The sequence below is a fragment of the Manis javanica genome, chromosome 17 (assembly GCF_040802235.1).
Source record: "Manis javanica isolate MJ-LG chromosome 17, MJ_LKY, whole genome shotgun sequence".
NCBI classification, from domain to species: Eukaryota; Metazoa; Chordata; class Mammalia; order Pholidota; family Manidae; genus Manis; species Manis javanica.
This window is the reverse complement of record NC_133172.1, coordinates 28,199,068-29,352,500: the sequence shown is the minus strand read 5'-3', so window position 1 is coordinate 29,352,500 and position 1,153,433 is coordinate 28,199,068. Positions and strand designations below refer to the sequence as shown.

General features: G+C 38.0%; 3 protein-coding genes, 2 long non-coding RNA genes and 2 other non-coding genes across 11 annotated transcripts; 3 read left to right on the top strand and 4 right to left on the bottom strand.

Annotated features, from left to right (window-relative positions):
* Positions 1–22,093: 22,093 nt before the first annotated feature.
* Positions 22,094–57,345, bottom strand: LOC108384142 (uncharacterized). Its single transcript, XR_012126745.1, has 5 exons — positions 57,286–57,345; positions 42,851–42,991; positions 33,915–33,985; positions 31,597–31,755; positions 22,094–22,373 (listed from the first exon to the last, which is right to left on the bottom strand). It is a non-coding gene; the product is annotated as an uncharacterized lncRNA (long non-coding RNA).
* A 302,819-nt stretch (positions 57,346–360,164) lies between these two features.
* On the bottom strand, positions 360,165–697,285 carry PHKB (phosphorylase kinase regulatory subunit beta). Of its 4 annotated transcripts, XM_036996513.2 has the most exons (33): positions 696,902–696,979; positions 696,565–696,678; positions 694,642–694,753; positions 617,440–617,529; positions 615,536–615,674; positions 610,713–610,812; positions 591,171–591,278; positions 587,572–587,652; positions 535,340–535,455; positions 518,371–518,434; positions 482,086–482,181; positions 480,506–480,703; positions 477,072–477,129; positions 476,448–476,525; positions 472,419–472,577; positions 461,005–461,099; positions 417,433–417,488; positions 416,825–416,918; positions 412,086–412,169; positions 411,464–411,568; positions 410,185–410,267; positions 409,879–409,969; positions 405,182–405,243; positions 404,938–405,100; positions 403,691–403,772; positions 401,271–401,328; positions 399,044–399,134; positions 395,978–396,180; positions 378,147–378,281; positions 373,846–373,975; positions 363,802–363,909; positions 361,712–361,852; positions 360,165–361,070 (listed from the first exon to the last, which is right to left on the bottom strand). In XM_036996513.2, the coding sequence occupies exons 3-33, from the start codon at positions 694,694–694,696 to the stop codon at positions 360,933–360,935; spliced, it is 3,261 nt and encodes a 1,086-aa protein (XP_036852408.2). In that variant the 5' UTR covers positions 694,697–694,753; positions 696,565–696,678; positions 696,902–696,979; the 3' UTR covers positions 360,165–360,932. The 4 variants fall into 4 exon arrangements, with proteins under 4 accessions (XP_036852408.2, XP_036852407.2, XP_036852406.2 ...); XM_036996512.2 differs by lacking the exon at positions 696,565–696,678 and having other exon boundaries at positions 696,902–697,012; XM_036996511.2 differs by lacking the exons at positions 399,044–399,134; positions 694,642–694,753; positions 696,565–696,678 and adding an exon at positions 400,067–400,157 and having other exon boundaries at positions 696,902–697,285.
* On the bottom strand, positions 430,101–430,207 carry LOC118968026 (U6 spliceosomal RNA). Its single transcript, XR_005055400.1, has one exon. It is a non-coding gene; the product is annotated as a U6 spliceosomal RNA (small nuclear RNA).
* Positions 697,153–1,018,513, top strand: ITFG1 (integrin alpha FG-GAP repeat containing 1). The gene is made up of 18 exons (XM_036996514.2): positions 697,153–697,498; positions 699,205–699,277; positions 703,724–703,869; positions 705,118–705,175; positions 706,397–706,471; positions 735,889–735,983; positions 814,527–814,588; positions 829,284–829,365; positions 864,154–864,248; positions 866,421–866,593; positions 905,645–905,795; positions 907,264–907,372; positions 929,708–929,751; positions 960,516–960,594; positions 1,011,101–1,011,225; positions 1,011,842–1,011,924; positions 1,015,162–1,015,279; positions 1,017,236–1,018,513. The coding sequence occupies exons 1-18, from the start codon at positions 697,291–697,293 to the stop codon at positions 1,017,293–1,017,295; spliced, it is 1,836 nt and encodes a 611-aa protein (XP_036852409.1). The 5' UTR covers positions 697,153–697,290; the 3' UTR covers positions 1,017,296–1,018,513.
* On the bottom strand, positions 866,603–891,281 carry LOC140847039 (uncharacterized). Its single transcript, XR_012126639.1, has 3 exons — positions 882,260–891,281; positions 878,324–878,356; positions 866,603–867,532 (listed from the first exon to the last, which is right to left on the bottom strand). It is a non-coding gene; the product is annotated as an uncharacterized lncRNA (long non-coding RNA).
* On the top strand, positions 933,737–933,844 carry LOC118968029 (U6 spliceosomal RNA). The gene has a single exon (XR_005055403.1). It is a non-coding gene; the product is annotated as a U6 spliceosomal RNA (small nuclear RNA).
* A 50,244-nt stretch (positions 1,018,514–1,068,757) lies between the features above and the next one.
* On the top strand, positions 1,068,758–1,146,450 carry NETO2 (neuropilin and tolloid like 2). Of its 2 annotated transcripts, none has more exons than XM_036996520.2 (9): positions 1,068,758–1,069,193; positions 1,079,510–1,079,566; positions 1,082,865–1,083,005; positions 1,083,645–1,083,893; positions 1,094,235–1,094,258; positions 1,094,362–1,094,489; positions 1,121,161–1,121,389; positions 1,143,370–1,143,483; positions 1,144,619–1,146,450. In XM_036996520.2, the coding sequence occupies exons 1-9, from the start codon at positions 1,069,160–1,069,162 to the stop codon at positions 1,145,197–1,145,199; spliced, it is 1,557 nt and encodes a 518-aa protein (XP_036852415.1). In that variant the 5' UTR covers positions 1,068,758–1,069,159; the 3' UTR covers positions 1,145,200–1,146,450. The 2 variants fall into 2 exon arrangements, with proteins under 2 accessions (XP_036852415.1, XP_036852414.1); XM_036996519.2 differs by having other exon boundaries at positions 1,094,235–1,094,279.
* Positions 1,146,451–1,153,433: the final 6,983 nt, after the last annotated feature.

Sequence of the window (1,153,433 nt, the reverse complement as noted above, 5' to 3'; positions counted from 1 at the left end):
GTAAGAGGGCAAAATTTTTTTTAACTCATTATTTGAAATGAGGGTGACAAAAATAAAAGCAGCTCAACAAAAAGTAAGGACAAACTCGCCCTATAACAAGAAAGAAGTGTGGCTAAGGGAAGTAAGGAATGTGTGCAGACCTCATCAACCCCTGAATTCATTTTGGTGTAGAATTCAAGGGACATGGAAATGGGCTGCACTGTGCCTGGATCCTTATGCACGGGATGCCCACTTCGAAGCAAGGCTTAGCTTTCACACATTCCAGAATTAGATCCCAATTTACAATGTTATATTCCCAGGAGGCTGGAGTGAGGAGAGGGAGATATATTTCACACCATGTGGCCAAGCTTCCTTTAAATTTCTCTGATCTCTCCCCCAAACCCTCTCCAGATCCTAGCCAACTAATCTCCCTTTTTTCCTCCAGAGTAGCTCTTTCCATAACCTCCCCAACCAGGCCAGGCCCTTGCTACCAGAGGTTACTATATTCTGTGTGTCCCCATCTTCCTTTCTTGGGGGAGGGCAGTGAGAGTCACTATAGGCTTCTCCAGGGAACACCTTACACTCAGCCCCTGCACTGTGGCAAAGCCTCCTCCCTGGGATCCTTTTCCCCTAGAAGGCAGAGTAAATAAAGTGAGGATATTTGGGGATGTTAACCCACCATAACTTTTGTCTTTGTCTGTAGTCATCAGGGGCTCACATATCAAGAACCTTGCCTGATAGGTTCAGATCAGAGTTTCTTCCATGATTATAGTAAGGGTGCTCCAGCTTCTGCTATTAAGTCTGAGACTCAGTGCCCTGGAAAATAGGGTGAATGCTTTCCAAAGAGAAAGTGTGACATGAAATAGCCCTTCCACCACAATGAAGTGTGGGAAGGAGGAGGGTAGAGATGTCAGACATTTGTCCCTACTATCTTCTTCACTGGGTGGAAGCTTTGCTGGAGCTAGTAGAAGCACTGTGAAAGCAAGAGGGGAGTCAAGATCATCACAGGGCTGGGGTGGGAAGGTAATCTACTTTGGGTATTAATCTAAAGTGGGCATGGCCTGGGGAAAACCTACACATACATGGCTACACCCAGGGTGGCACAGGGATAAAACAGCATCTCAGAGTGAGTGGTCATATAGGACACCCTCTGGTGGCATTCTTGGCTCACTTAGGTTTATGTAAGGTCTGCAGGGGACCCAGAAATTCCTACAAGGACTTGTAAATGAGACCAAGGCACAGGGAAGGACTGCTGGTGTAGCAGAGGCCTGGATGGTGCTGAGGAGGCCATCAAGGTGGTGCTTTAGTGATAGAGGCAATGACAGTGGCTCTTAAGCAAACACAAACTCAGCCATCAGACCAGCTCAACCAGCCAACAGCAAAGACCTGAGAAAGAGAACTGTATGTGAACCAGATGTCACAGCCTCCATGCCGGGAGGACTCACACTGTCCCCATGCCCAGAAGTAAGGCAGAAGGAGAGGGAAAGAAGACATGGTTTTGATTAACCAAATGTTTACCCGAAGAGAAATGGTTCAAAACTAAAAATATTCTTTAAGTGACAGGAGTTAAAGAAATCATTATTTGGCAAGTTAAAGTTTATTACTGCCCACCCCCACCCCCCCATCCTCTTCACACTAACTAGCCCATTCTCAGTGAAGAAATCTGGAGACCTACAGGGTCTGGCAACACCAGGGCATCTAATGATACGGAGAAAGACCGCGTCCTTCAGGTCTGAGGCTTAAGTCATTGAGACAAATCCTAGCAGCCGCATGGGCTCAACAGGGATTCTGAGAGAAGCCATGACACATCACACCTCCTGACTTTACCTGAACAACCTGGTTATTGATCAAACGGCATGCCCCTCAGAACTTTCGATGCCTGCAGATGGAACGTTGTCTCAGAGCCCATGTGATTTTTTCTGGCAGTGAGCCCCTGCCCCAGGAGCTGATGAAGGAGGTAGCCAGCTGCTGCTTCACAGGGCGAATGCAGCTGGCCAAAGGCACCCAGCAGAACCCAACAAACATTTTGGAAGGCCATCAGGCTGCAGCCAGTCTGTGTACCTATTAGAACTTGACATCCAGTGAAGACAAGTAAAGCAAGAGCGAGGAACCCAGATGCAGGCTTAGTTTGAATGTCTTTGCTGTGGTCTTTGAAAACAAGGGTGATGGTAAGGAAGGGAGAAGGTACTGTTAGGAAGGGCTGAGCTGCTGGAGGACAAAACTGCCAGGAGAGAAGCTTTTGAACTGCTACTTCAGCTGTTTAAGTGCTATGGTTGGTTGTACAGAATGATTGTTATCTCAAGGAGTAAATTCTACTGATTCAATTGCTCTTATTTGAATTTTCAAATTATTCCTGACAAGACAATAAGTCTCTTTCAAAACATTAAATCAGATAAATCTCCCGGCTGGAGGTCTCTAGTTCAATTCAATTTTCTGCAGATTTTCTAAGTATCTAATGAGAAATCAAAATGAAAGGGCTTAATTGGAATTCCTCTAATTCCCCAACACAAGGTCCTGTGTTAAAGAACCTGAAAGCAGAGGCCGTGCAGCAAGATGTTTCCTTTCTGTCTCTCTCTCTGGGTTGGCTGAGTGAGCCCCACTCCTGACCTTTAGACCGTTTTGTTAAACTTCACAGTCTATAGAAGGCTGAACCTTAATTATAAGGCTTGATTTTGCTTGTTGTGTGGCTGATTTTAATATATTCCCCCATTTTCTCTCTGTCTTTTTTAAGGCTGCATATTATGTCTTTGCGTGAACTGCATGGATGTAGCAAACCCGAAGTGAATTTTCAGAGCTGCTATTCTGCTGGAAACAGAGCTTGTAAAGTTACCTGGAAAATTGGGTTTGCCAAAAGTCATTTCTTTGATTCTCAGGGGCTTCCCTGGATAAGTGTCATTACCAACCAGACAAGGTAATAACTGCTACCCTTTTTACTGAGCATTTAATATGTACCAGGTATTTTGCTAAACCTTTACATGTGTGTTTCATTTAATCCACACAACATTCCAGTGAGGTGGATGCTATGGTAGATGCGTTTTGTAAATGAGTAAGTAGGCTCAGAGAGGAGAAGTCATTTATGGGAGACCACAAACTTTTAGCAAACAGTGTGTGTGCTTGGGGTGGGATGGGGTGGCACAAAGACCTGCATCTAGATCCATCTGCCTCCTAAGCTAGCCCTCTCATTACTCTAAGAACAGACCAAAATTACACAGAAATTGCTTTTAGTGAGTTTCCAGGAGAACATGATATGCCTTTAGATAACAGGGCACAATAGTTGCCATATATCCATCAACATCCATCATTAGAGACTAATTCTTCATTTGTTTTTAAGATGTCTTACAGAGACAGTAGGGCAGCAGGACAGAGAAGGAGTAATATTCTTTCCTGGAAAATGGGGTGTCATTTCCTCACCAAAATTGTTGCTGTCTCCCAGAGCGGAAGAGAGATTGATGTGACAGGAACTATCTTTGCGTTCTGAGGATTACAAGAGAAAACAGAGGAGTCAAATCAGCTGCTCTTGGCAAAGCTCCCACCTCATCAAAGATAATGCTGACCCTGTAATGGTCCTGGGACAAATAAGGAAGGAGCGCCTCACTGGGGAACCAAGTCAACGGACAAAGGAACACCTACCCACAGGCTTTATTTTCACCCAGCTACCTGGCTGACAACTCTACCCTCAGATGACAGATGATCCTGTAGCCTGATATTGATGGCCATCCCAGATTAACAGAACCAGGAAGGTAAAGACCAGCCAGCAACTGCTTTGATGGTAATTTTAAGTGTGGAGTTTGTTCTCACCCTATCACTTCTCGACTTTTATCATCAGTTATGATGACACTGCAAAAGAGAATGCTCTTGCCAGGGCACTCTTTCAGGCCAGGCTTGCTTACAAAACTTCCCAATGTACATTGGCCTGTGACCCTTCCTTTTAAATCCATAGGAAGGGAGTGTACTGAGTAAAGGTGGAAGGAGCTTAATTTGACTTTATCAGCACAGAAACTCTCAAAATGAGGTAAGCCATCAGGGAGTATCAACTAAGGGAACAGTGGCTTCTATGTAAGTGGGTGGCTGAGCCCTCAGAGGGCTCAGGGTCTGGAGCCAGAAGAGCAGCACCCTCCCCAATCCTCCCACCTATCTGCAGCCCCTGTCCTGTCCACCCCCTATCCTATGCCCTAGTTTTCAACACCTACTGGCTTTGAAGGCATTTGAGATGTGAGTATGTTAAGGGAAATCCCCTTTGAATAGTTTGACTTCAGGGCCTAGAATTTAAGCCCTTCAGTGGAGGGAATAGTTTCTTCTAGTCTTCTATGTCTATCCAAGGAGCAATCAGAGAATGAATAATTCAAATGGTAACATCCCAGCAAGCAAGCAAGGAGCTCTGAGAGAAGGGGCATTCATTCACACAGGGCTCTGATGCTGTGCTTAGGAGCTTGGAATCATTGGTATTCAGATCACGGCTGGGGCAAACTCCTTATGAGCCATTTATTTTTTATACCCCTAACTACTCTCCAAGGGATGTGAAATAGCTTACACCAAAAGACACACATCCATTGAACCTGTCAAAACAAGACTCAATGGATATGAAACAAACATTGTAAGAGACTAAGCAGAATATATCATAGTAGGAGCCTGGACCACCATTAGGTATAAAAGGTTACTTTGAGCTCCCCAATATCTGAGGCAAAAAAGGAACCAAGTTTATTTTCGACATCTAATTTTAAACGCACATCAAATTTGTCATGGTATAGCGACTACTTAGTTTCACTCTGTTCCATGGCCATTCTTCTTACTCCAAGAGAAGGCCAGACAAAAACAAGACCTTGAAGATGGGTTAGGCAACCTCTGCCTTAAACAAAAGTTAATGTGGCCACAACAATATCCTTTCTCGAACTGTGACATCCTCTGGTCATTTCTCTTATGGGGAAGCAAGAGTATTTGTTGTTCTTGATAAACTCTAAGTAGGAGTCTGGATGAGAATTAATTTCATTAAAATATCCCCTGCAGGGTTGGAGAGAGAGTTGTCTGGTAGTAACAGTTGAAATTCACTTCTAAGCCTTGTAAGAAGGAGTAAGAGGAGATAAGTTGCTATTTCCAAGGGTCCAATCATAATAGGGCATGACAGTATTCCAAAGAACAAGGACATGGGAGTTAGAAACCCTGAGTCTTGTCCCAACTGGACAACTCACTAAATTGTGTGACACTGGGCAACCCTTTCTCTTTGAGCTGCACTTTCCCTTTGAATCATGAAAGGGTTGAAATAAATCAGAAGTTCTCAACTCTGGCTATACTCTGGGAACCATGTGAGGGGATCATTTAAGTATACACATGGCCTTTTCTACAGATAAATTAATAATTTATAATTCCCTAGGGGTAGATTCCAGGCATCCGTATTGTTAAAAACACCTCAGGAGATTCCCATGTGTAGCCAGGACTGAGACCACTCAATGGGATGGTCCCTAAGCGACCACTTCAGATCCATGCTTCTCTGGATCTGTTCCTATTTGGGGGGATACCTCAATTAGATTCCCCTGGGCATGGAGCTCTTTCTCACAGAGTCAGCTAGGTTAAAAACAAACCAGAAAGATCCTTATAAATCATGCAAAGTGAACTGCCTGCTTATGCAGCTGCACGACAAAAATACCTCACTGCACAACATCTATTTCTCCCTTCTTGATAAACAGCACCCTTCTAATGCAGAGCATGAGCTCCATCATCTATGACCTCAGCCTATCTTTCTGGCTTCCTTCTCTCCCCACATGGGCCCTCTTACCTCACTTCACACTCCTGATCCTTCCTCCACTTTATATTGAGAAGGAGCTGATGGCAGACCCTAACCCTTAAGTGTTGGCTGAATGACTGCAGATAAAACTTCAACTTGCATCTGGAGTAAATGTTAACTCACACCTATGTAACAAAGGCTGGGTTAGGCATGTTCACTGCCTCATTTTAAATATTTTGTTGAAATTTGTAGAAAAAGGGGGAATAGCATCATTAAAAGAATAACAAGCATCAGCCAAGCAGTAGGTTTAGATTAGATACAATACCACAGGAGGCCCACTCAGCTCAGCTTGAGGAAGGGACTTGGTGGAGCAGGTTGAGGATGGTCTTCTCCAGGGAACTTGGCAGCCAGTGGCTTCTCCCAGAACTTGGAACCCAACTTGTCAAAGCTGTGGTTGACCAGTAGGCCTGTTCTCCAGCTTTTCACCTGCATTCTTCATATAATTTGATTAGATAACATCCTAACCTTCTGTCCATTGGTCCAAGACTTTGTGTTAATATTTTGCATCCTGTGGACCATCTTGAAGATAATATAATTAGTATCCATACCCTGACACTCCCATTTACTATTTTACCCCCAAACTGACTTCCAATAAAACAGGATAAGTACTATAAAAAACTACTGAAAAGAGTTCAGAAACATAGAATAAACATTAAATTATTGAGGGGATTGTGATTCTGTTTAGAATATAAACATATAACACCCTGATCAATGTAACCAAAATAAATAAAACCAAAAGAAATTGAGTTGTGAAGGGAAATGGACAATTAGGATAATCAACTCATCCACCACAGTAATGATCAAAAGTCTCTTCTAACAATAAAATCAACAATAGATTTAGCTCATAAAGTTTTCATAGTATTTTCTTGGCTATAGAGAATCTTTTGGGAATTAATGATTCCTATAATAAAAAAGTGTTTAGTAGAGGTTTGGGAATCCCTGGGATTTTGCAAACATTGAAAAAAAGAAGAAAAAAGTTTCTTTCCTTTCTACTAAATTCATACAAAATTAAATATAAATATTTTTTATTTTCTGAAAAGAATGTATCCTTACAGATTTCTCTCTCTTGTTCCATATGTATATTCACACAGAGATGTCTGGCAACATGTTCACCAAGTGCTGATATTAGTCATTTCTAGGCAGTGGGAATTTAGTTAATTAGTTGCTTCAATATTTGATCTTTCCTATCTTGTTTGCATTTTTTTCTTTTTACCTTTTGACACCCTTCACCCATTTCTCCAGCACCCACTTCTCACCTCTGGCAACCGTCAATCTGTTCTTTGTATCTGCAAGCTTGTGGGATTTTTTTGTTCTTGTTTGTAGATTCTACGTGTAAGAGAGATCATACAGCATTTTTCTTTCTTTGTCTGACTTATTTCACTTAGCACAATGTTCACATTTTTATCTTGATCATGTACTATGTTTAAAAAAATCATGACTTGAAAAGAAGTCAATGACTATAGGTCCATGGATGGCTTCAAAATGAAGTCTGAAATTATATGCAATATTTTATGTATAATATGTATGTATGTCTTTTCTGGAAACTGTGTCTTATTTACATCTAATTATCAGAAGTATTTATGAATCCAGAATGAGTTCTGTGCCTTCTGCACTTCTTGCACCTTCAGTTTTTAAGCTTTTGGCTGGTAATATAACTTCCCTTGACTGACAACTAAATGCCAGGCACTGTTCTAAGCACTTTACATGTAATATCTAACTTTACAGGATAGATACTATCATTTCCATGTAATGGAGGAGAAATGAGGATCAGGAATGCTCAGTCACTTGCCCAAGGTCACACAGCAATCAGAGATAGAGCTGTGTCTGGGTCTGAAGTCTATACTTGCCCCACAACTTTCATTTACCTCATCAGATAAGTCACCAGGAGTCATTCATCTGCCATTATTTGAGGGCTTGCAATGAGCTAGTAATGTCCCAGGTGCTGGTAACATAGCAGTGAATATTGGACAAAATTCTACGCATTCCTGGAGCCAATACTTTAGAAATAGCTCAACATAGCTTAAAAATATGTTGGTATTATTTCATTTGATCATTATAAAAATCTTCTGAGGCAGGCAAAGCATTGCCAATTTTTATAGACAAGCCAACTAAATCTGATAAAAGTTAGGAGTTGGGGCGGAGCCAAGATGGCGGCGTGAGTAGAGCAGTGGAAATCTCCTCCCAAAAACACATAGAGCTATGAAAATATAACAAAGAAAAATCTTCCTAAAATAGAGACCACAGGACACAGGACAACATCCAGACCACATCCACACCTGCAAGAACCCAGCGCCTTGTGAAGGGGGTAAGATACAAGCCCCAGCCCGGTGGGACCCAAGCGCCCCTCCCCCTGGCTCCCGGCGGGTGGAGAGAAACCGGAGCGGTTTTTTTTTTTTTTTTTTTTGGCGAGCGCTTTTTGGAAGCCTTAGAGGGACGGGCCCCCGTTGCTGGGGAGGCAGGGTGGCGGGACCGGTGAGGAGGTGCCTGGGAACGGCGCCGGAGGACAAAGAATATCCCGCGTTTCTCCCTGCGAGACCTGGGGGCGGGTGCCTGAGACCGGTGCCTGAGGACGGAGGAGGTCGCGCGTTTTTCCCCTTTTTTTTTTTTTCTCTTTTTGGCGAGCGCTTTTTGGAAGCCTTGAAGGGACGGGGACCCCAGTGCTAGGGAGGCACGGTGGCGGGACTGGTGAGCGGGTGGCTGGGACCGGCGCCTGAGGACAAAGAATATCCCCCGTTTTTCCCTGCGGGACCGGTGGGCGGGTGCCTGAGACCGGCACTTGAGGACAGAGGAAATCGCGCGTTTTTCCCCTTTTTTTTTTCTCTTTTCTGCGAGTGCTTTTTGGAAGCCTAAAAGGGACAGGGACCCCGGTGCTAGGGAGGCAGGGCGGCGGGACTGGTGAGCGGGTGCCTGGGACCGGCACCTGAGGACAAAGAATATCCCGCATTTTTCCCTGTGGGACCGGTGGGTGGGTGCCTGAGACCAGCACCTGAGGACGGAAGAAATCGCGCGTTTTTCCCCTTTTTTTTCTCTCTTTTTGCCGAGTGCTTTTTGGAAGCCTTGAAGGGACAGGGACCCCGGTGCTAGGGAGGCAGGGCGGCGGGAATGGTGAGCGGGTGCGTGGGACCAGTGCCTGAGGACAAAGAATATTGAGCGTTCCTTCCCTGCGGGACCGGTGGGTGGGTGCTTTTTGGAAGCCTTGAAAGGACAGGGACCCTGGTGCTAGGGAGACAGGGCATCAGGACCAGTGAGCGGGTGCCTGGGACCGGCACCTGAGGACAAAAAAAAAAAAAAAAAAATCGCTTGTTTTTTCCTTTTTTTTCCTTTTTTTTTTCTCTTTGTTTCTGTTCCCTCTCTCATTGTTGCTGCTGTTGTTTTGGTTTGGAGAGTGCTTTTTGGAAATCTTAAAGGGGCAGGACAGGTCACTTAGACCAGAAGCAGGGAATCTGGGGATCTCTGGGCACTCTAACCCCCTGGGCAGCAGGGAGCACAGAGGCCCCTTATGGAGATAAATAGTCTCCTGGCTGCTCCCCCTCCAACGGGGCTCCACCATTTTGGAGGAACAGCCCCAGCCAGGCCAAGCCCACAGCAACAGCGGAGATAAACCCCAAAGCAACTGGGCAGGAAGCAGAAGCCCTGTCTACGCACAGCTGCCCAGCACAAGCCACTAGAGGTCGCTATTCTCCCAGGAAAAGGCTACAAACCAACAAGAAGGGAAGCTCTTCCAGCGGTCACTTGTACCAGCTCTGCAAACTATCTCTATCACCATGAAAAGGCAAAACTACAGGCAGACAAAGATCACAGAGACAACACCTGAGAAGGAGACAGACCTAACTAGTCTTCCTGAAAAAGAATTCAAAATAAAAATCATGAACATGCTGACAGAGATGCAGAAAAAAATGCAAGAGCAATGGGATGAAATGCAGAGAAAAATGCAAGAGCAGTGGGATGAAGTCCGGAAGGAGATCACAGATGTCAGGAAAGAGATCACAGAAGTGAAACAATCCCTGGAAGGATTTATAAGCAGAATGGATAAGATGCAAGAGGCCATTGAAGGAATAGAAGCCAGAGAACAGGAACGTATAGAAGCTGACATAGAGAGAGATAAAAGGATCTCCAGGAATGAAACAACACTAAGAGAAATATGTGACCAATACAAAAGGAAAAACATTCGTATTATAGGGATACCAGAAGAGGAAGAAAGAGGAAAAGGGATAGAAAGTGTCTTTGAAGAAATAATTGCTGAAAACTTCCCCAAACTGGGGGAGGAAATAATCGAACAGACCATGGAATTATACAGAACCCCCAACAGAAAGGATCCAAGGAGGACAACACCAAGACACATAATAATTAAAATGGCAAGGATCAAGGACAAGGAAAGAGTTTTAAAGGCAGCTAGAGAGAAAAAGGTCACCTATAAAGGAAAACCAATCAGGCTAACATCAGACTTCTCAACAGAAACCCTACAGACCAGAAGAGAATGGCATGATATACTTAATGCAATGAAACAGAAGGGCCTTGAAACAAGGATACTGTATCCAGCACGACTATCATTTAAATATGATGCTGGGATCAAACAATTCCCAGACAAGCAAAAGCTGAGGGAATTTGCTTCCCACAAACCACCTCTACAGGGCATCCTACAGGGACTGCTCTAGATGGGAGCACCCCTAAAAAGAGCACAGAACAAAACACACAACATATGAAGAATGGAGGAGGAGGAATAAGAAGGGAGAGAAGAAAAGAATCTCCAGACAGTGTATATAACAGCTCAATAAGCGAGCTAAGTTAGGCAGTAAGATACTAAAGAAGCTAACCTTGAACCTTTGGTAACCACGAATCTAAAGCCTGCAATGGCAATAAGTACATATCTCTCAATAGTCACCCTAAATGTAAATGGACTTAATGCACCAATCAAAAGACATAGAGTAATAGAATGGATAAAAAAGCAAGACCCATCTATATGCTGCTTACAAGAAACTCACCTTAAACCCAAAGATAAGCATAGACTAAAAGTCAAGGGATGGAAAAACATATTTCAGGCAAACAACAGTGAGAAGAAAGCAGGGGTTGCAGTACTAATATCAGACAAAATAGACTTCAAAACAAAGAAAGTAACAAGAGATAAAGAAGGCCACTACATAATGATAAAGGGCTTAGTCCAACAAGAGGATATAACCATTCTAAATATATATGCACCCAATACAGGAGCACCAGCATATGTGAAGCAAATACTAACAGAACTAAAGAGGGAAATAGACTGCAATGCATTCATTGTAGGAGACTTCAACACACCACTCACCCCAAAGGATAGATCCACCGGGCAGAAAATAAGTAAAGACACACAGGCACTGAACAACACACTAGAACAGATGGACCTAATAGACATCTATAGAACTTTACATCCAAAAGCAACAGGATATACATTCTTCTCAAGTGCACATGGAACATTCTCCAGAATAGACCACATACTAGCTCACAAAAAGAGCCTCAGTAAATTCCAAAATATTGAAATTCTACCAACCAATTTTTCAGACCACAAAGGTATGAAAGTAGAAATAAATTCTACAAAGAAAACAAAAAGGCTCACAAACACATGGAGGCTTAACAACATGCTACTAAATAATCAATGGATCAATGAACAAATCAAAATAGAGATCAAGGAATATATAGAAACAAATGACAACAACAACACTAAGCCCCAACTTCTGTGGGATGCAGCGAAAGCAGTCTTAAGAGGAAAGTATATAGCAATCCAGGCACACTTGAAGAAGGAAGAACAATCCCAAATGAATAGTCTAACATCACAACTATTAAAACTGGAAAAAGAAGAACAAATGAGGCCTAAAGTCAGCAGAAGGAGGGACATAATAAAGATCAGAGAAGAAATAAACAAAATTGAGAAGAATAAAACAATAGCAAAAATCAACGAAACCAAGAGCTGGTTCTTTGAGAAAATAAACAAAATAGATAAGCCTCTAGCCCAACTTATTAAGAGAAAAAGAGAGTCAACACAAATCAACATAATCAGAAATGAGAATGGAAAAATCACGACAGACTCCACAGAAATACAAAGAATTATTAAAGACTACTATGAAAACCTATATGCCAACAAGCTGGAAAACCTAGAAGAAATGGACAACTTCCTAGAAAAATACAACCTCCCAAGACTGACCAAGGAAGAAACACAAAAGTTAAACAAACCAATTACAAGCAAAGAAATTGAAACAGTAATCAAAAAACTACCCAAGAACAAAACCCCGGGGCCGGACGGATTTACCTCGGAATTTTATCAGACACACAGAGAAGACATAATACCCATTCTCCTTAAAGTGTTCCACAAAATAGAAGAAGAGGGAATACTCCCAAACTCATTCTATGAAGCCAACATCACCCTAATACCAAAACCAGGAAAAGACCCCACCAAAAAAGAAAATTACAGACCAATATCCCTGATGAATGTAGATGCAAAAATACTCAATAAAATATTAGCAAACAGAATTCAACAGTATATCAAAAGGATCATACACCATGACCAAGTGGGGTTCATCCCAGGGATGCAAGGATGGTACAACATTCGAAAATCCATCAACATCATCCACCACATCAACAAAAAGAAAGACAAAAACCACATGATCATCTCCATAGATGCTGAAAAAGCATTTGACAAAATTCAACATCCATTCATGATAAAAACTCTCAGCAAAATGGGAATAGAGGGCAAGTACCTCAACATAATAAAGGCCATATATGATAAACCCACAGCCAGCATTATACTGAACAGCGGAAGCTGAAAGCATTTCCACTGAGATCGGGAACCAGACAGGGATGCCCACTCTCCCCACTGTTATTTAACATAGTACTGGAGGTCCTAGCCACGGCAATCAGACAAAACAAAGAAATACAAGGAATCCAGATTGGTAAAGAAGAAGTTAAACTGTCACTATTTGCAGATGATATGATACTGTACATAAAAAACCCTAAAGACTCCACTCCAAAACTACTAGAACTGATATCGGAATACAGCAAAGTTGCAGGATACAAAATCAACACACAGAAATCTGTAGCTTTCCTATACACTAACAACGAATCAATAGAAAGAGAAATCAGGAAAACAATTCCATTCACCATTGCATCAAAAAGAATAAAATACCTAGGAATAAACCTAACCAAGGAAGTGAAAGACTTATACTCTGAAAACTACAAGTCACTCTTAAGAGAAATTAAAGGGGACACTAATAAATGGAAACTCATCCCATGCTCATGGCTAGGAAGAATTAATATCGTCAAAATGGCCATCCTGCCGAAAGCAATATACAAATTTGATGCAATCGCTCTCAAATTACCAGCAACATTCTTCAATGAATTGGAACAAATAATTCAAAAATTCAAATGGAAACACCAAAGACCCCGAATAGCCAAAGCAATCCTGAAAAAGAAGAATAAAGTAGGGGGGATCTCACTCCCCAACTTCAAGCTCTACTACAAAGCCATAGTAATCAAGACAATTTGGTACTGGCACAAGAACAGGGCCACAGACCAGTGGAACAGATTAGAGATCCCAGAAATTAACCCAAACATATATGGTCAATTAATATTTGATAAAGGAGCCATGGACATACAATGGCAAAATGACAGTCTCTTCAACAGATGGTGCTGGCAAAACTGGACAGCTACATGTAGGAGAATGAAGCTGGACCATTGTCTAACCCCATATACAAAGGTAAACTCAAAATGGATCAAAGACCTGAATGTAAGTCACGAAACCATTAAACTCTTGGAAAAAAACATAGGCAAAAACCTCTTAGATATAAACATGAGTGATCTCTTCTTGAACATATCTCCCCGGGCAAGGAAAACAACAGCAAAAATGAGCAAGTGGGACTACATTAAGCTGAAAAGCTTCTGTACAGCGAAAGACACCATCAATAGAACAAAAAGGAACCCTACAGTATGGGAGAATATATTTGAAAATGACAGATCTGATAAAGGCTTGACGTCCAGAATATATAAAGAGCTCACACACCTCAACAAACAAAAAACAAATAACCCAATTAAAAAATGGGCAGAGGAACTGAACAGACAGTTCTCCAAAAAAGAAATACAGATGGCCAAGAGACACATGAAAAGATGCTCCACATCGCTAATTATCAGAGAAATGCAAATTAAAACTACAATGAGGTATCACCTCACACCAGTAAGGATAGCTGCCATCCAAAAGACAAACAACAACAAATGTTGGCGAGGCTGTGGAGAAAGGGGAACCCTCCTACACTGCTGGTGGGAATGTAAATTAGTTCAACCATTGTGGAAAGCAGTACGGAGGTGCATCAAAATGCTCAAAACAGACCTACCATTTGACCCAGGAATTCCACTCCTAGGAATTTACCCTAAGAACGCAGCAATCAAGTTTGAGAAAGACAGATGCACTCCTATGTTTATCGCAGCACTATTTACAATAGCCAAGAATTGGAAGCAACCTAAATGTCCATCTGTAGATGAATGGATAAAGAAGATGTGGTACATATACACAATGGAATACTACTCAGCCATAAGAAGTGGAAAAATCCAACCATTTGCAGCAACATGGATGGAGCTGGAGAGTATTATGCTCAGTGAAATAAGCCAAGCGGAGAAAGAGAAATACCAAATGATTTCACTCATCTGAGGAGTATAGGAACAAAGGAAAAACTGAAGGAACAAAACAGCAGCAGAATTACAGAACCCAAAAATGGACTAACAGGTACCAAAGGGAAAGGAACTGGGGAGGATGGGTGGGCAGGGAGGGATAAGGGGGGGGAAGAAGAAGGGGGGTATTAAGATTAGCATGCATGGGGGGGAGGGAGAAAGGGGAGGGTGGGCTGCACAACACAGAGAGGACAAGTAGTGACTCTACCACATTTTGCTAAGCTGATGGACAGTAACCGTAATATGGTTGTTAGGGGGGACCTGATATAGGGGAGAGCATAGTAAACATAGTATTCTTCAGGTAAGTGTAGATTAAAAATTTAAAAAAAAAAGAAAGAAAGAAAGAAAAGGGGGATTACTCCTTAACAGGATAAAACTATTGGTAAATCAAAGATCAACGCATGCTTTAAATATCCTTAATGTTGATCACTTAAAGGGTGTCAGATGATCAGCTATGGAGGTACTCTTTTCTGATAATATTCCTTTCTCTTAATTAAAAAAAAAAAAAAAAAGCAGTTACTGTGTGCTGACCTCCAATGAGTTCTGCACAGTGGTATAGAGGGCATGTCAAAGTGTGGGCAAAGGGTCTGTTTGTTTCTACGCAGAAGATCAAGGCCTTGCTTGGATACCCAGAAAATGAACTAAGATACGATATGAGGAGGAGCTTCCGGCATCAGCACTCTCTGGAGGACTCGTGCCGGGGGATGATCATCAAAAAGCCTCCACAGGGATCCGGACGATGCTGCGGTTGTGGCTGCATCCAGCCCACCGTCTCCTGGACTTGCCATAAGAAGGAGGAGGGAGATGTCTAGGCTGGCATGTGCATACAGTGAGACAACGAATTTGACTGGATCTGTACTGTTGGAACTCAATCAGGAGTTGGGAGGGGTGCAAGTTGTAGCACCCCAAAATCTCATGACTATAGACTATCTATGGTTAAAAGAACATATGGGATGTGAACAGATCCCAGAAATGGGCTGCTTTAATTTGTCTGATGGTTCAAGTACAGTTGGACAATATCCATCATATCATAGATAAATTTTCACAAATGCCTAGGGTGCCTAAATGGTTTTCTTGGCTTCACTGGAGATGGCTGGTAATTATAGATTTGCTTTGTTTATGTCACCGTATTCCTATTATGTTAATATGTGTGTGTAAATTAGTTAGTAGTTTAAAACCTATACATACTTAAGGTACTATACAAGAAGATATGTCAAAGAAATAATCAATCCTCCCAAGTTTCCTTCATATGCTACATCTATAGCTTTTCTTCTTCCTTCCTAATTACAAACCTTAAATAGAATTCGTGCCTCATATCGAATTTACCGAGTATCATAATTCCTCCAGGTGGTAAAGATACCTCGAGACAAGTGCTGGGCATAGAAGCCACAGGGCATAAATCTGCAAAGAAGTAAAAAGCTAACCTTTGCAAACAATATGGCTTCTCTCTCACTTACCAACTTTACATTTCCCTGTATGGCCCCGGAAGATGACTGGTTAGCCAGAGACGGGTAAGATTCCTCAAGGGAGGAACAACCTAAGACAGGCACAGTCGCAGGGGGGCCATCAGGTGAGAATTTGGGGATCAACAGAGGTGAGGCTCAGAACCTCACCCCCCCTGCTTTGAGAGAAATCTTCTGCATCCGTGGATGTCTTGCTGCCCTTGTCTAGCCTGGATTAATACTTAGTCCATAGGCACACACCTGATCATCTGATCATCTATATTTGCCTTCTTACAGCACTAAACTATGTTTTCTACCTTTATCTTGCATCTACCTACCACTTCAGCATTTTATTAAAAATAAAAATAATAATAATAATAGGAGAAATGTGGGATCAACATATAAATCAAGTACAAAAATCAAATGAATATTCATATTTGACCTGATGGTTTATAGGTCATATTGCATGATCAAAACCGAAAGTTTCTGTGGTGAATGCCCTTGTACTGTTCACCATGTAAGAATTTATTCACTCTGTAAGAATTCGTTCACCATGTAAGAACTTGTTCGTTATGCTTCAGAAGATTGGAGACTGACGAGAATTAGGCTTGAGATGGATTAATGATTGTACATTGAGCATTGACCCCCCTATACTGAATTTTATTGTTGTTAACAACCATTTGATCAATAAATATGAGAGATGCCCTCTCAAAAAAAAATAAAAAAATAAAAATAAAAATAAAAAAATAAAACAACAACAACAAAAAAAAAAAGTTAGGAGTTATCCAAGTTATGTATTGGGGGATGGAGTCAGAATATCAAACCTGATAGGACTCACCTTTAAGTTTAAAATATACATATATATATTATAATTTGACCATATTCTAATAAAAAATAGTGCTAGTGATAGAATATAGAAGTTAAAGGTAAAATTTGTCCTCAGTTGTCCCCAGTCTCACCTGATAAAGGTTATTGGAATCATGAGACAGAATTTTTCCTTACGTCACTCCCACTTTTCCTCTCACGGTCCTTCTCTCCACTCCTGATGCCCCTAATTTATCACCCATAGTCCTCTCTCTTGCATGCTTTCAGTTATTTAACCACAACTATCTGTCTTAACCTCTGTGTTCCTACCCCCAAAGCTTAGAGGTCAGCTAAGGATACTTGGCATATCTTTTCTATGCAGTCATTGATCACTGAACACCTAGAGGATTCTGAGAATGGTACAGGCATGGGAAAGTATATAAATGAAGACATGACACAGGCTCGATCCCAACAGGCACCTGCATTTGCACTTTAAACTGGGATTTGTTAAGCCTAAAAAGACTTTAGGGCCTGAAAGATTAATCTCAAATGATGGATTTTCAGGTATATTTTATGTATTTGTTTGTTTATTGAAGTGTGATTGACATATAATATCCTATTAGAATCATGTGTAATTATAGTGATTTAATACTTTGAGACATTACAAAATGATTCCCATAATAAGCCTAGTTACCATCTGTCACCACACAAAGTTATTAAAATATTACTGATTATATTCTCTATGCTGTACATTTATTTTATTTTGTTTTATTTTATAACTGAGTTTCTATCTCTTAATCTCTAACCTATTTCACCTACCCTCCAACCTCTCCTTGCTCTCATAACCAACAGTTTATTTTCTGCATCTGTGAGTCTGTTTCTTTTTTTTTTGTTTGTTCATTTTGTTTGTTAGACTCCACATGTAAGTGAAATCATACGGTAGTTGTTTATGTCTGTCTGACTTATTTTACTTAGCACAATACCCTCTACATCCATCCATGTTGTCCCAAATTGCAAGATCTCATTCTTTTTTTTTTATGGCTGAGTAGTATTTCTGTGTGCACATATATCTAATATATCATATAGCATATATCACATCTTCTTCATTAATCTGTTGATGGGTAGTTTGCTTCCATATCTAGACTATTGCAAATAACACTGCAATGAGCATAGGGGTGCCTTTATCTCTTCAAGCTGGTGATTCATTTTCTCCAGATAAATACCCAAGCAGTGGAATAGCGGGATTATGTGGTAGTCCTATTTTTTTGCAGGAACTCCGCACTGCTCTCCATAGTGGCTGAACCAATTTACATTCCCATCAATAGTGAATGAAGATTCCCTTTTCTCCATATCCTTGCCAACTCTTGTTATTTTTTAATCTTTTTGATAATAGCCATGCTGACAGGTGTGAAGTGGTAATTTCATTGTGGTTTTGATTTGCATTTCTCTGATCATTACTGATGTGGAGCATCTTTTCATGTACCTATTGGCCATCTGTATGACTTCTCTGGAAAAATGTCTATTCAAGTCCTCTGGCCACTTTAATTAGTTTCTTTTTGATATTGTGTTGTGTTAAGTTCTTTATAGTTTTTGAATATTATTCCCTTATCAGATGTATGATTTGAAAATGTCTTCTCCCATGCAGTAGGTTGCCTTTTCATTTTGCTAATAGATTATGTTGCTGTGCAAAAGCTTTTCAGTTTGATGCAATCCCATTTGTTTATTTCAGCTTTTGTTGCCCTGGCCTGAAGAGACTGATCCAAAAAAATATTGCTAAGACCAATGTCATAGAATTATTGCCTATGTTTTCTTCCAGGAGTTTTGTGGTTTCAGGTCTTACATTCAAGTCTTTAATCCATTTTGAATTTATTTTTGTACATGATGTAATATAGTGGTTTACTTTCATTCTTTTGCATGTGGCTGTCGAGTTTTCCAACATCATGAAGTGTTGTCTTTTCCCCATTGTATATTCTTGCTTCCTTTGCCACAGATTAATTAATTATATATGCATGGGTTTGTTTCTGTGTTCTCTATTCTGGCCCACTGATCTATGTGTCTGTTTTCATGCCAATATCATTCTTTATTGATTACTCTAACTTTGTAGTATAGTTTGAAATCAGGAAGCATGAACCCTCCAGCTTTGTTCTTCTTTCTGAAGATTGCTTTGACTATCCAGTGTCTTTTGCATTCCCCTAAAAATCTTAGGATTCTTGTACTAGTTCTGTGAAAATGTCTTTGGAATTTTAAAAGGGATTTCATTTGAGTCTATAGATTGCTTTGGTTAGTATGGCCATTTTAACAATATTCCTCCAGTCCATGAGCATGGTATATCTTTCCATTTATTTGTGTCATCTTTTTTTTTTTTATCAATGTCTGATAGTTTTCAGTGTACAGGTCTTTCACCTCCTTGGTTAAATTTACTTTATTTCTAGGTATTTTATTCTTTTTGATGCAATTATAAATGGGATTGTTTTCTCTTTTTGACAGCCTTTATTAGTGTTCTGTATGTTAATTTGTATCTTATTTTAAGGTATATTTTAAATGATATATTCCTTGGAATCATTTATAGAGCATCTGGGAGCTTGCTACAAATGCATGTTTCCAGATTTCACCTTATGAGACTCTATTGTTCTGAGGTGTTGGCCAGGAATCTGCATATTCAGCAAGCTTTCCAGGGTCCATGCACCACATTTCTGAAAAGCATTGGTATATGGGAGAGAGAGTATACTGAACACTCCAGGAATTTCTGTGTTATAGCTGCACTCTTGGTACTCCTGCCAAAGCACTTAGCACACTCCATTGTGATTGTCTGTCTTTGCCACCAGATAGTGAAACCCATTTCTAGTTGTTTTTGCAGCTCAAGTACCTGGCTCAGAGTACCCTGCTGAGAGACATTCAGCAAATGATTATCAAATATATGAAGATGAGCCCAACTCCACATTAGTCATAAACACACACATTCACACCCACTGTATTCCCATGGAAAGAGCCGGCCCTAGCTCTGTACCACTACAGGGTACCTGGCATGAACACATGCTTCTGCAGTATGATAAGAAGGAAGGCTTCATAAAAGCCATAGTTGACCTGGCAGCTGGAAAAAGTGACAAGGCACATTGCAAGAATGGAGTTAAATTATTGATATAGGCCCATGTTCATCTAGCAAATAAAGATATGAAATCTGAAATAATTAAATTGTCTTGGTGAAGATCACAGAGCAAGGTGCTCAGATCTAAGACTAGAAGTATAATTTTTTTTTACTTTATATCAATTCCTTATTGCTCTGATCACCACCTAAGAAATCCAAACATCTTTATCTTTTGCTGCTATCATTAAATATATAATGCTATATTAGTAAAACCTAATTTTTCATACTGCAGATACATTAAATAGAACTAGAATTTCTGCTTATGCATAAGAATGGGTCCTCTTGTAATCACTCCACTTCGGGAATTCCTAGATGGTATCAGCACTCATCATTAAAGCAGGAAAATGTATTTTGGGGACCAAAAGGGAAAGAAGCCTAGGATAATAATGCAGAAAGGAAAGAGGAAAGACAGAAAACAGGGAGGGGTGGGAAGGGAAGGAGACAGAAAAGAGATAAGGGAGAATGCAGAAAGGGAAGGAGGGAAGGAACAAGAAGGTGAGGGAGGAAGGAGGGGAGGAGAAAGAAAGGGTGAGGGTCTGAAGCCACACACAGAATTTTGGGGGTGGGGAGCCAACTGCAGTATACACAGGGTCATTTTATGATATTGTTATTCTAACTTGCAAGCAACAAACTTGGATTCGTTAAAGGGACAACATCAAGATCTGATTGGCCATTTCCCACACTTTCCTCATTCCAATCTGTAATATAGTGACTTCAGTAAAACAGAGCAACAATGTCTCTCCTTCATGGCTCCCGTGATGCTTGTGAGAGCCCCCAATCATGTCAACGGCCAGTATCTCTATTATAGAAAGCAGTCTAGCAGCACTGTTTGGTTTTCATCATTCAGTTTCCAGGCACTTGACTGAGACTTGAGCACAATGCAGCCATGATAACTGAACAGACAAGGTACTTATTGTGTCTAAATGGAAACAATCCATTTGTGAACATGCCAGAATTTGTCTTAATAGAACTGAATAGGGTCAATACTATTGTGAACCCGGAGAATCCCCATAAGTGCTGAAACTGTTTAAAATACTTTGCTCTGTATTTCAAAAATTTGGAACAACTTTAAAGATCATCTAGTTCAATCTCCAAACTATGACTAAGTGCTAAAAACCAAAGTCACTTTATCTTTTGGGGGGCCTTGGTTTCTTCATCTGTAAAATGAGAGGACTGGACAAGTTGGAACCTAAGATTCATTCTGGCTTCAACAGCTCATGAATCAACAGGAATATCTGGTAGCACTAGCAGTCACAGACTCTCTGGTACATCATCAAACATACTGAATAAGAAATGAGAGCTATGGCTCTCTCCTTTGCTTCCAAATATCAGCTTATAAATGCTAACTTTAATTTGAAGTGTTTAAAGTAAATCTGGCCTAGTCTGAAAGATATATCTAGATACCTCTAGAAATATAAATTTTCATTTCTTTCAGAATGGTTAAGGGTTAATTATAGGCATTGGTGAATAACCTTTTATTTCCATGATTTTATCTTACCCCTTACCAAATGTGCAACCTCAGTAGAAGTGTCAAAAGGGTAGTAAAGTTTCCAAAGCTAAAAAAAGGGCAGGTCTTCTCAGACTTCCACAGATTCTAATTACTCATAATGACAAGTCATTACCCAAATCCATTTCTGGAAAGTCACAAGGACTTGACAGGTCAAAGCAAAAAATGTCTTTTCAGGCTCCAGCAAGAGACTATGCCATGTTAACCCTCACCATACTTTTATGTACCACTCACTTTTTCCAAGAAGGAAGAAACACATATAGGAGAGGTTTAATGCCTCGGAAAAAGGAAACCAGTGGCAGCTATTGAGCCCCAGCTGTAGGGGCTTGTATCAGGGATGTCCTGCAGCACAACTTTAACTACATGACCTAACTGTGGGCTTCAATAGGGAACAGGTCTTGCACAACAGACAGAAATACAGCTCTCTGAAGTTCAGAGGTAAGGAACAGAAAGGTCAGATTTCTTTGGGGAGGGTCAGGGAGAGGCTAAGAGACATGGCTACCCATAGCAGTGGATCTTGTAAATAAATTCTGAGTCCATCCAGATTCCTATTAACAAATTCGTTTGTTATCACTCGTGCACTCAAGCATGTATGCAGTTAACAGATATTTTCTGAGAATCTACTTTTTGTCACTTGTGCTTCTAGGTTCTAGGGATACAGTGGTGTCTTGCCTGAGGGTTTCAGCCCTGGACAAGTTTGTTACGGAATTAGTGAGACTGAAGAATGACAACGAAACGTTCTTGGTATAAAAGGGTTTATTACCTGACTTTATTCCCATAGTGGCATGTCAAGCACTAGAATCATGTAAGCATCCAGCAGTCCTCAGGTCTGTAATCCTCCTCTGTCTCTACCTCCATCCAGAGCACTGGGCAGGGCTCTTTATATAGTGACTCAGTCAATAATAGCTTATGGCCTAGCAGTAGGCCAATTGCATCATCAAGCAGGTTAGGTTCGGGTGAGGATCCTGGCCATAGGCACTTCCATTTTCTCCACAAGTGGTGAAAAGATAGTGATTGGCTCCATTGACTTTCCTGAGGAAAATGAACTTAACTAAATAATCACACAAATGAGTAAATATAATTAAAGCTCACACTTAAATGAATACAATGAAGAGAATGATTAGTGCAGGATTAGAGATTGAATGGGGCCAGCAAAGGGGTTATGGATGAGAAGGCAGGGTTTCCTAGTGGATAGGAGCTAACATGACTGAGAATAGGGAGGTTCCAAGTGGGAGGTACATTTTGTGTAAAGCAGCTGAGATGGGCTGCAGGAGCAGGGAAGCCAGGGCAGTGCAGTTAGAATGTAAGATAGGCGTTAAGAGTGGGGACGAGCCTGTAGAGGTGGAGTGGGGGGAGTGCCTTGAATTACAAAGGCCAGTTAGGAACAGGAGAGAGGGAGCAGGAGAAGGTAGGAGATAGCATGTCCCAAGAATGGCACAGAGCAGATTCCATGGACTAAAAGAGGCTGCCTGAGGACTTAAGTACTTGAATAAATAATGGAAAGCCTTGTAGTGAAGGCAAAGAGTTTGGGATTTACCCTAAATTCAAGGGGAGGCCACTTAAGTATTTTAGAGGGAGAGCAATAGACTTGATAATTTTTTTAAAGATCACAATGGGTAGACAGTGGTGAAAATCAAAGAGCAAATACTACACACAACACCATGGAACATCTTAGAAAGGTGATAAATTTAAAAAGCAACCCCAGAAGACTACACATTGTGAGATTCCATCTTTTCAAAGCTCAAAACAAGCAAAACTATGTTATATATTATTTGAGGATACAGAGGGGATGAAAGAATTTTTTTTTTTTTTAAGTTTAATCTTCATTATAATATTTTCGCCACCACTTTCTTTTCTTTTTTTTTTTTTTTTTTAAGTTTTGGCTTTAACTTTTATTTATTTTTATTTTTATTTTTATTTTTTTTTGAGAGGGCATCTCTCATATTTATTGATCAAATGGTTGTTAACAACAATAAAATTCAGTATAGGGGGGTCAACGCTCAATGTACAATCATTAATCCATCTCAAGCCTAATTCTCGTCAGTCTCCAATCTTCTGAAGCATAACGAACAAGTTCTTACATGGTGAATGAATTCTTACATAGTGAATAAATTCTTACATGGTGAACAGTACAAGGGCATTCATCACAGAAACTTTCGGTTTTGATCATGCAATATGACCTATAAACAATCAGGTCAAATATGAATATTCGTTTGATTTTTGTACTTGATTTATATGTTGATCCCACATTTCTCCTATTATTATTATTATTTTTATTTTTAATAAAATGCTGAAGTGGTAGGTAGATGCAAGATAAAGGTAGAAAACATAGTTTAGTGCTGTAAGAAGGCAAATGTAGATGATCAGATGATCAGGTGTGTGCCTATGGACTAAGTATTAATCCAGGCTAGACAAGGGCAGCAAGACATCCACGGATGCAGAAGATTTCTCTCAAAGCAGGGGGGGTGAGGTTCTGAGGCTCACCTCTGCTGATCCCCAAATTCTCACCTGATGGCCCCCCTGTGACTGTGCCTGTCTTAGGTTGTTCCTCCCTTGAGGAATCTTACCCGTCTCTGGCTAACCAGTCATCTTCCGGGGCCATACAGGGAAATGTAAAGTTGGTAAGTGAGAGAGAAGCCATATTGTTTGCAAAGGTTAGCTTTTTACTTCTTTGCAGATTTATGCCTTGTGGCTTCTATGCCCAGCACTTGTCTCGAGGTATCTTTACCACCTGGAGGAATTATGATACTCGGTAAATTCGATATGAGGCACGAATTCTATTTAAGGGTTGTAATTAGAAAGGAAGAAGAAAAGCTATAGATGTAGCATATGAAGGAAACATGGGAGGATTGATTATTTCTTTGACATATCTTCTTATATAGTACCTTAAGTATGTATAGGTTTTAAACTACTAACTAATTTGCACACACATATTAACGTAATAGGAATACGGTGACATAAACAAAGCAAATCTATAATTACCATCCATCTCCAGTGAAGCCAAGAAAACCATTTAGGCACCCTAGGCATTTGTGAAAATTTATCTATGATATGATGGATATTGTCCAACTGTACTTGAACCATCAGACAAATTAAAGCAGCCCATTTCTGGGATCTGTTCACATCCCATATGTTCTTTTAACCATAGATAGTCTATAGTCATGAGATTTTGGAGTGCTACAACTTGCACCCCTCCCAACTCCTGGTTGAGTTCCAACAGTACAGATCCGGTCAAATTCGTTGTCTCACTGTATGCACATGTCAGCCTAGACATCTCCCTCCTCATTCTTATGGCAAGTCCAGGAGATGGTGGGCTGGATGCAGCCACAACCGCAGCATCGTCCGGATCCCTGTGGAGGCTTTTTGATGATCATCCCCTGGCACAAGTCCTCCAGAGAGTGCTGATGCCGGAAGCTCCTCCTCATATCGTATCTTAGTTCATTTTCTGGGTATCCAAGCTAGGCCTTGATCTTCTGCGTAGAAACAAACAGACCCTTTGCCCACACTTTGACATGCCCTCTATACCACTGTGCAGAACTCATTGGAGGTCAGCACACAGTAACTGCTATTTTTTTTTTTTTTAATTAAGAGAAAGGAATATTATCAGAAAAGAGTACCTCCATAGCTGATCATCTGACACCCTTTAAGTGATCAACATTAAGGATATTTAAAGCATGCGTTTATCTTTGATTTACCAATAGTTTTATCCTGTTAAGGAGTAATCCCGCTTTCTTTCTTTCTTTTTTTTTTTTTTTTAATTTTTAATCTACACTTACATGAAGAATACTATGTTGACTATGCTCTCCCCTATATCAGGTCCCCCCTAACAACCACATTACAGTTACTGTCCATCAGCTTTGCAAAATGTTGTAGAGTCACTACTTGTCCTCTCTATGTTGTGCAGCCCACCCTCCCCTTTCTCCCTCCCCCCATGCATGCTAATCTTAATACCCCCCTTCTTCTTCCCCCCCTTATCCCTCCCTGCCCACCCATCCTCCCCAGTTCCTTTCCCTTTGGTACCTGTTAGTCCATTTTTGGGTTCTGTAATTCTGCTGCTGTTTTGTTCCTTCAGTTTTTCCTTTGTTCCTATACTCCTCAGATGAGTGAAATCATTTGGTATTTCTCTTGCTCCACTTGGCTTATTTCACTGAGCATAATACTCTCCAGCTCCATCCATGTTGCTGCAAATGGTTGGATTTTTCCACTTCTTATGGCTGAGTAGTATTCCATTGTGTATATGTACCACATCTTCTTTATCCATTCATCTACCGATGGACATTTAGGTTGCTTCCAATTCTTGGCTATTGTAAATAGTGCTGCGATAAACATAGGAGTGCATCTGTCTTTCTCAAACTTGATTGCTGCGTTCTTAGGGTAAATTCCTAGGAGTGGAATTCCTGGGTCAAATGGTAGGTCTGTTTTGAGCATTTTGATGCACCTCCATACTGCTTTCCACGGTGGTTGAACTAATTTACATTCCCACCAGCAGTGTAGGAGGGTTCCCCTTTCTCCACAGCCTCGCCAACATTTGTTGTTGTTTGTCTTTTGGATGGCAGCTATCCTTACTGGTGTGAGGTGATACCTCATTGTAGTTTTAATTTGCATTTCTCTGATAATTAGCGATGTGGAGCATCTTTTCATGTGTCTCTTGGCCATCTGTATTTCTTTTTTGGAGAATTGTCTGTTCAGTTCCTCTGCCCATTTTTTAATTGGGTTATTTGTTTTTTGTTTGTTGAGGCGTGTGAGCTCTTTATATATTCTGGACGTCAAGCCTTTATCGGATCTGTCATTTTCAAATATATTCTCTCATACTGTAGGGTTCCTTTTTGTTCTATTGATGGTGTCTTTCGCTGTACAGAAGCTTTTCAGCTTAATGTAGTCCCACTTGCTCATTTTTGCTGTTGTTTTCCTTGCCCGGGGAGATATGTTCAAGAAGAGATCACTCATGTTTATGTCTAAGAGGTTTTTGCCTATGATTTTTTCCAAGAGTTTAATGGTTTCATGACTTACATTCAGGTCTTTGATCCATTTTGAGTTTACCTTTGTATATGGGGTTAGACAATGGTCCAGTTTCATTCTCCTACATGTAACTGTGCAGTTTTGCCAGCACCATCTGTTGAAGAGACTGTCATTTTGCCATTGTATGTCCATGGCTCCTTTATCAAATATTAATTGACCATATATGTTTGGGTTAATTTCTGGGGTCTCTAATCTGTTCCACTGGTCTGTGGCCCTGTTCTTGTGCCAGTACCAAATTGTCTTGATTACTATGGCTTTGTAGTAGAGCTTGAAGTTGGGGAGTGAGATCCCCCCTACTTTATTCTTCTTTTTCAGGATTGCTTTGGCTATTCGGGGTCTTTGGTGTTTCCATTTGAATTTTTGAATTATTTGTTCCAATTCATTGAAGAATGTTGCTGGTAATTTGAGAGGGATTGCATCAAATCTGTATATTGCTTTGGGCAGGATGGCCATTTTGATGATATTAATTCTTCCTAGCCATGAGCATGGGATGAGTTCCCATTTATTAGTGTCCCCTTTAATTTCTCTTAAGAGTGACTTGTAGTTTTCAGAGTATAAGTCTTTCACTTCTTTGGTTAGGTTTATTCCTAGGTATTTTATTCTTTTTGATGCAATGGTGAATGGAATTGTTTTCCTGATTTCTCTTTCTATTGATTCATTGTTAGTGTATAGGAAAGCTACAGATTTCTGTGTGTTAATTTTGTATCCTGCAACTTTGCTGTATTCCGATATCAGTTCTAGTAGTTTTGGAGTGGAGACTTTAGGGTTTTTTATGTACAGTATCATATCATCTGCAAATAGTGACAGTTTAACTTCTTCTTTACCAATCTGGATTCCTTGTATTTCTTTGTTTTGTCTGATTGCCGTGGCTAGGACCTCCAGTACTATGTTAAATAACAGTGGGGAGAGTGGGCATCCCTGTCTGGTTCCCGATCTCAGTGGAAATGCTTTCAGCTTCTCGCTGTTCAGTATAATGCTGGCTGTGGGTTTATCATATATGGCCTTTATTATGTTGAGGTACTTGCCCTCTATACCCATTTTGCTGAGAGTTTTTATCCTGAATGGATGTTGAATTTTGTCAAATGCTTTTTCAGCATCTATGGAGATGATCATGTGGTTTTTGTCTTTCTTTTTGTTGATGTGGTGGATGATGTTGATGGATTTTCGAATGTTGTACCATCCTTGCATCCCTGGGATGAACCCCACTTGGTCATGGTGTATGATCCTTTTGATATACTGTTGAATTCTGTTTGCTAATATTTTATTGAGTATTTTTGCATCTACATTCATCAGGGATATTGGTCTGTAATTTTCTTTTTTGGTGGGGTCTTTGCCTGGTTTTGATATTAGGGTGATGTTGGCCTCATAGAATGAGTTTGGGAGTATTCCCTCTTCTTCTATTTTGTGGAACACTTTAAGGAGAATGGGTATTATGTCTTCTCTGTGTGTCTGATGAAATTCCGAGGTAAATCCGTCCAGCCCCGGGGTTTTGTTCTTGGGTAGTTTTTTGATTACTGTTTCAATTTCTTTGCTTGTAATTGGTTTGTTTAACTTTTGTGTTTCTTCCTTGGTCAATCTTGAGAGGTTGTATTTTTCTAGGAAGTTGTCCATTTCTTCTAGGTTTTCCAGCTTGTTGGCATATAGGTTTTCATAGTAGTCTTTAATAATTCTTTGTATTTCTGTGGAGTCTGTCGTGATTTTTCCATTCTCATTTCTGATTATGTTGATTTGTGTTGACTCTCTTTTTCTCTTAATAAGTTGGGCTAGAGGCTTATCTATTTTGTTTATTTTCTCAAAGAACCAGCTCTTGGTTTCATTGATTTTTGCTATTGTTTTATTCTTCTCAATTTTGTTTATTTCTTCTCTGATCTTTATTATGTCCCTCCTTCTGCTGACTTTAGGCCTCCTTTGTTCTTCTTTTTCCAGTTTTAATAATTGTGATGTTAGACTATTCATTTGGGATTGTTCTTCCTTCTTCAAGTGTGCCTGGATTGCTATATACTTTCCTCTTAAGACTGCTTTCGCTGCATCCCACAGAAGTTGGGGCTTAGTGTTGTTGTTGTCATTTGTTTCTATATATTCCTTGATCTCTATTTTGATTTGTTCATTGATCCATTGATTATTTAGTAGCATGTTGTTAAGCCTCCATGTGTTTGTGAGCCTTTTTGTTTTCTTTGTAGAATTCATTTCTACTTTCATACCTTTGTGGTCTGAAAAATTGGTTGGTAGAATTTCAATATTTTGGAATTTACTGAGGCTCTTTTTGTGAGCTAGTATGTGGTCTATTCTGGAGAATGTTCCATGTGCACTTGAGAAGAATGTATATCCTGTTGCTTTTGGATGTAGAGTTCTATACATGTCTATTAGGTCCATCTGTTCTAGTGTGTTGTTCAGTGCCTGTGTGTCTTTACTTATTTTCTGCCCGGTGGATCTATCCTTTGGGGTGAGTGGTGTGTTGAAGTCTCCTACAATGAATGCATTGCCGTCTATTTCCCTCTTTAGTTCTGTTAGTATTTGCTTCACATATGCTGGTGCTCCTGTATTGGGTGCATATATATTTAGAATGGTTATATCCTCTTATTGGACTGAGCCCTTTATCATTATGTAGTGTCCTTCTTTATCTCTTGTTACTTTCTTTGTTTTGAAGTCTATTTTGTCTGATATTAGTACTGCAACCCCTGCTTTCTTCTCACTGTTGTTTGCCTGAAATATGTTTTTCCATCCCTTGACTTTTAGTCTATGCTTATCTTTGGGTTTAAGGTGAGTTTCTTGTAAGCAGCATATAGATGGGTCTTGCTTTTTTATCCATTCTATTACTCTATGTCTTTTGATTGGTGCATTAAGTCCATTTACATTTAGCGTGACTATTGAGAGATATGTACTTATTGCCATTTCAGGCTTTAGATTCATGGTTACCAAAGGTTCAAGGTTAGCTTCTTTAGTATCTTACTGCCTAACTTAGCTCGCTTATTGAGCTGTTATATACACTGTCTGGAGATTCTTTTCTTCTCTCCCTTCTTATTCCTCCTCCTCCATTCTTCATATGTTGTGTGTTTTGTTCTGTGCTCTTTTTAGGGATGCTCCCATCTAGAGCAGTCCTGTAGGATGCCCTGTAGAGGTGGTTTGTGGGAAGCAAATTCCCTCAGCTTTTGCTTGTCTGGGAATTGTTTAATCCCAGCATCATATTTAAATGATAGTCGTGCTGGATACAGTATCCTTGGTTCAAGGCCCTTCTGTTTCATTGCATTAAGTATATCATGCCATTCTCTTCTGGCCTGTAGGGTTTCTGTTGAGAAGTCTGATGTTAGCCTGATTGGTTTTCCTTTATAGGTGACCTTTTTCTCTCTAGCTGCCTTTAAAACTCTTTCCTTGTCCTTGATCCTTGCCATTTTAATTACTATGTGTCTTGGTGTTGTCCTCCTTGGATCCTTTCTGTTGGGGGTTCTGTGTAATTCCATGGTCTGTTCGATTATTTCTTCCCCCAGTTTGGGGAAGTTTTCAGCAATTATTTCTTCAAAGACACTTTCTATCCCTTTTCCTCTTTCTTCCTCTTCTGGTATCCCTATAATACGAATGTTATTCCTTTTGTGTTGGTCACATATTTCTCTTAGTGTTGTTTCATTCCTGGATATCCTTTTATCTCTCTCTATGTCAGCTTCTATACGTTCCTGTTCTCTGGCTTCTATTCCTTCGATGGCCTCTTGCATCTTATCCATTCTGCTTATAAATCCTTCCAGGGATTGTTTCACTTCTGTGATCTCCTTCCTGACATCTGTGATCTCCTTCCGGACTTCATCCCACTGCTCTTGCATTTTCCTCTTCATCTCATCCCACTGCTCTTGCATTTTTCTCTGCATCTCATCCCATTGCTCTTGCATTTTTCTCTGCATCTCTGTCAGCATGTTCATGATTTTTATTTTGAATTCTTTTTCAGGAGGACTAGTTAGGTCTGTCTCCTTCTCAGGTGTTGTCTCTGTGATCTTTGTCTGCCTGTAGTTTTGCCTTTTCATGGTGATAGAGATAGTTTGCAGAGCTGGTACAAGTGACCGCTGGAAGAGCTTCCCTTCTTGTTGCTTTGTAGCCTTTTCCTGGGAGAATAGCGACCTGTAGTGGCTTGTGCTGGGCAGCTGTGCGCAGACAGGGCTTCTGCTTCCTGCCCAGTTGCTTTGGGGTTTATCTCCGCTGTTGCTGTGGGCTTGGCCTGGCTGGGGCTGTTCCTCCAAAATGGTGGAGCCCCGTTGGAGGGGGAGCGGCCAGGAGGCTATTTATCTCCGTAAGGGGTCTCTGTGCTCCCTGCTGCCCGGGGGGTTAGAGTGCCCAGAGATCCCCAGATTCCCTGCCTCTGGTCTAAGTGACCTGTCCTGCCCCTTTAAGACTTCCAAAAAGCACTCTCCAAACCAAAACAACAACAGCAACAATGAGAGAGGGAACAGAAAGAACGAAAAAAAAAAAAAGGAAAAAACAAGCGATTTTTTTTTCTTTTTTTTGTCCTCAGGTGCCGGTCCCAGGCACCCACTCACTGGTCCTGCTGCCCTGTCTCCCTAGCACCAGGGTCCCTGTCCTTTCAAGGCTTCCAAAAAGCACCCACCCACCGGTCCCGCAGGGAAGGAACGCTCGATATTCTTTGTCATCAGGCACTGGTCCCAGGCACCCGCTCACCAGTCCCGCCACCCTGCCTCCCTAGCACCGGGGTCCCTGTCCCTTTTAGGCTTCCAAAAGCACTCGCAGAAAAGAGAAAAAAAAAAGGGGAAAAACGCGCGATTTTCTCCGTCCTCAAGTGCCGGTCTCAGGCACCCGCCCACCGGTCCCGCAGGGAAAAACGTGGGATATTCTTTGTCCTCAGGCGCCGTTCCCAGGCACCTACTCACCAGTCCCGCCACCCTGCCTCCCTAGCACTGGGGTCCCTGTCCCTTTAAGGCTTCCAAAAAGCGCTCGCCAAAAAGAGAAAAAAAAAAGGGGGAAAACGCGCGATTTCCTCTGTCCTCAGGCACCGGTCTCAGGCACCCGCCCGCCGGTCCTGCAGGGAGAAACGCAGGATATTCTTTGTCCTCAGGCGCTGGTCCCAGGCTCCTGTTCACCGGTCCCGCCACCCTGCCTCCCTAGCAACGGGGGCCCGTCCCTTTAAGGTTTCCAAAAAGCGCTCGCCAAAAAAAAAAACCGCTCCGGTTTCTTTCCACCCGCCGGGAGCCGGGGGGAGGGGCGCTCGGGTCCCGCAGGGCCGGGGCTTGTATCTTACCCCCTTCGCAAGGCGCTGGGTTCTTGCAGGTGTGGATGTGGTCTGGATGTTGTCCTGTGTCCTGTGGTCTCTATTTTAGGAAGATTTTTCTTTGTTATATTTTCATAGCTCTATGTGTTTTTGGGAGGAGATTTCCACTGCTCTACTCACGCCGCCATCCTGAAAGAATATTTTTTAAAGTGAGCTATAAACATAACATTCAGGATGGTGGTTACCTCTGGGAAGAGGACAGGAGGTGAGGTAGGTGACACATAGGTAGTCACCAGGTTTGTGTCCTAGTCCTTAAGTTGGATGGTTGGTTTGAGTGTTCATTTCATTATGATTTATCATATAATACACACATATAAATTACAATCATAATACATATAATATGTCATACATTATATTTAAGAGAAAAATGGGTCATTCTGCCTACTGCATGGAGGACAGATTTGAGGGAAACACGAGAAGAAGCAGTGAGACTAGTCAGGGGCTATTTCAGTCTCTCAGGCAAAACATTTCAAATCTTCCACTGTGCACACTCCAGGAGGTCTGAAAGAGGGTCCAGAGACCACCAGTAGCATCTGCCCAGCACCTGGCACCAGTCTGTATACATAGTAGACAGTAAAATTTTCCTTAATAGAATCATGAACAAGTACAAAGAATGGCTAGATATGTTAAACTCAAGACACAGACTCACAACAATAATTGAACTACCAACTCTGCGGCAGTTCCATGTTTACAAATCACATTCACATTCATTGTCTGCTTTTTCACCCAACTACAGGAGATGCATGCATCACATGAGAGGTAAAATGATAGACAAGCCACAGCATGGTGAGGGTTCAGCTGGAACAGGACCTAAACTGGCATGCTCTTTCCACTGTATATTGATTCCTCTCAAACACCAAACATAAACAGTTACCTTGAATACCATCCCACCTTACTCTCAAACCACTCTGTTTCAGCTCTGTCACATTTTTCAAGTATCTTTTGAACTCTAAGCCTTTAGACTTTGTACATGCACACACACATATATATATATATATTGCATACATAGTCTCTATATAATTATCTGATTCTGTTTGCCCATCCCCAACAATTTCCTCAGTTTATTGAGGGCAATATGTAAGTTTTCTCCTTTTTTTTAAACCTATAAAATAGTGGGTATGTGAGCATGTTGTGGCCCTGCCACCTGTCACCTAGTGAGTCACCAAAACTGATCCCGGTACTCTAGTGGCTAGGTGGGTCCCTTTCTCTCCTCAATACTTTAGGCTGAATGCTCAGTTAATAATAAAGACTTTCCATGTATTAGGAGATTATTACTCAGACAAAGCTCTTCAAAACTAGCTATTTACTCTTGATAGAAATTTCCTAAAGTCAGCCCTGAAACCAGACACACAGTCATTAATTTTCCTTTGCACTCTGGTGTAGTGATGTCCAGTTCACCTGATGCTAAGACACCTGATTTCATCCTACAGGGGCCCTGCATCCATTCTGTAATCATGCTAATTATAGTCCAGGATACAGTTCACCCTTGAGAATATCAGAAATTTATGGGTAAGTTAGGAAGCCACTAAGATTCAGGATCTAGTCCTGGATCCAGAAGCAGAACCACAGAACTCAGGCAGAATATAGAATTTTGAAGTGTGTGTATGCAAGGTCAGAAGTGTGAGACATCAGTCTGAACTACCAAATGCAGGTAGGAATGTAGAAAAGAAGCTACAGGAGGAGTTGGTAAGTGCCATATTCCAAAGTTCACATGCTTAAACAGGTTGACACTGCAGAAAGAAGCCAACCTCTAAGGAAGAGGAGTTTTTTCTAAAGACCTTAAGCACTTAGTGGGTTCCTTTTTTTAGAATAAAAACTGTTCATTTCTGCTAAGCATTATGTGCTAAGCACCACTGCAGGCTCTTTACATGCATAGGCTCACTTAATCTACAAAAATGACTTACCCCATTATGCAGGTGAGGAAACTGAGGCTTAAGAACATGAAGTGACTTGCCCAAGGTCACACAGCTATTAGGAGAGAAGAGAGCTACTGGGAGAGCGAGAGAGAGAAAGAAATAGGGACAGAGAGAAGTTGAGCTGGATTCAAATCTAGACAGTCTTACTTACAAGCCACCGTGTTAGCCAACAATTAACTACTTTCAAATGAACCTTTGCCTTCAATTCTAAGATACATTTATATTATAAAAATTAAAAACAAGTTTATATTCATTTGGCTTTGACAGTTGAGAATGTTTTGTCCTTTGAGATGACTGGAAAGAGCTCAGGATTGAGAACCACTGTTTTGAGCTTTAAAAGACCCCACAGAAGAGGATGTTAGGATACCTCACCCTTGAGTTCCCCTTGGAGAATTCAGTGTCTCCATTATAGCTCTGCATGGGGTCCAGTCTGCTGTCAAGCCCTGGAGATTTAAAGGGAGAAGAGTGGGAACAAATTAGAAGAGACACAAGGACAAGTCTAAATATTATAATTCTGTTACAAAAAATCAAGACATCATAAAAATTCTATTTCTGAAGATTTATCTCCACTTAATGCCATGAAAACTTGAGGTGGCTAAAAAAGAAATCCACTTGTAAAGCAAACAGAATTATTGAATCGTGAAATTGATGGCCATAAAATTTAAAACAATGTTATGTGAAACCAATTTTTTTTTCAAAGTAAAAGGGTCAGATAATATCAAGTAAATTTGAATCTTTTAAGGCTTGAGGACACAAGAAATAAGGAGAGGAACGAAAGGTTTCCCTTTGCTAAGCAGCGGGAAGGCTGCCATTAGCAGGAGGTGACTTGAGTTAACCACCTGCTCCGGGCTCGAGCCTGAACTTGACCCTGATCCTCCATCTCTCACGGTGCTTGCAGGGTCATCCTTTTCCTTTTTCCCCATGGAAAGTCTGAGTTCTGCAGCTATTTCAGCCTCTTGGTGAATATGGCACCTGAACTTCACACTTTACCACGCCCTGTAAGGTATTATCTTCTCATTTTTTCCCTTTGTATTAAATTTCTTTTTCCAGCTGCAGAGTGTGCTTCTTTGGCGCAAGAGCACTCCCTGATGCTTCTCCCATCTCAGCTGAGGGGCAGCTTAGTGCAGTGATTGAGATTTGAGTTTGAATTCTGAGTCTCTATGATACTGAATAGGTTACTTACTCTTTTCTTCTATAAAATAGGGATTAAATGTGCATGGAGTGCTCAGTCCAGAGCCTAGCCCATATTCACTACCCAGTAAGCTTTATTTACATTCATTACCCTTTATTGATTGGGAGAAATGGCCTCAGACCCTGAGACACAGCTGAGGCCCTCTTAATGGGTCATCTTCCCATACCTGCCTCTGAGTTCTTAGACATCATTCTTCCCTTTTCAAGATTAGGAACTGAGCCCCTCTTTCACCATAATAAGGGATTCCCACCACCGCCACCATTACAACTCCCCTCCATCTGATTTGAGTGTCTATTATCATCTCACAGAGATGCCACTTAGACACAGCTTCAAACTGTGGAGCTGTGGAGGGGGGCTGGGGTAGAGCATTGCCCTATTAACATTCAATCCACAATAGAGGCCATTATCTTGGCTTCAAAATACCCCAGCAGTAGTGATGTGAGGAAATAGGGGTGGGTTACCAAAGCAACAGGGAGATGTGAGCTGCACTGTTTCTATGGCAACAGAGAGCAGGCCGGAGCACTTTCCTAGCTGGAATGACGGTTAGACTCTCACCAGCAGTAGGGGTGACTTGTCAGGCGGATTAGTGAGGGACTTCTTTTAGAATTTTGGCCAGAAGGAAGCCTACAGTGGAGAGCCTAACCCTTCAACCTGGAGCCTGGACTTCTTCCTAAGGAATCAGTGTTCTCTTTGGATACTGACCAACTAATTACCTCCCCAATATCATTAATTTGTATTTATGACCTGCAGTCCCCATGAGTGGCTTTCTTGAACAAAATCCATTTATGGAAATCCAACTCATAAGGCACATAAATTAAGTAGCAGACAACTAACTGCCCAAGCAATTTCCCCCTCGTCTTCAATTTTAATTTATCAAAGAAATACACTCACGTCATTTAAAAGTTATAAGGAAAAACAGCTATCCCCCCACACAGGACACCTCCGCCCCTGCCCCTGTTCCTAGGGGCAACCACTTTTAACAACTTTAGCTGTGTATCTTTCAGTTAACCTTAGTATTTCCAAATATTTCATATTTCATGTAATTTCCTATTAGAGAACATAAAGCTCCTCACATCCTCTCTGCAACTCAACCTTCTAATTTGATTATATCACAACTTTTGAATAAATCCATATGAAGTGTTTTCAGCGTCAATCAGGGAACCGCAAGATATGATCTCATGTGGACAAGGGCCTGGAGACCTCCCCATTCAAGATTCAGACCTTCTCCTGATCCCCTGGGTCTGGTCTGGCACCTGCCCTCTCTGTGTCTGGTGTCCCGTTAACTGGAGGCTGGCTGTTCAGTTTCTCTAGAGAATTACCGCCTGCTTCTCGTCAGTCAGTGGAGAGATGTGGGGCCCTGCCTGTGCCTTAAACACACTTTCACGTAAGTCCCTCGTTTGCAGCTGCTACCTCTTGCATACCTTGCTCACTCAGTTTCCTGAGTCTTCAGGTGCCAGGGCTGGAATTCCCTCCCACTCCCTCTGCTTATTCAGGGGGTTTCTGAGTTACAGATGTCTTCTGCTGTTGTCTAAAATGACATTGTGTTTCCAGTTCTTATTCCTCTGTTGTTTGGGGTGATTATAATAGAACAGGACAGAACCTTCTTTTTGCTGTAAGAAATCTAGAAGTTTTCTTCAAATGCTTGTCTGCCTAAGAGATAACCCTCACTGGAGTGAATTTGGGATAGGCTAAATTATAGGGAATACTTTCCTAACTATTTTCCTGCAGTACCATTATCTTAAATGTATGACAATCTAATACCATCCAGAGAATGATTTGGTTTGAAAAAATTTTGATTTGGAAAAGAAGTATTTTCTGCTCTAGTATGTTGTAATCAAATGAGGCAATTTTACCTTTTGATTGATTGAGGCTCTATTCTAAGAAAATAATTTAAGACAAGCACTAAATGAAATTGATTACTGCTGCTTAACTGTAATTGTGGAAAATGGAAATTCTCTAAATGCCCAAAGAGAAGAAAATAGTGATATACAAATGCAATGGAATAGTATGAACAATATGGAAAATATGCCAGTGTACTAAGAAGCTGACTTTATGCTCTGTTTACAAGTATGTAAAACAGCCATTATAATCTCTTTTTGTTGCAAATTTCCCATCTATAAAATGGGATAGTAAAGTAGCTACCTCATAGAAGGAAACAATAACTGAAAATTTTAGCTCGTGCCTGAGACATAGTAAGTGTGCAGTAAGTGCTAGCTACTGCTGTTTCCATTACAAAATAGTATGTGTGTAAATGTGGGATTTGGTGTGTCCCATTTCCATTTTTTGTGTTACTCATTCAATAAATCAAAAAATCAGACACAAAAAATTGTCTCCATAACCATAAAGAAACATTTATATTATATAATGGAATTTTTGTAAGCTTTGAAGTCCTCTGGCCAAATTCTTGGTTTAAAGCAGTGGCTTCAAAAGTATGGGCCCAGGACCAGCAACATCAGCATATCACCTACAACGCTGTCAGAAATGCAAATTCTCAGGCCCCACTCTAGACATTCTACATCAAAAACCTTGGATTTGGGTCTAGCAATCTGTGTTTTAACAAATCTTGGAGAGGATCTGATGCATGCTAAGTGATTCTTAACATTAGATGCATATTTGAGTCATTTTCAGAGTTTAAAAGATGACGATGCCTAGCTCCACCCAGATCAGTTAAATCAGATGCTCCACAGGTGGTATTCAGGCACTGGTAAGTTTTAAAAACTACTAGGTGATTCTAATGTGCAGCCAAGACTGAGATCTATAGATTTAGAGGGATTATTAAACAGAAAGGCCAAGTTAGATGGGAGGGCCAGGTTTTGAACCTTGGCAGCATTTGAACCTTCTTCCACCATCTTTGGTTTCCACAGGACCCTACTGTGCCTATTCCTAGTTGAATCTAAGTCCAGGAGAGAAGAGGGGTCATTAATACAGCTCTTCCAAACATTTCAGACATGTTCATAGATCTTGGAGATCAGACAGAAGTAGAAATAAAGGAGGCTTAATGTGGTAATGTAAGCCAGGAGAATATAACTCTACCTCTGAGAAAACTGCCTCTTTATAAAGTGAGGTCTGGGTGCATTGCTCTCAAAGCTTGGTATTTTCATGGCAACCAGACCAGAGACAGTTTCAGATTCAGATTCTCTGTTTTCTACCCAAACTCCCTTTGAGATTCACGCTGTGTCCCATCAGAGATCAAGGAGCACCCGACAGGCCTAAGTTCCAGATTCTAGCACATTTTCTGGGTTTCATCTTGGTGATTTGCTGACAAATCTCTATCAAGAAATGACAAAGAAATAAACATCCCTGGGTTTATTTTATTGTCCCTTTGCTCCAATTTTCTTGACTTGTTTGCTTTTAGCCTGTTGAGTTTTTCATATTTTTATAATTATCCTCAAATCCTCTTTTAGAATTTGGTGGGGTAAAATAAAAAGAAGTTATAAAGCCAATCAGTCGTATTCTCCATTTGCCTTTTTAAAATTGGATCCTTCATTTATTCAACCCATAAGCATTTATTCCATTCTATAAGAAATTTCTACCAAGAACCTCTAGGTACACAGTGAAAACTGCAAAGGAAACATAAGCCATAATGCCCTTCCTCTCTCAAGAAATGTATTTACCATTATTATTGTATGACAAGAGAAACACCTTCATCAAATAAGGAGCAGTATTGATAAATTACTGAGCAAAATACAATCAAATGTGAGGGAACTAACGTGTGTTGAATACTTAATGCAAACCAGGCAGCAGGCCAGTGTTTTCCACACACTATCTCACACATCCCTGATGCAACCCTATAGGTAATAATTAGGGCAGTCCAGCTTCACGGGTCAGTCTCAGCTCTGGAGTCTGCCAGGGCAATTTGCTTAACCTGCCTGTGGCTGGCTCATGGGTAAACAGGGAGAGTAACAATCCTACCTCAGTTAATGTGAGTTTCAAATTCATGTAAAGTACATAGCACACTGTTAAATGAATGTGTATCTTAATTGCCACACTTCAGTACCTGACACATAGAAGCTATTTATCATTGTTAGAAGGCATTTTAATTCTATTTTAAAGATGAAAAAACTGAGGTTGAGAGCGATTAATGTTATGCATTCATAGCATAGCTAGACACCAAACCTGGGTACTTTCTTCTCTTTGCTTATAAAATCAAGTGCTGAAATACTTAGCATAGATCCCAAGCAATTTACTGTTCTGTTTGCATTATCAAAATACTTAACAAACCCAAACTGAAATTCCACATGGTTGGTTTTATTTACTGATTATTTTTGATAAAAGGGTAAGTTGTAAGAAACATTAAGTTCCTCCTCTGGTCACAGACCTACCCAGGCTCAGCACAGCATGGAATCCAAGCCTCTGTGGGTCTGTTCACTGGGCCTCTGGGCCGATTCCCCCTCATCCAAGGCAAGCTCCCTTCCTCCCTCCATGCGTTTTCCTCTCTCACCTCCCTCCTGTTCCTTCTCTTTCCTGTCCTACATCTCTCCATATGCCAAAGCCAGCAGGCTCCCTCTTCTATGACTCCCTGAGCACCTTCTTTCCCCCCTCCCCCTTCTTGGGACCCATGTAGTCAGTGCTTGTAACTACAGCAAGCCTTTGCTCACTGCACTCAGCACCCCACCCAGATTATAACCCATTGAATGCTCAAAACCACCTTGATTTTTTGATCCTCACTTTACAGATGAAGACATTTGGGCTCAGAGGGATTAAGAAACATGCTGGAGTTCCCACACCTAGACACTGGAACGGCTGACTCCAAGCCTAATTCTTTCACCTTGTGCATTCCGGCATACCTCATTTTATTGCACTTGCAGATATTCTGCTTTTTACAATTGAAGGTTTGTGGCAACCCTGCCTGGAGCCAGTCTGTCAGTGCCATTTTCCCAGCATTTGCTCAGTGTCTGTCTCTGTGTAACATTTTGGTAATTCTCACAATATTTCAAAGTTTGTTATTACATTTGATATGGAGACCAGTGATCAGGTGATCATGACTCAGTTGAAAACTCAAATGATGGTTAGCACTTCATAGCAATAAAGTGTTTTTTAATTAAGGTATGTATATTTTTTAGACCTATTGCTATTGCACACTTAATAGACTATGGTATAGTGTAAACATAACTTTTATGTGCACTGAGAAACCAAAAACTTCATTTGGATTACCTTATTGTGATATTCACCTTATTGTGATGTTCACTTCATCCGGGTGATCTGGAACTGAACCTACAACATCTCTGAGGTACACTTGTACACTCATTTCATGTTCATTTGTCCTGGCCCCCCTACTAGACTTTTAGTTCCTTGAATTCAGTGAGCACAGGAATGGGATACAGCACAACTAAACATTTCACAGCCAATACAGAAGTCCTTCAGACAGAACTCTGCACTCTGATAGAACCTTCCCTCCCATCACAAACTCAGCTTGTACAATTGATCCATTGAGCATAGACTGAAACTGGGGATACTGCATAAAAACCTCATGATAAAGAGCAAAATCACAGTGTCCCCCACCCCACAAACCAGACTTTGAGTAAGCTGTCCCCTTTCCTCTCTATTTCTATCAGGAATCTGGGGTCCCACAGAGGCTTATATCATTTAATTTTTGAATGGCATCAGTTTCTTTTGGACTTCCTTTAATTATTTATCATTTACATATATTTATTGAGCACCCACTAGGTGTGTGGTTGCTGTGCTAAGTGCTATCGAATAATGATGAGCTATTGAAACAGTCCTTGCTTTCAACAGTCAAGTAATCAGAGCATCTCCCAAATTCATTATGATAAGTACTGTTGATCAAGAGGCAACAGATATTGTAAGAATGTGCACAAGAGGGACTTGACCTGTCTGGGAGGTAAGGGAAAGCCTTCCTTGAGGGAATGATAATTGAGCAGAGATCTGAACAAGAGTGAACATTATCTAAAATAAAGGATGGGGTGCAGAATGCAGAGCAAACAGCATATGCCAAAGCCTTGATGTGATGGTCACATAAAATGTGAAGGGATGGCAGTTGTGGCTGGAGAGGGGTCAGAATGAGAATGGCCTTACGGACATGTTAAGGATTTAGGTTTTTATCCTAAAATGATCTAGAGAACCCTGAAGATTTTTAGGAAGAGGGTAACATAATTAGATTTATGTTTTAGAAAGCTTATAATGTGAAAAACAGATTTGGGCCATGTGTGAAGTAGACCACTAGGCCAGAAAGATGATGTGGGCCAGGGTGCCAGGTATGGGCTGCAAACAAGTGTACCAATGTGAGAGATTCAAGGGAGAGAATTGCAGGGATTTATGATAGAATGATAAGGAGATATCCAAGGCAGACACCTTGGTTTTTTGTTTGAAGGTTGGTGGATGGAGCCACCATTCATTGAGATGGGAATCTTGGAATAAAATGAGAATTAAGGGGGAATACCAAGTTTGAGGAGCCTTTGACATATCCACATGGAAATGTCAGGAAGGCAATTAGGCATATGCATTTGACTCAGTATTTGTCTGGGCTCTTCAAACTAGAGTTTGTGAGTCATCTGCCCATAGGACGTAATTGAAGTTATGGGCATGGATGAAATTAATAAAAAGAGATTGAATAATGAAAATAGAAAGGGGATTGGACTAAGCCTGAGCTTCCTCAATATTTAATGGTCAAGAGAAACCCGTAAAAAGATAGAAATGATGCTCAGAGAGGCAGGAAGACAATCAGAATAAGGAAGGTAGCATTTTAAGGATGATTTCACAATGTGGAGGTCACTGGGACCTTAACCTGAGCTTTGCAGAAGAGTGATACCAAAAGCAATAGAAATGGAATCTGTTGTCATCAGTGATTTTCATGACATGAATGCCAGAAACTTCATGTTGCAGTCTCTGCCAAAAACTAACAAATTTGGTCCTGATATTTGAGTCTGAACCACACTGTTTGAATGAAAGCTGGTTTCATCCAACCTATTTCTAGCTTTTCAATCTAGCAGAAAAGGAAAGGACAGAAGAATTTGAATTTGTTGATAATCTTTGATCTAAAGGTCAAGACAAGAAAGGGAGTAATTATCTGCAGCTGAAACCAAATCTCTCGGCCAACGGTGGTGAATTCCCAGGTGGATGCAATGTGCACACCTAATGAAGAGTCCATCTGTTACAAGCTGAATTGTGGCAAAGCTCCGAGAGCAGTGCAGCATCCTATGACAAGACCACTCTATCCCTTCAAGCATGTTGTAAAGACTTAGGAAAGGCTTCGTTTTGCACCTGACATTAAAGCACCATGAAAGAATTCACAGTACAATCTCAGACAGGCAACTCTGAAGATGGGAGGAGTCATGAACTCATCCCATTACCTTTAGAAGGGCAGAATACATTTTTTAAAAAAGAATAAAGATCTGTTTTAAGAACAGAAAAGCCCAGGAATAAAGAGGAGGAATGTGGAATCACAGCTTAAATAGCACATAGTATGCCTGGTATCCTGTGAAGGAGCAACAGCTGTGAGAACATTTGTGCTCAGACATGCTATTGCGCGGGTATGAGGTTTGAGCCCCTCCTTCCAGCAGGCTGCAGGCAATCACCACTGTTCTTGGGTAGGCAGGGGGCTCCCTTCCTAGTGCGCTCTGAAGCTCCCAGCTCATACCCAATGCACACAGTGATTGGGCCCGAGTGCCTCTCCGCTTTGGGTAGCTAGTGAATTCATCATCCATCATGGATGAAGGACAGAGGTCTGATGGTGGTAGTCTGAGGGAGAGAGAAGCAGGTTGCTACTCTGTCATGAGGAATGATGCAATGGCTGCCATTTATTAGGGTTCTGTGGGATAGAGACTGTGCAAAGCACTTTTTATAGATTATTTCTAATTCTACAAAGAAATCTGAAAATTAAGCTCTATTTTACCTTCCTTTTACAGATAAGAACACTGAGTCCAGGGAAGATTAAGTGACTGTCCATGTCTGGCTCCAAAGTCCATCCTCCTTGGACTGCACCCCAGACTCACACCTGGTTGTAGATACAGTGTATAACAGGAGGAGGAGGCATTAGAAAGTAAGCTCAGTGGAGGGGATATTTTTTACTGTTCACTAATCCAGCATCTGGTGTCCTTTTTGGGATATTGCTTTTTCCCCATTGTTTTAAATCATGCTGGAATGGAAATGTAGGTACCTGTCCTCCACCATGGAAGCTGAAGGAATCCCCAGAAACTCCATCTGCCACATCTGTCTTCCACATCTCGCAGATAAGGGCTTGATTTTTGACGTAAACTCTGCCAAAGAGGGTCTTTCTTCTGGGATATTAACTCCCAAGCTGAGAAGCAAGGAGAAACTCAATTATACAGTTCATTCGTTCCAGCAACAGGACCCAGGAAAGACTACTGAGCACTTTCCTCCTGTTCCTCAACCTCTTCTCATCCAGTAGATTCTCTACTTGCAACCAGTTTCTGTTGTTTGCAGTTGAAGAACCTTAACTGAAAAAAATTAGTATGTAGAGTAGTTCTAGTATTTTCTAAAACAAGAAAGAGAAAGAATCTGGGAGAACATTTCAAAGAATTTACTGAGGGAGTGGGGGGCATACGGGTCCTTGGTGGGAGGTGGACCCATGACTATTCTGACCAATAGAATGTGGCAGAAGTGACAGTGTGCCGGCTCTGGGCATTGCCCTTAACTGGCCTGGAATCTTCCATTGGAACACATACTCATGAGACACTCCCTCTTGGAATCCAGCACCATGCTGTGAATAGCCAATTCACATGGAGAGGGCACGTGCAGTAGTTCAGCAAGCAGCCCCAACAGAGCTCTCAGCTGCCAGCCAGCACCAGCCGCCCACCTTGGGAGTGCACTGTGCTAGCCCAGTGGAGCCTTCAGGTGACCACAGCCCACGCCTCCATCTGACTACAACCACATGAGAGATCCTAGGTGAGATTCACCTGGTCAACCTGCAGAAGTCTGTGCAATAACAATAAATTATTATTGTAAGCCACTAAGTTTTGGGATGGTTTCTAATGCAGTAATAGAACAGAATACTTAGAATTAGGATTGCTGGATGTAATGAAAGGGGCTCTTTTGATTTTGATAGATACTGTCAAACTTCCTTCCTGAAGGCTGTACCAGTTCACATATCCACCAAAGGTAGATAACAAAGATGGGCTTTAGCCAACCTATAAGAAATCTGTTTTAAGAACAGAAAAGCCCAGGAATAAAGAGGAGGAATGTGGAATCACAGCTTAAATAGCACATAGTATGCCTGGTATCCTGTGAAGGAGCAACAGCTGTGAGAACATTTGTGCTCAGACATGCTATTGCGCGGGTATGAGGTTTGAGCCCCTCCTTCCAGCAGGAAGGAGTTCATGTATTGCCTACTAGCATTAGTTATTTCAAAACTCCTTGTCAAGAAAAAAGAATAGAAGAAAAGATATTTGAAAAGAGAGGCAGGCTGTTCTAAATTCCTTTTAATGCCTTATAGTATAATTTTGGTTCATCATTCAATTTACCTTGGGTCCTGACAATAAATCATGCTATCATTTGTGAGTAGAGTAACTAACCAGTGATTTCTTCTTAAATTTCATTCCATATGACAAATGCTTACTGAAGCACTACTTGTGCAAAGCACCGAGGGGCCGTACTGATGGCTGAGGTGGGAATGGAGCTGAGTCAACAGTGCCTCATATAAATAAATCAGGCTTGCTTCTTCTTTTCTGCAAAATTAAAAGCCCAACATTGCCTTGGCACCTTGATCCTAAAGCTGTGTCCCCATGTTCCTACATGGGGGGGTTTCTTTACTTACCAGCCTTTGTCTATTCTAGGAGACTGACTCCATTCCTGTTAGCTTCAATTCCTACTCTTTTATAATGACTGCAGGAAATAGGGTTTTTTCCTTTTCCTACTTTACATCTCAATACACTGCCAAGATGGTTGCATTACCATAGTGTGTGTATGTGTGTGTGCGCGTGGGTGTGTATGATTTCCAGATGGTGAGATTCCTAGATCTCTGAAAGGAAACTGGAAATCAAAGTAGTTGAGACAAGGAAGAGGGTGAAGGTGTGGGGGAAGGGGTTTGAAGAGAAGAGAGACCTCACATCAGGGAACAAGAGTTCCTTCACCCTGGGCCCATGGCTGGGACAGCCAGAGAGAGAAATCTGTCTTATACATAATAAGTAGAGAATGTTGCAGGACCTGGATTGTGACAAAGACTTCTTGTCTAAATTTCGACTAAATTTGACTAAAATTTGACTAAATTTTGAACAGCTCTGAGCTCTCTTTTCTACTAGGCCTCAACCTTGGCCTTTGTCTTGTCTTTGGCCTGCTCAGACCAGTCTAAGCCAAGAATCCTGCTTAGTAATCCCCCTACCTTTGATATCTGATCAAGTTCTTCATCCTTCAGCTTGGATGCCTATTTTTAAACTGTTAAGTCAGTTTAGCAAGAATCCCCTGTGCTTGATGCCTCCTCTTAGCAATTTTCTGTCCACTGGCACCCTCACCCTGCTTCTTGGCTATAAATCCCCACTTGTCCTGGCTGTATTTGGAGCTGAGCCTGAGCTCTCACCCTTATTGCAATACCCCTGTTATGAGCTGAGTTCATTCTCCTTGGTCCTTGTCCCTGCCTCAACAAAAAATTGAAAGGCAGAGACACAGTAGCAAAGCAGAATCAAAGTTTTATTTGAATACACTCCAAGGGAGGAATGGGCTAGAGTCAAGGGAGACAAAGGCAGACTGCTCGCTGTGAGGCTTCTTTTTAGGGGTTTTTGGCAGGACAGAGAAATCCTTGATTGATGGTCTTTGGCCTTAGAGGACTGGTCTAATTGATAAAAAGAAGACAGGAGCTGCTCTGATGATTTCTATGCCTGTGTTTGGATGTTTTATTTTCTCTTACCTGGGGAGAGTCTGTGCTTAAAGACTTCTCATCTGGATATGTTGTTTTTTTTTTCATCTGGACAATGCTTAGATATTCCAAGTAACTCCTAGTCTTTGAAACGTCAACTAATTAATGCTCTGAGTCTTTTCTGGCTCTCTGGTTTTGTCTGGTTAACTCTTTGAGTCCCTTTTAGTGGACTTTACTGGTTTCATTCTCCCTCCACCCACTTATGTCTACCTTTCTGCCTATTACTCCTGTTGCAATAGTCTTGCATAAATTCTTCCTTACAATTTTAACAAATGTCAGAATAACTTTTTCACTAACTATCCATGAAGAGTGTGGAAGGTCATGTGTCCCCTTGTGCACCTGGCAGCTTCATTCATGCTCAGATTCCAATATCACTTTGTTTTCCATCCTTCCCAGAGGACCCCATGCCTCTTCTAACAGGAGGAAAGCCTCCTGTTGTTTTAGCACGTGTCACATACCATTATGGTTGGGTTTTTTTACATGTCTGTTTCCTCTGCTGTGAGCTCCTAGAGGGAAGACTGTCTTTCATCTTTGTGTCCCCAGTGCCCAGCATAGTCCAGGAACAGACAGGAAGCTCACTTTAACACTTAGCTGAACTGCTTCATGTGGAATCAAGTCCTTAGGTCTTGCTATGGACTGAATTCATATATTTCCATGAATTCATATATTGAAACGTGATCCCCAGTGTGACAGTATTTGCAGGTGGGGCCGCTGGGAGGTAATTAGGCCCTCCTGAATGGGATTAGTGACCTTATTAGAAGAGACATGAGAGAAATGACCCCTCTTTTGGCCATGTGATCACACAGCAAGAAGGCAGCTGTCTTGCACACCATGAAGAGAGCTGTCACCAGGAACCAGATTGCCTAGAGCCTTGATCTTGGACTTCCCAGCCTTCAAAACTGTGAGGAATAAATTTCTGTTGTTTAAGCTGTATAGTCCATGGCGTTTTTGTTATAGAAGTGCAAACTAATACAGGCTCAAAGCACAGGGAACCCTTTCTGGGTAGGCGAGATGGAGTAGGGGCTTCACGGAAGGGGGGAAGGAAGGGCTCTGGTGAGCGGAGAGCAGCAAGGCAGATACCACTGAGGCTGGGGCAGCGCAACCGGCACAGTGAGGCCAGCGTCACACGGGGAAATGGCTCATCACACTTCATTCGGTCTCTAGAAACAACAACCCACTCAAGATTTGAGCAATTTATTATATAAACTGTAATTCAATCAAAAAGTGAACTTACTATAAGCTTCTATTCTGATATCCAACTTAAGGAAATATGGCTTATTGTCAAGACAACAGAAACAAGGTTCTGGAATGTTGGGAAGATGGCAGACAAATGGCACCTTATCTCTTGCTCTCTCCACACCCAAGTTCTCTATTTTATTCCACTTGCACAAGGTGCAGCCTGGACATCCCCAGCTCACTCCCATAGCCCTCCCTGTCCCCCGAGATCCATGAGACCTTCCAGTCCAACTCTGAAACTAGCTAGAGTCTCCATGAGGCTCCCCAGATCCACTCCAGGTCCAGTCAGCTGTGGTGTGGCAAAGGGGATATCTAGGACTGCAGGGGCTGCTCCCACAGCAGAGAAGGGGCAGTTTTCAGAGGAGGCCTCATTGTGTCAGGAACTCCACAGCTATGTCAACTACAGGGCATACTGAGGAGATCAGTGGGCCAGATTAGAGGATTTGTGTTGAAAAGAACTGGAGACGGGGTTGGATCACTGAGGTTAACCAGCTGAAGGCCCAGCGGCATTATGTACAGCATCTTTCAGGCAAGAGCGAGCTTGTGGTATAGACATACTTTAATACTAAGCTCCAGTTCCCTAGGGTATACCTGATGCTCCTCCTAGAAATGCCTTCCCAAGGAAGACCAGGGAGAGTAAACCCAAGCAATCCGGGGCTCAGTTGCAGAACCATATTCTAGGCAAAGAAGTACTGTTGTGAGCAGTTTAATGACCTGCCTCTTCTCATTATAGAGGCTGCCCTTCCTCAGCACCCAGAGGAATGGAGACCCTGCATCTCCTGACAGCCATGGCAGGTACACATTGAGATTTCTAGGCCTCCAGATGGGGATGTGCCAACCGACTCTCATTGCCATTTTGAGAAGTGGAACAGACCTGTGTTATCTCAAAGGCCCATGCTGGAAGTTGGAGCATGTATCCTGGCTGCCTTTCCTGTCTGTTGAGTACTAAAATAGCATGCAGGGGAGGGCATGAAGGTGATGAAGGGAGCTGGCAAAGGTGAGTGTTTAGCAACCATACCAGTGTAGAAGTACCTTTGCACCGGTTACATCTCTTCTGATCAAAACTCTTCTGGTTGCACTTACGGATCCTCCCTAGGGCTGGCATTGGTCAAAAGGAGAAATAACAGAAAGGATACAAAGTGTCTCATAGAACCCACTGGGTTTCAGGGACAGCACAAAGCCAGGTACTGGAGTTCTGTAGGGAACTCAGAGGGCCCTCTCTCTCTGCACCCCATCACCAATTTTTGGCATGCTTACTTCATTCTTTTCCATCCAACAGTGTAGCCAGTTCCCCTTTCCTGTTCATAAAGCAGAACAGTAGTCACCAACAGCCTCCAAGTTCACATGGCCTACTTTCAAGAGAGCAATCCCACTGAACCTGACATCTTTTAGTTCCAGTCTGTGTTTATTGAGAAGCACCTGATTGGCCCAGCCAGCAGTGGCCACTGTGTACCAACCACCAATTGTGGCCTGTGGGGCATGGTCCTACTATATACACATGGCTCCTTGTAAGAAAGAAGCTCAGAGAAGGGAGGAGACAGTCATCAGAGAAGGGGTGTTCACACAGTGAGGGGGAGACACCCCCAAAAGTCACCCCTGTGGCCTCACTGTGCAGGGCACCCAGACACAGAATCTGGGTCTTCAGTGTCGCCGGATGATCATCCTGTTTCCAGGCTTTAGTCCTTCACAGACCTTCTTGACAATTCTTGCCATCTCTGAGAACCACCTCTCCTGTTATCTATTTTTCTAAAAAATCAACTCACTTGCCATCTTGTCCCCTCCTGGCCTGAGCTAGGAACTCTGTCCTCTCACTTTCTCTAAATAAAAGCCTCTGCCTGACTCTCCTACCTTGAGTGTTTGCGAAGTTCATTCTTTGACTCTGTGAATAAGAACCCTGGCATCAGTGACTGCAAGGTTTTCATGTGAAACATTCATAAGAGTGTATATAAAAATGACACCTTAATAGAAAAAATAAATTAGATTTAAAAAAAATCAACTCACTTGTTTTACTTAAGTAAATTTTGGTCTTTGCCTGAGCCATAATAGTCATAAAACTGTGGGTTTGGTGTGTTTTTAAAATATCTTTTCTGGCATACATTATAATAAGTGCACACCATCAAAATAAAAAGAAAGTCTGTCCATGAATTCTTGAAAGGATCTCACATACCCTCAGTGACATGAATGGTGAGCGTACTTTGGAGCCATTGCCCTCAGAAGGATGGCGGTTTTGGGGGCCACACAGGTCTGAGTTCAAACTCCCTTTCTAGGCTATTAAGTCTCTGGCAATTTCCAAAAACTCTGTAAGACTGTTTTTGCATTAAAAAATGTTTTAATTGATTTGAAATTAACATATTATGTAAGATTTAGGTGTACAACGTGTTGATTATATATCGCAATGTGATGACCACTGTAGCATCAGCTAATGCCTCTATCATGTCACATAATTATTTCTTTTATATAGTGAGAACACGTAAGTTCTAATTTCTCAGCAACTTTGAAGTGTCAGGGAAGAATGCATAAAGATGTGTGTGTGTGTATATATATGTATGTAGTATCCACACACGCCCACACAATACAATATTATTCAGCCACGATAATTTTGCCATTTGTGACAGCATGGATGGCCCTTCAGGGCATTATGTTCAGTGAGATAAGTCAGACAGAGAGACAAATACCATATACTGTCACTTACATGTGGAATTTTAAAAAGCTGAAGTCATAGAAACCGAGAGAATGGTAGTTACCAAGGGACTGGGGGTGGGGGAATTAGGGAGGTGTTTAAGGATATAAACTTGCAACTAGAAGATGCATAAATTCTGGAGATCTCATGTACAGCACAGTGATTATAATTTTTTGCATTTGTAAAGTAGGGAAGGACAATCCGCACCTCAAGAGGGTGTTAAAAGGCTTAAATAAGATGAAGTTTAGGAAGTGCTGGGCACACTGTGAATACTGCAGGGGCTCAAACCTAGTGATACTTTCAAGAGTATGCATAGGTCCAGCAAGATCACCACTGCTCGTTCATCTTGGCACCATCCTGTGCTCACACATCTCTGAAATTATCCCCCAACCCTCAAGGTGAACCAGGCTCATGAAATTCCCCCAAGAGAACACAGGAACAGCAGCCCACTATAGTGGTTGAAATTTTAGGATTTGACAAAGCCCCATTTCAATACTAGTTCTGCTATATATTGGCTGGGTAACCTTGGGAAAGTGGCTTCACTTTTTCGAACTTCTTTGTCTACAAAAATGATGATAATAATACCTACTCCCCAAAGGTTTTTGTGAAGATTATAAGAGAGCCAGCCCTCCACAGCCTTTCATCTGCTTTTATTCTACACCAGCAGTGTAACCACAGCAGTCACCTGTCATTAGCCACCTGACTGCGACATTCCTATATGTGCCTTGATAAGAGTTGCTATTTCAGGGACATGACAAGCTGAGCTGGTAGCTGGAGAGGGACTCTGTGGGAAAATAAGGCTGCCCATCAGCTTCATGACTGCTGACAGTAATGTGTCTAGCAATGAAAACAGTCATCGTTTTCCACAGCAAAAAAGGAAAGCGAAAAAACATCTCCCAAACCTCTGTAAATGAGAAATAATTCATGCACGAAGAAAGTCATTCCAGGGAGATATTATTAAAATTCTACCCTTTCTTGCTATTAGAAGAACAAAGTAGGCAGAAAGAACTGGGGGAGGAGAAGGGGGGCTCCTCTCCCTTATCTGCAGCTTCAAAATAACAATGAAATGGTTGCTCTTTAAATTTTGAAACTATATCCCTCCTCATTCAAGACCAGATGGAAAGAGAAAGAACTAACAAGCCTTTGATCTACTCATGGGGACCCTTTAAAGAATTTTGTTCTTCTTTATAAAGCCCCCAGGGCAGGGGGCGGACTGAGATACAACAGGAGTTTGCCTCATGGGTTTGCTTTGACGGTAGTGGGGGTGGTTGCGGGGTGGGGAGGAGGAAGAAACTGCAAAAGGAGGGGAACACTGGGGGACGTCCCTTGAAGAACCTGGGATTGCCATTCCACATGTAAATCAGCGCTGCAACCTTGAATGCCAACAGGACTAGGCAGGCAATTTAAATAAATAAGTGAAGAACATAACCGACAGGACAGCCCATTCTCCAGCTAGAAGGAGGCAGCTGCTGCTTAACCCAGCCAACTCTTCACGTTGGAAAATGGGCCCAGAATTGCCAGATCTCACATCTTTCCAGAAAAGCCTAAAATATGGATTTTTATTTGCAATTTCTTTCTGGTTCACAATTTTAGTATTACACTTCCCTGACCAACACAACACATCCGTGGGCCACATTTGATCCAGGGGTAACAGTTTTGTGATCTCTGATTTACGCACTTTGTCCTTGGCCTACTCTCTTACTCACTGTGGTGTTTCCAGACTGCTCTGCTAGTGCAGAGTCACAGGGCATCTTTCGAGAAGCCCTGTCTTGTAACCAGCAAACACAGCATTGAAGGATGCCTGCCCCTGTGTCATTACTGGAGCAGAATTTACATCCACACCTGCCTACCTATCCTCTCTAGAACATTTGGTCCTCAAAACTGCTCCATTTTTTGAAGAGGAATATTTTTCAATCTCAGATGTGTTTTCAGCTGGGATGTTCTGTTTGACACCAGCATAGTCTACTGTGACATAGCCTGTTTGCTTGACAAACAACAAGACAGGACTTGACAGTCGGATGGATTACCAGCCACAGGCCTGGCCCATTGCTCCCTGCAGGACCCCCTGGGGACTGGGAGAGTGCTGGCTGCCTCCTCCCTCCCCTCGTGGGCTGCCTCATACACGGCTCTGCCCAAGATGAAAACTTTCAGCTTTTTGTCAGAATCTAAAGGCTGTATTTTTTCCCTTTTAGTCATTTAAACATACAATCTGGAGATGGCTGCAGTTTCCCCAGAGGGTGATGTGTTTTGACATCCATATTTAGGGCTGATATTAGAAGGCTCCTGGAGAAATATCCAGGCATCCTGATATGATGTCCCTTCTGAAGAGATGCCATGTCATGCACAAACTGCTTCCTGGCTCAACTTTCTATGAAGCCTATTTCACAGACAGCGAGACTTGGGCATCTTAGAGAATGGAAGCTATTTGAGGCCACAAGTACCTCCAGAACCATGACAGTAAAATGGGGATAATAATGCTTATTCTTTGGGTCCTTACTGGGGTTAACTGAGAAATGTACATTCAGGTATATAAGAAGAGATCAAACATCAATTCCATTCTGTTTCTTATCTGGAAAATTTTATCCCCAAATCATTGGATAAGTGGGGAGGGAAGAATTACATTTATTATATTTTATACCTTAAACATTAAAAAATTTATTAGATTTTACATAAATGTCTTTCATAAAATTAGAATATCTTAGTTTTGTCTAACATCTTTCTTCCTTAGGAACCCTAAATTTTCATGTTGTTATTCATGCATCTTCACAGAGTAATGGCTGAATATATGCCCCTGGGTGTGTCTCTTTTTGTTTTGTTTGTTTGTGAAGTGGAATAATTGAATGCTCTATCTAATGCACAGGACTGGTATAGGAGGAAAAGTGTGGTAAGCTCTGTGAATGCACTTTAAAGAATATAAAAAACAATATGCAAAGTCAGGACATGAGTCTGATCCCCTAGTTCATTTGTGATTTCCTGGAAGCCTCCTGTCCTGTCATCCAGCTAGTGTGGCTCAGGCCCTGCTCCTCAGAAGCTGAGGCTGAACCCTGCTCTGGAGCAAAGCAAATAGTCAGGGGCAGGGTATGAGCTGCAACGGGGCCAGCAGGATGAGCTCTTACTGTGCTTTTCCACTCCCTGAGCCAGCCTTCTGCTCCTCCCTTTCTCTCACACCCCCATCCAGTCTCTCAGCAAACCCTGCTGGCTCCCTGATCAAAAGGGATCCCACTCATAACCACCTCATTAGTCGCAGCCATCGATCAGCATCCTTCACAACAAAACAGCCTCCTCACTTGTCCCTGCTTCCAACTTTCCTACTGTCCACTCCACACAATAACCAGAAGCATTTTTCATAATGTAAGTCAGACTGGAGCACCCTCTCTGCTCTATCGACAACACTTCAGTGGTGCTCCACCTCCTTGAGGATGAAGCTGGGCCCTACTAGGGACCTCACAGACTTGCCTGAACTGACTCCCTGCTCCCTCTCTACCTTTTTAACCCCAGCTGCACAGATCACGGTTCGCCTTCACAGCAGCCCTATGAGGAGTGGACTCTCATACCATTTTAAAGATGAGGGAACTGGCTCAGAGAGGTAAAGCAGATAGGAAGTGAGGTCACAGAGATAGGAAGTGATAGGATCAGGATTTATATTCAAGTATCCCTTAACTCTCATCTTCTTTATTTTTACCTGGTTGTATATATTTTATAAGCCACCTCAAATCCATTTTCAAATAATCAAGCAAGGAAGGAAGGAAAGAAGTTAAAGCAGGCAATTTTGGATTCTTTGGAGGCCAGAAAATCAGTTATGTTAGTAAAAATCAGTCTAAATGTTGTAACCTGGGTTTGTCCACTGCTTCAGGAATTTCTTCAGACAAAAAAGAGGAGGCTGAGAATTTCTGACTAACCAGGCTAGCACTCTAGTTAATGGCACAGAAAATGTCATTGAGCCATCAGAAAATGGTTTTAATGTCCAGAGTCTCTGCTATTGTGCTGCCATTAACATGATGCTAATGAAATGTTATAAAACATGGCTTGAAAAGGAAACCCATCTGCTGTGAAACTTCAATTAATATGATTAAGATATAGCTCTTACACAATAAAGTTGCATCTGATGCACATTCTGTGCTTTATGGATTATTACAGTTGTGCTAATGCAGCCACATAAAGTTAAGCTGTGTCCAATTAATGTTTGCAGCCAGCTCAATAGCCCAGGGCCTCCGTGGTGGGAAGGAGGTGGAAGTGCCTTGGACTTGACCAGTTCTCCAAATAGCACATCCCCTTTGCTCTAGTTCCTCAGAACAGAGCATGGAACCAGCAGGGAACATGGCTACGACAAGGCACTGGAACTGGGAGAGGAGCCTCCGCTCTGCTCTGACTAGACTAGGGTGGCTGGGAATTGGTTGACAAGGCCTGCCTTCATTTGCTTTCTTCTCTTAATATTCCACCATCAAATTCAAGAAGTTTTTCTGAGCATCTACTATGTTCAAATTACTAGCAGAGAGAGGATGAGATACAAAGAGAGAAAGGACAGCCTTGATCCTCAGAATACATAGAGAGGCTTCAGGAAGAAGAGCAGAAGACCCACATTAGACTTTTCATAGTGGCCCATTATGAAAAGTCTAATGTCAGTCTTCTGCTCTTCTTACATTGTCCAAATTCCAGGGGATTTCAGCTGGACACAGGTAACAACAGCTGGTAAAGGAAGTGGAGAGGGAAGACCAGTCCTCCTTCTCCTTCAGTGATGGGAAGGCAATTCACCTCAAAGCCAGAAAGCTGTAAGGAACACCTGTCCCCACTGAGTCCCTGGAGTATGGGTAGGGCTCCTCCCCCACCCCCAACTCTTTCCTGGGCAAGGCCTATCAGGGCAGTGCATACCTTTGACCACAGTGATTGCTCAGGTGTGCATGTGATCAAGCCATACCAGTAAGGATCAGGCCCAGGACTTGCTCTGGGCACTACTGGAGAGTAAGTGCTCTCGTCCTCTGGGACTGCCCAGCTAGAGATAGTAGGCTGGGGTGCTGGGGACTATTTGCCCCTGTGGGGAGAGGGGGAAAGAAGCCAACAGAGAAGAGCAAAGCCAGCATCCTGGTGACACAGTTTGCGCCTCTACATCCAGCTGCTGCTGCTGGCAGTTCATCCCCTGACCTGCCCTATGCCAGGATTGTGAATTCATCCCTGGAAAGGTAGTTTTAAGTTGACTGTTGCAGCTGAGGTTCTGGCTGATACCAAGACAGATGGCACAAAAGTACTACAATTTTTAGCGCCCTGGTCCCCTGGAGGGGCTTCCACAGTCCCCAGGAATGCTGCAGACCTGAGCTGCGGCCTCTCAGAGAACAGATGACTGTTTTGGTTAGCAGAGCCTGAGCAGGGGCTGCAGCTGCACAGAGCCCACCCACCCTCTCCTTTACTTCCTCTCCCACCCACTCCTTCCTCTTCTTCAACTATCTCCCATGGAAACATCCCATCAACCTTCAGAACTGTTGCAGGGAACTTGCTCTAGCTGATCCACACTTGGGAATCATTTTGGCTTCTACTCTCTCACCAGTCACATTTTCAAGAGGCTCATAACCTGTGAGCCCCAGAGCAAGGCTGGCTGGGCTGAGTTTTCCTCCAGCTCATGGCCTAGTGTTTAGGAGATATTTCAGAGCAGAAGGAACGCACACTGTCCTCAGCCCACCAGAGGTCTTACTCTCGGAAGTAACAGAGGTGGCGCCCTTTACTTTGAGGGCTGTGTCTGAGATTCATGGTCGCTATCACTGCCTTTGATTTCACATCCAAAACCACACTGATAGCCCTTAAAGCTAAGCTGAGCAGGAAGAAATGAGGAAGGAGGAGAGTTGATGAAGATTTCTAATACTGGACAGACACAGAAACAAAATCCAGTTTGCATCTTACAACAGGGTGGACTTAGCAAACTACCTGACTTCTTCTCACCTTAGTTTCCATGTTGGCAAAATGGTAGTACCTTTATGGGATCATGCAGAGGACTCCATGAGCTAAGGCTGCACATTGCTTACCCAGGGCTCAGCCATACTGAGCTTTCAGTAAACTTGGTTTTTATATTCCAGGCACCAAGCTAGGAGGGCTATCATACAATTTCATTTAATCATCATGAAATTTCTTATTACTGGCTGTACCAGTCAGACTGCTGCCTGCAAAAACAGAAAGAGATTGGCTCTCTGAGGCAAAAAGAAAATGTAATGAAAGGATATCAGGATTCAAAGAATCACCGAGAGGTCAGAAGACCATGCTTGGGGGTGGGTGGGAACCAAGGTCATGCAGCAGGACCTGTCTGGCCCACACTCCCTGCCAGCATGGACACGGGTCCCAACTCCAGACAGTTTTTAACCAATCAGCAAGGTCATAGAAAGGGGCAGCTGATTGACTGAGCTTCTGTCAGTTGCCTGTTCCCAGGCTGGAATGGCAGGTAGAGGGAAAGTAGAGAAAGGATTTGGGCCTCTCAGCTTCCATGGTAAGAAGTAGGCATAGGAAATACTCTTCATTAGAAGCATACATTGGGCTATTTCCCAAATGGAGATCATGATGTAAATAGGATATGGGGTGTTTGATTCAGGACAGCCTATAAGACCAGAGGATCACACAAAGAAATAGATTTGGGGATATTCATGGCTTGCCCAAGTGCTCTCTCTCTTTCTCTCCTACACACACACACACTTTTAGAAGAGAATGAGGGCTTGAACCTGGGTCGTTTGACTTGCAGTCCTCTTCCTTTTCTATCCTTCCAGGACAGACTCTTGCAAAGGGGAGGTATGGAGGGCAGAGACACCAAAAGGGAGGTGGATATTGAATAGGGTGCCCAGGTAGCTTCATGGTTGTACAGAGGAAGACTGGAGGCTGGTCAGACTGGCTTAGATGAGAGGAGGTAGGGAGGCTATGTGAGACAGGCTGGGAGAGCAGGAAGAGGGGAGAAATGCTGGAGGTGAGGGGGACAAGGAGTGAGAAGCGGGGCATGCCTGGGGTTCTGGACATATAGTCACATATTCCCCAGGAGACCCTGGATGTCAGGAGGGGCAGCCCTCAGGGTGCTGAGTCAGCACAGCCTGGACCAACCACCCCTCCAAACACAGGGGCTCATAAATCACAGCTGACGAGGTGGGGACTCTGCTGTGCATACCTTTTGTTTCAGGGACAGATGGCCACTGGAGTATGTGTGTGGATTTTTTGTGGTTACTGCATATGTATCCTGGAGTGGTTATTAGTTTAAAGAGCTGAAATAAACAGTTTGTTTCTGCCCCCATCCACCATGGGCCACAGAAGTGTTTCCCAAACTGAAACTATTAGATTATCGACTGTGCTATTATTTAATTATGCTGGCCTTATTTGGACTCATTTTTTTTAATCCAAATAAATATATTTTAGATTTCAAACGTTGTTTTCTAGTCCAGCATGTAAAGAACCTTCAAAATTGTCACTATATCCCAAGTAAAAAGCTGAACTGAAAAACAAGTAACTCTTTTTCGATCTGGCAAAGAGGTGAAGTCAGAAGTCAAACCAAAGCCCCTGAAACTGGAGAGACAGACAAGCAAATATAGGGAATCACAGCTTACCAGAGCAGAAACCTCCTCCAGAACCAGTACCCAGTTAAGAAAACTTAAACTGCAACTGACAAATTGCTGGTCGCTCAGTGCAGACAAATCTGAGAGTTAAAAACTCCAAGGAGACTTAGTCATGGGAATCCTCTGCACTTTCATGAGTTTTACCTCTAGGAGCTTGTAAGTCCAAGAAAAGGAAATCCCGGGGCAAAATACCTCTCAAAACCGAAACAGTCAAAGGGAGAAATAAAGTTTAAAACCTGTTTATTGCTTACGAACTGCAGTCCTGCACAGTCTCTCTCCCCGGCTCTTCGGAAAAGAAGCAAGGGCGCAAACAAGCCTGCCCCTCCTCTTAACCTCTCAGGTTCAGACCTGCCCTAGGTTGCCCAGGTAATTACCCATTGACCTGGAGATGAACTTCTTTCCACCCCTGAGGATATGCAAATGTACTAAAGCCAGGCGAGATTATCTGGAAATGTTACAATTTTACCCACAAAGCTCAAACAAGTTCCCACAGTAAATATCAGAAAAAAATCTTCTCATACTTTCAGCTGGAGGAGGAAAAATGGAACCATTTTGAAATATGCCAGAGCACTCTGTTCGTCACAAGGCCTGCCCTCAAGAGAGACAATTTTACCAGAGCCTAAACTATTAGGGTTTTACCAGAGCTCAATCAGCCTGGAGGAAATCAACTCCAACCCTTTCTAGGTATCCTGTCCCACCTAAGTGGAGAGAGGGGTCCAGAGCCTTTATAGAGTTCAAAGTCCAGAGGCACAAGCTCACCAAAAGACTGAGATCCAGTCAAAGGATTACAAAATACTTCCCCTCCCCCACACCTTACCATAACATTACTGAAGGACTATTTACAACTGTTCCTTTTACTCAAAACATCATGTCTGGTTATTGAGAAAAAAATTACGAGACATACTAAAAGGTAAAAAAAAAAAGTACAGTTCGAAGAGTGTGGATAAAAGGAGAGTTCCTGTGGCCAGGATTCTCACCTGGCCTTGGTTGACTGGCTCACTGCACCCCTGTGGGCACTACATGGCTGATGGCTGTTGACTCTATAAAAAAGAGCTCCTCCGCCCAGTGCTCTGTGCGGGACATGGTGGCAGGGCTGCAAGGCCGCAGGAGAGCCGAGCAGAGGCTGGAGTGGTGGCAGCTCCAAGGACACAGGCCCAGAGGACAGCTGTGTGGGATGACTGCACAGAGAGGCCCAGAGGATGGCTGTGTGGGACAACTGTGCAGAGAGGCCCAGAGGACAGCTTTGTGGACAGAGGGGCCCAGAGGTAGAGACCAGCTTGCTGCCTGCAGACTCGCTCTGAGTGAACAGGATTCTAGTGACTGACCTGCCACCTGGAACTAAACTTGGGTATAACCCTTTAACCCCAAGAATGTTTTGCTGTCAATTTCTCTGGTCACACTGAATCCATAGCGAACTTGCCTGGGACTGAAACCCATTGGCAAGACAAAGAGATAGAGCAAACTTCAGAACTAGACTCAGATATGGCAGGGATGCTGTAACGAACAGACCAGGAATTTAAAACAGCCATGATTAATATTAAGGACTCTAATGGAAAACATGCAAGAACACATGGACAATGTAGGCAGAAAGATGAAAATTCTAAAAGAGATAAAAAAGAAGTGCTAGAGATAAAAAACAAAACAAAACATTATAATGGAAATTAAAAATGTTTTGATGGTCTCATTAGTAGATAGCTGAGAAAAGAACATCTGAGTTTGAGTATATGCCAATGGAAATTCCCAAAACTGAAAAGCAGAGTGAAAAAAGACTAAAGAAAACAGAACAGACTATCCAAGAACTGTGGAATAGTTATAAAGGGTATAACATATGCATAATGGAAATGCCAGAAGGAGAAGAATGAGAAAAAGAAACAGGAGAACAACTGACACAATAATGACTGAGAATTTACCCCAAATTAATATTAGATACAAAACCACAGAACCAGGAAGTTCAGAGAACACAAATCAGGATAAATGACTAAATATATACAGCATATCATATTCAAACTGAAAAAAATCAAAGAACAAAGAAAAAAGTCTTGGAAGAAGACAGAGGGAAAAAAAATCCAACTTACCAAAGATAAGAATTATATCTGACTTCTCAGAAACCTTACAAACAAGAAGAAAGCAGAGTGAGATATTTAAAGTACTGAGAGAAAAATAGTTGCCATGTGAGAGAAAAAAACTCATTCTGGAATTTTGTACCATCTGCAATTGAGTTGAACTCAAAAGTGAAGAAGAAAGAAAGACTTTATCAGACAAACAAAATGGAGGAAATTTGTTGCCAGTGACTATCTTGCAAGAAATGTTGAAAGAACTCTTGCAGGAAGAAGAAAATTATCTAGGTTAGAAACTCAGATATATTCTCAAAGACAGAAATAGGAACCAAGAATAATAGTAACAAAAAGAAATCATTGACAAGTATGGTAGATATTAATCCCCAACTATATCAATAACCACTTTAAATGTTAATGGTCTAAATGCACCAATTAAAAGATGGAGATTGTCAAGTGGATAGAAAAACAAGATCCAGTTATATGTTGTCTATAAGAAATCCACTTTAAATATAAAGACATATAGATTAAAAGAAAATGGGTGAAGAAAATATACCCTGCTTACACTAATCAAAAGTAAGCCAGAACAGCTATATTAATTCAGACAGAACAGACATCAGAACAAGGAAAGTTATCAGGCATAAAGAAGGGCATTACATAATGATGATAAGGAGTCAATTCTCCAAGAAAAAATAGCAGTATTTAATGTGCATATGCCTAATAACATGCCTCAAAATACATGAGGGAAAAACTGATAACACTACAAGGAGAAATAGAAGAACCCATTATTATAGGTGGAGACTCTAACACCCTTCTATCCGAAATAGATCCATCAAGCAGAAAATCAGTAAGTGTACAATCGAACTCAGCAACACGTCAATCAACGACATAGAATTGACATTTATACAATACTTCGTCTAACATCAACAGAACACGTACTCTTCTGAAGTTCACAGAACATTCACCAAACTAGACCACATCTGGCCATAAAGCACAGCTTAACTGATTTAAAAGAACAGAAATCATACCGTATCTGTTCTAAGTCCTCAGTGGAATTAAACTAGAAATCAATAACAGAAAGCTGGAAAATCCAAAATTAGAGATTATATAAATAACACAAATAACACATGTCAAAGATGAAATCTCAAAAGAAATTTAAATACAGTTTGAACTGCATTAAAATGAAAATACAACACATCAAAAATTATGGATGCAGAAAAAGCAGTGTTTAGAGAGAAATTTATAGAATTTAATGCATATATAAGAAAAGAGGAAAGATCTAAAATCAACAGTCTAAGTTTCTTTAGTAGGTGAGTGGGAAAATAAACCAGTACATTGAGAAAATTAAACATTACTCAGCACTGAAATGAAGTGAGCTATCAGGCCATGAAAAGACATGGAGAAACATTTAATATATATTACTATGTGAAAGAAGTCAATCTGAAAGACTACATATTATATAATTTCAACCATATGGTATTCTGGAAAAGGCAAAACTGTAGAGACAGTAAAAAGAACAATGGTTGTCAATGGTTTAAGGGAAGGGAGGTATGAGTAGGTAGAATGCAGGATTTCTAGAGCATTGAAATCATTCTGGGTGATACCATAGGGGTTGGTACATGCGGTATTTGTCAAACCCCATAGACTATACAACACCAAGGGTAAGACCTAATGTAAACAATGAACTTCAGGTGATGATGGGTCAACCTAGGTTCACTGATTCTAACAAGTATACCATTCTATTTCAGTATTTTGATATTGGGGAAGGCTGTGAATACATGGGGGCAGGGTATATATGGGAAATCTGTGTACCTTCCACTTAATCTTGCCATGAACCTAAAATCGCTCTAAATAATAGTCTCTTTTTAAAAAAGAAAGTTTATTCTAAATATCTGGTAAATGAAAAATCAATGTTAGCCATGAACAGAAAGTAACTCTAACTTACTTCCTCCCTCCCTCCCTCCCTCCCTTCCTTCCTTCCTTCCTTCCTTCCTTCCTTCCTTCCTTCCTTCCTTCCTTCCTTCCTTCCTTCCTTCCTTCCTTCCTTCCTTCCTTTCCTGAGAAATTCAGTCCAAACACCATCAGATGATTCCAAGGGAGGTAAGTCTGTGTAGGTTGTGGATAGCCGGGTATAAGGTGTCACAAGAGTTATGAGGGGAGGACACCCCCCCACAGCATGGGGTAGAATGCTGATGGGGGACAGTGGTGGCAATAACCCAATGCCAGGTGTTGAAGCCTGAGAAGAATGAAAAATGCATTCATACATGGGAGAAGCAGGAGTACTGACTGGGGCCATGGGTTGTTGGGTAGCAAATGGGATGAACAAGGCAACTGTGAAGCCAAGGTGGAGTTTGGAATTCCACCTGGGTGAAGTGGGCAACCATGGTGCAGGTAACAGCAGTGAACTTAGAATGTTAGGTCCAAGAAAGATGAGGCAGGCAGCTGTGTGTGTTGGGGGTTGGTGGCAGCAGGAGTCAGTGTGGGATGTTGGAGCATGAGAAGGATGTAAAGCATAAATACACTGGGAATGGAGAAGACATGACACAGTGTAGGATGTAATAGCCCAGGTAGGTAAGAAGGGCATCTGTGCATGAGGCAGGTGTGGTGATTGGTGACTGGCTATATAAAGGGGGACTGCTCCAAGAAGTAAATAAACTAATGCTAATGCGAGCCAGCTTTCTCACCTTGGTGTAGAGAGTTATGAATGTGAGAAGGGGGAAAACTTGAATGAAATCTGTGGTGTTGGATTAGAATTAGTATGAATAGAGAGACAGCAGAATTAAATATAGGTATTTTATTTATAGATATCTGTATTTATACATAGATATATACTTAAATGTTTATAGATGATGATGATGATGAGAGATGCATGATAGGTAGATAATGATAGATGATAGATAGATATAATAGGTATTAGAGGGCTTGGGAACAATGATATCCTAATAATTTTTGAGCACACTTAACACCCAGATCATGGTTTCTAAGTACTATTCTCCACTGAAAGTAATCGGAATTCCTGAGAGGAATGGCTAATTCCAGGGCTACGGCTGAAGACCCTGGAGAATATTGTGCCAGGAAGCAAGGAAGCTCTCAGAGAATGGTGTCAAATGGAGAGAGGACAGACTGGGAGAGACTCTCACTGGTCAAACCTGAAACAATTTGAATATCAAAATAAATAATGATAGTAAGAGATTATCACCAATGGAATAAAATAGGACTCTGCGAGTGCACAGATATATAAATAAACACATGGAAGAAGAGAGAAAGATTTTTTTCTCTGAGCAGAAGAAATGATAGAATGATAGGATGAGAAAATTCACTGTTTGGCAACCATCAGAGTAAAGATGAATTCATCCAAGAAACGTTAACATATGCTAAAACTAGTCCTTCAGATTTAACTAAGAATAGGATATTTACATGGTATCAGTAGGCCTCCCTACAAAATGTTTATGAACTACAAAGGATAAAAGACTAGCTTTCTTTACAGTGGAGAAACAAGGCAGACATCACTTTAATGAAGTAATCAGAGTTAACATTAGCAGTCACAGAACAAATCAACATATATGCCATCTGATAGGATCCAATGAGAGAAATGATACTTCACTTCTGTGATATTTTGCCAAAGATGCATCTGGATCTAATAATGAAGAAATGTCAGACAAATGTAAGTTGAAGGATATTCTACAAAATAATTCACCTGGGATCTTTAAAAGTGTCAAGGTTATGAAAGTCAAGGAAAGACTGAGAAACTGTTCCAGACTGAAGAAAACTGAAGAGATATGACCGCTAAATATAGTGATCTTGGATTGGATTATATTTTCAGTTGGTGAAATTTGAATGAGGTCTGCAGTTTACATGGTAGTTAAATAACAGTGTTAATTTCCTGATTTTGATGGTTATATTATGGTAATGAAGAGAATGTCCTTGTTTGTAGGAATTACAGTAAAATATACAGGGGTTATAGGCATTAATATCAGCAACCTACTCTCAAATGGTTCAGGGAAAATACTATATAGATGCCTTAAACTTTTCTGTGAGTTTGAGGTTGTTTCAAAAGGGAAGTTATCTTAGTATTTAAAAAGAAAGTAACTGTAAAATAAATACAATGGAAACAAAATAATTAAATAGCTAGATTCTGTTGCCTGCTAAGGGCTGAGAGCCTGAAGTCTACTCCATCTTTTTTAAATGAGATTAGCTAGTGTTTGGTGTTAAGTACATGCTTACAACAGAGATTTTCTTCTGTCATCAGAATAGTGAAAGAAATTAGAAAAGAGAAGGATAACTTTCACACGATACATTTTCATGTTATTAATCCTCTGTGTTTACTCCAAATCATTTCCTATACCACTAGTAGTGTTTGGTGTACACTTTATGAAACACCAGTACACCTATATACTTAATAAATGCTTATGCTTCAACAGATTTATGAGAATAATCTTTTTTTATTATTATTAAAGAAGCACTAATTGCTTCAAAATGGCGAATGTGTGCAGAGAGAATATTGTTACTTGAAAGCCCTAAATTGTCTCTAGACTTGACCCTATTTGTCTTAAGTTCATTCACACCCAACCAACATAATGGTTACCCTCCTTCTCTTAATAGTCTTTGAGTCCCAGGATGTCCATTGAATGTTTTCTGAGCCCCAGGTTCCTGTATTCAGCAGCCTATTAACATCTCCACTTCTACATCCTACCAGTATCACAATGCTTAAATATTCAAAACTAAACATTTCCTGTCCAAATCCCAACCCTCAAATCTGTTTCCCTTACCCTCATTTCTGCCTTGGTGAATAGCACCCTCATCCACCAGTTTTTCAAACCAGAGCATTGGGCATCATTGTTGATACCTCTCTACCTCTCTTTCCTTTACCCTGTAGACCCTCTCCATAACTGAGTCCTGTAGGTCTAACCCAGAATATATCATAGATGCATCCACACTTCCCCATATCCACTTCCTCCATTCCACCCCAAGCTCCTGACTGGCCATTCTATTCCCACTCCTGCCCTCTCTAATTCATTCTCTGAACTACAGCCAGTGATTTTTCTCTTAAAAGATAAATCTGGTTTTGTAACTCTTCTGTAAAACTCTGCAGAGCTAAGCTAATGTAATAGCTATTAGCCACATGTGACTATTTACATTTAAGTTAATTAAAATTAGGTAAAAGTAAACATTCAGTTCCATGTTGCACTAACCATATTACCACTGCTCAAAATTGGACAACACAGTTTGTAAAACATAGAAACATTCAATTGGGTGGTTCTGCTTCAAAGGTTTCCCACTGCTTCTGAGTAAAGCCCAAACTTCCTGTGGAGGTCTACAAAGCTCTTCTTGACTGGGTCTGAGCACTGTTTCCAACCTTCTCACATGCTTCTCCCTCCCCCTGTCATTACACTCCAGCCACATAGGCCTTCTTCTCATTTCCTCAAATGAGTGAGCACTTTGCAACCTCAAGGCTTTACTTATGGTATTCCCCTGCCTGGAACATTCCCTCATTCTCTGTCTCCTATTCATCCTTCAGATTTTCTTAACTCTTCCTAATAATTAACCTATTATCATACACTTTTTTTGCATACTGCTTAATTAAATTTTACATTATCACAGAGCCTATGAAATCATAGACAGTGAAGAAACATTTTTTAGACCATTTTTAGGTGTACAACAAAATTGAAAGGAAGGTATGGAGATTTCCCATATACTCCTTACCCCCACACATGCATGGCATCCTCTGTTATTAACATTGCTTGGTATGATTTTCACCAAGGATGAATCTACATTGAAACATTCAAAGTTCACTTTTGGTGTACATTCTATGGATTTGAGCAAATATATAATGACACATACCCATTATTATAATATCATACAGAGTGTTTTCACTGCCCTAAAAATACTCTATGCTCCACCTACTCATCTAACCCCTACCCCTTGGGTAATGATCTTTTTGCAATTTCCATAGTTTTGCCTTTTACAGAATATCATACAGTTGAAGCTATACAGTGTGTAATCTTTTCTGATTGGTTTCTTTCACTTGGTAATATGCATTAAAGTTTCCTCCATATCTTCTCATGACTTGATAGCTCATTCTTTTTCAGTGCTGAGTAATATTCAGTTTTCTAAGTGTACCAGTTTATTTGGCCATTTACCTACTGAAGGACCTCTTGCTTGCTTCCAAATTTTGACTTATAAACATCCACATGCAGGTTGTTGTGTAGATATAAGTTTTCAATTTCTTTGGGCAAATACACAGGAGCATAATTGCTGGATCGTATGATAAGGTATATTTAGTTTTGTAAGAAACCACCAGTCTTCCAAAGTGACTGTACACACTTTGCTTTTCCTCTTCCATGTCATTTGTTGCATTCACAATGGTGATGTGTTTAATTCTGTGTTTATTAAATATCTATCCCTAATTCTGTATGGAAAAACACCCTAATTTTTTGTTCAGCGCTCTATTTCCATTGTGTAGCATAGGCCTGGCACATAAACTGTACTAAAAATTTATTTGCTTAACATAAAAGAGTGATTTTATACCAGTGTAACTTTAATGTGCAGGTCTCTTTGGGAATTAGGCTGAATATGGAGTGGGTAGCAGAAATCAGGAAAACACAATTTTCTACCCATCTTTCTACCTTAACACTTCTTATCTTGAAGGTTAATCTTTTCTACTGAAACAATCCAAAAAGGCACTTTCTCTATTCTCTTGTCTTCCAATATTAGTTCCTCATCTGTGAAATAGGGATACATCTTCTCTGCTTGATGTCTGGGGGCCACAATAACAGATCTCCTGAGAGACATTCTTGCCCCAGACTATAATTGTGTCATTCTCTGTCCAGAAGACTGGTTTCCCTATTGTCAAATTTGTAACTAAGCAGCTTACTGCAGAGGTTAATTTCACAGAAAATATAATTCAAAGAACATCAATTATTTTTCCCTTCCATGTTTCTGTTATTAAGCTGTTATGAATACTTGGCTTTAAATGCCCTAAAAATGTTCAGAAGGAAGGAAAAACAAGGAGAAATCTAATATATGAAAAATCCGTAATCTGGATTATTCACTGTGTGAAAAGAAGAGTTGATATTGTCCTAGAAAGAGAATGCACGCTAACTGGAGCTATTGCCACATAGCCTGATGAGTGAAGCAATCTCTTCTGTAGCAATTCCCATCCCACAGCAGGAGAGAGATGGGAGATAGGTTTCCTACTTAGATTCACAAAACAGCGGACCAGAAAGGGATTTAACAACCCTTAAAGCCCAGACGCAAATGTTCATATCTGCAGAAGCAAACCCAAACACTGAGGATTTGAACTCAGGTTTCCACACTTGCAGTCCAGATAAGGTATATTTAGTTTTGTAAGAAACCACCAGTCTTTCAAAGTGACTGTAGGGTAGCACTGTCACAGCTCTAATAGGGGTTAGAACTGATTTTGCATAATGTTTCATTATTACCTCCCTTACCTAAGGTTTCCCCATCAGAAGTGACAGGCAAGATATATAGATATATATGATCATGATACTGTCATCAGGATGTCAGGGGAAAGACTTGATCTGCACCCACTCTGAGAGCCTGACATTGAATCTTGCCTTGGATCAAATCAGAAAGTCAGAGAGGCTCCATTTTAAACCACACACCTACAGCATGTCCTGAGTTAGCAAGGTCTGCCTTTTATATTCCAGGACTAATTGTTTCCTTTCTAAATGAGTAAGGGCAATAGGATCCCCATTTGATCACAAATTTCCTCCATCCTGTCATATTTAATGCAGAGACCAATTCCTTCCCTCTATACCCTCAAGACCCTGACTTGGTGCAAAGCCCAGGGCAGGAAAGTGACTGTGTCCTGTCATCATATCCATCTAACAGGATGATTGCAGTTTACCTGATTTCCCACATAGAGACAGAGGATAGCCAAAGAAAAGACATTTCCTTCTTTTCCTTTCTATCCTGGGAAAATCAAATTATGCATTGGGGTTGGGGAAACAGGGGCTGGAGCATGGGGAAATAAATGTCAGAATAACTTCTCTACTGAGATCTCAGTCTGCAAATAATGATGATACAAAGTGGAAAAGTATTAAAGTTTCAAAAATATGTTTCGGAATCATGGACAAAAAAGCCCCTGATAAAAAGACCACAGTCTGAGAGTCTAGAGGTGAAAAATTACTGATAAGCCATTCTCTCCTCTATCTTACACACACACACACACACACACAAAACACACCCCAAGTTATTCTTACAGAACATTACAACCAAATAAATGGCTGCTCCATTGAATAAATCTAATTTTTCTCAAAAGACCTATATTAGAATGTATAGGCCATTCCAAAGGAATAAAGGTATTCTTAATTAAGTACAGCATGGTCATCATGAATTCAGTTCTGCCTGCCAGGATCACTGGTTATAGATGGACAGCTAGGATCTTTCACTCTTCTACATAAACAGTAGCTTCTCATTGGATTTCTTGCTGCTAGTTTCTGAAAACCATTGCCTAAGCCACCAGCAGGGCTGCTAATTGAAGAGCTGAGCAGGTTTTTCCCTAAAAGTCATGATTACATGGTGAAACTGGGCGCACCGCCTCTGCTCCCCAAGCATCCTTTTGGAAAGCATGCTCTCCTCACAGAAATGAAACTTGCAAGGCGCAGCAGACAGAAGGCTGAAGGTCGAGTGATAAATTCCAAGAGCTAAGACATGCTTTACTAACTAAACGTCTATGTTCCACTGTGCCTCTGCATATATGAGGCAAAACTCCAGATATAAAAAGCAGAGATTCACTGACTCAGGAAGAGTTGAAGAATTTGGGTCAAGATTGGGGGAAGGATGCTCTCTGCCTGGGAACTAGTCTCTATTTGTTGAACACTTAAAATGTGCAGGGTGGATAAAAATGATAGATAGGTAGATAGATGATAGATATTTAATTTCACACAGTAATGTTGATATATATATATGTATGTATATAAACATATATGTATGTGTGTATACACATATATTTCCTTCACTGATGAAAAAATCATAGCTCAGAAAAGTTGAGTAAGTGTATCAGTTTGTCCCCATATCAGAACTTGAGGCAAAGACTTGAGTGCAGTTAGTTTATTTCAAAGGGATCTCAGTAAACAAGAGTGGGGAGTAGGGAGAGTGACACAGGAAGGGAGAAAAAGCCAACCCAAAGTACCTTATTGAACTGATAACTGCTGTGGCCTACTGACCTCAATCCCAATGGGGACTCTTTGAGAAACTGTGTAGAATGTGCTTCAGGATCATCCCTTGAAAGGATGAGAGGTTGAATATTAATCTCCTGCACTTCTGGGCTATTTCTACATGGGAGCAGACAGAGTGCCCCTAGCTTTGGAGGAGACCGAACCCTGGAAGGCTGATAGACTGATTCAGTTGGCCTTTGAGAGAAATGCTGTCTGTGTATATGGACCTGCTACCAAAATTACAGCCTAACTCAAAAGTGGGCTGAGTGGAAATAGTGTCAGTCGCAAAAACCTTTTAGAGTGACTGACCTACTCAACTTCAAAACCCATGCTTTTTTGTACTCTATCATGTTTTCTTTCTAGGACTGGTCATCAGCAGTGTAAGTATACCCTGTCCTTCCTACATATCAATCCTGCAGCCCATTTCTGCAGGTCCTTGCTCTAGATAGATGTCAAGCTTGAGTTGAAAGCAACTCAACAATTTCCCCATGCCAGGAGTTCTTAAGTTGTTAAGGGAGGACTCTGAAACAGCTCTTTTGAGATACTTTTTGTACATAGGTAATAAGCTCTCTTCAACAGAATAAAAAGGCATCCTACAGTATGGGAGAATATATTTGTAAACGGCATATCTGACAAGGGGTTAACATTCAAAATATATAAAGAACTCACATGCCTCAACACCCAACGGCAAATAACCCGATTAAAAAATGGGCGGAGGATATGAACAGACAATTCTCCAAAGAAGAAATTCAGATGGTCAACAGACACATGCAAAGATGCTCCACATCACTAATCATCAGGGAAATGCGAATTAAAACTACAATGAGATATCACCTCACAGCAGGTAGGATGGCCAGCATCAAAAAGACTAAGGACAACAAATGCTGGTAAGGATACAGATAAAGGGGAACCCTCCTACACTGCTGGTGGGAATATAAGCTAGTTCAACCATTGTGGAAAGCAATATGGGGGTTCCTCAAAAAATTAAAAATAGAAATACAATTTGACCCGGCAATCCCACTCCTTGGAATTTACCTAAAGAACACAACTTCTCAGATTCAAAAAGACATATGCACCCCTATGTTTATTGCAGCACTATTTATAATAGCCAGAACATGCAAGCAACCTAAGTGTCCGTCAGTAGATGAATGGATAAAGAAGATGTGGTACATATATGCAATGGAATACTATTCAGCCATAAGAAAGAAACAAATCCTACTATTTGCAACACCGTGAATAGAGCTGGAGGATATTATGTTCAGTGAAATAAGCCAGGGGGAGAAAGATAAGTGCCAAATGATTTTCCTCATTTGGAGAAAACAATTGTTTTTTGTTTATTGTTATGTGGAGTATAACAATAAAGCAAAACTGAAGGAACAAAACAGCAGCAGACTCACAGACTCCAAGAAGGGACTAGCAGTTACCAAAGGGGAGGGGTGTGGGAGGGCCAGTGGGGAAGGAGGGAGAAGGGGATTGAGGGGTGTTATGTTTAGTACACATGGTGCGAGAGATCATGGGGAAGCCTGTGTAGCATAGAGAGGCAAATAGTGAATCTGTGGCATCTTACTACACTGATGGACAGTGGGGTATGGGTGGGAACTTGATAATATGGGTAAATGTAGTAATCACATTGTTTTTTCATGTGAAACCTTCATAAGAGTGCATATAAATAATGCCCAAATTAAAAAAATAATAAGCTCTCTTTAATAAGATATTCTATAAGCCCAGGGTGAATCACAGAGAGTCATAACATGAATGTCTGCACTAGATGCTGAATTAGACTTAGATATTAAAGGAAATTCTAGGATTAAATTCCAGTTCCAGGATTCTATTCCATTTTTTTCTTGGGTAGATTCATATTTATGCTTGTATGCATATATATGAATGTTCACTTATATGGAAACAAATTACAGTATTCAATTTCTTTTTCACCAAATAATATGCCTTACTGATTGTCTTAGTCAGTTTGGGTTGCTATAACCAAATATCACAGGCTAAGTAGTTTAAACCACAAACATTTATTTTTCACAATTCTGACAGTTTGAAAGTCCAAGAGCAAGGTGCCAGCAGATTTCACGTCTGTCAAGAATTCACTTCCCGGTTTGAAGATGACCATCTTCTCACTGTATCTTCATATGGCAGAGTGCAGAGAGAGAGGAAGAAAATGCTCTCATGCCTTTCTTTTAAAGCCATTAACCCCAACATGTGGGCTCTATCCTCATGGCCTAATTACCTCCCAAAGGCCCCACCTCCAAATACTATGACATTTAGGATTGGGCTCAACATATGACTTTGAGGGGCAGGGGGAACAGAAACATTCAGTCCATAATAGAGATTAATCATTTCATATTAGCATGTACCTCCTTTAACATTTAAATGTTGTTTCACTGTTTAAATAGTGCATGATTTATTTAACCAGGTTCTTCTTAAATTTACATGGTTTCTAGTCTTTTGCTTCAATGAACATCATTACAAATACATCACTTGTGAAGTATATCCATAAGATAAATTCCTAGTAATTTTTGGGAAAATTGGTATGTGCAGTTAAATTGATGGATATTGACAAATTATCCTCTAAAGATGTTATACCAATTGATAATCTCCACATAAATTTATGAGTGTGTATTTCATCACCTACTCACCAAAAACATGTCTCACCAATCTTTCAATCTTTAGAGAGCCTTCTTTTTATTCCAATGTTTTTCTACTTAATAAGAAATGTTAGGGATTGTCATGAAGGCATCACTTGTCTTTGCACTGGAAATCATAGAATATGACCTTTATCCAGTGTCTTACCGCTATTTCTATTTGTCTCTGTGTCTACCTTGTACCAGTTAGCTTTTACTGTGTAACAAACTATCCCTAACATAGTGGCTGATAACATCAACCATTTATTTAACTCACTGCAGGCTGACCATTTAAGATGGGCTTAGTGGGTGGTTTTCCTGGGTTAGCTCACTCATTTAGGTCATAGTAGGCTGGCTTATCTCTGCTCCACATGGTCTCTCATCCTCCTGGAGGCTAGCTTGGGCTTATTCTCATGGAAGTTAGCAGGGTTCCAACAGAGAGAGTGGAAAAATGCAAGATCTCTTGATGCTTAGGCTTAGAACTGTTGCAATGTCACTTCCATCACATTCTATCAATTAAAGCAAGTCCCAAGACCAGCCCAGACCATTTCCATTGACTTTTTATGAGAGAACCTGCAAATTCTTAATTCTAGAATGAAGACATGAATGATTATTTTGGGCAACTTTTTCATTTTACAGATGAGGAAATGAGATTCAGAGTGGATGGGTGACTTATTCAAAGCCACACATCTTATTAATGGATATAACCCATTCCCTGTAGTGGGCTGATCCAACTAGACAATATGGTAAAGGTACCAATGACACAATTCATTGTGGAGGATGAAATGCATCATTGGTGGTGACAATAATGAAAACCTCTGTTTCTTCTGCTTCTCAGGGTAGGTCATGAAAAACTGCCCAGCTCATCCTTCAAGCCACATTACTACAGCATTTCCTCAGTGAGCATATTCTTTATTGAGGATTGAATGATTTATAGCACAAACCTGTAATTATAGACCTATTTCAAAGACAAATAGCGCAGGTATTGAAATATTCTGCTATGAACCAATTTAGGTTTTTCAAAACAGAAAAAGGGACAGCAATTTTCAGTGAAGTTGTCATTTTTCATTAACATACCAAGAAGAATGTGGCAGTTCATTGCTTGCAATTCATCTTTGTTCTTTTGTATACATTCTGATGAGCTTTCTTAAATTCCCATGGTAAACAGCAGATATTATGGGCTATTTATTAAAACTTGGGAGCAACTAAGCATAAAATGAAATATGACTAGTCTCCAACAAACCCAATATTACCATTAACAGAAATGTTTCACTAACACAGGTTGTACTTGTAGATTTTGCTGAGTTATATTTTTATACTTCACAATTTTGATTTGAGATAAAAACACAAGCTATCATTAGGCAGAGTACATAATTCTTAACAAGAAACAACAAAGATCCTTTATATTAGGGGTTCTTCAGCACTTACAACTTTCATCCACTTTTTACCCAAACCTCAGGGTTGAAAAGGACTACATGAGCAATTTTTTACACATTTTGTATCTTTTTTAATTTAAAATTTTACCTAACTCCTGAGTTGTCTTGGTAAAAATTAATACAATGTAACAGTAAAAGTAAATATTAAAGTGACCTTCACCCCTACATTTCCACCCCCATATACTTCAAATACCATGCACCTCCTAAAAGGTAAACACTATTTGCAATTTAGTATATAATTTTCTAGATATTTTTCTATACCTTTACATTTGTAACACAAATATGTAAAGGTCTTTTGTTTTATATACACAGCATCCTTATTTACATTTTTGCACTTAAATTCATTTTTTACATTTAATTTGACCTTTTCTCTGTTGCTGGGCCTATAGATTATTTCTAATTATTTTGTGTGTGTGTCTTTGTGCTAATGTTTGAATATTTCTTAGTATAACTCCTTGAAATGGAATTGTTGGATAAAGGGAATAAGCATGTTAAATTCAATAGATTTTTGTCAAATTGGGTTTAAAAAAAGCTGTATAAATTATAGTCTATGCTCAATGCAGACATGATGGGGCTCAGAAAGCCCTGGAGTCAGACAGGCAGGGTCCACATCCAGTCTCCTCCACTTCCTAGGGAGTCACTTGGGCTCTTTGTGCCTCCATTTACCCATTGCAAGCAAAGGACTAATGCACATATTGAGGGGTCTTCAAGAGTTTTAAATAATAGCAAATTGAAATGGATGTTTCTTGTCTATGTTAAGCACTCAACTTTCCCAAAAAGTAGCAACATAATTTTGAGTAAAACAACCCTGGGGAGCTTATTTGCAAAATGGATTCTAAGATACCAGCCCCAGAGATGTGACTGGGGTGAACTGAAATGTGGCCCAGAAAGTCACACTTTGTAACAAGTCTGTCAGGAGATTTTGGTGTAGTCATTCTTTGGACTACGCTTTGAGAATTGCCTCTTTACTAGGGAAATCCCAGTTCCACTGATGACTTCTTCCTGTTGAAAGGAATTCCACTTACTATACTTAAATAGACAATTTCCTACCCTTATTCCTAGCTGTCTGTCTCTCTCCTCTCTAGTAAAAGGGAGTGTGTGAATCAGGAGCTGAGATGGGCATATCTATGTACAGGTTTTGTTAACCAATCCTTGGAACCCCATGGACTTTGAGATAAATTTTATTTTGAGACAAAATTTTACATAAGTTTATAATAATAATTGCTCTTGGAGAAAAATAGCTCTGTATTCAGCTGGAGAAAATGCCATATTTAATCAAATCTAAGAAAAAAGAAAAATGTTGTTATGTATAATTGTAAGCTGTCTTATATTGTAAGTAGCATTCCAATTTCAGAGATGTTAAAACATGAGAAACTCTTGGTCTTAGAATTGATGAAATATAATGATTTGTATAAACTATCTGACATGTAAGGAGGCAGACACCAAATGACATGGTGACTACAAAAGATAATCATCAAGCTATGTTCTGGAGAACATGTTCTGGAGACATGTTCTGGAGAAATTCCAGTGGAAACCATTTGGTTTTTCTGAGCACCCAGATAATTCTGGTATACAAGTTGGGGAGTAGGCAGAATTGCTGCACTTGATGGAGAATAGAGAATTTAAAATTCTGGGAGGAATACTAAGAGAAGGAAGAAAAGCGAGGAACCTGGGCTCTGCAGGAGGAAGCATAAGAAGTTTCAGCACTCACACACCCACACACGCAAGCACACATATATTCACAAATACACTCACTCAAACATACACAGTCCCTTTGGAATATTCCTTAAGTGCAGGAAATGGAATGAAACCCATTTCTCCTCCTTCCCAGATCTCCAGTAAAGTCAGCATTATTTATTTATGCTCATCATATGAATGGGGTCTTTAGGGATACTTAGGTTTTACTTCTACTTTGGTGGTAAGCAAAGACAGGGAAATCTCAAAATGGGGGAACTGAAGGATGAGGAAACAGCGGCTAATTGGTTACCAGCATCAGGTTTTAACTTAATTAATGGGTAAGGAAATCTCCTCAGAAGAGCTATGTGGCTTGTCTGACATCATTCATTGTACCTATCTGGAACCCCAGTTAGAGTTTTGGATGTCTTGAGTCCCCTTTATTTTCAGTTTCTTGGGCTCCTTCCCAAATCAAGTAGTTGACCCTTCTGTGGGCTACATCTTATGTTTTGTTCATTAAAATTAACTATGGGGTGGACATTTCTGGACTTCAAGGGGCCTAGGGCATTCGGTGGCTTATTCTGCTGCCCTTTTCTCTGCTCAAACAGTATTACATAATTTCCAGTCACTGACGGTGGCTGCAGTTCTCTGTGATTTCTTCCTTTCTTTCCCATGTACTCACAGAGCTATGCTGCCTCTGATGCTGGCATAAAGGGATGGGGAACAATGGAAAGAGTTTTGTTCACAATTGCATATTGACCACAAAGAAGGGGTGGTGTGTTGGTCTCTCTTACAACCCTCTCACACTTAGAGGAGAAATGACTTTGCCCTGGTGATGGTCAAGCATCAGTCCATTCATGACATCTGTCATATCACCATAACTTAAATGTGCTGCAGCTCCTGGTACTATGGTGCCTCCTGTTTAAGACTCAAACTGTCTTACTAGAGAGGACCAGATCCATAGGTAGTAATGCTGAGCATGGTTCTCAATACTCATCCCAAAGGAGCCAAGCCATCAAGAAAACCTGTTCTGCCTTAGTAAATTAAATGGAATACTTAATAGCTCACATGAGGAATACACAAAACCCGAAAACAGCTCTTTTAGGTTTAACAAGCTGAAGACTTAGTTGAATGTTTTCTGCAATTTGACAATCAGAAGTGACATCCACACAATAGTGTCACATTTCTCAGCAGATCCTTTGTTTTTCTGCTAATAAATGCAAGTGTCACATGGAATCCACGTTTTGCTTCATTTTGTAGTGCAATGTAGTACTAAATCAGCAGCACCCAGCAGACAGCTAATGTGCTCCCACAGGATGAATAGAGTCTCTACAAAAGGACACAGACCTGTGCTTTCCGACTCCATTTTCTCGCTGGCAAGACAGCGGAAAGGAAGAGATGAGTCACTTACAGATAGTCTTAACTTGGAGGTCCATGCCTGTTTGTTTTGATCAACATTACTGAAGTATAATGTACATTCAGAAGATTGTATCTATTTTAAATGCTCAGGTCAATAAATTTAACAAATGTATATGCCCGTGTGGCCACAAATCAAAACACAGAACATTAACATCACCCCAGAAAGTTCCCTTTTATCTCTTTGAAGTTAACCTCCCTGCAATCCATATCTCCAGAAAACCACTGATCTGTATCTGTTGCTATAAATTAAATTTCCCTTATATATATTTTCATATAAATGAAACTATGTCATATACATTCTTTTTATTCATACAGCATAATGTCTGTGGACTTTGTTCCCTTTTATCAATAAGCAGAGCTCCTCCACAGCATGGATAGATCACAAATTGTTTACTGGTTCAGTGAGTGGTGGGTACTTAGATTGTTTTCAGTTTGGATTATTATAAATAAAGCTTCTATGAGCATTTATGTACAATTTTTTGTGGAAGAGTATTTTCTCATTTCTCTTGGGTAGTTACCTGAAAGTGGGATTTTGGGATCATCTTGTAAGTACATGTTTAACTTTACAAAATACTGCCCAGTTTCTTTCCAGTGTGTTTGCATTACTTTGTGGTTCTATATCCTCACTAACCCTTGGGATTTTCATTGTTTTTAACACCTTCTAGAGGGTGTGAATAAGTATATTACTGTAGTTTTAATTTGCTTTTCTCTGAAGACTAATGATATTGAATATATTCATATGTGGACATTCATACATAGTATTCATTCAAATATTTTCCCCCTTTTTTGGGTTATGTCACATTATTGAGTTGTAAGATTTCCTTAAATATTTTGGGTACAAATACTTCATCAAATGCATTATACATATATTTTCTCCTAATCTGTGACTTGCCTTCTTAAATCTCTAAGTTTTTTTTAATAGCACAGATTTTTTTTATTTCAATGGTCCATTTTTGAGGTTTTAAAAATATTTTGTGTAAAAGCATAACATGCTTAAGAAATATCTGTCTATCTCAAGGTCTTGAAGACTTCAATCTGTTTTCTTCTAGAATATTTGTAGTTTTACCTCTTATGTTTAAGTCTATGATCCATTTTGAAAACACTTTGGTAGTTTCTTATAAAGTTAAGTGTATACCTTCTATACAACCCAGCAACTCAACTCCTAGGTATTTATTCAAGAATAATAAAAATATATGCTACACAAAGACTTGAATGCAAATATTCACAGTAGCTTTATTCATATAAGCTAAAAGCTATTTACAACCCAAATGTCCATCAACAATTGAATCGATAAATTATTTGTATATCCTCATGTATATATTCGATAATATAAAGGAACAAGTTTCTTGTAAATACAACATTGGAGAATCTCACAGACATTAGATTGTGTGAAAGAAGCCAGACAAAAAGAGTAAATACTAAATTATTCCATTTATATGAAATTCTAGAGACTGTAAGAATAACCTTTAGAGATACAAATCAGATCCATGGCAGTAGGTAGCCAGTTAGGATTTGGGCACAGGGAGATTAGGAAAACGGATGAAGAAACTCTTGGGAAGGAGGAAATGTTCTATATCTTGATTGGGATGGTGTTTACATTTATCAAAAGTTATTGACTTGTATACTTAACATGTGATAATTTTATTGTGTAAAATTATATCTCAGTAACACTGACTTAAAATTGACAGTTAATAAATAAATTTGTAATTGTATAAGTCAGGGTTCTCCAGAGAAACAGAACCATTAGGATAGGTGTGTATATATTAACATAGGAATTGTCTCATGTGGTTATAGAGGCTGAGAAGCCCCATGATCTGCCATCTACAAGCCAGAGAACCAGGAAAGCTGGTGGCTTAATTCAGTCTGAGTCTAATGTCCTGAGAGTCAGAGAGCAGAAGCTATATACCTCCTAAAGCCTGAGAATTAGGTGTGCAGAAGTCCACAGACAGATGACAGATGTCTCAGCTCAAACAGAGAGAGAGGAGAATCCACTCTTCTCCACCATTTGGGCCTTCAGTGGATAGGATAAGGCCCCCACACTGGGGAGGGCAATATACTTTACTCAGTTCACCAATTCAAATGCTTATCTCTTTTGAAAACACCCTCATAGATTCACCCAGAAACAATGTTGTACCACCTATTTGGGCACCCCTTATACCAATCAAATTAACACATAAAATTAACTGTAATAGTAATTATCTATTTGGGGGGAGAATACTATTTAACATGTTTCCTTTGTTAGCCCTCCAAGCTCCATGTCTGCTCTACTCACCATTGGATCCTCAATACATTCAAATCCATTGGAAGCAAATGGGAAGTACTCAATAAATATTTATTAAAAGAAGGAAAGAGGAGAAGCACAGTCTTGCTCAGGAGAAACAATTCAGTGAATTAAATAACTGAGTGCAGGGTTGAATTCCCCAAGTAAAAAGACAACAGGAATTCAGGGAGAAGAGAAATAAATCTGTATGTTCCAAAACAGTTGAAGAAACATTTTGAAATAAGCAATTTTCTTTAAAGTAATGGAATTTGTAGAATAGGAGTAAATGAGTGGTCAATGGGGAGGACGCAGAGTTTCATGAATTTTCATCTCATTCCCAGAGTCTGCAGATAAAGAGACCCATCCTGCTACTCTACCCCACACTCCCAAATCCTGACCACTATTCTTCTGTCAGCCTGGGCCATGCAACCCCAGGGGTAGCTGACAGGAAAAAACACTCAGCCCACGCTGACTTTGAACCTTCCCTCTGATGTTTTGTGAGGACCTGGTGCTTAATGGAGCTCCCAGGCCTGAGGCGTACAGCAAGTGGGCTTCAGAGAGAACATCTTGGATCTTCTTAGCGCTGCACACACTGGAAACAGCAAATTACAAGCTGGAAATTTATTACATTTGTGAAAAATGTGAATTTATTTAGACAAAAGCAGATGGATAGGATGGATAATCTTGCTAAGTTTCAGCACACTGTATTTTATTCAGCAGAAATGAAACATAACATGTGATACGTTCCTTTCTTTCCATCTGCTTTCCCTTCCTTAAGTTCAGGCTTATTATTAATATAATGAAATTCATCTTGCTTCTCTCTCAGTTCCATTAGCCTATACTCCTAATTAAGTTTTGTTTGTCCTTTTCAATAGCTTGGAAACTCTCTATCAATGTATCTATTTTCTCCAGACCTCAAATCATTTCTATAGATGAATTTCTGTTCCCAGGTGTGTTAAATGTCTTCATCAAATTATAACTTTTCTCAAATGTTAAGAAATTATCTAGGCCCTTCTGTTCCCCAGAAATAGGTCTGATGACTTGAAGGGCAGATTCTTCAGAAGATTGGGACCAACTCTTGACTTTGGTTTTTGGGAAGAGGAAACGGGAGTCATCGTCCTCAGATTTCAAGTGTCTTGAATTTAGTCAACTCACTATTAGCCAGAACTCTAGACTTTCCACTCCAATGTATTTTTCCTCCAAAACAGATGCAAGGGGCACCGAAAGTCTCAAGAAAACTCCAAGCTTCACAATCACTACAGACAGATGAAAAGATTGATAGACAGTGCTCAGAGGGATACAAAGATTCAGAGACAAAACTCAGTCCTCCCTATACTCAAGCCCATGTTCAATAGTTTAAGATTTCTAACATTTCTGTTCCCAACAAGGCAGAATGTATGTGTAGTGTTGCCACCAGCCGCTCTGGCCTGGGGAGTAAAACATTTCCCTGACCCCTTTGGTACTCTCCCAGTCAGCACAATCTGATCCTGGTGAGCCTTAGCCAATATTCCTTTAGGTCATGCATGCCTGCCTGAAAGAGGGATCCTGCCTGGGGGCTAAAAGATCACTCTGGCATCAAACTCCTGTGCTCAAATCTCAGCTCTGCCCCCAACTACTAGGGTGAACCAGGTTAAGTTAGTTTGTGCCCAGGTTTCCTCACCTGTAAAACAGGACTAACAATTCAAACCTACTTTATAGAGTTACTGTGAAAAAAGTAGGACGAGCACTCAGTGTAGTGCCTGACAAATGGGTGCTAAATAAATACTGGCTGTCACAGCTATGCAGCCATTGTGACTTTGCTACTATTCGGGGAAACCTTCACATCTCCAGAATTGGACCCAACTCATACCTACATATATCTCCTTCTGCACCCCAAAGATTTAGGGAATCAATTTAGGATTTCTCCCTTGGGTCAGTTCCATAGTCCATTCAACTGAGCAATATCCTCCCTGACAGGGTTACTGAGTGGCATCATGATTCTCCCACAGAAGAACAAATCCCAAAGGGAGATCTTCTCTCCACTACCTTATTCCAGCCCTCTGGGAAGTTACTGATGGTTTTAGTCAGAACCTCCTTCTTGGTACATTGCAGTCCTTAGGATGATAACCCTGGGTGTGGTTGGTCTTCCTTTCCTTTTTGTTCTAAAGCTTGAAGCTTGGGTCCAGGAAATCTGTTCGGCATTCTGAAAATCAGCAAGTAAAATCCATCCATCTGTCTTCATGAGCTACAACCTAGATCACAGGGAAGCCGACCTAGCCTCTGGCCTTTCATTCTAATTGAATTTGGGTGACATCATCACTGACCTCTGAAGATACCAAGCTTCAGCATCCCAAAAGCTGCGGTGTTATTACTGAGCTGTCTTAAGTGGTTACCTGTCTTGTGCCTTGAGCAAGACGCCTCTCTGACCAGGTACTGTTCTTCCTCAAAGCAGGGGCAGAGAAAGTTGCTTACTGACCCCCTGAAGCCAGTCAATCCTGTGGCCAGTGGACAGCAAAGTCACCCCTGTCTTTACTATTTTACCCGTTGAAAGCTTCCAGAATGAACCCACATAAACTATTGCTCGTGGGACTGATGAGTTTTTTTATGATTCTGCTGCCAGGGTCTTAAGAGAGAGCACATTTGTCCCAACTTAAATCTTCTAAATTGGAATTGCCACCTTTAAGAGGTAAGCAGACCCAGTGTCCTTGCTGGTCAAGGAAACTTCTAAATGCAGAGGAAAAATTAACACCTTCTTTTTCACACACTGGATGAAAGAGGCCATGTGTAGGTCAGAACATTGGCTCAAACCAAACTGTTTAAGTTGTTTGAGTTTATTTATATATATAGCAAAATTGCAAAAATGTCAGTCCCTTCTACCACCTCCTTTTGCCGAGGTCTCTCACTCAGCCATCAAGTGGCTGGATGTTGGAGCCTCAGAATCCCCCAGGATGGACCTGCCTGCACCCCTTAGTCTGGGCATGTCTGCTGATATGAAAAGCCATTTATTTGCCTGCAGAAATGTCAGCTCCAGAGAGGCCTGCAAGCCAGGGCTATGCCAGTCACCTGTCCCACCTGCGCCTCTCTGTCCATAGGCCATGCACACATGCAGGCCAGTCCCTTCCATTGCCTAGTAGGTATGAGCAGTACTGGGTGCTGTGGGGAAAATAAAAGTATATCTCTAACCTGAAAGAGGGTGCTGTCAAGTGGGTATCCAGGACAGTCATAAGGAAATGACTTGAGGACATAAAAGACAATATAACATGAAATCTAGGGCCCTGGAGTCAAACTCCTGGGTTTGGATCCTGTCTCTGCCTGATTGGGTGACCTTGTTCCTTATCTTCACTATTCCTGAAACCTCATGGGTGTTGTAAGGTCTAAAAATGAGAACTTGTACAATATTTGGTACATACTTGATTAAAAAGTTATAAAGCATAATTATCTCATGTTCTGCCCCCACAGCTTCCTATCACCCAGGGAAGAAGATCCAACCGCGCCTCGTGCCTGCACAACCTCACCCTTCCTGTCCCTCTAGGCTCAGGGTCAAGCAAGCCCCGTCCCCCTTGTTCACTCAGCCCCAGGCACACTGGCCTGCTTGTGGTTCAAATACAAAGGCTTCTTCCCACCTCCGGGATCTTGCTTGGCTGCTCTTCTGTCCAAAATAAAAATGTGCGAGCTTTGCCACTCTACCCTTTATCCTGCTTTTTCTTTTCTCATAGCATATCCCTACCTGAAATTATATGGGTTATTTTGTACCATTACTATAGTATCAGAATTTAAAGAGTATCTGACAAATAACAGGCTCTCAATAAGTGTTTGCTAATGAATGAGTGAATGAGTGATACGTAAATTCTCAAAGTATTAATTTTTGTTATTTCCTCTGTGGCAGGTGCCTTGAGCATCCCACTGCCCACTGCCCGCCACCTCTGACCTCAGCCACAGCGGGCGACAGATGTCTGGCAGCCCTGGCTTGCTTCTTCCTGGCTCTCACCTCAAGCACCCACCAATTTCTGTTCTGTCACGGGGTCTTCTCTGATGCCCTGGGATTCCCTAGATCACAGCCCAAATGTTGCCCCTACGTGTGAGGACAGTACCCCCAGGGGCAAACAATCAAGGGAGGCTTTCCCTGCTCCCTCTGTCCACTCTTCAGACAGATAACTTGGAGGGTGTTCTTATAGGCTCCTCAGGAGATCCTGGAGGAAGCCAGGCCCATTGCACATAGCAGCAAACCCACAGAGCAGCAACCCCACATGGCAGCAATCCCACAAAGCAGCAATCCCAGCAACTCCACACGGCAGCAACCCCATATGAGGAAGCCCACATGGCAGCAAGCCCACATAGTAGCAAGCCCACATAGTAGCAACCCCAGTAACACCGGCTTTTCCTCATCTTCTGACACTCTCCCAAGCTCCCCACTTATGTAACCTAAGATCACTTCCCAAATAAAGTACCCCCTCCCAAGTCCTTGTCTCATGCTATGTTTTGAGAGGAACACCTGACACAGACTCTAAAAGTGGCTCGAAGAGGGTTGCAGAGAACATTATCTGGCTGTGGTAAATAAGCAGAGAGGGCTTCCTGGAGGAAGTGAGGTTTCAATTTGATTTCAAAGGAGAGCAATGTGAATTGGCGACTCAAAAAAGTCCTTACAGGCTACAGGTTTCAACTCTTGAAGGCTTAGCAGCAAAGAGCAGAGAAGCGAGTCCGCATGGACCACAATTTTCATCCTGGAAAGATAGTGTCCATGGCTGTCAGGTTTCATACTTGCCCATCTTCAGCTCTTCCTCATAGCAAGAAAATTTATGAGAATGCTTCTGCCTTCCTAATGAAAATTTAGCCCTTCAAATCTTATTAACTGTAATGGGAAAAAAAGTACCTCAATTTCTTTTTTTTTTTGGAGGTAAAATCAATGATATTAAATGATCCGATTTACTCATATCTAATTCCAGTCTGTTCATTAATGAAGATGCACCTGCAACATACTGTGTGGCTCACACATAGGGCATCACTGCTCCAGACCAGGGCATGCAGACAGTTCCATGCAATAAGGAAACACTGGATGCAAATTAAAGTTTTGTGAATCAAATATTGCTCTCCTCTTGATTCACGTGACTGCTCATGAGTCATAGTTTCTAAAAGACAGGGTCTCAGCAGAAGATTCTCCCATACTCCACCTCTCCTCACTGCCAGGTGACTGATGGCCCAAAAGGAAAAATGTGCACAAGGAAGAGCTCCTTTGTCAAGGAGCCACTGAATGGGTTTAGTGGGCTTTGGGCAAACAGGTGTGTGGGTAATTGCTAAATTTAATAATGATTATAAACATTCTAAGTACTTGGCTGGTAGTACCTTAGCACAGCAAAGTCCTAAACCAAAGAGTTTAGGTACATTATTACTTTGATTTCATTAACTGGAAATCTAAGGCGGAGAGGTTAAGAAAATTGCCCAGGGTCACAAAGCTAAGCAGTTTGGATTCAGCATATGGACTGCACACACATGGTATAGGTTCACTCCATTTTCACAATTAAACACTGAAGATGTTTATATTATTTATCTAAGATTTCATATTCATTAATTCATTCATCAAATACTTCTTTTCTTTAGTTACTGAGGTATAATTAACATATAAGATTTTCAGGTGTACAACATAGTGATTGAACTTCTGTATAGATTGCAAAATGGTCACCAAAATAAGTCTAGTTACCATCTGTCGCCTAAGAAAGTTAGCAATGTTATGACTATGTTCTCTATGCTGTACATTACAACCTCATGACATACTTATTTTATTTTACTATTTAATTTTGAAATTTCCTATGCTGTACTTTCATCCCTGTGACTAATTTATTTCATAATTGGAAGTTTGTACCTCTTTATTCCATTCATCTGTTTCACCCCCACAGCCCCTCTTATGGCAATCCCATTCTGCTCTCTGTGTTTTTGAGTCTATTTTTGGTTTGTTTGTTCATTTGTTTTTTACATTTCACATGTAAGTGAAATAATATGATATTTGTCTTTCTCTGTGTGACTTATTTCACTTAACGTAATACCTTCTAGGTCCATCCATATTGTCACAAATGACAAGATTTAATTCTTTTGTATGGCTGAGTAATATTCCACTGTGCATATCTATCATATCTTTTTTATCCACTCATCTGTGGAACAAGACAAGGATGCCCACTCTACCCACTTTTATTCAACATAGTACTGGAAGTCCTAGCCATAGAACTTAGGCAAGAAAAACGAACAAAGGACATCCAAATTGGAAAGGAAGATGTTAAACTGTCACTATTTTCAGATGACATGATACTAAATACAGAAAACCCTAAAGGTTCTACCAAAATATTAGAAGTAATAAATTAATTCAGGAGTTTCAGGATGCAAAATATACAAAAATCTGTTGCATTTCTCTACACTAATAATGAACTATCAGAAAGAAAAATCAAGAAAATAATCCAATTTACAATTACATCAAAAAGAATAAAATACCTAGGAATAAATTTAATCAAGGAACTGAAAGACCTGTACTCTGAACATTGTAAGACATTGGTGAAATAATTGAAAAAGACACAAATAAATGGAAAAATGTTCTGTGCTCATGCATTGGAAGACTTAACATTGTTAAAATGCCCATACTACTCAAAGCAGTCTAGAGACCCAATGCAATCTGTGTCAAATTTTCTAATGACATTTTTCATAGAACTAGAACAAATAATTCTAAAATTTGTATGGAACCACAAAAGACTCCAAATAGCTAAAGCAATCTTAAGTAAGAAGAACAAAGCTGGAGGTATTACAGTCCCTATATTACAAAACTATCATAATTAAAACAGTATGGTATTGGCATAAAACCATACACACTGATCAGTAGAACAGAATAGTGAGACCAGAAATAAACCTATAGATATGTGGTCAATTTATGGCAAAAGAAGCAAGAATATATTATGGGGAAAAAACAGTCTCTTCAACAAATGGTGTTAAGGAAACTGGACAACTACATGCAAAAGAATGAAATTGGATCACTACCTTAAACCATACACAAAAATTAACTCAAAATTGAGTTAGGCCTGAAACCATAAAATTCCTAGAAGAAAACAGAGTTAGTAAGCTCCTTGACATTGGTCTTAGTGATATATTTTTGGATCTGACTCTAACGCAGGGGAAACAAAAACAAAAATAAAGAGTGGGAGTACATCAAATTAAAAAGCTTCTCCACAGTGAAGGAAATATCAACAAAATGAAAGGCAATCTACAGAATAGAAGAAGATACTTGCAGATCATATATGCAATAAGGGGTTAATATCCAAAATACATAAAAAACTCACATAGCTCAATAATAGAAAAACAAATCATCTGATAAAAAATGGGCAGAGATTCTGAATAGACATTTCTCCAAGGAAGACATACAAATGGCCAACAAACATATGAAAAGATGCTCAACAGTACTAATTATCAGGGAAAAGCAAATCAAAACTGTAATGAGATATCACCTAAACACATGTCAGAATGGCTATTATCAAAAGGATAAAAAATAACAAGTGTTGGTGAAGATGTGGAGATAAGGGAACCCTCGTGCACTGTTGGTGGGAACGTAAACTGATGCAACCACCATGGAAAACATATGTAGGTTCCTCAAAAAATAAAAATAGTTACCATATGATCCAACAATTCCACTATTGTGTATTTATCTGAAGAAAACAGAAATTCTTATTCAAAATGATACATACACCTCTATGTTCACTGCAGCATTATTTCAATGGCCAAGGTATGGAAGCCACCTAAGAGTCCATCAATAGATAAGTGGACTTCTTGACAACTATGCAATGCCAGGTACTGGTATGTAATTATTGCCTTCAACTAGAATTCTTTAGGTGCCTCTTTATGTTTTATGCCTTTTTTAGTTCTCAGAATAACCTTATCATCCTTACTTCACAGATTAGAAAACAGAGATATAGAGAGGGTAAGTCAAGCAAAGTCACATAGCTAGTAGCTGAGGAGCTGAGACTCAAGCCCAGCCACATATACTCCAGAGCTACTTTCTTTGCCTTAACTCTAAACTCCCTCTCAAGAGGAAGAATTAAAATTCAAGCCTGAGTCCTGTGATTCCAAATGTTATGTTTTTGCTACAATGTCACACCATGACAAAATTTACAAGTGTTGTACACTTAGATCTGTTTATACCATTACATAGGGTCATGGCTGCATTAGCAGATGTTCAGGGCCTATTTAAATGATAGCCAAACATTTTCACAACTGAAGTCTTCTATCTGGTCTAGGGCCCATCGCAAGTGAGAATTCTGACCCATGTTCTTTATGTCTGTTTTGTTCCTTCACTCTGGTGAAATGATAGAAATAAAAATAATGGTATAGACAGAATTCTTGGAGAAAAGCCCAATCCACATGAGCCAGGGGCATAAGCTAAAACCCTAATCTACTGGGGACACTACTTCCCAGAGCAAAACATGAGAAATGAAATGGCTTCTCGAACTCAGTCCCTATGCATTGTCCCTGCCTCCACAAATATTGTACAGCTGCCTTTATGATTTTGTCTTCATGAGGGCTCTGCACATAGTCTTCTCAAATCCAGCATCTGTGTAACAAACCCCAAGTGAACACCATTTCAAATGCTAATATGTGAGGTGAACAAATTAAAGGAGATGAAAAATTTCATCTGAACTTATTTATTTGTAATAATACTTGAAGTGTGGTGTTTAAGGGAAACAATTCTCTCAGAGAAAAGCCACTCATCACAACATGAGTTGTCAGGAGGCTGACTCAAAAGCAAGAGAGAAACGGGATTTTTCTGCATATTAAATGCACAAAGAGCCATCTGCCCCAGATGATAATGATTGAAATTGACAGACAATTCCATTAACTATAATCTTCAAATTGAGACTTTCAGGAACAGCATGCAAGAAGAGGGTATATTAAAGATTTATTATGCTTTTGAACGATTTCTATACAATTATTCAAAACAGACTGAGAGTAGATTATTTTATAAAAATGTACTTGAAATGAGAGTGTACATTTAGGCCTTTAAAGTGTATGCATTCATTAAAGAGCTCTTAATATCCTGATATTTTATTTGGTAAGGAGTTTGTGTTTTAAATGTTGCTTAAGTATTTATTTAGTGATAATTTTCAAGCATTTCGATAAGAAATAGAAAATGAAATATGGATGTTAATTCAGTAAAATTACTTCTGGAGAAGCATTGAACTCTGGGTGTGTGCTGTAGCCATTTTATAAATTTTGCTATATCAAACAGTAGAGATGGTTGTTACATTTTAAATCTTGACAGGAAATAAGACAGAGACTAATATCTTTATATATTATTTATAAAGCCCCAATCTCATGCTTTCAGAAACTTTGAGCCGCACTCTTGTGCCGTAATTCAAGCTAAATTTTATTCACTTTCATATCTGTTCTCTTTGTGATATTTTTTATCCCTTTGTTTCTCAAGGCAAATTCTGATACTTTCCATTACCTCCTTCACTTTGTCACTTTGATCTTATAGGACTTGAGGGTAATGGGACCTATTTCCTATTTAGGACTGAAAAGCAAGGTCTAAAACATTTGAATTTTTTTTGTTGAACAATAGTTGATATATAATATTTTATTGGTCTCAAGAATACAGCATAGTGACTCAACAGTTATATACATTATTAAATGCTTACCTCACCTAGTGTAGTTTACTATCTGTCAACTAAAAAGATGCAAAACATCTTAACTTGGTATGTACAATTATAGTCTTGAATCTGGTCACTGTGCCTTCTGAGAGCATGTCCCTTTTCATGGAGGAAGACTAGTGCCAAGGAGAGAAAAGGGCTGCATGCTGTTTCTGCTCTCATGGCCAAGGAATATTTAAGAGTCTCTTGGACCCTTCTCCTCCCCAGCCCCTGCATTCTCAAGGAAAGGAGGAACAACTCTTAGAAGCTTACCTTTTGGAAGCTTACTATCAGCTATAAAATAAATTCTCCTAGAGTCAAATATCAGCTTAACTAAGAGACTGATGAAGGAAAATGAAATAGGGTTTGTTTTATCACCAGAGACAGACATGAAGAATGAGCCAGATTATTAATATTATTTTGTTTAATATTTAACAAACCAAGGCTTTCCCCTTGCCGAAACTACTCCGTGTGTATAAATCTGGCCCAGATGAAATGGGAGTTTTCTTTTTCCCACTACAAAATCTGATTTTTATTGTTCTCTTGGCAGTCCTAGAGATTGTCATATGTTCTAAATTTTCTCTCATCTCCATCCCAGTAACCAAAATTCAACCTGTCCTTCACTGTGCCCTTGAGTTAAGTATATTCCCAGTCATCAAAATTGTTCGGAGCATTTCCCACAGAGCTAGCAAGTTTCCTGCTTTTTTTTTCCTCCTCTGTCTCATGGTGACTTCAGACACAGAACAGTGGCTTATGACCAAACCAGAAAGTTAGGGCTGGTAGAGGCTTTTTGGAAATCCCTTGGGGAAACCAAAGCCCAGAGAAGAAGTGACTGAGTTAGGGTCACATGGTCACATGATCTGGGGCAGATTTGCCAAGAAGGAGTAGGGATGCATGAACTTTGGGATCTGGCTACAGAGCTCCAACCCTGGTCCTACTACTTGCTATCTGACTTTCCTCTTGAAACATCAGTATTCCCACCCACAAGTTCGAGGTACTAACTGCTCTGAGAATTTGGTGGGATAATACAGAAATTTAGGAAAAGCCCAGTATTAGTGATTAATATTAAATACAGAGTAATTACCCACTTCATAAAAAAATTCTCATCTTTACCCAAATATTGGGTAACTCAATTTTTCTTTTCACCACCATGAGAATTAGCATACCCATTTATTATTCTGTCTATAAAATTTGAGAATAAATACTAGAGCAGCAATCTGCCATTCCTTCTGCCCCAAGTATTCTGAGAGACATTAAATAACATTCTCTCTTGCTCTTGGTGACTTGACAAATAATAATGATTTTTTAAAAACATAAAGAGTCAAAGAAGAAAGGGAAAGGGAAATGAACTTACAGGAGAAGAAGTGCAAAGGAGGGGGAGAGATAGGAAAAAGGGGCTCTACAGGAGCAAATAATTCTTTTCTGGTTAGAACCTAAGAAATCATCTAATCCAACCCCTCATATTGCACTTGGGGAAATAAAAACAGAAAGGGGATGGGTCTTCATGGTGGCAGAAATAGGATAAGAACCAAGGATCCAATTTTCCAATCTGCCCTTCTCTCTGCCTAGAATGCTTTTCATTCTGCACTACCCTCTTGCCTCCTTCATGCCTATTAATTTTGAAATCCCAGCTCAAACATCCCTTCCTCTGGCAGGTCTTCTCTGACCTTCACATGCCACCACCACTTGATACAGGCCTCCATCATGCACTGTCATAGCATCCACCAGTGTGTTTGTTCCCCAGCTCCCCATTCTCCACCCATTGCACTGGGCAGGTGATTTACACTCCATAAAAACATGAGTCAGTTAGGGCACAGGAAACACAGAGCAGGCGTTCCATGTGGGATGCTTTTCACTATAGCAGACGCATCTCCATACAATTCATTCATAAAGCAACAGAAAGAAGTATTTTCCATTGATGCATCTTTCAATAGCAAGGATTCATTAAAGGAAACTGTTAATTGTGATGTCCCTTTCCAGAGAGTCAGTGTGGCTCTTTCTGTCTAGCTGGCTCCTTCTTTCAAGGCAAACGATGCTAAAGAGGACAAGAACTAATAAGCAAATTCCATCAATTTTTCTAGTGCTTTGTTTTTTTCTAACACTTGCTTTTATCACCCCAGACATGCTTTATGTGGAACAAATTGATTAAAACATAAAATGAGGATTCACATTATTTTAGGCTCTGCAGTGTATAGTTATTGGGATGTTAAAAGATCCAAGTGGCTTAACTAAATCCAAAAAAAATCCATCTCCTACTGTCTTATCTTCAGCTGTAAAGTTTAAGTTTCTTGCTGAGAAGGGCAGAGAAAAGAACTGACATTCATTGTGTTCTTACTGTATGCCAAGCACTGAATAAAACAACTTTCATCGTGTGTTTTCATTCAGCAAGTATTTGCATGCCAGGCTCTATTCTAGGAACTGGGGAGTCAACAATGAAGAGACTGAAGTCCCTGCCATCACGAAGTTCCATTCCAGTGAGGGGAGACAAACAGTGAGCAAATAAAAAGACCACATGATGTCAGATAAGAATAATTTTTATGGAGAGAAATAAAGCAGGTTAAAGAAATAGGAGTGCTGGGAGATATTTTAGGTTGGAAGTCAAGAAGCTTTCTGAAGCAGCCTTGGAACAGAGAGCTCAGTGATGTGATCAGCAAGGCTTGTGACTGAGGGGCGGAAGGGTGGTCCAGCGGGGGAGCAGCCAGCACAGAGGCCCTGGGGTGGGGATGTGTTCAGGCTTCTGGAGGAACAGGGAGGAAACCAATGTATGGGGGTCACAGGAATGAGACAGCAGGATCAGGAGATGTGGGCAGGGCGACGAATGGGCACCGAACAAGTCACCATGCGAAGGGCTTTGGAGCCCTGCTTCAAATTTCACAACCCTTCGGAGCATTTTGAGTAAGGGCATGCCATGATCTGCTTTGCTTTTTAGATGGTCATGTCTCATTAAATCCTTAAAATGTCCTTAAGAGGAAAGTAACATTGACCTTACTTTATAGATGTAAGATTGGGGGTTGGGGAGATTAAATATCTGGCCCAAATTGATGCTATTTATAAATCGTAGATTTGTGATCCCAACTCAGGAAGGCATGATTCCCAGCCCCAGGCTCTTCACACCTCCCCAGGCCATCTGAGGACAGGACCAGCAGGCAGCAGCTGCCTGGAGGGTATTTTCTAAATGAATGCATAAGACTCAAACTCTGCCAAATTCCTGGGATGCCTGGGTGTTTGGGTCACTGAAGAGGTGGATAGGGAGAATAAAGGATTTTTACAATCAAAAAAGAGAATGAAAAAATTAAGATGTTTTGAACTGTGCTCTATTTCAGGCAATAAACACCCTTCCATGGAAAAACATTATTTTTTTCAGTGCTTCATTGTTTACTTCATTCGGCATTTAAAATTCTTTGCTCTTTGTGCAGTTTTGTGTGTGTGAGCAAAACTTTGTACACACATCAACTTTGAAACAGATAATGGCTTTCTGTTCAGTCCCAATGTCTATTGCAAATGACATTTAGCTGAGTTTTGAGTTCACTCTTAGTGGCAATTCTCACATATCTATTGTTAGGGTCTAGGACTCCGGGGTTTCCCAGAGAACAAGACACACGGACACGGAGATGAAAATCCAAGCAAAGTCTTTATTCAGCCAGCAAGCTGGGGTCGACAGCACCTCCCCTGACACGCAGGCCGAGTCCGAGCTGCCGACCCCGAAGCAACTTTGGGTATTGATTATATAGGATCTTCACAGCAGTTACATCAAAGCCCGCGCAGTTCTACAACTAATAGGTTTAAAACACACTCTATATTGCAACCAATGGGAAACATTGTAACCTTTTTAGGGAACGCGCCAGTTGCCTGCCCGCTTCAATTGTTATCTCTTGCTTACCCAAGCATGTCTATGTGACTTATCATGGGTTACATCCCCAGGCATTCCCAGGCTGTTGCCCACTTCTAGTTATCTAACTTAGGGTAGGCGCATTTCTCAGAAGCCTCGGGTAATTTACACAAGAAAAGACTGGGTGGCTCTCGCTCTAGGCAGTCAGGTTAAGTGTCATTAGTTCTTTTTCCTGACTTGATGCTCTCTGCACTCCGTTACACTATCATGTATAGACAAGCAAACTATGATAATCTTGTGCCCTTTCTCCTTTCTACATCCATATAACCACCATGGAGTGGCTCCTTTTCCTATCCTTTTACCAGGGTGAACAGAAAAAGACAAGACCATTTTCAGATGTGTATACATTATGCACCCCACCTCTGACTCAAACCCCATGCTGAACACCCCAAAGCTCGTCCCCCACAGTCCTTCACTCACTGAAGGTTATTAAGGAAAGTAGCTCCCTGCATAAAGAACTCTCCTTGGTTCTGGAGTTCTAGTGTGCTAAGCCAACTACCTGCTCTCAGGAACCTACAGGCTTGTCTGGGGGACCATAAACACATACTCACACAAACATTACATGGCTAATGTGGGAAAGTGCTGAAGTAAACAAATCAGAAGTTCTAAGAGCCTCCATCAAGGGCCTTATCTGTCCTGGGCGGAGGTACAGAAGCTTCTCTGATGGTTGGCATGCAGCGGACAGGTGGGCATTAAGGAAATGAAGCAGAGAAGGGAGCAGTCTAGGCTAGGAGCTTTCTAGAGGCTCTGAAAAGGGCAGAATCAAGGGATGCTTGGAGGATCTAAGAGGGCTAGTGTGACTGAGGCTCAGAGAGAACCCAGGAGGACTGGGGGAGGGAGTCAGGGACACTTAGGTCATTGCTTTGTCCCCAACACTCACCAAACTGAGGGTTGAAGCAGCCTTCAGATGAGAGAGCACAGTAAACAAGCAAAAACAGGCTCAGGAAAACTAAAATCTCCCAGGGTTTCTAAGTACAGTGGTTTTACAATCCTGCAAGGAGATAGGGGGTGGAGAGGGATTTGCAAAGAAAGCCATTAACATGACCTTCCAGGGAAGAGGAACTCCAGGTGAGTCTCCTGGGGGAAACCTGGCCATGAACAGTCATTTACATCCCAGGGTTCCTAGATGAAATGAGAAGCAGTCATTAGCACAGCAAGAAGCCCTCATCCTTCCTTCTCCATAATAACACTGTCACAGTGGACGGAAAATCACCCTGACGTCTCTATATCTCCAAATTGCACTTTGGAGATAGACTGCATAAGGCAAACAGACCCCGAGTGAAAACCTCCTGGCTAGACTTCCAAGCCAAGGACTAATAAATAACCCTGAGCTACGCTATCTGACTGCAGCTTTGCTCTGTGGCTCGTGGCTTCTGCCCTAGGGACGACCATGAATTGCAGGGCCTGACAGATGGGTCAGAATGTGGTGTCTGCCTGGTGGGTTGAGGACCTGAAAATTAACCCCATGGTGGTGCTTTCAGAACAAGGCGGCCTGCATGGGCCAAGACTAACCTCTGAGAGGAGCAAGCCTCCAGGCAGGCCTCCTGGGCATGACAGAATCAACCCCAACCCACAAAGTGCAGAGATGAGACATCCTGCCCAAAGGAGGGAGCTCTGTGAATCACAGAATCAAAGAAGGCAAGCATGATTTTAGTGGTGATTGAAAATGCTTATTAGGAGAGACCCTGTGCGGCATTAAGTGAACCCAACTGAAAGGTGCAAAATTTTCATAGTCTGTAATTTTTTTTCTCAGTCAAAAACATTCTCGATTTGCCAAAGAACTTTTGCATCATTTGTAAATTGGTCTGCCAGGGTTTCCATGAGAATGTTAAATGACAAGAAGAAGAATCAATATCTCATCGCTGGTGCGGGGGTAGGCATCCGTGTGAAAAACAAGATTCAAAGCACCAACAGAAAATGCAAAGATGTCAGTCTCCTGGGATGAAAAATAGTTAAGCGAAAGGTGCCAAATGCCAAGCTAGGGAGAAGATCTAAATAATGAATGCAAATAAATCCACCCTAAGGCAGCTAGCTATAGATGTTGAAGTTTTTTTTTTTAAATTTGACTTCGTTGGGGACTACTGATAAGAATTACATGAAATAAGATTATCAAGAATAAATTGCCTCATGCTTAAGCAATGGCTGCAACAAAATTGTGATGTGAATTACAAAGAAAACATCTGTGTTGTGAATAATAAAGAAATCAGAAGAGCAACTCTAGAAATAGGAAATTTATAGACAGTTTAGTATAAAATCTGTACCTTTGAGAGCTGGTGGACTGCTGTATTTGGAAGCCAGTAACTGTTTGCATGTATGAGGTGTTAACTGTAGAGACAGTAACTGTTAGAATTTATCAGGTATTAACTATGGACTAGGTACTACTGTTGGGTTTTGTGTGTGTGTGTGTGTGTGTGAACAGTGATTTTGTGAAGAGTCAATGAACCCTGTGAAGGATGAAGATTATTATTCCCGTTTTGCAGATGAGGAAACGGTGGCACAGGGGCTAACTAGCTATCTCATCCAATGTGACCCAGTAAATCAGAGCTGGGATTCCAGTCTCAGTTCCAGAGCTGTTATTATCTGGTTCTACTTTTCATAATGTTGTACCCATTTGGCTCAGGAGAAAGAGAATATTGGGGGGACTACCTGATACTCCCACAAGAACAACTTGATAGCCTTACCCAAAGAAATAACTAGGAGAGCTTTACCCAAGCAAACTTTTTTTCTGAAAAAAATAATGAAATGTGAACAGGAGAGAAGACAGACATCATTTCTGGTACGGCCCTCACTAAGGCTGTTTTCCTTCCCCTCAGTGCCAACTCATAGCCTCCAGGTTTCTGGCTGGAACTTCAAAGAAAATTCTAAGTCTTCTCTAAACACAGTTATATTTAGCAAAATAAATATAAATTGGGGAGAAAGAAAGGGAAGTGTTACTTTTACATGTTTTTCTCAAGCTTCTATAGGGAAAGGAAAGTTAGCAAAGAAATCATTTGAAATCTTTTGAATTAATTGCACAAGTCAAAAAGCCAAAACATTCTCTTATTTTTCAAGGTACTATGACTCTTTTTGCATTTCTGCTTCTTGGAATAACAAACCATCCTCCAATTCTTTTCTGTTTACAAAGCTGCACAAATGTCTCTCAAGCTCATGTCATACTCCTCCCAGCAAATTAGCAGGGTCCTCTGAAATATTTTCCACAAACATTGAAAACGCTCCTTCCAGAAGAAAGCAGTCTTCTCTTTCTTTTTGGCTGTGGTCTTACACCACCAATATTTTGTCTTTCTTCCTAAATAAATATATATGAATAAAATTCTCTTCCCAAATAACAAATGAACTCTTTTCTTGTTTTATTCTAGAAGGAAGGTCTGGAATGATTGTGGATATGGCTCAAGCCAACAGCTTCCACCAGCAGATGCCAGTGGTCCTCTATTTTCTGTTCACTTATTAGCCATGTTGCTTTTCCTGTGGCTCTTTTGTTATTCAGTGCTGCTTGGCAGGGAGGAGGGCATGAAGTCAATTAATTGTGCTTGGAAGCTGCAGGCCTTGTATTCTGTGAGCCAGCAGAGGCCTGCAAACTTGGCTGTAAGAAAGGGTCTCAAAGAGGGGGAAAGAGGATTACGTGGTTTTATGGGGAAAATACTGGATGGGAGTGCACTGCCCAAGTGGCCCAGGTGTGAACTGAGCACCGACATAGGGAAGGCAGGCCTGCCAAAGTGAGCAGACTTAGCTCGGTGGGTTTCCTGCTTCCAGCCAGCGGCTCCGTGACTCCATCATGAGATCACAGTGTACCCTTGATGCCAGAGTTCTTGTTTGAGGAGCCGAAGAATGAGTTTCACAAACAGTCAAGGTAGGAGAGCGAGGTACAGGCTTTTATTTAGAGATACAGTGAAAGGACAGAGCTCCTGGCTCATGCCAGGAGGGGACAAGAGAGTCCATAGTGGTGTATTGTCTAGGGGGTTTTATAGGCAGTTGAGGATTTTTCGAGAACATGAAAAAACTTAGGGGTGGGGACTTGTTAAGTGGTTCCTGAATATTCAAAATTAACATAACTGTAAGGAATTTCTTGCCTTGATTTCTCTCTGGGACACCGGTGCGTTGGTCTGGGAGCATATCAAAAGGCTGCCTGCCCAGGCCCCAAGGTGGGCTGAGGTATTGTCTACTTGCTAAAGAATCTTGCCTCTTGAACTTCCTGGGTATTAAAATGCAATCTTATCTTTAAGATGGAATTCTTCCTGCCTTTAACTATGCTGTCTACAACTGGGTCTGCATGCTAAATTAGTTGCTCAGTTTACAAAATTACCTAGTCAGATCTGAAGGAGGAAAGACAGCACATAGGCCTGGGCCTCTTAGCATGCTAAAGTGAATCTTACACATGGTTACAAATGATTAGCATAATAAAACATTTGCTACTCTTTATCTGGGGAACATTAACTGATCTCACTGAAGAATCATTCTAGAGCTCAATGTTTAACACAGAGTTTTAGTAGGGAAATTTCCTTGCATGAAGTTACATTGCTCTGACTGCAAATATCCCTCCCTGCCCCCTCCGGAGGCCCTCACCCTACTCTGACTACATCCACGGTCCCTGTCTCACCCTCTCCTCGGAGCTTCTTTCTCTTTCTTTTTTTGTTTCCTAGCCATTCAGAAAACCTTTTCCTTCACTCCCACCTCCCCTTTCTTTCACCTTCCCACTTTCTCTGTCTCTGTCTCCTTGCCTCCCATCTTCCTTTTGTCACTAATGCTTTATGGGATGCCCTCCATTTGGCTAGCATTTTCTCCCCAGGGAATTGATGGGCAATCTTTTGTTCTTTCAAGCTGCTTTTGTTTCCAAGAGACAAAATACTTACTTTGTGTCATGTTCTTCTGTGTGTGACTAATAATAATGGAACAGTTATAAACTGTATACTTGTTTTCTTAAAAAGCTTAAATTAGTACCATTTTTAATATAACAATTATATTAGTATAATTGCCTTTAAAACAATTCCTGTAAAAGCAAGTTAAATGGCTTAAATCATAGCTGTCCATTGACTACTAAACCATTTGAAAGCAGAGACTGGTAATTCTCAGCCCAAAATAAGGCTCTATTTATGTTACCTGGATGATTTTAAGTGACTTCCTGCCTTCTAAGAACAAGAGAATATCTGAGCAGGAGGAAATAGTAAATGTTGCCAAGGTCAATCATATGTATCTGATCCCCTTTCTGATACTTTCTATGCTGGCTCTCTCTTTTGACATTTTTGACACAGCAATTAATACTAGTCATAAAATAAAAGGCTTTTTAAAATTTTGCCAAAATTGGACTTTTAGTACACTTTTACCAGGTAAATGAATGGGTGGATGGATCGTGGCTAAGTAGCTGGATGGTAAGTGGATAAATGGATGGATGGTGGGTGGGCAGTTGGATGTAGGTGGATAAGGGGATGGATGGTGGATGCATAGCTGGATGGATGGTAGATTGATAGATGAGGATGAAGAGATGGTGCATACAAGTAGACTCCAGTAATCAAATTAGATCATCTGAGGAACATTACCATCAGGTTTAGTCATTTACAATCAAGTGTCTGCTCTTTGCAAGACATTAAGGTGGCAGACAAAAAACAGAAGATACTTACAAGCCCTTTAAAAAGTTGAAATCTAATTTGGAAATAAGATAATATACAAATAATAATACATATTTAATTAAGCATAAAAATATGTGGTACAGACTGTTCAGAGAAAACTCAAGTGGAAAAAACAAAAAAGGGATTCCAAATGTAACTTCAGGGAGGGGAAATCCTGGGACAAAATACCTTTGAAACCGAAATCAGTCAAGGCAGAAATAAAGTTTAAAACCAATTTATTGCTTACAAGCAGTTGTCCCACATCTCTCTCTCTCTTGCTGCACCAAAAACTAGCAAATATCCCCCCCCACCTCTCTGGTCCAGATAGGCCCTTGCTCACCCATGTAATTACCCACTAATATGGAGATGGACTCTGAAGGGTTCCCACCAGTAAGATGGCAAACTTCTGGCTTCTCTTCGGGGTCCTCGGTTCCCGCCGGCGCCACCTGAAGCCCAATCACCTCTTGCCCCCCTCCCAATCCTAGCACCTAGCCAACAGCCACCAGCCCCATAGAAGTAACACCACAATCACCCTATGCCCCTTCCTATATAACCCAGCACCTTTCCCTAATAAAGCGGAATTCTCCGGTGAATTGCTGCTGTGTGTCGCTCCTTTCCTTTCATTGGTGCCGAAACCTGGGAGATGGGACACACCAACTGGGCCCCGTCTCCCCACCGACACCAGCAGCAGCTTGCCCTCGTCCTCTTTTTCCGGCGCTGGCTCATTACACTCACCACTCCTCTCTGGCCTTTAGGTAAGTTTTCCCCCGGAGTGGGCCACTCTTCCCTGAGCTATCGTAGTGCCATTGACCGTGATCGTCCGGCAAGGCCCTGACGCTCGGGGACGAGGAGGGAACTCTCCCCGCCTCAGGCCTTCACGGCTGCGGTGGACCCTCAGGCCCCTCCTCCAACAGCCATAAACCCCCACCTCAGGCCTTAAACTTTTTAAGCAAAATTTCCCCGGAGTGGGCCACTCTTCCCCGAGCTATCGCAGTGCCATTGACCGTGATCGTCTGGCAAGGCCCTGACTCTCGGGGACGAGGAGGGAACTCTCCCCGCCTCAGGCCTTCACGGCTGCGGCGGACCCTCAGGCCCCTCCTCTGACAGTCATAAATCCCCACCTCAAGCCTTCATGGCTGCGGCAGACCCTCAGGCCCCCCTCCAACAGCCATAAACGAGGTGACTCCTTTTGCAGATGAGAACGCTCCCTTCCCCCCCACCTCCTTCTGTTCCGTCTGCCGAAATCTGTTCTGTCTGCCGAAAACTCCTAGCGCTAGGTACCTCGTGACTCCGGCAAACTGCCTTCTTAGGGAAGTCTGGGTGATGACCCACAGTTCCTAAGAAATTCCTACTCGTGTACGAGTTTCCGCAGACCACCAAGGATCATCGGGGACGCCCTTTGTCTCCTTGTGGTCTGCTTCCAGTCCGAGGATCTCCGTTCATTTTCCCCTGTTTGTCTCCTTCTCTGTCCTTTAGCCATGGGAGCCTCCTCATCCCTCCATGAAAGTTCACCTCTTGAATGCCTGCTTAAGCGTCTGGCTACCCTCTCCTGATGCCTGATATAAAACCAAAACTTCTCCGTAAATATTGCTCCCAAGATTGGCCGACATACCCCCTAGACAATAACAACCAATGGCCCGCAGGGGGAACTCTTGATCCTAACATCACTCGCAATCTCTTTAACTACTGCCAGCGCCTGAAAAAAATGGAAGGAGATTCCCTACATCGAAGCTTTTCGCCTCCTAGCTCAAAATCCTAGCCTCTGCACCACCTGCTCCCCGCCCCAAGTTCTCCTAGCCTGCAAGCCGTCTCCCTTCCCTCCACACACTCCCAGTCCCTCTTCAATTACCTTTGACCCGGCCGACGAGCCTCCGCCATACAGACTTCCCCCTTCGGCCCCTCCCCCTCCTACAACCCCTCCACCCTCCGCCACCGCCGGGGGGGCGCTGCCTCTTTCCCGGCGGTGGAAGCCTCCTGTCCTCTCCCTTCCCCTTCTCCTACAACAGCCCCTCCCCCTTCCTCTACCGCCGCCGCCGCCTCTTTCCCCAAAGAAGCCTCCCCGTCCTCTCCCTTCCTCTTCTTCTCCTATAATAGCCCCTCCCCCTTCCTCTACCACCACCGCTGCCGCTGCTGCCTCCACCCCCGCAGAAGCCTCCCGTCCTCTCCCTTCCCCCTCCTCCCCTCCCTCCACCACCATCTCCTCCCCCACCTCACCCCCTCCTCCTCCATCCCCCTCACCTCCCCACCTCCCACAGATCGAGGCTGAGCCTTTAAGTCCCCCTCTAACTAAGTTCCAGGAGCCTCCTCTGTCTTTGCCCCCTCAGATTCGGTCCCGAGGGCTGCCCAAAATTATTGCGGCTTTGCCCCCATCACCTGTTTCCCCCGCACAGACTGAGCCAGAACCCTTCAGTCCCCCTCAGACCCGGTCCCGAGGGCCTCCCAAAATTATCACCCCCCTCCGGGAAGTAGCAGGATATGAAGGCATCATGCGCGTTCACGTCCCTTTCTCCTTAGGAGATTTAGCCCAACTAGAGAAATGCCTAGGTTCCTTTTCCACTGATCCCACGACATACATCAGGGGGTTTCAATGGACTCTCCAGTCTTACAGACTCACCATCATGACATTTTCATGCTCCTGGCCAATACTCTCCTCCCTGAAGAGCGTAGATGACTTTGGGACTTCGCCCAAACGCATGCTACCGAAACCCACAGGACTGACCCCACCTATCCCCCTGGCCCCACTGCTGTCCCCGAACAAGACCCACACTGGGATTATGACACCGCCGTGGGTCTCCACTCTCGAGATATTTTTGCCTCCTGCTTAATAGCAGGTCTGAAAAAGGCAGCTCGTAAAGTAGTCAATTTTCAAAAGCTCCAAGACATAATTCAAAAGAGAGATGAAACCCCCTCCGAGTTCTTAGACAGACTCACTCAAGCCCTATTACAGTATACCAGCCTGGACCCAGAAACACCTGAAGGAAGACATGTCCTTATGACATACTTCCTAGCTCAAAGCTACCCCGACATTAAAGCTAAACTCAAAAAGTTAGAACAGGGCCCCGCTACCCCACAGACTGAGATCCTAACAGTGGCCTTTAAAGTCTTCCATAACAGGGAGGAGGAGAAAGAAAGTCATAAACAAAAGGCTGATCAGGCCAATTTCCAGATGTTGGCCCAGCTGATAAAACCACAACCTGGGCGCCCCTCTACAAACAAGCCCCCCCCAGGAGCTTGTTTCAAGTGTGGAAAAGAGGGACATTGGTCAAGGGCGTGCCCCTCCCCCAGATCTCCTACCACCCCATGCCCCAGATGCCACAAAAAGGGCCACTGGGGGTCTGATTGCCCAACCACCCAAAGGGGAGGCTGGACGAAAAACCCCCATCCTAAGCCCGCCATAGTGGGGCTGGCAGAAGAAGATTGATGGGGCCCGGGGACTTCTCGCCCGACCATTTGCATCACCAAACAAGAGCCCAGGGTTACTTTAACAGTAGATGGTCGCCCCATCCCCTTCCTCCTAGATACAGGAGCCACCTTCTCAGTCTTGTGAGAATACTGGGGCCCTACCATGCCAGCCATTACTCCTATAGTCGGAGTAGGAGGTAAACAGATTTTCCCATTAAACCCCCCCCCTTTTATGCACAATCTTAGACAATCCCATACCTTTCTCCCACTCCTTCCTAGTTATGCTCCAGTGTCCCATCCCTTTACTAGGACGAGACATCCTTTCCCTCCTCCACGTTTCCATAACTATATCCACTCCCACAGCCCCCAGTACTCCCTTTCTGATGGCCCTCATAGCCGACGACCTCCCTCTACCCAATGAAAGCTCTGGTTCCGCCCTCATACACCCTGTAAATCCCAAAGTTTGGGACATTACAAGCCCCTCCATGGCCCTATGTCCCCCTGCCTCTATCAAATTATGTGACCCCTCTCAGTATATCTGTCAGGCCCAATACCCCCTAACCACTTCAGCCCTCATAGGCCTCCAACCCATCATTCAAGATCTCTTAAACAAAAATTACCTCAGACCCACTCACTCCTCATTTAATACCCCCATATTAGCTGTTAAAAAAACCAACGGATCTTTCCACCTTGTCCAAGACCTTCGCCTTATCAACATGGCTGTTGTCCCTATCCATCCCTTAGTTCCAAATCCATACACCCTTTTATCACAGATCCCTGCCTCAGCATCCCACTTCTCAGTCCTAGATCTCAAGGACGCATTTTTTTCTATCCCTCTAGACCCCTCCTCCCAAGATTTTTTCGCCTTCACCTGGACGGACCCATGCACCAGACATTCTGAACAACTTACTTGGACAGTTTTGCCACAAGGCTTCTGAGATAGTCCCCATATTTTTGGACAAGTCCTAGCTCAAGACCTCAAACAGTTTCATCATGATCACCCCGAGTCCACTTTATTACAATATGTAGATGATCTTCTACTCTGCAGTCCCTCGTGGGAACAGTCTCAACTTGACACTGTGTCTCTACTTAACCTTCTAGCTTCCAGAGGTTACCATGTATCCCCCGTCAAAGCTCAAATCTCTTCCCCTTCTGTCACTTACCTTAGATTCTTTCTGTCTCAACAAAGAAAGTCCATTACCTTAGACAGAAAACGACTCCTCTCTGACCTGCCCATTCCCAAAACCAAGACAGAAACCCTTTTCTTTCTAGGCCTGGCTGGGTATTTTAGAGCGTGGATCCCTAACTTCTCCCTGTTGGCAAGACCCCTATACGACCTCAGCAAGGGCCCCCCTGAAGAACCATTACCTCGACACTCCTTCATTAAGCTCCGTCAAGCCCTTGTGGAAGCTCCAGCTCTCCATCTCCCTGATTTGTCAAAACCCTTCTCATTATACATTCATGAGAGGTCCAGTCAAGCTCTAGGAGTCCTAGGCCAATATTATGGCCCATCCTTTGCCCCAGCAGCTTATCTCTCCAAGCAATTAGACCCCACAGTTCGGGGATGGGCCCCCTGCCTACGGGCATTAGCCGCTGGACAGCTCTTGCAGAAAGAAGCTCATAAACTAACATTCGGAGCGCCCCTTACCATTCTGTCCCCACATCACCTAAAAGATCTCTTAAACTACAAAAGTTTACAGACTCTCCCTCCCTCCAGACTCCTGACCTTACTATCCTCTTTCCTCCAAAATCCAAACATTTCTTTCCTCCCCTGCCAGCCCCTGAATCCAGCCACTCTTCTTCCTCTACCCTACTCTCCTCATACTCCCTCGCATGATTGCCTAGAAGCCCTTCACAACTTCCTTCCGTGCCACTCCATGATCTCCAACGGAGCCCTCTCACACTCCGACCTCATCTGGTTTACTGATGGGTCCTCCTTTAAACATGAGGGCACCCACTACTCAGGATACGCAGTAGTGTCCCTCGAAGATGTCATTGAGGCACGAGCCCTACCCCCTGGTACAACCAATCAACAGGCTGAACTCATTGCAGCCACCAGAGCTTGCACTCTGGCCCTGGACACGTCTCTCACATTGTACACTGACTCCAAGTACGTATTCCACATTCTCTTGTCTCACGCAACAGTATGGAAAGAACGAGGCCTCCTCACCACAAAAGGAAATTCCATAACTAATTCAGCCTTAATTACTAAACTTCTAGAGGCTTCACAACTCCCACACCGACTAGGCATAGTCCACTGCAAATCACATCAAAAGGATGACTCCCCCATTGCAAGAGGTAACAACAAATCCACAGAGTAGCCCAGTCAGTTGCCCTATCAGAAGACACACCAGACAACAATCCATCTGCCCTTGCGGTTTTAGCCTTATCACAAGACACCCTCTGCTCCCAGGACAAAGAGTCTCTCTTCCGCCTCTTACATGATCTGTTCCATCCCAGCCCCCAATCCTTGACCCATTTTTTACAATCTTTTTTTCCTCTCTCTCCTGAAGACAAAACCCTACTTAACCAAATCACCTGCAAGTGCACCATCTGCCAACGCACTAACCCTAATACCCACCTCAAGGCCCGACCCTTCCCAGCTCATCAAGCAAGGGGTAATGTCCCTGCTGAAGATTGCAAATAGACTTCACTAACATGCTCCCTGTACGGTGTACCAGATACCTACTCGTGTTAGTAGATACATTTTCAGGATGGGTTGAAGCTTTCCCCACCACTAACAAATGAGCGTCCACAGTTGCCTCTGTCCTCCTCACCCAGATCTTTCCTAGGTTCGGGATGCCCACTTCCCTCCAATCAGAGAACAGCCCTGAGTTCACTGCCCAAATTATCCAGAACCTCTCCAAGTCACTCTCGCTCCCCTGGCATTTACATTGTCCTTATCGACCACAAGCTTCGGGAAAAGTAGAAAGAGCCAATAGGACTCTAAAAGACATCCTGACCAAACTATCTCTAGAACTACACCTTGACTGGGTTCGCTTACTTCCCTTAGCTCTACTCCACATTCGAGCCCTCCCAAAGAAACCTTCCTTCTTGTCACCCTTTGAGATCATGTACGGCTGCCCGATTCTACCCCCGGGGCTCCCTTCCCACAAAGGACCAATTCCTCCCAATATGGCCCTTCCACTACTCTCTCTCCTCTGCACTGAATTGTGGAAATATCAGGATTGGCTCCTTCCTGATCCATCCGCCTCCCAAAATCCTCCTGTCTTACAGCCCAGCCAACTAGTGTTTTATAAGCCACCAGAGGATCAGCCCTCTCTCACCCCGAAATGGGAAGGTCCACACCCAGTTATTCTCTGCACCCCCTTGGCCACCAAGCTCTCACTGCCTCATAACTCTGTCACCCCTTGGATTCATATCTCTAGGTTGAAACCAAATACCCAAGACCCACCTTCTCTGGACACCCAAGACCCATCAATCACAATCCAGAGTCCTTCAGATACAGCCCAAGATGCTGTCTACTCTACCACACCTCATCCCTCTGATCCCTTGAAGCTCCGCATCTCCTGTGCACCCCCTTTGCCATCCATACCCGAATCATGACTTTTTCCTCCTTTACTGCTCTCTCGCATTTTTTCCTCATTCCTATTGTCTTCCCCGCCACCCCACCCTCCTTTGTATGGTGATTCAAAGTCAGGCAGACTTACACACAGCATCAAACAAAAGTTACTGCCCTCATTGCCACATCAGACTGCCCTCTGAAAGGCTGCTCTGAGCCTTTGTACCTCCACTTTCCTCCCTCCACCGAAGTGTTCACTAACAGCTACCTTTATTCTCCCTACCTCTGCTTCCTCTATGACCAAAGACAAGCCTATTGCAAGCGATGGCAAGACACCTACAGGGGATATCCCTGCTGGTCTTGCACCATTCACTACATGGGTGACTTCCAGTACCCACAGTATTACTCCTCCAACCGTTTCATGAAATATCCCAATGGCTCATTCTCCTTATCAATCCCAGATCCCTGGGACTCTCGATGGGCTGCTGGAGTCACAGCCTCAGTTTACTATGGGGGGTCCTCGACCCCCCACGGTACCCTTCATATCTCTCGAGAGTATGTTCCCTCTCGCTCCCAGATCTCTCAAGTTGCATCAGATATCAGACATTCCGAGAAAGTCATTATCCAAACTCTTGATGGCACCTCTTTATCTTCTTATTCCTCCTACTCTTGGTTACAGCTCATTCAAGACACCACCATCTTTCTCAACCACACCCTCAACACCGCCAATTGTTTCTTGTGTGCATCACTACAGTGCCCACTGCTGGCCGCCGTGCCCCTCAATATTTCCAACTACTCTTTCCATGCAGAAGGACAACCCCTCCGCCCCATGGCAGACATACCCCTATGGGAACCAGAATACGCAGATAATCTCACCATCCACCACTGTGTAGGCCCAACTCCACCCCCTTCCAGCGCACTTCACTGCCTCTCTATCTACACCCCTACCTCCGGCTCTAAGACTTTTACACAACCGGGACACTTCTTTTAGTGTAATGGCAGTCTTTTCAACTCACTGCCTCTCAACTCCGATACACCCTGCATTCTTGTCACCCTAATCCCACAGTTTACACTTTACAGCATGGCAGAATTCCTTGAGCTCCAACCTCCCTTGCCCTCTGCCACAAAAAGGGCTGCTTTCCTTCCCATCATGGTCGGTATCTCTTTGATCACCTCAGCCATTGGGGCAGGGTTTTCGGGAGGAGCTTTGGGTCACTCTCTATGGGCAGTTAGAGATCTCGATGCCAAACTTGAGGGAGCCCTGACATCCACTGCCGATTCCCTAGCCTCTCTCCAAAGACAGGTCACTTCGCTAGCTAAAGTCACCCTTCAAAACTGGCAGGCCCTAGATCTGCTTACAGCCGAGAAGGGTGGCACCTGCGTCTTCCTCCAGGAAGAGTGCTGCTATTACATCAACGAATCCGGCATTGTAGAAACTGACATCACCAAACTCACCGACCTTGCCTCCAGTCTCCACTCTGCTTCCAATTTCAACCCATTCTCTTCAATACTAACAGACTCCCTCCTTACATGGGTCTGGCCCATTGCAGGCCCCATAATAGTCATTCTTCTCGTCTGTCTCTTCTTACCCTGTATAATAAAGTTCATCAAATCCCAAGTCGGAAAAATCTCTAATCAAGCTTTCAACCAGCTTTTACTCAGGAACTACCAGCTTCTGGCCACAGAAGATCCCTCACCCTCATGTAACCTCCTCACCACACACTGAGATGGACCCCTCTCTCCACTGGAAACTGTTCCTGGAAACAATGGCCGCAGACGCCTGGCTCCTGACACCCATATCCTCTTGGCACCATTGGAATCAACAGGTCCTCGACCTATGGTTACAGGGAACCTTCATTGATTTCCAACCTGAAGAGGCCCACATCTACTCATCCTTACCGTGGGGAATCCTATCAACCCTTTCCTCCCAGTCCTCAAGCCCTCACTCCCTTCTCCACCCCTGTTCAGCAAGAAGCAGTCAGAGAGAAAGCAATGTCCACAACCCCATAGAGGAGAAAAGGGGGAATGAAGGGTCCCCACCAGTAAGATGGCAAACTTCCGGCTTCTCTTCGGGGTCCTCAGTTCCCGCTGGCGCCACCTGAAGCCCAATCACCTCTAGCCCCCCTCCCAATCCCAGCACCTAGCCAACAGCCACCAGCCCCATAGAAGTAACACCACAATCACCCTATGCCCCTTCCTATATAACCCAGCACCTTTCCCTAATAAAGTGGAATTCTCCGGTGAATTGCTGCTGTGTGTCGCTCCTTTCCTTTCAGACTCCTTCTGTCCATCCTTTGGAAACACCTGTTGATTTGGAGATGCACTAAAGCCAGGCAAAAGATTCTGGAAATATTGCAATTTTACCCACACCAAGTAAGGCAAGAATGGAGTACTCAGAAAAGGCCTATGGAAGAGACCTAATCTGAGCAAGAGTTTACAGGACAGATTAGGTTTGGACAAGTAGGGAGGAAGGGACATTTCTAGCAACAAATAGTATTTGTTGACACCAAGTCATTCCTCTTTTACAGTAAATATTCCACTCTTCAAGAGCTTTCAGCAAGAGGCATTATAACTTTGCCTCTTATTTAATTATACACTGAGATCCTGCACAGTATCTTGCACAAGTTAGATCTCAATTAAAATGGAGTGAATGAGTGAGTTAAATGAATAAATGAAGAGTTCTACCCAAAGTCTCCATGCAGACTATGGTCTTTCCTTGGGATTGTTGACATGAAATGATATTCAGCTATACCTTAGCATGGATTATATTTTATTAGACAGTTCCTGCATAAAAAAGCCCTGATAGTAAGTTTGCAATATGGACTCAGAATAAGTTGATTAAATAAAATTTGTGCTTTAGCAATAATGAAGACAAACCAGTTTCTTTATATTTTTCTGAGAAGAACCCTTTCATATATGAAATGAATAGAAAAGGGCCAAAGGGAAACATGGAGCCATGCTTTGACACAATCTTAATTAAATAACTTCACTCCCAGCTTTATAGATAAATCAAATCTAATAATATTTTGCCCACAGATTGTTCTTCAAGAGGATAATAACAAATTATTCTGCTGGCTTTAGTCTTGGAATCAAAAATGTGCAGTAATTTAATTAGCTGATGTGCCTTATCAGCAGTTTAGAGACTGCAATTGACTACCCTCTGAACTAAACAGGAAGCTTGATTAGGAAGTGGTTGCCTCTAAAGTTCCTGGGCAATAACATGGGGAGTTTGCTAATGACTTCAAGTCTTCTTAAGCAGTTGAGCCCTGCATTCCCTAATGAACATCTGTTCTTTAAGTCCTGTGCCTTTGAGAACTTGTAACTCCAAGGCTGAAGAGAAAATTGGGAAAATGATGGAGAAAAAGAGAGGATGTTAGAGTCTCCAATAAGACCTGCTTGCATCAGGGCCTTTGCATTTACTGTCCTTCCATTTAGCAGACTCTGCCCATGGCCCCCCAGCCTTCCCTCACATCCTCACTTCTCTCTGACCCTTGTTCAAATGTCATACCAACAAAGAGACTTTCCAAGGCCATCCTTTGTTACATCTTCTCTCCTATCCTGACCTCCTTTAATCTATGTCCCCTTACTTTCTCCGTAGGGCATATTACCACATAACGTGAATATTTGTTTGTTGTCAGTCACCTAACATGAAAATACATGCACAAAGCACATTGCCACTTGTCAGTCATATTCAATACTTTACCTTCACTGGAGGTTAAAGTGCCTGACTCACAGAGGTGCTGATATTTGTTTAAGGAATGAAGGAATGAATTTATTGGATTGCTGCTTTGCATATTTAAACTCTTCAAAGAGCCAGGCTGAAAGCAAAAGCTCCAGTAAGACTCTCGAGTCAGCATTTCTTGATCACATACGATGTGTTAGGCACTGTGTTAATCACCTTACATTCATTAACTTATCCAATCCTCACAACAATGCTGTAAAGTAAATTCCATTATTACTCCCTTTATAGGTGAGCAAACTAAGGCAATCAGTGCCTGCCATGCAAGGGAAATTATATTTAGGATCATCCCCTTGATGGCCTGTGTATGTTCCAAGTTAAGAAACCACATGAATTGAGTGATAATGATCATAACCTGGCATATAAAGTACTTACTATGTGTGGGTCACTTTTATGAGTACATTAGATATGTTAATTCATTTAATCATCACCACAGTCCTATGAAGTAGGTCCTGATATTATCTTCATTTTACGGATCAGGAAAGTAAGCCAGAGAGAAGTAACTGGTTCAAGGTCACACATCCAAGTTAATGTCAGAGTTTGGCTCCAGGGTCATGTAAGAGTACAATTAAAGCAAAACAAAAAACAAAAATAAAATTGGAGCCCCAAAGCAAAGGAGCTCAGGACTGGAATCTGCCTCAGCTCTGCAGACCCACAGACCGTGTCATTAGAGGGGGTTAAGGAAGGATCCAAAGACAGGAGCATTGCTTCTCCTCGAGTAAGCTTCCACAGTATTCACAGAAAGCCTCTCACTGAAGAGATCATTAAAGGTAGAATCTCTTACCAAGGGGGATTTTCATACCTAATAATCACTAGATAAGTGAAAACATCCATGCTCTGTGGAGCTAAAAACTCTCTCCTGAAGGGGATGGAAAAATCAATCCCTAAAATAAGAAAGACATGTAGTATAATCATTATGGTAAAGAATGTACATGAAATAACAAAAAACCACCTTGTCCCTAGCATTTACCTGGAGACTTTTTATTGTGGTTCTTTACCTTACATCTAAGTGATTTTTTTCTACTTGAACTGCCTCAAAAAGAGCAAGTCAAAAAGAAAAGTTAGTGGGAATGGAATTCAATAATATTTAGAGAGAATGAAATTAGGTATTATTTGATGTGTCAATTACTGGTTGGGCACATGTCAGTTCTTGGCAGGCAGCTTCAGGAAGTACATTCAATGCATTGTGAATCTACACACACACATACACACACACATACACACACAAGGGGGATAGAAGGAAAAAACAAAATAAAAAATAGTCTGAGTTCTCCAGTAGCACCCAGAGTGCTACTCAGATACTCTAGCTCAGATTTTGTGTATTTCACTTTTCTGCAGCCAACTAGAATCTTAATAACTTAAATATTAATCATTATTATTTGTTGAGCATTTTCAATGAGCCCAGAACTATGTTAAGTGCTTTCTGATTATTATGTCATTTAGGTTCTCACAACAAGCCCATGAGAGAGATGAAGGGATTAAGGCTCAGAAATGTGAGCTGGCCTTACCCCACTCCCGGGAAGAGGTGTGACTGAGAACTGCACCTTGGCCAGTCTCGCTCTGCAACTCATGATCTCAGCCAGCTCACAGCAGTGGCGAAGAGCCCTTTGGGGGTAGGCTTAGGTAGGTTCAAATCCCTCCCCAAGACTGACAGGCTGAAGCTGAGTGAGAAATGGACTGGAGGAGGGAATGCTAGACAGACCCATTGGGGTAGGGGCGTGACAGACCCACTCCTGCAGCTGTCACTTACATGTAGCATGGACTTGTTTAGCAGGTTGCTTTTCTCCTCTTTGCTATTACTTTGATGATTGAAAGGTAGTCAAGGGACACCATCCAGACCTAATGGCATCCTGAGAGACCTGGGCATGAGGGGAAGGTCACCTCAAGGCAAAAGGACCCTGAAGACAAACCCCATCTGCTCAGCAATGCCCAAGGCCATTTCTCCACTGGGAAGAGTGGTTTGTCGCCTGCCTTCCTAAGCATCACCAGAGATGTGATCTCTGAGGACACTGGCATAGGAAATACTGGGCAAGTCAAGGTTAGTTGCAGCATTCCCCTTTCATTTCCCTTTTGGAATGGAGTCAAGCATACTGTCTTAGGTTGGGATTCCCCCAGAATCAAATCTTGAGATGATGATTTAAGTGCCAGTCACTTATTTGGGAGGTAATTCCAGGAAAACCAGGAGGAAAGAAGAGGTAAGGGAGCCAGTGCTGGGCATGTTTGCGAGTAGGTCCCACTGCAGGCAACTGAGGTTCAATCCCACTGAGGACCTCAGGCACCACTTAAACTGTGCCTCAGAGTCAGGGTATTTATCCACCAATTCCCACCCATCGTTTTCTGAGAGCTGCTCCCAAGGGCAGTTCCTTGATATTTCTTGCCCACCTGTGGGTAAGCTGAGAATGCTCAAGTGGACAAAGAAAGCCCCACAGGAAAGAAGGACATGTCTGAGTGTTTGGAACTTGTCTGGATGAGGTGTGTGGGGACTGGACAGGCCCAGGAGAGGTGGGCTGATCACCTGCCACACATACAGATAATGAGTTCTTTACTAATGAGGAAGGCAATAGCCTTTATGTCGGTGAGAAACTGCAGCAGTTACATAGCTCCAACCAGTTGCCCATGCAACAATGTGGACATAGTGTTCAAGAGAAACTACAAATCTAAATTTTATTTTAAATCCCTTGATTTTCAAATGAATTCAAAACCTTGAAAATACTATGATGGCCCAACAACATCTGTTAGTCCCAGTTTATAGCTTCTGGTATAATAGGTAATAATGCTCCTGTCTCTATTGGAAAACCACTTGATCCTTTCTTCCAGTGCTTCTGCATCTGTCATCTCATGAGGACTTTATCATATTCCAGGGATGAACCCATTTCTGAGGGAGGTTCCTGCCTAGAACGTGTCTCAGAGTTTTCCCTTCTGCATGACAAAATTCAAGCTGAATGTCTTTGCTGGTACAAAGCTCTGCCACCTCTGGTTATCTTTTCCACCAAGCCAATCAGTTATCTGTGACTCTACCATCTCCTGCAGGTAAGACCTCATCAGGGCGGCCACTTTAGATCAGGAGTTCAGCCGACATGAAGTTCTCCTCCTCTTCTTTTCACCTTTTTATTTCCCCAGGGATAGGAATTTCTCAAGGTCAGATAGCACCTATCAGTTGGTATCTCTAGCTTCACACCAGGAAATTCTGCTCTTATAGCTTCTTAAGAGTATTCTTAAAAAGGAGATTTAACAAAGCCACGTGAACAATAATAATTGCAGTGGTAATGAAAATGATCCTCCAAACACCCACAAGTCACCTTACATCTCTTTAAACTTCCAGAGAAGACATGGTCCAGGAATGAGGGCCAGATTCATCCACTCTTTCAACAGATAATTACTAGTACCCACTGTTCGCCAGAACTGTTTTAGGTGCCAGGCTGAACAAGGTGGATGAACTCCCTTCTCTCATGGTGTTTGCCTTTAGGGAAACCCACCCTCATAATGGGGAAGTTGAGAAAGCAGCCCCATTAACTAGCTATGGGACCTCCTTGACCAGAGGAGGGTAACTACCTGATCTGCCCTCCCTACATATCTGTGTCAAGGTCAGTTGAGGCCATGCATGTGGAATGAATTGGGAAACTGAGGGGTTCTTCAACTTAAGGCATGTCCATCACTCACCTTGTCCACATCCCCAACTTCTCCTAAGAGGAGAAGAGCAACTGTACCTTCTGATTGCATGGGGGGAAGTGGTCAGTAACACCTCCAGTGTTTACCCAGAAGTTAAAACTGGATGGGCAACTGCCATATTCGTGGTTATAAGAAAACATATTCCCATCCAAAAAGGTTCATTGTTTCACAGCAAATTAAGGTATTTTACCTTAAGAATTAGTATTGGGGGACCAAACAGACCAAATAGACCAAAGCCTATAGACTTGCGCCTGTATCTTTCCTGTAAAAGTGGTTTAGTGAGTATTAATGATGTGGATATTAATTCTATATGCGAGTCTGAAATTGTCATCCCCGTCACTCTGCATTTTAGAGCTGGGAAAATGGAGATCTGGAGAGAGGAAGTGACTTGTGAGAAGCTGGCCAGCTGGTGAGAACAGAGCAGAATAGGACCAAGACTTAGTCCAAAGCAGTCTCCACAACAAATTGCAAAAATGACCTTCTGTGTGAATTATCTAACTAAATTTGATAAATTCCTACCAAGTGCCTTTTGACATACAGCCCTTGGGTAAGAGCTCAAGAGAAGAGTGTTCTTAAGCTTCCCTGGTGCTTTTGGGAGATTCTCATTCAGGAGTTCCAAAGTGGGGCCGAGGAACATGTATTTATAAGCAGTGCACCTGGGATATTCTGGGAGACAGGAAAATTGTGCAATATCAACCTGCCTGGCTTTGCTGTGGTTCTTAACCAAAGCTGGTCATGACCATCTTAGAGCACACATCCCCAAGTCCCTCTCCAGTGGCACTTCATAATCATTTCACCATATTTCAAAAGCTTTCCCAGGTAAGCCTGATGCACACGATGTACTTGGGAACTCCTGATTTTGTAGGTAAAACCATCGCTATAGAGGCCCACATAGCTGGGTTCAAATTGTTGGTGTATCACCTGAATTAAAGTTACTCATCTCCTTCAAACCACAAGGGATAATGGCAGTGGAACCTACCTCCCAGGAGTGCTTTGAGGATTAAATGATTCATCTTAAGCCCTTAGCACAGTGACCAGCACATGGGCATACAATGAATGTCAGGTATTGTTTTGTTTTAGATAATCTAGCAAACCTACACTTACCAGATAGTCAGAACTCATGTGAAGTTATAGTCCCATAACCTAATGAAGATAAATAGTGTTGGAAGAAAGTATGTTACCGACAGTTTGTACAAACACAGAAAACAAATGCTAAGAACCCTGTACATATGGACTTTCAGTATGGAAGCTTAACAAAGAAAACTTCTTCCACATTGTGAAAACTTCGCTCCCTTTCCCCACATCTAAACTCCAATCTTCCCATAGTGTTCCTCCAATTTAGGGACATTTCACAGCACAAACATTCTGTCTGGTAAAGGAAGAGTTTGGAGTTACCTTTGCATTCAAGGAAAGGCACACGTACATTGTGGACGTCTCAGAAAATTCCCAAATCTTCCAAGATCACCCAAGAGCACTGTTGAACTGACAGGTATATTGGGAATCAGGCCAGCTTTTTAGCAACTTCCCTGATTAGAGGTTACCGTGATCCATCCATTTTGGTCTTCGGCAAAGAGATTATCCTATTTCAGGGGATAAGACTATTTCAAAGGAGATAAGAAAATAAATACACTTTCCCTGTATTAAAGCCTCTGCCTTCTTTGAACTTCTCATTTTTAGAATATCTCCACTGATAAGGACAAATGCAATTTTCACCATCAGTGGATCTGAACAGACAATTACATTAAGGCAAATAAGACAGGGTGAGGCCAGTGATGTAAATCACATTGTGCACATCTAATGTGCAAATAAACCCTCAGACAAAAATGAACCCTCCAAATGCAGTCAACAATTATTACTTTTGTCTTTTTGCATTTAATCAGGATGCAATTTGCATTAACATTCCTCTACCTACCACCTCCACAAAATCACTTGCTGACATTAGGGGTCTGGGAAGAGGGAAGAATTCAGCCAATTTTGAAAACATTTTCTCTAAGGAAACTGCTCCAGCCCCTTGGGAAGGGCTCAGGTACCTAACCAAAAGAAAGTCCTCATTGTTACAGCATTTCAGGTTCACAAGACACTCCACTGCTCATTCCCTATTTGGTTCTTACTGCAACCTCATGAGCTTGACAAGGGCAATAGTTTCTTATGTTTACAATGGAGATGAGCCCCAGGCTATGAGTGGTTTCACAGTAAGTGGCAGGACTGGAGTTGGAGTCTTAACTTTTCATAGCACCAAGCGAGGCTTGCCTCTAAAATCTTTGCCCAAGGAGTATTAGCCCACCCAGTCCTGATGTTGCTCTGACCCCTCACCACACCTCACAGAGTGAACCAAGGAACTTGGAAAGGGGCAGGCAAAACTGCACTCAGCCTAGCCGAGAGTTACATTTTTGCTAGTGGTGTTTGAGCCAGCCAGGTAGGAGAAGCAAATGGTCAAACTCAGAGAATGCCCCTTGTTGAGCTTTTGTGTGCATGAGAAAGGGAAAAGAATAATATTCAGGAAAAGAGTGTCAGGGAAACCATGGGGATGGTGAGATGGAGCAAGGCGTAAATGCACAGGCAGAGAAAGGCACCAGCCTGCTCTTTAAAACCTCCCTAGTGCTTGGCATCAGAGAAGAGAGACCCAGGCTGATGTGCCTCTGAAAGGAAGCTGGCAGCTTATGGGGTGCTATCTCAGGCTTCTCACACATGGCAGTCAACGTTTGATGAAGGCCTGGGGTGCTAGCCAATGCCATGGTGCCGCAGTGTCACAGGCATTTGTAGGCTCTTCACCTCCCTCTCCCCACCCACCCCCAACTGCTTGGTTTTTGACATGCTTCTGCTTGCCTCTGGCTGCTGACGGGGCCAGCATTCGGCAAGCATGGGGTAGAGGGAGGAAGGGTCTCCAGGAGTGTTTTCCAGACTGGGTTTCTGGGAATATTTGGTTTCCACAGAGAAGCAAGGGTTCAGCTAGAGCAGCCCTACTTTTTACTACTTTGTATATCATTTCCAGCTAAAAAATAAAGGATGGGGGATGCCAAAAGGGCATCACTAGTGTGAAAAATAGCTTGAAAATCATTGCTAGAAACTTACTTAGGTCCTTTCTGGCTCTGAGGTTTTAAGATTATCTCCTTTCCATAAAAGATGGGTCTGCTTCATCCTCTAACCCAATGTTTTCATGATATAGAACAAACATATGACAAAGGATTTTTCATGGTACTTGGAAAGCATTGTTTAACAATTATGCATTTATTTTAAAGTGGCATCTCACATTTATGGCAACTAATGCTCGTTTTGCATTTATGGTAGTGATATGAAATGCCTTTTTAAGGTCAATTTATTTATGCCTTTAAAAAGTGAGCTGCTTCTATTATTGAATGACTATTAGGTAATAGTAGATGTTGGACATGGAGGTGACAATAAGCATGTGGTCTGGTTCCCAGTAGTTTGGAACTTGCTATGCTGGCCCAGTTGGTCATGTCAGCCCAGCACTGGAATGGAAGCCAGCAGAGTGTCCAACAGGCCATCCAGACCCATCAAGACTTAAACCAAATCACAGTGAAGTAGTGACTATCTTGTGAGAATTCACAACTGGCCACTGCACACCTCCCATCCCAGGGGCAAGGATGAGCTAAAGACACAAGTCACAAGCTGACACAACAAAGTCAAAGATCCTGCCCACCCCAAGGGCAGAGTCGAGAGGCCCCCTTAGGGGAAGGAAGAAATAAGGAACTGTGGTGAGTTTGTGTGCAACACAAACTCTGGCCTTTAGTCAGACAGGTCATTCACTGTTCTATAACCCAGATGTTAGTTTTCACCCCACATTTTTGTTTTCCTGCCATAAATGACCTCTGCTCTGCTCTCCATCTTTCAGAGCTCAAGCTCTACCTTCTCTGTGAAGCCCTCCCTGATCACTCCAATGTCTGGGGCCTTCTTTGGCATTTTCCATGCACTTACTCATATTGTTTCACCCTGCTTTCCCTCTAGCAGGAAATGCACCCCACTGATGATGCGGGAGATGATTTAAGGATAAGCTGATTCAATCTTAAATAACATAAAACCACAGTATGAGAAAGTCATTCCCCTCTTGCTTCTACTTCAGTGCATTTGATTACGTCAAGAATAAAGTCTGTTTGGTACTAGTATGTCTTTAACACCTATGACACTTGCTATTCTCCCTTTTTAACAAAGAGGGAGTTCTGGATGAAAAGCTTCAACACACATTAAAATCCAACTAGAATTCAATGACACTATTTTTTTTTTTTGAGAGGGCATCTCATATTTATTGATCAAATGGTTGTTAACAACAATAAAATTCAGTATAGGGGGGTCAATGCTCAATGTACAATCATTAATCCATCTCAAGCCTAACTCTCGTCACTCTCCAATCTTCGGAAGCTTAACGAACAAGTTCTTACATGGTGAACAAATTCTTAAATAGTGAATAAATTCTTACATGGTGAACAGTACAAGGGCATTCATCACAGAAACTTTCGGTTTTGATCACGCATTATGAACTATAAACAATCAGGTCAAATATGAATATTCATTTGATTTTTATACTTGATTTATATGTGGATCCCACATTTCTCCCTTTATTATTATTATTATTTTTATTTTTAATAAAATGCTGAAGTGGTAGGTAGATGCAAGATAAAGGTAGAAAACATAGTTTAGTGTTGTAGGAGAGCAATTGTAGATGATCAGGTGTGTGCCTGTAGACTATGTGTTAATCCAAGCTAGACAAGGGCAATAAACCATCCACGGATGCAGAAAATTTCTCTCAAAGCAGGGGGGATGAGGTTCTGAGCCTCACCTCTGTTGATCCCCAATTTCTCACCTGATGGCCCCCCTGCGACTGTGCCTGTCTTAGGTTGTTCCTCCCTTGAGGAATCTTACCCATCTCTGGCTAACCAGTCATCTTCCGGGGCCATACAGGGAAATGTAAAGTTGGTAAGTGAGAGAGAAGCCATATTGTTTGAAAAGGTTAGCTTTTTACTTCTTTGCAGATTTATGCCCTGTGGCTTCTATGCCCAGCACTTGTCTCGAGGTATCTTTACCACCTGGAGGAATTATGATACTCGGTAACTTCGATATGAGGCACGAATTCTATTTAAGGGTTGTAATTAGGAAGGAAGAAGAAAAGCTATAGAGGTACATTATGGAAGAAAACATGGGAGGATTGATTATTTCTTTGACATATCTTCTTGTAGAGTATCTTAAGTATGTATACGTTTTAAACTACTAATTTGTACACACATATTAACATAATAGGAATACGGTGACATAAACAAAGCAAATCTATAATTACCATCCATCTCCAGTGAAGCCAAGAAAACCATTTAGGCACCCTAGGCACTTGTGAAAATTTGTCTATGATATGATGGATATTGTCCAACTGTACTTGAACAGTCTGAGAGAAATCAGACAAATTAAAGCAGCCCATTTCTGGGATCTGTTCACCTCCCATATGTCCTTTTAAGCGTAGATAGTCTATAGTCATAAGATTTCGGAGTGCTACACCTTGCACCCCTCCCAACTCCTGCTTGAGTTCCAACAGTACAGATCCGGTCAAATTCGTTGTCTCACTGTATGCACATGCCAGCCTAGACATCTCCTTCCTCATTCCAATGGCAAGTCCAGGAAACGGTGGGGTGGACGCAGCCACGACCGCAGCATCGCCCGAATCCCTGTGGAGGCTTTTTGATGATCATCTCCCGGCACGAGTCCTCCAGAGAGTGCTGATGCTGGAAGCTCCTCCTCATATCGTATCTTAGTTCATTTTCTGGGTATCCAAGCTAGGCCTTGATCTTCTGCATAGAAACAAACAGACCTTTGCCCACACTTTGACATGCCCTCTATACCACTGTGTAGAACTCATTGGAGGTCAGCACACAGGAACTGCTTTTTTTTCTCTTTTTTATTAAGAGAAAGGAATATTATCAGAAAAGAGTACCTCCATAGCTGATCATCTGACACTCTTTAAGTGATCAATATTAAGGATATTTAAACCATGCGTTGATCTTTGATTTACCAATAGTTTTATCCTATCAAGGAGTAATCTCCCTTTTCTTTCTTTCTTTCTTTTTTTTTTAATCTTTAATCTACACTTACATGAAGAGTACTATGTTTACTATGCTCTCCCCTATATCATGTCCCACCTAACAACCACATTACGGTTACTGTCCATCAGCTTAGCAAAATGTTGTAGAATCCCTACTTGTCCTCTCTGTGTTGTGCAGCCCACCCTCCCCTTTCTCCCTCCCCCCCATGCATGCTAGTCTTAATACCCCCCTTCTTCTTCCCCCACCTTATCCCTTCCTGCCCACCCATCCTCCCCAGTTCCTTTCCTTTGGTACCTGTTAGTTCATTTTTGGGTTCTGTAATTCCGCTGCTGTTTTGTTCCTTCACTTTTTCCTTTGTTCTTATACTGCTCAGATGAGTGAAATCATTTGGTATTTCTCTTTCTCCGCTTGGCTTATTTCACTGAGCATAATACTCTCCAGGTCCATCCATGTTGCTGCAAATGGTTGGATTTTTCCACTTCCTATGGCTGAGTAGTATTCCATTGTGTATATGTACCACATCTTCTTTATCCATTCATCTACCGATGGACATTTAGGTTGCTTCCAATTCTTGGCTATTGTAAATAGTGCTGCGATAAACATAGGGGTGCATCTGTCTTTCTCAAACTTGATTGCTGCATTCTTAGGGTAAATTCCTAGGAGTGCTATTCCTGGGTCAAATGATAGGTCTGTTTTGAGCATTTTGATGAACCCCCAAACTGCTTTCCACAATGGTTGAACTAATTTACATTCCCACCAGCAGTGTAGGAGGGTTCCCCTTTCTCCACAGCCTCGCCAACATTTGTAGTTGTTTGTCATTTGGATGGCAGCTATCCTTACTGGTGTGAGGTGATACCTCATTGTAGTTTTAATTTGCATTTCTCTGATAATTAGCGATGTGGAGCATCTTTTCATGTGTCTCTTGGCCATCTGTATTTCTTTTTTAGAAAACTGTCTGTTCAGTTCCTCTGCCCATTTTTTAATTGGGTTATTTGTTTTTTGTTTGTTGAGGTGTGTGAGCTCTTTATATATTCTGGACGTCAAGCCTTTATCAGATCTGTCATTTTCAAATATATTCTCCCATACTGCAGGGTTCCTTTTTGTTCTATTGATGGTGTCTTTCACTGTACAGAAGCTTTTCAGCTTAATGTAGTCCCACTTGCTCATTTTTGCTGTTGTTTTCCTTGCCCGAGGAGATATGTTCAAGAAGAGGTCACTCATGTTTATGTCTAAGAGGTTTTTGCCTATGTTTTTTTCCAAGAGTTTAATGGTTTCATGACTTACAATCAGGTCTTTGATCCATTTTGAGTTTACCTTTGTATATGAGGTTAGACAATGGTCCAGTTTCATTCTCCTACATGTAGCTGTCCAGTTTTGCCAACACCATCTGTTGAAGAGACTGTCATTTTGCCATTGTATGTCCTTGGCTCCTTTATCAAATATTAATTGACCATATTTGTTTGGGTTAATGTCTGGAGTCTCTAATCTGTTCCACTGGTCTGTGGCTCTGTTCTTGTGCCAGTACCAAATTGTCTTGATTACTATGGCTTTGTATTAGAGCTTGAAGTTGGGGAGTGAGATCCCCCCTACTTTATTCTTTTTCTCAGGATTCCCTTGGCTATTTGGGGTCTTTGGTGTTTCCATATGAATTTTTGAATTATTTGTTCCAATTCATTGAAGAATGTTGCTGGTAATTTGAGAGGGATTGCATCAAATCTGTATATTGTTTTGGGCAGGATGGCCATTTTGATGATATTAATTCTTCCTAGCCATGAGCATGGGATGAGTTCCCATTTATTAGTGTCCCCTTTAATTTCTCTTAAGAGTGACTTGTAGTTTTCAGAGTATAAGTCTTTCACTTCTTTGGTTAGGTTTATTCCTAGGTATTTTATTCTTTTTGATGCAATGGTGAATGGAATTGTTTTCCTGATTTCTCTTTCTATTGATTCATTGTTAGTGTATAGGAAAGCTACAGATTTCTGTGTGTTAATTTTGTATCCTGCAACTTTGCTGTATTCCGATATCAGTTCTAGTAGTTTTGGGGTGGAGTCTTTAGGGTTTTTTATGTACAGCATCATATCATCTGCAAATAGTGACAGTTTAACTTCTTCTTTACCAATCTGGATTCCTTGTATTTCTTTGTTTTGTCTGATTGCTGTGGCTAGGACCTCCAGTACTATGTTAAATAACAGTGGGGAGAGTGGGCATCCCTGTCTGGTTCCCGATCTCAGAGGAAATGCTTTCAGCTTCTCGCTGTTCAGTATAATGCTGGCTGTGGGTTTATCATATATGGCCTTTATTATGTTGAGGTACTTGCCCTCTATTCCCATTTTGCTGAGAGTTTTTATCATGAATGGATGTTGAATTTTGTCAAATGCTTTTTCAGCATTTATGGAGATGATCATGTGGTTTTTGTCCTTCTTTTTGTTGATGTGGTGGATGATGTCGATGGATTTTCGAATGTTGTACCATCCTTGCATCCCTGGGATGAATCCCACTTGGTCATGGTGTATGATCCTTTTGATACACTGTTGAATTCTGTTTGCTAATATTTTATTGAGTATTTTTGCATCTACATTCATCAGGGATATTAGTCTGTAATTTTCTTTTTTGGTGCGGTCTTTGCCTGGTTTTGGTATTAGGGTGATGTTGGCTTCATAGAATGAGATTGGGATTATTCCCTCTTCTTCTATTTTGTGGAACACTTTAAGGAGAATGGGTATTATGTCTTCTCTGTGTGTCTGATAAAATTTCAAGGTAAATCCGTCCGGCCCCGGGGTTTTGTTCTTGGGTAGTTTTTTGATTACTGTTTCAATTTCTTTGCTCGTAATTGTTTTGTTTAACTTTTGTGTTTCTTCCTTGGTCAGTCTTGGGAGGTTGTATTTTTCTAGGAAGTTGTCCATTTCTTCTAGGTTTTCCAGCTTGTTGGCATATAGGTTTTCATAGTGGTCTTCAATAATTCTTTGTATTTCTGTGGAGTCTGTCGTGATTTTTCCATTCTCATTTCTGATTATGTTGATTTGTGTTGATTCTCTTTTTCTCTTAATAAGTTGGGCTAGAGGCTTATCTATTTTGTTTATTCTCTCAAAGAACCAGCTCTTGGTTTCGTTGAGTTTTGCTATTGTTTTATTCCTCTCAATTTTGTTTATTTCTTCTCTGATACTTTATTATGTCCCTCCTTCTGCTGACTTTAAGCCTCATTTGTTCTTCTTTTTCCAGTTTCGATAATTGTGATGTTAGACTATTCATTTGGGATTGTTCTTCCTTCTTCAAGTGTGCCTGGATTGCTATATACTTTCCTCTTAAGACTGCTTTCGCTGCATCCCACAGAAGTTGGGGCTTAGTGTTGTTGTTGTCATTTGTTTCTATATATTCCTTGATCTCTATTTCGATTTGTTCATTGATCCATTGATTATTTAGAAGCATGTTGTTAAGCCTCCATGTGTTTGTGAGCCTTTTTGTTTTCTTTGTAGAATTTATTTCTAGTTTTATACCTTTGTGGTCTGAAAAATTGGTTGGTAGAATTTCAATATTTTGGAATTTACTGAGGCTCTTTTTGTGAGCTAGTATGTGGTCTCTTCTGGAGAATGTTCCATGTGCACTTGAGAAGAATGTATATCCTGTTGCTTTTGGATGTAGAGTTCTATAGATGTCTATTAGGTCCATCTGTTCTAGTGTGTTGTTCAGTGCCTGTGTGTCCTTACTTATTTTCTGTCCAGTGGATCTATCCGTTGGGGTGAGTGGCGTGTTGAAGTCTCCTACAATGAATGCATTGCAGTCTATTTCCCTCTTTAGTTCTGTTAGTATTTGCTTCACATATGCTGGTGCTCCTCTATTGGGTGCATATATATTTAGAATGGTTATATCCTCTTGTTGGACTGAGCCCTTTATCATTATGTAGTATCCTTCTTTATCTCTTGTTACTTTCTTTGTTTTGAAGTCTATTTTGTCTGATATTAGTACTGCAACCCCTGCTTTCTTCTCACTGTTGTTTGCCTGAAATATGTTTTTCCATCCCTTGGCTTTTAGTCTATGCCTGTCTTTGGGTTTAAGGTGAGTTTCTTGTAAGCAGCATATAGATGGGTCTTGCTTTTTTATCCATTCTATTACTCTGTGTCTTTTGATTGGTGTATTAAGTCCATTTACATTTAGCGTGACTATTGAGAGATATGTACTTATTGCCATTGCAGGCTTTAGATTTGTGGTTACCAAAGGTTCAAGGTTAGCTTCTTTAGTATCTTACTGCTTAACTTAGCTCACTTATTGAGCTGTTATATACACTGTCTGGAGATTCTTTTCTTCTCTCCCTTCTTATTCCTCCTCCTCCATTCTTCATATGTTGTGTGTTTTGTTCTGTGCTCTTTTTAGGGGTGCTCCCATCTAGAGCAGTCCCTGTAAGATGCCCTGTAGAGGTGGTTTGTGGGAAGCAAAATCCCTCAGCTTTTGCTTGTCTGGGAATTGTTTAATCCTGCCATCATATTTAAATGATAGTCGTGCTGGACACAGTATCCTTGGTTCAAGGCCCTTCTGTTTCATTGCATTAAGTATATCATGCCATTCTCTTCTGGCCTGTAGGGTTTCTGTTGAGAAGTCTGATGTTAGCCTGATTGGTTTTCCTTTATAGGTGACCTTTTTCTCTCTAGCTGCCTTTAAAACTCTTTCCTTGTCCTTGATCTTTGCCATTTTAATTACTATGTGTCTTGGTGTTGTCCTCCTTGGATCCTTTCTGTTGGGGGTTCTGTGTAATTCCATGGTCTGTTCGATTATTTCTTCCCCCAGTTTGGGGAAGTTTTCAGCAATTATTTCTTCAAAGAGACTTTCTATCCCTTTTCCTCTTTCTTATTCTTTTGGTACCCCTATAATACGAATATTATTCCTTTTGGTTTGGTCACATAGTTCTCTTAGTGTTTTTTCATTCCTGGAGATCCTTTTATCTCTCTCTATGTCAGCTTCTATACGTTCCTGCTCTCTGGCTTCTGTTCCTTCAATGGCCTCTTGCGTCTTATCCATTCTGCTTATAAATCCTTCCAGGGATTGTTTCACTTCTGTGATCTCCTTCCTGACATCTGTGATCTCCCTCCGGACTTCATCCCATTGCTCTTGCATTTTTCTCTGCATGTCATCCCATTGCTCTTGCATTTTTCTCTGCATCTCTGTCAGCATGTTCATGATTTTTATTTTGAATTCTTTTTCAGGAGGACTGGTTAGGTCTGTCTCCTTCTCAGGTGTTGTCTCTGTGGTCTTTGTCTGCCTGTAGTTTTGCCTTTTCATGGTGATAGAGATAGTTTGCAGACCTGGTACGAGTGACCGCTGGTAGAGCTTCCCTTCTTGTTGGTTTGTGGCCTTCCTCTCCTGGGAGAATAGCAACCTCTAGTGGCTTATGCTTGTCAGCTGTGCGCAGACAGGGTTTCTGCTACCTGCCCGTTTGCTATGGAGTTTATCTCTGCTGTTTCTTTGGGCGTGACCTGGCTGGGGCTGCTCCTCCATACTGGTGGAGCCCTGTTGGAGGGGGAGCGGCCAGGAGGCTATTTTTCTCTGTAAGGGGCCTCTGTGCTCCCTGTTGCCCAGGGGGTTAGAGTGCCCAGATTCCCTGCCTCTGGTCTAAGTGTCCTGTCCTGCCCCTTTAAGACTTCCAAAAAGCACTCTCCAAACCAAAACAACAACAGCAACAATGAGAGAGGGAACAAAAAAAAAGAAAAAAAAATGAAAAAACACGTGATTTTTTTTTCCTCAGGCGCCGGTCCCAGGCACCCACTCACTGGTCCTGCTGCCCTACTTCCCTAGCACGGGGGTCCCTTTCCCTTCAAGGCTTCCAAAAAGCACCCGCCCACCAGTCCCACAGGGAAAAACGCACGATATTCTTTGTCTTCAGGCGCCGGTCCCAGGCACCCTCTCACCGGTCCTGCTGCTCTGCCTCCCTAGCACCGGGGTCCCTGTCCCTTTAAGGCTTCCAAAAAGCACTCGCCAAAAAGAGAGAAAAAAAAAAGGGGGGAAATGCGCGATTTCCTCCGTCCTCAGGCACCGGTCCCAGGCACCTGCCCACCGGTCCTGCTGCTCTGCCTCCCTAGCACCGGGGTCCCTGTCCCTTTAAGTCTTCCAAAAAGCACTTGCCAAAAAGAGAAAAAAAAAGGGGAAAAACGCGTGATTTCCTCCATCCTCAGGCGCCGGTCTCATGCACCTGCCCTCCGATCCCGCAGGGAAAAACACAGGATAGTCTTTGTCCTCAGGCGCCAGTCCCAGGCACCCGCTCACCTGTCCCGCCGCCCTCCCTCCCTAGCACCAGGGTCCCTGTCCCTTTAAGGCTTCCAAAAAGCACTCGCCAAAAAGAGGGAAAAAAAAAGGGGGAAAAGCACGCGATTTCCTCCATCCTCAGGCGCCGGTCTCAGGCACCCGCCCACTGGTCCCGTAGGGAAAAACGCGTGATCTTTGTCCTCAGACTCCGGTCCCAGGCACCGCTCACCGGTCCCGCCACCCTGCCTCCCTAGCAATGGGGTCCCTGTCCCTTTAAGGCTTCCAAAAAGCACTCGCCAAAAAAAAAAAATAAAAAACCGCTCCGGTTTCTTTCCACCCACCGGGAGCCGGGGGGAGGGGCACTCGGGTCCCACCGGGGAGGGGCGCTTGGGTCCCGCCGGGCCGGGGCTTGTATCTTACCCCCTTCACAAGGTGCTGGATTCTTGCATGTGTGGATGTGGTCTGGATGTTGTCCTGTGTCCTCTGGTCTCTATTTTAGGAAGAGTTTTGTTTGTTATATTTTCATAGCTCTATGTGTTTTTGGGAGGAGATTTTCACTGCTCTACTCATGCCGCCATCTTGGCTCCGCCTCCACTATTTTGTTTTTTAATATATATTTTTAATTAAAGCAAATTATTCTGGTTTCTCACTTGAAATCATGATTTTTAAATCAATCTATTTAAACAAAAATCTGATCAATTTTAAGAAAATATTGTGCAGTGGCACATAGGAATATATTTATACATAAGTGCTGGGTGGACATTGGGAATGTGGTATATGAAGGACTGAAGTTTGGAAAAACTGGTCAAATTTTTCCAATGGGCATGATTAATCAATCTGTTCAGTTCCACATGGCAGAGGTCAACCAGGATGACCAGGAGTTGCCTGGCACCAGCCTCTCCTGGCTTCTTGATCCTGTCTCTCATCAGCAAGACCCCATGGTCCAGAGTGCTCCCTTTCCAGTCCCAACACCTCAGTCCTCCTTCTGTTAAGAATAATTATGGTGCAGGTAATAGTTAGAAGCAGGCACTATCTTAAGTAAAAACAACCAATGGCAGCAACAGAAGACAACAGAAAGACAAAACAAATTCACTGGAAGGAGAGATGAGGACTCACAGAACCAAGAGATAGCTTCTAAGGGCCCCCTGAGGACCACAAAGAGGAAGCACAAAAGTTTTGAGAAGGTTGGAGCCTTCGCTGCTTTGAGGATGTCCTAACAGATCATCCACGTGTCGGTCCCTCTCTCAAGACTCAAAGTCGGTGGGGGTGTGTAGTTATCTGAGCCCAAGTCACAGGCCAGTGTGCTGGTAGCCAGAGGGACCGAAGAGGAAAAGAATAGCCCTCAGTGTCCACAGCCAGAGGCAGGCTCTGCCTTCCTGAGACCATATACTGGGGGGATTTCCTCCAACACCGGAGGGACAGGTAGAAGCTGAACATGCCAAACATGGTAAGTGTTCATAAACTCTCTCTCTCTCTCTCTCTCTCACACACACACACACACACACACACACACACACACACACACACACACACACCTGCCTATGTTCTGCATCTCCTCCCTTCTCTCTCTCAGTCACCCTCTTTCACAGCTATGCTGTCTCTCTCTCTGTGGGCTCTTTTCCTTCAGCCTATAAGCATGTTTCCATCTCTCCCACTATTTACTGTACTTACAATCTGTCACCTAATTTTTCCCTACAAAGAGTCAAAAAAATATTTTTAACTCAGTACCTACATTTCCTTGTGACCCATTCACTGCTCATCCCCCTACTGTCTGGCTTCTTCTTCCTCCACCCCAGCACTTCCCTAAAACTGCTTTCCAAAGTCAGCACTGAACTTCGAGTTACTCAATGTAAGGAGCACTTTCCAGCCTTGATGTCTCTCAGGGTTGATCACTTTCTGCCTTCCTGAAACATTCTTCCACCTTGGCTCTGGGGCTCCGTCATTCAATTTCTCATTCAGTAACTGCTCATGAGTCATCACTACACACCAAAGCACACACTGTGGTCAGAACCAGGGAAACAATAATAAGCAGAGTGGCCAGAGTTTTGCCCTGAAGGCACTGTCTGGTGGGAAGACAAGTAAAGAAGTCATGACATTTGGCATTGATGTGGTATATTGGATTGTTGTCCCCAATTCTTCACTCCCTGCCTATAATGGAATTGTATGTCAATGTCCTCTGCCGTGTGAATATATACTATGGAGTATGCTTCCTGCTCCTCTGACTTTGGCTTGATCATGTGACTTGGTCTGGTCAATGGAATAAAACAAAGGCACTGAATGTGCTTATAGAGCTAGGTTTACCTCTTGCACTTCTGCCACCTGCAATGATAAGAGCATGTCCTAGAATGAGAGACATGAGGAATAGACCTCACTAACTGCTCCTTGCAGCAGAGCTGCACATGAGCAAGGAAGTTAAATATTATTGTGAGCTTCTGAGATTTGGCAGTTATTTGTTACACAACCTTGTAGCAGAAACTTGACTGTATGGAATCACTGACCCAATGGCAGCACAGACTGCAAGACCTGACCTTACCACTGCTGACTGGAGAAGAAGGTGTAGATCATGAAGATGAAACATGGAGGTCAAGTAAGAGTTGGCCAAGGGAAAGTGGCATGGAGAGTAGGAGGGCAAGGAGTCCCTGCTGGAGGCAGCAAATGCTCTGAGATGAGAGAATGCAACAGGCTTGGACTATACCCACTGTTCACTCTAGCTGGAGCATTGGCTGCAGGATCCTTTTCATCTGCTTTTCTGAGCCATCTCAGCCAGCCTGATGGCTTCCTTTATTATCTGTGCTCTCATTTGTCCTGAATATCCACGTCCAACTCAGACTTCTCACAAGCTTAAGGATCCCTTCTCTAACCATCATCTCAGTGGGGCTCTCATAGACAGCATGGTCTTTGTTCGCGTTCTCAATCTCCTCAGATATGCTCTTACTGTGCTCCTGATCTCACCAATTACTACCCCCCACCACCCACCCCTGCCGGGTGCCCAGACCAGAAGGTTTAACCTCCTCTTTACTTACTTATCTCTCACCCAACCTACATCTAATAAATGATGAGATTCTGTTTAGCCCAGTTCTTTATCTCCCAGATTTGCTCCTGACTTTCCACACTTCTTTCTACTGTAAATAGTCATAGCATTTGTGGTATTTTTACCTTATTCCTGATTGTCCTGGGAATCCTCTAATATATCACCTTTAAGTAAGATGCATGTTAGTTGTTTCTAATGGCTACACTTTACAAATTGAGGAATTTTTCTTCCATTTTTAGCTTACCGAGAATTTTTTCAAAAGACATGGGTATTGATTTTTTAAATTGCTTTTTTCCTGAATTGATTGAAATAATCACATAATGTTTATTCTTTAATCAGTTACTGAAGTAGATGTCCTGAAGCATAAACCATTTTTGGTCATGATGTAGTATTCCTTTAACTCAATGGTTAATTTCAAAGAGGGGTGTACCCTGTTAATCATTCTTACATTGACTTGTCCCAGCCAATATGACTTACTCAGACTATCTGCATCTATGTTCATGACTGCTATTAATTTATTGCTTTCATTCTTTATAATATTATATAATATTACATGAAGTATTTTAATAATATTATGATAAATTCAGACAATAGGTTATAAGTTATGTATGAAAATGGTCATTTTGTATACATGAAAATGGATAATGGCAATTATCTGTTCATTAATGGTTTATTGGAACTCACATATTAAATTAACTGAACCTAATATATTTTTAAGGTTATATCTTTGATTGCCTTTCTAATTTCTTGCATAATTATTCTCAGGTCTTCCCAGGTATTTTTTTTAACCTTTAGTCAGCTTGATTTTATTAATCAAGTTTACTTATTTTCTATTTCATTAATAAAGATTAATTTATTTTCATTTATTTTATTTAGTCTTTTAATTTTCTTTGATTTGTTTTTTTTCTATCTTCTTATGTTAAAGATGAGTTTGCTAATTTTCAATATTCCTTAGCTTCCAGTGTATGCTCTTAAAGCTGTACATTTTCCTCAGAGTACCATACTGACCACCTCCTATTGGTTTTGATTTGCAGTGCTTTTATTGCCATTCATTAAAAGTAATTGGTAACATCAATTTAGCTATCTTATATGACAAGCCATGTCGCATTGTTTTTTTTTTTTACTAGTTTTGGACATTTTTCTATTCTTTGCAATAGACAAACATTTTAAGCTTCCCTTCATGATTTTAACTGAGACTTTATAGTTGATAATTTTAAATTTAATTTGGATTAATATTAGATTTCTGAAGAAGATGGCATGCATCTTTACTTGTTTACATCTCCTTTTATGTCCACTAGTAAATTTTAGTGTCTTTGCATCTTACTAGATTTGTTCTCATTATTGTAAATAGGTTCCTTTCCCCTTTAAGTTTTCTAATTGGTTATTAATGATAGGTAGGATAACAAATGATTCTTTTGATTTTTGTATTTGACCATTTACTAAACACCTTTGAGAGTTAGTAGTTATGTGGCTTATTCTCTTGAATTCTCTGGGTGGACAATCAAATCATCTGCAAACTGCTGCACAAAATAAGTGCTCAATAAGTATTTTTGAATGATTATTTGTTGAATTTCTGAGCTTATCTTCCAAGAAGTATAGACGCTCCTGTGCAATTTAGATGTCCCTCAAGAAACTTTCCTTGTAAGAATCTCAACTTTTCTGAATATGCTCTGAGTTTTCTCTGCAAAGTCTTTTTAATTTTGTGATTTATTTCACCATTTACATAAGCTACACTCTGGTCTTAAATAATTCAGAAGAATCGGAATGCAAAAATTCAAACAGCATTCTCACAAATATTAGGGCTCCAATAGCAAATACTCTCATATTTCTGAAAGATCTTCCACATGAAACCTAAGCATGAAGAATGAGAGTAGCCCTATTCATTCTCACTGCCAAAGGACTTTGTGGAAAAGTGCCTTGACTCCTCTTGAAAAGCACAGGCTGACATTTTGGTTCTGTATGCCCTCTCACACACAGACTGTTGTCACAGAGAGGGAGCAAAGAAATGCTGAAACTTGCTCTAGTGGCAATGCCAATCCAGGAGGATATTAAAGATTTGAGAAATGCAAACTGTCCTCCAAGAGACAAATTTGCTTTTTCCAAATTTGATTTAAGCAATCGAAATCTTGAAGAAAAAAAAATCAATGGGGGCTAGGGAGGAGAAAGGAGGCAGGAAAATGAGCCCTTTGAAAATTCCTCTAGAGAGCCAACTGAAACCTATTAATATTAACACATGGTGTCTCTACCCTTGGATGAATTTGCAGGTTCATAGGCTGGCTTTCGGGAAGCCTGCTGTGCATGGTTCTTTCTGAATGTTAGGAATAAAATCCACAGCCTCTGAGTTAGACAGAAAAATGTCCATTTTCCTTTGTGCACACACTTTCATAGAAAGCTGCCTCAGGCATAGAAGAAGGAAAGCAATGAGAATTCTTAACCACAGGCTATTCCTTGGCAAGGAAAATCCTTATTTAAGAATCTTACAAGGTGAAGGGTGAATAGAAGACAATGAAATGAAGCTCAAATTCATCTTGGAAAATTATTTCTTTCTGAGATAGACTCAATTACTGATGCTGCTTGGTGAATTGTAACCATTTGTACCCAGAGTAATACAGTGAAAGCAGCATGGAACCTTGAATCTAAACAGAAAATGACTGTAGGGAAGGAAGACTTTTAAAAAAGTAGAAGAAAGGAAAATAAGTGCCTCAGCCATTCCCTCAGATACATAAGGTTTCTTAGAAGGAATTCAGACTTTAACTTGAACACACAGAGATTCTCCCACCAGGTGCCCAAATGGGACGGGACCCCTTGAGCACTGCCAAGCATTGCAACGCTCCACCTTGACTTCTCTGAACAAGCCTGCTTGTTTGCATATCTCTGTCTGCCATGCTTTCCCTCTTCCCCTGCTAACTCCTACCAGCCCTGAATGTCAGCGGAGATGTCACTTCCTCCAAGAATTCTCCCCTCATGTTCCAGACCCTGTGACTACCTCTAGGACCTATCACACTGTTAGGGTCCAGGGTTCCGAGGCTTCTCCAGAGAACAAACTACACAGGCATAGAGATGTAAATTCAAGCAAAGTCTTTATTCAGCCAGCTAGCTGGGGTCCAAGTCAGCCCGACACAGCGGGTCTCAACAAGGACCCCGAGCACTCAGAGCCAAGGGTTTATATAGCATTTTCAAAGCACTTAACTCATAGTAATTTTCCACAACTATACATTATTCTTGCAAGACATACATCCTGGGGTTAAGCAAGGGCAGGGTAAGACTACTCCTCAATGGTTAGGGAGGTTCTGCACGATAAGCTTGGTATGTAAGATTAACTGACCAAGGTTAGCTGACCAAGGGTCACAGCTGCCCACCACCCAGTGCTCATGATTAACTTGTTTTTCAAGGCCTTACCCAGGCCCAGGTTTTTTTTATTTTTTTATTTTTTCTTTTCTTCCTGAGTCACACCCTCAGAAAATGGTTTCTAGGTTTCTAAGATGGCTATGCTTATGCTAATTTACTAATCTTACTAATGCTTAGATTCTACATTTCCCCACTTTCCTTTGACCATTCCAATCATGGAATGTTTGTTTCTTCCTGCTGTGTGAGTGAATGAGACTGCAGTCAGCATTAGCGCCTGAACAGCACTCACTCTTTCCCTAACAAAGGCTATTAGCTGGTTTAAGATACAGGGACCTAAAGTGAGAAGCAGTATAAAAATAAGCAAGGGCCCTGCCAGGGTGGATATCAGGGTTGTAAACCATGGGGATTTAGTAAACCAGGATTCAAATAGCCCTTGGCTGGCCTCTCGCTCTCTCTTCCTTTGATCTGGCCTCTCTCTAAGTTTAGACATTGAATCTCTTACTATTCCGGAATGGTCTGCTGTTAAGGTTTAGCTAAGTTTTATTAGTTCTTTTTCCTGACTCTTAATGCTCTCTGCACTCCTTTACATTTCCCCCCTTTTCTTGATTAGACTGTGGAATCTTCCACAGCGGCATCTGGGTCCTGATACCTTTGACGAAGGACTTAGAGTTGGACAGTGTCAATTCTTTCCTGCACAAACTTAACAAGCCTGTTAATTATGCACGGGCCAATTGTAAACAGCAACAGCAGGATGACGAGCGGCCCCGCAACGGCCGAGAGAAGGGTAGCAAACCAAGGCTTGTATTTGAACCAAGACTCAAACCAGCCTTCACTACTTTCATATTCTTTACGCCTCTTCTCTAAATCTTTTTTCAGTTTGGCCAAGGAATCTCTGACTGCACCTGTTTTGTCTACATAGAAACAGCACTCTTCTCTTAAGGCTGCGCATAACCCACCTTCCTTTAAGAACAAGAGGTCCAGGCCTCTTCAGTTCTGTAGGACCACCTCGGACAAGGAGGTGAGGGATTGCTCTAGGTCTGATATTGTCTGTCGGAGTTGTTCTAGGTCTCTGTCGATTGCCAGCCTCAGGGCTGTGAGCCCCTTTTCTCGAGTTACAAGGGCTGCAACCCCCGTGCTTGCCCCTGCCATCCCTAGGGTGAAGAGGGTTCCAATGGTCAGGGCGGTAACAACCTCCCTCTTGCTCCGGTGGGGGCTCAGCCTTTCTTCCCAATAAGAAAGGAGAGATTCATGAGAATGATACATTAGGCAAGGTAGAAGGGCCACCATCACACAAAACTCACTGTTAGCATTGAACACAGAGGTGGATAGGGCCGGAGTGAGGCCTGTCTTTGAGCAGAGCCACCAGCCAGAGGAGGGTATAATCCACTTTCCCTGCTCCCACGTAGTGTTATTATAGGAGGAGCATAACTGGCTCTGGGTCGTCGGGACTGTGCCTACACACATACCAACGACTGAGACTTGAGCGATTGTAAGTCCCCACGGTCTCCCGTCCCAGTAAGTGGGATGGGAGTTGTTGATAGTGTAGGAGCCATTTATCCCGATTGCCTCATAGAAGGGGGGTGAACCTGGGTAGCATAGCCAACAGGGATCGGTGAGGGAGGAAGTGGTGTGGTTAAGAGTCTCTACAACTGCCTGCACCATTTCCCACATGGGATTATCTAACCCGGAGGGGGTGTGCTGGGCCCATAACCCAGAGGTCGATGGACTCGGTCCTCTCGTGGGCTCTGGAGCAAGCATTCTGGTCAGCATTTTTTCATCCTTTTTACTCAGGCCCTTGTCTTGGATTGAAGGTTTCTGAGGATTTATGACCGGGTTGGGACCTAAGGCTTTCTTGACTATTGGCTCAACTTTTAATTTGACTCGGATAAGGGTTCCAAAGGGAGGGGTCTGATAAAGATATAGGCCCCAGGTTAACCCTGTCTGCCATTGGGTGTTTTTTTTTCCTTGTTCTGTGAACTGGAGCTTGAGCAGATTACAGTCTGGGCTGTACCTGGTTCGGGTGCATGGTTTAACAAATGAGAGAGTGATGAGCTGGGGAGTTACTTGCCACTTCTACTCCCCATCATTGGTGGTAACACAACTCCAGCGTGCACAGTATCGGGCCTCAGCCCCTCCACACTGCTGCTTCGCTGGCCCTGTTCGAAACCCTGGGCACGCATAAAACCCATTTCGACTCACAGAGACTCTGCGCTGCTTTTCTTGCCAGTCTCCTCCTTCCATTCCAACAGGACAGAACTGAGGGGCGCAGGGAAGAGGGAGGCCTGAATGCTGACTCTTGCCTTTTCCGCCTCTCTTTTCTAAGTCCGCTACTCTATCTAGGTTAAAGTACAGGTTAGGGAACCACGTGCCTAAGGGAGTCGTGTGGAAAGTGCGGTTGTATATTTCATGAGTTTCCCAGTTCTCTATTTCCCAGGTGAGCTGATAGGGGACATGGGGGTTAGGGTTCTGGTGGGTTGGAGGTAGCAGGAGCATCAGAATCACCAATAGCATGGTTCTTTTTATACAAGCGAAGCTTGAGGGGGTTATTAGTCTGAGTTACCCACCAATCCGGGCCCGGCGGGGGTCCCCGTTCTGTGTCGTCTCACGTAAACAGGGTCTCTCACCGGGAACTGATGAGGTACCGAAAGGTCCTCTGGCCGATAGGCTTCCTGGATGGACAACTTCTAGGAGCCGGTCCCATTGCCTCAACGAGATGTGGCTCCTTTCATCTTCGGCTTAGGTGTAGTTTTAAGGGATTGACAGGATGCTGCTGCACCTTCCACTTTTCCTTACAGGCCCCTGGGTCTTTATGAGGCAGGACCTTCCGAACGTGGGTGTGGTGTACCCAGGGAGCGATACCATCAACCTTGAGAGCAGTGGGGGTGGTAAACAATACAACATAAGGTCCTTTCCACCTGGGCTCCAGAGTCTTCACTTGATGTCTTTTGACCCATACTATATCCCCTGGGACTATGCCATGTTCCGGGCTCGGAATTTTCCCGCCCTCATAATATGCTCTGATCAGGGGCCAGATTTCTTGCTGCACTTTAGCAAGAACTTGCAACACATTCAGATAGTCAGGGGCCGGGTCCTCTGCATCGGGAACCTGCACTCGTCGAGTTATAGGTGGAGGGGCCCCATACATTATCTCAAATGGAGTTAAACCATGTACATAGGGGGAGTTCCGAGCGCGGAAGATGACTAAGGGAAGGAGAGTCACCCAGTCCCCACTAGTCTCCAATACCAATTTAGAAAGGGTCTCTTTCAAGGTCCGATTCATTCTCTCTACCTGCCCAGAGCTTTGTGGGTTATAAGCACAATGTAACTTCCAATCTACTCCCAAAGCTAGGGCTAGTCCTTGCAGGACTTTGCTAACGAAAGCCGGGCCGTTATCGGAACCTATTGCTTCAGGGACCCCATATCTGGGGATGATTTCTTCAATTAATCTTTTTGCTACTACCTGGCTAGTCTCATGCTTGGTTGGAAAGGCCTCCACCCACCCAGAGAAAGTATCTACCATAACTAGCAAATACCTGTATCCATACTTCCCTGGTTTTATTTCAGTGAAGTCTATTTCCCAATTCCTCCCTGGAGCCCTCCCCCTTTCCCGGGTACCTGCTGGGTGCAGCCCTCTTGGGGCTGGTCTTAGCATTGCACAGCTACTGCATTCTTTCATGATCTGGCGAGTCACCTCATTCTGGTGGGGAAACACCAACTGCGCAGACTGGAAAAGGCTGAGCGGTTTCTTTCCACCTAGATGGGTGGACTTATGCAGATTAGCAAGCAGGTACTGTCCTAATGCTTCTGGCAAGATCAATCTACCCTCCTGGTCCCTACCCCAATGTCCCTCTCCAAACACTTCCCCCGGGACTTGTTTCCTAATCCACTCAAGATCTTGAGGGGAATACTCAGGTTTGGGCGGCAGTGCAGGCAGTTCAGGTATGGGTATTTCGAGGGCCGCAAGCACAAGACAGTCCGAGAGGGCTTCCCTTTTAGCTTCTGCATCTGCATGGCTGTTGCCGATGGCCTCAGGTGTCTTCTTTGATTGGTGGCCCGGTACATGTATAACTGCTACCGCTTTAGGTTTTTCAACAGCAGCTAATAGTCTTTGGACCTCTTGCAGATTCCTCAGTCCCTTCCCTTCCGTGGAACGGAATCCTCTTTCTCGGTAGATGGCACCATGGACATGGACAGTGCCAAAGGCGTATCTGCTATCTGTGTAAATGTTGGCCCGCTTTCCTTCTGCTCTTTCCAGGGCCTCAGCGAGAGCAATAAGTTCCGCCTTCTGTGCTGAGGTGCCAGGGGGCAGAGCTGTGCTCCAGACAACTTCCCCATCATGGGTTACTACTGCTGCCCCTGCTCTCCTGACCCCCTCCTGCACAAAGCTTCTCCCATCCGTATACCAATTTAGCTCACAATTCAGTAACGGTGTGTCTTTCAGGTCTGCTCGCACCTGGATAATTTCGGAAAGGATATCTCTACAGTCATGGATGGGGGTCGTCGGATCTGGGTCTGGCAGAAGGGTGGCAGGATTTAGGGTTACCGGGTCAGAGAAGGTGATTCAGGGAGAATCTAGTAGGGGCCCTTGATAGTGGGTGAGTCTTGCGTTTGTCATCCATTTTCCTGGAGGATGCTTGAGGATCCCCTCCACGGTATGTGGGGCTGTTATTCTCAGATTTTGGCCAAAAGTCAGCTTGTCTGCCTCTTTTACCAGTAAAGCGATGGCTGCTAGGATACGCAGACAAGGTGGCCACCCGGAGGCCACTGGGTCTAGCCGCTTGGACAAATAAGCCACAGGTCTCTTCCACGGGCCCAGCTGCTGAGCCAGAACTCCTTTAGCCACTCCCTTCTTTTCATCTACAAACAGGATAAAGGATTTTTCTGGGTCTGGCAGAGATAGGGCGGGGGCCCGGAGGAGAGCTTCTTTTAGTCTGTCAAACGCCTCTTGTTGTTCCTGCATCCATTGCCAGCCCGGCCCTTCTTTGGTTGCTTCATATAGTGGTCGGGCTATTTCTGCGTACCCTGGAATCCAGAGCCTGCAAAACCCGGCTGAGCCAAGAAATTCTCTCACTCCCCGGGGTGAGGAAGGGATGGGGATAGCCAGGACAGTTTGCTTCATGGCCTGTGTTAGCCACCTGGCCCCATTAGATATTGTGTACCCCAAGTAGACTACTGACCTCTGACAGATGTGGGCTTTCTTGGCGCTGGCTCGATATCCCAGTTCACCTAGTTCAGCCAGCAAGTTCCCCGTGGCTTCTTCGCACTCTTCACGGATTTCTGTGGCCAGCAACAGGTCATCTACATACTGCAACAACGTCACGTGGGGGTGGCTCCTGCGAAAGGGCTCCAAGTCCTGGCTTAGGGCTTCATTGAATAAGGTGGGAGAGTTCTTGAAGCCCTGAGGCAGTCTAGTCCAGGTAAGCTGCCCTTTTCTTCCTCCCCCTGGCTCTTGCCACTCAAAGGCAAACAAAGGCTGACTAACTTCAGAGAGTGGAATACTAAAGAAGGCATCTTTCAGGTCCAGAGTAGTATACCACACATGCGTGGGTGGCAGGTGGCTGAGTAAGGTGTAAGGGTTAGGCACTGTAGGATGGATGTCTTCTACCCTCTCATTGACTTTCCGCAAGTCTTGCACTGGCCTATAATCTTTACTGCCAGGCTTCCTCACTGGAAGCAGAGGCGTATTCCATGCAGATTGGCAGGTCTTAAGGATTCCTGTCTCTAACAGTCTATGGATATGGGGTGCTATCCCTTTCCTAGCCTCTTCTGGCATTGGATATTGCCGGACCCGGATGGGTAGAGCTGCGGCTTTGAGTTGAACAACAACCGGGGATAGGTGTTTAGCGAGACCAATTCCTCCGGTCTCGGCCCATGTGGAAGGGAACTTCTGTACCCAAGAGTCTATCTCTCCCTGGCCCCCCTTTTCTTGATCCGTCTGAAACAGACGATGTTCATCAGCCAGGGAAAGAGTTAACACATGCGCCGGTTGTAGGGGCTGCCCTTCTTTGTCCATGATTTTTATCCCTTCGGGTTCAAAATGAATGCGAGCCCCGACCTTGGTTAATAAGTCTCTGCCCAGCAACGGTGCGGGGCTTTCGGGTACGACCAGGAATGAGTGAGAGACCTGATGCCTTCCTAGGTCCACTTTTCTGTTAGTAGTCCAGGCACATTTCCTGGACCCTGTCGCTCCCTGGACTATACTTGTGCGTCCTGGGTTTAGGGGGCCGTGGGCCTGGTTGAGAACTGAATATTGTGCCCCAGTATCTACCATAAACCCAATGGGAGTCCCCTCCACGCACAGGGTTACCCAGGACTCGGGGAGGGGTGCCGAGCCCCGTCCCCATCAATCCTCCTCTCCTACGTGCAGGGTCTTAACAGGGTTCCCTCTCCCTTGTTCCCTCCTTTGGGGGCACTCCCTCTTCCAATGTCCATAGTTCTTACACAGGGCGCACTGATCTTGTCCTAGTCGGGATTGACGGGGTCCTGTTCCTTGAGGTGGCCTAGGGCCCTCCTTCACCCCGGCCAGGAATATCCTGGCCATCTCTTCCCTCTGCTTCTTGTTCTCCCTTTTCTGAAATTCTCTGTCTTCCTTCCTATTTTTCTCCTGCATTACCCATTTCTCTTTCCTCAGCCTTTCTTCTCTATCTTCCGGAGTTTCTCTAGCATTGAAGACCTTCTCTGCCTGCTGCAGCAGCTCTCTAATAGAGATCTCCCCTAGGTCCTCCTGCTTGTGGAGTTTTCTCCAGATATCGGGGGCTGCCTGGTTGATGAATGAGAGGACTACAGCTGACCTATGTTTCTCTGCTTCTGGGTTTATGGGGGTATTCTGCCAGTAAGCATCAAACAGCCTTTCCAGATACGCGGCTGGGCTTTCCATTTCCCCCTGAACAATAGTTTTTACATTAGCCAAGTTAGTGGGCCGTCTGGCGGCCGCCCGGAGACCGGTCATCAGAGTCTGGCGGTAGACCCGGAGACGCTCCCTACCTTCTGCAGTCCCGAAGTCCCAATCTGGGCGCGTAAGTGGGAACGCCTCGTCGATGATGGGCTGGAGGGTAGTGGGTCTTCCATTTTCTCTGAGGACATTTTTCCTGGCTTCATTGAGGATACGCTCTCGTTCTTCCGTTGTGAAGAGAGTGCGGAGTAATTGCTGGCAGTCGTCCATGTGGGACAATGGGTAAACATAATGGACTCCACTAAACCTATAAGACACTTGGGGTCCTCTGAGAAGGGAGGATTCTGAGTCCTCCAATTATAAAGGTCACTAGATGAAAAGGGCCAATATTGATATTGCTGAGCAATGCCGGTACCGATGGCACGCACAGGCAGAAATGGCACTGCTCCTTCTGAGGTGGAGGAGGGAGCCTCCCCTTCTTGTTCCCTGGCCCCTCGAGACCTTAGCTGCATTCCTCCAGTTCTACCTGGCGCCCAGCGTGGGGCCAGGGCGGGGGAGTGTGAGGAAGCTCTTTCCGGCCTCCCGCCTCCCTCTGCTGAAGAATCTGCAGAAGCTGCAGCCGCCTGGTTCCTGCTGGGTTCCCTAGCCGCATTTTCTATCCCCCCGGCAGCTTTACCCCTCTCCTCTGCATACGGGGGTTGTTGCTCAATCGGCGGGAGGGGGTAAAGAGGAGAACTGTCGGGGAGGACAGGCAGCACACTTGGGCGCACAGGATTTCTGGCCCTGCGATCAGAGGGCTTTGATTTTTCCTGGGCAACTAGGACAGAGGTCTTTTGTGGGCCAGTATGAGGTTTCTCCACCAAAAAGGGCTCCAACCAGGAAGGGGGATTCTCGGCCAATTTTTCCCAGACATGAATATAGGGAAGTTGGTCAGGGTGGCCCTCAGGACCTGGCCGGGAGATAATGGCTTTGATCTTGCCAATAAGGTCCAAAGAAAGAGACCCCTGGGCCGGCCAGCCTACTCCGAAGGAAGGCCACTCGACTGAGCAAAAGGTGTCGAGCTTACCCTTCTTGATGCCAAGGCTCATACTTAAGGCCTGTTCCTTCACCTTGGGGAAATGGGAGAGGATCAGACTCTTAGGAGTAGCCTGAGTCTGACCCATGGTGAGAAAGAAGAAGGAAAAAGAATATGAGGGAGACAAAGGCGAAGGATGAAGATGCCACTTCAAACAAAATGACTGTTGTATGTGCTTATAAACGAGTGCCTGTCGTTGCACAGTTTTTCTTCCGCGGGGGACGCGAATTTATCTGGGATTCACGGCTGTGACCCCCTTATCCTGTCACGGGAGTCTTCTAGCGGCGGGCACCCTAATGGCTATTAATTGCCCGACCCGTGCCCTTGGGGAATGATGTAGTGGCAGAAAGGAGGAACGGAGAGAGCAGGAGAAACTTAGAACAAGGAAACTTAAAATGAGAAGTGCAAAAAGAAATATAAACCAAAACCAAAACACAGTAAAACAATCAATGATAACACCAAACATACACACCACATCTGATCGCACTCGTTCGGACCGGTCCTTCTCTCACTCTGGTGCGTACCACACTCACCACTTTCAGGGTCCTCAAAAACTCTCGTAATTCTCCCGAAGGGCGTCCACTCGGACTGCCGCAGGGTGACGAGCTCGATCTTTTCCTCCTCGAGTGCCAGTTTTCTGCCGATCGGATTTGCCTTCCTAAGGCCGAGTCACTCAGACCCTAGGGCCAGGATTGGTTACCTGGACTTTTACCCAGGGTCACTAACCTGGGGGCCAGGACTACCAGCCCGGACTTCCTCACTCGGGACCACTAACCCGAGACCATACACGGGATGGCGACTCCCGCTTTATAATGGATTTATGCAGACACGAGGGGGCGACCCTCGAATTACACTGCCCCGTCCGGACAATTAGACCTTGCCTCCAGCTGTCCTTCATTCTCAGGGAAGCCGCTCAAATCCCGGACAAGCCCCCAAATGTTAGGGTCCAGGCTTCCGAGGCTTCCCCAGAGAACAAACTACACAGGCATAGAGATGTAAATTCAAGCAAAGTCTTTATTCAGCTAGCTAGCTGAGGTCCAAGTTAGCCCGATGCAGCGGGTCTCAACAAGGACCCCAAGCACTCAGAGCCAAGGGTTTATATAGCAATTTCAAAGCACTTAACTCATAGCAATTTTCTATAACTATACATTATTCTTGCAAGACATATATCCTGGGGTTAAGCAAGGGCAGGGTAAGACTACTCCTCAATGGTTAGGGAGGTTCTGCACGATAAGCTTGATATGTAAGATTTACTGACCAAGGTTAGCTGACCAAGGGTCCCAGCTGCCCACCACCCGGTGCTCATGATTAACTTGTTTTTCAAGGACTTACCCAGGCCCAGGGTTTGTTTTTTTTTTGTTTTGTTTTGTTTTCTCTGAGTCACACTCTCAGAAAATGGTTTCTAGGTTTCTAAGATGGCTATGCTTATGCTAATTTACTAATTTTACTAATGCTTAGATTCTACATTTCCCCACTTTCCTTTGACCATTCCAATCATGGAATGTTTGTTTCTTCCTGCTGTGTGAGTGAATGATACTGCGGTCTCAGCATTAGCACCTGAACAGCACTCACTCTTTCCCTAACAAAGTCTATTAGCCGGTTTAAGATACAGGGACCTAAAGTGAGAAGCAGTATAAAAATAAGCAAGGGCCCTGCCAGGGTGGATATCAGGGTTGTAAACCATGGGGATTTAGTAAACTAGGATTCAAATAGCCCTTGGCTGGCCTCTCGCTCTCTCTTCCTTTGATCTGGTCTCTCTCTAAGTTTAGACATTGAATCTCTTACTATTCCGGAATGGTCTGCTGTTAAGGTTTAGCTAAGTTTTATTAGTTCTTTTTCCTGACTCTTAATGCTCTCTGCACTCCTTTACAGAGACATGCTAAGAATTCAATAATTATTTGTTGAATGAATGAACAGGGTATAGACTATCACACTATCACAGCATTTCTGGGGGCAGTTAGTCTCTCTCTCATCCTTCAGGCTGCATTTATGTTTGAAATGAAAGCATTTTCAAGGTTAAATATATTCTTGGAGTCACATTTAATTGGCCAGCATCCCAAATACTAAATCAGAAGGAAGTTGTTTTTTTTCCCTCAGCAAACATTTCCTAAAGAAAAGTAGATGAGGCGACTGTTGGAAGAAAATGAAACATTGCTGTGGAATGCAAAGATGTCCAAACACTGCCAAAGATGTCCCACGGGTTTGCCCAGTCAGGGAATATCTATAAATATTTTCCTCAGCTAGCTATTGAGACAAAATTATCTTGAAAACACTTTCTAAATATTAAGTCATAAATGTTTCCTAATAAGTCTTTGCCCTTCCTTACCCTCCTTTCCAACACAACTGGATATGAAGGATGTCCTTCAGTTCAGGAATGCATTGGAAATCTTTAGGATTCCTTTTCACCTCTCACAAAAAAAGTCAAAACAGTTAAACTTTAGTGTTTGGTCAAAAGAATCTTTAACCCTTAAACCAGGGATATTGCTTTGCTAGGGCTTCCATAACAAAGTATCACAGACTGGGTGGCTCAAACAACAGAATGTATTTTCTCACAATTCTACAAGCTACAAGTCTAAAATCAAAGTGGTTTTCCTGATGCCTCTTTCCTTGGGTTCTATCAGATGGTTGCCTTTTCCCTGTGTCCTCAGGCAGTCTTCCCTTTGCCTGTCGGTGTCCAAATTTCCTCTTCTTATAAGGACATCAGTCATATTGGAACACCCACCCTAATGACCTCATTTTAACTTAATCACATCTCTAAAGACCGCATCTTTAAATACAATCACAATCTGCAGTCCTGGGGTTAGGACTTCAACATCTGAATGAGGATGGGGAAACACAATGAATTGTGCCCAGAACAGGAGGATAGAGTTTATTTCCTCAGATTTTAGTGGGCCAAAATGGAAGACACAGGAGCATAGACTTAGACTAACTGGCTACTTTTCCTCAAGAATAAAAAGGGAAATGGAGCCTGTGCATTCAATGTGAGATGATTCCCAGTGGGAAGATGGTAAAAGCAGTGCTTTAATTCTTCTCTGGTTTAATTATCCCACCACCCCATCGCAGTAGAAATAAGACCACTATAGACTTTCTTGGACGTCTATTTGGTTTTCCCCTTCCTTTCCATTTCCAAAGTGCCAGGGGACTGAGGACGGGAGTCAAGCTGCCGGGGGGTGGGTGAGAGACAAACGCTTCCAGTCTGTTCTCTGTGACTTAGATGCCCCTGTTATTGGTGTAATATTTCCCCCCCAGGACTCAGGGTGAGGTTGAGGGGCTCTTTCTCCCCAAGGGAGAGAAAGCAGAATGAAAAGTGACTTTCGGAGGTTGTAAATGTCATCTGCCCTGACTTTGATTAAACACATTGCTGGCTGCTTTAAGGAGGTAAACAGTGCTTAATAAGATAGCTTAAACATGCCATCACTCTTCACCCAGACATCAAGATTTTTCTGAGCAGATGGGAAGCAGGCTGTCAGGAACATCACTTACCTTCATTTGACAATAGCAGGAAGACTTAGAAAGAATGTCACAGATGTCCAGAACATGGCCCTAGGGTGAATGTCTCTGGGTATTCGTGTGCCTTCTCTCATTTCTACCTTATATGTTCAGATTTTCCGTTGGAGAAAATCACTGATGTTCCTGCTACTCAGAAGTCACCTTAGTTTCTGTCTCTTCTAAATTGTTTTTTCAGAATTACCTTGGTTTCTATGAACTATTTATATTTCTACCCAGACTTGTCTCTCAAATTCAACTGAGCAGATACCTTATACTCCAGTCTAGCTCCTGATCCTCCTCCTAAAGCTGCTTTAGTCACAGCCTTCCTCATCTCACCAGACATCAACTCCATTCTTCCAGTTAGTCAGAAAAACAAATATGAGCAGGTAGAGGGAGAACAGGCCAATAAAGCCCACTAAAAGGGACTCAAAGAGTTAACCAGATAAAACCAGAGCACTAGAAAAGACTCACAGAATTAATGAGTTAATCAGTTGAAGCTCCAAAGGCCAGGAAATAACTTAGAATGTCCAGACATTCCCCAGATAAAGAAAAGTATCCAAGGACAGCCCATGTCTTCTTTGTGTCAATTACATCATGCCATCGTAAGATTTACTTAGCCTGCTAAAAGGCCCAGCTTATTCTTTAACTTAACCTATATGCTGTTTTCTCCTCTTCCTCCAGCCCTTAATCAAATAACTTTGTAACCAGGAGACAGACCTTGGAAGTGTAAATAAAGCTATGTGGACATAGAATGCTGAAGTCCCAAACCAGCACAGTCACCTAAATAACTCTATTCTTACGACAAATTTCAAAGGAGTCACCTGTATACACGATGCCTTATGCTGGCACTTTTCCAAAAAGCCCTATAAAGCCCCAAACCCCACACCCTTAAGCGTACCTCCTCTGAGTTTGCCTACACTTGCCTTTCTTTGAATGTGTCACTCTCTGTGTCCTACTTAAGATAAATAGGGATGGGCTGCTGAGAGCTCTGATTTGGCTTCCAAGTTCCTGTCCCCTGGGTGACCCAGACGGGACTGCAGCTGTACGATCATGCACCTTAGTAGCCTTCCTGAAAATCTCTTTTCTTTGCCTTTGGGAAGGTCTCAGAATGTAATCTCACTCCATCCAGGGCTCTACACCTCCTCCAAATCCTGGGCTTGTAGGGACTAAGTTCCCACACCATACAGATTCAAGCGGACACTGGATGCCAGGTGACTCCAGTTTTAGGAGTTGGCAAGGAATTATGCCCCACACTTAGCAGCAGTTCAGTGAGCTTCCCTTTCCTCCCTCTATTTTTCCTTCCTCTCTGCTTTGTGCAAGTAAACCTGCCTTTGTCTCCCTTGACTCTGGCCCACTCCTCCCTTGAAATGTATTCAAATAAAACTTTTACTCTACTTCACTACTGTGTCTCTGCCCTTCAATTCTTTCTTGCAGGGGGGACAAGAACAGAGGGGAATAAACTCAACACCCCCCAACAGTTTCTCAGGCCAAAAACCTTGGGGTCCTCCTTGATTCGTATCTTTCTCTCACAGGGCATCCTGCTGGCTTTCTCTTAGAAGTAAATTCAGAATGCAGCTCCTCACCACCTCTGGCCACCATTATATCTTGCAGGGCTGACTGTAGCTACCTCACATTGGCCTCCTCGCTCCTAGGGGTGACTTTCCCCGGCAGTCAGAGCATGTTTTCCAAAATGAAAATCAGAGCATGTCACTCCTCTCTTCAGACCCTACAGGCCTGCCATCTTAACTCAGAGTAAAATCCAAAGTCCTTGCCATGGCCAAAAGGGTCCCACATGTTTGGGGGCCCCTTTTTACCTCTCCAACTTCCTCTATTGCCACTCTCCCACTAACTCACTCTCCTCCAGCACATGGCCCTGATCACTGCTTCTGGAACTCACCCAGCATGTGTCTGCTCCTGGGAGCTCTGGCTGCCACAGTGAACCCCTCACCTACTTCAACTGTCCGCTTCTCAATGTGGCCTGCCCTGATCGCCCTATTAAAAGTGACGCCTCTGTCACTCTTGATCCCTTTGCCTTGCTCTACTTTCATTTGTTCCATATAACATCACTTCTCATCTATCCTATAATTTACTTATTTTTCTTTATTGTTTACTGTCTGTCTCTTGTTTACTCCAACCTTTCCCATTCCCCAACAAGAGGCTAAGTTGTATAAGCTCAGGAATCTTGTCTGTTTTTTCTCTGAAATATCCCAACACCTACAATAGTGCCTGGTACTTATTAGGTGCCCACTAAATAGTTTTTCAATGACTAAAAATATAAAGTACATACCCTTTCAGTGAATCCCTTTTAATTCAATCCAGCACAAGTCTCTCATTGTTGCTTGTAAGCCAAGCACCAACTGAGAGAGTGCCCTGGCTCTGTCTGCATAGCATATCATGAAAGCAGAAGCTGTTAACATTTTCCTACATCTAAAAAAAAAAGGATCAAAACCAGAAAGACACAGAAAAGATACAGACTTTCTGCTTGTCCACGTATTAAATTCAGCTCTGACCTGAACAACTGGTCCTTTCTGCCTTCAATGTTGGTAAAATTCAGTTGGAAAATCACTGGACTTGGAGCCAGAAAGTTCAGCTGGGTACCTCAGCTGGTGCCTTCTATAAAGCCATGTATGGATGGTATGAACTTAGGTATCACTCAGCCTCTGTGAGCCTCAGTTTCCTGGTCTGTAGAGAAAGCTAGTAACCCCTATACTTCAGGGTTGTCATGAAGATTAAATGAGATAATGAGTGTTATGTGTGCAGCACAGGCCCTGGGCTGGGAGGAGAGTCAGAGCACCTCAACATTGTGAATAAGAGCATGGGCTCTGGGTCAGAAAAACTGGTTCCAATGCCACCTCCATCACTCACTGTGATGAATCTTGGGCGCACCAGCTGATCCCTCTGAGCTTGCATTGCTGCATCCTTGAAATGACGTGGTAAGAGTAGCTTGCCTCAAACAATGTGCAGAGGAATCGCTGAGTCCATGCCCGTTGAGGGTTGGGCGCAGTGGCTGGCACATGCACAGTGTCCAGTAAATATTTGCTGTTTCTATCTCAGGGCTCAGTAAATGTCCACTTTCTTTCCCATGATGAGAGCTTCAGCACTGAGCCAAACCATTTATTTCTTTTAATGATGACACATAACTTGCCCCAACAACCAGGCTTCCCTGAACTATTTTGATGGGATAACAAAAAATTTGTTTCTATAGGAGTTCTATGATTCCTGGTCTGGAACTGTCCATATAAGCCTGAAACACAGGCTTTGTGCCAAGTCCTTTTTGAGAAGGAGAGATTTAGCATGCCAACCATTCTCTCCCCCTGCACCATCCTCATCCCCACCCAACCCAGCTCTTCTGCTGTAACAAACTGCGGCTGCTGTGCTTCAGCAGGTTGGTGAAATAAGGCTTATTTTAGCTCCACTTAGCAGAGCACACGGTGGTGTGTGGAGAAGGCCCAAGGGTAGACACATGTGAGAATAGTTCAGAAATGCCTGTGAAATGCCACTGGACTACATCAGGGCACTGCTGTGCCCTTGTGGCTGACTTGGAGTCACAGCTTAGGAAACCCTGCATGCTGACCAGGAATCAGAGCAGGTATTGACAGCAAGGATACCTGCTAACCTTGGATGAGGTCTTTTGGGGCAATACAGATGCCAGGGGCTGCAAGTAGCTGCCAAACCTTGTCGTAGCAGTATCATAGCTCCTTTGCCACTTCTGGTTTTGATATGAATCTTGCAAAATGGAGACCCTCCTATTTACTAGGGTTTTGGGTCAGGAATCTAAAACCAATTTCACCACAAGCTCACATGAATATATCATTTCCCTGAAATGGAGCCCCCTGTTCTGACCAGGAAGCCTGGGGTATCATAGGTTAACCCTCCACATAAACAATTTGCATCCATTTGGAAACCACTGTGTTCCATCCATAAATTATCAGTTGTACAAATGTAGACCTCTAACTGGCACAGCAATTGCTTATTCAAATCGCCACCAATCACATACATTTAGAAATAACTCTGTCTTCCTCAGATCCCCTTTCACTTAGAGAGGTTTGCATTGATCAGGACCCTTGAGCGCAGATGACAGACACTCAGCTGAAACTAAGTTAGGCTGGAAAGGAGATGTAGTGGTCCCATGACTGAGAGGCTTAGTGGTAGGGATCCAAATGCCCAAAAAATACTGTCATACATTGGTTCTTCTATTTAGGATCTCCTTTCCTGGGTGGGCTATCTTCACGTGCTACAAGGATGGGCTCCACCAGCTCCAGGTCCAAGCTTACATCTTGACAATTCAGCATCCTCAAGAAAGAGAGGATTCTTTGTCAGTATTTCCTGCAAAAATCCCAACAAACAATGGCCATGGTTCTGACTGGCTCTGCTGGGGTCACCTACATACCCACAAACAAACCACTGTGGCTAGGGGCACACAGTGTTCTCACATGACCCCCTTTTTAATAGCTATGATTAATTGTCTACTATGCTCCAAGCCTTTTAACTACATCATCTCTTGATTACCCCATTTTCAGATGATAAAACATAATTAAACAGGTTAAATGACTTGTCCAACTTCACATCCTGAAAATGGAGAGACCAAAAATTTGACCCAGTTCTCCTTATCAGAGCATCCATCTCCCTGCTGTTCTAGAACAAGTGAACTTGCCCATAGCATATGCATCCATTCCACAAACATTTACTAGGCACCTACTGTGTGCCAGGCACTGAGCTAAGACATCACTGGAAGATCATGAGGGCATTTCAGCCCTGCAGGCACTAGCTTCCTTAAACCCCACATGGGCTCCTTCCAGAAAGTGACCTAGTGGTACTGGGATGAGATGTGGTTCATCAGCTACTCCTGGCTGGTAGAACTTCCCCGAAGAGGACTAAGTCACAGTTTGCAGCTTCAGCTCTACCTGTTTGACTCACACCAAGGAGTTCACCATCTTAGGGAAGATAAAAATGAAAAAAAAAGAGTCACAAATGGACTATACTCCATGCCCTATGTTTTTTTTTTCTAAATTGGATTTGTTGCCAATATTGAAGACAGGACATTTCACATTCAATGCCACATTTCTGGCTTTTCTTAAATATGTCAGATGTGGTAGTACTGAGCTCTTATTCTTAGGTGACAACAGTCAGAGAGAAGTGAGAAGAAGACTCGCTGCTGCTCTGGAGTGTGATGAGCGGCCCACAGCTTGTCCTGCTCCCTTTCCTTCCCTGCTGCCTTCCATCCTGGCCACAGTACTCACTCACTGCTCCTGCTGAGTGAGCAAGTCAGTTAGATGCTGAAGAGTACAAACAAGAGTCTAGGGCGTGCAGAGAAAGAAGCAGTGCATTTTCCTGGGTGGTAAAGAAGGAGAAATCAAAAAGAGGTTCCAAGAAGATGTGGAATTTGAGGATGAGTAGGATTTTAAATACAGAAGTCCTCTTCATATGTAAGCTGTGTTATTATCATGAGAGTGGAACAGTATGGGGAAGGGGCTTGCCAATGTGAGTGAAGGGTACTGGGGAAAGATACAAGCAGAATGTCCATCTGAGATTTGGGGAGCCCTGCCCACGCAGGTGGTGTTTTAGGACTGCAGGCAAGGTGCCTGATTCTGCAGCCTGTACCCCAGCCTCACTGGGGCCTCAGGAGAGTCACAGGAACTCATTGGTCCAAAAATGCAAAACTGAGTCCAGCTGGCCTGTCTACTCAGTGGACCCCAGATAGGGCCTCGGATTGGGGGGCTGTGCTCCAAACTCAGCAGCATCCATTTCTCCCTATAAGTGTGGTTGTCTCCTCAGCAGGCCTGACAGGTGTCTTGACCCATTTCTGCTAGGTTCAGGGTCTTTTTCTGCTTCTCCCAACTTCTTTCCCTGCTGCCCCAGCTGCTTTTGAACCCCTAAGGCTCAGATATCCCAGTCCAGCCACCAGCCTCTTTCAGAAGCGAGAGAAGTTCCCCAGCTGAATCTGTGTCCCCAGAGGTCTGTACTGCCGGGAGGTTAGCTGGGGACCAGTGAAGTGGTGAAGGGAGGGCAGAGAAGCAAATGACAGTGTGCCCAGTAGAGCTGGATGCTTTCCTCTAGTCCCCTTTGATGGCTGGTAAGATTATCCCAGCCTTACAAAGGAGGAAACTGGAGCTCAGAGAGGTTAATGACTATGACGGTGGACAAAGCCTCTCAGCTTCCATTTCATTCTCTGTATAATGAGGACAATTTACAAATCTCCCAGGGTTTTTTGGTGAAATTTAGAAATAGTGTGTAAAGTGCTGGCCAGATACATTAATTTTTTTAAAACTAATTAAGGAATATCTTATACCCAGGCACACTGCTGGGCACAGCAGAGTTACAACACTTAACAAGATAGACACAGTTTCTGCCTGTGGGGAGTTAGAGCCAGGGTGTGTGTGCGTGTGTGTGTGCACACACACATGTGAATGTAAGTGTTCTGGGATGGGAGGAATGGGAAGAATGAGTAACAAACTCCAACACAGTACACAAGCGACTGCTGAGGGACATTCGGGGATGGCGATCCTGAATTGGGGAGTTCAGGCAGAATGTGCCACTTCAACATGGGGTTTACAAAAGAAAGATATTCAATGTGACTGGATCAGAAAATATATCTGGGAGAGGGGCAAGAAAGGAGAATGGAAAGGAATGTGAACCTGGGGCAGGTCAGATCAGACAGGACCTTATACATTGTGTTGAGGGAGTTCTTTTTCATTCTAAGGGCACCAGGGAGTTGTTTCAGGTGGTAGGGGAGGGAATGGAGAGAAATGTGGGATCCCTGCAATGAGGTTGTAGCTGGTCCTTTGGACCCCTACAGTTTATCTCAACTCAGCAGGCAAAGCAATCCCCTGAAAACGTCAGTTGGCTCACATTACGTCTCAGCTCTGGGGGTCTCCATGTACCTCTGTGTAAAAGCCAAAGTCCTCACAAGGCCCTCTGTGCCCTGGCCCATTACCCCCTGCTCATTTTGGATGACCCCACTGCACACTCAGCTCCAGCCACACTGGCCTCACTCTGCCTGGAATGGCCCACTTACCTCCACCTCTTTGCTCAAATGTCACCTTCCCAGCGAGGTTATCCTGACCACCTATTTAATATATAAAATCATTCCTGCTAGTACCCACCTCCCCCACTTTTCATACCTTGCCTTGCAGTGTCCTCCAGCCCAAGACCACTAGGAACATACCTGCAGTGGGACATGCTCAGTTAATTATGGTGGCAGTGACAGAGGACATATCAGGTGACCATGGGGCATCTCCTTCAGGAAAATTGGGTCACCTGCACTTGGAGATTGACAATACTACAGAAATTACCTGTTTGTTAGGTTTATTTTGTTTCTCCTTCTAGCTTCATGAAGGTAGGGATGTTTTGACTGTTCTGTTAGCTGATATATCCAGGTACCTGAAACATGTCTAATACATGGTAGAAGCCAAATTCATATTTATTGAAGGAATTAATTAATCCAAGAGCTGACAGGACTCATGATTGTTTGGGGAAGGGAGGCAAAGAGAGGAGCTACAGATGGCACCAGGCTACTGGCTTTGGTAATGGGGTGGGTGAGTGTCATTTGCTAAGATGGGGAAGACAGGATGATGGACAAGTTGGCAATGTAGGTGTGGAGGTGGAGAGGAACTGACAATCTTGAGCTATTTCCAGTTACAGAATCATTAGCTCATTTTCCCGTGTCAGCCTCACCTACCCAAGTGCTGGGCTGCAATCACAACCCCACTCCTACCACACCTCACCACCAGGCATACCTGCACCCTCAACAACAGGAATCATCATGCCCTTTTAACATATGCTAGACTCTGCTCTAAACACTGGATGCAGGCTATTTCACCAAGTCAATATCCTTATGATTTTAAAGATGAGGTAGAGGAGGATGAGTAACTTGTGAGCCACCAAGCTGGGATTTGAACACAGGTATCAAGTTGAGTCTAAATCACTACAGAACATTCAGTAGCCATAATTCAGAGGACAGGAAAAAAGGTGTGGTTGAGCAGATGACGTGGCACCAAGGCTAATGTGACTTTAGGGTATAACAAAAAAAGTCCAATTTTTCATGTGTTAGGAGGGGACTGTTTGCAATAAACACTGCTCTGTGTCCTATAGGGAGCCCAAAGGCTGCCCAAAGCCCTCACAGCCACCAAATCTCATTTGGCCTGTCCCGCCCCATGGAGTCAGCCCTGCTGGGTTGTGCCACAGGAAGGGATTGGTGCCCCTGACACTGAGCACCAACTGGGAAACTCATAAAAATTTTAAAATGAGCCAAGCTCAGTTCTTCCTTCCCCACCAATGAGAGCAGCTGAGATCTGTAAAACAGGGTTATTACCTCCACCAGCTCCTGAGTTGCCATGGATACCACCAGCCCAGCATGACGCTTCTTCAGCCCCTTGGTCCTGAACCTACTTTGCTCTTCAGCCCTGACTCATACTAGCAAAGAGAGGGTTTTTCTTGCCAAAATCAGTCCTAAAAGTACAAAAGGTATTTGAAGACTCAGAGCTGGGAGAGCTCATTCTGTTCCATGTCATCTTTGAATCCTTGATTTCTTTCAAATTCTTGTGCACCATGCTAGCTGCATTCACAGTAACATGAGGCTGTGTGCTTCAGTACAGTTGAGCTCTTAGGAGTATGTACTACAACTGAAGATAAAATACATTGGAGGTTTGAAGAGAAGGAACTAAGAAGCAAATTAACTAGTTCAAGTGTCTGTGTATGTGCCTATTACAAACATGGTCATCGGTGATCCTGAAGCTATATTCAAATTACAGATATTAACACAGTAAAATGAAGCCTAAACTTTGTCCCCATACTGAAGGCCCCAAGTTCCCCCAACACAGAGACTGTGATTGGTACTTGTGTCCCTGAGACCTCACACAAGACTATATCTGTCACTCACATGCTGAATAATCATTTATCAGGTAAGCATATTTGATGCTACTTCTAATTTTTAGAATGTTCCTTATCTCACTTGAGCTTCACAACTACATGAAGTCAACAGTACAATTGTCCAACTGAGCCAACATCAGTAATATAAATGATAATCATTTAAAAGTGCTACTGTGAATCAAGTATAAAAATCAAATGAATATTCATATTTGACCTGATTGTTTATAGTTCATAATGCATGATCAAAACCGAAAGTTTCTGTGACAACTGCCCTTGTACTGTTCACCATGTAAGAACTTATTCACTATGTAAGAATTTGTACACCATTTAAGAACTTGTTCGTTGTGCTTCAGAAGATTTGAGACTGATGAGAATTAGGCTTGGGGTGGATTAATGATTGTGCATTGAGTCACCTGTACAGAATTTTATTGTTGTTAACTGTTAACAACCATTTGATCAATAAATATGAGAGATACCCTCTCAAAAAAAAGAAAAAGAAAAAGTGCTACAGTGAAAGCTTTCTTGAAATGTGTCAGTCCTAAGTGGATTAATGAATGGACAGAGGGATGATAGATGGAAAGAGATGTGAACAAGCAAATATAGCAGAATACCAATGGTAAAATGACTGGGCTCGACAAATCTCAAAGGTCCTTCCATTCCCCTAAATTCTATGCTTTTATTTTGATTTCCTGAGCATTTATCAGACACTTACTATGTAAAATGAAGATACGGGGGGTGGAGCCAAGATGGCAGCATGAGTAGAACAGCAGAAATCTCCTCCCAAAACCACATATATTTTTGAAAATACAACAAATACAACTCTCCCTAAAAGCGAGACCAGAAGACACAGGACAACAGCCAGGCTACATCCACACCCGCAAGAACCCAGCGCCTCACAAAGGGGGTAAGATACAAGCCGCTGCCCGGTGGAATCCAAGCACCCCACACCCCAGCTCCGGGTAGGAGGAGAGGAGTCTGAGCTGGGAGGGAGAGGGAGCCCAGGACTGCTAAACACCCAGCCCTAGCTATCCACACCAGAGCACAGACACAGTGCATGCATGGGGTGCTGAAAACTAGGGAAACAGGACAGTAAGACCTCTGAGTGGGTCCCCGCAGCCAGTGCCCCAGGGACAAAGAAAAGTGAGTGCTTTTTGGAAGTCTTAAAGGGACAGGGATCCCACAGCCAGATGGAAACGTCCTGGGACACAGCCCAGCAGCAGGGAACTCCAAGCACCCTAAATCCCTGGATAGCAGGGCAGCTCAAGGGACCCTCAAGGAGATAAACAGCCTCCCAGCCATTTCCCCTCCAACGCGGCTCCGCCATATCGGAGCAGCAGCCTGAGGCAGGCCAAACCCACAGCAACAGCAGAGATAAGCTCCATAGTGGCCAGGCAAGAAACAGAAGCCCCGTCTGCATGCAGCTGCCCAGCATAAGCCACTAGAGGGCTCTGTTCTCCCAGGAGAGGAAAGCCACAAAACAACAAGGGACATTCTCCCAGCCATTACTCATGCCAGCTCCGCAAACTATCTCTATCACCAGGAAAAGGCAAAATTTGAGGCAGACAAAGATAACAGAGACAACATCTGAGAAGGAGACAGACCTAACCAGTCTTCCTGAAAAAGAATTCAAAATAAAAATCATAAACATACTGACGGAGATGCAGAGAAATATACAAGAGCTAAGGGATGAAGTCCAGAGGGAGATTACAGACGTCCAGAGGGAGATTACAGAAGTGAAACAAACTCTGGAAGGATTTATATGCAGAATGGATAAGATGCAAGAGGACATTGATGGAATAGAAACCAGAGAACAGGAATGCATAGAAGCTGACACAGAGAGAGATAAAAGTATCTCCAGGAATGAAACAATATTAAGAGAACTGTGTGACCAATCCAAAAGGAACAATATCCACATTATAGGGGAATCAGAAGAAGAAGAGAGAGAAAAAGGGATAGAAAGTGTCTTTGAAGAAATAATTGCTGAAAACTTCCCCAAACGGGGGGTGGAAATAATTGATCAGACCATGGAAGTACTCAGAACTCCCAACAGAAAGGACCCAAGGAGGACAACGCCAAGACACACAATAAACAAAATGGCAAAGATCAAGGACAGGGACAGAGTTTTAAGGGCAGCTAGAGAGAAGAAAAAGGTCACCTATACAGGAAAACTCATCAGGCTAACATCAGACTTCTCAACAGAAACCTTACAGGCCAGAAGAGAATGGCATGATATATTTAATACAATGAAACAGGAAGGGCCTTGAACCAAGAATACTGTATCTAGCACAATTATCATTTAAATATGGAGGGATTAAACAATCCCAGACAAGCAAAAGTTGAGGGAATTTGCCTCCCACAAACCACCTCTACAGGGTATTTTAGAGGGACTGTTCTAGATGGGAGCACTCCTAAGACTAAATAGATGACACCAGAGAAAATAAAATCACAGCAAAGAAAGCAGACCAACCAAATACTAACTAAAGCAAAAAATAAAATCAACTACCCACTAATAGCAGTTAAAGGAAACACAAAAGAGCACAGAATAAAACAACCAACATATAAAGAATGGAGGAGGAGGAATAAGAAGGGAGAGAAGAAAAGAATCTCCAGACAGTGTATATAACAGCGCAATAAGCGAGCTAAGTTAGGCAGTAAGATACTAAAGAAGCTAACCTTGAACTTTTGGTAACCACGAATCTAAAGCTTACAATGGAAATAAGTACATATCTTTTAATAATCACCCTAAATGTAAATGGACTTAATGCACCAATCAAAAGACACAGAGTAAGAGAATAGATAAAAAAGCAAGACCCATCTATATGCTGCTTACAAGAAACTCACCTCAAACCCAAAGACATGCACAGACTAAAAGTCAATGGATGGAAAAATATATTTCATGCAAACAACACAGAGAAGAAAGTGGGGGTTGCAGTACTAATATCAGACAAAATAGACTTCAAAACAAAGAAAGTAACAAGAGATAAAGAAGGACATTACATAGTGATAAAGGGCTCAGTCCAACAAGACTATATAACCATTATTAATATATATGCACCCAACACAGGAGCACCAGCATATGTGAAACGAATACTAACAGAACTAAAGGAGGAAATAGAATGCAATGCATTCATTTTAGGAGACTTCAACACGCCACTCACCCCAACGGATAGATCCACTGGACAGAAAATAAGTAAGGACACAGAGGCACTGAACAACACACTAGAACAGATGGACCGAATAGACATCTATAGAACTCTAAATCCAAAAGTAACAGGATACACGTTCTTCTCAAGTGCACATGGAACATTCTCCAGAATAGACCACATACTAGGTCACAAAAAGAGCCTCAGTAAATTCCAAAAGATTGAAATTCTACCAACCAACTTTTCAGACCACAATGGCATAAAACTAGAAATAAATTCAACAAAGAAAACAAAAAGGCTCACAAACACATGGAGGCTTAACAACTGCTCCTAAATAATCAATGGACCAACGAACAAATTAAAATAGAGACCAAGGAATATATGGAAACAAATGACAACAGCAACACAAAGCGCCAACTTCTGTGGGACACAGCGAAAGCAGTCTTAAGAGGAAAGTATATAGCAATCTAGGCACACTTAAAGAAAGAAGAACAATCCCAAATGAATAGTCTAACATTACAATTATCAAAACTGGAAAAAGAAGAACAAATGAGGCCTAAAGTCAGCAGAAGGAAGGACATAATAAAGATCAGAGAAGAAATAAACAAAATTGAGAAGAATGAAACAATAGAAAAAATCAATGAAGCCAAGAGCTGGTTCTTTGAGAAAATAAACAAAATAGATAAGCCTCTAGCCAGACTTATTAAGAGAAAAAGAGAATCTACACAAATCAACATAATCAGAAATGAGAATGGAAAAATCACGACAGACTCCACAGAAATACAAAAAATTATTAGACTACTATAAAAACCTATATGCTAACAAGCTGGAAAACCTAGAAGAAATGGACAACTTCCTAGAAAAATACAACCTTCCAAGACTGACCAAGGAAGAAACACAAAAGTTAAACAAACCAATTACGAGCAAAGAAATTGAAGCAGTAATAAAAAAAAACTACCCAAGAACAAAACCCCCGGGCCAGACGAATTTAACTCGGAATTTTATCAGACACACAGAGAAGACATAATACCCATTCTCTTTAAAGTTTTCAAAAAAATAGAAGAGGAAATACGCCCAAACTCATTCTATGAAGCCAACATCACCCTAATACCAAAACCAGGCAAAGACCCCACCAAAAAAGAAAATTACAGACCAATATCCCTGATGAATGTAGATGCAAAAATACTCAATAAAATATTAGCAAACTGAATTCAAAAATATATCAAAAAGATCATACACCATGACCAAGTGAGATTCATCCCAGGGATGCAAGGATAGTACAACATTCGAAAATCCATCAACATCATCCACCACATAAACAAAAAGAAGGACAAAAACCACATGATCATCTCCATAGATGCTGAAAAAGCATTTGACAAAATTCAACATCCATTCATGATAAAAACTCTCAGCAAAATGGGTATAGAGACCAAGTACCTCAACATAATAAAGGCCATATATGATAAACCTGCAGCCAGCATTATACTGAACAGCAAGAAGCTGAAAGCTTTTCCTCTGAGATCGGGAATAAGACAGGGATGCCCACTCTCCCCACTGTTATTCAACATAGTACTGGAGGTCCTAGCCACGGCAATTAGACAAAACAAAGAAATACAAAGAATCCATATTGGTAAAGAAGAAGTTAAACTGTCACTATTTGCAGATGACATGATATTGTACATAAAAAAACCCTAAAGACTCCACTCCAAAATTACTAGAACTGATATCAGAATATAGCAAAGTTGCAGGATACAAAATTATCACACAGAAATCTGTAGCTTTCCTATACATTAACAATGAGCCAATAGAAAGAGAAATCAGGAAAACAATTCCATTCACAATTGCATCAAAAAGAATAAAATACCTAGTAATAAACCTAACCAAAGAAGTGAAAGACCTATACCCTGAAAACTACAAGACAGTCTTAAGAGAAATTAAAGAGGACACTAACAAATAGAAACTCATCCCCTGCTCTTGGCTAGGAAGAATTAATATAGTCAAAATGGCCATCCTGCCCAAAGCAATATACAGATTTGATGCAATCCCTATCAAATTACCAGCAACATTCTTCAACGAACTGGAACAAATAGTTCAAAAATTCATATGGAAACACCAAAGACCCTGAATAGCCAAAGCAATCCTGAGAAAGAAGAATTAAGTGGTGGGGGGGATCTCACTCCTCAACTTCAAGCTCTATTTCAAAGCCATAGTAATCAAGACAATTTGGTACTGGCAGAAGAACAGAGCCACAGACCAGTGGAACAGATCAGAGACTCCAGACATTAACCCAAACATATATGGTCAATTAATATTCAATAAAGGAGCCATGGACATACAATGGGGAAATGACAGTCTCTTCAACAGATGGTGGTGGCAAAACTGGACAGCTACATGTAAGAGAATGAAACTGGACCATACTGGACCATTGTCTAACCCCATACACAAAAGTAAATTCGAAATGGATCAAAGAACTGAATGTAAGTCATGAAACCATAAAACTCTTAGAAAAAAACATAGGCAAAAATCTCTTAGACATAAGCATGAGTGACCTCTTCTTGAACATATCTCCCTGGGCAAGGAAAACAAAAGCAAAAATGAACAACTGGGCCTATATCAAGCTGAAAAGCTTCTGTACAGCAAAAGACACCATCAATAGGAAAAAAAAGATACCCTACAGTATGGGAGAATATATTTGTAAATGACAGATCTGATAAAGGCTTGACATCCAAAATATATAAAGAGCTTGCACACCTCAACAAACAAAAATCAAATAATACAATTAAAAAATGGGCAGAGGAACTGAACAGTTCTCCAAAAAAGAAATTCAGATGGCCAACAGACACATGAAAAGATGCTCCACATCGCTAGTTATCAGAGAAATGCAAATTAAAACCACAATGAGATATCACCTCACACCAGTAAGGATGAGGATGGCTACCATCCAAAAAACAAACAACAACAAATGTTGGCAAGGTTGTGGAGAAAGGGGAACCCTCCTGTACTGCTGTTCGAAATGTAAATTAGTTCAACCATTGTGGAAAGCAGTATGGAGGTTCCTCAAAATGCTCAAAATAGACTTACCATTTGACCCAGGAATTCCACTTCTAGGAATTTATCCTAAGAATGCAGCACTCCAGTTTGAAAAAAGACAGATGCACCCCTATGTTTATCGCTGCACTATTTACAATAGCCAAGAAATGGAAGCAACCTAAGTGTCCATCAGTAGATGAGTGGATAAAGAAGATGTGGTACATTTACACAATGGAATATTACTCAGCCATAAGAAGAAAACAAATCCAACATGGATGGAGCTAGAGTGTATTATGCTCAGTGAAATAAGCCAGGCGGAGAAAGACAAGTACCAAATGATTTCACTTATATGTGGAGTATAAGAACAAAAGAAAACTGAAGGAACAAAACAGCAGCAGAAGCACAGAACCCAAGAATGGACTAACAGTTACCAAAGGGAAAGGGACTGGGGAGGATGGGAGGGTAGGGAGGGATAAGGGTGGGGAAGAAGAAGGGGTATTATGATTAGCATGTAGAATGTGGGAGGTGGGGGAAAGGGGAGGGTTGTGCAACACAAAGACAAGTAGTGATTCTATTTTTGCTATGCTGGTGGACAGTGACTATAATGGGGTTTGTCGGGGGGACTTGGTGTAGGAGAGAGCCTAGTAAACATAATATTCTTCATGTAATTGTAGATTAATGATAACAAAAAAAGGGGGATTACTCCCTGATAGGATAAAACTAACTTCAAATCAACAATTAATGCATGCTTTACATATCCTTAATTTTGATCTTTTAAAGGGAGTCAGATGATCAGCTATGGAAGTACATTTTTCTGATAATATTTCTTTCTCTTAAAAAAAAAGCAGTTTCTTTGTGGTGGTCTCCAATAGGTTCTTCACAATGGTATAAAGGTCATATCAAAGTAGGGGCAAAGGGTTTGTTTGTGTTTATACAGAAGATCAAAGCCTAATTTGGCTACCCAGAAAATGAATTAAGATACGATCTGAAGAACTTCCAACATCAACATCCTCTGGAAGAGTCATCCAGAAGATGATCATGAAAAAACTTCAACAAAGATCCTGGTGAAGTTGCAGTTGTAGCTGCATTCATCCCACTGGTTCCTGGACTTGCCATTGGAATGAAGAAGGAGATATCTAAGCTGGCCTGTGCATACAGTAAAACAACAAATTTGACTGGATCTATATTGTCAGAACTCAACCAAGAATTAGGAGAAGTGCAAGTTGCAGTGCTCCAAAATCGTGTGACTGTAGACTATCTATTGTTAAAAGAATATATGGGATGTGAACAGTTCCCAGGAATGTGTTGTTTTAATTTGTCTGATTTTTCTCAAACTATTCAAATTCAGTTAGACAATATTCACCATATTATTGATAAGTTTTCACAAATGCCTAGGGCACCTAACTGGTTTTCTTGGTTTCACTGGATATGGCTGGTAATTGTAGGTCTGCTTTTGTTATGTAGCTGTATTCCTATTCTGTTAATGTGTGTACACAATTTAACTAGTAGTTTGTTAAAACCTATACATGCTTATGTTACTCTACAAGAAGTTATGTCAAAGAAATAATCAATCTTCCCATGTTTTCTTCCATCTGCTACTTCTATAGCTTTTCTTCTTCCTTCCTAATTACAACCCTTCAGTAGAATTCGTGCCTCATATTGAAAATTACCGAGTATCATAATTCTTCCAAGTGGTAAAGATACCTCAAGACAAATGCTGGGCATAGAAGACACAGGGCATAAATCTGCAAAGTAAAAAGCTAACCTTTCCAAAGAATATTGTTCTCTCTCACTTACCAACTTTACATTTCCCTGTATGGCCCCGGAAGACGGCTGGTTAGCCAGAGACGGTAAGATTCCTCAAGGGAGGAACAACCTAAGACAGGCACAGTAGCAGGGGGACCATCAGGTGAGAAATTGGGGATCAACAGAGGTGTGGCTTAGAACCTCACCTCCCCTGTTTTGAGAGAAATCTTCTGCATCCACGGATGTTTTGTTGCCCTTGTCTAGCTTGGATTAAATACTTAGTCTATAGTCACAGACCTGATCATCTACATTTGCCCTCTTACAACACTAAATTATGTTTTCTACCTTTATGTTGTATCTACCTAGCACTTCAGCATTTTATTTAAAAAAAAAATACGGGAGAAATGTGGGATTCACATATAAATCAAGTATAAAAATCAAATGGATAATCATATCTGACCTGATTGTTTATAGTTCCTGATGTGTGATCAAAAGTGAAAGTTTCTATGATATATCTGCCCTTGCACTGTTCACCTTGTAAGAACTTACTCACTATGTAAGAACTTGTTCAACATGTAAGAACTTGTTCGTTATGCTTCAGAAGATTGGAGACTGTCGAGAATTAGACTTGGGTTTGATTAATGATTTGTGCATTGAGTCCCCTATACAGAATTTTATTGTTGTTAACAACCATTTGATCAATAAATATAAGAGATGCCCTCTCAAAAAAAAAATGAAGATACGTTAACATTAGTCAGATAACACTCATTTAAGATTAAGCTTTGCAGCTACTCAGAATTGAGCCAAGGTGTATTAGTCTGGGGCTAGCTTATGCTGTGCTAGTGAACATCACGGAAATCTCAGGGCTTAAATTTACAAAGGCTTATCTTTCGCTCATGCTGTTTGTCCACTGCCTGTTAGCTGGGGGCTTCATTCCAGCATCACTGCCGACATTGTCATCTTTGTTGTTCTCACTCAGCGTCCAGGTCACAGAGAACTTCTGTATTTGCCTGAGGCAGAGAAGAGAGTCCAGCAATACACATTTGCCTCCTAGCCTTTGATCCCCTTCCTTGGTGAAAGCAAGTCAGATGGAGTCACAGAACCAAGGGAGGGAAGCAGATACATTGAATGGTAATATAGTCCTTCTGGCAGAGTAATGTATGTGCTATTTTGTCCTTCCTCTCTTTCTAAGTTATAAGCTTCTTGGAGTCAGTCTCCATTAGGGTATTTTTTTCCTTATTATGCAAAGTACATTATCTAGAAAATGTTCACCTCTCTGACACTCAGTAAGGATTTCTCATCCATAAGGATTGAATTTCTAATATATTTACCCTCTGAGAAAAGGATTTTCTTTTCTTTAATGTGCAATACCCTCATTTTGCCAGCTCCAGGATGAAATCCTATGGACAATGTTCAGGTTTTAGAACCTGTGGAACAAAGGCCTTGTATGGCTTTCTTCACCTGGTTGAGATTTCAGGCTCCACAGAGGGGCAATCTCTCTTTCTGGAAGCACTCAACCTGACAGTCTGCTATTGTGCCACTGCAGCAGGGAGCAGGGAAAGGGAATCATTCAAGGACCCCAGAGCTCCTGTGGAATTTCCACAAGACAGAGGTGATAATAAAAACTCAATGGAGTGGGACAGTCATGAGAGAGATAATGATTAGCAGTCGGAGTGGGAGGGGGAAAGGGGATTAAAAGAAACCCTGAGGTTTGTTTCCAAAGCAAAGATCTCATCCCCTCACTTGTGCAGCCCTTGCCCCCTGAGCCCTTCTCCTGCACAGATGTCTTTGAGTCTACTCCTTGCAGTGCTGTGCAAGGCCAGGTCCCTCTCCAGAGGCCACTGAGCCAGATGATTCATGCTGTACATACAACCTGGTACATTCTGACAAAGGTCTTCACAGCAAAAGCCAAACAGGTACATAAATGAATCAGTACTCAAGTGCTCAGCACATTCACACATTATTTGCTGCAGAAACACCCTGGCCCAGGGCCAATACCTGCGCCCCTAACTGTGCTGGTCAATATCACTTGTCAATTAAAAACTAAAAGAGTTTTACCACTCCCCCTGACACCCCAGACTCTTGGCTCATAAAATGGATTTCAAGTTAGTGTAAATAGCTTGCTTTGCCCAGCAGCTGCGTTCCTGAAAAGTTTCTTATAAATCAAATCCTCTTTTAAAATGCATGAAACTTTCTGTTTAAACAGAACCCTGTGATTAATCCTTTTATAAGGAAAAGAGTCTTTCTGTAATATAAAAACACCACTATCACATGCCTCCATATCCGCTCTTCCTCCCCCTGCCACTCCACCCCTCCTAGTGACCACCTGTCCCCAGCGACCCCATTCTGTAAGGTCAACTTTAGGCATAAATAACATTTTTAAAAGAAGACTTACATCTTTGTAACTTGGAAGCAAACCAAAGACCCATCTTTTTAGCATGTATTTTACAAACATCCTGCAGATAGAGAGGCCTGCAGAATATATATTGCTTGTTTGTAGATGCCACAATGCACAATCACCAGATGCTGATGAGTTTGGCTATGAAAGGAACTAGCTGATGTTCTCTGTAAGAATGGCTCATCATTCCTCATTCTGAACAAAACTGAAGACAGCATCTCAGAAGACAGGTGGAGACACAGTGAGGAAGCATTGATTTCCCTTCCCCAGCTTACCCCATACTTCTAGTAAAGACTGAAAAATAGGATGAATGATGGAAAATACTCTCCAAATGTTGTTAGGAACATCAGCCTGTAATTTTGTCCAAGGATGAGGCCAAAGATTAACCCAATGTTTCTCAATCTTTAGTCATTTGGGATTTTTATCACATCTATGTACCACCTGTATTTTTTACTCAAATTGACTCATTATTCTTCACTTACCCTCATGAGAAATGATTCAAGAAAGCATAGGTTTGAGACATATTCATATATTTTTGGACACATTAAAATAAATTTTTAACTATTAAAAAATGTGTTCATCTGAGCTGCCACCTAATGTCATTCTATGGGCCATTATTGATACACACACCACACTTTGCCAAGACTGGACTAGTTGGCCTCACCAAATCTGATTGAATCATGATCGTCTCAATTCCCTTACCACTCTTTACCTGAACTCATTCAACAGACATTATCAGGTATTTACTATACCTGGGCATTGTGCCAGGCATGGGTGATGAAACAAGGAGAGCCCTTTTATCTGCATAGCATGATTTCATATTTGTAAATATTGTATATATACACATTTTATGTACATCTGAAACATCATAAAAGATACATATCACATACCATGAATAGTTTATAATTTCATCTTGGTGTTGGAGGAGAGAGTAGAATTTACTTTGTTTCTTTTCTTTTTGGCAGGAAGAGTGGTTGCATCTCTTTTTTTCTATTGAAGCATAGTTGATATATAATATTATATTGGTTTCAAATATAGAACATAGTGATTCCACAGTTATCTACATTAATTAAATGCTTACCCCATCTAATGTAGTTACTGTCAACATAGAAAGATGTTACAGAATTATTGACTATATTCTCTATGCTATACTTTCATCCCTGTGACTAATTTATAATTGAGATTTTGTGCCTCTTTATCACCTTTGCTTATTTCACCCACCCACCTCAGCCTCTCCCCCCATGGTAACCATCAGTCACCTCTCAATGTCTATGAGTCTATCGCTGTTTTGTTCATTTTGTTTTGTTTTTAGATTCCACATATAAGTGATATCATATGGTATTTGTCTCTTCACCTGGCTTATTTCACTTTGCATAATACCCTTTCTAGACCGATCCATGTTTTTCCAAATGGCAGGATTTATTTCTTTTTTAATGGCTGAATATTCTGTTATATATATGTACCACATCTTCTTTACCCATTCATCTATTGATGAGCAATTTTTCAATTGCTCCCCTATCATGGCTACTGTAAATAATAAAACAGGAGTGCATATACCTTTTTCAATCAGAAATTTTGTTTTCTTTGGATAAATTTCCAGAAGTGGAATAATTGGGTCATATGGTATTTGTATTTTTTGTTTCTTGAGGAAACTTTATACTGCTTTCCATAGTGCCTGCACCAATTTACATTCCCACCAACAGTGTAGGAGGATTCCCTTTTCTCCATTTCCTCACCAAAACTTGTTATTTCTTATGTTTTGGATAATGGCCATGCCGACTGGTGTGAGACAAGATCCATGAGCATGGGATAGCTTTCCATTACTTGTGTCATCTTCAATTTCTTTCATCAGTGTCCTATAGTTTTCAGAGTACAGGTTTTTCACCTCCTTGATTAGGTTTATTCCCAGGTGTCTTATTCTTTTAGGTGCAATTGTAAATGGAATTGTTTTCTTGATTTCTTTTTCTGCTAGTTCATTGGTAGTATATAGGAACATGAGACTTCTGCATATTGACTTTGCATCCTATGACTTTGTTGAATCCATTTTTTAGTTCTAGTAGTTTTTTGGTGGAGTCCTTAGGGTTTTGTGGTATATTGCCTTTATTATGTAATTATCTGCTTTGTTGAGAGTTTTTAGCTAAAAGATGTTGAATTTTGTCAAATTTTTCAGCATCTGTTGAGATGATCATATGGTTTGTGTCCTTCCTTTCGTTAATGTTGTGTATCACGTTGATTGATTTGAGGATTTGTACCATCCTTGCATCCCTAAAATAAATCCCACTTGGTTGTGATGACTGATTCTTTTGATGTATTTTTGAATTCAGTTTGCTAATTTTTGTTGAGGATTTTTGCATCTAAGTTTATCAGGAATATAGGTCTATAGTTTTCTTTTTTTGCAGTGTCTTTGGTTTTGGTATTAGAGTGATACTGGCCTCATAGAACGAATTTGGAAATATTCCATCATCTTCTATTTTTGGAATCATTTAAGAAGGATGAATATTAGCTTTTCTTAAAATATTTGGTAGAATTCACCTGGGAGGCCATCTGGTCCCAGAGTTTTGTTTGTTGAGAGTGTTTTGATTGCCAATTCAATATCATTACTGGTAATCAGTCTGTTCAGATTTTCTGTTTGTTCCTGGATCAGTCTTGGAAGTTTGCACATTTCTATGAATTTTCTCTCTTCTAGGTTGTCCAATTTATTAACAAACAATTTTTTATAGAATCTCTTATAAGTTTTTGGATTTTTATGGTGTCAGTTGTAACTCCCCCTTTTCCATTTCTTATTTTGTTCCTGTCTTCTTTCATTTGTTCTTGTTACATCTGGCTAGGGGCTTGACACAGAGAGATTTTGTGCCTTTAGGAGCTTAAAAATAGTGGTGGGGGCAGGCTAAAAAGAAAAGTTATAACATAAAGCGTTGTATAAGGAACTGGGAGGAGAAATTAACTTTCCCTCAGGAACAGGATCCTCAAGGGGAATGTTTTGGCTGGGCTTTGAAGAACGCTCAAGATTCTCTCAGATAGGAGTTACATAGGAAAGGCATTCCAGGAGAAAGAATAGTCATGTGCAAAGGCCTGGGAGCATGTGGAAGGACAGCATGTGGTTAGAGTGGGTGAATGCTTTGTGTAAAGAAGAGGAGGCAAATTTTAAAATCAAATTATAAAGGTCTTTTGGATAGGACATTGGGTAATAATATCCTTGAGGTTATTGTAACGTGGCAGAATTTCCTCCCTTTTTAAAAAGGCTGAATAATATTCCATTGTACATTGTTGTGGACTGAATTGCATCTCCCCAGAATTCATATGTTGAAGCCTTAATTCCATGTAACTGTTTTTGAAAATAGGTCCTTTAATAAGGTAATTACAGTTAAATGAGGTAAGGGTAGCTCCTGAACCCAATAGGACAGGTGTCCTTGAAGAAGAGGAAAAGACACTAGGGAGGTACAGGCACAGGGAAAAAGTCATGCAGGCAGCCTACGGCATGCTGAAGAGAGAAACCTTTGTAGAAACCAACCCTGCTGGCACCTTGATTTTGAACTTCGAGACTCCAGAACTGTGAGAAAATACATTTCTGTTGTTTAAGCCATGTAGTTGGTGGTATTTTATTATGGAAGTCTTAGCAAATTAATACATATGTATATACTGTATTTTGTTTATCCATTTGTTTATTGATGGACATTTGGGTTGCTTCCACCCTATAACTATTGGGAATAATGCTGCTATGAACATGGTGGGTACAAATATCTCTTTAAAACTGTGTTTTCAATTCTTTTGGGTATGTATCCAAAAGCGTAACTGCTGAATCATAAGGTAATTCTATTTTTAATATTTTGAGGAAACTTCATATTGTTTTCTAAAGTGCTACACCATTGACAATCCACCAATGATGCACAAGGGGTCCAGTTTCTCCACATCCTCACCATTTGTTAATTTCTATTTTGTTCTGTTTTTTATAGTAGTCATCCTAATGAGTGTAAAGTGGTATCTCACTGTGGTTTCAATTTGCATTTCTTTCATTTTTAGTGAATACCTCATATGTTTCCATGTTTGTTGGCCATTTGCATATCATCTTTGGAGAAATGTCTACTCACGTCCTTTGCCCATTTTAAAAATCAGGTTACTTGTTTTGTGTTGTTGAGTTGTAGGAATTCTTTCTGTATTCTGGGTGTTAACCCCCTGTCAGATATATGATTTGCAAATATTTTTCCCATTCTGTCTGTTGCCATCTCTCTCTGTTGGTTGTCTTCTTTGAAACAGATAAGTTTTGAAGTTTGATGTAGTCACATTTGTCTATTTTTTGCCCATGCTTTTCGTGTCATATCTAAAAAAATCATTGCCAAATACAAAGTCAGAAAGTTTTTCTTCTGTTTTCCTTTAGCAATGTTAATTTTGGGTCTATGTTTAGGTCTTTCAGACATTTTGAGTTAATTTTTTATGTAGTGCAAAGTAAGAGTACAATTTGATCTCATTGTATGTAGATTTCAAATTTTCCTAATACCACTTGTCCTTTCCTTATAGAGTGGTCTTGGTACTCTTGCCAAAAATCACTTGACTATACACACAAAGGTGTATTTTCTGATTCTCTTTTCCTTTGGTCTATAAATCTGTCTTTATGTTATTACCACCCCATTTTGATTACTGTAGCTTTGTAATATATATGGGAATCTGGAAATGTGGACTTCCACCTTTGTTCTTTTTAAGAATTGTTTTGGCTATTCAGGGTCCCTTGAGATTCCATAAGAATTTTAGGATGGATTTTTCTATGCAAAAAATGCCATTAAGATTTTGATAGGGATTGCATTGAATCTGTAGATTGCTTTGGGAAGTACTGATATCTTAAAAATTATGAAGTCTTCTAGACTATGAACAAAGGACTTCTTTCCATTTATTTGTGTTTTATTTATTTCAGCAGTGTTTTGAAGTTCTCAGTGTAAAAGTTTTATTTTGTATATACATATTTTTAAATTTTATTTTGGTATCATTAATCTACAATTACATGAAGAATATTATGTTTACTAGGCTCTCCCCTACACCAAGTCCCCCTGACAAACCCCATTATAGTCACTGTCCATCAGCATAGCAAATGTTGTAGAATCACTACTTGTCTTTGTGTTGCACAACCCTCCCCTTTCCCCCACCTCCCACATTCTACATGCTAATCATAATACCCCCTTTCTTCTTCCACACCCTTATCCCTCCCTACCCTCCCACTCTCCCCAGTCTCTTTCCCTTTGGTAACTGTTAGTCCATTCTTGGGTTCTGTGCTTCTGCTGCTGTTTTGTTCCTTCAGTTTTCTTTTGTTCTTATACTCCACATATGAGTGAAATCATTTGGTACTTGTCTTTCTCTGCCTGGCTTATTTCACTGAGCATAATACCCTCTAGCTCCATCCATGTTGTTGCAAATGGTAGGATTTGTTTTCTTCTTATGGCTGAGTAATATTCCATTGTGTATATGTATCACATCTTCTTTATCCATTCATCTACTGATGGACATTTAGGTTGCTTCCATATCTTGTCTATTGTAAATAGTGCAGCGATAAACATAGGGGTGCATCTGTCTTTTCCAAATTAGAGTGCTGCATTCTTGGGGTAAATTCCTAGAAGCAGAATTCCTAGGTCAAATGGTATTTCTATTTTGAGCATTTCGAGGAACCTCCATATTGCTTTCCACAATGGTTGAACTAATTTACATTCCCACCAGCAGTGTAGGAGGGTTCCCCTTTCTCCACATCCTCGCCAACATTTGTTGTTTGTCTTTTGGATGGTAGCCATCCTTACTGGTGTGAGGTGATATCTGATTGTGGTTTTAACTTGCATTTCTCTGATAACTATGTGGAGCATCTTTACATGTGTCTGTTAGCCATCTGAATTTCTTCTTTGGAGAACTGTCTGTTCAGCTCCTCTGCCCATTTTTTAATTGTATTATTTGCTTTTGTTTGTTGAGGTGTGTGAGCGCTTTATATATTTTGGATGTCAAGCCTTTATCGGATCAGTCATTTACGAATATATTCTCCCATAGTGTAGGGTACCTATTTGTTCTATTGATGGTGTTCTTTGCTGTACAGAAGCTTTTCAGCTTGATATAGTCCCACTTGTTCATTTTTGCTTTTGTTTTCCTTGCCCAGGGAGATATATTCATGAAGAAGTCACTCATGTTTATGTCCAAGAGATTGTTGCCTATGTTTTTTTCTAAGAGTTTTATGGTTTCATGACTTACATTCAGGTCTTTGATCCATTTTGAATTTACTTTTGTGTATGGGGTTAGACAGTGATCCAGTTTCATTCTCTTACATGTAGCAGTTGAGTTTTTCCAGCACCATCTGTTTAAGAGACTGTCATTTCCCCATTGTATGTCCATGGCCCCTTTATCAAATATTAGTTGACCATATATGTTTGGGTTAATGTTTGTAGTCTCTGTTCTGTTCCATTGGTCTGTAGCTCTGTTCTTGTGCCAGTACCAAATTGTCTTGATTACTGTGGCTGTGTATAGAGCTTGAAGTTGGGGAGTGAGATCCCCCCCACTTTATTCTTCCTTCTCAGGATTGCTTTAGCTATTCGGGGTCTTTGGTGTTTCCATATGAATTTTTGAACTATTTGTTCCAGTTCATTGAAGAATGCTGTTGGTAGTTAGATAGGGATTGCATTGAATCTATATATTGCTTTGTGCAGGATGGCCATTTTGAAGATATTAATTCTTCCTAGCCAGGAGCATGGGATGAGTTTCCATTTATTAGTGACCTCTTTAATTTCTCTTAAGAGTGTCTTATAGTTTTCAGGGTATAGGTCTTTCACTTCCTTGGTTAGGTTTATTCCTAGGTATTTTATTCAGTGTACAAGTTTTTTATATCCTTGGTTGAGTTTGAGTATTTTATTACTTTTCATTATATTGTAAATGGAATTGATATCTTAGTTTCCTTTTCTGATTGCTTGTTATTACAGTTGCTTTTTATGGATTCATTTGTGTACTAAAAATTTGCTGAATTCATTTATTAGTTCTAACATTTTTTGTGGAATCTAAAGGGTTTTCTATATATAGTGTCATGTCATCTGCAAAAGAAAATTATCTGAATTGATAATTTTATTTCTTCCTTTCCAATTTGGATGACTTTCATTTCTTTTTCTTGTCTAATTGCTCTGGCTAGGACTTCTAGTAGTAAGTTAAATATAAGTGGTGAGTGTAGGCATCCTGGTCTTATTCCTGATCTAAGAGGAAAAGCTTTCCATCTTTCACCATTGATTATGACATTAGCTGTGAGCTTTTCATATATATCCTTTATTATGTTGAAGTTTTTCCCTTTATTACTAATTTGTTGACTTTTTATCATGAAAAGGTATTGAATTTTGTCACTGTTTTTCTGAATCAACTGAAATGATAACATGATTTTTCTTCTTCGTTTTGTTAATGTGGTAAACTAAATTTATTGGTTTGGTATGTTGAACAATCCTTGCATCTGAGGAATAAATCTCACTTGGTCATGGTGCATAATCATTTTAATATGCTGTTGAATTAGGCTTGTTAGCATTTTGTTGAGGATTTTTGCATGAATATTCATCAAAGATATTTTGCTGTAGAGTTTGGGGGGTTGAGGTTTTTTGGTTTGTTTCTTTTCCCTTGTAGTATCCTTGTCTGACTTTGGTATCAGGGTAGTGCTAGCCTCATAGAATGTGTTTGGAAGTATTCCTTGCTCTTCAATTTTTTTCAAGTTTGAGGAGGATTGTTGATAATTATTTAGTGTTTGATAGACTTCTCCTGTGATGTCATGTGGTCCTGGAATTTTTACTGGGATGTTTTTAATTATTGCTGCAATATTCCTACTAGTTATAGATCTAGGCTGATTTTCTGTTTCTTCCTGTTTCAGTCCTACATGTAGGTTGTGTTTGTCTAGAAATTTACCCATTTATTCTAGGTTATCCAATTTATTGGCATTTAATTGTCCATACTAGACTTATAATCCTTCTTATTTCTATTACATCACTTGTAATGTCTTTCATTTCTGAATTTTTTGAGTCTCCTTTCTTTTTTATTACTTAAACTAGCTAAGGGTTTGTTAATTTTTTTGGTCTTTTCAAAAGAGTAACTTTTAGTTTTAGTGATTATTTTCTATCCTATTTCATTTATCTCTCCTCTAATCTTTATTATATCTTCTCTTCCACTAGCTTTGCATTTAGTTTTTTCTTTTTATAGTTCCTCGAGGTACAGTTAGGTTGTTGATTTGAGATTGTCCTTCTTTTATTTTTTATTTTTTTTAATTTTGGTATCGTTAATCTACAATTATATGAGGAACATTATGTTTACTAGACTTCCCCCATCACCAAGTTCCCCCCACATACCCTATTGCAGTCACTGTCCATCAGCATAGTAAGATGCTGTAGAATCACTACTTGTCTTCTCTGTGTTGTACAGCTGTCCCTGTGCCCCCACCCCACATTATACATGCTAATCATAATGCCCCCTTTCTTCTTCCCCTCCCCTTATCCCAACCTTCCAACCCATCCTCCCCAGTCCCTTTCCCTTTGGTAACTATTAGTCCATTCTTGGGTTCTGTGAGTCTGCTGCTGTTTTGCTCCTTCAGTTTTTTCTTTGTTCTTATACTCCACAGATGAGTGAAATCATTTGATACTTTAAGGAGAATGGGTATTATGTCTTCTCTGTATGTCTGGTAGAACTCCACAGTACATCCATCTGGCCCGGGAGTTTTACTCTTGGGTAGTTTTTTGATTACCAATTCAATTTCTTTGCTAGTAATTGATCTGTTTAGATTTTCTGTTTCTTCCTTGGTCAGTCTTGGAAGGTTGTATTTTTCTAGGAAGTTGTCCATTTCTTCTAGGTTTTCCAGCTTGTTAGCATATAGATTCTCATAGTATTTTCTAATGACTCTTTGTATTTCTGTGGGGTCTGTCATGATTTTTCCTTTCCCATTTCTGATTCTGATGATGTATGTAGATTCTCTTTTTTCTCTTAATAAGTCTGGCTAGGGGCTTATCTATTTTGTTTATTTTTTCAAAGAATCAGCTCTTGTTTTCATTGATTTTTTTTTATTGTTTTGTTATTCTCAATTTTATTTATTTCCCCTCTGATCTTCATTATGTCTCTCCTTCTACTGACTTTGGACCTCATTTGTTCTTCTTTTTCCAGTTTCAATAATTCATTTGGGATTGTTCTTCCTTCTTTAAATAGGCCTGGATTGCTATATACTTTCCTCTTAGAACTGCCTTCACTGCATCCCACATAAGTTGGGGCTTTGTGCTGCTGTTGTCATTTGTCTCCATATATTGCTTGATCTCTGTTTTAATTTGATCATTGATCCATTGATTATTTAGGAGCATGTTGATAAGCTTCCATGTGTTTGTGAGCCTTTATATTTTCTTTGTACAATTTATTTCTAGTTTTATGGTGGTCGGAGAAGTTGGTTGGTAGAACTTCAATCTTTCTGAATTTACCGAGGCTCTTTTTGTGGCCTAGCATGTGGTCTATTCTGGAAAATGTTCCATGTGCACTTTAGAAGAATGTGTATCCTGCTGCTTTTGGGTGTAAAGTTCTGTAGATGTCTATTAGGTTCATCTGTTCTAGTGTATTGTTCAGTGCCTCCATGTTCTTACTTATTTTCTGTCTGGTGGATCTGTCCTTTGGAGTGGGTGGTGTGTTGAAGTCTCCTAGAACAAATGCATTGCATTCTTTTACCTCCTTTAATTCTGTTAGTATTTGTTTTACATATGTTGGTGCTCCTGTAATGGGTGCATATATATTTATAATGGTTATATCCTCTTGTTGGACTGACCCTTTTATCATATCTAATGTCCATCTTTATGTCTTGCTACTTTCTTTGTTTTGAAGTCTATTTTGTCTGACACAAGTACTGCAACACCTGTTTTTTCTCCCTGTTGTTTGCATGAAATATCTTTTTCCATCCCTTAACTTTATTCTGTGCATGTCTTTGGGTTTGAGATGAGTCTCTTGTAAGCAGCATATAGATGGGTCTTGCTTTTTTGTCCATTCTATTACTCTGTGTCTTTTGATTGGTGCATTCAGTCCATTTACATTTAGGGTAATTATTGAAAGATATGTACTTATTGCCATTGCAGGCTTTAGATTCATGGTTACCAAAGGTTCAAGGGTAGCTTCTTTACTATCTAACTGTCTAACGTAACTCACTTATTAAGCTATTATAAACACAGTCTGGTGATTCTTTATTTCTCTCCCTTCTTATTCCTTCTCCTCCTTTGTTTATATGTTAGGTGTTTTATTCTGTCCTCTTATGTGTTTCCTTTGACTGCTTTTGCAAGTAGTTGATTTTGTTTTTTGCCTTTAGTTAGTATTTGGTTGGTCTGCTTTCTTTGCTGTGATTTTATTTTCTCTGGTGACATATATTTCGCCTTAGGAGTGCTTCCATCTAGAGCAGTCCCTTTAAAGTGCCCTGTAGAGGTGGTTTGTGGGAGACAAATTCCCTCAACTTTTGCTTATCTGGAAATTGTTTAATTCCTCCTTCATATTTAAATGATAATCGTGCTGGATACAGTGTTCTTGTTTCAAGGCCCTTCTGTTTCATTGCATTAAATATATCATGCCATTCTCTTCTGGCCTGTAAGGTTTCTGTTGAGAAGGCTGATGATAGCCTGATGGGTTTTCCTTTGTAGATGACCTTTTTCCTCTATGGCTGCCTTTAATACTCTGTCCTTGTCCTTGATCTTTGCCATTTTAATTATTATATGTCTTGTTGTTGTCCTCCTTGGGTCCTTTGTGTTGGGAGATCTGTGGGCTTCTGTGGTCTGAGCGACTATTTCCTTCCCCAGCTTGGGGAAGTTTCCAGCAATTATTTCTTCAAAGACACTTTCTATTTCTTTTTCTCTCTTCTTCTTCTTCTGGTACTCTTATAATGGGAATATTTTTCTGTTTGGATTGGTCACACAGTTCTCTTAATATTGTTTCATTCCTGGAGATCCTTTTATCTCTCTCTGCCTCAGCTTTTCTGTGTTCCTATTCTCTAATTTCTATTCCATTAATGGCCTCTTGCACCTCATCCAGGATGCTCTTAAGTCCTTCCAGAGATTGTTTTATTTCTATATTCACCCTCCCAACTTTATCATTTAGCTCTTGCATATTTCTCTGCAGGTGCATCAGCATGGTTATGACCTTTATTTTGAATTCTTTTCAGGAAAATTGGTCAAATCTATCTCCCCAGGCCCTCTCTTGGGCATTGTCTGGGTAATTCTGGACAGGACCAAATTCTTCTGCCTTTTCATGGTGATAGAGGCAGGTAGTGTGTGTGTCAGCTGAGAGAACAAAGTCCCTTCCTGCTTGCTGGTCATCTTGCCCTTTTCCGCTGCCTGTGTCAGTTACCCACACACATGGAGCAGCATCCAGGTCAATCCCCTGAGCTGCCAGTCGTGGGTCTCCATCAGGGTAGCCCAGAGCCCGGAGGGGAGTGGCAGGCATGCCGGGTGTGTTCTCCTGCGAGATCAGTGCCCCTTCACACCTTGTCCTGGCTTCTTCTGCATGTTGGGAGGAGACTCTGGGTGGTTTCTGTGGGCATGGCCACTCTCCAGCTGCTCCGTCACTGTGGTTGGGGTTGCTCTCCAGCTGTGCAGCTGCCCTCCAGCTGTGTGGCCACTCTCTGGCTGCTCCATTGCTGTGGATGGGGCCACTCCTCTGGCTGCTTCACTGCTGTGGACGAGGCCACTCCTCCAGCTGCTCTGCCACTGTGGGTGGGGTTGCTCCTCCTGCTGCTCTGCAGCTGTAAGTGGGGCCGCGCTGGCCAGGGGGAACAAATGGCAGGCTGCTTATCCCCATGAGGGGTTTCAGAGCTGCATTGCCACCCAGGGGGTGGGGGTGCCTGAAGTTCTTCAGTATTCCCAGCCTGCTGGGCTGAGTGTGCTGGGATGAGTCCATCCAGCTGTGAAGCCCCTGTCCCCTTAAGACTTTCAAAAAGCACTCTCTTTTCTTTTGTCCCTGGGGAGCCGGCTGCAGGGACCCACTTGCAAATTTTACTTTTCTGCTTCCCTAATATCCAGCACACCATGCAATGTGTGTCTGTGCTCCTGGTGTGGATTACTAGGGCTGGGTATTTAGCAGTCCTGAGCTTCCACTCCCTCCCTGCTCCAACTCCTTTCCTCCCACCAGGGAGCTGGGGTTGGGGGAGTACTCAGGTCCCGCTGGGCTGTGGCTTGTATCTTAGCCCCTTCACGAGATGCTGAGTTCTTGCCGATGTAGATGTAGCCTGGCTGTTGTACTGTATCTTCTGGTCTCTCTTTTAGGAATAGTTGTATTTTCAAAAAATATATATGGTTTTGGGAGGAGATTTCCACTGCCCTACTCATGCTGCCATCTTGGCTCCTCCCCCTCCATCCTTCTTTTTTAATGACAGCACTTACAACCATAAATTTCCCTCTTAATGTTGCTTTCATAGCCTCCATAAATTCTGCTATGCTGTACTTTCATTTTCATTTGTCTTGAGATATTTTCTAATTTCCTTTATTTTTTCTTTGACCCTGTGGTTGTTTAAGAGTATGTTGTTTAATTTCCACATATTTGTACATTTTCCAGTTTTCCTTCCACTAATGATCTAATTTATTCCATTGTGATTGGAAAAGATACTTGTATGCTTTTAATATTTTAAAAGAATTTAAGATATTGAGACGTTAATTAAAATTTCAAGATTTTTTTTTTTTTGTGGCCTAACCGGTGGTCTGTCCTGGAAATGTTCCATGTGCACTTGAGAAGAATGTGTGTTCTACTGATTTGGGATACAGTCTTCTATATGTCTATTAGGTCCAACTCATCTATAGTCCTCTGTTTTATAACTGATCTTCTATCTAGTTGTTCTAGACCTTATTGAAAGTGGAGTATTAAAGTTTCCTACTATTATTATGTAACTATTTATCACTTTGATTATACCAAGTTTTCTTCATATATTTAGGACTTCTGATATTTGGTGCATATAGATTTATGCTGAATAGTTTTCACCAGTGAAAATAAACCCATAGTAAAAAGTAGTAGATCAATTAATTACCAAGAAGATGCAAAATTAAAACAAAACAAAAGTAATAAAATATAAACAAAATCAATCAAGGGGTACAGATTGTGACATCTGTACAGATTAAAAGTGCAGATTATGACATCAAATACATAAGTATGGAGGAGGAAGAAGAAGAATAAAGAAGTAGTTTTAGATTACATTTGAAATAGAACAATCATCAACTAATATATGGACTGTTATATAGTCAGGAAGCTATTCTTGAACCTTGTGGTAACCACAAAACTAAAACCTATAATAGATATGAAAAAAACTTAAAAACATGAATCTAAACACAACACTAAAGAAAACCATCAAATAACAAGAGAAGAGTATAAGAGAAGAAGAAATCAGCAGAGAGGAATCGTAAAAACAACCAGAAAACAGTTAATAAAATGATAATAAGTAGATACCTTTCAATAGTTACCTTAGATGTAAATAGACTGAATGCACCAATCAAAGATATAGAGTGGCAGAATGGATAAAGAAACAAGACCCATGTATATGCTGCCTGCAAAAGACTTGTTTCAGACCCAAAGTCATACACAGACTAAAAGTGAAGGGATGGAAAAATATACCTCATGCAAATAATAGGGAGAAAAAAGTAGAAGTAGAAGTAACAGTACTTACATCAGACAAAGTAGATTTTTAAAACAGAAAGTAACAAGAGACAAAGAAGAATATTACATAATGATTGAGGGATCAGTCCAATAAGAGGATATAGTCATTATAAATATCTATGCACCCAACATAGGAGCACCTAAATATGTAAAACAAATACTCACAAAATTAAAGGGGGAGATAGACTGCAACACCTTCAGTTTAGGAGACTTCAACACACCACACATATCAATAGACAGATCAGCCAGATAGAAAACAAATAAGGAAACAAAGACAGTCAGCAATACATTAGATCAGATGGGCTTAACAGATATCTACAGAATTTCTACCCAACAGTAGCAGGATACACATTTTTCTCAAGTGTACATGGAATGTTTTCTGGAATAGATCAGATACTACACCACAAAAGGGCCTCAGTAAATTAAAAAATATTGAAATTATATCAAGTAGTTTCTTAGACCACAATGGTATGAAACTAGAAATAAATTACACAAAGAAAACAAAAAAATCACACAAATACATGGAGGCCAAACAACGTACTTCTAAATCAATGGATCAATGAACAAATTAAAACAGAAATCAAGCAATACATGGAGACAAATGAAAACAAAAACTCAAAGGTCCAAAATTGGTGGAATCCACAAAGTCTGTTCTAAGAGGGAAGTAGCAATATGGGCCTACCTCAAGAAACAAAAACCCAAATAATTGGTCTAAACTCACAACTAAACAAACTAGAAAAAGATGAACAAATTAACCTGAAGTTAGTAGGAGGGACATAATAAAGATCAGAGCAGAAATAAATAAAATTAAGAAGAATAAAACAATAGAAAAAAAATGAAAGCAGGAGCTAGTTATTTGAGAAAATAAACAAAATAAGTACACCCCTAGCCAGACTTATCAAGGAAAAAAGAGAGAGTACACATATAAACAAAATCAGAAGCAAAGAAGGAGTAGTCAGAATGGATACCATAGAAATACAAAGACTTATTAGAGAATACTATGAAAAATTATATGCCAATAAATTGGACAACTTAGAAGAAATGGAAACATTCCTAGAAAAATACAACCTTTAAAGATTGACCCAGGAAAAACATAAAATCTTAACAGACTGATTACCAGTAATGAAACTGAATTAGTAATCAAAACACTTTCAACAAACAAATACCAGGACTAGATGGCTTCATAGCTGAATTCTCCCAAACATTTAATGAAGAGCTAATACCCATCCTTCTTAAAGTATTATGAAAAGTAGAAGAGGAGGAAATACTTCCAAACTCATTCTATGAAGCCAGCATCACTCTAATACCAAAACCAGGCAAAGACACTATAAAAAAAGAAAATTATAGACCAGTATCCCTGATGAACATAGATGCAAAAATCCTCAACAAAATATTAGCAAACTTAATTCAAAAATACATAAAAAAGATCATCCATCATAACCAAGTGTCATTTATTTCAGGGATGCAAGGATGGTATAATATTTATAAATTAATCAACATCGTACTCCACATTAACAAAAAGGATGAAAACCACATGATCATCTCAATAGATGCTGAAAAAGCAATTGACAAAATTCAATATCCATTCATGATAAAAACTCTCAACAAAATGGGAATAGAGGATACATACCTCAACATAATAAAGGCCATATATGACAAACCCACATAACATAATATTTAATGCTGAAAAGCTGAAAGTTTTTTCTCTAAGATCAGGAACAAGACATTGGAATGTCCACTTTTGCCACATTTATTCAATATAGTACTGGAGATCCTAGCCACAGCAATCAGAAAAAAAGAGATAGAAGGTATACATATTGGTAAAGAAGAATTTAAACGGCCACTGTTTGCAGATTCCATGATATTATACATAGGAAGCCCTAAAGACTCCACCAAAAAACTATTATAACTAATACTTGGATTCAGCAAACTTATGGGATACAAAATTAATATACAAAATTAATACACAAAAATCTGTTGTTCCTGTATACTAACAATGAACTAGCAGAAAGAGAAATCAGGAAAGCAATTCCATTTACAATTGCATCAAAAAGAATAAAATACCTAGGAATAAACCTAATCAAAGAGATGAAAGACCTGTTCTCTGAAAACTATAAGAAACTCATGAGAGAAATTAAAGAAGATACCAATAAATGGAAATCTATCCCATGCTGATGAATAGAAAGAATTAATATTTTCAAAATGGCCATCCTGCCCAAAGAAATTTACAGATTCAATGCAATCCATATCAAAATACCATCATTCTTCAATGAACTAGAACAAATAGTTCTAAAATTCATATGGAACCACAAAAGAGGACAAATAGCCAAAGCAATCCTGAGAAAGAACAAAACTTGGAGGATTATGATCCCTGACTTCAAGCTCTACTACAAAGTTTACAGTAATCAAAAGAATTTGGTACTGGCACAAGAACAGACCCATAGATCAATGGAATTGAATAGACAGCCCAGATATAAACTCACCCATATACAGTCAATTAATATATGATAAAGGTGCCATGAATATACAATGGGGAAAAGACAGTCTCTTCAATAACTGGCGCTGGAAAAACTGGACAGCTACATGCAAGAAAATGAAACTGGATTACTGTCTCACACAAAAGTAAATTGAATGTAAGACATGAAATCACAAAACTCTTCAAAGAAAACATAGACACAAATCTCTTCAACATTAGCAGAGATATTTTTTCCTGGACACATCTTCTTTGGCAAGGGAAACAAAATAAAAAATGAACAAGTGGGACTACATCAAACTAAAAAGTTTCTGTACAGCAAAGGACACCATCAGCAGAACAAAAAGGCAGCCTCCAGTATGGGAGACTATATTCATAAATGATTTATCCAATAAGGGGTTAACATCTAAAATATATAAGGAGCTCATATGCCTTAATATCAAATGAAACAAATAACCCAATTAAAAATGGGTGGAGGACTTGAACAGACATTTCTCCAAAGAAGAAATACAGATGGCCACCAGGCACATGAAAAGATGCTCCTCATCACTAACTATCAGGGAAATGCAAATCAAAGTCACAATGAGATATCACCTCACACCAGTTAAAATGGCCACTATCCAAAAGACAGGAAGTAAGTGTTGACAAAGCTGTGGAGAAATGGGAACTTCCCTACACTGTTGGTGGGAATGTAAATTGGTGCAGTCACTATGGAAAGCAGTATGGAGGTTTCTCAAGATACTAAAAATATTTGACTCAGTGATTCCACTCCTAGGAATTTACCCAAAGAAAACAAAATCCTTGATTCAAAGAGATATGTGCACCCTTATGTTTATTGCCACACTATTTACAATAGTCAAGATATGGAAGCAACCTAAGTGCCCATAAATAGATGAATGGGTGAAGAATATGTGGTACATATACACAATGGAATATTACTCAGCCTTAAAAAAAGAAATCTTGTCATTTGTAATGACACAGATGGATCTAGAGGGTATTATGCTCAGTGAAATGAGCAGGTGAAGAAAGACAAATACCATATGATTTCACTTATTTGTGGGATATAAAAACAAAGCAAAACAGAATGAACAGAACAGCAGTATATTTATAAACACTGAGAAGTGACTAGTGGTTACCATGAGTGGGGGTTGGGGTGGGTGGGTGGGTGGGAGGGTTGGGAGGGGGAAAGGGGCACAAAAATTATCAATCATAATATAAGTTGATCATGGGGTTAGTAGTACAGCATGGAGAATATAGTCAGTGATTCTGCAACATATTTCTATGTTGACATAGTAACTGCACTAGAGGGGGTGAGGATTTAATAATATGGGTGAATATTGTCTGAAACCAATATAAGTTTGTATGTCAATGATACTTCAATAAAAATTAAAAATCCTCAATATGTAACAATCTATCTTAAATGAATAATAACTTACCTTCAATCACATGCAAGAACTCTACTTTTCTACAGCTCTACCTTTATCCTGTTTTGTTACTGATTTCACAAATCATGTCTTTATATAGTGCATACCCATTAATATAGATTTATAAGAATTTTTGTACTTTTATCTTTTAAATTCTGCATTAGAATTAAAAGTAGATTCATGCACCAAAATGATAATACTACAGGTCTCTCAATATTTCCATATACTTAACTTTACCAGAGAACTTTATAATCTCATATGGCTTAACATTAATATCTAGCATCCTTTCATTTGAACTTGAAGGATTCCCTTTAGCATTTTTGTAGGACAGATACAGTGGTATTCAACTTCTCAACTTAGTTTATTTGATAGTCTTAATTTCTCTTTCATTTTGGAAGGATAGTTTTGCCAGATAAAGTATTCTTGGTTGACATTTTTTTCTTCCAACAATTTGAATGCATCATCCCACTGCTTTCTGTCTTGTAAGATTTCTGCTGAGAATTCACTTACAATCTTACAGAGGCTCCATTATATGTGTAAGTCACTTTTGCTGCTTTCAAAATTCCCTCTTTGTTATCAAATATGACAGTTTGATTATAGTGTCTCTCAGTGTGGGTCTTTTTAGGTTTATACTGGTTGAAAGTCTTTGAGCCTCTTGAACTTCTTTGCCCATTTATTTCCTCAAATTTGGAAAAATTTTAAGGATTGTATCATCAAATAAGCTCTCCCCATTTCTCTCTTTTCTCCTTCTGAAATTCTAATAGTGCCTTTGGGTTTCCCATATTGATCTACCTGATGGTCTCCTATAAGTCCTTTAGGCCTTTAAAATTTTTCTTCATTCTTTTCTTCTTTTCTCTTTTTTACTCCTCTGACTCAATAATTTCAATTCACCTGTCCTCAAGTTCATTGATTCTTTCTTCTGCTTGATCAAGTTTATTATTGAACCCATCTAGTGAATTTTTATGATTCAGTTATTGCATTTTTCAGCTCCAGAGTATCTGTTTGGTTCTTTTTTATAGTTTCTATGTTTTTGTTGATATTCTCATTCTGTGCATGTATTGTTTTCCTGATTCTGTTTAGTTGTCTATCTGTGTTCTCTTTTATTTCACAGAGCATCTTTAAGACAGTTGCTTTAAATTCTTGACAAGGTAATTCAGAGATATAAGTATGTTTAGGTCAGTTTCTAGAGATTGATTTCATTCTTTTGATTGGTCTGAGTGCCCCTGTTTCTTTGTATGCCTTGTGAACTTTTATTGAGATTTGAGCATTTGACTAAACAGTTTTTCCCTCAGTCTTTATAGACTGATTTTGTGCAAGGGAAAGCCTTCGTTAATCACCCTTCATGGAGGTTCTGGGACCTCTCAAACCTTTTCTTGGTATGCATATTCTCTGGGCTTGTGTATGTGCTTTTGTTTTGGAATACACAGTTGTTCTTAACTATCTTAATTTTATCAAGACATACCCCTGCTTCTTCTCATGATCTTTTGGTTTCTGCTTTTACTATGCTCCTCTTCCTATAATCTCTTGCTCCCCTTAGGCCTGTCCACAGAACTTCAGTCTCCCTGATGCTCTGTCATGCTGCAGCACTTGCCTCTGTTTTAAGAGTGTCCTCCAACCTGGTAACTATTCCCATTAGTATTCTAAATCATAAGATAGAAGCCAGTTCCTGAGGCAGCCACCAGACAAGTCAGAATGTTGGACAGAAGTTCTACTCTTTTCTTTCTCTCCCAAAAGAGGATCCACGAATTGGGAGGTTTCCTTCCAGTCAGGCTGCACCACACTGAGAGGAGGAAAGGCCAGAATATGAAAGATGCCCTAAACATTCCTGCCATTTTCAGTGGCATTTTTATTGGCTAAACATTCTCCTGGGTCCTATGACTTCTCAGCTGTTTATAGAATACTCACAATGGTATTCTAGTCAATATATTGCTATTAATTCGGTGCCTCTGTGGGGGAATAAAGGTCTCCAACTTTCTCTTCTACCATCTTGCTGATGTTACCTTCATCAGTTGTTTTTGGAAAAAGGTAAAAAGGCAATTCAATGGAGAAAGCATAATCTTTTCATTAAATTGTTTGGAATAATTGGGTTTCCACATGCAACAAAATGAATCTTTACAATCCTTCACACCACATGTGCAAATTTGCAAACTGGATTACAGGCAAAATTGTAAAACCTAAAACTATGAAACTTCTAGAAGAAAACAGGAGAAAAATCTTGTGACTTTGAGAGACAAAGATTTTTTGACAAAATACAAAAAGCATGATACATAAAAGAAAGATGTGATAAATTGGACTTCATCAGTCTGTTCAACTTTCTGCTTCTTGTTAGTACAAATTCGCAACTTCAAAGCTCCTTACAGGTGAACCATAAACTGGAAGTCTTTAGAGGTAGGTTTCTTGTCAGAGAATGGAGTTACAATGTGGAAAGGGAGATTTGAATGAATAGATGGTATTGGTGTGAACTTACTGTTTTAAATATATATTAATAGACATGGAAATAAAGATGCAAATAAAGGTGCAAATATAAATTTCCTATTTCATCACTTTGAAGGCCTAAGAGTAGTGACACCCTAGGATCAATAAGCACACCAGAAGTGGGATTCAAAATACCTTTCTTCTATAAAAATACCAGAGTCCTTGGAGAAATTATTGATTTCAGATCTGGAGTAGGACAACTACAAGATGAGCCCAGGTGCTCAAATATTGCTCAAGTCTTGTCAAAAAGGCACAGAAACCAGCTTAAAGGGCTCCCACTCTGCAAATCTATGATAATTTGAGCATCAAAATGAATGACAGTAACAGATTATAACTAATATTTTAAAAATAGGAATCCAAGAATCCATACTGATAGACATAAGAAATTGAAAGCTCAAGGAAAAATAGAATATTTACATAAACTCAAATATCCCCCCAACAAGAAAAGTTTGTGAGTTACAGAGGGAAGAAGAACTTTATAAAATAATAGACATCACCTTACTAAATGATCAATGTTAATGTCTCTGGTAATGGAACAGACCATAATCATGTGCCACCTAATAAGACTCAAGAAGCATATTTTATTACTTCTGTGATATTCCTGCCAACGATGCTTAACTTGTCTAATGAGAAAACATTAAACAAACCCAAATCAAGGGACATTTACCCAAATCTTGAAAAGCATCAAGGTCATAAAAATCAAGGAATAAAAGCCCTGTGATAGATTAAAGAAGACTAAATAGACATGGCAGCTAAATAAAACATATAACCCCGAACTGGATCCTTTTACTAATAAAGGATTTGGAACAACTCAGAAAACTTGGGTGGAGTCTGAGGATTAGATTGCAGTAATGTATCAATTTTAAGTTCTTGAATTTGGTGGTTTTATTATGTTTTTTGTAGTTCTTAAAATATTCTAAGGTAATGGAGCACCATATTAGCAACTTATTCTCAAATGGTTTATATTGTTTTTACAACTTTCTGTAAGTTTGACTTTGTTTCAAAAATGAAGGCAGCTCAAGTGATTGTAATTGTTGTCCAGATGAGCCTCAATGAAAATATGAACATGAAGTTATCAGCGCCCTTATCAGAGAATAAGATGGTAAGGCTGAGCTTGACAAGGCTTGGAGATTGCTGTGGATGAGGGGCCAGTAACAACAGTGGAGACTATTTTATTGTCAGTTTTCAGACCTGGAAGAGTAAAAATATATTGGTGCCTCATTAGGAAAAGAAAAATAGAAATAGGTAAGTCAAGAAGAAAATTAGGCTTGAGGGAGGACAAGAATGAGTTTGTGTTTCAGATATGTTGAATTGAAAGAGCAAATCACAGACTCCAAGTCTGAGATGCTAAACTGTGTGTGTGTGTGTGTGTGTGTGTGTGTGTGTGTGTGTGTTTGCTAGGAGGCACTGATCAATGTTGGGTTTGTCTTGTCCCAAAACTGTCGTGCTTCAACCTTCTATGATTATCTGTTTTGTCAGCACCCTGATTGTCCACATGTGTGGGGAATAAGCCTACGCATATAACTGATTATTCTTGGAAGGTTTCCAAGAGTAAAAGCTAAAGCCAGAAACTTTCCAAGCTATCTTCAGAGTACAAAGTAGTTTCAACTCACACAAATCCCATTTCCAAATGCTCTGTCAGTGGCCTGGATAGTTAAAGACATGCCTTGAGAAAGGGTTTCAGCCCCTGGCAAGTTCACTATGGATTCAATGAGAATGAAAAATGACAATGGAACGTTCTTGGGTGAAAGGGTTTATACTCAACTTTATTCCCATGGTGGCAGGTCAATCACCAGGATCCCAGTCCACTCAGAGTGAGTCTGCATGTAGCAAGCCTGTCTCTGCCTCTCCATTCCCACAGCGTTCTCAGTCTCTGTCCTCGGTGCTGCCACCACTCCAGTCTCATCTCTGCTCTCCTGTAGCCTTGCAGCCTTGCAGCCACGCATCAGCCATGCCACCATGTCACCCAGAGCACTGCATGGAGCTCTTTATACAGAGTCAATAACGACGTATTGCCCACACGTGTGCAGTGAACTAGCCAACCAGGACCAGGTGAGAATCCTGGCCATAGGAACCTTCACTTTCTCCACAGACCAAATGCATTTTGGTTGCACAAATGTGTCTATGATAAATTTATTATTTAGTCCCCTCTATAAAGGTAACTTGTGGTCTCAATACCTTATCTAGGCATTTGAGACTCTCTCCAAATGTAACTTTGTAGCCTTGTTTCCTCTTTTCTCCTAGAGTCTCCATTCTAGCCAACCCTGTCTCCTTTACACTGTCAAAGCTTGCCATGCTCTTTCCTGCTTTTGAGACTTTACTTATCTTTGTGAGTTTAAATTCAACTCACTGTTGCCTGAGAAATCATTGTGCCAGGCATTCTGCAGACACTAGTTAGTAAGACATGATCTCTTTCCTCAAGGAGTTTGGACTCAAGCAGAAATGGAAGGGCCCTATGTGAGGGACAGGAGGGTCTTATGGAGTCAGATACGGGAGAGGAGTGGCCATGTGAGGCTTAAAATTGGACAGATGTTTACCTTTACAATTATGACTTGAAGACTTCAAGCCAACCTATGCCCACGTCTCCCATTTACAACTGGCTACCCCACCACCTGGAGAATACACCATGCTTTGTCATTGTCACTGTCCCTTAGTGTTTATGCCTCAACTAAAAATAAACATTTCCCTCAGAGTGACCTTTCCTGACCCACCCCTGCCACTAATTACAGTACAATGAGAAGGATTACACTCACACTTCCTTTCTTTCTCATCAGAGAAAATATCCAGGCATATTATAAAAAACTGGAAGCAAAGCATCAAAGAGTTTCAGAATCTCAGAACTGGAATGAACCACAGCCAGCCCAGCCCCTCTCATGGCAGATGAAGAAACTAAGTTTCAGACAGGGAAAGTGAGTTACCAGATACCACACAGCAGTTCAGATGCTTTTGGTTACAGTAAATGAAAATCTCAATGGAAACTGGCTTACACCAAAAGAGAAATGCTTGGCTGATGTAAGTAAACAGAGTTGTACCTAGCGTAAATAAGATGTGTTTGGGACCCAGTGATGACACTGAGATTGGAATGCTCTCTCCCTCTCCCTCCCTCCCTCCTGCTCTTTCACTTGCGCTCTCTCTCCCTTTCTGTGGCTCTCCTATTACCATGTCAAAATAGGTCCTCAGATGTCCGAGAGCTACATACTTCCTCATGGATTCCATTTCACCAGTGATTCACCCAAAGCTCCAGAAGTTAGTTTCGTTAGCCATGATTCACCTGGCATGGTATATGGAATATCTCTGCACCCATCACTGTGGCCAGTGTACAGGATATGCAGACTGGCTTGAGGCAAATAGTTTCTAGCTCTGGAGCTGGAGATGGGATCAGCTAATCCAAATCTCATGGCTGAGAAATGCTAGATGCTATTGTGAAGAGAAGGGGAGAATGGATGCTGGAGGTTTAATCCACAGTTGTCCACCATGGAAACTTATTGGCACAGTCATGGATAAAAGCCAGATCTCCTGGCTCTGATTTAATGTTTCATCACATTCTGGAAAAGCCAGCTAAGATATTGTGGCACCAAGATATAGCAAATGGAGCTTTGCATTCCAACAATTCTATGCTGACTCTGGAGTGGCAATGCTGAATTCACCTTTCCTCAGGCAGAGAGGAACACCAGGATCTGAGTCCAAACAAAGACAGGGTGCAAGAAGAAGAAAGGCTATTACTAGAACAAACTGCAGGTCTAAATCAGGGATGACAAGTGGAGAACCTGGGTAACAATTGTCCCAAATGTGCTGCTAATGGAATTGAATCAGCATAATCAATTTAATCTACACATGGTGAGAGGAGGACTTCTGGAAAACTGCCCAAAAGCAGATCAGCAAGACCCATAATTGGCATATTTAATAAAAATACTGAGACTAATAATGTAGTCTTTCCAATGTGAAATACCCAGAACAATGCAAACAGAGACTGGCTGGTTGGAGAAGAGAGGGATAAAGGGTAATGGGTGTGATTTATTCCAAAGGAGCCATAGTTCAAAGCTGGCTCCTTTGGGGATCTTTATTTGTGTATTATATTGAAAGCAAACCTCACACAATAATGTTCAATGTAATATGTGATTTTTTTCTTGGTTTAACCACCAAAATATTACATCTGCTAATCCTCTTGGGGTTTTCCCGGTCCCATAATGTTTATCCCTCTTGGCACGTAATACTGTCACTGAAAAGCAGGAATTACTTGAGTCTTTTAATAATTTTTACCTCCATTATTCTTAAGTGTTCGGTTGCAGAGAATGGCTGGAGATTTGCAGGACCATTCTACCTCTTGAGAACCCCTTTAAGGCACATACTCAATAAGAAGGAAAATTCCAATTCCTTGACAAGGCTTTTCATAACCTAGTTCTGGTCCACCTTTCAAATTCAGTTTTATTCTCCGTTTCTATCTTTATGGCAACAGGGCTAGAGCAATGAGTTTTTCTAAACAATTTCCATGCTTGTTTGATGTGATGCATTATACAAGCTGCATCCTTTATCTTCCCACACATCTATGGGCTAGATTTACATGGTGGTCTTCAGTTTGTGAACTTCAGATTAAAACTTTACCTTTTTTGGTGAAGCCTTCAATTTCCAACAAAAGGAGACGAACACTGTCCTTCGGATGCCTCATCTCTCTTTCTTAGATCACTCATCATATGTCCTGCATTGTATTATTATAATTTGTACATCTGTCTTACATTTCATGTTGATCTCTGGATCTCCAAGACAGAAGTCATGGGTGATATATCTCTGCTTAGCCTGGATGGATTTCTTGAAGAAAATTCCAAGGCAGAAACTGTCTGTATTTTACTAACTGCAGCACCTTGAACAAGAATAGTTAGATATGACATGAAGGCTTTGAGGGTAAAAAAAAAAAAAACAAATTGGGAGAGAACCTGAGTTCATTCTCTGACAGGGCTCTCTGAAACCTCCTCTTGATTGTCGCAGCCCTGCGTCTTTCACTGTGGAGGCTGTTTGTCATCCTCAGCCCAGAAGAACCTTTATTTATTGAATACTGTGACCCTGGACAGTTACTAATCTGTGAGGCAATTTCAGGTCAACATTCTTGGTGGCACTAATCATCTGTAAAAGTTATTGTGAAGTGACATCCAGCTGGCAACATGCCCTGGACTGGGACTTTCCAAGGAAAGTTGTCTAGATTAGAAAAACAAACTCTGAAGTCATCAGCTAAAGAATTAAACTCCAACACAAGGGGACCATTTTCTTCCAGGAGTCAGTGGTATACAGGAAGACCTGATGACATGAGATTTTTAGCTTCAGACAAAACTCATCAACAACACATATCTGTCATTCAAATAAAAGTGGAATGAAATGTAGGATTAACCACAAAGAATATGTGTTCCAGAGTTAAAATCCAAGGTTTGAAACTGGCTCCCTTAACTGAGGAACCTTGAGAAAGTTATCTGACCTCTCTGAGCTACAATGAACGTATCTCTAAAGTGATGAGAGCAATGCCTATCACAAAGGATTGTCTTTTTAAATTGAGTGAGATCACACAAGGAAAGCTCCTAGCATAGTACCTGCCACATAATGGCACTCAAAAATGTTAGCTATTATCTTATCTACTCTATCACAATATTAGCAAAGTTTCTTGTGTTAAAATTCTGAGATTAATAGCTAAGAGCCATAGGACAAGCTCCTGAGCACAACCTTTCCTGGAATTGCAACATAACAGGATTTCCAGGCCCTTCTTCTGCCTATAGGAATGTGTGTTATCACATATCTTTGAAAGAATGTCCCTCACCCTTGGTCAGTACCCACCTAGACCTTTCTTTCGTAGATTTCAAAGACCAGAGTCAGAACCATCTGTTGGAAAATACAGGAAGGATGATTTAAGCTCAATACTTAGAGATACTGCAGGTTTGGTTCCAGACCACGGCAATAGAACAATGACACAATAAGGCAAGTCAGATGATTTTTTTTGGTTTCCCAATGTATATAAAAGTTATATTTAAACTATACTCTGCTCAGTTGAGTGTGCAATAGCCTTATATCTAAAAAAAGTACATACCTTAATCTAAAAATACTTTGCTAAAGGAAACCATCAATGAAACAAAAAAAAACAAACTATAGTATGGGAGAATATATTCATAAATGATATATCCAATAAGGGGTTAACATTCAAAACATATAAAAAACTCATATGACTCAACACCCAGAAAAAAACAAAACAAAACATTAAAAAGTGGGCAGAGGACATGAACACTTTTCCAAAAAAGGAATATGGACGGCCATCAGGCACATGAAAAGATGCTCCACATCACTAGTCATCAGGGAAATGCAAATCAAAACCACATGAGATATCACCTCATACTAGTCAGAATGGCCACTATCCAAAAGACAAGAAATAACAAGTGTCATCAAGGATATAGGAAAGGGAACCGTCCTGCACTGTTGTTGGGAATGTACATTGGTGCAGTCACTATGGAAAGCAGTATGGAGGTTCCTCAAAAAAACAAACAATAGAAATACCATGTGACCCAATTATTCTACTTCTGAGAATTTACCCAAAGCAAATGAAATCTCTGATTCAAAAAAATATATGTATCCTTATGTTTATTGCTGTATTATTACAGCAGCCAAGATATGGAAACAACAAAAGTGCCCATCAGTAGATGAATGGATAAAGTGGTACATATATACAATGGAATGTTATTCACCCATAAAAAAGAAAGAAATCTTGCCATTTGCTACAACATGGATGAGTTTAGAGGGTATTATGCTAAGTGACATAAGCCAGGCAGACAAAAGCAAATAGCATATGACTTTACTTACATGTGGACTCTAAAAATAAAACAAAGGAAAATGAACAAAACAACAATAGACTTATAGACACTGAGAAGTGACTGGTGGTTACCATGGGGGAGGGGTTCAGGTGGGTGGGTGAAATAGGTGAAAGTGGTAAAAAGGCAAAAAATCTCAATCATAATATAAATTATCTTGGGGATAAAAGTACAACATAGAGAATATAATTAATAGTTCTGTAACATCTTTCTATGTTGACAAATAAAAACTACATTAGTTGGGGTGAGCATTTAATAATGTATATAACTGTCAAATCGCTATGTTGAATACTTGAAACCAATATAATATTGTATATCAACTATATTTAAATTAAAAAGTATATCAAAAAATACTTGGCTGAAAAAAGCTAACCATCATCTGAGCTTTCAGCAAGTCCTAATCTTTTTGCTCATCAAGGGTCTTGCCTCAGTGTTGATAGCTGCTGACCAATCTGGATGATGGTTGCTTAAGGTTGGGGGCACTGAGGCAATTTCTTAAGATAAGAAAATAATAACATATGCTCCACCTATTGACTTTTCATAAACAATTTCTCTGTAGCTTGTGATGTTGTTTGATAGCATTTTACCCACTGTAGACATTCTTTCAAAATTGGAACCAATCCTCTCAAACCCTGCCACTGTCTTTTTAACTACATTTATGTAATATTATAAATTCTTTATTGTAATTTCTACAAGCTTCATAGAATCTTCACCAGTAGCAGATTCTGTCTCAAGAAACCACTTTCTTTGCTCATCCATAGGAAGGAAGGAACTCATTCATTCAAGTTTTACAAGGAGATTGCTGCAATTCAGTCAGATCCTCAGGCTCTACTTCTAATTCTAGTTCTTTTGATATTTCCACCACATCTGCAATTACTTTCTTCACTGATCTTGAACCCCTCAATGCCAGAGACCAAAGGGCCCTCACCCACAAAATGGCGTACTTCCCGCTTCTCTTTCGGGTCCTCTGCTCCCAACGGCGCCAACCAAAGCCCAATCACCCCTCTACACTTCCCACCGGCGCCACCTAAAGTCCAATTATCTCCTGACCCACCCCTTACTTGCTAACCTGTATAAATTGAGCCTGCAAACAATAAACTGTGCCAGCTTGATCAGACACCCTGTCTTGCTGGTCGTTCTTTGTGTCCCTTGCTTGTTTCATTTCTGCAGGTGTCTCCGGCTGCACTCTACGTTCGTCCCGCAGGCCGGGACACCTCAAAGTCATCCATGAGGGTTGGAAACAACTTTTAAATTCCTGTTAGTATGGATATTTTGACATCTTCCCATGAATCATGAATGCTCTTAATGCCATCTAGAATGCTGAGTCCTTTCTAGAGGTTTTCAATTTACTTTGCCTGGATTCATCAGAGGAATCACTATCTATGGTAGGTATAGCCTTACAAAATGTATTTATTAAATGGTAAGACTAAAAGTTAAAATTCTCCTTAATCTAAGAATGTATGTTGTGTTAACAGGCATGAAAACAACACTAATCTTGTTGTGCATGGCCCTTAGAACTCTTGGGTAAGGTGCATTGAAAGTGAACAGTAATATTTTGAAAAGAGCCTTTTTTTAATGAGCAGTAGGTCTCAAGAGTGGGCTTCAAATATTTAGAACCATGTTATAAACAGATTTGCTGTTATCCAGGCTTTGTTGTTCCATTTATAGGCAGAGTAGAATAGCATAAGTCTTAAAGGCCCTAGAATTTTCAGAATGGTAAATGAACATTGAGTTTAACTTAATGGGCATTAGCCCTTCTCATAAGACAGTCAGCCTGTCCTTTGAAGCTTTGAATCCTCAAAGGCATTGACTTCTCCCCTCTAGTTATCCAAGTCCCAGATGACATCTTCTTCAAATAGAAGGCTGTTTCATCTACATTGAAAATCTATTGTTTAGTGTGGCCACCTTCATGAATTATCTTAGCTAAATTTTCTAGATAACTTGCTGCAGATTCTACATCAGCACTTGCTGAGTCACCTAGCACTTTTACATTACAGAGACAGTTTCTTTCCTTAAACCTCATGAACCAACCTCTGTTAGCTTCCAACTTTTTTTTTTGTAGCCTTCCTCACCTCTCTCAGAATTGAAGAGTTAGGAGCTTGCTCTAGATTAGCCTTTGGTTTAAGGGAATGTAGTGGCTGTTTTGATCTTCTATCCAGACCACTCAAACTTTCTGCATATCAGCAATAAGGTTGTTTCACTTTCTTATCATTTGTGTGTTCACTGGAGTAGTGCTTTTAATTTCCCTCATGAACTTTTCCTTTGCATTCACAATTTGGCTAACTCTTGCAAGAGGCCTAGCTTTCAGCCTGTCTTGGCTTTCTACATGCCTTTCCCATTAAGCTTAATCATTTCCAGCTTTTGATTTAATTTGATAGACATGCAACTCTTCCTTTCACTTGAACACTTAGAGGCCATTGTAGGGTTATAATTGGACTAATTTCAATATTGTTGTGTCCCAGGGAATAGGGATGCCTGAGGAAGAAAGAGATGGGGAAATAACCAGTTGGTGGAGCATTCTGAGCATATACAATGTTTATTGATTAAGTTTGCTGACATGGATCATTGTACCCCACAACAATTAACAATTACAATAGTAACATCAGTACTATGAAATAATTTAGGTATCATATACAGGATTGAACCAGAAGACTTTTGAGGCCTTGACTAACACTAGAATTCAATGCTATTTCTTTTTTTATTGTTAGCACTTCCCTACAGAAAAATAATTTGATAACATTATAAAGCATCCAAAACAGGCATTTCAGCTGGGCACTTGCTTTGTGAAGCAGAGCATTTTGCAAAACAAAGATCCCAAAACTGTTATTTTGGTTAATGGGAAATAATCTCTAACAAACATGCTACCAACATTACAAAACTCACACTTGACAAGTCAAAGAAAATTCTACTTGGTAAACTCTTATTTTATAAAGGCATTCACTGAATTTCTTAGCTTATATGCACCTTGAGCTGAATTAAGTTTGAAAGCAAAATATATATTTTTTTGAAGTGTCTGCTTTCTGTCTTTTACTACACCACCCTTCTGGCTTTGGAATGTGTCTTTTATCTTCTGGGGAGAATAAAATCTCTCATCCTAATAAAAAAGCACTTTTTAGATGCCTTAGTATAATAAAGAATTTGTTGGGTCTTTGTCCACACTTCCTGGCAGGGAGCTTCGAAACCTTGAAATTTCTTGAGTGATAGGAATGTCTTTGTATAATGATGAGGTCATTCATGGTGGGCCCTTACATAGCTTCAGCATGGGGCTGGTCAACAGAAACACCAATCAAGTGATTAAAGGATAGTGATCTTGGGCTAGACCCATCCCTGGGGAGGGGAGGAGGCTGGAGATTGAGTTCAATCACATAGCCATGGATTTAATCATCATGCCTATGTAAAAACCACAATAAAACTTTGAATACCAAAGCTCAGTTGAGCTTCCTGGTTGGTAAATAGCTAGGTGTGCCAGGAGTAGGACACACCTTGAATCCATGGGAAGAGGGCATGGTAACTGCATTCAGCACCCTCCCAGACCATACCCTATGTGTATTCTTATAATAAAATTGTAAGACTAGCTCTTTCCTGAGTTCTGTGAATCATTCTAGTGAATTTATCAAACCTGAAAGTGTTGTAGAAACCCTCCAATTTATATTCATTTGGTCAGAAGTACAACCTTGGGACCCCTGAAGTGTGGCTGGTATCTGAGATAAACATAGTCTTGTAGAGGATTGAGCTATTAAACTTGTGGAGTCTGATGCTAGTTCCAGGTAGTCAATATCAAAAAGTGATTTACAGTATACCCATCTGGGGCTGGAACAGAATAGCTGCCATAACATAAGTTTATTTCACTGGATAGTCCATGTCTCGGCAATCCCTTCTAAGGAAGTTTGGGCCACCAGAATTATAAAATAGGAACCTACATCTTGGAAGATGATGTAATTAGAGAGATCAGATGGGAAGAAACTGGACCACTGAATTAAGAATTTTGTGGAGCATGTAGGTTCTTGGACAGACACTCCACAAGCAGAACACAGGCAGCAAGACTTGAAGTCTGGCCATAGCAATTCAGAAAAGAGTGAGAATTTTATGCAAAAGCAATGTTTTTACAAGTTCTCATTTAATTCTTATGGAAGATTATCATCATCACCATGATCATCTTTCCTTTTACATGAGAAACTTGAGAAATATGAGACCCAAAGAGTTTTCATTAATAGCACCAAGCTTGTAAGTGTCAGAGCCAGGATGTTTAACTCATTTCTATTTGATTCTAAACCCTTTCCCTATGCAATACACCATCCCACCCTTCCTTAGGGCAATTCAAGTGTCTCAGCACCACTGTCTTCAATAGGAGGTCTCTGAGCAGGAGACAGGCTCACTTGGCCAAGACAGTGGGACAGACCTTTTTTCATGGCAAGAAAGGAAAGGCATGAGGATGTGTTTTTTTTTTAAGAAAATGAAGCATGTAGCTAGGTTATAATGACAAGGATTCATACATGAAGGTATAATACTATAAGGGGATACAGGGAGAGACTTGGTCACAGAATCAAGGCAGAAAAGAGACAGAGTCAATCCAGAAGTTTCTCAGTATTCTTGAGGCTGAGCAACCTGATTCCTCCTGGCAGGAGCTATGGGGTGAGAAGTCTGCAAAGACAAGGACTGGCCAGACAATGAGGTCATTGGTATAAAAGGACAGGGAATATAAGTATAACAGGCAGGACGTGCTTGTACTGTGATGAAACTTAATATCATCTGGATTTATAAGCAATCAAAAGTCTTTTTAAAACACAGAGTAGGCCTAGAAATTGTATCCATAGTTTACCAGTGTGTCATCCAAGGACAAGTGAAAGCTATAATAGTCATTTGGAGATGAGAAGGGAAATTGAGTAAACTGATTTCTCCCTTCAGAGATGTTATGAAGCAAATACAGACCAGTCTTCCCTTAAATCAAAGAAGAATAAAATGTGCTTACATTAAAACAGGAAAAATCAATTGACTGTCAAGGAGATTAAAAGGAGTACAAAGTCAATGGAAGCTGTGTCAAGGAAACAACAGACAGGTCTACCTTTCTTTGGTTATCAACCTTTTAGAAGTTTTGTCAAGTTCTAGCATCTAGCATTTATTTAGCTTTTCAACTCTCTTCATATCAAAGAACTTTAAATTCACTTTTTACTTATCTGAATTTGAAGTCACCTGTAGTCTATTAAATAATGTTGCATACCTGAAGTTCATAAAATTGGAATCTGGACATTAATTGTTCCAAGACAAGTAATACAGAAAATGATTTATTGGGTTCCTTTCCAGCATTACAGTCTTTAATTTATTTTTGATTTTTTAATTGTGACATATAACATATATATAGAAAAGAATACTTCAGGTTTCCTAATTTTTCTTGTGTTAGTTTTAGTAAGTTGCACTTTTCTAGAAATTCGTCTATTTATATTGTCAAATTATTGGCAAACAGTTGTTCATAATATCCACTTAACTTTTTTATATCGATGTATTTGAAGTAATATCTCTTTTTCATACCTGGCATTGGTTATCTGTGCAATCTCTCATTTTTTTATCAGCCTTAAAAGAGGTATCAAATATTATTAATCTTGTCAATAACTTGATATTATTTCCTTTCTTCCACTTCCTTTGAGTTTAATTTGAAGCTTTTTTCCCATTTCATGAAATGGATGCTTAGTCCATTGATTATCAGCCTTTCTTCTTTTGTATATTCATTTAGTTATAACATTCCTTCCAGGCACAGTTAATGAGTTTTGAATGTAGAATTTTAATTTTCAGTCAGTTCAAAGCATTTCTAATTTCAACTGAGACATCTCCTTTGACCCATGGTCAATATGATGGATTATATGGAAATATATTTCTTAATTTTTACATATATAAAATTATTTGTTATATTTTTGCTATTGATTTCCAGCTTAAAAACATTGACTCTGAAAATATACTCTGACTTATTTCGATCCTTTAAAATTTATTGAGACTTGATTTAAGGCTCATTAATATAATAATAGGGTTTACTGTAAATGGTGAATTATTACAAATGATTCCTTTGTGGTTTTTGAAAGTATAAATATTTTGCATTTGTTGAGTGTGGTACTTTGATTTTCATTTTTAAAAGTGTTTATCAAAAATTCTATATTCTTATGACTTTTTGCCTGCTTTTCCAAGCACTTATGGAAAGAATGATGTTAAAATTATTCTTTATAATTCTAGATTTTTTTTATTTCTTATAATTCTGTAATTTTTCAAGCACATATTTTGAGGTTGTATTTTTGGGTGCATTCAAATTTAAAACTCTGATACCTTTCTGATGACTTGGAAATGTTTTAGAGGTATATATATATTTAGTGTTATTTTATAATTTTTTTAGTGGCTGCTCTAGTTTATAATAAATATGCAGTCAATCCTTATTATTTATGGATTTTGTATTTGTGAATTTGTCTGCTCACTAAAATTTATTTGTAACCACAAAATCAACATTTCTGACTCTTTTGCTATCATTTACAGACATGTACATAATGGTGAAAATTTGGAGTCATCCAGCATACACATTCCCAGCTGAGATAAAAAAAGGTGATACTCTACTTTCTTATTTCATATTTCATAATGTAACCAAATGTCCTTTTCATGCTCTATTTAATGACATATTTTTCACATTTTTTTGGTACTTTCTGTTGGTGAATTCATTTGTAGGATGGTTCCCAATTTAGTCCTGAAGTCTAGTGTTCCTAAGTGTAAGAAGGCTGTGATATGTTTTACAGAAAAAAATAGATGTGCATTAAATAAGTTTCATTCAGTAATTAGTTATAATCTGTTGGTTGTGATTTCAATGTCAACCAATCAACTATGTACATTATAAGATAACTTTAAACAGCAACATAATAAAACAAGGTTATGTATGGATCAGTTAATGTAAATGTTGATCAGAGGCTTGTAGGAACTTAATTCTATAGTTATCTTGGGAAATATACCTCAAAATAACATTACCAAGTCACCAGAAAGATATCAGTGTTCATGGAGATTTTATAGAACACAACTAATGGAAATAGAACAAACTGTGCTTAACTTTTCACAATCTATTAGAGAGTATTTATTATTTCAGCTGGAATATAGGGACTGTCACTATGTAGGTCTTTTACTTTCCTTTTTTTATCCAGTAATTGTCAGAAATAATATATTAACATACATTGAAAATCCTACTAGACTATGTTACAATTTTTACTTTTAACCATTGTATGTATCTCATCTTAAAACTTAGAGGGGGGAAAACCAGTCTATTATATTTGCCAATATGTTTGGCATTTCTACTGCTCTTCCTTCAGTCCTGAATTTCTAATTTCCCTCTAACATCATTTCTCCTTCACCTGCAAAATGTATTCTAGCACTTCTTTTAAAACAGGTATATTGGCAATTAATTATTTTCATTTTCCTTCACTTGAGAATGTCCTCTTTCCATCTTTATTCCAGGAATATATTTTCACTGGATGTAGAACTCTAGATTTTTGAGCATTTTAGAAACATTATTTCACTGCCTTTGAGCCTCCATAGTTCCAGATGAGAAGTCTGCAGTCATTCAAATTGTTGTGACTCTACATGTAATTTTGTTTTTTTTGTCTGACTGTTCACAATTTTTTCTTTGTTTTGGTTTTCAGCACTCTGATATGTCTGTGTGGGGATTTCTTTTAGTTTATCTTGTTTAGGGTTTGCTAAAATTCTTGAATCTGAAAGTTTATATCTTTTACCAAATTTAGGAAGTTGCCAGTCATTATTTCTTCAAATATGTTTTTTTGTACTCTTGTTCTCTTTGGAAACTCCAATGATAACTCCAATGTTAGTCTTTTTGATATTTTCTCACAGGTAATTTTATTCTTCAATCTTTTCCACCCTGTTTTTCAGATCATATATTTTCTATTTATCCATCTTCAAATTCACACTCTCTCCTCTGTAATGTCCATTATGTTTTGAGGACACTATATGAATATTTTATTTCAGTTATTATATATTTCATTTTAAAACTTCTGTTTGATTATTTATTTATAGCTCCTATTTCCTTGATGAAACTTTCCATGTGCTTTAAGGAGCATCTATCCTTACTTCTTGGAGCATAGTTATAATAGCAACACTAAAGACTGTATAGTATTTCCAACATTTGGATCATCTTGGAGAAGGCACGTGTTGTTTATCTTTCCCCTTGCATATTTTTGAATTTTTCTGGTAGTTTTTTATATGTGGAATAATTTTATGTTGTATACTGGACATTTTGAATATCATGTTAAGAGACTCTCAGTCCTGCTTAAATCCTATGAAGAATATTTACTCCATCCATTTGTTCATTGGTTTGTATGTAGTGGGCAATAGACCCAGCTAGGACCAAGTCACAAGTTTTGATCCACTTCTGTTGCCTTCAATGTCAGTTTTGTTTTCAAAGTTTTTGTAGCATTATTCAGATATATTGTTTGTATGTGCCCCCCAAGGGACAGTTGGGGACCTGAGTGGCAATCTATCCCCAAATTTTGGTTCTCAAAGTTGTTGGTATGCTATTTAGAATCAGATCCACACATGTGCAGCTTGGAGGTTGAGCCAAAAGTGTTCATTCACAAAAATTTCATGGGATCCCTTTCTCAAGCTTCCTGCTCTCCACAATTTCCACACTATCTCCCAGGAGCCCCTTTCCTATCCTTTGGCTAAAAATCTAGGGTTTTCTTCTTGTCAAAGTGCTATGTACTTTTCACTATTAGGTCCACCTCAAGGACCAAATGCAAATGGCTTGAGAATAGAGAGAAAAAAACAATGGGAATCTCCCCTACTCCTCAAGCAACAGTTATAGTAAGCAAGAAGGATTCACCTTGCTCAGAATTTTACATGCCTGCCTGGGCACTGTTGCCATCATTGCCTCTGCCAGATTTCACTTTTAGGGCTGGGGAGAGAAAGAAAAATTATAGGAAATTTCCCCCACTCCTCTTCCTGCTCCTCTGACAAGAAAGGGAGGGCTTGTCTTAGAGCTCTTTCTAACCACATTTACTGAGCTGTTCCAGGATCTGGTGCCTTTGAACTAATATCAAAATATGCAAGGTGGGGAAAAGTAAGAAAATCACTGACACATAGACCATACTTTAAGTTCAGGTTTTCTTCACCAGTCTGCCTAATGCCATTTACTTTTCAGAGTCCTCAGATCTGTTCCATGTAGTCTGTTCAGGTCTTTTAGTTACATTCAGTGTGAGAAACAGGATGTTTTGTGTATTTCTAACTTTTATGTAAATTGTATCATACTGTATCATTCACTTAATATTTCATTTAATTTGATATTATCCCAGACATAATATATACATATATGTTAACTGCTGTAATTTTTCTCTACTGATGAATGTTTACTTTGTTTAACTTTTTACTGTTACAATGTCATAATGAACATACTTGTACATGTTGTCTTGTGTCAGTTGTTAGAGTTTCTTTAGAACATATGCCTAGAAGAGTCATTGCTGAATAAAAAGACATGTCCTGTGTATCAAAAAATACTTTCTAAAGTAGTTGCATCAATTAACACTCCTACTGGCAATGGATGAATATTCTCCACTCCTTTCCCACATCCTTGCAAACAGTGTTATTAGATTTTTTAAATATTTTCCACTCTAATGGGTGTGAAATGGTGTCTTTTGATTGTTTTATTTTGTATTTGTCTTTCAAATTATTTGCTGACTGCAAATATGTATATATATATTTATGCATATATATATATATATATGTTTATACACACACAGTATAAAAGTGATATGTGCATATAGAAATATAAGAAACTTGGGGGAAAAATAGAACAGTATGAAGAAGATCATTTTAAGAATCTAATATGTCAAATTAATACTGGGCACAGTGTTCAAAGGGTATTTAGCTTTAGTGTAATATTTTAATTTTTTATATAAAAATGTATTAATGCATTTCTTATAATAAAAATTAATTTACTATGTGTCATGCTGGATGTTAACTAGCCATTGTAATGATCATTTAGCAAATTATACAAATATCAAATCATTGTGTTACACACCTAAAATATAATATTATATGTCAATTACATCTCAATTAAAAATTAACTTTAAAATAAATTATGATTCTCTTCTTGGGATATCTTTTCATTTATATGTTATATGTTTGTGTGTCAGGTGTTATTGCATAGATATAAGTAGATCATATTTTTTATTTAAAATCTGTGTTTTTACTAATTATGCCATAATAATTTCTTTATTTAACTTTGTAAACATTTTTTATGTCTGCTCATAAAAGTTTTCAATTGAGATATAACTGACATATATCATGTAAGTTTAATATATACAATGTGTTGATTTGATACATTTATACATTGTAATGTGATTGCCACCATAGTATTAGTTAATACCTCTATCACATCACATAATCATCATTTCTTTTTTGTGGTGAGAATATTTAAGTCTAGTCTTTTAGCAACTTTGAAGTATGTAATACTGTGTTATTGATTATAATCACAATGCTATGTATTAGATCTCCAGAACTTATTCATCTTATAACTGTAAGTTGTACCCTTTGACCAAGAAGTTCCCCCATTTTATTGTCTGTTTCTATGAGCTTGGCTTTTTCAGATTCCACATGTAAGTGAGATCTTACACCATTTGTCTTTGTCTGACTGAAATCACTTATCATAATGTTCTCAAGGTCACCCTATGTTGTCACAAACAGCAGAATTTCTTTCTCATGGCTGGATAATACTCCACTTTATGTGCATTTATATACATATAACATCTTCTTTATCTGTTCATCCATTGATGGGCACATGATATTTATATATCCTGGCCACTGTAAATAATGCTAGAATAAACATGGGAGAGTAGATATCTCTTTGAGACACTGAATTCACTTCCTTTGGGTATATACCCAGAAGTGGGATTGCTGAATCAATAGCAGTTCTCTTTTACATTTTTTGAGGAAGCTTCATACTGTTTTTCTTAATGGCTGTACCAACTTACATTCCTACCAATACTGCACAAGGGTTCACTTCTGTCTATATCCTCAGCATTTGTTATCTCTTGTCTTTCTGATGACAAACATCCTAACAGGTATGAAGTAATATTTCATTATGGTTTTGATTTGCATTTCCCTGATGATTAGTGATGTGTAGCATCTTTTCATGTACCTGTGGCCATGTGGATTTCTTCTTTGGAAATGCATCTATTCTTTGACTTTCTCTGACCATTTCTAAATTGGATTGTTTGTTTTCTTGTTGTGATGGAGTTGAATGAGTTCTTTATACATTTTGGATATTAACCTGTTATCCAATATATCATTTTCAAGTATTTTCTTCCCTTCAATAGGTTACCTTTTCATCTTGTTGACTGTTTCTTTTGCTGTGTGGAAGCTTTTTAGTTTGATATAGTCCCACTAATTAACTTTTGCTTTTTTTTGTTGCTTGTGCTTCTGGTGCCATATCCAAAAAGTTGTTGCCAAAACCTTATGTTTTCTTCTAGGACTTTTAAAGTTTCATGTCTTAGGTTTAGTCTTTAATCGATTTCAAGTTAATTTTTGTGAATGGTATTAAGATCAGGATCCAATTTCATTTTTCTGCATGTAGTTATCTGGTTTCCCCAACATCATTTATTGAAGAGATTACCCTGTCCATACTGAATATTCTCTGCTCCCTTATCAAATATTAGTTGACTATATATGCAAAAGTTTCATTCTTGGCTCTCTATTTTGTTCCATTGGTCTGTGTGTCTATTTTTATGTCAGTACTATACTATTTTAATTATTATAGCTCTATAGTCCACTTTGAAATCAGGAAGCATGACAATGCCTCTGGCTTTGTTCTCAGGATTGCTTTGGCTAAATGGGGTCCTTTATGGTTCCATTTAAGGATTGCTTTTTTCTATTTCTATGAAAAATGCCACTGGAATTTTCATAAGAATTTCAATGAATCTATAGATGGTTTTGGGTAGTGTAAACATTTTAGTAATATTAATTCTTCTAATCCATGAACACAAGATATCTTTCTACTTGTTTGTGACTTCTTCAATTTTTTTCTAATTCTGTGTTTTTTATGTTTAAATATATTCCTATATATTTTATTGTTTTTGTAAACATTTTGCAAGGTTGCATAAAGGCTTATCTGTATATGTACGTTATAATTTACTAAATCCTTCACCCCTTATCAGTAGTGGAGATATCTTCAGTTTTTCCTCCTTGAAGCATTTCATGGAACATCTTTGTCAACATTCTGGATTGTTTTCTCAGATTAAATTCCCATAAGATGAATTAATGTATTGAAGTATATAAACCTTGCTAAGGCTTTTGATATATTCTTCCTTAACATTCTTCAGAAAGACTAGGTCACTTCAACCAATAAGGGCACCTTGCCAGTATTAGGAAATTTTGCTTTTTAATAATTCTCTAATTTGTTTTTTATGTTTCTCAGAGAGGAATTCCATAGTCCTTAAATTTGTCTAAATTATAGTCTTGCTAGAGAGACAGGAAAAGTGTGTGTGTGTATCTGGTGTGTCTGTGTGACTATGTGACTGTGTCTGTGTGGGGGGTGCAGGGAGAGAGAGGCAGACAGACAGACAGATAGGCAGACAGAAAATAGCACTCTTTTCCTAGCTAAAATGTGGCAGTGGACAATACTAAGTTAATCAGTGCCAAAGAAGGGCTAATAGAACAAAATTAACTTTCTTCTTGGTAGAAAACTTTGTTTTTCAACTACATATTACTGCAGTAGGCATGTTACTTCAAAATCCCAGCCATATGTAGGCAAGACAACAAATGTCATCGGAAGCAGCATCTGCACTCAGTCCATTTGTTCTGCCCTGCAGAGCAGTGGAAGGAACTGGAGCTTCAGTCTTTCCCAGCAGAGCTAACCTCTGTCCAAAATAACACAGATAAGACACTTTAGATCCCTTGAGAAATGCTGTTATTAAGTGGTTATATTAAAAAATCATTTTATATTGCATGTACAAGAAAACAGGTTTTTGCTCCCAGGAAATATACTTACAGTTGTTCTGGTTTTTTTTTTGAACCTTGATTTTTTTCACTTAACATATCTTAGAGATCACTCCATAGCAGTATAGAGAGGGAGTCCTGATTGCTTTATTTTTTTAAATAATTTTTACATTGAAGTCAAACACATAAAACAAAAACTGTACTATCTTAACCATTTTTAAGTGTATAGTACAGTAGTGTTAACTACTTTGTTGTGTAACAGATCTCTAGAACTTATCTTACAAAATTGAAACTAGGTTCCCATTGAACAATTCCCCTTTTCCTCCTTCTCCTGATCCTTATCAATCACCATTCTACTTTCCTAAGGTTCTTTTTGAAACATCCAAATGTGTGTGAAAATCAAATACACACAAAATTTAGTACATAAAACAATTCATAATTCTAGAAGCTAGTGCTAAACATTGCACACAGACCCACTTTGCAAAGATGAAAATTCTTTGTGAGTTCACTGTTGAGAATCCTGTTTACAATACTTCTAGTTTTTCACTATGCATATTTTAATTTATTGAGGTAATAGTATGTGGAACATTTTTATATTGCCTTTTAACTTAACTTTTTTAATGTAAGCATTTTATATGCCATTCATCATGCTTCACAGCATCATTTCTAATAGTTGCACAATATACTATAATTTACTACTTCCTTTGGCTGTCTGGAGAGTTCCTATGAGATGGTACTATGATCATTCCCATTTCGTAGATGAGACAGTTGTGCAGTCCAGCATCCTACCTCAGGGATGAAAGAAAAATCATCATCTAAATGGTGATCCTTGGCTGTGATTTCCATAGAAACTGAGAGTCCAAATAATTGCTCTTTTAAAACTTCATTTACCTTGTTTTAGCTGAGCTGGTGTCCATTTCCATGGAAACAGAATAGCAGCAGAGAAGTGAGAACTGGCTTTGGTGAATGTTAGAAACAATTGCTGCCTGAGAGTGGTATGTCACTTCTGAAATCACACCTGCCCAGCCCTAGGCATTAGATATACAACTCGAGTTAGTAGATTATTGACTTTGGAAAGTAAAAAGAAGAGTTCTGCCAGATTTGACACCCAACTCCCCAGCTAATCTTTGCTGTCAGTCTAATTTAGGCAAAATTAGTTTTTTTGTTTTACCCAAAGTTTTCAGAGAGACTACTTAGTTGTCTCCAACATTTTTTAGATACTTTCTGAATATTCTATTTCATTCACATGGAAAAAGCTTACTTTTATCAAAACATGATTACTATTAAGTGACCTGTGCTCTGTGCATAACAATATAGGGTAAAAATTTTATAACTATGGTCTCACACCTTAAGAAATTATCACATGTAGCTTCAGGCACAAATATTTTAAAGTTTTATTATGGAAAATTTAAAACATCTATAAAATTAGACAGAATAAAGTATGAGTCAGCATATCTTGCCCTTGGGCCAAATCTCACCTGCCACCTGTTTTTGTGGTTTTATTGGAGTGCAACCACATTTATTCACTTACATGTTGTCTATGGATGCCTTCCTGCTATGATGGCAGAGTTGCAGCAGAGACCATATGGTCCGAAAGCCTTAAATATTTACTATTGGGCCCTTTTTAAAAAGTGTACTGGCCCCTGATTTAATGAATTTCTGATACCCCATCCCTCACCTTCACCAATCATCAATTCATGGGCAAGCATACATTAGTAGGTGAGCAGTATTGGTTTAAGCCTCCCTTTGCATCTCTTATAAGGTTTTCCATGATTTAAACAACATAAATATCAATAGTTAAAAATAGTTATAATTACAGGCATGGTAATTAAATTATCACAAGTTTAGATAGCAACATAGTATTGCTGTCAGTTCTTCCTCCCTCTCTGGACTTGTGCCACTCTGGACTTGGTCCTGAGGAAAAGAGGGGAGAATAGAAACCAAAGATGAGAAGATGCTTCAAGGTTGAAAAGTGTGTTTCAGAAAGACATGTGGCAGCTCAGAAGTGAACACCAATAAAGAAATCTCCAGAACCCTCTCTCCCTCACCTCAAACCCTAGAAGCCTGCCCAAAACACACTGTCAGCACTGATTTCAAGATTTTCTTACCCCACAGTTTAGTCTAGCCACAACAAGACTACGGGGTATGTAGAAAGAACACAGAGCCAACAGAGCCTACCAGCTCTGCTGCTTGTGTGCCGCACAATGTCAGACAGCTCGCTCACCAGTCCTGGGCGAGTGGGTCCACTGTAGACTCAGCTTGTCCAGAAATAAAAGGGCGTCATTCCTGTCTATCATCGTCCCAGATCAAAATTCTGAAGATAAGATGGAAGAGGTGTGCAGACCATGCTTTTTAGAGCACTGTAGCTCACTCACGTGATATGCTGAGACAGGAGGGATGACTTGCTGAGATCATCCAAATAATACTCAAGAATTTGGAATGAAACAAACCAGTAACAAAAAACAAAGGGAGGAAAATCCTTCCTTTGTGTTCCCCATATCTTTTAACTTATTTTCAAGGTACTTTCACATTGATCCACTTATTTTATCCTCAGAATCTGCCTTTAAGGTTTGTGGGCAATTTATCTAAACCCACATTTTATAGATGAAATATGAAGCACTGAGAAGTAAACACCATTTCTCAAGGCTGCACAGAGGCATGATATTCACACAGAGCTAACCAATAGGACTTAGTTTCTCATTCTAACACATGCTATCTGTGTCTCTTGTAACAAATTTTAATCCCTTTTTATTTATTTTCTGTCCTTTGTAAAATGTGGACAATACCTAACACTCTTAACAAATATTTTTTCCCACAATGTGTATTTTGTGGGGAAGGAGCTAAACATGATCTTTGTTGTTTCATTTTGGGCTCTTTATAGGTGAGAGATTGAGAGGAAAGAGGAAAGCAGAGTCCTGCCCTAACTCTGAGTGACTAGTAGACACAGACTATCACTTAGAATATCACTGTGAAAGGTAGACAAGGATAAATATTCAGCATTTGAGAGAATGTTCTGGTTCTGTTCTCAGACATCCTTTTCAAAACAGCAGCCCTAAATGATTAAGACCACCTAGCCTGGCAAGCTATTAGCTTTGGTTCTTGGGAATTCAATCTTCATCCAATACTTGAACCAGATGACTTTTGGGTTGACATCTCCATCTAAAAGTTACTAAGCCATTAGGAATTCAAGGCATATTCATGCTCACAGACTGCCAACAGCTGCACTGGCCCAGCCATGGCACCCTACTTTAGGAAAGCAGAGATTCTGCAGGCTGTCTGTGAAGATACCCAGTGCAAGCAAAGGGTAAGGTAGACATTCAACTGCTGTGACACAAAACTAGCAGGGCCACAGGCTGGCACACAAATGGCTAAGCACAGAAGTTATTAAAATAATTCCAATCTGCCTTCTCAGAGTCATGCCTCTGCATTCTGTTGGCCATGGTGAGATTTTTCTCCTCTTCAGCCTATTATCCTAGTATTCATCTGTCCTGTCAACACATCATAAATTGTTTATAATGCATTACTCCAGAACAGCACTGAAATAATGAGAATAAATAGATCCTGGTAGACATATTGCTACCCACCGAGACTGAACTGCTAAATGGCTCATGAATATTTAGGAGGTGTTGACTTGCTTTTTGCCTCACAAGGCATTTGGGAATTTTTGCCACAAATAGGTGCCTGATGTTTGGGGAGCCATGAAGAGCAAGGATAGAAAGAGGTGAAAGTGGGGCATGTTCCAAGCTCTGTTGCTAACTGGAGAACCTGGCTGTGAGGTTTTTTTAGCAAGTCTCTTAAACTCTCTGGGTTCAAATTTGCTAATCCAAAAGGTTCTCCTAGGTTTGAATTCTGATTCTGGGGGAAATAGAGGCCTCTCACATGCCACTTCAGTCCTCTCAGCCTCACCTGCCTCAGGCTCTCAGGCTGCTTGTTCCAGCCCCAGCCAATACTGTGATGATGGTCCCAGCTGACAGCCTCAGCGTCACGCGGCTGCACCCTGACAACGCCTTACCTCAGGCCTGCACCACCCACCCTCGGGCTCTTGTCTAGCACACGCACTACGCAGTCTTAGAGTACTGTGCATTCAATCTCTGTCGGTCAAAGGTTTGACTGATAGGAGATGGGATCTGGCAGAAATTCTTCTCTCCCCTACTCAGCCAGATGGACTGTTCTAAAGTACCATCTTTATCTGGCATTACAGAAGACAGCCCCATGAGACAAATTAGCTCCACTTACCAGTGGTGGCCAGTTCATCAAGGCAGCCTCATACTGGCTTTCCTTCCTTCTCTGTCTCACCTCCCTGTCCCTCACCCTTGCTTCTTGGGATTTTACTTACTAATAAAGAGGTAGCACATGAGCTTTGCCACAGGATTTGCTTTGTGGAGAAACTGAGCTAAAACACTTGGAGCTATTCATGGATCAAATTAGACACTTTAAAATTACAGTCCAATAGAAACACCCAAAGTCCTATGCTTGATTTTTTACTGTTTTCAGACAGTAGAGTATCATCGGGCAATTATTTTATCTATCTACAAACCTACCTAGAGAAAGAAAAAATTCCTTTCAGAAATTACCTTCAAGTGAGGCAAGAAAATGGTCCTCCCTATAACTAAGATTTCTGTCTGAAATAACCAGTATTCTTTCTGCCATTGCTGCGTTGCTTGGCTTGAACCCAGCAAGATACCAGGTCTCACCACTGGCCCCCTGAGGCTTTGCCTGTCCTTACCGTCACCACTCACTGCCACCATATCTAGGGAGTGATACTGGCTTAGTTCTGAAAATAATGCTGCCTGAGTTTGTATGCATTTCTGTGTGGCTTCACTAGGGTCCTGCTCATGAAAGGAAATACAAATTCCAAGTATAGAAAACTGAGTTCTAGAATCTGCACGAAGTGATTCAATTTCAGTATCCTTTGGGTTATTCTCCTGAACCCTGAAGACACTCTCCTGGTTCGCACAAAGCCATATTTGGGTGCCATGGTGCTATGCTGTCCCCTGCCCAGTGTGCTGCCTCCTGCCCCAGCCTCCACCCTCTTTGTTTACAAACCTTATTCTCTGGGGAGTTGGGTATATGACCCAAGATGGGTGGTTTTGATACCTTAAGCTACCCCTCAAGACAGAAATTGAGCCAACCTAGGTCAATCAGAGGCCTTTACTTTTTTTTTCTTAACAGAACTAACACAGAAGACTCCCTTTTTCCTTTGATAGAAGCTTTATAGACCTCAGAATTTCCAGTAGTGATGATTGATCAGTGCCAAACAGAAAATTTTTCTGGTGCATAATACAATGAAGTCAAGACACAGAAAAAAAAGATAAGAAATGGATAGGAGACAGAGTCTTGGTATCAAGTCTGGGTTCTAGACTCAGCTTCAAGTATTCCTACAGCTATTTTTATTCTCTGAGATGCCTCAGTTTTATGTTACTAAATCCCCTTCTTTGCTTAAGCTGTCTGGAATTGGGTTTGTGTCGCTAGCAATCAAAAGATTCCTGGTTAAAATAGATGTGTATTGACGGGGAGCCAAGATGGCGGCGTGAGTAGAGCAGTGGAAATCTCCTCCCAAAAACACATAGAGCTATGAAAATATAACAAAGAAAAATCTTCCTAAAATAGAGACCACAGGACACAGGACAACATCCAGACCACATCCACACCTGCAAGAACCCAGCGCCTTGTGAAGGGGGTAAGATACAAGCCCCAGCCCGGCGGGACCCGAGCGCCCCTCCCCCCGGCTCCCGGCGGGTGGAGAGAAACCGGAGCAGTTTTTTTTTTTTGGCGAGCGCTTTTTGGAAGCCTTAGAGGGACGGGCCCCCGTTGCTGGGGAGGCAGGGTGGCGGGACCGGTGAGGAGGTGCCTGGGAACGGCGCCGGAGGACAAAGAATATCCCGCGTTTCTCCCTGCGAGACCTGGGGGCGGGTGCCTGAGACCGGTGCCTGAGGACGGAGGAGGTCGCGCGTTTTTCCCCTTTTTTTTTTTTTTTCTCTTTTTGGCAAGCGCTTTTTGGAAGCCTGGAAGGGACGGGGACCCCAGTGCTAGGGAGGCACGGTGGCGGGACTGGTGAGCGGGTGGCTGGGACCGGCGCCTGAGGACAAAGAATATCCCCCGTTTTTCCCTGCGGGACCGGTGGGCGGGTGCCTGAGACCGGCACTTGAGGACAGAGGAAATCGCGCGTTTTTCCCCTTTTTTTTTTCTCTTTTCTGCGAGTGCTTTTTGGAAGCCTAAAAGGGACAGGGACCCCGGAGCTAGGGAGGCAGGGCGGCGGGACTGGTGAGCGGGTGCCTGGGACCGGCACCTGAGGACAAAGAATATCCCGCATTTTTCCCTGTGGGACCGGTGGGTGGGTGCCTGAGACCAGCACCTGAGGACGGAAGAAATCGCGCGTTTTTCCCCTTTTTTTTTCTCTCTTTTTGCCAAGTGCTTTTTGGAAGCCTTGAAGGGACAGGGACCCCGGTGCTAGGGAGGCAGGGCGGCGGGACTGGTGAGCGGGTGCGTGGGACCAGTGCCTGAGGACCAAGAATATTGAGCATTCCTTCCCTGCGGGACCGGTGGGTGGGTGCTTTTTGGAAGCCTTGAAAGGACAGGGACCCTGGTGCTAGGGAGACAGGGCAGCAGGACCAGTGCGCGGGTGCCTGGGACCGGCACCTGAGGAAAAAAAAAAAAAAATCGCGTGTTTTTTCTTTTTTTTTCCTTTCTGTTCCCTCTCTCATTGTTGCTGTTGTTGTTTTGGTTTGGAGAGTGCTTTTTGGAAATCTTAAAGGGGCAGGACAGGTCACTTAGACCAGAAGCAGGGAATCTGGGGATCTCTGGGCACTCTAACCCCCTGGGCAGCAGGGAGCACAGAGGCCCCTTACGGAGATAAATAGTCTCCTGGCTGCTCCCCCTCTAACGGGGCTCCACCATTTTGGAGGAACAGCCCCAGCCAGGCCAAGCCCACAGCAACAGTGGAGATAAACCCCAAAGCAACTGGGCAGGAAGCAGAAGCCCTGTCTGCGCACAGCTGCCCAGCACAAGCCACTAGAGGTCGCTATTCTCCCAGGAAAAGGCTACAAACCAACAAGAAGGGAAGCTCTTCCAGCGGTCACTTGTACCAGCTCTGCAGACTATCTCTATCACCATGAAAAGGCAAAACTACAGGCAGACAAAGATCACAGAGACAACACCTGAGAAGGAGACAGACCTAACTAGTCCTCCTGAAAAAGAATTCCAAATAAAAATCATGAACATGCTGACAGAGATGCAGAAAAAAATGCAAGAGCAATGGGATGAGATGCAGAGAAAAATGCAAGAGCAGTGGGATGAGATGCAGAGAAAAATGCAAGAGCAGTGGGATGAAGTCCGGAAGGAGATCACAGATGTCAGGAAAGAGATCACAGAAGTGAAACAATCCCTGGAAGGATTTATAAGCAGAATGGATAAGATGCAAGAGGCCATTGAAGGAATAGAAGCCAGAGAACAGGAACGTATAGAAGCTGACATAGAGAGAGATAAAAGGATCTCCAGGAATGAAACAACACTAAGAGAAATATGTGACCAATACAAAAGGAAAAACATTCGTATTATAGGGATACCAGAAGAGGAAGAAAGAGGAAAAGGGATAGAAAGTGTCTTTGAAGAAATAATTGCTGAAAACTTCCCCAAACTGGGGGAGGAAATAATCGAACAGACCATGGAATTATACAGAACCCCCAACAGAAAGGATCCAAGGAGGACAACACCAAGACACATAATAATTAAAATGGCAAGGATCAAGGACAAGGAAAGAGTTTTAAAGGCAGCTAGAGAGAAAAAGGTCACCTATAAAGGAAAACCAATCAGGCTAACATCAGACTTCTCAACAGAAACCCTACAGGCCAGAAGAGAATGGCATGATATACTTAATGCAATGAAACAGAAGGGCCTTGAACCAAGGATACTGTATCCAGCACGACTATCATTTAAATATGATGGTGGGATCAAACAATTCCCAGATAAGCAAAAGCTGAGGGAATTTGCTTCCCACAAACCACCTCTACAGGGCATCCTACAGGGACTGCTCTAGATGGGAGCACCCCTAAAAAGAGCACAGAACAAAACACACAACATATGAAGAAGGGAGGAGGAGGAATAAGAAGGGAGAGAAGAAAAGACTCTCCAGACAGTGTATATAACAGCTCAATAAGCGAGCTAAGTTAGGCAGTAAGATACTAAAGAAGCTAACCTTGAACCTTTGGTAACCACGAATCTAAAGCCTGCAATGGCAATAAGTACATATCTTTCAATAGTCACCCTAAATGTAAATGGACTTAATGCACCAATCAAAAGACATAGAGTAATAGAATGGATAAAAAAGCAAGACCCATCTATATGCTGCTTACAAGAAACTCACCTTAAACCCAAAGATAAGCATAGACTAAAAGTCAAGGGATGGAAAAACATATTTCAGGCAAACAACAGTGAGAAGAAAGCAGGGGTTGCAGTACTAATATCAGACAAAATAGACTTCAAAACAAAGAAAGTAACAAGAGATAAAGAAGGCCACTACATAATGATAAAGGGCTTAGTCCAACAAGAGGATATAACCATTCTAAATATATATGCACCCAATACAGGAGCACCAGCATATGTGAAGCAAATACTAACAGAACTAAAGAGGGAAATAGACTGCAATGCATTCATTGTAGGAGACTTCAACACACCACTCACCCCAAAGGATAGATCCACCGGGCAGAAAATAAGTAAAGACACACAGGCACTGAACAACACACTAGAACAGATGGACCTAATAGACATCTATAGAACTTTACATCCAAAAGCAACAGGATATACATTCTTCTCAAGTGCACATGGAACATTCTCCAGAATAGACCACATACTAGCTCACAAAAAGAGCCTCAGTAAATTCCACAGTATTGAAATTCTACCAACCAATTTTTCAGACCACAAAGGTATGAAAGTAGAAATAAATTCTACAAAGAAAACAAAAAGGCTCACAAACACATGGAGGCTTAACAACATGCTACTAAATAATCAATGGATCAATGAACAAATCAAAATAGAGATCAAGGAATATATAGAAACAAATGACAACAACAACACTAAGCCCCAACTTCTGTGGGATGCAGCGAAAGCAGTCTTAAGAGGAAAGTATATAGCAATCCAGGCACACTTGAAGAAGGAAGAACAATCCCAAATGAATAGTCTAACATCACAATTATTAAAACTGGAAAAAGAAGAACAAATGAGGCCTAAAGTCAGCAGAAGGAGGGACATAATAAAGATCAGAGAAGAAATAAACAAAATTGAGAAGAATAAAACAATAGCAAAAATCAACGAAACCAAGAGCTGGTTCTTTGAGAAAATAAACAAAATAGCTAAGCCTCTAGCCCAACTTATTAAGAGAAAAAGAGAGTCAACACAAATCAACATAATCAGAAATGAGAATGGAAAAATCACGACAGACTCCACAGAAATACAAAGAATTATTAAAGACTACTATGAAAACCTATATGCCAACAAGCTGGAAAACCTAGAAGAAATGGACAACTTCCTAGAAAAATACAACCTCCCAAGACTGACCAAGGAAGAAACACAAAAGTTAAACAAACCAATTACAAGCAAAGAAATTGAAACAGTAATCAAAAAACTACCCAAGAACAAAACCCCGGGGCCGGACGGATTTACCTCGGAATTTTATCAGACACACAGAGAAGACATAATACCCATTCTCCTTAAAGTGTTCCACAAAATAGAAGAAGAGGGAATACTCCCAAACTCATTCTATGAAGCCAACATCACCCTAATACCAAAACCAGGCAAAGACCCCACCAAAAAAGAAAATTACAGACCAATATCCCTGATGAACGTAGATGCAAAAATACTCAATAAAATATTAGCAAACAGAATTCAACAGTATATCAAAAGGATCATACACCATGACCAAGTGGGGTTCATCCCAGGGATGCAAGGATGGTACAACATTCGAAAATCCATCAACATCATCCACCACATCAACAAAAAGAAAGACAAAAACCACATGATCATCTCCATAGATGCTGAAAAAGCATTTGACAAAATTCAACATCCATTCATGATAAAAACTCTCAGCAAAATGGGAATAGAGGGCAAGTACCTCAACATAATAAAGGCCATATATGATAAACCCACAGCCAGCATTATACTGAACAGCGAGAAGCTGAAAGCATTTCCACTGAGATCGGGAACCAGACAGGGATGCCCACTCTCCCCACTGTTATTTAACATAGTACTGGAGGTCCTAGCCACGGCAATCAGACAAAACAAAGAAATACAAGGAATCCAGATTGGTAAAGAAGAAGTTAAACTGTCACTATTTGCAGATGATATGATACTGTACATAAAAAACCCTAAAGACTCCACTCCAAAACTACTAGAACTGATATCGGAATACAGCAAAGTTGCAGGATACAAAATCAACACACAGAAATCTGTAGCTTTCCTATACACTAACAACGAATCAATAGAAAGAGAAATCAGGAAAACAATTCCATTCACCATTGCATCAAAAAGAATAAAATACCTAGGAATAAACCTAACCAAGGAAGTGAAAGACTTATACTCTGAAAACTACAAGTCACTCTTAAGAGAAATTAAAGGGGACACTAATAAATGGAAACTCATCCCATGCTCATGGCTAGGAAGAATTAATATCGTCAAAATGGCCATCCTGCCGAAAGCAATATACAAATTTGATGCAATCCCTCTCAAATTACCAGCAACATTCTTCAATGAATTGGAACAAATAATTCAAAAATTCATATGGAAACACCAAAGACCCCGAATAGCCAAAGCAATCCTGAAAAAGAAGAATAAAGTAGGGGGGATCTCACTCCCCAACTTCAAGCTCTACTACAAAGCCATAGTAATCAAGACAATTTGGTACTGGCACAAGAACAGAGCCACAGACCAGTGGAACAGATTAGAGACCCCAGAAATTAACCCAAACATATATGGTCAATTAATATTTGATAAAGGAGCCATGGACATACAATGGCAAAATGACAGTCTCTTCAACAGATGGTGCTGGCAAAACTGGACAGCTACATGTAGGAGAATGAAACTGGACCATTGTCTAACCCCATATACAAAGGTAAACTCAAAATGGATCAAAGACCTGAATGTAAGGCATGAAACCATTAAACTCTTGGAAAAAAACATAGGCAAAAACCTCTTAGACATAAACATGAGTGATCTCTTCTTGAACATATCTCCCCGGGCAAGGAAAACAACAGCAAAAATGAGCAAGTGGGACTACATTAAGCTGAAAAGCTTCTGTACAGCGAAAGACACCATCAATAGAACAAAAAGGAACCCTACAGTATGGGAGAATATATTTGAAAATGACAGATCTGATAAAGGCTTGACGTCCAGAATATATAAAGAGCTCACACGCCTCAACAAACAAAAAACAAATAACCCAATTAAAAAATGGGCAGAGGAACTGAACAGAAAGTTCTCCAAAAAAGAAATACAGATGGCCAAGAGACACATGAAAAGATGCTCCACATCGCTAATTATCAGAGAAATGCAAATTAAAACTACAATGAGGTATCACCTCACACCAGTAAGGATAGCTGCCATCCAAAAGACAAACAACAACAAATGTTGGCGAGGCTGTGGAGAAAGGGGAACCCTCCTACACTGCTGGTGGGAATGTAAATTAGTTCAACCATTGTGGAAAGCAGTATGGAGGTGCATCAAAATGCTCAAAACAGACCTACCATTTGACCCAGGAATTCCACTCCTAGGAATTTACCCTAAGAACGCAGCAATCAAGTTTGAGAAAGACAGATGCACTCCTATGTTTATCGCAGCACTATTTACAATAGCCAAGAATTGGAAGCAACCTAAATGTCCATCTGTAGATGAATGGATAAAGAAGATGTGGTACATATACACAATGGAATACTACTCAGCCATAAGAAGTGGAAAAATCCAACCATTTGCAGCAACATGGATGGAGCTGGAGAGTATTATGCTCAGTGAAATAAGCCAAGCGGAGAAAGAGAAATACCAAATGATTTCACTCATCTGAGGAGTATAGGAACAAAGGAAAAACTGAAGGAACAAAACAGCAGCAGAATTACAGAACCCAAAAATGGACTAACAGGTACCAAAGGGAAAGGAACTGGGGAGGATGGGTGGGCAGGGAGGGATAAGGGGGGGGAAGAAGAAGGGGGGTATTAAGATTAGCATGCATGGGAGGGAGGGATAAAGTGGAGGCTGGGCTGCAGAACACAGAGAGGACAAGTAGTGACTCTACAACATTTTGCTAAGCTGATGGACAGTAACCGTAATGTGGTTGTTAGGGGGGGCCTGATATAGGGGAGAGCATAGTAAACATAGTATTCTTCAGGTAAGTGTAGATTAAAAATTTAAAAAAAAAAAAAAAGAAAGAAAGAAAGAAAATGGGGATTACTCCTTAACAGGATAAAACTATTGGTAAATCAAAGATCAACGCATGCTTTAAATATCCTTAATGTTGATCACTTAAAGGGTGTCAGATGATCAGCTATGGAGGTACTCTTTTCTGATAATATTCCTTTCTCTTAATTAAAAAAAAAAAAAAAAAAAAAGCAGTTACTGTGTGCTGACCTCCAATGAGTTCTGCACAGTGGTATAGAGGGCATGTCAAAGTGTGGGCAAAGGGTCTGTTTGTTTCTACGCAGAAGATCAAGGCCTAGCTTGGATACCCAGAAAATGAACTAAGATACGATATGAGGAGGAGCTTCCGGCATCAGCACTCTCTGGAGGACTCGTGCCGGGGGATGATCATCAAAAAGCCTCCACAGGGATCCGGACGATGCTGCGGTTGTGGCTGCATCCAGCCCACCATCTCCTGGACTTGCCATAAGAAGGAGGAGGGAGATGTCTAGGCTGGCATGTGCATACAGTGAGACAACGAATTTGACTGGATCTGTACTGTTGGAACTCAACCAGGAGTTGGGAGGGGTGCAAGTTGTAGCACCCCAAAATCTCATGACTATAGACTATCTATGGTTAAAAGAACATATGGGATGTGAACAGATCCCAGAAATGGGCTGCTTTAATTTGTCTGATGGTTCAAGTACAGTTGGAAAATATCCATCATATCATAGATAAATTTTCACAAATGCCTAGGGTGCCTAAATGGTTTTCTTGGCTTCACTGGAGATGGCTGGTAATTATAGATTTGCTTTGTTTATGTCACCGTATTCCTATTATGTCAATATGTGTGTGCAAATTAGTTAGTAGTTTAAAACCTATACATACTTAAGGTACTATACAAGAAGATATGTCAAAGAAATAATCAATCCTCCCAAGTTTCCTTCATATGCTACATCTATAGCTTTTCTTCTTCCTTCCTAATTACAAACTTTAAATAGAATTCGTGCCTCATATCGAATTTACCGAGTATCATAATTCCTCCAGGTGGTAAAGATACCTCGAGACAAGTGCTGGGCATAGAAGCCACAGGGCATAAATCTGCAAAGAAGTAAAAAGCTAACCTTTGCAAACAATATGGCTTCTCTCTCACTTACCAACTTTACATTTCCCTGTATGGCCCCGGAAGATGACTGGTTAGCCAGAGACGGGTAAGATTCCTCAAGGGAGGAACAACCTAAGACAGGCACAGTCGCAGGGGGGCCATCAGGTGAGAATTTGGGGATCAACAGAGGTGAGGCTCAGAACCTCACCCCCCCTGCTTTGAGAGAAATCTTCTGCATCCGTGGATGTCTTGCTGCCCTTGTCTAGCCTGGATTAATACTTAGTCCATAGGCACACACCTGATCATCTGATCATCTACATTTGCCTTCTTACAGCACTAAACTATGTTTTCTACCTTTATCTTGCATCTACCTACCACTTCAGCATTTTATTAAAAATAAAAATAATAATAATAATAGGAGAAATGTGGGATCAACATATAAATCAAGTACAAAAATCAAATGAATATTCATATTTGACCTGATGGTTTATAGGTCATATTGCATGATCAAAACCGAAAGTTTCTGTGATGACTGCCCTTGTACTGTTCACCATGTAAGAATTTATTCACTCTGTAAGAATTCGTTCACCATGTAAGAACTTGTTCGTTATGCTTCAGAAGATTGGAGACTGACGAGAATTAGGCTTGAGATGGATTAATGATTGTACATTGAGCATTGACCCCCCTATACTGAATTTTATTGTTGTTAACAACCATTTGATCAATAAATATGAGAGATGCCCTCTCAAAAAAAAAAAAAAAAAAAAAAAAATAGATGTGTATAAAAAGCAAAGCCCTTTCTCTACTTTAATATGCCTTGTGCAAAAGAATGAATTTGATGTAGAGATAAAGCAGGACATTCTAGTTACTTGTGCACTAGTTAGTTAAGCTGGGTTAATGGGTCATCTTTAGACCCTACTAGACCCTACTCTATCATCCCCTTTTTTTCATACCATTGGGAAGTTTTATCTGGATGCATGCACAAACAAAAACAGGAAACCATAGCTTAAGTCAACCAAGCCAGTTTGCTCTGCTGTACTAAAGTGTAATTTCATTAATGTATGTAGTAGATGGAGGAAAACTCCAAAATGTTTAAATTTTATTTTGCCTAATTCAGACACATTATCAGGTAAATAGAAAATCCAGACTTATTCTTTGTATGGAGGCTTTTCACCCTAGATTTTCATGATCATTTATTTTTATATCTTTCAGAGGCAGAGATAGCTGAATAATTATGCATCATGGAATACCTAATTGCATTCAATAATTATATGGGAAGTTGCAGTGTGGTAAATAAAGAGTTACAAAAATAACACACTGTTTCTGACAAAATGAGAGGAAAGTATAGTTCTGGCTCTAGCAGGAACAGCTGCCTGCCATGAGGCTAGTGCTCTTCCTGTTCATCTGGGCAGCTCTGCCACCCATGCACACAGATGTGAAAATGACTGAGACATTCGGGGAGCTAACTCTTGTGGCTAGGATATGTCTTTCTTGAAACAAATTATGTGGGCTCCTTTTGTACTTGAAAAAGGCTGTTTTTTCAGATAAAGAATCTTTTGTTCAGAAAAAGAATCTGAAATTGATTCTTAGGCATCTGTCATTCTAGCTTCTGGAAGGTTTTCCTCAAAGATATAGACACTTCAGCATAGGGTTTCACAGCTACACATGCTGATGTCTTAGTCATCCAGCTCTGGTGGGCCTGCCAGCCATATACTCTGGATCTTTGTGTGAGTCCATTTGCTCCAACAAACAGCTGGAAGTCAAAATCCCTTGCATTTGCACAGCACTGTCTTTTACACAAAGTCCTTCCATTTTAAATGTGACTTCCACTACATTAAGTTTGTAAGGCAGGAATTATTATCACTGGTCCTAACTCATATGGAAACTATGACCTGACTTGTATAGAAAGTATCTCACATACACACACACCAGTGGAAAGTGTCAATTAGCAGTGATCATCTGCTGCTTATTATTTCTCCCTGTAGATATGAGACCATTCCCAATCCTTCTTTATCTTGACCATAGTTGATACACTACTGGATTAGTGGAAAGTGAACTGTATTAATCAGTGTGTGGATTCATCTGTGATCTCCTCGCTTCCTATAACTGCCGGCCAATTTAGAATTGTGTGTCAGTCCTTACATCTTTACAAAAAGAAAAGAAAGCATAATGTTATACCATACCAGACTACTGTGAGCCTCAGGATTCCTAGCATTGGTGTGTTAATTCCACAAAACTTAACATGTCAGCAAAGACCTTTATAAAATTCTCGGAAAGATGATACAGAGATAAGTAAAGAGAATATAGACTGGACACTAGATGGTGACTAAAGCAAGCAATTCTCTCCTATCGTTATTGAAAAGCACACCAGCAAAATTTGGCCCCAAAATTTGCTTGCTCTCATAAAATGTTTAAAGTCACTAGGTGAAATCTATCAGGAAGAAAACTAAGACAGAGATGGTAATGAAAGGCTAGAACCCAAGGTGAGGGAGGAATAGACCCCTGAGGGGTCTTTATACATCTTTGTGATTTTGTACAGTGTGAAATGTCATCACACAGTAAAAGCACTGGAGAGGTGGTGTTCAGAGACCATCTGCTCTGATGAGGCATGCCGGGTCTATGACATAAGGTCAGCGGGCCAGGGAAACTGTGACAAACTGAAGTCTGAATTCATCAGATAGTGGGTGAGCAGAGCAGAGCCATCCCTGCTGCTCAGTCTTCTATTACTTGCTAGCTAACTGGTTATTGTTCTTCTGGGTGCTTAGACGCCATTTCTGAGAGGCACTTAGTAACTCAGTAATCTCAGTGGAAAGGGAAAACAGGCTGAGTTATTTTGTGAAGAAAATGGAAGAACAGGTTTCTGTGCATAGAGGACAATTAAAAATGACAGAGAGAGAAATATGTCTGTTTTTGGCATTATATTATGTATATTCAGACTGTCAAAGTTGGTGTTTCAAGCCAACCTACATTGAGACAGAAGTGCTAGGACCATGCATAGATGAAGTAGGTAGATATCCACACAATATGAATTAAGAGGTTGGCAGACTCCAGATCTTAATGTAGTTTTCCCTGGCTGGACCCAGCACATTAAGTAGTGATTGCTTCAGGTTCCTCTATTTAAATGCAAATAACTCTGGCATAGTTAATATATTATGAGAATCACTAAGCATCAGTGTGATTAGCTTATCAGATCACTTTCCCACTAGACTCCCAAGACATCCTGGTTCAAGATTTGCTTTGATTTAGAAACTAGTCTGTGATCTTGGGTAAGTCCCTTAGCCTCAATGTGCCTTGGTTTCTTTTGTCTAAACTATGGTTTGCCCCATCTACCTCCCAGGACACTGTAAGAATTGCATAAGATAACAAAGCAACATAGACACTAGCAAGTCATCACAACTGGAATTGGAACAGTACTGGAAGCCTGAGTGGGAAAGGGGATTAAAACACAAGAACAACATTACAACCTAAGGACCAGTCCCAGACACATACTTATTTTCATAATAGCACTGCTTTGTAGTTCCAAAAGAGAACATTGAATTTAGAGTCACAAGACCTATATTTCAAAACTGTTGAACATGAAAGTAGGCAAAGATTATGAACATGAAAGTAGGCAAATAAAGAAAGATTTAAATGGCTAAATACTTGAAAAAATACCCAGTCTCACTGGTAATATAAAAAACACAAATTAGTAAAACAAGATGCCATTTCCACCCTTAAAATGTTTTAATGTCTTTAAATAATAATACACAGACTGTATTATAGAGGAAAATAAACCACCAATGGTTGTACAAATTGGACTATTTAGCAATATAGATCAGAAGACCTTAAATTATATGACCCACCAATTCTAATTCCAGCAGTTTCCTTGAAGAAATAAGTAAGACTATGTAAAAACATTTAGCTACAGGACTTCTTGTTACAGTATTGCTTATAATCACAAAAACAATGGAAATTATCTCAATGACCAACAGAAAAATTGGTCATAAATTATGGTACAAACCTACAATTAAATACTATTTACCTATTTAAAAAGCTGTATAAATATGCTTATTAACATGAAAAAGCACCTAATAACTTTCTAAATGAAAAAATGTTGTAAAACCGTACACACAGTATTACATCATATATCTTCTTTCCATCAATGTATCTATTGTAAGGCTGGAGGCACTGGAGGGAGAAGGGTGAGGACAATGCAGGTGGAACAGAGACAGCATCAAGTAGCTCTGTGCCCTATGGGGAAGGAATGAACAGCTCTTCCTGGATTCCAGTCCCATGACGTGCTGACAAACCCCGGGTACAGAACCCCCTCCATCCGGAAGGAGGAGACCTTTGGCTGTCCATCAACTGACGCCGAGCCAATAAAAAATTCCCCACCTACCCCTAGCACAGCCCACTTCCCCCTCCCTTCCCTGTTCTCTTAAAAACTCCCCACCTCCCCTCCTGGGTGCAACTGATAGCCAAATGGGGGAACCTCGCCTGGGAATTGCACTCAGATAAACTGCCTGGCCCTTTGTTGCCTCTTGTCACCTGCTTATTTCAGCTAGAATTTATCTTACATCTATCAAGTAATATTTATCAAAATGTTTATAGTAGTTCTGTCTGGGTATGGGACCATAAAGTATTTTCATTTTCTTTTTTACCTGTATTTCCAAAATTCCCACAATTAACTTTTTTTGAATATGTAATAATTATTTGTTTTAAGAGACATCTATCAAAATACAATTCTAGTAGTAGTTTTTTAGATTCAAGCCAAGGAGTCCCAGTCTATAAAAGGGGGAAGAGGGAATCATCTTCCCTATGCAGTTTATGAAATAATCAAGCATAGAGTGAAAAGAGAGGGAGCCAGGGAGGCAGGCAGAGGCTAAATCACATAAAGCCTTATAGGCCATGATGTGGAACTTGAATTGTAATCTATGTGCAATGGGGGGCCAATTGTGAGATTTTTAAGGCAGGGAATGACACTTGGCCTGATGACTGAACATGTTTCATTGAGTCAAATGTAGATTTTTCTAGGTTCCTCAGTAAAATACAAACACCCTTGATGGGGGGTAGGACCTTAATTGTAATCTATTGATCATATCCCCTTTTCTGATTTCCATTGCAGTCCAGGCAAGGTGAAAGCATGAGTGTCCTTCTTAGGAGGTTCTGAAACCAGGGCAAAGGGTTTCAAATAGCAAAAGCACATGTGCACCTGAGAGAAACAAAATTGCCAAGGGCAGACCTTGAAAACATCCTCTAGCATCTACTGATGGTGAGGAGAAGAGATTGTAAACTTTGGAATCAAACAGTGCTAAATTCAAAATCTCGTTCTTCAGATTTTGAAGACCCTACTAACCTTGGGCAAATTCCACTCTTAGAAGGTTGCTTACAAAAGCACATGGAATGGGCATGACTTGGTGAAGGGTCCCCACCAGTAAGATGGCAAACTTCCGGCTTCTCTTCGGGGTCCTCAGTTCCCGCCGGTGCCACCTGAAGCCCAATCACCTCTCGCCCCCCTCCCAATCCCAGCACCTAGCCAACAGCCACCAGCCCCGTAGAAGTGACACCTCAATCAATTCATGCCCCCTCCTATATAACCCAGCACCTTTCCCTAATAAAGCGGAACTCTCCGGTGAATTGCTGCTATGTGTCGCTCCTTTCCTTTCATTGGTGCCGAAACCCGGGAGACGGGACACCCCAACTGGGCCCCGTCTTCCCCTGACACCAGCAGCAGCTTGCCCTCGTCCTCTTTTTCCGGCGCTGGCTCATCACACTCACCACTCCTCTCTGGCCTTTAGGTAAGTTTTCCCCCAGGAGTGGGCCACTCTTCCCCGAGCTATCACAGTGCCATTGACCGTGATCGTCCGGCAAGGCCCTGACGCTCGGGGATGAGGAGGGAACGCTCCCCGCCTCAGGCCTTCATGGCTGCGGCGGACCCTCAGGCCCCTCCTCCAAAAGCCATAAATCCCCGCCTCAAGCCTTTACGGCTGCGGCAGACGCTCAGGCCCCTCCTCCGACAGTCAAACGCATTCACCATCCCTTCCATCAGTGCTGAAAGTTTTTAAGCAAAATTCCCCTGGGTGGGCCACTCTTCCCCGAGCTATCGCAGTGCCATTGACCGTGATCGTCCGGCAAGGCCCTGACGCTCGGGGATGAGGAGGGAACTCTCCCCGCCTCAAGCCTTCACGGCTGCGGCGGACCCTCAGGCCCCTCCCCAAACAGCCATAAATCCCCGCCTCAAGCCTTTACGGCTGCGGCGGATGCTCAGGCCCCTCCTCCAACAGTCATAAATCCCTGCCTCAGGCCTTCACGGCTGTGGCTGACTCTCAGGCACCCCCCTCCAACAGCCATAAACGAGGTGACTCCTTTGTGGATGAGAACGCTCCCTTTTCCTCCCCTCCTCCTTCTGTTCCGTCCGCCGAAAATGCCTAGCGCTAGGTACCTCGAGACTCCGGCACTCTGCCTTCTTAGGGAAGTCTGGGTGACGACCCACACTTTCCAAGAAATTCCGACTCGTATACGAGTTTCCGCAGACCACCAAGGATCATCGGGGACGCCCTTTGTCTCCTTGTGGTCTGCTTCCAGTCCAAGGATCTCCATTCGTCTTCCCCTGTTTGTCTCCTTCTCTGTCCTTTAGCCATGGGAGCCTCCTCATCCCTCCCTGAAAGTTCACCTCTTGAATGCCTGCTTAAGCACCTGGCTACCCTCTCCCTGATGCCTGATATAAAATCAAAACTTCTCCGTAAATATTGCTCCCAAGATTGGCCGACATACCCCCTAGACAATAAAAACCAATGGCCTGCAGGGGGAACTCTTGATCCTAACATCACTCGCGATCTTTTTAACTACTGCCAGCGCATGAAAAAATGGAAGGAGATTCCCTATATCAAAGCTTTCCGCCTCCTCCTCTCCCCGCCCCCTCCCAAGTTCTCCTAGCCTGCAAGCTGCCGCTCCCGCAGAAGCCTCCCGTTCACTCCCTTCCCCTTCTTCTCCTACAACAGCCCTTCTCCCTTCCTCCCCAACCATCTCCTCCCCCATCTCACCTCCTCCACCTTCATTCCCTGCAGATTAAGCCTGAGCCTTTCAGCCCCCCTTTAACTAGGTCCCAGAGGCCTCCTCCATCTTTGCCCTCATCACCTGTTTCTCCCGTTAGGGACCGCCTTTGTCTTCTCACATGTTTGTAGAGAGAATGGGAAAGCACCTCCCCCCATGTCTGAACGCAGCATGGGAAAGCACAAGCTAGAGAACAACCGGTGCAGTCCTTAGAAGTTATCTGTCCACAAAAACATATCTTGCCAAGACTCCTCACTCTGAAAATAGGGAGACCTTGAAGATGTGTAGAAACGCCACCCCTGCTTCTAGCTATGCCCTTCCCCCACTTGCCGATGTGGCAGGAATAGAAAACAACGCATTCCATAAGCAATTAACTGGAGCCCTGCTGTAGCTCAGTAGAGCATGGACCTCTTAATTCAGAGTCATGAGTTCAAGCCCAACTAGAGCGGCAGAAGTAAGCAGCTGGGCTGCTAGCTGGCAACATGTGGGTCCGATTCAATCTTTCTTTATTTTCTTTGCCCCCCATTCTGCACTTCAGGACCTGCTCGACTAGGCACGGCTAGACCGCGTCACTCCCCCACAGACTGAGCCAGAACCCTTCAGTCCCCCTCAGACTCAGTCCCGAGAGCCTCCCAAAATTATCGCCCCCCTCCGGGAGGTAGCAGGATCCGAAGGCAGGGTGCGCGTTCGCATGCCTAAGTTCCTTTTCCACTGATCCCATGACATACATTAGGGAGTTTCAATACACCCTCCAGTCTTACAGCCTCACACATCATGACATTTTCATGCTCCTGGCCAATACTCTCCTCCCTGAAGAGCGTAGACGAGTTTAGGACTTCGCCCAAATGCAGGCTACTGAAACCCACAGGACTGACCCCACCTATTCCCCTGGCCCCACTGCTGTCCCCGAACAAGACCCACACTGAAATTATAACACCACCATGAGTCTCCGCTCTCGAGATATTTTTGCCTCCTGCTTAATAGCAGGTCTGAAAAAAGGCAGCTTGTAAAGTAGTCAATTTTCAAAAGCTCCAAGACATAATTCAAAAGAGAGATGAAATCCCCTCCGAGTTCTTAGACAGACTCACTCAAGCCCTATTACAGTATACCAGCCTGGACCCAGAAACACCTGAAGGAAGACATGTCCTTATGACATACTTCCTAGCTCAAGGCTACCCCAACATTAAAGCTAAACTCAAAAAGTTAGAACAGGGCCCCGCTACCCCACAGACTGAGATCCTAACAGTGACCTTTAAAGTCTTCCATAAGCGGGAGGAGGAGAAAGAATGCCGTAAACAAAAGACTGATCAGGCCAATTTCCAGATGTTGGCCCAGCTGATAAAACCACAACCTGGGCGCCCCTCTACAAACAAGCCCCCCCAAGAGCTTGTTTCAAGTGCAGAAAAGAGGGACATTGGTCAAGGGCGTGCCCCTCCCCCAGATCTCCTACCACCCCATGCCCCAGATGCCACAAAAAGGGCCACTGGGGGTCTGATTGCCCAACCACCCGAAGGGGAGGCTGGACGAACAACCCCCATCCTAAGCCCGCCGTAGTGGGGCTGGCAGAAGAAGATTGATGGAGCCCGGGGACTTCTCGCCCGACCATTTCCATCACCAAACAGGAGCCCAGGGTTACTTTAACAGTAGACGGTCACCCCATCTCCTTCCTCCTAGATACAGGAGCCACCTTGTCAGTCTTGTGAGAATACCGGGGCCCTACCACGCCAGCCATTACTCCTATAGTCAGAGTAGGAGGTAAACAGATTTTCCCGTTAAACCCCCCACCCACCCTTTTATGCACAATCCAAGACAATCCCATACCTTTCTCCCACTCCTTCCTGGTTATGCCCCAGTGTCCCATCCCTTTACTAGGACGAGACATCCTTTCCCTCCTCCACGTTTCCATAACTATATCCACTCCCACAGCCCCCAGTACTCCCTTTCTGATGGCCCTCATAGCCGACGACCCCCCTCTACCCAATGAAAGCTCCAGTTCTGCCCTCAAACACCCTGTAAATCCCAAAGTTTGGGACATTACAAGCCCCTCCGTGGCCCTATGTCCCCCTGCCTCTATCAAATTATGTGACCCCTCTCAGTATATCTGTCAGGCCCAATACCCCCTAACCACTTCAGCCCTCATAGGCCTCCAACCCATCATTCAAGCAGACCCACTCACTCCCCATTTAATACCCCCATATTAGCTGTTAAAAAAACCAACGGATCTTGCCGCCTTGTCCAAGACCTTCGCCTCATCAACATAGCCATTGTCCCTATCCATCCCTTAGTTCCAAATCCATACAGCCTCAGCATCCCACTTCTCAGTCCTAGATCTCAAAGACTCATTATTCTATCCCTCTAGACCCCTGCTCCCAAGATTTTTTCATCTTCACCTGGACGGACCCATACACAAGACATTCTAAACAACTCACTTGGTCAGTTTTGCCACAAAGCTTCCGAGATAGTCCCCATATTTTTAGACAGGTCCTAGCTCAGGACCTCAAACAGTTTCATCATGATCACTCCAAGTACACCTTATAATACATAGACAATCTTCTACTCTGCAGTCTCTCGTGGGAACAGTCTCAACTTGACACTGCCTCCCTACTTAACCTTCTAGCTTCCAGAAGTTACCGAGTATCCCCCGTCAAAGCTCAAATCTCTTCCCCTCCTATCACTTACCTCAGATTCCTTCTATCTCAACAAAGAAAGTCCATTACCTTAGACAGAAAATGGCTCCTCTCTGACCTGCCCATTCCCAAAACCAAGACAAAAATCCTTTCCTTTCTAGGCCCTTTCTAAGCCTAGCTAGATATTTTAGAACATAGATCCCTAACTTCTCCCTGCACCCTGTTGGCAAGACCCCTATACAACCTCAGCAAGAGCCCCCCTTAAAAAACCATTATCCTCCTCACCCCGACACTCCTTCATTAAGCTCCGTCAAGCCCTTGTAGAAGCCCCAGCTCCCCATCTTCCTGATTTGTCGAAGCCCTTCTCATTATACATTCATGAGAGGTCCAGTCAAGCTTTAAGAGTCCTAAGCCAATATTATGGCTCATCCTTTGCCCCAGTAGCTTATATCTCCAAGCAATTAGACCCCACAGTTCAGGGATGGGCCCCCTGCCTACGATCATTAGCCGCTAGACAGCTCTTGCAGAAAGAAGCTCATAAACTGACATTCAGAGCGCCCCTTACCATTCTGTCCCCACATCACCTAAAAGATCTCTTAACCTACAAAAGTTTACAGACTCTCCCTCCCTCCAGACTCCTGACCTTACTGTCCTCTTTCCTCCAAAATCCTGTTCACCCCCTTTGCCATCCATACCCGAATCATGACTTTTTCCTCCTTTACTGCTCTCTTGCTTTTTTCCTCATTCCTATTGTCTTCCCCACCACCCCAGCCTCCTTTGTATGGTGATTCAAAGTCAGACAGACTTACACACAGCATCAAACAAAAGTTACTGCCCTCATTGTCACACCAGACTGCCCTCTGAAAAGCTGCTCTGAGCCTTTACACCTCCACTTTCCTCCCTCCACTGAAGTGTTCACTAGCAGCTACCCTTATTCTCCCTACCTCTGCTTCCTCTATGACCAAAAATAAGCCTATTGCAGGCGATGGCCAGATACCTACAGGAGATGTCCCTACTAGTCTTGCACCATTCACTACATGAGTAACTTCCAGTACCCACAGTATTACTCCTCCAACCATTTCATGAAATATCCCAATGGCTCATTCTCCTTATCAATCCCAGATCCCTGGGACTCTCGATGGGCTGCCAGAGTCACAGCCTCAGTTTACTACGGGGGCTCCTCGACCCCCCACAGTACCCTTCATATCTCTCGAAAGTATGTTCCCTCTCATTCCCAGATCTCTCAAGTTGCATCAGATAGCAGACATTCCGAAAAAGTCATTATCCAAACTCTTAATAGTGCCTCTTCATCTTCTTATCCCCACCCCTCTTCCCATTTCTCCTACTCTTCATTACAGCTCATTCAGGACACCACCATCTTTCTCAACCACACCCTTAACACAGCCAATTCTTTCTTGTGCGCATCACTACAGCGCCCACTGCTGGCCGCCGTTCCCCTTAATATTTCCAACTACTCCTTCCATGCAGAAAGACAACCCCTCTGCCCCCTGGCAGACATACCCCTATGTGAACCAGAATACGCAGATAATCTCACCATCCACCATTGTGTAGGCCCAACTCCACCCCCTTCCAGCGCACTTCACTGCCTCTCTATCTACACCCCTACCTCCGGCTCTAAGACTTTTATGCAACCAGGACACTTCTTTTAGTGTAATGGCAGTCTTTTCAACTCACTGCCTCTCAACTCCGATACACCCTGCATTCTCGTCACCCTAATCCCACAGTTAACACTTTACAGCATGGCAGAATTCCTTGAGCTCCAACCTCCCTTGCCCTCGCGCACAAAAAGAGCTGCTTTCCTTCCCATCATGGTCAGTAGCTCTTTGATCACCTCAGCCATTGGGGCAGGGTTTTCGGGAGAAGCCTTGGGTCACTCTCTATAGGCAGTTAGAGATCTCAACGCCAAACATGAGGGAGCCCTGACATCCACTGCCGATTCTCTAACCTCTCTCCAAAGACAGGTCACTTCGCTAGCTAAAGTCACCCTTCAAAACCGGCGGGCCCTAGATCTGCTTACAGCCGAGAAGGGCGGCACCTGTGTCTTCCTCTGGGAAGAGTGCTGCTATTACATCAACGAATCCGGCATTGTAGAAACTGACATTACCAAACTCACCGACCTTGCCTCCAGTCTCCACTCTGCTTCCAATTCCAACCCATCTCGTCAATACTAACAAACCCCCTCCTCACCTGGCTCTGGCCCATTGCAGGCCCCATAACAATCATTCTTCTCGCCTGTCTCTTCTTACCCTGTATAATAAAGTTCATCAAATCCCAAGTCAGAAAAATCTCTAATCAAGCTTTCAACCAGCTTTTACTCAGGAACTACCAGCTTCTGGCCACAGAAGATCCCTCACCCTCACGTGACCTCCTCACCACACGCTGAGATGGACCCCTCTCTCCACTGGAAACTGTTCCTGGAAACAATAGCCGCAGACGCCTGGCTCCTGACACCCATATCCTCTTGGCCAACCTATGGTTACAGGGAACCTTCATTGATTTCCAACCTGAAGAAGTCCACATCTACTCGTCCTTACTGTGGGGAGTCCTATCAACCCTTTCCTCCCAATCCTCAAGCCCTCACTCCCTTCTCCGCCCCTGTTCAGCAGGAAGCAGCCAGAGAGAAAGCAACGTCCACAAACCCATAGAGGAGAAAGGGGGAAATGAAGGGTCCCCACCAGTAAGATGGCAAACTTCCGGCTTCTCTTCGGGGTCCTCAGTTCCCGCCGGCGCCACCTGAAGCCCAATCACCTCTCGCCCCCCTCCCAATCCCAGCACCTAGCCAACAGCCACCAGCCCCGTAGAAGTGACACCTCAATCAATTCATGCCACGTCCTATATAACCCAGCACCTTTCCCTAATAAAGCGGAACTCTCCGGTGAATTGCTGCTATGTGTCGCTCCTTTCCTTTCACTTGGTATTATGGGCTGAGCGTTTGCGTCCCCACAAAATGTTTAGGTTGAAACCCTACCTCCCCCAATAAAACAGTACTAGGAAATGGAGTTTTGGGGAGGTAATTAGGATTAGATAAGGTAATGAGGGTGGAGCCTGCATGAATGGGATTTTAAAAGTCACAAGAAGACTTCCTTCCCCTCCTCTGTTGTCCACCATATGAGGATACAGTGAGAAGTCAGCAGTCAGCAACCTGGAAGAGAGCTCTCACGAGAACCTAACCATGCTGGCACTTTGATCTCAGCCTCCAGAACTATAAGAAATAACATTTCTATTGTTTATGAGGCACCCATTCTGTTATAGCAGCTTAAACTGGCTAAGACACTTGGAAATGTGCTGAAATTTATCTAAGTCATCCTATGAATTCCTGAATTGACAACTGCACTGTAGGAACATGTTATGATTTAATTCACTATCATAACAACAGTTTACAATAAGCATAGAACTAACTATGCTAGGTGCTGGGGTTTCAAAAATGAATCAGACAGCAATAATATCCACAGGCTTTCATACACACTATTTTTCTTAGAAAGCAATGAAATTCGGGAAACAGACTTTGGCAAAAAAAAATACTTCTCAAGCTAAAAATAGCAGGATTAGTACTCCAAGCATTTTAAAATGTCCTTGTGACTCTCCACCAGTATGGAAAAGTACTGCTTTTGGGGATACCTTCTTGTTCTGAATTAATTAGGAAGGTGAGTTGGAATCTACATCTAATCTTTAGGGGATTTGACAGGATGGCAGGAGTTCTGCAGTGTAAACTGTTCAAATAGGTGATAATGGCCGCTCATTTGATTTAATGTGTGGTGTGCTATTCAATTGCTCCAGGGGACAAAGGAAGTAGGAGGATTTCCCCTAATAGTCAATCTTGTCTGTAATTGCAATATCTGCCTGCAAAGGAATTCACAAATATTTAAAAAACTATTCTATGAAATAATGAATTAAGGAACCTGAAGGATATTTGCCACAACATAAGCAAGAATGTGAAGAGGCAGAAGCTGTAGAAACTGCTAGTGTCACTAGGGCTGCGACCCCAGTGCCTGCCCCTGCTATCCCCAGGAACTCAGGGTTTTCCCTAGAGAACAAAGCACACAGGCATGGAGATGTAAGTACAGGCAAAGTGTTTATTCAGCCAGCAAGCTGGGGTCGACAGCACCTCCCCTGACATGCAGGCCGAGTCCGAGCTGCCGACCCCCAGGCAACTTTAGGTATTGCTTATATAGGATTTTCACAGCCGTTACACCTAAGCCCGCGCATTTCTACAACCAATAATTTTAAAACACATTCTATATTGTAACCTTTTAGGGAACACTCCAGTTGCCTGACCGCTTCAATTGTTATCTCTTGCTTACCCAAGCATGTCTATGTGACTTATCACGGATCACGCCCCCAGGCTGTTGCCCACTTCTAGTTATCTGACTTAAAGCAGGCGCATTTCTAAGCTTAGCCTCGGGTTGTTTATTCAAACATCTACTGGCCTATGCTTTAGGCAGTTAGGTTAAATGTTATTAGTCCTTTTTCCTGACTCTTGATGCCCTCTGCCCTCCTTTACACTAGAAAGAAGGAGCCTTGCTGGAGTTGGAGTCAAAAGTGAGAAGCAAGTTCCAGAAAGGATTGGAGATAAAGGAACTCAGGTTAAATCTAAAGATAAAATGAATGGAGGGGGAAGGGCCAGTCCTTAGAATTCTCCCACAGATTCTACCTGCTTTCCAATGCACTGCTACAACCATTTACATTCTCAAAGCAAGGGAAAGGTGTTATTGAGAGGGATGTTCTGGGGCAAACACCATAATGGTCAGATGCCTCAGCTTTTGCTATGCTAAAGAAACTCTGGCATCCCAGGCCAAGTATGCTTAGCCCCCTCTCCAACTATAGCCTTCTCTTTGGTGACTTTTACTGATATGAAGTTAATAGACTCTTATCCCTCTAACTTAACTAAGATAAAATAAATCTACTTAAAGTCATCTTTTCTTCAAAGTTGGAGTTTTCATTAAAAGTTTAAGTTTTCCTTTAAAGTTAGCTAATAGAGCCCTAAATTGCAGTTTTCTGTCTCCTCCTATGGGTAAAATTGCAACATTTCCAGAATCTCTCACCTGGCCTTATAGCATCTTCACATCAATAGGTATAGGGTAGAGAGGAGTAGTCCATCTTCATATCAACCTGAGAGTTGGGTGGGATCCCTTTTTTGCAGCCCGGTCACAAGAGGCACTGGTGAGCAGAAGTGGATGACTGCTTGTAAGCAATAATCCCTTTGACTGATTTTGGTTTCAAAGGCATTTTGCCCCAGGCTGGGAAGGTGCATTTTCCCCAGGAGTTTCATCTGGTGGTAGTTGGCAGGACCTCTGAACCTGAAATCTGTCTACATGGGTGTGACCATTGGGCAGGCTACTTCTAGGGATGGTGGGGAGGTCCCAGTGGCTGCAGTGGTGGAGGGTGCAGCTTCATTCAGGTGCCCCCTATCTGTGGGGCTTCCAATTGAGGAGACCCTAGTGGAGAATTGATCTAGGGTAAATACCTCTTAGAGGGGTAGGGCCTTCCCCAGAAGTGGGGAAGGGTGGAGACACCAGAAGCTGTGGAATTAGCCCTCCATGAGATAGAAGACTGCTTAGAGGCTATGAGTGACCACGTAGCAGCTGGGATTGTGGGATTTCTGTTTCTCAAGATAGTGGAAAGAGTTATGCAGGAGAGAGACACACTTCAGTGTCACTTGGAGGAGCTAGGTGGTGACCTATGGGATGCCCTTAAGAAAGAGACAGTTACTGAGAAGACAGGTCATGCTCTTGAAAGATACATTAGCAGTGAGGGAGGAGGCAGCCGGAGAATCCGTGTTGCAGGAAGCCGTTGGGGAGGGGGAGGAAAGAGTGGTGCCTTCAGCCCCAGAGATGGTGGAGGAGATGCTGAGGGATGATGAGGGGGTGCTGAGGCCACCACCCAAGGCACGAGCCTCTCCGATATTAAAAGCCTGCCCAGTTGTAATTAAGAAAATAGAAACACAACAACAATGGGCTCCTCAGTGGGAGGAGCCACCCCCTCCCCAAGATGTGGAGCACTCCATGCTCCGCCCGTATACTCAGGATGAGCCGTGAACGTGAGCATCCAGTTCTGGCAGAAGCCTTTGGAACTTCTGCCTACATGGCTTTTGCATCTCTGGGACATGGGGGTGGAAAACATTGTTATATCAGGTTCTGAAATGGATAGACTGGCTTCCCTGATGACTCACCTTTCCTTCTGGCAGTGGTTGCAAAGTGCCCATTACACCTCAGGGAGTCAGGCACTTCTGGATTGGCTGACAGCAGCCATTGGGGCAGTCTGACCTATTCACAGTGATTTACAATAATTACCCCCTACCTGGAAAATGTATGCAGAGCTCCAGCAGGTGTTACAGGAGCTGGACATGAAAAATATCATGTATAATATGGACCGCCAGGGTTCTGATGAGGAATTTTCACCATTGAATTGAGAAATCTGGTGCTCCATACAGCTTCCCCTTCTCTCTTTGGGTCCCTAGTGATCATTCTTAGGATTCAGGGCAACCCATAAGTGAGGCTGCTCGTACATTAGCAGATCTCGGGGAGGTTGAAACAATAGGAGCATAGAAGGAAGTACAGGCTATAACTGAAAGGAGAGGTGCTAAGGACCCTGTGAAGGTCTCAAGGATCAGATGTGGGTTGTTTGAAAAAGGCCAGGGTAGTGAAAGAAAAACTTGATTGGCATCCCAAAAGGAACTTATTAGAACTGTGGCAGTAATTAAAGCCAGAGCAGCAGTGCCAGCTGCTGAGGTCAAGAACATGGAAGCCTGAGGCAAAGCTCTGTGTACAGCCTGTGTCCCTGCAAAACTTAAGACTTCCTGAGGAGCACTACTCAGGCTCTGCCTGGGCCCTCATCCCCACAGGAGTATGACTGGGTGTTGCAGTTTGCCCGAGAGGGGTGGTCAAGGCCCCCACCTTGGGGGATGTGGTGGGGACTAAAGGCCACATGTAGAATTAGCAATTCATTGGCTCCCCGTAAATGGACAACATGTCCTGGCACTGGTGGACACAGGAGCTGAATGTTCTCTGATTTATGGCAACTGAGCCTTTTCCTGGGACTCCTGCTGTGATAGATGGCTAGGGGAATAAGGCAATTAGAGTGAAGAAAGCCCAAATCCCTTTGAGAATAGGGCATTTACCCCCAAAGGAGTATACTGTGTACATTTCTCCCATCTCTGTATGTATTTTGGGGGTAGATATCCTGCTGGGCCTGTGGTTACAGACTACTGCAGGTGAGTTCAGACTGAGGATATGTCAGGCAGTTCTGAGGGGACATGCTTAGCACCCACCTATAGCTTTGCCTGTACCTCAGTGGGTGACAAATACTAAGCAGTATAAACTGCCTGGGGGGCACAGGGATATTGGAGAAACTCTATAGGAGTTGGAGAAGGTGAGCATAGTCCTTTAATTCCCCTGTGTGGCCAGTGAAAAAGCCAGACAGCTCTTAGTGCATGACTGTGGATTACAGGGAATTGAATAAAGTTACACCCCCTTTGCATGCTGCTGTCCCTTCTATAGCAGCATGGACACACTCAGTCATGAACTAGGGATGTATCATTATGTAGTAGACCTTCTAATGCTTTCTTCTCTAAGGACATGGTACAGGAAAGTGAGAAACAGTTTGCCTTTACATGGGAAGGCCAGCAGGAGACATTCACTGTCCTTCCACAGGGATACCTCCACAGTCCCACCATCTGCCACAGACTTGTAGCCCAGGACTTGGACACAGGGAAGAAACTGCAAATGGTGTGGCTGTATCATTACATTGATGATATCATGCTCACATCTGATTCTCTTGCAGATTTAGAAGGGGCAGTTCCTAGACTGCTGCAACATCTATGGGAGAAAGGATGGGCTGTGAACAGCACCAAGGTTCAGGAACCTGGTTTGTCTATAAAGTTCTTGAGGGTTGTCTGGTTGGGCAAAACTAAAGTTGTTCCTGAAGCAGTCATAGGCAAGATCCAGGCTTTTCCCACAGCTACCACTTTGGCAGTATTACAAGAGATTTTTTTTGGGGGGGGGGCGGCTACTGTAGTGTTTATCCCACACTTGGCACAAACTCTGAAGCCCTTATGGTACAAAATGGCATCAGGTGGGACTGGGATGAAATACGTGTGGCTGTTATTACTGATGCTGTTAGGGTGCAGGCTTCCGAGGCTTCCCCAGAGAACAAACTACACAGGCATAGAGATGTAAATTCAAGCAAAGTCTTTATTCAGCCAACTAGTTGGGGTCCAAGTCAGCCCGACGCAGCGGGTCTCAACAAGGACCCCGAGCACTCTGAGCCAAGGGTTTATATAGCAATTTCAAAGCACTTAACTCATAGCAATTTTCTATAACTATACATTATTCTTGCAAGACATATATCCTGGGGTTAAGCAAGGGCAGGGTAAGACTACTCCTCAATGGTTAGGGAGGTTCTGCACGATAAGCTTGGTATGTAAGATTTACTGACCAAGGTTAGCTGACCAAGGGTCACAGCTGCCCACCACCCGGTGCTCATGATTAACTTGTTTTTCAAGGCCTTACCCAGGCCCAGGGTTTGTTTTTTTTTTTTTGTTTTGTTTTCCTCTGAGTCACACTCTCAGAAAATGGTTTCTAGGTTTCTAAGATGGCTATGCTTATGCTAATTTACTAATCTTACTAATGCTTAGATTCTACATTTCCCCACTTTCCTTTGACCATTCCAATAATGGAATGTTTGTTTCTTCCTGCTGTGTGAGTGAATGATACTGCGGTCTCAGCATTAGCACCTGAACAGCACTCACTCTTTCCCTAACAAAGGCTATTAGCCGGTTTAAAATACTGGGACCTAAAGTGAGAAGCAGTATAAAAATAAGCAAGGGCCCTGCCAGGGTGGATATCAGGGTTGTAAACCATGGGGATTTAGTAAACTAGGATTCAAATAGCCCTTGGCAGGCCTCTCGCTCTCTCTTCCTTTGATCTGGTCTCTCTCTAAGTTTAGACATTGAATCTCTTACTATTCCGGAATGGTCTGCTGTTAAGGTTTAGCTAAGTTTTATTAGTTCTTTTTCCTGACTCTTAATGCTCTCTGCACTCCTTTACAATGCTAAGTGAGCAGTCAAGGCCATCCAGGCCTTTAATGTAATTGACTCATAAAGGCCCTGTGAGCCTGAAGTCAGATACCAATAGTCTACAGGGCTGGTGAGTTCATTTATGGACAGTGCAACAGTGTTTGAATGAGAAGCCCCGAAAATAAGCATTGAACCCTGTGGATATGCTAACACACATTGCTGCCTCTCCTATACAACTGTAGTGCAAACCAAGGAGGAGTTATCGAAGCCAGGATATGTCCAGCAGAGCAACATCTTGCTGCCAGCCCTAAATGCATTGAACCCTAGAGACTCTGTTGAGTGGATGTGGCCCTGGACTTTTCAACACATGAACCAGCAATTCATGCTGGTTCTTCTGGCACCTTGGGGATAAGGCCTGGAAGCTGGCCTCCTGTGGGTTTCTGGAGTAATATCAGAGTGGCCCCAAAGATCATGGTAGTGTACCCAAAATGTCCAGGTGGTAAGAGTATCTTCTGGGGGAAGTTTTGTTTTATTTTTATGGCCAATGAATGTACCTCCCATAGCCCTATGTATTGACTCATCTGTAACTCCCACAAGGAGGGGGGTGAATGTCTTGTATACTAGACCAGTATGAGATCCCATCCTGCCACTCTCCTATCACAAGACCACTCTCTTGCATGCATCCTACCTGATGGACAAGATTTGACTATGCTGGTATCATTAAAACATGTACCTTATTGCCCTTAAGGTTATTTTCTTCTATATTTCCTATGATCTGGATGCACCCCCTGGCTGCAGCTGCCATGTGATGATTGCTCTGAACTCTCTACCCATTCAGTTACTGACCGCCTGTGGAGTGGGAGAGCTATGGACTAAATCTGCCTAGGACTCTGAATTTAGCTGAATCCTCCAGCTTGAGGATTTTCATGATTTTATTGCTGTTGTTATTGTATGCTATTAGTCTGGTTACAGTACTCCATTTTTCTTGTACAGGGGCCATTGGAGAAGATGGGGAACAAGTAGATTGTGGGATGAGATTTCTGGAGAGGTGGTCTGTGGGTAAAATTGCAATATTTCCAGAATCTCTCACCTGGCCTTAGTGCATCTCTGTATCAGTAGGTGTTTCCATGGAGAGAAGTAGTCCATCTCCACAGCAACAGGCAATTACAAGGGGGAGCAAGGGCATATCTGGACTAGAGATGTTAAGTGTGGTCCCTTTTTTGAAGCTGGGTCACAAGAGACACAGGTTAGCAGAAGTAGACAACTGCTTGTAAGCAATAAACAAGTTTCTCCCACTTTATTTCTCCCTTGACTGATTTAGGTTTCAAAGGCAGTTTGCCCTGGGCTGGGAAGTTGTATTCCCCTCAGAGTTACACATCTTAATTAACCACAGTTTCTATTTTTATTTCGGACCTCCATACAAAAAATATAATATGACTTAAATAAGTGACACCTTATCAGTCATTACCAAAAAAATCACTTAAGTCATAGGTGAGGAGGTGGGCCTTGGGACCATTAACAAAATTCCAAGATGATGAAAGAATTTTGAAAAATCTGTAGAGTTGATTTTGACAGTTTTAGCTAAGGAAGTGTTTCTAATCTAGTGAAAACATCAGGACATAGTAGGTGTGAGTAGGGTCTAGAGTTATTTGGGTTAGGTTTCAAGAATTATAAAGTTTATCATGGCTTGGGCATAAGGTATGGAAGGTCTGTTGTGTCAAACTGAAAATTTGTATTTTATTTTATAAGAAATGAGAAGCTAATGAAGTTTTTCAAGTAGAGAATGACAGAATCAGATATGTTTATTATTAAAATAATTAGTGGAATTGTGGAGGAAGGACAGGAATGAAGGGGAATTTCCAGAAAAGATGTCAGGCAAGAGACTTGAAGCATTGTATTATTAAATACTCCCAATATAAAGAAAAACAGAGAAAGCAATAAACATCTGGTTCAAACCACACAGATTCAATAAACCTTCGCTTTTTGGGATATTTGATTCAGATGTTCTAGGAAAATAAGAATAAGAAATAAAAACTCAGAGACAGTGTAGGGGCCTTCTGTCTCACTTGGTACCACCCAGGTGGACAGCCTATAATGGGAGACTCTGGGAACAGCAGTGAGAATATAAAGGATAGCCTAAGGCAATGGTAATTAGAAAGAATTTGAGAGAATGGATTCAAAAGACTTCCTTAGGTGTGACTGACAAACTGAGTTGAATACTAAAATGAAGGCAAGGAAGGCTGTCCCAGTCTCTCCAGACTGCTGCACTAAAATACCACAAACCGGGAGGCTCAGAAACAACAGAAATTTATTTCTTATGGTTCTGGAGAGAGAAAGTCCAGGATAATGGTGACAGCAGATTTGGTGTCTGGTAAGGGCCTACTTTTTGGTCCAAAAACAGAACTGTCTCACTGTGTCCTTACATGGTAGAAGGGGCTGGGGATCTCCTTGGGGTTTCTCTTTTATAAGGCACCAGTCCCATTCATGAGGGATCCATTTTCATGATTCAAACATTTCCCAAAGACCCCACCTTCTAATACTGTCATCTGTGGAGGACAGGATTTCAATGTATGAATTTGGGGGCTGGGGGTGGAGGACACAGACCATGGGAAAATGAAAAGGGCAACTCCCAGGTTTTGAGCTTGGATATAATTTAGCCAGTGGTACCATTAATCAAACATGAAAATGGTTGTGGCAAAGCAGATTTGGAGAAAATTAGAGTTTGGCTTGGGGTGGTTCTGAAACTACAAGGAGAAGTCAGTGCTGGAGCAACCTTCCTGGTGTCCGCACAGGAATAATGTTCTGAACTTGGTCACCTGAACCTTCTGCCTCCTTGCTTCCAAATTTTCCTTTATTGTAACAATATATAGATGTGGTTTCTCAGTGAACTGATTCCCAGAACTGGAATTATGGAGTGATAGGTAAAAGAACATTTGGCATCCAGAATTTGAACATACCAAGGATGTGCAGGAATCCTCTTTATAGCTTCCTCTCACCAGAAACAGCTACTATCATTCGACAAAAATTTGCTTATCTGATAGGCAAAGAATGGTTCCCTTACTGTTGTTTAAATTTGCATGTCTTTGATTATACTCAAAGTTGCACATTTTTCCATATGTTTGTTTACTGTTTTGCATTTCTTATTTTGTGAATCATCTGTTCATGTCCTTTGCCCATTTATCTAGTTCAGTTTAAATGTTTTCATAATCAGTTTCAGGAGTTCTTTATATAACAAAACTATTAACCTAATGTCATGTGGCTTGCAAATATTTTTTTCAGTGTGCCTGCCTTTTCATTTGAGTATTGAGTTTCATTTTTGCTTTACATACATATATTTTTCATACTTAATCTTTTGTTTAAAATCTTTCTGCACTCTACTTATGAGCATTATATGCAAAACCCTTTGGGGGTTGGATCCTTCCACCTCTCCCCTAGCAATTCATCCCACAAAAATGCATAATCTAGATATCCTCAACTAACTCTCCCTGCCTAAATGCAAAAAGCTCTCTCATACTTACAGGACTTAACACTTATGCCCCTAATGGCCTTTTTGTCCCCATCAACCAAGATAACATGTAGCCTTTCAGAATCCAGCTCAGGCATCACTCTAAGGCAGTGCGCTAGAGAGGTCTGATGCAGCGGCTGGAGTAAGAGGTCCTGGGCGGAAGTCCCAGATCTGCAATTTCCTCCCCTGCTAAGTGAGAATAAAAGTAGTGTCTCCTCAAACTATTAAACATACAGTTAATATATAACCCAGAAATTCCACACCTAGGCATGTATCCAAGGGAATTAAAAACATATATTAAAACAAAATCTAGTACATGAGTGTTCATTGAAGTATTATTCACATAGTCAAAAAAATGGAAATACAAATGTCTGTCAACCGACGAACAGATAAACAAAATGTAATATACCAATAGAATAGAATATTATTCAGGTATAAAAAGGACTGAAGTACAGATAAATGCAACCCCATGGATGACCCCTAAAAACATTATGCTAAGTGAAGAAGTCAGACACAAAAGCCACATATTGTATGATTCCACTTATACGAAATGTCCAGAATAGCAAGATTCATAGAAAAAGAAAGCAGAGATTAGTGGTTGCCAAGGGTAGGAGTAAGGGGACTGGGAGGTGACAGTTTGTTTTGGGGGTGATAAAAATATTTGGAACTAGATGGTGGTGATGGTTGCACAACATTGTGAACATACTAAAAGCTGTATACCTTAAAATACTTAAAATAGTGAATTTTATGTTATGTAAAATTTGCCTCCACACATGCAAAAAGGGTAGTTAGTACCTATGCCTTGGTGAGAGCCCATGGCTAATGAAGATCATACTTGTCTGGGGCACAGGATGCGGCTGGTCTGCTGTGCTGAGCAAACAGGACTCCGGCATGGGGAACAGCACACAGGGAGTGCTGCCCATCTCCTGGAGGAGGACTGTGCCCCTTGAAGCACGTTTTCACTCGCCTAACCCAGCACATATATGTGTAGCAGACTTTGCTTTACCTATCTGGGGGCCCTTTATGCAAAGGACTAAGTTAGGATCAGCTATGTGCCCTTGGTGCCCAACATAGGGCCTGAAGTATGCATTTATTTTTGTATAAGCTGAGAGTTGCCCAGGGTTTCAAAGTCAGCTGTGAAGGGAGCTGGGTCTCAAACCCAGGAATATACATGTTGGGTGAATATGAGACTCAAATTTCAACTGGAATCCCAGAATCAAGACAGATGGTAAATACCACTTTGTAATTCCACCTTTTATTACAGGAGGAAACCAAGATTTAAAAGTGTGTATATTATGCTCACACTGGGCATATGGGATATGGAAAGAGAGGATGGATTCAAGATACCTTTCTGAAAATCCCATCTTCCTAAAAATTTTCGGTACCTATAAGACTATGGACTAAATTGTTTCCCCCTCCCCCCCAAAATTAATGTGTTGAAGTCCTTCCCCCAGTGTGAGGTAATTAAGGTTAATAAGGTCATAAGGGTGGGACCCTAACCCAGTATGGCTGGTGTCCTTATAAGAAGAGAGAGGGATGAAGAAAGACAGGCACAAAGAGGCCATGTGAGGGCACAGGAGAAGGCAGCTTCCTGCAAGTCCAGGAGGGAGGCCTTGGGATAAACCAAATCTGCAACCACCTTGATGTTGGACTCCCAGCCTCCAGAACTGTGAGAAAGAAATGTCTGTTGTTTAAGCCACCCATTTGTAGTATTTGTTGTGGCAGCTAGAGCAGACTAATACAGTCACCAAGAGGCTGTTGGATGCCTGCCCAGAACTGTCCCACCCACAGGAAGAAAGAAGCCCTGAGTGATGGAGCACCATGAAGTTGGATGCAAAGGGAGGAAATCTCCACATATTCCTCTCTCTTCCTTCCCTCCTGCCTTTGCCCATTTCTGTGGCTCCCCTTGCTGCAGGAAAGTTTCTCTGCCTTTGTTTACCAAAAGGAAATCTAGTTCTGTGAAGGGAGGAGTCAGAAGGGAGGAGTCTGAAGGCCAAAACCAATGACTGGACTTATAATTCACAGCAGCCTTCTCCTTCTCTCAAGCCCAGGGTGACCTTTCTCTGTAAATTAATCCCATAAAAGGTTTAAGATACAGGCACTAAATTAAATGGATCATTTTCTATTGCAAATTCTCCTGTCTTACTTACTTTCTGTGCCTGAAATTAGTTTATTTTTGGTTAACACATTTTTTTTAAAAACAGAGTTAAATGCAAATCCTTGCAGAGCTTGTCCGACTCCTGTAATGCTTAACTACATAAAAATCTCAATGTATTATTTATATCTGGATATGCTGCAGCTGAATTTACATGTAAATGTTCAGAATTCCAAGTTCCTTTTCTGGAAAAAAAAACCTTCACTGTCACTTGCTTTCTCCATCTTTTGTTAAAGAGTGAGTTAACACTTTAAAATGAGACCTCAAATCAAGTTAGCATCTTGCTTTAATTCACAAAAGGATGAAAACTCAACATCTGAAAATGTTTGATCTATATATAAATGCTCTTAGTGGGAAAAAAATATGCAAGAAATGTCCTGGGTCCTGAATAAGTACCCTCCCTGCATTCAGGAAGACAAGAAAAGCTTGGCTTCTTCTAATAGCATCTATAATCTGTGAATTTGTACCCTTAAAATAAATTATTTAAGTCCTGAGTGTGTGGTGAGACACAGAGAGAAATCAAACAGATAGATCTGAGCCTCAAAACCTTTAGGCCAATTATAATCTTGGAAATAGTGATGCCGATGGGAGGCTAACTCAACTCATAAAGAAGCACCAGGATGCAGGGAAGGGAACACACCAGGCTGCAGGCAGAGGCAGAGCCAGGTTCTAGCAATCAGTGAGTAGGCCTGGACTGTGTGAGGGAGGAAGTCAAGAAATACTCCCCACCCTACCATTACACTTTCTATGTCCCTGTATCCACCTTTTAATGTTTCCATTGCATAGGAGACAGACTGACCCTTGCTCTTACAGTGAGGGGGGCATTGGGGAGAGGGAGGGAGAGAGGAGGGGGAGAGAGAGAGAGAGAGAGCCAAAGAGAGAATCAAAGCCACACTACTTTTGGAGAATAGGCTTGCTTGGAGATAGAATGGCTCCTCTAGTGATGTTTCTGACCAGGAGGAAGAAAACGCAGGTTTAGCTCCCCTTTCTGCTCCTGCCATGTGCCTCTGTGATGTCCACATAATCTCAACAACAATGTGAGTCTGTCTTCAGTGAAGGTAGGTGATTGATTGATGTTCCTTGCAATTCTGACTTCTAGGTTTCTAAGAATTTGTATTAGAACCATTGAACATGACAATAAGAAGGGGCCTGGGAACCCCCGTACTGCTCTAGATTATGGCATCCCTGCAGGCCCCAGGAGTCCCAGCCTCTGGAAGCAGTTTCCTCCCCAGCCTGTGAAGATGAGAAGAGCAAGTTGGGTTTGTGAGTAGGCTGTGCCTCTCGGGAGAATTGTCACTGTGCTGTCAACTATTCAGAGAACTTTTCCTGGAAGACGTGGGTTACAGGTAACTGAAGAACTTTCAGTAAGAGTGAATAAAAAAAGCCTTAGAGAAACCTGAGCTCTCAGGGGCTAGAAGGAGGTACTTTGTCCATAGAAATTAGAGAGACTAAGAAAATAGACATCAGCTGGAGAGGGTGGCCCTTGAGGTCATCGTGTCCTACACTCAGTGCAGGGCATGCCAGAGCTACATGGGTAGCTGTCTGTGTGTCCCCAGGCTGAGTAACACAGAGGGTCACTCAGTGGGGTGGGAGAAGATTCCCAAAAGAAGGGTGAAGACTTTAGGTGTTTCACTCCCTTTGTTCAGAGGAGAGAGGGCAAAGAGGGCTGGAAAGAGATCTTCCTGAACCATCAAAGTTTATGGGTAAAGGGGAATGAATAGACCGCAAACTACAAACACTGATATAATTGCTCATATTTGTTAAGCACTTTTATGAGAAGCAACATATTAAGCACCTTACATTTGTTGCCTCATTTGATCTTCACAAAATTCCTAAGACATGGATATTATTATTCTTTATTCTGGAAGAGGGCCCAGAAGCATGGACGACTCAGTAACTTTCCCAAGGCAACAAGTTAGGAAATTGCCAGATAGGGGTTTAATCCCATAGGACCAAAGGGAACTTGCCCTTTAATCCTTGTGAAGATTCCTTAAGATTAGTACTGTCATTACCTCCTGCCCAAGTTCCTCCTAATACTACAAGTATGTGGGTGTCTGTCTTAAGAAAACAGAAGTTGGAGTTAGGGAGGCACTACCTTCAGGTAGTCAGGTTTGGACAGATTGAGGTGGAGAGGAAAGCACTAAGAAACAGGGACATCGGGGCAGTGGGGATGCTCGCACTGCCTGTGAGCTGTGTCCACACACCCTTTCCTCAGGATACGTCTTCAGTAAATGGCAGAGAAACAGTGTTTACCACTGGGTGGCTATGACATACTAAGCCTGGGAAGTTTCAGGTTGGATCAGTCATGGGCTATTATGGGTTGAGTGTTTGTGTCCCTCAAAATTCATATGTTGAAGCCCTACCTCCATTGTCATGGTATTAGGAGGCAGGGTCTTTGGAAGTAATTAAGTTTAGATCGGGTGATGAGGGTAGAACTTCCTGAATGGGATTAATGCCCTTAGAGGAGAGGTAAAGATGGGAGAGCGCTCTCTCTCCACACGAGCACAAAGCAAAGCTCATGTTAGTAGATGGCCACTGGCAATCAAGGAAGAGAGGTTTCACCAAGAACTGAAGCAGCCAGCACCTTGATCATGGATTTCCCAGCCTCCAGAACAGTGCAAAATGAATATCTGTTTTTTAAGCCACCCACTCTGTGGTACTTTGTTATGACAGCTATCGCTAGACAGGGTTCTCAGCTGCAAGCAACAAAAACAAAGGGAATCTGTTGAGGATACCAAGACATTCCTTGAATTCATGGAGCAGAGGACTTGGGAAAGGGCAGGAAGCAAGTGTTAGGCTGGAGGAAGGAAAAACAAGGACATGTAAACAGAACAGAGAGACACCATAAAAGGAGAACAGACCAGACCCCAAGGTCTTTGCCTTATATGGAAAGGGGACAGCTCTTCCTGAATTCCATCCTTCTAATGTGCCAACTAAGACCCAGATGTCAGCCTCCTCCCTCTTAGAAGGAAAACTTTCTAGCTGTCTATTATGTCACCTTTAGCCAATCATACCTCTCCATGCCCCCGAGGATAGCTTGCCCACTCTTCCCCCTCCTAACCCCTTATAAGCCCCCACCTCCCTGACTGGGTGTGACTTCCCTGGCCTGTGTTTCAGATCAGAGAACATCACCCAGGAATTGCGCTCAAATAAACTGCCTGGCCCTTTGTTGCCTCTCATCATCTGCTTATTTCGGCTAAAATTTATCTTACATTTGATGCCGAAATCCAGAAAGGAGCATGAGCACAGGGTTCCAAACAGCCACCAGTGACCCTGCCCCCTCCTTCCCCAACCCGGGACCACAGCCTGCTCTCTGCTGCATGGACTATTTTCCAGTGAGCCCCTCAGTTTCCCCTGTCTGTTTCCCTTCCTAACTCTGTTTCACCTGGTCCATTAAAAATCGTAGCTACATCCAGGTGGGGCACCCGGCCCTGGGCATCCAACCCACCCTCTGCAGGCATCCGGCCTGCCCCTGGCCCTGTGGTGTGGGAGATGTCCCTCATCCAGGCTCCCAGGATGTCTCCCCTGACTTGGTGTGCTTGGAATGCTGGGCGCTCCTCTCAGTGGGATTAGTTGGGAAGTGGTGCAGACATGGGGAACCAGCCCTCAAAAGTGGAGGCTCAGACCCCATTGCAGTGTCCCATTTCTAATTTGGCTACTCTGTATTTGTCCTGGGAAGTTCGCAAATAGAAGCTAGTCTTTCTTCGCTCTGAGGCTGGGCCTCAGTATCCCTTGGACAATCAATCTTGCTGGCCCCGAGGGAACTTTCAATTTTAGCCTCCTCACCAACCTGATTAATTATTGCCACTGGAGCGGAGAGTTGAGTGAAATCCTGTATGTGCAGGATTTTTGGACTTTGTGCTCCCACCCAGACCTTTATGTTAAGTGTTCAATGACTCAGGTTCTCCTGGCCTGATCTCCAGTTAAAGTTTGTCAGCCTCTTACTCTGCCCAGTCCTTCTTCCTTTTCAGATCCACCAGAAGACCTCAGTCGCCTGCCTCCCTCAGCTTTCAATCCCCTCCCCCTCTCTCCACCACCATCTTTAAGTCCTTTGTCTTCACACGTGTCCGCTGCCATCTTAAAGTCTTACATTCTAAACCATGCCGTCTTCCTGCTCCTCTCCTCTTCCAGTGGCTGCACCACACCCTCTCCCTCTCCTTCTGCCTTCACTGCCCTCTTCCCCCACTGGAACATGCTCCTCCTGCCCTCTGGTTCCAGAAGCCACGGACAGGAGGCTGAGGTGAGGGAAAGCAATTGGATATCAGTGACTCAAGTCTTTATATCGGTTTGTCTGTCTGTGTATATGTTTTTGTGTGGGGAGTGTTGCTGACTGTAGGTGTTGTGTCTCAGTTTGTATGTTTGTGTGTCTAGGTGTGTAGATGAAAAATATTTTCCTACCTCCAGATGGTATTAATAAAAATTGATTTAAAAACAAGCACTTGTGAAAATTGGGCATTCTAAAATTTCCAGAAAATCTGATAAAAAATGTTAAGCATTAATGCTAATTTGGGTTTGGCTGAGGCGGGCATGTCCTTGTGGTTATCAGCTGCCTAAGTTTACCTAAGGTCATTTAAGTCAATCTTATCTGCTAAATCTTTTAAGAATAAAATGCTTAAAGGCTTGGTTTTGTCTAATATTCAGTAAAAGTCTTGTAAGTAATCTAGCATAGTTGTTACCAATGAGTGAACTAAATAAGGTGGCAAGTGAACACCTTTTTAATTGTGTGTTACAGTGTATGTACCTACCTACAGCCTAAGAATCTTTGTAGTAACCTAAAACCTTGAAGTTTTGCTGTTAAGAAGATATACTTTGTATTTAGTGAGAGATTGTGCTGTAAAGCTCATAGTTACAGAAACTGTAAAATGTTCATAAATTCGTCAATCTAAAGAATGCTAGTGTAACAGGTTACAATAGCCTGCTTCTCAGTGTTCACTAAAAATTAAGGTACCTAATACTTTTAAATTCTAATTAAAACTACTTCAATTAATAAGTAAAACATTTCTGCATGCTAAAGAATGTGTCTTTTGATAAAAAAAAATAAATTTGTTCCAAAGTACAGCTGTTTTTACAGAGAGAACTCTAAATGAAAAAAGAAGGGTATAGAACATTTGTAGAAGAATTTAATATGGTCATGCTATATAAAATTAAAGCAAATGAGTCTTGGTATCAAGTACACAGCAAAATTAGAATTTTATTTTCAGTTAAAAAAGACAAAGTTTTCTTAACTGTTAGTCTGCTCTTAATATTGAAAGATTGCAATGGGTTCTCTAATTGTTTAATCAAAGCAGTTTCTCATGCTTAAAGTCTCGTGAGTTGTCAGAGTATTTAAGAAAATGAGATCTTAATATTAAAAAGACTCAAAGCTAAACTTTGCTAACAACTGTGTAACCTTCTTTATTTACCTTCAAAGTACTTTGTTGTCATTCTAGTTAAATAGATAAGTATTGCTGCATGGCAACCTATAATCCTATTTAAGCAAGTGCCAAAGAAACTTTCTTCTGACAACTTCCCAAAATCAAATTCAAAAAAGTACTTTTACCTCTAGTTAACTCTCATATTTTCCAGAGGGCCCCTAGAACATGTCAGAGGAACTTATTCTCATTGGAGAAAATATTTGGCTAATTTGGCTTATTTATCTAATATATATTTACCTGCTTAATAACCTAAAAAGCACTGTCAAAGAGAATAAAGATAAACTTTGTTACTAAATGTTTTGTTACAGAAATATCCAAATTTCCTTATGTCAACTGTCTTATAGTAAGCTCTCATCAGATCTTTAACCATTGCCATTTGTAAGTCTTTCCTCATTTATAGTCACTGTTTAATTACTCCTAAACTAGTAAAGAACTAGATTTCAGCAGAACAGGTATGTTTACATATGATTAAGTAAACTAAAGAAGGTGATTTTGTAGCTTTTGGTTTCAAATGTTGCTGATAAAGTGTTTTTGGCTTTTTCTCTTAAGCTGACAACAGCTTAGTAAATGATTGCCTTTATAAGCAGAATTGAAACTTTATCTTTCTCTCTACTTGATCCCTCCAGAATTTAAAAACTCTCAGTGACTATTTTTATATTTCATGACAGTATGGTTATTTGCAGAAGTTCAATAAGAATCTGCTTTCCTAGTAAGAAGACCCATTAAAAACCCTGGTTATATTACCAAGGCTTTGACTGGAACGTCATGCCTGAGAGACACGTGTGTAAACTCAGATATGAACAGACAGCTTTAAGGAACTAACATTGACTTTATAAAGCCAACAAAGCCCCTTAGAAAAACTGGCCTGGGTACCTTGCTTACAGAGTTCCCAGCAACCTTACCAGGTGAGTAAGGAACGTCACTTCCTAGCAGGTGCAGGAACCTCAAGAATGTCTTGAGATCCTTAAGAAGAGAAGAATTCACCCAAATGTACAGGTACTGCAGGCACAACCTGATGGCAAGTCTGGCTTGGCTTTCTGGCCTCAAGAATCCTTTGAAAGTCCAATCTGAAATTCCTTATAAAAAGTTCCAGCAAAGCACATTTAAAAGAGTCTATGTAATCAATTGCTCTTCTTGCTGCACTTATGCAAATAATCAAGCCAACTGTTAATTATTTTCTTAATCTGGCTACTTCTAATAAAAATGAGGTGATTTTAGAGAAAAGTATTGTTTCAATAATGCAGTCTTATCTATACTAAATCCCAATACTAGTCATTGAGATGTAAACTTGATCCAGAATTCTAGTTCCCCATAATGGCCTGACTAATGCCCCTACTGGGCCCCTTAATAACAGTTTGTAGTTTACTCTTAGTTGCTCCTTGTGTCCTCAAGTTCTTCCAACAGTAGCTAACCCAGATGATCCAGGTCATCACCAACCAGTGTGTGAGTGGGTGAGTGACACAACCCTACCTCCTAAATCCAACAGCCTTTACACACTTCTTCCCACTGAACCTCCTCCTTCGGCCTAATACCAGCCTCAAACCCCCACGACTCCCCTTGTCAGCCGGAAGTAGCCAGATCGAGTTGTTGCCCATTATGACCAAAAGGCTGGAATGTTAGGCTGGAGTAAGGAAAAACAAGGACATGCAAACAGAACAGAGAGATACCATAAAAGGAGAACAGACCAGACCCCAAGGTCCTTGCCTTATATGGAAAGAGGACAGCTCTTCCTGAATTCCACCCTTCTAATGTGCCAACTAAGACCCAGATGTCAGCCTCCTCCCTCTTGGAAGGAAAAATAGTTTCTAATTGTCTATTATGTCACCTTTAGCCAATCATACCTCTCCACGCCCCCGAGGATAGCTTGCCCACTCCTCCCCCTCCTAACCCCTTATAAGCCCCCACCTCCCTGACTGGGTGTGACTTCCCTGGCCTGTGTTTCAGATCAGAGAACATCACCCAGGAATTGCACTCAAATAAACTGCCTGGCCCTTTGTTGCCTCTCGTCACCTGCTTATTTCAGCTAAAATTTATCTTACAGCAAGGAAGTGTCATACTGTCAGGAAGGGACACCAGGAAGTACAGCATCTCTCACATCTGAACAGAGTGAGTGGGACACCAATCATCCCCTCTGTTCATATGTCCCCTGCTCTAATTACCAAAAAATTGTGTCCGGTCGTCAGCAAACTAGAGAGGAAGGCTCTGTCCTCCTCAGTTTCTGCAATGGGAAGAAGGACCTGTAACAGATCTTCCCACAAGATGGCAAATGTTGGAAGAGAGGAAATGCCTGGAAGGCCTCCAGGTGTGTTGGGCAGGAAGACAAATCCTGGGCAGGCAGAAGTGAAGATACACACTTAGATGTATATGCAAATGGGCCGGAGACAGGAGAGTTTGCAGAAAAGGAGGACAACATCCTCCCATGTCCACCCCTGCCAGGGAAGTCCTCACCTTCCAGGTGTCCAGAGCCCCTGGGACCACAAGAAATCCCACCACCCAGGGTCACTGATGTCTGTCCAGGGGACAGAAGGCTGGAGGGAATGGAAGTGAGGGTGAGAGACTCTAGTCTAGAAGAAGCAGCAGAGACGTCAGAAGAAACCCCAAGGAGACTCACCAAGATGGAGTGAATAAATCCATTCCAGGGAAACAGGAAGGTAAAAAGAAACCACCAAATTACCCATTACAATGAGACCATTTCGCTGCACCTGGCATGGTGCCAGGAACCTAGAGGCATCAGCAGAGGAGTGAGCAGCACTCTCTCCCTCCTGACAGCCTTAGGAAGACAGAGATCCAGCTTCCTCTATTTGTGTACCTTTCTGTTCCTGCCTGGGGAACTCACTGATGCTTTTTAAAAGCCCATTACCTTCCTGTTTTCACTTCCACTTGACCTCCCTTTGCATTAAGTTTTTCTTTCTCCAAGGCTGTTGGATTTAGGAGGTAGGGTTGTGTCACTCACCCACTCACACACTGAACAACTCTCAGCATTTCAGATAAGAATTTATAAGACAGAGTCAGGTTGGCCTGACACATTGCCTCCAAGCTGTATGACCTGCACAAGTCCTCTCTGAGCCTTGGGGTCCATATCTGTAAGACAGCAATAAGACCTCTCTTATAGGCTTGTGACAGTTTTACATGAGGTAAGCAGTGGACACATACCACCCATCACTGTGATCATGCAGGATTAAAACTCAGTTCTCTTGTGGACCAGGCTCACTGCTGTTCCTGACTCCATGTTGCTCATTCCCCACCCTCACTGGTGAAGGCGAGGGAAGAGGAAGCCACCGAGATAACTTCTTCCCCCAGGCACAATGATGATTTTAATGAAAACTGTCAACAGCTTGTAAGGGTAAATAGCCATGTGCTGATTCTGGCCTCTTCTGATATTGCATGTAGTTAGGAAGAGGTTGTCCCTTGGGAGTTTTTTTTTTTTATATACAAGGACAGTTAAATAGCTCAACAGCAATGTCTGTGTTCACTATTCATCCAGGACTGGCAAAAGTCATTCCTCTCCCAGGTCCCAGGGTGAAAATAACAAGGATCTTGGGGCTGCTGCCCCAGATACTCAATTCAACTCTCCTTATGCTTACTCTGTATGGGCTGTGACAAACCCTTCTTTTGAGGATATGAGCACCAGGTCTTGTGCATGACAACCACATAGGATAGTTATCCATGGACAGCTGTGACTGAGTGCATTCCACCCTAGAGAAACAGAGGATTACCAAGAATCTCCCAGCTCCACTCCACAAAGGGGTCTTCAAGACCATTGAGATGAAGGTGGTTCATGCACCTCTGGGAGGGGCTCATTCATGGATGGATCCAGACTGGTTCTAAGTACCCTGTAATCATACAAAAATTTTATGTGTGTGTGATATGCAAGTCATTTTAAGAAGAGAATAAAGTTTCCATTGATTCTCAGTAGGATTCACATATCCCAAAACATTAAAACTAAATAGCAAGAGTCAAGAGGACATACCCATAGGGACCACAGAGAGTATAAATGCATAAAGCAGGGGTGGAATTATGAAAGGGATACAGTGAACTGGAAAACACATTCACATTTAAGAACATATATAGTAAAAACACATTTTAGGACAAACAGAACATGTCAGGCCAGATCTGGTCCATTGCTTACTAAAGTCCAAACCCCACCAACCAATAAGAGAAAGAACTTAACTAAAGTCACAGAGCCAGATGGGGCCACACCGCACCTGAACCCTCTGACATCCAGGCAGGGTCTTTGCATAACACCATTGTGTATAGGGGAGAAATAACCAAAGACTAGGATTAGATGAGCACTCTCACCAAAGATGTAGGAAATCAGGTGGCACTGAAGATGACGCTGCAGCTAGATCTTGAAAGACAGAGAAAAGTTATGTTTGGTGAAGAAACTATAACTGCAGCAGAGGCCTGAAGGTATTTGTTTAAAAGAGATAAGAGTAAAGGTGAAATATCTCATTGAAAGATTTCACTGAAACCTGCTGTTGCCTAATTAACACAGACTGTTTTTAGAGAGATGGAGGCTCTTCAGGCCATTAGTTCTCTCATGTGCATTGGCTGGAAGGTTCTGAAGCACACTGAGTTTGGAAAATGATTCCACCCAATGGTTCCAGTGCCTGACCCACACCTGTGCTAGATAGACAATATCTCAGCCTGATCATTAGTTCCTATAATCTGAGTCAGGGAAATAAAAATGTATTTTATCATCTCAGTAGCTGCTTACATTGAGGAGAGAAAGGCCAGTTAAATCCTTTCACAGGAGAATGTGGCCTTCCCATTCGCCTCCAGGTGACTGGACTGGCTCAGGACAGAGGGGGGGGGCGGTAGCCCAAGGAATAGGTGGCTGGCAGCTGAGGGATGTCATTGAGAAAATAATATCCCACTTAGCTCCGCCTATGGGCAAGGGCAAGGATAGCGTACCTAATTCGTAACTGCAAGGAGTTGGTCATAGGTCACCAAAGGTATGGGAAATCTCCCACCTTTTCCAGCAGAGGTGGAGGGGCAGAGGGGTGATGTGAAGATACTGATGCAGCTGCCTTATGAAACTACTCTACCAAGCAGGAGAAATTGACTGTAGGAGCCACACCATCTATGACTACTCACACAGCATCTACAAGTAGGGTTCTCATCTCTCCCCAGTCTCTCTCGGCTGAATATTCTCCTTTTGCTTCTCCAGGTCTATCCACCCTGAGCTCTGTGCTGACCTGTGTGTGCCACATCAACAGGCTTCCATATCCTCTCAGCCCCAGCAGATTAGTGGGAGGGAAAAGTGAGGTCAAGGTATTTGCTCTCCCTCTCTGCAGGTCACCATGGCTGGCTGCCAAGATCTAGTAGCATAATATTATGTAAAAAAACTAGTATATGGACACATCTATAAGTGAACAGGAAATTACTTGGAAGGACAAGAGCACCAACAGTAGTTAACTGTGAGGAGGCTGGTATGATTTAATTGGTGTAGGAGCTGAAAAGAAGCCATTTACCCTTAAATATTCATGTTTGAATTTTTTGATTAGCATGCATTTGTGAATTCTTTTTGTGACTTTAACATTGTTAAATAACTGCGCTGGACATATGTTGTGGTCAGAATACCAAAGATCAGGTACCTTCCCAACATTCCTCCAATCATCTCTTGGGGCACTGAGGCTTGCTCAAACCATTCCAGCTACATTCTGACATTCCTTCCTATACTGCAGATTGAGGAGACATCAAATCTACTCCTTGCAGCCAAGGGTACTAAACAAGTCTTAGGTTCTATCAGCTAGATGCATTCACTTGAGATCAATTCAGAACAGAATAGATTTTAGATGAGCAAGGCATCCATTTTACTGGCACAGACGTGGCAGAGGAGGCCACAACATTGTTAGTGGCTGCCCCGTTGTGGCAGGCACAACAACTACTTAGTTGGACGGTGCTACAATTTAGTTTTCAGAGTCATTCCTGGAAGATCAGCCTAGACTCTTATATTAGTTAGGATTCTAACTAGATAGGTGATAGGTAGGTAGATAAATAGATGATAGATAGATTAGATAGATAGATAGATAGATAGATAGATAGATAGATAGATAGATAGATAGATAGATAGATGATAGATAGATATTTATAATAAAGAATTGGTTATCTGATTATGAAGTCTAGCAAATCCCAAGATCTGCAGGGTGAGTTACAAACTGGAGCCCCAGGAGAGATGACAGTTTAGTTCAGTCCAAGTCCAGAAGCCTGAGAACCTGTAAAGCTGATGGTGTGGTTCCACCCTGAAAGTCAGCAGACTTGAGATATCAGGAAGATCCAATATTTTAACAAACACTGAAGCTATTGAAAAGAGTGGGCTTGTTTTCAACTCCAAAGGCAGGAAAAAGCCAGTGCTCCAGTTTGAAGGCAATCATGAAGAATTCTCTCTTACTCAGAGTGAGGGTCAGCCTTTTTCTATTTTTGTCCTTCAACTGATTGGATGAGGCCCACCCACATTAGGGAGGGCAATCTGCTTTACTAATTCTACCAATGTAAATGTTAATCTCATCCAGAAGCACCCTCACAGAAATACCTAGAATAATATTTGACCAATATCTGGGCACCTTGTGGCCTAGTCAAGTTGACAAATAAAATTAGCCATCACAGTTCCGCTCCTTAAGTCCTCTGAATGATTCTGTGATTTACTTACAGGTCTTAATTAATGTCTTTTCCTTAAATAAGCTTAGTGTGACTAAGAATTTCAACCATTAGAGTAAACCACAAAAGTGGTTACTGCAAGACCAAAAAGTTGTCAAAGGAATGAGAAGATGAAAGTGGCTGACATGGTAGGGTTTGAAGACAGTGAAGATCTAATGACTTTAAGAAGGTTGTACCTAGTGGTCCATGGCTCCAAATGTAAAAGTTATGTGGTCATTTAGTATCAAGGGCCTACTGAAGTTAGACTTTGGTGGACAGAATGGCCAATGGGATATATTGTCATGTGCTCATGAAGACTGTAAGATATTCCTCACTATATTAGAAACTTGCAAAGAAAATAATTATAAGCTCTGAGCTATAAATATTTGGCTCAAGGTTTGATAGGTAGGCGTTTATATAACTACTACAAAAGAATCTTTTTTATATCCACAGGGTAGACATAAGCAAAAATGAGAAACAAAGTCTGACCCTTTCACCTGTGAAATTCATACCCTTTATGTAAAAATTAGGGCATTGAATTGGTGGTGGGAGGGGCAGGGAATGGCACCTTGAGAACTGGATTTGCAATATTTTGGAGGAGTTAATTGATTCTGAGTATTCTAAACCCCAAGCCCAACTGATACCCGTTTTGCAGCAGAAACAGCCTTTCTTACTCCATCTCAAGGCTGTGAGGCCTCAGTTGAAGAGCCCATAATGATACTGCCAAGGTGGTTACATTGCCTCATATCCTGTACCAAACACCTCCCATTGCATTTAGGCTGAACTCCAGACCTATCAGGTCAAACTTAAAGCCAAACCCAGGAGAAGGCCAAAATACTAAGAATAATTACAAAATTTGAAAATTTATCAAATTTATCAGCAAAAACTGGGGGAAATGTAAATAGATTCTGAAGGTGCTAAGCACAGAAGGCAGAAGCAGTTTTATCTCAGGCTGCATCTATCAATGTGGATATGCTTACCGGAGACTCTGGTTCAGTGCATTATATGTTCGCTTATTTGGTTGAGTGAATTTGGACTAAATGGTGACCTGCACTGAATATAGTGTAAATGTCAGAAATTTATTGGAATAATAAAGAAGAAATCCATAGACAAAGAAAGATAGTATTGCAGTAAATTGTAAATTTATCTTCTGTGGCCTGCTCACCCAGCCCTTAATTATATTTTTCAAGAGGGTCCAGAAGGTACTCCCTTCACCAAGGCTTTGAGAAATACATTATAGTTCCACATGCCTGGACATTGAATCGGACAACTCCTTTCTTTCCCATCCCAGTCCTAATCCATCAGCAAATCATGTTGGCTTTGCCTTCAAAATACATCCATAATCCAAATGTCTCATCACAGCACTGCTGTGTCTCTCCTGTCTTCATGAGGCTCCTTCCTGGTCTCCCTGCTTCTTCCACTGCTGGTACTCTCTACACTGTCTTCCAAACAGCCAAAGTGATGCTGTTTTGAGGAGTTCTTCTGATAACCAATTCTTCAATTCTCTGTCACTGTCCTGCAATTCTATTCAGTTCTGATACTAACTACTCAGAGTTAGCACAGACCCCACAAGTTAATGACTCATTCCCACAGTACTGTCCCCACTTCAGAAGCCATGTACAAATGGGGTCCCTAGGCTACCTCTTGGTATTCACATTACACATATTATACTTTTTGTAATTGTTTCCAGTTTTTGGATGGTCTGCTCCATCTTATTAATTTTTCTCCTTGCATTTCAGTTTTGGAAGTTTCTATAGACCTATCTGTAATTTGTCTTTCATTTACTTGATTTGTGTTTATTTGCAACATTTTTTCTAGGCTCTTGAAGTGGGAACTTAGATTATTGGTTTGAGGCGTTTCTCTTTTCTAATGTATACATTTAGTGCTATAAATTTTCCTTTCAGCACTCCTTTAGTTTTATTACACAAATTTTGGTATATTTTCATTTCCATTCATTCCAATGCATTTTTTGATCTGCTAAAGAACTTCCTCTTTGACACATGGATTATTTAGAAATATATTGTTTAGTTGCCCAATGTCTGGAGATTTTCCAGTTATCTTTCTCTTATTGATTTCTAGTTTGATTCTGTTGTGGTTATAAGCATACTCTGTATGATTCAGTTCTTTTAATGAGAGATTGTTTTATGGCCCGTGATGTGGTCTGTCTTGGTATATGTTCCACAGGCACTTAAAAAGAATGTGAAATCTGCTGTTGCAAGTAGATCTTTTTACAAATATCTATTAGTTCCTGTTGGTTGATGGTGCTTTTTAGTTCTTCTATATGCTTATATATTTTCTATTTTTTCCAGCACTTGTTGAGAGAGAGGCACTGAAATCTCCAATTATATTTGTGGATTTCTCCTTTCTGCTCCATCCATTTTTGCTTCATGTATTTTGAAATTCTGTTGTATCATACACAGTTAGGATGACTAGGTTTTCTTAGTAAATTCACCTTTATATCATGTATAGAAATGTAGCTATACCATCTTTCTTTTAATTAATTTTCACATGATATATCTTTTTCCATCTTTTTACTTTCAACCTGCCTATACTATTACATTTGAAGTGAGTTTTAGTAAGCATAATATAGTTAGGTAGTGCTTTTATCCACTCTGCCCATCTGTCTTTTAATTGGGTTATTTAGAAAAAATTACATTTAATGTAATTATTAGGGATTAAGTCTTTTTTCTATTATTCTCTCCATTTTTTGTTTTTCTGAATTTTTCTGTTTCTCTAATATTTTTTAGAGTTCCATCTTATTTTTCTATAGTGATTTTAAGTTTATAAATGTATTAATCTCTTAGTATCTTTAGTGGTTGCTCAAGAAATTGATTTTATATACGTAAATTGTCACCATCTACTAGTGTCATCTTTTTACCAGTTAGAGTGACATACAGAAACCTCATCTTCTTTTGTTTCCCTTAACTCTCCCATTTGTAATATAATTCTCTTAAATATTTCCCCTGTATACATTTAGACCCACATCAGATAGTGTCTAATTTTTGCTTAAAAAGTAAAAAATAATTTTGAAATCTCAAGGGAAGGACGGAGTATTTTTTCTAACCATTATTTTCCCTTCTGGATGTTCCTAGATTCTTGCATTTACACTTTAATTTAGAGAATTTCCTTAGCCATTCCTTTAGGGTAGGTATGCAAGCAATTAATACTCTTAGCTTTTCTTTATCTGAGAATATCATGATTTCCCTTCATTCTTGAAAAATATTTTGATGGGATACAGGATCCTGGGTTGATATTTCTTTCAAGCCTGCCAAATATTGTGCCCCTTCTTCCTGGCCTTCATTATTTCCTTTAGAAATTTACTGTCATTATAATTTTTTCTTTACGGGTAATGTGTCACTTTTCTTCTGACTTTCAAGATTTTTTTCTTGTCTTTAATTCTTAAAATTTTAGTTCTAGGTGTCTTTTTTAAAATTTGAATATAATTGATATACAATATTATATTGGTTTCAGATGTACAATGTAGTGACTCAATAATTATATACATTACTAAATGTTCAACATGGTAAGTGAAGTTACACCCGGTTTTGATATTACAATATTATTGGTTGAATTCTCTATGCTGTATGGCCATTCCTATGGCTAATTTATTTTATACTTTAAACTTTGTACCTCTTTATCTTCTTCATAAATTTTACCCATTTCCCCATCTCTTTCCCCTATGGTAACCAACAGTCTGTTAGTATTTATGGGACTATTTCTTTTTTGTTTGTTTTGTTTTTTGGATTCCACATATAAATGAAATCATACGGTGTTTTTCTCTACCTGGCTTATTTCACTTAGCATGATACCCTCTAGGTCCATCCATGTTGTCCCAAATGGCAAGATTTCTTTTTTTATAACTGAGTAATATTCCATTGCACATATGTACCACCTCTTCTCCATCTATTCATCCATTGATAGGCACATGGGCTGCTCTGATATCTTGGCTATTCTAAATAATGCTGCAGTGAATATAGGTGTGCATATATCTTTTCAAATTAGTGATTTTGTGTACCTTAGTTAAATTCCCATAGGTGGAGTTGCTGGGTTGTATGGTATTTCTATTTTTAGTTTACTGAGGAACCTCCATATTGTTTTCCACAGTGGCTGGACCAGTTTACATCCCCACCAACTGTATAGGAGGGTTCCCTTTTCTCCACATCCTCGTCAATGCTTGTTATTTCTTGTCTTTTGAATAGTGGCCATTCAGACTGACGTGAGGTGTTATCTTGTACTTTTGATTTGCATTTCCGTGATGATTACTGGTGTGGAACATCTTTTTATGTGCCTGTTGGCCATCTGTATGTCTTCTTTGGAAAAATGTCTACTCAGCTCCTCTGAAATTTTTGATTGAATTATTTGATTGGTTTGTTCTTTTTGTTTGTTTTTTGGTGTTGAGTTGTATGAGTTCTTTATATATTTTGGATACTAACCACTTATTGGACATATCATTTGCAAATGTATTCTCCAATACAGTAGATTGTGTAAGAATATAGTAATTTATCCTCCATTTGCCCCATGATCCCAAGCACAGAAGCTGGTGAGAATTATGCCTGGGTTTGCCTGGGTTTACCCCGCCTTGTCTCTAAACATCCCAACCCTCCCCGAAAGCAACAGGCCAAGCGGATCTGCCACAATAAAAGGCACCATGCTGCTGCCCTCTCTCTCTGTCTGTCTGTCTCTCTCTCTCTGCTGCTCTCTCTCTCTGCTCTCCATCCCGCTGCTCCCTCTCTCTCTGTCTTTCTTCACCCCCCCTCCCTCTGGGGCAGCCACTCTCTCTTTTAGATAATAAAATCTCTTGTGTGGGCCCGTGTCTCCTGAGTCATTCTGGGTAAGGAGGGTCACGGCGAGATACCCTTTCAGACTGCCTTTTCATTTTATTGATGGCTCCCTTCACTGTGCAGACTTTAGTTTGATGTAGTCCCAATTTTTTATTTTTGTTTTTGTTTTCCTTGCCCACAGAGATGTATCCAGAAAAAAAATTACTCATGCTATGTTCAAGAGAACTTTGCCTATGTTTTCTACTAAGAGTTTTATGGTTTCATGTCTTATGTTTAAGTCTTTAATGCATTTTGAGTTTACTTTTGTGCATAGTGTAAGACAGTAGTCCAGTTTCATTCTCTTGCATGAAGCTGTCCAGTTTTCCAAACACCACTTATTGAAGAGACTGTCTTTTTCCCACTGTGTGTTTATGGTCCCTTTGTCATATATAAATTTACTGTATATGCATGGGTTTATTTCTGGGTTTTTGTTCTGTTCTATTGATCTGTGACCTATTCTTGTGCCAGTACCATACTTTTTGATTTTGATAGCTTTATAATATAGTTTTACCGCTCCCCCATCTTTTTTCTTTTTCAAGATTGCTTTGGCTGTTCAGTCTTTATAGTTCCATGTAAATTTTAGGATTATTTGCTCTAGTTCATTGAAAAATACCATTGGTATTTTGTTAGGGATTGCACTGAATCTGTACATTGCTTTGGGCAGAATGGCCATCTTGACAATATTAATTCTTCCTATCTATGAGTATGGGAATAAATTTCCATTTATTTGTGTCTTCTTCAATTTCTTTCATCAGTGTCTTATAGTTTTTAGAATATAGGTCTTTCACTTTCTTGGTTACATTTATTCCTAGGTATTTTATACCTTTTGATGCAATTGTAAATGGAGTTGTTTCCTTGATTTCTTTTTCAGCTAGTTTATTATTAGAATATAGGAATGCAAAAGATCTCTGTATATTGATTTTGTACCCTGCAACTTGACTGAATTCATTTCTTAGTTCTTGCAGTTATATTAGTTGAGTCTTTAGGGTTTTCTGTATAGAGTATCATATCATCTTCAAATAGTGACAGCTAACAGTTTACTTACCAATTTAGATGTCTTTTATTTCTTTTTCTTCTCTGATTATCATGACTAGGACTTACAGTACTATGTTGAATAAAAGTGGGAAGAGTTGGTATCATTGTCTTGTTCCCAATCTTAGAGCGGAAGCTTTTAGCTTTTCACTTTTGAGTATGATGTTAGCTGTATGTTTGTCATATTGGCCTTTATTATGTTAAAGTATGTTCCCTCCATATACACACTGTTCAGAGTTTTTGGCATGAATATATGTTGAATTTTGTGAAACCCTTTTTCAGCATGTACTGATGATCATATGTTTCTTAATCTTTTCTTTTGTTATTGGGACATATTATACTGATTCTTTTAAAAATATCATACCAAAAGCTGAGGGATTTTGCTTCCCACTACCCACCTCTACAGGGCATCCTACAGGGACTGCTCTAGATGGGGCACTCCTAAAAAGAGCACAGAACAAAACACACAACATATGAAGAATGGAGGAGGAAGAATTAGAAGGGAGAGAAGAAAAGAATCTCCAGACAGTGTATACAACAGCTCAATAAGCGAGCTAAGTTAGGCAGTAAGATACTAAAGAAGCTAACCTTGAACCTTTGGTAACCACGAATCTAAAGCCTGCAATGGAAATAAGTACATATCTCTCAATAGTCACCCTAAATGTAAATGGCCTTAATGCACCAATCAAAAGACACAGAGTAATAGAATGGATAAAAAAGCAAGACCCATCTATAAGCAGCTGACAAGAAACTCACCTTAAACCCAAAGACAAGCATACACTAAAAGCCAAGGGATGGAAAAACATATTTCAGGCAAACAACAGTGAGAAGAAAACAGGGGTTGCAGTACTAATATCAGACAAAATAGACTTCAAAACAAAGAAAGTAACAAGAGATAAAGAAGGATACTACATAATGATAAAGGGCTCAGTCCAACAAGAGGATATAACCATTCTAAATATATATGCACCCAATACAGGAGCACCAGCATATGTGAAGCAAGTACTAACAGAACTAAAGAGGGAAATAGACTGCAATGCATTCATTCTAGAAGACTTCAACACACCAATCACCCCAAAGGATAGATCCACTGGGCAGAAAATAAGTAAGGACACACAGGCACTGAACAACACACTAGAATAGATGGACCTAATAGACATCTATAGAACTTTACACCCAAAAGCAACAGGATATACATTCTTCTCAAGTGATAGATGCTGAAAAAGCATTTGACAAAATTCAACATCCATTCATGATAAAAACTCTCAGCAAAATGGGAATAGAGGGCAAGTACCTCAACATAATAAAGGCCATATATGCTAAACCCACAGCCAGCATTATACTGAAAATCGAGAAGCTGAAAGCATTTCCTCTGAGATCGGGAACCAGACAGGGATGCCCACTCTCCCCACTGTTATTTAACATAGTACTGGAGGTCCTAGCCATGGCAATCAGACAAAACAAAGAAATACAAGGAATCCAGATTGGTAAAGAAGAAGTTAAACTGTCACTATTTGCAGATGATATGATACTGTTCATAAAACACCCTAAAGACTCCACTCCAAAACTACTAGAACTGATATCAGAATACAGCAAAGTTGCAGGATACAAAATTAACACACAGAAATCTGTAGCTTTCCTATACACTAACAATGAATCCATAGAAAGAGAAATCAGGAAAACAATTCCATTCACCATTGCATCAAAAAGAATAAAATACCTAGGAATAAACCTAACCAAAGAAGTGAAAGACTTATACTCTGAAAACTACAAGTCACTCTTAAGAGAAATTAAAGGGGACACTAATAAATGGGAACTCATCCCATGCTCATGGCTAGGAAGAATTAATATCGTCAAAATGGCCATCCTGCCCAAAGCAATATACAGATTTGATGCAATCCCTCTCAAATTACCAGCAACATTCTTCAATGAATTAGAACAAATAATTCAAAAATTCATATGGAAACACCAAAGACCCCGAATAGCCAAAGCAATCCTGAAAAAGAAGAATAAAGTAGGGGGGATCTCACTCCCCAACTTCAAGCTCTAATACAAAGCCATAGTAATCAAGACAATTTGGTACTGGCACAAGAACAGAGCCACAGACCAGTGGAACAGATTAGAGACTCCAGACATTAACCCAAACAAATATGGTCAATTAATATTTGATAAAGGAGCCAAGGACATACAATGGCAAAATGACAGTCTCTTCAACAGACTGTGTTGGCAAAACTGGACAGCTACATGTAGGAGAATGAAACTGGACCATTGTCTAACCCATATACAAAGATAAACTCAAAATGGATCAAAGACCTGAATGTAAGTCATGAAACCATTAAACTCTTGGAAAAAAACATAGGCAAAAACCTCTTAGACATAAACATGAGTGACCTCTTCTTGAGCATATCTCCCTGGGCAAGGAAAACAACAGCAAAAATGAGCAAGTGGGACTACATTAAGCTGAAAAGCTTCTGTACAGCGAAAGACACCATCGATAGAACAAAAAGGAACCCTACAGTATGGGAGAATATATTTGGAAATGACAGATCCGATAAAGGCTTTACGTTCAGAATATATAAAGAGCTCACACGCCTCAACAAACAAAAAACAAATAACCCAATTAAAAAATGGGCAGAGGAACTGAACAGATAGTTCTCTAAAAAAGAAATACAGATGATGGCCCCGGAAGATGGCTGGTTAGCCAGAAATGGGTAAGATTCCTCAAGGGAGGAACAACCTAAGACAGGCACAGTCGCATGGGGGCCATCAGGTGAGAATTTGGGGATCAACAGAGGTGAGGCTCAGAACCTCATCCCCCCTGCTTTGAGAGAAATCTTATGCATCCGTGGATGTTTTGCTGCCCTTGTCTAGCCTGGATTACTACTTAGCCCATAGGCACACACCTGATCATCTGATCATCTACATTTGTCCTCTTACAGCACTAAACTATGTTTTCTACCTTTATCTTGCATCTACCTACCACTTCAGCATTTTATTAAAAATAAAAATAATAATAATAATAGAGGGAGAAATATATGTGGAGAAATATATGAGGGAGAAAATAGTGGGATCAACATATAAATCAAGTACAAAAATCAAATGAATATTCATATTTGACCTGATTGTTTATGGGTCATAATGCGTGATAAAAACCGAAAGTTTCTGTGATGAATGCCCTTGTACTGTTCACCATGTAAGAATTTATTCACTATGTAAGAATTCGTTCACCATGTAAGAACTTGTTCGTTATGCTTCAGAAGATTGGAGACTGACGAGAATTAGGCTTGAGATGGATGAATGATTGTACATTGAGCATTGACCCCCCTATACTGAATTTTATTGTTGTTAACAACCATTTGATCAATAAATATTAGAGATGCCCTCTCAAAAAAAAAAACAGGGAAATTTTATATTATGTATGTTTTACCACATTGAAAATAAATTTTTAATTTTTAATTAAAAAAATATTGTAACAACTTTGTATGGTGATAGCTGGTAGCTAGAATTATCATGTATATAAATGTTGAATCACTGTGTTGAACACCTGAAACTAATGTAATACTGTGTGTCAACTACCCTTCAATAAAAAATAATTAAAAAAAAATACAGATGGCCAAGAGACACATGAAAAGATGCTCCACATCGCTAATTATCAGAGAAATGCAAATTAAAACTACAATGAGGTATCACCTCACACCAGTAAGGATAGCTGCCATCCAAAAGACAAACAACAACAAATGTTGGCAAGGCTGTGGAGAAAGGGGAACCCTCCTACACTGCTGGTGGGAATGTCAATTAGTTCAACCATTGTGGAAAGCAGTTTCGAGATTCATCAAAATGCTCAAAACAGACCTACCATTTGACTCAGGAATTCCACTCCTAGGAATTTACCCTAAGAACGCAGCAATCAAGTTTGAGAAAGACAGATGCACCCCTATGTTTATCGCAGCACTATTTACAATAGCCAAGAATTAGAAGCAACCTAAATGTCCATCGGTAGATGAATGGATAAAGAAGATGTGGTACATATACACAATGGAATACTACTCAGCCATAAGAAGTGGAAAAATCCAACCATTTGCAGCAACATGGATGGAGCTGGAGAGTATTATGCTCAGTGAAATAAGCCAAGCAGAGAAAGAGAAATACCAAATGATTTCACTCATCTGAGGAGTATAAGAACAAAGGAAAAACTGAAGGAACAAAACAGCAGCGGAATTACAGAACCCAAAAATGGACTAACAGGTACCAAAGGGAAAGGAACTGGGGAGGATGGGTGGGCAGGGAGGGATAAGGTGGGGGAAGAAGAAGGGGGTTATTAAGACTAGCATGCATGGGGGGGAGGGAGAAAGGGGAGGGTGGGCTGCACAACACAGAGAGGACAAGTAGGGATTCTACAACATTTTGCTAAGCTGATGGACAGTAACTGTAATGGGGTTGATAGGGGGGACCTGATATAGGGGAGAGCATAGTAAACAGTACTCTTCATGTAAGTGTAGATTAAAGATTAAAAAAAAAGAAAGAAAGAAAGAAAGAAAAGGTGGATTACTCCTTGATAGGATAAAACTATTGGTAAATCAAAGATCAACGCATGCTTTAAATATCCTTAATGTTGATCACTTAAAGGGTGTCAGATCAGCTATGGAGGTACTCTTTTCTGATAATATTCCTTTCTCTTAAAAAAAAAAAAACAAAAGCAGTCCTTGTGTGCTGACCTCCAATGAGTTCTGCACAGTGGTATAGAGGGCATGTCAAAGTGTGGGCAAAAGGTCTGTTTGTTTCTATGCAGAAGATCAAGGACTGTTCAAGTACAGTTGGATACCCAGAAAATGAACTAAGATACGATATGAGGAGGAGCTTCCGGCATCAGCACTCTCTGGAGGACTCGTGCCGGGGGATGATCATCAAAAAGCCTCCACAGGGATCTGGGTGATGCTGCAGTCGTGGCTGTGTCCAGCCCACTGTCTCCTGGACTTGCCATAGGAATGAGGAGGGAGATGTCTAGGCTGGCATGTGCATACAGTGAGACAATGAATTTGACCGGATCTGTACTGTTGGAACTCAACCAGGAGTTGGGAAGGGTGCAAGGTGTAGCACTCCAAAATCTTATGACTATAGACTATCTACGCTTAAAAGGACATATGGGAGGTGAACAGATCCCAGAAATGGGCTGCTTTAATTTGTCTGATTTCTCTCAGACTGTTCAAGTACAGTTGGACAATATCCATCATATCATAGACAAATTTTCACAAATGCTTAGGGTGCCTAAATAGTTTTCTTGGCTTCACTGGAGATGGATGGTAATTATAGATTTGCTTTGTTTATGTCACCGTATTCCTATTATGTTAATATGTGTGTACAAATTAGTTAGTAGTTTAAAACCTATACATACTTAAGATACTCTACAAGAAGATATGTCAAAGAAATAATCAATCCTCCCATGTTTCCTTCCATATGCTACATCTATAGCTTTTCTTCTTCCTTCCTAATTACAACCCTTAAATAGAATTCGTGCCTCATATCGAAGTTACCGAGTATCATAATTCCTCCAGGTGGTAAAGGTACCTCGAGACAAGTGCTGGGCATAGAAGCCACAGGGCATAAATCTGCAAAGAAGTAAAAAGCTAACCTTTTCAAACAATATGGCTTCTCTCTCACTTACCAACTTTACATTTCCCTGTATGGCCCCGGAAGATGACTGGTTAGCCAGAGACCGGTAAGATTCCTCAAGGGAGGAACAACCTAAGACAGGCACAGTCGCAGGGGGGCCATCAGGTGAGAATTTGGGGATCAACAGAGGTGAGGCTCAGAACCTCATCCCCTCTGCTTTGAGAGAAATCTTCTGCATCCGTGGATGGTTTATTGCCCTTGTCTAGCTTGGATTAACACATAGTCTACAGGCACACACCTGATCATCTACAATTGCTCTCCTACAACACTAAACTATGTTTTCTACCTTTATCTTGCATCTACCTACCACTTCAGCATTTTATTAAAAATAAAAATAATAATAATAATAAAGGGAGAAATGTGGGATCAACATATAAATCAAGTATAAAAATCAAATGAATATTCATATTTGACCTGATTGTTTATCGTTCATAATGCGTGATCAAAACCGAATGTTTCTGTGATGACTGCCTTGTACTGTTCACCATGTAATAATTTATTCACTATGTAAGAATTCGTTCACCATGTAAGAACTTGTTCGTTATGCTTCAGAAGATTGGAGACTGACGAGAGTTAGGCTTGAGATGGATTAATGATTGTACATTGAGCATTGACCCCCCTATACTGAATTTTATTGTTGCTAACAACCATTTGATCAATAAATATGAGATGCCCCCTCAAAAAAAAATATATCATACCATACTTGCAACCCTGTAATCAGTCCTACTTGGTCATGATGAATGATTGTTTTTATGTATTTTTTAATTTGTTCGCTAATATCTTATTGAAGATTTTGCATCTATGTTCATCGGGAATATTGATCTGTAATTATCTTTTTTTTAGTGTCTTTGTCTGGTTTTTGTAATAGAGTAACACTGGTCTCATAGAATGAGTTTGGAAGTACTGCCTACTCTTCTGTTTTTTTGAATACTTTAAGAAAGATAGGCATTAGCTTCTTTTTAAATGTGTGTCAGTATTCACCCTGAAGCCATCTGGTTCTGAACTCTTGTTTGTTTGGAACCATTTGACTACCAATTCAATTCAATTGGTAGTTCAGATTTTCTGTTTCTTCCTGGGTCTGTCTTGGAATATTGTAGTTTCTAGGAATTTATACATACTTCTAGGTTGTCCAATGTTTTGGTGTATAATTTTTCATAGAACTCTGTTATGATTATTTGAATTTCTATTATGTCAGTTGTAACTTCTCCTTTTCCATTTCTAGCTTTGTTTATTTACATCCTCTTTCTTTTTTTCTTGATAAGTCTGACTAAGGATTTGTCTATTTCTTTTAATCTTGAAAAACTATCTCTTGGATTGATTGATTTTTTTCTTCTTTTTTTGGTCTCTATTTTATTTATTCTCCTCTAATCTTTATCATATCCCTCCTTCTACTAACTTTGGGCTTTGTTTTTCTTTTTCTAGTTCCTTTGTAGGGTTAGATTGTTTATTTGAGATTGTTCTTGGTTTTTTTTGTATTGCTATAAATTTTCCTCTTAAAACTACTTTTGTGACATCCATATATTTTGAACCATTGTTTCTGTCTTTATTATATGTTTTTTTTAAGTTTTTTTCTTGTATGATTTCCAGTTTAATAACATCATGGTTCTTAGAAGATGCTTGATATAATTTCAATCTTCCTAAATTAGTTGAGAATTTTTTTGTGCCATAATATGTAATCTATTCTGGAGAACATTCCATGTGTACTTGAGAAGAATGTGTATTCTGTTGCTTTTGGGTACAATGTTCTGTATATACCTGTTAAATCCATCTGGTCTAATGTGGCATTCAACACCTCTGTTTACTTATTTATTTTCTGTCTGAATGATTTATTTACTGAAGTAAGTGGGATGTTAAATTATTATTTAACATCTTATTATTATTGTGTTGCTGTCATTTTCTCCCTTTAGGTTTGTTAGTATTTGGTTTATATATGTAAGTTCTCTTATGTTGGGTGCATAGATATTTACAATTGTTATATCCTCTTTTTGGACTGATCCCTTTATCATTATAATGTCCTTTGTCTCTTGTTACATTCTTTGTTTCAAAGTCTATTTTGTCTGATATAAGTATTGCTACCTAAGCTTTTTTTCTTCCCTGTTTTGTGAAGAATATCTTTCTCTGTCCCTTCAGTTTTAATCTGTAACTGTTCTTAGGTCTGATGTGAGTCTCTGGTAGGCAGAAAATAGACGAGTCTTGTTTTTTCATCCATTCAGCCACCCTATCTTTTGATTGGAAGATTTAGTCCATTTATATTTAAAGTAGTTATCAATATCTATGTACTTATTGCCATTTTGTTAAATATTTCCTGGTTGTTTTTGTCATTCTTCTCTGATCCTTTCTTCCTCCCTTGTTCTTTTCTCTTGTTTGAGGATTTTCTCCAGTATTATGGTTGGATTCCCTTCTCTTTCTTTTTATGTATTTATTGCATAAAAGTTTTGGTTTGTGGTTACTGTGGGGTTCTTCTATGACATCCTACGAACATAACAATCTATATTAAGTTGGTGGTCACTAAAGTTCAAATACTTTAAAACAGCACTACATTTTTTACTTCCTGTCCTCCACATTTTATATATCTTCTTTTACACCTTTTTATTTAATGTTCACTTAAGTAATTTTCAGATGTAATTGCTATTGCTACTTTTGTCTTTTCTACATTCATAATATCTTTTTTTTTTTTTTTTTTTTTGAGAGGGCATCTCTCATATTTATTGATCAAATGGTTGTTAACAACAATAAAATTCAGTATAGGGGGGTCAATGCTCAATGTACAATCATTAATCCATCTCAAGCCTAATTCTCGTCAGTCTCCAATCTTCTGAAGCATAACGAACAAGTTCTTACATGGTGAACGAATTCTTACAGAGTGAATAAATTCTTACATGGTGAACAGTACAAGGGCAGTCATCACAGAAACTTTCGGTTTTGATCATGCAATATGACCTATAAACCATCAGGTCAAATATGAATATTCATTTGATTTTTGTACTTGATTTATATGTTGATCCCACATTTCTCCTATTATTATTATTATTTTTATTTTTAATAAAATGCTGAAGTGGTAGGTAGATGCAAGATAAAGGTAGAAAACATAGTTTAGTGCTGTAAGAAGGCAAATGTAGATGATCAGATGATCAGGTGTGTGCCTATGGACTAAGTATTAATCCAGGCTAGACAAGGGCAGCAAAACATCCACGGATGCAGAAGATTTCTCTCAAAACAGGGGGGGTGAGGTTCTGAGCCTCACCTCTGTTGATCCCCAAATTCTCACCTGATGGCCCCCCTGCGACTGTGCCTGTCTTAGGTTGTTCCTCCCTTGAGGAATCTTACCCGTCTCTGGCTAACCAGTCATCTTCCGGGGCCATACAGGGAAATGTAAAGTTGGTAAGTGAGAGAGAAGCCATATTGTTTGCAAAGGTTAGCTTTTTACTTCTTTGCAGATTTATGCCCTGTGGCTTCTATGCCCAGCACTTGTCTCGAGGTATCTTTACCACCTGGAGGAATTATGATACTCGGTAAATTCGATATGAGGCACGAATTCTATTTAAAGTTTGTAATTAGGAAGGAAGAAGAAAAGCTATAGATGTAGCATATGAAGGAAACTTGGGAGGATTGATTATTTCTTTGACATATCTTCTTGTATAGTACCTTAAGTATGTATAGGTTTTAAACTACTAACTAATTTGCACACACATATTGACATAATAGGAATACGGTGACATAAACAAAGCAAATCTATAATTACCAGCCATCTCCAGTGAAGCCAAGAAAACCATTTAGGCACCCTAGGCATTTGTGAAAATTTATCTATGATATGATGGATATTTTCCAACTGTACTTGAACCATCAGACAAATTAAAGCAGCCCATTTCTGGGATCTGTTCACATCCCATATGTTCTTTTAACCATAGATAGTCTATAGTCATGAGATTTTGGGGTGCTACAACTTGCACCCCTCCCAACTCCTGGTTGAGTTCCAACAGACAGATCCGGTCAAATTCGTTGTCTCACTGTATGCACATGCCAGCCTAGACATCTCCCTCCTCCTTCTCATGGCAAGTCCAGGAGATGGTGGGCTGGATGCAGCCACAACCGCAGCATCGTCCGGATCCCTGTGGAGGCTTTTTGATGATCATCCCCCGGCACGAGTCCTCCAGAGAGTGCTGATGCCGGAAGCTCCTCCTCATATCGTATCTTAGTTCATTTTCTGGGTATCCAAGCTAGGCCTTGATCTTCTGCGTAGAAACAAACAGACCCTTTGCCCACACTTTGACATGCCCTCTATACCACTGTGCAGAACTCATTGGAGGTCAGCACACAGTAACTGCTTTTTTTTTTTTTTTTTTAATTAAGAGAAAGGAATATTATCAGAAAAGAGTACCTCCATAGCTGATCATCTGACACCCTTTAAGTGATCAACATTAAGGATATTTAAAGCATGCGTTGATCTTTGATTTACCAATAGTTTTATCCTGTTAAGGAGTAATCCCCCTTTTCTTTCTTTCTTTCTTTTTTTTTTTTTTTTAAATTTTTAATCTACACTTACCTGAAGAATACTATGTTTACTATGCTCTCCCCTATATCAGGTCCCCCCTAACAACCACATTACGGTTACTGTCCATCAGCTTAGCAAAATGTTGTAGAGTCACTACTTGTCCTCTCTGTGTTGTGCAGCCCACCCTCCCCTTTCTCCCTCCCCCCCATGCATGCTAATCTTAATACCCCCCTTCTTCTTCCCCCCCCTTATCCCTCCCTGCCCACCCATCCTCCCCAGTTCCTTTCCCTTTGGTACCTGTTAGTCCATTTTTGGGTTCTGTAATTCTGCTGCTGTTTTGTTCCTTCAGTTTTTCCTTTGTTCCTATACTCCTCAGATGAGTGAAATCATTTGGTATTTCTCTTTCTCCGCTTGGCTTATTTCACTGAGCATAATACTCTCCAGCTCCATCCATGTTGCTGCAAATGGTTGGATTTTTCCACTTCTTATGGCTGAGTAGTATTCCATTGTGTATATGTACCACATCTTCTTTATCCATTCATCTACAGATGGACATTTAGGTTGCTTCCAATTCTTGGCTATTGTAAATAGTGCTGCGATAAACATAGGAGTGCATCTGTCTTTCTCAAACTTGATTGCTGCGTTCTTAGGGTAAATTCCTAGGAGTGGAATTCCTGGGTCAAATGGTAGGTCTGTTTTGAGCATTTTGATGCACCTCCATACTGCTTTCCACAATGGTTGAACTAATTTACATTCCCACCAGCAGTGTAGGAGGGTTCCCCTTTCTCCACAGCCTCGCCAACATTTGTTGTTGTTTGTCTTTTGGATGGCAGCTATCCTTACTGGTGTGAGGTGATACCTCATTGTAGTTTTAATTTGCATTTCTCTGATAATTAGCGATGTGGAGCATCTTTTCATGTGTCTCTTGGCCATCTGTATTTCTTTTTTGGAGAACTGTCTGTTCAGTTCCTCTGCCCATTTTTTAATTGGGTTATTTGTTTTTTGTTTGTTGAGGCGTGTGAGCTCTTTATATATTCTGGACGTCAAGCCTTTATCAGATCTGTCATTTTCAAATATATTCTCCCATACTGTAGGGTTCCTTTTTGTTCTATTGATGGTGTCTTTCGCTGTACAGAAGCTTTTCAGCTTAATGTAGTCCCACTTGCTCATTTTTGCTGTTGTTTTCCTTGCCCGGGGAGATATGTTCAAGAAGAGATCACTCATGTTTATGTCTAAGAGGTTTTTGCCTATGTTTTTTTCCAAGAGTTTAATGGTTTCGTGACTTACATTCAGGTCTTTGATCCATTTTGAGTTTACCTTTGTATATGGGGTTAGACAATGGTCCAGTTTCATTCTCCTACATGTAGCTGTCCAGTTTTGCCAGCACCATCTGTTGAAGAGACTGTCATTTTGCCATTGTATGTCCATGGCTCCTTTATCAAATATTAATTGACCATATATGTTTGGGTTAATTTCTGGGGTCTCTAATCTGTTCCACTGGTCTGTGGCTCTGTTCTTGTGCCAGTACCAAATTGTCTTGATTACTATGGCTTTGTAGTAGAGCTTGAAGTTGGGGAGTGAGATCCCCCCTACTTTATTCTTCTTTTTCAGGATTGCTTTGGCTATTCGGGGTCTTTGGTGTTTCCATATGAATTTTTGAATTATTTGTTCCAATTCATTGAAGAATGTTGCTGGTAATTTGAGAGGGATTGCATCAAATTTGTATATTGCTTTCGGCAGGATGGCCATTTTGACGATATTAATTCTTCCTAGCCATGAGCATGGGATGAGTTTCCATTTATTAGTGTCCCCTTTAATTTCTCTTAAGAGTGACTTGTAGTTTTCAGAGTATAAGTCTTTCACTTCCTTGGTTAGGTTTATTCCTAGGTATTTTATTCTTTTTGATGCAATGGTGAATGGAATTGTTTTCCTGATTTCTCTTTCTATTGATTCGTTGTTAGTGTATAGGAAAGCTACAGATTTCTGTGTGTTGATTTTGTATCCTGCAACTTTGCTGTATTCCGATATCAGTTCTAGTAGTTTTGGAGTGGAGTCTTTAGGGTTTTTTATGTACAGTATCATATCATCTGCAAATAGTGACAGTTTAACTTCTTCTTTACCAATCTGGATTCCTTGTATTTCTTTGTTTTGTCTGATTGCCGTGGCTAGGACCTCCAGTACTATGTTAAATAACAGTGGGGAGAGTGGGCATCCCTGTCTGGTTCCCGATCTCAGTGGAAATGCTTTCAGCTTCTCGCTGTTCAGTATAATGCTGGCTGTGGGTTTATCATATATGGCCTTTATTATGTTGAGGTACTTGCCCTCTATTCCCATTTTGCTGAGAGTTTTTATCATGAATGGATGTTGAATTTTGTCAAATGCTTTTTCAGCATCTATGGAGATGATCATGTGGTTTTTGTCTTTCTTTTTGTTGATGTGGTGGATGATGTTGATGGATTTTCGAATGTTGTACCATCCTTGCATCCCTGGGATGAACCCCACTTGGTCATGGTGTATGATCCTTTTGATATACTGTTGAATTCTGTTTGCTAATATTTTATTGAGTATTTTTGCATCTACGTTCATCAGGGATATTGGTCTGTAATTTTCTTTTTTGGTGGGGTCTTTGCCTGGTTTTGGTATTAGGGTGATGTTGGCTTCATAGAATGAGTTTGGGAGTATTCCCTCTTCTTCTATTTTGTGGAACACTTTAAGGAGAATGGGTATTATGTCTTCTCTGTGTGTCTGATAAAATTCCGAGGTAAATCCGTCCGGCCCCGGGGTTTTGTTCTTGGGTAGTTTTTTGATTACTGTTTCAATTTCTTTGCTTGTAATTGGTTTGTTTAACTTTTGTGTTTCTTCCTTGGTCAGTCTTGGGAGGTTGTATTTTTCTAGGAAGTTGTCCATTTCTTCTAGGTTTTCCAGCTTGTTGGCATATAGGTTTTCATAGTAGTCTTTAATAATTCTTTGTATTTCTGTGGAGTCTGTCGTGATTTTTCCATTCTCATTTCTGATTATGTTGATTTGTGTTGACTCTCTTTTTCTCTTAATAAGTTGGGCTAGAGGCTTATCTATTTTGTTTATTTTCTCAAAGAACCAGCTCTTGGTTTCGTTGATTTTTGCTATTGTTTTATTCTTCTCAATTTTGTTTATTTCTTCTCTGATCTTTATTATGTCCCTCCTTCTGCTGACTTTAGGCCTCATTTGTTCTTCTTTTTCCAGTTTTAATAATTGTGATGTTAGACTATTCATTTGGGATTGTTCTTCCTTCTTCAAGTGTGCCTGGATTGCTATATACTTTCCTCTTAAGACTGCTTTCGCTGCATCCCACAGAAGTTGGGGCTTAGTGTTGTTGTTGTCATTTGTTTCTATATATTCCTTGATCTCTATTTTGATTTGTTCATTGATCCATTGATTATTTAGTAGCATGTTGTTAAGCCTCCATGTGTTTGTGAGCCTTTTTGTTTTCTTTGTAGAATTTATTTCTACTTTCATACCTTTGTGGTCTGAAAAATTGGTTGGTAGAATTTCAATATTGTGGAATTTACTGAGGCTCTTTTTGTGAGCTAGTATGTGGTCTATTCTAGAGAATGTTCCATGTGCACTTGAGAAGAATGTATATCCTGTTGCTTTTGGATGTAAAGTTCTATAGATGTCTATTAGGTCCATCTGTTCTAGTGTGTTGTTCAGTGCCTGTGTGTCTTTACTTATTTTCTGCCCGGTGGATCTATCCTTTGGGGTGAGTGGTGTGTTGAAGTCTCCTACAATGAATGCATTGCAGTCTATTTCCCTCTTTAGTTCTGTTAGTATTTGCTTCACATATGCTGGTGCTCCTGTATTGGGTGCATATATATTTAGAATGGTTATATCCTCTTGTTGGACTAAGCCCTTTATCATTATGTAGTGGCCTTCTTTATCTCTTGTTACTTTCTTTGTTTTGAAGTCTATTTTGTCTGATATTAGTACTGCAACCCCTGCTTTCTTCTCACTGTTGTTTGCCTGAAATATGTTTTTCCATCCCTTGACTTTTAGTCTATGCTTATCTTTGGGTTTAAGGTGAGTTTCTTGTAAGCAGCATATAGATGGGTCTTGCTTTTTTATCCATTCTATTACTCTATGTCTTTTGATTGGTGCATTAAGTCCGTTTACATTTAGGGTGACTATTGAAAGATATGTACTTATTGCCATTGCAGGCTTTAGATTCGTGGTTACCAAAGGTTCAAGGTTAGCTTCTTTAGTATCTTACTGCCTAACTTAGCTCGCTTATTGAGCTGTTATATACACTGTCTGGAGAGTCTTTTCTTCTCTCCCTTCTTATTCCTCCTCCTCCCTTCTTCATATGTTGTGTGTTTTGTTCTGTGCTCTTTTTAGGGGTGCTCCCATCTAGAGCAGTCCCTGTAGGATGCCCTGTAGAGGTGGTTTGTGGGAAGCAAATTCCCTCAGCTTTTGCTTGTCTGGGAATTGTTTGATCCCACCATCATATTTAAATGATAGTCGTGCTGGATACAGTATCCTTGGTTCAAGGCCCTTCTGTTTCATTGCATTAAGTATATCATGCCATTCTCTTCTGGCCTGTAGGGTTTCTGTTGAGAAGTCTGATGTTAGCCTGATTGGTTTTCCTTTATAGGTGACCTTTTTCTCTCTAGCTGCCTTTAAAACTCTTTCCTTGTCCTTGATCCTTGCCATTTTAATTATTATGTGTCTTGGTGTTGTCCTCCTTGGATCCTTTCTGTTGGGGGTTCTGTATAATTCCATGGTCTGTTCGATTATTTCCTCCCCCAGTTTGGGGAAGTTTTCAGCAATTATTTCTTCAAAGACCCTTTCTATCCCTTTTCCTCTTTCTTCCTCTTCTGGTATCCCTATAATACGAATGTTTTTCCTTTTGTATTGGTCACATATTTCTCTTAGTGTTGTTTCATTCCTGGAGATCCTTTTATCTCTCTCTATGTCAGCTTCTATACGTTCCTGTTCTCTGGCTTCTATTCCTTCAATGGCCTCTTGCATCTTATCCATTCTGCTTATAAATCCTTCCAGGGATTGTTTCACTTCTGTGATCTCTTTCCTGACATCTGTGATCTCCTTCCGGACTTCATCCCACTGCTCTTGCATTTTTCTCTGCATCTCATCCCACTGCTCTTGCATTTTTCTCTGCATCTCATCCCATTGCTCTTGCATTTTTTTCTGCATCTCTGTCAGCATGTTCATGATTTTTATTTTGAATTCTTTTTCAGGAGGACTAGTTAGGTCTGTCTCCTTCTCAGGTGTTGTCTCTGTGATCTTTGTCTGCCTGTAGTTTTGCCTTTTCATGGTGATAGAGATAGTCTGCAGAGCTGGTACAAGTGACCGCTGGAAGAGCTTCCCTTCTTGTTGGTTTGTAGCCTTTTCCTGGGAGAATAGCGACCTCTAGTGGCTTGTGCTGGGCAGCTGTGCGCAGACAGGGCTTCTGCTTCCTGCCCAGTTGCTTTGGGGTTTATCTCCACTGTTGCTGTGGGCTTGGCCTGGCTGGGGCTGTTCCTCCAAAATGGTGGAGCCCCGTTAGAGGGGGAGCAGCCAGGAGACTATTTATCTCCGTAAGGGGCCTCTGTGCTCCCTGCTGCCCAGGGGGTTAGAGTGCCCAGAGATCCCCAGATTCCCTGCTTCTGGTCTAAGTGACCTGTCCTGCCCCTTTAAGATTTCCAAAAAGCACTCTCCAAACCAAAACAACAACAGCAACAATGAGAGAGGGAACAGAAAGGAAAAAAAAAAGAAAAAACACGCGATTTTTTTTTTTTTTTTTCCTCAGGTGCCGGTCCCAGGCACCCGCGCACTGGTCCTGCTGCCCTGTCTCCCTAGCACCAGGGTCCCTGTCCTTTCAAGGCTTCCAAAAAGCACCCACCCACCGGTCCCGCAGGGAAGGAACGCTCAATATTCTTTGTCCTCAGGCACTGGTCCCACGCACCCGCTCCCCAGTCCTGCCGCCCTGCCTCCCTAGCACCGGGGTCCCTGTCCCTTCAAGGCTTCCAAAAAGCACTTGGCAAAAAGAGAGAAAAAAAAGGGGAAAAACGCGCGATTTCTTCCGTCCTCAGGTGCTGGTCTCAGGCACCCACCCACCGGTCCCACAGGGAAAAATGCGGGATATTCTTTGTCCTCAGGTGCCGGTCCCAGGCACCCGCTCACCAGTCCCGCCGCCCTGCCTCCCTAGCACCGGGGTCCCTGTCCCTTTTAGGCTTCCAAAAAGCACTCGCAGAAAAGAGAAAAAAAAAAGGGGAAAAACGCGCGATTTCCTCTGTCCTCAAGTGCCGGTCTCAGGCACCCGCCCACCGGTCCCGCAGGGAAAAACGGGGGATATTCTTTGTCCTCAGGCGCCGGTCCCAGCCACCTGCTCACCAGTCCCGCCACCGTGCCTCCCTAGCACTGGGGTCCCCGTCCCTTCAAGGCTTCCAAAAAGCGCTTGCCATAAAGAGAAAAAAAAAAAAAAAGGGGAAAAACGCGCGACCTCCTCCGTCCTCAGGCACCGGTCTCAGGCACCCGCCCCCAGGTCTCGCAGGGAGAAACGCGGGATATTCTTTGTCCTCCGGCGCTGTTCCCAGGCACCTCCTCACCGGTCCCGCCACCCTGCCTCCCCAGCAACGGGGGCCCGTCCCTCTAAGGCTTCCAAAAAGCGCTCGCCAAAAAAAAAAAACTGCTCCGGTTTCTCTCCACCCGCCGGGAGCCGGGGGGAGGGGCGCTTGGGTCCCGCCGGGCTGGGGCTTGTATCTTACCCCCTTCACAAGGCGCTGGGTTCTTGCAGGTGTGGATGTGGTCTGGATGTTGTCCTGTGTCCTGTGGTCTCTATTTTAGGAAGATTTTTCTTTGTTATATTTTCATAGCTCTATGTGTTTTTGGGAGGAGATTTCCACTGCTCTACTCACGCCGCCATCTTGGCTCCCCTCCTCCATAATATCTTTTAAGTAATTGATCTACTACTTCTGCTATGTTTGATGTACTAGTAGAAATTTTTCCCATTCTTAAATTTCTAAGTTTCTATTTAATGTCTTTTCTTTTCCTCTTAAAGAACTCCCTTTAACACTTCTTACAAGGATGGATTAGTAGTGGTGAACTCTTAACTTATGTTTATCTGTGAAAGGTTATCTCTTCTGTAAATCTGAATGATAACTTTGCTTGGTAGAATATTCTTGATTGAAGTTTTTTTTTTCTATGAAGTGTATTGAATGCATCATGCCATTCCCTTCTGGCCTGCAGAATTTCTGCTGAAAAATAAGTTAATAACCATGTGGGGTTCTCTTATATGTGATTAGTTGCTTTCTTCTTACTGCTTTTAAGATTCTTTGTCTATAATCTTTGACATTTTAACTATGATGTGTCTTGTTGTGGGCCTCCTTGGGTTCATCTTATTTGGAGCTCTGTGCTTCCTGAACCTCGTAGTCTGCTTTCTTCCCCAGGTTATGGAAGTTTTCAGCTATTATTTCTCAAAATAAGTTTTCTACTCCTTTATCCCTTTTCTCCTTCTGGGACTTTCATAATGCAAATGTTAGGACATTTGATGTTATATCATTACTCTGTCTTCCAAGTCATTAATCCATTCTTCTGCATCCTCTAGTCTTCTGTTCATTTTCTATAGTGTATCTATTATTTCACCTATTGAATTCTTCATCTATGCTTTGTTCTTTCTTAGATTTTCTCTTCATTGAAGTCTGCCTTGCATTCCATCATTATTTTCTAATGTCTGGTGAGTATATTTATAACCATTACTTTAAACTGTTTATCAACAATCACTTCTCAGTGTCTATGAGTCTGCTTCAGTTTTGTTTTCTTTTGTTTTATTTAGATTCCACATATAAGTGAAATCATATGATATAAGGTAGGTCTGTTAAGTCTGTTTCATTTATTCTTTTTCGTGTGGCTTTATCTTGTTATATCACTTGGAGTATATTCCTCTGTCTGCTCATTTGTATGACATTTTGTGTTTGAGTGTATCAATTATTTGAAAAGGCTTTCTCTCCCAGCCTTGAAAGATTGGCCTTGTGTAGGATGGTCCCTTGTGTAGACTGCATGTGCCTCATGGTGATGGCAAACTGGAAACTGAGTGGGCATGAATGGGATTTTCCTGGTGCTGGGGCTTCCAGGGTATGGTCCCAGGGGCATCTCTGGATTTCCCATTGGAGGAACACCTAGGTAGACACTTGTGGGTTCTGTGATACTTGGGGGAGGATGGTGGGCCAATGGTAGGCTGGGGGCACACTCCAGGTAACTCCTAGATTGGTGTCAGCTAAATCTCCTGTGCCTCCTCACCTATAAGCCTGCACATACTCTGGTCCACTGTAAGGAATTCCATGGTTAGTGCTGGCCAGGTCCCACTGGCCAGACCCTGTGTATGCTCACCCACAGACAAATATGTGCTCTGGGTTGCATGAGGGGATTCTGGCATTGGCACCAGCTGGGTCCTGCTGGTGGTGTAGTGGGAGCACTGTGTGCACTCACCCCAAGGTTGTGTGTATTCAGGGCCACTCCAAGGAATTCCAGTGTTGGTACTAGTAAGGTCTTACTGGTGGGATGGAGGTCATTTTGTGCACATTCTCTGCCCCTCTGGGGAGTTCTGGCAACAGCACCAATCCAGTTTCAGGTACTCTCCCTTCTGACTGGGGTATTTCCAGTTCCATTTATGGGGGGGCTAGGCCAGTGGATGGTGACAGGCAGCTAAGTGGGACTGCTGGATCTCCTGGAGGCACATTTGGGTTGGACGGGGCCCAGGAGTCCACCTAGACCAAGTCGAGTCTGATGTGTATGCCCAGAATCTGCTCTTGGCAGCACCAGAATGTGCAAGAAGAGCAAACAATGGGACTGGCTGGTTCCTCTGATCCCAGGTTACCTCCTGCAGTTTCCTTGCCTAATGGCAGATGTTTAATTCTAAAACAGTTTTTTTTTTCACTTACAGTATAGTTGCACTTTAAGCTACAAGGCATTTTTCCTGTGCCTCATGGCTGGGAGTCCATATCTGGCTCTCTCAGCAATATCCCTCCCTTTCCCCTCAGCTGCGTATTGCGGTGGGGGTGGGTTTCCCACTGTTACTGTATCTTTGTCTCTCCTGCCATTTTTTTTTGTAAATTTGTATTTGTTTATTTACAACATCTGTATCAATTTCTAAAATGCAATTCATGAAACTTAAAGATATATTCAGTCCACAGCAGCATTTACTGAAGTGTGTTTCTCAGAACCTTAGTCCTAGGAGATGGTTATAAAAGCTGAGTTGGGCACTAAAGTCACCTGGTGCCTGTTGTGTCTAAGAGTTTTATGGGTTCATGACTTACATTCAGGTCTTTGATCCATTTCAAATTTACTTTTGTGTATGGGGTTAGACAAAGATCCAGTTTCATTCTCTCGCATGTAGCTGTCCAGTTTTGCCAACACCAGCTGTTGAAGAAGCTGTCATTTCCCCATTGTATATCCATGGCTCCTTTATTGTATATTAATTGACCATATATGTTTGGGTTAATATCCGCATTCTCCATTCTGTTCCACTGGTCAGTGAGTCTGTTCTTGTGCCAGTACCAAATTGTCTTGATTACTGTGGCTTTGTAGTAATCAAGTAGTAGAGCTTGAAGTTGGGAAGCAAGATCCCCCCTTACTTTATTCTTCCTTCTCAGGATTGCTTTGACTATTCAGGGTCTTTTGTGGTTCCATATGAATTTTAGAACTATTTGTTCCAGTTCATTGAAGAATGCCATTGGTATTTTGATAGGGATTTCATTGAATCTGTAGATTGCGTTAGGCAGGATGGCCATTTTGACTGTTAATTCTTCCTACCCAAAAGCATGGAATGAGTTTCCATTTGTTAGTGACCTCTTTAATTTCTTTTAAAGAGTGTCTTGTAATTTTCAGGGTATAGGTATTTCACTTCCTTCATTAGGTTTATTCCTAGGTATTTTATTCTTCTTTATGCAATTGTTAATGGGATTGTTTGCCTGATTTCTCTTTCTGCTAGTTTGTTGTTAGTGTATAGGAATAAAACAGATTTCTGTGTATTAATTTTGTATCCTGCAACTTTGCTGCATTCAGATATTTTATTCTATTAGTTTTTGAGTGGATTCTTTACGGCTTTTATGTGCAATATCATGTCATCTGCAAATAGTGACAGTTTCACTCCTTTCTTACCAGTCTGGATGCCTTTTATTTCTTTGTTTTGTCTAATTGTCTTGGGTAGGACCTCCAGTACTATGTTGAATAACAGTGGGGAGAGTGGGCATTCCTGTCTTGTTCCCGATCTTAGGTGAAAAGCTTTCAGCTTCTCGCTGTTAACGTATGATGTTGTCTGTGGGTTTATCATACATGGCCTTTATTATGTTGAGGTACTTGCTGTCTGTACTAATTTTGTTGAGAGTTTTTATAATGGTTGAATGAATTTTGTCAAATGCTTTTTCAGCATCTATGGAGATGATCATGTGGTTTTTGTCATTTTTGTTAATGTGGTGAATAATGTTGATGGATTTTTGAATGTTGTAACATCTTTGCATCCTTGAGATGAATCCCACTTGATCATGGTGTATGATACTCTTGATGTATTTTTGAATTCGGTTTGCTAATATTTTGTTGAGTATTTTTGCATCTGCGTTCATCAGGGATATTGGTCTGTAATTTTCTTTTTTTGGTGGAGTCTTTGCCTGGTTTTGGTATTAGGGTGATGCTGGCTTCATAGAATGAGTTTGGAAGTATTCCCTCATCTTCTATTTTTTGGAAAACTAAGGAGAATGGGTATTATGTGTTCTCTAAATGTCTGATAAAATTCAGTGGTAAATCCATCTGGCCCAGAGTGTTGTTCTTGGGTATTTTTTTTGATTACTGATTTGATTTTGTTGCTGGTACTTGGTCTGTTTACATTTCTGTTTTTCCCTTGGTCAGTCTTGGAAGGTTGTATTTTTCTAGAAAGTTGTCCATTTCTTCTAGGTTATCCAGCTTGTTAGCATATAGATTTTCATAGTATTCTCTAATAATTCTTTGTATTTCTGTAGTGTTTGTCGTGATTTTTTCATTCTCATTTCTGATTCTGCTTACGTGTGTAGATTCTCTTTTTCTCTTAATACGTCTGGCTCTGAGTTAATCTAGTTTATTTTCTCAAAGTACTAGCTTTTGATTTCACTGATTTTTTCTATTGTTTCATTCTTCTCAATTTTATTTATTTCTTTTCTGATCTTTATTATGACCATCCTTCTGCTGAGATTGGGCCTCATTTGTTCTTCTTTATACAGTTTCAATTATTGTGACTTCAGACTATTCATTTGGGATTGTTCTTCCTTCTTTAAATAGGCCTGGATAGCTATATACTTTCCTCTTAAGACTGCTTTTTCTGAGTCCCACAGAAGTTGGGGCTTTGTGTTGTTGTTGTCATTTATTTCCATATATTGCTGGATCTCCATTTTAATTTGGTTGTTGATCCATTGATTATTTAGGAGCATGTTGTTAAGCCTCCACTTGTTTGTGAGCCTTTTTGCTTTCTTTGTACAATTTATTTCTAGTTTTATACCTTTGTGGTCTGAAAAGTTGTTTGGTAGGATTTCAATCTTTTTGAATTTACTGAGGCTCTTTTGGTGGCCTAGTATGTGGTCTATTCTGGAGAATGTTCCATGTGCACTTGAGAAGAACGTGTATTCTGTTGCTTTTGGATGTAGAGTTCTATAGATGTCTATTAGGTCTGTCTATTCTAGTGTGTTGTTCAGTGCCTCTGTGTCCTTACTTATTTTCTGTCTGGTGGATCTGTCTTTTGGAGTGAGTGGTGTGTTAAAGTCTCCCAAAATGAATGTATTGCATTCTGTTTCCTCCTTTAATTCTGTTAGTATTTGTTTCACATGTGTTGGTGCTCCTGTATTGGGTGCATATATATTTATAATGGTTATATCCTCTTGCTTTACTGAGCCCTTTATCATTATGTATTGTCCTTCTTTATCTCATTACTTTTTTATTTTGAAGTCTATTTTGTCTGATACTAGTATTGCAACACCTGCTTTTTTCTCTCTGTTGTTTGCATGAAATATCTTTTTCCATCCCTTGACTTTTAATCTGTGCATGTCTTTGGGTTTGAGGTTAGTCTCTTGTAAGCAGCATATAGATGGGTCTTGCTTTTTTATCCATACTATTACTTGTGTCTTTTGATTGGTGCATTCAGCCCATTTACATTTGGGGTGATTATTGAAAGATATGTACTTACTGCCATTGCAGGCTTTAGATTTGTGGTTACCAAAGGTTCAAGGTTAGCTTCTTTACTACTTTACTGTCTAACTTAACTCGCTTATTGAGCTATTATAAACACAGTCTGATGATTATTTCTCTCCCTTCTTATTCCTCCTCCTCCATTCTTCATATATTGGGTGTTTTGTCCTGTGCTCTTTTTAGGCGTGCTCCCATCTAGACCAGTCCCTCTAAAATACCCTGCGGAGGTGGTTTGTGGGAGGCAAATTCCCTCAACTTTTGCTTGTCTGGGAATTGCTTAATCCCTCCTTCATATTTAAATGATAATCGTGCTGGATACAGTATCCTTGGTTCAAGGCCCTTCTGTTTCATTGCATTAAATATATCATGCCATTCTCTTCTGGCCTGTAAGGTTTCTGTTGAGAAGTCTGATGATAGCCTGGTAGGTTTTCCTTTGTAGGTGACCTTTTTTGTCTTTCTGGCTACCTTTACTACTCTGTCCTTGTCATTATTCTTTGCCATTTTAATTATTATGTGTCTTGGTGTTGTCCTCTTTGGATCCCTTCTGTTGGGAGTTCTGTGTGCTTCCACAGTCTGAGCAACTATTTCCTCCCCAAGTTTGGGAAAGTTCTCAGCAATTATTTCTTCAAAGACACTTTCTATCCTTTTTTCTCTCTCTTCTTCTTCTGGTACCCTTATAATGCAGATATTGTTCCTTTTGGATTGGTCACACAGTTCTCTTAATATTGTTTCATTTCTGGAGATCCATTTATTTCTCTCTGCCTCAGCTTCTATGCATTCCTGTTCTCTGGTTTCTAGTCCATTAATGGCATCTTGCATACTGTCCATTCTGCTTTTAAGTCCTTCCAGAGATTGTTTTATTTCTGTAGTCTCCCTCTATACTTGATCCTTTAGCTCTTGCATATTTCTCTGCATATCCACCAGCATGCTTATGATTTTTATTTTGAATTCTTTTTCAGGGAGACTGGTTCAGTTTGTCTCTGCAGATCCTCTCTCAGGGGTTGTCTGGACAATTTTGGACTGGATTAAGTTTTTCTGCCTTTTCATGGTGATAGCAGTGCCTGTAGGCATGTTGCAGGTATGTCAGCTGGGAGAAGGAAGTCCTTTCCTGCTTGCTGGATGCCTTGCCCTTCTCCGCTGCCTGTGTCAGTTATCCGCACTCCTGGAGCAGCCACTGGGTTAATTCCCTAAGCTGCTGTGGGCAGGTCTCCATCAGAGCAGTGCAGAGCTCTGTGGGGAGTGGCAGACATGCCAGGTGCGCTCCTCCATGATAGCGGTGCCCCTGCCAGGCAGCTGTGTGCCACCAGTGGCCTTTGGGTCCAGCCCACATGGCTGTGCATTGGGCTGGGTTTCTGGTCAGCTGCTGGCAGTGCTGCTGCTCCTTCTGGCACCACTGCAGGTGCACACGGGCCTCTCCTGCACCCCTCTAGCACCACTGCCACTGGCACACAGGGGACACTCCCAGGCCACTCGGTTGCCACCTCCACTGGCTTGCACAGACCTCTCCTGGGCCCCTCTGGCACCGCAGCTGCCAGCACAAGTGGTCTACTCTGTCGCTGCCACTGAGGGCTCACATGGGCCTCTCCTGGGCCCCTCCAGGGCCACTGCCACTGGCACACTTGGGCTGCTCCCAGGCTACTTGGTAGCCACTGCAGTGGGCTTGCACGAGCCACTCCTGGTCCCCTCTGGTGCCGCCAGTGCACACGGGCCGCTACCGGTTCCCTCTGCACCACCACCTCCAGCGCGCACTGCCACTCTCCCACTACTGGGCCGGTGTGTTGGGGTCTGTGCCAGTTGGGGGAATGACTGGCAGGCTGCTTAGTGCTGTGAGGGGCTTCAGAGCTGCGCTGCCACCCAGAGAGTTAGGGTGTCTAATGTTCCCCGGGATTCCCAGCTGCTGGCTAAGTGTGCTAGGACAACTTCGTCCAGCTGTGGGTCTCTGTCTCTTTAAGGCTTGCAAAAGGGACTCACTTTTCTTTTGTCTCAGGGGTGCCAGTTGCAGGGAACTGCCCACAGGTTTTGCTTTTCCGTTTCTCTAATATCCAGCACCCCATGCACCTTGTGTCTGCGTTCTGGGTGCGGATTTCTAGAGCTGGTTGTTTAGCAGTCCTGGGCTTTCACTCCCTCCCCGTCCAACTCCTTTCTTCCCACCGGGTTCTGGGGTGGGGGGGCATTAGGGTCCCGCCTGGCCGTGGCTTGTATCTTACCCCCTTCATGTGATGTTGTGTTCTCACAGATGTAGATGTATCCTGACTATTGTACTGTATCCACTGGTGTCTCTTTTAGGAATTGTTGTATTCATTGTATTTTCATATATATGTTTTTGGGAGGAGATTTCCACTGAACTACTCAAGCCACCATCTTGGCTCTGCACCATCAATTTAATACTTTTAAAGCACCCGCTTTTCTTTTGCCCCAGGGGATCTGGCTGTGGGGATCTGCTCGTAGTCTCCATCTTGGATTTTACTTTTCTGTTTCTCTAATATCTAGTACACCATGCAATGTGTGTCTTTGCTCCTGGTGCAGATTACTAGGGCTGGTTATTTCACAGTCCTGTGCTTCCAGTCCCTCCGCACTCTGATTCTTTTTTTCCTGCTGGTGAGCTGTGGCAGTGTTAGTGCTCACATCCTGCTGGTTAACTGCTTTGTATCTTACCCTTTTCCTGAGATGCTGAGTTCTCGCAGATGTAGATGTAGTTTGGCTATTGTACTGTATCTTCTGGTCTCTCTTTTAGGAATAGTTGTATTTGCTGTATTTTCAAATATATATGCTTTTGGGAGGAGATTTCCACCACCCTACTCATGTTGCCTTATTGAGCACCTCCACCTCCAGCTATGGGTTGTATTTTTTCTACCTGTTTGCATGCTTCATAATTTTTGAATATATGTCAGGGTTTGTGAAATTTTCCTTGTTGAGTGCTGTACTTTATTGTAGTTCTCTAAATATCCTTGAGCTTCATTTTGGAGTATACTTAAGTTACTTGGAAATAGTTTGAATCTTTTGATTCTTGATTTTAAGCTTGTTAGGAGGGAACAGAGCAACATTTAGGCGAGGTTAAAATTTTCTCCATACTGAGGCAAAACTTTCCAGTATTTCACTGATCCTATCCTACAGTTATGAGGATTTTCCTCTCCAGATGGTGTGAACAGGCATCATTTTGGTCCTTTGTAATCTTCAAGGACTTTCCTGTCAATCCTTTGGAGAGTCTTCTCACATGCCTGTGCTGAAGAGTGTCAGGACTCTTGTAGAGCTCTGGTGCTCTGACTTGCAGTGCTTTTCTCTTCAACACGCCGCCCTGCTAATTCTAGCCGCTTTAGTATCCCTGGATCTCAGCTCTCTCTCTTCAATGCAGGAAGATTGCTTTGTTCAACCTGGGTTGCCCTGCCCTGTGTGCTGCTGCCTGGGAATTCACTAGGGCAATTGGAGGGCTTACCTCATCTATTTTTTTCATCTCCCAGGCATCACTGTCCTTCTTTATTTGATAGCCAATATCTTTAGAAATTTTAATATGTTTTTTCCAATTTGCTGTTTTAGGAAGGAAAGCACATCTGTTCTCTGTTACTCCATCTACTCTGGGCCCCCTCAGTGGCCACATCCTCCCAGTTCTAGGCTCCACATCTGGGATGCCCCAGAGTTTGAGAAGATGAAAACCAATAGGCTTTTTGAAAAAAATTGCCAGCCAGAATTAAAAGTTAATGTAGAAAGGCAATGGGCTTAGCATAGCTAAAACAATGTTGAAAAAGAAGAATCAGTTTGGAAGACTTATCTGACTTCAAGACTTATTATAAATGTATAGAAGTCAAGGTTGGCATAAATGTAGTTGTACAGACCAATGCAACAGAAAAGAGTCCAGAAATAGAACATCCTGTGGCCAGTTGAGTGCCAAAGCAAGTCAACGGAGAAAGGATAGTCTTTTCAACAAATGGAGCTGTGATAATTGTATATTCATATGCAAACCCCCCCATACCTTTACCTAACACTATATAAAAAAGTTAATTCCAAGTGGTTCATAGACCTAAATATAAGAACTAAAAACTGTAAAACTTCTAGAAAAAAAAGAGGAGAAAACTTTTGGTTACACTAAAATTTCCTAGACAGGCTATAGAAAGTATAAATATAAATGAAAAATTGATAAAATGGATTTCATTTAGATTAAGAGCTTTGGGATTTTAAGAGACACAATTAAGAAAATAATGCAAGCAACAGGCTTTTTGCAAGGGGCAAGTTGTCTAAATACATCAGGCAAAGTACTTGTATCTATAATAAGTAAATTCTTGCAACTCAAGAATAAGAAGTCAAATATCTCAATAAAAATGAAGGTCCTCCTAAAATAAGGACTGAATTTGTGAAGAGATATTTTACAAATGATGATATATGAATAAACAATAAACCTATGAAAAGATTTTCAGCATCACTAGTCATCAGAGAAATGCCAATTAAAAACTACTATGACATATCTACCAGAATGGCTGAACTGAAAAACACTTATTTTACCAAGTGTTGGTGAAGGTACAGGACATTATAAGTTTCATTCATTGCTGGTGGAAATGCAAAATGGGACAGTCACTTTGGAAAATATTCTGGTAGTATCTCTAACTGTATGACATATCCTTGCCAAATGACCCAGAAATTCCTCTCCTAGATGTTTACTCAATATAAAGAAAAATTTATATCCGTAAAGACATGTATGTAAATGTTTATGGTAGAATAATCTAAAATAGACAACTAGTGAATGGATAATCAATTGTGGTTTATCTATATTATGGAATTGTACACTACAATAAGAAGTAACAAAAGATTAATATACTCATTATCGATGAATCTCAAAAAGATACGCAAAGTGAAAGAAGCCAAACACAAAAGTCAGTTGTGGATGATTCCACTTACACAGAATATTAGAAAAAGCAAACCATAAAGCAGATCAGTGCTTGCCTGGGACTGGGAATGGCAAGTGTAAAGGCGCATAAGAAAACACTTCATGGTGATGTTCCGTATTTTATGGAACTGTTCTATATGTTAACTTCATCATATACAATTCATCAAACTGTACACTTAGAATAAATGCATTTTATTTTACATAAATAATGCCATAACCTTTAAAAACCAAAAAGGGGAAAAATAGATTCCTCATGACTTAAATGCTCAAGTGTAGGAAAAAAACAAACAAAAGAATAATATTCTTGCAAGGAAATCTTGTAGCTTAGGGGTCAGAAAGAATTTCTTAACTAAGACCAGAAACATAGATGCTAGAAAATAAATGACAATAAACTTCGTTTGGCTAAAGAAGCAATTAAAGTCAATGGACAAATTAGATGGGCCAAAATAGTGTAATGTAGAAGGCAAGGATTAAGTTGAAAGTATCATTCAAGGTGCTTCTCAAAACTAACAATAAGAATGCAACACTATTAAATAATTGACTAAGGAAAGGTCATAGAAGAGCAAATGTAAATGGTCACAGATATATGAAAAGATGCTTGAATTCATTGGTAGCCAGGAGAATGCAAATTTAAAGAGTAATGAGATGGCAGTTTACATTCATCAGAAAGAGCTACATACTTAATACTCCTGGGGATTTAAAGAAGATAATATTGGTAGAAATGTGCAATATTTTTGCCTTTGGCAGAAGTAATCTAGCAGCATTTATTTTAAAAAATACATATATCATATAATCTTACCAGGCTTCTCCCAAGAATGTCAATAGAAATAACAGCACATGTATTAATGGACATGGGCGCTAAAGTCTCTATTGCAGCATTGTTTCTAGTGGCACAAATCAAAATATATGAGGGTCAAAAGGGAACTGGCTTAATAAATTCTACTGCATGCATACTACATTCTAGTGAGCAACCAGTAAAATCAGTGAATTAGAGCTACAGTAAGTGACCTTATTCCACTACTTACTGTTGAGTAAGAAATGCAGATGTTGAAAAGGGTATATAAAAGGCACTATTTTCTACTTTAGACTCTTCAGTGTTTGATTTTTTCATAGTAAACACAAATTACTTTTATAATCACAAATTTTTTAAAAATCTCAAATATGAAAGAGAGGTAGGTTATTTAAAATAGGTTGTTTGCTTATAGAATTTGTAATGCTCAGACATTCACTTAAAAGGATGACTTTTTTTTCCCTTATAGAAAATTTCAGGAGGAACCTCTACATTTAAGTTTCACTATTTGCAGGTGGAGTAGGAGTGATAGCTTCTTGGCAAAATCAAATTTAAATAATGGATTTAAATAATAGAAGCCATTATTCAGGATGAGCTTGATGCACTTCCCGCCCTGATGGAAGATTTAGGCAGTGAAACAGAGCACATAAAAGCCTTACAGTTGCCTCATGCAAATTATGTCATGTTAAAAAGGATTTTAAAATGAAGCAGAACAAAGACTTCAAGGAGAAAGGGTTGAGGGGTTAAGTGTCTTTTTCAGCAGTCAGAAAAAAATGATCTCAGCCTTCAGTGGGCATCTGTCTGGTTCCTACTATTTTCAGCAGCATCATTTCTGTAGCTGTGAATTATCAGAATAACAACAAATGTGTATATTTGAAGATTTTTCATTGCCTTCACCCATCTTCTCAAACATACCCAGAAGTCATAATGCTGGAATTACATTGACACAGTCATCCCCATGGAAACAGCCTGGTGTCATAAACATGGCATTATGACTTCTCAGCAGGAGGCGACAGATGGAATTTTGGCACTGAATCTCTAAGATTTATTAAAAAACACTAATGTTTTAGAGAATAACACCAAGGCAAAAAATGCCAAAAAACAAAAACCCAAAACTGAGAGGGCATGGAGTTGCTCCTGTAATATGCATGGCTTATGGCTTGTGTTATGTTTCTGATATTTCCAAGGATTCGCTCACCTCTGGGAGGAATTGATTTTACCTATTCTTTTTCTTTTTCATTGTTGTGTTGAGCACAGCATGTTCTCATTTTATTCATTGGCTGTTCATCTTGGCAGGGGCTGCATTTTCAGATGGAGAAGTTGAGACACCAAGAAGGGAACTGACTAGCTAAAGTTAGTAACAAGTTAGTGTTGTTGAAGCCAGAGCCCTTCTCCTGAATTCCATTCCACAGTTTTATTTCCCTTTCAATGTCTCCGTTAAACTTTGAAAGCATAATTTATGTATCAGTTAGGATATTATTTTGGTCATTCTATAAGATCCTATTTTAAATAAAAGTGTTTTAAACATGAAAACAAGTTAGAAGTTCTTAATCTTTCTCAAAGCAGTCCATGGTGTCAGAGACCAGGCTGTTTCTATATTATTTTTCCACTCTTTCTATTGTGTTGTCTCATGTGCTAGTACAGGATAGTGCACACCATACCTGCATTCCAGACAGAATAAGTAGAGGGTGTCCCTCCACCTTCTAAGGGTATAATATCAAAGCTGCACATACCACTTCTATTTATGTCCCACTGGCAAGAACTTAGTCATATGGTCATACCTAGTTTCAAGGGAAGCTGCGTAGCTATGTGATCAGATAAAAGTGGGTGAACTGTTACTGTGGGAGAAAGGGAAAACATACTGGCAACAGCCAATGGTCTCTACCATAACTTGCATTGCCTCCAACAGAGTTTTGCTTTCAGTGGATGGTCAACTAGATTTTCAACTAATGCAATGGCTGGAGATTGATTGCGGTGTTTATTTCTCTAAGGGCATTTAAAATTGTAATTACTCTATTAGTTATAGAAATCACTAAATTAACAGAAAGACTGAACATCAGGCCTCAGATCAAGACATTAGTGGACTACTAGTAAATTTATTAAGATTTTAACAGAGATCCTCCAATTCAATTGCTGTAATAACAAGTAAATTAATTTATTTTTCACTAAATAGTCCAAGATGTGTGGTCCAATGTTGGTGAAGCCTTTCTATGTGCAGATATACACATATCCAGATTCACTACAGTGCTTCTGTTTTCAACATGTGGCTTAAGTTCCCTCTGCTTACTGCCATTCTACTATCAAGAAGGGAGAGAGAACTGTTCAGAGAGTTGGGGGATTTTTTTTCCTTACTATGTGAGGCAAAAATTTTTCAGCTCATTTTATTTATGAGAGCTTAGTCATTTGGCACCAGGGGAGCTGGGAGATATGGTTCCTAGTTGGGCCACTATATCCCAAATCCAACTTCATTATTTTGGAAGATGGTCACATGGAATTTAGTGGATAGCTATTGGTTTCCTTTGCAGGGAAGCACAGCTGGAATTCAAGTATCTTTTCACTAAAAGAGAGAGAGAGAGAGAAAAGGAGAGAGGGAAATTTTTGATCAGTTAGGCTTAGGCCATTTGTACACCTATTCGTAGCTATTGAGGAGGCTGGAGGAAAGAGAATGGGGCCTCTTTGTGTACCTGGACTTACATTCCCACCAAGACTATTCATCATGCAATATTAGTCAGGTCTTTCTTTCAAGGATCCCTTGGTTCTAGAAATATTCTTTTTTGTCATTGTGTAGCAGCACTACTAATTTCTCTTGACAAATAGGATCCATCACTCCAACCAGCACAACCATTTTTTGGTTGTTTATCTAGTGGCATCAAGAGTTCAAAATAAGCATGTGAAATTTTTGACTTTCTGTTCAATGTAAACATGGTTGCAACGCCCAGGTAGAAGACTTTTCTCTTAAATTCAAAAATACCTCTAAATTAATAGAGTCCAAATTTACAGACATGGGAAGAAAATTTTATGAGTCTACACTTTTACCAGTGGATCACTGTGCCAGTGGATTGGAATATATTCCAGGTCTTCAGGAATTAGTATTGGCTCACAGCTGGAATCCAGTAATTTCTGAATAGTCTCAGTGTTTTCATTTCCTTAATTTCCATAGTCTTTAGTCCCATTGGCCTTGACAAGGAGAGAAATTTCCAGTACACACTTGTGTTATCTCAATATTCTTACTCAGTGTTTCCTGGTCTTCACTTTGTTCCAGGGGCTCTTGGTCTATGAATTGATTTAGGCCTTGTAACTGAGTAATGGGCTATGCTTATTTTCATAGTGACTCAAGTAAGTCATAGATACATAAACTATAAATCTGTATGATACAGCATACAGAGAAAGTAGAACTATAAAGTTGCTCATCTGCTTTGGTCCTAGAGACTCCAGTAATTAATTTACTTGTATTGAATATTATTTCACATATTTCTAATTACTGCTTGGGCTCTGCTGTCTATTACAGAAACTATGTTCAACTTGAAGAAGGTGTTTAATTGTCACTAATTCTCTTCTATCATTCCTGGGTAGCATCATCCCAACTGAAAAAGAAAGATCTCATTTGAAGGGTAGACTTTTCCATCTTAATCTTCTGCCTGAAAAGAATACCTTCTATATCCTTTTCAAAAATAAATATGTTTTTCTGTCGGAAATGCAAACCTCATTGAACATCTGAAAATAAATAATGTATGATTTAATTACAGACTAAAAAGGAAAAAGCACACACTCATTTCAATAATTATATAAAAAAGCACTTTACAAAATCTGTCATCTAGTTATGATAAAAAGAACACCTTAGAGAACTTGTAATAAAGAGAATTTTCCAACCGGATAAAGGGCAGCTATAAAAATATATAATTAATACCATACTTATAATGAAAGACTGAATACTTCTTAAAATAAGGAACAAAGCAAATATATACACTTTCACCACTTCTAGCAAACATTTTGTTGGAGGTCTTAGCCAGCACAAGATTGCAAGACAAAGAAATAAAAAATAAAAAGCATCCAGATTGAAAAAGAAGAGGTAAATTTTATTAGCAGATGACATGACCATCTATGCACACAATCTTAAAGAACCTACCAGAAAACTATGAGAATAAATAAGTGGTTTAGCAAAACTGTGGGGCAGAAGAGCAATATAGAAAAATCAAATATTTCTATATGCTTATAATAAATAATCAATATCAAATTTTTAAAAAATGATATAACTTACAATATAAAAATAAATGAAAAAGCTTAGGGACAAATTGATAAAAGATATGTAAGATCTGTACATGGAAAATTATAAAACACTGCTGACAGAAACAGATAAATGATATACCATGCTCATGAATTGGAAGACTCAATAATATTAAGATATCAACTTTTCCCAAATTAATTTATAAATTCAACAAAATCATAATCAAAACCTACAGGCATTATTTTTAGAAACTGACATACTGATTTAAAATCAGTAAAATCAGTGTGATCAAAATGCAAAGGAACAATAAACTAAATTATTTTGAAGAAAAAGAACAGAGAGAGAAGACTTCAGTATTTGATTTCCAGACTTATTAGAAAGCCTCAGGAATTAAACCAGTGTAGTAGTGACCTAAGGACACATATGTAGAATAGTGGAATGAAGTAGATTCCAGAAATAGGCCCACCGATACATGACTATTTAATTTCTTACAAATAGTTCTTGAAGAATTGGATATATTCATGGGGGAGGGGAGACACATGACCTTTATCTCACAACATATACAAATACACAGAAATGGATTCTAACACAGAATGGACTATAGACCTAAATGTGAAACCTATAGCGACAAAACTTCTAGAGGAAAATATGAAAAGAAATCTTAGTTACCTTGGGTTTGGGAACATTTGTTAAATAAGACATAAAAAAACACTCAAAAATAATAAATTGAACTTCATCAAAATTAAAACCATTCACTCTTCAAAAGATAGACAATAAAACTAGAAGGGAAGCCACAGACAGAAAGAAAAAAATTACAATAAGAATATGAGAAAAAGATCCCTATACAAAAAATATGAAGAACTCTTCAACTCAGTAATAAATCAAATTTTCAAAATGGGCAAAAGTGGTTCTTCCACTTCTAAGATGAAGAAATTGATATACTTTTCTCTATTCCCTTTTCTAAGTACAACTAAAATCAAACACTAGAAGAGTCAGAAACAAGGAGAGAAAAAAGCAGACCAGCTAAGGACGTCTGAACCTAAATAACAACATGATGATGAGTTCCCTGAGTTTTCTTCTGGCCTCATATATTTCATACTTAGAGCTGAAGAAGCTGACAACTTGGAAATTAGGGTTGAAGACCAAATAAAGTCCCAGAGAATGTCCAGGAAAGGGGCAGCCTAGCAAGAGAGAAAGCATTTAGTCAATAACTACTCTTTTCCAGCCAAGCATCATGGAAAAATTATGATCTTTATCCCCATACATGACATCAGAGACCATGGAAGCCTAAACTTCCACCCTAATGAGGCTGTAAAGAGGCATACCAACACCACCCTGAAAGGTGATGTCAGGGAAGGCCAAAAAGGGATGTAGGACTTCATGCCTGCCAGCAGGTAAATAAGTCCTTCCCTATTCAGTGTGTGTGAAAACAGGACAAGTAGAGAGTAAAAACTTTCACTATAGCCCAGTGGTAATGAGGCTACCCCACTACAGTGTCAGTAGAGAGCACATGGGGAGGTGAAACTCCCACCCCTGCTCAGCCCTCATGAAGAACCATCAATAAACAGGTTCAGTGCAGGCTGAGTGGAGAACCTAGACTTCTACTCCCATCTGGTAGCAACAAGTAGTGCCCCTACTTCCCCTGCCAGAGAAGTGTCAGAAAAATCCAACCAAAAAAATTTTTAAATAATATCCTGCATTTCATAAAAAAATATGGAAATTGTCCAATTTTCAATTAAAAGAAGATTACTCATTATACCAGGAAGAACATAAAAATATCAAACTGAATGAAAATATAATTGATGTATGTCAACACAAAATGACAGGAATTTTAGGATTATCTAACAAGATTTTAAAGCAGCCATGATAAAAATGCATCAATGAGTGATTATGAATGTTTGTAATAAGAAAAACAATAGAAAGCATTAGCAAAGAACTAGAAAATTTTAAAAAACTGTAAACTTAAAACACAAAAATGCAATATCTGAAAAAAATCTAGTGGATGAGATCAACAGTAGAATGGAGGAAACAGAGGAAGGAATTAGTGAAGACAGAAGATAAAATACCCAATATAAACAACAGGTTTACAGTAATAAAGTGAAAAAAATTGAAAAGCACTTCAGAGACATATGGTACCATAATAAAGATAGAGTATTTGTGTCACCAGAGTGTCAGAAAGAGGGAGAAAGAGAGCATGGCTAAAAAGTATCTAAAGAAATAATGGCTGAAAACTCCCCAAATTTGGCAGAGATATAGACCAGAGAGAACACCTTCTATACAATGAGGTATACAAAAATCGTTTTAAAAAATGGCAGGAGAGGGGAGGAGCCAAGATGGCAGTGTGAGTAGGGCAGTGGAAATCTCCTCCCAAAACCATATATATTTTTGAAAATACAACAAATACAACTATTCCTAAAAGAGAGACCAGAAGATACAGTACAACAGTCAGGGTACATCTACATCTGTGAGAACCCATCACCTCATGAAGGGGGTAAGACACAAGCTGAGGCCCAGAGGGACCCAAGCATTCCCCCCACTCCAGCTCCTGGCAGGAGGACAGGAGTCAGAGTGGGGAGGGAGTAGGAGCCCAGGACTGCTAAATACCCAGCCCTAGTCATCTGCACAGGAAGTGCACACACACATTGCGTGGTGTGCTGGATATTAGGGAAATGGAACAGTAAAACCTGCAAGTGGGTCCCCGCAGCTGGCATCCCTGGGCCAAAAGAAAAGCGAGTGCTTTTTGAAAGTCTTAAAGGGACAGGGGCCTCACAGCTGGACAGAAGCATCCTGGCACACTCATCCCAGCAGGTGGGAATCCAGGGGAAATTCAGGCACTCCAGCCCCCTGGAAGGCAGTGCAGTTCTGAAGCCCCTCACAGCAATAAACAGACACCCATCCATTCCCCCTCTGGTGCAGCCCCGCCATAGCAGGGGAGCAGCCTGAGAGCAGCCATGCCCACAGCAACTGCCCAGAGCCTCCTCCGCAGCTGCCTGGGCCAGACTCAGAGGCCCCAAGAGAACACACAGATGAAGGAAGCTGGGACAGGGCTCCAAGGGTTGCTGTTCTTGCAGGAGAGCACACCCGGCACACCTGCCCCTCCCGCCAGAGCTCTGAGCGGCCCCAATGGCTGCCCCGCCCACAGTGGCTCAGGAAATAAAACCAGAAGCTGCTTCGAGGACCTGCAAGGTGACTAGCAAGCAGGAAGGGACTTTGTTCTCCCAGGTAACTAATGTGCCAACTGCCCATGACAACCTCAATCACCATGAAAAGGCAGAAGAATTTGATCTAGACCAGAATCACACAGACAACCCCTCAGAGGTAGCCTGGGGAGACAGATTTAACCAATCTTCCTGAAAAACAATTCAAAACAAAGGTCATAACCATGCTGATGGATCTGCAGAGAAATATGCAAGAGCTAAAGGATCAAGTTAGGAGGGAGAATACAGAAATAAAACAATCTATGGAAGGACTTAAGAGCAGACTAGATGAGGTGCAAGAGGCTGTAAATGGAATAGAAATCAGAGAACAGGAATACAGAGAAGCTGAGGGAGATAATGATAAAAGGATCTCCAGGAATGAAAGAATACTAAGAGAACTGAGTGACCAATACAAATGGAACAATATTTGCAATAGGGGAACCAGAAGAAGAAGAGAGAGAAAAAAGGGATAGAAAGTGTATTTGAAGAAATAATTGCTAAAAAATTCCCCAAAAGAGGGGAGGAAATAGTTGCTCAGACCATGGAAGCACACAGAACTCTCAACACAAGAAACCCAAGAAGGACAACACCAAGGCACATAATAATTAAAATGGCAAAGATCAAGGAAAAGGACAGAGTACTAAAGGCAGCCAGAGAGAGAAAAAAGGTCATCTACAAAGGAAAACCCATAAGGCTATCATCAGCCTTCTCAACAGAAACCTTACAGACCAGAAGAGAATGGCATGATATATTTAATGCAATGAAACAGAAGGGCCTTGAAACAAGAACACTGTATACAGCACGATTATCATTTAAATATGAAGGAGGAATTAAACAATTTCCAGATAAGCAAAAGTTGAGGGCATTTGCCTCCCACAAACCACCTCTACAGGGCACTTTAAAGGGACTGCTCTAGATGGAAGCACTCCTAAGGTGAAATATATGTCACCAGAGAAAATAAAATGACAGCATAGAAAGCAGACCGACCAAATACTAACTAAAGGCAAAAAACAAAATCAACTACTTGCAAAAGCAGTCAAAGGAAACACAAAAGAGTACCGAATAAAACACCTAACATATAAACAAAGGAGGAGAAGGAATAAGAAGGGAGAGAAATAAAGAATCACTAGACTGTGTTTATAATAGCTTAATAAGTGAGTTAAGTAAGATGGTTAGATAGTAAAGAAGCTAAACTTGAACATTGGGTAACCACGAATCTAAAGCCTGCAATGGCAATAAGTAAATATCTTTCAATAATCACCCTAAATGTAAATGGACTGAATGCACCAATCAAAAGACACAGAGTAATGGAATGGATAAAAAAGCAAGACCCATCTATATGCTGCTTACAAGAGACTCACCTCAAACCCAAAGACATGCACAGATTAAAAGTCAGGGGATGGAAAAAGATATTTCATGCAAAAAACAGAGAGAAAAAAGCATGTGTTGCAATACTAGTATCAGACAAAATAGACTTCAAAACAAAGAAAGGAACAGGAGATAAAGAAGGACATTACAAAACGGTAAATGGCTCAGTCGAACAAGAGGATATAACTATTATAAATAAATATGCACCCAATACAGGAGCACCAACATATGTGAAACAAATACTAACAGAATTAAAGGAGGAAATAGAATGCAATGCATTTGTTCTAGGAGACTTCAACACACCACTCACTCCAAAGAGCAGAACCACCAGACAGAAAATAAGTAAGGACACAGAGGTACTGAACAACACACTAGAACAGATGGACCTAATAGACATCTACAGAACTCTATACCCAAAAGCAGCAGGATACACATTTTTCTCAAGTGCACATGGGACATTCTCCAGAATAGACCACATACTAGGCCACAAAAAGAGCCTCAGTAAATTCCAAAAGATTGAAATTCTACCAAGCAACTTCTCAGATCATAAAGGTATAAAACTAGAAATAAATTGTACAAAGAAAGAAAAAAGGCTCACAAACACATGGAGGCCTACCAACATGCTCCTAAATAATCAATGGGTCAGTGACCAAATTAAAATAGAGATCAAGCAATATATGGAGACAAATGACCACAACAGCACAATGTCCCAACTTCTACAGGATGCAGCGAAAGTAGTTCTAAGAGGAAAGTATATAGCAATCCAGGCCTATTTAAAGAAGGAAGAACAATCCCAAATGAATAGTCTAAAGTCACAATTATTGAAATTGGAAAAAGAAGAACAAATGAGACCTGAAGTCTGGAAAAGGAGAGTCATAATAAAGATCAGAGAAGAAATAAATAAAATTGAGAAGAATAAAACAATAGAAAAAAATCAGTGAAACAAAGAGCTGGTTCCTTAAGAAAATAAACAAAATAGATAAACCCATAGCCAGATTTATTAAGAGAAAAGCAGAATCTACACACATCAACAGAATCAGAAACAAGAAAGAAAAAAACACAGAAATACAAAGTATCATTAGAGAATTCTATGAGAATATATATGCTAACAACCTGGAAAACCTAGAAGAAATTGACAACTTCCTAGAAAAATACAACTTTCCAAGACCAAGTAAGAAACAGAAAATCTAAACAGATCAATTACCAGCAATATAGTTGACGTGGTAATCAAAAAACTACCCAGGAGCAAAATCCCTGGGCCAGATGAATGTACTGTGGAATTTTATCAGACACACAGAGAAGACATAATACCCATTCCTCTTAAAATTTTCCAAAAAATAGAAGAGGAGGGAATACTTCCAGACACATTCTATGAAGCCAGCATCACTCAAATACCAAAGCCAGGCAAAGACCCCAACAAAAAAGAAAATTACAGACCAGTATCCCTGATGAGCATAGATACAAAATACTCAACAAAACATTAGCAAACTGAAATCCAAAATACATCAAGAGGGTCATACACCATGATGAAGTGGGATTCATCTCAGGGATGCAAGGATGGTACAACATTCGAAAATCCATCAACATCATCCACCACATAAACAAAAAGAAAGACAAAAACCACATGATCATCTCCATAGATGCTGAAAAACCATTTGACAAAATTCAACATCCATTCATGATAGAAACTCTCGACAAATTGGGTATAGAGGGCAAGTACCTCAACACAATAAAGGCCGTATATGATAAACCCACCGCCAACATCATACTGAACAGCGAGAGGCTGAAAGCTTTTCCTCTGAGATTGGGAACAAGACAGGGATGCCCACTCTCCCCACTGTTAATCAACCTAGTACTGGAGGTCCTAGCCACAGCAATTGGACAAAACAAAGAAATACAAGGAATCCAGATTTGTAAAGAAGAAGTTAAACTGTCACTATTTGCAGATGACATAATATTGTACATAAAAAATCCAAAAGACTCCACTCCAATACTACTAGAACTAATATCGGAATTCAGCAAAGTTGCACAATACAAAATTAACAGACAGAAATCTGTTGCTTTCCTATACACTAATGATGAACTAACAGAAAGAGAAATTAGGAAAACAATTCCATTCACAATTGCATCCAAAGGAATAAAATACCTAGGAATAAACCTAACCAAGGAAGTACAAGACCTATACCCTGAAAACTATAAGACACTCTTAAGAGATATTAAAGAGGACACTAACAAATGGAAACTCATCCCATGCTCTTGGCTCGGAAGAATTAACATTGTCAAAATGGCCATCCAGCCTAAAGCAATCGACAGATTCAATGCAATCCCTATCAAAATAGAAACAGCATTCTTCAACGAACTGGAACAAATAGTTCTAAAATTCATATGGAACCACCAAAGACCCCGAATAGCCAAAGCAATCCTGAGAAGGAAGAATAAAGCAGGGGGGATCTCACTCTCCAACTTCACGTTCTACTACCAAGCCACAGTAATCAAGACAATTTGGTACTGGCACAAGAACAGACTCACAGACCAGTGGAACAGAATAGAGAGTACAGATATTAATCCAAACATATATGGTCCATTAGTATATGATAAAGGAGCCATGGACTTACAATGGGGAAATGACAGCCTCTTCAACAGCTGGTGTTGGCAAAACTGGACAGCTACATGTAAGAGAATGAAATTGGATCATTGTCTAACCCCATACACAAAAGTAAATTCAAAATGGATCAAAGACCTGAATGTAAGTCATGAAACCATAAAACTCTTAGAAAAAAAAATAAGGCAATAATCTCTTGGACATAAACATGAGTGACTTATTCATGAACATATCACCCTGGACAAGGGAAAGAAAAGCAAATCTGAACAAGTGGGACTATATCAAACTGAGAAGCTTCTGTACAGCAAAGGACACCATCAATAGAACAAAAAGGCAGCCTGCAGTATGGGAGAATATATTCATAAATGACAGATCTGATAAAGGGTTGACATCCAAAATATATAAAGAGCTCACACACCTCAACAAACAAAAAGCAAATAATGCAATTATAAAATGAGCAGAGGAGCTGAACAGACACTTCTCCAAAGAAGAAATTCAGGTGGCCAACAGGCACATGAAAAGATGCTCCACATCGTTAATCATCAGAGAAATGCAATTTAAAACCACAATGAGATATCACCTCACACCAATTAGGATGGCCACCATCCAAAAGACAAACAACAGCAAATGTTGGCGAGGATGTGGAGAAAGGGGAACCCTCCTACACTGTTGGTGGGAATGTAAATTAGTTCAAGCATGTGGAAAGCATAATGGAGGTTCCTCAAAAAACTCAACATAGAAATACCATTTGACCAAAGAATTCCACTTCTTGGAATTTACCCTAAGAATGCAGGATCTCAGTTTGAAGAAGACATATGCATCTCTATGTTTATCGCAGCACTAGTCACAAAGGCCAAGAAATGGAAGCAACCTAAGTGTCCATAAGTAGATGAATGGATAAAGAAGATGTGGTACATATACACAATGGAATATTATTCAGCCATAAAAATAAAACAAATCCTACCATTTGCAACAACGTGGATGGAGCTAGAGGGTATCATGCTCAGTGAAATAAGCCAGGCAGAGGAAGACAAGTATCAAATGATTTCACTCATCTGTGGAGTGTAAGAACAAAGCAAAAACCGAAGGAACAAAACAGCAGCAGACTCACAGAACCCAAGAATGGACTAATAGTTACCAAAGGGAAAGGGACTTGGGGAGGTTGGGAGGGAAGGGAGGGATGAGGGGGGAAATGGGGCATTATGATTAGCACACATAATGTAGGGGGATGGCATGGGGAAGGCAGTACAACACAGAGAAGACAAGTAGTGATTATATAGCATCTTACTACGCTTATGGACAGTGACTGTATTGGCATATGTGTTGGGGAGTTGATAATGAGGGGAGTCTAGCAACCATAATGTTGCTCATGTAATTGTACATTAATGATACCAAAATAAAAAAAAACAACCCATTATGGGAAGTCAGTCAAATTTATCTAGAAATGACAGATGATTGCATTAGGTGACAATGACATTAAAATGTTTATTAGAGCTGCATTCCATGTGTTCTAAAAGTGAGAGGAAGATTGAACATAATATGCAGAGACATGAAAGATATTTCAAAACACCAAATCAAACTATTTTTTTTAGTCCCCTCTGTTCTTAATCTTGGATAATATTTATCACTCAATCTTCAAATTCACTTACATTTTCCTGTCATGTATTCATTTGGATTTTAAGTGCAACCAGTGAATTTTTTATTTCAAAATTACATTTTTCATTTCTAGAATTTCTGTTTGGTTCCTTTTTCTTGTTTCTGTATCTTCTACCAAGATTTTCTTTGCAGAATTTTTCATTAATGAAAAATAAGTTTTGTTTTACTTCATTGAGGATTGTTGTAATAGTCATTTAAATAACTTTGTTAGTTGCAACAACTGGTTTATCCTGAGAATCATATTTGGTTTTTTTCTCAAGAATATGTTCAATTTTGTTAGTTATGTCATAATTTGGCATTATATCCTGGACATTGTGAGTGTTAAATTGTGAAAATTCTGGATTCTGTTATTTGCCTCTTAAGAGTGTTTTTAGCAGATAATCCCCTTGCCTGTGTTTAAACTTCAAACTCTGTCTCTTGAGCAATGGCTCTACTTTCAGGTCCAATCTTCTGTATTTAGCTAGGCTGCATTGGGTCCTCAGCATACGTGTAGGTTGTGAGTCAGTTATGTGGGTACACCATCACCTCCAACTCTTCAATTTTCACCTTATTCCAGCTTCAATTTTCAAATTTTCCAGGCTAGAAAGAAGGCAAGTTTTCACACATGCATCCCCATGGCTGCTGTGTGCAGCACTATGTGGAGCTGCAGAGGGGAATTTGTGGAGCTTCTCACACACTACCCCAGCCCAGGTAAGCATGCATTTCCCACTAGAGTCTGTCTGCTTCTTTTCACTCTCCCATACTTTCAGGTGATTACTTTTTGTCCTATGTTCAGGCTTTGCAGTTGTTTTCTGCAGTGGGAGGTGGATAGGTTATCCAGTATGGCCTTAGCCCACCATGACTTGAACACTGGGAGAGCCCATGAGGAATTATTTTTAGATATGATGTCAGATGAGAATCAATTTAACTGGATAGCAAATTGTTCTAGCACATGTATTGAATAATCCATCTTTTGTCATAAAAGTAAACATTTGTTAAACTCTCAATCATTGGTAATTATTTCGAAGTCTCTTATATTTCCCTGATCTGTCTATACCTATACAAGTATCACCTCGATTTAAACACAGTGTATTTGTGGTTAAACAATCTTAAAATTTTATTCTCCATCATAGTTATTCTTCATGATTTTCAAGGAAATATATGCTCTAGGATTATTCATCCAGATTTTTAGAAGTATTGCCACTTTTAATTTGAATTGCATGAGATTTCTATATTCATTTGGAGAAAACCAACACTAACAGTAAGTCCTCCTGTTTAAGAGTAAGTTTCTTGGCCAGGCCTTTCTCTTATCAGTAAGATTTTATAATAATCTTCAAATAGGTCCTTGGCCTTTCTTTTAAATTTGTTCTGAACACTGTATAACTATTATTTGTAAATAATGCTTTCATTTTTTGGTGTACTGATTCTGTAATAAATACTGTAATTTATTTTTATATTATTTCTATCCAGCCACCATACCAAATTCTGGTAGCTTCTTAAAACAAAGAAAAAAAATGCACAAAACCCAACCTTTCAATGTTCTCTTTATAGAAAACATTAACAAAAGTCTTGTTGTTCATCGTTCCCTAATGTTTTTTTCCAATTTTATTTCATGCTTTGAATTGCTACAGTTTTTAGAAACTTTATACTAAATACAAGCCATAGCAGGTATCCCCTATCTACTGTCACATAAAATTAAATGTTTTATTGGTTGTTTAAATTAATGTTTACTGTTGATATTTTTAAACCATGATTTATAGACATAATTCAACTAGTTTACTACTGTTTTACTCAAAATTTAAGTAGCTACCAAATTTTATCAAATATCTTTTGTGTATCTATTGCTGTAATACAGTTTTCTCCTTTGCTGTATAATTATAATAGATTAAATTGGTAGATTAGAATATTAATTCACATTCCTGGAATAAGTCATACTTAGTTATTATTGTTTGGATACAAATTTTCTTAAAAAAATAATCCAGCAATGGTCCTATATGCATAAATATTATTGGTTTACACTATTTTCTTTAATTTTGGTATCATTAATGTACAATTACATGAGCAACATTATGGTTGCTAGACTCCCCTCATTATCAACTCCCCAACACATATGCCAATACAGTCACTGTCCATAAGCGTAGTAAGATGCTATATAATCACTACTTGTCTTCTCTGTGTTGTACTGCCTTCCCCATGCCATCCCCCTACATTATGTGTGCTAATCATAATGCCCCATTTCCCCCCTCATCCCTCCCTTCCCTCCCAACCTCCCCAAGTTCCTTTCCCTTTGGTAACTATTAGTCCATTCTTGGGTTCTGTGAGTCTGCTGCTGTTTTGTTCCTTCGGTTTTTGCTTTGTTCTTACACTCCACAGATGAGTGAAATCATTTGATACTTGTCTTTCTCCACCTGGCTTATTTCACTGAGCATAATACCCTCTAGCTCCATCTATGTTGTTGTAAATGGCAGGATTTGTTTTCTTCTTATGGCTGAATAATATTCCATTGTGTATATGTACCACATCTTCTTTATCCATTCATCTACTTATGGACACTTAGGTTGCTTCCATTTCTTGGCCTTTGTGACTAGTGCTGCAATAAACATAGAGATGCATATGTCTTCTTCAAACTGAGATCCTGCATTCTTAGGGTAAATTCCAAGAAGTGGAATTCTTTGGTCAAATGGTATTTCTATGTTGAGTTTTTTGAGGAACCTCCATTATGCTTTCCACATGCTTGAACTAATTTACATTCCCACCAACAGTGTAGGAGGGTTCCCCTTTCTCCACATCCTCGCCAACATTTGCTGTTGTTTGTCTTTTGGATGGTGGCCATCCTAATTGGTGTGAGGTGATATCTCATTGTGGTTTTAAATTGCATTTCTCTGATGATTAACGATGTGGAGCATCTTTTCATGTGGCTGTTGGCCATCTGAATTTCTTCTCTGGAGAAGTGTCTGTTCAGTTCCTCTGCCCATTTTATAATTGCATTATTTGCTTTTTGTTTGTTGGGGTTTGTGAGCTCTTTATATATTTTGGATATCAACCCTTTATTTGATTTGTCATTTATGAATATATTCTCCCATAGTGTAGGATGCCTTTTTGTTCTATTGATATTGTCCTTTGCTGTACCAAAGTATTTCAGCTTAATATAGTCCCACTCATTCAGATTTGCTTTTCTTTCCCTTGCTCAGGGTGATATGTTCATGGATAAGTCGCTCATGTTTATGTCCAGGAGATTTTTGCCTATGTTTTTTTCTAAGAGTTTTATGGTTTCATGACTTACATTCAGGTCTTTCATCCATTTTGAGTTTACTTTAGTGTATGGAGTTAGACGATGATCCAGTTTTGTCGTCTTGCATGTAGCTGTCCAGTTTTGCCAACACCAGCTGTTGAAGAGGCTGTCATTTCCCCATTGTATATCCATGGCTTCCTGATCATATATTAAGTGACCATATATGTTTGGATTAATATCTGTACTCTCTATTCTGTTCCACTGGTCTGTGAGTCTGTTCTTGTGCCAGTACCAAATTGTCTTGATTACTGTGGCTTGGTAGTAGAACGTGAAGTTGGAGAGTGAGATCCCCCCTGCTTTATTCTTCCTTCTCAGGATTGCTTTGGCTATTCGGGGTCTTTGGTGGTTCCATATGAATTTTAGGACTATTTGTTCCAGTTTGTTGAAGACTGCTGTTGATATTTTGATAGGGATTGCATTGAATCTGTCGATTGCTTTAGGCTGGATGGCCATTTTGACAATGTTAATTCTTCCTACACAAGCGCATGGGATGAATTTCCATTTGTTAGTGTCCTCTTTAATTTATATTAAGCGTGTCTTGCAGTTTTCAGGGTATACATCTTTCACTTACTTGATTAGGTATATTCCTAGGTATTTTATACTCTTTGATGCAATTGTGAACTGAATTGTTTTCCTGATTTCTCTTTCTGCTAGGTCATCATTAGTGTGTATAGGAATGCAGCAGATTTCTGTGTATTAATTTTGTATTGTACAACTTTGCTGAATTCAGATATTTTGTTCTATTAGTTTTTGAGTGTATTCTTTAGGGTTTTTTATGTACAATATCATGTCATCTGCAAATACTGACTCTTTGACTTCTTTCTTACCAATCTGGATGCTTTTTATTTCTTTGTTTGGTCTGATTGCCGAGGCTAGGAGCTCCAATACTATGTTGAATAAAAGTAGGGAGACTGTGCATCATTGTCTTGTTCCTGAATTTAGGGAAAAAGCTTTCAGCTTCTTGCCATTAAGTATGATGTTGGCTGTGAGTTTGTCATATATGGCCTTTATTATTTTGAGGTACTTGCCCTCTATACTCATTTTGTTTAGAGTTTTTATCATGAATGGATGTTGAATTTTGTCAAATGCTTTTTCAACATCTTTTTCAACATTATTTTTCCTTTCTCATTTCTGATTCTTCATCATGTGGTTTTTGTCCTTTTTATTGTTGATGTACTGAATGATGTTGATGAATTTTCAAATGTTGTACCATCCTTGCATCCTTGTGATGAATCCCACTTGGTCATGGTATATGATCCTCTTGATCTATTTTTGAATTCTGTTTGCTAATATTTTGTTGAGTACTTTTCATCTATGTTGATCAGGAATATTGGTCTGTCATTTTCTTTTTTTGTGTTGTCTTTGCCTAGTTTTGGTACTACAGTGATGCTGGCTTCATAGAATGGGTTTGGAAGTATTCCCTTGTCTTCTTTTTTTGGAAAACATTAAGGAGAATGGGTATTATATCTTCTCTAAATGTCTGATAAAATTCAGCCTTGAATCCATCTGGTCCAGATTTTTTTTTCTTGAGTAGTTTTTAATTACTGATTCAATTTCATTACTGGTAATTGGTATGTTTAGATTTTCTGGTTTTTCCTTGGTCAGTCTTGGAAGTTTGTATTTTTCTAGGAAGTTGTCCATTTCTTCTAGTTTATCCAGTTTGTTATCATATAGATTTTCATAGTATTCTCTAATAATTTTTATATTTCTTCAGGGTCCATCATTATTTTTCCTTTCTCATTTCTGATTCTTTTTATGTGTGTAGATTCTCTTCTTCTCTTAAAAAGTCTGGCTCGGGGTTGATTTATTTTGTTTATTTTCTCAAAGAACCAGCTCTTGGTTTTGATTTTTTCTATTATTTTATTCTTTACAATTTATTTTTTTGTTCTCTGATATTTATTATGTCCCTCCTTCTGTGGAATTTTGGCCTCATTTCTTTTCTTTTACCAGTTTCAATAACTGTGAATTTAGACTATTCATTTGGGATTGTTCTTCCTTCTTTAAATAGGCCTGGATTGCTATATACTTTCCTCTTAAAACTGTCTTTGCTGCATCCCACAGGAGTTGGGGCATTGTGCTGTTGTTGTCATTTGTCTTCATGTATTGCTTTATCTCTATTTTAATTTGGTCATTGATATGTTGATTATTTAGAAGCATGTTGTTAAGCCTCCATGTGTTTGTGAGCCTTTTGTTTTCTTTATACAATTTATTTCTAGTTTTATACCTTTATGATCTGAGAAATCGGTTGGTAGAATTTCAATCTCTTTGAATTTACTGAGGCTCTTTTTGTGGCCTAGTATGTGGTCTATTCTGGAGAATGTCCCATGTGCACTTGAGAAGAACGTGTATCCTGCTGCTTTTGGGTGTAGAGTTCTGTAGATGTCTGTTAGGTCCATCTATTCTAGTGTGTTGTTCATTGCCTCTGTGTCCTTACTTATTTTCTGTCTTGTTAATCTGTCTCTTCAAGTGAGTGGGGTGTTGAAGTCTCCTAAAATGAATGCATTGCATTCTATTTCCTCCTTTAATTCTGTTAGTATTTCTTCCACATATGATCATGCTCCTGTGTTAGGTGCATAGATATTTATAATGGTTATATCCTCTTGTTGGACTGACCCCTTTATCATTATGTAATGTCCTCCTTTATCTCTTTTTACTTTCTTTTGAACTCTATTTTGTCTGATACAAGTACTGCAACACCTGTCTTTTTCTCCCTATTGTTTACATGAAATAACCTCTTCCATCCCTTCACTTTTAGTCTATGTGTGTCTTTGGGTTTGAGGTGGGTCTCTTGTAAGCAGCATATAGATGGGTCTTGCTTTTTTATCCATTCTATTACTCTGTATCTTTTGATTGGTGCATTCAGTCCATTTACATTTAGGGTGATTATCGATATATATGTGCTTATTACCATTGCAGGCTTTAGATTCATGGTTACCAAAGGTTCAAGGGTAGCTTCTTTACTATCTAACCATCTAACTTTAACTCACTTATTATGCTATTATAAACACAGTCTGATGATTCTTTATTTCTCTCCCCCCCAACTTTTTTATGTTAGGGGTTTTATTCTCTACTTTTTTGTGTTTCCCTTGACAGCTTTTGTGGATAGCTGATTTTATTTTTTGCCTTTAGTTAGTATTTGGTTGGTCTTCTTTCTTTGCTGTGACTTTATTTTCTCTGGTGACATCTATATAGCCTTAGGAATACTTCCATCTAGAGCAGTCCCTTTAAAATACACTGTAAAGGTGGTTTGTGGGAGGTAAATTCCCTCAACTTTTGCTTATCTGAAAATTGTTTAATCCCTCCTTCAAATTTAAATGACAATCTTGCTGGATACAGTATTCTTGCTTCAAGACCCTTCTGTTTCTTTGCATTAAATATATCATGCCATTCTTTTCTGGCCTGTAAGGTTTCTGTTGAGAAGTTTGATGACAGCCTGATGGGTTTTCCATTATAGGTGATCTTTTTTCTCTCTCTGGCTGCATTTACTACCCTGTCCTTGTCTTTGATCCTTGCCATTTTAATTATTATGTCTTGGTGTTGTCCTCCTTGGTGCTTTGTGTTAGGAGATCTATGGGCTTCCATTGTCTGAGAGACTATTTCCTTCCCCAGCTTGGAGAAGTTTTCAGCAATTATTTCTTCAAAACACTTTCTACCCCTTTTTCTCTCTCTTCTTCTTCTGGTACCCCTATAATTCAAATATTGTTCTGTTTGGATTGGTCACACAGTTCTCTTAATATTATTTCATTCCTAAAGATCCTTTTATCTCTCCCTGCCTCAGCTTCTCTGTATTCCTGTTCTCTAATTTCTATTCCATTAATTTCTATTCTCTTGTACCTCATCCAGTCTGCTCTTAAATCCTTTAATAGTTTGTTTCATTTCCATTATCTCCCTCCAGAATTCCTCCCTACCTCTTGCATATTTCTCTGCCACTCCATCAGAATGGTTATGACTTTTATTTTGAGTTCTTTTTCAGGAAGATGGGTGATTTCAGTCTCACCATGCCCTCTTTCTGATGTTTGAGTGATTTTGGACTGAACCAGGTTCTTCTGCCTTTTCATGGTGATAGAAGTGATCGCTGGTGAGTGGTGCATGTGTCAGCTGGGAGAACAAAGTCCCTTCCTGCTTGCTGGTCACCTTGCCCATCTCCACTTCCTGTGCCAGTCAACTGCTCACAGAGAGCATTCTCTGGGTTGATCCCCTGAGCTGCTGTGGGCAGGGTGGCCCTCAGGTGGCCTAGGTCACTGGCAGTGGTTACAGGCAAACATCACATGTTTGCCTTGAGTACAGAGCCCCTATATGCCTTCCTGACTCTGTGCTGGCTTCCTCCACTTGTGCCAGTCAATCAGGTGCAGGGAGCAGCCTCTGGGTTGATCCCCTGAGGTGGTGTGGGTGGTGCAGTCCTTGGGATGGCCTAGCACACTGGCAGGAGTTGCAGGCAAGCAAGCGTGGGTTTGCCTCAAAAATAAAGCTCCTTTGTGCCTTCTGGTCTCTGTGCTGTCTCTCTGCTGTCTGTGCCAGACAGGTGCATGCAGGAGGCAGCCTCTGGGTCTGGTCCAGTTAGCTGCACACTGGAAGACTTGTGTTGTTGCTGTGGGCAGGGCTGCTTCCCAGCTGGTCTGCATCAATGGCAGGTCAGCTGGTTTGCTTGCGGTGCTGGTGGGAAGGAATGAATGGCAGCAGGTTGCTTATCACTGTGAGGGGCTGCAGAGCTGCATTGCCACCCAGGGGGTTAGGGCACCTGAAGCTCCTTAAAGTTCCCAGCATGCTGAGCTGAGTGTGTCAGGATGATTTTGTCCACCTGTTAAACCTTTGTCCCTTTAAGTCTTTTAAAGCTCCTGCTTCTCTTTTGTCCCAGGGCAGCCAGCTGTGGGGACCTGTTCACAGTCTCCATTTCAGATTTTACTTTTCCGTTTCTCTAATATCCAGTAAACCATGCAATGTGTGTCAGTGCTTCTGGTGCAGATTACTAGGTCTGGTTATTTGTCAGTCCTGTGCTTCCACTCCCTCCCCACTCTGATTCTTTTCTTCCCACCAGTGAGCTGGGATGAGGGGAGTGCTCAGGTCTTGCCGGATCACAGCTTTGTATCTTACCCTTTTCGTGAGATGCTAATTTCTCACAGATGTAGAATTAGCTTGGCTGGTGTACTGTATCTTCTGGTCTCTCTTTTAGGAATAGTTATATTTGCTGTATTTTCAAAATATATATACTTTTGGGAGGACATTTCCACCACCCTACTCACACTGACATCTTGAGTTCCAATTGGTTTATAGTATGTTTTATATGAGAATTATCATGACTAGGTATTAAATTTATGCTGGTTTCATAAAGTAAATGGGGGAGGTTTGCATTTTCTATGACCTAAAATACCTACATAACAGTCGAATAATCTGTTCTGTACAGGTTAAACTCATCTTGACCATGGTACCATTACCAATGATAGAATTTGAACAAACTTCTCTTTTTCTCCTATGGTCACTAGCTTATTCAAGCTTTCTAATTCTTAAGTAAATTTAGTGATATCTGTTTTTCTAGGGAATCATCTATTTCCTTTACATGTAAAGTTTGTATGTTGCAGAGTTGCATACATTATTATTCTATCATTTTTAAATGGCTGTAGTTCTTCACTCATTCCAAATATTGCCTATTTTGCAGTCTCTCTCTCATCTTAATTATACTTGCAAATATTTCTGCTTTATAGGGAAACAAGACAAAGACACCACAAGAAGTCTGCATGAAAATAGATGCAAAAACCATCAACAAGGTATTAACAGAAAAAAGCAAAAGAGTCCAGCAGTATATAAAAATGATTATACATCATAACTAAGTAGTATTTATGTTAGGAATCCAAGGTTGGCTCAACATCTGAAAATTAATATAATATGCAATTATCAGCAGAATGACTTTTTTAAGCCACATGATCATTTCAAAAGATGCATAAAAACATTTAAGAAAATTCAATGCTTTTCAGAATAAACTAAGAATAGAAGAGAAATTCCTCAGTCTGTTAAAGGACGTTTATGAAAAATACACAGCTAACATAGTGGTGTTAAATTTACAGTGAAAAGCTGAGTGCTCTCTCCAAACATCAGGAGCAAAACATGGATACCTGCTCTTACCATTTCTATTCAATATTGTACTTAGGTTCTGTCCCAGGCAATTCATCCAAAATAAGAAATGAAAGATATCCAGATTAGAAAGGAAAAAGTACAACTATTTCTCTATACAGATGATATGACCTTATAGAAAACTCTGAAGGATCCATAAACATAAAAAACTAGTACAGCTAATAAATGAATTCAGCAGGGTTGCAAGATCAATATGCAAAAACAGTTGTATATCTATATACTTTCAATAAATAATCTCAAAACAAAATTAAGAAAAAAATTCTATTTACAATAGCATAAATAAGAATAAAATGCTTAGGAGGCAATTAACAAAACATATGCAAGACTTGTATACTGAAAACTAGAAAATATTGTTGAAAGAAATTAGAGTAGTATTAATAATAGCCAAAACATAGAAACCACCAAAATGTCCATCAAATGATGAATGGTGAAGTTGTGGCATATACATACAATGGAATGTTATTCAGCCATAAAAAGGAATGAAGTGCTGAAACATGCAACAATATGAATGAATTTTTAAAATATTAGCCTAAATGAAAAAAGCAAGTCACAAAAATCCACATATATGATTCCATCTATATGAAATATCCAGATAGGAAAAATCCAATGAAACAGAAAGTAGATTAGTGGTCAACTAGAGCTAAAGGGATAGGGAGCTTGGGGGGTGATAAAGGGTACAATCTTTCTTTTTAGGATGATTTAAATGTGTTTAAATTGATTGTAGTGATGGTTACATAGCAAGGGATATACCAAAAAATATTGAATGTACACTTCAAATGGAATGTGAATTGTATGGTATGTGAATTATATCACAGTAAAGCTGTTACCAAAATAAATACATAAACTCTGGAGTCATTGAAGATAAAGGAAAGTCTGAGAAACTCACAGCTAAGAGGACCCCAAGGACACGTGATGATTATATATAATGTGAAACGTGAATGGGATCCTGGAACAGAGGAAGGATATTAGGTAAAAATTAAGAAAATATGAATAAATTATGTACTTAGTTAATAATACATCAGTATTGTTTATTTAGAGAGGCAGTTCAAGATGGTGCAGACGAAGACCCTGAATTCATCTCCTCCCATAGACACAACAAATCAACAGCTATAGATAGAATAAATTCCTTAAAAAGCCCTGTAATTAGATGAACAGAAGCTCCACCACAAAAGATAAAAGGACTATCTTGGTACAGGTAGGAGAGGCAGAGACATGCTGTCACCAAAAACCCCACCCTGTGTGCAGAAATCCACAATCATGAGGGATCTCAAAAATACGAAACCTTTTCCTGAGGAGTAAGGGGACTGTCCCCCACATCAGGCACCCAAGCCTTTGAGTCCTGCACCAGGGAGATGAGTTCCCATAAGTTTGGCTTGCAAAACCAACTGGGAATGTGTCCAGGAGAACCATAGAACTATAGGGAACAGAGAACCTGCTCTCAAAGGGTTTGTACACAGACTCACCTTCCCCAAAACCCAGCACAAAAAGCAACAATTTAAAAAGCAGCGGTCATTTGAGAAGGAGACCTAGTTGCTAATCTTAAAGCAACATTAGAAAAGCAGGAACCTGTTGGGACTTTTTCCAGGGACAGAAGTGTTGGCAAGCACTATTTTTGCAATCTCATTCTGCCTGGCTATTGCCAGCACTGATGGATGCCATTTTGGCAATCTCATTCTAACCTGATAGTGCTACTGGATATGCCATGTCCTCCCATATCTCAACTGCAGCACAACCAGGTAAGCACCCAGCCCCACTCTGTACTGCAGACCCTGCCACAGCCACTGGGCTTTGTGCAGCCCACGTGGGGGTATGCCCCTTGGGCACCTGTTCCCAGTGGCCAGAGGGATTGCACCTCTGAGCCCTACCAGTCATCTATTACACAAGTCCACTCCTTCAAGACTGGCAGAGGTAGCTGTTTTGCCAGATATATAGAAGCAAACACAGAAAGTCAGGCAAAATGAAGAACATGTCATATGTTCCAATTGAAAGAATAAGACAAAACCTCAGAAAAAGACCTTAATGAAACAGAGATAAGTAAAGTAATCTACCTGATAAAGAGTTCAAAGTAATGGTCAAAAAGATGCTTACCAAATTCAGAAGATGAGTGGATGAATACTTCATGAGAACTTCAATAAAGAGATACAAAATATAAGAAAGTACCAAACAGAAGCCACAGAGCTGAAGAATACAATAACTGAACTGAAAAATACACTAGAGAGGTTCTAGAGCAGACTATAAAGGAGAAGAGCAGAGCATCAAGCTAGAAGACAAAGCAATGGAACTCCTTAGAGCAGAAAAAGAAAAAATAATTTTAAAAGTAAAGATAACTTAAGGGACCTATAGTACAACATCAAGCAGAATAACACCTACCATGTCCTAAAAGGAGAAAATAGAGAGAAAGGGATAGAAAACTAATTTGAAGAAATATGACTGAATACTTTCCCAATTTGGGGAAGTAAATTGATATCCAGGTCTAGGAAGCTCAGAGAGTTCTAAGTAAGATGAACCCAAAGAGATCCACACCAAGCACATCATAATTAAAATGTTAAAAGTTAAAGATAAAGAGAGAATCTTAAAAACAAAAAGCAAAAAAACAAAACAAAAACAAAAACAATTTGTTATGTACAAGAGAAATCCCATTAGGCTAGCAGCAGATTTTTCTGCAGAAACTTTGCAGGCCTAAAGAAAGTGGCATGACATATTCAAAGTGCAGAAAGAAAAAACCTACAATCAAAAGTACTCTACCTGGCAAGGTTATAATTCAGAATAGAAGGAAACATAGAGTTTTTCAGATAAACAAAAGTTAAAGGAATTCATAACCACTAAACTAGCCTTATAAGAAATATTAAGAGGATTTCTTAAAGCTGAAGAGAAAGTAAAATCTCATTGGAAGAGATAAATATATGGTAAAGGTAGTAGATTCATCACTTATAAAGCCAGTATGAAGATCAAAATACAAATGTAAAATTAATTAAAACTATAATTAGTTATGGGAAACATGAAAAGATATAAAATGTGACATCAAAGACATAAAATACAGTGGGAGGAGTAACAATGTAGAATTTGGAATAGGTTCAAATTTAAGTTGCTATCAACTTAAACTGTTATATATATAAGAGGAATATGTGAAGCTCACAGTAACAACACAGGTAAAATTTATAGCAAACACACAAAAGAAAATAAGAAAGGAATCTAAACATAACACTAAGGAATGTTACCAAACAAGAAGGAAACAGAAAGAGAAAAAAGGAACATAAAGGAACTACAAAAAAAAAAAAAAAAAAAAACACCGTGAAAACAATTAACAAATGGTATTAAGTTCATACCTACCAAAAATTACTTTAAAAGTATATGGTCTAATTTCTTTAGTCAAAGGACATAGAGTGGCTAAATGGAGAGCAACAAATAAACACTCACCTACATGCTGAATGGAAGAGTCACACTTCAGAAGTAAGGACACACACAGACTGAAAGTGAAGGGCGGAGAAAGTTTGCACATGCAAATGAGAAAAGAAAGCAGGTATAGCTATCCTCATTTCTGACAAAATAGACTTTTTTTGAAGTATCATTGACATGCAATCTTACATTGCTTTCAGGTACACAATGCAGCGGATCAACAGTTACCCATATTATTAAACTTTAAAGAGAAGACTCTAATAAAAGACAAAGATAGGCATTACATAATGATAAAGGAGTCAATCCAGCAGGAAGATATAACATTTACAAATATATATGCACCAAACATAAGAACACCTAAATATATAAAGCAAATATTAACAAAACTAATGCAGAAATTGATAGCAGTCTAATAGTAGTAAGGGACTTTAACACTCCACTTACATCAGTGGATAAATCATCCTGATACAAAATCAACAAGGAAACATCAGCTTTAAACAACACCAGATGAACTTAGACTAGATGGACTAGGTAGATATATACAGAACATCCATCTAAAAGCAACAGAACACATATTCTTCTCAAGTGCACATGGAATGTTCCAGGATAGATCATATGTTAGGCCATAGAACAAATACCAGTAAATTCAAGAAGATTCAAATCATATCAAATATCTTTTCTAATCATAATGGTGTGAAACTAAAAATCAACTACAAGAAGAAAACTGTATAAACCACAACAATGTGGAAATTAACAACATACTACTTAACAACAAATGGGTCATAGAAGAAATCAAAGGAGAAACCAAAATATATCTAGAGACAAATGAAAACAGAAATATGATATACAAAAACCTATGGGATGCAACAAATGTAGTTATAAGAAGGAATTCCATAGCAATAGAAGCCTACCTCAAGAAACAATAAAAATCTAAACAATTTAACTTTAAGGAAGGAAATAATAAATATCAGAGTGGCAATAAATGAAATAGAACCTAAAAAGATAATAGAAATGGTCAATAAAACTAAGAGCTGGTTATTTGAAAAGATAAACAAAACTGACAAACCCCTAGCTAAACCTACCAAGAAAAAGAGAGGGCTCAACTAAATAAAACCAGACATGAAAGAAGAGAAGTTACAACTGAAACTATGTACAGAAATATAAAGGATCATGAGAGACTACTATGGTCAATTATATGCCATTTATAATTGTATCAAAAAGAATAAAATATCTAGGAAAAATTTAACCAAGGAGAAGACCTGTACATAGAAAACTAGAAAACACTAATGAAAGAAATTGAAGAAGACACAAATAAATGAAAAGGTATCCCGTGCTCATGGACTGGAAGAATTAATATTCTTGGAATGTCCATGATACCCAAAGCAATCTACAGGTTCAATATAATCCATATAAAAATTTCAATGGCACATTTCACAGAACTAAACATATAATCCTAAAATTTGTAGGAAATAGCAAAAGACTCTGAATAGCCAAAGCAATCTTGAGAAAGAAGAACAAAACTAGAGATATGAAGCATGTTGATTTTGACTATACTACAAAGCTATAGTAATCAAAACAGCAAGGTATTGAAATAAAAACAGACACATAGATAAATGCAACAGAATAAAGAGCCCAGAAATAAACCCACGCTTAGGCAATCAATTAATTTATAACAAAAAGGCAAAACTATATTATGGGGAAAAGACAGTCTTTTCAATAGGTGGTTTTGGGAAAATTGGAATGCTACATGCAAAAGAATGAAACTGGATCACTATTGTACACTATATACAAAAATTAACTCAAATGGATTAAACACTTGGAACCAGAGAAAGTCTAGGAGAAAACATAAGTAGTAAGTTTCTTGACAAATGGGACTTCATCAAGCGAAATACCTTTGCCCAAAGATGAAACGATCAACAAAATGTAAAGGTAACCTACTGAATAGGAGAAGATATTTTCAAATCATATATCCAATAAGGAGTTAATATCTAAAATATATAAATAACTCACATAACTCAATAACAAAAAAATAAAAATAAAAATAAAAATTGGGAATAGGATCAACATCACTAAGCTCTATGCTCACCAACCACTACTCTCCACATCACTAACCATCAGGGAAATGCAAATCAAATCCACAAGGAGATATCACCTCACACCTGTCAGAATGGCTAGTATCAAAAAGATAGTATAGTAATAAGTGTTGGCAAGGATATGGAGAAAAGAGAACCCTCACGTACTGTTGGTGGGACTGTGTGTTGGTGGAAAATGATATGGAGGTTCCTCAAAAATTAGGAAGAGAATTATATGATCCAGCAAGTCCATTTCTGGTTATTTATCCAAAGAAAATGAAAACATTAATTCAAAAAGATATATGGATAACTATGTTCATTGCAGCATTATTTACATAGCCAAGATATGGAAGCAAATATCCATCAATAGACAAATAGATAAAGAAGATATGGTATATACAGTTCACCCTTGAACAATGCTGGAGTTAGAGACACCAACTCCCCATGCAATCAAAAATCCATGTAAAACTTCTTACTCCTCAAAAACTTAACTGCTAATAGCCAACTGCTGACTATTGGAAGCCTTACCAATAACATAAAGTCAATTAAAACATATTTTGTATGTTATATATATTATATACTGTATTCATACAATAAAATAAGCTAGAGAAACAAAATATTTTTTCAATTTGTTGCAAATCTCAAAAAAATTTCCAGCATATTTATTGAAAAAAATCCATGTATAACTGGATGCATGCTGTTCAAACCTGTGTTAAGGCTCAACTGTATGTAAACTCAGCCATATAAAGAATGAAATCTTGCCATTTGTGACAGTATGGGTGTACCAAGAGGATATTATGCTAAGTGAAATCAGTCAGACAGAGAAAGACAAATATTGCCTGACTTCACTTATAAGTGGAATCTACAAAACAAACACACATGCAAATGAAAAAAAAATCAGATTCATAGGCACAAAGAACAGAGTTGGTGACTCCCTGAGGGGAAGGGCCATGGGTTGGGAAGTAGTGAAATGGTTGAAGGATGTAAAAAGGTACAAACTTTCAGTTATAAAATAAGTAAGTGGTGAGTGTGTGTTATACAGGATGGGAATTACAGTCGATTATGTTGTATTAATTTTGCACTGTGACAGATGGCAACTAGACATCGTGGTGATCAGTTTGCAATATATACAGTATCCAATCACTATGTTGTACATGTAAAACTAATAGAATTTTTCATGCAAACTATACTTCAATAAAAATTTTTAAAAAATATATTGCTTAATTAATTGGGACAAATGTGTCATATTACTGTAAAATGTTAGTAAAAGGAAAAGCTGTACTTGTGGTATATGGAAACTGTACTATCTTTAATTTTTCTTTTATCTAAGATTATTCTGAAGTTAAAGTTTATTTTTAAAACCTTTACAATTCTGAAAGAAAAGAGTGAGATTCTAACTTTATATTCTTATCAGTTTCCTTTACTGTATATATTTACTTGCTATTGGTTTTGATGCACACATATTTGATTTATCACTATACAATATTCCTTTTTTATTCTGCTTAATGATTGTATCCTTAAATCCTACTTTAATTTTAACAGAGCCATTTTAGTGGGCCCATGGTGTATATGTTTTCTCCATGATCACAACAAAGTGGGATCTTTGCAGTATTTCTTACAATTATCACCTTCACTCCCTCTTCATAATCTATTTCATGGTCACCACTACTTAAAGACTTCAGGAACTTTTTTGTTCCACCTGCATCTTTAACCTGCCAGCTCATAAATTTGCTGAGTATTTATTAGAATTCCCTCCATCACACTCCTTCTGTTTGAAGAATTTTTGCCTTTATTTTCCCTATTTCACAATGTCTATCTATATTCATTCATAGATGTTCTGTTGTTCACGTTGTTTTCCTGTTTTTTTCTGTCTTTTTCTTTAGTATTTTCCTTAGTATTTTCTTTAGATTGAGCATGTGGGTGATATATTCCAACTTCCTGTATGAAAATAAATATTTTTAGGTCCATTTTTAAAGCATTCAGTTCTTCAGAATTCACAGGGATCCTGAAGTTTATGGACAACTTAAGAAGTCATTAATAAAGAGTGATTCAAACTCTCTCCATCTCTTCATTTCTTTAGAAGGGTAGGAAAATCTACTCCCTGTCTGAGGTAAGTGGAAATTTTCTCTTCCATGAAAGACTCTTAGAAATCACCAGGTATGAAGGCAGAAATTGGAGGTTGCTGAAATTTGCCTGCTGAAGCAGCTGGAAGGATTTGGTGCAAGTGTAAATGCAATCAGCATAACTGAAAGGGCAGTTTGGCCTATTGGCCAGGGAGTGTTTAAGACAAATAGAGCAGAGCTCCACACACTAACTAAGGGAAGGGAGCCAGCTAAGACAGCCCAGGCAACAGCAGATAGGTAGTCCTTTTTCTGCTCTCATTTCAGAGACTCCATAAAGCAATATTTAAATTTCTGAATAGCCTTCCTCATAGAAAGACCTGCCTCAATAAAAATGAATTCTTGTTCTGGTACTACTCAGATGTTTTAGCACATTGCTACAAGGCCTGATTCTAAGTAAAGGAAGGGGAGGGAAAATGGAGCCAGGGAGAAGTTGCCATGCATATCTCCATGTGAATCCACTAGGTCTTTGTAGCAATCATACCTAATCTGAGATTATTTGAGAGAAAGTACTGGTGTTAGTTTACCGGAAGGAATGGCCTGTCTTGCCAACAGGTTTCAGCCCTGGGAAAGTTCACTACAGATTCAGTGAGACCGAGGAATGACAATGGAACATTCTTGGGGTGAAAGGGTTTATTACTCACTTGTCCTTCCAGCAATAGGTCAAGCACTAGAATTACATCTACATCCAACAGTCTGCAGGTTTGTAATCCTCCTTGTCTCTGTCTCCCTACAGAGAACTTGGCAGAGCTCTTTATATAGTGACTCAGTCAATAATAGCTTATTGCCGGAGGAGGGGAGGAGCCAGGATGGCGGCGTAAGTAGAGCAGTGGAAATCTCCTCCCAAAAACACATAGAGCTATGAAAATATAACAAACAAATAACTTCCTAAAATAGAGACCACAGAACACAGGACAACATCCAGACCACATCCACACCTGCAATAACCCAGCGCCTTGCGAAGGGGGTAAGATACAAGTCCCGGCCTGGCGGGACCCGAGCACCCCACCCCCCGGATCTTGGCAGGGGGAAAGAAACTGGAGCGTTTTTTTTTTTTTTTTTGGCGAGTGCTTTTTGGAAGCCTTAAAGGGACAGGGACCCTGGTGCTAGGGAGGCAGAGAAGCAGGACCGGTGAGTGGGTGCCTGGAACCGGCGCCTGAGGACAAAGAATATCGCGCGTTTTTCCCTGTGGGACCGGAGGGCGAGTGCCTGAGACCGGCACCTGAGGACGGAGGAAATCGCGTGTTTTTCCCCTTTTCTTTTCCTCTCTTTTTGGTGAGAGCTTTTTGGAAGCCTTAAAGGGACAGGGTCCCCAGTGCAAGGGAGGCAGGGCAGCAGAACTGGTGAGCAAGTGCCTGGGACCGGCGCCTGAGGACAAAGAATATCGCGCATTTTCCCCTGCGGGACCGGTAGGCAAGTGCTTTTTGGAAGCCTTGAAGGGACAGGGACCTTGGTGACAGGGAGGTAGGGCAGCAGGACCAGTGAGCGGGTGCCTGGGACAGGCACCTGAGGACAAAAAAAAATTCGGTGTTTTTTCTTTTTTTTTTTTTTTTACTGTTCCCTCTCTCATTGTTGCTGTTCTTGTTTTGGTTTGGGGAGTGCTTTTTGGAAGTCTTAAAGGGGTACGACAGGTCACTTAGACCACAGGCAGGGAATCTTGGGATCTCTGGGCACTCTAACCCCCTGGGCAGTAGGGATCACAGAGGCCCCTTACAGAGATAAATAGCCTCCCGGCCGCTCCTCCTCCAACGGGGCTCCAACATTTTGGAGGAGCAGCCCCAGCCAGGCCAAGCCCACAGCAACAGCGGAGATAAACCCCATAGCAACTGGGCAGGAAGCAGAAACCCTGTCTGCATACAGCTGCACAGCGCAAGCCACTAGAGGTCGCTATTCTCCCAGGAGAGGAAGGCCACAAACCAACAAGAAGGGAAGCTCTTCCAGAGGTCACTTGTACCACCTCTACAAACTATCTCTATCACCATGAAAAGGCAAACCTACAGGAAGACAAAGATCACAGAGACAACACCTGAGAAGGAGACAGACCTAACCAGTCCTCCTGAAAAAGAATTCAAAATAAAAATCCTGAACATGCTGACAGAGATGCAGAGAAAAATGCAAGAGCAGTAGGATGAAGTGCAGAGGGAGATCACAGATGTCAGGAAGGAGATCACAGAAGTGAAACAATCCCTGGAAGGATTTATAAGCAGAATGGATAAGATGCAAGAGGCCATTGAAGGAATAGAAGCCAGAGAACAGGAACGTATAGAAGCTGACATAGAGAGAGATAAAAGGATCTCCAGGAATGAAACAACACTAAGAGAACTATGTGACGAAGCCAAAAGGAATAATATTCGTATTATAGGGATACCAGAAGAAGAAGAAAAAGGAAAAGGGATAGAAAGTCTCTTTGAAAAATAATTGCTGAAAACTTCCCAAAAACTGGGGGAGGAAATAATCGAACAGACCATGAAATTACACAGAACCCCAAACAGAAAGGATCCAAGGAGGACAACACCAAGACACATAGTAATTAAAATGGCAAGGATCAAGGACAAGGAAAGAGTTTTAAAGGCAGCTAGAGAGAAAAAGGTCACCTATAAAGGAAAACCCATCAGGCTAACATCAGACTTCTCAACAGAAACCCTACAGGCCAGAAGAGAATGGCATGATATACTTAATGCAATGAAACAGAAGGGCCTTGAACCAAGGATACTGTATCCAGCACGACTATCATTTAAATATGATGGCGGGATGAAACAATTCCCAGACAAGCAAAAGCTGAGGGAATTTGCTTCCCACAAACCACCTCTACAGGGCATCCTACAGGGACTGCTCTAGATGGGAGCACCCCTAAAAAGAGCACAGAACAAAACACACAACATATGAAGAATGGAGGAGGAGGAATTAGAAGGGAGAGAAGAAAAGAATCTCCAGACAGTGTATATAAAAGCTCAATAAGCGAGGTAAGTTAGGCAGTAAGATACTAAAGAAGCTAACCTAGAACCTTTGGTAACCACGAATCTAAAGCCTGCAATGGCAATAAGTACATATCTCTCAATAGTCACCCTAAATGTAAATGGCCTTAATGCACCAATCAAAAGACACAGAGTAATAGAATGGATAAAAAAGCAAGACCCATCTATATGCTGCTTAAAAGAAACTCACCTTAAACCCAAAGACAAGCATAGACTAAAAGCCAAGGGATGGAAAAACATATTTCAGGCAAACAACAGTGAGAAGAAAGCAGGGGTTGCAGTACTAATATCAGACAAAATAGACTTTAAAACAAAGAAAGTAACAAGAGATAAAGAAGGATACTACATAATGATAAAGGGCTCAGTCCAACAAGAGGATATAACCATTCTAAATATATATGCACCCAATACAGGAGCACCAGCATATGTGAAGCAAATACTAACAGAACTAAAGAGGGAAATAGAATGCAATGCATTCATTTTAGGAGACTTCAACACACCACTCACCCCAAAGGATACATCCACCAGGCAGAAAATAAGTAAGGACACACAGGCACTGAACAACACACTAGAACAGATGGACCTAATAGACATCTATAGAACTCTACATCCAAAAGCAACAGGATATACATTCTTCTCAAGTGCACATGGAACATTCTCCAGAATAGACCACATACTAGCTCACAAAAAGAGCCTCAGTAAACTCCAAAATATTGAAATTATACAAAACAATTTTTCACACCACAAAGGTATAAAAGTAGAAATAAATTCTACAAAGAAAAAAAAAAGGCTCACAAACACATGGAGGCTTAACAACATGCTACTAAATAATCAATGGATCAATGAACAAATCGAAATAGAGATCAAGGAATATATAGAAACAAATGACAACAACAACACTAAGCCCCAACTACTGTGGGACGCAGCGAAGGCAGTCTTAAGAGGAAAGTATATAGCAATCCAGGCACACTTGAAGAAGGAAGAACAATCCTAAATGAATAGTCTAACATCACAATTATTGAAACTGGAAAAAGAAGAACAAATGAGGCATAAAGTCAGCAGAAGGAGGGACATAATAAAGATCAGAGAAGAAATAAACAAAATTGAGAAGAATAAAACAATAGCAAAAATCAACAAAACCAAGAGCTGGTTCTTCGAGAAAATAAACAAAATAGATAAACCTCTTGCCCAACTGATTAAGAGAAAAAGAGAATCAACACAAATCAACATAATCAGAAAGGAGAATGGAAAAATCACGACAGACTCCACAGAAATACAAAGAATTACTAAAGACTACTATGAAAATCTATATGCCAAAAAGCTGGAAAACCTAGAAGAAATGGACAACTTCCTAGAAAAATACAACCTCCCAATACTGACCAAGGAAGAAACACAAAAGTTAAACAATCCAATTACGAGGAAAGAAATTGAAATGGTAATCAAAAAACTACCCAAGAACAAAACCCCGGGGCCGAACGGATTCACCTCAGAATTTTATCAGACACACAGAGAAGACATAACACCCATTCTCCTTAAAGTGTTCCACAAAATAGAAGAAGAGGGAATACTTCCAAACTCATTCTATGAGGCCAACATCACCATAATACCAAACCCAGGCAAAGACCCCACCAAAAAAGAAAATTACACAGCAATATCCCTGATGAATGTAGATGCAAAAATACTCAATAAAATATTAGCAAACAGAATTCAACAGTCTATCAAAAGGATCATACACCATGACCAAGTGGGGTTCATCCCAGGGATGCAAGGATGGTACAACATTCGAAAATCCATCAACATCATCCACCACATCAACAAAAAGAAAGACAAAAACCACATGATCATCTCCATAGATGCTGAAAAAGCATTTGACAAAATTCAACATCCATTCATGATAAAAACTCTCAGCAAAATGGGAATAGAGGGCAAGTACCTCAACATAATAAAGGCCATATATGATAAACCCACAGGCAGCATTGTACTGAACAGCGAGAAGCTGAAAGCATTTCTTCTGAGATCGGGAACCAGACAGGGATGCCCACTCTCCCCACTGTTATTTAACATAGTACTGGAGGTCCTAGCCACGGCAATCAGACAAAACAAAGAAATACAAGGAATCCAGATTGGTAAAGAAGAAGTTAAACTGTCACTATTCGCAGATGATATGATACTGTTCATAAAACACCCTAAAGACTCCACTCCAAAACTACTAGAACTGATATCGGAATACAGCAAAGTTGCAGGATACAAAATTAACACACAGAAATCTGTAGCTTTCCTGTACACTAACAATGAATCCATAGAAAGAGAAATCAGGAAAACAATTCCATTCACCATTGCATCAAAAAGAATAAAATACCTAGGAATAAACCTAACCAAAGAAGTGAAAGACTTATACTCTAAGAACTACAAGTCACTCTTAAGAGAAATTAAAGGGGACACTAATAAATGGAAACTCATCCCATACTCATGGCTAGGAAGAATTAAAATCATCAAAATGGCCATCCTGCCCAAAGCAATATACAGACTTGATGCAATCCCTCTTAAATTACCAGCAACATTCTTTAATGAATTTGAGCAAATAATTCAAAAATTCAAATGAAAACACCAAAGACCCCGAATAGCCAAAGCAATCCTGAAAAAGAAGAATAAAGTAGGGAGGATCTCACTTCACAACTTCAACTTCAAGCTCTACTACAAAGCCATAGTAATCAAGCCAATTTGGTACTGGCACAAGAACAGAGCCACGGACCAGTGGAACAGATTAGAGACTCCAGAAATTAACCCAAACATATATGGTCAATTAATATTTGATAAAGGAGCCATGGACATACAATGGCAAAATGACAGTCTCTTCAACAGATGATGCTGGCAAAACTGGACAGCTACATGTAGGAGAATGAAACTGGACCATTGTCTAACCCCATATACAAAGGTAAACTCAAAATGGATCAAAGACCTGAATGTAAGTCATGAAACCATTAAACTCTTGGAAAAAAACATAGGCAAAAACCTCTTAGACATAAACATGAGTGACCTCTTCTTGAGCATATCTCCCCAGGCAAGGAAAACAACAGCAAAAATGAACAAGTGGGACTACATTAAACTGAAAGGCTTCTGTACAGCAAAAGACACCATCAATAGAACAAAAAGGAACCCTACAGTATGGGAGAATATATTTGAAAATGACAGATCCGATAAAGGCTCGACATCCAGAATATATAAAGAGCTCACATGCCTCAACAAACAAAAACAAATAACCCAATTAAAAAATGGGCAGAGGAACTGAACAGACAGTTCTCTAAAAAAGAAATACTGATGGCCAAGAGACACATGAAAAGATGCTCCACATCACTAATTATCAGAGAAATGCAAATTAAAACTACAATGAGGTATCACCTCACACCAGTAAGGATAGCTGCCATCCAAAAGACAAACAACAACAAATGTTGGTGAGGCTGTGGCTAAAGGGGAACCCTCCTACACTGCTGGTGGGAATGTAAATTAGTTCAACCATTGTGGAAAGCAATATGGAGGTTCATCAAAATGCTCAAAACAGACCTACCATTTGACCCAGGAATTCCACTCCTAGGAATTTACCCTAAGAATGCAGCAATCAAGTTTGAGAAAGACAGATGCACCCCTATGTTTATCGCAGCACTATTTACAATAGCCAAGAATTGGAAGCAACCTAAATGTCCATTGGTAGATGAATGGATAAAGAAGATGTGGTACATATACACAATGGAATACTACTCAGCCATAAGAAGTGGAAAAATCCAACCATTTGCAGCAACATGGATGGAGCTGGAGAGTATTATGCTCAGTGAAATAAGCCAAGCGGAGAAAGAGAAATACCAAATGATTTCACTCATCTGAGGAGTATAGGAACAAAGGAAAAACTGAAGGAAGAAAACAGCAGCGGAATTACAGAACCCAAAAATGGACTAACAGGTACCAAAGGGAAAGGAACTGGGGAGGATGGGTGGGCAGGGAGGGATAAGGTGGGGGAAGAAGAAGGTGGGTATTAAGACTAGCATGCATGGAGGGGAGGGAGAAAGGGGAGGGTGGGCTGCACAACAGAGAGAGGACAATTAGTGACTCTACAACATTTTGCTAAGCTGATGGACATTAACCGTAATGTGGTTGTTAGGGGGCACCTAATATAGGGGAGAGCATAGTAAACATAGTATTCTTCATGTAAGTGTAGATTAAAGATTAAAAAAAAAAAGAAAGAAAGAAAGAAAGAAAAGGGGGATTACTCCTTGATAGGATAAAACTATCGGTACATCAAAGATCAATGCATGCTTTAAATATCCTTAATGTTGATCACTTAAAGGGTGTCAGATGATCAGCTATGGAGGTACTCTTTTCTGATAATATTCCTTTCTCTTAATAAAAAAAAAAAAAAAGGCAGTCCCTGTGTGCTGACCTCCAATGAGTTCTGCACAGTGGTATAGAGGGCATGTCAAAGTGTGGGCAAAGGGTCTGTTTGTTTCTATGCAGAAGATCAAGGCCTAGCTTGGATACCCAGAAAATGAACTAAGATATGATATGAGGAAGAGCTTCCGGCATCAGCACTCTCTGGAGAACTCGTACCGGGGGATGATCATCAAAAAGCCTCCACAGGGATCCGGGCAATGCTGCAGTCGTGGCTGCGTCAAGCCCACCATCTCCTGGACTTGCCATAGGAATGAGGAGGGAGATGTGTAGGCTGGTATGTGCATACAGTGAGACAACGAATTTGACCAGATCTGTACTGTTGGAACTCAACCAGGAGTTGGGAGGGGTGCAAGGTGTAGCGCTCCAAAATCTTATGACTATAGACTATCTACGGTTCAAAGAACATATGGGATGTGAACAGATCCCAGAAATGGGCTGCTTTAATTTGTCTGATTTCTCTCAGACTGTTCAAGTACAGTTGGACAATATCTATCATATCATAGACAAATTTTCACAAATGCCTAGGGTGCCTAAATGGTTTTCTTGGCTTCACTGGAGATGGATGGTAATTATAGATTTGCTTTGTTTATGTCACCGTATTCCTATTATGTTAATATGTGTGTACAAATTAGTTAGTAGTTTAAAACCTATACATACTTAAGGTACTCTACAAGAAGATATGTCAAATAAATAATCAATCCTCCCATGTTTCCTTCCATATGCTACATCTATAGCTTTTCTTCTTCCTTCCTAATTACAACCCTTAAATAGAATTCGTGCCTCATATCGAATTTACCGAGTATCATAATTCCTCCAGGTGGTAAAGATACCTCGAGACAAGTACTGGGCATAGAAGCCACAGGGCATAAATCTGCAAAGAAGTAAAAAGCTAACCTTTTCAAACAACATGGCTCCTCTCTCACTTACCAACTTTACACTTCCCTGTATGGCCCCAGAAGATGACTGGTTAGCCAGAGACGGGTAAGATTCCTCAAGGGAGGAACAACCTAAGACAGGCACAGTCGCAGGGGGGCCATCAGGTGAGAATTTGGGGATCAACAGAGGTGAGGCTCAGAACCTCACCCCCCCTGCTTTGAGAGAAATCTTCTGTATCCGTGGATGTTTTGCTGCCCTTGTCTAGCCTGGATTAATACTTAGTCCATAGGCACACACCTGATCATCTGATCATCGACATTTGCCCTCTTACAGCACTAAACCATGTTTTCTACCTTTATCTTGCATCTACCTACCACTTCAGCATTTTATTAAAAATAAAAATAATAATAATAATAGAGGGAGAAATGTGGGATCAATATATAAATCAAGTACAAAAATCAAACAAATATTCATATTTGACCTGATTGTTTATAGGTCATAATGCGTGATCAAAACCAAAAGTTTCTGTGATGAATGCCCTTGTACTGTTCACCATGTCAGAATTTATTCACTATGTAAGAATTCGTTCACCATGTAAGAACTTCTTCGTTATGCTTCAGAAGATTGGAGACTGACGAGAATTAGGCTTGAGATGGATTAATGATTGTAGATTGAGCATTGACCCCCCTATACTGAATTTTATTGTTGTTAACAACCATTTGATCAATAAATATGAGAGATGCCCTCTCAAAAAAAAATAGCTTATTGCCTATGGGTGTGGAAGCATTAGCCTAGCAGTAGGCCAATTACATCATTAAGTAGTTTAGGTTCTGTTGAGGATCCTGGCCATAGGAACTTCAATTTTCCCCACAGGCCTAATACCTATAGATTTAATACAGCCAGGGAAAGGCAAACAGATAAACTTTAAGAATCTTACAAGCTCAACTGAAGATTTTTTTTCATACATTTTTTATTTTGCTTTTATTAATGTACAATTACATGAGCTATAATATGGTTACTAATGCGCCCTATTACCAAGTCCCCACCACCTACCCACTACAGTCACTGTCCATCAGTGTAGTAAGATGCTATAGAATCACTACTTGTCTTCTCTGTGTTATACTGTGTGGATAAAATGAGAGTTCCTGTGGCCAGGATTCTCACCTGGCCCTGGTTGACTAGCTCAGTGCACACCTGTGGGCAATATGTGGCTGTTGAATCTATGAAAAGAGCTCTGCCCAGTGCTCTGGGTGTGACAAGGTGGCAGGGCTGCAAGGCTGCAGGAGAGCAGAGCAGAGGCTGGAGTGGTGGCAGCATTGAGGACAGAGGCCCAGAGGATGACTGTGCAGGACGGTTGTGTGGGATGGCTGTGTAGGCAGAGAGGCCCAGAGGATGGTGGTGCAGACAGAGGGGCCCAGAGGCAGAGGCTGGCTTGCTACATGCAGACTTGCTCTGAGTGAATGGGATTCTAGTGACTGACATGCCACCTGAAAATAAAGTCAGGTATAACCCTTTCACCCCAAGAATGTTTTGCTGTCAATTTCTTTGGTCACACTGAATCCACAGCAAACTTGCCCAGGGCTGAAATCCATTGGCAAGACATACTGCCTTCCCCGTGTCCCCAACCCGTACATTATGTATGCTAATCATACAACCCCTTTTTCCCCCTTATCCCTCCCTTCCCACCCATCCTCCCCAGTCCCTTTCCCTTTGGTAACTGTTAGTCCATTCTTGGGTTCTGTGCTTCTGCTGCTATTTTGCTCCTTCAGTTTTTGCTTTGTTCTTACAATCCAAAGATGAGTAAAATCATTTGATAGTTGTCTTTCTCTGCCTGGCTTATGTCACTGAGCATAATACCCTCTAGCTACATTCATGTTGTTGCAAATGGTAGGATTTGTTTTCTTCTTATGGCTGAATAATATTCCATTGTGTATGTGTACCACATCTTCTTTATCAATTCATCTACTGATGGACACTTAGGCTGCTTCCATTTCTTTGCTATTGTAAATAGTGCTGCAAAAAACATAGGGGTGCATATGTCTTTTACAAACTGGGCTCCTGCATTTTTACAGTAAATTCCAAGGAGTGGAATTCCCTGGTCAAATGGTATTTCTGTTTTGAGTTTTTTGAGGAACCTCCACAGTGCTTTCCACAATGCTTGAACTAATTTACATTTCCACCAACAGTGTAGGAGGGTTCCCCACTCTCCACATCCTTGCCAACATTTCTTGTTGTTTGTCTTTTGGATATATGGCCATCTTAACTGGTGTGAGGTGATATCTCATTGTGGTTTTAATTTGCATTTCCCTGATGATTAGTGATGTGGAGCATCTTTTCTTGTGCCTGTTGGCCATCTGAATTTCTTCTTTGTAGAAGTGTCTGTTCTGATCCTCTGCCTATTTTTTTTTTTGAGAGGGCATCTCTCATATTTATTGATCAAATGGTTGTTAACAACAATAAAATTCTGTATAGGGGACTCAATGCACAATCATTAATCAACCCCAAGCCTAATTCTCAACAGTTTCCAATCTTCTAAAGCATAACGAACAAGTTCTGACATGGTGAACAAGTTCTTACATGGTAAACAGTGCAAGGGCAGTCATATCACAGAAACTTTCGGTTTTGATCAAGCATCATGAACTATAAACAATCAGGTCAAATATGATTGTTTGATTTTTGTTTGATTTTTATACTTGATTTATATGTGAATCCCACATTTCTCCCTTATTATTATTAATTTTAAATAAAATGCTCAAGTGGTATGTAGATGCAAGATAAAGGTAGAAAGCATAATTTAGTGCAAAGAGGGCAAATGTAGATGATCAGGTGTGTGTCTATAGACTAAATATTTAATCCAAGCTAGACAAGGGCAACAAAACATCCACGGACGCAGAAGATTTCTCTCAAAACAGGGGAGGTGAGGTTCTAAGCCTCACCTCTGTTGATCCCCCAATTTCTCACCTGATGGCCCCCCTGAGACTGTGCCTGTCTTCGGTTGTTCCTCCCTTGAGGAATCTTACCCGTCTCTGGCTAACCAGTCATCTTCCGGGGCCATACAGGGAAATGTAAAGTTGGTAAGTGAGAGAGAAGAAATATTCTTTGAAAAGGTTAGCTTTTTACTTCTTTGCAGTTTTATGCCCTGTGGCTCCTATGGCCAGCATTTGTCTTAAGGTATCTTTACCACTTGGAAGAATTATGATACTCGGTAATTTTGATATGAGGCACAAATTCTACTAAAGGGTTGTAATTAGGAAGGAAGAAGAAAAGCTATAGAAGTAGTAGACGGAAGAAAACATGGGAAGATTGATAATTTCTTTGACATATCTTCTTGTAGAGTAACATAAGCATGTATAGGTTTTAAACTACTAATTAAATTGCATACACACATTAACATAATAGGAATACAGCTACATAACCAAAGCAGACCTACAATTACCAGCCATATCCTGTGAAACCAAGAAAACCATTTAGGCACCCTAGGCATTTGTGAAAACTTATCAATGATATGACGGATATTGTCTAACTGAATTTGAATAGTTTGAGAAAAATCAAACAAATGAAATCAACACATTCCTGAGAACTGTTCACATCCCATATGTTCTTTTAAAAGTAGATAGTCTATAGTCACACAATTTTGGAGCGCTGCAACTTGCACTTCTCCTAATTCTTGGTTGAGTTCCAACAGTATAGATTCAGTCAAATTTTTTTATTTTACTGTATGCACGGGCCAGCTTAGATATCTCCTTCTTCATTCCAATGGCAAGTCCAGGAACCGGTGGGTTGAATGCAGCTACAGCTGCAACAGTGCCAGGATCTTTGTTGAAGTTTTTTGGTGATCATCTTCTGGAATGACTCTTCCAGAGGATGTTGATGTTGGAAGTTCTTCTTCATATCATATCTTAATTTATTTTCTGGGTAGCCAAATTAGGCTTTGATCCTCTGTATAAACACAAACAAACCCTTTGCCCACACTTTGATATGCCCATTATACCATTGTGAAGAACTTATTGGAGATCACCACACAGTAACTGCTTTTTTTTTAAGAGAAAGGAATATTATCAGAAAAATGTACTTCCATAAGCTGATCATCTGACACCCTTTAAATGATCAAAATTAAGGATATGTAAAGCATGCATTAATCATTGATTTGCAGTTAGTTTTTCCTATAAGGGAGTAATCCCCCTTTTCTTTCTCTTTTTTTTTGTTATCATTAATCTACAATTACATGAAGAATATTATGTTTACTAGGCTCTCCCCTATACCAGGTCCCACCACAAACCCCATTACAGTCACTGTCCATCAGCATAGCAAAATGTTGTAGAATCACTACTTGTCTTCTCTGCATTGTACAGCCCTCCCCTTTCTCCCACACCCCCATTATGCATGCTAATCATAATACCCCCTTTCTTCTTTCTCCCCCTTATCCCTCCCTACACACCCATCCTCCCCAGTTCCTTTCCGTTTGGTACCTGTTAGTCCATTCTTGCGTTCTGTGATTCTGCTGCTGTTTTGTTCCTTCACTTTTTCCTTTGTTCTTATACTCCACAGATGAGTGAAATCATTTGGTATTTCTCTTTCTCCACTTGGCTTATTTCACTGAGCATAATACCCTCTAGCTCCATCCATGTTGTTGCAAATGGTAGGATTTGTTTTCTTCTTATGGCTGAATAATATTCCATTGTGTATATGTACCACATCTTCTTTATCCATTCATCTGCTGATGGGCACTTATTGTAAATAGTGCTGCAATAAACATAGGGGTGCATCTGTCTTTTTCAAACTTGATTGTTGCGTTCTTAGGGTAAATTCCTAGGAGTGGAATTCCTGGGTCAAATGGTAAGTCTATTTTGAGCATTTTGATGAACCTCCATATTGCTTTCCACAATGGTTGAACTAATTTACATTCCTACCAGCAGTGTAGGAGGGTTCCTCTTTCTCCACATCCTCGCCAATATTTGCTGTTGTTTGTCTTTTGGATGGTAGCCATCCTTACTGGTGTGAGGTGATACCTCATTTTGGTTTTAATTTGTGTTTCTCTGATAATTAGCAATGTGGAGCATCTTTTCATGTGCCTGTTGGCCATCTGAATTTCTTCTTTGGAGAAGTGTCTGTTCTGATCCTCTGCCCATTTTTTAATTGGCTTTCCTTTCTGTTTGTTGAGGTGTATGAGCTCTTTATATAATTTGGATGTCAACCCCTTACTGGATATGTCATTTATGAATATTTTCTCCCATACTGTAGGACGCCTTTTTGTTCTATTGATGGTGTCCTTTGTTGTACAGAAGCTTTTCAGTTTGATATAGTCCCACTTGTTCATTTTTGCTTTTGTTTCCTTTGCCCAGAGAGATATGTTCATGAAGAAATTGCTCATATTTATGTCCAAGAGATTTTGGCCTATGTTTTTTCTAAGAGTTTTATGGTTTCATGACTAACATTCAGGTCTTTGATCTATTTTGAGTTTACATTTGTGTATGGGGTTAGACAATAATCCAGTTTCATTCTCATACATGTAGCTGTCCAGTTTTGCCAACACCGGCTGTTGAAGAGGCTGTCATTTCCCCATTGTATATCCATGGTTCCTTTATCATATATTAATTGACCATATATGCTTGGGTTTATATCTGGGCTCTCTGGTCTATTCCATTGGTCAATGGGTCTGTTCTTGTGCCAGTAACAAATTGTCTTGATTACTGTGGCTTTGTAGTAGAGCTTGAAGTAAGGGTGTACTCTTTATTCTTCCTTCGCAGGATTGCTTTGGCTATTCGGGGTCTTTTGTGGTTCCAGATGATTTAGAACTATTTGCTCTAGTTCACTGAAGAATGCTGTTGGTATTTTGATAGGGATTGCATTGAATCTGTAGATTGTTTTAGGCAGGATGACCATTTTGACATTAATAATTCTTCCGCATGAGCATAAGATGTGTTTCCATTTATTGGTATCTTCTTTAATTTCTCTCATACATGTCTTGTAGTTTTCAGAGTATAAGTCTTTCACTAACTTGGTTAGGGTTATTCCTAGGTATTTTATTCTTTTGGATGCAATTGTGAATGGAATTGTTTTACTGATTTTTCTTTCTGTTAGTTCATGATTAGTGTATAGGAATGCAACAGATTTCTGTGTATTAATTTTGTATCCATCAACTTTACTAAATTAAGGTTTTAGATCTAGTAGTTTTGGAGTGGCTTCTTTATGGTTTTTTATGTCCAATTATCATGTCATCTGCAAATAATGACAGTTTAACTTCTTCTTTACCAATCTGGATGCCTTTTATTTCTTTGTATTGTCTGATTGCTGTGGTTAGGACCTCCAGAGCTATGTTGAATAAATGTGGGGAGAGTGAGTATCCTTGTCTTATTCCCAATCTTAAAGGAAAAGCTTTCAGCTTCTTGCTGTTAAGTATAATGTTGGCTGTGGGTTTGTCATATATGGCCTTTATTATGTTGAGGTACTTGCCCTCTATACCCATTTTGTTGAGAGACTTTATAAGGAATGGATGTTGAATTTTGTTGAATGCTTTTTCAGCATCTATGGAGATGATCATGTGGTTTGTTTGTCCTTCTTTTTGTTTATGTGGTGGATGATGTCGATGAATTTTCGAATGTTGTACCATCCTGGAATGAATCCCACTTGATCATGATGTATGATCTTTCTGATGTACTTTGGAATTTGGTTTGCTAATTTTTTGTTGAGTATTTTTGCATCTATGTTCATCAGGGACATTGGTCTGTAATCTTATTTTTTGTGGTGTCTTTGCCTTGTTTTGGTATTAGAGTGATGTTGGCCCCACAGAATGACTTTGGGAGTATTCCTTCCTCTTCTACTTTTTGGAAAACTTTAAGGAGAATGGGTGTTATATCTTCACTAAATATTTGATAAAATTCAGCAATGAAGCCATCTGGTCCAAGGGTTTTGTTCTTAGGTGTTTTTTTTTATTACCAATTCAATTTCTTCGCTGGTAATTGGTCTTTGCAGGTTTTCTGTTTCTTCCAGGGTCAGTCTTGGTAGGTTGTATTTTTCTAGAAAGTTGTCCATTTCTTCTAAGTTATCCAGTTTCTTATCATACAATTTTTCATAGTATTCTCTCATAATTCTTTGTATTTCTATGGTGTCTGTAGTGATTTTTTCCTTTCTCATTTCTGATCCTGTTTATGTGTGCAGACTCTTTTTTTCTTGATAAGTCTGGCTAGGGGTCTATATATTTTGTTTATTTTCTTGCAGAACTAGCTTTTGCTTTCATTGATTATTTCTATTGTTTTATTCTTCCCAATTTTATTCATTTCTGCTCTAATCTTTATTATGTCCCTCTTTCTGCTGACTTTGGCCTCATTTGTTCTTCATTTCCTAGTTTCACTAATTGTGAGTTTAGACTGTTCATTTGGGATTATTCTTCTTTCCTGAGGTAGGCCTGTATTGCCCTCTTAGCATGGCCTTCACTGCATCCCATAGATTCTGTGGTGTTGAATTATGGTTATTATTTGTCTCCATATATTTCTTGATCTCTGTTTTGATTTGATCATTAATCCATTGATTATTTAAGGGCATGTTATTAAGCCTGCATGTGTTTGTGGGCTTTTTTGTTTTCTTTGTGTAATTTATTTCTAGTTTCCTACCTTTGTGATCTGAGAAGCTGGTTGGTACAATTTCAATCTTTTGGAATTCACTGAGGCTCTTTTTGTGGACTAGTATATGATCTATTCTTGAAAATGGTCCATGTGCACTTGAGAAGAATGTGTATCCTGTTGCTTTTGGATGGAGTGTTCTGTAAATGTCTGTTAAGTCCATCTGTTCTAATATGTTGTTCAGTGCCTCTGTCACTTTACTTATTTTCTGTATGGTTTATCTGTCCTTCAGAGGGAGTGGTGTATTGAAGTTTCCTAAAATGAATGCATTGAATTCTATTTCCCCCTTTAATTCTGTTAGTATTTGTTTCACATATGTAGGTGATTCTGTGTTGGATGCATAGATATTTATACTAGTTATGTCCTCTTGTTGGACTGACCCGTTTGTCATTATGTAATGTTCTTCTTTGTCTCTTGTGACTTTCTTTGTTTTGAAGTCTATTTTGTCTGATACAAGTACTGCAACTCCTGCTTTTTTCTCCCTATTAGTTGCATGAAATATCTTTTTCCATCCTTTTGCTTTCAGTCTGGGTATGTCTGTGTTTGAAGTGAGTCTCTTGTAGACAGCGTATAGATGGGTCTTGTTTTTATCCATTCAGTGACTCCATATCTTTTGATTGGTGCATTCAGACCATTTACATTTAGGGTGATTATCGATAGATATTTACTTACTGCCATGGCAGGCTTTAGAGTTGAGGCTACCAAAGATTGAAGGGTAATTTACTTATTATCTAACAGTCTAATTTACTCACTTTGTATGCTATTACAACCACAACCTAAATATTCTTTTTTTATTTCCTCCCTTTTCTTCCTTCTCCATTCTTTGTATGTTATGAACCATATGCTGTACTCTTTGTCTATCTTTTGGGTGACATCTATTTAGTCTTAGAAATACTTGCTTTTATAGGAGTCCCTCCAAAATGCTCTGTAGAGGTGGTTGTGGGAGGTAAATTCTCTCAGCATTTGCTTATCTGAAAATTGTTTAATCCCTCCTTCAAATTTAAATGATAACCTTGCCTGGTCAAGTATTCTTGGTTCGAGGCCATTCTGCTTCATTGCATTAAATGTATCATGCCACTCCCTTCTGGCCTGTAAGGTTTGTGCTCAGAAATATGATTATAGCCTTATGGATTTTCCTTTGTATGTGATCTTTTTTCTCTCTGTAGCTGCTTTTAAAAGTCTGTCTTTATCCTTAATCTTTGCCATTTTAATTATTATATGTCTTGATGTTGTCTTCCTTGGGTCCCTTGTGTTGGGAGATCTGTGCACCTCAATGGCTTGAGAGACTATCTCCTTCCCCAGATTGGGGAAGGTTTCAGCAATTACCTCCTCTATGACACTTTCTATCTCTTTTTCTCTCTCTTCTTCTTCTGGTACCCCTATTATGCAAATATTGTTCTGTTTGGATTGGTCACACAGTTCTCTCTATGTTCTTTCATTCTTAGAGATTCTTTTTTCTCTCTGTGCCTCAGCTTCTTTGTATTCCTCTTCCCTAATTTCTATTCATTTATTGTCTCTTTTACTACATCTAATCTGCTTTTAAATCCATCCACTGTATGTTTCATTTCAGATATGGAATTTCTTAATGGTTGAATCTCCATCTTAAATTTGTTCCTCAGTACTTGAATATTTTTCTGTGCCTCCATAAGCATGTTTATGATTTTTATGTTGAACTCTCTTTCAGGAAGATTGGTGAGTTCCATTTCATTTGACCTTTTTTCTTGAGTTTGTGAGATTTTGGTCTGAACCATGTTCTTTTGATGTTTCATATTTCTGTGTGGTTCCCTCTATTGCCCAGAAGCTCCAGTCTCTGGAGCTACTCAGCCCCTAGAGTGAGGTTGGGGGTCATAGGGGAGCAGAGCTGGTGCCTGGGGGGAGGAAAGATCTGTTTCCTGACTCCCGACTTCAGTGCCTGTCTCCAGTGTCAGAGCCAGTGGGCTGAGCACACAGGTGTAAGCCTCTGTGCTTTGCATCTCTAGCTGTTGTAGGTGGGGCCTCCCTCTGGCTGGCCTGACACCAGAGCAGTGACTGCTCGTTTGTGAGCAGGTGCTGTCAGGCCAGGAGGAAGGCTCAGCAGGCTGCATATCACAGTGTGGGGCCTTGGAGCTGAGTAGCGAGCTAGGGGGATGAAGTGCCTGAAGCTCCCCAAAGTTCCCAATCTGCTGGGCAGAGCACACCCAGACAACCTTGTCCAGCTCTCCCTTCTCCCACACTGCAAGCTCTATGCAAATCCTGCCCATTCAGCAGCCCTCTTGCTGCTAGGAAGCCTCTCAGACTGCCTACCTTTCCCTTGTCCCAGAGCGGCCGGGTGTGGATCCCGTCCTCCACAAATGGCCAGAATCTGTCTCTCAATCACTCCGCCTGTCCCAGCTCCCCATCCTCCAGAACACTATACAGTGTAGGTTTCTGCTTGCCAAACAGATCTCCTGGGCCAGGTGTTCAGCAGTCCCAGGCTTCCACCCCCTCCCCACTCCATTTCTCTTCCTCCTACTGGGTGAGCTGTGTTGGGGGGAAGGCTCAGGTCCCTCTGGATCAAGGCTTTCGTACGTTACCCTGTTTTGTGAGGTCTGTGTGCAGTCTGGTGCAGCCTTCTTTCCTGTTGTTGTTTTAGGGTTAGTTGTATTAACTATATTTTCACCCCGTCTGTCATTTTAGAAGGAGTTCTCTGTCTCACCTCTCATTCCACCCCCTTGAATCCTCTCCCCTTAACTGAAGATTTTATCCCAGGACAAATGGAATGAGTCACTTCATTATTTCCTCCCTACTTGTTGATGTGCATTCTCTCAGCCTTGTAAATGTTCTAAAACCAATGGTTTGGGCCCAGTGACTCACTAAAATTATTAGTACAATGAAATTTTTAATTAGATCTCAAGAAAGAGCCCTTTTTTAAAGGTAAACTCAGCATTTCGTCCTATGTATTATGAAACATCTTGGCCAAAGTCAGACAGGTGAATCCTAGGACCAGGTGGGAGTATTCAGATAATCTTATATTAGGCACTTCAGTTCCTCTTATCCTCAAAACTGCTCTCACCTCATCATTTGAATATACAACATCTGTGCCATTGTTCTCAATTGCACTCTCTGATGGGAAGGTGTATGACTTGATCTCTTACATATTATAGGTGTTTCATTAGGATTATCATTTAAAATACAGAAAAAAGGCACACTCCAGGGTGCTACATATTAAACATTTTATCTCTTGCCTTTAAAACAATCAGAGCTAAATGTTTTTACAGATAATCCCAGATCTCATTACAAAGGAATAAATGTGCACTCTCATGAACCAATTTTCAGATTCCTCAATAACCTGGCTTATTAACATTTTCTTTTTTTCCCCATTTTCACATTTCACCTAGTTTCCTTGGTTTTGAAATTCATTTGAAACTTCTCTGCCTTGTGTATCCTTGACTGTTGTCTTGCCAATGGATTTCAGCTCTGGACAAGTTCACTATGGCTTCATTGAGACCGAAAAAAAATGATAATGGAATGTTCTTGGTGTGGAAGTGCTTATACTCAACTTTATTCCCACAATAGCAGTTCAAAGACTCAAATCCTGTCCACTCAATGCAAGTCTGCATGCACCAAACTGGTCTCTGCCTCTGGGCCTCTCTGCCCCCACAGCCATCTCAGTCTCTGTCCTCAGCTCTGCCACCACTCCAGTCTCTGATCTCCTGCAGTCATGCAGCCCTGAAGCCCTGCAGCATCCCAGAACACTGGACAGAGCTCTTTATATAGAATCAATAGGAATGTATTGCCCACACATGTGTAGTGAGCAAACCGACCTGGGCCACATGACAATTCTGGCCAAAGGAACCTTCACTTTCTCCATAACTGTATTCCCCTGACTTCAGTTCAAGAGATGGTTTCTGTGGTTAATTTACTTAATGCCACCCACACAGACATACTCATAACACAAAAGTTTGCCTGTAGTGGGCTGTCAGGAGATTTGACATGTTTATATAATTTTCATGCTTTGCATTGTATTCCAGAGAGGGAAGAAATCACTGAAGCCAGTCTCTACTGTCCTTGCTTTGCCTTCAGGTATTATTATTAACTATTGAAAACAGAGAGTCTGCAATTGGTCTCTCCTCCTTCAAAGGGCAAACATGGCTCATGAGCAAAGAATTCCATAGACTTTCTTGTCTTCTCCCCTGTGGAGAAAATTGAAGTGCCTATGGCCAGGATCCTTACCTGACCCTAAACTACCTGATGATGTAACTGGCCTGCTGCTAGGCTACTGCTTCCCCACACTAGGCAATAAGCTGTTATTGACGAGCCACTATATAAATAAAGAGCTCCGCCCAGTGCCCTGGATGGAGGCAGAGACAAGGAGGATTACAGACCTGCAGGCTGTTGGATGCAGATGTAATTCTAGTGCCGTGAGCAGAAGTCAGGTAATAAACCCTTTTACCACAGGAACGTTCCACTGTCATTCCTCAGTCTCACTGAATCTATAGTGAACTTGCCCGGGGCTGAAACCCATCGGCAAGACACCCCCTGCCACTGTGATGGGGTGGAGTCACTCTAGTTCTCCAAAGCATTAGTTCTCCCTCTCTATGTAGGAGGGATCGCTTCATGCTCAACTGCAGTGAGCTTCCTTAGTGGAGCAGAAGCCTCTCAGGTCATCCTCCAGCTCTCCAGGCTGAGCCAGTCACAATCCCTTCCTTGGGAGTATGGATTGGGACTGCATAGCAAGATCCCTAGCATGTAAACCCAGGTATTGCTGGTGGTCATGTCTTTCAGTTCACCTGGAGGGAAGCAAGGACACAGGATGAGGAAGGTGCACAGAGATGAGCCACAATAAAGGCAAAGAGCGGCTCCTCCTTAGTGACATCCATGTTCTTGGTTCTGTTCTGATCTGGAACCCACCTGCATTATGGACCTGTGAGCTAACTTACATCCTTATAATAAATCCCACTCACTGATATTTTTCTCCTGAAACAACTCCAGTAGACTTCTGAAGCAACCAACAGGGTCTTTACTAATAAAAATATCTTAAGTTTTAAAGAATTCTTCTCTTCTTTTCCCTTTTCCTACTTACCTGCTTGGCCTTTGCCTTCTGTGGTTTTTGCTGAGTCTGAACATGTGCACTTGTGGGTTGTTTTTCCAGTCTTTATGGGGAAAAGATACATTTCATCCTATTCATAAACTAAGGCAGAGAAAGGCATTTCAGAGCTTCCTCTGGTGAATCATCTGTGCCCTCCTATCAAGGGCAGTCACTCAGCACTAGTCTGTGTAGAAAGGCAGAACTGTTTTGATAGGATCTTTAACTTTCTTCATGAGAAATCAGAAATATGAATTTTTATGAGAAATCTCTTGATTTTGAAACATTGACTCAATTTATGTTTAAATATGCAATAAAAAACAAAAAACAAAACAACACACAAAATATTCTGTAGGCTGCTTGAGATCTCTACTTCAGATCCTTATTATTCATAGTGTTGTCTGAAAACCAGCATATTGGCATGCTACAGGAACTTACTAAAAATACAGAACCTCAGGCTCACCCCAGACCTGATGAACCAGAGTCCTCATTTTAACAAGGTCTCCAGGTCATTTGCCTGACAATTAAAGACTGAGACATCCTGGATTAATTCACTGTGCATAAAGTAGGCTACATATTGAAATTACCTGAGGTGCTTTAAATAATATTGATATCTGTACCCCACTCCCAGGGATTCTGTTTTAATTAGTTTGGAATACAGCCTGGGCATTTTTTAAAGCTCCCAGGTGATTTTAACATGCAGCAAATGTCAAGAATTGCTGGTCTACCACAGGATCCCCACCCCCCCACTTCCTATTGCCTCCCAGATAATATACCCAGCAGTTCACTCAGACCTTATCTGCCTTGGCCTGTGAATTGGTGAGCCCTGGTCTGGAGTCTCAAGACTTTCACAGCAGTTGCAAATGGAAGATCCACAAATATTGCCAGAAGACTTTTTAGGGTTTTTTTGGCTCAGAACAATATTTCAAAATCTTTTTTTTAATTTGATGATGCTAATACTTTCTTAAATGCTGCAAAGAAACACTGACTATGAAAATCTTAGGAAAATAAATTATTATATTCTAAAGTACTCAATTACATAGTACAAAGATTCCAAACACACAGGGCTAGCCAAGACCTGCCTCGTCAATGATCTCAGGCATCTGAAAATCCCAAGTCCTTTGAAAAAGTAGCCAAATGAGGCAAGAGCACCAAAGGAAAATCATTCAGGTCAAAGCCTGAGAGAACATTTTCTTTTAAATTTTGATACCTAATCTTGCACTCTAATCAATGCTTCTGCATTCCAGCAGCTAAAACAAGGTTTCTTTTTTTTTTTTGTATCTGTGTTTGTATAAAATTCTCACAGTGCGATAAACTGTGTACAAGAAACAAACCCACAATTCTTTACCCTCCCTGCTTCCATGATCTTTGCAGTGTGACTTTGTGACTCACCCCCTCAAGACGTAGAGTCCACTACCCCACCCTTTGAAACTGGGCTGGCCTGTGAGTTCCTTTGGCCAAAAGAATGGGCAGACATGACTTTGTGCCAGTTTTGAGACTAGATCAAGAGACCTTGCTCACTGCTTCTCTCTTTTTGGACCCCTGCTACTGCAATATGAGCAAGCTGGATTAGCTGAATTTGGAGAAGACCCAAGGCCTTCCTAGGCCAACTAACAGCCAATTGACTTCCAACATTTGAGAAATCCCAGCCAAAACCAGCAGGGTAACCTACCTGACGCACCACTGAACAAAGATGCATGAGCAAGCCCAGTCAGACCAAGGGAATCACCCAAACAGCCCACAGAATCTTCACTTACATATACGCTTGATTTGTTTTGGAGTGATTTGTTACACAGTGATAGCCAACTGATCTCTAGCCAAATTCCTAGGGAATTTCAACTTAGACATTAAAGTTATAAAGAAATAGAGTCTAAAGAAATAATTATAAAATAGTTAAGCTAAACTAGAAAAGGAAAGAATGACAAGACCCTCTTATCAACTTTGTTCCTCGAATGGACCATATCAGGAAGGATGTGTTAATGTGTTGGTTAAGGAGCTGAGCAAAAATGGGGCCAGATCATTGGAGGTGGGTAATAGTCAAAGGATGTCCCTAGTGACCAGCATCCGATAGTGATTTCTTATCCACTTTCTAATTCTACCACCACTACTGCTCTTTTGTATTTCCACCCCAATGTTATGGAACATCTTAATTTGAAGAACAAAGTTATCATGTCCTAAATAACACCAAGCATATGGATTCAGACTTAAATAATTTTTATAACCTTCTAAGAATTACTGTCTGAACCACACTTCTTTGCAGTAATGATCTGCATGCCATTTTCCTCAGATATATCCTTACTGTAAAATTAGTATGATTTCTCAAATGATAGCATTACAGGTCCTAAGGTTTTATGAAAAATCCCTAAGAAAACTGAACTGTTTAAGAAAGAACTTTCAATATTCTTGCTAGTTCTGAAAATTAGTTTAAAATTTAGCTTAAATGGCAATAGAAAACGTCAGTATTTAAAAGGTGCTACGTGTACCACAGACTCAGTCCTCTCCTTCTAACAAATTAGAAGTGGTATTTAATCATTTTTTAGTAGGCAGCTTTGTAGAAAAAAATTATTCTGTGTGTAGCTCCCTGTCACACAAGATAAAGGCAAAATTTCTGCCAACTCCTCCCAGCCTTCGTAGCTGACTTGAGTTTGCCATTAAGTGAACAAAACCTGACACATAATCCCAATTTAAGGCTATCTGTGGCTTTTGAGGGATGCTGGTGGCTACATATAAGGAGGAGCCCAAAAATGAACAAGATTCATATTGAGAAACAAAATCTAAGTCTGTCTCACTTCCAGGTAAATAGAAGACTAAGGAAATTGCTTTTTACTCCTAACAGTGAGGCCAAAAAGCTAAACACATGACATGTATATGGATCTTTGCCCCAGGCATTATGAAGGACAGAGAAGCCATCTCCCATGTAGCTACTGCAGTCAAGGAGCTAACAGGCTGCCTGAGAAACAAGATCAGCATAACTGAGATCCACGGTGTGTAGATGAGTGCTGCTGAGAGGAGTGGTGCAGATGGAGAATGGTGCCAGAGTTACCAGAGGTAGGCAGAGGACAGAGGAGCCACAGTGAGAAGGGCAGGGCAGGCAAGGCCCTAGGAGAGATCAAACAGCCCTCGGACATCAAGGACACTGTTCACTGATTTATTTAACAGCATTTTTGAGGTCTAGTTGACAAATAAAATACATATATATTGAAGGTATACAACTTGACATTTTGTCTTCTTCCTCCCTCCCTCCCTCCCTCTCCCCTCCTTCCCTCCCCCCCTCCTTCCTTTCCTTCTTTTCCCTTTCTTCTTTCTTCCTTTCTGTGGTGAGAACACTTAAGGAAATTTCAAGTACACAGTACTGTGTTGTTAACTATAGTTGCCATGCTGTACGTTAAATGTCTACTTCTTATTCATCTTGCATAACTGAAACTCTGTACCCCTTGAACAACATCTCCCCTTATCTGCCTCCCCAAAATCTCTGGCAACCACCTTTCTGCTCTCAGCTTCTCACTATGAGTCCATTTTAGATTCCAAATATAAGTGAGATCACGCAGATTTTGTCTTTCTGTGTCTGGCTTATTTCACTTGGCAAAATGTCACTTAGGTTCATCCATGTTGTCACAAATGGCAGGATTTCCTTCTTTTTTAAAGCTGAATGATATGCTTCTGTGAATATCATTTTTTTAATCCATTCATCTGTTGATGGATACTTAGGTTGTTGCCAAATACAACCTAAATAATGCAGTGAATAATGTTTGGTTTCCATGAATAATGCTGGAGTGAACATGGTGATGCAGATATTTCTTTGAGGTACTGATTTCATTTCCTTTGATTATACACCCAGAAGTGGATCATCTGGGAGTTCTAGTTTTAATTCTTTGTGGAACTCCCATATTGTTTTCCATAATGGCTGTACCAGTCTACTTTCCCACCAACAGTGTACAAGGGTTCTCTTTTCTCCACATCCTCACTAATACTTGTTACCTTTTGTCTTTTTGATAACAGCCATCCTATAATATGTTGTAGGGAAAATGGAAGTTTCTATGGCCAGGATCCTCACCTGACCCTAATCTATTCAATGATGTAATTGGCCTCTGCTTAGGCTAATACTTCCACACCCATTAGCAACGAACCATTATTGTTGGTGTTATTAGAGTTCTGCCCAATGCTCTGCTCACAGGCAGAGACAGAGACGGGCTTGATGTATGCACACTGTCTCAGAGGCAGATGTGATTCCAGCACTTGATCTGTCACCATGAGAATAAAGCTCAGTATAAACCCTTTTACCCCTAATATTCTTTTGTTATTCGGTTTCACTGAATCTAGAGTGACTTGCCCAGGTGCAATAACCCTCAGGTGAGATACATGTGAGGTTATACCTCATTGTGGTGATTTTTATTTGCATTTCTATGATAAATAGTGATGTTGAGCATCTTTCTATGTATTTGTTGGGCATTTGTGTGGAGGATCATGTATATTAACTACTCCTTTACAAATATGTCCTGGATCTGTCTCTTTGTTCACACACACACACACACACACACAAACACAAGTGACAATGCTGTATTTGTGTGGGGAAGTTGGGGTTCCTATGGCCAGGATCCTCACTGAACTTAAACCACCTGATGATGTAACTGGCCTGTTGCTAGGCTACCATTTCCACACCTTTAGGCAATAAGCTATTATTGCGCTATATAGAGAGCTCGGCCCAGTGCTCTGGGCAGAGGCAGAGATGGTAGTGCTCAACCTACCGTCAGGAGAACAAGCCGGGTAATAAAACCTTTCACCCCAAAGAACTTTTTGCTGTCAATTTCTTTGGTCACATTGAATCCATAGAGAACTTGCCTGGGGCTGAAACCCATTGGCAAGACAATTTGTCTCCTTGAATCACTCTCAACTCTGGAGGTTCTCAGGAGAGATAGCATGTAGGGTCACTGTTGCCATTTCTTCACATTGCCTTGAGCTAGACACCACCTGGGACAGGTGAAATCCCAGAGAAAGAAATGTTACCAAGTGTTACTGATGAGACAAGAGCAACCTAGACATGTGAATCAGGATCACACAACAAAAGCAGCTTTTGATAAGTTCCTGTGAATAGCAGTTCTTAGAAAGCTTTCTATGGGATGCCATCTGGATGCATAACTATTACCATAGTAAAACAGCACTTGCTTCCACTCTAGCCATGCACATATCTTTTAATTATCTATACTCCCAAGTTTTCTGAGCCTTTATATCTAAAATTAAGGGGAGCTTTATCCTTGCACATTTGGGTTTTCAATACAATTGTAGCACATTTTCCAAAATGCCAAGTAATCTCAAAGTAATTTACATCTGAGCTAGGAGTATGTTGGATTTTTAGGATATTTTCTTTCTTTTGTGCTCTAATCTAGTAGTAAAATTAGTTAAGTATTCAACTAGGCACAAGCTGCATGTTTAGAGAGGATAGCTGTGAGGGCTGGAAGAAAACCAGACTGATTTAAAATTTATCAAGAGATCATTTAGTTCCATGCAATGAGTATTTCCTGCACTACCAGAGAATCGGTCATCATTATTCATTAAGACACAACCCACATGGAGCTAGATTAAGGGGTGATCATTCAGAGGCTACACTAAATTTTATGTACAAATGAGACACTTGCAGATTATTAAAATAAGCCCCTCCTTCCAGCTTTACCCAGCGGACAACTGCCTAGCCTTACTACAATCAACCTGAAATGAGCTGCACGTTGCCTCTCACTGCCTTAATTAAAGTACACCAATCATCCAATTACACTGCATGATTTCTCAAGCCTGTCCTGAAACAAGCCCATAGAAAACCAGGAGAAAAAATCAAATTGAAGAAGAAAGCCCCAGGATTTCAATAGGCTCCAGTTTGCTCCTAAGACATAATGAGTAGAAATGGAACAAGGTCCTCCATCTCCTGCGTGGTCTGGAACAGGCAGGGGATGTATATAGCTCAGCTGTAAAAGATAAACATGAAGTGCTCACCCATGCCTTATTATGAAGTCACATCTGGCCTCTTACTGCCTTTCTCCCTCTAGGCCAATCAAGCTGGGTGGGTGTGGATAAAATGAAGTTTCCTGTGGCCAGGATTCTCACCTGGCCCTGGTTGGCTAGCTCACTACACATGTGGGCAATATATTATTATAGACTCTGTATAAAGAGCTCTGCCCAGTGCTCTGGGCGACACGGTGGCATGGCTACAAGGCTGCAGGAGAGCAGAGCAGAGACTGGAGTGGAGACAGTGCTGAGGACAGAGGCCCAGAGGATGGCCATGCGGGCAGAGGGGCCCAGAGGCAGAGAGTGGCTTGCTGCATGCAGACTTGCTCTGAGTGAATGGGATTCTAGTGATTGAACTGCCACCATGGAAATAAAGTTGCATATAACCCTTTCACTCCAAGAACATTCTACTGCCATTTCTTTGGTCTCACTGAAACTCATTGGCAAGACAGTGGGCTCACCTTGGTTATTAACACAATCTTTGAGGGGAAACAGCTCACTTCACTGACCAGGTCATTCTGTACACTTGATAAAGTGACCTGCAAAAGAGATCTTTCACAGAAGGTGTACATCCAAATGTCTCTCTACAAATACGAATCAGCTATCCATGTAGAAACTCTTCCTGACAAATGTAACTAGCACTTTCTCAGTCCCTGCTCTGTGAATGACACAGCAAAGCACTCAGGGCACATGATATCTATAATCTTAACCACTCTACAAGGGGTCCTTGAAGTTCAGAATGGGGTAATAATGCCTACAGACAGCAGAAGATAAGATGCAGAATAAGAACTTGCTGTTGGACAATTCGAGAAGATAAGTACAGATATCAATTGTTCACAGAGGCCTAAGATATGGTTGGGAGCCTGGACCCTGGAAGCAGATCAACTTGGGTTTGAATTCTAATTTTCCCACTTTATAGCTCTATGACCTTAGCAAAGCTTCTGAACCTCCCTGAACTTCCATTTCTTCATCACTAAATCGGAGATACTCCTCTGTACTTTAAATTGCAATGAGGTTCAGATGAAGTAATAATTAATGCAAAACACTTAGCACATTATCTATGCGAAATAACCATTGTTGGCTATTATTATTTATTATACCATTCTCCTTGGTTTAATCTCCTTTCAATACGTTACTGGAGTAGCTTCAGAACTTTAGCTAAAGCAACTTCCAACAGATGGATGTAAGAAGCGACTGGAGATCAATTGCCATGATGTTGGTAAAGCAGTAATTAAATTGGCATTAGCCCTAAATGCAACCAGGCAGGAGAGACTGGGCAGTGTCTTGCCAATGGGTTTAAGCCCCGGACAAGTACACTGTGGATTCAATGAGACCAAAGAATGACAATGGAACGTTCTTCAGGTAAAAGGGTTTATACCTAACTTCATTCCCATGGTGGCAGGTCAGTCACTAGAATCCCATCCACTCAGAGCGAGTCTGCAAGCAGTAAGCCAGGTTCTGCCTCTGGGCCTCTCTGCCTCCGCAGCCATCTCAGTCTCTGTCCTCAATGCTGCCACCACTAGTCTTGTCTCTGCTCTCCTACAGCCTTGCAGCCCTGCCACCATATCACCGAGAGCACTGGGCGGAGCTCTTTATATAGGGTCAGTAACGACATGCTGCCCACACGTGTGTAGGTGGTGAGCTAGCCAACCAGGGCCAGGTGAGAATCCTGGCCGTAGGAACCTCCACTTTGTCCACAGCACATAGAGCCATAAGCCCAGGGACAGATGTCATCTTGACAACACCTTTGCTCTGCTCTGGATCAAAGTGGGCTGTGTGACTCTCCCATTAATAGTGCTGGTCAGTTGCAGAACAGATTTGGGACTTTTCCCAAGACATAGTTTAAGAAGTCTGGACTCTATTCTAGAAACAGTGGGAAGTAAAAAATAGTGTCTAAGCAGAAGAGGAACACCATGCTTTTAGGAGGGCTGGACTGGAAGGACAAAACTCTGGTTTGAAAAGCTGGTGGGAAGAAGTACTTGGAGTAGTCAAGATGTAAGGAAGAGGAGATAAAAGTGGAAAGAACAAAGGGATGGAGATTGTCTTCTTGCCTTACCACTAGACAGCCTGTATGATTAAGCCATGTCACTGTGGTTATCATGGTCCCATTAGCCTGGAGCATATATTTAGCAAGAATTTTCTAGAGCTAATGGCTTTGACCCAAAGGGCTATTCAAGGTGGAAAATGTACTCCAGTAGACATCTGGGCAAGGAAATCTTTCTGGGAAGGAAGGCTCTGAGGCTCTTGGGCCCTTATAAATCATCTCTTCCTTTCCTTAGCTGGGAGAGGCCCATCACCAGAGAGGACCGTTTCCGGCCACATCAACCAAAGACTTCTGGGAAATGAAGAGAGATGTTTTTGCTGTTCCATCATACGAGTTCTTGTCCTTTCCCCTTCTGCCCATCTTCCAATCCAGCAGTGGTATTTAGCCACCAAAGCTTCCTTGCTGGTTCCCTGAAAAATAAGCAAAATCATGTCTTGCTTGAGGCACTATTATGAAAGCACTTTAATGATTAACTTTCCTAAATGTGCAGAATGGATTTTTAAATTGTCAGTCCCATTACTCAGCCCCATCCCTGGGCTTCACTCAAAACTAACGCCATGCCCCACTTTCTCCATCTATCACAAATGTAAAAATGGTTAAAAATCCATTTCTGCCTGCTTCCCCTCATTATTATTACCTTAGTTCTTGCTGTCAAGTTACCTTGCTAAAGAAAAGATTGCTATAATTCAGTATTAGCTTATCAGAAAACACTAGTGAGAGTTGAAATCACAAGTAGGCAAAGGATAAAATAGAACCAAAATTCATCACAGTAATTTTTGTCTCACACTCCATTATGAGCCAGACAATACCCGTATTTGTAATGAACATGAAGATTCCCACATATCATAGGAAAGGCATTGCAATAGTCAGCTGCTGCAATTTTTTTAAGAAACCATCAAGGTTTCATTCCTCCTCCTGAAAAGAATAATATATATTAGAGATGCTCTGATCTCTTATCTACAAACAGCAGAAAAAAATTATAATTTAGCTCACTTTTAAGAAATGATGTTTAAACTGCATTTCAAAAGCAGATGATGTGGATTATTGGTAATTCTCTGCCTCTAAGAACTGTGACAGATGTTGCAAAAGCTTTGTTTGGCCAGCATTTCAACAAGAGGTACCCTGGAAGCCCTTAGGTGCCTGCCTGTCCCCTGACAGGGAGTCATGGAAGAAAGCAACTTTTGGGGGTGGTGACTGGCTTCAGGAATTCTGAAATTTGGTGAGAGCAGTTTTAAAATTAGAAAGCTAATTCTGAAAATGTTGCCAAGTCATATTAATTAAGGCCAGAGCCTCTTCATTAAAAAGAAATAGCACTTGAGTTCGGAAGTCCAATTTAAGTTGCTACAACAAATTAGAAAGGATGGAGGTTCTGGCTAAATATGCAGCATATGATTTTTAGTTGCTTTTCTTAAAGTTAGCATCAAATTAAAGGCCAAATGGCTAACTGGGGCCAAGAGAGGCAGCCTAGTGGGAGCTAGTGACTCTGGAGCTTGGCTTAACTGCTGCACAAATGCCTTTTGGCCATGGCCTTACCAGGGGCTGTTCTTCTGCATTTCTAGCCTTGCAGTGAGTCCCTCAAATTCTTCTTCCTTACTCCCAGGCATTCATGTCATCCCTGTATCTTAAAACCCTCCAGTGTCTCCCCGCAGCTCTTAAACTAAAAGCCAAGCCTGCAGGGTTCTCACCCAATTTAGTTCGAGTTCCACCTCCAAACTCACACCTACTGGTTCTGCTTTGCTCTCTCCAATCCAGCAACTCTGGGCCTGTTTCTACTTGTTCCCACCTCAGGCCCTCTGCATTTGCAGTTCCTTCTCCAGGATTGCTCCTCTCTCAGATCTTCACCTGGCTGGTTCTTTCCCATCATTCTGTGCTAATGTTACCTGCTCTTAGAAGCCTTTCTGATGTTCCCTATATAAAATGTATTTGCTGCTGCCATAACTCTCTAATCACTATCCTGTTTTCTTTCTTTTAGTCATTACTCTCTGACATCACTGTACTTCTAGTTTATTGTTCTGTCCCTCCACATGAGAACATAAGCTCCTTGAGAACAGAGACCTCACTTGTCTTGCTTACCCCTAGATCCCAGCACCTATAACAGTGCTCAATCAATATTTTTGGAATGAATGAATGAATTTGTTAGGAGACTAACAATACTTACAAATATAGAAATAAAATGTTTAGAAACCTCAGCAATTGGGTGAGTGCCTATGGAAACAGGCCACCCTGGCCACGCTTCCCAGAGAACTCTACATGCACCTTCATCAGAACCCTCACTGGCAACTCCAACCCTGCTGTTCTTCTGGCTGGCACTTGAATTGCAGGAAGTAATCTATAGGAAGTTGTTAATAGCAAAACCAGCGGTTCTAGTGTTCGCTTCCCAGAGCCACTTACGCATTCATTTGTAGGTATTTTACCCAGAGACGCATCCTGCAGTCAGCCCCATTAATATCTTACATAAACAAGCCACAAGGGGCACCAGTCATAAAGTCTTTAAAACAATGTCTCAAGCAGCCTGTACACAGGCAGTGATTTCAAAGTCCGAGTGACGCCCTGCTCAGGAAAGAGGAGTCTGTGATAAAAAGGGGAAACTGAAATTGACTCGACTTCTGAAGTCCACGTTACTACCTATTTTTCTTACAGTCTATTCAGAGGTTGTCCTGGGCTGCCACATGCACACCCAGGGAGCACCAATAAGACAGTTTTCCCATTTATGATGCAAATTGTAAGCATGCTCACTGCAGCATTGTTTTGCTTCATCTTGAGTCAGTGATCCAGAAGGGGAAGTGGAAAGAGATGGAACTAAATGGGGCCAAACTCATCAACTGTGCTTTGATTCCCTTTAGAGCATTTCAAAATAAATAAAAATTAATGTTTTGTAAAAAGAAGGGCATATGGTCAGTTTGAATTCTCTTGTATGGCTCCTCCATGACTAGCTGATTTCCACTGGTTACAAAAATCTCCTCAGTTGTGACATAGATGTGTGTGGTTCCTCTATATGCCAAATGACAAAGAAAGTATTCAGGAGATGTAAATAAAGATGGTTATGACAGTAATAATTATTCATCTGTATTTCCCTGGGAGTTTTAGATGAGGACTCTGGGAGACAGAGCTGTGTCAGACCTCCCTTTGAGGTATCATCGGTATCACTTGGCTTTATCTGCAGGTAGACAGCTGACCTGGTGCTGCAAGAGGCAGGCTTTCAGAGTGGAAACTAAAACACTCCAGGGTCTGATGGGCTTGGAACCCCTACATTCACAGTCATTGCTTCTCACAATGACAGAAGTCTGAGGGCATTTACATGAAAAGCATTAACATAATCAAGGTGGAATAGATCAAAGCCAACCTCTTTCTCAAATATAAGAAAAAACAAAACTTTTAGAATGCCAGACCCACTCAAAAGGGCAGCCCTGTCATTTACTCACTCTCTTCACCACCATTCAATCAATATTGAAGCACATGCCAGGTCCAAGGTTGTCTTTTCTTTTGTTTCTTTTTTATTTTAAGACAGCTTCATAGAGAGATAATTCACATACCATTCAATTCACTCATTTTGGGTGTATAATGCAATGGCTACTCATATATTCGTTCAACCAGCACCACAATCAATTTCAGAGCATTTCCATTACTCTAAAGGTAGTGTGAGGTTTTAAGAAGCTAGTCACTTAGTCAATTATCAAGTTAAAATTGTGATCCTTGCCTCTGCTTCTTTGAAAAAATGAAACATGTAGCATGAGGAGCTTTTTGGTCTTGGGGTTCCAAGAAGGCCACCTGCAAAGTGACATTTGGATTGAGAGCTGATGGATGAGTAGAAGAGATGCAAGCAAAAGGAATGAAGTGAGGAGGAGGCAGAGAAGGAAGAGCAAAAGGCTTTGTGTTGCATCTAAGGAACTGAGACAAGTATTTTTATTTTTTGAACAATTTAGAACAGTTTTCTATTTTTTAAGAGTTTCAAGTCTGCATGCTCTCCCTTCAACCTACCCCCATCCCAGCCCAGCTTTTCAGTTCAGAAGTGTATCTCCTGCTGACGGCTGGGGAATGGATTGGCGGGAGCAAGAGCAATGCAGGGAGACCGGCTGGGAGTCCATCGCAGGGTCCAGCCACAAGATAATGACAGCCTTAACTGGGGCATGGCAGTGGAAATGAAAGCAGTGAATTGATTCAATATTTGTATAGGACCTGAACTGAAAGATCTTGGTAATGGATTAACTGTGGGAATGATGAATCCCAAGTGTGATGCCTCTACAGATGGGTACATGTGTTATGGAAGGAAAACTAGAAGAAAACCAGGATTTTAGGACTTGGCAGAGAGATCATTACAGGTTCAATATTGGGTATATTGATAGTGAAGTGTCACGGTATTGAGCAGCTAAGTAAGTAGTTGAATATGAGTCTGAGGACAGAGGTGAGATCTGGGCTGTCACTGTTGTACAGTAGGCTGTTGACCACTGCCATCTTACAACAGGTGAGACCACCCGGGCGGGAACAACAGAGTAGAAAAGAGGCCTTAGGCAAAGCAAGGGGGTACCAATATTTTAATGGTATACATGAGAGAATAAGTTGTGATAGAGACTGAGATAATGCTGCCAGGGGAGGAGGTAAACCAGGAGAGTGTGGTGACCTGGAGACCAGGGGAAGATGTTGCTTTAAGTTGGAAGAGGTTGTTTGTTCAAACACTGCTGAAAGACGAGACCTAAAATAATGTCCTTTAGACTTGGTTACATGATTATTAGTGGCCTAGGAAGGGTCATTTCAGTGACAGACAGGGAGGTGAAAAAATAGAACATATGGAGACTGTTTTGAGAAATTTGGCTGTGAAGAAGAGGAGAAAGATGGTGTAGAGTAAGGGCTATGTGGGGTGAAAGGAGAAGGTTTATTTTAAGAAGGGAGAGAGATAAGCAAATGTTAAAGCTAATAGGAAGGATTAGTACAGAGCAGAAAAGAGGAAATGACTAAGGGGTGCAGTGCCTGAGATGACAGTAGCAGGTGAGATCCCAGCATAGGCTCAGGGTTGGCCTTAGATGGAAGGGAAACCTGTTTCTGCCTTGAGGAAACTGAAGCAAACCTTGGTTTCAGCTTTAGCCAGGAAGGGACCCATGCCACCCAGGAATCAGGGATGAGGTTTTCAGAAAGCTTCACTGGCCATCACTTGCTCTTCATCACACACTGGGTATGGATGAGAATTCTTGTCCTCCACAACCCCCACCACACACATGCACATACGTGTACACATGTGCACTGCACACACACATACATGCACATGCACACACATACACACTTATAAAACATGTGTTTTGGAAATAGGAACCTCACGGAAGGAGACCCTACCTCTACCTCCTGCCTAAGAGCTTTCTTGGACAGCTAAAACCTCAGTTTAAACTTCACACATCCAAACTTGCTTTTCCGATTCCTCCTGCTCTTAGAGTTAAGTTGGTCCATCCTCCACCTTCTTGAGATGATGATAAACGGCCAAGTACCCTGGACAGACCAACTGAGACATAACAAGCAGCAAATGGAAGGTCAGAAGTATAGCAGCCCTCCAGTGGGGGTGCTTGGGTCACCACATAACACCCTTTTCCCAAAGGCAACAGACAGGCACTGAAAGGAACAGTGGCAGCAGGGAGAGTGGCTGCTGCCAGCCTCTCACCCCTTCTGACCTATAGAATTCACAAAGCCTTAGGCTTGACCTACGAGGGCAGCAGCTGCTCCTCTCTCCAGTAAGAGTTCAGGTAGAATCGCCTTGGTGCAGCTCCAGAGCGACCAGGCAGCGGTGAGGACTGCAGCAAGCTCCAGGAAGAGGGGAACCATCCCAGAGCAGGTGCTCAGTGGTTGTGAGGATAAAACGGAATGATGGCTGGGGAAGGTCCTTGAACAGGTGACTGGTATTGTCATGAATCATTAATGTTGGAAGGATTTGGCCAAGATTCAGGTCGATCTCTGGCCTGGTGGGAGCTTTGGGCCAAAGGCCTGTGTGGTCACTACTCTAATACCGACATGGACATACGAAAAGTCAAGCTCCCATATGTGCAACAATACAATGCCTGTATATAGTTAAAACGTCATTTTATGCATTGTATAATGGAGTAACTACTATGCAAACGAGTTGTTTTATGCCAAGCAAATCTCAATAATGACGTTATTGATATATTGAAGTGTTATACTTTTTAGTGCCCTTTCTCACTTATCACCCCATTTTTTCTTCACAGTGACCCTATGAGGTGTGGTTTCCCTCATTCATCTGATGAGGAGAGGGGAGCCATGAGAGACCACTGGATGAGCACGTGTGTCTTCCAGCTCATCGTCAGGTGACTAAAGGCAAGAGTTTGACCAACTGGTACTATGCACTGCTGCCTTGGTCTCCTCTTAAAGTTCCTAAGGAAAAATTCACTGGCATAAAGTATTTTAACCAAACAGTTGCTAGCTCAACTCCTGTCAAGGAGACAGGGCACAGGGCCAAAGGAGAAGAAATCATGCTGTGCTCACCCTCTACCTTCACAACAGAGGAAATTAAGGGCGCTGCCCTTGATGCACTGGAGAGCACCGCTCAACTGCTGACTCTGCTAGTTCTACTTATTTACTTCCCTGTTCAGTAGTTGAAAAATCACTTGTATTACTAATTTGTGTAAAATCTTCCAACTTCAGAATGTGACTCTAAACCTATTTTCACAAAGCAAAGTTGGAATTCTCAGCTTTTTGCTTTCAAATGACTAGTCATTTATCAGTGGTTCTCATAAACATTGAGCATTCAATTTTTTTTGCCTTTCATTTTCTAGATGAGATAAACATGTACAAGCTTACTGAATTTCTCTCTCACTGCACATCATATATAAAACTACCAAAACATCCCTCATTCCCTTTCCTATTTTTGGACAGACAGACAATTACAGCTCTCTTTGGGAAAATCCCCATTCATATTAAATATTTGTTATTCACTCTCTTTTCTGTCAGTCAATAAACTAATTCAGTTTCTCCTTGTCCAGCACTGTGGTGGGCAGTAGGTGGAGACCAAAAAATTATTTAGCCTTTATTGAGTGTGGGCTTCAGAAGGCTTCCACTTCATCTAAAGCAAGCATTGGCCTCATGAAATAATGAATGCAGTAGTAGATACTCTGTATTCTATAATTGTTTGGAATTGCATGGCATCCTTGGGCATTCTGAGGCAGAGACTAGGGGGAGGAGGGGGCACAAGGATGGAAGGACTGGATGAGAAAGGACAGGAAGAGTATTTCAGGCAAGGGGACCACATCTGTGTCTGTTTTGAAGACCACGAGTAGGCTGGATGGACTCAAAAAGGCAAGGAGTAGGGATTCATTAAAGGTTTACTTATGAGATTAACAAGGTGTTTACATTCAGTTTTGCAGTGGCTACAAGGAAACAGATGATTAGATTTCAGTCCTGAAACTGGATGAGTGGAGCATATAGTCAGGCAAAGTGTTTGGCAGTGGGATAGTTCTAGGGACAGAAAGTGACTCTGTCATTTCCTGCCAGTGGAAGAAATCGAGGAGGAACAAAAGAACCCAAAAGGATACTTGGCATATTAGGAAGAGGAAGAAGCATGTTAATTCAGAACATTACCAATGTGGAAGCAGTCCTACAGTTTGATTATGATTTCCTTCAAGGATTCTTGAGTCCCTAGGGTAGTATCACTTCTCTCCTGGGCTGCAAGAAACACATCTTGATAATCCAATCTAAGTCACTGTTCTCTTCAATGGGAGCTTGGGGCTGAGAGGTGGTGTACCATGGACTATAATTTGAAATTAAAAGGTCCCCTCTCTCTCAGAAGATGTGAGTTTTGAGGTAGTACTGAGTTGTTAGACACTGGTCATCTATGGGTTCAAAAGAACCAGTCTGCATGAGAACAACTCTCCCTGTTTTAAAATACAGCACTCTAGTCAGCTTCTCCTGTAACCTTGGGAGATGGGCTGAGGCTTGCTCTGGGATCCTTCCAGGCCTGGCCACAGTCTCTGCTGCCTGTCTCCCTCCCCATTCTGCAATGTCTATCAGGAGTTTCAGCTCCAGATGGGGCCTCACCAGAATAGGGTCAGGGGCACAAGTAGGAAAACTTCCATCTCATCACCTTCTGCTCACAGCATACAAAAAACTTAGTTTCAACCACGTCTACGGTTTTATTTTGAAACTACGGATCTTAAAAAGAGTTGAGTTTTGGATAGGAAGAGATATTTACAAGCTCTATTGTCCCTGTCAGTCAAATGTACCATGCACATGGGAATTCTGGGGGAAGTACCTGCCCAGGATACAGCCCCTCAAGGCTCCTGGGTTCTAAGGAAGCTATCCTTATTGGGCTGGAGGCTCCATTAAGAGTGGAAGAGGGAGGATGCAGTGGAGAAGCCAAGCAGCAAAAGTGGAAGAAGTTTCCATTCTTCCCTGTTTACAAGAAGCGTTCTCCCTCAAAGGACCCTATTTCAGACCTGCTTTTTCTTAGCCATTATTGTCAATATAAAAAGATAGATAGATGGTTTAAAAAGAAAATAACCCAAAATCAGCTGTTTAAGGAGGTGAAGCAAATTAGTGCAATGAGGCAAGAACCCAAATCGGAAATAATACAGATCTTGGTTCTAACTCTACCACTGATTTTTGCACAGATTGTTCAACCTCTCAGTCACTTGTTTCCTAATCTGTAAAATGAGAGTAGTAATGGTGTGCCTCATAGAATTGGTGTTAGGGTAAAATAAGGTAAGTCATGCAAAGAGCTTAGCAGAGGTGGAGCCAAAACTCCTGATGAACACTGCAGGGAGGTGTCCCAAGTAAGTGTATGGACAGGATCCCATGGAAGTCTCTGGATGTACAGCTCTCTAGTTTTTCTGTCATCTCCTGGGGCAGCAGGCATCCTTTCTTCCTAGCTGAAATCTGAGTCCTGAAACACATTCTCTCTTTGTCCCATTTGTGATTTTGTGATTACAGACAATTAAGATACGCAAGCAGTCCCACTCCTGCTGAGAAACTTTCTCCTGGTTCAAGCCAGTGGGCAATTATGGAGAAATGAGGCCATTGGGATCCTGGCAGCTGGAGCAGAAAGATGTCAGATTCTGAAGACAGGAGGAAGACGACAAGGGGACTTGGCAACTGATGAAAAGAGCTGTTAAATCTGACTGCCGGTTTGGGGATGATGGAGATGCCATGGAGAGAACACCTTGAAGCCACAATGGCCAACTGTCTATCGTGGGAGGAAAGAACAAGTTCTATGTAATTTGGATGAGAAAGCAGCTTAGTAAAAGATGGTAGGGCAGATAAGTGGAAGTTTCCAGCAGGCAGAGATAAAGGTATATATATGAGTTATGAAGATAGTGATGATATTTAAGGAAAAGGAAGGAAGCACCCTTTGAAAGACAGCACCCAGCCACACTGGGAGTGAAAGTCTCAAGGAAGGAGATGTGCACAGTCATGTAAGTGGAAGATGAACTGATGAAATGGTATAGTTGAAGGCACCTTTGCAAAAACCTGGCCCAACTCAGTCATGTTAAGGATAAATAAAGTGAGCTTCAGAGAGCATCAGTGATTTGTCAGGTTGTCTACAACATCTGCAAAATGGGAGATCTGGGACGTGAAATCATTTTCTGAGACTCCCAGTTTGTGTCCTTTCCCACCATTCTAAGCTGGAGAGAAGGAAATGGCTGTGTGCAAGGTGAATGTTAATATTGACCATCAGGATGAATTGGCAATTGTGAGCTTCTAAATTGGGGTAAAATACACCTATGAATCAAGGAATGGTGAAGAAAAAAGTGAATAAATAGTCTTTGCCCCGTAGTGTAGGTCAACAAGAAACAGCGACAAAAAAGCAGAGCCAGGACAGAATCTTAAAATGAAACCGAATCTCTTTAATTGAGGGCAGAGTGATGATTTCAAAGGCTGGAGAATCATTCCCCTATTTTTTTCAGGATAAGAACATGGTAGAAAAAATAAAATTTAAACATTTCAGTCCTGCTTGGATTCATCCTGCTCCTCCAGTCCAGAGTCATGTGTGAAGTTGACCAGAGGGAAAACTCGATTGCACTGCCAAACTCTTAGGTCATGAGCTGTGTTTTCATAATTCACAATATCTCCATAAAAAAAAAACAATTAAATCTGAAGAGCTAGAAATGCACGTTGCATGAAAGATTTCTGATTATAGCACCTACCCTCAGACTCTGAAAACTAACACTGCTTTAAATGACCCAAACCCCTTGGGAACTTATCATTTTTTGTGGTGACTCAGCTAGTATTTGAACCAAAATTGCCACTCGGACTTGCCCCTGTAGTTCACTGTACTGAGTGCATAAGAGGGGAGAGTTAATTATCCTCCTCACATTGTATTTCTCTACCAAACAGAGGAACATGATAGGGTGGGCACTTGATGGTGAGTGACTGATGTTATTGAGTTTCTTCATTCTCATTTTATTGCGGGCTCAAAAAGAAAGTAAAATACACTCATGCTGTGAACTTTCATTTGCTCCTTTTCAGCTCAGTGTCGCTTGTTTGGTACCCTACAGTGCCTGCAGCAAGATGAACTGGGACCTGCCTTTCTGTCATATGACTATGCCTCAGGTGATCTTTTGGCAAGGAAGGAGAAGGATTAAGCCAAGTTCCAAAGTAAATGTACTTTTAGAGCTGCAAGGTTTCCAGCTCCCACATTTAGGGAAACTGCTCCCTTGTGTCCCCATTGTGCAGTTCATGACACCTTACACATGATGACTGAAATCCACACAGCTGCTACATTAAGGTAGAGTTTTTGCAGTCTTACTGAGGGCCATGACCTAGGATGAGAGTTGATCAGGGAGTTCTAATCAGACTGTTCCAACCCTCTTTGTGTGGAAGTTTTATATGCAGTTTACAGCAAGGGATACATGCAGGGAAGAAGTTATGTTCATTAGTACATCAAAGCAGTGTGTCAAGAATACATTAGGCTTGGTGTCCTCAAAGTACAGTCTATGCACATTCCGGTGCTATCTTGTGTGGGAGAGTTGGCAAGGGTTAGGACTGATAATTCTTTTCCTAAAGAATTCTATCTAGGACATGAGAACCTGACTCCCATTCAGTTTTGTTTTCTTCAGTCATTTAGACCTTTTCTTTCTGGTCATGGGTAAGAGGCTGCAGCCAGCTCACTGATACAATGGCTCTAGGGCATCCTCACAACACAGTAAGAGCCATCCTGGTTGACTTAAGACCTCGGCAGCTTGCAAAGCTCACCTTTCCTGTGGGACCACAAACATTTTTTTAAAATTTCACACACATCACAGAGGAACCAATGGTGTTGGAAAGTGGGCATCTGCAAGGGGATAGCAGGAGGTTCTCAACTCTACCCCAGATGCCTCAAACCTTCAAAAATAGATGAACTTGTTACTTCATGAAGCATCTTTGAGCCAGTCAAGTTTGAGAAGTGTCTATTGTTAATATGTATCATTTAAATTACCTCATCTTTCTGAGTTCTAATTTTGTGATTGAAGTCTGATTGTTCAGTCACTTACTATTTGTGGAATCTTGGTTCAGATGCTTAAACTCTGTTCCTCAGTTCCTCCTGTGTAAAATGAGGATGCTAGTAATTTCTCCCTCACAAGGTAAGCTAATACATACAAAGTACTAAACCCAGTGTCTAGCATATTGAGTGCTCAGTAAATGTAAGACATTATTATCCCCCTTAGTACTCAGGCTAAGGGGTAGTATAGCTATCTAATGTTTCAAACTATCTGGTGTTTCAAAACACCAACTCTTAGATTTTCTGTTTTCTGTTTTTGAATTAATTTCTATTTCACTTTATCATTTTCTTTATTTTGCTTTATGTTTATTTTGGTGTAATTCAAAAATTTCTTGCAACAAGAATTCATTTATTCCCACTCTATCTTTATGATGTTTAAAACTGAATTTTTTCTGAATATGGTTTTAGCCATTGTGTATGTGGTAATTTGACTGTAGTCTAGATATTCTGAAATTTCAGTTCTGGTTTCAGAAAGGTATTTCAAAATTTCTAAGAGATTGGCTTTTTTTCTTTTTTCTTTTGGTTATTACACTAGTTTTGTTTTGTTTTGCTTGATATAAGAGAATGCAGTCTCTACTATTTATAATTTTGAAATCCATGGAGGCTTTCTTTGGCACCCAAAATATGATCAGCTTCAAAATGTTTCAGGGAAACTAGATATTGTAACCTCAGTTGTTTGGATATGGAATTAAATGTTTATATATTAGTGATTATATCCCATACTATAATTATTTATGTTTATAGATTTCATTTGTCATAGGTGTTACTCTGATTGTGTTCCTCTTTACATTTTCAGCCACTTGCTTTATATATCTTAATACTTACACTAGTTAGAGCAAACTGCTAGAATAAATATTGCTCATACACATACACTTGCAGTTTCCTACTTTATGTCTAGATAAATAATTACATCATTTCTGTCTAAATAACTGGGATAGTTTCTGTCTCCTCACAGAACACAGGCTCAGGAGTCAATGACAGGTGTTCTAGTAAGCAAAATATGGGGTGTAGGGGACACAGACGGCCCACAGTTAGTCAGGACCTGATATTTAAGCAGTTTTGCAACATTAACACATGGCTACCACATTCACCTTGCTCATTGTCACCCCAGCCTACAGGAATGGAGGAAGAGCACAGAGGGACAAACAGAGAGGTTTATGGGCCCAGCCTAGAAGCGGCACTCACTACTTTTGTTCACATTGCATTGGAGAACATTCCATTTAAGTCACAGGACCACACTCTTACTGTAAGAAAGAACAGAATGTATGGTGTATTTGAGCAGTCACATGCCCAGCTATAATTCTATTACTACAGAAGTGGAGACCAGATTTTAATGGACAGCTAGCAATTTCTCTATGGTGTTGTTTTTTGAATTTGTATGTAGATTTAGGCCACTTTTATTCTAGTTACAGATTAATACTTTTATTACTTTTAATGCATTGTCTGATATTAAAGTGGAGAGCTGCAATTATAATGCACCTGGAGACTGTCATTTTTCTTTTGTTTTCTATCTTGTGCTATATGGTCAATTTTCTGAACACCCCCACCCTTCCTCCTGGTAATTTTAAGTTACTTTTGTATTTGAAATGGTGAACTTTAAAAAACTTTTCTTCTTGATATATTAACTTTAAAAAACGAAGTGAATATCGAATTCTTCTGTGAAAGACTAGGAAATTAGCTCACTTATATTTCTTCCTCAGACCCCACTGAGTTTTGTCAGCCAGCTCTAGGATTTTTGTCCCAGTCCATTTGTTACATTACTTAAAATTGTGGTTTTTCTTTCAAAACATCTTTACATTCTTTTCTGTAAGTGTAAATCACATTAATTTTATACTTTCTATTAATTGCTATTAATTTTATATTTTGATGGATTAATTGGTCATAAATAGTCATTATGTATTAAGTTTTCTCTATTATTACACTCTTCAAATTGAGTCTGTTGGTTGACTGGATTTTGTCAAATGCTGTTTTCATGAAAGGTTCATAGTTGTGATTCCTGAGTTATTGCATATTTAAGAATTCATTTGCTGACCAAAAATTAATAAAATGCTAGTATTAATAGAAAAAAAAAGAATCCATTTGCCTTTACAACTGGTTGGCATAAAAAATCTTAGGTCACACTTATTGAGTGACATTGAACTTGGTGTGGAATTGACCCCTAATGATAGGTATTTTTGTTCTAAACTTCTCCAAGTAGCTTATTTAAGATGTTTCAATGTTGCTCATTCTGTCAAGTTTTTCTGGAACATGACGTGCTCCCTTTATCTGAAGATTTAATTCTCCCTTATTTAGGGAAAACGTTATTATATCTTTTAATTCTTTTTTCTGTGCCAATCATACCTTTCTATTGATGGATGCCAATTTTATGTTGGATCAACCTCGTGTACACCACCCCACCTTCTCAATTCTTTTCGATCTGCATTCACTGAGATCATCTAATCAAAAACCATTATATCAGAGACCTTTCTACAACCAGACTTAAATTAATAACCTTTGCCATATCCCCATCCTTATTTTTCTTCATAGCATTTATCATAACATGTCACTCTCGGTCCCCAATGCCAGCTAGAACATAAGCTCCATGAGATGAGCTTTGTCTTTTTTTCCATCATCATGCCAGAACAGTGTCTGGCAGAAAGCTGATGCTCAGTAAGTGCTTGGTCAAATTACCTCAAGCTTTCCGTATATGTCAGCAATTTAGCTTTTGGTTGGGCATATTTTGTTCTTTCCTTTTCTAATTTATGAAACTTGTTTCCCTAGCTCTATTTTTATTTCTGATTGTATTGTCATATTTTGTTGAGTTTCTCTTTCATTGATTTCTTTTCTCTTTCTTTTAGAGTACAGGGCATTTGTGCTGGAGGATGCTCTGTCTCCTAAAGTAAGTTTACATTTAGAACAGGTTCCATATGCTTTTTTTTCTGTATTATTTTTATATAGTTTACAGTTTCTTTCCATTCTTCTCATGATTGGCACAGTGAATTTGTGGGTGCCCAAGTAGAATGTGGGTAAACTTCTGAAATTTCTTCCCAAATTGAACTCCTTTGATCTCTCCTAGCTGTTTCCAGCTGAATCTCTTCCTCTTCGGCAATAAGTGAGCGCTAAAGTTTACCCTCTTAGGAAGAACAGTCTCATATGTAAGACACTGTCCTTGGAAACAGGATATGCCCTTGACTAGGCAGAACAAATTAAGGTTTCCTAGTATTAAAATAAAATTACTGGGGAAAAAGGATAGTCATCAAAGCCATTTACCATTGCCCATAAGGCCCCTCTCAGGCAACAAGACACAGGTCTGGGTTTTCAGACCATTTATTGTTGGAGCAACCAGTTCTGGGGGACGACGGTCACCCCTGCTCCTCATCTGCCTTCCTCCCAGCTGAAAAGTCAAAATGACCACTCAAAGCTCCTAGGAGGGAGGCATGACCATGGCAGTCATGCAGTCTGTACACGGCACAGTGCCCAACTAAGAGGGCAACGGGGGGCTGAAATCCAATCTACACCTGGCTCTCCAAGCCACAAAGCCTGGTATGAGGGTTTTTCTGCTTAGAGACAGGAACTTTTTTTTTGCACAGACGCTAAACCTTCTACTCACAGTGCTGAGTGGGCCCAGAAAGAGTGCCTCTTCCTAAATCACACAGATGTCATGTGGGCTGGCAGTAGCCCTGCTGGAGAATAATGCCTGATGGTGGTGGGGGAGGAACCTCCACCCTACAAGGCCATTTTCCATCTTTTCCCCCTAGATGCTGACTCAACACTCATCTAATTCCCTACAAATGCATTACATTTTCATAATTTACCTACTGACCTTGTCCTCACCCTGCACAGCTTGTAGGAGGCCAGAGTATAAGAGCCAAATACAAATTCTCATGAGTCTTTTGTCTTCCTGCTGCTTTTAGGAGTTCATGGTGTGAGGCTGTACTGATTCCTTTGTTTTGCTGATCCTTTCTTCATTTTTCATTCATGTTTTTAGTTTCTGAGATAGAGTAGTTTTATGATCTGGCCGCATAATAGGCTGCTACTTCCAGCCTCTCCTTGATTTTAGTGTGTTCCCTCTGTTCTGCTATGATTTTCCACTTTTATAAAATGCCATCTATTTAATATGCATGCTCACCAACGGCTAAAAGCATGCCTGAATCTACTCTTTAGAGTTCTGGTGAAAAGTTACATCTATTTAGATATTCTCTAAATGTTATTTGGTGTCCATAAGGCACTTCAAGCTTACCACATTTTGAAGATGACATCAAGTTAAACCCATACACTGGTTTTTTAAAATTGAAATATGACTGTTTCAGACTTAAATAAAATGGAAGGATATCTGGAAAACACCCTGTTTATTAAAATGGTGCTCTGGAAATGTAGTTAAATTTGATATTCAGTCAGGAGTTTTCAACAGACGTTGCTTGTATAATAAACTTACACAGTGAATCTGCCATTGTGATAGAGGAAGGTTTAAATCAGATTTAAATCTTGTCATGCCTGGATAAATGTGCTAATACTTTCAGTCAGTCTGTAGTACAGCTGCTAAAACATTATGGCTTTGTAGTCCAAATGGGACTTCTAAAATTCATATGAGTTTTGTGTTTTAATTCTTACTATATTTTGCTTTTCTAATTAGAAAACAGATACTGGCTTCTGTAGAGGTGAACACAAAGATTTACTGATCCCAATATATCTTTCAGAACAATAAATTTTAAATTTATCAAAACACAAAGTTGATACATATGTCCCAGATTCTGAATGCCTTCAATATGGGAAAACAAGAATTCTGCATATGTAACATTAAACAGGAAACAAACTCATTCAGGAAATATGCATTTGCAAGTGATGTTTGATCTCTACTAAGACAGTGACAGATTTCTGGCAACTCTGCTCAGCTAATCAGACTCTTTTTTAATTCTTAAAAATACAACATAGTTTGCTTTCCTCCAGATTTCAGCAAATATTAAACATTTCAGGGATTTTTTCTTTATTTCCAGCTTCCTTAGTTATGAAGTGTTAGTCCCTGATTTTCACTATATGAGCTTCATGTTTTTTTATGCTTGCTTTTCAAACTAGGTTCATCATGATCTTTTCATAAACCATCTTAATATATCAAGTCAAATAATTACCTACTTTATCATATCCCTTCCTTAAGATGTTTGAAAAGGTCAGATTTTACCTCATTCTCAATTTTGCCAACTAGCACATATATGACTTTTTGTGCAAGATCTAGGCAGCATAAGTTATGAGACATGTGCCTGACTCCAGACTTTTCCATGTGTTCATACATCCATTTATCGATACCAGTTTGACTTGTTACTGAAATCACTTGCCCGTACTTTCTTAGATCCTTTTGAGACCTTACAAATGGGGTATATTCTTTACGTGAATTTGAGACTTCTCAGACAAAACTCCATAATAAGAGTGGTCAGAATAATGACTCTCTTTGGGGCCAGGGTGCAAACTAATGATTTAGCTGCATTGTAACATTCAGTAAGGAAATAAATTAATAAAATTTAAATGTTTAATCTGCTTTCTGTTTTGATAAAAGTTTAAGTAAATTTGGTAACAAGATATGTGTAATGGTAGGCACCATGGATTCTCTTCCATTCCATATCCAGATAAATTAAATGAAAATATTTAGGAGTAATAAACCTAATATTGTGTACATGAGAAAAAAGAATGTGTCCAGATATATTTATTAAATCAGAAGTAAAATTTAATAACTTTCAATTTTGTTTTTATTCGTACAAGCTAGGTTGACAGTCCATACTTCCAACAATCTTATACATACTATTTTTAGTAAGAGCTCAAAGAAAATGTTTCATTAGGTATAGATTCATTACACTGTATTTCAATTCAACACCTACAGTTAGCACGAATAACAAAACCATAACGATGTTTACAAGGTAAAAATTGTATAATAGCTCTGTATACTAAAATATTACCAATAATGCAATTTTTGAGAATCAAAATATCATTTGGCTGATTTTGCTTTTATGATGCATATTAATATCTTCTTCCAGCATGACTAAATGCCACTAAAAGAAGTCTATCATTCTTTCAATATCTTTTCATTCTCAGTATGCATTAGTAGTTGGCAAACTCATTTTAATGGCATTAAGGTGGGAATTTAGTCCAAAGAGCAAAGATTCATTTTGATAAGCTTTTTGATCATAAAATATGCAGGGGTAAACTTTCAATTCACAAACTATTTCTATTGTTCAGCAAAGATTACTATTATGGTTGACATAATCATGAAAACTTTTTTCACTTGATTAATAGCACTTCTTACCATTAGATTGGCTATGGCATGCAAGAAGTCCAAGAACTCAGCCAAGGGCATGCAACCACCTCACCAGCATTATCATTCTATACATTAATGGCTACCTTGGTTAAGGGTCAATACAACACTTAAATACTTCTAGAAAATGTGTCTCAACAGAACTTCTTATGCCTTCCTCACTAGCTAACCAGACACGGGCCATCATTGTTTGGCTTGACTTCTCCTTCCAGAAGCAAATTCATCACAACCTTTGTCAAATAGCTGCATGTTCCTCTTTTTCCCAGGGGGGGGGTGTTGTAAAAGGAAGTCATGTCATCCTACAAAGGAAAACAGTAAGCAAGTCATTTGATTTTTTTGTTTGGGAAGAGTTGACAGGTAAAATCAGTGTCAGCCTAGGGGGAAAAATAAATTCACAGAATGATTTCCTTGTGGAAAATAGGAGCTTCTTAAGTTCTTCTTTCATTTTCCTGAAGTTTTATTCTCAGCCCATAAAACAAAGTCAAACATTTTTAGTATTCTCCTCTTTACTGATAATTTTTATTTACTTAGGGAACCTTTTTACAGATGAGCATAAAATATTAAACAGAGAGCCTGGAAGGGACTCTATTAGGTAGTACACAGCACCAACATAGCTGCTACATATTCCCATCCTCCCCAGGAATTAATTTTATAGCCTTTTGGAATCTATGGCTCCTCTCTGGAAAAAAACATTTTAACTGCTAACTCTATAAAGGAAATTTATCTCTTCCCAGATTTTTTAGTCAGAACTTCATAGCTGAATTGACTAGCAATTAACTAAAAGTAACACTAAATCCTCAAATAAGACAGACTTCCTCTTGCTCCTCAAGTACTCTATTTTGTACTCTGTAAATCTGTTTTGTATTAAATGATAAAAGATTAGGGGTAATTTTGAAGAACTAAGACAATGAAAATGTTCTACAAAAAGCTATTTACTTACTTGTTTTTCAGCATCCTTTAGTCGACTCTCATCTTTTTGAAATTCATGAAATGCTTCTTTCACCAGTTTGTCTAGATCTACTTTGTCTTGAAACTCTAGCTCAGGATTTCTTTCCAGTACAATGGAAACAACCATCAGTAACTAGAAGAGACATTGAAAGCCAATTATATGAACCATAAAAGACACACAGTCTGGACATGTTTTCATTCTTTACCTAGATTGGTGGATGATCCCTGTATTCCATAGTGTGTTGTGCACCATGTTAGGCGTTAGGATCATCTATGGATGGAATCTTCCTACTCTTGTAAATTAGTAGCATAAGTTCTGTTTGGAAACTGCACACTTCTATTTACATTGTGTGTGTCCTTGGAGTGGTATCAAGATTTTTTAGCCTCTTAAATAGAACTAATAGTTTAGAAAAGTGAGTTTCCTAACCCTGTCTATAATAGATTGTGCCTTATTCACTCGGTGTTTGAACTCTTTCTGGCCTTTTGGCATTGATACATAGTGGGGTAAGACCAAATGAGTGTCCAGTGGAGCAGAGGCTGCCCTAGGTGACAGGCCACAAAGCCAGGAAAGCCAGGTGAGTTAAGTTCTAGATCTAGGCTCATGATCAAATAACTTGGAGCTCAGCACTGTATAATGAGTCTGTGACATCACAATAGTTTCTCAGGGAATCGTAATGTTTTCAAAAATACACCTAACTCTGACCTTTTTATGACATGAATACTTTTTTATTTATATAAACAACCTTAGTTTTAATGCATCATCCTATTGTTTGGCTCTCCCATACAGTAATCCTAAGTAGTAACATTCATTTTAGATAACAAACTATTAAACACAGAAATTGTATCTGAGTATATGATGCTTGGTAGAGATTTTCTGATGATAATTATGGTTCCTACTTTTGGAACAGGAAAAAGATCTCATAATTCCCAGTTTGAGAATTTTACTGACTGTACTTTAAATGCTTCCCAAACAGAACCTGAAAGAATGAAAGGAAACACTTCGAGAAAAATCCAGGGGTCCCAATGTGAGAGAACTTGGGGCAGGGCTTTAGTGGGGAGTACAAATTTTTGCCCCAGTTCTAAAGGAAAATTTCTTCTGACCTTATTTTGGTCAACAAGAAGGATCGCTGTGACCGCTGTTGGTCCCAGCTGCTGGGCACTGGACACTGAAAGGCTAACATCACAAGAAAGGGAATCCTAATAATCCCATCTTTTCCTGACCCCAGTTTCTAGCCTTATTCCTACCTGTTACAAAACTGATTAGCTGAGGTGGTTTCTGAATCCTGCCACTTCAAAGATAAGGCTGACTGTCGCTAGGCTCTGGCTGTAGCTCTAGTCACACTGGATTTTAGGAGGTGCCACATATAGTTCATCACTCAGCAACTTTGGTATCAGTAAGATACATTACCCACCTTAAGAAAAACAAAGTCTAATGGAGATATTTCCAGAGAAAGACACAAAAGGAAGATGAGCTATAAATTAAATCCATTCATTCAGGAATTTGCTATAATTTGGTATAATATTTTAAAATGGCAAATGAGCACATGTACACACACACACAGGCAATGTATATTTTAGCACTTAACTTCATAGAGCAATGATACAGCACAGAATTACATGTCCTCTTTTTCACAGAGAGATGTTTATAAAGATGTCCCTCAAAATATCAACACTGAAAATCTAGTACTAGCAAGTGTAGGGAAAAATTTTTGCTTTCTTTTCTATAATTTTCTGAATTATTGAAACATTCTACAATAATCATGCATTATTTCTGTAAACAGAAAATACTAAAAATAAAACAGAAAAAGGTCACTTCCTCTCTTTTTAGTGTTGTTGCCCTTGCTATGGAGGGGTGAGTGTGTAACTGGAAAAGCTGGAGAGTCAGTCTTCCCACCCAGATGTATTTAAGATGTTTGAATTGTTCATGTGCCTTGACTTGGGTCAAGGACATCTGCCTTCCCCAGGACTCTATATATAGGTTGAGGAGTGGAATTCCTGGTTTCTTGGGCAGTGTTTATATACTGGTTTTCAGGGAGCAAGCATAAAGTACTTCTTCAGCAATCAACATTTCTAAATACAAACCTCCACAATGATCTGTCTGTACTTTGGCTGGTCAATATTTCCCAACATGTCTTCAACAAGAAGAGAAAAATTCATCTCATACATGGTCATATCTGACAGGGTTGGCTGCTGAAAAAAATAACATTAACATGCTGCCTTGTTATACTTTGGTTTCTACTTAATAGAGGAATTTCAGTTTCAAGTCAATAATATTTTCCAGTTTCTATAAATCCTTAGTTAGACAACAGCCCAGCATCTGAATTTTAAATATGTCAAACTACTGGAGCCAACTGCTGACTATTATGATAAACTTTCTCTCCTGTTTTTAGGGAAAGAGACTATATTATATATTGTATTTTGTTAGTGTCTTTAAGGGAAAAGGACTATTTTAGAAAGCTATTTCAAAACACAAATGAAACAGCCAAAAATAGAGACAACAAATAAGAGTACATATTGCTTGCAGAATTAACACAAGAAGTTATGTTTGCTGTCAGACTAGAATGTAAGTCAGTTGCTAGTGAATTCATATAATTTCTTTGGCAGGTCCTTTTGGAGCTGGCAGCATAAAAATGCATGCAAATAAGCAAAAACAACATTATGTGCAGAAAGGGCAAGAACACAGAAAAAGCAAAACAGAAAGAATATTCTCTACCCTTTGTTTCATTTAAAATAGGAATATTCCATTGTCTTCCATTCACTTTTCACAAACCAAATGAAAGGAGAAAATAGACTCAAATCCAAATCCAAATCCAAATCTGGGCACAGTGGATAACCTTCAAGGGTTGGAGGAAAGGCTCTCTAAATGTTAGGCTTGTATGGTAGAAAGCAGATGGAGCCGCCAGAGTTACTACCAGAGACGATGAGTCATACCTACTGCCTTTATCCCAATGATATTTACAGTGATCTTAATCATAGCCGTACCACTCAAAATGGGACCCAGAAGGAATGTCCCCTTTCAATTAAATAACAGCAAAGTTGTTCGGCCCGTATAACCCCTAAGTCTTAAATATGCTCCATTTATTATATTCTACATACAATACAATCCACGTTAATGTTTACAGGTAGTACCTAACTTGGGGGAAAAGAAGCTTGGTTCCTGAACACAGTAATTAAAGCACAGAAATCAAAATTGTTTAGATGTGTAGCAATGGAATTAATGGGGTTACAGAAGGAAAGGAAAACTCTTTCACAGTTTCACATAAATTTCCTTTTAGTGTATATAATTTGAAAAGTTGACCTACCTACCATGCAACCATGAAACCTAGGGAAGAGACATCAAGTTGCCTTATCTCCCACTCTGAAAAGGCTTCAGGCAGGCAGTGCAGCCGAGAAGAGGAAAGGCTCAGAAGGGGGAGGGGTCACACTCTGGGTCAGCTACTTCCTAGACAGGTGACCTTGGGAAAATCACTTAGCTGTGCCTTAGTTACCTCACCTGTCAAATGGGAATACAGTACCTACCTCAAAAGATTGTTGTGAGGACTGAGAAAGCACTTAGAAAAGTGCCTGGCATATAAAAAAATGTATTTACACATACATTAATATGTATTTGTTGTTAGCAAAGACAGGATACTTAATAGAAGTGGCTAGGGAATCAGACAACTAAAATCTGAAAGGGTCTGCCTGGGAAAGAAGCTAACAAAGGTTGCCACAGTCCATTGAACATAGACACAAGGCCTAGCAGAAGACAGGCCATGAACAATGGAGGTCTGTTCTTTGCTCAGAGAAGACAGTGCTGCCACATGCAACCGTCACAGAGCATCTGGGAAAGAGAAGGGACACCTGTACTGGCAACCAAATACAACCACCCAACCACCCAACAGTTTGTGAATAGCATAAAGAACACTTTTTAAAAAGCTTTTATTCATTTTTTAAAATAAGTAATAGGTTGACATAGTTCAAAATTTGCAAGTTTAAATAGGGTTTTCAATGAAAAGCCCACCCTGTTCCCCAGACCACAATTCTTTTCCCCAAAGGCAAAGAAAAGAATGCTACCAGTTTCTGGTGGGTCCTTCCAGAAATACTCGATGTACCTATAAACAAAGTAAGTGTGGATGTTTGTATTTTTTTGTATGAAAGACCCTCATCAAAAATAATTTGGTTTATGTTTCAACACTACAAACAAATATGGTACTCTATTTCTAAAAGGCCTAATTATTCATGTTTGTGTATAAGCAGAATGATTTAGATGCCTGGATAAAGTAAAATAATCAAATGAAAGAAGTAGGTCAGTTTACATGACTTGGGAAACCACTGATGGAGGGGACACTAATTCACATGGACCAAAGTTAAGTTACATCTCAGGTAAATTTAGTGATTATCTAATAATCTAAAAAAGTTGCACATCTTTTACATTCATTGCAATTCACAAATAATAATTTCCTTAATCACAGCATTACTAAGTTACTATGCTTCTTAAGCCTGATTTAGTTTTGGCTTTTGAATGTATCTTTACTGTTTGTGAGGTCCCCCATGAAGGGTCCCCACCAGTAAGATGGCAAACTTCTGGCTTCTCTTCAGGGTCCTCAGTTCCCGCTGGCGCCACCTGAAGCCCAATCACCTCTCGCCCCCCTCCCAATCCCAGCACCTAGCCAACAGCCACCAGCCCCGTAGAAGTGACACCTCAATCAATTCATGCCCCTTCCTATATAACCCAGCACCTTTCCCTAATAAAGTGGAACTCTCCAGTGAATTGCTGCTATGTGTCGCTCCTTTCCTTTCATTGGTGCCGAAACCCGGGAGACGGGACACCCCAACTGGGCCCCGTCTTCCCCCCGACACCAGCAGCAGCTTGCCCTCGTCCTCTTTTTCTGGCGCTGGCTCATCACACTCACCACTCCTCTCTGGCCTTTAGGTAAGTTTTCCCCCGGGGTGGGCCACTCTTCTCTGAGCTATCGAGTGCCATTGACCGTGATCATCCGGCAAGGCCCTGACGCTCGGGGATGAGGAGGGAATGCTCCCCGCCTCAGGCCTTCACGGCTGCAGCGGACCCTCAGGCCCCTCCTCCAACAACCATAAATCCCCACCTCAAGCCTTTACGGCTGCGGCGGACGCTCAGGCCCCTCCTCCGAAAGTCATAAATCCCCGCCTCAGGCCTTCACGGCTGCGGCCGACTCTCAGGCACCCCCCTCCAACAGCCATAAATGAGGTGACTCCTTTGTGGATGAGAACGCTCCCTTTTCCCCCCCTCCTCCTTCTGCTCCGTCCGCCGAAAACGCCTAGCGCTAGGTACATCGTGACTCCAGCACTCTGCCTTCTTAGGGAAGTCTGGGTGACAACCCACACTTCCTAAGAAATTCCGACTCATATACGAGTTTCCGCAGACCACCAAGGATCATCGGGGACGCCCTTTGTCTCCTTGTGGTCTGCTTCCAGTCTGAGGATCTCTGATCGTCTTCCCCTGTTTGTCTCCTTCTCAGTCCTTTAGCCATGGGAGCCTCCTCATCCCTCCCTGAAGGTTCACCTCTTGAATGCCTGCTTAAGCATCTGGCTACCCTCTCCCTGACACCTGATATAAAACCAAAACTTCTCCGTAAATATTGCTCCCAAGATTGGCCGACATACCCCCTAAACAATAACAACCAATGGCTCGCAGGGGGAACTCTTGATCCTAACATCACTCGCGATGTTTTTAACTACTGCCAGTGCCTGAAAAAATGGAAGGAGATTCCCTATATTGAAGCTTTCCGCCTCCTCCTCCCCCAGCCCCCTCCCAAGTTCTCCTAGCCTACAAGCTGCCGCCCCCGAAGAAGCCTCCCGCTCACTCCCTTCCCCTTCTTCTCCTACAACAGCCCTTCTCCCTTCCTCCCCCACCATCTCCTCCCCCATCTCACCTCCTCCGCCTTCGTCCCCCGCAGATTAAGCCTGAGCCTTTCAGCCCCCCCTTTAACTAGGTCCCAAGGGCCTCCTCCGTCTTTGCCCTCATCACCTGTTTCTCCCCTGTTAGGGACAGCCTTTGTCTTCTCACATGTTTGTAGAGAGAATGGGAAAGCACCTCCCTCCATGTCTGAACGCAGTATGCGAAAGCACAAGCTAAACAAAAACCGGTGCAGTCCTTAGAAGTTATCTGTCCACAAAAACATGTGCAGTCCTTAGAAGTTATCTGTCCACAAAAACCGGTGCAGTTCTTAGAAGTTATCTGTCCGCAAAAACATATCTTGCCAAGACTCCTCACTCTGAAAATAGGGAGACCTTAAAGATGTGTAGAAACACCGTCCCTGCTTCTAGCTATGCCCTTCCCCCACTTGCCGATGTGGCAGGAATAGAAAACAACGCATTCCATAAACAATTAACTGGAGCCCTGCTGTAGCTCAATTAGTAGAGCATGGGACTCTTAACCTCAGAGTCATGAGTTCAAGCCCAACTAAAGCAGCAGAGGCAAGCAGCTGGGCTGCTAGCTGGCGACACGTGGGTCTGATTCAATCTTTCTTTATTTTCTTTGCCCCCCCTTCTGCACTTCAGGACCTGCTCGACTAGGCATGGCTAGACCACATCACTCCCCCACAGACTGAGCCAGAACCCTTCAGTCCCCCTCAGACTTGGTCCCGAGGGCCTCCCAAAATTATCGCCCCCCTCTGGGAAGTAGCAAGATCCGAAGGCATCGTGCGCGTTCACATCCCTTTCTCCTTAGGAGATTTAGCCCAACTAGAGAAACGCCTAAGTTCCTTTTCCACTGATCCCACGACATACATCATGGAGTTTCAATGGACCCTCCAGTCTTACAGCCTCACACATCATGACATTTTCATGCTCCTGGCCAATACTCTCCTCCCTGAAGAGCGTAGACGAGTTTGGGACTTTGCCCAAACGCACGCTACCGAAACCCACAAGACTGACCCCACCTATCCCCCTGGCCCCACTGCTGTCCCTGAACAAGACCCACACTGAGATTATAACACCGCCATGAGTCTCTGCTCTTGAAATATTTTTGCCTCCTGCTTAATAGCAGGTCTGAAAAAGGCAGCTCGTAAAGTAGTCAATTTTCAAAAGCTTCAAGACATAATTCAAAAGAGAGATGAAACCCCCTCCGAGTTCTTAGACAGACTCACTCAAGCCCTATTACAGTATACCAGCCTGAACCCAGAAACACCTGAAGGAAGACATGTCCTTATGACATACTTCCTAGCTCAAAGCTACCCCGACATTAAAGCTAAACTCAAAAAGTTAGAACAGGGCCCTGCTACCCCACAGACTGAGATCCTAACAGTAGCCTTTAAAGTCTTCCATAACTGGAAGGAGGAGAAAGAACGCGGTAAACAAAAGGCTGATCAGGCCAATTTCCAGATGTTGGCCCAGCTGATAAAACCACAACCTGGGCGCCCCTCTGCAGACAAGCACCCCCCAGGAGCTTGTTTCAAGTGCGGAAAAGAGGGACATTAGTTAAGGGCATGCCCCTCCCCCAGATCTCCTACCACCCCATGCCCCAGATGCCACAAAAAGGGCCACTGGGGGTCTGATTGCCCAACCACCCGAAGGGGAGGCTGGACGAACAACCCCCATCCTAAGCCCGCCATAGTGGGGCTGGCAGGAGAAGATTGACGGGGCCCGGGGGCTTCTCGCCCGACCATTTCCATCACCAAACAGGAGCCCAGGGTTACTTTAACAGTAGACGGTCACCCCATCTCCTTCCTCCTAGATACAGGAGCCACCTTCTCAGTCTTGTGAGAATACTGGGGCCCTACCATGCCAGCCATTACTCCTATAGTCGGGATAGGAGGTAAACAGATTTTCCCATTAAACCCCCCCCTTTTATGCACGATCCTAGACAGTCCCATAACTTTCTCCCACTCCTTCCTAGTTATGCCCCAGTGTCCCATCCCTTTACTAGGACGAGACAACCTTTCCCTCCTCCACGTTTCCATAACTATATCCACTCCCACAGCCCGCAGTACTCCCTTTCTGATGGCCCTCATAGCCGACAACCCCCCTCTACCCAATGAAAGCTCTGGTTCTGCCCTCATACACCCTGTAAATCCCAAAGTTTGAGACATTACAAGCCCCTCCGTGGCCCTATGTCCCCCTGCCTCTATCAAATTACATGACCCCTCTCAGTATATCTGTCAGGCCCAATACCCCCTAACCACTTCAGCTCTCATAGGCCTCCAACCCATCATTCAAGATCTCTTAAACATAAATTACCTCAGACCCACTCACTCCGCATTTAATACCCCCATATTAGCTGTTAAAAAAAACCAACGGATCTTTCCTCCTTGTCCAAGACCTTCACCTCATCAACATGGCCGTTGTCCCTATCCATCCCTTAGTTCCAAATCCATACAGCCTTTTATCGCAGATCCCTGCCTCAGAATCCCACTTCTCAGTCCTAGATCTCAAAGACCCATTTTTCTATCCCTCTAGACCCCTGCTCCCATGATTTTTTCATCTTCACCTGGACAGACCCATACACAAGACATTCTAAACAACTCACTTGGACAGTTTTGCCACAAAGCTTCCGAGATAGTCCCCATATTTTTAGACAGGTCCTAGCTCAGGACCTCAAACAGTTTCATCATGATCACTCCAAGTCCACCTTATAATACATAGACAATCTTCTACTCTGCAGTCTCTCATGGGAACAGTCTCAACTTGACACTGCCTCCCTACTTAACCTTCTAGCTTCCAGAAGTTACCGAGTATCCCCCGTCAAAGCTCAAATCTCTTCCCCTTCTGTCACTTACCTCAGATTCCTTCTATCTCAACAAAGAAAGTCCATTACCTTAGACAGAAAATGGCTCCTCTCTGACTTGCCCATTCCCAAAACCAAGACAGAAATCCTTTCCTTTCTAAGCCTAGCTAGATATTTTAGAGCATAGATCCCTAACTTCTCCCTGCTCCCTGTTGGCAAGACCCCTATACGACCTCAGCAAGAGCCCCCCTAAAAAACCATTATCCTCCTCACCCCGACACTCCTTCATTAAGCTCCGTCAAGCCCTTGTAGAAGCCCCAGCTCCCCATCTTCCTGATTTGTCGAAACCCTTCTCATTATACATTCATGAGAGGTCCAGTCAAGCTCTAGGAGTCCTAAGCCAATATTATGGCCCATCCTTTGCCCCAGTAGCTTATCTCTCCAAGCAATTAGACCCCACAGTTCAGGGATGGGCCCCCTGCCTACGAGCATTAGCCGCTGGACAGCTCTTGCAGAAAGAAGCTCATAAACTGACATTCAGGGCGCCCCTTACCATTCTGTCCCCACATCACCTAAAAAATCTCTTAACCTACAAAAGTTTACAGACTCTCCCTCCCTCCAGACTCCTCACCTTACTGTCCTCTTTCCTCCAAAATCCCGTTCACTCCCTTTGCCATCCATACCCGAATCATGACTTTTTCCTCCTTTACTGCTCTCTGGCTTTTTTCCTCATTCTTATTGTCTTCCCCACCACCCCAGCCTCCTTTGTATGGCGATTCAAAGTCAGACAGACTTACACACAGCATCAAACAAAAGTTACTGCCCTCATTGTCACACCAGACTGCCCTCTGAAAAGCTGCTCTGAGCCTTTATACCTCCATTTTCCTCCCTCCACCGAAGTGTTCACTAGCAGCTACCCTTATTCTCCCTACCTCTGCTTCCTCTATGACCAAAAACAAGCCTATTGCAGGCAATAGCCAGACACCTACAGGAGATGTCCCTACTAGTCTTGTGCCATTCACTACATGAGTAACTTCCAGTACCCACAGTATTACTCCTCCAACCGTTTCATGAAATATCCCAACGGCTCATTCTCCTTATGAATCCCAGATCCCTGGGACTCCTGATGAGCTGCCAGAGTCACAGCCTCAGTTTACTATGGGGGGGGGTCCTCGACCCCCCACGGTACCCTTCATATCTCTCAAAAGTATGTTCCCTCTCATTCCCAGATCTCTCAAGTTGCATCAGATAGCAGACATTCTGAAAAAGTCATTATCCAAACTCTTGACAGTGCCTCTTCATCTTCTTATCCCTGCCCCTCTTCCCATTTCTCCTACTCTTCATTACAGCTCATTCAGGACACCACCATCTTTCTCAACCACACCCTTAACACAGCCCATTGTTTCTTGTGTGCATCACTACAGCGCCCACTGCTGGCCGCCATGCCCCTTAATATTTCCAACTACTCCTTCCATGCAGAAAGACAACTCCTCTGCCCCCTGGCAGACATACCCCTATGGGAACCAGAATACTCAGATAATCTCACCATCCACCACTGTGTAGGCCAAACTCCACCCCCCTCCAGCGCACTTCACTGCCTCTCTATCTACACCCCTACCTCCGGCTCTAAGACTTTTATGCAACCGGGACACTTCTTTTAGTGTAATGGCAGTCTTTTCAACTCAGTGCCTCTCAACTGCGATACACCCTGCATTCTCGTCACCCTAATCCCACCGTTAACACTTTACAGCATGGCAGAATTCCTTGAGCTCCAACCTCCCTTGCCCTCACACACAAAAAGAGCTGCTTTCCTGCTTTCCTTCCCATCATGGTCAGTAGCTCTTTGATCACCTCAGCCATTGGGGCAGGGTTTTCGGGAGAAGCCTTAGGTCACTCTCTATAGGCAGTTAGAGATCTCAACGCCAAACTTGAGAGAGCCCTGACATCCACTGCCGATTCCCTAGCCTCTCTCCAAAGACAGGTCACTTCGCTAGCTAAAGTCACCCTTCAAAACCGGCGGGCCCTAGATCTGCTTACAGCCGAGAAGGGCGGCACCTGCGTCTTCCTCTGGGAAGAGTGCTGCTATTACATCAACGAATCCGGCATTGTAGAAACTGACATTACCAAACTCACCGACCTTGCCTCCAGTCTCCACTCTGCTTCCAATTCCAACCCATTCTCTTCAATACTAACAATCCCTCTCCTCACCTAGCTCTAGCCCATTGCAGGCCCCATAATAATCATTCTTCTCGCCTGTCTCTTCTTACCCTGTATAATAAAGTTCATCAATTCCCAAGTTGGAAAAATCTCTAATCAAGCTTTCAACCAGCTTTTACTCAGGAACTACCAGCTTCTGGCCACAGAAGATCCCTCACCCTCACGTGACCTCCTCACCACACGCTGAGATGGACCCCTCTCTCCGCTGGAAACTGTTCCTGGAAACAATGGCTGCAGACGCCTGGCTCCTGACACCCATATCCTCTTGGCAGCATTGGAATCAACAAGTCCTTGACCTATGGTTACAGGGAACCTTCATTGATTTCCAAACGTGAAGAAGTCCACATCTACTCGTCCTTACTGCGGGGAGTCCTATCAACCCTTTCCTCCCAATCCTCAAGCCCTCACTCCCTTCTCCGCCCCTGTTCAGCAGGAAGCAGCCAGAGAGAAAACAACGTCCACAAACCCATAGAGGAGAAAGGGGGGAATGAAGGGTCCCCACCAGTAAGATGGCAAACTTCCAGCCTCTCTTCGGGGTCCTCAGTTCCCGCCGGCGCCACCTGAAGCCCAATCACCTCTCGCCCCCCTCCCAATCCCAGCACCTAGCCAACAGCCACCAGCCCCGTAGAAGTGACACCTCAATCAATTCATGCCCCTTCCTATATAACCCAGCACCTTTCCCTAATAAAGCGGAACTCTCCAGTGAATTGCTGCTGTGTGTCGCTCCTTTCCTTTCACCCCAGCACTCCCCACCTCCTGGTGCTGAAGGAATACCACCATTCATAGTAATTCCAATACAATAAACTCTAAGTTTACTGATAAGTAAACAAATGAAGGGTAGTTTGCTTGACAAAGGATTTGGCCAGGTGCTTCCTTTAAATAGAGAGCCTTCTTGAAATATATGAAACATGACAATACAAGAAAATTTTTGATTAACTAAAACTTCTAAACAAAATATCCACTTGGTAAAGCAAGGCTTTTGTAGAGAGGGGCATTAAAATTAAAAAGTACAAGTAACTCAGATTGGGGAAAAAATATTTCCAATCCAATGGATTAGGCTTCTTATTTTCTTGTATATTCCTCCCATCAGGTATCTGGATACCTTTCCTTGAAAACTCAGGAAATGGAATAAGCAGGTTATCTGCAATTCAGAGGGGAAAAGAATTCTCTACCCCATTACATCCTGCTAGAAATCCCTTTCAGTGACACAAATACAGGGGCTGTACCTGTGGTAAATGCTTCCCAGCTACAATGATACCATTGGGCGTGCGCTCCAGGATCTGCCACACTCGGTCATAGAACCCAGCGGGAGTTCTGTTCAAAGACCCATCGATCTGACGCCTGTTCAGCCAACATCTATAGACCAAAAGAAAATGCCACAGAGTGGGAAAACAAGCTTGTTCTGGTGGACAGCAGGACTTTCAGTATGGATTAATCGTTTCAGTAGGGTGAGAAGTAAAAGCCAAGATCCATCAATGATGCATTCTACCATGTGTTACAGAGGTTACTAAATATTTCATAGTGAAAATGGAGCTTGCAGGAAAGGAGAAAATCTCCAAGATTTTAAAAAATTCAATAGACAAAACTTTATTCTCCAGTAAGTTATAAGGTTGCTTACTATGTGATAAGATGACTAATATGCAAAGAAACTCAATTTAAAAACACAGGAACAGCCAATTTCAAAATGAGTTTATGTGGTCCTTACATACAATAAAATGTAAGCTCCATGCAGGCATGTAAATCATACAGCTTGATCACTCCTATATACCTCTCCCAGAAAAGTACTTAATAAGCCTAAGTGAATGGATGCTCAAAAAAGTGTATTTCTAATTTAAGCCTTATATTTTCATTTTATACCCTATATTTAGTTTTTAATTTAAATGTGGTCAAACTACTGATGCTGAAAAACCAACTGCAAAATCATGTCATAATACTCAGAATGTAGTGATAAGCCAAAATTCTAGATTTCTTATTTTCATGGATTAAGTATTAAATCTTAAAAGATATAATACTTCATTCACAAACTGCCAAAGATGCAGAATCTGCATAATTTGAAAAGAACACATAAATGAAAGAGTAGTATATTCTTCTAAAAGCTGAAGATTGCAACAAATACATATTTTTTATACTTGGTATTAAGGCAGGCAGCAGAGTGAAATGTGTTGTCAACAACAAGGTAGGCATGTCATGACCAACAATATTTCTAAGTATAAAAATTGTCATGTAAGATACAGTAAACAGAAAAAGGCATTTCTGTTCTGGTTAAAGAAAACCAAGGAAGTTTTATCATTACGTAGGTGGGAGAGGCATCTCTTTTGGATGTCCAGGTTCTTTTGGTGGACCCAGACTCACATGGCTGGGTTCAGTGCTATGCTAAAGAGAAGCCCGAAGATGTAGGGGCTCCTTGGTGATGTTTTACTTTGGATAATGGGTGTAGAAAGTGAATATCCTCTGCATTTATTTATTTTTTTCTATTCCCTTTTATTGGCAAAAACAAAAAGATGTTTTGGGAGTTCTACGGAGTCATAGTTAATACTACAAAAAGGAAATGTTTGCTTAGACCACCATAAAAAGTAGAAATGTATGAATATTCACATCAGAGGTAGAGAATATTTTGGAATACCTCTATTTTTATTTTTTGGCTTTTTATTTTGGAAAATTTCAGACTCACAGAAAAGACAAAAAAAATAATTTATAAAGTCTCTGTATATATGTACCTCCTTACTCAGTTTCCCCTACTTCGGTCATCTCACATAAAGAATAGTACAACTATTGGAAGCAAGAAATGAATATCGATAAATACTATTAATCTATGGACCTTACTCAACTTTTGCCAATCCACCACTAATACCCTTGTTTTGGTCCCAGATCCAATCCAGGACCCCACACTGCACTTAGTTCCCACGTCTCCTTAGGCTCCTCTAACCCGTGACAGTCTCTCAATCTTCCTTTATCTTCCATGACTTTGACACTTTAGAAAAGACAGCTATTTTGTAGAATGTACCTCAATTTGGGTTTGTCTGACAATTTCAGATGATTAGACTTCAATTACACATCTTTGGTGAGAATACCCAGAAGTGGTTGTACACTTTTTAGTACATCACATGGGGGTACATGATGTTAATGGGCCTTATTACTGGGATGTGCCTTGATCATTTGGTTAAGGTGGAGTCTATTGGGTTTTTTTCACTAGGAAATTACTATTTTTCAATCTTGAATGGAAATACTTTGAAATTATTCAAATTTTCCATTTTTAATCACACTTTCACACGCTAAATTTAGCATCCACTGATGGTTTTTGTCTGCAACAATTATTACTGTTGTATTTGTCTAATGGTGATTTTCTGTTTCCATCATTCCACCTATACTTATTAATTGGATTCTACTGTTAGGAAGAGTCCCTTCCCTCCCACTTATCTATTTATATCAGCATGGACTCATGGTTGTTTATTGTATGGGTTATATATAATCCAATACTATCTCTATTTATTTTGTTGCTCAGATTGTCCCAGCTTTGGCCACTGAGCCTCCTTCAAGTTGTCTCCACTATCCTTCGAACACAATTCTACAATTTTTTGGAGCATTTTCTCACTTTCTGGTACCACAAGATGCTCAAGGCTCATCTTGTATTTTTCCTGCATCAGTCTTGGAATCAACCATTTCTCCAAGGAATGCTGGTTTCTTTTATTAGAAGATGGTATTGAGACATAAGTATCTGAGCACTAGGTTTGCTCTTTGCCTGTGGGGCTTCATTGCTTCTAGGTCTTCTCATTGGACAGAGCTAGGAAAGATATGGATGTATACCTACAGGTACACATCCACATTTATTTCTGTATCTTTCCATCTGTGTAAAAACCATTAATTCAGATTGACACTTCCAATTCCAATCCAATACCACAGGGTATATTCTAGCCTTTCTTATTTGTAACTACATTCTCCAACAATGAGAAATCTGTCTCTCATTACTAATAATTAAATTTCAGAATTGCTAATCCCTACACCTCTATTGAGAAAAAATTTATTGACTAGAGTACAGTATAGGTATGCAGTTATTTTTATCTTTAGCTTTACAGTATCCAGTAAATGTTTTCCAAAGTACTTTGGTTAATTCTTTTTTTCTCCTCCCCCTTCAGTGTGGGAATATTATTCATTTGTAATACAGTTAGGTTCATTTGTTACTATTTGTATTGTGTTTTGTGTTCCTTCCACAACTAGATTAATTATAATTAATTTTGTTTGGGTATAGAAGACATTTTATATATTTATATATATATAAAATATTACCATAGTTAAAGAGTCAGAGCTATACCAATGGTATCCTCAGGGAAATATTGCTCTCCCATTCAACCCTATTGCCCAGAAACTATTTCTCCATTCTTTCCAGCCTATTTCCACCCACTCCCTGAAGGTAGCCAGTCTCATTAGTTTCTGATTTATCCTCTCTATATTTCTTTTGCACAAATAAGCAGGTATTTCCTTCTTACTTACATAAGGAGTAGCATGATACCCTTTTGTACTTTGCTGTTTTCTTTAACAATATAGCCTAGAAATTACTCCATATCAATTCATAAGAGACCACACTCATTTTTCTTTTTTACAGCTGCATAATATTCCATTGCGAGGATATACCACTGTTTATTCAAATAATCTCCTGTGTATGGGGATTAAGGTTATGGGCATTCCAAAATTTGTCTGCTCAAATACTCGCATCACACTGTTTTAATTATAGAGGCTTTTAATAGTATGTTTCACTGTCTGTTCAGGCAATTCCTTCTATGTTTTTCTAGTTATTCTTGCATGTTTGTTTTTTCATATGAAGTTTAGTATTAACTTGTTTAACTCCATAAAACAGCTTGTTGGAATTTCATGAAATTTATAACTCATATTTTTACAATGTTGAGTGTTCTATTTAAGAATAAGGATACCCTTCCATTTGTTCAAATACAATTTTATAAAAGACTTCTTCTCCTAAATAATTACATTGAAGTTCTTTGTATAATAAAAAATAAAATCTTCAGTTCAACGCAATCCACAAGTATTTGTTTGTTGTTATTCTAAAGTTAGCAGTCCACTTAGGGGGAGAGTCACAGGCAACCAATTGCAACAATGTTACCAAACCCAAACTGTTGGGAGGAGATGGTGAGTACTACAAAGGTTCAGAAGGAAACTGACTAAAGTGTATGAAGTGTTACATCTACACAGAATAATAAAAATTAAGAAATATTTATAAACTATACCTGAAGAAAGTATAAAATTAAAATCAACACAAAATCACAACCAAAGACAGACATTTTAATTACTGTCTCTGTGCACATTGTCCATCTAGTAGAATGGCCTCTGGTACTCTGCTGCCTTTTATGTCCTTTTAGTACCTTATTCATTTCATAGATGAAATTACTGTAAATCCAGAGTGTCTTTTTTTTTAAATTAATTTTATTTTGGTATCATTAATCTACAATTACATGAAGGACATTATGTTTACTAGGTAATCTAGAGTGTCTTATAGGTAACAAAGGGCACTCATTACCTTCCATTCTGTTGAGGCTGGAGAATATCCAACAGAAGCTGTTTAACTTCACTGGGTGACAGCTGATATAAATCTGTGGCTGGCTTGTCTCCACCACGTATCTGTAGTTCATACTCCATAGCATGGATGATCCACCTAAAACAAAACAAGGGAAGTATGAACCAATAACTCCTGAAATAAAATCACCTTGTACTTCTCAAGTAATGCCCTTAACAGCACTGACCCATCCAAAGAGGAGTGAAGAAAAGGTCATTTGAATTTTCTGAACCATTCATGTAATTACTTCCATCAAGATTATGTGACATGATCAGATTCTAAAAATGAGGCCTGCTCTTGAATATGTGGTTAGAGAGCAACATGAAAATAGGTAAGGATTTAGGTTCATACCGAATGAGAACCTACCAATTTGGTAGGATAGTATACTGTATACAAATAACTGCCACACTATTACTTTCTCAATACCAGATATATAAAAAACTAAATAGGATAAAAATGATTCACTTTAAGAAGTAGGCTGAGATATGCTATTACATAAATGTTATTTTCCTATGAAAAGCATTTTTCACCCATTTCTTTCACTTTGCAGTCATTCCCTTGTGATTAGAGGGCACAGAGAAGTACCTGCCTTTGAAATACAGGGATATAGTTAGTTATAATTTAATTATACTAGCTTATTAGATAATATACTTTAACCAATAGATTTCAGAATAATCTTCTTTATAGATATTTAAATATAGACATTTAAATGCTGTTCATAAAATAATTTTTATTACAGAAATAACTTTAATTATTTAGGCAAGCATTTATGGAGAACTATTTGTGTACCTGGTGTTTTCCAAGGTGGTATAGTTATATGGCTAGAAATGCCTACAATAATATTTACTTTATATGCAAGTAATTTATTGTTTAATTTGAGACACTTTTTAAAAATTTTGGTGTCATTAATCTACAATTACATGAAGAACATTATGTTTACTAGGCTCCCCCCACTTCACCATGTCACCCCCACATACCCCTTCACAGTCAATGTCCATCAGCGTAGTCAGATGCTCCAGAATCCTTACTTGTCTGCTCTGTGTTGCACAGCCCTCCCCGTGCCCCCCACCACACTATACATGCTAATCGTAATGCCCCCTTTCTTTTTCTCCACCCTTGTCCCTCCCTTCCCACCCATCCTCCCCAGTCCCTTTCCTTTTGGTAACTACTTAATAAAGTATTTTTACAGTTTCATCTAATTTTTTTCATTTATTATATTCTGAGGAAACACCTTCAATAAACTAGTTATGCAAACCAAAGAAAACTCCGGAAATAATACTGTGCTTTAGGGAACCAGAACTCTATACACCATTAGGAAGAGCTGATGAATTAGTTTTACACAGCAGATTCCTATACTTTATCCTTAAATCCTTTGGTGAATACTGAGTAAGAAACAGAGAGTACAGCTAAGCATCTAGAAAGAATGTGCCCTCATTCATCCTTGCTGCTTTGTCTCCCAAGAGGGGCTGTGTAGCCAACCCACTGGGAAAATGCCCAGTTACAGCAACATAGATTTAGAAAGGTTAAGTACTGCACCCAAATATAATTACCTTTCTCTTGAAGACTTCCTTGAAAGGCAATTCACAAGCATATTGCAGGTACCCAAGGTTGATTTGCAAAACAAGATGCATCCTCATCGGATGACTTTAATGTCTCAGTGGAAAACTTGGTAAGAAAAATGTTAAGCCTTCCCAGCTGAGCCAAAGGGGTATCAGTCAGGCATATTCTCCTGCTTGCTGGGCTAGGCTGTAGACCACAGGTAAAGTGTCCCTCTCTGTGACTGCTCCGCTCTCACTCCCCTCTGTTGCCATTTCTGGAAGTTAGGAGTTTAGCAAGGCTACCAGTCAACTGCAGAGTATATGTGCTGTAAAACCCTGAGATAAATTATAGAGGCATGAGATGGACAAAGATGGAACATAATAATTTAAAAAATATGTTATTACTATTACTGTGGAGAGTACATAATAGATATTTAATGGTAGCTCACTGGTAAGAACAATAAAGATGACAAAGTATTTGCCAACAAGTGTTTGTGAGTGTCTTGGCATGCTTAACAACAGAAATGTGACAGAATTAAAATTTATAACTGTACTTCTCTAACTGGTTGAAAAGAAAACTAGACTAAACCTATGTTAATGCCAAAGACTATAATATTATTTGCTCATTGGCATTACTAACTGCATTTATTTGAAATGTTACACAAATATTTTTATGCTTGTAACTAAGGATATAGTTACTTTATGCTTTGATGTTTAAGTTGCTTATAAAATTAGCTGTTAAAGTATTTAACCATTTCAGTTAAAGTTCAGTTGTAATAAATTGCTCCAAGGACATTTCTTCAAATAAAAAAAAGCTGTATTTTTAATTGTATAGGCTAGACAGAGTAGTCTTTTATTTTTTTCTTTATTTAACATTTAAAATTTACATTTGAGGCAGCTTAGTATAATAGGAGGAACATAAAATTAAAAATCTAAAGACCTGCCTTTTCTCAACAAGTCAATGACATGAAAAGAAAGTGGAGGTGGGGCTACTGTTCTAGATTAAAAGTGATAAAAGAGACCTAACGGTTAATGTCATCTGTGGCTTTGTTTGGGATCCTGATTTTCTTTCTTAAAGTCATTTTTGGGACAACCAGAGAAATCTAAGAATTAGATATTAAGTGATATTAAAGAATTATTGCTAATTTTGTTGGGTGTGATAATGGTATTGTGATTATTAAGAAAAATTTTTTTAGAGATGTATACTTACTAAAATATTGAGAGGTAAAAGTAAAAATGTCTAGGATTTGCTTTATAATCTATAACAAAAACAAAGATGAAGCAAATATGGCGAATATAACTAACAATTGCTTATACCATTTAAATAGTGGGTATATGGGCATTTACCATATTATTCTATTATTACACATCTAAAATTTTTCATAATGAAAAGCAAAATCCATAAAGATAGATTTGAATACCAATTCTGTCATTTACCAACTGTGCCCCATTGGCAAATTATTTTTCAAATGGGAATATTACTATTTGTTCAGCTAATTTTATGGAATATTTTAAGGAATAAGTAAAACAATGTATATTGAAGGACTTTTGAAATTATAAGTCATAAAATGTTAGCAAATTCCTTTTATTGACTTCTCAGACCCAGGTTGGGGGAAGGCAATACAATTTTTTGAATCTAAGTCTTGGAGTTACTTAAGCAAGTGCCATGTCCATTTAACTTCAGGGGGTATCCTCTTCTAAAATAAGTGACTTTTAAATATTTTAAATGTTTACTTTTTTAAAGTCCTCCAAACACTTGAGTTATTAAAATTAAATGTCTATCACATTTATGTTTTAACATCTTCATTACCATAAACATAGATAGTTGGAGATCTAAAAATTCCCCTCAGGATTCTTCCTTCTGTTTATGAAATTTCAGCAGTTCTGTGAGCAGATTACAGAAAATATTATACATAACAGCCATCAGAGAAAGATGATGACTGGTTTTCATTCATTATTTAAAGGAATAAAACTTATTTGTCAGGTCATTAAAATACTTTGATTCATTCAAAAACATTGGCCAAAGTAATCTTTTTCGATTGGAGTTCTTCAAAGGACTAAAATAAAAATAGCAAAATAGCCTTAGGTATAAACTACTATATAGCAGTCAGAGACTTAGAGAAAGTTAAATTACCAAGTGACTAACACAGTTAAGTAAATCAAAGACATTTTATCCATTTTTAGAGCTACTAATCCGAAAGGGCATTAAGTCTTTCACAGAGGAAAACCTGACTTCTTACCCTAATTCCCACTGACAAAATCACCAAACCTGATTTGATAATTGCAGCGTAAAAGCACTTAATGCAAAATGGGGAATGAAAGAAATTAAGCAAATGTGGAAGGTCAAAAGACTGAAGGTTAACCTTGGACCATATCCTTATAAATTTAGTCTGTCTGAAGAACCAGAGACATGCTCTACTTGCCAATAAGCAAATTAGAAAGTGGCAGATACACATGACTGATCAGATCAACCTTCATATGTATCAAGGTCTGACTTGAGGATGATGAATTCCTCAGCAGTGCTGGAAAAGTATGAAGTGGAGGACTAGTATTCCTATCCAAGGCTGGAGATAAGCTAATCCTTCTAAAAATCTCTCGTGTTGTGAAGTTAGAAAGCATATTGTGTATGTACTAGCATTTTTCTTTCCAACATGCCCCAATCAAGGAGTGAAATGCAAAATAAAGTACATGGAAATCTGACATAATTGGTAAACCAGAACGGTTGACATTTTCTGAAAAATATGCCACAAAGAATAGCACTGATCCATAGCAAGAAACAATTTTTAAAATAATCATTCTGAGGCTATTTCAAGATACTGTGAAATATTTGACAATTTTGCTGTTAAACAAATGCATGAGTAACTGCCAGCAACTACTAAGCCATATAAGAGGAGATGGGAAATTTGCAAGAAGGGGCTTTTTCTTGACTTATATTAATACAAAGATGGTGATAATTTGATATGACAAATTGAGCTTTGTGTCTGATAACTGGGAAACAATGACTCACCCACTTCCCCCCATCTAATCATAACAGAATAGAGTAGAAAAGCTCCATCATGGCGCTTACCTTGTATCAAATGTCCAAACCAAAGACCAATGGATGAGGAACAAAGCATTCTAATGAACTCAGCACTGCAATGATCTCTTTCCCTTACTGCACAAGCAATTTTAGTGTCTGGTACCTATGACACCAGTGGCCTTCTTTAAGCATTGGATGTGTGATCCACAGATGCAGCTGTGGGCATTAGAAGACAAGACATGTCTAGAACACAACTGCTTACAGGGGAAGTCCTGGCAATATGAAACGTGTAGATGAAAAAGGCTTGGTAACATACATCTTCAGGGGTTATCTCCCACTAAAGCCTGACTGACAGACTAGAGAAGAAAGTAGTTGATTGGAGGTCTTTACATTAATGGGCCTGTCAGGAATGTAATCTATTTCAACATGAAAGTTGGAGCACAAATCAATAATGAGACAGCAAATCAAATCATTATCAGAAAAGAATACTATTCCTGTGAGCCAGTTAATTTTGTTCACTGGAGTGACTGATAGTAGTAGCTCTGAAGAAATTGCATTGTCAGGATTAACCTTGTAAAAAAGAGAAAAGAGACATGTGGTATTGGATTTTAAAGCAACTGAGGCAGCAGGTGATGTAAATTAATACATTTTAAAGATCCAAAAGTCTCCAAGAGAGAGGTTAAAACAGAGGTAAAAGTATACATAGTGCAGGGGAATTCTGGATAAGATGTACCATGACAGACAAATGTTCTTAATTTTTATGTCCATTCAGCCTAGTGAATGTTGGCCTTTCAGGAAGAATATGGTGTTAAAAGCTGACTTAACTCTCAGTCTCTTTATTTATAATCAACATTTAAAAGAGAAACAATAGTAAAAAGTCAGATGAGTCTGAAATGCTTTAATTAACCTGTAAGAAAGTAAAAAAAAAAGAATGTTTTCTGTAGATCCTCTCCTTCCTTTCTTTTAAAATCACACTACAATCACTATAATGCACAAAGGGATGATATGGAAGAGTAGCAATTTATAAGAAATTTGACATTCAAGGACTCTATAAGTAAATAATTTGCTCATCAATTTTAAGCAAACTAAAACCTTCCAGGGACTATTTCAAGGTAAATTTTGTAAAGGAACATATTGTTTTTGCTACTGGCAGTAAACCAACGTGCAAAGAAGCCTTTCACGTAAGGATTAGGAGCAGAGGTCTGAGTAAAATTGGCTGAGCTTCAATGAAAATATATTAAAAAGATATAAAAAATAAAATATTTTTCTCGTTCACAGGGACACTGTTATAAGCCCCACAGACAGGAAAACTGTAATTCTCTTAAGTTGTCTGATATGCCTAGAGTAAAAATGGAGTTCCAAAACCTTACTGTTAATGTGGTAGAAGAGCACCATGGGCACAGGTATAAGGGGTTTTAGGATTTTTGTCATGTATTCCATGAGGTCCCACCAGGTGAAGGAGGGGTGAGACCATGTCAGATGGCAGCAGAGAATCCAAATGGGATTTTGAGTTAAGGTTTCTGCATAAAATGCTTGGGGATCATTCCATTGGGCAAATCTAAAGGAGAATCAACCATGGCAGAAAGGGATACCACCAGGGTGAATATCTCTTGTGGGAAGAGAAGATCTTTGCAAACCTAGGACTAGAATACAAGAGTGAGTGTGAGTGAGTGTGTGTGTGTTTCTTGGGAGGGGAGGAGTCTCCTCTTCCTTGGGATTTATGGTGTGTAAAAAGATAACACCAGAGGTACTTGTTCTCTAAAAGTCACAAAATAGAGGATCTCAAATTACAAATGTCACAGCAATACTGTTGAAGATTTATCCTTTGCAAACATCTTCACATTCTTTAACCAGAATACCCACAATACAATGAGGAAGCAAAGCAGGGATGGCTTCCCTATTTTACAGAGATGAGAGCTAGAAGGCAGGGTGGGAAACCATGAACTCTGGAGTTATTCACCCTGAGTTCAAATCCTGGTTTTTGGTCTTGTGACCTTGAGCAAGTTACTTTGCTGAAATATTATAGTACCTTAATGTCTCTTGCAGTGTACAGGGCTAACTTATAATTAATTTCAAATAATCTCCACTTCCTTGGTTTCATGATGAATAAAGGAGCAAAATCTCATGTTTGTTAACTTGTAACAATTTAGACTTCTTGGTGTGCCTTCTACTGTACAATGCTAAACAGTAGTGATTCTAGATTAGAAAACTGACAAACAAAAGACAAAAAAACATCTGGAGCCAATGCACATAACAGTTGCTACATGAATCCTTGAAAAAAAAATAGGTCATAAGTTGAAATACTGTAGAAAGGACCAACAGGTCTTAAAGTTTTAGAAATTAACAGTAAGGCCTATTTCCCTGAGAAAATAGCGAAAGTATATGTAAGTGAAAACATGTACAAAGCACTTACGGATCAAAGCAAATCCCAGTTCTTTCACTTACTAGTTTGACTAAAGTTCAATCTAAGTTTAATTTTAAAAAGCAGGTGCTAATGCATGGTGTGGAGGGGACCATGGGGAAGACAGTGTAGCACAGAGAAGACAAGTAGTGACTCTGTGGCTTCTTACTACACTGATGGACAGTGACTGCAATGGAGTATGGGGGGTACTTGATAATATGGGTGAATGTAGTAACCACATTGCTTTTCATGAGAAACCTTCGTAAGAGTGTGTATCAATGGTAACTTAAGAAAAAAAAAAAAAGGAAACAAACAAACAAAAGCAGGTGCTAGTACCTACCTCCAGGTTGTTGTATGGATTAAATCAGATAATATGGGTGAAGTCTTTTTGGCATATTGCTTGGCATTTACAGGTGTTCAATAAATAATATTTGTGGTTATATTGATGAAGGAAGAGGTGGAGGAAACAGTTTACCAGAGTGAACTTTTGAGTGCCATAACCACATGTTATTCATATGTGTATCCCCTTAGATCTTTCCTGGGGATGCTGCATAGAGAGGTACAATTATAAGGCAACTAATAAAATACTCTGTTATAATTAACTGTACCATTCCATGAATAAATGAATAAAGAAAAGTATTACATTCTTCTATTCTCTATTTATATGCCTAGATTTTCACATAAACAAGGCCCTGTTTAACTTGGTCATTTCCTGAGGGACATAACCTGTTCAAACCAAGTACAGGTATCAAAATTAAAAAGAGTCCTTCATTTCTTTCTCTGAGGACAGAGATAGGCTGTGTTTTGTCTTTCCTAAATTCCCCATCACTAGCTCAAGGCAAACTACTTGAACCTGCTTATAACCTATATATTAAAACAATCTGTCAAATTTTATTAAGCATCTCCCATGAACTAGACCCTGATACAGACAGGAAGATGAGATCTAGTCTCTATCCATAGCAGAAGTAAATTTCTTAAATAAATTACTTCTTATTAAAACAAAATTAGGCTTCTCCTCAACTGAAAACATCCCAGTGCTTAGAGTTGACCCTGTGAGTCCAGCATAACAGGGAAATATACATAATGAGATGGCAGGGATACTGTTAATACTCACAATGGGACTACAATGCCAAAATTATTTCTAGATTGAGTTTCAGAACAGGGAATATTAAAGTTTCATGGCAAATTTCTTCATTAGGAGGCTTTCTGCTATCAATAAATACCAAGCCACATGCTGCTGTCCTGACATTTTTATTTTGTGTGACACCATGTAAGGAAAGATAATATAGTATATTCCATGGAAGGAATTGAGTATGTGGAGTTCCAGATACAAAAACAGAGAGAAAACTATTTTTAGAATAAATTGGGCATACTTTACTTCCATGAAGAGAAAGATATTTCAGGTCAGATTTGAACATTAGATTTTTGAGAGAATATAAATTAGCTTAAAATGCTGAATAAGCAGTAAAGGAAAAACTACTAGAGGCTGAAAGATACACCACTGTAAAATCTTGGGAATGTATGAACTTTTACCCTGAGGCTTTATTGAAACCTCTGCAAGGATGGCTATCACTTAAAGAGGCTCTCCTGAATAGAACATTTATTACCAAGAATGTGCTTGGGAATAGTTATAACCTACACTTTAGTCAGCCTCAGAGAAATGCCTGAGTCCATAACAATATAGTACTTTTACTACCTTGTACGGAAATGTAAAGTCACAATTTTTTGATTTAGAAACAACTCAGATGAAAGACCCATTTCTTGTATCTTCATATGTAGTCAAGTGGTTGGGGTTGAAAATATTAGAGCAAACAGACTGAACAAATCACGGTATGATCTGAAGTTCTTATAATTGATTCAGAACACCTCTAACTTTTTGAAAAGAATGATTTTAAGGGATAAAAATGAAGGTTAAATTCTATGCACAGTGTATTCACCTCTTGATCAAAAGAAAGAGGAAACAGAAAATGGAAAATTCACCTGAAATATACTATAATTGATATCAGACAAATAGCTTAAAAAATAGCAACTGTAGCTAAGAAAATTTTAAGTAAAACTGAAAAATACAATTTAAAAAGGTAGAAGTCTAGAGAAAATAACCGGCACCCATTTTGTAGGAATATTTTTGAGCTATTTTCACAATACATTACACATATATGTAAAGTATTATTTTTTAATAAAAAATAGAATAACACATTTGCAACTTTTTTTCACTTAACCTTGGAAATTCATAAATTTGGTATATAGGCCTTACCTTGTTACTTGTAATCATTGCACAGCATTTATACTGTACAGCTATAAAACTTAAACTACTCCCTACTGATGGATATCTAGGTTGTTCCCAATACTTCAAAAAATAGTAAAATGAAGAGTGCTATAAAATACATCTTAATTCCTTGAATCAGAATTCTTGAAACAAGAAGTATGCAGATACTGTCAAATAAGCAACTTTTTCCTATGTAACTTTTTGAAGGAAAAAATGGGTAATCATTTTTCATAAAGTGTTCCATACTCACATGCAAAATTAAAACTAAGAAATGAAAAGGAAGTCAACCCATCAATAAAGAAGAAAAAAAGTTACAACAAAAAAGCATGGTAGATAGAAAGCATAAAATAAAAGGGAAGGAGAAGGAGATTCTGAAGATGGTGGTGTGAGTAGGGTGGAGGAAATCTCCTCCCAAAACCATATATATATTTTGAAAATACAGCGAATACAACTATTCCTAAAAGAGTGACTGGAAGATGCAGTACACAAGCCAGGCTACATCTGCGAGAGTCCAACATCTCACAGAAAAGGGTAGGATACAAAGCCGTGACCTGGCGGAACCCGAGCACTCACTCCACCCCAGCTCACTGGGGGGAGAAAGGGAATCAGGGCGGGGAGGGAGTGGGAGCACAGGGCTGCTAAATAAGCAGCCCTGGTGGTATGCCTCAGGAACACAGACACACATTGCATGGTGCACTGGATATTGGAGGAGCAAAAAAGCAAGGTCCGAGATTGAGACTGAACAGGTTCCCACAGCCAGCTGCACTGGGACAAAAGAAAAGTGGCTGCCTTAAAAGTCTTAAAGGGACAAGGGTTTAACAGGTGGACAAAATCATCCTGGCACACTCAGCCCAGCAGACTGGGAACATTAAGGAACTTCAGGCGCCCTATCCCCCTGGGGGTAGTAACGTAGGTCTGAAGCCCCTGGCGGCAATTAAGCAGCCTGCCATTCCTTTCAGCCTGCCAGCATGGAAAGCAAACTGGCTGACCCATCACTGCTGCAGAACAGCAGGGGAACAGCCCTGCCTACAGCAACCACACAGTTTAGCACAGAGGCTTCTCCCTGTATGCAGCTAACTGACCCAGACCCAGAGGCTGCTCCCTGCACGTGGTTGGCGGCACAGATAGTGGAGACGGGTACAGAGTCTGGAAGGCACAAAGGGGCTCTGTTCTCATGGCAGAACACACGCCACAAGCCTGCACCCCATGCCAGTGCCCTAGGCCATTCCAAGGGCTATCCCACCCAAGGTAGTTCAGGGGATTGATTAACCCCAGAAGCTGTTCCCTGCACATGGGTGACCAGCACTGACAGCGGAGATGGGGGCAGATTCCGGGAAGCACGAAGGGGCTTCATTCCCATGGCAGAACACACACTGCTCACGTGTGACCCCAGCCAGTACCCTAGGCCATCCTGAGGGACGCCCTGCCCATGGCAGCCCAGGGGATTAGCCCAGAGGATGCTTGCTGCACATGGTTCACCGGCACAGACAGCAGAGACCAGGAGGCACAAAGGGGTTTTGCTCTTGGGGCAGAGCACATGCTTCTGGCCTGTGACCCTGACATTTCCCTAGGCCATCTTGAAGGCTGCCCCGACCATGGCAGCTTAGGGGATTAACCCAGAGGCTGCTCCCTGTGTGCAGTTAACTGGCATATCCAGCACAGAGAGCACAGACAGGCAAGTACCAGCAAGCAGGAAGGGATCTGTTTTCCCAGGTGACACATGCACCACTTGCCAGCTCCCATTGCCATGAAAAGGGCAAGAAAAATCTCTTTCAGTCCAAAATCCCTCAACCACCAGAGAGAGGGCTTGGTGAGACTGAAATCACCAATCTTCCTGAAAATGAACTCAAAATAAAATTTATAAGCATGCTGACGGAGCTACAGAGAAATATTCAAGAGCTAAGGGATGAATTCAGGAGGGAGATAACAGAAATGAAACAAACAATGGAAGGATTTAAGAGCAGACCGAATGAGGTGAAAGAGACTGTTAATGGAATAGAAATCAGAGAACAGAAATACAGAGAAGCTGACACAGAAAGAGAGATAAAAGGATCTCTAGGACTGAAAGAATATTAAGGGAACTGTATGATCAATCCAAACGGAACAATATTTGCAATATAGGGGTACTAGAAGAAGAAGAGAGAAAAAGGGGTAGAAAGTGTCTTTGAAGAAATAATTGCTGAAAACTTCCCCGATCTGGGGAAGGAAATAGTCTCTCAGACCATGTAAGTCCACAGATCTCCAAACACAAGGGACCCAAGGAGGAAAACACCAAGACATATAATAATTAAAATGGCAAATATTAAAGACAAGGACAGGGTATGAAAAGCAGCCAGAGAGAGAAAAAAGATCACCTACAAAAGAAAACCCATCAGGCTATCATCAGACTTTTCAGCAGAAACCTTACAGGCCAAAAGGGAATGGCATGATATATTCAATGCAATGAAACAGAAGGGCCTCAAACCAAGAATACTGTATCCAGCAAGATTATCATTTAAATTTAAGGAGGGATTAAACAATTCCCAGAAGAGCAAAAGTTGAGGGAATTTAACTCCCATAAAACATCTCTACAATGTATTTTAAAGGGACTGATCTAGATGGAAATATGCCTAAGGCTAAATAGTTGTCACCAGAGAAAATAAAAACACAGCAAAGAAAGCAGATGAACCAAATAGTAAATTAAGGCAAAATAAAATCAGCTATCCACAAAATAAGTCAAGGCAAACACAAAGAGTACAGAATAAAACACCTAACATACAAAGAGTGCAAGAGGAAGAAAGGTAGAGAAATAAAGAATAATCAGACTGTGTTTACAAAAGCATAGTAAGTGAGTTAAGTTACATGATTAAATAGCAAAGAATCTACCTTTGAACCTTTGGTAGCCATGACTCCAAAGGCTGCAATGGCAATGAGTACATATCTATCAATAATCACCTTAAATGTAAATGCACTGAATGCACCAATCAAAAGACACAGAGTAATAGAATGGATAAAAAAGCAAGACCCATCTATATGCTGCCTACAAAAGGCTCACTTCAAACCCAAAGACATACATAGACTAAAAGTTAAGGGATGGAAAAAGATATTTCATGCAAACAGTAGGGAAAAAAAAGCAGGTGTTGCAGTACTTCTATCATACAATATAGACTTCAAAACAAAGAAAGTAAGAAGAGACAAAGAAGGATACATAACGGTAAAGGGGTCAGTCCAACAAGATGATATAACCAATATAAATATTATGCACGCAACACAGGAGCACCTACATATGTGAAACAAATACTTACAGAATTGGAGGGGGAAATAGAATGCAATGCATTCATTTTAGGAGACTTCAATGCTCCACACACTCCAAAGGACAGATCAACCAGACAGAAAAGAACTAAGGACACAGAGGTACTGAACAACACATTAGAATAGATAAACCTATAAGACATCTATATAATATTCCACCCCAAAACAGCAGGATACACATTCTTCTCAACTGCACATGGAACATTTTCCAGAATAGACTTCATACTAGGTGACAAAAGGAGCCTCAGTAAATCCAAAAAGATTAAAATTCTACCAACCAACTTCTAAGATCACAAAGGTATAAAACTAGAAATAAACCATACAAAGAAAACAAAAAGCCTCACAAACACATGGAGGTTTAACAACATGCCCCTAAATAATCAGTGGATGAATGACCAAATTCAAACAGAGATAAAGTAATATATGGAGACAAATGAAAACAACAGCACAATGCCCCAACTTCTGTGGGATGCAGCGAAGGCAGTTATAAGAGGAAAGTATATAGCAATCCAGGCCTATTTAAAGAAGGTAGAAAAATCCCAAATGAATAGTCTAAATTCACAATCATTGACACTGGAAAAAGAACAAATGAGGCACAAAGGCAGCAGAAGGAGGGATAATAAAGGACAATAAAGATCAGAGATGAAATAAATAAGACTGAGAAGAATAAAACAATAGAAAAAATTAATGAAACCAAGAGCTGGTTCTTTAAGAAAATAAAACAAATAAATAAACCCCTAGCCAGATGTATTAAGGAAAAAAGAGACTCTACATACATCAACAGAATCAGAAATGAGAAAGAAAAAAACAGGACAGACACCTCAGAAATACTAAGAATTATTAGAGAATACTACGAAAATCTATATGCTAACAAACTGGATAACCTAGAAGAAATGGACAATTTTCTAGAAAAATACAACCTTCCAAGAGTGACCCAGGAAGAAACAGAAAATCTAAACAGACCAATTACCAGCAATGCAATTGAATTGGCAATCAAAAAACTACCCAAGAAAAAAAAAAAACCCTGTACCAGACGGATTCACCACTGAATTTTATCAGACATTTAAAGAAGACATAAGTTTTCCAAAAAATAGACTAGGAGGGAATACTCCCAAACTCATTCTATGAAGCCAGCATCACTCTAATACCAAAACCAGGCAATAACAACACAAAAAAGAAAACTACAGACCAATATCCCTGATGAACATAGATGCAAAAATACTCAACAAAATATTAGCAAGTCAAATTCAAAAATACATCAAGGCGATCATACACCATGATTAAGTGGGATTCATCCCAGGGATGCAAAGATGGTACAACATTCGAAAATTCATCAACATCATCCACGACATCAACAAAAAAGGAAAAAAACAACATGATGATCTCCATAGATGTTGAAAATGCAATCGACAAAATTCAACACCCATTTATGATAAAAATTCTCAACAAAATGGGCACAGAGGGCAAGTACCTCAACAGAATAGAGGCTATATATGACAAACCCACAGTCAACATTATACTCAACAACGAGAAGCTGAAAGCTTTTCCTTTAAGATCAGGAAAAAGACAAGGATACCCACTTTCCCCACTTTTATTCAACATAGTTCTGGAGGTCCTAGCCATGGCAATCAGATATCACAAAGAAATAAAAGGCATCCATATTGACAAGGAAGAAGTTAAACTGTCACTATTTGCAGATGACATGATATTGTACATAAAAAACCATAAAGACTCCACTCTAAAACTACTAGATCTAATATCTGAATTCAGCAAAGTTGTGGGATACAAATTTAATACACAGAAATCTGTTGCATTCTGATACACTAATGATGAACTAGCAGAAAGAGAAATCAGGAAAACAATTCCATTTCCAATCACATCCAAAAGAATAAAATACCTAGGAATAAACCTAACCAAGGAAGTGAGACATCTATACCCTCAAAACTACAAGACACTCCTAAGAGAAATTAAAGAGGACACTAATAAATGGAAACTCATCCCATGCTCTTGGCTAGGAAGAATGAATATTGTCAAAATGGCCATCCTCCCTAAAGCAATCTACAGATTCAATGCAACCCCTATCAAAATACTGACAGCATTCTTCAATGAACTGGAACAAATAGTTCTAAAATTCATATGGAACCACAAAAGACCCTGAATAGCCAAAACAATCCTGAGAAGAAAGAAAAAGGTAGGGGAGATCGCACTCCCCAAATTCAAGCTCTATTATAATGTCACAGTAATCAAGACAATTTGCTACTGGCACAAGAAGAAACCCATAGATTAGTGAAACAGAATAGAGAGTCCAGATATTAACCCAAGCATATATGGTCAATTAATATACAATAAAGGAGCCATGGATATACAATTGGGAAATGACAGCCTCTTCAACAGCTGGTGTTGGCAAAACTGGACAGCGACATGTGAGAGAACGAAACTGGATTACTGTCTAACTCTACACACTAAAGTAAACTTGAAATGGATCAAAGACCTGAATGTAAGTCATGAGACCATAAAACTCTTAGAAGAAAACATAGGTAAAAATCTCCTGAATATAAACATGAACAACTTCTTCATGAACATATTTCTACTGGCAAGGGAAACAAAAGAAAAATGAACAAGTGGAACTATATAAATCTAAAAAGCTTCTGCACAGCAAAGGACACTATTAACAGAACAAAAAGGCATCCTACAGTATGGGAGAATATATTCATAAATGACACATCTGATAAGGAGTTGACATTCAAAATATATGAGCAGCTCATGCACCTCAACAAACAAAAAGCAAATAATCCAATTACAAAATGGGCAGATGATCTGAACAGAGACTTCTTCAAAGAAGAAATTCAGATGGCCAACAGGCACATGAAAAGATGCTCCCCATCGTTAATCATTAGAGAAATGCAGATTAAAACCACAATGAGATATCACCTCACATAAGTTAGGATGGCCACCATCCAAAAGACAAACAACAACAAATGTTGTTGAGGATGCGGAGAAAGGGAAACCCTCCTACATTGCTGGTCGGAATGCAAATTAGCTCGACCATTGTGGAAAGCAGTATGGAGGTTCCTCAAAAAACTCAAAATAGAAATACCATTTGACTCAGGAATTCCATTCCTAGGAATTTACCCAATGAAAACAGGATCACAGATTGAAAAAGACATATGCTCTGCTATGTTTATTGCAGCTCTATTTACAATAGCCAAGAAATGGAAGCAACCTAAGTGTCCATCAGTAGATGAATGGATAAAGAAGATGTGGTACATATATACAATGGAATATTATTCAGCCAAAGAAGGAAACAAATCCTACCATTTGCATAACATGGATGGAGCTAGATGGTATTATGCTCAGTGAAATAAGCCAGGTGGAGGAAGACAAGTATCAAATGATTTCAGTCATCTGTGGAGTATAAGAACAAAGCAAAAACTGAAGGGAAAAAACAGCAGCAGACTCACAGAACCCAAGAATGGACTAACATTTACCAAAGGGAAAGGGACTGGGGAGGATGGGTGGCAAGTGAGGGAGAAGGGGAATAAAGGGCATTATGATTAGCACACATAATGTAGGGCGGTGCATGGGGAAGGCAGTATAGCATAGAGAAGACAAGTAGTGATTCTACAGCATCTTACTATGCTGATGGACAGTGACTTTAATGGGGTATGTGGTGGGGACTTGATAATGGGGGGAATCTTGTAACCACAATGTTGTTCATGTAATTGTATATTAATGATACCAAAAAAAGAAATAATACAAGGAGTAAAAAAAAAACATAAGTAAGAATATAAAAGAATTGGTACAAATATGAAATATAATTTCTATTAAAAGATAATTTCTGATTGGATTAAAAATAAATACTGTATAAATGCTGAATATAAAAGACTTATACAAAATGAAAGAACAGTGAAGGTTAAGGGATAGAAGACAGTGTACCAAGCTGATAATAACAGTAAAAGAAGTAGGCATGACAATAACTGTAGACAAAAAATAATTCAATTGTTATATTTTATGTATTGTAATGGTTATTTTTTAAAAATCCTTGTCTCTTAGAGATACAAACTGAGCAGTTTTCAAATTAAATGATATGATGGATTTGCTTTAAATCTAGAGGTTGGTGTGGGTGGGATGGGTAGTAGGTAAAGGTTTGAGTGAATTAAATTTGGCCATATGATGATCTTGAAGCTGGGTGACAAAGGGCTTTATTATACTATTTTCTATACTTTTGCAGATGTCTGAAATTTAAAAATAATTTTTTAAGAATTCAATTGATAAAAATTTCAAAGAGAAATTGATGAATCCATAATGATAATGAAAACCATTTAAGACTTATTAGCAATCAATGATAAAGTAGAACAGAAATAGTAAAGATACTGATGATCCACCTATATAATCAGCAAGCTATACATTTTATTTACTCTCACACACACGCACATTTATTGTGCCTGACAGAGACTATATATTCTTTTCAAATACTTGAGGAATATCCCAAAATCTGGGGGCACACATTAGGTGACTCTATATGCTCAGGTATTATTTAACCCTTACAGTTAGAATATAGTCACATGATATTTGTACAATAAAAATATATTTAAAAAGAAAATAAACATTTATAGTTTATTCAGTGTCATAGGTTTTTAAAACATATCATATCATTTCATTTATATAAAACAATGAGGCTGGTATGAAAGTGAGGATAGACAGGATCTGTCATTTATCCCAGGTCACTGAGATGATGAGTCATAAGTGGCTGTCAGTACTTGTACTCAGTTCTCTGAATGCCAGAGCCTGGTCAACTTGCCTTACCACACTGCCACACAAAATCCTTGGTAAGAAGACTCAAGATTGTGACAGCAAATGGATATAGCAGAATATTATTAAAAGAATATAGAATTTTACCAGAGGGTGTCCTCCCATCCAGCTTTATCGAGAATCATTCTTTTCTTAAGGCTTATCCATTTTATTTACAGGAATTTTTACAAGTACTGTGCTGAGTGTTTTTTTTTAACATGATGCAGCTGTTTAAATCCCTGGAGTCTGATTTTACCAGAGAAGAGAGTTAAACTTCACTATGTCTAACCTGGGGGTTAAATAAACAGAAAGATTCTTTCAGGCCAGTGGTTATTTATTTCTTCAACCACCAGATGTTGCCTCTATGACTGAGGGGAAAGATGTACTTTCTGATACAACCACCAGCCCTGGACAGCACTTCACTCGGAGAGGCCAAGTCTCTTAGAGGACAACTTGAACAACTCTCTTCATGTAAAATATTTGACTTACCCAATTCGTATTTTCAGCATGCCACTGAATAACTCAGGGTTATTGGAGATGATCCAGCCAATATGGATGACCAGTTCCTGCTGAATGACTGCCTCCCTCTCATCATGGATATTACACTTATAGTAGATGATGTTCTTAATCACTCTTGGAGACAAAGGATTAGAGATAACCTCTTCTTCATGACCAAAGGCACCCAGAGTTACCTATAAGTGACAGAATTTTATTGTAAAAATTTCCTAGCTACTAAAAGATACAAGAAAAAAACTTAAGGCTCAAGATGACTGGCAGGCTGAAATTACTCTACTTGAGCTAGGGAATTAGGTAGAATAACTCTTCCTGCTATTTATTAAAATGGCTTTCAAAGCATAACTCCCACTGGAGTTCGTGATGGTTCATAGTCTGGTCTGAAATATAAGGGTAGGTGAGGGTTCCAGTTAGGGGAGTGGAGGTGAGTGGATAAAAGCAGGGAATGAATATAAATAACTATTAAAATTATTCTGAATGACTTTTTCCCCCACAGAAACCAGAATACATTGAGTAAAATTTTTTTAAGAACTCAATTGATAAAAATTGTATTACTGTCCTGTACAGTTGACACAATTAAGTATTTGAGAGTATATTTTTTGCTTTTTTTATAGTTTCTCATGTGGAACTTTTTGCTCTGTAACAACACTGTACTCTTTTCAAAGGCAGGTGCTAACTCATATACTTCTAATGTAGCCCCCACTTTTCCTGTAATAGTGTTAGGCACATAGTGAGTATTAAAGAACTTGTTGGTAATCTTTCTCCTGTGGAGGGGAACACATGAGGCCACACATATGTCTAGGGAATGAGAAAGCAGGAGGGAAATGACAACGAAAATGCAAAGCAAGAAGTGTCACTGAAACTGGCAAGAGGAATACTCTGGTCTCTCTCTCTCCTCTATGCTTGGCATTTTGCCTCCCAGAAGAGTCTGTGGCCCTTCCTACCAGCTCATTCCCTCTCCCTGTCTTCCATGTGCAGAACATGATTATATAAAGGCAGGAAAAAGAAGAACATATCAAAGGGCCCTCGTGTTTTCTGAGATGAGGGGAGAGAGAAGAATATGGGGTCTCTCCCCCAACTTCATGATGGAGTGAAACTGAGAACTGCTTGTTTATTACACTAGAAGTGGGGCTCACCAGTTAGTCCAAGCATGATTACTTTTATTAAAATATCAGTGTGCAAAGAAGAAAACAAACAAAAGGCACATCATTGCCTCTGGAAGCAATGATGACTAGACCACTGTTTCATTCCAGAGAGCTTATGGTGATCGGAGAGTTCTTTGCAGAAACAATATTACTTCAGTTCTCAGGGTGTGTTTCATAAATGAATGTAAACTTTGCTCCATCCCCATTTTTTTTAAAGGGGTGGGATGCAGTCAGTGAATGGATGAATGGACCTCAAAACCTGAAGTGGAGCTGCCAGCCTCCAGGCTTACCTAACTCTGTAAGTGACAGTTTTTCTGGGAAATATGCTGATCTGAAGGACAATGGCCCAGCCTCAGAACACGCCCAAAGTCTTCCAAGAGGTGGGGAGCAGAATCTTGGGATCACAGAGGCTGCCAGCCTCCACTAGATAGTATACAGAGTGGACATGGCCAACCCTAACCTACCCTCTTCTCCAAGTGTCAGGTGCCAGAGACCTCAAAGACCTCCAAAACCTTCTCATATATTCATATTCAGTGGAATTAACTGTATTTTCAGATATACTACAGGGACCTAAAATTCAATGGAAAACAGCTTCCCAAAGTCTGTTAACTTTCAGAGTGGCTCAGTTCAGGGAAACAAGACTGTGACTGGAGGTAAGGACTGCAGTGAGGACAGGCACCTAGGTAAGTTACCTCCTATACCTTGGCCTACTAAGCTGGTGAATGAGGGTGAAAATTCCACCTTTTAATAATTTGGAGAAAACAGAAAACAACATACGTGAAAGGCATTTAACTTTTTCTCAGGAGTTTTTAATTAGTATAATATTTTTTTCATCGTTATTAACATTACATGATAAGATAGCTTATTATATAACATTTCAAAAGCTGGATGTCAGGATTAAATAATATCAATTTTAATGAATTAAGAGCCCTGAAATATGAGCAATGGGTTGATTACATTAAAGAGGTTTAAAGTATTTCATATTATTGAAGCTATTATATTCCTAGGTTAATTGTCAAGAAAATACAATAAAGTATACATATCTCAAAGACAAGAAAGAAAGCAAACAGGTTTTCATTCCAACCAAATGATGATTCAGCCAGGTAATTAGAGCATAAAGAAAACAAAACAAGCAATGAGCAGTCACATCCCACTCTGCATTCCCACATGCACAGGCTCAATTCAACCCACATTCCCCAGGTGCCCGCTCAAAGCCAGGCCCTATGCTGGGCATACTGGGACAGGTGTTGGACAAGACCTGGGCCCTCACCTCCAGGGGCTCACAGCCTACCCTGAGGTGAGAGACACATATTCAAATGAACTGGGATCCAGGGCAGTTGTGAGAAGTGTTAAATGTCTGGTATGAGAACCCAGAGGAGAAAGGGACCACTGCTAACTGGAGATGGCTCTGTGGGAGGAGCTAACAAGAGCTGGCCATGGTGGGAAAGCAGAAGCTAGATGGCAAGGTGACCTAGTGGGATCTGGGGGAGCCAAAGCATTTCTAAGGGGGAGAAGAATCTCATGTGGAACAGAAGGGAAAATGTGCCCTTCACTATTCACCTGTCTTTACTCTGCCTATCCTAAATCTGTCTGGAGTACTTTAGTAGGTTATTATTCCACATTCTGTGTCAGTAACTTCACTCATCTCAAGTTAACATAGGAATTGAAAATTACAGCTCTGAGTTGCAGCAGGAAAAAGGAATGGCCTATTTAGTAACCACATCTTTAAAACTAGAGTTTGCTTGGGGAAGGAGTGTTCTGTAGAAATGCCTGAGCCATTGTTAATGTGGTTCTGAGAGGCCTATAACACTGAGGCTTGCCATATTTAAAAGCAAGGATCCTACCCAGAAACCTTTGTGACTGTGACCAAGTGAGAGTCTGAAAATCAGATACTTACCTGTTTGCCCTGCACTAAAACATTAGTAATGGATGGGGCCAGGCTGTCCACTACTTTACTTAAAAGACTTGCTGCACGGCGTACAACCGACCTGGGGGCAAAGAAGAGTTTAACATATCTAAAAGATGATGAATAAATGGGACCCCTAGTTGGGGAGATTTAAAAATATGCACAATTAGGTCCTCACATAGAAGTCAGAGGAAACACGGAGCCCAGGACCCTGGACCTAACAGATGAAATCTCCCAGACTATAGGACTATCCAGAATTAGGCAGGGATCCCTCATTCTCATCTCTGTCACGAGCATTATTCAAGCCATTATCAATTTAAAGAAGAAAGAAAAGGCAGCCTAACTATCTCTTTGATGAAGAATGGGGTAGGAGAAGAAATTGACTATTCTGATCCTGCATTAAATAATTTATTATGAAGTCTGTCACTGATACATGTCATCTATTCCTATAGTTACTTTAAATCATATTTCTCTTGGTGCCTAGATAACCAAATCCCTGGATTAGAGGACTCACTCAGTACTCAATTTTAGGCAGTGATACAGTGAAATAGCAGTGGGTTTTTTTTTCTTGATAAAGTCAGAATGTTGGAGGAAGGAATTCACACTGTTATTTTTATGTTTCTGAAAAAGTCTTAGTCTGCAGGGAGTGCAGATTTTTTTTAAAGCACAGCACATGCAAATATGCATTTTTTCCCTCAAAAGTTAAAATTCATATGGAACTTTTAGATGGAGAAAACAAAAAGAGAAATGTTGGTTTAAAACTGTTTTCTTGTATTTCAGGATATCCGTGAAAGCTGACCTACAAAAAGCATTTATATTCCTTAATTTCAACATAGATGGACTAGTAGAAAATCAAGTCAATAACTGATAAAGTTAGTGAAACAAACACTTCCTACTTTTAGAGAAGCTTTCATCCACACACTATAAAGACCAGAGACATGTTTAACCCTCAGAATGCAAATAAGCCCACACATCTCAAGCAGCTTGAGTTTTCCCACATTCTGTGTATGTTACCTGTTTCCCATGTACCAGAAAAGTAGTAATGTGTGGGGCTATAGAGGAAGAAAATTTCTGGGTAAAGGCAGCCCCGTAGCGTACCGCCAGCCTGGGTGGGTCAGTGGAAAGCCACAAAATGGAAAATACAGTAAACAAAACTTCAGGAGTTGGTTTTTTCAAACATAAAAGTCAGTACTCTCAAGATTTGCTAGTTAATAATTTACCTAAAATACAAGTATAATAGATAAAGCAAATCAGGTTTGCCTTGTCAAAAAATAAGACAATAAGACTATAGACTGTATTTAAGATTTACTGGCTAAAAAAGCAACATCTACTTACATGCTTAACTATGGTGAGAATTTACAGTGAAAATTTGAGATTTAACCATACGATTATTACATTATTTCTTTTGGATCTATGTTTTCTATAAATCATAGAGTTGAAATACTCCTAAGAGACTGTTTTGTCTAATCCCCTTATTTTAGATATTGGAAACCTGAGGGAGTTTCTTATGGTACTATTTGAGATTTATTTTTTTCAAAATTAGATAATAATAGGTCATTAAAAAATATATACACTCTAACTTTCACAATGTTAGATTCTACTAGTAAAACTGCTAGAATTACTTCAAAATGTAGAGGGTCATGCATTTAGGCATACCTACTCCATTGTGAACTGAAATAATTTTATCTCAACTTAACTAAATTTTTTTTCCTCAATCCCTGGAAAGAGACTACCTCTACAGAACATATTAGTTATTTTTCATGAAGCAACTATAACACTTCGATTCATTTAACTTGAGTGGTGAGAGAACTGCCTTCTATTATTTTTGCCTATGATTAAGTGAACCATTGGTCTCTCTTCATGGCCTATGCTAACAGAACAGGTTTCCTGAATATAAAATAAAACCTAAAGCACCTTGCTGGGACAGAGGAGGTGCAGGGCAGGAAACAGTCATTGGCATATCATTCCAGACAATACTCTCCATCCAGGTGCTATTCCTATGGAGGTCTTTATTCCCAGACATTTTTAAGAGAGCCATGGTACAATGGAATGGAGGCAGATCTGCAAATAGTAACAGAGTCCAAGTGCTATAACCTCAAAGTTTTAAAGTAAATATTAGGATGAATACAACTATTTTTAAGATTGGTCTATTATCTTTAGGCTATTAAATATAACAACACAACAAATAAAATGTAATGACAAGGACACTAATACAAACCAAAGCTTTTTGCTGCCAGCTCTTCTATAGATTCTCTCAATGTGATCAGAAACAGTACCTAGACATTGGATAGTAGAATCTTTATTAAAACAGCTTTTAATTAAATGCATATTACTTACTCTCCTTTAAAGAAATCACTCTTGATTTTCATTTTGTTCCACTAGAAAGAATCCACATCCATTAATGTTCTTCTGAATTGTCTGACATATTCAAATACATAACCCAAACAAAGTAAGAATGTCCCCAAGCCCTTGCTACTACTTAGTTTGAGTATGTGATTTTGGTGAGTACTTTATTTCCTGAAATTTACTGTTTTCTTTATTAATATGCAATCTAATTTTTTAACAGATAAAAAATTTATTGCAGAAAACAAAAAACAGAATATAGCAAATTGAACAAATACTGTACACTCTGAATATATGAATCTTTATTTATCTGTTCAACAAAACTTAATATAGACTCTATTATGTGTGTCATTTCAATATACAATAGTGCTCAAAAGACACAACTGGGTTCATTATCTGGCTTCATAATGGGTTTGTCAGTAAATCAACCATATGACAGGACAGAGTACCAAAAAAAGAAACAAGGATAAACATCTTTATCATTTTACCATGAATTTGTGTTTATAGCTTTATAACAAATTGGATAAAATTATATAGAGATTCTGTAAATGCTTATGTTTTTCAATGTATCATAAGCTTTTACAGATTAAAAACTTTAAAGTCAAATATCTAAGTAAAAGATGAATATTATTCCTGTTTATGAAAGTGGTTTAAAAATAATCCTTTCCACATTTTCATATAAACTACATTTGACCCTTGAGCAATGAGTTCGAACTGTATGAGTCCACTTAACATGCAAGTTTTTTTCAATAAATATATTGGAAAATTTTTGGAGATGTGCAACAACTTGAAAAAATCATTTTCTCTAGCTTACTTTATTACTGTAAGTATACAGTACATATAACACAAAATACGTGTTAATTGACTATCATGTTCCTGGTAAGGCTTCCAGTCAATAGTAGGCTATTAAAGTTTTTGGAAGTCATATGTTATACATGGATTTTCAACTGTGTGGGGGTCAGTGCCTTTCACCCCCACGTTGTTTAAGGGCCAATCATTTTGGTGAGTACTTTATTCATGTATCTCATATAAATTTTGTTCTATTTTAAAGCACTACTAAAATAACCATTCTGAATTCTAGGTTCCTAATAAAAGATTTGCTTTTTAAAAATCCTTTTGTTTTAGTTAAAGTATAAATTTCAATTAATGTCCTCAATATAATTTGGATTCTGCTTGTACTTAAAATTTGAAGACTAGTAATGAACATGAACAGTTTTTTTGAAATTTGCTTGAAGTTTTCCTGGTATTAAGAAAATTAAGACTATTCAATTTATATGTATAATACTCAAGAAGATTATCTCTTAGATGTAGTAATGCAAAAACTATGCAGAACTTCTTTGAATACTTATCCTTATTTCACTACCAAAATTATTAATCTTATTAATTACATTGCTGTTTAATACTGACTCAATTTCTAGTTGTAACCAAACCAACATGTCCCTCTGGATAGAGGACTTTCAGATAAGTCAAAACTTTGAGTGGCTAGACATTAAGTATTTGAGATGTATATTAATATATAGTTCTATATTTATATATTATAAATTATACATAATTATTGTGTATATGATTCTATATTACAAAATTCTAGAAGACCATAATATAGAATTCAAAGATTATACTATATTGAATTCAAGTATATACTATACATAGTATAATTATTATATGTATATGATTCTATATTACAAAATGCTAGAAGCAGACCATGATATAGAATTCAAAGATTCCTTAGAGTAGTGATTCAACATACAAATGTGGATAACTGGTTTCATCCTTAGTGCAGAGTAGACACAGACATGATTAGAAATGATTTATTTTTGTTTACAACCGTTAGAGCACAATACTATGTTAAATGCATGTTCCATTCCAAATGGCTGCTGCAGACCATGAGGGGGCTAATTTTTATAGCTATAATGATTCAATATTGTTTTTGAAAACATGCAGAAAATAAAACTGGAAACAGAAGCAGTCAATAAGCAACTGTGGAATGATCAGAAGTTAACAGTCACAGACAGAATCCAGGCCCCAACACCATTCAGGTAATCAGAGAAATAATCAAGCATTACTTCATGAAAGCAATTTACAAGTCATATATCAAACAGTCTATTCTACTCTAGGGGGTATGAATGAACACTTTCCATTTAACAGTTAAAAAAAAAACAAAGAAAAAAGAGGTTTAACAGAAGAGAAAATAAATTGTAACATTTTAGTGGATATTCATTTATGCATATTTGATATATATTGGAAAATATAAAGGTCTTAGTATTTAAAAATATTCTTTTAGACATGTATTCTTACCCTCCTTTGTGATGAAGTTGGGGCCTTCTCTTTTGAGCAGTATACCCAGCAGGATGGCTTGGCTAGCCAGACAACTGCAGTCCTGAAAATACATACCACCGTGAGTAACTGGAATTAACATGGATATGAAAGTTACCACAGCGGGATAACTAATCACTAAATTTACATGATGAAGAGAGGAAATATTCTGCTATAGAACTGAGGAAAGGTATAATGTCACTGATCTACTACCAAGCATAAGATGACATTATACAATAATTTGTCTTAGAAATAGCTTAGAGACAGAGGGTAGACAAGCTGCCTTCCTAGGGTAAGATTTAACAATTAAATTTCCAAGGAAATGAAATAAGCAATAGACAGAAAATATGTTGTCTACAAGTATTAATAGTGATTCTGACACTCTCTAGGAGATTTGACCAAGTCATTTAATCATTCCCTTTTTGACTTTACTTATTTAAAAAGGGGAGAATTTTCTTATTAACTCATTATGAAGAGATGGATGAAAGGAGGGGACATGTGTAGAGTGCTTATTATATACTGGGACACGATGCTATATGATTTATGCCTACCATATCAGATTCATGGTAATGTGTATCTACAGAAAATATCAATCAATAACAAGAACTGATGATGTCTGGTAGTATGTATATTTAGGTTACCTGCTCATATATGAATGGCCCAACAAGACACCAGAGTGTTTATAGTTCCACCACTACAATTTCATTTCTCTAGGTAAGTACTATATCTTACCCTCAACCCTCTTCTTTTAAAATTCAAGAAACTTAGGGAAGGTAAAACATTAGGTTGCTAATATAATGCTCATGTGGATGTGGTTATAGGATTACTTTCTTCAGTGACTGCAGAGACTGAAAGCAAATATTAGACCTAAATACTAGGGCAGGAGAGAAGATCTAGGCTGGGAAAAGGAGGGGAAAGGCACTGAAAGAGAAATTTGGAGATCTCAAAGGCAACTTTCACTGACATAACTTCTTTAATAGCTCATAAAATATTTTCATACCTAAGACAACCCAACTTACCCTCACTTCCTAAGCAACTTTAAGAATATCCATGCTAATGTGTGACCATGAGAACAATCTCTCATTACTGCCCCGGGTTTAGACAGGCCATCTACCTCCAGGTTAATTGCTACCTTCTCTGAGAGGACAAAAAGCGATATGGCTTGTCCCTGGGAAGTCCTGCTCTGCCAATCTTCACTCAGGGCCATGAGGGAATTACATTTGCCTCACATTCAGTTTTTGAAGAATTTCATGGGTGGATTTGTTTTTCCATTCATTAATGGTGATATCTGGTTGGTGCTCCACTTCAGGAGTATTGGGGGTGCTTTTCTGTCGTTTGACTTTTGAATGTTTTGGAAGTTCTAGCTCCTCAAAACTCTTAAATTCTGGAATCCTAGAAATTAAAAGAAGTTTCAGATTTCTTGCATTTCTAATGTAGTTTCAAGAGACACAACAATAATCCAAATAGACTTACTCCTCTGTGTCACTGATTCGTAAGAAGTCAAGTTGTTCTACTACAGCTCCAGATATTAGTGTCTGAAATGTGATTCAGAAAAGATTCACAAGTCTTAAATTTATCAGTACATAATTTTCTGTAAGTAAGTAATACTTAAAAAAAGAGTTTACTTAAAATATATATATAAATCTTAGGTAACTTCTTAAACAAGCATTCTAAAATCTTAGGTTTTCACATGTAACAAAACTCCCTTAAATAGAATATATAGATCAAACTACAACACACAAGTCATAATAATAGGAAAGTCAACATAAGGTGAACTATATTTTCTCTCTGTCCTTAGAATTGTGGGCATTAATTTTAAAGCTGAAATTAAAATTTAATACCTATTAAAATGTTAAAAATATTTTCAAATTTGAAAAAACACAAAATATAAAAATTGTTTGGGTGCAAGACAATGTGAAATCGCACTTTGGATTATGCTACTGAAACATATGTCAGGGCTGTCCAGTGATGGTATACTGCCAAGTCTTCATTCTTTAGGATCATGAAGGTGTTGCTTATCAAAGTCAGTGCTTCTATACATTCTGGCAGCCATTAGCTCAACTGATTACAGGCTGAGCAAGCTAAATGAGTCCAAACTCAAACATAGTTTTTGTTTGTCAGTGGTTCACGGTGAAGAGTTTAAATCAATAACCCACAATGATCCCTAGTAATATGTGTCACTTCTGATTATCTGATGAATTGTCAGATAAAATTGAGAAATGTACTGCATAAAAAACAAGCCATAAATTACTTTTAAAATAAAGCAATTCTTCTATCAAAACTGTCTTATATGTATTACTTTCTCTGTTTTCTCACTGTTCATTTCAACTGTGAAGCAACCTGACATAAGGATGTTGTTCCTGTTGGCTGATCACTCAGAGTTGTGCTGTTTTCCTCTTTGGTGCAAACTCATAAACAAAGAAGATCATCAACAAATAGCCACTACAAATGTCAGGATGGATATATTACCAGAAATCATACTGAAGCCTCCTTGCAGAGTCTGAGCAAGGAAGGCCAAACATACAACTGATCTACAATTCTTATGTGCCCCAGCCACAGTCAGGGTCTGAGAGCAGTCTGTACCTGGGCAGAGAGCAGTGCCAAGCACAGTAAAAGTCTGTGGAGGGGTATTTCCTAAGATGCAGGCTACCTACACATCTTGCTCTCTAGCTAATCTGTTAGACAAATATTTATGAACACCCATGATATGCTAGACATTGTTAGGTATTGAGGATAAAGCATGAACAAAATACACAAAATTCTTGCCCTCTTCAAACTGGGCTTAGGCATGTGTACGAAGTAGACAATAAAAAAACATCAAAATAACTAAATACATTACATCAGATGATGACGAGTGCAAAGTAGAAACCGGAAAGGTAGGGGATGGGAAGTGCTAGGCAGGGAAGTAGGAGGAAGCAGGTTTTCTATTTTATAAGGTGATCAGAAAAGTCTTCTCAATAGGGTGACATGTAAGCAAACACTGAAGGAAGTACTGTGGAAGAGTGTGCAAGGCTGAAGGAACAGTAAGTGCAAGGCAGGAGCATGCTTGGTGTGCTTAGGAGCAGCAAGCAGGACAGCAGTAGATGGGGGAGAGTGGTAGATGAGGTCAGAGGAGGAGGTCCAGATCACAGGCAGCATATTGTCCACTGAAAGGACTTTGAGTTTGATTTTGTAAGAGAGTCATTGAAGGCTTATGATATGTGACATAATCTAACTGCCTTATGATCACGAGAGTAGGAAGATGCTAACTGTCTTATGGTCAGTAGAAATTTAGAAGAAGTGAGAAATAATGGTAGCTTGGACCGTGATGTTAGTGCTAGAATTGGTGGGAAGTGATTAGATTCTGGATATAATCTGAGGGTGGAGAAAACTGGACTTGATAGTGGATTGTAATATGGGGTATGAAAGAAAGAGAAGAATCAAGAATTATTTAATTCTCAAAGCTGACAGCTAATACTGAAAATATAAGAAAGAAGTTTTGATTAATTATTTTTTATTTTTATTAGCCTACCCACCATTATATACTAATTCTGTCCATAAATTAAATGTTTAATTTAATAGACAAATTCTAAATTTCACTAATGATCTTTATGCCTTTTGATTTAAAAATTTGGTTGCAGAGGCTCCTAAATTCATTTTATAAAAAAACATTATAATTAATTAGGTAAGCATTAATACCTTAGTTTTGATGGTAATTAAATAATTTAGTTTTGTTATATGTGTCAAATGCAATATTATAATATATAGAAAGGTATCCTATACTGTAATACTTAATTATCTCCTACCCAACCCTTTCCAACTGAACTTCCTACCTAAGATTGCTTTCTCTTCATCCCAACATTCTGCATCCCCACTTGGCTTTGGTTTTGGTTTGGCTTCCCAACTAGAATAAGTCCTGTGAGATCAGAAACCTTGTATATATATATATTTTTTCACCACTATATCCCAACTGCCTAAAGAGGAAGCTCAAAAAATATTTGTTGAATCAATGAACCAATATTTACATTTTTTCCTCAGAGACAGTAGTAGAGGGAAGAATACTCTGGGAATGCAGAGATGAGTAAAGGTTGGCCCAAGAGAATTTTCAACCCATAGAGAGAAGCAGGCAAAAGAAACTAGCTACACCTAAAACAAGAGTTATAGCAAAGGTTCAAACAAAATGCCACAGAAGTACACAGGAAGGAGAAATTAATTCCAGTCTTGGAGACTTCACTAAAAAGGTGACATTGACCTAAATTATGCAATTAAAGTATGACTTAGAAGAAAAAGAGGAAAAAGGCAACTGTAGAATAGAGCAATAGTATGAACAGGACAAAAATTCCAATTACATTCAGAGATGTTTTAGGTACCAAAAATACTTGGGGAATTGAAAGCAGGACTGGAAAAGAATAGCATAGGAAGATGATGAAGCAGGGTGATGAGGCAGGGACTGCAGTGAGGCCAGTGATGAGAGAGATTGCAGTTCATTGGCTATGGAAATTTGAAAGGGCTTGAAATAAAATCTGAGAGAAGCATATAGCTGCCATTTTCACTTACTATATTAAAGGGAAGACGAAGGCTGGGGGTGAGAGTGGTGAGGGGTTGTTGTTTAATGGGTATAGTGTTTCAGTTTTGCAAGATGAAAAGTCTTATTCTCTGGTTAAAGACTCTATACTCAAGGGTACAAGGAACAGAGAGCAGGAGATATAAAGATTAGGCAATGGATTAAGTGAAAGACTGTATACAGCACAGTAGGACTCCCTGGCTCCCTTCCCTCACCCTTTTCTCAGGACATGGAAGCAAAACATATATCCTTCAGGCAAGAGGTTAGATGTTTATTTTCTGGGTAAACTGTAGAGGCCAGAAGAAAAAAACTCCAGATATTGATACCTGGGGTTTACCCCAACAAAAAGGGTAAACCTTACCACCAAACCATCTTATATAAGTGAATTCATCATGACAAGAATACTTGTTTCCAAGTACACAGGTTACAATAAATTTTTTACTCTTCACTCTCAATAATGAATGTATAGCTAAAGATTACCACACATCTGACAAATGCCTCTAAATGAAAGACTGAGACCAAAAAACAGAAAAAAGAAATAATGTGAAAAGAAAATTTCAAAACTCTCCAGTTAATCTTTTCAGAAAAATATGACAAAAAATAATATCCAGAAAATAAGATATTATGAAAAGGACAATTAAAAACATGATATCCAAAATACAAAACTTTATAGAGGAGCTACATGATAAATATCAAAGAAATTGTGCCAGCAAGCATTACAAAAAGACAAAGCAACAGAAAATAAGGAGAAAGGGATAAAAATCAATCAAGTACACAAACATAAGCTCCATGAATATGTAAGCAAATACACTAAACATTTATTGCATTACCTACAAAGGTCTTGCTTTATAAATTTTCCTCTTTGTTACGTAGTATTTAGGAAAGACTCTATGGAACGATCACAATGTTTTTTACTAGGAAATAAGTCATTTAGGTCCACTGATAGACTGCAATGTGAGTATTTAGGTTAAAGGTCACAAAGGGATGTTAAAGTAGCAAAGTGTCATTTCTGGTCTGAGTGATTTTATAGAACTGGCCTTTAAAATCTGGTAAGACTTTACGGCCTAGAGCTTCTGAAAAGAAAAGAAGGTTGTTCCAGGCAGAGGAAATGGTGTGAGCAGGGGACAAAACCTCAGAAAGTTCAGAACACATTAATTAATTTGTATTGGTGTAGCAAAAATTGTGTTTAGTAGGAGATAACTGTGGGCAGACAGCCTGTTACGGCTAACAGGAAAACACAGAGGGCCTCTGTTATTTAGGAGTTGTGAAGATAATGCAGTAATGTTCCAATTGGAACAAGAACTATCTCCAGGTTGGTTGTTACTGTGGAATAAGGACAGTATTTTGGGCTTGTAGGCACAAGGTCACTTCACCACTCTGGACCCCTGTTTCCTCAAATGTAAAACTGAAGTTAGAGATGAGCTATTAAAGTCTGAAGTTCTGTTCGGGAAACCACTGCAATTGTTCAAGCATCAGAACTGGAGGATCAGATAATAGGAGCAGGAAGGTAGGTACATAATAAAACCTTAAGACAAAAACTTTAAATAGAACATATATTAAGAAATACAGCTGTATCTGTGAATTAATTGTCCTAAAAACAGAAACACACTGAAATTCAGAAGACTACCTGTAGACGATCAACATGAACTTTGACTCCTCCAACCATTCCTTTTTTAAAGGCTGCCAGCATATCTAAAATGGGGTTGAATCGGCTACCTCTGAAAAATATAAACAGATAAATAAAATGTACATATTAAAACAGAACGAGAAATTAATAATCTATTACTAAGTGCCCTTTACACATATATGCAAAGCACTCTGCCACAATGCTGAGAGGCATACAAAATAACACATGGAGTCCTGCTTCTAAAAGGGTCACACTCAGTGTTAATGGAGGTGAAATGTATGCACCTCACTTCCTTCATCAACCTACCTTATGTTGTCTTCCCGGATGAGAACAAGGAAAAGTGGACGTCCATGCATTTTCCAGTATTGCTTAATGAACTGTAGCGCATTCTAACAAAATAAGAATGAGGCAGGATATTAAGGCAAAGTATCTGAGCTGACCAGCATGCTTGACCTTTAGTGGCAAAGGGCCAATAAAACTCTCATATATCAAGATAAGTCACAATCAAACCCTGGATTATATAGACTATGTAGGGGTAGAAATGTTCTAATACATATAAATATACAAGTATGAATACACACACACAAGTTCAGCTAGAAACCTGTTTTAATTTCAAACTTTGTTCTTAAAAGTACACAGAGCACACATGTTTTAAGGCGGATTTTTTTTTCTGGTGGCCTAATAAATACAGTTCAAGAATGGTCCCAGGAAGGAAAAATTAACCTAGGGTTATCATCCAGAAGATTAATTCTCACTCCACAGTACTGTGGATTTATATTAGAGCAGGTAGAAGAAGTTAGATTGAATCTACACAAACCATCAGAAATGTGGAGAGATTTCTTTATTTGACTCAATTTCTACTGTCACCATCATCATTATTATTATATCCAAGCCTTATATAACACTTGACCATGTACTAGGCAGTATTCTGAGTGTGTTACATATATTAACCACTTAGTCTTCAGAACAGCCTTATTATTATTATTCAGTTATACAGATGAGAAAACACAGGCACAGAGAAGCTTAATAACTTGTCCAAGATCACATAGCTGGTAAACAACAAAACCAGTATTTTAACAAATGCAATCTGGCTCCATACTTCATGCTCTGGACCTTGAATCTGAGCTTCTCTACTCTGCAAATGGAAAAGAGATTGGAGAAGATTTTAACTTACTGGATGTTATGAGTTAGCTGAGGTTTTATCTGACATTCTTCATAAATATAATATTTGCTAACTCAACTTTTGTTCAAAAAGAGATAAACTAGTACTGTTGTATGAACATGGTTTTTAAAATGGCTTTCCCTCTGCTTTTCAAAACTATATCCTTTTACTCCATTTGTAGAAAGGTATATCAAGCAAAGTCATACAACTTCATGTGAAACAGTCTCTATCTATTATTTTAATGCTGCAAGTAATTTAACTCTTTCTCCAAAGTCATACAGATGTATTGTACTTTCACATTTTATACTGTGCTAACTTGTGTCATTGACACCCAATTAAATAGGAGCACTCAATTTAATAATACATGATAAAGTCAGTAGAATGAAGTCATCTCATTTCAATAAAATGTCGTTCTAAAGTTACCTTTATGTCATCTATCAGCAGCAAAACATCTTGCGACATGTAGAAATCACTTAGGTCGAAAATGATAGGGTAACAAACCACAGTCTTCCCTAAAATGCGATAAATCTGTAAGGGATAATTAAAAAAAAAATCTATATATATATGTATATATATATATAGATATATATATACACAAAATAGACCAAAGGCAGAGTTACAGTAGCATAAGTTCTAATAAAAATTAAAACTGATGTTTAATTCTAGAGAAGTAAATCAAATACTATCTTATGAAATATGCATAATATTAAGAAATTGTAAAGTTTCTTGATTGGATTTGTATGCTACAATACAAAGTAGCCCACCTCTGGTATGATGAGAAGAGCTTCTGTTTGAATAAATACTGTTATAATCAGGTATTTCACAACATATAGAAATAATATTGCAGTGAGATGCTTATTCATTCCTAGAGGACTTCTGTGATCTCACACAAAACAAGTAAGATTTTCTTGTAGAAAACAGTAACTCAGATAATTAGCACAAGTATATAATGAAATGTGAGAATGGATGCACAGCAAGTGAAACATCATTTTAGTCTCTGGTATTATAACCTGAACACTGCTCTACAAGGAAATTTCGTGAGTACCTTAGATGTACCGAGGCAGCCAATGGGCCTATCTGGCCTTCCGGAGAGTCCTAATTTTTCATTGATACCCAGGTGGAAATAAGCCTGTAAGAAACAAATTTATAAATTAGAATCAGGTAAGAATCCATGCTTTTTCTTTTTTCCCCCCTTCTTCCCACTGACTACTGACTGCCCTGCTAATTTCTGATCTAAGAGACCAGGAAAACTGTATTCAATAGACTTGTAGGAAAACAAGCTAGCCAATGATATCAACTTAGATCTGGGGGCACTGAGATTTGAGAGCAAAACTTTTGCAGATCCACTTAGCAGCATTCTAAAATTCTGTCATAAATGTACAATTTGCATGGCTCTGTCTGATTTGTAAAAGAACACAGAGACAAATGCTCCCTGTATGATAAAAAGTCTGGCTAATAAAAGTTTTAAAAAATAAGGCCATACATCTCCTACTAGATTTCTACTTTCAAGTATTTCCCACCAACATGGAAATGCCTTTATTGATTTTTCTAATTATATGTGAATTTTATGAAAAATTTAAGCCATATGCTACAGGTATATGGTCCTGTTTATTCTTACAACCCCTCAGCAACTGCTTCACTTTGGTGTATGTTGAAAGGAGTGTAATTTATTGTGGATCCCTAATAAACACCTGAAGTGTAGATTGGGTTACAGATTTTAAAAAGTATGTAGAAAAATATATACTCATATTAACACACATATGTACACATTACGTATATATTTACATAAATGTGTTCATATACTACACAATCTATTTGGTGTCTCATTTTTAAAAACTTAATATTGTGGTGTTCCAGTTTGGAGATGGTAAACTGAGCCTATAAATTCTACATTTCAATGTTGAAATGATTGAAGAAATATACAGACTGGGAAAAATATCTATAGAACTATTTCAAAACAGGAAAGGGTGCCACAGTGAAGTAGAAACTTTCATAATTTCTATAAGATAAAGGCAGACAGTCTTGGAACAAATTAGGAGTTAATCAGTGCTAGAGCTGAGCCTTAATCAAGAAGGCTTCTTACTCTGTTTAACACCTATGCCCTAATAAGGAAGCTCCCAATTTTTTGTTATTTCAAACTATTTCAATAAACATCTTTGCACAATGTACTGTTATTTCTGTGGGTTAATTTCTTAGACTTACTGAATCAAAGAGAGGAGACATATTCTCTATGAAACATAATGCCAGGTTAGCCACCCTGTAGAAATAATGGATAAATTTACATTGGCATTAACAGTGCATATACAGGTCTTTTTTGTCACTCTCTTGGATCAAAATGATATTTCATTTTAAACTATTGTATTCAAATAATTTTTGGTTGATCATTTCCTATACTTAGTGGCTATCTGTATATCTTATAAATTTTTCCATTTGTTCCATTTGCTATTAGGTATTTGTCATTCTTTTTGACTTGTGAGAGATGTTCATATATTAAGAATTTTACCCTTTGTATCAAATATTTTACCTATTTGCTCATCTTCAATGTTGTTATGAAATGTGAGAATACATAGTAGGTCAAACATCATTTCAGCATGTTGTATTTCAATCTGAACATTTTTCTACTAGGAAATTTCATAAGCCCCTTTGATGTACCAAGTTGTTTATGCCATCTTCAGCTATATTTATATTTGTCAATCATTTCCTTAGTGGTTTTTTAGTATTACTATTATTCTAAGGATGGACTTTCCCTTCCAGCAGTTATAAACTGTTCTCCTACTTTTTCTTCAAGTGATTTTATATTTAAGTCATTAAAAAATATATATTTAAAATTTTAATCTGTCTGGAGTTTATTTTTGTATTTGATAAGAGACAGAAATTTAACCTAAAATTTCCTAAATGGCAAATCAAACTGTCTCTACACTATCTACTGATTATGATTCAAACTGATTTTAATATCAACCTCATCATATAAAAAACTAATGTCATCACCAGAGGTCTCTGTTCATCCTGCTATGGTGCAAACATCTATGTCAGAGTTAGCTCTGTGTCTTTTTCTCCTCCTGCCCTGTATATTCCTGGAGAAGAGCATCCCAAGGTGGCACTGTGCCTAGCATATAGCTAGCATTCAGGAAACACTCGATGTATGAATGAGGGAGCAACTGAATGTCCACCTGAGCTACATGTGCTATGAATACTGATTCTGGAGTAGCAGTGGTTTTAGACATAGTCAGCTGGCCAGAAAAAGTACTCTGTAAGAATTATGTTGTGTAGTTGCACTGAAACTACAGAGCACAACACTAGATGGAGCCCCCTTTCCCTCAAATATTATCAATTTTTCAGACATAAACATACATCTAAACTATTTTATATTTCTTTTTTAGACAAATGATTATATTAATCAACCACATACAAGTTAAAATATACTAATCTAGGTAGATATCCTTTAAATACCACTTTGTCACAGTAAAAGAATTTTCCTTAACTTTCTGAACCACAGTACAAGCATTGTACAGTGTATAACAATTAAGCAGACAGACCTGGAATGCTCCTGCATTCCAGACAGTACTGTCCCCACAAGGCAGATAATATTACCCCTACATTTTATAAATTCATACCATTTAATGCACTGAAATACAAAGTAGGGGCCAAACAACCCAGAAGTAGAGAAGTACTTCATTCCAAATCTTCACTGCATTCAGATTCCCCATGAGGCAAATCACACCACAGCCATGACATCATAAAACATTAACCACACACAGTAAAAGCTCTGCTTTCAGCTGTCTGCACTCACAACCTCTGAAGTGGGCTGAAGGAGGGTACAGCTTCTCAGAAGCGAAGGATCAATCACTGGCATAAGAATATGTGTATTAACTAAGTGTATTAACTAAGATTTGAGGGAACACTTCTATTTTTAAAAGACAGGCTTATAAAAAGCAGTTTATTAGGCAGTGTATTTTAGAGGATGAATCCCAAGGTACAGCTAGCTTGAAAGACAGATGTTGTAGCCACAATTAAAGAATCTTCTGGAAAGTTGAACTTCTGGTCATAAATATGTCTTTTTAACCATACCACACAGCCAACTGTAAATCATTTGTTTTACACCATCTTTAAAACAACAAAATATAAAATAAGTCAGGACCTGAGATAAGTCTTTACCTTTCTCTGAACAGAATGCTTCCTACCACCTCTATGATTCTACAGAATCTTATATATAGCACTTATCAAAGTGGATTGCAATTACCTACTTTTCCCGTCATACCACTAGACTCAGAGGTCACAGGGACAGTCATTTTATCTGAGTGCCTCACAAAGTGCTCTGCCCATAGTAGGTGTTCACTGATTAATGAATGAATAAAATGCCACATTTGAGTCATTTGGAGCCATATTGGTCTTTTAAATCTTGTATGCATGTTGTCTGGTAGAGTACAGATTCACCTACCATTAAGAGAAGTTGTTGATATAAATTAGGCTTGAAAAAACCAGACTCAAGTTAATTTTTGCTTTGCTAGCATGTTTATCAAAGAATAATAACATTTGCTACCATTATCTGAGCTTTCAGTGAGAGATTATTGAAGTATATCAGCAAAAACGGCCTATACTTGAATGACCAGTGCACAGTGTTAGAGCCCTGGATTTTTGCCCCTTCCGTGCAGCTTCCTCTCCTTGCCTTGTGGATCCTCAGTTCCCTCTTGATTTCGTTACCTTATTCTACCATAGAAACCAGGTTTTCATCATATACATCTTGCTGTGATTTTAAAGTGCTACCTACTCTAAGGACCCTTGCATTCTCAGCCTTATCTTTTTAATGGTGGGGGAATAGAGAGCTCTAAATTTGTTAGACTCCCAAAGAGCTGATACCCTGGGTTCTAGGTTCTGATTTTGTTGCTAATGGGTAGGATCCAGTCTGATTAACAGCAACTCTGAGGCAACAGAGGCATTTCCCATGCAATGTACACCTCACTTCTCTAAGCCTTTGTTTTTGTTGTAGCATCAAGGCTTTGACAACAAACATTTATATCAACCTAATCGACTTACTATTGACCATTTGAGACCAAGAGATCAAACCTAAATATCTCTACCAAAGACCATGAAATTTATAACTGTATTCTTTTAACAATTACCAAATAAAATATGGTAGCTTATAATTAACTAGTGGAAGTCATCAATTTATGCCTCTAATGAACAGGAATATTCCTAAACACAGGTACTTCTGGACCCATCTGCACTGTAGTGCTTGCAAAAGGCCTCAAAATTCACCTTCTAATCCAATCCAAATAGGTATGTAACTGCATCAAAGATAAATTCAGATGCTATTTTATAATTACTTTAAGACCCAGCAATCAAAAGAGGTAGGGATTACTCAGTGTCCAAAAAAAGAGTAAGGCAAGGGAAAAAGAGAAATAGTCATTACTATTAAGCAAGCATTTAGACAAGGAAGTTTAAGAATTAATGAAAGGGAAAATAATCAAATCTAATGTAAAGCTCAATTTAGACACAGGTATGAAAATCAGGGCTATTTTGTTATCCAAGTGCTCAGTCTAGGTTAGTAATAGATGTTAAGCAAGGAGAGGAATCAGTAAGACCCAGAAATATAATTTATACACACACAATGCAGTTGTCTTTTAGTAACAAAGTCTGATAAATTAGTTTTCAACTTAATTAGACATTTGGATTAATAACCGTACCTCAGAACCAGATTTTAAATGTGCTCTTTACTGCAAACTGCCTAATCGTTATGCTCCAGCACCTCCAGAAAGCACACAGCAAAGAAGCAGAATCACTTACTTTCACAAGCTCCTGCTGAGCCCAAATCTGAATGGGTTCTACCTGCTGAGGAGTTTGAGTCTGAATACCATACGTGTTGAGGAAAACTTGAAGGCTAAAGAATATGGGGGACAAAAAGAAACACTTTTAGGCGATGCATTTATAGTTTGGAAAATGATCAAAGGGGAAGGGAAAAGGGAAGAGACTAACTTGGAGCATGTGATTAATTTGTTAACAGTAGCAGTATGCCATCTGAACTCGAATGCAGAGGCCCTTTTGTATTCTTCATAAAGCATAAGATGGGAGTTTGGGGGGCTGGCAGAGAGTAAGCACTGATTTGGGGAATCCCCATAATCTGTCTGCACTAATTACTCAAAACTACATCCCCAGGCAACACTAGCACTGGCCACAGTCTTTAATATTTCACATCAACTAAAACAAAATTACTTTTAGACATGAAAAGAATATTGTTCTGGCACTTAAAAATGCCATTAATGACATCTTGAAACCTTGTCAAAGGGGGGTCTATAAAATTAATCTCTACTATCATATTCAATATTGTAAGCATGAAGCAGGAAGTCCCTCTTCCTCCCCACCAAAAGAACACACCACCCATCTGGATGTCATACCGTTGGCTTTCTGCTACAAGTGCTACATAAACTACCAAGTCATTTTCCAGTGGTCCCTGTAATACAGAGAAAGGGAGAGGGAAAACACTTTAAAAGATCTAGTCATCATCAGCTACAATGAGAATCAAGAACAGTATTAATCATCTCTGAGAAATTCATTAAAATGATGGACACCTGCTGGCTCTAAGCAGTCACCTCTTTTTCCTTGCTCTCTACTGCCTACTAATCAATTTGATGGTGTAGACAGAGTAATGGAACACCAAGGAACAGAAAATCATAAATCTCACCACTACCAGAGGGGCTAGCCTATCAGGGCTATTTTGAATGATGCATCAGAGTAGTTCGGGGAATGATGATATTTTCCATCATTTAACTCTGAAAGGAAGAGGGGAAACTAAAAATAAAAAACCCAATTTATGTATTCTCTGTAAAAAAATAGATTGTGAGTTAAAATTGTTCATTTGACATCTTAACCACATAAAGGCTATTCCCTTTCTTGTTAGCCATTTTTCATTTGGCACCTTACCTATTAAAATAGCTTTAGTCTAATATATAGTTCCTGTGGTTGAGAATGAACTACCCAGTCGACTATATAATTATCACTGTGTTCATTAAATACAAGCTGTTGGGTTTAATAGTTCTAATCAAAGATAGTGTTGGATATTTGCTACTCTTTTTTGTGTGGAAAAGATTCACTATAGCAAGTATATATTACATTTTGTTAAAATGAAACCAATTTTGAGCTGTATATAATTAACAAAGAACACTAGAAGTACCAATAAATTACAGTATTAGGAAGCTCTGAAAATACTGATCAAATATAATTTCTTTATAGTAATGAATCCAACATTCCCAATAGTATGCTGTAAAATGTTTGATTTACCATCAGCCAGTTCCACTCTGTGGTATTCAATATGCCATTAGAATTTATGTATGATGGAAGACAAGAAACACCAGAATATATGTATTAGCAGTAAATATCATACAATCAAAGGGATGGTTCTCAGAATCACTGAAAGTGCCATTTCAGGCAGACTTCTGTGTAATTTAAATGATATATAAGAGAATATATGTTAACAACCCAATAAAAATACACATTAAAAATCTATAAATTAAATATTTTTATTTGATACTTTAAATTTAATGTTACTCAGAAGGATGAGAAAAAATTATTTAGAGTCTTACCAAGATTTCTAACAATAAATGAAAATATTAAGCCTTTTTTATCTTAGATGAAATCTAGCATTCATCAAAAGGAGAAGTAACCTTAGAGTGTATCATTATCTCTAATCTTCAGGACATAGGAATTCTTAAGTAAAAAGCAAGTGAATAAAATGCAGATAATATTCCAATAACAATAAATAAGGCAGCTTAACAGATCCTAATTGGGAAATTGGTATCTTCTTTTTAAATCATATACCATTTAGCATAATGTTTTTCCATTTGTATGACAGAGTACTCAGATCTAAAATACCTACTACACAAAACTGAATCATATGAGTATCTCATTAGGGGACTATCAGATGGTTCAAGAACTCTTCCACTGTAAAATCTCAGTATTTCAGAAAGTTCCAATTAACAAACTATCTACCATCGTGAGCACAGGCCTTCAACCCCAGTCTAAGTGGGCCCCTTCACCCCATTCCCGTCACAGAAAGAATTCACCCCAACAATTCTGTTTTACCATTTTCTTCAAGCCACCAACATTGTTGTCTAAATCTATGAAGTCTCTCAAAAACTTCCTAATAGTAATTAATATCTTATATTTCTGAATGGTATTTTCCTTAACAATATTGTAATATTTTCTGTATTTAGGTTCATAAAGTGCACACACTTACATAGTCAAGCCCTGTGTGGTATTAGTGCTTTCCATTTAAATGTATTTATGCACTCATTCATTTGACCAACAGTTAAAGCATACTAACTGCAATATAATGAGTCTTAAGAAATACCTATTTGGTCATTCGGATGATCAAATACTTATTTCCAAGATATATTTGGTCTTCACAGTTCCTGAAAACACTGTTGAGTTTAAAGGTGAAATTGTGTCTTGTCATGTTAATGAGAGATTTTGGACCCCACCCAAGAGCAGGGGCTAAAGGTTGAATCAGCCAATGGCCAGTAATTTAGTCAGTTATGACTATGAAATGAAGCCCTCACAAAAACCCCAAGGAAGAGCTTACCTGCTCTCTTACATCCTGCTTTTCTGTCAGTGAATGTTTCCATGCTTGGGGAACCATAACACACGGTGCCACTTAAGACAGGCCCCAAGCTCCACAAGGATACAAGTTCCTTTATTTGGGACCTTGCCCCATGTATCTCTTCATTTGGCTGTTAACTTGTATCCTTTACAGTATCCTTTATTAAACTGGTAAAGGGAAGTGTTTTCCTGAGTTCTGTGAGCTGCTCTAGAAAATTAATTGAACCTAAGAGGGAGGTGGTGGGAACCTACAATCTGTAGCCAGTAGGTCAGAAGCACAGGTAACTGCCTGGAGCTTGTAACCAGTGTCTGGAGTGGGTAGTGGAAGGCAGTCTTGTAGGACAGAGCCCTTAACCTGGGGAATCCGCTGCTATCCCCAGGCAGACAGCATCAGAATTGAGTTCTTGGACACCCTGCTGGTGTTAGAGAATTGCTTGGTGTGTGTGTGTGTGTGTGGTGGTGGTGGTGGGGGGGGGGAGTAGACCCACCCCTCCCAAACACATGCATTAGAATTGGGTCTGGAACTTGAAAGGAGTTATACTGCTGTGTATAACATACTATTATTGTTGTTGTATATGAAAAAACTCTAACATGCAAGGTTCCATGCTAGACCCTGATGTTACAAGGTGAATACAACCCAATGTCCCTCCTTGAGGACTTTACAGCTACTGGGACAGATAGACAACAGGTAAGTTTTCTATTATGTGTTTATTATGATATAGAAGCATTTCACTGACATCTTTTCTTTGGCAGTATAGTTCTATCACATTGAAAAAAACAGCTGCAGGGCATTACATTATATAGACATATCATAATTTATTTCAAAATGTTTATTTTGATGGATATTTAGTTGGTTTCCAATATTTTACTTTTGCAGAGAATATAATAATTGTCCCTATTCAAAGAATTACTGAGGATTTAGGGGGAGAACAAGGTGAATGCTAAGCCCAGTATCTGATACATAAAAGCAGGAAAGAGCACACAAACTTGCTGCAGTTGTATTTATCTGCACACCTATTCTAAGAGAGCTGCTCTTCTCTTCCTTGTTGAGATTTGCTGTAATATCTATTATGCCTTAGATTCCACTGGCTTCTACCATTCTAAGACATGAGGACTATCCATTATCCCACATTTATATGGCTAGTTCTACAAAGAATTCCAAACACCCTTTGTAACAGATCCTCAGGTGACTTACCACCTTCCCAATTTTTTCCCTTTTATTTCTCAAACACAGACTGTAATAATTTCCTTAGCTTACTGTCTCTGTAAACCTATACTCTGCCATCTAACCTGCTTTGCCTTTAAACATGGAAATTCTCACACTTAAATCCTTTGTCTTCTATTCACCCCACTTCTTTCTCTTTCTGTCTCTCTCACCAAATTTATTCATTCTGGCAGATGATTCCATATTTATATTTCTAATTTTAAATTTTCTCTTGAGTTCCAGTTCTCACATTTTTAACTGCTTTTTGGAAATTTTCTCTTGGCTATTTCCAATGTGAATAGTTCTAAAACTCAGCTCTTTATCAGTCCTGCCTCTACTTCAAAAAGGCTCATTCAAACTCAGAACCTCAGAATCATCTTTGACTCCTCTTGTTTACCCTCCATATCCAATTTGTTGCCAAAATCCTATTGCTCTTTCCTTCATAAAGTATCTTAAATCTTCTTTTCATTTCTATAGCAACATTCAGTACTGAAAAGTAACAATAACAAACACTATATAACATTCTAAATTCTATGTGCAGACATTGTTCCAAGTGCTTTAACAAACTATTATCCTCATTTTACAGGTTAACAGGTGAGGCAAAGGAAGCCTCTCTAACTAATCAAGGTCGTAGAGTCAGAGCTTGAATTCATACCCAGGCAGTCTAACTGCAGAATCTGTGCTCATAATCACTCACTTATTATGCTTTTCAAAGAATGGGAAGAGGGCAGGTTTTAGAATTATAAGACCCATATACAAGTCCTGTCTTATCACTTGTTCCTTCATGACCCTAGCCATCTAATAGATGCTTTAAACTTATTACAGACAAACTGAATTACCGATTCTTGTCCTTAAATCCACTCACCCTCAAAGTATTTCTCATTGCTTTTTGGTCCCACACTGTGTGCTCATTTGATTTGGTCAAAAATGTGTAAGTCACCCTTGATTCCTTTTCCCTTCAAATCTCATAACCAGTAAGAGCAAAACAAAACAAAAGGCAAAAAAAACCACAAAAAAAACCCAAAAACAAAACAAAGAACACGTAATACTTACTGACCACCATGTAACCAATTAAATTATTTACTCATCAACACACCCTTTTTAGGTAAGTTACTAAAAATGGTCTCATTTGCTGATGAGAAAACTGAAGCATGGAGTGGTTAAAAACCTCATCCAACATCACAGAGCTAATAAGCGGCAGAGTGAGGATCCAAATCTGGGTCATGTCATCTATCTCCTAAATATTATAGTATATTGTCTGCCCCTCTAATGTGCTGCTACCTCACCATTAAGTCCTATTGGCTCTACTTTCAAAGCATGTCTCTAACACACCACTTCTCTCCATCTCTACAGCAACTATCACCCTACTCAAGTCATTATGCTCTTTCTCTTGGTCAACTAACTGTTCCACCTAACTCAGTCTCACCCCACCATCCACAGCAGTCCATCCTGCAAGGAGCAATGAGGGTAATTTTCCTAAAAAGTGTATGTCCGACCATCTCACTAATATCCTACTCCCCACCCAACCCCCACATGCATATACACACACAGTTTAAAACTCTCCAGTGGCTTCCTATTGTCCACAGAATAAGAACCAAAGTGCTTACCATGGCCTGCCAGGCCCTACATGATCCATCTCCTGCCTACCTCTTCTTTCTCATTCTCCCTCACCTCTTTCACCATGTTCAGCCACACTGGGTGTCTCTGCCCGTTGAACATGCCAGTAGTGTTCCCACCACAAGGCCGTTGCACTGGCTGCACTTCTGTTTGCAATGTTTTTCCTTCAGATTACTGCATGAAGGCATTCTTCTTATACAGGTACCAACCATCATCTCTTCCTCAGAAAGGCCTTCTCTCTCTGCCATGGCCAGCCCCTATCACTTTACCCCATTTTGTCTACTTCATAGTACTTGTCAGCTCCAGAAATTACATTATTTACTTATATGTTCATTGTTACTCACACAAGAAAGGAATTCCCTGAGGGCACGGACCTTGAACTGTCTTGTCCATTGCTATGTTCCCACTGCTGTATGCACAGTACTTAGTTGGGTGCTTACTTTTTGATAAATGACTTCCCAGGCAAGTTTCTCAATTCTATGTTTATCTATAAAATGGGAACAGTATTTAGGCTGCCTATCATTCAAGGAAGCATCAAACAGAAGAGGGCATATAAAATATTTATAAACTTTGATCTACTAAACAAATGGTATTTATAACTATTTGTTCTGTGACTATGTCAATTAGCCTCATTAAAACCTCAGTTTCTATATTGGTAAATTGGAATAATAAAGATACCTGCTTCATAGGGTTATGAAAATGACATAAAACACATAAGCATTTAACATGAGTATAGCATACACTCTTTAAGTGTTCAAAATCATTACCCTTTTCATCAACTCCAGGAACACAACAACAATCCTAGATTACTGTAATAGATTTCTTCAGTTTTCTGCTTCATACTTGCCTCTGCTCATCGTCTGTACTTTCTAGTCAGGTTAACTTTTCTTCTGTCACTTGTCTGCACTGAGGAAGTGGTCAAAAATATTTGTTGAGTGAATTAAGAAAAGGGAAGAAAAGTGGGTGAGTAAACAGGTATATTTATGTATATTTGGGATATCCCTTTTATACTCCCAAACCAGTGTTTCCCAAATAAAGCCTCAATTTCCTGAGGACTTTCACAACTTCACTGCATCTGTTATTCCCTGTTTGTCTCCCATCTGTTTGCCTTAGAACATACCACTAAAAATAAACTGTTCATTCATGTTCACCTCAAGTTTCTGTCCACAGGTCTTCTGTCCTATATTTGGACTGCTCCTTTGTTCCTTCTATCTTCCCATTTCTTGACTCACCCTTTCAACTCAGTCACCTCCAAAAATTCTCCCAAACATCAGGATGTCCAGGTATCTTCTATCCCTATCAGCAAGAGCAGGTACTGTCTCTATATGAGTCACTCGGCACTACTCATGTCATCTCTTTGGGAGGACTTTTTTGCATTAAGAAAGGTCTATATAACTACAGGGTAAGTTCCTTGAGGGGCCCCTCATGCTCACTTCTCTTACCTAGCATGTACACAGTGCCTTATACTAAAAGAAAGGCAACTGGTGTTTATTTGATGGTCTGGAAAAAGATCCTTTGTTTTTTTAAAGTATTGCTGTTTACATTTACTAACAATACATAACACAAACCTTCCCTTGAGTATACACAAATATTTTTATCAAAGGGAAATAATAACTAAATGTATATATGTAAGCTATCAAGGAATGTACACAAGTTATTTTAATCATATGATTCAGGACCAATAACCTATAGTGGGAAATATTCTGATTTAAAACTTTCATTTCATTTCTATAAGTGAATAGAGTAGGATTGGGTTAACAACTTTCAAAGGGTAATCAAAGAAACTTTGACATGAATATGCCCTAGTGTGTTTCCTTCCCCTTGTTCTTTAAACATTTTTTCTAATAGATAATTCATTCATATGGATCAAAAATTTTTAAATTATGAAAGTTTCCAATTAAGTGTCTCTCCCACCTGTGGCCACTGCATATACCATTTCCCCAGTCTACCAACCAGGTACATGCTATGATTATGTGACCTTCCAGAGTTTCCTTTTGCTTATAAAAGCAAGTAAGAATCTATATTCTTACTTTCTCACAGTTTTAGGCAAAACGCAGCATACTACCAGCATTTTTTTCCACTTAATAATTATATATCATGGTATTCTTTTCATATATTAGTATATAGAACATGTCCTCATTTTTGTATAACTGCATAGTATTCCATTTTGTAGATATATCATACTTATTAATGTCATCATTTCATATCTTTTATCATTTCACGCTAGTCCACCTTTTGAACTGAAATCTCTGAGCATGGTTATGGTTAAATCAGGTTTTGATTTTGCTTATAAGAATGGAACAAGCACTCAACCAAAACCATTCAGAGGCATTACAATCCTTGGATTATGGGGGTCACTAGAAGACTGCTATCAGAAAAGATCAGTAGGGCTGAATTTTGGGAGGGGCAGTGTGAGGAGTCTGAATCTTTTCTAGGAAAATGGCAAAGAAAAAATATGTGCAGATGTCAATTTACAACTTATTCATGGAAATACCATGATAGCTTATTAATAAAATTCATATTGTTTTAATGGTTATACTTGCTTTATAGTAAAGAATATCAAGAAATTAATGTATCTCAAGAGCTGGCTATGTAGCATGTGTTATTTAAACACAATGTTATGCACAATCATAAGAACTCTCATTTTTAAAGATAAGGAAAATGATAAGGAGAAAAGTGAAATAATTTGTCAAAGGTCATATATCCAGTTAGTGGTTGAGGTAAAACCTGCCTGCAGGTATGTCTAAGTCTAGAGTCATATGGCGTATGTCAAAGTATGTATTTCACAGTACTACTTGCTGCCTTGCTTTGTATTAGTCAGGGTTCTCCAGAGAAGCAGAACTAATAGTGTGTGTGTGTGTGTGTGTGTGTGTGTGTGTGTGTGTGTGTGTGTGTAAAGAATAAAAAGAGCTTTACTAAAAAGAATTGCCTGGGCAGTTACATAGTCTGGCACGCCCTAAGATCTGCAGGATGAGTCAGCAAGCTGGAAGCCCAGGAGAGCTGATAGTGTAGTTTCAGTCTAAAAACCAAGTGGCTCAAGACCCAGTTCAAATCCAAAGACAGGAAAAAACTGGATGTCCCAGTCGGAGGGCCATTAGGCAGGGAAAATTTTCTTCTACTAGGAAGAGGGTCAGCCTCTTTGTTCTTTTCAGGCCTGCATAATGACCCACCCACATTAGAGAAGGCTGTTTGACTTGCTCAGCCTACTGATTTAAATGCTCATCTCCAAAACACTGTCATTCTCCTCTAGAATGATGCTTGACTGAGTATTTGGGCACCCCATATATCCTAGTCAAGTTGACACATAAATTAGCATTGCACACATTAAATTAAATACAACCATCACACTGTTGTAGGAATGTGTTACAATCAAGGGGAGCAGAGTGGTGAACAAAAGCATTTGTGTCCTACCAACAATTCACTCTTCATCCACTTCAGATCAGTCTTTAAGAAAACTCAACTCCAAGTGTTGTCTTCAAAACCCCTATTTTCTTACCTGCTTTTTATATAATTCTTAAGTTCTTGGCAATTAAATTTTAAAATTACCTCTTCTTTTAAGTAATGTATACAAGTATGTAAAATTCATAATTCTTATTTTTGCAACATTGTTTTGAGCCCTGGTCTAAGTAGCTTCATTTTTAATATGCCTTTTGCTGCATAAGATGATCTACTGTGGCTGGCTTGAATACACTTTTTATCAAAGGAAGGGAAAGGGAGGAGAGATAGAAGGAAAGAAAAAAGAAAGCAACAAATAAACGGCTCACACCTCATCTGAGGGTGGTCTTGCTTCAGACAAGGGCAGTGCATGTCACGCATTCTATGCCTCTGCTTTTGGGGCCTTACAGAAACTCATTTGTGCTTGTTAGCCTTCATCAGTAGGTTCTGCCAACAGCCAGCATTTTTTCATTACACTCATTTTTCAGCAAAACCTCATTTGCTGAAGAAACCAGGCAGATGCTTTACATACATCTCAATTCCAACTGGAGATACCACACCTGCAGTATTTTTCCTGCAGGGATCAAGTAACAGGCTACAGCAGTCAAATACAGGCACATCCTGGCCGGAGCACACTGGCATTTTGCCCTGACATTTCCAACCAAACCAAAGCAGCATGATGGAGACAAGTTATAGGAGAGCAGAGGAAAGACACATAGGAATATCTGAGGACAGACAACATTAAGCATGGTTAAAAAGCTAAACTTGGCTTGAGAGTAGAGCTGGCCAGGGAAAATATGGCCCTTTAGGATCCTTGCATTTATATATTGCATTAGTGATTATATAAGCTTTCTATTTAAGAGGAGAACAAATGAATTTTAGAAAGTATTGCCAGACCATAGACACACAGTTTCAAATGCCCAGATGAATAAATCAGGCAATGCTTTTTGACAGTAGTTATTTCAATGACTCCAATTACCTTTGAAAAGAGTACTGGAGTACTGGGTCATCACTTTGTCACACTGAGTTGACTTGTAAAACTGTTTTCACTCCTTTCTAAGCACTTGCTGTGTAACGGGATGTTTCTATATTTTTACCTTAAAGAAATGACAGGGACAAAGGTCTTACCTACTTACTGGAAACAATGCTAAAATAACCATATAGGCCCAGGTGGGGAAACCCTGACCCATGGTGTTCACACTGCTTCAATCACAACCAGAAAGAAGAACAAATGATGAAAAACTTACAGAAACATAACAGGAAAAATCAACATTGGTGAAGTGGTGAAATGAGGGTGAGATGGGTAAAAAGAGGCAGAAGGGGGGATATAAGTTCCAAAAATCTAGTCATTTCCCTCAGGATTTCTGTGCCATTTCAAGGACCTCAAGAATTGGGTTACCACCAATAAAAGAGCCCTAATGGTAGACAAAAGGAAACCATCTATGTAGAAAAATGGGGAGAAAGGAAGTAAGCACAGCAGGCCAATTTGGTTTTGGTTTTTCTCCTTTGGGTGCTTGTATTGTCCAGATCAGTTCCCTGGTGTCTGAGTTGAAAATGTCAGAGATGGAAGGGTGGGTAATGAAGAAGGTGTGAGGGAGTGTATGAGAGAGAGTGGGTGGCCAGACTCCAGTTCAGCCAGAACAGCACAACTATGAACCATTTTATATGCTGAAATCTGCCTACGATATTCTGCCTAAGAATCTGAAGAATGGGTTTTCCTCGGTAAAAATCAGTAATCAATTTGAAGAATCAGGACTGAATCTCAGAGGGAAATGGCCCAGGTCCTGCAGTAAGCTAGTGGCTGACTAAGCAGCAGAATCCAGGTCTCTGGATTGATTTGATCTAGAGCTCCCTCTAACTCAGAGTGCCTCATCTTACTCGCTACAGTAAACCTCATATCCTAGGGAATTGCCAAACGTGTGACTCTACTTATGAGCAGAAATGAATAGATAAACCGAATGTGCAGCTGGTACAAAGTGAAAGAAAGCCATAACATGAAAGAAGAGTGGTCTTGAAGGGGGAAGAATACAAAACCTGTGCTACTTTCTCTCTCAGCACTAGATGCCCATCCCAAGAACAAAAAGACTGAGCTGATAAGACAGTACAAGAGAGAACATATTGCAAGATTTAGAGCTGCTGGGTTATAGACCAAACAACTATGGAGGTACCCAGCAAGTTCTAGGATCCAACAAGCTGTTACTTTTACATAGCCGTCTTCACTAGTTATAGCCAAACTGATATTAGTGTGGATTCTTAGTGGGGACCTGATGGTGGAGGACACACTCTGCCGTCAGTCTTAGCAGAGTAAACCTAAAGCCTTCCATAGCAATGAGACTACAATTCAACAATTTTGTGTACTAGAAATGCTCCTGCCTTTGAGGGTTTGTTCACTCATCCAGACAGCATGGCAGGCACTAGGGATGGCAGAGACAGATAAAACACTATTATTTTTCTTCAGTAACTCACCATATATCAGAGAAGAAAAATTATATATGGAGTTCAGTAGGATACTAAATACAATGCTCTTAACAGGTGCTCTAGAGGCAAGGGAGGGCACATCTAATTTAGCCTCAGAGAACTGAGGAGGGCTTTATAGAAAAGGTATATGAGCTATTATTAGTGGATAAAAACATGCTATTAATGAATGTATTCAGTAAATATTTCTCATATACTGTGTGTCAGACAAACATGACAAAGTCCTTTTACCATGAAACAAACTTACATTTCAGTGGGGGAGAGACAGATGATTAAAAAATAAATAAAATATATAAATAATTAAATAATAAAAAACCATGGTAAATACCAGGATAAACATAAAGGGTGATTAAATTACTGAAGACCAAGGATACTTTAGGTTGATAGTCAGAAGATAATTCTGTTAAGGGGGTGTCATTAAATCTGGACTGAATTCTATAATAGAAAGGAGCAAGATCTGGTAGTAAGCACTTTAGGCAGAAGGAATAGCATGTGTAAAGGCCCTGAGATGGAAAGACTTGAAGTGTTTGAGGAACGGTTAGGAGACCAGTGCAACTAGAGCATAAGAGTCAAATAAAAGAATGGTAAGAGAGGAGAGCAGAGTTAAGCCCCAACAGGCAGCAAGGCATTGGGCTTTCATCAAAGTGAACGGAAAAGCTAAGAGGGTTTCAAAAGGAAAAGACCCAATGTAATTTACATTTTCAGAACAATAGTAATAAACACATACATAGACCTCACCATAGGCCAGGCCCTGCCCAAACATTTTATATATATTATATATGGTAGCTTATATTATGATGGCTGCTATACAGACATAGTTTGCAGAGGGCAGAGTAGACAGAAAGAGATTAACTGGAGGCTTCAATTGAGAGATAATGGTGACTTGGGCTATAGTGCGGGAATAAAGAAGGAACAAGTGAAAAGATTTCAGAAACATTTAAGAAATGGAATTAATAGGACTGGATTTGGAAGGGAAGAAGTGGTGACATAGGCAGAGAACAATCAAAGATCACTTTTACACTTTTACAGTGTTTAAAGGAAGAGGGAGTGTTCAATGGTGTCTTTGAGGTCAAATAGACAAATCTGAAAAGAGATCTTTGAATATATCAGTTAGGAGGTAGGTCATTAGTAAACTTTTACATGTGGTTTTAGTAGAGTGCTAGTATAAGCAGCCAGACTGTGTGCAGTAAGGAGTGACTGGGAGGTGAGGAGATATGAATGATGCAAGCGTTTTTCCAAGATGTCTGAAAGGAAAGAAGGGAAGTGATAGAGAGCCTTGACAGAAGGGCACATTGAAGAAATGGGGGGTTTTGTTGTTGTTTTTTGGGTCAGGGAACAATTAAACATGTCTATAGATTCAGAAGATGTAAGTAGAGAGAAAAAAGTTGAAATATAGAAAAAAGAATGGGTATCAAAATAGAACATGTTAAAGGTGGTGGGGCAAAAGGTGAGTTAATGCCTAGGAGTGGGGTTTTTCTTAGCATTCTTGGATTAATTAAACCTTCAGTTAATCTCCTTGTGTCCACTGTGCCATCTGCAAACCATGTCTATATAGCAGCCATCATAACGTAAGTTAATAATATACATAAAATGCTTGGGCATGACCTGGCTTATAGTATGTTCTATATATGTGTTTATTACTATTTCATTTCATCCTTAGAGGCAGGGATCTCATAGCACACCAGGATCCACTAGTCTAGTTTTCATCTCTATTTTTTTTTCTTTTTCTTTTTTTTAAAAAATATGGAATGCTTCACGAATTTGCATGTCATCCTTGTGCAGGGGCCATGCTAATCTTCTCTGTATCGTTCCAATTTTAGTATATGTGCTGCCGAAGCGAGCACTTCATCTCTATTTTTATAGGCTTCATGTGAACTTAAACTCTATCTCCTACTGTTAATAATTTTGGCCTAGGAGAAGGAAAGGCTCATGCTCTGTTCCATAGGATTACTCACTCTTCATTGTCACATTTAACTCATATTCTTGGGCTGACTTTATTAGTTTCTTCAGTCTCTGATTAATGATATGATTAAAAGACTCATAATCAGTTTCCAGACCATGACACAGTGTCCCTTTCAATTCATCTTCATTAAACCATCTGGCTCTCCAAACTGCAGACTTCCAGGACAGAAAATGTTTGAAATAAGATGCTTTAAAAAATAAACAAGTAGAACAGTAAACAAGAGAGGATTTTCTTATGAAAACTCATGAAATTTATAAAATTATTTATGAAATTATATGAAAATTATATATATTACATAAATACAGCTTTCTTCTAGTCTCTGAAATTGATTTTCAAAAGTTGTATTTCTTAGGCATTGTATTCTGGCATTACTAATTCAATATCATTCTTTTTTTTTTGAATTTTTAATTTTATTTTGGTATCATTAATATACAATTACATGAGCAATGCGGGGGTTACTAGTTCCCCCCATTATCAAGTTCCCACCACATACCCCACTACAGTCACTGTCCATCAGTGTAGTAAGATGCTATAGAGTCACTACTTGTTTTCTCTGTGCTATACTGACCAACCCCTACATTATGTGTGCTAATCGTAATGCCCCTTATTCCCCTTATACCTCCCTTCCCACCCCACAAACCCCCGAGTCCCTCTCCCTTTGATAATTGTTAGTCCATTCTTGGTTTCTGTGAGTCTGCTGCTGTTATGTTAATTCAGTTTTTGCTTTGTTCTTATGCTCCACAGATGAGTGAAATCATTTGGTACTTGTCTTTCTCCACTTGGTTTATTTCACTGAGCATAATACTCTCTAGCTCCATCCATGTTGTTGCAAATGGTAGGATTTCTTTCCTTCTGATGGCTGAATAATATTCTATTGTGTATACGTACCACATCTTTATCCATTCATCTACTGATGGACACTTAGGTTGCTTCCATTTCCTGGATAATGTAACTAGTGCTGCAATAAACATAGTGGTGCATATGTCTTTTTCAAACTGGGATCCTGCATTCTTAGGGTAAATTCCTAGGAGTGGAATTCTTTGGTCAAATGGTATTTCTATTTTTAGTTTTTTGAGGAACCTCCATATTGCTTTCCACAATGATTGAACTAATTTACACTTCCACCGCCAGTGTAGGAGGGTTCTCCTTTCTCTGCATCCTCACCAACATTTGTTGTTGCTTTACTTTTGGATGGTGGCCATCCAAACTGGTGTGAGGTGGTATCTCATTGTGGTTTTAATTTGCATTTCCCTGATAATTAGCAATGTGCAGCATCATTTCATGTGCCTATTGGCCATCTGAATTTCTTCTTTGAAGTAGTGACTATCCATATCCTCCACCCACTTTTTAATAGGGTTAATTGCTTTTTGGGTGTTGAGGCATGTAAGCTCTTTACATATTTTGGATGATAACCCCTTGTCAGATAGGTCATTTATAAATATATTCTCCCAACTGTAGGATGACTTTTTGTTCTGCTGATGTTGTCCTTTGCTTTTCAGAAGGTTTTTAGCATGATGTAGACCCATTTGTTCATTTATTTTGTTTCCCTTGCCCTAGGAGATGTGTTCAGGAAAAAGTTGCTCATGCTTATATTCAGGAAATGTTTGCCTATGTTTTCTTCTAAGAGTTTTATGGTTTCATGACTTACATTCAGGTCTTTGAATGATTTTGAGTTGACCTTTGTGTATGGGGTTAGACAACAATCCAGTTTCATTCACTTGCATGTAGCTGCCCAGTTTTGCCAACACCAGCTGTTGAAGAAGCTGTCATTTCCCCATTGTATATCCATGGCTCCTTTATTGTATATTAATTGACCATATAGGCTTTGGTTTAAATCTGGGCTCTCTAGTCTGTTCCATTGATCTATAGGTCTGGTGCCAGCACCAAATTGTCTTGATTACTATGTCTTTGTAGTAGAGCTTGAAGTTGGGGAGTGTAATCCCCCCTGCTTTATTGTTTCTTCTCAGAATTGCTTTGGCTATTTGGGGTCATTTGTGGTTCCATATGAATTTTAGAACTATTTGCTCTTGTTCGTTGAAGAATGCCATTTGTATTTTGATACAGATTGCACTGAATCTGTAGATTGCTTTAGGCAGGATGGCCTTTTTGACAATATTAATTCTTCCTATCCATGAGCACGGAATGTATTTCCATTTATTAGTATCTTCTTAAATTTCTCTCATGAGTGTCTTGTAGTTTTCAGAGTATAGGTATTTCACTTCCTTGGTTAGGTTTATTCCTAGGTATTTTATATTCTTTTGGATGCAACTGTGAATGGAATTGTTTTCCTGATTTCTCTTTCTGCTAGTTCATCGTTAGTGTATAGGAATGCAACAGACTTCTGGGTATTAATTTTGTATCCCGCAACTTTGCTGAATTCAGATATTAGATCCAGTAGTTTTGGAGTGGAGTCTTTACAGTTTTTTATGTACAATATTATGTTATCTGCAAACAGGGACAGTTAAACTTCTTCCTTGCCAATCTGGATGCCTTTTATTTCTTTGTGTTGTCTTATTGCCATGGTGAGGCAATAAGTGGTTCAGGCACCAAGTGGTTCAGTATGGGCATCCTTGTCTTTTTCCCAGTCTTAAAGGAGAAGCTTTCAGCTTCTCGCTGTTAAGTATAATGTTGGCTGTGGGTTTAATATATGGCCTTTATTATGTTGAGGTATTTGCCTTCTTTGCCCATTTTGTTGAGAATTTTTATCATGAATGGATATTGAATTTTGTCAAATGCTTTCTTAGCATCTATGGAGATGATCATGTGGTTTTTGTCCTTCTTTTTGTTGATGTGGTGGATGACGTTGATGGATTTTTGAATGTTGTACCATCCTGGAATAAATCCCACTTGATCACGGTGTATGATCTTTTTGATGTATTTCTGAATTTGGTTTGCTAATATTTTTTTGAGTATTTTGCGTCTACATTCATCAGGGATACTGGTCTGTAATTTTCTATTTTTGTGGTATCTTTGCCTGGTTTGGGGATTAGAGTGATGTTGGCCTCACAGATTGAGTTTCAGAGTATTCCCTCTGTTCTACTTTTTGGAAAACTTTAAGGAGGATGGGTATTAGGTCTCCTTTAAATGTTTGATAAAATTCAGCAGTGAAACCATCAATCTGTTCCAGGTCTTTTCTTCTTAGGTAGATTTTTGATTATCAATTCAATTTCCTTGCTGGTAATTGGTCTATTCAGATTTTCTGTTTCTTCCTGGGTCAGCCTTGAAAGGTTGTATTTTTCTAGAAAACTGTCCATTTCTTCTAGGTTATCCAGTTTGTAAGCATATAATTTTTCATAGTATTCTCTAATAATTCTTTTTATTGCTGTGGTGTCCGTCATGATTTTTCCTTTCTAATTTCTGATTCTATTTATGTGTGTAGACTCTCTTTTTTTCTTGTCAAGTCTGGCTACAACATTCCTTTATTTTCTCTAAGAACCAGTTCCTGCTTTCCTTGATTCTTTTGATTGCTTTATTCTTCTCGATTTTATTCATTTCTGCTCTAATCTTTATGATGTCCCTCCTTCTACTGACTTTGGGCCTCACTTGTTCTTCTTTTTCTAGTTTCATTAATTGTGAGTTTAGACTGTTCATTTAGGATTGTTCTTCTTTCCTGAGGTAGGCCTGTATTGCAATATACTTACCTCTTAGCAAGGCCTTCACTGCGACCAACAGATTTTGCAGTGTTGAATTATTGTTGTCATTTGTTTCCATATGTTGCTTGATCTCTGTTTTTATTTGGTCATTAATCCATTGATTATTTAGGAGCATGTTATTAAGCCTGCATGTGTTTGTTGGCTTTTTCCTTTTCTTTGTGTAATTTATTTCTAGTTTCATACCTTTGTGTTCTGGGAAGCTGGTTGGTACAATCTGAATTTTTTTTTAATTTATTGAGGCTCTTTTTGTGGCCTAGTATATGATCTATTCTTGAAAATGTTCCATGTGCACTTGAGAAGAATGTGTATCCTGTTGCTTTTTGATGTAGTGTTCTGTAGATGTCTTTAGGTCTATCTGTTCTAATACATTGTTCAGTTCCTCTGTCTCTTTATTTTCTGTCTGGTTGATCTGTCCTTTGGAGTGAATGGTGTGTTGAAGTGTCCTAAAATGAATGCATTGCATTCTATTTCCCCCTTTAATTCTTTTAGTATTTGTTTCACATATATAGGTGCTCCTGGGTTGGGTGCATAGATATTTATAATGGTTACACCCTCTTGTTGGACTGACTCCTTTATCATTATGTAATGCCATCTTTGTCTCTTGTGACTTTTTGTTTTGAAGTCTATTTTGTCTGATACAAGTACTGCAACTCCTGCTTTTTTCTCCTTATTAGTTGCATGAAATATATTTTTCCATCCCTTTACTTTCAGTCTGCATATGCCTTTGGGTTTGAAGTGAGTCTCTTGTAGGTAGCATATAGATGGGTCTTGCATTTTTATCCACTCACTGACTCTATGTCTTTTGATTGGTGCACTCAGACCATTTACATTTCGGGTAATTATCTGCAGGCATGTACTTATTGCCATTGCAGGCTTTAGATTCATGGTTACCAATGGCTCAAAGGTAATTCCCTTATTATCTAACATTCTAATTTAAGTAACTTAGTATGCTATTATAAACATAACCTAAAGGTTCTTTTTTTCTTTTTTCCTCCTTTTTCTTTCTCCTGCATTCTTTATATATTAGGCGTCATATTCTGTTCTCTTTGTGTATTCCTTGATTGACTTTGTGGGTAGTTGATTTGATTTTGTATCTGCTTAGTAATTAATTGTTCTACTTTGTTGTGGTTTTATTTCTCCTGGTGACAGCTATTTAGCCTTAGGAATACCTCCATTTATAGCAGTCACTCCAAAATGCAGTGTAGAGGTGGTTTGTGGGAAGTAAATTCTCTCAGCTTTTGCTTATCTGAAAATTGTTTAATCCCTCCTTCAAATTTAAATGATAACCTTGCTGGGTAGAGTATTCTTGGCTTGAGGTCCTTCTGGTTTATTGCATTAATTAAAGAAGAGAATACTTTCTTATGAAAACTCATGAAATTTATAAAATTACTTATGAAATTACATGAAAATTATATGTATTATGTAAATATAGCCTTCTTCTAGCCTCTGAAAGTGATTTTCAAAAGCTATATTTCTTAAGCATTGTATTCTTGCATTACTACTTCAATATCATTCTTAAGAAGTATGGGATGCAGCAGGATAATGTAATTTGATAAAAGGCGATAGACAATTAAGTTGTATCTATACCAAATCAAAACTATCAACACATGGTTAATTTTGAAAATGAAGTTATTTTCCAAATTTAACAAAAGAACCTGTCCAAATCAAAACACTGGCCTTCATGAGTATAGGAACAGTCTTAATCAGAAACATGCAAAGAGATAAAAGGAATTTAACAGGTCAAATACTCAAAATATAATTTTCTGTAAGTTGAATATAATGTAAAAAATGTATTCAAATAGTTCCTTAATGAGGCTAAATGCTTTCTTTACTTCCTCTCCAATTCTTCACAAATTCAAATCTTTTATTCTACAAAATAGTCTAACTACAATGTTTAATCAATTGAAATTACAAGAGTTTATACAGGAAGTATTTTAATATATAATGATCCTCAATAAACTCTGAGTACTCAAAAAACAAAAATAAATGAAAAAATTTTCCAATTTTAAGAGAAAGCATAAGAATGACAAAGACTACATAGTGGTTTCACATTCTAACTTGTAAGTAATTGATTGATAAATGAGTATTTGTTGGCTTAGCTATACAAGCACTACACTAGCTGCTGGTCTGGGAGATGCATATATAAGACATGCCCTTTATGACTAATCTAGCTTAGTCATAACTGAGGGACAACAGACATAACTAATGAGAACAGACATTAATATAGGCCACACTGACAATGGTTCTTTGTTTGACCAAATTTTAGTCAGTCTCCTAAACCTTCTTCCAGGCTCATCTGTGTACTTTCTTTGTAAAATTCAATTTTAGCAAGAATCCTGCTTACTCAGTTTAACTAGAACCACTTCCCCTCCCTTGATATCTGACCAGCTCCCTTATCTTCCACTCCCCCAGGTGATGTCTGATCACCCTGGCCTGTCTTCAGCAAGGAATCCTGTTAGGTTGATTTAGCCAGACTCTCTCTTACCTGTGATGGATGTTTCCTCACTATTTTTCCATCCAATCACCCCCACCCTGCTCCTTAGCTATAAATTCCCACTAGCATATGCTATATTTGGAGTTGAGCCCAACCTCTCTCACCCACTGTAAAATCCCATTGCAGTGGTCTTTATACCTATCATGATGGGCCTGAAAAATAAAGCCTGCCTTACCATCTTTAATAAGTAGCACTGAATGATTTTTTCTTTAACACCATGTGGTAAATGCACATTTTTCACCACACTACACCTACTATACACTACTAACCATGGTGTACATGGCTCACCAGGCTACACTTCAGGATACCTGGGTTCCAGTCTTGGATCTGTATCTGTATGACCTCAGGATGTCACTTCTCTTTGAATCTTAGTTTCTTGCTCTATAAATGAGGGAGTTAACAAGATGCTCTTGATAATCTTAGTATTCTCCCAATACTGTAGTCTTAATATTCTACCATGTATGTGAGTAATAATCAATAAACATAAGGATATGGCAAGCCATTCAGAGCTTTACTGATGAAACAAGAAAAAATCAGCTCCTTCTGTTATAGAGTTATAGGTAGCTTTATGGCTTATGCAGACACATTTGGTTAAAAAATAAAACATTCCTTAATATGGGCTAAGGTCTATAACAGTATGTTTGGATCAAGTACATCTTAGGGAAGGAAAGGTTGTAGAAAGCCATTTTCATTTTTAAGATTTTTATGTGTCTTAAATTGTTTCACCTTGTAACCTCTTGCTTTTTTCATTAGCTAATGAATACTATGGAATATAAAATATTTCACTTAGAAAAGCATTGAGTAAGGAGAGACCTTTTAATGAAAAGCAATTTAGCTACACCAACAGTCTTAAAAATGCTACAGTGCTGCAGTAAACATCAAATCTTAATTGGATTTTATTAGGATAAACTTCTAGAATATAAATTACTATATTAAGAGTATAGTAAAGGAAACCTTGATACTGTCATATCAAAAAAAATTATAAAGACATTTAAAATATTTTATAAAAATGTGAAAAATAACAATGATAGTATAAGTACATGTTAGTGAATGCAGAACACAGTATCAAATAAGGTTATAAACATGTAATAATAGCCAAAATGTTGAAAATATGCTTTTCTCCAGACTTTTAAGAATTTTTTTCATTCTCATCAATAAAAAAATATTATTTATAAAATAAGTTTTTGGAATAAAAATAGCAATAATATTTACTTAGCTCTTTTGATGTATAATATATTTTGTTAAGAGCTTTACACTCATTATCAATTAATCATTTATCACCACTATGAGGTAGGAATTATTATGCTTATTTAATAGATGAAGAAAGTAAGGCTCAGAGAAATTAATTAAATTGTCTAAGGTTACACAGTAAGTAGAAAAGACAACTTTTGATCTAGGCTTATATGATGCAAAGCCATTATACTTAAAAATAAAATTTATTACACATGTATGTGGTATTATTTAATCTTCAGGAGAATCATGCAAAATTTTATGCACCCATATTTTTAGAAAATAAAGCATATCCCCCTCTCCTTCATTAATTTGAAAAAATGTGAAACCAACATATGTGTATGTTTTTAGCTCAAACCTGTATAAATATGTACATGATTTAGTAAATAAGTACTGCCTTTTATCCTAAATTTAGAATCTTTGCAGCTTGAAAAGTAAGCTCTTATGGCTAAAAAGCATGCCTTTCATATTGACCTTTTCTCCAAAGACTGTCAAAGTAGATCAGTCCATTTTAATTGGCATATTAAATGTGTTAGTCTACTTCTCAGATTCAAAGCCAGGGTGTCACTGAAAATGATAAATGTAAAACTGGATTCTTTCAAGGGTGCTTCAACACACATGATGTGATCTATCATGATAATGACATAAATGTAAAACATTCAAGTAGCTGACTAAAAATACTCATACTTTATTCACCAGTTCGATGGCAAAAATACCTGGAACTCTTCACAGACCTCATGAGAGAACATCACTCTTCAGGAAGTAGGGGTTCCCAAAGCTCAGTCCTCTGGTTTAGAAGAAAGCAGCAATTTATAATACAGGTCATTAAATAAGAGGAGGTTAAAACAGGACTAAAGAATGGGTTTTTCCTCAAAGATCAAGAGACCCTTTAAAACTGTTAATAGATTCAAAATTAGAAGAAAAAAAAGGGAAGTTCAGATAAATGCATAATTTATTTATATTTATGAATAAATATGATTTTTTTTCTTAGAGAAAATTACCAGGATTAAAGGTGGGCTCAATGGTTTGCACCAGAAGTGAGACCTATAGTAGATTTATTAAAACAATGGATGATACTATTCCATGTACATCTTTATTCTGAAACATAAACCTAGCTTTTTTACTTGGATCTATTTTTCCTCTTCTACATTTCAGCATGGCTATACAGGTCTTCATCTTTGAGATGAAATGTTTCATTAAATCTCATGACTACTATTGGAGCTTTTAATTTTAGTAAGTTCTGTGGTTTAATTAGAATGATGCTATTAAATATGTTTAAGCTCATTTTTTTAAACTTCCAATTTAACTTTTCTCAGTTCTGTATATTTTTTAATCAAGGTATTTAACTTTCATTGCCTTTGGTATAAATACTCATTGACAGGAGACTCATTTCCCTTAAAGACTGCAGACAACATTAGCTGAAGAGAACTGCTATGTAGTTGTGGCATCTTCAGCTAGGCTTTCAGAAGCATTTTTGATGCCTTGACTATTTTATTCTGTTTTATATTATGATAATCATAAGAACATCTATTCAGTACTCAAATTCACTCCCATGCTTATAGATAAATTTGGCTTTTTGGTCCCACACAAACACTTTCTTTCTTTGCCAAGCTAATGAAGTGCAGTTTTTTTTAATCCTAGAAATTATGCCTCAGACTGGTTCAAGTATCTGAGGGCATTAGAATGAACAGAACCAAATAAAATGAAGCCTCATGCAAAATTTCCTTAAATCACCTAAGATTAATAAACCTTTTAAAAACTGTGAACAGATTTGAAACAAGAAAAAAAAAGGGAAGTAGGTATAAGTTCATATTGTGGGAGTGCTATATAATGAATTTACTAAATTAGGAGACGCTGATAACCTCTCTTGGATCGCAGTAAACTCACTTCCTGAACAGATGGTCTTCTGTTTAAACGCTGTTTAACTCCCTGCAATCTGGCTTCTGGGCACAATACCCACTAAAATCACTCAAAGGTTACCAATAACCTAGATCATGGAAGCCGGCAACAGAAGTGCTAGAAGGAGAATTATGAATCAAACCCAGCCAAATGACTTTATAGACTAGAGAGCTATACTCTGGATAACTTAGGAGACCTTCCCAAGATTACACTGAGAGTGAAATGCAAGGTCTAAAGACCAGCACCTGAATTTCCACCAGTGCTGTGCCTGTTCTCCCAGCCAGCTAGGTAATCACCATCTTGAACCACTGTCTCCAAGTCAAAATTCTCTACAATCCCCATCCACTGACACTGTTTTACCTTCTCTCTAGATACGTTTGTCTTGCTCCTTTCTGAATGTCTCTACTCCAACATCTGCACTACCTACACCCTTGGCAAAGAACTGAGCCTCAATAGCAACACAACCTTGCACATTTTTTCCTCTTTAATTTAAAGTACGGGGCACCTCAATTAACTACCATGTATGTGTTGGAAGTATCAAAACGCAAATAATAATAATAGATAACATTTGTTGAGCACTTAACTATAAGCCAGAAGCTGTTCTAAACTCTCTACTTATATTAACTCACTTAATCCTTACAATCACTCTGTGAGGTACTATTCTGATTTTATGTGTGAGGGAACTAAGGTACACAAAGGTTAATCAACTTGCACAAGTTTGGATTCAATTTATACAGTATACCTCCAAACACTGTGCTCTTAAACTGTTTTTCTAGGCAGAATGTCCACATTATGAAACTACTTATATTCTTGAATATTAAAATAGAATTTTCCTATCAGAATGTTCTTTTTCTGTGACTCTACCTTTGATATTAGAATGACTTATTTATGCAAAAATTCTGTTGCATTCAACATCTATTTCAAGAAACAAGATGAATTTTTCTCAAATCAGTTTAAAAATGAAGAAAAGAAACCCAATTCCTGGCTGGTCTAATGCTACTGCCTATTGAGTACGTTAGTTTCAGATAGAATTCTGCAAACATTTAAAAAGGTATTAAGTGTATTTTCCTATTTAACCAGGAATTTTCTGTCTCCTCATTAGCATTAACACAAATTTCAAAAAAACCCCATTTGCTATAGACCTCCAGAAACCCACCCCTCAGTTGCTATAAATGAATATCCCCTATAAGGTCATCTTATCCCCACTGGACAACTGTAATGCAGAATACAGTGAATCAGTACATGGTCAGCTGACTGGTTTCTGCAGCAATCAGACAGACCTTTTCCGAATATGAATAAGCAGCAAAGGCTGGAAACAAACATGGTCTTCAAGTGACTGTTATTTCACATTAACTTGGCAAAGGCACTGCAGTGTTAACAGTGAGAATTCACAGACAAGAGAAGGTAGCCTATACCAGAATCACCCAGGCAACAGAAAATGATGGACTCCTTACAGGAGCAAGTTAGGGTGAAAGGAAAGAGAGTAAACATTGAAAGAAGCATGCTAGCCTCCTGAAAGTGTTTTCCTTTGGATAAGGAAGAAGGAAGTACCTAATAAAATTACTAAGCTTTAGACTTGTGGACTTGGTCTCATCCTAGTGCTAACATGGAAGAAGCAAGTAATGATTAGACCCTTGTAACATGATAAAAGTATATGTAATGGATCCCAGCATACATTTTACACTGATATGACATTTTTGCATTTAATTTTTTCAGATCATTTCCACAGGTCTTTCGGTATCCTAAGGCACAGTTGCAACTACTTCTCTATGATATGATAACGAACCAGGCTAGTCAAGAAACAAGCTCTTTCACACCATTATGAAAATCATTGCTTCCAACTATTTGACGTCCTTTCTTCCTCTCCTTCTTCAGATAACACCTTCATATTGGTTGTCGCTTCACTACTGTGTGACCATGAAAAACTAACACTAAACCTCTCTGAAGTTATATTATCTTTATGTAAAATGGGTACAATAATACTCATTTCAGAAAAGTGTTAAGATCAGGCATAATACATATAAAATATTTTGTGCAGTGCCTATAAACAGTAGGTGCACAATCAATAGTGATTATTCTTATTTCTCTCACTTCCTTTCTCTTGCCCTGTCAAATACCAAACTAGGCTGATAGGAGACAAAGAAGAATGAGACACATTTACTACTCTGAAGACCCTTGCCAGAGACAAAGGCATGAAGTCCAACACCAGTAGCACAGCAAGTGTTGTAACATGGGGTATGCAAACCGCTGTAAGAAGGCAGGCATATGACAGACTTACAAACCCACAAGACTTGTTTTCAGGGAGTAATTTATAGGATGATGTCAATAAAATGATTCTCACCTGGGGCTGGTTGACTAGCTCACTGCACACCTGTGGGCAATACGTGGCTGTTGACTCTATATAAAGAGCTCCACCCAGTGCTCTGGGTGTGCAACATGGTGGCACAGCTGCAAGGCTGCAGGAGAGCAGAGCAGAGGCTGGAGTGGTGGCAGCACCAAGGACAGAGGCCCAGAGGACAGCTTTGCAGGACAACTGTGCAGAGGCTGAGAGAACGGCTGTGTCTGTGCTGGCAGGGAGGCCCAGAGGATGGCTGTGTGGGATGGCTGTGCAGGCAGAGAGGCCCAGAGGACAGCTGTGTGGACAGAGGGGGCCAGAGGACAGCTGTGCGGACAGAGGGGCCCAAAGGCAGACACTGGCTTGCTGCATGCAGACATGCTCTGAGTGAACGGGATTTTAGTGACTGAACTGCCACCTAGAAATAAAGTTGGGTATAACCCTTCCACCCCAAGAACGTTTTGCTGTCAATTTCTTTGGTCACACTGAATCCATGGCGAACTTGCCCAGGGCTGAAACCCATTGGTAAGACAATTGGCATAGTCGACAGGATTCACTGTAAACCAAGGAAAAAGACAGGCTGCCCTTATGGAAGGGGTGATTCAGTGGGCTGCCCCTGTGAATGGGAAAACAGTGGATTGTCCCCCAATGGGTATGTGGTCTGAGGTGGTTTGCCTTCTAGAGGACTAGGCCCCACCCCAGGACTGGAGGCAAGTGGAGATGACACGTGAGGCAGTAGAGGTGGCCCTTGGTATAATAAGTAGATCCTTTGAGAAGCAGAGTGCCTGTGAGGCAGTGGGGACTGTGGGTTGGCTGCTTCTAACAGTATTAAAAAAGTCTACAGAGGAGACTCAAGAAATGGCGACATGAGAACACGAGCTGCAAACTTCTGTGGATTCCCTGAGGAAGGAGATGGCATAGATGGGAGAGGAGGTGGCACAAGAATGCTGGCAGCAAGGTGCCATTGGAGAAGTAAACAATTCCTCACCAGATGAGATGGCAGTGCTGCCAGGTGTTCTGAAGGAGGAAGAGGCCATCAAGGAAAAAGACAAACTCCTGAGGGAAGCACAAGTGGAGGTGGCATGAGAACGTCAGCTGCGAAGCATTGGGGTGAAGGTAAAAGAGCTTCCAAAGACTGAGCTAGCATTGTTGTGAGACACTGTAGCAAAGGAAGCACTTGGGGGAGTGGAGAGAAAGGTGCCATCAGCCCCAGAGACGGAGGAGCTGGGGAAGAATGAAGGGGTGGTAAAGGAGGCACTGGCCCCTCCTGTACTGAAAGCATGCCCAGTGGTTGTAAAGAAAATAAGACCCAGCAGCTGAAAGTTCCCCAAGGAGAGGAGCAGCCCCCTCCCCAGGTCATGGAGCACTCTATGGTCCACCCTTATACTCAGGCTGAGCCGGTGGCTGTGGGACTTAGGGGTGGATGGAATTGTTCTGTTGGGATCAGAGATGGGAAAGCTGTCTTCCCTGACAGTGCAGCCTGCCTTGAGGCAGTGATTATAAAATGTGAGGTGACACATACAGTAGCTGAGGCAGTGAGAACCCAGAAAGAAATAAGACCTGTTACTCACAGGAGGAATTTGAGGGGCCTCATGAGGGTTATGAGAACCCAGATGTGGGTTGATTTGATATGGGCAGGAGTAGATGGAAGGAAATTAGACGGGAAGCCAAATAGGCTCTTACTGGAGCTATGGCAACAAATGAAACCAGAGCAGCAGTTCCAGCCATTAAGACCAAAGAGGCAGAGGCCAGAGACAGAGCCATGAGTCCAGCCTGTGTGTCTGCAAGACTTTTTGCTGGAGAGGTTGGAGAACAATGTTCGAGCTTCCTTGCACAGGGACCATTGTAGAGGACTACAGGCACATAGATTGAGAGGAGAGAATCCTGGAGGGGTAGAGTGTGGATAAAATGAGAGTTCCTGTGGCCAGGATTCTCACCTGGCCCTGGCTGACTGGCTCACTGCACACCTGTGGGTAATACATGGCTGTTGACTCTATATAAAGAGCTCCACCCAGTGCTCTGGGTGCATGATCCCGTGGCACAGCTGCAAGGCTACAGGAGAGCAGAGCAGAGGCTGGAGTGCTGGCAGCACTAAGGACAGAGGTCCAGAGGATGGCTGTGCAGGACGACTGTGCAGAGAGGCCCGGAGGACAGCTGTGCAGGACTGTGCAGAGAGACCCAAGGGATGGCTGTGCAGGCAGAGAGGCTCAGAGAATGGCTGTGCAGGCAGAGAGGCCCAGAGGACAGCTGTGGAGACAGAGTGGCCCAGAGGCAGAGACTGGCTTGCTGCATGCAGACTCACTCTGAGTGAATGGGATTTTAGTGACTGACCTGCCACCTGGAAATAAAGTTGGGTATAACCCTTTCACCCCAAGAATGTTTCACTGTCAATTTCTTTGGTCACATTGAATCCATAGCAAACTTGCCCAGGGCTGAAACCCATTGGCAAGACAGATGATTAGATAACATGTTCTTTTGTGTGATTTATCTTTTCCAAATCAAATGTGACATAGGTAAGTGGGGGTAAGTGAAGCAGGTATTGTTACCCAATTTACAAAAATAAAGGACAGACTAACAGTTTGGAGTAAATTATTTCCTTTCATATGTTTCTTTACCAGAGAATCTGAATAATTTTGGCATTTAACTGACTTGGTTTGCATCTAGTTGGGGCCATTTACAGCTGTTTAATGAACATCTACTCTGCTCAAATCTGAGTGCTAAGTTCACTGATCAAGATCAGAAGCATAAACTGTAGCTGGAGAAAAAGATACTTAACGGAAACAATGAGATAAGACTCAAGCATAGGCTTCTAATTCTAGGCAGTAAAGTGAGCACATTCACTCAATTCTCATTCTTCAGATCTCAAAGAAATGGCCATGAAGATGTTAAAAAAGAAAAAAGACTAAAGTCTGTTGAAGAGAAAAAGAAAAAGAGAGAAAAAAAAAGACTAAAGTCTGTTGAAGAGAAAAGGAAAAAGAAACATCAAACATCTCCATACATTTCTAGTGTAAAAGATAGCAAAGCAAAGCAGAGTAGATGAAACTGATATAACCCAAACTATACCATTCAGAGTATCACCAAAATGCTGCCATAGGTATGGGAGCTAATCCACCAAATAAAGTGGCTCCAGAAGGCCATTTGGTCTGCAGATACAATGGAAGGCAGGCAGAAGAGGTGGGGTGTGACACAGAACTGACTGAAGGCCACAGCAGCCAGCCCCACATCCCCCACAGGGAACCAAGTCAGCAAAAAAACAGGGCTTTTCTCCTAATATACTGAACAAACCAGTTAGGATGAGTTGAGTTAATGCTTCTAGCATAATAGCTTCCTCAGTGTAAAGTTCTTCATATTTTGGCATTTCGCAAGGGTGATAAAGGTCTAGTTTATTCCTCACCAGGACCCTGATAGGAAACTCCCAATCATACCTTCCTCATCTCTTGTTGAGGTAGTAGGGGGAAAAGACTACTTAACACACTGAAAATAATTAGAACATTTACCACATGACTATATGATTAGATAAATGAGTATCACCACGTATGTGACAAATACCCAGCAAGAAGAAAGAGAAACACCACATTATGCAACACAAAAATAACTTGGACATCACACTTAGTGAAATAAACCAAAGAAAAGTAAATATTGTATGATTCCACTTACATGAGGTACCTAGAGTGCACAAATTCATAGAGACAAAAGTAGAGTAGAAGTTACCAGGGGCTGGAGGGAAGAGGGGGATTCACTGTTTAATGGGTACAGAATTTATACTGGGGACAATGAAAAACTTTTGGTTATAAACTGCAGTGATGATTACACAACATTGTAAATGTATTTAATGCCATTGAACTGCAGAAGTACAAATGGTTAAAATGATAACTATTATGTAATATGTATTATACCACAGTAATAAAAGAGAAAAAATATCACTCTGGAAAGTCAAACTGTGCTGTGACAAATGGGTACTCACATGCAAAGAATTAAGAATGAAACCTATCTTACATCATATACAAAAATTAACTGAAAGTGGATCACAGACCTAAATGTCAGAGCTAAATTTATAAAGTTTTAGAATAAAGTACAGGCATAAATCTTCATGATCCTGGATTAGACAGTAGTTTCCTAGCTATGACACCAAAAGCACAGGCAACCAAAGAAAAAATAGGTAAATTAGACTTTCTCTAAATGGAAAACTTTTATGAATTCAAAATAAAACCATCAAGAGACTGGAATTGGTAGTCCACTGAATGGGAGAAAATATTTGCAAATCATATAAGGAAATCCTATCTAGGATACACAAAAAATTCTTACAACACAATAATAAAAAGAAGTAATCTAAGTTTAAAATGACCACAGTATCCTAATGGATATTTCTCCAAAGAAGATATATATACATACTGCCAATAAAAACATGAAAAGATGCTTAATAACATTAGTAACTAAGGAAATGAATATCAAAACCATAATGACAGACCACTTCTCACCCACTAGAACACTGTAATCAAAATCATAGATAATGATAAGTGTTGATAAGAATGTAGAGAAACTGACCCCTCCTATACTGCTGATAGGAATGCAAAATGGTGTAGTTACTTCGGAAAATAGTATAGCAATTTCTCAAAATGTTAAATAAATATGGAGTTAGCATATAACTCAGGAATTCCATTATATCCAGGAAAAAAGAAAATTCTACACAAAATTTCTTACACAAAATTTCACAGCAGCATTATTCATAATAGCAACCAAAGGGGAAGCAACCCAAATGTACACTACCAGATGAATGGATTAATAAAATGTGGTATATTCATATGATGAATGTTATTCTGGCATAAAAAAGAGTGAAATACTGATGCATGCTACAAAATTGATGAACTTTGAAAACATTAAGCAGAGTGAAATAAGTCAGTCATGGAATACCATGTATTATATGAAACCATTTATATGATATCTCCAGAATAGGAAAATCCATATAGACAAAAAGTAGATTACTAGTTGAATTGGGTTAGAGTAGGGAGAGAGAAAGGTTGAGAAAGTGGAGGGTGACTGTTGAAGGTACAGAGCTTCTTTTGCAGATAATGAAAATGTTCCAAAATTGATTATGGTGACTGTACTAAATACCATTAAGTTGTACACTTTAAATTAGTGAACTGTATAAGATGTTAATAATGTATCGATAAGGCTTTTATAAAAAGTGCTCAATAATGATATGATTACTCTGGTTATAAAAGACAGAAGGGACGGGAGAAAAGATGGTGGCATGAGAAGTGTGCAAGAAATCTTTTCTGAAAATCACATATATTTTGAAAATACAGCAAATACAACTATTTCTAAAAGAGTGACCAGAGGTAAGAGTGCACCAGCCAGTCTACATCTGGGATAAGTCAACATCTCAAGGGTACTGTAAAAAGCCATGACCTGACAGGACCCGATCCCTACCCCCATTCTAGCTCACTGGCAGGAGGAAGAGAGTCAGAGTGGGGAGGGAGTGGAAGCACAAGACTGCTACATACCCAGCACTAGAAATCTACCCCAGGAGCACAGACCCGCACTGCATGGTGCTCTGGAGATCAGAGGGGATGAAAAGCAAATTCTGAGACTAAGACATCGAACAAGTTCCAACAGTTGGCTGCCCTAGGACAAAAGAAAAGCAGGCACTTTAAGGAACTTCTCAAAAGTCAGAGGGCTGCTAAAGGAGTAAGGGTTTAGAAAGAACAGGTGGACAAAATCGTCCTGGCACACTCAACCCAGCAGGCTGGGAACTTTCAGGAGCTTTGGGTACCCTATGCCCCTAGTTGGTTACACAGCCCCAAGGCCTCTCAATGTGATAAGGCCTCTCTGCTGCTCCTTCCTCAATGCTGCCACTTACACACAAACTGGCTGTCCCCGCCATTATGGCAGTCCAACTGGAAGGCAGCCCCACCTACAGCAACTACACAGCTTAACACAGAGGCTTCTCCCTGCGAGAGGTTAACCAGCGAAGACCCAGAGGCTGCTTCCGGTGTGGCTAACCGGCTGAGACCCAGAGTCTGCTCCTTGACTGGCACAGACAGTGGAAATGGGCGCTGAGACTGGGAGCCACAAAGGGGCCTTGTTATCATGGTGGAACCCACACTGCTTGCCTGATATCCATGCCACTGCCCTAGGCCATCATTAGGACAACCTGCCTATGGCAGTTTAGAGGATTAACCCAGAGGCTACTCCCTGTGCACAGTTAACTGGCATAGACAGAAGAGACAGGTACACAGACGGGAAAGCAGGAAGGGAGTCAGTCCTCCCAGCTGACACCTGTGCCATGTCCTGGCAAACACTCCCATCACTCTAGGACTATGAAAAGGCAGAAGAACCTTGTTCAATGCAAAATCCTTCAAACACCAGAAAGAGGGCTGGGTGAGACTGAAATCACCTATGTCCCTGAAAAAGAATTCAAAATAAAAGTCATAAGCATGCTAATGGAGCTACAGAAAAATATACAAGAGCTAAGGGATGAATTCAGGAGGGAGATAACTGAAATAAAACAAACAATGGAGTGATTTAAAAGCAGATTAGGTGAGGTAGAGGAAACAGAATGGAATAGAAATCAGGGAACAGGAACACAGAGAAGCTGAGGCAGAGAGAGAAAAAAGGATCTCTAGGAATGAAAGAATATTAAGAGAACTGTGTGACCAATCCAAATGGAACAATATTTGCATTATAGCGGTACCAGAAAAAGAAGACAGAGAAAAGGGGACAGAAAGTGTCTTTGAAGAAATAATTGCTGAAAACTTCCCCAAACTGGGGAAGGAAATAGTCTCTCAGGCAATGGAAGACCACAGATCTCCAAACACAAGGGGCCCAAATAGGACAACAACAAGACATATAATAATTAAAGTGCCAAGTTCAAGGACAGGGACAGAGTATTAAAAGCAGCCAGAGAAAGAAAAAAGATCACCTACAAAGGAAAACCCATCAGGCTTCCCAGCAGAAACCTTACAGGCCAAAAGGGAATGGCATGATATAGTCAATGCAATGAAACAGAATGGCCTCGAACCAAGAATACTTGGCCTGGTAAGATTATCATTTAAATTTGAAGGAGGGATTAAACAATTCCCAGAGAAGCAAAAGTTGAGGGAATTTACCTCCCACAAACCATCTCTACAGTGCATTTTAAAGGGACTGCTCTAGACAGAAGTGTGCCTAAGACTAAATAGCAGTCACCAGAGAAAATAGAACCACAGCAAAGGAAGTAAACCAAATACTAAACAAGTGCACAATTAAATCATCTAACCACAAAGTCAGTCAAGGAGTACACAAAAAGTACAGATTATGACACCTAACATTCAAAGAGTGGAGGAGGAAGAAAAAGAAGCCAGAGAAAAAAGAACCATCAGACTGTGTTTATAATAGTGTAATAAGTGAGTTCAGGAAGACTGCTAGATAGTAAAGAAGTGGCCCTTCAACCCTTGGTAACCATGAATCCAAAGTCTGCAATGGCAATAAGTATGTATTTATTGATAATCACCATATATGTAAATGCACTGAATGAACCAATTAAAAACATAGAGTAACAGAATGAATAAAAAAGCAAGACCCGTCTGAATGGTGCCTACATGAGAATCACCTCAAACCTAAAGACATACATAGACTAAAAGTGAAGGGATGGAAAAAGATATTTTATGCAAACAATAGGGAGAAAAAAGCAGGTGTTGCAGTATTGTATCAGACAGAATAGACTTCAAAACAAAGAAAGTAACAAGAGACAAAGAAGGACATTACATAATGATAAAGGGGTCAGTCCAACAAGAGGATATAACCAATATAAATATCTATGCACCCAACACAGGAGCACTTACACATGTGAAACAAATACTAATGGAATTAAAGGGGGAAACAGAATGCAATGCATTCATTTTAGGAGACTTCAACACACCACTCACTCCAAAGGACAGATCCACCAGACAGAAAATAAGTAAGGACACAGAGGAACAGAAAAACACATTAGAATAGATAGACCTAAAAGACATCTATACATCAATCCAGCCAATAGCAGCAGGATACACATTCTTCTCAAGTGTACATGGAACATTCTCCAGAATAGACCACATACTAGGCCACAAACAGAGCCTCAATAAATTAAAAAAGACTGAAATTCTACCAACCAACTTCTCAGATCACAAAGGTAAAAAATTAGAAATAAATTGTACAAAGAAAACAAAAAGGCTCAGAAACACATGGAGGCTTAACAACATACTCCTAAATAATCAGTGAATGAATGACCAAATTAAAACAGAGATCAAGAAAAAAATGAAAACAACAGCACAATGCCCCAACTTCAGTGGGACGCAGTGAAGGCAGTTTTAAGAAGAAAGTATATAGCAATATAGGCCTTTTTAAAAAAGGAGGAACAATCCCAAATGAATAGTTTAAATTTACAATTATTGACACTGGAAAAAGAACAAATGAGGACCAAAGGCAGCAGAAGGAGGGATAATAAAGGATAATAAAGATCAGAGATGAAATAAATAAAATTGAGAATAAAACAATAGAGAAAATTAATGAAACCAAGAGCTGGTTCTTTAAGAAAATAAATCAAATAGATGAATCTTTAGACAGATGTATTAAGACAAAAAGAGAATCTACACACAAACAGAATAGAAGTGAGAAACAAAAAATCAGAATGGACACCTCAGAAATGCAAAGAATTCTTAGAGAATACTATGAAAATCTATATGCTAACGAACTGGAAAACCTAGAACAAATGAACAATATTCTAGAAAAATACAATCTTCCAAGAGTGACTTCCAAGTGTTTCTTCCAGGAAGCAATAGTAAATCTAAACAGAACAATTATCAGCAATGAAATTGAATTGGTAATCAAAAAACTACCCAAGAACAAAATCCCCGGACCAGATGGATTCACCACTGAATTTTATCAGATATTTAGAGAAGACGTAAGTTTTCCAAAAAATAGAAGAGGAGAGAATACTTCCAAACTCATTCTATGAAGCCAGAATCACTCTAATACCAAAACCAGGAAATAACAACACAAAAAAAGAAAATTACAGACCAATATCCCTGATGAATGTAGATGCAAAAATACTCAACAAAATATTAGCAAACCGAATTCAAAAATACATCAAGAGGATCATACACTATGATCAAGTGGGATTCATCCCAGGGATGGAAGGATGGTACAACATTTGAAAATCCATCAACATCATCAACCACATCCACAAAAAAGGACAAAAACCACATGATCATCTCCATAGATGTTGAAAAAGCAATTGACAAAATTCAACATCCATTCATAAAAATTCTCAACAAAATGGGCATAGAGGGCAAGTACCTCAACATAATAAAGGCCATATATGACAAACCCACAGCCAAAATTATGCTTAACAGTGAGAAGCTGACAGCTTTTCCTTTAAGATCAGGGAAAAGACAAGGATGCCCATTCTCCCCACTTTTATTCAACATAGTTCTGGAGGTCCTAGCTACGGCAATCAGATAACACAAAGAAATAAAAGGCATACAGAATGGCAAGGAAGAAGTTAAACTGTCACTATTTGCAGATGACATGATATTGTACATAAAAAACTGTAAAGACTCCACTCCAAAACTACTAGATTTAATATCTGAATTCAGCAAAGTTGCAGGATACAAAATTAATACACAGAAATCTGTTGCATTCCTATACATTAATGATCAACTAGCAGAAAGAGAAATCAGGAAAACATTTCCATTCCCAATCACATCAAAAAGAATAAAATACCTAGGAATAAAACTAACCAAGGAAGTGAGAGACTTATACTCTGAAAACTACAAGACACTCTTAAGAGAAATTAAAGTGGACACTAATAAATGAAAGTCCACCCCATGCTCTTGGGTAGGAAGAATTAATATTGTCAAAATGGCCATCCTGCCTAAAGCAATCTACAGATTCAATGCAATCCCGATCAAAATACTTACAGCATTCTTTAATGAACTGGAACAAATAGTTTTAAAATTCATATGGAACCACGAAAGACCCTGAATAGCCAAAACAATCCTGAGAAGGAAGAATAAAGCAAGGGGCAATGAGGTATCACCTCACACCAGTAAGGATTGCCACCATCCAAAAGACAAACAACAAATGCTGGTGAGGATGTGGAGAAAGGGGAACCCTCCTACAGTGCTAGTGGGTTGAAATTAGTTCAACCATTGTGGAAAGCAGTATGGAGGTTCCTCAAAAAACTCAAAATAGAAATACCAGTTGACCCAGGAATTCCCCTCCTACAAATTTATCCTAAGAATACAGGATCCCAAATTCAAAAAAACATATGCACCCCTATGTTTATCGCAGTACCATTTACAGTAGCCAAGAAATGGAAGCAACCTAAATGTCCATTAGTAGATGAATGAATAAAGAAGATGTGGTACATGTACACAATGGAATGTGTATATTCCATTCATAAGAAGAAAACAAATCCTACCATTTGCAACAACATGGATGGAGGTAGTGGGTATTATGCTCAGTGAAATAAGGCAGGTGGAGAAAACAAGTACCAAATGATTTCACTCATCTGTGGAGTATAACAACAGAACAAAAACTAAAGGAATGAAACAGCAGCAGACTCACAGAACCCAAGAATGGACTAACAGTTGCCAAAGGGAAAGGGACTGCGGAGGGTGGGTGGGAAGGGAGGTATAAGGGGATTAAGGGGCATTATGATTAGTACACATGATGTAGCAGGGGCACGGGGAAGAAAGCATAGCACAGAGAAAAGAAGTAGTGAGTCTATGGCATCTTACTATGTTGATGGACAGTGACTGCAATGGGGTATATGGCGTGGACTTCATAATGGGAAGAATCTAGTAACCACAATGTTCCTTATGTCACTGTATATCAATTATCCATTAATAAAAAAACATAAGAGGACAAAGGGGCCATTAAGGACATTGCTACTGCTGAAGAAACATCAACAAAGGAAAAAAAAAGAGAAAAGGAAGAGAAGAAATCTTACCTAATTTTTAATCATAGAAAGACTTATGAAGATAAATTATCCATTAAAAAAAAGAGAAGAGGGAACAAGATGGCCTAGATTCAGTTTTCCCTCTTGACCTTCAACCTAATAATTCAATGGATAACAATTAAAGAACTCCGAGAGCTTGAAATACAGGACTAGATAAGAAACTCAGGACTCGGAAAACGGCAATGGGATGAGAATCCTAGATCCCATGTTTTCTGGGCTGAGTATCAGAGAAATCTGTATCCTAAAACAACCTACATGCATAAGGAAAAAAAAGAAAACACAGAAACAGTAAAAGTGTGTACTGTGTGGCTAAAGGACTGGAAAACAAGAAGCACAACAGAGACCAAGTGGGGAAATCCAACCCTAGCTCCTCCTGTGAGCTAATATTGGCTAACTTGCCTTTAGCAGCAACTTCAAAAGCTCTAATGGGCCCACCCAACCACTGTTTCACAACTAGGGCACTGGTGGGCCAATATTAGCAAAAAAGCCCCAGTGAACTGTCCTGACCCCTGCTCCACAAACCAGGCCTCAGTGTGTTTCACCTGCAGCTGCAGTGGAGGGCTGACCATCATAACCTGCACTCCACAACTGGTGCCCCAGCAGGCAGTCTGATCCGCCTCCAGCAGCAGCTTCACAGAAACAACCCTACCCAACTCCTGCTCTACACCTGGGGAACCAGTGAGTGGGCTGATCCATGCATCAGCTACGCTTGGTGTTTCCTGGCCTTCTATCCAGTGTTGTAAGGGGACTCAGGTCAGAGAGGAATGGCATATTACCTATATGAATTGACAAGGGATTTCCATTTGAAACTATGGAGGCCAGAGGAAGTGGCACAGTGATTCTCAGTGATGAAAGAAAACAACTATCAATCAGGAATCCTGTAGCTAACAAAAGTATTCTTCAGGAATCAAGAGGAAATAATATTATCAGATGAAGGAAAACTAAGAAACCTATTGTTAGAAGTCCTACTCATAAACAATGTCTAAAAAAAGCTATGCAAACTCAAAATAATAGAGGAAGGTTGGGACATTCAGAAAGGAAGGAACAATGGAATGCTGAAAGATGAGATAAGCACAACAGACTAACTTCATGAGTTTCCTTAGTCAAATTCTATGGGTGAAGCAATCTTTTCACACAATATCATGTATTGCTCAATGAATGCATAGGAAAGACCTAAGAAAGTTATGTTAAAAAGGGAAAGAAAGCTAAATGGAAGTAAGGTTTCTACACTTCACTCAAAGTAGTATAATATAGATACAAGTAGGCTTTTGGTAACTATTTATATGATAATTCCTAGAGGAGCAAATAAAAAAATTTAAGACAGCAACATGCTCCAAAACATTATAAATAATCAAAATGGAATTCTAAAAAGTGTTCAAATAACCCACAACTAACCCACTGTCCTTCAATGGATGAGTGGTTAAATGATGATACAGTCATACCATGAAACACTCCTTAGCAATAAAAAGGAATGAACTTGATACATTCAACAATTTGAATCAATCTCATGGGAGTTATGCTGAGTAAAAATAAAGCCAATCCCAAAAGGTTATGTACCATATAGTTCCACTTACATAACATTAATGAAATGACAGAATTATAAAATGAAGAACAAATTACTGGTTGCGTTGGATTAAGGAAATGGGTGAGGGAGTGGGTGTGGTTATAAAGCAGTAACACAAGGAATCTCTATGATGATACGCTGATCATACAATTTAGTATCTTGACTGTAGTGGTGGTTACACAAAGTTACACATGGGATAAATAGACATAACACTACATACACACACACACATCCATACTCACATATAAATGGTGTATATATAACTGGTAAAATCTGAATAAGCTCTATGTATTGTACCAAAGTAAATTTTTTGGGTTTCATGTTTTATTATAGTTATATAAGACATTAACATTGTGGAAGGCTAGGCCCTTTCTGGACACTTTGCAATTTCTTATGGGTCTGGACTTATTTCAAAATAAAAAGTCATGAAAATTTTTATTCAATTGCCACCTCAAAAATTTTTGACTCTCAAAATTTGTAATAACTGTGAGAGTAATTTTAAATAAGAAACCAGGAAGCTATGAAGAGAATAATCAGAGAACAAGAATGAACTATCAGAAATGAAAATACTGTTTTGAAAAAGATTCAATATAAGAGCTGGAACAAAAAGTTAAGAAAGATTCCCTCAATGTAGAGAAAAAAGGAAAAAGAAAAGGCTAAAGAAATATAAATCAAAAGAACTCATACAACTCAACACCAAAAAACCCCCAAAAATCCAATTAAAGAATGTGCAGAGGACCTGAATAGACATTTTTCTAAAGAAGACATAGAGAAAGTCAACAAACACATGAAAAGATGCTCAACATAATTAATCATCAGGGAAATGCAAATTGAAAGGACAATGAGGTATCACCTCACACCAGTCTGAATGGCTACTATCCAAAAGACAAGAAATAACAAGTGTTGGCAAGGATGTGGAGAAAAGGGAACCCTCCTACACTGTTTGTGGGGATGTAAACTGATCCAGCCACTGTGGAAAACAATATGAAGGCTCCTCAATAAACTAAAAATATAAATACCATATGACCCAGCAACTCCACTTATGGCAATTTACCCAAAGAAAAAAAAATTACTAATTTAAAAAATACATGCCCACCTGTGTTCACTGCAGCATTATTTACAATAGCAAAGATATGGAAGCAACCCAAATGCCCACTGACTGATGAATGAATAAAGAAGAAAGATATGGCACATATACCCAATGGAATATTACTCAGCCATAAAAAAGAAGGAAATCACACTATTTGCAACAACATGGATGGACTAGAGGGTATCATGCTAAGTGAAATAAGCCAGGTAAAGAAAGATAAATAGCATATGATTTCACTTATATGTAGAATCTAAAAAAACAAAACCAAAAAGGAAATAGACCCAACAGTGGTAACCAACAATGCAAAATACACTGTTAACAAAGGGAGGAGGGTTGGAGGATAGGTGAAATAGTTGAAGGGAATAAAGAGGTAAAAACTGCAAATTGTAAAATAAATTAGTCATAGGAATGGGAGTAAAACATAGAGGATATAACCAACAATATTGTAAAATCTTCATATGATAACCATGGCAAGCATCTAGTAATGTATCTAATTATTGAGTCACTATGTTGTATATCTGAAACCAATATAATAAGTATATCAACTTTATTCCAATAAAAAAAGGGAGAAAGAGATGTAGATGAAAAAAATACTGGCAATAACTTGAAGGCTACTGAATCTGAGATGAATATTTGAGTGCTCATTTTGGGTATGCATAGTACATTATGTTTGAAAAGTTTTATAGTAAAAACATTAATTTATAAAATAAAAAAAGAAATATAAACCACTTGAAAAACAAGGAAGAGATAAGGAGGATTATTTTCTATAGGTCTAAGATCTGATTAATAAAAGAGCCCTCATAGAAAGAAGAGAGAAAATAAAAAAAAGGAAAAACATAATTTAGGAAAATTCCCATAGCTGAAGAAAGCCACAAATTGAAAGGGCCAACCAAGTGCCAAGCAGAACAAATGAACACAAGGTATACATAAAAATAGGTTCCCATAAAATTTTAGGACCCTAAAATAAAGAAAAATTCTCAAAAGGATATAAACCCCAAAATGTACTTTAATTATATTGTTTAAGTTACAAAGGTGATAAATAATTAAAAATAACTACTAAATATTGGGAGATAAAGATGACAGGGAGGTTGGGGTATACGCATGACCTTTCTAAAACAAAGAAGCAACAGATACTGTGTAAAGGTAAAACACCTTGCAAAAGAGCTGCATCTACATCATTCAGAAATTTGGAGACAGAGATGAAAATAAATATGGCTAAGAAAAAAAAGACTTCTCTGGAGATGTGGAAATGGTGGAATGGTTAATATTCCGGACATAAGGTAGTGCAACTGTATTGTAAACTTATCTGTATTATTTCACTTTTTACAATACCCATATAAGTAACTTTTACATGTATTCAAAGAAACAGGCACTGTATGGGGCTTGGATTTTAAGGGGTCTGAATGAAAAAGAGGCCAGGGTTTGGGGATGAAGATTACACTAAGTGTGGAGGCCTGGAAGAGGGTGAGGGAAGGAGTGATATTAGATCAGCAAGTCTGCTGAGACTGTAGTGGGGAGATTTGGGAAAACTTTGGAGAAACTGAAAGATATAGGTGAAAAATAAGGAATTGAGGTGACTGTGTGGGGCCTCAAATGTTGGAATATGGAGTTTAGAATCTATCCTGTAGGTAGCAGAGAATCACATAAGGTTTTAAGCAGGAAGTGACATGAATGGATCCGTGTTTCTTAAGATCATGTGTTCTCAAGCACAGAAAATGAACAGGAGAGACTGGAGACAGAGATTAGTAAAACCATACCACTGAGTAGTAATGAAGTCTGAGTGGTACATAGCAATGGGGATAAATATGCAGAGACAAATCCAAATGCTACTCTAAGGGCACAGGCCAGCATGATAACCATCTGAATACAGGAGTCACTGGAATGAGGACTACTGAAGACAGTGTCCTTATCCAAAATAGGTATTATGGAAAGAAGAGTAGGTTAGAAGAGGGAAGATAACAAATTTGGCATTAGAAAGGTTGGATTTTATTTTTTATTTTCTAAACTACTTGAATGACACACCAAGAAAATAAGATTGATGTACATAAAAAAATAGATATATCATATATACAATTTGATGAGTTGGAGTAATTACACACCTAGAAATGTTGATTTTTAAGTAGTAGATATGCAGAGAGGTGATCAGGTAGTTGGAAATTCAAATTTAAATACTAGGAAAGAGGTCCAGATTAGTAAAATAGATTTTGAGATATTTGCATGAGAAGTTCACTGTTTCCTACATCATACCTTCAAGCACTCAAACACTCAGGTTAAACACTGAGCACTGAGTACCTCCTATGTAACAGCTGTTGCAGTACTATGATAGGTAATAAAGCTGCAATACTGAATAGAACATGCTCTCTTATCTCTAGGAACTTACACTGTAAGATCTCCAAAAGGTTTTGTTTGGTTTTTTTGGTCAAAATCTCACAATACTCTAAAGAATATCTGCTCTTGCTCACAATGCTTTTCTTTCTGTTCCTTTAAACTTTGTGTTTAAAAGGAATTTGTTTCTTTCTCTAAGTAACATCAAGATAAAGCAGCAATTTCTCATTAGATGAGGGTGGCGAGGAGGGTCACCCCAGATGATACTACACTTTTCTGACCTCAGTCTTCACTTCTGGTACAAAAGTATTTCCCTTTTCCTGAAATTAATTTGCTACAAGTATTAATAAAATCAACGTTCTCGATTTAATCCTCAGTGTTTTGTGTTTTCTAATGTGCTAAATAGCCTTACACATACTGGAAGGAGTGGACCCTTCCACAGTTCTGGCACACTTCCTGCTTTCTGGACTTCAGAAACTTCCTTCTGCAATAACCTTTCCATGAAGGAATGAGTTGATTCAGCAGGTGTACATTGTTCAAATCCTGAGTATTCCCAAGAAACACATATTTTCAGGATGGGCCCTTGGCTCGCTTCTCAGAATGTTTTGTCAGATGAGAGTGTTTTTGCATGTGTGAGGTCTTGTGCCATACTGTACCAGTTTGTTTAGATGGTTAATGCTAACAATGTGATTTATGGTGGACATATACTTTTTGTCTGGGGAGCTACAGCTTGAGTAACTGAGGTCAGTCATGTAGGTATTACATGCCTACATGACTGACCCCCAATAAAAACCCTGGAGAGTCAACCTTGAGCAAATTTTCCAGGTCTGCAATACTATGCATGTATTGTCATCACATATTGTTGCTGGGTAACTACTGAGAGAGGACACTTGGAAGCTTGCTCCTGATTTCCTCAGGACTTGCCCCATGTGTTTTTTCTTATTTGATTCTATATCCTTTCACTGTAATAAACTTTAAGCTTCTGAGTGCTGTGAATCCTAGTGAATCACTGAGGTAAAGGGTGGCCATGGGGACCCCTGATAAATCTCCCTTCAAAGTCAGGGATTTCATTCATTTTTCAGGAATTGTCTGACCTTCACTACTCTCTATTTACTTTTTCCAACATCAAGCAGGATTTAAAGCACCTGGTCAATTCCCACATATCAGTTAATTGCAGAGTCTGATATAATCATGACTGAGAGGTCACTTACACCAACATCAAGCAGAGGGCTAACTTGATGTCTGACTCCTGTATTTCATCGGTCTATGTCACCCAGCCCCAGCAATGGACATAATCATGCCAGGTCTTGGCTACTGTTTAAATGGTTAAGAAAGTGGCTGAGGTACCTCACCATTTCATATACCGCCACAACCAAACTGCCAACAGGGTAGGGCATGATGATGCCTACCAATTTTCTACTGCCAGTTCTTCCCATCATCACCACCTCAGAAACTGTACACAATTCTGCACAGATGTAATCCCCACATGGCTATAGGAGAGGAGCCAGTCCCTGTTCTTAGCCTAGAGCAAGTCTCATAGCTAGGTTATGGCTACACCTGGGAGACATGCCATAGGTAATTCAGTAGCAACATTAGGAAATGACTTCAATATAAAAAATATACCTAGGGTGAATCTCTATAAAATTCACTCTCACTCACTTGTACTCTAAGCCTCCTTGAGTGGAAGAGAAAGATGCAAGTATATTGTATGTCAAATATTACACACAACCCCATAACCTTCCTCATATATGTCAAGAATGAAATAACTATTTAAATTGTTTATTTTGTTAGCTGTGTGCTTTGAGGCTATATGGTTCCTGCACCCATACCTCAATTCTGTGACCTATCATTTTATTTTCTAAGAAAAGGCTTTGAGATTTCATTACCCTACAGAAGTGGATCACATATGTGAAATGCTATGTAAATGATACATACTGGTCTTAAAATGGATCATAATCACAGTTCTGGGTCATAGGAAGTTAAATGTACTCTGTAGTTTACCATTTCTTCAAGCAAAATTGTATATCACAAATTTGTACAGAATGTACACTTGTACTGCACTGACATGAATGCTAACTAAGATAAAGGTCATATCCCCACTTTACATAGGAGCTAACAAGCCAATGAAAAACTTCTATCACATATTAACATAATTATTTTATATTTTTGAGAAAATCTTAACACTTTTTTATAAGCCTGCCAAAGAGCTTCTCATCTATAAACAACTCAGAGTAATTACATGGTTTGTTGAAGACAAAAGACTCAGAGAAAATTGTGATAGAATTTAATAGAGCTGGTAGGCTCTGCCTTTCACTAAAACAAGCATTTATTTGTGTGTGTGTGTCTATGTGTGTGTTTGTTATCTGTATATGCATGTTTTCTACAGAAGAGCATTACAATTCTGTAGACACATCTTTCATAGATGCTGATTCTATTCTTATTAAATAAACATTAACTGCTTGGAATCTCAGGCACACACTCAGGTTCATTCTTTTTCTCCTCAGGCAGTTTCCACAATACACAACACTTTCATTTTAACAATCTTCATTACTGGTATCATTTCATACTTGAGGGTTTGCTCAAATCAACATCAATCTTGCTGATCTTGCAAACAGTTTATTTTGTTGACACAACACAGAATGAATCCATAGCTACTAAACGTAAAAAAATTTAAACCTATTTCTTCACCAAACGTGTTTCCAAATACTAAGAACACCTCTTGTTAGTCACTCAGTCCTGTCACAGAGAAAGAACACTGGAGAGTCATGAAGTACAGGGCCTTTCATGGGACCCTACTCCCTTCAATAATAGTGCCATCTCACCTATCACCCTGCCACCTACACATGGTGCATCTTCTCAAAGATAATTTACACGTTAAACTTAAACTCTGTGAAGATGAAAATGTTTACTTGCAAGACATCTTGTTAGACACATCTGACTCATACTTTCTCATTGACAAATATAGCCCTTTACCACACATAACAAGAAGAGGGGGAAGCCTTGCCCTTAGATGAAAAAATAAACACCCATTCAGAATAACATTTCTTCTTCAATTAAGCTTTAGATGTCTTTGCATAAGTCTAAATTAAGAAATAAAATATCCCTACCTGATTGGAAAACCTCATGCTCACGTTACGTTGATTCTGTAGTGGGATATAGCGCTGGACAGGATCAATGTCTTTAGGACTTATTAATTCATCAGCTGAAAAAAAAAAGGGAAACAGCATTATCAAAAATGCATCTGTACACCACTATAAAGCAATTAGACCTAGCAGGTATCTACAGAAAACTCCAACTAACAAGAGCAGAATATACATCCTTCTCAATGCACATGGAACATTTTCCACATATTAGGCCATAAAGCAAGCCTCAATAAATTTAAAAGGACTAAAATCATAAAAAGTATGTTCTCTGACCACAATGGAATGAAATTAGAAATCAGTAACAGAAAAAAGTTTTAGAAATTCATTAATATGTGGAAATTAAACACATGTTCCTGAACTTATGCGATGTAGATAAAGCAAGGCTCAGAGGGAAATTTACAGCTGTAATGCCTATATTAAAACAGAGGAAAAACCTCAAATTAATAACCTATTGTACCTTACAGATGAAAAAGAGCAAACTAAGTCAAAAGCAAGCAGAAGGAAGAAGATAATAAAGATTAGAGGGGAAATTAATGAAACAGTATAAAAAACATTAGAGAATGTAAATGAAACCAAAAGTAGAATCTTTAAAAGATCCAAAATTGACAAACCTTTAGCTACACTGACCAAGAAAACAAGAAAGAAGACTCAAATTATTAAACCAGGAGTGAAAGTATCATAGTTGCATCCTACTCCTACTTGTAAGACATCTTGTTGGACACATCTGACTCATAGTTCTCATTAACAAATATAGCCGTTTACCACAAGAAAATCTCAACTAACCAGAAGAGAGAAAAGCCTTGCCCTCAGAAGGAAAAATAAATACCCATTCAGAACAAATCCTTTGCATTTACCAACCTTAAGGAGTAAAAGAGAATACTATGAACAAATGTATGCCAACAATTTAGATAACCTACATAGACACTGACAAATTCCTAGAAATACATACATTATCAAAACTGACTCAAGAAGGAATAGAGAATCTGAACAGACTTGTAACAAAGTGACTGAAATTTCCTGCAAAAAAAAAAAAATTCCAGGATAAGATATTTTCATTGATGAATTTTACCAGATGTTTTAAAGATGAATTAAAAACAATCTTTCATAAACTTTTCCAAAAAATAGCAGTGCAAACACTTCCCAGCTCATTCTAAGAGGCCAGTCTAAGCCCAATATCAAAGTCAAAGACTCACAAGAAATTACAAACCAAAATCTCTTCTGAATATAGACACAAAAATCCTCAACAGAAATACTAACAAGCCAAATCCAGTGATATATAAAAAGGATTATACATCATGACTAAGTTGGAGTTAGCCCACAAATGCAAGGATGACTTAACATCCCCAATTATTATAATAGAATATTAATAGAATAAAGGACAAAAAAACTACATAATCATTTCAGTAGACACAGAAAACACATTTGACAAAATTCAACATCTTTTCACCATAAAAAGCATTCAACAAACAAAGGATAGAAGGTATCTTCTTCAGCCTGATAAAGGATGTCTATGAAAAACCCATGACTAAATAACACTCAATGGTAAAAGACTAAATGCTTTGCCCTAAAGATCAGGAACAAGACAATGTCTACTCTTCCTACTTCTATTCAACATTATATTGGAAGTTCCAACAAGAGAAATTAGGCAAGAAAAAAGTAATAAAAGGCATACAGATTGAAAGGAAGAGGCTATAATTAAGACAATGAGGTACTGGCATAAAGACAGAATAGAGATCAATGGGATAGAACTGTGAGTTCAGAAATAAACCTTACATTTATGGTCAATTGATTTTTGACAAAAGTGCCAAAACAATTAAATGGAGAAAAGAATAATTTTTTTCACTATTTAAACAGTACTGGGACAACTGGATATTCAAATGCAAAAGAATGAAGTTGGACCTCTTCCTCATACCATCTACAAAAAATTAAGTCAAAATAGATAAAAAAGTTAAATGTAAAAGCTAAAACTATGAAATTGCTAAAAATAAATAAATCTTTGTGACTTTTGATTAGATAAGACCATAACATCAAAAGTGACAAAAGAAAAAAATGAGATAAATTGGACTTTGTCAAAAATTTAACCTTTTGTGCCTCAAAGGACACCATCAAGAAAAATGAAATTACAGCCCACAGAATGAAGGACTTATTTGCAAATTATACATCTTACAGGGACTTGTATCTTGAATATAAAAACTCTTACAACTCAATAATAAAAAGACAACCCAATTTAAAAATGGCCACAGCACCTGAATAGATATTTCTCCAAAGAAGATATACAAATTACCAAAAAGCAAAGATGCTCAACCACATCAGTCATTTAGGAAACACTTAACAAAACCACAATGAGATACCCACTTCATACCCTTTAGAATGGCTAAAAAACAGACAAGAACAAGGGCTAGAGAGAATGTAGAAAAATTGGAACCTTCATTCACTGCCTGCTGATTAGAATGAAAAATGGTACAACCACTTTGGAAAACAATCTGGAATTGAACAAAATATTAAACACATAGTTATCATATGACTCAGTAATTCCACCCCTAGGTATATACCCAAGAGAAATAAATGTAAACACATGTCAAACAGTAACTTGTACATGAAAGTTCATTGCATCATTATTTGTAACAGCAAAATAAAGGAAATAACCCAATGTCCATTACCCAATGAATGGATAAATCAAATGTGGTATAAATACTATTCTGCCATAAAAATGAATGATGTGCCAAAAGAGAGATGAACCTTGAAAACAGGTTAAGTGAAAAAAGCTAGTCATAGAAGGCCACACATTATATGACGCAAGGCATATGAAATGTCTCGAATAGGCAAATCTTTAGAAATAGAAAGTAAATTAATGTTTGTCTCATTGTGGTGGGGAGGGTGAAGCTGTATTAGGGGGAAGCAGGAAGTGACTACTAAAGGGCGTGAGGATTTTGGGGGATGATGAAAATATTCTAAAATTGTGGTGATAGTTGCACAACTCTGTGAATATACTAGAAAACACTGAATTATAAACTTTAAATAGGTGAAATGTATTTTATGTAAATTATGCTTCAGTAAGCTTTATTCAATGAAAAAATACTTCATTATTCTATAAATATTTATTTGTATTCTCAAGGAAGGAAACCAGCTCATGAACAGGAGACAAAGTGTTGTCTGATGCAAAATTCCAAGGGACTTCTGAGATGGGGCATTTTTTACTTTTACATATTTACAAGATGGGAGGAACTGACCAGCCTGAAGGCAAGGTGTTCAACTGCTATTGTACTGTAAACACGGAAGCCCTTTTCTTGTGGTAGTTCCTTGTGGTAACTTTTGAGATAGAATATAACAAGAAAGGCAATTTACAGTGCTTGGGAGGAGGGAGTAAGGGGGGCAGAAGGTTCTAAGCAAGTGGTTCTCTGTTGTCTTCTGCTCTAACATCTCAGAGACACCCATTAGCACCTGAAGCACACTGCAGCAGGGATTCTCCATGGGGTTGGGGTACTATGCTGGGAAGGGTTGGTGATGGAAAAAAACCCTGAATGTGATTCCGCATAATTGGGGCGTGCAAGTTGGCATTTACTATGCAAATTTACAGCAAGCATACTCTCTGACCCAGCAGCGCCCATCTATAAAGTTATCTTAGTTATGCTCAGACATGTGAAAATTAATCAAATAATAACATCAAAAAGAGTCCAACTTCTCCTAAAGTGAGTCAGCACACTTCTTTATTTTCACTGCCTTTAAGCTATGAAAATGTGCTTATTTCATTCTTGATCTTCAGTTCTATACTGATCATGTAAAAATGACATAAGTTTTATATAAATTCACCCATGTATAAAGTTTACTAAAAAAAATGTACACCTCATTTTCTATAGCTTTTTAGGTACTACTTTCAGGTAGTGAATATTTCTGAACAACAGAGCAGACAGTCAACCACAAAAATGCTTATAAATCTCTTTGCAGCTTGGGGAATATTTCTCATTATATTTCTATTCTGGGGTAACTTCAGGATACATGTGTAATTTTAGCCAATAGACAAAATCACCAAAGACAGTTTTAGTAACTCTTGGAAGACATTTTTAATAATAATAAAAGTGATAGTACTAGAATAACAAGAAGAGGGAGGAACCACAACAGCAGCCACAGCAGCTCTGAACAGGAGCCACAGCAACACTTCGCGCTTGCTGTTTCTGGTACTGTTTAAGCATCTCATGTAAATTAATTCATTAATTTTCATGATCATTTTACAGATATGAAATAGAGGCATTGAGAGATTAAATAACTTGCACACAGCTGGTAAATGGCATATGTTAGATCCAAACACATGTTAGATTCAAATACTCTCTATGGAGTCTAGTCTCTTAACCACATACTAATCTTGCCCTTTAAGAACACTGACTTCTATACAACACAGATGGAAAGATACCAAGGGGAGGAAATAATAACTTAAACTTTGATTTGTTACATTTTTCCTACTCAAATCAGGAAGCGTTATTACAGAACATGCTTCATTCTCTCTGGAAAAAAAAAAACATACCTTTGGAAAATTTAAACCAAACCAATATAGGCTTAATTATGGCAAATATTGACACATAATTTCAATTCATTAGTATCAGTTTAGCTTACGATGCAGGGTTGATGAGTACAGTGATATTCTAAATAGAAGCAAATTATTTTCCTATCTCATTTGTCTGATCATTGAGATGTGAAAAAATTTCCACTACCAAGCATTTTGCATAATTAATGTTTCACTGTCATTCTACAGAAATGAAATCTATCTTCATTATTTTGTTACTTATAGATGACAGATAAATTTTAAAAATCTGATATCCTTGGAATGCATAAGTGCTAATCTATTAAAATTGCTATGAATCAGTTAACCAAATCTTTTGAAAAAGCTTATTTCTTTTCATTTCCTTTTCCCTTCTCTCTTTGTATTGCACCTGTATATCTAGCTTGATGTTCCAATTTAAACCATGTGCTCATCTATAATCCTACAAAGCTGTATGCTTCTTATTCATGACTATACTCCACTACCTAGTACAGCATCTGGCATATAGTAGGCATTCAAGGGACTTATTAAACAAAATAATAAATTGGAAATTGGTGGGTTAACAAGTTTGAAAACATCAGATTAAAACTTTTTTTACTGCATTGATTTTTTTCATTCAGGAGGCAAAGGGAGCTCCTCACTGTGTCAATTCCATGGCACTGGTTTTCTGGAGAAGAGTGGCAAGCCTAAAAGAACTTACACTTGGCCAACTACAGAATATTTTAAATGGAAATAAAAAAACAAGGATTAAAGAACAATGGCTTTCTACATTTCCCAACACAGTACTATATCTCAGAAATAATCAAGCATTTCTACAAACAGGGACATTTGTCTTTAAATCCTTAGAAGACAGATAAAGTTAATTAATATTTGAAGTTTTTATGCTAGAAATGTCTATGAAATATACCTCGGGTTTACCTCAAGCAATAATTGTTTAGGGTAAAAATAAAATATTAAGAATTCTTGTTATTAAGTGAAAATTTAAAGTAAATTTAATATAGTAAAATGTATTTTATCAAGGTAAAAAAATTAAATAGTACACACCAAAATAATAGGCTCAGCAGATAACATATGGGGTAAAAATATATGCTTCAAAGCCAAACTGATCTTCAGCTGCAGAGACACATATTAGTAACATGTTTAAGAAATGAGCTATGGAGGAAAAGAGAATGTAGCTCCTCAGCCTCATCATTATAGCAAAAAATTCCAAATTTATATACACATTTTTAATTCAATCGATTAACAGGATGGACTTCATAAGATTAAATGTCAAGTCCCATGGACAAAGTTAAGTAGAAAAACTGATAGATCTCAATATACAAATATTTTAAATTTTATTCATCAAAAAAAGAGAGCACAATCAGAGTAAAGAGGCAAACAAACTAGGAAAATACCAGAGAGATCTAGTATACCTAATATATAAAACATTCGTGCAGACTCTGAAGAAAAACCCTAAAACTGAGGTTGAATGGGCAAAACAAATAACTAGACAATTCACAGGACACAGAAATGACTAGTATGCTTTTAACATTCAGTATGTAAGTGAAAACAGGATGCAAACTAATATCTTACCAAGTTAGCAAAGTTTTTATTTTTAATGAGCATATGTAATGCCACAGAGGTTACAGGTGACACACACCCTGTAGACTCCTGAGTAAATCACTAACGTCTCTGTCAGTCAAGGGTTGTATGACCTTGGGTGAGTTGCTAAACTTTTCTGAGCCTTGATTATGACATACACTAGCCACTTCAAAGAGAAGTTAGGAGGATTACTTAGGATAATATTTGTAAAGGGCAGAACACAGAATCTGACACAAGTTAAGACAGGTATTATTAATAGTATTTCTGGGAAAAAGTCTGACAAATTGTGTGCAGAATTTTCTTAGACTCTACGCATCATTGCTTTCATACACAATTTTACCAATATATTTGAGAGTTGGATCATAAATTTTTACAAAACTTTTCTAGCCCTACTGGCAATTCAACTAAAAATTTTAGTTAAGAAAGCTAGTCATTTATACAATAAGGTAAAAAGAAAATTTTCCTTAGTGAAACTGTTAAAGTAATACATGTGTTCTCAAGATGTTTATAATGCATGCCGTACAGAAATCCTATATTAGATCACTAGCAATCACATGGATACCATGAAAAAGATAACAAAAGTACACAGAAATCAATGTCTTTTTTGCTTGAAGTTCCTGAAGCAGAACAGCTGTGAAATCTCTTAGCAACCATAATGTAGAAATGAATCTGTACACCCTTATATGTTATTTTATCTTAACTGATCAGTAACAAAACCATGTGCTTACTAAGCAAGGAATCAACTGCATTTGAAGTCAACAAACCAATGAAAATCAAGACCTCTGTTTCTTATGTTTCAGACATGTTAAGGGGCACTTGATCACTGACTTGAACTTTAAGCAGCATTAGCTTACCAGGCTTAATCAGCAACTTTTATATTTGATAAATATAACTGGGAAAGAAATATAATGAAACAAAATCAAATGTAAATGGACTTAGTTACAAACACTGGAATTAGGAAGTACATATCAGAATAACTGGGCTGCCCTCAGAGAGACAGAAACACTTACTAGATTGTCACATTCCCTTCTTGCTGTAGAGCTACTAGCATGGTGTAGTGACTAGTGCACAGTAGCCTCTACAAACAGCCAAATCACTGAGAAGATGAATGGTTAAGTAGCTACTAGGGAAGCATTTTCTTTTTGTGATATTTTGTTGCTACAGGGGTACCCACAAGAAAGGCCCATGAGTATTCTGAGTTGCCTGGCTAAAAAGAACTATGAAACATTTTCACAAATACTATCTCTTAAATGGTAGCTAAGAGAGGGAGGGTAGATGGAGGGACAGGAAATAGAAGAACCATTTAAGTGTGTACTTGTCTTACAGCAAATTCTTTATGTATATTTCCTCTTACAACATAAAAATAAACTGATGATCAAAAAAGTCAAGAAAATTCTTCAAGTCAAATAAATAGTTAAGTAGTAGAATTTGTATTTAAATCCTGAACTGTTGAGTTTCTAACTATTAACTCTTACTAACACTCCTAGGAAATTAAATAATACCCATCTCCAAAATAAAAAAATTCTTTCTGAAATTCAAGGAAATTTTCATCCACCTGAAAATTCTGTGAGTTTGTGTGTATTGGAGAAGTTGTAGTTAATTAAAATTGCTCAATAATTAAAGTTTAATTCAACAATATGCCTTGTTTTAGCTTTTGATTTTATTAATAATGTATTCAAAGTATTCATACTCATTCATAAAAAAATTGTTCCATCTACCTATCTTAATTATCTAATATGTAAAGCTTTAATTTTTAATGATTTGGGATCTTATAGTAGTCCTCAAATGAAGGTCATCACTGTGAATATCTGATGTACAGGGTAAGGAAAATTAGTTGCAAAATTAGTTGCATTTGTTTTCAATACTGAAAACACAAGTTAAAGTCTAAAAGTTGGATTTTTTAAAAACTCAACCACTGACATGCTAGTTTTTATTTTTTTTAATATTGACCAAGAAAATATATTAAAGTTAAGTGTAGCTTTAGGGAAGTGTTAAAGTTATCATTAACCTTGTTATATTTTTCTAGTTCTCTTAACCTAAAAAAATTTCAAAGCAAAGATCATGATTTTCAAGTGTTTTTTATGTTACTAATATTTTTAAGGTTATATTTGCAAAAACTCAAAAAGGTACATTGGTTTCTACAGACTGATTGCCTCTTACAAGGATAGTTCCTAAACTTCCAAATTTAAATAACTGAAGGTATAGCCAATGATCACATTAAGACAAGGTAAATGTTTTATCTTAAAATATAAATATGCTTTATCTGGTTTAAAATAAACATGTTTATAATTTATTTACCCATTTTATAGCAAACAATGATTTTCTAAAAATCTATATTTTCTGAAAAAAGAAAAAAGAATTACTGTAATAATTAACTATTTTTTTTCTAGCCATATCAATCCCAGGCTAGATATATAGATAAAAACATGAAGAAGGTTGGATCTTTAGTCTTAAACCCCAGGTATCAGTTTTCAGCCTCAGAATCACATGAAAATTTCATCATGCTCATTTGTAATTTCCAAGTTGTAGCATATGGAAACTTAAGATTCTGATGTTAAAACTCTTATTCTTAAATAGGTTAACTATTCCTCTACTACAATTGTTTTATTCAGCTGTGAGTATCAACAAGACTTCTTTGTATTCATGCTAGCAAGATGGAAATAACATTCTAAGCAGAAATAACCTTATCAATTTGGCATGATTCTAAGAAAACTACTTAGATTGTATATATTTTCCTTATAGGAAATCTAAAATCAAAACATGAATAGGTAATATCAACTCTTTATCAAAGAACTAGCTGTTCCATTGAAAGAAAGTTTTTCTATAGGCTCTTAAATTTTCATTAAGCAAATACAGAGACCTAGAAAATACAGTTAGGAAATGAGCAAATTGAAAATAACCTTAGCTATTTTCTTTGGTTAGCTTCTGTTTGCTCTTATGTATCATTTCTATAAAGCGTGAATTGGAAATCTGCACTTGGAAATATTCTTTCCTAATGGAATGTAAAAAACAAAACCAAAGATGATTACTATTACAGCACAAATTTAGCATTTATGTAGTAAAGCTAGAACAACAAAGACAATAACAGTATTTCATAGTTCTTTTAGTGCAGACACAGTATTTACAATCAACCTGTCTCATAATCTGTTAGCCATAAAGGAATTCTGACTCTAATATGTTAGCTTTTTTTGATGGAAATGCTAATAATATTTGAAATTTTAGCAAGGGATGGTACAGGATGATGAATAATACTTTTTTGTGTTTAATAAATTAGCCTTCATTTCAATATGTCCATAGAATACCCTTATTCAACTGAAGTTTAAGGAGGAGTAGAAAAATAATTCTTCAAAGAATTATGAATAATAGTGCCATTAAGCCTCTAGTTAACTGAGTAAATTGTCAATATATAGTTACTGGAAATAAGAAAACTTTGAGATAACTAATTCCTTTTTGCAAGTTGTTTCCAAAGCTATGACTAAGCATGACTGTTGTATTAAATCAAATTTTATGACATTGTATAAAAGTAACTCACAAGAATAGACCCACAGACCAGCGGAACAGAATAGAGAGTCCAGATATTAACCCAAACATGTATGGTCAATTAACATATGATAAAGGAGCCATAGACATATAATGGGGAAATGAGAGCTTCTTCAACAGCTGGTGTTGGCAAAACTGGACAGCTACATGTAAGAGAATGAAACTGGATCAGTGTCTAACACCATACACAAAAGTAAATTTGAAATGGATCAAAGACCTGAATGTAAGTCATGAAACCATAAAATTCTTAGAACATCCCACAGTATGGGAGAATATAGTCATAAATGACATATCCGATAAAGGGTTGACATCCAAAATATATAAAGAGCTTACGCACCTCAACAAACAAAAAGCAAATAATCCAATTAAAAAATGGTACGAGGAGCTGAACAGATAGTTCTCCAAAGAAGAAACTCAGATGGCCAACAGACACATGAAAAAATGCTCCACATCGTTAGTCATCAGAGAAATGCAAATTAAAACCACAACGAGATATCACTTCACACCAGTAAGGATCGCCACCATCCAAAAGACAAATAACAACAAATGTTGGCAAGGTTGTGGAGAAAAGGGAACCCTCCTACACTGCTGGTAGGAATGTAAATTAGTTCAACCATTGTGGAAAGCAGTATGGAGGTTCCTCAAAAAACTCAAAATAAAAATACCATTTGATCCAGGAATTCCACTCCCAGGAATTTACCCTAAGAATGCAGCAGCCCAGTTTGAAAAAGACATATGCACCCCTATGTTTATCAAAGCATTGCTTACAATAGCCAAGAAATGGAAGCAACCTAAGTGTCCATCAGTAGATGAATGGATAAAGAAGATGTGGTATATATACACAATGGAATATTATTCAGCTATAAGAAGAAAACAAATCCTACCACTTGCTACAACATGGATGGAGCTAGAGGGTATTATGCTCAGTGAAATAAGCCAGGTGGAGAAAGACAAGTATCAAATGATTTCACTCATCTGTGGAGTATAAGAACAAAGAAAAAAACTGAAGGAGCAAAACAGCAGCAGCCTCACAGAACCCAAGAATGGACTAACAGTTACCAAAGGGAAAGAGACTGGGGAGGATGGGTGGGAAGGAAGGGATAAAGTGGGGGAAAAGAGAAAGGGGGCATTATGATTAGCATGTATAATGTTGGGGGAGGGCACAGGGAGGGCAGTACAATACAGAGAAGACAAGTAGTGATTCTACAGCATCTTACTACGCTGATGGACATTGACTGCAATTGGGTATGTGGGGGGAACTTGGTGATGGGGGTGTCTAGTAAACATAATATTCCTCAAAAAAAAAAAAAAGATATTGTTTCATGAAGATCTCTTCATGCTGTTAATGTGGTGCATTATATACATTTGTTTTCATATGTTGAACATTCCTGACATTCCAGAAATAAATGTAACTAGGCAAAAAAAAAAAAAAGTAACTCAAAGTTCTCACAGCCTTCTGCTAGAAACCTATCCATTAAGCTAAATGCAGCCCCCTAAATAATCATGATACCCGCACCTATCTGACTTTCTTCCCAGAAACTGTCCATTATCATTTGGTGAAATGACATATTAAACAAATTAACACATATTTACATACTAAGAAACTCTCCCAAGACCTGTTAACAGCATAAACCACCACCCAGGTCCAAAGAAAATGTCAGTGAAGACATTTCTAACAGCTTGATAACACAGAAAAGGTATGTTTACAATCCTCTCCACTTACCCAGGAGTTTTGCAATGATATAAAGTGCTTGTCCCCAAAGAAAGAGTTTTCCATCACGGCCACAGTTGCTAGGAAATCGCTTTTGACTACCAGGGTTTCTTTTTTCATATTCTACAAAATCAGCTGGCACATAATAGTATTTTGGTATGGCAGGATAACCTGTGGAGTTTAAAAATAAATATTTGAAATATAATAAATCAGTGTCTTCCCTAAATTTTCTCTCGAAGAAACTGTTACTGGAAGTAACAGATTTGATAGATTATACAAAATTGGATATTTTAGGTCTTTTCAGAAATAGTGAAAAATGTAGAAAAACTTCTTGACTTTAAAACATTAATTTGACAGAATACATTATACTTTAGCTAACAACATGTACATAATCTCCTTTAACAACATTTAATATTAACACTTTTAAGTGAATCAACAAATATACAGCATGCAAAAATTTAGAGCTATTGAAGAAATTATTTTTAGTAAGATTATTCTGTGGAAGCTTTACAAATGAGATGCTGTATAATCTTAAATGAAGAATTATAACCTAAGCCATTGCTTAGAGCAAAGAAATCCCCATTTTAAACATTAAGCTCATTATCTACCATTCAATATTATTGAAGAGAAAAAAATTCAGCTTCTTCCTGTGACTGTCCCATTTAAAAATATTCCTTGGTAGAAACTTAAACTTATTATTTCAAGACTAGAATGTGGGGGCCCGGCCTACGGCCGAGGTTGAGCCCCACTCTAGTTGGACAACGCCTTAAAGATGGCGCCTGCTTCCTAGACACCACCCTTCCTGGCCCTACAGCTCAGCACATAAGGAAGTCTCCATGATTGGCTTGTCCCCATTTCCGTGCTCGTGCTCATAGCATGCTTTTCACATGTTTCCAATAAGACTGAACCTGGCGTGTGATCAGTCAGCTGATTGGTTGGGATATGCTATATAAGCTGCTGCCCTGGAGGAAGTGGGTGTGGTTGTGGTTGTTGTTTTTGCTTTTGCCTTTCGCTAGATGGATGCTTGGACGCCCATAATAAAGATTCCTAACGAACCAGGCCTTCCGTGATCATTCTCCTGCCGTTGCCCTAGGTGGCGGGACGCGATACTAGAATGTTCATGGATTATATAAAATGGGAAAAAAACAATATTCTAGAAGAGTGCTACAGAAGACTTTTACCAATATCATCCATAGTAAACTAAATTTTCCTAATAAAATTGCACACCTTTCCCTAAAATCTGCTTCCTTCTTCATTTTTCAATGGTGATATCTGTGTTAAAAATCAGTTAAACAGTCTCACAGTTTGAACTTCACACTCTGAACACGAAGAAGCCTAAATTGTGCTACACTAAACTACCACTTCAATGAAACTAAAAGATCTGATTCAAGAGATTTTAAGCATTATATTTATCACATTATTTCTCACTTTGGGCAAGTGATTATTTGGAGCATAAAGACATAAGTAACTATGTTCAAAAAGTAGTATTTATTGGAATTCAGTGTTCATACACAAACATTTCACTACTTTAACATTACAAGTATTTTAAAGGGAAAGCACATAATGTGAAGCATGCACTCTAAGATACCTCTGGAGAATGTTAAAGAGTAACACAAACTTCATGTGCAATAGGAATGGGGAGCAGTGTTGTGATTACCAGTTTGTGCATTGTATCCACAAGACCATCCATTTTTTACACCACATAACTTTTAACTTTCACATAAATTATGTTTCCAAAACTGTTTACTCATGGGAATATGTTCTTATTTTATTAATACTTTCAAACTGCAAAGATATCTCAGACATCTCCTCTGTAATTCCCTTGAGAATTTGTTTTCTAGTCAAATAGTAACATCAGGTATATTCTTTTATGGGCCCAGCTGGTGTTTCTTTGTTTTTTTTTTTTTTGCTATCATTAATATACAATTACATGAGCAACACTGTGGTTACTAGTTTCCCCCCACTATCAAGTCCCCACCACATACCCCATTACAGTCACTGTCCATTAGCGTAGTAAGATGCTATAGAATCACTACTTGTCTTCCCTGTGCTATACTGTCTTCCCTATGTCCCTTCCCCCTATATTATGTGTGCTAATCATAATGCCCCTTATTCCCCTTATCCCTCCCTTCCCACCCATCCTCCCCAGTCCCTTTCCCTTTGGTAACGGTTAGTCCATTCTTGGGTTCTGTGAGTCTGCTGCTGTTTTTGTTCCTTCAGTTTTTTCTTTGTTCTTATACTCCACAGATGAGTGAAATCATTTGATACTTGTCTTTTTCCACCTGGCTTATTTCACTGAGCATAATACCCTAACTGAAACCATTATACGACTCATAAGACTGGGCCTTTCGACCATTTTGAAAATATTAAATCCATCCTCACAGGATGATATTTTAGTACCATGGCAGACACTCAAAATAACATGCTAAAGGCCATAGAAGCAACTCCGAAGATGGGGGCAGGATGTTCTCAGCAGTGGTAGTACCTTTATGTTAGGGAAGAGCCTTTCTCAGCAGCCCTTTGAAGGGGACAGCATACACATAAACATAGCATTTCTGGTGACCTGGTAAAAATCACTCACTTTGTATTACTGTCACACTACATACAGTGAAGGAATTATATGGTAGGTAACAGATGAAGAACTTCTGCCCACCTGGCAAATTACTTTGCAATTACTATAGCCAGGACCACCTAAATTCATCTTTATCCTTGTCTTGTCCAGTAAATTTCATAAAAATGATCTATTTTATTTTGGAATGTTAACTGCTTATCATATAAATTGTTTATGACTATATTCTCCCATATTGTAGGTTGCCTCATGGTTCTGATGAGAGTGTCCTTTGCTGTACATAAGCTTTTTAGTTTGCTGTCGTCCCACTTGTTCAAGTTTTATTCTGTTTCCTTTGCCTAAGATACACCCAGGAAAAAACTGCTTATAATTATGTTCAAGAGATTTTTGCCTATGTATTCTTCACCAAAAAGTCCCCCAAATAACTCAATTAAAAATTGGGCAGAGGACATGAACAGACATTTCTCCAAAGAAGAAATATGGATGGCCAAGAGAGACATGAAAAGATGCTCCACATCACTAGTATTCATAGAAATGCAAATCAAAACCACCATGAGAAATCACTTCACACCTGTTAGAATGGACACTATCAAAAAGACAAGAAATAACAAGTGTTGGTGAAGATGTGGAGAAAAGGGTGCCCTCCTATGCTGCTAGTGGGAATGTCAATTGGTGCAGCCACTGTGGAAAGCAGTAGGAGGTTCCTCAAAAAACTAAAAATAGAAATACCATTCAACCCAGTAATTCCACTTCTAGGAACATATCTGAAGAAAACAAAATTCCTGATTCAAAAAGATATATGCACCCCTAGTTTATTGCTGCATTATTTACAATAGTCAAGATATGAATGGATATAGAAGATGTTTGTAACAACATGGATGCAGCTAGAGGGTATTATGTTCAGTGAAATAAGCCAGGCGGAGAAAGACAAATACCATATTATTTCACTTACTTTTAGACTATAAAAACAAAGCTAAACAGAATGAACAAAACAGCAGTAGACTCACAGACACTGAAAAGTGACTAGTGGTCACCAAAGGGGAGAGGTTAGGGTATGTGAATGGGGAGGGTGATGAGGATAAAGGGGCACAATAATTCACAATCATAACTTAAGTTGGTCACAGCGATAGTAGTAGAGCATAGAGAATACAGTAGAAGATTCTGTAACATCTTTCTATGTTGACAGATAGTAACCGTACTAGAGGGGGTAAGGGCTTAATAATATGGGTAACTGTTGAACCACTGTTTTGTATATTTGAAACCAATATAAGATTGTATATCAATGATACTTCAATTAAAAAACAAAGAATTTATTCTAACAAATTAATAGATTATTTCTATTTGAGGCCCCATTCATTTTTTTAATTGCATATAAATTGATCTGTTTAAAATGTCATCATTTACACATTTCAAAGGAACATTAAGAAAATGTTAGTATGAAGAAATTTTTGAAATAACAATCCAAATTATACCTTCTGTTGTGTGATGAAGTACTGGAGTCAGAAGATCCTGATATTCCTTTACTTGTGTGGGATTACCTCTAAAAACTCCTAAAATATAAAATCCAGTAGCACCTGAGTTCAATAAGTACCACAGAAATTTTTCCTTAGAAAAATCTATTAGCCCAGTTACAATTATTTTGGTAATTTCTATATAAATGATAAAAAATAAATTTGAAAAGAGGTAATGTAAATATATGCAATATTTTTCCAGGAAATGGATTTTAGAAGGTCATGTTAACATTTAGAATTGAAAACTGAATTTTAATTGAAACTTCTCTATTCTTAAGTGCAAATGTTAAAGATATGCACAATGTCAAAGACTACAGAATTCATAATTTCTATTCATAAAAGAAATTCTTTGCAAATATGAAAACATATTTGTATTATTTTTTAAATACTTCAAAGTATTTTTAATCCTTTAAATGATTTAATATATACTCAGAAAGCAGGAGAGTACCATATAAAAATGCAGAGCAGTTAACATCAGTAAAGTGCAGTCTATTTTGCTAGCTGAAAGGAGTCATATTTCATCTCTGCTTTTCTTTAAACCACTTATATCCTATAGCTTATATTTCAGGAGAAAAGTTCACTTACCATCAATCATCATATAAAGGAAAAATATGGGAAATTCACATTCAATGCCATCAAACAGCTAAAACAGAAAACAAAATATTAAACATTTCGCTAGTAATCAATTAGAAGAATACATCAGTTAGAACACATTAATAGAACAATTATAGTTCAGATATACATAAAAGATTTATAGTAATAATAAAAATGGGTGATTTTATAAGTAGTTTCACTGTTATTAAGATAATTTCTCAGAACTCTTACTATTCAAAAGCTTTTTCATTTAATCCATCACACAGTAGTCATTCAATCAATAAATATTTACTAAGTACATAGAAATGCCTGGCACCAACCAGACAGAAGGTTATGAAGGCAAAAGGATAGAAGACCTTCTCTTAAGGGCTCACAGCCTAGTGGGGAGGCAGGAATATAAATAAACAATGGCAGTACCTTATGAAATATCTATACGTGGTGTATCATGAATGTAGGAAACGGAGTGCCTGAGTCTGCTTAGGAGTTCAGAGAAGGGTATATAGGAAAAGAGATGCTTCAGCTAATGTTTCATATATTTCTCTGGAGAGACAATCTAGAAAACTGCATATAAAGAAAACAATACAAACTACAGATGAACAGAAGGACAAAATTTGTTAAGGAAAACAAAGAAACTACAATTTAGTATTTCTGGAACATGCAATGAAGAAACAGTGAAAGCAGAAGACAACAGGTGGGCCAGGCCAACCAGAAGAGGAAGGGCCTGGAGAGTCATGCTGAGAGACTGAGACTTTGATCTGGAAGTGACAGGGAACCAGTCTAAATAAATCTGAGCAGCATCATAGTTATTTACTAGATTTACTTACTAGCTGAATAGTTGGCAGTAATGAAGAGAGTTTTAAGGGCAAAAAATAAGGAGATCAATTGGAAGGCTACTGGGAGCAATCCAAGGAGAAAAGATGACAGCTTAAACAAAGGTTTCTCAACTTCATCACTACTGACATTTGGGTCAAACAATTCTTTGTTTTAGGGGCTGTCCTGTGCATTATAGTATGTTTAGCATCACCCCTGCCTTCTACTTTCTGGATGCCAGTAGCATCTATTAAGTTGTGGCAATAAAAAATGTCTGCAGATATTGTCAAATGTCTTCTGGGAAGCAAAATCCTTCCTGGTTATGTCTCACTAACCTAAACCAAGGAATTAACAGACAAGAAGGGACAGACTGTAAGATTTAAAAGATGTTAAATCTGTTAGGCCTAGTGAGTGACAAAGAAGGTTGAGTGATAAGGAAGAGCCTGGAGTGACTCTCAGGTCTGGGACTTGGGCAGAAGAGTGGGAGTTAAACATAGGCAGATTGTAAGGCATCCAAGTGAGGATGTCTGAAAGGCAGCTGGATATATGGTAGGGTACTCAGGGCAAGAATAATGAGTTAGGGATAGAGATCTGGGGTTAAAAGTGATAGCTGAAGCTATGACTGCATGGACAGTATGAAAAGAGAACGGCACTGAGGATGGAACCCAGGAGAAGAAAATGTTTAAGAGGATGCAGAAGAAGAGGAACATGAAAGAAAAGACTAAGAAAGACAACGACAGAAATAAGAGAATTAGGCAGAAAATGGGGTCACCAAAAATGGAGACCATTCCAAGAAAGAGGACTCAGTTAAGACTCTCAAATGCCAAGGAAAGGTACAATGAAATAAGGTCAGAAAAATATCCACTACATCCTAGTGACTAAACTGACTGAAGCTAACACAGCTACTGGAAAATGCTGGAGACTCTAAGAGGTGGAATGTAAGGTGAAAGAGTGAGAAGGAGAAAAAAAAGATGACACACCAAGAACAGACCATGCTTTTCAGAAGGACAGCTAGAGAGAGGATTGGAGGCAGAAAGGAGTGAGGGATTTGTTTTTTTAATGATGAACATCAATATGTTATTCTGAGGAAAAGAAGCTGATTTTTCTCTTATCAGTGGATAAAACAAATAAGTAATGCAGTAAGAGTTCCAAAGTAGTAAAAGAGATGGGTGTACATGTGGAGGGTTAGAATGAAGAACAGAGAGCACCCTGTGAGCCAAGAGATATGGAGGTAAGTATCGATGAAGGACAGGTGCAGTGGAGGAGGCCAAACAGAAACAAAAGACTATGAAATAGGAAGTAAGAAGTCAAATACGGGAACTTAAGTACAAATGGAAAAAAGCTGGAAAAGCTTGTAAGGGTTGTTCCTGGCAGAATCACATAGCAGGCTGACAAGCAGTGAAAGCAAAGAGGAGGAAATAAACGATGTCTTGAATCTGGGGTAGCATCTATCCACACTGTGGTGGCTCTCCTTGGTGGTGCTCAGTAGCAGGTACAAAAACAGACAAAGTCTGCTGGATTGATATCCAAAGTTGAAAATGTGCAGGGTGACAGTTACAGTAGGTCCAATTCAAATGTAAGTACTATAAATAGGCAAATGAAATGTATTAATATAAAAGAAATATCAAATAGTGTTTAAGCAATAAATGGATCTTCTGGCCCAACCTAGAAGACTGCTATAAAGTTTCAAGTATTTACACAATAAAATGGCTCCTAATGCTTCCAAATGATAGTCAGTTGTGATATTAAATAAAATGATAAATAGCTTGTCTCACTACCCAGCAGAACTAAGTGTACAATAGATTTTTAAAGATTGGTATTTATTTGTCAAACAAATTACAAGGTATCATGTTGCCTAAACATTTTTTGTATATAGATCCATGTAACCCTATATATCTTCAGTTAGTGAGATAAAGTTATGATCATGCTTTCAAAAATAACTTTCAACATATACAACTAAAGGAAAATCTTCAGCAATGTGGATGGATGTTTACCTTTCTTTGGGTGTTAAAGTTCTCAGGATAGCCTACAAACAGCTAGAATAAATCTAGATAAAGTGGTATGTACGTGCATTTGAAACACAAAATACTTTAACACGAAATATTTAGAGGACTATATTTCAAAAGGAAATGGCTAGGTGAAACAGAATGAAAAGCATTTGCCTAATAGATTGAAAGTTGCTTCACTAATAGACATTTTTTATTATGTAAGACAAACTGCATAGAGCAGGTAGGCAAAAGTTTCTATAAATGCAATAGAAAAATTATTCATTCAGTGAGTCAACATGGTCCAAATGTGCAAATGGACCTCACTGGTAGTAAGGGCTAACACTAATCTAGTACGTACTATGTGCCAAGCACTGTTCTGATCACTTTTATGCATATATTAACTCATTAATCCTTATAAGAACTTCAATAATACAACCCATAATAGTAGGCACTATTATTATTTTACCAATGCATAGTATTAAACACAGAGAGGCTAATTAACTTGTTCAAGGCCATTACAGCTAGTAAGTGGAATAGCTAGAATTCAAACTCAAGTTTCCCTTCTAAAATGGAGCTTTTAACTGCTCTGTTACGTTATGTTGTCTGACATGGGTTATCTTTTGATACCTTTATTTCAGCTGGTTTGTAGTAGCGTCTGTTGGGATCTTCCAAGGAAGTTCTATACCCATCTCTCAAGAAACGTTTAAATCCATATTTTCCTTTTAATTTTCTAACCACTTTATCAAGCGTCTGGCTAAACAGAACTTCATCATCCAGGGCAAATGCAGGATAAGTGATGCAGGGCAGCAGGGCAGCATCTGTGTTCTGGGGCAATAAGAAAAAGAAGGGAATGTAAGTGCCTGAAGTGATATTATCAATACAGCCCAAGGAGAATCACAGAAATGAAAAGTGAAAGGTTATCTAACTTAGTTAGATTGCTGTGCTTCCAGGGACAGATAGACATTTATTTATGTGGCATGGCTTAGTGAACCTTATGGCAAAATAATACTTTAATCATTAATAAGGAGTATTTTCAAGGTTTAACACTGGAACTCAAACTTTATTCATTAAGGCAGTGTGTAAAAATTTAACACCAGTAATTAGTCATCACAACTTAGTTTGTCATAATAATTTAACATCATTATTATGACATCATGAAATAATGTCATGAAATAATGAAAGAGAAAACAACCTAAACATATGACAGTTAGCTGAGTAAATAAGCAGCTATTAAAATTTATATTGTAGAAATGTCTATTGATATGGAAACTTGTTTGTTCATAGAACAAGTTTATCAAGCATTATAGCCAATATTTTTTCAGTTGTAAAATAAAAATATATATGTAAATAAAATTATATGGAAGCATGTAAAAAAATGTTGTCAACCTAAGATTGTGAATGAATGGTAGAATAATGAGTAGATATTTAATTATTTGCTTATTTGTGGGTTGTTTTTCTTTTATCATAATCTTGTACTACTTATATAAAATAGTTATTTTTTAAATAAATTATTCCATTTTAGGTGTTTTCTAAGAACACAATCATAAATAATCCCTAGACAAATCTACAGTTGGGTATAATAGTGTATCAGACAAAGAGAAAACACAAATCAAATGAGAGAAAAGAAACAAGGCAAGTAATTTTATTCAAAAGAAATATAAATTGTGAAAAAAAATTTTCTAATATTCCATGAAAAAAACAATTATTTTGGTATGATGTTGCTAAAAAATATATATTTATCTAATTTCCAAGTTCTACAAGAGACTCAAAGGACAAGGCAGCTTTGTCTACAGCTCTGTTCACTTCTTGAACAAAGTCTCCACAGGCCAGGATAGTTTGAGGCAACATCTATTCTCTCTTTTCATCTTTTCTAGCAACCTCTAAAATTTTGGAGCACTTTCTTGGAAAAGAAAACAAAACAACATAACAATCATAAAAGGTAGTTCATATTAATTTGCTTTAAAAATATCTTACATGTGTTCGTTGTGCTTCAGAAGATCCAAGACTGATGAGAATTAGACTTGGGGTGGATTAATGATTGTGCATTGAGTCCCCGGTACAGAATTTTATTTTTAACTGTTAACAACCATTTGATCAATAAATGTGAGAGATGCCCTCTCAAAAAAAAAAATCCAATTCATATGACACCAAAGCACAAGTAACAAAAGAGAAAATAAATTGTACTTCTTCAAAAAAAAATATCTTACATGTGATCTTGATTCTCTGGGTAACAGTGAGCACAAAGTTTGTCTATTGCGATTGTGAGCATCAAGATCCACAAATATAACCGACCAAGAACAGCCCTGGAATGACAGAGAAAAACATTTCCTAATTACAAAAAAAGAACTTGTAGAATGTTGGGCATTCTGACTAAGTAATTTCACAAAAATACTAACCACTGGTTGCATTCAAGAATGACATGATAGGTTTTACTTTTTTTATATAGACAGTATTTCTTAAATTTTGTGCAATAAACATATTAATTTTATAATAAAAATGTTATTTTTACATTTTCCCTATTTCTCCTTTGCTTATGAATCAACTATATTAGTTATAGTATAACTAATCAATTCAGGATATTTATTTTAATAAAAATAAAAGCTGAGCAGGATCATGGGAAGATGGTGGCATGAGTAGTTCAGAGGAGATTTTCTCCCCAAAACATATATATTTATGAAAATACAATAAATACAACTATTCCTAAAAGAGACACCAGTGGATGCAGTACAACAGCCAAAATACATCTACATCTGTGAGAACTCAACATCAAACGAAGGGGGTAAGATACAAGCCACGGCCAGGCGGGACCCGAATGCGCCCCCACCCCAAAACCCGGCGGAAAGAAAGAAGTCGGAATGGGGAGGGAGTGAAAGCCCAGGACTGCTAAACAACCAGCTCTAGAAATCTGCTTCCGGAACACAGACACAAGGTGCATGGGGTGCTGGATATTAGAGAAGTGGAAAAGCAAAACCTGTGGGCAGGTCCCCGCAACCAGCGACCCTGAGACAAAAGAAAAGCGAGTGCTTTCTGCAAGTCTTAAAGAGACAGGGACTGCATAGCTGGACGATGTCGCCACGGCACACGCAGTCAGCAGCTGGGAATTCCGGGGAAACTTAGGCGCCCTAAACCCCTGGGAGGCAGTGCAGCTCGGAAGCCCCTCACGGCACTAAGCAGCCTGCAAGTCGTTCCTCCAACTGGTGTGGACCCTGACCCACTGGCCCAGTAGCGGGAGAGTGACAGCACGTGCAGGGGACGGAAGCACCGGAAGGGACCTGGAGTGGATCGCATGTGCCAGTGGTGCCAGATGGGAACAGGAGAGGCTTGTGCAAGCCCGCAGCAGTGGAACTGAACAGCACAGGTGCGGCTCGTGCGCACCGGTGGCAGTGAGGCCTGAGGAGCCCAGTAGAGGCCCGTGTGGGAGAGCCCCGCGCACACCTGCAGTGAAGCCAGAGGGAACAGGAGTGCTCCTAGCAGCCGACTGGAATGCCAGCCCAATGCACAGGCTCACGGGCCACACCCAAAGGCCACTGCTGCCACACAGATGCCTGGAAGGGGTGCTGCTAGCACAGAGGAGTGCACCTGACATGTCTGGCACTACCCGCAGGGCTCCGTGCTGCTCTGACAGAGACCCACCCACAGCAGTTTAGGGGACTAACCCAGTGGTAGCTCCAGGAGTGCGGGTAACCGTCACAGGCAGAGGAGAAGGGCAAGGCATCCAGCAAGCAGGAAAGGACTTTCTTCTTCCAGCTGACACACCTGCAACCTGTCTACAGCCACTGCTATCACCATGAAAAAGCAAAAAAATTTAGTCCAGTCCAAGATAGTTCAAACAACACCTGAGAAAGGATCTGCAGAGGCAGACCTAACCAGTCTCCCTGAAGAAGAATTCAAAATTGAAATCATAAACATGCTGACAGAGCTGCAGAGAAATATGCAAGAGTTAAGGGATGAAGTCCGGAGGGAGATTACAGAAGTCCAGAGGGAGATCACAGAAGGGAAACAAACTCTGGAAGGATTTATAAGCAGAATGGATAAGATGCTAGAGGCCATTGATGGAATAGAAACTAGAAACCAGTGAACAGGAATGCATAGAAGTTGACGCAGAGAGAGATAAAAGGATCTCCAGGAATGAAATAATATTAAGAGAACTGTGTGACCAATACAAAAGGAACAACATCTTCATTATAGGGGTACCAGAGGAAGAAGAGAGAGAAAAAGGGATAAAAAGTGTCTTTGAAGAAATAATTGCTGAGAACTTCCCCAAACTGGGGGAGGAAACACTTGCTCAGACTACAGAAGTACACAGAACTCCCAAGAGATGGGACCCAAAGAGGAAAACACCACGACACATAATAATTAAAATGGCAAAGATCAAGGACAAGGACAGAGTACTAAAGGCAGCCAGAGAGAGAAAAAAGGACACCTACAAAGGAAAACCCATCAGGCTATCATCAGACTTCTCAACAGAAACCTTACAGGCCAGAAGAGAATGGCATGATATATTTAATGCAATGAAACCAAAGGGCCTTGAACCAAGGATACTGTATCCAGCACAATTATCATTTAAATATGAAGAAAGGATTAAGCAATTCCCAGATGAGCAAAAGTTGAGGAAATTTGTTCCCACAAACCACCTCTACAGGGTATCTTAGAGGGACTGCTCTAGATGGGAGCACTCTAAAAAAGAGCACCAAACAAAACACACAACATATGAAGAATGGAGGAGGAGAAGAAAGAAGGGGAAGAAATAATCATCAGACTGTGTTTACAACAGCTCAATAAGCAACTTAAGTCAGACAGTAAGGTAGTAAACAAGCTACCTTGGAACCTTTGGTAACCATGAATCTAAAGCCTGCAATGGCAAAAAGTACGTATCATTCAATAATCACCCTAAATGTAAATGGACTGAATGCACCAATCAAAAGACACAGAGTAATAGAATAGATAAAAAAGCAAGACCCATCTATATGTTGCTTACAAGAGACTCACCTCAAACCCAAAGACATGCACAGATTAAAGGTCAAGGGATAGAGAAAGATATTAAATGCAAACAACACAGAGAAAAAAGCAGGTGTTGCAATACTAGTATCAGACAAAACAGACTTCAAAATAAAGAAAGTAACAAGAGATAAGGAAGGACATTACATAATGACAAAGTGCTCAGTCCAACAAGAGGATATAACCATTATAAACATATATTCACCCAATAAAGGAGCACCAACATATGTGAAACAAAAACTAACAGAATTAAAGGAGGAAATAGAAAGCAATGCATTAATTTTGGGAGACATTAACACACCACTCACTCCAAAGGACAGATCCACCAGACAGAAAATAAGTAAGGACAAGGACGCACTGAACAACACACTAGAACAGATGGACCTAATATACATCTATAGAACTCTACATCCAAAAGCAACAGGATATACATTCTTCTCAAGTGCACATGGAACATTCTCCAAAACAGACCACATACTAGGCCACAAAAAGAGCCTCAGTAAATTCCAAAAGATTGAAATCCTACCGACCACCTTTTCACACCACAAAGGCATAAAACTAGAAATAAACTGTACAAAGAAAGCAAAAGGCTCACAAACACATGGAGGCTTAACAACACACTCCAAAATAATCAATGGATCAATGAACAAATCAAAATGGAGATCCAGCAATATATGGAAACAAATGACAACAACAACACAGTGTGTGACCAATACAAAAAGCCCCAACTTCTGTGGGACGCAGCGAAAGCAGTCTTAAGAGGAAAGTATATAGCGATCCAGGCACACTTAAAGAAGGAAAACAATCCCAAATGAATAGTCTAATATCACAATTATCGAAACTGGAAAAAGAAGAACAAATGAGGCCTAAAGTCAGCAGAAGGAGGGACATAATAAAGATCAGAGAAGAAATAAGCAAAATTGAGAAGAATAAAACAATAGAAAAAAAAACACTGAAACCAAGAGCTGGTTCTTTGAGAAAATAAACAAAATAGATAAGCCTCTAGCCAAACTTATTAAGAGAAAAAGAGAATCAAGACACATCAACAGAATCAGAAATGAGAATGGAAAAATCACAACAGTCTCCACAAAAATACAAAGAATTATTAAAGACTACTATGAAAATCTATATGCTAACAAGCTGGAAAACCTAGAAGAAATGGACAACTTCCTAGAAAAATACAACCTTCCAAGACCGACCAATGAAGAAACACAAAAGTTAAACCAATTACGAGCAAAGAAATTGAAACGGTAATCAAAAACTACTCAAGAACAAAACCCCTGGGCCAGACGGATTTACCTCAAAATTTTATCAGACATACAGAGAAGATATAATACCCATTCTCCTTAAAGTTTTCCAAAAAATAGAAGAGGAGGGAATACTCCCAAACTCATTCTATGAAGCCAGCCAGCATCACCCTAATACCAAAACCAGGCAAAGACCCCACCAAAAAAGAAACCTACAGATCAATATCCCTGATGAATATAAATGCAAAAATACTCAACAAAATATTAGCAAACCGAATTTCAAACTACATCAGGAGGATCATACACCATGACCAAGTGGGATACATCCCAGGGATGCAAGGATGGTACAACATTCGAAAATCCATCAACATCATCCACCACATAAACAAAAAGAAGGACAAAAACCATATGATCATCTCCATAGATGCTGAAAAAGCATTTGACAAAATTCAACATCCATTCATGATAAAAACTCTCAACAAAATGGGCACAGAGGGCAAGTACCTCAACATAATAAAGGCCATCTATGATAAACCCACAGCTAACATTATACTGAACAGCGAGAGGCTGAAAGCTTTTCCTCTGAGATCGGGAACAAGACAGGTATGCCCACTCTCCCCACTGTTATTCAACGTGGTACTGGAGGTTCTAGCCATGGAAATCAGACAAAACAAAGAAATACAAGGAATCCAGATTGGTAAAGAAGAAGTCAAACTGTCACTATTTGCAGATGACATGATACTGTACATAAAAAACCCTAAAGACTCCACACCAAAACTACTAGAACTAATATCAGAATTCAGCAAAATTGCAGGATACAAAATTAACACACAGAAATCTGTGGCTTTCCTATACACTAACAATGAACTAATAGAAAGAGAAATCAGGAAAACAATTCTATTCACAGTAGCATCAAAAAGAATATAATACCTAGGAATAAACCTAACCAAGGAAGTGAAAGACCTATGCCCTGAAAATTTTAAGACACTCTTAAGAGAAATTAAAGAGGTCACTAACACATGGAAACTCATCGCATGCTCCTGGCTAGGAAGAATTAATACCATCAAAATGGCCACCCTGTCCAAAGCAATATACAGATTCGATGCAATCCCTATCAAATTACCAACAGCATTCTTCAATGAACTGGACCAAATAGTTCAAAAAATCATATGGAACCGCCAACGTCCCCGAATAGCCAAAGCAATCCTGAGAAGGAAGAATAAAGTGGGGGGGGATCTCATTCCTCAACTTCAAGCTCTACTACAAAGCCACAGTAATCAAGACAATTTGACACTGGCACAAGAACAGAGCCAGAGACCAGTGGAACAGAATAGAGACTCCAGACATTAACCCAAACATATGTGGCCAATTAATATATGATAAAGGAGCCCTGGACATACAATGGGGAAAAGACAATCTCTTCAACAGATGGTGCTGGCAAAACTGGAGAGCTACATGTAAGAGAATGAAACTGGATCATTGTCTAACCCCATACACAAAAGTAAACTCCAAATGGATCAAAGACCTGAATGTAAGTCATGAAACCATAAAATTCTTAGAAAAAAACATAGGCAAAAATCTCATGGACATAAACACAAGTGACTTCTCCATGAACATATCTCCCTGGGCAAGAAAAACAAAGGCAAAAATGAACAAGTGGGACTATATCAAGGCAAAAAGCTTCTGTACAGAAAAGGACACCATCAATAGAACAAAAAGGTATCGTACAGTATGTGAGAACATATTCATAAATGACAGATCTGATAAAGGATTGACATCCAAAATATATAAAGAGCTCATATGCCTCAACAAACAAAAAACAAATAATCCAATTATAAAATGGGCAGAAGAGCTGAATAGACAGTTCTCTATAGAAGAAATCTAGATGGCGAACAGGCACATGAAAAGATGCTCCACATCGCTAATCATCAGAGAAATGCAAATTAAAACCACAATGAGATATTACCTCACACCAGTAAGGATCGTCACCATCCAAAAGACAAACAACAACAAATGTTGGTGAGGTTGTGGAGAAAGGGGAACCCTCCTACACTGCTGGTGGGAATGTAAACTAGTTCAACCACTGTGGAAAGCAGTATGGAGGTTCCTCAGAATGCTGAAAATAGAAATACCATTTGACCTAGGAATTCTACTTCTAGGAATTTACCCTAAGAATGCAGCACTCCAGTTTGAAAAAGACAGATGCACCCCTATGTTTATCGCTGCACTATTTACAATAGCCAAGAAATGGAAGCAACCTAAATGTCCATCAGTAGATGAATGGAAAAAGAAGATGTGGTATATATACACAATGGAATATTACTCAGCCATAAGAAAAAAACAGACCTTACAATTTGCAACAACATGGATGGAGCTAGAGGGTATTATGCTCAGTGAAATAAGCCACATGGAGAAAGACAAGTACCAAATGATTTCACTCATATGTGGAATATAAGAACAAAGGAAAACTGAAGGAACAAAACAGCAGCAGAATCACAGAACCCAAGAATGGACTAATAGTTACCAAAGGGAAAGGGACTGGGGAGGATGGGTGGGAAGGGAGGCATAAGGGTGGGGAATAAGAAAGAGGGCATTACAATTAGCATGTATAGTGAGTGGGGGGCACGGGGAGGGCTGTGCAACCAGAGAAGACAAGTAGTGATTTTACAGCATCTTACTATGCAGATGGACAGTGACTGTAAAGGGGTATGTGGGGGGGACTTGGTGAAGGGAGGAGCCTAGTAAACATAATGTTCTTCATGTAATTGTAGATTAATGATACCAGAAAAAAAAAAAGCTGAGCAACAACTTTGATAATGAATAAAGCAAGAATTTGGATTCACAAAATCTGAATTGTACAGTTATAAAAGAATCCTGATTATATGACCAAACTAAACAAACTTAGATACGACCTAGAATTATGGATATAAAAAATCACTTGAATAAAACGTGAAGGTAGAACAACCTCACAAAATACTAGGTAATATTAATGATATGTCAGGCACTGTGCTTTATGTTTTACATGGATTATTCTCATTCAATCCTCACATGCAGTTATTATTGTCCCCATTTTACTGAAAGGGTGCCAAATCTTAATTTAACAGAACAAGTATTCAAAATCAAGTCTCTGACACAAGCCCACACCTAGGTTATACAATTTCTCACACTAAAAATATCTTTTAATTAAGAACCAAAACTTCAAGAAAAGACAAATGTAACAAAAAATGTCAGTTGGTCTGACCAAATTAAAACTATTTACTATTTAACCATTAATACTTTCCATATCCAAGAGCATAGTCATAAGTAAACATGGCTTTGTTTTTTTAGTGTGGGACTAAATATTTTGAAAATGCAGAGAATGAAACTGTAATACAAACACTGTTTTCATTACAAAAGAAAACTCAGAAAAATAAAAGTGGAAAGGAAGAAAACTTTCATAAATTTCACATAGCTTAATATTAGCTTCTAAATCTCATCCCAATTATCACCAACTTCAAAGATGCATTCATCCTGAAACTAAAATACCTCAAATCAATCACCTAGACTGAAATTCAAAATCTAGTAAGTACCTATGCCCTACATCCAAGTACTAGACTCACTATACATATAACATGTTCCTGGTTACCCATGTTCATACATGAATATTAGGTCATAAAATAGAATCATTTCTCATTTATTATATCATTTCTTAAATCTAAACTCTGACAAGAAAATGATTAAATGAACAAGGAATGAGTGAGGCCGTCTCTCAACAACTGGATGAATGCTAAATTGTCCTTTCTGTTATTTGAAAGTCCCTACTTCTCACCTCTACTCACAAAATTGAGTCCAACAAAGTTTCATGTACTAGCTGCCATTATCAGAGTGATGTGTTCTCTGCTTTAAGGAGAACAAACAAGAAGCAAGATAGAACCTCTAAGCTTAAGGAGCTTACCCAGGTGACATACATCCTGAATCAGATGACTGTTAAACCAAACAACAGACTGCACATAGTGATATGTGACTATGTGCCACATGAGTGGCTTGAATGAAAACTAATAAAGTTAATGGAAGGAAAACAGAATCGAGAACTTAGGCTACTTCATAAAGTAAGGACCAGAACTAGGAGCTGAGTTTGTGAGGAAAGGGGAGCAAGTAGGGTTGTTAGAACAAAACAGCAGAAAAATGAATGGGTATGAGATGTTGGAAGCCTGTGAATACACAAAGTAATAGGACTTATAATTTGTCCTTAGGCTCATAATTAATGAAGTTAATTGCATGCCAAATTAGTCTTACTTGAATTAAAAAAAAATACAATCTATGGACTGTTTCATATATCAAACATAAAGATAATTTATAAATAATGAAGTGGCAAATTTGGCAATTCTTGCCACTGTTCGAATAATATAAACAACTACCTTCTATTTTCTGGCCACAAATAAATGGCTTATTTATCTAAATCAAAGTATTTGCTCAGATCTCTTCCTCTGCCAGCCTCCAAGAAATATGTGCAAAAAATATATAATCTGATGTTACTATATTTCAACACAGATCAAAGTATAGTTAAGTATATTCCTTCACTGTTCTCTTAAAAAATACACCACAATTTAGGTATACAGTCCAGATTAACAGAATAAATTTCACCCAAGGCCATGGGCAGCTATTCCTATTCAGAAGCAAAATTTTTAAAAAGACATCAAGAAGAATCTATATATGGAATTAATTGTCACCTATTTCAAATTATCAGAAATATTAATTTTACGCCAGCAAATTACAAAGGAAGCTAGATATGTCTGCATTGCCTTGAATATTTTGCATAATATAAGCAGTCTCTCTAGTCATCACAATTCAGATTCTGGCCTCAGCTCATCTCGATTCCTCTCTAAAGACAGGCATATGACAGGATGTTTTACATGTATATGTCACTCCAGAGTATCTGATTAACTATGGATATTTTATTTTCATCTTCCATTTCCTCAAATCATCACAACTCTGCCATAATATCCTGACTCCATCTAAAGAGTATGTTTTAAAACTGACAGTTCAAATTTCACTACCAAATTGAGTTTCTGTACCTGTATTCTAATAAATATGCTAGAAGATGATTCAACCTGACCACTGTCATGGGAACTTGAGTTCCAATAGTGGAAAAAGGCTGTAGTGAACCATCAACTCCAGTCTCCATAACCACAACACTTCTGAGATGGTATCTGAGACAAACAGTGACATTATGACATAAGACACTGATGATCTTCTTAGTCTCAAAGCAAAATGACTTGAAGAATTGTTGGGGCTTACTTTGCCCCATCAGTCACTTTTCTGAATCTGAGCTAATGAGTCTACTCCCCTCATCTAGCAACAAAGAATAACCCAAGATGGAATTGGTTGTATATGTACTCATCAGGATATATACTATACATGATCTTTCTATTCTTCTGGAAACAAAAACGCACCACTGTGATCAGAAGACTTTCTTCTCCAGTTCAGCATCAGGATGTCCTTTAGCTCTATGGCAGAGCCTGGCAAGCACTCTTCTTGCATAAAGGCTATTTACAGTGGGAATTACCCCTCTGCACCATGGCTATGATGGCAATGTGTGTGTGAACAGTCAACTTTTACTTACTGATGCAACAGTATCTTCTAGTAGCCCTTCTCACAAGCCATGCTCCTCCTCTTTACAGAAGGTCCTACCCACATCTGTTAGAGGAATTTTCAAAATTCAGAGAGAGATGAACCTGAGTACTAACTCTCAGGGTTTCAGAAGAGTAGAGCTGAGACTCAGGCCCAGGAGTCACAAAACTGTTGTTTGCAATGTCTGTGACAGTTGCTAAATGTAAATTATAATTTATTTAAGTATTTCTATTTAAATTTTGCTAAATATTACTTAATATTTCTATATATTTGTCACTATATTTAGACAGAATATATTTGAAACCACAATAAAACATGGGATTCTTACATTGAGAGGATTATATGAATATATTTCTCAATGCTCCAAGTTAGCATTTATTACAAACTTATCATTAAAGAAATTAGGCCATTTTATCACATATTCTTAATGATATTTTATCACAAAGAAAAATGAGTTTTGAAAATAGTTTCAGAGTGAAGATTTAAATGATGCATTTTTTTCTTGAATAATAAGGTAAATCTGATATTTAAAAAATTTTTTTGGAACACATAATCATAACCAAAGCTAAAACTTATTCTTCTCAACAATTTCCCATTAAAATAAAAATTACTATTTGTTTTATCCTATACACTGAAGCACAAAAAGAGGAAAAGGTAAACCTTTTCACACTTCTCATCAAGTTCTGAACTCCTTCAGAATTTCAATAATTAAAAGAAAATGGAGTGGTCGAAAGGTATAAACTTCCAGTTGTAAAATAAGTAAGTCCTGAGGGTGTAATGTACAGCATGGTGACTACAGTTAATAACATTGTTTTGTCTATTTGCATGTTACTGAGGGAGTCAATTTTAAAAGTTCCTATGACAAGAAAAAAAAATTTAACTATGTGTGGTGATGGATGTTAACTAAGACATTGTGGTGATCATTTTGTAATATGTAAATATTGAATCATTATGACATACACCTGAAGCTAACATATTATTATATCAATTAAATCTGAATAGGAAAATTTAATTTAGAAAAAGAATAAGAAAATGGCTGAAAGATTAAAAGAAAAATGCACAGCTCTCACCTCTAAATGCAGAAACATTCAGGAGCTAAGATTTCCTGTACTAATAGTTGATATTCCAGATTCATTACCAAGCGGTTTTGGTTTAATTCCTGATTCTGTCTCTCCAATGTATGTCCTGTAAAAATCTTCCTCAACTCTCTGACCATTCATTTTGGCAGAAGGGCCCTTTCAGCTCCAAAGATCTATGCCTCTCTGAGTTGTCACCAACAGGAGATGCTCTTTGAAAGAGCATGCTTTTTGAAAACGCTAAATTAATTTAAAGACAGATGATCAGGTCTTCCAAAACACTCTATCAACAGTCTTTAGAAGTAACTGAGAACATCGATCTGACCTGAAATCCCTTAAGTCTTCAGGATTCTTGGGGTTTTCATTTGAACAGAAACATTTCTTTTTTATGTCAGTTTTTCTTCCAGCCACTGACTTTTAATCAGTCCACAGCTCTCTTAAGTACATAGAACTACATTATAAAATGATTAAAGAGTAAAAAGATTATTTTTAAATGTGAAACTGCTTGGCAGGTATATTTTTAATTTAACTGTTGTAAAGGTGGGAATTTTAACATTTTCAAAGTCAAGTTTCCATAATTCTCCACATCAGAAAAAAAGATGAGAGAGAATTTACAAACTAGGATACTCTCCAAAAAATGGAAGATGGAGAAGCTCTACTTGCAACACATGACAGCTGTGCAGCTAAATGAGCATAACATCATCTGTCTATAGTTCTATCTGAAATGAAGGAACAGTCAAGTCAGTAAAGCATAACTATTCTTGAAATATACGTGAGATAAAAAAGGTAAAACCGGAGGGAGGAGACAACATGGCAGCGTGAGTAGGACAGTGGGAATCTCTTCCCAAAAACATATATTTCTGAAAATACAACAAATACAACTAATCCTAAAAGAGAGACCAGAAGACACAGGACAACAGCCAGACAACATCCACAAGTGCGAGACCCCAGCGCCTGGTGAAAGGGGTAAGATACAACCCCCGGCCCGGCAGGACCCGAGCACGCCTCCGCGTAGCTCCCGGCAGGAGGGAGAGGGAGCGCAGGACTGCTAAACACCCAGCCCCAGCCACCCACAACAGAGTGCACAAACAGTTCATGCGTGGAGGGCTGGAAACTAGGGAAACAGGGCAGCAAGACCTCTGAGTGGGTTCCGAAGCTGCTGCCCCTGTGACAAAGAAAAGTGGGTGCTTTTTGAAAGTCTTAAAGGAACAGGGATTTAACAGCTGGACAGAAACAACACAGGACACAGCCCAGGGGCTGGAAATTACAGGAAAAACTGGGCGCACTAACCCCCTGGGCAAGAGCTCTGAGACTCCTCACAGTGGTAAACAGCGAAACAGCCCCCCCCTCCCAGTCCATTACCCCTCTGGGTGCTGTGAAAGCAGAGAAGCAGCCTAAGGTAGACCACGCCCACAAAAAGGGAGATTCCTCCATACCAGCAGGGGAAGACACAAAGACCCAGTCTACATGCAATTACCCAACACCAGCCACTAGGGGTCGCAGCTGTCCCAGTAAAGAAAGGCCAGTAGCAAGTAAAAAGTTTGACTCTCGTAGCTGACAGACAATAGCACCCGTCAACAAGAAAATGAAAAAAAATATGATCCAGACAAGACTAACCCAGACAGCTTAGGCATCTGCTACATCTTCCCCTGAGAAGGAACCTGGGGAGATAGACTTAACCAGTCTTCCAGAAAAAGAATTCAAAACAAAAGTCATAACCATGCTGATGGACTTGCAGAGAAATATGTAAGAACTAAGAAAGGAGAATACAGAAATAAAACAAGCTCTGGAAGGACTTCAAAACAGAATGGATGAGATGCAAGAGACCATTAATGGACTAGAAAACAGAGAACAGGAACGCAGAGAAGCTAATACAGAGAGAGATAAAAGGATCTCCAGGAATGAAAGAATTCTAAGAGAGCTGAGTGACCAACGAAATGGAACAATATCTGCATTATAGGGGTACCAGAAGAAGAAGAGAGAGAAAAAGAGATAGAAAGTGTCTTTGAAGAAATAATTGCCAAAAACTTCCCCAAACTAGGGGAAGAAATGGCCTCTCAGACCACAGAGATACACAGAATTCCATTGACAAGGGACCCCAGGAGGGCAACACCAAGACACATAATAATTAAAATGGCAAAGATCAAAGACAAGGACAAAGTATTAAAGGCAGCCAGAGAGAAAAAAAAAAGTTACCTACAAAGGAAAACCCATCAGGCTATCATCAGACTTCTCAACAGAAACCCTACAGGCCAGAAGAGAATGGCATGATATACTGAATGCAATGAAACAGAAGGGCCTCAAACCAAGAATACTGTATCTAGCATGATTATCATCTAAATATGAAGGAGGGATTAAACAATACCCACACAAGGAAAAGTTGAGGGAATTTGCCAACCACAAACCACCTTTACAGGGCATCCTACAGGGACTGCTCTAGATGGGAGCACTCCTGAAAAGAGTACACAACAAAACACCCAACATATGAAGAAGGGAGGAGAAGGAATAAGAAGGGAGAGAAATAAAGAATCATCAGACCGCCTTTATAATAGCTCAACAAGCGAGCTAAATTAGTAAGATAGCAAAGAAGCGAACACTGAACCTTTGGTAACCACAAACTTAAAGCCTGCAATGGCAATAAGTTCATACCATTCAATAATCACCCTAAATGTAAATGGACTGAATGCACCAATCAAAAGACACAGAGTAATAGAATGGATGAAAAAGCAGATCCATCCATATGCTGCTTACAACAGACTCACCTCAAACCCAAAGACATGCACAGACTTAAAGTCAAGGGATGGAAAAAGATATTTCATACAAACAACAGAGAGAAGAAAGCAGGTGTTGCAATTTTGGTATCAGACAAAACAGACTTCAAAATAAAGAAAGTAACAAAAGACAAAGAAGGACATTACATAATGATAAAGGGCTCAGTAAAACAAGAGGATATAACCATTATAAAAATATATGCCTCCAAATACAGGAGCACCAACATACCTGAAACAAATACTAACAGAACTAAAGGAGGAAATAGAATGCAATGCATTCATTCTAGGAGACTTCAACACACCACTCACTCCAAAGGACAGATCCAACAGACAGAGAATAAGTAAGGACACAGAGGCACTGAACAACACACTAGAACAGATGGACCTAACAGACATCTACAAAACTCTACATCCAAAAGCAACAGGAACACATTTTTCTCAAGTGCACATGGAACATTCTCCAGAATAGACCACATACTAGGCCACAAAAAGAGCCTCAGTAAATTCCAAAAGATTGAAATCCTACCAACCAACTTTTCACACCACAAAGGCATAAAACTAGAAATAAACTGTACAAAGAAAGCAAAAGGATCACAAACACATGGAGGCTTAACAACACACTCCAAAATAATCAATGGATCAATGAACAAATCAAAATGGAGATCCAGCAATATATGGAAACAAATGACAATAACAACACAATGTGTGACCAATACAAAAAGCCCCAACTTCTGTGGGACGCAGCGAAAGCAGTCTTAAGAGGAAAGTATATAGCGATCCAGGCACACTTAAAGAAGGAAAACAATCCCAAATGAATAGTCTAATATCACAATTATCGAAACTGGAAAAAGAAGAAGAAATGAGGCCTAAGGTCAGCAGAAGGACGGACATAATAAAGATCAGAGAGGAAATAAGCAAAATTGAGAAGAATAAAACAATAGAAAAAAATCACTGAAACCAAAAACTGTTTCTTCGAGAAAATAAACAAAATAGATAAGCCTCTAGCCAGACTTATTAAGAGGAAAAGAGAGTCAACACAAATCAACAGTATCAGAAACGAGAAAGGAAAAATCATGACGGACCCCACAGAAATACAAAGAATTATTAGAGAGTACTATGAAAACCTGTATGCTAACAAGCTGGGAAACCTAGGAGAAATGGACAACTTCCTAGAAAAATACAACCTTCCAAGAATGACCCAGAAAGAAACAGAAAATCTAAACAGACCAATAACGAGCAACAACATTGAAGCGGTAATCAAAAAACTACCAAAGAACAAAAACCAAGGGCCAGATGGATTCACCTCGGAATTTTATCAGAGATACAGGGAAGACATAATACCCATTCTCCTTAAAGTTTTCCAAAAAATAGAAGAGGAGGGGATACTCCCAAACTCATTCTATGAAGCTAACATCACCCTAATAACAAAACCAGGCAAAGACCCCACCAAAAAAGAAAACTACAGACCAATATCCCTTATGAATGTAGATGCAAATATAATCAACAAAATATTAGCAAACCGAATTCAAAAACACATCAAAAGGATCGTACACCATGACCAAGTGGGATTCATCCCAGGGATCCAAGGATTGTACAACATTCAAAAGCCCATCAACATCATTCACCACATCAACAAAAAGAAAGACAAAAAACACATGATCATCTCCATAGATGCTGAAAAAGCATTTGACAAAGTTCAACATCCATTCATGATAAACACTCTCAGCAAAATGGGAATAGAGGGCAAGTATATCAACATAATAAAGGACGTATATGATAAACCCACAGTCAACATTATATTGAACAGCGAGAAGCTGAGAGCTTTTCCTCTGAGATTGGGAACTAGACGGGGATGCCCACTTTCCACACTGCTATTTAACATACTACTGGAGGTCCTAGCCATGGCAATTATACAAAACTAAGAAATACAAGAAATCCACATTGGTAAAGAAGAAGTTAAACTGTCACTATTTACAGATGACATGATACTATACATAAAAAACCCTGAAGACTCCACCCCAAAACTACTAGAACTGATATCGGAATACAGCAAAGTTGCAGGATACAAAATTAATACACAGAAATCTGTGGCTTTCCTATATACTAACAATGAACCAACAGAAAGAGAAATCAGGAAAACAACTCCATTCACAATTGCATCAAAAAAAATAAAATACCTGGGAATAAATGTAAACAAAGAAGTGATAAACTTACACTCTGAAAACTACAAGTTACTCTTAAGAGAAATTAAAGGGGAAACTAACATATGAAAACTCATCGATGCTTGTGGCTAGGAAGAATTAATATCGTCAAAATGGCCATCCTGCCCAAAGCAATATACAGATTCGATGCAATCCCTATGAAACACCAGCAACATTCTTAAATGAACTGGAACAAATAATTCAAAAATTCATATGGAAACACCAAAGACCTGGAATAGCCAAAGCAATCCTGAGAAAGAAGATTAAAGTAGGGGGGATCTCACTCCCCAACTTCAAGCTCTACTATAAAGCCATAGTAATCAAGACAATTTGGTACTGGCACAAGAAAAGAGCCACAGAACAATGGAACAGACTAGACAATCCAGACATTAACCCAGACATACATGGTCAATTATAATTTGATAAAAGGAGCCATGGACATTCAATGGTGAAATGACAGTCTCTTCAACAGATGGTGCTGGCAAAACTGGAGAGCTACATGCAGGAGAATGAAACTGGACCATTGTCTAACCCCATATAGAAAAGTAAACTAAAAATGGATCAAAGACCTGAATATAAGTCATGAAACCATTAAACTCTTGGAAAAAATCATAGGCAAAAACCTCTTAGATATAAAAATTAGTGACCTCTTCTTGAACATATCTCCCCGGGAAAGGAATACAACAGCAAAAATGAACAAGTGGGACAATATTAAGCTGAAAAGCTTCTGTACAGCAAAAGACACCATCAAGAGAACAAAAAGGAACCCTACAGTATGGGAGAATATCTTTGAAAATGACAGATTTGATAAAGGCTTGATGTCCAGAATATATAAAGAGCTCACACGCTTCAACAAACAAAAAACAAATAACCCAATTAAAAAATGGGCAGAGGAACTGAACAGACAGTTCTCCAAAAAAGAAATACAGATGGCCAACAGACACATGAAAAGCTGCTTCACTTCTCTAATTATCAGAGAAATGCAAATTAAAACTACAATGAGGTATCACCTCACACCAGTAAGAATGGCTGCCATCCAAAAAACAAACAACAACAAATGTTGGAGAGGCTGTGGAGAAACAGCAACCCACCTACACTGATGGTGGGAATGTAAATAGGTTCAACCATTGTGGAAAGCAGGATGGAGGTACATCAAAAAGCTCAAAACAGACTTACCATTTGACCCAGGAATTCCACTCCTAGGAATGTACCCTAAGAATGCAGCAATCAAGATTGAGAAAGACAGATGCACCCCTATGTTTATTGCAGCACTATTTACAATAGCCAAGAAATGGAAGCAACCTAAATGTCCATCGATAGATGAATGGATAAAGAAGATGTGGTACATATACACAATGGAATACTACTCAGCCAAAAGAAAAGGGAAAATCCTACCATTTGCAGCAACATGGATGGAGCTGGAGGGGATTATACCCAGTGAAATAAGCCAAGCGGTGAAAGAGAAATACCAAATGATTTTACTCATCTGTGGAGTATAAGAACAAAGGAAAAACTGAAGGAACAAAACAGAAGCAGAATCACAGAACTCAAGAATGGACTAACAGGTATCAAAGGGAAAGGGACTTGGGAGCATGGGTGGGTAGGGAGGGACAAGGATGGGGGGAAAAACAAGGGGGGTATTAAGATTAGCGTGCATGGGGGTGTGGGAGAAAGGGGAGGGCTGTACAACACAGAGAAGACAAGTAGTGATTCTACAACATTTTGCTATGCTGATGGACAAGGACGGTAAAGGGGTTTATAGGGGGGACCTGGTATAGGGGAGAGCCTAGTAAGCATAATATTTGTCATGTAAGTGTAGATTAATGATAACCAAAAAAAAAGCAGTTCCTGTGTGGTGACCTCCAATGAGTTCTACACAGTGGTATAAAGGGCATATAAAAGTGTAGGCAAAGGGGGAGGCGGAGGCAGGATGGCGGCATGAGTAGAGCAGTGGAAATCTCCTCCCAAAAACACATAGAGCTATGAAAATATAACAAAGAAAAATCTTCCTAAAATAGAGACCACAGGACACAGGACAACATCCAGACCACATCCACACCTGAAAGAAACCAGCGCCTTGTGAAGGAGGTAAGATACAAACCCCGGCCCGGCGGGACCCGAGTGCCCCTCCCCCCAGCTCCCAGCGGGTGGAAAGAAACCTGAGCGGTTTTTTTTTGGCGAGTGCTTTATGGAAGCCTTAAAGGGACAGGCCCCCATTGCTAGGGAGGGAGGGTGGCAGGACCGGTGGGACCGGCACCTGAGGACAAAGAATATCCCGCGTTTCTCCCTGTGGGACCGGCGGGCGGGTGCCTGAGACCGGCGACTGAGGACGGAGGAAATCGTGCGTTTTCCCCCTTTTTTTTTTTTTTCTCTTTTTGGCGAGCACTTTTTGGAAGCCTAAAAGGGACAGGGACCCCGGTGCTAGGGAGGCGGGGCGGCGGGACTGGTGAGCGGGTGCCTGGGACCGGCGCCTAAGGACAAAGAATATCCCACGTTTTTCCCTGCGGGACTGGTGGGCGGGTGCCTGAAACCGGCACTTGAGGACAGAGGAAATCGTGCGTTTTTCCCCTTTTTTTACCTCTTTTTTGCGAGTGCTTTTTGGAAGCCTACAAGGGACAGGGACCCTGGTGCTAGGGAGGCAGGGTGGCGGGACTGGTGAGCGGGTGCCTGGGACCGGCACCTGAGGACAAAGAATATCCCGCGTTTTTCCCTGTGGGACTGGTGGGCGGGTGCTTGAGACCGGCACCTGAGGACGGAGGAAATTGCGTGTTTTTCCCCTTTTTTTCTCTCTTTTTGGCGAGGGCTTTCTGGAAGCCTTAAAGGGACAGGGACCCCGGTGCTAGGGAGGCAGTGCGGAAGGACTGGTGAGCGGGTGCCTGGGACCAGCACCTGAGGACAAAGAATATCGAGCATTCTTTCCCTGCGGGACCAGTGGGTGGGTGCTTTTTGGAAGCATTGAAAGGACAGGGACCCTGGTGCTAGGGAGACAGGGTAGCAGGACCAGTGAGCGGGTGCCTGGGACCGGCACCTGAGGACAAAAAAAAAAAAAAAATCGCGTGTTTTTTCCTTTTTTTTTCTTTCTGTTCCCTCTCTCATTGTTGCTGTTGTTGCTTTGGTTTGGAGAGTGCTTTTTGAAAGTCTTAAAGGGGCAGGACAGGTCACTTAGACCAGAGGCAGGGAATATGGGGATCTCTGGGCACTCTAATCCTCTGGGCAGCAGGGAGCACAGAGGCCCCTTACGGAGATAAATAGCCTCCCGGCCGCTTCCCCTCCAATGGGGCTCCACCATTTTGGAGGAACAGCCCCAGCCAGGCCAAGCCCACAGCAACAATGGAGATAAACCCCATAGCAACTGGGCAGGAAGCAGAAGCCCTGTCTGCGCACAGTTGCCCAGCACAAGCCACTAGAGGTCGCTATTCTCCCAGGAGAAGACCACAAATCAACAAGAAGGGAAGCTCTTCCAGCGGTCACTTCGACCAGCTTTGCAAACTATCTCTATCACCATGAAAAGGCAAAACTACAGGCAGACAAAGATCACAGAGACAACACCTGAGAGGGAGACAGACCTAACTAGTCCTCCTGAGGAAGAATTCAAAATAAAAATCATGAACATGCTGACAGAGATGCAGAGAAAAATGCAAGAACAATGGGATGAGATGCAGAGAAAAATGCAAGAGCAGTGGGATGAGATGCAGAGAAAACTGCAAGAGCAGTGGGGTGAAGTCTGGAAGGACATCACAGATGTCAGGAAAGAGATCACACAAGTGAAACAATCCCTGGAAGGATTTATAAGCAGAATGGATAAGATGCAAGAGGCCATTAAAGGAATAGAAGCCAGAGAACAGGAACGTATAGAGGCTGACATAGAGAGAGATAAAAGGATCTCCAGGAATGAAATAACACTAAGAAAAATATGTGACCAAGCCAAAAGGAATAATATTCGTATTATAGGGATACCAGAAGAAGAAGAAAGAGGAAAAGGGAAAGTCTCTTTGAAGAAATAATTGCTGAAAACTTCCCCAAACTGGGGGAGGAAATAATCGAACAGACCATGGAATTACACAGAACTCCCAACAGAAAGGATCCAAGGAGGACAACACCAAGACACATAGTAATTAAAATGGCAAGGATCAAGGACAAGGAAAGAGTTTTAAAGGCAGCTAGAGAGAAAAAGGTCACCTATAAAGGAAAACCCATCAGGCTAACATCAGACTTCTCGACAGAAACCCTACAGGCCAGAAGAGAATGGCATGATATACTTAATGCAATGAAACAGAAGGGCCTTGAACCAAGGATACTGTATCCAGCACGACTATCATTTAAATATGATGGCGGGATTAAACAATTCCCAGACAAGCAAAAGCTGAGGGAATTTGCTTCCCACAAACCACCTCTACAGGGCATCCTACAGGGACTGCTCTAGATGGGAGCACCCCTAAAAAGAGCACAGAACAAAACACACAACATATGAAGAATGGAGGAGGAGGAATAAGAAGGGAGAGAAGAAAAGAATCTCCAGACAGTGTATATAACAGCTCAATAAGCGAGCTAAGTTAGGCAGTAAGATACTAAAGAAGCTAACCTTGAACCTTTGGTAACCACGAATCTAAAGCCTGCAATGGCAATAAGTACATATCTCTCAATAGTCACCCTAAATGTAAATGGACTTAATGCACCAATCAAAAGACACAGAGTAATAGAATGGATAAAAAAGCAAGACCCATCTATATGCTGTTTACAAAAAACTCACCTTAAACCCAAAGACAAGCATAGACTAAAAGTCAAGGGATGGAAAAACATATTTCAGGCAAAAAACAGTGAGAAGAAAGCAGGGGTTGCAGTACTAATATAAGACACAAAAGACTTCAAAACAAAGAAAGCAACAAGAGATAAAGAAGGATACTACATAATGATAAAGGGCTCAGTCCAACAAGAGGATATAACCATTCTAAATATATATGCACCCAATACAGGAGCACAAGCATATGTGAAGCAAATACTAACAGAACTAAAGAGGGAAATAGACTGCAATGCATTCATTCTAGGAGACTTCAACACACCACTCACCCCAAAGGATAGATCCACCGGGCAGAAAATAAGTAAGGACACACAGGCACAGAACAACATACTAGAACGGATGGACCTAATCGACATCTATAGAACTCTACATCCAAAAGCAACAGGATATACATTCTTCTCAAGTGCACATGGAACATTCTCCAGAATAGACCACATACTAGCTCACAAAAAGAGCCTCAGTAAATTCCAAAATATTGAAATTCTACCAATCAAATTTTCAGACCACAAAGGTATGAAAGTAGAAATAAATTCTACAAAGAAAACAAAAAGGCTCACAAACACTTGGAGGCTTAACAACATGCTACTAAATCATCAATGGATCAATGAACAAATCAAAATAGAGATCAAGGAATATATAGAAACAAAGGACAACAACAACACGAAGCCCCAACTTTTGTGAGATGCAGTGAAAGCAGTCTTAAGTGGAAAGTATATAGCAATCCAGGCACACTTGAAGAAGGAAGAACAATCCCAAATGAATAGTCTAACATCACAATTATCGAAACTGGAAAAAGAAGAACAAATGAGGCCTAAAGTCAGCAGAAGGAGGGACATAATAAAGATCAGAGAAGAAATAAACAAAATTGAGAAGAATAAAACAATAGCAAAAATCAACAAAACCAAGAGTTGGTTCTTTGAGAAAATAAACAAAATAGATAAGCCTCTAGCCCAACTTATTAAGAGAAAAAGAGTGTCAACACAAATCAACATAATCAGAAATGAGAATGGAAACATCACGACAGACTCCACAGAAATACAAAGAATTATTAAAGACTACTATGAAAACCTATATGCCAACAAGCTGGAAAACCTAGAAGAAATGGACAACTTCCTAGAAAAATACAACCTCCCAGGAATGACCAAGGAAGAAACACAAAAGTTAAACAAACCAATTACGAGCAAAGAAATTGAAACAGTAATCAGAAAACTACCCAAGAACAAAACCCCGGGGCCGGACGGATTTACCTCGGAATTTTAAAAGACACACAGAGAAGACATAATACCCATTCTCCTTAAAGTGTTCCACAAAATAGAAGAAGAGGGAATACTCCCAAACTCATTCTATAAGGCCAACATCACCCTAATACCAAAACCAGGCAAAGACCCCACCAAAAAAGAAAATTACAGACCAATATCCCTGAAGAATGTAGATGCAAAAATACTCAATAAAACATTAGCAAACAGAATTCAACAGTATATCAAAAGAATCATACACCATGACCAAGTGGGGTTCATCCCAGGGATGCAAGGATGGTAGAACATTCGAAAATAAATCAACATCATCCATCACATCAACAAAAAGAAAGACAAAAACCACATGATCATCTCCATAGATGCTGAAAAAGCATTCGACAAAATTCAACATCCATTCATGATAAAAACTCTCAGCAAAATGGGAATAGAGGGCAAGTAACTCAACATAATAAAGGCCATATATGATAAACCCACAGCCAGCATTATACTGAACAGCGAGAAGCTGAAAGCCTTTTCTCTGAGATCGGGAACCAGACAGGGATGCCCACTCTCCCCACTGCTATTTAACATAGTACTGGAGGTCCTAGCCACGGCAATCAGACAAAACAAACAAATACAAGGAATCCAGATTGGTAAAGAAGTAGTTAAACTGTCACTATTTGCAGATGATATGATGCTGTACATAAAAAACCCTAAAGACTCCACTCAAAAACTATTAGAACTGATATCGGAATACAGCAAAGTTGCAGGATGCAAAATTAACACACAGAAATCTGTAGCTTTCCTATACACTAACAACGAATAAATAGAAAGAGAAATCAGGAAAACAATTCCATTCACCATTGCATCAAAAAGAATAAAATACCTAGGAATAAACCTAACCAAAGAAGTGAAAGACTTATACTCTGAAAACTACAAGTCAATCTTAAGAGAAATTAAAGGGGACACTAATAAATGGAAATTCATCGCATGCTCATGGCTAGGAAGAATTAATATCGTAAAAATCGCCATCCTGCCCAAAGCAATATACAGATTCGATGCAATCCCTCTCAAAGTACCAGCAACATTCTTCAATGAATTGGAACAAATAATTCAAACATTCATATGGAAACAACAAAGACCCCGAATAGCCAAAGCAATCCTGAAAAAGAAGAATAAAGTAGGGGGGATCTCACTCCCCAACTTCAAGCTCTACTACAAAGCCATAGTAATCAAGACAATTTGGTACTGGCACAAGAAAAGAGCCACAGACCAGTGGAACAGATCAGAGACCCCAGAAATTAACCCAAACATATATGGTCAATTAATATTTGATAAAGGAGCCATGGACATACAATGGCAAAATGACAGTCTCTTCAACAGATGGTGCTGGCAAAACTGGAAAGCTATATGTAGGAGAATGAAACTGGACCATTGTCTAACCCCATATACAAAGGTAAACTCAAAATGGATCAAAGACCTGAATGTAAGTCATGAAACCATTAAACTATTGGAAAAAAACATAAGCAAAAACCTCTTAGACATAAACATGAGTGACCTCTTCTTGAATATATCTCTCCGGGCAAGGAAAACAACAGCAAAAATGAGCAAGTGGGACTACATTAAGCTGAAAAGCTTCTGTACAGTGAAAGACATCATCAATAGAACAAAAAGGAACCCTGCAGTATGGGAGAATATATTTGAAAATGACAGATCCGATAAAGGCTTGACGTCCAGAATATATAAAGAGCTCACACGCCTCAACAAACAAAAAACAAATAAGCCAATTAAAAAATCGGCAGAGGAACTGAACAGACAGTTCTCTAAAAAAGAAATACAGATGGCCAAGAGACACATGAAAAGATGCTCCACATCGCTAATTATCAGAGAAATGCAAATTACAACTACAATGAGGTATCACCTCACACCAGTAAGGATAGCTGCCATCCAAAAGACAAACAACAACAAATGTTGGCAAGGCTGTGGAGAAAGGGGAACCCTCCTACACTGCTGGTGGGAATGTAAATTAGTTCAACCATTGTGGAAAGCAGTATGGAGGTTCATCAAAATGCTCAAAAGAGACCTACCTTTTGACCCAGGAATTCCACTCCTAGGAATTTACCCTAAGAATGCAGAAATCAAGTTTGAGAAAGACAGATGCACCCCTATGTTTATCGCAGCACTATTTACAATAGCCAAGAATTGGAAGCAACCTAAATGTCCATCGGTAGATGAATGGATAAAGAAGATGTGGTACATATACACAATGGAATACTACTCAGCCATAAGAAGTGGAAAAATCCAACCATTTGCAGCAAAATGGATGGAGCTGGAGAGTATTATGCTCAGTGAAATAAGCCAAGCGGAGAAAGAGAAATACCAAATGATTTCACTCATCTGAGGAGTATAGGAACAAAGGAAAAACTGAAGGAACAAAACAGCAGCAGAATTACAGAACCCAAAAATGGACTAACAGGTACCAAAGGGAAAGGAACGGGGGAGGATGGGTGGGCAGGGAGGGACGGGGGGGAAGAAGGGGGCTATTAAGATTAGCATGCATGAGGGGGAGGGAGAAAGGGGAGGGTGGGCTGCACAACACAGAGAGGACAAGTAGTGACTCTACAACATTTTGGTAAGCTGATGGACAGTAACCGTAATGTGATTGTTAGGGGGCACCTGATATAGGGGAGAGCATAGTAAACATAGTATTCCTCATGTAAGTGTAGATTAAAAATTTAAAAAAGAAAGGAAAGAAAGAAAGAAAGGAAAGAAAGAAAGAAAAGAAAGAAAGAAAGAAAGAAAGAATAGGGGGATTATTCCTTGACAGGATAAAACTATTGGTAAATCAAAGATCAACGCATGCTTTAAATATCCTTAATGTTGATCACTTAAAGGGTGTCAGATGATCAGCTATGGAGGTACTCTTTTCTGATAATATTTCTTTCTCTTCATTAAAAAAAAAAAAAAGCAGTTACTGTGTGCTGACCTCCAATGAGTTCTGCACAGTGGTATAGAGGGCATGTCAAAGTGTGGGCAAAGGGTCTGTTTGTTTCTATGCAGAAGATCAAGGCCTAGCTTGGATACCCAGAAAATGAACTAAGATACGATATGAGGAGGAGCTTCCGGCATCAGCACTCTCTGGAGGACTTGTGCCGGGGGGTGATCATCAAAAAGCCTCCACAGGTATCTGGACGATGCTGCGGTTGTGGCTGCATCCAGCCCACCGTCTCCTGGACTTGCCATAGGAATGAGGAGGGAGATGTCTAGGCTGGCATGTGCATACAGTGAGACAACGAATTTGACCAGATCTGTACTGTTGGAACTCAACCAGTAGTTGGGAGGGGTGCAAGTTGTAGCACTCCAAAATCTCATGACTATAGACTATCTATGGTTAAAAGAACATATAGGATGTGAACAGATCCCAGAAATGGGCTGCTTTAATTTGTCTGATGGTTCAAGTACAGTTGGACAATATCCATCATATCATAGATAAATTTTCACAAATGCCTAGGGTGCCTAAATGTTTTCTTGGCTTCACTGGAGATGGATGGTAATTATAGATTTGCTTTGTTTATGTCACCGTATTCCTATTATGTTAATATGTGTGTGCAAATTAGTTAGTAGTTTAAAACCTATACATACTTAAGGTACTATACAAGAAGATATGTCAAAGAAATAATCAATCCTCCCACGTTTCCTTCATATGCTACATCTATAGCTTTTCTTCTTCCTTCCTAATTACAACCCTTAAATAGAATTCATGCCTCATATCGAATTTGCTGAGTATCATAATTCCTCCAGGTGGTAAAGATACCTCGAGACAAGTGCTGAGCATAGAAGCCACAGGGCATAAATCTGCAAAGAAGTAAAAAGCTAACCTTTGCAAACAATATGGCTTCTCTCTCACTTACCAACGTTACAATTCCCTGTATGGCCCCGGAAGATGACTGGTTAGCCAGAGACGGGTAAGATTCCTCAAGGGAGGAACAACCTAAGACAGGCACAGTCGCAGGGGGGCCATCAGGTGAGAATTTGGGGATCAACAGAGGTGAGGCTCAGAACCTCACCCCCCCTGCTTTGAGAGAAATCTTCTGCATCCGGGGATGTCTTGCTGTCCTTGTCTAGCCTGGATTAATACTTAGTCCATAGGCACACACCTGATCATCTGATCATCTACATTTGCCCTCTTACAGCACTAAACTATGTTTTCTACCTTTATCTTGCATCTACCTACCACTTCAGCATTTTATTAAAAATAAAAATAATAATATTAATAATAGGAGAAATGTGGGATCAACATACAAATCAAGTACAAAAATCAAACGAATATTCATATTAGACCTGATTGTTTATAGGTCATAATGCACGATCAAAACCGAAAGTTTCTGTGATGACTGCCCTTCTACTGTTCACCATGTAAGAATTTATTCACTATGTAAGAATTCGTTCACCATGTAAGAACTTGTTCGTTATGCTTCAGAAGATTGGAGACTGACGAGAATTAGGCTTGTGATGGATTAATGATTGTACATTGAGCGTTGACACCCGTATACTGAATTTTATTGTGGTTAACAACCATTTGATCAATAAATATGAGAGATGCACTCACAAAAAAAAAAAAAAAACAAGATTTGAGGAACTGCAGCATCCTCTCTTCTAAGAAAAAAAAAATGTATTATGAAAAAAAAAAGTGTAGGCAAAGGGTCAGTTTGTGGTTATACAGAGGATCAAAGCCTAATTTGGCTACCCAGAAAATGAACTAAGATACGATATGAAAAAGAACTTCCAACATCAGCACTCTCTGGAAGACTCATACCAGAAGATGATCATCAAAAAACCCCAACAAAGATCCACGTGCTGCAACAGCTGTAGATGCACTCATCCCACCGGTTCCTGGACTTGCCATGGGAATGAAGAAGGAGATATCTAAGCTGGCCTGTGCATACAGTAAAGCAACAAATTTGACTGGATCTATACTGTTGGAACTCAACCAAGAATTAGGAGAAGTGCAAATTGTAGAGCTCCAAAATCTTACAACTACAGACTATCTATTGTTAAAAGACCATATGGGACGTGAGCAGTCCCCAGGAATGGGTTGTTTTTATTTGTTTGATTTCTCTCAGACTGTTCAAGTTCAGTTGGACAATATCCACCATATCATAGATAAGTTTTCACAAATACCTAAGGTGCCTAACTGGTTTTCTTGGTTTCACTGAAGATGGCTGGTAATTATAGGTCTGCTTTGGTTATGTAACTGTACTCCTATTATGTTAATGTGTGTGGGCAATTTAATTAGTAGTTTAAAACCTATACATACTGAAGTTACTCTACAAGAAGATATGTTATATGTTAAAGAAATAATCAATCTTCCCATGTTTTCTTCCACCTGCTACTTCTATAGCTTTTCTTCTTCCTTCCTAGTTACAACCCTTAAATAGAATTCGTGCCTCATATCGAATTTACCGAGTATCATAATTCTTCCAAGTGATAAAGATACCTCAAGACAAATGCTGGGCATAGAAGCCAGAGGGCATAAATATGCAAAGAAGTAAAATGGTATCCTTTTCAAACAATATGGCTTCTCTCTCACTTACCAATTTTACATTTCCCTGTATGGCTCCAGAAGATGACTGGTTAGCCAGAGACGGGTAAGATTCCTCAAGGGAGGAACAACCTAAGACAGGCACAGTCGCAGGGGGGCCATCAGGTGAGAAATTGGGGATCAACAAGGTGAGGCTTAGAACCTCACACCCCCTGTTCTGAGAGAAATCTGCATCCGTGGATGTTTTCCTGCCCTTGTCTAGCTTGGATTAACACATAAGCTACAGGCACACACCTGATCATCTACATTTGCTCTCTTACAACACTAAACTATGTTTTCTACCTTTATCTTGCATCTACCTACCACTTCAGCATTTTATTAAAAATAATAATAATAAAGAAATGTGGTATCCACATTTAAATCAAGTATAAAAATCAAATGAATATTCATATTTGAACGGATTGTTTATAGTTTATAATGCATGAGCAAAACTGAAAGTTTCTGTGATGACTGCCCTTATACTGTTCACTATGTAACTTATTAACTATGTAAGAATTTGTTCTCCATGTAAGAACTTGTTCATTATGCTTCAGAAGATTGCAGACTGACAAAAATTAGGCTTGGGGTGGATTAATGATTGTGCATTGAGCACGGACTCCCCCATACAGAATTTTATTGTTGTTAACAACCATTTGATCAATGAATATGAGAGATGCCCCCTCAAAAAGACAAAAAAAAGTACAGACTTCAAAAAAAAAAATGTCAAGAACCAAGTCTGCTTAGAGCAGTTGTTCTCATCAGTGGTTGCGTATTGAAATTCCTGAGAAGTATAGAAAAATCTCAACACCAAGGCCTCCCCCAGTCCAATTAAGTCAGTATCTCTAGGGGTAAAGCACAGGTAGCAGTATTGTTTTTAAATTCCTCAAATAATTCCAATGTACAGTGAAGAGTGGGAAATTATGGTTAGGGAACCTTACTGGCAGTATTTATAACTCAGCGTAAAAACACATAGTATAGCAATTCAGTGTTTTTAGAGCAATGGCTAAGAAATCTGTGAAAGCTTCTTGGGAACAGGAGATTGAAGCAGAGCCCTGAAAGATAAGTAGTTAGGAAAGGTATGAGATATATGTTAAGGTAGTAGGTGGAGGGGGTGCACACTAGAAATGTAAGCAACATATACAATGTCACGATGGCACAATTGCGAAAAAGAGCTGACCACTAATTTATAACACCTGACCTAGACATACCACTCTATTCACCCCACTATATGGTATGCCATCGAAGGCAGAAAAGCAAGACTTGCATCTTTCTAGAATGCTGCTGTACCACTCTGGTTAGAACACAACTCCTTTCAGTCTCGCTGAGATATTCTCTAGAGGTTTTTCAGTTCAGTCTCTTCATTCTTCTTCTTTTGTATCACCAGTACTTCATAGGTAAGAGGTAACACTATATATAGAGGGTTTAACATCTGCTTTTTTAATTTATTTAATTTATTTTATTTTGTTATCATTAATCTACAATTACATGAAGAACATTATGTTTACTAAGCTCTCCCCTACCCCAAGTCCCCCCCCAAAAACCCCAATACAGTCACTGTCCATCAGTATAGTAAGATGTTATAGAATCACTACTTCCTCTTCTCTGTGTTGCATAGCCCTTCCATTTTCCCCATCCCCCCACATTATACATGCTAATCATAATACCCCCTTTCCTCTTCCCTGCCCTTGTACCTCCTTGCCCTCCCATTCTCCCCAGTCTCTTTACCTTTGGTAACTGTTAGTCTATTCTTGGGTTCTGTGATTCTGCTGCTGTTTTGTTCCTTCAGTTTTTCCTTTGTTCTTATACTCCACAGATGAGTGAAATCATTTGGTATTTGTCTTTCTCTGCTTGGCTTATTTCACTGAGCATAATACCGTCTAGCTCCACCTATGTTGTTGCAAATGGTAGGATTTGTTTTCTTCTTATGGCTGAATAATATTCCATTGTGTATATGTACCACATCTTCATTATCCATTCATCTACTGATGCACACTTAGGTTGCTTCCATTTCTTGGCTTTTGTAAATAGTGCTGCAATAAACATAGGGGTGCATCTGTCTTTTTCTAACTGGAGTGCTGCATTCTTGGGGTAAATTCCTAGAAGTGAAATTCCTGGGTAAAATGCTAAGTCTATTTTGAGCATTTTGAGGAACCTTCATACTGCTTTCCACAATGGTTGAACTAATTTACATTCCCACCAGCAGTATAGGAGGGTTCCCCTTTCTCCACAACCTCATCAACATTTGTCATTGTTTGTCTTTTGGATGGTAGCCATCCTTACTGGTGTGAGGTGATATCTCATTGTGGTTTTAATTTGCATTTATCTGATGAGTAGTGATGTGGAGCATCTTTTCATGTGTCTGTTGGCCACCTGAATTTCTTCTTTGGAGAACTGACTTTTCAGCTCCTCTGCCCATTTTTTATTGGATTATTTGTTTTTTGTTTGTTGAGGTGCGTGAGCTCTTTATATATTTTGGATGTCAACCCTTTATCGGATCTGTCATTTATGAATATATTCTCCAATACTGTAGGGTACCTTTTTGATCTATTGATGCTGTCCTTTGCTACGCAGAAGCTTTTCAGCTTGATATAGTCCCACTTGTTCATTTTTGCTTTTGTTTCCCTTGCCCAGGGAGATATGTTCATGAAGAAGTCACTAATGTTTATATCCAAGAGATTTTTGCCTATGTTTTTCTCTATGAGTTTTATGGTTTCATGACTTACATTCAGGTCTTTGATCCATTTTGAATTTACTTTTTGTATGGGGTTAGACAGTGATCCAGTTTCATTCTCGCACATGTAGTTGTTCAGTTTTGCCAGCACCATCTGTTGAAGAGACTGTCATTTCCCCATTGTATGTCCAGGGCTCCTTTATCAAATATTAATTGAGCATATATGTTTGGGTTAATGTCTGGAGTCTCTAATCTGCTCCACTGGTCTGTGGCTCTGTTCTTGTGCCAGTACCATATTGCCTTGATTACTATGGCTTTGTAGTAGAGCTTGAAGTTGGGGAGTGAGATCCCCCCCAGCTTTATTCATCTTTCTCAGGATTGCTTTGGCTATTCGGGGTCCTTGGTGTTTCCATATGAATTTTTGAACTATTTGTTCCAGTACGTTGAAAAATGTTGTTTGTAATTTGATAGGGATTGTATCAAATCTGTATATTGCTTTGGGCAGGATGGCCATTTTGACTATATTAATTCTTCCTAGCCAAAAGCATGGGATGAGTTTCCATCTGTTAGTGTCCTCTTTAATTTCTTTTAAGAGTGTTTTATAGTTTTCAGGGTATAGGTCTTTCACTTCTTTGGTTAGGTTTATTCCTAGGTATTTTATTCTTTTTGATGCAATTGTGAATGGAATTGTTTTCTTGATTTCTGTTTCTATTGGTTCATTGTTAGTATATAGGAAAGCCACAGGTTTCTGTGTGTTAATTTTGTATCCTGAAACTTTGCTGTATTCCAATATTAGTTCTAGTAGTTTTGGAGTGGAGTCTTAACAGTTTTTTATGTACAATATCATGTCATCTGCAAATAGTGACAGTTTAACTTCTTCTTTACCAATCTGGATTCCTTGTATTTCTTTGTTTTGTCTGATTGCCGTGGCTAGGACCTCCAGTACTATGTTAAATTGCAGTGGGGAGAGTGGGCATCCCTGTCTGGTTCCCGATCTCAGAGAAAATGCTTTCAGCTTCTCGTTGTTCAGTATAATGCTGGCTGTGGGTTTATCATATATGGCCTTTATTATGTTGAGTTACTTGCCCTCTATTCCCATTTTGCTAAGAGTTTTTATCATGAATGGATGTTGAATTTTGTCGAATGCTTTTTCAGCATCTATGGAGATGATCATGTGGTTTTTGTCTTTCTTTTTGTTGATGTGGTGGATGATGTTGATGGATTTTCGAATGTTGTACCATCCTTGCATCCTTGGGATGAATCCCACTTCATCAGATGTTGTACCATCCTTGCATCCCTGGGATGAACGGTGAATGATCCTTTTCATATATTTTTGAATTCGGTTTGCTAATATTTTGTTGAGTACTTTTGCATCTACATTCATCAGAGATATTGGTCTGTAGTTTTCTTTTTTGGTGGGGTGTTTGCCTGGTTTTGGTATTAGGGTGATGTTGGCTTCATAGAATGAGTTTGGCAGTATCCCCTCCTCTTCTATTTTTTGGAAAACTTTAAGGAGAATGGGTATTATATCTTCTCTGTACGGCTGATAAAATTCCGAGGTAAATCCATCAGGCTGGGATTTTTTTTGGGGGGTGTAGGTTTTTGATTACTGCTGCAATTTCTTTGCTGGTAATTGCTTTGTTTAGATTATGTGTTTCTTCCTTGGTCAGTCTTAGAAGGTTGTGTTTTTCTAAGAAGATGTCCATTTCTTCTAGGTTTTCCAGCTTGTCAGCATATAGGTTTTCATAGTAGTCTCTAATAATTCTTTGTATTTCTGTTGGGTCTGTTGTGATATTTCCTTTCTTGTTTCTGATTCTGTTGATGTGTGTTGATTCTCTTTTTCTCTTAATAAGTCTGGCTAGAGGCTTATCTATTTTATTTATTTTCTCAAGGAACCAACTCTTGGTTTCATTGATTTTTTCTATTGTTTTATTCTTCTCAAATTTGTTTCTTTCTTCTCTGATCTTTATTATGCCCCTCCTTCTGCTTTTGTTCTTCTTTTTCCAATTTTGATAATTGTGATGTTAGACTATTCATTTAAGTTTGTTCTTCCTTCTTTAAATGTGCCTGGTTTGCTCCATATTTTCCTCTTAAGACTGCTTTCACTGCATCCCACAGAAGTTGGGGCTTTGTGTTGTTGTTGTCATTTATTTCCATATATTGCTGGATCTCCATTTCAATTTGGTCATTGATCCATTGACTATTTAGAAGCATGTTGTTAAGCCTCCATGTGTTTTTGAGCCTTTTTGCTTTCTTTGTACAATTTATTTCTAGTTTTATACCTTTGTGGCCTGAAAAGTTGGTCGGCAGAATTTCAATCTTTTGGAATTTACTGAGGCTCTCTTTGTGGCCTAGTATGTGGTCTATTCTGGAGAATGTTCCATGTGCACTTGAGAAGAATGTGTATCCTGTTGCTTTTTGGTATAGAGTTCTACAGATGTCTATTAGGTCCATCTGTTCTATTGTGTTGTTCAGTGCCTCTGTGTCCTTATTTTCTGTCTGGTGGATCTGTCCTTTGGACTGAATGGTGTGTTGAAGTCTCCTAAAATGAATGCATTGCATTCTATTTCCTCCTTTAGTTCTTTTAGTATTTGTTTCACATATGCTGGTGCTCCTGTGTTGGGTGCATATATATTTGTAATGGTTGTATCCTCTTGTTGGGCTGACCCCTTTATCATTATGTAGTATCCTTCTTTATCTCTTGTTACTTTCTTTGTTTTGAAGTCTATTTTGTCTGATACTGGTACTGCAACATCTGCTTTTTTCTCCCTTTCGTTTGCATGAAATATCTTTTTCCATCCCTTGACTTTTAGTCTGTGCATGTCTTTGGGTTTGAGGTGAGTCTCTTGTAAGCAGCATATAGATGGGTCTTGTTTTTTCATCCATTCAGTGACTCTATGTCTTTTGATTGGTACATTCCTTCCATTTACATTTAGGGTGATTATCAATAGCTATATACTTATTGCCATTTCAGGCTTTAGATTCATGGTTACCAAAGGTTCCAGGTTACTTTCCTTACTATCTAAGAGTCTAACTTAACTCACTTAGTATACTGCTACAAACACAATCTAAAGGTTGTTTTCTATTTCTCCTCCTTTTTCTTCCTCCTTCTATCTTTATATATTGGGTATCAGAATCTATACTTTTTCTCTATCCCTTGATTGGCTTTGGGGATAGTCAATTTAATTTTGCATTTGCCTTGGAATCAGCTGCTCCACCCTCCCTACCATGGTTTTACTACCTCTGGTGACAGCTATCCAACCCTAGGAACACTTCCATCTATAATAGTCCCTCCAAAATAGATTCAAGAGATGGTTTGTGGGAGGTAAACTCTCTCAGCTTTTGCTTATCTGGAAATTGTTTAATTCCTCCTTCAAATTTAAATGATAATCTTGCTGGATAAAGTAATCTTGGTTCCAGGCCCTTCTGCTTCATGGCATTAAATACATCATGCCACTCCCTTCTGGCCTGTAAGGTTTCTGCTGAGAAGTCTGATGTTAGTCTGATGGGCTTTCCTGTATATGTGATCTTATTTCTGCTTCTTGATGGTTTTACCAGTCTGTCCTTATCCTTGATTTTTCCCATTTTCATTATTGTGTGTCTTGGTGTTGTCTTCCTTGGGTCCCTTGTGTTGGGAGATCTGTGGAGTCTCCATAGAGAGACTATCCCTTCCCCAGATTGGGGAAGTTTTCAGCAACTACCTCCTCAAAGACACTTTCTATCCCTTTCTGTCTGTCTTCTTCTTCTGGTATCCCTATAATGCAAATATTGTTCTGGTTGGATTGGTCACACAGTTCTTTCAATATTCTTTCACTTTAAAGACCCTTTTTTCTCTCTGTGCCTCAGCTTCTTTGTATTCCTCTTCTCTAGTTTCTATTTCATTTATTGTCTCCTCCACCATATCCAACCTACTTTTAATACCCTCTATCGTGCTTTTCAACAATTGGATCTCTGACCTGAATTCATTCCTGAGTTCTTGGATGTCTTTCCGTACCTCGATTAGAATGTTGATGATTTTTATTTTGATCTCACTTTCAGGAAGAGTCATGAGGTCCATATCATTTAAATCTTTCTCGGGAGTTGTATTAAGAATCTTACTCTGGACAAGGTTCCTTTGGAGTTTTATGTTGTATATGGCGCCCTCTCATGTCCAAAAAATTCTGGAGTTGCTCAGCCCCTGAAGCAATGTTGGGGGTTGCAGGGGAGCTGTACTGGTACCTGGGAGGAGGAAAGAGGTGTTCCCTGCCTCCTGGCAGCTGTGCCTGTCTCCACTGCCTGAGCCAGTGGGCCGGGCACACAGGTATAAGTTATTGTCCCAGAGCAGCCGTATATGGATACCTGCTTTCCACCAGTGGCCATAATCCCAGTCTCCCAGGAACTCTGTCTGTATTAACTTTCCAACCTGGTAGTCATGTGAGTCTCATGAAAGTACCATGAAATGTAGGTTTGTGCTCCCAGAGCAAATCTCCAGAGCTAGGTATTCAGCAGTCCCAAGCCCTCCACTCCCTCCCTGATCAGTTTCTTTTCCTCCCGCTGGTGAGCTGGGGTGGGGGAAGGGCTCCGTCACCCTGTTTGGTGAGGTCTGCTCTTTTCTCCAGGTGTGTGCAGTCTCACACTGTCCTCTTTCCTGTTGCTCTCTCAGGATTAGTTGTGCCTATTAAATTTTCTAATTGTATCCAGTTTTAGGAGGAAGCCTCTGTCTCTCCTCTCACGCTGCCATCTTTTATGCTAAGCTTTTTATTTGCATGAAAACCTTCTGAGTTACATCTTTGTGTCATTAATTCTACTGTTTAGATGAGGAAGCTGAGACTTAGGTAAATAACTAGCCAAAGTCACATAGCTCACTGGTGGGAGTATAAAGCACATAGTGATCCTGTCTCTTAATGTCATTTCTTTATGCCACATTAACCTTCTACTTTTTCCTTCTTTCCTCCTTCCCTCTCTCCCTTGCTTCTTACTTACTACCTATCTCTAATTCTCTACATACACATACGCATTCATATACACACACAAACACACATTTATATAAATGTGTTGAGAATGAGGCAGGAAAACACACACATTTAAATGGGTGTGTCAGGAATGAGGCAGAGATAAAAAGGAAATGAAAAGTAATGAAAGATATATGTCGGTTTTCCATGAGAATGTTGTCTCTTCTAGGGAGAGAGAAATGTTGATACAAGCAAACAGAACATTTCTAGAGGCATCAAGAATCTCTAGTAGAGACATAATATTAATACTCCTGATTTTCAATAGGCTTATACACCCAAATCTCCATGAGCTCTGATCCATCCAAATCTCCAGCCACAATTTGGGAGAGAACAAGAGTGTGATTGACAGTCACATTGTGAGCACCCAGAATGAACTGCTGCTTCCCTCTCCCTAATCCTTTCAAGTCAATGGGCATTTTTCATTCTTCATGTACTGGATATAACCAAAGTCTGTCTTCCAGAGGAAGTTGGAGTGAAGAGAAGAGAATTTATGTATTTGGGGAGGGGCAGAGAGGTAGTTATCATGCTAGAAACCAAAACTTTCTTAAATTGAAGATAATCACTATAACAAAAAACATGTCACATTTTGCACATATGCATAACTTCCTAAAATAGATCTTCACTGACTTAGAATCTTAAATGCTTAAGCTTAATTATAATGTGAGTTGGAAACTTCCTTTGCCCTCCCATCTTAGGAAACTTGCTAAAAAAAATTAGTCAGCTCCTTGATCTAGAGAAGTAACCTGTATTCCTATATTTTATTGCCTTCCACTGACAACTCAGTCAGGGGTCAGAAACTGGTTGAGGATCTTATTAAAATTTAAGACAACCATCAGTTTCCCTTTTGTCCCAAAGAAAATGAGAATTGGACACATAATTACATCCAATTGAGGGTTAAGCTAGGATCAAAGTTTCCAATTCTTTGGATGCACACATCATTGCACTGATTCCCCTCAGCATGCAATATACATTAATACACATTAAATTGAAACCAACATGAGAACTGACATGGAAAATATGTGGTATTTAATGCCAGGAATATTTAAAAATGTGAAAGTTCAACAACACACTTGAGGGAAAATGAGATTCTTTATGAAGAGACTTTTTAAAATTAAGCAATGCTTTTTAGTCAGAAAACTAAAATTTAACCGGCAAGTCATATTCAAAAGAAAGGTTGTTCAACCATGGGTTGGCAGATAAATTTCAGACTTTCTCTGATCATAAGGAGTGAGTTGATTATGAATTACCAAATTAACTGAACATGCAATTCAAAAAATAATCAAAGTTTGTTGTTTTTATTGCTGTTGTTTTACCTGGTTGCCAAAGAGGTTGAATCCATTAATTGCTTCTAGAGCTGCTTTTGCTAAGCCAACAGAGCTAAAAGAGAAAAGGAAATAGTTTATAACTCATATATCTGGTTGCAAAATAAGAACCATTATCTGATGAATATTCACAAGCAAGTTTATTAACACTTACAATAACTTCCATCATAAAAATTATATCTAAAAGATTTCAGTCTTCTGGGAAAAATATTTCTAAGTTCACCTTGATCTAGACAAATGGTCTTACTACTGAAGGAAGTAGTTTTAATTCCAGTATCATTTCTATTCACTAAGTCAAAAAAAAAAAAAGATGAACTTTAGAGGAAGGTGTGATGATATGAACACAGTAATAACCAGGCTGGGCATCATTAGTTAAGATCAATTTAACAGAGCTTTTCTGACATCAATTGTGAACCTTAAAAAAGATTTTGCATGTCGTACACCAATCAGAGTGTAGTTTAATATACCCATCCACATACTCTTTGCTCAGAGTCCAATAAATAGGAATTACTTTATGTTCACAGAACTGATCACCATACCTCTCATTTTTTGTTATATTCTTCTCTTTTGTAATGAAATGTGGCATTTCATATCTTATGGCATTAATATCATTTAAAAATAATGATCTGTCAATCATTTCAGCATTTCTCTAAAGCAGTGATTATCAAAATGTGATCTCCAGATTAGTAGCATTACCTGGAAACTTGTTGGAAATGCCATTCTCATTTCTCTCTGGGAGTGGGCCAGGGCCCAAAAATCAGTATTTAAAAGCCCTCTGTGTGTTTGAGCATGCTTTAAATCTGAGAACCACTGTCTTAAGCTATTCATGTCATCACGATCTACATTTTCTATGGGTTGTTTATATGAAATGATCTCAAGGAAGTGTTATTTTTATTACAGGATAGTAAATAGGTGGGAAACATTTTTAAATATATGGATGGGAAGGTGGAGCAGACATAATTTTCCCTATTCTTCTTACTAAGTACAATTAAAAACCCTTGACATTACATAAACATAATCATAAAAAGACTCAGAAAGATAACAAGAAGGCATACTGACTAGGAGCCTTGAGATTCTAGGAACAATACTGTGGTAAGTTCCCTGAGTTTCCTTATTGTCTCGTGTATATCAGACTTAGAGCTGAGGTAGCCATCAAATCGGAAATGGCAGTCAGTGAATAGAAAAAAAAAAAAACCAATTCAAGCCTGCTCTGTCTAGTCAAAGGAACAGAAAAAAGGCAGTCCAGCAAAACAGAAAACTGATAGACTATAAGCACTCAGGAAACACTGTGGCCCTACCCCAACCCACTCCTGTAAAGGCTGAGTGGGAATCCTAGACTACTATTATATTACTGAATCTATAATGAGGAACACACCCAACCTCCAAACCTCTCAGCTGTGGTATTGTCAGATAAGCCTAAGGAGGAAGCCAAAACTTTCATTCCTAATGGGTGGTAAGAAGTCTCCTTTCTCATACCATAGTGTCAACGGAGATCACATATAGAACCTAGACTTCCACTCCCATCCATGAGAAAAAAGGTGAAGCTCCCCTTCCTGCTGGGAGGCCATCAGTGAAGGTCCAGTGGAGAGTGAGGACATTCACTACTGCCCAGCTCTCAATAAGCCACAGCCTTTCCCTATCATGTAACTAGAGGCCAACCCGGTATCAGTAATGAGGGATATAATAGTAATAGGCATGAAATAGGAAAAGAAGGCATAAAATATCCTTCCCTGCTAGGAAGGCAGAAGCAGAAGCCTATTGGGGAGCTAAAGATTCCACCCAGACCCAACAGTTATGAGGAGTCTCTGTCCTGAGTGTCAACAAAAAACCTGGCTTTACATTCTCAACTGGCAGTAACAGGGTGATGCCTTTCCTTTCTTTGCCTGCCAAAATAGTGTCCAAAAAATACAGCTAAAATGGAAAGTTAAATACGACCCACAGTCCTATACTACTCAAAATGTTCATGTCTCAATCAAAAATCACTTATCATATTTAGAACAAAATAGATTTCAAACTGATTGAAAAAGAACAATAAGTAGATGCTAATACTGAGATGAAAGAGATATTAAAATTTTCTGACAAAGGTGTAAAGCAGCCATAATAAAAATGCTTAAATGAGCAATTATGAATATGACTGAAATAAAGATAGGAAGCCCAACTATGAAACAGTCTTGGCAAAGTTTTTAAAACTGAAAAATACAATGATCAAAACAAAAAGCTTAGTGGACAGGATTGATGGCAGAATAGAGAAGACAGAGAAAGAAGTCAACTAGAAAATAAAACAGAAATACCCAATCTGAACAAAAGAGAGAAAATAGACTGAAAAAAAATGAAGAGAGCCTCAAGGACCTGTGGGATGATAACAAAAGATCTAACATTCATGCCACTGGACTTCCTGAAGAGGAGGAGAAAAAGGGCAGAGCTAAAAAAAATGTGCTTGAAATAATTACAGAAAACTTCCCAATTAGTAAGAGACAAAAGCCTACAGATTCAAGTAGCTGAGTGGAACTCAAAATAGAATAAAATAAAACTATCCAGGAAAGAGTACATCATAACTTCTGAGAACTAAACACAAATTAAAACTCTTGAAAGTAGCCAGAAAAAACACTTTACCTAGTGAGCGAAAAACAAATCACATTAAACTACTTATAAGACACCATGAAGGTTAAAAGAATGTGGAACAAGAATTTTCAAGCATTGGAAGAAAAACTGTCAACAAGAATCTTATACTAACAAATACATTCATTTTTATATTTGTTTAAGCAAGACAGTCTTATTCTTGGATGAAGGAAAAATAAGAGATCTATCACCACCAGATCTACACTAAAAACATGACTAAAGTTAAGTTTTCAAAACAGAAATGAAATGGTTGAAAGGAAGAAGGAAAGAAAAAAAAGAAAACAACCAACCAACCAACCTTAGGACAATTAAAAAGGAAGAAAGAATATGGTAAGCAAAAATAAAGGTATATAGAATAGACTTTTCTTCTACACTTGAGAAAATAATTAAATTATGCTTGACAGTTACAGCAGAAGTTAAAACACTGTCGTTTAAAATGTACATGGAAGAAATATTTAAGATAAATATATTATAAATGGGGGAGGGTAATAAGATATAAATGGAGGCAAGGTTTCTTCATTTCCCTCCAACTGATAAAATGAGTTGTGTGTATATAATACAATACTGAGAGCAATCACTAAAAGCTGTACAAAAAGATACATTCAAAATCACTACAGATAAATCAAACTGCAATTCTAAAAAATGTTCAAGAACCCACAGGAAAGTAGGAATAAGAAAAAAGGTAAGTAAAAAACAGAAGGCACAAACACAAAAGAAAGATAAAAAAAGCAGATGTAAGGCCAAACATATCAATAATTACTTTAAATATAAAAGGTATATATCAATAAAAAGAAAGATTCTGGCAGTTTGGTTTAAAAACATGACCCAACCATACACTGTTTACAAGAAACTGGCTACAAGTATAACAGTATAGGTTGCAAGTAGAAGGATGAAAAAAGAAATATGTGAACATTAATCAAAAGAAAGCAGCAGTGACTATATTACTGTCAGATGAATAGACTTCAGAGCAAAAAAAGTACTAGAAACAGAGAGGGATATTATAATGATAAAATGGTCAATTCACCAAGAAGATATGGCAATCTTAAATGTGTAGGCACCAAAACAGCTACAAAATGTGAAGCAAAACTGCTTGAACTCAAAGGACAAACACACAAAAAACACAATTATAGTTGAAGACTTTAACACTCTTCTTTCAATGATTAGAACTAGACAGAAAATGAGCAAGAATGTAGAAGAACAGGATCTAATCATTTTTGGAACACTCTTGCTATGGACTGAATTGTGTCCCTCCGAAATTCATATGTTGAAGCCCCAACCCCAAATGTGATAGCATTTGGAGAGGGGGCCTTTGGAAGGTAAACTGTTTAAGAATAGGTCATGGGTGGGTGCGTCCCTGAAGATGGGATTAGTATCTCTACAAGAAGAGAACAGAGAGCTTGCTTTTTCTCTCCATCTTTGCCAGGAGAGGATACTGCAGGAAGGTGACCATCTGCAAAGGAGTCCTCACTGAAAATTCGAATTGTTTGGCACCTTGGTCTTAGATTTTCTTGCCTCCAGAATTGTTGAGAAATAAATTCCTGTTGTTTAAGCTATCTAATTTGTCATGGCAGCCTGAGCTAATACAAGTGTTCTACGTAACAAATGCTGAGTACACATTTTTTTCAAGTACCCACCAACATGCCAACTACCCACCAACTGTACTACTGAACATTTATATCAGATAAGTGAAAACTTTTGTTCACACAAAAACATGTAAAAACCTTTGTTTCTGGTTTTGGTTTCCTGTGGTTTACAAGTTATATCAAAGTTTACAAATGACTTACAACTATGTTTTAAGAGTTTTATAGTTGTATAGGCTTTTAATCAATTTCCAGTTAATTTTTGTATATGGCATGCAATGGGAATCCAATTTCATTCTTGATCTTTATACACTGATCATCAATGTATAAGTTTATTTGTGGACCATCAATTCTATTCTTATACCTGTATTTGTTCTTATGCCAGCACCACACTAACTATTGTAGCATACTATTGTACATGTAATAAGCACATTATTACAGCAAATTTTGAAATTGCAAAGTATGAGTACTCCAACTTCGTTCTCTTCTAGGGTTGTTTTGGCTATTCTGGGTCCTGTGCATATCCATATGAATTTTAGGATCAGCTTGTCAATACCTGCAAAAAAGACATTTGGATTTTTGATATAGATTATGTTGAACACAGGATATCTTTCCATTTTTGTATGTCTTCTTTAATTTCTTTCAGTATTTTTTTGTGGTTTTCAATGTGCAAGTCTTGTGTTTCTTTTGTTAACCTCTTCTACTTTTTTAAAATGAGGAAACTACAGCTCCAAGAGATTAAGTGTAGGTGGCTTTCAAATTCATCCTTACTTTTTCTGTGGTGAAAACTCCAGTCCCTGCTAGAATCTGTGCTAACCATTTACCCTGGTTTTCAAGAACAATTGGCCCAATAATCTGTGTTTAAGATAGTGTCTTATTGGCTCATATCTACAGTCTAGAATTTCACAGCCAGTGAAGGAAGTCCTTGATGGTTCCAGTACTTAATGAATGGGTTAAACAAACTTCCTAACAACTCACACGGTATTGCTGATATACAGAAGAAAACAGCAGCAGTCTTTTTACATATCCAAAATTATTTTAAAGAAATTACCTGAAAACTGAAGGAATAAAGTCCAAGTGAAAAATACATGGTGCTTGAAAACATGTCTGCAAATTCTTTGCCACTCTTCCCACCAAAAGGTAGATCTTATTCCCTGTCACTGGAGTATGGCCTGGTTATTACTGACTCCAGCATATAAGATGTGGGGGTAGTTATACAGCATGAGTTCTGAGGTTGTCATAAAAGGCAATACAGCTCCCATCTGGCCATGTCTTTGGAGATGCTGGCCCTTGGAATGCAGCCACCATGTTGTGAGGAAGCCTTGTAGAAAAACTTTACAAAGGTTTCTTGGCAGACAGTTCCTGCTAGGTCCCAGTCAACACTGACACGCAAGTGAGGAAAACTTTAAGCTGACTCCAGCCCCAGTCACAACTGACAATGAGAAACCCTGAGCATGAATCACCTAGCTTAGTAACCCTCAGAAACAGAAGAGTTAGAAATATTAAGACATTGTTGTTTTATGCCTCTAAGTTTGGAGTGGTTTATTTGCAACAAAAAACAGAAAATAATCTAAGTCAGGTTCCTAAGTCTGTCACATACCCAAATCTATTAGGCCAATCATACCTAGCTTTGTATACTCCAAATGGAAACCAAATAGTACATGCACAAGAAGTCCAGACTCCTAGATCCTAAAATTAGAACCTATATTTGGACAGTACATTAAAAAGCATTCATTTTCAACTGTTTTTCTTGCTTAAGAATTTGTTCCCAATGTCCTGGAAGTTCTCCATTAGACCTCATTACACAAACACTTACGTGAATTTAACCAAGTAATACCAGAAAATATGAATATATGTGTCAAGACTGCAGTATTTTCAGAAATGAGAGAAAATAATTTATTTAAAAGGCAAATACATAAAAGAAAATTCTGTACTGGAGAAGATACATAATGTAGGCAGTCCAAGTTCAGTCTTTACCAATGGTGCAAAAAGACAGCTAAGGGAGGAATTTGGAAAATGTGTTCTAAATAAAGCATTACAAAAGAAATAAACATTGTACCTGAACTACAGTAAATGCTGAATTCTTTCCAAACACATTCCTTATGTGATCTTACATTTTACTGGCAAATATAATACATATGCTGTAAGAATTAAAAATATTTTAAAGGTACAAGACATTCTCAGAAAATTATTCTATTATTAGCTAATGAATAAATTAATATATGGTGATAATATGAATAGGACATTCAGCAATTTTATTTTTGCATGGTATTACCTCAACACTCACTAAAGAGGGCTAAAATAAAATGACATTTGCTTGGGAGGTAGTTTGTAATAAAGTGGTTTGTTATATAAATCAAAGTTCTTATAAAAAAGATAATAGGTTTGGAATAGGTAATTTATAACCCACTGTGGAATCTAAAAAATTAACTGGCAAGCCTGAGAACTAAATTTACAATCTCCTGTTCATTAACACTAAGCTTTAACTCCCTGAGCTACCCAAACATATTTCCTGAAAGAACAAGGACTTTCCAATACTATGGTTTTAATGGGTTCAGTACAGCAAAAATACACAAAATGATGTAGAATGTGTGCAGAGTTGCTTTTATCATAGCTTAATGAGTGGAACATCACAAATGATTTAAAAAGACTAGTTACTTTAAATAACAAGTACAGTATGGAATACAAAGGTCAGTAAAAGCATCTTAAATTGAGCAAAGTGGTATTATGGTGGTTACTTGATATTTTAGTGATGGCTTTCTTTTCTGAAGTCAAGAAAATAAAACATAAAACTGTAAAAAATAACAAAAACCTTGGAAAATAATATTTAAATTGCTTCTATAAAGATTATACTGCAAATACAAGATTTTAACAAAGTAAAAAAAGGAAATTGTGTTGTTAAATGTGAAGTTCTATTTAGAAGTCAATGTTTGAAAAGCTTTTCTTTCCATTTGGGCCTATAGCTACATGACTAAGTTATTAAGTATAGAGAAGTCAAAATTATGTTTGGGATTCAATTTGCATTTTATAGAAAACTCATCTCTTCTCCAAAACAAAGAGTTTTGGTTTAAAGGGATAATAGTTAGCCCCAAAGAGTATGATAATCCTTAAAAAATGAGGAGAGGAATATACAAAGATTAAAATACTTGAATTAAACTTGGAGCAGCTGAAAAGACTAATTGGCTATGTAACTCTGAGGGATAAGAATTAGTGCTACAATAAATAGGTACAAAAATAATACATGGAAGATAAATCAAATCAAATAATGTATGAGTTTTAAACATATGGGAATTTATTAAAAAGCTTAGAGATGGGACTTAGGATTAAAGATGGCGGTGTGAGAGGTGAGACAGAAGCCTCCTCCAAAAAACACATATAATATCAAAATATAATTAATGCAACTAATCCTGAAAGAGCAACAGGAAATAAGGTGGCACAAGACTGCATACACCTGGAGAAAAGAACAGACCTCATGGAACAGGGTAATGTACAAAAGCCATGATCCAGTGAGACCTAAGCCCTTCCCCCACCTGAGTTCACCAGAGGGAGGAAGAGAAACAGAGCAGGGAGGAAGTGGAAGCCTAGGACTGCTGAACACCAGCCCTGGAGATCTGCTCTGGGAGCATAAACCAACATTGCATGATGTTCTGGAGATTAGTGGGGTGACAAAGTTAAGACAGGTGGAATACCTGGAGAGACTGTGATTCCAGCAGCCTGTGAAAAACAGGGATCCACAACTGGCTGCTCTGGGAGGAAAGAAAGGTGGGAAGTCTGAGAGATTTACTAATAGTGAGAGGGCTTCTAAAGAGGCAAGGATTGCACAGAGCTTACTGCTCAGGAGAAAGGACATTTGGACAAAATTGTCAGGGTGCACTCTGCCCATGAGGTTGGAGCTTCAGGCACTCCATCCCCTAGGCTCACTATGCATCTCCAAGGCACCCACTATGATACAAAGCCTGCTGCGCCTTCCTCCCAGCCAGCCTGTACCGGCTCACAAACTGGCAGCACCTGCCCTAACATCAGGAAAGCCAGAGGGAAGCCCCGAATACTGCAGCTACAAACTCAAAGCATAGAGGCTTAATACCTGTGTGCTTGGCCCATGGGTTCTGGCAGTGGAGGGAGGCATAGCAGCTGGGAAGCAGGAAATAGCTCTTTCCTCCTCCCAGGCACCAGTGCCACTCCACTGTGACCCCTGACATCACTCTAGGGGCTAAGCAGCTCCAGAGAGTAGAGCTTCTGCACACTAGAGGGTGCAACATACAAATATGAAATGTCAAAAGAACCTGGTTCAAACCAAAACTCCACAAACACCAGAAAAGGTGTCAAGTGAAACTTAACTCATCGATCTCCCAAAAGAGATTTCAAAATGAAAATCATAAACATGCTCATGGAGCTACAGAAAAATATTCAAGAACTCAGGGATGAATTCCGGATGGAGATCCAATCATTATGCAATACAGTATGAGAAATAAAACATACAATGGAAGGACTTAAAAGGAGATTATATATAGTGGTGGAGATGGTAAATGGAACAGAAATTAGAGAAGACGAATAGAAAGAATTTGAGGCACAGAGAGAAAAATGGATCTCTAGAAATGAAAGAATATTGAGAAAACTGTGTGACCAATCCAAATGGAACAATATTTATATTGTAGGAGTATCAGAAGAAGAAGAGACAGAAAAAGGGATAGAAAGTGTCTTTGAAGACATAATTGATGAAAACTTCCCCAGTCTGGGGAAGGAGATAGTCTCTCAGCCATGGATGGGTACAGATCTCCCAAAACAAGAGACCCAAGGAAGACAACACCAAGACAAATAATAATTAAAATGGCAGAGACCAAGGATAAGGACAGACTACTAAAAGCAGCCAGAGAGAAGAAAAAGATCACATGCAAAAGAAAGCCCCTCAGCCTATCAAAATACTTCTCAAAAGAAACCTTACAGGCCAGAAAGGAGTGGCATGAAATATTTAATGAAGCAGAAGGGCCTCGAACCAAGAATACTTTATCTGGCAAGATTATCATTTAAATTAGAAGGTGAGTTTAAACAATTTCCAGATGAGCAAAAGCTGAGAAAATTTACATCTCACAAAACCATCTCTACAGTGCATTTTGGAGGAACTGCTATAGATGGAACTGTTCCTAAGGCTAAATAGCTGTCAAGAATGGAAATAAAACTACAGTTTTTATTTAAGAAATTAGAGTAATTAATTGCTAAGCAGATGCAAAATTAAGTCAATTACCCCAAAGTCAGTCAAGGGATAGACAAAGAGTACAGAAAGTGACACCTAATACATAAAAAATGGAAGAGGAAGAAAAAGGAGGGAAAAAAAGAACTTTAGATTGTGTTTGTTATAGCATACTGAGTTAAGTTAGACTCTTAGATAGGAAGGAAGTTAACTTTGAACATTAAGTAACAATGAAACTAAAGCCTGCAATGGCAATAAGTACATACCTAGCAATATTCACCCTAAATGTAAATGGACTGAATGCACCAATCAATAGACACAGAGACGATGAATGGATAAAAAAACAAGAACCATCTATATGCTGCCTACAAGAGACTCACTTCAAACTCAAAGACAAACACAGACTGAAAGTGAAGGGATAGAAAAAGATACTTCATGCAACTAACAGGGAGAAAAAAGCAGGAGTTGCAGTACTTGTATCAGACAAAATAGAATTCAAAAAAAGAAAGTCACAAGAGACAAAGATGGCATTACATAATGATAAAGGGGTCAGTCCATCAAGAGGATATAACCATTATAAATATCTATGCATGCAACACAGGATCACATACATATGTGAAACAAATACTAACAGAATTAAAGGAGAAAATAGAATGCAATGCATTCATTTTAAGACACTTCAACACACCACTCACTCCAAAGGACTGATCAACCAGACAGAAAATAAGTAAGGACTCAGAGGCACAGAACAATACATTAGAACAGATGGACCTAACAGACATCTGTAGAACATTCCACACAAAAGCAGCAGGACACACATTTTTCTCAAGTGGACATGGAACACTTTCAAGAATAGATCATATACTAGGCCACAAAAAGAGTCTCAGTAAATTCAAAAAGATTGCAATTGTATCAACCAACTTCTCAGACAACAAAAGTATGAAACCAGAATAAATTACACAAAGAAAATGAAAAAGCCCAAAAAAACATGGAGGCTTAACAACATGCTCCTAAATAACTAATGGATCAATGACCAAATACAAACAGAGGTCAAGCAATATATGGAGACAAATGACAACAATAATTTAACATTGCAAAATCTGTGGGATGAAGTGAAGGCTGTGCTAAGAGGGAAGTATACTGCAATAGAGGCCTACCTCAGGAAAGAAGTACAATCCTTGAACAGTCTAAACTCACAATTAAAGAAACTAGAAAAAGAAGAACAAATGAGGCCCAAAGTCAGTAGAAGAAGGGACATAATAAAGATTAGAGCAGAAATTAATAAAATCAAGAAGAATAAAACAATTGAAAGAATCAATTAAAGCAGGAGCTCGTTCCATGAGAAAATAAACAAAATAGACAAACCCCTAGTCAGACTTATCAAGAAAAAAGAGATTCTACACACACAAAAAGAATCAGAAATTAGAAAGGAAAAATCACTACGGACTCTACAGAAATCCAAAAAATTATGAGAATACAATGAAAACTTTATGCTAACAAACTGGATAACCTAGAAGAAATGGACAACTTTCTAGAATAACACAACCTTCCAACACTGAACCAGGAAGAAACAGAAAATATGAATATACCATTTACCAGCAATGAAATTGAATTGGTAATGAAAAAACTACCTAAGAACAAAATTCCTGGACCAGATGGTATCACTGCTAAATTTTATCAAACATTTAGTGAAGACCTAATATACATCCTCCTTAAAGTTTTCCAAAAAGTACAAGAGGAGGGAAAACTTCCAAACACATTTTACAAGACCAGCATCACTCCAATACCAAACAAGGCAAAAGTAGAAAAAATTACAGACCAATATCCCTGATGAATATAGATGCAAAAATACTCAACAAAATATTAGCAAACTGAAATAAAAAATACATCAAGAGGATCATACACCATGATCAAGTGGGATTCATCCCAGGGGTTCAAGAATGGTACAACATTCGAAAATCCATCAGCATCATCCACCACACAAACAAAAAGGACAAAAGCACATGATCATCTCCATAGATGCTGAAGAAGCATTCTACAAAATTTAACATCCATTCATGATAAAATCTCTCAACAAAATGGGTATACAGGACAAGTACTTAAACATAATAAAGGCCGTATTTGACAAATCCACAGCCAACATCATACTTAACAGTGAGAAGCTGAAAGCTTTTCCTTTTAGATCAGAAATAAGACAAGAATGCTCACTGTCCCCACTTTTACTCAACATAGTTCTGGAGGTCCTAACCATGGCAATCAGACAACAAAAAGAAATAAAAGGCATCCAGATTGGTAAAGAAGAAGTTAAACTGTCACTATTTGCAGATGACATGATATTGTACTTAAAAAACCCTAAAGAAGCCACTCCAAAACTATTAGATCTAATATCTGAATTCATCAAAGTTGCAGGATACAAAATTAATACACAGAAGTCTGTTGCATTCCTATACACTAATGATCAACTAGCAGAAAGAGAAATCAGGACAGCAGTTCCATTCACAATTGCATCAAAAAGAATAAAATACCTAGGCATAAACCCAACCAAGGAAGTGAAAGACCTATATCCTGAAAGCTACAAAACACTCATGAGAGAAATTAAAGAAGATACTAATAAATTGAAATACATCCCATGCTCATGGATAGGAAGAATTAATATTGTCAAAATGGCCATCCTGCCTAAAGCAACATACAGATTCAGTGCAATCCCTATCAAAATACCAACAGCATTCTCTAATGAACTAGAGCAAATAGATCTAAAACTCATATGGAACAACAAAACACCCCAAAGAGCCAAAGCATTCCTGAGAAGGAAGAATAAAGCTGCAGGGATTACGCTATCTGACTTCAAGCTCTACTACAAAGCCACAGTAATCAAGACAATTTGGTACTGGCACAAGAACAGACCCACAGACCAATGAAACAGACTAGAGAGTTCAGATATAAACCCAAGCATATATGGTCAATTAATATACAATACAGGAACCATGGATATACAGGGAAATGACAGCCTCTTCAGCAACTGGTGTTGGCAAAACTGGACAGCTACATGCAGGAGAATGAAACTGGATTATCATCTAACCCCATACACAAAAGTAAGCTCAAAATGAATCAAAGACCTGAATGTAAGTTATGAAAGCATAAAACTCTTAGAAGACAATATAGGCAAAAATCTCCTGAATATAAAAATGAGCAACTTCATGAACATATCTCCCTGGACAAGGGAAACAAAAGCAAAAAATGAACAGATGGGACTACATCAAGCTAAGTAGCTTCTATACAGCAAAGGACACCATCAGTAAAAATCAGTAAAACAAAAAGTCATCCTACAGTATGTAAACGACATATCCAACAAGGGGTTAACATCCAAAATACATAAAGTACTTACACGGCTTAACAACTAAAAAGCAAATAACCCAATTAAAATATGGGCAGAGGAGATGAACAGACACTTCTCCAAAGAAGAAATTCAGATGGCCAACAGGCACATGAAAAGATCTCTACATCACTAATTATCAGGGAAATGCAAATTAAAACCACAGTAAGTCATCACTTCACACCAGTTAGGATGGCCAGCATCGGAAAAGACTAAGAACAACAAAAGTTGGCAAGGATGTGGAGAAAGGGGAACTGTCCTACACTGATGGTGGGAATGTAAATTAATTCAATCATTGTGGAAAGCAATATGGAGGTTCCTCAAAAACGTAAATATAGAAATACCATTTGACCCAGGAATTCCACTCCTAGGAATTTACCCTAAGAATATAAGTTCTCAGTTTCAAAAATACATATGCATCCCTATGTTTACTGCAGCACTATTTACAATAGCCAAGAAAAGGAAGCAACCTAAGTGCTCATCAGTAGATGAATGGATAAAGAAGATGTGGTACATATACCGAATGGAATATTGTTCAGCCATAAGAAAGAAACAAATCCTACCATTTGCAACAACATGGATGGAGCTGGAGGGTATTATTTATGCTCAGTGAAATAAGCTAGGCAGAGAAAGTCATGTACCAAATGATTTCACTCATTTGTGGAGAAAAACAGCAAAGCAAAACTGAAGGAACAAACACCAGATGACTCACAAACTCCAAGAAGGGACTAGCGGTTACCAAAGGGGTGCGGTGAGGGATTGTGGGTGGGGAGGGAGGGAGAAAGGGATTGAGAAGTATTATGATTAGTGTACATGGTGTCAGGGGGATCATGGGAACAGAAAAGGCAAATAATGACTCTGTGGCATCTTACTACACTGATGATCAGTGACTGCAATGGGGTATGGGTGGGGGACTCGATAATATGGGTGACTGCAATAACCACATGTGAAATTTTCATAAGCTTCTATATCAATAATACCTTAATAAAAATTGTAATAGTAATAAAAGAAAGACTTCGAGACTGAACAGAAGAGAATTATCTGATATAGTTCCAGACACCTTAAGAGAAATTGAAAGGAGCATGTTGTTTGAGGAAAGTCAAGTCAACAGAAAAAAATCACAACAGGGAATGGGTGCTTAGAAAACTTTTCAAGAGAATCATAGTGAGCTTAGAGCAATAGGCCTTCTTACTAAAGCCCTGAAAAGGGTGAGGTTGTTATTAGGATGGGGTTCAGATAAATCTAATGAGGTCACTTTTTGGAAAAAATTCTGAAGTTTACATAAGAAATGCTAAATAGCTCAACACTTGGACTAAAAGCATACCAGGAAACCTGGGGCTGAAAAGGGCATATCAAAAAGAGACTGACCAAAGCATTAAGCTGAATCAAGCTTTACTGATAACTAAGTGAAGTCATCCTTGAAACTTACTGGAATTTCACCAAGACTATACACACTGCTGGTCTTTCAAACTTTAGAAAAACTACTTAAGAGTTTACATTACTATGTAATACAGTAAAATCTGGATTTGGAGGCCAATTACCCTGAAATCTAGTTTAGGCTCTACTTACTACCTACTGATTTATAAGGGAGGTGGGATGATAAAACCTTCTAAATTCAGTTTCCTCCTGTATAAAAGGCAGTAATGTTCCCTGCCAGGCCTAAATAAAAAATGTTCTGAAATTGTACAGTGCCACAGATTGCAATTATTATAAGGCCACTGTGCATAGATACTAAGGAGAGAGCCTGTGACCCCAGTATATTATATGTTTGCTTTCGGGGGCGCCCAGTGATGGTAGGTAATCTTTGACCAAGGTGCAGAGAGAAGGGATGTACTCAGTGTGGCAAGGAAGGAAGGCACATTTAACAAAGCCAGTCACTTTGGCCAAGGCCTTAGTGAGTATCAAGGTAACAGTCAGATTGTACTCTCTCTCTGACTCCTGCTAAGGACTGTATAACACAGTGACGAAGAGTAGCAAAGGAAGGTACAAAGAGCAGTATGCATATTTATAGCAAGAATTACTGTACAGTATTTCAGACTGTCTGAAATTATGAGAACGGCTTAAGGATATACAAGGATATTACATTAAGCAATAAAGATGAGATCCAACTATGTACAGAAAATTCTGGGATATCTTAGAGCAGCAACTGACCAAAAATTGTGATTTAATCCCTGGCTGGTAACAGCTTTACATTCCACTACAAGGTTGTAAGCACAGAAAGATACTGGCCTCCCACTACTACCAGTATCACCACACCAATGAGAACCAGGGGGCTCAGTTCTCCTGAAGTTTCCAAATATACCTTTTGGCAACAGAGATCATACATCCAAACAGGCTTGTGGAGATCTGAGCTCAGAAACATTGGCAAAAAAAGAGTTTAAAGTTCTTTTGGGGAATTGTAAAGTGTTATACCATGGAAAATCAGAAGATCAGTGTTTAAATGTATAAAATCCATCATCCAAATCTAAATGGCAAACTTCATTTCCCATTCATTTGAATAAAACTGGGCTGCTACAATTAAGATTAATTTTGCATGGAAAACATAGCAAAGAACATCACATAATGATTTTCTAAGCCTTGAAATAAAATCCTTAATGATTAAATTTAAAGGATGGCATCTTAGTTACAGGAAAATAAGATTTTTCACTTGGGACCTTCCAACACCCTCACTTTCTAGGGTTAATGGTAACTGTTTCCTAAGGCTCTTTCTAACTTTATTGCAGTTTTTATAATCAGAAAAACCCATACTCTAAATATTTTATAATGAAGATAATGTCAGTGGGATCACATTGGCATGTATTAAATGGTTATTAAAAAGCACAGGACTGATCAATCATAAATACTGACAAGTTAAATTTTTTAAAGTTACCTTTTCTAACCAGACCCACTTTATTTCTTAAAATTTGGCAGATAATCAGGAATGTTTAGAACTTAATTTGGATGAGAGTTGAAACATAACATTATTTTCTGTTTTTAGTATCTGCCAGAATTTGTTAATGTCTGAACTGAAATTTTCCACAAACTCTCTACTTTACTGACTACTTCACTGATTACTACTATTGTGCTCTACATGATAAAGATCTCTCAAATGAATCATAAAACTTGTAGAAAAATACTTGTATCAGTTGACTGGAGTTAACAGGAAAATCATTTTGTTTCAATCTTTGTTACTAAAATATTCTTAAATGTGTGAGTATACTTGTATTCAAAACTTACTTATGCCTGGTATAAAAATGCTTTATATATGTATAAATTCAATAATTGCAACAATTTTATAAAGTAGAAGCTATTATTAGCTTCATTTTATAAATGAAGAAACTGAGGAAGAAACTTTACACAGCTAATGGTCTGGAATCAGTTTTTAATTTACTAAATATCTTTCAGCAGCTTAATTTTTTGTGTGTGATTAGGTCCTTCTACCAAAAAGATTAGATTCCTCTTAACCAGTGTTTTCTAAACCATTTCTCTACTTCATTTAAGTCTCAATGATCTCAACAGATCTATAGCGGATAACCTTTAAATTCTTAAATATTTTTGTGTGAAATGAATAGGACTAATTGAGCTACAATTTTTAGTAAAAAGATGACGTCCTGGGCATAAAATTAGGATACCTGAAAGGTACAATCAGTCACTAAAGCTATTTTGCTATCCCTAAGTAATAAACAGAATTCATAACTACTGACATCAGCCATCAGTTATTGTTCTTTATTTAAACCCACTAAACAATAGCTCAATACCGCTTACAGAAAATGAATGTTAAGTTTTATATAAAGGGTATGAATATCTCTAGTTGGGAAAAAATCAGCTCTATAACATACAAGGCAATTTTTACATGCAACACATATACAATTGATATTTGGCAATTTCAATATACTTGATCTTTTAACAGTGTCACTTAAAAGAGGAAGAAAAATTTACTTGGTTCAGCAGAAAGGCCAAGCTTTGCATTGGAAGCTGATATGCATATACTGACATCTTGAGAAGCTGGGAAAGATACCCTCCTCTTTTCCTGCTTCTGTTTATGGGCACTGAGAGCAGACTCTTGTTTTACTTTTAAGTTGAATTTCATTTGTATCATATACAGAATTAAAAAAGATGAAAAACATGGAAACCACAGTTCCAATCTAATGCTTTGGTTTTATTAAGTTCTACATATTTAAGTTATTAAAAAAAATTAGCACTCAAAAATCAGCAAATTACCTTGAATGTAGCTCTGTGCTGCCATTATTATATTTGCTTCCTCTTTCCCAGATACCAAAGTCAGGTACACGGTAAACTCTTTCTACACAAAATACAAGGTTTTGAATAAAAGAGACCTAAAAGAAAATAAATAAAACATAATGACAAGTTCAATAATATGTTCTTTAGGTAATAAGAACAATTAAATAACATGTGAAATCCAAGTACACACTTGCCTACCAAAACTTTTAAACATGTTGAAATTCTTGCGATTATTACATTACTGTGAATAATCTGTTATACCTAGTTTTTCTAATATAAAATCTAAAGTTAGAACCTAATATTACATAGCAAAGAAAAAAAATCAAAGACTGTCAATGTTCCAATGATAATTTCTCAATGATATATCTATTACTATTCATGAAGACTGGCCATCTTAAGAATTAAGAAATATACAAAGCATGTTTTATACTAGATAATAGTATTTGGAATTTAAGATGTCTATATGAAATGTTAAATAAATCTAAAACTTTGGAGATAAAAAGGTATTCCTCAGTTATGAAATGAGCCAGTCCCAAGTTGGATCAACATGGAGTCTTGAGTTCTCATCCCTGCAATCTAAATTTTCTTCTGCCTGTCTATAGCTGTAAGTACCCAATTTTATAAACTCAAAGCATACAACTGGAGGTGGGTCCCAAACAATAAATCAATAGGCCAGGAAGCACAGCATCCATGCAAAGATTTCAGACATTTGATGAAATTTAAGTTTCAAAAGTAACTATGGAAAGCAAAGATTATGGTCAGTTGTCATTTTTTATTTTTACTTTGGTATAATTAATCTAAAGTTACAAAAGGAACATTATGTTTACTAGACTCCTCCCATCACCAAGTCCCCCTCACAACCCCTTTATAGTCACTGTCCATCAGCGTAATAAGATGCTGTAGAATCACTACTTGTCTTCTCTGTGTTGCACAGCCCTCCCTTGCCTCCCCCCACATTATACATGCTAATCGTAATGCCCCTTTTCTTTTGCCTTATCCTTCCCTTTCCACCCATCCTCCCCAGTCCCTTTCCCTTTGGTAACTGCTACTCCATTCTTGGGTTATGTGTTTCTGCTGTTGTTTTGTTCCTTCAGTTTTCTCTCTGTTCTTATACCCAACATATGAGTGAAATCATTTGGTATTTGTCTTTCTCTGCCTGGCTTATTTCACTGAGCATAATATCCTCTAGCTCCATCCATGTTGTTGCAGATGAAAGGATTTGTTTTCTTCTTATGGCTGAATAATGCTCCGTTGTATCTATGTACCACATCTTCTTTATCCATTCATCTACTAATGGACACTTAGGTTGCTTCCATTTCTTGGCTATTGTAAATAGTGCTGCAATAAACATAGGGGTGCATATGTCTTTTTCAAACTGGGCTGCTGCATTCTTAGGGTAAATTCCTAGAAGTGGAATTCCTGGGTCAAATGGTATTTCTATTTTGAGCTTTTTGAGGAACCTCCATACTGCTTTCCACAGTGGTTGAAATAGTTTATATTCCCACCAGCAGTGCAGGAGGGTTCCCGTTTCTCCACAACCTCACCAACATTTGTTGTTCTTTGTCTTTTGGATGGTGGCGATCCTTACTGGTGTGAGGTGATATCTCATTGTGGTTTAAATTTGCATTTCTCTGATGATTAGCAATGTGGAGGAGCATCTTTTCATGTGTCTGTTGGCCATCTGAATTTCTTCTTTGGAGAACTGTCTGTTCAGATCCTTGGCCCATTTTTTAAGTGGATTTTTTGCTTTTTGTTTGTTGAGGTGCATGAGCTCTTTATATATTTTGGATGTCAACCTTTCAGTGGATCTGTCATTTATGAATATATTCTCCCATACTGAAGGATGCCTTTTTGTTCTCTTGGTGGTGTCCTTTGCTGTACAGAAACTTTTCAGCTTGATATAGTCCCACTTGTTCATTTTTGCTTTTCTTTCCCTTGCCCGGGGAGATATGTTCATGAAGAATTCACTCATGTTTATGTCCAAGAGATTTTTGCCTATGTTTTCCTCCAAGAGTTTTATGGTTTCATGACTTACATTCATGTTTTTGATCCATTTCGAATTTACTTTTCTGTATGGGGTTAGACAAATGATGTAGCTTCATTCTCTTACATGTAGCTGTCCAGTTTTGCCAACACCAGCTGTTGAAGAGGCTGTCATTTCCCCACTGTATGTCTATCGCTCCTTTATCATATATTAATTGACTGAATATGTTTGGGTTAATATCTCAACTCTCTATTCTGTTCCACTGGTCTGTGGCTCTGTTCTTGTGCCAGTACCAAATTGTCTTGATTACTGTGGCTTTGTAGTACAGCTTGAAGTTGGGAAGCGTGATGCCCCCTGCGTTATTCTTCCTTCTCAGGATTGCTTTGGCTATTCTGGGTCTTTTGTGGTTCCATTATGAATTTTAAAACTATTTGTTCCAGCTCGTTGAAGAATGTTGTTGGTATTTTGATAGGGATTGCATTGAATCTGTAGATTGCTTTAGGCAGGATGGCCATTTTGTCAATATTAATTCTTCCTAGCCAAGAGAATGGGATGAATTTCCATTTTCTAGGGTCTTCTTTAATTTCCCTTAAAAGTGTCTTGTAGTTTTCAGGGTACAGGTCTTTCAGTTCCTTGGTTAGATTTATTCCTAGGTATTTTATTCTTTTTGATGCAATTGTGAATGCAATTGTTTTCCTGATTTCTCTTTCTGCTAATTCACCTTTACTGTATAGAAAAGCAATAGATTTCTGAGTAATAATTTTGTATCCTGTAATTTTGATGAATTCAGATATTAGTCCTACTAGTTTTGGAATGGAGTCTTTAGGGTTTTTTATGTACAATATCATGCCGTCTGCAATTAGTGACAGTTTGACTCCTTTCTTACCAGTCTGGATGTTTTTTATTTCCTTGTTATGTCTGATTGCCATGGCAAGGACCTCCAGTACTATATTGAATAACAGTGGGGAGAGTGTGCATCCCTGTCTTGTTCCTGATCTTAGAGGAAAAGCTTTCAGCTTCTTGCTGTTAAGTATGATGTTGGCTGTGGATTTGTTGTATATGGCCTTTATTATGTTGAGGTACTTGCCCGGTATACCCATTTCGTTGAGAATTTTTATTATAAATGGATGTTGAATTTTGTCAAATGCTTTTTCAGCATCTATGGAAATGATCATGTGGTTTCTGTCCTTTTTGTTGATGTGGTAGATGATGGTGATGGATTTTCGAATGTTGTACCATCCTTGCATCCCTGAGATGAATCCACTTGATCATGGTGTATGATCCTCTTGATGTATTTTTGAATTCAGTTTGCTAATATTTTGTTGAGTATTTTTGTATCTTTGTTCATCAGGGAAATTGGTCTATAATTTTCTTTTATGGTGGGGTCTTTGCCTGGTTTTGGTATTAGAGTGACGCTGGCTTCATAGAATGAGTTTCGAAGTATTCCGTCCTCTTCTATTTTTTGGACAACTTTAAGGAGAATGGATATTAAGTCTTCTCTTTATGTCTGATAATATTCAGCGGTGAATCCATCTGCTCCAGGGGTTTTGTTCTTGGGTAGTACCACTGCAATTTCTTTGCTGTTAATTGGTCTGTTTAGATTTTGTTTCTTCCTTGGTCAGTCTTAGAAGGTTGTACTTTTTTAGGACATTGTCCATTTCTTCTAGGTTTTGCAGCTTGTTAGCATATAGATTTTCATAGTATTCTCTAATAAATTTTTGTATTTCTGTGGGGTCTGTCATGATTTTTCCTTTCTCTTTTCTGATACTGTTTGATGTGTGTAGATTCTTTTTCTCCTAATAAGTCTGGCTAGAAGCTTATCTATTTTGTTCATTTTTTCAAAGAACCAGCTCTTGGTTTCATTGATTTTTTTCTACTATTTTATTGTTCTCAAATTTATTTATTTCTTCTCTTATCTTTATTATGTCCCTCCTTCTGCTGACTTTGGGCTTGATTTGTTCTTCTTTATCCAGTTTCAATAATTGTGACTTTAAACTTTGCATTTCAGAATACTCTTCCCTCTTTAGATAGGCCTGGATTGCTATGTACTTCCCACTTAGAACTACCTTTGCTGCGTTCCACAGAAGTTGGGGCTTTATGCTTTTGCTGTCATTTGTCTTCATATATTGCTTCATCTTTGTTTTAATTTGCTCATTGATCCAGTGGTTATTTAGAAGCATGTTGTTAGGCCTCCATGTGCTTGTGAGCCTTTTTGTTGTCTTTGTACAATTTATTTCTAGTTTTATGCCTTTGTGGTCTTAGAAGTTGGTTGGTAGAATTTCTATCTTTTGGAATTTACTGAGGCTCTTTTTGTGGCCTAGTATGTGACCTATTCTGGAGAATGTTCCATGTGTACTTGAGAAGAATGTGTATCCTGCTGCTTTTGTATGTAGAGTTCTGTAGATGTCTATTTGGTCCATCTGTTCTAGTGTGTTGTTCAGTGCCTCTGTGTCCTTACTTATTTTCTGTCTGGTGGGTCTGTCCTTTGGAGTGAGTGGTGTGTTAAAGTCTCCTAGAACAAATGCATTGCATTTTATTTCCTCCTTTAATTCTGTTAGTATTTGTTTCACATATGTTGGTGCTCCTGCATTGGGTGCATATATATTTATAGTGGTTATATGCTCTTGTTGGGCTGACCCCTTTATCACTATGTAATGTGCTTCTTTATCTCTTGTTGCTTTCTTTGTTTAGAAGTCTATTTTGTCTGATATCAATACTGCTACACCTGACTTTCTCTCCCTATTGTTTGCATGAAATATCTTTTTCCATCCCTTGACTTTTAGTCTGTGTATATCTTTAGGTTTGAGGTGAGTCTCTGGTAAGCAGCATATAGATGGGTCTTGCTTTTTTATCCATTCTGTTACTCCGTGTCTTTTGATTGGTGTATTCAGTCTGTTTACATTTAGGGTGACTACTGAAATATTTGTACTTATTGCCATTGCAGGCTTTAGATTTGTGGTTACGAAAAGTTCAAGCGAAAAGTTCAAGCGTACCTTCTTTACTATCTGTCTAAGTTAACTCACTTATTTAGCTATTGTAAGCACAGTCTGATGATTCTTTCCCTCCCTTCTTATTTCTCCTCCTCCAATCTTTATATGCTAGGTGTTCTATTCTGTGTTCTTTTGTGTTTCCTGTGACTGCTTTTGTGAGTAGTTGATTTTATTTTTTTGCCTTTAGTTAGTATTTGGTTGGTCTGCTTTCTTTGGTGTGATTTAATTTTCTCTGGTGACATCTATTTAGGCTTAGGAGTGCTTCCATCTAGAGTAGTCCCTCTAAAATCCCCTGTAGAGGTGGTTTGTGGGAGGCAAATTCCCTCAACTTTTGCTTGTCTGGGAATTGTTTAATCCCTCTTTCATATTTAAATGATAATTGTGCTGGATACAGTATTCTTCGTTCAAGGCCCCTCTGTTTCACTGCATTAAATATATCATGCCATTCTTTTCTGGCCTGGAAGGTTTCTGTTGAGAAGTCTAATGATAGCTTGATAGGTTTTCCTTTGTAGGTGACCTTTTTCCTCTCTCTGGCTGCCTTTAATACTCTGTTCTTTTCTTTGATCTTTGCCATTTTATTTATTATATGCCTTGGTGTTGTCCTCCTTGGGTCCCTTGTGCTGGGAGTTCTGTGGGCCTCCATGGTCTGAGAGACTATTTCATCCCCCAGTTTGGGGAACTTTTCAGCAATTATTTCTTCAAAAACACTTTCTATCCCTTTTTTTCTCTCTTCTTCTTCTGGTACCCCTATAATGCCAATATTGTTCCGTTTGGATTGGTCACACAGTTCTCTTAATATTCTTTCATTCCTGGAGATCCTTTTATCTCTCGCTGCATCAGCTTCTCTGAATTCCTGTTCCCTGATTTCTATTCCATTAGCGGCCTCTTGCACCTCATCCAGTCTGCTGTTCAGTCGTTCCAGAGATTGTTTTATTTTTGTATTCTCCCTCTGTACTTGCTCCTTTAGCTCTTCCATATTTCCCTGCAGATCTGTCAGCATGGTTATGACCTTTATTTTGAATTCTTTTTCAGAGAGATTGGTTATCTCTATCTCCCCAGGCCCTCTCTTGGTGGTTGTCTGGGTAATTTTGGATTCGACCAAATTCTTCTGCCTTTTCATGGTGATAGAGGTAGCTGTAGGCAGGTAGTGCATGTGTCAGCTGAGAAAACAAAGTCCTTTCCTGCTTGCTGGTCACCTTGCCCTTCTCCCCTGCCTGTGTCAGTTATCTGCGCTCCTGGAGTAAACTTCGGGTTAATCCTCTAAGCTGCTGTGGGCGGGGTCTCTGTCAGAGTAGTGCAAAGCCCTGCAGGGAGTGGCAGGTGGCCTGGGTGTGCTCTCTTGTGAAAGCAGCACCCCTGCCTGGCAGCTGTGTGCTGGCGGCGGCCTTTGGGTCTGGCCTGGGCGGCCGTGTGCCAGGATGAGATTCTGGGAGGCTGCTGGGGGTACAGCTGCTCCTGGGCCACTCCTCCACTGCCACTGCTGGCTCCTGCAGGCCACTCCCAGGCCCCTCTGGCACTGCCACCGCTGGCACATGCAGGTGCTCTCCTGCTACTGGGCCAGTGTGTCGGGGTCCACAGCAGTTAGGGGAATGACTGGCAGGCTGCTTCTCGCCATGGCGGGCTTCAGAGCTGCGCTGCCACCCAGGGGTTTAGGTCACCTATAGTTCCCTGGAATTCCCAGGTTCTGGGCTGAGTGTGCTGGGAGGACTTTGTTCAGCTGTGAGGTCCCTGTCCCTTTAAGCCTTGCAAAAAGCACTTGCTTTTCTTTTGTCCCAGGGGCGTCAGTTGCAGGGACTCACTTGTAGGTTTTGCTTTTCTGTTTCTCTAATATCCAGCACACCATGCACTGTGTGTCTGTGCTCCTGGTGCGGATTAACAGAGCTGTTTCTTTAGCAGTCCTGGGCTTTCACTCCCTGCCTGCTCCGACTCCTTTCTTCCTGCTGGGGGTTTGGGGTGGGGGGGGCACTTGGGTCCCATTGGGCAGCGGCTTGTATCTTACCCCCTTCGTGTGATGCTGAGTTCTCGCAGATGTAGATGTAGCCTGGCTGCTGTACTGTATTCACTGGTGTCTCTTTTAGGAACAGTTGTATTTGTTGTATTTTCAAAAATACATATGTTTTTGGGAGGAGATTTCTGCTGAACTACTCACACCACCATCTTGGCTCCTCTCCTCTCAGTTCTCATTTAATAGAAGTTTATTCATTTTACTAAAAACAAGTGGGTTTAAATGGGCTGCTGTTCCTGATTAAAGGGTTTTTAAGTTAGTTATCATGTTTAGCTCAGTATCACAAAATGAATATGTGCACTTTGCCTACCTTTCATATCAAGACTCCACTGAAGTCCCTTACCCCTACCCTACACACATAATTAATATGAGCATATACTTTTAAGAATGACACAATAATACCACTAAATCAAGATAAGGCTCCACCAGTAGATCAGGAACTTTGAGAAATTACAGGAAGAAACAAAAGCAGTAAAAAAATTAGTTGAGAAATCGGAGCTGAGGAAATCATAGCCTCTTAAAATGGTTCTTCCTTGTTTTCTAGTGTCTCTGGAAAGTCTCTAAGCCCAGAGTCAACAAACACATTGATCAAGTGTTGATCAGGGAGCAGTCTACCCAGATTCTCCCACAAATGATGAATGCCTGGGGCACCTGAATCCAACCTTCCCATTTTCCATCCCAAGGTAGATATTTGCTCTCAGAGCCAAGAAGAGCTCATAAATTTCAGTGAAGGAAAAAGCAATTCTGATGTTGAGCCTACAAAGAAATAGAACAAAGCATAAAATAATTCTAAATTTCCAGAAAACACACATCTGTCCCACAGTTTCTCCACCCAAGAGTGGAGCAGTATATACCTACAGTAAATTGTGTTTTACTTCAAATATTGGTGAGGGTCTCCCCAACTTTCCCAATTTCTTCTGCCTTGACTATATACCTTAAGGGAAACCTGCCTGTATAAAAGGAATACATTTTATATTCCAGTGACCAGGAGTTTTATATTCCAATGGACCAGGAATTTTCACAAAATTGGTTCATTTTCACAAAAGCTGGTGTCTTTGACTATTCCTTGGTCTTTATAGTTATTCAGATTATATAAAACATAGAGAAGTACTTGATCATATCTCCAAATTTAAAATTTTGAAACCATCTAAATCCTTGCTTTCATGACAAGCTTCCTAAGTATATAGTTCATTTACCTGTTTCTTTACCCTCTTAAGAGAACTTCAGGACCAGGATCTAAGGCAGTCAGCTCAGGCTGTATAAATGGTATAATAAGTGGCTAGAAAGGTATCTTTGGTGAACAAGCCCTGTGAAGAAAACTAAAATATTACTTAGATTCCAGTTCAGCAAGTACGGAGTTTCAAAACTGCCATTTCCCTGCATTCTAACAAGTAAACAAGCTGAACAAACTGAAAAATTAACAACTCTTCTTGGAGCCATAACAGAGGGGAAGACACAGAGCAAACTGCTGGCCCAAGATTGGAGAGACCAACTGCTGAATTTAGGCAGTCATGGCTTCCTGAAGTAAAGACTCATAAATGGAAACAACTTTGGCAACCAGTGCTGACGTGGTACAACCTGAACTGTAGTTGGTGAACTGCTCAGTAAAACACTGAGAACTAAAACTCCAAGAGTTAAAAACTCCAGGAGGACCCAGCCATAAGGTGGTTTCTACAGTGTTACGAGATTTACCTTTAAGAGCTCAACCAGGTTTCCACTGAAAATACTGGACAAAAATCTCCTCTGGCTCCCAGCATTGGGAGGGGAAAAGGAAGCATTCTGAAATACATCAAAACTGTTTTTCTTAAGAAGGCCTTCCTTCACAGGAAACTAGTTAACCACAGCCTGAGCTGCTGGGCTATTATCACAGCCTGCCTGACCTGGAGAAGAGAAATTCTCAACTCTAGCCAACCACAGCCATCTGTCTTACCTAAAGAAATAAGAAGAAAAAAACAAACAACCCCTAAGAAGCACTTGTGAAGTTCACAGTCTAGAAACACAGGCTAACTAAAGGATGAGACCTAATCATACCTCACCACCACACTATTAAAGCCTATTTACAACAGATGAATTTATGCAGTATGTCCTCTCTGGGTATAAATAAAAATTTCAAGGCTTAACAAAAGGCAAAAAAACACAATTTTGAGAGACAAAACAAGCATCAGAACTACACATGATCAGGATATTTTAATTATCAAACAGAATTTAAAACAACTATAATTAACATACTAATCATAATGTGGGCTGTAATGAACAAAAGAGACAGAATACAAGAACACATGGACAATTTAATCAGAGAGATGGAAATTCTAAGAAAGAATTACCCCAAAAAAATGCTGGAGAAAAAACATTACAACACAAGTCAAAAATTGCCTCTGATAGATATATTCAATTTGACACAACTGAGGAAAGAATCTGAGATACAGAATATATCAATAGATTCCTTGAAAACTGAAAAACAAAGAGAACAAAGATTCAACAACACAGAATATTCAAGGCCTGTGGGGCAACTAAAAATGTATAATATACAACTAATGGGAATACCAGAAGACAAGACAGAAAGGAAGAGAACAAATATTTGAAACAATAAGATCTGAAAAATTACCCAAATTAATGCCAGACAAGCTCAGAGAAAATCAAATGCTTTAAAAAAAACAAAAACAAAAACAAAACCCTGTACCTTGGCACATCATTTTCATCTTACAGAAAATCAACAATAAAGAAAAAATCTACAAAGAAGTCAGAGGAAACAACACCTGGCCTATAGAGAAACAAAAATAAGAATTACACCTGACTTCTCAGAACTCATTTCTGAGAGTGGAGTAAAATATTTAAATAATTGTGACAAAAAATCCCTACCAATTTGGAATCCTGTAACCTGCAAAATTACCCTTCAAGAGTGAAGCAGAAATAAAGGCAAACAAAAATTTGAGGGAATTTTTTGCCAGTAGACCTGCCTTACAAAACAAAAAAGTTAGAGAAGGAAAAAAAATGTAAGTCAGAAACTCAGATCTACATAAAGTAAGAGCACCAAAAAAGGAATAAGATTTTTTTAATTCTATTTTTCTTATTCTTAATTGATAACAGTTTGTTCAAAATAATAACAGCAATGTTCTAAACACTTCCTCAATTTGTAAACACTTCACAGTTCTGTTTTTCTCTACAAGACAAGTGGTTTTCCATGCTCTTGTTCTACAAACACATCTTTGACTACTGTGTCTTCTTTACCACCCATATCATTCTATATCAAGTCTGTATTTCACACCTACTGTTTGGTCAAAAACATCCTGTGAATCTTGATAAAGTATCACAATGCTTGTGTCTGACATTCAAACCTAATCTTCCACCCTATCCCCATGTGCCTCAATATACTTTCCAATCTGACAGGAATCACAGGTTCCAACTTGGTGGACTCAATGCTCATTCCCAAATAAAATACTTTTCTATGATTCTTCCTTCAGTATTAGTTCAAAGCTTCCCTCCTTGATGAAGCCTTTGACTTCTTTTTCTTAACTTAAACTGCACTTAGAGTGGAGACCAGATTCTTAATTTGTTTCATGTGCCCTGCTCCAACTCCCTGTATTAGAATACAGGCCCACTATCCCTTATTTGCCATATGAAAATTGCACTCTGAAACCAGTTGTTTTTACTTTTAACTTATCTGTCAGCAATTAACCTGAGGCTATCTGCCTTATTTAACTCACTTCATGTAAATGTGTATGTCTTATGCAAAAATACTACTGTACTGATTATAGGGTTTTTCCCTAACCCCTGCTAGGGATATTAGAAAAAGAAAGTATCTAAATAGTTCTGCTTTTAAAACCCAAAAAAATTCTGATATCTATAACATATCTGGTCCCAAAGATTTCTTCAGATAAGGTACTATGAACCTATAAACATTTTGAACTGAAAAATATGCATTTCTTATATTTTGCATAAAAGTAATACTGTGTTTTAGCAAGCACTGGACATGTGGAGGAAAAAGATTGCTAAAATATGAAAATATAGATCACAACCATACTCAAAGTTAGCATATTCTGTGTACTAACTGACTAGTTCATGTACTCAATGTTTTTAAGCTCTTTGCTCCATCTTCACATAAATTTCTAATTTGTATTACCTTGCTTTGAAAACATGTATTTTTTAAAAGCCACTTTTGGAAAAAAGATTACAGACAAAGATTTATAATCTGAAAGAGCCTAAACAGTCAGAATAAATGTCTTCTGTGGTACTTTCTGAGTATGCTTAGCTTATGTATAAAACAGTAACTCAAATATATGAAAAAGTATCTAAACAGAGTTAAATGCCAATGAAACAATCACACTTTGGGTGTTAGTGAAATAGTGTAATACTGTGCTAAAAAAAGAAACTCTTTATGGACTTTACAAAATTTAAAGTTAAGTGTAATATGAAAAACAATGACAGATTAGAGATTAAGAAGGTCTCACAGTGAATATAAATTCAGACTCTATATATATTTAATTCAAAATATTCACTATAATAAATCAATATTATTAACCAAATTGTATATTAACTCTTCAGTTTTAGGATTAGGCTCTTAAAAATGACAATTGTAGGAAAATTTGTAAATGAGAGGATATTTTGGAAAACTCACATAAGGAGGATTACCAATCCTTAAAAATAAGAGTTCATCAAAATAAAATAATTCAGACCAAACACCAAATGCTAAGTTAAAATGATATTTTTATATGTTCAGTTAATAATAATGGGTACTGTGGAACTGGTTTCTACTTAAGAGTTGTTTGCCTATAAGAAACATTTCAGAGGATTAAAGATGGCAGCATGAGAGGTGAGACAGAAGCTTCCTCCTAAAACTGCATATAATATAAAAATATAATTAATACAACTAATCCTGAAAGAGCAACAGGAAAGAGGACTGTACCAGACTGCATATACCTGGAGAAAAGAACAGACCTCATGGAACAGGGTAACGTACCAAAGCTGTGGCCCGGCTGGGACCCAAGCCCTTGTCCCACCTCAGCTCACAGGTGGAAGAGAAACAGAGTGGGGAGGGAGTGGAGGTCTGGGACTGCTAACTAATTCCAGAGATCTGCTCTGGGAGCGCAAACCTACATTTCATGGTGTTTTCATGATACTCTCTTGATTAGGGAATTGGAAAGCTAAGACTAGCAGAATTCCTGGAGAGACTGAAATTCCAACCCCTTGTGAAAAGCAGGGAACCATATCCGGCTGCTCTGGGACAAAAGAAAGGTAGGCAGTCTCAGAGACTTCTTAACAAGGAAGCCCTTAGCAAGAGGGCTGCTAAAGGGGCAAGGATTGCACAGAGCTTACTACTCAGGAGAAAGGACAGGTAGACAAAATTGTCCAGGTGCACTCTGCCCAGCAGGTTGGGACCTTTCACGATCTTCAGGTGCTCCAGCTCCCTGGCTGGCTACACAGCTACAAGGACCTACTCCGTGATAGGCAGCCTACTGCACCTTTCTCCTGGTCAGCCCCACCTGGCTGGCAAACTGGCAAAACCTACCCTGGCATTACCGCAGCCAGAGGGAATATCTGTCTACAGCTACTACAAAAGCAAAGCATAGAGGCTTCTACCTGTGAGCCTGGCCCACTTGTTCAGGCAGGGAAACAGGCATAGTAGCCAGGAAGCAGGAAACAGCTCCTTCCTCCCCACAGTCATGAATATCACTCCCCTGCAACCCCCAACATTGCTTCAGGAGTTGAGCAGCAGCAGAGAGTAGAGCTTCTGGACACTAGAGGGCGGCATATACAAATATGAAATGCCAAATGTACCTGGTTCAGAGAAAAATTAATAAAACTCCTGAGAAAAATGACATCGACCTCATGACTCTTCTGTAAAGGGAGTTCAAAATAAAAATCATTAATATGCTCATGGAGGTAAGGAAAGATATTCAAGAACTCAGGAATGAATGCCAGTCGGAGATCCAATTTTTGAAGAGCACAATGGAGGGTATTAAAAGCAGATTGTATATGGTGGAGGATACGATAAATGAAATAGAAACTAGAGAAAAGGAATACAAAGAAGCTGAGAAAAAAGGATCTCTAAGAATGAAAGAATATTGAGAGAACTGCGGGACCAATCCAAACGGAACAATATTTGCATTATAGGGGTACCAGAAGAAGAAGAGAGAGAGAAAGGGATAGAAAGTGTTTTTGAGGAGGTAACTGCTGAAAACTTCCCCAATCTGGGGAAGGAGACTGTCTCTCAGGCCATGGAGATCCACAGATCTCCCAACACAAGGGACCCAAGGAAGACAACACCAAGACACATAGTAATTAAACTGGCAAAGATCAAGGATAAGGACAGATTATTAAAAGCAGCCAGAGAGAGAAAAAAGATCACATACAAAGGAAAGCCCATCAGGCTAACATCAGACTTCTCAGCAGAAACCTTACAGACAGAAGGGAGTGGCATGATGTATTTAATGCCATGAAGCAGAAGGGCCTGGAACCAAGATTACTTTATCCAGCAAGATTATCATTTAAATTTGAAGCAGGGTTTAAACAATTTCCAGATAAGCAAAAGCTGAGAGAATTTATCTCCCACAAACCATCTCTACAGCCTATTTTGGAGAGACTGCTATAGATGGAAGTGTTCCTAAGGTTTAATAGCTGTCACCAGAGGTAATAAAATCACAGTAAAGAAGTAGAACAGCTAATTATGAAGCCAATGCAAAATTAAATAAACTATCCCCAAAGTCGATCAAGGGACAGACAAAGAATACCGAATATCACACCTAATATACAAAGAACGGAGGAGGAAGAAAAAGGAGGAGAAAAAGAAAAAAACCTTTAGATTGTGTTTGTAGCAGCATACTCTTAGACAGTAAGGAAATTAACCTTGAACCTTTGGTAACCAGGAATCTAAAGCCTGCGATGGCAATAAGTACATACCTATGGATAATCACCATAAATGTAAATGTACTGAATGCACCAATCAAAAGACACAGAGTCACTGAATGGATAAAAAAAAAACCCCATCTATATGCTGCCTACAAGAGACTCACTTTAAACCCAAAGATATACATAGACTGAAAGTGAAGGGATGGAAAAAGATATTTCATGCAAACAATAGGGAGAAAAAAGCAAGTGTAGCAGTACTTGTATCAGACAAAATAGACTTCAAAACAAAGAAAGTAACAAGAGACAAAGACATTACACGATGTTAAAGAGGTCAATCAAACAAGAAGATATGACCAGTATAAATATCAATGCTCCCCAAACAGGAGCACCTACATATGTGAAACAAATATTAACTGAATTAAAAGGGGAAATAGAATGCAATGCATTCATTCTAGGAGACATAAACACTCCACTCACTCTGAAAGACAGATCAACCAGAACAAAAATAAGTAAGGACACAGATGTACTGAACAACATATTAGAACAGATGGACCTAACAGACATCTATAGAACTCTACACCCAAAACCTGCAGAATACACATTCTTCTCAAGTGCACACGGAACATTTTCAAGAATAGATCATATACTACGCCACAAAAAGAGCCTCAGAAAATAAAAAAAAATTGAAATTGTACCAACCAGTTTATCAGACCACAAAAGTATGAAACTAGAAATAAATTACGCAAAGAAAATGAAAAATCCCACAAAAACATGGACACTTCACAACACGATTATTTTCCTAAATAATCAAAGGATCAATGACCAAAAAAAAAAAAACACCAGAGATCAAGCAATATGAGACAAATGACAATAATTCAACACCACAAAATCTGTCGGATGCAGCCAAGGCTGTGCTAAGAGGAAAGTATATTGCAATACAGGCCTACCTCAGGAAAGAAGAACAATCCCGTATAAGTAGTCTAAACTCACAATTAATGAAAGTAGGAAAAGAAGAAAAAATAAGACCCAAAGTCAGTAGAAAGAGGGACATAATAAAGATTAGAGCAGAAATAAATAAAATTGAGAAGAATAAAACAATAGAAAGAATCAATGAAAGCAGGAACTGGTTCCTCAAGAAAATAAACAAAATAGATAAACTGTTCACAGGACTTATCAAGAAAAAAAGAGAGTCTACACACATAAACAGAATCACAAGAGAAAGGAAAAATCACTACAGACACCACAGAAATACAAAGAAATCTTAGAGAATACTATGAAATATTACATAGCAATAAACTGGATAACCTAGAAGAAATGGACAACTTTCTAGAAAAATACAACATTCCAAGGCTGACCAAGGAAGAAACAGAAAATCTGAATAGACCAATTACCACCAATGAAACTGAACTGGTAATCAAAAAACTACCCAAGAACAACACACCTGGATGAGACAGAGGGCTTCACTGCTGAATTTTATCAAACATTTAGTGAAGACCTAATATCCATCATCCTTAAAGTTTTCCAAAGAGTAGAAGAAGAGGGAATACTATCAAAAGTTCTACAAGGCCAGCATCACTCTAATACCAAAACCTGGCAAAGACACCACAAAAAAAGAAAACTACATACCAATATCCCTGATGAACATACATGCAAAAATACTCAACGAAATATTAGCAAACCAAATTCAAAAAACATCAAAAAGATCATCCATCATGATCAAGTAGGATTTATTCCAGGGATGCAAGGAAGGTACAATACATGAAAATCCATAAACATCAGCCACCACATTAACAAAAAGAAGGACAAAAACCACATGATCATCACCATAGATGCTGAAAAAGCATTCGACAAAATTCAACATCCATTCATGATAAAAATTCTCAACAAAATGGGTACAGAGGGAAAGTACCTCACATAATAAAGGCCATATATGACAAACCCACAGCTAACATCATACTTAACAGCAAGAAGCTGAAAGCTTTTCCTTTAAGATTGGGAACAAGACAAGGATGCCCACTTTCCCCACTTTTATTCAACATAGTACTGGAGATCCCAGCCTTGCCAATCAGACAACACAAAGAAATAAAAGGCATCCAGATTGGCAAAAAAGATGTTAACCTGTCCCTGCTTGCAGATGTCATGATATTGTACAGAAAAAACCCCAAAGAATCCACTCCAAAACTACTAGATCTAATATCTGAGTTCAGCAAAGTTGCAGGATACAAAATTAATACACAGAAATCTGTGGCATTCCTATACACTAACAATGAAATAGCAGAGAAAGAAATCAGGAAAACAATTCCATTCACAGTTGCATCAAAAAGAATAAAATACCTTAACTTAATACCATAAACTTAACCAAAGAAGTGAAAGACCTATACTCTGAAAACTACAAGACACTCATGAGAGAAATTTAAGAAGATACCAATAAATGGAAACACATCCCATGCTCATGGATAGGAAGAATTAATATTGTCAAAATGGCCATCCTGCCTAAAGCAATCTATAGATTTAATGCAATTCCTATCAAAATACCAATTGCATTCTTCATTGAACTAGAGTAAATCATTCTAAAGTTCATACAGAACGACAAAAGACCTCGAATAGCCAAAGCAATTCTGAGAAGGAAGAATAAAACTTGGGGAATTATGCTCCCCAACTTTAACCTCTACTACAAAGCCACAGTAATCAAGGAAATTTGTTACTGGTGCAAGAACAGACCCACAGACCAATGGAACAGACTAGAGAGCCCTGATATAAACCCAACCATATATGGTCAATTAATATATGATAAAGGTGCCATGGACATACAATGGGGAAATGACAGCCTCTTCAACAGCTGGTGTTGGCAAAACTGGACATCTATATGCAAGAGAATGAAAGTAGATTATTGTTTAACCTCATACACAAATGTAAACTCGAAATGGATTTAAGACTTGAATGTAAGTCATGAAACCATAAAACTCTTAGAAGACAACATAGGCAAACATCTCCTGAATATAAGCATGAACAATTTCTTCCTGAAAGCATCTCCTTCAGCAAGGGAAACAAAAGCAAAAATGAACTCATGGGACTCCATCAAACTAAAAAGTTTCCGTATGGCAAAGGACACCATCAACAGAACAAAAAGGCATCCTACAGTATGGGAGAATATATTTGTAAATGACATACCTGACAAGGGGTTAACATCCAAAATATATAAAGAACTCACATGCCTCAACACCCAAAAAGCAAATAACCCAATTAACAAATGGGCAGAGGATATGAAGAGACAGTTCTCCAAAGAAATTCAGATGGCCAACAGATACATGAAAAGATGCTCCACATCAATATTCATCAGGGAAATGCAAATTAAAACCACAATGAGATATCACCTCACACCAGTAAGGATGGCCAGCATCAAAAAAAATAAGAACAACACATGCTGGCGAGGATGCGGAGAAAGGGGAACCCTCCTACACTGCTGGTGGGAATGTAAGTTGGTTTAACCATTGTGGAAAGCAGTATGGAGGTTCCTCAAAGAACTAAAAATAGAAAAAGCATTTGACCCAGGAATCCTATTCGTTGGAATTTACCCTAAGAATACAACTTCTCAGATTCAAAAAGACATACGCACCCCTATGTTTATTGCAGCACTTTTGACAATAGCCAAGATATGGAAGCAACCTAAGTGTTCATCAGTAGATGAATGGATAAAGATGTGGTACATATACACAATGGAATACTATTTGGCCATAAGAAAGAAACAAATCCTACCATTTGCAACAACATGGATGGAGCTGGAGGACATCATGCTCCGTGAAATAAGGCAGGCGAAGACAAATGCCAAATGATTTCCCTCATTTGTGGAGTATAACAATGAAGTAAAACTGAAGGAACAAAATAGCAGCAGACTCAGAGACTCCAAGAATGAACTAGTGGTTACCAAAGGGGAGAGGTGTAGGAGGGAGGGCGGGGAGGGAGAGAGAAGGGAATTGAGGGGTATTATGCTTAGTACACATGGTGTGGGGGATCACAGCGAGAACAGTGTAGCACAGAGAAGGCACATAGTGGATCTGTGGCATCTTGCTGCACTAATGGACAGTGACTGCATTGGGTATGGATTGGTCTTGATAATATGCATAAATGTATATTATCATTGTTTTTTCATGTGAAACCTTCATAAGAGTGTATATCAATCATACCTTAATAAAAAATTTAAAAAAAAACATTTCACTATCACAGTTTCAAAAAGATAATTTGCCAATTGATTTTGCTTAAATGTAGTAAGTGCATATTAAAAGGTTTTTTTCCCTCCCTGCATCTTGTATTCATCAGATGTTTAAGGCTTTTTTGATTTTATACACTCTAGCATAACTGAACCCTACTTTCAGTCAGTGGCTGCCAGGGAAGGAAAAAGCTGTGGGTAGTCTTAATTTACCTCACAAATATCCTCACTGATACCCAAGATAAAGTGGTTTTAGTTCTGGCACACTATCTCCCTGTGAAAGCATATGCTACTAAAGTACCTGCACAGCAATCTCCCTGGTCACAGTATGGGTGGAAAAGTGGGTTTCCATCTGGTTCTCTTCTTTCTTGCAGGACTTTCAAAACAAAAGCCTCCATTCTTGATTTGCTTTCTGTTTTATCTCTTTCTATTTTTTGTAATCCCTACTTCCTTCTTTCCCTAAGTATCCTCAACAGAAATTATTTACTATTCTTTTTAACCAGAATCCCAAATTCTCACAGCACAAAAAAAAAAAAAGCTTAGAGACCAAATGCAGGTGTATTAGAATTTCCTATACGAATAACTTTCTACTAGGTAGGAGAATCTTTCCAAAAAGCAAGTCAGGTTTCATTTTTTCAAGAGAATATTAACTATGCTAATATACAAATAATACTTTTCTCTTGAATTAGCCTAAGTTATACTCACTGAACAAAAGTTAAGGTCAGAAGAAGAAAAATAATTCCACTTTGGTGCATGGAATTTTTATTCAAACACTCCTCAAATGTTCAGTTTTAATATACTAAATAGGCATGTCAGAAATGTCTCGATCCTAGGAAGAACTCAGTTATGAGTATATTTTTTATATTACACATTATATAAAACACACACAAAAATAAAGGCAGACACACATGAAACCATCAACTAAATTTAACGGATGTTAACACAGTGTCGTCTCTGCTTTAGATTTCATTTTAAGGGTATGAAACAGAAACAGTTAAAGGTCTTTTTCGACAGCCAAGTCACTCCCATTCCCCCAGGTAACTATTGTCCTAGAATTGGTATAGAAAAATTCTCCATGTTTCATACTTTATTGCATATACATGAATAATGTTGTTTTTGCATCTTGGAATTCTACATAAATGACATCATATTATATGTATCTTTTTTGTAACTAGCTTTTTTTATTATGTTATTTTTGATATTTGTCCATGTTGATAAATGTAAATCCAATTGGTTTTAAAACCTATATAATACTCTATTCTTTTAAAATTCCACAACTCACTCATTCATTCTCTTACATGTGGGTTCTTAGTTTAATGAAAATAATTTTATTTTACAGTCAGTTTAGGCTTACAGAGAAATTACAAAAAGAGTAACCTAGCCTCCCCTAATGTTAACATCTTCTTAACTGTGATAACATGATCAGAATTAAGAAATTAACATTGGTACAATACTATATTGACTAAACTTAAAGACTGTATTAGAGTTTTACTAATGTTATTTTTCCGTTCCAGGATCCTAGCCAGCAAACTTCACTGTAATTAGTTTGTAATTAGGAGAGTCTTAGCTTGTTTCTTCCTCACTATTTCATATTGTTTATCATGTCCTTGACACTTGAAGAGTATGCAACAGTTATTTTGCCACAATTTGAGTTTGCCTATTGTTTTCTCAAGACTGGACTGAGATAACTTTTGGCAACAGGTTATGCTTTTTTGGCAAGAATATGACAGAAATAATGCTGTGAGTTTCTTAGTGCATCAAATCACAAAGATGATGATGTTTGACATCTTAAGTCTTCTTACAGGTGGCCATAACCTTGATCACTTAGTTATGGTTTTTGCCACAGTCCTCCTCTGTAATGCTTAATAAATATCTTAAGGGAGATGTTTTCAGGCTACATATTTTGTTTCTCTTCTACTTTTACCCAATAATTTTAGCATCTATCAGTAGATATTGTTTATAATAACTATTATTATAGTTTTCTTTTCTAAAGGGTATTTTCTATTTCCCTCTTTACTTTTATATTTATTGTAATTCTACCACAACAAATGTTTTATGGACACTGTTGCAATGAAGATTTTAGTATAGTTCTAGGAAAGAGCTTACCATTTTGACAATTTAACACACATAGAAATAATATTACAACACACTGAGGTAAACAGACAAGACCCTTTGCAGCCAGAAGTTACTGTCCTGGGAGGTCCCACAAATACCTTTATGATGAAGGACTAAGTTGTTGGCATATCTGTAACTTGTCTGTGGTACACTAGTAGGAAAGCTCTGATCTAGGGTATACATCTGAAAGTTAAATTGCTGAATTGCAGGCTGAGTGCAACTCAACTTTACCAGGTGCCAAATTGTTCTCCAAAGTATTTTAAAGAATTGTGCCCAAGTTCTAGTAAATAAGATTAAGCAGAAGTAACTGGTCAGGCTTCTGGAAACATTTTTAAAGCCCTGTCTTTTTTCTCAATTCTTATTTACTAGTGTAGATACGATATCCAGCAGAATAGCACCTATATATGGTTATTTGGACAAATGCCCCATACTAAAGATGGGAGAGTAGGAGAAAAGGAGTCTATATATTTGATAACACTGATTAGCTACTGTTAAATCCCAGGACTTCCAACCTCCAAAAATTTTGGTGCATGAAATAAAACTTATTTGTTGAAGCCACTGTGTGTTGGTTTTTCTATTACTTGCTGCCAAATGTAACTTAAATTAGCCATGACTCATTCACATTCTCATTCCCCACCTCTCCTTGTTAGATGGAGTCGATTTGCAACTTATTTAGGCTCTTAACCTACCCTCCCCATTTGGTCAAAAGTAGTATATTTGCCATTCTCTATCATACCATGCCATTTAAATTTTCTACATGGAATCTTATAATTTCCCTATTTTAGACTTGGGTTTTTGCTGACTTCTTTGATTAAAATGTAATTTCCACAGGGCAAGGACCTTGTCTGTCTTCATTATTCTTTATCCCAAGTGCCTGGAACAGTAATTTCCACATGGTAGAAAATCAATTTCTTGAAGGAATGGTTAAATAACAGAAAGAATAAATAGAGAATTTAAAAAAATAAGTAAGTAAGATTGGCCTCTAATTTGATTTTTCATAATATCCTTGCCAAGTTTTATAAAATTTTACCAACCTCATAAACTTATTAGGCAGCTTCCCTTTTTCTGAGGTAGGAATTACCTATTTATTCAAGCTTTGGTAAAATTTACCTATACAACTAACTGGAACATTTCTTTTTCTGGAGAAGATGAGGATGGAAAAGACTTCTGAATAATGATTTACACTTGTCAAACACTAAAGATCATGCATAACTAAGGGGATAAAAATTGGTTCTCAGAAGTAAAAAATAAATCTTAGCCTTTACAATAAGGTGTGGCTCTCCAAAGCTCAACTCTACCTAACAAAATCTTATTCCTTAATATTTAATTTCTCACATTAGAGATGACTTAGTTTCCACCACCACCACCCTTCCTGTGGGCAATAACAACAAAAAAGGTTAAGAAACACTAATAGAGCTCTTTCATTTTTCTATTTCTTGGTCAGTTTTACCAACTATGTTAATTTGCTAGGGCTGCCAAAATGAAATACCAGAGACTGGTTTAAACAACAGAAATTCATTTTCTCACAGTTCCAAAGGCCAGATGTCCAAGATCAAAGTTTTGAAAGGTTTGTCCTCACATGTTGACCCTCGGATCACATGTGCCCCACTTGTCTTGTTTTACATCCAAATTTCTTACTCTAATAAGGATACCAGTCAGATTGGATTAGGTCCACCCTAAGAGCCTCACTTCAACTTTCCTCTCTAAAGGCCGTATCTCCAAATTCATCTGTATTAAATCCTATATTCATATAAAACTACATTGTGATGTACTGGGAAATGGGGTTTTAACAAACAAATTTGGGGAGAGGCACAACTCAGCTTATTATAGTAATTTATAGGTTTTCTAGAACACATTCCATTTTGGATCATTTTGACATTTATTGCTATATAATTTCTTATGATATATTTTCTTTTTCTTTAAATTTCTATCATTTGCACTTACATTCTTTTTGTTCTAATCTTTTTTTTTTAGGTAATTATTTTTATTGAAGGGTAGTTGACACACAGTATTACATTAGTTTCAGGTGTACAACAAAGTGATTGAACATTTATATACATGATAATTCTAGGTACAAGCTATCACCATACCAAGTTGTTACAATATTTTGACTATATTCCTTATGTTATACATTACATCCCGGTTACTTATTTATTTTACAATTGGAAGTTTCTGTATATATATATATATATATATATATATATATATATATATATATATACATGTATATATATATATTTTTTTTTTTGTGAGGGCATCTCTCATATTTATTGGTGAAATGGTTGTTAACAACAATAAAATTCTGTATAGGGGGGTCAATGGTCAATGAACAATCCTTAATCCACACCAAGCCTAATTTTCATCAGTCTCCAATCTTCTGAAGCATAACGAACAAGTTCTTACATGGAGTACAAATTCTTACATAGTGAATAAGTTACATGGTGAACAGTACAAGGGCAGTCATCACAGAAACTTTCGGTTTTGCTCATGCATTATGAACTGTAAACAGTCAGTTCAAATATGAATATTCATTTGATTTTTATTCACTTGATTTATATGTGGATACGACATTTCTCTCTTTATTATTATTATTTTTAATAAAATGCTGAAGTGGTAGGTAGATACAAGATAAAGGTAGAAAACATAGTTTAGTGTTGTAAGAGAGCAAATATAGATGACAGGTGTGTGCCTGCAGACTATGTGTTAATCCAAGCTAGATAAGGGCAATAAAACATCAACGTATGCAGAAGATTTCTCTCAGAACAGGGTGGGGGGAGGTTCTAAGCCTCACCTCTGTTGATCCCCAATTTCTCACCTAATGGCCCCCTGCGACTGAGCCTGTCATAGGTTGTTCCTCCCTTGAGGAATCTTACCCGTCTCTGGCTAACCACTCATCTTCCAGGGCCATAACCAGTCATCTTCCAGGGCCATACAGGGAAATGTTAAGTTGGTAAGTGAGAGAGAAGCCATATTGTTTGAAAAGGTTAGCTTTTTACTTCTTTGAAGATTTATGCCCTGTGGTTTCTATGCCCAGCATTTGTCTTGAGGTGTCTTTACCACTTGGAAGAATTATGATACTCGGTAAATTCGATATGTGGCACGAATTCTATTTAAGGGTTGTAATTAGGAAGGAAGAAGAAAAGCTATAGAAGTAGCTGGCGGAAGAAAACATGGGAAGATTGATTATTTCTTTGACATATCTTCTTGTAGAGTAACTTCAGCATGTATAGATTTTAAACTACTAATTAAATTGCGCACACACATTAACATATTAGGAGTACAGTTACATAACCAAAGCATACCTGTAATTACCAGACACCTCCAGTGGAACCAAGAAAACCAGTTAGGCACCTTAGGCATTTGTGAAAACTTATCTATGATATGGTGGATATTGTCCAACTGAACGTGAACAGTCTGAGAAAATCAGACAAATTAAAACAACCCATTCCTGGGGACTGTTCACATCCCATATGTTCTTTTAACAGTAAATAGTCTGTAGTTGTAAGATTTCGGAGTGCTACAATTTGCACTTCTCCTAATTCTTGGTTGAGTTCCAACAGTATAGATCCAGTCAAATTTGTTGCTTTACTGTATGCACAGGCCAGCTTAGATATCTCCTTCTTCATTCCCATGGCAAGTCCAGGAACCGGTGGGATGAGTGCATCTACACCTGTAGCAGTGCGTGGATCTTTGTTGCAGTTTTTTGATGATCTTCTTTTGGCATGAGTCTTCCCGAGAGTGCTGATGTTGGAAGTTCTTTTTCATATCGTATATTAGTTCATTTTCGGGATAGCCAAATTAGGCTTTGATCCTCTGTATAAACACAAACAGACACTTTGCCTACACTTTTATATGCCCTTTATATCATTGTGTAGAACTCATTGGATGTCACCACACAGGAACGGCTTTTTTTTTTTATCATTAAGCTACACGTACATGACGAATATTTTGTTTATTAGGCTCTCCCCTATACCAGGTCCCCCCTATATACCTCTTTACAGTCACTGTCCATCAGCGTAGCAAAATGTTGTAGAATGACTACTTGTCTTCTCTGTGTTGTACAGCCCTCCCTTTTCTCCCACACCCCCATGCATGCTAATCTTAATACCCCCCTTGTTCTTTCCCCCATCCTTGTCCCTCCCTACCCACCCATCCTCCCAAGTCCCTTTCCCTTTGATACATGTTAGTCCATTCTTGAGTTCTGTGATTCTGCTGCTATTTTGTTCCTCCAGTTTTTCCTTTGTTCTTATACTCCACAGATGAGTGAAATCATTTGGTATTTCTCTTTCAATGCTTGGCTTGTTTCACTGAACATAATACCCTCCAGCTCCATCCATGTTGCTGCAAAAGGTAGGATTTGCCCTTTTCTTATGGCTGAGTAGTATTCCATTGCATATATGTACCACATCTTCTTTATCCATTAATCTACCAATGGACATTTAGGTTGCTTCCAATTCTTGGCTATTGTAAATAGTGCTGCGATAAACATGGGGGTGCATTGGTCTTTCTCATACTTGATTGCTGCATTCTTAGGGTAAATTCCTAGGAGTGCAATTCCTGGGTCAAATGGTATGTCTGTTTTGAGCATTTTGATGTACCTCCATACTGCTTTCCACAATGGTTGAACTAATTTACATTCCCACCAGCAGTGTAGGAGGGTTCCCCTTTCTCCACAGCCTCGCCAACATTTGTTGTTGTTTGTCTTTTGAAGGCAGCCATCCTTACTGGTGTGAGGTGATACCACATTGTAGTTTTAATTTGCATTTCTCTGATAATTAGCGATGTGGAGCATCTTTTCATGTGTCTGTTGCCCATCTGTATTTCTTTTTTGGAGAACTGTCTGTTTAGTTCCTCTGCCCATTTTTTAATTGGGTTATTTGTATTTTGTTTGTTGAGGCGTGTGAGCTCTTTATATATTCTGGACATCAAGCCTTTATTGGATGTGTCATTTTCAAATATACTTTCCCATACTGTAGGGTTCCTTTTTGTTCTATTGATGGTGTCTTTTGCTGTACAGAAGCTTTTCAGCTTAATATAGTCCCACTTGTTCATTTTTGCTGTTGTATTCCTTTCCTGGGGAGATATGTTCAAGAAGAGGTCACTCATGTTTATGTCTAAGAGGTTTTTGCCTATGATTTTTTCCAAGAGTTTAATGGTTTCATGACTTATATTCAGGTATTTGATCCATTTTTAGTTTACTTTTCTATATGGGGTTAAACAATGGTCCAGTTTCATTCTCCTACAAGTAGCTGTCCAGTTTTGCCAGCACCATCTGTTGAAGAGACTGTCATTTCACCATTGTATGTCCATGGCTCCTTTATCAAATATTAATTGACCATGTATGTCTGGGTTAATGTCTGGATTCTCTAGTCTGTTCCATTGGTCTGTGGCTCTGTTCTTGTGCCAGTACCAAATTATCTTGATTACTATGGCTTTGTAGTAGAGCTTGAAGTTGGGGAGTGAGATCTCCCCTACTTTATTCTTCTTTCTCAGGATTGCTTTGGCTATTCAGGGCCTTTGGTGGTTCCATATGAATTTTTGAATTATTTGTTACAGTTCATTGAAGAATGTTGCTGGTAGTTTCATAGGGATTGCATCAAATCTGTATATTGCTTTGGGCAGGATGGCCATTTTGACAATATTAATTCTTCCTAGCCATGAGCATGGGATGTGTTTCCATCTGTTAGTGTCCCCTTTAATTTCTCTTAAGAGTGACTTGTAGTTTTCAGAGTGTAAGTCTTTCACTTCTTTGGTTAGGTTTATTCCTAGGTATTTTATTTTTTTGATGTACTTTTGAATGGAGTTGTTTTCCTGATTTCTCTTTCTGTTGGTTAATTGTTAGTGTATAGGAAAGCCACAAATTTCTGTGTGTTGATTTTGTATCCTACAACTTTGCTGTATTCCGATATCAGTTCTAGTAGTTTTGGAGTGGAGTCTTTAGGGTTTTTTATGTACAGTATCATGTCATCTGCAAATAGTGACAGTTTAACTTCTTTACCAATCTGGATTCCTTGTACTTCTTTGTTTTGTCTAATTGCTGTGGCTAGGACCTCCAGTACTATGTTAAATAACAGTGGAGAGAGTGGGCATCCATATGTAGTTCCCGATCTCAGAGGAAAAGCTCTCAGCTTCTCGCTGTTCAATATACTGTTGGCTGTGGGTTTTTCATAGATGGCCTTTATTAGGTTGAGGTACTTGCCCTCTATTTCCATTTTGCTGAGAGTTTTTATCATGAAAGGATGTTGAACTTTGTCAAATGCTTTTTCAGCATCTATGGACATGATCATTTGGTTTTTGTCTTTCTTTTTGTTGATGTGGTGGATGATGTTGATGGACTTTCGAATGTTGTGCCATCCTTGCATCCCTGGGATGAATCCCACTTGGTCATGGTGTACGATCCTTTTGATGTATTTTTGAATTCAGTTTGCTAATATTTTGTTGAGTATTTTTGCATCTACGTTCATCAGGGATATTGGTCTGTAGTTTTCTTTCTTGGTGGGGTCTTTGCCTGGTTTTGGTATTAGGGTGATGTTAGCTTCATAGAATAAGTTTGGGAGTATCCCCTCCTCTACTATTTTTTGGAAAACTTAAAGGAGAATGGGTATTATGTCGTCCCTGTATGTCTGATAAAATTCCGAGGTAAATCCATCTGGCCCAGGGGTTTTGTTCTTTGGTAGTTTTTTGATTACCACTACAATTACATTGCTGGTTATTGGTCTGTTTAGATTTTCTGTTTCTTTCTGGGTCAGTCTTGGAAGGTTGTATTTTTCTAGAAAGTTGTCCATTTCTCCTAGGTTTCCTAGCTTGTTAGCATATAGGTTTTCATAGTATTCTCTAATAATTCTTTGTATTTCTGTGGGGTCTGTCACGATTTTTCCTTTCTCGTTTTTGATACTGTTGATTTGTGTTGACTCTCTTTTCCTCTTAATAAGTCTGGCTAGAGGCTTATCTATTTTGTTTATTTTCTCGAAGAACCAGCTCTTGGTTTCATTGATTTTTGCTATTGTTTTATTCTTCTCAATTTTATTTATTTCTTCTCTGATCTTTATTATGTCCCTCCTTCTGTTGACCTCATTTGTTCTTCTTTTTCCAATTTCGATAATTGTGACATTAGACCATTCCTTTGGGATTGTTCTTCCTTTTTTAAATATGCTTGGATTGTTATATACTTTCCTCTTAAGACTGATTTTGCTGTGTCCCACAGAAGTTGGGGCTTAGTGTTGTTGTTGTCGTTTGTTTCCATATATTGCTGGATCTCCATTTTGATTTGGTCATTGATCCATTGATTATTTTGGAGTGTGTTGTTAAGCCTCCATGTGTTTGTGAGCCTTTTGCTTTCTTTGTATAGTTTATTTCTAGTTTTATGCCTTTGTGGTGTGAAAAGTTGGTTGGTAGGATTTCAATCTTTTGGAATTTACTGAGGCTCTTTTTGTGGCCTAGTATGTGGTCTATTCTGTAGAATGTTCCATGTGCACTTGAGAAGAATGTGTATCCTATTGCTTTTGGATGTAGAATTCTGTAGATGTCTATTAGGTCCATCTGTTCTAGTGTGTTGTTCAGTGCCTCTGTGTCCTTACTTAATTTCTGTCTGGTGCATCTGTCCTTTGGAGTGAGTGGTGTGTTGAAGTCTCCTAGAATGAATGCATTGTATTCTATTTCCTCCTTTAGTTCTGTTATTATTTGTTTCAGGTATGTTGGTGCTCCTGTATTGGGGGCATATATATTTATAATGGTTATATCCTCTTGTTGGACTGAGCCTTTTATCATTATGTAATGTCCTTCTTTGTCTTTTGTTACTTTCTTTATTTTGAAGTCTGTTTTGTCTGATACCAGAATTGCAACACCTGCTTTCTTCTCTCTGCTGTTTGCATGAAATATCTTTTTCCATCCCTTGACTTTAAGTCTGTGCATGTGTTTGGGTTTGAGGTGAGTCTGTTGTAAACAGTATATGGATGGATCTTGCTTTTTTATCCATTCTATTACTCTGTCTTTTGATTGGTGCATTCAGTCCATTTACATTTAGGGTGATTATTGAAAGGTATGAACTTATTGTCATTGCAGGCTTTAAGTTTGTGGTTACCAAAGGTTCAGGGTTAGCTTCTTTACTATCTTACTGTTTAACTTAACTCGCTTGTTGAGCTATTATAAACGTGGTCTGATGATTCTTTATTTCTCTCCCTTCTCATTCCTCCTCCTCCCTTCTTCATATGTTGGGTGTTTGGTTCTGTGGTCTTTTTTGGAGTGCTCCCATCTAGAGCAGTCCCTGTAGGATGCCCTGAAGAGGTGGTTTTTGGGAGGCAAATTACATCAACTTTTGCTTGTCTGGGAATTGTTTAATCCCTCCCCCATATTTAAATGATATTTCTGCTGGATACTGTAGTCTTATTTCGAGGCCCTTCTGTTTCATTGCATTAAGTATATCATGCCATTCTCTTCTGGCCTGTAGGGTTTCTGTTGAGAAGTCTGATGATAGCCTGATGGGTTTTCCTTTGTAGGTAACCTTTTTTTTCTCTCTGGCTTCCTTTAATACTTTGTCCTTGTCTTTGATCTTTGCCATTTTAATTATTATGTGTCTTGGTGTTGCCCTCCTTGGGTCCATTGTCATGGGAGTTCTGTGTACCTCTGTGGTCTGAGAGGGCATTTCTTCCCCTAGTTTGGGGAAGTTTTTGGCAATTATTTCTTCAAAGACACTTTCTATCTGTTTTTCTCTCTCTTCTTCTTCTGGTATTCCTATAATGCGTATATTGTTCCTTTTAGTTTGGTCACTCAGGTCTCTTAGAATTCTTTCATTCCTGGAGGTCCTTTTATCTCTCTCTGCATCAGCTTCTCTGCATTCCTGTTTTCTGTTTTCTAGACCATTAATTGTCTCTTGCATTTCGTCCATTCTGTTTTGAATTCCTTCCAGAGCTTGTTTTATTTCTGTATTCTCCTTCCTTAGTTCTTGCATATTTCTCTGCAAGTCCATCAGCATGGTTATGACTTTTGTTTTGAATTCTTTTTCAGGAAGACTGGCTAAATCTATCTCCCCAGGTTCCTTCTCAGGGGAAGATGTAGCAGATGCCAAAGCTGTCTGGGTTAGTCTTGTCTGGATCATATTTTTTTGCCTTTTCATGTTGACAGGTGCTATTGACTGTCAGCTGGGAGAGCCAAACTTTTCACTTGCTACTGGCGTTTCTTTACTGGAACAACTGCGACCCCTAGTGGCTTAAGTTGTGTAATTGCGTGTAGGTGGGTCTTTGTGTCTTGCCCTGCCGAAGTGTAGGAATTTTCCTTTCTGCCTTTCTGTGGGTGTGTTTTGCCTTAGGCTGTTTCTCTGCTTTCGCAGTGCCCGGAGGGGTAATGAACGGGAGGGCTGTTTGGCTGTTTACCTCCGTGAAGGGTCTCAGAGCTGTTGCCCAGGGGGTTAGTGCTCCTGGTTTTCCCTGTAATTTCCAGCCACTGGGCTGTGACCTGTGTTGTTTCCGTCTAGCTGTTAAATCCATGTCCCTTTAAGACTTTCAAAAAGCCCTCGCTTTTCTTTGTCACAGGGGCATCAGCTTCGGCACCCGCTGAGGTCTTGCTGCCATATTTCCCTAGTTTCCAGACCTCCACGCATGCACTGTGTCTGAACTCTGATGCGGGTGGCTGGGGCTGGGTGTTTAGCAGTCCTGGGCTCCCTCTCCCTCCCTCCGGGAGTTGGGGGGAGGTGTTCTCGGGTCCTGCCGGGACGGCGCTTGTATCTTACCCCTTTCACCAGGCGCTGGGTTCTCACTGGTGTAGATGTAGTGTAGCTGTTGTCCTGTGTCTTCTGGTCTCTCTTTTAGGATTAGTTGTATTTGTCGTATTTTCAAAACTATATACGTTTTTGGGAGGAGATTCCCACTGTCCTACTCATGCTGCCATGTTGGCTCCGCCCCCCTTTATTCCTAATCTTATTTATCTGTTTAGGAATTCCTTCCTGCTTGGAAAATTTCTTAAGTTGATTTAAATTAATAATACTACTAAAGAAGAAAATTATAGTCCAATATTCCTGATGAACATACATGTAGAAATCAATCCTCAACAAAATATTAGCAAAAGAAATTTAAAAATATATTAAAAGGATCATTCAACATGACCAATTGGGATTTATTCTAGGGGTATGAGGATGGTTCAATATATGCAAGTTAGTATAACACACATTAACAAAAGGAAGGATAAAAAATACATACGATCATCTCAGTAGATGCAGAAAAAGCATTTGACAAAATTCAACACCCATTCATGATAAAAACTCTCAACAGAATGTATATTACATATCTCAATCAAATAAAGGCCATATGTAACAAACCCACAACTAACATCATACTCAGTGGTAAAAAGCTGAAAGCTTTTCCTCTATAATCAGGAACAAGACAAGGAACCACCCACTGGGAAGTCCTAGACATTGCAAACAGACAAGAAAAAGATTATTGGTAAGGAAGAAGTAAACCTGTCACTTTTTCAGATGACATTATACTATATATAGATAAACCTAAAAACTACACCAACAAACTATTAGAACAAATTAATGAATTAAGCAAAGCTGAAGTTACAAAATCAATATACAGAAATCTATTCCATTTTTGTATATTAGTAACAAAATAGCAGAAAAAGAAACCAAGAAAACAATCCCATTTACAACTGTATCAAAAAGAATAAAATACATAAGGAATAAGTTTAACCAAAGATGTGAAAGACCTGTAGAGTGAAAAATATAAGACATTTATGAAAGAAATTGATCACATAAGTAAATGGGAAGAGTTCCATGTTCATGGATAGGAAGAATATTGTTGGAAATGCTGTATTACCAAAATTCAATGCAATCCCTGTCAAATACCAACGGCATTTTTCACAGAACTAGAGCAAATAATCTTAAATTTTATAGCACACAAAATAGTAGCCAAAGCTATCTTGACAGAGACAAAAGCTGAAGGTATCGAACTCCCTGATTCTATAAAGGTATTCTATAAACTATTCTATAAAGCTACACTAATCAATATAGTAAGGTTCTGGCACAAACACAGACACACAGATCAATGGAAAAGAATTGAGAGTCCAGAAATAAACCCACACTTATGGACTGAAGGCCTAAATATAAGACGAGAAATCATAAAACTCCTAAAAGAACAGATAGGCAGTAAACTCTTGAACAATGGCATTAGTAATATTTTTCTGGATATGTCTCAGCAGGTGAGGGCAATAAATTTAAAATAAATAAATAAACAAACAAGTGGAATCACATCAAAAAAACTTCTGCACAGCAAAGGATACCATCAACAAAATGAATTGAAGAAAACATTTCCAAATGACATATCTGTCAAAGGGCTAATATTCAAAATACATAAAGAATTCATAAAGCTCAAAACATACACAAATCTGATTAAAATATGGGCAGAGGTTATGAATAGACATTTTTTTAAAGAAGACTTACAGATGGCCAATAGACATATGAAAAAAAAAGGCTCAACATCACTAATAATCACCTCACAATGATTCAGAAAGGTTAGTATCAAAAAGAAAACTGTTTCTGGGAATATAAATTAGTGCACCCACTATGGAAAACAGTATATAAGCTCCTGACAAATTAAAAATAGAAATATCATATGACCCAATGATTCCACTTCTGGGAATTTATCCAAAGAAAATGAAAATACTAATTCAAAAATATATATGCACTGGTACATTTACTGAAGCATTATTTATAATAGCCAAGATATGGAAGCAACCTAAGTGTCTATCTACAGATGAATGTATAAAGAATATATGGTACATATAAACAATGGAACATTAGCCACTAAAAGAAAAATGAAATCTTGCCATTTGTGACAACAAGAATGGACCTAGAGGGTATTATCTAAGTGAAGTAAGTTAGACCAAATGATTTCACTTCCATGTACAATCTAAATAAATGTAGTAAGACAAATGAATAAAGAAACAAACAAAGCAGAAGGAGACTCATAATATGGAAAACAAACTAGTGGTTGGCATGGGGGAGAGGGAAGAGAGTATGGGTAAAATAGATGAAGGGGTTAAAGTGGGACAAATTTCCAATCATAAAATAAGTAAGTTAAGGCAATGAGAAATGTAGCATAGAGAATAGTAAAAAATACTGTAGTACCTTTGTGAGGTGATAGTTGGTAACTATAGTTATCATGATGAGCATTTCAAAATGTATATAATTGTTGAATCAACATGTTGTATACATGAAACCAATATTGTTTATCAACTATATATACTTTAATAAAAAACACAAACAAAATAAGTTTCTAACCTTAAAAAAATAGTTGGTTTTCTTGAAACACTGTGTTGTATATTTGAAACTAATATAAGATTGTGTATCAATGACACTTCATTAAAAAAAGTTTTGTTGACAATCTCTATTCTAATTTTATATATCATTATTTCTACTTTTATATTTATTACTTTCTTCTACTTGCTTTGTGCTTAGTATGGAATTCTTTTTTCTGACTTTAAAGATAGGATACTTAACTTGCTAATTTTCCATCATAATTCTTTTTAATGCATGCAGTCCAGGCTAGAAATTGCCTACTAATAACACTTTGGCTACAATCTACAAGTACTGGCATTTGGTGTTTGCATTGTGATTCTATAGTATTTTTCAATTAGCATTTTCATTTCTTCTTCAAAGTCATAAAATAGAAGTGTATATTTTAGTTTCTAAAAACAGGATATTTAGTGGGCATCTTTAAGCTATTAATTCTAAATTCAATGTGGTCAGAGAACAGAGCCACTGATTCTCTGATATTCACTTAGTTTTTATAGAGATTTGCTGAGACTAATTGTACTATTCAAATAATCCATATCTTACCTTTCATTTTTTCTCTTTGATTTATCACTTTCTAAGAGAAATGTGTTAAAACTCTCATACTTATTTCATTAAATTTTTGCTTTACATATTTTTAGGATATATTGTTACATACATACAGTACTGTTGTATCGTCTTAGTGAAATGTTCCTTTAATCATTAAGTATTATATCACTCTTGGGAGAGAGGAAAAGATGGTGGCATGAGTAGGGTGGCAGAAATCTCCTCCCAAAACCATATATATTTTGTAAATACAGCAAATACAACTATTCCTAAATGAGTGACCAGAAGGTACAGTACATCAGCCTGTTTACATCTGCAAGAACCCACAGAAAACGATAAGGTACAAAGCCGCAACCCAGCAGGACCTGAGCACTCTCCACACCCCAGCTCACCAGTGACAGGAAAATAATCAGAGTGGAGAGGGAGTGAAAGTACAGGATTGCTAAATAACCAGCCCTAGTAATCTGCCCCAGGAGCACAGACAAACATTACATGGTGCTCTGGATATTAGAGGAGGGGAAAAGCAAAATTCGAGACTAAGACTGCAAACGGATTCTCACAGCCAGCTGCCATGGGACAAAAGAAAAGCAGATGCTTTAAAAGTCTTAAAGAGAACAAGGGTTTAACAGGTGGACAAAATCGTCCTGGCACACTCAGCCCAGCAGGCTGGGAACTTTAAGGAGCTTCAGGCACCCTAATCCCCTGGTTGGCAACACAGCTCCAAGGCCCCTCCTGCGATAAGCAGCCTGCCATTCCTTTCTACCTGCTGGCACCTGTGAGCAAACTGGCTGTCCCGCCATTATGGCAGGCCAGGCAGAGAAAAGCCCTCACTACAACACCAAACAGCTTAACACAGAGGCTTCTCCCTGACCACTGATAATTGGCCCAGAACCAGAGACTGCTCCCTGCGTTCTATTGACCAGCAATGACAGTGGACATGGGTGCAGAGACTGGGAGGCATGAAGGACATTGGTTCTTATGGCAAAACACGTGCCATATACCTGTGACCCCTGCCAGCGCTCAAGGACATCCAAAGGGCCGCCCCGCCAACGGCAGCTAAGGGGATTAACATAGGGGCTGCTCCCTGCATGCGGTTGACCAGTACAGACAGTGTACATGGGTGTGGAGACCAGGAGACACGCAGGGGCTCTGTTCTCAAGGCACAACACATGCTGCCGGCCTGCAAACCTCAACAGTGCCCTAGGCCATCCCAAGGGCCTCCCTGCCCACAGCAGCATAGGGGATTAACCCAGAGGCTGCTCCTTGCATGTGGTTGACCGGCACAGACAGCGGAGATGGGCACAGAGACCTGGAGCATGAAGGGGCTTTGTTCTCATGGAACAACACATGCTGTTCGCCTGAGACAACCGCGAGTGCTGTAGGCCATTCTGAAGTCTACCCGTCCATAGCAGGTTAGGGGATTAAACCAGAGGTTGCACCCTGTGTGCAGTTGGCCAAAACAGATAGAGGAGACAGGTGCGGAGATGGGTAGGCATGAAGGGCCCTTGTCCTTGTGGCAGACATACACTCTGTTGGCCTGCAAACACTGCCACTGCCCTAGGCCATCCCAAAGGCTTCCCTGTCCACAGGAGCCTAGGGGATTAACACAGAGGCTACTCCCTGTGTGTGGTTAATGGGCACAGACAGGGGAGAAAGGCAAAGCAAATGACAAGCAGGAAGAGCCATTTTTCTCCCAGCTGACAAAGGTGCCACTTGCCGGCAACCACTCCCATCACCATGAAAAGGTAGAAGAACCTGATTCAATTCAAAATTATTTAAAAACCACAAAGAGGGCTCAGTGACACCAAAATCACCAATCTTCCTGAAAAAGAATTCAAAATAAAAGTCATAAGCATGCTGATGGAGCTACAGAAAAATACTCAAGAACTAAGTGATGAATTCAGGAAGGAGATAACAGAAATGAAACAAACAATGCAAGAATTTCAGAAGAGAATAGATGAGGTGGGGGAGACTGTTAATGGAATAGAAGTTAGAGAAAAGGAATACAGAGAAGCTGAAGAAGAAAAAGAAAAAAGGATCTCAAGGAATGAAAGAATATTAAGAGATCTGTGTGACCAATCCAAGTGGAACAATATTTGCATTATAGGGGTACCAGAAGAAGAAGAGGGAGAAAAAAGGATAGACAGTTTCTTTGAAGAAATAATTGCTGAAAAAATCTCCAATCTGGGGAAGGAAACAGTCTCTCAGGCCATGGAAGTCCACAAACATTCCAAAACTAGGGACCCAAGGAGGACAATACCATGACATATAATAATTAACATGGCAAAGATCAAAGACAAGGACAGGGTATGAAAAGCAGCCAGAGAGAGAAAAAAGATCACCTACAAAGGAAAACCCACAGGCTATCATCAGACTTCTCTGCAGACACCTTACAGGCCAGAAGGTAATGGCATGATATATTCAATGCAATGAAACAGAAGGGCCTCAAACCAAGAATACTGTATCCAGCAAGAGTATCATTTAAATTTGAAGGAGGGATTAAACAATTCCCAGACAAGGAAAAGTAGAGGGAATTTAACTCCCACAAAACATCTCTACAATGTATTTTAAGGGAATGATCTAGATGGAAGTATGCCTAAGGCTAAATAGCTGTCACCAGAGAAAATAAAAACACAGCAAAGAAAGTAGATAAACCAAATACTAAATCAAGGCAAAATAAAATCAGCTATCCACAAAATCAGTCAAGATAAACACAGAGAGTACAGAATAAAACACCTAACATACAAAGAGTGCAGGAGGAAGAAAAAGAAGGTAGAGACATAAAGAATAATCAGACTGTGTTTATAAAAGGGTAATAAGTGAGTTAAGTTAGATGGTTAAATAGTAAAAAAGCCACCTTTGAACTTTGGTAACCATGACTCCAAAGGCTGGAATGGCAAAAAGTACATATGTATCCATAATCACCCTAAATGTAAATGCACTGAATGCTCCAAAGACACAGAGCAATAGAATGGATAAAAAAGCAAGACCCATGAACATGCTACCTACAAGAGACTGACTTCAAACCCAAAGACATACATAGACTAAAAGTGAAGAGATGGAAAAAGATATTTCAGGCAAACAATAAGGAAAAAAAAGCAGGTGTTGCAGTGCTTCTATCAGACAAAAAGACTTAAAACAAAGAAAGTAACAAGAGACAAAGAAGGACATTACATAATGATAATGGGGTCATTCCAACAGGAGAATATAACCATTATAAATATCCATGCACTCAACACAGGAGCACCTACATATGTGAAACAAGTACTAACAGAATTAAAGGGGGAAACAGAATGCAATGCATTCATTTTAGGACACTTTACCATTCTACTCACTCCATAGGACATATCAACCAGACAGAAAATAAGTAAGGACACAGAGGCACTGAACAACACATTAGAACAAATGGACCTAACAGACATCTATGGCAGTCTCCACCCAAAAGCAGCAGGAAACACATTCTTCTCAAGTGCACATGGAACATTTTACAGAATAGACCACATTCTAGGCCACAAAGAGAGCCTCAGTAAATTCAAAAAACTTGAAATTGTCCAACCAAATTCTCAGATCACAAAGGTATAAAACTAGAAATAAATTGTACAAAGAAAACAAAAAGCTCCCAAACACATGGAGGCTTAACAACATGCTCCTAAATAATCAATGTAACAATGACCAAATTAAAAGAGATCAAGCAACATATGGAGACAAATGACAACAAACAACAACACAATGCCCCAACTTTGGTGGGATGCAGCGAAGAGAGTTCTAAGAGGAAAGTATATAGCAATCTAGGCCTATTTAAAGAAGGAAGAACAATCCCAAATGAATAGTTTAAATTCACAAATATTGACACTGGAAAAAGAAGAACACATGAGGCCCAAAGTCAGTAGAAGGAGGGACATAATAAAGATCAGAGAAGAAATAAATAAAACTGAGAAGAATAAAACAATAGAAAAAATTAATGAAACCAAGAGCTGGTTCTTTGAGAAAATAAACAAAACAAAATAGATAAACCCCTAGCCAGACTTATCAAGAAAAAAAGAGAATCTATACACATAAACAGAATCAGAAATGAGAAAGGAAAAATCACGACAGACTTTACAGAAATACAAAGAATTATTAGAGAATACTATGAAAAATTATATGGTAACAAACTGGATAACCTGGAAGAAATGGACAATTTTTTAGAAAAATACACCCTTCCAAGACTGACCCAGGAAGAAACAGAAAATCTGAACAGACCAATTCCAAGGAATGAAATTGAATCAGTATTTAAAAAACTACCCAAGAACAAAATCCCCAGACCAGATGAATTCACCGCCATGCAGGAGAATGGAACTGGATTACTGCCTAACTCAATACACAAAAGTTAACTGGAAATGGATCAAAGACCTGAATATAAGTCTTGAAAAACCTTAAAACTCTTAGAAGAAAATATAGGCAAAAATCTCTTGAATATAAACATGAGCAACTTTTTTATGAACATATTTCTCTGGGCAAGGGCAACAAAAGGAAAAATGAACAAGTGGGACTATATGAAAATAAAAAGCTTCTGTACAGCAAAGGACTCCATCAGCAGAACAAAAAGGCATCCTATAGTATGGGAGAATATATTCATAAATGACATATCTGATAAGGGGTTGACATCCAAAGTATATAAAGAGCTCATGTGCTACAACAACTAAAAAGCAAATAACCTAATTAAAAAATAGGCAGACAATCTGAACAGATACTTCTCTAAAAAAGAAATTCAGATGGCCAACAGGCACATGAAAAGATGCTCCACATTGCTAAACATTAGAGAAATGCAAATTAAAACCACAATGAGATATCTCCTCATACCAGTTAGGATGACCAACATGCAAAAGAGAAACAACAACAAGTGCTGGTGAGGATGTGGAGAAAGGGGAACCCTCCTACACTGCTGGTGGGAATGTAAGTTGGTTCAACCATTGTGGAAAGCAGTATGGAGGTTCCTCAAAAAACTAAAAATAGAAATCCCATTTGACTCAGGAATTCCACTTCTAGGAATTTACCCTAAGAATGCAGCAGCCCAGTTTGAAAAAGACATATGCACCCCTATGTTTATCGCAGTTCTATTTACAATAGCCAAGAAATGGAAGCAATCTAAGTGTCCATTAGTATATGAATGGATAAAGAAGATGTGGTACATATACACAATGGAATATTCTTCAGCCATAAGAAGAAAAGAAGTCCTACCATTTGCGACAACATGGATGGAATTAGAGGGTATTATGCTCAGTGAAATAAACCAGGCAGAAAAAGACAAGTATCAAATGATTTCATTCATCTGTGGAGTATAAGAACAAAGCAAAAGCTGAAGGAATAAAACAGCAGCAGACTCACAGAACCCAAGAATGGACTAACAGTTACCAAAGGGAAAGGCACTGGGGAGTGTGGGTGGGAAGGGAGGTATAAGGGGAATAAGGGGCATTACAATTAGCACACATAACAGAGCTGCAGGGCATGGGGAAGGTAGTATAGTGCAGAGAAGTCAAGTAGTGACTCTATAGCATCTTACTATGCTCATGGACAGTGACTGTAATGAGGTATGTGGTTGGGACTTGATCATGGGGGAAATCTAGTAACCACAATGTTGCTCATGTAATTGTACATTAATGATACCAAAATGAAGAAAAAAGTATTATTACTCTTTATAACTATTTTAAATACACAGTGTGGGAAACAAACTGCTGTATGAAGAATATCCCCAAATATAGTGGTATTGAAGATATAATTGATCTCACATACAGTATGGCTGGTCCATGTATGATATAGTTCTTTTTGTTTGTTTCTTTGCTGTCTTAACCCAGTTTTAAGGCCCTGGTTAGAGAATGGTTGGCATCTCTTACTGAACAAGGAAGAGGATTAAGTCCAGATTAAATTCACACTCCAGACACTTCCCTTACAAGGTTCTTACACTTTGTGCAATTATGCACCCACCCTAATCACCCTAGATACCCTATAAAGAGAGACTCCCATGCAGTGCAACCCATGAAAGTATTCAAATTAGTGAACATTAAAAGTCTACAAAACCTAGTTAATCCTTCCCTGCTTGCCATATATATACAGTTGCAGCTTGTTGTTACCTTGTCATTCATTACAATCTCTTTATGTGGCCTACATTGGTGCTCTCTCTCTCATTAGAGCTGCAAACAACAAAAAGTTGGGGATTTCATCTATTCAAATGTCACTGTGTTTCCAGCCATCAAAAAAAAAATTTTAATCTTAAAAACACACATTGGTGGAGCAGCTTAGTTCCACAGTGTCATTTAGGGATCCAAGTTTCTTACATCACTTGTTCCATAATTCCCCAGGGGCTTCCACAGGAGTGGAAGCAGAAGGAGGATTTATGTTTACCTATTTTGCACAAGACTCATGCTTTCCTAAATTCAGATTATCAGTCATCATCTCTTCAAATATTGCCTTTCCCCAATTTTCTCTCTCCTTCTTATGAAACATATTTTGGACCTTCTCATTCCATCCTCAATTACTTTTAAACTCTCATATTTTTTATCTTTTTACCTCTCTGTTTTACATTCTGGATAATTTTCCCAGAACTATCTTCCAGTTAAAAAATTCTCTCTTCAGATACCTCAAGACAAATGCTGGGCATAGAAGCCACAGGGCATAAATCTGCAAAGAAGTAAAAAGCTAACCTTTTCAAACAATATGGCTTCTCTCTCACTTACCAACTTTACATTTCCCTGTATGGCCCCGGAAGATGACTGGTTAGCCAGAAACGGGTAAGATTCCTCAAGGGAGGAACAACCTAAGACAGGCACAGTCGCAGGGGGGCCATCAGGTGAGAAACTGGGGATCAACAGTGGTGAAGCTTAGAACCTCATCCCCCCTGTTTTGAGAGAAATCTTCTGCATCTGTGCATGTTTTAATGCCCTTGTCTAGCTTGGATTAACACAGTCTACAGGCACACACCTGATCATCTACATTTGCTCTCTTACAACACTAAACTATGTTTTCTACCTTTATCTTGCATCTACCTACCACTTCAGCATTTTATTAAAAATAAAAATAATAATAATAATAAAGGGAGAAATGTGGGATCCACATATAAATCAAGTATAAAAATCAAACGAATATTCATATTTGACCTGACTGTTTATAGTTCATAATGCGTGATCAAAACCGAAAGTTTCTGTGATGACTGCCCTTGTACTGTTCACCATGTAAGAACTTATTCACTATGTAAGAATTTGTTCACCATGTAAGAACTTGTTCGTTATGCTTCAGAGGATTGGAGACTGACGAGAATTAGGCTTGGGGTGGATTAATGATTGTGCATTGAGCATTCACTCCCCTATACAGAGTTTTATTGTTGTTAACAACCATTTGATCAATAAATATGAGAGATGCCCTCTAAAAAAAAAAAAAAATTCTCTCTTCAGCCATGTCCAATCTATCCCTTAACACATCCAATAGCCTTTTAATTGTTTATATTTTTTATTTCTATTAATCATATTTGGTCCTTTTTTTATACATTCCTTTTCAGTCTTTATTTTGTCTTCACAATACAATAATTCATAATCACACTATCAGTTGGTCATGGGACAGTAGTACAAAATGGAGAATATAGTCAATGATTCTGTAACATCTTTCTATGTTGATAGACAGTAATTACACTAGAGAGGATGAGGATTTAATAATATGGGTAACTGTTGAGCCACTGTGTTGTACATTTGAAACCAACATAAGATTGTATATCAACGATACTTCAGTTACAAAAAAAACACAGTGAAATATCACTTTATACCCACTAGAATTATTATAATAAAAAAAGACAGTAAAAACCAATAAGAATAAGTGTTGATTAGGATGTAGAGAAATTGGACCCTCGTACATTACTGATGGGAATATAAAATGGCACATTCACTTTGGAAAACAATTTGGCAGTTCTTCAAAAAGTTAATATTAAGTTATCATAGGATCTAGCAATTCTACTTCCAGATATATACCTAGGAGATTTCAAACTATACCTAAACCCAAAAACTTGATGTGTAGGTACATGAATATTCATAGCAGCATTATTCGTAAGTCAAAAAGTAAAAAACACAAATTTCTAGCAACTGATGGATAAGCAAAATGTGGTGTACATATACAATGCAATATAATTTAGTCATAAGAATGAAGTACTGATATATGCTACAACAAGGATGTACCTTGAAAATATGCTAGGTGAAAAAAGCCATACCCAAAAGGTCACCTTATATGATTCCCTTAATATCAAATGTCCAAATAAATCCATAGAGAGGAAAAGTAGATCAGTGATTGTAAGGGTGGGGGTTAAGAGCAATGGTAAATGACTGCTAGTAGGTACAAAGTTTCTTTTTAAGGTGTTAATGACTTTCTAAAAGTGACTGTAGTGATACTTTCACAACTCTGAATACAGTAAAGCCAATGAATTATTAAAACAAACAATTAGGCCTAACAGGCAAACAAAAAACAGGACCAAATGACAAAAAAAATTGATCATAATAACAAACCCATAGGTAATCCATACATTAGAGTTATCAAAAGTGGAAGTTAATATAAAAATAATAAAGTTCAAGAAGAAAAATTTCTAAAATGCAAAATTCAGTAGAAGATAATCTAAAAAAGAAAATTCAAATGTATATCCTGGAATTAAAAAGTAGGATACCTAAAAGTACAAATTCAGTATAAACAATCAATGTGAAATAAACCAGCAAAACATTTACAATTCAAAGTACAGATAGTAAAAAGGAAAGAGAAATGGAAAGAAAAAAAGGGATGAAAAGATATAGATGAAATATTCAGGTATAAAGATCTACATACATTCAGTTGATTATCTCAGAAAAGAAAAAAAAAGGAGCACAAGCAATATTTGAATATATGCTAGCTGAAAACTTTACAAATTTTATGAGACAGTATGCTCAGATTTGAAAACTTCTATAAACCCCAAGAAAAATAAATACAGAGAAAAGCATAACTAGCACTCCTTAGTAAAACCTATACAAGTGGAAAAAGGTGCCCAAAAGGACAATGTTTTCATAGAAGCAACAATAGAATTACAGCTGATTTATTAAAAAAACAATGGAAGCCAGAAGACAATATGACATATTTAAAGTATTGAAAATAACTGTCAACCTAAAATATACTGCAAAAATGAAATAGAAACAAAGAGATTATCAGAAAACCATAAGGAATGGATAATGATCCTAGTCAGAACACCCCAGGAATATTGAAAATAACTGTCAACCTAAAATATACTGCAAAAATGAAATAGAAACAAAGAGATTATCAGAAAACAATAAGGAATGGATAATGATCCTAGTCAGAACACCCCAGGAAAGAAAGATGATCATCAGAATGGTACATGTGAAAGTATATGTACAGAAATGGATATACTATTTTACATTATTGTATACAGCAATAACATTAATTTTTTGTTCAGTTTAAAATACATTATAATTAAATGTCAACAATAACATAGTGGCTGGCAGATAGATATGTAGAGCTAAAATGTGTTCAGGGCTTTGAATGGTCTGGAAAACAGTCAAAGTACAAATATTGAATAGACTCTATAAGTTGAGGATGCTGTGATTTCTAAAGTAACCATTAAAACAATAATAAAAGAAATCTTAATGAATTAATTGAGGGAGTATGCTATAATATCAAATACCTAACAAATCCAAATATGTAAGAATTGAGAAAAAAATAATGGGACCAAGAGACCAGACCAATAACAAACAAATAGAAATATGAAAGATTTAAACCAAAACACATCAATATTTGCATTAAATGTAAATGAACTAAGTTCTCCAACTAAAAGAAAAAGATTGCCAGATTAGATTTAAAAAAACAATAACTAAATGATGCTTACAAAAAGTGCACCAGACAAATAAGGATACAGATAGTCTGCAGGTAAAAGAAAGAAAAAAGAAATACCATACAGATATTAATCAAAAGAAACTGGTCCAGTTAGTCAAAGAAGATTTTAAGAAAGAAATTTTATAGGTAGAAATGGGACGTTGCCAGCTCAACATAAAGGTGTAACAATCTCAAGTCATATTTGTGTAATTTTATACATACATACACATATATGGAGAATGAACACACATGCACAACATGTAAAAGATACAAATAGCCTAAAAACACAGTTTACCTAATTAACAATTAAGACACTGAACTAAATATCATCTTTGTCATGATTCTATGAAACATTACCAATAATGACCATATACTAGGTCATAAGCAAATCTCAACACATTTTAAAGGACTGAAACCATATTAGAGTATGTTCTCTGACCACTGTAGTTTTATACTAGAAACCATATCAAAAAGAAAACTTCCAAATGTTTAGAAATTAAGAAATACATTTTTAAATAACTCACTGGCAAAAGAAAAAATCATAATGGCATTTTGAAAATATTTTTAACTGAATGATAAAAAAGTATGATATAAATAAACTTTTAGGATGCAGTTAAGCAGGGAATATTTAAAGCCTTGAAAGTATACATTAGGGAAATAAACTAAAGACCAATGATCTAACCTTCTATATAAAGGCAAATGTTGAAAGGGATAAATTAAACAAAGAAACTAGAAGGAAGGAAATAAAGATATGAGTAGAAATGAATGAAACAAAAAATTAACATACAGTAGAAAAACTGAAAACTGGTTCTTTAAAAAGTCTAATAAAACTAAAAACCACAAGTTAAGATCAACCACAAAAGAAAAGATGTCACAAATATCAAATTTGGGAACAAAAAGGAACATCATTACAGAACCAATGTATGTTAAAATAATAAGAGGAAATTATGAAAAATTTTATGCCAAGATATTGAGGATTAGGATTGAAGAGAAACTTTTTCTTGCAAAATACAACTCATCAAAACTACTACTACTACTACTACTAATAATAATAATAATAATAGGTCAGTAATAAGTGGGAATTGAGATTAGTAAAATGAGCACTTACTTATACTTTAGACTTTGTATTTCTTTGAATCTCCCTATAACTTATGAACTGTGGCTTAGTACTTGAGTTTTCTTTAAGATATATGCTTAATAAAGGTCAAAGGAACAAAATAAGAAAAAGTTACACTAAATGAATTTAATAGCATTTTAATTCTTTAACTTTGAAATGTTTGGTTAAATAAAATGGCATCACTGAAATTTGGTTAACAACACCAATGAAGATTCTAAGACGCCAGAACACTTCAGAAAAAGAGTGGGTACCTAAAATAAATAAAAGCATCAGGAAAATGAGGCTGCAGCACACATGAGACAGTTTTCTCATTTGATGTTCCAACTAAAGAATATTGTTGTACTCACAAATCTCTTCACATTTTTCACATACAAGGGGCTACCAGGTTAATTTTCACATATGACTTTACCATTTGGGTTGGAATATGGCATTCCATATTCCAATATCCTGAAAAAATGATGATGTATATTCTGATTTGTGTTAGGAACTATTATGCTTGCTGATTAGTCTAATCAAAAAGCTCTGAAGATTATAACACCTAAAATAGCTTTTGTCATTTTTATATATAAGGTACAAGTTACTGCAGTTAAGATGAATAATATATGATGAAAGATTCTTTCATAGACAGGACCTAGGAATAATTTATTAAGCCACAGTTTTGGTTTATTGTTCCTAAACTGTTTATGAAAAAAATACATTTGCATAAACAGGTGTGCTGAATGCCTGCTTTCCTTCTGAGAGTGAGAAATTTGGGACCTGCTAGGCAGAAGGTGTTTACATAATCAGCCCCCAAAAACACCTTGGACAGTAAGTCAAATGAACTTCCATCCATGGTAGACACATTTCACATAACTATCAGAAATTGATACTGGAGGGATATAGCATGTTTTGTACATGGAGGGAAGACTACTGTAAGCCTGCACCTGATTTCCTCTGGGCTTTATTACATGTGCCTCTTCCCTTGGTTGAATATGCTTTGTATTTTTTCATGTAATGAATCTTATCCATAACTATGACTACATGCCAAGTACAGTGAGTTCCCCTAAAAAATCACCAAACCTAGGGGTCGTCTTTGGGACCCCGACATTTATTTTTAAGTTACCCTGAAGTAAAATTCCAAAAGAGAGTTAAGAGTCTACAAGATTGTTAAAACTGATCTGGCTCAAAGAAGCCATGCATTGACTCCTTCTAAGCAACATTTCAGATGAATATAATCCTAAGAGTGTTTCTAGACACAAAAACATTTCCAAATCCTTAAAACTGTAGGTTGTGTTAAATGTTTTGCTACAAATTTTGAGAATTAGTAACACAAGTCCAACCTTCAATCATATAAAGTCATAGGATGGAAGTCAGTTATCAGAATGATTCTTGGAATTTTTTCTCATTTAAAGTCACAAGCCCATGTAACTACTTCATCTTTTCACCTCCTGAGCACTCCACCTCCTTGGCCACTTTTCAGTCAGCTTACATTCCTGCTTTCAGTTTTATCAAGACAATAGGAGCAATCAGAAGAGAACTTCTACATCTACCAACCTCAATATTTACCATCATACCCCACATCTATCCATTATATTCACATTCCTTCCTGCTATATTATCTGAAATAGTGATCCTAGCTAAAAACAATGCCCCTTCCCCAACTTACATACTGTATCTCACCCTACCTTGCCTCTTAAAGAACTTTGGTCTTATGCTTGTCTTGAACCACCAAGTTTCCAATTATACTAGATCTTTCCCAACAGCCTATCTCCCACTCTGAACAAATTTCTCCCTTGATTCTGCATCCTCCTCTAGCTACTATCCCATTTCTGTGATCATTTTTTAAGAAAACTCCTCAAAAGAGTTATTTCTGTATCTCTTCTTCTTTTCCTCCAATCAGAGTTTTGTTCCCACTGAAACTTTTCCCAGTAAGTTCACCAGTGACTTCAGTGACATTGTTTGCATAGTCCCTATTTAATATGCCCATTGTCCTGGAATAATGATTAACAGTACACCCCTCCTTTTCACTATCAAAAATCCCCAGGTTCAGAAATTAAGTTTTTGGTCACCCCATGAATGCCTAGTGTTGAAAACAATGGTCAATTCTCAGTCCTCATCTTATTTGACTTCTGAATATTAAGCTGATTATTCCCCACTTCTTGAAGAACTTTCTTCAGTTAGCTTTTAGGATACCCCATTATCCTGTGTCACTGACCTTTCCTTCTCAATGTACTTTGCTGGATTCTCATTATTTCTCAAACCTGGTGTATCCAGGATTTAATCCTTCCCTTCTCTAGCTGTACTCCCATTCCAAATTGTCTCATCTAGTCTATGCTAATCATTCCCAAATTCATATTTCTAGTCCAGCCCTCTATCTTAGACTTCTGACTAGGCTATCCAACTGCCAATGTGATAGTCTCATTCAATATGTAATAGGCATCTCAAATTTAATTACCAATATCAAACTCCCAGTTCATACCTGTATCACCTGTAGACAGCTAAGCATCTTTACTACTTGAGTTAATAGTATCTTCCAGATAGTCAGGCTCACAAATGTGTGGTCTTCAACTCTTTTTCTTCACACTACTTATCCAATCCATAAACTAGTTTCACTGAATCTACCTTCATATTGTATCCAAAATGAAATACCTTTGATGTCATCATGCTAGTCCAAGCTACAAACATTATTACCCTTGACTATTAAAATAACTGCTCTCCCTCACTCTAATCTTGCCTTTCTACAGTCTCTTTTCCACACAGCAACCAAAGTAATTCCTTTGAAACAACTCCAATTATATCATACCTGTGGCTTAGCTATCCGTCATACTTGGAGCAAAATCCCAGGGTCTCATCATAGCCTCTGACTACCCAGAAGTAATCTTTACACTCTCTACACTCTCTCACCATCTACTCCACTCCAACTTTGAGTATCTTCTAGCTATTTCTCAATCACAGCAAGCACATTCAATCCCAAGGGCTTTACACTTTCCATTTCCTCTGCCTTAAGTGTTCTTCCCCTGACATTTGCATAACTTGTTTTCTTATTTCATTCAGGTATTTGCTCAAATTTTCTGTTTTGGAAAGGCCTATTCTGACAACTCTACTTAAAATGGTTCCATAGTTTTCTATTTTTCCTCGTATGCTGTTAAAAAAATTTATCACTATCAGACATTACACTGTATATTTAAATATTTATTTAATTCTGTTTTCCTCACTATAATATGGACCTCATAACATTAAAGACTAATCTCTTTTTTCACTGATATGTTCTCACTGTTTAGATCCTTGTAGGAACTCAATAAATATTTATCAAATAATTGCACGGAATCTATATATAAATAAATTTGTACCCCTGGATTTTCCTGGCTGCACTTGTAACTTGAACATGATGATGTCACATGACATGAGTCACTCTTAGCTGTAGAGGATAAAGATGTAACACCTACTGTCAGTTACAGAATAGGTTCTGGTGCCTAACGGCATTTTAAATCCCAGCCCTGCCACTGACTACATGTGCAACCCTGGACAAGCCGCTAGCTGGCTCTCTGTATTATTTCTGTCATTTGTGAAATGAAGATAATAACTGTACTTATCGGTTAGTGTTGCAGAGATTACGTAAATTTATATACATGCAAAGCACTTTGAATAGGGACAGCACATATAAATGCTATATAAATATTAGCTATTATAATTGTTACATACAACTTTGGGAAACAAGGATGACAGTATCTTTATTTTTACAGAAAAATATCTTTAAATAGTTTTGAATAACATTCATTTTTCTGTGCATATTACTGAAATACAGGAACTAAGAATACCATGTAATCCTTTCATAGTACTCAGAGAAGAGATTTATTCTTTTAAAAGACAGAAACCCCTCAAGTGTAGCCTGAAAACCACCAAAAGATAGATTCTACCACATAGAAGTATACATACAGTAAAGAGAAGAAAAAAATTTGCTAATATTTTAAAGAGAAAACATGTACACAAAGCAAAAGTAAAAATTCAGTTAATATTGAGAAATAGAAGACATAAAATACCTATCTTTAAAATTAAAACTAAAAGTCTTAGTGTGTAAGAGAAAAAAATCGTATCTTAAAGAAATCTCTCTCTATGAAATTCAACTAAAAACTATTGTTTAGTAGGCTGGCTCCCAATCATACCCAACTGCTGCTATTTATGTCCTGTGTGTTGCCCCATATCATAAAATGATGGAGAATACCTTCTGAAGCTAGGTCATAAAAACAGTGTAGTTCCATCTTGCTCTCTCAGATCACCTGCTCTGGAGGAAGCCACCTGCACATTGTAGGAACACTCAAGCCGCTTCATGGAGACGAGTCTTACCAAAAGCCATGTGAGTGAGCCATTTTAGAAGTGGGTCTTCCCAGCTCAGGAAAGCTCAGTTGAATCTAGCTGACAGCTTGACAGCAACTTATGTGAGATCCCATGTCACACTACCCTGGTTAGCTGTTCCCAAATTTCTGACTCAGAGAAATTTTGAGAATATAAATGTTTACTCTTTTAAGCAACTAAATTCTGAGGTAATTTGTTACAGAGCAATAGATAGCTAATACAATAAGAAATTCCAAATGTCATACAATGTGAAAAGAAGGTATCTTCACAAAATAAAACATGGCACATGAGACAGTGAATAAAGCAGACTTTCCCAGGTTTCATGTTGAACAAGTACCTGCAGTTTTGTGCAGTGTTATTATAAGGCTTACAAACTATACTTCCTCTGAAGAACTTAAGAAGTAACTGGGCACTCCTGAATAAATAAACTTTCATTCATGGAAGTAACACTCAAGCATGTTTACCTAAAGGAACTGGAGCATGCAGGACCATTTGACAAACTTCTGTCATACAACTGCATCTATAGGCCATTCCAAGTATTAATGTTTATTTCCACTTAAATTTTAAGTTTGTAAGGAGAATATTTGACATTAGATTTTTCTAAGATGACATTATACTTGTGGCCCATCATTAAAGAATGCCAAATCAGAGTCATGTAACAGCATGACACTGGAAAAGGCACATTGGAATCCATACAGGTAGTTTTTCCACTTCCATGTATAAAGATTTAGTTGATACAATTTAACACAGAGACACAATTAACAGGTTTTAATATATTAATTAAAAAATAAGAGCAAATTCAAAATGTAAGAAGGGAAGGCAGAATTATGATTAAAAGTCTTCACTTTAAAAATATTCAAAACTTATAGTTGTGGGGTCATCAAACTCTAAACAATCCCTTCTTTATTATATGAGTCTTCTGATATGAATGAGGCTTTTCCACAAAAAGCAACAAAAATTTATCTTAAAACACAAAACAAAAACCTATTTATTACACACATTTATGGGGCATGGGAATAAAGTAAGTTTTTTTGGACTCATTTCTGAATTATTCCTTCCTTGTCTCTTTAAATCTTTTAGATCTACTTTTAAAATTTCTTTACAGAGGATGTCACAAAATGTGACATAGAATGCCACGTGGTAGTTCATTACTTTGTCCCTCTCCAGAAGATGTAAATGAGTTGCAATCTTCATTAACAAAGGACTGACTTAATGAACTTTATATTTAGGATATATGTGCGTATGTGTGTATATATATATATTAATATATACAAACTTAGATAAAAATATGTAAGTTGAATGTATATTACGGGTTTCTCTTCAGATTGAGAGAAAGAAAATAACAGTGCCAGGGCAGAACTACGGAAGTTTGCCTCATTCACAGTTTTTATTTTTAATAAAAATCCATTATCTGCAAATGTGTGCAATATTACTTGTATGGACACCAATGCAGCCTGGGTACTCACAAAACACAATACATGTGTGCAAGCAAAGAAACACATTAGAAAATGAGTATACATTACTGTTCCTGTCCTTAGGAAGCATGTTCCCTAGCAAGGCTCATCAGCAAAAACGTTGGCACTCAGTATACCTTAGGAAGGGAACATATAAACCTTAAAACAACTTTGTTTTTTTTTTCCTTAAGGAACTATAATGCGGATACAGAGTTTATGTAAACGAGAGAATCAGTAAAGATATGATGATGAGCTATCAAAAGAAGGTAAATGGCTTATTAAAAACAAAAAGTGCTGACAACATACTACATATATGTGGGGTGTATGTGTATGTGTGTGTGTGTGTATAGCCCCAAACTCTATATTCTTCAATCCTAAGAAAAATAAGAACTTGGGAAAATTAAAAATTTGATAGTAAGTAGAGAAAGAAATGAGTGGTAGTTCCACTTCCCTCCCAGGTCCTTGGATTGTCCTGATACTTACATGTGGCTGAGAACTAAAGAGAAGAGATGGGATTAAGAACTTGCCATTCAAGGTATAAGGGACGATTAAAAAAGAAAATAGTTCCAAGTCACACCTCCTTTCAAAGGATTAATTTCTCTGAAATACCTGGACAAAATAAACTTAATTCATTGAAATATTCTGTGCAGGCCCATTTACTACCTTCCCATATGAACCTGACACAGTATATAAAATCTAAAGTAAAATGATAGAGAGCAGAGACAACACATTTTATTATTCTAGGATTTTAAGTGTACATGTTGAAAGCCTATTAATATTGGCTACATAAAAATTTTATATGTCAAATAAAAACTATAAAGCTAAGACAAAACATAAAAAGGAAGCAAAATAGAAAAATAAACCTTAAGAGAAAATACCAAAATTGTTTACATACAGATAAGTCCTATAAAACAGAATGGGAAAGTTAAAACAGTACCATATTTTTTTGAATACTGTCAGCTGACAACTGAAGTTTTAATATGAACTATGGTAGATAATGAGAAAGCAAAAAACAAATAAATGTTAAAAATTAAAAAAAAAAAAAGAACAAAGCTACCACTAATGAAGGAAACTCTACCCCAATACCATCAATAGCATTAGTGGGAAATCACTTGCAGCTATCAATGTCAGTTACTACTTATTGTAAATGACTATCACACTGTGTTCTCCTGGGACCAGGGACACTTCTAGTGCTTGAGAGTTTCTATGAGAAGCTAAACTAGCTGGTTCTCAGAGCCCTCCTCTCCTTAAGGTCAAGTTTATTATTTGTTTTTTATTTTAGGATGCTGTTTAAGATTGGTCTGAAATAGCAGTTTCCCAACTTCTCCCCTACCCAAAATGTGTGAACGCCACTATTTCACAATATTATAAAAACACAACTATTTGGATGAAATGAAACATGTAATTCTTTGATGAATCAAACAGAAGAAATAACTAGTGGGTATTCTTTATTTTTTACCATTACCTCTTCTTTATTATTCATCCACAAGTATACTGTAAATAGATTTTATGTTATAAAAAAAGCACAAGTGGAAGGATGTACTAGACACAAACTATTAGAGGGCAGGACTATGTGTACCAATTTCATAGCACTCTCAAGTGCAGACCAATGATGATTTTGATGTTTAGTGTACAGGACAGTTACTCTTTCTGTATGGATCACAGGAGAGGAATAACAGCAAGTAAGTAGAGCATGCTTAATCTTTGATGGGATTCTTATTATATGTATCATCTCAATAATAATTAGGCTTGGGGTGGATTAATGATTGTGCATTGAGTCCCCTATACAGAATTTTATTGTTGTTAACAACCATTTGATCAATATGAGAGATGCCCTCTCAAAAAAAAAAAAAAAAAAAAGCTTTTGCTCCCACTGTGGCACATGTGTTAGCATGTGTGTCTGTGTGTTGGTTCAAGCATTAGTGCCTATGAAAGAAATACTCTCAACTTTGTGATATAAATTCCTTTCAAATTTCCTAGTAAGAATAGGAACATGGCATTTATCTTTTGAAAAACATCAGGAACCCTACTGAGGTCCCACAAATAAAAATAATACAATATGATAAAATAATCTTTTAAAAGGATAGGTTACAAAAAGCAATGATGTGACAAAAAGACATAATGACTCTGAGAAACCTGCAAATGCTATTTTACTTTCATTGTTACTAAAATTTCCTGAAAGTTATGTTTTTTTTTTGAAAGTTATGTTTTTACTTCAATACAGCCTTCACAGGAATGAAATTTTACAACCAATCATATATATTATTCCTTTTTAAAGTGCTTTGCATTGAAAATATAAAGACTTTTTGATGCAACACTTAAAATCCATATCTGATTCTATGATTTTAATAATAACCCATTTTTATGAAACTAAAAATAAGTTTTAAAAAGTAAAAGAAAAAATATATTTAAAGATATTCCCAGTGATGAAATTTAGCACTAGAGAATTTGAGCAAATCATTATACCTCATCAGTGTTATAGATGATCTGAAGTCCTGAGGAAATCATTTCCACAAGGTAAAGGAGATACAGTGACACTGTATTTATCTGAAAACAAATAACATTAAAAGGTTAAAGAAAGCAAGAAATATGTCACAACATTAAAGGTAAAAGCTAAAATTACAAGTCATTTGTTCTAATAGTGGCATAGGAACTTTCCTTCCCTATTGTGAAATAAAGAATCTATGGATTTACTTCACAGTAAAATCCCAGCTTTATATATACAACTCTAAATATTCAAATTCCTTGTGATGGTTAATATCTGATTAGGAAAATGGATGCAAATGGAACTGTTATTGTTTTTATAACATTTGTATTCTAAGATTTATTTTCGAACTCTGGGTGTAAAGCATTTCTACTTTGAAATAGTTTTGCCCCACTGGTACCTATATAATGTCAATCCATCTCAAATCTACGTCAATGAAAAAGTTACTTAGCAAAAAAAACATTAGCACTATGCTAGTACACCATAAACAATAGGCAGTGCATCTTGAAAACAATTTTATTTTCAGAGAATACACAATTTAGTAAGCAACTGCAATGATAAATTAATTTTAATCAATGGTACAGAATATAATTTAAAATGTATTTATGAACAAAAGAGTTTTATAAACAAATGAGTTATTTTCTTCTTTTAGGAATTATTAGTCTATTAAAGATAGACATTATATGGTCTAAACAAAGAAAGAAATGAAGACAATAATGTCCACTTAAAAAAAAAAAGATCCTCCTAGAATCCTAAATGGGATTGTAAATTGTCTCAAGTAAACAAGCAATGAAAGACTACAACATGGACTAACCTTGAAAACATGTCAAATGAAAGAAGCCAGTCAAAATAGTCCATATATTTTATGATTTCACTTACATGAAATGTATACAATAGGAATATTCACAGATAGAGACTGTGATTGACTAGGGCTAGGGGCTTTGGGAGAAATGGGAAGTGCCTGAAAATGAGTACACATTTCTTTATGGGGTGATGAAAATGTCCTGAAACTGATTGTGATAGTGGTTGCACAACTCTGTGAATATATTAAAATCTATTAAATTGTACACTTTAAGTATGTGAATTTTGTGTTACATAGATTTTATCTCAAGAGCACTGTTATACAATAAATAAATAAGTAAATAAATGGGAAGCAGTGAAAAATTTTCATTTAGCTAAGAAAACTGCTAACCCAAGTTAAAAACAAAGATCAATCAAGATGCAATTTTGTCCCTATGTAATTCTAACCCAGAAGATTACTACCTTCTACCAAACTAGGTGGCTTGTGTCTTCCTCAACTCTCCTTCTACCCAGTATTACTGAGTAACTGCACAATGTCGGGGCAGAAAATTATCTGTGCTCTACAGGCCTTGTATAATGCTGCCTTGTGTCTCCATGCCCAGGATTTTCACCTAAGCATCTTTGCCATAGATATCTTTGCTGCAGTCATTTTCATCACATAACTAATTGGCCATAAGGCAATTTTGTTGCAAAAGATTAAAAAACAATATGACAATTTGGTTTCATTTCTCCATTGCCTCAGTATTCTCATTTTTATTTTATATAAATCTTAGTCATCATAATGGTCTATATAGTGGCACAGAGATTTGAACCCACATTCCCCACAGAATTTTGGAACATCTATCAACAGATAAGTGATGATATGCCAAAACAAACAACAATGAAGGAACCTTTCACAACATAATACAAAGCTCAGTTACAAATATACATCCTAATATTTGGAAACTGATACCTCTCTTAAGGCAGGAAGAAATTTTAGTTAAAAAAAAAATGCAATGCCAAAAGAGAAAACACATAAACAAGCAAAGAAAATAAAAACACATGAAACTATGAATGAAAAATTTTAAAGTGCTTAGGAAAAATTCAAAAATAAAATCAGTTATTTGTGCAGTCTACTCAAATTTTAAATGTACTCAAATATTTTATATTTTGTAATATAGTTTTTATTTTGTCATTCACTTTTGAGCTCCATTATATGTCCTTTTTAATGAAAGTCCCTCTCTTATTTTTCATATTTCTCTTTTACAGGAAAATTGACTTACAGCCAATTAGTTATACAGTGAAGACGTTTGAGGAGAAAATGCTTGTAGCAAGATGCTTATAGCAAAACTACCTAGAACTGCCACCAGAGTCTGGTAGTGCTGGTGACTCTCTCAGGAACCAGGAACATCCAGACATCTCCTGACTTCCTAGCATCCAATGTCCAGTGGGTATCAGAATCTTGTCAAAGTCCAAGTGGGACACAAATAAATATATAGGATTCTGGTTTCAGGGATTTTAGACTGACAAACTTTTGGTGGAGAAGAGCTTGACCCTATTGCCAGACTCACATTTTCTTTCAGCAATAACACTGATCTTCCAAGAAATGACTTACAAGAAACATCATTTCTATGGACAACCATTTACAGCCACACCTTCAAGATCTCTCTGCTCTGACTTCTGGGAGAAAATATCAGTAAGTGGCAAATGGTATCTCTAGAGACTACCAAACATTAGCTGACTGCATTTATTTAAAACCTGCTATGTACCATACACTGAGCTTGAATTCTGGGATACAAAAATAAATGAGCCATTATCTTCTGGAAACCCTATTTCAGACAGTGAACATATTTGTTAAAGAAAAGGTACATAAAACCTAATTACATGATAATTATAGGGAGAAGGAGAAGTGTTATATTCACATAACACTGATTTTCCAAGGAACTAATTACAAACAGGTGTAAGAGTTTCTTCTGCATAGAAAAGGGGACACCGCACTTTCTGTGTTTGGAGGAGTCATACTAAAGTAAGAAATTACAGATTTCTAAACAGAGAGAGACTATAAAAAGGAGATACTCTTATTTTAATAAGGAATACATAAATAATAAGTATTCTGTCTTAAAGATAGCAGAACCAAATGATGAGCTGGAAGAAAATCCATTAAAAAAATAGCATATATAATTCTGCATACTAGAAACAAGGCAACAAGATGTCCAGTGAAAGACAATAAAGATAAGAGAAAAAAGTGAAAACAAAACATAAAATCCTAGTGTATTCTTAGTCTAGGTATAAAATTTAATATATTAGACAAAATTTATAGACTCCAGAAATGCCTTTTGGAATTACATTTTAGTGGTATGTTTTCACTTTATTGAAGATTGACGCATTAAAAATGAACTGCCATGTAACAAAAATTTCTCAATGCTATTATATCACTGTCAATTGTCCTTTATTCCCTAGTTCCTAAGTGTTCAAATTCTACTAAATTTGATAATAAGCACAAGCTTTTGACACTGAAAGAATTATAGGATTCCTTCTTCTAGGTAGTAATAACCCATCCAGGAGCCCTTTTTGCATGTGGACCAAGAACTCAAGTCAGATTTTATGGTCCATCACAATAACTAATACAGCCCTGGTGGTTAGCATTTCACTTTTTCATTTCTTGGTTGTTTTCTACTTCATTTTTTAACAATTTATGAAATCTACTTTCAAAAATTTTTTAAATTATAAATGGACTCAAATCTTCTATGATGAAGAATATAAATAGAGAAGATAAAGACCTGTAATAATCTCTTTTTACCTGAAGATGACCATACTGGTCATAGGAGAGGATCTCATCACCTGTATGCACATTGAAAATAGAGTGAAGACATGTGGTTGTACGTGGATCCTGCTTAAACTGCTGGACCTAGAACCAAATATAAAATCGAAGTAATGCTGGTAATTCACATTCTCATACAAGATAGAGATTTTAAGTTATTTTTCATGAAATTGTTAATGAGGAAAGCTATAGCTTATAGGCAGAGGACAGAACAAAGCAGAAATGTTACTTTTTCTAAAGAAGCAAAACACAAAAGTCATAACTACTATCTTAATAGAATTAACATGATTGTTGAATACTTAATTGGTATTCATAGCAACTCAAGTGTAATACTGAGCTTTTTAATGTAGCACAATGGCTTTTGCATCTTATTTTAGAGTCATATAATGGTTTACTCTGGGAGACAGGATTCCAGGGGTTGTATCCCACTACTATTTGGAAATGCTTCCATGACACCCAGTGAAAAAGTGCTGCAGGCATTCTAATTCAGTAAGTGTTCAAAACTTCAAATGCTATTTCTTTCTCTGAGGATCATAAATTGTGACCTATGCTCCTGTTAGTATGTTCTTATTTCCTTTTCCACATATGTTCTCCTTACTAAGGTATCAATTCCAATAGAACATAGGTCATAATTTTACTTATTAATTGAACATAAAATTTAATAAGTAAATAATAAGTGATCTAACACATAAATTCCAAGGACAAAAAAAAAATCCAGCTACTTTTCTAGGGCCTGTTCAATTCAACCTGGCAAACATTAACTGATACCAATCATATGTCAAACACCATTCCAGTCCCTGGAAGGACAAGATGAATAGAAATAGAGAATGAATAGAATGACAGTTCTATATAAAGGCAATGACTTTTTTCTCTCTGAAAAGATATGTGATGATAATATCTGTGTAGTTATGAATTTGCCTTGTCTCACTTGGATAAGGAACCACAGATAACTATATTCTCTTCTCCACCTTCAAAATTATTCTCACCCTTAAAATCTTATCTCAGAAAATACCTTTCACAAATTCTCTTCTGAACCCCAATTAAAAATGTTCCCTCTGGACTCCCACATTAGTGATTAACCCTCAGTTATTTCTCCTTCCTCTTATTTTTATTAGTTGTCTGTATCTCCTATTATCTTATAAACTTCTAGCAGTTTTATCCAATATGGTAGCCACTAGCTACATGTAACTAATTCAATTAAACTGCAATTATAAAATTTGGAAATTCATTTCTTTAGTCCTACTGACTACATATCAGGTACTCAATAGCCATATATGACTAGTGGCTTCTGTACTGTTCAACATAGGAATATACAACATTTTCATTAACACAGAAAGTTTATTGGACAGTACTATGCTAGACAGCTAATGCACCTTTGTACCCACCAAGAGCCTTGCACAAACACAGTGGTCCCTATAATTAAAGTCAACAAAATGAAAGTCAGGACCTATCAGTAGGTAATCAGGAATGAGAGAATAAGGGTAAAGGTGTTAGAGTAGGTAGAGAGCTAGACATAAGCAAGGAAAAGGAGGGGGAATTCAGACAGATGCTTGCTACATTCTACACATTCTGTAAAAGCTGTTCCTGTGGCATGGGAGTAAGAGTACAGATAATAGGCCAGCCAAAACTGGCTACTTCCAATGTGGAGGAGTGGTTGACCCTGACCTCACTTCCAAATACATTATAGACTCACTAACACACTGAAAATAATGCCTCCCCATGCCATGACAGTTCTGAAGAGAACCAACTATAGTCAAAAAAATATAGTGCACAAAGTGAGGGAGGAGCTAACCCGAACTCCACATGGACTCCCTGTGTTTCCTTTAAAATCTAACCCCACTTTATGAATATTCATCTCCTTTCATATAAAAAAGGCTGCTTATTGCCTCCTCAGTGACATCCCCTCTGGTCTGCCCTTGTCCCAACTTTCCCATTGCATACTCTCTCCTTTCTTTAAACTGTAAATCTCCAAACAAACTCTTAATGCACATCAGCATTTCTGTGTCCATTCTTGAAATGTTTTTCACATGGAGACCAAGGGCCAGTCTCCAGTAACAAAGGTATCGATGTAGTACATCTTCTACTATAAAGTGATCAAGCCATCCAGTGTTAACTCAGCGAAGGTGAGAAGGCCATCTGTTCCCCATATCTGAAATTGCTGGCAACAGTCCTAGACTATATAAATAGAATTCAATGTGGTCATGCCTTTCATATAACCATGATTATTATATCAGGTATTGAACATTATTCTGGGCTCTTAGACAAAAATGTGGTTAAATTAAAACAATATAAATTTTGCCCACTGATTAAGGATCGAAAAAAGGATATGGTTTTATCAGTTTAATAAAGTTATTGCTGCAGTTCACAAGGTAGTATTTGTTACTTGTCTTCAAGACACATAAATACTTAGCATGGGAATGTATATTCAATCACTGTGTCAGGGGAAAACAAGCTCTAAATGATGAAAGGCACTCAAATGGGGAATTACATAAACTATGCTTTGAGTCTTAAAAGTGGTTAAAACACAAATAATTTAAAATTTCAGAAAATAAAGACCCAAACTCTATAAACTCTGAAAATTAATGAGACCTAATGTATGTGAATTACAGACAAAAAGAACTCTTGGAAGCAGTCAAAAAATAGGGGATACTAGTATTTTATTTGATGTCTGGCATGTAAAAACAGAGAATAATTCATGGAAAATCTTCTAAATTAAAGAAAATCTAATGTTTTCTCTGCTTGTTCTTAGATTTTCCCTGATAACTTTAATCACTGATTGAACAGCTTATCACTCAGGAAGAGTATTCTGCTACCCATTCATGATTTATAACATTAAAATATGTACTTAAGTGTGAAAACTAATCTCATAATGAAAATGTGGAAAAATTTTATAAAACTGACATGATATACCATGAAATAGGAAGTACTGAGTAGCATTTAAACAAATCTTCTAGGTAGATAACTAGAAACAGCAACATTCATAACCTATTGTAAAGCAAATTTTTGCTCTCTAAACTACTAACTGCAGATTGAATTAATTCTGAAAAATTTTGAGTGCTCTACTACAAAGTTACAGTAATCAAAACAATTTGGTACTGGCACAAGAACAGACCCACAGACCAGTGGAACAGAATAGAGACTCCAAACATTAACCCTAACATATATGGTGAATTATTATATGATAAAGGAGCCATGGACATACAATGGGGAAATGACAGCCTCTTCAACAGTTGGTGTTGGCAACACTGGACAGCTACATATAAAAAATTGAAACTGGATCACTATCTAATACCATACAAAAAGTAAATTCAAAATGGATCAAAGACCTGAATGTAAGTCATGAAACCATAAAACTCAGAAAAAAACATAGGCAAAAATCTCTTGGATATAAACATGAGTGACTTCTTCATGAACATATCGCCCTGGGAAAGTGAAAGAAAAGCAAAAATGAACAAGTGGGACTATATCAAGCTGAAAAGCTTCTGTACAGCAAAGGACACCATCAATAGAACAAAAAGGTAACCTACAGTATGGGAGAATATATTCATAAATGACAGATTTGATAAAGGGTTCACTTTCAAAATATATAAAGAGCTCACACACCTCAAGAAACAAAAAGCAAATAATACAATTAAACAATGGGCAGAGGGGCTGAACAGACACTTCTCCAAAGAAGAAATTCAGAAGGCCAACAGACACATGAAAAGATGCTCTACAATGCTTGTCATCAGAGAAATGTAAATTAAAACCACAATGAGATAGTACCTCACACCAGTAAGGATCACCACCATCCAAAAAACAAACAACAACAAATGTTGGCGAGGCTGTGGAGAGGGGAACCCTCCTACACTGCTGGTGGGAATGTAAACTATTTCAACCACTGTGGAAAGCAGTATGGAGGTTCCTCAAAAAGCTCAAAATAGAAATACCATTTGACCCAGGAATTCCACTTCTAGGAATATACCCTAAGAAAACAGGATCCTAGTTTGAAAAAGACAGAAGCACCCCTATGTTTATCACAGCACTATTTACAACAGCTAAGAAATGGAAGCAACCTAAGTGTCCATCAGTAGATGAACAGATAAAGAAGATGTGGTACATATACACAATGGAATATTATTCAGCCATAAGAAGAAAACAAATCCTACCATTTGCAACAACATGGATGGAGCTAGAGGGTATTATGCTCAGTGAAATAAGCCAGGCAGAGAAAGACAAGTACCAAATGATTTCACTCATATGTGGAGTATAAGAACAAAGAAAAAACGGAAGGAACAAAACAGCAGCAGGATCACAGAACCCAAGAATGGATGGACTAATAGTTACCAAAGGGAAAGAGACTGAGGAGGATGGGTGGGAAGGGAGGGATAAGGGCATGGGGGAAGAAAGGGGACTCTATGATTCACATGTATAATGTTGGGGGAGGCATGGGAAGGGCTGTGCAACACAGAGAAGACAAGTAGTAACTCTATAGCATCTCACTATGCTGATGGACAGTGACTGTAATGGGGTTTGTGGGGGGGACTTGGTGAAGGAGGCAGCCTAGTAAACATAATGTTCCTCATGTAACTGTACATTAGTGATATCAAAAAAAATTATTTTGATAGAAAAAATAAAATAAAATAAAATAAAAATCTTTATCAGAGCTTCCCAGCTAGTGTGCTCTGCTCTTGTGTTGGCTGGGAAGGTTCTGGGATGGCTGGAGTCTGTGTGCAGGTCAAGTCTGGTCACAGAAGCCTCGTACAGGATTCTACATCCCCTCCAGTTTACCCCAGTGTGCTACGCAAAGATGATTTCCTTCCATATGTACCATGATGTGAACGTGTTTGGGTTCTCACCTCTGGTGAGATAGTACAAATTTTATTGTTTTGCTGATGTCAAAGAAGTGTTATTGAAAAAAAAGAATTTTACAGGTGCTAGAATTTAAATATTTAAATATACTTTGGTTTATATATACAGAAAAGAAAAACAATTTTGAATGCTTCTCCTTAGGGAGTATTAGAAAAGAGAGCATATGAGAGAATAGCAATATGAACTTCCGGGGATAAAAAATATGTACATTAGCATACAGACATTAAGAAAAGTGACAAGACAGTAATAGAAATCAGATTGCTCTACATTCTGCAAATCAAGGATGACTCTATTCACTCAATTCACTCTATTCACCATTAGGTAGTATTTTTAGAAAATATGTGAGGAAGCATATTTTATGATGAGAAATCAATAAAAGTGGAGAGCTTTAGACTTTCTAAGACATGATTTTACTTCAAAAGACAAAAAGATAAGCCTTAAGGTCAAAGAACAAATGAACACTACAAATATGCTTCATTTTAGTTTTACAGAAAAACTAAGATACATATTTCACATATTAAGATACAGTAAATGATTCCTACTGCTATGGAAAAATGAAGGAAATGGCAAGCACCAATAGGAGGAGAAGGTGTGGTAGAAGGCAGTGAACTGGGCACACGGTTCAGTCTCCTTGAGTCAGTCCCTTATACTTATGTGGAATATAGTGATATCCTCCATTCCTACTCTAAAAGGCTATAGGGATCAAGAAAGACAACAACAATAAAAATGCTTTAGTATTTGTAAAATCCTACATTTTGTGGTATGCATAAATGTCTAATCCCAAAGTGACCCACACCTTTTTACAACTCACACTTACTCTGATGATGTACTATTGTATCTACATAAGGAAAGAATTGCTAATCCTATAATGTAAGGAATTCAAGACATCTTAATTCACATTTAAGCAGAATTCAAAAGAAAACAAAATTGTGAAGACTTGTTAGTAAGACTAAATAACAGAAACATTAACAACTGATTAAACAAGTAACAAGGAAAATCTCAGTATTACATCATTTCCTACCTTTAGATAAGCAATTTTAAGTATGTCAGATTGTTTAGCAAATACATTAAATTAATGGCACTCACAATGTTTCCTTGAAAAAACAGTTGATTTCACAGACATTAGACATTCATGAAGTAAGAAATGTGAAATAAACAGTAAACTTCTCACACTGAAAAAAGACTTTAAAAGCAATTACTTGAATATATATAACATACTAGTTCTATTCAAGTATGCCAATAACATACTCTTCCTTTCAAGCATTAAAAAAACTTCATAGTAATGATATGCAAAATTAAATTTCAGGAGACAAATTACAGGTTTGTTAAATGTCTCTATTGGGGGTGGAGCCAAGATGGCAGTGTGAGTAGGACAGTGGGAATCTCCTCCTAAAAACATACATACTTTTGAAAATACAACAAATACAACTATCCCTAAAAGAGAGACCAGAAGATACAGGACAACAGCCAGACTACATCCACACCTGTGAGAACCCAGCACCTGGTGAAGGGGGTAAGATACAAGCCCCAGCAGGCGAAAACCAAGCCCCCCTCATCCCAGCTCTCGGCGGGAGGAGAGGAGTCAGAGTGGGGAGGGAGAGGGAGCCCAGGACTGCAAATCACCCAGTCCTAGCCATTCACACACAGAGTGCAGACACACAGTGTGAGGAGTGTGGGAAACTAGCAAAATGGGACAGAAAAAACCTGCAAGCGGGTCCCTGCATCTGGAGACCCTGGGACAAAGAAGAGTGCTTTTTGAAAGTCTTAAAGGGACAGGGATCCCACAGCTGGACAGAAGCAACGCAGGACATTTAGCTCAGCAGCTGGGAATCCCAGGGAACTTTAGGTGCCTTAACACCCTGGGCAGCAGCTCTGAGACACCTCACAGTGATAAACAGCCCCCGTCCATTCCCACTCCTGAGCACCGCCATAGCAGAGCAATGGCCTGAGGCTTGCTATGCCCACAGCAAGGGAGCTTCCTCCATAGTGGCCGGGCAAGACTGCCCAACACAACCTACTAGGGGTCACACTGTTCTCCCAGTAAAGAAAGTCCAGGAGCAAGTGGAAAGGGACTTGGTTCTACCAGCTGACAGACAAGTCAACAGCATACCACTGCATCTATCAACATAAAAATGAAAAAAATTTGATCCAGACCAGACTAACCCAGACATCTTCCACATCCTCCCCTGAGAGAGAATCTAGGAGATAGATTTAACCAATCTTCCTGAAAAAGAATTCAAAACAAAAGTCATAACCATGCTGACAGACTTGTAGAGAAATATGCAAGAACTAAGGAGGGAGAATACAGAAATAAAACAATTTCTGGAAGGACTTCAAAGCAGAATGGATGAAATGCAAGGGACCATTAATGGACTAGAAATCAGAGAAGAGGAATGCTGAGAAGCTGATGCAGAGAGATATAAAAGGATCTCCAAAAATGAAAGAATGTTAAGAGAACTGCGTGACCAATCAAAACGGAACAATATTTGCATCATAGGAGTACCAAAAGAAGAAGAGAGAGAAAAAGGGATAGAAAGTGTCTTTGAAGAAATAATTGCTGAAAACTTCCCCAAACTGGGGGAGGAAATGGCCTCCCAGAACACAGAATGGCAACCCAAGACACATAATAATTAAAATGGCAAAGATCAAAGATAACGACAGAGGATTGAAGGCAGCCAGAGAGAAAAAAAGGGTCACCTACAAAGGAAAACCCATCAGGCTATCATCAGACTTCTCAACAGAAAGTTTACAGGCCAGAAGAGGATGGAATGATATATTTAATGCAATGAAACAGAAGGGCCTTGAACCAAGAATACTGTATCCAGCGCTATTATCATTTAAATATGAAAGAGGGATTACACAATTCCCAGACAAGCAAAAGTTGATAGAATTTGCCTCCGACAAACCACATCTACAGGGTATCTTAGAGGGACTGCTCTAGATGGGAACACTCCTAAAAAGAGGAGAGAACAAAACACCCAACATATGAAGAATGGAGAAGGAGGAATAAGAAGGGGAGAGAAATAAAGAATCATCAGATTCTGTTTATAATAGCTCAATAACAGAGTTAAGTTAGACAGTAAGAAAGTAAAGAAGCTAACCTTGAACCATTGGTAACCACAAATCTAAAGCCTGTAATGGCAATAAGTACATATATTTCAATAATAATCTCCCTAAATGTAAATGGACTGAATGCACTAATCAAAACACACAGAGTAACAGAATGGATAAAAAAGCAAGACCCATCTATATGCTGCTTACAAGAGACACACCTCAAACCTAAAGACATACACAGACTAAAAGTCAAGGGATGGAAAAAGATATTTCATGCAGATAATAGGGAGAAAAAAGCAGGTATAGCATTACTGGTATAAGATAAAATGGACTTCAAAACAAAGAAAGTAACAAGAGATAAAGAAGGACCATACATAGTGATAAAGGGGTCAGCCCAACAAGAGGATATAACCACTATAAATATATATGCACCCAATGCAGGAGCACCAACATATGTGAAATAAATACTAACAGAATTAAAGGAGGAAATAGAATGCAATGCATTTGTTCTAGGAGACTTCAACACACCACTCACTCCAAAGGACAGACCACCAGACAGAAAATAAGTAAGGACACAGAGGCACTGAAAAACACACTAGAAGAGATGGACTTAACAGACACCTACAGAACTCTACATACAAAAGCAGCAGGATACACATTCTTCCCAAGTTCACATGGAACGTTCTCCAGAATAGGTCACTGCTAGGCCATAAAAAGAGCCTCAGTAAATTTAAAAAGACAGAAATTCTACCAACCAACTTCTCAGACCACAAAGGCATAAAACTAGAAATAAATTGTACAAAGAAAATAAAAAGGTTCACAAACACATGGAGGCCTAACAACATGCTTCTAAATAACCACTGGATCAATGAGCAAATTAAAACAGATGAAGCAATATCTGGAGTCAAATGACACCAAAAGCATAGAGTCCCAAATTCAACAAAAAGAGCCTCAGTAAATTAAAAAAGATAGAAGTTCTACCAACCAACTTCTCAGACCACAAAGGCATTAAACTAGAAATAAATTATACAAAGAAAACAAAAAGGCTCACAAATACATGGAGGCCTAACAATATGCTTCAAAATAACCACTGGATCAAAGAGCAAATTAAAACAGAGATGAAGCAATATATGGAGACAAATGACACCAAAAGCATAAAGCCCCAACTTCTGTGGGACGCAGGGATGGTAGTTCTAAGAGGAAAGTACATAGCAATCCAGGCCTATCTAAAGAGGGAAGAACATCCCCAAATGCAAAGTTTAAAGTCACAATTATTGAAACAAGAAAAAGTAGAACAAATCAAGCCCTAAGTCAGCAGAAGCAGGGATGTAATAAAGATAAGAGAAGAAATAAATAAAATTGAGAAGAATAAAACAATTGAAAAAAATCAAAGAAAACAACAGCTAGTTCTTTTGGAAAATAAACAAAAAGATAAGCATCCACCAAGGCTTATTAAGAGAAAAAGAGAATCAACACATATCAAAAGAATTAGAAACAAGGAAGTAAAAATCATGACAGACCCCACAGAAATACAAAGAATTATTAGAGAATACTATGAAAACCTACATGCTAACAAGCTGGAAACCCTAGAAGAAACAGACAACTTCCTAGAAAACTACAACCTTCCAAGACTGACCAAGGAAGAAACATAGAATCTAAACAAACCAATTACCAGCAACGAAATTGAAGTGGTAATCAAAAAACTACCCAAGAACAAAAACCCCAGTCTAGACGGATTTACCTTGGAATTTTATCAGCCGTACAGAGAAGATATAATACCCATTGTCCTTAAAGTTTGCCAAAAAATAGAAGAGGAAGGAATACTCCCAAACTCATTCTATGAAGCCAACATCACCCTAATACCAAAACCAGGCAAACACCCCACCAAAAAAGAAAACTACAGACCAATATCCCTCATAAACATAGATGCAAAAATACTCAACAAAATATTAGCAAACCGAATTCAAAAACACATTAAGAGGATCATACACCATGACCAAGTGAGATTCATCCCGGGGATGCAAGGATGGTACAACATTAGAAAATCCATCAACATCATCCACCACATCAACAAAAAGGACAAAACCGACATGATCATCTTCATAGATGCTGAAAAACCATTTGAGAAAATTCAACATCCATTAATGATAAAAACTCCCAACAAAATGGGTATAGAGGGCAAGTACCTCAACATAATAAAGGCCATATATGATAAACCCACAGCTAACATCATACTGAACAGCAAGGACCTGAAAGCTTTTCCTCTGAGAACCGAAACAAGACAGGGATGCCCACTCTCCCCACTGATATACAACATAGTACTGGAGGTCCTAGCCACGGCAATTCGACAAAACAAAGAAATACAAGGAATCCAGATCAGTAAAGAAGAAGTTAAACTATCACTGTTTGCAGATGACATGATATTGTACATAAAAAACCCTAAAGACTCCACTCCAAAACTACTAGAACTAATATCAGAATTCAGCAAAGTTGAAGGATACAAAATTAACACACAGAAATTTGTGGCTTTCCTATACACTAACAATGAACTAATAGAAAGAGAAATCAGGAAAACAATTCCATTCACAATTGCATCAAAAAGAATAAAATACTTAGGAATAAACCTAACCAAAGAAGTGAAAGACCTATACCCTGAAAACTATAAGACACTCTTAAGAGAAATTAAAGAGGTCACTAACAAATGGAAACTCATCCCATCCTCCTGGATAGGAAGAATTAATATTGCCAAAATGGCCATCCTGCCGAAAACAATATATAAATTCGATTCAATCCCTATGAAATTACCAAAAGCATACTTCAATGAACTGGAACAAATACTTCAAAAATTCATATGGAAACACCAATGACCCCGAATAGCCAAAGTAATCCTGAGAAGGAAGAATAAAGTGGGGGGGATCTCATTCCCGAACTTCAAGCCCTACTACAAAGCCAACGTAATCAAGACAATTTGGTCCTGGCACAAGAACAGAGCCACAGACCAGTGGAACAGAATAGAGACTCCAGACATTAACCCAAACATATATGGTCAATTAATATTCGATAAAGGAGCCCTGGACATACAATGGGGAAATGACAGTCTCTTCACCAGATGGGCTGGCAAAACTGGACAGCTACATGTAAGAGAATGTAACTGGATCAGTGCCTAACCCCATACACAAAAGTAAATTTGAAATGGATCAAAGACTTTAACATAAGTCATGAAACCATAAAACTCTTAGAAAAAAACATAGGCAAAAGTCTCTTAGACATAAAATTGAGTGACCTCTTCTTGAACATGTCTCCCCGGGCAAGGGAAAGAAAAGAAAACTGAACAAGTGGGACTATATCAAGCTGAAAAGCTTCTGTACAGCAAAGGACACCATCAATAGAACAAAAAGGTATCCTACAGTATGGGAGAATATATTCATAAATGACAGATTTGATAAAGGGTTGACATCCAAAATATATAAAGAGCTCACACACCTCAACAAACAAAAAGCAAATAATCCAATTAAAAAATGGGCAGAGGAGCTGAATAGATAGTTCTCTAAAGAAGAAATTCATATGGCCAACAGAGACATGAAAAGATAATCCACATCACTTGTCATCAGAGAAATGCAAATTAAAACCACAATGAGTTATCACCTCACACCAGTAAGGATTGCCACCATCCAAAAGACAAACAACAACAAATATTGGGGAGGTTGTGGAGAAAGTGGAACACTCCTAACATTGCTGGTGGGAATGTAAATTAGTTTAACCACTGTGGAAAGCAATATGGAGATTCCTCAAAATTCTCAAAATAGAAATACCATTTGACCCAGGAATTCCACTTCTAGGAATTTACTCTAAGAATGCAGCACTCCAGTTTGAAAAAGACAGATGCACCCCTATGTTTATCACTGCACTATTTACAATAGCCAAGATATGGAAGCAACCCTAAATGTCCATCAGTAGATGAATGGATAAAGAAGATGTGGTATATATACACAATGGAATATTACTCAGCCATAAGAAAAAAACAGATCCTACCATTTGCAACAACATGGATGGAGCTAGAGGGTAGTATGCTCAGTGAAATAAGCCAGGCAGAGAAAGACAAGTACCAAATGATTTCACTCATATGTGGAGTATAAGAACAAAGGAAAAGGAAGGAAAAAAATAGCAGCAGAATCACAGAACCCAAGAATGGACTAACAGTTACTAAAGGGAAAGGGACTGGGGAGGATGGGTGGGAAAGGAGGGATAAGGGTGGGGAAAAAGAAAGGGGATATTACGATTAGCATGTATAGTGTGGGGGGTGCACGGGGATGGCTATGCAACACAGAGAAGACAAGTAGTGATTTTACAGCATCTTACTACGCTGATGGACAGTGACTGTGAAGGGGTATGTGGGTGGGACTTGGTGAAGGGGGGAGCCCAGTAAACTTAATGTCCATCCTGTAATTGTAGATTAATGATACCAAAAAAAAAAATGTCTCTATTATCAGCTTGTGAATAAATGTACTTTTTCTGCTAATTTTTTTGCTGCTGTATGCTGGGAGCAGAATAAATGATATTTTAGTTTTGACTTTAGATAGAGTTCTTAATAAAATGTACTATGACAAAAACTTAATGCAATATTCACACAATAAAAAGTTACAAAATATTAAGTGATCGAAATGCCTGCCTAATTACAGATGTGCTACTTTGCTAATTAATAATCAAACTTGGGGGTGATCTTGAGGACAAGTGACACAATGATGTACAAAAATGGACACATTAAAGAGAGGACTAAAGAGGTGAGACAGAGGCTTCCTCCTAAAACCACATACAATAGGACAATATAATTAATACAACTAATACTGAAAGAGCAACAGGAAAGACAGCTGTGCCAAATTGCATTCACCTCGAAAAAAGAATAAACTTCACAGAACGGGGTAACGTACCACTGCAGTGGCCCGGCTGGACCCAAGTGCTTCCCCCACCCCAGATCACTAGCAGGAAGAAGAGAAGGGGAATGGGGAGGAAGTGCAGGCCTGGTACTGCTGAATACCTAACTCCAGACATCTGTTATGGGAGCATAAATGTACATTTCATGGTCCTTTCATGGTATTCTTGTGATTAGGGGGTTGAAAAGTTAAAACAGGCAGAATACCTGGAGAGACTGAGATTCCAGCCATTTGTGGAAAGCAGAGATCGATATCCGGCTGCTCCGTGACAAAAGAAAGACGGGCAGTCTGAGAGACTTCCTAACAGCAAGAGGACTGCTAAAGGGGCAAGGATTACATAAAGCTTACTGCTCACGAAAAAGGACAGGTAGACAAAATTGTCTGGGTACACTTTGCCCAGCAGGTTGGGAACTTTCTTGATCCTCAGGCGCTCCAGCTCCCTGTCTGACAACACAGCTCGAAGGACACACAGCCTACTATGCCATTCTCCCAGCCAGTCCCACATGGCTCACAAACCAGCAAACCCTACCCTGGGGCTAGGCCAGCCAGAGGGAAGCCCTGTCTACTGCAACTACAAATGCAAAGCATAGAGGCTTATACCTGTGCGCTCGGCCCACTGGTTCTGGCAGTCGAGGCAGGCATAGCAGCCAGAAAGCAAGAAACAGCTCTTTTCTGCCCCCAGGCAACAACACTGCCACTGTGCAACCACCAACATTGCTTCAGGGGCTGAGCAGCACCAGAGAGTAGAGCTTCTGGACACTAGAGGGCACCATATAAAATAAGAAATGCCGAAGAAACCGGGTTCAAAATAAAATTATGAACACAACACCTGAGAAAGATTCAAATGAAATCAACCTCATGAATCTTCCTGAAAGGGATTACAAAATAGAAATCATTAACATGCTCATGGAGGTACAGAAAAATACTCAAAAACTAAGGAAGGAATTCCAATCTGAGATCCAATACTGGAAGAGCACAATGGAGGGTATTAAAGGCAGATTAGATATGGCAGAGGAGAAGAAAAATGAAATAGAAATTAGAGAAGAGGAATACATAGAAGCTGAGACACAGAGAGAAGAAGGTATCTCTAAAAATGAAAGAATATTGAGAGAATTGTGTAACCAACCCAAATGGAATAATATTCGCATTATATGGTTACCAGAAGAGGACAAGAGAGAAAAAGGGATAGAAAGTGTCTTTGAGGAGGTAATTGCTGAAAACTTACCAAATCTGGGAAAGGAGATACTCTCTCAAGCCATGGAGATCCACAGATCTCCCAACACAAGGGACAAAAGGAAGACAAAACCAAGACACATAGTAATTAAAATGGAAAAGATCAAGGGTAAGGACAGACTATTAAGAGCAACCAGAGAGATAAATGAGGTCACATACAAAGGAAAGCCCATCAGGCTAACATCAGACTTCTCAGCAGAAACCTTACAGACAGAAGGGAGTGGCATCATATATTTAATGCAATGAAGCAGAAGGGCCTGGAACCAAGATTACTTTACCCAGAAAGATTATCATTTAATTTTGAAGCAGCGATTAAGCAATTTCCAGATAAGCAAAAGTTAAGAGAACTTACTTCCCACAAACCATCTCTACAGTGTATTTTGAAGGGACTGCTATAAATGAAGTGTTCCTAAGGTTTAATAGCTGTCACCAGAGGTAATAAAACAACAGTAAAGAAAGTAGAACAGTTAATTACTAAGTAAATGGAATATTAAATGAACTATCCCCAAAGTCAATCAAGGGATATACAAAGAGTACAGAACATAATACCTAATATTTAAAGAATGGAGGAAGAAGAAAAAGGAGGATAAAAAAAGAACCTTTAGATTGTATGCAATAGCATATTAAGTGAGTTAAGTTAGACTCTTAGATAGTAAGGAACTTAACTGTGAAACTTTGGTAACCACAAATCTAAAGTCTGCAATGGCAATGAGTACATACCTATCGATAATCACCCTAAATGTAAATGGAATGAATGCACCAATCAAAAGACATAGAGTCACTGAATGGATAAAAAAACAAGATCCATCTATATGTGGCCTATAAGAGACTCACTTGAAACCCAAAGACATACACAGACAAAAAGTGAAGGGATGGAAAAAGATATTTCATGGAACTAATAAGAGACAAAAAAGCAGGAGTTGTAGTACTTGTATCAGATAAAATAGACTTCAAAACAAAGAAAGTAATAAGAGACAAAGAAAGACATTACATAATGATTAAGGGGTCAATCCAAGAAGAAGATACAACAATTATAAATATCTATGTGCCCAACACAGAATGTGCACCTACATATGTGAAACAAATACTAACAGAATTAAAAGGGGAAATAGAATGCAATGCATTCATTCTAGGAGACAACAAAACTCCACTCATTCTGAAGGACAGATCAACCAGACAGAAAATAAATAAGGACACAGAGGCACTGAACAACACATTAGAACAGATGGACCTAACAGACACCTACAGAACACTACACCCAAATACAACAGAATACATATTCTTCTCAAGTGCACATGGGACATTTTCAAGTATAGATCATATACTAGGCCACAAAAAGAGCCTAAGTAAATTCATAAAGATTGAAATTGTACCAACCAGTTTATCAGACAACAAAGGTATGAAACTAGAAATAAATTATGCAAAGAAAACAAAAAATCCCACAAACACATGGAGGCCTCACAACATGCTCCTAAACAACCAATGAATCAAGGACCAAAAAGAAATAGAGATCAAGAAAAATACGGAGACAAATGACAACAATAACTCAACACCACAAAATCTGTGGGACGTAGAGAAGGCCATGCTAAGAGGAAAGTATATTGCAATACAGACCTACCTCAGGAAAGAACAATCCCATACAAACACTCAAAACTCACAATTAACAAAACTAGGAAAAAGAAGAATAAAGGAGGCCTCAGGTCAGTAGAAGGAGGGATATAATAAAGATTAGAGCAGAAATAAATAAAATTGAGAAGAACAAAACAATACAAAGAATCAATGAAAGCAAGAGCTTGGTTCTTTGAGAAAATAAACAAAATAGAGAAACTCCTAGCCAGACTTCTCAAGAAAAAAAGAGAGGCTACACATATAAACATAATCAGAAATGAGAAAGGAAAAATAACTATGGACACCAGAAACACAAAGAATTATTAGAGACAACTATGAAAAATTATATGCCAATAAATGGGATTACCTAGAAGAATTGGACAATTTTCTAGAAAAATACAACCTTCCAAGATTGACCCAGAAAGAAACAGAAAATCTGAACAGACCAATTACCAGCAATGAAATAAAACTGGTAATCAAAAAACTACCTAAGAACAAAACCCCTGGACGAGATGGCTTCACTGCTGAATTTTATCAAATATTTAGTGAAGACCTAATACACACCCTCCTTAAAGTTTTCCAAAGAGTAGAAGAAGAAGGAATACTTCCAAACTCATTCTATGAGGCCAGCATCACTCTAATACCAAAACCAGGCAAAGACACCACAAAAAATGAAAACTACAGACCAAAATCCCTGACGAACATAGATGTAAAAATACTCAGCAAAATATTAGCAAACTGAATTCAAAAGTAAATCAACAAGATCATCCATCATGATCAAGTAGGATTTAGTCCACGGATGCAAGGATGGTGCAACATTCGAAAATCCATGAACATCATCCATCACATCAACAAAAAGGACAAAAACCACACAATCATCTCCACAGATGTTGAAAAAGCATTTGACAAAATTCAACGTCCACTCATGATAAAAACTTGCAACAAAATGGGTATAGAGGGCAACTACCTCAACATAATAAAAGCCACATATGACACACCCATGGCCAACATTTTATTTAACAGCAAGTATCTGAAAGCTTTTCCTTTAAGACTGGGAAGAAGACAAGGATGCCCACTCTCCCCACTTTCATTCAACATAGTACTGGAGGTCCTTGCCTCGGCAATCAAAAAAAACAAAGAAATAAAAGGCATTCAGACTGGCAAGCAAGAAGTTAAACTGTTCTTGTTTGCAGATGACATGATATTGTACATAAAAAACCCAAAAAAATCCACTCGAAAATGACTAGATCTAATATCTGAACTCAGCAAAGTTGCAGGATACAAAATTAATACACTGAAATCTCTTGAATTCCTATATACTAATGACTAACTAGCAGAAAGAGACATCAGGGAAACAAATTCATTCACAGTTGCATCAAAAAGAATAAAACACCTAGGAATAAACCTAACCAAGGAAGTGAAAGACCTATACTCGGAAAACTACAAGACACTCATGAGAGAAATTAAAGAAGATACCAATAAATGGAAACACATTCTGTGCTCATGGATAGGAAGAATTAATATTGTCCAAATTGCCATCCTGCCTAAAGCAATCTACAGATTCAATGCAATTCCTATCAAAACAACAACAGCATTCTTCAATGAATGAGAGCAGATCATTCTAAAATTCATATGGAACCACCAAAGACCCCGAATAGTCAAAGCAATCCTGAGAAGGAAGAAGAAAGCAGGGAGGATTATGCTCCCCAACTTCAAGCTCTACTACAAAGCCACAGTAATCAAGACAATTTGGTACTGGCCCAAGAACAGACCCATAGACCAATGGAACAGACTAGAGAGCCCTGATATAAACCCAAGCATATATGGTCAATTAATACATGATAAAGGAGCCATGGACATACAATGGGGAAATGACAGCCTCTTCAACAACTGGTGTTGGTAAAACTGGACAGCTACATGCAAGAGAATGAAACTGTAATATTTTTTAACCCCACACACAAAAGTAAACTCAAAATGGATAAAAGTCTTGAATGTGAGTCATGAAACCATAAAACTCTTAGAAGACAACATACACAAAAATCTCCTGAATGTAAGTATGAGCAACTTCTTCCTGAATGCATCTCCTTGAGCAAGGGCAACAAAAGCAAAAATGAACACATGGGATTACATCAAACTAAAGTTTCTGTACAGCAGAGGACACCATCAACAGAACAAAATGGCATCCTGCAGTATAGGAGAATATATTTTTAAATGACATATCCAACAAGGGGTTAACATCCAAAATATATAAAGAACTCACGTGCCTCAACCCCCAAAATGCAAATAACCCAATTAAAAAATGGGCAGACGATATAAAGAGACAATTCTCCAAAGAAGAAATTCAGATGGCCAACAGACACATGAGAAGATGCTCCACATCACTAATCATCAGGGAAATGCAAATTAAAACCACAAAGAGATATCACTTCACACCAGTAAGGATGGCCAGCATTGAAAAGACTAAGAACAACAAATGCTGGTGAGGATGCAGATAAAGGGGAACCCTCCTACACTGCTGGTGGGAATGTAAGCTAGTTCAACCATTATGGAAAGCAAAATGGATGTTGCTCAAAAAACTTAAAATAGAAATACCATTTGACCTGGGAATCCCACTCCTTGGAATTTACCGAAAGAACACAACTTCTCAGACTCAGAAAGACATATGCACCCCTATGTTTATTGCAGCCAAGATATGGAAGCAACCTAAGTGTCCATCAGTAGATGAATGGATAAAGAAGATATGGTACATATACACAATGGAATACTATTCAGTCATAAGAAAGAAACAAATCCTACCATTTGCCACAACATGGTTGGAGCTGGAGGATATTATGCTCAGTGAAATAAGCGAGGCAGAGAAAGACAAGTGCCAAGTGATTTCCCTCGTTTGTGGAGTATAACAACGAAGCAAAACTGAAGGAACAAAATAGCAGCAGACTCAGAGACTCCAAGAAGGAACTAGTGGTTACCAAAGGGGAGGGCTGTGGTAGGGTGGGTCGGGAGGGTGGGAGATGGGAATTGAGGGGTATTATGTTTAGTACATATGGTGTGGGTGGTCACGGGGAAAACAGTGTAGCACAGAGAAGGCAAACAGTGAATCTGTGGCATCTTCTCCACTGATGGACAGTGACTGTATTGGGCCACGGGTGGGGACTTGATAATATGGGTAATGTAGTAACCACATTGCTTTTTCATGTGAAACCTTCATAAGAATATATATCAATAATACCTTAATAACAAATTTTTTAAAAAATGGACACATTAAATTAGGACCTGGGGACACAGTGATGTACTTAAGTGGAGGGATCATTGTATTTGTATAGAGCTTTACAGTTTAAAAAGTTTTATTATGTATATTATTTTCTTTACTTCCACAATAACCTTGTAATGTTTGCTTTTTTCTAAGCCTATAATTCCTGCCTTCTTTGCAAATAAATGAAGTATTATATTATTAAAGTTTACTTAAGACAGAGCATTCAATGTCCCAAAGGACTTTTGATAAGGATTTTCTTAAGTAATATAATACTGGTTATTATATTATGGATATGTGAGATTCCTGAGAAACTGAGTCTTTATCAAGCAAACACTAGACACAAATTACAAACAAATTCAAGCCTAACTAATGATTCTCAATCACCTTTTGCTTAAGGTGTTTCTTTATTTTCAGTATTTCAAAATGTTAGGCTGGGAAGAAGGCAGAGGCTGTTTTAACTATCTAGACTGTCCTAGGATGTGGCTTTATCTTTCTGAAAGTACATTCTTCTTCAGAGACACTGTTGCTATACTGGTTAAATTAATCCTTCAGAATGCTATGAGAATTCCAGTCCACACTACAGTGTTTTACCTTATCGGCCTGACGCATATAGCAGTAGAGAATTCCTCTCATACATTTTATAGCTGAGTGCTCCAGCTCATGGGTCCTTCCCTTGTCATCATCAATGCGCCTGGGTGAGAGAGATAACTCATGAGACAAATTGGAATTGCATTTGAAAAGGAAGCAGAGTCTTTGATAATTAAGTATTTAACTCTCTAGCTAATCCTATGTTCTGGGGACATCTACCAATTCTGTAACAGTGAAACTCCATTTTTCCAGCAGATGTAGAAACTCAGCAATAAAAAAAAAATCCTATGATGCGACTTGTGCAGGTTTCACCTTCTTTTAAGGAAGTAAGCCAATTGTTTTATAAATAACATACAATATTTTCTACATTGACTTGGTTGAAACTTTAAAGGATAATTTTATATCGAAAAATCAACCAAAAGATTTTTTAAATTTGCTTCACAGAGTAAAGGCAACTTTTAAAATCAACTCCTTTAGGTTATGCAATGGCTACTTGGATTCAGTAAGTGAAGATTAAAGCAGACACATGCCTTCCTTGCTGTGTCATGTACTTAAGAGTGGCAGCGTGGGCACTTCAGTCAAGAATGCCTTCAACAAACACAAATTCATTATGATACATGACATACTTGGGCAAAAAGTTTTATATTCTCAGGTCTTACTTTAAAATCAATTGACCGTAATTTACATCTCTTGCTTTTAGAAAGAAAGAACAGCTAAAATCTCACTAATAAACTAGGTTAAAATGTTCTTTTTGTCCCTAAGCTCCTTTCTCATTATGGATCAGCAATTTTCAAATGGTGGATAAGAGATATCCAATACTGAAAAATAGAAGTAGCTTATTCATTGCTTCACTAAATTGTAACTAAAATATCTGGTGAGCACTCTCACCTGACAAAAAGCATCACCTGTCCCCTTAAAAAGCATATTATAATTACCTCCTCTTCCAATTGCAAATCTCATATACCACTACTAAGAAGAATGATAATCATTTTAATATAGTATGGTGAATACCAGCAAAATGAAAATTATTTGTCATTAGAACATCATTCCTCTTTTCATATATATGAAATGCAGTAAAACTAGCATGATTTTGCTCTACGCTATATTTTTTCCCCTTCTGTCAGACATAAGTGTCTTAACAGAGGCAATTTATGGCACAGATACCAGAGGTGTTGATATATGGAGGAAATAGCACAACTGCAGTGTAACAAGCTCAATGAAATGTTCTATGTCCAATTCCTACCTCATATAATACACAATATTTTTCAGAAAAAACAAGCTTTTCTAAAATTGTCTTTAAAATAATTCTCTGCCCTTAATTTCAACAAGTATAAAACCAAGACTAAAATGTTCCATAAAAATTCAACCAGAATAATGAATCCTATTTTAATGAAGTTCTCCTGTTTCTCCTTTCTACTGCAAATAGTGACCAGAAGAATATTTCTCTTCTAAGAAAGTAAAAGAGCAGTTGCATTTGAGTAAAAATAATTAGGACATCAGGATACATTTATTATCTTTCATAAGATTTAAAGTGATTGTGGTGACCCAAAATAATCTCTATGTTCCACCAGGAACTGCATTCTTTTGCAAGCTCTATAGATGCACATTCAAGTTTTAATAAGATTTGAAGAATATTTTTAATTAAAAAAATGTATAAATGAAACAACTTCAAATTAAAGTCTAGTCAATTTATTGATCATAAGCTATGTGCAAGTGTTGACCAGATATTTCTATGAAATGAAATTTGATTTTATATCTAAGCCAGAATTCCATACTTATAAATAAATATATAATAGTGAAGAAAATAGACATTTGAATCCTATCATTGGTGCACTATTTCCCCAAAGACAAGCTTCAAGGAATATAATATCAGAATATTGTTTGGTAGAAATAGTTATATAACATGATTATTTACTAGTACTAAGGTAGGGCCATCTATTATATTCATCTTCTAAAACAGTGATAAATCTAACACTGAGAGGGAAAAGCCTGATTTCCTGCAGGAAGGCATCCTCTCTCTCGCTCTCAGACAGGTTGCAAGGCATCTCATCAGTTTGCCTTGAGTTTTTGCTTTTCCGAGACATAAACATTTAAACAGCCAAAAAATTCTTTTCCAAGTCAATACTCTTAAAAAATCACTGATTCTTTTCAAATATGAAAACTAAATTCCACATTTTAAAAAACTAATTTAGAGTTATTTTTTTCCTAAAAGTTATATTAAAAATAAACAAAAAATGTAAAAGCCTTACATGATATTTTTAATATAGCATAAAGTATAGATTTAACTTCTTTTAATAAATTTTGTATAGTTGAGTAGGTACAGAAACAGTTTTAACCTGAATCACATGAATCAAAGTGATGTAGTTATTTGTAAAATAATTATAATAGTTACAATTACAATAATAAAATATAAACATTATATTTATTTACATTAATTATAATAAATACATAATTATGTAATTCAATTATAATTTAAATAATAGAACATTTGGAACTACAACTTGATATATAAATGACATTTTATAAAGCCAAACATATAGTAAGCTTTTCTTCCCTCCTATAAAATAAAACAAGATTACAAAGTGGAACTGTAATAACATATGTAAGAAAAACTATTTCAAAGTATATTTTCAAAAATAAATTATTTCACTGTCTCTAATAATAAATTATTGAATGCATCCAATTGAGTAATGCATAAATTATACTCCAAAATGTGTATGAAATATAAATGTGCATAAAATAATCTTTTTAAGTCCTTAGTATATCCACACAGAGATGTAAACACAAAGTAAAAAAGATATGAAGTTTCATGAGACCATTAATAAGACTAATTGAAAACTAATGCAATTAGAAAAATCAGACTACTCATAATTTTTATAAACCAGCAACTTTATATTGTGCATTCATTATCAAAAAGAGATAAATTCCTGAAGAAAAATATTAAAAGCTTAATTTTGAGAAATTTCCAATGTAAACTATATGATTTCGTTGCCATTTGCAAGTAGAATTCTATAAATTTTGCAACATGAGAATTATCTAAACTAATCAGCACAGTTTAATTTTGTGAGAGTAAAAAGTGATTCATAATAATTCTGTGATAAGAACCCTTGCATTTCTCCAAATGGGAGAGATTTTCCCTGATAGTAACACAAGAACTCTGCTACTTTAAGAGAAGATAAATTATCCAGTGAGTTAATACATAGTGTACCCAACAAAGAGAGGACTTCAAATTCTCTATCACATGTTTGATGCCTTCTGGGAAAAGGTCTGACTCATATTTTTTTAAAGAATTTCCCCCCAACGTTTTATTTAGAATAATTTCAAACCTCTAAGAAAGCTAAAAAAACACTATAATGAATAAATCTTTTACTCTTCAAATGGAGTCATCAGTTACTAAAGTTAACTTGCACTCTTTATCTCTAATTTATTTTCTGCAATATTTAAAAGTAAGCTACAAAGATCATCACACCTACATACTTCAGAAGTATTTCCTAAAAATGAGGATATTTTCCTACGTAATCATCATATATAATATCACTATCATACCTAAGGAATTTAATGTTGATACTATATTATCTAACATATAATCTATATCAAAATTATCCAGTTATCCCCAAAATATGCTTTATAAGTGTTTTTTTTTGGTTGTCATATTTTAGTCTTCCTTAATCTAGCCATCTGCACGTCTTTTTTCTAATGCTTTTTAATAGTTACATTTTTTAAGAGTCCAGGGAAGTTATCTTTTAAGTAATCACAATCTAGCATTGTCTAATTGTCTATTCACAAGTAGATCCATTTCAACGTTTTGTTAAGAAGTCAACACGGATGATGTATACTTACCACCATGTCACATCACGAAACACCTAAAGTCAGTCTATCCCATTATTGGTTTGACCACTTGGTTAGGGTTCTATTGTTGCTCACTGTATTCCTAAGACCAGTAATAGTTTGACATTTAACAAAGCTATCCTGTGCTTACATGGAATAGGTAAAAAAAAAAATACTTGTGACATTAGCAAACAAGGATGCTAAAGATGACTACTTCATATTATCTCAGTTTTTTTATTCTTTTAGAAATACAACACATCAATAATTTAAGACAGGAATCATGTTTATATGGAAAATACAATATTCAAATTAGAAGTAAATGCATATGTCACCTTCAGAAAATTACTATTCAGAATCCTAACCTTAGTAACAGTTAAAATGTATTAGTACTGACTATGTGTCAGGACCCAGGTTGGAGACTTCCTATATATAATGAAATAGATAAACAGAAATTCTGTGTTGTTAAAGGATTTTTTTTTTTACTTTCATAAAATAATTATTTGACTTAAAAACCAGATTTAATAAGTGATGCCCCAAAGAAGTGCAATGGAAAAAAATACTAAACTGGCAGGGAAAGAGGTGGGAGTCCTGGCCTGGCTACATTATTAACTAGTGTACAATTTGAACAAATCTGTTAACTACTCTGGGGCCCAGTTTATCATCTGCAAAATTCTATCATCATCAATTCCTTCTATGACTGAAACCAACCAACTCAATGAGAATGGGTGGTTCATTTTGCCAAAGACATGCTGATTTACAAACCTAAAGAGAAAAGATTCTAGTTACAAAGTCATAAAATGTTAGAACTATTCTTGCATAAAATCCTTAAGTAAGCCAACTGTTTAGTTGGCTTTAGACCCTAAAAGGATGTGTAAGCTATCATAGGTCGCACAGTGAGTCAGCAGCAGAGCAAAAAGAGCTTCCCAACATGTCTCGGGCTCACAAAATCCTATCACCTAGCTTGGAGTTACTAGTAGAACACACACCAGCTTACTTACCTATATGCAAGAGCCAAAGCCCAAGCCCCAGCAGCGCAGTACAGGCTGTCCTGGACTTTGGCCTTCTGATCATCACCACATGTTTTAGTAGGAAACAGACCTGTGGTTGGACTTTGATACAGCAGTAATGTTGACTTGACTGCAATTGAAGACAAGAAAAAGAATGAATTATACAGCCATTCATTGTCCTTGGGCTGAAGGTCTTAATCTTCCCAGGTTTCCTCATCCTAATTCTGACAATTTTGTTGTTTCTAAACTTAGTTGTAGAATAAAACTTCTGAATATGCAGAAACAACTTTACTTAAATCACTCCAGCCTAAGTAGGAATCCACCTTGCATGAAGGACTCTTTCTACTTTTGAGGAAAGGACTCAGCTAATTAGCACGTAAAAAGTCTTTTAGCATATCTTGATTAAAGTCAGTAAGTGTTTGTAAGGCAACATTAGGTGTAGCAAAAAGATCAACCAAGAATGTAAGTGTATTTTCAACAAATCAGTTCAATAGGGAAACATAATGAAAATGTACCACAAAGAATGTCATACAGTCACTAAATCCAAAACCAACTCGATTACTAAACAGGACAGAATCCTATTTCCACTGATGACTAGTTTGCGCCTGGACTTCTGAGGAATATATTCATTTCATACACTATATTATAAAGTTTAGGGGTATGTTACGATTTCAAAACTGAATCCCATCCTTGTATGACCTGAAAACAGCAAGTAAATAATTTTTTTGTGAACATTTTAATCCTACTTAAATAAAATAAGTCTGAAAATAATATTTTATTACCTTTTTTAAGAGTCTTAAAATAGAAAACTAAATACATCAGCACAACATTTCCTAAAAGCTATTTTATTCCTGTCTTAACTATAAATGGATGAATAATGTTTTTCCTCAAAATACATTAAATTACTCTGACCTAGATTGGTATATGTCAACTACTTTTAGGATACTTTATCAAAGGTCTAACGCACTCTGGTCTTTCACAGATTAAAGAATTAAATTCCTTTCTCTTTTTTCAGACTAAACTGCCATTGTCATCATCATTTCTTTCAGAATACCAGGGTATTTGTTATTTTTCCTAGGGAAAAGAACTGGTCCTCATTTAAAAGGTAGTTTTATTTCTCTAGCTAGTTATGGCTATCAAGATAATAAAAGGGCAACCTAAGAATATATGTCAGAATCTCGACCAAAATAATCTGAATCACGGTTTCACATGATATTGATGCGAATCAAAAAGATACTTATCTGAGGGGAGACAAATAAAATTATATATTATTTGCCATACTAAGCCATGTAAATGACAGTCAAAGCAAACTGACAAAAATTAATAGGCATTTCCAACTTATGGTTCTGGTAATCAAAGAAGAGACCCATACAAGTATAACTCAAAGTTGCTTACCCCCATTATAAAACAAACTTTGCCAGGCTGACTCTGGCAAAAACAAAACAACAAAAAATCCAGGGACCTGATATTAATAACAGTAACCTGATTACCTTTTGAATCTCAATGAATTGGAAATGGATATAAAAAGTTCAGGACTATGTGGGCACCATGTAGAAGTAAATGAGCAAGGAATACTTTTATCAATTTTTGTTTGTATAACTGTAAAACAACAAATAGCCTTTAGTTCTCAAATCTGGTAATGATTAGGAAGGCCAAAAGAACAGAGGGGGCATTGGTTAAAATTTTAAAATTATTCAAGGGATAGATATGACTTGACAGATTCCTTTTGTAGTCCCAGTACCAATATGCAATTGGAATACATAGCTGCTTAAGCACTGAGATACACAAACATCCAAATTTGAGAACATCAACCACATAATGTGTGCAATATAACTAAGGCAGAGTAAATACTAATACAGTTACTCAAGGACATGTTTTCCTCAGGTTTTGCTTACCAATTCGGTAATAATGATCCAATTTATCCCACAGAGTTTCATTATCAGGTCTTGGAAGATTAATGCTTTTAAGAGGTTCATAAACTGAGCCTAAAAGAAAAATGAAAACCCATCAAAATCTGTCATTTTCATCCAGATAAACAAAGAAAAGCTCTAAACAAATGAAGAAGCACTACTCTGCACTGATTTTCATTTTTATATGTGAACTGCCATATTTCACAACTGGTCATATTTTTGGTGGGAGATGAGAACAAAATAGAAGGGTTCTAAATGTTAAGAGATACCCTCCACCCTCACTCTTGGCAGTTAGTCCAAATAACTTCTGAATATTGATCGTAACAACTCAAACAGCACTAATACTCATGTGGTAGTCACTAACTCAATAATTTCAGTTCTCTTTGAAAAATATTATCTACTTATATGCCCTGATATTCAAAACCTTATTCCCTTTGTTCATGCTTCATCAGGCAATTTCCTGTCAGATGATCACACCCCAGAAACTTCAAGAAAAAAGATAATGCTGACATGTTCCAAAGTCATCCACTCCATGAGTATTTAGATAGTTTTTGTAAGGCTGGAAGTACTGGAGGGAGGAAAGCAAGGACAGTGCAAGCAGAACAAAGACAGCACCAAATGGCTCTGTGCCACATAAGGAAGGAACGGACAGCTCTTCCTAGATTCCAGTCCCGTAAAGTGCCGACAAACCCTGGATGCAGACCCGCTCCTTCCGGAAGGAGGAGACCTCTGGCTGTCCATCACCTGACCCTGAGCCCAATGAACTACCACATACCCCTGGCATGGCCCACTCCCCTCTCCCTTCCCTGTGCTTATAAAAACTCCCCGCCTGCCCTGCTGGAGGCGACTTCTCCAGCCTGTGTTTCGGACTGGCGAACCTTGCCCAGCCTGTGTTTTGGACTGGTGAACCTCGCCCAGGATTGCGCTCAAATAAACTGCCTGGCCTTGTGTTGCCTCTTGTCGCCTGCTTATTTCAGTTAGAATTTATCTTACAGTTTTCATACAGAAATTTTGAAACCCACACTTTCTCCTAGGGTAGATGATATTCATGTCTCCTTATCTGTGTTGTAAGCAGAAACTGTATCTACTTCTCAGCCATGAAAACCACTCCAAGGTGTTGGCAGAGCACACTCCTTGAAAGCTACAAGATACATAATAATCATGATAATTTGGTAAAAAATGGATACAGAAAATTGTTCACTTGACTAGTGCACTTTTTCAACTGCTGACTGCAAGGAAGACATTGGAAACTTCAGCCATCAAACTAAGTACTGTCTCTCATTCTTTGTTAAAAGCATGCAAATAATAAACTTCACAAATCACATTCAGTCCACCTCTAGATTCAGGCAACATATAGCCTAAAAACACAGCACAAGTATAAACCTATGATTTCCCTGGTGAAACTGAGAAATCCCCTTGGGGGATTTTGTAGGCATGCATTAAGAATGCTTCTAAAGAAAATTAAAGCATTATGCTAACAAAATTACTATGTCCAGTATGCCAGTTGAAAGCCAAGGTATTGGGAATTTCTGTTTAGGCAGACATTAAACATTATGAAGCAAGTATGGAAGGGATCTATATATTCAGACAACGGTCTTAGAATCTTCTGTTGGAAAAAAGACATGATTTATGGATAAAAACAGGGAATAAGAAATGACCTGCTCTGAATGAAGAGATTTTTTTAAAAACGAGTCTTTACAATGACACCAACCAGAATGTCCCCATAGTAAAGAATGGGGTGACCTACCAATATCGAACAGGAAAGCAGCAAGACTCCTACACAGTACTAAGGGGTCCAGCCATGCCCTCTGCCTCCTCCATTCAATTAGCTCTGGGTTTCTATAAGTATATAGGCAGCCTGACAAACTGGGAAGAAATAATATGGCCACTGCTTGCACATTAAGTTCTAATCTGTGGAAGTCTACACATTCTCAGTGAAGCTCAACCAATAATCAATGAAACCAAATCAGGTACAAAGCATCACAAGTTTTAAATTGTGCATACATATATATAAAGATTAAAGGAGACACCTTTGCTGGGGTGGAAGGATTGTGGATGAACATTTCTGTTTTATTTAGAGTGTTATTTTATTTAGAGTTAATATGTTGCTTCATATAGGAAAAGAGTTAATATATTGCTTCATGTAAGAAATACACACACACATACACTTTCATTACAATTAGGTAAATGTGGGTAAAATTGAAACATTTCCAGAATATCTCCCCTGGCTTTAGTATATCTGCATATCAATAGGCTATCAGAGGTGGAAAGAAGTATGGCTTTAGTGCATTTGCATCTTTCCTCAGGGCTGGAGAAATTCATCTCCATATCAATGGGTAATTACCTGAGCAGCAGAGGGCTTATCAGTACCTGAGAGGTGAAGGGGAGGGCCGGTGTTGTGGCTGCTGGAGCAGGAGAGAGAGATAGGCCGGACTGCAGTTTGTGAGCAATAAACAGGTTTTAAACTTTATTTCTCCCTTTGACTGCTTTTGGTCTTTAGGGGTATTTTGCCCCGGGATTTCCTTTCCCTGGACTTACAATTGGGTAGTGTTGGCAGGATTCCTGTGAACCCGAAATCTGTCATAATGGGAGCGACCTTTGGGAAGGCCGCTCCTAGAAATGATGGGGAGAAGCAGCGCTCATGCTGAGGGACATGTGTCTACAACTCTGTGTGGTCGTGGAGGTGCTACCACCACTGCTGGCCATGCTGACCCCGGCCTGGGGCCCGAGCGTAAGGCTACTGCTTCTGCCACTGCTGCTACTCTTGCTGCCTGCTGGAGCCTGGCCACAACTATGGATAGGAGCAGAGGTCTGGGTCACCTTGCAGAAACTGGCTGCTGTGTACCACACCTTGCTGGCTACAGAGCCATCACCAGAACAGCTCCGACCAAGGTAATAACCTCCTATCCCATCGCTGGTTGGGTGTGAGACTGGACCCAAAGGCCACCGAGTGGTGTAGCACAGACATCTACCATATATCATGTGACTGGCCATTTGCCTTTGGCATCCCCAGGGAATGATGAACAGACACATCGGCCCAGATGCGCTGGCTAGAAGGAAAGCATGCCTCTGATGTGGCCCAATGGCTACATCAGTGTTTGTTGCACATGGGGCAAAAGACAATGTGGGCCCATCAGTGGGGCTTGCCTTTCACCTTTGAAGAAGTCAGCCGCGCCTGGAAGGAGTGCCCTGCACATTGTGCAGATCAGCAAACCACCAAGAGGGGCCTAGAGCGTCTCTCTGCACCATATGGTTGGTCGCTGGTTACTGACAGAGATGGAGGTACCCACTTTATTGGACACGTGTTGCAAGGATGGGTGCAGCAATTAATAGTAAAATGGATGTGGCCCTGGACATTTCAACACATGGACCTGAAAGGTCCCCACCAGTAAGATGGCAAACTTCTGGCTTCTCTTCGGGGTCCTCAGTTCCCGCCGGCACCACCTGAAGCCCAATCACCTCTCGCCCCCCTCCCAATCCCAGCACCTAGCCAACAGCCACCACCCCGCAGAAGTGACACCTCAATCAATTCATGCCCCTTCCTATATAACCCAGCACCTTTCCCTAATAAAGCGAAACTCTCCGGTGAATTGCTGATATGTGTTGCCCCGTCTTCCCCACGACACCAGCAGCAGCTTGCCCTCGTCCTCTTTTTCCGGCGCTGGCTCATCACACCCACCACTCCTCTCTGGCCTTTGGGTAAGTTTTCCCCCCGGAGTGGGCCACTCTTCCCCGAGCTATAGCAGTGCCATTGACCGTGATCGTCGGGCAAGACCCTGACGCTCGGGGATGAGGAGGGAACTCTCCCCGCCTTAGGCCGTCACGGCTGTGGCGGACCCTCAGGCCCCTCCTCCAACAGCCATAAATCCCCACCTCAAGCCTTTACGGCTGCGGCGGATGTTCAGACCCCTCCTCCGACAGTCATAAATGCATTCACTGTCCCTTCCATCAGTGCTGAAACTTTTTAAGCAAAATTTCCCCGGGGTGGGCCACTCTTCTCCGAGCTATCGCAGTGCCATTGACCGTGATCGTCCAGCAAGGCCCTGACGCTCAGGGATGAGGAGGGAACTCTCCCCGCCTCAGGCCTTCACGGCTGCGGCGGACCCTCAAGCCCCTCCTCCGACAGCCATAAATCCCGCCTCAGGCTTTCACGGCTGCTGCGGACCCTCAGGCCCCTCCTCTGACAGCCATAAATCCCTGCCTCAGGCCTTCATGGCTGCGGCAGACTCTCAGGCCCCCCCATCCAACAGCCATAAACGAGGTGACTCCTTTGCGGATGAGAACGCTCCCTTTCCCTCCCTCCTCCTTCTGTTCCATCCGCCGAAATCTGTTCTGTCTGCCAAAAACGCCTAGCGCTAGGTACCTCGTGACTCTGGCACTCTGTCTTTTTAGGGAACTCTGGGTGACGACCCACACTTCCTAAGAAATTCCGACTCATATACAAGTTTCCGCAGACCACCAAGAATCATCGGGGACGCCCTTTCTCTCCTTGCGGTCTGCTTCCAGTCCGAGGATCTCCGTTCGTCTTCCCCTGTTTGTCTCCTTCTCTGTCCTTTAGCCATGGGAGCCTCCTCATCCCTCCCTGAAAGTTCACCTCTTGAATGCCTGCTTAAGCATCTGGCTACCCTCTCCCTGATGCCTGATATAAAACCAAAACTTCTCCGTAAATATTGCTCCTAAGATTGGCCGACATACCCCCTAGACAATAACAACCAATGGCCCGCAGGGGAAACTCTTGATCCTAACATCACTCGCGATCTTTTTAACTACTGCCAGTGCCTGAGAAAATGGAAGGAGATTCCCTATATCGAAGCTTTCCGCCTCCTCCTTCCCCCACCCCGTCCCAAGTTCTCCTAGCCTGAAAGCCGCCGCCACCACAGAAGCCTCCCGTTCACTCCCTTCCCCTTCTTCTCCTACAACAGCCCTTCTCCCTTCCTTCCCCACCATCTCCTCCCCCATCTCACCTCCACCTTCGTCCCCCGCAGATTAAGCCTGAGCCTTTCAGCCTCCACTTTAAATAGGTCCAAAGGGCCTCCTCCATCTTTGCCCTCATCACCTGTTTCTCCCCTGTTAGGGACCGCCTTTGTCTTCTCACATGTTTGTAGAGAGAATGGGAAAGCACCTTCCCCCATGTCTGAACGCAGCATGGGAAAGCACAAGCTAAAGAACAACCAGTGCAGTCCTTAGAAGTTACCTGTCCACAAAAACATATCTTGCCAAGACTCCTCACTCTGAAAATAAGAAGACCTTGAAGATGTGTAGAAACACCACCCCTGCTTCTAGATATACCCTTCCCCCACTTGCCGATGTAGCAGGAATGGAGAACAAAGAACATTCTGTTTATGCATTCCATAAGCAATTAACTGGAGCCCTGCTGTAGCTCAGTTAGTAGAGCATGGGACTCTTAACCTCAAAGTCATGAGTTCAAGCCCAACTAGAGCAGCAGAGGCAAGCAGCCGTGCTGCTAACTGGCGACACGTAGGTCTGATTCTATCTTTCTTTATTTTCTTTGCCCCCCTTATGCACTTCAGGACCTGCTCGACCAGGCACGGCTAGACCACGTCACTCCCCCACAGACTGAGCCAGAACCCTTCAGTCCCCCTCAGACTTGGTCCCAAGGACCTCCCAAAATTATCACCCCCCTCCTGGAGGTAGCAAGATCCAAAGGCATTTAGGAGATTTAGCCAAACTACAGAAACGCCTAGGTTCCTTTTCCACTGATCCCACGACATACATCAGGGAGTTTCAATGGACCCTCCAGTCTTACAGCCTCACACATCATGACATTTTCATGTCCTGGCCAATACCCTCCTCCCTGAAGAGCGAAGACAAGTTTGGGACTTCGCCCAAACGCACACTACTGAAACCCACAGAACTGACCCCACCTATCCCCCTGGCCCCACTGCTGTCCCCAAACAAGACCCACACTGAGATTATAACACCGCCATGAGTCTCCGCTCTCGAGATATTTTTGCCTGCTGCTTAATAGCAGGTCTGAAAAAGGAAGCTCGTAAAAAAGACAATTTTCAAAAGCTCCAAGACATAATTCAAAAGAGAGATGAAACCCCCTCCGAGTTCTTAGACAGACTCACTCAAGCCCTATTACAGTATACCAGCCTGAACCCAGAAACACCTGAAGGAAGACATGTCCTTATGACATACTTCCTAGCTCAAAGCTACACCGACATTAAAGCTAAACCCAGAAAGTTAGAACAGGGCCCCGCTACCCCACAGACTCAGATCCTAAGAGTGGCCTTTAAAGTCTTCCATAACCGGGAGGAGGAGAAAGAACGCCGTAAACAAAGGGCTCATCAGGCCAATTTCCAGATGTTAGCCCAGCTGATAAAACCACAACCTGGGCGCCCCTCTACAAACAAGCCCCCCCAGGAGCTTGTTTCAAGTGTGGAAAAGAGGGACATTAGTCAAGGGCGTACCCCACCCCAGATCTCCTACCACCCCATGCCCCAAATGCCACAAAAAGGGCCACTGGGGGTCTGATTGCCCAACCACCCGAAGGGTGGCTGGACGAACAACCCCCATCCTAAGTCCGCCGTAGTGGGGCTGGCAGAAGTAGACTGATGGGACCCAGGGGCTTCTCGCCCAACCATTTCCATCACCAAACAAGAGCCCAGGGTTACTTTTACAGTAGACGGTCGCCCCAACTCCTTCCTCCTAGACACAGGAGCCACCTTCTCAGTATTGCGAGAATACCGGGGCCCTACCACGCCAACCATTACTCCTGTAGTCAGGGTAAGAGGTAAACAGATTTTCCCATTAAACCCCCCCCCCCTTTATGCACAATCCAAGACAATCCCATACCTTTCTCTCACTCCTTCCTGGTTATGCCCCAGTGTCCCATCCCTTTACTAGGACGGGACATCCTTTCCCTCCTCCACGTTTCCATAACTACATCCACTCCCACAGCCCCCAGTACTCCCTTTCTGATGGCCCTCATAGCCGACGATCCCCCTCTACCCAATGAAAGCTCCGATTCTGCCCTCATATACCCTGTAAATCCCCAAGTTTAGGACATTACAAGCCCCTCTGTGGCCCTATGTCCCCCTGCCTCTATCAAATTACGTGACTCCTCTCAGTATATCTGTCAGGCCCAATACCCCCTAACCACTTCAGCCCTCATAGGCCTCCAACCCATCATTCAAGATCTCTTAAACAAAAATTACCTCAGACCCACTCACTCCCCATTTAATATACATATATTAGCTGTTAAAAAAACCAACAAATCTTTCCGCTTTGTCCAAGACCTTCGCCTCATCAACATAGCCGTGTCCCTATCCATCCCTTAGTTCCAAATCCATACAGCCTTTTATCGCAGATCCCTGCCTCGGCTTCCCACTTCTCAGTCCTAGATCTCAAGGACCCATTTTTCCATCCCTTTAGACCCCTGCTCCAAAGATTTTTTCATCTTCACCTGGACGGACCCATACACAAGACATTCTGAACAACTCACTTGGACAGTTTTGCCACAAGGCTTCCGAGATAGTTCCCATATTTTTAGACAGGTCCTAGCTCAGGACCTCAAACAGTTTCATCATGATCACTCCAAGTCCACCTTATTACAATACATGGACAATCTTCTACTCTGCAGTCTCTCGTGGGAACAGTCTCAACTTGACACTGCCTCCCTACTTAACCTTCTAGCTTCCAGAAGTTACCGAGGATCCCCCGTCAAAGCTCAAATCTCTTCCCCTTCTGTCACTTACCTCAGATTCCTTCTATCTCAACAAAGAAAGTCCATTACCTTAGACAGAAAATAGCTCCTCTCTGACCTGCCCATTCCCATAACCAAGACAGAAATCCTTTCCTTTCTAAGCCTAGCTAGATATTTTAGAGCATAGATCCCTAACTTCTCCCTGCACCCTGTTGGCAAGACCCCTATACGACCTCAGCAAGAGCCCCCCTAAAAAACCATTATCCTCCTCACCCTGACACTCCTTCATTAAGCTCCGTCAAGCCCTTGTAGAAGCCCCAGCTCTCCATCTTCCTGATTTGTCGAAGCCCTTCTCATTATACATTCATGAGAGGTCCAGTCAAGCTCTAGGAGTCCTAAGCCAATATTATGGCCCATCCTTTGCCCCAGTAGCTTATCTCTCCAAGCAATTAGACCCCACAGTTCAGAGATGGGCCCCCTGCCTACGAGCATTAGCCACTAGACAGCTCTTGCAGTAGGAAGCTCATAAACTGACATTCAGGGCGCCCCTTACCATTCTGTCCCTACATCACCTAAAAGATCTCTTAACATACAAAAGTTTACAGACTCTCCCTCCCTCCAGACTCCTCACCTTACTGTCCTCTTTCCTCCAAAATCCCATTCACCCCCTTTGCCATCCATACCCGAATCATGACTTTTTCCTCCTTTACTGCTCTCTCGCTTTTTTTCCTCATTCCTATTGTCTTCCCCACCACCGCAGCCTCCTTTGTATGGCGATTCAAAGTCAGAGAGACTTACACACAGCATCAAACAAAAGTTACTGCCCTCATTGCCATACCAGACTGCCCTCTGAAAAGCTGCTCTGAGCCTTTATACCTCCACTTTCCTCCCTCCACTGAAGTGTTCACTAGCAGCTACCCTTATTCTCCCTACCTCTGCTTCCTCTATTACCAAAAACAAGCCTATTGCAGGCAATAGCCAGACACCTACAGGAGATGTCCCTACTGGTCTTGCGCCATTCACTACATGAGTAACTTCCAGTACCCACAGTATTACTCCTCCAACTGTTTCATGAAATATCCCAACGGCTCATTCTCCTTATCAATCCCAGATCCCTGGGACTCTCGATGAGCTGCCAGAGTCACAGCCTCAGTTTACTATGGGGGGTGGTCCTCGATCCCCCACGGTACCCTTCATATCTCTCAAAAGTATGTTCCCTCTCATTCCCAGATGTCTCAAGTTGCATCAGATAGCAGACATTCCATAAAAGTCATTATCCAAACTCTTGACGGCGCCTCTTCATCTTCTTATCCCCACCCCTCTTCCCATTTCTCCTACTCTTCATTACAGCTCATTCAGGACACCACCATCTTTCTCAACCACACCCTTAACACAGCCAATTGTTTCTTGTGTGCATCACTACAGCGCCCACTGCTGGCCGCCATGCCCCTTAATATTTCCAACTACTCCTTCCATGCAGAAAGACAACCCCTCTGCCCCCTGGCAGACATACCCCTATGGGAACCAGAATACGCAGATAATCTCAACATCCACCACTGTGTAGGCCCAACTCCACCCCCCTCCAGCGCACTTCACTGCCTCTCTATCTACACCCCTACCTCCGGCTCTAAGACTTTTATGCAACTTGGACACTTCTTTGGTGTAATGGCAGTCTTTTCAACTCAGTGCCTCTCAACTCTGATACACCCTGCATTCTCGTCACCCTAATCCCACAGTTTACACTTTACAGCATGGCAGAATTTCTTGAGCTCCAACCTCCCTTGCCCTCGTGCACAAAAAAAGCTGCTTTCCTTCCCATCATGGTCAGTAGCTCTTTGATCACCTCAGCCATTGGGGCAGGGTTTTCGGGAGAAGCCTTGGGTCACTCTCTATGGGCAGTTAGAGATCTCAATGCCAAACTTGTGGGAGCCCTGACATCCACTACTGATTCCCTAGCCTATCTCCAAAGACAGGTCACTTCGCTAGCTAAGGTCACCCTTCAAAACCAGTGAGCCCTAGATCTGTTTACAGCCAAGGGTGGCACCTGCGTCTTCCTCCGGGAAGAGTGTTGCTATTACATCAACGAATCCGGCATTGTAGAAACTGACATCACCAAACTCACCGACCTTGCCTCCAGTCTCCACTCTGCTTCCAATTCCAACCCATTCTCTTCAATACTAACAAACCCCCTCCTTACCTGGGTCTGGCCCATTGCAGGCCCCATAATAGTCATTCTTCTTGTCTGTCTCTTCTTACCCTGTATAATAAAGTTCATCAAATCCCAAGTCGGAAAAATCTCTGATCAAGCTTTCAAACAGCTTTTACTCAGGAACTACCAGCTTCTGGCCACAGAAGATCCCTCACCCTCACGTGACCTCCTCACCACATGCTGAGATGGAACTCTCTCTCCACTGGAAACTGTTCCTGGAAACAATGGCCGCAGACACCTGGCTCCTGACACCCATATCCTCTTGGCACCATTGGAATCAACAGGTCCTCGACCTATAGTTACAGGGAACCTTCATTGATTTCCAACCTGAAGAAGTCCACATCTACTCGTCCTTACTGTGGGGAATCGTATCAACCCTTTCCTCCCAATCCTCAAACACTCACTCTCTTCTACGCCCCTGTTCAGCAAGAAGCAGTCATAGAGAAAGCAACGTCCACAAACCCATAGAGGAGAAAGGGGGGAATAAAGGGTCCCTACCAGTAAGATGGCAAACTTCTGGCTTCTCTTCGGGGTCCTCAGTTCCCGCCGGCGCCACCTGAAGCCCAATCACCTCTCGCCCCCCCTCCCAATCCCAGCACCTAGCCAACAGCCACCAGCCCCGTAGAAGTGACACCTCAATCAATTCATGCCCCTTCCTATATAACCCAGCACCTTTCCCTAATAAAGCGGAACTCTCCGGTGAATTGCTGCTATGTGTCGCTCCTTTCCTTTCAGGACCAACGATGGCTGTCTCTTCTGGCACCTTGGGAAAAAGGCCTGGAAGTTGGCCTTCTGTGTATTCCTGTTATAACAGCAACTTGGCCCCCAACAATCATGGTTATTTGCTTCTACAGTCTTTGTGTCCTGGATGCGCCCCCTGGCTGCAGCTGCCATGTGATGGCTGGAATATATGAGCTTTCGACTTAATCTGCATGGAACTTTGAACCTAGCTGAATCCTCTGGCTTGAGAATTATGATTTTGTTGTTGTTGTCAAGAAAATCATGTTTAAAGAGATGCTTGACTTTGTCTAATGTTTGGTAAAAGTTTTGTGAGCAATCTAGCATGATTGTTAGGAATGAGTAAACAAGTGTACAAATGTATTTTGTGCTTAGTGAGAGACTGTGCTGTAAAGTACATTTACTTAATCTGCATAGGCTGAGTCCTGTGGCTTAAGGATTATCAAGATTTTATTGATGTTAATATTGCATGTTACTAGATTGGTCAGAAGAGGGGGATTGAGTAAATTGTAAGGCAAAATTTCTGGAAGGGTGGATTATGGGTAAAATTGAAACATTTCCAGAATATCTCACCTGGTTTTAGTACATCTGCATATCAATAGGCGATCAGAGGTGGAAAGAAGTATGGCTTTAGTGTATTTGCATCTTTCCTCAGGGGTGGAGAAGTTCATCTCCACATCAGTGGGTGATTACCTGAGCAACAGAAGGCTTATCTGTACCTGAGAGGTGAGGGGGAAGGCTGGTGTGGTCCCTGCTGGAGCAGAGAAGAAAGAGGGCCTGAAACTACAGTTTGTGAGCAATAAACGGGTTTTAAACTTTATTTTTCCCTTTGATTGAGTTTGGTCTTTAGGGGTATTTTGCCCCAGGACTTCCTTACCCCAGACCTACACAGGGTAAATTTAATTAAAACACTGACACAAGTATGACCTTTCACAGGAGAGAAAATTTTATTATAAATCTAAATCTGTAGAAAGGCTTATAGGTTTCTGGTTTTCTCCCTCAATTAAAATAATTATTTTTAGATTAAAAAAAACAAGACAATGTTCCATCTCCCTAAAACAGGTATTATTAACATTTGGTACATTCTTCTCAGGCTATTCTGTAAGCAATATACACATGTGAATATAAATTTTATATGTATAAAATTTACCATACATGGAATCATAACCTACATGCTATTTTTACCATGGTGTAGTTGCATTGGTACCTGTAAAAATCTCCACTGCCTGGGAACATATATTGATATTTTGTAAGTGTTTTCTGTAGCATTCAATACTGGATATTGGTATACAAAGCAAAAACACACAGTTAACTGAACTCTTTCATTTTTCAACAGGTCTTCAGGTCTAGCAGAAAAATACACAAAATTTGTTAAAGGAGACTCCTACCCAAGGAAAGAAGGAATCGTAGCCCCATCTTTGTTTTTTACTTTTTTCATTTTTTATTAAGATATCATTGATACACACCTTATGAAGTTTTCACAAGAAAAACAATGTGGTTATTACATTCACCCTAATTATTGAGTCCCCCCAATAACCCATTCAATCACTCTCCATCAGTGTAGTAAGATGCCACAGTCTTGTCTGAGCTGCATTGTCTTCCCCATGATCCCACACCCACCATGTGCACCAATCATGAAACCCCACAAGCCCTTTCTCCCTCCCTCCCCAGCCACACTCCCCCACCCCTTTCCTTTGGTAACTGTGATTCCCTTCGTGGTGTCTGTGAGCCTACTGCTACTTTGTTCCTTCAGTTTTGCTTTGTTGTTATACTCCACAAATGAGGGAAATCATTTGGTAGTTGTCTTTCTCTGCTGACTTATTTCACTGAGAATAATACCCTCTAGCTCCATCCATATTGCTGCAAATGGTAGGATTTTTCTCTTTCTTATGGCTGAATAGTATTCGTTTGTGTTTATGTACCACATCTTCTTTATCCATTCATCTACTGATGGACACTTAGGTTGCTTCCATATCTTGGCTATTGTAAATAGTGCTGTGAAAAACACAGGAGTGCATATGACTTTTTGAATCCATAAGTTGTTTTCTTTGGGTAAATTTGTAGAAACAGAATTCTTTGGTCAAATGTTACTTCTACTTTTAGTTTTATGAGGAACCTCCATACTGATTTCCACAATGGTTGAAAGAGTTTACATTCCCACCAGCAGTGTAGGAGGGTTCCCCTTTCTCCGAGTCCTCGGCAGCATGTGTTGTTCTTATTCTTTTCTAAGTTGGCAATTCTAACGAATGTGAGGTGATATCTCATTGTGGTTTTATGTATTTCCCTGATGAACAGTGATGTGGAGCATCTTCTCATGTGCCTGTTGGCCATGTGAATTTCTTCTTTGTAGAACTATATGTTCATATCCTCAGCGCACTCTTTAACAGGGTTATTTGTTTTTTGGGTGTTGAGGCATGTGAGTTCTTTATATATTTGGGACGTTAAAACCTTGTCAGATATGTCATTTACAAATATATTCTCCCATACTGTAGGATGCCTTTTTGTTCTGCTGTTGGTGTCCTTTGCTGTACAGAAGCTTTTTAGCATGATGTAGTTCCATTTGTTACTTTTTTATTTTGTTTCCCTTGCCTGAGAAGATGCGTTCAGGAAAAAGTTGCCATGTTTATATTAAAGAGATTTTTGCCTATGTTTTTTTATAAGAGTTTTATGGTTTCAACACTTCCATTCAGGACTTTGATCTGTCCTTTGGAGTGAGTGGTGTGTTGAAGTCTCCTAAAATGACTGCATTACATTCTATTTCCCCCTTCAATTCATTAGTATTTGTTCACATATGTAGGTACATAAATATTTATAATGGTTATACCCTCTTGTTGGACTGACCTCTTTATCATCATGTAAAGGGGGAAAAAAGTGAGTTAAATTACACTGTTAGGTAGTTTACTATTGTGTATGGGGTTAAGAAATAATCCAGTTTCACTCTCTTGCATGTAGCTGTTCAGTTTTGCCAACACCAGTTGTTCAAGAGGCCATCATTTCCCCCACTGTATATCCATGGCTTCTTTATCATATATTAATTGATCATATATGCTTGGATTTGTATCTGGGCTCCCTAGACTGTTCCATTGGTCTACGGGTCTGCTCTTGTGCCAGTACAAAATTTTCTTGATTACTGTGACTTCGTAGTAGAGTTTGAAGTCTGGGAGGGTACACCCCCTGCTTTATTCTTCCTTCTCAGGATTGCATTGGGTATTTGGGGGCTTTTTTGGTTCCATATGAATTTTAGAACTATTTTCTCTAGTTCTTTGAAGAATGCTATTGGTATTTTGATAGGGATTGCATTGAATCTGTAGATTGCTTCAGGCAGGATGGCCATTATGACAGTATAAATTCTTCCTATCCATGAGCACGGGATGTGCTCCCATTTATTGGTATCTTCCTTAATTTCTCTCATGAGTGTCTTGTAGTTTTCAGAGTATAGGGCTTTCACTTCCTTTGTTAGGTTTATTCCTAGGTATTTTTTATTTTGATGCAATTGTGAATGGAATTATTTTCCTGATTTCTCTTTCTGCTAGTTCATCATTAGTGTATAGGAATGTAACACATTTGTGTATTAATTTTGTATCCTGAAACTTTGCTGAATTCAGATATTAGATCTAGTAGTTTTGGAGTGGATTCTTCAGGGTTTTTGATGTAAAGAACCATGTCATCTACAAACAGGGATGGTTTAACTTCTTCCTTGCCAATCTGGAAGCCTTTTATTTCTTTGTGTTGTCCGAATGCCAGGGTGAGGCCTTCACAATTATGTTGAATGAAAGTGGGGAGAGTGGGCATCCTTGTCTTGGTCCTGATCTTACAGAAAAGCTTTCAGCTTCTCATTGTTAAGTATGATGTTGGCTGTGGGTGTCATATACGGCTTTTATTATGTTGAGGTACATGCCCTCTATACCCATTTTGTTGAGAGATTTTATCATGAATGGATGTTGAATTTTGTCAAATGCTTTTTCAGCATGTATGGAAATGATCATGTGGTTTTTCTCCTTCTGTTTGTTGATGTGGTAGATGATGTTGATGGATTTATTAATGTTGTACCATCCTTGCATCCCAGGAATAAATCCTACTTGGTCATAACGGATCATCTTTTTGATGTATTTTTGAATTCGGTTTGCTAATATTTTGTTGACTAGTTTTTCATCTATGTTCATCAGAGATATTGGTCTGTAATTTTCAATTATTATGGTGTCCTTGCCTGGTAGAGTGATATTGGCATTTTCAATTATTATGGTGTCCTTGCCTGGTAGAGTGATATTAGCCTTGTAGAATGAGTTTGGTAGTACTCCCTCCACTTCTACTTTTTGGAAAGCTTTAAGGAGGATGGATATTATGTCTTCACTAAATGTTTGTTAAAATTCAGCAGTGAAACCATCTGGTTCAGGGTTTTGTTCTTAGGTACTTCTTTCATTACCAATTCATTTTCCTTGGTGGTAATTGATCTACTGAGATTTTCTTTTTCTTCCTGGGTCAGACTTCAAAGGTTGCATTTTCCTAGAAATTTCATTTCATCTGGGTTATCCAGTTTGTTACCATATAATTTTACATAGAATTCTCTCATAATTCTCTGTATTTCTCTGGTGTTGGTAGTGATTTTTCCTTTCTCATTTCTGATTCTGTTTATCTGTGTAGACTCTTTTTTTCTTGATAAGGCTGGTTAGGGGTTTATTTCCTTATTTTCTCAAAAAACGAGCTCCTGCTTTCATTGATTCTTTCTATTGCTTTATTCTTCACCATTTTGTTTCTTTACGCTGTAATCTTTATTATGTCTCTACTTCTACTGACTTTGGGCCTTATTTGTTCTTCTTTTTCTAGTTTTGTTAACTGTGAATTTCGACTGTTCATATGGGATTGTTCTTGGAATTGTTCTTCATTCCTGAGGCAGGTCTGTATTGCAATATACTTCCCTCTTAGCACGGCCTTCGATGTGTCCCACAGATTTTGTGGTTTTGAATTACTGTTGTCATTTGTCTCCATATACTGCTTAATCTCTGTTTTTATTTGGTCATTGATACATTGATTACTTAGGAGCATATTATTAAGCCTGCATGTGTTTGTGGGCTTTTTACTTTGTGTTATTTATTTCTAGTTTCATACCTTTGTGGTTGGTACAATTTCAATCTTTTTAAATTTCCTGAGGCTCTTTTTGTGGCCTAGTATATGATCTATTCTTGAAAATGTTCCATGTGCACTTGAGAATAATGTCTATTCTGTTACTTTTGGATGAAGTGATCTGTAGATGTCCATTAGGTCCATCTGTTCTAATATGTTGTTCAGTGCCTCTGTCCTCTTACTTATTTTCTGTCTGGTTGATCTGTCCTTTGGAGTGAGTGGTGTGTTCAAGCCTCCTAAAATGAATGTATACATTCTATTTCCCCCTTCAATTTGTTAGTATTTGTTCACATATGAAGGTGCTCCTCTGTTGGGTGCATAAATATTTATAATGGTTATACCCTCTTGTTGGACTGATCTCTTTATCATTATGTAATATCCTTCTTTGTCTCTTGTTACTTTCTTTGTTTTCAAGTCTATTTTGTCTGATACAAGTACTACAACTCCTGCTTTTTCTCCCTATTAGTTGAATGAAATATCTTTTTCCATCCCTTTACTTTCAGTCTGTGTATGTCTACAGGTTTAAAGTGAGTCTCTTGTAGGCAGCATAGAGATGGGTCTTGTTTTTTATCCATTCAATGACTCTATGTCTTTTGATTGGTGCATTCAGACCATTTACATTTAGGGTGATTATTGATGGGTATGTACTTATTGCTATTGAAGGATTTAGATTTGTGGTTACCAAAGGTTCAAGGGTAATTCCCTTACTACCTAACAGTGTAATTTAACTCACTTTTTTCCCCCTCTTTTTTCTTCCTCCTCCATTCTTTATATATTAGGTATCATATTCTATACTCTTTGTGTATCCTTTCATTGACTTTTAGGGTAGTTGATTTGATTTTGTATGTGCTTAGTAATTGTACTTCTTTACTGTGGTTCTGTTTTCCCTGGTGGAAGCTATTTTGCCTTAGGAACACTTCCATCTATAGCAGTCCCTCCAAAATACACTGTAGAGTCACCTGTGGGAGGTAAATTCTCTCAGCTTTTGCTTATCTGAAAATTGGTTAACCCCTCCTTCAAATTTAAATGATAATCCTGCTGGGTAGAGTACTCTTGGTTCAAGGCCTTTTTGTTTCATTGCATTAAATACATCATGCCACTTCCTTCTGGCCTGTAAGGTTTCTTTTGAGAAGTCTCATGATAGCCTGATGGGTTTTCTTTTGTATGTGATCTTTTTTCTCTCTCTAGCTGCTTTTAAAAGTCTGTCCTTATACTTGATCTTTGCCATTTTAATTATTATGTCTTGGTGTTGTCTTTCCTGGGTTCCTTTTGTTTCACTGCATTAAATATATCATGCCACTACCTACTGGTTGGGAGACCTGTGCACCTCCATGGCCTGAGAGACTATTTCCTTCCCCATGTCAGGGAAGTTTTCAGCAATTGTTTCTTCAAAGACACTTTCTATCCCTTTTTCTCTCTTCTTCTTCTTCTGGTACCCTAATAATGCCAATATTGTTCTGTTTGGATTGGTCACATAGTTTTCTCAATATTCTTTCATTGCTAGAGATCCTTTTTTCTATCTGTGCCTGAGCTTCTCTGTATTCCTCTTCTCAAATTTCTATTCCATTTTCCTTATCTTCTACTACATCTAATCTGCTTTTAAATCCCTCCATTGTATGTTTCATTCCAGATATGGAATTTCTAACTGATTGACTCTCCATCCTAAATTCATCCCTGAGTTCTTGAATATTTTTCTGTACCTCCATGGGCATGTTTATGATTTTTATTTTGAACTCTCTTTCAAGAAGATTGGTGAGTTAGATTTCACTTGGGCATTTTTTTTGGTGTTTGTGAGATTATGGTTTGAACCAGGTTCCTTTGACATTTCATATTTGTATATTGCAACCTCTAGTACCCAGAAACTCTAGTCTTTGGATCTGCTCATCCCCTGGAGTGCAGTAGGGGGTCACAGAGGAGCGGCAATGGTGCCTGGGAGTGGAAAGAGCTTTTCCCTGCTTCCAGGCTGCAGTGCCTGTCTCCACTGTCAGAACCAGTGGGCCAAGCACACAAGTGTAAGCCTCTGTGCTTTGCATTTCTGGCTGCCTTAAGTGAGACCTCCCTCTGTCTGGCCTGATGTCAGGGCAGGGACTGGTTTGCAAGCCGGTCATGGCAGGCCAGGAGGAAGGCACAGTGGGGGACCTTGGAGCGGAGTATCCAGCCAGGAGGATGGAGCATCGGAAGCTCCTGAAACTTCCCTACCTGCTGGGCAGGAAATGCTCAGAAAACCTTGTCCACCTATGCCTTCTTCTGCACAGCAAGCTCTTGAAGTCCCGAGCCCCTTCAGCAGCCCTCTCGCTGCTAGGAAGCCTCAGAGTGCCCACCTTTCCTTTGTCACAGAGCAGCCAGACGTGGATACCTGTCCTCCACAAACAGCTGGAATCTCAGTCTCTCCAAGTACTCCTCCTGTCTTAGCTTTCCAATACCACTAATCTCCAGAGCACCATACAATGTAGGTTTGTGCTCCCAAAGCACATTTCCAGGTCTCGTTCAGCAGTCCTAGGCTTTCAACCACTCCGTGCTCTGTTTCTCTTCCTCCCACTATTGAGCTGGGGTGGGGGAAGGGCTTTGGCCTTGCTGGATCAAGGCTTTGGTAAGTTACCATGTTTCGTGAGATCTGCTCTGTTCTCCAGGTGTATGCAGTCTGGCACAGCCTTCTTTCCTATTGCCCTTTCAGGATTAGTTGTAATAACTATATTTTTGTACTATATGTGGTTTTGGGAAGATTTCTCTGTCTCACCTCTCATGCCCCTATCTTTAATCCCCTCACCCCATCTGTTTTTTTGTTAATGATTCTCTACCTTTGGGAATTGAGCAAGTGGAAGTTCACTCGTATTAACTATTCTAACTTTAAGATCCTCTATTGCCTTATTTAACAGTGAGCAGCTAAATTTACAGATACAGGATATGATGAGACTGTGATTTTTCAGTCAGAAACAAGTCTCTGAAAGACTAAGGCATACAGTTTTTGAAGACTCTGAAGTGTAGAGATGAATTAACTAATACAAAAGTGAATAACCAAAGAAGAACCACAAAGAAGCAATGAATAGCCCAAAATCCCTGAGCTACATGTTCCAGAAGAAGATATTCAAGAACTGAGCAGAATATGAAAACCTTGTTTTACAGAAAGTCAAAAAACCCATTAATTTCATGACATTTTTATATTCGTTGTATTCACATATGCATGTAGAGAAGGTGAGGAGGGCAGGAAGGGTATAGACCAGGTAGACATGGAAGAGCAAAGAGCCTAGTATATGAACATACAAAATATATGCAAAACACATCTCTGATTTATCAGTACACTGTTAAAACATAAATTTTCAAGCAGCTAAAACAACAAGGGTTCCCAGAGTACAATAACTTACATGTTTAACCTATGTATCATTTATATGAGATACAATATATTATCAAGTAACTTTGAAATTTGTTACATCATTAACTTCAGATGATATTTTCTTCATCTTAAAATTCCCTTTTGACTTCTCCATTGATAAAATATAGAATGATGTTACTATAAAAGGGACAAGTAATTCCAATACATTCTCAACTGTATAATCCTAATGCTAGTACTAGGAGGTTCTTAATATTTACTGAATTGAACTGGGTGACCCACATGATTAGGGAAAGACCATCTTGGATGCGTACAGGCAGAGTTAATTCTGTACCATCTTCTATAATCTCACAGACCTTTTCAAATACCTTAATGATAGCTCATGCTTATCATGACACATTTTATTTTCACTGATTAATGGGTTATACTATACTGGAAACTCATCAATAATGACAATCATATCTAGTACATAATAGATAGCAGCAAATGTTTAGTAGCAAGGAAGGAAAGAGAGAAGCTATGAAAAATATGTTCCAGGAAACTTTTGATGACTAATTTCCAACTTTATTTTCACAGGCTGCCCTATCTCCTGCTACTGCCCCATTCATTTCATCTAATTGAACAATCAAGTCATACCTCTTCAGAAGTAATTAGACAAAGTGAAAAACTTAACTTACCAAACTTTAGAATGGATACACATAACTTTTATAGTTAAAGATTTGAATACACTATGCATGACTCAGTACTTTGAGCATCTTCAAGATAACTAATACCTCCTTAGAGTACAAGAAACAAAATGTAAATCATGATTTTCTTTATATTCATTTCTGCCACACACAGAAATTTAAAACATTAAGGAACATATGTTCCCCTATTATGATACCTCCATTCAGTGAACAACTTCAAAAGTTAAAGGAATGACGTAGATCAATTTGTAATATCATCAAAGACCAAAAAATATAGTGTCATAGAGATGTAACTACACCATGTATTGCAAAACTAAGCAAAATAACTATTCATGTGTGATGTTTACAAACATAAATGCATATATAGTTGACTAAATACTTTAAAAAGCCTAAAGGGATACATATCTAACTGCTAAAATGATTAAAACTAAATTACTGTGATTATCAGTACTACTAAAGCACAGTGATTTTTTTACACTACATATTTATGGTTATCAAAATATTATACATGGAGCTATTTGTTATTTGTATAACTTTTAAAAATGAGAACTGGAACATTTCAATGCCTACTATTATACACTGTCCATGACACTTTACACACATTGTCCAATTTCATCACCTTGATGAAGCTACGAGGTTGGCATTAAATGGAAGCACAAAAAAGTTCTTAAATGGTAATCTGAGTTTGAACACAGGGCTCACTAAAGGAAAATTGTATGAGTGCTCTTTTTCCTATACCATGAAACCTTATAAAAATACCTGGCTGAAAAGATTTAAGAGCTCTTAATCGCTGCTTTCACTTTCTGCCTTAAACAAAAGATTGTTCCAAAATTACACAAATAAGTGTAATACCAACAAGTACATTTATACTTACTTAACCCTGATTGATTATCACAGTTCATTTGAACCTTCAACTTATTAGGTTTATATTGTTCTCCATAGCAAGTTGGGTATGAAACATATTTTAAATGTAAAATATGAAATAACACAACTTTATATAAATGAAGTAAAATTCACCTGTTCTACTTATCCAAGTAAGATGTGAAAAGGTCATCTCACTATTTCTATTTTATTTTCAATACAAAGGTATTAAGTTCTTTCCAGCGACCTTTATAAAAGGAGCATGGCCTATAAAATCTATTCAAAGATATTAAATCCAGTTGATGTTTCATATGTTGACCTTATCACTCAATTAGCTATTCCATTTTCCTTTCTTATTTATAGTCTAGTACAATACCTTGCCACATAATATAACATGAATTTGTAAGATTTTGGAGAGGTCAGAGCTGAATTCCAACAACTCTAATCTTTATAAAATGTTTTTGGAACTCTTTTAATAAAAAAAAAAAAGGCCTTCAGAACTGACAAAAGTTTTTAAATTTCCTCAACAGTAGCTGTTTCATTCACAGTTACAACCTCAGTGCAAACAGTGCCTGCAAACAGTAAGGATGCACTAAATATTTATTGAACAAATGGAATTAATACCCTCAACATCCATTCATGAAAAAAACTCTCAACAAAATGGGCATAGAGGGCAAGTACCACAACATAATAAACGCCATATATGACAAACCCACAGAAAACATCATACTTAACAGAAAGAAGCTGAAAGCTTTTCACCTAAAATCGGGAAGAAGACAGGGATGTCCACTCTCCCCACTGCTATTCAACATAGTACTGGAGGTCCTAGCAACAGCAATCAGATAAAAAAAAGAAATACAAAGCACCCAGATTGGTAAAGAAGAAGTTAAACTGTCACTATTTGAAGATGACATGATATTGTACATAAAAAACCCTAAAGACTCCACTCCAAAACTACTAGAACTAATATCGGAATTCAGCAAAGTGTAAGGATACAAAATTAATACACAGAAATCTGTGGCTTTCCTATATACTAACGACGAACTAGCAGAAAGAGAAATCAGGGAAACAATTCCATTCACAACTGCATCAAAAAGAATAAAATACCTAGGAATAAACCTAACCAAGGAAGTGAAAGACCTATACCCTGAAAACTATAAGAAACTCTTAAGAGAAATTAAAGAGGATGCTAACAAATGGAAACTCATCCCATGCTCTTGGGCAGGAAGAATTAATATTGTCAAAATGGCCAACCTGCCTAAAGCAATCTACAGATTCAATGCAATCCCTATCAAAATATCAAGAGCATTCTTCAATGAACTGAAACAATTATTTTCAGTACAAAGGTTTTAAGTTCTTTCCAGTGACCTTTATAAAAGGAGCATGGGCTATAAAATCTATTCAAAGATATTAAATCCAGTTGATGTTTCATATGTTGACCTTATGAAGACCAATCACTCAATTAGCTACTGCTTTTTCCTTTCTTATTTATAGTCTAGTAGAATAACTTGAACAATAGTTCAAAATAGTTCTAAAATTCATATGGAACAACAAAAGATGCCAAATAGCCAAAACAATTCTGAGAAGGAAGTATAAAGCAGGGGGGAACTCATTTTCCCAACTACAAGCTCTACTACAAAGCAACAGTAATCAAGACAATCGAGTACTGGCACAGAACAGACCCACACACCAGTGAAACAGAATCGAGAGTCCAGATATTAACCCAAACATATATGATCAAATAATATATGATAAAGGAGCCATGGATATACAATGGGGAAATGACAGCCTCTTCAACAGCAGGTGTTGGCAAAACTGGACAGCTACATATAAGAGAATGAAACTGGATTACTGCCTAACCCCATACACAAAAGTAAATTCGAAATGGATCAAAGACTTGAATGTAAGTAACGAAACCATAAAACTCTTAAGAAAAAACAGGGAAAATTCTCTTGAACATAAACATGAGCAACTTCTTAATGAACATACCTCCCTGGGCAAGAGAAACAAAACCAAAAATGAACAAGTGGGACTATATCAAGCTGAAAAGCTCCTGTACAGCAAAGGACACCATCAATAGAACAAAAAGGTATCCTACAGTATGGAAGAATATATTCATAAATGACAGATCTGATAAAGGGCTGACATCCAAAATATATAAAAACTCACACACCTCAACAAACAAAAAGCAAATAACCCAATTAAAAAATGGGCAGAGTATCTGAATAGACAGTTCCCTAAAGAAGAAATCCAGATGGCCAACAGGCACATGAAAAGATGCTCTACATTGCTAATCATCAGAGAAATGCAAATTAAAACCACAGTGAGTTATCACCTCACATAAGTAAGGATGGCCACCATCGAAAAGACAAACAACAACAGATGTTGGTGAGGACGTGGAGAAAGGGGAACCCTCCTATACTGCTATTGGGAATGTAAATTAAATTAGTTCAACTATTGTGGAAAGCAATATGGAGGGTCTTACAAAAACTAAAAATAGAAATCCCATTTGGCCTAGGAATTCCACTCTTATGAATTTACCCTAAGAATGCAGCAGCCCAGTTTGGAAAAGACATATGCACTTCTATGTTGATTGCAGCACTATTTACAATACCCAAGAAATGGAAGCAACCTAAGTGTCCATCAGTAGATGAATGGATAAAGAAAATGTGGTAAATATATACAATGGAATATTATTCAGCCATAAGAAGAAAATAAACCCTACGATTTGCAACAACATGGATGGATCTAGAGGGTATTATGTCCAGTGAAATAAGCCAGGCATAAAAAGCAAAAGATCAAATGATTTCACTCATCTGTGGAGTATAAGAACAAAGAAAAAAACTGAAGGAACAAAACAGCAGCAGCCTCACAGAACCCAAGAATGGACAAACAGTTACCAAAGGAAAAGGAACTGGGGAGGTTAGGTGGGAAGGGAGGGACAAGGGAGGAAAGGGTACATTACAATTACCAGTCAAAATGCAGTGGGGAGGCAAGGGGAGGGTTGTACAACACAGAGAAGACAAGTAATGATTCTTTAGCATCTTACTACGCTGATGGACAGTGACTGTAATGGGGTTTGTCGGGGGGACTTGGTGAAGGGGGGAGTCTAGTAAACATAATGTTCCTCATGTAATTGTAGATTAATGATACCAAAATAAAAAAAATGTGAAGGAGGGATTAAACAATTTCCAGATCAGCAAAAGTTGAGGGAATTTACCTCCCACAAACCATCTCTACAGTGTGTTTTAAAAGGACTGCTCTAGAAGGAAGAGATTCTAAGGCTAAATAGCTCTCATGAGACAAAATAAAACCACATAAAGGAAGTAGAGCAATTAATTACTAAACAAATGCAAAATTAAATCAGTTACCCACAAAGACACTCAAGGGATACACAAAGAGTACAGACTCTGACACCTAACATATAAAGACTGGAGGAAGAAGAAACAGAAGTGGGGAAATGAAAATATTTAGATTGTGTTTATAGTAGCATAATAAGAGAGCTAAGGCAGACTGTTAGATAATAAAGAAGCTGCCCTTGAACCTATGGGAAGCACAAATCTAAACCCTGCAAAGGCAATAAGTACTATCTATCAATAATCAGTCTAAATGTAAATGGATTGAATGAACCCATCAAAAGTCATGGAGTTACAGAATGAATAAAATAGAAGAGCCACCTAAATGCTGCCTATAAGATCAAACCCAAAGACATACACAGACTAAAAGTAAAAGGATAGAAAAAGATATTTCATACAAATAATAGGGAGAAAAAAGCAGGAGTTACAATACTTGTATCACATAAAAGAGACTTCAAAACAAAGTAACAAGAGATAAAGAAGGGCATTATATAATGATAAAGGAGTCTGACAAACAAGAGGATAACACCATTATAAATATCTATGCTCCAAACACAGGAGCACCTACATAAGTGAAACAAATACTAACAGAATTAAAGGCAGAAACAGAATGCAATGCATTCATTTTAGGAGACTTCAACACACCACTTGCTCCAAAGGACAGATCAACCAGACAGAAAATAAAGAGACAGAGGCACTGAACAACATATTAGAACACATGGACCTAAAGGACATCTATAGAACACTCCATCCAAAGCAACAGGGTGCACATTCAACAGTTTCTAGAACAGATCACATATTAGACCACAAAAAGTGCATCAGTAAATTCAAAAAGATTGACATTGTACCAAACAACTTCTCAGATCACAAAGGTATGAAACTAGAAATAAATTTTGCAAAGAAAACAGAAAGGCCCACAAACACAGGGAGTCTTAACAACATATTCCTAAATAATCAGTGGAACAATGATCAAAGAAAAATAGAGATCAAACAATAAATGGAGACAAATGACAACAACTGCTCAACACCCCAACTTCTGTGAGATGAAGAGAAGGCAGTTCTAAGAGGAAAGTACATAGCAATGCATGCCTATCTAAAGAAAGAAGAAGAATCCCAAATGAACACTCTAAACTCACAATTAATGAAACTAGTAAAAGAAGAAAAAATAAGGCCTAAAGTAAGTAGAAGGAAGGACATAATAAAGATCAGAGAATAAATAAAATTGAGAAAAATAAAATGAAAGAATTAATGAAAGCAAGAGCTGGTTCTTTGAGAAAATAAACAAAATAGATAAACCCCTAGCCAGACTTATCAAGAATAAAAGAGTGTACACACATACACCAAAAAATAAATGAGAAGGGAAGTCACTATGGAAACCACGGAAATATGAACAATCATTAGACAGTACTATGAAAAAGTAGATGATAAAAAACTGGATAATTTAGAAGAAATGAACAACTTTCTAGAAAATACAACCTTCCTAGACCAATGCAGGAAGAAACAGAAAATCTGAACAGACCAATTACGAGCAATGAAATTGTATGAGTAATCAAAAAACTACCAAAGAACAAAACTCCCAGACCAGAAGGATTCACTGCTGAATTTTATCAAACATTTAAGGAAGACCTAATACACAACTTCTTTAAATTTTTCCAAAAAGTAGAAGAGAAGGGAATACTTCCAAACTCATTCTATGAGGTCAGCATCACTCCAATACCAAAACCAGGCAAAGATACCACAAAAAAAGGAAATTACAGACCAATATCCCTGATGAACATAGATGCAAAAACACTCAACAAAATATTAGCAACCTGAATTAAAAAATGCATCAAAAAGATCATACCTCATGATAAAGTGGGATTTATCCAAGGGACGCAAAGATGGTAGAATATATGAAAATCCTCATTTACTACGTCAAGAAAAGAAGGGCAAAAATCACATAATCATCTACATAGATGGTGAAAAAGGATTTGACATAATTCATCATCCATTCATCATAAAAACTTTCAATAAAATGGGCATAGAATAAGTACCTCAACATAATAAAGACCACATATGACAAACTCACAGCCAACATTATACTTAACAGTGAGAAGCTGCAAACTTTTCCTATAAGACTGGGAACAAGACAAGGATGCCTACTCTCCCCATTTTTATTCAATGTATTACTGGAGGTCCTAGCCACAGCAATTAGACTACACAAAGAATTAAAAGGCATCCAGATCAGTAAGGAACAAGTTCAAACTGTCACTGTTTGTAGATGACATGGTATTGTACATGAAAATCCCTAAAGAATCTACCAAAAGACGAATAGAACTAATATCTTGATTTAGGAAAGTTGCAAGACAAAAAGTTAATGCACAGAAATATGTTGCATTCTTATATACTAATGATGAACTAGCATAAAGAGAAATCAGGAAAATAATTTCATTTATAATTACATCTAAAATAATAAAGTACCTAGGAATAAACGTAACCAAGGAGGTGAAAAACCTGAAAACTACAAGACACTCTCGAGAGAAATTAGAGGAGGCACCAATAAGTGGAAATACATCATGTGCTCATGGGTAGGAAGAATTAATATTGTCAAAAAGTCCATCCTGCATAAAGCAATCTACAGATTCAATGAAATCCCTATCAAAATACCAACAGCATTCTTCAACGAACTACAACAAATAGTTCTAAAATCATATGGAACCACAAAAGATCCCAAATAGTCAAAGTAATCCTGAGACAGAAGAATAAAGTGGGGGAGAGAGGGGAATTACACTCCCCAACTTCAGGCTCTACTAGAGAGCCACAGTAATCAACACAACTTGGTACTGGCACAAGAACAGACCCATAGATCATTGGAATAGAATATAGAGTTCAAATATAAACACACACATATAGGGCCAATTAATATATGTTAAAGGAGCCATGGATATACAGTGCAGAAATGACAGCCTCTTCAACAACTAGTGTTGGCAAAACTGGACAGCTACATGTAAGAGAATGAAACTGGTTTATTGTCTAACCCCATTCACAAAAGTAAACTCGAAATGGATAAAAGATGAGAATGTAAGTCATGAAACCATAAAACTCTTAGAAGAAAACAAAAGGCAAAAATATTTTGAATATACACATGAGCAACTTCTTGAACACATCTCCTCAGGCAAGGGAAACAAAAGCAAAAATGAACAAATGGGACTACATCAAACTAAAAAGCTTCTGTACAGCAAAGAACACCATCAGAACAAAAAAGCATCCTACAGTACGGGAGAATATATTCACAAATAACATAGACAATAAGGGGTTAACATCCAAAATATATAAATAGCTCACATGCCTCAACACCCAAAAAGCAAATAACCCAATTAAAAATGGGCAGAGGATCTGAACAGATACTTTTCCAAAGAAGAAATGTAAATGGCTAACAGGCATGTGAAAAGATGCTCCACATTACTAAACAGCAGAGAAATGCAAATTAAAACCACAATGAGAAAACAACTCACACCACCCAAAAGACAAGCAACAACAAATGCTAGCGAGGATGCAGAGAAAGGGGAACCCTCCTACTGCTGGTGGGAATGTAAAGTACTTCAACCATTGTGGAAAGCAATATAGAGGTTCCTCAAAAAACTAAAAATAGAAATACCATTTGATCTAGGAATTCTAGTCCTAGGAATTTACCCAAAGAAAACAAGGATCACAAATTCAAAAAGACTTATGCACCCCTATGTTTATTGCAGCACTATTTACAATAGCCAAGATATGGAAGCAACCTAAGTGTCCATCAGTAGATGAATGGGTAAAGAAGAGGTGGTACATATGCATGGTGGAATATTATTCAGCCATAAGTAGAAAACAAATCCTACCATTTGCAGCAACAAGGATGGAGCTAGGTTTTATGCTCAGTGAAATAAGTAAGCCAGGCAGAGAAAGATAAGTACCAGATTTCACTCATTTGTAGAGTATAACAAAAAAGCAAAAAGTGAAGGAACAAAACAGCAGCTGACTCCCAGGACCCAAGAATGGACTAGGGATTACCCAGGGTAAAGCAGGTTGGGAGGGTGGGTGGGAAGGGAGGAAGAAGGGGATTAAGGGATATTATGATTTGCACACACAACTTAAGAGGGGCATGGGAAGGCAGTACAGCACAGAGAAGAAAAGTGACTCTGTAGCATCTTACTACACTGATGCACAGTGACTGTAATAGGGTATGTGGTGGGGACTTGATAATACGGGGAATGTAGTAACCACAGTGTTGCTCATGTGAAACCTTCATAAGATTGTATATCAAAGATACTTAAAAAAAAAAAGAACTCATATAACATTAAAAAAAATTAAAAATTTCAGAGGACCAGAATAGACATTTTCCATAGAAGAAATACAGATGGCCAACAGGTACATGAGAAAATGCTCCACATCACTAATCATCAGGGCAATGCAAATCAAAACCACAATGAGGTATCACCTCAAGGCACTCAGAATGGCTGCTATTCCAAAAAAACAAGACATAAGTGTTGACAAGGACATGGAGAAAGGGAACCCTCCTACACGTTTGGTGGGAATGTAAATTGGTGCCGCCGCTATGAAAAGCAGTGTGAAGGTTCCTCAAAACACTAAAAATAGAAATACCATAGGACCTGGCAACTCCACTTCTGATAATTTACCTCAAGAAAACAAAATCACTGATTCAAAATCACCCCTATGTTTATTACCACATTATTTACAATAGCCAAGATATGAAAGGAAGCAAAGTGTCCATCAATAGATGAATGGAGAAAGATGTGGTACATATACACAATGGAGTATTATTCAGCCGTAAATGAGAAAGAAGTCTTGCCATTTGGGAAAAAATGAATGGACCTACTGAGTATCATGTTAAGTGAAATAAGTCAGGCAGAGAAAGACAAATACTTTACAATTTCACTTATATATGTAATCTAAAAATTAACAGAAAACCAAATGAACAAAACAGAAATAAACTTATAGACACAGAGAAGGAATTGATGGATACAATGGGGAAAGGGCTGGGATAGGTGGGTGAAATAAGTGACGGGGATAAGGAAGCACAAAATCTCAATTATAAAATCAATTATTCACAGTGATGAAAGTACAGGATAGAGATTATAGCCAAGAATACTGTTATATCTTTATATGCTGACAGTAACTACACTTATTGGGGTGAACATTTGTTGAATCACTAAATTACACACTTGATAGCAACAGAATATGGTATATCAATTATATTTCAGTAAAAAATTAATTAGAGCAACTAGCACAATGTACATTAAATATTAATTGCCTGCCCCTCTGCATTTTTAAACTTTCTAGTCTCCAACACAACATAGTGACTGGTCAGAAAACATGAAATCAAGGAATTTTTGGGTAACCGGCTTTGTCAGGTTAACATCAGAATCCTCTTGATAAGTACAAGGATGGATTTTAATCAACCACTTACATAATAAGTAATTTTTTCAGAAACAGCAAAATGATAACTAAGTGGAATGTGAGGTGTAAATGTGATATATAAAGTACCTTTGGTTTGCTATACATATCTTAGTGCCTATGTGCAAAACCAAGATTACCACTTTCTCTAACCATGCCAGAGGAATGAGCATTACTTACAGTGATAAAAAAAGAAAAGTGCCACTAAAATGTGAGTCTCTACTACAGAGAAGTGATGCTAACAGTCTTCAATTAAATGTTATAACCAAAACAAATAATCATTTCTGAAACACGACTATTCAGAGCTACCCTTAATTTCACCAATAACTCACTTAAAATCTCTAGGTCTAATTAGGGCCAATTGTCAAATATCCGAGAAAAGCATGCCATCTCTGTGGGAAGAAAAAGGAAACTCAAGACCCTTGGGAGAGTATCAAATTGCTCAATAAGTGTAAGATGAGTATCAGGCTGCCATACCCATGCTGTAATAAATGTTATATTAACCTACTTCCTAATACATACAGTTAAAATTACAGATAGAATACCACAATAGTTATTCTTAAAGTTCAAAGTGCACTCATCATGCAATACACTATTCAAACCACCTAGTTTGGCTTAAAATTTTTCAAGTCTATTCTCATAAGTAACATAATTTTACCATAGGTTTATAGACTATTAGTTTTGAATATAGTACAAAACTGCATGAATGTAACTCTGGGTGAAAACTAAGAATATTAAAATATTACAATTTTGCTATACTTTATTTTGCACAATTTAGTTATAAGGATTTTATTGTAGCAAAAAATTGAAAACTGGGAACAACAGACATTTAAGGTATTCAGCTTATACTATTGCAAATAAAACTAAAGGACCACTGTAACATGAATCCATAATAGAAACAAGTATCTTCAACCTGCTAGTTTTTTGTAGTTACTTTGAAGACTGCTATACTTTCCAAATAAAATTATACTGTATTACTTAATAACCTACTTCATTTTTATGTTCATTCTATAAGACTGTTGAATCTTATCTTAACAAAGATACCTAGGGAGAAAAGACTTCTAAAGCCACTGTTTACTGGCATCATTCCACTTTAAATGAAAAGCTGTATGAGATATGAAAGAGAACAAATCCTCCCCCAAACTACCACCACGACGAGAAGCGTCCACAAAAATCTTCAAACAATTAGCATTTACGTTTCTCAAAGAAATACCTGTAGAAAATAAACTGGAGTTGGGGAAAAATAAGCTTAACTTCTAGTGCTAACCAATTATGCCTCTCATTTCCATTGAGCTGGCTAGGCAATTCCTTGAAAATGGAGGGAGTCATTACACACTCAAGCAGAAATACCTCTGCAAATGGTGACTAGAGGGTCCTCTGGATATGAACGGGATGACCAAATATAATTCCTAAAATCATGTATGGGAGAGGGCGGAGCCAAGATGGCGGTGTGAGTAGAGAAGTGGAAATCTCCTCCCAAAAACATATATATTTTTGAAAATACAACAAATACAACTACTCCAAAAAGAAAGACCAGAAGATACAGGACTACAGCCAAACTACATCAACACCTGCGAGAACCCAGCACATCGTGAAGGGAGTAAGATACAAGCCATTGCCTGGTGGGACCCGAGCGCACCTCACCCCAGCTCCCAGCAAGACGAGAGGAGTTGGAGCGGGGAGGTAGAGGGAGCCCAGGACTGCTAAATACCCAGCCCTAGCCATCCACACAAGAGTGCAGACACACAGTGCATGGTGTGCTGGATACTAGCAGAATGGGGCAGTAAAACCTGCGAGTGGGTCCCCGCAGCCAGCACCCCTGGGACAAAAAAAAGCGAGTGCTTTTTGAAAGACTTAAAGGGAAAGGGACCTCACAGCTGGACAGAGGTGTCCCAGCACAATCAGCTCAGCAGCTGGGAACCCAGGGAACTCTGGGCACTCTAATCCCTTGGGTGGAAGTGCAGCTCGGAGGCCCCTCATGGTGATAAACAGCCTCACACCAGTAAGGATCGCCACCATTTAAAAGACAGACAACAACAAACGTTGGCAAGGTTGTGGAGAAAGGGGAACCCTCCTACACCGCTGGTGGGAATGCAAATTAGTTCAACCATTGTGGAAAGCAATATGGACATTCCTCAAATTTCTCAAAATAGAAATACCATTTGACCCAGGAATTCCACTTGTAGGAATTTACCCTAAGAATGCAGCAGCCCAGTTTGAAAAAGACAGATGCACCTTGGTGTTTATTGCAGCACTATTTACAATAGCCAAGAAATGGAAGCAACCTAAGTGTCCATCAGTAGATGAATGGATAAAGAAGATGTGGTACATATACACAATGGAATATTATTCAGCCATAAGAAGAAAACAAATCCTACCATTTGCAACACCTTGGATGGAGCTAGAGGGTATTATGCTCAGTGAAATAAGCCAGGCGGAGAAAGACAAGTACCAAATGATTTCACTCATATGTGGAGTATAAGAACAAAGAAAAAGTGAATGAATAAAACAGCAGCAGAATCACAGAACCCAAGAATGGACTAACAGTTACCAAAGGAAAAGAGAATAAAGAATAGGGGTGGGAAAGGAGGGATAAGGGCAGGGAAAATGCAAGGGGGCATTATGATTAGCATGTGTAATGTGGGGGGGGGGGCACGGGAGGGCTGTACAACACAGAGAAGACAAGTAGGGATTCTGCAGTATCTTACTATGCTGATGGACAGTGACTGTAATGGGGTTTGTAGGGGGGACTTGTTGAAGGGGGAAGCCTAGTAAACATAATGTTCTTCATATAAATGCAGATTAATAGTACCAAAAATAATTATATATGGTAAAGAGACTAGAAAAAAAGTGAATAATAAGCAGTCATTTCCAATAACATCTGTTGGAAAATTAAACTTATGATATTAATGTAGTGTAATGGCCTCAATACAAAAGGCCTGAACTGGCAACCAAAAGGCCCTAGCCCTATCTCAGCTGAGTAAAAGGAATTGGTCAAGAAAAATACAAGTGAGAATGGGGAAAACAGTGTATCGCAGAGAAGAGACATAGTGGATCTCTGGCAGCTTGCTGCACTGATGGACAGTTACTGGATTGGGGTATGGGTGGGGACTTGATAATATGGATATATGTAGTAACCACATTGTTTTTTCATTGATGTGAAACCTTCATAAGAGTGTTTATCAATCATACCTTAATAAAAAATGTTTTGAAAATCCTAGTGAGAAGTCACAGTCTGCAGTAGAACAGCAAACTGGTAGAGACAGAGAAAAATGAAAACACACTGCAGAAAACAGTCATGGTGTCATACAGGAATTAGGAGAGTCGAGTCATGACTAATGGGATTCAGGAATGCTGATGATGTATTTATCCAAAGACTAAGTTCAAGATTGGGACATGAGGATGCTTAATTCAGAGTCCATGATCTATAGTCTAAATATAAGACAGAAGAGGTGAGGATCCTACCAAAAAACCTGATGCTCAATAGTGTGATATTATAAATATACTTGAGCTTCTCAAAGTGCAATCCATCGAGCAACAACTGGGTCTCTACCTGGGAGCTTAGTACAACTGCAGACTCTAGGACCCCATCCAAGAACTGCAGAATGAGAATGAGCATTTTAAAGAGATCCAAGGCCCTACAGAGGTAATTAAATAAAAGAGAGAGAGAGTAAGAGAGGGGAGGGGAAAAGAGGGAAGAAGAGGTCATACAGACGCTTTTTTTTTTTTGGACAAATCCAACTCTACAACCCCTAGTAGGTGAGATTTATAAGAAACCAAAATAGGATCATATCAAGACTAACACCTTGTTCATTCAGGCTTCCTTCAAGTCCCCAAATCACTATAATAATTAATCCAAAGCTATCATGTCATCAATTCTGCCCATTCACAACCAGTTCCCCATCTGGAAGATTTACCTGAAAATCACCCAACTTAGGTTAAAAAACTGTGCAAATATTCTTCCCTGCCTACACTGATAGTCAATGATAAAGAACCATAAAATTCTAAAGAAGGAACAAACACAAGCATGTGCTATAAGCCACTTATTTTGTGGAAGAAATTCACAAATTGATCAATAGTGCAGAACTAGTTAAGAGCAGAACTAACAATATAAACAAGACCTCCTGACTTCCTCTTCAGGAATTTGATTTTTTATTAAATTGAGATTCATTTTTTGGACTTGATGCCCTGGAAAAAGACAGTGTTTAATCCTGATATAATATACCAGTACTCCCAGAATACCATGCTTAATGGGAGGTGCCAATAAGCAAGATGCCCGACTGAACAAACACGTAAACCAACTTTCAAACAAAAAGATTAAAAAAGAATATAACCTCATTACTAGCAGCATTATAAAAAGAACAGCTTACATTATTTTAGCATTTGCCATATGCAAATTACTGTGTTGAAAGCTTTATATGCATTATTTCACTTAAACCTACAACCTTTTTAAGTATGTCCTATGGGTTATTACCACTTTACAGATTTAAAAAACCAAGATTGACTTGTTCAACCTCCCCATTAGTAGGTGGAAGAGCTAGGAATAAAAAACTGAAGTATGCTATTTCTTTGTTTGTTTCAGGGGGAAAAAAAAGAGCAAAACTAATTAGTGTATACTTACATCAGGTCTTCTTTAGAAAACTTCAATTCTTATGAAAATAATACAGACAGTGAGGGAAAGATTAAAGATGGCAGCATGAGAGGAGAGACAGAGGCTTCCTTCTAAAACTGGATACAATTAGAAAATAAAGTTGGTGCAACTAATCTTGTGAGAGCAACAGGAAAGAGGACGGCATGAGACTGCACACAGCTGGAGAAAAGAGGACACCTCACAAAACAGGGTAAAGTACCAGAGCTGTGGCACCGTGGGACCCAAGCCCTTCCCCCACCCCAGCTCACCAGCGGGAGGAAGACAAATGGAGCAGGGAGGGAGTGGAAGGCTTGGGACTGCTGAACACCTAGCTCCGGAGATCTGCTCTGGGAGCACAAACCTACATTTCATGGTGCTTTCATGAGACTCGCATGACTACTGGGGTGGAAAGTTAATACAGGCAGAGTTCCTGGGGAGACTGTAATACCGGCTGTTTCTGGAAAGCAGGGATCCATATATGGGTGCTCTGGGATAAAAACTTATACCTGTGTGAGCGACCCACTGGCTAAGGCAATGTAGACAGGCACAGCAGACAGGAAGCAGGGAAGAGCTCTTTCCTCCCCTCCAGGCATAAGTACCACTCTCCTGCAATTCCCGACATTGCTTCAGGGGCTGAGCAGCTCCAGAATAGAGCTTCTGGACACGAGAGGGTGCCATATACAAACATGAAACGCCAAAGGAACCTTGTCCAGAGTAAAATTCTTAATACAACTCCCGAGAAAGATTTAAATGATATAGACCTTATGATTCTTCATGAAAGGGAGTTCAAAATAAAAATCATCAACATTCTAATGGAGGTATGGAAAGATATCCAAGAACTCAAGAATGAATTCAGTTCAGAGATCCAATCGTCGAAGAGCACGACAGAGGGTATTAAAAGCAGGTTGGATACGGTGGAGGAGACGATAAATGAAATGGGAACAAGAGAACAGGAATACAAAGATGAGGCAAAGAGAGAAAAACGGATCTCTAAAAATGAGAGAATATTGAGAGAACTGTGTGACCAATCCAGGCGGAACAATATTCGCATTATAGGGATACCAGAAGAAGAAGAGAGAGAGAAAGGGATAAAAGTGTTTTTGAGGAGGTAGTTGCTGAAAACTTCCCCAATCAGGGGAAGGACATACTCTCTCAGGCCATGGAGATCCACAGATCTCCCAAAATAAGGGACCCAAGGAAGACAACAGCAAGACACCTAGTAATTAAAATGGGAAAGATCAAGGATAAGGACAGAATGTTAAAAGCAGCCAGAGACAGAAATAGGATCACATACAAAGGAAAGCCCATCAGGCTCACATCAGACTTCTCAGCAGAAAACTTACAGGCCAGAAGAGAGACGCATGATGTATTTAATGCAATGAAGCAGAAGGGCCTGGAACCAAGATTACTTTTTCTGGCAAGACTACCATTTGAATTTGAAGGAGGGATTAAACAATTTCCAGATAAGCAAAACCTGAGACAATTTACCTCCCCCAAACCATCTCTACAGTCTATTTCGGAGGGACTACTATAGATGGAAGTGTTCCAAAGGTTCAATAGCTGTCACCAGAGGTAATAAAACCACAGGAAAGAAAGTAGAACAGCTAATTATGAAGCAAATGCAAAATTAAATTAACTATCCACAAAGTCAATCAAAGGATACACAAAAAGTACAGAATTTGATACCTAATATATAAAGAATGAAGGAGGAAGAAAAAGGAGGAGAAATAGAAAAGAACCTTTAGATTGTGTTTGTAACAGCATACTAAGTGAGTTAAGATAGACTCTTAGGTAGTAAGGAAAGAAACCTGGAACCTTTGGTAACCAAGAATCTAAAGCCTGAAATGGCAATAAGTACATACCTATTGATGATCACCCTAAATGTAAATGGACTGAATGTACCAATCAAAAGACATAGAGTCACTGAATGGATAAAAAAAAAAGACCCATATATATGCTCACCTCAAACCCAAATACATGCACAGACTAAAAGTCAAGGGATGGGAGAAGATATTTCATGCAAACAATAGGGAGAAAAAAGCAGGTTTTGCAGTACTAGTATCAGACAAAAGTCTTCAAAACAAAGAAAATAACAAGAGATAAAGAAGGACATTACATAATGATAAAGGGCTCTGTCCAAAAAGAGGATATAACCATTATAAATATATATGCATGGAACACAGTAGCACCAGCAAATGTGACACAAATACTAACAGAACTAAAGGAGGAAATAGAATGCAATGCATGCATTTTAGGAGACTTCAACACACCATTCACTCCAAAGGACAGATCCACCAGACAGAAAATAAGTAAAGACACAGAAGCACTGAACAACACACTAGAACAGATGGACCTAATGGTCATCCATAGAACTCTACACTCAAAAGCAACAGGACACACATTCTTCTCAAGTGCACATGGAACATTCTCCAGAATAGACCACATACTAGGCCACAAAAAGAGCCTCGGTAAATTCAAAAAGATTGAAATTCTACCAACCAACGTTTCAGACCACAAAGGTATAAAACTAGAAGTAAATTGTACAAAGAAAGCAAGAAGGATCACAAACACATAAAGGCTTAACAACATAGCCTAAATACTCAGTGGATCAATGACCAAATTGAAATGGAGATCAAGCAATATATGGAAATAAATAACAACAACACAAAGATCCAACTTCTGTAGGACGCAGAGAAAGCAGTCTTAAGAGGAAAGTATATAGCAATCCAGGCACATTTAAAGAAGGAAGAACAATCCCAAATGAATAGTCTAATGTCACAATTATCAAAATTGGAAAAAGAAGAACAAATGAGGCCTAAAGTCAGCAGAAGGAGGGACATAATAAAAATCAGAGTAGAAATAAACAAAATTGAGAAGAATAGAACAATAAAAAAAATCAATGAAACCAAGAGCTGCTTCTCTGAGAAAATAAATAAAATAAGTCTAGCCAGACTTATTAAGACAAAAAGAGAATCAACACACATCAACAGAATCAGAAACGAGAAACGAAACATCACGACAGACTCCACAGAAACACAAAGAATTATTAGAGACTACTATGAAAACCTATATGCTAACAAGCTGGAAAACCTAGAAGAAATGGATAACTTCCTAAAAAAATACAACCTTCCAAGACTGACCAAGGAAGAAAAACAAAATCTAAACAAATCAATTACCAGCAAAGAAACTGAAGTGATAATAAAAAAACTACCCAAGAAAAAAAAACCCTGGCCAGATACATTTACCTCTGGATTTTATCAGACATACAGAGAAGATATAATACCCATTCCACTTAAAGTTTTCCAAAAAATAGAAGAGGAGGGAATACTCCCAAACTCATTCTATGAAGCCAACATCACCCTAATACCAAAATCAGGCAAAGATCAACCAAAAAGGAAAATTACAGAGAAATATCCCTGATGAACAAAGATGCAAAAATGCTCAACAAAATATTAGCAAACCGAATACAAAAATAGATCAAAAGGATCATACACCATGACAAGTGGGATTCATCCCAGGGATGCAAGGATGGTACAATATCTGAAAATCCATCAACATCATCCACCACATCAACAAAAAGAAGGACATAAACCAGATGATCATCTCCACAGACGCTGAAAAAGCATTCAACAAAATTCAACATCCATTCATGATAAAAACTCACAACAAAATGTGCATAGAGAGCAGGTACCTCAACATAATAAAGGCCATATATGATAAACCCACAGCCAACATCATACTGAACAGTGACAAGCTGAAAGCTGTTATTCTAAGTTCGGTAGCAAGACAGGGATCCCTACTCTCCCCACTGTAATTCAACATATTACTGGCGGTCCTAGCCACAGCAATTAGACAAAACAAAGAAATATAAGGAATCCAAATTGGTAAAGAAGTCAAACTGTCACTATTTGCAGATATCATGATTTTGTACATAAAAAACCCTAAAGATTCCACTCCAAAACTACTAGAACTGATAACAGAATACAGCAAAGTTACAGGATACAAAATTAACACAGAAATCTGTGGCTTTCATATACACTAACAATGAACTAATACAGAAATCAGTAAAACAATTCCATTCACAATTGCATCAAAAAGAATAAAATACCTAGGAATAAACCTAACCAAGGAAGTGAAAGACCTATACCCTGAAAACTAAAAGACACTCTTAAGAGAAATTAAAGAGGATACTAACAAATGGAAACTGATTCCCATGCTCTTGTATAGGAACAATTAATATTGTCAAAATGGCCATCCTGCCCAAAGCAATATACAGATTTGATGCAATCCCTATCAAATTACCAACAACATTCTTCAATGAACTGGAACAAATAGTTCAAAAATTTATATGGAAACACCAAAGACCCCGAATAGCCAAAGCAATCCTGAAAAGGAAGAATTAAGTGGGGAGGATCTCAGTAATCAAGACAGTTTGGTACTGGCACAATAACAGAGCCACAGACCAGTGGAACACATTAGAGACTCCAGATATTAACCCAAACATATATGGTCAATTAATATATGATAAAGGAGCCATGGACATACAATGGAGAAATGACAGTCTCTTCAACAGATGGTGCTGGAAAAATTAGACAGCTACATGTAAGAGAATAAAACTGGATCACTCTCTAACCCCATACACAAAAGTAAATTCAAAGTGGATCAAAGACCTGAATGTAAGTCATGAATCCGTAAAACTCTTAGAAAAAAACATAGGCAAAAATCTCTTGGACATAAACATGAATGACTTCTTCATGAACATATCTCCCCAGGCAAGGGAAACAAAAGCAAAAATGAACAAGTGGGACTATATCAAGCTGAAAAGCTTCTGCATAGCAAAGGACACCATCAATAGAACGAAATGGTGCTCAATAGTATGGGAAAATATATTCATAAATGACAGATGCGATAAAGGGTTGACATCCAAAATATATAAAGAGCTGACGCACCTCAACAAACAAAAAGCAAATAATCAAATTAAAAAATGGGCAGAGGAGCTGAATAGACAATTCTCCAAAGAAGACATTCAGATGGCCAACAAACACATGAAAAGATGGTCCACATGGCTTGTAATCAGAAAAATGCAAATTAAAACCACCTCACACCAGTAAGGATCGCCACCATCCAAAAGACAAACAACAAATGTTGGCAAGGTTGCGGAGAATGGGGAACCCTCCTACACTGCTGGTAGGAATGCAAATTAGTTCACCCATTGTGGAAAGAAGCACGGAGGTTCATCAAAAAACTAAAAATAGAAATACCATTTGACCCAGGAATTCCACTTCCTAGAAAAATTTACCCTAAGAATGCTGCACTCCAGTTTGAAAAAGACAGATGCACCCCTATGGTTTTCGCAGCACTATTAACAATAGCCAAGAAATGGAAGCAACCTATGTGTCCATCAGTAGATGAATGGATAAAGAATATATGGTACATATACACAATGGAATATTATTCAGCCATAAGAAGAAAACAAACCCTGCCACTTGCAACAACATGGATGGAGCTAGAGGGTATTATGCTCAGTGAAATAAGCCAGGTGGGGAAAGACAAGTACCAAATTATTTCACTCGTATGTGGAGTATAAGAGCAAAGAAAAACTGAAGGAACAAAACAGCAGCAGAATCACAAAACCCAAGAATGGACTAATTGTTATCAAAGGGAAAGGGACTGGGGAGGAGGGGTAGGCAGGGAGGGATAAAGGTGGTGAAAAAGAAAAGAGGCCTTATGATTAGCATGTAAAATGTGGGGGGGGCATAGGGAGGGATCTGCAACACAGAGAAGACAAGTAGTGAATCTACAGCATTTTACTATGCAGATGGACAGTGACTGTAATGGGGTTTGTGGGAGGGGACTTGGTGAAGGGGGGAGTCTAGTAACCATAATGTTCTTCATTTAATTGTAGATTAATGATAATAAAATGAATTTTAAAAAAAGAAAATAATACAGACAGAAACATATAACATGCTTTCAAGGCAACATTTAAATAAAAAATACTGCTTTAACAACTTGCACCAAAATACTGTTTTCCACGCAGTTCCAGTATTGATCAATGTGCTGTGTATGTATAATCATGTAAATAAGATGTTTTAACCATTATAGCTTTGATGCACCTCTCCTTAACTTAGATTTCATTTTTTTTCCTTCTATTAGTCAAGACAATTGTTATCCACAAGAATAAATGTTCTTTTCTGGAAGTTCAAAACATAACACTGATGGGCTCCAATCTGACATACTCAACGTGAAACTGAGATCTTTCTCTAGTGTATTATTTAGCACTGTATTTAAGACTTTTACAAAATAAAATTTTTTTTTTTCATCTCCATGAATGTTTTCTTTTACAACTGAAAGTTTGTACTTCATTATCCTTTTCACCTATCTTTCCACCCACACCCATCCTGTGGAAACTACCACTTTGTTCTCTAAACTTATGAGGGTGTTTCTGGGTTTTTCATTAGTTTGTTCATTTATTTTTTAGATTCCACATATAAGTGAAATCATATGGTACTTCCTTTTTCTGACTTATGTCACTTAGCATAATACCCTCCAGGTTGTTGGAAATGCCACTATTTTCTTATATTTTAAGGCTGAGAGATGTTATATTTGCATACACACATCTTTATCCATTCATCTAAAAATGGGCAGTTGGGTTGCTTCCATTATCTTGATTATTGTACATACTATTGTGATGAACATAGGGGTGCATACACATTTTCAAATTAGTATTTTAATTTTTTCAGGTAAATACCCAGAAGGGAAATACTGGTTCATATAGTATTTCTACTTTAATTTTTGAGGAAACTCCATACTGTCTTCAGTAGTGACTCCAACAATTGTATGAGTGTTTATATTTTGGAAATTAATTCTTAATTGAATATATGATTCCCAAATATTTTCTCCCATTCAGTAGGTTACCTTTTCATTTTGTTAATTGTGTCTTTCACTTAGCAGAAGCTTTTTATTTTATTTTATTTTATTTTATTTTTTTTATTTTTTGAGAGGGCATCTCTCATATTTATTGATCAAATGGTTGTTAACAACAATAAAATTCAGTATAGGGGGGTCAATGCTCAATGTACAATCATTAATCCATCTCAAGCCTAATTCTCGTCAGTCTCCAATCTTCTGAAGCATAACAAACAAGTTCTTACATGGTGAACGAATTCTTGCACAGTGAATAAATTCTTACATGGTGAACAGTACAAGGGCATTCATCACAGAAACTTTCAGTTTTGATCATGCATTATGACCTATAAACAATCAGGTCAAATATGAATATTCGTTTGATTTTTGTACTTGATTTATATGTTGATCCCACATTTCTCCTATTACTATTATTATTTTTATTTTAAATAAAATGCTGAAGTGGTAGGTAGATGCAAGATAAAGGTAGAAAACATAGTTTAGTGCTGTAAGAGGGCAAATGTAGATGATCAGATGATCAGGTGTGTGCCTATGGACCAAGTATTAATCCAGGCTAGACAAGGGCAGCAAGACATCCACGTATGCAGAAGATTTCTCTCAAAGCAGGGGGGGGTGAGGTTCTGAGCCTCACCTCTGTTGATCCCCAAATTCTCACCTGATGGCCCCCCTCCGACTGTGCCTGTCTTAGGTTGTTCCTCCCTTGAGGAATCTTACCCATCTCTGGCTAACCAGTCATCTTCCGGGGCCATACAGGGAAATGTAAACTTGGTAAGTGAGAGAGAAGCCATATTGTTTGTAAAGGTTAGCTTTTTACTTCTTTGCACATTTATACCCTGTGGCTTCTATGCCCAGCACTTGTCTCAAGGTATCTTTAACACCTGGAGGAATTATGATACTCGGTAAATTCGATATGAGGCACGAATTCTATTTAAGGATTGTAATTAGGAAGGAAGAAGAAAAGCTATAGATGTAGCATATGAAGGAAACATGGGAGGATTGATTATTTCTTTGACATATCTTCTTGTAGAGTACTTTAAGTATGTATAGGTTTTAAACTACTAACTAATTTGCACACACATTTTAACATAATAGGAATACGGTGACATAAACAAAGCAAATCTATAATTACCATCCATCTCCAGTGAAGCCAAGAAAACCATTTAGGCACCCTAGGCATTTGTGAAAATTTATCTATGATATGATGGATATTGTCCAACTGTACTTGAACCATCAGACAAATTAAAGCAGCCCATTTCTGGGATCTGTTCACATCCCATATATTCTTTTAACCATAGATAGTCTATAGTCATGAGATTTTGGAGTGCTACAACTTGCACTGCTCCCGAATCCTGGTTGAGTTCCAACCGTACAGATACGGTCAAATTCGTTGTCTCACTGTATGCACATGCCAGCCTAGACATCTCCCTCCTCATTCCTATGGCAAGTCCAGGAGACGGTGGGCTGGATGCAGCCACAACCACAGCATCATCCGGATCCCTGTGGAGGCTTTTTGATGATCATCCCCCGGCACAAGTCCCCCAGAGAGTGCTGATGCCGGAAGCTCCTCCTCATATAGTATCTTAGTTCATTTTCTGGGTATCCAAGCTAGGCCTTGATCTTCTGCATAGAAACAAACAGACCCTTTGCCCACACTTTGACATGCCCTCTATACCACTCTGCAGAACTCATTGGAGGTCAGCACACAATAACTGCTTTTTTTTTTTTTTTAATTAAGAGAAAGGAATATTATCAGAAAAAAGTACCTCCATAGCTGATCATTTTAAGTGATCAACATTAAGGATATTTAAAGCATGTGTTGATCTTTGATATACCAATAGTTTTATCCTATAAAGGAGTAATCCCCCTATTCTTTCTTTCTTTCTTCCTTCCTTCCTTCCTTCCTTCCTTCCTTCCTTCCTTCCTTCCTTCCTTCCTTCCTTCCTTCCTTCCTTCCTTCCTTCCTCCCTCCCTCCCTCCCTCCCTCCCTCCCTCCCTCCTTCCTTCCCTTTCTTTCTTTTTTTAAACTTTAATGTACACTTACATGAAGAATACTATGTTTACAATGCACTCCCCTATATTAGGTCCACCCTAACAACCACATTACGGTTACTGTCCATCAGCTTAGCAAAATGTTGTAGAGTCACTACTTGTGCTCTCTCTGTTGTGCAGCCCACCCTCCCCTTTCTCCCTCCCCCCCATGCATGCTATTCTTAATACCCCTCTTCTTCTTCCCCTCTCTTATCCCTCCCTGACCACCCATCCTCCCCAGTTCCTTTCCCTTTGGTACCTGTTAGTCCATTTTTGGGTTCTGTATTTCCACTGCTGTTTTGTTCCTTCATTTTTTCCTTTCTTCCTATACTCCTCAGATGAGTGAAATCATTTGGTATTTCTCCTTCTCCGCTTGGCTTATTTCACTGAGCATAATACCCTCCAGCTCCATCCAAGTTGCTGCAAATGGTTGGATTTTTCCACTTCTTATGGCTGAGTAGTATTCCATTGTGTATATGTACCACATCTTCTTTATCCATTCATCTACCGATGGACATTTAGGTTGCTTCCAATTCTTGGCTATTGTAAATAGTGCTGCGATAAACATAGGGGTGCATCTGTCTTTCTCAAACTTGATTGCTGCATTCTTAGGGTAAATTCCTAGGAGTGCTATTCCTGGGTCAAATGGTAGGTCTGTTTTGAGCATTTTGATGAACCCCCAACTGCTTTCCACAATGGTTGAACTAATTTACATTCCCACCAGCAGTGTAGGAGGGTTCCCCTTTCTCCACAGCCTCGCCAACATTTGTAGTTCTTTGTCTTTTAGATGGCGGCTATCCTTACTGGTGTGAGGTGATACCTCATTGTAGTTTTAATTTGCATTTCTCTGATAATTAGCGATGTGGAGCATCTTTTCATGTGTCTCTTGGCCATCCGTATTTCTTTTTTAGAGAACTGTCTGTTCAGTTCCTCTGCCCATTTTTTAATTGGGTTATTTGTTTTTTGTTTGTTGAGGCGTGTGAGCTCTTTATATATTCTGGACGTCAAGCCTTTATCGGATGTGTCATTTTCAAATATATTCTCCCATACTGAAGGGTTCCTTTTTGTTCTATTGATGGTGTCTTTCGCTGTACAGAAGCTTTTCAGCTTAATGTAGTCCCACTTGCTCATTTTTGCTGTTGTTTTCCTTGCCCAGGGAGATATGTTCAAGAATAGGTCACTCATGTTTATGTCTAAGAGGTTTTTGTCTATGTTTTTTTCCAAGAGTTTAATGGTTTCATGACTTACATTCAGGTCTTTGATTCGTTTTGAGTTTACCTTTGTATATGGGGTTAGACAATGGTCAAGTATCATTCTCCTACATGGAGCTGTCCAGTTTTGCCAGCAACATCTGTTGAAGAGACTGTCATTTTGCCACTGTATGTCCATGGCTCCTTTATCAAATATTAATTGACCATATATGTTTGGGTTAATTTCTGGGGTCTCTCATCTGTTCCACTCGTCTGTGGCTCTGTTCTTTTGCCAGTACCAAATTGTCTTGATTAATATGGCTTTGTAGTAGAGCTTGAAGTTGGGCAGTGAGATCCCCCCTACTTTATTCTTCTTTTTCAGGATTGCTTTGGCTATTCGGGATATTTTGGGGTTTTCATATGAATTTTTGAATTATTTGTTCCAGTTCATTGAAGAATGTTGCTGGTAATTTGAGAGGGATTGCATCAAATATGTATATTGCTTTGGGCAGGATGGCCATTTTGACGATATTAATTCTTCCTAGCCATGAGCATGGGATGAGTTTCCATTTATTACTGTCCCCTTTAATTTCTCTTAAGAGTGACTTGTAGTTTTCAGAGTATAAGTCTCTCACTTCTTTGGTTAGGTTTATTCCTAGGTATTTTATTCTTTTTGATGCAATGGTGAATGGAATTGTTTTTCTGATTTCTCTTTCTATTGATTCGTTGTTAGTGTATAGGAAAGCTACAGATTTCTGTGTGTTAATTTTGTATCCTGCAACTTTGCTGTATTCTGATATCAGTTCTAGTAGTTTTGGAGTGGAGTCTTTAGGATTTTTTATGTACAGTATCATATCATCTGCAAATAGTGACAGTTTAACTTCTTCTTTACCAATCTGGATTCCTTGTATTTTTTTGTTTTGTCTGATTGCCGTGGGTAGGACATCCAGTACTATGTTAAATAACAGTGGGGAGAGTGGGCATCCCTGTCTGGTTCCCGATCTCAGAGGAAATGCTTTCAGCTTCTCGCTGTTCAGTATAATGCTGGCTGTGGGTTTATCATATATGGCCTTTATTATGTTGAGTTACTTGCCCTCTATTCCCATTTTGCTGAGAGTTTTTATCATGAATGGATGTTGAATTTTGTCAAATGCTTTTTCAGCATCTATGGAGATGATCATGTGGTTTTTGTCTTTCTTTTTGTTGATGTGGTGGATAATGTCGATGGATTTTCGAATGTTGCGCCATCCTTGCATCCCTGGGATGAACCCAACTTGGTCATGGTGTATGATCCTTTTGATATACTGTTGAATTCTGTTTGCTAATATTTTATTGAGTATTTTTGCATCTACATTCATCAGGGATATTGGTCTGTAATTTTCTTTTTTGGTGGGGTCTTTGCCTGGTTTTGGTATTAGGGTGATGTTGGCCTCATAGAATGAGTTTGGGAGTATAACCTCTTCTTCTATTTTGTGGAACACTTTAAGGAGAATGGGTATTATGTCTTCTCTGTGTGTCTGATAAAATTCCGAGGTAAATCCGTCTGGCCCCGGGGTTTTGTCTTGGGTAGTTTTTTGATTACCGTTTCAATTTCTTTGCTTGTAATTGGTTTGTTTAACTTTTGTGTTTCTTCCTTGGTCAGTCTTGGGAGGTTGTATTTTTCTAGGAAGTTGTCCATTTCTTCTAGGTTTTCCAGCATGTTGGCATATAGGTTTTCATAGTAGTCTTTAATAATTCTTTGTATTTCTGTGGAGTCTGTCGTGATTTTTCCATTCTCATTTCTGATTATGTTGATGTGTGTTGACTCTCTTTTTCTCTTAATAAGTTGGGCTAGAGGCTTATCTATTTTGTTTATTTTCTCAAAGAACCAGCTCTTGGTTTCGTTGATTTTTGCTATTGTTTTATTCTTCTCAATTTTGTTTATTTCTTCTCTGATCTTTATTATGTCCCTCCTTCTGCTGACTTTAGGCCTCATTTGTTCTTCTTTTTCCAGTTTCGATAATTGTGATGTTAGACTATTCATTTGGGATTGTTCTTCCTTCTTCAAGTGTGCCTGGATTGCTATATACTTTCCTCTTAAGACTGCTTTCGCTGCGTCCCATAAAAGTTGGGGCTTAGTGTTGTTGTTGTCCTTTGTTTCTATATATTCCTTGATCTCTATTTTGATTTGTTCATTGATCCATTGATGATTTAGTAGCATGTTGTTAAGCCTCCAAGTGTTTGTGAGCCTTTTTGTTTTCTTTGTAGAATTTATTTCTACTTTCATACCTTTGTGGTCTGAAAATTTGATTGGTAGAATTTCAATATTTTGGAATTTACTGAGGCTCTTTTTGTGAGCTAGTATGTGGTCTATTCTGGAGAATGTTCCATGTGCACTTGAGAAGAATGTATATCCTGTTGCTTTTGGATGTAGAGTTCTATAGATGTCGATTAGGTCCATCCGTTCTAGTATGTTGTTCTGTGCCTGTGTGTCCTTACTTATTTTCTGCCCGGTGGATCTATCCTTTGGGGTGAGTGGTGTGTTGAAGTCTCCTAGAATGAATGCATTGCAGTCTATTTCCCTCTTTAGTTCTGTTAGTATTTGCTTCACATATGCTTGTGCTCCTGTATTGGGTGCATATATATTTAGAATGGTTATATCCTCTTGTTGGACTGAGCCCTTTATCATTATGTAGTATCCTTCTTTATCTCTTGTTGCTTTCTTTGTTTTGAAGTCTTTTGTGTCTTATATTAGTACTGCAACCCCTTCTTTCTTCTCACTGTTGTTTGCCTGAAATATGTTTTTCCATCCCTTGACTTTTAGTCTATGCTTATCTTTGGGTTTAAGGTGAGTTTTTTGTAAACAGCATATAGATGGGTCTTGCTTTTTTATCCATTCTATTACTCTATGTCTTTTGATTGGTGCATTAAGTCCATTTACATTTAGGGTGACTATTGAGAGATATGTACTTATTGCCATTGCAGGCTTTAGATTCGTGGTTACCAAAGGTTCAAGGTTAGCTTCTTTAGTATCTTACCGCCTAACTTAGCTCGCTTATTGAGCTGTTATATACACTGTCTGGAGATTCTTTTCTTCTCTCCCTTCTTATTCCTCCTCCTCCATTCTTCATATGTTGTGTGTTTTGTTCTGTGCTCTTTTTAGGGGTGCTCCCATCTAGAGCAGTCCCTGTAGGATGCCCTGTAGAGGTGGTTTGTGGGAAGCAAATTCCCTCAGCTTTTGCTTGTCTGGGAATTGTTTAATCCCGCCATCATATTTAAATGATAGTCGTGCTGGATACAGTATCCTTGGTTCAAGGCCCTTCTGTTTCATTGCATTAAGTATATCATGCCATTCTCTTCTGGCCTGTAGGGTTTCTGTCGAGAAGTCTGATGTTAGCCTGATGGGTTTTCCTTTATAGGTGACCTTTTTCTCTCTAGCTGCCTTTAAAACTCTTTCCTTGTCCTTGATCCTTGCCATTTTAATTACTATGTGTCTTGGTGTTGTCCTCCTTGGATCCTTTCTGTTGGGAGTTCTGTGTAATTCCATGGTCTGTTCGATTATTTCCTCCCCCAGTTTGGGGAAGTTTTCAGGAATTATTTCTTCAAAGAGACTTTCTATCCCTTTTTCTCTTTCTTCTTCTTCTGGTATCCCTACAATACGAATATTATTCCTTTTGGCTTGGTCACATATTTTTCTTAGTGTTATTTCATTCCTGGAGATCCTTTTATCTCTCTCTATGTCAGCCTCTATACGTTCCTGTTCTCTGGCTTCTATTCCTTCAATGGCCTCTTGCATCTTATCCATTCTGCTTATAAATCCTTCCAGGGATTGTTTCACTTCTGTGATCTCTTTCCTGACATCTGTGATGTCCTTCCAGACTTCATCCCACTGCTCTTGCAGTTTTCTCTGCATCTCATCCCACTGCTCTTGCATTTTTCTCTGCATCTCATCCCATTGTTCTTGCATTTTTCTCTGCATCTCTGTCAGCATGTTCATGATTTTTATTTTGAATTCTTTCTCAGGAGGACTAGTTAGGTCTGTCTCCCTCTCAGGTGTTGTCTCTGTGATCTTTGTCTGCCTGTAGTTTTGCCTTTTCATGGTGATAGAGATAGTTTGCAAAGCTGGTAGAAGTGACCGCTGGAAGAGCTTCCCTTCTTGTTGATTTGTGGTCTTCTCCTGGGAGAATAGCGACCTCTAGTGGCTTGTGCTGGGCAACTGTGCGCAGACAGGGCTTCTGCTTCCTGCCCAGTTGCTATGGGGTTTATCTCCGCTGTTGCTGTGTGCTTGGCCTGGCTGGGGCTGTTCCTCCAAAATGGTGGAGCCCCATTGGAGGGGAAGCGGCCGGGAGGCTATTTATCTCCGTAAGGGGCCTCTGTGCTCCCTGCTGCCCAGGGGATTAGAGTGCCGAGAGATCCCCAGATTCCCTGCCTCTGGTCTAAGTGACCTGTCCTGCCCCTTTAAGACTTTCAAAAAGCACTCTCCAAACCAAAGCAACAACAGCAACAATGAGAGAGGGAACAGAAAGAAAAAAAAAGGAGAAAAAACGCGATTTTTTTTTTTTTTGTCCTCAGGTGCCGGTCCCAGGCACCCGCTCACTGGTCCTGCTGCCCTGTCTCCCTAGCACCAGGGTCACTGTCCTTTCAAGGCTTCCAAAAAGCACCCACCCACCGGTCCCGCAGGGAAGGAACGCTCGATATTCTTTGTCCTCAGGCGCTGGTCCCAGGCACCCGCTCACCAGTCTCGCCGCCCTGCCTTCCTAGCACTGGGGTCCCTGTCCCTTTAAGGCTTCCAAAAAGCACTCGCCAAAAAGAGAAAAAAAAAGGGGAAAAACGCGCGATTTCCTCCGTCCTCAGGTGCCGGTCTCAAGCACCCGCCCACCAGTCCCACAGAGAAAAACACGCGATATTCTTTGTCCTCAGGCATCGGTCCCAGGCACCCGCTCACCAGTCCCGCCGCCCTGCCTCCCTAGCACCGGGGTCCCTGTCCCTTTTAGGCTTCCAAAAAGCACTCACAAAAAAGAGAAAAAAAAAAGGGGAAAAACGCGCGATTTCCTCTGTCCTCAAGTGCCGGTCTCAGGCACCTGCCCCCCGGTCCCGCAGGGAAATACGTGGGATATTCTTTGTCCTCAGGCGCCGGTCCCAGGCACCCGCTCACCAGTCCCGCCACCGTGCCTCCCTAGCACCGGGGTCCCTGTCCCTCTAAGGCTTCCAAAAAGCGCTCGCCAAAAAGAGAAAAAAAAAAAGGGGGAAAAACGCGCGATTTCCTCCGTCCTCAAGCGTCAGTCTCAGGCACCCGTCCGCCGGTCCCGCAGGGAGAAACATGGTATATTCTTTGTCCTCAGGCTCCGGTCCCAGGCACCTGCTCACCGGTCTCGCCACCCTGCCTCCCTAGCAACGGGGGCCCGTCCCTTTAAGGCTTCCAAAAAACACTTGCCAAAAAAAAACCGCTCCAGTTTCTTTCCACCCGCCGGGAGCCGGGGGGAGGGGCGCTCGGGTCCCGCAGGGCCGGGGCTTGTATCTTACCCCTTTTGCAAGGCGCTGGGTTCTTGCAGGTGTGGATGTGCTCTGGATGTTGTCCTGTGTCCTGTGGTCTCTATTTTAGGAAGATTTTTCTTTGGTATATTTTCATAGCTCTATGTGTTTTTGGGAGGAGATTTCCACTGCTCTACTCACGCCGCCATCCTGGCTCCGCCCAGAAGCTTTTTATTTTGAAGTAGTTCCACTTCTTTATTATTGTTTCTGTTGCCTTTGGATTTGGAGTCAGATCCGAATAATTAACCACAAGAGTGATGTCAAAATTACTGCTTATGCTTTCTTCTAGAAGTTTTATGATTTCAGGTCCTCCTTTCAAATCTTTTATCTTTTTTCAGTTAATTTTAGATTAGTAAACTACTTTTATTGCTTTGCATGTGGCTGTCCAATTTTCCTAACCCCATTTATTGAAGAGACTCTTTTTCCCCATTGTAGTTCTTGACTTTGTCATAAATTAATTGACTACATGTGTGTGGTTTTATTTCTGGGTTCTCTGTTCTGTTCCATTAATCTGAGTCTCTATTTTTATGCAAATACCATACTACTTTTGATTACAACAGCTTGGTAATACAGTTTGATATCAGGGACTGGGGTACCTCCAGCTTTGTTGTTCTTTCTGAAGACTGCTTTGTCTTCTTGGGGTGTTTTATGATTCCATAAAAATTTTCGGATTGTTTTAGTTATGTAAAAAATGTCACTGAAATTTTGATAGGGATTGCATTGAATCTATAGATTTCTTTGGATTATATGGACATTTTAACATTACTTGTTCCAATCCATGAGCACAGAGTATCTTTTATTTGTGTCTTCTCTAATTTCTTTCATCAATGTCTTATAGTTTTCAGTGTACAGATCTTTCACCTCCTTGGTTAAATTTGTTCCTAGGTATTTTATTATTTTGATGTAATTGTAAACGGGATTGTTTTAATTTCTCTGAGAGCTCACTGTTAACATATACAAACACACCTGATTTTGTATATTAATTTTGTGCCTTGCAACATTACTGAATTCACATAAGTTTTTTGTCAGTCTTTTGGGTTTCCTACATATAAAAACATTTTTTCTACAAATAGTGAATTTTATTTATTCCTTTCCAATGTGGACACCTTTTATTGTTTTTTCTTGCCTAACTGCTCTACCTAGAACTTCCAATATTATGGTATGAAAGTTATTAGTGTGGCCATCCTTATCTTGTTCCTCATCTGATCTGAGGAAATGCTTTTCACCATTAAGTTTGATGTTAGTTGTGAGCTTCTCATATGTGGCCTTTATTATGCTAAAATATATAAAGACTCTTTATATACTTTGTTGAGAGTATTTATCATAAATGGGTATTGAATTCTGTCAATTCCCTTTTCTGTATCTAGTGAAATGATCATATGATTTTTATCCTTTAGTTAACATGGTGTACCATGTTGATTACTTTGAAGATGTTAACCCATCCTTATAACCCTGGAATAAATCTTGCTTGATAATGGTACGTGCTTCTTTTAATTTATTGCCAAATGAGATTTGCTATTATTTTGTTGAGTATTTTTTGCTTGTATGTTCAATGGGGATATTGGCTTGTAGTTTTCATTTTTGGGGTGTTCTCATTTGATTTTAGTATCAAGGTAATGCTACCATCATGAAATGAGTTTTAAAGTGTTCACTCCTGTTCAATTTTTGGAAGAGTTTGAGAAAGATGGGTATTAAATATTTGAATGTTGGTAGAATTCACCAGTGAAAGTGTCTGGACCTGGACTTGTTTTTGATTCTTCATGATTCAGTCTAGGAAGATTGTACATTTCTTGGAATTTTTCCATTTCTTCTAGGCTGTCCAATTTATCAGTATATAATTATTAAAAGTAATTTCTTACAATCATTTTTATTTCTTTGGTAGCAGTTGTAACTTCTTTCATTTCTGATTTTATTTGAGCAGTTTCTCTCAGTGAGTCTAAAGGTTTATCAATTTCAAAGCAGAAGCTCTTAGTTTCATTGTTTTTTTTTCTATTGTTTTTTTAGTCTCTATTTAATTCTATGATGACCTTTTATTCCTTCTACTAACTTTGGGCTTCATATATTTTTCTTTCTAGTTCCTTTCAGTGTAATATTAGGTTGTTAGAGATTTCTCATTGTTTCTTGAAATAAAACTGTGTCATTTTGCAATTCCCACTTAGAATTACCTTTGCTGCATCCCACTGATATATTGCATTTCATTTTCATTTGTCTCAATGTATTTTTTAAATTTCTCTTTTGATTTCTTCATTGAGACACTGGTTGTTCAGTAGCATATTGTTTTATAACACATTTGTCATTTCTCAAGTTTTTGTAATTGATTTCTACTTTCATACCACAAAAAGTAGAAAAGATGCTTGATATCATTTCAGTCTTCTTAAGTTTATTGAGACTTTTTCTGTGGCCTAAGATATGATCTATCCTCAAAAATGTTCCATGTGCACATGAAAAGAATGTGTATTCTGCTTCTTTTGAGTGAAAACGTCTACATATATCTATTAAGTCCACCTGTTCAAATGTGTCATTTGAAGTCACAGTTTCTTTATTAATTATGTCTGGGTGATCTATTGTTTGTAAGTGAAGTATTAAAGTCCCCTACTATTATTATACTACTGTCAATTTCTCTCCTTAGCTCTGTTAATATTTACATTACAGGTTTATGTGCTTCTTTGTTGTGTGCATAAATACTTATAAATGGTGTACCATCTTCTTGGATTGACCCCTTTATCATTATGTAATGGCCAGGTCTGTCTTTTATTACAGTCTTTGTTTTCTATTTTGTCTACGTATGTCTACCCCAGCTTTCTTTTTTCTTTCCTTTTGCATAAAATATCTTTTTCTATCCCTTCACTTTCAATCTGTGTGTGTCCTTACATCTGAAATGAGCCTCATGTAGGCACCATATAGCTGGGTCTTGTTTTTTGAATCCATTCTGCCACCCTGTCTCTTTTGATTGGAAAATATAGTCCTTTTACATTTATAGTAATTATTGATAGGTAAGTACTTATTGACATTTTTTTCTGGTTGTTCTGTAGTTCCTCTGTTCCTTTCTTCTGCTCTTGCTGTCTTTACTTACACTTTGACTGCTTTCTTTAGTGTTATGCTTAGATTCCTTTCTCATTATCTTTTGTGCTTCTGCTATGGGTTTTTGTTTTGTGGTTATTATAAGGTTTACACATAACAGCCTACATATATAAAATGGTCTATTTTAAGTTGATAGCAAATTAAGTTTGAATGCATTATAAAGCTCTTCTAAAGCCTCAATGTTTTATGCTTTTGATGTGTCTTTTAGCTCTTAGCTAATTACTGTAGCTATAGTTTTTACTATTTTGTGTTTTAACCTTCATAGTAGTTTTATAAGTGATTAACCTGCTACTTTTACTGTATAGTTGCCATATTTAAAAGTGAGATTTTAACTTTCGTATGTTTTCTTGTTAATTACTAGTGCTCTTTCTTTCTTTTCCAGGTGAAAGAAGTCCCTGTATCACTTTTTTTAAGGCCAGTTTAGTGGTGATATACTCCTTCACCTTTTGCTTATATGGATAACTCTTGTTCTTGCCTTCAGTTCTGAAGGATGACCTTGTGATAGAGTACTGTGGCTTTTAAGTTTTTTTTCTTTTAGCACTTTGAATATTTCATGCCACTCCCTTCTGGCCTGCAAAGCTGCTGGGGAAAAATCTGCCTGGGGGACTTCCCTTGTATATAAGAAGTTGTTTTTCTCTTTCTGCTCTAAATACTCTTTTCCTTTGGCTTTTGACATTTTAATTATAATGTGTCTTTTTGTGGATCTTTTCGGGTTTATCTTATTTACACTTCCCTAAGCTTCCTGTATCTGGATGTCTGGTTTCTTTTCCAGGTACAGGGAATGGTTTCAGCCATTATTTATTCAAATAGGTTTTCTGCCCTGTTCTCTCTCTCTCTCTCTCTTCTTCTGGAACTCCTATAATGCAGCAGTTATTCCACTTACTGTTGTCACAGGTCCCTTAAACTGTCTTTAGTTCTTAAATTTTTTCCTTTCTCCTGCTCTGTTGGATGAGTTCTGCTGCTCTGTCTTCCATATCACTGATCCTTTCCTTTCCTTCTTCTAGTCTGCTGTTCTTTCCTTCTAGTCTGCTGTTGAATCTCTGTAGTGGATTTTTTCAATTCAGTTATGTGTTCTTCAGCTATGTGACTTCTGTTCAGTATGTTCTTACATTTTCTCTGCCTTTGTTTAAGTTCCAGCTGTGCTCATTCATTCTCCCTGGTTTGGTGGGTATCTTTATTATCATCACTTTGAAGTCTTTATCAGATAAATTATCTTTGTTTCATTAAGGGTGTTTTTTCCTGAGTTTTTATTTGTTCTTTGCTTTTGAACATACTCCTGTTTCTTTATTCTACCTGACTCTCTGTGCTTGATTCTATGTATGAGGCAAAAGAACTACTTCTCCTACTCTTGATGAAGTGGCTTTATGTAGGAAATTAACGTTATCATTCAACTTTGCCCTAGCTCTTGGTTGTCTCCCAAACCTTTGTTGATTATCTAAGCACCCTGATTTATTCTTGATAGGTCACAGTTGTTTAGAGTGTGTAAAGATGTGTCAGTGTTTCAAAGGGAAGGATCTCAATCAGCATCTACTTTCAGGCTGATAGGAAGCCATAATCTCAGGAAGTAACTTTTTGAGTATATACAATTATATATAGTTCCATGGGACCACAATTGTATACACTACTAGCCTACTGTCCAAGTCATCTAGAGGTGTCCCCTGGATGACAGTTGCAAAAATCAGTGCTCTAGCAAGTGCATAAGCTCCTTCATGGGAAGTACCAGCAAGCTATTTCTAGGGCAAGGGAGAGTGCAAATGACGATTTCCCTGTCCTACATTCCTGGCAGTACTACCATATCCTCCAGATCTGTGGGAAACCTGATGCCTACCCTCTGGTTGAAATTCCAGGACAAGTAAATAGGCCTTTTTCACAGGAAGACTGTGTTTCAATATGCTGTGTAGTGCCCTTTGGTTGGTAGCCTGACAGGAACTGTCCTACCAATTGTTTTAGTCCCATCAGACCTAAAACCAAGACTCCCCTGATCACCAGTGCTTAGATAATCAAGGGGCATCACTATGTGGACTGTGTGTGCCTACATGCTTTAACAAAGCAGTAGGAGAGCACAGAGTTGGGGCATTATCTGTTATCTGTAACAACACAGAAGAATGCAGGGCAGGGCATGCCCACCAAATTTAGAGAGACAATGGGAGATCACAGGACTGGCAACTGCTGGCTTTAAGGAGGCAGTGGGAGAACTCAGGGCCAGGGCACCTATGCTGGCTTTAACAAGGGAGTAGAAAAGGGACGAATTTACATATAGGCTTTAGCTTTAATGAGACAGAAAATGCAAGGCTGGGGAGTGCCTGTTTGCTTTAGCAAGGGAGTAGGAGAGTGCAGGGCTTGGGTATGCCTGCTGACTTTACTGGGGCACTGGGAGAATGCTGTTACTGTGAATGTCCACTGGTGCTAGCAAGATAGAGTGCCCACTGGCATTAGCAAGGTAGAGCAGGAGTGCAAAATGGCACCTTCCATTTCCTCCATCCCCCCAGAAAGTCCCAACAGGTACCTGTTCCTCTAGTAGACATTTTAAGACTAGCAAATGAATCTCCTTTGCATGTACTTTTCAAACTACTGCTTTTGCACTGGGTCCCAGGGCAAGTGAGTCTGCATTTGAGCCCCATTAGATGAGAATCTCAGTTCCCAACAGCTCTTTGGGTCTCCAAGATCCTGAACATAAACCCTGTTGGTTTTCAAAGGCAGATGTTTGGGGGTTTGTTACCTCCAGTGCAGGTCCCAACACCTGGGGTGCCTGATGTGGGGTGTGAATGCCTTGCTTCTTTCAGAGAAGTTCAGTATTTTTCAGATCCTTCCCTATTGTGGGTGGCATCTGTGCCAGAGGTGGGATTTTGATGAGACCACTTCTCTGCCTCTCCAACCCATTTTGATGTGACCATTCTGTGACCTTTGCTGTTGAGGAGCTGTTCAGCTAGTTTTTTGGTCTTTTTTCAGAGGGAATTGTTCTATGTGAAGCTGTAGATTTGCACGTCTGCGGTAGGAGGTAAGTTCAGGATATTCCTAAAATGCCGTATTGTACTGTTCCCCTGTGTGGAATATTTCTGTGTGGAGGTCTTATCTGTTACTTGTATCAGTTCAGAGATACTTGCTTTGGGTTATGTTATCTTGTTTTCATTCAAATATACACTGAAGCTCAAATAGTTATAGCTACTTAGTCTCAATTCACAACAGGCTGTTATAGCCTTTACAATTGCAACATAATGAGTCATAAGAAATACATATTTGATCATTAAGATGACCAAATATATGCTCCCTGGTATATTTATTCCTCATACAGTTTTGGAAAACACTGCAAACTTATAAGGTCAAGTGGGTGTCATGCATGTTAATGACAGACTTTGGGACCCCAACTAAGGGCAGGGACTAGAGGCTGAATCAGCCAATGGCCAATAATTTAGTCAATCATGACTATGTAATGAAGCTCTCACAAAAACCCCTGAGAAGAGCTTGTTGTTCTGAGCTCTCTTGGAACCTGCCTCTCTGTCAGAGAGAGTTTCTATGTTCAGGGAACCAGAACACCTCCAAGTGCCACTGAGCCAGGTAGCAATCTCTACAAGGATAAAAGCTCCTTTATTTGGGACTTTGTCCTATGTATCTCTCCATCTGGCTATTAACTTGTATCCTTTACAGTATTCTTTATTAAACTGGTAAACAGAAATGTTTTCCTGAGTTCTGTGAGCCACTCTAGCAAAGTAATCGAATCTTACGGGGAGATCACAGTGTGAAGCTGGATGGTCAGAAGCACAAGTTAACAGCCTAGAGCTTGCAACTGATGTCTGGAGTGGGAGGGTGGAGGACAGTCTTACAGGATGTAGGCCTTCCCCTGGAGAATCTTGGGCTGTCTCTGGGCAGACAGCATCGGAATTGAGTTGAATTCTCAGACACACTGGTGGTGCTCGAGAATTTCTTGGTGTTGTGTGTGTGGGAAGACCCCTCCCCACACACACTGAAACTGGGTCTGGGAACCCAAAAGGAACTATAATACTATTATACTGCTACATAACACTGTTATTGTTACATAGGAAAAAACACCATAGCAATACTAATCATTTGCTCAGTGAACACAAGGATAAAAAAAAAATCTGAGCAGAACATAAAGTTAATTATTATAATTTGAAGGAATAAAAACTATTTGAGGATTAGAAATTATCACTGGACCCTTTCTCCTGAAAGAGTCTATACCATAGTGCTATTTGTACCTAAGATCTCCATCAAATTTAAATCTTTCCTCAGTCTTATTTATCCCACTTTTTAAATATATTTTGAATATTTTCTTCCCTGTTTCCTTCGTCACTTTCTTCATTCAAGGCCATAGGATGAATATTTTAATGAAAAGTGGAGAGTTGTACCCAGGGCTTACCACTTTTCTAGCAGTCCTTCACTGGCCAAAAGAGTAATCATTCTAAAGATCAGGTTATATAACACCCTTACATAAACCTTTCCAGTGGTTCTCTTATTACCTGAAGGATAAATGCAAACCAGAATCTGCTGTGCACCATGCCACTGTTAGATTTCTAGATACCTTTCCATCCTCCTCTCCCACTTATATTCCCTGCTCCAGTGCTACTAATCTACCTGCAGCTCCCAGAAAGGAAACTCTCTGGCTTCTGCATATGTACCTTGAGATGTTCTCGGTGTTAATTAACTTTTCCATGTAAGCCTGGTTCTTTCCCATCATCTTATTTTGCTCCAGTGATGTCTTACCTTTATATATTTTCTGTCTATCCTCTTCAATTGCACCCCAGGTTTCAATTAATTGCTCTACTGGTCCATGGCATCTTATACATGCTTCTTTTAGCTCTGAAGTCACTGCATTGCTATTAGATAATTATATATCTACCTCCTTTCTAGGTTATTATGAAATCCATCAGAGACTGAACTCATTGTAGCTTTGTATCAATAGCCCCTGATATAGAGCTTGGCACTAGGGCCTTAAAGTTGAACAAATTAATAAATCACACTAAAAAGAATTAATTCAGTTTTGCCACAGAATGAACTTCTCAGTACTCTACATTACCTAATCATTTCACCTTTGTATTTGGTAAATGAAATATGATTAATTAATTTTCTAGCTATTTCTTAACAAGAACATATTTTCATACTAAACATATTTGCCCCAGTGGTCAGATACAAAAGGCCTTAATGTTCAAATTCAAAAAAGAAATGTAATAAATGAAGCAAAATAGTGACCTGACTGTATAATAACTTTAAGACTTGGTGAGGGCAGTCATGATTATTCTCTTAACAGTGGATGGCATCTAAAGTGAAAAACTGCATGGCTCTGACTGCCTTTGTCCTTGCATATAAAAACCCTGTGCCATCTCTATGTCCTGATTTTTGCTTTCCCTGAAGGGAAAATAGAAGCAATATCACAGATTTTCATCTACATTGCTCTCAAAATGTAAGTCATAAGTAGTATGTTTATTTTTTACACACAGAGGTCAATGCTGTTTAATAACTAGGTCCAGTCTATCACAGTAGAGAGTTTACCTAAGATACCAAGAAATCTAAACTTCGCATTTAAATTTAAAGAATATGGTAATGAAGGACAGTAAAATGAAAGACTTTTAAGTAGAAAGAAATCAGCTTCCTAAATTTTGCCATATTACCAGATTAAGTTAACAATTATTTAGAATAAGGAATGATATAAAAATATACCTTTACTCTCAAAAAAGTGGGTATAGAAGGAATATACCTCAAATTTTATAATAAAGGCCATATGTGACAAACCCACAGCTAACATCATTCTCAGTAGTGAAAAGGTAAAATCTTTTCCTCTAAAATCAGGAATAAGACAAGGATGCCTACTCTCACCACTTTTATTCAACACAGGACTGGAAGTCCTAACCACACCAATCAGACACGAAAAAGAAACACAAGGTGTCTGGATTGGCAAAGAATAAGAAAAACTGTCCCTATTTGCAGATGTCATAATATCATACATAGAAAAATGTAAAGAGTACACCAAAAAAAACCCTATAAAACTAATAAATAAATTAAGTAAAGTCGCAGGATAGAAAATCAAATATATGGAAACTACTTGCATTTCTGCATATCAATAACAAAGTAGTAGAAAGAGAAACTAAGCATACCATACCATTTATTAATTACATAAAAAAATAATAAAATACCTCAGGAATAAACCTAACCAGGGAGGTGAAAGACCTGTACTCTGAAAACTGTATGACACTGATGAAAAAAATCAAAGATGACACAAATAGGTGGAAAGATATACCATGCTCATGGATTAGAAAAATTAATATTATTAAAATGGCCACATTGCCAAAGTAATGTACAGATTCAATGCATCCCAATCAAAATACCAATGGCATTTTTCACAGAACTAGAATAAACCTACAATTTATACAGAACCACAAAAGACCTCAAACAGCCAAAACAATCTAGAAAAAGAACAAAGCTGGGGGTATCATGCTCCCTGATTCCAAGCTTTCCAAACAAAGCTACAGTAATTAAAATAGTATGGTACTGGCACAAGAACAGACCCACAGATCAATGGAACAGAATACAGACCCAAGAAATAAACCCACACATATATGGTCAATTAATATATGGCAAAGGATCAATAAATACACAACGGGGAAAAGAAAGTCCCTTCAATAAACAGTGCTGGGAAAATTGGCAGCTATATGGAAGAGAATGAAACTGGATCACTGTGTAACACCATACACAAAAGTAAACTATCAATGGATTAAAGGCCTAAATGCAGAACATGAATCCATAAAATTCTTAGAAGAAGACATAGACAGGAACCTATTAAACATCAGCATGAATAGTTTTTTTCTGGATACATCTATACAAGCAAGGGAAAGAAAAGCAAAAACAAACAAGTGGAATTACCTAAAACTAAAAAGCTTATGCATAGCAAAGGAAACCATCAATAAAATGAAAAGGCAACCTCCTGCATGGGAAAATATATTTGCAAATGATATATATACTAAGGGGCTAATATCCAAAATATATAAAGAACTCATATAACTCAACAACAACAAAAAAATCCAATTAAAAATTTCAGAGGACCTGAATAGACATTTTTCCAAAGAAGAAATACAGATGGCCAACAGGTATATGAAAAGATGCTCCACATCACTAATCATCAGGGAAATGCAAATCAAAACCACAATGAGATAACACCTCATACCACTCAGAATGGCTGCTATTTAAAAAAAAAGAAATAATAAGTGTTGGCGAGGATGTGGAAAAAGGAAACCCTCCTATACTGTTGAAGGGAATGTAAATAATTGGAGTCACTATGAAAAACAGCATGGCAGTTCCTCAAAAATTAAAATAGAAATACCATACAATCCAGTAACTCCACTTCTGAGTATTTACCTGAAGAAAACTAATACACTAATTTGAAAAGATATATGCACCCCTATGTTTATCAGGAACATTATTTATAATAGTCAAGATATGGAAGCAACTAAAGAGTCTATTGACAGATGAATGGATAAAGAAGATGTGATGTATGTACAAAGGCGATATTTCTCAGTCTTAAAATAGAATGCGAAAGATGGCAGCGTGAGAGGAGAGACAGAGGCTTCTTCCTAAAACTGGATATAATTAGAAAATATAATTGGCGCCACTAATCCTGAGAGAGCAACAGGAAATAGGATAGCATCAGACTGCACACACCTAGAGAAAAGAGCAGACCTCAGCGAAAGGGGTAACGTACCAGAGCTGTGACTCTGCAGGACCCGAGCCCCTCCCCGACACCAGGTCAACGAAGGGAGTAAGACAAACGGAGCAGGGAGGGAGTGGAAGGCTTGGGACTGCTGAACACCTAGCTCTGGAGATCTGCTCTGGGACTACAAACCTACATTTCATTGTGCTTTCATGAGACTTGCATGACTACTGGGGTGGAAAGTTAATACAGGCAGAGTTCCTGGAGAGACTGGGATTCTGGCTGCTTGTACAAACCAGGGATCCATATCTGGCTGCTCTGGGACAAAAACTTATACCTGTGCGACTGGCCCACTGGCTCAGGCATTGGAGATAGTCACAGCAGCCAGGAGGCGGGGAACAGCTCTTTCCTAACCCCAGGCACAAGTACCGCTCCCCTGCAACCCCCGACATTGCTTCACGGGCTCAGCAGCTCCAGAATAGAGCTTCTGGACACGAGAGGGTGCCATATACAAACATGAAACGCCAAAGGAAACTTGTCCAGAGTAAAATTCTTAATACAACTCCCGAGAAAGATTTAAATGATATAGACCTTATGATTCTTCATGAAAGGGAGTTCAAAATAAAAATCATCAGCATTCTAATGGAGGTACGGAAAGATATCCAAGAACTCAAGAATGAATTCAGTTCACAGATTCAATCGTCGAAGAGCACGACAGAGGGTATTAAAAGCAGGTTGGATACGGTGGAGGAGACGATAAATGAAATGGAAACTAGAGAAGAGGAGTACAAAGATGAGGCACAGAGAGAAAAAAGGATCTCTAAAAATGAGAGAATATTGAGAGAACTGTGTGACCAATCCAAGCGGAACAAAATTCGCATTATAGGGATACCAGAAGAAGAAGAGAGAGAGAAAGGGATAAAAGTGTTTTTGAGGAGGTAGTTGCTGAAAACTTCCCCAATCAGGGGAAGGACACTGTCTCTCAGGCCATGGAGATTCACAGATCCCCAACAAAAGGGACCCATGGAAGACAACAGCAAGACACATAGTAATTAAAATGGGAAAGATCAAGGATAAGGACAGAATGTTAAAAGCAGCCAGAGGCAGAAATAAGATCACATACAAAGGAAAGAACATCAGACTAACATCAGACTTCTCAGCAGAAACCTTACAGGCCAGAAGGTACTGGAATGATGTATTAAATGCCATGAAGCAGAAGGGCCTGGAACCAAGATTACTCTACCCAGCAAGATTATCATTTAAATTTGAAGGAGGGATTAAACAATTTTTAGATAAGCAAAAGCTGAGAGAGTTTACCTCCCAGAAACCATCTCTGCAGTCTATTTTGGAGGACCTGCTACAGATGGAAGTGTTCTAGGGTTGGATAGCTGTCACCAGAGGTAGTAAAATCACGGTAGGAAGGGTGGAGCAGATGATTGCGAGGCAAATGCAAAATTAAATTGACTATCCCCAAAGCCAATAAAGGAACAGACAAAAAGTACAGAATTTGATACCTAATATCTAAAGAATGAAGGAGGAAGAAAAAGGAGGGGAGAAATAGAAAAGAACCTTTAGACTGTGTTTATAACAGCATACTAAGTGAGTTAAGTTAGACTCTTAGATAGTAAGGAAAGTAATCTGGAACCTTTGGTAACCAAGAATCTAAAGAATGAAATGGCAATAAGTACATACATATCAATACTCACCCTAAATGTAAATGGATGGAATGCACCAATCAAAATATATAGAGTCACTGAATGGATAAAAAAACAAGACCCATCTATATGCGGCTTACAAGAGACTCACCTCAAACCCAAAGACATGCACAGACTAAAAGTCAAGGGATGGAAAATGATATTTCATGCAAACAATAGGGAGAAAAAAGAAGGTGTTGCAGTACTAGTATCAGGCAAAATAGACTTCAAAACAAAGAAAGTAATAAGAGATAAAGAAGGACATTATATAATGATAATGGGCTCAGTCCAACAAGAGGATATAACCATTATAAATATATATGCACCCAACACAGGAGCACCAGCATATGTGAAACAAATACTAATAGAACTAAAGGAGGAAATAGACTGCAATGTATTCATTTTAGGAGACTTCAACACACCATTCACTCCAAAGGACAGATCCACCAAACAGAAAATAAGTAAGGACACAGAAGCACTGAACAACACACTAGCACAGATGGACCTAATAGACATCCGTAGAACTCTACACTCAAAAGCAACAGGATACACATTCTTCTCAAGTGCACATGGAAGATTCTCCAGAATAGACCACATACTAGGCCACAAAAAGAGCCTCAGTAAATTCAAAAAGATTGAAATCCTACCCACCAACTTCTCAGACCACAAAGGTATAAAACTGGAAATAAATTGTAACAAAAAAGCAAAAACGCTCACAAACACATGGAGGCTTAACAACACACTTCTAAATAGTTAATGGATCAATGACCAAATTAAAATGGAGATCGAGCAATTTATGGAAATAAATGACAACAACAACACAAAGCCCCAACTTATGTGTGATGCAGCGAAAGCAGTCTTAAGAGGAAAGTATATAGCAATCTAGGCATATTTAAAGAAGGAAGAATGGACACAAATAAATAGTCTAATGTCACAATTATCAAAATTGGAAAAAGAAGAACAAATGAGGCCTAAAGTCAGGAGAAGGAGAGACATAATAAAGATCAGAGAAGAAGTAAATAAAATTGAGAAGCATAAAACAATAGAAAAAAATCAATGAAACCAAGAGCTGGTCCTTTGAGAAAATAAACAAAATAGATAAGCCTCTAGCCAGACTTATTAAGAGAAAAAGAGAATAAACACACATCAACAGAATCAGAAATGAGAAAGGAAACATCACGATGGACCCAACAGAAATACAAAGAATTATTAGAGACTACTGTGAAAACCTATATACTAATAGGATGGAAAACCTAGAAAAAATGAACAACTTCCTAGAAAAATACAACCTTCCAAAACTGACAAAGGAAGAAATAGAAAATCTAAACAAACCAATTACCAGCAAAGAAATTGAAGCGGTAATCAAAAAACTACCCAAGAAAAAAACACCCGATCCAGATGGATTTACCTCAGAATTTTATCAGACATACAGAGAAGATATAATAACCATTCTCCTAAAAGTTTGCCAAAAAATAGAAGAGGAGGGAATACTCCCAAACTCACTCTATGAAGCCAACATCACCCTAATACCAGAACCAGGCAAAGACCCCACCAAAAAAGAAAATTACAGACCAATATCCCTGATGAACGTAGCTGCAAAAATACTCAATAAAATATTAGCAAACCAAATTCAAAAATATATCAAAAGGATCATACACCACGACCAAGTGGGATTCATCCCAGGGATGCAAGGATGGTATAACATTCGAAAATCCATCAACATAATCCACTACATAAACAAAAAGAAAGACAAAAACCACATGATCATCTCCATAGATGCTGAAAAAGTATTTGACAAAATTCAACATCCATTCATGATAAAAACTCTCAGCAAAATGGGGACAGAGGGCAAGTACCTCAACATAATAAAAGCCATATATGATAAACCCACAGCCAACATCATACTGAACAGAGAGAAGCTGAAAGCTTTTCCTCTGAGATCGGGAACAAGACAGGGATGTCCGCTCTCCCCACTGTTATTTAACATAGTACTGGAGGTCCTAGCCACCGCAATCAGACAAAACAAAGAAATACAAGGAATCCAGATTGGTAATGAAGAAGTTAAACTGTCACTATTTGCAGATGACATGATATTGTACATAAAAAAACCCTAAAGATTCCACTCCAAAACTACTAGAACTGATACTGGAATACAGCAACGTTGCAGGATACAAAATTAACACATAGAAATCTGTGGATTTCCTATACACTAACAATGGGCCAATAGAAAGAGAAATCAGGAAAACAATTCCATTCACAATTGTATCAAAAAGAATAAAATACCTAGGAATAAACCTAACCAAAGAAGTGAAAGACCTATACCCTGAAAACTATAAGACACTCTTAAGAGAAATTAAAGAGGACACTAACAAATGGAAACTCATCCCATGCTCTTGGCTAGGAAGAATTAATATTGTCAAAATGGCCATCCTGCCCAAAGCATTATACAGATTTGACGCAATCTGTATCAAATTACCAACAACATTCTTCAATGAACTGGAACAAATAGTTCAAAAATTCATATGGAAACACCAAAGACCCTGAATAGCCAAAACAATCCTGAGAAAGAAGAATAAAGTGGCAGGGATCTCACTCCCCAACTTGAAGCTCTACTACAAAGCCACAGTAATCAAGACACTTTGGTACTGGCACAAGAACAGAGCCACAGACCAGAGGAACAGATTAGAGACTCCAGACTTTAACCCAAACATATATGGTCAACTAATATTCGATAAAGGAGCCATGGACATACAAGGGGGAAATGACAGTCTCTTCAACAGATGGTGCTGGAAAAACTCAACAGCTACATGTAAGAGAATGAAACTGGATCACTGTCTAACCCCATACACAAAAGTAAATTCGAAATGGATCAAAGACCTGAATGTAAGTCATGAAACCATAAAACTCTTGTAAAAAAACATAGGCAACAATCTCTTGGACATAAACATGAGTGACTTCTTCATGAATATATCTCCCCGGGCAAGGAAAACAAAAGCAAAAATGAACAAGTGGGACTATATCAAGCTGAAAAGCTTCTGTACAGCAAAGAACACCATCAATAGATCAAAAAGGTACCCTACAGTATGGGAGAATATATTCGTAAATGACTGATCCGATAAAGGCTTGACATCCAAAATACATAAAGCGCTCACACACCTCAACAAACAAAAAGCAAATAATACAATTAAAAAATGGGCAGAGGAGCTGAACAGACAGTTCTCCAAAGAAGAAATTCAGATGGCTAACAGACACATGTAAAGATGCTCCACATAGTTATCAGAGAAATGCAAATTAAAACCACAATCAGATATCACCTCACACCAGTAAGGATGGCTACCATCCAAAAGACAAACAACAAATGTTGGCGAGGATGTGGAGAAAGGGGAGAAAGGGAATGTAAATTAGTTCAACCATTGTGGAAAGCAATATGGAGGTTCCTCGAAATGCTCAAAATAGACTTACCATTTGACCCAGGAATTCCACTTCTAGGAATTTACCCTAAGGATGCAGCACTCCAGTTTGAAAAAGACATATGCACCCCTGTGTTTATCACAGCACTATTTACAACAGCCAAGAAATGGAAGCAACCTAAGTGTCCATCAGTAGATGAATGGATAAAGAAGATGTGGTACATATACACAATGGAATATTATTCAGCCATAAGAAGAAAATAAATCCTACCATTTGCAACATGGATGGAGCTAGAGGGTATTATGCTCAGTGAAATAAGCCAAGCGGAGAAAGACAAATAACAAATGATTTCACTTATCTGTGTAGTATAAGAACAAAGGAAAAACTGAAGGAACAAAACAGCAGCAGAATCACAGAACCCAAGAATGGACTAATTGTTACCAAAGGGAAAGAGACTGGGGAGAATGGGAGGGTAGGGAGGAATAAGGGCAGGGAAGAAGAAAGGGGGTATTATGATTAGCATGTATAATGTGGGGGTGGGGGAAAGGGGTGGGCTTTGTAACACAGAGAAGACAAGTAGTGATTCTACAACATCTTACTATGCTGATGGACAGTGACCTTAATGGGGTTTGTGGGCGGGATTTGGGGTAGGGGAGAGCATAGTAAACATAATGTTCTTCATGTAATTGTAGATTAATGATAACAAAATTAAAAAAAAAAGAATGAAATACTGTCATCTGCTACATCCTTTGGATAATAAACAACAATTCTGCTAAGTGAATTAAGTCGGACACAGTAAGACAAGTACTATATGATTCAGGTTTATGTGGAATCTGTTGAACAAACTAACAAACGAATAAACAAAAACCCAGAAACAGACTAATAATATAGAGAACAATCTGGAGGTTGCCAGAGGAGAAATGGGTTGGAGGAATAGGTGAAATAGGTGAAGGGAATGAAGAGGTACATATTTATGGTTATAAAATAAACAATCACAGGAATGAAAGGCACAGCATGGGGAATATAATGAATAATATTATAATAACCTGCTGTAATGACAGATATTAACTACATTATCATGGTGAGCATTTTTAATGTATGTAAATGTTTAGTCATCATGTTGTACACCTGAAACTATTATATTAACTATATGTCAATTAAAAAGAAGAAAAAAAACACAGGTTCTGGAATCAAACTGTATAGACTTGAACTAATTCCATTACTCACTATAGTATGTGTCTATAAGCAAGCAAATTAACCCTCATTAGTAATAATACCTGTTTGATAAGTGTTACTTTTAGGATTAAGTCAGTCAATATACGTAAAGTGATTAGAAATGTACCTGGTATATGGTAAATGCTCAATAAACATATTACCAAGAAAAAAGATATATGTACCCCTATGTTTACTGTAGCATTATTTACAGTAGCCAAGATATGGAAACAAACTAAGTGTCCATCAGAGGATAAATGGATAAAGAAATTCTGGTATATGCATAGATGTGTATACAATGGAAATATTACCTGGCCATAAAAGAGGAGTAAGATCTCACTATCTGTGTGATCTTAGAGTATTATGTTATGTGACCTTAGAGTATTATGTTATGTGAAATGAACCAAACAGAGAAAGTGGACACCATATGATTTCATTTAATGTGAAACCTTAAAAACAAAACAAAAAACAGAACAATAACAACAAAAACCCTCACAGATACAGAGAACAGAATGGTGGTTGCAAGAGGGGTAGGGAAATAGAGGGTGAGTGAAATGGGTCAAGGAGTTCAAGCGATATAAACCTCCAGTTATGAAATAAGTAAGTCATGGGAATGTAATGTACAATACAGTGACTTTAGTCAATAATATTTGTATTGCATATTTGAAAGTTGCTAAGAGAGTAAATATTAAAAGTTTCTTATAAAAATTTTTTTTAACTTTGCATGGTAAAGATAGTAACTAGACTTACTGCAGTAAGTCATTTTGCAGTGTACACAAACACTGAATCATTATGTATCAGATGGGAAGTTATATGCTAATTATATCTCAGTAAAAATAAATAAATGTTAATTTAGGAAAGATTCCACAATGCCAAGATAAACCTCAGAAATCTGTAAATTAACAAAACAAACTCTTATTTTAAATACCTCTATATTAATGAAATTTAACATGGAAAATTCATTGTTATCAGCAGACCATTTAAAAGATATTTACTACAAATAATGGGTAAAGGTCTAAAATCAACCAGTTTATATAAGCCATATTTAAAAGGGTTTCAATTCAAATGGAAAAATTTCCATCAAAGCAGAAAGAATAGCAATTGAAATGATTAATATTCTCTACCAATGCCTAGCACAATACCAAATAAAATTATTTTTACATAAGAATTTTTTAATTATTATTTTTAAATAAGATACATTATTTAAATGTATTTAGAAATATGAAAGTTTAAAATGGCATCCAATTAGGCACAGTTCTATTTCCTACACTCCATCATAAGCAAAGCCCATGATGTACACAGACCTCTAAGAGATGCTCTCCAGAGCTCTAGATTTCTTACCTACCAGAAGACATCATTTAATCATATCTGTAGCATCAAACTGGTCAAAATCTAAAAATACTACTCACTTTGAAATCACTCACCCACAGGATGGTCTCCTGTGCAAAACTTATTAAATATATTGGTTTTGCTTAAGGAGAGAGAATATAATAAGGCCGCTTACATTAAAATAGCAAAGTCTATGATCAAATACACACATACACACACAACAAAGAGCTACTTGAAACATGTCAAAATTTCCATCCTTGTATCATTAAGTGCTTATATTAAAACATTGACAATTAAAGGTCACTTTAAGTTTGGAAGTTTGGTCCCTTGACCTTAATTTTTGAAGAATTAGATTTGCACAACTGCCACAGTTATACAGATGAACAATCATGACAGAAACATATTTAAAAGAAAGAAAGTAAAAAAAGGATGAGACTGAAGTCATCCTAAATCAGAGGTTTAGATGTAAATTACCAAAAAGAAATTAAAATGAAAAAATAAGCTGCCCTACGCTGTTGCAGTTGTAGCTGCATTCATCCCACCAGTTCCTGGACTTGCCATTGGAATGAAGAAGGAGATCTCTGAGCTGGCCTGTGCATACAGTAAAACAACAAATTTGACTGGATCTATAGTGTCGGAACTCAACCAAGAATTAGGAGAAGTGCAAGTTTCAGTGCTGCAAAATCGTGTGACTATAGACTATCTACTGTTAAAAGAACATATGGGATGTGAACAGTTCCCAGAAATGTGTTGTTTTAATTTGTCTGATTTTTCTCAAACTATTCAAATTCAGTTAGACAATATCCATCATATCATTGATAAGTTCTCACAAATGCCTAGGGTACCTAACTGGTTTTCTTGGTTTCACTGGACATGGCTGGTAATTGTAGGTCTGCTTTGGTTATGTAGCTGTATTCCTATTATGTTAATGTGTGTATGCAATTTAATTAGTAGTTTAAAACCTATACATGCTTATGTTACTCTACAAGAAGATATGTCAAAGAAATAATCAATTTTCCCATGTTTTCTTCTGTCTCCTACTTCTATAGCTTTTCTTCTTCCTTCCTAATTACAACCCTTTAGTAGAATTCGTGCCTCATATTGAAAATTACCGAGTATCATAATTCTTCCAAGTGGTAAAGATACCTCAAGACAAATGCTGGGCATAGAAGCCACTGGGCATAAATCTGCAAAGAAGTAAAAAGCTAACCTTTTCAAAGAATATTGCTTCTCTCTCACTTACCAACTTTACATTTCCCTGTATGGCCCTGGAAGATGACTGGTTAGCCAAACACGGGTAAGATTCCTCAAGGGAGGAACAACCTAAGACAGGCACAGTCGCATGGGGGCCATCAGGTGAGAAATTGGGGGTCAACAGAGGTGAGGCTTAGAAACTCACCCCCCCTGTTTTGAGAGAAATCTTCTGCATTCATAGATGTTTTGTTGCCCTTGTCTAGCTTGGATTAATGCTTAGTCTATAGGCACACACCTGATCATCTACATTTGTCCTCTTACAGCACTAAATGATGTTTTCTACCTTTATCTTGCATCTACCTACCACTTCAGCATTTTATTTAAAAAAAATAATAATAATAATAAGGGAGAAATGTGGGATTCACATATTAATCAAGTATAAAACTCAAACAAATAATATCTAACTTGATTGTTTATAGTTCATGACGCGTGATCAAAACCGAAAGTTTCTGTGATATGACTGCCTTTGCACTGTTCACCATGTAAGAACTTACTCACTATGTAAGAACTTGTTCACCATGTAAGAACTTGTTCAGTATGCTTAAGAAGATTGGAGACTGTTGAGAATTAGGTTTGGGGTTGATTAATGATTGTGCATTGAGTCACCTGTACAGAATTTTATTGTTGTTAACAACCATTTGATCAATAAATATGAGAGATGCCCTCTAAAAAAAAAAAAAAAATTAGGCTCCTGGAATTATGAAACTATTGTGAGTGACATTGTAGGCCAAATTGTCAATGAAATTCTTTGCTTTAACTTTCCTTTTGCTTCTTTCAGACAATTTTTTCCCTCAAAATTTGTTGCTCTGAGAGAAGAAAAAGTGTGCTTTTAGATGTCTCAGCAGATTAAGTGATTTTAATAATAAATTCTTGTGTTAAAAAAAAAAAAAAAATAAGCTGCCCAATAAGCTGAAAACTCCATGGGAAAAATAGTCCACTGACTAAAGCCAGCAAGCGCCAAGGTCATCTTCTTGACATACTAATGGTTTATAATTATACTCAACTATCAGATATGTATGACCAACTTTAAAATGTTAATGTAAGCACATAAAAAAAAAAGAATTTAAATATTTAGAAAATTCTTCACTGGTTCAACTACTGGAAGAAGATAGAAATACAAGTTAAGCAACTGATATGAGTTGTTTTCAAAACATACCAGGAAGCAAACCCAGATGATGGACTGTCCAAGCTCAGCTGCCCTAACCTGTACCTGGTGCGTATCCTTACCAGAGTACCTTTACATTTTTGGCAATAACACTCAGGCTGTCAGCCAGATAACATCATGGCCATTCATCTCCATGACCAGAGCCTATACATTTGGAAAAAACTAATCTTGAGCTTTAAAACTTGAATCTTAAATGGCCAAAAAGGAAGGTGATAAAAATGGCATGGGGTTACTGATTTATTATTGCTTTATTATTAAATACAGTGATAAGCTTTTAGATTTTTTATAAAACAAATTAAAAACTAATGATGCATATTTTGAAAGACAACAAAGAACCCCTGAAACATTTAACATATCAGAACCTGAAAAATGGCCTATATCAATTGTACACTTAAGACTGTTCTCACTGCTGTTTCTAGAAGTCACTTAATGTACTATATCTGTTCACCTATAAAAGGCATCTCCCTCAAGAAATTTGTGAAATATGAACTAAAAGAAAAGAAAGTTATGGAGTCAATAAATTTTAAATGAAGTATAATTCCTTTTAAAGGAATAAGACGTAGTCGTAAGATTTTTGGCAAAAAGACTAATAAAGTCAGTAGAAAAATAAGGAACAAAAAGTAAAATAAATAAAAAACAGCAACTATTTTTTCATCCTTTTAAAACCACTTCTAATCAAGGCAGCAAAGGCCTAATATGACAAAAATGGAAACAAGTTTGAATTTATTTAAAAACACATCATAGAACACTACAATGAATTATCACAGAGCATATATCAAACTTTCAAAACCAAATATATAACATTCAGTTACCGTTTCCTGTTGTTTTCTGCTCAGAAATTTTAAAATATCTCCAAAATCATGAAAAACCTATCCTAATTGTGTACGTGTGTACAAATCAAAACAAAAAAGAATTTCCTATCTTCCATAAACCCAATACTTGTTAACAGCTAAATCAAATGTCCATACGTATCTTTCAGCCTGAACCAAGATATGGCAGCACTTTGTGCAGTTTTGCAGATTATTCCTCAAAAACAGAATAGCCAAATTGGTATTTTAAAATATGGACAGAGATCATCATGACACAAAAATAAAATAAAAAATAAAATACAGATGTAAGAATTTACTATGTATGTACACAGGAAATTTTTCTTTGTTAAACTGAGTCTCATTCTAAAAGTCAGTCTGTTAAATCAAAGACTATGTAATAAGTGGTAGATAAATTCTAATGCATAATAAAGGTGGCCATATTTTCTCAATCCAGACTAATGAAAGTCAGTATCTGTGCTTTTATGGTCATTCATTATCAACATGGATTGAGTACCCCATGTGGCCCGCACTTTGCACCGTTTAGATGTTAACAGAGACAGATAAGACATGGCTTCTGCCCATCAGCTGCTCCCTGCTTTCTCCCCACTCTCCATCCCATATTTTACATAGAAGCCAGAGGATCTTCACAAAATGTTACTCAGTCTTATCACTGCACTACTTCAAATTTTCAATGGCTTTCTCTTCCATTTATAATAAAATCCAAATATCTTCAAGGCTCCCAGTGCTCTGCCCATCCCAGCCACCCTTTCTCCCTTATTCCTGTCAAAAGCAATGCTTTGTCTTTTGGCCTTCTCAGTGCTCGTCAAAAGTCCAGCTCTGTCCCCAGGATACTAACGTAGAACTCTCCTCACCCCAGCTTCTCACGGGACTACTATTTCCTCCTTCAGGTCAAATGCTACTTCCAGAGAGATCTTGACTGAAGTCTCGCCCTAGTCCTGCAGGAGATGGGGAGCTGATGTTTGCTGTTAAGCAAGGGAGTAACAGGTCAGTTCTTTATTTTACAAAAATCACCTAGATAGTAAACTGTAGAATGGACTGGCTTGAGAGGTGGTACAATGGGAGGTGATGGCTATAGGTTATAGGTAGCAAAGTTAAATAGGAAACAACTGGAAGACTCCAGGAGAGAGAGAGACCACATGTATGCAAAAGCAATAATATCATCTCTAGCTTTGCCTGAAGTTCCATGATCCTATGAGCTAGACCAGTATCATATATTACAAATTTCCAATGACATCAACTCTGTTGAATAAACATTAATTTGAAATGAGTGACAGAAGAGAAGTGACCATCACAAAGATGCAAATAATAATCATTGCCATTAATTTCTGGAATACTAGGCACTATGCATGATGAAGAAGGGAAAGGCAACAATAGTTAGGAGCAGTGACACTGAGTGAATTTGTATCCTAGGTGTGTGAATTTATATTAAGTGTCTATTTCTCTATGTTTTGATTTTTTCAACAGAGAAAGTAACTACAGGATAGGACTGTTGGGAGATTTAAATGTAAAGGACTGAGAACACTACTTTTCACATACTAAGTAGTCAATAAAAATTAGGACATTAGAGAGGCAGGCAAAAGCCAGTGACTTGGGGTCATCCAAGGGAAGGGGCTGCGGATTTTTATGCTAACTGTAATGAAGGATCACAGGAAAGTGAAATGATTTGACTTATATTTTTAAAAGTCTTCTCACTTCTAGATGGAGAACAGATTGCAGTGAGGCAAGAATGTTAAGGCAGGAAACAGAAAACTACTATGTAAGTAGTTTAGACCAGAAATGAAAGTGGCGAGGAAGGTAGGAGTACAGCTGGAGAAAAACAGATTTTGGTATACATTTTTGAAGATAAGACTAGAAAGAATTTACAAATGAACTTAATAAAAATGGTGAAGTTAAGAGACATAACCTCTATATTTTTAGCTCAAGCAGCTGTTAGAATAATAGTTTAGTTTACTGAGATGGAGAAGATTAAGGAAGGCACATGTTTAGGGTGGGAATAGTAGTAGAAAATAAGAGTTTTGTTTTGGCCAGGTTTACACTTGAGATGCCCATCATATATCCATTTGGAAATATTCAGTAGATATCAGAAATTCTGGGAGCTCCTCTTACCCTTTCTCTGACTTCACAGAAGACTAAAGATAAAGAAAACAGCAAGAGGAAAATAGCTTTTAGGATGCACAATGTGTGTATTCTGTAACAATCTAAGCAGTGAGACAAGCCATTGTACTCTTTATGAAACCATTTCACTTATAAAATCTGAAGCATCATCTTTGCTGAGGATAATGACATAGAAAGAGAGTAAGCTTTAAGGTCAATGAGATTCATGCCAAGGGAGTTAAGCCATATCATATGGCCTCTATTTCCTGAATCTTCTAAGATTACAAAACAAGACCTAGTAAAAAGAGAGCAGAGCACCCAGAAGGATACAATTTACATATGCAACTGAAAATTCCAAACCTCTGAAGGGAATCCATTTCATACCCAATGTAAGACAAACATATCTTCTACCTATACGACAACATTATTATAAAATAATGACTGTACTCCCTGTTGTCTGACAAGTTTCCATGGAAACTGTCAAACAATTTCTTTAAACTTGTAATGATTACTGACAAAAACAAAATGGACTTAGAGTAAAATGAGAGCTAGGTTCTAGGTAATCTGATTCAAGCTAACTATTTCAGCATGTCGAGTTTTCTTACTCAAACGGCTACACAGAGGGTAGATGTCAAAATCACAGAAAGAGAGAAGCAACCATGCTGGATTTTGTGTAAGTCCTATTCTTTAATATCTATCATAATATAGTAAAAGACACATATTTTTAGGGAAGATAAGAACTGAATTCATTGGGCAGCTGCTAAATGTCAAGTGTTTTGCGCATAACATATCATTTAATCATCATGATACTCCCCTCCCTCCAGGTAAGTTTTATTACTCCTATTTTTACAGAGGAAACAACCAAGTCTCAAAGATGTAAGGTAACTTGCTCAACATCAAGAGGTAGTAAACAACAGGACCGGGATTAGAATCAGGGCTAGCCAACACAAAATGTGTACTCTTTCCTTAGGTTCTTAAAGGAGGTCACAACCACAAAAATCCAGAAGCCTCAAGCCTATGTTCTCTTTAAGCCAAAAAAACCTTTCTCTATTAGTTGACTGCTAAATTAGGCTGAAAACAAGGCTACTATTAATGCCTAAAAGAAGAGAGTATCAGACATGTAAAGTAAAAGGTTGAGTTTTGCCCAGAATATACAAATAAAACTTTATCAGGTACTGATAAGCCCATCAAATCAAATTAATCAAGGAAAATTAATCAATGAACCTAAAAAGAAGTAAGGAAAGGAAAAAAATCAAGTCACATGCTGAGAAACTCACTTAGATGCTGATAAACTTAGGGAGGCAAGATAAACTGATGACTGATTTTTAAGATGGAGTAATTTTTTAAATTATCACTTAAGAACAAAAGGTAAAATTCCAAGATATTTCTTACCTTGTCACAAAATGCCGTAACAATTACTACAAATAATTGAATGATAATGCCAAAGTGACTACTGCAGCTAACTGCTAATGTAATATATTCTATAGCTGTGGTTAGTCACAGGAGAAACTGAAGCAATCTGAGGTACTGGGTGCTGCACTCCTTCCCTAACAATTGGTTTATTTTGGTTGTGGAATTTGCCTATAAATTCACTCTCCTGTACATTTTACTCCATGGTTTTAAAGAAAACAGTGGCATCCAGATCTCTCTTTGTGTTTAAACAGTCATAACAAAATAAATTATATCCAACCACAGCACAGAATGACACATTAACAGTCAGAGCACAGCTCAAGCATGCACACACATAAATGCAGGACACATACTAAATTCAATAAGGAATAGAAACAAAGACAAAAATAGCAGAAACACACCCAGGAGGATTAAAATGAATAAAACGTCTAGGTACATTGGAAACCAATTTCCACAATCAAGATACTAGCTCTCACTTTGGTAGCATTAAATAGTTTCTAGGCAAAAGTACCAGGGAGCTCAGCTGTGACCCCAGAACAGGCTTTAAAATGACTGTTGAGTGAAATTACACCATAAAACACTCTCCTACAATGATAACATCCAAGGAACTCTAATACAGGAAAACAAATCATTTCTAACATGAATGCAGTATTTCTAAATCAGTAAGTAAACTATGAATGCAAACTATTCTGGTATTTTACCAGATAAAGGCTTTAAGTATTTCTTTAAGTCACTGCTAAGTTTTGGTCAGAGCACCAAAAATAGTGTAAATATTGAGTAATTTGTAAGGAATCAGTCTTTAAAATAGCTTAAAAAAGTGAAGTTTGGTATTTTTTTTGTTTCTTGGTGCATCCTATTTCAATTTAATAAACGTGCTAGAAAAGCTTGTATATGTTTTCAAACACTGTATACAATATTAAAGCACAGTTCTTAGGTCTGAAATTTTCAGGACTATTGATGTGTAAAAGCCTTCTTTAGCATTCTTTTTCCCCATAATGCTGAATGACTGGTAGTGCTGAAAACCTACGCCCTTCTTAGGAAAGCCAAGATGGACAACAGAGTCTGGTGCTTAGAAGAAAGAAAACACAGTTTAAGGATAAATGTCCTCTTGTTCTCCTAGTTCAAAGATTAAATCAGAAATCAATTGGCAATGCTACATATAATATTCTGTCATTTAGCGGATGACAACTGAAGACAAGGATCATTTTCATTCCTTTAAGTATAAGCTTTGTTTTCTCCTATTTGTGATTCTTCCAGAAGCTGTTTCCTATTTCTTCAAAATTTTCCTCCTCCATATTGCCAAAACAGGACTTGAAATATAAACAGTAATAAAGGGGGAACCACTTTTGAAAGGTTATAATAAAACCAAAAAGAAAGAGTTTTCACTCCCATCATTTGGGCTGGATCATCTCACCTTTACCTATTAATGAGTCCTGAGGCTTCTGCGTAAGGCACATTAGAAACAAGAGCAGCTTCTTGCCTAAAAGGCTTCTTCCAGAATGTTCACACAGACAACAAATTTTAAATGGCCCAAGGTGGGTCACAACTTACAGAAAAAAGCCCTAAAGGCATCAGTCTTCATTTCAGTTCCATGGCCACTTAACAAAGCCCTTTCCTTCTTCCGTAAGGCAAGACTGGACACATCCAAAGGTATGAGTTCCTAAAGGGAATCCATGTGTGGTTTTTCCCTGATGCATGTATCTTCTCAAAATTATTTCTGAAATCCTGGTCACTCATCTAGGGAGCAATTCCACAGCTTTCATCCAGCTTGCAAAAGGTCTCACCAAAGTGGCAGCAGTAAGAGCCACTGTACTGTCTCCTCCAGCCCTTATACCAGAGAACCATGGGATGGAAAACAAAGCGAATAGCCTTGAAACATTATAGTTTCAGGACCTGAGGCAAAATGCTTCACCTCTGTAGGCTTCACTTTCCTGTCAATGAAAATGTATATAAAAATACCTACTTCACAGGAGTTGAAGGGTAAATAGTTGGGATGTTAACCAAAAAATTCTAGTTTATAAGGGTTAGTTCCATTAGGCAAGAAGACAAAAATAATTTAAGAAGCTTTTTATGTACCCATTTGACAGTTGAGGCTCCTAGACACTGAGGAGCCATCCCTAGTCAAAACAGAGCAACTGTAAAGGCAGGAGGTCTACTTTGTACTTCTTAAGCCCCACACCCCACCACAGAGCACACTCAACATACAATGTAAACTTGAGCCTAACAGCAGCAGAAATGGTGTTCAGGCATGGGCCCACCAAAGAGGAAATAACACCAAAATGATATCGTATGTATGGTAACATCAACCTTCAGAAACAAAGGTATTTGAAATTACTAAGTGACCCTTTTCGGGTCTACACACTTACCAGACCTTAAGAAAGCTGGTGGAGAAGAGACGTCTGCATCAGGTGAGCTGGCCATTTCAAATTGTTGACTCTAATCATAAGTGTCGCAGGCTAAACTACAGCAATTTTCATACTGTTTAGTGAAGGTTAGAAGCAATCAGCATTAGATTAATTGAAAGCAGTGTGAGCAGTTATTAACATGATGCAGTGTGTAACAAAGGCAGTAATTGAGGTTCATTATAATTTTATTTTCTCTTATGACTTGAAAATTCGATTTTCTTGCTTTGATAAATTACATTTGCTTACATGGATTTGGCAGGAAATATGTAATATCCACTTATTAAACATTACATAAGAGTAGCATCCTCTATTGAGCAGTGAAGTGATTATGCTACAATGTAACAATGCTCATTACTCTGCAGTAGCTTCTAAGTTTCAAAGAAAGCTTGGTTTATACATTCTTTAAAAGTCACAAACAGAAGTAGGTTGGTTGTTTTTAATGACACAGGAAATCAATGATTCACTCAAGAAATTTTACAGATTACATGTTACCAGGATCTGAAACCTCAACTAATTAGGAGGAATGACTTCAAATGGTATCTCTTACTACTATGATGTAAACATACAGGAACACCAACATTTCCATTATGCACTTAACTACTTTGCACAGGAAACTAGATTTAAGTGACTCCATTTCACAACAGTTAAATAAAATTTGAAATTTTTTCCTCAGCTAAGAAAGAAGGCAGGTTGTCAAAGCTTGCTATTATGACATGCATTTCAGAGGAAATAAAGACTGGAGAAGAAAATAAACCATATGCTTTTTAAAGGAAAGGAAAAATGCTGTGAAATATATGATGAGGGCAGAGCTCACTCAGTTCCCTGTAAAAAAACTGGGGTTACTCTCTTTGATCAGATATTATCAGTCAATAACACTTTATATAGCTCAGATAGACACCTTGTTAGTGGTCAACTCAATAATTCAATACGACATAAAAATTTTAAGAAAAATTGTGAAAAAATATGTGACTATTCCAAGTAAATTTATTGACTCTAAAATGTAGTAAGGATTACTTGAAAATTTCTCTCATACTTTCGTGGTAGTTTTGCTATAATCCTAAGAAAATAAATGCAGAACTTTTTATTGTTAAATTTACAAACAGAATGAAATTAACCAAAGATGGGGTGAATTTCTCCTGTGAGATTTATGAACTCAAATATTTTTTCAAATTAAAATAAAAGGGGGGGTGGGGGAAGAGTGAACAACATCTAAGAACTTCGTAAGTGGGGAAAGTTCAACACATTAGCTGAGAAAAAAAATCTCAATATCAATGCATATGCAGAGTTAGTTTTCCTAGGGTTACGCCTTTCATGTTCTTAGATTAGCAACATGGACATTAGCATCTCCCAACATTAACAACAGAGTAATGACCATTCTTTAAAGGGTATGATTCCTAGTTGAAGATTTATTCCACCACCTTTCCTGTTTATAGACACTCTTTTATCTCAACATTATATACACAGTCGGCCAGAAATAAGATTAAGTTTCAATCCTGGCTCTCAAGAGTTCCTCAGCCACAACTGCTAACTTCAAAGCCGTGACTTTGCAATTTGAACAAGTCAGTTCAGGACACTTCAACTGTGAACTGCCTGCGCAGCGTCTTCTGACCTCGGAGGCCTTGGGTGTGGGAGGCATCACCAGAACTAAGCGTCCTGGGTCCACGTGAGAAGGAAGGGGGCCCCGCTTCCTTCTGAGCCCTAACTACTCAACGTGACCCCGTTAGTAGCCTAAGGTCCTGTTCTCCTCAATTTATGCCACGTAAATAACTGGCCTAGGGTTCAGTACTCGGTAGGAATGTAGAAGCGAAGTATGAAATAAGGCAACGGGCAGCCGCCGGGTTTCTAGGACCAGATCAGTCATATCTAAGAATCAACTTAACTGACTTTTGTGGAGAAACACACAGAGGAAGGACACACTCTCTTTCCCAGGAATGTGGCAGCTGCACGATAGTTCCAAGTAGGAAGATTCCGTGTGAAGTCGACAACACCACCTACTTTCTAAGGGGGAACACACATGAAGTAAAGCTGGGGCCACCACGTACTTGCTAGAGGACGAGGGGAGACATCAGGTGGAAGGCCAGTTCTACCTCTGTCTTTCTGAGGGGAAACTCGCGGGTACAGGGTTCGTTCCAGGACCCCCACCTGCCTCCCGCCCAAGGCGCTTGAAAGGGAGGACCACCCACGGCGCGAGGGAAGGGGGTGGCACCCCAGCCAGCCAAACCTGAGCGCTTGGCCCGGGCTCTTCGCTCCAAAACCTTCCAGCTCACTTCAGCCATGAGCCCCGTCGCCCTGACCGTCAGGCTGGGGACACCGCCTTGGCCACCGCCCCCGGGAACGCCTGTCAGCTCCGCCCGGCCAGCCCCGCCTCCCCCGCGCGACACTGTCGGGAAGCGCGCCGGCCGGAAGTGAGCGGGAGGGCGATCTTCAACCTGGCTCGGTGGCCTCCCAAGCGTCAGAGGGATAGCCCTAGGAGAGAGTGCGCGGGAAGCAGGCGACAGCCTGTACCAGCGTTGGGGCTGCGCGCTTTCCCTCTCTCTGTTGGCGGCACGGTGCTTTCCGGCTGCCGTCAAGCGCGGCATTGGGCCGGCGGGCGGGAGCCGCGGGGCTGCCATGGCGGCGGCGGGCCGACTGCCGAGCTCCTGGTTATTGCTGGCGCCTCTAATCGGGGGACTCGCGCTGCTGGGAGTCGGGCCGGTCCTCGTCCGGGCGCTGCACAACGTCACGGCCGAGCTCTTTGGGGCCGAGGCCTGGGGCACCCTGGCGGCCTTCGGAGACCTCAACTCCGACAAGCAGACGGACCTCTTCGTGCTGCGGGAAAGTCAGTGCTTGCCCGGTCCTCCCTCTGTCCGCTGCCCCTGTGCCCCTCCCAGTGTTCCCCACACCCCTGGCCCGGATGGCCAGTCCTCCTGCATTTCCCGGACCTTCCCTCCTAGCTCTGTCTCTTTCCCTTTATTCGGCACCCTTGATAGCTTGCCCATTTTCTTCTTTTCCAGGCCCTGGCCCGGCCACCCCACAGTTTGATCTATTCTCCCACCCCCCACAAAGCCCTGGGAACACCCCAGTGTTGTTTTTCCCTGAGAAGCTGCGGCCTTCACCCACTCACCCCTTTCTCCCCGTGGAATCACCTTCCTTTCCAAGCCCTTCCTGATTTCCCAGGAGTCTTTGTAGCTTACCTCTTGGTTCCTTCCCAAGGCCCCTTCTTCATTCTTTCTGCTTTACATCCTTTGATATTCCTTCCCCTATGATGAACTGGATAGATGCAACTTGACAGTTTCTTCTCTTGGGGGACTTCTGCCTGCCTCATTTACCTAATTCAACCTACTCCTCCCTTTGTCAGGGTCCCATATTTCTTTGAAGCTACTGTGCCCTCCCAGTGCCCTAAACACTACACAGCTCACACAAGCATTTTGCAGAAGCCACTGATAAAAACCCAGTGTCTCCTTGGGAAAGAATTCACAAATTGCAGATTCTTCTCCCTCCTGCACTGTGTAGTCTTTTATGTGCGCCTGACCCCTCCTCACTTCGGTCACCGCCCTAGTTTTCCAAATCTCTGTTTTCTTTGCCAACTTGAGGTTCTTGGGTATTCTCTCCCTTAACCATCACTTAAAACTTTTTTGTAAATTTTGATGCTGACAATGGGCATGAGAGGGTGTTAACATTCTTGAGTACCCACGGAAGCAGTTATTGTTTAAGGTCAAGCCCAGGAGGAAAGGTACTGAATCAGTTATACAGAGCTTTACTGACAGGATCCTAGCCCAGATTACTTGGGATCCTTAGCAGAACCCCAGAATCTCTTGCGGACACTAGATATGTTTCCTATCTTTGACTTCATGTATTACAAGAAGGGTGCATATTGCCAAACCTGTAGCTACTCCATCCAAACTGGATACAGAGACTTTCCTCTTAACTTTAAAGATGGCTTGTGTTTGATTAAACAATTTCACAAGTCTGTTCCAGTGAGCACTCCTTGAGCTACAAGAAAGCATCAACCTTAAGGATAATTCCTTAGGAGCTGCAAGAGGAGGGTCTTGGATGATTCAGCTTCTTCTGCTTAAATACATAATCACACCCTTGTAACTGTTCAGATACCTACAGTAGGAGTTCCTGTGTCCTTGGTGTTACGCATCTGGGTAATAAATTAAAACTCTTAAAAGGGGCTGTGTGTTGTTTTGGGGAAGACGAAGCTTGATATATATAGTATAGTTAGAAGGCATGTTCTTTAGGTGGTTCTTTGAAGTCTACCCATCTGACTCCTTGCTTAGAAGCCATTGGCTTCAATTTGTCATGACTAATTTCTGTGTTCATCTTCCCTGTTTCTCTTCTGCTTTGAACATTGAATTTGTGATATACTGTTAGGAATCCCCATTCCATCATACCAGTAGGACTAACCTTGAAAGGGTGGATGAACTGGAGTAAAATACCTGTTTTTTTGTTGAGAACAGTGCTCTGAAAGCTTCTTGTAATCACAGATGGGAGATCTTACCTGGAGGCATTTTTCTAATATTACATATTGACTTCTTTTAGGAAATGATTTAATCGTCTTTTTGGCAGACCAGAACGCACCCTATTTTAAACCCAAAGTAAAGATATCCTTGAAGTAAGTACAAATGTATTTGTTTCTTTAAAAACATTAGTTATTAGTGTAACAATGGATATGCAACAGCTACTTGGATTGTCTTTGAAATAACTTTTACTCAACTATAGTGCTGACACAAAACCATTAGTTTTTTGTAAGAGTAGCAAGTAATTTGTTAGGAAGAATAGTGAATATACCAACCTTTAAAAAGGATTTATTTTTTGAAAAATAAATTTGAGTGGATCTGGGTCTGTTCATGCATTAATAACCTTCATCTCTGACAACTCAAAATGCTCTCTTGAATGTGTTGAGGATTGTTCTTCATCCTCAGTGTGCCAGTTGAGCAGCTCACCCTCAGGCTCTTCAGGTCAGCTATGTTTTGTGGGAAGCGGTGGGGAGTCATTTGCACTGCAGAAACAGCTGTGTTCTAGATCGCTGTTCTAATTTATTTTTTTGTTTTTTGACCTGGTATGTGTTGATTTTCTAAGATTGATTTTGGAGGAATTTAGATCAATCTGAATTTTTTAAGCGTTCACATAATACTGTTTTTCTTTTATATGACTGGCATTGCATGAAACACAGGGGCCCCCCCATCAATAGTGAGCCAACCCAGTTTTGAAACTATGAGAAGCAATGATTGATTGCTCTCTGGTTCAAGGAGGAAGAGATCAGTCAGTGCAGGCCAAAGTGGCAGCTTCTAGAAAGTCATGGGACTTGAGCTTGACCTTAAGTAAAACTTAAGTGAGGGCTTTCAAATTTAGGGACACAGCACCAAGAAGAGATGGCAGCAAAAACAGCTTGTCATGAAGAGGAAGCAGAAAGATTTGACTGACAGAACTTTGGAGAGTTATGGTCTAGAAAAATGAGATCTGGGCAAACTAAGAACGTTCATAAATATCAAAAAGAATTCAACTCAATCTCGCGAGAAGTGAGGGGGATCATTCCAGGTCCTGTTTGAAGGATAGGTGAAGAAAATACTATTTTAGGTTGATTTATTTGTTAACCATGTGCAGGATGAATTGGTACATAGAAAGATCAGAGATTACTTAGAATACTTTAAAAAAATGTTTAATTCTCGATAAAGGCTAATGAATACTTAGACTCTACAATATTTAATTTAAATTCAGATATGTTAAAAAAATTACCTTGGTTTAGAATATTGAGAGGAAAGTTATAAATGGATAAACAGAAACTTATCCCTCTTGAGAAATGTTCCTGGGTACTAGATGTCAGCGTGCTTAGGGTAGGGAGAGAAAAGAAGTTGATAAATATTGTTTACAAAAAATGAACTGCATAGAAGTGATTTTTCTTTCATAAGATGAGAAATTAAAGAAATATATGGAGACACAAAGGACTAAATTTTTTTTAAATCCCAATTATTTTCTTTTGATTAGTGTACAAATCTGTTTTTCTTTGTTTTATATACTTTAAAATTTTAGAAACCCTTGTTTTTATTTAGAATATTTTTCAAGGTAAAAATAACTATCTTTTATCCTTTCCTTCCTGTTTCACCCTGTTCCTCTCTCAAGTACAGTCACTTTTAAAACTTTTTGCTATTTCTTCTGGAGTTTATTTCTGTATCTTAAAATAAGTTTTTACATTGTGATTTTTTTGAGTTATTGTCTTCATCTCTTGAATTTCTTTGTTAGTGTAGCATTTGTTTATTTTCCTTTCCAGAAGGTTTTCTCTTTCTATTGGCATAGATAAAGATTTAACATCTTTAAATTATCTCCATCATCTTGATATAGTTATATTTTTAGTCAAATCAGTAGTCATTGTTTACATTTTGACCACAAATTCTGTGTACTTATGAAACAAGCAGTATACAGCATTTCATTTCTTTACTGGAGTAAGATACTGTTTTTCTGAAATTAAATTGCATAGTTTTCTGTGTTATGTATCCTTAATTTCTTTGTAGATGTTCCATTATATCTGCCTTGTTCCTGTTGTACATTTTTGTTTTCCGCATTAAGTCTTCTACACCTACCCAGTCTAGATTAATTCTCTAGGCCTTTTGCAGAGTTGATTTGGGGACTTCCCCTTTGCTGTTCTTTATTGAATCCCTGTTTCTTTGGTCCTGTGCCATTTTGTTCTTAGCTTTTTCATTTACCGGAGTGTGTCCTTCAGGAAATTCCTGAGAAAGGATGCATGATATTTCCTTCCATGTCCAAAAACTTTCTACTCACTCTTAATATTTTAATTGGCTAATAGTCTTGTAGCTTCGTGGGGTGTTGTTTTAAAATCCAATGCTAGTCTGTCTCGTAATCCTTCAAATATGACTTGTTTTATTTTTAATTTGGAAGCTATTGGGGTCTCTTCTTTATTCCTCTTCAATTTCATGATGATGTGCCTTGGTGTAGATTATTTTTCATTTATTACACTGAGCATTAATTAGGTGGGCCACTTCAAGCTGGGAGCTTCTCTCTTTAGGGGCTTTTGAAATGTTCTTATGTTATCTCTTTGATAATTTTTTTGTTCTTTCAGGAATTCCTATCAGTTGATTATTGGACTGCTAGGCCCATCCTTTATTCCTTTATCTGATCTGTGTTTTGGTCATTTTGTTTTGTTTTATTTTCCTTTCCAGAAGGTTTTCTCAATTTTATCTTAAGCCCTCTATTAAATTTTTTCTGTTGGCTGTCATATTTTTTGTCTCTAGAAGATTTCTGTGTTCCTGTACTATTCTTTTCTCTTAACATGTTCTTTTTTTTCCAATGGACAAAATTTGTTCTCTTATGTTTTTAAGAGTGGTTTTGAAGTTTTCTTTTGTTCCCTCCATTATCTCTGTTTTCTTCAGGTTCCTTAATACTGTTTGTTTTGGCACTCTTTAATATTAATAATTTTCTTCAAATGCCAGAAGCATCTATTCATATTAAGAATTAAGGCACTAAAGAGCTAATTCAAAACTCTTAGCACAGTGAGACTTGTCCCTTGTCTTTTGCCCTGTGGGTATATTCCTGGGTGACTGGCATATAGGAATAGGGTACAGCTAGGGGCAAGGGTCAAACTGTTCCTTTTGTAGTCTTTCCATTAACTCACTATTTTTAGTTTAAAACCAAAACCTTGCTCTCTGATGTAACTTAAATCTGTATACCTGAAACTTCCCCAAAATAAACTATTTTGTTCTTACCTTGCTATGCGAGAGGGAGATGGTACCATCACTCACAATATAGACTTTAATTAAACCTGTTTTCAGCCTTGTGCTTCACTCTTATCTTCCACTATTTCTGATGACTTCAAATTCTGAGCCTCTCAGAGATTCTTCAGGGTAATAAGCTTTCCTCCTGGAGCCTTTTTCTCCAGACACTTTAGCTTAGTGTTTCCTTTCACTTTGCCTTGTAGTTTCCTTGCCCTGCTAAGTCAGTTAGCATCCCTCCATCTGCTCTCTCCTTTCATGATCTCTTTGTCTTTGAGGGCTATACATTTTTTTTTAATTCTTTCCATATCATTTTAGTGGGTTCTTTGAAAGAAGAGATAAGTGCATGTGTCAATCTAATATCTTTAAAAGTTCTGCCTCCTGTTTTTACAACCGTAAAGAAGGTGGGCAGTTGTAGGAATAAAAACCTGTTTGGGTTAAATGACTGTCTAATCCTTTGTTGTATATTCCTTTTTCATGGAATTATAATAAAGCAATTATTTGTTTTTCTTCACTAAGCTTAACCTTTTCAGTATTTCCCTCATTTTCACTTTAAATGAAACCTATGTATATGTATTTTTAGATTCTTGAAACCATTTAGAAAATAATTGTCTATAGTCTATTTGGTAGCTTGCTATCTTGCTATTTGTGCTAAATAAATTTAAATTGAATTTAAGGCCTATTTTTTGGTTGGGTCACTAAAACACCATTATAACAAGATTCAGGAATGTTTTGTTAAGTTTTCAAGGCTAATATAAATAATTTTAGAATTACTTCATTATCAAAAATGTAAAACTAAATATGTATGTTTTGATTGACTATTGCCAGTTTTGGTAAGAAGAACTTATTTTACATTGTCAATGTTGTATGGCTTCCAGGAATAAAATTATTATTTAGTTTTCACTATGTATGTCAAATATGCATTAAAATCCAAAATTAAATATTTTATAAATACTATCTTTTAACTGATTAAATGACAGTGATGTGCCTTATTATCATTTTAAAAATTATGAACCTCCATTTGTTACACACACCATCCAAATGTCTTGGTATCCTTGACAAAGGAACTAAGTAAAAGGAGTATATTAGCCAATGCTTGAACATAAAACTGAGCTTTTTCTTGAAATACTTAAGGTTTGTCTTGTTTCCTAAGACTACACTGTATTCCTCCTGAATTCTTTCATAAACCAAGGAGGCCTCCATATACAAGGAATGATAAGATGTTAAGATATTAAAGAAGAGAATGAAACTAACCAGTTCTATTGAAAATATTTTTGTATTGTACAAATATAGAGGTGCCCTTTTTCATTATTATTCAACTGCGTATCTTTCAGGAATCACAGTGCATTGATAACAGGTGTAGTCCCAGGAGATTATGATGGAGATTCACAGATGGATGTCCTTCTGACGTATCTTCCCAAAAATCATGCCAGCAGTGAATTAGGAGCTGTTATATTCTGGGGACAAAATCAAACATTAGGTGAATTTGTTTTAAGAGTTTTTAATATTTATCATTGGTTATTAAAAGAAAAAAATGCCTGGTATTCTTAGCTAACTACAACAAAATAGTGTTATGAAATCAGTTAAAAAATGCAGTTATTGAGTGTCAGTAATTGTCTGTAAAAACTTTTGTAAGTGTCAGTTTTCTGATATTTCAACCAGAATAGGTCTGGAGTTAGTTTCAGAGAATGAAGTCAACTCTTACTAGCTTAAGGAATAGAGAGATTTATTAAAGAGTTTTTATGTTTTATAGAATTAATGGGATGACTGAAGACTATGTTCAGTATGAACGTTCAGGAACAATCCTGACAGCTTTCAAGGAAGCTATTGGTGTTTTACTATCAGAAAGGGACCAGTTACACAACTGCTAGAATGGCACTGAGCCTGCTGTGGTTCTCACTGATGAAGTGGATGCTCTGCACCCTTCCTCTTCACACTCACAAATTCATTGATCGGTCACTGAGACAGAAATGGCAGAAGCACAACCTTCACCACACTCCTGCCTTCCAAAACTGACACTGTGTCTGCTTGGCAAGGCTTACATTTTACTCAGATGCAAGGGTATCTGAGAAATGCTATTATTCTTTTCTAGTCTCCCCAGTACAGGAGAGCACAAAAAGGTTGGAATAGAGGATGAGAGCCAGTCTACCATATCCACCCACAAACCTTCAAGACTTACCTGAAAAGCCAATAAAGTATACCTAAATACACAGCTTTGTTCATGGAGCCAGATTTCAATGTGGGAGGAATAAAGGGGATGCTGTTATGGTTTCTGTAACATTTGGGAACACAGGCAATAATCCCAATATTGCAAAGTCAGTCAGTCAATAGGAATCTACAGAAACAATGAAAAGCACTGCTTGTGTGGAAGCAGAGACACATTTTAAATCAGCTACTTTTGTGTATATTGGCTCCATTATATCAAAACCTTAATTGTCAACTGCTCTGGTGCTAAATTGTATTTAAAGAAGAACCATGTGAGAGGTTTTTAGGTTGAAAACTCAAAAAGAATTTATTGTAATGCTGGTCTTTGCTATAGAGTGAACTCTCCCAGTATTTTGTCTTTACAAACTTCATGTCCATTTCAGTTAATTTATAGTATCTTGTTAATGGTAATAGTTGGAATTAATTGAAGATGAATCTTGAAAAGAGTAAAGAATATTTTTCCCTAAGTGGAAATCAAAAGTAAAAAAATACCTGCTAATTTATATATTTTCTTTCTTTACAGATCCTAATAATATGACCATACTCAATAGAACTTTTCAAGATGAGCCACTAATTATGGAGTATGTATGTGCTAACTCTGCTGTGAATGATTTTTAACATAATTTTTTCATAATCTACTTTGCTAAGTAATATTGAAACTAAATTCATCCTCTCCCTTTAAAGATGATATGGGCCTACATTCTTGATTATGTATTTATTTGCTATGATGAAGGAAAGAGAAAAATGAAATTCAGTATTTTAAAAAGAAGATAAGATTTATGTTTTTGTTCCAATAGTTTTGAATGTATGCATTATGGATCTATGTTGATTTTAGCTATGTTACTACTCAAAGAATTATGATAACTGTTTTTAGGTAAAACTGTTAGTGCTTTATTGACAGATATGAACACTACAGGGTTCCCTCCAGAGACTTAGAAAGACTTCTGTATTAAGGAGAAACTTTTGTCCTTCCTTTGTGTTATTATTTATTTCCTCAAAATAGACTCATGTACCAGGATAAATTTAAGCCAAATTTCTGTCAGAATTTTTGATTAATGAGATAGAAATCATTTTGTGGACTAAAACAATGCATGGCCCCTTTGTTTCCAGTGCTGCCTTTCATACAGTTATTAAAATTTTTGCCATATATCATTAAGGCAGTAACCATTAGAAGTTTGAACTATAAATCCATGATTTAATCTCAATGGTGCTTAGCTTGATTTTTTCATAGTTGTATATTTTTTCTTTGTTGTTGTAGTATTTCTATATGTATGAATTTTTATAACAGCTAAGGATTACTTTTGTTGCTTGTTTCTCCAAAGCCCATATAACTAAACAAACTTGGTCATGATTCTGAGGTACGTGCTATCTCCTTAACACTCAGGAATAGGCCAGGTTATGCAGAAGTTACAGACAACCCCAAAACTCCACAACAAAAGTTTATTTCTCGCTTACACTGCATGTCCAGAATGTGTCAATGATAGATTCTGCTCTGGGACATCCCTCAGAGAGTCAAGCTATTAAAGCCCCATCATCTGTGGAGCCAGAACCTCTGAAACACATAGTCTCTTTATCGCTGTGGCAAACTTAAAGAGGTCTGGAGGATTCAGTAACAAAAATTAAACACTTTGGTGTAGAAGTGATACGTATCTGACACTTCTGCTAACATTTCATTGACAGCAGATTCTGGTTAGCACTGTAATGTTTACCACACCTCCCAAAGGTTACTTTTCCTTTATAGCTAAATTAAAAATGAGAATTTAATAAAATAGCTACTTGATGTTTTTAATGTTTTTTTTCAGCTTCAATGGTGATTTAATTCCTGATGTGTTTGGTGTAACAAATGAATCCAGCCAGCCTCAGATACTATTAGGAGGGTAAGTAAATATGATTACAACCATGTGATTAATTGTACATGTTGCTGCTACAGGGACTCTCTATCTACATGAACTGATTGCTTTAACCAAGGGAAAGAAAATACAGCTCATTGAGAATCCTTGTTCTTAGAGACTTTTAATAGGACATTCACTAAACATATAATCTTTCTCAGACACTTTGGATTTAATCTGCAACTACTTTCTGTGTAGAACTAGCTTAATCCCTTTATCCTTCTGCAAGTTAAAGATACAAACTTTACAGGCCCTCATTTAAATATTAGTTCATTATATGTTTTAAGAAATGGAAAGATTTAATGTAAATAGGATGGATTGCTGCAGTCTTGGATTTTCCACTTTATTAATGTTAGCTCACAGACTTTTATTAACAATCCTTTTCCTTCCTCCTTTTATTTGTTCAATGAGCAATCAATAATTGCCTGAAAATGTAAACAAACACTCCTTCTCTAAACATTAGAAACATTTCCTTGTATGCTTCACCAATATGTGTGCTAGGACTCTTACTATCTAAGCATTCCATTCTTAGGAAAAACTAGCTGCTATCTTACAATTCAAAGATCTAATTCCTCTAGACTTTAATAGAATTGTCCTCACACAAGAATTCGTCATGGCAAGATACTTTTGATGAGATACCTTCAACTTAGTTAATTTTTTCTTTATCTGATAAAGCAAAAATTGAGTTCAGGAGTAGAGAACACATATATTTACTGTTCTGATGTTCAAGTGCAGAGAACCACATTTATCAGTCTTGCCCAGGAACTTAGAAATCTAACAAATTTTCTTTTTGTGTTTTGGAGAAGTACATTTTTACAGATAGTTTTTGAAATGTGATTAAAAGGTGCACAGATTATTGTCAAAATTTGAGATATTATAAGGGGAAACTGTCAAATTTCATATCACATTTTCCAGGAAGTTTTCAATAAAGAACATTAGTGATGGTGACCTTGGAAAGACTTATTTTGAATCTTGAATGAAAAACCTGTTTTTTCCTGGAACTTTGAGAAATATCTGGTAGAGAACTCTGATTTTGAGACCAGTTGAGTGGTGGTCCTGTTTTGCCTTTGTGGCCATGTCTAGGGGGAACTGAATGCTGGTAGGCTGGGGCGACACACAGGCTAAACCCTGCTAGTTTACATGTTTTACAAAATGGAAAGTATTAATGTAAATAGGATGAATTGCTGTAGTCTTGGATCCTCCACTTTACTCATATTAGCTCCCAGACTTTTATTAGCAAGCCTTTTTCCTTCCTCTTATTTGTTCAATGAGCAATCAATAATTGCCTGAATATGTAAACAAATACTCCTCTAAACCACTGGCAACATTTCCATGTATACTTCACTATGTATCCTTGGTCTGGGACTACTAAAGGAACCCTGTCCTATCCTTTCCACTCCTCAAAGGCAGACATGTGATGAGAATGTGGTGATGACTTCTGGCCTGCTTTATTTCATAGTCACCTCCATTTTAGTCAAATATTTGGAATTTCTTTATCGTGGTATAATTTGACCCTTAAAAATTAATACTTAAGAAACATATTCTTGGTAATTTTAAAAAGTCTAGTATCTTTTTTTATTGAAGTATCATAGACAATACAATCTAGTATGGTTACTGTCAACCACGGGTGTAGAAAGATGTTACAGAATCATTGTCTATATTCTCCATGCTCTACTACTATAGGTTGACCAACTTACATTGTGATTACAAATTATTGTGCCCCTTTATCCTGCTCACCTTTCCCTGGCATCCACCCCAACCCCTGCTCCTTGGTAACCATTAGTTAGTTCTTGGTGTCTATGAGTCTGCTGCTGTTTTGTTCCTTTTGCTTTGCTTTGTTTTTGTATACTAGAAATAAGTGAAATTATATGGTATTTTCTTCCTCCACCTGGCTTATTTCACTGAGTGTAATACCCTCTAGATCCATCCATGTTGTTGCAAATGGCAGGATTTCTTTTTAAACTGACTGAATAATATTCTATTGTATGTAAGTACCACATCTTCATCCATTGATCTAGAGATGGACAATTTGGTTGCTTCCATATAACGACTACTACAAATAGTGCAGTGATGGACATAGGGGTCCATATATCTTTTCGAATGAGGGATTTTGTTTTCTTCAGGTAAATTACTAGAAGTGAACTTACTGTATCAAATGCTGTTTCTATTTTTAGTTTTTTGAGGAACCTCCATACTGCTTTCCACAGTGGTTGCACCAATTTACATTCCCACCAACAGGGTAGGAGGGTTCACATTTCTCTGCATCCTGGCCAACATTTGTTACTTATTATCTTTTCAATGGTGGCTATTCTAACTCGTGTGAGGTGATATCTCCTTGTGGTTTTGATTTGCATTTCCCTTATGATTAGCGATGTGGAGCATCTTTTCATGTGCCTGTTGGCCGTTTGTATTTCTTGTTTGGAAAAACATCTGTTCAGGTCCTCTGCCATTTTATAATTGAGTTGTTTGTTTTTTGGGTGTTGGGGCAAATGAGTTCTTTGTATATTTTGGATATTAACCACATATCAGATGAGTCATTTATAAAGATATTCTTTCATACTGTAGGTTGCCTTGTGGTTCTGTTGATGGTGTCCTTTGCTGTATAGAAGCTTTTTGGTTTGATGTAGTCCCACTTGTTCATTTTTGCTTTTGTCTCCCTTGCCCGAGGAGATGTGTTCAGAAAAAAGTTGCTCATGTTTATATTCAAAAGATTTTTGCTTATGTTTTCTTCTCTGAGTTCTATGGTTTCATGACTATATTCAGGCCTTTGATCCATTTTGAGTTTACTTTTGTGTATGGAGTTAGTAATTCAGTTTCATTCTCTTACATGTAGTTGTCCAATTTTGCCAATACCAGTTATTCAACAGGGTGTTTTTTCCCCATTGTATATCCATGGCTCCTTTGCCATATATTAATTGGCCATATATGTCTGGGTTTATATCTGGGCTCTCTTTTCTGTTCCATTGATCTATGGGTTTGTTCTTGTGCCTGTTCCAAATTGGTTTGATTCCAGTAGTTTTGTAGTAGAGGTTGAATTTAGGCAGTGTAATCCACCCAGCTTTGTTCTTCATTCTCAGGATTGCTTTGGTTATTCAGGGTCTTTTGTGGTTCCATATGAATTTTAGAACTATTTGTTTTAGTTGTTGAAGAATGCTGTTGGTATTTTGATAGGGATTGCACTGAATCTATAGATTGCTTTAGTCAGGATGGCCATTTTGACAATATTAAATCTTCTATCCATGAACATGGGATAGATTTCCATTTACTTGTGTCTTCTTTAATTTCTCTCATGAGTGTCTTTCACCTCCTTGGTTAGGTTTATTCCGAGGTATTTTATTCTTTTTGATGCAATTGTAAATGGAGTGGTTTTCCTGATTTTTCTTTCTGCTAGTTAACTGTTAGTATATAGGAATGCAACAGATTTCTGGGTATTAATTTTGTATCCTGCAACTTTGCTGAATTCAGTTTTTAGCTTAATAGTTTTTTGGTGGAGTCTTTAGGGTTTTCTGTGTATAATATGTCATCTGAAAATAGCGACAGTTTAAATTCTTCCTTACTAATTTGGATGCCTTTTATCTCTTTGTTTTGTCTGATTACCATGGCTAGGACCACCAGTAGTACATTTGATAAGTGTGGTTATCCATTCTGCCACCCTGTGCTTCTGATTGTTGTATTCAGTCCATTTACATTTAAGGTAATTATTGATAGGTATATACTTATTGCCATTTTATTGTTTTCTGGTGGTTCATAGCTCCTGTCTGTTCCTTTCTTCCAATCTTATACTCTTGTTATTTGAGGTTTTCTTTAGTGTTGTGATTAAATTTCTCTTTTTTAATGTTTTTGTGTATTATGGATTTTAGTTTTGTAGTTTCTAAAGGTCCAAGGATAGCTTCCTTACTATATATAACAGTCTATATTGCTCTATTACAAACATAAACTAAAGTTACTTTCTTTTTTCCTTCTTCCTCCTCCATACTTTATGTATTAGATGTCATACTTTGCACCTTTGTTTATCCTTCCCTGATTTTATATATAGTTAATTTTGCTTCTTTTGTTTTAATTTCATACTTGCTTGGTAATTAATTGGTCTACTGCCTTTTCTGTGAGTTTGTTTTCACTGGTGAAAGCTGTTTAGCCTTAGGAGCATTTCTATCTACTGCAGTCCTTTTAACATATCCTGTAAGACTTGGTTAGTGGTGGTGAATTCCTTCAAACTTTTGTTTATTATTAGGGAATTTTTAATTCCTGCCTCAAATTTAAATTGTAATCAGGCCAGGTAGAGGATTCTTGGTTGAGGTCCTGTTTCACTACATTTAATTTTTCATGTCACTCCCTTCTGGCCTGTAATGTTTCTGCTGAGAAGTCTGCTGATTCCCTGTTGGGTTTTCCTTTATAAATAATCTTTTTCCTCTCTGGCTGCTTTCAGTACTCTCTCTTTACCTTGATCTTTGCCATTTTAATTATTATGTCTTGCTGTTGTCTTCCTGGGCTTCCTTTTGTTAGGGACTCTCTTCACTCCCCTGACCTGAGTATCTGTTTTCTTCCCCAAATTGGGAGAATTTTCAACAGTTATTTCCTCAAAGAGCCTTTCTATCCCATTGTTTCTCTCTTCTCCTTTTGGTACCCCTATTTTGTGAATATTGTTTTGTCTAGATTGGTCACATAGTTCTCTTATTCTTTCATTCCTACAAATCCTTTTTTCTCTGTTTCTCAGCTTTGTTGTGTTCCTACTTTCTAATTTCCATCTCATTGACTGTCTCTTCTACTTGCAGTAATCTGCTCTTCAGTCCCTCCATTGTATATTTCATTTCAGTTACTGTGTTCTTCAGTTCTGAGTGTCTCTCATTCAGCTTTTCTATCTCTTTGTTGAAGTCCTCCCTGAGATCCTCAATACTTTTCTGCTTATCAGTGAGCATGTTTATGACTTTTACATTGAAATCTTTATCAAGAAGATTGGTGATCTCTGTTTATTTAACCCTCTTTCTGGTGTTTTCTGTAGTTTTGTTTGGAACATATTCCTCTGCCTCCTCATTTGTCAGGGTTTCTGTATTTCTTCCTTCCTGTTAGATGATCTGCTATGCTTCCTCGCATATAGCGTAATATCTTTATGAAGGAGACATCCTGTGGTACACAGAAGCTCAAGGCTCTTATTCTGCTGTGCCTGGTTCTACTTTGCAGGATCACCAGCTGTAGTTGGTATACAATGGCGGGTCCACCTTTCTTTGTGTCTACTGGTAATGGTCTGATTCTGCAGTGCCAGCAGTTTGGCTCAGCCGCCTTTGTGATCAGAGCAGAACCTCTGCTGGGATTGCTTTGGACGGGGCCTTCCACTGAGTGCCCTGCAGCAATGGTGGGGCTACAGGGTTATTAGGGTAGGCGGGGCTGTTGTGCGGCTCTGGGGCAGGGTGGGACCCACAGCACCTGGCTTGAACACCAGTGAGGAGGAAGGAGCTCTTAGGACTGGCTCCTGCAGGCACCTCCACAGTTGGGCTGAAACAGACTGAGAAAGCTGGGAGAGTCTCTCTGTGCCCAACAGGTAGCACAGTCTGATGCTGCTTCTGGGCCAAGTGGGTTGACTCACTGGCAATGTGTTGAGGGAGGCAGCCAAGTGCTGCATTGCCAGCAAGGGGGATGGAGCATCTACGGCTCCCAAAAGTTCCTGACCTGTTAGACTGAGGGAGAGCTGGGCAGGTATCATGGTCCTTCCCTTTCTCTTGTGGAGAGAGCTCTGTCCAACCGTCACCCCTTTGGCACCCCTCCCACTGCTGACAAGCCTTTCAAGCTGCCACCTCTACTTTGGGTCTCAAGACTTGCAGATTTTTCCTGTCTTTCACCAGTGGCTGGAGTCACAGCCTCCCAGAGTGTTCCAGCTGTCTCTGGTGTCCAGCTCTGCAAATCACTGGAACCTAATGTAATGTGGACTTGCACTGCTGAAGCAGATCTCCAGGGCCAGTTCTGGGCTACTGTCCTCTTCTGACTCTGTTCCTCTTTCTCCCACCTGTGGGCGGGGGTCAGGGGAGGGCTTGGGTCCCACTCAATTGAGGCTCTGCCACTTTACCCTATCTGTGTGGTCTTTTCTTTCCCAGTTTTAGGTGGTCTATTCTGCAGTCTTTCAGGTATTTTTCAGGTTTAGTTGTATTTGCTGTATTCTCTTATGTTTTTTTGGTAGGAGTTTTCCGCCTTACCTTTCTACTCTGCCATCTTTTTCTGCACCCCTCTGAAAACTTCTGATATCTTTATAGATATTCTACTTAATAGAAAACTATTTAGAATATCATGTTATAGTATCATAGCTTATTCTGAATTCTATATTAGGTTTTTTTCTCTGATGCTTCTTAAAAAAACTACATTTATTAATACTTAGTCTGCCTAAAGAGTTGTTCACTTTTACTTTTGCTAGATTGAACTCTGGTATACTTCAGTATTCTGGCACGGTATTCTGGTATTTTATGATATTTCTCATTTCAACATTAGTTACAGATTAAACAATTATAGCTACACATATTGTAAGTAACAAGTTTGCAACCAAGATTTGTCTTGATACCAATTTAAATAATAAAGCTACATAAATTGGCTGTAAAGAATCTCTCTTAATAGCATTAACATTTGAATGACTGGCAATGTCAGGATTCAGACCACAGAATGCTTATTATGTCCCTACGGAATTAAACATTAATGTGTTACAACAATAAGATAAATGTATTTAGGCTGTATCAGTTTTATAAGTTGAAATGCATTTGCCTAGGTTCTTAAATTAGAAAGCCATCAGCATTGACATTTTGGACTATTTGCATAACTTCCAATTAGCACAAGCTTATTTTTCAAGAAATCTAAGCTACCTTTTACAACTTAAATATTGTGCTTATGGGAATGCCAGACCCAAGATTATCTTAAATTTAATTAAATTTTGCCAGTACCTTAATTTTATGAGAAATTTTCAGTGATCTTGAATAGAGTGCTAAATGCTCCCAAGGGATTTACTGGAAAGCCCATACCTGTAACATTGCCCTTGTGATTGCCCACAAGTTAACACTAGCATGACCAATTTGGTTGGAATAAAGGTGCAGATGGCATCTAAGCAGGCAGCGGTAATGATAGGCAGAAGAATCTCTTTTAATTGGTATAGTGTGGGTTATTGATGGGACAGGAAAAGTGCTAAAGCTATTGAGGTGCCAGAAATAATTTAAGTGTTTTAAATGATAAAAGGTGAGGCTTCTGCTTGTGCGTCAAACCTTACTTTAAAATGGCTTGAAATAGTGTAATAATGTACCACTTTACTTAGAAATAACACCTACTATTAAGTGTTAGAACAGGTTTCACAGCGATGTGAGGTTATCGTTCATGAGCATTTTCAATAAAAGGGTATTTGAAATGATGTTGCATAAGCATTCAGAATATTGTTTTTAGTATTGATGTGAGAAAGCACTTGTACCTATAATTTTAATCAAAGCCAAATATGGTGTTGGTCTGGTCAGATTTTCTATAACTCATATATAAGAATTCAAATACATTTCTGCATCAGACTCAAGTTATATACTTTAAAATGTTAATGTAGGTATGTGACATAAATATTTTTCCATATTCTGTTTATCTCACAAGTGATTGCATGAAAATTGTGGGTGTAATATTGATGGCACTGAAAACAGCTATTTTTTTATTCTAATTTTTTATTAAAGTATTGATATACACTCTTATGAAGGTTTCACATGAAAAACAATGTGGTCACTACATTCACCCATATTATCGAGTCCCCACCACATACCCCATTGCAGTCACTGTCCATCAGTGTAGTAAGATGCCACAGAGTCACTGCTTGTCTTCTCTGTACTACACTGTCTTCCCTGTGACCACCCCCACACATACCATGTATACTAATCATAATACCTCTCAGTCCCCTTCTCCCTCCCCCACCCCTCCCCTTTGGTGACTGCTAGTCCCTTCTTGGAGTTTGTGAGTCTGCTGCTATTTTGTTCCTTCAGTTTTGCTTTGTTGTTATACTCCACAAGTGAGGGAAGTCGTTTGGTACTTGTCTTTCTCTGCCTGGTTTATTTCACTGAGCATAATACCCTCCAGCTCCATCCACATTGTTACAAATGATAGGATTTGGTTCTTTCTTATGTCTGAGTAGTATTCTATTGTGTATATGTACCACATCTTTATCCATTCATCTACTGATGGACACTTAGGTTGCTTCCATATCTTGAACAGCCATTTTTAACTGTTAGTTATGTTGGTGGGTATTTTTCCTCTAATTTCAGAAAAAAAATCTCTATCTTATGAATATAGTTAGCTACTCTCAATCCAGAAGGAATAAATCCCTATTTTTCTATGTATTATCTTTTCTCATATTATAACCAATGACTGATTGACTTAATCACTATTCAGTTTTACTGTTGAATTTGATTTGTTGATGCATTACAGAAAATATTGCAAATATTTATCTTTATGAAATAATAATAGGGTATTGTATCACTTAAATCTATTTAGAAAAATAATGAAAAAGATTATGAGATTAATAATAACCAAAGAAAACCAAATAATCATCAAGTAACTTTTAACTTTGTAATCAGAATTAGTATTTATAATTTTAATCTAAAAAAAAGGTGGCTTTGAAATGATTCATATTTTCTTAGAAATCCCCTAACAGCCCCATCTGCTTCTCACCACATACAACATTTATATTTTAAACATTGTTTAAAGAAATTTATTGAAATTGTAGAAATATAGTTTTTATTGGTATTTCCATAAAAACAATATATCAGTTTTCTAACTCTTCTCTTTTCATAAAGAAACAATGCTACTAGTGATAAATTCATTTATCCTCCCATTGTTTTTCACCTAACCGTATCTTTTCTTTTCAAAATGAAGCCAGAGAAATAGTAAAAATCCTTAGCAGATGACTTAAAATTGTGTATGCTGTGGTTATATGTCAAGTGTCATGTTACTTAAAGATCCATATTTTATTTCTTGGAGTCCACCAGAAGCTTTTGAGGGGACAATTAAATGACCCATAATTCCCTGGTGATTTATCATATGCTTTGTTTTAGGTTCTGGTTGGCCTTGTTGTATGCAAGTGAACTTTGGTTTATTTCCAAGTGAGTGATTTAAGATGTTATTCTCAAAATTTGTTCACTTTGCTTTTAGTTACATCTTATACCTTAAATGTGTATTCTTTGTAATAGTCAGTCAGAAAGATACCAGCTTTTATTGAGAAAAACATTTTCCATGGTTTCTATACAAAGAGATTTGTAGTAATATTTCATCCTGAATATTGGTATTTTAATATTCTTGTGTCTTGAATTCAACATATTCCTGTTATCATGTATCAAAATTTTGTTTCCTTCTTTGAGGAGAAATTGTTTTATTTCATTACTGTTTGCATATGTTTTGAAAAAAGTTCATTTTAAAATAAGTGTAGAATACACTGAACTGTATGCTTAAAAAATGTTTAAGATGGTTAATGTAATGTTATATATATTTTACCACTATGAAAAATTGAAAAAATAAAAACAAGCATAGTTAGAGAAGCTGTACATAAAGCAGACTTTGAGTAAGATTAGTATATGTTATCATTTGAATTTAGGGTAAAATGTATCAAAATAGTTTATAATTTTGGAAAATACAGGTTAAGACCTCTTTCATTAGATTCCTATTGCAGGTTTTTACAATGGATATCCTGTTGAAAATGCTCTACAAATACTTGATTTTATTTTTAGCAGTCTGAAGTCCTAGGCCCTTGAGACTCAGTTCTGAGTTCCACAGTCATTCTGACTAGAGGTGTGGGTTCAACTGTGGGGGCCTATGCATCTATTCAAACAGCCTACTCTTCTGTTACATCTGCCTGCCCTAGGAACAAGTGTTTTTCCTCACTTATGTGCAATATTGCTATTACATGTCTTATAGAAGTAGGAATATTGTGACTAAATAGGGATATGGCTGAAAGAAATCACCACATTTTCTCTTATGAAGATAAGATATTATTTCTGATAAGTCCTTAAGATTTATTTGGTCCAATCCACACCATTTATAGTTTTTTAATTTTTTTTATTTAAATATAGTCGATATACAATATTTTGTTTCAAGTATACAAATAGTGATTCAACAGTGAAATACATTATTAAATCCTAACCCCAACTAGGGTAGCCAGTATCTGTCAACTTAAAAATATATTACAAAACTATTGACTATATTCTCTATGCTGTACTTTCATCCCCATGACTTATTATGTTATGATTGAGATTACATTGCATTTGTAGATTGCATTGGGCATTGTGGCCATTTCAACAATATTAATTATTCCAATCCATGAGGATGGGATAGATGTCCATTTATTTGTGTGTTCTGTTTCTTTCATCAGTGTCCTATAGTTTTCAGAGGATAAGTCTTTCACTCCTTGGCTAGGTTTATTCTTAGGTTCTATTTTATTCTTTTTGATGCAATTATAAGTGGAATTGTTCTCTCAACTTCTCTTTTGCTGATTAGTTGTTAGTATATAGGAATGCAACAAATTTCTGTGTATTGATTTTGTGTCCTTCAACTTTACTGAATCCATTTATTCTAGTAGTTTTTTGGTATGGTATCATGTCATCTACAAATAGTGACAATTTTACTTTTTCTTTATCAACCTGGATGCATTTTATGTGTTTCTCTTGTTTCATGGTTATGGCTTGGACCCCCAGTCCTATGTTGAATAAAAATGATGAGAGTGGCATCCTTGTCTTGTTCCTGATCTTAGAGGAAAAGATTTCAGCATTTCATAATTGAGTATGATGTTAGCTGTGGGTTTTTCATATGTGGCCTTTATTATTGTGAGGTATGTTCCCTCTGTACCCACTTTGATGAAAGTTTTTATCATGAATGGATGTTGAATTTTGTCAAACAGTTTCTCACAGTCTATTGACATGATCATATGGTTTTCATCCTTACTTCTGTTAATGTGTTGTATCACATTGATTTGTGGATTTTATACCATCCTTGCATCTCTGGAATAAATCACACCTTGTCATGATGGATGAGCCATTTGATGTATTTTTGAATTTGAATTGCTAATATTTTGCTAAGGATTTTTTGCATTCATGTTCATCAGGTAAATTGGTCTGTAATTTTTGGGTTTTTTTTCTATTTTCTTTCTCTGGTTTTTGGTATTAGAGTGATGCTGGCATCATACAATGAAGTTTGAAGTATTCCCTCCTGTTCTAGTGTTTGGAATGCTTTAAGAAGGATGGGTAATAGCTCTTCATTAAATGTTTGACAGAATTCACCTGTAAGCCATCTGTCCTAGACTTTTGTTTTTTGGGGTTTATTGAGTACCAATTCAATTTCATTAACTGGTACTCAGTCTTTTCTTTCTGTTTCTTCCTGGGTCAGTTTGAAAGAGTATGTTTCTAGGAATTTGTCCATTTCTTGCAGGTTGTTCAGTTTATTGGCATATAATTTTTCATAGAATTCTCTTATAATTCTTTGTATTTCTGTGGTGTCAATTGTAATTTCTCCATTTTTGTTTCTGATTTTGTTTGTGTCCTCTTTTTATCTTGATAAGTCTAGCTAAGTGTTTCTCTGTTTTGTTTATTTCTTGAAATACTTGTTCTTGGTTTCATTGACTTTTGTATTTTCTTATTCTCTATTTTGTTTATTTCTGCTCTGATCTTTATTATGTCCCTTCTTATTTTAACTTTGGGTTTTATTTGTTCCTTTTCTTCTAGGTCCTTTAGTTGTAACATTAGATTGTTTGTTTGTGATTGTTCTTGTTTCTTGAGGGAGTCCTGTATTGCTATAAACTTTCCTCTTACAACTGCTTTTGCTACATCCATCCCGCACATTTTGAACTGTTGTGTTTCTGTTTTCATTTGTCTACATGTATTTGATTTCTTCTTTGTTCATTGATCAGTTGATTATTTGGAAGCAAGCATATTGTTTATCCTCCATGTGTTTGTTTTGTTTTCTTCATGTAATTGATTTCTGGTTTAATACCATTGGGATCTGAAAACATGCTTGATATATTTCAATCTTTTTTAATTTATTGAGGCTCTTTTTTGTATCCTAATATGTGATCTATTCTGGAGAACATTCCATGTGCACTTAAGGGAAAGGTGTATCCTGCTGCTTTTGGGTGGAATGTTCTGTAGATATCTGTTAAGTCCATCTGGTCTAATTTGCCGTTTGGTGCCTCTGTTTCCTTATTTTCTGTCTGGATGATCTATCCATTCATGTAAGTGGGATGTTAAAATCCCCTAGTATAGCTGTGCTGTGGTCAGTTTCTCTCTTTACGTCTGTTAGTGTTTGTTTTATATATTTAGGTGCTCCTTCATTGGATACGTAGATACTGACAGTTGTTAAATGCTGTTGTTGGACTGATTCCATTATCATTATGTAATGTTTTGTCTCTTGTAATTTTCTTTGTTTTGAAGTCTGTTTTGTCTGCTGTGAGTACAGCTCTTCTTGCTTAGATGTCTTTTTACATCCCTTCTTTTTAAGTCTGTATATGTCTTTAGGTCTGAAATGAGTCTCTTATAGGCAGCATATGGGTGGGTCTTGTTTCTTTATCCATTCTGCCACCCTTTGTCTTTTTACTGGTGCATATAGTCTATTTACATTAAGGTAATTATTGATAGGTATGTATTTATTAGCATTTTATTCATTGTTTTCTGGTTGTTTTTATAGTTTCTCTCTGTTCCTTTCTTCCTGTCTTATATCCTTCTCTTGTTATTTGATGATTTTCTTTTATTGTTATGCTTGGGTTCCTTCTTTAAATTTTTTTGTGTATATATTATAAGTTTTAGTTTTGTGGTATCCATGAAGTTCATAGATAGTTTCCTAAGTATGTAACTGTAAATTAAGTTGATGGTCACTTGATTTTGAAACATTCTAAAAGTACTATGTTTTTCTTCTTCCTCCTCCACACTTTATATATAAGATGTCATAATCTACATCTTTTGTTTACCCCTGGGCTAATTTTCTGTACAGTTGATTTTACTACTTTTGTTTTTTTAACTTCAAACTTGCTTAGTAAGTGATTTGTGTAGTACCTTTACTATAGGTTTGTTTTCACTGATGAAAAATATTTAGACTTAAGAACATTTCTATCTAAAGAAGTAGATATCATGTCCTGTATGGCCAGTTTAGTGGAAGTGAATTCTTTTAACCTTCATTTATCTGGGAAACTTTTAATCTCTTCTCCAATTCTGAATGTTAACCTTGCTGGGTAGAGAATTCTTGGTTGTAGGTTCTACCCTTTAAGTACATTAAATATTTGTCATTCCTTTCTAGTCTGTAGTTTGTGCTGATAAATCTGCTGTAAGCCTTAAGGAGTTTCCCTTATAGGTAACTGTCTGGCTCTCTCTTGTTGCCTTTAAGATTCTCTTTGTCTTTCATCTGTGCCATTTTAATTACTACGTCTTCATTTTGTCATCCTGAGGTTCATCTTGTTACAGTCTCTCTTCACTTTATATACATTTTCTACTCTGCTCTTTATTGTGTCCCTCCTTCAGCTAACTTTCAGATTCATTTGTTCTTTTTCTTTAGTGAGTTTAGACTATTTGGGATTGTTCTTGTTTTTTGAGATAGGCCTGTATTGCTGTGTACTTCCCTCTTAGAACTGCCTTCTCAGGGTCCCACAGATTTTGGGCTATTGAATTTTTGTTTTCATTTGTCTCCCTGTATTGCTTGCTTTTTGTTTTAATTTTTTCAGCTCCATTTATTATTTAGAAGTATGTTTCTTGAGGTAGTGTAAATTTGATTGGATGTCTGTTTCCTCCCCAGACTGGGGAGGTTTTCAGCTTTTATTTCTCCAAAGAAACATTCTACTCCTTTGTCTCTCTTCTTCTCATACCCATATTATGTGAATATTGTTTTGCTTGGAGTTATCATTAGGATCTTCTTAGGATGTCTCTTTTAGAAATTAGAATCTGAACAGCTTCTCATTTTTACAAATTCTTTTTTCTCTTTATTTCTTAGCTTGGCTACTTTGCTCTTCTCTATCTTCCATCAGTCTGTTGTCTACTATTTGTTCCGAGAACTTATTTTTCATTTGAGTTTCTGTATCATTGATCTTTATGTGGCTTTTTTTCGTATATCCTATCTCTGCTGAAGTTCTCACTGAGATCATCAATTGTTTTCCCCAGTTCAGTGAGCATCTCTATGACTGTTACTTTGAAATCTTTATCAAGAAAATTGCTAATCACCATTTCATTAGCCCTTTCTCTGGTGTTTTATTTTGTTGTTTTGTTTGGGACATAATTCTCTGCCTAATTTTGTCAGAGTTTCTGTGTTTCTTCCTTTGTATTAGATAGATCAGCTACGCCTTCTCATCTTAAAAGTAATGGCTTTATGAAGTGGGCATCCTGTCATGCCCAGAAGGTCAAAATTCTTTGCTCACCAGTACCTGGTTCTCTTTTGCGGCCAAGTTGCTATTGGTAGACCATGGGCAGGGCCCACCTTTCTGCTTGTTTGCCAGCAGTGACTGATCCCCACAGTTTGCCTGTGTGTTACATGAGGCACTTCTGCTGGGACACATTGTTGGTGGGGCAGTCCTGTGCCTGCTGGTTAGCAATGATGGCCGGCTGCTAGGTGCGGCAGATACACAAGCAATCACTGCAGCAGGGTTGAGCTGCCATCAAGGGAGCTGGTGAGTGTCAGACCTGCTTAGCACAAGGACCTGAACAGTAGGCTGAAATAGGGCCAGGAAAGTTTGGTTCACCCTCCACCTTTCTGGCAGAAGAGCCAGAGAGCCACTGGTCCAAATGTGCCTCAGGTTGGGGGTGCAGGGACACACCACTGCCAGGCTGAGCCACTAACAAGGGAGAAGGAGAGTTTGGCACTGGTTCCATCCAGTTGGGCTGAGGGAGGACTGGCGAGCATCATCCACCAGCCTTTAATTCTTAGGAGAGAGTTCCGTAAAACCCCACCCTTCTAGCAGACTTCCCGCTGCTGGTAAATCTCTCAAACTGCCGCCTCTATGTTGGGTGTCAGCTGGACTGACTCTACAAGCAGCAGGAGTCTCAGCCCCCCAGAGTGCTCCAACACTCTCTGGTGTCCAGCCCTGTTAATCACCAAAGCCCAGTGCAATGTGAATTAGTGTCCCCAGAGCTGATCTCCAGAGCCAGGTGTGCCAGATTCCAGAGCATTATCCCCTTACCCTCAACTCTATTCCTTTCCCTCCCGTTTATGCTCTGGGATAGGGGACAGTCTTGGATCCCAGTTGATCATCATTCTGTCCCTTTGACCTTCTTGTGTGATCCTCTCTTCTTCACCAGGTGTAGATGCTCTGTTCTGAAGTCTTCAGGTCATTTTCAGGGTTAGTTGTATTTGCTATAGTTGCTTTTTTGGTGTGTATGTAGGGGGGTTTTGCTTTGCCATCCTACTCTACCATCTTTTTTCAGAATCTCCTTTACCCATTTGAGTTCTAATACAAGTCCAAAGGGAATGAATGACCTTTCTAGTGCTTTCCAGGGTGATTTTGTGATGATTGTTTTCCCGCTCTTCTCCCATATATCCTGGTCCTCCCTGTGCCTCACAAAGATGCATACCATGGACAGCTTATCTGTCCTCCATGAGACTTGGAATTGGATGGGGAAGGAAGAGAAGAAAGAGAATCTTAAACAAACCTATATGATTTTTTAAATACCTACTGAGTATCTCAGGTTGGCACTTTAATTACATCAGTTGTCTCATAATTTTTCTCACAACAGATGGCTTGTGTGATTAAAGAGGCTGACTCAAAGGTAAAGTGACCACTGCAAGCTAACAATATATAAATAAATGATATACTTGGGATTTGAATTTTGGGTCTTGCAAGTTCTAAAGCCTGTGTTCTTACCTTCTTTTATGTATAGCCATTACCATTACTGTAGTCACAGAGGGCCTTTGGTGGTGCTTCTAGGTGGCTAGTTTGGACTTCTTCCTAACATAGTGATTGCTATGTTTCTAAGAAGGAGCATTGCAAGAGGTGTAGGCAGAAGCTTCAGATCTCCTCAGGACTCAGACCTGGAGGACAAACATCACTTCTGCTGCATTCTTTTGGTCAGAATAGATCAAAGAACTAGTTAAGAGTCAAGGGAATTAAAGAATACATAGCCTATTGCTGTGGTCATGGCAAAATTGAATTGCAGAAGAGCATGTGAGATGGAAAATAATGTGGCCATCTTTGCAAACAAAGCACAATAGGCTGTGTTTATTTACTTTATAAGTAAAGACTTGTAAAGCAATGTGCAAATACAGATCATTTGAGCAGTTACCTTCTAGATCCTCAGGTTTCATAGATACTTCTACCTAAAATTAATGTGCCTGAGAATGTACCTGTTTTCTTTATAACATTCTCCTCTTTCATATGAGAATACTGTATTTTTTACCTTCCTGTATGTTACTAATGGTACATTTCCTGGAGAGTAAAAACTCACAGGGCACCAAGCACAGATATACTAAGCTATTGGAATTTCCAGTCTTTCCTTTCTTAATACCTATTTCTCATAAGATGAAGCTTGACTGCAACAGGAGGCATTTTGATGCATATTTAGGTAACTTCAGATGTGCTGGATTGGGTTTGTAGGAGTAATAACTGTTGTGGTTTTAATGACTTTGCCTCTTCCATTCCTTGACTGTTGTCAAAGAATCTGTAATTGTTGAGAGAGAGATCAAATTCCACAAGGGAGATCTTTTACCTATTAGTACTGTATCCCTAGGACATATCATTAACTGGAAAGAAGGTACCTTTCCTGCCAATGTAGCTTTGGATGATGACAATAATTGTTTCTAAAGTGACTGGAATGTTCTCTAGGACTACCCATGGATAAAACTCACATAATTTCTTTCATATTTCAGACATTTCATGTGTGCATTTTTCAATAATGTAGCTAAAACCTATTTTATCAAATCATATCAAGAAAAACCCATTAAATTCAAGTATCCTATTTTGTCTTATAAAATGTTTGCTGTCTTCTTTGTCCTATCAATAGAAAATAAATTTATGTTCTGGCTCCTGAGCTAAATAATTTTTTGTACTATATTCTTTTCTCATTTATTAAAGTCATAGGGAGAGTTTGTTATGTCTCAAGAAATAACAAGTGGTCCTCTCACTTTTATACTCTATTTTTAATTACTACAAAAGCTATACACCAGAGTTCAGTATTCACATTTACTAAAGGTTTTGTTTCTTATCATACTTCTTGTATTATAGCTGTATTACACTGTGGTGTTAAAAGCTTACTAATGATAAACAGCATGTTGCTTTACTCTTGTTTTTAACACATTTATTTGAATTGTAAAACTGAAGTCAAACTCTTTTTGGCAGAAAATAACTCACTTGAGGACTGGTTTGACAGTGAGGACTGGCTTTGCTAATTGGATTATATGGCAGACATTGTTCATATATTGAAGGAGCTAAATCAACAGTTCTTTTTTTTAATTTTAAGTTTTAGCATTTGCAAAGGTAGAGAGAATGGGACAGTGACTTTTGCCTGTTATTTACCTGTCATCCCTCTATAGTTATCAACTCTTAGCCAGTCTTACTTCATTCCTGCCTTTTCCCTCATTTTTCTCTTTCAGCCCCCTCCCAAGACACTTTTAATCTATAAATATTTCAATATGTATATACTAAAAATAAGGATATTTTTAAATATACGTAATCATAATATACTTATGATACCTAAAAAATTAAGAGTAATTGCTTAATATTTCCAGGGAGATTTTAATGAAAATATAAGAGCAACATTTCTTAGCATTTGTATCTGTAAAAATGAATTAGACTTTATGTTGCATCCTCATTCTAGCAATATCATATTGTAAGGATAAATAAACTAATATATTTTAAGGCTCCATTCATCTCTTCAAAAAATACATTTCTAATAAAATTTTACCTTTGTTTTAATAAGTTGCCAAATTACACAGTATGTATATACAGTTGTGCACTAATAATTAAAATAACCTCAGAGAGATTTTTTTTAAATACTTGGATACACACAACCAATTTTAATACCAATTTTAATGTATGTACCCATTTGTAGACATACATTTCTTTGGAGATGTGTGATAGAGTTATCACTAAAAAGACTTCAGATATAAAAACATTTTACATCATTTGTTCTATAAGAGAAATGGAATAGCAGTAAAGTCCAAGGATAAAGGGAAATATGTATAATTAAAGAAGTACTTGTTCACATATGTGGTTTGTGTGCATGTATGGATGATGGTGGACAACTCAGTGTGCTATTGATACTCCACTGGGCACATTTTTAAGAGTAATCATTTTAAAATCTCAGTAATTCCAATAGCTTTGAAACTTATTTATTTTTGTAGCTACTTAACTGACAAAAACATTAAAATCACTTCTTAGAAATGAACTTAAATATGTTAAGGGATATATATTTTTTCAAAATTCTTTCAAAGCCTATCTGAATAAAATTATTTGAAGACTATTGAACTAAGAACTAGGCAACTTAGAGAAACATGCTAGACCCATCTCCTAGAAACTGCTTACCTGGATATCTTAAATAATGATAATTCAGTACAGACTGATCATTGAAAAATGGGTGGATTAGTATCATTTCAAAGAGCAATTACCATAGGCAAGCAAAAACTACAGCTGACATTAATTACACTTAAATTCATGCTATTAAAATTAAAATGCATTCTATTCTTTGAGATTAAGGGTGATGATACCCACAAATTAGAACACCTAGACATAATTATGTTTCCTGTAGGGGAAAGCTAATAACTCCAATTTTCTATAGATGTCAAGAATTGTCAACAAATGGAATCAGCATGGTTCAAAACTGCCACTTTTTCATCTCTGCTGTTTCTTCCTTTATAATCAAAGCAGTTTGTATTTGTGACCTTGAACTTCAGATGAGAATATATAGTTTATGTGGGTTTGGGTGCTTGAAAAATATGGTATCTTCATCTTATTATGGAAAAACTATGTGTACAAAGAGCAACATTAAAGGTAGAAAGAGAAATGAATTTTATTTTCAACTATAAACTTAATTTAATTCTGTTGTACACCTGTATATATATTCAATTTTCAGCCATCTTAAAATGCACCACAAAAAAGAAACAGCTCTTCCCCTTTCCTCCCTACTTTTGGTAAGCATTAGAATGGTGAACACTGTGTATAAAAAATAAAACATAAGAATTAGCTAACTCCTTTTAAGAGATGTTAATGCATAATAGCAGAGTGTAGGCAACAAGTATGAAACTTAAAATACTGTGAAGACTTTTAATATTGATTCCAAATGGTTAAGAAAGCAAGATTACAATGAATATTTTGTTAGGAGTTGAAAAATCAGATGTCTGAAGGAGCCCAGAAGGAAACCGAAGTCGTGAGTGAAATAGTTTAGGAATGTTGGAACTTCAGCTGTCTGTGACACTTAGCTCTGCCTGAAAAGGGCCAGCAGTTTGCCAGATCTTCTGCTTTTTCAAAGGAAGCTGAAAATCCAGATTTTTATGTGAACTCTAATTTTTTTGTTTTACCAGTGAAGACTATTGAAGTTTCTTAAAGCAATGTATAGGTCCAGTAAAACACATCTTTACTCTGAATTTGGCCCATAGTCTGCTACTTTATAACCTTTGCTTTAACATTCATCTAGATTCTTCATGTGAAATGTACAATTTGTTAAATAGTTCCTAGGACAAAATGTCACAAGTTAGTTGAGGTTTTCCAAAATTCTAAGTATAATTTATTTCAAGGCAAACCTGTAAAAAAATTCTACAGAGAATGACATCAAAATCTACTCAGGTAGTAATTAATTAAAGACAGCTACATGATTAACCTCATTGAGCTCACCTCTATAAAAACTTTTTTTTTTCACTTTTGGTTTATAATTACAAACTGGTTGGAAACATTGGGAAACTTCTGAAATGATGTGGATTAAATCTCTAGCTTGAGTCTCATTATTTTGTTAGTAATTAAGAATACTTTAATGCTTAGAATTTAAAGAACCTATGAATAAATGGCCTACCTTAGAAAGAAGTGAACCAGCCATTATTAAATTGTACTTGGTTAAAATTATTTTAAGGATTTCTAACCTCATATAGCATGATAGAAGAACATGACATGAATGCTTGGCATTGAATTAGCATACAACAAATGCTAAATACAATTTCTCATTTTCTTTTAATATTTTCTTATTCTTATAGTCTTAGATTTGGGGCTTTGGTTAAAATAATAAAACCAGATCATATGACTGCTGCTTGGTTTTGTTTTTACTATCTTGTTTAGGTAACAAAAGAGGTCCAATGTGTGCTAAAAAAGAGTGAGGAAGAAAGTTATTGGGAAGAATTAGTGTAGAACATGGATGCTTTGTATAAAGAAAATTTTCTCCTGATGAATGCTTGTTCTTTTTCCCATATTCCACCTGCCAAGAACAATTTAAGAACAATTTAGTCAATTGTCCTCTGTTTTCTAAACACATCAAAATCAAATTCACAAATAAACCTTTTTTCTAATCTAATCAGTTGGATACTACATTAACAATTAAACTGGATTTAATTAACTTTAAACTGCTGTTCATAGATGACATGTCTATGCTTCCATATTGGACTGAAACATAGTACTATGAAAAAACAGCAAATTCTAACTACAAGTAGAGAAGAATAGGAGATGCTATGTGAGACTATGATTGAGTCCAGCCCGTATTTGGGATCCAAGTCTTCAGTAGGTAGATACGAACACCTGTGAGCCAGGAATCTAGAAAAGCTTACACTCTGAAAAAGATGTTCCTCAAATAACTTTAATGTAAACCAAAGTACTATTACTACAGAAGAGTATAACAGGAAAACAGTAGGGGAAGAGCAAAGTCCTTTTGAGAAACTTGATGAAATAAGGAGGGCCTTGATAAATGGGAATGCTTTTGGCATGAGTTTCTTTATTGACTGGAAATTTTAAGGGAATGATTCCTCTTCCTTCTTTAGTTCATAGTAGTCTACCAGTATAACCTTTCTTGTTTTGATAATTGTGTATAAGATGTTAACATTAGGGGAAACTGGATGACTATTATATGAAAGCATTGTATGTTGGTTTTTTTATGAGATAGAATTCATATCACAAAATTAACCATTATGAAGTATACAGTATTTACTACATTTACAACGTACAGCCATCACCTACTTCCAATAGCTTTTTACCTACCTCCAATAGCTTTTCCTCACTCCAAAAGGAAGCCATGTACCACTAAGCAATCACACTCCCATCCCCCTACTCCCAGCTCTTTGGTAACCACTCATCTGCTGTCTCCATGGATTTGCCTATTATGGGTATTTCATATAAATTCTTATGGAATGTGACCTTTTCTGTCTGGCTTCTTTCACATAGCATAGTGTTTTAAAAGTTCGCCCATATTATACCATGTGTCAGTACTCTAGTCCTTTTTGTGGCTGAATAATATTTCCATTGTATGAATATATGGAATTTTGTTTGTCCTTTAATCCATTTGGTGGACATACTAGTTATTTCTACCTTTTGTCTATTGTGAATAGTGCTGCTAAGAGCAGTCATGCACGGTATTTGTTTTCAGTTGTTTTGGGTGTATCCATAGGTATAAAATTGGAATGCCTTGTAGTAATTCAATGTTTAACTTTTTGAAGAACTGCCAAACTTTTTGCACAGCTACACACCATGTTATATTCCCACCAGCAATGTACAGGAGTTATTATTATTATTTCCTCATATCCTCTCCAACATTTTATGGCTTTTGATTATTGCCATCTTAGTGGTTGTGAAATAGTTTCTCATTGTCACTTGATTTACATTTCCTTAATGACTAATTATGTTGGGCATTTTTTAATATGCTCCATAACCACTTGTGTACCTTCTTAGGAGAAATGTGTACTTCTTTGCCCATTTATATTAGGCTGCTTGTTTCTGTTGTCAAGTTGTAAAATTTCTTTATGTAATCTGGATACAAACCCTTTTTGGAAATCAGAACTGCAAATATTTTTTCTCAGTCTGTGGAGTTGATTTTTCACTTTCTTGATATCCTATGATATACACAAGTTTTTAATTTTGATGATACCATTTGCTTTTTCCTTTGTTGCTTATTTTTTTAGTGTCACATCTAAGAATCCATTTTCAAATTCAAGGACATGAAAATTTACTCCTAGGTTTTCTTCTAAGAGTTTTATACTTTCAGCTCATGTATCAACTTTTAAGTTAATGTTGGTATATGGTGTGAGGTAAGGTTCCAAATTCATTAATTTGCATGAATCAAAACTTTGGAATTAATATTCATAAAATATACTAATCCTCATTATCCACAATTCTGGAAAAAGCCATCCATGACAGTAAATTGTTTTTTATTATCCTTAAAAGAATCAAAAACATAAACATAAGAGCTTAAACTATAAAGCTCTTAGAAGAAAACACAACAGGTAAATCTTTAGGACTTTGATTTTGGAAGTGAATTCTTAGATCTGACACCAAAAGAACAAACAATAGAAGTAAAAAATAGATGAACTGAAGGCATGAAATTTAAAACATTTGCATTATCACAGGGCACTATCAAGAAAGTGAAAAAGACTGTTGCCTGATCCTGGACCCCAGCAGGAATTCCCTGCATCAGCCTAAAGTGCACATGGGCCATGGGAAAACATGCACATGCACAATATCTGATCCCAGTCTTCAACAGGACCATAGGCACCAATGCTGGAGTTCCCAGGAGCACCTCAGAGCATGCAGGGGCCAAGGGGGAATATGTACAAAGCCTGACTCCATGACACCAGTGGGACCTAGTGGATATCTAATGCAGGAATTCTCTGGAGCAGTCTGGCCAAGAGCATACATGGGCATATGAGTAGGCACAGGGGACTCACATGGCACCAATCCAAGAGTTAGCTTACTCACCACTTGCCAAACACCCTTTCCCCACCAGTGGAGAACCCATAGGTATCCATCCAGGATCCCCACCAATGAGCCCCCAGTGCTTTGCCCCTGAGACCACACCCTAGCTGCCACAACACTTGGAAAAGCTCACCTCCACTTACTCAGCTTCCAACATACCAAAACCACAGGAATGCACAGTCTACACAAGGCACTCTCCCACACACTGCCAATCCTTTTAAGACTGGGAAAGTGAGCCCTTTCAACTAATACATAGAAACAAAAACAGAAAGTCATACAAAACGAGGAGACAGAGGAATACACTCCAAATGATGAACACACACACACACACATTTAAGTGAAACAAAATTAATCAGTCTACCTATTATAAGAGTTTAAAGCAATTGTTATAAAGATACTAAGTGGACTTGAGAAAACAATAGCAGAACTCAAGGAGGGCCTCAAAAAAAAAGAGATAAAAAGTCTAAAAAAAGAGCCAATAAGAGAGAAAGAATTCAATATATGAAATAAAAAACACAGTGGAGGGAATGAATAGCAGACTAGAAAAATGCAGAAGAATGGTTCAGGGACTTAGAAGACAGAGTAATGAAAAGCACTCAAGCTGAATGCAGAATGAAAAAGAATGGGACAACATCAGATCCTAACATCCACATTATAGGAATCCCAGAAGAAGGAAAGAGAAAGGAGTAGAAAATTTATTTGAAGAGATAATAGCTGAAAACATCCCTAACCTGGGGAAGGGAACAGTCTACTGGGTCCAGGAAGAAATGAGAACTGCAAACAAGATGAGCCCAAGGAGGTCCACACCAAGAAACATCATGATTAAAATGTCAGAAAGATCAAAGACGAAGAGAGAAGCTTAAAAACAGCATGAGAAAAGTAATGAATTACTAAGGAAAACCCCATTAGGTTATCAGCTGATTTTTCTACAGGCCAGAAGGAAATGACATGATATATTCAAAGTGCTGAACAGAAAATACCTCCAACCAAGAATACTGTATCCAACAAGGTTTTCATTCAGAATTGGAGAGATATAGCCTCACATATAAGCATACATTTAAAGAGTTCACCAGTCTTACTAAACCAGTCTTACAAAAAATGTTAAAGTCCCTTCTTTAAGAGGAAAAGAGCCTAACTAGAAGAAAGAAATTCAAGAAAGGGAAATATTTCCACTAGTAAAGCAAACATGAGAATGGTAGTAGATCATTTACTTAAAAGCTAATATGAAGGTGACTAAAACAAAAGTAGCAAAAATAATTACATCTAAAATCTGTTAAGGGAATCATTTAATAAAAAGGTGTAAAAGAAGATATTATATACATAAAATGTGTAAGAGAGGGAGTAGGAAGTGTAGTGATGTTAGAATGCATTCAAATATAAGTGGCTATCAGCTTAATATAGATTGTTGTATTCATATAAAAACCCCATAGTAACCACAAACTAAAATCTTAGATACACACACAAAAAAAGAGAAGGGAATAACAATTCCTCAGCCATAACAATAAAGATAGTCATAAAATATAAGAGACAACAGCAAAAGAGGGAAAAAAGAAGCTGAGAAAAACAAAACTGTCAGGAAACATTTAACAAAATAGCAGTAGGTATATATATATATATGGCTAATTATGTTAAATGTAAATGGCCTAAACCTTCAGTCAAAACAAATAGGGTGACTGAATGGAAAAAAAAAACAAGATCCATCAATTTGCCACCTACAAGAGACTAAAATTGAACGGATAGAAAAAGATATACCATGCAAATAGGAATGGGAAAAAAAGTTGGATTTGCAACATTGTCAGACAAAATAGACTTCAGAACAAACAGCAACAAGACAAAAATGGACATTACATAAATGTATACATGTAAACACGATAAAGAGATCAGTCCAACAATAGGATATAACAGTCGCAATATCTGTGCGCCCAGCATAGGAACACCTAAGCATATAAACCAGACACTAACAGATCTAAAGGAGAAATTGATAGCAAAATAATAGTAGGGCATTTTAACACCCTCACTTACATCAATGGATAGATCATCCAAACAAAAATAAAAATGGGAATAGAGACACTGTATGACACATCAGACCAGGTGGGTGTGACAGATACATGTGGAACACTCTACATAAAAGCAACAGAATACACATTTTTCTCAAATGCCTATGGAACATTTTCCAAAATAGATCACATAATAGGAAAAAAAAGAAGTCTTAACAAATATATGAAGAATGAAACTATCAAGCATCTGCTTAGACCACAATGGTATGAAATTAGACAATAATTGCATGGAAAAAACAAACACATAAAGGCTAAATAACATGCTTCTAAATAATCAATGAATCTGGGAACAAATCAAAAAGGAAATCAATACATGGAGACAAATGAAAACAGAAACATACAGTCCAGAATATGTGGGATGATGCAAAAGCACTTCTAAGAAGTAAGTTTATAGCAGTTTCAGCCTTCCTCAAGAAAGGGCAATCACAAATAAACAGTAACCATACAACTAAAGTAATGAGAAAAAGAAAAACAAATCCCAGAATTAATAGAAGGAGGGACGTAATAAAGATCAGAGTAAAAATAAACTACTGACTAGGAAAACAACAGGAAAAAAAATCAGTGAAACCAAGAGCTAGTTATCAAGAAGATAAACAGAATAAACACTTAGCCAGACTTATCAAGAAAAAACGAGGACACAAATAAGCAAAATCAGAAATGAAAACAGAGAAGGTAGAGCTGTCACCACAGAAATTCAAAGAATTATAAGACAGTTTTTTGAAAATTACATGCCAATAAATTGGGCAACAAAGAAGAAATTGATAAATGCCTAGAAACATACAATCTTTCAAGACTGACCCAGGAGTAAACAAAACGTGAACAGACCATTGCTAGTAACAAAATTAACTGGTAATCAAAAAACTCCCAACAGGCAACATTCCAGAGCCAGATAGCTTCATGGGTGAACTCTACCAAATATTACAGACAATCTAATACCTATCTTTAAACTATTCCAAAAAATAGAACAGGAGGCAATACTGCCAAACTCATTCTGTGAGGCCAGTATTATTACTCTAATACCAAAACCAGACAAAGGCAACACAAAAAAATAAAAACTACAGACCAATATCCCTGATGAATATACATGCAAAAATCCTCAACAAAATATTAACAAATTGAATATTAAAATATATCGAAAGGATCATACATCATGACCAAATGGGATTCCAGTGACACAAGTATGGTGCAATATCCACAAATCAATCAAGGTGATACACCACATTAACAAAAGAATGAAAACCATATGATCTCAATAGATGTTGAAAAACCATTTGACAAAAGTCAACATCCATTCATTGTTAAAACTTTCATCAAAGTAAGTATAGAGGGAACATACCTCACAATAAGAAAGGCCATATATGACAAACCCATAGCTAATATCATAGTCAATGGTGAAATGCTGAAGTATTTTCCTCTAAGATCAGGAACAAGACAAAAATGCCCTCTCTGTACACTTTTATTCAACATAGGACTGGAGGTCCTAGCCATGGCAATCAGACAACTCAAAGAGATAAAAGGCATCCAAAGTAGTAATGAAGCAGAAAAACTCACTATAGATGTCATGAGACTATATATAGAAAACCCTAAGAACTCTACCAGAAAACTACTAGAACTAATAAATGGATTCAGCAAAGTTGCAGGACACAAAATCAATACATAAAAATTTGTTGCATTCCTATATACTAACAACTAACTAGCAGAAAGAGAGATCAAGAAAATTCCATTTACACTTGCATCAAAGAGTAAAATACTTAGAAATAAACCTAACCAGAGAGGTGAAAGACCTGTACTCTGAAAACTGTAGTACACTGGTGAAAGATACTGAAGAAGATCCAAGTAAATGGAAATCTATCCCATGCTCATGGATAGGAAGATTTAATATTGCCAAAATGGCCATCCTGCCCAAAGCAATTTGCAGATTCAGTGCAATCTCTTATCAAAATACCAATGGCATTTTTCAATGAACTATATCAAATAATCCTAACCTTTATATGGAACCACAAAAGATCCCAAATAGCCAAACAGTCTTGAGAAAGAACAAAGCTGAGGGACCCTGATTTCAAGCTATACTACAAAGCTATGATGATTGAAACAGTATGGTACCAGCACAAGAACACATCCATAGATCTGTGGGACAGAAAAGAGAGCCTGGAAATACTCCCATGCATATATGGTCAATTAACATACGACAAAGGAGTCATGAATATAAAAAGGAGAAGAGACAGTCTCTTCAGTAAATGGTGTTAGAAAAACTGGACAGCTACATGCAAGAGAATGAAACTAGATCACTGCCATTCCCCATACACAAGGGTAAACACTAAATGGATTATAGATCCAAATGTAAGACAGGAAACCATAAAGCTCTTAGCAGAAGACATGAACAAGAATCTCATGAACATGAGAAACTTCTTTCTGGATGTATCTCCCCAGGCGAGGGAAACAAAAGCAAAAATAAACAAGTGGGACTAAATCAAAATAAAAACCTTAAAAAAGCAGAGCAAAGGAAACCATCAACAAGATACAAAGGCAACCTACTGTATGGGAGAATATACTTCCAAATGATATGTCTGATAAGGGGCTAATATCCAAAATATATAAAGAACTTGTGCAACTGAACACTAAAAAACAGTAATAATCCAATTTAGAAATGGGCAGAGGACCTGAAGAGATATTTTTCCAAAGACATACAGATGGTTGACAAACACATCAAAAGATGCTCTACATTACTAATTATCAGGGAAATGCAAATCAAAACCACAGTGAGATACCGCCTCACACCAGTCAGAATGGCTATCATCTAAAAGACAAGAAATAACAAGTTGTCAAAGATGAAGAAAAGGGAACCCTCTTACACTGTAGAGATGTAAATTGGTTCAGCCACTGTTGAAAATAATAATTCCTTGATAAACTAAAAACAGAAATAGTATATGACCCATCAATTCCACTTACGGGAATTTACCCAAAGCCAACAAAATCATTTTTTTGAAAAGTTAAATGCACACCTGTGTTCAATGCAGCAGTATTTACAATAGCCAAGATACGGAAGCAACTCAAGTGTCTATCAATAGATGAATGGGTGAAGATGTGGTATATATAAACAATGGAATGTTACTCTGCCATAAAAAAGGATATCTGCCATTTGCAACAACATGGATAAACCTTGAGGTTATTAGGCTATGTGAAATTAACCAGGCAGAGAAAGGTAAATACCATATGATGTCACTAACTTGTGGAATTTAAAAACAAAACAAACAAAAAATAGACCCCTATATGTTGGACAACAGACTGTTGGTTACCATAGAAAGGGTGGGTAGAGGAATGGGTAAAATAGGGGAAGGGGATAAAGAGGTACAAACTGCAGATTGTAAAATAAGTTAGTCATAAGAATGGAAGTACAACATGGAGATAACCAATAATAATGTAGTATCTTGGTATATGGTAGTGAGGTAACTACACATTCTGTGGCAGGCAAAATGTATATAATTATTGAGTCACTATGTTACACATCTGAAACCAATGTAATAATTGTATATCTACTTCATATCAGTCAAAAAAAAGTGAAAATACAAAAAGAGAATGTGAGAAGTCTTATATCACAAAAATAATGCAATAAATAACCCAGTTTAAAAATAGATGAAGGATTTGAGTAGACCTATCTCCAGAGATAATAAATGGCCAGTAAGTACATGAAAGCATGCTCAACATCATTAGCCATCAGGAAAATGCCAATTAAAACCACAAGATACTATATCACACCCTCTAGGGTATCTATAATAAAACAAATGGACAATAATAAGTATTGAGAAAGAAAGAGTGATACTGTAACCCTCTTACATTGTTAGAATGTAAAATAGTAAAACCACTTTGGAAAACAGTTTGTCAGTTCATCAGAAAGTTAAACATAGTTACCATGTGACCCAACAATCCACTAATAGGTATATATGCCAAGAATTGAAAACATATGTCCACATAAAAAGTTTTACATGAATATTCATAGCAGCATTACTTGTAATAGCCAATAATAGAAACAAGCCAATGTCCATCAACTGATAAATAAATTAAAAGTATAGCTGTAAAACGAAATATTATTCAGCCATAGAAAGCACTGAAATGCTGGCATATGCTACACCATGGGTAGATCTGAAGATATATTCTAAATGAAAAAAACCAGGTATAAGAGGCCATATGTGATTCTATTTATATGAAATGCCCAGAATAGGGAAATCTATAGACAGAAAAATTAGTAGTTACCATAGGCTGAAGAGAAGGGAGAATGGGAAATGACTAATGGTTCAGGGTTTCTTTTTGAGGTGATGAAAATATTTTGGAATTAGGTAATGGTGATGGTTGCACACTGTGAACATATTGAAAGCCACAAAATTCTATATTCTAAAAGTGAATTTTATGACTGGGAAATACCTTCATAAAAAAAGCAAATTTTTTCATTACCTTACTTGCAGCAATTTTTCTGTGTTAAAACAATGCTCTTGATACTTGCCTTAAGAAAATATATTTTTTTTTAGGAATTTATCATGGCATCCTGCATTGACCACTAACATTAAAATGCGAATTCCACATTCTCATGCATTTATTGATCTGACAGAAGACTTTACAGCAGGTGAGTTACATATAAATGTAAAATATTTATTTTGACCTGCCAAAGAATTAGATTTTATTTACTACTTTCTTATTAATCATTTTTTTATTGAACTGAAGTTTAAAACCCAAATGTTAATAGGTAGTAAGAAAGTCAGTGATATTGGATACATGTAAAAAGTAATGGATAAAATAAATAAGTCTTTAGTAGTATTGTTTGTTAACTACATCATAATTTAGGCCCTTGATTTACGAATTTGTGATAATTTAGATATGTTGCCTGATATTTCTTTCCCTTTTCATTTAAAAATTGATAAATAATTTCTAAAAATTTATAACATTTAAAAAATTTCAAAGACTTTTTAAAGCTTTTTATTATGGAACATTTTAAACATAGAAAAGTAGACAATGGTTTACAGATTTACTACTTGTCTTCTACTCTACAAGATTCTACTAGTTATGATATATACATATTTATCATCACCTTGCTTCAACAATTATCAGTATAGTATATGACCAGTTTTGTTTCATCTGTACAACTACCCAGGAGCCCCTCCCATCCCAGATAATTGCAAAGGAAATCCCAAACATCATATCCTTTCATTTGAAAATATTTCAATCTATATCTCTAAATGATAGTGTTGATTTCATTTTAAGCAACCACATAATCATATTTAAACCTAAACAAATTTAACAATTCCTTAATATCATCAAATAATTGTTCACTTTCGAAATGCCCCAGTTATCTCTGAAATGTTTTTTATGAAGTCAGTACATTCATACATAGGAAAAACATCTGTGTTGTAGAATTACTCAGTCTGGATTTTACCAATTCTGTCCTCATGGAGTTAAAATGTGTCTCTGTCCCCTGTACTTCCTTTGAACCAGTAGTTAGATTTGGATCCTTGATCAGAATCAGGCTTTTTTTTTTTTAGTCAAGAAGAGTTCCTAAGTATTGCTGCTTATCTCAGATCATTAGAAACACATAATTTAGGTTTTCTCTCTTTTGTAATGTTAAGATTGATCAGTAACTTCAATTTTCCTCAGCTTAGACCATTCATTATAATGCTCTCCTAATGATCTTAGCAGCTATTGATGATCATTGTCAGATCAATTATTTCAATAAAAGTTACAAAATTGTGGTCTAAATATGTCACTCCCCTGTATATATTATTTTCTGGAATTTTTTGTTTTAAATAAAAAAGAAAATTCCATCATTATCTCTTTAATCACCTGAAGTATAATTGAAACAGACAGGTTAAATGCATGATTTTTTTCTCTCCTCTCCACTTTTATTTCCAGTTTTTTAAAAAGAGTGGTAAAATAAACTGTGAAATTTACTGTCTTAATTAACTATATTTAAGTGTACAGATATTAAATACATTCATAACGTTGACCTACCATCTAACTCTTTTCATCTTGTAAAACTGAAACTCTGTACCCATTAAATTGTAGGTTATTCTACCCTTCCCCCGAGCCTCTGGCTCCCACTAATACACTGACTTGATTTTGACTACTCTTAAGTACTTCAAATGAATGAAATTATACAGTATTGGTTATTTTGTGATGGCTTATTTCAGTTTGCATAATGTTACATAATGTCCTCAAGGTTTCATCATGTTGTAGCAAATGTTAAAATTTCCTTCCTCTTTAAAGCTGAATAGTATTCCATTGTCTATATACCACATTTTGTTTATCCATTAATCTCTTGATGGACAATTGGATTGCTTCCACATTTTAGCTATTGTGAATAATACCTCTATGAAAATGGGTGTACAAACATCTCTTAGAGATCCTGCTTTCAATTCTTTGGATATATACCCAGAAGTGGAATTGCTGGATCATACGGTAATTCTACTTATAATTTTTTGAGGAACTGCCATCATAGCAGCTTTACCATTTTACATTTCCACCAACAGTGTACAAGGGTTCCAATATCTCCACATACTTGCCAACATTTATCATCTGGGTTTTATTTTTTTGTAGTAACCATCCTAATGAATGTAAGATAGTATCTCATTATAGTTTTGATTTGCATGTCCCTAATGATTAGTGATGTTGAACATCTTCTCATGTGCTTTTGGACATTCATAAATCTTTGGAGAAATATCTATTCAAGTCCTTTGCCTGTTTTTTAAGTGGGTAGTTTTATTGGTTTGGTGTGCTTTTGTTATTCTCTATTCATCAATTATATTATTTGCAAATACTTTCTCTCATTTTATGGCATGCCTTTTTACTCTGTTCAGTGTCTTTGGATGCAAAAATTTTAATTTTCATAAAGCCCAATTTGTCAATTTTGCTTTTGTTGCCTGAGTCTTTGGTGTCCATCCAAGAAATCATTGCCAAGTCCAATGTCATGATGCTTTTGCCCTGTATTTTCTCATAAGAGCTTTGTACGTTTATCCCTTGCATTTAAGGACACTGATCCACTTCAAGTTAATTTTTGTGTATGGTGTTAGGTAAGGGTCCACAACCTCATTCTTCTGCATGGATAGCCAGTTTTCTCAGCACCCTTTGTTGAAAAGACTTGTCATTTCTCTAGTGAATGATCTTGGGACTCTTGTCACAAATCATTTGACCATATATTCAAAGACTTATTTCTGGACTCTGTATTCTGTTCCACTGATCTGTATGTCTGTTTTTATGCTAGTACCACACTGCTTTGATTACTGTAGCTTTACAGTAAATTCTGAAATTGGAAAACATGAGTCTTCCAGCTTTGTTCTTTTTCAAGGTTATTTTGGCTGTTTGGGGTTCCTTGAGATTCCGTAATGATTTCAATATGGATTTTTCTATTTCTATCCTTTATGAATAAGGAGTGTACTCTATCTGCAGATCACTTTGAGTAGTATTGACATCTTAATAATATCATCTTCCCATCCATAAACATGAAATGTGTTTCCATTTATTTATGTCTTGATGATTTCTTTCAGCAATTATTTATGGTTTTCATTGTACAAGTCTTTCACCTCCTTGGTTAATTCCCAAGTATTTTATTCTTTTGGTTCTTTTTCAAATGTTCTTGTCTTCTTATTTTTCTTTTTGGATTATTCATTGTTAACATATAGAAGTGCAACTGATTTTTGCATGTTAATTTTCCAACCCGCTACTTTGCTGAATTCATTTATTAGGTCTAATGCTTTTTTAATGGAATTTTTAGAGTTTTCTACATAAAAGATCATATCACCTATAAATAGAGATAATTTCACTTATTCCCTTCTAACTGGATGCCTTTTATTTCTTTTGTCTATTCCTCTCATGTTTACCAGCTTTCAAGCACTTCCAATGTACTTTTGCAGTTACATTTTTATACAGCATATTAATTGCAAATAAGTAAAGCATTCTTGGTAGCTGCTATAAGTAATAAAACTCCCTTCCTTTAGAAGTGTTCCATGATTAAAACACCTAAACTTTATTTGAAAATAGTAGCAAATAATATTATCAGGCAGCTGCATCCGGGGAGGTCTCTCCTGAAGGAGAAAGAATTCTCGAGGAGGTCAGACAAGTGTAGGCAGCGAATGGCAACTGCTTTGCAGGCAGCAGAGAGCAAGGAAGAATAGAGGGAGGAAAGGGAAGTTCATTGAACTCCTGCTTCATATAGGGCAAATCCCTTGTGAACTCCTAAAGCCAGGGTCACCTGATATCCAGTATCTGCTTGAATCTACAATGTGGGAACTAAAATCCTACCACCCCAGGATTTGGGGGAGCTGCAGAGCACTGGATGGAGTGAGATTACATTCTGATAACTTCCCAAAGGCAAAGAAAGGAGATTTCCAGGCAGCTACTTAAGAGCATGATCGTACAGCTGTCCAGGTCACCCAGGCAAAAGGAACTTCCAATTTCAAATCAGAGATCTCAGTAGCCCTTTTCTGCTTGTCTGAAGTAGGACAGAGAGAGTGAAAACTTGTGTTCAAGTCTAGAAAATAGAATGAAATAGCAAAGTAGCAAGTATGCTTACCAGTGGAAGAGTGCACAGACAAAAAAACACAGTAAGTTGAGCAGTGAGAAATCTTTATTTAAGGCAAAAAGTACACAAAAAAGGGGGAGTGCAGGCAACCTCAGAGAGGAGGTGCACTTCAGGGCTTAGGATTCTGTCTTTTAAGGCTTAAGAATGGGGCAAAGGACAGTGGTGCCAAGGGGTGGGGGTCTTATGATGTCTTTTTCTGGTGAGAGACATCATGACACCATCCATATCCTCTAGGTATTCTGTAAAAACAACTTAACACAAGAAATGTATTGATCTTGTTCTCCAAGATAGTGGTTACCCTCAAGTACTGGGAACATATCAGGACTCCTTGCCTTACCTTACCAAGGAATATGTTAGGAATCCTAATTCCCTGGTTTTTAAAAAGGAATCTTGACCTTGAGATGGAGTCCCTCCTGTTCTTTTTTTAATTGAAATAATGTTGATATACACTCTTTTGAAGGTTTCACAAGAAAAACAATGTGGTTATTACATTCACCCTTATTATCGAGTCCACCCCATACCCCATTGCAGTCACTGTCCATCAGTGTAGTAAGATGCCCTGTAGTCCCTGTTTGTCTTCTCTGAGTTATACTGTCTTCCCCGTGATCCCATGTGCATCAATCCCTCCTCTTCTTATACAATTTATATCTTGGCATTTTCATTATAGGCAGGAAAAGTTAATCATGATACTTGTCCCATGTCCCTGCCTTACCTCAATATTGAATAATTTAAACATTCTGTCAATTCTGGATGATGTGGACTTTGCTAGCACATTTTCATTATGTATATATATAATTTGCAAAGTTCAGAAAATTTTAGGGCTCAAATTTACCTTGGAATTTAGTGATTTAAAACAAAACCTCGAGTAAAGACTTTTGCCCAGCAAGTTTTGTGTGGTTCTAAGAGTTTAGGTTTCTGAGTAATGTGTTGAGGTTGGGAAGAGAAGAAAGAATTTAAGAAGAGAAAAGAGGTTATTTTTGCTGTGGTTTTCCTGATATACTAAATAAATTAAGTGAAAAAACAATAAGGTTTTGAATACATTGCCATGAAAATTGCCTTAAAAGCTTGTTTTTCAAGATAAGACAATTCTAGTTTGGTTCATCTTCTGTTATCTCATTCCATATATACAGAAACACACAGACTTTTTTTTTTACCATTTTTGAGGAAAGAATTAACTTATGAGGTTTTAAAAACTTTGTTTCTTTTATTTCAGTAATATTAGACTTAAACTATTAACTTTGCATTTAAGTAACTTTTAAAGAATTTTTAGCTATTTTTATACAATCAGCAAAATCTACTTTAAAAATTTTGTGATGAAATAAATCATAGCCACTTGTTCATAGGATTTCTTATTTAAAGCAAAATGTAAAGAAATTCTCTTTGAGTAATCTTTTGGAAGTTAACTTAAAATATGAGGAAATATTTAAAATTACAATTGTTGGAACTGTCTTACTCAAAACATAATCTCTGCCTTTTAAATCAGTTCAGCAGTTACTTAGTGCCTGCTCCATGAAAAGCCCTGTACTCCTTATTATGTGAAATACAAAGACAACAGGAAATGCTTTTAGCCGACAAAGAGCATTTAGTTTTCTGGGAGAGGCTTTACAAGTCTAGCCATAATATGTGGCAGAATGAAATAAGTGCAAATTAGTTACAAACCTCTATGTAATAACAAGGGAGGTGGGCTATATGAGATTCTAAGAGTCCTACCCACTTGAGCTAAGAATTGGGCCAAATGAAAAAAATGGTGAGTTTTATGTTTCTCATTGTCCATAGTATGCTCATTCATTAGAAAATCGTTTTTCCAAATAATAGCTCTAAAAGGAATTCTTAATATAAGTGAGACTTCCTATGGCAGACAAGCTATATAGTATAGTAATTGAATTCTCCATAGCAAGTAATTCTTAAAACATTTTTATTTGTTTATTAGGTTTTTAAAAAATAATTATACCAAAATTAATGCCTATTATCCATTATGTGGTTGTAACATAGTTTATGTAACTAACCCTTTTTGTTAAAACCATTGTTTCTAGGTTGTTGTCTTTTATACATAGTGCTCTGGTGCTTTATTTTGTGCACATCTCTCATAAGTTCCTCAGGGAGAGTTCTTGGAAGTGAAATAACTGGGTAAACAAATATAAATATTTTATCCAAAAAGCCAAAATTGATCAACATCCCATATATTTTCTAATTACCAGAAATTATAGACCATGTCAGAGACCAGCTTTCCTTCATAATCTGATCAATAGTGGTGGTCCTTCCCCATCAGGCTGCTCATGCCTATGCAATGTATGTCCAACACAACTTGGTACCATCCCTTCAATGTGCTTCACAAACTCTTTTATGATGGACACAGGCCGACCGGCAGCTCCAACACATTTGCCTAAAGATGGTAATTTTGATTTGGAAAATAACCAGAGCACAACACAGGGTGACCTGCCTCCCATGTAAGCAATCTCCTGGTTCAGCCTCAGCACACACAGTTTTGGATTTGCTCATATGCTAATTATCAGCCATTCTTGTAAGTATGTAAAATATTAACACTACATATGAAATCCCAAATTGCACTGTCCTTAGCAATCTTCATTAAATGTCACATATTGTGGAAAATATTAATTCTGGTCTATGAATGCTGGCTACCATAACTTGCTGGTAGAATTTTGTTGGAAGATTCACTTCAGAACTGGTTCTATTTCACATATTCAAAGTCCTCCACATAAGTCATAACTAAGACCAACTTCTCATGAAACCAAAAGCCCTGAACAGAGCGAAGCATTTGTTGGAACTGCATTTTGGTTGGAATAGTTTCATTTGTCATTCTCTGCTACCATGGGCCTTGATGTTATAAAGATGAAGAGTCCTTTCCTTCTGATGGCAGAAGATGCAGACTGCTGCTCTCTACCACTCTCCCCAAACAACTTTCAATATTCTACAGGAAAGTGGCAGCATTTTTTTTTCTATACAAAATATTCAGTCTTACTTCTGATACTACTTACCTATAAACTATACCTACCTTTTTAGAGGAGAAAGTCACATAGAAGTCTGGCCAAAAGAAACTTGAAGTCTAAGGTCTCCACAAGTATGAGGCTAGATGAGTATGAGGTGCCCATAAAATAGGTGAACAGCCAAATCACCCTTTAGACCAGTCTTGGAATGTCAAGGAAGATGAATGGTCTCCGTGTCCTATGTCATTTATCTGTAAATATCTTCTTTCTCAGCTGGACTTTTGATATGGCTCCATTGTATAACAGACCTGGGTTCTGGTATTTGTCTTTAGTTTTGAAGGCAGATACCATTTCTTTAGTTATCTAATGAGGTAAACAGATGTTAAGATTGATTTTTCTTCTGTAGGAATAACAAATGTAACAGTCTACTCTAGGTGACCAATGGCTGTGCATTTCTGCTGTGCATGGAGAAGTGATCCAAGAGACTAAAAGCCAGACCTTATTTTCTTAAGATGGATTATTGAAAAAAATTAGATAATGAGAATAGTGTGTTGATATGCAAAATGTTTTAGAGTATTAAAGAACTAGAAACCTTGAAGACTATTGGAAAAGCTATAGCATATATGGAGTCAGAGCTGCCATCATTAGTTGGTAGAATAACAGAACTCTCAGCCAGAGTAAAGAATTCAGGAAGAGCATTTAATTTGGGAGAATGTATCTTAAGACAAAAATCTATTTGAGGGAATGAGTGGCATATACATGCAGGCAAACCGTTGTCAGTTTTGCCCTAGAGCTTGAGAAAACAGGTCAAGGTCAAAGTGTTAATTTGGGGATTCTTCTGCATTGTTGAGGCCTTAAGAATAGCTGAGCTCTGAAGAAGTGAGCTTGGAGTGGTAAAAAGAGAGGGCTATAAATTCAGTATTTATTTTATTTGCTTTTGTTTGACCGTTTATTTACGTGTGTATGTGTGTCCTTTTTTGAAATTATTTAAAAGTTACATGATTATGGCAAAAACTCAAAACAATTCAAAGGTATATAAAGCAGAGGCAACCACTATTTTCAGCTTCTTCTGTATCCTTCCTGAAATGTTCTGTATAGATAGATATACACACACTACTATGTTTTTACCCAAATGGATTTAAGTTTTGTATGTAATTGTGAATCTGTCTTAATTTGGAAATATTAGCATATCAGCACATAAAGATCTACTTTATTTAATGGATTAATGGTGTTGAATTATATAGAGATACTCTAAATATTCATTTCTCAGTGGACATTTGTTTGCTTCGCTTATTTACAGCAGTGCTCCATTAAACATTTCTATTCATACGTCTCTGTTCTTGTGCAAACAGGAGAGTATTAGATATTCTCAGCCTTTTAATTAAGATTGTGCCTGGCTTTACTTTCCCTTAAATATCTCTTATCATAATATACTTCAAATGTACTGAAGAAAACAAAGAATAAGCTAGAATAAACAAAGAATACCTTTTAATTCTAATATGTATTGTTGTTGCCATTCAGTGACTCTACCAATTTATAGTCCGCTCCAAAATGCATGAAAGTGCTCATTCTTACCAGCATTGGATATTTGCTTATCATTTGTGTTTTTAAATGTGTATTTATTAATTATGAATTATTTCAGGCACACAAAAAAATAAATATGATATTTGGTATTCTAAATGTTCACATTTTTTTCTGGTCTAGTAGATAAGAAATCTTATCTTGTTTTAGTTTGCATTTCATGAGTTGTTATTAATGTTAAACAACTTTTCATATAATTTCTAGCCATTTGTATTTTTTTTCTTGAAGTTGTTCATATTCTTTGCCCTTTTTTCTGTTAGTGTTTTTTTTTTAATTTGTGAAAGTTCTTTGTACCTTAAGAAAATTAGTCTTGCTTTGTGATTTATTCTATATGTTATCTCCCAGCTTGTATAACTTTTACTTCATATATAATATTTTTGGGGGGAGACTATATATAGAATTGCTAAATATTTACTAAGCAAATTTTTCTGTCATGGTATTAGTTTTATATCATGCTTGGGAAATGCCATTTTTATGTAGGATTTTTTTAATTAAGCACATTTTTAAAATATTTTTGGTGCTAATATGTCTTTGCATTTAAGTCTTTGATCCAGTTGGATTTTCTTCTTGATATTTTTGCTCTGTCTTTAGATATACATCTCTATATATTGATGGCCCCTGAAGAGTCCTTATTTAGCAGCACAGGCTTCTTTCTAATTCCTAACTTAGAATTGAGGAATTAATTCCTGTATGTATTGTTTATCTCTGTCCTCCCTTATAGCATATGTGGATCATCTTTTCCTCCTTATGGGCTTGCCAGAAATGAAAGTAGTCCCAGTTGGTCATTTAAACAAATGATTTATATATATTTAAATAAAGAATATCATAAATAGTGACATTAAAACTTTAACAAACTGCCACATAGGTATATACACAGGAAATATAGCCGCTTTGTTTTCTAACGTTGGGTCTCTATGCCTTGGGCAAGTATGGGAGAAAGGGAATTTAAACTTCTCAATTACAATTATCTTTAGGGTTTTAATTTGTTGGTTAAATTTTTAGTTTTGTAGATCTTACCCCATGTCTTCTTATAACAAAACGGCAAATGGTTGAGCCTAAAGTTAGGTTAATATATCTTCAAGCAGTTGGAGGGATTGGTCTTTGTTCTGAGGTCCTTGTGCCACCACATTGAAGGCCCTCATATATTATGTACCCTGCTGGCATTTGCTGCTGGAGTCACAGCTGGGGACCTCCTGATCTCTTCTCCTGGCTCTGTTAGAGCCTCATACTGTGCCCTGGCTGACTTGATCCTGTCTTGAATCTCACTGTTCTAACAGATTGCTCTGAAGCTCCACTACTTCCATCCAGCCCTTTGACTTGGGACTGTCCATCACTCATTCTCTCCCATAGGATTCTCTTGCCTATCTCATAGTAGGTTCATTGGACCTCAACTTGACTACCTTTTATGTTCACCAAAGGGGATCTTAAGTCCTTGTGTACACATCAAAGTCAAGGAAAATTTGAGATTACTAGGTTAGACCCTCTAAGCTGCCTTTTATGTGTCAGTCAGGATAGCCCCTGTAATATTGCTGTCATCTCAAAACACAGGCTTCTACCTGAAGCAAGGGCCAGGTCTCCCTTTGTACTCTGCCTTCCTTTCAGCTTCATCAGTTTCTATATTCTGTGTCCCTCCCCTCCAGGTGGAACCCTGACTTTGAGGCTAGGAGAGGTGGTCAAGGAAACTGGCCTTGAATCTCCTCTGTCCTCCTCCAATCTGATTGCTCCTCTTTGCTCCAGGCTATCTCATTGCCTCTCTAGGTAGCTGACATCCAAACTTGAGTTCTTTCAACCTGTGAGTTAAAGTAAAATTTGTTCAAATCTCCAGGTTTGCTTTTAATATGTAAACAGAATTCTGAGGATTTAGGAATCCCTTTTCATTCTCACAAAGCCTGACATTCAATACTTTTTTTCTGGCTAGAGACTCAAAAACTGCTATCTTGAAAGTTAGAAGCTGACTAATGGATTCTTTTTGCAATCCTGCTGTAATAACCGTAATCTTCCCCTGGGCTAACAGTTCTCAAAGTGTGGTCTGGATATCCCTGAAAATTGCAAAGACTCTTTTGGAGGGTCCATATTACTCAAAATAATTTTCATAAAAACCATAAGACGTATTTGCCTTTTTCACTCTCATTCTCTTCACTGTCATTCACTTGCTTTCATTGCCACAAATATTCAGCAAAGCTTCCCAGAAACTTTAAAGCATGTAATGACTTCATTGCTGTAACATCTTGTGTGTGTGCTTATTCTTATGTTTTTTAAATGTCTCAGTTTTAATCTTTAATATGGTAAATTATATCAGTATTGTATCTATTATATGAATAGATATAGCTCACATAAACAAGCTATTTGGGGTCTTCAGTTAATTGAGGTCCAATTTTTAAGAATGTAAAGAGATCCTGAGACCAGAAAGCTTGAGAACTGGTGCCTTAGGCAAATGGATGCCTCTGACTGACTGGGGTCACTATACAAAGTAATGAGGCAGAGTAATGTAATATCCTTGATATGTACATAATTCTATCTAGCAAAGATAAGATCTTGGCTGTGACAAGTCAAATAGATTATAACAGTCTCTAGAAGCTCACACACACACACACCACTTCTTATTGCTGCCAGATAGTTGGCATGGTTCAGCATCCAGCCTTGCAAAGCAACCAAATGAAGGAGTTTACAGGCTGGTCTCTTCGTGAGGTGATATATATAACCCTTGCCCCAGGGACTCTACCATTTTCTTTGTTATTTGTCTGCTTATTACAAAACTGGAAAGGTATCACTTTATATGATATTACCCATGTATTTTACTTTTAGAATTTGAGTGTTCACACTCAGAATGCCTCCCCAGTAACTTTTATGAGCAAGGTGGCCAGGTCTTGTTAGGCTTGTTAGGTACTGTGTCATTGGAAAAGCAAGGGAAACATGACGTTTTTTCCCCAGTGCTCATGAAATATAATTGACATGCAGCACTGTGAAATTTAGAGTATACAGCATAATGATTTGATTTACATGCATTGTGAAATGATTACCACAAGTTTAGTTAACTTCCATCATCTACTATAGATGCAAGAAAACAAAACAAAAAAAACCATACACACACACAAAATATTTTTTCCTTGTGACATGGACTCAGGATTTACTCTCTTCACAACTTTCCTCTATATCATACAGCAGTGCTAGCTATAGTCATGTTGTACAATACATCCCGAGTACTTATTCATCTTATAACTGGAAGTTTGTTATCAGTTGGCCACCTTCATCCAATTCCCATTCTCTTCCCTTCTCACCTCAATAACCACAAATCTGCTCTCTTTTCCTGAGTTTGGTTGTTGGTAATGGTGGTGGTGGTGGTGGTAAAAATGCATGTATAACTAAGATCATTTAGTATTTGTCTTTCTCTGTCTGACTTATTTCACTTAGCATAATGCCCTCAAGGGGCATCCACGCTGTTGAAAGTGGCAGGACTTCCTCTTTTTTATGGCAGAATAATACTCCATTGTATGTAGATAACGCAGCTTCCTTATCCATTTGTCCATTGAAAGACACTTGTTGTTTTTATGTCCTATTATAAATGAACATGGGGGTGCACATATCTCTTCAATGTAATGATTTCATGTCATTTGGATATATTCCTAGAAGTGGACTTGCTGAATCATGTGGTAGTTCTATTTTAAATTTATTGAGGAATCTCCGTATTGTTTTCCGTAGTGTTTGTACTAATTTATTATCCTACCAAAAGGGTACAAGTGTTCCCTTTTCTCATTTCCCCACCAGCATCCATTAACACTTTTCATTTTGATGATGGCCATTCTAACAGGATTGATGTAATATCTCACTGTGGGTTTGATTTGCACTTCAATATGGCACTAAAATTTCCTTACTATCACAAATACTCTCACTTATTCATCAGTTTCAGTAATTATTTACTGAGCCTTTATTTGCAAAGCATTTTATTAGAAACCAGAGATTCAAGGATGGAAAAAAAGATCAGTAGACTTAAGTAGCTTAAACCTCAAGGATGTCATTATAACAAGACATCATCACTCTATTCATACTCTCTATATTCAAAAGTTTAAGCTTGATTTTCAAACATACTGATTTATGTTTTAAATGCTTTTTTGTATTTTTTATTGGAATAAAATAGATATACAATGGTATATTGGATTCAGATGTACAGCATAGTGACTCAATAATTATATGCATTTACTAGATGCTTGCCACAGAAAGAATAGTTACCCCATTACCATTCCAAGATATTGCATTATTATTGGTTATATTCTCCATGTTGTACTTCCATTCCTATGATTAACTTGTTTTATAATTTGCAGTTTATACCTCTTTATTCCTTCACCTATTTCACCCATCCTTCTACCCACTGTCACTGTGGTAACCAACAGTCTGTTGTCCATATTTATGGTTCCATTTTTTTGTTTGTATGTTTTGTTTTGTTTTTTAAATTCCACATGTAAGTGACATCATATGGTATTTATCTTTCACTGCCTGGCTTATTTCACTTAGCATGATAACCTCTAGGTCCATCCATGTTGTCACAAAAGGAGGATGTCCTTTTTATGGCTGAGTAATATTCCACTGTGTACATGTGCCACATCTTCTTTATCCATTCATCCCTCGATAGACACTTGGGTTGTTTCCATATCTTGGCTATTATAAACAATGCTGCATTGAAAATAGGTGTGCATTTATCTTTTCAAATTAATTTTGGGTTTTTTTGGGTAAATTCCCAGAAGTGAAATTGATGGGTCATATGGTATTTTTATTTTTAATTTATTGAGGAACCTCCATATTGTTTCCACGGGGGCTGAACAAATTTACATCCCCACCAACTACATAAGAGGGTTCCCTTTTCTGCATATCCTCAACAACACTTGTTATTTCTTGTCTTTTAGATAATAACTGTTCTGACTGGTGTGAGGTAATATCTCATTGTGGTTTTGATTTTCATTTCCCTGTTAACTAACAATGTGGAGCATCTTTTGATTTGTCTGTTGGCCATCTGTATGTCTGAAAAAACTGTTCAGGTACTCTACTCATTTGCTAATTGGATTATTTGGTTTTTGGTGCTCCATTTTTATAGGTTCGTCATATATTTTGGATATTAGCCCCTTTTTAGATAAATCATTTGGAAGTACATTTTCCCATACAGTTGCCTTTTCATTTTGTTAATGGTTTACTTTGCTATGCTTTTTATGTTTTTATTTTGATTTAGTCCCACTTGTTTATTTTTGCTTTTGTTTCGTTTGCCTGGGAAGATACATCCAGAAAGAAGTTTCTCATGTTCATGAGATCCTTGCCTATGATTTCTTCTAAGGGATTTATGGTTTCTTGTTTTACATTTAGGTCTTTAATCCATTTAGAGTTTACCCTTGCATATGGTGTAAGGCAGTGATCTAATTGCATTCTCGTGCATGTAGCTGTCCAGTTTTCCTAACACCGTTTATTGAAGAGACTGCCCCTTCTCCATTGCATATTCATGATTCCTTTGTCATATATTAATTGACCATATGCATGGTTGTATTTCTGGGTTCTCTGTTCTGTTCCACAGATGTATGAGTGTGTTCTTGTGCCAGTACCATACTGTTTCAGTCATCATAGCTTTGTAGTATAGCTTGAAATCACGTTCCCTCAACTTTGTTCTTCATTCTCAAGATTACTTTGGCTATCCGGGGTCTTTTGTGTTTCCATATAAAGGTTAGGATTAGCCAGATGACCATTTTGGCAATATTAATTCTTCCTATCCATGAGCATGGGATAGATTTCCATTTACTCGTGTCTTCTTCAGTATCTTTCACCAGTGTCCTACAGTTTTCAGAGTATAGATCTTACACCTCCCTGGTTAGATTTACTTCTAAGTATTTTACTCTTTTTGATATAATTGTAAATGGAATTTTCTTGATTTCTCTTTCTCCCAATTAGTTATTAGTATATAGTATAATGCAACAAAGTTCTGTGCTGATTTTGTTTCTTGTAACTTTGCTGAATCCATTTATTCTAGTAGGTTTCTGGTGGAATCTTCAGGGTTTTCTATATATTATATCATGTCATCTACAAATAGTGACAGTTTTACTTCTTCCTTACCAATTTTGATGCCTTTTATGCCTTTTTCTTGTCTGACTGCCATGGCTAGGACTTTCAGTCCTATGATGAATAAATGTGGTGAGAATGGGTATCCTTGTCTTTTTCCTGATCTTAGAGCAAAAGCTTTCAGCTTTTCACCACTCAGTATTAACGTTGGTTGTGGGCTTGTGGTGTATGGCCTTTATTATTGTGAGTTATGTCCCTCTATACCCACTTTGTTGAGAGTGTTTATCATGAATGGATATTGACTTTTGTCAAATGGCTTTTCACCCTCTATTGAGATCATATGGTTTTTGTCCTTTCTTTAGTTGATTTCGTAAATCACTTTGATTGATTTGTGGTTATTGTATCATCATACTTGCATCCCTGGAAAAATGAATCATTAATAATTGATCATGATAAATGATCTTCTTGATGTATTTTTTTATTTGGTTTGTTAATATTTTGTTGAGGATTTTTGTGTCAGTATTCATTAGGGATATTAATCTGTAGTTTTCTTCTTTTGTAGTGTCTCATATGTTTTTTGGTATTAGACTTTAAATGCAGTAGAATTTCATACCTACTTGCACATTACTACTCGAGTATCATTTGTAGTGCATTTGGTGGAGCTCTACAAGATTCTTATCTGTCTCCTTACATCTGCTTGGTGATTGCATGGCTTTTAGTGTCATCTACTTGCTATTACTCCTAAATTTGCATATCTCCACACTGTACTGACCTCCAGGCTCAAGAGTCACATATCCAGCTGCCTGCCAGCTATCTCCACATCTGTGTCTTTGTTTGATAAGACAATTTAGACTGTATTTCCTAAACTGCATCACTGATCTTCCCCTTCAGAATTCTTCAATCCATAATCTTCCCATCTCACTGAATGGCAACCTCAGCATTCCAGTTTCTCTGTCAAGATGCTGGTGTCATATTTGACACACTTTCACTCTGCATATCAAGTCTGTAGGAAATAGTGGTCATTTTGTTTTCAGAATATACACACAACCTGACCACTCTCACCACCTCCACTGTAGTCATCCTGCTCCAAGACAACATAACATTTGTCATCTGAATTATTCCAATTACCTCTTACTTGCTTCCATCCCAGTCCTCCTGTAGTCTGTTTTCAACATGTGAGCTGCTGTGATCCTTTAAAATTGTAAATCAGTTCATATCAGTATTCTCAAAGTTTTTCTAGTGGCATCTTTATTACATTTAAAGAATTAGCCAAAGTCCATAAAATTGCCTACTAGATCCCACATAATCTGGTCCACTGTCTTCTCTGACCTTCTGTTCTATTTTCCCACTGGATGTGTTTCATGAGCCATACTAACCTTGATGTTCCTTAAACACTACAAAGGTCTATTCTCAAGGCTTGGGTCAAGTAGCTATTTTCTTTGCCTGTGATATTATTCCTCCACATACCTGTATCATGCCTTTCAGGTTATTTCTCTAAATATCTTTCATTTCCTTCACATCTTCATTCCTATGTCATCCTATTTCACATTAAGACGTGCTACCTGCTATATTCAAAATTGCAACTTTTAAGCACTGTCCTTTGCCCTAGCTCTGCTTTAATTTTCCTCCAAAGCCCTTTTATTTACTAAAATATTATATATTTATTATTTTTATTGTGTCTTCTCATACTATAACATATACTCCATGAGGGCAGGGATTATTGTTTGTTTTTTCACTGTCATTTCTCCAGTGCCTGGAACAGTTCCTAGCACCAAATAGGGACTTAAAGATATCACCTTTTGGGCAGTAGAACAGAATCCAAAGAGCACATTTTTAAGTGCTCAAACTGTCTCTAATTGTAGGCCTCTTTCAGCCAAAGACTTAACAGCTAACAAAGAGCTCTTTCTGAAAAGGTTTGCAAAAGTTCAAACATATTTTTGATCGAGTTTTCTCTTAAAACTCTGCAAGGGATTTCTCAGAATTTTATACAAGCTTAGGAACTTTGGCTGTGGAAATTTAGCCAGATGTAAAAAATAATGGACACATTTTTCAGAATTCTGTACATTTTCTAAAAATACAATCCATTCCAACCCTAAAGATATCATAAAGTTATCTTATAAATCCCTTCTAAATGCATTCACTTTGAAATAATTGAAATTCTGTTCTAAATAATAGTTGATCGCTATCAGCAAGATGAAGAGACTGGTTTACTAAAAATTGCAGCTGCTTCTGATGTTATCATTATGTTCTCTGACAAGGATGGGGAATCAGGGAGATAAAGTAAAAGGAAATGGTTTTCTTATAAACATCCTATAACATCTCTAATACTTACACAGGTTTATTCCTAAACACTTTTTTTTTGACTGATGCTGCTGCATTTTTTCTTTATTTTAAAGTATCTTTTAAATGAAAACATCTGAATATAGGGTGAGCCCAGAACTTCTTGAGCTTCTACCTCAGCTATTCCTGATTTGTCCTTTCTTTTTTTTTTTTGATATCATTAATATACAATTACATAAACAACGCTGTGGTTACTAGATTCCCCCTATTATCAAGTCCCTACCTCATACCCCATTACATTCACTGTGCATCAGTGTAGTAAGATGCTATAGAGTCACTACTTGTCTTATCTGTGCTATACAGCCTTCCCCATGCCCCCCACATAAAGTATGCTAATTGTAATGCCCTTTAATCCCCTTATCCCTCCCCTCCCCCCACCTGCCCCAGCCCCTTTCCCTTTGGTAACTGTTAGTCCTTTCTTGGGTTCTGTGAGTCTGCTGCTGTTTTGTTCCTTCAGTTTTTGCTTTGTTCTTATACTCCCCAGCTGAATAAAATCATCTGTTACTTGTCTTTCTCTGCCTGACTTATTTCACTGAGCTTAAGACCCTCTAGCTCCATCCATGTTGTTGCAAGTGGTAAGATTTGTTTTCTTCTTATGGCTGAATAATATTCCATTGTGTATATGTACCACATCTTCTTTATCCATTCATCTACTGATGGACACTTAGGTTGCTTCCATTTCTTGGCTATTGTAAATCGTGCTGCGATAAACATAGGGGTGCATATGTATTTAAATCTGGGATCCTACATTCTTAGGGTAAATTCCTAAGAGTAGAATTCCTGGGTCAAATGGTATTTCTATTTTGAGTTTTTTGATGAAACTCCATACTGCTTTCCACAATGGTTGAACTAATTTACATTCCCATCAGCAGTGTAGGAGGGTTCCCTTTTCTCCACATCCTGGCCAACATTTCTTGTTTGTTTTTTGGGTGGTGGCCATCCTAACTGGTGTGAGGTGATATCTCATTGTGCTTTAATTTGCATTTCTCTGATGATTAACAATGTGGAGCATCTTTTCATGTGCCTGTTGGCCATCTGAATTTCTTATTTGGAGAAGTTTCTTCTCAGATCCTCTGCCCATTTTTTAATTGGATTATTTGCTTTTTGTTTGTTGAGGTGAGTGAGCGCTTTGTATATTTTGGATGTCAACCCTTTATCGGATATGTCATTTATGAATATATTCTCCCATACTGTAGGATGTCTTTTTGTTCTACTGATGGTGTCCTTTGCTGTACAGAAACTTTTTAGTTTGATACAGTCCCACTTGTTCATTTTTGCTTTTGTTTCCCTTGCCTGTGGAAATATGTTAATCAAGAAGTTGTTCATGTTTATATCCCAAAGATTTTCCCCTATCTTTTCTTCTAAGAATTTTATGGTTTCATGACATACACTCAGGTCTTTGAGTTTAGTTTTGTGTATGGAATTAGACAGTAATCCATTTTCATTCTCTTACATGTAACTCTCCAGTTTTGCCAACACCAGCTGTTGAAGAAGCTGTCATTTCCCCATTATATATCCATGGCTCCTTTATAGTATATTAATTGACCATATATCCTTGGGTTAATATCTAGACTCTCTTCTGTTCCAGTCATCTATGAGTCTGTTCTTGTGCCTGTACCAAATTGTCTTGATTACTGTGGCTTTGTAGTAGAGCTTGAAGGTGGGAGGCAAGAACCCTCCCGCTTTATTCTTCCTTCTCAGAATTGCTTTGGCTATTCGGGGTCTTTGGTGGTTTCATATGAATTTTAGAACTATTTGTTCCAGTTTATTGAAAGATGCTCTTGATATTTTGATAGGGTTTGCATTGAATCTGTAGATTGCTTTAGGCAGGATGGCCATTTTGACAATATTAATTCTTCCTACCCAAGAGCATAAGATGAATTTCCATTTATTAGTGTCTTCCTTAATTTCTCTTAGGAGTGTCTTGTAGTTTTCAGAGTACAGGTCTTTCACTTCCTTCATTAGGTTTATTCCCAGGTATTTTATTCTTTTTGATGCAGTTGTGAATGGAACTGTTTTCCTGATTTCCCTTTCTGCTAGTTCATCATTAGTGTATAGGGATGCAACAGATTTCTGTGCATTAATTTTGTATTCTGCAACTTTGCTGAATTCAGATATTAGTTCTAGTAGTTTTGGAGTGGATTCTTTAGGGTTTTTTATGTACAATATCATGTCATCTGCAAATAGTGACTGTTTGACTTCTTCCTTACCGATCTGGATGCCTTTTATTTCTTTGTGTTGTCTGATTGCCATGCCAAGGACCTCCAGTGTGATGTTGAATAAAAGCAGGGCAAGTGGGCATCCTTGTCTTGTTCCCAATCTTAGTGGAAAAGATTTCAACTTCTCACTGTTCAGTATGATGTTGGATGTGGGTTTGTCATATATGGCCTTTATTATGTCGCGGTATTTGCCCTCTATATCCCTTTTGTTGAGAGTTTATATTATGAATGGATGTTGAATTTTGTCAGATTGTCAGATGCTTTTTCAGCATCTATGGAGATGATCATGTGGTTTTTGTCCTTCTTTTTGTTTATGTGGTGGATGATGTTGATGGATTTTCGAATGTTGTACCATCCTTGCATCCCTGGGATGAACCCCACTTGGTCATGGTGTATGATCCTTTTGATAGACTGTTGAATTCTGTTTGCTAATATTTTATTGAGTATTTTTGCATCTACATTCATAAGGGATATTGGTCTGTAATTTTCTTTTTTGGTGGTGTCTTTGCCTGGTTTTTCTATTACAGTGATGCTGGCTTCATAAAATGTGTTTGGAGTTTGGAGGTATTCCCTCTTCTATTTTTTGGAAAACTTTAACGAGAATGGGTATCATGTCTTTTCTGAATGTCTGATAAAATTCTGTGGTGATTCCATCTAGGCTGGGGGTTTTCTTATTGGGTAGTTCTTTGATTACTGATTCAATTTCATTGCTGGTAATTGGTCTGTTTATTCCTAAACACTTTTGAAAGAAACTTTACAGAGATATTAGTCTGCTGTAGCAATATTACACTTGGTTATTTCATAACTATTGATTACTATTGTTAGTACCAGATCTTAATCCAGAGATGTGCACCCCATTCTCACCTTCTCCAAAAAAGTTTATTAAAGTATTGAATCTGCCATAACTTTTTTAGTCTTTACCTAAAATAAAGTCCAGAATTAACAATAGCAATAATCACTATCATACATAAGCCCTGCCTTATTTAAATCCTCACAACCTTATTGAACAAGTTCTGTTATTAACCCCATTATGCATATTGTGAAACCAACATAGAATGGTTAAGTAACTTCCCCAGAGTCATACCAAGAAAACCTTTCTGCTCTAAACTTTCAGTTTAGTACATATTTTACTTAACTGTGTAGATATGTATTATTCACATTGTTGTGGTCCCAAACCACTTTGTCAATCTGGAGGAAGCTGTTGAACGTCTTCAAGAAAAAAGCCCATAATATAATTTTACGTTCATAAACACCTGGAAACCTATCCATAGACTCCCTAGAATGTCTCCTAGTTAAGAATGAATTAATATGGGCTCATTTTACATACTCAAACATTATAGACATATATGATGCAGAAAACATGAGTCCCACATTACTCTAAATCCTAGATATTAACATTGCTATTGCTTTAGTCTGTGTTCACAGATTGTTTTTCTAAGCATATTCTGTGCATTAAAGAAGCCATATGTGTTTTGTTTTGTGGGGTTTTTTAATGTTAGGACTATATTAAATTGTAAAACCTTTATTTATCAGATGATATCATTAATAGAAAGGCAAGCCACAAATTGGGAGAAATATTTGCGACATATTTAACCAAATAATGAATTGACTTCCAAAATAAAGAACTCCTATAAACAAGAAGAAAAACTAACACCCTACTAAAAAAATGGGCAGAAAATATGGAAAAGCATATCACAAAAGAAAAAGATAGACCAATAAACATACATGTTCAACATCTATAGATACCATAAATTAAGTGAAACCACAAGATAACATTTTATACTCATCAGATATATAACAATTACTAATTGAAAAGACTGTTCTGATTACACAGATAAAAACTTTAAGACCTTAAGTTTATATACATTGATATGGATGAATCTCAGAAACATGTAGAGCAAAAAACGTGTCAGAAGAGTGATAGCAGTTACATAGATTGCAGAACTGCAGAACTAAATAATACCTGTGTGTACATGAAAGAGTAAGGACATAGTAATTTGAAAATAACCTTCATGCAGAAGAAAAAAGAAAAGATTAAACAGAGATTCACTAGGTTGGAATAGCAGAGGAGTGATCTACTTGTTAAGGGAGCAGAGGATACTTGAGTGTTTTATTATTCTTTGTATCTTTGATAGATTTTGTTTGTATGAATCCTTTCATAATTTAAAAAATGATTATCAAAAAAGAGGGTCCAACTATACATACCATATTGTAACTTCCTTTTTTCATTTAATTTAGATCTACCTCATTTATATCATAGCTGAATTATGTTCTTTTACATGAATTATGTATTTATTTTAACATATTAAGTCTTGCCACTAAAGACAGTGTGGAAAGGCCCCAGTAATAAATGCTTACATATTCTGGTTTGTGATGGGATTTTCTTGTGTTCATGAGAATTTTGCATATTGTCTGTATAGATACCACTACCATCAGTGTGTTAGGGCTTTTACTTTGTCGATTTAAAATTTAAATTTTGTTGGTGTAAAGCTTACTTAAACTTTAAATGAACACAGGCTGTAGTGCCACTGTACTATTATGTGTAGCACTAAATCTGCTTTATGTTTGCTTGCATTTAACACAGAATTCTACATTTAGCATGACTTCTGTTGTTTTATTTCCCCATTTTATTCTGAAAACTTTAAAGCATTCAGAAAATATTTCAGACTATTAGAATACTGTTTACCTAGATTCAACAATTTTTAACATCTTGCTATATTTTCACATGCATGCATGCGTGTATACATATGTATATAAAGAGGGAGTTTTCTTAAACTGTTTGGAAGTGTGGACGTTTCACCTGTAAATACATTAACGTGCATCTCCAAAGAATAAGAATCTTCTCCTACACAACCATAATACCATTATTACATCTAAAATAATTAGTAGTTATTCTATAATATCATTTAATAACCAGTCCACATTCCCGTTTTCACAGTTGTTCAAAAGCTGCCTTTTATAACTGCTTTTCCTGCCTATTTAGGACCCTATTAGAGCTATTCATTTGATAGGTGTTTCTCTATAATCTCATACTCTCATTATACCCTTGCCTTTTTCTTTTTAATGATACTGATTTTTTAAGAGTCCACACCACTTGTTTTATAGAATGCCCCTCATTCTGGATGTACCTGGTTGTTACCTCATGGTGTTTAACTTTTCAGCACGACTTCTTACAGCAAACAAATAGAAGGTACTCCAGTGAGTTCAGTGTTTTGGCTTATTATGTCTTCACAAAGTACATGAACTTTTCTTTTTCTACGTTATGAAGGAGGAGAAGGAATAAATGCTGTAAATGCTGCAAACATAATCCTTTAAAAAAAATGAAGTAGAAGCATAATGAGTGCTTGTTATATATTAGTTATATTTCCACACAGAGAGCAGTATGTTGCCCATAAGTAGTTATAGTCTCTGTGATCTTTTAAACAACATCAAATATTTTTTTTGGTATCATTAATCTACAGTTACATAAAACATCAAATAGTTTAAGTTACTTTTTCTTATTACATTATAGTACTTACATTAGTGCAGTATGTTAGTTACTCTATAGAAATAACAACATGGCATTTCTTCCTTTCATTCAATTATTTGTGGTAGTTGTTGCATGAAGTATGATTTTTTTCCATGTGTTAAAAACAAAAGTATATTTCAGTATGTTAGATTCTAATATGTTGTACATCTATTCTTTGATTCTATGCAGAGATATTTGATAGTCATGTTTTATGATTCTACAAAAAGTCTCCTTACATGCATAATCAATGTAGTCACCTAAATCACTAGCTGATAAATTCAGCTTATTTATAAACTCTGTTGAGATCAAATAGTTGAAATCAGTTGTCCGTTTGGTACCAAGTAGAAGTATATTCCAGATATTTATAATTATGCAAGAGTAAGTGAACATTATTCAACAATCATGTACACTGGCTCTGGATGATGAAACCTAAAGTCCTCCAGGGTGCTGTCCCGTGAAACCCAACCACGTCAGGCTTTGCATTCTTGCCTTCACAGCCTGGGTTTTGGTCGAGTCCCTTTTGTTCTTTAAGACTCTGTCTCCTAATTTGTAAAAATAGGGATAGTATCTCATAGTTTGATTTAGTTGCTTTAGAATGTTTCTGCCTAAAAACAATAGTAAGAAAATATTTTACATCATAACCAGTATACATATAGTTACAAAATGTTTGTTTGTAGGTATATACCTATACAGGTATAAACAAATACATTTTTACATAACAAGGCTTCCCCATACTGTGTGTGGGCACACTTTATTTTAAAATGTTGATGAAATTGATTTCCTGACCCAGTAAAGGGTCATGACGGTTGGTTTGAAAGCACTATATAAATATTCGATTAATTTCAGATTGTGCTACCAAAATGATCCTGCCACTTTAGTCATTCAATTAGCAAACATTTATTGGGCAACTATCATGTACCTATATGAACAGAATTGGCAGTCTCCAGCCTTGTAGAGTTTGTAGACCTTTGGGAAAGAGAGAAGATAAACAGGAAAATGTGTCATTGTGAACTGTCACCTAAGCCACAAAGAAATCCATGGGCAAGATGTTTCACATAGGCATGTAAAAGAATGCCAAGTAGGTTCAGCTTTAGATTGGGCATAAGAGGTTGAAACTAGAGGTAAAAGGACTAAGATAACTAGAAGAAGAATGAGGAAAAGCTTCTCTGGGGCGCTTGAAACTTGTCTTGACCAGACAAGTTTTACAATTTTGCTTTAAGTTGTGTCAGTTTGAGTCACTGATTATTTATTTATTTATTTTTAATTTTTTTATTGAAGTATAGTTGATGTACAATCTTATATTGGTTTCAAGTATACAATACAGTGGATTAACAGTTACCCATATTGTTAAATCCTTACCCCCAACTAATGCAATTACTATCTGTCAATATAGAAAGATGTTACAGGATCATTGGCTATATTCTCCATGCTGTACTACATCCCCATGACCAACTTATATTATGATTGAGAATTTTTGTGCCCCTTTATCCCTCTCCCCCTCCCCCATGGTAACCACCAGTCCCTTCTCAGTGTCTATGAGTATACTGCTGTTTTGCTTTTAGATTCCACAAATAAGTGGAATCATATGGTATATGTGTTTCAACATCGGGCTTATTTCACCTAATGCCCTCTAAGTCCATCCATGTTTTTGTAAATGGCAAGATTTCTTTCCTTTTTATAGGAAGTAATATTCCATTGTGTATATGTACCACATCTGTATCCTTTCATCTATTGATGGACACTTTCATTGCTTTCACATCTTAGTTATTATAAATAGTGGAGCAGTAAACATAGGGGTGTATCTGTCTTTTCAAATCAGAGATTCTGTTTTCTTCAGGTAAGTTCCTAGAAGTGGAATTACTGGGTAATACGGTATTTCTGTTTTTAGTTTTTTGAGGAACCTTCATACTGCGTTCCACAGTGGCTACACCAATTGACATTCCCACCAAGAATGTAGGAGGGTTCCTTTTCTTTACATCCTTGCCAGTGTTTGTTATTTCTTATCTTTTGGATGGTGGCCATTCTAACTGGTATATGGTAATATCTCATTGTAGTTTTGATTTTCATTTCCCTGATGATTAGCAATGTGTAGCATCTTTTCGTGTGCCTGTTGGCCATCTGTATGTCTTCTTTGGGAAAATGTCCTTTCAGGCCCCCAACCATTTTTTAATCAAGTTATTTGTGTTTTTGGTGTTGAGTCATATGAGTTCCTTATATTTTTTGGATGTCAACCCTTTTTACTGGATAAATAATTTACAGATATATTCTCCCATACTGTAGGTTGCCTTTCTACTCTGTTGATAGTGTCCTTTGCTGTGCAGAAGCTTTTTTAGTTTGATGTAGCCCCACTTAATTCACTTTTTATTTTGTTTCCCTTGCCCAGGGAAATGCGTCCACCAAAAAACTGCTCATGCTTATGTTCAACAGATTTTTGTCAATGTTTTCTTCTAAGAGTTTTATGGCTTCATGTCTTATACTTAGATCTTTAATCCATTTCTAGTTTACCCTTGTGTATAGAGTTAGTACACTGGTTATTTTTAAATGAACTAATTATAGTTAACCACATAAATAATGCTTGCACGAATCATTTTTTTAAATGATTTTGATCTTTAACTCTCTGGTCCATTTAATAACTATCCACATGGTCCATCACCACTCATTTCAGGTACTAGTCCCATGATGATACCTAGTCCTTATCTCACGGAACTCCTGACCATAACCTCCTGTCCTTTCAGATCTTATTTACCCTAGGCAATATCTAATACAACTTTTCTGTCCTTATGACACTGGCTTTCATTGACCTCTGTGAAGTCAGGTTTTCTCTTTTCAGAATCTCCTATGGGCTCTTTTTTCTCTCTCTCACCCATAGATTTGGGTAAAGCTCAGGATTTTGTCCTCAGTCCTCTTCCTTTTTTACACCAGACACTCTGCTTGGGCACCTCATTGACTTGTCCACTTCCATGGCTTATATCAGTTACATAAGTTATGCCACTTACTCCTAAATTTTATCTCCTATGCCAGATCTCTCTTGTGGATTATCACTCCTGTAACCCACAGGCATTTCAAACTCACCATGTCCGAAACAGAACATATTGTCTTTCCTTCAAAATCACCTCATCCTGCTTTGCTTCCGTCTCAGTGAGTGGTAACATTATCTCCCCAATAATTAAGCCACATACAAGAGTCATTCTTTTTTTTTTTTACTTTTTTATTGCAAAATACTTTTTTATTGCAATATACAATATGACATTGATTTCACATGAACAACATAGTTATTTAACAATTATACACATTACTAAATGCTCACCACAATTAAGTATAGGTACCATCTCTCACCTTACAGAGATACTGCAATATTATTAGCTATATTTCCTATGCTTTACTTTCATCCCTGTGACTAAATTATTTTATAATTTGAAATTTGTACCTCTTTATCCCCTGTACGTATTTCGCCTGATGCCCCCCACCCCATGGTAGCCAACCATCCATTCTCTGTGAATTCTGTTTCTATTTTATTTCTTTCTTCTTTTTTTTTTTCAGATTCCACATGTAAGGAAGCTATATGGTATTTGTCTTTCTCTACCTGGCTTTTTCACTTTGCATGGTACCCTCTAGGTCCATCCATGTTGTCGCAAATGGCAGATATCCTTTTTTGTGACTGAGTAATATTCCATTGTGTGTATGTACATCTTCTATATCCATTCATCTATCAGTGGGCATATGGGTTACTTCCTTATCTTTGCTATTGTAAATAATACAGCAATGAACGTAGGTGTTCATATGCCTTTTCAAATTAGTGATTTTGTTTTCTTCAGGTGAATTCCCAGAAGTGGAATTGCTGGGATATATGCTATTTCTATTTTTAATTTATTGAGGAACCTTCATATTGTTTTCCACAGTGGCTGGATCAATTAATATTCCTACAGCAGTATAGGAGGATTCCTTTTTCTCCACATCCTCTCCAGTGCTTGTTATTTGTCCTGTTGATTTTAGCCATCCGGACTGGTATGAGGTGATACTTCATTGTGTTTGATTAACATCTCCCTGATGATCAGGGATATGGAGCATCTTTTCATATGTCTGTTAGCCATCTGTATGTCTTCATTGGAAAAATGTCTATTCAGGTCATCTACCCATTTTTTATTGGGATTATTTATGGTTTTTTGGTGTTGTGTGAGTTACTTATATATTTTGGGTGTTAGTGCCTTATCAGATATATCATTTGCAAATATATTCTCCCGTATGGTCAGTTGCCTTTTGGTTTGTTGATGGTTTCCTTTGCTGTGCTTTTTAGGTTTTTATTTTAATGTAGTCCCACTTGTAAATTTTTCTTTTGTTTCCCTTACCTAGAAGGACATAAGCAGAAAAAAATTGGTAATGTTGATGTTCAAGAGTTTACTGCCTGTGTTTTCTTCCAGGAGTTTTATGGTTTCATGCCTTAGATTTGGTCTTTAATCCATTTTGAGTTTATTTTTGTGAATACTGTAAGACAGCGATTCAGTTTCATTCTTTTGCATGTAGCTGTCCAGTTTTCCCAGCAGCATTTATTAAAGAGACTCTTTCCCCTATTGTATATTCTTACCTCCTTTGTCATCTTGTAATTGACCATATGTGCATGGGTTTATTTTTGAGCTTCCTATTCTGGTCCATTGGTCTGTATGTCTGTTCTTGGGTCAGTAGCATACTATAATTCAATGATGGTTTGATAGTCTCAAATCAATCAATGTGATATACCACATTAACAAAAGGAAGGATAAAAACCATGTGATCATGTCAATACATACTGAAAAAACATTTGACAAAGTTCAACATCCATTCATGCTAAAAAATCTCAACAAAGTGGATATAGAAGAAACATATCTCAACATAATAAAGGTCATATATGAAAAACCCACTACTAACATCCTACTCAATGGCAAAAGGTTGAAATATTTTACTCTAAGATCAAGAACAACACTTGGATGCCCACTATGACTGCTTTTGTTCAATATAGGAGTGGAAGTCCTATCCATAGCAATTAGATAAGAAAAAGAAACATAAAAGACATCCAGATTGGTAAGGAAGGAGTAAAATTGTCACTATTTCCAAGTGATTTGATATTATGTATAGAAAACCCTAAAGATACCACAAAAGAATTAAATTAATAAATTCAGTAAAGTCTCAGGATACAAAACCAATGTACAGAAATCTATTGCATTTCTATATACAAATAATCAACCAGCAAAAAGAGAAATTAAAAAATAATCCCATTTACAATTGCATCACAAAGAATAAAATACCTAGGAATAAACCTATCCAAGGAGACAAAAGACCTGTACTTTGAAAACTGTGAAACTTGATGGAAGGGAGAGGAGGAGCCAAGATGGCAGCGTGAGTAGAGCATCGGAAATCCCCTCCCAAAAACCATATATATTTTTGAAAATACAACAAATACAACTATTCCTAAAAGAGAGACCAGAAGATACAATACAACTGCCAGGTTACATCTACATCTGCAAGACCCAAGCGACTCAAAAACAGGGTAAGATACAAGCTGCGGACTGGCGGGACCAGAGCGCCACTTCTACCCCAACTCCTGGCGGGACGAGAGGAGTCGGAGTAGGGAGGGAGAGGGAGCCCAGTACTGCTAAATACCCAGCCCTAGCCATCCGCACCGGGAGCGCACACACACAGTGTGTGGTGTGCTGGATACTAGGGAAACAGGACAGTAAAACCTGCAAGTGGGTCCATGCAGCCGGTGCCCACAGGACGAAGAAAAGCGAGTGCTCTTTGAAAGTCTTAAGGGGACAGGGACCCCACAGCTGGATGGAAGTGTCCTGGGACACTCAGTCTAGCAGCTGAGAATCCCAGGGAACTCTGGACGCTCTAACCCCCTGGGTGGCAGCACAGCTCTGAGGCCCCTAATGGCGATAAACAGCCACCGGCCCATTTCCCCTCTGACACGGCTCTGCCATAGCAGAGCAGCAGCCTGAGACCGGCGACACCTACAGCAACCAGGCAAGAATCAGAGACCCTGTCTGCACACAGCTACCCATCACAAGCCGCTAGGGTTCGCCATTCTACCAGGAGAGGAAGGCCACAAACTAGCAAGAAGGGATGTTCTCCCAGCTGACACATACACCAGCTCCCGAAAACTACCTCTATTGCAATGAAAAGGCAGAAGAATTTGATCCAGACAAAAATCACAGAGAAAACCCCTGAGAAGGAGCTTGGAGAGATAGACCTAACCAATCTTCCTGAAAAAGAATTCAAAATAAAGGTCATAACCATGCTGATGGAGCGGCAGAGAAAAATGCACGAGCTAACGGACAAAGTACAGAGGGAGACTACAGAAATAAAACAATCTCTAAAAGGACTTTAAAGCAGAATGGATGCGATGCAAGAGGCCATTAATGGAAGAGAAACCAGAGAACAGGAATGCATACAAGCTGACGTAGAGAGAGATAAAACGATCTCAAGGACTGAAACAATATTAAGAGAACTGTATGACCAATCCAAAAGGAACAATATCTACATTATAGGGGTACCAGAAGAAGAAGAGAGAGAAAAAGGGATAGAAAGTGTCTTTGAAGAAATAATTGCTGAAAACTTCCCCAAACTGGGGGAAGAAATAGGCCTCAAACCACGGAAGTACACAGAACTCCCAACACAAGGGACCCAAGGAGGGAAACACCAAGACACATAATAATTAAAATGGCAAAGATCAAGGACAAGGACAGAGTTTTAAAGGCAGCTAGAGAGAGGAAAAAGGTCACCTACAAAGGAAAACCTATAAAGCTATCATCACACTGCTTAACAGAAACCTTACAGGCCAGAAGAGAATGGCATGATATATTTAATACAATGAAACAGAAGGGCCTTGAACCAAGGATACTGTATCCAGCACGATTATCATTTAAATATGAAGAAGGGATTAAACAATTCCCAGACAAGCAAATGTTGAGACCACAAACCACCTCTACAGGGTATTTTAGAGGGACTGCTCTAGATGGAAGCACTCCTAAGGCTAAATAGATGTCAGCAGAAAAAATAAAATCACAGCAAAGAAAGCAGACCAACCAAATATGAACTAAAGGCCAAATATAAATTCAACTACCCACAAAAGCAGTCAAAGGAAACACAAAAGAGCACAGAATAAAACACCTAACATAAAGAATGGAGGAGGAAGAGACATAAGAAGAGAGAGAAATAAAGAATCATCAGAGACAGTGTTTATAATAGCTCAGTAAGTGAGTTAAGTAAGATGGTAAGATAGTAAAAAGCTAACCTTGAACCTTTGGTACCCACAAATATAAAGCCTGCAATGGCAATGAGTACATATCTCTCAATAATCACCCTAAATGTAAATTGACTGAATGCACCAATCAAAAGACGCAGAGTAATACAATGGATAAAAAAGCAAGACAGATCTATATGCTGCTTAAAAGAGACTCACCTCAAATCCAAAGACATGCACAGACTAAAATTCAAGGGATGGAAAAAGATATTTCATGCAAACAACAGGGAGAAAAAAGCAGTGTTGCAGTACTAGTATCAGACAAAATAGACTTCAAAACAAACAAAGTCACAAAAGATAAAGAAGGACATTACATAATGATAAAGGAGTCAGTCCAACAAGAGGATATAACCAGTATAAATATATATGCACCCAACACAGGAGCACCAGCATACGTGAAACTAATACTAACAAAATTAAAGGAGGAAAGAGAATGCAATGCATTCATTTTAGGACACTTCAACACACCACTCACACCAAAGGACAGATCCACCAGATAGAGAATAAGTAAGGACACAGAGGCACTGAACAACACACTAGAACAGACAGACCTCATAGAAATCTATAGTACTCTACACCCGAAAGCAGCAGGATACATATTCTTCTCAAGTGCACACGGCACATTCTCCAGAATAGACCACATAGTAGGCCACAAAAAAAGCCTCAGTAAATTCAAAAAGACTGAAATCCTACCAGCCAACCTCTCAGACCACAAAGGTATAAAACTAGAAATAAATTGTACAAAGAAAGCACAAAGGCTGACAAACACACAGAGGCTTAACAACATGCTCCTAAATAATCAATGGATCAACAACCAAATTAAAATAGAGATCAGGCAATATATGGAAACAAATGACAACAACAACACAAAGCCCCAGCTTCCATGGGACACAGCGAAAGCAGTCTTAACAGGAAAGTATATAGCTATCCAGGCATATGTAAAGAAGGAAGAACAATCCCAAGTGAATAGTCTAATGTCACAATTCTGGAAATTGGAAAAAGAAGAACAAATAAGGCCTAAAGTCAGCAGAAGAGGAGGGACATAATAAAAATCAGAGAAGAAATAAATAAAACTGAGAAGAATAAAACAATAGAAAAAATCAATGAAACCAAGAGCTGGTTCTTTGGAGAAAATAAACAAAATACATAAGCCTCTAGCCAGACTTATTAAGAGAAAAAGGGAGTCAACACACATCAACAGAATCAGAAACGAGAAAGGAAAAATCACAACGGACCCCACAGAAATACAAAGAATTATTAGAGAATACTATGAAAACCTATATGCTAACAAGCTGGAAAACCTAGGAGAAATGGACAACTTCCTAGAAAAATACAACCTTCTAAGACTAACCCAGAAAGAAACAGAAAATCTAAACAGACCAATTACCAGCAAAGAAATTGAAGCAGTAATCAAAAAACTACCCAAGAACAAAACCCCTGGGCCAGATGGAGTTACCTTGGAATTTCATCAGACATACAGAGAAAACATAATACCCATTCTCCTTAAAGTTTTCCAAAAAATAGAAGAGGAGGGAATACTCCCCAACTCATTCTATGAAGCCAGCATGACCCTAATACCAAAACCAGGCAAAGACCCCAACAAAAAAGAAAACTACAGACCAATATCCCTGATGAACGTAGATGCAAAAATACTCAACAAAATATTAGCAAACCGAATTCAGAAATACATCAAAAGGATCATACACCATGACCAAGTGGGATTCATCCCAGGGATGCAGGAATGGTACAACATTCAAAAATCCATCAACATCATCCACCACATAAGCAAAAAGAAAGATAAAAACCACATGATCATCTCTGTAGATGCTGAAAAAGCATTCAACAAAATTCAACATCCATTCATGATAAAAACTCTCAACAAAATGGGCATAGACGGCAAGTACCTCAACATAATAAAGGCCATATATGGTAAACCCACAGCCAACATCATACTAAACATTGAGAAGCTGAAAGCTTTACCTCTGAGATCAGGAACAAGATCTCAGTTATTCAACGTAGTACTGGATGTCCTAGCCACGGCAATCAGACAAAACAAAGAAATACAAGGAATCCAGATTGGTAAAGAAGTTAAACTCACTATTTGCAGATGACATGACATTGTACGTAAAAAACCTTAAAGACTCCCCTCCAAAACTACTAGAACTAATATTGGAATTCAGCAAAGTTGCAGGATACAAAATTAACACAGAAATCTGTGGCTTTCCTATACACTAACAATGAACTAATTGAAAGAAAAATCAGGAAAATAATTCCATTCAGAATTGTATCAAAAAGAATAAAATACCTAGGAATAAACCTAACCAAGGAAGTGAAAGACGTATATCCTGAAAACTGTAAGACACTCTTAAGAGAAATTAAAGGACACTAACAAATGGAAACTCATCCCATACTCTTGGCTACGAAGAATTAATATAGTCAAAATGGCCATCCTGCCCAAAGCAATATACAGATTTGATGCAATCCCTATCAAATTACCAACAGCATTCTTCAACAAACTGGATCAAATAGTTCAAAAATTCATATGGAAACACCAAAGACCCTGAATAGCCAAAGCCATCCTGAGAAGGAAGAATAAAGTGGGGGGGGATCTCGCTCCCAAACTTCAAGCTCTACTACAAAGCCACAGTAATCAAGACAATTTGGTACTGGCACCAGAACAGACCCACAGACCAGTGGAACAGAATAGAGACTCCTGACATTAACCCAAACATATATGGTCAATTAATATATGATAAAGGAGCCCTGGACATACAACGGGGAAATGACAGTCTCTTCAACAGATGGTGCTCGCAAAACTCGACAGCTACATGTAAGAGAATGAAACTGGATCACTGTCCAACCCCATACACAAAAGTAAATTAGAAATGAATCAAAGACCTGAACGTAAGTCATGAAACCATAAAACTCTTAGAAAAAAACATAGGAAAAAATCTCTTGGACATAAACATGAGCGAGTTCTTCATAAACATATCTCCCTGGGCAAGGGAAACAAAAGCAAAAAAAGAACAAGTGGGACTATATCAAGCTGAAAAGCTTCTGTACAGCAAAGGACAGCATCAATAAAACAATAAGGTACCGTACAGTATGGGAGAATATATTCATAAATGACAGATCCGATAAAGGGCTGACATTCAAAATATATAAAGAGCTCACGCACCTCAACAAACAAAAAGCAAATAATCCAAATAAAAAATGGGCAGAGGAGCTGAACAGACAGTTCTCCATAGAAGAAATTCAGATGGCCAACAGACACATGAACAGATGCTCCACATCACTAGTCATCAGAGAAATGCCAATTAAAACCACAATGTATATCACCTCTCACCAGTAAGGATCACCACCATCCAAAAGACAAACAACAACAAATTCTGTCAAGGTTGTGGAGAAAGGGGATCCATCCTACACTGCTGGTGTGAATGTAAATTAGTTCAGCCTTTGTGGAAAGCAGTATGGAGGTTCCTCAGAAAGCTCAAAATAGATACACCATTTGACCCAGGAATTCCACTTCTAGGAATTTACCCTAAGAATCAGCAGCCCAGTTTTAAAAAGACAGATGCACCCCTATGTTTATCGCAGCACTATTTACTGTAGGCAAGAAATGGAAGCAATCTAAGTGTCCATCAGTAGATGAATGGATAAAGAAGATGTGGTACATATACACAATGGAATATTAATCAGCCATAAGAAGAAAACAAATCTTATCATTTGCAACAACATGGATGGAGCTAGAGGGTATTATACTCAGTGAAATAAACGAGGCAGAGAAAGACAAGTACCAAATGATTGCACTCCTATGTGGAGAATAAGAACAAAGAAAAACTGAAGGAACAAAACAGCAGCAGACTCATAGAACCCAAGAATGGACTAACAGTTACCAAAGGGAAAGGGTCTGGGGAGATGGGTGGGAAGGGAGGGGTAAGCCGGGGGGAAGAAGGTGGTATTATGTTTACCATGTATAATTTGGTGGTGAGCATGGGGAGGGCTGTACAACAGAGAGAAGACCAGTAGTGATTCTACAGCATCTTACTATGCTGATGAACAGTGACTGTAATGGGGTTTGTGGTGGGGACTTGGTGAAGGGGGAGCCTAGTGAACATAATGTTTTTCATGTAATTGTAGATTAATGATAACAATAAAATAAAAAGAACTCGATGGAAGAAATTGAAGGTGACACAAATAAGTGGACAGGTATTCCACACTAATGCATAAGGAGGATCAATATTTTTAAAATTGGCATATGGCCCAAAGCAGTCTACAGATTCAGTGCAATCCCTATCAAAATATCAATGACATTTTTCACTAAACTTGATCACATAATCCTCAACTTTATGTGGAACCATGGAACACTCTGAAGCCCAAGCAGTCTTGAGAAAGAAAAACAAAGCTGTGGATATCACACTCCCCGATTTCAAACTGTGCTACGAAACTACAGTAATCAATACAAGAATCATTCTTGTTCCTCCTCTTTCTTACTCTTCTCATCCAATCTATTTCCAAATCTTCATGGTTTTGCCTCCTAACATCCTTTTAAGCCCCTATTTCAACTACCCATATTTACGCCACTATTGTATTGTATCTTGCTTTACCTTACTATGACAGCTTCCTGACTGGTCTTATAGCCACCAGTCTTCTCAAATCCAGTCTGTGGGTGACAAGGTCTAAAATAAAGATTTGATCTTAAAACACTTTTATTAAAATGTCTTAGTGGTACCTCATTACCAACAGGAAGAATTTCATTGCTTCTTAGTGGCCCTTCCTGGTCTGGTTATTGCCCAGTGCTCCAGCTTTAGCTCTCTGATTCAGACTCTTTCTTTGTGTTCCTGCCAGCTCGAACTTACATGCCATTTCTTCTACTCAAGACACTCTGAACTCCCCTACTTCCTTTCACCTGGCTAACATTTTCATATCCTTCAACTCTCAGCTGACACCTCTCTTCTTTCTGGTAAGCTTTCTTTGACCACTACCCTACCCCCCACCCTCCCCACCACACACAGTGTAGTGGCTACTGCTCTGTTATTACTGCTTGTTTACTTATCTTTTTCTGGTTGAGTGTCAGTTCTTAAGGAGAGTGACCCTATCTCTTCTGTTCACCATTTTAGCCCCTGCCTCCTGACACAATACAGGTGCCTTGTGATAACTAGGAAGAAAAGTGTGAGAAAGCCTGTTGCAACAGAAGAAACTGTACTTATTGTGGTTAAGAATCCAGGCTTTGAAGTCCGGTGGGTCCGGGTTCCTATTCTGGGCTCTACCACTGACCAGCTAAACAAATTATTTTACCTAAGCTTCAAACTCCCCATCTGTAAAAATTAGGATGTTAATAGTTTGTACCTTGCAGTATAGGGAATAAAATTAGAGAACACATGCAAACTATCCAATACAGTGCCTATAGCATAATAAATCTAAGAATTAGCTATTATGTCATTCCATTTAATATATCAACAGATAGAACTAAAAATCCATCTGATTATCACTGTAATATTTTTGACAATAAAACACACATGTAGAGAACTGCATGACCCCACTGATAGAGAATGCTTAATTATTGTCAACAGACACAGCATACTACTATATGTGGTCTTCAACTCCTGAAAATATTATAAAAAGGTAACTGACATCCCAGTTAGATAAAAACTAAATTTTCGTATGAGTCAAAATAAAAATCTTTACTTGTTTATAGGGAACCTTGAACCTAACTACAGTATATTAAAAATGTACTTTGTAAGTGTATGCTGCATGAGATAGAGGAGAAACTTTATTATAGCTGCTAATATATGGGAAGAATGTGAGATTTCTGAACTTTTTCTGATAGAAACTACTGTCCACTGAGCTGTATCTCTTATTTTTTCTTAAAGAAGGAAAATTCTTTAAGAAATTGTTAAAATTCCTTTAATAGTATTGTTCCATTTACCCTTTTATCTCATGTTCACTGAACTATTAATAGGAATAATTATATCAATTATCAATTAATTTTCTTCAACACTGGTAACATTTCTTATTCTCTCAATAATCTGTCAGTAATCTGTCAGTGTTCCCCTTGCCCTCACAATTTGTTCTGTGGAGTTGATTAAAAGAACAGGGAGAAAAGCTCTTCCTTCTTCCTAATGTGAAAAGTTCTTCCCCTTGTGGGTTTTATCTGCCCTGATCCATGCATGTGGTTTGGAGAACTAGTCTTCTCTCTCTGATTAGTGTTCACAAAAACACTGTCTGATGAATACGCTTTCCCAAGTATAGAAAGAGCACCAGAATTGAAATCATATTAGCTCTTCAGTGTCACTAGGGCTCCATTTGATATACTAGAGATGGAAGAAGTGACACTTTGGCATGATGGTTATCATTCTAAACAGAGTTCATGCCAATGATGAAATTCCTTACCTGTCAGAAAGGATGTGATTTCCTTGAAGACGTTATTGCCTTGGGGACTTTGGTGTCTGTTTTCAGGGAGAGGAAGAGAAAGGCAACCTGAGTCAAGTTAATATTTTCTTCTTAGAAAAAAATTGCCCTTTGTTATACTTAGGCTTTATAAATTACCATCATTACAGAAAGTAACTGCTAACTGAAGTGGGCCAAACAAAAAGTTTTATGAAACAGCAAAAAACGGTACAAATTCAGAGGCTTGAATGATTATCTTCTTGAAGAGGAGAAGTTAGAATGACTGAAGAAGTTTAGTGACCCAAGTTTTAGCTTTCATGAGTATTTCCAAGATGAAGTGGTACAATTTGTACTCAGTTTTTCAGGAAGTATTTAAATACTTCTTACATTAGTTCTGGCCTTTTTTTTCCATTCTTTTGCCTCATACTTCCTGCTATTTCTTTGTTCCTCTAAATAAACACTGAAATGAAGAGAGGAAATTAAAGTTCTTCAAGTTTTCTTTATTTTTATTAGTTGAAGGGTGTATGTAGCAGTGCCATTTAAAATGCATGTAGTTTAAAACCTAAATTTCATGCTAGCCTGCTTGTGTGTCTGGTTAACTGTAGGAAAATGATGTTTCTTACCAGGGGCCTTCCTATTCTAATAAGGAGATGAGACATCAATGAAGTATTACAGATTAAAATCATACTAAAAAGTGCTAGTAAACTGAAAAGACAAATTATTGATAAGGCTACAGTCATATATAAAGCCTCCCAACTCAGTGATTTTGTGTCATTTCTTTGTTCAGTGACCTTCAGTGGCTCTTTATCTTTTAAATTAGATGCTAGTTCCTTCATCTGCATATAGTGTGACCTAGCCTCCTTCCCAGCCTTTTCTCCTTTAAAAGACCTGCTGTATCTTTTAATCTGAATGACAGTCTCCTGAGATAGACTGTTTTGTCTGCCTCAGGGTTTCTCAAGCATGGCATTATGGACATTCTGAGCTGCTTAATTCTTTGTTATGAGGATCTGCCATGCACACTGTAAGATGTTTAGCACTGTCCGTGGCCAGTACCCTCGACCAGTAGTAGCCAAAAATTTCTCTGGACATCACCAAATATCCCTGGGAAGCAAATTACACTTAAAAATTATTTCTGCCCTGTGTTTCTGTGAATCTCCTACTCCTTTGAGGCTTCTGCCCCCTAGCTTCACCAGCCAGCTTCCACTCTTCATTAATAACTCCTGCTGTGATTTCATTGTTCACAGAGATGACCCAGCCCAGCACCAAGACTCTCCACCTCAGCTACCTCAGTTTACTCCTTGTACCTTGTAGGTATCAGAAAACATACGGTCCCAGTTGATTAGTGAATCCACCACCACCACCTATCCTTTTAGGCTGCTTGCTTCAGTGCCTTCCCTGTAACACTTCCTGGACCTCACTGGAACCTCCAGGCCACTGACTGATCCTGCGACTTCAGATCCACCTATACCCACTCTAGCCTGCAGTTCCTTCCCTGTCCACAGTGCATGATTATAATCTCTTGCAGACTACATGTAACTTCACTCATTCTTTTAGACTCAGCTACTCTAATCCTACGTAATCCCAGCCATCTACAGTCTTTCTTGAAGAAAACACATTATAATCATTGTTAGGTTCTCTATCTCACATTCTCAAGTCAACCAACCCCTCATTTTATTCTATCTCATGGTTGCTGAGCTTTTTCTTCACTTTGTCACAGTTTGAAACTGAAGTACCCATCCTGCTATAGATCAAGTGGTCTCACTCCCTTCCTTTCTTCTTCTCCCTCCTTCCTCTCTCCCTACTACTGCTCTTGGAGAAGAAAGCAGTAAACACATTTCAACAACCACTAATAGTTGTACCTGTTCCATTTTGGCATTTAGCGATGTATTTGCTCCCAGAAGCTACAGAGACAAATGTCGGCCTCCCACTCACTCCCACATCCATATACTTAAGAAAATAAAAAGGCACAGTCGAATGTTTTCTCTACTTTTCAAGTAGACTAACATAACAAAATATACTTTGGATAACTGAGTAAACATAAATTGAGTCATCACATTTCTGAAACATAAGAAGTCTTTTACCAGGAGACTGGTATGACATTTAGTAGCAGATTATGTTGCATGGTTTGATATTTCTTCACACCTGCTTTCTGAATATAGATATGCTCTTAATCTGATATCTAGGATCACATACTGCTGACGATAGACACAAAACAATAATATTGTATTTTCTGTATAAGTGGACATTTTTGAAACTCAGCTTTTTTGACAACATTTTGAAATTAAATATTTTTGTTAATAGAACTCTAGAGTAGAAACTTCATTTTAAAACTATTTGGTTCCCTTAGACACTCAGCTCTTACTGACTATATAATAATGAAAATAAAATTATATGTTTTCCTTCTATTGTACAATACTTTCCATGTGTTAATATATGCCAAGCAATGATTCTTAATCACCTAAAGATTACTTTCAGTCTTTGTCAATAACTGATGGAATGATGCTGGTATTCTGTTATTAGTTTACTTTTCATGGGTTTAGATTGTAATACAGACTTTTAAATCAGTCTTGTTTGCCTGGGACGTCATCTGAATCAGAAAAGATCTGCTGTGTCTTTTAATCTGAATGACAGTTTATGGTATCCCCAAACCATGTATATTATCCCAGTAAACTTAAATGATTGTTGTAGCTCATGATATTTTTAATACCCAATGTAATGAATGCACAAGTAACTTAAATTGTTTGAGCTATAATCTAGTATATTCAGTGTAAACTAAGTCAGTTTCTTTCCATTATAGTTGGTTTACTAGGGACTCTAAGTCTATTAAGTGTTATGGACCTTGAAACTTATATTGGTGCACTTAAGGAAAACATAAAATTAACATTCAACTTAAGTCATTTAAAAATGTTTCGGCCAAAATGTTTATCTTTCTCTTAGTAGAAATTGTCTGTAATCATAATGGACTCTTATATCATAATGTACAGTTGACCCATGAGTAACATGGATTTGATCTGGGTGGGTCCACTTATAGACAAAATTTTTTTCAGTGAGTAAATTGGAAAGCAGTTTGGAGATTTGCAACAACTTGAAAAAACATTTTCTTTCCTCTTAACCTACTTTATTGTAAGAGTACAGTATTAGTACATGTAACATATAAAATAACTGTTAATTCACTGTTTTATGTTGTTGGTAAGGTTCCTGGTCAACAGTAAGCTCTTAGTTGTTAGCTTTTGGGACAATCCAAAGTTATATGCAGATTTTCAGTTGTTCAAGGATCAATTGTATATTGTCATGCAAAACAAAAAAGTTTAAAAGGAAATACTCAGTTGTACTATTCTTACCCTTAGCCTAAAACCAAGAGAGCTAATTTTCCACTGTTGTTTTTTGAAAGCTTGGCTGAAATCATGGAGTAAGAAAGAACTTTAATTTTTAATGATTGGAGATCACATTTTCATGGAGGTTGAATGCCTTGAGAGTATTTGAGGGTATTTGAAAATGCTTTTAGTATCCATGCTTAGAATACAAAGTGATTATGATTAACACATGGGGTAAAAAGCTAAAAGCATACAGGATAACTTTTTACAAATTAAGAGATCATCTTCTGTTTAGGTTTGTTGTTTTTTTTTTTTTTACTTAAGGTGAAATAGAATTTTGTTTCTGAAATAAACTTTAAAGTGGAATTAGCCTATGTTAGTGACTCATGACAGATTTTAAAACAAAGCTATCAGGAGGACAGAGTAAGCTGAGGCAGAGTGTACTTTGACTCCCAAGAGTTGCAAGCTATCAGCTGACATTTAAAGTTTATAATATTTTCCAATCAATTCAGTATGCCACATACACACACACCCTTTTAGTTTTTCCTTAAAAACACTTAGGGTATAAACTACTAAACATAATACGATGAATTGTTAAAGCCTGCTGCTAAGTAAGTCCTTTCCATTGCTCACAGAAGCATTTCTATTACTACTAGAATAAATAGTAATTCCAGTGTACATACCAAACTACATAAGATGTTCAATATCCCAAATGATAAATCCTAGTCCATGTTTATAATTGACCACTCAATTTACCAAAAGAGACTTAAATTATAAGCTCTATTTTAAAATGACACTGAACTGTTAATATGTTATGGTTACCCATAGCTTTATTAATCCGCAAAACATTAAACAGCCAAATATTTGATGAAGTTTGTTATAATTCATTGGTCTACTAACTTTTCATTTATGATGACCATAAAGTCACTCTTTTTTTATATTTTTAAATTTTAAATTTTTTTATTATGCACATAACATAAAAATTTACCTAGTCATTAGTATTAAATATGCTCATAATGTCCTGCCATCACCAACATTCTTCTCTATACGTCTTACCATCTTGTAAAACTGAAATTCTGTACACATTAAATAATAATTTCTCATTATCTTCTTCTCCCAGACCCTGGTAACTACCATTCTACTTTATATCTTTATGATTTTGACTATTCTAAGTTCCTCATATTAGTGGAATTATAAAATATTTGCCTTTTTTGTGACTGGCTTATTTCACTTACCATCATGTCCTTAAGGTTTATCCACATTGTAGCATATGCCACAATTCTCTTCCTATTTAAGGCTGAATAATATTCCATTATGTATGTATATACCACATGTTGCTTACCCACTCATCTGTTGATGGATACTTATATTGCTTTCAAGTTTTAGGTATTGTGGACAATGCTGCTATGGATATGCAACAAATATCTCTTGGAGACAGACCCTCCCTTCAAGTTTTTGAGTATATGCCCAGCAATAGAATTGCTGATCACATGGTACTCCTGTTTTTCATATTTTGAGGAACCACCATCACAGCAGCTTTACCATTTATCCTTCCTACCAACAGTGCACAAGGGTTCCAATATTTGTTCCACATACCAACATTTGTTCATAGTGGCCATCGTAATGGTATAAGGTGGTATATCATTATAGTTTTTATCTGCCTTTCTCTAATGATTAGTGATGTTGAGCATCATTTTATATACTTATTGGCCATTTGCATATCTTCTTGGGAGAAACATATATTCAAGTCCTTTGCCCATTTTTTTAATCAAGTTGTTTCTGTTCTTGCTGAGTTTTGGATTTTTCTGTATATATAGAATATTACTCTCTTATCAGATGCATGATTTGAAAATATTTTCTCCTGTGAAGTGCCCTTGTGCTCTGTTGATATTCTCTTCTGGTACAAAATATATTTTTAGTTTTTTATGAAGTCCAGTTTGTCTGTTGTTTCTTACCTGTGCCTTTGGTGTTCTATCCAAGAAATTGCCAGATCCAATGTCATGAAGCTTTTGCCCTATTTTTTGTTGGAAGAGTTTTAAACTTTTGGGTCTTACATTTAAGTCTTCAATCCATTTTGAATTAGTTTTTATATATTGTTGAGATAAGGATCCAACTTTCATCCTTTTGCTGTGGATATATAGTTGTCTCAGTGCCACTTGTTGAAAATACTTGTCATTTCCCCATTGACTGGTCTCAGAACCCTTTTCAGAAATCATGACATGTATATGAGGGTTTATTTCTAGGCTCTCTTTCCTATTGGTTGATATAGTTGTCTTTATGCTAGTAACACATTGTTCAGATTACCAGAGCCTTCTAGTAAGCTTTAAATCAGGAAGTATATGAGTCCTCCAGCTGTGTTCTTTTTCAAGATTGTTTTAACTACTTGGATCCTTTGATATTCCCTATGAATTTTAGGATGGGTTTTTCTATTTCTGCAGAAAATGACATTGAAATTATGTTAGGGATTGTGTTTAGGTCACTTTGGGTAGTATTGGTTAATTCCTAAGTTTTCATTCATTTTGATTCTTTTGTAAATAATGTTTATTTCCTATTTGGATTACTCATTGTTATTGTGTAGAAATGCAATTGATTTTTGCCTGTTAATTTTGTATACCTCTACTTTGCTGAATTTATTAATTCTGACAATTTTTTGTGGACTCTTAGTGTTTTCTACATATAAGGTGATATGAACTACAAAGACAGATAATCTTACTTCTACCTTTCCAGTTTAGATGTCTTTTTTTTCCTTGCCTAATTGCTCCAGCTTGAACTTCCAGTCCTATGTTGAATAGAAGTAGGGATGGTGGTCATCCTTTCTTTGTTCTTGATATTAGAGGAGAACTTTTCAGTCTTTCACCATCAAGTATAATTGCTGTGTGTTTTTTATATCCAACTTTTATTATGTTGAAGTAGTTTCCTTCTATTCTGAGTTTGTCAAGTGTTTTTTTAATCATAAATTGGTATTGAATTTTGTCAAATGCTTTTTCTGCATCAGTTGAGATGATTGTGTTTTTTTCCTTCATTCTGTCAATGTGGTATATATTGATAAACTTGCAGATGTTAAACCATCTTTTAAATCCCATTTGGTCATAGTGTATACATTAGTATGCTGCTGAATTCAATTTGCTATTATTTTCTTGAGGACTTTTCCATCAGTGTTCATAAGGAATATTAGTTTGTAGTTATTTTTTTTGTACTGTCTTTGTCCAGCTTTGATATCAGAGTAATAATGCTGGCCTCATAGAATAAGTTTGAAAATGTTTCCTCCTCTTTGATTATTTTTGAAAAGTTGGAGGAAGATTAGATTAGTTTTACTTTAAATGTTTAAAACTTAGTTACCAGTGGAGCCATCAGATCCATTTTGTTATATTCTTTGGAGATTTTTTATTATTCATTCTAACTCATTGCTAGTTGTAGGTCTATTCAGGTTTTCTATTTCATCATGATTTAGGTTCATAGTACTCTCTTATAATCCTTTTTCTTTCCTTAGTACCAGTAGTAATGTTTCCATGATTATTTCTGATTTTAGTAATATGTACCTTCTCTCTTGTCTCTTAGTCCATCTACATAAAGGTTTGTCAATTCTGTTGATCTCAAAAAAATAACTTTTGGTTTCATTGCTGTTCTCTTTTTATTCCCTGTTTATCTCTAGTTTGATCTTTATTATTTCTTTCCTTCTGATAGCTTTGAAATTTGCTTTTCTTTTTCTAGTTCTTTTAATTGCAGAGTATTGATTTGAGATTATTCTTGTTTTTTTTTTTTTGAGAGGGCATCTCTCATATTTATTAATCAAATGGTTGTTAACAACAATAAAATTCAGTATAGGGGGGTCAATACTCAATGTACAATTATTAATCCATCTCAAGCCTAATTCTCATCAGTCTCCAATCTTCTGAAGCATAACGAACAAGTTCTTACATGGTGAACAAATTCTTACATAGTGAATAAATTCTTACATGGTGAACAGTACAAGGGCATTCATCACAGAAACTTTCGGTTTTGATCATGCATTATGACCTATAAACAATCAGGTCAGATATGAATATTTGATTTTTGTGCTTGATTTATATGTTGATCCCACATTTCTCCTATTATTATTATTATTTTTATTTTTAATAAAATGCTGAAGTGGGAGGTAGATGCAAGATAAAGGTAGAAAACATAGTTTAGTGCTGTAAGAGGGCAAATGTAGATGATCAGATGATCAGGTGTGTGCCTATGGACTAAGTATTAATCCAAGCTAGACAAGGGCAGCAAGACATCCACGGATGCAGAAGATTTCTCTCAAAGAAGTGGGGGTGAGGTTCTGAGCCTCACCTCTGTTGGTCCCCAAATTCTCACCTGATGGCCCCCCTGCGACTGTGCCTGTCTTAGGTTGTTCCTCCCTTGAGGAATCTTACCCGTCTCTGGCTAACCAGTCATCTTCCGGGGCCATACAAGGAAATGTAAAGTTGGTAAGTGAGAGAGAAGCCATATTGTTTGCAAAGGTTAGCTTTTTACTTCTTTGCAGATTTATGCCCTGTGGCTTCTATGCCCAGCACTTGTCTCGAGGTATCTTTACCACCTGGAGGAATTATGATACTCGGTAAATTCGATATGAGGCACGAATTCTATTTAAGGGTTGTAATTAGGAAGGAAGAAGAAAAGCTATAGATGTAGCATATGGAAGGAAACATGGGAGGATTGATTATTTCTTTGACATATCTTCTTGTAGAGTATCTTAAGTATGTATACATTTTAAACTACTAACTAATTTGTACACACATATTAACATAATAGGAATACGGTGACATAAACAAAGCAAATCTATAATTACCATCCATCTGCAGTGAAGCCAAGAAAACTATTTAGGCAACCTAGGCATTTGTGAAAATTTGTCTATGATATGATGGATATTGTCCAACTGTACTTGAACAGTCTGAGAGAAATCAGACAAATTAAAGCAGCCCATTTCTGGGATCTGTTCACCTCCCATATGTCCTTTTAAGCGTAGATAGTCTATAGTCATAAGATTTTGGAGTGCTACAACTTGCACCCCTCCCGACTCCTGGTTGAGTTCCAACCATACAGATACGGTCAAATTCGTTGTCTCACTGTATGCACATGCCAGCCTAGACATCTCCCTCCTCATTCCTATGGCAAGTCCAGGAGACGGTGGGCTGGATGCAGCCACAACCGCAGCATCGTCCGGATCCCTGTGGAGGCTTTTTGATGATCATCCCCCGGCACAAGTCCTCCAGAGAGTGCTGATGACAGAAGCTCCTCCTCATATCGTATCTTAGTTCATTTTCTGGGTATCCAAGCTAGGCCTTGATCTTCTGCATAGAAACAAACAGACCCTTTGCCCACACGTTGACATGCCATCTATACCACTGTGCAGAACTCATTGGAGGTCAGCACACAGTAACTGCTTTTTTTTTTTTTTTAATTAAGAGAAAGGAATATTATCAGAAAAGAGTACCTCCATAGCTGATCATCTGACACCCTTTAAGTGATCAACATTAAGGATATTTAAAGCATGCGTTGATCTTTGATTTACCAATAGTTTTATCCTGTCAAGGAGTAATCCCCCTTTTCTTTCTTTCTTTCTTTCTTTTTTTTTTAATTTTTAATCTACACTTACATGAAGAATACTATGTTTACTATGCTCTCGCCTATATCAGGTCCCCCCTAACAACCACATTACGGTTACTGTCCATCAGCTTAGCAAAATGTTGTAGAGTCACTACTTGTCCTTTCTGTGTTGTGCAGCCCACCCTCCCCTTTCTCCCCCCCCCATGCATGCTAATCTTAATACCCCCCTTCTTCTTCCCCCCCCTATCCCTCCTTGCCCACCCATCCTCCCCAGTTCCTTTCCCTTTGGTACCTGTTAGTCCATTTTTGGGTTCTGTAATTCCGCTGCTGTTTTGTTCCTTCAGTTTTTCCTTTGTTCCTATACTCCTCAGATGAGTGAAATCATTTGGTATTTCTCTTTCTCCGCTTGGCTTATTTCACTGAGCATAATACTCTCCAGCTCCATCCATGTTGCTGCAAATGGTTGGATTTTTCCACTTCTTATGGCTGAGTAGTATTCCATTGTCTATATGTACCATATCTTCTTTATCCATTCATCTACCGATGGACATTTAGGTTGCTTCCAATTCTTGGCTATTGTAAATAGTGCTGCGATAAACATAGGGGTGCATCTGTCTTTCTCAAACTTGATTGCTGTGTTCTTAGGGTAAATTCCTAGGAGTGGAATTCCTGGGTCAAATGGTAGGTCTATTTTGAGCATTTTGATGAACCTCCATACTGCTTTCCACAATGGTTGAACCAATTTACATTCCCACCAGCAGTGTAGGAGGGTTCCCCTTTCTCCACAGCCTCGCCAACATTTGTTGTTGTTTGTCTTTTGGATGGCAGCTATCCTTACTGGTGTGAGGTGATACCTCATTGTAGTTTTAATTTGCATTTCTCTGATGACAAGCGATGTGGAGCATCTTTTCATGTGTCTCTTGGCCATCTGTATTTCTTTTTTGGAGAACTGTCTGTTCAGTTCCTCTGCCCATTTTTTAATTGGGTTATTTGTTTTTTGTTTGTTGAGGCGTGTGAGCTCTTTATATATTCTGGACGTCAAGCCTTTATCGGATGTGTCATTTTCAAATATATTCTCCCATACTGTAGGGTTCCTTTTTGTTCTATTGATGGTGTCTTTCGCTGTACAGAAGCTTTTCAGCTTAATGTAGTCCCACTTGCTCATTTTTGCTGTTGTTTTCCTTGCCCGGGGAGATATGTTCAAGAACAGGTCACTCATGTTTATGTCTAAGAGGTTTTTGCCTATGTTTTTTTCCAATAGTTTAATGGTTTCATGACTTACATTCAGGTCTTTGATCCATTTTGAGTTTACCTTTGTATATGGGGTTAGACAATGGTCCAGATTCATTCTCCTACATGTAGCTGTCCAGTTTTGCAAGCACCATCTGTTGAAGAGACTGTCATTTTGCCATTGTATGTCCATGGCTCCTTTATCAAATATTAATTGACCATATATGTTTGCGTTAATTTCTGGGGTCTCTAATCTGTTCCACTGGTCTGTGGCTCTGTTCTTGTGCCAGTACCAAATTGTCTTGATTACTATGGCTTTGTAGTAGAGCTTGAAGTTGGGGAGTGAGACCCCCCTACTTTATTCAGGATTGCTTTGGCTATTCGGGGTCTTTGGTGTTTCCATATGAATTTTTGAATTATTTGTTCCAATTCATTGAAGAATGTTGCTGGTAATTTGAGAGGGATTGCATCAAATCTGTATATTGCTTTGGGCAGGATGGCCATTTTGACGATATTAATTCTTCCTAGCCATGAGCACGGGATGAGTTTCCATTTATTAGTGTCCCCTTTAATTTCTCTTAAGAGTGACTTGTAGTTTTCAGAGTATAAGTCTTTCACTTCTTTGGTTAGGTTTATTCCTAGGTATTTTATTCTTTTTGATGCAATGGTGAATGGAATTGTTTTCCTGATTTCTCTTTCTATTGATTCGTTGTTAGTGTATAGGAAAGCTACAGATTTCTGTGTGTTAATTTTGTATCCTGCAACTTTGCTGTATTCCGATATCAGTTCTAGTAGTTTTGGAGTGGAGTCTTTTGGGTTTTTTATGTACAGTATCATATCATCTGCAAATAGTGACAGTTTAACTTCTTCTTTACCAATCTGGATTCCTTGTATTTCTTTGTTTTGTCTGATTGCCGTGGCTAGGACCTCCAGAACTACGTTAAATAACAGTGGGGAGAATGGGCATCCCTGTCTGGTTCCCGATCTCAGAGAAAATGCTTTCAGCTTCTCGCTGTTCAGTATAATGCTGGCTGTGGGTTTATCATATATGTCCTTTATTATGTTGAGTTACTTGCCCTCTATTCCCATTTTGCTGAGAGTTTTTATCATGAATGGATGTTGAATTTTGTCAAATGCTTTTTCAGCATCTATGGAGATGATCATGTGGTTTTTCTCTTTCTTTTTATTGATGTGGTGGATGATGTTGATGGATTTTCGAATGTTGTACCATCCTTGCATCCCTGGGATGAACCCCACTTGGTCATGGTGTATAATCCTTTTGATATACTGTTGAATTCTGTTTGCTAATATTTTATTGAGTATTTTTGCGTCTACATTCATCAGGGATATTGGTCTGTAATTTTCTTTTTTGGTGGGGTCTTTGCCTGGTTTTGGTATTAGGGTGATGTAGGCCTCATAGAATGAGTTTGGGAGTATTCCCTCTTCTTCTATTTTTTGGAACACTTTAAGGAGAATGGGTATTATGTCTTCTCTGTGTGTCTGATAAAATTCCAAGGTAAATCCATCTGGCTCCAGGGTTTTGTTCTTGGGTAGTTTTTTGATTATTGTTTCAGTTTCTTTGCTCATAATTGGTTTGTTTAACTTTTGTGTTTCTTCCTTGGTCAGTCTTGGGAGGTTGTATTTTTCTAGGAAGTTGTCCATTTCTTCTAGGTTTTCCAGCTTGTTGGCATATAGGTTTTCATAGTAGTCTTTAATAATTTGTATTTCTGTGGAGTCTGTCATAATTTTTCCATTCTCATTTCTGATTATGTTGATTTGTGTTGACTCTCTTTTTCTCTTAATAAGTTGGGCTAGAGGCTTATCTATTTGGTTTATTTTCTCGAAGAACCAGCTCTTGGTTTCGTTGATTTTTGCTATTGTTTTATTCTTCTCAATTTTGTTTATTTCTTCTCTGATCTTTATTATGTCCCTCTTTCTGCTGACTTTAGTCCTCATTTGTTCTTCTTTTTCCAGTTTTAATAATTGTGATGTTAGACTATTCATTTGGGGTTGTTCTTCCTTCTTCAAGTGTGCCTGGATTGCTATATACTTTCCTCTTAAGACTGCTTTCGCTGCATCCCACAGAAGTTTGGGCTTAGTGTTGTTGTTGTCCTTTGTTTCTATATATTCCTTGATCTCTATTTTGATTTGTTCATTGATCCATTGATTATTTAGTAGCATGTTGTTAAGCCTTCATGTGTTTGTGAGCCTTTTTGTTTTCTTTGTAGAATTTATTTCTACTTTCATACCTTTGTGGTCTGAAAAATTGGTTGGTAAAATTTCAATATTTTGGAATTTACTGAGACTCTTTTTGTGAGCTAGTATGTGGTCTATTCTGGAGAATGTTCCATGTGCACTTGAGAAGAATGTATATCCTGTTGCTTTTGGATGTAGAGTTCTATAGATGTCTATTAGTTCCATCTGTTCTAGTGTGTTGTTCAGTGCCTGTGTGTCTTTACTTATTTTCTGCCCGGTGGATCTATCCTTTGGGGTGAGTGGTGTGTTGAAGTCTCCTACAATGAATGCATTGCAGTCTATTTCCCTCTTTAGTTCTGTTAGTATTTGCTTCACATATGCTGGTGCTCCTGTATTGGGTGCATATATATTTAGAATGGTTATATCCTCTTGTTGGACTGAGCCCTTTATCATTATGTAGTGTCCTTCTCTATCTCTTGTTACTTTCTTTGTTTTGAAGTCTATTTTCTCTGATATTAGTACTGCAACCCCTGCTTTCTTCTCACTGTTGTTTGCCTGAAATATGTTTTTCCATCCCTTGACTTTTAGTCTATGCTTATCTTTGGGTTTAAGGTGAGTTTCTTGTAAGCCACATATAGATGGCTCTTGCTTTTTTATCCATTCTATTACTCTATGTCTTTTGATTGGTGCATTAAGTCCATTTACATTTAGGGTGACTATTGAGAGATATGTACTTATTGCCATTACAGGCTTTAGATTCATGGTTACCAAAGGTTCAGGGTTAGCTTCTTTAGTATCTTACTGCCTAACTTAGCTCGCTTATTGAACTGTTATATACACTGTCTGGAGATTCTTTTCTTCTCTCCCTTCTTATTCCTCCTCTTCCATTCTTCATATGTTGTGTGTTTTGTTCTGTGCTCTTTTTAGGGGTGCTCCCATCTAGAGCAGTCCCTGTAGGATGCCCTGTAGAGGTGGTTTGTGGGAAGCAAATTCCCTCAGCTTTTGCTTGTCTGGGAATTGTTTAATCCCGCCATCATATTTAAATGATAGTCGTGCTGGATACAGTATCCTTGGTTCAAGGCCCTTCTGTTTCATTGCATTAAGTATATCATGCCATTCTCTTCTGGCCTATAGGGTTTCTGTCGAGAAGTCTGATGTTAGCCTGATGGGTTTTCCTTTATAGTGACCTTTTTCTCTCTAGCTGCGTTTAAAACTCTTTCCTTGTCCTTGATCCTTGCCATTTTAATTACTATGTGTCTTGGTGTTGTCCTCCTTGGATCCTTTCTGTTGGGAGTTCTGTGTAATTCCATGGTCTGTTCGATTATTTCCTCCCCCAGTTTGGGGAAGTTTTCAGCAATTATTTCTTCAAAGAGACTTTCTATCCCTTTTCCTCTTTCTTCTTCTTCTGGTATCCCTGTAATACAAATATTATTCCTTTTGGCTTGGTCACATATTTCTCTTAGTGTTGTTTCATTCCTGGAGATCCTTTTATCTCTCTCTATGTCAGCTTCTATACGTTCCTGTTCTCTGGCTTCTATTCCTTCAATGGCCTCTTGCATCTTATCCATTCTGCTTATAAATCCTTCCAGGGATTGTTTCACTTCTGTGATCTCCTTCCTGACATCTGTGATCTCCTTCCAGACTTCATCCCACTGCTCTTGCATTTTTCTCTGCATCTCATCCCACTGCTCTTGCATTTTTCTCTGCATCTCATCCCATTGCTCTTGCATTTTTCTCTGCATCTCTGTCAGCATGTTCATGATTTTTATTTTGAATTCTTTTTCAGGAGGACTAGTTAGGTCTGTCTCCCTCTCAGGTGTTGTCTCTGTGATCTTTGTCTGCCTGTAGTTTTGCTTTTTCATGGTTATAGAGATAGTTTGCAGATCTGGTACAAGTGACCGCTGGAAGAGCTTCCCTTCTTGTTGGTTTGTGGCCTTCTCCTGGGAGAATAGCGACCTCTAGTGGCTTTTGCTGGGCAGCTGTGCGCAGACAGGGCTTCTGCTTCCTGCCCAGTTGCTATGGGGTTTATCTCCACTGTTGCTGTGGGCTTGGCCTGGCTGGGGCTGTTCCTCCAAAATGGTGGAGCCCCGTTGTAGGGGTAGCGGCCGGGAGGCTATTTATCTCCGTAAGGGGCCTCTGTGCTCCCTGCTGCCCAGGGGGTTAGAGTGCCCAGAGATCCCCAGATTCCCTGCCTCTGGTCTAAGTGACCTGTCCTGCCCCTTTAAGACTTCCAAAAAGCACTCTCCAAACCAAAACAACAACAGCAACAATGAGAGAGGGAACAGAAAGAAAAAAAAAGGAAAAAACACGCGATTTTTTTTTTTTTTTTTTTATCCTCAGGTGCCGGTCCCAGGCACCCGCTCACTGGTCCTGCTGCCCTGTCTCTCTAGCACCAGGGTCCCTGTCCTTTCAAGGCTTCCAAAAAGCACCCACCCACTGGTCCCGCAGGGAAAGAACGCTCGATATTCTTTGTCCTCAGGTGCTGGTCCCAGGCACCCGCTCACCATTCCCGCCGCCCTGCCTCCCTAGCACCGGGGTTCCTGTCCCTTTAATGCATCCAATAAGCACTCTCCAAAGAGAGAGAAAAAAAGGGAGGGGAAAAACGCACGATTTCCTCCGTCCTCAGGTGCCGGTCTTAGGCACCCGCCCACCGGTCCCGCAGGTGAAAACGTGGGGTATTCTTTGTCCTCAGGCGCCGGTCCCAGGCACCCGCTCACCAGTCCCGCCACCCTGCCTCCCTAGCACCAGGGTCCCTGTCCCTTTAAGGCTTCCAAAAAGCACTCGCCAAAAAGAGAAAAAAAAATAGGGAAAAACGCGCGATTTCCTCCGTCCTCAGGCGCCGGTCTCAGGCACCTGCCCGCCGGTCCCGCAGGGAGAAACACGGGACATTCTTTGTCTTCAGGCGCCGGTCCCAGGCACTTGCTCACCGGTCCCGCCACCCTGCCTCCCTAGCAACGGGGGCCCGTCACTTTAAGGCTTCCAAAAATCACTCGCCAAAAAAAAAACCGCTCCGTTTTCTTTCCACCCGCCGGGAGCCGGGTGGAGGGGCGCTCGGGTCCCGCCGGGCCGGGGCTTGTATCCTACCCCCTTCGCAAGGCGCTGGGTTCTTGCAGGTCTGGATGTTGTCCTGTGTCCTGTGGTCTCTATTTTAGGAAGATTTTTCTTTGTTATATTTTCATAGCTCTATGTGTTTTGGGGAGGAGATTTCCACTGCTCTACTCACGCCGCCATCCTGCCATTCTTGTTTTTTAATATTTATAGCAATAAATTTCCCTTATAGCACTGTTTTCTGCTGTATCCTATAAGTTCTATAATGTTGTGTTTTGTTATCATTCATTCTCAGTATTTCCTAGGAAATACTTGTTTGATCCCTCATTTCAAGAGTGTGTTTAATTTTCACAAGTTTGTGAGTTTTCTAGTTTCATATGATCTGTTCTAGAAAATGTCCCATGTGCACATGAAAAGAATGTGTATGCTGCCATTGTTGGGTAGTGTGTTCTGTTAATACCTGTTAGATCCAGGTGGTTTATTTTGTTAAGTCCTCTATTTCCTTTGTTCTCTCTGGTTCTGTCCATTATTGATAATAGGGTTTTGAAGTCTCCACTATTTTTGTAGAACTATTTCTCCCTTCAATTCTGTCTGTTTTACTTCATATTTTGAAATATGAGATACTTCATATTTTATTTCATGTTTTGCTTTTCTGCATTAGGTGCATGTGTGTTTATAATTGTTATACTGCCTTGCTGTATTAAATATCTTATTAATAGTAATGTCCATCTTTCTCTCCTGTAGACTTCTTTTGATATAAAATCTATTTTGTCTAATACTAGTGTAGGCACCATTATCCAGTTTTGATTTCTCTTTGCTTACAATATCTTTTTCTGTCCTTTTTCTTTAAATCCATTTGTGACTTAGGTTCTGAAGTAAGTCTCTTGTAGACACATATAGTTGGAACATGTATTTTTATCATTCCACCAACCTCCACCTTTTGATTGGGCAATTTAGTCTATTTATGTTTAAAGTTATTATTGATAAAGAGGAACTTACTTCCATCATTTTGCTATTTGTTTTCTATATGAATTACAGCATTTTTATTGCTAATATCCTAAATTACTTTTATCTTTAATTGATTTTTTTGTAATGAAATGTTTAGTTCCTTTCTCATTTCCTTTTGTGTATATTCTGTATCTGTTCTCTTTTGGTTGCCGTGGGGATTACTTTTAACCTCCTAAAGTTATAATGCTTTAATTTGAATTTACACCAGCTTTACCTCAGAAACAAAGGCTATTATTCCTTTACTGCTCAACCTGAGAGGTTGTCGATATCACAAATTTAAATCTTTATTCATTGTGACCAAAAAAATTAATTAACAATTCTTTTAAACTCATTAGTCTCTTAAATAAGTAGAAAACAAAATGTATTGTTACAAAACAAAATTATAGTAATACTAGCTTTTAGAAAAATATTTTAAACAATGTATTACTCTCTTACATCATGTAGAAAAGAGTAAGTTACAATACTAACTTTTATAATTGCCCGTAGATTTACCTTTATTGAGATCTTTATTTCAACATATGGCTTCAAGTTACTGTCTAGGGTCCTTTCATTTCACCCTGCCAGACTCCCTTCACTATTTATTTCAGGGTAGGTCTAATGGTCATGAACTCTCCCTTAGCTTTTGTTTACCTGGGAATGTCATAATTCCTCCCTTACTGTTGAAGGACAGGTTTGCTGGATTTAGGATTCTTGGTCTATGGTTTTTTTCTTTTAGCATTTTTAACATATAGGCCTGCTGCCTTCTGGCCACCAATGTTTCTGATGATAAATCTGCTTTTAATATTATTGAGGATCCTTCGTATGTGATGAATTGCTTTCAAAATTCTCTCTTTGTCTCTTGAAAATTTTTATTATGTTTCAGTGCATTCTCTTTGAATTCATCTTTTTTGGAGTTTACTGAGTGTTGGATACATATATTAAAGTCTTCCATCAAATTTGGAAGTTTTCAGCCATTTTTTCTTAAAATATTCTCTCTGCCCCTTTTCTCTTCTAAGACTCCTGCAGTATCCCACAAGTCCCTTAGGCTTCCTTAATTTGTCTTCAGTCTTTTTTCTGTGTTCTTCGAACTCAGTAATTTCCAGTGCCCTTATCTTCAAGTTTGGTGATTTTTCTCTTCTGCCTTCTCATATCTGCCTTTGAATTGCCTCTAGTGATGTTTTCATCTCAGTTATTATACTTTTTGGCTCAAAAATTTCTCTGTGGTTTCTTTTTAGGTTTTCTGTTTATTTCTGCACATCTTTAGTTCTTTGATGATCTTTAAGATAGTTGTTTGAAGGTATTTGTCTAGTAGATCTGCTATCAGCTCTTTTTCAGGAACAGTTTATTTTATTCCTTTGAATGGGCTATACTTACCTTTTTCTTTGTATTCATTGTGATCTTCTTAGTGAACACTGGACATCTGAATCTACTAATGCGGAAATTTTTGAAATCAGATTTCCCATCTTCCCCAGGGCTTGCTGTTTTTTTTGTTACTGCTTTTGTTGTAGACTCTGTTTATGCCAGGGATCAACCTGAGGTGTAAACTTAAGGTCTTCTCAGGTGTTTTCTGGACCCATGCATTTCCTGGGCATGTGCACTCATTTTCTAATTTTCCCCATACATGCAGTTGCATTTTAACGTCCTAGTCCTTAATGTCTGTCTCCTAAATGGGGAAAAAGAAAAATGGAGAGTGCAAAGGACACCAGCCTTCAAATCCACTAAAAGTCACTTCAGCTGGAGGCAAAGAAGTTACATCAAGGCAGGAGGTGCAGCAACAATAGCCACCCTCCTCTTTGTCTGCACCTCTGTGACAAGAAGTAGCAATCAGATACCAGAGAATTGGTATCTGGATATTTGTAAGACAGGGTCCTTTTTCCTACCCCAGCTTCTGTAAACTGTGTTGATGCTGCTTCAGGAACATGTGCACAGTTGCCTCCATGGAGATCCAAAAGATGGGTAGCTGATAAGAGCTGCAACAGACCAAAATTAACTCCAATTTACCATCCAAACCTTCTCCTGAAAAGTTGGAAGCCTTCGGTAGACTACAGAGTTCCAAATAATTTGATCAGACTTGTCAGTGCAATTGTTGTCTTGGTGGGGAGACAAATTCTTGGTGCTGCTACTCCACCACCTTCCCAGGACATCTCCCTTAAAATCACTCTTAACTGAAAAAAACTGAAAAAGATCAGTCCTGTATGCACTGAAGAAAAGCCAAATTTGCCTGTTGCTTCTTTGCCACTCATACTTGTAAGATCTCCAGTCTACCAATGACCCTTCCTTGAGCTCCCAGAACACTTCAACACCAGTATAGCTATTTGGATAATGTATTGTGTATGCTGTATATCATGACATGATTGGTTAACTAATTATGTTAGAGTAAGAGGCTCAGGCATCCTCAAGTATGATGTCAGATCATTAGGTGGAAGTATCCTTGGCTGTTGTTAAAGATTCAGGAAACTCTGGAGACCAAGTGACCTTACTTCCTCCTGAGCATTTAAGCTCCAGTTATCCTAAAATGACAGGTCCACCACTTTCTAGCTCTGCATCTCTTTACATATTATTTCTTTTCCCTCTGGTTGGCTGACATTTCTCCTCAGAGGTTATAGCTTTAGACGTGTGCATAGTCTCCCTGGGATGACAATGATTTTAATAGGGCTTTCTTCATTTCTTTCCCTGATCACTCTCAGCTATTACACTGTACTAATTGCCAGCTGATTATTATTTTTAACAGTACCTTGGGACATAAATTTCTCCACAGCCAAAAAGATTAAGTTTGGACTCCTTTGCAGGTTAGTTTTTTTTAGGTCAGTGCTTTAGGTTGCTTAGACCCCAAGAAGTCTCTTCTTATTTCTTTTTTCTCTAGTTCTCTCTGGTAAGCTGTCCACTCTCTAGTTTAGGTTGTTTCCTTCATGAAGCTGACAGCCTCCTCTTAATTGCTTTCCCTCCACTGGTTTTGAGTGTACTCTTAGGCTTAAACTTGCCCCATTTATGTTTCAAATAAAATCAGTTCCTTAGACAAGAGCTTTGGAACTCTGTGTTACAGCCTGCCTCTCCTCCTAAGCAAAATCTCTGAACTATGGCCCCAGAGCTGGGAGCCTTGGGAGCCAGGACAATAATATACTCTCTGAGTGACAAATCTGCTTTAGCAGCAAAGTACAGGGTGAGGGGTATAGCTTCTGATCTTTTTGGCTTGGCTTTCCAGTGTCGAGCCAACACCCTGCAAGTGAGCTGGGATGCCGGTGACTAGAGCCCCACTATGTTCAGAGTGCTGTGCCTGAGGTAGATCCTCCACCCTGTGAGTGGAGGCTGAGTTGAAGAAGGGATTCCCTGGCATCTCAGGTACACTGGCTTGGAATTTACATGTTAGAATTACAACATGTTGCTGAGGGAGATGAGAAATGCTGATACCTGCTCCTCCCAGGTACATAAAATAACCTTTCCCCCTAGAGGAATAGATTGGTATAAACAGACACTCACTATTCTTACTGAATTTTAGTACATTTTCTTGAAAATTTTTTCTTCATTTGCCATAGGCTCTTAAAATAATTTCCAGAGGCATTAAATGATTTTCCTTAATGTTTTCCCTCAATTATGCTTGTTTTTCTGGGGAGCAGGTCTGTGGCACTAACTCCTCATATTACCATTCCAGAAATGGAACTTCTGCCCTTGGTGGGCATTTGCCAACCTAAAATTAGACCATCATAATGCCAAATGGTTTTTATGTAAACCTATGGCCTTGAGTTTTGTTGTTCTCTTTTTCTGGTGGGACTTTTTCAGGATGAAGGATTATAATGGATGCTAACATGAGACTATTCTGCATGTTAAAGATTTCCTATTAATTATATATGATATATTTGCAAAGCATCATTATAACATTCCTCTTTGTCTTAACAGGCCATTTCTTTCTTATTTTTGGTACAGTGTTTTAATTAGTTTTTCAGTTTTAAGTGATGAAATTCCAATTCTCATCTAAGGCCCTTTGACATTAAAAAGAAAGATTAAATCTCTGCTTATTGAAGTGAGCACTCTTAATATGACCTTATAACATTCTACTGTTAAAACAAGCAGAGAAGACAGAGTTAAAACAAGATTAATTAGAGATTTATTAGTCACATATGGTTTACTATTTGCATTACAACTGCCTACTTTCCATATCATTAAAGATGTGCTTTTGAAGTTAACGTTACGTTTCTTAAATTATTTCATGTAGCTATTTGAAAGAAACCTTTAGTGCATTTAATATACTTACTTTTCACAGTTAATCATTACTATACTTGTTTCTGCTTCAGAAGAAATTTGTATTTATGATTTCACATGTGAAGTATAAGGATTACTTTAATCAAAGTCCATAATCTTAAGGAAATTAATTAGTTCTCAGAATTATCATGAACTCTTTTAATATCACAGCTAGAATTTGGACAGCTGAAATGGGTGTATGAGCATTTTTGTAGTTGTCAAGTGCTCAGTGTACATATTACATTAATAAGATAAGGTTTATTTAATATTTATTTTTGAATGAGTTAGAGGTCATGAGTATGTCTCATTATTTTAATAAGTTGCTTTAACTTGAAGTTTCTTGATGATCTGTTTGTTTTTAACTTATTCCATATATAAAGAGCTTTATATGATGTCAAGTGTCACATGTTGGTATTGTTAGCATTTCACTGGTATATCATAACTTCTAAAACTAATTACCTGTGAAGTTTCTCACACAAATGTCACCTTTTCAGTGAAGCCCTCCCCAAATTTATCCAAGTAGTGAGTATCTTTGCCAACTCAGTTCCCATCATATGCATTCATAATTCTAGCAAAACTGTTGCCATGTGGTATTTGTTTCCCCATCCTTCTCCTCCAGGGACAGAAAGTTCCTAAAAGGCAAGGATCATGCTTCATTTGTGTTTATCTAACCTAATTGAGTGCCAAGCACATAGGGGGTGCTTGGGGGTGCTTTAAAGATGTTAAATGAGTGGGTTGATATGATTTGAAAGAAATCTTAAAAATCATTTAATCTAACCACATCATTTTATAGGCAAGGAAATGAAGCCCAGAGAAGTTAATGCTTTGCTTTACTTTTTCCAAGTTACCGGAATTTATTACATTTATAACATTTTATCACTACACTGCTCTAGATTCAGCTAAAATATTCACTTCCGGTATGTTCCAGAAAGGATGCATAGAATCCATATAGATGGATTATCTTATTACTACCAGCTACTGTTACTCTAGTCACAGAAAGTTCCTCTCTAGTGCTTAGAAAGGAAAATGAGACCACTTAACGAAGACGGTATGCAAATGAAAAGTTAGAGAGGACACGGCAGAATTGCCCACTGTTAGAGTATACTTTTGAGTGACTATGTACTTAAATAATTTTAAATAACTCATTTGTATTGTTAACTGTCCTACCCTTGGATTTACAAGAGAACTAATCTGCTAAACTCTGCTAAGCATATGAATTGTATTTCGTAGGTCACTGTGACATACTTATCAGAGAGACCAATAGGTTTTAATCACCAGTTTTAGAGCATTCATCACCTTGGTTGAATTGTGCCCCTTTTGAATTGTGCCCCTTAAGAAATAAATAACTTTCAGGTTTAATTTGATTTTAAATGTGTAGCCACTATTTTTGTGAGCAAAATTGGGAGTTGTTCTCTAACTCACACCTCCTGAGTAAAAGCCCATCATGTAGCAAAAATTAAGAATTCTGTTAAAAATGAAACAACTAAGGAGACAGAATTGCATAAAAGATATATTTGTGGGGAAAGTCCTTTAACATCAGTATAGACTGACAGTCTTTTTATAGGAAATAAGTACTGAGAAATCCAACGTGTCATGTTTCAGCCGCCAAAAGAAACATTTTTGGATAGTAGAGCTTCTATAGGCAATTGTTGAATAATTAGCAAGTATGACATCTTTATAAACTTGTAAATGAGACATACGTGGATATGATAAGAAAGGATACAGATTTGGGAATGAAAGGGACTAATGGAAGTAGGTAATGTGTAAACCAAATGGATACAGACTGACTTAAGTGCCCTAAGAAAAAACTTCAGGCCAAATGCAGTTCTGAAATTTCTATTATGAAACATTTATTCAAGTAAATTTACCTCAATAAGAGTTGATGGAAAATCTGAAAATCTTAGTGGTGACTAATGCCAAGTTCCTCTTCTCCAGTTCTCTCCAACATATTAAGTGTCATCATCTCTAATGAATTCTTTACCTTCTGGAACGTAGAGGACTCTTTGAAAAGATGGAGTATTGCCTCATATTGGACTTTTGAATTAAAGTTTCTGTTAACCAATAGAAACATTACAAGATTGAAAATATTAAAACTGCAAACTCTCTCAGATTTCTAAAGATCCTGCCCTCATAGGAATAGAAGAAATGTGTGACTTCAACTGAGATATGCAGTTAACACTAGAATCAAAATAATTGCTAAGCCTTTGAAGATCATTAATTCTACCATAGTTACCTTGATTATATTTCCCTTAAAAATATAATATACAAATTATGAAAAATAAATTCCCTGTGATAAAAATATAGAAATTAAAGTATAACCATTCCTTATTTGTTAATAATCCTCATCAAATGAAAATTATAAACCCTCTTCAACATTCATTTGCAGGGCAGTTAACAGACTCCCATCATCATTGCTGCCAGCAACCTAATACCTGGAATTTATTGTTTTCCACTGAGGTATTCATATTCATACATGGTATCAAATAAACCCAACCTTTTTTTTTTTCTTGCAACAAAAGCACTTCTGATAATGAGCTGACTGATGAGGGAAGGCAGGGTGAAAGTATGTTTGTTCTTTACCCAGCATTAAGGCCTTTATGTAGTAATGTGTGCCTGTGTTCCAGAGTGTGGTGTCTGAGACTGTGTCTTATGTACACTCTCTTAAGGGAGAGGTCATCACAACTCTCTGCCAAGTATAGTGAAGAGGGTCATTTTTTTTACCTATTGTTTCAGGATTGGAAAGAGAAAGAAAGGAAAGGAAAGTTTAGATAAAAGGTTATTAACTTAAAAAGTGAACTTTAAAATTATTCCTAGAAATTAAGATTTCTTCTGAAGAATACTGTCTTGTAAATTGGGACCTATTCAAACAGGTTCCTCACATCATCTAACTAAATTAGTGCACCTGTACAAAGTATTATTTGGCAGTATTATTAGATATAAGGAACATAGGGAGTAGGGTTGGTTCTCTGCAAACAAATACATAACCAAAGCAGCAGTCTATCAGAGGTTTCACTTAACTACCTGTGGTTCATATTAAGTCTGTGTACATGTTTTAATTTATTTTTATTTTTATTTTTTTTCCCAAGCTGCTTAAAATATTCTGAATTAGATCTCAATGTTTACAAGTATAATTTCTCATATTTCAAAACATATTTCCTTACTATAACAATTTCCTAGAGCTCGTTAGCTGCTTTCCTTTTTGGTCACTGATAAGGTCATTTCAGTTAATCTGAGTACCCTATTTCCTATCTCATCCATCCTGAGACCCTTAATCAGTCTGAGTCCCCTGTGTTTTACTGTTTTTTTTTTTTAGAGGGGATCTCTCATATTTATTGATCAAATGGTTGTTAACAACAATAAAATCCTGTATAGGGGACTCAGTGCACAATCATTAATCAACCACAAGCCTAATTCTCAACAGTCTCCAATCTTCTGAAGTGTAATGAACAAGGTCTTACATGGTGAACAAATTCTTACATAGTGAATAAGGTTTTACATGGTGAACAGTGCAAGGGCAGTCATCACAGAAACTTTCAGTTTTGATCATGCATTATGAACTATAAAAAATCAGGTCAAATATGAATATTCATTTGACTTTTATACTTGATTAATATGTGAATCCCACATTTCTCCCTTATTATTATTATTATTATTATTATTATTATTATTATTATTATTAATAAAATGCTGAAGTGGTAGGTAGATGCAAGATAAAGGTAGAAAACATAGTTTAGTGCTGTAAGAGGGCAAATGTAGATGATCAGGTGTGTGCCTATAGACTAAGTATTAATCCAAGCTAGACAAGGGCAACAAAACATCCACGGATGCAGAAGATTTCTCTCAAAACAGGGGGGGTGAGGTTCTAAGCCTCACCTCTGTTGATCCCCAATTTCTCACCTGATGGCCCCCCTGCGACTGTGCCTGTCTTAGGTTGTTCCTCCCTTGAGGAATCTTACCCATCTCTGGCTAACCAGTCATCTTCCGGGGCCATACAGGGAAATGTAAAGTTGGTAAGTGAGAGAGAAGCAATATTCTTTAAAAAGGTTAGCTTTTTACTTATTTGCAGATTTATGCCCTATGGCTTCTATGCCCAGCATTTCTCTTGAGGTATCTTTACCACTAGGAAGAATTATGATACTCGGTAATTTCAATATGAGGCATGAATTCTACTTAAGGGTTGTAATTAGGAAGGAAGAAGAAAAGCTATAGAAGTAGCAGACAGAAGAAAACATGGGAAAATTGATTATTTCTTTGACATATCTTCTTGTAGAGTAACATAAGCATGTATAGGTTTTAAACTACTAATTAAATTGTGTACACACATTAACATAATAGGAATACAGCTACATAACCAAAGCAGACCTACAATTACCAGCCATCTCCAGTGAAACCAAAAAAACCAGTTAGGCACCCTAGGCATTTGTGAAAACTTATCAATGATATGATGGATATTGTCTAACTGAATTTGAATAGTTTGAGAAAAATCAGACAAGTTAAAACAACACATTCCTGGGAACTGTTCACATCCCATGTGTTCTTTTAACAGTAGATAGTCTATAGTCGCATGATTTTGGAGCACTGCAACTTGCACTTCTCCTAATTCTTGGTTGAGTTCCGACACTATAGATCCAGTCAAATTTGTTGTTTTACTGGATGCACAGGCCAGCTTAGATATCTCCTTCTTCATTCCAATGGCAAGTCCAGGAACCGGTGGGATGAATGCAGCTACAACTGCAGCAGCTCCAGGGTCTTTGTTGATGTTTTTTGATGATCATCTTCTGGAATGACTCTTCCAGAGAATGTTGATGTTGGAAGTTCTTCTTCATATCATATCTTAATTCATTTACTGTGTAGCCAAATTAGGCTTTGATCCTGTGTAGAAACACAAACAAACCCTTTGCCCACACTTTGATATGTCCTTTATACCATTGTGAAGAACTTACTGGCGATCACCACACAGGGACTGATATTTTTTTTTTTAAGAGAAAGGAATATTATCAGAAAAATGTATTTCCATAGCTGATCATCTGACACCTTTTAAATGATCAAAATTAAGGATATTTAAAGCATGCATTAGTCCTTGATTTACAGTTAGTTTTATCCTATCAGGGAGTAATTCCCTTTTTCTTTTTTTTTTTTTTTTTATCATTAATCTGCAATTACTTGAAGAATATTATGTTTACTAGGCTCTCCCCTATACCAGGTCCCCCCCCACAAACCCCTTTACAGACACTGTCCATCAGCATAGCAAAATGTTGTAGAATCACTACTTGTCTTCTCTGTGTTGGACAGCCCTCCCTTTTCTCCCCCCCATTATGCATGCTAATCATAATACCCCCTATCTTCTTCCCCCTCCTTATCCCTCCCTACCCACCCATCCTCCACAGTCCATTTCCCTTTGGTACTTGTTAGTCCATACTTGAGTTCTGTGATTCTGCTGCTGTTTTGTTCCTTCAGTTTTTCCTTTGTTCTTATACTCCACAGATGAGTGAAATCATTTGGTATTTCTCTTTCTCCGCTGGCTTATTTCACTGAGCATAATACCCTCTAGCTCCATCCATGTTGTTCCAAGTGGTAGGATTTGTTTTCTTCTTATGGCTGAATAATATTCCATTGTGTATATGTACCACATCTTCTTTATCCATTCATCTACTGATGGACACTTAGGTTGCTTCCAATTCTTGGCTATTGTAAATAGTACTGCGATAAACAGGCGTGCATCTGTCTTTTTCAAACTTGAGTGCTGCGTTCTTATGGTAAATTCCTAGGAGTGGAATTCCTGCGTCAAATGGTAAGTCTATTTTGAGCATTTTGAGGAACCTCCATAAAGCTTTCCACAATGGTTGAACTAATTTACATTCCCACCAGCAGTGTAGGAAGGTTCCCCTTTCTCCACAACCTTGCCAACATTTGTTATCGTTTGTCTTTTGGATGTATCCTTACTGGTGTGAGGTGATACCTCATTGTAGTTTTAATTTGCATTTCTCTGATAATTAGCGATGTGGAGCATCTTTACATGTGTCTGTTAGCCATCTGTATTTCTTTTTTGGAGAACTGTCTGTTCAATTCTTCTGCCTATTTTTTAATTGGATTAGTTGTTTTTTGTTTGTTGAGGTGGGTGAGCTCTTTATATATTTTGGACTCAAGCCTTTATCGGATCTGTCATTTACAAATATATTTTCCCATTCTGTAGGGTACCTTTTTGTTCTATTAATGGTGTCTTTTGCTGTACAGAAGCTTTTCAGCTTAATATAGTCCTACTTGTTCATTTTTGCTGTTGTTTTCCTTTCCCGAGGAGATATGTTCAAGAAGAGGTCACTCATGTTTATGTCTAAGAGGTTTTTGCCTATGTTTTTTTCTAAGAGTTTTGTGGTTTCATGACTTACATTCAGCTCTTTGATCCATTTTGAATTTACTTTTGTGTATGGGGTTAGACAATGGTCCAGTTTCATTCTTCTACATGTAGCTCTCCAGTTTTGCAAGCAACATCTGTTGAAGAGACTGTCATTTCGCCATTGTATGTCCATGGCTCCTTTATCAAATATTAATTGACCATATATGTTTGGGTTAATTTCTGGGGTCTCTAATCTGTCCCACTGGTCTGTGGCTCTGTTCTTGTGCCAGTACCAGATTGTCTTGATTACTGTGGCTTAGTAGTAGAGCTTGAAGTTGGGGAGTGAGATCCCTGCCACTTTATTCTTCTTTCTCAGGATTGCTTTGGCTATTCGGGGTCTTTGGTATTTCCATATGAATTTTTGAACTAATTGTTGCAGTTCGTTGAAGAATGTTGCTGGTAATTTGATAGGGATTGCACCAAATCTGTATATTGCTTTGCGCTGGATGGCCATTTTGACAATATTAATTCTTCCTAGCCAAGAGCATGGGATGAGTTTCCATTTGTTAGTGTCCCCTTTAATTTCTCTTAAGAGTGACTTGTAGTTTTCAGGGTATAGGTCTTTCACTTCTTTGGATAGGTTTATTCCTAAGTATTTTATTCTTTTTGATGCAACTGTGAATGGAGTTGTTTTCCTGATTTCTCTTTCTATTGGTTCATTGTTAGTATATAGGAAAGCCACAGATTTCTGTGTGTTAATTTTGTATCCTGCAACTTTGCTGTATTCCGATATCAGTTGTTGTAGTTTTGGAGTGGACTCTTTAGGGTCCTTTATGTACAATATCATGTGGTCTCCATATAGTGACAGTTTAACTTCTTCTTTACCTGTCTGGATTCCTTGTATTTCTTTGTTTTGTCTGATTGCTGTGGCTAGGTCCTCCAGTACTATGTTAAATAACAGTGGGGAGAGTGGACATCCCTGTCTTGTTCCCGATCTCAGAGGAAAAGCTTTCAGCTTCTTGCTGTTCAGTATAATGGTGGCTGTGGGTTTATCATATATGGCCTTTATTATGTTGAGGTACTTGCCCTCTATTCCCATTTTGCTGAGAGTTTTTATCATGAATGGATGTTGAATTTTGTCAAATGCTTTTTCAGCATCTATGGAGATGATCATGTGGTTTTTGTCCTTTTTGTTTATGTGGTGGATGATGTTGATGGATTTTCGAATGTTGTACCATCCTTGCATCCCTGGATGAATCCCACTGGGTCATGGTATATGATCCTTTTGATATATTTTTGCATTCAGTTTGCTAATATTTTATTGAGTATTTTTGCATCTACATTCATCAGGGATATTGGTCTGTAATTTTCTTTTTTGTTGGGGTGTTTGCCTGGTTTTGGTATTAGGGTGATCTTGGCTTCATAGAATGAGTTTGGGAGTAATCCCTCCTCTTCTGTTTTTTGGAAAACTTTAAGGAGAATGGGTGTTATGTCTTCTCTGTGTGTCTGATAAAATTCCAAGATGTATCCATCTGGCCCAGGGGTTTTGTTCTTGGGTAGTTTTTTGATTACCGCTTCAATTTTGTTGCTGGTAATTGGTTTGTTTAGATTCTGTGTTTCTTGGTCAGTCTTGGAAGGTTGTATTTTTCTAGGAAGTTGTCCATTTCTTCTAGGTTTTCCAGTTTATTGGCATATAGGTTTTCATAGTAGTCTTTAATAATTCTTTGTATATCTGTTGGGTCCATCGTGATGTTTCCTTTCTCATTTCTGATTCTGTTGATTTGTGTTGATTCTCTTTTTCTCTTAATAAGTTTGGCTAGAGGCTTATCTATTTTGTTTATTTTCTCAAAGAACCAGCTCTTGGTTTCATTGATTTTTGCTATTGTTTTATTGTTCTCAATTTTGTTTATTTCTTCTCTGATCTTTATTATGTCCCTCCTTCTGCTGATTTTAGTCCTCATTTGTTCTTCTTTTTCCAGTTTCGATAATTGTAATGTTAGACTATTCGTTTGGGATTGTTCTTCCTTCTTCAAGTGTGCCTGGATCGCTGTATACTTTCCTCTTAAGACTGCTTTCGCTAAGTCCCACAGAAGTTGGAGTTTTGTGTTCTTGTTGTCATTTGTTTCCATATATTCCTTGGTCTCTATTTTAATTTGTTTGTTGATCCATTGATTATTTAGGAGCATGTTGTTAAGCCTCCATGTGTTTGTGAGCCTTTTTGTTTTCTTTGTAGAATTTATTTCTAGTTTTATACCTTTGTGGTCTGAAATTTGGTTGGTAAAATTTCAATATTTTGGAATTTACTGAGACTCTTTTTGTGAGCTAGTATGTGGTCTATTCTGGAGAATGTTCCATGTGCACTTGAGAAGAATGTATATCCTGTTGCTTTTGGATGTAGAGTTCTATAGACGTCTATTAGGCCCATCTGTTCTACTGTGTTGTACAGTGCCTCCATGTCCTTACTTATTTGCTGCCCGGTGTATCTATCCTTTGGGGTGAGTGGTGTGTTGAACTCTCCTAAAATGAATGCATTGCAGTCTATTTCCCCCGTTAGTTCTGTTAGTATTTGTTTCACATATACTGGTGCTCCTGTGTTGGGTGCATATATATTTAGAATGGTTATATCCTCTTGTTGGACTTAGCCCTTTATCATTATATAGTGTCCTTCTTTATCTCTTGTTACTTTCTTTGTTTTGAAGTTTACTTTGTCTTATACTAATACTGCAACCCCTGCTTTCTTCTCTCTGTTGTCTGCCTGAAATATGTTTTTCCATCCCTTGACTTTTAGTCTGTGCATGTCTTTGGGTTTGAGGTGAGTTTCTTGTAAGCAGCATATAGATGGGTCTTGCTTTTTTATCCATTCTATTACTGTGTCTTTTGATTGGTGCATTCAGTCCATTTACATTTAGGGTGACTATTGAGAGATATGTACTTATTGCCATTGCAGGCTTTTGATTCGTGGTTACCAAAGGTTCATGGTTGGCCTCTTTAGTATCTTACTGCCTAACTCAGCTCACTTATTGAGCTGTTATATACACTGTCTGGAGATTTCTTTTCTTCTCTCCCTTCTTATTCCTCCTCCTCCATTCTTCATATGTTGGGAGTTTTGTTCTGTGCTGTTTTTAGGAGTGCTCCCATCTTGAGCAGTCCCTGTAAGATGCCCTGTAGAGTTGGTTTGTGGTAGGCAAATCCCGTCAACTTTTGCTTGTCTGGGAATTGTTTAATCCCTCCATCATATTTAAATGATAATCGTGCTGGTTCAAGGCCCTTCTGTTTCATTGCATTAAATATATCATGCCATTCTCTTCAGGCCTGTAAGGTTTCTGTTGAGAAGTTTGATGATAGCCTAATGTGTTTTCCTTTATAGTTGACCATTTTCTCTCTAGCTGCCTTTAAAACTCTTCCCTTGTCCTTGTTCTTTGTCATTTTAATTATTATGTGTCTTGGTGTTGTCCTCCTTGGGTCCTTTCTGTTGAGAGTTCTGTGTATTTCCATGGTCTGTTCGATTATTTCCTCCCCCAGTTTGGGGAAGTTTTCAGTAGTTATTTCTTCAAAGACACTTTCTATCCCTTTTTCTCTCTCTTATTCTTCTGGTACCCCTATAATGTGAATATTATTCCTTTTGGATTGGTCACACAGTTCTCAACATTTTTTCATTCCTGGAGATCCTTTTATCTGTCTGTCAGCTTCTATGTATTCCTGTTCCCTGGTTTCTATTCCATCAATGGCCTCTTGCATCTTATCCATTCTGCTTATAAATCCTTCCAGAGTTCGTTTCCCTTCTGTAATCTCCTTCCTGGCATCTGTGATCTCCCTCCGGACTTCATCCCTTAGCTCTTGAATATTTCTCTGCATCTCCATCAGCATGTTTATGATTTTTATTTTGAATTCTTTTTCAGGAAGACTGGTTAGGTCTGTCTCCTCTGGTGTTGTCTCTGTGATCTTGGTTTGCCTGTAATTTTGCCTTTTCATGGTGATAGAAATAGTTTGCAGAGCTGGGACGAATGATGGCTGGAAGAACTTCCCTTCCTGTTGGTGGCTTTCCTCTCCTGGGAGAACAGCGACCTCTAGTAACTTGTGCTGGGCAGCCCTTTCGTGAGGCGCTGGGTTCTTGTAGCTGTGGATGTGGTCTGGATGTTTTCCTGTGTCCTCTGGTCTCTATTCTGGGAAGAGTTGTCTTTGTTATATTTTCATAAATATATGTGGTTTTGGGAGGAGATATCCGCTGCTCTGCTCACGCCGCCATCTTGGCTCCACCCCCCATTTCTTTACTGTTTGATCATCTTGGTTGTACCAAGACCTCTTAACTTATTTAAGTTAGGGCCTCATGCCTTACAGCATACGAGTTGGTGACCTCTGAGCTAGAAAGCAGTTAAACTCCTGCAGTGAAGGGGAAGAGTTGTTGGCATTAGCTGATTTATCTGATGACTTCAGCAGTCTTGTGGCCTTACTGTGCTTTTCTGTGAACAAGAGGAAACAGGTGAAACATATTTTTATTCTACACTGTCATGCTGCCCTTTCACTAATAACTGCGCCCCAGCAAACCTGGACAGTACTATAGAACAGATGTAAGCGTGAGCTTGGCATATCCTCTGGGCTCACACATAAAAGCAGTACAGATTATGATACTGCTTTGAACCATTCTTTGTGAAAATGTATAAAGCTTCTAGAAAATACCACAAATACTCTATTGACTGCATTTTTCCAAAATGAGCCATAATATTACTCCTTTAGAAATAAGTGACTATCATTCAAAGAGAATTCTTCATGCAGCAACTTCTAAAAGTATTCTAATTATGAATAATTTTTTAAAATTTCATCAGTATATTTTTCCCAAAACATCAACACTGAAATACATAGAGTGCAGTGCCTGAAATCACAATTTTAATTTCTTTCTCCTTACAACAGTATATGAAAAGGGTGTTAGGTATCCATTATTATTAAACTTTAAATTCTGATTGTAATCATAAAACTCTGTTTTTATTTTTCTTAATACGGTGTAGTTCACATGGCCAAACTTCCAGTTTAAGTTTCTAAAACTTCTAAGACATCCTTTTGCTGCCAACTTTAATCAAAGGGCTCTTCATTTGAGGGGAAAGCTGTGCTGCACTTGGCAATAATTAAAATGCAGTGGCTTAATCCTTTCAAGCTATGAATGAAGATAACTGAAGCATAAACCATTTGATGTTTCTTTTTTTATGATATACACTCTTATGAAGGTTTCACATGAAAAAACAATGTGTTTACTACATTTACCCATACTATCAAGTCCCCACCCATAGCCCAATGCACTCACTGTCCATCAGTGCAGCAAGATTCCACAGATTCACTGTTTCCCTTCTCTGTGCTACACTGTTTTCCCCGTGACCCCACACACCATGTGTACTAAACATAATACCCTTCAAACCCCTTCTTCCTCCCTCCTCACCCACCCTGCCACATCCCTCCCCTTTGGTAACCACTAGTTCATTCTTGGAGTCTCTGAGTCTGCTGCTATTTTGTTCCTTCCATTTTGCTTTATTGTTATACTCCACAAATGAGGGAAATCATTTGGCATTTGTCTTTCTAATTGCACTGAGCATAATGTCCTCCAGCTCTATCCATGTTGTTGCAAATGGTAGGGTTTGTTTGTTTCTTATGGCCAAATAGTATTCCATTGCATATATATATACCACATTTTCTTTATCCATTCATCTACTGATGGACAGTTAGGCTGCTTCCATATCTTGGCTATTGTAAAAAGTGCGGCAATAAACATAGGGGTACATATGTCTTTTTGAATCTGAGAAGTTGTATTCTTTGGGTATATTCCAAGGAGTGAGATTCCCGGGTCAAATGGTATTTCTTTAGTTTTTTGAGTAACCTCCATATTGCTTTCCATAATTGTTGAACTAGCCTACATTCCCTCCAGCAGTGTAGGAGGGTTCCCCTTTATCCGCATTCTTGCCAGCATTTGTTGTTCTTATTCTTTTTGATGCTGGCCATCCTTACTGATATGAGGTGATATCTCATCATGGTCTTACTTTGTATTTCCCTGATGATTAGTGATCTGGAGCATCTCTTCATGTGTCTATTGGTCATCTGAATTTCTTCTTTGGTGAACTGTGTCGGGCATGTCATTTACAAATATATTCTCCCATACTGTAGGATGCCTGTTTGTTCTGTTGATGGTGTCCTTTGCTGTACAGAAACTTTTTAGTTTGATTTAGTCCCATAACTAATTTTTGCTTTTATTTCCTTTGCTTGAGGAGATGTATTCAGGAAGAAGTTGCTCATGCTTATATTCAGGAGATATTTGCCTATGTTGTCTTCTAAGAGTTTTATGGTTTCATGACTTACATTCAAGTCTTTAATCTATTTCTAGTTTACTTTTGTGTATGGGGTTAAACAATAATCCAGTTTCATTCTCTTGCATGTACCTGTCCACTTTTGCCAACACCAGCTGTTGAAGAGGCTGTCATTTCCCCAATGTATATCCATGGTTCCTTTATCGTATATTAATTGACCATATATGGTTGGGTTTATATCAGGGCTCTGTAGTATGTTCCATTGGTTTATGGGTCGGTTCTTGTGCCAGTACCAAATTGTCTTTATCACTGTGGCTTTTAGTAGAGCTTGAAGTTGGGGAGCATAATGCCCCCAGCTTTATTCTTCCTTCTCAGAATTGTTTTGGCAATTTGACGTCTTTTTTGGTTCCATATCAATTTTCGAATGATTGTCTCTAGTTCATTGAAGAATGCTGTTGGTATTTTCATAGGAATTACATTGAATCTATAGATTGCTTTAAGCAGGGTGGCCATTTTGACAATATTAATTCTTCCTATCCATGAGCACGGGATGTGTTTCCATTTATTGGTATCTTCTTTAATTTCTCTCGTGAGTGTCTTGTAGTTTTCCGAGTATAGGTCTTTCACTTCCTTGGTTAGGTTTATTCCTAGGTATTTTATTCTTTTTGATGCAACTGTGAGTGGAATTGTTTTCCTGATTTCTTTCTCTGCTAGTTCATCGTTAGTGTATAGTAATGCAACAGATTTCTGTGTATTAATTTTGTATCCTGCAACTTTGCTGAGTTCAGATATTAGATCCAGTAGTTTTGGAGTGGTTACTTTAGGGATTTTTATGTACAGTATCATGTAATCTGCAAACAGGGAGAGTTTAACTTTTTCCTTCCCATTACAGATGACTTTCATTTCTTTGTGTTGTCTGATTGCCATGGCTAGGACCTCCAGAACTATGTTGAATAAAAGTGGGGAGAGTGGGCATCCTTGTCTTTTTCCCGATCTTAAAGGAATGGCTTTCAAGCTTCTTGCTTTTTAAGTATGGTGTTGGCTGTGGGTCTGTCATATATGGCCTTTATTATGTTGAGGTACTTGCCCTCTATACCCAATTTGTTGAGATTTTTTATCATTAATGGATGTTGAATTTTGTCAAATGCGTTTTCAGCATCTATGGAGATAATCATGTGGTTTTTGTACTTCTTTTTGTTGATGTGGTGGATGATGTTGGTGGATTTTCGAATGATGTACCATCCTTGCATCCAAGGAATAAATCCTACTTGATCATGATGTATGATCTTTTTTATGTATTTTTTAATTCGGTTTGCCAATATTTTGTTGAGTATTTTTGCATCTATGCTCATCAGGGATATTGATCTGTAATTTTCTTTTTTGGGGGTGTCTCTGCCTGGTTTTGGTATTAGAGTGATGCTCACCTCATAGAATGAGTTTGGAAGTATTTCCACCTCTTCTACTCTTTGGAAAACTTTAAGGAGGATGGGTATTATGTTTGATAAAATTCAGCAGTGAAGCCATCTTGTCCAGGGGTTTTATTCTTAGTTGTTTTTTTTTGATTACCAGTTTTATTTCATTGCTGGTACTTGGTCTGATCAGATTTTCTGTTTCTTTCTGTGTCAGCCTTGGAAGGTTGTATTTTTCTACAAAGTTTTTCATTTCTTCTTCATTATCCAGGTTGTTAACATATAATTTTTCATAATATTCTCTAATAATTCTTTGTATTTCTGTGGTAACGATCATTTTTCCTTTTTCATTTCAGACTCTGTTTATGTATGTAGACTCTCTTCTTTTCTTGATAAGTCTGGCTAGGGGTTTATCTGTTTTGTTTATTTTCTTAAAGAACCAGCTCTTGCTTTCATTGATTCTTTCTGCTGTTTTATTCTTCTTGATTTTATGTTCTAATCTTTATTATGTCCCTCCCTCTGCTGTCGTTGTGCCTCATTTCTACTTATTTTTCTATTTTCATTAATCGTGAGGTTAGACTGCTTATATGGGATTCTTCTTCTTTCCTGAGGTAGGCCTGTATTGCAATGTACTTTCCTCTTAGCATGCCTTGGCTGTGTCCCACAGATTTTGCAGTGTTGAATTATTGTTGTCATTTGTCTCCATATATTGCTTGATCTCTGTTTCTATTCGGTCAGTGATCCATTAGTTATTTAGGAGAATGTTGTAAAGCCTCCATGTGTTTGTGGGATTTTTCATTTTCTTTGCATAATTTATTTCTAGTTTCATACCTTTGTGGTCTGAGAAACTGGTTGATACAATTTCAATCTTTATGAATTTACCTATGCTCTTTTTGTGGCCTAGTATATGATCTATCCTTGAAAATGTTCCATGTGCATTTGAGAAGAATGTTTATTCTGCTGCTTTTGGGTGTAAAGTTCTGTAGATGTCTGTTAAGTCCATCTGTTCTAATGTGTTTTTCAGTGCCTCTGTGTACTTATTTTCTGCCTGGTTGATCTGTCCTTCAGAGTCACTGGAGTGTTGAAGTCTCCTAGAATGAATGCATTGCATTCTATTTCCCCTTTTATTTCAGTTAGTATTTGTTTTACATATGTAGGTGCTCCTGTGTTGGGAGCATAGATATTTATAATGGTTATATCTTCTTATTGGATTGACCCCTTTATCGTTATGTAATGTCCTTCTTTGTCTCTTGTGACTTTCTTTGTTTTGAAGTCTATTTTGTCTGATACAAGTACTGCAACTCTTGCTTTTTTCTTTCTATTAGTTGCATAAAATATCTTTTTCCATCCCTTCACTTTTAGTCTGTGTATGTCTTTGTGTTTAAAGTGAATATCTTGTAGGCAGCATATAGATGGGTCTTGTTTTTTTATACATTTAGTGACTCTGGTGCATTCGGTCCATTTACATTTAGGGTGATTATCGATATATATGTACTTATTACCATTGCAGGCTTTAGATTAGTGGTTACCAAAGGTTCAAGGTTAACTTCCTTACTATCTAAGAGGCTAACTTAACTCACTTAATATGCTATTACAAACACAATCTAAGGGTTCTTGTCTTTTTCTCATTCTTTTCTTCCTCCTCCATTCTTTATATATTAGGTATCATATTCTGTACTCTTTGTCTATCCCTTGATTCACTTTGGGGATAGTTAATTTAATTTTCCATTTGCTTAGTAATTAGCTGTTCTGCTTTCTTTACTGTGGTGACAGCTTTCAACTTTAGGCACCCTTCCATCTATAGCAGTCACTCCAATATAGACTGTAGAGATCATTTGTGGGAGGTAAATCCTCTCAGCTTTTGTTTATCTGGAAATTGTTTAATCCCTCCTTCAAATTTAAATGATAATCTTGCCAGATAAAGTAATCTTGGTTCCAGGCCCTTCTGCTTCATGGCATTAAATACATCATGGCACTCACTTCTGGCCTGTATGTTTCTGCTGAGAAATCTGATGTTAGCCTGTTGTGCTTTCCTTTGTATGTGACCTTATTTCTCTCTCTGACTACTTTTAATATTCTGTTCTTATCCTTGATCTTTGGCATTTTAATTACTATATATCTTGGTGTTGTCTTCCTTGAGTCCCTTGTGTTGGGAGATCTGTGGATCTCCATGGCTTGAGAGACTGTCTCCTTCCCCAGATTGGGGAAGTTTTCAGCAATTACCTCCGCAAAAACACTTTCTATCCCTTTCTCTCTCTCTTCTTCTGGTACCTCTATAATGCAAATATTGTTCCGTTTGGATTGGTCCCACAGTTCTCTCAATATTCTTTCATTCTTAGAGATCCTTTTTTCTCTCTGTGCCTCAGCTTCTTTGTATTCCTCTTCTAGTTTCTGTTTCATTTATCGTCTCCTCCACTGTATCCAGTCTACTTTTAATTCCCTCCATTGTGCTCTTCAACGATTGGATCTCCAACTGAAATTCATTCCTGAGTTCTTCAATATCTTTCCGTACTTCCATTAGCATCTTAATTATTTTTATTTTGAACTCCCTTTCAGGAAGAGTCATAAGGTCCATGTCATCTTTCTCTGGAGTTATATTAATTTTACTCTGTACCAGGTTCCCTTGGCGTTTCATATTTTTATATGGCACCCTCTAGTGTCCAGAAGCTCTACTCTCTGGAGCTGCTCAGCCCCTGAAGCAGTGTCGGGGATCACAGGAGAGTGGTATTGTTGCTTGGGGGAAGGAAAGAGCTGTTTCCTCCTTCCCGGCTGCTATGCCTGTCTCAACCGCCTGAACCAGTGGGCTGAGCACACAAGTATAAGCTTTTGTCCCAGAGCAGCCGTATATGGATCCCTGCTTTCCACAAGCAGCTGGAATATCAGTCTCTCCAAGAATTCTGCCTGTCTTAGCTTCCCAACCCCGTAATCACAAGAGTATCATGAAAGCACCATGAAATTTAGGTTTGTGGTCTCAGAGCAGATCTTCGCAGTTAGGTATTCAGCAGTCCCAGGCCTCCCCTCCCCGCTCTGTTTCTCTTCTTCTTCCCGGTGAGGTAGGCTGCGTGACGGCCTTGGGTCCCACCGGGCCCCATCTCTGGTACGTTACCCAGTTCCGTGAGGTCTGCTCTTATCTCCAGGTGTATACAATCTGGTGCAGGCCTCTTTCCTGTTGCTCTCTCAGGATTAGTTGTATTAATTATATTTTCATATTATATGCTGTTTTAAGAGGAAGCCTCTGTCTCTCCTCGCATGCCACCATCTTTTTTCCTATTCGGTGTTTTTATACACACTTACTTAACAGTGTGTGTTTTCTGGAGAAGAAACTGCATGTGCAATGAGTATTTTCACTATTTTATTTGTTAGAAGATTCTAATGAAAAAGCATTTAATTGACTTTGGGGTTATCCTGATTTTTCACCAACTCATGATGTGATCTTTTGTTAAGGATTATTCCTTCAGATGAATACCAGTAATGTCAGCTATCATCTAGTTCCTTTTAACATTTTTTAAATTAGTTTTCAAGACAGAAAAGGCAAACCCATATCTAGAATATGTCTACTCCTGTAAAGAGAATTTTTCCCGCTTCTAGGGTGGAAGGAATCCAATGTAACCACCTTGCTCCAACTCTTTATTCTGCCCCACCCTGCTCCCTGTCCTCCATGCCCCACCCATCATTCTATCCTTGATCAAGCACTGTCAAAATACTCTCCTGGCTTCTGTCAGTACATGTTAGCTAGGTCCTGGACTTAATTCAGGCTATAGTCCCTTTTACCTGTACATGTCCATCACATTCCTGGCCAGGTTGTTTTGTAACTTAACTCTACTTTTTAGCTTAGTGGCCAGGAGAGAAGCTAGCACAGACTTTAGGATGTAGGAATCATGTTGGCTAATGGGAGGTAAACTTCTTTATCTTCAAATGGAAGCTAACACCAGCCTTTAACAGTGAAGAGTGGGCCAGTTACGCAGGCTCTGCAGGTTTAAGTGAACCTGGAGATTCAAAATTTTCAGGTTCGTCACCCAGATGTACCTGTCCTGTGGGTTAAGTATCATTCTTCACAACTAAGGCCCTAACCTTAGCATATCAGTGCAGCTTAGCTTTGAGAATATAACCTTCTTGGAAGCTCTTCTACTCTTACCATTAAGTCCTGGTCTTGGTCCTCAGCTCTCCTTGCCCTCCTACTGCAGAAAATGAGAACCTCATTATACGCTACCCAAGAGGCCCTCTTAACTTTCACACTTAGCTTTCATTTTCCAATCAATCTTACTCAGCTTTTGTGTCTTTGCTTTATTTCCTCAATTGAGCTTAGCAATAACCATCTAATTCCACTGTCCTTATACTTAGTGTTTACCCATATTTCTCAAAATGCCTAAACTGTCACACCCACTAGTGTATTCCCTTCTACCAGAATACTATCCCAACACAGCACCAGTAAAAGTAGTGAGACTGCCTGTGCACTGCTTACACCAAGTGAAGGAATCCTTACTGCCAGCCCTGGGTTATGTGATCCAACTCCAGAATCTCAGTGTCTGATGTCTCATCTGACTTCTGGTACAACTGGTATGTTGGGTTCCCTGGGAAGCAGACTCTGAAATATAGATTAATGTATAAGAAGCTTGATTTTAGACTTTGTAGCAAATATCACTAGAAGGTCGATAAGGAAGCAGAGTTGAGCTGTGATTCAGTGTCAATAAAAGCTTCAACTGACCCTGAGCCCTCTAAATGTGGAATGGCCCTGCAGAGTTGTCCTGAGTTGTGTTGAGGGCCTCTATCCTTTACTCTTCTGAATTGAACAGTTATTGAATGCAGGCTAGCACAGAAAGGGAACAACCTTTGGCAAAGTAATCTTTCAGCCAAAACTGTTCCAGAAAGGGCTGACTACTTAGGCTGTCTGCCAGCAGCATTTCCATCATCAGAGAGAATAGGTCCTTCATTCCTGAAGGGATCTTGGTAGCATGTGACAGCATCCATTAGAATTTCATTGAATACATTTCCTTTAAATTTATTATGTGAATTACTGTTAACCATGTGAGAGGGTGAGAACTTTATTGCTTTGTTGACTAAAATTTATTGTAGCTGTTGTTCTCATTTCATTCAAAGTCTGAGGCAGAATTCTTCATATTGAATTATTAGTAGTTATCTTTATTTTTATTTTTCTACACGTTTATGTTTATAGCCTCTTTACATAACTGAGTAGTGAGATGAGATTTTTTAAAATCTATTTTACAAGATACTTATAATCCCTTTTCTCACTTTACTATTTTTCAGTCTTAATAAATAGCTAGTAAAGCTATGAAAATAGAATCAGCAAACATTTGTGTATTATAGTTCTTAAATTTTCTAAATATTAATGAAACAGCAGGAACCTCATAATTTATCACCTCTTATGCAAATATATTGAGACTAATGCAACACCAATAGAAAAAAACATTTGATTTTTTCCAGGAATGGTAATGGATTGCTGAAAGCCACTCCCTTATAACTATCCCTGCTTGGTCATTTGTGGTAACAGAATAGCTCTTTGAATCCCATAGTACTAACTGGCTTATCAAGGCAATGAGCCTTTAACCCCTTGTTGGAAAGATGCCTCCTCAGTTGTTATCAAGTGACTTAAAAATTTCAATGTTTTCAGTTTGAACAAGTTCACCTGTGTTATATTACATAATAGCATAATTGCCCCTTTTCTGAAATAGCTCAGAGCTTGTATTGATATGGCTTCTGGTAATTCTTAGAAATCTCTGTGGCTGTTAATCCCTAGTCGCCTTCTTACTCTGATTATCCACATTTTCAAGTAATTTTAAACATGAAACAGCTTTTAAACATTCTTAGTGCAATTGTCACTATGATTAGTCACTTATTTTTATTGAAACACATTAACATAAGATCCTTCTTTTCCCAAGACTCCATGTAAAGATGCAGTATTTTTAGATAGTCCAAGCAGATTTGCAAGAACCATGATATCGTTTATTCAACCATCATTTGAACCCATACTATTTCCAAACACAAAGAACACAGAGAAATAAAGATCAATTAGGCATGACTCCTCCCCTCCAGAAGCTCAATAAAGACAGATGTGAAACCAGAATGTCATGGTATATTGTAATAACCACAACTATAAATACATCACACTGGAATGACATTGGAGGGAAAGCTGTGCCTAGGGAGAGGAAGGGCTTCAGGAAGATTGGGACACGAGCTAATTCTGAAGAATTAAAATTCTTTTAATTGGTGGCTATGAGGTAAAAGCAGAGTTAGCTTCTTGTGAGGAAAGTAAGCGGAAATGAACCTGGAAATAAAGGTAGGTAGGTCTTTACATGAGGAGAAGAGATCCTGGAAGAGAAGGAATGAGATAAAATTTGCACTTTTGTTCTTTAATCATGTTGATGACAATATGGAGGTTACATGGGAAAAGGAGAGGAGGTTGGCTATAGGTACATCATCACACAAATCTCATATATTGAGTTTTCCTAGATGAATATGGAAATAAACACTTCATTGGGAATATGTGTTTGACATAGTAAAGACTACATTTCTATATCCATAAGGCAAAGTATCCTTAGTATGGTGAAAAAAATAGCTATAGAGATATTTGATACATTGACATAAAGAATGTTTCTACTTACTCAGAGTCAGGAGTTTTGAGTTGAATTTTGTTATAAACTAATTATAACAGTAAACAAATTATTTAGCTTCTGGGGATTTTAGGAAACTATTATAATTATATAAATTAACTTCATTAAGTTCATATGAAACCTTTACAGAAAATACATTAAAATGTGAACATAAATTAACTTCATTAAGTTCATATGAAACCTTTACAGAAAATACATTAAAATGTGAATGATCATTTTCTAAACATACTTAATGGGGGGGAAAAAAGCCTTTTCTTTAAAATAGTCATGGTCTTCACATCACTCTGAATAATTTCCATTTTTTAAAGCACCAAAGAATATTGTCATTTTAATATTCACCTCGTCATTTAAAAATTTTATATGTTTCCCAAGAAAAATTGCCATTTTGCAAACATAATAAATACTGCTACTAGGATAGATTTGCAGTTCACCTAGTCTTTGCATTAATAAGATGTTTGGTTTGACTGTCAATCTATTGTTTTTCAAAAAATTTTATTAAAATTCTTGGACTTTCCAGTAAGACACTTTCTTTAGTTGGAATATATGAAGACAATTCTACTACCCAAAATTTTAAATATAATTTATTGTTCATTTAACATGAATGCTAAAGATTTTGGATGCTGTAGCACTGTGATTTAAAATAATGCTGAAACTATGATATATGATATATATGATATATACGTGTTACTTTTAGGGTGAGAAAGCAAAATGTGATTGCAATCAGATTATCTTTTTTACAAATATAGTCTACCTTAGAAAAAAAATGTGGAAGATAAAGTAATACACATAATTGTTCTTAAAAACAAAGAATGCTTTTGAAGGACTAATACTAAAAATACTAAATGCTTTTGAAGGACTAATGCTCTTTTTAAAAACATTTTCCTTAATTGTACTAATACAGGATCATCTTTGTTTTCTTTTATGGGATCAGTGTCCTTAAAATTAATTAACATATGTTTAAGTACAACTCTATTAATAAGTATTTTTATGTATTACATTGCTTCCTGTTTTTAAATGTATGCCTCAGTAACAAAGCTTACGATTTTATTATTTTCCTTCTAGATTTATTCCTCACAACATTGTCTGCCTCTAGTACTTTCCAGTTTGAGTTATTGGAAAATTTGGTAAGAAATTTTTTCTTTGAAGCATTTCTAAATGATGGCTTTCAGTAAAAGCACACAATTTTAGAAAATAAAATGAAAGTAATCACTTGGTCGGTTAATTTCAACAATAAATAGAATAACTTTAAAAGCTTTCAGTTGCATTGCTGCATTCAAACTACTGTGTATTGCTGAAGGAAATGATTCATTCAGCATCAGTTCCTCTGCAGGTTTTTAGGCATGACTGCCAATTAAACCAATCAGTCTGCCCTAATGCGCATGTTAACAGGGCTCCTGCTAGGCTCTCAGCTGTTGAGAGAGGTTACTGTCATTTAATTTGTCAGCATGGTGGTTTATTGAAAACCTTTTTAAAAGACTAATTTTCCCTCGTTGCCTTCAGGCTTACATAAGAATTAGAAAAACAAACACTAAACTTACTCCCAACTTGACTGGATTAAGGAGTCTTTCTTTCCCAATATATATATATTTTTTTTTTTTTTTTTTTTTTTTTTTTTTTTTGAGAGGGCATCTCTCATATTTATTGATCAAATGGTTGTTAACAACAATAAAATTCAGTATAGGGGGGTCAATGCTCAATGTACAATCATTAATCCATCTCAAGCCTAATTCTCGTCAGTCTCCAATCTTCTGAAGCATAACGAACAAGTTCTTACATGGTGAACGAATTCTTACAGAGTGAATAAATTCTTACATGGTGAACAGTACAAGGGCAGTCATCACAGAAACTTTCGGTTTTGATCATGCAATATGAACTATAAACCATCAGGTCAAATATGAATATTCATTTGATTTTTGTACTTGATTTATATGTTGATCCCACATTTCTCCTATTATTATTATTATTTTTATTTTTAATAAAATGCTGAAGTGGTAGGTAGATGCAAGATAAAGGTAGAAAACATAGTTTAGTGCTGTAAGAAGGCAAATGTAGATGATCAGATGATCAGGTGTGTGCCTATGGACTAAGTATTAATCCAGGCTAGACAAGGGCAGCAAAACATCCACGGATGCAGAAGATTTCTCTCAAAACAGGGGGGGTGAGGTTCTGAGCCTCACCTCTGTTGATCCCCAAATTCTCACCTGATGGCCCCCCTGCGACTGTGCCTGTCTTAGGTTGTTCCTCCCTTGAGGAATCTTACCCGTCTCTGGCTAACCAGTCATCTTCCGGGGCCATACAGGGAAATGTAAAGTTGGTAAGTGAGAGAGAAGCCATATTGTTTGCAAAGGTTAGCTTTTTACTTCTTTGCAGATTTATGCCCTGTGGCTTCTATGCCCAGCACTTGTCTCGAGGTATCTTTACCACCTGGAGGAATTATGATACTCGGTAAATTCGATATGAGGCACGAATTCTATTTAAAGTTTGTAATTAGGAAGGAAGAAGAAAAGCTATAGATGTAGCATATGAAGGAAACTTGGGAGGATTGATTATTTCTTTGACATATCTTCTTGTATAGTACCTTAAGTATGTATAGGTTTTAAACTACTAACTAATTTGCACACACATATTGACATAATAGGAATACGGTGACATAAACAAAGCAAATCTATAATTACCAGCCATCTCCAGTGAAGCCAAGAAAACCATTTAGGCACCCTAGGCATTTGTGAAAATTTATCTATGATATGATGGATATTTTCCAACTGTACTTGAACCATCAGACAAATTAAAGCAGCCCATTTCTGGGATCTGTTCACATCCCATATGTTCTTTTAACCATAGATAGTCTATAGTCATGAGATTTTGGGGTGCTACAACTTGCACCCCTCCCAACTCCTGGTTGAGTTCCAACAGACAGATCCGGTCAAATTCGTTGTCTCACTGTATGCACATGCCAGCCTAGACATCTCCCTCCTCCTTCTCATGGCAAGTCCAGGAGATGGTGGGCTGGATGCAGCCACAACCGCAGCATCGTCCGGATCCCTGTGGAGGCTTTTTGATGATCATCCCCCGGCACGAGTCCTCCAGAGAGTGCTGATGCCGGAAGCTCCTCCTCATATCGTATCTTAGTTCATTTTCTGGGTATCCAAGCTAGGCCTTGATCTTCTGCGTAGAAACAAACAGACCCTTTGCCCACACTTTGACATGCCCTCTATACCACTGTGCAGAACTCATTGGAGGTCAGCACACAGTAACTGCTTTTTTTTTTTTTTTTTTTAATTAAGAGAAAGGAATATTATCAGAAAAGAGTACCTCCATAGCTGATCATCTGACACCCTTTAAGTGATCAACATTAAGGATATTTAAAGCATGCGTTGATCTTTGATTTACCAATAGTTTTATCCTGTTAAGGAGTAATCCCCCTTTTCTTTCTTTCTTTCTTTTTTTTTTTTTTTTTTAAATTTTTAATCTACACTTACCTGAAGAATACTATGTTTACTATGCTCTCCCCTATATCAGGTCCCCCCTAACAACCACATTACGGTTACTGTCCATCAGCTTAGCAAAATGTTGTAGAGTCACTACTTGTCCTCTCTGTGTTGTGCAGCCCACCCTCCCCTTTCTCCCTCCCCCCCATGCATGCTAATCTTAATACCCCCCTTCTTCTTCCCCCCCCTTATCCCTCCCTGCCCACCCATCCTCCCCAGTTCCTTTCCCTTTGGTACCTGTTAGTCCATTTTTGGGTTCTGTAATTCTGCTGCTGTTTTGTTCCTTCAGTTTTTCCTTTGTTCCTATACTCCTCAGATGAGTGAAATCATTTGGTATTTCTCTTTCTCCGCTTGGCTTATTTCACTGAGCATAATACTCTCCAGCTCCATCCATGTTGCTGCAAATGGTTGGATTTTTCCACTTCTTATGGCTGAGTAGTATTCCATTGTGTATATGTACCACATCTTCTTTATCCATTCATCTACAGATGGACATTTAGGTTGCTTCCAATTCTTGGCTATTGTAAATAGTGCTGCGATAAACATAGGAGTGCATCTGTCTTTCTCAAACTTGATTGCTGTGTTCTTAGGGTAAATTCCTAGGAGTGGAATTCCTGGGTCAAATGGTAGGTCTGTTTTGAGCATTTTGATGCACCTCCATACTGCTTTCCACAATGGTTGAACTAATTTACATTCCCACCAGCAGTGTAGGAGGGTTCCCCTTTCTCCACAGCCTCGCCAACATTTGTTGTTGTTTGTCTTTTGGATGGCAGCTATCCTTACTGGTGTGAGGTGATACCTCATTGTAGTTTTAATTTGCATTTCTCTGATAATTAGCGATGTGGAGCATCTTTTCATGTGTCTCTTGGCCATCTGTATTTCTTTTTTGGAGAACTGTCTGTTCAGTTCCTCTGCCCATTTTTTAATTGGGTTATTTGTTTTTTGTTTGTTGAGGCGTGTGAGCTCTTTATATATTCTGGACGTCAAGCCTTTATCAGATCTGTCATTTTCAAATATATTCTCCCATACTGTAGGGTTCCTTTTTGTTCTATTGATGGTGTCTTTCGCTGTACAGAAGCTTTTCAGCTTAATGTAGTCCCACTTGCTCATTTTTGCTGTTGTTTTCCTTGCCCGGGGAGATATGTTCAAGAAGAGATCACTCATGTTTATGTCTAAGAGGTTTTTGCCTATGTTTTTTTCCAAGAGTTTAATGGTTTCGTGACTTACATTCAGGTCTTTGATCCATTTTGAGTTTACCTTTGTATATGGGGTTAGACAATGGTCCAGTTTCATTCTCCTACATGTAGCTGTCCAGTTTTGCCAGCACCATCTGTTGAAGAGACTGTCATTTTGCCATTGTATGTCCATGGCTCCTTTATCAAATATTAATTGACCATATATGTTTGGGTTAATTTCTGGGGTCTCTAATCTGTTCCACTGGTCTGTGGCTCTGTTCTTGTGCCAGTACCAAATTGTCTTGATTACTATGGCTTTGTAGTAGAGCTTGAAGTTGGGGAGTGAGATCCCCCCTACTTTATTCTTCTTTTTCAGGATTGCTTTGGCTATTCGGGGTCTTTGGTGTTTCCATATGAATTTTTGAATTATTTGTTCCAATTCATTGAAGAATGTTGCTGGTAATTTGAGAGGGATTGCATCAAATTTGTATATTGCTTTTGGCAGGATGGCCATTTTGACGATATTAATTCTTCCTAGCCATGAGCATGGGATGAGTTTCCATTTATTAGTGTCCCCTTTAATTTCTCTTAAGAGTGACTTGTAGTTTTCAGAGTATAAGTCTTTCACTTCCTTGGTTAGGTTTATTCCTAGGTATTTTATTCTTTTTGATGCAATGGTGAATGGAATTGTTTTCCTGATTTCTCTTTCTATTGATTCGTTGTTAGTGTATAGGAAAGCTACAGATTTCTGTGTGTTGATTTTGTATCCTGCAACTTTGCTGTATTCCGATATCAGTTCTAGTAGTTTTGGAGTGGAGTCTTTAGGGTTTTTTATGTACAGTATCATATCATCTGCAAATAGTGACAGTTTAACTTCTTCTTTACCAATCTGGATTCCTTGTATTTCTTTGTTTTGTCTGATTGCCGTGGCTAGGACCTCCAGTACTATGTTAAATAACAGTGGGGAGAGTGGGCATCCCTGTCTGGTTCCCGATCTCAGTGGAAATGCTTTCAGCTTCTCGCTGTTCAGTATAATGCTGGCTGTGGGTTTATCATATATGGCCTTTATTATGTTGAGGTACTTGCCCTCTATTCCCATTTTGCTGAGAGTTTTTATCATGAATGGATGTTGAATTTTGTCAAATGCTTTTTCAGCATCTATGGAGATGATCATGTGGTTTTTGTCTTTCTTTTTGTTGATGTGGTGGATGATGTTGATGGATTTTCGAATGTTGTACCATCCTTGCATCCCTGGGATGAACCCCACTTGGTCATGGTGTATGATCCTTTTGATATACTGTTGAATTCTGTTTGCTAATATTTTATTGAGTATTTTTGCATCTACGTTCATCAGGGATATTGGTCTGTAATTTTCTTTTTTGGTGGGGTCTTTGCCTGGTTTTGGTATTAGGGTGATGTTGGCTTCATAGAATGAGTTTGGGAGTATTCCCTCTTCTTCTATTTTGTGGAACACTTTAAGGAGAATGGGTATTATGTCTTCTCTGTGTGTCTGATAAAATTCCGAGGTAAATCCGTCCGGCCCCGGGGTTTTGTTCTTGGGTAGTTTTTTGATTACTGTTTCAATTTCTTTGCTTGTAATTGGTTTGTTTAACTTTTGTGTTTCTTCCTTGGTCAGTCTTGGGAGGTTGTATTTTTCTAGGAAGTTGTCCATTTCTTCTAGGTTTTCCAGCTTGTTGGCATATAGGTTTTCATAGTAGTCTTTAATAATTCTTTGTATTTCTGTGGAGTCTGTCGTGATTTTTCCATTCTCATTTCTGATTATGTTGATTTGTGTTGACTCTCTTTTTCTCTTAATAAGTTGGGCTAGAGGCTTATCTATTTTGTTTATTTTCTCAAAGAACCAGCTCTTGGTTTCGTTGATTTTTGCTATTGTTTTATTCTTCTCAATTTTGTTTATTTCTTCTCTGATCTTTATTATGTCCCTCCTTCTGCTGACTTTAGGCCTCATTTGTTCTTCTTTTTCCAGTTTTAATAATTGTGATGTTAGACTATTCATTTGGGATTGTTCTTCCTTCTTCAAGTGTGCCTGGATTGCTATATACTTTCCTCTTAAGACTGCTTTCGCTGCATCCCACAGAAGTTGGGGCTTAGTGTTGTTGTTGTCATTTGTTTCTATATATTCCTTGATCTCTATTTTGATTTGTTCATTGATCCATTGATTATTTAGTAGCATGTTGTTAAGCCTCCATGTGTTTGTGAGCCTTTTTGTTTTCTTTGTAGAATTTATTTCTACTTTCATACCTTTGTGGTCTGAAAAATTGGTTGGTAGAATTTCAATATTGTGGAATTTACTGAGGCTCTTTTTGTGAGCTAGTATGTGGTCTATTCTAGAGAATGTTCCATGTGCACTTGAGAAGAATGTATATCCTGTTGCTTTTGGATGTAAAGTTCTATAGATGTCTATTAGGTCCATCTGTTCTAGTGTGTTGTTCAGTGCCTGTGTGTCTTTACTTATTTTCTGCCCGGTGGATCTATCCTTTGGGGTGAGTGGTGTGTTGAAGTCTCCTACAATGAATGCATTGCAGTCTATTTCCCTCTTTAGTTCTGTTAGTATTTGCTTCACATATGCTGGTGCTCCTGTATTGGGTGCATATATATTTAGAATGGTTATATCCTCTTGTTGGACTAAGCCCTTTATCATTATGTAGTGGCCTTCTTTATCTCTTGTTACTTTCTTTGTTTTGAAGTCTATTTTGTCTGATATTAGTACTGCAACCCCTGCTTTCTTCTCACTGTTGTTTGCCTGAAATATGTTTTTCCATCCCTTGACTTTTAGTCTATGCTTATCTTTGGGTTTAAGGTGAGTTTCTTGTAAGCAGCATATAGATGGGTCTTGCTTTTTTATCCATTCTATTACTCTATGTCTTTTGATTGGTGCATTAAGTCCATTTACATTTAGGGTGACTATTGAAAGATATGTACTTATTGCCATTGCAGGCTTTAGATTCGTGGTTACCAAAGGTTCAAGGTTAGCTTCTTTAGTATCTTACTGCCTAACTTAGCTCGCTTATTGAGCTGTTATATACACTGTCTGGAGAGTCTTTTCTTCTCTCCCCTCTTATTCCTCCTCCTCCCTTCTTCATATGTTGTGTGTTTTGTTCTGTGCTCTTTTTAGGGGTGCTCCCATCTAGAGCAGTCCCTGTAGGATGCCCTGTAGAGGTGGTTTGTGGGAAGCAAATTCCCTCAGCTTTTGCTTGTCTGGGAATTGTTTGATCCCACCATCATATTTAAATGATAGTCGTGCTGGATACAGTATCCTTGGTTCAAGGCCCTTCTGTTTCATTGCATTAAGTATATCATGCCATTCTCTTCTGGCCTGTAGGGTTTCTGTTGAGAAGTCTGATGTTAGCCTGATTGGTTTTCCTTTATAGGTGACCTTTTTCTCTCTAGCTGCCTTTAAAACTCTTTCCTTGTCCTTGATCCTTGCCATTTTAATTATTATGTGTCTTGGTGTTGTCCTCCTTGGATCCTTTCTGTTGGGGGTTCTGTATAATTCCATGGTCTGTTCGATTATTTCCTCCCCCAGTTTGGGGAAGTTTTCAGCAATTATTTCTTCAAAGACCCTTTCTATCCCTTTTCCTCTTTCTTCCTCTTCTGGTATCCCTATAATACGAATGTTTTTCCTTTTGTATTGGTCACATATTTCTCTTAGTGTTGTTTCATTCCTGGAGATCCTTTTATCTCTCTCTATGTCAGCTTCTATACGTTCCTGTTCTCTGGCTTCTATTCCTTCAATGGCCTCTTGCATCTTATCCATTCTGCTTATAAATCCTTCCAGGGATTGTTTCACTTCTGTGATCTCTTTCCTGACATCTGTGATCTCCTTCCGGACTTCATCCCACTGCTCTTGCATTTTTCTCTGCATCTCATCCCACTGCTCTTGCATTTTTCTCTGCATCTCATCCCATTGCTCTTGCATTTTTTTCTGCATCTCTGTCAGCATGTTCATGATTTTTATTTTGAATTCTTTTTCAGGAGGACTAGTTAGGTCTGTCTCCTTCTCAGGTGTTGTCTCTGTGATCTTTGTCTGCCTGTAGTTTTGCCTTTTCATGGTGATAGAGATAGTCTGCAGAGCTGGTACAAGTGACCGCTGGAAGAGCTTCCCTTCTTGTTGGTTTGTAGCCTTTTCCTGGGAGAATAGCGACCTCTAGTGGCTTGTGCTGGGCAGCTGTGCGCAGACAGGGCTTCTGCTTCCTGCCCAGTTGCTTTGGGGTTTATCTCCACTGTTGCTGTGGGCTTGGCCTGGCTGGGGCTGTTCCTCCAAAATGGTGGAGCCCCGTTAGAGGGGGAGCAGCCAGGAGACTATTTATCTCCGTAAGGGGCCTCTGTGCTCCCTGCTGCCCAGGGGGTTAGAGTGCCCAGAGATCCCCAGATTCCCTGCTTCTGGTCTAAGTGACCTGTCCTGCCCCTTTAAGATTTCCAAAAAGCACTCTCCAAACCAAAACAACAACAGCAACAATGAGAGAGGGAACAGAAAGGAAAAAAAAAAGAAAAAACACGCGATTTTTTTTTTTTTTTCCTCAGGTGCCTGTCCCAGGCACCCGCGCACTGGTCCTTCTGCCCTGTCTCCCTAGCACCAGGGTCCCTGTCCTTTCAAGGCTTCCAAAAAGCACCCACCCACCGGTCCCGCAGGGAAGGAACGCTCAATATTCTTTGTCCTCAGGCACTGGTCCCACGCACCCGCTCACCAGTCCTGCCGCCCTGCCTCCCTAGCACCGGGGTCCCTGTCCCTTCAAGGCTTCCAAAAAGCACTTGGCAAAAAGAGAGAAAAAAAAGGGGAGAAACGCGCGATTTCTTCCGTCCTCAGGTGCTGGTCTCAGGCACCCACCCACCGGTCCCACAGGGAAAAATGCGGGATATTCTTTGTCCTCAGGTGCCGGTCCCAGGCACCCGCTCACCAGTCCCGCCGCCCTGCCTCCCTAGCACCGGGGTCCCTGTCCCTTTTAGGCTTCCAAAAAGCACTCGCAGAAAAGAGAAAAAAAAAAAGGGGAAAAACGCGCGATTTCCTCTGTCCTCAAGTGCCGGTCTCAGGCACCCGCCCACCGGTCCCGCAGGGAAAAACGGGGGATATTCTTTGTCCTCAGGCGCCGGTCCCAGCCACCCGCTCACCAGTCCCGCCACCGTGCCTCCCTAGCACTGGGGTCCCCGTCCCTTCAAGGCTTCCAAAAAGCGCTTGCCATAAAGAGAAAAAAAAAAAAGGGGAAAAACGCGTGACCTCCTCCGTCCTCAGGCACCGGTCTCAGGCACCCGCCCCCAGGTCTCGCAGGGAGAAACGCGGGATATTCTTTGTCCTCCGGCGCTGTTCCCAGGCACCTCCTCACCGGTCCCGCCACCCTGCCTCCCCAGCAACGGGGGCCCGTCCCTCTAAGGCTTCCAAAAAGCGCTCGCCAAAAAAAAAAACTGCTCCGGTTTCTCTCCACCCGCCGGGAGCCGGGGGGAGGGGCGCTCGGGTCCCGCCGGGCTGGGGCTTGTATCTTACCCCCTTCACAAGGCGCTGGGTTCTTGCAGGTGTGGATGTGGTCTGGATGTTGTCCTGTGTCCTGTGGTCTCTATTTTAGGAAGATTTTTCTTTGTTATATTTTCATAGCTCTATGTGTTTTTGGGAGGAGATTTCCACTGCTCTACTCACGCCGCCATCTTGGCTCCCGCCCCCCAATATATATATTTTTAATTGCATACAGAAGATTCCCTAACTGATGCCATGACTTTATTATATTTTTACCTTGATTAGATTACATATAAAATACTAATGAAGAAGAGACCACTCAAAATCTTAAATTTTAGGCTACACAATAGAGGACAGGATTTACCGACAGCCCAAATGGGCCAGCCAAGTGATGGTCATGAAGTAATGCTCAACTATTAAACTTCACTTTTCTCATGTGGAAGACGGATAAAAGAGTGTCTGCCTCATAGAGTATTTGTGAAGATAAATTAAGCAATGTGTGTAAAGTGCCTGGCGTACAGTATATGTGTATAACCAGTTTTAGTTTTAGATCTCTTGATTTTCTAAAACAATGTGTGTAAGGTGCCTGGCACCCAACAGATACTTAATAATTTTAGTTCTAGATGTCTCATTTCCCATCTTTTTACTCTTGATTGTCTTTTATTCAATTCAAATAAAACCTGAAACAGTTTATGAATTTTTATTAGAAGATTGCATTGTTTAGATCTGTAAACAATGCAAAGCACAAAGCTTATGGAAGATGATTCATTATTAGCCATCTCTCAGAGCACAGTCAGTGATGTTGGCCTGACTCAGATTTCTTCGTGGAGGGATACTCAGATGAGGAGGGGAGCTTTGTTTAGATAAGATCAGGGCTTTTAAATACCACTAACTACTTCCAAACTAAGCAGTTTCATGGGGTTTTTTTTTAATGGTACAAGGGAAAGGAAGAAGGACATCTAAACCAGAAAGATGAATTTTTGGTTAATACACCACTTTTTAAAAAATGTTATTATATTTGTTTTTCTAATGATACAAGTATAGTTGTTTAGTCTCAGTAATTACTATTAATTAAGTCTCCCTCTGCCAGAGGATTTTTGTTTTCAGGGGGCCTAGAAAGTGAATTTTGAGGTACTAAAAAATTAGAAAGTGAGAAAAATCAATCATTTTGAATGATTAATTTGTATTGGGGGAAGCCTCATTACAAAAAACTATAACATGTATATAAAATTATAAAACATTTTTAAGTATATTATGTCCCCTCAGCCTTTGCTGATTTAAAGGTAATAAAGTGAAGAAGCTCAATAGGAGAAAAATCTTCATGAAGAGACTAGATTTGGGTTGGGATCTCTTTTCCCCTTTATTGTTATTTTCTTTAAAGAAAATTAATAAATTGACTATTGGACAATAAATACTGAGGGTCGTTCTTGCTATAAAAAGCTATGTCAGGACAGTATCCTTGTTAACAGTGAATCAGTAAGTATAAATTAAGGGGAATGTAAACTCAAAACCACTGAAATAAAGTGTAGATTTTGTAAAACAGAGGATTATTTTCAATTAGAGATTGGGCGAACAATTTGCAGTTGCACATTAATCGACAAAAGAAATTCAAAACCTATAAAGCCATATTAGCTAGCAGAGACTAAGAGCTGCAACTAACCTTTTGAATGTCAGTTGTGTGCACACCACCGTGGTAGGTGCTCTGAGAGATTCAGAAGTGAACAGAGCTTATAGGCCAGAGTAAGGCAAAGAGGTGAATGTGGACAACCCTGGCTGGTGTGATGAGAGGTACAAACTTCATGCTACAAGCAGTTCGAAGACAGAGCAGTTATTTCCATTTGGTCTGCCAGAATTATCAGAGAAGTCTTCAAGAAAGATGTGGTTTTTGAAATGGCTAGTGTAGATGAGCAGGATTTTTGTGGTTTCAAGTGAAAAAAAGGAAGTATAAGGAAATACTGGACATACTCGTAGTGAGTGGTTTGGCCAAAAACATGAAAAAGTACTGAAAAGTAAGATTAGAAAATTGATTTAGTCAAGATCAGCAAAGGCCTTGATTTACAAGCTAATTTGATTGAGAAGCTTTTAAAGGTTTTTAGGACTGGGGCTAAAACGAATAGAGCTTTCATTACTGCAGTTAATCTGACTACTGCATAGTAGATAAATTTGCATGGAAAAACTGGAGGTGGGGAGATAACTTAGGTGGAATTTACTGTAACTGGGAAAGAGGTAAATAATTAAAGGAGTAAAATGTTGGGAATGGACAAAAAGGGAAAAATATGGGAAGACAAGATGACCATTAATGCAAAGGTAACTTGTGTTTTGTGCTGATGACTGTAATGGAAAAGATGAAAGAAGTCTTATTATGGGGCAGGAGAAAAAGTATTTTAGATAAGAGATCTAACAAGGAAGTAGTTAGAAATGTAGGACTAAGAACTCAAGGAAGAGAGCAGACAAATGTCCTGAAGGGAAAGGTCAAGAGAAGAATGGCAAAGCCAGCCCCTGGGATAACACCCACCACCACCGTTTATGTCACAGAAATTTTCAGTTTTGTCACTATTGCCATGTGGGGCCAGATAATTATATTCTTTATTGTGGAGATCTGTCCTGTGCATTGAGGTAGTTTAGCAGTAGCTCTGGCCTCTACTTGCTCAGGTGCTAATAGCCACCCCACCAATTGTGACAACCAAAAATGTCTCCAGACATTGTTCAGTGTCCCCTGGAGGACAAAATCACTCCCAGTGAGAACCATTGCTTTATGTGAATAAAGATGTGGACTTAGTCATTGTATATTGCTCTCTGATCATTTTTTTATGATCATTTTTTAATATTATAAATGTGACAGTTTTAACATTATATTAAAAAATGTAGGCCAGAAGAACATAGGCAGTCATCCATGAAAAGGTACTTGTTACAACACTAGAATAAGTCATTGAAATTCAGGCAGAAAATGGCAAGTAGTCTACTCTGTCAATGGCTGTGGTTTAAGCTGCTTCAATGGTGGGTGGTAGTTGTGGTAGCAGAAATAGTAGTATTACTATGTTCCTACTACTAGTGGTAGTTAATGTTAACTAAAAATATACTGTGTGCGTATACTGTGCTGAGCACTGTGTGGTTTATCTCACTAATCCTCACAAAACCTTTGTAAAAATACATTTTAAAGATAAAGTAAATGGATGCTTAGATTAGAACTAATTTATTCAGACCTCAAAACTAGCAAACAATGGAGCTGGGAGTTGAACTAGGAAATCTTTCTGTTAAGTTTCTATCCTTAAATCATTGTATAGTATTCCAGAAACCAAGTAGGCTAAAGAAAAGGTAGGTAAAGGATGTAGCTGCAGGAGTTGGCCCAAGTTTGGATTGCAGGAATACAGTGAAGGCCAGTAAGGACAGCATGTAAAGGATGGCACAGCGTAGAGTGGATGAGTCTTAAGAAACAAAAGTACTTGCAGATCACAAGCACAGGACTGCTGTTACAAAATTACCTTATAAGTGCCTGCTAACTTTACATTTTGCGCAACACCTAACCTTTCAGTCGGTTGATCCTCTGCAGAACCCTGCAAGTAGACAGTCTGTTTATCCCCTTCTAACAGTTAAAGAACCAAGACCCATAGAAGTAAGTGGCTGTTCCAAAGTGATACAATTTATCAGTGACAGCAGACCTTGAAACCACATCATCTAACTCCATGTCAGGTGTCCTTTCTACCAACTTACCCTTCTCTCTGGATAAAAGAGTATTGATCATGGGCTTGTCTTTCCTACATTAAATAGTAACATAGGCAACTTCATCTTTGAAAGTAAGTGTAGTCATGTGCCACTTTAAAATCCATTATCTAGTAAGAGTAATAAAATATAAAGTTTATTGAATCATTTTTATCAAATACTCATAATGTAAATGATACTAATCTGAATGGCATTAAGTTATATAAGTTTGTACTGCCAAATGGAGTAAAGAACAAGTAATAATAATGATGAAAAGTTAAATACAGTGAAGTATTATCTTTTCCCCCAATTATGTCATCTATATAATCTATATAATATATTCTTCAATCTCTCACTGTAGCAGGAATATACTCTCTTTCTCCAGCAATTGGAAAGGGTTATTCCTTTTCTTCTGTTGAGATTCATGGTGAATGTGGCATGTTATACATAGTCTATGGGAAATAGTCTATGTTCTTGATGGAGATGCATCATGACATTATATCAGGAAACATTTCTAGGTATATTTATTAAGTTTAACAGGATGTCAGCAGGATTATTCATCCATATAATGGGTTAATATTCAGCTTTATGTTATATGAGGCTGATGTTATATGCCATTCATTCTAAAACCATTATGTCCACACAGAGTGGCCATAATATACCAAATGCTGTGATCTTTATAAAATGCAAAACATACTTAACACTTCAGTCAGCAATTTGGCAACTTTGGTACATCTCTAAATATAATTTCAGGTACTCGGTAAAACTGGAGAGAAATACTAAGGTTTAAGACATATAAATAAGATTTCTATAGAAGAATCATTCAAAAAGTACATCAGATACTTTAGTAAAGATAGCCAAAGCATGTTTCTTTATGTGGATAATGGAGTGTTAAAATGGCTGGAAAATTACCTGTCACAAAAAAGATCTTACCCACTTATAGTCCTCAAGCATTTGGTCTTCATTCTTCCAATGTAGCAAAGCCTTTCTCTATAAATGTCAAATGATTTCTTAAGAAGTTATCTTGCAGATATACATTGTCCTTAGAGGAACAAAGAAGGAAAAGTATTTTTCTAATTCATGTTTTAAAATACATAGGTGTCCTACATAAAGTATACATATGTAAGAATCAAGTCAGTGTATACCAAATAATGATAGAGATGTCAATGATAAGAAAAGAGCCCTATATAAAACTGAGAGCTCAAAATCTCAAATTCAGTGTTTTGATTTATTTTTCTTACGTAGGAACCTGAAGTTATAGAAAGAAAAGGCAATAATTTAAAGAAATGTGTATTATTTTTGTAAGTCAAATGTGTACTGCTCCATTTTAGAAAGAGTAACTAAAACAAAGGATTTCTAATGGGTTTTCCTCTTTTGTTTAGCTTAGTCACCTCTGGTACATGCCAACTGTTACAGTCCTTTGCTCCCCTTCTCAGTAATACATAAACTTGAGTTGGTAATCAGTTGGCCCTTTAAGGACCAATATAGTTCTCATCTCACTTCAATGTATTTTCTTAACTGTCTCCAATAGAATCTTCTTCCCTTGAAATATGTAAAACATTGTGCCTTTGCTACTTACTTGTACCACTTATGTTACCTTCAGAAATTCTGTTTATCTTACGTATGTTATCTCTCAACTGGATTGTTAGCTCTTTGAAGGTAGGAAGTATTTTTTTATACTGCTTTATATTTCCAAAACCTTCCATGGTACTTGAAAGTGGAAGACACTCTTTATGTCTGAAATTATGATGATGATTTAGTAAAGTATTCATACCAGAATTGACAGCAAGGAAGGCACTCCAAACAAACACCTTCATCAATTCATAGTTTCTTTTTGTTTTTTGATAAAAGTGAAATAGGAAATTAGAATAATTTTTGTGCAGAACAAAAGCCTTAAATTATTAATTTCTCTGCTTCACTTAAAATGCTTTGTTTCACACTTGACACATGAAATATGATAGTCTAATCCAAAATATTCTGCCTTTAACAGGATGGAAATTTCTCTGTCCACACTGTATTTGAAAAGCCTCAAAATATGATGGTGGTTGGGCAGTCAGCATTTGCAGACTTCGGTAAGATTGTTTTCATTTTTCAGATTCTCCCCGTCTCTGACCACATCATATTAATTTCCCATATCAGAAGATAACTGTAGTGTCTTCAGAACTATTTTACATTTAAAAGATGCCTATTCTGTTATACATTGCATATGGTCAAATAAGGAAAAATTTATGACATGTATTTTTAAATTATAGTTTGAACTTAAGGGACTTCTGTTTGTAGAAATAACATACAAAACAACAAAGTCAGCTGAAGCCTTTTTAGAGGATACAAAGTGGTAATTATTGTAAAGTCTTCATGTATATCCAAATTATGGAACCAAAAAATTGAAGAAGTTAACCTGACCTCTTGAAACTTGAAACTTGAATACTAAAAACTATTTTTAATTTTGTCTTAATTCCAAAAAAGAGTAACATCTATTGTGAATTCAACACAAGAGGGTATAATATGAATCTGTTTTCCATAAGGTTCTACACCGTGAAACAAGTTCACATTGGTCAGGGACTTACAGAACATCCATGGTTCTTTCATCATTTTTCAGGGCAAATATTGGAAGGATTTTGGTGTTAGATGGAAAAATGGTGTAGGTGGCCACCACCTAAGATTTCAAAACTCACTGCCATCCTGCGTTACCTTCATTCTGCCAGTAAACACCCCTGCCCTTTCCTCAAAAATGCAGATAACATGTCACCAAATCTATGGGCCTCAGTGTCCTCATTTATAAGATGGTGGTGATAATGACCATATGCCCACTCAAGGCTGCTGTGAATAAAGCACAGTGTTGGGCACATAGGAGCACAAGAAATTACTGTGTAGTTTGAACCTTTTCATTGGACTCACCTGGTTTTCTTATTTGCTGCTACTCGTTGCTCAGTGGTCTGAATCAGCTAATTGTGAGTGTTGTAGATGAATCCCAAGGCAGCTAGAGCAGAGGTGTTAACAGTGCTATTTGATGAAGATATCAACATGAATCTCTATATTGTACTGCATTTTAGTTGTATTACATTGAATATTACTTTACTTTTTTGCAAATTTTTGGTTCCTGATCTATAGTCTTTAATTCAAAAAGTCAGGTGATAGAATACGTGGAATTATGTTTTTAATTTGCTGATTGATTTGATTCATTGGATTAATGACAAATCCCTTCGCATGTCTCCCTCTAGGAAAAAGCATATATATTATATAAATCTTAGGGGGCTTATAGACTTCCTTAACTCTTGGATAAGACCACCAAATTAAAAATTATTTGTTTTATGATTGTGTGTTTTGTATGATAAAGTGCTTTGCTTTTAACAAAATTATTAGTAGCTTCACTTTAAAATTTTTTTAACTGTGTTGATATAAACACAGGCATTTATGTGTTGGCATTTTTTAAATGTGCAGAATATAGGGCATAGTCAACTAAGAAACATAACTATATTTCAGCCCTACATTTCAACTTTTGGTAGTATATCAGTAAATTTTAATATCTTACAATGTCTTTTTAAAAGTCCATGCATTTTTAGTTGGGTATTATAAAAAAACAAGACTGCTAATGAGTCCAAAAAAGCAGATGGCATTGAATAAGGTTATGAATATTAATATATACAAAATAATGCATTTTCCTGTACATTTGAATACATCTGTGAATTGCATCCTGCCTTCCATCCTCCACCCATCTCACTCCCACCAAGTCAAGGGAAGTGAACGACAGCCAGGAAGTAAGCATGATTTCAGAATCTTGCATTCATTTGGTTAAAAAAAAAGCATATACTTAGATAAATTACATAGCTCACAGGAGGAATACTGTACCAAAAAGGACTGTTTAAATGGCTCCCAACTAACTTAAGTTGTCTAGGAACATAAGTGTTTTACAGCTATGATTAAGTTTTTAGCTGCTAATCTAACATGTTTTTTTAAAGATCAAAAAAATCTACTATAAATTTAGGCTATTCTGGTATAGCAAAATGCAGGTGGGTAGGGTGGTCTGAAGTCAAACAAATCAAGTATCTTTAGCAAATTAAACATGGAAATAATTATTCAAATGAATTATAATATTCATTTTATATGACAAAGAAATAGTTTCAAAGAAATGAGCCAAATAAAACTCCAGTAATATTACACAGCCAATAAAAATAATGTTTATGAAAATTCAGGAGAAAAGAGCAGAACTATAGTTGTACAATATGATCATCTTAGAAAAAGCAGACTACAAAGAAATATATCAAAATGATAATAATGGTTGCATTAAAGTAGGAGAATAGGTTATCTTATTCCCTGTTTTACAGATTTTCTGTTATGTAGTTTGATTAAATTAATGCATTTAATAATGAAAAGGCAAATTATAGAAGAGTAACAGCCAACAATGGTAAGAAACCAATGTATTAAAGTGTTAGATTTTCACAGTATTTGTAAGTTCATAGATAATTGGTCCCCTCTTCTGAGCTGTATGAACAACTCCTTTAGAGAAGGTCATGTATTTTTATAACAGCATTAATTCCAGCAAATAAAATTCAAAAATTAGACCTGGTGTCACACTAAAAATACTGCGCTGAATAGCAGATAAGAAAGCAAAAACTTTTAAGGCAAAATACTTCCTTTAAGAAAATCACAACCCAAAACCATATGATGTCACTTATATGTGAAATCTTAAAAAAAGAAGGACCTTATGGATACAGAGAACAGATTAATGGTTGCCAGAGAAAAGGGGTGCAATTGGTAGACAAAATAGGTAAAGGGAGTCAAAAGATACTAATTTCCAGTTATTTATTAGTTAATAACACTGTATTGCATGTTTGACAGTTGCTAAGAGAGTACAATACACCACAAAAGTTATCACAAGGAAAAAAAAGTTTTGTGACTATGTATGGTGACAGATGTTAACTAGATTTATATGATCATTTCATAATATATACAAGTACTGAATCATTAGTGTCTATACCTAAAACTAGTGCTAAATGTCAGTTATATCCTAATGAAGATGAGAGTTGTGTACCAATGTTGGTTTCTTAGCTTTCACAAATGTACCATTGCAATATACTTTATCTTTGCAACTTTCCTGTAAATCTAAAATTATTCCAGAATAAAAAGTTATTTTTGAAAGTTTTAAAACTATATATATGGTCTATTTGGGAAGATTTAATTATGTAAAAAATACAAAAATATGTCAAAAGCACATGTCAACCAGACAGAAAATAAGTAAGAAGACAGAGGCACTGAACAACACATTAGAACAGATGAACCTAACAGACATCTACAGAACACTCCAACCAAAAGCCGCAGGATACACATTCTACTCAAGTGGGCATGGAACATTTTCCAGAATAGATCACATACTAGGCCACAAAAAGAGCCTTAGTAATTCAGAAGGGTTGAAATTGAACCAACCTGCTCTCAGACTATAAAGTTATAAAACTAGAAATAAATTCTGCAAAGAAAACAAAAAAGCCCACAGGCACATACAGGCTTAACAGCATGCTCCTAAATAACCAATGGATCAATGATCAAAAAAAAGATCAAGCAATATATGGAGACAAATGGAAACTACAACTCAACTCCCCAATGTCTGTGGGGCGCAGCAAAGGCCATTCTAAGAGGGAGGTATATAGCAATACAGGCTTACCTCAAGAAAGAAGAACAATCCCAAATGAACAGTCTTAATTCATAATTAATGAAAATAGGGGAAAAAAAAGAACAGTTGAGGCCCAATATCAGTAGAAAGAGGGACATAACAAAGATCAGAGCAGGAATAAAGAAAATTGGGACTAAAACAATAGAAATAATCAGTGAAACCAGGAGCTGGTTCTTCAAAAAAATAAAATAGATAAACCCTTAGCAAGATTTATTAAGAAAAAAAGACTGTACACACATAAACAAAATCAGAAATGAGAACAGAAAAGTCACTACGGACACCACAGAAATACAAAGAATTACTAGAGAATACTATGAAAAATTATATGCTCACAAACTGGATAATCTAGAAGAAATGGATAACTTTCTAGAAAAATACAACCTTCCAAGGCTGACTCGGGAAGAAATAGAATATCTGAGCAGAACAGTTTCCAGCAATGAAATTGAATTGGTAATCAAAAAGCTGCATAAAAACAAAAGACCTAAAAACATTGAGACCAAATGGCTTCACCACTGAATTTTATCAAACTTTTAGAGACCTAATACCCATCCTCCTTAAAGTTTTCCAAAAAGTAGAAGAGGAGGGAATACTTCCAAACTCCTTCTGTGAGGCCAACATCACTCTAATACCAAAACTATGTAAAGACACCACACACAAAAAAAATTACACGCCAATATCCCTGATGAACATAGGCACAAAAATACTCAGCAAAACATTAGCAAACCGAATTCAGAAATACATCTAGAGGATTATCCATCATGATCAAGTAGGATTTATTCCAGGGATGCAAGGATTGTACAATATTCGAAAATCCATCAACATGATCTACCGCATCAACAAAAAGAAGGACAAAAACCACATGATCATCTCCATAGAAGCTGAAAAAGCATTTGACAAAATTCAACATCCATTCATTGTAAAAACTCTCAACAAAATAGGCATGGAGGGCAAGTACCTCAGAAAGTTCATATACAACAAACCCATAGCCAATATCATACTTAACAGCAAGAAGCTGAAAGTTTTTCCTCTAAGGTCAGGAACATGACAAGGATTCCCACTCTCCCCACTTTTTTTTTTTTTGTAGGTAATTATTTTTTATTGAGGGGTAGTTGACACACAGTATTACATTAGTTTCAGGTGTACAACACAGTGATTCAACATTTATATACATGATAATTCTAGCTACCAGCTATCACCATACAAAGTTGTTACAATATTTTGACTATATTTCTTATGCTATACATTACATCCCAGTTACTTATTTATTTTACAATTGGAAGTCTGTACTTTTTTTTTTGAGAGGGCATGTCTCATATTTATTGCTCAAATGGTTGTTAACAACAATAAAATTCTGTGTAGGGGAGTCAATGCTCAATGAACAATCATTAATCCACCCCAAGCCCAATTTTCGTCAGTCTCCAATCTTCTGAAGCATAACGAACAAGTTCTTACATGGAGAACAAATTCTTACATAGTGAATAAGTTACATGGTGAACAGTACAAGGGCAGTCATCACAGAAACTTTCAGTTTTGATCAACCATCATGAACTACAAACAATCAGTTCAAATATGAATATTCGTTTGATTTTTATACTTTATTTACATGTGGATACCACATTTCTCTCTTTATTATTATTATTTTTAATAAAATGCTGCAGTGGTAGGTAGATGCAAGATAAAGGTGGAAAACATAGTTTAGTGTTGTAGGAGAGCAAATGTAGATGATCAGGTGTGTGCCTGTAGACTATGTGTTAATCCAAGCTAGACACAGGCAATAAAACATCCACGGATGCAGAAGATTTCTCTCAGAACCCACTCTCCCCACTTTTATTCAGCATAGTACTGGAGGTCCAAGCCACAGCAATCAGACAACACAAAGAAATAAAAGACATCTAGATTGGTAAAGAAGTTAAACTATCACTGTTTGCAGTTAACATGATAGTGTACATAAAAAACCCTAAGGAATCCACCAAAAGACTACTAGAACTAATAATTTAATTCAGCAAAGTTGCAGGATACAAAATTAATACACAGAAATCTGTTGCATTCCTATATACTAATAATGAACGAGCAGAAAGAGAAATCAGGAAAACAATTCCATTCACAATTCATCAAGAAGAATAAAATACCTAGGAATAAACCTAACCAAGGAGGTAAAAGACCTATATCCTGAAAACTACAAGACACTCATGAGAGAAATTAAAGAAGACACCAGTAAATGGAAATACATCCCATGCTCATGCATAGGAAGAATTATTATTGTCAAACTGGCCATCCTGCCCAAAGCAATCTGCAGATTAAATACAATCCCTATCAAAATACTAACAGCATTCTTCAATGAACGAGAATAGTTCTAAAATTCATATGGAACCACAAAGGACCCTGAATAACCAAAGCAATCCTGAGAAGAAAGAATAAAGCAGGGGGATCTCGCTCCCCAACTTCAAGCTCTACTGCAAAGCCACAGTAATTAAGACAATTTGGTACTGGCACAAAAACAGAGGCATAGACCAGTGAAACAGAATAGAGAGTCTGGATATTAACCCAAGCATATATGGTCAATTAATATATGATAAAGGAGCCATGGATATACAATAGGGAAATGACAGCCTCTTCAACAGCTGGACCACTGCCAACAAAACTGGACCACTACATTTAAGAGAATGAAAATGGATTATTGTGTAACCCCATACACAAAAGTAAACTCAAAATGGATCAAAGACCTGAATGCAAGTTATAAAACCATAAAACTTTTAGAAAAAAACATAGGCAAAAATCTCTTGGACATAAACATGAGCAACTGCTTCATGAACATATCTCCCCGGGCAAGGGAAACAAAAGCAAAAATGAACAAGTAGGACTATATCAAACTAAAAAGCTTCTGTACATCAAAGGACACCATCAGTAGAACAAAAGACATTCTACAGTATGGGAGAATATATTCATAAATGACATATCCGATAAGGGGTTGATATCCAAAATATATAAAGAGCTCATGCACCTCAACAAACAAAAAGCAAATAATCCAGTTAGAAAATAGGAAGAGGATCTTAACAGACACTTCTCCAAAGAAGAAATTCAGATGGCCAATAGGCACATGAAAAGATGCTCCACGTTGCTCACTAATCATCAGAGAAATGCAAATTAAAACCACAATGAGATATCAGCTCACACCAGTTAGGGTAGCCAGCATCCAAAAGATAAACAACAAATGTTGGCGAGAATGTGGAGAAAGGGGAACCCTCCTACACTGCTGGTGGGAATGTAAATTAGTTCAACCATTGTGGAGAGCAGTATGGAGGTTCCTCAAAACACTCAAAATAGAAATCCCATTTGACCCAGGAATTCCACTCCTAGGAATTTACCCTAAGAATGCAGGAGCCCAGTTTCAAAAAGACATATGCATTCTTATATTTACCGCAGCACTATTTTCAATAGCCAAGAAATGGAAGCAACCTAAGTGTCCATCAGTAGATGAATGGATAAAGAAGATGTGGTACATATTCACAATGGAATATTATTCAGCCATAAGAAGAAAACAAATCCTACCATTTGCAACAACATGGATGGAGCTAGAGGGTATTATGAGTAGTGAAATAAGTCAGGTAGAGAAAGACAAGTACCAAATGATTTCACTCATCTGTGGAGTATAAGAACAAAGCGAAAACTGAAGGAACAAAACAGCAGCAGACTCACAGAACCCAAGAATGGACTAACGGTTACCAAAGGGAAAGGTACTGGGGAGGATGGATGGGGAAGGAGGGATACTACGCTAATGGATAATGACTGTAATGGGGTATGTGGTTGGGACTTGATAATGGGGGGAGTCTAGTAACCATAATGTCGCTCATGTAATTGTACATTAATGATACAAAAAAATAAATAAATAAAAATAGACTTTAAAAAAAAGGCAAATACCAAATGATTTCACTCGTTTGTGGAGTATAACAAAAAAGCAAAACTGAATGAACAAAACAGCAGCAGACTCACAGACTCCAAGTAGGGACTTGTGGTTACCAAAGGGAATGGGAGAGGAAGGCTGGGAGGGAGGGAGGGAGGGAGAAGGGGATTAAGGGGCATTATGAGTAACACATATAATGTAGGGGGGTCACGGGAAGGGCAGTATAGCACAGAGAAGACAAGTAGTGACTCTATAGCATCTTACTACACTGATGGACAGTGACTGCAATACGGTGTGGGGGAAACTTGATAGTATGGGTGAATGTAGTGTCCACAGTGTTGCTCATGTGAAACCTTCATAAGTTTGTATATCTATGTTACCTTAATAAAAATAAATAAATAAATAAAAGTAAAAGAATATAGAAACAACTGCCATAGTATAAGAGAAACCAGACTGTAGTTCATTGTTAATTATGAAATTAATTTCATAGGGTCAAAGTCTTATGTCAGTATGGATCACTCTAGGCCAGAAAAGGTTAGGAAGCCTCATGGAAGAGGAGAGATTTGGGACTGGACTTCAAAATAATTCTGAGGTTTGACTAAAAATATGTGAAGGTGTGAAAACAGGGTGTGATTAGTGACTGATAAACAGTTTATTCTCTATTCAGTTTGGCTTAAATAGGGAGTTTCTGTAAAAATGTACAAACACAAGAATGGATTAGAAATACATTGGATTACCAAGTGAACAGGAAATGAACAAATGTTAATTTTATTCTGTGAAAGTACTGGGAGGTAGCATGGTTTTGACCAGCTCTTTGTTAATACCTTTTTTAATTAATTTGATAAAGTAAAGTTTAGCAAAGTCTTCTAGTCTGGTGGGCTATGCAGTAGGTAATACTTCTTGAACATGGAATAGGAATCAGGAGGAAATGATTAGAATCTCTGAAATGAGTGAGATTTTTATATCAAAAGAAAGGCAGGTTTTAATATAAAATCAGGGAACAAATCAGGGCAGGTGATGGTAAGAGCATGAGCTAAGTACATCAATAAATAGAGGGACAGGTGTGAGAAATTTCGCAGAGAATCAGTAAATTTAGTGATTGGGTTGATACTAGAAAAACTAAAAAGAAAAATAGCCTCTGAATGACTAAGAGAATCATTCTTTTCTCTTCCTCCCTTCATAAGAGATAACGTAATCAAGAGAGAAAGCTGGTTTGGCTATTAAGATACTTTATAGTCACCACATTAATTACACAAATAGATAAAGTTGTACAATCTAGGAAACCTAAATTCAGAAATAAAGTCAAAAGTTTGAAAGTCTTCCAGGAGCCTAGAGGTCAAGACCTGAATGAGCCCTCCAAGGAAGAGTATAAATAGTTTGTCAGAGGGTTAAGGAGGGAAAAGAAAAAGAAGCAGTAAAATGTGGTCAGGAACCACTGAAGATATTAGAGTGAAATTCAAGAGGATGACCAAGAAAACACCTTGGGATTTACAGGTCAGCAAGGTACTAATGGCTCAAAGATAACATTTACAGAGCTCTTAGCAGTCCCTGGGCTATAGAATTCAGCTGATAAATAGTGACTGCTACTAGTTAGTGTCAGATGATGTCCTAGGCTCTGGCCTCAGGCTTGGGAGATCTGCAAGCAGTAAGTACTCATCTTCTCAAAAACCTGGTTTGTGGGTTACCCTACTATAGCACCCTTTTACACTATGTTAGAGTTGAGTGTTTTTCTAGGTAGGCTCAGATAATCAAATTACAAAATTTCTATAAATAAGGTGGTATTTCTTTATTAAATTATATAGGACAAAAAAGAAAAATAAGGTACATATTTTTCTATCAAAAGAACAATTACATACAGTCAGACTTGGAGAAAATACTGATTTGTATGCAATGTCAGATGTAGGGGAAATCGATAAAAAGCTACAAAAGTGAAGGGAAAACAGAAACCCTAACAGATTGTCAGCATTTTCTATAGATCGAATCACATGTGAATCACATAATATATAAATTTATACATCCAGCCCTGATGCTAATTCTTGTGTATCAGATCATAAGAAGATCACACTTTATTCTTCAAGAGAAAGTAGAATACCTGGCATGTTGGTAAAGGCTGGAAATTGTCAGTTAGTTCTCCTATAAGAAAATAAAGGAGCTATGAAAATAAAAAACTTTGTCATCCATGAAAGTTATTAACTTGTTGGGAAATATTGAACCTCTTAAAGATGGTACCATTGATGGCTGAGACCAGAGCTTACTCAGTTGAGTATCCCCAATGGCTAGCATAGTAGATAATCAATGATGTTTATTAAAGTGAAGGAGAAAGGGAAACCCCACAATCAAGTTATTTTATGAAATCTTTATGATGCTTAGTAAAAGTTCAGGTTTGAATTCCAAATTAACCATGGTAGAGCTAAAATACCTTGTTCTAGATGACGTAGCCGTTATACTTCCTCTTGTTTTATAATTAGGTGTATTTGATAATAGTCTGACAAATTAAAATTTTTTCTTGTTGGTGCTTGATCTGAAGACAAAAGTAAATGAGCCATGTATGGAAATTTGAGTTTTATATTTAGCCTGAACGCTAATAGGTAATTGAATGTTCATATTCTCTCTTACAAGAGAAATTTAAAAATCAAATAGCTTCAAACAGACAGATGGTTATATTATAAAAGAGGCTGTATAGGGGAAAGTTCTAGGTGCTTTGAGGGCTTGGTCTTGTTATGTGAACCATTTAAGGCTGATTTTATTCTGAAGACTTAGTAGTGTATTTTGTTACTTAGAGTTGAAAATTGGCTGCTCTTTTGTTAAGTAGTCTTACTTATTTTTTCATCAAAAAGGAACACTGAATTCCAATTAAGAATAATCAATAAAACAAAAAAGTTTGAGGTTTCAGTATTCTCTCCTATATGTACTACTATAGTATCATCATTGCCAGTCAGAATTTAAGTAATGCAAATACAGAATACTTTAATGTATGGAATATGGACAAATTAGATATAAGTACCAAATTGAAGGAATTTGGAATATAATGCTTATATTTCCTTTGAGTGAATGTTATTGTACAGATAGATCAGTTCAATAGTTTAATCTGTTCTTTAAAACTTTGTAGTGATCAATTGATCTTCCATTCAGTTTTCTTCCTGTTTTGTCGTTAGAGATGTACACGATGTTAATTCAGTCAAAAAATACTTCTTGAATGTCTATTTTTACTGCTCTGTTCTAGATGCTTGGCATGTAGCAAAGAATGAAGCATACAAGAACCTGGTTCTCATGGAGTTTAAATTCTGTTAAAAGAGGAAAGACAGCAAGAAGTAAATTAGTAAAGTACTTTTAGAAAGCAATAAAAGCCAGTATATTTACACAGATTTTGGATTTTTCTAGTGCTAGTTTGTTCTGACCTGATCAAAATAAAAGCGAAAAAAATCAATTGAAACAATTCTCCCTCCAACCTGCTAGACTTTTATCTCTCTCACCTGATCCTGCCCTTATCCTACCAAAGAAAGAAAGGCAACACTGTAATACATTTTTTGGTAGAAGTGTAATATTTTACAAGCACACATTGCCATATGGCACATAGAGTGATTAGACATCTTAGAAATGAAAGTGCTATAATAGGAAGTGAGAAAGGCTAATTTTGATAGCTGATTGAGATCGTATTTGACCTGAGACTTGAATGAAATCATAGGAGGTCTTCAGTGTTCCATGGAGAAATAACACCTTTGTGGATATTCAAGAAGTAAAAAGAATGGTGGTATGTGGTCAGGTTTTTGGGGCCTTGTGGACCGTGGTAAGGAGTTTGGATTTTATTCTAGTTATAATTAGAAGTTTCAAGGAGATGTGTTAAGAGGATATGCAGTTAACCACACAAAGGCTATGATGTCTTGGACCAGTACAATCACTAGGAGATTGTCAGAGAGTGACCATATTTAAGATATATTGGAGACGAAGTTAACAGGACTTGCTGACTTGCTGATGAATTGGATGGACATTAGAGGGAAGAGAAAAAGAGTAAAAGATGACTTTCACATTTGCGGCTTAAACTACTGTCTATGGTGACACCATTCACTGAGGTAGGAAAGGAGTAGAAAGAGGAACTTTGGGATTCTGTTACTTAAGGCACAAGTTGGAGATACAAGCTCTGGAGAGACATAGAGTCATCAGTATATCCCTGTTTAAATGCATTTTAGAAGGTAGAAAGGGGATAAATGAAGACTTGCCCAAAGTATCCCACCTTTCTTCCTTACACTTTAAATATAACTATATTCCAGCCACACTACACCATGAGAGCTTTTGCCCTTGCTCATTCCTCTGCATGGGATGCCCTTCCTCCAGGTATTCCTCATGGCCCACTCCCTCAACACTTTCAAGTCTTACTAAAATGTCCCCCTCCCCAGGAGACTCTCCCTGACCACTCTGTTTAAAATTATAACCCTCCAGACACCAATCCCTTTTCCCTCTTTATTTTTCTTCATAGCATTTATCCCTCTCTACATACTATTCATTTTACTCGTGTACTCTCACTAGAATATACTCCAATGGTTTGTTTTGTTCACTGCTATATCTCATGTCAGGAGCAGGGCCAATCATATTGTAAATACTCAATGAGTAATTTTGAATGAATAATTAAATGAAAATATTCTAATTGATTTAACTAACTGGTTTTTAAGAATTGAGCCCAATTTTAAGACATGTCTTAAATATCTTCAACCACAATACTAAAGCAAAATTCTGAGTGTCAGTAACATGATAAGAACTGATCTAATATTACTTCTGCTCATTTTTATTAAAGTTGAGCAATTAAACTAAAAATTGTTCTGAATCTCTAAAATAGATGGGTGCTGATTTCAGTAGGAGACATCTTAGGTCCTTATAAATTCTTAAAAATTCTTGGTTTTCATATTTCTGTTTTTCTAATTCCTGAATTCTGATAACATGCATTACCTATATAGTATTTATTTATTTAACATTTAAACAAACCAGTATATTTACACAGATTTTGGATTTTTCTAGTGCTAGTTTGTTCTGACCTGATCAAAATAAAAGCGAAAAAAATCAATTGAAACAATTCTCCCTCCAACCTGCTAGACTTTTATCTCTCTCACCTGATCCTGCCCTTATCCTACCAAAGAAAGAAAGGCAACACTGTAATACATTTTTTGGTAGAAGTGTAATATTTTACAAGCACACATTGCCATATGGCACATAGAGTGATTAGACATCTTAGAATTATCTTTTTAATCCAGTTCATTAGTATTTCTTTTCTATCCCATGTCACTGTGGCAGTTGCACTGCAGTGGTTGCCATAGCAAAAGTGATTAGTCCCTGAGTTTCTACTTTCTAGCAAAGACCGTGAGGCATCTATCTTGGTGAGTCATGGATGCCAGATGTGATTCTGATAAATATTCTGAATGCTTTTTGATTGGAAATGGTAATTTATATATAAATTATATAATTGCTACTTCAGAGTCTTGATTTTATACATACTCAGCATTTAAAGCAGACCAGGCTGTATTCATTTTTTTTTTAAGATACACAAATATGAGGAAAATTTAGGACCCTAAATCCTTGAAACCTTAATGTACAAGTTTATGTATGATAGATTCTTTCCTTTCTATATAGGAGGTATTTGGGGATTTTTTTAGCAGTTATTCTTCTGACATATTGTATTCTCAAAACCACACTGTTCTGTTAATTTTTTTAATGGTACATGGTATTACGAACATATAATTAGTCCTTTTTGTATTAAATTTAAAGTATTTAAAAATTCTATAGAAAAATGTTATGTTTTACGTTATTACTTTACTGTTTTGTAAAATTAACAAGTGATACCTTTAATAACTTCATCTAATGTAACCCACAACTTAATCAGGAAACTTGTCTCTCTAAGCCTGCCCTAATTAATAGAGTGGATCTATGGTAATGGAGCAATCCATAAAACTGCCCTGTAAACTTCACCATGCATTTATCTCTTCATTACCTGGTTGCCACAGTACTAGGAAAGTAATTATTGCAGGATCTTGTCTATTATTAGATCTTCCAGATACATATAGCCTCGGAAAGACTATAAGTTGGTGAAATTTATTCCTCTCTGGGTTACACCTGAGGGGTATTTCTTGCTTGTCAAAGCAGTATAGAAGCTTGAGAGCAAATCATGAAGATCCATCCCAGTGCCACCCCTTTTCTAAATGTTCTGTCCCATTTTCAGACAACCCATGCTTCCATTTCAACCCCATTTTCTTCCATCTGCAACTCTGTGTTTTCATTCTATGTAAATGTCCCATCCATCAATAAGCAAAAACAATGATGTGCTTCTTGGCTGTAGGTAGGTACACAGCACTTCTGTACTTAACCTTCACCCTCTAAACTGTTGAATTATGGGTTGGATGGTAGTTGATGGATGGATGAAATTGCCCTTTGCTACTTACCCTTGTCCAGAGCAGTCCACTCCCTTAGCAGCTCTCACAAAGCAATCCATTCTTCACAATAACAACTCAGTTCCCTTTTATTTCCTGTTAGACATACTTAATCTGCCTCTTCCTTTCATATTACATCCACCCACAAAACTAATATATTATTAATTAAATCAGCAGGTAAATTTCAGGTTAGTTAACCAGTGACAATAAATTAAACAGTACTTATTATTTGTCAAGAACTCTTACAAAAAGTGTTCTACATTTATCTCAATTAAACCTCCCAAACCTCTCTGAGGTGAGCACCTCATTATACAGATATGGTAATGGGTATATACAGATATAATATGTATACCTCATTATACAGATGTGGTAATGGGGTTCCAAGAGGTTAAGAAACTTGCTCAGGGGGACAGAGCTGGGAATTGGCAGAACTAGGACATGATCCTTGGCTCTGTCTCACAAGCTATGTTCTTAAATACTATAAACCCCTTCTACATTAGTTCTTAAAATGTAGCACCAACCTCACTGATGGCCACCAACAGTAACTTCCTGATGGCCACTGTTTATGTTTTTTTAAAACTATATAATATGTTGATGGAGAATCTTTCTGCTGCCTGCATTTTCAAATGGATTTTCGCTCAATATTTTTACAGTTTTTATACTATCTGATCATTTTCCCAAGTCATATCCACCTCAGTGGATAATGTATATGGTTATGTACATCATTAATTCCAGAATATATTAGGCTTATGGATTCCAAAACCAAGCATTGATAATTTTGACACAGGATTCATTATAAATATCTCTTGGATTAAGGAACTTTCAGAATATCTCTTAATTATCAAATATGATAAATTTTTAGTTATTATTAGTGTAAAGCCATTCCACTGTTAATTTTCTGAGTACATGTGGGAGGGCATTTCCTAGAAATAAGCTCTTTGGATCTTCTTTGATTTTGATTGTTTCCCCTACTCCAGTTTATGGCTTTGCAGCCACATATCCTTTCAGTCAATTTTTGAAACTCTTAACTCACTTATAAATTGTGCTTGTGTCCTTTCACTAGGCTCTTTCTAAATTTAATCGAACACATTCTTAAACATCCACTAATAAATACATACAAATATTTTATGTTCTCTCCTAGTTCATATTTTTTAAATCAAGCATTTTTGGCTTCATATTATACAGATGATTTCTTTTGCTATTCTCTCCTTTAATGGTCTTAATTTGAAAGATATGCTTATAAGGATGTCAGTTAAGTCTTCTACTTCTCGTATTTCTTACAAGCTTTTCAAAATAAGCTGCCAGTTTTAAAACAGTGGCATATTTTATGATAAGTGAAGACAGTGAATAATAGTAATTTAGTACATCATACATAAAGCACTTTGAAATCAATCACCATTAAAAATGATAGTTAAAAGTGGTTGAAGGCTTATAAAGTATAATATATATTTTATTTTAAATCTATTAGAAATCACCTATAGCAGTTAGTAGTATTTGCCATTAAAGATCTTTCATAGGCTTTAGATTCACATAGTCTTACATTCAGATTTCAGTTCTGGGTTATTCAAACTCCCTGACCAACTATTTCCTCTTCTATAAGATGGGATTATAATGAGGTTTGTGATAAATATAAAATGATATTTTAGGCAATAGTACATGCTGAATAAGTGTGAACTGTGAAAATAATATTTAGACCATTTACTTATAGTTTAATGTCCTCTTTATTCAACATATTATTTTAAAAGATACAAGAGAGGAGTTCCTAGTACAGAAATCTTTCTTCAGAGCCTTTCTCCTTTCCCTTCTGCTCCTAGAACATCTACCTAAAATTTTTCGTCTTCACTACCCTGTATTCCTCAAACCACCAAATCTCATGGAGTCTTATCTTCTTCATTTCTCTTAAAACTGTCCTTTACTTCTTAGTGGATACCTCTTTAACTCATCTCCCTCCTAGCTTATTGAATCATTACTGATCTTCCATCTCTCTTCTTGTGTCTCCCCAAGCCATTCTCCACTCTGTAGTTCTGCTGCTACACAAAATAAATCTGAAATGCTAAAATCCTTCAACAGATACCTTGCTGTTCCGTTAGGATAAGTCCAGGCTTCACTGTGGCACACCAGACCCTTTTAGTTTCTACTTACCTAGAATTAGACTTTACAGACATAACAGCCTATATACAGTTCTCCAAATATATCATAGTTCTTTTTCTCTTTCACTTCCAGGCTTATTTATGTATGTGGGATTCACTTTGCCTAGAGTCCCCTTCCTCCTCTTTTCACCACTTAATCCCTACTCATCTTTCAGGTTTTAATTAATAACTATTTTTAACACTAACTACAGTACCTGACATATAGTAGGCTCTCTGGGAGTATTTGTTAGGTGCTTACTGCTTACTTGGTTGATTAGATGATTATGTCAGAGTTTCCAATTAGAACAGAGTGGTTTGCTAATTCCTTTTTGCTCCTGCTGTACCTATTCTGTTGCAGTTTTATTTACTTTTGTTTCCCTCACTTACCTAGGAGTTGCCTGGAGACAAAGGACGACTTCACCTTTACATTTCAGTGTCTAGAATAGTGGTTGGGCACACAGTAATTGCTTAGTAAATGTTTAATGAATTATTCTTTTGAAAAAAGTCTACTTAAATAAATTCTAAATTTTTAACAGTTTTCTTGAGGTGTAATTTGTACGCCATGAAAGTCTCTGATTGTTAAATGTAGAGCAGTAAGTTTTAATAAACTGATACTGTTGTGCAACCCTGACCACAATCCCAGTTTTGGAATACTTCCATTAAACAAAAAGTTCCCTCCTGCTGCCCATATGTAGTCAGTCTCTACTCCTATCCCAATCCCAGACTAATCTGTGTTTTTTTTAACTGTGGTTAAAATATATGTAAATACAATTTGCCATTTCAAATATTTTTGAATGTACAATTCAGTGGCATAAATTACATTCACACTGTTGTAAACCATCTCCACCATGTGTTCACAAAACTTTTTCAACACCTGAAACAGAAACTCTGTAACTATTAAGCAATTATTTCTCATTCCTCCCTTCCCCTAGCCCTTGATAACCTGTGTTAATGAATGTGCCTATCCTAGGTACTTCATGTAAGTGGAATCATACAATATTTGTCCTTTTGTGTCTGATTTATTTCAGTTAGCATAATGTTTTCAAGTTTCATCCAGGTTCTAGCAGGTATCAGAACTTCATTTTCTTTTTGATTACCTATTCATCTGTTGATAAATCCTTGACTTGTTTTTACCTTTTAGTTATTGTGAATAAAACTGAGATGAACATTGTGTCTGTTTGAACAATTATCTGTTTGAGTCCCTGCTTTCAGTTCTTTAAGTGTATGCCTAGAAGTGGAATTTCTGGGTCATCAGGTAAATATTATATGTTTAACTTTTTGAGGAACTAAAAACTGTTTCGCATAGTAGCAGCACCATTTCACATTCCTGCCAGCAAGACACAAAGGTTCCAGTTTCTTTTTTCCTTTTTTTGTTATTACTATTATAGTATTCCTGGTAGATGTTATGTGGTATGTCATTGTGGTTTTCATTTGTACTTCTTCAATGACTAATGATACCGAGCATCTTTCCATGGACTTATAGACCATTTGTATACATTTGGAGAAATGTCTGTTCAAGTGCTTGACTCATTTTTTAATTGGGTTGTCTGGTTTTTTTATTGTTGAATTGTTAGAGTTTCTTATATATTCTGGATGTTAAAACCTTTATATGGATATTTTGAATTGTTGGAGTTTCTTATATATTCTGGATGTTAAACCCTTTATATGGATATTTAAGCATTTATATTAAATATACATGATTTGCAAGTATTTTCTCCCATTCTGGGTTGTCTTTTCACTTCCTTGGTAATGTCCTTTTTGGTGCACACAGATTTTAACTTTGATAATGTCATCTATATATTTTTTTCTTCCTTGCTTTTATTGTCATATGTAAGAATCCATTAACAAATCCAAGGTCATGAAGATTTTCCCTTATGTCTTCTACTAAGAGGTTTATAGTTTTTATAGTTCTTTAGTTTTAGCTCTGAAGTTTTGGTTGATCCATTTTCAATAAATTTTTGTACATGGTGTGACTTGGGAATCCATTTGATTTTTTTGCACGTGAAAATCCAGTTGTCCCACCATAGTCTGTTGAAGACTATTCTTTCCTCTCCCCCTTGAATGATTTTGGTACCTTTGTCAGTTGTCCATAGATGTATGTGTTTATTCTGTTCTGTTAGTTCTATCCTTATCTGTGTCTATCCTTATGCCAATACATATTGTGGTGTTTTTGTTTAAGTGAAATATAATTGACATATAGCATTGTATTAGTTTTAGATATGCAACATAATAATTTGATATGTGTATGTATTACAAAATGATTACCACAGTAAGTTTAGTTAACATCCATCATCACACATGATTAAAAATATTTTTCATATAATAAGAACTTTTAAGATCTACTCTCTCAGCATTTTTCAAATATACAAAACAACATTGTTAACTATAATCACTATGTTATACATTACATCCCCAGGAATTATTTTTAACTGGAAGTTTATACCTTTTGACCACCTTCACCCATTTTGCCACCATCCACCCCCTACCTCTGGCAACTACCAATTGTTGTCTTTTTCTGAGTTCAGGTTCTTGTAGATTCCCCATATAAGTGAGATCATACAGTCTTTGTCTTTCCCTGTCTGACTCTTCACTTAGCATAATGCCATCCAGTTCCATCCATGTTATTGCAAATGGCAAAATTTCCTTCTTTCTTATGGCTGAAACATAAACCTTTGTGTATGTATACCCCATTTTCTTTTCCCATTCATCCATTGCTGGACAGTTAGGCTGTTTCCATGTCTTGTTTATTGTAAATAATTCTGCAATGAACCAAGGGGTAAATATAGCCATACCACATGATCCAGCAATTCCCTATCTGCATACTTGTCCAAAGGGATACTGCTTTTTATCTCTCTAAAGTTGACGGTAATGTACCCACTTTCATTTCTGACTTTAGTGATTTGCATCTTCTCTTTTTTTTCCTTTGTCCATCTAGCAAAAGGTTTGTCAATTCTTTCCATCTTTTCAAAAAAGCAATTTTTAGTTGCATTGATTCTATTTTCTATCCTCTATTTTCTTTATCTGTAACAGACTCTTTATTATTTTATTTTTCCTGTTTTTGATTTAGTTTGCTTTTTTCCTCATTCCTCAAGAGCTACACTTAAGTTGTTGATTTGAGCTCTTTCTGCTTTTTTTAATGTAGGCATTAAACTTACAGCTATAATTTACCTCTGAGTACTGCATCCCATAAATTTGGGTATGCTCTGTTTTCATTTTCATTCATCGGCTAGGTATTTCCTAATTTCCCCGGTGATTCTTCTTTGACCTATTGATTGTTTAAAAGTATGCTGTTTAATTTTCACATATATGTAAATATTTCTGTTTTCCTTCTGGTATTGATTTCTAGCTTCATTCCATTGTGGTCAGAGAAAATATGCTATGATTTCAGTCTTTTTAAATTTATTGAGACTTGTTTTGTGGTCTTACACATGGTCTGGAGAATGTTCCATCTGCACTTGAGGAGAATGTATATTCTGCTATTGTTGATTAGATTATTTTATACCTGTCTGTTAGGTTTAGTTGGTGTTTTTAGAGTTATGATTAAATCCACTTATTTCCTTTTTAATCTCTCTAAATGTTCTGTCATTACAGAAAGTGGGGTATTCAAGTGTCCACCTATTGTGGAACTGTCTGTTTCTCCTTTCATTTCTGCCACTGATTGCTTCATATATTTGTGGGCTCTGTATTTTGGTGCATATATGTTTATGATTGTTATATCTTCTTAGTGAAGTGACTCTTTGTCAGTATGTACAGTCCCCTTTTGTCTCTTACAACAGTTTTTTATGTAAAGCCTGTTTTCTCTGATACTAATGTAGCCTCCCCAGCTTGCTTTCTCTACTATTTGCACAGAGTATCTTTTTCAGTCCTTTCAATTTCAACCTATTTGTGTCTCTGAAAATATACTGTGTGTCTTATATATATCATATATAGTTAGACCATTTTTTTGGTATCATTAATGTACAATTACATGAGCAACATTATGGTTACTAGACTCCTATTATCAAGTCCCCACCACATACCACATTACAGTTACTGTTGATCAGCATAGTAATAGGCTATAGAATCACTACTTGTCTTCTCTGTGTTATACTGCCTTCTCTGTTCCCCACCATCCTCCCCAATCCCTTTCCCTTTGGTAACTGTTAGTACATTCTTGGGTTCTGTGAATCTGCTGCTGTTTTGTTCCTTCAGTTTTTGCTTTGTTCTTACACTCCACAGATGAGTGAAATCATTTGGTACTTGTCTTTCTCCACCTGGCTTATTTCACTGAGCATAATACCCTCTAGCTCCATCCATATTGCAAATGGTAGGATTTGTTTTCTTCTTACAGCTGAATAATATTCCATTGTGAATATGTACCACATCTTCTTTATCCATTCATCTGCTGATGGACACTTAGGTTGCTTCCATTTCTTACCTACTGTAAGTATTGCTGTGATAAACATAGAGGTGCATATGTCTTTTTGAAACTGGGCTCCTGCATTCTTAGGGTAAATTCCTAGGAGTGGAATTCCTGGGTCAAATGGGATTTCTATTTTGAATGTTTTGAGGAACCTCCATACTGCTCTCCTCAATGGTTGAACTAATTTACATTCCCACCAACAGTGTAGGAAGGTTCCCTTTTCTCCACATCCTCACCAACATTTTTCTTGTTTATGTTTTGGATGGTAGCCATCCTAACTGGTGTGAGGTGATATCTCATTGTGGTTTTAATTTGCATTTCTCTGATGATTAGCGAGCGACGTGGAGCATCTTTTCATGTGCCTGTTGGCCATCTGAATTTCTTCTTTGGAGAAGTGTCTGTTCAGATCCTCTGTCCATTTTTTAATTGGATTATTTGCTTTTTCTTTGTTGAGGTGCATGAGCTCTTTATATATTTTGGGTGTCAACCCCTTATCAGATATGTCGTTTTTGAATATATTCTCCCATACTGTAGGATATCTTTTTGTTCTACTGATGGTGTCCTTTGCTGTACAGAAGCTTTTTAGTTTGCTATAGTCCCACTTGTTCATTTTTGCTTTTGTTTCCCTTGCCCAGGGAGATATGTTCGTGAAGCAGTTGCTCATGTTTATGTACAAGAGATTTTTGCCTATGTTTTTTTCTAAGAGTTTTATGGTTTCATGACTTACATTCTGCCAAACTCTGCCCTTTGATTGGAGAGCTTAATCCATGTACACTTAAAGTGATTACTGATAAAGGACTTTCTTCTGTCATTTTGCTATTTGTTTTATGTATGTCATTTAGCTTTTAGTCCTTATTCTGCTTCTTTTGTGTTTAGTTGACTTGTAGTGAACCATTATGATTCCCTTCTCATTTCCTTCTTAGTATATTCTGTAGATTTTGTGTTTTGTGTTACCATAGGAATTACATTTAAGAACCTAAAGTTAAAACATTCTCATCTGAATAAAAACTAACCTATTATTATAGCATACAAAAACTGTTCCTACACAGCTCTGTCCCTTTTACTTTCCTGTCCCAAATTACATCTTTATATAACAATAACAGATATATGATTCATTTACACATTTGTCTACTATATCATGTAGGAAATAAAAAATGGAGTTAAAAAGTAAAAAATACAGTGTTACTGGCTTTTATATTTGCCTGTTTCCATTTACCAGAAATTTTTTCTCTTTATGTGGCTTTGAGTTAGTGTCTAATGTCCTCTATCCCAAGAGAGTTAGGGCAAGGGCAGATTGAAGTACCACAAAGTTTTCCTACCACTTTTATCTTGCCTTTTTTGTTTAATTCAGCATTTGCTTGGTTGTTGTCAAGCTTTGACTGTTTCAGAGTTCTGACAAAGTTTCTATGAGTTTCTGCTTGGCTTTTTGTTCATTTGTTTTCTTGATTTATCTATTAGGAATCAGCCTGGAGATGCCTAGGGTGCCATTTTGCTGATATCACTTGATCTATTTTGTCTCTATAATATTGCCTACTTTAGAAATGTTATATAAGTGGAATCATACAATATTTCTGACTTCATAGAGTTAGCATCATGATTCTTAAATTCATTCATGTTGTCGTAAGTCTTAGTAACTTGTTCCTTTTATTGCTGAAGAGTATTCCATTATCTGTATATACCACACTTTGTTACCCATTGATGAAAGTTTTAGAATGTCTCCAGTTTGAAACTGTTATGAATAACACTGCTATGAACATTTGGCTAAAAGGCTTTTTGTAGACAAATAGTTTCATTTTTTCATGTGTTTTGAGTAGGAGTGATATTACTACATCTGTGTGGTAAGTGTATGCTTAACTTTTCATGAAATTGCCAAATTGTTCTCCAAAATGGCTGTACCTTTTTAAGTTATTTCCAGCAGAGAATAAGGTTCCAGTTTCTCAACATCCTTGTAAACATCTAGTATTGTCATTCTTTTTTATTATAATCATTCTGCTAGTGTGTAGTGGTATCTTGTTTTGCCTTTTATTTGCATTTCTCTTATGATTAACAGTCCTGAGCATTTTTTCATGCATTTATTTGACATTTGTATGTTTTCTCTAGTGAAGTGTCTATTTCAGTTCTTTGTCGTTTTTAAAAATGGTTGTGCGTCTTATGAAGTTGTAGGACTTCTTTGTATTCTCGATGCAAATCTTGTATCACATATGATTTGCAAATATTTTCTCTCAGTCTGTGATAGTCTTTTCGTTTTCCTAATATTATCTTTTGAAGGGCACAATTTCACATTTTTATGAAGTACACTTTATCAGATTTTGCTTTCGTAGATCATGCTTTTAGTGTCATATCTAAAAAATACTTTCCTAACCCGAGAACAGAATGATTTCTCCTGTTTTCATCTATAATTTTTCTAATGGTACCTCTTATGTTTAGTTCTATAATCCATTTCAAGTTAATTTTAAATAAGTTATTGAATGTTATGTATTTTTCTTCAATTCAAAATAGTATGTATTATTTAGATTATTTTCTAATCATAATATTTTGTGTGTAAGGAGAGTAATATCATGAAATGGAACCTTTTTGAGAGATTATACTAATATTGGCTGATGATTATTTGCTGTAGCTCGGGGTGAGGAAAAAACTGCAGTAATTTCTTGATTCTCAAAGTTGAAATTACATAGATCCAGGTGTCAGCATTATAATCCAGCTGACAGTTCTTCACCCACATAAAGATGTATAATTTGCATAGAAACAAGGTTTCAAGAAATGAATCATAGACCAAAAAATTAAAAATCTCTTGAAATTATTTGCTTTAGGATTTTTTTTAAGAATCATTACACCTAGATTCAAGTGTTTATTTAATGTAAAATGAAATGTGTTCTCTGTAACTATAACTCATCATACTGGGAAATAACATCGTTTTTCACAGAACCAAGAACAAATACACTCCTGTGTAAAGGAGAGAGTTTTTAGATGGGAGTAACATTAGTGGATTTCATTGTAGTTAGCAAAACCAATTATTAACTAAGTGAAATGGAACACAATTGAAAAATTTTTCACATATGACACAACACTTACTCGTGTGTGATTATGGGCCAAATAATATAGTGAATGCTATGTCTTAAACATATCTAAAATAGTAAAACACTGTTTAATCTACAGTGAAACCATGCAGATGTGGATGTCACACTTCACTGACTTTTGAAATCTCAGTTCGGACCATTGTGTCTTCAAGTTTTAATACTGCTTAGTAAATACCGAGTCAGTGACGAAGAATACATTTGTCTTCCAATACATTTGTTTTCCTGTTCAAGGAGCAAGGTAGAGAATGCCAATCCCTTAAAGCAACAAGAAGTCCTCATGTCTGGTGTGATTGTTTTGTGGATTAGAAAACTGAGCATGTGTGTTAAAGCAACTTGCCTATTCCTGAAGTCAGTTCTTAGTATAAATCCATCTCCTCCCCTAACTAATCTAAAGAACTTAGGGAAGTTACTTGACCATTTTATATTGTATTCAATAAGTACAATATTAATATACTTTGCTAAATGAAAATTTCTAGAATGAGTGTTCACTTCTTATGTACCTAAACTGATGAACTCAGAGTAAGATAAAGAGGTCATATTTAAGGATGTATTCTTTATTACTGGCCACTTTCTTTAAATCCAAAGGAAAACAGTATACCCTAGCTTTTTGCTAGGTTTCTAATTCTGGTTGAACCCTTAAAAAATACATGCCAATTTCAGTAAGAAAAGAAGTCTTGAAGAATAAACTTAGGTAGAATTCAAATCCCAGTTTTCCTGCTACTTACCAACTTTTTGCCTAGAGTATTAATATTGCCAAGCATTGTGTCCTCATCTCTAAAATGAGAGTAATATTATTCATGGGGTTTTTTTCAGAATTAAGTGTGATAACATATATAAAAGAACCTCTGCTAGAACTTGGCAGATGGAATTATCTGTTCTCTTCCCCCATCCCAGGGCATACACCCTTTGTTTGTATAGAAGTGAGCAAAATTGAGAACCACAGCATTAGGCATTGTGTGTTTATTTAAGTTGAGACAATTACATATCTAGATATTTTCTCCTCTTTTTCTTCAGCACTTATGAGCACAATTGAAACGTGTTTATAAATGTGATAGTAAGCAATGTTTCAATTATTTCATAAGGTGAAAAACCCTTTAAATCACTCTGGTACCTTTACATAAACTGCTGCTCTCTACAGAATTGTATTTGGAAAGCCCTTACATCAATAGTCTGATGTTGTGCAGTGACTTATGCCTAAGAAGTAGAATAATTACTTGGTCCTGGCTATTCCTGAATGATAACAATTCCCTAACAGAGCCCACATGGTTGAAGAATGGTTGTCTTGGCTCTTTTTCTCTGTGTGATCATGGACAGTTTTAAACTTTCTGGGCCTTAATTTTCTCATCTATAAAATGATGGTAAAGGGCAAAATTTCTATGGCCCTTTTTTTTCTCTAACATTTGAAATCAGTGAGAAATTAATGTAGTCAGAACTAACCGTTTTATTCTGTTGGCTAATTATTTAAAATAAGACACTAATAATTAGGAAAATATATGAATAAAGCAATGTTAAAGATCCTTAAACCTCTTATTAAGTAGAACATTTAACTTTTAACTTATGCCCATGAAATAATTGCAGAGATCACAGCTGCCATAGAATTCATCATTCAGTTTAGTTATGAATTTAGCAACTTCAGAAAGTTTGATTCCCTATTTATCCTTTGAAAATGATGAATAATAAAGATTTTAATCTTGAAAATGAATATCCTGTGAGAGTATTATCACATTATCAGTTGTTTATTTCATCCATGCCTGTCCTTCTTACAAAAAGTTCACAGCTATCCTTTGAAACACAAGTCAACCCGAACTAGAAAAAGTGAAACTACTTAAGGCATTTCATGCCTAAGAATCTTTCTTTTTTTTTTTTATGAGGGGGAGAAATATACTCTTAAAGACAGGGATCCAAGACCTGAGAGCTTGATGTCCTAACAACTAGGGTATTTGTAAAAATTGCACATTTGGTTGTTTAATAGCTGTCCTAAATAAATTGTGACTCTCAATGGAAATTATAGCCAACTACTGTACAGTCGTGAAGGGAATTAAAGATGTTTATCTTCCGAGAAAAAGTGCTAATTAGCTCACTGATCTTACAAACAAGTGACTAAAAACTTCTAAAATACTTTTTTCATGGAAATTCAAAATTAGCATGAGTGTTTATTTTTTGAAACAATATTTCAAATTAGTCTACATATTTCCGAAATTTGTCTTTGTACTTTTACACTAGTCCAAATTTATTTAAAATACTGCCAGTTGTAAAAGGATCTCAAAAGTGAAGCTCCTAAAGATACATATTTCAATGAAAGATGAATATAGGCAGAAGTTTTAGAATAAGCCTAATTAGTGGTTATTATCAATGCTGTTTTAACGGGAGCCATTTTTACACTCTTTTGAGGTAATACCTTCATACATGCTCTCCAGAGGAAATTAAATGGCCATAGCCCTTCCCCACTTTTTTGGAATGATGATTATTGCCTATGTAAAAGCAGCTGGCTTTGACATTGTATCATTTGACATCTTTGAGTGTTCATCATCCTAACAATAACTACCATTTTTTAAGTCTGTATGTGCCAGACTCTGTGCAAAGTGGCCAAGAATAGGGACTCTGGAGCCAGGCTTCCTGGGTTGTATTCTGGCTCTGCCTCTTAATGACTCAGTGATTATAGGCAAATTACCTAATCTCTTAGTACCTCTATTGCTTCTTATGTTAAAAGGGGATGATAGTTTAGGATAATAACACAGGAAGAGTTGTTACAAAGATTAAATGAGATAATACATGTATAAAACTTATAACAGTGTTTTGAATATAGAATATACTCAATGAATACTTGTCAGCATCATTGTCATCATCATTCAATAGTTATATTGGGGTACTGCATACATTTTACAAATAAAGAAATGAAGACTAAGAATGGTAGGTAATTTGCCCTCAGTTGCACTGCTAGCAATTGATACCTGAGATTTGAACCCAGGTCCTTTTGGCACCTACACATGCTCTTAAACTATGTTGCCTTAGTGCAGGTGGACTCTTGAAAGCATTTTAAAATCATGGAATCTAGCCTTTTTATTGTATGGATGCAAAAACTGATTTGGCCAAGCACCTTAGTAACTGAACAATATTGAAAGCTAAGTCTTTCCCATTTCCTTTCTATCACCCCTAAACATGTCTACATAGCCTGAGAATTCTTTGGGACAGCTTTCATTATATGCATTTTGATTCTGATCTCAGCCCAAATACAAAATACTAGATTGTTAGCATTTTATTAAAACATCCAAGTGTAAAGATTTCATTCCTATATAATTTTACTTGTACTGCCATTTTTTGCTTCCTTATTATCAAAACAGAGTTTAAGACATTTTGCTTCCCGTTTTCGCTTAAGTGTGGATTTTCATGTTTAAATAGATTTCTATTCTTTTTGTGGTAAGGCCTTTTTTGGCAGCAGGATTGTGCTGGTGGAAAAAGACTAGCAGCTGCCTTTCTCTGCCCTTTAGGGTGGATGTTAATAAATGTATAAAGTAAAAATTAGGATTTTGTTTCAGCATCTTGTTTATTTGTAGAATCCAGATTATGGTTTTAATTTAGCTGGTAATTTGTATTAATAGGTTACTTTGTTAGTAGGACTAAAGACCACTCAAAGAAAAAATGTTGATCTCTTTCATTTAAGTGAGATAATCTTTCTGTTTTGTTTTGTTTATGAAGGCATCATTAATATACAATTTTATGAAGCAACATTGTGTTTACTACATTCACCCCATATTAAGTCCTCCCCCATACCCCATTGCAGTCACTGTCCATCAGCGTAGTAAGGTGCTATTGAGTCGCTACTTGTCTTTTCTGTGTAAATGAGCTAACCTTAAAATGATCCACACACACAATTCCATGTATATTGAGAACACTCAAAAGTGCATAAACAAAATAATACTCTAAATATCACTCAACTCAGTGGAAAATAAGGAGGAAGTTAAAGTGAACTAATCAGATGTATAACAAATAGAATAGACTTAAGTCTTCTGCTATTTTGCTGACATAGTTTTGAACTAATCAGATGTATAACAAATAGAATAGACTTAAGTCTTCTGCTATTTTGCCGACATAGTTTTAAATAATATACAGTTTAATTCTTAAAGATATATTCAAAAATTATGAAGTACTAAGAATATTTGTATTCATTTTGATATTCATTAGGTACATGAACATTATAGGGAAATTATGCTATATCCATGCATAGTTAAATAAATGCACCATGTTAATTTTTAATAAAGATACAAGACTTGTAATTTCACAGGACATTTGATAATTAATATAAATAATAGAAAGTTTTAGAGTTAATGATAAGAATCTTAAGAATATCCTAGTTCAACCTTTTCCTCATCACCCTCCTCCCAACTTCAGAAAGTAAAATAAACAAGATCGTGTAGAATGTTTAGAAGACATTTTTACCATCATCTACCTACTCGTGACTGGGCTGGAATTGGGCCTCTTTACCCCATTACCTCTTTACCCCAAAACAGTTGGCTTTTCTGCGCACATAATAGAGCAGGAGAAACTCAGAATAGGAAGTTGAATAGATCATGATTTTGATCTATAAAATTCTTATTAGGGAAAAAAAAATCACAGATGTGGTAAGCCAATGAATTAGTATATTCAGCAAAAAAAAATTCAGCTGATAAGTATCCTGAAGACATTATGAAGCCTAGTAGATAATGTAGGTATCGAATTGACACTGAAAAGTATTTTGTCATTTCAATAAGAACAATAAACAGAATTTAAGAAGAGAAAAAGAAATCACCATGGAAGTCCTATTTCATGACCAGCTATCCACAAAACCAGTTTTAAACTTATGTTAAAGCAAATTCAGTTAACTTTATATATCCCAACCTCACACTTTCCAGCATTAGCATGTCTGATAATAACCAGCAGCATCATAAAGATTACGATTTTTCTGTTCTGGTCATGTTCTTATTATTTGACAATGTTTTTCTTATCACTGAAATTATGCTAAAGCCCTAGTACTTTGGTAGACTTCTTCCAATCACATAATTATACTAATACTGTAGTTATACAAGTATAACAAAAATCAGTCTGTATGCGATTTAACATCTGAAGCAATATAAGTAAACTGATGTACATATTCATAAATCTGTAACCTATGTCATTTAAAAATGAGTATTTTGAAGAAATTTTAAACATCTATATGGTAATGTGATATGTTCTTTCTCTTTTTTTCTTTTTTACTTTTTTGATGTAGGATGTTTTTGATGTTTCTCATTGCCATAGTTCAGTTTATGAGCATTAAAAAAAAATTTGAGGAAATCTTAAATTTTCCTACATGCCATCTATTTTTATATGTTAGTCATCATGTATTTTAAAATTCCAAATTTTGTTTCCCTAAAAAAATTAATCTGGCAATTATATAGTAATCATTTTCATATCATATTCAATTTATTTCTGTGCCAATAACTTTTCTTATGTTAATGATGTGTTCTTCTGAAAAATATAAAGTGATACATTTAATATGTTAGAATAGAAGTTAAATATGTAAGAATTTGTTCTCCATGTAAGAACTTGTTCCTTTTGCTTCAGAAGATTGGAGACTGACGAAAATTAGGCTTGGGGTGGATTAATGATTGTGCATTGAGCATTGACTCCCCTATACAGAATTTTATCGTTGTTAACAACCATTTGATCAATAAATATGAGAGATGCTCTCTCAAAACAAAAAAAAAAGAATAGAAGTTAAAAAGAAAGGATTTTTGGTAATTTTTTTTAGTATGTGTATTTCTAACTTTGCATTAATAATGGATCACCAAAAAATGTAATATTATATGTAAATACATTATCTGTCATATCTCTCACACGTCTCTTGACAAATGTAATAGAAAACTGTTATACCTACCTATATCTTGAGTATATTTTAATAAGGAATACAGTTTTAGAAACCCTGTATAGAAATCTTTCAGCCTGCGTCCCTTCTTTTAAGTGTTAAGGAAAGCCTTGAATTCTGTGTAGAACCGTCTACCATTAATTAGTCATGTGACTTATAATTTTTATGTCTTATGTGTGCTATAGCCATCGATGAGTAGATTTTACAGATGGGAGGAGTCATTTGGGTTTACTCCTCTTTGGAGCTGTTATGACACATTCTACTCTGTAATTCTGAAATTACTAATTTATTTTTGTTATTAACCTCAGAGTTCCAAGCTACAGATTTAAATATTTTTAGTCACTCTACTTACAGTTTTTTTTCTCCCTCTGATTTTTGCTTTCATTTTTCATGACTAAATGTTTCAGTGTTTCCTACTAGAAGCATTACAGTGGGTCTGGAAGTCAGAACTCTGAAAAAGAAGTACCCAGTCCTAGGAGTTACACATTTTTTACTCTACTGACCACCTTCTAAGCACAGTATACCACTGTCCTAAGTACACACAGCATAGCACAATGATAGAGGGGATATATAGGATAATGTACACTGTATAAAGAAAACAACTTTTACGGTTTTTTCCAAATTATTTCCCCCACATTTGATCTCACAGTGACCCCTCTGGTAGCCAAATTATGTTCCTTTTGATCATTTTATTGATAAAAAATAAAACAAGAAATGTTGAGTTTCTTTTTTGAAAACCATGGCTCATTCAATAAGTGGTGTGAGACAACTAGATACAGCCATCTGTAAAAAAGTATGGTAGAATCATTACTCACATCTTATGCTAAAATAAATTCCAGGTGAATCTAAAACTTAAAACTGAAAATAATAGCCCAAAGTACTGTGAATTGGAAAAATCTTTGTAAGTTATAAGCAAAACCTAGAAGGTATAAAAGAAAATGTTAATAAATAGACAAAAGAATCATTTTTTAATGTAGAAAGGACTTCTACTACACATTGGCAAGAAAAAGACCCAATAGTATCATTAAGAAGAAAACTAAAAATGACAGTGAAGTACCATTTTCACTTGCCAAAGTGGCAAAAATCGAAATATTTGGTAATTCACTTATTGGTGCACATTCTCTGGCAAAGATTCTCAAAATGTGGTCCAAAGTATAGACCTGGGGTGGGGGTGGGGGTACATGCAGCTCTTGGAGGGGATCCACAAGGTCAAAACTACCTTCATAACAATACTAAGGTAACTATTTGCCTTTTTCTCACATTGTTGACATTTCTGATGATATAAAAACAATGGTATCACAGATCAAAGCAGTGGCACCAAACTTCTTTAGCATTCATTGTATTTTTCACCACCATATACTCAGTGTTAAAGTAAAGAAGGAAGAAGAAGAAAATGAGAAAAATTGTTTGACTTAAGGTTGTTCTTGATGAACCAGCAAAAAATAATAATTGTGTTAGATCTTGACCCTTGAATACATTTCTTTTTAATATTCTGTGTCGGGAAATAAGAGGTATGCATAAAACACTTCTGCTGCACACACTGTTGTGGTTGTCCTGATGGAAAGCTCTGATGCAAGTGAGTTGCAAAGCTGAACTAACCCCTTTTATTTTAATGAAACACCATTTTTACTTGAAAGAACAACTGACAAATGATGGTTATTCAGACTTTGGGATTTGGTACACATTTTCTCTAAAATGAACAAAATGAACTTGTTACTTCAAGAAAACAGTTGACAGGAAGGTACGAATGGTAAAATTTGATCTTTCAAGCAAAAATTGGAATTTAAGAAAACTTTTATCTGCTACCGTAATCTGACAGCTTCCCAATACCTATAGGCTTTTTACATGAAATTGGTGGTGATAATAATGTGAATTTTTGACATTGTATAATAAAATATTTCACCATTTAGAAGATAATTATAGCCAGTTGATTTTACAGAGTCATGAGTTGGTAAAATGTCCATTCAAAGTGCAAGATTACTAGATTTTAATTAACAGAGTAGTTCCTTCATATAGCTTTAGATTCTTCTATGCTATAAGAAATTATCACTTGTTGAGTTCTTGTGATAGTGTGGAAGAATATCCATAGTTATCTGAAAAGACTATGAAAATACTTTTTCCAACTACGTATTTCCACATTTGTCAATCAAAACAACAGATTACATACAAAAGCAGTATGAAAATCCAGCTTTTTTCTTTTTTTTTTCTTTCTTTTGGTATCATTAATCTATAATTACATGAGCAACATTATGGTTACTAGACTCCCCCCATCAAGTCCCCACCACATACCCCATTACAGTCACTGTCCATCAGTGTAGTAAGATGCTATAGAATCACTACTTGTCTTTTCTGTGTTGTACTGCCCTCCCCATGCCCCCTCTCTACATTATGTCTGTTAATCATAATGCCTCTTTACCCCCCTTATACCTCCCTTCCCACCCATCCTCTCCAGTCCCTTTCCCTTTGGTAACTATTAGTCCATTCTTAGGTTCTGTGAGGCTGCTGCTGTTTTGCTCCTTCAGTTTTTTCTTTGTTCTTACACTCCAAAGATGAGTGAAATCATTTGATACTTGTCTTTCTCCGCCTGGCTTATTTCACTGAGCATGATCCTCTCTAGCTCCATCCATGTTGTTGCAAATGGTAGGATTTGTTTTCTTCTTATGGCTGAATAATATTCCATTGTGAATATGTACCACATATTCTTTGTCCATTCATGTACTGATGGACACTTAGGTTGTTTCCATTTCTGGGTTATTGTAAATAGTGCTGTGATGAACACAGGGGTGCATATGTCTTTTTTCAAACTGGCTGTTGTATTCTTATGGTAAATTCCTAGAAGTGGAATTCCTGGGTCAAATGGTATTTCTATTTTGAGTGTTTTGAGGAACCTCCATACTGCTTTCCACAATGGTTGAACTAATTTACATTCCCACCAACAGTGTAGGAGGGTTCCTCTTTCTCCACATCCTTGCCATCATTTCTTGTTATCTTTTGGATGTTGGCCATCTTAACTGGTGTGAGGTGATATCTCATTGTGGTTTTAATTTGCGTTTCTCTGATGATTAGCAATGTGTAGCATCTTTTCATGTGCCTGTTGGCCATCTGAATTTCTTCTTTGGAGAAGTATCTGTTCAGCTCCTCTGCCCATTTTTTAACTGGATTATTTGCTTTTTGTTTGTTGAGGTGCATGAGCTCTTTATATATTTTGGATGTCAACCCTTTATCGGATCTGTCATTTATGAATATATTCTCCCATACTGTAGGATGACTTTTTTATTCTATTGATGGTGTCCTTTGCTGTAGAGAAGCTTTTCAGCTTGATATAGTCCCACTTGTTCATTTTTGCTTTTGTTACCCTTGTCCCGGGGAGATATGTTCATGAAGCAGTTGCTCATGTTTATGTCCAAGAGAAAAAATCCAGCTTTTTTCTTGTAAGCCAGATAATAACACTCTTCTCATAATGTTTTTTAGAAAATAGTTTTTCACAAAAGTATTATTTGTGATTACGTGTAATAGTTTATGGCTGTAATTTTTAACTTAATAAATATTTAAATATTTCTTGGTCTTAATTTCTATATGATGTATACCCATAGATAAAACTCACCTAAAGATAAAGTCTGCATAAGGTCCTCAGTTTTTTGATCCTCGTAGTACAAAGGATCCTTGAGACTAGAAAGTCTGAGAATTACTCTATGGAGATTAAAATAAAAATTTTAAATTCATGTAACCATTGAAAGAGTAATTTTCATTTTAGGAATTCATACAATAGATACAATCTCACAAACATGAAATAATATATGTACAAACTTACTCATTGTTGGATTGTTAGGACCACCAAAAGATTGGAAATAACTGAGTGTTTATACATCAGTAGAGAATCGGTTGTATCAAGATAAATCCATATGATGTAATGCTGTATCGTAAATGAGGCAGATATAAATTCATCAATATAAAGCAATCTCAAAGATAAATAAAAAATTCAAGGTGACTTTCGTGTACTACTGTTTGTGGAAAATTATATATGTTTTATGTCTATGCATAGACTATGTGTTGAAAGATACACAAGAAACTGCTGCAGTGGTTGCCACTGTGGAGGGGAGCTGGAGACAAGAGTAGGAAAAAGACATTTCTATAAACCTGAATGCCTCTTGAACAGTTATAACAAATACAAAAACAGCTATAGCTGTTAACCCCCAAAATCCTAGTATTTTTAAAGTTATTTTTCCATTTATTTCCCAAAGTTATGTGGCTATTAATAGCTAAGCCAGGTTAAAAATCCAAATCTAACTGATCTTGGTTCTACCGTCTTTCCATTACATTAAAATCTCCACACACTTTCATGTAATAACAAAAAACAATTGTTTTATGTAGTGGTAATTGCTTCATTGCCATAATGAATGAACCTGCCCAAGAGACACAAGCAATTGCAGAATAAAACATGGAGTCAGTCCCAAGAGGCTGGGCTAAACTCCTTTTGAATTTAGTTTTGGAGATTTGATAGGCTTGTGATAATTATATATGTCTCTTAATATGTAAATCTACACAAGGAAGGGTATTTAGTCCTTTTATCTCCTTCGAAGTGAAGACACTGTCTTGGGCAGACATTACATGATACATTAAACCATAGCAAATAATTCAGTGATTAAAGCAATACAAAATCAGGCCCCAAATTTAAAAACGAGGTGACTACTTTATTATGAGTGTCTAGGATATCAAAATCTTAACCCTCATTAGGTAGGGAAACATTAGATAGGAGGGAGCACTAGAGGAACTGATCAGTAACCTCATCTGTAGAGGTTTTTGCAGAACATTGTCCAGCTTGTCAAAAACCACACAGTTGGAAATGATGTCTTTATTCCTTCATTTGCTTTTTTATTAATAAAATTTACTGGTGCTTTTTATAAGCCAGGGCCTGAGAGCTTTATAACTCTTGAAGTTCATGCTATGTAAAAGACACTTAAAAGTATGTGTAAAGGTAAATTACATGTAAAGACACATTTAAAATATGCTGTATAATAACGGGTTACTATTGAATACATGCTTTTTTTCCTCTTTTGGCCACAATAATAATTATGTAAGTCAGTCAAAAGCCACATTGTTAAAAAATGGTTATTTCAAAATTAAAGCCTGAAATGGGGTCTTTTTCCAATATTAGATCAATATTTAATCACAGAAAAATGAGAAACTTAAAAGCAGGCACTGTCCATGTAATAGGTAGCAAGGGCCAGAGTAATTTTTTTAATTGAATCACATTCATTACAAAGCCATACGTCAAATTCTTCAGTTTATCCAGATTGATGCAGATGTTATACAAGTAGGAAATTATATCTGCCATACAAGAGCACCTTCTTTTATGGCTGTTAACTGGACTCAAAGTTTTTTTTGGCAGATGGAGATGGAAATATGGATCACTTACTGCCAGGCTGTGAAGATGAACACTGCCAGAAAAGCACCATTTACTTAGTGAGATCCGGGACAAAGCAGGTATATGAGCTTGTTTTTTAATGCAAATAGAGTTAGGTTCTTGAAAAAATATCTTAAGAGTTTAGAAAAGGTGTAATGAAGAATCAGAAACCAACACTACATTATTAGCTTCCTCATTTTAACTTAATGGAATGCATTTATTTCTATTTTTTATTGGTTCAAAGAGGAGATAAGTGCTGTCATAATCATTTTGGTGAAGAAAATCCAATCTTCATCCTGTTATCAGCCTCTGATAGTCTGGGAATATGCTAAAACCACACTACAACTATAATAAAGGATTATGCAGAAGAACATCATCTGTTTTCAGGCCTAATCTTGTTTTTATTTGTGGTATCTAAATCTATTTCATCATGCTGACCTTTTACCTATAGCCTGTAGGTAAACAATTTAGAATCTAAAACAGTAGATGATTCATGTGCTGATAGATGATGACATTGAGAATTGTTCCTATTGATGGCAACTGAAAGGATGTAATATAGTACCAGAATTAATCAGTTTTATTTTCTATTTGGGGGTAACAAATGATACACGTTGACTTTTTTAGACCTTGCATTTTATACTAAGTTCTTATTTTATACATTTTATACTAACACACTGAAGAAAAATCTTCCCAGTCAGCATTCTAAGACCATTTAACTATTACACCTGTAAGTTTATTATCTTGAGTTTAAAATTTAAGTTTTAAATCACTGAAAAAATTAGGTCAGGTAATACCTCCTCATTGGTTCATAGGTATATGTAAACCTAGTAATGATAGCCTGTCTTCAAGGACAGGCTACTGTAAGAATGTTTTTAAATTATATAGTCATCTCTCTCTGGGAAGATGAATGTCCCAGTTCTTTGATGACCAGTAAGGATATCACATTAATGAAAAGTCTTCTTACTTTTTAAACCTTAATACATTTACCTTAACAAGAACACTTTATCCTCATTAATAAACTATCAGCCTCTTCAGAAATTTGTGGTAACTTGGCATTTTGTGAAATTTCCCAATTTCCAAAACAAAACCAACAATTTTTTTTAAAGTCAAATAAAATATTAAAACATTTTGGTGATATATAATACTTTTTTGCTTTAAGAAAGATTTAAAATTTGATTAAAAATGCAGACAAATTTTTATAACAGCTCATTTTCCATAAGCATATCTTTATCACTGAGCTGTTTTGTTCTTTTTCCATAGCAAATTATGTTTTCTTTGGATAACCTAGAAAATGTTTGGGATGCCCTGTGTACTTACACCTTTTTCAAGAAGCCATTTTTAATATAGTTTGGCTTGCAACCATATATAGGAGTCGCCTGCATAAGAAAAAAAGTCAGTAGGCATGTTTGGCCTCTTGTCATTTCAAGCCACCTGCACCTCCTTCTATTTGGACATCTCCAGGTTATGTGCCAATATCCATACTCTTAGCTAATTATGGGCATGTCTGTAAGTTTAATGGCATGATTTCCACTCTTGAGATTTTTAGTTTGCTTTACTTTATTTAAAATGAAGATTTGGATATGCAGAAGAGATGGGGATTTCCAAAATTCATTTTGAAATCAAACTATTCCTCTGTTCTCTTTTTCATAATCAATCTAGAAATAATTTCCTAAAAGTGTAGCTTCCAGGTGTCTTGATGCCATTCTCCTGGGCAGACAGAGCTTGTCAAGGCTGACAGTGTTTGGAAAGCCTCAGAGATGCTTGGCTTTGAGGATGACTGAAGTCTTCATCATGTATAAGAGGCACAGCAGGAGAACAAGGGAGACTCTGTCATGGTCTAATTGCCTTCCTACGATGGTCCTCCTGAAAGAACATCAAGATAGATGATGATACTACAGTTTGTTCTAATTTTTAAAAACATTCATTTGACATTATAGTTCTACTCAACACAGATTTTTAAATGGAGAACTCAGTTATGTAATTATTAACATAAGTTCAAGCCTAAAATTCTGATTCTGTGAAAAACCTTTTAGGTTCTATGTGCCAGTTCAAAAAAAGGTGACTAGTGATAAATTTTTAAAGGAGGCTATTTTATTTCCAGAGTATCAGTTACCTGTTCATCAAAGTGAATGTTGTAGAGATAGAAATCTTAAGATGATGCTTATTTTGAGGACCGTTAATGGGTTATTTATTACACAAATCTTTTTCTGTAATAACTCTAAAATATAATCTTTTTTTCTCTTAATCCATAGTGGGTTCCAGTACTACAGGATTTCAGCAATAAAGGCACACTTTGGGGCTTTGTGCCATTTGTGCATGAACAACGACCAACTGAAATACCAATTCCAATTACCCTTCATATTGGAGACTACAACATGGATGGCTATCCAGATGCTCTTGCCATACTGAAGAATACATCTGGGAGGTATGGAAATTAAGTCAAGCCAGAAATATTTATAAGATATCTTCACTATGATACTTTGTAAACAAACAGCCCCTAAATATGGTACAATACCTTAAATGATGAGCCCAGTTCCTGTTTCTTTACATAGTCACTGACTTCTCCTAACTGCTTAGAATACCTGCTCTTTTTCAAATATATTTGCTATAGAGCAGAAATGGCTGTCTAATCTAGCATAAAGCTTAATTTTCATTAAAAGAAAACTTGATCTTTAAAAGGTTAAAATTTTTAAAGAAGGTGATCCTGGACATCATGAAGGTTAAAGAGCTGATCCCAGGCTTTAATCTCAGTTCATCCACTTGCTACCTGTTTGACCTTGGGTAGATTACCTAAGCTCCTTAACTGTAAGATGAGAGTACTAATTGTACCTCTGTTGTGGAGTTGTAATAAAGATTAGGGGTAAAAATAATGTAGCAATTGGTAAGATACTTAGCACATACTGACATTACTTTCAGTAACTATTGTCTTGCTGTTCCTTGTTTTGTGATAGCATTGAAAATTCCATCGTGACTATTGACATTTTTGTGTGGATATATTGCATTATCAATGATTCTGAATTCTGCACCTGGTTTTTTCCCTTAAATTGAGGTACCAGTAGATAAACCAGTATACTTAAATTCATAATTAGCTTAAATCTTAGCTGATTCCCTGAATATGACTCTTCTGGGAAGGACTCATGGCACAACAGTAGCATGTCTGATTCCATAAATATGACTCTTCCTATATTTTAATACCTTATTGTTTTCTTCATATCAAAATTACTTGTATTTCTTGGCATTTATCCTTTCTTGCCTCCTACATCATACCCATAATTTTTATTCTGAGCATTAATTTGTTTGCTCTGAAATTAGTGATGATTCAGCTCCACATTTACTACCTGGTTCATGATGCAGTACAACTTCCCTGGAAAAAAATCAAGCATGTTGTTACTTTTAACACCCAACAATGTTGTCTAAAAATGTGATTATTAGCAAAACATATTATTAGTGAGGGTCCCTAAATATTTATAAAATTTAGAGAGTGTCTGTTCTTAAACCTTTCCAATGACTTTGATTTGAAAGTATAATTGCTCTGAGTTGTATTTACAGAACAGTCCAGGGACACAGTCATCATGCTCCATAAAACAGAGGGCATACACTCATAACCTGTGAGAAAAGTAAATCTGATGTAACCAAAATAAATCTGTGAATTCAATGTTGTTATTATTCCTTTTAAAGGTATAGTGGCATATAAAAATAAGGCAATACAATATTGCTTTATTTTAGGCATTAACCCTATTCAGAGGAATAGGAAATTGCACCTTAAGTGCATTTAAGTCTATGATTACTCATCCTTAGAAGAACATCTATGTAAAATTTATATTTTAGTGATAAAAATATTTTATCAACATTTTCTGTTTTAAACTATTAAATATTTAAGTTCTTTGCCATTTAAAAATAATGATGTGTTAACAGCTAATTCAGCAGGAAATACTGTAGCTCTATAGGACACATAAGAGGCAGTCATAGATTCTTGATGCTTTTGTAAAAGCAACCGTTTAAAACCCAGGGTTCCTTTTCTGTTCTTTTGGGACAGCGGAGAATTGAAGGATAGATTTCAGTTCACTGCAGTATTCAGTAAATTTCTAGATGAGAACTAGCCCTATACTTGAAAGAGAGATGTACATCTGGAAGAATTCAGTGTAATATATTATTTGAAACAGAAGAAGAAGAAGATATAGTGTGCATTATAATCTGTTCCTATGTGAGTTCACTTTTGTTGAAAAAAGCATTGTAGAATTTTTAACTGATTTCAAGATTACTGTATTGCTGAGAATTAGGGCAGGATTGATATTTTTAATTTGAAGGGTTGGAGAACTCTACCTCCTTTTTCCTGCAGATTTTGAAAATCAAGTAGAGAATAACTATGTAGAAGAAAATAAAATCCACATGTATTTCATAAAAAAGAATTCTGAAACCATTGTTTATTAACGTATTTTTTGCTTGTTTTGAGAAGAGTTATTGTTTGCATTTCTCTTTGTTTTTCTTATACTAAGAGCCTAATTTCCCATAAGTTAACCTCTAAAATAATGTTACTTGAAAAAGATCTCTATTAATAACATTTTATAGAATCCTCAAGTAACTCTAAACAAGACAACATGGTCTGAGATCAACCATTTTACATCTATGCCACCATGACTGAAAACCCTTTTTTTTCTTTGACAGTCCCATTATAGTAATTTCCTTGTGCTTACTGTACAACCATGTTGTCTTAATTCTCTGAATTTTCATGTTTTTGAGAGAAGAAAGGCAAACTTAAAATGACTGTTCCACTGTATTTGGTGATGGTGGTGCAGGTAGTCACCATTTTACTCTCTCCTTCTACCTTGCTAGTACCACTTGCCACAGCTCCTCCCCACCAGAGCTGGCAGGTGGGTTTGCCCTGGCCTGGTGCCTACCCTGCAACCCCACCAAAGATGATATATGTACATAGTCCATACAGGAGATGCCCCTTGAATGCCTGGCTCTCATGGCCAGTGAGGGCTTGGGTTTCTGGTCCCCACAAGACTGAAACAATTGGAGAGACAGTCTTGACAGGCTACCACCCTCAGGGAACTATACAGTCAGCAGACTGAAACACACCCCCAGTCTTCCTGTGACCACTCCTGTAAGAATGTCTAGTACATAAAAATGCTGAGAGTCAAACAAAATGAGGAAATAGGGATATGTTCCAAATGAAAAACCAAGATAAAACCCCAAAAAATAAACCTTAGTGAAATAGAGATAAGTAATTTAGTGAAAAAAAGATATGGTCAAAAAGATGCTCACCAATCTTGGGAGAAAAATGGATGAACACAGAACTTAAATAAAAAGAAAATGCAAGAAAGTACCAAACAGAAATCAGAGACCTGAAAAATATAACTACTACTGAAAATCACTAGAGGGGTTCAATAAGAAACTAGGTGATTTGGGTAGGTAGTAAAAGTCACTGTTTCAAGAGAAATAAGGAGCAAGCCAGAGACAAATTTAGGAAATCCAGAAGTCTTTTTAATCTTGAAAAGAAAAAGGAACAAGCATCTGTCTGTATATTCCATAGGAAAAGTTCCTCACCAAAACTGTATAGTGTCAATGGACAGTATGTACCAGCATGTGGTTCTTAAACTAGTAATTCAGAAACTAGAGGAATAATTTGGATGTGTTGGTGGTACATTCAAGCCACCATTATGTAAGGATGCAAGGATGAAAAATGACCACAAGCAAATTGGAATCTGGGACTTTATTAAGAAATTAATTACTGTAGACTTCTAGTGAACATTATTAGCTAATTATCCCTTTAGTGTAATCTGCATGTTTATCTTCACCCTCCGCTTTATAGAATAATTCAGCTTCATGTTGATTCTCTGACTAATCAAGGAAAGGTTACATTAGGTTCCAGATGTTCTGCTTTGAAAAGAGAGGAAACTGACAGTATAAAAGCTTATATCTACTTGAATATTTCTAGCCTCTTTTGTTTTTCATTTTCATTATGAAATGTATCAAAGGGTTTCATCATCATTTTAAATTACATCAAATCTCTTACTAATTTTATGTTTTATGTTAAAATGCTTCACCACAATTACTGTTTAAAGTAAAGTTATTCACCATCTTTTTTCCAAGAATGTGAATGCTAACAAGACATCCCAAATTACAACAAAAGAATACAACATTGCATGCCAATTCTGCAGAGTAATGTTTGGTGGTAGTTTGTAAAATAAACCTGGTTTGGTAAGATCAATCAGTATTTTCATCTGTTCAAATATTACTAGGGAGTATACTTGTTTCTAGCATTAGAATCTACATCTTTAAATCTTACAACCTAAATCATTAACTAAACTTGATTAATGAATAATAACTGGGTAGGGAAGTCACCTACATTCATAGGTTAGTAAACTCTAAAAAATATTTTCATATTTTTGGTTAAGAGTATTTTACAGACTTTACAGGGGGCGGAGCCAACATGGCAGCATGAGTAGGACAGTGGGAATCTCCTCCCAAAAACATATATATTTTTGAAAATACAACAAATACAACTAATCCTAAAAGAGAGACCAGAAGACACAGGACACAGCCAGACTACATCCACATATGCGAGAGCCCAGCGCCTGGTGAAAGGGGTAAGATACAACCCCGGCCCAGCGGGACCCGAGCACGCCTCCCCACAGCTCCCAGCGGGTGGGAGACGGAGCCCAGGACTGCTAAACACACAGCCCCAGCCACCCGCACCAGAGCGCAGACACAGTGCATGCATGGAGGGCTGGAAACTAGGGAAACAGGGCAGCAAGACTTCTGAGCGGGTTCCAAAGCTGATGCCCCTGTGACAAAGAAAAGCGAGTGCATTTTGAAAGTCTTAAAGGGACAGGGACATAACAGCTCGACAGATACAACACAGGTCACAGCCCAGTGGCTGGAAATTACAGGGAAAACTGGGCGCACTAACCCCCTGCGCAACAGCTCTGAGACCCCTCACGGAGGTAAACAGCCGAACAGCCCCCCACCCCGGGTCCATTACCCCTCCGGGCGCTGCGAAAGCAGAGAAACAACCTAAGGCAGACTACGCCCGCAGAAAGGGCAATTCCTCCATATCGGCCTGGCAAGACACAAAGACCCAGTCTACACGCAATTACCCAACACAAGCCACTAGGGGACGCAGTTGTCCCAGTAAAGAAAGGCCAGTAGCAAATGAAAAGTTTGGCCCTCCCAGCTGACAGACAATACCACAAGTCAACATGAAAAGGCAAAAAAATATGATCCAGACAGCTTCGGCATCTGCTACATCTTCCCCTGAGAAGGAACCTGGGGAGATAGATTTAACCAGTCTTCCTGAAAAAGAATTCAAAACAAAAGTCATAACCATGCTGATGGACCTGCAGAGAAATATACAAGAACTAAGGAAGGAGAATACAGAAATAAAACAAGCTCTGGAAGGACTTCAAAACAGAATGGATGAGATGCAAGAGACCATTAATGGACAAGAAAACAGAGAACAGGAATGCAGAGAAGCAAATGCAGAGAGAGATAAAAGGATCTCCAGGAATGAAAGAATTCTAAGAGAGCTGAGTGACCAACAAAATGGAACAGTATCCGCATTATAGGGGTACCAGAAGAAGAAGAGAGAGAAAAACAGATAGAAAGTGTCTTTGAAGAAATAATTCCCGAGAACTTCCCCAAACTAGGGGAAGAAATGGCCTCTCAGACCACAGAGGTACACAGAACTCCCATGACAAGGGATCCAAGGAGGGCAACACGAAGACACATAATAATTAAAATGGCAAAGATCAAAGACAAGGACAAAGTATTAAAGACAGCCAGAGAGGAAAAAAAAGGTCACCTACAAAGGAAAACCCATCAGGCTATCATGAGACTTCTCAACAGAAACCCTACAGGCCAGAAGAGAATGGCATGATATACTTAATGCAATGAAACAGAAGGGCCTCAAACCAGGAATACTGTATCTAGCACGATTATCATCTAAATATGAAGGAGGGATTAAACAATTCCCAGACAAGCAAAAGTTGAGGGAATTTGCCAACCACAAACCACCTCTACAGGGCAACCTACAGGGACTTCTCTAGATGGGAACACTTCTAAAAAGAGCACACAACAAAACACCCAACATATGAAGAACGGAGGAGGAGGAGGAATAAGAAGGGAGGGAAATAAAGAATCATCAGACCGCGTTTATAATAGCTCAACAAATGAGTTCAGTTAGACAGTAAGATAGTAAAGAAGCTAACCCTGAACCTTTGGTAACCACAAACTTAAAGCCTGCAATGGCAATAAGTTCATACCTCTCAATAATCACCCTAAATGTAAATGGACTGAATGCACCAATCAAAAGACACAGAGTAATAGAATGGATAAAAAAGCAAGATCCATCCATATGCTGCTTACAAGAGACTCACCTCAAACCCAAAGACATGCACAGACTTAAAGTCAAGGGATGGAAAAAGATATTTCATGCAAACAACACAGAGAAGAAAGCAGGTGTTGCAATTCTGGTATCAGACAAAGCAGACTTCAAAATAAAGAAAGTAACAAAAGACAAAGGACATTACATAATGATAAAGGGCTCAGTCCAACATGAGGATATAACCATTATAAATATATATGCACCCAATACAGGAGCACCAACATACCTGAAACAAATACTAACAGAACTAAACGAGGAAATAGAATGCAATGCATTCATTATAGGAGACTTCAACACACCACTCACACCAAAGGACAGATCCACCAGGCAGAAAATAAGTAAGGACACAGAGGCACTGAACAACACACTAGAACAGATGGACGTTATAGACATCTATAGAACTCTACATCCAAAAACAACAGGATACACATTCTTCTCAAGTGCCCATGGAATATTCCCCAGAATAGACCACATACTAGACCACAAAAAGAGCCTCAGTAAATTCCAAAAGATTGAAATCCTACCAACCAACTTTTCAGACCACAAAGGCATAAAACTAGAAATAAACTGAACAAAGAAAGCAAAAAGGCTCACAAACACATGGAGGCTTAAGAAAACGCTCCTAAATAATCAGTGGATCAATGTCCAAATCAAAATGGAGATCCAGCAATATGTGGAAACAAATAACAACAACAACACAAAGCCGCAACTACTGTGGGACACAGCAAAAAGCAGTCTTAAGAGGAAAGTATATAACAATCCAAGCATATTTAAAAAAGGAAGAATAATCCCAAATGAATGATCTAATGTCACAATTATCAAAATTGGAAAAAGAAGAACAAATGAGGCCTAAGGTCAGCAGAAGGAGGGACATAATAAAGATCAGAGAAGAAATAAATAAAATTGAGAAGAATAAAACAATAGCAAAAATCAATGAAACCAAGAGCTGGTTCTTCGAGAAAATAAACAAAATAGATAACCCTCTAGCCAGACTTATTAAGAGGAAAAGAGAGTCAACACAAATCAACAGTATCAGAAACAAGAAAGGAAAAATCGCGATGGACCCCACAGAAATACAAAGAATTATTATTGAGTACTATGAAAACCTATATGCTAACAAGCTGGGAAACCTAGGAGAAATGGACTATTTCCTAGAAAAATGCAACCTTCCAAGACTGACCCAGAAAGAAACAGAAAATATAAACAGACCAATTACCAGCAACGAAATTGAAGCAGTAATCAAAAAACTACCCAAGAACAAAACCCCCAGGCCAGATGGATTCACCTTGGAACTTTATCAGACACACAGGGAAGACATTAATACCCATTCTCCTTAAAGTTTTCCAAAAAATAGAAGAGGAGGGGATACTCCCAAACTCATTCTATGAACCTAACATCACCCTCGTAGCAAAACCAGGCAAAGACCCCACCAAAAAAGAAAACGACAGACCAATATCCCTGATGAACGTAGATGCAAAAATATTCAACAAAATATTAGCAAACCGAATTCAAAAATACATCAAAAGAATCGTACATCATGACCAAGTGGGATTCATCCCAGGGATGCAAGGACGGTACAACATTCGAAAGTCCATCAACATCATCCACCACATCAACAAAAAGAAAGACAAAAACCACATGATCATCTCCATAGATGCTGAAAAATCATTTGACAAAGTTCAACATCCATTCATGATAAAAACTCTCAGCAAAATCGAAATAGAGGGGAAGTACCTCAACATAATAAAGGCCATTTATGATAAACCCACAGCCAACATTATATTGAACAGCGAGAAGCTGAAAGCTTTTCCTCTGAGAACAGAAACTACACAGGGATGCCCACTCTCCCCACTGTTATTTAACATAGTACTGGAGGTCCTAGCCACGGCAATTAGACAAAACAAGGAAGTACAAGGAATCCAGATTGGTAAAGAAGTTAAACTGTCACTATTTGCAGATGACATAATACTATACATAAAAAACCCTAAAGACTCCACCCCAAAACTACTAGAACTGATATCGGAATACAGCAAAGTTGGAGGATACAAAATCAACACACAAATCTGTAGCTTTCCTATACACTAACAATTAACCAACAGAAGGAGAAATCAGAAAAACAACTCCATTCGCAATTGCATCAAAAAAAATAAAATACCTAGGAATAAACCTAACCAAAGAAGTGAAAGAGTTATTCTCTGAAAACTACAAGTCACTCTTAAGAGAAATTAAAGGGGACACTAAGAGATGGAAACTCATCCCATGCTCATGGCTAGGAAGAATTAATATTGTCAAAATGGCCATCCTGCCCAAAGCAATATACAGATTTGATGCAATCCCTATCAAATTACCAGCAACATTCTTTAATGAACTGGAACAAATAATTCAAAAATTCATATGGAAACACCAAAGACCCCGAATAGCCAAAGCAATCCTGAGAAAGAAGAATAAAGTAGGGGGGAATCTCACTCCCCAACTTCAAGCTCTACTTTAAAGCCATAGTAATCAAGACAATTTTGTACTGGCACAAGAACAGAGCCACAGACCAATGGAACAGACTAGAGAATCCAGACATTAACCCAAACATATATGGTCAATTAATATTTGATAAAGGAGCCATGGACATACAATGGCGAAATGACAGTCTCTTCAACAGGTGGTGCTGGCAAAACTGGACAGCTACTTGTAGGAGAATGAAACTGGACCATTGTCTAACCCTATATACAAAAGTAAACTCAAAATGGATCAAAGACTTGAATGTAAGTCATGAAACCATTAAACTCTTGGGAAAATACATAGGCAAAAACCTCTTAGACATAAACATGAGTGACCTCTTCTTGAATATATCTCCCTGGGCAAGTTAAACAACAGCAAAAATGAACAAGTGGGACTATATTAAGCTGAAAAGCTTCTGTACAGCAAAAGATACCATCAATAGAACAAAAAGGAACCCTACAGTATGGGAGAATATATTTGAAAATGACAGATCCGATAAAGGCTTGACGTCCAGAATATATCAAGAGCTCACACGCCTCAACAAGCAAAACGCAAATAACCCAATTAAAAAATGGGCAGAGGAACTGAACAGACAGTAGCTCTACTACAAAGCCACAGTAATCAAGACAATTTTGTACTGGCACAAGAACAGAGTCACAGACCTGAATGTAAGCCATGAAACCATAAAACTCTTAGAAAGAAACATAGGCAAAAATCTCTTGGACATAAACATGAGCGACTTCTTCATGAACATATCTTCCCAGGCAAGAGAAACAAAAGCAAAAATGAACAACTGGGACTACATCAAACTGATAAGCTTCTGTATAGCAAAGGACACCACCAATAGAACAAAAAAGGCATCCTACAGTATGGGAGAATATATTCATAAATGACAGATCCGATAAAGGGTTGATATCCAAATTATATAAAGAGCTCCTGCACCTCAACCAACAAAAAACAAATAATCCAATCAAGAAATGGTCAGAGGAACTGAACAGACAGTTCTGCAAAGAAGAAATTCAGATGTCTAACAGACACATGAAAATATGCTCCACATCACTAGTCATCAGAGAAATGCAAATTAAAACCACAATGAGATATCACCTCACACCAGTAAGGATTGCCACCATCCAAAAGACAAACAGCAACAAATATTGGTGAGGATGTGGAGAAAGGGGAACCCTCCTACACTGCTGGTGAGAATGTAAACTAGTTCAACCATTGTGGAAAGCAGTATGGAGATTCCTCAGAAAACTCAAAATAGAAATACCCTTTCACCCAGGAATTCCACGCCTAGGAATTTACCCTAAGAATGCAGCAGCCCAGTTTGAAAAAGACATATGCACCCCTATGTTTATCGCAGCACTATCTACAATAGGCAAGAAATAGAAGCAACCTAAGTGTCTATCAGTAGATGAATGGATAAAGATGTGGTACATATACACAATGGAATATTAATCAGCCATAAGAAGAAAACAAATCCTACCATTTGCAACAACATGGATGGAGCTAGAGGGTATTATGCTCAGTGAAATAAACCAGGCGGAGAAAGACAAGTACCAAATGATTTCACTCATCTGTGGAGTATAAGAACAAAGAAAAAACTGAAGGAGCAAAACAGCAACAGACTCACAAGAATGGACTAACAGTTACCAAAGGGAAAGGGACTGGGGAGGATGGGTGAGAAGGGAGGGATAAGGTGGGGAGGGGAGAAAGGGGGCATTACGATTAGCATGCATAATATGTGGGTGCTGGGCACGGGGAAGACTGTACAGCACAGAGGATAGGTAGTGATTCTACAGCATCTTACTACGCTGATGCACAGTGACTGCAATGGGGTATGTGGGGGGAACTTGGTAATGCGGGGAGTCTAGTAACCATAATCTTGCTCATGTAATTGTAGATTAGTGCTACCAAAATAAAAAAATTTTTAACAAAAGTAAAAAAAAAAACCAGTAACACCAAATTTTGGTAAGGATGTTAAAGAGCTAGTACTCGTATACATTTTTTTACAGCAGTGTAAAGTTGTACAGTCATTTTGGTAAAGTCTGGCAGTTTATGAACTCAACCATACCTTTCCTATGATCGAACATTTAAATTCCTAGGTACTTATGCAAGAGAAATAAAAACTGAAGTTCATGAATAACTTAGGAAGAAATGTTCTGAGTATGTTTATTCATAATACCAAATAGGAAACAAGTCAAGGGTCCATAACAAGAAAATAGATTAACAAAGGATTGTTTATTTAAATCTGCTAAACAAAATTTGATCTGGGTTCTTTGAAAAAAGTGTTTAGAAATATATGAAAGGTAAAAGATGAAGTTCTGATATTCTGTCAAATTATACTGTCATTCTCTATATTATCACCATTTGTCAGTCATATAAAATACTAAGCTGAAAGAATTAGAAATATTTACTTTTAGTCTAAATCAAAAGAGACACACACATTTAGAGATTTGACTTTATTGTAATATATTAATCCCCATTTTCTTCAGTTCTAGTCTATTGTCTCCAGTGAAAATTGGCAGGAAGAACCACCTTTAATTCTTTATTGATATGGGAAGGAACATTATCTAATGGGCACTGTTTGGTTTTGCTTGCTGGTCTGTGTGTTTTGTTTTCATTGTCTTTTAGTGTGCCTATTTAGTCACACTATTAGTCACACTATATTTACTTTTATAAAGACACAGAGTACTGTTTCCCTCTACTTTTTAAAAGCATGGCTTCATAGGCTTTTAGAACTGAAAGGACATTTAAAATCTCTTTATCCACTTAATTTATGAATTAGATGGGGTTCAGAGAGGTTAAGTGACTTATCTAAGATCACTCAGTAGTGGAAGTGAATGATTACTTAGGTAGTTATGAATCCAGTTCACTGAACTTTCCATTTTATTGTGCTGAATATTTATTCACTCAATAATTTGCCTGCACTTGGAAAGCAGCATTATGCTAGTATGTGAAGATACAGAACCAGGCAAGATACATATTTATCCTTACTTTCATGTTTTAGTCTAACTGCACAATTCTTTACAAAATGTTAAGTGCTATGGTGGAGTAGCACTTGAAATAGTGCAGTAAAAATGTACAGCAGGGCCATTTCACCTATTCTAGAAGGTTTCAAATGGGAAGAATTCCTTGAGGAAGTGAGGTCAGTAGTTGAAGAGCTAGTACTCGTATGCCATGGATGTCCAACATTACATAAGACAGAAAAGAAATGAATAATTTGAGAGATTAACCCTGCCCATGAGTTCTAACAAAGAAGTTAATACTCACTTTTAATCTTTAAAGCCAGTTGAATAGACATTTCTACAAAGAAGATAAACAAATGGCAAAAAACACATGAAAAGATGCTCAACATGATTAGCAAAATATACATCAAAACCGTAATGAAATACCACTTTATACCTACTAACAGCGAAAATAAAAAGAATAATAACAAGTGTGTTAAGGATGTGGAGAAATTGGAGCCCTCATATACTGCTGGCAAAAATGTAAAACGATGCAGCCAATTTGTAAAACACTTGAGAACATTCTCCGTTAATGGAGAATCTTTTAATTTGTGTCTTTGCAATCTGTTTAGGCTGAAATTTTACCAAATCATCCAATTTTGGTTTCTTTTTGATTGACAGTTCTTCCCTCAATTTATCTCTTTCCTCTGAAATTTTACTATTAGCCATAAAACCAAGTTTTATTTTCAAAACTTTTCTTCAAAACCTACTCTGTTAAATGCCCACATTCATTACTTCTCTGCTTCCCATTAGCCACAAATCAGCTAAGCTTTCTGCCACTTAATTAACTTTATTAACAAGGATCTCCTTTCTTCCAGTTTCCAGTAATACATTCCTCATCTCTTCCCAAGCCCTCACCAGCAGAGCTTTTAACATCTGTATTCCTATCAGCAATCTGTTTATGATGATTTAGATATTCTCTGCAAAGATACAGGTTTTCCTGCTCATGTTTGCCATATCATTCTGAGCCTTTGCAAGGTTGTTCAAGGCAGTGTAGACTCTTTCTATCAGAATCCTCAAAATTGTTCCAGTTTCCTCGAGTTACCCAATTTCAAAGCCACTACCACATTTTTAAGTATTTGTTGCCACAGCAACCCACATCTGATACCAAAATATGTATTAGTTTCCTTTTGCTACACAAATTTAGCAGCTTAAAACAACACATTTATTCTACAACAGTTCTGGAGGTTAAAATTTTCCATATGAGTTTTCTAAGGCTAAAACCAAGTTGTCAGCAGGGCTCGTTTCTCCTCAAGGCTCAAGTGGAAAGTTCATTCCTTTCCTCTTTCAGCTTCTAGAAACTATCATTCTCCTAAAGCCATATGAGCAAATCTTCTGGCCCCACATCACATCACGTTTTTTCTCCTCTACTGCTGTCTTCACCTCACCTACTAGCTCTAACTTTGCTCTCCTCCCTGTCATAAGGTCATTGGGCCCACACCTCAGGGTCCTTAACTTGATCACTTCTGAAAAGTTACTTTTGCCGTATAAGATAACATATTCAGAAGTCCTGGGGATTAGGATTGGGGTGGCCATTATTCTGTCTGTCAAAGGTTGTGTATTGGTACATTTTTGTCAGTATAATTGCCATTATTTACTGAGCATTGATGATGTGTCCTGGTGCTTCACTAAGAGTTTTAAATATGGTATTTCATTTAATCCTCACCGTCCCAGTAAGCTGATACTATTGTTACCCTATTTTAGAGATGAGCAAACTGAGTTTGCTATAAATGAACTGAACACAACACATATGAAAGATGATAGATGGGGCTTAAATACTAAATTTTTGAAACCTAGTGGAATAGCCAAACAATCTTGAAAAATATCAAAGTTGGAAGTCTCAGACTTCCTGCTTTTAAAACTTACTACAAACTGTAATAATCAGAAAAGTATGGTACTGGCATGAAGACAGACAATAGAATAGAATAGAAAGCCTGGAAATAAACCTTCACATAGAAGATTTTTAACAAATGATTTTTTTACAGAGGTTCCAAGATCATTTAACAGGAAAGGTCAGTTTTCTCAACAAATGGTGAGAAAACTGAATATCCACATGCAAAAAAATGAAATTGGCCCCTTACCTTACACCATATACAAAAATTATCTCAAAATGAAACAAAGACCTAAGCTTAAGGGCTAAAACTATAAAACACTTAGAAGAAAACATAGCAGGAAATCTTAATGACTTTGGATTTGGCAATGATTTCCTGGATATAACACTGAAAGCACAGGAAACAAAAGCAAAAATAGACAGATGGAACTATATCAAAATGATAAATGTAAATTAAAAGACACTATCAACTGTGAAAAAACAATCACAGAATGGGAGAAAATATTTATAAATCATATATCTGAGAAAGGGTTAATATTCACAGTAGATATAGAACTCCAACAAATCAGGAAGATAATTTTTTAATGGATAAAGGACTTGGATAAACATTCCTCCAAAAAAGATACAGAGATGTCCAATAACCACATGAAAAGATGCCTAATAACATCATGAAGTACTAAAGAAATACAACACAAAACTGTAATAATAGTAATAATATGTAATAATACCACTTCACACCAGTTAGGATGGCTATTACTTTTTTAAAAAGAAAAGATAAAAAAGTTTGGCAGGGAAGTGGAGAAATTGGAGCACTTGTGTTTTTCTGGTGAGAATGTAAAATGGTGCAGCTGCTATGGAAAACAGTATGGTGATTCCTCAGGAAATTAAAAATAGAATTACTGTGTGATCTAGCAAGTCCACTTCTGGTTTTATAACCAAAGGAATTGAAAACAGGGCCAACAGATATTTGTAAACCATGTCCATAGCAACATTATGCACAGCAGCTACGATGAAAGCAACCGGTGTGCCCATCAATAGATGAATGAACAAAACATGGTAGATGTAATAGAATATTATTCAGCCATAAAACAGAAGGAAATTCTGACACAATGTGCATGAACTTTGAGGGTATTATGCTAAGTGAAATAAGCCAGTCACAAAAGGACAAATAACTTTTTTGTTCCAATTACATGAAGTACCTGGAGGAGTCCAGTTCATACAGACAGAAAGAATTATGGTTATCAAGAGGTGAGGGGGGAGAAGGGAGTAGGGAAATAGTATTCAATGAGTACAGAGTCAGTTTTTGAAGATGAAAAAAATTCTGGAGATGAATAGTGGTAGTGACTGTACAACAATGTGAATGTACATAATGCCATTGAGTTGTATATTTTAACATTGTTTAAATCTCACATTATGTACATTTTCCATTATGTACAATAAAAACTAGTAGAATGTTAATGGTTGACAGCTTCTGCAAAAAGTGGAGGCAATATAATATGTAATCTTAGAGGAAAAAACTCAGTTCTTACTATAATAATAACCTTGAAAATATCTAAAATACTCCTTTAATCAACTAAACTGATTTATTTTTTTCTGTTCTGTCCTAATGTTCATGTTATTTTAGTTTGTGAAGGTATTTTTTTCTCTTCTACAAATTAATTTTTTCATATATTCATTCACTTAGAAAATAAATAGTGCTGGGCATTTTTCAGGTGTTATTTTTTTGTCTCCTACAAATTAATTTTTTCATGTATTCATTAACTTAGAAAATAAATAGTGCTGGGCATTTTTCAGATGAAGAATCAAGAAAGAATCTATTTCCAAATATAGTCATATTAGAAGTTAGGGCTTCAACATAAGAATTTCAGGGTAACACAATTTCAGTCCATAGCACCTGCTCTGTTCTAAATGAACATCAGGACAGAAGCCACTACCCCTTTGTTGGGTGATATAGAGATTGGGAAGTGGAGCCTTGAAGAAAATACCAACTGTGTATTCATAGGCAAAGGTAGCACTCTGCTGCTTCTCACTTGGTAAAGAGACTGAGGCAAAGCCCTTTTGACCATTCCCATTAATGAAGTGTCATCCCTTCCTGTCCCTCTTACGTGCTTTGCAAACTCTGGGAATGGAGTGTTGTTGACCATCCCCACCTTATTATAACCAAATGTCAGGATCAAGAAAAGACAAAGTACTTGCCACTCATTGAGCTTCATGTTCTAGTGCTTGGGACTGAAGCTGTGATGTCTACCTTCACACATTTGTCATATAAGGCATTGCCAAAGTAATACCATTTGATATTAGGCTGAAATGATGAGGAGATAGCCATGTGAGAAATATTGCATCATAAAATCTGGTCATTAATTTACTCACTGGACAAATTTTATTGAAGGTGTTCCTGGTCCTCTTCTATACTCTATACTTCTATATGGAAAGAACAGCAAATAGAGTCCCTTATTGCCTAAAACAGATGGTAAAATGAAAAGAATAAAATACAAACAAATATATGTAAATATATTATAAAAAAGTAAGATGTAAGTGCTATGAAGAGCAAAATTAAACAAGAAAATACTATGACAGAGTGGAGGACAGTGGAGAGATAGTACATAATTTTTTATATAGAAATCAGGTGAGGCCTTTTTAAGTGATACTTGAGCAAAAACCTGAATGCAATGAACAAGAAAACATAGGAATATCTAGTTAAAGAGCATTCTAAGTAAAGGAGGAAAGTCCTGAAAGATCATAGAGTTTTCCAGGAAAGTGAGTATGGCTGGAGTCAGTGATTTAGAAAATAGCAGGAAATGAGGCCAGAGAAGTAGCCAGGGGCCAAATCATTTACAGCTTTGTGGGCCATATTGAAGACTTTGGCTTTTACTTGAAATATCATAGGAAAACTTTAGGGATTTAAACAGAAGCAGGATTTAAATTCTAAAAGAAACATTCCTAATTATTCTTGCTGCTATTTCTGCAGTGGGTTTGGGGTAAGGCTGGGCAAAATTCAAATAAGGGAAGCCAATTAGGAGGCAGCTGCACAATTCTAGGCAAGAAATGACGGCGACTTAAGGTGGTAGCAGTGAAGGTATGGGAAAGTATATGTTTTTCTATATATTTGAAGGTGGAACCAACAGGCTTTCCTTATGAATCAGATATAGAGTCAAAGAGAATGAGAGGAGGCAAAGATAACTCTAGGTTTTTGCCTTGACAAGCTGGGTGAATGGGGGCACCATTTCCTGAAATGGGAGCACTAAAAAGGAAACATTCTGGGCTTTGTGTAAAACCTGTTTGCTTGGGATGGTCATTAGCCATCCCAGAGGACGAGTTGTATAGATAATTGGATATGTAAATATGAAGTTCAGGAGAGATAATATAAAGTTGAAGTGGAAAAAACTTGAGGAGAGGCCAATTTATGTATTTAAAACCTTAAGAATGAATGAGATAATTTAGGGAATTAGTATAGATTGAGAAGGAATCTGATAATTGACATATAGGGCCTCCCAACAATTACAAGTCAGGAAGAAAAATTAGCAAACAAAAGACACTGAGGAGGTATGACCAATGAGGGAAACCATCACTGTTGCTTCCAGAAGAAAGAGTTGGAAGGAGTTAGAAATGATCACTACATTAAACGTTGTTAAGAGTGTGAATAAGCTGAAACCTGAGAACTAGATTTAGTAATGCAAAGCTTGAACAAAATTGTTTTCAGGGGATTATGGTCCAGTTGAAGTAGATTCAAAAGTAAATGATAGTTTACAACTTCAGAGAAAATAGGATAATCAAAATAAACCTTTTTCCTCTGAATTATAACTGAAATTACATAAAACAATTATCATAAGACTCTGAAAGTTGGCAAAAACAAGTTGAACTGGCTAGGGACTTGAGGATTGGAGGGATTACTCAGTATGAGTTCCCTTGTTTTTGTCTTTGCATTTTTCTTGTTGTTTGAAATCTTTTAGGGTTTTCTTTTGTTTTGTTTTGTTTTAGGGGGTTGGGGAGAGCTGCTTGTTTGTTTCCTTCTTATATATCCTGGCCTGGGTGCCAGATTACCTGCAACTCAGAAATACCACTGGCAAAGACAAAACAAAATCCCAAGACTCTCAATCCAAAGGACTGGGAAGATGGAGGACAACTGTACAGTGAAAATCTTTTTAGGCAAGCTTGCTATTATTTCTCATAGACTGTGAGGCCAGAATTTCAAGATCAAGGTTCCATAGGGTTGGTTTCTGGTGGAATCCTCTCTTCATTGCTTATAAACAGCCACCTTCTTGCTGTATTCTCATATGGCCTTTCCTCTGTCTCTGCTATCTCTTCTTATCAGGACACAAGTCTCCTGTTGAATTAGGTCCCCACCCTTATGACTTAAGTTTAACCTAATTACCCTAAATGCTCTATTTCCAAATATAGTCATATTAGAAGTTAGGGCTTCAACATAAGAATTTCAGGGTAACACAATTTCAGTCCATAGCACCTGCTCTGTTCTAAATGAACATCAGGACAGAAGCCACTACCCCTTTGTTGGGTGATATAGAGATTGGGAAGTGGAGCCTTGAAGAAAATACCAACTGTGTATTCATAGGCAAAGGTAGCACTCTGCTGCTTCTCACTTGGTAAAGAGACTGAGGCAAAGCCCTTTTGACCATTCCCATTAATGAAGTGTCATCCCTTCCTGTCCCTCTTACGTGCTTTGCAAACTCTGGGAATGGAGTGTTGTTGACCATCCCCACCTTATTATAAGCAAATGTCAGGAAAGAGCCAGTGCCCTACCATCTACCAACAAGAGAAGGCAGAGAAGATTAAGGAGAGGAGAGAGTCAGAGAAAGATTCTTAAATCTATGTTTGAAGTTCTGGAAATTCCTGTAAGTGTCCTGTGCATGGAAGTGACGAGGGTCAACAGAGAATAACTTTGGACAACTGAACTATATTGTGGAGTACTGCCTAGGTTTCAGAGTGGTTTCTGGTAGCAGACAAGACCAGAAGAGCATTGCAATGACTTCAAAATGTAAACTGACATTACAGCTGATGTCCCCAAAAGTGAGTTGGGACATGCATTCTGATTGACTCCTCTAAAATAGATTTGAATAGAAACTACAGTTTTATAACATCAAGTATCAAAGAAACAAGCCAGTTACACAAAGCTCTGCCTTTGCATAACTGATAGCTGATAGGTGCCAACAAGATAACACAAATATCCTAATTATCTAAAAAGTGTAAACCACTATCATAAAAATACTCCAACAATTATAAGCCCTATTGAAATAAGTAGAAAAAGAGCAAAGAAATAAAGTAGATCAAAATGGAAATTTTAGAACTGAAAACCACAATAACTGAAATTTAAAACTCATGGAATGCTGCCTCAGTAGCAGAATGCACATCACAGAAGAAAGAATTCCCTTGAACTTTATCATAAAAAGAAATGATCTACCCCGAGAATATAGATGGAAGACAAAGAACAAAGTCTTAGAATTCTGTGATACAATTATAAAAGATCTAGCATTCCTGTCTTTGAAGACCCAAATGCATGACTGAAAAGTATTTGAGGAAATAATGGTTGAAAAATACCCAAATTTATTGAAAGACATAACCTACAAATTGAAAAAAGTAAGCCAACTTCAAACATATTAGACCCAAAGAAATCCACATATCCTAATCAAATTTATGAAAACTAAAGATGAAAAAAAAAATCATGAAAATGATCAAAAGAAACAGCATTTCCTTTAAGTGAATAGTATTCAAACAATTACGTATTTCTTATCAGGAACCATGACAACCAAGAGGAATTGTCATAACATTTTTTAAGAGCTGAAAGAAAATCATAAACCCAGAATTCTTTGCCTAGAAAAATTATCTGTCAAGGGTGAAGATAAAATGAATATGTTTACTTTTTTGTATGCTTTAACAAGGATCCGATTTCATACTCTTACATGTAGCTGCCAGTTTTTCCAGCACCATTTATTTAAGAGACTGTTTTTTCCCCATTGTGTATTCATGGCTCCTGTGTCATATATTAAGTGACCAGATATGTGTGTGTTTATTTCTTCTCTCTTTATTCTGTTCCATTGATCTGTGGGTCTGTTCTTGAGCCAGTGTCATACTGTTTTAATCATTGTAGCTTGATAATATAGCTTGAAAAACCAGGAGGATGATACCCCCAGCTTTGTTCCTCTTTCTCAAGATTTTTTAGGAACTGAAAGAAAATCATAAACCCAGTTTATTTAGTTTGTTTTGTGTAGCAAAAATACCCATCAAGGATGAAGATTAAATAAATATATTCTCAACAGATGAAAGCCTTTAAAATCTGTAATCACTTGACTTACTGTAAACTCATTATAAGAAATTATTCAGACAAAATAATATCAAACAATATCAACAGTGAAGAAAGAAAAAAATGGCAAATATCTGTATAAATAAAATAGATTATTATTTTCCTCTTGAATTACTTAATCTGTGTTTGATGGTCAAAAGCAAATAATGTAACATTTGTGAAATGGCTCTTGATGTATGAAGAGGTAATATTCAAGATAATCATACCATAAAGAGTAAATAAAGTTTTCTTCATTCAAGTTGAGTGGTAGTGGTGCTAGTATATGTTGACATATGTTGTATGTAAATGTAATCTTTAGAGCAACCACTAAAGAAAAAAGATACAGATAGCTAGAAACAAAATAACAAATTAAAATGCCATATTTTTTAAATATTCAAACAACTAACTCATAGGCAGAAAAGGGGATAAGAATGAAAAAAGGTGGAGAAAGCAGGAATTGATGACATAACTGACTTAACACACAATACTTAGGTTAAATGCAAATGGTTGAAACACATTAATTAAAAGACAGAGACTATCAGAATGGATAAAAAAAATCCTGACCCTGTAATATGCTGTCTACAAGAAAATCACTTCAAATGTAAGTTAAGTTAGTAAGTTAAAAGTAAAAGCAAGTCGTTAGTAAGTTAAAAGTAAAAACACAAGCAAAGGTGCAATACCAACAACAGTGAAATGAAAACTGGAGTAGCAATTTTAATATCAGTAAAGTAAACTTTAGAGCAAAGAAAATTATCAATAACAAAGTATTACAGGATTATAAGAGGGTTAATTCACCAAGAAGATAGTGCAGTCCTAAATGTGTATGTGCCAAACAACAGAGCTAAATACATGAAGCAAAAGCTGATAGAACTGAGAGGAAAAATAAACAAATCTTACAAATACAGTCAGGGACATCAGTAACCCTCTCTCAATCTATAGAACCATTAAACACAAGATCAATAATATAAAGACAAACTGAACAATATTACTAACCAAAAAGATCTAATTCACATTTACAGAGCACTCCACTTACAACAGAATAATACACACTTTTTTCATGTGAGCACATGGAACATTTACCAAGGTAAAACCAACCTTAACAAATTATCTGTAAAACATAGGGCTGTAATGGAATTAAACTAAAAGTCAGTAAAAGATAACAGGAAAGTCTCTAAACACTTAGAAATTTAATAATGCCCTTGTAAATGATATGTGAGTGAAGTCTCAAGGAAAATTTTTAAATATATTGAACTAAGTGAAAATGAAGATATATATAAAAATATCTGTGAAATACAAATAAAGCAGTATCTATGAGAAAATTTATAATACTAAATGTTTACATTTGAAAATAGCTGTATCAAATCAACAATCTAGAAAAAAATAAGAAAAAGAAAGCAAAGTAAACTCAGGCAGTTGGAAAGAAATAATACAGATAAAAGAAGAATTCAATAAAACTACAAACCAAGAAACAGCAGGCAAAGTCAGTCACATCAAAAGTGAAAAAGAGGATATTGCTACAGACCTTACAGCCTTTTAAAAGATAATAAGGATCCCATGCTCATGGATACGAAGAATTAATATTGTCAAAATGGCCAACCTGCCCAAAGCAATCTATATAGATTCAGTACAATCCCTCTTTACAACCAAGTGTATGTAGCTTATTCTGTGAATGCAGTATTAGTTTAATATTAAAAACTCACTGCATTCTTCCACTGATAGTCTAATGAGGGGGGAATTCATATTAGCATAAGAAAGTTACTTGACAAAATTCAAGTCCCACTCATGATAAAAACTCTCATAAATATGGGATTACAGGGAATTTTGTCACGTTAATAAAGAATTACAAAAAAATGTACAGCTAACCTTATATTTAATTCTGGAAGACTAATGGTTTTTCCGTAAGATTGGAAACGGGCAAGTATGTGTACTTCCACCGCTATCATGAAGCACAGTGCTTGAAATCTTACCCAGTAGAGGAAGGCAAGAAGAGGAAGTGAAAGACAGAAACTGCAAAGGAATAAATCAGATTTCCTCTATTGCAGATGACAAGATGGTCTGCATAAAAAACTTCAGAGAATGTAGGAGAGAAAAATTATAGAACTAATAAATGACTTTTGGAAGGTTGCAGGATATAAGATCAATAAGCAAAAATCAATCTTATTTTATATACTGGCAGTGAACAGTTGGAAACAAATTAACAGTATAGTTTAAAATTTAACAATGAGATATTTAAGTATAAATAAAATCTGTAATCTATTTGCCAATAACTCCAAAATACTGATGAATAAATCAAGGAAAGCTGAAGAGACTTTAACATATTCTTGAATTGGGAAACTTAACACAGAAAAGATAGTACTTTTCGCATCTCCCCAGTTAGTCTCTCCATCGATTTAATGTCGGTCCCATCAAAATACAGTAGAATTTTTTTGTAGATATAAACGAACTGATTTTGTTACTCAGGTGGAAAGACATAACTAGAATAGCTAAATCAGTTTTGAAAAATAAGAAAATTGTAGGAATCACTGTGTGTTAAAGATTTTTCTGTATAGCTACAGTAATCAAAACTGGTTTGGTAAAGCAATAGATATATAGATAAATGGAACAGATCAAAGAATCACACAAGTACAGCCAATTGATTTTTTGACAAAAATGCAGTACATTTCAGTGATGAAATGATAGTCTTTTTAAAAAATGATATTGGAACAGTTGGAAATCCATAGACAAAAAGGACTGTTTTAAATGCTGGAAATGTAGCAAATACAATTAAAACATACATATCCTTAAAAAAACACAATAAAAGAACCAGCTCAACCTACACTTCATACCTTATACAAAATACAACTCAAAGTGGATCACAAACTTGTGTAAAATGTCAAAGTATAAAACTTGTAGAACAAAACAGAAAATCCTTGTGACCTTTCTGTTAATTGAAGAGCTCTTAGACATGACATCAAAAACCCAATTAATAAAAAGACAAAAATTGATAAATTCATCTTTATCAAAATTCAAATGTTTCTTCTGCAGAATACATTTTTATGGGGATTCAAAGAAAAAAAGCCATAGAACAGAAGAAAACATTTGCAAATCTCACTCAAAAGAACTTGTGTCCATAATGTATAAAGAACTATAAAAACTGTAAGAAAACAAGATTCAGAATGTTCCTAAGTTTCTGTGAGTTAAACTTAGAATAAACAAAAAATGTGAGAATCTCAAGGCTTTCGTATATATTCACCATTTCTTAAGTTATTCTCTTCTCATAGATTGTACATAGCTGTGCTGTCAGTGAGTAATATTTACTGTGTTATTATCTGATAATCACTGTTTCTACTCTAGTTGCTGGGTTATTTTCTCCTCTCATATGGGACCATTCTCCCTTCCTCCTCATTGCCATGACTGGCTTTTTCCTGAAATAGCAGCATCAAGGATTCCAAAATAGTAGTTTCACAACTTTTATTATGCAGAAATGCTTTTTATCTAAGCCTGAGCAAAGCAGGTCTGTAACAGAATGGCAACCAGATTGCTGTCCAGGCAGGATAGAAGGAACAAGTTGCCTGCTTATCCCTTTTCTTCACTCAGTCTCTCCCATTCCACCTGAGTTCTGGGTACTTGTGTATAATGATCTGCCATCTAAAATATGGAATGGGGCAACAGTACTTGGCTAGTCTGTTCCTGCACCAGACTCACTAAACCAGTCCTGGTGTTCATCCATTTTCCTTGCAAATCACCACCACTCTTAAGAAATCCTTACTTTTTGTCACATTTTGCTTTGTATTATTCAGATACCACTGAGACCTCTGTGAATCTCATGTTCTCCCTCTCATCTTTGTGTCTCACTTACGTGAAAACATGTATTATACACTAACACTTTCATACACAGAATCCCCATTTGTAATCTTTCTAAGATTGTTTGCTTTAAACAAGGACTAGAACAATATTTAGGACCCACTGATGAATGGAAATAATCTTTAGCTGCCCTTTAGAAAGAAGGAGAATTAGAAAACAAAAAGAGGAAGATATTTGAATAAAAATTTGTGTGAAGTTGAAAGAAATTTCTTCTGCCTTATTTAATATATATATGTATGTATGTATAAATATTATATGCACACACATATAATTTAAATATACATTTAAAGGTGATCTGTTTGCCTAAGATGCTCTTGCTGATTATAGGCAATTCTGAGCTTGAAAAACATAAGCTCCCTCCAAAATCCAAGAGCTAATATAAGTATGCTTGTACATCACACACAGCCGTCTCCTTACATAATAAAACATGTAGATAACATGTTCTACAAAACACACTTTTGTTTTTCTAGTATGTGTTTTATGTATGCATACTAATTTTTCAAAATCCACTGTATGTTTTAAACTACAGTACATCTGAATTTGGTCTAATCACACTTCAATTGCTTGGTAGCCACATGTGGCCTAGTGGTTACCATAAGTTTGGACTAAATCATCCTCATTCTTCACAACCTGAAAATTCAAATTTGTGGTTATCTATATATCAAATTTCATTTGTTATATAATTTAAAATTGCATGTTAAATGACCATATCTAATATCCCTTTAAGTTTCCAGGTATTTTGCTCATTCTAAATATATTTTTATATTTAATTTTTATATTTGGAAAGTAAAAATGCATGAATTATATCTCTAATAAAATATGTAAACTAATTTTAGCATAATCTTATGCCTGTGTAGCTCAATTGAATATATACTCTAGAATGTTTTTATATGTCATTGCATGTAAGCTACGACAGCATCAGTGATAACCACTGGCACTCATCAGACTCCTCTCATGTGACAAAAAATTATAGAGAATAGGGATACTTATATCCAGTTTAATATTAGAAATGTTTATGTACTTTAAATACAAATTTATTTGCAGTCCAAGTTTTCTTGATCTTTTTTTGGTAATACTAATATATCCTGTAACCACAAAGATATTTTCCTGTATTTTATCATAAAAGTTTTAAATTTTTCCTTCTCACATACAGGTTTTAATCTAAGTTTATTCATGTGTACTGCATCAAAGGGATGTAATTATATTCTTTTCTTCTTGAATGTCTAGTTGTTCCCATATTTATCAGACAGTCTTTTTTCCCCATTGATTCTAATGCCACCTTTGTCATTTATCGTTTTTCTATGTACATGGTTCTATCCCTGTGCCTTCTATTCTGGTGCTTTATCTCATTTGTCAGTTGCTACTGATTCTATATTGTGTTAATAATTGTAGCTCTAAAATAAGTTTTGATATCTTGTAGAGAAAATCTTCCCATGTAATTTTGTCCTTCATAATTGTCTTGATTACTCTTGTCCTTTTGTTCATCCACATAAAATTTTTAAATTAATTTTTCTTCTTTGATCAAAAAAACCTGTTGGGACTTTGATTTGATTATATTTTATTTAAAGATTAGTTTGTAAAGAGTTGGCATATTTGTGATGTTGAATCTTGCAGTTCATAACAGTTGTTCGTATTTTCTTAAAATATTCTTTAGTAATGTTTTTGTCATCATCTTCATAAAACTTGCATATTTCATTAGATTACTCTTTGATAACTTAGAGATTTAATTGTTTCTGTGATTTTTCTATTAGTTTTCATCTGATTATTATTGGTATGTGAGAAGACTATTGATTGTCACATATGGATCTTATATTCACCAATCTTGCTTTATTCTCTTATTTTAAAAGCTTTTATATTCTCTTGGGTTTCCCATGCATATGTCATTTCATTTGAAAATAAGTATAGTTAAAGCTCTCGCTGTGCAGTTGTATGACTCTTCTTTCTTTTTCTGTTCTTATTGCATTAGCCAGGACTTATATATCATTTTAGTGTTCAATAGTAGTGGTATTATCTGGCACCATTCACTTGTTCATGACCATAACTCATGGTTTTATTCAAAAGAATAGTTAATTTTTTTAATATGTAACAAAAGCTGGCATGATTTAATAGAATGCAAATATAGTACAATATTTTTTATTTTGTTTTTCTAATAAACACAAATTATAGAAATTTAGAAAGTACAAATAAAAAATAAATTTAAATCATCCATAATTACATCACCCATAGATCAATATTTGTGTTTTGGTATATGGCAGAATCACAATTCAGGTTTTAAAATCAGTCTAAAAATGGCAAAATTACTTTTAAAATCCATTAAATTGCCTATAAGTTTAAAATATATACAGATTTGTGTAATCCTTTCTATACATACATATTGTGAAATGAAATAAAGAATACAAGTGAAATTACAATTCTCTAGCCATTTACTATACTCATGGAGTTATTCAACAACCTATTATATATTATTTTATCACAGTGTGCCAAGCATTATACATACATATAGTTGAATTCAGGACATTAAATGTATATGGATCTACTCCCTTATGACTCCCTTAAGTCACCTTACTGACTTAAGAACCTATGCTTGTGTAAAGATGCAACTCTCTCATAAAATGTACCATAATTTATAAATACTTACTGTGTATGTACTTGCTAGCATTTTTGTTTAGGTCCATATTTGCCATTTCAAAAATGATGCCCTTTGTAATAGAAAAACAACAACAGTTGAAGAAATTTAATAGCAAGAGAGAGAGTTCTGGGATATTTAAATTCCAAGAAAGTATATTATTCATTCTAAGTCCTTTCAGGAGGTAGACGACCAATGTCAGCTAAACAGAGTAGAATAATAGCTTTATACATGCTCAGGTACATGTGGGAAATTTAGCAGACTTGTGAACATGAATCCAAGCAAGGGAAACTGTTCAAATAACAGAAACCTGATATATGAAATACAGTTAGCCAAGCTTTAAAATGCTATTGTTCATAGGTCTTAGAAACTCCTTCCCTCCCTTCCAAATAAATGAACATCAGAAACTAAATAGAATACCAAAGTTAGAGTTGTACATATTTGTCACTGTTGATATGCCATAGAGTTTTAAATATTAGAGTTCTAAAGATCGAAGAAGAAATCATGGACTGACTGAATTCAAGCTCCTTTTGCATTATCGCTAGTGTATTTAAACAGACTCAGACAGGTTTTTTCCAACAGCACATAAGTTGAAATCATGGTATTTCACACTGTAGTTCCAGTCTCTCTACATCTTCAACAACTGAGTAGCATGTGTATCCTAATGTGGGAATCACAGTTTATAAGTGATATTTTCTATATATTTTCATTATCATAAGTATGCCAATACTTGGCAGTTTTAAAGCTATCATCACCCCAAAAACAGAATTTTATCTCACTTAAGCGTAATAGTAAAATGTAATTTAGGATGATGAGCTTAAATTTTAAATGGGGTTACTTGGGGTCACTCAAAGCCAAGAAAGACCTAACAAGGAAAAAGTTTTCCGTATTATGGAAGCACTGATTGTGTTACATACCCTCTTTCTTTCAGAGTTTTAGTTAATTGACTAAATGTCACTCAAAGCCAAGAAAGACCTAACAAGGAAAGAGTTTTCCGTATTATGGAAGCACTGATTGTGTTACATACCCTCTTTCTTTCAGAGTTTTAGTTAATTGACTAAATGTTTTATCCTATGCTTAATAAAGTGTTTACTAGATGATTATGTATACATTCTTGGTTTAATCTTACTTCAGTGTACTTTCATTGGTGGGACAATGCCCCTTTCTTAAGGTACATAATTACCTTAACTCAGCATGTTGTCAAGCTTTTCCCAAGAAGATAAAATCAAAACTAAATGTGGTTAGATCTTTCATCTTGCAGGTATTCTGGTACGTAGGATTTACCTTTCATGAACTAATGAATATTTCATAGAAGTTGCTTTTAGAATATTGTATAAAAACAAAATATGGCTGGTAACAGAACAATTTATCTTCCTTGATTGAATTTTATTGGTATCCCCAACTACAAATGAACATGACTGATTTCTATCTAAAAATAATATACAGATGAATGAATTGTCCAGTGTCCCCTTGATAAAGTAGACATTTCTTTAATGTTTAAAACACTTCAGAAATTCTTCTTTAAGAATTGTCTATATGAGGAGTGACTGCTAATGAGTGTGGAATTTCTTCTGAGGGTGATGAAAATAATATGGAATTTAATAGTGGTGATGGTTGCACAACATTGTAAATATACCAAAAACTGATAAATTTAAACTTTAAAATGCTGAATTTTATGGAATATTAATTACATCTAAGTAAAAATAAGTCAGAGTCAGACTCACATAAGTTTCACTGCTTTATATATATTTGACTGTGTAAATATTATACTAACCAACTTAATAACTAACCTTAACCATATACTTACATTTACTTTAACTGCTTACATTGAAGATTTACCATCACTGAAGATGTCAAAAGTGTTGACAGCCTTTGAAGGCATTCTTAAAGAGGATCACAAAAATATTGTCATCAATGACAGTATAGAATATCACAAGGAGCTCACTTGAAGGACACAAGATTTATAGGTGTTTTGAGATTATTCTTTTACAAAAACCAGTCATACCAATTTGTCACATTCAGTCTTGTACTTTTTTGTGCATCAATCCAGGGCTACTTTAGGGTCTTGTGAGGTATCCCACTACCCCAGGCAAGTGTTTGACTGTTCTCAGATTCAGTCTTATTGGGGGTAAAATCCCCATCAAGCAGACCACACCTCCATATTTCCCTTTGCTTCTAACATATTCAATCATTTCAGAAATAGATGAACTTAGAAGAAACAGTGATTAATAATAAGTTAAGCTTTTAGTGTTTTTCTTATTACAAAAGCACTACCTGGTAACTTCTGCTTAAGAAATACTTATGGAGTGCCTGTTCTGCTGAAGCCAATTCTGGATGCTCAGGATGCAAGTGTGAATGAGGATAAATTTGGGAAAGGCAGACATTAAACAAGAAAATAACAAATAAGAAAAATATAAGGTAATGCTAAGACTGTGTAGTGAATTAAAATAGGTGATGTGAGAGGGAATGGTGACTATAAGAAAATACTGTTTTCTGTTCACTACAGAAAAATACCTACAAATCAAAAGAAATAAAACATGTAAACCCTGCCTAAAAAGAGACAACCACCATTATCTTGAGTGTGTATTTCTTTCCAAATTCTGCTGTACCTCCATGTGCTCATGAGTGTGTATATGAGTATCTGTGTGATGTTTTGTTTATATTGCAAAACAAGATCATACCTTTAATATAGTTTTATGACCTGCTTTTTTCACTTAACATATTATGAACAGTTTTACACATCAGTTTTACACTCTAACAGTGTCATTTTAATACTTAAAATATTTCATTGGGTTGATTTAGCCAATCTCCAGTTACTGGTTGCTTGGATTATTATAGCATAACTCAAAAAGTTGTAAGGGAAGATTTCATATTTAGCTAAAGTTTACATTTCAGAAAAATCATGTTAATGTTTAAAATTTCCATCACTGTAAGATACATAGTGTCATGCTTCTGGGTGGTAGCTTTTGTTTTAAACTTTATCAGCCCTCTGAGGAAATTGCACAAGGTGGAATCTTCAGCTAATGACAGTTCTTCCTATATTTGTTCCCTCACATATTTAATTCATATTTACAACACAAGTTGTTTTAACTTCTAGATTAAGACTTTGTCTTCTTTGCCATGTGAATGTCCAGCTATCTTCTCCAACTTGCCTTTTCTAAAACCAAAATTAGTCATATCTCCCCTTCTTTTCAAATCCAACTCCTCCTCATAATTTCCCTGTTTACTACAGAGATATCATTATGGCCTCAGTCATTTTACTCTAGAAAAGTTAAATTACTTCTGGCTCTCCTCTGCCATGCAGGTACAGTTCTCTTCCGTAGTGTAATTTTTAGACTTCTTTTCCATTATCACTGCTACCTCTCTAGATCAAATCACTTTCTCCTTATCCTGAATTACTGTAGAGTAGTTTGCTCATTGATTTCTGTCTTTATTTGATTCCCTCTCCATTACTATTCCACCTGTACCCACTGGATCTTGCTGCATCACTTATCCCTGTTCCTTTGCTTTCAAACATTTTCTCATTCCACCCTCTTTTCCCCAATCATTATTTAAATATTTGTAGTCTCCCCAAACTAAAAAAAAAAAATTAGTGTGTGACTGTGGAGAGCTGTCTCTGTTACCTTAAATTCACCCATAACCTCCATGATCTGCTTTCAGCCCACCCTAAACCACTCTACTAGACCTCTCATTCAGTCCTAGTAACTTCTAATTGAGAAATTCAGCAGACACTTCACACTCTTCATGTCCCCAAATTCTTGCCTACATTTGGCTACTGAAGATTTACTCCTGAAACTTTTTTAGTTTCCTGTAGATTCTCTCTAACTGTTCTTTTGCAGTCTTTTCTAAGAACTCTTCATCTTGTCCACCTTAAATATTGGTATACTGAGCGTTCCATTCTCATCCTTTTGTTCTCTTCTGCATATTCTTCGTCTACTTTGCCACTTATAAGCTTAGGCCTTCTAAATCCCTGTATCTGGGCCTCCCAACTGCATATAACTGCCTGATGGATCTCCCCCTGAATGCTCTATACCTATGGCACCCAAATCTGAAAGTATCTTCTCTCCCCTAAAACTGTTACTGTTCTCAGGGTACTGTTCACTTCAGGTGGTGATACCATAAGTCATCCAATCACTCAAAGCACAAGTGTGGAAGTTATCCTTCATTTCCCTTTCTCTTGAACACCATTTCCTCTCTCCCTTTTTCCTTATCCAACTCATCACTATCCATACAGTATTAACAATTATAATTTCCTAACCAATCTTTGTTCCTCTTCATGTGTACTTTATAAGTTGTGGTATGTCCATGAATTTTCCACTCATAAAGTCTGACTATTCTACTTATGCCATTACCCAACTAACAAATAAAGTGACTATTATACTTCATTTTACATAATAAAAACGTAAATGTAGTACCTAGAAAGAAAAGATAGTGGCCTACCAAATTGGCCAACATGAAGAACTTCTTTGGATAAAGATAAGCATGACAAAATCTTTTCTAACCACTTACTGACTTCTGACAGGAACTTTTAGCATCAGTCAGTCTTACATACTATTAAATTTTGCCTTTCAATTGGCCTTGTTCTATAAAAGATACTTGGTTCTTCCTTTCATTTAAGAAACCTTAACTGTCTGCCCAGTGAATCTTATATCCTAGATGCTGTCTGGGAGGCATATTGCTTTTGTCCAGAGATCAGGTGAACTTTATTCTGAATATCAAGTTTATCATCTCTTTTGAACATTTCTGGTTGTAAGTAGTCTGTATTACAGAAACATATCAATGATTTTTAGTATTTCAAAGTGGAAGTTTTACTTTGCTATATTAGCTTAGCTGAGGATTCTGCATTTAGTGATAGCTCCCAGCATGGGTTTTAGAGAAGCATTTCAAGAAATTTTTGTTTCATTTTTGGAGAATTCCTAATGGACTTATTTGTGTTTCCTCTTAATTTGTTTTTCTTCTGTGTTGAACTGCCTTTCTTAAGGTTTACACAGAAAGATAGACATATCCCCAAATTAAACCTCTTTTTCTTCCATCTGAGGCTAGGCTGATAATGAAATTGGAAAGTTAAGAGAAAGAAAGTTAAGGACAGTCTAGAAGAGCAGAACTCACTGGAGATAGCAATGACTAAAGTGGACACACAAGCTCTAAGAGCAGCCAAGGAGAAAATCAAACTCCAAGTTAAATGATCCGTCAGCTACCTTTGTTAATTAGAAATAAAACAGATGCACACAGCAATTAACAACCTAGAATAACCCAAGCTTTGTCAAGTATTAGTGTATCAAGAACAACATCAATTTTATAGCCTTTGAAGAGAAATTAAAACCAGTCTCAAAAAAGGTGCATACTAGATGTATAAATACTGGCCTCTTCAGAGAATAGGCATTTGGTATGTGCATTTTACATGTTACGTCACTTAAGTATTTCCAGTGGGTTTTTTATGGGTTATTATTTCCTACAGCTCTATTTTATTCACAGCTTTATTGAGATATAATTCACACACCATACAATTCACCCATTTACCATATATGTCAGTGGTTTTTAGTATATTCACAGAGTTGTGCATTCATCCCCACAATCAATTTTAAAACATTTTCATCACCCTGCAAAGAAACCCCACTCAGCATAGCCACCACTCTTCAATCTCATCAGCACCAGGAAACCACTAGTCTAATTCTGTCTGTACAGTTTTGTCTGCCTGGACATTTCATGTAAATGCAGTCAAATAATGCATGGTTTGTTCTGACTTAGCAAGGTGTTTTCAAGGTTAATCTATGTAGTAGCATGTATTCATTCTTCATTTCTTCCTTTTGACCAATATATTCCATTGCATGGATATACCACATTTCATTCATCCATCAGTTGATGAATATTTGGGCTGTTTCTACTTTGGGGCTGCTGTGAACATTCATGTACATAAACATGTGGACAGGCTTTTTTTGTGGACATGTTTTCATTTCTTTTGAGATACACCTAGATGTGGAATGCACTTAAGAATGGAACCCTGTGTATCAGCATTTGAAAAACGACCAGACTATAGTAGTTTCCAAAGCCCTGGTACCATTTGCCATTCTCATCAGCTGTGTATGAGGTTTAGAATTTTTCTGCCTTCCCACCAGCACTACTACCTGTCCTTTTTATTGTAGCCATCCAAATTGCTGTGAAGTGTTATTTCGTTGTGGTTTGCAGTTTCAGATGACAATGATGTTGAGCTACTTTTCACCTGCTTTGTGTATCTTCCGCATAATTGTCTATTTAGGTCCTTGCCCAGTTTTAAGATTGAGTTGTCTTTTATTACTAAGATATGAGAATTCTTTATATATTCTAGATACAAGTCCCTTATCAAATATGTGATTTGCAGAAATTTTCTTCCATGCTGTGAGTCATCTCACTTTCTTGATGGGGTCCTTTGAAATACAAATGTTTTCATTTTGTTGATGTCAAGTTTATTTTTTTCTTTTGTGGTTTGTGTTTTTGGTGTTTTTCTCATGAATGAGTACCATATATTTCTAACAGCTTAGTTGAGGTTTACTTGACATAGAGTAAACTACACATCTTTATAATATATACACTGATAAGCTTTGACATATACCACCTATAAAAATATCACTACACTCAAGAAACACACCCATCATACACAAAAGTTTCTTTTTAACCCTTTCTAATCTACCCTTCTCCTTCATCTCCCCTCCCCTCACCCCACTGGCTACCACCAGTCTGTTTTTTGTTACAGTGGTTTACACTATATTTTCTGCTATTTTATAGAAATGGGATCATGCAATATATGCTTTTTCATGTCTGGGTTCTTTCATTCAGCATTATAATACTAAGGTTCATCCATGCTGTTACATGTATCTTTCATTCATTGCTTACTATATTACTATAGTTGAGTATTCCATCATATGGAAATATCATTTACTTATTATATCCATTTGCATGTTGATGGACATTTGGGTTCAGGTCTGGTTATCACAAATCATCTGCTGTGAACATTCTTTCAAAGTCATTGTCTGCATAAAGACAATTAGCCCAGGAAAATACAGAAATGGCCAATAAGCACATGATGAAGAGAAACACTCAGCATTGTTACTTATCTGAAACTACAAACCACAAGTTGTAAGCTTTTATTCATCTTAGTTAAATACCAAAGAATGAAATGGCTGGGTCTTTTGGAAGGTGCATATTTAATTTTTAAGAAAGTGCCGAACAGTTCCAGTGCTTCACTTTTCAACATTGGTATGGTCAGCTATTTTGTTTGTAGTGTAGCTCTTTGTACTTTTTTTTTTTTTGGTATCATTAATCTACAATTACATGAAGAACATTATGTTTACTAGGCTCCTCCCTTCACCAAGTCCCCCCCACATACCCCTTCACAGTCACTGTCCATCTGCATAGTAAGATGCTGTAAAATCACTACTTGTCTTCTCTGTGTTGCACAGCCCTCCCCGTACCCCCCACGCACTATACATGCTAATTGTAATGCCCTCTTTCTTTTTCTCTACCCTTATCCCTCCCTTCCCTCCCATCCTCCCCAGTCCCTTTCCCTTTGGTAACTATTAGTCCATTCTTGGGTTCTGTGCTTCTGCTACTGTTTTGTTCCTTCAGTTTTCTTTTGTTCTTATACTCCACATATGAGTGAAATCATTTGGTACTTATCTTTCTCCGCCTGGCTTATTTCACCGAGCATAATACCCTCTAGCTCCATCCATGTTGTTGAAATGGTAGGATCTGTTTTTTTCTTATGGCTGAGTAATATTCCATTGTGTATATGTACCACTTCTTCTTTATCCATTCATCTACTGATGGACATTTAGATTGTTTCCATATCTTGGCTATTGTAAATAGTGCAGCGATAAACATAGGGGTGCATCTGTCTTTTTCAAACTGGAGTGCTGCATTCTTGGAGAAAATTCCTACAAGTGGAATTCCTGGGTCAAATGGTATTTCTATTTTGAGAATTCTGAGGAACCTCAATACTGCTTTCCACAATGGTTGAACTAATTTATATTCCCACCAGCAGTGTAGGAGGGTTCCCCTTTCTCCACAACCTAGCCAATATTTGTTGTTTGTCTTTTGGATGGTGGCGATCCTTACTGGTGTGAGGTGATATCTCATTGTGGTTTTAATTTGCATTTCTCTGATGACAAGCGATGTGGAGCATCTTGTCATGTGTCTGTTGACCATCTGAATTTCTTCTTTGGAGAACTGTCTATTCAGCTCCTCTGCCCATTTTTTAATTGGATTATTTGCTTTTTGTTTGTTGAGGCGTGTGAGCTCTTTATATATTTTGGATGTCAACCCTTTATCGGATCTGTCATTTATGAATATATTCTCCAATACGGTAGGGTACCTTTTTGATCTATTGATGCTGTCCCTTGCTACACAGAAGCTTTTTAGCTTGATATAGTCCCACTTGTTCATTTTTGCCTTTGTTTCCTTTACCCCGGGGAGATATGTTCAAGAAGTCACTCATGTTTATGTCCATGAGATTTTTACCTATGTTTTTTCTAAGAGCTTTATGGTTTCATGACTTACATTCAGGTCTTTGATCCATTTGGTGTTTACTTTTGTGTATGGGGTTAGACAGTGATCCAGTTTCATTCTCTTAACATGTAGCTGTCCAGTTTTGCCAGCAACATCTCTTGAAGAGACTCTCATTTCCCCATTGTATGTCCATGGCTCTTTGTACTTTTAATTTTAATTTCTCTAATAGTTGATGATTTCAGAGCATATTTTGTATTTCCACCAATAGTGCACCAGGGATCCTTTTCTCCATGCCCTCTCCAGCATTTGTTATCTCTTGTTTTTTGATGATAGTCATTCATAAAAAGTTTTTGTATGGACATATGTTTTCACTTCACTTGTGATATACCTAGGAGTGGAACCCTGGATCAAAAGGTAACTCTTGAGGAACTTTGCCAAACTGTTTTCCAAAGCAGGTGTACCGTTTTACATGTTCCCCAACAATGTAGGAATTTTCCAATTTCTCCACATTCTCATCAACACTTATTATTATCTGTCTTTTTTATTATAGCCATCCTGATAAGTGTGAAGTGGTATGTCATTGCAATTTTGAATCAGAGTTCAATAACAGCTAATTACGTTGGGGATGTATCTGTATTGACCATTTGTTTATCTGCTTTGGAGAACTGTCTATGCAGATCCTTAGTCCATTTTTAAAATTCATTTGTCTTGATTTGTGAGAGGTTTTATATGTTGTAGACACAAGTTGGTTTTCAGGTATATGATTTGCAAATATACTTTTCCCTTCTTTTTGCTTTCTTCATGGCTGTTACAACTCTTACTTTTACTTTTTTCCCTATTTATATTTTCTATAATATTTAAGATGGATTTTTTTTTCATAGCATAAAGTTGGATCTTTTTAAGCCAGTCTGACAGTCTGTACCTTTTTTGGATTTAGACTCTTTGTATTTCATGTCAGTATCAGTATGGTTAGATTTAAGGGTATTATCTTATGTGTTTGATTCTTTGTTGTCTTTTTCCTTTTTCTGCCTTCATTTGAATTAGTTGAGCATTTTTTATGATTCCATTTTCTTTTTTTGTTAAATTGTTAACTATAAAACTTGTTATTTTAGTGGATACATCTTTAACTTATCTAACTATCTTCAAACAATATTATACCACTGACAGTTTATTTCATTACTCGCTTTCTGGCTTTGGTGCTATTATTTCACATCTACTTACGTCTTTAACACTACACTCTGTTGTTCAATTATCAATTATCTTTAAAGAGGTTTAAGTAATACAAAAAAAATTTCTATTTACCTTCATTTTTAACATTTTCACTGCTTTTCATTCCTTTGTGTAAATATAGATATTTATTTGGTGTCATTTTCCCTCTGCCTTGGTGTACTTCCTTGAACATTTCTTAGAGTGCCATAAAGAAAAATACCAACATAAGTGACGATATAAATATTATTAACCTTGTCGTAAAGGATACCATAAATTTTAAAAACAAAGGCTGGAGTGAAATGTTTGCAATATATCAGAGTAATAACAGCAGCACTTATAATAACAGCAGCAGCAAATATTGAATGTATGCTGTTCTGTATACCAGGTACTATACTAAACTGTTTACTATGTATTTTCTCATTTAATCCTTACAACAGCCATTTGAAGTAAGATATTATTTTTACCCCCATTTTACCAATAAGGATATGAGAATAATAGGAAAGGGGCTGATATCCCTAAAAATCAGAGTTGTCCTAAAAATCAATAATTAGAAAAAACATTTAAGTGCCAGTTCTCAGAAAATGCATAAATAGCTGGTAAATACCAAAATAGTACTCAGCTTCTCTCAAATTCAGGAGAATGAACTGATCATTTTTAAGCTTGTTACAGGCAAACATAAGAAGCAATGATGTTAACATTGGCAAGATATGAAGAAGGATTTATTCATATACTACTAGAAATATAAATTGGTACATTTTTTAGAGGTCCATTCAGCATTACCTACTGACATTTAAAATACGCAGTCCTTTGACCAGATGACTATCATTTGGAAATCCTTCTACAAATTCCCAAGAAAAAATAACTTTTATATGTGTGTGTTGTAATGGAGAACAATTGAAGACAACCTATCAATAGCAGGGCATTAAAATGAATGATGACTTAGCCATATAACAGAGTAGTCATTGAAAAAATGAGCATGGAGGAAGCAGGCAATTTGATGTATTGCTGTGGAGAGATCCAAATTAATATAACCTCCCTTGAGGGTGAAGTTCCAAAATAGATATCAAAAGTCCTCATTTAGACTGTATCTTTTTCCCCTATTATTGAGTGGAAAGAAAAAAATTGCAGAAAAATACATGTAGAAGAAGAACCCATTTGGATTTTATTTTAAGGATATATGTACTTACATATTTGTGTATTGATAGAGGAAGGTTTGGAAAGATGCACACCAAATTGTTAACAGTGGTTATCCCAGGAAAGGAAGAATTTCAACTTTTTAAAGGTCTCCATAACTTAAATTTTATAATAACTTTTGTAATAGTTTTGAAAAAATAGTTTTTAAGAAGGTTTATTGGTTGTAATTGCTAAGAATACATAGAAAAAAGATTCAAAGAAGCAAGACTGTCTCCCCATGTAGATTACGGTTCCTTCCTAGGCTTAAATGGAATTTTATTTTTAAAGATAAGATATTGGGCTCCAACTGTAGGGCTCAGTAGAAATTTTATAGACACCAAGTTCCACAGTGCAAGACCAACCTAATTAGTGAGCAGTGAGATAAGAACCATGTTGCATGGCACTTATAATCTTTATCAACTAATATCAGAAATTAAAATGACATTAAATTGCACAGTTCAAGTTTTTCTTGTAGGGTGTGCTGTGTATTTGAAAGTGGCCTGAGTTGCATAATAATGAAATCTCTACTAATGAAATCTTCATAATATTGAAATTAGCTTTGTAAAGGGAAACCAGGGGGACACAGTCACTCAAAAGGTTAACCTGTGTTATGCATTGGTTATAGAAGATTTTAGAAAAGCTGCATTTGTTACATGGTCTCACGTTTTAATATAATCTAATAACAAAATAGTGTTCTTCATTTCTGTGAACTATCTAGTAAAATTGTTTAACTAAAAATGCAGAACGGATAAATCACCTGGAATGAAGAACACAAATTAAAATTTAAAAGTCAGTTATTAGACAGGAGACAAAGAAGAAATTACTATTCCTTCTAGTGGAAGACTACTATTATGTTAGATGTTGAGCAAAATCATTTCAAAGTTTTCCCAATAAATGTTATAATCTGGGAGTTTTTTTCCTTTCTTAAAGATTTGCTCGTATAAACTATTTGTGTTGAAATTTTTTATCTAGAAAAATAATATGAAGCCAATAATTGTATTTAGTGCATGATGCAAATTGAATATTTTGTACATAGTCTGCCTTATTGTATTAAACACTGAGAAATTGTCCTTTCTTATAATAGAGCTTTTTTTTTATTTTCCAAGTTACCCAGACCCAAATTAATATTTTCATAGAGAAAAAATAAACCTGTCTATAATGTGTTTAAAATAATTATTAAAGAAAATTAAGCATAATAATAAAATTTAAGCCCATTAGCCTATTATTTTCTATGTACATAGAGGGAAGTGAAGGAATGCATATATCGAAAAATGCGTATAAATAGAAGGCATTACATAAAATCACACTATTTACAAAAGTTACTTCTATGTTTAAAAGAAATATCTTTACATGGCATGATGTTGCAATACATAAATAAGAATGGTGATAATATACACTTTTACTGATATCTAACTGAATGACAGAAATTACATTTAGTATTTTATTTTTACAACAATCCTATGATATAAGTACTCTTATTACTCAGTTCACAAAGGATCTGAGTTAGAGGTTAAATAACTGCTCAAGGTCATATAGCTGCTAAATGACAAAGCCAGGATTTAAATCCAGGTAATCTGGCCCCAAAATCTAAGCTCAGCCTCTTTTCCTATAGAGAAGAATTCAAGAGAAAGAACTTCTTAACTGTATACAGTACATTGCTGCTACTGAGAAGTGCTTAGCAATATCTACCTTATGCCTGTACAGGAAGCTGAAAGTCTATAGTTATAGATTCACTGCTTTGGATTTAGAAGACTTGGAAGAGTTGGGGATATCAGAGGTCTCCAGTTAAAATGCACATTTTCATCTGAGGAATGTACACACTAAAGGGATAATGACAGTGTCGAGGATGTCAGTAACTGAACACGGGGAGTAGCTGTGGTGTAGTAAGAGAAGAAGGAAGGATGAACTTGGAAACTCCAAATACAAGGAGAGAGACCAGAAACGGACTAGCCTCAGAGGATTTTTGCTGAAGGCTGGTAAATGATAGCCATAGTTTTTCATAATGGAGTACAACAGTCAATAAGTTATACCATTTACCATCCCTTTGATTCTGGGAAATACAGCACAGCTGATGCCACACAGCATTGATGTGTTATATTAACTAAATGCCTCTCCTTTATTTTTGTAGGAATCAGCAGGCCTTTTTATTGGAGAATGTCCCTTGTAATAATGCAAGCTGTGAGGGGGCACATCGGATGTTTAAAGTCTACTGGGAGCTGACGGACCTAAATCAAATCAGAGATGCTGTGATTGCCACCTTCTTCGACATTTACGAAGATGTGAGTTCAGGGCCCTCCTTGTGTTTGAAGTCTAACTGCATCCACTTCGTCTCACTTTCACTTCACCCTGTTTGACCAGAAAATATAGATGTGATAGTAAAAACAAATGACTTAATTAAAGAAAGCCCCTTTTAATGTTAAATGGCAAAGAGAGCAAATTTATTGACAACACCGACTGATCAGTACAGTGAAATACGAAAATGCCTTCATCTCATTTTGTGCTTACTTAATATTAACCACTAGAGAACCATGCTGAGACTGGCAGGTGCACGTGTGCACCAGTAGCAGAAGCAACGCCAGCAATTACATGCCCTTGAACCTGCACAAGACCACAGGAGCAGAACTCTCTTAACTGTGTGAGCCAGAGCTGCCATCTCTTGGCACAGATTCTTAAAAACTCTTCTTCATTTGCCAGGTGACCTTGTGAAAGGCACTTGAGGCCCTGGCTTCCTCTTTCCTAATGTGATAAGCAAGTTTACCATTCAGGAAAATAATAAATTTTAATAAAAATATGTTAAATTCCCAAGTTAATATGTCCTAGGATATCCATGTGAAATAATGAGTATCATTTAAAAAGTTAAATGCCCATCAAGACATTTATGTCTTCCGAAGCCCCATCTTTGGTTTGCTTTGTTTTTTATGATGTAAATTATCCAGGTCTTTATTTTCCTCTGTTTCTCTGCTACCAAATCTTGTGTTAATTTCACTTTAGATGATCAGTTTCCAAGCATAAAAGTATTTAGCAAAAATAACACAAGGGAAAAAAAGAGAATGGACTGCAAATTAATTTTCAGTTTCTGTACATAAAAAAACATCATAAATGAAACAAAATTGTTTTTAAATCTGAATTCATAGAAATTAATTTGCTATAAAAGAGGCAAATAACTAATATCCTTAATATAAAAAGGGTTAATACAGACTGAGTACTTCATGCAAAACTCCCATTGGATTTAGAAGAGTTCAGGATATCAGAGGTCTCCAGTTAAAATGCATTCTCCCTTTTGCAGAAAAAAACACAAGTGGCTAACAAAAAAAAATATGGTGAATGATCAACTTCTAGACTCAGCAGAATGAAAATATAAATAAGCACACCTTTTTTCTCCAAATAAAATTAGCAATGCTTCCTCCTTTTTTAGGGGAAAAAAATGATAATATGTGGTGATAACCATGATAGATAAAAAGGTACACTGTCTCATGGTTGGAAAGGATTTGGCAGTCCATGTCATACATAGGCTTCAAAAAATTCATGCAAAAATGTCTTAGAGGAAATACACCAAAATGCTAACAGTTGTCACAAGAGATTAAAGTTACAGATGTTTTTTGTTTTATTTACATTTTATTCATGTTTTATATTTTAATAAGTTGAATAAATTAGGTTTACATTTACATGATAAACATGCCATGCACTTTCATCTTTTCAGTCCATCTAGTGGCTTTTCTTACCATTTTTTGTTTATGTCTTTTCCAGGGAATCTTGGACATTATAGTACTAAGTAAAGGATATACAAGGAATGATTTTACCATCCATACACTAAAAAATAACTTTGAAGCAGATGCTTATTTTGTTAAAGTGATTGGTGAGTATTTATTTTATATGTCTGAAAAATTCCATTTAAAAAGCTTAACATCTGGACATAAACACGAGCAGCTTCTTCATGAACATATCTCCCCAGGCAAGGGAAACAAAAGCAAAAATGAACAAGTGGGACTATATCAAGCTGAAAAGCTTCTATACAGCAAAAGACACCATCAATAGAACAAAAAGACACCCTACAGTATGGGAGAATATATTCGTAAATGACAGATCCGATAAAGGGTTGAGGTTGACATCCAAAATATATAAAGAGCTCACATACCTCAACAAACAAAAAACAAATAATCCAATTAAAAAATGGACAGAGGAGCTGAACAGACAGTTCTCCAAAGAAGAAATTCAGATGGCCAACAGACACATGAACAGATGCTCCACATCGCTTGTCATCAGAGAAATGCAAATTAAAACCACAATGAGATATCACCTCACACCAGTAAGGATCGCCACATCCAAAAGATAAACAACAGCACATGTTGGCAAGGTTGTGGAGAAAGGGGAACCCTCCTACACTGCTGGTGGAAATGTAAATTAGTTCAGCCATTATGGAAAGCAGTATGGAGGTTCCTCAAAATGCTCAAAATAGAAATAGCATTTGACCCAGGAATTCCACTTCTAGGAATTTACCCTAAGAATGCAATACTCAAGTTTGAAAAAGACAAATGCACCCCTATGTTTATCACAGCACTATTTACAATAGCCAAGATATGGAAGCAACCTAAATGTCCATCAGTAGACGAATGGATAAAGAAGATGTGGTACATATACATAATGGAATACTATTCAGTCATAAGAAGAAAACAAATCCTACCATTTCAACAACATGGATGGAGCTAGAGGGTATTATGCCCAGTGAAATAAGCCAGGCGGAGAAAGACAAGTATCAACTGATTTCACTCATGTGGAGTATAAGAATAAAGAAAAGCTGAAGGAACAAAACAGCAGCAGAATCACAGAACCCAAGAATAGACTAACAGTTACCAAAGGGAAAGGGACTAGGGAGAAAGGGTGGGAAGGGAGGGATAAGGGCGGGGAAAAAGAAGGAGGTATTATGATTAGCATGTATAATTAGCAGGTAAGGCGGGTGATGGGGAGGGCTGTGCAACACAGAGAAGACAAGTAGTGATTCTACAGCATCTTACTACGCTGAAGAACAGTGATGGTAAGGGGGTTTGTGGAGGGAACTTGGTGAAGGGGGGAGCCTAGTAAACATAATGTTCTTCATGTAATTTTAGATTAATGATAACAAAAAAAAAAAGCTTAATATCAAGGAGCCAAGATGGCGGCATGAGTAGGGCAGCAGAAATCTCCTCCCAAAACCATATATGTTTTTGAAAATACAACAAATACAACTATTCATAAAAGAGAGAGCAGAAGATACAGTAAAACAGCCAGGCTACATCTACATCTGCAAGAACTCAGCGCTTCACAAAGGAGGTAAGGTACAAGCCACTGCCCGGTGGGACCCAAGCGCACCCCCCACCCAGCTCCCAGATAGGAGGAAAGGAGTTGGAGTAGGGAGGGAATGTGAGCCCAGGACTGCTAAACACCCAGCCCACAGTTACCTGCACTGGGAGCACAGACACATTGTGTGGTGTGCTGGATATTAGGGAAACAGAGCAGTAAAATCTGTGAGCGGGTTTCTGCACCTGGCACCCCTGGGACAAAAGAAAAGTGAATGCTCTTTGAAAGTCTTAAAGGAACAGGGGCCTCACAGCTAGACAGAAGCGTCCAGGCAAACTCAGCCCAGCAGCTGGAAATCCCAGGGAAATTCAGGCACTCAAGCCCCCTGGGAGGCAGCGCTGCTCTGAAGCACTTCACAGCAATAAACAGCCTCCAGTCCATTCCCCCTCTGGCGGGGCCCGACCATACCAAGGGAGCACCCTGAGAGTGGCCATGCCCACAACAACCGCCCAGAGCCTCCTCCACAGCCTCCCGGGCCAGTCTCAGAGGCCCCACAAGCATGCACAGACAGAGGAAGCCGGGACAGGGTGAGAAGGGTTGCCAATCTCGCAGAAGAGCACACCCCGTGCACTTGCCCCTCCCCGCAGGGCTCTGGGCTGCTCAGACTGTTACCCTGCCAGTGGCGGCTCAGGAAATAAAAGCGGAAGCTGCTCTGAGGACAGCAAAGCAACCAGCAAGCAGGAAGGGACTTTGCTATCCCATCAAACACACACGCCAACTGCTCATGACTACCTCTATAGCCATGAAAAGGCAGAAGAATCTGATCCAGTTGAGAATCACCTGGACAATCCCTGAGAGGGAGCCTGCGGAGATAGATTTAACCAACCTTCCTGAAAAAGAATTCAAAATGAAGGTCATAACTATATGGATGGACCTGCAGAGAAATATGCCAAAGCTAAAGGATTGAGTTAGGAGGGAGAATACAGAAATAAAACAATCTCTAGAAGGACTTAAGAGCAGATTGGATGAGGTGCAAGAGTCTGTTAATGGAATAGAAATCAGAGGACAGGAACATAGAGAAGCTGAGGCAGAGAGAGATAAAAGGATATCCAAGAATGAAAGAATACTAAGAGAATTGTGTGACAAATGCAAATGGAACAATATTCACATTATAGAGGTACCAGAAGAAGAGAGAGAAAAAGGGACAGAAAGTGTCTTTGAAGAAATAATTGCTGAAAACTTCCCCAAACTAGGAGAGGAAATAGTCGCTCAGACCATGGAAGCCCACAGACCTCCCAATACAAGGGACCCAAAGAGGACAACACCAAGACACGTATTAATTAAAATGGCAAAGATCAAGGACAAGGACAGAGTATTAAAGGCACCAGAGAGAGAAAAAAGGTCACCTACAAAGGAAAATCCATCAGGCTATCATCAGACTTCTCTGCAGAAACCTTACAGGCCAGAAGAGAATGGCATGATATATTTGATGCAATGAAACAGAAGGGCCTTGAACCAAGAATACTATATCCAGCAGGATTATCACTTAATTATGACGGAGGGATTAAACGATTCCCAGACAAACAAATGTTGAGACAATTTGCCTCCCACAAACCACCTCTACAGGATATTTATAGGAACTGCTCTAGATTGAGAGACTCCTAAGGCAAAATAGATGTCACCAGAGAAAATAAAATCACACCAAAGAAAGCAGACAAACCAAATATTAACTAAAGGCAAAAAATAATATCAACTACTCACAAAAGCAGTCAAAGAAAACACAAAAGTGCACAGAATAAAATGCCTAACATATAAAGAAAGGAGGAAGAAGAATAAGGACAGAAATAAAGAATCATCAGACTGTGTTTATAATAGCTTAGTAAGCAAGGTAAGTTAGATGGTTAGATAGTAAAGAAGCTACCTTTGAACCTTTGGTAACCACGAATCTAAAGCCTGCAATGGCAATAAGTACATATCTTTCAGTAATCACCCTAAATGTAAATGGGCTGAATGCACCAATCAAAAGACACAGAGTAATAGAATGGATAAAAAAGCAAGACCGATCTATATACTATTTACAAGAGACTCACCTCAAACCCAAAGACATGCAGAGACTGAAAGCCAAGAGATGGAAAAAGATATTTAATGCAAAAAGAAAAAATCAGGTGTTCCAGTACTAGTATCAGACAAAGTAGACTTCAGAACAAAGCAAGTCACAAGAGAGAAAGACAGACATCACATAATGATAAAGGGCTCAGTCCAACAAGAGGATATAACCACTATAAATACATATGTACCCAATATAGGAGCACCAACATATGTGAAACAAATACTAACAGAATTAAAGGGGGAAATGCAATACAATGCATTCGCTTTAGGAGACTTCAACACACCACTCACACCAAAGGACAAATCCACCAGACAGAAAATAAGTAAGGACACAGAGGCACTGAAAAACACATTAGAACAGATGGACCTAATAGACATCTACAGAACACTACACCCAAAAGTAGGAGGATACACAATCTTCTCAAGTGGACAGGGAACATTTTCCAGAATAGACCACATACTAAGCCACAAAAAGAGCCTCAGTAAATTCAAAAAGATAGAAATTCTACCAACCAACTTCTCAGACCACAAAGGTATGAAACTAGAATTCAATTGTACAAAGAAAGCAAAAAGGCTCACAAACACATGGAGGCTTAACAACATGCTCCTAAATAATGAATGGATCAATGACTAAATTAAAATAGAGATCAAGCAATATATGGAGACAAATGACAACAACAGTACAAAGACCCAACTTCTGTGGGACACAGCAAAAGGAGTTCTAACAGGAAACTATACCGTTTAGGCCTATTTAAAGAAGGAAGAACAATCCCAAATGAATAATCTAAAGTCACAATTACTGAAATTGGAAAAAGAAGAACAAATGTGGCCTAAAGTCACCAGAAGGAGGGACATGATAAAGAACAGAGAAGAAATAAATAAAACTGAGAAGAATAAAACAATAGAAAAAATCAATTAACCCAAGAGCGGGTTCTTTGAGAAAATAAACAAAATAGATAAGCCTCTAGCCAGACTTATTAAGAGAAAAAGAGAATCTACACATATCAACAGAATCAGAAACGAGAAAGAAAAAGTCACGATAGACCCCACAGAAATACAAAGAATCATTAAATACTATAAGAATCTATATGCTAACAAGATGGAAAACCTAGAAGAAATGGACAACTTCCTAGTAAAATACAACCTTAGAAGACTGACCAAGGAAGAAAAAGAAAATCTAAACAGACCAATTACCAGCAACGAAACTGAAGAAGTAATCAAAAACTTTCCGAAGAGCAAAAACCCCAGGCTAGATGGGTTTACCGCAGAATTTTATCAGACATACAGAGAAGACATAATACCCATTCTCCTTAAAGTTGTCCAAAAAATAGAAGAGGAGGGAATACTTCCAGACTCATTCTATGTAGCCAGCATCACCCTAATACCACAATCAGGCAAAGACCCCACCAAAAAAGAAAATTACAGACCAATATCCCTGATGAACACAGATGTGCAAAAATATTAGCAAACCGAATTAAAAAATACATCAAGAGGATCATACACCATGATCAAGTGGGATTCATCTCAGGGATGCAAGGTACAACATTCAAAAATCCACCAACGTCATCCACCACATCAACAAAAAGAAGGACAAAAACCACATGATCATCTCCATAGATGCTGAAAAAGCATTCGACAAAATTCAACATCCATTCATGATAAAAACTCTCAACAAAATGGGTATAGAGGACAAGTACCTCAACATAATAAAGGCCATATATGACAAACCCACAGCCAACATCATACTGAACAGCGAGAAGCTGAAAGCTTTTCCTGCAAGATCCAGTACAAGACAGGGATGCCCACTCTCCCCACTGTTACTCAACATAGTACTGGAGGTCCTATCCACGGCAATCAGGCAAAACAAAGAAACACAAGGAATCCAGATTGGTAAAGTAGAAGTCAAACTCACTATTTGCAGATGACATGATATTGTACATAAAAAACCCTAAAGACTCCACTCCAAAACTACTAGAACTACTATCAGAATTCAGCAAAGTTGCAGGATACAAAATGAATACACAGAAATCTGTGGCTTTCTTATACACTAACAATGAACTAGCATAAAGAGAAACCAGGAAAACAATTCCATTCATAATTGCATCAAAGAATAAAATACCTAGGAATAAACCTAACCAAGGAAGTGAAAGACCTATACCCTGAAAACTACAAAACACTCTTAAGACAAATTAAAGAGGACACTAACAAATGAAAACTCATCCCATGCTCTTGGCTAGGAAGAATTAATACTGTCCAAATGGCCATCCTGCCTAAAGCAATCTACAGATTCAATGCAATCCCTATGAAAATACCACAGCATTCTTCAACAAACTGAAACAAATAGTTCTAAAATTCATATGGAACCACCATAGACCCCGAATAGCCAAAGCAGTCCTGAGAAGAAAAAATAAAGTTGGGGCATCTCACTTCCCAACTTCAAGCTCTACTACAAAGTTACAGTAAACAAGACAATTTGGTACTGGCACAAGAAGAGACCCACAGACCAGTGGAACAGAATAGAGACTCCAGATATTAACCCAAACATATATGGTCAATTAATATATGATAAAGGAGCCATGGACATACAATGGGGAAATGACAGCCTCTTCAACAGGTACTGTTGGCAAAACTGGACAGCTACATGTTAGAGAATGAAACTGGATCACTGTCTAACCCCTACACGAAAGTTGATCCGAAATGGATCAAAGACCTGAATGTAAGCCATGAAACCATAAAACTCTCATAAAAAAACATAGGCACAAATGTCTTGTACATTTACATAAGCGACTTCTTCTTGAACATATCTCACCAGACAAGGGAAACAAAAGCAAAAATGAACAAGTGGAACTATATGAAGCTGAAAAGGACAGCAAAGAACACCATCAGTAGAACAAAAAGGCATCCTACAGTATGGGAGAATATATTCATAAATGATATATCCAATAAAGTGTTGACATCCAAAATATATAAAGACCTCATGCACATCAACAAACAAAAAGGAAATAACCCAATTAAAAAATGGGCAGAGGAGCTGGACAGTTCTCCGAAGAAGAAATTCAGATCGCCAGCAGACACATGAAAAGATGCTCCACATTGCTAATCATCAGAGAAATACAAATTAAAACCACAATGAGATATCACCTCACACCAGTAAGGATCACCACCATCCAAAAGACAAACAACAGTAGGCAAGGTTGTGGAGAAAGGGGAACCCTCCTACACTGCTGGTGGGAATGTAAATTAGTTCAAGCATTGTGGAGAGCAGTATGGAAGTTCCTCAAAAAGCTCAAAATAGAAATCCCATTTGACGCAGGAATTCCACTCCTAGGAATTTACCCTAAGAATGCTGCAGCCCAGTTTGAGAAATACAGGTGCACCCCTATGTTTATCACAGCACTATTTACAATAGGCAGAAATGGAAGCAACCTAAGTGTCCATCAGTAGATGAATGGATAAAGAAGATGTGGTCCACACACACAATGGAATATTATTCAGCCATAAGAAGAATACAAATCCTACCCTTTGCAACAACATGGATGGAGCTTGAGAGTGTTATGCTCAGTGAAATAAGCCAGGTGGAGAAAGACAAGTACCAAATGATTTCACTCATATGTGGAATATAAGAACAAAGGAAAAACTGAGTGAGCAAAACATCAGCAGAATCACAGAACAGAAGAAAGGACTAATAGTTACCAAAGGGAGAGAGACTGGGGAGGATGGGTGGGAAGGGAGGGATATGGGGCGGGGAAAGAGAAAGGGGGCCTAATGATTAGCATGTATAATTGGGGGGGCACGGGAATGGCTGTGCAACAGAGAAGACAAGTAGTGATTCTACAGCATCCGCTGATGGACAGTTACTGTAAGGGGGTTTGTGGGTGTGTATTGGTGATGGCCAACGTCTAGTACACATAATGGTCCTCATGTAATTGTAGATTAATGTTACCAAAAGAAAAGGAAAAGCTTTACATCCCGGAGTCTCTTGAGGCTCTGTATCTTGTGACTTCCCAGCCTGAGTGAGGATGGCTACTGGGTAGCACTGCCATGAAAGTAATAGTCCTGGAGAAAGTGTTCATACACCTTGAAGCTCAGACCCAGAGACAGCCAGTTTGGTGTATGAGGTTTTAGTTTTTGAAAACAAGATATTGCATTAAAGATATTAGCATAAATGTTAACTTTCTTTACAGAAAGGTCACAGAAATGAAATACCAATTTAAAGTATTCATTTGGGAAAAATTTCCTTCCATTGGTTCGAGATGTCCTTCCACTCTTTATTAGCTATTTGCCTTAGGAAAGACAATTACTGTGTAATTACCCTTTTCAAAGCCATCTCTGAATGTCCAAAGTTGATTTTGCCCCAAATTTATCCTAGTATTCTATGTAGTAACCACATTGTTTTTCTTGTGAAGCCTTCATAAAAGTGTATATCAGTGATAGCTTAATTTTAAAAAAATTATCCTAGTATTCTAATTCTCAAACCAAGTAGTATATGTGACTTGTTTTCCAGGTAAGACAATATGGGTACTTAAGCTTTTATACATGGCTAGGGAAAGGTAAAACTATCCTTCTGCCTGTTCCCCCACTGGTTCCCAGGACACCACTATCTACAGAACACTTTCCAAGATTTATATGAAGACAGGAGATCCATGTATTGCAGAATTGCTGGATTTCCTAACTCCCTTGAATCAGAATGAGTTCCTAGCTCTAATTTTTTTCTCTTACCCGTCAGCTACATTTGGAGATTCTGCATTCTAATTCTGTCCTACTAGTACTTAACTCAAATATCTAAAATACATATATGAAGCCATATTTTCCTAGCACTTTAAAAATTATATCAGTCATCTTCACCTTTTATTTCCCCAATAAGATGAGACCTCTAGAAAGCTGTTATTCCCCAGCCTGCTTCCAGATTTTGTTGAAATTATGCAGAAATTTATTTCTGGATGATTGATTTTGTTTTACCTTTTGTGCCTTCTGTTTTACAAACCTTTTTTTAATAATTCACAACCATGTTATTAATGATTATTTAAAATTAACAGTAATTACCAACTTGATTGCTACTATTTTATTTATATACTATATCTTTCATTTTATTCATTCTAATTCCTATTTCTTTTTGCTGAGGGACTTCCTCTAGTGACTTTCAGAAAGTTGTACCTAAGTTAATATATTTTCTCAATACTGGTATCTTAAAATATCTTTCTCTTGCCCTTACATATCAGCACCAATTTTGCTAGTATAGAATTTTATGAACATTGCTCCATTGTCTTCTTGCACAGAATATGGTAATCTTTGAAATTCTCTCCGTTTCCTGCATGTTCTCCTTTCTAAGTGTGGAGCATTTATATGATTGCTCACTTTGGTGTTCTTTCTTTTAAGCTGCTGGGTTTTTTTCTTCATGTGTCTTGAGAATTTTTCTCTGCTTACAGTTCTAAAAGGAATCTGTGTCGGTAGACCATATGGTGGCTGAAGCACTTTGCATATAATTTTGCCCAGCAAACAATTGCCTTTCTCCCCTCCCCATGCAAGAGCTTCTTAGGGCCCACCAGCTGGGAGCTGACGAGAGGTGGAAGAAGTATTTGAGTGTGATGGTGGCTTCAAGCTTCTCAAATAACAGCAAAAGTGATGTCTTGATGGCAATCTGCGACCACCTCTGTGAGAATCACTAGTGGGGAACACTATAAGAGTCCTTGACTTACCATTCCTTTGGCTTCAATCTGAGGGATCACCTGACTCGAGTCTGACAAGAGTTGCACTTTACAATGAGAAGAAGACACGGGGAGTTACGGGAAGGCACAGTTTGTTAGACAATCTCACTGCTTTGCTGAGCCTTATTGTTACTTCACCATATGGACTCATACGTTTCGGTTTTTTGGCAACACCGTAAAATTGTTTGGTATACTGTCTAGAAGTACCAGCAAATCCCTCACTTTACCTAGCAAGAACCTCTAAGTGACAAGTGTAACTGTTCAACATATGACCCTTGCTTGGCACAGTCCCAGGCATCCGTCAGCTCTTCTTCCTTCCCCAGCCCCACCATGGCTTGCCCTTGTTCTCAGCTGCTGCTGCTCTAACATGAAAGGTTTTCAGTAGTCAACTGGGGAATCCATCTGCTGTTGCCACACTGACTCTGGGACCTGTTTAGCACTAGTTGGCTGTTTTCTCACTATTATGGACTTATTTAACACCCTTTAGAAATCCCTTAAAATACCTGCCATTACTGACTATACACTTTTATTTTCATACAATTTTTATCATTATACTGATATTTAGGGAATGTATATATATAATATATATGATATAATTATATATTACTTATATATAACATGTAATTATATTATAAAATTATGTATTATATATATAATCTATATATATGTTCTGCATTTTAAATTATTTAACTAAAAGTTGTTCAAACCTACTTACCTAGAACCAAATTTTTTTTTTTAATTTTATTTTGGTATCATTAATCTACAGTTACATGAAGGACATTAGGTTTACTAGGCTCCCCCCTTCAGCAACTCCCCCCCAACATCCTCGTTCACAATCACTGTCCATCAACATAGTAAGATGCTCTAAAATCACTACTTGTCTTCTCTGTGTTGCCCAGTGCCCCCCCGTGCCCCCCCACACACTATACATGCTAATTGTAATGCCCCCTTTCTTTTTTTCGCGCCTTTATCCATCCCTTCCCACCCGTCCTCCCCAGTCCCTTTCCCTTCGGTAGCTATTACTCCATTCTTGGGTTCTGTGCTTCTGCTGCTGTTTTGTTCCTTCAGTTTTCTTTTGTTCTTATACTCCACATATGAGTGAGATCATTTGGTACTTGTCTTTCTCCGCCTGGCTTATTTCACTGAGCATAATACACTCTAGCTCCATCCATGTTGTTGCGAATGGTAGGATTTGTTTTTTTCTTATGGCTGAGTAATATTCCATTGTTTATATGTGCCACATCTTCTTTATCCATTCATCTACTGATGGACATTTAGGTTGCTTCCATATCTTGGCTATTGTAAATAGTGCAGCGATAAACATAGGGGTGCACCTGTCTTTTTCAAACTGGTGTGCTGCATTCTTGGAGAAAATTCCTAGAAGTGGAATTCCTGGGTCAAATCGTATTTCTGTTTTGAGCATTCTGAGGAACCTCCATACTGCTTTCCACAATGGTTGAACTAATTTACATTCCCACCAGCAGTGTAGGAGGGTTCCCCTTTCTCCACAACCTCACCAACATTTGTTGTTGTTTGTCTTTTGGATGGTAGCCATCCTTACTGGTGTGACATGATATCTCATTGTGGTTTTAATTTGCATTTCTATGATGACAAGTGATGTGGAGCATCTTTTCATGTGTCTGTTGGCCATCTGAATTTCTTCTTTAGAGAACTGTCTATTCAGCTCCTCTGCCCATTTTTTAATTGGATTATTTGCATTTTGTTTGTTGAGGTGTGTGAGCTCTTTATATATTTTGGATGTCAACCCTTTATCGGATCTGTCATTTACGAATATATTCTCCCATACTGTAGGATACCTTTTTGTTCTATTGATGGTGTCCTTTGCTATACAGAAGCTTCTCAGCTTGATATAGTCCCATTTGTTCATTTTTGCATTTGTTTCCCTTGCCCAGGGAGATATGTTCAAGAAGAGGTCACTCATGTTTATGTCTCAGAGATTTTTCCCTATGTTTTTGTCTAAGAGTTTTATGGTTTCATGACTTACATTCAAGTCTTTGATCCATTTTGAATTTACTTTTGTATATGGGGTTGGACAGAGATCCAGTTTCATTCTCTTACATGTAGCTGTCCAGTTTGCCAGCACCATCTGTTGAAGAGACTGTCATTTCCCCATTGTATGTCCATGGCCCCTTTATCGAATATTAGTTGACCATATATGTTTGAGTTAATGTTTGGAGTCTCTTTTCTGTTCCATTGGTCTGTGGCTCTGTTCTTGTGCCAGTACCAAATTGTCTTGATTACTATGGCTTTGTAGTAGAGCTTGAAGTTGGGGAGTGAGATCCCCCCACTTTATTCTTCCTTCTCAGGATTGCTTTAGCTATTCGGGGTCTTTGGTGTTTCCATATGAATTTTTGAACTATTTGTTCCAGTTCATTGAAGAATGCTGTTGGTAGTTTGATAGGGATTACATCAAATCTGTATATAGCTTTAGGCAGGATGGCCATTTTGACGATATTAATTCTTCCTAGCCTTGAGCATGGGATGAGTTTCCATTTGTTAGTGACCTTTAATTTCTCTTAAAGTGTCTTATAGTTTTCAGGGTATAGGTCTTTCACTTCCTTGGTTAGGTTTATTCCTAGGTATTTTATTCTCTGAATGGAATTGTCTTCCTGATTTCTCTTTCTATTAGTTTATTGTTAGTGTATAGGAAAGCCACATATTTCTGTGTGTTAATTTTGTATCCTGCAACTTTACTGAATTCCGATATTAGCTCTAGTAGTGTCGGAGTGGAGTCTTTAGGGTTTTTTATGTACAATATCATGTCATCTGCAAATAGTGACAGTTTAACTTCTTCTTTACCAGTCTGGATTCCTTGTATTTCTTTGTTTTGTCTGATCGCCGTGGCAAGGACCTCCAGAACTATGTTAAATAACAGTGGGCATAGTGGGCCTCCCTGTCTTGTGCCCGATCACAGAAGAAAAGCTTTCAGCTTCTCACTGTTCAGTATGATGTTGGTTGTGGGTTTGTCATATATGGCCTTTATTATGTTGAGGTACTTGCCCTCTATACCCATTTTGTTGAGAGTTTTTATCATGAATGGATGTTGAATTTTGTCGAATGCTTTTTCAGCATCTATGGAGATGATCATGTGGTTTTTGTCGTTCTTTTTGTTGATGTGGTGGATGATGTTGATGGATTTTTGAATGTTGTACCATCCTTGCATCCCTGGGATGAATCCCACTTGGTCATGGTGTATGCTCCTTTTGATGTATTTTTGAATTCAGTTTGCTAATATTTTGTTGAGTATTTTTGCATCTACGTTCATCAGGGATATTGGTCTGTCGTTTTCTTTTTTGTTGCGGTCTTTTCCTGCTTTTGGTGTTAGGGTGACTTTTGCTTCATAGAATGAGTTTGGGAGTATTCCCTCCTCTTCTATTTTTTGGAAAACTTTAAGGAGAATGGGTATTATGTCTTCTAACTATGTCTGATAAATTTCTGAGGTAAATCCATCTGGCCCAGGGGTTTTGTTCTTTGGTATTTTTTTGATTACCGCTTCAGTTTTGTTGCTGGTAATTGGTCTGTTTAGATTTTCTGTTTCTTCCTTGGTCAGTCTTGGAAGGTTGTATTTTTCTAGGAAGTTGTCCATTTCTCCTAAGTTTCTCAGCTTGTTAGCATATAGGTTTTCATAGTACTCAATAATAATTCTTTGTATTTCTGTGGGGTCCATCGTGATTTTTCCTTTCTTGTTTCTGATTCTGTTGATGTGTGTTGATTCTCTTTTCCTCTTAATAAGTCTGGCTAGAGGCTTATCTATTTTGTTTATTTTCTCAAAGAACCAGCCCTTGGTTTCATTTATTTTTGCTATTTTTTTATTGTTCTCAATTTTATTTATTCCTTCTCTGATCTTTATTATGTCCCTCCTTCTGCTGACCTTTGGCCTCATTTGTTCTTCTTTTTCCAATTTCGATAATTGTGACATTAGACCATTCATTTGGGATTATTCTTCCTTTTTTAAATATGCCTGGATTGCTATATACTTTCCTCTTAAGACTGCTTTTTGCTGTGTCCCACAGTAGTTGGGGCTTTGTGTTGTTGTTGTCGTTTGTTTCCACATATTGCTGGATCTCCATTTTGATTTGGTCATTGATCCATTGATTATTTAGGAGCATGTTGTTAAGCCTCCATGTGTTTGTGAGCCTTTTTGCTTTCTTTGTACAATTTATTTCTCGTTTTATACCTTTGTGGTCTGAAAAGTTGGTTGGTAGGATTTCAATCGTTTGGAATTTACTGAGGCTCTTTTTAGGGTCTAGTATGTGGTCTATTCTGGAGAATGTTCCAATTGCACTTGAGAAGAATGTGTATCCTGTTGTATTTGGATGTAGAGTTCTGTAGATGTCTATTACGTCCATCTGTTCTAGTGTGTTGTTCAGTGCCTCTGTGTCCTTACTTATTTTCTGTCTGGTGGATCTGTCCTTTGGTGTGAGTGTTGTGTTGAAGTCTCCTATAATGAATGCATTGCATTCTATTTCCTCCTTTAGTTGTGTTAGTATTTGTTTCAGGTATGTTGGTGCTCCAACATACCTGTATTGGGTACACCAGTATTGGGTGCATATATATTTATAATGGTTATATCCTCATGTTGGACTGAGCCCTTTATCATTATGTAATGTCCTCCTTTGTCTTTTGTTACTTTCTTTATTTTGAAGTCTGTTTTGTCTGATACCAGAATGCAACACCTGCTTTCTTCTCTGTGTTGTTTGCATGAAATATCTTTTTCCATCCCTTGACTTTAGGTCTGTGCATGTCTTTGGGTTTGAGGTGAGTCTCTTGTAAGCAGCATATGGATGGATCTTGCTTTTTTATCCATTCTGTTACTCTGTGTCTTTTGATTGGTGCATTCAGTCCATTTACATTTAGGGTGATTATTGAGAGGTATGAACTTATTGCCATTGCAGGCTTTAAGTTTGTGGTTACCAAAGGTTCAGGGTTAGCTTCTTTACTATCTTACTGTCTAACATAACTTGCTTATTGAGCTATTATAAACAAGGTCTGATGATTCTTTATTTCTCTCCCTTCTTATTCCTCCTCCTCCATTCTTCATATGTTGGGTGTTTTGTTCTGTGCTGTTTTTAGGAGTGCTCCCATCTAGAGCAGTGCCTGTAAGATGCCCTGTAGAGGTGGTTTGTGGGAGGCAAATTCCCTCATCTTTTGCTTGTCTGGGAATTGTTTAATCCCTCCTTCATATTTAAATGATAATCGTGCTGGATACAGTATTCTTGATTTGAGGCCCTTCTGTTTCATTGCATTAAGTATATCATGCCATTCTCTTCTGGCCTGTAGTGTTTCTGTTGAGAAGTCCGATGATACCCTGATGGGTTTTCCTTTGTAGGTGACCTTTTTTTTTCTCTCTGGCTGTCTTTAATACTTTTTCCTTGTCTTTGACCTTTGCCATTTTAATTATTATCTGTCTTGGTGTTGCCCTCTTTGGGTCCCTTCTCTCGGGCGTTTTGTGTGCTTCCGTAGTCTGAGCAACGATTTCCTCCCCCATTTTGGGGAAGTTCTCAGCATTTATTTCTTCAAAGACACTTTCTATCCCTTTGTCTCTCTCCTCTTCTTCTGGTACCCCTATAATACGAATATTGTTCCTTTCGTATTGGTCACATCTTTGTCTTAATATTGTTTCACTCCTGGAAATCCTTTTCTCTCTCTCTGCATCAGCCTCTATGCGTTCCTGTTCTCTGGTTTCCACTCCATCAATGGCCTCTTGCATCTTGTCCATTCTTCTTATAAATCCTTCCAGAGATTGTTTCACTTCTGTAATCTCCCTCCGGACGTCTTCCCTTAGCTCTTGTATATTTCTCTGCAGCTCTGTCAGCATGTTTATGATTTTTATTTTTAATTCTTTTTCAGAGAGACTTGTTAGGTCTGTCTGTGCAGATCCTCTCTCAAGTGTTGTCTATCTTCGACTGGACTAAATTTTTTTCCTTTTCATGGTAATAGCAGTGGCTGTAGGCAGGTCGCGTGTGTGTCAGCTGGGAGAAGAAAGTCCTTTCCTGCTTGCTGGATGCTTTGCCTTTCTCCTCTTCCTGTGTCGGTTACCCGCACTCCTGGAGCAGCCACCAGATTAATCCCCTAAGCTGCTGTGGGCCGGGTCTCCGTCAGAGCAGCGCGGAGCCCTGCGGAGAGTGGCAGACACACCAGGTGTGCTCCTCCTCAATAGCGGTGCCTCTGTCGGGCAGCTGTGTGCCAGCAGCGGCCTTTGGTTCTGGCCTGGGCGGCTGTGCGTCAGGCTGGGATTCTGGTCAGCTATTGGGAGCGCGGCTGCTCCCTCTGTCACCGCTGCAGGTGTGTGTGAGCCTCTCCCGCGTGGGCCGCACCCGGGCTGTTCAGTCGCTGCCACCACAGGCTCACACAAGCCGCTCCCAGTCCCCTCTGACACCGCCAGTACACGCAATCCACTACCGGTCCACTCCAGCGCCGCCACCTGCGGCTTGCGCTTCTCTCCTACTACTGGGCTGGTGTGTCGGGGTCTGCGCCAGTTGATGGAACTACTGGCAGGCTGCTTAGTGCCATGAAGAGCTTCAGAGCTGCACTGCCACCCTGGGGTTTAGGGCGCCAAAATTTCCCATGATTCCCAGCTGCTGGCTAAGTGTGCTGGGACAACTTCATCCAGCTGTGAGGTCCCTGTCTCTTTAAGACCTGCAAAAAGCACTCACTTTTCTTTTGTCTCAGGGGTGCTGGTTGCACGGACCTGCCCACAGGTTTTGCTTTTCCGTTTCTCTCCAGCACTCCATGCACCTTGTGTCTGCGCTCCGGGTGCGGATTTCTAGAGCTCGTTGTTTAGCAGTCCTGGGCTTTCACTCCCTCCCTGTTCCAACTCCTTTCTTCCCGCTGGGTTCTGGGGTGGGGGAGCGTTCGGGTCCCGCCTGGCTGCGTCTTGTATCTTACCCCCTTTGTGTCATGTTGAGTTCTCTCAGATATAGATGTATCCTGGCTGTTGTACTGCATCCACTGCTGTCTCTTTTAGGAATAGTTGTAGTTATTGTATTTTCATAAATATATATGTTTTGGGGAGATTTCCACTGAACTACTCACACTGCCATCTTCCCGTGATCCCTCTATTATTTTTTTATTATTATCAATTTCTCCCTAATGACTGCTAATTTGCTTTATATATTTAGGTGTTCTTATGTTAGATGCATAAATATTTGCAAGTATTTTATTGTCTTGTTTCTTTGATCCCTTTATCATTATGTAATGTCCTTCTTTGTCTCTTGTTGCAGTTTTTGCTTTAACATCTATTTTGTCTAGTATATGTATTGCTACTCCAGCTTTTTTTTCACTTCCATTCACATAAAATATCTTTTCCATCCTTTTACCTTCTGCCTGTGTGTGTCTTTAGTTCTGAAGTGAGTCTCTCATACACAGAATATAAATGGGATTTTTTTTACTCATTCGGTCGCCCTATGTCTTTTGATTGGAACATTTAGTTCATTTACATTTAAAGTAATTGATAGGTATATACTTACTATCATGTTAATTGGTTTTGGTTGTTTCTGTACTTACCTTTTTACAAACACATTACTTGGCAACTTTAAAAAGTCTTTGAGCCTTCTGATTGAAAAATACAACATAGAATCAGTAGAGTCCACGAAACAAATGTAGAGGTCTGAGTGCGGGGCTTCCCAAACTTAGCATATATCTGAAAACCTGAGACTTTCTTTTTCTTTATTGCTTCTCTTGCTCTCCCCTTGTATATGATTACTTCCTTTAGTGTTATACCTGGATTTCTTTCATTTTTTGTGTTATTATGGGTTTTGGTTTTGTGATTACCATGAGGCTCATATATAACATCCTATGTATATAGCTATCTATATTAAGTTGATAGTTGCTTACATTTAAACACACTATAAAAGCACTACATTTTTACTCCCCCCTCTGTTTTATGTATATGACATCTTATTTTTATCTCTTTCTGTTTTGTGTCTCTTAATTTTTTCAGATATAACTGATTTTACTACTTCTGTCCTTTAACCATCATACTAGCTTTATAAGTGATTGCTCTATTCCACATACTGTATGTTTGCTTTTACCAGTGAAGCTTCTTCCTTTCATAATTTTCTTCTAGATATGGCCTTTTCTTTCCCTTTAACATTTCTTCTACAGTCAGTTTGGTGGTGATAAACTCCTATGACTTTTATTTGTCTGAAAAATTATTTTATCTCTCTTCCAGTTCTCAATGATAAATTTGCTGGGCAGAGTATTCTTGGTTGTATCTTTTTTTTTTTTTTTTTTTCCTTTCAGGATTTTGAATATATCATGCACCTCCCTTCTGGCCTGCAAAGTTTTCACCTAAAACATCAGCTGACAGTCTTACAGAGTTTCACTTGTAGGTAACTATCTGTGTTTCTCCTGCTGCTTTTAAAATTCTATCCCTATCTTTAATTTTTAACTTTCATATATTTATTATGTGTCTTGCCATGGACCTCCTTGGGTTCATCTTCTTTGGGGCTCTGTGCTTTCTGGACTTAAATGTTTGTTTCCTTCCCTAGGTTAGGGATCTTTTCAGCTACTATTTCCTCAAATATTTATCCTTTTCCTTGTTTTCTCCTAAAACCCCTTCAGTGTGCTTGCTAGTCTGCCTGATGTTGTCCAGAGGACCCCTAACCTGCCCTCCTTTTTATATTCTTTTTTCTTTTTTCTGATGTTCAGCTGGGGTGATTTACATGACCTTGTGTTACACATCTCTGATCCTTTTCCCAGCATGTTTTGATCCACTGTTGACTCACTCATTTTTCATTTCACTTGTATTTTTCAACTCTGATTGGTTCTTTTTAATATTTTTCCATCTTTTTTAAGTTATCCACCCTTCTCTCAAGTCTGGTGAGTATCTCTATATCCATTACTTTGAACCCTTTACCACGTAGATTGCTTACCTCCATTTCATTTCATTTTTCTTCTGAGTTTTTGTCTTATTCTTTTGTTCAGAATATATTCCTCTTTCTCATTTAGTCTGATTCCCTATATTTGTTGCTGTGTATTAGGTAAGTCAGCTATGCCTCCGGGGCTTCAAAGCAGTGGCCTTATAGCAGTAGCAGGTGTCCTGTGGGGCCCAGTAGTGTACTCCTCCCTAGTCACCAGAACCAAGTGCTCTAGCATTCCATGTTCCATCCTATTGTGACTGGGCTGTGACTGCTGTGGTTGCGCTACTGGTTAGAGCTAGCTACCAGCACAGCTGGCCAAGAGGCCTGGCAGTAGCTGCTGCAGGCCCACTGCTGGATGGGTTAACTCCTGGTGCATCTGGCTGAGAGGCCAGTCACCACTGCTGTCGGTGTGCTACTGGGCATGTCTGAGGTAGAAGTCACTTTGGAAGAGTACTGGTCCCAACCAAAGCTCCCTGTTGGACATGGTGAGTCAGGTGCTGCTTTGGAAGGATTCCTGCTAGGGTAGAAGGGTTGGGTGTGGCAGGTTCACAGGTGAATGCTGAAATCAGTCAAGTGGTGTTAGCAACGTAGATGGAGAGTGTCAGAACTGGCTCCCAAAAGTGTCTGGCCAACTATCCTGAAGGAGGGCAAAAAAGTGATGCCCACTAGCACTTCTGTTCTCAGAGAATCTTCTATAGATCTCTGACTCTCTGGCACACACCCCAAAATTATTCAATAAATCTCCTTCACATATAATCCAGGTACTTTACAAACTGCTGCCTCTGTGCTGGGTCTCAAACTGAATGATAGCACTCTAGCACTTTAACAGCATAGTGTGTTTCGTATAGCCCTCCTGCTCTCCCAGAGTTATGCCTCACTTATTTTCAAAGCTCCCAGCATCAAGCCCATTAATTTTCAAAGCCAGATATTATGTGGGCTCTTATTCTTGGTGTATGTCCCTAGGAATGAGGGTGCCTGATGTGGAGCTTGATCCCCTGGCTCCTCAGGGCGGACCTCCATGCCTATGATATACCTTACATTTGTGGTGGATCACCGCACTGGGGTTTGATCTTGACCATGTCTCTGCCCCTCCTGCCCTTCTCAATGTGGCCTTCTCTTTATGTCTTTACCTGTAGAAGATCTGTTCTGCCAGTCTTCAGGAGGTTTTCAGAGGAAGTTGCACCATATGTAGTTGTGGTCTTGATATGTTCATGGGAGGAAGTAAGGACTCTCCTACTCTATCATCTTTCCTGACATTGGTTCTTGATGTCCTTTGTTTTCTATTGGACTGTCATCTAACTCATACCTAGAGCTCTTTGTATATTAGCGATAGTATTTCTTTGTAATGTATATTTTTTAAATGTTCACACCCTTATCATTAGCTCTTTAAAATTTTATAGCATGTTTTTCATTTCATAACAGCTCTGAGATATAATTTACATATACCATTCACCAATTTGACATATACAATTCAACAGCTTTTAGCATACTCACAGAACTATGCAAACATCACCACAGTCAGTTCTAGAACATTTCCATCATCACAGAAGAAACCTTCTACCCTTTAGCTATCACCCTTGATCCCCCATATTACTGCCTCCAACCTAGGCAACTGCTACTTTCTGTATCCATAGATTTCCCTATCTTGGACATTTCATATAAATGGGATCATATAATATGTTGTCTTTTGTGACTGACTTCTTTCACTTAGCATAATGTTTTCAAAGTCCATCTATGTTGTAGCATGCATCAGTACTATATTCCTTTTGACAGATAATATCCCATTATATGAATATATCACATTTATCAATTGATGACATTTGGATGGTTTCTGCCTTCTGGATATCATTAATAATACTGCTATGAACATTCATGTACAATTTTTTGTGTGGCTATATATTTTCTTTCTCTTGAGATATACATAAGAATAGAATTGCTAGGTTAAATGTGACCTCTGTGTTTTTCCTTTTAAGGAATTGCCAGGTTGTTTTCCAAAGCAGATGGACTATTTTACATTCCCACCAGAAATATATGAGGGTTCCAGTTTCTCTACATCCTCACTAACATTTGTTATGATCTTTTATTATACCCATCCTAATGGGTGTGAAATGGTATATCATTGCTTTTTTTGTTTTGTTTTTTACTGTCTTAACCATTTTTCTTATTATGGTAAAAAACATGTAACATATAATTTATCTTAATCACTTTTAATAGACAGGTCTTTTAAGTAACATTAAGTATATTTACACTGTTCTGAAACAGAGCTTCAGAACTTTTTCACCTTGCAAACATTAAACTCTTATTACCCATTTAAAAACTGCCTCTTTTCCAGTCCCCTTCTACCCCTGGTACCACCATTCTACTTTCTGTTTCTGTGAATTTGACTACTTTAGTTATCTTGAATAAGCAAAATCCTATGGTATTTGTCTTTTTCTGACTGGCTTATTTCACTTAGCGTAGTGTCCCCATTATTTATATCCATCATAATGTGTGTCAGGATTTATGATAAAGCTGAATAATACTCCATTGTGTAAATCTATGACATTTTGTTTATCTGTTTATCTGTTGATAGACATTTATTTGAGTTGTTTCCACATCTCAGATACTGTGAATAGTGTGCATTTCATTGTAGTTTTGGTTTTCATTTCCCTGATGGCTCTTGATGCTAAGCATCTTTTCATAACCTTTGTATTTTTCTGTATCTTCTTTGAAAACATGCCTACTCAGATCCCTTGCCCACTTTTCAATTGGGTCATCTTGTTATTATTGAAGTATAAAAGTTCTTTGTATTATTTGTGTCTTTACTAAATGTAATTTTCATGTATGAGTTAAAGTCTTAACTTTATCTTCTTCCAAATAGTCAATTATCCAGTACCATTTATTGAATAATCCATCTGTTCCCTCCTTTAACAAGTATAACTGAGCAAATACTTTAGGTAGGCCCTTAAAAAAGTAAGGATAAAATGATGCAGAGCTTACATACTAGTACAAAGACAGACTTGTGAGTAAATAATTACTAATCAGCAAGATAATGGTTTAAATGGAGACTTATGAAAATCATTCTGGGACAAGTGGAAATACCAATATCTGCCCAAACTTGAGGGAAGAGGAAAAAAGGAGAGGGAAAAGCTAGTTCCTGGAAACTTTGAGAATGAAAGTCTTTCTCTCCATTCATTATTCAAGAATGAAAGTAAGTTTCTTACTGTGCTGTGCTAGAGTAAGAAACTTATACACTGAAAACTGTTTTGCAAATGTACAATATTTATTTCATTGTTTCCTCAAGTTGTATTTAATGTAGACATGCTGTAGTAAATTAACAGGTATATTCTTTTGTGATGAAATATCATGCTCACTTTTTGGTGTCTTTGTACTTGTATACTCCGCTTAAGTATAATATTTCTATTAGAATGATTGTCATTTCACAGAATGTAAATAATTTTAAACCATTTTTCTATGGATAAATTTGAACAAATGTTCATAATTATTATTGAAATCATACTTATTGAGCAGGACTGTCAGCTATCTTTCCTTAATTTATAATATATAGAATATTTAAAAACACATAATGTCCACTTTGTTACAAAGGCATCACTTCACATGAAATGGTAATAATGTAGTTATGTTTCAAAACTCTGTTACGTATAAAATATGTTCAGATATTCCAACCTTTTTTACAGTGATTATAGAATGTTATTTTTTAATATTTATTATAGACCTATCAATTATTTTACAGTTATGTTCTCCATAATAGTTATCAAGGGTACCCAAATCTTTGACCCAAAAACCTTGATTAGATAAATGGAACAAGTCTAATTTGAGATATAAAGTGTTAAATGTTCTATTTGTTTTTCTCAGTATACATTTAATTGGTTTGCATTTGGCCCTTCTCTGTCAGATTCTAAGTCATCCTTGGAACTTAGCTAATTAATTAGAAAATAGAAGTGACAGTAGGAATGCTATGATATAACCAAAATTAATTATCACATCCATATTTCACAAACAGCAGCATCTTGACTGCTTAATAAGGCTTTTGAAATATAGGTATAAAATGAACAATAGAAACTTAATTTACTCAGCTCTAAATAAATTGAATTGGTTTCTGCTTATAATCATGAATCAATAGAGCATATTAATAGATTTTAGGGGAAAAAATTAGAGCTCACTTTAAATATAAGTATTTATAACAGCAATAATAGCTTTTTCTTTTTTTTCCCACAGTTCTTAGTGGCCTCTGTTCTAATGACTGTCCTCGTAAGATAACAGTAAGTAAACTTTACTCTCAGATATAGATATTTCTGTAAAAATTTTCTTCATGATAGAAACATACAAAATAGTTGTTATAATTTATAGTCAAATTGTTATTACACTTTAGGAGTGATTAAAGCATCTTTAAGTGCACAAGAAATCTTTACTGGTAATAAATTATCTTGCCTAAAAATTTCTCACCTCAAAGTTCACCTTCTTTCTGAAGCCTTTTCTAATATCCTTGGGAAATGGCCACTCCTCCCCATTATTATGCCATTTTGGTATAGACAATGAATTTATTTTGGTATAGTCTTAATATGGACTTTTTAACAGAATGTTTCAGTGCAATAATGAAATGTGAAAATAATTAGGCTTAGTTTTTGAAATTGCCAATTCATGTAAGATGTAATAAGGATATTACATTATATTTGAAAGTGTGTGTCTGTGTATGATTCATAAGGAACTATCTCCCACTTAAAAATGAGGAAACTGAGGCTCAAATTAAATTTTAGTCACAGAGCTGTTAAGCAGTGGAATTAGAACACAAAGCTAGGTTCTGGTTATAGTATCATATTTTGACTACCCCATTAAAGCACTACATGACCAACATTTTATGTATGGTTGGAAAACTGCCTATACTTAAGACCTGTGGAAACAGACCTTGACTTAGAGATTTGTGTGCAGAGATTTAATCTAGACTCAACTTCAGAGCAACATCTCTGAAGTAATGAGGAAAACAGAATTGGCCAGAGAAGTTGGTCTGTGATTCATGTGAAGCTGTGAAGCTAAAGATTGTCCTTCAAAAATGGCTCAAACTGAGGCAAAGGAGCCAGGCCTCTGTATTCCTGCATCAATAGACATGGCATGCCGGCAGTCCCCAGGAAGGAGTTGTATGAGCCAGCTCCCTTTGGCTGAGGACAATTTCTAGGTAAGAATCCAGCTGTGAGCTATGAGCAGCCAACACTTGGAGCAGCTTAAGGAATAAGTTCCTCAGGACTGAAAGGAACATCTGAACACTACATCGCCACATCCACTGCGAATGTGTATGAGTACTTCGTCAAACTCATCTGCTTTCATATCATTATAAAAATATAGATGTCTAGTAAGGTAGGGTTGTGAGAAGGGGGGATGCAGAGGGCATATGGGAACTCTATACTTTCCACTTTGCTATGAACCTGAAACTGCTCTAAAAAATAAATACATTTAAAAAAATTCTAAAGTACAGATGTGATTAATTAAGACTAAGTATTAACTTGATTATTCAGGTGTTATCTACCCAGTTTGTGAAATACTCAGACCATTTGTTTCTTCTTCCTTTCTTTGGTTCCTTTCTCTCCTTGTCCTTCTGATAGTCCCAATAACACATCTGTTACTCTTCTGTTAATTGTTCCACGGTTCTTGGATATTCTGTTCCATCTTTTTCATTAGATACCCTCTTTGCATTTCAGTTTTTTAAGTTTCTATTGATATATCTTCAGTCTTATTGATTCTTTGGCTGTGTTTAGTCTTGTGATGAGCCCATCAAAGACATTCTTGATTTCTGTTATTTCTGTCATTTCCTTTTGATTCATTCCTAGAGTTTCCATCTCTCTGCTTACATGAACAATCTTTGCTTGCATGTTGTCTTTTTTTTTAACACTAAATCCTTTTAACATACTAATCATACTTATTTTAAATTTCTAGTCTGGTAATTCCAACATACCTGCCTTATCTGAATCTGGGACTGATGCTTGCTTTGTCTATTCATATTCTTTCTGTCTTTTAAGCATGCCCTGAATTTTCTGTTGAAAGCCAGATATGTATTAGATGAAATGAACTGAGATGAATAGGTCTTAGTATGAGGGTCTGTGTTTACCTGGCTGAGGTAACTAACAGCTGTTTGTATGGATTGCAGTAGCAGTGCTGTCAGTGACAGAATTTTCCTACATTATCTTTTTGTCTCCTCTCTTGGATCTCTGTTTTTTCTGTAGACTTACTCTTAAGTAGGATCTGAGACCTGCAGTTCTTCTAGCTGTAATCCCATTATTAAACAGGAGCCCAATTGATATGGTGGTAAGGTACAAGGATAAGAGAAGCATCTTTTAGTCCTATGATTAAGTCTCAGTGTTAGTTAGCCTGTGCCCCTGGGGCTGTAGCTTTCACAAGTGCTTCTTAGCCTCCCCTCTCCCTTAGGTGAGACAGGAAGGCTAGAGGGGGCTGAAGTTAGGGTATTTCCTCTTCCCCAGGTTGGTAAATCCCAAGTGCCTTAAGATCTGGTAAAATAGTTTTCCTTGAGGGCAGGGTGGTGTAAAGGAGACCAAAGAGCCCTGGGCATACTTCAGAATGGCTGCTTTTACCTCTCTGTGCTAGAAGCAGGAGGGTGGGTTGGTGGATGGGTTTTTACTGATCTTCCCTGTGAGAACCTGGTGTGACTTCTGGAGGTGAAAATCACAAAAGTGTAGGGTTCCTCTAAACTCCCAGAGTTTGGAGCTCTCAAACTAATTCACACTGAGCTTCCAACAATATCTTACAGTTCACGTATTCCTACCAGTACTGGCTAGGGTTTTAGCCTTCTGCTTCTGGGCTTCTGATCCCAGTAAGCTGTGATTCTCTGTATTCACCTCTCACCAGTTCTCCTGGTATCAGTTTGCTCAGTGACCTCAGTTCTCTGATGGATCTAAACAGAGTTGATTTTCAGCTTCTTCAGCATTTTTATTGTTGTGTGAGGATGGGAGTAATGACTTCTAAGCTCTTCACACGTCAGACTAGAAACCAACTCTCCTTGCATTTTTATTACTATTGCTTTATTTTTTTATTTCTTACAGCTTTATTGATGTAGAGTTGACATGCAACAAGCTGTACAACTTTAATATCCAAAATTTGGGTGTTAAAACATTTATGTTTATTGTGTGTATATAAATGTACATACAATATATATTTTTAACAGATATATGTGTATATAATAGTAGTATAATTAACAATATATCATATCCAAAAGTATTTCTGTGTCCCTTGGCTGTCCCTCCTTTCCTTCCTTGACCCCCCTCCCTACCCCACTGTTCCTCAGGTACCACTGACAGATTCTCTGTCAGTGTTGCTGTATTTTAAAAGTTGTTTTTATCCATATTACTTCATGACTTTTATCAAAAAATCTTCTTTTGTGTCATAAATTGCTCTGTACCTTGAATTTTTTTGACTTTTTAAAGTATTTTAAATATCTAACTATAAACTAGTATAATAAAACTTCTTGTGCCCAAAATATCACACAGCTTCAACACTATTAGCATATACCTAGTTTTATTTCACCCACACCCCACTTACTATATTTATTCCACTCACAACCCCCTTAGATTATTTTAAGGCAAATCCATCATATCTTTTTTGTAAATGCTTAAGTGTTTATCTCTAAGAGATAAGGACTTTACATGTTAGACCAGAAACTACCATTCTTCATAAGAACTATTGTATATCCTTTCCAGTCTCCACCTTATGCCCAACCCCAACTTCCAGTTCTCAGTAATTGACCTTGTCTACTACTTCAAAGAGAAAATAGGAATGTAAAATAGGAATTTCTTCAACCATCTGCAGTAACTTTGTGAAAGTTATTTAACTCCTATTAAGCCTCTTTCTTGCCATCTAATAGTTCCCTTCTTACATGAGTCCTATTGCTGCTGTAACAAATTACCATAAACTGAGTAGCATACAACAACACAAATTTATTCTCTTAACAGTTCTAAAGTTACAAGCCCAAATGCTCACTGAGTTAAAATCAAGGTGTCCACAGGGCTCCATTTCTTTGGAGGCTTTAGGTAGAACCCATTCCCTGCCTTTCACTTCTTGAGAGTGCCTACATCCCTTGTCTCATGGCCCCTTCTTCCTCCATCTCCAAATCCAGCAGTGTAGCAACCTCTGTCCTGCCCCTAACCCATCCTGCCTTCCTCTTTTGTGTATAAGAACCCCTGGATTACATTAGGCCCACCTGGATAATGCAGGATACTCTTCCCATCTCAACATTCTTAATCACTGCTCACTTCAGCAGCATGTATGCTAAAACTGGAAACAATACAGAGATTAGTAATATGACCCATGCATAAAGATGACACACAAATTTGTGAACCATTCCACATTTCTGTGAGAAAAAAAGAAAGATCCTTAATCACATCTGTAAAGTCCCTCTTGCAATATAAGCTAATATGTTTACCAGCAGTTCTGGAAATTAGGATGTGAACATCTTTAAGAGACCATTACTCTGCCTACCACACTCCCTCCTTAGGTTTTTGTTAAGATTAGAAGAATTAGTGTAGGTGAATCACAGCAGAGGCCTAATACACAATAAACATTCAAAAGGTGTAATAATGTTAATTTCTCTGCCTCTGTAACATTCCTATATTAGTAAGGATAGTTCTGAATACCAGAAATGCTGGGGTTTTCTTTGCCTTTAGGATGGGACTAGGTGTCTACTTGACTCCCTGACTTTCTTACCATATAATTTTTTAAATATGTGTCTCAAATTTATGAAATATGAATGTGAAAGATAATATTTTCAGTGAAAGCTGCCATAAACAACTACAAATCCAAAGAATATTTATATTCCTATTTCCTTGATTTTTATTTAAATATCCAAATAATTATTTGAATCATTCTCAGTATAAGGCATATTTTGGCCTTCCTCTATTACTGGAACTTGTAACTTCTTTCTCTGTCACTTGGTAATTCTTTTTACCAAAGTTTGGTGACTGTTTCTACTTTGTAGATTGAGTTTAGAAGCAGGTAGACGTGTCCTTGTCCAGTTGAACAGCAGATTTTAGAAGTAATCCTTTTATACTCTATATACAAAGTGAGTCTGTGCATATTCCTTTTAAATAGTTTCATGAGGGCAGAGATCTGTTTTGCTTGCCAGTATATCCTGAAACCTAACACAGGTTCTTGTGCTTACCAGTTTGTCAGTTAACTTCTATAGCACTAAATGTAATTCTTTCATCCACATCCATCCCTTTTGCTTTTTCTCCTGAATGTATTGTGGTGTGGGGCCCACACACTTCTCAGGGACCTCATTCCACTTCTTATTCTATCTGGCCTGTGCAGTCAACCTCCACCTATCTGTTAGTGTCTTCCCTTCAGCATTTTTAAGAGTGCCCAAATCCCTCTTATCTATAAATGCATACATAACTACCTTGTAAAACCCCGTTCTCTCTCTAGCTACTACCCAGTCTCTGTTTTCTCTTCCCAGATGAACTTCTTTGAGTTGTCTACAGCTAGATCTCCCTAATTACTTACTTTCATATCCTTAACCCACTGTTGTAATCTAGCCTTTGACCTCATACCAATGAAAGTGCATTTGATTCTGCTGATCACTCCTTCTAGGAACACTCCCTTTCCTTGGCTTGCTTCTCCCTTCCTAGCTCCTCTTCTACCTCTCTGGACATTCTTCCAGGTTCCTTTATGGACTTTTCCTTTGCCAACCCTTTAAGTGTTAGTGCTTCTCAGGGTTCCATTCTAGGTTCTCTACTCTCTGTGTGTATATCCTTAACTTGAGTTATCTCAATCTCATTCTTAGCTTTTTTTCCCACCATTTATATATTGATTACTCCCAAATCTATTTTCTAGCTATTTCTCCTGCGCTTCAGACTTTTATATGTCAATGTCTTATAAGGAGCTCCAAAACTGAAATCTGATATTTCTCCACAAAAACCCACTCCTCTTTCTATATTCCCTATCTCAGTTACTTTTTCCTTTCCCTTACCCCAGAATCTACTCATTGTTCTTGTCCCTTTTCTCCATCCTGTAACTTTAGGTCAAGCTGTCATCCTTTTTTGCCTGACTGTTGGAATTTTCTGAGCCATCCTTCATAAAGTGACCACAGTGACCTTTCTAAACTACAAACTTTCAGAGGCTTCCCTTTGCCCTTGACAAATGGTCCAAATCTAGTTTATTGAGACGGAGGTTTTGTTTACCTCTTTGGCCTTATCCCTTGCTGTTCCTCCTCACTCTCTCTCCCAGCTCTGTCAGCCACGCTATGATCTGCCGTGCTTTCCCATCTCTAACTTTTTGCATATTCAGCCTCTGCCGGAAGCCTCCCCTTCTCCACCTTCTTCTAGATTTCTCCATGTAACCTTCCAGTCAACTCTCAGACATTATTACCTCAGAATCATTCCTTGGCTCCTTTAACATAAGTACACACCTTCTGTTGTTTTTTTAGCAACCTATGCTTAGTTTGTCCTACTACTTACACTTTCGTACATGATGAATTATCTGTGTTGAGTCCTTAAAAAGGAGAGAATGTATCCTGATTTTTAGTCTGTTCTTACTCCCTAACACAGTGCTTTACAATAGTAACACAATAAATATTTGATGTGTGAATAAATGAGCATTTCCTAAAATATGGGTTGTTTTTTAAAAATGGGCCTTCATTGTACCCATCTCTTACCACAATTATATATTCATTGTAAGTTTAAACACTTGAAAAATAAATTATAAGCTATTCACAAGAGAAATGGATTTTGCAAAACCCTAATACAAAGGGAAAACATTCCCTATTTGTATTCCCAGAGATACTTCATTATGAGACACAAATGTTTCGATTATTACTACAGATTTCTAGTATATGTAGCAGAAACATTTTCATCTTTTCAATCAGAAGAATTCTCAGGCCTTTACCTGTTCTGTGTAGGAATATTCTGACAAAGCATAAACCAAGTAAATTTATTTTTATTTTGACTAAGTAAATTATCTGACTTGATACTGTTTCACCTTCCCATCCTTTAAAGGATACCAGGTATTATTACTTCAACAAATATTTATTGATCACAACTGATTTATTTATTGGATATCTTCTTAAAATATCATTCTCTCTTTAATTCTAAGTATGTCTTTTCTTTTATCATACCTACCTGATAATATCACATTTCCTGTATGAAAGATAGATAATCATATAAACATTATCTTGCAGTTTTAAAAGGAAAATAACCAAAATTAAAGAAAATAATTTATTGAATTTAATGTGTTGAAGAAATAAGTAAGAAACAATATAAAAAATTCAGTATTGACTGGGCATAAAAGCCACAGGGCATAAATCTGCAAAGAAGTAAAAAGCTAACTTTTTCAAACAGTATTACCTCTCTCTCACTTACCAACTTTACATTTCCCTGTATGGCCCCAGAAGATGACTGGTTAGCGAGAGACGGGTAAGATTCCTCAAGGGAGGAACAACCTAAGACAGACACAGTCGCAGGGGGGCCATCAGGTGAGAAATTGGGGATCAACAGAGATGAGGCTTAGAACCTCAACCCCCCTGTTTTGAGAGAAATCTTCTGCATCTGTGGATGTTTTATTGCCCTTGTCTGGCTTGGATTAACACTTAGGCTACAGGCACACACCTGATCATCTACATTTGCTCTCTTACAGCACAAAACTATGTTTTCTACCTTTATCTTGCATCTACCTACCACTTCAGCATTTTATTAATAATAATAATAATAATAATAAGGGAGAAATGTGGGATTCACATATAAATCAAGTATAAAAATCAAATGAATATTCATATTTGACCTGATTGTTTATAGTTCATAATGTGTGATCAAAACTGAAAGTTTCTGTGATGACTGCCCTTGTAGTGTTCACCATGTAAGAACTTGTTCGTTATGCTTCAGAAGATTGGAGACTGACGAGAATTAGGCTTGAGGTGGATTAATGATTGTACATTGAGCATTGAGTCCCCTATACAGAATTTTATTGTTGTTAACAACCATTTGATCAATAAATATGAGAGATGCCCTCTCAAAAAAAAAAAAATTCAGTATTGAACTAAATTGGTCAATGTACCTAACATGAATGAACATAAGGAAAATATCAGTGAGTATTTCTAAAAAACATGAGCAGGATAAACAAATAAAATTTACCTTTGAGAAAAATAATGTCCATATGGTAAGCAGCTATTCTCTAATATCTTAGAATTATAAATTTACATTGGATAATTAAACCTAATATTGATTTTGTCTAACATAATATGTCTTATAAGTTCTGGCAGTTTTACTTTACAATCTAGAGCCAATGATGTAGAATATACTTTGCCTCCATTGTAGGAGCCTAAGATCTTGAAACAGATTATTAGGAAATCAAGTACTTCATATTGACATAAAAACCACCAAGATTTATCCAGGTTACTGAAAAAAGATAGTCACCAAAAACAATAGATTTAGCCCTGATTTTATATAAGTCAGTAGGCATACAGAAAACAGTTAAGAAGTATCTGTATATTACCACACCTACAACACTACATTGCATCAGTATGATTTATCTTAGAGTAAGAAAAAAGGAGCATTTTTACTTATACTATAAAAAAACTGAGAGATCACTAATATTTTTTAATTTAACTTCTAAGAATTCTTTCAAATATCAGACATGACGTTTCAAAGGAAGGATAGGACAATAGGATAATCTGTGAGACATTTGTAGTAAAATTTTCCCACAGAAAGGGAACTTGCTAGATGGTGGGTTACAGTGCTCAACATTCCATAGGAATAGCTGTTGTCTTAACCCTTTCTTACCAAAATTTATCAAGTCAGCTAACTAGATATTTTCCACAAAAATATGTTGCTGCTTTATTGAAAAAAAATTCAAACAAAACAGTTCTTTTTATAGAAACTGTAGTATATATGTTCATTTCATTATGGAAGAACTCACTCCACCCAGTCAGACAACTAAGATTAGCATACAACATGCCACTTACCATAGGTCACATCCTCAAAAGTGTGTGTGGAAAAGTCAGATGAAACTAAAGATCTGCAAAAGCATCACCAAATTCATTCCTACACACCCAACTCAGAGACTGCTCCCACTGGTTACAAACCAGGAAAAAAACCTGTGCCCTTTTGGTTCAGCTTAAGAACTTAGATGCCTCACTCTATAAAACACGAAACTGTCTCATGAAATTTTTTTTTGAATAAGGTTTAATTGATATACAATCTTATGAAGGTTTCACATGAGCAACATTGTGGTTTCATCATTCACCCATATTATCAAGTCACCCTGCCCACCCCTTTTGCAGTCACTGTCTATCAGTGTAGTAAGATGCTATGGAGTCATTACTTGTCTTCTCCATGCAGTACTGCCTTCCCTGTGACCTACGTATATTCTGATTGTTAATTACAGTGCCACTTAATTTAATTCCCTTCTCCCTCCCTCCCCACCCACTCTTCCCAACCCCTTCCCTTTGGTAACTGCTAGTCCCTTCTTGAAGTGTGTGAATCTAGTGCTGTTTTTTTGTGGGGGGTGTTCTTGTTTCTTGAAGTAAGCCTCTATTGCAATATATTTTCCTCTTAGAACTTCCTCCCCACAGGTTCTGGAATGATGAGTTGTTGTTTTCATTTGTCTCCATATATTGGTTGATCTCTGTTTTTATTCGGTCACTGATCCATTGATTATTTACGAGCATGTTGTTAAGCCATAATGTGTTTGTGGGCTTTTTTGTTTTCATTGCATAATTTATTTCTCATTTCATACCCTTTGTGGTCTGAGAAGCTGGTTGGCACAATTACAGTCCTTGTGAATTTACTGAGGCTTTTTTTGTGGCCTAGTATGTGATCTATTCTGGAAGATGTTCCATGTACACTTGAGAAGAATGTGTATCCTGCTTCTTTTGGGTGTAGATGTCTGTTAGGTCCATCTGTCTTGTTAGTTATTTTCTGTCTGGTTGATCTGCCTTTTGGAGTGAGTGATGTGTGGATGTCTCCTAAAATGAATGCATTGCATTCCATTTCCCACTTTAATTCTGTTAGTATTTGTTTCACATATTTAGGTGCTCATATATTGGGTGCATTGATATTTATAATGGTTATATCCTCTTGTTGGACTGGCCCCATCATCATTATGTAATGTCCTTTGTGTCTTGTTAGTTTGTTTTCAAGTCTGTTTTGTCTGATACAAGTACTACAACTCCTGCTTTTTTCTTCCTATTATTTGCATGAAATACCTTTTTCCATCCCTTCACTTTTAGTCTGTGTATGTTTTGGGGTTTGAAGTGAGTCTCTTGTAGACAGCATATAAGTGGGTCTTGTTTCTCTTTATTCATTCTCTAACTCTGTATCTTTTGACTGGTACATTCATCCACTTACATTTAGGTTGATTATTGATAGATAGTACTCACTGCCATTGTAGGCTTTAGATTTTTGTTTACTAAAGGTTCAAGGGAGCTTCCTCACTAACAGTCTGTCTTAACTCACTTATTATGCTGTTTCAACCACAATCTAAAGGTTCTTTTTTTTTCCTTCTTCTACTTCTTCCACTCTTTATGTATTAGGTGTCATATTTTGCACTTTTCATGTGTCTCTTGACTAATTTTGTGAGTAGTTGATTTAACTTTGCATTTGTTTAGTGATTAATTGGTCTACTTCCTTTACTGTGGTTTTATTTTCTCTTATGACAGCTGTTTATTTAGCCTTAGAACCATTTCCATCTATAGCAGTCCCTCCAAAATACACTGTAAAGATGGTTTGTAAAAGGTAAATTCCCTCAACTTCTGTTTATCTGGAAATTGTTTAATACCTGCTTCAAATTTAAATAATAATCTTGCCAGGTAGAGTATTCTTGGTTGGATACCCTTCTTTTTCATTGCATTAAATATGTCATGCCACCCACTTCTGTCCTCTAAGGTTGCTGCTGAGAATCTGATGATAGCCTGATGGGCTTTCCTTTATATGTGATCTTTTTTTTCTCTCTGGCTGCTTTTAATACTCTGTCATTGTCCTTGACCTTTGCCATTTAATTATTATATGTCTTGGTGTTGTCTTCCTAGGGTCCCTTGTGTTGGGAGATTTCTGTACTTAAATGGCCTGAGAGACTATCTCCTTCCCCAGATTGGGGAAGTTTCCAGCAATTACCTCCTAAAAGACACTTTCTTGTCCCTTTTTCTCTCTTCTTCTTCATCTGATACCCCTATAATGTGAGTATTGTTCCATTTGTATTAGTCTCACCACTCCTAGAGATCCTTTTATTTTCTCTCTGTGCCTCAGCTTCTTTCTTTACCTGTACTCTAATTTCTGTTTCATTTACCATCTCCTACCTCATCTAACCTACTTTTAAACCCCTCCATTGTATGTTTCATTTCAGATACTGTATTTTTCAAACTTTCTGTCTCTTTCTTGAAGTCCTCCCTTAGATCTTGAATACTTTTCTGTAGCTCCGTAAGCATGTTTATGATTTTTAATTTGAAATCTTTATCAAGAAGATTGATGATTTCAGTTTTTCTTTCTGGTGTCTGCTGAATTTTTGTTTATACAAAATTTTTTTGCTGTTTCATTTTTCTACTGATTCCTATGAAATAACTTTATGTAGGCAGCACCCTCTAGTGCCCAAAAGCTCTACTCTCTGGAGCTGCCTAACACCTAGAGCAATGGCACAGGTCGCAGGTGAGTGGAACCAGTGCCTGCCAAGAGGAAAGAGCTCTTTCCTGTTCCCAGCTGCAGTGCCTGCCTCCACTGCCAAGTCCAGTGGGCCAAGCACACAGGGAGGAGCCTCTGTGCTATACCCCTGTAGCTGCCATAGGTGGGGCTGCCTTCTGACTGGCCTGGCGCAATAGTGGGGGCTGCAGGTTTGCAAACCTGTGGCAGCCAGGAGGAAGGAGCAGCAGGCTGGATATTGCATTGGGGAGCCTCGGGGCTGCTGTGGCCAGCCAGGGGAGTGGAGTGTGTGAAGCTCCTGAGAGTTCCCAACCTGCTGGGCTGAGTGTGCCAGGATGATTTTGTCCACCTTCCCTTTCTCCTAACCAGGGAGCTCTGTGTAATCTTTGCCCCTTTAGCACCCCTCTCACTGTTAGAAAGTCCTTTAAAGTGGCCACCTTTCTTTTATCCCAGGGGTCCAGTTGTGAGTACCTGTTCTCCACAAGCAACTGTAATCTCAGTCTCTCCAAGTATTCCGCCTGTCTTTGCTTTCCAACCCCATTGATCTCCAGAGCACTATACAATGTGGGTTCGTGCTCCTGGAGCAGATCTCCAGAGCTGGATGTTTGGCAGTCCTGGACTTCTGCTCCCTCTCCATTCCATTTCTCTTCGTTCCTGCCTGTGAACTGGGGTGGAGGAAGGGCTTGGGTCACGCTGGATCATGGCTTTGCTACATATCCTTTTCTGTGAGGTCTTCTATTTTCCCCAGATGTAGGCAGTCTGTTCTGCAGCCTTCGGGTCGCCTCTTTCAGGATTAGTTGTATTTGCTGTATTTTCTTGTTTTATGTGGATTTGGAAGGAGGTTTCTGCCTCACTTCTCACACCATCATCTTTTTCCCCATCTCATGAAATTTTGCAGGACTCATAATTACTCATTTAATATATGAAGTTTGAAGAAGTTTTCTATTTTCCTTACTATTAAAAGTATGTCCATGTATAGTAAGTAGCTTTTCCTTACTCTGTGTATATGGAAAACATTTCTAAACATTAAATCATTGGCATGTAAACCTTATGTTAGAGTGGTAAGTCGATTTCGAACTAGTTACTTCTTAGATATCTATAATTGCTGCCTTTCTGCTGCTTCTGTTGTTTACAACAGAAGTGGGTAATAGACCAAATCCAGCTTGCTGCCTGCTTTTATGAAAATAGTGTTACTGGAACACAGCCACATCCATTTGTTTACATATTGTCTATGGCCACTTTCATGCTACAATATCAAAGTTAAGTAGTTGTAACTTTGTTTAGCAGTCCTGCTAAACATGATGGCCCACAATACCTAAAGTATTTACTATCTATCTGGCTTTTTGACAAAAGGTTTGCCAACTCCTGGGCTAGGATAACAACTGCAATAGAAAGTAAAAGTTACTCTCATCTTTTTCTGATCTGCTATGTGTTCTGACCAGTACACCTAAACTTTTTAAGCCAGCTCCTTGATTATTCGTTTAATTAGTAGTTTTCCTTATCTGAGATGTTCTCTACAAATTATTAAACTGCCTAAAGTACAGGATTCTTTTATTTTAAATACTCTGTATTTACTGCTCAAGGTAAGACTGCTCCCCTCTTCATGAGCATTCTCTTTCTCTAAATTTAAATTCCGTGCAAATAAAAAGCTGTTAGTAAACTTTAATAAAGGTTATTTGATTCTGAATATCTGTATTTCTTGATGTGTTCTATTTGCCTCTTTGCTTGTTAAGGCAATTCTGCTCCCACACACATTCCAACAATATCCTATACTTCACTTACATACCTAGCTAATAGATAGCCCTAACTTTGCCTGTAAGAGGAAAGATCATGCTGTTTTATGTTATACTTAAGAACAAAAAAATGAGTGTGCTAATGTAGTAATAGTATAGTACATGTGAAAAGTTATACAATAAATTCCTAAAGATCATACCTTTTAGAGCTAAATAAATTAAAATGAATCTAAGCATTGCAGATTACATCACACAGTCCAGAAAGCTCCTTAATGATTTCAACTCTAATCTTTCTGTAACTGCCTTTAAAGTCTATGAAATTCCAATTCTGTGAACCATCATTTCACTCCCTTGCTTTTGTATTGGTTGACAAAGGAGCACTGATACCAAAAAAATAATTTTCTGTGTCACTAAAAGCAAATGAAAACAATGAGAAGTGTTTCAAGCATTGTTTTATGTGCACTCAACTGAATTAGTGGTTTTATTCTCTTACAGTCAATCAAGTCCAAACTTTAGTACAAAACTTTAGGTTACACTAAATACTCTGATAAGCTGCCTGTTTTTATAACATATATATGTAGTGTAGTCCCAAACAGATCAGTGGGTCTTAAAGAAGGGTCCCTAAACCAACACCATTAACCTCACTGTGACCTTGTAAGAAATGCACATTCCCACTATCCACTCAGACCTATCTGTCAATGTCTAAGAACGTCTGGGGATGCAGCCAATGAATCTATACTTTAACAATCCCTCCAGGTGATTCTGATGTATGCTAAAGTTTGAGAACTACAGCACTAGATTTTCATGAAATGGATTTATTTACTGTAAGTGAGCACCCTTGTCTTCTTACATAGCAATTGTGTATGCTTGCAAGTGGAATTTCATTCCAAACATACATTCTTACAAATAAATCATTCCCGGAACTTTAAAATCCTACAATGCATTAATGAAAACTACAAGGTAAATTTGATAGATGTTTCTGGTTTTGATCAAAATAATTTTGCTCAGTAATTCAGTATAATTGAAGATGAGGTTTTATTACCAAAAAAGACATTAACTTATTTGGCCAAAATAAAAAGGTAGTACATATTGAGCACTTACTCTGTGCCAGGCATTGTTCTAATTATTTTATACATATTTACTCAATCTTCACGTAATGCTATGAAATAGGTACTGTGATTGCCCCTAATTTAAGATGAGGGAACTGAAACAGAGAGGAGTTAAATAACTTGCCGAAGGTCAGACAGAAAATAAACAGAAGAGGAAAAATTTGAAACCAGATTGTCTGATTCTAAAAACTACATTAATATTTTCAGAATTCAGAAAGATAATATCTAAAATATTCTCATGACACAAATATATGGTATAATTCATAGGCCTTAAATTATTGCATTAATCATCTTGACCTGCCATTACAAAACACGATAGAAATTTATTTTCTCACAATTCAGGAAGCTGGAAATCCAAGATCAGGATGCTATTATGGTCAGGCTCTCCTCCTGGCTTGCCATGGGCCACCTTCTTACTGTGTGCTCACGTGGTCTTTCCTAGGTTTATGCACACAGGCAGCAAGCTTTCTGTTACCTCTTCTTACCAGGGCACTAATGCCATCATGAGGACCTCACCCTCATAACCTCTCTAACCCTAATCACCTTCCAAATATCCTCACCTTAGTGGTTGGGGCTTTGACATAGGAATTCTTTGGAGAGACAAACATTGATTCCATAAAAATTAAGTAAATTATATCAGAGAAGTATGAAAAAGAAGTTATATGAAACTTCCACTTACATGTTTTCATAATTCCTGATTGATATTCTCATAGTTTGAGCTCCAGGCTTATTAGCTTTTCAGGTTTCACATAAAGGAATTTAAGATGTGTACATAAATATTAAATGAAATAGAGCAATTGTTTCAAAACTCTTAATATTTTAAATTGAAAATTCTTCAATGATATAAATAATCATTCCCCAAATTATAAATTATAAAAATTGAGATTTCCTTTAGATCAGTACTCATATAACCCAGGTATGTGAAAGATATTAAGTATAGCAATACACCTAACACATGTACTGTATTAGAAAAAACACAAAAATTATTCCAGATATCTTGGCACTTAGAATAATCCTTTTTAGTATACTTTGAACATTCACACAATGGTAATTGGCACTATTGGGTGGGGATGCAGGCAAAGCTCTGAAATGTGTAATGCTATGATATATGGGTTAAGAAATCAAAAGACAGGTACAGGTATCACTCATGGCATTTCAGTTAGGAAGGACAAATTAGGAATTGAATTTCTCATTATGTACATGGTTCAGAGCAGCATTCTCAAACATCTTCCATCTGAGGACCCCAAAGAGTGTTTCTTTATGTGAGTTATACCTATCAATATTACTCTATTTGAAATTAAAACTCAATTTTTTATTTTTTATTCATTTAAAAATAACAGTAAACCCATTACATGTTCATACAGCCTATGTTTTATGAAAAAATAACTTTATTTTCCAAATTAAAAAATTAGTTAAGAGTGGCATTGCTTTACATTTTTTCAAATCTCTTTAGTACCTGGCGTAACAGAAGACAAAATGTTCTCCTTTCTTTTTGCATTCAGTTTTTTGTTTTGGTGGAAATACATAAAACAAAATTTAACCTCACACAGAATTGTAATAGAAACAGGGAATGTTTCATAACCTGTTCAGATAATTGATCTGAACTTACCAAGTGGCAATTACTTAAAAGTTAGTTGTAATGAGGAATTTGAAACCATATAAATGAGTTTTTCCTACTCTGTTACATTACTCACTGGTTATTTAGAAATATAATTTCCACACTTTTATAAATTTCTCAAACTTCTCATTGTTATCTTCTAGCTTAATTCCATTGTGGTCAGGAAACATACTTTGTATAATATCCGTACTTTTACATTTGTTGGGGTTTGTTTTGTGGTCTAATATATGGTTCTCCTTGGAAAATATTGTGTGAGCACTTGAGAACAATATGTATTCTGCTGGAATTGGGGCAGTGTCCCATACATGTCTGCGAGGTCTAGTTGATTCATAGTGTGTTCAAGTATTCTATTAACTATTGATCTTCTGCCTAATTCTGTCCATTAATGAAAATGGTGTATTAATAATAATTATAGTAGTATCCAAGCGTTATTATTGAATTACCTATTTCTCCTGTCAATTCTTCATATATTTTCTGGCTCTGTTGTTAGGTGCATTAATGTTTATGTTATGTCTTCTTGATAGATTGACCCTTTTATCATTATAAAATGGCTTTTTTTTTATCTCTGATAATTTTAGTCTATTTTATCTAATATTAGTATGGCCATTCCAGCTCTCATTTGGTAACTATTTCTGTGATATATCTTTCCCATGCTTTTACTTTCAACCTATTTGTTGTCTTTGAATTTAAACTGTCTTTTAAAAGCAGCATATAGCTGGGTTATATTGTTCTAAACATTCTAGTAATCTCTACCTTCTGATAGCTGTGTTTAATCTATTTACATATATATTTAATTATTGATAAAGTAGGGTTTATGTTTGCCATTCTGCCATTTTTTCTATATGCCTTATGTCTTTTTTCTTTTGCTTCTCTACCATTACAACTTTCTGTGTGTTGCATATTTTCTAGGATATGATTTTAACTCCCTTGTTTCTTGTACTCTATTTTTTAAGTTATTTCCTTAGTGGTTTCACTCAGAATTAGTCTCCATCTTAACTCAGAAACAATCTAGTCCATATTGATACCAACTTAATTTCAATATCGTAAACATTCCTCTAAAATACCTGTTTACTACTTACCTTTTTGCTTATATTGTCATGCAAATTACATTACTCATGTGTTATGAGCCAAACAACATGGTCTTTAAATTACCACTTTATGCAGTACTAGTAGTATTTTAAGTTAGGAGGAAAAGCTGCAAACAAAAATGCATTTATACTATCTAGTATATGTAAGATAAATTCTAGCTGAAATAAGCAGGCGAAGAGAGGCAACAAAGGGCCAGGTAGTTTATTTGAGTGCAACTCCCGGGTGATGTTCTGCGGTCTGGATATTACAGGCCAGGGAAATCACACCTGGTCAGGGAGGTGGGAGCTTATAAGGGATTAGGAGGGGGAGGAGTGGGCAAGCTAATGTAGGGGGCATGGAGAGGTATGATTAGCTAAAGATGACATAATAGACAATTAGAAACTATTTTTCCTTCCAAGAGGGAGGAGGCTGGCATCCAGGTCTTAGTTGGCACATCAGAAGAATGGAATTCAGGAAGAGCTGTCCCCGTTCCATATAAGGCACAGACCTTGGGGTCTGGTCTGTTCTCCCCCTATGACATCTCTCTGTTCTGTTTGCATGTCCTTGTTTTTCCTTCCTCCAGCCTAACATTCCAGCCTTTTGATCATACTGAGCGATGACTCGATCTGGCTACTTCCAGCTGACAAGAGGTGTCGTGGGGGTTTGAGGCTGGTATTAGGCCGAAGGAGGAGGTTCAGTGGGAAGAGATGCGTAACGGTGAAGTAACATCTGGTTGGTGGCAACCCGGGTCATCTGGGTTAGCTGCTGTTGGAGGAACCTGAGGACACAAAGGGCAACTAAGGGTAAACCACAAACTGTTATTAAGGGGCCCAGTAGGGGCATTAGGCAGGCCATTATGGGGGACTGGAATTCTGGATCGAGTTTACATCTCAATGACTAGTATTGGGATTTAGTATAGCTAAGACTGCATTATTGAAACAATACTTTTCTCTAAAATTACCCTCATTTTTATTAGAAGTAGCCAGATTAAGAAAATAATTAACAGTTGGCTTGATTATTTGCATAAGTGCAGCAAGAAGAGCAATTGATTACATAGGCTCTTTTAAATAATGCTTTGCTAGAACTTTTTATAAGGAATTTCAGATTGGACTTTTAAAGGCTTCTTGAGGCCAGAAAGCCAAGCCAGACTTGCCATCAGGTTGTGCCTGCAGTACCTGTACATTTGGGTGAATTCCTCTCTTCTCTGAGGTTCCCAAAACATTCTTGAGGTTCCTGCACCTGCTAGGCAGTGACCTTCCTTCCTCACCTGGTAAGGCTGCTGGGAACTCTGTAAGCAAGGTACCAGGCCATTCTTTTAAGGGACCTTGTTGGCTTTATAAAGTCAATCTTAGTTCCTTAAAGCTGTCTGTTCATATCTGAGTTTACACACGTGTCTCTCAGGTATGACGTTCCGATCAAAGCCTTGGTAATATAACCAGTGTTTTTAATTGGTCTTCTTACAAGGAAAGCAGATTCTTATTGAACTTGTACAAATAAACATACTGCCATGAAATATAAAAATAGTCACTGAGAGTTTTTAAATTCTGGAGGGATCAGGTAGAGAGAAAGATAAAGTTTCAATTCTGCTTATAAAGGCAGTCATTTACTAAACTGTTGTCAGCTTAAGAGAAAAAGCTTAAAACACTTTATCAGCAACATTTGAAACAAAAAGCCACAAAATCATCTTCCTTAGTTTACTTAATCCTATGTAACTAATACCTGTTCTGCTGAAATCTAGTTCTTTACTAGCTTGAGTAATAAAAACAGTGACTATAAATAATAAAAGACAAATGACAATGGCTAAAGATTTGATTAGAGCTTACTGTAAGACAGTTGACATAAGGAAATTCTGATATTTCTGTAACACAAAACATTAAGTAACAAAGTTAAGCATTATTCTTTTGACAGTGCTTTCTAGGTAATTAAGCAGGTAATTATATATCAGATAAATAAGCTAAATTAGCCAAATACTTTCTCCAATGAGAAAAGTTCTTCTGACATGTTCCAGGGGCCCTCTGGAAAATATCAGAGTTAACTAGAGGTAAAAGCACCTTTTTGAATTTGATTTTGGGAAGCTGTTAAAAGTTTTAAGGCCCTTGCTTAAATAGAATTATAGGTTGCTATGAAGCAATACTTATCTATTTAACCAGAATGACAACAAAATACCTCAAAGACAAATAAAGAAGGTTACACAGTTGTTAGCAAATTTTAGCCTTTAGTCCTTTTAATATTAAGATCTCATTTTCTTATATACTCTGACAACTCATTGAGACTTTAAACATGAGAAACTGCTTTGATAATACAATTAGAGAACTTTTTGCAATTTTTCAATATTATGAGCAGACTAACAGTTAAGAAAACTTTATCTTTTTAACTGAAAACAAAATTCTAATTTTGCTGTGTACTTTATACCGAGACTCATCTGCTTTAATTTTAAATAGCATGACCATATTAAATTCTTCTACAAACTTTCTACAACCTTTTTTACATTTAGATTTCTCCCTCTAAATAAACAGCTGTACTTTAAAACAAAGTTACTTTCTTTTATCAAAAGATACATTCTTTAGCATGCAGAAATGTTTTCCTTATTACTTTAGGGTAGTTTTAATTAGAACTTAAAACTATTAGGTACCTTAATTTTTAGTGAACACTGAGAAGTAGACTATTATAAACTGTTACACTAGCATTCTTTGGATTGACAAATTTATGAACATTTTATAATTTCTGTTAACTATGAGCTTTACAACACAATCTCTCACTAAGCACAAAGTATATCTTTTTAACTTAGCAAAACTTTAAGGTTTTAGGTTACCACAAAGATTTCTAGGCTGTAGATAGGTATACACACTGTAACACACAATTAAAAAGGTGTTCACTTGTCACACTTATTTAGTTCACTCATTCGTTAACAACTATGCTAGATTACTTACAAGACCTTTACTGAATATTAGACAAAGCTAAGCCTTCAAGCATTTTATTCTTAAAAGATTTAGCAGATAACATTGACTTAAGTGACCTTAGGTAAACTTAGGCAGCTGATAACCACAAGGACATGCCCGCCTCAGCCAAACCCAAATTAGCATTAATGCTTAACATTTTTTATCAGATTTTCTGGAAGTTTTGGAATGCCCAATTTTCACAAGCGCTTGTTTTTAAATCAATTTTTATTAATACTATCCAGAGGTAGGAAAATATTTTTCATCCATACACCTAGACACACAAACATACAAACTGAGATACAATGACTACAGTCAGCAACACTCCCCACACAAAAACATATACACAGACAGACAAACTGATATAAAGACTTGAGTCACTGATATCCAATTGCTTTCCCTCTCCTCAGCTTCCTGTCCATGGCTTCTGGAACCAGAGGGTGGGAGGAGCATGTTCCAGTGGGGGAAGAGGGCAGTGAAGGTAGAAGGAGAGGGGGAGGGGGTGGTGCAGCCACTGGAAGAGGAGAGGAGTAGGAAGGCGGCGTGGTTGAGAATGTAGGACTTTAAGTTAAGACGGCAGCGGCACGTGTGAAGACAGGACTTAAAGATCATGGTGGAGAAAGGGGGAGAGGATCGCGAGCTGAGGGAGGCGGGTGACTGAGGTCTTCTGGCGGATCTGAAAAGAAAGAAGGACTGGGCAGAGTAAGAGGCTGACAGTCTTTAACTGGAGATTGGGCCAGGAGAACCTGAGTCATTGAACACTTAACATAAAGGTCTGGGTGGGAGCACAAAGTCCAAAAGTCCTGCACATACAGGATTTCACTCAACTCTCAGCTCCAGTGGCAATAATTAATCAGGTTGGTGAGGAGGCTAAAATTGAAAGTTCCCTCGGGGCCAGCAAGATTGATTGTCCAAGGGATACTGAGGCCCGGCCTCAGAGCAAAGAAAGACTAGCTTCTGTTTGCAAGCTTCCTGGGACAAATATAGAGTAGCCAAATTAGAAATGAGACACCACAATGGAGTCTGAGCCTCTGCTTTTGAGGGCTGGTTCCCCATGTCTGCGCCACTTCCCAACTAATTCCGCTGAGAGGAGCGCCCAGCGTCCCAAGCGCGCCAAGTTAGGGGAGATGTCCTGGGAGCCTGAGTAAGGGATGTCTCCCCCACCGCAGGGCCAGGGGCAGGCCGGGTGCCTGCAGAGGGTGGGCTGAATGCCCAGGGGCCGGATGCCCCACCTGTACATACATATGATTTCTGACAGACCAAGTGAAGTGGAGTTATAAAGGGAAACAGACAGGGGGAAACTGAGGGACTCACCAGAAAATAGTCCATGCAGCGGAGAGCAGGCTGACGTCCTGGCTCAGGGAAGGAGCGGGTGGGGCCACTGGTGGCTGGTCAGGGCCCCATGCTCATGCTCCTTCCCGGGTTTCAGCATCAAATGTAAGATAAATTTTAGCCGAAATAAGCAGGCAAAGAGAGGCAACAAAGGGTCAGGTAGTTTATTTGAGTGCAACTCCCAGGTGATGTTCCATGATCTGGGTATTACAGGCCAGAGAAGTCACACCCGGTCAGGGAGGTGGGGGCTTATAAGGGATTAGGAGGGGGAGGAGTGGGCAAGCTATCCTAGGGGGTGTGGAGAGGTATGATTGGCTAAAGGTGACATAATAGACAATTAGAAACTATTTTTCCTTCCAAGAGGGAGGAGGTCCAGGTCTTAGTTGGCACATCAGAAGGATGGAATTCAGGAAGAGCTGTCCCCTTTCCATATAAGGCACAGACCTTGGGGTCTGGTCTGTTCTACCCCTACGACATCTCTGTTCTGTTTGCATGTCCTTTTTTTTCCTTCCTCCAGCCTAACAGTATATGTACTTATAGTTACCTTTATTGATACTGTTTATTTGTGAAGAATTGAGTTACTGTCTGCTATACTTTCAGTTCAGCCAGATGAACTCTAGTATTTCCTGCTAGGTGTGTTAATATGAAATTCCATCAGTGTTTATCTCAGTTTAATTTCCCCTTCATTTAGATAATGTTTCTGGATTTTTAGACTTCTTGATTGACAGTCTTTTTCTTCAACACTTTGAATGTATCATCTTGTTGCCTTCTGTCCTCCTTGGTTTCTGATGATAAATCAGCTTTTAACTATCAAAGATCCCTTGTACATACTGAGTTGCTTATCTCTTCTTGCATTTAAAATTCTCTTTCAACATTTTAACTATGATGTATTTGGTGGGGTCTAACTATGATGTATCTTGGTGTGGATCTCAAGTTTATACTACTTGAGTTTTTTGAGCTTTTGGATGTGCAAATGAATGTATTTAATTAAAATTGGGCAATTTCAGCCATTACTGCCCACATATCCTACCACTTTGTCCCCTTTCCTTTATGTTGAGTCTCCCATTATTATTGGTATCTGATGGTGCCCCATATATCTCTAGAACTCTGTTCCTTTTCTTTCCATTTCTCAGATTGGGTAATCTAAAATGACTTATCTTCAATTTTGTTTATTCCTTCTTTTGCCAGTTTAAATCTGTTGAGCCTTTCTAGTGACTTTTTAATTTCCCTTATTTATTTGTTTTTGTGTGTGTGTGATTTACATCTCTTTATTGATACTCTGTTTTAGTGACACATTGTGCTCATAATTTCCTTTAATTGTTTACACATGATTTCCTTTAGTTCTTTGGAGATATTTTTAATAGTTACTTTAAAGTCTTTGACTAATAAGGCAAACATCTAGGCTTCCTTGAGAATAATTTCTATTAACTGCTTTTTTTTCCCCTCTGTATGAACCATGCTTTCCTGTTTTTCTGTGTCATAATTTTTTGTTGAACTCTGAACATTTTAAAGAATGTGTTAACCCTGGAAATCCCTTCCCTGGGTTTGTAATTATTACTGTTTGTTTTTGTTCCTGTTGTTTGTTCAGTGGCTTTCTTGGACCTTATTGTGTATAGCCATTGAAGTGCCTACTCAGCTCAATGATCAGCTGTAATTGGACATAGATATCCTTAAATCAGAGGTTAGGTGAGAGATTTGGACCTTCTCGGGTCTCTTATCTAAATGTACTTCACTAAAATAAATAAATAAATAAAAATTGTATTGCATATGTGTGGCTTTCTGGATTCCCAGAAATATGTCATAGCTTTCTAAGCCCTCCTTTGAGCATCTTATTAGTATTTTTCCTTTTAAGATTTGGTCAACCTCTCATTAGCCCGAATTGTTATCACTACATCAGGCAGCTTCAATATAAACAATTGCTAACTGTTTTTATCAAGCATTCCGGTTTGATAGGGCTGTTCCCACAAAGTGAGCTCTCAGTCTGGCCAAATAAAAATAAATAGAATGAGCTTTTCAGGTAGCTGCCAGACAGGTCATATAGTGACAGTGCTCTGGGATAGGCTTTGTGGAACTCCCAACCTGTTCTGCCCTTCCACTGCCTACTAGGCTATTTCTTTGCCTATGTACCTTATTTGCACAGCTGTTGGTTTCAGTACTAGTTCAGAGCAGAGAGAGGGTTATGGGAACAGGGAAAATTAAAACACAGCACACTATTCTTTTCAAGATTCAGTTGCCTTTCTTAAATAGATACTCTTTGGATTCTTGCAAACCTTTGGTTGATTTCCAGAGTTCTGAAAGTTTGACAGTTTTTCTTTCCAGCATTCTTTCTCATTGCTTTTATGAAGAAGATTTTTTATGTCCTACATATACCATTCCAGAAGTGATTTCTTACTTACTCTTATTACTTGAAAATCTCTTGGTCTGTCATGTACTTTGAATGATCTTTTATCCATGCATGACTTTGTAACATCAAGCACTGGTCATTTGGAAAATATTGGTTTACCAAGTTATGCAGATCTTCCTAATGTTAACACACTGCATTATATAATATTTTAAAGTCACATATGTTAATATCACCACTAATTTCATCAAAGAGTTGTTAAGTTTTTACATGTGTCAGCTCACATACAGGGCTTTCAAAATTCCAATTATCATTAGCAACAAATACTGACAGTCATCTTCTTGAAAGTGACAGACTAGACACACTTTGTCATTTTTCCCAAATATGTTGGCTAACTACCCAAGTCTGAATAACTATAGTTTAGTGCCACTGCTAATTACCCACCTTTTCTGCAGTGGGTTATTGGGACTCCTAGAAGTCCTTGCACCACACTCAGAGAACCACTGTGTGAAGGAATCAAATCTGAATTTCTGTACCTTGTCTGCAAATATCAGAGTGACTACCCCACTGTGAGAAGTGAATTTCAGCTTTAGGTCTCATAATAATGAGACTTCCTGACCTGATTTTTTTTTTTCAATTAAACATAGGGCAAGAGGGAAAAAATGCCTAAATAAATGTGTGAAATAAGATACTTTGGATAGTAGTATGAAATTATTCAAATGTGAATTAGAAAAATATTCAAGAAGGTAATTGGTAAGGTTTACTGAAAACAATGCATATAGCCCAAGATATTTCAATATAATATTCCAGTACATAGACTAGACTATGGGTGATCAAGTAAATTTGAGGTTATAACATAGGGATAAATGTAGCCTCATTAAGTATTATCTCCAAGCCTTGCTAGAATGAAACAAGTTTAAAGTATTAAAGGACATAACCTATTCCAAGGAAACAAACCTAGAAGAGATTAAATTAATTTCAGAAGTATGTATCACATTAACAAAGTTTGTTGATAAGCATATGAAGCCATGCTTATAATGGCAAAAAGAAATACAAATGAAAATATGTATCATTCAGCCATAGACTGAAAAATATTTATGCTATAATCATACAGTGATGTACTCTACAGAAGTGAAAATGAACTACAGCTACATGCTTAATTATGAATGAGTCTCAGAGTATTGTATTTGTAAAAGCAAGTCATGGAAGGATACATATAATATTGTTCCATTTACATAAAAATTAAAAACAGATATAACAATATATATTCTAACATATTTACAATATGATATGATAAAACTATAAAGGAAAAAAGGATACTTGCTTGAAGAAGATAATTCCATAGTTTAACTTCTATTCAACCATTGTGGTTTGCCTTAAATCTCTGTATGTCTAAAGAACAATGCCTTTTCTCTTACCCTTCTGCAAAAGTAGTATAGAATTTTGGTAATTCTTTCATTGGAAATAATATGCTGTACAAAGTAGTATTTTGTACAAACTAGTATGTTGTACAATATTCCTTCTAAACTTCAGTAATAAATACCTCATTCATAAGTTTATTTTTATTTGTATGATACTCTTCATGAATCTTTTCTTCAATTAGTAATGTCTTCTGAGTAAGTCCATTCCTATAGCAGCCTGTTTTCTCATGGTCATTGAAAAAACATGCACTTCTAAAGTTCTTAAAATATCAACCAGGTAATTGAAGTATCTGTGAAATTATTTCTTCCCTATTATCCCAAAGGAAAATCACTTCTAGAATATCATTAAACTATCTAAATGTCTTCATTAACTTACCCCTACTTTACTAGGAAGGAACAATAGAATTTTGAATTCTGTGAGTATTCAAAGCATTTCTTTGGTCATTTTGTCACCTCTTCTTATAACAAATAAAACAAACAATGGAAGGATTTAAGAGCAGACTGGATGAGGTGCAAGAGACTGTTAATGGACTAGAAATCAGACAACAGGAATACAGAGAAGCTGAGGCAGAGAAATTAAAGGATCTCTAGGATTGAAAGAATATTAAGAGATCTGTGCGACTAATCCAAATGGAACAATATTCACATTATAGGGGTACCAGAAGAAGAGAGAGAAAAAAGGATAGAAAGTGTCTTTAAAGAAATAATTGCTGAAAATTTCCCCAAACTGGGAGAGGAAATAGTCTCTCAGACCTTGGAAGTTCACAGAACTCCCAACACAATGGACCCAAGGAGGACAAAACCAAGACGTATAATAATTAAAATGGCAAAGATCAAAGACAAGGACAGGGTATTAAAGGCAGCCAGAGAGAGAAAAAACACTACCTATAAAGGAAAACACATCAGGCTATCATCAGACTTCTCAACAGAAGCCTTACAGGCCAGAAGAGAATGGATGATATATTTAATGCAATTAAACAGGAGGCCCTTGAATCAAGAATACTGTATCCAGCAAGATTATCATTTAAATTTGAAGGAGGGATTAAACAATTCCAAGAAAAGCAAAATTTGAGGGAATTTACCTGCCACAAACCACCTATACAGTGTATTTTAAAGGGACTGCTCTAGATGGAAGCACTCCTAAGGCTCAATAGATGACACCAGAGAAAGTAAAATCACACCAAAGAAAGCAGACAAACCAAATACTAACTAAAGGCAAAAAATAAAATCAGCTATCCACAAAAACACAAAAGAGTACAGAATAAAACACCTAACATGTAAAGAGAGGAGGAGGAAGAACAAGAAGGGAGAGAAATAAAGAATCATCAGACTGTGTTTATAATAGCATAATAAGTGAGTTAAAGTTAGATGGTTATATACTAAAGAAGCTACCCTTGAACCTTTGGTAACCATGAATCCAAAGCCTGCAATGGCAAAACATACATATCTATCGATAATCACCCTAAATGTAAATAGACTGAATGCACCAATCAAAACACACAGAGTAACAGAATGGTTAAAAAAAGCAAGACCCATCTATATGGTGCTTACAAGAGACTCGCCTTAAATGCAAAGACATACGCAGACTAAAAGTGAAGGGTTGGAAAAACATATTTCATGCAAACAATGGGGAGAAAAAATCAAATGTTGCAGTACTTGTATCAGACAAAATAGACTTCATAACAAAGAAAGTAACAAGAGATAAGGAAGGACATTACATAATAATAAAGGGGTCAGTCCAAAACAGGATATAATCATTATAAATATCTATGCACTCAACACAGGAGCACCTACATACATGAAACAAACAGTAACAATTAAAGAAGGAAATACAATGCAATGCAGACATTTTAGGAGACTTCAACACACCACTTACTCCAAAGAACAGATCCACCAGACAGAAAATAAGTAAGGACACAGAGGCACTGAACAAAACACTAGAACAGATGGACCTAACAGACATCTACAGAACTCTACACCCAAAAGCAACAGGATACACATTCTTCTCAAGTGCACATGGAACATTTTCCATAATAGACCACATAGTAGGCCACAAAAAGAACCTCAGTAAATTCAAAAACACTGAAATTCTACCAACCAACTGCTCAATTCTCAAAGGTATAAAACTAGAAATAAATTGTACAAAGAAAACAAAAAGACTCACAAACACATAGAGGCTTAACAACATGCTCCTAAATAATCAATGTATCAATGACCAAATAAAAACACAGATCAAGCAATATATGGAGACAAATGAAAACAACAGCACAGCACCGCAACTTTTGTGGGATGCAGCGAAGGCAATTCTAAGAGGAAGTATATAGTAATCCAGGCCTGTTTAAAGAAGGAAGAACAATCCCAAATGAATAGTGTAAAGTCACAATTATTGAAACTGCAAAAAGAAGAACAAATGAGGCCCAAAGGCAGCAGAAGGAGGGACATAATAAAGATAAGAGAAGAAAAAAATAAAATTGAGAAAAATAAAACAATAGAAAAAAATCAATGAAACCAAGAGCTGGTTCTTTGAGAATATAAACAAAATAGATACACTACTAGCCAGACTTATTAAGTGAAAAAGAGAATCTACACATATGAACAGAATCAGAAATGAGAACAGAAAAATCACAATGGACACCACAGAAATACAAAGAATTATTAGAGGATACTATTAAAATCTATATGCTAACAAACTGGATCATCTAGAAGAAATGGACAACTTTCTAGAAAAATACAACCTTCCAAGACTGACCAAGGACGAAACAGAAAATCTAAATAGACCAATTATTAGCAATGAAATTGATTCAGTAATCAACAAAATAACCAAGAAAAAAATTTCCAGCTCAGGTGGATTCACTGATGAATTTTATCAGACATTTAGAGAAGACATGATACCCATTCGCCTTAAACTTTTCCAAAAAATAGAAGAGGAAGGAATACTTCTTAACTCATTCTATGAAGCCAGCATCATGCTAATACCAAAACCAGGCAAAGACCCCACAGAAAAAGAAAATTATGGAATAATATCACTGATGAACACAGATGCAAAAATACTCAACTAAATATTAGCATACAAATTCAAAAATACATCAAGTGGATCATACACCATGATCAAGTGGGATTCATCTCAGGGATGCAAGGACGGTACAACATTAGAAAATCCATCAACATCATCCACCACATCAACAAAAAGAAGGACAAAAACCACACAATCATCTCCATAGATGCTGTAAAGGCATTCGACAAAATTCAACATGCATTCATGATAAAAATTCTCAACAAAATGGATATAGAGGGCAAGTACCTCAACATAATGAAGGCCATATATGACAAACCCACAGCCAGCATCACACTCAACAGCAAGAAGCTGAAAGCTTTTCCTTTAAGATTGGGAACAAGACAAGGATGCCCACTTTCCCCACTTTTATTCAACTTAGTACTGGATGTCCTAGCCACAGCAATCAGACAAAACAAAGAAATACATGGTGTCCAAATTGGTAAAGAAGTCGTCAAACTGTCACTATTTGCAGATGACATGATATTGTACATAAACCCTAAAGAATCCACCCCAAAGCTACTAGAACTAATACCTGAGTTCAGCAAAGTTGCAGGATACAAAATCAATACACAGAAATCTGTTGCATTCCTATACACTAACGATCAACTAGCAGAAAGAGAAATCAGGAAAACAATTCCATTCACAATTGCATCAAAAAGAATAAAATACCCAGGAATAAACCTAATCAAGGAAGTGAAAGACCTATATCCTGAAAACTACAAGAAACTCTTATGAGAAATTAAAGAGGACACTAACCAATGGAAATTTATTCCATGCTCTTGGGTACGAAGAGTTAATATTGTCAAAATGGCCATCCTGCCTAAAGCAATCTACAGATTCAATGCAATCCCTATCAAAATACCGACAGCATTCTTCAACGAACTGGAACAAATAGTTCTAAAATTCATATGGAACCACAAAAGGCCCCGAATAGCCAAAGCAATCCTAAGAAGGAAGAATAAAGTTGGGGGGATCTCGCTTCCCAACTTCAACCTCTACTACTAAGCCACAGTAATCAAGACAATTTGATACTGGCACAACAACAGACCCATAGACCAGTGAAACAGAACAGAGAGTCGAGTCCAGATATTAACCAAAACATACATGGTCAACTAATATACAATAAGGGAGCCATGGATATACAATGGGGAATTGACAGCCTTTTCAACATCTGGTGTTGGTAAAACTGTACAGCTACATGTAAGAGAATGAAACTGGATCTTTATCTAACCCCATACACAAAAGTAAACTCGAAATGGATCAAAGACCTGAGTGTATGTCATGAAACCATGAAACTCTTTGGAAAAAACAAAGGCAAAATCTCTTGGACGTAAACATGACTAACTTTTTCATGAACATATCTCCTTGGGCAAGGGAAACAAAAGCAAAAATGAACAAGTGGTACTACATCAGGCTGAAAAGCTTCTGTACAGCAAAGGACACCATCAATAGAACAAAAAGACATCCTACACTATGGGAGAATATATTCATAAATGACATATCCAATAAAGGGTTGACATCCAAAATACATAAAGAGCTCATGCACCTCAACAAACAAAAAGCAAATAATCCAACTAAAAAATGGGCTGGGGAGCTGAACAGACGCTTCTCCAAAGAAGGAATTCAGATGGCCAACAGGCACATGAAAAGATGCTCCACGTCGCTTGTCATCAGAGAAGTGCAATTAAAACCACCATGAGATATCACCTTCCACCAGTTATTATGGCCACTATCCAAAAAACAAACAACAAATGTTGGCAAGTATGTGGAGAAAGGGGAACCCTCCTACACTGCTGGTGGGAATGTAAATTAGTTCAACCATTGTGGAATGCAGTATGGAGGTTCTTCAAAAAACTAAAAATAGAAATACCATTTGACCCAAGAATTCCACTCCTAGGAATCTACCCTAAGAATGCAGGAGCCCAGTTTGAAAAAGCCATATGCACCACTATGTTTATCGCAGCACTGTTTACAATAGCCAAGAAATGGAGGCAACCTAAGTGTCCATCAGTAGATGAATGGATAAAGAAGATGTGGTACATATACACAATGGAATATTATTCAACCATAAGAAGAAAATAAATCCTACCATTTGCAACAGCATGGGTGGAGCTAGAGGATATTATGCTCAGTGAAATAAGCCAGGCAGAGAAAGACACGTATCAAATGATTTCACTCATCTGTGCATTATAAGAACAAAGTAAAACCTGAAGTAACAAAACAGCAACAGACTCACAGAACCCAAGAATGGACTAACAGTTACCAAAGGGAAAGGGACTAGGGAGGATGGTTTGGAAGGGAGGTATAAGGGGCAAAGGGGGGCATGACGATTAGCACATACAATATACCAGGGCATCACAGGGAAGGCAGTACAACACAGAGAAGACAAGTAGTGAGTCTACAGCGTCTTACTACACTGTTGGACAGTGACTGTAATGGGGTATGTGATGGGGACTTCATAATGGCGGGAGTCTAGTAACCGTAATGTTGCTCATGTAATTTTACATTAATGATATCAACATTTTTTAAAAAGTAAAACAAATATCCAATAAACTATTTGACTATATAAGTACTTGACTATATAAGTACAACTATCAAATAATTTACAGTGTTGAGAATTTTCTACTAACAGATTCCTTTTGAATAGATAACAAATTTTATGTATTTATGGAAATGTTACCCACATATCTGAATTATATGTAAGAATGTTATACTTTATTTGAAATAGATTTGCTTGAAACTTGCAATGATTTACTTACTCACCAAGGCCTAACCATTCCTTTTTTATTGCAGCCATTTGGAGTAAATCAGCCTGGACCTTACATCATGTATACAACTGTAGATGCAAATGGATATCTGAAAAATGGTTCAGGTAAGACTAGATACAAGTACCTTTAGTCATATATATTGGCAAGGTAAACTGGACAACAATAATTACCATCATGTTTTCACACCTTTTAAAAAATCTTTACTTTTTATATTGTACTTAGTCTTTCTGTGGACTTACATCAGTAATTACAAAAAGTCCCTGTGACAAATACATTAACATTAATTCCTCATATATCCTATTGTGATAGAGCCAAATCATTATCTTTATTTTTTAGTTGAAATAACAAAAAGACTGGGTGCAGTTATTTGAGTTACCTTCATCAACGTATGAAGTGGTAAATTAATTAACAACACTCTCTTTAGAAGAAGAAATAAAAGTTGGGAATCCTATCTACAATGTAAATTAATCATTGGTTTTTCATATGTGGAATAGAAGCTATAATATGTAGAAGTTTTTTGATAAATGTCTATAAAGAAAATAATGTAGTTATACAGTTGAATAAATAATAAAGGGAAATTCAATCAAGACAAAAAGTAAATAAGACTAAGCAGAGGATGTCTGTTTCTGACAGCTATCTGACTGAGACCCAAAATCATAGCAAATACAACAGTGATAATTTCACTTCCTTAAATAAGAAAAGGAATCCTTCCATATTAATATGCTTCTTTGTTACTCCCCCATTTTTATAGACCAAAAAGAAAGAACTCACTATGTGGGCATTCTCATTTCATATAATGGCCTAATATAAATATACAAGATGTGTCTCCTTTTTAGATAATTGTACACATTTAGGATTATCAGTCATACTACAGCTTCAGCACAGAAACATTTTAAAATAAAAACTGTTTAAAACTTTCAAGGAGAAACTGATAAACACAATTATAATCAAATACTTTAATATACCATTATCAATAAAGGAAACAAAAATAAGTAAGGATATTTGAGTAATTTGAATGGATTATTAATTCATATTTTAATTCAGATATATATTGAACAAAATGGTTCTAGGACCAGCTGGTTTTATCTTTTACCAGTTAATTCCATTAAACTTCCAAGATGCAGATAATTTAGTGCCAGGTTAGGATGTTCCAGAACATAGAGATAAAAGGTAAAGTTACTTATTTCATTTCATGAAGCTAGGATTAATTTAGGCAATGCCAATGTACCCAAAACCAAAATCTTAGCTCTCTGGTGAATTATTAATGAAAAATGTGATCTTAAATACTAACAATTTTTATTAATCTGTATTTTGAAAGAATTGCTTAACACCAACAAGTAGGTGACTGTCTCAGGAACACATTGATGGTTTAAAATGCAGGAAATCTCTTTGTCATCATAACAATTGATCAATTTTTTAGAGACCTGTCTTTCTGTTTTTCATATAATGATATATTATGTAATTCTTCCCATGTCTGTTCATATAGTTAGTCCTAATTTCTTTTGGATTTTGGATTTTGATATAATAATTACTCCAGACAATCCTCAGTTATTTCCTTTTTTCAATGTAGCACAACAATACAGCAGTAAAAATCTATGTGCATATATTTTTGTTCAGTTAAATGAATAACTGTCACCTCATAGGAAAAAAATGTCTGAAAGAATATTCATCAAATTGTTAATGTTTATCTTGGGGGAACAAAGATGTCAAGAGATTCACTTTCTACATGGTACATTTCTATAACCTATAACCACTTCCTATTTTTAGTCCTTTTAAATTTAATTTTTTTTAATTTTACAGCAAATCAGTCTAGCAAAAATATTACTCTTAAAATTAGGTACAGAAAATATGTTTTTGATTCTTTAAACCTTGATTCATTCAACAAAAAACCATATTTACTGAACTTCTATTACAAACCAGACATTGGCACCTAATAGGATATCTTACTAGATGCTAAAAACCCATTCAGCAATATTCACACTCAGTGCTATTTTTCCAAGTTAACTGAAGAATATTTCCTGTCATGATTTCATGATGTTCTACTGCAAAACAATAATGGAACATTGGGTTTATTTTTATTAAATCAAATATTTACTTCTTCCCTAGATTGGGAAGAAAGGTAAAATCATAAAAACAACAAAGAGAATATCTACAGAAAAGATAAATACAGTTAAATGCATAAATCAAATGAATGCATGGACTTTCATGGCAAAAAATCATAAACAATAACAAAAGGCAGTAGCAAACTGGGAGAATCTAAATGTCCAACAGTAGAGAAAATAAATTATGTCATTTAATAATAATTTCCAGCCTAGAAAATATTTTAAAATAATTTTTGATGACATGAATAGATGTTTGTGGTATAACATTTGGGAGGGTGGCACATCTGCATGTATAATCCAAATTAGATGTGTTTATTTTCAAATGCACCTATGTGTAGGAAAACTATAAAAACAAAATGACATACAGAAATATTACCATGATTATCTCTTGGTTGTGGGATTTTACTTTATGTATTTTTTGCATTTTAGTTTATTATACCGATCATATTTATATTTCTTTAGGAAGTACTATTATGAAAACCTGCCCCAAATCTTAAAGGTGAAAATACCTACTTTAAATGCTAAGAATGTTGATATCTAAAGAAGCATTACTTGTTTAAACCATACCTTCAAACCCATTCAGCCCCACTGGTAAAGAACTTTCTTTCCACTTTAGGAAGAGAATAGTCGAATACGTGTACTACAGAAGCCACAGCCCTAGTTTTCTTATAGAGCAGCTGAGGGTCACTATTCATTAGTGGGGTCATGAAATTAATTTAGTGACTTATGATAAGGACTTTTTACTTAATATAATAAGAAAACAATAGAAAATATCAGTACACCGTAAATAGTTAAATATTGTTGCATGAAAGTGTTAAGGGTTTGTGATAATGTGTTGATACTGAGTGATGAGAAAAAAAGTAGCTTTTGTTGTGGGTCATCATCAAAAAGTTTGAAAGCCAGAAGACTTGGTGCTATTCAAATAGACCTAGCCTGATTATCCTTTTGCTTAAAGACATACTATCGTTGTTACCAAATACTTTATGGTCTTTCTCCACCTCCTAGCAAAGTTGGAATGCCCAAATGTTATTAGAGCTATATTATAGAGTCATTCATTTTCTAAATAACCAATAGTTCCTGTGACAGGTCCAAAAAAAAATTAAATCTAACTACATTTGTCATGAGCATTTTGGAGCTAAACTCCTCTGGTTTTTAAATCTATGATTTTGCTTACTGTTCTTGTAAATTAGCTAGAGATCTGCAGTACAGATCCAAATTCCCTAAACAACATTTGTTAAGAATTAGTAGATTGGCACACGTTAGCAAAATTGTGTGGACTAATGAGTTGTTGCATATTTGTGAATAATAACATTATTAGACAAAAAATCATTTTTCTCCCCATTGAATTACTTATTTGGCCTTGCTATCTAAATCAAAAGGGAAAACCATTTCCCTTTAGTCCTCTTAGGTTACTATTTGTAATATATCTGGGGAAAAAAAACACATAATTAACCCTTTCCTTCTAGTCACCCTTCATCACATGCCTCAAATAGAGTAGTTAAAATGTATATCAGACTGAGGGCACAGTACATCAGAAGGCAAGAAGCCTTTGGATTAAGGTATAACAAAATTCATATTGATGGAAAATGTATTGAGGAAAATGATTTGTTGTAACACATAAGCACATTGTCTTTCTAAAATTTCAATTATAATCTTTCAGATTTCTCCATTTTAATCAATAATTGCCTATTATATCTTCAGTGTCAAAAAAACATTTTATGTTCATTTCTCACACATTTTTTAAAATTGTCTTCAAAGTATGGTCATGGTCTACTTAACTAAATGTTGTTATCCATAAAATAATGTTTTTAGTCCTGAATCATTTACTTAAACCAATCATCACATTTTAAATTGTCATACTCACAGTTAAGAAAAAAAATTTTAACCTAAGCAGTATTTAATTAATTGAGCATATTTTTATGTCAAAAATTATAACTCATAACAAAATAAAATGGACATTTCTTCTTCCATGACATTGTTCTCCTCTGAGAAAATGAATTTTTGCAAGAATAATCATTCCCTTACCTTACTGTTGCATCAACCACAGAACTGACAGGAATAGTCAAGTTGACAGAGAAAAGAAAGACAGCTTGGCCAAAACAGAAGGAACAAAATAGCAGCATATTCATAGACAGTGAGAAGGGACTGGTACTTACCAAGAGAGAGGGCTTGGAGAGGGTAGAAGGGAGGAAGAAGGGGATTAAGGGGCACAGTAATTCACAATCACAATATAGGTTGGTCATGAGGACAGTAGTACAGCATGGAGAATACAGTTAATGATTCTGTAACATCTTACTACATTGATAGTGACCACACTAGAGGGATTGAGGATTTAATAATATGGGTAACTGTTGAACCATTGTGTTGTATATTTGAAACCAACATAAGATTGTATATGAATGATACTTTAGTAAATAAATAAATAAATGGCAAGTAAATCTTAAATTACCTAGTTTCATTTTTGAAAAAAAGAAAGGGAACCTGGCTAATGTTAGCAATTTTCTTTCACTGAAATGAAAGGGAGAGAGGAAGGGAAGATAGGGAGTAGCTCTAATCGTTAATCTTCACATCCTCTTCACAAAAATTGAGTGATTGAATGAATGAATGAAGTACAGAAAGTCTAAGATTAAGAAAATGTGGAAATTCAGCTGTTCAGCACCTAGAAATCCCATCTGCACAGATGCAAATGAGTCAAAGTCATCTAGAAAACTTGAAAGAAAATTACAAATTGTAGTGCCAACTAAAACAAAAGATTTGCTTCATGAAATTTTATTTACACACTGATTTCTGGTATAGTGTTACAGTCAATATAGATCCTAATACTGAAGGAAAAACTGCCACACTTGGAACAGAAAATGCAAAAAAATATAATTTGTTCTATGGTTTTTGCTAGCAAATGTTATCCCACAGTTATTATAAATAACTCAACAAACCCTGTCTACTGTGCAATATATTTGGCATAGATATTTGATTAACATTAAAACCTCATTTATTACTCAGTAATACCATTGATCTACTCCTTCTCATTGGTTTAGTGATACTTAAGGACTTAACTATTTTCATAATCAATGTTTCCCTCTAACTTCAGTTGTGCACAGTAACAAACCATAGAAAGCTACTATGTGCTACAATAAAGGTCAAAGTTCACAAATATGTAGACAATACCTGTAACATAGAAAGTACTCAGTACAAGTTGAAAATACAAGAATGAAATAAAATTCTTGAGATAATTTTCTCATGCATGTTAAACAAAGCCTTGTCAATAGAAGGAATTATTTTCCTATAAGTTGAGTCTAAAATGGCAACAGAATAGTATTTGAAAATAACTAGATTCTGTATCTAAATGAAATAAGCCAGTCACAGAAAGACAAACAGTGTATGATTCCACTTACATGAGTAGTGTAATTCCTAGAGTAGTCAAATTCATAGACAGAAATTAGAATGGTGGTTGCCAAGAGGGGAGCAGGGATTTAGTGTTTCATGGGTTCAGTTTCAGTTTTGCAAGATGAATTGTTCTGGAGAAGGATAGTGGTGATGCTTGCACAACAGTGTGAATGTACTTAATGCTACTGAAATGCATGCTTCAAAATGACTAAGATGGGGGATTCAAGATGGCAGTGTGAGCGGTGAGACAGAGAACTCCTCCCAAAACCACAGATACTGTGAAAATGTAGTTAATACAACTAACCCTAAAACAGCAACAGGAGAGAAGGCTGTACCAGACTCCACACAGACCTCATGAACAGAGCAGGCCTCACAAAACAGGGTAACTTATAAAGCCTTGATCCAGCGGGACCTGAGCCCTTCCCCTACCCCAGCTCACCAGTGGGAGGAAGAGAAACAGCAGAGAAGAGGGTGGAAGTCTGGGACTGCTGAACACCTGACTCTGGAGGTCTGCTTTGTGACTAGAAACCTACAGTGTGGTGCTCTGGAGGATGGGGAACTGGGACAGGCAGAGTGCTTGAGACACAGATTCCAGCCATTTGTGGAGGACAGGATCCACACCCAGCCGTTCTGGGACAAGGGAAAGGCAGGCAGACTGACAGGCTCCCTAGCAGCAAGAGGGCTGCTGAAGGGGCGGGGTTTGCACAGAGCTTGGTGCACAGGAGAATGGACAGGGGGAAAAGGTTGTCTGGGTGCGCTCTGCCCAACAGATTGAGAACTTTGGGGAGCTTCAGGCATTCCATCCCCCTGGCTGGTTACTCAGCTCTGAGGACCCCACTGTGATACCCAGCCAGCCAAGCCTTCCACCTCGCCTGACAGCAATGGCTCACAAACCAACAGTCGCTGCTCTGGCATCAGGCCAGCCAGAGGCCCCGCCTACAACAGCTAGAGACGCCAAGCACAGAGGCTTACACATGTGTATTCAGCCCACTGACTCTGATACAGGAGACAGGAAGGGCAGACGGGAATCAGGAAACAGATCTTTCCTCCCCCCAGTCACCAGCTCTGCTCGCCTCTGACCTCCAACCTCACTCTAGGGATTGAGCAGCTCCAGAGACTGGAGCTTCTGGGCAATAGAGAGCACCACACATAAATATGAAACGTCAGAAGGACATGGTTCAGACCAAAACATCACAAACCCCAGATAAAGGGCCAAATGAAATGGAACTCACCAATCTTCCTGAAAGAGAGTTCCAAATAAAAATCATAAACAAGCTTATGGAACTACAGAAAAATACTCAAGAACTCAGGAATTAATTTAAGGTGGAGATTCAATCATTAAGAAATTCCATATCTGAAAAAAAACATACAATGGAAGGATTTAAAAGCGGAACAAACGTAGTAGAAGAGACGGTAAATGAAATAGAAATTAGAGAACAGGAATACAAAGCTGAGGCACAGAGAGAAAAAAGAATATGTAAGAATGAAAGAATATTGAGGGAACTGTGTGACCAATCCAAATGGAACAATATTCCCGTAATAAGGGTACCAGAAGAAGAAGAGAGAGAAAAAGGGATAGAAAGTGTCATTAAGGAGGTCATTGCTGAAAACTTCCCCAATATGGGAAAGGAGATAGTCTCTCAAACCATTGAGATGAACAGATCTCCCAACACAAGGGACCAAAGGAAGACAGCACCAAGACGTATAATAATTAAAATGGCAAAGTTCAAGGATAAACACAGACTTTTACAAGCAACTAGAGAGAGAAAAAAATATCACATACAAAGGAAAACCCATCAGGCTATCATTTCTCAACAGAAACCTTACAGGCCAAAAGGGAGTGAAAAGATAGATTTAATGCAATGAAGCAGAAGGGCCTCGAACCAAGAATACTCTACCTGGTAAGGTTATCATTTAAATTTGAAGGAGGGATTAAATAATCTTCAGATAAGCAAAAGCTGAGAATTTACCTCCCACAAACCCCCCCTACAGTGCATTTTGGAGGGACTCCTATAGATGGAAGTATTCCTAAGACTAAATAGATGCCACCCAAGGGATAGACAAAGAGTACAAAATATGATTCATAACATACAAAGAATGGAGGAGGAAAAGAAAAATAAATGAATCTTTAGGTTGTGTTTGTAAATAGCATACAAAGTGAGATAAATTGTTATATAGTGAGGAAATTACCCTTGAACTTTTGGTACCTACAAATCTATAGCCTGCAATGGCAATAGGTGCATACCTATCAATAGTCATCCTAAATGTAAATGGTCTGAATGCACCAATCAAAAGACGTGTAGTCACTGAATGGATAAAAAAACAAGACTCATCTATATTCTGCCTACAGGAGACTCACTTCAAACCCAAAGACATATACAGACTGCAAGTAAGGGGATGGAAAAAGATATTTCATGCAACTAATAGGGAGAAAAAAGCAGGAGTTGCAGCACTTGTATCAGACAAAATAGACTTCAAAACTAAGAAAGTCACAAGAGACAAAGAAGGACATTACATAATGATAAAGGGATTGGTCCAAGAAGATGATATAACTATTAAAAATATCTATGCACCCAACACAGGATCACCTACATATGTGAAACAAAACAAACATAATTAAAGGGGGAAATGGAATGCAATGCATTCATTTTGAGAGACGTCAACACACCACTCACTCCAAAGGACAGATCAGCCAGACAGAAGACAAATAGAGGCACTGAACAAGATATTAGAACAGATGGACATAAGGGATATCTACAGAACATTCCATCATAAAGCAACAGGATACACATTCTTCTCAAGTGCACATGGAATATTTTGAAGAATAGATCATATACTATGCCACAAGAAGAGCCTCAGTAAATTAAAAAAAGACGTACCAACCAGCTTCTCAGAACAAAAAGGTATGAAACGACATAAATTACACAAAGAAAACGAAAAAGCCCACAAACACATGGAGGCTTAATAACATGCTCTTAAATAATCAATAGATTGATGACCAAATAAAAACAGAGATCAAGCAGTATATGGAGACAAAAGACAACAATAATTCAACACCACAACATCTGTGGGACACAGCAAAGGCCATGCTAAAAGGGAAGTATATTTTAATACAGGACTACCTCAGGAAAGAACAACAATCCCAAATGAACAGTCTAAACTCACAATTAATGAAACTAGAAAAACAAGATAAAATGAGGCCCCAAATCAGTAGAAGGAGGGACATAATAAAGATTAGAGCAGAAATAAATAAAACTGAGAAGAATAAAACAATAGGAGCTGGTTCTTCAAGAAAATTAAGAAAATAGATAAACCCCTAGCCAGACTTATCAAGAAAAAGAGAGTCTACATACAAAAACAGATTCAGACATGAGAAAGGAAAAATCAAGATGGACACCACAGAAATACAAAGAATTATGAGAGAATACTATGAAAAATTATGTGATAAAAACTGGATAACCAGAAGAAATGGACAACTTTCCTGAAAAATACAACCTACCAAGGCTGACCCAGGAAGAAACAGAAAATCTGAACAGACCGATTACAAGCAACAAAATTGAATTGGTAATCAAAAAGCTACCTAAGAACAAAAGCCTTGGACCAGATGGTTTCACTGCTGAATTTTATCAAACATTTAGTGAAGACCTAATACCCAACCTCCTTAAACTTTTCCAAAGAGTAGAAGAGGAAGGAATACTCCCAAGGTCATTCTGTGAGGCCAACATCACTCTAATCCCAAAACCAGGCAAAGACACCACAAAAAAAGAAAACTACAGACCAATATCACTGATGAACATAAATGCAAAAATACTCAACAAAATATTAGCAAACCAAATTCAAAAATGCATCAAAAAGATCATCCATCATGATCAAGTGGGATTCAGCCCAGGGATGCAAGGTCGGTACAACATTCGAAAATCCATGGCCATCCTGCCTAAAGCAATCTACAGATTCAATGAAATCCCTGTCAAAGTACCAACAGCATTTTTCAATGAACTAAAGCAAATAGTTCTAAAATTCATATGGAACCACAAAAGACCCCCAAATAGCCAAAGCAACCCTGAGAAGGAAGAATAAAGTGTGGGGGATTACGCTCCCTGACTTCAAGTTCTACTACAAATTCACCTTAATCAAGACAATTTGGTACTGGCACAAGAACAGACCCATAGACCAATGGAACAGACTAGAGATCCCAGATATAAACCCAAGCATATATGGTCAATTAATACACGATAAAGGAGCCATGGATATAGAATGGGGAAATGACAGCCACATCAACAGCTGGTGTTGGTAAAACTGAACAGCTACATGGAAGAAAAGGAAAATGGATTATTCTCTAACCGCACACACAAAAGTAAATTCAAAATGGATCAAAGACCTGAATATAAGTCATGAAACCATAAATCTCTTAGGAAAAAACATAGGCAAAAATCTCTTGGACATAAACATGAGCAACTTCTTCATGAACATATCTTCCCAGGCAAGGGAAACAATAGCAAAAATGAACATGTGGGACTATATCAAACTAAAAAGCTTCTGTACAACAAAGGACACCATTAGTAGAACAAAAAGACCTCCTACAGTATGGGAGAGTATATTCATAAATGACATATCCGATAAAGGGTTGACATCTAAAATATATAAAGAGCTCACGCACCTCAATAAACAAAAAGCAAATAAGCCAATTAAAGAATGGGCAGAGGAGCTGAACAGGCACTTCTCCAAAGAATAAATTCAGATGGCCAACAGGAAAAGATGCCCCACATCGCTAATCATCAGAGAAATGCAAATTAAAACCACAGTGAGATATCACCTCACACCAGTTAGGGTGGCAGCGATCCAGAAGACAAACAACAGCAAATGTTGGCGAGGTTGTGGAGAAAGGGGAACCCTCCTACACTACTGGTGGGAATGTAAATAAGTTCAACCATTGTGGAAAGCAGTATGGAGGTTCATCAAAAAACTACAAATAGAAATGCCATTTGACCCAGGAATTCCACTCCTAGGAATCTACCCTAAGAATGCAGGATCCCAGATTTTAAAAAACATATGCACCCCTATGTTTATCGCAGCACTATTTACAATAGCCAAGAAATGGAAGCAACCTAAGTGTCCATCAGTAGATGAATGGATAAAGAAGTGGTACATATACACAATGGAATATTATTCAACCATAAAAAGAAAACAAATACTACCACTTGCAACAACATGGATGGAGCTAGAGGGTATTATGCTCAGTGAAATAGGCCAGGTGGAGAAAGACAAGTATCAGATGATTTCATTCATCTGTGGAATATAAAAACAAAGCAAAAACTGAAGGAACAAAACAGCAGCAGAATCACAGAACCCAAGAATGGACTAACAGTTACCAATGGTAAAGGGACTGGAAAAGATGGGTTGGAAGGGAGTGATAAGGGAAAAAAGGGGTATTATGATTTGCATACATAATGTAGCGGGGGTGAATACAGGGAAGGCAGTATAACACAGAGAAGACAAGTAGTGATTCTATAGCATCTTAGTATGCTGATAGTGACTATAATGGGGTACGTGGTGAGACTTGATAATAGGGGAGTCTAGTAACCATAATTGTAATTTCTACATTAATAATAGCAAAATCAAAAAAAATGACTAAGATGGTATATTAGGGTTCTGCAGATAAACAGAACTAATAGGGTACATACACATGGTTCTATATTTACATATATCAGAGATTTATTCCAAGAATTAGTTCATGTGATTGTGGAAGTCCCACAGACTGCCATCTGCAAGCTGGAGAACCAGCAAAGCAGGTGCTGCAATTCAGTCTATCCAAAGGACTGAGAGTCAGGGGAGCCAATATTTGAGAGTAGGAAAAAAATGGATGTCCCAACTCATGCAAAGAGCAAATTCACCCTTCTCCACTTTTCTATTCTAATGAGGATCTCAAAGGTTTGGATAATACCCACCTGCTTTGGTGAGGGAAGATCTTCTTAGTCAAATGTTAACCTCTTCTGGAAACTTCCTCACAGGCACACCCTGAAAAAAATGTTTACAAACTATCTGGGCATCTTTTAGCCCAGTCAAGTTGACATACAAAATGGTATTTTATGTTATATGAGTATTACCACAATTAAAAATAAAAATTAAAAACCCTAAGAAAATATATGTGGGTGATTCCAAGAACTCTCTATGGTCCTATTTAAAAACATAATTTTGTTTAACACATATGTCATTAGCTTTTTTATTCCCAATAAAATCTTGACTTTTGACAGCACACCTGTTATACCTAAATCTTGACAGCCACACCTATCATACCAAAAATTGACCCTTACTAACCAGCTGCCACAGAAGAAACTTCAAAATATCTAACTGTGGTCCCACAGGCTGCAAGTATGTGTAGCATTAGTTCTGTTAGCTACTCCAGTAGGCTCATTGAAAACTATATGATGTTACAACCCAGAGTATTTTAAGTATCATCATTTTTTTCCCCTAAAATGCTTATCAGATAGTCAATAAATTCAATAATTTATCTTACAGGAATGCTTTTGTATTTTGATAGCTTCTAGTTTTGTTAACATTTATTTATACCTCTATTAAAGCTCTCTGTGTAATTATTTCTTTACTTCTTTGTTGTGCAAAGTAGATATGCACACACTCATCACTTATGCCAAGGTATGTAAAAGTAAAATAAAGTGTAATGAGAACTGGCAGATAGAGATATGGCAGAATGTGTGGGCCCCTGTCCACTATCTTGCAGTAAGCCACACTTGCATCACCTATAGGGGGATGCACTATAGAAAATAGTTCAGTAAAAGATAAGTCCACAAAAATATAAAAATCTGTGTGGCATTCTATATTTTATATGGATATTGAATAAATAAATTGGGAATATCTATATAAAAAGAGCTTCCTGGCTAAGGAAAATGACCTTGCTAGGAAGGAAGAATCTCTGAAACTAAGCCTTAATTATTAGCCTGTTCTTTTACTGGTTGATCTTGGACTTGCTGAGTCAGCTCCTTGATAAGTTATTAAAAAGGTAGGAGAAAATGAGCCCAGGACCATCATGATTTGCTCTCCCTTAAAGTAGAAGCTCCTTAACTTTCAACTCTTTTCTTAATTCTTTTTGCTGTTTGCAGTGCCATAAAAGTCTAGCAAATTATATTACTATTTAGATAAGTACATAGAAACAGGGGAAGGAGATCCAAATAGTCACAAGTTTAGAATCTTAACTGAATATTAATGAGTTTTATAATGTTTTTAAGTTTTATAGTCTATAGCAGGATTTCTCAAATCAGCACTATTGACATTTTGGGCCAGATAATTTGGGAGGTGGCAGGGCAGGTAAGTTTTTCTGTTTATTATAGGATGCTTAATAGTCTCCCTGCCTCTACCCACAAAATGTCAATAATACCCTCCTGTCACAACAATCAAAAACATCTCCAAAGAACAAAGCAGGAGGCATCACATTTCCTGCTATAGCAATCAGAACGGTAGGAAACTGGCATAAAAAGACACATACACCAATGGAACCGAACAAAGAGCCCAGAAATAAACCCCTCATGTATGGTCAACTAACTTTTGATAAGGGAGCCCAGAATATTCACTGGAGAAATGATAGTCTCTTCAATAAATGGTCTTGGGAAAGTTGGTTATTCACCTGTAATTTAATGCAGTTAGACCCCTCTCTTACACCATTCTCAGAAATTAACTTGAAATGAATTAAAGAATTAGATGTGAGACTGGAACCAATAAATTCCTAGAAGAAAACAAAAAGCTCCTTGTCTTGGGTCTTGGCAATGACTTTTTAGATATGATACCTTAAAGCACAAGCAACAAAATCAAAAAGTAGGACTACATCAAACTAAAAAGCTTCTACACAGTAAATGAAGCAATCAACAAAATGAAAAGAATGGGAAAGATATTTGCAAATCATCTAACTAATAAAGGGTTAATATCCAAAATGTATAAAGAATTCCTACAACTCAATAAAACAAAAGTAACCCAATTTAAAAATGGGCAAAAGACCTGAATAGACATTTTCCCAAAGAAGATATACAGATGGTTAGCAGGTATATGAAAATGTGCTCAACATCACTAATCATTAGGGAAATACAAATCGAAACCACAGTGAGATACCACCTCATACCTGTCAGAATGGCAATGCTCAAAAAGATTAGATCATGTTGGTGCGAATGTGGAGAAAAGGGAACCTATGTGCCCTCTTGGTGGGATTATTTGGTACAGTCACTTTGGAAAACAATGTGGAGGATCCTCAAAAAATTGAAAATAAAATGACTACATGATCCAGCAATTCCACTTCTGGGAATATATCCAAAGAAAATGAAAACACTATGTTAAGAGATATTTATACCCCCATGTTTATGGCAGCTTTATTTACAATAGCCAGAACATGGAAATAGCCTAAGTGTCCATCAACAGATAAATGGATAATGGATACATACATACACATACGTAAATACAATATTATTCAGCTATTAAAAAAAAAGGAAATCCTGCCATTTGTGACAACATGAATAGACCTTGAAGCATTATGCTATGTGAAATAAAGCAGTAAAACAAATAGTATATGATCTCATTTATAGGTAGAATCCTTAAAAAAAAAAACATATAAAAAGAGATCAGATTTGTAGTTGCCAAAGGTGGGGGGGTAGGAGGAGGGGAAACTGGATGAACGTGCTGATAAGGCACAAACTTCCAATTATGAGGTAAATAAGAACTAGATGTAATTTAAAACTTGATGACTAGTTTACACTGCTCTGTGGTATTTTTAAAAGTTGTTAAGAGAGTACCTAAGGGTTCTCATCATAAGAAAGAAACTTTTTTTTCTTTTTCTTTGTACCTATATGAGATGATGGGTATTAACTAAACTTACTGTAATCATTTTACAATGTATATAATGTAAATTATTATGCTGTACATGGAGAAAACAAGTAATGACTATTGCATCTCACTACACTGATAGTGACTGCAATGGGGAGGGGGCTGAGGGCTTGATAATATGGGTGGAATGTTGAAACCACAATGTTGTTCACATGAAACCTTCAAAAGATTTTATATCATTGATACTTTTAATTAATAAAAAATTATTATGCTATACACCTTAAACTTTTACAGTGCTGTATGTCAATTGTATCTCAGTAAAACGAGTGGGGGAAATGTCTCCAGACATGATCTCTCCACCTAGAAGCTAAGGTTTTTAATTATGCTTAGCAGGAAGAATAGGGAAACATGTATCTACTACAGAGTCTTCCTAGAAGGGAACGTTCATGTGAGTGGTTTTGATGCAGAAGAAAAATTGGCGGGAAAAACTTTCTTGCCTGTTAAGTTTTGTACTTCTGAGTTTGACCATGCAAGTTCCTGTTGCCACAGTTGAGGTTTAGCTTCTCAAATAAGAGAGTGGCAATGTTAGACCAAGGGGGCAGAAATAAAGAGGGGAAACACCAGCCTTAAACTTGTGTTTAGGCAATACTCAGTTTATTCCACAGTTTCAGTATAACTCCATTGAATCAATGTGCAATAATTCGTTTTTTAAAAAGTCTTAACCTTACTTTCATGACATACCAGTCTTGGTTTTTATAGCATCTTTCAATTCCTAGACTTCTAGAATAAAACTAAATACATCATCTAAGAAAACATAATTATGCATTATTACCGAGCAATTTATTTATTCATCTCATTTGTGTATGTAAGAAAAGGTACCATGATAAGGTACAAGAACAATGTATCATGGAGACAAAAATACAGGAATTTCTAAGTAATGAACTATAGTATACAGGTGTTACAGTATTTAGTCTCATCTGGAATCTACTAATTGGTGTGGTGTTTGGGACTACAATAAATTAAATTCATTTTATTAGGAGCAATACTTAAAAATGCAGCTGTGATCTTTTTTATCTTCTGTGATGTACTTTTAGAACAGTATGTTTTATTATCATCATTCCCATATAATTATTTTGACTTTAGTAAGGTAGAAAAGATTAATGTTAGCATAGTACAATTTTCAGCTAATTACCGGAAATGAAAAACAGTACCTTTATGTATCTTTCCATTGATGCTCAGGATTGACACCTATATTAAATGAGAATTAATATGATATATAATTAACAATAGAAATTATTTTAGCAATTAAAATGGAAAAATGGAATGTCTCCATGGAAAACACCTAGGAAAACATATGTACTATTTTATTGTTAAGCATGTTTCAGGAATAAAAGTATTTTCTTCCTCTATTCATATTAACTAGAGTTTTCTCATTAGCCAAATTTCTTTTAATTGAAATAAGATGGCAGATTACTAATGTATAAATTGCAGCTCTGTTTTTATTGTTTTTTAGCATAATGATTGCAACTCTAATTTACATAACAGATCAGAAGTATACCAGAAAATCCATCAATCTCATCTATAGCTGAAAAGGCACAAAATTCTTAAAATCCAGCAATGCCCAATTAAGAAAAATGTCACTACCACTGAGTTATAAACACTAAAAGATCACTTTTAGAACCTTGAAATAATTTTAGTTAGTTCTGTGCATATATTACAAGCACTGCATTCAAAGCAGTGTGTAAAAAGCCCCATAATAAGGATACAAAGATAAATAATACAAGGTCAGTCTTTTCCCAAAAGAACTAGTGAGATTACTGTCAAGATTTGTTGAAACTTTAAACCTTGTCAGAAAAGATTACAACATGATTAATTATGAGATAAAATATACTAAGCACCCATGTGAATCAGATTTAGGAGACTTTGGGAATTTTTTGCTGCCTTACAGCTTCAGTGAAATAATATTATCATAGGTCCTCAATTCATTCTGCCACATTCTGTTTGGTTCTTTATTCATCTTGTCCTACTGTCAATAAACTGAGACTGAGGATTTGATACAGATAAGTTCAGGAAGAATATTCCTAGATTTAAGTAGTATGCTAAATGAACAGTTATTCCTAAATGTAAATTTTAATTCTCTTCTTTCTCATAAAATATTATTAATTTTAGAAAAGATGATATATTTATTCTGAATGTGTTTACTGCCACATGCATAGTACAGATATCACTAAATCTCAAGAGTACATATAACTAGTCTCCCTATTGCAGTGGTTCCTAAACTTTGTTTCTTTTAAAAGTCCCAATATCCATTGTTACTATCTTTAGGACCTTTTAAAATATACTATAGGGGAAAGAAGCTAGGAATTTAGTAAATAAGTGATGTATTCAGTACATCTGTTTTCTCTTTAATACAGTTTTTCTAATATGTTTTTGGTTTTGATTAGAGTAATAATTCTCAACCGTAGCATACATCAAATCACCTAGAGAACTAATTAAAAACAAATTGCTGAGTTCCACCAGCAAAGTTTCAACCCAGTAGGTCTGATATGAAACCAAAGATTTTGCATTTCTAACAAGTTCCCAGGAGGTGGTCCAGGAGTCCAGGGACCACATCTTGAAGAGTATTGATTGATAAGATTTTTTACAACTAAGAATATACCCAAACTTTGAATTATAAGTATTCTATTTTCTCTTTTTGTGTGGCATAAGGTTTATTAGGTACCACTAGTCCTATAGTAACTCATTCAGCTTCTCCATATCCCCACAATTGGAAATTTTTATCTCAAATATAATGACATTTAAGAAGACAATATAGGTAATACTTTTCTAATTTGTAACCTTTAGTGTGTGGAAATGTGCAAGTGAATAATTAGCATTGCTGCTATGAATGTGAAATGCCACTTAAATTTTCTGTGTTACAAATATGAAACTTATAAGTATTCAATATGGCATTCTAATACATTGGTAAATTTGAAAACTAATGTTTTACCTCAAAACTACTCATTCTGTAATTATTTCAAGTTAAAAGTATAGAAAATGAGAGTTTTATGATTTATGACTGAATAATTTTGCTACATTCTTTGTAAGACTTGATATATATGATAGAACTTGTCTCACTAAATGCCTCAGTTCATATAACATCATATCTAATATATCATGTCTTGCACTCAATGAACAATTACAAGGCAAAAAAAAAGGAGACCCACAGTCTGAAGAGACAAAGGAAACATCAGAACCAGACACAGATACATAACAGATTTTGGAATTATCAAACAGGAATATTTTATGTTTTCTTAACGTTAAATCTGTAACAACAGTCTGATTCTACTGCCTACCAAAAATGTAGTCTCTGAGCCCTAATAGAAGAAATTGTACTACAGAGCTTATCACACCTTGACTTTTACTAACTCAAAATGCAAAATCAGTTGGGCAAATATACTGAAGTAAATCAGAGGAAACAATTTTGTCATGTATTTATTAAAACTAGCCTTGTACTTTCATGGGTTTTACTCACAGGAACTCCACTATGGTCTCATGATGAAGAACCCAAAAGATCCCTCACATGCCCAGAACACTCTCCATCACAAAAGCTTACTCTCCAAGGAAATAGATTTCATGAGGGAATGGTGTTTTCCTGACACCAGCCCCTTCAGCCTTCCTATCCCACAATAATAGCCTCAGTTCCTGTAATAGCATATCCAAAATAATCATATCTGAAACTGAATGAAAAATTACAAAGCAGGAAAATAACAGACTGAATAGACAAAGCAATCATCAGAATCAGACTCAGATATGTCACAGTTTGGAATTTTCAGACAATAAATTTAGAATGACTATGATTAATATGCTAAATGCTATAATAGAAAAAATGGACAACGTGTAGGATCAGATGGATAGATATTGTAGGCACAGAAATGGAAATTCTAGGAAAGAATCAAAAGAAAATGCTATAATTCAAAACCATTATAAGAGAAATGAAGAGTCCCTTTGATAGGCTTATCAGTAGATATGGACAAGGAAAGAATCAGTGAGCTTGAAGACATGTCACTGGTAATTCTCCAAACTTAAATGCAAAGACAGAAAAGATTGGGGGGATAAAAACACAACAGAATATCAGAGAACTGTGGGACAATTTCAAAGTATGAAATATATGTATAATTGAAATATCAGATGGTGAAGGAAGAACAGAGTAGAACTAAGTGAAGGAATAATGGCCCAGAATTTTCCAAAATTAATGACATATACTAAAGCACAATTCAGGAAACTCAGAAAACACCATGCAGGATAAATACCAAACCTACATCTAGGTGCATATCATAATCAAACTGCAGAAAACCAAAGACAAAGAGAAAATCTTAAAATAAGCCAGAGGAAAAAAATACCATACTTTGCCTACAGCAGAAAAGGATAAGAATTACAGCTGATTTCTTGTCAGAAACCAAAGCAAGCAAGAAGAGAATGAAATATTTGAAGTGTGGAAATGTTGAAAGAAAAAACTACCAACTTAGAATTGTGTATGCAGCAGTTATCTTTCAAACATGAAGGAAAAATAAAGAGTTGGTATCAAACAAAAACTGAGGTGATTCATCACCAGCAGATCAGCCCCAGAAGAAATGTTAAAAGAAGCTTCATGGAAAAAGAATATGATAGGTCAGAAACTCATGTTTACATAAGAAAAGAATAGCATTAGAGAAGGAATAAATGAAATAAAATATAACCTCTTATTTTTCTTAGTGGATCTAAAAGATAACTTTGTCCAAAGTAATAATAGTAGCAGTGAACTGGACGATTATAGCGTAAGGATAAGTGATATGAATAACAGCAATGCTATAAGAGATAAGAGGAAGGAATCAGGAAAACTCTGTTATTTATTTATATTGATCCTTTCCTCAAAATGACAATCAGGAGTCCTTCCTTAACACTAGCTATCTGTGGTAACCTCTTTCAGTGAAACAGTAGTGGGCTATAAAACTAAAATATATTGTATATTCCAGATGAGTGACTCTGCTACACCCTCCCCCAAATTTATAGAGAATAAAGAAAACATGAGGTTAAAAAAGGGCAAGGAATAGTAAGAAAGAAACTTATAAGGACACATCTTATAAAATAAGTATGAGTAAGTAAAAAAGATATTAAAGCAAGAGAATAGAAATTGCATCAGAGGGATTACAAATTGACAAGTGAAAGGTTTAAGAGAATTAGAACCATTTGTAATTTGTCTGAGGGTGGGACAGTAAACTCCACAGTGATAGCGGTTTGCTGTTTGAAGCTTTATTTTTTTATGATTCAAAAAAATATTTATAGAATGAGTAAGTAAGAACAAGCTACAAGCTATAATCCTAGGCACTTTCAGAAGTGTGAAATGTATTCTTTATCCCCAAAAAGTCTACAGTTTATTTGGAGAGAGAAAACAAGAAAAAAATAACATGGTAAGCCACTAGTGAAAGATATATCAGAAGACTAATAATAACTTTCTGGAAGATGACTGACTTCACTATTCACTGGCCACTTTCTTTATAAGACTAAGATGTCTAGGGTAGAGTCTAAAGAATTAGAATTCCGTATCACCTACAAGACTTCCTTGGAATAGAACACCCTTGACTGAATTTGCCTAGATAAGTGAGCAGGACACTTTGTCAAGTGCTATTAATGTGTAAAAATATTAAGATGAAGTTTCTTTATGCCATCAAAAACTCTGTATATTTCAGGAGCTAGACATATATATTTTAGAATATCTTCTTAAATAGTAATAACAAAGCAATCAAATCAGTGGCAACAATAAGTGCCATAGGAGTTCACTGAAGGAAAAAGCCACTGTGAGCTGATTGACAGGTAATGCTTTGTGAGGGAAGTCTTCATTTGAAGGATTGGTACAAATACATCAGAAGAGATAAATAAGAATAAATGTAGAGGTAACATTAGCTAAGTGAAAATACGAGAAATCTTGCTCTGTTTTCTGAAGTCTGAGGTACACAGAAATAGCTATAATATCCTTGAATATTTTTGTTTTCTTAGGTGAATTGAGAAAAACTTAGTATCCTAGTCAGATGTTCCCACTGGTTTCATATAGTTGTTCAACTGTTTTTGCAAAACTTGGCAAATGGCCTGGAACTTAATATTAGTCATTGTTCTTTCACAAAATACTTGTTATTTTTAAATTTAATTAGATGAACAGTTTACTAAATATTTATAATACATTATACTTACATATAATCACAAAAAGTAGTAACTGCCAAAACTGACTAGTTCTAACCTAGAGAAGTTGACCCTGACTTCACCTCAACCTACATTACATGCTCATTAGCACACTAAAAATCACATCCCTTGGCACCATGACTGTTCCAAGGAAGACCATCGAAAGACAAAAAGAGGGTGTCACCCTATTCCCCAGAAATCTCCTCCCTATTCTAAGAAAACCCCACCTAACCTGATGAATATGCCACCCTTGCTTAAACTCCAGCTTTAAGACCACCCAACCCAAACCCTACCTTGCTGCTCACCTCTCGAGCACACCCACACTCCCTCCTCGAGTTTGTACATTGCTTTATTAAACCATTCTCTGCTTGTAAAAAAAAAAAAAAAAGTAGTAACTGGAAATATGAATCCTGCTTAATTTATTTAAAGATTTTATATTTTTTAAAAATCAATTATAATCCAAAATGGCCTGGTTGCCCATTTCTTGAAAGTGAAAGGGACTACCGTAGGAAGGAGGGAGGGAAGAAAAATAAATGAAAAATATTTTAGCAATTTTAGTGTTGGGGACTTCCAGTTTCAGGTTCAACATATAAAGAGCTTTGAAGTCATATTTCCATCACCCCACCAAAAAAATGCACAAAATGAAAACCAAGAACTATTCTTGTATCCATGAGAGAATTGAAGACGTGGCAAACCACTACCCTCCACAACTGGATAGATGGGCAAATACATACAATCACAGTTTACCAGAACAGAAGCCACACTGGGACCGGCAACTGGCAGGAACACATAAAAGGTAATTGACTAATTGCTGGAGACTGAATTTGAGACTAATTTAAGAGATTAAAAACTGCTTAGGGCCCAGCTTTAGGAGACTCCACATGTTCTTCAGTTTTACCTCTGGGAGCCTCACCAGGTTCTTAGGGTCAAGATCTAAGAAAAATCTTGTGCTTCTGTCTGGGAAGTGGAAAAATAAATACTCCCAGTTACTGTTCTCCTTAATGAAGGCCTCCCCTCAAGGGAAATTATTATACAAATGCCTGACCAACTGGTGTTTTAACAGAGCCTGACTGACGTGAGGAAAGTGAATTACCCAACTCTAGCCCCATCCACTCTTCCTCTCACCTAGGGATGGAGGATGGAGAGAAAGCACCTAAAAAGCAAGTATGAAGATAAACAGCCCAAAATCAAAGGTTCATTAAAAAGTAAGACCAGCGACAGTGAATCATTGGACTAGAACACTCAGCCTCCCTCCACACCTTAACCACCACACCAGTCTCATGTATAACAATTACAGCGGAGCAAGGCTCAAGCCCTGTTTAAAAAGGAAGAAACAAAAACAAGGACACTTAGAGGAAGTTTTTCCTCTGATACCTACAGCTACAGCAACCAGTAGATGCAGCCTAACTCATAGCCAGATACCTTATTTTTACTCAATACATGATGTTCCGCTTTCAACAAAAAATTACAAGGCATGCTAAAAGTCAAGAAACAACAATAAAAAAAGACAGTTTGAGTAGACAAAGCATCAGAATCAGTTAGGACAGAGATTTTGGAATTATAAGACCAGGAATTTAAAATAATTATGATTAATATCCTAAGGGCTCAAATGGAAAAAAGTGGATGCTGGAAATCAGAAGCAGTAGGCTCCCCAGCAGCTTGGACATGGCCAAGGAGAGAATCAGTGAGCTATAAGATGTCAGTACAAACTAAAAGGCAAAGAGAAAATGAAATAAAAAAAATTTTATCTTAATGAACACTGAGGTATAAACTGCTACACTAATGTCCCCAATGACTCAACATATTCCTCTCCTACACTGACTCTGCCTAACCAAGGGGACATCAGCAAACATGGAGACACAGTAGAGCCTTGATAAGCTCTTACACTTTAATACTTGCTCTCTTGGGATGCTGCCCTGAAATTGCATGTGAAGAAGCCTAGTCCTGTCTCCTTCACAAAGACTAAAAGGAGAGAAGCTGGCTCAGCCATCCCAGCTAAATGCAGCCATGAGAGTGAACCCAGTCAAAACGAGCAGAAAGTGCCCAGCAAACCCACAGAAGCATGGGAAATGAAATGGTTACAGTTAAAAGCCACTAAGCCTTGGGTTGGTTTGAACAATAAATAATTGCTTAAAGGAATATATTATGCTTTGCTTAAAAGCCAACTATGAAAGAATATATAGAGATATACCTATCAATTTTAATAAAAATGTGTTTGGGAAGTACAGACTTGAGTCTATCAGAAAGGGAAATAAATATTAAGAAGCAGAAGGTGAGAACTTAGGAGTTTAAGAGAATATGCTTACTGAGAGTCACAACTTTACTTGCATCCTCTAGGAAGAAGCTGCATGTGAAATGACTTTAACACAGGAAAAATTAAGACATTTTTGTGTTTGATGTCTATTGATAGCCAGGTAATTCCCTCCAGTTCTCCCCAAGTTGACTAACATGTGACAGCTACCTAGTCTACTGAACTCTTATTTTTAAATCACATTTCAGTAAAAATAACCTATCTTGCAATCTGGAACTTAAAAAGCCTCCACTCACCTTTGGTTTATAAAGTAGAATGCATCTTTTATCCCTGTTTCAGAACTAAGTTTTACTCTCATGTGCTTTTTTGTCGCTACCAAACAGCTTATAGCAAAATGCCATGGCCCCTTGGGCTGCCTTTCAGATATATATAGATCAAAATGGAAAATAAAGTGCATTAAACTGTAAGCCAAGCTTTCCCATTTAGCTCATTTATATTGCATTCTCCACTTTGGAAAGCAGAGTGGTTTATTTTTTTTTAATCCAGAGAATGACAGTTGAAATATTATTGCACATAAGCTCAGAAGAGGTTACCTCCCTCATACAACTCTGTGAAGGAGTACTGACCATTAAATTAGACCTCCACAGGCAGTAACACCCAATGCAACTTGCTTTTTGGCTTTATGAGAGTTGTGGATTTATTTTATTCTTTCCCTTTGCATTATTTTTCACATGTTTTGGCAAGGGTTTTTATCATTCCTTCATTAAATGCCTTATGTGCATTAAGCTATAGAAAAGCAGTTATCAAAATCAAAATACTCATTTCCTCAAAAACTGAAAAAGAATTAATATGTGAACTGTTAGTTCTACTTCTAGGTATATTCCTAAAAGAATTGAAAATACATGTCACACAAAAATTTGTATATGAATTTTCATAAAAGCATCATTCTTAATAGCCAAAAAAATTTAAAAACACATCAAATGTCCATCAACTGATAAATGAATGAACAAAAGGTAGCATATCAATACAATGGAGTATTATCCAATCATAAAAGCATGAGGCATGCTATAACATGGATAAATCGTATAAAACATTATTCTAAGTGAAAGAAGCCAGAAACAAAAGGCCACATATTGTCCAATTTCATTTATGTATATAATACCTAGAATAGGCAAAGCCATAGAGACCGAAAGAAACTGGGGGTGGGGGGCAGGGCAGGCAGTGGTTAGTAGGGACTGTGGAAGAAATAGGAAGTGTGCTAATGGGTATGGGGTTCTTTGTTGCAGTGAAGAAAATGTTCTGGACTTAATGGGTGACCAGGTGCACTGTCAATGAGTAGTAATACTTTCAAAAGAATCTTTTTCCTGAGCAGTAGCTCTCGACAGTTGGTTTAAAACATTCACCAAGCCACAATGTAAACGGATGTGCTGTCACCAGACTTTGTTGTTCCATTTATAGAACACAGGCAGAGTAGTTTTAGCATAATTCTTAAGGGCCCCAGTAAATCAGCATTACCTCAATTTAAAGTACCAGTTGCATTAGCCTCTCACAGGACAGTCGGCCTATCCTTTGGAGCTTTGAAATCAAGCACTGACTTCTCTCTAACTATAAAAGTCCTAGATGGCATCTTCTTCCAATAGAATGCCATTTCATCTACACTGAAACCTGCTATTTAGGGTAACCACCTTCATTATCTTAGCTAGATGTTGTGGATAACTTGTGTGGCTGTTATTACATCAGTAGTTCCTGTAATTTTTCTTTTAGAGACAACTTCTTTCCTTAAAATTCATGAACCATCCTCGGCTAGCTTCCAGCTTTTCCTCTACAGCTTCCAACCCTCTCTCAGCCTTTATACAACTGAAGAGAGTTAAGGCCTTGCTCTGAATTAGGCTTTGGCTTAAGGGAATGTTGTGACTGTTTAGATTTTCTTCTATCCAGTTCATGTGTTCACTGGAATAGCAGTTTTCATTTCCCTCAAGAATTTCCCTTTACATTCACAACTTGGCTAGTGCAAAAGGCCTAGCTTTCAGCCTCTATCAGCTTCCCACATTCCTTCCTTCCTCACTATGGATAAAATTAGAGTTCCTCTGGCCAGGATTCTCACCTGACCCTGGTTAACTAGCTCACTGCACACTTGTGGGCACTACATGGCTGTTGACTCTATAAAAAGAGTTCCGCTGAGTGCTCTGGGCATGACACAGTGGCAGGGCTTCAAGGCTGCAGAAGAGCAGAGGCTGGAGTGGTGGCTGCGCCGAGGACAGAGGCCCAGAGGACGGCTGTGCAGACAGAGGAGCCCAGAGGCAGAGACTGGCTTGCTGCATACAGACTCGCTCTGAGTGAATGGGGTTCTAGTGACTGACCTGCCACCTGGAAATAAAGTTGGGTATAACCCTTTCACCCCAAAGAACATTTTGCTGTCATTTTCTTTGGTCACACTGAATCCATAGCAAACTTGCCTGGGGCTGAAACCCATTGGCAAGACACTCACTAAGCTTAATCATTTCTAGCTTTTGATTTAAAGTAAGATGTAAGACTCTTCCTTACACTTTAACACTTAGAGGCCATTGTAGGGTTTTATTAATTGGCCTAATTTCAATTTGTTGTGTGGCAATGAACAGGGGGGACAGTCAGTGGAGCACTCAAAACACATACATTTATTAATGCACACTTTCTATGGGCATGATTTATGACCCAAAACAACAATTCCTCAAAGATCACTGATCACAGATCACCATAACAAACATAATAATGTGAAAAAGTTGGAATATTCTATAAATTACCAAAATTTTATAGACATGAAGTGAGCAAATGTTGGGAAAATGGCGCCAATAGACTTGATGGACACAGAGTTACCACAGACCTTCAATTTCTAAAAAATGTATCTATGAAGCACAATAAAATGAAGTATGCTTATATTTCTTGTTCTTAAGCTTATCACTAAGTAGACCTATTAAAAAACAGGATATACGTATATGTATTTAGTGACATTAAATTAACACATCTTAGATTTGTAATTCCATCACAGATTAAGATAATTTACAGTCACCAGAGCAGCTGATATATAGCCGGTGCTTAATATGTATAGAATAAATAAACTAAGTGATTAGTGAGATGTATGTATGCTGAAAACTAGATTTTTCCAAATTCCAAGTAAAATGATGTACCTTAGTCATATAAGCCAGAAGAGTTTTTTCCATCAAGCAGAGAACTGCTTCATTTACTTTTTCCATGTGGGGAGCCATCCATTTAATTAAACTCAATGGATTTTTTAAAAAATGAGAAAATAGAAGATATTAGTTCAGGGTTTTTTATTGGAATGTATTTGATATACAATATAATGTTGGTTTCAGATATAAAACCTAGTGGTTTTATAATTAAATACACTACTAAACACCAAGGTAAGTATAGTTACCTGTTACCAGACTACAATATTACAGTATTATTAGTTATATTCTCTATGATGTACTTTGATTCCTATGACTATTTATTTTGTAATTGGAAGTTGGTCCATCCCTCTTTATCGCCTTCAACTGTTTGACCCATCCTCCCACCCCGTTTCCAATGGTGACCAGCAGTGTGTCATCCATATTTATAGGTCTATTCTTTATTTGTTTATTTTGTTTTTTAGATTCCACATATAAGTGAAATCATATGGTATTTGTCTGTCTCTACTTGGCTTATTTCACTTAGCATGATACTTAGCTATGTTATCGCAAATGGCAGTATTTCCGTCTTTTTTATGGCTCAGTAATATTCCATTGCGTATATATATCCCATCTTTGTCATTCATTCACCTACCAATAGGAATTTCAGTTACTTCCATATCTTGACTACTGTAAGTAATTTTACAATAAACATAGGTGATTAATTTTTTTGAAATAGTGGTTTTGTTTCTTTGGGTACAGGAGTGGAATTTCTGGGTTATATGGTATTTCCATTCTTTTTTTTTTTTTTTGAGGCACCTCCATTTTGTTTTCCACGGTGGCTGGACCAATTTACATGCCCACGAACAGTGTAGAAAGGTTCCCTTTTCTCCACATCCTTGCCAACAAGTTACTTTTTCTTCTTTGGGTAGTAGCCATACTGATTGCTATAAGGTGATACCACTGATTTTAATTTGTATTTTTTCATTGAATTATCCTGATGTTTAATGATATAGAGTATCTTTTCATATGTCTGTTGGCCATCTATATGTCATCTTTAGAAAAATACCTACTCAGGTCATCTGCCTATTTTCTAATTGCATCATTTGGGCTTTTTTGGTATTGAGTTGTATGAGTTATTTATTTTAGACATTAGCTCATTTATCAGATATTTGCAATTGTAATCTCCCAGGTAGTAGGTTACCTTTTCTCAGTGATGGTTTCCTTTCCTGTGTGGAAGCTTTTTAGTTTGATGTAATCCCACTTACTTTTTTTTACTTTTCTTTTCCTTGCCCCAGGAGACATATCATGAAAAAAATTAGTCAAACTGATGTCCACAGATTCCTCCCTATGTTTTCTTCTAAGTTTTATGTTTTCATGTCTTATATTTAGGTCTTTAATCCATTTATAGTTTACTTTTGTGTATGATGAAAGACAATGTTCTAGTTTAATTCACTTGCATGTAGTTGTCCAGTTTTCCCAACATTAGTTGTTCTTGAGGCTCTCTTTTCCCCATTGTATATTCTTACCTCCTTTGTCATATGTTAATTGACCATATATGTGTGGATTTACTTCTGGGCTCTCTATTCTGTTCCATTTATCTATATATCTGTTCTTGCACCAATACCATACAGTTTTAATCACTGTAGCTTGAAATCAGGAAGAATGATACGCCCAGCTTTGTTCTTTCCTCAAGATTGTTTTGGCTATTTGGGTGTCTTATAAATTTTAGAATTCGTTGCTGTATAGTTCATTGGAAAATATCGTTGGCATTTTCATGGGAATAACACTGAATCTATAAATTGCTTTGGGCAAAATGGCCATTTTGACAATATTAATTCTTCCTATCCGTAACATGGGATAGCTTTCCATTTATTTGCATCTTCTTTAATTTTTCTCATCATGTTATAGTTTTCAGAATATAGTCTTTCTCCTCTTTGGTTATGTTTATTCGTAGGTATTCTGTTTGATGCAATTGTAAGCAGCATTGTTTTCTTGATTTTTTTTCTGCTAGTTCACTCTTAGTATATAGAAATACAATATTTCTATATATTGATTTTGTATCCTGCAACTGTACTAAATTTATTTATTACTTCTAATAAATTCTGGTGGAGTTTTTAGGATTTTCTATGTATAGTGTCATGTCATCTGCATATAGTGATACTTTTACTTCCTCCTTACAAATTTGGATGCCTTTCCTTTCTTTTTCTTGTGTCATTGCAGTGGCTATGACTTTCAGTACCATGTTGAATAAACGTCGTAAGAGTGGGTATCCTTATTTTATTCCTGATCTTAGAGGAAAAGCTTTCATTTTTTATCACTGAGTATGATGTTAGCTGTAGGCTTTTCATATATAGCATTCATTAGGTTGAACTATGTTCCCTCTATACCCATTTGTTGAGAGTTTTTATCAGGAATGGATTTTGAATTTTGTCAAAAGCTTTTTCTGCATCCATTGAGATGATCATATGGTTTTTTTCCTTTCTAAATGTGATGTATCACATTGACTGATTTACAAATATCAAATCATCCTTGCATCCCTGGAAGAAATCCTACATGGTCATGATAGATGATCCTTTTGAGGTATTTTTTAATTCAGTTTGCTAATGTTTTGTTGAGGATATTTGCATCTATGTTCATCAGAGATATTGGTCTGCAGTTTTCTTTTTTGTATTATCTTTGTCGGTTTTGGTATTAGAGTGATGCCGGCCTCATAGAATGAGTTTGGAAGTATTCCCTCTTTTGTTTTTGCACTACTTTCAGAAGGATAGGTATTAGCTCTTCTTTAAATGTTTGATAGAATTCAGCTGTGAAGCTATCCATACCTGGACTTTTGTTTGTTGGGAGTTTTTTGACTGCCAATTCACATTCATTACTCGTGATTGGTCTGTTCAGATTTTTCTGTTTCTTCCTGGCTCAGTCTAAGAAGATTGTACATTTCTACGAATTTGTCCATTTCTTCTGTTCTCCAATTTATTGGCATGTAATTTTTCATAGAATTTTAATTCTTTGAATTTCTATGGTGTCAGTTGTGACTTCCCCTTTTTTGTTTTTTATTTTGTTTATGTACGTAGTATCTTTTTTTCTTGATGAGTCTGGCTAGGAGTTTGTGTATCTTCTTGAAAAACCAGCTCTAGGTTTCAGTGATTTTTTTCCTATTGTTTTCTTAATCTCTATTTTATTCATTTCTACTCTGATCTTTATTATGTCCTTCCTTCTAACTTTGTTCTTTGTTCTTTTTCTGATTTCTTTAGTTGTGATATTAGATTGTATACTTGGGATTGTTTTTCTTTCTAGAGGTAGGCCTGTATCCCCTCTTAAAACCACTTTTGCTGCATCCCACATATTTTGAACTGTTATGTCTGTTTTCACTTGTGTCCATGTACTGTTTAAGTTCCTCTTTGATCTGTTCATTGATCCATTGATTATTTAGAAGCAAGTTGTTTAGCTCCATGCATTTGTGTATGTTTTTGGTTTTCTTAATTGATTTCTCGTTTCTTAATCATTGTCATCTTAAAAGATGCTTGATACAATTTCAATCTTAAATGTTTTGAGACTTCTTTTATGTCCTTATATGTGATCTGTTCTGGAGAATGTTCCATGTACAATAGAGAAAAATATGTATTCTGTTAAATCCATCTGGTCTAATGTGTCATTCAGTTCCTCTGTTTCCTTACTTATTTTCTGCTTGGATGATCTATCCATGGATATAAGTGGGGTGTTAAATTTCCCTACTATTACTGTGTTACTGTCAGTTTCTCCTTTCAGTCTATTAGCATTTGGTTTATATGCTTAGATGTTCCTATGTTGAATGCATAGATGTATACAACTCTCATACTCTAGTGTAGGACTTATTCCTTTATCATTATGTAATACCCCTCTTTTTCTCTTGTTAGTTTCTTTGTTTTGAATTCTACTTTGTCTGATATAAGTATCGCAACTCCAATTTTTTTTCCTTCCCTATTTTCATGCTATATCTTTTTGATCCCTTCACTTTCAGTCTGTTATCTGTCTTAAGGTCTGAAGTGAGTCTTGTAGGCAGCAAATAGATGGGTCTTGTTTTTTATCCATTCAGTCACCCTTTTTGATTTGAGCATTTAGACCATTTGCATTTGAAGTAATTCTTAATATGTATGTACTTATTGCCATTTTGTTAAATGTTTCCTTGTTATTTTTGTTGTTTTTCTCTGGTCTTTTCTTCCTCCCTTGCTCTCTTCTCTTTGTGTTTTATTACTTCCTTTAATGTTATGGTTGATTTCCCTTCTCTCTTTTTTTGCATCTATTATGTTTTTGGTTTGTGGTTACCATGGGGTTCTTATATGACATCCTATGAATAAATATAGCAGTCATATTAAGCTGAGGGTCACTTAAGTTCAAACACATTCTAACAGCACTAAATTTATTACTCCCCCTCCTCCATATGTTCTATGTATACAGAGTTGTGTATATATCCTATACACCTTTTTATTTAGTGATTACCTTAACTAGTTTTTAGATGTAATTGCTTTTGCTATTTTTTCTTTTTGCCATTCTTACTAGGTTTTAAGTACTTGATCTACTACCTCTATTCTGTGTTTGCTTTACCAGTAGAAATTTTTTATACAATTTTTTAAGATATTACTAATATACTCTTATGAAGGTTTCACATGAAAAACAACGTGGTTACTCATTCACCTGTATTATTGAGTCACCCCCATACCCCACTGCAGTCACTGTCCATCAGTGTAGTAAGATGCCACAGTCTTCTCTTAGCTACACTGTCTTCCACATGATCCCCCCCCACACCATGTGTACTAATCATAATATCCCTCAATCACCTTCTCCCTCCCCCCCCCACCTGCCTTCCCCCATCCCTCCCTTTGGTAACCACTAGTACCTTCTTGGAATTTGTAAGTCTGCTGCTTTTTTGTTCCTTCAGTTTTACTTTGTTCTTGTACTCCGCAAATGAGAGAAATCATTTGGTATTTTCTCTGCCTGGCTTATTTCACTGAGAATAATACCCTCCAACTCCATCCATGTTGTTGCAAATGGTAGGATTTATTTCTTTTTTATGCCTGAATATATTACATTGGTATATGTACCACATCTTCTCTGTCCATTCATCTACTGATGGACACTTAGGTTGTTTCCATTTCTTGGCTATTGTAAATATTGATGCAATAAACATAAGGCTGTATATGTCTTTTTGAAACTGGGATCCTGCATTCTTAGGATAAATTCCTAGGAGTGGAATTCCTGGGTCAAATGGTATTTCTATTTGGGTGACTGAATGGATAAAAAACAAGACCCATACATTTGAGGAACCTCCATACTGCTTTCCACAATGGTGGAACTACTTTACATCCCCATTCCCACCAGCATTGTAGGAGGGTTACCCTTTCTCCACATCCTCATCAGGATTTGTTGTTCCTATTCTTTTCTATGTTGGACATCCTCACTGGTGTGAGGTGATATCTCATTGCGGTTTTTATTTGCATTTCATTTCCCTGATAATTAGCGACATGGAGCATCTTTTCATGTGCCTGTTGGCCATCTGAATTTATTCTTTGGGGAATTGTCTGTTCACATCCTCCACCCATTTTTTAATAGGGTTGTTTGCTTTTTGGGTGTTGGGGTGTGTGAGTTCTTTCCATATTTTGGATGTTAGGTCATTTACAAATATGTCGGATAGGTCATTTACAAATATATTCTCCCATACTGTAGGATGCCCTTTTGTTCTACTGATGGTGTTCTTTACTGTACAGAAGCTTTTTAGCATGATGTAGTCCCAATTGTTCATTTTTATTTTGTTTCCCTTGCCTGAGGAGATGCATTCAGGGAAAAGTTGCTCATGTTTATATTGAAGAGATTTTTGCCTATATTTTCTTCTAAGAGTTACGGTTTCATGACTTACATTCGGGTCTTTGATCCATTTCAAGTTTACTTTTGTGTATGCGATTAGACAATAATCCAGTTTCCTTTTCTTCCATGTAGCTGTCCAATTTTGCCAACAACAGCTGTTGAAGAGGCTGTCATTTCCCCGTTGTATGTCCATGGCTCCTTTATCATATATTAATTGACCATATATGCTTTGGTTTATATCAGGGCTCTCTAGTCTGTTCCATTGGTCTGTGGGTCTGTTCTTGTGCCAGTACCAAATTGTCTTGATTACTGTGGCTTTGTAGTAGAGCTTGAAGTCAGGGAGCATAATCCCCCCAGCTTTATTCTTCTTTCTCAGGATTGCTTTGACTATTCAGGGTTTTTTGTGGTTCCATATGAATTTTAGAACTATTTGCTCTAGTTCATTGAAAAATGCTGTTGGTATTTTGATAGGGATTGCATTGAATCTGTAGGTTGCTTTAGGCAGGATGGCCATTTTGACAGTATTAATTCTTCCTATCCATGAGCATGGGATGTGTTTCCATTTATTGGTATCTTCTTTAATTTCTCTCATGAGTATTTTGTAGTTTTCAGAGTATAGGTCTTTCCCTTCCTTTGTTAACTTTATTCCTAGGTGTTTTATTCTTTTTGATGCAATTTTGAATGGAATTGTTTTCCTGATTTTCTGCTAGTTCATTGTTAGTGTTTAAGAATGCAACAGATTTCTGTATATTAATTTTGTATCCTGCAACTTTGCTGAATTCAGATATTAGATCTAGTAGTTTTGGAGTGGATACTTAAGGGTTTTTTTAATGTACAATATCATTTCATCTGCAAACACAACAACTTAACTACTTCCTTACCAATCTGTATGCCTTTTATTTCTTTGTGTTGTCTGATTGCCATGGCTAGGACCTCCAGAACTATGTTGAATAGAAGTGGGAAGAGTAGTCATCCTGTCTTATTCCCAATCTTGAATGAAAAGCTTTCATCTTCTCACTGTTAAGTATGATGTTGCCTGTGGGTTTGTCAAATATGGCCTTTATTATGTTGAAGTACTTGCCCTCTATACCCATTTTGTTGATAGTTTTTATCATGAATGGATGTTGAATTTTGTCAAGTGTTTTTTCGGCATCCAGGAACATTATCATGTGTTTTTTGTCCTTCTTGTTGATGTGGTGGATGATGTTGATGGATTTCCAAATATTGTACTATCCTTGCATCCCTGGAATAAATCCTACTTGATCATGATGGATGATCTTTTTGATGTATTTTTGAATTCAGTTTGCTAATATTTTGTTGAAGATTTTTGTATCTGTGTTCATCAGGGATATTGGTCTGTAATTTTCTTTTTTTGTTGTCTTTTCCTGTTTTGGTATTAGAGTGATGCTGACCTCATAGAATGAGTTTGGAAGTATTCCCTCCTCTTCTACTTTTTGAAAAATGTTAAGGAGGATGGGTATTAGGTCTTCACTAAATGTTTGATAAACTTCAGTGGTGAAGCCATCTGGTCCAGGGGTTTTGTTCTTAGGTAGTTTTTTGATTGCCTGATCAAAATTTCATTGCTGTTACTTGGTCTGTTCATATTTTCTGTTTCTTCCTGGGTCAGCCTTAGAAGGTTGTATTTTTCTAGAAAGGTGTCCACTTCTTCTAGGTTATCCAGTTTGTTAGCATATAATTTTTCATAGTATTCTCTAATAATTCTTTGTATTTTTGTGGTGTTTGTAGTGATTTTTCCTTTCTTATTTCTGATTCTGTTTATGTGTGTAGACTCTTTTTTTTCCTTGATAAGTCTGACTAGTCTATTTTGTTAATTTTCTTGAAGAACCAGCCCCTACTTTCATTGATTGTTTCTATTGTTTTATTCTTGTCAATTTTATTTATTTATGCTCTAATCTTTATTATGTCCCTCTTTCTACTAGAAGAAATTTTTACCTTTTATAAATATCTTGTTTCTAGTTAGGGTACTTTTTTTCCTCTTGAAGAACTCCCATTAACATATCTTGTAATGTAATTAATTAAAACATATCTTGTTTTAATAGTGATGAACTCTTAACTTATATATCTGTGAAGTCTTTATCTCTCCTTCAATCCTAAAAGATAACCATGCTGGGTAGAGTATTCCTGGTTGGGGACTTTTTTTTTCCTTTTAGCACTTTGAATATATCATGCCATTCTGTAGAATTTCTGCTAAAAAAAATCAGCTGATAACCTACTGAGGTTTCCCTTATAATTAATCTGTTGCTTTTCTTTTGCTGCTTTTAAGATTCTCCCTGTCTTTGATCTTTGACATTTTAATTACAGTGTGTCTTGTTGTTGGGCCTCCTTGGGTTCATCTTCTTCCAAGTTCTCTGTACTTCCTGGGTCTGGTGGACTGTTTTCTTCCCCAGGTTAGGGATGTTTTCAGCTCTTAGCTCCTCAAATAACTTTCCCATTCCTCTTTCTCTCTCTTCTCTTTCTTGGACTCCCATAATGTGGATTTTATGACGTTAGATTTTTTTCCCAGAGCGCTCTTTCTCTATCCTCATTTCTTTTAATTATTTTTTCCTTCTGCTCTTCAGCTTGAGTGCTTTCCATTACTGTAACTTCCAAGTCATGGTCCATTCTTCTGCATCTTCTTTTCTGCTGTTCTTACCCTCCAGTGTTGTTTTTTTTTTCTTTATTTCATCTATTGAGTGCTTCATCTCTCACTGGTTCTTTTTTAGATTTTCTATCTCTTTGTTGAAGTCCACGTTGAGTTCTGCTATTGCTTCTCAAGTCTGGTGAGCATCTTTATAACCACTGCTTTAAGCTCCATATCAGATTTGGATTGTTTAACTCTGTTTCATATAGTTTTATTTTTTCTGGAGATTTTTATTCTGTCATTTGAGGCATATTCCTCTGTCTCCTCATTTTATATGACATTCTGTGCCTGAATCTGTAAATTAGTTAAAAGGGCTCACTCTTCCAGTCTGGAAGGATTGGCGTTTGTTGGAGAATCCCATGTGTAGACTGCATATGCCTCATTGCTTTGGCAAGATGGGGCCAAGTGAGCATGGGACAGGCTCTCTCAGGTGTTGAGGCTCCCAGGGTATGATCCCAGAGGTATGGTTTGGTGGGGGGCCATTGGAGGCACACTCTGCATGACTCCTGGATTGGTTCCAGCTGAGTCCCTGTGCCTCGTCACCCATAAACCCATGCATACTCTGGGCATTATGGGGAATTCCCACATCCATGCATGCTGGGTCGCACTGGCAGTGTTGATTCAGGCTCCAAGTATGTTATCCCGCAGCCTGTGCGTGTTCTGGGCCACTCTGGAAATTCCCACATCAGCTCTAACCAGGTCCCTCTATATGGAATCAGGCCACTGAGTATTCTTCCATGACCCCTGCACTCTCTTGCCTGCTCCAGAGAATTCATGTGTTGGCAGCTGCCCATTCCTGCTGTCAGCATGGAGTCAGGCCCTGCACACATTCCCTAGTGGTGGATATGTGCTCTGGACTGCTCGTGGGAGTTGCCTGGGCAGCAGTGGCCCACAATTTCATGCACCCTCCCTGTGGGTTGGGGAATTTTCTCATCCTGCTCATGGGGGTTGGGCCAGTGGGTGACAACTGGCAGCAAGGCAGGACTGTTGGATCTCCTGCAGGCACCCCTAAGTATGGGCAGAACCAGGGGTCTGCCTAGAACAAGTCTGGTTGGCGTATGTGCACAGACCCTGCTCTCAGCCACTCTAAGATGTGTGGAAGGGTAGCAAACAGTCGCACTGTCCAGCTCCTCCTGGCCCAGAGTCCTCCAATGGTTTCCTTGTCTAGTGGCGGATGCTTAGTTCTGAAACTTGGGTTCTTTCACTTACAGTCTAGCTGCACTTTATACCCCAGGCTTTTTTCCTGGGCCTCAGGGCAGGGAGTGTACACAAGGCTCGCTCAGCAATATTCCTCCCCTCCCCTCTGCCTGTAGCTGTGCTAAGGGTGGGGCTCTCTCTACTCAGCCATCTTTGATTTAGTTAAGGTTTTAAATGTCAAATAACTATAGCGTGAAAAATATCCAAATTTTTTTATTAAACTCCAGTATTTTTATTATTCTCATTTATGGCTTCCCCTCACCTTCCTAATCTATTTTGTCCTTTTTTCCCCACTTTTGAATTCCAGTGTCAGTTTATAATATGACATTGAGAACTACAGGGCAGTTTAGCCTGCAGACAACAAATAGTTGTTCTTATTTGCAATTATTTGTTCTATGTATAGAAATTAGCTGACTCCAATAGGTGACTAAATACTTCAGCAACTTAAATGTTAAAATTCACTACCATTTTAATATTTTATCACTTAATTTCTTTAGCTACTATTTTATCTTAGTTGCTTATTTATTATTAAAAACATGGCCACTGATGTATTTCCAGAAATCATACTACTATAATGCCTATAATATTCTCTATTATGCAGAATATTCAGGGTTTGGGGGATCTCAGATCAAATCAAATGCTTTGACAAGAAGCCTCTTAAGATTGCCTTAGACTTTTTAACTGATTTCCACAGAATTAGTATATGTATATGTAGCATCTAACATATATATTTTCTATAAAGTTTGCATGTAAGTTTGAAATTTGGAACACTTTTTTTAAAGTATTTTTAAATATTGAGAAAAGGATTATATTGTCACAGTAGACCATAAACACCAATTTAATTGCTAGACTTTTTCTGGCTGGGGTATCTGATTTGATAAACATTTACAATGAGCCCTTTCACATTAGATAATAAAAATTATTACCCCAGGTTGGCATTTAAGTAAAAAGGACCATGATAATTGTTATAGCTAGGGAGATTTTATTAGCTCTATCAGAAACTTAATCTGTTAGCAATTAAAATAGATGAGCAGCAAAGGAAAGCAAGTGATACTGTATTAAAATTTTTTAATTTATCATTTATCAAAACCTTTTAATCCATTGATTTTAATAGAATCCTAATCACACTTGGTAACTTTGTTATAAGCAAAAAACACATTGATTAAACAAACATCTCTCACTTAGAGAGGAAAAATTTAGGGCAGACATAACAGTATACCAGAAGCATGATTCTCTTAGGCAGCTAGAAAATGAGAAACAGGCTATTAAAGAATACTTGCCAGTTAGTAAAGGAAACCCTACTGGCCAGATCATTTTTATGTCAGAGTCCATACATAATATTAGATCTATTTACAAACATATTTTTCTTTCAGAATCTTCACATCATTTTTCTTAATCTCTACCATTCATGTTATTATACAGCTTCCCATTCTCAAAATTACAAATTGTCCTCACAGAGGAACAAACATTGTCCCCTACCTGATGCTCTCATATTCTTATAGGAAAATACAATTTGACATGCATACCCCATGGGGGAAAAAAACCATGATAATTTTCTTTTAACATCCCCCTACAAGCAGCGAGAATAGTCCTAAAACTTTGTGCCAGTTTGTAAACCTCTTAAGTATCTGAAATGAGCCAGAGAAACTGAGTTTCTTGTCATTTAGGTCAAGGGCCAGTCCATAACCAGAGCATTTTCTTTTTCATAATCATGTCGTGCATGGGTATAATTGAATTAAACTCTTCCTCAGCAAGTTGGTGCCCGAAGATAAGCAAGGTAAACCAGCCTCATCTCACAGAAGAATTACTTACTAGTACTGGCTTTAGATACAGAAGAGGAACATCACAAAGCCCAAAATATACTCAGTGGGCTCAGATACCACAACTATGAAGTATGACCCTAACTAAGCCTTGATTTACAAAATAAAAGAAATGCCATGTTAGCTCGAATGACTATGTACAAAATCACAGATGCCCAGGTCAAATCCTAGGACTCCACAGATCCAAACAGTAAAATAAACACCTAGCATTAGAGGGGTTATTTTATGTCATCAGGCCCTTTTTATAGAGCAGTAAGAAAAATATCACACTTCTATTTCAACTGAAAACAAAATTGCAGGTGATGATGAGGGTGTGGGATTTGGAATTAGACTGCCAAAATTAAAACCCCAGCTCCACCATTTAGTACCTATGTGTTTTTGGTCAAACTGCTTAACCTCTCAATTTCTTAATGATTAAATGGAGATAATAATACTCTGTTATTAACAATACTTGAAATAATGCACCAGAAGAACTGTCACAGTTTTTCACACATCATAAGCACTTGATAACTGTTAATTATTTAATGATTTCTTACAGAAGGTATTTTTCTTCATTTTTATACTTTGTCCTCTTTTGGTGTTCTGGCATCACCATTTTAATTGATGTCAGTGTACTGTTGTTTCAGAGCTGTCAATTGAGAACAAATACTTCTCAGAACAATTTTTTCTCCCAAGAGGAAGTATGGTTTTCTCTAATGTTGCAACAGAACAATACTTTGAATGTGTCCTTTTATATCATTTTTAAAAAGATGCTATTTTTCCTCAATCTAAGGCAATGCCAGATGAGTTGCAAACATTACTCTTAAATGAAAATTTCATATGGCTTAAAGCCTTGCAGGGAGGTAGAATTCAGTGCTGTTTTGACTCAGAATAAAACACACACAAACACACATGTTCACACACTAAGATAAAATTTTGGTGTTTTTTTTTTCCCTTTGGCTAGTGAATCTTCCATGTTCCAGCCTCATATGTCAGCATATATACATAATTTTTTTTATAGAGGCATGAGAGGTACAGGTCTGATTGAGTTGATATCAAATATTCTTAAACAATGAAGTTGGCTTCAATATCTTATCTAAAAACAGTGCATGGGAATCATTACAATGGAATTCATCTCCTATACCGCCTGGTTACTTAACTCAAGATCTTAAATTACAGCATAACGAATTTTACAATGTTGTTAACCAGTCAGAATTGCATGTCAGTATAGTATCTCCTGGAAAATTATAATAGATCAACTTTAGAAACTGTTATTTTTTAATTGCATCAATAAATATATGTTTGAACTACTTTGGAAACTCATATTATGATGTAGTCATAAAAGAACATACCAGCATTTGAATCTGGTAGTTGGGGAATCTGATACCACAAGTGCCCTTTATGTATGTATTATAAATCATTTAAAATTCTTATTCATAACTGACACTTTACCTTTAGGTAGACTTTCTATACTCATATCTATATGGTAAACTAATATAGTATTTTGGAATTGGAATATGTTTACAAGTCTCAGGTCTGACAAATTTGGAGAGTACAGTTTCTTTCATTTATTCATTCATTCATTGAATAAATATATACTGAGTGCCTAATACAGGCCAGACCTATTCTAGGCTTTTATAAAATAGAACTGAACTAAACAGACCAAAGTCTCAGCCCACATAGAGATTTTACATTCTAGTAGGAGAAAAGACACAATAAATCTAAGTAAATTTGACATTATGTAGTTATTAGGAAGTTATTAGGGAGGTTAAGCAGGGGAAGGAAAAAGGAGAATTTTATGTAGGGTGTCCGAGTGGGCCTCTCTGTGAAAGTGTCATTTGAACAGATTTGACAGAGGTAAGGGAGTTAGATATATAGTTACCTTTTGGAGAATATTCCAGGCAAAGGAAAAAGTCAATGCAAAGACCCTAAGGTATAAGTATTCCTGGAATTACCAAAAAATGGTGAAGAGATCAGTGTCCTGAAACAGAATGAAAGAGGGGTATTAAGGAGTAAAAAATAAATCTGAGTTAAATGAGCGATGGGCAGTATAAACTAGAGATGACAAGTTTTCTTCTGAGTGAAGAAGTAGACTGTAGGAAGAACAATAGGTAAAGCAAGAAAACTAATTAGAAAACTATTTAGAATTCAAGCTAGAGGTGATGGTCACTTGGAGTGATGATCAGCAGTGGAGGTAAAAATATGTTTTTGGATTGTGAGTTTTGGTCTATGGATATATATTTGACTTCTTGCCAGACTGGGTATTGTCTGTGAGGAAAAACAAAAAAGCACTATAACTAAAGGGTTACTGACCTGAGGAAATGAAAAGATGGGAGTTGCCATAATACATCTGCCAATTCAATAGGTGTAGGAAGGAAAACCAGGAGTTCTGTTTTGCATTTCTTTTGTCTGTAATATTTTTTAGATATTGAAATAGAGGTGTTGAGCGTAGAGTTGGATATAAGACCCCAGAGTTCAGGGATTGGAAATCTAGACTGGAGTTAGAACTTGAGAGAGAGTTCAGGAATGACATAAGTTAACTTAGTCATATATAACTCTCAGGTTATTTTGGAGATAAGTATAGCCAACAAGGAATTCATAGTTACCAAGGATTAGTAGATACTCTCCTTACTACTAGTAAACATAAAAGAAAATCTCAAACCAACTTTGTGCAAATAAAGAAATTAACTAAGTATACATCCATTAGCATGCAAGCACAAAACAGTTGAAATAATCTGCTTTACACTACTTTGCATGAATGGTTCATTCAAAGTAGAGAAAAATGTTTTCTAATTTCACTATGTGCACAGTGAAATTAGAAAATACTTTTAGACAAATGACACCAACACAACACACCAAAATGTAAGAGATGCAGAAAAAGCAATACTCAGATTGAATTTTATGGTTGTAAACATCTACATTTAAAAACAAGGAAGATCTCCAGTCAACAAACTAAACTTCAAGCCTTAAAGACCTTAAAAAAGAAAACTAAACTAAACCCAAAGCCAACACAAGGAGGGAAATAATAAAGGTTTAAGCAAGATAACTGAAATAGAGAAATCACAGATATCAAAAATTCATTCCTTGACAAGATCAACAAAATTTAGACTCCTTTAGCTAGAATGAATAAAAAAAAAAAGAGATACAACAAAAATCAGAAATGAACTTGGGAACATTATTACCAACCTTACAGAAACTGAAAGGATTATAAGGGAATATACTGTAAACAACTGCACATCAACAAATTAATCTAGATGAAATGGACAAATTCCTCAAAGTACACAAATACCTAAAGTGACTCACAAAGAAGTAGAAAATCTCAACAGACCTATAACAAGTGCAAGATTGAATCAGTGTTAACTCCCAAAAAGAAAAACCAAAGACTGTTGGCTTCACTGGTGAATTCTACAAACCATTTAAGGAATTCGCATCAGTCCCATTCAAACTCTTCCAAGAAATAGAGGAGGGAGCATTTCCTGTCACATTCTGTGAAGCCAGCATTACCATCCTACCAAAGCCTAACAAAAATGCCATAAAGGAAAGAAAAAGAAAAAAACTACAGACCAATATCCCCTGTGAATATTGATGTAAAAAATCCCCAATAAAATGCTAACAAACCAAATCTAATTGCACATTATTATAAACTCCATGAGGGATTTGTCCCAAGAATGCAGTTTGTTCAACCTAAGAAAACCAGTCAGTTAAATATACCACAATAATAGAACTAAGGAAAAAACAACACAGTCACCTCAGTAGACAAAGAAGAACCACTTGACAAAATTCAATACCTTGTCATAATAAAAGACACTCAGCAAATTAGAACTAGAAGGGAACTTCCTTAACATGGTAAAGAGCATTTATGAAAAACCCACACAGCTAACATTCTCCATGGTGAAGGACTGACAGCATTCTAAGATCAAGAACAAGCCAAGGATGCTCTCTTTCACTACTGTTATTCAACTTAGACTACAATTTTAGACACAGCAATTAGGCAAGGAAAGGAAATAAAAGACATCCAGATTGAGCATAAAGAAGTAAAGCTATATGTATTTGCTCATTATTTGTTTCTCTATATAGAAAATCTCATTAGAATCCACACCAAAAAACTTCCAGAGCTAATAAACAAATTCTCCAAAGCTGTGGGGTAAAAAATCAATACCCAAAAATTAGTTATGTTTCCACACACAAGCAGTGAACAATCCAAAAAGGAAATTGTAAAAACTATTCAATTTATAACAGCATCAAGAAAAATAAAATAACTAGGAACAAATGTAACCAAGGAAGTGAAACACTTGTACACTGAAAACTAAAACTCTGCTGAAAGAAATTAAAGAAGACCTAAAAAATAGAATGTTCATGGATTGAAAGACAGTGTTAAAATGGCAATATTCTCCAGAGTGATCAATAAATCCACTGCAATCCCTATCAAAATTCTTATGGTCTTTTTGGCAGAAATGAAAAACTCAAATTCATATAGAATTGCAAGGGCCCCTGAAAAGTCAAAACAATATCAGAAAAGAAAAGCAAATTAGAACTAGAAGGGGACTTCCTTAACATGGTAAAGAGCATTTATGAAATGTTTTTATTCTAACCAAGTTCAAAACTTACAACAAAGCTGTAGTAATCAGCTGTGTGGTACTGGCATAAAGGTAGACATGTAGATCAATGAAATACAATTGAGAGTCCAGAAATAAGCCCAAACATCTATGACCAATTAATTTTTGACAAAGGAGCCAAGAACATTCAATGGGGAAAGAATAGTCTCTTCAACAAACCATGCTGGGACATCTATGTGGTGACATACAAAAGAATGAAGTTGGACCCCTATTTCACTCCATTTAAAAGAATAAACACAGATCCATGACCTAATTAGAAAAGCTTAAACTATAAAACTCTTTGAAAAAAACACAGGGGTAAACCTTCACTTCCTCAAATTTGGCAATGATTCTTAGATTTGACACAAGAAGCACCAGTAACAAAAGAAAAAATAGCTTGGACTTCTTAAAAATGTAAAGCTTTTGTGCATTAAAGAACATTTTTAAGAAAGTGAAAAGGCAACTTCACTGAATGGGAGGAAATATTTTCAGATCTTATCTCTGGTTTTTCTAGTATCCAGAGCATATAAAGAACTTTAAGAGTTCAACAAAAAAAAATTTTTTTTTAATGATCAACAGAATAGACATTTCTCCAAAGAAAATATACAAAGGCCCACTAAGCACATAAAAGGACGTTCAATATCTTTGGTCATGTAGGAAATGCAAATCAAACCTACAGCTGCCATTTCACAACCACTAGGATGGCTCTAATGCAAAAGTCATTAACAAATGTCAGTGAGGATGTAAGAGAGACATCCTTCATACCTTCCTGGTGAGAATGTAAAATGGTGCAGCCACTGTGAAAAACAGTATGGCAATTCCTCAAAAAATTCAAGAAAATATGATCTAGCAGTTCCACTTCTGAGTATATACCCAAAAGAATTGAAAGTAAGGTCTCAAAGTGATATTTTTGTACACCCATGTTCATAGCAGCATTACTTATAATAGCTAAAAGGTGAATTCAATCTAAATATCAATGGATGAATAGACACACAAATCAAAGTATATGCATACGAGGAGTATCACTCAGCTATAAAAAGGAATGAAAGACTGATACTTGCTACAACTTATATGAACTTTGGAAACATTATGCAAGGTGAAAGAAGCCAGACACAAATGCTCACATGTTATATGATTCCTTTTATATGATGCATGTAGAATAGAAACTGAAAGCCGACTCGATGTTAACAGAGCAGAAGGGAAGGGGAGTGATTACTGAATGCAGTGTCTTCATGGGATGGTGAAAGTGTTTGGAACCTACAAGGATCTAGTGGTTGCACAACATTGTGAATACACTAAAGGCCAGCTAATTTTATACTTTAAAATGGTTTATTGTATATTATTGTGAATTTTACCTCAAAAAAACAGTAATAGAATGGAGTGAAATGGATGCTCTCATTGAAAACTGGTGGAAATGTAAAGTAGTATCTTTTTAGAAACCAACCTCCTTTTAGAAATCAGGCTTTTTGTATGTCATCATCCAGGTGTCCCTGTATAATTTGTTGAAGAGGCTATTCTTTCACCCAATGAGTAGTCTTTCTACTCCTTGATTCAGTATTCCATATCTAGGAATAAGAAAATAATGTGGATGCAGATAAATACTGATAAGCCTTTATTTATAATAGTGAAAGATTAGGAAAAATCCTTGATCTCCCACAGTACATTAATTTTTTTTAATGATGACTTAGGAAGGTACTATATAGGCAATAAAATTATGTTTTTGGTAATGTCTGTAGATACAGTTTTAGAGAAATAATTTTAAAAGATGTGTATATATGTATTTTAAATGTGTTATCTGCTTTTCTCTTAATGGGATTTAAGTGTTGCTTTAATTTTACTCTGTTCATCTATTTTTTAAGTGTTTTATTTGATGAGGAAATATTCAAGAAATAATATTGAGTAAAGAGCAAGAATACTAAAGTATGCTGACATCTTTATTTGTATATGAACAGCCTTGGAGAAAACAATTACTTGATTAAAAACTTTGCTGAGATATAACTATAAATTATGTCTTTATTTTTAGATTTTGGATAATTTTGTTTTCATTCTTTTTAATAATTTTTAAGTCTTATTAAACATACAGTTTTAATTTGAAATTTGTTATTTGATCTTTTAAATGGAGTACTATTGATAAATGTTCTCTTTTGGTTCTTTGATAGGAAAATAATTTATAAGTCTAGTTTCATGTCTGTCAAGTCAGTCTTTGCTAGAAGTGTAATATAATCCCTTGTATTTAATTTTTACCTCAACTATGTAATAAATTTCATGTTAGTAAAGATAGCTGTTATGTATTGAGTATTTACTGTGTGGGACACTCTTCTTGTAGGCATTAGTATTCAATTAGCATAACTCCACAAAGCAGACTAATTCTACAGAGCAGCATTCACTATATTGCTTTACAGTTTTATATACATTTTTAATGCCTATCTAAAAATTCACTATTCCTTTCCATTTTCTCTATTTCTAACATAAGAGCTATTAAAAAATGAGTACATATACTTTCCAGTGCCTTCATACTTCTGAGTAACATTACTAATGCTTAACAGAACCCCACTGAATATTAAAATATTTAGATATTAATTAATCTTGTCATTTTTATAAATGTTCATTTTAATTATGTAACAAATACCTAGCAAATATATACACTTTTTAAAAGTGAACCATAATAAGGAGAAATTTTTTTGTCATGCCACTGTGAGAACCTCATGAACCTGTTCTCCCCAAAACAACAAAAATACTGGCCAAACAACTAATTTCAACCATTTTGGAACTCTGAAAATTAACCCAAGCCACAGAATGGATAAACTGTGCATCATCTATCCAAAAGGAAATACAGATCCTCAGTAATGTCTGTGGTATTTTAACTTAGGCTATTTCCATCCCATCTCCCTTCCCTACTTAGTGGTGCAGAAGTGTTGCAGCCATGAAAAGCCAGCAGCCTCACAGTCAGTGTATAGGACGGACCTTTGGAGTTCAATTAAAATGCCTATGCCCAAAGCACTCTGAAATGGGAGAATAAATATCAGAAGAAATAACCACCCAAATTCAATGAAAAACATTAATCTGCACATCTGAGAAACTCAAAAAACTCCAAGTCAGATCAATTCAAAGAGATCCACACAAAGTCAAACTGTCAAAAAACAAAGACCTCATGACAGCAGCAGGAGACATTACTTATCACATACAAGACAACCTCAATAATATTAAAAGCTGACTTACCCGAAACCATAGAAGCGAGATGGAATCATACATTCAAATTGCTAAAAAGAGAAAAGGTAAACTTTCAACCAAAAATTCTTTATGTGGCAAAGGTTTTGTTCAAAAATGAAAAATTTTAGACATTTCTAGTTAAACAAAAACAAAATTCCATCTCCAGCAGACTTCCTCTATAAGAAATATTAAGAGGAGCCCTTCAGGCTGAACTGAGAGGACAACTAGACAGTAACTGGACTCTGCAAATAAGTGAAAAACAGTGACACTGTGGATAAATATAAAATATGGTAACCATCTACCACAGAAACCATTGAAGATCAGCAGCGTTGGCTCTATGCTGCCCCATGGCCATGGGCCTTAACAAGGCCAACAAGGTGACCAAGAACACATGCAGGCCAAACAGCCACCACCAAGGGTGCCTCACCAAGCACTCCAAGTTCATGCAGAATATGATCGAAGAAGTGTGCAGCTTTGTCCCACATGAGCAGCACACCATAGAAAGTTGCTCCAAGTCTCCAAAGACAAGTGGGCCTTAAGTTCTTGAAGAAAAGGATAGGGGTATACAACCATGCCAAAAGGAAGAAAGAGGAGCTCAGCAACATCCTGGCAGCCATGAAGGATTGATATAATAAACCTTATAATAAACTGCATATAAACCTTTTCAGGATAAAAATAAAATATGGTGTGTTTTTGTAATGTAATACCCCTTATTTCCTATCTGATTTAAAAGTCAACTGAATAAAGTAATAATTATAAACTTTGGTTGATGAGCTAGTAATGCATAAAAATACAATTTGTATAACAATAGCACAAACAAGTGGGGAGGGAACATACCTATATTGGAGCAAAGTTGTTATATGCACTAGGAATAGGAGTTTTTTTATTCTAAGTTAATATGCTAATCCTCAGGGCAACTACCAAGAAAATAATTCAAAAATATGGAATAAAAGAAACAAATAGGGAACTAAAATGATATACTAGAAAACATTTAACAAAAGAAAACAGTAATGTAGTAATAGAAGAATTAAAAAGACATGACATATACAAAATCAATAGTAAATGGCATACAGAAATCCTACGTCATCAAAGTTTACATTAAAAATAAGTGCAATAAACACTCCTATCAAAAGTTTAAGATTGGCAGAATGGATAATCAAATATGACCCAACTACATGCTGTCTACAAACAATACACTTTAGATTCAAAGATATCAAATAAATTGAAAGTAAAACTTGGGCAAAAGTAGACCATGTAAAGAGTAAATGAAAGACAGCTTAAGTGGCCATTCTACTATCACATAAAATGAGACTTTAAGACAAAAATTGTTAACCAGAGTCCAAATTCAAAAATACATCAAAAAGGTCATCCATCATTATCAAGTGGGATTTATTCCAGGGATGCAAGTATAATACAGTATTTGAAAATCCATCAGCATCATCCACCACATCAGCAACAAGAAGGATCATCTCCATAGATGCTGAGAAAGCATTTGACAAAATTCAACATCCATTCATGATAAAAATTCTCAACAAATTGGGTATAGAGGGCAAGTACCTCAACATAATAAAGGCCATATATGACAGACCCACAGCCAACACCATACTTAAACAGCAAGAAGCTTGAAAGCCATTCCTGTAAGATCGGGAAAAAGACAAGGATGCCCACTCTCCCCACTTTTATTCAACATAGTTCTGGAGGTCCTAGCCATGGCAATCAGACTACACAAAGAAATGAAAGGCATCTGTAATGGGAAAGAAAAAGTTAAACTCTCCCTGTTTGCAGATTACATGATACTGTACATAAAAATCCCTAAAGTAACCACTCCAAAACTACTGGATCTAATATCTGAACTCAGCAAAGTTGCAGGATACAAAATTAATACACAGAAATCTGTTGCATTCCTATATACTAGCAATGAACTAGCAGAAAGAGAAATCAGGAAAACAATTCCTTTCACAATTGCATCAAAAAGAATAAAACACCTAGGAATAATCCTAATGAAAGAAGTGAAAGACCTATATTCTGAAAACTACAAGACACTCATGAGAGAAATTAAGGAAGACACTAATAAATGGAAATTCATCCCACGCTCTAGGATAGGAAGAATTAATATTGTCAAAATGGCCATCCTGCCTAAAGCAATCTACAGATTCAATGCAATCCCTATCAAAATACCAACAGCATTCTTCAACAAATGAGCAAATAGTTCTAATATTCATATGGAACCACAAAAGACCCCGAATAGCCAAAGCAATCCTAAGAAGGAAGAATAAAGTTGGGGGGATCTCGCTTCCCAACTTCAACCTCTACTACTAAGCCACAGTAATCAAGACAATTTGGTACTGGCTCAAGAACAGACCCATAGACCAATGGAACAGACTAGAGAGCCCAGATATAAACCAAAGCATATATGGTCAATTAATATATGATAAAGGAGCCAAGGACATACAACAGGGAAATGACAGCCTCTTCAACAGCTGGTGTTGGCAAAACTGGACAGCAACATGCAAGATAAGGAAACTGGATTATTGCCTAACCCCATACACAAAAGTAAATTTGAAATGGATCAAAGACTTGAATGTAAGTCATGAAACAATAAAACTCTTAAAAACATAAGCAAAAATCTCCTGAATATAAACATGAGCAACTTTTTCCTGAACACATCTCCTCAGGCAAGGGAAACAAAATAAAAAATGAACAAATGGGACTAAATCATGCTAAAAAGTTTCTGTACAGCAAAGGACACCATCAGCAGAACAAAAAGGCATCCTGCAGTATGAGAGTATGTATTTGTAAACAACATATCCGACAAGGGGTTAACATCCAAAAATATACAAAGAACTCACACACCTCAACACCCAAAAAGCAAATAACCTGCTTAAAAAATGAACAGACAAGTCTACAAAGAAGAAATTCAGATGGCCAACACGCACATGAAAAGATGCTGCACATCACTAATCATCAGAGAAATGCAAATTAAACCACAATGAGATATAACCTCACACCAGTTAAGATAGCCTACATCAAAAAGACTATAAGAACAAATCCTGGCAAGGATGCAGAGAAAGGGGAACCCTACTACACTGCTGGTGGGAATGTAAACTAGTTCAACCATTATGGAAAGCAATATGGAGGTTCCTCAAAAAACTAAAAGTAGAAATACCATTTGACCTGGAAATTCCACTCCTAGGAATTTACCCTAAGAATGCAGCACTCCAGTTTGAAAAAGACAGATGCAGCCCTATGTTTATCACAACATTATTTACAAAAGCCAAGAAATGGAAGCAACCTAAGTGTCCATCAGTAGATGAATGGATAAAGATGATGTGGTGCATATACACAATGGAATACTATTCAGCCATAAGAAAGGAACAAATCCTACAATTTGCAACAACAGGGATGGACCTAGAGGGTATTATGCTCAGTGAAATAAGTCAGCCAGAGAAAGACAAATACCAAATTATTTCCCTCATTTGTGGAGTATAACAAGGAAGCAAAACTAAACAAAACAGCGGTGGACTCACAGACTCCAAGAAGGGACTAGCGTTACCAAAGGCAAGGGTAGGGGAGGGTGGGTTGGGAGGGAGGGAGAAGGTGATTGGGGGGTATTATGATTAGTACAAATGGTGTGGGAGGTATCATGGGGAGACAGTGTAGCACAGATTGGACAAGTAGTGACTCTGTGGCATTTTACTACACTGATGGACAGTGACTGCAGTGGGGTATGGGAGGGGATCAATAATGTGGGTGAATGTAGTAACCACATTGTTTTTCATGCAAAACCTTCATAAGAGTGTATATCAATAATACTTTAATAAAAAAATAGAAGAAAAAAATTGTTAATAGAGGCAAAGAAGGACATTTTATAATGCTAATAAAAAAGTCAATCTATAAGGAAGACATTTAACAGCTATAAAGACAGATGTACATAACAACAAAGCCCCCAAAATACATGAAGAATTGAGGAGAGAATCAGTAATTCAATAGTAAATGATTGGAGACTTAATACCCCACTTTCAATAATAGATCAAACAACTAAGCAAAAGATCAGTAAGGAAAGAGAAAATGACTGTAAACCAACTAAATCTAAACCTAACAGATGTGTAGAACACTCTAACCAGCACGAGCAGAATATGCATTCTTCTCAAGTGCACAAGGAACATTTTCCAGGATAGACCATCTGCTAGGTCATAAAACAAGTCTCAGTAAATTTAAAAGGACTGAAATCATCCCAAGCATGTTCCTCAATTACAGTGGTGTGATATTAGAAATCAGTAATAATTTGTAAATGCCCACGTATGTTGAAATTAAGCAACACACTCCTAAAAAACCAATAGGTAAAAAAAAGAAATCATAAGGGAAACTAGAAAACACTTTTGGTGAATGAACCAAATATACCAAAATGTGTGGGATGCAGCTAAAGCAGTGCTTAGAGGGAAATTTATTGTGGTGAATACCTGTATTAAGGAATAAAAGCAATCTGAAATCAATTTCCATCTTAAGAAACTAGAAAAATGAAAAGCAAACTAAACCCAGAACAAACAGAAAGCAGGAAATAATGAGAGGAATTAAGCAGGGAATAGAAAAGCCTAGAGAAAACCAGTTAAACCAAGAGTTGTGGGTTTTTTTTTTTTAAGATTAATAGAATTTACAAACCTTTAGCTAGACTGGCCAATAAAGAAGACTCAAATTACTAAAATACAGTGAGGAGACTGCTAACAACCTTATAGAAATAAAAAAAAAAGAAGCTACACAAATAGCCAATAAGCACATGAAAAAAAGCTTAGCATTATTAGTCACTAGGTAAATGTAAATAAAAGCCATAACGAGATACCACTTAACAACCACTAGCATGGCTGTAATCAAAAAGACAAACTGTTACTGAGGATGTAAAAAGTTGGAACCCTCGTGCATTACTGATGGGATTGTGGAATGTCACAGCCATTTTGTAAAACGTAAGTCAACACAAAAACTTGTATGTGAATATTCACAGCAGCATTAATCATAAAAAGACCACATACTGCATGATTATATATATTTGAATTTCCAGAATAGGCAAATCTATATGGAAAGTACATTAGTGGTTACCTACAGCTGGGAAGGTAGGGGCTAGAAGTAAGAGTAACTACTACTGGGTATAGGATTTCTTTTGTGAGCAATAAAAATGTTCTACAATTTGATTATGGCTGGACAACTTTTTAAATGTACTTAAAACCACTTACCTATACACTGTAAATGGGTGATGTTTATGGTATATGAATTATATCTCAGTAAAGCTAATTTCTTTAAAAAGTGAATCATTAGTATTTCATATTTTTATCCTTAAAGAATAAGTTCTGGCACTTAAATTTTTAACATTTAATCATTTTAGTATTTGATGAGAGCAGTGTTTCCCAAAATGTCTTTCTTTTTTTTTTCAATAAATTTAGCTGGACAACTTAGCCAGTCAGCACATTTAGCTCTCCAGCTACCATACAATGTACTTGGTTTAGGTCGAAGTGCAAATTTTCTTGATCATCTTCATGTTGGTATTCCCCGTCCATCTGGAGAGAAGGTGAGTAACAATTTATTTTGTTTGCAATGAATCTGTGTTTCAAAATCTCTATTCAAATATTTGAATTCAAATAATTCAGGTATTTTTTATTCCCTTAAAGGATAAAAAAAATGATTGATAGTGACCTATCTAAACTTATCTTACATAGAGCACATCATAATTTGAAGATAATTCTCCGCTACCTTTCTCATAGACTTCACAGCTTCTTATCCCTCTTACCTGCTTTTTTTACTTATCATTTTCACCATCTAACTTATATATTTTTTATTTATCTTAGTTATTGTCAGACTCCATCTCAACTTGAATTTTTTGCTGCTAGCAGTATTTGTACATAGTATGTTGAAAAGTGCCTGGTGCTTAAGTGTGTGCAATAAATATTTGTTGAATTAATGAATCCATGAGACAGAAGTATAATCCTTCCCTGAAAAGATCAAAAAAAAACTTTTTGTCAAGAGGGCACAGGCCTATTTTGGGCTTAACAGACATAAATTTAGCTCAGTCCATACCTAGAATTTCAGTTAATCAAATAGTTCTTAAGCTTTTGCCATATTTATTTAGAATGATAACTGTTTTTAATGTATACTGGATGTTAAATGTTCTTAAATTCTCTTCCCAGTCTATACGAAAACAAGAATGGACTGCAATCATTCCAAATTCCCAGCTGATTGTCATTCCATATCCTCACAATATTCCTCGAAGGTAATGTCCTTGCTTGAACTGAATTTAGTAAAAATAGTCAACTCTGAATCATAGATACAGTTACATCTTTTTAAAACTCTCTCTGTTCCTACTGCATTACCATATATGCCATCACTTAATTTGCTTAAAGCAAAACTTAAATGACTAATCATTCCTACACAAAAGATCTCCAGCATTTTTCATGAAGAACAAATTAAACCTCATTACAAAAACAGCAGGTTAATTAGGAATTTCTACATATTCTGCTTAAATGGCCTGGCCTTCAGTTTACTAGCTATAAATTCTAAAATTTCAGAATACTGAATTTTTTCACAAGCATTAATCTTTTAAATAAATGCTTTGAGAACTGGTATATGTTCCACAGTGGTTAGGTACAAATTCTGGAGTCAGACATAAGCTAGAAACTAAGATTCATGCTGACTGAGATTTGGAGCTAGTCCTTTGTCTTCTCTGAGGATCAATCTCTGCCTCTGCAGAATGGGATATAGAATACCTCCCTTATAAGGATGAAATATGTTAACACAGTGCCAGCATATAGTGAGTTTTCAGAGAACAGTAGGTATTTTTACCCTTATTAACAGAGTATGTTCCTTTTATAATATAGAATTAAACTCTGAAACCTTAATCTTTGTTCACTTTTCTTTAAATTACTAGGTTGATTCCATCTTTTTTTAAAAACAGATTATAAAGATATTCACTACCATTTAAATTTCACTGGAAAGAATATAACTTGTTCTTAAGACTAGTCTGATATCAATATGAAAAAATAACCAAAGAGAAATAGTGTAATGTATCTATGAATATGTAACCAGTGGGGTCCTGCCCATTATATTTCTTCTCAAAATGCAGGCTGTATTGTTTTTTTCATTAAGTTTTTAGATAGGATATATACAGTGTTTGCTAGACACAGCTTGCAGCTCATTCCAGTTCTGTTCAGTGAGGTCACATTAAAATCAGCTATGAAGGTAGTATGTACACTATGAAAACTGGCAGTCAGGGCTTCTCTCCATCCAATGATAGCCAATTTACCAGCATATGAACAGGTGTATTTTACGGTGGATTTATGGACTTTAGAACCAAATTACTGAAGAAAACAACTTAATACACTACTGTTTTAAGTAGGATAGCATCAGTAGAAATAGTTATATAGTCTGGGTTCAGAATTTTCTAATAGGCCTGTATTGTATTTTTGTTAGTTTTCTATACATAAAATTTACAATGAAAGTAAAAAATCTGCACCATGAATAGGAAATTAAATTATGCTACTCCTATATGGTGCAACATCATGACATAGAATAGTCTCCTAAAATAGAGTGGTAAGTAAAAGACAAGAAAAGGAAAATGCATTCAAGAGTACAGCTAATAAGCAATCATTTGTGACTTTAAAAAGATATCTGTAAAAAAAAAAAAAATCTGTGCGTACATGTTTATATATGCATAGGCTATCTATGGAAGGACATGCAAGAAACTGATAAGAATGATTGCTTCTGAGTAAGAAACTGAGGATTGGCCTTTTGTCCAGTTTTTTTCTTACCAAAAGTACTATATTCATGGATTTTCAAAACCTGTTTTAAAAGTAGAACTACCAAAATCTCATGAAAAAAAAATTTTTTTAAGTATGAGGAAGGGACTAAGAATAATTATCTCAACTAATTAACATTATTTGTTTTCTTAGAGTTTTCTCACTCCTGAATTTCTGGAAAATTCTGTTACAGCTTTCTTCCATAACCTCAACATTTTTCTGTTTCTCTTGTTATTTCTGAAGAAATGTTATTTTCAAATTTATGTACATAATAAAAAAAATTGATTTTAGTTTGAGGTGTATTTTGAGATTTATTGACTAGAGGCTAACTTATGGATCAATAAATTTTAATTATCCCAAAATAAGTCAATTGCTACTTGCTATTCATCACAGTGGTCTTACCTTTACTAAACTTTTGAAATGAAAATAAGCAGAATGGATTAAAAAAACAAGACCCATGTATATGCTGCCTACAAGAGACTCATTTCAAATGTAAGGACACACACAGACTGAAACGTGAAGGTATGGAAAGAGCCCATGCAAATGAAAACCCAGAGCAAGTTGGAGTATTTATGCTGATATTGGACAAAATAGACTTTACAACAAAGATTGTAGCAAAAGACAAAGAAGGGCATTACATAATGGTAAGGGGGTCAATGCAACAAAAGGTTATGACATTTATAAATATTTATGCACCCAATATAAAAGCAACAAACTATATCAAGCCACTATTAACAGACCTACGGGAGAACTTGACAGCAATATATAACAGTAGGGAATTTTAAAATGAAAATATATCCATTTTCTATTTTCAGGGAGAACAAAAATTTCTTTGTATATAACCTCCTGCTGTTTTGGTGATAAGAACCTCAATTTTAGGCTTTTCAGGGTTTGCAAATGCATACTACATGGACGGTTATAGAGGAAAGACCTAGTTCTATTTATGCTAAGTCTTCATGATAACATTGAGAGACTTGTAAAAGTGATTTTTTAAGAAATGTGAACATAATTATAGTAATATAAACCCTCCAACATGACACAGAAATGGTAAAAGCTTTGCACAAGCCATCTATGTCCACCCACTTGGACAAATGGCTCTTGTAATTAGTTGGTCCCAGTGCGTATATGAACAGGGGATCAAAAAAATAAGATGATATAGAAATCTTATCAAAATCATATGACTATGCAATGATTCTGTAATATCATTCTACATTGACACATAGTAACCTCATTAGAGGGGGTGAGAATTTAATAATATGGGTAACTGTTGAACCACTATGTTGTATATTTGAAACCAACATAAGATTGTATATCAGTTATACTCAATAAAAAAATTATATGACTATGTAGCCTTAGAGTTCAAGTTTTCAAATTCAGCAAGTCAACAAAGATGTAAAAAGAATGTCTAAGATTGTTTTTAGACTTTATTTGGATAACTTAACAATGTCCAAAGTTCACTTGATAAGTTTATCTAAGAATAATTCTCACAGGATCAAAGAAAATATCAAAGCATCTTACCAAAAATTCTATCCTAGTTCACTTCTCTGAGTAAAATCTGAACTCTACAGGATCATCAATAATCTTAGCCCTAAATTTAGTGGCTTTTAGTAAATGAACTGACTGATTTTTAATAAGCTACTTTGCTTTTTGGTCATAGTAGAATTTTATTTTTAAGTTCAAATGTGTAATTTTAATTCTTCTGTTTTTGTCTACAGCTGGAGTGCCAAACTTTATCTTACACCAAGTAACATTGTTCTGCTTACTGCTATTGCTCTCATTGGTGTCTGTGTTTTCATCTTGGCAATAATTGGCATTTTACATTGGCAGGAAAAGGTTTGTTCATTTAAATGAAACACTAACTTTGGTTAATTTATAACAGTAAAACATTGCTCTTTAAAAACACTTTTAAACTTTTTTCTCATGACTGGGATTTTCTGATTTTTCACCTTCTTTCCATAATGTCATCTTATTGATGATAATTTCTTTCAACCCCATAAATTACTAGTGTCTCTTAGCAATTCTTACAGAGAAGACTATTTATTTTAAAACTTCAATGCTGTACAGTAGTAATCAAGTGGTCACCCCAAAATCAAGTATATAGAAGAACTTAATTAGAAACAATTTTGTAGTAGCCTGAAAAAGAATTTTTTTAATGAGCCTATATTCACTACCTGTTGATAGAGCCATGGACACTTTTTTCCATGAATAACAGCTATCTCTTTCATAAAGAATGAAAGCACAGAGAGATTAAATGATTTTCTCGAGGTTTAGATGGGAAGTTACAACTATAGTGATAAACATCTTTTCCAACCATCAAGGATTCTTTTCACTAAACTAAACTGATATCTGTTCTTCAGTATAATACCCGAAATAGTGATTAAAAACAACACTCTTAGGTATAAATCGAAAAAACTAATTTCTATTTGTATATGAATATATATTAAGCACGTAAGTAGCAGTGTTCCCCAAAAAGAGCTTCTTTTTGTCATAAACATCTTTTTTTGCACCTACTTTGGTTTGTCATGCCCATCATAATCATTTTTGGTTAACTAAAATTACCATCTCTTTTCTCTTAGCTGTTTTAACTTATGAAAAAGATCTTAACTGTTATGATAAATATGCATGCATTTGTCTCTCCAAAAAATGTCTCTCCTTTACATATGAAAAATTTTAACAAAGTCATATATTTTGTTAATTTTAAAATCGCAACTTAAGGGTAAGATCAAGGGTCACCCAAAGTACGTTTGTCCAGAAGTGTCATAACATAGTCTGAAATGTTGCATAGCTCTAGATCTATGAGAGAAAATAAACTGATTTCATTAATGTCTCAGGAGATCTGATTATAGCATAAACATGGTAGATATAATAATAATGATGCAGTAACTAAAAAATTGAAGTTTTAAATACAAATATGGATTCAGTGACATATACTACACCTCCCTATGGTATTTTGGTCTTCTACCTTTTTGACCACTTCTCTTTCACCTGTACTGCCTGCTCCTTTCTACCATTTCCTTACCACAGAGTCTGCCCGAGGCCCTCTTCTTTCTACACTTTCCCTGCCAGTTTATCTAAAATCATAGCTTCAGCTTTACCTCAGATATCCCCAGCCAGACTCCCACCCCTTGGAATGAATGCTCCTCCCCACCATTTCCATAAATATGTACTATCTTTTTTTAGCTTTTGCTTTCCTCACACCAGTCTAGAAGTAATCTGTCTCTCAGAATATTGGCAACATTTTTCACTCTTTACCCTGCAATAGTTATCAAGTATATTTTACTTTTTTTCTTTCTAGGCTTTAAAGTCCTTGAGAACAAAATACAAAACTGAGGACTTTTTTTAATCCCTCAAAATACCATGGACAGTACTTTCCTAGGACGTAGAGTTAATAAATATCTGCTAACTCAATAAGCTAACCCAAAAATAATTAATGTACTTTAATACTAGTTTAATTACCATCCATGTTAAAAATGGGGAAAATGTAATAGCTGATTCCATCCTTACAGAATCTTCTAATGTTTACTTCTACTTTCCAATAAATAGTAAATAATTAACTACTAAGTAAGGAACATGTCTTACTGTTTTTTAAATTCAATTAGAGGATCATTAATTATAAAATAGCTACTGTAAGCTACAAAAATATTTCATAAGATTATTGCATAATAAAATCACATCTTTAGCATACTTATTTCTGAGGACATTTTTATAATTGACCATTTTGTATTTCAGAAATTAGTCTTTCTTGACATTTTCCTATCATTGATAAAATAATGTAAAATTCTTTTTCAGAAAGCAGATGATAGAGAAAAACGACAAGAAGCCCATCGGTTTCATTTTGATGCTATGTGACTTGCCTTTAGGATTACATAATTGAATGGCTATTCACTTGATTAATCGAAGTACTAAATTTGGCTTAAAGAAGAAAATAGGGAATTTTGAATATTATTTATAAATGATGTATCCATTGGTAATTATTGGAATGTATTCAAATAAATATGGTCTGAATGTGTCACACGGTCTTTTTTTAAAGCACTTTGTATATAATAATTTGGGCTCTTTATTCAACAGTGCTGTACATTTTTGTTCCTTTGTGGAATGTGTTGCATGTACTCAGTTGTTTATGTATTTATAATCTTATTAGAATAATAATGATGGAAAAAAGACATGAATAAATAAAAATAAATGAGCAGGGATTTTTGTGTTCCATTTGGTCTTGCTTGTTACAATGCAAACTATACTTTTGTAAATGTGTTACAGATAAAGTCATCAGAGCAGGTCAGGGGTCTCTCATGGATGGCATACAGTATTGGGGACTCTGGCTGTGGGATTGCAGTCAGACAGACTTGCCTTAAACCCCAATTACAACTCTTACAAGCTGTTTGAACCTAGCAAATTGCTTAACCTCTGTGAGACTCAGTTTTCTTGTTTATGAACAGTACTAATAATATTCACTTAAGTTACTGTAAACATCAAGAGGGATGATGTATGTAAAGTGCTCACTCAGCCCATGCCTGGCACAGAGTAAGTGTTCTCCATAGGTGGTAGTTGTCATTACTTTATTATTTTTAGATAGTGTTTTAAAGATCTCTACAACTAACTATCAAAATATATAAACTCAATAAAATTTTATTTCCAGACATAAGGAAATCATTTTCCTTGGAAAACCTAAATTCTTAGTGGCTGATATCATATATAAAGATGTATTACTTGCTTATATTAACTAAAAATTATAGTACCTTCCAAGAATAAATGTGCCCTAAAAAATTTCATTTCAACACTGATCCTTATCATGTAGTAATGAAGAGCATTTGATTTCTTGAAACTGCTGTAGACAGCATCTGGGAATGCCAATCTTCAATCACATTTCTATTCTCAAAAGCTTATAGAAGTCTATAATTTACATTCAGACGTCACTGCAAATTTTTGTGAACTTCATCTCACCAAAAAGTATTTTAAGACTTAAATCTAAGATTGTGGAAAACATGTATATATATCAGTGTTAATAATTTTCTGATATGCAAATAAACATGTGATGGCTATAAAATATAAAATCTTACCTGAAAACAATTTTGTTTTTCATGTTATTTTTTTCTTTACATTTCACTGAGAATGGCATGTATATAAGTGGTTTAGTTTGTGTATCCAAGCATGTTAATATGTCCTAATAAATATTCTGTATTGAAAGAAAGTATTTTGATAAAACTGTAAATTATTATTTTGGAGCATCAACAGGCCTTACAGATTCTGAGGTCTAAGTCACTTATCTGGACTGGAAGATAGAGGTAAAGTGATTGACCCATTGCCTCTTTGTAAGTCTGGGCAAGATAAAAATTTCTTGACTACTCAGTTATTCACTAGACAGTTAACTGGCAACATTATGACAGGCATTATTCCAACACTGTCACTGTCCCTAAAGACTGTCAGGCATAGTATTCATCAGTTGATAGAGCATGAGTTTTAAAATTAATTTGGATTCATGGTCTACTAGGAGTAGTGTTACAGACAAATAAAATGGTAATGACAACTAAAAATACAATCAGTAACATTATACTGTGTTCCTGTATCTTAACACAAGTGCAACATCAGTGACATTTCTTAAGGGACAGCAGGTGAAAAATGTGTCACAACATTGAGAATCAAATTAATTTTGAATGTAGCAGAAAGAGCACAAGACTTTGAGGTCAGACAAATCTGAATTCAGAGCCTAAATCGTCCGTTTTGTGACTTAGTCACTCTATCTCTTTGAGCTTTCATTTCTTTGCCTGTAAAACAAGGATAGTGAGTGACTACCTGTCTACAAGGACGGTTTTGTGTCTAAATGGCAGTATGTACATAGGAGGTACTTGATAAATACTGTTTCCTTTCTTCTGGCTTACCGTTGCAGTGACAATAACATTTTTTACTATCTTCCACTAATCTGTACTTCTATAATTAGTCCTCCCTTTTTTGGGAACCAGGAGGAGTGACTAAGACAATCATTTTGAAGATAAAAATTACATTATTTGTAAACACTATAAATTCATTGTTGTTAACATATCACTTATTTTGATTAGCCTTTACATTTCTCCATCCACTAGCCAAAAAACTATACATTTGCAGAAATTTAATTCCAAAAAGTTTCTCACTCCTAGAAGGCTTTAAGGATAACAGGTGACAAATTTTAAACATACTTCGCTTACCATTCCCATTCCTGGTAAAAGGTGGGGACCTGTTATGGGTAGAGATATCTAGAAATTCACCCTCAGATGATTATCCCTACAAACTTGTGAGAAGAGCATCCTTACTGGCAGGGCTGCTACTAAACCATAAAAGAGAAAAATATCTTGGTTTCATGGACAGCCTTCCCAAGAAAATATGTCCTATAGCAAAATGTTTCAAGATACAGGAAAAATGAGATCACTAACCCTCCACAATGAACCTTAGATTTATACAGTGGTCCATTGGATTCATATGGTAATTGTAAGGGAGAATGAGTTTTATTCCATGTTTTAAAAATAATTTTCTTTTTGTTTTTTTAGAGGGCTTCTAAGAAGAATAAAAGTCAGGAAACAACCCTTACAAAGAGCTGGAACTACTTAAAAAAAGAAAGAAAAACTTGAATTGTGTCCAACAGACCCTAATCACAAAATGAGGGTTAAGCTAGGCTAAGCCAAGCTAAGGATAAAGATGAATGAGACACTAACCAGCCCTTGTGGTGACATGCAGCTTGGTTTTCTGTCACCCAGCCAGTTATTTTTAAATACTAATAAAACAGGTAACAAATTAAGGCATGCTATTGATCAATACCTGTACAGAGGAAAGGAAAAAAGCAAGACTGGGAAAAGGGAGAAATTGAGTCATGATGCATTCTCAAAAGAAGCTTCATAAACCCTACAGTGAGTTAAGAGAGAATGACCTCTCAGGTCTCCTTACCTGTCCCAAATTAAGAAGACCTCTATACCCCTACCTTCATCAATTATTGGCAACAGACTGCCTCAAGAGCCTCTATCAAGAAAAAGAAAATAGGCACAAATTACCAATATCAGAAATAAAAAAGGAATGTAACCACAGGTAATGTATATATTAAGATGTCAAGAATAATTTTATACCATTGAATTTGAAAGTTTAAGTAGACCAATTCCTAGGAAAATATCACTAAAAAAGACTCAAACAGAAAACCTAATTACTCCTCTGGTAGATGAAGTGGTGTTCAGACCCTCCAAAAAAGGATTTATTATCCTAATTTCTTCAGTAGTCAGTTGTAAACCCCCTTTGGGGACTCACTTGGCTGAAAAGAGCAGGCTCACCAAGATCACTCTTGTTCTTGACATAAAAATAACTAAATTTATGTAAATTAAATGCATAAAACAAAAGCAGACCTGTAAGGAGAAATATACACACCAACTATTTAGGCTGGAAACATCAAAGCTCCCCTATAGTGACTGATAGGAAAAATAAGCAGAAAATAGGAAACTTGGAGATGACCTGAGAAGCACTATCAACCTAACTGAATGGATGTTTATAAAACATTCAAACTTAAGTACACATGGAACATTTGCCAAGATAGACCACATTCTGGGCCATGAAACAAACCACCAAATTTAAAAGAACAAAATATCACCCAAAGATAATTCTTAAACTAAAATGTAACTAAACTAAAAAGACACCTAGTAAATAACCAAATATTTGGGTGTTCATACACTTCTAAATAGTCATGGACTCATAGAGGAAGTCTCGAAATTTTAAATTTTTTAACCAAATAAAAATAAAACTACAACATAAAATATGTCAGAGACAGAGAAAGCAGTCTTAGAGGGAAATTTATAACCTAAAATTCATATATAAACAAGAAAGATCTAAAATGGTAACCTAAGCTTCCTTAATAAACAGGGGGGAAAAAAGATCGAATGAAACCTAAAGCAAATAAAAGAGGAAATGATTAGAGCAGAAATTAATGAAATAAAAAGCTGATTCATTGGGGAAAAAAACAGTAATATTGATAAAACAACTCTAACCAGGCTGACCAGGGGGGAAAAAAATGCAACAATGTGGATGGACCTCACAGGCATAATGCTAAGTGAAGTAAGTCATGCAGAGAAAGACAAATATCATCTGATCTCACCTATATGTGGAATTAAGAAAAACAACAGTTCACAGAGAACATGTTGAGGTTACCAGAGACAGAGGTAGGAGCAGGCAAAACAGGTGAAGGCACTGAGAAGATAAAAACTTCCAGCTACAAAGTAAGTCCTAGGAATGAAATGCACAGCATGGCAATTGTAGTTAATACTGTACTGTGTATCAGAGCTGCCAAGAGCAAGCCTTAAAAGTTCTCATCACAAGAAAAACATCTGTGGCTATGTATAGTGATGGATATTAACTAGACTGGTTGTGGTGATCATCTCACAATATATACAAATATTGAATCACGTATACACCTGAAACAAATATAATGTATGTCAGTTATACCTCAATATAAAAGGAAATGAAAGAATAATACTGATAGACCCCTAACCAGACTTACCAGGAAAAAAAAAGAATAGACAACATGAATAAATAACAAAATACCCAATATAATGAACAAAAAAAAGATATCTCACAGACATCAAAAGGATAATAAGCAAATACTATGAATAAATTCATGCCCATGAATTCAATAAATTAGATAAAATGGATTAACTCCTTAAAAAGATACAAATTATCAAAACTCACCCAAGAAGAAATCAAGGAACCCTATATCTATGTCTTAAAGTTAAATTTTTATATTAAAAAACAAACCTTCCACACAAGAAAATTCAATGAAATGATGGTTTCACTGGCAACTTTCACAAACACTTAATTGAAAAATAATGGCTATTCTACAGTGTTGTGTGCATAAAAAGAAGAGGAAAGAATACTTCACACCTTTTATAAGATCAATATTTCCCTAAGACCAAAACCAGACAAAGACATTAGAAGAAAATTAAACTACAGGCCAATTCAGGCCTATCTCATCTACTTTGGCTGCTCTTTATTCCACTTTGCAGATACCACTATTTTTACAAATTAAAGGATTATGGCAATCCTGCATCAAGCAAGTCTATCAGCATCATTTTAAAAAATCGTGTTTCTGGGTCATATTTTGGTAACTCACAATATTTCAACTTTTTCATTATTATGTTTGTTATGGTGATCAGTGATCTTCGATATTACCATTGTGGTTTGGAGCACCACAAAACACGCACAAATGCAACTGAACTTAATGTGTGTGCTGATGGCTTCACGCACTGGCTGTTCCCCCATCTGCCTCCCTCTCCTCTGGCCTCCCTATTACATGAGATACAACAATATTGAAATTAGACCAATGAGTAACCCTACAGTAGCCTCTGAGTGTTCAAGTGAAAGGAAGGGTCACATGTCTCTCACTTTAAATCCAAAGCTAGAAATGACTCAGATTATTTAGGAGGGCATGCTGAAAGCTGAGATAGGCCAACGGCAGGCCTCTCACACCAGGTAGCCAAGTTGTTAATGCAAAGGAAATATTCTTGATGGAAATGAAAAATAATACTCCAGAGGACACACAAATGAAAAGAAACCCTATTACTGATACAGAGAAAGTTTGAGTAGTATGGATAGATTAAACCAGCCATAACACTCCCTGAAGCCAAAACCTAATCCAGAGCAAGGATCTAACTCTTTTTGATTGTTTGGAGGCTGAGAGGTGATGAAACTGTAGGAGAAAAATTGGAGCTATCAGAGGATGGTTCATGAGGTGTAAGAAGCGTCTCCATAACTAACATAAGAATGCAAGGTGAAGCAGCAATTGCTGATGCAGAACCTGCACAAGTTATCCAGAAGATCTAGCTCCAATCATTAATGAAGTTGGCTACAATAAGCAACACATTTCCAGTGTAAATGAAACAGCCTTCAATTGGAAGCAGATGCCATCTAAGACTTTGATATCTAGAGAGGAGAAGTCAGTGCCTGGCTTCAAGCTTTGATACATTTCGAGTTTACTTTTGTGTATGGAGTTAGACAATATTCCAGTTTTATTCTCTTACATGTAGCTGTCCAGTTTTGTCAACACCAGTTGTTGAAGAGGCTCTCTTTTCCCCACTGCATATTCATGGCTCCATTGTATATTAATTGACCATAGGTGTGTGGGTTTATATCAGAGCTCTCTATTCTGTTCCATTGATGTATGGGTCTGTTCTTGTGCCAGTACCAAATTGCTTTTGATTGCTGTGTCTATGTAGTAGAGCTTGAAGTCAGGGAGCATAATCCCCCAGCTTTGTTCTTCCTTCTTAGGATTGCTTTAGCTATTCAGGGTCTTTTGTGGATCCATATGAATTTTAGAACTATTTCTAGTTCATTGAAGAAGGCTGTTGGAATTCTGATAGGGATTGCATAGAAACTGTAGATTGCTTTAGGCAGGATAGCCATTTTGACAATATTCTTCCTATCCATGAGCACAGAATGCATTTCCATTTATTGGTGTCTTCTTTAATTTCTCTCATGAGTGTCTTATAATTTTCACAGTATAGTCTTTCACCTCCTTGCTTAGGTTTAGTGCTAGGTATTCTTTCTGATGCAATAGTACATGGAGTTGTTTTTCTAATTTCTTTCTACTAGTTAGTTGTTAGTATATAGGAATGCAACAGATTTCTGTGTATTAATTTTGTATACTGAAACTTTGCAGAATTCAGTTATTCTAGTGGTTTTGTTAGTGGATTCCTTAGGGTTTTCTATGTATATCATGTCATTTGCAAACAATGACAGTAGCTTCTTCCTTACCAATTTGGATGCCTTATCTCTTTGTATTGTCTGATGGATAGGATCTCCAGGACTATGTTGAATAAACATGGTGAGAGTGGGCATCCTTGTCTTGTTCCCAATCTTAGAGGAAAAGCTTCCAGATTTTTGCTATTAAGTATGATGGCTGTGGGTTTGTCATATGTGGCCTTTATTATGTTGAGGTACTTGCTCTCTATGCCCATTTTATTGAGAGTTTTTATCATGAATGGATGTTGAATTTTGTCAAATGCTTTTTCAGCATCTATGAGATGTTCATGTGGTTTTTGTCCTTTCTGTTAATGTGGTATATGATATTGATGGATTTATTTATATTGTATCATCCTTGCATACTTGGAATAAATGCAAGTTGGTCATGATGGGTGATCTTTTTTGATTCAGTTTTCTAATATTCTGTTGAATATTTTTGCCTCTTTGTTCATCAGGGATACTGGTCTGTAATTTCCTTTTTTGTGGTGTCTTTGTCTGGTTTTGATATTAGAGTGATGCAGAGCCAAAACTTCCTTAGTCTAAAAAAGGATATTTACAAAAAATCTACAGCTAACAACATACATAACTTTATGTTGAAGCCAGTGCTCACTTATCATTCCAAAAATCTTACAACCCTTAGGTATTATGCTAAATCTACTCTCCCTGTGCTCTATGAATGGAACAACAAAGCCTGGATGATAACACATCTGTTTACAATATGGTTTACTGAATATATTGAGCCCACAGTGGAGACCTACCACTTATATTATTTTTTAAAATCCTCTCAAAATATTACTGCTCATTGACAGTGCACCCCATCACTCAGGAGCTCTGATGAAGATATACACTGAGACTAATCTTATTTTCCTGCCTATTAACACAACATCCATTCTGCAGCCTATGGATCAAGGAGTAATTTCAAGTTTCAGGTCTTACTGTTTAAGAAATACATTCTCATAAGGCTGTAGCTGCCATAGTTATTCTTCTAGTGGATCTGGGTAAAGTAAATTGAAAACCTTCTGGAAAGGATCCACCATTCTAGATACCATTAACAATATTCATGATTGATAGAAGTAAAAATATTAAACAGGAGTTGAAAAGTTGAGGGAGTAATTGCAAATGTAGTAGAAAGAGCAAGAGAACTAGAATTACAAGTGGAGCCTTAAGATGTGACTGATTGTTGCTGTGTCATGATTAAATTTGAATGGATAAGGAGTTGCTTCTTATGGATGAGCAAGAGTGGTTTCTTGAGATGGAAGTCTATGCCCAATGAAGATACTGTGACGGTTGTTGAAATAACAATAGGATTTAGAATATCACATAAACTTAGTTGATAAAGCAGTGGTTGGATTTGAGAAGACTGACTCCAGTTTTGAAAGGCATTCTGCTGTGGGTAAAATGCTATCAAACAGCATCACATGCTACACAGAAATCATTTGTTAAAGGAACGGTTAATCAATAAAACTTCGCTGTTGCCTTATTTTAAGAAATTGCCACAGTGCCCCCCATATTCAGCAAGCACCACTCTTATCATTCAGCAGCCACACACTGAGGCAAAACCCTCCACCAGCAAAAATATTCTGATTTGATGGAAGCTTATATTATGTTTAGCATTTTTTTAACCATAATATATTTTTAATTAGGGTATATGCATTGTATTTTTGGTGAGAGACGAATGTTATCACACACAACAGACTACAGAATAGTGTAAACATACGTTTTATATGCACTGAGAAACAAAATTCATTTCACTCGCTTTATTGCAATATTCACATTATTGCAGTGGTCCAGAACCAAACCTGCAATTATCTCTGAGGTTTGCTGTATCCTTCATAATACATTTGCAAAAATCCTCAACAAAACATTAGCAAATTTTATCCAGAAATATGTAAAAGATATGCCATGATCAAGTGGGTTTCATCCAGAATGCAATAACAGTTCACTATTTGAAGGGGAAAAAAGCAATATAACGCACCATATTAACAAATCAGAAAATTCATCTATCTCAGAAAAAGATAATTTGGCAAAACCTAACATCCATTCCTAAATTACAAGAAGAAATCTAAGCAAACTATGACTAGAACTTCCTTAGTCTAAAAAAGGATATTTACAAAAAATCTACAGCTAACAACATACTTAATGGTGAGAGACTGAATGCTTTTCCCCCACAATAAGGTAAAAGGCAAGGATGTCCTCTCCCATTGATACTTTACAATATAATACTGAAAATTTTAACTGGAATAATAAGCCAAGAAAAGGAAATAAAAAGCATACAGATTGAAAAAGGGGAAATAAAATTGTCCCTATTAGTAAATTACATGATAGTCCAGAAAATTCCCAGGAATCTATACACACACACACACACACATACACACATAAAACCTCCTAGAATTAAGTAAATTCAGCAAGTTCAGTAAGATACGGGGTCAACACAAAAAATATCAATCATTTTTAAACACAACAAGCAGTTGGAAATTGAAAAAAAATTAATACCATTTAAAATAGATCCAATAAGTGAAATTCTTGCTTAGAAATATAGCAAAATGTGTTGAAAACTATAAAATGCTGATGAAAGAAAGGAAGACTTAAATGTAAAGACACTCTGTTCATGGATTACAAGTTTCAATCTAGAGATGCTGACCTTTTCCAAAGTGATCTATAAATTTAAATACCACCCTATCAATATCCCAGCAGTGTCTTTTGTAAATATAGGCATAAATCAATATGAAGTAAAAGAACAAGAATAGTTTGAAATAATTTTGAAAAAGAAAACAACGTTTAAGGAATTAAAGTACCTGATTTTAAGACTATAAGCTGTAGTAATCTAGATAGTGTGGTTTTGGCAAAAAGATAGATACAGAGAGCAATGGAACAAAATAGAGTCCAGAAATAAACCCATACAAATATAACTATTTGATCTTGGGCAAAGCTGTAAAATAGTGGAAGATAGTTTTTTCAACAGTGTTAGAATGATTGGTCATCCATATGCACAGAAGAAGAAGAAATAACCTTGACCTACACCCTCATACCTTATATAATTCCTACCATACTCATAAACTTAGTACTTTAAATTTAAATAATAACAAACAATGTTAAATGTAAAACATAAAACCAGGACTTTCAGAAGATAACATCAAAAGAATTTCTTCATAAACTGGGGTTAGGCAAAGAGTGCTTAGACCTGACACCAAAAGTGTGATCCATAAAAGAAAATATTGATAAATTTGACATCATCTAAATTTAAAACATTTTCTTTACCAAAGACTTTCAAGAGAACAAATAGTGAAACTACATATGCGAAGAAAATATTTACGAATCACATATCCAACAAACAGACTTGTATTCAGAATGCTTAAAAAACTCTCAAAACTCAAATTTACAAAAACTAATAACACAATATAAAAATAAACAAGGACTTGGATTTACCAAGAAGACATAAAAATGGCAACTAAGTACATGAAAAGATATTTCACATCATTAGCTGTTAGGTAAATGATTAGTAAAACCATGAAAAGGCTCCACTACACAGCTATTATAATAGCTATAAAAAAACATACAATTTGCAGTGGAGCCAAGATAGCAGCATGAGCAGAGCAGTGGAAATCTCCTCCCAAAACCACATATATTTATGAAAATATAACAAAGACAACTCTTCCTAGAATAGAGACCAGAGGACACAGGACAACAGCCAGACCACATCCACACCTGCAAGAACCCAGTGCCTCACAAAGAGGGTAAGATAAAAGCCCCAGCCCAGCGGGATCCGAGCGCCCCTAACACCAGCTCCCGGTGGGAGGAGAGGAGTTGGAGCGGTGAGGAAGAGGGAGCCCAGGACTGCTAAATGCCCAGCCCTAGTGCACACACAGTGCATGCGTGGGGTCCTGGATACTAGGGTAACAGGGCAGCAAGACCTGTGAGCAGGTCCCAAAGGCCAGCGACCGGGGACAAAGAAAAGTGAGCACCTTTTTTTTTTTTAATTATTTATTTAATTTTTTTTCTGCGAGTGCTTTTTGGAAGTCTAAAAGGGACAGGAACCCCAGAGGCAGGGAATTGGGGGAACTCTGGTCACTCTAACCCCATGCACAGCAGGGAGCATGGAGGCCCCTCACGGAGATAAATAGCCTCCCTGCCACTCCCCCTCCAACTCAGCTCCACCATATCGGCACAGGAGCCCGAGGCAAGCCACGCCCACAGCAACAGCAGAGATAAAATCCATAGCAGCTGGGCAGGAATCAGAAGCCCTGTCTGTGCACAGCTGCCCAGCACAAGCCACAAGAGGTCGCTGTTCTCCCAGGACTGGAAGGCCACAAACCAACAAGAAGCAAAGTTCTTCCAGCTGTCACTCATGCCAGCTCTGCAAACTATCACTAAAACCATGAAAAGGCAAAATTACAGGCAAACCAAGATCACAGAAGACAAAACCAGTGAAGGAGACAGACCTAACCAGTCTTCCTGAAAAAGAATTCAAAATAAAAATCATAAACATGCTAACGGAGATGCAGAGAAATACACAAGAGATAAGGGATGAAGTCCGGAGGGAGATTACAGATACCCAGAAAGAGATTACAGAAGTGAAACAAACTCTGGAAGGATTTATGAGCACAATGGATAAGATGCAAGAGGTCATTGGTGGAATAGAAACCAGAGAACAGGAACGCATAGAAGCTGACATAGAGAAAAAAGGATCTCCAGGAATGAAACAATATTAAGAGAACTGTGTGACCAATCCAAAAGAAACAATATCCATATTATAGGGGTACCAGAAGAAGATGAGAGAGAAAAAGGGATAGAAAGTCTCTTTGAAGAAATAATTGCTGAAAACTTCCCCAAACTGGAGGAAGAAATAATCGAACAGACCATGGAAATACACAGAACTCCCAACAGAAAGGACCCAAGGAGGACAACAACAAGACACATAATAATTAAAATGGCAATGATCAAGGACAAGGAAAGAGTTTTAAAGGCAGCTAGAGTGAAAAAGGTCACCTATAAATGAAAACCCATAAGGCTATCATCAGACTGCTAGACAGAAAACTTACAGGCTAAAAGAGAATAGCATAATATATTTAATGCAATGAAACAGAAGGGCATTGAAACAAGGATACTGTAGCCAGCATGATTATCATTTAAATATGATGGAGGGATTAAACAATTCACAGACAAGCGAGAGTTGAGGGAATTTGGCTCCCACAAACCACTTCTACAGGGAATTTTAGAGGGGCTGCTCTAGATGGGAGCACTCCTAAAACTAAACAGATGTCACCAGAGAAAAGAAAATCACATCAAAGAAAGCAGACCAACCAAATACTAGCTAAAGACAAAAAAATAAAATCAACTACCCACTAAAAGCAGTTAAAGGAAACACAAAAGAGCACAGAATAAAACAACCAACATATAAAGAATGGAGAAGGAGAAATAAAAAGGGAGAGAAAAAAAGAATCTGCAGACAGTGTATATAACAGCACAATAATTGAGCTAAGTTAGGCAGTAAGATACTAAAGAGGCTAACACTGAACCTTTGGTAGCCACGAATCTAAAGCCTGAAATGGCAATAAGTACATATCTTTCAATAGTCACCCTAAATGTAAATGGACTGAATGCACCAATCAAAAGACACAGAGTAACAGAATGGATAAAAAAGCAAGACCCATCTATATGCTGCTTACAAGAAACTCACCTCAAACCCAAGGACATGCACAGACTAAAAGTCAAGGGATGGAAAAAGATATTTCAGGCAAACAACAGCAAGAAGAAAGCAGGGGTTGCAGTACTAATATCAAACAAAATAGACTTCAAAACAAAAAAAGTAACAAGAGATAAAGAAGGACATTACATAATGGTAAAGGGCTCAGTCCAACACGAGGATATAACCATTCTAAATATATATGCACCCAACAGAGGAGCACCAACATATGTGAAACAAATACTAACAGAACTAAAGGGGGAAATAGACTGCAATGCATTCATTTTAGGAGACTTCAACATGCCAATCACCCCAAAGGATCCACCAGGCAGAAAATAAGTAGGAACACGAAGGCACTGAACAAAACAGTAGAACAGATGGACCTAATAGATATCTATAGAACTCTATATCCAAAAGCGACAGGATATACATTCTTCTCAAGTGCAAATGGAACATTCTCCAGAATACACCACATGCTAGATCACAAAAAGAGCCTCAGTAAATTCCAGACGATTGAAATTCTACAAACCAACTTTTCAGTCCACAAAGGTATAAAACTAGAAAAAATTCTACGAAGAAAACAAAAAGGCTCACAAACACATGGAGGCTGAACAACATGCTCCGAAATAATCAATGGATCAATGAACAAATTAAAATAGAGATCAAGAAATATATGGAAACAAATGACAACAACAACACAAAGCCCCAACTTCTGTGGGACACAGCAAAAGCAGTCTTAAGAGGAAAGTATATAGAGATCCAGCCACACCTGAAGAAGGAAGAACAATCCCAAATGAATAGTCTAACATCACAATTATCAAAACTGGAAAAGGAGGAACAAATGAGGCCTAAAGTCAGTAGAAGGAGGGACATAATAAAGATCAGAGAAGAAATAAACAAAATTGAGAAGAATAAAACAATAGAAAGAATCAATGAAACCAAGAGCTGGTTCTTTGAATAAATAAACAAAATAGATATGCCTCTAGCCAAACTCATTAAGAGAAAAAGAGAATCAACACACATCAACAGAATCAGAAATGAGAAAGGAAACATCACGACGGACCCAACAGTAATACAAAGAATTATTAGAGACTACTATGAAAACCTACATGCGAAGAAGCTGGAAAAACTAGAAGAAATGGACAACTTCCTAGAAAAATACAACCTTCCAAGACTGACCAAGGAAGAAACACAAAATCTAAACAAACCAATTACCAGCAAAGAAATTGAAATGGTAATCAAAAAACTACCCAAGAACAAAATCCCCAGGCCAGACGGATTTACCTCATAATTTTATCAGACACACAGGGAATACATAATACCCATTCTCCTTAAAGTTTTCCAAAATATAGAAGAGGAGGGAGTACTCCCAAATTCATTCTATGAAGCCAACATCACCCTAATACCAAAACCAGGCAAACACCCCACCAAAAAAGAAAATTACAGACCAATATCCCTGATGAATGTAGATGCAAAAATACTCAATAAAATATTAGCAAACTGAATTCAAAAATACATCAAAAGAATCATACACCATGACCAAGTGGGATTCATCCCAGGGATGCAAGGATGGTACAACATTCGAAAATCCATCAACATCATCCAGCACATCAACAAAAAGAAAGACAAAAACCACATGATTATCTCCATAGATGATGAAAAAGCATTTGACAAAATTCAACATCCATTCATGATAAAAACTATCAGCAAAATGGGTATAGAGGGCAAGGACCTCAACATAATAAAGGCCATATATGATAAACCCACAAGCAATATTATACTGAACAGTGAGAAGCTGAAAGCTTTTCCTCTGAGATGGGGAACAAGACAGGGATGCCCACTCTCCCCACTGTTATTTAACAATACTGAAGGTCCTAGCCATGGCAATCAGACAAAACAAAGAAATACAAGGAATCCAGATTGGTAAAGGAGAAGTTAAACTGTCACTATTTGCAGATGACATGATATTGTACATAAAAAACCCTGAAGACTCCACTCCAAAACTATTAGAACTTATATCGGAATACAGCAAAGTCGCAGGATACAAAATTAACACACAAAAATCCGTGGCTTTCCTATACACTAACAATGAACCAATAGAAAGAGAAATCAGAAAAACAACTCTATTCACAATTGCATCAAAAAGAATAAAATACCTAGAAATAAACCTAACCAAAGAAGTGAACGACCTATACTCTGAAAACTACAAGACACTCTTAAGAGAAATTAAAGGGGACACTAACAAATGGAAACTCATCCCATGCTCATGGCTAGGAAGAATTAATATCGTCAAAATGGACATACTATCCAAAGCAATATACAGATTTGATGCAATCCCTCTCAAATTACCTGCAACATTCTTCAATGAACTGGAACAAATAGTTCAAAAACACATATGGAAACACCAAAGACCCCGAATAGCCAAAGCAATCCTGAGAAAGAAGAATAAAGTGGCGCGGATCTCACTCTCCAACTTCAAGATCTACTACAAAGTCATAGTAATGAAGACAATTTGGTTCTGGCACAAGAACAGAGCCACAGACCAGTGGAACAGATTAGAGACTACAGACATTAACCCAAACATGTATGGTCAATTAATATTTGATAAAGGAGCCATGGATATACAATGGGGAAATAACAGTCTCTTCAACAGACGTTGCTGGCAAAACTTGACAGCTACATGTAGGAGAATGAAACTGGACCATTGTCTAACCCCATACACAAAAGTAAATTCAAAATGAATCAAAGACCTGAATGTAAGTTATGAAACCATAAAACACTTCCAAAAAAAACATAGGCAAAAATCTCTTAGACATAAACATGAGTGACCTCTTCTTGAACACATCTCCCCGGGCAAGGAAAACAAAAGCAAAAATGAACAAGTGGGACTATATTAAGCTGAAAAGCTTCTGTACAGCAAAAGATACCATCAATAGAACAAAAAGATACCCTACAGTATGGGAGAATAAATTTGTAAATGACAGATCAAAGTCTTGACGTCCAAAATATATAAGGAGCTCACCCACCTCAACAAACAAAAAACAAATAATCCAATTAAAAAATGGGCAGAGGAACTGAACAGACATTTCTCCAAAAAAGAAATACAGATGGCCAACAGAAACATGAAAAGATGCTCCACATCACTAATTATCAGAGAAATGCAAATTAAAACCACAAAGAGGTATCACCTCACACCAGTAAGGATGGCTACCATCCAAAAGACAAATAACAACAAATGTTGGCGAGGTTGTGGAGAAAGGGAAACCCTCCTTCACTGCTCGTGGGAATGTAAATTAGTTCAACCATTGTGAAAGCAATATGGATGTTCCTCAAAATGCTCAAAATAGACTTACCATTTGACCCTGGAATTCCATTTTTGGGAATTTACCCTAAGGATGCAGCACTCCAGTTTGAAAAAGACTGATTCACCCCTATGTTTATCACAGCACTATTTACAATAGCCAAGAAATAGAAGCAACCTAAGTGTCCATCAGTAGATGAATGGATAAAGAAGATCTGGTACATATACACAATGGAATATTATCCAGCCATAAGAAGAAAACAAATCCTACCATTTGCAACAACATGGATGGAGCTAGAGGGTATTATGCTCAGTGAAATAAGCTGAGCGGAGAAAGAGAAATACCAAATGATTTCACTCATCTGGGGAGTATAAGAACAAATTAAAAACTGAAGGAACAAAACACCAGTGGAATCACAGAACCCAAGAATGGACTAACAGGTACCAAAGGGAAAGGACTGGGGAGGATGGGTGGGTAGGGAGGGATTAGGGGGGCGAGAAGAAAAGCGGTGTTATGATTAGTATGCATAATGGGGGGGAGAAAAGGGAGGGCTGTACAACACAGAAAAGACAAGTAGTGATTATACAACATTTTGCTATGCTGATGGACAGTGATTGTAAGGGGTTTTGTGGGGGAACCTGATATAGGGGAGAGCCTAGTAAACATAATGTTCTTCATGTAATTGTAGATTAAAGATAACAGAAAAAAAGAAAAGGGGGATTACTTCCTGATAGGATAAAACTAACGGCATATCACCGATTATTGCATGCATTAAATATCCTTAATTTTGATCATTTAAAGGGTGTCAGATGAGCAGCTATGGAAGTACATTTTTCTGATAATATTCATTTCTCCTAAAAAAAAAAAGCAGTTCCTGTGTGGTGATCTCCAATAAGTTCCTCACAATGGTATAAAGGGCATATCAAAGTGTGGGCAAAGGGTTTGTCTATGTTTACACAGAGGATCAAAGCCTAATTTGGCTACCCAGGAAATGAATTAAGATATGATATGAAGAAGAACTTCTAATATCAATATCCTCCAGAAGAGTCACTCCCGAAGATGATCATCAAAAAACTTCAACAAAGATCCTGGTGCTGTTGCAGTTGCAGCTGCATTCATCCCACCTGTTCCTGGACTTGCCATTGGAATGAACAAGGAGATATCTAAGCTGGCCTGTGCATACAGTAAAACAACAAATTTGACTGGATCTATGCTGTCGGAACTCAACCAAGAATTAGGAGAAGTGCAAGTTGCAGCACTCCAAAATCTTGCGACTATAGACTATCTACTGTTAAAAGAACATACGGGATATGAGCAGTTCCCAGGAATGTGTTGTTTTAATTTGTCTGATTTTTCTCAAAATATTCTAATTCAGTTAGACAATATCCATCATATCATTGGTAAGTTTTCACAAATGCCTAGGGTGCCTAACTGGTTTTCTTGGTTTCACTGGATATGGCTGGTAATTGTAGGTCTGCTTTGGCTATGTAGCTGTATTCCTATTATGTTAATGTGTGGATGCAATTTAATTAGTAATTTAAAACCTATACACTCTTATGTTACACTACAAGAAGATATTTTAAAGAAATAATCAATCTTCCCATGTTTTCTTCCATCTGCTACTTCTATAGCTTCTCTTCTTCCTTCATAATCACAACCCCTAAGTAGAATTTGTGCCTCATATAGAAATTACTGAGTATCATAATTCTTCCAAGTGGTAAAGATACCTCAAGACAAATGCTGGGCATAGAAGTCACAGGGCATAAATCTGCAAAGAAGTAAAAAGCTAACATTTTCAAAGAATATTGCTTCTCTCTCACTTACCAACTTTACATTTCCCTGTATGGCCCCGAAAGATGACTGGTTAGCCAGAGACGGGTAAGATTCCTCAAGGGAGGAACAACCTAAGACAGGCACAGTCACAGCAGGGCCATCAGGTGAGAAATTGGGGATCAACAGAGGTGAGGCTTAGAACCTCACCACCACCACCCCCCCCCCCCCGTTTTGAGAGAAACCTTCTGCATCTGTGGATGTTTTGTTGCCCTTGTCTAGCTTGGATTAATACTTAGTCTATAGGCACACACCTGATCATCTACATTTGCCCTCTTACAGCACTAAACTATGTTTTCTACCTTTATCTTACATCTACCTACCACTTCAGCATTTTATTAATAATAATAATAATAATAAGGTGGAAATGTGGGATTCACCTATAAATCAAGTATAAAAATCAAACGAATAATCATAATTGACCTGATTGTTTATATTTCATGATGCGTGATCAAAACTGAAAGTTTCTGTGATGACTGCCCTTGCACTGTTCACCATGTAAGAACTTATTCACTATGTAAGAACTTGTTCACCATGTAAAAACTTGTTCGTTATACTTCAGAAGATTGGAGACTGTTTAGAATTAGGCTTGGGGTTGATTAATGATTGTGCATTGAGTACCCTATACAGAATTTTATTGTTGTTAACAACCATATGATCAATAAATATGAGAGAGGCCCTCTCAAAAAAAAACATACAATTTTAAAATGCTGACAAGGATTAGAAACAAGTGGAATTTTTGTATATTCCTGGAGGGAGTACAAAATGGTAAAGCCACTCTGGAGAAGTTTGGTAGTTTCTAAAGTCAATTGCATTTTCACATACCAGGAAATCAGTTACAAAATGCATGTAAAAGCAGGTAGCATTCAGGCAGAGAAAAGATGGCAGCGTGAGTAGTGTAGCATAAATGTCCTCTCAAAACCACATAGATTTTGAAAATACAGCAAATACAACTACTCCTAAAAGAGTGACCAGAAGTAACAGTACACCAGCCAGTCTACATGTGTGATAAGTCAACATCTCACAGAAAAGGATAAGGTAAAAAGCCACTACCTGGTGGGCCCCGAGCACTCCCCCCACCCCAGCTCACCATTGGGAGGAAAGAATCAGAGCAGGGAGGGAATAGAAGCACACAGGAATGCTAAATACCTACCCCTAGAAATCTACCCTGGGAGCACAGACCCACATTGCATGGTGCTCTGAAAATTAGAGGGGCTGAAAAGGAAAGTCTGAGACTAAGACTTGCGAACAGGTTCCCACAATGGACTACCCTGGGACAAAAGAAAATGAGGTGCTTAAATGGACCTCTCAACAGTCAGAGGGCTGCTAAAGGGGCAAGGGTCTAGGAGAAGGAACAGGTGGACAAAATTGTCCTTGGCATACTCAGCCCAGCAGGCTGGGAATTTTCAGGAGCTTCAGACACACTATCCCAGTAGTTGACAATGCAGCCCCAAGGTCCCTCAATATGATGAGCAGCATTCCACTTGTTCCTCCCCACCAGAACCTATGCACAAACTGGCTGTCACTGCCATTGCTGCAGGCCAGCATGAGGGCACTGCCACCTACTACAACTACACAGCTTAATGCAAAAGGTTCTCCCTGTGCACAGCTAACTGGTCCAGACCCAGAGGCTGCTTCCTGTGCATGGTTCACTAGCATACACAGCAGAGACAGGTACTGAGACCAGGGGCAATAAAGCAGATTTGTTATAATGGTGGAACCCATGCCACTCGTCTGCGACCCCTGCCATCGTCCTAGGCCATCCCGAGGGCCACCCTGCCCATGGCAGTTTAGGGGATCAACCCAGCTGCTCCTTACATGCAGTTAACTGGCACAGAAAGTGGAGACAGGCATAACAATGGGCAAGCAGGAAAGGACTTTGTGCTCCAAGCTGACACCATGCCACTCACCAGTGAGCACTCCCATCTCTCCACAACTATGCAAAGGCAGAAGAAACTTGTTCAATCCCAAATCCCTCAAACACCAGAAAGAGGATTCAGTGAGTCTGAAATCAACAATCTTTCTATAAAAGAATTCAAAATAAAACTTACACACATGCTTATGGACTACAGAAAAATATTCAAGAGATAAGGGATGGATTCAGGAGGGAGATAACTAAAATGAAACAAACAATAGAGAGATATAAAAGCATACTAGGTGAGGTAGAGGAGACAGTGAATGGAATAGAAATTAGAAAACAGGAATACAGAGAAGCTGAGGCAAAGAGAAAAAAGGATCTCTAGGAACGAAATAATAAGAAAAGTGTGACCAATTCAAACAGAACAATATTTGCATTATAGGGGCACCAGAAGAAGAAGAGAAAGAAAAAGGGATAGAAAGTGTCTTTGAAGACATAATTGCTGAAAACTTCCCCAAGCTGGGGAAGGAAATCATCTCTCAGGCCATGGAACTCCACAGATTTCCCAACATAAGGAACCCAAAGAGGACAACACCAAGACATGTAATAATTAAATGGCAAAGATCAAAGACAATGATAGAGTATTCAAAGCAGCCACAGAGAGAAAAAAAGATCACCTACAAAGGAAAACCCATCAGGCTATCATCAGACTTCTCAGGAGAAACCTTACAGGCCAGAAGGTAGTAGCATGATATATTTAATGCAATGAAGCAGAAGGGCCTTGAACCAAGAATACACAACCCAGCAAGATTATCATTTAAATTTGAAGGAGGGATTAAACAATTTTCAGATAAGCAAAAGTTGAGGGAATTTACCTCCCACAAACCATTTCTACAGGGTATGTTAAAGGGAGTGCTCTAGATGGAAGTGTGCCTGATGCTGAATACCTGTCACCAGAGAAAATAAAACCACAGCAAAAGAAGTAAACTAACTAAATACTAACCAAATGCAAAATTAAATCAGCTGCCCACAAAATCGTCAATAGATACACAAAGAGTACAGATTATGATACCTAACATTTAAAGAGTGGAGGAGGAAGAAAAAGGAGGGAGAGAGAAAAGAATCATCAGACTATATTTATAATATCATAATAAGTGAGTTAAGGTAGACAGCTGAATAGTACAAAAGCTGCCCTTAAACCTTTGGTAACCAGGAATCTAAAGCCTTCAATGGCAATAAGTACATATCTATCAATAATCACCCTAAATGTAAATCAACTGATCGTACCAGTCAAAAGACAAAGAGATACAGAATGGATAAAAAGCAAAATCCATCTTTATGCTTCCTACAGGAGACTCATTTCAAACCCAAACACACACATGAACTAAAAGTGAAGGGATGGAAAAAGATATTTCATGAAAACAATAGGGAGAAAAAACCAGGTGTTGCAGTATTTGTATCAGACAAAATAGACTTCAAAACATAGACAGGAACAAGGGACAAGGACATTACATAATGATAAAGAGGTCAGTCCAATAAGAAGATGTAACTATTATAAATATATATGCACCCAACACAGGAGCACTTACATATGCATAACAAATACTAATAAAATTGAAGGGGGAAATAGAATGCAATGCACTCATTTTAGGTGACTTCAACACTCCACTCACTCCAAAGGACAGATCAACCAGACAGGAAATAAGTAAGAACACAGAGGCGCTGAACAACACACTAGAACAGATGGGCCTAACAGACAACTATAGAACACTCCACCCAAAATCAGCAGGATACATAGTCTTCTCAAGTGCACATGGAGCATTTTCCAGAATAGATCACATACTAGGCCACAAAAAAGACCGTCCACAAATTTTAAAAGATTGAAATTCTACCATCCAACTTCTCAGATCACAAAGGCATAAAACTAGAAATAAATTGTACAAAGAAAACCAAAGGGTCACAAACACATGGAGGCCTAACAACATGCTCCTAAATAATGAGTAGATCAATGACCAAATTAAAAGAGAGATCAAGCAATATATGGAGACAAATGAAAACAACAGCACAATGCCCCAACTTCTGAGGGACACAGCAAAGGCAGTTGTAAGAGGAAAGTATATAGCAATCCAGGCCTATTTAGAGAAGGAAGTACAATCCCAAATGAATAGTCTAAAGTCACAATTAATGAAACTGCAAAAAGAAGAACAAATCAGGCCCAAAGGTGGCAGAAAGAGGAACATAATACAGATCAGAGAAGAAGTAAAATTGAGAAGAATAAAACAATAGAAAAAATCAATGAAACCAAGAGCTGGCTCTTTGAGAAAATAAACAAAATAGATAAACTCCCAGCCAGACTTAAGAAAAAAAGAGGATCTACACACATAAACAGAATCAGAAATGAGTAAAGAAAAATCAAAACAGACAACACAGAAATACAAAGAATTGTTAGACAATACTATGAAAATCTATATGCTAACAAACTGGATAACCTAGAAGAAATGGACAACTTTCTAGAAAAATACAACCTCCAAGACTGAGCCAGGAAGGAAGACCAATGACCAGCAATGAAACTGAATTGGTAATCAAAAACTACCAAAGAACAAAACTCCCATACCAGATGGATTCACTGCTGAATATTATCAGACATTTAGAGAAGACATAATACCCATTCTCCTTAAAGTTTTCCAAAAATAGAAGAGGAGGGAATACTTCCAAACTCATTCTATGAGGCCAGCATCACTCTAATACCAAAACCAAGCAGAAACACCACAAAAAAGAAAGTTACAAACCAGTATCTCTGATGAACATAGATGCAAAAATACTCAACAAAATATTAGCAAACCGAATTCAAAAATACATCAAAAGGATCATACACTATGACCAAGTGGGATTCATCCCAGGGATGCAAGGATGGTACACCATTTGAAAATCCATCAACATCATCAACTATATCATAACAAATAGGAAAAAAGTCACATAATCATCTCCATAGATACTGAAAAAAGATTTGACAAAATTCAACATCCATTCATGATAAAATCTCTCAACAAAATGGATATAGAGGGGAACTACCTCAACATAATAAAGGCTATATATGACAAACCCACAACCAATATCATAATTAAGAGTGAGAAGGTGAAAGTTTGTACTTTAAGATTGGGAAAAAGACAAGGATGTCCAATCACCCCACTTTTATTCAACATAGAACTAGAGGTCCTAGCTATGGCAGTCAGACAATAGAAAGAAATAAAAAGCATCCATATTGGTAAGGAAGAAGTTAAACTGTCACTGTTTGCAAATGACATGATATTGTATATTAAAAAACCCTGAAGAATCCACTGCAAAACTACTAGAATTCAAGAAGTCTGAATTCAATAATATTGCAGGATATGAAATTAATACACAGAAATCTCTTACATTCCTATTCACTAACAATGAAATAGCAGAAACAGAAATCAGGAAAACAATTCCATTCACAATTGCATCAAAAAGAATAAAATACATAGGAATAAACCTAACAAAGGAAGTGAAAGACTCTGAAAACTACAAGACACTCATGAGAAAAATTTAAAAAGATACCAGTAAATGGAAATACATCCCATGCTCATGGATACAAAGATTTAATATCGTCAAAATGGCCATCCTACCTAAAGCAATCTGCAGATTCAATGCAATCCCTATCAAAGTACCAACAGCATTCTTCAATGAACTAGAGTAAACAGCTCAAAAATTCATATGGAACCACAAAAGACCCCAAATAGCCAAAGCAATCCTGAGAAGGAAGACTAAAGAAGGGAGGGATTATGCTCCCCAACATCAAGCTCTACTACAAAGCCACAGTAATCAAAACAATTTGGTACTGACACAAAAACAGAACTATAGACCAAGGGAACAGACGAGAGAGCCCAGATATAAACCCAAGCATATGTGGTCAATTAGTATATAATAAATAAACCATGGATATGCAATGAGGAAATGACAGCCTCTTCAATAACCCGCATTGGCAAAACTGGAGAGCTACATCTAATAGAATTAAAACACAATACTGTCTAACACCTTACACAAAAGTAAACTCGAAATGGATCAAAGACCTGAATGTAAGTCATGAAACCATAGAACTCTTAGAAGGAAACATAGCCAAAACTCTCTTGAATATAAACATGTGACTTTTTCATAAACATATCTTCCTGGGCAAGAGAAACAAATGCAAAAATAAAGTAGAAGGACTATATCAAACTAAAACACTTCTATACAGCAAAGGAAAGCATCAGAAAACAAGAAGGCATCCTACAGTATAGGAAAATATATTCATAAATGATATATCCGATAAGGGGTTAACATTCATAATATAAAGACTTCATGTGGCTCAACAACCAAAAAGAATAACCTCATTAAAAAATGGGCTGTGGGTGTGAACGTACAATTCTCCAAAGTTCAGATGGCCAATGGGCTCATGAAAAGACATTCCACATCACTAATCATCAGAGAAATGCAAATTAAAAGCACAGTGAGGTATCAGCTCACACCAGTTAGGATGGCCAACAACTAAAAGACAAACAACAGCAAATGTTGGTGAGAATGTGTAGAAAGGGGAACCCTCCTGCACTGCTGGTTGGAATGCGAATTAGTTCAACCATTGTGGAAAGGAATATGGAGGTTCCTCAAAAAACTAAAAATAGAAATACCATTTGACCCAGAAATTACACTCTTTGGAATTTACCATAAGAATGCAGCAGCCCAGTTTGAAAAAGATACATGCACTATTTATCACAGCACTATTTACAATAGCCAGTAAAAGGAAGCAACCTAAGTGTCCATCAGCAGATGAAAGGATGAAGAAGATGTGGTTCATATACACAATGGAATATTATTCAGACATAAGAAGAAAACAAATCCTACCATTTGCAACAACATGGATGGAGCTAGAGGTATTGCGCTCAGTGAAATAACACAGGAGGAAAAAGACAAGTATCAAATGATTTCACTCATCTGTGGAGTATAAGAACAAAGAAAAAAACTGAAGGAACAAAACAGCAGCAGATTCACAGAACACAAGAATGGATGAACAGTTATTAATGGGAAAAGGACTGGGGAGGACGGGTGGGAAGAGAGAGATAAGGGGGAAAGGGGGCATTATGATTAGTAGAGATAATGGAGGGGGGCTCACAGGGAAGCCAGTGCAACACAGAGAAGTAATGATTCTTTAATTCATGTATTATTGATATACACGCTTATGAAGGTTTCACAGGAAAAAACAATGTAATTACTACATTCACCCACATTATCAAGTCCCCACCCATACCCCAATGCAGTCACCATCCATTACTGTAGTAAGATGCCACCCATTCACTGTTTGCCTTCTGTGTGCTACACTGTTCTCCCTGTGACACCTTATATGATGTGTACTAAACATAATACCCCTCAATCCTCATCTCCCTCCCTCACGACCCACCCTATCACACCCCTCCACTTTGGTAACCAGTAGTCCCTTCTTGGTGTCTGTGAGTCTGCTGCTATTTTATTCCTTCAAATTTGCTTTGTTGTTATACTCCACAAAAGAGGGAAATCATTTGCTGCTTGTCTTTCTCCACCTCCTTATTTCACTGAGCATAATAACCTCCAGCTCCATCCATGTTGTTGCAAATGGTAGCATTTGTTTCTTTCTTAGGGCTGAATAGTATTCCATTGTGTATATGTACCACACCTTCTTTATCAATTCATCTACTGGTGGACACTTAGGTTGCTTCCATATTTTGGCTATTGTAAAACGTGCTGCAATAAACATTGGGGAGCATAGGCCTTTTTCAGTCTGAAAAGTTGTAATCTTTGGGTAAATTCTGAGGAATGGGATTCCTGGGTCAAATGGTATTTCTCTTTTTAGATTTTTGAGGAACCTCCATATTGCTTTCCACAATGGTGGAACTAGCTTACATTCTCACCAGCAGTGTAGGAGAGTTCTCTGTTCTCCACATCCTCACCAGCATTTGCTGTTCTTAGTCTTTTCAATGCTGGCCATCCTTACTGGTGTGAGGTGATATCTCATTGTGGTTTTAATTTGCATTTCCCTGATGACTGGTGATGTGGAGCATTTTTCCATGTGTCGGTTGGCCATCTGAACTTCTTTGGAAAATTTTCTCTTCATAATACTCTGCCCATTTTATTTATTTATTTATTTTTATTTATTTTGAAGAACATTATGTTTACTAGGCTCTCCCCTACCCAAGTCCCCTCCACAAACCCGTTATAGTCACTGTCCATCAGCATAGCAAGATGCTGTAGAATCACTACTTGTCTTCTCTGTGTTGCAAAGCCCTCCCCTTTACCCCACCCCCAACATTATACATGCTAATCATAATACCCCTTTTCTTCTTCCCTGCACTTATCCCTCCCTACTCTCCCATTCTCCCCAGTCTCTTTCCCTTTGGTAACTGTTAGTCCATTCTTGGGTTCTGTGATTCTGCTGCTGTTTTGTTCCTTCAGTTTTTCCTTGGTTCTTGTACTCCACAGATGAGTGAAATCATTTGGTACTTGTCTTTCTCTGCCTGGCTTATTTCACTGAGCATAATACCCTCTAGCTCCATCCATGCTGTTGCAAATGGTAGGATTTGTTTTCTTCTTATGGCTGAATAATATCCCATTGTGTATATGTACCACATCTTCTTTATCCATTCATCTACTGATGGACACTTAGGTTGCTTCCATTTCTTGGCTATTGTAAATAGTGCTGTGATAAACATAGGGGTGCATCTGTCTTTTTCAAACTGGATTGCTGCATCCATAGGGTAAATTCCCAAAAGTGGAATTCCAGGGTCAAATGGTAAGTCTATTTTGAGCATTTTGAGGAACATCCATATTGCTTTTCACAATGGTTGAACTAATTTACATTCCCACGAGCAGTGTAGGAGGGCTTACCTTTCTCCACAACCTCGCCAACATTTGTTGTTGTTTGTCTTTTGGATGGTGGTGATCCTTACTGGTGTGAGATGATATCTCATTGTGGTTTTAATTTGCATTTCTCTGATAACTAGCGATGTGGAGCATCTTTTCATGTGTCTGTGGGCCATCTGAATTTCATCTTTAGAGAACTGTCTGTTCAGCTCCTCTGCCCATTTATTAATTGGATTATTTGCTTTTTGTTTGTTGATGTGCATGAGCTCTTTATATATTTTGGATGCCAAGCCTTTATCAGATCTGTCATTTACAAATTTATTCTCCCATACTGTAGGGTACCTTTTTGTTCTATTGATGGTGTCCTTTGCTTTTCAGCTTGATATAGTCCCACTTGTTCATTTTTGCTTTTGTTTTCCTTGCCCGGGGAGATATGTTCAAGAAGAGGTCACTCGTGTTTATGTCTAAGAGATTTTTGCCTATTTTTTTTTCAAGAGTTTTATGGTTTCATGACTTACATTCAGGTCTTTGATCCATTTTGAATTTACTTTTGTGTATGGGGTTAGACAATGGTCCAGTTTAATTCTCCTACATGTAGCTGTCCAGTTTTGCCAGCAACATCTGTTGAAGAAACTGTCATTGCCCCATTGTATGTCCATGGATCCTTTATCAAATATTAATTGACCACATATGTTTGGGTTAATGTCTGGAGTCTCTAATCTGTTCCACTGGTCTGTGGCTCTGTTCTTGTGCCAGTACCAAATTGTCTTGATTACTATGACTTTGTAGTAGATCTTGAAGTTCGGGAGTGAGATCCCTGCCACTTTATTCTTCTTTCTCAGGATTGCTTTGGCTATTCAGGGTCTTTGGTGTTTCCATATGAATTTTTGAACTATTTGTTCCAGTTCACTGAAGAATGCTGTTGGTAATTTGATAGGGATTGCATCAAATCTGTATATTGCTTTGGGTAGGATGGCCATTTTGACTATATTAATTCTTCCTAGCCACGAGCATGGGATGAGTTTCCATTTGTTAGTGTGCTCTTTAACTTCTCTTAATAGTGTCTTATAGTTTTCAGGGTATAGGTCTTTCACTTCATTGGTTAGGTTTATTCCTAGGTACTTTATTCTTTTTGATGCTACTGTGAATGGAATTGTTTTTCATATTTCTCTTTCTTTTGGCTCATTGTTAGTGTATAGGAAAGCCACAGATTTCTGTGTGATAATTTTGTATCCTGCAACTTTGCTGTATTCTGATATCAGTTCTAGTAGTTTTGGAATGGAGTCCTTAGGGTTTTTTATGTACAATATCATGTCATCAGCAAATAGTGACAGTTTAACTTCTTCTTTACCAATCTGGATTCCTTGTATTTCTTTGTTTTGTCTAACTGCCATGGCTAGAACCTCCAGTACTATGATAAATAACAGTGGGGAGAGTGGGCATCCCTGTCTTGTTCCCGATCACAGAGGAAATGCTTTCAGCTTCCCGCTGTTCAGTATAATGCTGGCTGTGGGTTTATCATATATGGCCTTTATTATGTTGAGGTACTTGCCCTCTATTCCCATTTTTCTGAGAGTTTTTATCATGAATGGATGTTGAATTTTGTCAAATGCTTTTTCAGCATCTATGGAGATGATCATGTGGTTTTTGTCTTTCTTTTTGTTGACGTGCTGGATGATGTTGATGGATTTTCGAATGTTGTACCATCCTTGCATCCCTGGGATGAACCTCACTTGGTCATGGTGTATGATCCTTTTGATATACTGTTGAATTCTGTTTGCTAATATTTTATTGAGTATTTTTGCATCTACATTCATCAGGGATATTGCTGTGTAATTTTCTTTTTTGGTGGGGTGTTTGACTTGTTTTGGTATTAGGGTGATGTTGGCTTCATAGAATGAATTTGGGAGTATTCCCTCCTCTTCTATTTTTTGGAAAACTTTAAGGAGAATGGGTATTATGTCTTCCCTGTGTGTCTTATAAAATTCTGAGGTAAATCCATCTGGCCTGGGGATTTTGTTCTTGGGTAGTTTTTTGATTACCATTTCAATTTCTTTGCTGGTAATTGGTTTGTTTAGATTTTGTGTTTCTTCCTTGGTCAGTCTTGGAAGGTTGTATTTTTCTAGGAAGTTGTCCATTTCTTCTAGGTTTTCCAGTTTCTTAGCATGTAGGTTTTCATAGTAGTCTCTAATAATTCTTTGTATTACTGTTGGGTCCGTCGTGATGTTTCCTTTCTCATTTCTGATTCTGTTGATGTGAGTTGATTCTCTTTTTCTCTTAATAAGTCTGGCTAGAGGCTTATCTATTTTGTTTATTTTCTCAAACAACCAGCTCTTGGTTTCATTGATTCTTTCTATTGTTTTATTCTTCTCAATTTTGTTTATTTCTTCTCTGATCTTTATGTCCCTCCGTCTTCTGACTTTAGGCCTCATTTGTTCTTTTTTTTCCAATTTTGATAACTGTGACATTAGACTATTCATTTGGGTTTGTTCTTCATTCTTTAAATATGCCAGGATTGCTATATACTTTCCTGTTAAGACTGCTTTCGCTGCGTCCCATAAAAGTTGGGGCTTAGTTTTGTTGTTGTCCTTTGTTTCTATATATTCCTTGATCTCCATTTTGATTTGTTCATTGATCCATTGATTATTTAGTAGCATGTTGTTAAGCCTCCATGTGTTTGTGAGCCTTTTTGTTTTCTTTGTACAATTTATTTCTACTTTTATACCTTTGTGGTCTGAAAAGTTGGTTGGTAGGATTTCAATCTTTTTGAATTTACTGAGGCTCTTTTTGTGGCCTAGTATGTGGTCTATTCTGGAGAATGTTCCATGTGCACTTGAGAAGAATGTGTATCCTGTTGCTTTTGGGTGTAGAGTTCTATGAATGTCTATTAGGTCCATCTGTTCTAGTGTGTTGTTCAGTGCCTCTGTGTCCTTACTTATTTTCTTTCTGGTGGATCTGTTCTTTGTAGTGAATGGTGTGTTGAAGTCTCCTATAATTAATGCATTGCAGTCTGTTTGCTCCTTTAGTTCTATTAGTATTTGTTTCACATATGCTGGTGCTCCTGTGTTGGGTGCATATATATTTATAATGGTTATATTCTCTTGTTGGACTGAGCCCTTTATCATTATGTAATGTCCTTCTTTATCTCTTGTAACCTTCTTTGTTTTGAAGTCTATTTTGTCTGACACTAGTACTGCAACACCTTCTTTTTTCTCCCTATTGTTTGCATGAAATATCTTTTTCCATCCCTTGACTTTTAGTCTGTGCATGTCTTTGGGTTTGCGGTGAGTCTCTTGTAAGCAGCATATAGATGGGTCTTGTTTTTTTATCCATTCAGTGACTCTATGTATTTTGATTGGTGCATTCCATCCATTTACATTTAGGGTGAGTATCGATAGGTATGTACTTATTGCCATTTCATTCTTTAGATTCGTGGTTACCAAAGGTTTCAGATTACTTTCCTTACTATCTAAGAGTCTAACTTAACTCACTTAGTATACTGTTACAAACACAATCTAAAGGTTCTTTTCTATTTCTCCTCCTTTTTCTTTCTCCTTCATTCTTTATATATGAGGTATCAGATTGTATACTTTTTCTCTATTCCTTGATTGGCTTTGGGGATACTCAATTTAATTTTTCATTTGCCTCCCAATCAGCTGTTCCACCCACCCTACCATAATTTTCCTACCTCTGGTGACAGCTATCCACCCCTACGAACCCTTCCATCTGTAGCAGTCCCTCCAAAATAGACTGCAAAGATGGTCTGTGGGAGGTAAACTCTCTCAGCTTTTGCTTATCTGGAAATTGTTTAATCCCTCCTTCAAATTTAAATGATAATATCTCTCGATAAAGTAATCTTGGTTCCAGGCCCTTCCACTTCATGGCATTAAATACATCATGCCACTCCCTTCTGGTTGTAAGATTTCTGCTGAGAAGTCTGTTGTTAGTCTGATGGGCTTTCCTTTGTATCTGATCTTATTTCTGCCTCTAGCTGCTTTTAATAGGCTGTCCTTATACTTGAGCTTTCCCATTTTAATTACTATGTGTCTTGGTGTTGTCTTCCTTGGATCCCTTGTGTAGGGGGATCTGTGGATCTCCATGGCCTGAGAGACTATCTCCTTCCCCAGATTGGTGAAGTTTTCAGCAACTACCTCCTCAAAGACACTTTCTATCCCTTTTTCTCTCTCCTCTTCTGGTTTTCCTATAATGCGAATATTGTTCTGCTTTGATTGGTCACACAGTTCTCTCAATATTCTTTCATTTTTAGAGATCCTTTTTTCTCTCTGTGCCCCTGCTTCTTTGTATTCCTCTTCTCTATTATTTCATTTATTGTCTCCTCCACCATATCCAACCTGCTTTTAATACCCTCCATTGTGTTCTTTAATGATTAGATCTCTGACCTGAATTCATTCCTGAGTTCTTGGATGTCTTTCCGTACCTCCATTAGGATGTTGATTATTTTTATTTTGAACTCCGTTTCAGGAATGGTCATGAGGTCCAAATCATGTAAATCTTTCTCAGGAGTTGTATTAACAATTTTACTCTGAACAAGGTTGCTTTGGCTTTTCATGTTTGTATATTGCACCCTCTAGTGTCCAGAAGCTCTGTACTGGAGCTGCTAAGCCCCTGAAGCAATGTTGGGGGCCACAGGTGAGCGGTACTGGTGCCTGGGAGGAGGAAAGAGCTGTTTTCCACCTCCTGTCTCCTGTGCCTGTCTCCACTGCCTGAGCTAGTGGGCTGGGCACACAGGTATAAGTTTTTGTCCCAGAGCAGTCAAATATGGATCCCTGCTTTCCAGAAGCAGCCAGAATCCCAGTCTCCCCAGGAACTCTGCTGTATTAACTTTCCAACCCAGTAGTCATGCGAGTCTCATGAAAGCATCATGAAATGTAGGTTTGTGCACCCAGTGCAGATCTCCAGAGCTAGGTATTCAGCAGTCCCAAGCCTTCCACTCCCTCCCTGCTCCGTTTCTCTTCCTCCCACTGGTGAGCTGGGGTGGGGGAGGATCTCGGGTCCCATGGAGCCACAGCTCTGGTACGTTACCCCATTCGCTGAGGTCTGCTCTTTTCTCCAGGTGTGTGCAGTCTGATGCCATCCTATTTCCTGTTGCTCTTTCAGGATTAGTAGTGTCAATTAAATTTTCTAATTGTATCCAGTTTTAGGAGGAAGCCTCTGTCTCTCCTCTCACACCGCCATCTTTCAGGTTCATCTACTCTGCCCATTTTTTAATTGGGTTATTTGCTTTTTGGGTGTTGAGGCATGTGAGTTCTTTATGTATTTTGGATGCTAACACCTTGTTGTATATGTCGTTCACAAATATATTCCCCCATTCTGTAGGATGCCTTTTTGTTCTGTTCATGGTGTCCTTTGCCTTACAGAAATTTTTTAGGTTGATGTACTGCCATGTGTTCATTTTTGCTTTTGTTTCCCTTACTTGAGGAGATGCATTCAGGAAGAAGTTGCTCATGCTTATATTCAGAAGATTTTTGCCTCTATGTTGTCTTCTAAGAGTTTTATGGTTTCATGAATTACATTCAGGTCTTTGATCCATTTTGGGTTTCCTTTTGTGTATGGGGTTACACAATAATCTAGTTTCATTCTCCTGCGTGTAGGTCTCCAATTTTGCCAACACCAGTTGTTGAAGAGGCTGTCATTTCCCCATTGTCCATGGCTCTTTTATTGTATATTAATTGACCACATATCATTGGGTATATATCAGGTGTCTCTAATCTGTTCCATTGGTCGATGGTTCTCTTCTTGCACCAGTACCAAATTCTCTTAATTACTGTGGCTTTGCACTGGAGGTTGAACTTGGGGAGCATAATCTCCTACCTTTGTTCTTCCTTCTCAGGATTTCTTTGGCTATTTGGGGTGTTTTTTGGTTATGTATCAATTTTAGAATGATCTGTGTAGTTCATTGAAGAGTGCTTTTGGTGTTTTCATAGGAATTGTACTGAATCTGTAGCTTGCTTTAGGCACGATGGCCACTTTGACAATATTAATTCTTCCTATCCATCAGCATTGGATGTGTTTTCATTTATTGACATCTTCTTTAATTTCTCTCATAAGTGTGTTGCAGTTTTCAGAGTATAGGTCTTTCAGTTCTTTTGTTAGGTTTATTCCTAGGTATTTCATTCTTTTTGATGCAATTGTGAATGGAATTATTTTCCTGATTTTTCTTTCTGCTAGTTCATTGTTAGAGTGTAGGAATGCAACAGATTGCTGTATATTAATTTTGTATCTTGCAACTTTGCTGAATTCCAATATGAGATCTGGTAGTTTTGGAGTGGATTTTTATGTTTTTTTATGTACACTATCATGTCATCCACAAGCAGGGACACTTTAACTTCTTCCTTGCCAATCTGGCTGTTTATTATTTCTGTGTTTTGTCTGATTGCCAAAGCTAGGACCTCCAGAACTCTTTTGAATAAAAGTATGGAGAGTGGGCATCCCTGTCTTCTTCCCAATCTTAAAGGAAAAGCTTCCAGCTTATCACTGTTAAGTAAAATGGTGGCATTGGGTTTGTCATATATGGCCTTTATGATGTTGAGGTACTTGCCCTCTATACCCATTTTGTTGAGATATGTTATCTTGAATGGATGTTGAATTTTGTTGAATGCTTTTTCAACATCTATGGGGATGATCATGTGGTTTTTGTCCTTCTTATTGTTGATGTGGTGGATGATGATAATGGATTTTCAAATGTTGTACTATCCTTCAATCCCTGGAATAAATCCTACTTGATCATGGTGGATGATATTTTTGAAGTATTTTTCTATTTGTTTTGCCAATAGTTTGTTCAGTTTTTTTGCATCTATGCCCATCAGGGATATTGGTCTGTAATTTTCTTTTTTTGTGTTGTCTTTGCCTGGTTTTGGTATTAGAGTGATGCTGGCCTCATAGAATGAGTTTGGGAGTATTTCCTCCTCATCTACCTGTTGGAAAACTTTAAGGAGGATGGGTATTAGGTCTTCACTAAATTATAAAATTCAGCAGTGAAACCATCTGGTCCAGGTATTTTGTTATTAGAAAGCTTTTTGATTACCAATTCAATTCTGTTGCTCGTAATTGGCCTATTAACATTTTCTGTTTCTTCCTGGGTCACCCTTGGAAGGTTGTATTTTCCTAAGAAGGTGTCCATTTCTTCTAGGTTATCCAGTTTGTTAGTATATAATTTTTCATAGTATTCTCTCATCACTCTTTTTATTTCTGTGGTGTACGTAGTGATTGTTTCTTTCTCATTTCTGATGCTGTTTATGTGTGTAGACTCTCTTTTTCTCTTGATAAGTCTGGCTAGGGGTTTACCTATTTTCTTAATTTTCTTGAAGAACTAGATCCTGTTTTCATTGATTCTTTCAATTGCTTTATTCTTCTCAATTTTATTTATTTATGCTCTAATCTTTATTATGTCCCTACTTCTGCTGACTTTGGTCGTCATTTCCTCCGGTTTTTCTAGTTTCATTTTTTGCAAGTTTAGACTATTCATATGGGATTATTATTCTTTCCTGAGGAAGGCCTGTATTGCAATATACTTTCCTCTTAGCCCGGCCTTCTCTGTATCCCACAGATTTTTGCTGCATTGAATTATTGTTGTCATTTGTCTCCATATATTGCTTGATCTGTGTTTATATTTGGTCATTGATCCATTGATTATTTTTTTTTGAGAGGGCATCTCTCATATTTATTGATCAAATGGTTGTTAACAACAATAAAATTCAGTATAGGGGGGTCAATGCTCAATGTACAATCATTAATCCATCTCAAACCTAATTCTCATCAGTCTCCACTCTTCTGAAGCATAACGCACAAGTTCTTACATGGTGAACGAGTTCTTACATAGTGAATAAATTCTTACGTGGTGAACAGTACAAGGGCATTCATCACAGAAACATTCGGTTTTGATCACGCATTATGAACTATAAACAATAGGGTCAAATATGAATATTTGTTTGATTTTTATACTAGATTTATATGTTGATCCCACATTTCTCCCTTTATTATTATTATTATTTTTATTTTTAATAAAATACTGAAGTGGTAGGTAGATGCAAGATAAAGGTAGAAAACATAGTTTGGTGCTGTAAGAGGGCAAATGTAGATGATCAGGTGTGTGCCTATGGACTAAGTATTAATCCAAGCTAGACAAGGGCAACAAAACATCCACGGATGCAGAAGATTTCTCTCAAAGCAGGGGGGATGAGGTTCTGAGCCTCACCTCTGTTGATCCCCAATTTCTCACCTGATGGCCCCCCTGCGACTGTGCCTGTCTTAGGTTGTTCCTCCCTTGAGGAATCTTACCCGTCTCTGGCTAACCAGTCATCTTCCGGGGCCATATAGGGAAATATAAAGTTGGTAAGTGAGAGAGAAGCCATATTGTTTGAAAATGTTAGCTTTTTACTTCTTTGCAGATTTATGCCCTGTGGCTTCTATGCCCAGCACTTGTCTCGAGGTATCTTTACCACCTGGAAGAATTATGATACTCAGTAAATTCGATATGAGGCACGAATTCTATTTAAGGGTTGTAATTAGGAAGGAAGAAGAAAAGTTACAGAGGTAGCATATGGAAGAAAACATGGGAGGATTGATTATTTCTTTGACATACCTTCTTGTAGAGTACCTTAAGTATGTATAGGTTTTAAACTACTAACTAATTTGCACACACATATAACATAATAGGAATACGGTGACATAAGCAAAGCAAATCTATAATTACCATCCATCTCCAGTGAAGCCAAGAAAACCATTTAGGCACCCTAGGCATTTGTGAAAATTTGTTTATGATATGATGGATATTGTCCTACTGTACTTGAACAGTCTGAGAAAAATCAGACAAATTAAAGCAGCCCATTTCTGGGATCTGTTCACATCCCTTATGTTCTTTTAACCATAGATAGTCTATAGTCATAAGATTTTGGAGTGCTACAACTTGCACCCCTCCCAACTCCTGGTTGAGTTCCAACAGTACAGATCCGGTCAAATTTGTTGTCTCACTGTATGCATATGCCAGCTTAGACATCTCCCTCCTCATTTCAATGGCAAGTCCAGGAAACGGTGGGGTGGACGCAGCCACAACCGCAGCATCGCCCGGATCCCTGTGGAGGATTTTGATGATCATCCCCCGGCACGAGTCCTCCAGAGAGTGCTGACGCCGGAAGCCCCTCCTCATATCGTATCTTAGTTCATTTTCTGGGTAGCCAAGCTAGGCCTTGATCTTCTGCATAGAAACAAACAGACCCTTTGCCCACACTTTGACATGCCCTCTATACCACTGTGCAGAACTCATTGGAGGTCAGCACACAGGGACTGCCTTTTTTTTTTCTTTTTATTAAAAGAAGGGAATATTATCAGAAAAGAGTACCTCCATAGCTGATCATCTGACACCCTTTAAGTGATCAACATTAAGGATATTTAAAGCATGCGTTGATCTTTGATTTATCAATAGTTTTATCCTATCAAGGAGTAATCCCCCTTTTCTTACTTTCTTCCCTTTTTTTTTTTAAATCTTTAATCTACACTTACATGAAGATTACTATCTTTACTATGCTCTTCCCTATATCAGGACCCCCTAACAACCACATTACGGTTACTGTCCATCAGCTTAGCAAAATGTTGTAGAATCCCTACTTGTCCTCTCTGTGTTGTGCAGCCCACCCTCCCCTTTCTACCTCCCCCCCATGCATGCTAGTCTTAATACCCCATCCTTCTTCCCTCCCCTTATCCCTCCCTGCCCACCCATCCTCCCCAGTTCCTTTCCCTTTGGTACCTGTTAGTCCATTTTTGGGTTCTGTAACTCCGCTGCTGTTTTGTTCCTTCAGTTTTTCCTTTGTTCTTATACTCCTCAGATGAGTGAAATCATTTGGTATTTCTCTTTCTCTGCTTGGCTTATTTCACTGAGCATAATACTCTCCAGCTCCATCCATGTTGCTGCAAATGGTTGGAATTTTCCACTTCTTATGGCTGAATAGTATTCCATTGTGTATATGTACCACATCTTCTTTATCCATTCATCTACCGATGGACATTTAGGTTGCTTCCAATTCTTGGCTATTGTAAATAGTGCAGCGATAAACATAGGGGTGCATCTGTCTTTCTCAAACTTGATTGCTGCATTCTTAGGGTAAATTCCTAGGAGTGCAATTCCTGGGTCAAATGGTAGGTCTGTTTTGAGCATTTTGATGAACCTCCAAACTGCTTTCCACAATGGTTGAACTAATTTACATTCCCAACAGCAGTGTAGGAGGGTTCCCCTTTCTCCACAGCCTCGCCAACATTTGTTGTTGTTTGTCTTTTGGATGGCAGCTATCCTTACTGGTGTGAGGTGATACCTCATTGTAGTTTTAATTTGCATTTCTCTGATAATTAGCGATGTGGAGCATCTTTTCATGTGTCTGTTGGCCATCTGTATTTCTTTTTTAGAGAACTGTCTGTTCAGTTCCTCTGCCCATTTTTTAATTGGGTTATTTGTTTTTTGTTTGTTGAGGCGTGTGAGCTCTTTATATATTCTGGACGTCAAGCCTTTATCGGATCTGTCATTTTCAAATATATTCTCCCATACTGTAGGGTTCCTTTTTTGTTCTATTGATGGTGTCTTTCGCTGTTCAGAAGCTTTTCAGCTTAATGTAGTCCCACTTGCTCATTTTTGGTGTTGTTTTCCTTGCCCAGGGAGATATGTTCAAGAAGAGGTCACTCATGTTTATGTCTAAGAGGTTTTTGCCTATGTTTTTTCCCAAGAGTTTAATGGGTTCATGATTTACATTCAGGTCTTTGATCCATTTTGAGTTGACCTTTGTATATGGGGTTAGACAATGGTCCAATTTGATTCTCCTACACGTAGCTGTCCAGTTTTGCCAACACCATCTGTTGAAGAGACTCATTTCCCCATTGTATGTCCATGGCTCCTTTATCAAATATTAATTGACCATATTTGTTTGGGTTAATTTCTGGAGCCTCTAATCTGTTCCACTGGTCTGTGGCTCTGTTCTTGTGCCAGTACCAAATTATCTTGATTACTATGGCTTTGTAGTAGAGCTTGAAGTTGGGCAGTGAGATCCCCCCTACTTTATTCTTCTTTTTCAGGATTGCTTTGGCTATTCGGGGTCTTTGGTGTTTCCATATGAATTTTTGAATTATTTGTTCCAATTCATTGAGGAATGTTGCTGGTAATTTGAGAGGGATTGCATCAAATCTGTATATTGCTTTGGGCAGGATGGCCATTTTGACGATATTAATTCTTCCTAGCCATGAGCATGGGATGAGTTTCCATTTATTAGTGTCCCCTTTAATTTCTCTTAAGAGTAACATCTGGTTTTCAGAGTACAAGTCTTTCACTTATTTGGTTAGGTTTATTCCTAGGTATTTTATTCTTTTTGATGCAATGGTGAATGGAATTGTTTTCCTGATTTCTCTTTCTATTGATTCATTGTTAGTGTTTAGGAAAGCTACAGTTTTCTGTGTTTTAATTTTGTATCCTGCAACTTTGCTGTATTCCGATATCAGTTCTAGTAGTTTTGGAGTGGAGTCTTTAGAGTTTTTTATGTACAGTATCATATCATCTGCAAATAGTGACAGTTTAACTTCTTCTTTACCAATCTGGATTCCTTGTATTTCTTTGTTTTGTCTGATTGCCGTGGCTAGGACCTCCAGTACTATGTTGAATAACAGTGGGGAGAGTGGGCATCCCTGTCTTGTTCCCGTTCTCAGAGGAAATGCTTTCAGCTTCTCGCTGTTCAGTATAATGCTGGCTGTGGGTTTATCATATATGGCCTTTATTATGTTGAGGTACTTGCCCTCTATTCCCATTTTGCTGAGAGTTTTTATCATTAATGGATGTTGAATTTTGTCAAATGCTTTTTCAGCATCTATGGAGATGATCATGTGGTTTTTGTCTCTCTTTTTGTTGATGCGGTGAATGATGTTGATGGATTTTCGAATATTGTACCATCCTTGCATCCCTGGGGTGAACCCCACTTGGTCATGGTGTATGATCCTTTTGATATACTGTTGAATTCTGTTTGCTAATATTTTATTGAGAATTTTTGCATCTACATTCATCAGGGATATTGCTGTGTAATTTTCTTTTTTGGTGGGGTCTTTGCCTGGTTTTGGTATTAGGGTGATGTTGGCTTCATAGAATGAGTTTGGGAGTATTCCCTCTTCTTCTATTTTGTGGAACACTTTAAGGAGAATGGGTATTATGTCTTCTCTGTGTGTCTGATAAAATTCCGAGGTAAATCCGTCCGGCCCCGGGGTTTTGTTCTTGGGTAGTTTTTTGATTACTGTTTCAAGTTCTTTGCTCGTAATTGGTTTGTTTAACTTTTGTGTTTCTTCCTTGGTCAGTCTTGGGAGGTTGTATTTTTCTAGGAAGTTGTCCATTTCTTCTAGGTTTTCCAGCTTGTTGGCATATAGGTTTTCATAGTAGTCTTTAATAATTCTTTGTATTTCTGTGGAGTCTGTCGTGATTTTTCCATTCTCATTTCTGATTATGTTGATTTGTGTTGATTCTCTTTTTCTCTTAATAAGTTGGGCTAAAGGCTTATCTATTTTGTTTATTTTCTCAAAGAACCAGCTCTTGGTTTCGTTGATTTTTGCTATTGTTTTATTCTTCTCAATTTTGTTTATTTCTTCTCTGATCTTTATTATGTCCCTCCTTCTGCTGACTTTAGGCCTCATTTGTTCTTCTTTTTCCAGTTTTAATAATTGTGATGTTAGACTATTCATTTGGGATTGTTCTTCCTTCTTCAAGTGTGCCTTGATTGCTATATACTTTCCTCTTAAGACTGCTTTCGCTGCATCCCACAGAAGTTGGGGCTTAGTTTTGTTGTTGTCCTTTGTTTCTATATATTCCTTGATCTCCATTTTGATTTGTTCATTGATCCATTGATTATTTAGTAGCATGTTGTTAAGCCTCCATGTGTTTGTGCGCCTTTTTGTTTTCTTTGTAGAATTCATTTCTACTTTCATACCTTTGTGGTCTGAAAAATTGGTTGGTAGAATTTCAATATTTTGGAATTTACTGAGGCTCTTTTTGTGAGCTAGTATGTGGTCTATTCTGGAGAATGTTCCATGTGCACTTGAGAAGAATGTATATCCTGTTGCTTTTGGATGTAGAGTTCTATAGATGTCTATTAGGTCCATCTGTTCTAGTGTGTTGTTCAGTGCCTGTGTGTCTTTACTTATTTTCTGCCCGGTGGATCTATCCTTTGGGGTGAGTGGTGTGTTGAAGTCTCCTACAATGAATGCATTGCAGTCTATTTCCCTCTTTAGTTCTGTTAGTATTTGCTTCACGTATGCTGGTGCTCCTGCATTGGGTGCATATATATTTAGAATGGTTATATCCTCTTGTTGGACTGAGCCCTTTATCGTTATGTCGTGGCCTTCTTTATCTCTTGTTACTTTCTTTGTTTTGAAGTCTATTTTGTCTGATATTAGTACTGCAACCCCTGCTTTCTTCTCACTGTTGTTTGCCTGAAATATGTTTTTCCATCCCTTGACTTTTAGTCTATGCTTATCTTTGGGTTTAAGGTGAGTTTCTTGTAAGCAGCATATAGATGGGTCTTGCTTTTTTATCCATTCTATTACTCTATGTCTTTTGATTGGTGCATTAAGTCCATTTACATTTAGGGTGACTATTGAGAGATATGTACTTATTGCCATTGCAGGCTTTAGATTCGTGGTTACCAAAGGTTCAAGGTTAGCTTCTTTAGTATCTTACTGCCTAACTTAGCTCGCTTATTGAGCTGTTATATACACTGTCTGGAGATTCTTTTCTTCTCTCCCTTCTTATTCCTCCTCCTCCATTCTTCATATGTTGTGTGTTTTGTTCTGTGCTCTTTTTAGGGGTGCTCCCATCTAGAGCAGTCCCTGTAGGATGCCCTGTAGAGGTGGTTTGTGGGAAGCAAATTCCCTCAGCTTTTGCTTATCTGGGAATTGTTTGATCCCACCATCATATTTAAATGATAGTCGTGCTGGATACAGTATCCTTGGTTCAAGGCCCTTCTGTTTCATTGCATTAAGTATATCATGCCATTCTCTTCTGGCCTGTAGGGTTTCTGTTGAGAAGTCTGATGTTAGCCTGATTGGTTTTCCTTTATAGGTGACCTTTTTCTCTCTAGCTGCCTTTAAAACTCTTTCCTTGTCCTTGATCCTTGCCATTTTAATTATTATGTGTCTTGGTGTTGTCCTCCGTGGATCCTTTCTGTTGGGGGTTCTGTATAATTCCATGGTCTGTTCGATTATTTCCTCCCCCAGTTTGGGGAAGTTTTCAGCAATTATTTCTTCAAAGACACTTTCTATCCCTTTTCCTCTTTCTTCCTCTTCTGGTATCCCTATAATACGAATGTTTTTCCTTTTGTATTGGTCACATATTTCTCTTAGTGTTGTTTCATTCCTGGCAATCCTTTTATCTCTCTCTATGTCAGCTCCTATACGTTCTTGTTCTCTGGCTTCTATTCCTTCAATGGCCTCTTGCATCTTATCAATTCTGCTTATAAATCCTTCCAGGGATTGTTTCACTTCTGTGATCTCTTTCCTGACATCTGTGATCTCCTTCCGGACTTCATCCCACTGCTCTTGCATTTTTCTCTGCATCTCATCCCACTGCTCTTGCATTTTTCTCTGCATCTCATCCCATTGCTCTTGCATTTTTCTCTGCATCTCTGTCAGCATGTTCATGATTTTTATTTTGAATTCTTTTTCAGGAGGACTAGTTAGGTCTATCTCCTTCTCAGGTGTTGTCTCTGTGATCTTTGTCTGCCTGTAGTTTTGCCTTTTCATGGTGATAGAGATAGTTTGCAGAGCTGGTACAAGTGACCGCTGGAAGAGCTTCCCTTCTTGTTGGTTTGTAGCCTTTTCCTGGGAGAATAGCGACCTCTAGTTGCTTGTGCTGAGCAGCTGTGCGCAGACAGGGCTTCTGCTTCCTGCCCAGTTGCTTTGGGGTTTATCTCTGCTGTTGCTGTGGGCTTGGCCTGGCTGGGGCTGTTCCTCCAAAATGGTGGAGCCCCGTTGGAGGGGGAGCGGCCGGGAGGCTATTTATCTCCGTAAGGGGCCTCTGTGCTCCCTGCTGCCCAGGGGGTTAGAGTGCCCAGAGATCCCCAGATTCCCTGCCTCTGGTCTATGTGACCTGTCCTGCCCCTTTAAGACTTCCAAAAAGCACTCTCCAAACCAAAAGAACAACAGCAACAATGAGAGAGGGAACAGAAAGAAAGAAAAAAAAAAAAGGAAAAAACAAGCAATTTTTTTTTTTTTTTTTTTGTCCTCAGGTGCCGGTCCCAGGCACCCGCTCACTGGTCCTGCTGCCCTGTCTCCCTAGCACCAGGGTCCCTGTCTTTTCAAGGCTTCCAAAAAGCACCCACCCACCGGTCCCGCAGGGAAGGAACGCTCGATATTCTTTGTCCTCAGGCACTGGTCCCAGGCACCCGCTCAGCAGTCCCACCGCCCTGCCTCCCTAGCACCGGGGTCCCTGTCCCTTCAAGGCTTCCAAAAAGCACTTGCCAAAAAGAGAGAAAAAAAGGGGAAAAACGCGCGATTTCCTCCGTCCTCAGGTGCCGGTCTCAGGCACCCACCCACCGGTCCCACAGGGAAAAACGCGGGATATTCTTTGTCCTCAGGTGCCGGTCCCAGGCACCCGCTCACCAGTCCCGCTGCCCTGCCTCCCTAGCACCGGGGTCCCTGTCCCTTTTAGGCTTCCAAAAAGCACTCGCAGAAAAGAGAAAAAAAAAAGGGGAAAAACGCGCGATTTCCTCTGTCCTCAAGTGCCGGTCTCAGGCACCCGCCCACCGGTCCCGCAGGGAAAAACGTGGGATATTCTTTGTCCTCAGGCGCCGGTCCCAGGCACCCACTCACCAGTCCCGCCACCCTGCCTCCCTAGCACTGGGGTCCCCGTCCCTTCAAGGCTTCCAAAAAGCGCTCGCCAAAAAGAGAAAAAAAAAAAGGGGAAAAACGCGCGACCTCCTCCATCCTCAGGCACCAGTCTCAGGCACCCGTCCGCCGGTCCCGCAGGGAGAAACGCGGGATATTCTTTGTCCTCCGGCGCCATTCCCAGGCACCTGCTCACCGGTCCCGCCACCCTGCCTCCCCAGCAACAGGGGCCCGTCCCTCTAAGGCTTCCAAAAAGCGCTCGCCAAAAAAAAAAAAAAAAAAAAAAAAAAAACCGCTCCGGTTTCTCTCCACCTGCCGGGAGCCGGGGGGAGGGGCGCTCGGGTCCCGCCGGGCCGGGGCTTGTATCTTACCCCCTTCGCAAGGCTCTGGTTCCTTGCAGGTGTGGATGTGGTCTGGATGTTGTCCTGTGTCCTGCGGTCTCTATTTTAGGAAGATTTTTCTTTGTTATATTTTCATAGCTCTATGTGTTTTTGGGAGGAGATTTCCACTGCTCTACTCACGCCGCCATCCTGGCTCCGCCCCCTTGAATTTTTGAACTATTTGTTCCAGCTCAATGAGGAATGCTGCTGGTAATTTGATAGGGGTTGCATTGAATCTGTAGATTGCTTTGGGCAGGATGGCCATTTTGGTGATATTCATTCTTCCTAGTGAAGAGCATGGGATGAGTTTCCATTTGTTAGTGTCCTCTTTAATTTCTCTTAAGAGTGTCTTATAGTTTTCAGGGTATAGGTTTTTCACTTGCTTGGTAAGGTTTATTCCCAAGTATTTTATTCTTTTTGATGCAATTGTGAATGGAATTGTTTTTCTGATTTCTCTTTCTATTAGTTCATTTTTAATGTATGGAAAAGCCACAAATTTCTGTGTATTCATTTTGTATCCTGCAACTTTGCTGAATTCCTGTATTAGTTCTAGTAGTTTTGGAGTGGTGTCTTTAGGGTATTTTATGTACAATATCATGTCATTTGCAAATAGTGACAGTTTGACTTCTTCTTTACCAATCTGGATTCCTTGTATTTCTTTGTTTTGTCTGACTGCCATGGCTAGGACCTCCAGTACTATGTTGAATATCAGTGGGGAGAGTGGGCATCCCTGTCTTGTTCCTGATCTTAGAGGAAAAGCTTTTAGCTTCTGGCTGTTCAGTATGATGGTGGATGTGGGCTTATCATATATGACCTTTATTATGTTGAGGTCCTTATTCTGTATACCCATTTTGTTGAGAGTTTTTATCATGAATGGATGCTGAATTTTGTCAAATGCTTTTTCAGCGTCTGTGGAGATGATCATGTGGTTTTTGTCCTTCTTTTTGTTGATGTGGTGGATGATGTTGATGGATTTTCGAATGTTGTACCATATTTGCATCCCTGGGATGAATCCCACTTGGTCATAGTGTATGATCCTTTTGATGTATTTTTGAATTCATGATCCTGTTGAGTATTTTTGTATCTACATTCATCAGGGATATTATTCTGTAATTTTCTTTTTTGGTGGGATCTTTGCCTGGTTTTGGTATTAGGGTGATGCTGGCTTCATAGAATGAGTTTGGGAGTATTCCCTCCTCTTCTATTTTTTGGAAAATTTTAAGGAGAATGGTATTATGTCTTCTCTGTATGTCTGATAAAATTCCCCAGTGTATCCATCTGGCTGAGGGGTTTTGCTCTTTTGGTAGTTTTTTGATTACTGCTTCAATTTTGTTTCTGGTAATTGGTCTGTTTAGATTGTCTGTTTTTTCCTTGGTCAATCTTGGAAGGTTGTATTTTTCTAGGAAGTTGTCCATTTCTTTTAGGTTTTCCAGCTTGTTTGCAAAGAGGTTTTCATAGTATTCTCTAATAATTCTTTGTGTTTCTGTGGGGTCTGTTGTGATTTTTCCTTTCTAGTTTCTGATTCTGATGATGTGTGTTGATTCTTTTTTTCTCCTAATAAGTCTGGCTAGAGGTTTATCTATTTTGTTTATTTTCTCAAAGAACCAGCTCTTGGTTTCACTGATTTTTTTAATTGTTTTATTCTTCTCAATTTTATTTATTTCTTCTCTGGTCTTTATTATGTCCCTCCTTCTGCTGACTTTCAGCCTCATTTTTTCTTCTTTTTCCAAGTTCGATAAGTGTGACTTTCAGACTATTCATTTGGGATTGTTCTTCCTTCTTTAAATATGCCTGGATTGTTATATACTTTCCTCTTAAGACTGCTTTCGCTGCGTCCCACAGAAGTTGGGGCTTTGTGTTGTTGTCATTTGTTTCCATATATTGCTTGATCTCTATATTAATTTTGTCATTGATCCATTGATTATTTAGGAGCATGTTGTTAAGCCTCCATGTGTTTGTGAGCCTTTTTGCTTTCTTTGTACAATTCATTTCTCGTTTTATACCTTTGTGGTCTGAGAAGTTGCTTGGTAGAATTTCAATCTTTTTTAATTTACTGAGGCTCTTTTTGTGGCCTAGTATGTGATCTCTTCTGGAGAATGCTCCATGTGCACTTGAGAAGAATATGTATCCTGCTGCTTTTGGGTGTAGAGTTCTATAGATGTCTGTGAGGTCCGCTGTCTGTTCTATTGTGTTGTTCAGTGCCTCTGTCTCCTTACTTATTTTCTATCTGGTGGATCTGTTCTTTGGAGTGAGTGGTGTGTGGAAGTCTCCTAAAATGAATGCATTGCATTCTATTTCCTCCTTTAGTTCTGTTAGTATTTTTTTCACATATGTTGGTGCTCCTGTATTGGGTGAATATATATTTATAACAGTTATATCCTCTTGTTGGACTGACGCCTTTATCATTATGTAATGTCTTTCTTTATCTCTTGTGACTTTGTTTTGAAGTCTATTTTTCTGGTACTAGTACTGCAACACTGCTTTTTTCTCCTTGTTGTTTGCATGAAATATCTTTTTCCATCCCTTGACTTTTAGTCTGTGCATGTCTTTGGGTTTTAGGTGAGTCTCTTTTAAGCTGTATGTGGACAGATATTACTTTTTTATTCATTCTATTACTCTGTGTCTTTTGATTGGTGCATTCAGTCCATTTATATTTAGGGTGATTATTGAAAGATATGTACTAATTACCATTGCACACTTTAGATTCGTGGTTACCAAAAGTCCAAGTTTAACTTTTTTACTGTCTTACTGTCTAACTTAACTCACTTATTGAGCTATTATAAACACAGGCTGATGAATCTTTATTTCTCTCCCTTCTTATTCCTCCTCTTCCATTCTTTATGTGCTGGGTGTTTTATTTTGTGCTCTTCTGTGTTTCCTTTGACTGTGTTTGTGGGCAGTTGATTTTATTTTTTGTCTTTAGTTAGTATTTGGTTGGTCTGCTTTCTTTGCTGTGATTATATTTTCTCTGGTGACATCTATTTAGCCTTAGGAGTGCTTCCATCTAGAGCACTCCCTCTGGAATACCCTGTAGAGGTGGTTTGTGGGAAGCAAATTCCCTCCACTTTTGCTTGTCTGGGAATTGTTTAATCCCTCCTTCATATTTAAATGATAATCATGCTGGATACAGTATTCTTGGTTCAAGACCCTTTGTTTCATTGCATTAAATATATCATTCCATTCCCTTCTGGCCTGTAAGGTTTCTGTTGAGAAGTCTGATGATAGCCTGATGGGTTTTCCTTAGTAGGTGACCTTTTTTTCTCTCTCTGGCTGTCTTTAATACTCTGTCCTTTTCCTTGGTCTTTGCCATCTTAATTATTATGTGTCTTGGTGTTGTCCTCCTAGGGTCCCTTGTGTTGAGAGTTCTGTGTGATTCTGTGGTCTGAGTGACTATTTCCTCCCCCAGTTTGGGGATTTTTTCAGCAATTTTTTCTTCAAATACACTTTCTATCCCTTTTTCTCTCTCTTCTTCTGGTACCCCTTTAATGCAGATATTGTTCCATTTGGATTGGTCACACAGTTCTCTTAATATTCTTTCATTCCTGGTGATCCTTTTATCTCTTTCTGTGTCAGCTTCTCTGCATTCCTATTCTCTGATTTATATTCCATTCATGACCACTTGCACCTTGTCCATTCTGCTTTTAAGTCCTTCCATTAGCATGGCTATGACCTTTATTTTGAATTCTTTTTCAGGAAGATTGGCTAAATCTATCTCCCCAGGTTCCCTCTCAGGGGATGTCTGGGTTATTCTTGTCTGTATCAAATTCTTCTGCCTTTTCATGGTGATAGAGGTAGTCGTAGGCAGTTGGTGCATATGTCAGCTGGGAGAACAAAGTCCCTTTCTGCTTGCCTGTACCTTCCCTTCCTTAAAGAATGGCAATCACTAGTGGCTTGTGCTGGGCAGCTGCATGCTGACAGGGCCTTCAGTCTGGCCCTTGTGGCTGCAGAAGAGGCTCTGGGTGGCTTCTGTGGGTGTGGACATTCTCAGGCTGCTGCTCTGCTGTGGCGTGACAGCACCAGAGGGGGAACGGATATGAGGCTATTTATCGCTGTTAGGGGCCTCAGAGCTGCACTGCCACCCAGGGGGTCAGGGCACCTAGAGTTCCCCAGGATTCCCAGCTGCTGGGCTAAGTGTGCCGGGATGCTTCTGTCCAGCTGTGAGGCTCCTGTCCCTTTAAGACCTCCAAAAAGCACTCACTTTCTTTTATCCCAGGGGCACCTGCTGTGGGAACCCGTTCACAGATTTTACTGCTCTGTTTCCCTAGTATCCAGCACACCATACACTGTGTGTCTGTGCTCCCGGTGCAGGTGACTAGGGCTGGGTATTTAGCAGTCCTGGGCTCCCACGCCCTTCCCGCTCCACCTCCTCTCCTCCTGCTGGGGAGCTGGGGTGGGGGGAGTGCTCAGGTCAGCCAGGCCGTGGCTTGTATCTTAGCCCCTTCATGAGATGCTGGGTTCTCACAGGTGTAGATGTAGCCTTGTTGTTGTACTGTATCTTCTGGTCTCTCTTTTAAGAATAGTTGTATTTGTTGTATTTTCAAAAATATATATCGTTTTGGGAGGAGATTTCCACTGCCCTACTCACACGGTCATCTTGGCTCCTCTCTCCAGATTACATGTTTTATAGCACAAGAACTAGGTTGTGTTTTGTTACTAATAATTGCAAGAATTTAGATACACCGTCCTTACAAATATAAGAATTGAATAACACTGATATGAAGTTGAATGTATGCATTCTAATCACACTAGTATTAAAAAGTTATATCAAGCAGCATAGATATTCAGTCAAGCCCTTAAGATGAATATGTAAGAAAGTTATATTATATAGCAAATAATACCAAATAACTATATTAAGAACTTTACACTTCAATATTATGGCTTCATGTTGTACAAAGAAAGTAGCACTGATTTCAGCTTATTGTAAACAGGTTTAAGCATAAACAGGTCTCCTTTTAAAATGGGATTTTGGCTTTTAAGATCCCATACGTTAGCAATATTATTCCAAGAAATATTATTAGGACCTTAGTTTCTCTCAATCAAGTAAAGGTAACTGGATGAGAAGAAATTTTCCTGATAACGTTGAAATACTTTATATAGTAGGCAATACTTCTTAAAAACTTCCTTGCTTTGGAATTATGCTAAGCATTAATTTGAAAACAAGTTTAGGTGACAGTGTTTTGAAAGAACAGGTATGACTCTCTAGTGGCAGCTCTTCTTCAGTATCATTAACACAGGAATAATTTTGGTCCATGAGTGTATGCACTGAATTGTGTATCCCAAAATTCATAGGTTGAAGATCTAATTCCCCAATAGAACTGTTTTTGGAGACATGGTCTGTAAGGATGTAATTAAGGTTAAATGAGGTCATAAGGGCAGGACCTTATGCAATCTGACTGGTGTCTTTATTAGTAGTGGAAAAAGCATGAAGAGTTTGCAGTGCACAGAGAAGGACCATGTAAAGACACAGCAGGAACTCTGCAGTCTACAAACCAGGAAGAGAGGTCCCACCAGAAACCAATCTTATCAGCACCATGATCTTGGACTCCATAACTGTGAGAAAATTAATTTCTATTGTTTAAGCCACCCAGTCTATGGTATTTTATTATGGCAGCCCCAGCAGACTAATATAATGAGTTTAAAAGTAAAAATTTTCCTGTTTTCTTTCCCTAAAAAAACCCTACAGTTGAATAATAACAATGAAATCTTCATACACTGAGATCCTATATGATTGTATTTCTCACCAAATTTCACCATCCTTGTAGTCATATCTACACACTGTGAGAAAAGCAGTGTGAGATCCCTACTTTACTACAAATAGATTTTTTGTACATCAGTTTAGTATATGTAAATCCCTCTGTTTTCCTTGGTTATATCTCTGTATCAGTCTGCTCAGGCTGCCATAACAAAATGCCACAGACTGGGTGACTTAAGCAACATTTATTTTCTCACAGTTTTGGAAGCTTGACGTCCCAGATCCAAGGCTCCAGCCAATTTGGTTTCTGGTGAAAGCTCTCTTCCTGGCTTGCCTTCTCACTATGTCCTAACGGGGCACTTCCTTCATGCTTATGCTCTGGTAAGATCTTATAAAGACACTAATCAAATCAGAGCCCCATCCTTATGACTTCATTTAACTTTAGAGGCCCCATCTTCAAGAGTCACACTGCTGGTTAGGAGTTCAACATATGAATTGTGAGAAATTTAAATAAACATGTAGTCCATAGAAATCTCTAACATAACAACCTGCCTTTCTAGGCTATCATCTAGCTCCCAAACTCTAGCAAAAAAGGAGAGACAACCAAATTCTGCTCAGTACATAAACATAGAGATGAAATGCTGCACTTTTAAAATGCAGCTAATAGTAAGTCAGTGCTACATACCATTCAAGTGCTGCAGGACACTTGATCAGAGAAAACCAAATTAAAATACAAGAATGATTCTGTGAGGAGTTGGAGAGGCTATACCTACACCTGGAAGATCAGGAGGATGCAGAGAAATCAGAGTCTTCAGTCACCTGGGATCTGGCAGAGAATCTGGAAACAGACTGGGTGCTACTGGGTGGTCTTCCAGGGAACTAATAATTCAAATACACAACTCCCCAGCTGAGAGATATACAAACTGCTTTCCTTCTGATTTAGTTAACATATGCCCACGCAGTACTCTCAGCTATAGTCTGTGCTTTACCACATTACTTGAAAAACCTATATAATAGACAATTACACTAGTATTTGTCCAAAAGATAGGGGTCTTAAAAGGAAGCCCCAAAATAAACATTTCCCAATCTACTCCTTGGGAGTCTATTCCCCAGCCGACTTACTAGAGGTGAAAAAAGACTTTTTAGGATTTCATCAAAATGGTACTGCCAGTAAGAGCAAAATGACAAAGTCCTGTGTATATACTTTCTGAGTTACTACAGTTGCTCTAATCTTCACCCTTTTATTATACCCTCAACTTCCAGAGTAATCTTCCCAGAACTCCATTATCTCAATACTAAAAACTATGCCTCTGGCCTCCTGAATCAAGTACAAACTCCTCTGCCTAGCATTCAAGCAAGGTTCTCCATAATCAAAGTCCAAAGATAAAGATATTCAACTTTATCTTTATTACCAAACACAGTACTTGCTCCAAATGTGATGCTCACCCCGGTTGCTTGCCTGACATGGGAGCTCTTCTACCTTCTCTCCATTTGCCACCCACAGCCTTTCCATTCTTTGTGTGTCGCCTCCTTCATGAAGCATTCTCTGATGACATCACACACACTGATTCTTCCTTCAGTCGACTATGCAGTAAGAACCTGTTATGCTCCAGAAGCTGAGAGGGCTCCTACCTCCTGATTCTTTTTGTCCGCCATTGTTTGTGACATAGATTTAACTCTTATTATTGTTCTAGTCTCCCAATATGTGACTTTATTATATTTGTGGAAAAGGCTTTTAAATGTTTTATTTACTAGTTGGTTCTCTTCTCAGTCTCAGTTTAGGTGATTTGTCCTCAGGAGCGCCCCCCACACACAGGTTTTGTATCTTCCATAGCACATGACGCAGGGCTAAATATCTTGATATTGTTATTAAATATGTTTTCATTTGTAATCTTGGTGAATACTTACTTTTGTGCCTTTCTTAGAGGGTTAGAAGGAAAGAGAGAAGAGCTTGACATGGCTGGAGATTATTTTCAGTGGCCGGATATTGTCTTTAACCATAACTAGACAAGCATTTATGGAGTTCTTACTACCTGTCAGATACAGTCACAAATATTCTATCTACTAATAGATAAGATATTAAGGTAGAGCCTTAACCACGGATGTTTCCCCAGAACCTATCATTGTCTTCTGCACATAGTAAACATCCGGTGTGTATTGAATGAATATATGAATGTAGTCTCCCTGCCCTCAAACAGCTTATATTTTAATGGAATGGGATAAATGGGATACAGGTGATGAACAAATAAACAAGTAGATGAGAATGTAATTCAGGGCGTGATTTACTATGGAGAAAATAAAACAAGATAATTTGCAAATTTGGAGATTTTTATCAGCGTGGCTTAGTGGTTAAGAAGACAGTCGCTGGTAGCAGAATTCCTGGGTTCACAGCTCTGCCTCCCTCACTCGCTCTGTGGCTCTAGACAAACTATTTCATTCCTCTGGCCTCGTTTATCCCATCCCGTAATAGTCCCTAACGCAGGAGGTGAGTCTGAGGACTAAAGAGTTGATATGTAAAGTGTTTGCAAGTGGGCCTGCTAACCTAGGAAGCGCTCAGTACTGTTAGGAATCGCTACCTTCGGTCAGATCAACTCACCAGGCTCTCAGGGAAGGTGAGAGCCTCAGGGCCCCTTTGCCCCTAAGCCCCGCGCATGTCCCTGCCCCCCTGCCCCTCGCAGGGAGTGAAGCAGGGCGGACCTGGGTAGAGTTTTGACCCTGATCTGAGGTCTTATGTGGCCCAGAAATCGGTGCCCATTTCATCTATGAAGGCGGACGGTGATGGTCAGGCGGCGCGGGCTGCCGAGCTAGGGACGGCCCCCACGGCCCCCGCTCGGTCGCAGGCCTCGAGGGCTCGGGCCGGCTCACTCGGGCGCCCTGCCGCGCAGGGGGTGGGGGGTACAGGTCCCCCCTTGGCCTCGGCCTCCCGGGTGATGGTCAGCGGCGGAGCTGGGGCGAGACGGCGGCGCCCGGACCCGCTAGCCCTGCAGCGAGCCCAACGGCCTTGGGCGGGCGCGCCTGCCGGGCGATCGGCGGAGAGGGCGCGACGGCCGGCGGGCGGGGCGGGGCGGGGGACGGGGGGCGGACCCAGCGCGCGGCTGCGCGGCCGGCACGCGGCGCTCGCGCTCCGGGCTTAAATGAGCCGGGGCTCCCCGCGCCGCCACTCCAGCGGGGTCCACGCCGGGGCCGTCCCTCGCGTCTGCGCTCCTCGGCCGCGGGGCGGTCGATGGGACCGAGCGCCGCGGAGCGGGAGGCGGTGCCCGTCGGGGGGCTAAGACCTCGCGGGAGCCCGCCGCGGGGCTGGGGCATGGGGAGCCGCAGGACCTGAGCCCTGCCCCGCGTGCGGGCGGGCAGCCTGGGGGCCGGCGATGGGGACGCAGCGGGACTGCCGCCGCGCCAGGCCCTGAGAGCTGCACCGAGCCTCCGTCGCCTCTGTCTCCGCCTGGCCGCCGCCTCGGCCCTTCGCGAAGCTCTGGGCCGCTGGGAACATGGCCCTGGAGCAGCTCTGCTCGGTCCTCAAAGGTAAGCGCCCGCGGCCGCGCACGGCGCCCCCTGCGGGCGGAGGCCAGCGTCTCCGCGTGCCTGCCCGGCGCCGGCCGCCCGGCGCGCCTCTTTGTTTGGTGCGCGCCGACCGCGGAGCCCCCGCGGCCGCCGGGTGATCCGCTCTGCGAGCGCTGCTCCCCAGCCCTCTGCGCGTCTGCGGGCTACGGGGAACTAGTGGGAGCGCGCGGTGGGATCGGCAAGCGGTGGCCCGGGCCCTCCGAGCTGTGCCCTCGCGCCTCTTCCTTGGAATTCCGCACGTCGCTTTGCAAAGTTGTGGGGTTCCTGTAAGTGGAGCAAAAGCCGGTCGTCTTAAGCATTCAGTGACAGAAAGTCATTCCACGCGAACCATAAAAGGTCCAGTCGAGGCGGCTCGGGCAGTTCTCGAAGAACCCCCTCGGTGGCAGGTGGCTCGTGGCGTATGGCCTGCGGGCCGGGCCGGGTCCCACCTGCTGTGGCCACGGAGGCTGCGGCATCACTGCGGGCGCCGCCACTCGCCTCTGCTCGGGCCGCCCACACGGGGCTGCGCGCGGCCCCTTGCCCGGGACCTCGAAACACCCTGCGGCCGGTGTCTGTTTCGTACTGATTTGTTGTACCGGGAACTAAAGCAGTCGGCTTGCCAAGTACACAGCTGTAAAACACTGAAGCTGCTTCGCATTTTCCAGTAGGTGTTATTTTCGATTAAAATGTATACACTTAAGGTAATTAGGATTGTGACACAAAGTTGCTTCTGAAACTAGGTCTGAATAAATCCCTTTTCAGAGGGAAACCACCACCAAGAAAGGGTTCCCCTTTCCTTTACTGATTTAAATTCAAAACTGAATAGCTGTATGTTTATAATGTTGTAGAATATTCTCTTTTTTTTCGTATTGGGTAGGAGTTACGGCATTATAGTAGCTGTCAGATTTAGTGTATTATTGTATCGATATTTGTAGAATGAAAAATATTGGTTGTCTTTCCCCACTCCATATTAACACTTTTTCAAATTTGTTTCATTAGACAATTCAGTATAATTATGCTTTTAATTTTAATGGACACATCTACTCTCCAGATACTCCTAAATCCATATTGGGATTTCAGCAATTTAAGATGTTTACCCAACTGAATACTTACATATACAGTTTGTATGTAATAAAGTAACATGGAACTTAATAGCTCGTGAATATTTCAGTCACCCTATGAATTCTTAGTGAATTCCTCGTACCAAAATCAAAACTGAAATTGCGTAGTTTTTCCTATCTGTTAACTCCTAATTTATATAGCCAATCCTTTGAAATTAAGATTTTGTTTTACTCTTTCGAAAATAAACCGTATGCGCAGTAGGATCCGATGATGTTCCTTATAGGAGTTCGCTTTCTTGTTCCTTAGGGCTGTCAAACATCACAATGACAGTCCCTCTGAGCCCCCCTGGGGAGAAATCAAGGTAGCTCTGTTACACAGTTTTACCTGCAGAACTTGAGGAAACGCAGCTGGACAGGACCAAATCTGATACTTCCTGAATGGGAAAGGATTTGCAGTTTTCCTGTCTTGCCTTTGTCGTGGGTCCGCACCGCCCTCTCTGGCCACTGTGGTGAACCAGTTAGCTGTTACACCTTTCAGGAAAGAATTCCGTGGTGATTGCAGAGCTACAGTGAAAACAATGTAGTAGCTGCCTTTTATTTTTTTAATGTTACTCAACCTACACATTTTATATGCAGAAGTGTTTTTAAGGCTCAAGCTAAATTTTTGCTGTTGTAGTCTTACTAGAAAGGAAAGCAAGCTAATTTTAATTCTTCTAAAGTTTATGTATATGTGCTTGTAAATATGAGAATTGGTCTAGTAAGATCCAAGAAATGAACAAAAGCCAATTCTGAGAAGGAAATATAGGAGACTGGGGATACAGGAGTGAAGGGAAGTCTGTTTCACTGCAGGCTCACTTGTATCACTTGATTTTATTTCAACCAAATGCATGTTACCTCTACAAAAATTGATATTTTACTTTTTTACAAATTACCTTTTAGAAAAACATTGGTTTTTTCCAGTGCTACCATCCATTGTGTACACCAAGGCATAAAAAAAGTAGCGCTTAAGTACCCTGTAAGGTGAATTGCTTCAACATGGAGGAGGTTCTTATCAGAAGCAGTTATCTAACATCTGCATAATATAGATATCACCTACCCAAAGGCTTGTGTAGGATACTCTGGTCACTTTCTAACAAAACAAATCGGCCATAATGAGTGTGTGAGATTTTAAGTCAGAAGGTAATTTTCTTTAGGATGCCATTGATTCTTTTTGCTTTACTTTCAGCAATGAATACAAAAGGATAACTACTAAAGCTTTTAAATTCTTTCATATCTTGTTGAAACTGAATAATTCACTTTTAACTGTTAACTGTTTATGATCACTTCAGGTCTTATAAAATTTGACTAAACCTTCTGTCAAAGTTCAGTAAGTATCATAGGCACATGAAAATACTACATTAGGATTATAAACCCATTTTTTGCTGTTTTTATTCACTCCGCACACTTGATTTGGGAGAATCCTATTAGACTCAGTTACATTTAAATCTGTATAAATGGTGGTTAAATTTATGGTGTAACAGATCATAAATTTCCCTCAGCACTGTATTTTAAAAATCTTATCAAAGACTGGGACAAATATTAATTCCTGTCCTTCATTCTTAAGCCTCATCCAAGGAAGTACACTATACAGAAATAAATACAGTACTGAAAAGCTGTCTCTTTAATAGTGATATTTCTAAACACAGCCTTGTTAAAAATTCACTTTCTGGCTTTGAAAGTCTGATTAAATGATTGTTTTGTTATAGTAAATCCTCAACTAGAGTCCAGTTTATCAATGTTTTGAAACCAAACTCACCTTTTAGGAGAAACATGCAGCCTTGTTATACACACATGTGCATTACAGAACAAGTTCACATCAAAGCCACTTTCAGTCCTTTTGGGAATAAGATAGAAAACAGATAACCTATAAATAAATTTCATATCTAAAGTTTTAAAACAATCTGCTCCGGATTACTACTACTTCAGAACAACCTCCTATCATTGTTAAATTTATGTGCCTGCAGAGTAATTGTTAGTATTAAAGAAAATACATATCCCAGGGTACTTCAAGACCCCAATTATTCTGGTCTTTGAGTTGAAAAGGCAATCTAATCTAGTGGTTTCCAAACTTTCCTTAACAGGAGAAATTCCTCAGAGGAACCTTTTTAAATACTTAAAAACAAAAAAAAAACAACAGCTAAGAGCAACGCTGCTCTGAAGTGGTGAGGGTCCTTGACATCTCAAACTCATCATAGTGGTCCGCCCCAAAAATGACACTTTCAAAATATATTGTACATATATTATATCACAAAATTATGGAGTGTACTAAAGTTCAATTATTCCTAGTCAAAATGACACTAAAACATGTTGTTTAAATATGCCTGGAGTATATTGGAAATTACTAGTGGGTTAGAAGAAAACAAATGCTCTTTTAAAATGTAACCTAGTTTTATTATAATCTGAAGGCAGTTGCAGTGGTTGTATAAGGAAGACTCCTTTGTAATTAGAGCATTCAAAACTGCCATTTCAGGAGCATGTGGCTAACGAGGAGGTTTTACCACATTCTGCAGGGAAGAGCAAGCTCTTCTGCTACAGTTACTTAATAGAACTGATTGACATTGTGATCAGCTCATATAGGCTGGAGTGAAGTGGTCCCAAAGTTCACCTATCCATCTTTTTTCGTAACCAGTAAGTAAAATTGAGCCTGATCAAATTTGGGTACTTTTTTGTTCTTTGGAACCTAATTTATTGAAAACAAGTTATTACTATGTCAATTAGTATGTGGACTATAATAGAATTCCATTCAGCTTCCATTATAGAAAATAGTAGGGAGCAGAAAACAGGTGGTTGTTACGTTGGGTATCTTGTGACAGGTTGAATAAACCCCATGTTTACCATTTACATGCTTGAAACAAGAAGGCTTAGAAAGAGGCACATGTAATTACTAATGAAGGTAAATTGAACCAGCTTGAGAAAAGTAAAAATCACGTGTCAGGGTATCTGAAAAGGAAAAAGAAAAATCAATTCCTTTGCTATCCCCTGATTTATGCTCAGACAAAAAGAAGCTGGGTTATTTGTGTGGCTCCTCTTAACCATGATATGTGTGTGTGTTAATTTATTAGCGTAGGGCTCTCTGTACTAGATATTATTGTTACAAAAAAAAAGATACAGTCAGGATCAGGCTTAGTTTCTCATGTATTCATCTAGTTTTTATTGAGTGCTATTGTGGGCCAGGCAATCTTCTAGTCAGTAAGATGCATCAGTGAATCAAACAAGGCCCCTGTTTCTACTAGGAAGAGACAAATAATAATAATAATAAAACTACCAGGCAATAGAAATAATAGTTAAAATATTGCTTATATAATAAAATAGATGAAGAAGAAAATATAAAGCTTCTTTAGAGTCAGAGAGGCCTAAAATGACAGGAACCAGACATGCAGAAAGATTCTGGGTGGAAAGAATAGCTAGTTCCTGAGGCAAGAATTAGGTTGGGGTATTGAAATAATGGGAAGAAGGCCTGTAGCCATAGATAGCTGACAGAAGGTCAGAGAGGTAGTAAGATGTCAGTCAGGTCACATAGGATCTCTGAAGTTAGTGTAAGGAGTATGGATTTATTCTAATGTAATGGGCCTTTGTTGGAAGGTTTTATAAAGCACTGTGATGTGGTCTGATTTATGTTTTGAAAGGATTGCTGGCTGTTGAGTACAAAGTAGACTGGGAGACTGAGGCAGAAACAGCCAGTTGTCTCCCGGTAATTCTGTGAATTTTAACCGAGCACTCAGTCACCCAACATAAAGACTAGATTTCCAGCTTTTGTTTGGATTAGGTATGGCTGAGTGACTAAGTAAATCTGGCCAGTTAGATGTATGTGTGACTTTGGGGAAGTGGTGGTATGTTTTATCATTCAGTCAAAATTTTTATTTTGAGATTATTGCAGATTCTTGGCAAGTGTTTTTAAAGGAAAGAGAAAGTCCTTATGTCGTAACGTCCTTCTTGCTGACTTCAGTGCAGCCATGGTAGCTGTAATGAAAATATAATGGCTGCCACTCCACAACCATATTGGACCCTAAGATGACCTTGGAAATGAAAGTGATACACAACTGAACAGTAACAAGGAGCTTAAGTTCCTAGCAATGATATAGCCTTCACTCTAGCCCTTGACTACTTATCTCCATAGTTTATTTACTTGACAGAGAAATATACTCTATATCTTGTTTAAACTCTTGGTTTAGGTCTTTCTGTTGCTCATACCAAACCTAATGCTAACATTATGGAAGTATGCAAAATCAAAACCAGACGGAGAGAGAGCTGTTGAATAGTCACAGATGTAAAAAGTCTGAATGCTACCAAATACAATTAATCTTGAAAGAGTTCCTTTAAAAAGCAAGTTTAAACAGTGTGATGGTAATTTTGCAGAAGCAAAAGGAGGTCCATGGCAAGTGCAGATGTTCAGAAAGAAGTTCAGAGACAGAAATATTTGTAAGATTTTATAAGACTGAGTGGTAGAGCATTCACCATTTCCAAAACCAACTCATCAACAACTTTTAGCCCCTCCTGTGCCCTGCCCCATCCATTTGTCCCATACCATCATCAAAGGAGAAAACGGGCTGCCTCTTTCTATTTCTTTGAGTAAACTATCATTCTATTGCAGTGGTCTTCAGAGTCCTGCCCCAGAGCCAGCAGCATGAACATCATTGGGAACTTGTTAAAATGCAAATTCTCAAGCCCCACCCCAGACCTACTGATCAAAATCTCCGAAGTAAACCCCGCCCCCTCCATCTGTGTTTTACTCAGACCCCTAGGTGACTGTGGAGCACACTAAAGTTTGAGAACTACTGTCCCAGTGACTCAGTTCTCAAACCTGGGAATAGAATTGTTGGGTGCAATTTGTGTATTTTTTAGCCTTGATGTATATTACCAGATAAACCTCCAAAAAGTTCTGCCTGTTTACAATCTAATGGCAGTCAGTTTCTTATATCCTGACCAACACTAAAATCTGCATTTTTTAACATTTACTAAGGCTGAATTTTTTTAGTTGTTTTCTGGGACATTTTTATTATGGCATAATCTTTTTTTCCCAAGTTACTTGTAGATTTTACTTATGATTCTGTCTTTAGTAAATAAAGATGTTTTTCACCAGAGGTATGCATAACTTACCATTTTTTTCCAGTTTAGTATTTAGTTTTCTATTTAGCTTGAAGTAAGGATCTACTTCCCCCTCCCAAATAACTAACAAGTTATCCCAGAACCATTTATCAAAACCATCCTTTCCACCAAAAGTTTCAAATATCACATATATCATAATAAAAAATATCAAAATAAATATGTCATAATCATTTCTGCCATTTTCTGTTTCTTAAGATTAAGGACAATGTCTACTTGGGATTGTAGCCCCAAGGGCTGACTCACTGTCATACGGGGGTACTGGGTATGTTTGTTGACAGGTAATTTATTTCTCCTTATACCACTGCTACATTTTTTAAATTACTGTGGCTTTATAAAACAAGTATAGATTATTTTTGTTTTACATTCTTAAAATTTTTTAGTTTTGCTTGGCTAATATAAAAACGTCTTCAAAATGAGCATCAGAAATATTTTAAGTCCCAAAAGAAAACTAAGATTTTGATTTAAATACCATTAAATGTATGACTGAGTGGGAATAATATTACTTATCCAAAACATATTACTTCTCCACTGTATTAAATTTATTTACTGTTTTATTCATTTAACTTAGTTTCCCTTAATAAGTGTAATAATTTTCCAAGTAATTCTTTGACTTCTGGCTTTTAAAAAACATCTATAAATAATAGTTTTGTCTCCTTTCCAGCACTTACTGTATTGTCCAGAGTTGCCACTCTGAAGTAACAATGGAAAGAATAAGCCTGACCTCGATCTTCACATTGGAAAGTAGGGCCTTTAATTTAGAAGGCCTGGGACAAGATGCTGTGTAGCGTTAACATGACAGTGATTCAGGGCTGAAGGGGGTAAAATAGAAGGAGTAGCTCTGAGGATTTGTTTTGAATCACCTATCTTTATCATTGAAGTCTTCATTTTTAAATCAGATCTGTGCACAGGTTACTGCAAGGTCTAGGCTAAACCCCACAAGCAGAGGTAGGCATAAATGATGGGCACTATTATTTTTCAAGCATCAAATAATAAGCAGTACCCGGCTTAACCAAATCATATGGCTCTGGAGTTGAGAATTTTATTCTGGTGTGGATTTCTGCCTTAAAGATTTAGTGCCTTTCTGGTACACTGTCTTTGAATTCAAAGTGTGAGGTATTTCTGGATTTGAGAAATTACTACCTTTTGGTGAGAAGAAGAAAGGACAGGTGACACATAGCTTGGGACTAAAGACAGAACAGAACACCCCAGCACTGTTGCATTTTCTAAATGATTCCAATGTTTGACATTAATGGAAGTTGTTTTAATATCTCAGCCTGATTACAAGGATTTATAAAGATCCTAGTACATAACTCAGAGGAAACTATGTTCATTATGATTAATAGTCACAACTCTGTCACCAACAACTGCATCACTAAATATTTCTGTCCTAATTGTTGTGCAGATTTGCCCTATTCTTTATACATCATTTTTATGTTCAGTGACACAGCTCCTTTGGTTGATTGAGTTGTGAACAGTTTTTTAAACTATTTTTTAACAACTATTGTTAAACTATGAACAACTATAGTTAACTATTTTTAACTATGGCAAAAAAGAAAATTGTGAGTAGCCCTCTTAAAAAATAGAAAAGAATAATAGGTTTATTTGGTCTTGTAATTTTATTTTTAATACAGTTTTTCTACCTTAGTTGTGTCTGTGAAAATGTCATAAATCAGGTATTTTACACAGCCAAATTTGTATTGGTCATTATATAATTTTCCTGGCACAATCATCTTTTTGCCATTGTTTTACTGTTGCTCTCCTGGTTTCAGTTTGTTGATTTATTTGTCTTCTCTGCCTGACTTTGTATTACTTGCTTATCAACTGTGAGTTTTAAGTGTGAAAACTGGTAAATGGTTGCACCTGTGATTCAGGAGGAAAGGTATACTGAGCACAAAATTTTGACTAGTTATATATCATCTGAATGGTATGCCTTGAGAAATAGTGTCCTCTAACAAAATAAATTGATACAAATGAATGTTATTTGCTCAACTGCCAGATATCCACTATTACACAAGGTTTTCTTTTTTCACCATAAATCTTTTGTTTTTAAAAAATACATTTCAAGACTCCATTCCTCTAACTCTGAACTGTTGCAAAGATGTGAAGAGTTTTAAGGAAGGATTCTTCCTACATAACATCTTCAACACTACTAACAAAGGGAAGGGGAGTTAAGAAAATATTATTAAGAAAAGATAGAGGAGACAAAGGTCAGCAAGGACACAAGAAACTAAAGATGAAGGGGTCAGATGATTAGATTCTAAAATGTAAACAACCGAATGGCAAGAACTATCTCATTGGTGACTTCGGGTAGTACATACTGCATGCTATTGAGTGAGCAATGGTTATGACCATCCACCAGTCACCTAACAACTTCTTCCATGCCTCCATCTCCCTCACCACGAGCATCCTATAAGTCACCAATTTTAGTTGACTCTGTATCTGAATCATGTTATAAATCTCTCCTCGTTTCTATTTCCACTACCACTGCTCTTAAGACCTTCTCATCTTTGCTTCCTAAATGACCTTCCCTCTGCTCTTTACCTCACAGCCATCAGGATCATTGATCTGAAAAAGATGTGATAATGGCACTTACTACTTCAAAAACGCACTGTGGCTTCTCTACAGTCAAAAGTCCAAACTCTTTAGCATGGCTCTCAGCACCTTTGGCAATCAGGTTTCATCCAGCTCTTTCTGACCCGATACACCGCAGCCCCCCTCCTCATGCTGACTGTACTGTGTTACTCAGTCTTCACTAATACCTCCTGTGGATAAGTGCTCATGCCTCCATGTTTTTGTTTAAGCTGTTTTTTCCTTCCTCTCCTGCACTGAAGTCCCAAGTAGAACACACCTTTTTCTCAAGTTTTCTTCACTCCATTCCTCTTAATCCCAGCAGAATGAATGGTTCCCTTCTCCATTTCCATATGGTGTCTGTATAACCGCTGTTAAACTCATCTTCACCTTATATCATAGATTACTTTTGACAATAGATTGGCTCCCTAAGTATGGTAGTTTGTCCTAATAACTATCATTTATATAGAAGAAAGACTAACACTTAAGAAGTGCTATGTGCATCACCTCATTTAATCTTCACACAACCTTATGAGATTGGTACTCTTAGGACAACAGCCCCATTTTACAGTTAACAGAGCTGAAAAGGTGTCACAGCTGGTACACAGCAAAACTTTAACCCCAGCCTAGATTCACCTAACTCCTAACATACTTTGCTTAACTCTTAACTATTTTGTTATATTTCTCCCTCCACATCTGTGTATCCTCAGTGCCTGCTATCCAGTAGGTTCTCTGAAAGTGCTCGTTGGCTGAATGAAGAATAAAAACTCCAGTTTACAGAGGAGTTTGGAGCAGGCTGGTAGTGTGATTTCCATTGAAAGGGAGAGTGAAGGGTATCAGTGCACCATTCATAAACAAAATGTTTAAAAGAATCTTCAAAACACATTACATACACAAAACAATTTGCTATGTTGATTTGGTCTCAGAAATGTTCAACTTGAAGAAAAAGCTTCATTTTGTAATATGCTAGCTTTTTTAACAGGACACAGCACAGTACTGCACAACTATAAAATGCCTTGAATTGATTTCTAGGATGCTGCTGCCCCCTTACTTCTGTCTTTATTATGAATGTTCTGGCAAGTCAGATAATCTAATTGAACTTTTACTGGCATATAACATTGCAGAGCTAACCATAATGCATGTAAATGTTTGAGATTGAGTACAGTAAGTTTAAGATAATTGGGGTCATCAAAGTTTGTTGCAAAAAAGAGTGTTGTTTTTTAATTCATCATAAATTGAAAAATGCTTCAAATGCCATGTACCATTAGTGCTTATATAATGAGTACATTATCAATTACGCTTTTCTTGGTTTGTCTTAAGGGTCAAATTGTACAACAGAACATAACATTTAACACTTAAAAATCTTGAGAGTAAATGTTAGTTATTCTGATAGTATATAACTCTTAAAAATCACTTGAGAGTGGTTTTACTTAATCTTTTTCTGTCATCTGATATTCTTTATAAATTTAGTGCCATATAATAGAGATGTGTTTTATTAACATCTCTTCTCTGTTATTTCTCTAGTGTTGTTAATAACAATACTTGTAGTGGAAGGGATTGCTGTGGCCCAAAAGACCCAAGGTAAAGTATTTACAGTGATAACATACTGCATGTTCAGGACAGTGGGATGGCTTATTTGAAAGGATTCCAACTTTTGAGTACTATATTCATAAGCCCTCAGGGGTGTTCCAGTGACCCATGGCTTCCTGTCATCCTATCCGCCTCAATGTAACTGGATTCAGCTGCAGTTAACTAGAGTAAATTGTTGACATAAAGTCTTGCCCTGACCCCGGAAGATGACTGGTTAGCCAGAGACGGGTAAGATTCCTCAAGGGAGGAACAACCTAAGACAGGCACAGTCGCAGGGGGGCCATCAGGTGAGAAATTGGGGATCAACAGAGGTGAGGCTTAGAACCTCACCCCCCCTGTTTTGAGAGAAATCTTCTGCATCCGTGGATGTTTTGTTGCCCTTGTCTAGCTTGGATTAACACATAGTCTACAGGCACACACCTGATCATCTACATTTGCCCTCTTACAGCACTAAACTATGTTTTCTACCTACCACTTCAGCATTTTATTAAAAATAATAATCATCATCATCATAAGGGAGAAATGTGGGATTCACATATAAATCAAGTATAAAAATCAAACGAATAATCATAATTGACCTGATTGTTTATAGTTCATGATACGTGATCAAAACTGAAAGTTTCTGTGATGCACTGTTCACCATGTAAGAAATTACTCACTATGTAAGAACTTGTTCACCATGTAAAAACTTGTTCGTTATACTTCAGAAGATTGGAGACTGTTGAGAATTAGGCTTGGGGTTGATTAATGATTGTGCATTGAGTCCCCTATACAGAATTTTATTGTTGTTAACAACCATATGACCAATAAATATGAGAGATGCCCTCTCAAAAAAAAAAAAGTCTTGCCCTGATAAATTTTAAAAATTGACATGACTAGTAGCTCCTAGCACACTATGGATTATGTCCAAAAATTAAATGAGATTCGTGCTTTATCACTAAGCAAAAATAAAAATCTCTTTCCATCAATATTTTATTCAGAATACTATAAACCTGTTTCTGATCATTCTTGTTTATGAAAGAAGATAAGCCAGTGTGATTTTTGAACCAGATTTTCATGTCAGTTTCATACATTTCCTGTACACCCTGATTTTTTTATTTTCATCAAAGTTATACATACACATGACAAAAATCAAAGCATTCTAAGAAATTAATTAGGAAAAATCAGTCCCTCATCCTGCCCTACCCCACTTCTGCTCTATGAGGATAACCACTCTTTAGCTGATTCTTTTAATATTCCCCTGCGTATTTCTAAATAACATGCTATACTGTTACTTCTTAATTATTTTAGTTTTAGATATTCGGTAATGATTTCCCACCATGGAAGAGGAGAAGTTACCTCTTTCAGATACCTGCTTTCCACCGCCAGTTATATACAGGTGTTTTTTTTCCTTTACATCTGTACCACCTGTTTCAGTATAGTTATATCAAAATTCTGGCTACTCAGGGTTTACATTAAGTCACTCATTGAGGTTTTCAGTATGAAAATTTCATCTTTCAGTTTAGGAATTTTTCCTTTCCTTTTTCTTTTGTTTAATTTTTAATTTCCTTTTCTGCATTTTCTCTGTTCTTTCAGGAGTTCCTATTATTGTCCATGGGTGTGTGTGTGTGTGTTTAATATGTTCTGTTTTCCATCTGTCTTTTTACTCTGTTTTCTTCTCAATACTCTCTCTTGAGATTACTTCAACTTTATCTTCTAAGCCAGAAGTTGGAAAACTCTTTCTGTAAAAGGCTGGATAGTGAATATTTAAGGCTTTGCTAGCCTTACAGTCTCAGGAGCAACTCTTCACCACTGTTATCATGTGTCAAAACAGCAATGGAAGCAGTATGCACGATTGGGCATGGATATATTCCAGTAAAACTGTATTTACAATAACAGGCAGCCAGCCAGATTTGGCCCAGGGCCATAGTTGCAGACCTCTACTATAAACTTTCTACTAATTTTTTTCATTTCTTCTATTCTAGAAGCTTTCTTTTGTTTTCTGAGTATTCTTTTTTTAAAGTATCCTGTTCTTGTTTTATGGATATATTCTTTTTCCCTGAAGTGATTAAATAATTTTGTTTTGTGATTTTTTTTTAAACAATATTTTGTATATAATCTTTGTTTCCTCAGAGTTGCTTTTGCTTGTGTTTTATATGTTGTTCATATTAGGGGCTCTCCTTGTGCTTGGTGATCCTTGAATGTCTGTCCTTATTAATGAGAGGAGCACTGAAATTTAACCGCTAGCCCTCTGTAAGTGCAGACAGGGCTCATTCCCTGCGACGTTCACTTCTGAGTGACCCAACATTGGGGAACCCTGAGTCTAGGTGATCATGTCTTTTTCTTTGGGCTGATTAGATTCCTCAGAGTAGAAGCTTTCCATCTCCTGCTTAGAGGCTCCCCTCTGGCCAAGAGGCTCTGGGCATTGAGTGGGGAAGACACTAGGGGTGTTCAGTATGTTCACATTCACCTAATCTCCATGTTTTCAGATTGATATTTCCATCTTCAGCCATGTCTGGTGTCCCCTAGTCCAATTACCCTGTTCTACCTTCTCCAAAGAAATAATCTCACTTTCTGGTGTGGTGGAGGAGCAGCAGCTACCTAGATTTATGGAGTAGGGAAAAGTATTGGAAATCAAATTGTTCTAAATAGACTTTTAACCAATCCTCATGTTTTTAAAAAGCTTGATTCTACCCCTCCATCCTTATCCCCTCTCCCACTTCCAGAGATGCCTAGTACTGCTAGTTGTTACTGCATCTACCTCTTTGTGCTTATGGGTTTATGCCCTTTAAAAAAGTCTGTTATGGTTCTTTAGGTGGCGTTTGAGGAGGGCAGAGTGCTAAATGCACATATTCAATCCATAATCTTTAATTAAAATCCCTTTGTAATCTTTGAATCTATTTGACTTTTGTGTTAAACTACATATAGAGGAATCATACAAGAGATAAACTCCTGGGATCCTTTTATTTTTATATTAGAACTGAATTTTATAGCATTTTAGTGATTTATCAGATTCTCTCACACGGTTCTGCCATTGTAAAATCTTGCCATTTTATTTCCCCACTCTTGCACCAGGCACACCTGTCTTCCAGCAGCACCTCTCCTGGCAGGCACAGTACACAGTCTTTCCTTCCTTTCACTTCTGCAGTAATCAGTTTGTTTTGCCAAATTTGACAGTGGTTCTTACAAAGCCAAATGCAGTATATGTATAACATAGAGTGGGCAACTGTTTGGGGAATTTGTGGGGAAGAGAGAAGAATGCTATTCTCTTTTGGTGGAATTAATGTTTTAAATGCTGTTTTTCCCTGAGATGGACAAAATATTGGAATCAAGCACATTCCTGCAACCCAGTGTGGAATTTGGGTTCGAACCAGTAATGGAGGTCATTTTGCATCACCAAATTATCCTGACTCATACCCACCAAATAAGGAGTGTATCTACATTTTGGAAGGTACTTGACCAATTTTTGCCTTTGATTGGATGAATTTCTACTTTATTGTAAAACTAAATACATTGTTAAAAAACCAATTTGAACAAAATTCTTAATATATTTGTGTTAAACTCTAGTAATTATGAATATTTCTGAATACTGAACACATTAACAAAATAACATTTGAAATTTTATAGGAATTTTAAGTCTCCTAAAATATATTCAACTAAATGCATCAGTATTTACATGAAACTTCTCTAATAAGATACTTGAACTTACTGGCTGGCATCTCTTATTAGGCTTTATGCAAATTTGTGTCCATGGTTACATAAGTTCCTGTCATTTCTTCTATTTTTCCATTGGTACATTGTATATTGTGAGCTAGGTATTAACTTACAACTCCAATTTTAATCAATTAAGTACATTTAACTAATTTAATTAATTGCATATGCCAAAGGGAAAGATTACTATAGTTCTACAGAGGGGCATTATTGTTATTAATATAAAATACAACATGATAAATTTTATATATACCAATTCTCCTTATGATCTTCTTCAGTGAAGCAGTAACAGCAGTTGTTTTCCCTTTTTCCTTGTGTTGGGTTTTTTATACTTTTTTCTTGTTCATGTTGCCCTAATTTGCTTGCTCTTATTTTCTAGCTGCTCCACGTCAAAGAATAGAGTTGACCTTTGATGATCATTATTATATAGAACCATCATTTGAATGTCGGTTTGATCACTTGGAAGTTCGAGATGGGCCATTTGGCTTCTCTCCACTTATAAACCGTTACTGTGGTGTGAAGAACCCTCCATTAATTAGATCAACAGGGAGATTCATGTGGATTAAGTTTAGTTCTGATGAAGAACTTGAAGGACTGGGGTTTCGAGCAAAATATTCTTTTATTCCAGGTAATGAAGTTATCTTTAGTTTTAGAATATTAAGTCTAGAAAAGATAAAATTTAGTCAAGTTAATCAAGTCAGGGTTTTAAATAAATTAGCAAGGTCAAGGGGAAATCAGTCCATGAATAAATAAAAACAAAAATTGGAAGTAGAGCTGAGTCACTTGAATTTTGAAGCATATCATAGATGGCATCACATTTTTTTCTTAGATTTATGTTTTATAGTGTATATAAAGGCCAAAAGCATCAAAATAAACGTTTTTAAAAATCAAATTATTTTCATAATCCTACCCAAAATTATTTTGGCAGGTTTTTCCATTGGAATGATTGGATTAACCACTTATTTGAATAACAGTCTCTAAAAAATATTGAGCAATAGAAAGAATACTGCTCTGCCCTTTGAGGTGAAAGATCTGGGTTTGGATCCTTTCTCTGCAACCTATTAACTGTAATACTATTAAGCACAGAGTTGTGCCTGAGAGTTGCTATTGGCAAATGGAAATTCCTATTTCCATTAGTTTCCATTCAACTTGCCTGAGGCTATCATAACTAATCACCACAAATGTGGCAGGTGAAAACAACAGAAATGTATTTTCTCAGAGTTCTGAAGGACAGATGTCCAAAATCCAGCAGGCCCCCTGCCCTCTGATGCTCCAGGGGAGAATCCATTCCTAGCCTCTTCCAGCTCCTGGTGGCTGCCTCAGCATTCCTGGGCTTGCGGCCCCATCACTCCAGTCTCTGCCTCCATCCTCACAACCTCTTATCTCAAAATCTACTAGATACATTTTTGCTGACTAAATAAACGCACTGGTTTGTTTGTTTGTTTGTTTGTTTTTACCATATAAAGTAATATTGACAGGTTCTGAGGATTAGGATATGGACATATATTCAGGAGGGGCTGGTCTCCATTTAGCACACTCTGCCCATCTTCCCTCTCCATTGTATGTGAGAACACTGGGGAACTGTGAAGTCCTATCCAGGGTAAAAATATGCATGTCCCTAATGCAGAAACATAAAGATATGCAAGTTATTGCTCCTGTCTTCAAAGAGCTTGCAGACTAACAAGATGAAAAAGTAACTGAGTGTAACAACTATATGATCTTTTTGCTTTTATTTATGTTTTCGTGTAAGAGATTTGTTAATTTAAAAAAATTTTTAACATAGCCATAATCTTACATAAAATCCTATATATAAAAAATTAGTGTTGACTCTTTGGTGTCTATCCCTTCAGATGTTTTCCTGTGTCTGTGTATTTTACTTAATGTACATAACATACCTGCCTTTTGCCTGAATAACAAACATTTTTTTCCTTTGGTAAACATGGAAATTATTAAGTGTTGTGTCACTATTTATGTTCTCAATGCCAAACATATAACATTTTCAAGTAAAATGTATCTAGTAGACTTGATTTCTTAGAACAGTTTTGGGTTCACAGCCTCACTGAGCAGAAAATACAGACAGTCACCATATATATCCTACCCACCCCACACAGAGCCTCCTCCAAAATCATCATTGTGCACCATAGGAACATTTGTTACAATTGATGAACCTGCAGTGATACATCATTGTCACCATAAGTCCATAGTTTACATTAGGATTTACTCTTGGTGGTGTACGTTCTGTGTTTGGACAAAGTTTAATGACATGTATCCACTACTAGAGTATCATACCGAGGATTTCCACTGCCCTAAAAATCTCTGTGCTCCACCAAATCATACCTTCTCCCCCAATGCCTGGTAACTACTGATCTTATACTGTCTCTGTAGTTTTGCCTTTTCCAGAATGTCATATAATTGGAATTACCATATGTAGACTTTTTAGATTGGCTTACACTTAGTAATATGGACTCAGGATCCTCCATGTGTTTTCATGGCTTGACAGCTCATTTCTTTTTAGTGCTGAATATTTTATTGTCTAGATGTACAACAGCTTGCTCAACCATTTTATTGAAGGATATCTTGGTGGCTCCCAAGTTTTAGCAATTACAAATAAACCTGACATAAACATCCATATGCAGGTTTTTGTGTGTACAAGTTTTTAACTCATTTGGGTAAATACCAAAGATTGCGGTTTTTGTGTCATATTAAACTTTTTGTCTTTTTAATTTTTGCTTAAATGGTTAGCTGTGATGGTTGCACAACATTGTGAATGTACTTAATGCCACTGAATTGGATACTTAGAAATGTTTAAAAGGACATATTATATTACATGTTATATACTACAATAAAGATAAATTTTTAAAAATTACAAACAGGTTTCTTTAAAAAACTTAATTTGAAAGTTCAGATAGGACTTTTGTATTTACCAAATTGCCAGAATGAAAAAAACATTAGTTTAAAATGTCTCAGGATCTTTAATAAGCCTGCAAAACCTATTTCAGGGCACAGATTACTGTATGTAACTGGGTGTTTAATTCTTCTTTCAATTGTTTTTAATTCCAGATACTTCAGGTTATCAAATTACTTACTGAAAAAAGTGGCAGGAAAATTTTTAGCTTATTTTAGCATATATTTCAGAGACTTTTCTTTTTTAATTTAATAAACTAAACCCAACTTTGCTAAAAGGGGCAAAGACACTCAGCTCTTTTGCAAGAAATGTCAAAGAGAAATTTAAATCTTAATCAGCATTGGAATAAAAAGTCATAGGAACCTCTGGCAAATGAATCAGAATTGCTTAATATACAGGCAAGAATTCTAGGATATTGTATTATTGCATTAAAATTACAGAATTATCCCAGTTACTTCCACGAAGGAACAATCCATTAAAAACTTCTGCCTCAACAGATACCACCAGTAGCTTGGGGAATATCATTTAAAAGATATTAATTTATCATCCTTGTTATTAGGCCTCATCCAGATATAACAATCCTTATACAAAATTTATTTATTATTATTGGTTTTTTTATTCATTTTGTTATCATTAATCTACAATTACATGGAGAACATTATGTTTGCTAGACTTCCCCCTTCACCAAGTCCCCCCACAAACCCCATTACAGTCACTGTCCATCAGCATAGTAAGATGCTGTAGAATCACTACTTGTCTTCTCTGTGTTGCACACCCCTCCCTATGCCCACCCACACATTATACATGCTAATCATAAGGCCCCCTTTCTTTTTCCCCGCCCTTACCCCTCACTTCCCACCCATCCTCCCCTGTCCCTTTCCCTTTGGTAACTGTTAGTCCATTCTTGGGTTCTGTGAGTCTGCTGCTGTTTTGTTCCTTCAGTTTTTCTTTGTTCTTATACTCCACAGATGAGTGAAATCATTTGGTACTTGTCTTTCTCTGCCTGGCTTATTTCACTGAGCATAATACCCTCTAGCTCCATCCATGTTGTTGCGAATGGTAGGATTTGTTTTCTTCTTATGGCTGAATAATATTCCATTGTGTGTATGTACCACATCCTCTTTATCCGTTCATCTACTGATGGACAGTTAGGTTGCTTCCATTTCTTGACTATTTTAAATAGTGCTGCGATAAACATAGGGGTGATACGTCTTTTTAAATCTGGGATCCTGCATTCTTAGGGTAGATTCTTAGGAGTGGAATTCCTGGGTCAAATGGTCTTTCTATTTTTAGTTTTTTGATGAACTTCCATTCTGCTTTCCACAATGGTTGAACTAATTTACATTCCCACCAGCAGTGTAGGAGGGTTCCCCTTTCTCCACAAACTCGACAACATTTGTTGTTTGTCTTTTGGATGGTGGCAATCCTTACTGGTGTGAGGTGATATCTCATTGTGATTTTAATTTGCATTTCTCTTATGACTAGCGATGTGGAGCATCTTTTCAAGTGTCTGTTGGCCATCTGAATTTCTTCTTTGGAGAACTGTCTGTTCAGCTCCTCTGCCCATTTTTTAATTGGATTATTTGCTTTTTATGTTTGTTAAGGTGCGTGAGCTCTTTATATATTTTGGATGTCAACCCTTTAGCAGATCTGTCATTTATGAATATATTCTCCCATACTATAGGGTACCGTTTTGTTCTATGGATGGTGTCCTTTGCTGTACAGAAGCTCTTCAGCTTGATATAGTCCCACTTGTTCATTTTCGCTTTTGTTTCCCTTGCCCAGGTAGATACGTTCATGAAGAAGTTGCTCATGTTTATATCCAAGAGATTTTTGCCTATGTTTTTTCTAAGAGTTTTATGGTTTCATGACTTACATTCAGGTCTTTGATCCATTTCAAATTTACTTTTGTGTATGGGGTTAGATCCAGTTTCATTCTCTTACATGTAGCTGTCCAGTTTTGCCAGCACTATCTGTAGAAGAGACTGTCATTTTCCGACTGTATGTCCACGGCTCCTTTATCATGTATTAATTGACCATATATGTTTGGTGTAATGTTTGGAGTCTCTATTCTGTTCCACTGGTCTGTGGCTCTGTTCTTGTGCCAGGACCAAACTGTCTTGATTACTGTGGCTTTGTAGTAGAGCTTGAAGTTGGGGAGTGAGATCCCCCCCACTTCATTCTTCCTTCTTAGGATTGCTTTGGCTATTCGGGGTCTTTGGTGTTTCCATATGAATTTTTGAACTATTTGTTCCAGTTTGTTGGAGAATGCTGTTGGTAATTTGACAGGGATTGCATCAAATCTGTATATTGCTTTGGGCAGGATGGCCATTTTGACAATATTAATTCTTCCTAGCCAAGAGCATGGGATGAGTTTCCATTTGTTAGTGTCCTCTTTAATTTCTCTTAAGAGTGTCTTATAGTTTTCAGGGTATAGGTCTTCCACTTTCTTGGTTAGGTTTATTCCTAGGTATTTTATTCTTTTTGATGCCATTGTGAATGGAACTGTTTTCCGGATTTCTCTTTCTATTAGTTCATTGTTAGTGTATAGGAAAGTCACAGATTTCTGTGTGTCAATTTTGTATCCTGCAACTTTACTGTGTTCCGATATCAGTTCTAGTAGTTTTGGAGTGGAGTCCTCAGGGTTTTTTATGTACAATATCATGTCATCTGCAAATAGTGACAGTTTAACTTCTTCTTTACCAATTTGGATTCCTTATATTTCTTTGTTTTGTCTAATTGCCATGGCTAGGACCTCCAGTACTATGTTGAGTAACAGTGGGGAGAGTGGGCATCCCTATCTTCAAGTAATTGAGATCTCAGAGGAACTGCTTTCAGCTTCTCGCTGTTCAGTATAATATTGGTTGTGGGTTTATCATATATGGCCTTTGTTATGTTGAGGTACTTGCCCTGTATACCCATTTTGTTGAGAGTTTTTATCATGAATGGATGTTGAATTTTGTCGAATGCTTTTTCAGCATCTATGGAGATGATCATGTGGTTTTTGTCCTTCTTTTTGTTGATGTGGTGGATGATGTTGATGGATTTTCGAATGTTGTACCATCCTTGCATCCCTGGGATGAATCCCATTTGGTCATGGTGTATGATCCTTTTGATGTATTTTTGAATTCAGTTTGCTTATATTTTGTTGAGTATTTTTGCATCTATGTTCATCAGGGATATTGTTCTGTAATTTTCTTTTTTGGTGGTGTCTTTGCCTGGTTTTGGTATTAGGGTGATGGTGGCTTCATAGAATGAGTTTGGGATTACTCCCTCCTCTTCTATTTTTTTGAAAACTTTAAGGAGAATGGGTATTATATCTTCTCTGTATGTCTGATAAAATTCTGAGATAAATCTGTCTGGCCCAGGGGTTTCGTTCCTGGGTAGTTTTCTTGCTTCAGTTTCTTGGCTGGTAATTGGTTTGTTTAGATTTTCTTTTTCTTCCTTGGTCAGTCTTGGAAGGTTGTATTTTTCTAGGAAGTTGTCCATTTCTTCTAGGTTTTCCAGCTTCTTAGCCTATAGGTTTTCATAGTATTCTTGTAATTCTTTGTATTTCTGTGGGGTCCGTCATGATGTTTCCTTTCTCATTTCTGATTCTGTTGATGTGTGTTGATTCTTTTTCTCTTAATAAGTCTGGCTAGAGGCTTATCTATTTGTTTATTTTCTCAAAGAACCAGCTCTTGATTTCATTGATTTTTTCTATTGTTTTATTCTTCTCAATTTTATTTGTTTCTTCTCTCATCTTTATAATGTCCCTCCTTCTGCTGACTTTCAGCCTCATTTGTTCTTTTTTTTCCAATTTTGATAACTGTGACATTAGACTATTCATTTGGGTTTGTTCTTCATTCTTTAAATATGCCTGGATTGCTATATACTTTCCTCTTAAGACTGCTTTCGTTGCATCCCAGAGAAGTTGGGGCTTTCTGCTGTTGTCATTTATTTCCATATATTGCTGGATCTCCATTTTAATTTGGTCGTTGATCCATTGACTATTTAGAAGCATGTTGTTAAGCCTCCATGTGTGAGCCATGTTTGTGAGCCTTTTTGCTTTCTTGGTACAATTTATTTCTCGTTTTATACCTTTGTGGTCTGAGAAGTTGGTTGGTAGGATTTCAGTCTTTTGGAATTTACTGAGGCTCTTTTTGTGGCCTAGTATGTGGTCTATTCTGGAGAATGTTCCATGTGCACTTGAGAAGAATGTGTATCCTGTTGCTTTTGGGTGTAGAGTTCTATAGATGTCTATTAGGTCCATCCGTTCTAGTGTGTGATTGTTCAGTCCCTCTGTGCCCTTACTTATTTTCTGTCTGGTGGATCTGTCCTTTGTAGTGAATGGTGTGTTGAAGTCTCCTATAATGAATGCATTGCAGTCTATTTCCTCCTTTAGTTCTGTTAGTATTTGTTTCACATATGCTGGTGCTCCTGTGTTGGGTGCATATATATTTATAATGGTTATATTCTCTTGTTGGACTGAGCCCTTTATCATTATGTAATGTCCTTCTTTATCTCTTGTTACTTTCTTTGTTTTGAAGTCTATTTTATCTGATACTAGTACTGCAACACCTGCTTTTTTCTCCTTGTTTGCATGAAATATCTTTTTCCATCCCTTGACTTTCAGTCTGTGTATGTCTTTGGGTTTGAGGTGAGTCTCTTGTAAGCAGCATATAGATGGGTCTTGTTTTTTTATCCATTCAGTGACTCTATGTCTTTTGATTGGTGCATTCAGTCCATTTACATTTAGGGTGAGTATCGATAGGTATGTACTTATTGCCATTGCAGGCTTTAGATTCGTGGTTACCAAATGTTCCAGGTTACTTTCCTTACTACCTAAGAGTCTAACTTAACTCCCTTAGAATGCTGTGAAAACACAATCTAAAGGTTCTTTTCTGTTTCTCCCCCTTTTTCTTCCTCCTCCATTCTATGTATATTAGGTATCATTCAGTACTTTCTGTCTATTCCTTGATTGTCTTTGGGAATAGTTAATTTAATTTTGCATTTGCTTCACAATTTAGCTGTTCTACTTTCTTTACTGTGGTTTTATTACCTCTGGTGACAGCTCTTCAACCTTAGGAACACTTCCATCTATAGCAGTTCCTCCAAAGTAAACTGTAGAGATGGTTGTGGGAGGTAAATTCTCTCAGCTTTTGCTTATCTGAAAACTGTTTAATCCCTCCTTCAAATTTAAATGATAATCTTGCCAGATAAAGTAATCTTGGTTCCAGACCCTTCTACTTCATGGCATTAAATACATCATGCCACTCCCTTCTGACCTGTAAGGTTTCTGCTGAGCAGTCTGATTTAGCCTGATGGGCTTTCCTTTGTATGTCATCGTATTTCTGTCTCTGGCTGCTTTTAACAGTCTGTCCTTATCCTTGATCTTTCCCATTTTAATTACTATGTGTCTTGGTGTTGTATTCCTTGGGTCCCTTGTGTTGGGAGATCTGTGGATCTCCATGGCCTGAGAGACTATCTCCTTCCCCATACTGGTGAAGTTTTCAGCAACTACCTCCTCAAATACACTTTCTATCCCTTTCTCTCTCTCTTCTTCTTCTGGTATCCCTATAATGCGAATATTGTTCCTTTTGTATTGGTCACACAATTCTCTCAATATTCTTTCATTCTTAGATATCCATTTTTCTCTCTGTGCCTCAGCTTCTTTGGTTTTCTCTTCTCTAGATTCTAGAGAAATATCCTCCACCATATCCAACCTGCTTTTAATACCCTCCATCATGCTCTTCAACGATTAGATCTCTGACCTGAATTCATTCCTGAGTTCTTGGATGTCTTTCCATACCTCCATTAGCATGTTGATGATTTTTATTTTGAACTCCCTTTCAGGAAGATTCACGAGGTCCATATCATTTAAATCTTTCTCAGGAGTTGTATTAATAATTTTACTCTGGACTAGGTTTCTTTGGCGTTTCATATTTGTATATGGCACTGTCTAGTGTCTAGAACCTCTATTCTGGAGCTACTCAGCCCCTGAAGCAATGTTGGGGGTCGCAGGGGAGCGGTATTGGTGCCTGGGGGGAGGAAAGAGCTGTTCCCTGCTTCCTGGCTGCTGTGCCTGTCTCCACTGCCTGAACCACTGGGCCGAGCACACAGATATGAGCTTTTGTCCCAGAGCATCCGGATATGGATCCCTGCTTTCCACAAGCGGCTGGAATCCCAGTCTCCCCAGGAACTCGGCCTGTATTAATTTTCCAACCCGGTAGTCATGCGAGTCTCGTGAAAGCACCATGAAATGTAGGTTTGTGCTCCCAGAGCAGATCTCCGGAGCTAGGTATTCAGCAGTCCCAAGCCTTCCACTCCCTCCCTGCTCAGTTTCTCTTCCTCCCGCCGGTGAGCTGGGGTGGGGGAAGGGCTTGGGTCCCACTGGGCCATGGCTCTGGTACGTTACCCCATTCGGTGAGGTCTGCTCTTTCCTCCGGGTGTATGCAGTCTGGCCCCATCCTCTTTCCTGTTGCTCTCTCAGGATTAGTTGCACAAGTATATTTTCTAACTGTATCCAGTTTTAGGAGGAAGCCTCTGTCTCTTGTCATGCCACCATCTTTAATCCTCTATTATCACTTCTTGACAAAATTTATTTTATAAGTATGAGTTTAATTAGACACAGCCACAATTTAGCTAATGATGCATTGCCTATTTATTTTGACTTTTTTTTTCTGTTAGCAGTAAAATTGTGGAATCCTCACCCACTTTATAAAAGCAATGTAGTAAAATAAGAAAAGTGCCTAGAAAATTGGAATCCTGTCCTGGCTTTGCCATTATATGAGCTAAGAAAATCATAATCTCTGTCTGATTTTTCATCTATAAAATGGAATATTACATATCTTCTTGATGTTACTGTCATTAGCATAATGTTAAATATAATGTATGTAGAAACTCTGAAGTACTATGAAATCAAATGTAGGGTATTATTGTCTAGAAATACTAAGCATTTTATTATAATTTGTCTATATTTTAACCACAAGCCATATAAAATTATCATAATACATAAAACTAATAGAAGAAAAACAGCTGCATTTTTTCCAAAGAATCTTTACATATAAAATTGTCTGATTTTGTTTTCTAATCTTTCAAAATATTCAGGTAATTAAGAGCACTGTTTTTGATGTCTGTTTCTTTTAGGAGTCTGATCTTATTTGCAAGTTTATCATATATTTATATATGTAAGATTCATATGTAAGATTTTGTAATTTTGACACTGAAACATCAGTTACTTTAGTTAATTGATTTCATAAACATGAAATACCTGGCCAATTTAATTAAATCAGTTAATTTGATATAAGCTATTGGTTCTCAGTCTTCTGTGGACTGCTTCATAGGGCAGAATATCCTGTCTGTCACTTAATTCATCTTTCTTCTCCCTGCCATTGTGAAAAAATGGCTTGCTAGCTACTATACATAACATAAAATTCTCCACTTTAACCCTTTTTAATTGTAAAAGTCACTGGCTTTGAGTACATTTACAATGTTGTGTAACTGTCACCACTATCCATTTCCAGAACTTTATTCTCATCCCAAGCTGAAACTCTGAATCCATTAAACACTAACTCTTCACTCCCTCTCTCCCAACGCCTGACACACACTGTATCTATCTGTTTGTATTTGACTATCTAGACACCTCAATAAATGGAATCATTCAATATTTGTACTTTAATATCTGGCATATTTCACTTAGTATAATTTCAAGATTCATCCATGTACCATGTATCAGAATTTCATTCCTTTTTTTTAAGGCTGACTAATACTCTTACATATTCCACATTTTGTTCGTTTATCTGTCAATGGACTACCTACTACTACTGACAAAAATTTATACGTTGCAGGTAGCATAAATAAGTTATTCATGATGGGATAAGTATAAACATCATTTTTAAAATGACCCTGTAAGTGAACACCTGACTATGCTCATAAATAGCCAGTCATCTGTAGTTGGTACCAGTGAGAGCTTTCTCTTGCTTTGCTATTAAATGTGGCATCAGACATAACTTAAGACATTAAGCTTTAAACTAATTCTTAAATATCTCAATGCCAATGATTTTCTTTTTTTTTCTGTTACAGATCCAGATTTTACCTACTTAGGAGGTATTTTAAATCCCATCCCAGGTTTAGTATATCACCTCTTTTTCCTCATGGCATTTTTGATCATCTTATTTTCCTTTGATCTTCATTCATCTGTTCTTTCTAGATTGCCAGTTTGAGCTCTCAGGAGCTGATGGAATAGTGCGTTCTAGTCAGGTAGAACAAGAAGAAAAAACAAAACCTGGCCAAGCAGTTGACTGCATATGGACGGTGAAAGCTACTCCAAAAGCTAAGGTATTACTGTGTATTGAGTTACTTCAGAGAACAGAATTAGATATAATTTGTATAATGTGTTATTTTGGTTCATATAGATATTTATTTAGATCAACTGATATTACATCTTTATAAAAATTAATTTTATTTCAGTCACATTATTGGATCCCTCCCAAGATCTCAGCATTGTTATAGTTAAATAAATTAAAATATAAGTTTCAGGAATATTGTGCATACATTAAGAATTTTAAGATCTTAAAAATCTGCATATTCCTAATTGGAGAGTGCAAGTATTGATCAGTATGACCATTGATAAATAAAAAACTTTATGAGGAGGAAAAACAGGCCTCAAGAAGTTGAAGTGTCTTGTCAAAGGCCTCAGAGTTGGTCATAGCAGTGTCAAAACCAAAAACACAAATATTTAGAGTTTTAGTTGTGTTCTCACCTTGTTCTCTGCTAATCATGTAGAGTTTCTTTTTGGAAAGCACCAAAGGGAAGGGTGTTTTTTAAAAACTCTGACAAATTGAGACTGGTTGCTAACCACTTTTGCTTTTTTGCTTTTAATTTACTTCTAGGAATATTAATAGAGTTAAAATTATACTTTATGTGTATTTGTACAAAGAAAGGGGAGAGTGACATTAAGAGAACAAACCTTTAAAGAATTATGAAAATCAAATATAGAGATATGGTGGTAGAATGGATTAGATAGCCTGAAAACCTGTTACAAAAGATGTGGAAACATTGGGTAAAATGTAACAAATATCCTTTCAAAAGTACAGATAAACTCCAAAAAAATGTAAAAAGTAATTCTTACAGACTAGAAATGAAGAGAGAACTATAAATCATATTAATAAACTGAAAACTGATGGTATAAATATAATACCCCTTGCTCACATCAGTAACCGGTGACTACTCAGAGTAGATATACCAGGAGCTTCGTATTAATACCCACACTGAGACATAAAAAGCCTGGAGTTCATGTGATCTTTGTGAGATCCCTCACATAGCGCTGGAATCCTCAAAGGGAGATGATTGTCATGAAATGAATGGTGGAGTAGAAAAAAAATCTTCCAACAGAATAGGTTGATACCAAAAATCTTAACTTTCTGAGCTTAGTCTACGGATGGGTGTGAAGCTAGGGTCTCCTCTAAAACTTTACACCTAGAAACCTGTCCTAATTAGAATTTAGGATGTGATTTTGCATTTCATGCTCAATCTAGCAACCTCTTAGCCCAAAAATTAACAAAATGGTACTGGACTCAAAAAAACATTTTGAGGTATCTGGCAAAAATAAATACAGAAATAACCATAGAGACTACAGGATTGTCATAAATAAAACACAGCTTCATAAACTTAAATTTAAATATCATAAACACCTTCATAAACTCATAACCCAAAATTAGAAAACACAGCCCACAAGTAAGACAGCAGATAAAACAAACAGCAGGAAATTTAGATCCCCAAGAACTTGAGTGTTTTGAATATCCTACAAGAAAGAATTAAAAAGATGAGAGGAAAATGACCAGATACACTTTTAAAATAACTACAAAGAACTTCCTCTAGTAAAAAGTAAAGTTACTAAAAGGTAGATCTGAGAAAATTACCCAGAATGTAGCTGTGGGGTGGGGAGGGCAGTTTATTAAGAAAACTTTCCAAAAATTGACAAAAGGTGTTGACATGCAGTGATTCCCAAAGCAAGGAAAAAAATATTCTTTTTTAATGGACACCCAGTTACACTGGCTGAGAGCCAGTTACATTACAGACAAGAAAATCTTTTAAATGACTAGAGAGAAAAGAGAGGTCGCCAACAAAGAGTAACATCAGAATCATCAATACGAAGCCAGAAGACAGTAAAAGAATGTTTTCAACATTGCTGAGAAAAAAATTAATAACTGGTAATCTAAATTCTGAAATTCCATATCCAAGTAAACTATCAATCAAGAACGTGCACAAAATTAAGATATTTCTGGGTAAAAATAATAAATGGACCTAATGCTACAGTTAGAAACCAAATATATTTTAATTTAGGATAACAATAGGAAATTTTGAAAATACAAAACCAAGAAAGGAACACCAGACTAATAGCAAAAGAGAGCTAATAAAGCTATTAAAATAAAATCAAGAAGGTCACTAATTCACAAAAAAAGATAATTTTAAGTTTTATGTATTAATATATTATCAAAATATACAAAATATGAATTGCCAATTGCTGGGAGAAATTGACAAATCCACAATTATAGTGGGTAGATTTTCAGTTCTCAGTACTTAATCATAAAAAAATTCTTGATGCTCAGAATATTTAAAATACACTGTGCCTAATGGGATGTGGTATCTTGCTCCCAACATGAAGAGAATACGCATTCTCTACAAGCACTCATGAAACTTTATAAAGACTCACCCATATGCTAACTAAAAAAAGGAAGTCTGAAATATATGCCAGTGTTTGGTATGCAGAGCATCCTTGAACAAAAATGCGATTAAACTAAGAACCAGCAACCAAAAGATAACTTTAAAGCCCTATATGTTTGGAAATTTAATGATACACGCTTAGTAATTCATGGGTCATAAAAGAAGTCAGGATGGAAAATCAAACACTGAAATTTAAAACTCAATAATGAAAATACTGCATATCTAAATTTGTGGGATGCAGCTAAAAGTACTTTGAGGGAATTTGTGACCATAAATGCTTCCTTAAAAAGAAGAAAAAGAAATTCAGTGAGCTAAGATTCAATTCAAGAAGTTAATAGAAGGGCAAAAAAATCTCAGAGTAATTTAAAAAGCAGAAATACGGAAACAAAGTTACAAAAAGAATCAACAAAACCAAAAGCTGGCCCTTTGTAAAAGATAGTAAGCATACATCTGGCAAGATTGACTTGGAAAAAAAGACAAATAATATTAGAAAAGGAAAAGGTAATGAATTAACTACAGCAGAGATTAAATACTATAAAATAGACTATGAAGACCACTGAACAACAACAAAATCCTGAGTATTTCTTCAATAAATAACTGACAAAGGGAAAAAGAAAAACATCAGGGGAATTTACAGATTAAAAGAAATGAATTGACAATTGCTGGGGGAAATTAAACATGTCATTGTTGACATGAATTAAAAGGCAAATGAACTTGTGGATTCAAATTATAAAAAGGGACATTCAGAGATAATTAGAAGTCTGAAACTGACTGGCATGTGATACAAAGAAATTATTCACTGGTTTGATAACAGGATTGAGGTTATTTTTTAATTGGTCTGTTTTTCATGAAATGGAACTGTTTTTCATGAAATGCTGTTCTCAGATTTGTCTCAAATAATATGTGAGAGGTGGAAGTGTGGAGGGATATAGTTAAAGCATGATTGGTTCAGTTGATAATTGTTAAAGTTAGGGGATGGGTTTATGATACTGTTTTGTCTGTTCTGGCATATTTGAAATTTTCCATAATCAGAGTTTTTTAGACTATAAGAGAATATTATGAATAATATTTTGCTAATAAAATTGTAAACAGTCTAATGGACAATTTCCTGAAATACGTAATGTATGTGTGTGTGTGTGTGTACATACAAATTTAAATATATATATGTAATATACCAAAATTACATCAAAGAAATAGAAACTCTTGCCACATTAACAAAATTGATTTTGTATTTAAAATATTAGCAGAAAAACTGGCCAGATTAAATTCTACCAAATACTCAAGGACAATGTCATATAAACTGTCTTAAAAACTGAAGATTTAGAAAGAACATTCTACAGCCTGTTCTATCAAAACTAAATAGATAGCATAAGAGAATTATAAACCAGGATTATTTATAAAATGAAGTGGGGAAAAAAAGACCCAAAAAACTAAGCAATAACAAACTAAAGAAAGTGGTTTTTTTGTTTGTTTTTAAGAAATCATGACCAATATGGACTTATCCTAGAAGTTTTTGGACATCTTAATATAAGAAAATCAAATGATATAGTTTATCATTTTAACAGGTTAAAGGAGAAAATCCAAATATATCAATATATGCAGAAAAAATATTCAATAAAACTTAAAACCTATTGATAAACAAAAAGCTCGAAAAATTCCAACATAGGAAGATGCATCTTCAGCATAGTGAAGACTATTACTAAAACCCTAAGACAACATCATAACTGTGGTATCTTAAAGCCATTTCCTTTAACCTCATGAACAAGTCAAAGTTGTTTATTGTCAATATTTTGCTTGATGGTGTTCAGAAATCTTAGTCAATGCAACAAGGTCAGAGAGAAAAAAATAATTTTATCAATTATAAAAATAAGTTGCTTTTCTGTACGACAACCAAAAGCAGTTTGAAAATAAAGCTTTTTAAAACGCCATTGCAATAAGAACAAGTCATAAGGTATCAGGAAGTAAATTTTAATATGATATTGAAATACATAAAAGAAGGCCTAACAGAAATCAGGAGGGAGAGAGACACACTGTTCTTGTGGATAGGAAATTCAAATTCACAAAAATGTTCATTATTCTCAAATCTATCAATTTAGGATAGTACCAATCCAGATCTCAGGAGGACTATCTTTGGATCTTAATAAGCTAGTTTTAAAATTCACATAGAAGAGGAAACAGTCCAGAAGAACCATGGTAATTTTGAATAAAAACGAAGTGGGGATATTTAACTTTCAAGATAACAGTTGTGGTAGTTGGAGAGAATGCAGTTGTCACTGGGTTGTACAAACTAGTAAAACTGAATAAAATGTGTGAAAATGGAACTACATGTATGGAAGCTTGGTATACAGTGTTACAAATGTGTAACATTCCAGATCAAAAGGAGACACTTGATAATTGACACTACAGCAACTGACTTGATGTTAAATCCCTTAGACTTGATATAAAATCAATTCCTAAATATTAAAACTAAAAGTTAAAGAAATTCTAGGAGTATAGTTCTATAACCTTTGGTTAGGAAACAGTTTACTAAAAACAGAAGACACAATGTACATACCATAATGATAAAATTAATCAATTTTACTACATTAAAATAAGCTCAACTTCCAGAACCAACCAAGAGAAGTACTACAGCTTACCTCTCTTATTAAAACTAAAACCCCTGGATGGAATATAAAAAGCAACTACATGAGCATTCTGAAAAGTAACCATAACAAGGCAAGTATGGGAAGAAAGTCAAAACTTTAATGCCCCATAAAGGGGGTAAGAGTCACATTTTTTTCCTCCTTCCTTGTCTCCCAGGCTCATTCATAGAACTCACAGTGGTACAGAGGCAGGAACTCAGAATGTGCTCTAGCCAGAGGACTGAGAAAGTCCTTACAAACTGGAGAATGAGGAGGGGTCTCTGGTTCTTCGTTTCCTCTGTACTAGTTGTTTTCAAGGTCAGCCACCTGGGAAGGTCCTGCAGTGCAGCAGCTACAGCAGCAACTAAAACCCCAATTGAAACTCCATTGCCTTTACCAGTGGGACTGGGTAAGGATATGATGATGCCTAAGAGAGTATAGAGGGGGACTCCACATTATTTTCTTCCATCTCAGTCACTCAGAACTCACAACAAGTTAGGCGGCTGAAGTACTGAGGAAAACTTAACTGTTCTGGACATCAGAGGAACTGGGAAGAGGCGACCATGTTATTCAGAGAGTGTGAAGGACGGCGTGGACAGCAGGGAGTTAGAGGCAGGAAAGCATTAATTCCAGCTCACTCCCAAGGTGTGTGTGCACAGAGCATGGCACAAAGAAACATGGCACTGGTGTCCAGAACCACATTACAGTATAAACCGCTGCCCACGTGCCTGAGTGGGGCATGCCTTTAAAACTGAATCAACACCAGAACCACCACCCGTGAAAAGTGAGACAGTACATGCAGTCTGAACCTAACTGGGTAGATTGCCTGACAAAGTAAACAAAACCCAACATTTTCTGGGGATTTTTAAGAGGACCCAAAGCCTAATACTATATTTGAAATGTCCAGGATATAATAAAAATTTCTATAGAAACAGGGAAATGTGATTAATTCTGAAAAGAAAAAACAGTCAACAAATCCCAACCCTAACAGGACCTAGATAATGGAGTCATCAAAGATTTTAAAGCAACAATATAACAATGTGAGATAAAGGTAAACACTCCTGAAATAAATGGAAAGATAGACTTCAGCAGAAAAACAAACTGTAAAGAACCAAGTGGAAATTTAGAACTGAAGATGAAGACTATCATTTTTGAAATTAAAAAAAATATTCATTGTATGGGTCCAATGGGAGAATGTAGATGATTCAGAAAAGTAAGTAAACTTAAAGATAACTCAGTAGAAACTGTCTACTCTGAAGTAATGAGAAAAAGACTTGAAAAATTAATAGAGCCTCAGGGACCTATGGTACAGTTTCAGAAGGCCTAAAATTCATGTCACTTAAGTCTCAGAAGGAGAAGAGGAAGAGATAGTTACAGAAAAAATATTTGAAGAAATAATTGCTAACAATGTCCTAAATTTGGTGAAAGACATAAATTTACAAATCTAAGAAGCAGCAACTACCAAAGAAGATAAAAATGAAAAACAAGGCCTACACACATCAAAATCAAACAACTTAAAACCAAAGATTGAAAATCTTGAGATCTGACAGAGAAAAATGATGCATTTTGTGTAAGGGAACAACTATTTGAATGACTGTGGATTTCTCCAGAAATCATCAAAGCCAAAGACAGTACATCAAAAATCTTTAATTGCTTAAAAAAGAAAAGAAAACCTGTGAACCTCAGAATTTTGTATTCAAAAATACTCTTTTAGAGCAAAAGGGCAAAAAAATTCATACCCTTATGAAGACAAACAGAATTTGTTGCCTGTCAACTTGCTATAAAATAAGTGGTGCTAAAAGAAGTTCTTTAGATAACAGAGAAATAATTCTACAAAGAATCTAGAAACTTCATGAAGGAAGCCAAATAAATGGTAAATATCTGGATAAATGTAAACCTTTTTACCAACATCAGGAACAAAAGAGGATATCACTACAGACCCCACTAACAGTAAAAAGAATAATAATAAGATACAGTGAACAGCTTTATACCCCAAAATAAGATGACTTGGATGAAATGGACAGATTCCTTAAAAGCCACAAGCTGCCCAAACACATCTAAGAAGAAATATGTAACTTGAATGGCCATATATTTATACAAAAATATTAAAATTTTCTCTTCCAGGAAATAAAAAAGGAGGAAACACTTCTAAACTCCTAAGACCAGCATTACCCTGATACCACCACACAAAGACATTATAAAGAAACTACTGACCACTATTCCTCTATGATACTGTTATTTATAATAAGAAATAAGTGTTTGGTCTTCATCATCATTTCTGGCACAGAGCTCCCAAAATCCTTGGTCTTTTCTGAGTGATTAGAGCATTAGGAGCATCTTTTGTCCTCATCCTGAAACACTCCTAAAAATGTTTCCAGGCCATAAAAGTGAAATAGGTGTCTTGTTATTCATAACTAGCTCCTTTCAACAATAGCTAAGTCTATGTTAATTAGGTAACCTTTGAAAATCTGCTAAAGATGGGGACTGGTTACCAGGGGAACCAACCATGAATGGAGAATTGAACTTTTAGTCCCACCCCCTGATTTCTGGGGAGGGGAAAGGGGCTAGAGATTGAATCAGTCACCAATGGCCAATCATTTAATCAATAGTGCATACGTAAGAGCCTCCATAAAAATTCAAAAAGAGGGTGTTCAGAGAGCTTCCAAGTTGATGAACCAGAGTGCTTCCACATGCTATTGTTCTAGATCCCAAGCCCCATCGGGACAAAAGCTGCTGTGTTCAAGACCTCATCCTATGTCTCTCTCCATCTGATTATTGATCCATATCCTTTATTATTTGTTATACCTGGTAATAAACCAGATATATGGTGAGTAAACTGGTTTCCTGAGTCCTTTAAGCTGCTAGCAAATTAATTGAACCCAACAAGGGAACCATGGAAACCTTTGATTTACAGTCATTCAGATAAAATCACAGGTGACAGCCTGAACTTGCTGGTGTCCAAAGTGGAGGACAGTCTTGTGGGACTGAGTCCCCAACCCTTGGAACTTGATGCTGTCTCTGGGTAGATAGTGTCAGAATTGAGCTGAATTGTAGGACACCCAGCTGGTTCCAAGAATTGCTTGGTGGTGTGGAGGTGTTACCAGAATCATTGCTCCAGAAAGTAGAGGCAAAAATCCTCAACAAAATATTAGCCAGTCTAATCCAGCAATTTATAAAAAATTTAATACTTTTACATGATCACAACCAAATATAATCACAACCAATTGTGTTTATCCCATGAATGCAAGACTGGTTCAGCATTTGAAAAATCAATGTAATTCACCATATAGACTAAAGAGGAAAAGCTCCATAATCATCTCAATTTGTTAAAAAAATCAGTACCCATTCATAATAAAAGTCTCAGAAAAATAAAAACAGAGCATAACTTCTCTAACCTGGTAAAGGGCACCTATAAAAACCTACAGCTGACACCATACTTAATGGTGAAAATCTGAATGCTTTCCCCCTCAAAATTAGTAGCAAGGTAACTGATTCAACACCATACTGGAAGTTGTAGACAGTGCTAAGGGGTAGACTTTAAAGCTTTAGTCATCAAGGCAGTGCGGTACTGAGAGGACAGACACATAGATCAGAGTAGAATCCAGAAATAGATCCATACCAATATAGTTAACTGATTAATTTTTTAGAGATACATAGGAGAAAGGATAGTCTAACAAATGGTACTGTAACAATTGTATAGCCATTTGCCAAAACTAAAAAAAAATGACCTACACCTAATTCCTTATACAAAAATTAACTCAAAATGGATCATAAACATAAGCATAAAATTATAAAGCTTTTAGAAGAGTACAGGAGAAAATTTTTTTGACCTTGGTCTAGTCAGAGAGTTCCTAGGTACAACATCAAGGGAGAATCCATAAAAGAAAAATTTACAAATTGAACCTCATTAAAATTCAGACTCTCTCTGTAAAAGACGTGGAGTGAAAAAAAAAAAGCCACCAACTGGGAGAAAATCTTTGCAAATCACTTGCTGAAAGACTTCTTTAATTCAGAACTCAAAACTTGTCAATAAGGAACTCCCCAATTTAAAAATGGTTAGGAGATTTGAACAGAGACTTCACCAAAAAGATTTAACATTATAAAAATTCAAATTAAAAGCACAATAAGCTTGACAGAAAAGTGATGGCAGAGTAGAAAGGCAAGGTGGAAACCACCTCCAACAAACACATAAAGCAACTACAGCAAATACAACTAAACCTGAAACCAACCCGAAGACTACAGAACAGACCACCTACGCTTGGTGAAGAAGAAAAGACCACACAGAAAAGGGTGAAGTGGCAGAGCCACCATCTGGTTGGACCCAACTCCTTTCCTCATCCCAGACCACAGGTGGGAGGAAGAGGAATGGAGTGAGAAAGGGTCAGGTACCCAGAATCTCTGCACACCTGACCCTGGAGATCTGCTCTAGGAACACGAGTCCACACTGCTTTGAGTTCTGGCGATTGGCAGGCCTGGACACCAGGGCCAACACTCTGGATGGCTGAGACTCCAACTGCTTGTGGAGGACAGGCATGCTCCACCAGTCCTGCTGAAACCCAAAACAGAGGTGGAAGTTTGAAAGGTTTGTAGCAGTGGGAGGAATGCCAGAGGGACAAGGATGGATGGAGCTGTCTCCACAGGAGAATAGGCAGGTGGAAAATACCTCCCCAGACCTCTGTCAGCCCAACAGGCCAGGCGCTCATGGGAGCCCCAGGCACTCCATCTCCCCTCACTGGCGGTTCATCCATATAGTGAAATTATTCAGCAATAAAAAGGGATGAACAATAGGTACATGCAGTAAAGTAGAGATTCTCAAATGCTTCATGCTTAGAGAAAGAATGCAGACTCATTACATACTGTGTGATTTTATTTATATGAAGTTCTGTTAAAGCTAAACTGTAGGACAGGAAAAGATCATTGTTTGCTAGGAATCAAGATTGGAGATGGATTTTGACTGCAAAGGAGCATCATGAGAGAATTTGGAGACAGATGATAGGATTGTCCTTTGTAGCCACACGACTAAGCTTTTGTCAAAGAATTTTACTATATGTTACTTGAATAAGGACCTAGAGTCTTGACATGACAGTGTCAGCAAGGATTGAGTAATGGAGATGTTCTTAACTTGCTTTAGAAGGATAAACTTCCACAACCACTGTGGAAAGCCTTTTGGCATGCTCCGGTAAAGCTGAAAATGGTCATGTCCTACAACCCAACAACTACACTTCCAGATACATAGCCAAATGAAATCATCATACATGAGCATAATGAGAATACAAGCATGTTTACTAGAGTACTATTGAACATAAGAAAATGCAGGAGCAAGCTAAATTTCCAAAAGGAGAAGGGATAAAGATTAATTTTTAAAAATGTTTAAATACAAAACAGCACTATATATTTTTATAGATACATAATTATGAAAATATAAAAATTAAACTCAGGGTTTGTAGGAAAGATAATGGGACCATAGTATTCACCTTTATCTGTAACACTGTAGTTTTTATCTTTTTATTTGACAATATTTAATAATTAAGTATTTAAATGTTTAAGAAATTAAATATTTCTTAGATCTTGCTCTTTTTTGAAATATTTCATAAGGAAATAATTCTATATTTGTGAATATTTTAGAGTGTTATCTGAAATGTTGAATATTGGACAGTGTTACACTTAATAAAAGTAAATCTTTTTTAAAGTTAAAAACCAATAAATATTACACAGTTGACATGGGCATTTGGTCAATTTTTTCTTTTGTTTGTTTAATTGATATACACTATTACCTTAGTTTCAAGTATACAACATGGTGGTTCATGCAATTACCCACATTACCAAATTCTCACACCCAGCAGTACAGCTACTATCTGTCAACACAAAAAGATGTTACAGAACCAATGACTATATTCTCCATGCTGTACTACCATCCCTCTGTCCAACATATATTATGATTGAGAATTTTTGTGCTCTTTTATCCCCCTCACCCTCGAGGGCCCTCTCACCTACCCCAGTCCCTCTCCCATGGTAACACTAGTCCCTTCTCAGTATCTATGAGTCTACTGCTGTTTTGTCCCATTTTGCTTTGTTTTTATATTCCACGTAAATAAGTGGAATCATAAGTGAAATCATAACGTATTAGTTTTTCTCTGCTTAGCTTATTTCACTGAGCATAACACCCTCTAGATGCATCCATGTTGTTGCAAAATGTCAGGATTTCTTTTCTTTTTATGGCTGAATAATACTCTATTGTGTTATGAATCACATGTTTTATCCATGCATGTATTGATGGAAACAGGTTGCTTCCATATCTTGGCTATTGCAAATAATGTGGCAATAAACATAGGGGTGCATATATCTTTTTCGATCAGGGATTTTGTTTTCTTCAGGAAAATTCTTTAGACATGGAATTGCTGGGTCAAATGTATTTCTGTTTTTAGTTTTTTGAGGAGTCTCCATACTGCTTTGCATAATGGTTGAACCAATTGACATTCCCACCTACAGTGGGGTTCCATTTCTCCACATCCTCGCTAACACTTGTTATTTCTTGTCTTTTGGAGAGTGGCCCTTCTGACTGCTGTGAGGTGACATCTCATTGTAGTTTTGATTTGCATTTCTCTGATGATGAGCAATGTGGAGCATCTTTTCAAGTGCCTGTTGGCCATCTGTATTTCTTTGGAGAAATGTCTGTTCAGGTCCTCCCCCCATTTTTAAATTGGGTTATTTGTGTTTTTTTTTTTTTGGTGTTGAGGTATATAAGCTCTTTATGTATTTTAGATGTTAACCCTTTATCAGATAAATCATTTATGAATATATTCTCCCATACTGTAAGATGCGTTTTTGTTCTGTTGATGGTGTCTTTTGCTGTACAGAAGCTTTTTAGTTTGCTATAGTACCACTTGCTCATTTTGTATTTTGTTTTCTTTGCCTGAGGAGATGTGTCAAGTAAAAAATTGCTCCTATTTGTGTTCAAGAGATTTTACCTGTTTTCTTCTAAGAGTTTTAAGTTTCATGTCTCTCTTTAGGTCTTTTGTCCATTTTAAGTTTACTGTTGTGTGTGGAGTTAAATAGTGATCCAGTTCCATTCTCTCACATGTAGCTGTCCAGTTTTCCTAACACCAGTTATTGAAGAGACTTTTTCCCATTGTATGTTCATGGCACCTTTATCATATATTACTTGACCATATATGCATAGGTATATATTTGCTCTCTCTATTCTATTGATCTATGGGTCTGTTCTTATGCCAGTACCATGCTATTTTGATTACTGTAGCTTTGTAGTATAGCTTGAAGTCAGGGAGCATTGTATCCCCAACTTTATTGTTCTTCCTTAGGATTGCTTTGGCTATTCAGCCTTTTGTGGTTCCATATGAATTTTAGAACTGTTTGTTCTAGTTCATTGAAAAATGCTGTTGGAGTTTTGATGGGAATTGCATTGAATCTGTAAATTGCTTTGGGCAGGATGGTCATTTTGACAATATTAATTCTACCTATCCATGAGCATGGGGTAGATTTCCACTTATTTGTGTCTTCTTTAATTTCTCTCAGGAGTGTCTTATAGTTTTCAGAGCATAGGTCTTTCACCTTCTTGGTTAGGTTTGTTCCTAGGTATTTTATTCTTTTCGATGCAGTTGTTAATGGAATTCTTTTCTTGGTTTCTCTTTCTGCTAGTTCATTGTTAGATTATAGGAATACAACAGATTTCTGTGTATTAATTTTGTATCCTGCAACTTTGCTGAATCCAGTTATTAGTTCAGATAGTTTTTTGGTGGAGTCTTTAGGGTTTTCTGTGTATAATATCATGTCATCTGCAAATGGTGACACTTTAACTTATTCCTTATTTATTTGAATGCCTTTTATCGTTTAGTGTTTTCTGACTGCCATGGCTGGGACTCTGTTGAATAAAAGTGGTGAGAGTGGACATCCTTGTCTTCTTCCTGATCTTAGAAGAAAAGGTTTCAGCAGCTTTTCACCAGTACATATGATGTTAGCTGTGGGCTTGTCATATATGGCCTTTATTATATTGAGGTATGTACACTCTATGCCCATTTCATTGAGAGTTTTTATCATGAATGGATGTTGAATTTCATAAAATGGCTTTTCAGCATCTATTGAGATGATCATGTGGTTTTTATCCTTTTTGTTAATGTGGTGTATGATATTGATTAATTTACAAATATTATACCATGTATCCCTGGAACAAAACCCACTTGGTCATTATGGATGATCCTTTTGATGTATATTTGAATTCAGTTTGTTATTAATTTGTTGAGAATTTTTACATCTATGTTCATCAGGGATATTGGTCTCTAATTTTCTTTTTTATGTGTGTGTGGTGTCATTGCCTACTTTTGGTATTAGAGTGATACTGGCCTCATAGAATGAGTTTGAAGATAGTCCCTCCTCTTCTGCTTTTTGGAATGCTTTAAGAAGGATGGGTATAGGTCTTCTTTAGGTGTTTGGTAGAATTCAGCAGTGAAGCCTTCTGGTTCTGGTATCTTGTTTTTGGGGGAATTTTGATCACCAATACTAGTTTATTGATGGTAATTGCTCCATTCAGAGTTTTCTGTTTCTTTCTGGGTCACTTCTTGGAAGGTTGTATTTTTCTAGTATGTTGTCCATTTCCTCTAGGTTGCCCAATTTATTGACATATAAATTTTCATCATATTCTCTAATTCTTTTTATTTCTGTGGTATCTGTTGTGACTTCTTTGGTTCTGATTTAATTTATTTGTATGCTCTCCTTTTTCTTGATAAGTCTGGCTAGAGGTTTATCTGTTTAATTTCTCAAAGATTCAGCTCTTAGTTTCTTAATTTTTTCTATTGTTTTATTCTTCTCTATGTTATTTATTCCTGTTCTGATCTTTATTATGTCTCTCCTTCAACTAACTTTGTTTTCCATTTGTTCTTCTTTTTCTAGTTTCTTTGATTGTGAGTTTAGACTGTTTATTTGGGATTGTTCTTGTTTCTTGAGGTAGGCCTGAATTGCTATGTACTTCCCTCTTAGAACAGTTTTTGTGGCATCACACAAATATTGGACTGTTGTATTTTTGTTTTCACTGGTCTCCATGTATTGCCTTATTTCTGTTTTAATTTGGTCATTGATCCATTGATTATTTAGAAACTTTTTGTTTAGCATCCACATGTTTGTAGGATTCTCTATTTTCTTTGTGTAATTTATTTGTACTTTCATACCATTGTGGTCTGAGAAGTTGCTTGATAAAATTTAAATCTTCTTGAACTTATTGAAGCTCTTTTTGTAGCCTAGTATGTGATCTATTTTGGGAAATGTTCTATGTACACCTAAGAAAAATGTGTATCCTACTGCTTTTGGGTGGAATGTTCTATAGATGTCTGTTAAGTCCATCTGATCTAATGTGTTGTTCAGTGCCTCTGTTTCCTTATTTATTTTCTGTCTGGTTGATTTATTGATGTGAGTTGTGTGTTAAAATCTTCTACAATGAATGTTTTGTAATCTGTTTCCCCATTTAATTCCTTTAGTATTTGTTTTACATATTTAAATGTTGGTTGTGTAGATCTTTACAATGGTTATATCCTCTTGTTGGACTGACCCCTTTTTCATTATGTAATATCTCTCTTTGTCTCTTGTTACTTTCTTTGTTTTGAAGTGTATTTTGTCTGATATAAGTACTGCTACTCCTGCTTTTTTCTCCCTATTATTTGTATGAAATATCTTTTTCCATCCCTTCACTTTCAGTCTGTGTATGTCTCTGGGTCTGAAACAAGTCTCCTATAGACAGCATATAGACAGGTCTTGTTTCTTTATCCATTCTTCCACTCTCTGTCTTTTGACTGGTTCATTCAGCCCATTTACATTTAAGGTATTTTTAGGTATGTAACTATTGCTATTTTATTAATTGTTTCCTATTTGTTTTTATAGATCCTTTCTGTTCCTTTCCTCCTCTCTTATACTCTTCTCTTGTTATTTGATGGTTTTCTTTAATGTTGTGCTTGGCTATATCTTTTTTTATTTTTTGTGTATCTATTATAGGTATAGGTTGATGGGTACCAAAGGCTCAAGGATAGCCTCCTGACTATAAAGCAGTCTACATTAAGTTGCTGATTGCTCTATTTCAAACAAAATCTGAATGTTCTTTTTTTCTTCTTCCTCTTCCACACTTTAGGTATTAGATGTCATAATCAAAACGGTTCAGCCTTAAAAACATTTCCATCTATTGCAGTCCCTTTAATATACCCTGTAATGCTGATTTTACTATAAATTCTTTGAGCCTTCATTTATCTGGAAATTGTTTAATCCCTGCTTCAAATTTAAATGATAATAATATTACTGGGTAGAGGATTCTTGGTTGAAGGTCCTTCTGTTCCAGTACATTAAATATTTCCTGCCACTCTCTTCTGGCCTATAACGTTTTTGCTGAGAAGTCTGCTGCTAGCCTGATGTGGTTTCCCTTGTAAGTAGTCTTTTCTCTCTCTCTGTCTTCACTACTCTCTCCTTATCCTTAATCTCTGCCATTTTAATTATTATATGTCTTCATGTTGTCATCATAGGGTTCCTTTTGTTAGGGGCTGTCTGAGTTTCCATGACCTGAGTGTCTAGTTCCTTCCCCAAATTGGGGAACTTTTTAAAAATTATTTCCTCAAAGACACTTTTTATCCCTCTGTCTCTTCTTTTGGTACCTCTATCATGGAAATATTTTGGTTTGGATTAGCCACACAGCTCTTTTATTCTTTCATTCCTAGAGATCTTTTTCTCTCTCTGCTTCTCAGCTTCATTGTTTTTGTGTTCTCTAATTTCCATCTCATTGAATGTCTCCTCTACTTGCAGCAATTTGTTATTTATTCCCTCCATTTTGTGTTTCATTTCAGTTACTGTGTTCTTCAGCTCTTGTATCTCTTTGTTGAAGTCCTCTCAGATCTTTAACACATTTCTGCAGATCAGTGAGGATATTTATGAATTTTACTTTGAAATCTTTATCAAGAAGATTGGTGATCTCCATTTCATTTCGCCCTTTCTGGTGTCTTATCCTATAGTTTTGTTTGGAACATATTCTCTGCCTCCTCATTCTGTCAGAATTTCTGGTTTTTTTCCTATGTATTAGATGGATCTGCTATGCTTCCTGATTGAGAGAGTAATGTTTTATGAAGAAGGAGTCCTGTGTTACCCAGAAGCTCAGGACTCTTTCCTCTCCAGTGCCTTCTTCTTTGCTGTGGAGTTCCAGCTGCTGTTGGTGGGCATTGTGCAGGGTCGCCTTTACTGTCTTCCAGCAATGGTTTATCTCAGTCAGCTGAGGCCGTGATTTGCCTCAGCTGGGCCTACATGATCAGAGCAGTGGTTTCTGCTGGGATAATTGTGGGTGGGGCAGTTGCAAGGTGAGTTATGCAATGGTAGTGTGCATGGACACACACTGGTGGCCAGTCACCCAGTTGCAGACCCTGGGGTGCTCAGTAGTGGCAGCAAGACATTCAGTGTGAGAGTGTATGGGCACACAGAGGGTTCTGTGGTATGCACAGTAACAATAGCAAATTATGTGCTAGGAGAGTGTTGGGGGGTTTAGGCAGTGAGTCACTCAGTGGATGTCCCCATGGGCTCACAGTGGCAGTGCAACATGCATGGTGGTGGGGCCATGTGGGCAAGCACGGTAGCCGGTCGGATGGTGGGAGAATGCTCAGGAAGTGGAGGCAGCTATTCATGCAACAGCAGCTGGTCCTGCGTGCGCCCCCTAGCAGCAGCAAGGCACACAGCACCAGGCGTGGTCACCCATGGGGCAGAAGGAACTTTTGGAGCTGGCTCCTGCAGGCTCCTCCCTAGTTGCACTGAAACAGGGACATGAAAGCAGGAAGAGTATCCCTGTGCCTGCCAGGGAGCAAAGTCAGATTCTCTGGGCCAAGTGGGTTGGCATGTTGTTGGCACACACAGGGAGGTGCCTCTAGGCTGAGCCACCAGTGAGGGGAATGAAGCACTCCTGAGAGAGCTTGATCTGCTAGGCCAAGGGAGGGTTTGGGAGGTATCATCTACCTGTCCTTTCTCCTGAAGAAACAGCCCTATCCAAACCACTCTCCTCTAGCTCCCTTCCCACTGCTGGCAAGTCCTTCAAACTGCTTTGTGTTGGGTCTTGGTGGGACCACAGGAGTGTGCCTGTCCTCCACAGGCGACTGGTGTCTCAGCCTCCCAGAGTGTTCCATTTGTCCCCAGTGTCCAGTCCTGCTAATCCCCAGAACCCAATGCAATGTGGACTTGTACTCTGGGGCAGATCTCCATGGCCGGGTGTGTAGAATTCCTGGGCTCTATTATTCCTCTTCCACCTATGGGCTGGGATGGGGGAAGGGATGGGGTCCTCCTTGGTCACAGCTTTGCATCTTCACCCTTTTCTCTGTGGTCGCCTCTTCTCCAGGTGTAAATGGTGTGTTCTGCAGTCTTCAGTTTGCTTTCAGGTTTAGTTGAATTTGCTGTAGTTGCTGCCTCTGTGTGTAGGGGGTACGTTTCCATCTTGCCTTCCTACTCCATCATCTTGAGGCTCAATTCTTTTTAATTGTGCTAAACTAAATGAGTAAATGGATTATTTTATTTAAGACATGAAAAAAAGACCACGATAACCCTTTAAAATACTCAAAATGGGTGAAATTAATGGTTTATGTTCAAGAAAAAAACCACTTATAAATATGTGTACAAAAAAAGGCATTGTTTGAGTATGCAAGTTGTGTTTTAGTCCATTGTAATCAGTGGCCTGTCCATAAAAATAGTGGCTTTCTGATGATTGAATTGCATTTCTGTTGGGGCATTCAGAAGCTCCAATAAATAGCATCCCTTTTCTCCACTGGAGTTATGAACCATTTGAGAATGTACAGATTTAGAATTGTTCTTTCATTACAGCAAAAGCTAAGGAAAACAGCTTAATGAGAGAGTTAAATTAGACTTGCTTGTTCCACCTCCCACCTAAGTCTAGGTGACTATCTCACTCCAAGGAGATTCAGCATCAACAGAAGAGACCCACTTACCAGTCACTGTTACCTACTCACTGGTCCATAGAAAGAAGGAAATAAAAAGAGGCCAAATCCTCCACCATCCAAGTAACTCACTCACTGGGAAGGGAATAAGAGTCAGGTAAGAGGCCAAGAGGGCTAGTGAAAGATCTCTCATGCAGTCTGGGAAAGAGATTACTTGTGACCCTCCACCCATTTCAATTTTTCAGAGTCATATAGTTAGAAATATTTTCTGAAAATTAATTGAACTAAACTTCAATATTTAGCTGTACCCCATAATAGAAAAGAATACCATTCTTTTCAAATGACGTATCTTAAAACTTTTTGACTTGAAAAATTATATCTTTAAAGAGCATTTACTGTGGCCTTTACAGTTCCATGCTTCTTTGGATTAAAGAAAAAGAATAAATACTTCAGATTTCTTGGTGGTTTTCCTGATATCTAGCTCTATCAATTCATACTTTTCTTAAATGTAGTCACTTATTCATTACTGGCTATGAGCAAGACTTATACTGGATATAGTTAGTATATGACCTTCTCATTGGGAGACCTTACAAACTAATGTGGAAGATGTAATTAAAGTATTAGTGATACTTGCTGCCACAGAACCACAGCAGAGTATTTTGGTTATATAAGTAATGGAGAAAATAATAGATGATAGATTCAAGAAAACATTGCTTCTATGTTAAAATGCATTTATGAAGATCTTGTGAAGTTTTTGAAATAGTAATTCTATTTCATTACCAATTTTTCATCATTCTCATGTAATTGACAAACTGCTGATTTAAAACAAGCCAACTTGGTCAGATTTTAACTCTTTGAGCTGTACTTTTTAGCTGTTCACTTGCAGTTTTTAGTTTTTAGCTGTTCACTTGCATTTTCATTTTATGAAGCCCTTAAAATTAAAAGATAAGGGAGGAGCCAAGATGGCAGTGTGAATAGGGCAGCAGAAATCTCCTCCCAAAACCATATATATTTTTGAAAATATGGCAAATACAACTATTCCTAAAAGACAGACCAGAAGATAGAGTACAACAGCCAGGCTACATCCACACCGGTGAGAACCAGCACCTCACGAAGGGGATAAGATACAAGCAGCAGCCCGGCAGGACCTGAGTGCAGCCTCCACCCCAGCTCCCCAGTGGGAGGAGAGGAGTCGGAGCAGGGAGAGAGTGGGAGCCCAGGACTGCTAAATACCCAACCCTAGTCATCCGCACCAGGAGTGCAGACACACAGTGTGTGGTGTGCTGGATACTAGGGAAATGGAACAGTAAAACCTGCAAGCTGGTTCCCACAGCCAGCGCCCCTGGGACAAAAGAAAACCAAGTGGTTTTTGAAAGTCTTAAAAGGACAGGAGCCTCACAGCTGGATGGAAGCGTCCTGGCACACTCAGCCCAGAAGCTGGGAATCCTGGGGAACTCCGGGCACCCTAACCCCCTGGGCAGTAGCACAGCTCTGAGGCCCCACATGGCAATAAACAGCCTCCTGCCTGTTCCCCCTCTGGCGCAGCCCTGCCATAGCAGAGCAGCAGCCTGAGACCACGCCCCCAGCAGCCGTACAGAGCCTCCCCCACAGCTGCCCAGGCCAGACAGACTCCGTCGGCCTGCAGCTCCCCAGCACAAGCCTCAAGGGGTCGCTGTTCTCACAGGAGAGGAAGGGACTTTGTTCTCCCAGCTAACATGTGCCAACTGCCCAAGACTACCTCTATCACCATGAAAAGGCAGAATTTGATCCAGACCAGAATCACACAGACGTAACCTGAGAGGGAACCTGGGGAGATAGATTTAACCAATCTTCCTGAAAAAGAATTCAAAATAAAGGTCATAACCATGCTGATGGAGCTGCAGAGAAAAATGCAAGGGCTAACAGATAAAGTTGGGAGGAAGAATACAGAAATAAAACAATCTCTGGAAGAACTTAAAAGCAGAATGGATGAGGTGCAACAAGCCGCTAATGTAATAGAAATGAGAGAACAGGAACGCAGAGAACCTGGCGCAAAGAGAGATAAAAGGATCTCCACGAATGAAAGAATATGAAGAGAACTGTGTGACGAATCCAAACAGAACAATATCCACATTATAGGGGTACCAGAAGAAGAAGAAGAGAGAAACAGAGAGAGAAAGTGTATTTGAAGAAATAATTGCTGAAAACTTCCCCAAACTGCGGGAGGAAATAGTCTCTCAGACCATGGAAGTCCACAGATCTCCAAACACAAGGGACCCAACGAGGAAAACACCAAGACATATAATAATTAAAATGGCAAAGATCAAGGACAAGGACACAGTATTAAAGGCAGCCAGGGAGAGATAAAAGGTCACCTACAAAGGAAAACCCATCAGGCTATCATCAGACTTCTCAACAGAAACCTTACAGGCCAGAAGAGAATGGCATGATATATTTAATGCAATGAAACAGAAGGGCCTTGAACCAAGAATACTGTATCCAGCATGATTATCATTTAAATATGAAGGAGGGATTAAACAATTCCCAGACAAGCAAAAGTTGAGAGAATTTGCTTCCCACAAACCACATCTACAGGGTATTCTAAAGGGACTGCTCTAGATGGAAGCACTCCTAAGGCTAAATATATGTCACCAGAGAAAATAAAATCACAGCAAAGAAAGCAGACCAACTAAATACTAACTAAAGGCAAAAAATGAAATCAACTGCCCACAAAAGCAGTCAAAGGAAACACAAAAGAGCACAAAATAAAACACCTAATATATAAAGAATGGAGGAGGAGGAATAAGAAGGGAGAGAAATAAAGAATCATCAGACTGTGTTTATAATAGCTCAATAAGCGAGTTAAGTTAGATGGTAAGATAGTAAAGAAGCTAACCTTGAACCTTTGGTAACCACGAATATAAAGCCTGTAATGGCAATAAGTACATATCTATCAATAATCACCCTAAATGTAAATGTCTGAATGCACCAATCAAAAGACACAGAGTAATAGAATGGATAAAAAACCAAGACCCTTCTATATGTTGCTTACAAGAGACTCACGTCAAACCCAAAGACATGCATAGACTAAAAGTCAAGGGATGGAAAAAGATATTTCATGCAAACAATAGGGAGAAAAAGCAGTGTTGCAGTACTAGTATCAGACAAAATAGACTTCAAAACAAAGAAAGTAATGAGAGAGAAAGAAAGACATTACATAATGATAAAGGGGTCAGTCCAACAAGAGGATATAAACATTATAAATATACATGCACCCAATACAGGAGTACCAACATATGTGAAACAAATACTAACAGAATTAAAGGAGTAAATAGAATACAATGCATTCATTTTAGGAGACTTGAACAAACCACTCACTCCAAAGGACAGATCTACAACACAGAAAATAAGTAAGTGCACAGAAATGCTGAACAACACACTAGAACAGATGGACCTAACAGACATCTATAGAAGTCTACACCCAAAAGCAACAGGATATACATTCCTCTCAAGTGCACATGCATAATTCTCCAGAATACACCGCCAACTAGGCCACAGAAAGAGCCTCAGTAAATTCCAAAATATTGAAATTCTACCAACCAACTTCTCAGACCACAAAGGTATAAAACTAGAAATAAATTGTACAAAGAAAGCAAAAAGGCCCACAAACACATGGAGGCTTAACAGCATACTCCTAAATAATCAATGGATCAATGACCAAATTAAAATAGAGATCAAGCAATATATGGAAACAAATGACAACAACAACACAAAGCCCCAACTGTGGAACACAGCAAAAGAGTCTTAAGAGGAAAGTATATAGCTATCCAGGCATATGTAAAGAAGAAAGAACAATCCCAAGTGATTAGTCTAAAGTCACAATTATCAAACTTGGAAAAAGAAGAACAAATGAAGCCTAAAGTCAACAGAAGGAGGGACATAATAAAGATAAGAGAAGAAATAAGTACAATTGAGAAGAATAAAACAATAGAAAAAAACAATGAAACCAAGAGCTGGTTCCTTGAGAAAATAAACAAAATAGATAAGCCTCTAACAGATTTATTAGGAGAAAAAGAATCAACACACATCAACAGAATCAGAAACAAGAAAGGAAAAAATCACAACAGACCCCACAGAAATACAAAGAATTATTAGAGAATACTATGAATACCTATATGCAAACAAGCAGGAAAACCTAGAAGAAATAGACAATTTTCTAGAAAAATACAACCTTCCAAGACTGACCAAGGAAGAAACAGAAAATCTAAACAGACCAATTACCAGCAATGAAATTGAAGCAGTAATCAAAAAACTACTCAAGAACAAAAACCCTGGGCCAGATGGATTTACTGCAGAATTTTATCAGACATACAGAGAAGACCTAATACCCATTCTCCTTAAAGTTTTCCAAAAAATAGAAGAGGAGGGAATAATCCCAAACTCATTCTATGAAGCCAGCATCACCCAAATATGAAAACCAGGCAAAGACCCCACCAAAAAAGAAAATTACAGACCAATATCCATGATGAACATAGATGCAAAAATACTCAACAAAATATTAGCAAACCAAATTCAAAAATACATCAAGAGGATCATACACCATGACCAAGTGGGAGTCATCTCAGGGATGCAAGGATGGTACAACATTAGAAAATCCATCAGCATCATCCAGCACATAAACAAAAAGAAAGAAAAAATCACATGGTCATCTCCATAGATGCTGAAAAAGCATTCGACAAATTCAACATCCATTCATGATAAAAACTCTCAACAAAATTGGTATGGAGGGCAAGTACCTCAACACAATAAAGGCCATATATGATAAACCCACAGGTACTAAACAATGAGGAGCTGAAAGCTTTTCCTCTGAGATCAGGAACAAGACAGGGAGGCCCACTATCCCCACTGTTATTCAACATAGTACTGGAGGTCCTAGCCATGGCAATTAGACAAAAAAAAGAAATACAAGGAATCCAGATTGGTAAAGAAGAAGTTAAACTGTCACTATTTGCAGATGACATGATATTGTACATAAAAAACCCTAAAGACTCCACTGCAAAACTACTAGAACTAATATTGGAATTCAGCAAAGTTGCAGGATACAAAATTAATACACAGAAATCTATGGCTGTCCTATACACTAACAATGAACTAGCAGAAAGAAATCAGGAAAACAATTCCATTCACAATTACATCAAAAAGAATAAAATACCTAGGAATAAACCTAACCAAGAAAGTGAAAGACCTATACCCCTGAAAACTACAGGACACTCTTAAGAGAAATTAAAGAGGACACTAACAAATGGAAACTCATCCCATGCTCTTGGTTCGGAAGAATTAATTTCTTCAAAATGGCCATCCTGCCCAAAGCAATCTACAGATTCAATGCAATCCCTATCAAATTACCAACGGCATTCTTCAACGAACTGGAACAAATAGTTCAAAAATTCATAATGAACCACCAAAGACCGCGAATAGCCAAAGCAATCCTGAGAAGGAAGAATAAATTGGGGGAATCTTGCTGTCCAACTTCAAGCTCTACTACAAAGCCACAGTAATCATGACAATTTGATACTGGCACAAGAACAGACCCACAGACCAGTGGAACAGAATAGAGACTCCAGACAACTGAAACATATATGCTCAATTAATGTATGATAAAGGAGCCATGGACATACAATGGGGAAGTGACAGCCTCCTCAATGGTTGGTTTTGGCAAAACTGGATACCTACATGTAAGAGAATGAAACTGGATAACTGTCTAACCCCATACACAGAAGTAAATTCGAAATGGATTAAAATGTAAGTCATGAAACCATAAAAATCTTAGAAAAAAACATAGGCAAAAATCTCTTGGACATAAACATGAATGACTTCTTCATGAACATATCTGCCCAGGCAAGGGAAACAAAAGCAAAAATGAACAAGTGGGACTATATCAAGCTGAAAAGCTTCTGTACAGCAAAGGATACAATCAGTAGAACAAAAAGATATCCCACAGTATGGGAGAATATATTCATAAGTGACAGATCCGATAAAGGGTTGACATCCAAAATATATAAGGAGCTCATGCAACTCAACAAACAAAAAGCAAATAATCAAGTTAAAAAATGGGCAGAGGAGCTGAACATACAGTTCTCCAAAGAAGAAATTCAGATGGCCAACAGACACATGAGAAGATGCTCCACATCGCTAGTCATCAGAGAAATGCAAATTAAAACCACAATGAGATATCACCCCACACCAGTAAGGATGGCCACCATCTAAAAGACAAACAACAGCAAATGTTGGCGAGGTTGTGGAGAAAGGGGAATCCCCCTACACTGCTGGTGGGAATGTAAATTAGTTCAACCATTGTGGAAAGCAATATGGAGGTTCCTCAAAAAGCTCAAAATAGAAATACCATTTGACCCAGGAATTCCACTTCTAGGAATTTATCCTAAGAATACAGCAGCCCAGTTTGAAAAAGATAGATGCACCCCTGTGTTTATCGCAGCACTATTTACAATAGCCAAGAAATGGAAGCAACCTAAGTGTCCACGAAGAGATGAATGGATAAAGAAGATGTGGTACATATACACAATGGAATATTATTCAGCCATAATAAGAAAACAGTTCCTACCATTTGCAACAACATGGATGGAGCTAGAGGATATTATGCTCAGTGAAATAAGCCAGGCGGAGAAAGACAAGTACCAAATGATTTCACTCATATGTGGAGTATAAGAAAAAAGAAAAAACTGAAGGAACAAAACAGCAGCAGAATCACAGAACCCAAGAATAGACTAACAGTTACCAAAGGGAAAGGGACTGGGGAGGATGGGTGGGAAGGGTGGTATAAGGGGGTGAAAAAAGAAAGTGGGCATTACAATTAACATGTATTATGTGGAGGGAGGCACGGGGAGGGATGTGCAACACAGAGAAGACAAGTAGTGATTCTACAGCATCTTACTATGCTGATGGACAGTGACTGTAATGGGGTTTCTTGGGGGGGACTTGGTGAAGGGGGGAGCCTAGTGAACATAATGTCCTCATGTAATTTTAGATTAATGATAAAATAAAAAAATGAGTCTTTTTCCCTTGTTGCATCAGTGTGAAACTAAATTTCCACTTCGTTTTACATCAAATTCAAGGCGTGATAAAACCATGCAAAGTAGCAGGTCCCAGTGATTGCCCATACAGTGCTCCTCTTCAGCCCTTGTGAGAAATGAGTAGGACACCATGGTGCTCGCCCTTGAGGACCCCATAGTGTAGTATAAGGACAGCTCTGTTCACAAAAAAATTTAAAGATAAGAGTGGCATAATACTGCTACCTCAGATATAGCAACTAGAACGTGAGTACTCATTAGTTGTCTTTAATGGCATAGAAGGAAATCTTTATTCTTCACTCACTAAAATTTTATTTTAATTGTAGAGTCACATAGCAACTATTTCTAAAAAGTGACCTGTGTGTGTACATGCATAGAGAAGGCATCCCCAGGGAATGAGAATATACACTCTAGAATCAGACCAGCATAGGTTCAAGGTCTTAATCTCTCTGAGCCAGTTTCCTCCCTGCCTGTAAAGAGTAATATCTGCTTCATTCAGTTCTTTTAGAGATTATGCTCAAAGTCTTTCTAAGCCCACAACCTAAAGATCAGTGCTCTCAGTCTTTCTAAACCTGCAGTCTAAAAGAAATCTTAAAAATGGGCAGAGTAATACAAGTACCAAATGATTTCACTCATCTGTGGAATATAAGAACAAAGAAAAAACTGGAGGAACAAAACAGCAGCAGAATCACAGAACCCAAGAATGGACTAACAGTTACCAAAGGGAGAGGGACTGGGGAGGATGGGTGGGAAGGGAGGGATGGGGGGTGGGAAGAAAGGGGCATTATGATTAGCGTGTATAATGGGGGGGCATGGGGAGGACTGTGCAACACAGAGAAGACAAATAGTGATTCTACAGCATCTTACTACGCTGATGGACAGTGACTGTAATGGGGTTTGTAGGGGAGACTTGGTGAAGGGGGGAGTCTCGTAAACATAATGTTCCTTATGTAATTGTAGATTAATGATACCAAAATAAAAAAATGGGTCCAGCATATGTTAAGAAATAATTTAGTGCCAGGTAGCAAGCTGCATATAAGGTTACTTAAAAACATAGGATAATACTGCTATTTTGATAACTAGTTGAAATCTTCTTGACTGACAATGTAGACATGTTATTTATGGGGAAAAATCTTTAAACTATTTAAATGTGCAATTGTAGAATAGTGGGTAAATAAATAACAGGACATCATGGAAATGATTATGGTTATGAAGAGTACAGATAATGGTTTTGATGTGTTACAACAAAAGCAGGATGTACCTTACAATTAAACTTAGGTTTTAAAAATAGGAAGAAAAACTGGAAAAAATTGATCACAGCGATTGTCAGAGAAATAACACTACGAATGATTGCTCTATTTTCCCAATTTGTCAGTACCATGAGATAGCTTTTATAAGGAAACTATGTAAGACAGTCATACCTCATGGAGTAAAAAGTGTCTTCTCTTTATAGGAAAGACACAAATTTTAGGATCCCTAATGCTCATTCTGTTGTTAGGACAACCAAAGAAACAACCATTATCCTTAGTTCTTTCAACTACTTAGGCATCAGCCTTTATCTATTGTTTTTCTGTCAGCTGTCGAGCTCAATTCAGTCTACCACGTTGACTGGGTAATAAAACTAGAAAATTCGTATATGTACCTTTTTAAGAGCAGGGTTTTTTTCTTTGTTTTAATGTTACAGATTTATTTGAGGTTCCTAGATTATCAGATGGAACACTCCAATGAATGCAAGAGAAACTTTGTTGCGGTCTATGATGGAAGCAGTTCTATTGAAAATCTGAAGGCCAAGTTTTGCAGCACCGTGGCCAACGATGTAATGCTGAAAACAGGAATTGGGGTGATACGAATGTGGGCAGATGAAGGTAGTCGGCTCAGCAGGTTTAGAATGCTGTTTACTTCCTTTGTGGAACGTAAGTAAATCCAATAGCACTGAGATTTTTTTACATAAGTTTGATTCATTCAGAGTACAATTACTGAGACTGCAAGTCACAGAGGATGTAGAAATAGGTAAGTCTTAGTTTCTACTTTCAAGGAATTAACCTGTTATGGGCAAAAAAACAGGTCACTGCATAAATTTCAACATCACATAATTATAAAAATGAAAACACATTAGAGAATGCAGAAAGTAAAGACTTCTTTCAAGATTTTCAAAATTAAGAGTAATTGTCAATGGTAGTAATTCAGCTTGGTGAACTAATAATTATGAATCCACCAAACCATTCTCATCAAAGATGTAGATAGCTGTGTTTTCTTTTTTAACTTTTTAATTTTAAGCTTACAGAAAGTTATAAAAATATTCCAGAGTTTTCATATGCCATTCATTCAGATTTCCCTAATGTAGTAAAACTGGAAATTAATGTTAGATACAGTATTATTGACCAAGATGAAGACCTTATTCAGATGTCACTAGTTGTACCATTAATGTCGTTTTCCAGTCCAGGTCCACACATTTCCGTTTGTTGTCATGTCTGTCTATCTGTGACAGTTCCTCATCTCTAATGATCTTGATGCATTTGAAGGGCACTGGCCAGTTATTCAGTAGCAATGCTCATCAGTTTGGGTTTGTCTAATGTTTTCTCATGTATTCAGTTGAGTTTATGCACTATTGTCAAGTGTCATTGAAATTATGTTGTGCCTTTATCAGCACATCACATTAGTGAGGTGGGGGTACATAATGTGAATGTGTGTTAGGTTAACTTCGACCACTGTCTTAGGTGCTGTCTGCTGGGTTTCTCCACTATAAAGTTACTAATTTTTTCCTCTCTAACAAGTCTCTTTGAAACTATGCAAATGTCATTTTGTTCACTAATTTTAGCATCCATTAATGGTTTCTACCTGTAATAGTTATTATTGCAGTGTTTATGGTGATTTTATGTTTCCATCATTCCTTCTACACTTATTAATATAACTTCACAACAAGGAAGAGCAATTCCTCTCCCCTCATTTATTTATTTATATCAGTATGAACTCATGAGTATTTATTTGATTCTATTATTAAATGTATTATATTATTCTATAATACTAACATTATTTTGCTGCTCTAAGCCCCAGCTCTGGCCTTTGGGAGCCCCTTCAAGTGCCTCCTGTATCCTTTCGATGTGCCTTTTTTTGAAAAATCACTTCCTTCCTTTCTGTTACCATAGGATGAACTAGGCTCAGCTGGTGTTTCCCTGACCCAGCCCTGGAACCAGCCCTTTATCTTTCCTTCCTACAGTGAAAAACCTGGCTCTAATTATCCATGATATATGTGTTGTTCAGTCCTAGTATACATATAAAGTAATCTTAGAATTGCTAGCCTGTATCCCTGGTTAGACATTTCCCAGCAGAGGAAGTTATTTGTGTAGGGCTCCTTTTGTCTTTATCCATTCCATCAAAATAGGCTTTTCAGTTTCTGAGGTTAGTTTCTGCCTCCATTCCTTGTGGTTGTGTGATTCATTTGTAATACACTTAGGTTCATCTGTGACTGTTAGGTCATTTTGTTTTCCCCCACATCGTAGTTACTTTAAACTGTTTTTATTTTTGGAGTACTGGAAATATTTCCATTGTCCACAGAGCTATGCAAGAAGATACACTCAGAGCTGCTCCCTCCTCTGCCAACCCAGCCCCACTCCCCTGCACTTTGCACTCCCCTCCTACTCAGTCTCTGCAGGTAGTCAATCATATCAGTTCTAGTGTATCCTTCCTGTATTTCTTTTCACACAAATGAGCTGATACTTGTGTATTTTCCTATATCCTCTTTTTGCTTGAAGGGAAGCATATTATACTCTTCACACTGCTTCTTTTACTTAACAGTATGTCCTGGAAATCACTCTGTATCAGTTCATAGAAATCATCCTTATTTTTGTAACTGCATAGTAGTACATTTTATATACTTTAGTCAATCTCCTATTTATGGGCATATGGGTTATTTCCAAGATTTTGCAATTACAAGCAGTGTTACAATGAATAATATTATGCATATGTACATATGTATTTTCATATTCCTGGAGATGTATCCTCAGGATAGATTCCTAGAACTGAGATTGCTAACTTAAAAGGTAAGTCATGTGTTGTTTACTAGATACTGCAAAACATCCTTCCAGAAGGGTTGCCTCTTTCTTGAAAAATTATTGTATAATGTATATAACATAAAATTTACCCTCAACCATTTTTACATGTGCAATTCAGTGACATTAAGAACGTTCACAATGTTGTGTGACCATCAACACTACCCATTTCCAGAACTTAAGTATTATCCCTTACTGAAACCCCATACCCATGAAATAATAACAACTCTACCGTAGCCTCGATTCTTTCTGTCTCTCTGAATTTCCCTATTCTAGGTACCTCATATAAGTGGAATCTGCAATATTTGTCCTTTTGTGTCTGACTTACTTAGCATAATGTTTTTAAAAATTTCAGTTATTTTGCAGCTGAATAGTATTCTGTAGTATGTAATACCACATTTTGTTTATCCACTCGTCTGCTGATGGACATTTGAGTTGTTTCCAACTTTTTAGCTATTGTGAATAAAGCTGCTATGAGCATTAGTATGCAAGTTATATATATTATATAACATATAAACTATATAAAGTTATTTGTTTGCATCTGCTTTCAGTTCTTTGGAGTATATATGTAGAGGTGGAATTGCTAGATCATTTGGCAATTCTACATTTAAATATTTGAGGACCCGCTACTGTTTTCACAGTGGCTGCACCATTTTACATTCCCACCAGCAGTGCAGCAAGGTTGGTCCTCATCCTCACCACACTTGTTATTTTTCTTTTTTTAATAACCATTCTAATGGTTGTAGGGTGTGTTTTTCACTGTGGTTTTTGTTTGTATTTCTCTAATGATTACTAATGTTGGGCATCTTTTCATATACTTCTTAACCAATACCAATGTCTGAATGAGTGTCCTTTGCTCATTTTTAAATTTCTCTGTTTTGTTGTTAAGTTGTAAGGGATCTTTATATATTCTGGATGTTAATCTCTCATCAGATATATGATTAGCAAACATTTTTTCCCAGTCCATGGACTATCTTTTCACTGTCTTATGGTGTCCTTTGAAGCATAAAGGCTCTCATTTCAGTGCAGTCCAGTCTATCTGTTATCTTCTTTGTCTTGCTTTGGGTGTCATAGTCAAGAAACCATTGCCAAGACAATGTCATGAAGATTTTCCTCTGTTTTCATGTAAGAATTTTATAGTTTTAGCCCTTATACTTAGTTCTTTGATCCATCCTCAGTTAATTTTTTCTATGGTGTAAGATAAGGGCCCAGCTTCATTCTTTTATGAGTGGATATACAGTTTTCCCAGGACCATTTGTTGAAAATACTGTCCTTTCCTCAGTTAATGGTCTTGGGGCCCTTGTCAGAAATCATTTAACTTATATGTGAGGGTTTATTTTGGGGCTGTCTATACTGTCCCATTGGTCTGTTTTCCTGATGCCAGTACCAATTTTCTTGATTACTGTAGCTTTGTAATGAGTTTTGAAGCCAGGAGGAGTGAGTTCTTCAACTTAATGTTCTTTTTCAAGATCATTTTAGCGGTTGAGGGCTCTTTGAGATTCCATAAATTTTAGAATAGATTTTTCCAATTTCTGCAAAAAACACATTTGGGATTTTGATAGGGATCATAATGAATCCATGGATCACTTTGAGTAGTATTGTCATCTTAGCAATATTGTTTTCCAATCCATGAACCCAGGATGTCTTCCCATTTATTTTTCTTCTTTAATTTCTTTCAGCAATGTTTTGTACTTTTTGGTGTACAAGTCTTGCATCTTCTTGGTTAAGTTTATTTCTAAGTGGTTTTATTCTTTTTGATGCTGTTGTAAATGGAATTATTTTCCTTTCTAATTGTTTATGTATAGTGTATAGCAATCAACTGATTTTTGTGTGTTGATTTTGTGCCTTACAACTTGGCTGCTTTAGTTTATTAGTTCTAAGTCTTTGTGTGTCAGGGGGATTCTACATATAACATCATGTTGTCTGTGAACAGAAATAATTTTATATTTCCCTTCCAATTTAGATGCGTTTTATTTCCCTTTTTTGCCTAATTGCTCTGGCTACAATTTACAGTACTATATTAATAGAAGTGAAAGTTGACATCCTTGTCTCGTTCCTGGTCTTAGGCGAAAAGCTTTCAACCTTTCACCATTGAGTATGGTGTTACACCATTGAGTATGGGGTTACACCATTGAATATGGGGTTTTCATATATGGCCTTTATTGTGTTGAGGAAATTTTCTTCTATTACTACTTTATTGAGGGTTTTCTCATGAAAAGGTTTTGAATTTTGTCAAATGCTTTTTCTGATTGAATTGAGGTAATCATGTGGTTTTTGTTCCCTTCTTTATGTTAATGTTGTTTATTACACTGATTGATTTTCATAGGTTGAACAGTCCTTCTGTTCCAGGAATAAATCCCACTTGGTCATGGTGTATAAACCTTTTAATATGTTGCTGAATTCAGTGCTAGTATTTTGTTGAGGATTTTTACATCACTATGCATCCAAAAGATGTTAGTCTTTAGTTTTATTTTCTTGTAGTATTCTTTGTCTGGCCTTGATATCAGGGTCATGCCCATAGAATGAGTAAGAAATAATCCTTCCTCTTCAACTTTTTGGAAGAGTTAAAGGATTGGTATTAATTTTGCAAACGTTTGGTAGAATTTACTATGAAGCCACTTGGTCCAGGGCTTTCCTTTGCTGGGAGGTTTTTAAATTACTAATTCAACCTCCTTGCTAGAAATCTATTCAGATTTTCTATTTCTTTTTTATTCAGTTTTGGGAGATTATATGTTTCTAGGAATGTGTCCATTTCATCTAGGTTAGCAGTGTCTTAATGTACAGTTGTTAGTATTTTCTTCTAATCCTTTTTTATCTGTTGGATCTTCAGTAATGTCCACACTTGCATTTCTGATTAAGTAATTTGAGTCTTTTTATCTTTCTCTTTCTTTCCCTTAGGCTGCATAACTAAAGATTTGCCAATTTTGTTGATCTTTTCAAAGAATCAGTTGTTTGATTTTTTATTTTCTCTAGATTTTTATTCTCTATATTTATCTTGGTTCTAATATTTATAATTTCAATACTTCTGACAAAGGCATAGAAGTTTGAGTTTAGTTTGCTCTTCTTTATCTAGTTCTTTAATTTATTGATTTGAGATCTTTCTCCTTTAGTGTAGGGATTAATATCTATAAATTCCTAAGTTTTGGTATGTTGTGTTTTCATTTTCATTTGTCTCATTTGTGTCATAACATTTGTCTTCTAATTTTCCCTGTAATTTCTTATTTGGCTCATTGGTTGGTTAAGAGTGTGTAGTTTAATTCCCACATATTTCTGAGCTTTCCAGTTTTCCTTCTGTAATTGATTCCTAGTTTTATTCCATTGCAATTAGAAAAGATACTTTGTGTGAGATCAGTCCTTTAAAATTAAGATTTTGTATGTGTGTGTAGCCTAACATATGGTCTAGTGTGAAGAATGTTATGTTACTGAGAAAAATGAGATGTATATTCTACTGCTATTCAGTGGAGTTATCTGTATATGTCTGGCAGATCCAATCAGTTTATAGTGTTATTCAAGACCTTTATTTCCTTTGATTTTCTGTGTGGTGGTTTTATCTATTATTAAAAGTGGGGTATTAACATCTTCAACTATTATAGAACTATCTAATTCTCCCTTAAGTTCTGGCAATGTTTGCTTTTTATATTTTGGGGCTCTAATTTTTGGTCCATATATATTTATAATTGTTATTTCTACTTGGTGAATTGACCCTTTTATCAATATACAATGTCCTTCTTTGTCACTTGTAATAGTTCTGACATTTTAATCTATTTTTGTCTGTTATTTGTATCACCACACCAGCTCTCTTTGGATAACTATTTGCATGAAATATCTTTCTCCGTCCTTTTACTTTCAAACTATTTATGTCTTTAGATCTAAAGTGACTCTTTTGTAAAACACTATATAGTTGGATCTTGTTTTTTTTAATATTCTGCCAATCTGTGCCCTTTGAATGGAGAGTTTAATCCATATACTTTTAAAGTAATTACTAATAAAAAGAGCTTACACCATTTTGCTGCTTGTTTTCTATATGCCATAACTTTGTTGTCCTTCATTTCTTTCAATACACCTTTTGTGTTGAGTTGATTTTTTGTAGTGATACATTTGAATTTTCTATTATGTATATCCTTTAGATATTTTCTTACATTTGAATTTTCTATTTTGTATATCCACTAGATACTTTCTTTTGTGGTTTCAAAGGGGATTTTGTCTTTTTATGAGTTGCTTAAGTCTTTAAAAGTCATCTTTACTATTTTGTGAGCATGTGGGAACTTTTTCATATTAAAGAATGCTGTAGTTCAGTGTAGGCACTGACCCAGCTTAAAAGTGGAAAAACTTTGAATACAGATTTTAGGATCTTTTGCTTAAACTCCTGATAATTCAAATGAACAAATCCCCACAAAGAAAGATTGGTTCTGCTGCCTTTTCATAATTTATCCCTTATAAGTTCAAGATACTATCTCATGGATTCTGTATTAAAATCATGATTTTATGTGACCATTTATAGGCATTATTACAGCTAAACTCTTATATTGTATTTTTAAAGGTACTATATGGGCATTTGGTCAGTTGTATTAGGAAGGTGATATAGCCAACCTGCATGCCTTCCACCCATATATTTAAATAACATTAACCATACGAGTTACTGTATTTGCTATGAAGATAAAAAAATGAATGAAATGCCTCTGTCCTAAAGGATCTCTAGTCACTTAGGTGTGCAACATACATGTAAATGAGGCAGATACAGGATTGACTGTTACAAAGACCATTTAAGACAGAAAACAGTGCTTCCTTGTTGAATATAAGGTTCCTTATAGCAGACAGCATCAGTTATAAAGCACACAGTCATTGAAGGTTGGTCCCTTGAGCCTTTGAGCTTATCTTTGAGAGTAGGTAGATTTTAGAAGGTGGAATTGTTAATTGAGGTTGTTATTCCAAACAGAAGTAATGAAATGAACACAGGCTTAGAAACAGCTAATGTAGTCCACAAGAAGTAGTAAAAAAAAGAACAGACAGAAATGATCCAGGAAAGGTAAAGTTGGAATTCAAAGACCTTTAAATTAGAGGCTAAATTTAAACTATGTTACAGGCATTGGGGAGTTTTGAAGGGTTTTGTACTACAGACTGACATAATCAGAGCTGTGCTTTAGTTGGGGCATGAAAGCTAGTTAGGAGGCTACTTCCATAGTGAAGGTGGGAAGCTAGGAAGGTCTCAACCAAAGCAGGGATAATGAGGATTAAGAAGAGTTGTGGAGATGGAATCAACAAGATTTGATGACTGATCAAGAATGGAAAGTAACAGAATGAGTCAAAGTTACCTGCAATTTGAGGTCTGATTGACTTGGCAAATGAAAACTGAACAGATAAAAAGGACGAAAGTGCTGAGTTATTTTGGATATGGTGAATTTCTCAAGTAGTTGGAAATGTTATTGGAAATTATCTTGTTGCCCTATAAGGTATAAACTCAGTTTGTTTTAAAAAATTTTTGAGAACCTCTCAAACTTGAAAAATAACTATACAAAGGCCATTTCACTCTTTCAAATAACTACAAAGCAGTGATTGTTACACAGAGATAGCAAGAAAACCTCTTAGCCTCCTTACTTTTTCCTCATCTATTCCCAACATCTGAACCTATGCTGTCCAGTACAGCCACATATAGCTGTCAACCACTTATAATGTGGCCAGTATAAACTGAAATGTGCTGTAATTATAAAAATGTATCCCAGATTTCAAAGACTTGCTTTGAAAGAAAGAATGTAAAATATCTCATTAATATTTTATATTTATTACATGTTAAAGTGAGACTATTTAGGATATTGCTTCAGGGCTGTCCAACACAACCCACATGTTCTGTGATTTGCTAGAAGGACTCACAGGACTGCATATATTTGTACTCACAGCTAAGGCTTAATTGCAGTGAAAGAATGCAAGACAGGATCAGCAAGAGGAAAAGAATGAGTCTGGAGAAATTCTTTCCCAGGCTTCCTTATACTCTCTCCATCCCACAGGGGGCACACTGAGCATGTTCATTTCTCCAGCAAGAAAAAGTGCAGTAACATGTACAATGTTTCTGCCCAGAGAAGCCCACTAGAGACTCAGTGCCCAAAGGTTTTTTGGGGGGCTGTTCACATAGACACTCTCTGCCTTGCTTGTACCAAAATTCTGTATTCACAGAGGAAAGCCATTTTTTAGCATAAACGACATTGTTAATACAAACTCTAGGCCCCATGAACCACCCTTATCAGTCAGGGAATGGAGGAACGTCAAGTTCCTGGAAGCCAGCCAAGGGCCGTCCTTGCACACAGACCCTTCTAAGGTAGCAGCCTCAATCCTACTATATTAACTCTTTTCTGCACAGATATATTGGGTTAAATAAGTTGTTAGTAAAATTAACTCCACTTGTTTCTTTTTAAAGACTTTTTAATGTGGCTACTTGCATTATTTTGGGCGGCACTGGTCTAAATCTTATATAAGAAGTTCTCTAATGTGTTTTAGTTATGGTGTTTTCTCTATATACACGAATGATTTTTTTATTTATACAAATCTGATAAGTACACAGGTGAAATGTCTCCTTTAAGTGGTATCTTTACACTAATCACTAAATATAAGACTAAGTCAGAGGCTGAGATAGACTTAACTTCATATCCAAAATTTAGTTTTATTACTCAAGAACAAGAAAACCAACCCTCCAGAAAAAAAGGTGTGTGGGTGATCAAAATAAAGGATTTCATGAATTTTTATAAAACACGAGTCCCATTTTGAAAATCTCCTTTTGATAAGCACCAGAGAACTAAAAACAGTACATTTTTACATACTTATTATTAATTCATATTGTTAAACTGTTTCTTTTGTTCTCTAAGCTGGTAATGATTTGTAATTGTTACGAAACAGTCTATATTTCAGAAGAGATTTATATAAATGGGCTAATACTCATGAGAGATTTCACTTCATACCTACCTATTATAGATTGCAGATGTGACTAAAATAGTATAACTTGGCTAGAATGAGTGATAGAGAATAACAATCAGAATATTTTGACTTCTTCCCAAGCACTGAATACTAGTATATACCTCACTCTTTAAGAAAGAATATAGTTTTAGGAAAATAATTTATAGCACTAGGACTGTGAAAGCAGCAGAAGATATTTTTGTTAGAATTAAATCCATTATGTGATTTTCAGTGACATATTGCCTACAGCCCCCCTGCAGGCTTAGTTGAAGTACAGAACCATCTTTCAGCCTCATTGCCACATCTCAGCAGAAGTAGAGGGGTGCTGAAATCCTAACCCCCTCCTTTTTCCCATGCCTTGACCAATTAGTGAGTAAAAGGGGGAAGTAGGAAGTCCTCAGGCTGTAAGTAGAGAGCAGTTCATTACTGGCACTATTTTTGCTATTATCTTTGTCCCTAATAAAGGCTTACAATTCAGCCATTTTATATAGTTTTGGATTGAAGCTTGTCATTAGCATCCCATGTGAATAACTGATACTTTGATTCTCATTATTAACAGTTATGCTTGTCCATTGAAAATCCATAAAGGTTAATACATTATAATTATGAACATAATTCACATTTCTACAAAACAAACTCTGACAGTATAAGTGCTGCTTTCTAAATGCTTTAAATAATGTGGAGATCATTTGTAAAGAACTCTACAATAAAAACTGAGGTTATTTTCCACTCATTTTTCAATCAATGAGAAATACTGAGCAGAAAACCTGTCTTTTTTTGCCATTTTTGCAGCTATAACAGGCCATGAATATGCAGTCACATGAAGTTCTGTGGATGAACTTTTAAGAGTTAAGGATAGTTTGACTCAGAAAATCAGAATACCTAAAAGGCACACTACTTTTGATACCTCACTCAACCCATCTTGAAAATAGCTTCTCTTCCCTGTATCCACATTTGTAAACTGGATGAAATTGGTACAATTTTGAATTCAACATGTAATATGATATAGTATGTAAAAGAATTATGGTGTGGTATATAAACAAAAAACATAAAACTCCAGTATTTAGAAATTAGGAATTCAAAAATGCTGTGTGTTCTCTAGGCCATTTGTCATATTTTAAAGGGCACACATTGTGTCATATGATATAGGTGACACAACTGGTGGGCACACTCATTTATTTTGTACTTAAGTAAAATACCACCATACATCTTCATTGGTTTTTCTCTCCTTAATCTAATGGCTTATTTATGTAACTAATACTTAGTATCCTTATGGTGAGATGTGAAACCATCACGCATTTTTTAAAGAATCATGAATACTTATTTTAATAGTTTAAATGATACCATTTTGACAAGTTAACAGTTTTGGACTAAATTACTTATTATATACTTTTTTTTGCACTTGTACTGAAAACAGAAGTAGCAACCTGACTGAGACCACTAATTACATAGTGTCATCAGATTTTATAACCAGAAGTCTGAGATACCCTGTAGTCCCTCCCATTCATTTAAAAAGAGAAAGCTGAGACCCAGGGAGGTTAAATACCTTACAGTATACAGGAGAGCTGATAACAAAATACATTTCTGTTAATTACTAGTCCACTTTTCTACTTTTTGCTTCACAGCACTTTTTCCCAACTTATTCATAGCTTTTAGCTGTTTTAGACTCTTTAGCCTTGAGAATGACCTGGGTTTATTATGCTTAAACTGTAATGAATAAGTACTCAGAAAATAAGCAAGCATTGAAGTTTAGTGTGGAGAATTATTAACTCTACATAGATAAAAGTCATGCCTAAACTCCACTTGCCTTACAGTGGGGAGGGAAAAGAGAGAAATAAATCCTAGTTCATAATGATGAACCATAGATTACTAACCTGCCCTGGAATTTGGGTGAATATTACCTTTTACCCCAAGAACAGATTATATTGCCCTGTAATAACAAAGCAATTTTGGATGTTTTCCATTTTATGTACTGAAGAATAATTCATATACAATATTGTATTTGTTTCACATGTACAGCATAGTGATTCAATATTTATATACATTACAAAATGCTCACCACAGTAAGTCTAGTTACCATCTGTCACCATAAAAAGTTGTTACAATATTCTTTTTTTTTTAATAATTTTATTTTGGTATCATTAATCTATAATTACATGAAGGACATTATGTTTACTAGGCTCCCCCCTTCACCAAGTCACCCCCACATCCCACATAGTAAGATGCTATAAAATCACTACTTGTCTCCTCTGTGTTGCACAGCCCTCCCCATGTCCCCCACACACTATACATGTTAATCGTAATGCCCCCTTTCTTTTTTTCCCGCCCTTATCCCTCCCTTCCCACCCATCCTCCCCAGTCCCTTTCCCTTTGGTAACTGTTAGTCCATTCTTGGGTTCTGTGCTTCTGCTGCTGTTTTGTTCCCTCAGTTTTCTTTTGTTCTTATACGCCACATATGAGTGAGATCATTTGGTACTTGTCTTTCTCTGCCTGACTTATTTCACTGAGCATAATACCCTCTAGCTCCATCCATGTTGTTGCGAATGGTAGGATTTGTTTTTTTCTTATGGCTGAGTAATATTCCATTGTGTATATGTACCACATTTTCTTTATCCATTTATCTACTGATGGACATTTAGGTTGCTTCCATATCTTCGTTATTGTAAATAGTGCAGCGATAAACATAGGGGTGCATCTGTCCTTTTCGAACTGGAGTGCTGCATTCTTGGGGTTAATTCCTAGAAGTGGAATTCCTGGGTCAAATGGTATTTCTATTTTGAGCATTTTGAGGAACCTCCATACTGCTTTCCACAATGGTTGAACTAATTTACATTCCCACCAGCAGTGTAGGAGGGTTCCCCTTTCTCCACAAACTCACCAACATTTGTTGTTGTTTGTCTTTTGGATGGTAGCCATCCTTACTGGTGTGAGATGATATCTCATTGTGCTTTTAATTTGAATTTCTCTGATGACAAGCGATGTGGAGCATCTTTTCATGTGTCTGTTGGCCATCTGAATTTCTTCTTTAGAGAACTGTCTATTCAGCTCCTCTGCCCATTTTTTAATTGGATTATTTGCTTTTTGTTGTTGAGATGTGTGAACTCTTTATATATTTTGGATGTCAACCCTTTATCGGATCTGTCATTTATGAATATATTCTCCCATACTGTAGGATACCTTTTTGTTCTATTGATGGTGGCCTTTGCTGTACAGAAGGTTTTCAGCTTGATATAGTCCCATTTGTTCATTTTTGCGTTTGTTTCCCTTGCCCAGGGAGATATGTTCAAGAAGAGGTCACTCATGTTTATGTCTAAGAGATTTTTGCCTATGTTTTTTTCTAAGAGTTTTATGGTTTCATGACTTACATTCAAGTCTTTGATCCATTTCGAATTTACTTTTGTGTATGGGGTTAGACAGTGATCCAGTTTCATTCTCTTACATGTAGCTGTCCAGTTTTACCAGCACCATCTGTTGAAGAGACTGTCATTTCCCCATTGTATGTCCATGGCTCCTTTATCGAATATTAGTTGACCATATATGTTTGGGTTAATGTTTGGAGTCTCTATTCTGTTCCATTGGTCTGTGGCTCTGTTCTTGTGCCAGTACCAAATTGTCTTGATTACTGTGGCTTTCTAGTGGAGCTTGAAGTTGGGGAGTGAGATCCCCCCCACTCTATTCTTCCTTCTCAGGAATGCTTTAGCTATTTGGGGTCTTTGGTGTTTCCATATGAATTTTTGAACTATTTGTTCCAGTTCATTGAAGAATGCTGTTGGTAGTTTGATAGGGATTGCATCGAATCTGTATATTGCTGTGGACAGGATGGCCATTTTGATGATATTAATTCTTTCTAGCCATGAGCATGGGATGAATTTCCATTTGTTAGTGTCTCCTTTAATTTCTCTTAAGAGTGACTTGTAGTTTTCAGGATATAGGTTTTTCACTTCTTTGGTTAGGTTTATTCCTAGGTATTTTATTTTTTAGGATGCTATTTTGAATGGAATTGTCTTCCTGATTTCTCTTTCTATTAGTTTATTGTTAGTGTATAGGAAAGCCACATATTTCTGTGTGTTAATTTTGTATCCTGCAACTTTGCTGAATTCCGATATTAGCTCTAGTAGTTTCGGAGTGCAGTCTTTAGGGTTTTTTATGTACAATATCATGTCATCTGCAAATAGTGACAGTTTAACTTCTTCTTTACCAATCTGGATTCCTTGTATTTCTTTGTTTTGTCTGATCGCCATGGCAAGGACCTCCAGTACTATGTTGAGTAACAGTGGGGATACTGGGCATCCCCGTCTTGTGCCCAATCACAGAGGAAAAGCTTTCAGCTTCTCGCTGTTCAGTATGATGTTGGCTGTGGGTTTGTCATATATGGCCTTTATTATGTTGAGGTACTTGCCCTCTATACCCATTTTGTTGAGAGTTTTTATCATGAATGGATGTTGAATTTTATCAAATGCTTTTTCAACATCTATGGAGATGATCATGTGGTTTTTGTCTTTCTTTTTGTTGATGTGGTGGATGATGTTGACGGATTTTCAAATGTTGTACCATCCTTGCATCCCTGGGATGAATCCCACTTGGTCGTGGTGTATGATCCTTTTGATGTATTTTTGAATTCGGTTTGCTAATATTTTGTTGAGTATTTTTGCATCTACGTTCATCAGGGATATTGGTCTGTAGTTTTCTTTCTTGGTGGGGTCTGTACCAGGTTTTGGTATTAGGGTGATGTTGGCTTCATAGAATGAGTTTGGGAGTATTCCTTCCTCTTCTATTTTTTGGAAAACTTTAAGGAGAATGGGTATTATGTCTTCCCTGTATGTCTGATAAAATTCCAAGGTAAGTCCATCTGACCCGAGGGTTTTGTTCTTTGGTAGATTTTTGATTACCGCTTCAATTTCGTTGCTGGTAATTGGTCTGTTTAGATTTTCTGTTTCTTTCTGGGTCAGTCTTGGAAGGTTGTATTTTTCTAGGAAGTTGTCTATTTCTCCTAGGTTTCCCAGCTTGTTAGCATATAGGTTTTCATAGTACTCTCTAATAATTCTTTGTATTTCTGTGGGGTCCGTCGTGATTTTTCCTTTCTTGTTTCTGATTCTGTTGATGTGTGTTGACTCTCTTTTCCTCTTAATATGTCTGGCTAGAGGCTTATCTATTTTGTTTTTTTTCTCGAAGAACCAGCTCTTGGTTTCATTTATTTTTGCTATTTTTTTATTCTTCTCAATTTTATTTATTTCTTCTCTGATCTTTATTATGTCTCTCCTTCTGCTGACCTTAGACCTCATTTGTTCTTCTTTTTCCAATTTCGATAATTGTGACATTAGACTATTCATTTGGGATTGTTCTTCCTTCTTTAAATATGCCTGGATTGCTATATACTTTCCTCTTAAGACTGCTTTTGCTGTATCCCACAGTAGTTGGGGCTTTGTGTTGTTGTCGTCGTTTGTTTCCATATATTGCTGGATCTCCATTTTGATTTGGTCATTGATCCATTGATTATTTAGGAGTGTGTTGTTAAGCCTCCATGTGTTTGTGAGCCTTTTTGCTTTCTTTATTCAGTTTATTTCTAGTTTTATGCCTTTGTGGTCTGAAAAGTTGGTTGGTAGGATTTCAATCTTTTTGAATTTACTGAGGCTCTTTTTGTGGTCTAGTATGTGGTCTATTCTGGGGAATATTCCATGTGCACTTGAGAAGAATGTGTATCCTGTTGTATTTGGATGTAGAGTTCTGTAGATGTCTATTAGGTCCATCTGTTCTAGTGTGTTGTTCAGTGCCTCTGTGTCCTTACTTATTTTCTGTCTGGTGGATCTGTCCTTTGGTGTGAGTGGTGTGTTGAAGTCTCCTATAATGAATGCATTGCATTCTATTTCCTCCTTTAGTTCTGTTAGTATTTGTTTCAGGTATGTTGGTGCTCCTGTATTGGGTGCATATATATTTATAATGGTTATATCCTCATGTTGGACTGAGCCCTTTATCATTATGTAATATCCTCCTTTGTCTTTTGTTACTTTCTTTATTTTGAAGTCTGTTTTGTCTGATACCAGAATTGCAACACCTGCTTTCTTCTCTGTGTTGTTTGCATGAAATATCTTTTTCCATCCCTTGACTTTAAGTCTGTGCATGTCTTTGGGTTTGAGGTGAGTCTCTTGTAAGCAGCATATAGATGGATCTGCTTTTTCATCCATTCTATTACTCTTTGTCTTTTGATTGGTACATTCAGTCCATTTACATTTAGGGTGATTATTGAAAGGTATGTACTTATTGCCATTGCAGGCTTTAAGTTTGTGGTTACCAAAGGTTCAAGTTTAGCCTCTTTACTATCTTACTGTCTAACTTAACTCGCTTATTGAGCTATTATAAACATGGTCTGATGATTCTTTATTTCTCTCCCTTCTTATTCCTTCTCCTCCCTTCTTCATATGTTGGGTGTTTTGTTCTGTGCTCTTTTTAGGAGTGCTCCCATCTAGAGCAGTCCCTGTAAGATGCCCTGTTGAGGTGGTTTGTGGGAGGCAAATTCCCTCAACTTTTGCTTGTCTGGGAATTGTTTACTCCCTCCTTCATATTTAAATGATAATCGTGCTGGATACAGTATTCTTGGTTTGAGGCCCTTCTGTTTCATTGCACTAAATATATCATGGCATTCTCTTCTGGCCTGTAGGGTTTCTGTTGAGAAGTCTGATGATAGCCTGATGGGTTTTCCTTTGTAGGTGACCTTTTTTTTTCTCTCTGGCTGTCTTTAATACTTTGTCCTTGTCTTTGATCTTTGCCATTTTAATTATTATGTGTCTTGGTGTTGCCCTCCTTGGATCCCTTGTCATGGGAGTTCTGTGTACCTCTGTGGTCTGAGCGGCCATTTCCTCCCTTAGTTTGGGGATGTTTTCAGCAATTATTTCTTCAAAGACACTTTCTATCACTTTTTCTCTCTCTTCTTCTACTGGTACCCCTATAATGCGGATATTGTTCCATATCGATTGGTCACACAGTTCTCTTAGAATTCTCTCATTACTGGAGATCAGCTTCTCTGCGTTCCTGTTCTCTGTTTTCTAGACCATTAATGGTCTCTTGCATCTTGTCCATTCTGTTTTGAAGTCCTTCCAGAGCTTGTTTTATTTCTGTATTCTCCTTCCTTAGTTCTTGCATATTTCTCTGCAAGTCCATCAGCATAGTTATGACTTTTGTTTTGAATTCTTTTTCAGGAAGACTGGCTAAATCTATCTCCCCAGGTTCCTTCTCAGGGGAAGATGTAGCAGATGCCAAAGCTGTCTGGGTTAGTCTTGTCTGGATCAAATTTTTTTGACTTTTCATGTTAATAGATTCAGTGGATTGCTATTGACACATCTATCAGCTGGGAGAGTCAAAACTCTTTCCACTTGACTCCTGGCCTTTCTTTACTGGGACAACTGCGACCCCTACTGGCTTATGTTGGGCAGTTACGTGTAGACTGGGTCTATGTATCTTGCCCAGCCGGTAAGGGGGAAGCTCCCTTGCTGTGGGCGTGGCCAGCCTCAGGCTTCTGCTCTGCTATGGCGTGTCCCCGGAGGGGTAATGGACAGGGGCTGTTTGTTTACCTCCATGAGGAGTCTCAGAGCTGTTTCCCAGGGGGTTAGTGTGCCCGGAGTTCCTTGGAATTTCCAGCTGCTGGACTGTGACCCGGGATGCTTCCGTCCAGTTGTGGGGTCCCTGTCCCTTTAAGACTTTCAAAAAACACTCGCTTTTCTTTGTCACAGGGGCACCGGCTTCAGGACCCACTCACAGGTCTTACTGTCCTGTTTCCCTAGTATCCAGCACCCCATGCATGCACTGTGTCTGCGCTCTGGTGCCAATGGCTGGGGCTGGGTGTTCAGCAGTCCTGGGCTCCCTCTCCCTCCCCGCTCTGACTCCTCTCCTCCCTCTGGGAGCTGGGGTGAGGGGCCTTGGGTCCCGCCAGGCCGGGGCTTGTATCTTACCTCTTTCACCAGGTGCTGGATTCTCGCAGGTGTGGATGTAGTCTGGCTGTTGTCCTGTGTCTTCTGGTCTCTCTTTTAGGATTAGTTGTATTTGTTGTATTTTCAAAAATATATATGTTTTTGGGAGGAGATTCCCACTGTCTTACTCACGCCGCCATCTTGGCTCCGCATGTTACAATATTCTTAACCATATTCCCTATGCTATACATTGCAAACCCCCTGATTCATTTTATAACTGGGAGTTGGTACTTCTTAATCCACTTCACCTATTTCATACATCCCCTCACCTGTATTCAGTCTGGCAGCCGCCTATTTGTTCTATGTATGTATCAGCCTGTTTCTGTTTTGTATTATTCATTTCTTTTATTCTACATATAAGTGAAATCATATGGTATTTGACTTATTTCACTTGGTATAGTACTATTTAGGTCCAAATGGCAAGATTTCATTCATTTTCATGGCTGAGTAATACCCCATTGTAAGTATGTACCACATCTTTATCCATTCATACATACATGGACACTTGGGTTGCTTCCATATCTTGGCTATTATAAATAATGCAGCAGTGAACATGGGTGCATATGTCTTTTTGAATTAGTATTTTCCTTTTCATTGGATAAGTACCTAGAAGAAGAATTGCTGGATCATATGGTAGTTCTATTTTTAGTTTTTGAGGCTCCTCTGTACTGTTTTGCATTGTGGCTTTACCAATTTGCGTTCCTACCAAGAGGGTACAAGGTTCCATTTTCTCCACACCATTGCCAACACTTATTTCTTGTCTTTTTGTTGATAACTATATTCTCACAAGTGTGAGGTGAGATCTACTTGTGATTTTGATTTGCATTTCCATTATGGCTAGTGATTTTTGTTTTGTTTTGCATGTTTGTTTGTTTTGTGATCTCTATTGACCTACATTTATCAGGTTATGTTTTGGGCTTTCTAGGAACCTAATACCTGTTTTTCCAGCCCATGTTCAGAGTTCCATTGAGAAATAGACAAAGGGAGTCAGGCAGGTGGATACCATTCAGTTTTATTATTGATACTGCAAGTGGAGAATGTGGTTAGGTATTCCAAAGCTTCCTATAACTAAACTAAAGGGAGAGCCTTCTTTTTTGAAGAAGAGAAATACTAAATTCATGCCTATTATTTTAATAATGTTCATTGTATTCTTTAAGCATTTTTATTAGGTTCATTGTATTTTATTTAAAAAACAATACTAGGGGAAACAGACTAATCCCATAAAATTTTAAATATTTCTTTTTATCTTTAACTTTTGAAAAGAAAATAAAAACTATTTGAGATCCATCCGTATAGCATAGGGTGATATTCACTTTTTTAAACTTTTTATTAAAGTATGATTGACATACACTCTTACAAAGGTTTCACATGAAGAAACAATGTGGTTACTACATTTACCCATATTATCAAGTCCCCACCCATACCCCAATGCAGTCACTGTCCATCAGTGCAGCAAGATGTCACAGATCCACTATGTCCCTTCTCTGTGATACACTGTTCTCCCCGTGATCCCCCATACCATGTGTACTAAACATTATACCCCTCAATCCCCTTCTCCCTCCCTCCCCACCCACCCCCCACTTTTGGTAATCACGAGTCCCTTCTTGAAGTCTCTGAGTCTGCTGCTGTTTTGTTCCTTCAGTTTTGCTTCATTGTTATACTCCACAAATGAGGGAAATCATTTGGCATTTGTCTTTCTCTGCCTGCCTTATTTCACTGATCATAATGTCCTCCAGCTCCATCCATGTTGTTGCAAATGGCAGGATTTGTTTCTTTCTTAGGGCTGAGTAGTATTCCATTGTGTATATGTACCACCTCTTCTTTATCCATTCATTTACTGATGTACACTTAGGTTGCTTCCATATCTTGGCTATTGTAAAAAGTGCTGCGATAAACATAGGGGTGCATATGTCTTTTTGAATCTGAGAAGTTGTATACTTTGGGTAAATTCCAAGGAGTGGGATTCCCGGGTCAAATGGTATTTCTATTTTTAGTTTTTTGAGGAATCGCAATATTGCTTTCCACAATGGTTGAACTAGCTTACATTCCCACCAGAAGTGTAGGAGGGTTCCCCCTTTCTCCGCATCCTCGCCAGCATTTTTTCTTAGTCTTTTCGATGCTGGCCATCCTTACTGGTGTGAGGTGATATCTCTTTGTGGTTTTAATTTGCATTTCCCTGATGATTAGTGATGTGGAGCATCTTTTCATGTGCCTGTTGGCCATCTGAATTTCTTCTTTAGAGAACTGTCCATTCAGCTCCTCTGCCCATTTTTTAATTGAATTATTTGCTTTTTGTTTGTTGAGGTGTGTGAGCTCTTTATATATATATATATATTTTGGATGTCAACCCTTTATCTGATCTGTCATTTATGAATATATTCTCTCATACTGTAGGATACCGTTTTGTTCTATCGATGGTGTCCTTTGCTGTACAGAAGCTTTTCAGCTTGATATAGTCCCACTTGTTCATTTTTGCTTTTGTTTCCCTTGCCCGGGGAGATATGTTCAAGAAGAGGTCACTCATGTTTATGTCTAAGAGATTTTTACCTATGTTTTTTCTAAGAGTTTTATGGTTTCATGACTTACATTCAGGTCTTTGATTCTTTTTGAGTTTACTTTTGTATATGGGGTTAAACAATAATCCAGTTTCATTCTCTTGCATGCAGCTCTCCAGTTTTGCCAATACCAGCTGTTGAAGAGGCTGTCATTTCCCCATTGTATGTCCATGGCTCCTTTATCGTATATTAATTGACCATATATGGTTGGGTTTATATCAGGGCTCTCTAATCTGTTCCATTAGTCTATGGATGTGTTCTTGTGCCAGTACCAAATTATGTTCCCTACTGTGGCTTTGTAGTAGAGCTTGAATTTGGGGAGCGTAATGCCCCCAGCTTTATTCTTCCTTCTCAGAATTGCTTTGGCTATTCAAGGTCTTTTGTGGTTCTATATGAATTTTAGAATGATTTTCTCTAGTTCGTTGAAGAATGCTGTTGGTATTTTGATAGGGATTGCAGTGAATCTGTACATGGCTCTAGGCAGGTTGGCCATTTTGACAATATTAATTCTTCCTCTCCATGAGCACAGAATGTGTTTCCATCTATTGGTATCTTCTTTAATTTCTCTTAAGAGTGTCTTGTAGTTTTCAGAATATAGGCATTTCACTTCCTTGGTTAGGTTTATTCCTAGGTATTTTATTCTTTTTGATGCAATTGTGAATAGAATTGTTTTCCTGATTTCTCTCTCTGCTAGTTCATTGTTAGTGTATAAGAATGCCACAGATTTCTGTGCATTAATTTTGTATCCTGCAACTTTGCTGAATTCAGATATTAGATCTAGTAGTTTTGGAGTAGATTCTTTCGGGTTTTTATGTACAATATCATGTCATCTGCATATAGGGACAGTTTAACTTCTTCCTTGCCAATCTGGATGCCTTTTATTTTGTTGTGTTGTCTGATTGCTGTGGCTACGACCTGCAGAAGTATGTTGGATGTTCACTCTTGAGAAACATGTATTCAGAAAATTAAAAATGAAGAGATTTTGGAAATACATTTTTTTAATTCTATTTTTGGAAGTCAGAGTGGTTAGTTGGTTTTGGGGGTGCTTCTGCCATACCTCTACAGTCAGTTTTAGTTGGGAAAAAAAATAGCTCTCCTAACTTATCAGCTTTCAGATTCTGTTACGTGTCTTTCCACTGAAATTTATGGTACTGCTATCTCGGTGCTTCTGTCTCCAGCTGGAACTTTATTTCCCAACAGAAGTAAACACATTGAATCATGATCTAGAGTAACAGATGTTTACATGTACAGGAGAAGTGTTAAATAGAGGAGTGTGTAGCGTACGATGGGTACACACTGGAGTCGCTGCCCACCTAAGAGAACTGCTGGGAACTTTCACAGAGCGAGTCGCTTGGGCTAATCCTGAAGAATGGCAGGTGGTAATCTCCAGGAAGGGAAAGATGGTGATATTCCCGGCTGAAAGAATAGCTCATACAAAATATAAAATTACATGGCATATACTCCGTGTATCTTTACTGTTTAAAGATCAGTTTTTGAAATTCCAGCATGTTTTCATTTTCCCTGTGGTAAAATCAAATAACCATTTGTAAGTGTATAGTTCAGTCACATTAGGTACATTTACGTGCTTGTGCAGCCATCACCATCATCCATCCAGAATTCTTCATCTTCCCAAACTGAAACTCTGTGCCTGTTGAGCACTAATACCCCATTCTCCTCTCACCCTGTTCTCTGGTAACCTCTGTTCTCTTCTCTTTCTCTATGAATTTGAGTACTCTAGGTGCCTCATATAAGTGGAATCATACAGTATTGGTCTTTTTCCTTATTTCACTTAGTATAATGTTTTCAAGATTCATCTATGTAATAGCTTATGTAGAATTTCATTCTGAATAATATTCCATTGTATGTATAAACCACACTGTAGTTTATCCACTCGTCCACTGACAGACATTTGTATTGTTTCCACCTTTTGGCTTTTGTGAATAGTGCTGTAAATGAACGTTGGTATACAAGTATTTGTTCAAGTCCCCACTTTCAATTCATGTGGGTACATACCTAGAAGTGGAATTGCTGTAGTGCATGGTAATCTATGAAAATTTCTAAGAAAACATCAGACTGTTTTCCACCAAACTGCACCATTTTACATTCCCACCAGCAATGCACAAGGGCTCCAGTGGGTCCACAGCCTCACCAGCCTCTTTTAATGTTTTGAAAAAATTTACCAGGCTATACACTTGTTCCATAAGAGCCATTCCAAATATATTCATATTTGGCCTTTGTCTTATTGTTTGGATTGTACCAAGAATATACATGAAAAGGCCTTTGAGGTAAGATACTGACTTTCTAAGAAACTGAAAACCAAATGTAAAAGAGTTCATAGTCTCTGTGCTTTCCATTCTTTGCAATGAAGTTCTCTTCTTTCCTACAGCTCCCTGCACAGGCAGCACTTTCTTTTGCCATAGCAACATGTGCATAAATAATTCTTTAGTCTGTAATGGTGTCCAAAACTGCGCATATCCTTGGGATGAAAATCACTGTAAAGGTGAGTCTGCTGGTGAAGGCCAACCTTTTTGAGAGGATAGTGTCTTGCCTTTCATTAAGAAAGACTTAAAATATCCTTTCCTACAACTGCTTGCATAGCTGCTTTTGCAGAAATGGAGATTTATATTATAAATGTTCTTTTAAATGGATCATAGACCTCTGGAATGTGGTAAAAGCAAAGAAAAATACTTATTCTCAGCAAAAACATTTTTTCAAAAAAGCTGTTTTTTATTTTAAATGGTTTAAAAGGCCATCATGATAGTTCCTGCCCATATGCTTTTAGTCATTTGCATTATAAAGATACCTTATTCTCAAAATAAATTAAAATGTAACCTTAGGAGTATCATTATTTTTAAAACTGCTTAGGAAAACTATTTAATAAAAATCAACTGATGGATTCAGTCTTACAATGTAAAAGCAGATTTGTTGTAAAAACTGCTTTTTCTTATTTCACAAAATTTCCTATGCTATATTTCCAATGTATACTCCCTAAAAGATAAATATGGCTGTGGTAATAAATGTCTATAAACATTATCAAATCACTGTCTCAGTTCCAAAGTTTAGTTATCTTTTATTCTCCAAGAGTTCAATAAACATCTTACTATGAAAACTTACTGTAATCTGGTATGACTGCCTAAAATACTTGACATGAACTATTTTCAAATAGTAATTCAAAAATAGTAGACCATGAAAACATACCTGAGTGGGTCAGTCAGATCATATGATTCTCTTGCTGACGGCCATCAGTAGAAATACTGAGGATATATTTAAAATTAGCAGTTGGTTAAACCTACCATAGAACGGAAAGGTAAACTTGATAGAGCAAGAGTATTGTTTTGGCATTTCCTGTACTCATGTATTTAATTTGATTTGCAAGTTATATGCATTCATGTACCTTCTGAGTAAAAAACCAAGTCCTTTTTCTGTTTTGTAATCTATCTAGCTATATTGCGATTGGCTAGTTTAACTGGAAATCATAAGAAGATTGTTTTGTTTAAAAACCTAATTTCAAATTGCATTATCTGTGGTGTATTGGACACAAGTGTCCTCTGTTACCTAAAAATACCTTACCAGTTTGTGACAGGATTCATTCATGAATTTTGAAAGCTTTGTCATTTGTCTTTCTCTTTCTGCAGAAAAGAAAAAAACAGGACTATTTGAACAAATCACTAAAACTCATGGAACAATTATTGGCATTACATCAGGGATTGTCTTGGTCCTTCTCATTATTTCTATTTTAGTACAAGTGAAACAGCCTCGAAAGAAGGTCATGGCTTGCAAAACTGCTTTTAATAAAACCGGATTTCAAGAAGTGTTTGATCCTCCTCATTATGAACTGTTTTCACTAAGGGACAAAGAGATTTCTGCAGACCTGGCTGACTTGTCAGAAGAACTGGACAGCTACCAGAAGGCACGCCGCTCCTCCACGGCCTCCCGCTGCATCCATGACCACCACTGTGGGTCGCAGGCGCCCAGTGTCAAACAAAGCAGGACCAACCTCAGTTCCATGGAACTTCCTTTCCGAAATGATTTTGCACAACCACAGCCAATGAAAACATTTAATAGCACCTTCAAAAAGAGTAGCTACACTTTCAAACAGTCACATGAGTGCTCTGAACAGGCCCTAGAAGACAGAGTAATGGAGGAGATTCCCTGTGAAATTTATGTCAGGGGACGAGAAGATTCTGCACAAGCATCCATATCCATTGATTTTTAATCTAGTAAAGGTGATATTAATGATTAAGTATGTATGTATGCCGTCTACAGAGCACCCATACTGTTTTCAGCAGCCATCCCTTTTCCCCTATCAAATCAAGGCAGATCTTCATTTCCCGTTAACTATTGTAATGGTGAAGTTTTTATTATCTCAGGCAGTCTATATATGTTAAAACAACCGAGGAACTTTCTCCATTCAGTGAAAAAAATAATCATCTATTGCTTGGTGTCATATAAGCAAAACACCAGTTAAATAGCATTTGAAGAGGAGAGTGGTCATGTTGAGCCAGGCTCAGGCTGCCTGCTAGTCTTTGCAGCAGGAACACAGCTCTTGATTGATTCAGCTCTGTCAATTTTTTGATCCCACAAAAAGTTTAAACCTAAGATTTTTCTTTACATTCCTTTGATTTTTCTTTCCTCTTATTTGTTTTATAAGCCAGTACCTTTACCATTTCAGTTTCTTACATAAATATAAGTGGTTAACGTACCACACATATTTCAGTATAGGCATCTGTTTTAGAATTTGTCAAAATAAACTAGTTACTGTGGTAAGTGCCAATTAAGACCCAGAGTTATGTTTCGTCCATCTGTTTCTTCTTGATTAATTTCTGTACTGCTTCCTTTTAATTACTGGATCCTTAGTCTTTATTTCCCGTGAAAAGTAGAGGATATGATTTATCACTTTTTAAGACATATTCTGTCTTAGTTATATTATACTAGAAAATTTCATAATCCTGAGACATATACACCATTGCCAGTTACAACTAAAAACTTTTGGAAAAGATTACATCTTCTAGAAGCCCTTTGAAATTTCCCGAGTTTGGTCACTTTCAGTGATAACTGTGAGCAGTCATTTAATTCATTTTGGGGGAGACCTGTAGTTATGTTTATTTCCAGCATTTCCCATCACCAGATCTGTGTTTCCTGATTTTTAAAAAAATTTACTTCCTCCCTTTGTATTGGCTTATCTCATGGCATATGGTAACCAAGGTTGTATGAGAGTTAAAGGAAAACTCTAAGAAACTGTAAAGCCTTTAGATTGCTTCTTACTTGGGACAATACATTTTTCTAGTTCTTACCGAGAATAACAACTTCCTTTTTTTTTAAACTGCATTTTTGACCTGTTTTTTGTTATGGTATATAAACAATTTATAAACATGATATAAAAACTCATTGTCTTTTTTTAGACTTTTGATATTATTTGATACTGTATAAACTTTATTAAATCAAGATTAAAGACCTTCATAACAGATTTTTCAGTATTCACATAAGCCACTTGTATACAAATATGCTGTGATATATCTGTATGCTATAATTTATTGTAAAGACCTTAGTAATGAGCACATAAGTTTTAGTTTCCTTTTGTTAATTGCATTTAATTTATGATGAATTTTTCACTGTGTGATATTTACTGTTCAAAATCACTACACAAGTCTTGTATTAAAATATACATGATTCTTCAATCATGATTTTTTTACTGAGATTTTGGACCTTAATATATATATGTGGAAAGGAATTCATTTAACAAATTACAACCAATACAGGCCATTTAAAAGAGATAAATTCTCATTTTCTATATTTTTGCAGTAATTTCTCAATGAAGAAATTGAAGTTTCTCTGGACTTCATTGATTCTTTTAAATATCACATGTTTTCTCAGATTAGTGACAACTGCAACCTTAAATATGATACATATATAATACTTCAAAATGTTTATTTCACATTTTTTGTTTTTTAAAACATATATAATATCCAGGAGATAGGAAAACATACACATAGTATATTCATAATTTAAATTTTTTTAAAGTCATTTACCTTCTGAAGGTAAAAAGACTTAATGAATGTAGTGTTCAGTGAACTAATATACCAGAGCCAGATTAGATAGCCAAATTCTTTCAGTGCCAATGTGGAATAGGCATTCTAGTAGGTAACATGCTATCCAACATTTGAACATTATAGTAAATACTTAATATAATAACTGTGATATCATTGTTCATTATGAAGGAACATTAGCATATTTTCTATGTTAAATTATGTCTATTAGAAAAACAGCTGTTAAATCCATCTTTAACATCTCTAGATTATAATAGAAAATAATACAGTATGCTTAACTGCATTATAGTCACTTGTAACTATATTTTTATTTTTGAAATTGCTATTTTCTTTGAAAGATCATGAAGAGGCCTACAAAATACAGAGCCTTTAAAGAAGACAGTTAACATTATAACAAAGAAGTACATGGTTTCAGGCAACTCAGCAAGTAAAGCTTGGACAGCAAATTTGGTTCTAAATTTTCTGGCTGTCAAACAAATGAAATAGTTTTTGTTTTTCACAGAAGAAAACAAACTTATCTGCAGAGGTTAGTTTTGTCTCAAAGTAAAGAGAGGGATGATATTATATTGAAAAACAGGTCCTCGATTTAAAAAAGATGCAAAATGCAGAGAGAGATCATAGTAGTAAATCTTATCCCAGTGAAGGCACATCTTAAAGTGGTTTAGGAACATTGGTTTCTGATCAATCTATCTGCAGGGATAGAACTGAGAAACCAAATGACCAATAGCTAAGCCAGCCTTAGAGTGCCATATGCTTTCATTGAACTAGAGATGGGTTATTAGATCTCACTTATTTCTTAGTCAAACATGTGGCAGTACACTATAGGGAGAGAATGGAACTAATAAATTTTAGGCATTTTTACCAGCATATGCTAATGGCTCTATACAGGCATACCTCAGAGAGACTGCAGGTTCAGTTCTAGACTGTTGCAATATAGTGAGTCAAATGAATTTTTTGGTTTCCCAGTGCATATAAAAGTTATGGTTACACTGTAGTCTATTAAGTGTGCAATAGCATTATGTCTGGGAAAAAAAACAATGTATATATCTAAATTCAAAAACACCTTATTGCTGAAAAGTGCTGACCATCATCTGAACTTTCAGCAAGTCATCTTTTTTGCAGGTGAAGGGTGTTGCCTTGATGTCAATGGCTGCTGACTGATCAGGGTGGTGGTTGGCATAGCTGAGGCAATTTCCAAAGGCAGCAGTGAAGTTTACCACATCAACTGACGCTTCCTTTCACCAGTGATTTCTCTGTGGCATGAGAAACTGTTTGACATAATTTTACCTACAGTAGAACTTCTTTCAAAATTGGAGTCAATCCTCTCAAACCCTGCTGCTACTTTATCAACTAAGTTTATGTACTATTCTAAAGTCCTTTGTTGTCATTTCAACAAACTTCACAGCATCTTCACCAAAAGCAGATCTGTCTCAAGAAACCACCTTCTCTGCTCATCTGTAAGAACCAACTCCTCATCCATTCAAGTTTTATCATGACATGGCAACAAGTCAGTCACATCTTCAGACTCTAGTAGTAACATCAGAGGTCACTGATCACAGATCAATATAACAAATACAACAGTAATGGGAAAGTTTGAAATACTGCAAAAATTACCAAAATACATGATATAAACAAGAAGTGAGCAAATGTTGGAAAATGGGCACTCATAGAGTTGCTTCATGCAGGGTTGCCACAAACCTTTAATTTGTTAAAAAAAAAAACATAGTATCTTCAAAGCACAATGAAGCAAAGTGCAATAAAACAAGGTATGCCTGTATATAGCCTTTCATCATTGAGGCCAGTGAGAAAACTACAAATTGTTTACTAACGTGAAAGCTATAGATTTCAGTAATGGAAGACAAAATTTATCCATCGTGCGAAAGTTATTAAACACTTTACAGAGAATATAGTATCCGGGGTTAAATGTACAGTAGAAAATGCAAATCTGGAGGGAAGAATATCTTCAGTTCAGGGGTGGCAGTAGGTACACCTTGACGATATGCCCACAAATGGCCGAAGCCTACTAAACCCAACATCTGACGTGTGTAGAAACAAAATATCTTTTGTGGGGAGAAATGTTCAACCTAAATGTTTAACGGAAAACAAAGGATTTCCCAGTTTCACATCACAAAATAGATTTAAAAAGTTCTTTTGACTTGTTGGCAACTTTTGTGTCAGTGTCTTTGTCATATTTCATGTAGTTATTAGGCATTCAAAGAACCTTCTAATGTCCACTTTGGACCATTTGTGTAGTTCTGTTGTCTGAGGCAATGGATCTTCCTTGCTTCAGGAATGTGTCCACTGGTGAGGCAGGGTCACAAAAGCCTGGTTGTGATTCCAGTAATTCTCAAAGAAGATTATGTTCTCTTATAAAATGGTGTTTGCTGTATTCATAGTTAGGAGGAGCCTGGAGTTCTTGAATTTTTTAAGACCCAGGAAAGATGATGTGGTCCGACTATTAAATGAGAAAACCAAAGCCCAGAGAAATGAGCACCCTCATCGCAGAACTACTCCAGTGTGCTCCCTCGCTTGTGCCGTCTCCTTGCTGTAACTGGCTCTAAGTTTCAAAAGTCAAGCGATTTTAAACAACAGCCCAGATGTTCCCTGTACACTTGTCAATCATTCTGATTTAAAATGTAATTTAACCTATAATAATTTTTTCACAAAGTATTATATTTTACTCTTTTTTCTTTATCTGTGTAATACTTGATTCCACAATTTTGTTGCCATGATTTCTTGGCATCTGCAAATTCTGCAAGACAATTACTGTGAATTCTTAATAAACAATGTTTGCTAACAATTTATGGGTTTGACACTAGACAGAGCTTCAGTGTTTTGCTTTTGTGATCTTTTCTAAATCTAAAGAAAACAATGTATACTCTAGAAATTAAACATTTGTGTGTTGTATGCATCTCTTGAGTTTGGAGAATGATTTGAATTTTGAGCCTTTATAAATGACAGGTTGACCTCAAATTTCTTTTTTAGTTCTCTGCAAATTCAGCTGTCCATGTTTTATATACCTCTACTAATAAATACAAAATTATGAATTTTCTTTTCTTTAGTAACCTTTTTCATATATTTCTGTGATTTGTTTAATGACTACAAAAACCCAAGGAGCTAATGACTGGGGTGCATGTTTACTATGTACTTTCTTGAGTAAAATTTTTTTAAACAATGGATTTTTCTTTTAGAGATGAACTTCCAGACCGTTTAAGAATTCTCATATGCTTCATCCTGGATTTGACACCTCACAGGAAGGAACGGGCCCTTGTACTAGAAATAAAACCTTTTGTTTTGATTTCCTTGCTTTTACTTCAATATCCAGAGTCTCTGGAAATGACAAAGAATATTTACTTCCATGGCAGAATTGGCATGTCCTGTCCAATAGCTTCCAATGTAAAATAATCACAGTTACAATAAAATATAAAACAATCCTCAGGTGATTACTCCACTTTCAGTGTTCAAATTAATCTTCAAATGAAGATGAGAAAAAAAAAAGATGAGTTTAGTCTCAAGTTGCCTGCAGGATCCAGCCTGCTGCATGCGGTCCCCAAAGCGGCAGTGAGGACCTCCCCAGCATGGGCTGTCAGAACGCTGTCCTTTTGCGGTGCAGAACGCATCAGTCACAGCTACAGCCTAGCAGATTTCACAAAAGGTGTACACTGAAGAGAAAGCAAAGGAAGGCAAAAACTCCTCAGAGTTTTACAATCATACAGACACAGATGAAGGAGCAAAGGTAGTTACCACTGGTCTGTCTCTAAAGTTACAGAGCAATTTTACTCTCCGTGTTATTTCAAATCAAGAAAGCTTTATCTGAAAGTGCTCTCACCTTCCATGCTTTGTCATGCTCTGTAACATCTGGTGCCAGCAGGCCACCAAGCCAGTACATACTTCATTAAAACATTTGAGTAGCTGCTGATTGCTAGGAGGAATTTCCTTCAGAAATCTAGGTATTGAGCCATGCTTTTCAAACCTTGTTCTATTCTTCCACTGATGACTTTGTCCTATTGTATTAGGCTGTGTTTCAGAGATGTAGTCACAAATTTTGAACAAAAAATAGTCACGTGATCATAGAGTTCTTTCTATACCTTGAGTTATTTTATCACTCTGTTATGTGTTAAGCCTCAGAAGACAATTTAACTCTAAAAATAGGCACAAGTAACAGAACTTGCTGCAACTGGCTCAAATATATAGCCTCTGCTGCTCACATTTCTAGGCAGGCAATCTGACTTCCTCAGTCATTAGTTTTTTAACATTAAAAAACCCACACAGCTTGTGGTAGGAGCTTCTAAGCTCCCAGTGATCCCTGCCTCTTGGTACTGTCTTGTATCATCCCCTGCGCTTGAGTGTGAGCTGGACCTAGGGACCTGCTTCTCATGAATAGAACATGGCTAAAGTGACATGTCACTTCTGAGACCAGTACCCGCTAGTACTATTCACACTTTCCTGCTTTGATGGAAGCCACTTGCCATGTTAAGATGTTCAGTGGAGAGGCCCATGTGACAAGAATTGGAGGTTTCCCGCCAATACTTAACATGGCACAGCGGCCCACAGTCCAACCACCTACAAAGAACTGAATCCTGCCAGCAACAGGTGAGTGGGACTGGGAGGGGATCCAGCACCCACTGGAGCCTTGAGATGACCTCAGGCAACACTTTGATTGTAGCTTGTGAGAAATCTTGAGCCACACCTAGAGTACTGACTCAGAAGCCCAAGGTAATACGTGTTTAAAGCTGCTAAATTGGGGGTAATTTGCTCTATAGATAACTAATATGAAGGTAGAAAAAGACATAGTTAACTAATACAAAGGTAGAAAAGGACAATATTATATCCCAACTCCACCCCTAGAATAGAAGTGGTTGATGGAATTTAACGTTTTATGCTTGCAGAAAAACCACCACAGCCATGAGCATTATCAGCTTGAAGATGGCAGCACTGAAGGAGAACTGGTCACCTTGTGCATGAGAACCTGTCAGCTATCCTACTCCCACCTGCCACCAATGAAAACTAAATTCCATTCTCCCTCTCAAGCACAGTAATAAGATACTGAGATTTGATTCTACATTTGAAAGTAAATATTAGATTACAATTAAATCCTAACTCTGGAAGTGTCTCTTTTAAGTGACTCATGAAGTCTCTTTTGATTAAGATATTACCTAAAAATAAAGGATAAAATTCTGTTCAAATTCTATATGGTGTTCCCATAATTCAGTCAATATCTTTCATACTTCTAATCACATTAACACCCAGTTTTCTGGACTGCAGATCTAGTCACAACTCTATCAGTACTTGAAAAGGTGATTCTTGGAACAACCGGTTCGGAGAGCACTGGAACCCTTGCCCACACCCTTTCAAAGGTGGAGGGAACTGTCACTAAGAAAAGAAATACAAGCCTTTCATGTCTTGCCCCCAAAATGAGAAGTGTAACCAAAACGTCTTTGCAGCAATTCTCTGTTTTGATTAAAAATAATTCCCTGGGGGAAAGAAAATACTCCTTTTTTACTATGCTTTGCTCTGGTCAAATGTTGGAAAGACCAACTCTGTAAAGTCTGTCTGAAATTGTTTTCAGTAGCTGGCAGACACCCACAGCTACCTGCCATAAAGATAAAATTGTATCTTTAATCATATCTGTGTATGAATTTTTCCTTTGAATTTGAAGCTGCTATGGTTGACATCATTTTGCCCTGTGGGTATAATTGTGTCCTAAATTCTTTTCTAATTTGAATAATTGGATCTTTGCCTCTAGTTGCTTTGAAAGGTCCACCTTACCTCTGATCTATGCAAGAGAGGCACCAAATGAATCACTAGCCTTCCCCATCGTGCCATTTATAATTCCTAGATGGCAATGAGTGAGTGTGCTACTTGAAGTTTTTCTCTTCTGCAGGATTGGAGCAAGTGCCTGCCTTCCACTAGGAGCCTTGTGAATGTCCTCTGTTATTTTAAAGTAAGGATAGCACACAACACATTTTACAAAAACCTTCCTGTCCTGCTATTGCTACCTCCTTTATTGCTGATCCAGTGTTTTGTTTTGTTTTCCCAGTACTTGCAGATGCTTGCAGATTTTTTAAGGAAATAGTACACCACCAAACCAGGTCGTCTGAAGAAACTCCCAAGTTTGTCAGTGAAAATGAGAGAAGTTGCCTGAATGGTACAGGTCAGTAGTAGACTGAGAGCTGTACAAAAACTGCCTCTCTCAAAAGCCACATCCTAAAGGATGTGTTAGGGAATGCTTCTATTTTAAGCTGGTGTTCTCACCTCTCCACCATGGAAAAACAGCTTGCTTCTCTTCCCCTCATCAGGTAGGCAAAGAAAGTGATTGCACACTGTTTTTAATTTCAGGTTTACATAAACCCACAGTTTCAGAACATTGATTTGTTGTCCTGTAATCTACACTTTAACACAC

What these genes read in the sequence shown, in the direction of transcription:
- ITFG1 (XM_036996514.2), top strand. Translation starts at nt 697,291, where the DNA reads ATGGCGGCGGCGGGCCGACTGCCGAGCTCCTGGTTATTGCTGGCGCCT. An exon ending in CCTCTTCGTGCTGCGGGAAA is followed by an intron (nt 697,499 to 699,204) that starts GTCAGTGCTTGC and finishes GACTTCTTTTAG; the next exon opens with GAAATGATTTAATCGTCTTT. An exon ending in AAAGTAAAGATATCCTTGAA is followed by an intron (nt 699,278 to 703,723) that starts GTAAGTACAAAT and finishes CGTATCTTTCAG; the next exon opens with GAATCACAGTGCATTGATAA.
- PHKB (XM_036996511.2), bottom strand. Translation starts at nt 697,259, where the DNA reads ATGCCGCGCTTGACGGCAGCCGGAAAGCACCGTGCCGCCAACAGAGAG. An exon ending in CAACTTCATCACAAAGGAGG is followed by an intron (nt 401,329 to 403,690) that starts GTAAGAATACAT and finishes TCCAATGTCTAG; the next exon opens with GTACTGTTTCTGATCACATT. An exon ending in CAGCCTCAACAGAATGGAAG is followed by an intron (nt 373,976 to 378,146) that starts GTAATGAGTGCC and finishes TTTGGTCTATAG; the next exon opens with ATGTTGGCTGAACAGGCGTC.
- NETO2 (XM_036996519.2), top strand. Translation starts at nt 1,069,160, where the DNA reads ATGGCCCTGGAGCAGCTCTGCTCGGTCCTCAAAG. An exon ending in GTGTATCTACATTTTGGAAG is followed by an intron (nt 1,083,006 to 1,083,644) that starts GTACTTGACCAA and finishes CTTATTTTCTAG; the next exon opens with CTGCTCCACGTCAAAGAATA. An exon ending in GTTTACTTCCTTTGTGGAAC is followed by an intron (nt 1,121,390 to 1,143,369) that starts GTAAGTAAATCC and finishes TCTTTCCTACAG; the next exon opens with CTCCCTGCACAGGCAGCACT.